This window comes from Martes martes, assembly GCF_963455335.1.
Source record: "Martes martes genome assembly, chromosome: 14".
In the NCBI taxonomy this organism is placed as follows: domain Eukaryota; kingdom Metazoa; phylum Chordata; class Mammalia; order Carnivora; family Mustelidae; genus Martes; species Martes martes.
In genome coordinates, this window is record NC_137902.1 from 69,569,928 (window position 1) to 70,723,360 (window position 1,153,433).

Below are 1,153,433 nucleotides of genomic sequence, written 5' to 3' on the forward strand. Positions count from 1 at the left end.
GAATAAACCCTTCTAAAATTGACTATATTACTTTCTTTTTTAAAAATTTTTATTTATTTTTTTAAATTTCTTTTCAGTGTTCCAGAATTCATTGTTTATGCACCACACCCAGTGCTCCATGCAATACATGCCCTCCATTTCATTTCTATCCAGATCATTTTTTAAATTTGTAGTCTCAAGTGTATCACCATAATAACATTAACACAAAAGTTAATTTTTTATTTTTTACTTTATTGCTAAGATATTTATGTCTATAATATAATTTTAACCCCTGAACTGTTACAATTACTCCCAATTTTATGAGTGAGACAACTGAAAGTAGGTGAGCTTATGTTATTCAAAAAGGAAAATCCTGTACTGAAGTTTAGGCCTCACTGAATTTAAATTCATACTCTTAAATATGTTCCTTGGAGGAGAGCTCTGTTTTCTTGCCTCTGTTGTGCAATCGCTCATAACCATAGGAGGTTTATTCATGAACAGTGCAGGCTGGCTGGCAGTCACTGAGGTGTGAGAATTGCCCCCAGTAATGATCTTAGCATTGGCTCCTGTTCTGGTGGACACAAGCCCTCTTCTACCCAAGACTCTCTGATCTGGGAAATTCTCAGTATCAAATATATACACTTTTCCTCTTCCTATACTTTTTCTAGAAAAAGGTGAGTAGTATAAAAACATGGATTTCACTGAAAGTTCAGCGACTGGAAAAGGGCACCACTTTTAGAGCCTATTTTGCCTTCAGAAACCAAGTTGGAGAACCAATAGCCCAACACCGCTGAAGGTCCCAATACCCTCCCTTTCAAACCGATGAGCTCCAAAAAGAGTTTGTTTCTACTCAAAATATTATGAAACCCAGATCTCAGAAAATGCTGCTAATTTAGGATATGATTATGTATGTTTAAAAATAGAATTTACTAGCATACAGTGATTTTACCAAGTGGAAATCTAGAATTTGAATTGCATACTTTCTATCAAGAGTTCATTTACTTATAGAAAGCAAAGGAAATCAGAAAGAAACAAAAAGAACCTTAAATGTCAAGATTGTAATTATTCCTGAATTATAAAAGATAAGGAGCAATGTTGGGATAAGAGTAGCTTTCATTCCCTTGAGTACTTACTTTGTGTTTGTGTTTATGTTGAGTGTGTGGCATCATTATCTCATTTAAATTTTAGTAGACCATTTCCATTTTGCTGGTGCTGTCCCTGAGATTGGAGTTCTTACCTGATTGCTGTGCTTATTTTTTTTTAAGATTATTTATTTATTTATTTGATAGACAGAGATCACAAGTAGGCAGAGAGGCAGGCAGACAGAGAGGAAGGGAAGCAGGCTCCCTACTGAGCAGAGAGCCTGATGCGGGGCTCGATCCCAAGACCCTAGGATCATGACCTGGGCCGAAGGCAGAGGCTTTAACTCACTGAGCCACCCAGGCACCCCTGATTGCTGTGCTTATTATTTTGAGTTCTTCATCAGAGATGTTTGGAATTATTCCATTTCAATTTTAAGAGTGGTTTAGGCATATGACTTAGTTTAGAAATTATGGAAGTTATATTTCTACATCTCATGTCACTGAAGTCACAAGCTTTAACCATTTCTTATTTGTAGTCTATTTTCTATGAATGAGCTGAATCCATAAAGGTTAAATCACAGAACAAGATGAAGTTTTAACCCAATTGGATTTCATCTACAAAGCATCTGACTTGAGAGAAAAATCAAAACTTATATTGCAGAGAAGTTATTTTGATTTTTAGAGTTTAAGTGATAGAAGATGATTTGAATCTCTGAATTTTAGTAGGATTAAAATCCCGCTGGAAACAAGTGTACTGTTTATGAGTTTAAAAAACAAGTGATGGGCTCCATAGAAAGATGCAATTTTTCATTGCTTTTCACTTCATATAAGCACATATAATCTTGACCTATATGAATGTATGCATACACGTGCACACATAGAGTGAATATATATAGCTTAGTAAAAAGACGCAGAGGTAATAATTATAAGTACATTCCTTCTGTGAGCTTGAAAAATGAAGAAAGGAGTCTAGTTTCAGTTCCAAGTATGCTGATGAACATACTAAAGCTAAAATACACTATGAATCACGCTTTTAAATTATTTATTGTTATTTCTCTCATAGTAGCAAGTAATTTGGGAACAAATAAAAACTTTTGGAGATGTTTTAAATTATCATCTCTGAAATAAAATTATAGTTAAATATTACCTTGAATTTCATATGAATTGTAAAATATATTCCTCTTTTCTGATAAAATGGCTGGAGAATTACCTTTATGCACTTAACAACTGAGGGACATACAATTTCTATTTTTTAAAATTTAGTGCCTTCTCTGTTTCCTCCCAGAAAGGTTGTAAAATCAGTAAAGCTAATTTCTGAGTGGCTTTACCCCACAAGTAGAAAGCCTGCAGAAGACATGGGTATATTCTCCAAGCTGTGAAAATGTTTGTCTAAGTCTCACAGAAGAATTATAGACAGGGTATAAAGAAAGTTCTTGTTCAGAAATCCAGTTTCCTTGAAGAATGATACAATGATGTATTCAGTGTCTGTAAAATACAAAAATTTAGATGATCGTGTGGTTGAAAAGCACTGTGTCATCCCTAGTTTTCACTTCAGCGTGCTCACCTCCACACCCTGAAGAGTACTCCCCAGCTCCTGCCGCAGAAAGATTTCACAGTTAATAAATCAATGCCAAAGATCCTTCTAGACTCAAATTTTGTCAGTCATGAGGTTTGTAATAGTTTAATATAAGGTTGTGGTATTCAAAGGAAGCTATAGAACAAAATGGGTTGGTTCCCAGCTAATGGTTTTTCCAGTTGAAGAGTTACATCAGGAGAATTTCATGCTCTGAAAGCTTCTAGCGGCTACAGACTCCAACCGAATCTGAGAAGTCACACAGCCAGGAAACATACAGTAGATTATCACTCATTGACTCTTTTTCATGAACAGAATTATTTGAAGGCTGCTTCTAAGAACAAAATAAAAATAAAGCATTAAAACAAGGCATACAGTGTTTTCAGAGACACAGCAACAAATTTAGACACTAAAGTGATTCCTTTTTCAAAAAAGATGCAAGGATGTGTGGGTTTTCTTACCTGAAATGTCTTTTAAGAATTTTTGTTCCTAAAAGTTGATTAGAAAAACAGACTTCCAGGGCGCCTGGGTGGCTCAGTGGTTTAAGCCTCTGCCTTCGGCTCAGGTCATGATCTCAGGGTCCTGGGATCGAGCCCCGCATCGGGCTCTCTGCTCAGCAGGAGCCTGCTTCCCCCTCTCTTTGTCTGCCTCTTTGCCTAGCTCTGATTTCTCTCTGTCAAATAAATAAAAAAATAAATAAATAAAAAATTAAAAAAAAAAAAAAAGAAAAACAGACTTCCCTCTTTCCTTCTGCTGCATGAGGACATGAATTATTCCATTTTCTCATGGCCACCATACCCTATACCATCCTTCTTGGGACCATTTGCAAACCATGAATACAGACCCCACGCCACCTGCTCAGAGGAACTCCTCTTCCTGGTGGGCAGAAACCTGAGGGAAAAACCTGGCATTTCCCTCCCTGATCATCCCATTCAAGCTATTATCAAATTCTATAAAGGGTAGTATCTTATGTACCTGTTGAAGTACTTGCTTTTCTAGAGACATTGAGGTGATAAGCAAATCTTTGAACATTACAGGTGGTTTTAAAAGTTGGCCAATAATGGGGCCACCTGGATGGCTCAGTCAGATAAATGTCCTTTGCTCAGGTCATGATCTCAGAACCCTGGGATTGAGCCCTGCTCAGAGCGCAGCCTGCTTCTCTTTTTCCCTGCCCCCACTCATGCTTTCTCTCTGTCTCTCTCTCAAGTAAATGAATGAATTAAATCTTACAAAGAAGTTTTTCCATGATATTAGCAGACCTGGTGTCCTTTAGTTGATTAATTGATGATGATGATGATGAATGGTTTAGAAACTCGTAACAGCTGAAAATGCAGATTTCTAATACTCTGGCGAGATCTTTGATATTGGACCCACCACGATCTCCCCACACTTTTCCCCCATAACTCCAGGTGTGCATGTATGTACACACACACACACACACACACACAACACACACATGCAAACACACACACAGAACTTCCGGTACCCAGTACAGTGAATGAACTCTTACATGCCAAGTTTTGACCACCCATTTTACTTTAACTGTATATTAATTATGTGTCGCCATTACCCCAAACATAGCAGCCTGAGAAATCAAACACATATTCTCACCAACATCCCGTGGCAAGGCATCCTAGGACTGGCCTAACGGGCTTGTTCTGGCTCGGGGTTGAACACAGTGTTGCAGTCAAGCTGTTAGTTGTGTCACTGGCGTAAGTTCTGCGTCCAAGCTCACCCAAGTGACTATTGGCATGCCTTGGAAAATCTGCTTCCAGGCCCCTTCACTACTTGAGGGCAGGCCTCCATTCTTCACCATGTGGGAATATGCACAAGGCTGCTTCATGACCTGGCAGCTGGCTTGGAACAGTTTAAAAAATGAATTTCGTGTTTTGAGAAATTTCCCAGTAACTATACTCTCTGTTCCATCTATGATGATCTGGCCTCAACCTGTTCTTCCCTGCTCACACCCGAATATCCGAAAGTCCAGCGAAGCATGTACTGTTTCCTGATCATACTGTGTTCTTCATTCACCAGTGATTGTGTGTGGCCTACGACCAATTTCAGATTAAAAGTCATTGCTGTGAAAACTCCACCTGCTGCCTTACCCCATTCAGAAGAATTTGTTTACATGCCCCCCAGTACCCAAGGGTCTTGGTAACTGGATGTATTGTAACACATGCTCTCTTATATTATTATCTGCCTGTTTGTTTAGGGAAGAACAGCTCTAAGGCAAGATTATATCTTCACTGCTATGTGCTCTGTGACTAACATAACCATGGGACCTAGTATTTGATGTTTTTCTTTTTGGAATGGACATCGTTAATATCGTTATTTTATAAGTGGATGAGTGATGGTAAAAATGTCAGGGATATTACAAATAGATTTATCTCCACAATACTTTCTTCATCCCCTAATTGCTCACTTACGAAAAGTGCTTTCTGTGTCTAATAAGTTAATAAGGAAAGGGGTTATAAGCAAAACAGGTTTTGATCTAAAATTTGTGTCATAGTGTCTATGAACACTCATGAGTTAATAATGAATTATTGCTTTAGAGCCCAACAGTTTCTGTGAACACTTTACATAGTACTTAAGCTCTTTGCCTCTGGGACTTTCACAATTACCATATCTAAAAAAACTACTTTGTATTTGGATGGTTTAAATGAATAATAAACAACATTTCCCATATGTGTTTGTGGAATTGCTTATATTACCATCAATTAGGCCAAATACTTAAAAATGAGCCATTTTACACCCATTTAAATCTATTATATGTGTAGATAAAGAAATACAAATACTAACATAGCAGGACTTTTACTTTTGAGGTTGTGGAAACCTTGCCTAACAATGTGGTAACAACAACAACAACAACAACAACAGCAACAAAACCTTAAATGTGATAGAGGAGAAGAAAGCGATTTTGGAAACATTACTAAGAAAGCAGGAACTCAGTCCGATAGCTATAAAAATACAGAATACAAGTCATCTGATGTAAAAACAAACAAAAAACTAAAAAACAATCCATTAAGTTTATTGTGCCTTTATGCATACTCTTTTTTTATTTATTTTTTTTAATTTTAATAAACATATAATGTATTTTTATCCCCAAGGGTACAGGTCTGTGAATCTCCAGGTTTACACATTTCACAGCACTCATCATAGCACATACCCTCCCCAATGTCCATTTCCCCACCACCCTCTCCCTTCCCCCCTCCCCCCAGCAACCCTCAGTCTGTTTCTTGAGATTGAATCTTTTATGGTTTGTCTCACTCCCAATCCCATCTTTTCATTTTTTCTTTTCCTACCTCCCCCCAAACCCCCCGCCTTGTATCTCCACTTCCTCATATCAAAGAGATCATATGATAGTTGTCTTTCTCCGATTGACTTATTTCGCTAAGCATGATACCCTCTAGTTCCATCCACGTCATCGCAATTTATGCACACTCTTAATCCAAATAGTGATGGAAATCTTGTAGATTTCCTCATTCATAGTGGGCACAAATAAACCCAAGCCTTGGTTCTCTTCTGCATGGAAAGACCACCTGCTACTGCTGTGTCACATTTTCCTCTTGGATTTTTCTTACTGAAAAAGTGATTTCCTCTCGTAGTTGTTTTAGAGGTGCTACTTTCAGAGTTTAACTTCAGTGCAGTCCTTGGGATAGAATGGAAACTCTACTACGGTGTCATTGATCTCTGTGTCACCACTAGCCAGCAACTCTAATGATACGCTCCCACATTTTCTCCTTGAGGACGGAGCAGGAGGGGCGTGTGCACGTGTGGTCTGAGCACATACCTGTGCAGCAAGGTCCTCGCGTATCGTTCACAAGTGTGTGCCCTTCAGGCTATGCAGTGGTTGCTCACCTCCACCCCCTGCTCTAACACTGTGGATTCTGAAATGCAAAGTTCATGCTGTAAATCTGCTTGTTTGAGGAGACTGAGGCGTCATTACACATTTTATTCATTGTTTGGCGGGAGTCAGATTGAACTACCCAATGTTAGGGACCCTGTTTTAGCAGGGTAATAATCCTCTCAGTTTGATATGATGAGCCCTACACTCAAGAAATAAAATTGAGGCTCTGAGGGGTGAGTAGTTTACCCAGACCCACCTGGTGGATGAATGCAGTTCTGGAACTCAAACATGCATGTTGTTTTGTTTTGTCTTGTTTTGTTTTAAAGTTTTACTTATTCACGAAAGAGAGAGGGAGAGAATAAGCAGGGAGAGGGGAAGAGGCAGAGGGAGAAGCAGACTCTCCACTGAGCAAGGAACCCAATGTCAGGATTCGATCCCAAGACCCTGACATCATGACCAGAGCTGAAGGCAGATGCTTAACTGACTGCACCCAGGCACTACTCAAACATCTGTTTAATGACTTCAAAATCTATTGTTTCCATTATTGGACTCTTTCGCCATTTATCTACATTCTTAAAATCCTGTCTTCAGTGGGCTGACAATTTTACTTTTTCAATTTAATTGAAATCTCAGAGGTGGATTTAAAATTAGTTTAATATCCACATGGCTGTATCTATTAACTTTCTGATTTTTTTTTAAAGATTTTATTTATTTATTTGTCAGAGAGAGAGAGAGAGAGTTAGCACAGGCAGACAGAGCGGCAGAGGGAGAAGCAGGCTCCCCGCGGAGCAAGGAGCCCGATGTGGGACTCGATCCCAGGACGCCGGGATCATGACCCGAGCCGAAGGCAGCCGCTCAACCAACTGAGCCACCCAGGCATCCCTAACTTTCTGATTTTAATCCTCCATTGAATCCGTGTTGCCTTCCAACCGAAACTGGCACTCTTTGGCATTGGAATTCACACCCAGTCCCAGGTCATGATCTCATGGTCATGAGATGGAGCTCCGGGTGGGGCTGGTTGAGATTCTTTCCCTCTCCCGCTGCCCCTACAGCTTGTACACTCTCTCTCTGAAATAAATAACTAAATCTTTAAAAAATGAAGTTACAGTGGAAATCATTACTTATATGGCTCTGATAATCAAGAGTAAAGCAGAGAAAGCAGTCCATGATCCTCACCATTTTAGGTTTTCCAACGTTATCATAGTTTATACCAGTTTTAACAATCTGAAAACTAATTTTAACAATATGAATAAAATCCTAGAACTTTGTATATAATTTCTATTCATTTTTTTTAATAATGTAAAGCCAGGTAAATTCTATTCTTTAATAAAATTTATCTAAAATTGACAGATTTAATTTTTTTTAGAGTCACTGGAAATACTTTAACTCCATCCAAGTAGGCTTGGGGACTTTTCAGTTTCCTTGGCATACATTTATGAGAAATATCATTTTTAATAACTTAGAATTTTTGAATGTTTAAATTTGGCCGGATATTAACTTGAGTTGCGTTGCCATCTAACATTTCTAATTAGAATCATTTGTAATTTGAAGTATCTGTTACATTGTCCAGTATCTAAAAATAAAGTCTGTGATATATTGTAAGAAACTATCCCAAATGATTTAAAAAAATGTGCTAAGTTGTTCATCACATCATGATATATACCACAAAGATTAATATGACTTCAATTTCTAAAAGTAAAATAAATATTATAACTATTAGACTGAATCTAACATTGCAGAGTTTGAAAGACTCTGTAGCAATGTAAAAAATGCTTGTGTGAATTAAATTTTCTAAAAGCCAAAACAAATTAGTCATTTTTGACATTATGAAAACTAATTTTTGCCACAAAATATTTGAAAATAACTCACGAAAGCATTCCCTATGAGTGTTCCCTTAAAAAGAGCAATTTAAAGCAAAGCTGATTACATTAAATTTTCCAGTAATACCCTCTAAAACCTGCCAAAATATTAAAGAGCCTTTAAACTTTTTTTTCTGATTAAAAAAACCATGTATGTCAAAGAATATTCCAATTAGTAGTAGATAGTTTTAATTTTTTTAAATATATCATCCCTGGGTCACTATTAAAACTAGATACCTTGGGGCACCTGGGTGGCTCAGTGAGTTAAGCCTCTGCCTTCAGCTCAGGTCATGATCTCAGGGTCCTGGGATCAAGCCCTGCCTGCTCAGCGGGGAGCCTGCTTCCCCCCTCTCTCTCTGCCTTCTACTTGTGATTTCTCTCTCTGTCAAATAAATAAATAAAAGCTTAAAAAAAAAAAAACTGGATACTTTGTTCTCTTGGATTTGGATTTCCATTCTAAATTAGAAAGAAGGACAATGACTGGAAAATTATATATATATTTACTTATATAAATATATATAATCAAGTTATTATTTATATATTATGGCATATTATATATGATAACGCTTATGGACATGAAATCTGTTTGTGTTCACATATGTATGTATACACATTCACGGTGGCTTCTTCGGAGATGGGGTGAAGGGGATGAGGCCAAGGTATATTTTGCAAGTAAAACCACAGAAGTTCATGAGCAGACTGAATGGGGGTAAAGACGATGAAGTTATGAAGTGGAAAGCTAGATTCAGGGAGACAAGGAGACAGAGGAGCGAACCCTGAGACCCGAGTGCCTATCCCAGCATGATAAGCAAACAAGTTGTGGATGACAGACATTGTACTTAGCTTTCCTATCTACTCTGTCGTTTCATTCTGCAGAATTTAATATTAACATATTTTAATTAAAATTTTATTATAAATTTAAGTATAAGAATATGATAAGGGAATTGCTGACTTGTTTATTCAGGTACCCCTTAAAGAGATAAGATGCATTTTTTTCTGTTTTTCTGTTTAAACAAATGCTGGCATACTATTTTCTTACACACTTTATTTTCTAAGGGAGTGCACTGGGAAAATTATTTGATTTGGGGATAAGATTTAAATTATTGTTGCTGTTAGATTTTCAATAACAAAAATATAAACTTTGAAGGTTTAAATATTCAGGTGATTTTTTTTTAAATTAACATATAATGTATTATTTGTTTCAGGGGTATAGGTCTGTGAATCATCAGTCTTACACAATTTGCAGCTCTCACCATAGCACATACCCTCCCCAATGTCCATCACCCAGCCACCCCATCCCTCCCAACTCCCTCCCGTCCAGCAACCCTCAGTTTGTTTCTTGAAATTAAGAATCTCTTATGGTTTGTCTCCCTCTCTGGTTTCATCTTGTTTCATTTTTCTCTCCCTTCCTCTATATCCTTTTTCTTGTTTCTCAAATTCCTCATATCAGTGAGATCATGTGATAATTGTGTTTCTCTGATTGACTTATTTCACTTAGCATAATGCCCTCTAGTTCCATCCATGCCGTTGCAAGTGGCAAGATTTCGTCTCTTTTGATGGTTGCATGGTATTCCATTGCATATATATATCACATCTTCTTTTTCCATTCATCTGTTGATGGACATCTAGGTTCTTTCCATAGTTTGGCTCTTTGGACGTTGCTGCTATAAATACTGGAGTGCTCATGCCCCTTCGGATCACTACATTTATAACTTTAGGGTAAATACCTGGTAGTGCTATTGCTGGATTGTAGGGTAGCTCCATTTGCGACTTTTTGAGGAAACTCCATAGTGTTTTCCAGAGTGGCTGCACAAGCTTGCATTCCCATCAACAGTGTTAAGAGAATTCCCCTTTCTCTGCATCCTCACCAACACCTGTCAGTTCCTGATTGGTTAATTTTAGCCATTCTGACTGGTGTGAGGTGGTGTCTCACTGTGCTTTTGATTTGTATTTCCCTGATGCTGAGTGATGTTGAGCACTTTTTCATGTGTCCGTTGGCCATTTGAATATCTTCTTTGCAGAAATATCTGTTCATGTCTTCTGCCCATTTCTTGATTAGATTATTTGCAATACCCAGGTGATATTGACATGAATGTTTTTCCTATCCCCTGAGTATTTCCTATGTATAAAAAATAAAACTTGAAATATCTTTATTATAATTTAATTTTAAAAAGTTTGACATATTCAAAAGCTATTTTTCTATGTATGTGTACAAATTAAAATAAAAAAATCAGTTTATTTTATTATCATGGGTAGGTGTTAAATGGCTTCTATTCAGAGGCTATACACCTACCACTGGAGTGTGAAAGAGATTTTGTTTTAACTGATTAATGCCTGGCTTCTGTAATAGTTTAGCTTGTGTCTATAAGAGAGAAATGCAAAGAAATTCTTTTTGTGGCTGTGAGTGGAATATCTTATAGTGCTATATCAGAGGGTTATGAAAATACATATTTACATACGTTTTATCAAATGAGGCTTATAATCATTGTTAGATTTTCTTTCTAGAGAAGGTAAAACTGCAGATTCAATATAAACATCTAGGTTTTATTAATCTACATATTTCTCTTACCTCCTTAATATATTTTTGAAAAACTTTCCATTTCAGTGTATAAGTATGATTTTAAAAAGATACATATGGGGCACCTGGGTGGCACAGTTGACTAAGCATCTGACTCTTGATTTTGGCTCAGGTCATGATCTCAGGGTCGTGAGATGGAGCCCTGAGTCGGGCTCTGTATTCCGTACAGAGTCAGCTTTAGATTCTCTCTCTCTCTCTCCCCCTCCCACTCATACTCTCTCTCCCTCTAAAATAAATAAATAAATCTTAAAAAAAAAAGATACATATATTCTATTAAGACTGCAGAATTCCCTCTTTCTATCATCTATTCCTTATTTTTATATATTCTGAATGTATACATTATACATTCTGATTTCCAGTCTCTTGGTATTACAAATGATACCTCAGTGACTAGCCTCATACCCTATACAAAGTCATTATACCCTATTTGAGTATATCTGTAGGAAAAGACAGAACTGTTACTTAATGTAACACCTGTACCTTAATATTTGATAGATATTACCTAATTACTTTTGGTAGAAGTAGTAGCATTTACATTTACATTAGCAATGTATGAGAGAGTGTCTGTTTCCTCACACTTCCTCTAATATAAATTACCAAATTTTATCTCTGGTGATCTGATATACCGAAAACAGCATCTTCTGGTTTTATTATGTATTTTTCTCATTAATGTTATATTGAGTGTGTATTGTGTGTGTGTTTAGATAGGTAGGTAGGTAGAAAATGCGTGTGTACATGTGTATATTATAAGTTTTTTGTGTGTATATGTGTGTGCGTGTGTGTGTATGCCTAGGGGACAATTAACAAATAATCCCCAAATCATAATGACTTAAAACCACAAAACTTTATTTCTTCCCGTATCTTCCCCATAACCTGTATCCAGTGTGTCCATACTTCCAACTAGTAATTCTGGAAATCAGGCTGGATTTGATATCAAAACTTAATGTAAGACTTCCTCCATGGTTACCATCTGTAGGGAGGGAGAAGCTCGATAGCTGACCTGAGACTTCTTACTTCCTCTATACAGAAATAACATGTATCACTTACTCACATCCTCCTAAACAGCTTCTGTGATTCTGACAAACATAGGAAGCAAAGTATCCCATTTTCCTAGGAAGGAAGGGAGAAATGTATATTCATGAACATTGATATTTTGTACCATATTAAATTTCTTTTACTGAGATAATGCAATCAAATTTATTTTCATAACAGGCCCATGGAGAAATAAAATTCCTCTTATAAAACACTAACTTGTCAGGCAACATATCCAAAGGCAAACTGACTTTTGTTGTCATGGTATTTGTGTAGTTGGCATTAAAATGAGATAATCTAACTTCCAGGGAAAGTCACCGTCTTCTTAATTGTAGCTACTGTAACAAAACTGGAATAAATCTTACAATGCCTTTAGATCTAGCATCATTCACATCAGAAGCAAATTCAGTCAATGTACATTCTTCTCTGTACAAATCTATATTTGGAACTGGTGTTGCATATTTTGTATTTTGATTATATTTATTCAAATGGGAAAAAAATAAGATGGTTGCTAGATTTTTTTTTTTTTCTGTGATACTTCTGAAAAAGGTTTTCTGGCTTGGATGCCAGAATTCCCTACCTTGAGGCCATCCTGTTAAAAACAGTTTATTCAGAATTCTGAAAGAGTATTTTCATTTGTCATCAGGAAAGTTTTTTGTAGATGAGAGATTTATAAACTTTATGAGCAATGAACACCTTTGGATGAGTTACTGCAAAAATATGGAGGAGACTTTTCTCTATCATTCATATAGGTCCATTTGTAAGAAATGTTGTACACAAGGTATTTTATCGTACTTTGAAATTGGGGACTTATTTTACTCAAACAGAATATAAGGTTGCACTCTACTATGTGCTTTCAGTTATTTTACTGAAAACACTCATGTCTCCTTCCTGAAAATAAATTCAAACTCCACACATTTTTTAAAAAGTAAATTTTGATTTCAATTCAAGATAATTTTGCAATTGAATGATGTTTTTAAAAAATAAGAATTTGAAATTTAGTCATGTTTTTGGCCTGACAGTGGCACAAGCTCACACATGTGTCATACTCTGGTTTTTGTGATTCCCTTTTTAAATGACAATGTGTGACTGAAGTCATCAATTAATGAGTCTGTGCAGCATAAGAAATCCAAAGTCCTATAACTCTCTCTGCCAGAAGACTTACTATTTTTTTCTTTTACAAAAAAACATTAGAATCTTCTAGTTCCATTTTTGTCACATTATTTTCTTTGTTTGCGAAAGACTACATAATGAATACCATTAATGCCCTGTTCCCCAACATTATTCTTATTTTCACCTTGAAATCTGTCATGTGAAGAGAAAGGAACTTTAGATTACTTCAGAGATACTGATGCACTGCTGTCACTGAGCCCTAATCTGCAGTGACACTTTCTCCAGCATTGGAGCATCTAAAACTTTCTTTACGAGTGGCTTCTAGGTTCATATTTATTGGAGACGTTTGTGTTTTTATACATGCACACACATTTGAACAGAGACAGCCATATGTCGAGGCATTAAATCATTCCTACCAAATTCTTCCTGCAGAGAGCTTTTCCGTATTATCTTCCAGTCTATCAACTAATTTTGTAAAAGGTCTTGAAATGCCACTTGCTTCAAAACATCCTCCAGAAAATCCACGAACTACTGGATGGCAGAGAGGAGCATTATCAGGTCTCTTTTCCTGGTTAAGCATTGTGAGGAGGTGAAGGTTCAGAACCCTGGCTCGCTCTTCTCATGTTCGTAGGAGAGGAGTTATCATCCCTTCAAAAATAGTTGGGGGACACCTGGGTGGCTCAGTGGGTTAAAGCCTCTGCCTTCGGCTCAGGTCATGATCCCAGGGTTCTGGGATCGAGCCCTGCATCGGGCTCTCTGCTCGGCAGGGAGCCTGCTTCCCCCACTCTCTCTCTGCCTACTTGTGATCTCTGTCTGTCAAATAAATAAATAAAATCTTTAAAAAAAAAATAGTTGGGAGAGCCCCTGAGGTCAGCAGAGAATAACATTTCTCAGTAACAGGGGGTTTGTTTCTTCACAAAAGATGCAAAACCAGATGAACTCCCCACACAACGGCTCCTGAACCACACAGAGGCTTCTACCAAAAGTTTGTGCCTCCTCTTAATGTTTGACTCAGTAGAGATACCTTCTGCCCATTTGAAAATGTGTTGGCTATTTTTGAGGATTTCCAAATGAGGACTTCCAGTGCCTTTTTTGATGAACTGCTTGAAAAACATTGTAAATTTATTTTTATGGATACTGATAGGAAACAGAATTAACTATTTCTCCAAGCTACACTTCAAAATATCAGATAACGTATCTGCAGACTTGTAGTGTACACCATCTTTTCTTTCTCTCTTGAAAGCTGCTGACTCCTAGCTTGGATATTTCTTGATGTGTCTACTTGATCAATAGATTTCCACTCTTTATTTGTTTTCGAGAGAGAGCACATGCACACGTGAGTGGGAGGAGGGGAAGAGGACGAAAGAGAGAATCTCAAGTGGGCTTTCTGCTAAGCATGGAGCCCAAGGCAGGGCTCAGTCTCAGGACCCTGCGATCATGACCTGAGCCAAAATCAAGAGTAGGCCAGTCAACCCAGTGAGCCACCCAGGGCCCCCATCTTTCATTACTTAGATTTTTTAGATTTAGTCTGAATTTTAGTATGTTTAGAACTTTTCCAAGCGATAAATTTAATACAGAAAGTCGGCACTACCTGATTTATTTTCAGGATGACCAGATACAATGTTTCTGTCTCCTTCATTGATTTCATCCCTTTGTTGCTAAGGAACCTGTTATGCATAAACTAGATATTTATATCATCATATTTGACATATGAGAGCCCTCTTTTTGATTATGTGTTTCCATTTCACATGTCCCAACCTGTCCTAGGCCTGTTTCTTGTTCTCGTTTTGTTGTGTTTTCTGCTTTAGAGAAAGAGTGAGAGAGAGACAGAGAGTGTGTGTGGTGGTGGAGGGGAAGGGCCAAGGGAGAGGGAGAGGAGGTCCCAAGCAGGCCCCCCGGCCCGGTGCGGGGTGAGGGGTGGGAACCAAGGTCACGACCTGAGCCGAAACCAAGGTTCAACGGTCTAGAGGCTCAACCAACTGAGCCACCCGGGCGCCCCTAGGCCTTTCTTAAATAATGACAGATGCCCAGATTTCTAGTAAGAGACTAGTTGTCTTTCATTCCTATGAATAGAAAACTGATATATTCACTATAATACAAAAACAGTAAGTACCTTATCTTACACCACAAAATAGCATCGTAAGTTCCTGTTAGAAACAAGATCTTAAAAAAATGAAGTCTTAGCATCGTGATAAGAAGTTTCTTTTTTATTAAAACGATTTTGAGGCTGTCAAATAAAATGCATTGCTAATATAGCCAGTCCAAGCACTGTGTTAGTTTCCTGGGCTGCTGTAGCAATTACCACGACCTCAGAGGCTTGAAACAGCAGAGGTGCATCCTTTCACCATTCTGGAGGTATGAAATCTGAAAAGGTGTTGTCAGGACTACGCTCCCTCTGTAAGCCTCTAGGGGAGAATCCGCCTCGGCCTCCTCCAGCTTCCGGCAGCTCCGAGGGTTCCCGGGCTTATGGCCACAACCTTGCCGTCTCTGCCCCTGTCTTCACGGGCCTTCTCCTGGCCTCTGTCTGTGTGCCTGTGCTTGCAACCCTTCCACTTCTTCTAGGTGGATCTCATTGGTTGTAGGGACCACACACAGTCAAGCCAGGATAATTTCATCTCAAGATCCTTAACTTAATTAGATCTACAAAGACCTTTTTCCAAAGTAAGGGCATGTTCACATAATCTATGGGTTAGAACTTGGACATATCTTTTTGTGGGTGGGATCACTATTCAACTCAACACAAACATTGAAAACAAAACAAAACAAAACTGGATCCCAGTTAAAGAACTCATGATGTAGAAGAAAAACCTATTGTCTAAATATGATAGTAATTAAAAATCAATTTTATGCTTATATTTCTCACAACTTCTGCTTCTATAAATAGCAACTTATATTTTCACTCATCCAAATATTAGTCTTATTTTTTTTTTCAGTGTTCAATGATTCATTAGTTGTGTATAACACCCAGGGTCATCACATCATATGCCCTCCTCAATGCCCATCTCCCGGTTACCCCATTCCCGTACCCCCCTCCCTTCTGTAACCCTCAGTTTGGTTCCTAGAGTCCAGAGTCTCTCATGGTTTGTCTCCCTCTCTGATCTCTTCTTTCACAGTTTTCCCTCCCTTCCTCTATAGCCCTCCATGCTATTCCTTATGTTCCACATACAAGTGAAACCATATGATAATTTTCTTTCTCTGCTTGTCTTATTTTACTTAGTGTAATCCTTTCTGGTTCCATTCATGTAATCTTCTAAGGGTCATCTCAGTTGTTAGTTCCCTAGAAAGTCTGAATTCTCTTCCAGATATGAATAACCTCCCTCTTACATATTGAAAAGTTCTATCTGTTTTTGTTTTTGTTTTTATGACAGTAAAATGTCATGAGCTATGATGTAATCAGTACCTCTTCCTAGACTATTTTTCTAATCATCACTTTAACATTTCACAAAGGAAACACTGAGGCTTTGAAAGACTCAAAAACACTCCCAAGGTGATGTAGCTGGACATGGGCAGGATCAAAGTGCAATTCAGATTAGTCAGACCCTTGTCCCAAACTTTTCATCATTACACAACGTACCTGAGACATCTCGGCCTTCCCAGTGCCGTCAAGAGACAACTGTCATAGATTTGAAGACCTCGCTCCAGACTTGCATCTCATGTCCAACATGTGATCTTGGTGAGGCCACCTGACCTCTCCATCTCAGCTCCTGCCTAGTTCACAAAGAGATGAAAATACTTATTTTTATAAATCTGATATGGAGATTAAAAGAGAAGATTTATTTAAAATGCCTAGAAAAGGATCTAAAAATAAAATGTAGATGCTGAAACATTGTAGTTGCTTCTGAAAATTGATGATAGAATTTGTTTTGAATGCTTCCCAATAGCTGGTCTGTGTGAAGCATGTCATAAAGGTCTATAGTATCCATAAACAATTCTAAAATTTTTAGCAGCCTGTGCTGATGAATAGGAGCCATACATCATGTCATTTTTCAAAGAACCTTGTTCTAGTCCAGTTGTTCAGACCAGAGTGGTCATTCATATAATACAAGAAGGAGTTTCATTATTTGCTGCCTACACAAGTGTTTTGAATAATTGCCACCTTTGAAAATATTTATTTGAGATTCAGTTATATTTAAACTATTTTACTTCATAGGAAAATTTTTAAAAGAATTTATTTTATAGTAAGTCACACGTAAAGATGAAAAAAGAACTCAGTACCATTTTGACTACTCTAATCCTGCATACCAACAGCTGAAGGTGGCTAGAAACACACAAACACACAAGTGAATTTCAAGTGGCCTGTCATCCCCGTGTGCTTAACTATATTGCATTTTCCCCATTCGTTCATGCCCTTATTTTCTCAAGGAGCACTTTATGCCTTATTTCCTCAAACCTCCAACACACCTTTCTCATCCCCAAACTTCCACATATCCCCTGCATTTTCTCTAGAAATAATGAATGAACTGTGCATGTCCACCAGAACTCAGTCCCTTGTACCAACCTGAGGACGTCTCTCCTGCAGTCATGCCCACGGTCTCTCCTGCTCCTGTTCTGTCTGCACTGTCCTCCCCCCATGGATTATTCCCATCAGTAATGTTCCGTCCTTAAACACACAAACATGCACCCCGCACGCGACTCCTTGACCAGTCATCACCGCTCTCTTCTTGGCTCCATATTTTGCTGCTCATTTGTATGACAAGAACATCAAAGAACGGTCTAAACTCTATTTCTTGAAGATCTCTAGGAGGGTTTCTATTCCCACTGTTTTCCTGAAGCTACTTTTCTGTTCAGGACACCAGTGACCCCTCCTTTGCCTCATACTCCGTGGTCAATTCTCAATCCTTATCCTTTTCAACATATCAGTAGCACTTGACACATTCACATCCTCTCCATTTTTTAAACTTCTTTTTCACTGGGCTTTAGAAACTTCACTCCTTCTCAGCTGCTTTAGCTAGACCACCCCTCTTATTTTTCCCACCACAAACTATTTGCAGGTCTCATTTCTTCTCCCTTTACTCACCCCATAAGTAGTCTGTATCAGTTCCATGATTATTCCATGAATGTCAACTTTTGTTTCTCACCTGACTTCCAGACTCATTGATATCAGGCTGTAGGACATCATTACTTGTCATCCTTTAACTTTGCAAGCCAAACTCTTATTGTCTGCTTTAAATCTACTTTTCCTTCCACATAACACATCCTAGGAAGTGGCACCCTTACTCTGTAAGCCCCCCGAGTTGGCTACTTTTCTCATCTCCTCTACTCCTGGCTCCCTCTCAATTGAGCTGCAGTTAAATTGAACTATTTGCTGTTTCTCAACCATGCCTGGCATGCTCCCAACTCAGAGCCTTTGAAATTTGTGTTCCTGCTTCTCAGTGATGGATTTTCTAAAACGTCCCCTGCTCTATTCAGGTCTCAGTTCAAATGTCACTTTATCAAAGAGCCTTCCCTGAGCATATACTACTTAAGGAGCAACTCTCTCACTCCTCCAGCCCTCACATCCATCTTCAAGGGCTAACACTGCCTACATTATGTTTGTGCTTTTGTCTCTTCTTACAAAATTCAAGCTCCATAAAGGCCTTGTTAAATCATACTTTTCAAACAAGGTGAAAAGGTTAAAAAAAAAAGACAAATATGTCTGGCCATTTTATTTTTAATACTTAGGAAGAATACTTAATACACTTCAGCTTTGTGTTTAAGTTGTAGAATTTCGCTGAAGAAGGCAGGAAAAACAACCTCCAGTGCTGACCCCAAAGAACATCTCTACGGATGTACTGCTGAATTATTGATCTTTTATTTCTGTTTTGTTAGGGGCTTCTTTTTATTTTCATTCATTTCCTAACACTACATTTGCCACACTATGCAGGAGAAATAGATAACTTACCACCATTATCCAGGGGCAGAAAACCTAACTTGCTTTCACAAATGAGCAAAATCTGTAAAGTGAATTTATTTAATCAAAGTTCAATTAAAATATGTTTGGATTAGATATATTTTATCTAATCAGTTTAACATGTATGTGTTTAATTTATCATCTACACAAATAACCAGATACCTTAAAAAATGTACTTAATCCATCAAATATGAGATATCCCCAAGATTTATAATTATATCCCAAGTTCTGAAGTTTACAAGTTACTGGATAATTGTTTAATTTGTTTTCTAAGAAACGAAAGTAGCAATAATATCTTTAAAATAACCAACAGGAATTCATTTCAATTTGTGATAGTATTTTTCTTCAATAAAGAAGTTTAAATAAAACTTTTCTTATTAGACTAGGTATTTTCATTCTTATAAGTTTCATTTGCTTTTTTCTGTAAACAAATCACTATCACCAGACTCCCACTCCCTCTGTAATTACTCTTGCTTAAGAAAGCTCCATTCAGAATGAGATTACAAGAAAATTATAGACATCAGCCACACTTAAAGGTGTTTAATATGACAGTTAGAATAGCTTCTGCTCTGTATGTATTACTTGGCTGGTAGAAGATAGCACATCATGCAACTTTAGTTCCAACTCAAAGTATTAAAATCTGTGCACTTCTCATGTATTTTCAAGAAACGTGATTTTTAGAGGCTAATCTCTGTACACAGACTTTCCCAGTTTAATTAGGAGTTGTCATGCAACAGTATGTTTTGCTAGTGTTTTTGTCCATGTGAAGTCTCTCTCGATAAGCATCATCACATATAAATGCCCTTTTTTCTCTCCAGTCCAGTAATCTGAAAGGGAAATTTCTTAGATTGTACTACCAAAGCCTATTCTGTCATAGTTTTTTTTTTTCTTTTTATTAACTTATAATGTATAATTTGTTTGAGAGGTACAAATTTTTGATCATATGTTTTGAAATTCACATTCGTGACAGGAGTGGTATGCAGATATTTCTAGAATCCCACCTATATAAGCAGGGCTTTATTATTCTACTTAATTTTATATTGCTATTCTTTCCTACTATATTTAGACATTATTTTACTCCAAAAAAGTTATGTTTACTCCAAATATAATACGACATATGCTATCTCTTTTTATCTTTATGGTGTCCTACATGCTAAATGTAGGAGTTCTGAAAATAGTCAAACTTATTTAGGAAGGCTTCCTTTTAATTCAGTTGATTGAAAAAGAAAAAAAATGTAGGGAACAAGTCTTGTGATCACAATAATTCAATTATTTTTTCTTTTTTTTTCTTCTTCTTCTTCTTTTTTTTTTTTTTTAATGGATGGTAGAGCAACATGCATGAGCTTAGAGTCAAAATGGGCTATCACTGGAAGTTGAAACACCAGATACTGAAAACTGTTTTAAAAGATTGTCTAAAACCACATGGATGGCCCTAGGGGGTATTATGTTAAGTGGTATAAACCATATAGGAAAAGACAAATACCATATGATTTCACTCATAAGTGGAGTATAAAAACACGAAGCAAATGAATAAACAACAACCACCACAACCAGAAGTAGACTCATAGATACAGAGCACAAACTGGTGGTTGCCGGGGGATGGGGGGTGGGAAAACAATGGTGTGCAGAGATGGTGGAAATAGGTGAAGGGGATTGAGAGGTTGAAACTTCCAGTTATAAATAAACCATGGGTTTGAAGAATACAGTATAAGGAATAAAGTCAATAATATTGTAATAACTTTGTATGGTGACAGATGGCAACTACACTTGTCATGAACATTTTGTAATATATGATTGTTGATTCACTCTGTTGTACACCTGAAACTAATATAATAGTTTTGTCAACAATACAGCAATAAAATATGTAAAAAAAGTTACTTAGAACAAAACATAGGTAAATACCATCAATATGAATTCAATCTAGAATTTTGTATGAAATACATACATACATACATACATATATATAGATATATGAAATTTACTTTAGAGTTTGCATGGGGAGGAAATGGGGAGGGGCAGAGAGGAGAAGAAAACCCTCAAGTAGACTCTCTGTGGAGCACAGAACCCCCCCACCATGGGAAGCTCGACCCCACCACCCGAGATCATGACCTGAACTAAAACCTAGAGTGGACGCTTAGCCTCTTGAACCACCCAGGTGTCCCTGTTGATTTTTAAAATTGCTCGCATGATTACAGAATTTAGAGCATACATCAATACTTGAGGCAAGAATTAAATTTGCAATGAATTTTTTTTTTTTTTGCAATGATAATGACTATGCCCTAAAGGCATACTAACTTTGGTAAGGTAGGTATGCATCTAAGAAAACTTTTGTGACTGTATATATGTATTCTCTATGTGTATTACTTTTTAAAGTAACTACATGACATTTCTGAAAATTCCTTTTGAAGAAATTTTGAGAAGAGTAGTACTAAAGTTTCCACCTAGGTGATTGTTCATCCTGGTACATTATCTTTATAGCTATTGCTGGTATTACTGAGAGATTTTTCCAGGCAGAAAGACACCCTCCACGGCTGTAATTCTCAAAGACTGTGGCTATGAAAAGAGTCTTTGTGGGACGTGATGACAGACTTGTGGTCTTCAGGATACAGAGAAAGCTGGGATTATGTAACTGACAGTCCATGACAGACTGAAAAACCTGAGCTTTCAGATTGTTGTACCCTGGGCTGGACAGCACAGTTACAATTTTTTGGCCAACCCCGTTATGTTAAAAGTAATTTAATTGAAACAATTTAATATAGGGGTTGACTGGGTGGCTCAGTCATTTAAGCGCCTGACTCTTGATTTGGGCTCTGGTCCTGATCTCAGGGTGGTAAAATCCAGCCCCGCCTCCAGCTCCTCTCACCATGTGGAGCTTGCCTCTGCCTTTCACCCTCCCCCTGCTCGCACTCTCTCTCTGTCAAATAAATAAATAGATCTTTGGAAAGTCAATAAAACAATTTAATATCGTGGCTACTTACACTCCAGAGTACATGCAGTCTACTGCACACCATGCAAAACGACCAGTGAGCGTGCTTATATGTGTGTGCACTCATGCGCAAGCACGCACACTCACACACGTGCACGCTCATTCACGCACATGCACACTCACACGTGCATGCGTGAATATCTTTCCAGTTTCTCTTCTCAACAGCTTAGCACAGGTTTTCATCCCGCCGTAGATAGATCTGATGATTTTTTTAAATCTTCTTACACCCACTATTTATAAGCAATTAGCAAAATATACTTTTGCAATGCATGCCAGTTTGGTGGGAATGGACAGAGGGATGGGATTTGCTTCCTCTTTGATCCCCCCTTTCACACTACCCTTATCATCATTAAAATTGCAACTTCAAAATTATCTGTAATATCTGACTCTGTCTTTGCCTATAGGCATCACATTAAAAAGTTTCCAATTTTAAGACTTCTACATCCTTTCATCCACCAAAGATTCCTGATGCTTATTTATTCACCCACCTCTGAAGCTGGAAAGTGGGGGGGAGAGCCTTTCTAGCCATCAGTTTAGATGAGTGTTAGTACTCATTAATGATATTTTTCTAAGAGAAATATCTTACTGAGTCATGTAAAACAGGAGACTTTTCTTACTTTTGAAAGTTACACTGCATGCTTTATGAGCAGCAGTTAAAAATTTGAACCTTTGAACTACAGCAATAATTCTAAGGGGAAAAGCATTACTTTATAAAGTGGTTATTGTTTAATTAGACGAGAATGCTGATTAAGTAGGGAAAAAGCTCCAACTCACATTTCCATACATGCTTTGTTTGAGTCCTTTCTGTTTTCTGAAAATTCTTTCAAAGGAGGTACTTATATTTATGTCATTTCCCATTCCTTTTACCATTTCAACAAAAATGTTAAAATATCATTATGTGGCTTATGTTCAGTTATTTTAGTGATTTTTCTATGAAAATCCATATTAAAAATAGACATTATTATGGGTTAAAGATGGTTCTGCTACTATCGGTGTGCTCAGACACAGAGGGATGTTTATTATTCATAAAACATTATCTGTGTGAGTATAAGGATTATCTAAATTGTGTTTTCCCCTCAAACATAAAGAATACATTAGTTGTATTGCATTACTGTTGATAGAGAGGACCAGATTTTACAATTATAACACTGGCTATCTCTTATAAGGAATGCTCTAAGACCAGCTAATAGCTTTCTTGTTTTATTGCTGTGTCCTGCAAATATCAAGCAACCCTGCTAGTATGTATTTACATCCATATGTATTTAAACAGGAGTAGCTGGAGTAATTATAGCATTTGGTAGCATTTAGTCATCTGTTCCTCATCATTCCTCCCTCCAGTACATTTTACGTGTTTCTACCAAGTGAATCTGGATATCATTCTCTTTTTAAAACGTGTCAATAGGTTACTATTAATAAAAACAAAGACAGAAGGAAAGAACAGTAACAACAAAAAGAACCTGTTAGCCTAGGGGCATCTGTGTGGCTCAGTCAGTTAAACCTCAGACTCTTGATTTAGGCTCAGGTCATGATCTAAGGGTCTGATAGAACCCATGGAGCCTGTTAAAGAGTCTCTCTCCAGGCACCAGGATGGCTCAGTTGGCTAAGTGTCTGCCTTTTGCACAGGTCATGATCCCGGGGTCCTGGGATCGGGCCCCTCATTGGGCTCCCTGCTCAGCAGAGAGCTGGCTTCTCCCTCTCCTTCTGCCTGCTGCTCTGCCTACTTGTGCTCTTGCTCTCTCTCTCAAATAAAGAAATAAAATCTTTAAAAAAAAAAAAAAAAGATTCTGTCTCTCCCTCTTCCATTCCCTCATTGCTCATGCTCGCTCTCTCTAAAAACAGAACAAAACAACTCGTTAGCTTAAATTTTCTGATTACATATGATTTGATTGGTGATATATTTTTCCAAATGTATTACCTGCTAGTCCACCAGGCAGACTCTGTACTAGCTTACTGATTTGGGTTTTCTTAATCCTTCTTCCTTTACTTTTTTAACCTTATTTCTCCTACCTGAGTGATTTTGCTCCCTTTTGAGATCTTATATAGATCTTGTTAGACTCCAAGGCCCTTGGGAAGTTCCACGATATTTGTGAAATAATTCATGTCTGACACTCCAGTTGTCAGGGACGCTCCATCCACACTCCTGTGGAATAAACATCTTTACTTCTTTCTTATACTACATGTTTTGACTTATGTATATTTTCATCTCAAACCTACTATATCTAAAACAGATATCAGTAAAAAAAATCTACTACAGTGTCTGAATGACCATTAAAAGATTTATAATATATTCAATGATCAAACCATACAATATTATGTCCTCTTTACAAAATCATTTCATAGCCATTATTTAATTTGTATTCGTTTTTGTTTTCAGCACAATAGCTAATTATTTAAAATTTTACATTCTCAGTTTAATGCTGTGATTTGCAAACATCCAAATAGTCCAGATATTTTAATATTATGTCTCTTTTCAGCTCTTTCAGCCACATATAAATTACATAAATTTAGATATAAAATTGCATTATGGTTATTTTTCTAGTCTTGAGCAAAATTGTTGCTTGCAAGAATTTCTGTTCAATCAAATAAAACTTGGTATTACATTAGAATTATAGTCTTTTTAGGAAAGATTGTATTGACCTTGATGGATTTTTAACATGAATGAAGGGCTTGCATAATCAGTTGTTTCTCTAAGTCAAATTATTCATCTTCACACTTTTGCCAGTTGAGAAGATTGAACACTTCCTTAATCATAAAGGTTTATAAGATAAAAAGTTTAAAATAATTGCATCAAAACAAAGCTTAAAATAATTCTAAAAAAACACTTATTTATATGTCTTTTCCTATTAAGCCATTATTTGAGTTGTTATTACTGTTTTTGAGATATTTCTACAAATACTTAAGGCTATAAATTTCACTTATAATTTATTAATATAAATAAGAAAAGCAAGGTGACATCAAACAGAACAATCTACCACTTGTCAAAATTAGGAGTATATGTCTAACAATTTTAGAAATAGTACTCTCATATTCAAAATATCCATCTTTTGCAGCATTTCTATCAGAATCAATCATATATATTTTGTTCTAAATAGAATTTTCCAATTTCATATTATGATAAATGAACTAGTTCTAATTACTACGTACAGCATATAGCTTCTGTACTTGGATGGACATTGTAAAGAACTTTATCTGTGGTTAGCATGTATATAATGAACTATTTTTTTTTTTTTCAGGACTATGTTTTTTTTTTTTTAACCTAAGTTCAGATGGCTGGACAACATTATAAATAGAATGCATGACATCCATTTAAGTGATGACAAAATTAAATTGAACTTTGAAAAGTGAACATTGTCCATGAGTTAGTTCCTTAGATATACTTTTTTTTTGAACTATTAATAAAGCCTAGAAAAGGCCCCAATTCTCTAAGTCCCTTGGGCTATGATGAAGGACAATGGCAAACGAACTTAATTTCATATGTTCTCCTTTTATTTCTCATTTAGCAAAATAGTTAAAATGCAAATTTTCTAATCCAGTTACATTAAATAAAAGCTACAGATAAAATTTATAAAGTATATATTGAAACAACATAGTACACAAAATACTTTATTAATTAGAAATCCTGTTTCCCAGGGTACCTGGGTGGCTCACTTGGTTAAGCTTCTGCCTTCAATTCAGGTGGTGATCCTAGATTTGTGGGATGGAGGCCCACATCGGGCTCCATGTGGTGGAAAGTCTCCTCCTTTTCCTTCTCCATCTGCTTCTCCCCCTGCTTGTGCTTTCTCTCTGTCACTCTCTCTCTCTCTCAAATAAATAAAATCTAAAAAAAAAAAAAAAAAAAATCCTGTTTCCCAGTGTTCACTCTAGTATCTATTATATACATCTTAATAGTCAAGTAAATATCGTAAATGATGTTTTCTGTTTTCACCAACTGTATGTAAGAGAAATGATGTGCTTTATTGATTGATCACCCAGGATCTCCATGCATGCAGGTTTAGAAAAACAAATGAAAAATTTGAAAATGACTATTTGACGTGTCATTTAACACTTGCAAATATTTCTTAAAATCAGAATGGTTATGCATCTTTTATCCTAAGTCTGTCACTTACTTAAAAGACTATTATTTAAAACTACGTTTCCAGCCAAATCTTAGTGATGGTAAAAGTGAGTAAAATAACATGATGAAATTCTAGGACAGTTTGTTTTTCAGTTAAAGAAACAGGAAAAAGAAAGATTTATCAGGAAAAATGAATTTTGTGTACCATTGATCATATCTAAAATAATTGCAATCTCCTCATTTTTGTGTTTAAATTAACAATTATTTTCAAACTATTATTTATAGTACAGAATGCAGTTTTCTATATATTAAGAATTATTTTAGTTTTTTAATTTCTGACTTTATTTTAGTACATATTTAGTGAATTAATTTTCAATTTTACCTATCTAAATACAATATTGGCTCTGTTTATTAAAGGCAAATTGGATTCTCAAAGTTTCCATAGTCCAGAACACAGTACTAATTTGCTTGTATTATTTGCATAAATTTTTAGTAATTGTGTTGGGCAGCTCTAGCACAAAGGGACATATTTGTTCTCCCTACTTTACTTTATACCTGATTGGTTTATGCTCATTAAAATTGTTATTATGCTAGTAATATAAACACAATTAAATATACATTTTACTCTAAAAGAAACTGGAAGTTGAAGGAAAAATATTTTAGAACTATAGTTACGTCATTCTGGTTAGTTTATTTGTTTTTTGAACCTGTAAAAACTTAATTTAAGACCTAAGAAAATAGAGGTAGTTAGAATCAACTATTTTTGACCTTTCATTCTTTAGTGTTCTTATCTCAGGAAATGCTTGTGAACTATGGGAAACCATTTTGCACATGAGACTCGCGTACACGTGACCCAAAGCGGCACTTAGAGGAAGGTTTAGTCACGCGATGGTGCAGGAGATGCGTTCTCATGCGTGGTGTTTCCCGGACGCCGCATATTTCTCCTACCTGAGTGATTTTGCTCCCTTTTGAGATCTTATATAGATCTTGTTAGACTTCAAGGCCCTTGGGAAGTTCCACGATATTTGTGAAATAATTCATGTCTGACACTCCAGTTGTCAGGGACGCTCCTGCCCATTGTGGAAGGGGATCACACCAGGGCGTGACTCATAGTGGGACACCTAAGCGTGTAACTCTCACACCCCGTGAGGCTGAAGACCGCACCTGGAACTTTATCATGCATTTATTAATTCATCCGTTCATTTATTTTGTTCTGCTAGCGCTATAGTCTCTGCATCTTATAACATGCACTGCCCAGATTCAGTGCTCAATAAACAGTTACACAGTAAATTTTTAAAATAAATATTCTTTAGTACTCTTCTTATTAATTTTTGTATCAATCACATGTTCACATTTTTTTTTTAAAGATTTTATTTATGTATTTGTCAGAGAGAGAGAGAGAGGGAGAGAGAGTGAGCGAGCATAGGCAGAGGGAGAAGCAGGCTCCCTGCCAAGCAAGGAGCCCAATGCGGGACTCGATCCCAGGATGATGGGATCATGACCTGAGCCGAAGGCAGCTGCTTAACCAACTGAGCCACCCAGGCGTCCCACATGTTCACATTTTTAACAGAAGAATAAAATGGATTTTTAATTGCTTATTTTTAATTAATTAATTAACTTAAAGGTTTATTTCTTTACTTATCTTAAGCAGAGGAGGGGCACAGGGTGAGGGAAAGAGAGAATCGGAGCAGACCCCTCTCTGAGCAAGGAGCTCTATGGGGACTCAATTCCAGGATCCTGAGATCATGACCTGAGCCAAAATCAACAGTTGGACTCGACTGACTGAGCCACCGAGGTGTCCCTACATCCTAAAGTGGATTCTGTTTCCCCAATTTTAAGCTGAGTCTCAAAACTTTTCATTGCTTTACCATTCATATAGCAGGGAAGTGCTAAGGGCTAGGAATGCCCCATGAGTCTCCCTCATCCCAAAGCCAGGACTGTTTTTCTAATACCCCCCAAAATTCACTGGCATTGTCACACTTTGATTTTCAGTCACTCCTGACCGACTAAATACTTTGATTTTTGTTTACTCTAAGAAAATAATAATTACTTTATTAATGTGTATTTCTTGGAATGTGTAACTTTCATCAAACAAAAATGTTAGCTATAATCTGTTTCCTATGCCAGTGAATGACATAAGCAAATCTCCTTTTCATGTTTTCTTTTGAAGTCACGCATGTACTTGCCTGAGCTTTAAAACTTGGTTTTAAATGTACCCGATTATATCCGTAATTTAAACACCGTATAGATGTATATATATACATGTATATATAATGTATAAATAATGTATAAATAATGCTTGGGCTTTTCCCATTTCAGAGTTCTTGCTCCTTTCAAACTAAGCTTTTTTCCTGTTATTTTTCTAAGAAATCATAGGAAGCATATTTATGTCTAAGACTAGTATTTACATGATGTCTCAGAAAACACAGATTAAACAGAAATCACTTAAAATTGGAAATTAAATTTAATATCTCCCTAATTTAGAATCATTTTATTGAAGTACTTTGAAAAGATGTATTAAGTTAAAAAAAAAAAAAGGTGATACGGTATTTGCTCACTAGCAAAGTCATTATGAGGAACTAAATTGATTTATTTCTGCAGTAGAAGCAGAGTTTCTAACATGCTTTAAATATACAGTAAATTCCTGTTAAATAAATATGCATATGAACACTAAAGAGAATACCCAATATAATAACAATATTAAATATAAGTATTGAAATCTACTCTCTATTTAAAATTTTTGCTTATTCTCACTTGATCAAACTAACTAGTATGGCTAGATTATTAACATATGCTTAACACATACCACTGATTATAAATAGAGTATTGGCTTTCCTAGTAGTAGGATACAGTTTTTTAAAAGATTTTATTAGGGAGAGATAAAGAGAGAGTGAGCAAGAGAGCAGAAGCAGGAGGGGTGGGTGGGTGGTTTGGGAAGGGGAGGCAGAAGCAGACTCCCTGATGAACAGGGAGCCTGATGTGGGACTTGATCCCGGGACTGCAGGATTATGACCTGAGCCAAAGGCAGACACTGAAGCAACTGAGCCACCCAGGCGCCCCACGATACAATTTTTAAATGGAAATTAAATAGACTTATTATATTTGTCAGTAATTTGTTTCCATTTTCATTGAAGTATAATTCACACACAATGTTATGCTAGTTTCAGGTGTACAACATATTGACTGAAGAATTTTGCATGTGACTCAATTAGTGCTCACCACAATAAGGGTCCTCATTATCTGTCACTATACTAAATTGTTTCAGCATATGACTATATTCCCTGTGCTACACATTCCATCTACTTGACTTATTTGTTACTGGAAGTTTGTGCCTCTTAATCTTCTTTATCTATTTTGCCCACCCATCCCCTCTCCCCTACAGTTTCTTTTCTGTATTTAAGGCTCTGTTTTCATAGCAGTGAAATCATATGGTATTTGTCTTTCTCTGCCTTATTTCATTTAGCATAACATCCTCTAGGTGCATCCATGTTGTATGTTGTCACACATGGCAAGATCTCATTCTTTTATATGACTGTGTAAATTTCCTCATATATATGTATATCATCTTTTTTATCTGTTCAGCTATCAGCAGACATACACTGGATATCCTAAAAATGCTGCAGACAACATAGGGGCACATATATCTTTTTGAATTAGTGTTTTTGTTTTCTTTGGGTAAATGTCCAGTAGTGGATCATATGGTGTTTCTATTTTCTTTAATTTTTTGAGGACTCTTCAGATTATTTTTCACTATGGCTGCACAAATTTACATTCCCACCAACAGTGAATGAGGGTTCCCTTTTCTCCACATCCTCACCAACACTTGCTATCCCTTTAAAAAAAATTTTTCTAAATTATTTTTTTTTCTTAAGTAAATCCTATGCCCAATTTTGGCTCAAACTCATGACCCTGAGATCAAGAGTCACATGCTCTACCAATGGAGCCAGCCAGGTGCCCCTATACCGGTTACTTCTTGTCTTTGTGATTTTAGCCATTCTGACTAGTGTGAAGTGATATTTTATTGTGGTTTTGATTTGTGTTTACCTCGTAGTTAGTGATGATGAGCATCATTTCATGTGTCTTTTGGCCATCTGTATGTCTTCTTTGTAAAGTGTCTATTCAAGTCCTCTGCCCATTTTTAAATTGGATAATTATTTCTTTTGGAGGGTGTTGGCTTGTGTAATGCTTTTTTTTGGGGGGGGGGGAGTCTATTGTGGATATTAACTCTTTAACTGAGAAATCATTTGCAAATATCTTCTCCCATTCTGTAAGTTACCTTTTCGTCTTATTGACGGTTTACTTTGCTGTGCAAAAGATTTTTATTTTGTTGGAGTCCCAATAGTTTATTTTTGCTTTTGTTTCCCTTGCCTCAGGAGACATATATAGAAAAATGTTGCTAAGGGTGATGTCTAAGAGATTGCTGCCTATGTTTTCTTTTACTAGTTTCATGGTTTCACGTCTCACATTTAAGTCTTTCATCAATATTGAGTTAATTTTTGTGTTTGGTATACGATTGTCTGGAATTACAAAGGACCCCAAATAGACAAAACAGTCTTGAGAAAGAAGAACAAAATGGAAGGTATCAGAATCCTAGATTTTAAGACATGTTTCAAAGATACAGTAATCAAAACAGTGTGGTACTACTATAAAAACAAACACACAAATCAATAGGACAGGATAAAGAGTATGAAAGTAATTTGTTTTCTTGAAGAGTATTATCCAAAAAGCAAGCAATGCCCCTCTTTTTTAAAAAATTTGTATCTTTATGATTAAAACATTTAAAAAAGGATAGACCCCTACAGACATGTGAAGTACTGATTGAAATTTTCAAACATCCACCAAAGTTTATAGAAGAAAAATGTCTAAACTTGGGCTTTTCTTATGTATATCATGTATTTTCTGGAAATGCATTTTGGATCAAATCAGTCTCCCTTAGTGCTTACAACTGTTGAATATATTTTTGAAATGTTTAAAACTGAAACACAGGGCGTTGTCAATAAACAATTGCAGTGATGGCAAGATTAGTTCTCCTGGCTTTCTTTTCTCCCTCAGTTTTGAAATTATTTTCATCAATTTTATTTATTCCTGGTGACCATCAGTGTGTTCTCTATAGTTAAGAGTCTGTTTTTTGGTTTGTACTTTGCCCCCCCCCGCCCCCGCTCCTCCCCTTGATTGTTTTCTTTCTTAAATTCTTCAAGTGAGTGAAATCATATGGTATTTACTTCTGACTTATTTTGTTTAGCCTGATACTATCTAGCTCCATTCATGTTGTCGCAAAAGGCAAGATTTCATTCTTTTTGATAGCTGAGTAATAGTCCATTATGTATGTATACAACTTTTCTTTATCCATTCGTCAGTCAGTGGACATTTGGGCTCTTTCTATAATTTGGCTATTGTTGATAACACTGCTATAAACATCAGGGTGCATGTACCTTTGAATTAGTACTTTTGTATCCTTTGGGTAAATACTTAGTAGTGCAACTGCTGAATTGGAGGCTAGTTCTATTTTTAACTTTCTGTGGAAACTTCATACCAAATAAACATACATTTTAAAGTGGACAGCCAAGGCATACTCAGACATTCTGGCATGTCAACAGACTATAAATTTCAGCAAAGATCAGGTAAGCCTGGTTTGTCTGGGCTAGGTTGAAGGGTTGCCTTTGATCACAATGCACTGTGAAAACAAGGTTATTTTGTAGCTTTTACATAGAATTATTTACAAGTTGGCTATTTGTGTCCTTGAAACAGAATTTAACTCATGACTAAAAAAAAGTATAAATGAAAGATAACATCAATATTTATCTAGATAGCTAGCTATATATATTGTAAATTTAAATAAAATATAAATGCATTTCTTTCTATAGACTTTATGCATAAAATATCATAGACAGTTATATAAATATGTTGCTTTATGTAACTCATATATGCATAAGATATACTTTATACTATATATGTATATATTTCATTATATTTTCTGTATTATACAAGTATAATGTATTTTATAAATACAATATATATTATATGGAAATATGTAGTATAAAGGTATCTGTAAACATATAAATCCATATTTAAAATAAATTTATATATAAATTATAATGAGACAACATATGAAGTGGTCTATAAAGAAGGAAAATCTCTGAATCTTTGAAATGTTATTTTTTTTGAAGTTTGTATTATAAAGAAAAGAAGAAATAAAAGATGATTTATCAGGTCATGCCTAGGAGTGAGGACTGTTCTCTGTACTGATGGAAACATTTTGGTGTTTCCCCCCACGGTGAGGGAAAAGGAAGGTTTCCAAGCAGTCATGTACGGAAGTTTGTATTTGGTCTGTTGAGGTGTCGTGACGTTGGAAAACACTGAGTTTTCAGTTTGATAGTGGAAGCTGCTTTGAGAGGGAGCTTGCTTTATTCCCACAAGTGGATAGCATACCCTTCTTGCAAGGAATATGGACCAGTGACAAGTTTCATTTTTACAGCGCTGTCTAGATGTTGTCAGAGCTAGACGTCCCAGAGTCTGACAGAGCAGAATGCTGGGGGCAGGTGCGTGGGGACAGCTCCCACTTCACCAAGAGGCATTCCAGCTGGTAGCCTGACGCCGCGTCGGGATGGGAGTTCTCATCACGGTATTGGCAGTGTGCCCTAAACTTTGATAGATCAAGGAGACTACTGTGTTTTTTTTGTCTTTTGTTTTTCCCCAGATAGCAGTCAGGGACAAACGCTTAGAAAAAATATATATAAAGTTGACATTGTCAAAAATATACCGGAGGGAAGACGGCTGGGGGGGGTCAGTCTTGACTGCTCTTGCCATGTGTCATACAACCAGCCTGGCCACACCAAATGTCATGTGTTTGCCATCCCTGGATGTGTCCTTGAATGTGAAAGGGATGAAAGGTCATGATTCTCCTTCTGAGAGAGGAACAACAGTGTGTACTCAGGGCGTGAGGTCACCTCCAGGGTGCTTCCAGCTAGGAAGTAAAGTTCTCCTTCAGCTCTATTCTCAGAAAACATTGTGGTTGCTTCATATGATCCAACTTCATTCTCTGAATGAAAACTAAGTGTTAAGGGACCATATCACATTTTGAAAATGCAAGCTGGTATTTTCATGTCACTACTTTTTCACCTGTTATGTGACGTGTTTGTGTTTATTGTTTGTCTCTCCTCGTGTTCCTAGAATGTCAGATGCATGAGAGTAGACATGCCAGTGGGTTTTTTGTCATTGATAGTTTCCTGCTGCCTAAAAGGGTGAGTGATACCTCATAGATCCCCCATGACTGCTTGTTGAGTATATGAATTTCTAAGAACATCGAATGCCCAAGAAATATATATGAGTTTTATCTGGGGGGAATCCAAATGATGGCAAGTCAAAATAGATATATTATATCTTGAATAATTGTAGTAAAATACTCTTAAGCCCATGGAAAATGTATTGTAAATTTCATGAAAGTCAACCACTTACATGTAGAATTATAACATAATGGGAAAGCTGCCTTTTTTCCCAATATATTTGACAATAGAATGTTGTTTCCAAATCGTTAAGCAAAACAGGAGTTTATTAGGTATACCAGAGTATTTACCTAACCAATTAGATTATCTCCTGAGAGGCAAGTACAATGAACTTGTGTACAGGTGAGCTCCATTCCTTTTTAGAATGGGACATGTTCTAGTTGCTAGAGCATAACATTGTTGGCCAACGAGAGCCAGAGGGAAGACTTGTACCCAGAGAACATGGTAGAGTTTGATACGGAATTTGTAGTAAAGGTACTACACTGCATTTGGGATGTTGTTTGAAATGCCTTTCATTTACATGTTGTCATTTAACAGGATTTGGGTTTTGATCTCCTGTAAGAACTTTGTCTATAGTCCTACAGATTGCATAACTAGTAGTGAAAATGTTATTTTGGTTAAAATGTTTGGTCTGTTCCAACGTATTCGATGACAGAAGAGCCTGTCAACTGACAAGCACCATGAGTTTATTAACAGTGCGGGTCCTTAGTCTTTCATTTGTAGAAGCGTAGCCTGTTTCCAGAAAATATTTTCTCATTGCATCTTTATTCAGAAATCACGATTTTCTTGTTAAACCAATATGTGCATTATGTCTTAGGGTATCAGGCTGACGTGATGAGTCATAACTTTTCTTTCAGGTGCTATACATGTTGGGCCCATTGAAATAATTAAAATTGCCTTGGCAATGATAAATACACAAATTAAGTAGTAAAAAAAATGAGATAGGGAAGTAACTATGTTTGTCATTATTCAAAATAACATATTCTCCCAAAAATTCATATTGCTCTGGGTGATAAATACTATATCTAGTCTAAATAAATTTTTATGCAAGTTTTTATTGTGATATGTTCAAAAATATAAGTATGATTCTCTAGTAACAATGTACAGGATCATAGATCAAGAGGTTCTATTTCTGGAGTTAGAATAATGCAGTGGCTTTAGTAATTTTAAAATTAGGATCCATCTGGTGGTTTTCATCTTCAAGGCTGTTAAATGGAACCAAATAGTTTGACTCAGAAGCAAAAGAAAATGACACATTACAGGAACATAATACTAAAAACTAAGCCAGTGAGAGGGAAGTCAAGTTGGTTAAGGACCCATGAAGAAACACAATGTTGCTCTTTTGTCACTTAGAAAGATAGTATTGCTTTCCTTTAAATTTTTCTTAATAAATATTTTTAACTATTTTATCTGTGTATGTGTGTGTTTAATTTTAGATCCTATTTTCTGTTTCTTTGTGTTAATACATTTTTTTAAGAAAAAATGGTTTGGAGCTATCATTTGTAAATAATGATAGCAAGACTTTTCTCCAGGTTTGGGAAGAGGCCTCCATGTCCCTTGAAACCTTCTGAGCCTGAAATGCAATGAGCACAGGTTTCAGACTCGCCATCTCTATGGCAAGTTTATAATCTGAAGCTAGTCAATGCGACCTTTCCTCCACAGAATAGAGATAATAGCAACTATGTAGAGGCTATCCTGAAGACAGGTTGAGAAAATGTATGTTTCAGCACTTTGAAGCCTCCACAGATGTTGAGTCAAAAATGTGCATTTTAATCTCACTCTGTTTGATGCACCCAGCATCATTTATTTAATCCACTCACTTATTTCATCCTCAAGACAAACTTCTGGAGTAGGTCCTGTTTTATCTTCATGTTAATGATGAAGAAGGTAAGATAGAGATGCTGTCTGATTTGCTCAAAATCATGTAACTGGTAATTTGAATAACTTGAATTTATAAAGAAATTTGAGGATGCCTGGGTGGCTCAGTCGTTAAGCGTCTGCCTTTGGCTCAGGCCATGATCCCAGGGTCTTGGGATCAAGCAACGTATCGGGCTCCCTCCTCGGCGGGAGGCCTGTTTCTCCCTCTCCCGCTCCCCCAGCTTGTGTTCCCTCTCTCGCGGTGTCTCTCTCTGTCAAATAAATAAATAAAATCTTAAAAAAAAAAAAAAAGAATAACTTGAGTTTATAACTCTAATCCACTGTTCTTACATATGTTTGCACTGGTCAGCTGTAAGTATGGTTTCTTACGTTCTCTTAATATTTAATACTGGGCTCTTCTATGAGCTCTCTGTGTCTAGAAGTTCCACAAGCAGAGGCTGAATCTATTGCCAGCCAGGGAGAAAAAACTGTGTGAGGACCAGGTAAAAAGAAGGTTCCTTTTTGTCTGTCTGTGTGTTTGTCTTAGATAAGGAAACAGAAGAATAGCTCCCATTCTTAAATGTGTGTGATCTAGTGTAGTGACCTTGGAAACTTAAGGACTATGTATCCTATGAATAAATAATTTAAAACAATGGTCTTGCATTTTTAATACAAGTTTAAAATAAATTATGTACATTTATATATGTTACTATAAAAGTACACTTTATAAAACAGAAAGATGGATGAAGTAAAATCCATGTAAAGGTGGGATGAAAATATTTCCTTGGTACATTCTTATGAGTCTTACCACAAGTCGTCTAAGGAGAGAGAATCTTGGGCAGGAGTGGTAAACTCAAGGCCCTCAGAGAACAATATGGCGTACCAGAAGCACTTGGTTATAAAAAGGGTTTGACAGTCATCTAAACACTGGGCCATCTCACATGGAAATGTGGGTTCCTATGATATCCTGGAAACTTAGAAGACCTGGCAACACTGGTTTGCATTCCCACCCAACAGCCATTGACAGAAATTGGCCCCAGTTGGCCTCTGCAGACAAACCCTGCTCCCCATCACAGCCTTGCCATCCCCATGACTCCTTTGCGCTCATTCACTCTTTCATCTTCTTGTCCCCGTAGGCACTTGAGCATAGAACCCCTGAATGAGAGAAGCAGAGTTCCTGTCCCTGTTCTACCATGATCCATAACCAGGGTCACTTTGAGCAAGTCCGTGTGAATGATTTCTTCAATTTACTTGGAAACGTAGCACATCATTCTTTCAATAAGATTTCTTGGTGCACTCACTGGCCACTAATATCTCACTCAGTTTCTTTACTTGCTGTGGGACTGCAAAGAAAAGCAAAAGGATGAAAATGAAATGTATCCCAATGCTTTGCAAGACAGATGTGGTCAAAATGGATGGTCTGTCTTTGGTCTTACTTGGCATAGCCAATCTCCTTTTGCTCTGCCAGAAAGCAATTTCTATTGTAATGAGGGGTTTTTCTATTTGATTATATAAAACAAATGCCCATTGAAATTTTCATGTAGGATATTAACAACTAGTGTGACAGCTTAAATTGTCATGAAACAACACACATTTGGGGCACCTGGAGGACTCAGTCGGTTAAGTCACTGAAATTTGGTTTTGGCTCAGGTCGTGGTCTCAAGGTCATGTGGTCGAGCCCCATGTCAGAAGGGAGTCTGCTTGGGATTCTCTCCCTCTGCCCCTCCCACTATTCATGGACTCTCTCTAAATAGATAAACTTTTAAAAACAAAGCAATGTATACTTTATCATTGAACTAGGCTACAGACCACATAAATTTAGAATCTTAAACTGTTTAACTTTTGCTACACTCATGGGGTCTCAGTGTTTAACAGGGCATGGTTCCAGCATCATCAGTATGTCAGCTTTGCAACTTACTTGCTTAGGGTCACAGAAAATATTTGTTTCCTTAGAGATTACTTGTCTGCAAATTCCTGTGGGAAAGAGTTACAGGGCATTACAAAGGTGTGTTACTTTGTTAATGGAGAGTATGGCAGAGGCTATTGCCTATGAAGTCATTAAGGGTTTTCTGTGCTGTGACAGCTGTGTTTACCTATCACAGATCAATGAACTTGTCCCATGTTTCCTTCCCCCTCCTGTTATTTCAGATCAGCCTTGAGAGGAATTCAACAAAAGATGCTACAACAGTTTTATCTCTGGAAACTGTTAGCTTCAGGGACGGTCCTCACAGCGATCTTCACAATCTGCTTTGGCCAGTATGACGACGGTAAGTCTGCCTGTAGCCTGACTTGGAGTGTTGGATGGGGTTTCTGTTATTAGAAGCAGAATGAATCATAACACCACAGTGAATAATGCTCATTTGTAGTTCGTTTTTAAAGGTTAGTGGCTATGTGTAATAATTTACTTTAATTAAAATAATCCTACAAAAGTGGCCTCTGGATGCACCTTGTTTCTTAATAAGGATTGTGGTTTGATAGAAAATCCAGAGCAAGGCCTCCCTTTGAACGCTTACTCATTATCACTAAGCAAATGTGTGATTGCTGTGGGGAAAAACAACAACAATATTAAATACTATTTACTAACCCTTGCATGGACAGAAGCAATGGTTCAGATAAGGTTTCAGAATAAAAAATACACCAAAATTTCCTATAAGATAAGATCTCTGAAGAGGTCAAAAGTAGACATTTTAGGTGATTTTACTGTTAGCACTTTTAACTGGGTATTATGTTATTTCATCCAGCACCATTTTATTTGGAAAAAAAAAAAAATGGTACAAGACTTGACATTAGAATTTGTAAGATATTTCCTAACAGTAATTCAGGCACTTTGGAAAGAAATGTTAGTCATCAGGATCCTAATGGACCACTTAACACATTCTGTCTGCAGGGTCTTGAATGTACATATCCTAGATACTTGAATATTAGAGGGATCTGGCTTTGAATACCATGTAATAAGAGTTAGGATATATATAATACTTTAGGTTCAACAGAAGGAAGAAAGGGACAAATGTGGCCAGTGTGTAGAAAATTAAGTTTTATTCTTCCTTTGCATTGTTTTTACCCTACATTTGTTCAGCATTTGGGGTTCCCAGCCAGAGACAAGCAGACCCTCTTGACCCCTGTTGCCCTGTTATCTGGTTGTACTTAGTGGCAGCAAAGAATGGGATCAATATTAGTTGTTATGCTTTGCTTGGCTAAATTGAATGATCTGAAGATAGATGAATTGATTTGTCTTTATCACAAACAATATTCAAATTGCACCCATATTAAGACATTCTTACTCCTTGGAAGTAATAGTTTCTTTCTATTTTCCATTCTTTCTATTTTCTATTTTTCATAGTAGGAAAAATACGACTCTTTGGAGACTTGCAGAATAATTAGCAACAGCAACTATTTTCATATAGTCAATAGCCTAATTCCTTGAAAAGTGTTGCTAATTAGCACATTGCTTGCTTTAAGTGTGTCTGAGCTCAGTGCTCATATTGTTGCCATTTCTGGTGATTACAAATATACATTCTAAAAAAAATGTTTAAGTGTCATAATAAATAAATAAGGTAACTGCTACTTTGAAGCAAAAATAAAAAAATCAATGAAACTTAGAAGAGCATGACTTTCTATTAAAAGAATGTATTTTAAATTTGCCCCAGGAAGAGACCCTGGTGGCTCAGTCGGTTAAACATTCTGCCTTCTGCTCTGGTCATGATCTCACGGTCCTGGCATGGAGCCCTGTGTCAAGCTCCCTGCTTAGGGGAAGTCTACTTCTCCCTCTGCCCCTCCCCCTCCTTAGGCTGACTCTCTCTCTTCTCCCCCCTTGCCTCTCAAATAAATAAAATCTTAAAAAAAAAAAAAAAGGAAGAAAAATAATTTTGCCCAGGAATAGATGACAAATCTGTATTGATAGTTATCTATGTCATAAGGCATTCTATTTTTCTTCATTTTTAGTGTTCACACTGAACGGGGAAAATTTCACTGTCATTGCTCACATTAGAAAGGCACAGGCCCGTTACTTTTCAGCTATGTAATTTAGGTTATCAGAGGAAATGACTCCTGGTTTAACTTGGAATGCTGTAGATTGGTCTCCTTAATAAGCTCATTTGCTCTTGCTAAGTGTGTTCCCATAGACTCCAAAATAAGATCAGGTAACTGCTGGCCACCATATCATTTACTTTCTGAAGCGGTGTGCAGCCTCACACCTGCCCCCTGCCTCCCTGCAGGAGGCCTGCCCCTGGGGGACTGAAGTGGGGATGGCCCCCTGTGAGACCCCTGCTCAGCCTCCTTCCACCCCCACGGACCTACTCGGTTTTCGGGAAGACAAAGGGATCGGAGCCCTTAAAGAAGCATGAATTCCGTATGCTGTCTTGTAGAAGTCTCTTCCCTTTACGTGCTTTCTCCCATCTCTTCCATCCTTACTTCTTCCCATGTCCCCGCATGCCAGTGTCTCCGTCTTTTCACTGGGTACCCCGCCCCCTAGGTCTTCACTTCTCTCTGACTTCCCGCAATCAGGGACGCTGTGGCATCACTATTATTCAGTTGTTCAGTGATGTGTGGCTGAAAATTGTTCTTATACTTGCTATTTTTTTTTTAAGATTTTATTTATTTATTTATATACAGACAGAGATCACAAGTAGACAGAGAGGCAGCCAGGGGGTAGGGGGAACAGGCTCCCCAACGAGCAGAGAGCCGGATGTGGGGCTCGATCCCAGAAGTCTGGGATCATGACCAGAGCGGCTTTAATCCACTGAGCCACGCAGGCGCCCTGCTATTTTTTAAAAACTATATAAAACTGGGAGCCCACACAATGAAGGAGTAAATCAGAACTCGGAAATAAAATCGCACTAAACTGGAATATGCAGTAAGAATTTCTTGAAGCAATGTGTTTTTAACTCAAATGCTCGGGGATGCAGGTATAGAAGATTAGATGGAAGGAAGGTAACGGTGACATCCTAAACATGATTGAAACCTATGAGGAAAGCGAAAAGTGAAAAGAATACTTTGCCCTAGTTAATATGTTGGTTGGATTGGCCTGTTAGGATAGTTGGCAACTGGTCGAATAAAAGGTGAGGAGTTTTGAATAGAGAAAAATAAAGGAGAAAAAATTTAAACTTCCATAAGGCTATTAGGATAACAGTCTATTAGGATAAAAGACTAGGTTTTTCTTATATGAAATAATAGGATTCTTCTGGACTTGTAATGAAAAGCCATTTCCTTTGCTTTTTTTTTTTTTTTTTTTCCCCCTTTTAGGCATAAGAGAGTTATCCTGCAATAAAATATTCTGGTATTAGCCAAATGTGTAGAGCTGCTTCTAAGGGAAATATATTATATAATTATTATTTTAAATACTTCCTAACACATTTTTTTTCACTTGAAAACTTTGGCTAAGTTTTGAGTCTTTTCATATTTTTCACTCACATTACTGGGAGAAGTTTCTAGATTCAGTAATAAAATTTGCAGACGGCCTGTTCCATAGTGGACACTTCATTTGTTTGATGACTATATCTAAGCAAACATTAATAGTGTCAGTGAGATTGATTGTCTTATATTAAATTTTAAAAGTAAGAATTTAGCTAACTGATAGAAAATAAAAGAACATAATACATTTTCAGTTAATGGCCTCATTCTACCCATAGATAACATTGGAATTGATATTCTCGCTTGTGGTTTCACGCATTATGAGCACTGACAAGTTTATTTGAATGGGAACGTGCGCCCTGATCCACATTGATTATGGGGAGTCTGGGATGGGGGAGGGAGGAAACAGGGCCATCTGCTAAAGTGTGTGTGGGATGGGGGAAAAAATGCCTCTATGGGGTGCCTGGGTGGCTCAGTGGGTTAAAGCCTCTGCCTTCAGCTCAGGTCATGATCTCAGGGTCCTGGGATCGAGCCCCGCATCGGGCTCTCTGCTCAGCAGGGAGCCTGCTTCCTCCTCTCTCTCTCTCTGCCTACTTGTGATCTCTGTCTGTCAAATAAATAAATAAAAAATCTTTAAAAAAAAAATGCCTCTAAAAGATGTCTCTTACTCTAACGTGCTAGTCACAGGGAGGTAAATAAGGGAAGTTGTGTACAGGGTCTGTTAATTGATTCTGTGTTGATTTTGAGTTCATGAATGAATCCTGAAAGAGAGAGAGAGAAAGAATGGGAAAATGATATATGGGTAATGGTTATGTTTTATTTTATGTTGTATGATTTCCTCTGCATTTTCAAATTGTCCATATTAAATCTATAATCAGGAAAAAAAAATCTCTGTTTAAAAAACAAACTACAATCTGTACATTATGACTAAGTTTAGAGTCAGAAGAGTTTTAGAAGGTATGTGTACCAATGGGTGGGGGGGCTGTCTATCTGTCTGTAAGAGAGAGAAACATTCACTGAGTGCGAGCACATTATGGAAACCAGCTTGCATTTATTAAAGGAAGGGTTCTCCTTGGCTGTTCTGGCATTTAGCTGGAAGACAAACGTCTTCTGCCTTGCTCTTGAGCTATTACATAAATCAGCACACATCTGTGACCTGAAGAGAGCTGCTAGATAAGCCCAACCACATGAAGGGGACCCTGGTTAAAAGCCCATTGAGACACCACAGTATCTACGCCTGTTCCCTCATAAATAACAGTCACTCCTAGAACTCAAGTGGAAGGTTTCACATAGCATTTGGTCTATGGCTAATGTTCAATTAACTGTTAATATTTGTTGCTATTATTATTTCTCATCACTTGTAAATCATATTTATTTTTAATAACCTTACATTTTTATTTATAAAGGAGTACTATGTGTCCCTGTGCTTGTAAATGTGTGTTTTTTTGTTTTTTTTTTTTTTTTGTCTCTCCAAATTTACTGAACACCTTGAAGACTTTGTTAAATTACACTTCATTCTGAAAAGTATCCATGACTATGTTCTCTCCTTGGAGAGCTTCCTGGTCCATGTGAAATGGGGGGTTGTTGGGGAGGAAGTTGGAGGAGTGTTCCCAGGTTCATTTTCATGCTTTCTGTTCTGTAATCTGTGGAAGGTCAGTGAGGGGATATGCATGCCGGTCCCTTAAGAGTGTGACCATCTAAGGTCTGAGGCCACGCCCGGAACTTTGTTTTCCTCAGTGACTTTGGCTCATGCTAATTAATCTTAGAAGAGAATGGCTGACAAATTACAAGGCTGATAATATAACTATAAGGAGATTCTAACTGTCAAATGAGCTGAAACACTTGAGTTTCCAAGTGGGTCCCCTCTTGAGATGCCTCAAAGAAAGGAGACTTGGTTCAGTAAAGGGAACAGCTATGCCAGAGCAGTGGGACAGTCTTAATGGCTCCTATTCCAAGGCTTTTCCAGACTGTCAAGAGGGTGCTGCCAGAGCACGCTACCCACGTCACGGGCTGCAGTGGGACCCCCTGTCTGCCAGGATCATGCTGGGCATCTCTTAAAAATCCCATATCTGGGGCGCCTGGGTGGCTCAGTGGGTTAAAGCCTCTGCCTTCGGCTCAGGTCATGATCCCAGGGTCCTGGGATCGAGCCCCGCATCGGGCTCTCTGCTCAGTGGGGAGCCTGCTTCCCTTCCTCTCTCTCTGCCTGCCTCTCTGCCTACTTGTGATCTCTGTCAAATAAATGAATAAAATCTTAAAAAAAAAAATCCCATATCCCCTGAGCATTCTATTTCTAAGTGTAATGCACGTGGTCTTCTTCTTGACAACATTATCTTTCTCTGGACATAGTATCGTGCAACCGTTTCTCCTAGTTTCTTTCAGTTATAATCAAATTAAGCTAAAGATGATTATTGAAGATTATAAGTAGTTTTCAATGAGCTATGTTGTCTGGGAAACATCTTCATCCCTCATTTAAATTTGATTTCCTAAGGCAGCCTTCATAGAAAGTGAGCAAATACATGTGCACACACACGTATCTACCTGCATAATACACATTTTAATACACATTTCAGACAAAGAACCATAGCATGCATTCTTATGCAAGTTTTTCGCTTCATATGTTATAAACATCTTCTTGTCTGCCCCTGTAATTTATTCTGACAGCATTTGTTTTCATTCTGAGTCAAAAGCTTGGCTGTGTCCTCTTTTTAGATTATACCCACACCTGCATTTCTTGTCTCCTCTTTTCTGACTATGAGTCATCACATGGGTCCTTGTTAAGCACTCCCCCCACCCCCAGGACTTTGTTTTAGAGTAAAGGTTTGGAAAACATACACCTTTTTACATAGTTTGTTTCAGCAACAATTGTCCAATAAGCAAGTTCAGATATAAACTCTAAGCTCTGACCTTGTGCCGAGAAGGATTACTTCTGTGGCTTTTGTATACTCTAGTAATTGATTCACTTAAAGTCCATCTGTATACTCTGGAGAACCAGAGAGCTAAATAACTGGGGGGAGGGGGGGACTCTGATAAAGAGACGACCAATTATTGTACTTAGAAGATTCTCTTTCTACTCACCTGTGCCCATCTGCGCATGCACTCTCTCTCTTTCTCTCTCCAATACACACGTTATTTCCAAGATAACTTGGAATTGCTAAGTACTAATACTTCAGATGCCCCATTTGTCCTGTGAAGAGAGGGAAAAAAGGGGAAGGTCTAACTCAGTGTCCTAGCACTGCAGACTAAAATAACGGTAACTGGTAATGTGGATACTTCCCTGCAGGGTTCTAACCACCTGAAAACTGGAACCTATTGAAAAATAAAGTACTCATATCCTAATTGCATGAAATGCATGAAAGGCAGAACTCATTTTTAGTATCCTTAATAGATATTGAGATTGAGCAAAAATGTCACCGTAACCCTGCGTGGTTTCAAGTCATCAGTGACGCATACAGCTCAGGGTACAGTGGTTTTTCTTAGTTGGGTCTTTTCCTGTCAAATCTCTCCTGTTACCACCACTTCTCCACCAATTCCCTTAAGCTCTCCAATTTGCTTTTTCTCACAACCCTACTAAAACTATGCTCTCTAAAGCCTCTACCAGCCACTTTCTGGGACAAATCCTATAATCTACCATTTTAGCAAGTAGCCCTATTGATCCACCTTCCTTGCAACTTTGTTTTTCTTGGAGGTTCTTTGTACTGATTTTTCTGATTGTCACATATCAGCCTCCTTCTTCTTCCTGGTGAACATTATACCTCTTCCTTTTTTGTGGTTTTGAAAGTGCCCCACTCTTATTTATATTTCCATAAGGAGCTATATTTTTTAATGAATTAGTTTTGACATTTTTTGACAGTGTGGTCATTTTCTACCCTCCTTCTCTTGCACAGAGTATTCCTCTCCCTTCACTCCTTCTGCACATGTGGTCACATTGCCTTGGTCCACATGTTCTGATTCACTTTTTAGTTAACATTTTATTGCATATCAACTCTAGAAAAAGCAATAAGGCAGTCTCAGGGTGTCTGGGGGGCTCTGTCAGTGAAGTGTCTGCCTTTGGGTCAGATCATGACCTCAGGGTCCTCCCCTCAGGGGGAGTCAGCTTGTCCCTCTCCCTCTGCCCCCCTCAAATAAATAAATAAAATCTTTTAAAAATCAAGGCAGTATCTTCATCCAAGTATAATAATGACAGTGATAGTCAATGTGCAATGTGATCTGTGTATTAATAGAATTAAGTGCAGTGTCTGGGTTTTGGGAGAATACCAGTGGAAAATTTGCTGAAGAATTCAGGGTAGACATAGTAAGAAACTATTCACAGGGCAGATTTTGAGTTTCCAAGTTAAGGAACTTGAGGACCATATAATTTGAGAAAGCAGTGTGGTGCACTGAGTGGCGTTCTGGTTTTCAGATGTGTACAGGTCTCTTGACACAACACCAGGGATTGTGCATGCTGTATCATGATTTTATTCAGGAGACATTAGGTATTAATGTATCCAAAAGTAACAAAACAGCATGCATTTGTTTGTGATCACTATCTGTCCTGGGCTCATCTTTGCGCTTGTCCCATTCATGGAACTCCAGCTGACCACATCCCCAGTCTGTTTTTGTTTTGCATGTGTGTGTATGTGTTGTGTGTGAGAGAGACAGACAGACAGACAGATGAACAGAGACAGAGGCAGAGAAAGGGAGAGATACCCCTAGAAGCTATTTCTCAATGTTTGTAGTGCTCAGTTTTTGAAACTGACTGTATTAATACCATGCCTTCTCAGACACTGTTCTGTTCCAATGTATTTGCATACACACCATCCCTGCATATTCAACAAGTTCTTTGAAATCAGGAAACGTATCGACATTTATGTTATGTATAAACCATTATCTCTTAACAATAACCACCAACATTTATTTAGCATTTACTAACCAAGTCTCCAGGTACATTGCATTCCTTTGTTTAATTTTCAGGAGAACTCCAGGAGGTCCTGGAATTGATATGAACAACCACGTAACGGTTCTCTTCTATTCCTCCCTATCCCCAAGTCAGGAGGCTCTAGTGGCATGAAGAGGTGAACTTGCTTCCCGGTGTGGTATAACTAGGAGGGGACAAAGCCCAAACCAGACCTTTTCCTCAGGTCCGTGTGCAGTCACTAGCCTCTGGGCTATTTTATCATGACATCAGAATCTAATATTCCCTTCCAGATTTTACCCAGATTCTGTTTATTCCTTGATACTAACTTATTCATTATTCTTTGATGTTGTTACTAATGACACTCAATCAAAATTAAACGTGGAGGGGTTGGTCAAAGGGTATAGACTTCTGGGTACAGAGGAACAAGTTCTGGGGATCTAATATCCAGTATGGTGGTGACCGTTACTAACACTGCAGTGTGTATTTGAAATTCACTGAGACAGTAGATATTGACTGGTCTCACCATGGCAACACAGAGAAACACATGCATCAATCCACAAATACACAGCCAAGTAAATACATAAATAAGATAGCTGTGCAAGTTGATGGCTTGTGTTATTTGGGTTGATTATGGCCATCATTTTGCAATGGGTAAGTATCCAGACACCACACCGCGCTCCTTACATAGGTAAAATTTTTGTCAATTACACTGCAATCAAGTTGAAAAAATAATACCTCTGTCCCTCCTTTATATTCCAACACATCATCTAACATTTGTTTTATGTTGAGATTATAAATTGCTGAAGACAGAAACTGTCTTATTTACTTTTCTCAGCCCTTGACAGAATGACCCAATTAGAGGTTATTGAAATCAGTAAACACTGAAATTAGAGAAAATATTAGAGAGATGAAATGTCTCTTCCAACAACGTAGGGCAAGTTGATGCAGTTCAAGAAGAGCAAGTAGGGTTCAAACAACAGTTCAGAAACATACTTAATGAGCGTTTGATTTCTCTGGCATTGCTCAACATTGACGCGGGGACAAAAACAATCCATAGACACCCGTGCTAGGGAGATGCTGCCCACAGCTAGGTATTTTTGGTTTGTTTGTTTCTGTTTTTGTGGGGTTTTTGCATCCTGTTGGGAAACCTGTTTAGGCAAGCTCTATGTGTATATATGTGTGATTTTTGAGAGATTCAGCTGTCATTGACGCCATCATAGCGTGACACTGAGCCAAGTCCATGAAAAACTCAAACTGAACCCATCCTTCCCTCCGGTGTGCTTCCCACCTTTCTTTTCTCCGGTTCTCAGCCGCCCTTCTGGGCTTTTGTTCACATCCTTGGTGGATCCCACGGTGGCGCTGATTCCTGGATCAGCAGCCCAGCTCATGCCACTAATCTTTTCTGCTCATGTAAGACCTTCTACTGCCCCTCAGGGCCACTCAACTAGACTGTTCAGTGATGACTGTCCTGCTACTCTGAGTTTATTAAGTGTCTCTGTTGAACACATGGAATACTGATGAGCTCTCTTCAGACTGAGCCTGAGACAGGGTGCAGACAAGGCCGTGCCAACTCCACACTGCATGGGGCTAGATCCAGCCCTGGGCCATGGCAGCTCTGCTGGGTACACGGGAGGCACTTGGGATGGTATCCCTGCAGGGGAAAGAAAACAGCATTTAAAAAAAATATTAATAATGCATTGTGTGCATTATATTCATTCATCCATTTGTCTACTCAGGTAGAGCAAGCATATGCAACTTCTATTATGTGCACATGAGATTTCTGTTAATCACAACTAAGTGATTTCTGAGTGCCAGATGCATACATACTACACACTCGACTTACACTGCTTATATACATATAATACACATGATATGTGTGTGTGTGTGTGTGTGTGTGTGTGTGTGTTTAAATAGGTTGCTGGTGCTATAGAAAAATACAATCTTTGCAAAGAGCCAGATTTCTAGAAGAGCAAGAAGAACAAAGGAATATTCAGCAAAGTACATATTCTCTTATTCAACTTATTTAAACTGCACAAGAACCCCATGAGATAAATTCTACTATTATTCCCATCTTACAGATGAGGAAATTGAAGCTCTATGGATAGCAAACTGTCTTGGTTCAGGTCATGGGTCTCCTACATCTAAGGGCCATGATCCTACTTCAGGCAGCGTGGCTCAAACTGGCACAGCCTGAACTACTATGTTTCGAAGCCTTAGGACAGAGTGCTACAGGACTCAAGAAAGTTGGATAATATAGACCCTGATCCATGGAACCTTAGAGAATCATGGCACTATGATCAACCCCTATTGTCCATTTATTCAATATATATGTATTAACATCTCTGATGTGCCAGCTTCTTGCTAAGTTCTGGAGATGTAAACATCAATAAGGTACATTTTTTGGACCTCGTGAATGCTACAGCCTAGTTCGTACAGAACATCAATACAAGGAACAAACAGATTACAAATATTAGTCAATATACTGCAGGTTGTGAAGGGTGGGAGTTAAAAGGATGTCATTCTTTGAAGTGTGTCGAAGTCTGCGAAAGTCCTAGAAAGATTTTAAGGGTGAGATAGTTTTGAGTTACTTGGAAAATGAGTGACAAGCTGCAATAGATTCAAACCTGATACATGATGCATTGTGTGTGCAGTCCGAGCGAAGGGGAACAGAGGATCCTCATTGGTGGTGTGCAGAGATGGAAGGAGTGGTTAAAGCATGGGCTTAGGAGTCAGACAGACCTTCTCCAACTTCTGACACAATCGATGAAGGCATTTTGATGAGTGATGTAACCTCCCTCAGACTCAGATCTCTATCTCTTAAACAAGGGTAATGGTAGCCTGACTGGACTGCTGGTGGAATTAACTGATGTGATGCGTGTGAATGGCTCATGAGGCTTCCCAGCATATGGGCAGTGATTAATGCATGTACTTTGGTATAGTATAATATTTCCATTTTCCAATTAAGGTAGACTTCAGGCTTCCTCATCATTATTCAGTATTTATTTGGGTTCTATTTGCCTGAAAACATTAATGCACACACACAATCACCTGCAACATATTAAACGGACCACCGCACCCTCCATAGAAAGATCATATACCTTCACCATACTTGTTTCGGGGCACTATACTTCTCTGTAGGGTCTCCTGCCCATGGAGCCTGTGGAGTTTTTAGCTGTGCTTATTATGGCATCTGGGAGAAGAGAAACCCAGTAAGCATTTGGCTATCTCTACCTTTTCCATAGTTTTCTCTTATTTCTCTACCACCTTCAACTCTGTCAGTTTTGAATAGTTCCTTTTTATGTACAGGAACTTCCTTTAGTTCCTTCTACCTACTCTTTCTTTGTTTTTGTTTTTGTTTCAGTGTTCCAGGATTCATTGTTTATGCACCGACCTTCTTCACTCATGGAAGATGGTGCTCATCGCTTTCTTCTTTGTGTTTTGTTTCCTACGTTTTCCCAACCCTCTCCTCCATCCTTATTTGTTCTCTTTCCTGTTTCTTTGTCTTCTCTCTGTCTCTCCCTCCCTCTCTCTCCTTCACTCACCCTTCTCCCCACTCCTCTCCTAGCACTTGCTCTAGTCTTGTTATCTTTCTCCCTCCCTGTAGATAATTTACATTCCAGAAAGTACAACAAGCACTTTCTTGGCTTTAGTCACTTCATATTCCTAACAGTTTGGTCTACATTTAAAAGGTAATCGCAACTGGACTTTCAGTCTCATTTGTTGCAGAAAAGAATTAGGATAGCATCTTAGAGAAAAAGAAAGAAAAAAACTCCCAGAGCGCACACACTGCAATACCTCTAAAGTTTCCTTCTGTTATCAAATGAGCGCCTTAGAAGAGATGCCATCCGATTTCATTTCCAATGATAATGAAGTTTGAAAACATTTTCAATCCCATCTCTGAATTTGTAAGATTTAAATTCAAACTAGGACCTTTGCCAAATAGCATCTGTGAAATTATCAATTCCAAGGGAGTTCATTTAAATATGTAAAGTGAGATATAGTCTGGGGAGGGGGGAACAACAACAACACAGGACTCCTTAGTGGCCTGTGGGCACTGGACCTGAGCCCACACAGGCAGTTGGTACTGGTCACTGAGAGCTCCCCAGCTCCCTCCCATCTGACAACAGAAGTCCCTTTCCTCAGCCAGGTTCACTGAGGCTTTGGGAGCAGATCTCCCCAAATGTGCGACGTTTGAAGGCAATCACAATGTGTTTCTGTTTGTCGTATGATATTAAGTGCTTCATTCCATAACATACACACCCTCACACACGCATACACACACACACACAAGCTAACTTATGTAATCAAATCATATGAAAATCAGTTTCTATTTACTGAAAAGTCTTCAAAAGTTTTCCAAGGGCTGTGGTCGTGCTGACGTTAAAAGAGACGTAATGCAAACAGCCTTGCAAAGAAGCTCTTGAATTCTGGATTTTCTACAAGCCCGATCCCATCGCTACAGATTACTGCAAGGAACAACTGGCCAGTGATGGCACTGCTGATAAGAATAACTAGAAACTGGGGCACCTGTGTGCCTCAGTGGGTGAAGCACCCAACTCCTGGTTTCCTGATCTTAGGGTCATGGGATTGAGTCTCCCCATCAGTCTCTGTGGGGAGTTGCTTGAAGAGACTCTCCCTCTGCCTCTCCCCGCAGGCTTTCTGTCTCTCAAATAAATTAATTAATTCCAGAAAAACGAATAACTAGAAACTTATGAGAAAGCACTTCAAAAACAGAAAAGGTTCAACCACATCCCCTCAAGACAGTGAGGTGTCAAATAGGGAAGTGTCAGATAATGGTACTCTTTGTTGACCTGGCAGAATGCAGGGTGATATGAAATACTGCAATTTAAGATTGCTGACATGTTTTGGTAGAGTAAATAAATAATGAATAGGTTTTTTAAAACATCAATGACTTAGAATATGAAAAGCATATTCAGTAGGGTTTAGAAACAACTGAATCTCAGTCAGAATTTTATGCTTATGTGATTCCTACACTGTATCTTCTTTCTTTACTTTTTTTTTCTTAGTTCAAGTTTAGCAACAACAATGAAAGATCAAAAGTGATGCCCCAGTACTGTACAGCTCAGTCAGCCTGCCCCAGAGCACAGCTTAGGCCGTTCTCTCCAGAGGAAGAAAATCTGGCCTCCTCAGCTCCTACAGGAAGGGCCTGTCCTGTCCCATGCCATACCTGGACTGAGTCTAAAGTCTTGTGTTTTAACATGGATAATAGAGATTTTTCATGGCTGCCTATGGCAGCTTGACCCTAAAGTGGCCCAGGGTTCACTTCTGCTTGGAGAAATATTCTTTGCTCTTTGGGACAGCGGGCTTGATGGTATCACTGCCAGGCTTCCAGCCAGCTGGGGACACTTCCCTATGCTTTTCAGGAAACTCAACTAGTCTGACTCTCAACCACAGAGCGACCAACAGGGAGGTCTTCACAGTGATCTGTGGAAGGATGCCTTTATCATCAATGATAAAAATGCATAAGATGTCTTCATCAGCCTTTAAGACTCCATAGTCCTGAGCGATGGTACACTTGTAGTGTGATATAAGGGAATGTTCACGGGTCCCTGTCCTCCTTGTTCTTGGGTGTGTTGATCTATACCAGGTGATGGAAACAAGAACACACAGAAGTACCAATCACTTGACATTTGACTTTCTTAAGTCTTTCTGCCCTGTCGCTGGAAGCGATGATCTCTATGGGGGCACACAAAGATAAAGTCAAGAGGAAAAAAGAACACAGCGTAGTTTCCTTTGTAGTCAGAGGGGCTTATGTCTTTGAACCGGCCATCTAGCATAACAGCCTTGGCTTTGAAGTTGGGGACAGGGTGCTCAATTTTGACATTTCCTGAAGACATCTTTCTATTGGCAGATTTGAAACAGAACACACCAAAGACCAGTCAGGAAGAAGACCTCTACACCCATATTTTAAATGGAATTTTTTGGAACTATACCAAATTACAAAGATATATTGCTCTAACGGCGGGGGGGGGGGCGGGAGTCTGTATAAATACGTACATACATATGTACATACGTACATAATTCACTATCTTCAATGAAAGATGTAGAGGAGCAGATGAATTTCAAAAGTATGCACAAAGGGAAAACTACATTCTAACTTCACAGAGTCTCAAAATAGACTCTCTTCTCTGTGTGCTGTGTGTATGGCAAGTTTGGTGACACATTCGTTTGAATATATTAGCAAATTACACTGATCAATTGCATTCTATTATAGAATTTCATTATATAAAATTAGGAAAAAAGGAAATATCTTTGCTGGTACTTCTGAAATGTGTTTCTTAAGTATTTTGTGAACATTCTTTTAGGTTTGAGATTTAGAAATCATTTTGAAGTTTGATATAAAAAGTTATTTGAAGAGAAGCTCTTAAAATAAATGAGAAGAAGAAAAAAAAAAAAGCATGTCAGCATAGGTCTGTCTAACTTTATCACCATCCCTTCTCTTCCTTCTCATTGGATGGTTACAGTAGATATTTACAAGGTATACACTTGGGCCAAAGTCACTTTAGGAAAGACTGATATTTGTATAGAGAATATATTTTGGGTATTACCGAATACACATTTTTGGCCTTTTGTTTAGTTTCAGTGGATTTTTTTTTTTTTAATATAAGGAAATAAGAACATGCAAAATGTACTGGTACCTCTAAACTGACCCATTATGATTACTGTTGGTAATCATAATGACATAATCATCATTGCTTCAGTCAGAGAAATGAATTTTCTATGAATCACAGCATCTCTGTTACTGAATGTTTTTTCTAGAAGTCATTAAGTATCTGCCAACGCCTATGTAATATATCTGAGGCACTAATCACTTTAGTCACTACTCATTTATTTATTTATTCATTCAACACACTTTTGAAGGATTGCTACTATATGCCAGGTACTATAAAAAGTGTTGGGGCAAGGCTTTTATTCCAGATGGAGGGAATAATGTGTATGGCCCTGTGATCAGAAGTAAGCACAGTATGACAAAGAATCTGAATGAAGGTCAGTGTAAATCAAATGCTAATGGAAATGAGGATATATGCAAGGACCAAGGTTTACAGATGGTAATAGTGGTAATTTTAGATTTAATTTAAGTGAAGCCATTGGAGTTTTAAAAACAGGAGCAGGGTGCCTGGGTCGTTCAGTCAGTTAAGCATCTGCCTTTGGCTTAGGTCATGACCCCAGGGTCCTGGAATCAAGTCCTGCATCAAGCTCCCTGCTCAGCAGGGAGTCTGCTTCTCCCTTGTCCTCTGCCACTCCCCCTGCTTGTGTGCACTCAATCTCTCTCTCTTTCTCTGTTGAATAAATAAGTGAAATCTTTAGAAGGAAAAGAAAAAAAAAAAAAGCAGGGGCGAGAGTAGAAGGGAAGGTGTGACAACATGATCCCATTTGTTCTAAGGCAGATCACTAGATCTAGTGGGAAGAATGAATTCCCATAACATCTCATAGAGAAAAATAACACATAGACAAGATACACACCGGTGGCATAGTCCAAGCAGGAGATAGTGGTGGTTTAAACCATGAAGGGGTCGGATTAGCTAGGGAAGGAAACTATATATAGAGACTGATGGAGATATTTGGAGAAAAAAAAAGAAAAAATATATGTATAATGTGTGTGTGTATATATATATATATATACACACACACACACACACACATATATATATGTATACACACACACATGCACACATGTATGATTTATTAAAAACCAGGAGGGAAGAAAGGAAAAAATATATATACTATGTATATGTGTATATATATATTCATACTATATATATAATATGTATAGATGTATACATACCTATATGCACACATCATGTTTGATTTATTAAAAATCAGGAGGGAGGAGAGTAAAGGGAAACAAAGCTGAAGTAAGTAGTCCCAAGAGCAGGACCATTCACTGAGACAGAACCCCTAAAAAGTCCACAGTTAGAAGGGAGATCTTGAGTTTAGTTGTGAGCAAATTGAGTTTGAAAGAGAAATTAGTTGATTCAGAATGATGTTAAATTTTTGCAACAAAAATAGTAATCTTCAATGCTTTGCCATGATTTTCTAAAAAATCACCAGTGTGGTAGGAAATAATCGATTTTTGCAATTATTTTGATTTTGTGTTTTGTTGAAAAAAAAAGTTTAACTTTGATGGCTTTCTGGGTCCTTTACCCAATGTCGTATGCAATTTAATGAATTGTTTTTCTCTATAGGAATGTCCAGTATACAACTGATAAGGGAAAAATTGCTATATTAAAATATATAATTGGTAAGATAACAATTATATATTGGATATTCCTACAAGGAATAATCAACATAATTTTTCTCTCAAGAAAGAAAAAGACACTGGTATTTAATTTGTCAAAATAATCACTCAAAATCAAAATGATAGAGAAATAATGGAACATCAGTCTACCATCCTAGAATGCAGAATTTTTCTCTAAAAATTTAGAGTTGTTAGGCCTTTTACTTCCCTTTTAGTATCATAAAATGAGCAAATTTAGATTCTGCTTACAGAAATACATTTTAACTCAACCCATTGACCAAATAAGATTTTAAGAATCTAAGACCAAAGAATATGTGTATTCATCCTCATAGACTCATTCTTTGAAGTCATGTTTGTCTGAATTTCTATACATTGTGTTACAAACTATGGAAATTTAAAATAATTTTAAGTTTTGTGGAGACACATTGTATATTATTTATAATTTATCATCAATTCATTAATAAATTATTGATTTATAATAAATTTATTGATAATCTTAATGCTTTATTAATAAATTAATTTTATTAATAAATGTGCATATATGGAAATTTTAAAATTAAATATAAGGAAAATGATCACGTATAATTTTCCATATTTGTGTAATTCAGTAGGGAAATATCAAATATGAGTATTAATTTTGAAAGATTAAAATACTCCATAGCAGTGTTTGTTCTCCTCAAGGGACACAAGGGATAAAGGACAGCAGGCCCTCTGTTATAGGGACACAAGTATGCAAAACGGAAGCTGGGCACCGTCCTAATCCCATTAGTCATCTCATTTTCCCCTTTTTCTCTATTGTTCCTGTTCCTGTAAATTTTTACTTGAGAACATTAGGATTTTAATTATTATTAAATGCCCTTACTGAAGACAACCATATACACTCCAGGTATATTAACACTGTGCAGAGATTCCTGGGACAGACTTCTTTCCCCACAGTCCAAATTTCGGTTTTGAAAGAAAAATCTAATTTACAAATCTGTCAAGTATGTAGACCATAGCCTCTTCTTCTGAACATACTCATTAGATTGTAATCAAATATAAGGGCGAAATGCATAGTTTCTCCTTGAATTTGGTGCCCCAGCCTAGTCTCATGAATGTATGTCTAAAACTTATGGTTGTAAGAAGCTGAAAAAATATATATATATATATATATATATATATATATTCAGAGACCCTGAATCCCCAGAGTCTAAGTAGCTCTATTGCATTGTGAAAGTTATAAAATGTGACACAGAGGGAAGAATGAAGTAGTCCCCCACCTCCAGGAAGAACTAGAATGACATCAAGATAGTAAACACCTCTGTGAATAAAATATCACTTTAAAAAATAAATTTGATGGGACGCCTGGGTGGCTCAGTTGGTTAAGCGGCTGCCTTCGGCTCAGGTCATGATCCCAGCGTCCTGGGATCGAGTCCCACATCGGGCTCCTTGCTCGGCAGGGAGCCTGCTTCTCCCTCTGCCTCTGCCTACCACTCTGTCTGCCTGTGCTCACTCTCTCTCTCTCTCTCTAACAAATAAATAAATTAAAAAAAAAAAAAGAAAACATTTCTTTTAAAAAAAAAATAAAATAAAAAATAAATTTGATTAAGTTAACATATAGTATTATTAGTTTCAGAGGTAGAATTTACATCAGTTACACATAACACCCAGTGCTCATTCCATCACATGTCCTCCTTAATGTCCATCACCCAGTTATCCCATTCCCTACCCACCTCCCCTTCAGCAACCCTATTTCGTTTCCTAAAGTTAAGAGTCTCTTATAGTTTGCCTGCCTCTCTGTTTTTATCTTATTTTTCCTTCCCTTCCCCTATGTTCATCTGTTTTGTTCCTTAAGTTCCACATCTGAGTGAAATAATATGTATTTGTCTTTCTCTGACTGACTTATTTCACTTAGCATAATAACCTCTAGTTCTATCCAAGTCATTGCAAATGGCCAGATTTCCTTCATTTTGATGGCTGAGTAATTTCTATTATCTATGTATACCACATCTTTTTTATCCATTCATTTGTTGATGGACATCTGGGCTCTTTCCATAGGTTAGCAGTTTAGCACTGCTGTTAGAAACATTGGGATGATTGTATTCCTTCAAATTACTATATTTGTATCCTTTTGGGTAAATACCCAAAGTAGTAGTGCAATTGCCAGGTCATAGGGTAGATCTATTTTTAACTTTTTGAGGAATCTCCATAGTGTTTTCCACGATGGTTGCACCAGTTTGCATTCCCACCAGTAATGTAAGAGGGTTCCCCTTTCTCCACATACTCACCAATATCTGTTCTTTCCTGAGCTGTTAATTTTAGCCATTCTGACAGATGAGAGGTGGTATCTCATTATGATTTTGATTTGTACTTTCCTGGTAATGACTGATGTTGAGCATTTTTTCATGTGTCTCTTGGCCATCTGGATGTCTTCTATGGCGAAATGTCTGTTCATGTCTTCTGCCCATTTCTTGTCTGGATTTTTTGTTTGTTTTTTGGGTGTTGAGTTTGATATGTTCTTTATAGACTTTGGATATTAACCCTTTATCTGATATGTCACTTGCAAATATCTTCTCCCATAAAATATCAGTTTGATGCTTGAAGAGTTGCAAAATTGAAAACAGTGAGAGAGAGTCTCAGCATGGACAACAGTGAAGCACGGTGCTTCCTGGCAATCATAGGACTGAGGTGATTCCCTCAGTGACTTTGATAGCAGAGGATCAATAACTAAGACCACTTATATAAGACTATTTTGCCAAGAGGATATCCAGCATTGACAAGGCTAAGATTTGAGAAGACATAAGATGAATGATCTTGAAAAAAGTCACTTCCCCTGTCTGGGAAACAGTTTCCTCATCTGTTATATGAACAGATTAATTGAAAATAACTCTTTCGTAGGAGATTTTTATAATAAACTAGTTAGTCAAAGTGACCTGGATATTGTCGATGTAGTAGGTCCTTATCTGCTTCATATGTTCAAAAAAATAAATATAACCTCTTGTATCCATGGTGCTGAATAAAATGGGCTGACTATATCCTGAAACTTGATTGGTTCAATACCATAGTTATTGAGTTCATGACACACACCAGATAATTTATTATCCTACTTGGGATAAAAAGAGTAAAACCTCCCCAAACATTCCACATCCTAATTTCCAGAATCTATGAGTATATTATGTTACATGGCAAAGGAAAATTTAAATTTCAGGAAAAATTAAGTTAGCTAATCTGCTGACTTTAAAATAAAAGGATTATGCAGGATGTATGCAATGTAATCACTAGGGTTCTTTAAAGTGGAAAACTGAAACAGTTGAATTCTGCATGGGAGGGAAATGAAGGGATGAGAGGGATATGCTATGAGAAGAAATTATCTGGCTGTTACTACCTTTCAGGATGGAGGAAGGATCATGAGCTAGAAGTGGACAGTATCTAGAAGCTAGGAAAGACAAAGAACTAAATTTTTCTATAGACCCTAGGAAGAGAACACAACCCTGTCCACACCTTGATTTTAAGTCAATGAGACTATGTCTTATAAAACTGTTGTTCTGAGCCACAGAGTCTTGGTGACTGGTTACAATAGCCATAGAACTAACTAACATATCTCTTAAAGATTTTACAGCATAGTTAGGGCACAGACCAGAAAACTCATAAATCTGTCACAGTGGCATTTACAGTGTATTATAGGAAAACAAGATGGCTAGCTAAATCATTCTGGAGTTAGCTGTGTTCAGTTGTTTTTGTAAAGAACAGTTCTAAGTTGAGAACTGAATAAGAGTAGGATAAGCAGAGGCAGAGATACTTGATAGAGAACGAAACAGAGCTCAGACAGTGGAAGTAGCATTTGCTATGATGGGAAGGTCTGAAGGACTTTCATACACTTGGAAGGATAGCAGCTTACAGAACTCCTGTTACTTATATTTTACCATCATATGTCTCACTGTAGCCACAGTTGTCCTTTAAATGATTTTGGATGAAACAACCAAACACTTGGCCCTATTTCTTACTATAATAGGTCTATAATAATTGCTGACTTGTGTTTCTTATTCATAAGTTATAAAATTAAAGGCTTTTAAAATATTATATTGTGTGGATTTGGGCCTCTTTATAGCTCTCTATCATTCCTGGTATTAATTCTAAAAGAAAGAAAAGCAATACTAGTTTGTTAACCTTGCATTCTTACTTAGATTCTTTGTCAGTTTTGCTCATCTTTCTTCTTTCTGTTCTATACACTTAAGAGACTCAACCTAAGGGCCTTAAAGCATCCTACATTTTTAAGACATGCGACTTCTTGAAAGTATATTTGTTTAGGATAGCTTCGTCATTTGTCAACTTCATTCATGACGTGTATGAATTTCAGATCAGAGGGAAAATGTGATATATATCCCGATTAAAAGCAATTTAGTTGTATAGTGCACAGAGACCTGAGATGGCTGTCCTTAGCAAGGTCTGCCTACAAGTATGGCCCTTGTGTGGCATCTGGAAGAGAGATTACCTCCTGGAGTGGAGCGGAGGGAGTGAGGCCCTAGAGAGGTGCAGGTGCATGGTATCAGTACTATTGTAGTTCCTGGATTGGGCAAGTTGGCAATGGTCATTACGTTCTATAAATACATACTTTTTAAGAAGAGCCCTGTTTACTTGGTAATGATGATAGGGTATAATAAACTGGTTATTAAATCAGAGTATTAAATAGGATATTAATAAACTGATTTATGATTAGTCTAATAAGGTACATTTCAGATCTAACTAAAATGTTAACAATGGAGGAAAAGGCTTTGGAAACAGATTCATATTTTATTCTGAGAATTCCTGGATTAATGACTTTATTTTGATTAACTGGACTTTGTCACTCTAAACTCCACCTTCAATAACAACTGTTGATAAGGATTCTCTCAGAATGTTTTTTTGAGGGAGGTCAGCCATTAGACCTAATACCAAATATTTCTGGTTCTCCGTACAGACACATTACAGGACTGCACTTCCGTGGGTGTTCTGTTTTTGTTTTCTTAAAATGATGTCTAATCATGATATTTGTGATTAAAAGTGCAATTATGAAACTCAGTTCTGAAAGAAAAATTTAAGTGCCAGTGTATAATTTGCCACATTTCCTTCTGTCTGCTGAGTTGTCATTCTTCGCTTCTGCCAGTCTGCTCTTCTGAGCAGCTTTGATAGCAGAACCATTTGGATATGGAGAATGAACAAGAATATATACTTTCTGTTGTTTTAAGCCTGTTTTATTTCTTTTTGTTTGTCACTACAGCATATATTTGCTTATCCTAACTGATGAATTTTTTTTTTAAATTAAACATATAATGTATTATTTGTTCCGGGGGTACAGATCTGTGAATCATCAGTCTTACACAATTCACAGCTCTCAGCATAGCACCCTCCCCAATGTCCATCCCCCAGCCACCCCATCCCTTCCCCACTGCCCTCCAGCAACCTTCAGTTTGTTTCCTGAGATTAAGAGTCTCTTATGTCTTTTTTTTTTAAAAGATTTTATTTATTTATTTGACAGAGAGAGGTCACGAGTAGGCAAAGAGGCAGGCAGAGAAGGGGGGAAGCAGGCTCCCCGCTGAGCAGAGAGCCTGATGCGGGGCTCATTCCCAGGACCCTGAGATCATGACCTGAGCCAAAGGCAGAGGCTTAACCCACTGAACCACCTAGGCGCCCCACGAGTCTCTTATGGTTTGTCTCCCTCTCTGGTTTCATCTTGTTTCATTTTTCCCTCCCCTCCCCTATAATCCTGTCTTGTTTCTTAAATTCCTCATATCAGTGAGATCATATGATAATTGTCTTTCTCTGATTGACTTATTTTGCTTAGCATAATACCCTCTAGTTCCATCCATGTCGTTGTAATGGCAAGATTTCTTTTTTTTTTGATGGCTGCATAATATTCATTGTATATATATACCACTTCTTCTTTATCCATTCATCTGTTGATGGCCATCTAGGCACTTTCCATATTTTGGGGCTATTGTGGACATTGCTGCCATAAACATAAAATTTTTATTAAAGGAAATAAAATAATACAGCACACCCAGCATAATGCTTAATGTATTAAAAGTGATTAACAAATAATGGTAATTATATTATTCTGTTTTCCACTTATATAACAGCTCTAGCAGAATGCCACATAGAATGGGTAAAGTTTGGTAAGCAAAATGTTAGAGAATTTCTCCAGACATGGAGAAGCATATACACCTGAATGATGGATCGGGAGCCATTGAATACAAATTCTGTAACCATTTTTTGCCTGGAACTGTCTTTTTATTACTTGAATTGTTAAAGCAAATTTCAACTAAATAACTGTGTTTTACATGAATTTCTTAAATTTATCATTTTCTACCTCATAGTCAGAAAAGCAAGGCCCAGAATGATTGATTCATTCATAAAATGAGATTATTTTTATAAATTTTTTAAAAATATTTTATTTATTTATTTGACAGACAGAGATCACAAGCAGGCAGAGAGGCAGGCAGAGAGAAAGGAGGAAGCAGGCTCCCTGCTGAGCAGAAAGCCCGATGTGGGGCTCGATCCCAGGACCCTGAGATCATGACCCGAGCCGAAGGCAGAGGCTTTAACCCACTGAGCCACCCAGGCGCCCATATTTTTATAAATTTTAAAAAGAAACTGAACAGTGTATTGTTTAGGCCTACTTACATATATGACTTTTTAGCAAGGGAAAATCTAAACATAAGATTCTGGTGAATGATAATCTGGCCATAGGAGTTCAGTGGTGAGTTCATGACTGGAAATCTTTATCTTCCTAAAGAGGCTACTTACACTTAGGAATCTCCTTTGAAAACAAGCAAACAAACAAACAAACAAAAAAACCCAAACCAAAAAGCCCTCCATAAATAAATAATAAAAGAAAGAAAGAAAGAAGGAAAGAAAGAAAGAAATTAATTTAAAAAGCCCTCCATTTTGGGCTTGTTATCCAAAGTAGTAATGCTAGTTATTATATGGTATCTTAAAAGTGTCGAGTATAAGAAACTATAGTTTTATAAATGTAAAGAAGCCTACTGTGTGTCTTTTAAATTTCACTGAGGATCAAGTGTTTGTTTTAGCATATCCGTAGCTGAAGCAGTTGGAAGACAACATGTACGTATAGGCATCTTTCAAATTCACTGTCTTAATTACCAAAATTAAAAGAAAACACATAAATTTTCTTCTTAGGCTCTTCCTGTAGTTTATTTTCCTTCCCATTATTCTCATCCTTTTTAAAGAAAATTTACAGAGCCCTGAATCATAGACCAAGAACACAGCTGCCACTTAGATGAACAAATAAATAACTGCATTTTTCACATAAAAATGTGTAATTTTGGACAAAATGCAGTGAATCTAGGGACTTATACTATCCTCAAGAACTAAGTAAGTAAAATATTCTTCATTTTCCATCACTGTAACAAATCAAAACTGCTGTTGACTTTAACAAAAGAACAATTTTGAAATTTTAATCATTTTTACATGTTTTTATTTGCTATACTGACAGGTCATATAATGAACATCCCTAAGGAGGAATGCCTGGGTGGCTCAGTTGGTTAAGTGTCCGACTCTTGATTTCAGCTTGGGTTGTGGTCTTGGGATTGTGAGATCAGACCCTGCATCAGGCTTCAGGCTGGGCATAAAGTCTATTTGAGATTCTCTCTCTCCCTGTCTCTTTACCCTCCACCCCCCCCCCCCAAAAAAAGAACACTCTTAAGGATATAAAACAGTGTCAAGATCTCATAATTTCACTTATAAATAGTTCCATCCCTTTGAAATGTAATATTGCTGTTGTTCTTAATAAGAATAATGCACGTATATGATACAAGTATATAGGCATGAGTCCTCTGAGTTCAGTTTCTGTGGACAGAAAGAAACTGAAAGCATAGATGGTATTTGTGGAGGTGAGGAGTGGCTCCGAGGAGACAGAGGCATGGTTGGTGTGTGGGCATCTTGGGACATCAGGGGATGCATGGACTCATGGACAGTTCTGGCTGCCTTATTTATCACTCCTCATGAAATCTCTCTGGCCACACTCTTATTATGACTTAAATTCAGTTTTCATGTTCTACATGTTTGTTGTGGAGAGATCTCTACACAGTAAGTATATTCATCTGGTTAGAGACAATTGGTTTATAGGTACTCCTTATTTTCTGAAACTGTGGACATCACAGAGAGCACCATTTCCCTCAGAGGGTCAGTATTTGTGTGGACAGTTAGACTCTGTACTGGCCTGTCTCCTTGCTCTGCTTTTTGCTGGTCGGTCCCCTTCTGATATGGTCAAGGCATTCTCCACTGAAAGTTGCTCTGAGTTCTCTCCAGTCCCCCTGCTGAATTCAGAGGTGCCCTACCCAGTGCATCGCCTCCCTTCTCTGCCCAACCTAGACAGTGTGCTTAACAACCAGCCTTCTTCCCTCTCTGGCAACACTGTCCCCCTTTATAGAACAAATTCACCAACTTCGGGATCGTGCAAATCTCTTAAATGAATGATTAGCTCAACTTCTGAAAAGAATCAGAATTTTAGAAGGAAAAGAGTTCAAGATCTGGCTAGAACGCAGTATTCTTTGCCTCTCACAAAATAATATGCCTACTAATCAGGGCATCTAGGAGAAAGTAGTCAGAGGACACCCCTCCACTTCTTATGTGGCTGTCTGACCTTTGGGTTTATCCATGCTCCCTTCTTCAGGTTACTCCATTTAAACAAAATTGATACAACTTTCCACAGGAAGTTATCTCATTTCCTGGACCTTCTCCAGCCTTCCTACTCATCGTGGTGTTAAACCAAATACAATTTGGAACCAAAGTTCAGCCTTTAATCTGGTGACCAGAGATTCCCATTGAGTTATAATTTCATTTGAGCAAGTGAGAGTATACTTTCCCCTTCCTGCTTCCTTTTTATATTCCCGTAGCCACCTATTCAGTGCCTATCCTAGTTGACCTATAATGTATACACAGTTCTCCAAAAAAACTTTGAATATTTTTCCTTGAAACTTACAGTCCCAATCCTTTTGAAGCAGAATCTAGGTAGGTCTGATTTTACAATTTATAGCATTATTTTTTAATTTGGAAATTTCAGATAAGTGATTAATAAGCCTATGTCTACTCTTTCGATCCAATCTTGGGGAAAGTACAAAATCTTATGTTTTCCCTCAGAATGGAAGATTCAGGAACAAGGATGCCAGTATCCCTCATCCTCACACCACATTTCAAATACCTTCCCTTTAATGTAGGGTTGTTGCTTTATATCCTTCTAAATTATTTCTATGAGGTTTTAAAAAATATTTAATTAAATGTAACACACAAGTAGTAGCTAAAATTTTATTAGAAACCAAAAAATCTTAGATCATCCTGATATAAGAAGATGGATTTTTAATGTGGTTCTCATTTTAACTCATGAAGGCCAACGCAGGCAAGTTAGTGTTTTAGAGAACAAATGCTCGATTTTAAGAGCCCCAAATATGGCATTGTTTAAATCTCACTAGGAAAAAAAAAAAAGTTGGATGACATTTCCCCTCATGAATGTTAAAATAATGACAGTGACCCACATCCATTTAGAGTATAAGTGGGGCAGAAAATAAAATTAATGATTTCATTTTTAACCTGCTTCTTTAGGGGAGATGAGGAGTTATGAATAATCAGAGAAACACATCTCTCTGTGTGTAAGAAGAAGATATATAGGAATCCTGAAAAGGAACTTACACATTCCTGCTTTCTCCCCATCACTTTCATATGCAGACTGAAAGACCTGCTTTCAGGGGTTGGTGTGTCTAGTGCTCATTGACCGAGATAAGAAATCGTCATTTCCATTCATCCACATCTCATAAAAAATGCTGTGATAGAGGCCAGAAAGCCAGTAATAATTGCATGACAGATACTAGCATACCACTAACAAAAATGAATATAATTTTATGCCCCTCATAGCTTGAATTTACTGAATGTGCCTTTGTAATTATTTTAGGGTATTGAATTTCAGCTGTACTGAATGTTGTTTAAATAACTATTGACCATATGATTTTTCTGTGATTGAATGCACATGTAAATAACTGATAAAATCATGTAGTGCATTATATCTTTAGTTGTTTTCTCAGAACAAGTAATATAGTATTTAGTCACTTTAGTGATAGTTTCAAATCCTGTAAGTCAAAATAAAATATGGAATCTGACAGAAATTTGAAGAAATATAATGAAAATTGAAGGAATACAACCACTGAAAGGCTTTGTGATTTGATTGGATTAAATTTTTTAAAAGATTTTTATTTTTTAACTTGACACAGAGAGAGAGAGAGAGATCACAAGTAGGCAGAGAGGCAGGCAGAGAGAGAGAGAGAGGGAAGCAGTCTCCCCGCTGAGCAGAGAGCCCGATGCAGGACTTGATCCCAACACCCTGAGATCATGACCTGAGCCAAAGATAGAGGTTTAACCCACTGATCCACCCAGGCACCCCTGGATAATTTTTTTTTTAGATGTAGGATTATTTCATACTGTTTTTGACCATTTGATGTCCAAGAGGTACCCAGTCTAATCTCTAAAATTATAATAGTCACCATTTGTACCACATTCTTTCATTTATTCACCTTCTTAATTGCTTAAGTCAGATTTGAAAAGCAACCTGGATCTCCTCTCTTCATCACTTCTCCTGTATGTAGACCCTTTTACATATTAGTTCTGTTGACTCTACTTGTTAGTTATTTGTTGCATCAGTTCCTTTCTACATGTGTTGCTATTTTATTTTAGTTGTCTAGTTTAGTTTAGTTTTATTATTAGCCACATAGTACATCATTAGTTTTTGGTGTAGTGTTCAGCGATTCATTAATTGTGTGTAACACCCTCTGCTCATCACCACACATGCCCTCCTTAATACCCATCACCCAGTTACCCCTTCCCCCCACCCCTACCTCTGTAACCTTCAGTTTGGTTCCCAGAGTCCAGAGTCTCTCATGGTTTGTCTCTGTCTCTGATTGCTTCCTCTTCAGTTTTCCCTCCCTTCCCCCGTGGTCCTCCATGCTATTCCTTACGTCCCACATATGAGTGAAACCATATGATAATTGTCTTTCTCTGCTTGATTTATTTCACTCAGCATAATCTCCTCCAGTCCCACCCATGTTGATGCAAATGGTGGGTATTCATCCTTTCTGATGGCTGAGGAATATTCCATTGTTCATATGAACCACATCTTCTTTACCCATTCATCTGTTGAAGGGGATCTCAACTCCTTCCACAGTTTGGCTATTGTGGACATTGCTGCTATGAACATTGGGGTGCATGTGCCCCTTCTTTTCACTATATCTCTATCTTTGGGGTAAATACCTAGTAGCACAATTCCTGGGTCATAGGGTAGCTCTATTTTTAACTTTTTGAGGAACCTCCATACTGTTTTCCAGAGCGGCTATAGCAGTTTGTATTCCACCAACAGTGTAAGAGGGTTCCCCTTTCTCCATATCTTCACCAACAATTTGTTGTTTCATTTTGGCCTTGCTAGTTTATTAGTTAAGATTCCATGTTCTAACTTGCTTCCTCAAACTTACACTGTTTTCTCAGAATACTCTTTCTGAAAAATAAACACTAAAAAAGTAATTTAAAAATGATTAAATCTATTAGCCTGGTCTATAAAGTGTTCCATATTCAAACTCACCTACTCAACTTTTAACTTTTAACTGATTAACATGCATGCCAGTCAAACGAAACATGCATCTCAAGCTTCAGTGTCTTTCATAGAGTCAGTCTAGCATCTTGTTCATTCTCAAAAAACCAGCTCAGGCTTCTTTCCCTAGAAGCTTTCTTTTATCTCCATTCCTTGCAGAGTTCTGCACACTCTGCTCCATCTGTCTAGTGTGCCTTGCAATCAACACACCATGTATCATACTGGATAACTCATTGTTTTCCCAAGTGGACTATCCAAACCTTTAAGGTAAGATCTGGGTCATATTTATCTTTATAGATGGGTATTTTATAGGAAGCTTACTCTGCAACCTAGTATACCTTTAAGGACTACTTATTTTGCCTATTGGCTTGACTGTTAGACCTCCATGCAAGATTTCTTCCATCTGTTTGAGCTAATATCTCTATGGTTGGAATCATGAAATTGCTTATTTTTTGTACCTGTCCTCTTGTAGCTGACTTTCAATATGGATTCAGTTCTTGTTACTGTTGTGCCCTGTTGGGTATGATTATTTAGACTGTTCCTTTTTCTTGAGCTTTTCAACATTCATTCTTGGCAATGTGACCATTAAATCTATTTTTGCTCCTATACAAACTTCAGTCTGAGTCTCATTCCCTTGCTAGATACACAAATTGCACACCCATAAGTATACCAATAAATATGTGTTGAAAGAGTTAATGGTTAGATGAAACTATGTGTGTGTTTAAAAATATCCTAATGCCTGAATATTTGCCCTAATTCCTGAGGCAATGTTATTTTTCATCATTTAAAAAAATATTCTTCTTCCAATACATAAACAAGAAGAAAAACAAATCATTGAAACTATGAGTTTATATTTTTGCTCATTCCTTTGAGAGAAAACTGCACAGATATCAAATCCCTAGTTTTATTTTTTAGACATGCTTTATGGCATTCCAAACATTGAGTACAGATAACAAACAATAATAATTAATCAAAGTTGATTTTAGTTGCCTGAAGCATTATCTGTGAGGAAAATGGCATAGCAAATGTTCTCATAAAAATGTGCTGCTAATGTGTCATTGAAATACAAGACGAAAACAAAAGATGAAGGATTTTCCCTGTACATATCTTTTGTTTCAACCTTTTCTATTGGTTGATTCTTTGCCAGGTCTTGACAGTTTTGTTTTTGTGTTTGTTTTTTTCTACAAACACAGTCAATTTTTCTAACATTCCAGATTCATTACATTTCCATCCAACTCTTCATCCCTTCTCTTTTTGTCTAGCCTTGGTCAGCCTTTGAAGAAAAGAATACTCAAAGACAGAGGCTGACTTCCATGAAAACATGCTGATAATAAAACCCCTCACTTGCTATAAGCAATGAATTTTTGTGAAGTATTAGGTCCCTGAAGGAGAAATTAATGTGTTTAACCAGCAATATGCTGTGGAGGTGGCCAAAGCACGAGCCATCTTGTTCTTGCCAGTGGAAGGTTCTTTTCACTTGGTTCCAACATGTTGGCTGTCAGCTCCTAATGCCCTCTCAGGAAGAACAATCACTGTTGTTGCTATTTGGAAAGGGGGACAGGACGCATCTAATTTCATGCAAAGCAACCCCACGTTCTTTGTCTTCATAGAAGCAAAGAGCGAACTGTTTAACTTGCCAACTGGATGGTTTGTGAGTTTCTGAGCAAAGGTAGCCTATGTAATGGCATATATTCGATGTGAAAAAGTGCCCCAAGGAGACCAAGTAGTTAAAAAGGAGGATGTTTGCTTACCTACAATCCACCCAGTGTCGTAATTCTCCATATACTAGAAAAATGTGTTGCTTTCTATACAAAACTCTTTAATCTGTTTTCTAATCATAACCTCCTTCAAAAGATATGACAAAATTCCATTAATCTGTGAAAAAAGGTATCTCTCAAGTATATTAAGAAAAGCCAAATAACTTGTTAAGTAGGGTGCATGCCGATGGCAGCTAGTAATTTTAATTTATAGTTTTGAATTGATTTCTTTTTCTGAGGAAGAATTACTTTAAAAGCTGCTAAGATGTGTCCTGCCTGTTTAGTTGCCCGCCCACTTAGAGAGAGCTTCCATTCAAAGTCAGGTTAGAGTTATTAATTTTTAGAAGTAAAATTTAATAAATATTAAAAATTTTAAACCAGTCTAGTTCTATGAAAGCAGATGTGTGTGTGCGTGCACACACACACACACACACACATGCAGTATACCTACATAATTTTTCAAATGTAGGAAAGGCAACAGTAAATGAGATTACAATGATATGCAGTGATAATAGGACTAACAAATGATCACAAATAACTATTTTACAGATTTTTAGTAGACTCTTCATATCTATTAATTCGTAATTCTAATTAAATGTTATAAACACCTGAGGCTTATAGAGACTATGCAATCCAGGCTTATGGGTTGAGACAAACACCATAAAAAGGAAGGTATATCCTCTTCTTAAGCCCTTGAGACTCTACCGCAAACCACACCAAGCCACTCTCTGCTTGCTTGCAGATGTGTTCCAATCAGTATTGGCAATAAACAAACAACAACCAAAAAGTAGATTCATGGTCACATAACAAGATTCTCTATGGGTATCAGTTTTTATCACATTTATTAAATATAACTAGTGTTAGATGATTTAAAAATTCTATTTCGTCTTTAAAATATTATCTGCTGTATCCATTCAAATACAATTTGGACTCCATTTGAGCTTTATAAGTGAAGTTCGGCAAAGTGAAATATTTATATTTTACTTAAATGTTTTAATTATGAATTTCTAAATACCACTTTTCTTCATGGAAAATAAGGACTTTTTATCTTGTAAAAGACGCCCTACATTTAAGATTCTGTTATGCATTTATAAATATATTCTACATTATTTAAAGGGGCGTAATTTTCCCTGTGCTTATTAGTGTTGTTTTTATTCCTGCTTAAATATCAATATAAGCTAAATGTATTTTTTTTCCAAGACAGTGTAAAAGAGTAAAAAAAAAAAACCCGCAAAATTATACATGAGATAACTTGTATAAATGGGGTATGATGGGCATGTGCGAAGAAGCCTCTACTGCCAAAACCCCTGTAGACTCCAGGGCCCTTGAACAGCCTGGGACTTGGGTTTTATTCCAGCCAATAGTGTTCGATGCCAGGGAAGAAGTCAGCACAAAGTAGAAACCAGTCTACCTCGAACAGACTCATGGAAAGTCAGGCAGGGAAAGTAAAATCAATTGAACCAAACTGTGAATAATTAGATTGATAAGATCAGACTTTATTCTGAGATAATGGGAATCCAATCGGCATTCATTCAAAGAACAAACCTGAAAAGAAGTGCGGTATTTGAAGAAAATGCATCTGAAGGTGGCCAGCAGAACACGTCAGGTCTTGGAAGACTGACAGTCAAGAAACTGCTTTGAAAGAACCCACAGGAGAGAGGTTGTGGGAGGCGTGTGTGGAGGCAAGGATGAGGAGGGCCTTCCATACTTGAGAGATACTGTAGAGAAACAGCCCTGGGGTCAGTGCTTGGATCTGCAACCGGGAAGGAGCAAAGGGACTTGGATCAAACTGAAATTAGACAGTTGGAGCTGGGAAAATGGATGAAAGGTCTGAAGCGGTGTGACAGAAGAAGTTAAAGCATGAGGGTGAGAGTCTTGTTGCTCAGGAGCTATGGAGAATGGAGATTAAAGTCTTGCCACTGATTATTATATCTTTCCACGTCCCAGGTATCAGCGAGTTCTCTGTGGCACACTGTCCCCTAGGGCTACAGACTTCCCTGCAGAGACAGAAAAGCTGGGGAGATGGGACACGTAACTGCCTCTGACCTCCCCTAGCACGTGCATGCATGCACACACTCACACACACACACACACACACACACACACCACTTCCAGTAGGAACAGCCATTAGTGCTGATGGCTTTAGGCAACGTGAAAACAAGAGCTCCTTTCCCTCCCTGCTTAGCAGTAGACACCCCGACTAATCCCTTTCTCTAAACTCCCTATGGCTGCACCCTCTCCAAATGTCCTGTTTCCTTCCCTTCCCTGAAGGATGTTCCTTCCTTTCTCTTTTTACCCCCCTACATTTCAGCTTGTATTTTATTTTCTGTGTGGCTCTTCATTTACTGACTCTCCTGTCTCTCTTAGAGGATGGGTTCTTCCAAACAAGCAAGGTTAGGATCGCTCAAAGCAGCTTGGGAGTTGAGTAGAAAAGATGAGTGGGTAGCAAGCAGAAACAAAGGTGAAAAGCCACACTATTGAAAAGAAAAAGAAATATATTTTTAGATTAAAAAATAAGAAAAATGGGGATACCAGAGTGGCTCAGTCAGCTAAGCAGCTGACTTTGGCTCACATCACATTCTTAGGTTCCTGGGATTGAGTCCCGCGTTAGGTTCCCTTCTCAGTGGGGAGTCTCCTTCTCCCTCTCCCTCTCCCTCTCCTGCTCTGCCTGCTTGTGCTTTCTCTCTTTCTGTCAAATAAAGAAATCAAATATTTAAAAGAAATAAGAGAAATGGATAGGGACTGAGTATTCACAAGCAGAGGAAATAAAAGATATTGAATATTTTCCATTTTCTGGATAAAGTAGATGAGATTATCTGCACAAAATGTCTGACTTTTAATGGATGAGATAATTCAGAAAAATGGGTCCCTACAAATCTTGTATGTTGTGAAGTCCTACTAAATGTAGTGTTCATGCATATCATCTTATTTTCTTTTTCTTTTTTTTAAAGATTTTATTTATTTATTTAACAGAGAGAGAGATCACAAGTAAGCAGAGAGTCAGGCAGAGAGAGAGAGAGGAGGAAGCAGGCTCCCTGCCAAGCAGAGAGCCTGATGCGGGACTCAATCCCAGGACCCTGAGATCATGACCTGAGACGAAGGCAGAGGCTTAACCCACTGAGCCACCCAGGTGCCCTCATCTTGATTTTCTCATGCAAAGTAGACTTTCCTTACAAAATAATCTTGGAGACTTATGTAGGTATCAGCATATTTAATAAATTGAACCAGTTAATATACACTGGGGGATGCATTTTATTAATAACAGTAATTATAACTTCTACCACCATGTTTAAAAGGTCACTAATGGATACATGTTTATTTACTTGAAATAATGCTTTAATCCCTTTTAAGATAAATGTTGCTTTTGTTACATGAATAATTACAATCAAATTCAGCCCTTATGAGTGAATCAGATTTATGTTCTCAGGGTTTATTTAAAGTGAACAACAACTGTATCATTTAAAATAAATAACAATTTTCTTTACATACATAGTAAACCTTAGGGAACATACTTAAATCTGCTATTGTAATGTTTTTCAAAGAAAGGATATATTTTCTCTTTATTGAGTTTTCAGAGATTTATATTTTTTTTCTTTTATAATAAAATTAGTACTAGATCTCTTACTGTTTTTTTTAAAGGAAAACATGGCAGATTGTTTAATGAACAGGTTTTTAATAGAGGGGGAAAATAGAACTATCGTCTGGATAATATTTCTCTTCATATGCATGGCATTAGTACACGGCCTCTTTTTCTTCTGAAGGCATAATTCTATTCAAAATACAAGCAATCCTGAAGGTATGTAGGAAATATACAAAAATATACAAAATAAACATATAGATAATATACTTTTACAGTTTTAAAAGCTATCCTGTTATGATTGTTATAATTATATACTAATAAGGACAGTTTCTGACTCAGTTTTTCAGCCACATCTATGATAAAATGAGGTTTTCCACTTTCCCAAGAAAGCAGACAGTAATGGCATTCAAAGATTTAAATGTGCTGATGCAGGCTTCTTACTGACGGTGATCTGACATGTTTAGTATCCTTGACCTTCACAGAAGAGTAAAAAGAATCCATTTCTAAGTGCAACCTATATAATTTGTTTTACATGATCATTTTCCCCAAAACTGTGTTAGGGGAAGCTCAGTTTCATTTATAAGACTAGAATTAACAGAATCATTTTATCATCTAATATTCACCTACTAGAATAAATCCACTGTATCAGATTTTTCCTATATGACATGTAATTATAAAGTAATAAGATGGATATTTTATCAGACCTTTTCTGGATGATTTTTCTATTACTCTATAATTATATCATAGGGATGCCTAGGTGGCTGAATCGGTTGAGCATCCAACCATGGACTTTAACTCAGGTCATATGATCTCAGGGTCATGAGATCAAGCCCTGCATTGGACTCTGTGAGGCTGTGCTGGGATGGAAGCTGCTTGGGATTCTCTCTCTCCCTCTGCCCCTTCCCACATCCTTTGTAAAAAAGAAATAATAATAATAAGTTATATCATAGGTTCACAGTATGCTTTTCTCCACAGTATTTCTAAATCTCTGTATATCCAAAATAATTTTCCTAGAGCAGGGGTCAGCAAACATTTTCTATAAAGACCAGAGAGTACATCATTTAGATTTTGTAGGCTGGATGGTCTCTGTTGTGATGACGTCATTCTGCCCTTGTAACAAGAGGACTATCAACACTGTGTAAAGGGATGGGCAAGACTATGAACATTGAAATTAGAATTTTATATAATTTCTACATGCCAAGACATATTATTCTTGCTCGGATTTTTCCCAAGTATTTAAAAATGGAAAAACCATTCTTATTGTATTGGCCATGCAAAAATCCGACAGTGGTCTGGATTTGTGCAAGGGGCTGTGGTTTGCCTAGTCCTGTCGTAGATCATGCAATCAGCAAACCAGCTCTTAGAAGCTCAGTCGCAGGTGTAGAAGGGTATACACATTTAAAACTGGAGAAAAGTACAGTATGAACTAGAGGAATATTGTAAACTTAGTCTTCACAGCAAGGGCTCCAAGGAGAACCTGAATTGTGACAGTCCAGAAAATTAAATGTGGTAATCTACTTAAAAGTGGGGTGTAATTGTGCAGACTCATTCCGGGATACTTGTTTTGAAGTCACTCCTTGCTGCGAGCCAATACCTCTGCTCGGTATCCTTGTCCCCAAGTGCTCCCCACTCCCGGGACTTACTTGAACACCAGGTGTCTGTTTCAAGAGTGCACAGGGAAGGACAGCTAAGGGGGAAAGGGTGCTTCACATCAATTTTACTAGGTGCAAAAATGGTGTTCAATTCCTCAAATTTCAAGACTTCTCTCAATGCCACTATGAAACCATCCCTGTTTCTCTTCAGTTCTTCTCTTATCCCAATCAATGAATTATCACCCCTCCTTTCTTTAAATTATTTAAAGGATTTTGGTTCTTACTAACAGATGTTAATTAGCAGTCTGCCATGCGAGAGAGTTGAGGACTTCTTATTTTATATCCTTTTAAAGCAATAGATTGTGAGGGCACAGGGCCTTAATGTCCTCATTAGTTTCTCCAGGAAAGGGTTTTATTTTTAATTGTTGTCACTTAAGCCTTATATTTTTTTTAACTGAGTTAAACCTACATAATGAAATGTGAAAATTTTGTAGGCTCTTAACTATTAATATTGAAGATCAGTGCTTAGCTTTCTTTTCTTTATTTAAAAGGAATATTTTGTTAAAAATAATAATAATTAACATCATGAACCAAAAAATCAATTTTAAGAATTTCGTATTAAAGGGGAAGCTGAATGGCTCAGTTGATTAAGCATCTTACTCTTGGCTTCCTCTCAGGTCCTGATCTTAGGGCCGTGAGATCGAGCCCCGTTGTCAGGCTCTGAGCTGGGTGCAAAGTCTGCTTGAGATTCTTTCTCTCCCTCCCCCTCAGCACCTCCCCCCACTCATTAGCACTCGCTCTTTCTATCTAAAAAAATAAATAAATAAAAATAAAAAATAAAAAGTAAATTAATTGAAAAATCCATATTAAATACTTCTTTTTAATGAACATTTCCATTTGATACTTTAATATCTTCCTGGAGTACCATTTTATCTACAGATATGTTTTTTCATATAGAATAATGTTATTGGTACCTCTGTATCCAGTTCCCTCTGTGTACCTTCATGTGTAATTCTTCATAGTGCAGTTATTTTGACACTAAAGGTCTAGGTCTGTCTCTCTTTTTTTTTAAGCACATGCTTTCGTAATGCTGTTTCAACATAGCCACTTATGTGAACTGTAGAAATGGTCCCATGTAAGCAGCTCATGATTTCACCCGGCCCACATCTGGGAGCATGCACGTCCATGCTCAAGTGGATAATATGTATTATTAGGATACATATGTTTGCTTATATACAGGGGAGCCAATGAAATGCCATCAATGATAATCATTGTAATCATAGTGCTGCATTTGTGGATTTCTTACTCCATATCAGTTGCATATTCTTATTTGGTGCTCACAACAATCTGGTTGATAAAAAAACAAAACCAAAAAACTGTGTAAACATTGTTCCATTCTTCATTGTTATTAAGAATGAGTTTACTTGAGATATTATCCTGCTTCTGCCTCACACTGTATGTCCTAGCAGGAGACTGGCTGGCTGTGAGTATCAACTTATGAGAAATGCACCAAAAGAGCGAAGAGCTGAACCTAATGGAGCTATTGCTGCAATCTGAATATCGATTTAGGAAGAACATGTGGTTCATGGACCCAGCCAAACGGGCGCTCATGCTGTTGTACTGATAAATACATTTCAATCTCAAATACTCACGTATTGGGTTCATAGAAATAATTAGCCTACAGCAAAACTGGAGATACCAAAATACATGTTACCTCTTCTCATCTTGTGCCAAAATGGCAGGAATTTAGAACATATTTATACTGAGAAATTGTTAATACTATGGATGGACCTCTGAACCGTTCAATATGGCCCCAAAACTGAAAATGAAAGTTCTCATTCCAGATGCTTGTTTGGATGGTATGTAGCCCTCCTTCTAGCTCCTTACCCTCTTCTTTCTCTGGATATTCATTAAATTTCATTTTTACTTTTTTTTTTCTTATTTTTATTTTTATCTTTACTCCTGAAGTGTATCTGATGTGCAGAGTTATATTTGTTTCAGGTGTGCAGCATGGTAAGTATGGCTCCCATCTGTCATGCAGCGTCATTACAATGTCCTTGACTGTATTCCCTCTGCTGTACTTTTTATCACCATGGCCTACTTATTTTATAACTAGAAGCTTCTGCCTGTTAAACCCCTTCATCTATTTCTCTCATCCCCTCCCTACTCCCCTTTGGTAACCAGCAGTTTGTTCTCCGTATTTATGAGTCTCTTTCTGTTTTTGTTTGCTTTTTTATTTGTTTTGATTTTTAGATTCCACATAGACATGAAATCATATGACATTGTCTTTCTTTGACTTATTTCACTTAGCATAATACTCTCTAGGTCTATCCATGGTGTCACAAATACCAAGATTTCATTCTTTTTTATGGTCGAGTAATATTTCATTTTATATACACACACATTGCATATATATGTACATATTTACATATGTATGCATTGTATATATACATACAAATAAGCATGCATATACACATTGTATATACATGTATATGCATATTCATATATAGACACATGGTGTATATATACAATATATATATACACATATATACTGTATATGTAAATTGTATATATACACATATATACAGTGTATGTGTATATATATACACATGGGTGTGTGTGTGTGTATGTGTGTGTGTATATATATATATATATATATACCACTTCCTCTTTATCTATTCATCTGCTGAAGGACACTTGAGTTCCCTCCTTATCTTGCTTATTATAATAAGGCTGCAATAAACATAGAGTTGCATGCATACTTTCCAATTTGTACTTCTATTGAATCCAGTAGTGGGATTACTGGACCATATAGTATTTTTATTTAGACTTCTTTGAGAAACCTCCAAACTGTTCTCCACAGAGGCTGTACCCGTTTGGGTTCCCACCAACAACGCACCACGGGTTTCTTTTCCTCTATATCCTCACCAACACTTATTATTTCCTATTGTTTGGTAGGGTTTTTTTCTTTTGTTTTATGTTTTATGTTTTTTCATTTTTTTTGTTTTGTTTTATTGTTGTTTTTATTTTAGCCATTCTGACAAGTGTGAGGTGATTCCTTATTGCAACTTTGATTTGCATTTCTCTGACAATGAATGATATTGAGCATCTTTTCATGTGTCTATTTGCCACCTGGATACCTTCTTTGGAAAAAAAATGTGTATTGAGCTGCTCTGCCTATTTTTTAATCAAATTATTTATATTTTTGGTGTTGAGCTGTATACATTCTTTATAGATATGAACCCCTACTAGATGTATCATTTGTAAATATCTTGTCCCATCCAGTAGGTCTTTCCCATCGTATATTCTTGCCTTCTTTATCATAGATTAATTGACCTTGTAATCATGGGTTTATTTCTGGATGCTTCATTCTGTTCTATTGATTTATGTGTCCTATTTGTGGCGGGACCATGCTGTTTTGGTTACTACAGCTCTCTAGTATATCTTATCTGGGATTGTGATACCTTCAGTTTTGTTCTTCTTTCTCAAGATTGCTTTGGCCCTTCGGGGTCTTTTGTGGTTCCATATAAATATTAAGATTATTCGTGCTAGTTCTGTGATAAATGCTATTATTCTCCTTGCTGTTCAATTCTTCACTTTCTTTTTATCTTACTTTTGTTTTCTTATGAATAGTGTTAAATTACACTGTATACTTCATTGACTATCAGTAATATAGATTTATAATTTCTCATTTTCTCACTTACATGAAATCCAGGTGCCATGTCTCAAAGTTTTAGCTACATGGACCTATGTCATTTTCCACATGTATAGTAAATGTAAAGTGTAGGTTTTAATTATTTTATATTAGTATAATTTATTTCTGAGTAAGTTTTTTTTTAAAGATTTTATTTATTTATTTGACAGAGAGAGAGATCACAAGTAGGCAGAGAGGCAGGCAGAGAGAGAAGGGGAAGCAGGCTCCCCGCTGAGCAGAGAGCCCGATGTGGGGCTCGATCCCAGGACCCCGGGATCATGACCTGAAGTGAAGGCATAGACTTTAACCCACTGAGCCACCCAGGTGCCCCCTGAGTAAGTTTTTTTCTAAAACACAAATTTACTATTATTTAAGAGCAGGTCACATATAGGTTAGGTGCATAAGAAATTGCTTAATATGTCATCTTGACAGTCCGTAACTTTATCTGTGAGTTGTTCAATGCCTATCATGACACTAGAAATAATTGTTTTAATACTCTTAGGCCATTAATGTATTTTAACAAGTACCCATCTTTCTAAAGGGGCAATGAAATTGAATTTGCAATAATGATTTATTGAATGATTATTAAATCCAATTAGGTTTTTCTCTTTTATGCTGAATTTAAACAAACTGTAGGTCTAACAAAGTTGTTTTACAAAGAAATGATATACTTTAAAATTACCAACTTTATTAATTAAAATGGGCATTCAAAAGATGTTAAAAGTATATCCGAAGACTATAACATAACACAATAAAAATTTTAAAAATTTTAAATTTAAAAATTTAAAATTTAAAAATTTTAAAAATAAATAAATGAAGACTATATTGCAATAGAATATAGGCTTCATGCATCCAAACACACCTTAAGATCACATAGTTAAACTTGTGACAAATCTAGATCTCTTGGGACCCCTCCCTACGAGTTCTTGTAAGTCTGCATGGGGTTCAGAACCTCAAATTAAACAAGTGTTTTTGGCCAATCTACATGTCAGTGTTTGGTGATCAGTGCTATAATTCTAAAACATTTTCTTTGTATTAAAATTAATTAAAGATACCAAATTAATTAAAATACATAAAGATAAAATTAATTAAAGATACAATCCCTATTTCTGTGCCAAATCAAAAATATTCAGCTTTGTAAATCTGCAATGATGCCCAAAACATTATATACCTTTTAACAAATACAGGTGATTCTAATATGGAAATCCATTCACCTACTCTAAAAAATCAGGACCTATTTGAATGAAATTTATTCAAACAATCCCAATCCTGCTAAATCTTGAAGCATCCCCGAAAAGGAGCATCAATGATTTCACTCATTTAAAAGTTTGTCATTGATCCAGAAATATTTTCTTTATTATTGATCTAATTTTGCATAAAAAGATTAAGGACAGTGGCTTTTTCTGTGTTATTTCTGTTCTTTCACAGTTTCTGTAGTATCCACAGAACTTTTTTCACAATGCCCTTTTCTATTATAATTTCTTTAATTCAGGGTCAAATACTAGAACCCTGAATGTTGATTCCACCCACAGACATAGTTTTGGGATTTTTCCATTCTATGTTTTTAAATTTTTTGTCTACTCACTATTTGTGTTTAAACCAAACCAACTGTTGAAGTCTTTATGTGTAAATACACACACACACACACACACACACACACACACACACAGATTCTAGATTTATTTCCTCTCTTTAAAAATATGAGATAATTTGATAATGCTGAGCTGGCAGTTGTATAAGGCAATAATTTCTGAGTAGAAGCCACCTGCTTTAAACAGAGAGTGAAATATGGAGTTTACCAACACTGCTACCACTCCTCCTTGTAATTTCTCTGACACTGAGACCACATACCCGTGGCCATTTCTCATTGGAAATATTTTTTTTATTATTTTTAAGAAACTCCTTTCTGTGCTCACATTACTATAAAAAAATCATGGGCCATAAAATTGGACAGAAAAGGCTGCATATTTCAAGGATATGTGAGGGAGATCATTTTTTTTTATGAAAGTAACAATATTTTATACGTTTATTTTATAAATCAGAAATGCTTCACCCATTTTGTTATCTGTCAGCATCTGAGTTTGCAAGTTTTGGTTTATGTGTTTTCCCTCTCACTGGTTTGAAGGTCTGTACTGTTTTTAAGCAGATGAAGATTATGCCTTACTCGTCTCTGTGGACCAAGCACCAGGATAACAGTCAGGACCTGCTTAGAACAGATGCACATATGTGTTTCGGTGCTTAACAGCATTGTTTTTTTTTTAAATTTTTATCAATGTTATAGATGGTATAAGTCCAGTTTTTTGTTTGTTTGTTTGTTTAATTTTCATGGCTATATTTCCCAGCGTTAGCTTGCCTTTCAAGTGTTCTACTTCTTCTGGTTCTTGTCCCATTCCATAATTTCCACGTATTTCTCTTTTGTTAAAGGAACACATATCTAAAAAAAAAAAAAATCTGTCTCAGACACCCTAGTGGCTCAGTCAGTTAAGCATCTGCTGTCAGCTCAGGTCATGATCTTGGGGTCCTGGGATTGAGTCCTGTGTCGGGCTCCCTGATCAATGGGAAATCTGTTTCTTTGTCTGCCAGTCTCCCTGCTCATGCTCTCTCTCACTATCCTTCTCTCTCAAATAAATAAATAAAATCTTTATTTATTTATTTATTTTGAAAGATTTCATTTATTTGACAGAGAGAGAGAGAGAGAGAGAGAGCATGTGCACCAGCAAGGGTAGCAACAGGTAGAGGGAGAAGCAGGATCTCTGCTGAACAAGGAGCCTGAGGTGGGACTCAGTCCCAGGACCCCAGGATCATGACCTGAGCTGAAGGCAGATGCTTAACCGACTGAGCCACCCAGAGGTCCCTAAATAAAATCTTAAAAAAAAAAAAAAAAAAAAAAAGAAAATCTGTTGCGCATACTTCCACATGGAGCAATGTATCAAGTACAGAACAATTCTCTCGGCTGCCAGCAGAAATCTCCAGCACCTGTTTCCAGTTCACATCTCAGTTCATATTATTTTCCCACTTACCTAGTGGGTGTTTATTCCCATCTAATTCATATTATCTAATCACTCACCTAGTGTTATTGTTCTCTTAGGGGATAGCCACCATCCACTGCGCTTTTATCCATACCTGAGCAGGCATGCTGAATGTTCAGCAAACTGTGTGAATGGGTAAATCCATGCCCAGCACCCAATAAAAATAAATGAATCATTAAAATCCAAGCCCAAGTGAGCAGTAGCAAAAGTAGTCACCATTTGCTGAGTACTTGATGTATACCCGGCATTGGACTAGGACACTTCTGCACAATTTCTCATTGGTCAACATGATGATTTCTTCACTGAAGAGCAGATTCAGGTTTAGGCAGGGGTAGGAGCAGGCAGCACATGGGAAGGAATGGTGGACACTGATCCCAAATTTCTTCCCTGCCCGTGTGCTCTGCAGTGAGACTTGGCCTCCCAGGGGCAGGAAGTCAGAAGCGCCCCGAAGCTGAGGAATGAGAAGGGCATCCTGACCGGATATTCACATTAGTGACAGGATACCTCGGGAGTGCTGATTTTGTTTGAAGCTTTAGTATTTGGGTCCAGTAGTGAAAGCAAAATTGTCATATAAAATCATTGTTTTGTGATTCCTTTAGTCATGAAAATTAGTCAAGTGTAAGTGGTTTATAACTTCCAAAAGGATGAAGTTCTGACTTTCTGAACCCTTAAAATTTAAGAAATTTAAACTCGTTTGAAGAGCAATATTGCCATAAAACAAACACCTTAAAGATGAATGAAACGTTCAGTATTTCCAGTACTCATTACATCTACTTAAAAACATTCTTAGAAGAAACAAAGTAGCATATATTTGCTACTGGCAAGAAGTTGAGAAATCCTTGAGTGATCCAAAGGTGCTAAAACTCAAAATCCCTTCTGACCTCATAGCTCCTCGGGGCTAGTGATGGCTCAAGATTTGTCTTGTTGGGATTATTGCATTTGGGAAATTTCTAGAGCCATTTCCTGTTACATGAATATACAGTTATAATAATATGCACGTAACTGTAATATGTGTGGATGCATGTGTGTGTTTATGTGTATGTCTGTGTGTATATTGCTTTATATTGCTTACTAATTCCATTGACAATGGCCTTTTATGTACTTTGTCTTTATATATCAGAAAAGTAGTTATCTTTACTAAGAAATAGTCACCTTTACTGAGAAAAAAATAAGTAAATAAGCTCATAACTCTTCATTAAAATGTTGTGGGGAATCATTTTGGAGCTGAAAATGGCCTTGGATCTCTTTCTCTTCCCCCATTATAGGGCTCATCTATGCAGTGCTCATGGAAGGTCACCCAAGGTCGAGGAGCTCACAAACTTACTTATAAATCTAGACCGTTTTGTTATTGTTACTTTTTTTTGTGGGATAGTTTCCATTAATCAGTCAAGCCATTTCCTCTTCTGTCTTTTTGGGTACATGATTAGAGTAAAACTCTTGCTGATCTCCTCTCTTTGTAATCCTAGTGAAACTATTAATCTGCTGAAATATCAAAATTACTACATATGTGCTTAATTCAATGTTTTCTCAGATTATTCCAGAAAGCATGATGCACACAGACACTTGGCCTTAATACTCCACATTTCTTCCACCTAGTCAACGTGCATGTGTATATGTGTGTGTGTGAGAGAGAGACAGAGACAGAGAGGGAGGGAACGAGGCTGGAGCTTAATACTCCAATCTGAAATGGTGAGGGTGAATGCTTCTAGGTTACCTGTGCCACGGCGTGAGTCACATTTACTTTGCAATTACTGTCACCCCACAAGAACAGACTTCCCAGAACAACAGTCTTTATTTTTCCTAGTTCACCCTCTATGCATATTTTGAACTTTGCCTTTAGGGGGTGACCAAGTTTCTTCTCCTTCTTGAACTGAACATGCCCTAGGGACACAGCAATGCCATGTTTTTATCCCTTCTAGACCTGAATCAGTATTTTATCTAATCATCTCTATTTGCTTAGTTTTCCCCAATGTTGTGACTGCTTTAAATTAAAATAGAAAATTATGCTGTGCTTACATGTTTAAAGTGTAATTAAATGAAAACATACACTCTATTTTTTTTTTCTAAGAGGGCCATTTTTTATGCAACTGAGAAAAATACCAGAAGCTAAAAAAGATTTAAATAGATTCATTTGATTTTTTTTTTTAAAGATTTTACTCATTCACTTGACAGACAGAGATCACAAGTAGGCAGAGAGGCAGGCAGAGAGGGAGAGAGGAGGAAGCAGGCTCCCCGCCAAGCAGGGAGCCAGATGCGGGGCTCGATCCCAGGACCCTGAGATCATGACCTGAGCCGAAGGCAGAGGCTTTAAACCCCTGAGCCACCCAGGCGCCCCAATTCATTTGATTTTTAAGTACCTGCTGCCATTTTAAAAGAAGCAAGTAAGAGTAAGAAAATAGGTATTATCTTCAGGTGACTTTTTCTAGTAGCAAAGGACAATTAATCCTTAACATAGAAATCTGATAGTTTTGCATAGAATAAGTACTCCCGTTAAAGAATCAATAACTCTATCTTCCTCATGGACTTATTTAATTTATTTGCATGGTCAGCATTCTTCTAGGTGTTAGGGATCAGGCAGTAAATCACACAAAATCTCTTGCCGCCTTTTGGCTTATAAAGAGCTGGGGTTTCACTTATTATTGTACAATATGTTCATCCATTCATGCTTGTGACTTTGAGGGCCAGAAATTCATGTTGAAAAGAAATATTAAGGGTGCCTGGTTTAAGCATCTGCCTTTGGCTCAGGTCATGATCTCGGGGTCCTGGGATCAGGCCCTGCATCAGGCTTTCTGTTCAGCAGGGAACCTGCTTCCCCCACTCTCTCTGCCAGCCTCTCTGCCTACTTGTGATCTCTGTCTGTCAAATAAATAAATAAAATCTTTTAAAAAATATTTAAAAAACATAAATATCAAGGGGCACTTGGGTGGTTTAGTCAGTGAAGTGTCTGCCTTCCATTCGGGTTATGATCTTGGGGTCCTGGGATCGAGTCTCGCATTGGGCTCCCTGCTCAGCAGGGCGTCTGCTTCTCTCTCTGTCTGCTGCTCCACCTGCTTGTGCTCTCTCTCTGTCTCTGTCAAATAAATAAAATCTTTTAAAAAATGTAAATATCAAGATGGACATTACAGAGTAAATTAACTAATACTAATAAGAACTTGCTTGGAACTCAATAGAATATGTTCAAATTGGCTTCTGTGCTACATAAATTAATACTTTACATCTCATATCAGTACAACTTTGACCAAACTGTTAGATCAAATAAGACATAACATTAGTGTTTTTCCACAACCAGTTTTTATTTACCTCATAGAGGTAAGTCAGGGGCGACATTATTCTTTCTTCATTTAGAACATAAAAAGGAACCATGAATTATGTATTTGACTTTTTGTTTTCCAAATGTGTAAATCATGACGTTCTCTAAAACTTGCTGTTTGCTTTATAGGATGTATATGTGAAAAAATACCATTTGTTCTCCCAACCAACTTGATCTAAAAGTATTTTAGGTAAATAAAAATTAGTCATCTATTTCATGGAAAAATAACTATTAGAAATTTAACAATGCAAAGAGAAGAGTAGATTTTCTGCTGGTAATGGAGTTTTGTGTTTGTGAATAACTGAGTTAAAGCACCTAGTTTTTCCATGCCACTCTCTGTAATGCCAAAATCTTTTAACAAATATATTTTTATAAAGCTTTAGAAATATCTCTCCTATTTCATTATGTATAGAAGGTCCTCACAGGATAGGCATTTTTGGTTAAACTTAGGATTTCTGATTTTACTACATTTGTTCATCTTATTTCTTTTTTTGTGTGTGTCTTTTGTTTTGGGGATTATGTTATTCTCCACCTCATACTCTTCCAAAGCCACAAGAGTGACTATACAGAAATAGCTAAAGCATTTTGAAGACCATATACCTGAAAAAAAGAAATTTGATGAAGGAAGATAGATCATTTTCATTGATTTTAGGCTCTGTGTGTGTCTTTACAGTTGTTTAAGTGCTTTGACGAATAGCATACTATAGAAGAGGGACAACTAAGGGGGGGATATCAGTCATATAATTTATTCTTTTGTCATTTTTCTCTTCCTATTGGAGAAAATTTTAAGTACAAAGACAGTAGATGTATGGCTGCCTGAGGGAGGCTGCTGGTTTACTAGGCTCCTCGTGCACCCGCTCCAGGCACATTAGGGACTGCCTACAGGTGCTTGGAGCAGCAGGTCACTATAGCTTGACCCTGTTGCTCTCTTACCATGGTCTTCCTCCTCCACACCCCCGGCTGCCTCCTGAATTCTGTTACTGTGCAGAAGTCCTAGACTCTTCCAACTCTGCTCCCATCAGCATGTCAGTGCTTGGTCCCAGCTTGCCGAGTCAGCTGCTGAACTCATTATTCAGGCAAGATAATTCTCCCTGGGCATGAATATAAGCTTACCTGTCTAATGGGAATTTTTATTGTGCAGAGGACTTTAAAAGCTCATGCCAAAAGAACCTAAAGAGATCGGAGGAGATGCTTTTGAGGATAAGTGTCTCCCTGTCCTTTGTTACTCTCTCAGCCACTCTCATGCCTTCCACTTTAATCTAGAAGTTCTAAAAAAAAAAAAAAAAAAGCATAAAACGTCAGTATTCCTGATATCGAATAATATTACATTCTTGCTAATGTTTGCACAGGGAACCCATAGTGGCTCAACACACATGGAAACTGGAAGTTAGCACAGAGAATTACAAACATTCACAGTGTGTGGATCAAACCAAACAGATGAACATATGGGAAGGAAACACAGACAGGGAGGGAAAAAAAAACACGAGAGACTCTTTTTTGTTTGTTTTTCAAGATTTTATTTATTTATTTATTGAGAGCATGAGCAGGGTTGGGGTTGGGAAGAAGGGACTTAGAGGAAGAGAGAGAGAGAAAGACTCTCCAGCAGACTCTGCACTAAGCCTAGAGCCTAATGTGGGGCTCAATCTCATGACCCTGAGATTATGACCTGAGCCAAAATAAAGAGTCTGATGCTTAACTGACTGACCCACCCAGGCACCCCACAAGAGGCTTAACTCTACAGAACAAACTGGGGGTTGTTGGAGGGAATTGGGTGGGGGAAGGTTTGGGTGGGGGAAGGTTTGGGTGGGGGATGGGCATTAAGGAGGGCACCTGTTGGGATGAGTACTGGGTGTTGTGTGAAAGCGATGAATCACCGAATCCTGTTTCTGAAACCAATCTTACCATATATGCTAACCAACTAGAATTTAAATAGAAACTTGAAATCACAACAAAAGACAAAACAACAACAACAACAACAAAACGGGGATCACAAATATTCAAAATCAAATTTTCACCTCTTCAGCTGTAAGAAACAATGCAATTTTGTGTTTCTCACCTTTTGGTTTTTGTGCACTGTCCTTCACATGGGTTACCCATGTCTTCTGTCTGTGGTTATTTATCCCATTTAGATATTTGGATAAAATTATATTTACAAAGATCTACAGAAGTTGTGCACCTGTGTTGTTCCATCCTAGAGCAACACTGCTATTTAAAGACCGCAAACAGCAGTGACAGGAAATAGAAACAAAATGAAACAAAACGAAGAGAAAAACAAACAGAAAGTCACATCCTTTACAGTTATTTTTCAAGTTCTACATTGCCTTGTCTGGAAACGTGCCTTTTCACTTCGTTGTCACTTACTGGTTCTCTTCAGTCCAGCTCCCCTTCAGAAAGCTTTCCCTAAGCCCCAGAGCACTTCATTCTCCTCTTACTCCCCTTTCTCATCATCTTCCCTATTATAAGAAGCCCAGAAAGGGCACCTGGGTGGCTCAGTCCATTGAGCGACACACTGGTTTTGGCTCAGGTCATGATCTCAGGGTCATAGGATCGAGCCCCATGTTGGGCTCCATGCTCATGGGGGGAGTCCGCTGTAGATTCTCTCTCTCTTCCCTCTGCCTCTCCCCTCTCATGCTATAAATAAATTAATTAATTAATTCTTAAGGAAAAAAAGACCAGAAGAACCAGTGTAGCAAAACATTATTCAGAAGGCAAAATAGTGGATAGGTTGAGTCTTCTCCCTGGGAATGTTTTCCCGAAAGTGGATAAGGAAGGCCTGGGCATGCCTTGTCCATGGGAGCTAAAATTGAAGATAGGACAAGTGTAGACTTAACAGTATCAGCTTTGGAATCAACACAGACCTGCTCTGAATCATATGCTGCAAAATACCCTTGTGACCTTGCAAAAGGTAGTTAGCCTGTTGAATTTGCTTTTGTGTTCATTTTTTGTTTTTTTGTTTGTTTTTTAATTGTAAAACTGCACCTCTCTCTCGGGTTTAGTACACGGATAGGAGGGCATGTCAGTAAAATGTTTACACAGTCCTCGTACTAAACACTCAGGATAAAAAAAATATTTTTGAGATGACAAGTATTTTTGAAAACAACTTGGAGGTTCAACTCAGAGGACAAACACAAAGCCAGCAGTTTTTAAGGGCAAAGAGTCCATAGGTAAGCACTGCTGAAGAGATTCTTTGAGAGAATCGGGATCTTCCCTGAGAGCCCCTTCAGCTTCTCGGACTGTGATGTGACCAAGCTTTATACAGGTCCCCTAGAAGGAGGAGGAGTCGCCCTGAAGGTTACGGAGATAGCAGAACTGATGGAACAGGAGAAGCATAAAGGAAATAAGTAATAATTTTGTGCAGCGATTTTTATCCCTGACACACCCTGAGTATCATTGTTGGAATGATCAATAAATGCAGATGAAAATAAAATTTTTAAAACAACATTTAAAGAAATTACTTTAATGACAGAAATATATGAAAATAATAGAACTCCCTAAGAGGTGTTTAAACCAAATTTAGCTGTCTAATAAATTATAAATAGCTCTGTCTTTACACATATTTTCTCTAGGGAGCAAATAGAGTTATTTACTTTCTATAAATATTCAGTATTCTTCAAAGTGTCTTCCCTACAAAAATGTTAAAGTAATTGGGGGAGGGGAGGGGTTAAGAAAGCACATTGCTTTATACCCGTGTGTATAACTATGTGATTTATATAATAAACACAACCACTCTAGCAGTATATTTTCTGGATGTTAATAGCCTGAAATTTCTTTTAGTAGTAGCATTAATCAGTCAAGGATGGGTTATTTTATGGCCTTTAATGGCCTTTGTTGATAGATGGAGATTTTGTTTACAGATTATTCTTCATTGAACCGCCATACATTGCAAGCTATGTTTCTTAAGTGATGTTCTCAAAATACAAATTGCACTGCTGAGAATCTGTTCTCAGCTAAATTAAATTAGATAAATGCATTCTTTATGAAGCATAGGTAATGGAGCAATGTGCTAAAAATGCCTTTTCCTGAGACATTAGTGTGGAATGACTTAAACATACAATTTTTCCTTCAGAAATATCTCTCTGCTTGTGTGCAAGTTTATGAGCCTACTTGTTGTTGTTCCAGAGTAATTTATGTAGAATACATAACGTATGAAGTTTGCTTTATGGTGTTTGACTATTATAATGGATATCTGCCTTCAGGTCGCACATTACCAACAATTTTCATTTTTTAAAAATGAACAAAAGCAGAAGTGCCAATTTATATTTTCCAAATATTTTAATAATGTTGAATATACTGAGAGTGCAGTGGCAAGAGTTTTAATAATTGTCACAGTCAATGTTTTGTTTCACAGAGAATAACTGTTTATTGTACCTTTGAGGGCAGCATTATTCACATGCTTGTAATACATTATTATTGTTCGTCTTGGTTCTAATAAGGTTTTGCTCACATAAGCCTTGTGGATTGAGTACAAAATCTCAAAGTTTGGGTAGGATTATATTACTTCAAAATACATTTTTATTTCCCAAACATAGTGACTTTTAAAATCTCTACCTAGGGATTTAATGTGGGTTTTTGTCATTGCTGTGATTAAAATTCGCAATGGTAGAAATCGGTAGCTGAGTCACGCCAAATAGGTCATCCCTTCATTTAGTTCAACGTGGAAGTTGGATTTTTAAGGCAATTTAAATGCCTGGCTTCCCAGTCTGACTAGATGACATCATTTTATCTGAGGGGTCTCCTCTTGTTTTGAGTGAAACTGTGCATAAAGAGCCCCTCCTAGGCTAGAACTCTGCTTGTCCATCTTTTAGCTCTATCACATTTACATTATTTCAAAAAAAAATCTCTCTCTCTCTATGTATATATGTACATATACATATATGTGTATATATAAAAATATATTCGTTTAGATTTTTATTTTGAAAATTCCAATCATTTTTGCAAGTCTTCTCACAGAAACCAAAATGGCGTGAGCATGGTCTTTCCCAGGAGATGCTCCCAGCAGGAAAGGAGTGGTTAGTGGTGTCTGGCCTCACTCAGGCTGTAGGCCATTGTCCCTAAATGTCAGATTTAGAAAAGATTCTTTGCTCTAACAGTATAAAATTTTAAAAGGTAGTATTGTCTTACTGAGATTATCTCCTATTAATTCATATATATATATATATATATATATAGTATGAGAGTATATACTAGAGAGTAATGGAGATTTTAACTTATATATCATATATATCTATCTCTATATCTCTATATCTATCTCTATACTATATCATATACTATATACTATACTATATCATATACTATATACCATATACTCTATACTATATATCATATACTATATACTATATCATACTCTATATCTATCTATCTATCTATCTCTATATATATATATGATATATAAGTTAAAATCTCCATTACTCTCTAGTCCATCTCATTTCCTTACTGAATGAAGAGTTTTTATGCTAAAGCAGTTCTAAGGATCAGGGTTATTTTTACTCTGAATCTGAAACTAGAAAAAAAGTTGCATGAATACAAATTGGCAGAATGTCCAGAAAATAAACATATGCTAGGATTTGAGGGGTCCCCGAGAACAGGGACCTATGGTTTGTGAATGCCTTCCCACTCTTATGCTGTTCCTCATGCTTTTTCCTTGTTTAATAACTTCACACACCCTCGGGTATTTTGTGGGGACAAGAAGTCAGGGAGAATGAGGACATTTGCCCCAGGATCCTCAACCAGGAAAACCATCAAATTTAGATAAACCAGGTAGTTACATCCCATCCATGGTATATTACATGCTATGGACATAAACTCTATAATTAAACCTTATAATTATTTTGTGACTAGATCAGTTCTTTTGCATCATATTTTGGACTTGACTTATGTTAAAAAGTGTTAATTTATTAAATGAAAACATTTGAAACAAGTTATTTTCTCAAGCATTTTTCAGCATCATTTTCATTTGTAAAAATTGCACTATGTCTTAAAAATATAAATAATCAGAGAAGAAAGACAAACCACATGAGACTGTTGACTCAGGGAAACATACTGAGGGTTGCTGGAGGGGAGGTGGGTAGGGGGATGGGGTAACTGGGTGATGGGCATTAAGGAGGGCATGTGATGTGATGAGCACTGGGTGTTATATGCAACTGATGAATCACTGAACATTATATGAAAAACTAATGACGTACTATGCATTGGATAATTGAATTTAAATAAAAAAATAAAAAATATATATAAATAAGCTGAACCACTGGAAGATGCTAATACCATCTTGGTAAGTATCTGTCTCTTACACTGGTTTAATCTCTCTCTTTTCTTGTTGCTTAATTCACTGTCTTTTTCTGGGTTTGCAACCACCCGCTACCAGCCCTTAGGGGAAGGACACTCAGGAACTATGAAATAGGAGCTTCAGACCAGTGGGACTTTGTAACAGAAAACAGCTTTTTAAGGTTCTTCTCACATATCCTTCCTGTCATCCTTCCCTTAGAAATTCTGTTGTACTCTTGGTTTCTGATGTGACTTGGCATGGAGTCCTGACCAGCCTTTCAACAGTCTGTTGGTATTCCCTGCCTTGGGAACAGAAGGAGGTCACCTGACTTCTCCACTCGCCTGATTTCTGGTTGCTTTCATACTGAGATTCTTGGTTGCTGATTCTGTTTGAGAGCATTCCTCATTTTCCTCTCTCCCTTTTAAACACTGGCCTGTCCCTATCATCTTGATCCTGACCCTTCACTTGCATGGTTAAGGCAGTACAAAGCACCCCACCCTTCCATCTTCTGTTTCCTTTGCCTTCTTGACAACAAGAAATGCTGATATTAGGGCTGACCAAGAGACGAGCACTTATTCTCGGATGGCAACACTGAAGATGATTCTTGTCCTCTGGGAATGGTTCCTGGTAGCTGCCTTCTGAGTTCTTGGTCTGTCTTCCTCTGTGTCCCCATCTGGGGTCCGCATTCTCTGACTGCAGCGGACTCCCCCCACCCCCTCCCTGCCCAGTCAGGCATTGCGCCTGCTCCAGCTTCTAGGGACGAGCTAGGCTACATCAAGAATAAATCCCAAAAGAAACACGAACTGCAAAATTAAGCAAGTTTTCTTTGTATCCTTTTGTTTACTTAATATTAACTTCCACACTTGATAAGCTGAATATCAGTTTTGACACTATTCATCATCCTTCCTATCAATAGAAGGAAACAGCTCTGCCTTGTTTCGTGCAGTGTGTTTCCCTCTGTGTCCACAAATGTAAAATGTGCCATGAGAATCGGTTCTCCATAGGATAGTGTCAAGTTAAAGCCGAAACTCTCTTGTTTGCTTATTCATTGTCGTCACACGTTCTGGGGCTCATCTGTTGTTAGATGTAAGCTGAGTTCTGATGAGGCTGGGCTCTGCTGGGTGTCATTGGGATTGACTGAGACATGCTGATGTCATTTTTAATGAGGACATAATGATAGGTTTAAAACGTTGCTTTCAGGTGGATGACGACTACAAAAGCTATTTGTTTCTTCATATTTTTGAGGGTAACATACTAACCTCAGTGGCATTTTAAAATAATTCAAACTTCTGGGGCACCTGAGTGGCTCAGTCAGTTAAGCATCTGACTCTTACTTTTGCTTAAGTCATGATCTCAGGGCCATGAGATCAAACCCCGCATTGGGCTCCCCGCTCAGCGTGGAGTCTGCTTGAGATCCTCTCTCTCCCTCTGCCCTCACCCCTCTAAATAGATAAATCTTAAAAAATAAAATAAAATAATTCAAGTATCTTAAATACTTAATACAGGACAACTCTATGTGCCATTTTAATTTGTGTCATTTTTTTTTTTTACATCCGATTTTGGTTTTGTGTGTGTGTGTGTGTGTGTGTGTGTGTGTGTTATTTATTTAAAAAATATTCATGGGGCACCTGGGTGGCTCAGTGGGTTAATCATCTGCCTTTGGCTCAGGTCATGATCCCAGGGTCCCAGGATTGAGTCCTGTGTCGGGGGTCCTTGCTCAGTGGGGAGTCTGCTGCTTCCTCTGCTTGTGTGCTCTCTCGCAAATAAACACATAAGTAAAATGTTGTAAAAATATACTGTGAGGGGCGCCTGGGTGGCTCAGTGGGTTAAGCCTCTGTCTTTGGCTCAGGTCATGATCTCAGGGTCCTGGGATTGAGCCCCGCATCGGGCTCTCTGCTCAGTGCCGAGCCTGCTTCCCCCTCTTTCTGCCTGCCTCTGCCTACTTGTGATCTCTCTCTCTCTCTCTGTCAAATAAATAAATAAAATCTTTAAAAAAAAGAATATATATATATATATATATATATATATATACATATATACTGTGATCTTATTACTTACCTATTGCTGCTGAGGTACATTTAGTGGCTCCCAATAACTCAAATATGTTATTTGAGGGTTCTGTCAGTCACATGTTAGACCCAGGCTTCAGCAGCTAACATCAAGATGTTGGCAAGACTGTGTTCCTTTCTGGACATGCTAAGGGAGAATCTGTTTTCTCAGCTCTTTTAGCTTCTAGAGGCCACCTGCATTCCTTGGCTCCAGCCCCTTTCCTCCATTTCCAAAGCCAGAAATGTTAGATTTTCCTGGTTATTCTTCTGCAGTTACATCTTCCTCTCTAGCGATAGCCAAGAAAGGCTTAATACTTTTTTTTTTTTTTTTTGGTTAAGATTTTATTTGTTCGACACAGAGAGAGAGAGAGAGAGAGCACAGGCAGGGGGAGCAAAGGCAGAGGCAGAGGGAGAAGCAGGCTCCCCACTGAGTAGGGAGCCCAATGAGGGACTGGATCCCAGGACCCTGACATCATGACCCGAGCCAAAGGCAGATGCTCAGCCAACTGAGCCACCCAGATCCCCAGGAAAGGTTTAATACTTCAAAGACTGATATGATTAACTAAAAACCATCCCATACAGATAATCCTTGACAGTCTTCCTATCTCAAAGTTGTTAACCTTAATCGCATCTGCAAAAAAGGGTGCCATTGCTATGTAAATGGTGACATAGTCACTGGTCCCAGGGATTAAGGCATGGATGTTTCAGAGAGCCCCACCCCCTACCCCAGTCAAATAACCCAAACTTATTTCCTGTAGTAGTTTTTATACATTCACCTTTAATATGGTGTAGTATATAAGCAGTCTTTGTCAATTATGAGAAAAAAATTTCATTTTCACTTCAGGAAGCTCAATATAATTAGGAAACCACATTAAATCTTAAATTTTCTTCCAAGCTTTTATTTAAATTCCCATTACTTAATGTACAGTGCAATATTAGTTTCAAGTGTAGGATTTAGTGATTCATCAGTTACGTACAACACCCAGTAAACATAAGAAAGTACACTCCTTAACCCCTATCACCCATTTAGCCCATCTCCCCACCCACCTCTTTCCACCACCTGTTTGTTCTCTATAGTTAAGAGTTTGCTTGAGGGTTTGCCTCCTCTCTCTTTTTTCTTTTTCTTTCCCCTACGCTCATCTGTTTTGTCTCTTAAGTTCCACAGATGTGTGAAATCATATGGTATTTATCTTTCTCTGGCTGACTTATTTTGCTTAGCATAATACACTCTAGCTCCATCCATGTTGTTGCAAATGACAATAAAAAATGACATTTTTTGATAACTAAGTAATAGTCCATGGTATAAATACTACCTCTTCTTTATCCATTCATCACTCAATAGACACTTGGGCTCTTACCATAATTTGGCTATTATTGATAATGCTGCTGTAAACATCAGCGTTCATGTATCACTTCTAATCAGTATTTTTATATCTTTTGGGTGGACACCCAATAGTATGATGCTAGACCATAGGGTAGTTTTATTTTTAACTTTTTGAGGAAACCATGCTATTTTCCAGAGTAGCTGCACCAGCTTGCATTCCCACCAACAGTATAAGAGGGTTCCCCTTTCTCCTCATCCTCGCCAACATCTGTCATTTCTTGGGTTGTTGATTTTTGCCATTCTGACTGGTGTGAGGTGGTATCTCATCATGGTTTTGATTTGTAATTCCCTGAGGATGAGTGATGTTAAGCATCTTTTCATGGGTCTATTAGCTGTCAGTATGTTTTCTTGGAAAAATGTCTATTCATGCCGTGTGTCCATTTGGGAGACCATTATTTTGCCTACTGTGCTAAACGTCTGGGTACTAGAGGTTTTAGGCATCTGACCTCTAACTGGATGCTCAGGCTAAAATACAGAAGAATCCAATATGCGGATTTGTATGTACAAATATACATTTCCCTCTACCTGTGAAATTAAAAAATATCCATTGGTTATGCCATTGAATATTTACCATCTATGTATATCTATAAATACTATTCTCTCTGAGTTTTTAGCTATTTTCCCAAATGTTGTAAGAGGAAGATTTTTTTGTTGTTTCTTTTTTTTGTTTTTTAGTTTTGTTTTTGTTTTCTCGTACTAGGTAGTCACATGGTAATGTATGGCTATACAGGGTGCAAAGTGTTTTCATGCAAATCAACTCACCAGATTTTTACAACATTCCCTTGAAGTAGTAAAAACAAGTTTTCTTGTGTTTTCTCTGCCTTTAACAAATCAGGATTTTCAACAGCTCAGAGTCACTTTGTGACTTAGAGTCACAAACATCTAATGTTGTGGGACTTCTCACTGTTATCATTATAGCATATCCAATTAACTTTCTTAGGAAAGATAATTCTTCAAAGAGGATAGTGAGCTGCCAGGAGTGTTTAAACCACTTTCATAATGTTGGCCCTGGATACTGGAAATCTCTATACTTAAAATAATGCTAGATAATAAATGATGGAGCCAGGAAATTACCAAAGTCATCCAAAACACCTAATTTAAGCAGGAGGTAATTTTTGGACCAATATAGCAGATCTAATGGACACTGAGAAAAGATGGAATCAGCCCAAGTTTTGGAGTCAGGCAATTGAATTTCACTTTGAGTTCTATCACTTCTTATTTATGTTACTTTGGGTTACATTTTTTCCTACCTTGATTTTTCAGTTAACAAGATGCATATGATAGTATATGGTGGTTGTGTGAGCACAAAATATCATAAATTAAGGGGTTTGGTTTAAAAAAATTATGTGCCCTAAACTGCAAAATTATTAAAATAATGCTTCATAATACTTAATGATTTTTTTACCTAGAAAAAAGTAACAACCAAATCAAGCAGCCTGGCTGTTTTAGGACTCTTCTTGTAATGGAGAGGAGAGCAACTCTGAGAATGAGATGTTTAAAAATGGGCTTGAGGGACATGAAGAAGTTAGGAAATTTGATTTCTGGGGGAAGGGTGTTCCAGGGAGAGAAACAGTGGAGTTTGATGTGTGGGAGTTAAGAGCAGAGATAGTGCAGCTGCAGTAGGTGAGGAAAGGTAGACTCCTGGGAGGTGACAAGAGAGACAGAGTGTGGGTTCTTTGTACTAGTGGTGGGTAGCAGCATATCTCTGTTTCCTTCCAGCCATCCCTTCAGAAAAATATTTATTGAATACTCGAGTTTGGGCTATATCAGGGAACATAACAAAGATTCTTTGACTTTCACAAACTCTTGAAATATATTTGAAAATAGTCCACAGTTTAGAGCATCACTATTTTCTCTCACTAGCAAGCGGCCATTCTCAGTTTTTCTGCAGAATATGGTGCAACTCTGATTTTTCCCAATGTAACCATACATTGCCTTACAGATAATTTAGTATTGTTCTATCTTTACTAACATTTTCCTACTTACACTAAACTCTGTGTCTTTCATTATAAAAAATCCATGCTTGCTTTGTGAGGGATTACAAAAACAACCCTGTAAATGAAGAACGTACAAGCTGATCTTAATCATTGGGAAGGATTATGATAATTCCATAATCTTTACATTTTTTTTTGTAAAAGTATTTTTAAAATAGTTTACTGTAACTTATAGGGAGCTTTTGAAAAGAGTAAAATTAGGGGCGCCTGGGTGGCTCAGTGGGTTAAGCCTCTGCCCTCTGCTCAGGTCATGATCCAAGGGTCCTGGGATCGAGCCCCGCATCTGGCTCTCCGCTCAGCAGGGAGCCTGCTTCCTCCTCTCTCTCTGCCTGCCTCTCTGCCTACTTGTGATCTCTCTCTGCCAAATAAATAAATAAAATCCTTTAAAAAATAGTAAAATTAATATTTATTTAGCACACTCATTGACATTGACATTGATAAGTAAAAAAATTAAAGTCACCTTTCTTTCTGACTCTCAAGTTTTATTTCCAACTTTACTATTAGCATTATCATTTTTCATTTCCCATCTGTGCTTTCCTGTTTGCTGACCAGTCCAATCTTTTGATTTCATTAAACTTAAAAATTCAACTTCTTATTAAAAACATATGAAGAGGGGGAGTCTGGGTGGCTCAGACAGTTAAGAGTCTGCCTTCAGCTCAGGTCCCGATCCCGGGGTGCTACGATCGAGTCCCCCATCAGGCTCCTTGCTCAGCGGGGGAGTCTGCTTCTCCCTCTCCCTCTGCCCTTCCCCCCACTCATGCTCTTTCTCTCTCTCTCTCAAGTAAATAAATAAAATCCTAAAAAATATATATATATTAAGAGTAGGGCACCTGTGTGGTACAGTTAGTTCAGGAACTGATTCTGAATTGCTCAAGTCATGATTTCAGGGTCCTGGGATAGAGCCCTGCTCAGTAGGGATTCTGCTTGAGCTGGGGGATTCTCTCCTTCTACAGACCCTGTGTGTATGTGTGTGTTCTCACTCCTTCAAAATAAATCAGTAAATTTTATATATATATATGTGTATACACACACACACACACACATATATATATATATATATATATATATATATATATATATTAGGAGGAGCAGTTTGGATAGTGCCTGTTCTCTCATCTTTCAGACTGTTATATAGAGAGCATCTTTTCTGTGTCTTGACAAATTCTCATAATTGTAAATTTGAAACAGCTTCCCAAACTTATCTTTTGTGCTTTAAAAGTTATGATGTATCTTTGTGAGTTCCTTTAATGTAAAGTTTTTGGTTTTGTTTTTCCATGTGTTTTGATTGTTCTGTTTTTGTTTTGTTTTATTTTGTTTTCTTGTTTGTTGTTATTGTTATTGTTGTTGGCCAGGGTGTGAGATTTTGGGCTACAGAACAGGAGCAAAGATTGTACTTCATGTAATTATCCACAGTTAATATGCTATGATAACTGAGATTTAAACTTTGTCATTAGGGAACTGGTGTAATTGGACTCAACAGTTGGGCTGTCATAGGAAAATATCATAGAGTGGGGGTTTAAACAACCAAGTCTATGTTATCACAGTCCTAGAAACTGCAGGTCCCAGTGATGGGTTCTTGGGATGCTCACTGCCGCCTCCTCACATGGCCCTTCTGTGCACTCTCACGGGGGGGGGGGGGGGCAGAGAAAGGAAGCAAGCTTTTCGGGTTTCTTATAGTTGAAACCGATCTCATCCCAAGAACACTACTCTCATGATTGCATCTAAACCTGATTACTCCTCAGAAGCCACGTCTCCAAACACCAGCACACTGCACATTTGGGGAGCCGAGGCGACACCATTCAGTCCGTATCTCATGGTGTAAGGAAGCTGTGTGCCTACGGGAACCACATTGTAGAGGAGCTACAGGTAGTTAGGGGCTCACGATGCACAGTGAGATCCTGTGCAGAACTGAACTCTAACACTGGGTAACTGTGGGCATCAGGAGGAGATACAGTCATCCAAGCCATAGTCTCCACACCTCTAACATGGGATGGAATGTAGTCCGTATGATTGTCATCAGCGATTAAGTAAAGGGATAACTGTCGAGCAGGACAGGAGCAGAGTAAATATCTAGTATGTGTTAGTTATTTGGGTTATTACTTCTGCTCTAGTGGGCTTGAGCTCCATGGTACCATCATAACCTCATTACCCAGCAGGAGGCCTGGAACACAATGGGCCCTCCATCAAGCTGTTTTAAATCAATGAAATTCAGTTTCTCCACTGTTAGGACAATGCCACAGTAAATAGAACCATGTGACACATTTTTTTCTTACCTTGCCAAAATTTATTTCCAGGAAGATGTCCAGATTTCCTCTTCTCCATCCCTCCCTTATAATCCTATATGTGAGGGAACAGCAAAGACTGACCCTTTTTAAAATGAAAATTTTATGACCTGTGTGAGCATAATAAATACTGTAAAACTGGGTCTAATTTTCCTGAAAATTAGCCTTAAAGGAAAAATCGGGAGTAATTTGATTTCCGACTTGAGTTAGCAATCAGTTTTGTTAATCCTACTCTCCCCTCTTGGGGCATGACTATCTTTGCTCAAATCCTTTGGGTTTTTCTACGTAGCATCAGATTAACTCACTTGTGCCTTTGAGTCAGAGATGAAGTGGCTATTTTTCAAATCTCAAGTGCTCTACCCACAGGAAGGCAATATAATTTTTTCATTTAATTAGCTTTAGCACATGAACAATTAAGAAGACATAATTGAATGGAGCTAATCAGCAAAAAACAAGAACTTGCCTCTGGGAACCTGCTGAAGTTTGTGCAGCTCTTATCTGTCCTGATATCTGTTAATCTGATAGTACCAATGGGTGGAAAAGTACTGACTAGTAATTGTACACATTTGGTACGCTCCCGTTTTAAAATTGCTTTTTAAAAATACATATTGCTGGGAGGACTGATGATGCTGATACTATGAGAATGAAGCCATTGGTTAACCTACAACTGTCAGGTTGTTATTAAAGAAGGCGAAGTTAAAAAAAATGAAATTTCTTTTCTTTATTTAGTTATTAACATCTGCTCTGAGGGGTAGCTTTAATTACTGTAAGGAAACTTTCCTTATTCTAAGGTAGGGGGTCAGCCACTTAATGAAGAATAGCTTGTTTAGAACTTTCGTTCAGAAGTTTAATAAAGCCTGAGTTTTAAAATATTCAGGTCCCTAAAGGAACTGGAGATGTCTGCCTCTCTTAGTTGGAAAATGGTAATTCATAGGAAATTGCTATATTGGGATTCCCAAAATCAGGAGCTGGAAAACCTCACAGGATAGATGTCCCAATTAAAGTAGTGAAGCTCACAGTAGGGGTTACATTGGTGGTGTGTTTAAACTAAACCCTCAGGGCAACCAACTTGTGTGGGTCATTTGCAGCTTCTAAGAGACTTACAGAGCCTTTATATCTAGAGTTCCAGAAAAGTGGCTTTCTTCAACCAGGTGTCAAATTCAAGGGTATTTGCATATTCCTCTTGCAACATTTGTAGCTGTGCAATTTGGTATATTTTATATTTTGATGCTTTAAATATATATATTTGCTAATTAGATTTTCATAGAATAGAAGCATACCTACTTTCTTCAGTGCATTCTAGTATTTGTAACTGTTCCTGACATTCTTCTTTTTTCCTTGTCTTTTTGTCTTTGTTTTATTACTTGAGAATAGCTATATTTTCTTTATATGAGTAGACTCTCATTGCTAAGAGACATTTGGCCGGATCCCTTTTATTTACAGCCATGGGTTTAAAGTATTTCCAGTCACTCCCCACGGGTATCTGCCAGACAGCTTCACCCCCACACAGGCAGGGAGATGGAGCCCCGGAGCTTAGATGCCGGACTGAGGCAGGGAATACAGAGAAGGCAATGTAAGAATACTAGAAGAAGAGACATGAATTCAGGAAGGATAAAGAGAAAGCATACAAATTGCTAAAGCAAGAGAAGAGAGTGAAATGGTACAAGAAAAAAGATACAAAAATGTTATTGTAGAGAACATATTTCTCATGAAAACAGATTTAAGGGATAATTTTAGCAATATGATAGAATTTTTATTTCTTGCTTTATATATTTAAACCTTGAAAAAAATACTATTAAGAGTGTTTGCTATCTTTTTAGCAGAGGCAATTCTGGGGCCCCTCCGTGACTCAGTGGGTTAAGCCTCTGCCTTCATCTCTGGTCATGATCTCAGGTCCTCAAGGCCTGCATCTGGCTCTCTGCTCAGCAGGGAGCCTGCTTATCCCCCTTTCTCTGCCTGCCTCTCTGTCTACTTGTAATCTCTCTCTGTCAAATAAATAAATAAAATCTTTTTTTAAAAAGTGATTCTGGGGGCGCCTGGGTGGCTCAGTGGGTTAAAGCCTCTGCCTTCGGCTCAGGTCATGATCCCAGGGTCCTGGGATAGAGCCCCGCATCTGGCTCTCTGCTCAGCAGGGAGCCTGCTTCCCTTCCTCTCTCTCTCTCTGCCTACTTGTGATCTCTGTCAAATAAATAAATAAAATCTTAAAAAAAAAAAGTGATTCTGTTAAAAAGATTCTGTTTCTAAATCATTTTTCATGCAATAATAATAAGGTGAATGACAAATTCCCAATTAAAGTGGAAGCCTTTTTTTCTGTTCTAAAAGTTCTATATCTTTATTGTTATTTTTATATCTTTATATCCTAAATGAAAGCACATATGGTACACTGATATCTTATGATCGAATGTATTCCTATTGAAATTTTAGTTCAGTCTTAATTTAAAATAGGTACTTACATTTAGGCAATATTTTTTGTCTACCATTTTAACTTCAAATATAGTTGTAGCTAAGTAGATTCACCTTTGAAGAGATATTGGGCAGGTGTTGAATATACCTTAGGGGGTGTCTATTTTCACACATCCTTACTATGATAGACAATAAAATCAAGTTCTTTCCCTTCCAGACTTATAGATGATGTTGATAGATATAGATGATGTTGAAACAAGTTATATAGTTGTTTATCATATGGACTTTTTTTTTTTAAGTAATTCTTGAGTGCTAATGATCTCATCTACTACATGTTGGAGTTCCTGTATGGGTAAATACTATTATATTCCCAAGCCTGCATTTAACCTTTCCCATGTAGGTAAAAGAATGAAACACTAATCAATTGTAATATACCTTAGTATACAACTCTCTCTCAGTTCATTTATTATCTATATGCCCACACCTACACTGTAGCTGTGAAGTATCTTTAACTTTGATCTGAGTGTGAGAAGGTAACAAAGAAACAGCATTCCAATTAGTGAAATAACATGGAGGGAAAATGCAATTATCCAAGTAGTACAGCAAAAATAAACAAAAGAAATTTTAGAAAACTTTTGAATTTTTCAGTTGTGTGGTATAATATTCTATATGTTATGCCCATTGGCTCCGATTTGTTATTATATGGATCAAATATCACATGTCAGAGTATTCGGTCTATTCGATCAATCAAAAGCATGACTTTACTTAAATACACTTGTAAAAAGCCTACATGTTGTTTAGAAGCGCATACATACATTGTAGTATATCAGAGGACACAAGTAATGAACGGCATGAAATTCAGGGTAGTGCGGGAAATAGCGGGTGAAGGAAGAACATCGGCAACGTTCTATTTCTTGGGTGGCATGCATTTTAAAATTTGATTTTTATTATATAAAAGTAAATAGAAATGCATACTGTTTTGTGTGCATACTTCTTTGTTTTTTTATAAGAAAAGCACGATTAAAAGAGTACATATAATTATGATGAGCAAAGGGATATCTTGAATGCGACTTAACAACATAGAGATCCCTTGTTGGGTTCTAGGTATACTAGTTAATCATTTCACACATGATGTCACTGAAGCTGCACCTTTTACCAGTTACAGATGCAATGGTGTAATCAGATGATCAAAGGGAATTTAACAATTTTTATGCAAATGAAATAGTTTTGTTTTACGGGATCATGAAGATATGCCTTTAACAGTAACCATTCCCCCCTTTTCTTTACAAAGGTAGAAAACAGAAAGTTTAGGCGTGCCTGGGTGGCTCAGTTGGTTGTGTCCGACTTTTGATTTTGGCTCAGGTTATGGTCTCAGGGTCCTGGGATCAAGCCCAGTGTGGGACTTCACACTCAGTGGAAAGTCTGTTTGGGGATTCTATCTTGCCCTTCTCCTCTGCCCCTCCCTCTGTTCGTGCACATTCTCTCTCTTTAAAATAAATAAATAAATCTCTTAAAAAAAAAAAAAACCATAAAACAAAACCAGAAAGTTTACATTTTCAAAAGAAAACCCTTAAAAAATAACAGTAACAAATGATAAGATTAGTGAAATATGTAAGGAAAATTAAAATGTTTGGAAAATACTCCAAATAATAAGGTTTGTTAATATGGTCATGTATTTTTTAGTGGTTTGTGGTCTATTAAGTAATCTAGATATGTTAATCCCAAAATCAATACAGTATGTCCTGTATTATAAAGATAAGTATTTTAGTTCTCACTGCACAAATGACAAAACTGAGGTGACATGAATTGTCCTGTATCATATTGCACATAGATGGTATAATTTAGATGTAAAGAACTATTTCTGATTTCAAAGATTTTTTAAAGATTTTATTTACTTGTTTAATTTTTTAAAGATTTTATTTACTTGTTTAATTATTTATTTACTTATTTCAGAGAGAGAGAATATGAGTGGGGGAGGAGGGAGAGAGAGAATGTCAGCAGACTCCCTGCTGGGCACAGAGTCCCACTTGATCTCACAACCCTGAGATCACAACCTGAGCCAAAACCAAGAGTCAGATGCTTAACCAACTGAGCCACCCAAGCTCCCTGAAGATGTTAGTTTTTAAAGTTCAATGATAAAAATATAATAATCAAGAAATCTTTGAATAACAGAATAAGTGTTCACTAAACTTATCTCCTTATATCGAAAATGAAAATCCCGTACTTTAAGAGAAACTAGAAATAAAATTTTAAATTGCACAATGTTTTTAAATTCCCTAAATAAACCACATCCATTAATTCCAGTTGTCCCCAAACACCAGTTATCCTAAAACACAGACACTAGATTTCACAGTGCTGTCTTGGAGTCCAGTTTTTATAAAGGGATATATTTTTCCTTTAAAAAGAATATCTAGAGCCTTCATGGTTTTAAATAGACCGTGCTATGTCTTTTGGAGAGATTTCTGTGTTTCAGTGGTGTTTGTTTTAATCTGACAACTCTAGACAAAATGCTTCTTGGTATTAAACATCTGACATCACCTTTTCAAAGGTTTATTTTTTTCCCTTCCGAGATGACTTATATGAACAACATAAGGATACTGGTCTTTTGGAGTTCGCTTTAGTTACTTGCTTATTTTATTAATTGTTATTTTCAAAGCAGTGGAGAGAATGGGGGGAAAAATGAAAGGACCAAATTATTACACTAGACATGACCCCAAACTGTTTTAAATCTCAAGATGAGATAAGAACATAAGCTCCATCACAGCAAGTATTTTCTCCCAGAACTTTATCCGTAAGGGCTGGAATAGTAGGCACTCAGTAAATACATTTAATGAATGAATGAATAAATAAATTAGATTAGATTACTCCTGAAAATTCATGTAACTGTAGATCTTAAAGAATCCATGAAGGTTAGAGACATCATAAAGACATTGTATTTACGAGGCATTCACCGGGTAATGTTTTTTGTACTCAGTCTTCTGAGTTAAGACATCAAAACAGTGGAGTAAAGCTGCACAGAGAGAAGTCCCGTTGAAAGTAAGAATGTGGGAATCAGAAGAGACCAGTGCACTTCCCACGTTTCATAACGTATCTTCAGTTATATTAAAACCATTGTTCTTCTTTTGTCTTCTGAAGCCCACACAAAAATAGGAAACTTCTAATAACTTTCTTTTAAATAGTTCAAAAATTACTCTTTAACAACTCTCTTTGTGCAGAGGGGGTAGCTAAAGATAAAATAAAAAACAATTTTACATCAGTTTTTCAAATACGTTGTTTTCTGAATCATGATCAGCGCTCTATAAATGTCGCTTTCCCCTATTCTTTTCTATATTAGGTCTTTATGATTCACCTAGAGGAAAAAAAATAGTATGATATCTCTGTAGATCGTGTATGAGGGAGATCTCAGGTGATTGCACTTTGGTGTTATCAAACACACAAATAAGTAGACGAATACAAAGCGGCTAATAAGTCTCCAAGTGCATTTTACTCCGTAATCATTGCCCAGTATTTTTATACTAACAAAACATGTTTGTGGAGCAGTGTCTTACACAGGCTAGAAGTCCCTGGGCACCTGTGCTGAAATGGGTTACAATAAGCACTTAGGGACTTCATTTTTTCTGTCCTATATTTTTCAAGTAGATCAACATTCTGAGATACACACACACATGCACGCACGCGCACACACACACGATTAACCTGTAAGAGCCGTCAACATTTCTTTCAACTGCAGAATGGCAATAAGTCTACGTGGTAAAATCCAGAGTGTCAGCATCAGGGCCACCTTAGGAGTGGGCAGAGGCAATAGGATGAGATGTAGGGTACGTGTGCAGCCTGCAGCTTCTGATAGTTCTGTCTCTGGCATATTGTCTTTTGTTCAACATTACCATTTCATTTCTTAATTTCTCATTGTTTCCTCAAGGTTACCTGATAAAATGCAAATTTCCCTAAGCCTTGTAACTGCAGTTTCAGTTAAGGTAACTTTCATGCCTCCATTCATTCACCCACCTGTTCATGTCTGAAGGGGTTGGTCTTCTTGTAAGTGGTAAATTTGATTCATAGATCAGGTCTCAGCTGAGCCACTGATGTTGTGAAACCTTCCACAAGCTCCTACTTTCTAGTCTCAGTCCCCGTCCCTGAATTATCAGTCACTCCCTGCACTATTCTTAATGACTTGGGTTGATATAAAGTTTTCCAACTACACACACTGTTTTAAATTGGTGGGTCACTGGTCTGTCTTTCTCCTTCAGTAGAACTCATGGTCCTTAAGGACTATGTGAGTGTCTCCGTAGGTCCATCTATTATACAATCAGTGTAGTGTCTTGTTTTTGGAAATACCTATATGGCATAAACATATCTAACTATTATACAGCAGGACATTTATGTCACAAAGAAGAGCCCAGAGAAAGGCGTTCTTTACTACAGTGATCTCCAATTTATGATAGTTCGACTTATGCTTTTTCAGCCTCCCAGAAGTGCAAAAGCAAGATGTGTTTAATATAAATTATACTTTGAATTTTGAATTTGATCTTTTCGTGGGCTAGTGATATGCCATGGGATACTCTCTTGTGATGCTCGGTCTGCAGCAACCAACCACATGATGACGAGGGTCAACAACTGATACACACTTTTTCTCTTGCAGCACAGTGTTCAATAAATTACATGGGATATTCAATATTTTACTATAAAATAGTAAATAAATTACATGGGATATTCAATATTTTACTATAAAATAGGCTTTTTGTTAGTTGATTTTGCCCAAATGTAGGCTAATGTAGTGTTTGGAGCATGTTTAAGGTAGGCTAAGCTATGACATTTGTTAGGTTAAGTATCATATGGTTTCACTTACTTGGGGAACATAAGGGATAACATGGAGGACATTAGGGGAAGGAAAGGAAAAGTGAATTGGGGGAAATCAGAGAAGGAGATGAACCATGAGAGACTGGACTCTGAGAAGCAAACTGAGGGTTTTAGAGAATAGGAGGAAAAGGGGATCGGTGAGCCCAGTGGTGGGTATTAAGGAGGACACAGGTTGCATGGAGCACTGGGTGTTGTACATAAACAATGAATCTTGGGACACTGCATAAAAAACTAATGATATATTTTATGGTGACCAACATAGCACAATTTTTTTTAAAAAGTTATACCAAATGCATTTCAACTTACAATATTTTCAGTTCAGGATGGGTTTATTGGGACATAATTCCAGCATAAGTTGAGGACTATCTACACTTTCAACCGAGAACAAATGGTTCAGAGTCAGATTTTCTTCAGTGTTAACTATTCTCCCCTCTGGGGAGGGGAGGTCAGTGGGCAGTTTGTCCTCTATAGTTAAGAATCTGTTTCTTGGCTTGCCTCTCTCTCTCTTTTTTCCCCTTTGCTCATTTGATTTATTTCTTAAATACCATGTATGAGTGCATTCACATGGTATTTGTCTTTCTCTGACTTATTTTGCTAGCATAATATACTCTAGCTCTGTCCATGTCATTGCAAATGGCAAGATTTCAATCTTTTTAATGGCTGAGTAATATTCCTCTGTGTGTGTGTGTGTGTGCATGCGTGTGTGTGTGTGTACACATACATCTAGCACCTCTTCTTTATCCGTTCACCAGCTGATGGACACTAGGGCTGTTTCTATGGTTTGGCTATTGTAGATAATGCTACTATAAACATCAGGGTGCATCTATCTCTTTGAATTGAGACTTTTGTATTCTTTGGGTAAACCTCTAGTGTTGCAATTGCTGGATCCAGTAGGGTAGTTCTATTTTTAACTTTTTGAAAAATCTCCATACTATTTTCCACAGTAGCTGTAATCATTTGCATTCTGACCAACAGTGCAAGAGGATTCCTTTTTCTTTGCATCCTTGACAACATCTGTGGTTTCCTGTGTTGTTGTTAGCCGTTCTGACAGGTGTGAAGTGATTATCTCATTGTAGTTTTGATTTGTAATTCCCTGATGATGAGTGATGTTGAGCATCTTTTCTGGGTCTGTTGACCATCTACATATCATTTTTGGAAAAATATATATTCATGTTTACTGTTATTATTTTTAACCATGGGGGTTAATTCTTAAATCTCTGGAGACTAGTCATTAGAAATATTTGCTAAAATCATACCATTTACCATTTTCTGTAAGTTTAATAGTTCTGGAAGATTTTCTTTAAACTGAAATACAGAATGTTTAATCAAATTCCCAAATATCAGAATGTTGGAGAGAATAGTTTCTTTACCAAACATGATACTCACATTGATAGAAATGATTGATAGTACCATATTAATTGAAATAAAGAGTTATTTGTAAGCCCAAGACCAATGGCTCTCAATTTTTGTGGAGCATAATAGCTGTCTATAGAATTTTTTTCAAAAAACACATGTTCAGGTTTACTTCAGCAATTCAGAAAGCACTTTAGAAAGTATAAGGAGTATGCAAGTTAAAATTTTATAAGACTCCACAGATGATCCTAATACATGCACTAAGGTTGGGAACCATTGTGATCAAGTGTAAAACATTCCAAAGTGTCCATAAACTGCCAGGATAATGTAGGAAAGTATTGTACAATTTTTGCTTATATTAATGTAATTTGTCTTAATGTAATATAATCATGGGGTACCTGGATGACTCAGTGGTTAAGCATCTGCCTCCACCTCAGGTCATGATCCCAGGGTCCTGGAAATATGCCCAACATCCAGCTCCCTGCTCGGCCGGGATTCTGCTTCTCTCCCTCTACCTTTCCCGTGCTTGTGCTCTCACTCTCACGCGCGCTCTCTCTCTCTCTCTCACACACACACACACACACACGTGCACACACACATGCACATAAACAAATAAATAATTTTTTAAAAAAATACATAATCTATTCATGGCATGCTCTTCAGAAGGACGCATCAGGGTTCTGGGTCAACTGCTAGAATACTCATAGAAGAGGAATTGTTCTGGAAGCCAGAAGCTAAAAAATCCCTTCACCTGTGGAACTCCTCTGAGTAAGAACGGTGTCTAGAGGAGAGGGTATACAGCCCAGACTGAGCCAGGACCCATGTATGCAGAGTCATCTGACCTGTGGATCAGTTCCTGCAAGGATTTTAAACCAGTAACTAGATGCTAATGATGAAAAATCCTTATAGGAATGGCTGGCCTTGAGCTTCATCTCTATAACTTGAGAGTTCTTGGTTTTCACAGAGTAATGATATGTGATCAATTAGACTTGACATTTTTTTCCTGCATTCTCTCCAACACAGCATTTTATGATCAGAAGATACCTCAAGGCACTTTTTGAGCACTGAGTTTCTGACAAGAGAACCGCTGACGTTTGTGTATTAACTTGCCTTCACATTAATCTTAAAAGCATTGAAGTCTTGGAACAGGGTGGGCCAAGGAAGACAAGTCAAGAAAATTAAATTTTCTCCTCAGACCCTCCAGGTCCCCTCTCTTGTCTCCTTCGGCCTTGGCTGCATCTCAATCTCCCAGGTTTTGAGGCATCAATCCAGACTTTTTTTCATCTTTGTATCAGAATTTCCAGGAGGAAAATAATTTAATCAACTCTACTAGATTGCACACTCCTCAGGACAGGACTACCAATATATTTTTTGCCAAATTCTTGACATAGAGTGGATACCCAAAAATATTACTTGCAAGAATGGATGGGTTCTTTAAAATGTAAATTCTTGATTACACTAAATATTTTATGTGCACAACACCTTAGGTCCAAGGGATATGATACAAGGTTTTGATCTGAGAGACCAAAGTGGGGAAGGAGAGGTAAGATAGGGTAATCATACTGATCACTAACAGAACTAAAATATGTGTGGAAAACAGCTTGATATGTTACCACCCTATAATTTTTAAGAGTGATGTGGACCATAATGTGTTGATCAGTTTCTAAGGTTCTTTTTTTTTTCAGGATTGGGATGCAACTTTCTAATGTTTGACATTTTCTAAGACCGATGGAGTCTGATTGAATTCCCTGCACTTGACAACTCATAGGAAAAACTCTGTTGTAACCTACAAATCACCTTATAATTCTTCTCTTTGATAACTTTATGACATTAACAAAGATTATCCCTCAAACAAATGTAAGACAGATTATAGACCAAGAAGGCCTTGCCACGAAGCATGGCAGTAGGAGGCCTTATTCATCTTCCTTTTTACTTCCCACAAGTTGTCTTTAAGTGACCAGTTATCATCTATAGGACATAATCACACCTTTGAAGGAAAATGCCACCAGTCCAGTATTTTTCATACTAGCTCAATATTTATTTCCTCAACTTCTGGTTTTTTTTTTTTTTTAAAGATTTTTATTTATTTGACAGATAGAGATCACAAGTAGGCAGAGAGGCAGGCAGAGAGAGGGGAGGAAGCAGGCTCCCTGCTGAGCAGAAAGCCCGATGCGGGCTCGATCCCAGGACCCTGGGATCATGACCCGAGCTGAAGGCAGAGGCTTTAACCCACTGAGCCACCCAGGTGCCCCTCAACTTCTGGTTTTAAACCTAATTCCTAAGCAAAAGAGGAATCCAAATATCCAACATTGATTTTATAAGAAGTGGGTCATTTGGTACCCAAACCATATGTTCTGTAGATCTAATTCATGAAGAGAGGTGATAGAAAGACTTCTTTTTCAAAGAATTAGTAAGCATCAGATAGCTACTAGCAACGCATCCTTTCATTATAGTAGACTTATAGTTACGGCACTGTCGATGTAATACATTTTAAATTAATAATATGCACAAGAGCTAACAGAACATATTACATTTTATAGCAAGTTTTGTACCAAAAAAAAAAAAAACCAACCAAACAAACAAACAAAACCCACACAAAAGGGATAGTTGCATTAACATTTCATGTTCCTTGGATACAAATGCAAAAGCAATTCTATATCAGCAAAAGAAGATAAGTAAAAATAAATGTAACTGACTTATTTAGAATTTTAGGGCTTGTATGTTTTCAGCAATAGAATAATAGTAGGGACTTCAATACCCTACTCTCAGCAATAGTTAGAAAGTCAGTAAGGAAATATTGGATTTAAACTACATGTTAGAGCAGGTATACTGAACAAGCACAAACAGAACCTTTCAACCAACAATGGAAGACTGCACAGTCTCCTCAAGTGCACATGGAACATTCTCCAGGTTAGATCATGCGTGAGGCCATAAAACAAATTTTAATAGACTTAATATTGAAGTCAATGGTATAAAACTACAAATGAATTAAAGAAGAAATCAGGAAAATTTACCAAGATGTGGAAATTAAACAACACACTCTTAAACAACTGTTGGGTCAAAAAAAAAAAAATAAAACAAAACATTAAAATGGCAGTAAAAAAAAATCTTGAAAAGGGAAATGGAAATACAACATACCAAAACTTATGGGATACAGTAAAAACAATACTAAGAGGGGCACTTAGAGTGATAAACATCTACATTAAGTAAACAAAAAATTAGAAATATACAACCTAACTTTCCACTTCAAGGAACCAGAAAAAGAAGAAAAACTAAGCTCAAGGTAGTACAAGGAAGCAGAAATAAATGAAATGGAGACTAAACTACAGTAGAAATGAGTAATAAAAATAAAAGCTCCAAGCCATTTTTGAAAGGATAATCAAAATTACATAATAAATAATTAAACAAAAAACAAACCTTTAGCTAAACCAAGAAAAAGGAAAAGGTGCAAATAAATAAAATTGGAAAAAGAGGAGATATTACAACTGATAATGCAGAAATACTAGGAATAATATGAAACTACTATGAACTATTATATGCCAACACACTAGATAACCTAGAAGAAATGGACAAATTCCAAGAAACATAACTCTAACAAGACTGAATTATGAAGGAAGAAATAATTTGAATAGACAATTAACAAGTAAGGAGATTGAATCAGTAATCCAAAACTTCCCGACAAAAAAGGTCCAGTACAAGATGGCATCACTGATAAAATCTATCTATCTGTTAAAGAATAATTAATACCAATCCTTCTCAAAACTCTCCTAAGGCATAGAAGAGGAGGGAACCCTTCCAAACTCATTTTAGAAGGCCAACATTATACTGATACCAAAACCAGACAAGGACACCATGATGAAAGAAAATTATATGCTGATATCTCTGATGAACTTAGATGCAAAGATTCTCAACAATGTATTAACAAACCAAATCCAGTAGTAAAAGTAGTTAAGTAGATCAATAGACATGATCTAATAGGATTTATTCCTGAGATGCAAGAATAGTTTAACATACACAAATCAAAAAAAATGATATACCACAATCACAAAATGAAGAATGAAAATCATAAATTCATCTTAGTAGATGCAGAAACAGCATTTGATGAAATTGAACATTCTTTCATGATAAAAAATCAACAACTTAAGTATAGGAGAAATATACTTTAGCATAATAAGGGCCACAGCTAACCTCTTACTCAGGAATAAGACAAGGATGCCTAGTCTTACCACTGTTATTCAACATAATACCAGAAGTCCTACCTAAAACAATAAAGCAAGAAAATAAATAAATAAAAGGCAGCCAAATCAGAAAGGAAGAAGTAAACTTGTTGTTGTTTCCAAATGACATGATACTATATACGGAAAACCCAAAACAGTGCACCAAAAAACAACAGCTAAACAAACAGAAATTGAAACTAATCAACAAAGTAGTTTCAGGATACAAAATCAATACACAAAAGTCCATTGTATTTCTATACAGTAACAATGAACTATCAGAAAAAGAGGGGCTCCTGGGTGTCTCAGTGGGTTAAAGCCTCTGCCTTCGGCTCAGGTCATGATCCCAGGGTCCTGGGATCGAGCCCTGCATCGGGCTCTCTGCTCAGTGGGGAGCCTGCTTCCTCCTCTCTCTCTCCCTCTGCCTGCTTCTCTGCCTACTTGTGATCTCTGTCTGTCGAATAAATAAATAAAATATTTTTAAAAAAAAGAAAAAAGAAAAAGAAATTAAGAAGACAATTCTATTTACAATTGTATCAAATTTTTAAGATTTTATTGATTTATTTGAGAGAGAGAGCATGAGGACATATGCCCTTGAGCATAGGGGGAGGGACAGAGGGAGAGAGGGACAAGAAGACCCTGTGCTGAGCATGGAGACCAATGCAGGGCTGATCTCAGGACCCTGAGATCTTGACCTGAGCTCAAACTGATTGAACTATCTCCCTGTATCAAATATTGTTAAAGTGTCCATACTACTCAAAGCGATCTACAGATTCTGTGCAATCCCTATTAAAATTCCAAAGGCATTTTTCACAGACATAGGAAAAACAATCCTAAAATTTGTATTGAACCACTAAAGACCTCAAATAACTGAAACAATCTTGAGAAAGAACAAATCTGGAGGAATCACATGCCTTGGTTTCACAATATATTAGAAAACTGTTGTAATCAAAATAGTATGTTGTTGGCATGAAATAGACACCTAGATCAATGGAACATAATAGAGAACCCAAAAATAAACCCACACATACACGATCAATTAATTTTTGACATGAGGCCAAAACTATATGACAGGGAAAGGACAGTCTCTTCAACGAATGGTGTTGGGGAAACTGTACATCCACCTGCTAAGAATAAAACATTATCCCTATCTTATACAATATACCAAAATCAACTCAAAATGGATTAAATAACTTAATTAATACCTAAAATTACAAAATCACTCAATGAAAATCACAGGGGGTAAGCTCCTTGTCACCAGACTTGTCAAAATTTATTTGTGATTTTGTTTTTGTTTTGACACCAAAAGCAAAGGTGATAAAAGCAAAAATAAACAAGTAGGACTACATCAAACTAAAAAGCTTTTCACAGCAAAGGAAACCATCCACAAAATGAAAGGCAACCTGTGAAATAGGGTAAAATATTTGCAAGCCACATATCCAAAAAAGGTTAATTTTCAAAATATACAAGGAACTCATACAACTTACTGACAAAATAAGAAATAATTAGAAAATGAGCAAAGAACCTGAAAAGACATCTTTCCAAAGACATGCAATGGTTAACAGATGAAAAGGTGCATGAAAAGGTGCCCAGCATACTACTCGTCAAGGAAATGCAAATCAAACTACAATGAGATACCACATCACACCCCTTAGAATGACTGTTATCAAATAAGATATCAATGTTGGTGAAATTGTGGAGAAAGGGAAACCTTGAGCACTACTAGTGGGAATACAAACAGATTCAGCTGGTGTGGAAAACATTAGAGGTTAGAACTCTTGTAAGCAAGCAGCATACTTGTTTCTTACACATATGTGGTCTTCGGTTCACTTTTTCATTTCTTTTGATTTTCCTCTTTCTTTTCCACTGAGAAATTATTGGTAGACTTAAAGACACTTGAGAATAAACACAATAAAGCAAGTCATTCATGTGAACTTTTAAAAGATTAGGGAAAATAGAAGCATCTAGATTGTTCAGATATTGATGGAAAATAGGTCAATCTCTAAGATACATTGTTAAATACCATTATCACAAGCATGAGCACAATACAATTTCTTCTCTGTATTTTTTTAACTATGACTAAATATTGAAGCAATTAGTTTTTGCTATAATACCTTTTTTTGATAAAATAACTTGGTTAATAGTCAGGAATTAGTTATAATGAGATCTGTATGTCAGACAAAAATTTGATAAGAGAAGAAATAATGAAAGGGAAATTTAGATGATTTTAATAAAGACATTATTTACATGTATAGGTAAGAATCTATTTACTGGTAAGGATAGTGTTTGCGGACTGCTAAAAGGAATGATGCCGCATGAAACTACTGTTGGCAAGGACACCCTTGCATCCAAGACCATAATCCAGAGTAAGGTATGGTTAGAAGAGTCTGGAGTCAGAGAAAGCTGTAAAGAGAAGCCCACCTTATAGATGCTGTGTTGCAGATATCAACCTATATGTTAATGAAGTATTTATAATTGTTTACAGGATTTGTACATATGCCTTTGTAATTAATTTAGACAAATCCACTATGAAGCGCAGAGAGTTAAACCTTTTGAGCAAATGGCTCAGAAATCAGAATTCACCTGTAGGGAAAAGGAGCCAAGGGATAACATCCAAATTACATGCTTTGTTATATATAGAAAATGTTGATACTGAATATTGCATCTTTATGAGCACCAAATTGGTGGGGCCTACACTTAAGTTTTTCCTCCTAAATCTCTGTGTGTTTGATGATAGAAGAAACATAGCTTGTAGATTCAGCCTCAGCACTCATATTAAACATTTTTCATTAAAATCTTGAAAAAATAAAGAAAAATAGAGATAAGGCGTATTCTTTTTTTTTTTTTTTGAAATTAAATTAGTACTGCAGTTTCTTTAATTTGGAGTACGTGAGTCAGGATTTCTTTTGAGAGGAGATTTGGCAAGAATATGGGTTAAAGTCCTCAATTTCTAATCTTTCTTAGATTTGAAAATGATATACATTATATCTAATTTATACATAATATATAATTGTATATATTTGTATTTGTATAGTTATATATACACATACATACACATATATGTATATATATTCTAGCAGATGCAAGGCATGGTATAATTTAAAGAAAACATGAAGAAACAAAAAATAAAAATAACCAAGTAGAACATGAGGTTGGTTATTACCTTTGATTCGCAGTAGGATTAAATAAAAAATTCAAACTTGAAAAAGGGTGTGTGATTTCCTCCAGGATACAAAGGTTGAGTTTTTACCTGCCTCTTCTAATTTTGCTGGATCTAATTCCATGTACAGGAAACACCGGAGTTACAATGAAGTGATTACTTCTTTTTATCTTTTACTTTCCTGGTTATCTGTTTGAGCTCATCTTTTCTTCACTGAATTTTCAGACTGTTTCCTACAAGCCCGTGGGTAAAACTCATTAATTAATTAACTTGTAAAGGAACTAGATCTCACTGTAATAATACATGAATCAGTGGTATAATGGATTCCATTTGGGTGTGCCTACTGTGATCATTGTCATTGTCACCAAAACATTGGAGATGTTTCCACAGGCAGAGTGCTTGACCTCCAACAGTCTCCTTCTATTCATATTTAAAGAGAACTTGTACCAGGAATGACCTTCCTTTTCTATTTCCCCTCTTTTTGCTTCCCTTTCAATTTATTTCCTTTGGAAATTTCTAAAGGTAGCAAAATCAATCTTTTCATCTACTCTACAGAATATAGGGTTAATATATACTTTCATCTACTCTACAAAGATTAGGATTAATGCTGATCTTCTGTTTCCAAAAGGTAAACTGTAAGATAGAGTCCACTCTTTGGGATTCTCTCAGTATTATTGATTTATCAATAATATTATTAATTAGAGCTAATAGCTGCCAAACTGTAAATGCCAAAAGAGCACATTTTGGCTTGGCCTTTTTAACCTTTATTTTAACATGTAGTAGTTACTGAATAAGTAATTGTCAATGAGTAAATACATTTATTGTTCCTTCCTATATGGCAAATGTGGTATTCCCTCATTTAATTCTTCTAATGAATCCCAACAACATTATTACGCTACAGTTACAGATGAACAAAGAGAAAGGTTTTAGGAGGGGCAGTAACTTGCCCATATTTTCCAAGTAATAAGTTTCAGAAACTCCTTGAGACCAGTTCTATGTCATTCCAAACCTTTTGTCCTTAACTAGCACACACTCTGTTTTCCCATCTGCTCCCAAATCCTGGCAGCAGTCACTCTGGAGATTTTCAGACCTTTGATTTTTAAAATTGGTACATGAATCCAGAGCATAAGAATTTCTCTCTGAGGTAATACAACAGCAATTTTTAAGGCAAATCTAAGAAAATGTGAAAAATGTGAAGCAGGCATTCAGTCAAACTGTACCTTCCCACTTGTGTAAAACTTACCCTACCTCATTGCACCTGGCTATTCATGAAGCCCAATTTATTTCTCATCCTTTGGAAAGCTTATTTTTCAGAGCTTCCATTATTTCCCATTTCAACTTTTTTTTTTTTTTTTTTTTTTTTTTTTTTTAGTTCATTCTAGCTCACTAAACTTTTAAGTGCTAATGGGTAGTCTCTTGCCTTTCCAGGTGTTATAATTGGGTTTTAATGAGGGTATTGTGAAGGTGGTATATTAATCCTCTGCATTGCTTATAATGATGACATTTATCAGACACTGACATACTTAACAGAAAACCCATTGTATTTACTATCGTCTCATTTTCCCTCAGGAAAATGTTTCTTTACAGCTTTTTCAAATTATGGTTATTTCCTAACACCACCTGCATCTTGGAGCCAGGAGGTCAAACTGGGATCCTTCTCCTCTACCCACTTGCTAAAATCCTTGCTTTTTTCGGCCTCCTTTTCCCCCATCTCATATTACTTGCCCCTGCCAACTTCCCCCTAGTGCAACCTCTTTCAAGTTCTAGGTCAGAGGTTATTTTCTCTACCTGAGATTCTCCCATCATCCTGGTGCCTTTACCATCTTCAAAGATAATGAGAACTTTAATCTCTCGGTTCCTTGATTTTATTCCAGTACCCTCCACTCTACCACAGGCACCCAGAGTCCATGGTCAAACCTTCAAACAATGGTTGGGATTAGGGTGAGACCAGTGAGGCTTTCACTTTGGGGGAAAAAACTTAAGGGATGCCAGTGAAACTCAATAATCAAGATAAATTACATTTTAATGTGGTATTTAAAAAATTTAAAAAGTGATATAAGGATTCTATAAGAAATAGTTCATTAAAATATTAAAGACAAGATCAACAAATTGAAATTATGGTTATTTAAGATCTTGGTCAAGAGAAATTGACAAACAGAGCAGTTGTCTCAGTTGAAAATGAGAGGAGCGAAGGAGCAGATTCTGAAAATAGTACCGATGAGTTTTCTTTCCTGAAAGCCAGGAAAGTAAAATTTTTTTATCTTATTACTTTGAAATAGAATAATACTTTAACTTAAAAAATATTATATGTTTTATATTATATGTTATATAATTTAAAATGTGTGTTTTAAGCCCTACTTTGCAATTTTTCATTATTTTTTCAACCATTTTAATGTCTTCAAAAAATAACCATTAAATAGCACATTAAATATGTATATGGCAGCTCACGTTTTTGCTTTGGCCTCCGGCTCTGAGGCACTAACCAGTGCTCCTTACAATTGCTCCATCCTGTCTAGGGATTCCCATCTCTCCCTCATTGCCCACTCCGGGGGTAGCAAGGTACACACAGAAACATAAAGAAATCCTTGTTGGATTGGTAAAGAGATATTGTGGCTCCTGAGAGAGTTGTCTACCTGGGTACTTCACCTCCATCCTGTAGTGAGAGTGAGTACTCCTGAGTTCCATGTCTTAGGGACAAAACGAGTGTTAGACTCCTAGTTCTATTAAAGCCACCCACTATAGGAAGTTCTGTACAAGGTTTTTTTTTTTTTTTTTTTTTGTTTTTTGTTGTTGTTGTTTTTAAGATTTTATTTAATTTGACAGACAGAGATCACAGGTAGGCAGAGAGGCAGGCAGAGAGAGGGGGAAGCAGGCTCTCTGCTGAGCAGAGAGCCCGATGTGGGACTCGATTCCAGGACCCTGGGATCATGACCTGAGTATACAAGGTTTTTATGTATCTTGATGTCTTGGGCCAGAAACTCTAAAAGAACCTTGTGTGTGGTAAATTATTTCATGGCAGAGTGCTCTCCTTACCATCTTTAAGATTTCTTGTTTCAGTGTTTGTTGCCAGCATCTTGGTGGTTTCCAGTGAATAGAAAATATTGCAGTGAGACCTGTTGTCCAAGTGTTGGCTTCTAACTTAGTCTGGAAATTCCCAAAAACCCAACTCTGCATTTCCTTTTCTAAAAACTACACTAAGAATTTATTTTGGCACAATCATCTACCCTTGTTTCAAATTCTCCAAAATCTGTTTACTGGAATGGAACACTTTAAAGAAAATTAACTGCGATAATAATCATCCTTGTGTACTGTTGACTGTAATGTTTTGGAGAAATAAATACCTCTGTTCTTTGACAAATATTCAAGAAATGTTGATTTTAGTGACTTGTGGGACATAAAATTTCCCTATGAATATTGATAAATGAAAATCTCTATGAGCATCAAGCAGGAGCAAATAAAAATGAGGTTAAAAACTACGGATAACTGAAGGACCTATTGTGCATGAATATTGTACAGGTTTTCTTCATAACATAATTTTTATTTTTTGGTATTTTCATATATATGTTTTTCATATTATTTTGTATATATATTCTGCATATATTTTTTCATATATATTTTAATGTAAAAATTTTGAGACATACCAAATTATTCAACTTTCTTCAGCATGTATATGGTTGTACACACATGCTCACACCAACACATACACACATATATAATTTCACAATAAAATATGGTAAAATTAATTGTTTCCTGTAACGGCATGACTATTTCAAGATAAAAAAGTTATTTATTTATTTTTAAAAAGCAATTTACAACTACATTAAAGCAATCAGTTTTTATGGGTTATTCTTTGAAACCCAGAGTCCAAATCTGAGTTCCACATGAAGAAAAAAAGAAATTATCTATTACAAAATACAAAATTACAATAGGCAAATTGTTTTAAATGGCTCATGAAGTTTACAAAGACCTTGGTTCTGCACTAATGGTTGAGTTATACAGTTTAGTATCATAATGATAAGTTTAAAAACATCACATTTGCTTTTACAGAACTTTTAAATTAAAATAGAAAATAGTACTAATAGAGAATAAGCATGTGACATAAACATAATGCACTGAACAAACCATAAATTCCATTTGTATGAGATTATACAATAGGCAAAAGAATCTATATAGAAATAAATCAGACCAGTGGCATGTCTCTGTGAGTAGGGGAATAATTGACCCAGGAACATGAGGGAACCTTCTGGGATGATGGATATGCTCTGTGTCTTCCGCAGGTGTGCCATTTGTCAAAACTGTAAACCATAATACTAAAAATCAATGGCCTTCACTGTTTATTAATAATATCATAATAAAAACAAGTAAACAAAACATACTTCAAGTTGAAAACTGTTTTTACTACTTTTTTTAAGTCTAAAAATTCTACCTTTTGAATATACTATAGTATGTCAGGTAGTGATATGTAGAATTAAATTTAAAAGGAGGAGGGTAACATGTCATCTGCAAATAGTGAGAGTTTGATTTCTTCCTTGCCAATTTGGATGCTTTTTATTTCTATATGTTATCTGATTGCTGAGGCTAGGACTTCCAGTACTATGTTGAATAACAATGGTGAGAGTGGACATCCCTGTTTTGTTCCTGACCTTAGAGAAAATGTCTCATTTTTCCCCACTGAGGATGTTATTAGCTGTGGGTCTTTTATATATGGTCTTTATTTTCTTGATTTACGGTACTCTATGTAGAAAACCCAAAAGACTCCACCAAAACACTGCTAGAACTGATACAAGAATTCAGTAAAGTTGCAGGATATAAAATCAATGTATAGAAATCTGTTGCATTTATAAACACCAATAATCAAAACAGCAGAAAGAGAAGTCAAGGAACTGATTCCATTTACAACTGCACCAAAAACTGTAAGATATCTTGGAATAAACCTAACCAAAGAGGTAAAAGGTCTGCACTCTGAAAACTGTAAGACACTTATGAAAGAAATTAAAATAAATTGAAATTAAAATAGGAAATAGTATTAATAGAGAATAAGCATGTGACATAAACATAAACATAATACATCTGATAAAGGGTTAATATCCAAAATATAGAAAGAACTTATCAAACCCAACACCCGAAAAATGAATAATCTAGTTAAGAAATGGGCAGAAGACATGCATAGACATTTTTCCAAAGAAGACATCCAGATGGCCAACAGACTCTTGAAAAGATGCTCAACATCACTCATCATCAGGGAATTGCAAATCCAGACTATAATGAGATACCACCTCATACCAGTCAGTTTGGTTAAAATCAACAACACAAGAAATGGCAGATGCCAGCAAGGACTCAGAGAAAGGGGAACACTCTTGCACTGTTGGTGGGAATGGAAACTTGTGCAGCCACTCCTGAAAACAGTAGGAAGTTTCCTCAAAAAGTTAAAAATAGAACTACCCTACAATCCAGCAATTGCAATACTAGGTATTTAACCAAAGGATACAAAAATACAGATTTGAAGGGATACATGCACCCTGATGTTTCTAGCATTATCGACAATAGCCAAACTATAGAAAGAGCTCAGCTGTCCATTGACAGATGAATGGATAAAGAAAATGTGGTATATATATATATATATATATACACACACATATACACAATGGGCTATTACTTAGCAAGCAAAGAAATGAAATCTTGCCATTTGCAACGACGTGGATGGAACTAGAGGGTATTATGCTAAGCAAACTAAGCCAGAGAAAGACAAATACCTTATGATTTCACTCATATGTGGAATTTAAGAAACAAAACAAATGAACATGAGGGGAAAAAACAGAGAAGCAAACCACAGAGACAACCTTTACCTCTAGAGAAGACACTGCTGGTCACCAGAGGGGAGGTGCGGGAGGAGATGGGGGAAACAGGTGACAGGGATGAAGGAGGGAGACAGAGAGAAAGGAGAAAAGAAGAACCAAGTTTCAAAAATACGTTTTAAAATGTAACAATGTATCTGATGAACCAAAGCGCATCGTTTAGTCAGTCCTCTCCTTGGGAGATAGAATTTTTCTTTCTGAGTGGGCACAGGGCTCTCTTTCTCACCAGTGCGCTTGATACTCATACCTAACAGAGATGATTTCAACAACAGAGCCACTCAGAGGAGTTTCCGCAGATGCTGGAAATCACACAGGATGCGGGCTTCTCTTTCTGTAGAAGGAGCGAGCAGCGCGGGAGTGCCTCCCTGATGTGAGGCTGCAACTCTTCACCCTCGGCTGGTTGCCTCTTGACATCTTAATAAAATTACTTACACATCTTAACCCACTTTGGCTCCCTTATCATCGCCTCTGGAAATATATGTCTGCATCGAGTATGAAGATCTTTTTTGGAATAATTAGGAGAGTCTGCAGACAGTGAAATAGCACTTTCAACATTATAAGCTTGATTATAGAGCACAGAGTGCTTAAGAGTAGATAGATCCAAGACATTATGCTACCGTAGGATGTTTTAGCCTTGCCCTTTGAAAAGATAATTTATCATTTAGTTTTATAATAATAAAAATATAACCGCTTAATAATGGTTTGGAAGAATTAAAAGCATTGATAAAAAATGTGAGATAAGTATTATACAATAAGATTTAATTTTTTTCAAAAATACTATTTTTGATAAAAATAATTGTGCCACAAATTACATGGTTTTTATTCAAATTTTCACAAATCATTTTATTTATGCATGAGAAATACTGTAGAGATTTCTGCTGAACAAACCTATTGAGGTATAATTTACATAAATAAAATGCAAGACGTTTTCAGTGCCATGAGTTTTGGCAATTGCCTACACCTGTGTAAATGGTACTTCAAACAAAGAATTAAACCACTTCCATCATTCCAGAAAGTAACATCATGCCCCTTCCCAGACAGTGTTCTCTTCCATTTTACCATCATCATCGTCATCATCTAGAAATCTCCTGTACATCCGTTCCTGACATTTTAGTCCCTGTGAAACACTTCGTTCCCGTTAAACATTTTTTCAACCACAGACTCAGTGCAGCAGTTAGAGAAAGAGAGTGTAGCTGCCCTCTAGAGATGGTGTGCAGTCCAGGCCTCGACGAGCAGACGCGTGGAGCTGGGGAAAGCAGGGGCCAGAGCTGACCCACTGCAGATCTAGAAATGGAATGGGGTCACAGGAGCCAAGCCCAATCCAGACCCAGCCGTGGGACAACAGGACAGCTTGTTGTTTATGATAAGAAATACAATGGACAAAGGGCTGGAGTGTCTGAATATATTAGGTGATACATCTTCTCCCGGTAGGAACATAGAAAGAAGGAGCCAAATTTCAACTCAAAGACTGCAATTAGAATCATAGTAAGTGAACCGAGTTTAATGCTAACAATGGTGTGGGCTCATCAATTTTGCTAGATGAATGCATCACTTGTGTTAGAGGAATAGACACCGCGAGGTTTATTTATTTATGTATTTTTAAAAAGATTCTATTTATTTATTTGACGAGAGAGAGCATAAGCAGGGGGAGAGGCAGGGAGAGGGAGAAGCAGGCTCCCTGCTGAGCAAGGAACCCGATGCAGGACTCGACCTCAGGACCCCCAGATCATGACCCGAGCCCAAGGCAGATGCTTAATCAACAGAGACACCCGTCCCATGTTTAGATTATCCTTTCTCTTGACAGGGCTGCAGAGGTTGTAACATATTCTTTCTCTGATATTTCTGTAGTTTTTCTTTTGCAAGTATGTGGCAGTTCTGTTAATGTGCAACATCCACATTTTTGAAAATATGTATTAATGTGTGGTGCTAGTAATAATACAGAAATAAACAATGAGTGTAAGGCATTTCTTTTGTATTTGTTTCTATGCCAAGGACTTTCCATACGTTGTTTTAACTTATTCTTCATAATAACACAAAAATATAGAAGTATATCCCCATTTTATTGGCAATATCTGCCAATCTTGTTCTAAGATGTACTGAATATTCATTTTTTAGGTTATAGTAGACTCTGGATTTCTTGTTCAATAAAGAAGCAAATTAAAAAAATTGGCCACCTAATTCACACTGGGTATCACAACTTCAGTATGCAAATGAAACTGGTAAAGGCAGGAGGTAAATAGGATTATAGTTGTGGTTTTTAAAAAATAATTATCATAAGCTGAAGTTTGTTATCATTTTGGTCAGAATATTTTATTTAAAATAGGCTCTATCTTTTACTCTAAAGGTAAAGGTAGAAATAGCTTTCAAAAGATTTCAAAAGATTGTCTTCTGCTATTTTTAACATGGCACAATTGTAACCCAGTTCTGTTAATGTAAAGATTGTGCCAATTTTACCCCAATTATTACTTAGCCATATTTCTGAATCCTTCTCTCGTGCTTAACTTGGGTATTCTAGTTCTTTCAGGTAAAAATGCTAACTCAGTTTAATCTCTGTTAGGGATCTCTTCTGTTATAAAACCATTTTGGGGGTGGGTGGCTCCATCAGTTAAGCAATTGGCTGGTTCTTATCAGTTCAGGTCATGATCTCAGAGTCCTGAGATCGAGCCCCGAGTCAGGCTCTGCGCTCATTGTGGAGTCAGCTTGAGAGTCTCTCTCTCCCTCTGCCCCTCCCCTCGCTCGTGCCCATTCTCTTTCAAATAAAGAAATAAATCTTAAAAAATAAAAATTAAAATAAAACCATTTGGAATGAATAGATAAAAACTTAACAGCCTTTGATATTTTGGTGATAATGTTGTTGGCTTCAATAGCATGTGGAAAAGTAATAAATCTGTAAAAATTACTGAGTGTTTTATGATGAATGAATCAGCATTTATTAATTAATGAAGAATTTAGGCAACAGTTCTCTGCTCTCTCTACCATTTACTCTCTGCGTTCTTGAGAACAAGCCAGTGAAGCCTCTCTTGGGGTTTTTCGTTTGTTTTGCTTTGATTTTATTGGCTTTATTTTACGTACCTAGCCAAATATGCATTTCCCCTCATCATTGGCCAGAGAAACAAGAATTGTTACACCTTTAATGTGTCAGGGTGGTGGTCACACTTTTCAAGTATTTTGTTTTGGTTGAGCTGAGCAGAGCTGATCTGATTTGGTTGCTGCGATCCTCACAACAAGAACAGGAGGTGTCTGCCGCCTACACCATTATCAAATCCCAAACTAGGGCTCCCACCTTGCTGGAGTGAGCTGACCCTCCATGTTTCCAAAGGTATCGCTCACTGAGCTACATTCCACTGAGGCAGGGACACCTGCCTACAGTTATTTCTAGAAAATTTTGTCTGAGACTCTGTCTACACTGTTTCATGAATCTGTTACTCTTCTGCCAACTCAGAAGACAACTTGGGCTCCAGCAGGCAGCCTCTTGTCTCCTTGGACTGAGTATTTTCTTTGGCTGGAGAAGTAACACCGTCCCCTGAGTGGATTTGCATTTGGGTCTGTGGCCATCATACCTGGCAGAGGCAGATGCTGCCGCCGTGACACCTGCTGCCATTCTCTCCCACCACACCAGGATCAAAGTTCTGGGAAGGTGGACATCCCCTCAGCCGGAGCACTGCAGACCCTGAGCTCTGTGCTCCCAGGAGATCCTCCCGAAACAGGGGCATCACCAGTCACTGGAATTACTTTAAAACCGGGGTGATCGTGTGGGTTTTAGGAGTGTTGGTGTTTTTATTCCAAGACATGTGCCAGTGATAAAAGATCGGACAGGTGACCAAAATGTATATTGCTTTATTTAAATCCATCTTGGAGGCACATCTGTTTTTTTCTTTCCCATAACATTTGTCAATTTTGGTGAGCACCTTCAAGTTCAAAAATGAGTTTCTAAGTCCGTGGAGACCTAATTCACAAGTCTTTTCTCTCTGATACAGGAATAAATAAATAATAATTGTTTGCATTGTTTCTTAAAAGCCAAGATCCGACTGTCTTTATGGTTCTAGGTATCACTTTTCTGCATTTGTAGAGTAAACTTCATTCAGACTGGTAACTAGAATACTGACCTACCAGAACTGAAAAAGACTCTTGTATTATTTTACCCTGAAATCATTTAATTACTTTTTCTGCATCTATATGTATGTGTGTATATGTACACATATACACATGCATGCATATGTGTATATATATATATATTACATATAGACTTATGCATATATTACGTAAATATAGTAGATTAATTATATATTTTAGATATATTTTGGGAGTTATATGTAGAGATTCAGATTTACATGTAAAAGAATATGTTACATGTATGCATGTGTGTGTCTGTGTATGTGTGTATATCCTCATACTTGTTTTTAAATAAGCTTTCCTGGATATTTGATGAGTAAGAGACTGGTCTGTAGGGCGTGATGTTGCAAGCCCTGAGAGATGGTTTGTAAAAATAATTATTGTCTTTATTATGCAGTGTTGCATTTTTCTTTGTCATTTCTTGAGGCACAACTTTGAAATCCTGCATTTCATTCTAATGCATTTCATTGAATCCTTATGATTTGTACAGGATTCGATAAGATGATAGAATCCTTACACAATGCAATTAGAAATTACCATCAGACAGTGCACCTACCTGGCTGGCTCAGTTGGTTAAGTTCCCGACTCTTGGTTTCTGCTCAGGCCCTGATCTCAGCGTTGTGAGATGGAGCCCTATGTCAGGCTCCATGCTAGGATAGGAGCCTGCTTGGGATTTTCTCTTTCCCCCATCTCACAACTCCTGGGTACTCTCTCTCTCTTAAAAAAAAAAAAAAAAAAACCATTAGATTGTTTGTTTGTTTTAGATCCTTGAGTTTATGTTGCAGTTGCTTCTTGAGGGGGAAGGTGTCATTGGCCACTTAACCAAAGTAGTCTTTCCCATGAGATGTTTTAGTTTTCTTGTTGAAGATTGGATATCCTGCTTATTGCAGGCCTGACTTGCTTTTATCCTTTTCTCCTTATTAGATTGCCTTTCTATGATCAACATTTTATAATACTTGTTTTCAAGTTGCAAACCTTCACTTAGAAATCATCGCCTTCATTTTTTCCCAAATACAAACGATGATATTAAAATCATATTAGAGGGGCACCTGGGTGGCTCAGTGGGTTAAGCATCCAACTCTTGGCTTCGGCTCAGATCATGATCCCAGGGTCACGAGAGCCAGCCGCACATCACGCTCCAGGCTCAGCATGGAGTCGGCTTGAAATTCCCTCTCCCTTTGCTCCCACCCCACTCTCTCTCTCTCAAATAAATAAATAAAATCTTAAAAATAAATAAAATAAAATAAAATCGCATTAGAAATAGTGAAATGAACTCCCTGATGACTTGATGTCATGAGTGTCCTCCCTGGTTATTGCTGGAGATTGTTTCTGTGATGACACCTGCCTGCCAGCAGCACCTAACAAACAGGCATGTTGGGATTTTAGGTAAGATGTTGAAGTGCTTTAATTTCCTCTTTCATAAATGTGGGCTCATCGTACGTTATTTACTCCAATCTTCTCACTTTTGACTATTTATGTAAGTTCATTAACTGTGCTCATATTGTCAGTGAGGGAGGGAAAAAGCCTCTTCAGCAGTGGCTTGTTTGAAATCACTGTGCAGAGGGTAATGGGCTTCTTCTCCATTATAGTTACTAGTTGGCAGGAACACAGGTGAGCCAGCCAGTGTCTTTAATGCAGGCTCATGTGAGTCAGTTTTTAAAAATATAATATCCCTTGATTATTTGGGGGATAAAAAAAGAGTGATATTTTCATTAGTATCATAACATTTAAATCTTTAAATATGCAATGCATTTTTTTCTAGCAATAAATTAGCGCAAGTTTTCTTTATCAGAAAAAAGTGAAAATTATAAAGCAATTAGATGCTTTTATTTAAACTCTTAAGAGAATATGGTTGATCACTTCACATATGATTGGTGAAAAGTAAATACATGCATCCTTTTGGGAGGGCAATTTGGAAGACTTTAACGCTTCTACCTATATATTATTTGATGTTAAGAACCCAATTCTAGGAATCTTGTGTGTGATCACAGACTATAATATATTAAAAGTATTCCTTGCAGCATTGTTTTAGTGAAAAACTAGAAGCAACCTACATGTCTACCAATAGGGAAATAGTTCAAAATTATGCAATGATTTACATATCTGTATAGTTTGCAAGTATCATCCAAAAACACTCAAGAGCACTCACTTTTAGAAATCTCCATCTAAGCCAAGGAATAGGAAAAAAAAAAATTAATCATACTTAGGAATTTCGAGAGGAAATTATTATGCTAATTAAATTGTTTTCTGATGTAGCTTAATCCTCAGTCCATCATGTGCCAGAAAAAAAGAAAAATGCTTTATGAACAGACATTAGGACTGTTTGGAAGAGAACCAGAGCAGAGGACCAGAGGTCACTTCCACAACAGCGGTACGGGATGACTCAGCCCAAATTCTAAAAGCTCCAGGCGACCATTTTCTAACCAGAATGCAGTAATGCACTTATTTAAGGGAAACAACATATCAGGTCACAGAAATGATTTCTTTTTTTAATGGACATTATGACATCGATAATATCATGCATGCAGCATTGTATACAGTGATAAAATTTTACTTATGAAATTAATTTAATTTGTTTTAATAGCATGAGAGAGTAAGCAACTTTTTTTTTCCTTTAAGACAAATTAAGTTGTTGAGTAAGCTTACTGCAACAGGGACATAATTCTCATTTAAGCCAATCATCTCCAAAGTCAGAAACTAACTCTGTCTAAAGCACGCTTGTTTTGTTTTCAAGAAACAGTCATTATTAAAATATATACATATAAAGTGGTTATTTCTCATTGGTGGTCTTAGAGGACATTTACTATTGGACCAAATTGACGTTTGCTTGGTCACTGAGGGCTTTTGGTGGGGGGGAGAAAAGATGTATACTTTATTCTCTGAAGGAGATTCAGAAAATATGGTCCCTGTAATTTATCTTCAGAGTAATAAGTAGACCACATATGCCAACACGTACTCAGTGCCTTGCACTTGGCATTTTAAGAGCTATGACTTGTTCCTACTAAAGATACATCATTGAATGTGAAATATTTTGAAAACCTGACCTCTGCAAGTGGTTTCATTTACACAGAGGTCGTTGGTCCACCAGGGCTCAATAACAAGATTAATAGCTATTTTTAAGGGAGTACCTACTAGGAGCTTTAAATACATTATCCTTTGGCCTCCCAGGAGCAGCAGCAAAGTAATGAGGACCATTACTGAGCACTTAGGATCTGTCAGGTTCTGTGCTCAGCTCTGTCCTTGTTACAGAATTTAAATCTCCCATGCAATGTATGTCTTACATAGTAAAAATTAAAACAAAAAAAGAAATGGACTGAACAAGCCGATGAAAACAGTTAAGTTTATGTAAAATAGCATAGGAAAAAATAATCAAAAAGGAAGTAAGGTGTGGGATAAGTCTTTGGAAAAACCTATCTCAAAGAGACAAACACGGTAGTTTTAGGGAAAAAAATACAGATGATTTTTTTCTCACGCCTTCTCACAACAGTAAATGATAGAGAAATACCATAATGCTAGCAGTGAAAATAATGGAAATAAAATACCAGTTGTTTGCGTTTACTCCAAGGAAAATACTGTGCTAAGATAATCTACTTATTCGAAGTTGCTGCAGTAGGAGTAAACACTCCTCTGACAAAAATTTACCGGTATCTCAAGTGCCTGGGTGGGGCCATTGGTTGAGCATCTGACTGTTGCTTTCAACTCAGGTCATGATGTCAGGGTCTTGAGGTCAAATCCTGCATGGGGCTCCATGCTCGGTGGGGAATCAGCTTGAGATTCTCTCCCCATGCTCCACCCCTTGCACAAATTCTCTCTCTCTAAAATAAATTAACAGATTAAAAAAGAAAAAAAAAATATTGACCACTCTCTCAGAAACAGGAAGTCAGAAGTGAGACACAAGGAGCTTTGAGGATGAGGCTGCAGGGATACAAGACAGGAATGAGCTGGGGCAGGACTAATTCCATGATACAATATTTAAGTCCTGGACATGGTCAGGGGGCCTGATAAGTGAAGTGTTCTTTTGATGAATAAACTATTTAGTGCTCTCTCCAAAAAACTGATCTTTGGGTACTTCCTGAGGCAAAGAGTACTTCATTGAATTATCATTTTTCCTTTTCATGAGAAAGTTGTTTTTTGTTGTTATTGTTGTTTTGTTTTGAATCAAAACAAACCACCAGCAGAATAGTTAGTTAGCATCAATGTCCTCTAATTTCTCCCACTTCTCTTGTGGTCCAGCCAAAGCTGGAGGATAAACAGCTATCATCCAGATAAATGATCATCCAAGATCCACACTGCTGTTTGAAGGATCGTGACTGCAAACCAGGTTTTGGGCAGGGGACATTTCCGTGGCTTGTGTTGTCGCGGTGCTTGGAGGATAAAACACTCAGCATCAGTACTGAGCGGACGGGCCGGACTGCCTCCAGAGAACAGTGACTGCCCAGGCTTAGCCCTGTTTTTTTTTTTTTTTTTTTTAAAGATTTTATTTATTTATTTGACAGAGAGAGAGATCACAAGTAGGCAGGGAGGCAGGCAGAGAGAGAGAGGAGGAAGCAGGCTCTTCTCGGAGCAGAGAGCCCGATGTGGGGCTCGATCCCAGGACCCTGGGATCATGACCTGAGCCGAAGGCAGAGGCTTAACCCACTGAGCCACCCAGGTGCCCCTTAGCCCTGGTTTTTATTGAGAAAATTATCTGGAGGTATCATCAACTAACCCAAAGCAAGGAAGGAGTAGGACAAAGGAGAGCTGTTACTTTTAAACATGAACTACTAACTCATTCGTAGGATAGGTGCAGTTACTCAGAAAGTACATATAGAGGAAAGAGGGGCTATAATCACCCCTGCCCCCTAGAGCCTCCTAAGGGTCGTAAAAGCTTTGCCTCAAATACCTTCTAGAGTGAGAGGCTCAGGAAAAGTCGACGCTAAGGCATTTCGGCAAATGCCTTAGACTTACGCCCGGAGGTTCAAATCATATTTTCTAAAATTAACTCCATAATGTAGATCACATTTTTCTCTCCTTTTGACATTTTTCTCTTCAGTTGTTGGGTCACTTATGACACTGGGGCTACTAGGAGAATTTAAGACCATGGGGATACGCCTGTGAATGCTGAATTACTGATAGATGCCAAATAAAAATTAAGATCAGGTGATTGTACACTTCTAAGCTAGGAGCTAAAACTGTCTGCCTTAAAATGAGAAATGTGGAGCTATTAGCCAAATAACCTAATTTTATTTTATTTTATTTATTTTGCTTTTTGATTTCTCTCTATCCTAGTAACAAGAAGACACTAGAAATACCTATAAAAATATGAGTAGAACATTTTTCTAAAATGCTTCATGTTCCATCCTGAGTGGCTGATATTATTTCTTGGACTGCTCTGTTTGGAAGCATTACCTGCCCAAGATTACAAAATTCTCAGATGACGAGTTCTATTATCGTCCAATGCTCCAGACAAAGTCTGAGCCATAGCATAGTTTAAAGAGAGAAGAAAACTATCCAGAATTATTCATGAACTTTTTTATGAGCTCCTATGTTTATGACACCCACCTTCTTAAGAAACTCATTAAGCTATTGATTACTTTTAATTTCTGCTAACGTCGAAAGCCGTGTTGTTCCCATAGCATTCCAGAATCGTGAGCTAGTCCAAAGAGAGTAGAGGTATTGTATCCTCTCTCAGTACTCACTAGTTCAGGTTAGTGGGATTCATCCTGCCACCTGGATGATTTCATCCCTGATTATTCAAGGTATAGTTGGGTGTGGACAGACAGAAACAATCACAGAAATCTTGTCTTAAAGGGGAATAGAGTAGCAGGATTTTCAATGTCACAGTGATGACTAGAAAGGGTAGAATTCATGAAAGTTTACAGAAAGGAAGTCTGCTTGCTGAGAAATGTACACTGTCAGAAAAAGGAAACAAACAAACAAACAAAAATCAAGCATCATACAGCAATAGGCTTTTGCCACCAAGTCGAGGCAAAGGTTGTAGTAAATAATTGGTTTTCAAAGATTCTGATAAGGTTAAGTCTGAACATCAATGGATTGTTAAACCAAATAAATAAAATAAAAATTGGTAAAAAAAAAAAAAGTCAAGATTATTAGGAAGGCCATACATTTAACTTTAAATCACATGTATGAATGCATACACATACACACACACACACACACACACACACACACACACACACACACACACACATACTCACTCATACTGATTATGTTAGAAATCCAAGGACGGGATTCAGTTATCACGACTAAGTTACATCTTAGAGATGTGGTAATTTCAAAAATGTTGGGAACCTACCACATGGAGTAACTTATGAGATCCAAAAAACTTCTTTTTAAAAAAGTTTTCTTTTTTAAATCTGTACTTCTTTGTTTATTGTTGCATTGTGCACAAGAGACAGGATACAGTAATAACTTAAGTGTCCATCAATAGTTCTAGAAAAGTTTCACCTGTTTTGTAGTCTCTCAAGAGTGGTATGTGTATTCCCTTGGAACAGCTATTTCCTAGACAGTACAGTTTTTTCTAACAAAATTATATGTCTTTGGAAACTTTATACGCTTTTGAGCTATGAGTAGTAGAGTCAGTCTCAAATCTCATGCTATCATTTAAAACATGGCCCAAGTTTACCTGCATATTGGATAAGGGTAGAATCACAGAGAGATTCACGGACCTTCAGATTCCGGTTGAGGACTTGTTAAGAGTAGGGCAATGCTCTGGGCTAAAATTGTGTAGGTATATTATTGATTTTCCAGGGGAAAGACTAACAAGTGTTTACTTTCTTGATCCGAAAGGGATAGTAGGAAAACAGAATGTGGATTTAGAATGAAAAAAATGCATAAGCTCAGTTGGTGGCATGGCAATCAAAATAATATAGGGTCTTTTGATCGTGGGAAAATAAGAATGAATGTTTTGTTCATGGTCCAAAGTCCTGAACGAATGGGTACCCTAGTCCATTATATTTATGGAATCAGGGAAGATTGTTGCAAGAACTGGTGCGAGATATATTGAATTCTTTCTGGATTAGGTTTTTCTGCAGTTCACTTTTTTTGATGAATACTTGACATAAATAGCATATTAACCTTAGTTATACAACATAGTGATTTGACACTTATGTACATTACAAAATGATCACCATGACAAGTCTAGTTACTGTCACCAAAGTTATTATGATATTATTGACTATATTCCCTATGCTGTACTTTCCATCCACATGACTTACGAATTTTAGAACTAGAATTTTGTACCTCTTAATCTCTGTCACTCATTTCACCTGTTCCTCTATCGACCTCCCATCTGGCAATCACATGTTTGTTCTCTTTATTTAAGAATCTGTTTGGTTTTTCTGTTGTTGTTTCTTTGGCCCTTTATTTTGTATTTTATATTCTACGTATAAGTGACATCATATGCTATTTGTCTTTCATTCTCCGACTTATTTCACTGAACATAATATCTTCTGGATGCATCCGTAACTGCTGGCTTTTGTCCTCCTTTTGCTTTTGGTAATAGGGGTCAGTGTAGATAGAGATTTTGATGGGTCATTCAGAATGTAATGGGTTCTTCTCCAATTATTCTGCCAATATCACTAGGATTTATTTTTCCCACAAATACTAGAAACCTTCTGGAGAAACTCAGTTTGGTCTTGATTTAGACAGAAGGCTACTAGTAAGCCATTGTCCAAATTAGGTCTGATCTGATTGTGAACAGATGATCTCAAGGGAACTGAAGAGAAAGTCCTCTGAAAGCATTTAAATGGGTAATTCCATTTTTATAGTGCATCTGTGCCCACTGAATGAATAGGTGTTGGTCACAAGGGAGGAAATATTTTTTTTTTAAAGATTTTATTTATTTATTTGACAGACAGATCACAAGTAGGCAGAGAGGCAGGCAGAGAGAGAAGGGAGGAAGCAGGCTCCCTGCTGAGCAGAGAGCCCGACGCGGGGCTCGATCCCAGGACGCTGGGATCATGACCTGAGCCGAAGGCAGTGGCTTTAACCCACTGAGCCACCCAGGCGCCCCAGGGAGGAAATAATTTTAAAGGTCTGAGGGTAAAAGGGCAAGTGTCTGTGGGTTTTTGTAATTGTCCATCCTGAAGCCCCTCATCGACTCTCAGGGACATGGTGTACATGTACAGCAGGGTTTGTGGGTTAAATCTCTGCGTCTGAGTCAATCAAAAACTTCAAAACTGGTTTTTAATATTTGGAGAATTTCTTCATTTTGTCTTTAAGGATAACATGGGGAATCGGGTACATGATTACCCCTCATGTCAGCACCGGCTTCCCTGATTACATCCCCACCCCCCTTATTTTCATAGCTACTATAGGATAACTGTCTTTTTTTTCAATATTCTTGCTGCTTATACTACCTACAATGTTTTTATTAAGGAGACTTCTTCCCCTGGTGCTTGATGAATTAGGTGAAAATATCTAGTTGTTTTATCTGTAAGGCTATTTATTCTAGTCAAATTCTGCTTCTGTTTCAAAGCTGTTTCCAAGTGTTCAGTGAGGGGTTGGTGTTCTCCCTACAGTGGGGCTGCTCCCATCCCAGGTCCTTACGATGACTTCCGTCTCCTCACAGAAAGGGGGTAGGGAGCCCAGGTTCCACCTCTTTCAAGATCTGTTTCTAAAGATTTTTAGAGTCTTTTCTTCAAATTTACAGTGGAGTTACCTTTTCTGTTTTAGGACTGGATTAAAGTCCAATTTATTTTCACAGGAAACTCTTTGGAGTAGACTTTAAAATATTTTCTTTGTTACAAACAGAACTCCTACATACTTCTGGTTTTCTGTCAAATTTAGGATCTCTCAGTCACCCTGGGATTCTCCTGACTGTAATTTTTCATCTGATATTTTTTAACATCTGCTTTTTTTACTACCTTATGAAACACTTTTATAAATCTGGGGCCTTAAGAGTCCATGTTGTTGGAATGGCTTTAAATTCCTGCATAATTTCTCTGTATTTTGTTTAGACTTTGCAAAGTCTCACGCCATGATTCTTAGTTCAGACTGAGATGAAGTCTAAAAATAACCTGTCAAGGCTTGGCCATTTCCAAAGGGGATTTGGTTTTTGGTTTTTGGTTTTGGTTTTGGTTTTTTACTTTATTAATTATTTTTATTAACATATAATGTATTATTAGCCCCAGGGGTACAGGTCTGTGAATTGCCAGGTCTATACACTTCACAGCTCTCACCATAGCACATACCCTCCCCAATGTCCATAACTCAACCACCCTCTCCCTAACCCCTCCACCCCCCAGCAACCCTTAGTTTGTTTTGTGAGATTAAGAGTCTTTTATGGTTTGTCTCCCTCCTGATCCCATCTTGTTTCATTTTTTCTTTCCCTACCCCCTGCAACCCCCACCCTGCCTCTCAAATTCCTCATATCAAAGAGATCATATGATAATTGTCTTTCTCTGATTGACTTATTTTGTTCAGCATAATACCCTCTAGTTCCATCCACATCATTGCAAATGACAAGATTTCATTTCTTTTGATGGCTGCATAGTATTCCGTTGTATATATATATACCACATCTTTTTTATCCATTTATCTGTTGATAGACATCTAGGTTCTTTCCATATTTTGGCTGTTTTGGACATTGCTGCTATAAACATTTGGTTGCACGTGCCTCGGAAGGGAATTTGACGTGAAGAGGCAATTGATATTTATGAATCCCAGACTGGCCAGAAGGTGAGAGGAGCAAGTCAGGAGAGGGGGTAAAGGAGGAAGATGATAGGAAACAAAGAAGAGCAGATGAAAAGCAAGGAAAAGACACTGAGTTCAAGTCGTGATGGATCTTCAGCTCCTTTCCATCCTACGACTCCTCTCAAGTTCAAATTTTTGTTCATATCAATTTTTGCAGAGTGGCCCCCTGCTTTTAAACTGTCCTTGATAAAATTATGCCTTTTGGAATGTAATCACACGAATTAGAGTCATGATGCAAATGTCTGTAAGAAGCAAGAGTCCAATGGCCAAAGGCAAAACTTTAGACTCAGAATGATACAAAACCAGGAGAATCTGGCAACAGATCATTCAAAGTCTTGACTTTGCATGCTGTCTCTTGGGCCCCTAAGTTCATTGGTGGCTTTTATTAAAATCCCCAATCCAACAGCCTGAGATTCTTGGTGAACAGAATTTTTTCATAGTAGATTTCATACAGGACCAGATTCTTACAAACTAAACAAGAGTTAGGAACATTCACATAAGCCTTTGAAAAGTGACCACAGGCAAAGTTTGTCCAAAGGATACCCGTCTGAGAAAGAATATTTTGAACTTGTCTGTTGTGGGGCTGTCTCTAGGAGTCAATTGATCAGTGTAAATGTTTGGCCTTCTTCCTAGAAATGTCCTCTTTTTTTTTTTTAATTTTATTTATTTATTTGACAGAGAAAGATCACAAGTAGGCAGAGAGGCAGGCAGAGAGAGAGGGGGAAACAAGTTCCCCGCTGAGCAGTTGCCCGATGCAGGACTCGATCCCAGGACCCTGAGATCACGACCCGAGCAGAAGGCAGCGGCTCAACCCACTGAGCCACCCAGGTGCCCCGAATCTTCCTCTTAATAGATTCATATAAATGATGAGGACAGAAGGAGGCAATGAGTGATGTCAGTAATAAGGCAGATTTCAATCAAGCATTAAAAATTTCAAACCTGATCAGATTACACAAGATGCCCTACAGGAGATCCTATTTCCCAGCAGACAAAATAATATTAGCATTTGGGAACTTGATGAAACAAAACAAAGATCAGGTTCCATATCAATATTTATACTGTACAATCTGAGTAGAAGAGATTTCCTCAAGAATTCTTCAGTAGAGCATTTCCAAATCAAGAGTCTTGGGCCATAGGAGGGAGGCTATGTCAAGTGGACCACAGTTGTGATTTCAGGGTACTGATCTCATTATGTCACCAGATAATCTGTTAGTAATGCATACCTAAATTTACTAGAATGTAGAGTGATCAGAGAGAACATACCTTGAAAGAATTTTACCAGTGTCTCAGAAATGTAAGTCAGAGTGGGGTATTTATAAAGTCTTGTGTCTGGGTTGAAATGATGCTATACAGATCTTTCAAGGCAAGGAACTAATTAAGATTGGGAAAATTTAATATGATATTTTAGGATTAGTGGGCATTGTGAGGTCAGTATTTTGAACCAATCAACTATTGTTTGATAAGTGAATTGTTTGATCAGAGCAACAGACTATTATCTCCAATAAATTGATCTGTAGGAATTCCATGGAAAGATAAACAACAGTGAAGTTAGTTATTGATTTATAATAAAGAGTTCGATGAAGGTTTCCTGATAACAGGTAAGTCCTTGTCATCCTCTCTTGCCTGAGTAATGTGGACATTCCCCATCAGCTGGTATCCTATTTAATAACTATGGATAGGTTAATGCTTACATGACACTTACTGTGTGTCAGATATTATCCACCTGCTTTATGATGATGTCATTTACTCCTTGCAACTCTATGAGGTAAATAGTCTTGTTATCCCCTTTTAACAACAGGTGAGCTGAAACTCAGAAAGTATAAGTAAGTTTTCTAAAACGTAGGAAGACTGGGCCATCAGGTAGTATTCAAACCCAGGCAAACCCGTAGTAAAAGCCGTGTTCTTCATTACTGTATTTTAATGCCTCTGCTGTATTAACCATGTCACTTAAATTTTAGGAACAAAAGAGAGCTGACAATGCCATTCAAAGGTTTCATGTAAAGAGACAGCATTAGGCATGGACCTCACACAAAGGCTTGACTTCTCATTCTGTACTTTGCTATTGGGATAACAATGTCTGGAAAAATTAACATCAGAGTAGAAGGTGATCTACAAATATATTGCTATTGCAATCCAAATTCCTAAATTGTTTTCTCTAGAACTTCATAATCTGACTTTAAATGGATTACATGGGTGGGGGTATTGAGATTCACTAAGAAATTCTAAGGACTAAGAATAAGATGGGTGTGTTTTTTTTTCCTACCAGTCTTGGATGCTCATTTTAAAGGCGTAATAAACAAAGCAATGGGATATTAGTGCAGGGAGAGACCAGAGAGATCAAAGAAAACGAACGAGAGGTGTAAAAACTAATCTACACATGTACCATAATAAATATATAAACAACAGCATTTGCGGATTAATTAGGATGTGATTAAACCTTTCATAAATTGTTCTAAAATAGTTGATTTTTCACAAAGAAATTGAAAATTGTTCTTTTATTAATAAGCATTTATTAAATAATTACAACAATCAGTTCCAAAAATATTAATGACTTATGTGCGAAAGACACAAATATAAAACTAAAGAAATTTAAGAAAAATATGCTCATGTCCTTAGGACCAAGACGGTTTTCTTAAGTCAGCCACATAAAGAAAAAATGTATGAGGATGATACTTTAAAAATAAGAAGCTTCTTTGTCAAAAGACCCAAACGATGATGGTAGTATATTCCATGAAATATATTTTCAACACATGTAAGCAATAATTGATTCGTTACCAGAATACATTAATTAAAAAAGAAAGATAAGCAACGCAATAGAAAATTGAATAAGCATTCCATAGAAGAGACATTCATTCAACATTAGAAGTTGCCAAGTGGTCAGAAAAAAAATGTGAATGTAAGAACGTAAAATATTATGTCACAACAGTCAAAATGACAAATATCGTATATCAGCTGTTATGGAAGCTGAGGACACAGAGGGACTCTGAAATTGCTGCTAACCATGGTACAGCAATTTAGGAAAACAATTTGAAATTATTTTGTAAATTTAAGTACATACCATACTTATGACCCAGCACTTCTGTTCCCAAGAATATGCCCCGAAAATATAGTTCTAATTACTCACTAAGAGAAATATGCCATAATGTGCGTTGTTCATAACACTTTGTTTATGGACACACACACATACACACACCACCTCATCAAAATAATAATACTCCCAGTAGGAAAAGGGGTCTATGGAGTGTAGTCTAGTTATACAATGGGTACTTTATAGCATCAAGTCCTTGAAGGTACTTGCTTCAGTATGGATTAATCTTAGAAGATAATATTGCAGAGAAAGAGGCAAGTTGCAGAACACACACAAGGTAATTCTATTATACAAATCACACAAATCTTGTAAAACTCTACCACAGGGCACATGGAAGATTTATGATGTGCTAGTAATCCTTTATGTCTTATTGTGGAGGGTCTGGACATAAATATTCATTTTATTGTAATATTATTGATTTTTAAACTCTACAAATATATTACGTGCCCTTTTTTGTGTGTGTATCTGATATACTTGACATTTTTAAAAAGGAAAAACCAAGTGTCAGTAAACAAAGAATAGTGACAGGAGATGGATGGCAGGATGGCTTGCCGCGTAAATAAAACATTTTCTTGAGAAACCTAAAGTAGTGTTAAATGTCATGTTAAACTGCACGCTCGACTATTTTGTTTTCCAAATATATGATTGCCTTGCTTTATTCATAGTGGGACATAGCTCACTGTATACAATAAATGGAAGAAAAATAGAGTAGAGGTGGAGAAAGGAGAGTTGAAATGTTTTGAACACAGTGAGTGCTGACAAAATATTCCCTGGCTGATGGCTCTTCCCTGGCCTTTGATCTGAATGTGAGCCCCCTGCAGCGAGCTTTCCCATGACATCATGACAGCAGCATCATAGGACCTCTAGTTCAGTCCTCCAAGTAAACTAGAAATCACTGACCCTTTGAGATTTGTATCCGCTGTGCTGTACTCGGAACCCTGTGCCAGATTTCCATCGGAATTGATGGGGATCATGCTGAGTTGAAGGAGGTGTTAAGGAATAGCTGTCACTCCACACATAGCAGGTGAAATGACAGCTTCTGGAGGTCTTCAATGTGGCAGGATGACAAGAAAGCAATTTTCATGGACTTAACAGACTTTAAATCTACACCTGTTCTAGTAAAACAGATTTCACTCCATTACAACATTCTATATTCTATATTGTTTATAAGGTTTTTTATTCTATTTGGAATCTTTGTGATATTATCTATATATATTTTTCTAGGTAAGGCAGTTCTTTATTTTATATTCCAAGTTGTCTTTATTGTGAGTTTTCTTTTAAGTGTGATACATGAGCAATTTAGGAAGTTTTAAGTAACTAAAAACAATAATGATAATAATGATTATTTACTAGATTTTTGTTGAAAGTTTTTACATAGTGGCACCTGGGTAGCTCAGTCAGTTAAGCATCTGCCCTCAGCTCAGGTCATGATCTTGGGGTCCTGGAATTGAGTCCCGCATTGAGCTCCCTCTCCTGCAGGGAGTCTGCTTCTCATTCTCCCTCTCCCTTGTGCTTACTTTCTCTCAATAAATAAATAAATAAATAAATAAAATCTTTAATTAAAAAAAAAAGTTTTAAATCTACCTAAAATAAGATCAGAATTTCTTCAACGGCACAAACATACTTTCTTGTGGCTGATTTCAAATCATCAGATTTTATAGCACAAAAAATAGAATGCAAGGAACCTGTTGGCTCTGGAGTGAATTAGCATGCATTGGGTGACTTGGAAGGGTCAGAAAACTAAGCTTGGATTAGAGGCAGGATCAAGAAAGACAGAGAAACACCCATCTGTGAGGACCCGGAACATCAGTAGTGGAATCCCCAACAGTGTAGCACCTGCACACGAACCTGCAGCACCTGCATCACCTGTGCCCACACCTTCAGCACCTGCACTCACACCTGTACCACCTGTACTCACACCTGCACCACCTGCACCACCTGTGCCCACACCTGCAGCAGCTGTACCACACCTACAGCACCTGTGCCCTCAGGTGTAGCACCTGCAACATCTGTAGCGCCTGCACCTCCCACTGCTTTATCTTGCACACCTGCTCTGGAAGAAACACATGCTTCTCATCTTCTGTGCATCTGAGTTTGTGGTCTCAGGACCCTCTTTCTTCCATGTGTCATGACATTTGGCTCTCTTTGGCAGGTTACCAGGCAAATCCTACCTGTGAATGAATCTAGGACATGCCTGTTCAAGCTCCATAGTCTCTGGAGAACAAAATCCCATGCTAGATAAAGAATGGGAGTGGGTGGGCTAATCGGCAGGACGATCTGCAGGACCTGCCTCTATACCTTAGAGTATACCTGAATCACAACGAGTGAACACAATTACTGTTGTTTGCACTTGTAGCAGCAGTGTATACTTGTCTAATCATTTCTATATAAGTTTAGTCCCAGAGTAAAATTTCCCCATCAAAGTGCAGTTTTCTTAAAAACCTTGCCATTTTTTCTGCCTTCTTAAAAAACAGTTTATATCTCCCCCCCAAATCACCTAGCACTTTGCATTTCCTAACTTTTTAACCAACTCTAAGATTCTTTTAATATTTTTTTAAATAATTGGACAGAACAAAAATACCACTTCATTTTAATTAGGATTTATTTTTATTATAAACCCCATAGATGTAAATCTCTCTATAATAGATAGTATGCTTTTCCATTCTTTAAAGAGTTTGCATAAATTAGAGCTTAGGAGGATGAGTTAATGTTATTAGCATAAGTATTAATTAGTACAATGTGCCAGGAACCAGTGCAGAACAAACAGAAGGACGGTATTTGCTCCAGACAATTATGCTTGGAGAGTTCTTGTACGTACTTTTAATGATTTTTACTCTCTCTGCCCTTGCTCTCACATTGAAATTGTGCCTTCCTTTAGGCATGTCTCTTTTTTCTTACACATTCTCTACCTGTATTAGTTTTTATAATCCATTATGCATTAAGAAAGAAGAAAATAAATTTTATTACAGGAGTATGGGAAAGTAGCTTTGATTCTGAGTGAAGGTCCAGATCTTTCTCTACGTATCAAGTTCTTGACCATTAGTGTATAGACATTTGGGATCTTGGGAGCTATGTTCATCTCATTCTCTGGTTCTTGACTGTGCCTGTGATCATTGAAATAAAAAAAATAAATAAAATTTAAAAAACCTCTTGATGTTAGGGATATTACCAAAGTTAATGTGGAAAAAAAAATCTAACAACAGTCCAAGGAGTCCATTGCCAATATTCAACTAAACTAATTTGCGGAGAGAAAAAACAATACTATTTTGATGTAACAGAAGTTCTGGAAAGATTAATTTCTGCTATTTGTAGTATTGCCCTCTCACAGAAAATTGCCATGTGTGTACCATCAGACATGCAAAGCTAGGAATAGGGGGCCAAATGTGAAATAAGAAACCGTGTTGCTTAGAAAGCAAGAAGGGGGGCAGTTATAACCAGAAAGTGTCCTTCAGACTCACTGTCGGCAAAATATGTGATATGAGCAAACACAGAGAAATAAAATACGGAGTCCTGCCCTTCAGAAAGTCTCTGAAATAGCAGCAACTCTTCAAAACCACAGGCATCTGTACAGACGATTGTCAAAAAATGAACCTGGGAGTGGTAGGCTCTGCAGGACGTAAAGCTCCGTGCATCGTGTGTTGTACATGTGGATACCAAGCTGTCAAAAATATCATCTCTAAATGCCAAGGGTGGTATCATCATCTTCAATACCTGGTTATTTTCAGTCTTTGAGAACTCTAAGGAAAACTTCCAAGCTCCCCCCCCAAATAGTTTATCAATAACATGATTTTTATTCTTATGGCTCCGTCTAAAATTATAGTCCTCCCTTCCTTTTCTTGAAAGGATTAATTGGAAATAAGCACAGGCATGTTTGAACCTATGGCCACACTGCCTTTTGCCAAACTTGTCAACCAAAGTTTTCTCTCTGTCCAAGAAATATAGGATCATATTATGACCCTGACTTGTTTTTTATATCAATCTGCAAAGCTGACAATGCAGAAAGGGCTTATTTGTTAAATGAAAGACTATCATTTTAAGAATAGTTGACACACGACGATGTTACCCCTCTGACACTTGGTATTCATTGTGACACAATGAAGAGACCAAAGATTCACTGGGAACTTGTGGTTCTATATTCAGCTATCCCCTGGAATGATTTCTAGCTGTTTGTCCCTCAGCACATCGTGTCACTAGGAATTGTGAGGAAGACAGTGAAAGCAAGCCACAGAAGCATATGGAGATGTAGGACACTGACATTTTGTGGGTTTTGTTATTTTTTTTGTTATTTTTCAATTTTTTTGTTATTTTTTAGGCACTTCTCCCATAACTCTCAGCTCCAGCCTCTCACCATGCCATTCATAGGCCTTCTTCTTTCTCTTCTTGAGAGAAGAGAAATGTCCCTAGCATTTAGAAATGGGAAAATAAAGCAAAGGGAAAACATTTCTGAATTTCCTCTTATCTATGTATATTCAAATATGTGAATTTTCCAGCCAGACAGTGCAACCAAATACTTTTCCCTGCTTCCTTTAACAGCCCCCACACATCATACATAGAATAGTTATATCCTAGATGATGAAACAGAAAATTCCATAATTGGGAGCCTGAGTGGCTCAGTCAGTTAAACAATAGACTCTTTTTTTTTTTTAAAGATTTTATTTATTTATTTGATAGACAGAGATCACAAGTAGGCAGAGAGGCAGGCAGAGAGAGAGGAGGAAGCAGGCTTCCTGCTGAGCAGAGAGCCCGATGTGGGGCTCGATCCCAGGACCCTGGGATCATGACCCGAGCTGAAGGCAGAGGCTTTAACCCACTGAACCACCCAGGCGCCCCTAAACAATAGACTCTTATTTTTGGCTCAGGCCCATGATCTCAGGGTGACAGGATTGAGCCCTGCATCCCCTCGGGCTGTCCATCCCCTCAGGCTCTGCACTCAGCGGGGAGTCTCCTTGAGATTCTCTCTCTCCCTCTGCCTCTGCCCCTGCTTGTGCACCCGCTCCCTCTCTCTTTTTCTCTCTCATACATAAATAAATCTTTAAAAACAATTCAATATTGTATACACTCTTCTGGGGGTCCAGGAATAGAAGTTCATATTCTTTCACTTAGGTAGGAAATGTACTCCAGCACAATGGATCTTGTAGATCTGGTGGATCAGCTTTATGTTGAAGTATTGCTACACCTGGAACATACGCATGAGGCTCCCAGACCTCACTGGTGCCTATTGGTTCCCAAGGACACTGGCAGGCTTCCAACAGCCTCAACAAACTGGGATTCTTAAATTACCCTGGTGTTTTCCACCTCCTGTGGCACTATACTCTCCATAAGCCCCTGCAAATCCAGGCACAAGCTTGGCACCCACAAGCCTCAGGCTGACTTCTACAGACCCAGACTTTCCACCCATCCCAGTGCCAGGCCAACCTCCATGGACCTAAAATCCAGACCAGCTTGTAGGACCAGACTGCCCATGTACCTTAGGACCGCACAGGTCCTCACTGAATTAACTACCAGGCTAACTCCCACAAACCAGGCTCTAGGCTCACCCAGGCACCAGGCTGGTCCCCATTGCCCTAGCCCTCAAGCCAGCTTCCATGAAACCCAGATTCCTGGCCCATCCCAATACTGGGATAGACCCTGGGCACTCGGATGCTATATCCTCACCAGTAGTAACTAGCACCTGGTTGACCCCCGTAAACCCAGGCTCGAGCTCATCTTCATAGACCCAGGCACCAGGCTGGTCTCCATGTACCAAAGCACCAGGCCTGACCCCCTGCTGACCCAGGCACCATATCTGTCCACCCAAGGACTCCAATAGTAAGCCTGCCCACAGACACCACCAGAGTCTCTGGATGAGCTGACTGGTGAAGGGCTTTGCCTGCCAAAGCCAATCTGTAAAGACTAGAAGAGGTAACTACCTCCTCAAATGCACAGACACCAAGGCAAGGCCGTAAGAATCATGAATATTCAGGATATTCTAATTCTGTGATGTGGTGTGTGTTAATCACCTAACTCTAGGGTGGAAGTTAAAGGACAAAAGCATTAAAAATAACTATAGCTACAATAATGAGTTGTGGATACACAGTATAAAGAGAGGTAAATTGTGACACCAAAAATGAAAATTATGAGGGGTGACAGTAAGACTGTAGTGTTACTGCATGCAATTAAAGACAAGTTATCACCTTAAAATGCACTGCTATATCTATGAGATGTCTTGTGTAAGCCCCATGGTTAACTAAAAAATAAAAACTCTTACTAGATCTGCAAAGAGAGAGGAGAGAGAGAGAGAAGAGAATCAAAGATACCAAATGAAAATTACTAGTTCACAGAAATGAAAGCAAAAGAGGAAGAAAGGACTAAGGGTTCTGCAAAATAGCCAGAAAACAATGAAATGGGAATAGTAATTCCACACGTATCAATAATTACTATAAGGAAAGTGGGTTGAATTCTCCAATCAAAAGGCATATTGAACAAGGCCCATCAGTGCTGCCTGTGAGAGATCACTTTAGCATCAAACACATATATAGACTCAAAGAAAGGGGTGGAAAAGGATATTCCATGAAAACGGAGACCAAAAGAGAACATGAGTAGCTATACTGACATCAAACAAAATAGATTTTAAGTAAAAAAACTGTAATAAGATGCAAATGAGATCATTACATATTGAAGAAAGGGATAAATTAAATGAGAAATTATAACAATTATATATGCACCCAATATTGGAGCACCTGAATATATTAAGCACATATAAAAAGTTCTTAAGGAAATGATAGAAAACAATACAATAACAGGACTTTAATACTCCACTTTCAACAACGGAAGGATGGTCCAGATAGAGTATCAAGAAGGAAACATTGAACTAGAACCACACCTTACACCCAATGGAGCTAACAGACACATACAGAACATCCCATCCAACAGCAGCAGAACACACATTCTTACACGGAACATTCTCCAAGATCGGTCATTTGTTAGGTCACAAAGCAAATGTAAGAAGATTTAAATCATACTGAGTATTTGTTTCCTGACCACAGTGGTATAAAACTAGAAATCAGTAATAGAAAGAAAACTGGAAAATTCACAAATGTGTGAATATTAAACATACACCTGAACACCCATGAGTCAAAAAAGAAATCAAGAGATAATTTTTTTTTAAAGATTTTATTTATTTATTTGATAGAGAGAGATGACAAGTAGGCAGAGAAGCAGGCAGAGAGAGAGGAGGAAGCAGGCTCCCTGCCGAGCAGAGAGCCCGATGCGGGGCTCGATCCCAGCACCCTGAGACCATGACCTGAGCCGAAGGCAGAGGCTTTAACCCACTGAGCCACCCAGGCGCCCCAAGAGATAATTTTTTAATCTAAAAATAAATGAAAATGCCATCTTCCAGCCCTAAGGTGAGAAATTTCTGAAGCTCTAATGTCCAACACGGTGACTATAATTAACAATTCTGTATTCTATGCTGACAGTTTACTGGGGAGTGCAGCTTTAATGCTTTACACACACGCAGGGGCAAATGATGTGAGGGTATGAAAGTGCTAACTAATCTTACTCTGGCAATCACTTCACAGCCTAGATGTGGATCAGATCATTACATCATCCACCTTAAAGTTATGCATGTTCTATGTCAATAATATCTCAAAGCTGGGGGAAAAAAGAAGAAAACAGATGTGATGCTTACATGGATACAGTGTTTGGGGTTCGGTGTTCTTAAACTTTTGTCTCTATGACTTACTCCATAGTTTGCCTTTTCACTGGCAGCTTAGGTACTTATAATTGGCTTGTGACAAGGAAATTGACTTAAATAGGCAAGCAGGCTGCAAAGAAAGGCTTATTCAGGATCTCTCTGTTGGAGAATGCCATTTCAATCAACAATGTTGATGTGCCCTTTTATCCTTTGACCTTGTTGAGGATCTGAGTAAGAATCATGATTGACAACTTCTTCTGAGCTACCTCATTAAGAATAATTAGAAAATAAATTAAATTGGGACGCCTGGGTGGCTCAGTTGGTTAAGCGGCTGCCTTCGGCTCAGGTCAGATCCCAGCGTCCTGGGATCGAGTCCCACATTGGGCTCCTTGCTCAGCGGGGAGCCTGCTTCTCCCTCTGCCTCTGCCTGCCTCTCTGTCTGCCTGTGCTCACTCTCTCTGACAAATAAATAAATAAAATCTTTAAAAAAAAAAGAAAATAAATTAAATTAACTTTTGGAAACAACATAGATATAAACTCTTTAACTGTTTTTCATATAGTGTTTCTTAAATAATTTTCTTTTCCTCATTGGCACAAACCCTTATGCCTTCCTTTCTCCTTTATATTTCAATGATAAAACCTAAAGACAAATTGGATAATGTGGTAAGATGAGCTACCCAACAGAAAATGCCTTTTGAGATGACTTTAGGATAAGAGCAAAATCTTGCAAAGAACTTATAGAAGAGATACACAATTTACTTTATGTTACTGTATTAAAAGAAACTTTTTATTTTAGTTGCAAGCATTCCTCAGATAATTTTAAAAAGGAAATCCTTTGCATGACTTCCACTCACTCTATATCCTTTACAATCTATAGACATGTAATTAAATGTGCTGTCAATGTTCCAGTATGTTAAATGCACATCACAAATGCTAACACATCCTGGGCCTATTTTGATCTGCTAATAAAATATGGCTTTCTTATGAAAGTTGAAAAGGGTAAGAAACTGCTACTTACATAATTTAATTTATGTGAAATTTAAATTTTACATAAATTTAAAATATGTGAATTTAAAATTATGTGAAAGTAATTTTTAAAATGAAGAAATACTCAAATTTTGTAGAATTTACCTAGCAGGAACATTTAAATCATTTAAAGTCTGCTTCTCTCTCTGCTTCTCCCCCATCACCATCCCCCACCCCTCTCTCAGGCTCCTGCGTACACTCTCTCTGTCTGTCTGTCTCTCTCTCTCATGCATGCACACAAAAATAAATACATAAAATCTTTTAAAAAAAGAAGTTCACATTTGGGCACAAAGACTAACATATTTGACAATACATTATAAGATAATCAAGTATAGTAATATTCCCTGTGAGCAAAAATAACCTTAAAATGTTTGCTTGATCTCATCAGACTTCTACTGACAATTTCTACCCCACCTTTTTTGTACAAGCCCCTGACTTGTCTTTATTTTGATTACTTTCATCTGTTAACTTCTTAATAAGAATGCGTTTCTCTCTCTCACCAAATGCCAGCCATGCACAAGCCTACTGCTGTTGATAGACTGATTACAGTGAAGCGAAGTAACTTCAGAAGAAAACAGTAGCTGAGGGAGCCACGGTCTCTACCATAAAGTGTCCTAACGAAAGCCTTGATGGCAAATGTTACTCGATAATGACTTCAGGGGGCATTACCAGACTATGCTGTTGGAACATCTTAACCAAATCATATAATCCAATTAATAATAACACCGGATGAGGGAATCTTTCTGTCTTCAGATTTCACTCCTATGTGTATTTATCTGGAAATGAATATTCTGAAAATCAACTGAAAAGATGAGAATAGACTCTTACTGCTGCTTGTGACAAGCAAACTGAAAGTAAAATAGTTGTGCAACATGAAATTTAAAGAGAGACAAGAACGCCTTTGAATGAGAAGCCAGATTGCTTGGAACTAAGCAACTAATTCAGTGTGTGTGTGTGTGTGTGTGTGTGTGTGTGTGTGTGTACAAATGCAGGCTTCTAAACAAGAGAGTTCAGATGACTTTGGGTATCCAAACTGATACCAGAGGAATGCTGAGAAGAGTAGATGTTTCAGGAGATCTGTAAGTCTTTCTTGACCTTTCTGCTTGATCACTTGGACACCAGTACATTTCAGGACTACAGAGGAACCAGTGGATGACTGTGAGCAGCCCTCTACCTTCTAAACCTGGGCTTCAAACATCATATATGCCTCTATTAAATTTAATCTAAGATAGTGTATCTAACATTGATATCTGCAATAAGAATTCTAGCATATTTATGTTTATTCAATCATCAGTGCCATCTCATATGACTACTTTTATCCTTAATGGGAATGTACCTCATGATCACATACATCAATAAGATCACCCCCCCTGAATATTTAAGGGAAGCCAAGAGATTCTCTACTGTCTTTTGATCAAAAGAGAAAAATAGGAATGACTTTCCAAATATATTGTTTCTAAAATAATGATACTGTAAAAATTAAAAGTGTATCTATTCTGCCTGTACAATTTGCTAGCTGCTATTCTAAGAAATTACCATAGATTATCTCATTTATCCTTATTGCAATTAATCTATGAGGTACTTATACTTGCTATTATTCCTATTTATGTTAACTGAGGTATGAGAAGTTAATAATCTGTTCAATATTATGTTACTATTAAAGGCCACAGTTAGGATTTGAAATTAGGTTTTCTGACTCCAAAGCACATGTTCTTACTTTTGTACTATATTAGGAATCAATTGCTTTAACATCTGAAAACACTCTCCCAAAAGATTTGAAATGACTAAGAATTTAATGACTTATTTCTTTTATCCATTTTCCATGAAGGAGAATATTCCATAGTACCACAAATATATTGAATGATTACATAATGTCAAATACCCTGCTGGGTGATAGAATAATTCATTGATAATCATAGGCAGCTGGTAAGGAAATAGCTGTGTGAAAATTCTAAGGTGACACAAAAGTATTGGTGGTTTTTGCGGTCATAAAATATTTGGTATCTGAGGTCTTCGAGTTTTATTTCTTCAAGTACAATTTGACCAAGTTACAAAAGACCTTGGGACACATCTTGCTATTATTAGGATATTGGTGTAGTCTTGCTCCATGATTGTTCTTCAGTGCAGACAACTGGATTGTTGGCATATAAAATCCTAACAGAAATTTTAGTCAGTTGGAGACAAGCGAACGTCTTCTCCTCCCTTGTTTTTCCATTTTTCTTCTTTCTCTATCATTCTGACCTCTCCACAGTCTTCCATTACTAATCCCACAGAATCTCAAAGTCCTACAATACTGACTTATCCCTTCTTTTACCTCAGTAGTAGATTTTCACATGTAGGGGGAAAGCCATTTCCCCCCTACCTCTCTAGGTTCTTGGCTGAAACCACCCCCCTCACCCCATAATGACAAATTAATAGGAGAAAACCAAAATTAATTACTCACAAAGCTATGAGACTCAAAGGCAGCCAGGTGGTTGAGGTTTATATACATACCATCTTGGACTAAGGAAAGGGACAGGGATCTGGAGCTTTAAAGAGGAGGAAGACAATTCACAGGATAATGTGAAGAAGTGTTTGGTAAATAGATGTTTGCCTTGACATGCAGACAAGTCTCTAAGATGAAAAAGTTATCTCTAGTGATAACTGTCTTGCTGGTATAGGCCTCCTTTCTAGATTCTCTTACACTGCTAAAAAAAGGTAAAAGGCTTTTCCTGACTCTGTTGGGTCTCAATTGCCTTCAGCTCTGTGTACCCGAGTGACATATTTTGACCTGGACCATCCTGCTCCCCTTCACACTTCTCCTGAGGTAACATTAATGATCCTATCTTAAGACAATTTGTTGTTCATTCCTTCTCCATTACTTGGATATGAGAATGATATTTCTAATATTAAAAAGGAAAAAAAGATTAAGTTATAGTGGGCTTTGAAAAAGTTGTGTAAATTTGGTTGAAGCCATAAATTCTTGTGTTCAATAGATAATTGCTGAGAATCAATTATGTTCTAGAAAATCTGCCCCGGGACACAACCCTGAGGAATAGAAGATCTGTCAGTGAGGAATCAGATATTCATAAACTGGCAGTAGAAGAGAGAGTTATGAGAGTATATATCAGGGAACCTGAGGGTTGGAAATGGTTTCTTTGAGAAAGTAAGGCATACACCAAAATCTAAAGGATATGCAAGTGAATGATGGGCTGAGAGTAAAGATTAGAAACAAGAAATACTGCAATATGGAAAAGTCTTGAGGTAGCTCAGGATGGAGAATAGAATGCCTAAGGAAAAGAAACAAGTCCATTTGGAATGTTGACAACAAATGAAGGTACAGGAACAGATGGGAGAGGAGAGAAGAGGAGGCCATATCATACAGGTCCTGGTAGGCCTTACAGTTTGGTTTTCATTCTAAAATCAGACTGTGCAGAGGATTGCAGGTCATTAAAAAAATGTTTTAACCTAAAATCAATGGCAAATCATGAAATGGTAAGCCAGTTGTTCCTTATAAAAGATCATGCAGATTAAGATATTAAAGAATGGGGCAAGATTGCCAATAGAGAAAATAGTTACCAAACCTGTTTGATAAGTAAGAGATTGGATCAGTGTGCTGACACTGGAGACTGAATGCAGTAGGTAGATATGAGAAGCTTTTTTTTCTGTAGGAATTCAAGACTTGTTGATGGATTCAGTCCAGGCACATGAGGGAAATGGTTAAACTCGAAGGTGATCACCTGGTTTCTGGTTTATGCAGAAGTGTGCTTATTCACTGATATAACACATACTGGAATAGGCCAGGTTTGGGCTCAGGATAGCAATATGTTTAAGAAAACTTTGATATTCCAAGTGTAGGTATCACCTGGACAGTAGGACCCAGACTCAGAAGAGAGATCTACAGCAAGTACAATATGTAAGTGATTAATACAGCCATGGCACCTACAATACTACAATATAAATATGCCCCTCCCCCAAAAAACACCAAACAAGTAAGTGGGTTTTATTGAAATTTTATTGAAAACACATTGTTTGGCCTTAAAAGGACATTTTGAAAATAGGCTAAGGTTGAAATGTGGTTTTCCTGGCTTTAGTGACTTCCTGGTAAGGAATGAGCATGTTTTGACAATTTTGGATTGTTGCCTTTCTGTAACCCATCTGTGCCATGCTCTATCAGGCTTCAGTGAGAATAGCATATCACAGATTTAGTGCCTTTAAAACCAGGATATTATGTATTTTTCTAATACTTCTTTTTGGGTTTTAAATCCAACTTGTTGCATGAGATTATTTAAAAATACATGGCTTATTCTTAGCTTGATGACAAATTTGCAAAAATATATCACACTGAGCATTCAGATATTTGTATTCATAGCCTGTACTTTACAATAAATTGGTTATGGGAAGCAGGTAGTGGCCTAAGAGGTTAGAAATTTGAGGCATGAAAAACAATGAATTTGTGATTTAACCAGGACAGTCAAGGATGAAATTAAATAGATTAGGGAACTCCATTTCCAAGGTACAAGCGTCATCAACTAACCTGCCTTCATGTGCTGGACAAATTATCCATAGGCCATGGAGAACAGCATCACCCAGCCCCCAAATTGCTTTCTAATCTTCATTTTGATGTCCATTTGGATATTTTGCATACACAATACATCCCTGGCTATTCCATCCAAAATTACTTTCTTTTCAAGACAATTCTGAATATACTTTGTTGTTGAAAATATTTTTGGGCCTTTCAAAACTAATTAATCATGCTTTCATGAATGCATCATTCCAAAACAAACATTTTAGCTGTTGTGAACAATGCTATTAATAGGTTATTTTTAGATATCTGACTAATCTCTCTTCACTAGCATTGTTAGTCTTTAAAAAAATTACATCACTTTTGGTTTGATCACAAATAACTGAAGTATTTGTTAGATATAAGACTATCTTACTGTGGGGGCGGGGGGATGCCTGGGTGGCTCAGTCGTTAAGTGTCTGCCTTTGACTCAGGTCATGATCCCAGGGTCCTGGCATTGAGCCCCTTGTCAGGCTCCCTGCTCAGCCGGAAGTCTGCTTCTCCCTCTCCCACTCCCCCTGCTTGTGTTCCCCCTCTTGCTGTGTCTCTCTCTGTCAAATAAATAAAAATCTTTAAAAAAAAAAAAAAAAGACTATCTTACTGGGGTAAGGGGAAGGTAGAGTCTGCTGGAAGAGGAAAGCTTAGGGAAAGTCTCCTAATGCAGACTAAGTGGGAGGAACCACAGCTGAGCCTCTATGTTGAAGATGTAGTGAAAACAGAGACTTCCAGCAGCTCTCATGGAGGTCATTCGAATGGGAGGTTGTAGCTGGGCAGACTGTAGTTCAGGAAAAATCAACACACGTTCTTTTAGGACCATCTCTTAAGAACTGGTTACTAAGGTGGAATGTAATGAATATGATGGTTACTAATGTTGTTAAGATGATTATGATGGCGATTTGGTCTGATGAGCTCTTGTGAGAAAGACATACTTGTCTTTACTGTGGTGTAATGTATGGTATGGACCATCGTGGGCACTGAAGGAATGCAGAGAAGAGTCACTGAATCTGGGCTAACAACAAGGAAGATTTTCTAGAAGAGGGGATGCCTTGCCAGGTTTAAAAAAAAAAAAAAAAAAAAAAAAGAAATAGAAGTCAAGCCAGGGAAGAAGAGAAGGAGGAAAGACATTTGAGCAGATGGCACAGCCAACAAGAATTGGGTTGGTTGTGACTAGGGAATGGATCGAGTGGAGGGGTCAGGGGGTTAGTTGGAGCCGGGAGGTAGGGAGTTGCACTTGGCTTAGCTGAGTAGAGAAAGCATATCCATACATTTAATGATACCCAGCTGGTGAAGGAATACTTTGGAAAAGTAACTACTCTCTAAAGGACAAAGGGAAGAGATGTTTGGTAATGTGAGAACTGCTTCTGGAAAGAACTGGTCAGGTTTCGTTTATCCTCTTCTGCACAAATGGCCTCTGCCTTCTTGTGTATCCCATTTCCACTCCCCATATGCATTGTCTCTTTTTGCTTTTAATCATTTATGTTGTCAGTGAACTGATTAAGGAATTGCCTCCACATGGACCACGTTGCCCTACACCTGTGTAATTGTTTATGCATCTTTGTTCTCGTTAATCTCTAAACTGTTTCACCTGAGACCTTTGAAGAACAGAGCTGTTAATTTTGTATTCCCATGTTCGCACAGTGTAATTCATCTACAAATTTTCCTGAATGAATGAATAATGTTTGAATGAGTAGAGGAATACAAAACTAGATGAAAATATATGAGAACATGAAGTAAAAGACAAATTCCAAGTGGGGATGTGGGCAAGTTTTCATGAAATAGGAGAAATCATGTTCTACCAAAAGGAGCAGAGCTTTGCTGGGCAGGAGAGAGGCAAGAATGAATTCAGTTAACATAACTTCCCTAAATATACGAAGTATGTTCCTGCAAGAGTCAGGGGTCTGATATAGCTGAAAGGCACAAAGCTTAATTGTAAATAAACCATGTTGAGACCTGACATCTTTGGAAATGTTGTCCTAAACCACTTAGATTACTCCAGAGGAAACATATACGGTTTTGTGCAGAGAGCTGCCATTATTTTACCTTTGATTTGGGTGCATGAATGTAATTCTCACAGGATGAATCGATGAACACATGGTGATAACAAAGCTTCTGGGAGGTGGTGAGGAAATCCTTGCAAGAGCAGGAGTGACTGTGTATGTCGGGGGTGGAGGGAGGAAGAGGAGTATAATTAGTATGAGATATTTTAAATCTAAAATGTTGTGACTTGGAATTCCTTGAATATTAATGAGGAGGCAAAGAAAAACACGGGAGACCTCTGAGATTTTCAGCTTCACATGAGACAGCATGTACCTTACAGTATAGAATGGAGCATACTGAAGGCTTTATTATTCATGCCCGTGTGCATAATAGAGTTTGAATGAATGAATGGACAAATGAATGCATGAATAAATAACCTCAGAATCTTCCAAATAACAGACATACTTGGACAGCTTTAAGCAAATCTGTCTTACACTATAGTCAAAGGACTGTGCTTTGGAGCTATAACTGCCAACACAGCCCCATCAGGCTCACGGAAGACCTCCCAGAGTGCTTTACGTCTCACAAGCATAGCTGTGACATCTTGTGGGCAAAGGCTTCACATGTTAATTATTATGGATAGTATAGCTCATGGTACTTTTTACATGTTCGTTATCATGAGACTCTTGGCAAGGTATTAGCAGGGTATTAGACGACAAATTAGTCATCTCTCCTGATGGACAGGCACTATCCTTAAGGTTCGTTCAACATAGGGATAATAGACTGTTCAGAAGTAATTTGTATTTACCTTTTCACAGAAAACATATAAATGTACTTTGTAGTATTTGCAAGCCGATCCATAATAAAGTTTAGAGATGCTAATGACATATATTATCAAGTTACTATGTTAATATTACATTAAGACTGGAAAATCTGAGAGAAGGATTTTATGTATTTCTTTTCCTCAAGTCATTATGTGATGTATCTGTTGTTATATAGTGCTATTTATATCTTTCAATCCACACTAAATATATACATATATTCTTTCTTCCTTTCTTTCCTCCATTTTTCTGATCTGCTTCCATTGATGACTCTATACTTTTGACTCCAGACTGGCAATATGAGGGTAAGATGACAAAAATAAAAATGCCAAACAACCTCATGAACACTGCTTGTCTGTCTTTGTTTTATTCTCTTTAGAACATTATTAAAATTCTATTCACTCCCTTTAATTAGACCCTTTATCACAATTAAAGTCCAATTATGTTTGTTTCTGTTGTGAAGCTTTAATTACAATTTATCCTTGTTAATCATTCCTTTATGTTATTTCTTTGGGTTAAATTACCATCCCATTATCTCTGTCCTGAAGGACTTCTGCTCTCCAGTGGTCTCTGCTGGTGTTTTCTCAGTAAGATTTGAGTAGTTTTGTGGTGTACGACGTGATTGTGCTATGATGTTGCAAGGAATCTATGTGGTTCTCATGAAATTTTTTTAAGCTAAAAAATTATTAAAAGTAAAGTAATGATGCCTATCGATTTGATTGTAGGATTTTTCTTTTTTAAATACCAATGAATTTCATCTCAATGAATTTCATCTCAGGGTGAGTGTCCTACAGTTGCTTCTTCTTACCTTTGGTTGTTTTCTCTCTTTAGATTGCAAACTAGCTAGGGGAGGACCACCAGCCACCATAGTTGCTATCGATGAAGAGAGTCGGAATGGTGAGTGGAACTTCGCGTTTTACAAATGACTTCTCTTCTCCTTTCAACCCCAGATGTGTTACGTGGGGAAAGTACTAAAGGAAAGCTGCAGCCCAAATCCACAAACAGCACTCCCTTAATTTCTTCCCTGTACAGGCTTGAATTAGGACCTATGCTGAAATGCTTTACTTGTTTAATATAGGAGAAACTTCTCCTGACTAGAAAGGTTGTTCGTTCTTGATCGTAAAGGAGCATTTTACTCAGGGTCAGTCCAAGAGAGTGCTTCCAGATAGGGCTGGGGTTTTTCTTTGTCAGTGGGTAGAGTTGACTATCATGCGTACAAACACCTGGTCACTTAAGTAAGATACACTGCATTCCTCCAAAAGAAGTGGACCACAAGGTAAGCCTTCCACAGCCCGCTTACGCTGGCCGGAATCTGGCAAGGTTTAAGCTCCACAGTTCACCAGACATGGGCATTTATAAATGGTTAATGGTAAAACTGAAAATTCTTGGGAACAGAGAACCTGACCGAAGGTTCTGAGAACAGAGGAAGAAGCTTGCGTGTTGGTTCAGGTTGTCTGCCATGAAGAACAACTAATATCAAATCCATATTACAGTCTTCAAGAAGTACTTTTCCTTATCAAAACCAAAAATAAATACATTTGGCGCTTTGTTCTACAATTCTCTCTGAGCCTCTTTTATCTTCAATGTGTGAGTGTTTACAGATTCTTCTCCTCTGTTAGTGCTGCAGTAAAACAGTATCTCTTGAGGCTTCATTTCTATTTCAAACTACTCTAAGTGTGCGAGTGTGCTCTGAGGCACAGTTTGTGTACTAATTCCACAATGGACTTTCCACTGGGCTTCCATTGGGTTTATTTGGTCCATGTTTTCTGTCTGCTTGAAAAAAGTCTGTCTTCCAGACTTATATATACATATACATATGGGGCTTATTAGAGAATGATCTTTTTTCCTGGAATTTAACCCACATATATCTTGAAGCCTTCTATGACATATGTAATACCTTCATTGTGCCATGGTAGAAGCATTCCTTTATTCCTTCGAAGAGTTGGCCTAATTCTTTTTCTTCTTGCATATCCTTTGAAATTAGCCAAAAATGTCCATAGCTTTGCTGACCTCTATTTAAACAAAATAAATGATCCGTACTAAATTTTAGCAACATTTAAAAAATCACAAAACCTTGAGTTCTCTCATTATTTTTATAAAAGCCAGTCTGGGGTGCCTGGGTGGCTCAGTCATTAAGCTCCTGCCTTTGGCTCAGGTCATGATCCTAGGGTCCTGGGATTGAGCCCCACATTGGGCTCTCTGCTTAGCAGGAAGCCTGCTTCTCCCTCTCACGCTCCTCCGACTTGTGTTTCCTCTCTCACTGTGTCTTTCTCTGTCAAATAAATAAATAATATCTTAAAAAAAAAAAAAAAGCCAGTCTGTACTGAGCCTGAAAGCAGACAAAGTTGATGCATTATTATGATGTTTTTGAATAAGTTCAAAGTAAATCTTATGTGTGTCTACAGAAAATGAAAAAAAAAAAAAAGAATCTGGAAAATTTTTTTCATACATGTAGAAAATCATGGTTTATTTATCATTAACTATTTTTGAAGTACAAATCTGTAATATTTCAAAAACGAATCTACAAAGAAAACAGTTTGTCTTTTTAACCAGAAACTAAAAAGGGGAAAAAAATAATGATAGAATGCCATTCTCTATTTTAGTTTCTTTATTGTTCACTGATTAACTAGAACATATAAGCTGAGTTGAACTGAAACACTTAGTTTTATTAAATAATTTTGTTTTAACATGTTTTAACATACAGAACTTATTTTGCCAAATGTCCTCAGTAATGATGATATTTTGCCTCCTTTTTATGACTCAGTCCCATTTTTCAAAGGACCAGGAGCTCTGCAGACATGTTACCATAGAGTATCCGATAATGCGTGTGATAAACGTTCAATATTTGTGTTGTAGAAGCAAGTGGCATGATACAGCGTAGGAACGTTGTGTTCTTTAATTGGCATATTTTGTAGAAACTGCCAACTCCTCAGAATCCTGCCAAAGTCATTTGAGTGTCATCACAAGGAATATAAATACTTGTCTAGAGTCTAAATGTTTGCATTTTTATTTTACATTAAATTTCTAAAAATATGATCAAGTGAACCTCTGCCAAAGATTATAATACAGTGTGCAGTCATCCTTCTCTCGAAAGTCTGCAGGAATCAATGCATGAAAATGTGTTTCGTATTTTTCTTCAGGCCATCTAAGAAACTTCCAGTCAGACAGTTCATTCTGAGCCTCCTCTTAAACTCCCTTAATTTCTCTTTTTCTGAATCTTTTAATTAGTAGCAACAGAACGTGTGGGTATTTGATTTTATCAATATAATACACATCATTTTTAAGTTTGGGGACTTCTTAAAAGAAAGGCAGAGGGGCAGCTGGGTGGCTCAGTCAGTTAAGTGTCTGACTTTTGGTTTTGGCTCAGGTCATGATCTCAGGGTCGTGAGATCGAGCCCCCACACTGGGCTCTGCAGGGTCGTGAGATCGAGCCCCCACACTGGGCTCTGCACTCTGCAGGGAGTCTTCTTGAGATTGTCTCCGTCTCCCTCTCCTTCTGTCCTTCCCCACCACTCGTGCTTTCGCTCTCTCTCTCTCAAATAAAATGAATAAGTAAAATCTTTAAAAAAATAAGGCAGAGCAAATCCCTTATGAAGCCAAAATAGTAAGTTTATTGTGTGTCAATTTACCTTTGGTTTGCTTTATTGATGTCTACAGGTAAATGATCTGTATTGCTAAATATGTCCTCCAGTAAAGTAGAGCTTTTAATAGCTCAGCTTTTAAAAAAAAAAAAATCTATACTTAGTTTTCTCATGTAAGTCACTGACGTACATTTGTAGAATGTCTATTATTTGTCACAGGCTTCTGCATCATTCATAATTTTTAGACTCTGTGGGATGGGAGTATTTCTTCTTTGTGAATATGTATGCTAAATGCATTTGCACAAATATGTATGTTTGAAAGAATTAGTGGGTGGAGAGCCATAAACTTCTTAGTAACTCTGGACTCTTTTCAATTCTTCCCCTTTTTGATCATTATTCTCAACAGCATAAGAAGAGATCCTTATCTTGCCCACAATCTGAACCAGGAGTTTATTTTCAACAAAACTATAAGAAAATCAAGCTTTGGTTTTAAGGACACACAGTCAACACAAAAATAGGTAAACCCTGGCTCCCGACAACCATCAGAAATCTGTCAAGCTGGTAACTAAAGTGGACTCAGTGTACAATCATATTTAGAGATGAGGATGTGTATAGAGAAATGGACCTGGATGTATTTTCTTGCTCAGGAAAGTGAGAAATATATAAAAATTCCTTCTGGAGTACTTATGTCCACACAAAAGCCTACACATGGATGTTTATAGCAACTTTATATCTAATTTCTAAAACTTGGAAGCAACCTAGATGTCCTTCAGTCAGTGAATGGATAAACTGTGGTGTATCCACACAAATTCCGTGTGAAAAAGAAAGAGCTGTCAAACCATGAAAGACAAGGAAGAATCCTTTAAAAATAATAATAATAATTTATTTTTAAATTATTTAACACACAGTGTTATAATTAACACACAGTGTTACATTAGTTTCAGGTGGACAATATGCTGATTTAGCTATTTTTATTTTATTTTATTTTTTTAAAGATTTTATTTATTTATTTGACAGACAGAGATCACAAGTAGGCAGAGAGGGAGGAAGCAGGCTCCCTGCTGAGCAGAGAGCCCAGTGCGGGGCTCGATCCCAGGACCCTGAGACCATGACCTGAGCCGAAGGCAGAGGCTTTAACCCACTGAGCCACCCAGGGGGCCCTGATTTAGCTATTTTAAACATTACTCAGGGCTCGTCAAAATAAGTATACTCTTAATCCCTGTTACCTATTTAACCCATCCTCCCTCCTGCCTCTGCTACCCACCAGTGTGTTCTCTATAATTAAGAGTGGTTTCTTTAAAAAAAAAAAAAATTAGAGAGAGAGAGTGGTTTCTTTGTCCCTTTTTTTGGTTTATTTCCTCAATTTCACATGAGTGAAGTCATATGGTATTTGTCTTCCTCTGATTGATTTATTTCACTTAGCATTATACTCTAGATCCACCCATGTTATTGCAAATTGCAAGATTTCATTTTATACACACACACACACACACACGCACACACACACATATCTGTTTGCATTCATCTATCAAGGCACACTTGAGTTACTTCCATATTTTGGCTATGGTGAATAATGCTGCAGTAAACATACAAGTGCATTAATCTTTTTGAATTACTTTTTGGGACTTTTTGGGTAGATAATCAGTAGTGAAATTACTGGATCATATAGTAATTCTATTTTTAATTTTTTGAGGGATCTCCATACTGTTTTCTCTAGTGGCTGCACAGTTTGCATTCCCATCAACAGTGCATGAGCGTTCCTTTTTTCTCCACATCCTCACTAACACCTGTTGTTTCTTGGTTTTGTTTTTGTTTTTTTTAATTTTAGCCGTTCTGATGGGTATAAGATGATATCTCGTTGTGGTTTCGATTTGCATTTTCCTGATGATGAGTGATGTTGAACATCTTTTCACGTGTCTGTGGACCACCTTTATGTCTTCTTTGGGTAAATGTCTGTTCATGTCCTCTGCCCATTTTTTAATTGGATTTTTCAATATTTGGATACTAACCCTTTACTGGATAAATCATTTTCAAATATTTAAATTTAAATTTAAATATCTTCTCCCATTCAGTAGTCAGTCTTTTTGTTTTGTTGATTGTTTCCTTTACTGTGCAGAAGTTTTTCATTTTGATATATTCCTAATATTTTATTTTTGCTTTTAGTTCCCTTGCCTTAGGAGACCTACCTAGAAATATGTTGCCACAGCAGAGAATGTTCCTTATACCCTTGAAAAGAATGTATATGCTGCTCTTTTAGGATGGAGTGTTCTGAATATATTTGTTAGATCTATCTGATCCAAAGTATCATTCAAGGATACTGTTTCCTTATTTTCTATTTGGATGATCTTTCCAGTGTTTCAAATGAGGTGTTAAAGTTCCCTACTGTTATTGTACTACTATTGGTCACTTGTTTTGTGCTTGTTATTAGCAGCTTCATGTATGTGGGTGCTCTCTTATTGGGTGCATAAATGTTTATAATTGTTATAACTTCTTGTTGGATTTTTCCTTTTATGGTTATATAGAGTCCTTCTTTATCTCTTGTTAGAGTCTTTGTTTTAAACTCTATTTTGTAGATGGGTAGGAATCTTAAATGCACATAAATAAGTGAAAGAAGCCAATCTGAAAAATCTACATATGTATGATTCTAACTGGAAAGGTAAACTATGGAGACATTCTGGAAAAGGCAAAGTTATGGAGAAAATAAAAAATTCTGTAGTCTGGGGGTGAGTGGGACAGAGATAGATAAGCAGATCACAGAGGATTTTTAGAGCATGAAAATACTCTGTATGATATTTTAATGATGGATTTATGTCATCATACATTTGTCTAAACCCATAGAATGCACAATACTGAGAGGAAACCTTAAGGTAAATTGTGGACTTTGGGTGATTATGATGTGTCAGTATAGGCTTATCCTTAATTAAAAAAAAAATACCATTCTCATAGTGGTGTTGATAATAGAAGATGCTTTGTGTATGTGGGCATAGGGGAATATCTGTCTGTCCCTTTCATTTTTTTGTTGTAAACCCAAAACTTCTCTAAAAAAATAGTCTTTGGGCACCTGGGTGGCTCAGTGAGTTAAGCCTCTGCCTTTGGCTCAGGTCATGGTCTCCGGGTCCTGGGATTGAGTCCCACATTGGGCTCCCTGCTCAGCGGGGAGTCGGCTTCTCCCTCTCTCTCTGCCTGCCTCTCTGCCTACCTATGATCTTTGTCTGTCAAATAAATAAATAAAATCTTTAAAAAAAAAAAGTCTTTAAAAATCTTTCCAGAAGTATATATTCTAGGTTCAGTGGACTCTGAGTTGTTTATGGCATTGAGTCCTTACTGGCAGGAGGGAGGAGGAGTTACACGGGGACCATGGATAGTCTGCCCCCAAGTGCCAGCTACTATATGGCAATAGTGGCATGGCTTCCAAACAGGTTTGAGGACATCCAGTTCAGGCTAATCCTCAGAAACTGAATAAGTGCATAGGCAGTGCTGAGGCAAGAGGACAAGAAAATTACACTGTGTGATTGTACACAGTGTACAAAAATACACTGTAATTGTACAAAATGGGAAGATTCAGAGGCAGAGGATATCACTATCTAAATGATGGATTCAAGACCCATCTTAAAGGTCCTTTATAGATTTATAGTTGGAAAGATATTTTGGGCTGGCAGCAAATTTAAGAAATGAACGATGATGCTGAGTGTCTCTAGAGTTTGAATGTAGCAGCCGATAAAGGGGGCCACAACTGACTCAATGGGGAAGTTTGCTCTTTGTTCTCAGGGAGCATTTCAAAGCCAAGGTATGAATGAGATTGAGGATTATAGATCCCTACATGCTTCCTGGAATGTAGAGGAGGTCACAAACAGGAGTGATGACTTCATTTTGTCACTCCTTCCCCACAATTGCTCTAGTACAAGTGCACAGTCAGGGGAGGGAAGGAAGGGATGTGGAGGTTGGTCCCTCACTTGAAACAGTTGTGATACAAGGGATATTTAAGTTCCTCAGCATTCTTTTCCTTCCATTGCCCAAACCACTAGACTTATAAGAGGAGGAGATTACATTTTTATGTTGGTGTTTTTCTTTCCTTATCATTTGCAGTTATATACACTTGAGTTTCTAAGAAGGAGTTCATCAGATTCCACCCTCCATACTCCAAAGGGTTCCACATGAAATTACACACAGACCTAGTAAAAGGGGACTTGTGCTCATGGACAGAAAAAAATCTTCAAGTAACCAACATGTTTTAATGAAAATTCCCAAAGTTTAAACAAAGTGTGATGTGATAAAAATCTTTGACATCCAAGTGTTCAGAACTCATCAGTTTTGCCTATTTTTACTCATTCTTCATCATTCTCCAAAGAGAAAAGAGTCTAAACTGGCTGCGGTTTTGTACCATCAGAATGGAAGAAGCGTAGGCTCTTTATGGAATGGTACATGGTAGAAGATGATGCGAACCACAGCTGTGAGACTGCATGGGCTATTCAGGAGAGGCGGAACTGAGGAACCAAGATGGCAGGTGTCAGGCAGCTGGGATAACTGTGTTCTTTTCAGGTGAAGTGAGGGTCTCCCAAGAAGTTGTGCCTGCTGGGAATGCGTAGTAGGTGCAAAATGTTTCAATAACCGTTGTCATAGACAGATTCCTTGGCTCTTGTAAATATTTGTAGAAATGTTGTTAAAGATTGAAATTCTTATGTGGACCTGTCATTGAACCATTCTTCCTTCAGTGTGTCAAAACTGGGACTCTGGTTTAAGGTGTCCCTAGATTTAATTCTCTTGTCTCACTGTCGCTGTCTCTTTTTCTCATAATCAATAACTATTTTGGTTATTTCAAATAAGGAATATAATGACCAAGTGTTTCCAACATAACTTATATATTAAATAAAATTTGAATTACAGGATACCTTCTGAGATATGACGCTTTTGAAAAGTTGTATAGAGGTATAGTCATGAAAAAAAGGGAGGAAGAATGGGGTGACTATGTCTTATGAGAGGTTTGGAATGTTTGTTTTAAACCACTACTTTCTGTAGCCACTTTAATTCCATCTCTTTTGTGCATTGTCATCTCATTGCTATTGTACAATGTTTGCTTCTTTCTTTGATGTCTTCATTATTTAATCCCAGAATAATTCTATATCTGAACTATGAAAAATTAAAAGACAAATATAAAACAGACAAAAGAAAATATGGTTTTATGCAGATGACTATATATTGTATACTGTACATTAGGAAACACAGCAACCGTGGCAATGACTGAAACTGCAAAGATTATGGTGAATTAATGGATGACTGCACAAGCCTATGAAATACTGATGTAAGACTAGAATTTTGTATGGAGTTATGAAGGATCATCAGTGATGACATCAAGCAATCAATTTTTCGCCTAATATGCCACTTTTGTTTTTTCTGGATAAGTAGGAAAAATATTTTCTTTTTGTTCTATAATTTGTAACATTCTAACTTGATTCTTAACTGTGAAAGAAATTACATATTTTTATAAGACATTACTGGTCTTCTGGCTACATTGCTGGTGGATGTTGCATAGGACCAAACTCATGATTACGAATTTCCTTATTGTCATTTTATTGTGGAATTTCCCCAGTCTTCACCAAGTCATTCTGAGTTCTTTCCAGTGGAAGATGGACTCAGAAATGAGGAAAGAGATTTTTTCATCCAAAATACATTTGCCGACCTAAACTGATGTTAAAAAAAAAAAAAATCGTGCCCAATTCTTCATGTATTTTAATCTTACTCTTACTATAATGCCTATAAGACAACTCTTGTAAGAGGAAACAATTTGGCTCTTCTCATTACGGTTTAAACTACATATGCAGTGGTGCATCCTGCTTCTTTCCAAAGAGTCATTTTCTAAAAGGTCAGCAGCTTCAAACCTCCTGAGTATATAACTGAAATGATAAGTAAATAGAAAAGTTTCCAAGCATTAAGGAAATAGGTTGTTATTTATCTCCTCAAGTTATCTAGAATTTTATTGACATTAAATCATATATTATAGTTCATTGATGATCTTTCTTTGCTTTTTTGTTGACTTTAGTACCCAATATGCAGTGAGATTGCGGGAGTAATGGAAGGATCATAAAACAAGGGGCAGGAAAAATGCAAAGGGCAGAGAGAAGTCAGAAAGGCCAGCAAGCCAGGGCACTTGATATTAGGAAGACATCTCTGTGAAAGTTAGCAGCCCCTCCTTTACTGTTTACATTTCAAAACACTAACGTTATTAACAATGGTGAAAAGATTCAGTAGTGGAAAATAACCCCTGGTCTCTAAGGAAGTAAAAAGTCCATTTAAAGAAATTCTACTCTAATTGTATTTTTCCTTGTTGTTTCAACCCTTTCTTTTAATCACATTTCTAATTATAATAGGACTGAATCATATAGAATTAAAGTGTATTACACACACTCAACATACATACACGATCCCAGATGATGCTGTTCTCATGAGCCTTTTGTCTATAGAGAGTATCTGCATCATAAATCATTATTGATTTATTTGTGTAGATTGTTGGAACTCAGGCCATGGGCCATGGTGGGCAGTAAGAGTGAGTCTTTATATTAGGCAGAAAAGTCTGTTAGGTTCTGTCCACTTATAACCATGCAGTGTTTTGATTGTTTGTCTTGTCAGAGTAATAGGAAATTCTGTATATTTAAGATGTCATTGTAATTTAAATTTTGATTCCTTTAATGAGCCCAAAAAACTACATCTGTGTGTCTCATGTGGCCTGTAGGCCACTGATATTTTAACTTCTAATTTAGGCAGCAAAGACGAGAGAATTGAGTTAGGATGGTGTAAAAGATAGAGGTTCTTCTACATGGGAGAAACAGCCTCCTGAGGGTGAGTTGGCTTTGAGTTTTCTCTGCATATCCCAGACACTCTTGACGCGTAGGTTGTGTAATTTTTGAGTTTAGTTGGGGAGTGAATCCCTGATGGAAATTACTTAGGAACTTTGGGATAGAAGAAGCACCAAAGTTTAATTCCAGGGGATATTCTCTGCCCAGAACCTTCTAAGAAATGTCTGCATCTGTCCTTCCACATGTGTGCTCTCCTTGGGCTTGATTCCACCATTCCCTGGACTCTGGGTCGCCCCCCACCCGCCACCAAAGACTTTTCTTTCCAAATTTCCCTGAGTCATGAATGGTTCTTTGATTTCTTCTGTTCCTTGTGATCAAATATTGGCCACTAGATTATAATGTTGTTATTGAGACACAAAAATGTGATGAAGGTCAGTAGTCTCACTGCTGAATAGAAAGGAGTAATAAACATTGTACAAGGTTGTGAAACAATAACCAGGATGGTATGAAACATTTCTTAAACTTAGCATAACTCCTCTAGCAGTTTTCAAAACAAATGTTCAAATGCTGTGTATTTCTAACTGAAACTGTTAATGTAATTCAATTAAATATGCTTGCAAGTGTGCTATGAGGATTAATGCATATGAAAGTACCAGGTATCCCTTTATCTACAGCTACTTCACAGGACCCTGAAGGATGTGCTAAAGCTTAGCGCTTATTTTATATCTGTATCAGAGGATGCAGTTAAAGCAAATAGTACATACTTATTCCTTAGAACAAATAAAAAAGGAATGTCTTAATTGTACTCAGTCATGAAAGATTTGGGGAATCCTCACAGCTAGGCATCATTAAAATAGACTCAGCTTGGTTAAAATACAAATGAGCTTATCAAATAGAATGTATAGATATGCTAATAAGTATGTGGGCTTTCTTTTTAATCTACTCAAAGTACATGCCACTGGTGACCAGAAGCAAGTTTTTTTTTTCTGTTTGTTTTGTTTTGTTTTTTATTATGTTATGTTAGTCACCATGTAGTACATCATTATTTTTCTTTCCCATTAAGCAGTAATTTTTATTATGTACTATATAGAAGATGAAATATTGTACAGGGTACAAAGATTATATGTAAAGGAGTTTATAAAGCTACACTATTCTTTTTTTATCTTTTTTTTTCAATTTTATTTTTTTTTCAGTGTTCCCGCATTCATTGTTTATGCACCACACCCAGTGCTCCATGCAATACGTGCCCTCCGTAATACCCATCACCAGGCTCACCCAACCCCCCACCCTCCTCCCCTCCAAAACCCTCAGTTTGGTTCTCAGAGTCCACAGTCTCTCATGGTTCATCTTCCTTTATGATTTCCCATAATTCACGTTTCCTCTCCTTCTCCTAATGTCCTCCATGTTTTTTGTGTCAGTTCTTATTTTTGTTTTCTAGGTTCCACATTTTGCTAGACAGCAATTAGTCATTCTTAAGTCTTGAGTGCTAGCGGCTTAGCACTGAACATTGCTCTTAACTCAGGACAACCTGGAAACAAAGCTCCTTCTATGACAAGAGCATCCATGTTCTTTTCCCTGCTCTTGCTTTGGCCAGTGTTCTTCTTCTGGTTTGTTTGCTTTTGAAAATATACAAATCCACAAAATAGTTATTTGAGTTTTTGCATGTGTGTGTGCTTAAGGGGGTTGCTTCTTAAAATGGTTTTGAGGAGAAAAGGAATAGCTTCCAGTCGAGGTGTGCAAGGGAAATTACCCTCCTCAATTTCTCTACAGGGTTCATTTACTATCCTTCCAAGTGTTTATTTAGTGATGTGAGAGTTCTTATTGGCAACAGACTAAAGGTTACAAATGAATTCAAAACAAATTAAAAACAAAATGAATAATTCAGTGGCTACCCTTGAGACTTTGTCTGAAATCTTAGAAACAATCAATTTAAGATTTCTTTGTAGCGAATAAGCTTTACGCAACACTGTTATAAGCAAAGTTGTCCTTTTATTTTTCGTGTTTCTAATGACCAATTACTACCTCTACTAGGTTTCCATGCTGTGACAAGTAGCAATTATGAAAATGAATTTTTTATTTCTATTATTTGAACATTCTTTTGACACCTTGAGTTTTGCTATCTATAAATGATACCCCACGATGAGCAGGCTCTTGTCACTTAATACCATTTGTTTTTTGAAATCTGTTATGAGTCCCAGAAGTAATTATTTCAGCTCAATTTCAGTCTGTTTCAAAATGCCAGCTAAGCCCCACAAAATAGTATGTTTTTCCACTCTTTTCATTCTTTACCTGATGCTACTCCTTCCTTTTTCCCCCTAGTTGAGGCAAAACAATTAAAACGATATCTGACTTTGAGGAAACAAAATATCAGCAATTTGGAATTGAATAAGGACATCATTTTTATTTCCTCACATAATCCCAGTTTATGTACCAACGTGAAGTATTTCTAGATTAGAAATCCCTGTTCTGTATACAGAAACATCTTTATCATCGTGAATATTGTGAAATGTGTTTCACAATGTGAAACATTGATAGGAAACTGTAAACATTCTTATAACTATTTTTCTGTTTTTGTTTGTTTATTAGAAGTCTTCAGATATCATCTTTTGGGCTTTAGTTTTATAAAAACGTGCAGCTTAAATTAATATTTTTGAGATGTTATGTTTTATTTTAAGGACTAATATGAATTTAGCATTCTTTCCCATAGTATGTCTGTCTTTAATTTAAATTTAAATTTTTAAATGATTGATCATTAGTTAAAATTAAGGCTTGAGGAAGATGTACTTTCTGAATTCTGTGACCCAGTGATTCAGGAATGGAACAAATACTCCTGGTACATTAAGAGAAACTTCTTCTGTGAGTTTTAATACATGCATAAGGCATATAATTGTATTTATATTAACCCAGTGACTGAGAGACAAGGAGAATCCCCTGTAAATATATAGAACTCAGTTAGACTGTAAATATGAATTCATGTGCTGGGGGAACTATGGGATGGAAGAAAACATATAAGCCTGTGGCTAATATTTTTCTGCCAACGATTGATGGTAACTTTTATCTCCAAAGGGGGAATATTAGGATCATTTATAGTAGATTGCAAGTTTCATAAGAACAAAGAGTGTATCTGCTTTGATTCTTTGTTATGATGCCAGAATGTAGTGAAATGCCTTTAGGCATTGAAAAAAAATCTATTTTTTGACTGAGTGAATCATTAACAGGAATCCCACAAACACCAGCTACCATCAGGGTTAAATGGCACTTACCTGTCTATGTAGGAGAGTTGAGAGCATTATTATCATTAAGATTTTTCAAAATAATCTGCCACTAATCACAATTTACTGTGCACATAGAAGAATAGATATTGTGTCTGTATTACAAGGGAAAAGAAAGAAGCTTAATAGAACAGACTAGAACAGCCTGTTCTGAAAAGTCTAGTACTCCAAATTTGCCATCACTAGACTCAATAGAAACATAGGTCTCAATAAATATTCTTAATATAAATTCTTTAGATCTGCTACCATGTTTCCTGGGGGCTACCCCTAATTGTAGGCCATAGTTTTTCAATTATATGAGAAAGAAAAAAAAAAAGGCTAGCTATTATGTGAAAGTTAGCTTATTTAGGACGTTATAAAGTTCTAACACAAATTTTTGTTTTCTCTTTATTTCCAACTGGATTTTACTATTGAAACCACATGAGATATTTATATTGTTTAAGTAACTGGAGTTGTTGGTATGATAAATAAGAGGGAGAGAAGTTATAAATGCTTATATTTAAGCTTAAAATGTCATGTGAACACTACCATAGTTTATATACAAAGGATGTTTTTGTTTTTAATCGTTAAATCCTTATTCACATCGGAAAAAAATATTCTTTTTTGCCTGCATGACCATGTCCACAATGATGTGTATTTAGGAAATAGTTGTGATACTATTTACAAATAAGAGGATTTAATATGTATTAAATGAGGAACATCACCCCCCAGTGCAGGAAGTGAGGTACAGACAACCTCCTACGGGCTGTGGAACCAAGGGAGTCAGACACTGCCTCCAAGCCCTCTCCCTGCTGTCAGGAAAAAAAAAAACCCAAAACTGGATGAGTTCAGTGATGGGCTGGCAGTCACATGCAAGAGAGAAGCTACAGAAGCATAGCCTTCCCAGAGGGAGACTCCAGCCTACCATTGGAGAGGGGGAAAAAAAAAAGGAAGGAAAAGAAAAAAAAGAAGGAAAGGAAGGAAGAGAAATATTGATCATAGCAGCAGAGGCAGCAAGAGAACATTCCCGGATCCCCTCTTCCTCCAAGGAGACACTGAAAGAGGCTGATTTGTCAGTGGAGGTGATCTCTCCCAGAGAGAAAGGGAATACTCCAGCTGAGGGGGGGTGGCGAGCTGGAGAAGCCCACTTCTCCCCTCTAGCTCCTGGAGGACTTAGATGGAAGCTCTGCTCCCCGGGGCACAGGAGGATACTGAGAAAGAGACAGAAGAATTTGAGATGGTGGCAAAGGGATTGTGCTCTGCAGAAAGTCCACCCATAAGCCTCTGGGAGTTCCACCCCCAGATTTCTTTCTACTTGGTCTGCAGGAATCCAAACACCTATGCTAAACCCACACTGCCCCCACTCTGCGGGTGGCTCCTTGTATGTGCTCTCAGGTGCACCACAAAAATGACTCCCAGTTTAAAAAAAAAAAAAAAAAAAAAAAAAAAGGCTCCCTGTAAATAGGGAGCAGGCAAAGAAAACAGGCCACAGGCCAAGGTTGGAGGGCAAGGGGTAAGCTACAAACCTGAGCTATAGCTCCACCTTCTGGATTCCAAAGAGAGGTTTCTAATAGTCAGTCCGGTGAATTGGAAGAACCAAAGAAAACCTTAAAAATCTGCCCACAAGAGGGAAGAAGAATAGAGTAGATATACTTCCATAAAGACAGAAAACAAAACAAAGCAAACCTCACATAATGACACCACCATAGTATGTAATGCTGTGTGTGCTGAAAGCAATGGGCAAAGAGTTGAAGAGGTATCAGCTACTTCAAATATGAAAGCAGACGTGCCTCACTACAAGCGACATGAAAAATCAAGATAATATGGCATCAGGGAAAGAAAATAATTCTCCAACAACCAAGCCAAAGGCACAGAATATTGCAATCTAACTGATAAAGAATTTTAAGTAGCAATTTTGAAGAAACTCAGTGAGTTACAAGAAAAATCAGAAAGTAGCAATTTTGAAGAGACTTGGTGAGTTACAAGAAAAATCAGAAAGTAGCAATTTTGAAGAAACTTGGTGAGTTACAAGAAAAATCAGAAAGTAGCAATTTTGAAGAATCTCTGTGAGTTGCAGGAAAAATCAGAAATACAAAACACTGAAATCAGGAATAAAATATGTGAATAAAATGAGTTCTTTACCAGAGAGAGAGAGAGAGAGAGAGAGAGAGAGATTATATAAAAGAGAAAGAGAAAGAACCAAACAGATATCCTGAACCAAAGAATTTGGTGAATGAGATGGAGAATGAAACAGAGAGCATCAGTAACAGGACAGAAGGAAGTAACCAGACAGAAGGAAGAAAAATTGACTTAGAGGATAGGAAGTTTGAAATAACAGGTAAGAGAAAAGGGAAATAAGATTTTTAAAAAGCAAAGAAAGCCGATAAGAATCACCAAATTCCAAAGAATGACAAATACTAGAATAATCAGGACTCTAGAAAGAGAGGAGGGTACAGTCTATTAAAAAATAATAATAATAAAGAAATAAAACATAAAGAAATTATAGCAGAGAACTTTCCAATCCTGGGAAATCGTTTGGACATACAAATCCACGAAGCTGCTAGAACACCTATTATCTCAATAAAAAAAAAAAAAGACGTTCTCCAAAACACATTATAATGAAATTGTCAAAATGCAATGAAGAAGAATCTTAAAGGTAGCCAGGGAAAAGAGGAGCAGGACCTACAGAGGAGCCCTTTTAGGCTATCAGCAGATTTCCCTGCAGAAACTACAGGCCAGAAGAGAGTGGAATGGCACATTCAAAGTGTTGGGGGAAAAAAAAAACTAATCAATGTATTTTATGTAGCAAAGTTGTCCCTCACATATGAAGGAGAAATAAAGACTTCCCCAAACAAACCGAAGCCGAGGGACTTCACCACCACTAGACTTTCAAGGCTGTAAGAAATGCTGAAAGCATTCTTCAAGCTGAAATGAAAAGATGTTAACTAGTGACATGAAAACATTTTTTAAAAAGATTTTATTTATCCATTTGACAGAGATCACAGGTAGGCAGAGAAGCAGGCGAGAGAGGGGGAAGCAGGGTCCCCACTGAGCAGGGAGCCCGATGTGGGGCTCCATCCCAGGACCCTGGGATAATGACCTGAGCCAAAGGCAGAGGCTTTAACCCACTGAGTCACCCAGGCGCCCCAACATGAAAACATTTGAAAGTGCAAACACAGAGATAAAGATGAAAAATATATAGTGAGACACAGATGAACTCTATATTAGGATGGGCTATTAACCACTTGACTATAATATAAAGGTTAAAGGAAAAGTAGTAAAAATAATTACAGATAGCATAAATTTTGAAAAAAAATACTCAGCATAAAAAGAGGTACGTTGTGATGTCAGTAATGTAACAGGGAGGAGTAAAAGCCTGGACCCTTTGTAGGTGATCAAAGATAAGTTGCTATCGGGGCGCCTGGGTGGCTCAGTGGTTTAAGCCTCTGCCTTTGGCTCAGGTCATGATCCCAGCGTCCTGGGATCGAGCCCCGCATTGGGCTCTCTGCTCAGCAGGGAGCCTGCTTCCTCCCTTCTCTCTCTGCCTGCCTCTCTGCCTACTTGTGATCTGTCAAATAAATAAATAAATAATCTTTAAAAAAAAAAAGAGATAAGTTGCTATCAGCCTGAAATGGACTGTATTATCTGTAAGACGTTTTACATAAATCCCGTTGTAACTACAAAGCAAAAACCTAGAGTAGAGCCACAAAGATGAAGAAGGGGGAGACAGAGCACACTACAACAGAAAATAACCAACTTACAAAAACAGGCAAAAACAGAGGCAAAAAGAAATATTGGAAATACAAAACATCCACAAGCAAATAAGATGTCATTAGTTAGCCCTTACATATCAATAATTACTAAATGAATTTGACTGAATTCACCAATCAAAGGCACAGAGTGGCTGAATGGATAAGATGTAAGATCCAACTGTATGCTAGATGTTGTAAGCTACAACAGACCTATTTCAGATTTAAGATCACATGGTGACTCAAAGTGAAGGAATGGAAAAAGATATTCCCTATAAGTAGAAGCCAAAAGAAAGCAAGGTATCTAATAATTATATTGGACAAAATTTAGACTTTAAGCCAAAGATGATAACAAGAATCAAGGAAGATCATTATATAATGATAAACAGATCAATTCATTATGATGATATAATGTGTCATAAATATATATGCACCCACCATTGGAGCACTGAAATACTAAATAATAAGCAAATACTAACAAATATGAAGAGAGAAATAGACCACAATACAACATTAGAGGATTTCAGTACTCCACTTTCAACAGTAAATAGATCAGACAGAAAATCAAGAAGGAAACAGTGGACTTGAGCCATAGATTTGACCAAATGGACCAGAGATCTTTAGAACATTTCTTCCAACAGCAGCAGAATACACATTCTTGTCAATTGCATATACAGCATTCTCAGGGAAAGATCAGATGATAGGATACAAAATATGTCTCTGCAAATTTATTTTTTAAAAAGATTTTATTTATTTATTTGACAGAGATCACAAGTAGGCAGAGAGGCAGGCAGAGAGAGAGGGGGAAGCAAGCTCCCTGCTGAGCAGAGAGTCCGATGCGGGTCTCAGTCCCAGGACCCCGAGATCATGACCTGAGCCGAAGACAGAGGCCAAACCCACTGAGCCACCTAGGTGCCCCGTCTCTGAAAATTTAAAAAGACTGAAGTCATACCAACCTACCTACCAATCCTACCACAGCGATTTGAAAATAATAATACACCGTATAAGGAAAGCTGGAAAACATGTACAAACATATGGAGACTAAACAACACACTCCTAGACAACCAAGAGGTCAAAGAAGAAATAATAAAGGAAATCAAAGAATGCCTCAAAAAAAAAAAAAAAAAAAAAAAAGAAGAAGGAGAAGAAGAAGGAAAGAAAAAGGAAATACAATGTCTCTAACCCTATGGGATGTTGAAAAAGCAGTTCTGAGAGGAAACTTTATAGTGAAAAATACACATAGAAATCAGAAAGATCACAAAAAAACTAAATATATACCTTTAGAAACTAGGGGAAAAAGAGCAGATTAATTCCAAAGTTAGAAGAAGTAAGGAAATAAAGAGCAGAGGGAACATAAATAATATAGAAAAAAACATTAAGAACTGATTTTTTGAAAAGATAAGCAAAATTGGCAAACTTTTAATAAGACTAAGAAAAAAAGAGAGAGGATGCAAATAAATAAAATCAGAAATGCAAGAGGATGTTACAACTGGCACCACAGAAATACAAAGAATCATAAGGGATTACTATGAACAATTATATACCAACATATAGATAACCTAGCAAAAATGGATACTTTTCTAGAATCAGACATTCTACCAACAGAAAGAAGAAGACAGTCTTAATAGAGAAATAATAAGTAAGGAGATTAAATTAGTAATCAAAAACTTCCCAGCACAGAAACCCCTATGACTAGATGGTATCAGTGGAGAATTCTACCAACATTTAAAGAAGAATCAACACCAACCCTTCTCAAACTTCTAAAATAGCAAAGAGGAAGAACACTTGCAAACTCATTCTATGAAGCTAGCATGACCCTAATATCAAAGTCAGATAAGACAAAACCATGGACCAATATCCCCGATGAATATAAATGCAAAAATTGTCATCAAAATATCAACAAACTAAATTCAAGAACTCTTTGAAAGGATTACACAGAATGGCCAAGTGGGATTTGTCCCTGGGATGCAAAGATGGTTCAACATATGCAAATCAATAAATGTGATACACCACATTAATAGAATGAAAGTTAAACACCATATGGTCACCTCAGTAGATGCAGAAAAGACATTTGACAAAATACAACATCTTTTCATGATAAAATCTCTCAACAATTTGGTACAGAAGGAATGCACCCCAACATAATAATCTCCATAAACAACAAACTCACAGTTAATAGTATACTTAATGGAGCAAAAGTGAAATCTTCCCTCTAAGATCAGGAATAAGACAAGGTACCCATTCTCACCATTATGATTCAAAGTAGTACTGAAAGTTCTAGCTAGAGCAATCAGGCAAAACAAAACAGAACAAAATAATATAAAAGGTATCTAGATCAGAAAATAAATAAAAGTGTCATTATTTGCCAATGATATGATTCTATATATTCAGAATCCCAAAGACTCTATTTTAAAAAATGAAAATATTGGATCTAATCAATGAATTCATTGAAGTTGCAGGATATAAAACAAATAAACAGAATTCAGTTGTATTTTTATACACTAATAAGAAAACTTAAAAGGAAATAAAGAAAACTCCCATTCATAATATCATCAAAAGTAATTAATAACATACCTAGAAATAAATGTATCTATGGAAGTGAAGAATCTGTACAATACTAACTATGAGTCTGTACTAAAGGAAATCAATGAAGACATAAACAAATGGAAGGGTATCCTGTGTCCATGGATTAGAAGAACTGATACTGTTAAAATGTCCATGCTACCCAAAGCCATCTATAGATTCAGTGCAATCCTTACCCAAATTCCATGGACGTTTTTCACAGAAATGGAAAAACAATCCAAAAAACTTTTAGGGAACCACCAAAGACCCCAGGTAGCCAAAACAGCCATGAGAAGGAAGGAAATAACCAGAGGTATCACACTTCCTGGTTTCAAACTACACTACAGAGCTATAGTAATTAAAACAGTATGGTATTGTTATAAAGACAGACACATAGATCATCAGAACATCTTGGTTGTTGAAACAGAATAGAGAGCCCAGAATTAAACCCTCAAATACATGGTCAACTGATAAGGGAGCAGAAAATATCCAATGGGGAAAGGATAGTCTTTCAACAAGTGGTGTTAGGAAAACTGGACAACTACATGCAAAAAAATGGAATTGGACCCCTGTCTTATACTGGTTACAGAAATTAACTTGAAATTGATCAAAAACAGTTATAAGACCTGAGGCCATATAACTTCCCAGAGAAAACATCGGGAAGAAGGTCCTCAAATGCCATGCACCATGGGTCTTGGCCATGTTGTTTTGTTTGCTTGTTTTTTCTTGTTCCCCCCCCCCCCTTTTGGATATGTTTACAAAAGCACAAACAACAAAAGAAAAATAAAAAAACAAGTGGGACTACACCAACATTAAAAGCTTCTGCACAGGGGCATCTGGGTGGCTCGGTGGGTTAAGCCTCTGCCTTCGGCTCAGGTCATGATCTCAGGGTCCTGGGATCAAGCCATGCATTGGGCTCTCTACTCGGTAGGGAGCCTGCTCCCCCCTCTCTCTCTGCCTGCCTCTCTGCCTACTTGTGATCTCTGTCTGTCAAATAAATAAATAAAATCTTTAAAAAAAAAGCTTCTGCACAAAACAAATTGTCAATAAAATGAATATTGGGAGGATGTATTTGCAAACCATGTCTTAGATAAGGGATTAATATCTAAAATTATTTTTAAAGAACTCATACAACTCTTTAACCAAAAAATAAAGAACCTGATAAAGAAATGGGTGGTAGACCTAAACAGACATTTTTCCAAAGAAGACATGCAAATGGCCAATTTGTACAGGAAAATGTACATGAAAAGATGATCAAGATTACTCATCATGAGGGAAGTAACAAATCAAAACCACAATGAGCTACCATGTCACACCTGTCAGAATGGTGAGTATCGAGGAGAGAAGAGCATTGGGGAGGATGTGGAAAAAGGAAACTTTGTGCACTGTTGGTGGAATTATATGGTGGTTCAGCTACTGTGGAGAACAGTATGGAATTTCTTCAAAAATTTGAAAACAATTATCATATATATATTACCCAGCAATCTATCTTCTGTGTATATAACCAAAGGAAATGAGAAGAGATTATTGAACATTTATGCAGTTTCATGTTTATTGCTGTGCTATTCATGATAGCCAAGATATGGTAATAATCTAAGTGTCTGGGACCAGATGAGTGGATAAAGATGTGGTATATTGAACTGAATTGAATTCACTATGTATTGAATACTACAAAGACTATTCAGCCATGAGGAAAAAAAAAAAAAAGAAAGAAATCCTGCCATCTTCAATAACATGGCTGGACCTTGAGGACGTTATGCTATGTGAGATAAGTCAGTCAGAGAAAGACAAACACTATATGGCTTCACTTATACGGGGAATCTCAAAAAAAAGAACTTATTTGTTACTAAGCAGTTACCTAGGGGCTGAGGGTGTGGTCATGGGAGAGATGTTAAGGGTACAAACTTGCAGCTTACAGATAAGTTGGTCCTGAGGTTCTAATACACAGCATAACTATATTAGGAACATTGTACTTGTGGAGACTAGCACTTCACTGTACCCACCACTCTACTGGAAGAAAAAAAAATTCTTTAACTCAGATACAGTAGGGTTTTAATTCCAGGTGCCCCATTTCCTAGTTGCGTGGTTTGGGGAAAATTCCTTAATCTTTCTGGTATTTTCTGGTAGTTAATTTTCCCAATTCTCTAATTAGAGATATAATGTTTATTGTGGAGGATTGTAATGAGCATCGGAAGAACTAATGCCCATAGTGCTCCTGGGACATGGTAGGTGCTCCATGAATGGAAACCACTGGGATCAGCTTCACTATCTCCAGTACTAAGACCACCAGTATCATCTAGACCCAGTGTTTGTGTTGTAAGTATCCTAAAATCTGTAGCATGACCACCTCAGTGTTCCTATGAGGAACCAAAGGCCCCCAGAGAGGAAGGGACTTTCACAGGTCAGAATGATAATTAGTTGCTACCGTGAGTGGTTCATGTGGTATTTAAACCCCAGACCCTAGGAGTACACTGTCACATTCCAATATTGGCTCTTTCTGTGATGGTATCATACCTTCTTGGGGAGGTTTCTGATGTTGTGCCTCAACATTCTGATCTATAAAATGGGAACAATCTCATACCTACCTTAAGGAGCTGATGTGAGGAATCATATGAGCAAAATGCATGCAAATTTCTTATATACTTTGTAAATATAGAGAACCTTTGTAAACATAAAGAGCACCTAATCACCTACAGTCATCAGTATTGTCAGCCTCTCACTTTTCCATTCCATGCACCTTTGTTAAAACAATGCTCATGTGCTATGGTGAGTGCAGCGAAATGTGTAAGTTTGATGATTCAAAAACCTATAACTCTGAGACAAATAATACACTACATGTTAATAAATATAATTTAAAAAAACAATACTCATAAAAATTATTAAGAAAAAAATATAGAAGTGGAGCATTTGGGTGGGTTAGTTGGTTAAGCATCCAAATCTTGATTTTGGCTCAGGTCATGATCTCAGGGTCATAAGATTGAGCCCCATGTTGGACTCCTCTGCTTAAGATTCTCTGTCTCCCTCTCCCTTTACCCCTCCCCCCCAGCTCATACATGCTCTTTCTCTCTCAAAAACAAAAACAAAACTTTAAGAAAAAATACAGAAGTATTAAATGCATACAAGATATACATGTATCTATTATATATGTATATACATATGTAGAATATATTATCTTTAGCTATATCTATGTCTACATATCTGTATTTTCTTTGTATATGTAGATTATAGATATAAATGATACATATATTCTATGCAGAATTATATTCTATATTATATATAGATATAATATAGATAGATATAGATATATGATACTCTATGCAGAAATAATGGCATTTTCCTGTTCTTACTTAAATGGAAGTCTACAAAATGAAAAAAAAAATGCAAGAGACTTACCTCAAAAACACACTGGGATACCCAAACAATGTGAGATTATTAAAGTCCTTTGCAAGCGTAAAATGCAAAACAAATGCTTCCAATAATACTCTGAAATGTTCTCATAAGGAATAACTGGTATTTTTCTTTATGTATGCATAAGGAAAAGCAATAGTTTATTAGCCATGTAATTATTAAAGGGACCTTACAGGCATGCATTAGAATTATGGCCTTGTTAAGAAAATGCCTATGGGTGTTTGGAAATAACCATTGCTTTGTTCTCGCTCTATTTTTTTTTTTAAGATCAGTTAATAAAAAAACATGTTTTGGACTTTAAAATCTGTCCACTGAATCTTTGTCTACATATTTACTTGTTTCCAAATGTGATAACCTGGCCCCTATGCACAATCATTAGAATTAAAACAGGAACTTCTATGTGTTTGTTTATTCATTAGAAAAAAAAATCCTCCTACCCTTGAAAAGTATTGCTACAGAATACTGATGAGTTAATAATTGGCTGTATATTTTACATTCACTTAACTCACATCCAAATTTTTTTCTAGTCCAGTTTTTGCAAGCAATTCAATATCAACTCACAGTTTAGTCAACTGAAAAACATCTCAAGTGTTTCTACTTTATTATTCTGCTAGACTCAAAAGTATTAATCTTCAACCTGTAAACTTCGGGGTAGGTAAACGGCCATTTATTTAGTGTTCCATCTATATGTTAACAATTACTTACTAAGTATAAGATCAAAGATTCCATATATTTTGGGATACATTATTACAATTATTTGAAAACCCAAACATCAATATTTCCTCACATAAATTTCATATAATGTAGAAATAATTCAATTTCCATTTAATGTCTCAAAAAACAGCTCATCTCAAAATTTTGAACTTGGAATACCTAATGTAATCAGTCCCTTTGAATTACCCACCAAAATACTACTTTATAGAAATTGTTTTAAGCCATTTTGCATATTCCAATATATTTTATTTGGATTGAAGAAAAAAAAATCAGTATGATATATAACACCCTTCTCCCAAATCTCCAAGTGGCTCTGATGTGATTCTTTCCTGCAAACATCTTGGGTTTAGTAACTGTGGACTTCTTGACTACTTAAAAGAGCTGACTTGACCCTTGAGCTGTGCATTTGACATAGCAAATAATACGATGGACAGTGCAAGATGAAAAACATCTAATGATATGAGCTGTATGTTGGTACTTAGTGTCAGCAAAATTCTTCCAAACAGTAGTCCAAGTATGCTTTCTAACTAATTGCTATTATCACGAAGCAATGATCATGTTCAATCACATTACTACTGCAGGAGAAGGAAGAACTCTCATACTGCTGAGAATCCTATTTGAGTTGCAGTTCAGTTAGGTCAACTTTCACAATTTAATTTTGTGCCTCCTTAAAAATAATTTCATCCCACAAATTGGCATTCTGCTCTTGGTAAGTGTAAAAGCTGTTTCATATGATTTGAATTCTATCTGTATGGTCAAACTAGATAGTAGTTGGAAGGGGGGATGTGTAGGCATGTGATGTAAATCTGTCTGGGTAGTAGGTAAAGATTTATCTGTTATATACAGGAGATGGGTTTTATACTTAGGATCAGAGGAAATACTCCTTTCTTTCCTTTCACTTTTTGCACAGATATTCACTCATTAGTATTCTGCAGCAATGCTTTTCAATGATAGGATATTTATGTATAAAATGAAATAAACAGGTACATAGAGCTTCTTGATTTTTTTTTCTATTGATTGTGTGTGGATGCCAAGGTACCACAACATTTGGAAACAAATACATATGTAGACATAATTTCAGTAGGCAGATTTTTAAAGTCCGAAACATGTTTTTTTTTTAATTAAGTGACCTTAAAAATATAGAAGGAAGAGAGCAATGGAGATATATATATATATATATAGATATATAGATATATAGATATATAGATATATAGATATATAGATATATATCTGAAATATGTGTATGTATATGGGAACTTCAGATATATGTATAGTTTCCTTGATATAAGCTTGGATAAGAGAAAGAAATAAGAAGGATTTTTTCTAGAACAACCTATTTCAATTTCGACCTCAATCTAAAGGTTCTGGGTTATCACTTATAACTCCATGGGTTTAAAACAATGAGTCAAAGGTGTAGGAGTGATTTAGGAAAACAGACAGATAGAAACACATCTTTTTACCCTAAAGGCATCTTCATTCCCATGATCCCACGACTCACCAAGCAGCCTTCTCTGTCTCTTTCATCTTAATTACCAGCTTAGTTCCCCTATTTGAAGTAAATGTCTACAGTGTAAGTAGCAGTCTGTTCACATTATAAATCATTTTGTTGTAAGTTATCTTCTCCAGCCCAATTTACTTATTGATGGTGAGGTTCCTGACTTAATGTTTTTCTAAATTAAAAAAAAAAATCATGAATTACAGAGAAATAATGGTAACTCTGTTTTTCTAAATATCAAGCCTTACCTGCTCCCTGAAAACTAAAACTTGGATTCCGAGAACCCTATGTAGAGATCGATATATGTGATGAGGATATATACGTAGAACCAAACTTGCCCATGACTCTTTTTAGGTCAGCATAAGAAAGGCTGAGGTTCAGTAAGCATGTATGACTCATTTAACATGTATGAAGTACTGTGCTATCAGCTGGGACAAGAAAAGGTAGTTATGGCATCATATCACCCCTTCAAGAGCCTAGACTTTAGTTGTGAAAGTAACAGTAAAGAGACAATATTTAGGATAAATAATCTACAAGGCACAGAATTAATACTGAGGAGAAACTGACGAGCCATCTGTTAGACAGAAGGACTGCAGGTATGCTGGGTGAAGAGAGTACTACCAATACATGAGCAGGATTGGGGGGGATTTATAGTACTTTTTTTCTGAGACAGAAATATTGAGAGGGAAGGGAAAGTGTTGCAGACAGATCATCATGAAATAGCATGGCTCTAGAGAACCTTCTAGTTTTGCATGTTCTATGGGATTTTATCTCACTTCCTGGGGCAGGTGCTAAAAATTCAATGGCTAGGTCCCATCCCCAAACTACAGAATTGTAATCTTTGAATGTGAGACCAGCAGATGGGAAGATGGGCATTTGATTGTGTGCATTTTAAAGTTAGTGGACAGTGGCAGATACGTGAGTGGCCCCAGACAAATGGGATGAGACCAAGAACAGACTGCTCTTCACCAGGAGCCTGGAAGAGGGCAGTAGCAACAGAGTGCGATGGCCACTTTGAATATAGGAAGATAATTCTAGAGACTATGGATTGGCCTCTGGAAGCAGGGGGACTGGTGAGTGACATGCAGTGTTGATAGGGGTAAATGATGAGGACCCAGACTGCATTCGCAGTTGTAGGAGTGGAGGAAGGGAACAGACCTGCCAGATCTTGCAGTGTTGAAATACGGGATCAAAGGAAGTCTTCCCCTCATCACCCCTCATTCTGCACAGTTCTCCTTCATTTCTCTCTAACCTTAAATGGAAAACGGGGTCAACTTCAGTGCTGCGTGTGACACAGACCATGGTTTACTGGCATGGTGGTTTAAGAGCATGTGCTCTGTTCAGCGAGTGGCACTCTGGGGAGTCTTGCAAGAAGAGTCTCCGAGATCTTGAAGTGCGGTCTCACTCAGCGCACTGATCTGAACCATGCATATTCCAAGCACTAACTTTCTAGATTTTTAAAAATCCTCTCCATGCTCTTTCTATCCTTGTCTCTTTCTGGCTAAAATATTCCACCTAATTTCCCTGGATCATCGTGAGCCCCACTCGGCACCTGCCCTCGTCTCTCTTACTGTGCAAGCCATGGCTGTCTCCTGCTCCCAGATGGCTGTAATATGAGCTCTGTTCTCTTTCCAGCGTCTCCAGACTCATTGCCTTGCGTGGGATTCACTTTTGCTCTGCTCTTGCAGATTAAGGTTCAGAAACCATCAGTGTCTCCTAAGAGTGCCACCAACATTCCTTGCATACCTGTTGCCAAATTAATTTTAACCACAAGCACCTAAGCAAACAAGGTTTGATAGTAAGCTCAGGAAAAGTCATTTTATGTGTGTCATACAGGAGGCAAAGGCACAAACCCATGAAACAGAGAATCATTGCTCACAACAAATGCTTATTGCGTACTTATCATGAGCTAAGCATTGTTATATAAACTAGAGACAGTAAAATGCATGATTTGAAGAGATTTGCAATCTCATTGAAGAGGCTGAACACATGAATATTAAAAAGATAAATAATGTTTAAGGAACAGTGGAAAGAACACTTGACATACAGAAAGAAAAAATTGGATTCAAGCCCAACTCAACAGCTTACTATAACTTTAAAGAAAGCATTTAGCTTCACTTTCATTATTTATAAAAATGAGGAAATAATACCCATCTCTATGGGTTACTTGGGGGCTAAAAGCAAAATGAAATCGTTCATTCAACAAGTAGATGTGAGATGAGAAACACCGTCTCTGACTCGACGTTTGGGAATAGAGACACAGTGTGGCACAAGAGAACCCAGATTCCCTGCCGCTTAGAGCTTATATTTTAGTGGGCAAGATGAGGGAATAAATGAGTCGATAGCTAAATGGTAAGTGCCAGTGCTAAGGGCCTAAGAAACCGCTTGGGCTGTTTAAGGAACAGACTGCAGGCCAGTCTGGCAGAGTACTGCGATCCAGGTAAAAAGTGCTACAAGACAGCTGGAAAGGTGAGCAGGGGACAGCTGATATCAGCCCTCATGGCTAAATTGTCTGTCAGACAGTGTACTGACGACCCCAGGTATAGTAATAATCTTAATCCAATAGCCTTATGACACTGGATGACTATCATCCTCAATTTACAAATTGAGGAATGGTTATCTTGCTCTGGACTACATACCTGGGGGACCCAAGATTTGACGTTAAGCATCCTGATTCCAAACCTGATGTTGTTGACCAAAGGAAGGAGTAGTTGCATTAAACAAGATAGAGGGAAGGAGGAAGGAGAGTAGAAAGAGGGGGAGGGAGAGGGAAAGAAGACAGCTAAAATATTACAGTAAGAAAACCAGTCTAGGAATGCCTGGGTGGCTCAGTCAGTTAAGTGTCTGCCTTCGGCTCAAGTCATGATCCCAGGGTCCTGGGATTGAGTCCTGCATTGGGCTCCCTGCTCAGTGGAGAGCTGCTTCTCCCTCTGCCTCTCCCCTTGCTTGTGCTCACGCTCTCTCTCTCTCTGGCAAATAAATAAATAAAATCTTAAAAAAAAAAAAGAAAGCCAATCTAACATTGCATTACATGTTCCAGTTGGTGCAAAATTATATGGACATGCATGCATGCAGAAATTGGAAAATATAAACATTTGCTTACCTTAGGATGCCCATATTTTAGGAAAGCAAGTCATAGACTAATACAGAATGATTTTGTTCAGTTAAAAATCACACAAAACATGGGGGACCTGGGTGGCTCAGTGGGTTAAAGCCTCTGCCTTCGGCTCAGTTCATGATCCCAGGGTTCTGGGATCGAGCCCCGTATCAGGCTCTCTGCTCAGGGGGGAGACTGCTTCCTCCTCTCTCTCTCTCTGCCTGCCTCTCTGCCTACTTGTGATCTCTGTCTGTCAAATAAATAAATAAAATCTTTAAAAAAATCACACAAAACAGATCATAATTTAAAAATATATTATTGGAGCACCTGGGTGGCTCAGCTGGCTGAGCACCTGCCTTCGGCTCAGGTCATGATCCCAGGGTCCTGGGATCAAGCCCCCCGTGCGGCTCCCTGCTCAGTGGGGGGTCTGGTTCTCCATGTACCTCTGTGCTGTCTCTCCATCTCTCTCTCTCTCAAATAAATGAATAAAATATTCTTAAAAATTTATTTTTGAAATATAATCACCATACACTGTTGTATTAGTTTTAGGGGCAAAGCAAATGGAATCGACAGTTCTATGCATTTCTCAGTGCTCATTGCCATCAGAGTTGTCAGCATCTGTCAGCACACAAGGTTGTTACGGTACTAGCGACTATATCCCCTTTGCTGTACTCTTCATCTCCATAACTCATTCCTTTCATAGTTGGGAGTTTGTCCCTCTTCATCCCCTTCACCTGCTTCACCTGCAACCCCCCCAAATCCTCCCTGGCAAGCACCTGCTTGTCCTCAGTATTTAAGTCTTTTGTTTGTTCATTTTTTATTATCAGGTTGTACTTACATTTTTGAATGTGCAGTGTATAATCATGGAGAAATGTACACATCCCATTGAATAACATTGGATATTTCTAAAGAAGGAATAAAAAACCACCCTGTTAAGAAAGAAATTGGAAACAGAAAAGTAGAGAAGTGGAAGGCAAAATGTGAAACACAAGTGGCCTTTGTTCTCCTCTGCCATTGGCTCTGTTTATAAAGTAGACAGTAGATCAAAAAATGGAAAGAGAAAAGAAACAGAAAGAGCATAAGGATTTTGGCATCAGGCTGGGCTATGAGATTTTTCTCCAGGCTGTTGGTTAAACACTGCAAAGCAGTGATCACTTGTGAAGGAATGACATGGACTTAATTAGTTGTGAATTGTGAGCAAAACACTCTTGGATTGCAGAGATGTTTTCATCCGTCCTGAACATCCTTCCTTTGCAGCTTCTCTGTATTCTCAAGTATTTTTCATCCCTAAACCATCAGAGAGCCAATGTATAGCTCTTCCATTGGAACCATGGTTGCCTGGATTGTCACTGCATCGAATGCAATCTTCTTCAGGGAAGAGGGGGGTCATCTTACCCCAGATTCCCTCCCTCTCCTAAGTGACAGTGAATGACCTTTGCATTAATGGCTTTAAGTGTTCTTTGCTAATATGTTTATTGTCAACATAAATATTACTCCAAATGAAATAATACTTTATTCTAATTTGCACTTTCAAGACAAACCATTTCTGATTTGTGTAGAAAATAAATTCTGTGGTGGGAATGGAGCAGAGGAGGAGAAGTTATGGACCAAATAAGGGTTGCTGTGCATTGATCATTGTGAAGTTAAATAATAGCATATTACAGTATTTGCTGCTCTTGTATATTTTCATACATATTTGAAATTTTCTATAATTGATGTTTAGAAAAAGATAGAGACAGAAGGATTGAGAGCCTGAAGTGAACACTTACAAATTTTAAAATTCCATCTTCATGGTATTCGGGGCCAAGCCAAATAGAAATGTTGGAGAAAAGGTGAAAAGAATTATTATTTTTATTTGTGTATATTTTTATTTTTTTTTAATTAGAGTACAGTTGTCTCACACATTAGTTTCAGGTGTACAGCATAGTGATGCAGCTTCTCTCTGAACCTCATCTCTTTGATGCTCCCCACAAGCGTAGCTCCCATCGGTCACCATGTAGCGCTGGTACAATACCACTGACTCTGTTCCCTACACTGTGTCTTTCATCCCCATGACTTATTCCTTCCATAACTGGGAGCCCGTGTCTCCCGCTCGCCTTCACCCATTTTACCCCTCCCCTCCCCCTCTCTGGCAACCATCAGTTCGGTCTCTATTTATGGATCCGTTTCTAAAAAGCTGTAGAAAATTATTAGAGTGTCCCTTCCTAACACATGAACGAACCTCCAGAAACAGTGACGTCATCAAATGAAGGATTGTCTTTTTAACAGGTGAAAGAATTTTGGAGACGGGTAACTCAGGGCTGCTCCAGTGGCCCCAGGACAGCACAAATGCCTTGGCCCCCTTCTTTGTTTTATTGTACTGTCCTTAAGGTGTGATCTTTGTCTGCATGTTCAGAATGTAGTTGCTCTATCTGAAAGCAGCACAATGACATCTGGGCATTGTGAGGAGGAAGGAAGTAACAATATGGGAAAGGTATTACCCATGTAATAAAACCACCACGCTCTCTAGCCTACTTCCTCTCCAGCTTTATCGTCCAGAAGTGTGTAAGCTGGGAACTCAGGTGCACGGCAATCTAGGAAATTTAATTTTAAGCTGGGAGTATTGTCACTCACCAGCCAAATCAAGGAAATACTGGTGAAGAGGAAAAGGAGGATGTACATTGGGTAGGCAGGTGACACAACTGGCCCCAGTCCTCCCATTCAGCTCTTTATATATCTTTATGTAAACTGTTTTCCAAATGTAGCCCATAATCCTTCCTCCTCACCTCCTTTGTCAGAGATAATGACCTGTAATCAAATCTAGTATTTGTATCTCACTCAAAGCCCAGAATTTTACCCTTATCTGAAACAGAATCCCATTGTTAAGATTTCTGCAATAATTTTGTTAAGATAACAGGGGAAGTCACAGATTACTTATTAGGAGAAGAGCCTATTCAAGGGAGTATGTGGAAGGAGACAGGCGATGTGAGACTGAACGAAAAGAGGAGCATGCCAAATGAAAATTTTGGACACAGACCTCCCTCGATACAGTAAATACCAAATGGATGGCGAATCTGGTGGAGTTGTTTAATGGGAGAGATATCAAGGTTTCAGTGATGCCAAGGTTTCAGTGAGTGATGAATAGGAAAAAGGAAAGCTCTCCATTTGTCTTCTCTATAATTTTTATTACCTCTGTGGGGGGAGCAGTGATTATAATATGCAATTTTTTCTCTAGAAAAATAACACTATACTCTCTTACTTCTGAATACTACTTTTAAATTTACAAAGGAATGTTAACCATAGTAACAAATATTATTTATTCAGTGCCTATTATGAGCCAAGTTCCATGCGAACCATTTCAATATTATTTCATTTAATCATCCCAAGAATCTAATAAGGAAAATATATCCCCTTCTTCCAGATGCAGAAGCTATCTTAGAAAAGATCACACAGCTGAGATTTAAACTCACATTTGCATTGCTACAAAGGACATGTCCTTCTTTCTTTATTATGCTGTCTCTCATGCATTATCATTTATATCCACATATATTTGCATTTTGTAGATGAGCTTTTAAACATAGATACATCTCTACATTTTAATATGGACATAGAGAGTATATTTTGCAAGCAAAATCCCTTTCTGGAAATCTCTCACTACTATTAACACATTTCCCCTGACTCTCATACTCTCTCTGTTGGCACAAAAGGAATTTCTGTCCATGGCATTAAAACTCTGGGAAGTTTAAGATTCAGATACAAAATATTGTCAGGATTGCCAAAGGAAGCCAACCACTGGAAAGAGGCGCAAGCGGCTGGTGGGGGTAAAACCCACTGGACTATGGACTCCGAGAACATCAAAAGTCATGGATTAGGTAGTTAACAGGCATCAGGAACAAGGGCTTCAGGAACTGAACTATGGATTCAGCACCACCAAGACCTCCCCTTTGACTTCTCATCATTACTTTACCTCTGCTTTTCCTTGGTTGCAGCTTTCACTCTGTCAAACAGAAATGAAATCTGGATTTAGTAAGGAGAGATGTTATTCAAAAACATTTTTGCAAGGAGAAGAAGCAACTCTTGGAACAGGGAAATGCCCAAGTGGTAAGATCTGCAAGCCTCACAAGGGTTGCGTTAAAAAAAAAAAAAAAAAAAAAGACTTTTTTTTATCTGAACAGTGTTGGAAGTAGGATGGTGGGATGAAAGGATGGCATGGTTGGCTGGTAGATCAGAGAAAGTTTTACCTCATGCCTGCTTATTCTCAGGAGGGGTTTTGTGCTGAAAACGCCTGAAGATGGGTCAAAGTTCAGAGATCTGGAGGAAGGAAAAAAAAATCAAGTTTGGTTAACAAGAATTTTGTTCCAATTGATCAGTGAGATACAACAGTTCATCATGGTTGAGTGGCAAATAGGACTGTGGAGGGTCTGTGTCTGAGCTGGCATGGATACGCAAGGGATGACTCTTAGCTAAGGCATGGGGAATGGTAGAATTGGGGTCCTTGCAGTAAACTATCACCTGGAACACAGGGATAATTGAGTTTCTTAACTGTCCCTGTTTTCCAGGATCAAGGATCAGCTGAAGTTCATCATTACCATCTATCCCAGACAAGGTTTTTCTTTGCAGTTGTTCTCCTCAGACCCACTTTCAAAGTCAGCTTCAAAGAGAAAAAGAGATCTATCCATTCTCTTCTAATTTAGAAAATCCCGGGCAGGGCTTCCAGGGGACAAAAGTGACCATCAGGTGCCAGTAGGTACAAAGCTGATTCCACACGGTTGGGTGGGAGTCCAAGACAAGACACTTAATCGAGCTGGTCAGATGATAAATTATGCAGGACAGTCAAAGACAATAGCAGCTGTAGTTTCACCACGCCTTGTTTCTGCACGATCATTTTGTAAATTTTACTTGACGCAAGTACAGTTGGGAAATGATTTACTGAGGCCCGAAAACTCCTTGAATCTTCCTCAACAAAAGCAAACTGTCTTTGATACTGGAACGCTCATCACCTCGCTCCATGGGGAGCAGTCGAGGACTTTGTTATCTCTTGCCTCAGCATACATTCAGATGGATGTCTGATCCTGTTGACACATCTTGCCTCTTCCAATATTCAAGGCGTTCTCTGTGATACTGACATTTTAAGCTACTCTGTGAAATAGGGTTCAACTTGAGGTCTTATATTGTACTTGAGATATAGAGCTTGGCTGTTACTGTAACTACACTACTCCTGATGGGAAACAGAAATGATTGTCACCAAAGAACTGGAACACTAGATGTGATAGAGTAAGACAGACATACTACTAAATCTGAGAAGCAGAGCATGTATAACGTAAGCTTGGATTACCTGGTGTCCTCTTATAACTAACCCTTTGCAAACATGTAAAATTAGATTCTCAACTAGTTACAAGTGATTTCTCCATGAGATTTGTCCAGTCTTCATTCTGTAGAGAAATTAGTAATGAGCAAATGCGGACACTTTAAAAACATATCCCTAAAAGTAAGAGCAAAAACCAGAATTCTGGCTTCTCAGAGAATATTTAAAAAATTATTCCAGGGTCACCTTGTATTTTTCAGGTGAACTTAATCACATTAACTGAACTGGATTTTGAAGTTTAATAATTTTCAAAAGAGTATTTGGAGATGTGGAGTCTTCGAGAAAGAGAATTTTTTAAAAGCAAAGTTGGTTCTAAACTAGTAAAAACCAATCACTAAAAGAACATTGCTGTTGAAATCTCCTCATTACTCTCAGAAATGAAAAATAAAAATAAAACTGTTACACCTTGTTCCAGCTACAAGAAAATATCACTGCTGCTTTTCATATTTTTCCCTAGCTGTATTAAAGGGATGTGATATCTTTCTTTTCTTAACCTCTTAAGAATTTATAACTTTATAAGCATGTACTCTGTAAGTATAACACATGGGAGGATTAGTAGATAGTAGTTGTTAAAGAACTAAGAACTTGAAGAAAAAAAGTTTAAATCCTTTTTAAACTAAGCATGTGAACTAGCACACACTTCTTAATTTCTTAGGTTCTTTTTTTTTTTTTTTTTGAGCCACCATGTAAAGATAATACTTGTCCAGAAGATTTTGTTAAGAATTTTCAAATATACAAAGAGCTTGGCATGGTAGTTTAATAGTAACATAGTAACTATTAAAATTCCATCATCAGCTTTGAAGATGTCCAAAAATGTACCTTTTTTTTTTTTTTTTTTCCTGATCAGTTCAAAGTGATCTCTTCACTGCTACCATTTGGGGATTTGATTGTGACTAGCTGATATCGCTAAACTTACCTCCAGAAAAAAGACTGTGTGCTGAGAGCTGCCTTCTTCTCTCTGTGCATGTATATAACACTCGCTCACACACTGATGGAGAACACACTCTTCTCACTAAGGAAATACATCCGACCAGCATGGGCTAAAACTGAAAGTCCCACCCAGAGCTGCTGAAGGCACCCCATCCAGAATCCCACACAGTTCTTGAGGATTGGGACCCTGCTTCCCTAGATATCTTCAGGGAAAAGGCCATCTTCGGAGCTTGTGGGTAAACTATTCTCTCCTGATCTTATGCCGTTACAAACTAAATTTGTTTGGCAAAGCCAGAAAAAGAGTAAGTTGGCAAAGTGTTCTTTGTAAGAAAACTTCAGTAAATGTTATCAGTCCTTCAATGTATACCAGGCTTTGAATTCTCTGGTGGAGTCATACAGAGACTCTATCATAGACTGAGTCAGCACATGGGGTCCATGTCTGCTTTTCCAACTCCATGGCTGACTCTACTGGGCAGCAAAATTCAAACACTCGTGGTTTTGCTTCTTCAACGTAAAGTTAAAGACATATATGCTGGCTTTTAAAGTTCTCATATGTAGAAAGTAGACACAAAAATATAAAGATGCCCTCGTACTGGTCATTTATATTAACAGTCAAGGCTGTTTCTCGGGTTCCTGACCACTCAAGGTTTCTCCATAATTAAGTATAGGTAGTATTAACATACCAGTCATTGAGAGGTAATCTTAATGCTCCCCTATTTTGAATTTCCTTTTTAGGATAAGGTCATTTATTTAATTTTTATCACATGCCAGGTAGTGAACTAAAGATTTTGCATACATCACGTGAGATGTTATTCCCCTCATCTGATACCTGAAGAGAATGAAGCCAAGAAGGTTAAGGATTGCTGAGAGAATGTCCAAGTTCGCATTTATTAACAAGGGGCAGAAGAAGGCTATCAACAAAGTTTCAGGCCATTCTAAACCTTCATATCCCTCCTCTAAAACCCCCATCCTCTTCAGGAGTCAAATGAAAAATTCCGGCAGGTAGCTCTGCCTTCTTTCTACTTGGTTTATAGTGTTCTTCTTTCCTGTTCCTTCCAGTGAGGTCCTGAAACGGCCCTTTGTTGAGGGTCTCATTTCTAGCCCATTTCTTATAACGGAGGTTTTAGGTAAGCAGGAAAAGAAAGCAAATCTCACTTCTTAGGGACAGAATGAATTAGCTGTGGTACATTTGTTAGAGGACAATATGTATCAGAATGGAGTATAATATGTAACTATTCATAAGAATTTGTAATAACATTTCCCTCACCTTAAGAGTGTATAGTAAGGGACTACCTGGACGGCTCAGTCTGTTACGCATCTGCCTTCAGCTCCAGTCATGATCCCTGGGTCCTGGGATAGAGTCCCATATCAGGGTCTCCACTCAGCACAGAGTCTGCTTCTTCCTTTGGCCCCCCTGCTGCCGCCAACTCATTTTTTCTCTCTCCCTCTCAAATGAATAAATGAAATCTTAAAAAAAAAATGCACACAGTAAGTGTATTTATAAATCACCAATGTGTGGGGCACCTGGGTGGCTGAGTCAGTTAAATGTCTGGTTTCAGCTCAGGTCATGATCCAGGGATCCTGGAATCAAGCCCCGCATCGGGCTCCCTGCTCAGTGGGGAGTCTGCATCTCCCTCTTCCTCTGCCTGCTGCTCTCCCTGCTGTGCTGACTCTCTCTCTCTGTCAAATAAATACAATCTTAAAAAAAAAAAAATCTCCAGTGCATACAGTCCCTAGAATACGTATATTGTGTAACTATATGTATGTATCAAGTGTGTATGTGTGTGTGTATGTGTTATGGATACATTTCAGGGATTATATGCCCTAGAAATGTTTAAATGTACATTTTACCTGAGCAAAATTAACTTAGAAAAGACTTTAATTTGACAAGTCTTCTTTTGTAACACTTGCTCTAGTCTTGAGCTGTGTAAGAAATGAGGAACATGTCAAATAAGTATCATTATTTTCACCATTCTTTTATAGAGCGGAAAAAATTTTGTGATTTTCCTGTGGATACCTGAGATATCACAAAAATAGTATCAGGTATAGAAAATACCCTGAACATTGTATTTTCTAAAATTTAGGACCTAATCTTGGAAAGACAACATCAAAAGAGCTATTGGAGAAGATTGATTGACTTGATTAAGATAGGAGCATCAGTATCTGAGAACAGTGGAAAGTCATAGCTAGACTACCTGTTGATCAAGCAACAATGGCGCAGGTTAAATACACATAAAGTAGGAATGCTATTTTAAGGTATCTTAGCTTTTTCAGAAGTGAAGGAATAATTCAGGGGATGACAAAGTCAACATAACACATTGGAAGTTTTTCTAGTAATCTACAGAATCTCTCCTGAGTAGATTACATGGAAATGAAAAATATAGCCTCTTCTCTCTTGTTAAGATCAGACTGAATAGTCCAAGATCAAGTGATTTTAATAGAGAGAAAGAACATCTAGGTTTGCCTTGTTAATATTTGCCAATAAAAAAATCACAAGCTTCTTAATAGTTTCCATCTTAACAGACCAACAAAAACTGACCCAGTCCTGGCAAAATTTTGACAAATTCCTTTGCTTTTTTTCCCCATGAGATTTAGTATTTGCAGAGATTATAACGTAATTAAGTTCTCTTTCCACAAAACTATAACTTCCTATTTTTAATTCAAGCTTTGTAATTCATGGTTGTATTTCACGTTCTGAAAATATCAGACACTTTAGGATAAAACTACTCTCTTTTACTCTTAATAAACAAAAGCACATTTTCTTTGCATCTATAGTTCTTCTTAACCGCCACTACTAAACCTAATATATTTTCAACCACCCATTTTAATGTGATATTAGGTAACTGTCTTCTCCTTTGCAGAGTTAAATGGGATTAGGTCTAACAAGTACTAATAATATCATGCCCCACAGCCATGTACATTCTTTTTACAACTTTTTAATAAGGCAAACATGGCCACACTTGCAAATATGGCCTAAAGATATAGCTAGTCTATAATGTATAAAAATAAGAATCAAAGAGATATATATTAAAACCATATTTTAGTATTCTGCCTTAGTTAGAATCAACCCAAGTAACCAAAGATAATTAACTTGATTTAATATTAGTTCAAAATTACATTCTATTAATATAAAAATGTTTGTCAGAAATCTAATCCATTTAATTGAACCCATACTTTTACAGTATTTTTTTTTTTTTACAATTCCATGTGGGAGTATGGTAGGTTGATTTATTAGTAAAACAGTATATTAAAAAGTGTGGGGTTTCATATTAACTAATATTTTAAGGAGAAAAATATAAATTTTATTCTAAAATAAAATAAAATGTACAGTTCTATTACAGTGAATTCTTTTAAAATCAGGGAAAATGGGTGCTTTAAAATCCAAATTATCAAAATAGTCTAACTTGTCTGAGGATTCTTTGGTTATGGGAACCTTGGTTTATTTGAGAAAATGTCTGTCAGATAATATTTTCAGTAAGAAAGGTTTCTGTATGTAAGTGTATATGTATGTATGTATATATATGTATGTATGTGTGTGTGTGTGTGTGTGTGTGTGTGTGTGTGTATATATATATATATATATATATATATATAATTTTGTTGTTGTTTTCCAGAAAAAGGTTAGCACATTAAAATCCTAGAAGTTCAGTTTCCTTATTTTCTGGATTTGATCACAAAACTACATTAAGTATTTATACATCTAGCACCTCCTAGCAACTTCTAACCATGACTCTAACAGGGGATGGGCCCTCTGATTGATATGTGGGTCCTTTTATAAACTTGGCTGCCTAGACAATTACCTTCAAAAACAGTTGATATAATTTCCTTTGTAGTCATTTTGACTGAAGACACCACTTCATGTGAACTTAAAACCCTTACAAAGGGAATAAAGCAAAAGCTCTTACGTCAGTGACTCTGAAGACCTTTAAAGTGCTGCGTCTTGTCATATGAACTACTTTAAGATATGTCTTAGCTTAGAGCAGAAAATCCCCCAATACTAACAACTTAAGTAAGAATGGTAGTTTGTTTTCCAGAAAGGAAGTCTGGGTGTAGGGGTGGCTCAGTCAGTTAAGAACTGGACTCTTGATTTCAGCTCAGGTCATGATCTCAGGATCGGGAGATCGAGCCCATGTTGGGCTAGCTGTTGAGCGTGGAGCCTGCTTGAGATTCTCTCCCTCTCCTTTTGCCCTCACCCCTCTCCCACTTGCTCTCTCTGTCTCTCAAATAAATAAAAAAATCTTTAAAAAATAAAAGTCAATCTCAAGATCACAAAAACCTGGAGCAGGGAGTAGAAGGTTTAATGGTCTTTTTGGCTTAAAACTAAAAAGACACAGCTTTTATTGCTAAAGAAAAAGGGAAAAATGGACATTGTAGCCTCTATCACATGTAATTATCTAACACCATGAATGTAAATCAATTGCTTAATTATACATTTTAAATTTGAATTACAAAGTAGAAATGTTCCTTCAAAAGGCCGAATTCTCTTAAGTATTTCAAGAACATAAAATAGCAAATATTTGTGCATGCCAAATATTAAGTACTCTAGTGTGGTTCTCTTCAATATTTACATCCATGGTTCTAACCTTTCCAGGATAAAATGTGCATACTCATGAAGGGAAACTTTTTGTACCATATTGAGTGTTTTGTTGATCTCCCTGGGCTATGTTTGCTGTGCCCCTATCAGCTTAATTTCTTCATGTCCAGGAAGGACATGACCTAGCTGTTGACTGGATTCTTCTCTGTGACACTGATGGGAGTCCTTGAACCCCATTTATTGTCCCAGTGTCAATATGGCTTCTCATCTGTATTGTAGATTCGAATCACTAAATACCTGCTTGATCTGACCACTCAAGGTGGATAAAGGTCAACAGCTCGACCCAGTGAGCTGGGCACTGAATAGACTTTAGAGTTGGTATGACTGATAGAATTCATTGTATTTAAATGTCTTCCTTTATAATCATTAAAAATCTCTTCTTCTCACGGCTTTGTCTTTGTCCCAACCTTTTTGCCATTGCACTTTAAAGCTTTAAAATGCCATTCTTCTTTTAGAGTTTTAAAAATCATTTCAAGTTTCTAGTTGCCAGGCCATACTCCAAGAATATGTTTTTCCCAAATTTATGGACAGTCTTGTTTCAGAACAGAATGTGAATTACACATACTCATATGGATGGTCCCTGCTGAGGACTGGACTTTTGAAAAATAAATGGCTAAAAAATGCATGGTTCATAGAAAGGCAAAACAGCAATTCCATCTGTTCTGTTTACTTCAGGCTGACGTTCTCCAACTTATTTCTTGCCGTGAATATATCACAGGTGAAGTCCAGCAACTCGCTAGCATCTAGCTTCATGAAAAATAGAAACAACAGAATTGAATAGAACTGGCTTATAAGTTTCCTTTTTCACAGGACAAAGACAAAGTTCTTCCTTTAGAAAGAGACAAATATGAAATGTAGCAAGCAGTATGCAATCTCACCCCCAAATATTCAATATAATTGATTTCCCTTGTTGCTTCTTTCTCAGTATTCAACTTTGGCCCTATTTCAGTATACTGCTTATAAAAAGAGGTTCAATTGCTTCACTGAGGAGCTAGACTCCCACATGAACTCTTTTGCAAACTCTGAACCTGTTTTCAGTTAATGAGGTCTTTGATTTCTGAGGGTGACAAAGAAAATAAAAGATTCTGGTATATGGAAATGTAGAAGTAGTTTATTACTTTAAAAATTTTTGGCTATTGTTCAGAAGGTTTTGACTAGCATTATTGGCAGGGATTACTTCAGCTTGATTCCAAAAATGGGTGTTCTGAACAAAATTTAGGAAAGGAAAAAAAGAAAAAGAAGAAGTTGTCTTCTCTTGTGAAATCTTACCATCCCATCCCAATTTCAGCCTCATCTGATAACCGTGACCTTCAAGGGTCTCTTCACAGGAGGAATCTTGCTTTCCCCATGGTTTTGGCTTATTTGGTTTTGGTTTTTCTCATATGTTTGGCCTAAGAATTAATATCTCTATTTATAATTGTTATTATTACTCTCATCAAATGCCCTTTGAGTGGCCTCATACAATGGTGCAAGGCTTTACGGGATGTTCAAAAGAGCTGTATAGGCATTCATTGTGACGAAGTTAACTCTATCCAGACTTCTTGGAACTTAAAAGATGGTTGAATCAGAGGGGTTTACATGTTTTCTCTTTGTTTTCAATTCTTTTTTCTAAATCCCTACATTGTCATGTAACTTCTGGTTATGGGTCTGTTACACTTCTATTGATTTTAAATATATCCCAAGATGAAAAGAAGCCCTTCGTTTCTTGTCTGAGGATCGGGAATTGATTTTACTTCATGCTTCTTACCTCATTTCATTAATGTGACTTGAATCTCACTCATGGCTACTATTCCCCCATCTTCTCTGTGCCTTCCTGACCTGCTACTACTTTTGGGTTTCCCATTTGAGATCCCAGCTTTCCTTTAAAGATTCTTCCAATTCATGAGAGCAGTATTAAAAAGAAAGAAAAGAAAGAAAGAATGAATGAATGAATGAATGAATGAAAGAAGGAGGAGTATTTGTAGAGACTGCTGCTGGAGCCTCTACCCAGACCAGAGGCAGCTCTCTAACTGGAGAATTCCATTATGAATGCATTCAAGGTTGAAAAGCACTATTAGGTGTTTGAGTGGGTCCCTCAAGAGTATGAGAAGGAAAAGCAATCTCCTTGCTTCATGGTCAAAAAAGGATACTTCAGTGCCTCTTTACACAGGTACTGTCAAACACAGTTTGCAAAAATGGCACTTATAATGCTCTGTTCGCATGATAGAGACTTTCTCACTCTCTCTCTCTAAAAAAATGAGAAATCATTACTGCCTTTCTGTTCAATTCTAGGGGCTGGAATCACTTGTTGGGTTCCATTGCAACAGCAAAATTGCAATTTGGGGTTGTATAAGTTATTTTTCCTTCTTAAAGGAGCAGGGATACATTTCTGAAGATTATGGAAAACCTTAAACAACAACAACAGCAGCAGCAAACACCTACAACCAGGTTTTGGACAGAAGGGTGAACATCTGAGACTTAAGGAGGTGTGTCACCAAGAGCATAGGGTTTGCAGATGAGTCAGACTAGAGTTTGATTACCAGCTCTGCTACTCACCAACTATATCATTGAATAGTCAAGTACCAATCTTCTTAACTGTCAACACATTTATAATATTTATTTACTTGATGGGATAAACTGGAAATATTTTTAGAGCACCTGGCATAAAGCCAAACCTCAAACAATCAATGGCTCATTCCCTTCCCCACAGTTTTGGAATCGGAAGGGTACTGCTCAAAAATAATGGAAAAATAATGGAAAACTCAAGACAACCAAGGTGTGGGATTCATTTCTTTTTGTTTTCTATTTGCTCTCTTTGCTGACATCAGCTTCTCTGTAGCTCTACCTTCTTCTTCTTCTGATACACATTATATTTTGCTTGCAGAGCTGTTCCTCTTCTGCTATAATGCAATCCTACTGGGACTCTTCATTTCTGTGCCCTCTGGGAATTTAATTAAGAAACAGAGTCACAAAATGATGAAAGGTATTAGTTGCTGACACAACCTGATGGAAACATCTGAAAAAGGAAATTCATAAATCCCTGCAAATGGGAAGACAACTAAAATTTCATATCCAGTCCTCTCCCTTCAGGAAGAAAACTTGCTCAGATTTCTACGAGTGTAACTTGTTCACTGTCCATGCATGACCTCTGGGATGTGACTCTTCCCACATTCTCCTTCCAAATTCTCTTGGCCCCAGATGGATCCTGGGATATTGCCCTCCAAGCTGCTTTTCTCCACACCCCCATGTTCCCATTGACCATTTTTCACACTTGAGAATCATGTATTAAGATCCTCATATTATTTTCCTTCCACAAAGTTTTCCTCTCACATGTAGGAATTTAGATGCTGCTGCTGGAGGAAACAGGATCATTTTTCATTATTAGATTCTTTTTATGGTTTTGGAGTACTGATGTCTTTTATTAATCTGCCCACCTTTCCACCTCAAACCTCTGCGATGCATGTTTCTGATAGCTGGTGAGTAGGTAGCTGCTTATCATTATTCTGATACTGGCACCTGCCTAGCAGTTCACAGTTGTACATTTTTGTGCCATCACCCTCCCACTCAGGATCCAAGTTGTATTCTCTGGTCCATATGCTACATTTCTGGTTCTGGCCCACGAATGTTTGGAGAACCTTGTGAGCATGTGAGGTTCTACTGCAAGCTCACGCTGTCTCACATAAACTCAGACTTTCTGCTTATACATAACCATGGTGTTCATTTCTTTTAATGCCCTGAGAGATTCACCATTTTGTTTCTGCTTCATCGAGAAGTTTGGGGCATGGCCATAAAGCATTATATATTACATATTTATATATATTATAAATAATATAATTCTGCAGAAGCACAGTTTAGGGTTTTTGCACAGCAACTGTGTAATCTCAGGCAAGTGATGGAATTTCCCTGAGCTTTTGTGAATAATGAGTAATAATACAGCTTTCTTGTTATATAACCTTAGAACACACCATGAATGTTTAACAAATTTCTGTCCCCTGGGGTCCATGGTAGGAGAGGAAAAATAATTCTACCTTTACCTTTTTGAGTTCTTAGCTGCAATCCCTACAATAAGAAGCAGATTAATAAAAGAACAACAGGTTTATTAGCACGTATACCTCATGTGCATATGGGAGTTACTCAGAGAAAAATGAGTAACTCTCCAAAGTGGCTTAAAATTCAGACTTAAATAGCTTACTAGGAAAGGGGAGAGGGGATGGAGGCCTCTTAGCAGAGAGTGGCCTCTGCCACTCCATAAATCTTCTTTTGGAAAGATGAACAGGCGCTCAGAGGAGCAGATGGGACAAAGTTCGTGTGGATGTGTCTTCTTCAGATGTCCTCACCTATAGTCAGAGTCAGTCCTCGTTGATCAAACTTTCAGGGAGGGGATCCATGACAATTGAATTGAGTTCCTTTTCCAGGACTGTCTTCAGGCGGATAAAGGGAGCTCCGAGAAAACCTGTGCCTGCGTTTGCAGTTTTTTCAAGTACTTATAGCTCAAGATAATCACTGTACCAAAGTGGCATATTGGAGGTGCCATGCCTGAGCTTCCACTATAACATGCTAAGTTCCATATGTCGCTACCCTTCACTACCTTCACCTCCCTACCCACTGCTCTATTCCTCTTTCCTCTTCCATATGTACTTATTTCTAATCTCCGTGTGATGTGGGGGCATCGATAATCAGTTGTCTGTGGGTTAGGGAAGACAATTTGGTGTCTAATTCTCCTTACAGGTGTTTCACTTAATCCTTTTATTTTTAATCCCAACCTCACCCACATTGGCTACTGAAACACCTAATGCTTTCTGTTCCTGAGACCTTTCTGAAAAATCGGGGTGTAAAAAGTATTGCTTCTTCTTAACTCTGTCCCAGTAGCTGTCTGGCTTCAATCCCTTTAGCTCTCCTAAATCATCTAAACACTTATTAGTACCTGCCAATCTTCATTAATTTTGTTGCAATCTCTCAATCTTGAATATCTCTTTCTAAATCCCTTTGTTCTTATAGATTAGATCTTTTTATTCCTTTAGATAAGGCTTTTTTTTTTAAAGATTTTATTTATTTGACAGACAGAAATCACAAGTAGGCAGAGAGGCAGGCAGAGAAAGAGAGGAGGAAGCAGGCTCCCTGCTGAGCAGAGATTCCCGATGCGGGGCTCGATCCCAGGACCCTGGGATCATGACCTGAGCCGAAGGCAGAGGCTTTAACCCGCTGAGCCACCCAGGCGCCCCTAGATAAGGCTTCTGAAAGGAGTCCTGGTAAGTTCACATCTATACCTCGTGTTAGCTGGAACTCTAAGGACTCAGTCCAGTAAGGATTCTACATTTAAACTATTACAATTGCACTCTGTGATTTTAATTTAGGTACTCTTTGATGCCTGTATTTTTATAAGATTTATTCCCACTTAACTTATTTATTAAATGTTAATTACTATTAGACGTTAATTACATAACATTGCAAGGGCCACTGAAAATGTGCCATTGCTTTGGGAATTCAACAGAAAGTTGTGCTTCAGTTTATTTATTGAAATTGCTTTAAGTATGCATTTGTACTTAATTTCAGAAAATAATTATGCTATAAATTTGTTTTAATTTTTTTATATATAAGCATAGAAAAATTGGAGATGAAAAGAAAATTCAAGTACACTGTGTACATTTCTACCAAACTGAAATTTGCTTTGTGTTCCAGAATATATGTTGAGTCTCAACACAGGTTATTGGAATTGTGTAATGTTGATTTTTTTTTTTCCTAGTGGGTGGTTTGTATTCTTATTATAACTTTGGAGTCATACTGGATATTAAATGGTGGGCATTACTCTAGAGATGCCAGTGGGGTACATTGGGATAATAAACTCTCTGCTTATCTACTCATAATAAGCTTGGAGAAGTATCTGTTTTTATAGAAAATTATGCTAATTTTCAGGGTACTCTCATAATTGGGATATCAATTTCTACGTCTTCCTACATTCATATCTCTAGAATGTAACATCTCATCATAGGATGTATTTGTGATATTATACCCCACTTTTTCAACATTATTTTGTTCCTGAGGACAGTGTTCCCACTTAGAATGAGACTCTTCTGAGAAACATTTCTTTTTAACTTTAAAAAAAAGTAGATTTCCAACCAAAAATGCCAGTAATTTTTAAGTAACTTTTCTCTTTAGCAAGTATGAGAAGTTCCAGTGACTGCCACATTTTTATCTTATGTTATAAATTCAAAGGGGCATGGCTGTATTTCTAAACATCAGTTTATTCCCAGTGAGACAGACTCTGGAAAAGGGCTGTTTTGCTTAGAAAGGCTTAGTTACTGTAGCGTGCTGATGATCTTCCTGACACTGCCTGAGATTTGGAACCTGGTCCCAGATAGGATGTTTCAGCTTTCCTCTGAATGTACATATACCTCTGCTTTAACATCAAATTCCAGCTGAAGGAAATTTTAACACATGTAGTATAGACTCACTCGCTTTGGACATTAAAATCTAAGAATTCTTGTATAGAAATTAACAACAGTTGAAAAGAAAAAAAAACAACAATTGAACAATCAAAGCAAAAGAAAAATAGCATAATTTACTTTTTATGTCTTAAAATCACATTTATATTTGGTTCATTGTAGAAAAGATAGGAAACATAATAAACCTGCAGTCTCATCATCCAGAAATTACCAGTGTTAACATAAGAATGTTTATCTTTCTAGATGAAACAATCATTCAAAATATGGCTCTTAGAATAGGCTCTAGATCAGTGAGCATCTAATAAAAAGTAGCTATTACTGCAAGCTGCCATTTTTGGTATAAAGATGTACAAAATCATAATAATATTGTAAATGTTTAAAATTAGTTTTATTATTTTCATTTTAAATGTATTTTTAATATTTTTGTCAATTATAATTTTACGGTATACATAAAAGTGACCAACATTTCTTTATATAAAAAAATATGGTTAGCTGAGGCAAATTGCTAATATTGATGGTAAATTTTCATGTAATTTGAAATTATAAAGCCAAACAAATTTAGTGAATATATGTTAGAGAAAAATAAATGATAGAAGAATTTTGTGCTATGAAAGTTTTCTTCAAAAAAGTATTTAGGCCACTGTTAACTTGGCTCAAGTATGAACTCATGACTATTTGTACAGCAGGAAATCAAGTATTGAATGAATGAGTAAGAATCCTTGAAGTTCTTTTAAAATCATGAATTCTGTCATACTAAGATCTCAGTTTAATATCAAATTATAGAATCACAGATTATTAGATTAGAAAAGAACATAAACATTTCTTTGCAAAGAATGTTGATCCCCAAATGTAGACAACAGAGAGTTCTCATACCTCTATCCAATTTCTATGCTCTCAGTAGAAAAAAGTTGAAAATCACAGTGTAGTATTTGCTAATGATTACAAAAAATACACATTTCCTCATAGGCAGCCAATATTTGCTTTATATTTCTTTGGGGAAAAAATGCCTATCTTCAGAATAATTATAGTTATTAGGTTTTAATTTTATTTTTTACTCTATTCAGTTGCTGAACAATTTGGGGAGGCTCAGAAAATTTTATGAAAGACTTCTGTACCTAATAATAATTGGACATTCATAGGTCTTCTGCTTAGGTTTGATAATTGTGTTGGAATACAACCAAAAATATTCACCATCAGTGTGTGCATTCATGGAAGTCTTTTTCTCTGATAAGGGTGATATTTGGCAAGTGTCACATGTTTTATTTTGCGATACAACTTCTTTCTCCTCTTTGTATATTTTGAAGAGAATCTATTTGGATTTTAAGTGGTTAAAAAAACACTTCGATTTAGGTTCAGAATCTTTGATTTAGGTCAGATGATGAATCCTCTGTTGGACTAATGTGTCACAGTCTCCCAAGGTCACTTTTGTTGTTTTTTTTTTTCCAAGTTAGGTGTTGTCATGGAACCTCTCTGGCACTCACAGGCTGTCCACTGAGTTTTTAGGTGTGCACAAGCTTCTTGAGTATTTAGGATCTCCTAGTGGCCCAGCCTTTGTTTCCCACTTGATCCACTCACATAGACAGCTCAATGCTGTGAGTGAGGATTCAATTATGCAGTTAATTTAAAATTTGCTGTTATTCATAATTATCAGCATCTGCTATTACAGTGCACACATGGCCTGTCAGGATGGGAGCTTGTATGTCAGCCCAGCTGAGCTCCCAACAGAATGTCATTAAGTGAGTGACATAGTCAACACCACATCAAGAAGAACCACCCAGCAGAGCCCAGGAAGCACACATAATCCTGAGAAAAAAATAAATCGTGTTTTAAGCCAAAAGTAAAAATAATAAAGAAAAGACAGCATCATGTTGCTCCATAACTATTCTATCAATGAGCTAGCAAAAGGACTGTGCTTTATAACAGTATGTGGACTTAGTAATTTTGCTCTTAGAGTTTATTTTGATTGTGACTTTTATTCTGACCACAAGTGATTCACAGTTGTATCCAGGCATCCTAAAAAATATCACTGTCTTAGATTGAGCTGCCATAATGTAAAGGCCACAGACTGTGGGGCTTAAGCTACAAACATTTATTTCTCATGGTTCTGGAGGCTGGGAAATCCAAGATGAAGGCGTCAGCAAATCTGATGTCTTGTGACACTCTGCCTCCTGGGTCATGGACAGCCACCTTTTCACAGTATGCTCATTCATGTGGCCAAGAGAGATACCATCTCTCACTGTCTCTTCTTAGAAGGACATGGATCCCATGCCCTCATGAGAGGCAGATAATGGGGACTCTACTCTCATGACTTAATTACCGACCAAAGACAGATAACAAACCATTCAGAGTCAGGACTTCAACATAACTAAGCCTGACCACTGAAAACAGAAACTCAAGGAAGTTGTTTTGGAAACTGGCACTGATTCTCCAATTTGGGGCCACTGAGGATCTATCCTTGTGGATAGAAGGTGCCATATGACCTCATTTTCCCCCACAGTTGTAAGAAAATCCTAACTATGTGTTTGAATGATTGAAAGGGTTTTCTTTTTTCTTTTCTCTTCCCTCAGATCCTTTTCTTTTTGGGGGAATGGGTGAGGTATTTTTTTCTGTTCAAGAGGAGGAGTCAGGAAAATGTTAGTGAAGGAATTACACAGTTACATGTCAAAGGGCATGAGCAGTGGGAAGGTGAGTAGACAGAACCGATAGTTTTACCCAAAAATGCATGGTGTAGCTGTCTTTTCATTTTTACTTTCTTGCTCTCTTGTTCTATGGGGAGAGGGCTTTCCTTCACTTTTTCATGTAACAAATAAGAGTTACTACTGTAGAAAGAATTCCTTCTGGAACAATCCAAAATAAACGTAGGTGGTGGATTATATAATGTGCCACACACAAATTAGGTGATTAATGAAGTGTGTATCATTGTTGCCTGCTGCAGTGGGGAGACCGAGGCTCTGGGGTCTCCAGGCACCCTAAAGATGAATGAATTCAAGGGCAGACACGCAGCACAATGGACAAGCCACAGGAGCGGGAATGATGATTGGAGCAGGTATGAGAACAGGTGCCTTCTGGAGGAGAGCATGCCCCTGGCACGCCCTGGGGTGGGTCTCTGCCTCTGTCATTGTTAACAAGGGGGTGGAATATTCATTAATTGGGCCCTGAAGCAGGGGTTCCCCTTCTTCTTTCTAATTTGGTCAAGGGTTGTTGTCTTGACCTTCTCCTGTCTGGTGTGATCTGGCTTCCTGGGGGAGCTGGCTGCAGCCTCCTCCTGGCTGGCCTTTAGGTATGCTGCTAGAGCCTAGCTGCCTATTTTAACGCCATTAGAAACATTACATTGAGTTACTCATTCAATAAATTGTGCACCCTCCCTTTAATTTTCCATCACAATTATATTGTGTTTTACATAGGCTACTCCCAAAACCAGCCCAGTGACACCACTAAGGCACTGAGGAAAGAAGGAAGCATCTCTGTGAATAGCTTTCAGATAGAATTTAATTAGGTCCAAATGAGTAAATTCACTCAATTACAATGGATCTTAAAACCTCACAGTCCAAAAAACATTTTAGACTCCTATATTGACTTGGAAGAAATTTCTCTGTGATTGAAGTATTAATAAGGAATCCAATTAGTGTGCGATTTCTTTTCAAAATTTATTACCGAATCAGGATTACAATGTTTCCATTTTGCCATTTATGTTGCTGGTGCAATTTCCGTTCATCTCTTATAGTCTTTCCTCCAGTCAAGCATACTACACTGATTTGGGGAGGCTGGGTTCCAGTGTGACACACATAACTCTGAATTTATATTGCATCTGTTATTTCTATTTTGCCTCTAGACTTGACTGCTATCCCAAGCAACACAATATGTTACCATTTAATTTTAAAGGCCATTTGCATAGCTTTTTTTTTTTTTTTTTTTTTTTTGCAATAGCTATATTAATGGAGCTCCTGGAATAAGTCTATTGAAGGCATGGGCAAAAAGGAAAATGATGCTACCAAAGAGGATCTAATTCTTCCATTATTTTTAAATTACTTGCTAGCTTTACTCTTGGAAAGAAGAGAATGGCATGGTGGAATGCAGGCATGGAGCAAAGGGCACTAATCCCAATGACTGTGTGCTCCTAAAATCAGGCAGATGCTTACTCTTATGTTAAATATGAGCTCTATGTCACTTCCTTTAGAAGCTGAAATTCCTTTTCATATCAAGATTTAGCTTTAAGGAATGAGATAGATCTGTACATCTTAAACTTGGCAATATACACTTTTAACATCTTTCTTCTCTTCCAGAAATACAATGTAAAAAACAGATTGAATTTTGGGGCTCTGGGCCTTCCTGATAAGTTTTGGGCATGTAAAATTTAGATTTACTAGCTTCCTGGTTTCCAAGCTTTTTTTCCTTAGGACATGTTTTAATTATTTCCTCTCTGTAGACCCTATACTTTAAATTTTATTTGCAAATCTACATATGCCTGCCAATCGGAATGTCTCATCAAAATGAGATGAGTAGACTTCTCCCTATAAATCAGGAAGTTGGATGATTTTGGTAGTCTGTGTAGCTTTAGGTGAGAGGGTGGGCAATGGTTGGTAAATAAATGGTCAATATCTTTAGGCTTTTGCAAAATGCTGGAAACATTATGGTAACAGATTGTTTTGGTCCTTTGAACTTGATCCCATGTCAAATCTCTTACAGCAATAAAAGTACAGAAATCGGGATGCCTGGTGACTCAGTGGGTTAGGCCTCTGCCTTTGGCTCAGGTCATGATCTCAGGGTCCTGGGGTTGAGCTCTGTTTTGGGCTTTCTGCTCAGTGGGGAGCCCGTTTTCCCCCCTCTCTCTGCCTCCTTCTCTGCCTACTTGTGATCTGTCTCTCTGTCAAATAAATAAGTAAAATCTTAAAAAAAAAAAAAAAAGTACAGATATCTATGAAACTGTACTTGGATATCCAAAATTCATCTTAGGTTTTCAGAAAGATTTGACTGCATAATAGTAGACCATATGAATTTAATATACATTTAGGAAGTGATGAAAAATGGGAGATAGGGGAGAAGAACAGGACAGAGCCAAAGTCACAGGTCCAGCAGCACATTCATGGAGGACACAGCCCAGCAGATAAGCACAGACCAGCTCAGAGAGCACCTGGATTGGGGACGAGCTTTGGGCCCTCTCCAAAAAGAAGGAGACCTTTGCGATCTCTTATACCAACTACCTACCAGTTTCCAAACACAAATATAGGAGAACCAGAGGCCACATGTAGTGGTTTCTGTTGGACTGTGTTCTTACTACAGCAGCCACACAATGTGACATGAGGGTCTTTGGGTATATATGGAGAGGATTAAGCTTGCCTCCTTTGGAAATCCTGTTCTGCTCCACATTATCTCAGACCAGGTCTTTGGGGTATGTCCTTGACTAAGCAGAATAATGACCTCCTCATGGTGTTATGAAAAGAACATAGAACACATGGTGAATGAGAGTGTTCAAGCATTTAGCACAGACCCTGGAAGCATCCTACCAATGATATCCTCATTCATATATGCACTGTATACCCCGTGTGCAGGCCTGGCCTTGAGGACACTCTATGACAGCTGCCATGCAGACAGATCAGTGCAAGCATCGGACCAGTCTGAAATGATTCCCATGACATCCCCTGATAGTAACGGCCGTCTCTACTTGCAGCTGTGCACACAAATTTCAGAGACACCAATTGTTCACAAGACATTTCTCCTCTGAAGCAATACAAATGATAATAAATGACACCGATTTCTGTTTTTGCTAATTGATTACATTTAGATTACCTGAGTAAGGATGGATAAATAAGATACATTTCAGAAAAAAATATTGTGTAATTGTCATGATGTTTGAATGTCTCTATAGAGCCAGCAAAGTGAAATGCAAATGAATGGAGATTTTACTGAGTATCTGTTATGTGCCAAACACCTTGCTGGTTGTTTTACATGCATTATCTGTTAATATATGTAAGGACCTTTTAGGTAGGATTGTTATTAGAATTTTCAAGATAAAAATATGATTTAAGGGCATTAAATAAGTTGTCCAGACATATACAGTTAATGACAGAATAAGGAGGTAAATTTCCATGGCTGGTCCTGCTTTAAACATGAAGTTTAGATTCCAATTCAAAAAAAATGGTGGGCAATGTAATAATTTTTGGAATTTCCATGTTGTGCAAAACTCATTGACACTAATTTTTATTGAGATGTTAAATGAGTAGAATCAATGATTCAGAGCTAAATCAGTTGCTGCAATCTGAAATCTGCATGATAAAGCTTAGTAGCAATTATATAAAATGTTTGAAAAAATAAAGTATGGTAAAACACTGTGTTCCTTTCATAAATACTCCAAGTGTAACTGGCATATTTTTTAAAAAATTAGAGAAGAATAATTTTTAGGCTATTTTTAAGTTGTGAAAATAAACCACCATAAGCTTAATTTTATACTGCCTTCCATTTAAAAGAGGCAATTTAGTATCTGGAAAGAGAAATTAAACTTTATTTTTAGACTTCTATAGAATTTATTTCACTGGTAAAGAATCTAAGGGCTCTATTGAATGTTCTGCAATGTATTTCATAATAAAGAATGCCAAAGAGGATGCGGAGAAAGGGGAACCCTCTTACACTATGGATGGGAATGCAAACTGTTGCAGCCACTGTGGAAGACAGTATGGAGATTCCTCAAAAAGTTAAAAACAGAGCTTCCCTACGACCCAGCAATTGTACTTCTAGGCATTTACCCAGAGGATACAAACATAATGATTCAAAGGGGCACATGCACCCCAATGTTTATGGCAGCAATGTCCACAATAGCCAAACTATGGAAGGAGCCCAGATGTCCACCGACAGAGGAATGATAAAGAAGATGGAGTATGTTCAGTGGAATATTATGTAGTCATCGAAAATGTTGAAATTTTGCCATTTGCAACGACATCCATGGAGCTAGAGGGTATTATGCTAAGTGAAATAAGTCAATCAGAGAAAGACAAATACCATATGATTTCACTCATGTAGAATTTAAGAAACAAAACAAGTGTACATAGGGGAAGGGAAGGAAAAATTAAACGAGATGAAATCAGAGAGGGAGACAAACCATGAAAGATTCAACTCCAGGAAACTGAGGGCTGCTGGAGTAGAGGTGGGTAAAGGGGTGGGGTAACTGGGGGATGGGCACTAAGGAGAGTATGTGATGTAATGAGCACTAGGTGTAATGAATCCCTGCCCTCTACCTCTGAAAGTAATAATATACTATATGTTAATTAAATTGAATTAAAAGAAGAAGAAGAAGGAGGATGCCAGAATTTTGGTCATCTATGGTTATTTGTAGCTTGAGAAGTGTTTGTTTTGTCTTGTTTTATTAGAAGTGCCATATTTCCAGACTGTGGAAGAAACATCTGTAGATAGTATTTGTCTTTCTAGCCATAACTCCACCTTAGAAGGCTCTTCCTTCTTGCCTGCCTTTAGCTCTTTGTCAATTCAGCAGCAGCCTGTCCTGAGAGCCTGTTAAGTGCTCAGCCCTGCCTGCCCGTGGGAAATGGTGTGTTAGTTTGGTTGTTTTTGAGAGCTTAGTAATCATATGAACAACTGAGCTAACTTACTTCCAGAGGGTTGACTCAGTGACCTGGGAGAAGCTTGAGACAGGGGCTTTCACAGAACATTCAACCCCGCTTCTTGTTCTGACCCCGAAATCTCCACAGGGACTTGGGGCAAGTCACTTCACCATTTTGGATCCAATTTTTCCCTATCTGTGAAACAGGTTGATTGGAGAATTTTTTCCCCTGCTTCTTAGAATACAACTTTCAATATGTAAGTTCTCTTGTATTTGAAAAATCTGGACACCATCTAAATGATTATGTTCAGCAGATGTCTCTTGTACATTTTTCATAAGCAATACAAGTAGCATATTCATTGTTGCCAAATTCCTCACAATTAGAACATAGAAATGAAAGTTTCGTTTCTTTGTATTTGTGTTTATGGTAAATTTGTTTTGGCAAAGATTTTCCTTTAGGTTTTAATCATTTGAAAGCCTTATTTACTTAATATATTCCCTTGTTAACTTACAGATCATTGTGACTACTTAATTATGTGATCAACTTCATGATTCAACTGATAAATACTTTTTATATAACCAGATATCTAATACCTTGGAAAATCTAATCAATTTTGAGATAATTATACCCATAGGTACAGAAAAATGATTAATTAGAATTCTGTGTTTATAAATTTCCTATAAATTTAGGGAGACCAATTTTTATATTTTTATCCAAGGTTTAGATATGCATTCCATGTTTATTTGGAGGTGATAAATCAGTGCCCTAATGAAAAAAAAATTTAAAGATGCCCTTTGTATGGATTGTTGCACTGTTTTCAATAGTACCTCAGAACCTAAAGTCTTCTAGTATATTTAGGAAGAATGCACTATTTCAATATTGAATGTGCAGGCAAATAATTAAAGCCTTTATTTTGCCAGGCACATGAGTGAGAACTGCAGGTTAACGATAAAATAGAAGTAAAATTTGCATCTAAGTAATATTATTCTCAGGAGGGAAAAAAAAAAGAGAGAGAAGGAGTCCACTGTCTTCTCAGACAGAATGACCATTTGAGTTCTCTCCAGCTCTTTTTCTCATCACTTAACCTTTCCAAGGCCTGCAAGTTTCTGAAACATGTTTCTTCTCAAGGACGTGTATATGCTTCAGCTGGCAGTGTTTTCACTTGAGATGGTTCCAAATGGCTCCTTAAGAAGATTTTGCTCACTACGATGTTACTGTCTTAGAACCTCACCCTCTCCAAAGATTATCTTTGACATGTATCTGGACAAATTTCAATCAGTATTTGCATACACTTTCCTCTTATTCTGTTGAAACTAGTGCTTCCTAACATTTTTTAGCCCTTCATCATTCTCATGGCCATGACTTACACTGACCTAGAAAATCCTGCGTGAGAAAAGGAGCAGCCTCTCACCCAGAGAGCACCCGTCCCGTGAGTTCCAGTGAAACCCCTCACTCAGTGACCCCATCGTCTGTATTTCCCGTATTTCTCAAGTGGCAATTTCCTTCCCTCTGGAAGTAGAGGCAGGTGGTAACAAAATTACTATTTTAATCTGTGCAGATAACTTATACGCCCTTCCCTTTATATGACATTTTTCAACATCTGGTCATTCTTTTTCCATGCCTCTATCTGTGTGACACCCTGAGAAAGCCTGTCTGTTCCTTTTCACTCTCTTCCTCATCCCCCAAGACTGTGGTCAGCCATTACCACCTTCTGAAAGCTTCTCAGAACCCATGTCTTCCCTGATTGCAAGACACAGTACCTTCTGTTGTCCTTGACCTGCGCTTTTTTTTTTTTTAACTTTTAAATTTCTGGTTCTGTATCCTACTGTGTCCTCTCTCTAGATTGCAATGTTCTTCTGGGTCCTGATGAACATGATAAGTAACAATAATTATTTATCAAAGGAATTTCTTATGTCTCATGCATGGAGCTTTTTACTTATTTCTACCACAGAGGCTTTCTCATTAGGGCTCATGAACCGAGAGAACATGTGGCTTGTAACATCCTCACAACTTTCTTTACCCTCACTGAAATCAGCAGCTATTGAAAGTAACAAGAATTAGGGAAAACAAAGTGACTGATTTGAGTACAAATCAAAATGATTTTTTTTCATGATATCTGTGTATCAGCAACCAAATACCTTTTGTTGTTACTGTTTGGAGTCGTGCAGTTAAGTTATACATCCCAGAATTTAGTATATTAGAAAATAGGTAAAATATTTTGCAACAGGTAAATGCACAGACTGTCTTAAAATTTATTTCAGATTTTTTTAAAAAGTTGATATTTTAATCATCTTAAATAACACTTTTAAAAGACAAAAATAAGGCCACACTTTTGTTAGAACTTATTCATACCTTATGAGGTTGCCCCACCTTCTCCCCTCTGTCTTTTGGAAAGTGATGAGCAAAACTTCACTGAAAAATTAGTTATGCTCTCATAAATCAGATGGTCCTGTATAAGTCCTGTTTAGTTTTCTATGCCATGGCTGAGTATTATTCAACAAGCAACAGCATAATCACTCTTTGAGGAAAAGCTATGTTTAGAATACTTCTCAAAATGCATCTTAATTTATGAAATTAAGTTTTGAATTTAAGATTTACAGAAATAAGGGGTTACACTTGATTCATTGCCTCAAAGATTAATTGTAGACATGGCTTTTTATCATGCCTCATTTTTTATCATTAATATTTTGGAAACCATATTCTATAGCAAACAAAAGTATTTCTAAAAAGATAAATTTTAAAATGCTAGCTTTGCCCACTTCAATAAGTCACACATTTGTTAAATGCCTGGTATGTGCCAAGAGGATAAAATATTTTTCAAATAATTTCAGAAAATTTAAAATTAGATTTGAATAGCTGTTGACATAAAAGAAAATGTTACAAGACATCATGTGAGTAATTGCTAAGTAACAGTATAGGCGATAATTGCTACCACAATTGGAAGAAATATTAATTCAAATTTGGAGAGCCTTGGAAGTGTTATTGGGAGAAGGGGATTATATGGTTGAGCAGAAAGGGAAGGGAAGAATATTGCAGAGAAAAGTAACAGTATGATTGCCGTCCAGGAGGAGAGGGGCGAGACAAGGTGAAGAAGGACAAAGCTGGAGTCCATGATGCAAGTCAGGACATGCTCATCTGTGAACCTTGTCTGATAACCTCAGTCCCTAAAACCTGAACTTAGACGTTTCTCCTTCACTGATTTTAGTGAAGCATCTTTCTTAACTGTTCACGCTCTCGTCCTGGCAAGTGTTGGTTTGTTGTCGTTGTTGTTTCTAATGTGATTGGGTCACTCGTGTTTAGATTGATCGATAGATGATAGATAGATAGATAGATAATAGATAGATAGATAGATAGATAGATGTTGCAGAGACAAAGAGATACTCAACAGTGGGAATAAGGTCAAGTGGAGAGGGACAGCATGGTCTCTGAGCATTGTCCTGGGGCACTGTTCAAGAGACCTGTGTAAGGACTATTGAACCATAGATGTACCTGAGTTTGATTTTACCATTTCTGTTTGATAAGAGCCCAGAAACTGTTAAGGTATAGGTTTATTTGAAGATTTCTATCCAGTAGAGACAATAAACCCACAGTTTAAGGTTGTACTGCTTATAAGGAGTTCTCCCCTTGCACATAATGCAGAAATCATATTCAAGCATGTCTTCCTCAGAACGCATGTAAATACCCAGTTCCTCTAAATGCTTTTGAAATTAGATACCCAGAAATTAGATACCCTTATCATCTTACAAATTCCGTTGTTAATAAATTAGTACAATGTTGGCACATTTATTTTATATTTATAGAAACACCTTGTTTGGAACTCGTGGGAAACTTAATTGAATAGTCTTCAGTGTTAAAAATCTTCCCTTTCATGATAGTCATTCCCAGCCTTCTCTCAATGGCACCCATGCATTTTATTCAGAATTATAGTGTTCATGTGTGGAGACACAAAAAGCCCGTCCTTCCCAAACCACGATGGCTGCCTATCCAGAATCTTCTTCCACACTGTTTCCAGCTTCCTCTTATATCCAAATACCCATCACCTTGATTAGAGCCAGTGTTTTCCCATTTTCAGGCCTGTGGTCACACATATTTTTCTGTCTGAAGTGTCCTTTGCTCCTTTGCCCCCAAGTACCTGTGTTTATTTTTCAAGGCAGAGTTCAAGTGTCACTTTATATAGAAAGCCTTGTTTCTCTCCTCTCCCTCTCTTAGTGCTTTGTCAGCACTTTGCCATAAAGCCACAATAAGCATTTAATGAAGTACTCTGTGGGGTGGACATTGTGGAAATCTTTGAGAATAAGAAGTCCAATAAAACATCATCCCTAGCCTTGTGGATCTTAGAGTATGGTGGAAAGCTTACACCCTGCCGGGAGCACATTCCTCATTTATAACACATAGTTTTATTAAAAGCATATTTTTACCTGGCTTGCCTCTAGAAGATAGTAAGTTCTTCCTGGCAAGGATTTGGAATGTTATAAAATAGTCTGTAGAAACTTAAAGCAAGATCCCGGAATCTGTCCAGCTGACTGTTTGTCCTTCTTCAAATAGTTATTCTCATGGGGTCTTAGTTTTCTTGTTGATTAACAATAGCTCTTGGTGTTCTTCTTACCAGTATTAGCCTAGCTGGTACAAAATAATTATGTTAATTGTTGGGTTTAGATAGGAAATGACATTTAATGCCACTTGTATATTTAGCATTTACCATACAAACAAATTGAACTCACTACAAAATAGAAAATGAATAATAGTAAGATCAAAACAACATTTTAAGACATTTCTTCCTTAATATTTACTGATTTATTTTTATTCAACTTAGAACTTTTCATCTATAGTAAACTTTTTGCTTACTTGGAACATGTTTTATATAGAAGTTTCTTAAATGGGTGAACAGAGTCGAGCATAAACCTCTACTCCTTTCTTAAGGAGCACTTAAGAGTACTTAAGTGGCCAGACTGATCTTGTCAAGAATTCTTTTTCCTTTAATCTCCGATGTGGTTGGAAACTACCCTTCAACTATTTAGAATATTGTTTTATGTTTACGACAAGTATTAAAATGCTCTGAAAAGTTTGGGTTCTTTATTTAAAAGTCAACACAGTATAAGCTGAAGGATAGGAATGTGAAAATTAGGGGCACCTGGTGACTCCGTTGGTTAAGCGTCTGCCTTCAGCTCAGGTCATGATCCCAGGGTCCTGAGATCGAGTCGGATGTCTGGCTCCCTGCTCAGTGGGGAGTCTGCTTCTCCCTCTGCCTCTGGAAGAGAACTAGCATCGTTGTGCAGAATAGGCACACTCCAAACAGACCTCCAGTGTTAGTTGTGGTTTGGAAAATTAGGACCTCACCAGATATGTATATGGTCTTCCAGAAATTGGCATATACATGTCAAAGACAGTAGTTTAGCTCACTGAAAACCATTTTCACAGAACATCCTAAAGCTTGCCAACATTGCCACAGATTATAACATACTTCGGGATCTCTCAGATACTGAAAGTTAACTACTAGCTGCATTTCTTTGCTTTGGGATATTTTGGAGAAACAGACAGACAGCCTAATCCCATGAAGGATACCCAGTTAGGATTATTTTGTGTCTGTGTTAACAGATATCTCGACTCAGGTAACATGCTAATATATGAGGCAGAAATAGCTGAACTTGACTAACTTTTTTTTATCACAGGCCAGCCAGCATTCTTAGAGCTTTGCATGTGATGAATGTAATTCTTGCAGCAGCCCCATGAGATAGATTTTGTGTTATCACTGGCTTCATTTTACAGATGAGCTGATGGTTTTACAGACAGGTGAAAACTTTTCTGAATCAATATTTAAGATCTGCATGCACTTAATCTAATTCCAGAACTCTCTACTTCTGCGACACACATAAGGGTCATTGTTGTTGTCCTACGCTCCCGTGCGTGCTTGTAGAAACCTCACACAGCTCAGTATTGTGAGCATAGAGTCATAAACCCAAGAGAGGCTCTTGTCTCGACGTGTTAGGACTTGGTGGTTAAGCCCCACATGAGGAACCTGCATGAATGGGATTCACAGCAGTGGAAAAATCTTTCTTGCTCATCTATTTAAAAAACCTGCGATGGGAAAATACATGTGATTGCCTTTCCATGAAGCATAAACTATTACGAATAGATGTGTTTCTGAGCTTAATTATGTTGCATCCAGTGCTAAAATAACCCCAGTGTGTACCCCCTCTTTGCAGAAGAATGATTGCTAGATGATACTGCAGACATTACACAGTATGTATGTATGTATTCACTCATTCATTCAGGACAGTTTAAAAACAATGAAAAAAAATTGAGTCCTGCTGTGGAAATTCTTAACTGAACATGAATGCCAGGGGCCATTATTTTATCTGAAAATAATAATATTTATAATTTATTATCTTCTTTACAATAAGTGCCATGAAGTAGCAGTCCTAATTATTTAACTAATAAGCAAATAACCATAAAAAGGAATCATTTAGGCACCTCATGTCTGTTTATCAAGCTCGTTATAACTGGTATTGATTCAAAATATGTTTTTACTATGATTTCACTTTAATATGTTTTTAGTGAATGTGGCTAATTTCCTTTGATTAGAAGTCTGCATTCTCCAAGTTAAGATCCCCCCCTTGAATTCTGTTTGAAGTGTACTTCAAACTCATTTGTTCAAAATTCACATCATTCTCCAACACCCCCACCCACCCACGGAAAGAGATTTTCTTCCAGTGTCCCGACCATTAATGATAATGTCACTGCTTGTCGCCTCCTTCCTCAAGCCAGATGGATGGAAGTCATTTATGCCACTATCCCTGCCCTCATCTCCCACATTAAATGCTTCAGGACATCTCATCCATTATACCTACTTCCTGTCTCTCCAAGCTTTCTTCTTTCTCTTCTGACACAGCCAGGGTTCAAACAACAAGTTTCAGTTCACAGCCAAGCTGGGCATGTAGCTGGTGCTTAGCAGAATGTTATTAAATAAATGAATGGATAAACTTAGGAAACCACAATTTCCAAGTAGTTCAGTATGGAATTGTGGTTGTCTTATTAGCCTTTCTCCTACCCTATTTTATTTCTGTTTTAGTTCAGTTTATGTTGCCCTCAAGACTGAGATCAAGCTGTATTACTCCATTTGCTATCCTCAAGCCATCAGTGGGAAAGGAAGGGCACTTGTATGTTGTTGTTTTTGTTTTGTTTTGAGAGACTTCAAGGCAGGCTTACAATACGCATGTAAAATAAAGGTAAATGGAGGTGGCTGAGTCCAGTGGCCAATGAAGGGCCATAAAATATCCCAAAATAGGGGCGCCTGGGTGGCTCAGTCGTAAAGCAGCTGCTTTCGGGTCAGGTCGTGATCCCAGGGTCCTGGGATTGAGCCCCGCATCAGGCTCCCTGCTCAGTGGGGAGCCTGCTTCTTCCTCTCCCACTTCCCCTGCTTGTGTTTCCTCTCTTGCTGCCCCCCCCGTCAAATAAATAAATAAAATGTTTTTAAAAATACCCAAAAATAGTAACACCAAGATTTGCCACAAATAAGATATTGCAGTATCTTCTACATGTACGTGAAATCATATGGTATTTATTTTTCTCTGTCTGACTTATTTCATTTAGAATTATACCCTCTAGGTTTATCTGCATTGTCGTAAATGACATCATCTCATTCTTCTCTTTTCTTTTTCATGCCTACATAATATTCCATGGTGTGTGTATGTGTGTGTGTGTGTGTGTACACATATGTATACACACTACCCAGTAGTGGCAATTCTAGATTGCATGGTAGCTCTTTTTAATTTTGGGGAGAACCCCCATTCTGGTTCCCATAATGGCTGCACTAATTTACATTCCCAGCAACAGTGCACAATGGAGGGCTTCATCTGGGATTAGAAAAGGTTTTGTGTGAAATCCCTCCAATCCTAGAATCCTATGATTACTTATGAAAGCATTATTCTTGCACAGGACTAATGTCAGTTATATTTCTTGCCGTTATATTTATGTATCCCTTGCTCTTTGTAGCCTGTGATAATCCTCACGAGACACTAACTACAGCTCAGTCTCGGGTCTACGATCTTTGCACATGCCAACTTCTGCATGCCTCACAGTAACCTAAGGAAGCATGCACCGCTGTGAGTGTGTCATTGAGTAAACTAAGACACTGAAAATTCAACTTAGTTGTCGAGGGTCAGCTCCTAGCACCTGGCCAGGAGATTCAAAGGCAGGGATCGTGGCACTACAATGTGTTGTCTCAATCACGAGGCAACACTCCCTGTTGAATTCAGGAGCTAAGGTACATCTTGAAGGGAGTCAAAGGTGGGCCTGTCATCCGAGCATGTGCTACCTGTGAATAAATAGTTAAAACCATGTGATAATAGATGTTTATATAAAGTGCTGGGTAAGAGAGAGAAGATTCACTCTGCAGGCAGAGATGAACTTGAACCACCTATCTCCTGCTGAGTTCAAGTTAGAGGCAGCCTGACAGGTGAAGGAAAAGCCACGAGAAGGCAAGGAGCTGAGAACATCCAAGGAAATGGCTAGGTTTTTGAGGTGGAGTGAATGGTATGAGAAGAAGAAGGTGTGTGTTGCATCCAAGTCTGAAAGGCTGTAAATACCAGTATAGGTATTTAATCTTAATGCCAACAGCAACATGGAATTATTCAGTTTTGACATATTTGGAATTTTTAAGATGGTCATTTTTATGGTAATGCACAAGAAAGTAATTGTCCGGGGAGTAAGGGCTGCCTTTGGACCCGCCTCCGTGCCCAAGGCTGATTGGGAAGAAATAGAGTCTACAGAGTAAGCAATAAAATTGGAGTGTGAAAAGTAAAGATGAGAAGCTACTATTCTAATAGGAGATGAACATATGGGAAGACATATCCTTTAAATAGTAGAGATACATAAAACATGCATAAGAAGCACACATACTGTTGTCAGACTAAGGTCTCATTTGGCAGCAGCTATTACAAGCAGGCCTTCATGAAAACCCAGTGTGAACTTCAGTCCCACTCAGTGCCTGTTGATATGGGGTAACATCCTGCGTGAAGCCCCAGCTGCTTGCCTTGAGATGGGAATATCACGTTATGCTCACATGCAACAGTGCTGAATGCACAGAAGAAACTCCAAGTGAGAACGTTTGTATTCCCCGTAGCACACACTTTGGTGTCCATAATGACCATTTTGATACTATTTCATTTTATGTGCTTACCACTATGATTTTTCATTAAATTTTAAGTATATTTTTAAAATGCTGTATAGCAATTTTAGATGTATAACTTCTATGCCTAGAATTTTCCCACTGAAACACATTGCAAATTAGCTTTTATTTACCAGAAGAAAAAAATAAAGTTTTCGATAAACCTGTTTTCTCTGAAGGCAACCGCAGGTGGTCCACACACTGGGGAATAATCTGGTAACATTTCGACTGTAAGACAGGAAGTTTTGAAATGGTACGATAGAGGAATGGGGTGTGAAGGATAAGGAGAACTCCCTGGTTCAACATGAGTTCATCTCCTTTTGAAAAGAAAAGAGAACACAAAGGTTAGGTGCAGAACAGAATATCCAGAGGTAACAGAAAGGGGACAATGTCATAAGTCCTTAGCTGTCACTCATTACATTACATTATGGGTATCAGTCTTCCTAATATTACTCATTGTTTAGTTGTTGTTGTTTGTCAGGAAAATAGCATATACATCTGTGAGGGAGACTGACTTTGATGGCTCATTTTCTTGTCACTTTGACGGCTGGCGTGGATATCAGTCATCGAGAGTAGATTGTGTTGTACTGCACACAATATTGGTGTCTGAAAGCTGCTGGATTCATGATTTATATACCTGTTTGCAAGGCTGATTCATACTTCATTATTCTTACCTTGACCTGAATTGCATCCTTAAGAAGTAAAAGTTGAAAAGATATGAACAAAAATTGTCAAAATACACTCAAATATTTTAATACAAATGAAATGTAGCCAAGATGCCCTTGCAAAATGTTGCTTGAAAGAATGAGAAAACAAAAGTAGGTAAATGCATTGTAACAGCTCTCTTTCCACTTAGAATTGTGTTTGTTTGGTTTCTTTTGACAAAACAAGAGGGCTTCATTTCAGTATAAATATGTATACTTTTTACCTGGAAGTGACAGGCTAAGAATAAATCACCGTTTTGAACCACTTATGTCCATGTATGTCTAGGCAGGTACATGCCTTTAAACACAATTCAAAGGGATAACCTATATCAATATCCCTTAAGTCTTGGTTTAATTAAATTCTGAATATATTATATTAAATGTGATACATTGCCTTTATTAAATATATTAAGATGTTATCATGTGCTGTCTTCTCTTCTGCAATTCAGGCTTTAGAATTTGAAAATTCCAAGTCCTAAATACAAATTTATATTTTTCATGTACAGACAAAAATACCAACTAAAAATTAAAACCTAGGGTGCTTGGGTGGCTCAGTCAGTTAAGCATCTGCGTTCAGCTCAGGTCATGATCCTGGGGTCCTGGGATGGAGCCCCACGTCAGACTCACTACTGAGCTTCTCTCTTTCCTCTGCCTCCCCAGCCACTCATGTTCATGCTCTCTGTCTCTGTCTCTCAAAAAGATAAATCTTAAAAAAAAAAACAAAAACCTAGAGCTTAGTAATGTTGAATACAGAGTGGACAGTATGTACATTAATGTATGACAATAAAATCCCACATTTTATATAAATTATAATAGGATGAATAAGTTCAAACAAAAAATGTCACATAAAAATGTTTGAAAGCTGTACATTTAGTAGTACACTGTTTTTGAAAAAATTTTTAACTGTCTACAGAGACTTTTTGTAACCTATAAATATAAAGCAGTGTTATTATTTTACATAATAAAAAACAAATATCATTCTGTGTGGTCATTGAATTTGTCCTTAATAATTGGGATTCCTTTTGAGAAATTTTAGTAATTAAAAAACTAAATGTATGTATATATTTGTATTTATAAAAATGTTGAATATGTTTATATTTATATATGTTAACATTTCTTAAAAGATTTTATTCATTTATTTGAAAGAGAGAACACAAGCAGGGGGAACAACAGAGGGAAAGAGAGAAACAGGCTCCCCACTAAGTAAGGAGCCCGATGGGGGACTTGATCTCAAGATCCCAGAATCATGACCTGAGCCAAAGGCAGATGCTTAACTGACTGAGACACCCGGGTGTCCCATCATTTTTTTAAATAAACGCATGCATACATACATACATACACACACACATACACACATACATACATAAGAGCTCCTTAAGACCAATGGTTAGGAAAGAATAACACCATCTATATAAATTTTCTAGGGTTGGCATAACAAGTTACCATAAAACTGGTAGCAAAACAAGACACACTTCCTTCCCTTATAGTTCTCGAGGGTGGAGTCTGCCATTCCACTATCAGCAAGTCCAAGCTGCCTGGGAAGACTCTGGGGGAGGAATCTTTTCACCTGCTCTGAGCCTCTCATGGCTCCCACTGCCTGGCTTGTCACCGCCTCCCTCCAGTCTCTGCCCCTATCCTCCTTTGGCCTACTTCCCTGTGTGTTTCCATGTCTCTGTGCTTGAACTGCCCTCTCCTTTCTCTTATGAAAACACTAGCCATGAGACTTAGGTCCTACCCTGCTCCAGTAAAACTCCTTCTTAGCTAAGTACATCTGCGAAAACCACCTTCAAGTAGGGTCACATTCTGAGGTTCTATATGGATATGAACTTTGAAGAATAGTAGTCAAACTGGTACACCACTGAAATGTGTGTGTGTGTGGTATATGCCACTTTTGAGTTATGACTCAAAAACGCCAGGCCCACTCTCCAATCTCGTCTCTTTCCTTATTTCTGTGTTGAGTTTCGGGAAAAGAATTGAACCCCTGAAAACTTCTGAACCTTTCATATCCTCATTGCTTCTATAAGCAAGAGCTTTGGAGGGACTCCAAGAATATCCATTCAACTATCTGAAGGATTTCTGTGAATGAACCCTAGAGTGGAAGATTAAAAAGTGAAGGAAAAGGTAGGAAGTGAAGGAATTTGGGGCAACTCACTTTATTTCTAGTAATTTCTTTTTTTTTTTTTTAGTTTTGTTTATTTTTTTATTTGACATACAGAGATCACAAGTAGGCAGACAGAGGCAAGCAGAGAGAGAGAGGGAGAGGCAGGCTCCCCGCTGAGCAGAGAGCCTGATGTGGGGCTTGATCCCAGGACCCTGAGATCATGACCAGAGCCAAAAGCAGAGGCTTAGCCCACTGAGCCACCCAGGCGCCCCTATTTCTAGTAATTTCTTAATCATGCAGTCTTAGGAGTATATAATTAGTTCTTTAAAATATAGCTGGTTGATTCATTTATTATGACAAAATGTGAATCTAATTCTATCAATCATCATGAAAGAAACAGAAAAAGCCAATTTCTAGGTGGCAGAATTTGCTAGATCTAGGAAGATAAAGGTAAATATGAAATTCTGTATATAAACTCAACATTTTGATGATTCAAGTATAGGATGGAGGAGAAGTGTTTTCTTGGGGCACATGCTGAAATTACTTGCATGTTCTCTTGGGCTGAAAGATAACAAAAGTCAACAACATAAGTGCAGATGTCTTCCCCCACCAGAATATGTATAAAACGTGCCTATGTGTTGCTTATTTTAATGAAAGAAGAATGTTAAGCCTGACTTTGGCTTTCTGTCAAGGATGAATATGCCTCAAAACTGGATGTCAAAATTAAACTGTGAGGTTTTGAAGAAAAACAAAATTATATACACACATTCTATGTTATGGTGGAAATTAGTAAGATGAGTTCGGCATAATTTGGAGCTCTTGAAATTAAGCAATCTAATGATCACTTGAAGGAAGTGAGGGCATTTGGCCTGGACAGGAGAATTCTTGGAGTTGTATGTGATAGTTATTCTTAAATACCAGCATGTCTGCCATGAGTTACACAGGGTAGACTTGCTAGAAGCCTGAGTCAGTTGCAGAATTGGTCTTCAACTGGATATCACGCGAAGGGGAACATTTCTGTTGAAATCCTTTACAGAGTCTCCTGAAGATAGTTAAACTAAACCAGTCGAAAGATAACTTCTAAGTGATATATTTGTGTTTGGATCACCATACTTCAGAGTAGGACTAAGGACTTAACTGCTAAACAGAGGTGAGGATGGGTTAAAAATCTACCTGTGGAAGAGCTATTCAGACTTAAATTGAGCCCTTCTAGTAACCTCATCAGTTCTACTTAAAGTCAATCCAATGGAGTTACCTAGTTCCCAACCTATTTGGGAAAGTGACAAAATAATTTTTGGTTTAACGTTCCAAAACACAGATGTTAATCATATAAATAAAACTCTTTCCAAATCATTTGACCAGAATCCATGAAACTGAAACATCTGTTGTTCCGACTCATCCAAGCTATACCTTATTCTGTATTCTGTATTTCTAAGCCACAAAAAAAAGATAATGCACGTGAGTTGTTGAAGTCTATAGACTTTCATGCATTATTTATAAAGTCAGTAAAAATTTCAACTATTTACATAATAATTGATGTTAGCAGTAAGAGTATGAGGTTATAAATAGTTCCCAAGTGCCAATAAATGCCAATGGTGGCAATAAATAGAAAAAGGTGATTTTATCACAGCTGATTTAATGCTGTTTTTCTTGTATATTTCTACAAAGCCAGTGGGATCTTGGCAATGGGAAAATAAATAGGAACCAATTTTACAGTGTTAGAAATAATGTTTAAATTATATTTGTGTATGTGAACATTGTGCAGATGAAGAGTACAAAAATTCTAGGTTTTTGAGATATTAGGTGGATTTAGGTATCCTTTGAATAATTTAAGTTTATTGACAAGATTTTGTATATTCACTCAAGGAAAGCTTCACATTGGATCACTCATCCTTCTTCATTAGTCAGTGAAGCCAGGTGACTATGGCATCTCTAGCAGACTTGTGTTGCTACTGTCTAATTATATCGCTTCAAATAGGTCCAAGAGGAATTTTTTTCACAGAGAGTTATAAAACAAACTGTGATTAAATATACAGATGATTTGAGTTTATTTTTTTTTCTTTTGAATGTGGAGATGGTGGATAAATAAATATCATAGACCCTCTAGGGTTTACTTTTTATTGAAACTATTAAGGTCCCTTTGATAGATATCTCCATAGATCCGAGCAAAGTTATTGTTAGCTTTACCCATGACCTTGTAAGTTGGTTATGATTACCTGTAAGTGTCATTAGTAGCTAGTTGTCTAAATGACTTTGTTTAGAAGACAACTTCTATGGCTTCAAGACAAAACAAAACTAAACAGAAAGAGAGCAAAAAAATAAGAAACCGGAAATGAGTATTAAAATAACACTCTTATGTCATAATACCTTTTAACTAGCTGATCCAGCATTCAGCATCTCCCTGTAGTGGCACATTACTGGCTGGAAGCCAATGAAGTTTTTCAGTAGAGAAAGGGACAGTCATCTAATGCTTCATACTTGCTTCTAAAAAATGGAACATTTGCCCCTGGAGGTTTCCTTCTCTTTTCTCCATGTGAGCTTTTTTGCATCTTGTTATCTTTAGTTCCTATTCAAATCTTGGGAGGATATAGGCTTTTCAAGATGCTCAGCAGCACAGACACATCATGCCTCCTTCCTTATAAGCAACCGTATGTCAAAAAGGTGATCACTTTTGTAGATTCTAGATATTTGCCAAGAAAAAGCAAGAAATCTTTGTGTGACAGAAAGGAAACATTATGCTAGGTTTCTGTGTGTGCAAGTGTGTGTGTGTGTGTGTCCAAGTGTTTCATCTATTTCACTTGCCGGATGCTGGGCACCCGACCCACCCTGCTACGCCTAGGCATTTATGGATGTCAAGGTCGATGACTCACAGGAAACGATAGCTATGAAATGAACTTAGTATTCACATGGTGTTACATAGTGAACATCAAAAGGATTCTTTAATGAAAAAGGTTCAGGTTCAGTGAAAAGTAGCACATCAAAGGTTATGTGGTTTTGGTGTTGAAGGAGGTAAGAGGTAGGCTTCCCCATCATGGCTCAAGGAGGGTGATCCTGGGTTTTCTCATTTCTTGCCTAGACATGAGGCAAAGGGAAGGGGGGGCAGGATGGCCTGAGGGTTGTTGGCAGTTGGTGTTTAAGCAGAGGAAGATAAGTCAGTGTGGGAAGGAGAAAGCCAGCATCGTCTCTAGATGCTTGATCACCCCACACTGTGCCAGAGACTCAGCACCGTGCAGTGAGCAGGTCAAGACGGGGAGAACTTGGTTTGGTTTGGGTCACTGACAGGGTAAGTGTTACATGTAGGACATCTTCCAGCCTTTCTGAGGAGAAAGTTTGGGGGGCATAAAAAGATTGCTACTACCTGTTTGTTTTTGAAGATCATAGATGATTACAGTCAGTGTGCAGATGTAATATAGTTATAATTTACAGTTTTAACAATAAATTCTGTTGTTATTTTTTTCCAGTTAGTTTTATTTAGGAGTCCCTGAGATTCTGATTATTGTTTACCTCAAAATTTGATGTTTCCTGTTAGATTGTTCTTAATTTCGGACTGTAGAAGAGGCTGGAGGTGACTCCATTCATCGGCTCTAAAACTTGTGTTCCCCCAACACACAAACTTAGAAATTGAATGTTTGATTAGTGGCATGCGAATGATTCTGTGCTATTGACAACCCTTGAGCTTGCTTGAGACAATAACACTGGTCGGCTATTGAAGTCATCACTGGTCGTAATGAATGGGCTCTGCAGATTCCAGCTTCTTCTCTTCCCTCCTCTGATTGCCTTCCTCTGGACATGTCCCAACTTAGACCAAAGAGGAGACAGTTAACCCAGAAGGATGTTTCCAAACACTTTTATTACCTGTTTCAATCCAGAGTCAATGTTAAGTTGAGGAAACCAATGCCAGTTTTGTAAGGAGGCATAGCAAACTGCATGTTTTAATTATGTATACTTTCCATGTGGCCCAATCATCACAAGTAATGGACAAGACAATATTCTTTGAAGGTTAGATAAATTCTCTCTATATTAGAGGGGTTATACTTTAACATTACAAAACTGAATACAATTCAATTTTCTCAAGGAAAAAAGATTTTGTACCTAAGTCAGTGTTCTGATTAGCTACTATATATGGAATATCTGTAGGGAAAAAAAAAATAGCTGAGTAATGTACTTTCTCAGTGTTTTAATTTAAGGATCTATCTTTCCCCATCAGGTGATGAGCACAAAATAGTGGTTTTGTTTTTATGATGTTTCTTGTCAAATCGAAATTCATTCAAAAATTCATTTGAAATATTTATTTACAGTCTCTCTATAATTCATCTGATGAAATCTGAGTAACCAAGAGTTCAAGCCTAAAAGATTGTGGCTAATATTATCTGTATTTTTAATGTTAAAAATAATTAATATTTATATTCCAAATCTGTTTCCTAGACAGTTACTCCCATTTGGCCCTTTTTTAAAAAACTTAATTTTATTTTTTTTCAGTGTTCCAAAATTCATTGTTTATGCACCACACCCAGTGTTCCATGCCATAAGTGCCCTCCATAATACCCACCACCAGGCTCACCCAACCCCCCAACCCCCTAGCCCTTTATAAGCTGTCATATTTTTAATTTATTTAAATGGCAAAGCATTGCCCCATGAGTTTGGACCATCTCAGCTCTACAAAAAGATAAGGGGAAGGATTACAAACCTGGGGTAACAAAGAAGAGAAACAAAGAAGTGAACAAAGAAGAGAGAAAAGTTAAAAGCTTTCAAGTAGTTAAAACAGTGATATCTTTTGAAGGATCTCAAAAATAACAAAAGGACAAGTTTAGAGGAAGATGAATAGTCTGGTTTTATAAATAATGATCATGATATCAATAAGAAGAAGCTTAGGATATACTGGAATGTAAAAGAATGTAGTTCAATATCAGTTTGAAAAGTAGGTTTGGAGGATATTGACATGTAGTTCCTAGTTAAGCCCTTAATAAGAGATAATTCCTGTGGAAGAAAAATGTAAGTAGAGAGTAGCCAAAAATGGATATTTGTACCTGATGCAGAATCACCATACCTAATGCTTCATGCATCACTCCATTTATGGAAATACTGGACCTAGGAGGGAAAGACAAAGGAAGGGTTTTCATTTAATGCAGGTGAGAAGACACTTTTTTTTGCCCTGGGTCCCAAGGAAAGAAAGAATTAAAAAAAAAAAGAGAGAGAGAGAGACATCATTGTATTATATGCAGTTAGGAAGGAAGATGTAGTTTCAGAACAAAACAAAACAACAACAACAACAAAACCCACTGAAACCAGCATGCAACTTCTTGTCCATAAAGAAAGACACAGAGAAGAGATGCGGCATAAGTTGGATGGAGGCGAGAAACACATAAAGGATTTTATTTCTTAAAATATTTTATTTATTTTTTTGGCACGGAGAGATTGAACAGAAGCAGATGGAATAGTAGGCAGAGGGAGAAGGAGAAACAGGTTCCCTGCTGAGTAAGGAGCCCAATGTGGGACTCTATCTCAGGACTCCGGGATCATAACCCAAGATGAAGGCAGTCACCTAACCAACTCAGCCAGCCAGGCACATAAAAGGATTTTGGAGAGAAGCCTGCAAAAGAAAATAAGGTTAAATAAAGTCATCCTAGAACTTAAATAGTGGACACCAGCTGCATGGGGTTTAAGACTTGGGTGAAGGAAGAAAACAGAGAAGTCCCTAGAAGAAGACTATAGAAAAGTGAGAACATACAGACATTCAGCAATATTTTGGTTTAATGTCACAGAAAAATAGGAGGTATTTGTTAGAGAATGTGTTTACAAGGAAAACCGAAGAGGGGGAGAAAGGTTATCTATACTCAACTTCAGTAATCACAGTACATTGGAAATGAGACGTGTTTTGCTGGCAGGATTAACGATGTTATTTTCCTGAGTGTGATCTGTCTGAGAGTATGATGTCCACCTCTCCTCCTTACACTCCCTTTAAGATCCTGTTAGATGAGGGATGCCTGGGTGGCTCAGTTGGTTAAGCAGCTGCCTTCGGCTCAGGTCATGATCCCAGCGTCCTGGGATCGAGTCCCACATCGGGCTCCTTGCTCGGCAGGGAGCCTGCTTCTCCCTCTGCCTGCCACTCTGTCTGCTTGTGCTCACTCTCACTCCTCTCTCTCTCTCTCTGACAAATAAATAAATAAATAAATCTTAAAAAAAAAAAAAAAAGATCCTGTTAGATGAATAAAGGGTGAGAGAAAATATGAAAAGTGGGTAAGTTTCAACGTGAACTGTCACATCATGAATGAAGCAAGAAAAAGAAAGATAATGGAAAGAAGGGAGGGCGGGAGGGAGAAAGTAAAGGGAGAAAAATCCCATAAATTAAACCATCGACAATTGACAAGTGAAAGGCCAAAGTCCTTGACTCAGATTGACTCAGAAAAGAGAAATACCAGAGTAAGATGTGCAAAGATGGAACCCATGGCACAGAGTAGACAACTGACAGTTGAGGAAAAGAGAAACATTGTCATGGAAACAGTAGGGAAGGATTCTTTCCTTGACCTCAGGAGAAAGAAAGCTACATACCTTTTGCCAAAGTAAATACAGGCTTCTGCACCATTGAAGACAAAGATGTAATGTGACTGAACCTACTACTTGCATGTGGCTAAACACGGAAGACTTTGCTAATGGAAAATACCCCAGGAGTTAAACTCAACATCTGAGTTTAAGAAAGAAAACAGAATAGTCCTGTTGAATGTCAGCCACTATGCTTAAACCAACGTCCACATGCTGTCACTGGCACATAGTGAGCTCACCATCATATCACATGAATGAGGGAAGAGTGGATACATGACTTAGATAAGTGGCTAAAAATTTAACAATATGACAAGCTTCTGTGCCTGGTACTCTAGTCCTCATTAGTTTTGAGAGGGAGTTTGGTTGATCATGTGCTTGCTGAAGAGACATTGTATAAAAATAAAATAATCAGATTTCAGGGGCATTTTGGTGGTTCAGTTAAGCATCAAGCTCTTGACTTGGGCTCAGATCATGACTTCAGGGTCGTGAGATGGATTCCTGAGTGGGGCTCCATGCTTAGAGGGGAGTCCCTCTCCATCTCCCCTGCCCCTAAACTAAATCTTTAAGAATAAATAAATAAATAAATAAATAAATAAAATATAGACCAGAATCCGGAACAATGTGTAGAGTTTGTGTGATACAGTTAGCCTCTGTCTGAAGGAAGATAAAATGAAATGCCCAGAGAATGGTCTTTAAGGAAAGATACTAAGTTAGTACTACTTTTTCTTTGGTTACTGGCGAGGGAGCCCAGATCATCTGTGTGTGCCTCTGGAAAGACTTGATGGCAGATGACATTCCAGGAACCATGAGTCTTCCTGGTGCCAGTCCTATCCCTGTGTGTACAGATGGTGGCCCCCGGAAGGACTCAGGACCCAGCCTCCGTTGCTGTAGTGGGAGGGGCCAAGCTGAAGCTGAGAAGTCAGCCTTTTTCATTGTATCTTCTGTTCTTGAGTTTTATGTTTAACTTCTACTGCTGGAATTCATCCAGGTACATCTTTTTTTTTTTTTTTTTTAAAGATTTATTTGACAAAGAGAGCGTGCACAAGCAGGGGGAGTGGGAAGGAGAAGCAGGTTCCCTACTGAGCAGGGAGCCCGATGTGGGGCTTGATCCCAGGACTCTGGGATCATGACCTGAGCCGAAGGCAGATGCTTAACCAACTGAGCCACACAGGTGCCCCCAGTATATCTTTTATGAGATAAAATGAGATATAGAGAAAGAACTATCAGGTAAATATTTCCCTGCTCCCTTGTTTATGGCAGAGGGTTAGTGAGTTGTGTGGGCACATTGAATTCACTGTGAGTTGTGAATTGTGAGTTGTGAATTGTGAGTTGTTGTTCTTCTCAGAAGGCTATTTTTTCAAGGCAGACTCATGGGAGGACTTTGTGCATATATGTGAGGCCAAGGTTTTTAAGATGTGCCTGTGTGCTTGGCAGACAGATGCCACATCTCCTGGAGAGGTGGTGAGGACACAGCAATGTTTTAACACAACTTAGAGTTTGTAGAAAAAAATCCTGAGCTGGGGGTCAGAGATAAAGGTGAACTAATGGATCCGAGCAGTCAGGATAATTAGGGTGTTCAGAAAACATGTGAGTGGAAATAAACAAGAAGGTAATCCAGTGGATTATTAAAGTAAAAGTTGAGGAGTCACTAGAGAGTCATAGGCCCATGGCAAAACCAACAGATCTGATAAGAAAATTAGAAGCAAGAGAGAAGGGAGTATCTTATGGAAAGAGAAGCAGCTTTGTGGTTAAATGAGTTCTCTATTTACAGGAGTTGCTTCATCTCCCTCTTTGAATCTCAGCTTCCTCTTCCATAAAAGGGGGTTCAATAATAATTATTTCATAAAGGGTTTTAATGCACCTGTGTGAATTACATGAATAGTGTATGCAACCGCATCCTGTATTTCCTGACACATACATGTCATTAAATGTTAGGTCTCTTGGGGCACCTGGGTGACACAGTCAGCTAAGTGTTCACCTTCAGCTCAGGTCATGATCTTGGGCCAGCGATCGAGTCCCATGTCCAGTTCCCTGCTCTGTGGGGGGGGGGGGGCTGCTTCTCCCTCTCCCTCTGCCCTTCCTGTCCACCCCTTTGCCCCTGCTCATGTGCATGCTCTCTCTATATCAAATAAATAAATAAAATCTTTTTTTTTTTAAGATTTTATTTATTTGACAAACAGAAATCACAAGTAGGCAGAGAGGCAGGCACAGAGAGAGGGGGAGGCAGGCTCCCCGCCAAGCAGAAAGCCTGATGCGGGGCTCGATCCCAGGACCCTGAGATCATGACCTGAGCTGAAGGCAGAGGCTTTAACCCACTGAGCCACCCAGGTGTGCCATAAATAAAATCTTTTTCAATTTTTTTTTAAAATTTTTTTTAATATTTTATTTATTTGACAGAGAGAAATCACAACTAGGCAGAGAGGCAGGCAGAGAGAGAGGAGGAAGCAGGCTCCCCACGGAGCAGAGAGCCCGATGCGGGGCTCGATCCCAGGACCCTGAGATCATGATCTGAGCCGAAGGCAGAGGCTTTAACCCACTGAGCCACCCAGGCGCCCCCATAAATAAAATCTTTTTAAAAAATAAATGTTAGTTCTTCATTTTGCTCCACCATTAAATCTGAAGAAATCCCATTTTCCAAGAGACTTTTGAAGATAAATCTGAAGTCACCTTAGAGCTGGGATGGTAGTCAAGATTATGTCAGAAAATTATCCCAGCCTAGGTATTGAGTGTAGGGACTTGGAGATTTCACTAATGACTGGAAGGTCTATATGGGTGCAAAAAGTGGGGGGGGGGGGATGCTAGTATTTTAATGAAAACTGAAAGTGGAAGAATTGTAGGGAAGTAGCTACCAAGGATTTTAGGTGCCTGCCAAACATGAACAGGAAATCACTAGAAAATCCTGTAAACCTCTTCTCTATGCATGTCTCATAGTAGAGCCTCTCGCTAGCCTGATCTCATCTGCAATCTTTGGCCAAGAAATCCCAGAAAATGTCTTTGCAGGTTTCTCCCTGGCATTTCAAAGGGTGCTGTAGACATTAGAAGAGATAAGTTGGTAACAAGCAACCCTGTGCAGGTTAGAACCTGTCTGGACAGTAGTTCCTCACCACAAATTTGGTGATGGAGAAAAAGCCAGCAAACTGGGATGTCCTTCTCTTCCTAGTACTTGAGAGATAAATTGAACAATTAATTGTGTGACCCTTTGCTTAATGTCCAGTCTCTTACCAGACATTTAAACTTCATGAGGACAGATACTAGGTTTGTGTTTCTCACTATTGTTCAGGCCTCCAACACTTTAATCAAAAAAACAAAACAGGATTTGTCTTTGTTTTTTTCTGAAAGCTTTATCTATTTCAGAGAGAGAGCATGCATACACAGGTGCACAAAGAACAGAGTGGGGGTGGAGGCAGAGGGAAGGGGTGAGGAGAAGCAGACTCCATGCTGAAACCTGAGTCAGAGGTAGGGCTCCATCTCACCACCTTGAGATCATGACCTGAGCCAAAATACAGAGCCGGATGCTCAACCAACTGAACCACCCAGATGCCCCAGAGATTTTGTTTGTCTAAAATGGAAGGGTCTACAGAGATACAACTCCATTCTGAAGGAAGCAGATTATGCAGCAGTTCCCTCTTCCAGAATTGGAGCGCTTGCTATTCTTTAACAAAAGGAAATTATCTTTAAAGTATTTTTAATAAAAAAATAAATGAATAGTATCCCCCCCAAAGTGACTTGCAGCTTCTACTTGTTACACAATAACCAAGACTTTCTGAACTGTTGAATGCATTCTTTCTCTCCAAGATGTCCAAGATCTCAGGTCCACTATAGTCAAAGCTCAAGATCAGAGAACTGAAACTCTCTCTTCCTACCCCTTGACTTCTATACTCCACCAAATACCACATCCCAGGAGTCTTCTAGAATAATTTGCCCAAGTACATGGCCACAAAGGGGGAGAATGCCTTGAGACAGACATGCAGGAAAATATACCTCATCCAGGGCAACCCTTCTCTACTTATTCTTAGTTTAGATATTTTTATTGTGTCCTGAGAAATCATTATTTTAATACATTTTCAGTGATAGATTGGTATCTCTTACGTATTCATCATAGCATATGTTATTAATTCCCTTCATAGTGAAGGCAGGTGGAGGGGAAGGCATGTTTCTCTTCCAAACCCATGCTGTCTTCTTTTAAGCTTTAGTCATCTTCTACCTGAAGCTTATGTCTTTATTCAGCAAATTTGCTCTGCTGCTGTGTCTCATGGTCTCCCTGTCTCTCAATCACTATTGTTCATTATCTCTTTTCACCATAATAGTGTCTGCATAATAGTGTCTTCACTAAAATAAATGCTGGAAACTCAACAAACACAGATTGACTACACAAGTGTTTTCAAATTTATAAAGATACAGAGCTCTACATGTATCAGTTCTGATCAACAACCATTTCTTGATGCCAGGTCTTTGTTACTTAGTTTATCTCCCTGAATTCTGTCTGTTAACACCTTGTTGGAGGTGTTCCAGCCAGTAAATTGTGAATCACAGTGGGAGTACTTAAACAATGCCCCAAGGGCTCACCACAGCTGTTTCTCATAGAAAAAGCCAGAATCCACCAGAAGGTTGGAATCACTGACTCTAGAAGGCTGTCCAGAGGCCTGAAGATCTGGCTCCTGGTTATTCTCACAGTAGGTAAAGGACACTTGGTTTAATAATAGTTCTTATATCTTGAATTTCTTAAAAACAGCAGTGCTGCTACTCTCATGATTTAGTTGAATTTGTTGTGAGCTGGGGTATAACAGAAGAAGTGTTGCGATAAAAATACCTTCCGTGTGCTTTCTCCTGCTCAAGTGACTCATTAATAAGAAAACCTGAATGATTGCACATTAATTTTCTTTGCCAGCCCTCATGCCTGAGTGAGTCTTAGGAAAGACAGGGAGTGAAAGGAGATGGAGAGTTTAGCACCGCCTTCCAATATGATCCAATGATCATGTATTGTTAAATGATTAATTGAGACCTCAGAATGTTTCCAGTAGAATTCAAACACATTTCATGAAATGTCTGCTTAATTCTGTGGTCACAGCTATGAGAGCTTGATTGCTTCGTAAGAACAAGTTCCTCCTATAAGTAAGGAAAGAGAGCTTAAAAGAAAGGGAGAAGGAGTGGGAACCTAAGGCCACTTGGAGAATTGATGTCCCAGTGGGAAATTTGGCAATGGTCTTGCTATTCTGATCCCTATGCGTTTTGTTTTGTTTTGTTTTGTTTTTTTCAATATAAATTTCCTTTTCTTTTTCTTTTTTTTTTCTTGTATAGAATGTTATTTTCTCAAAGTGTGATTTTTTTATTGTTTATTGAAAAGATTGATAAATAAAAAGTAGGGAAAATGATAAGTAGTGATCACAAATATTTATAAAAGTGGGAGATTTTTTAGCGGTTGACCTGTATCAAGAGAACTTGGTTGGGGGGGGAAGCCTGATATAAGAAAGGCATTTTAAGTTAAATGTTCAGTGCGGTTTTAGGAATTTGATTCTCTAAATTAAAGAAGGTATATAAAATTTGAGAACACATCAGAGAAAGAGATGCTTAGGGACTATATCTAGAATCATCTAGAATTTCCTATATAATTGGCCAAGTAAAAGGGGAAAAATTTTTATAGTATCTGAAGTATTAAAGGAGAAGTGACTTAGCATTCAATTTACCTCAAAAATAGCATAATAAAGTTGAAGAAGGTTTTCCTGAAGCTCTTAATTTTATGCATAGAAAAACTTGACCCAGTTTTTTAATGATGTTTTACCTCCTCTCTGAAAGCCACCTGCAAATAGCTTATTTGCATAGGGATAAAACGCCAGAGCCTCCATCTTCCTTTTGCTTATTACCGGCGTAACAAACCTCCGTTCATAGAGTACAGCATCGTTTTTGTTGTAAATGAAAAATCAGCCAGCTTGCAACTACATCTGTCTGCTGATCTATATGCTTTGAATGAACAGTAGGCATTCAACTGCCAGCATCCAGAATCCATTCTTTAAAAAAAAAAAAAAAAAAGAGAGAGAGTTTCCCTCCCACCCAAATTGCCCTTTACTTTCACCTTTCAGAACAAGCAAGACTTTACAGAGATATCAGGTTTGATGGTGCAGGGTGGAAAACATTTATTTGATAATTTAAGGACAAATCTATTTGTAGTTCATATACTAAATTTTTTTCCCAATGTCCAATTACCCATAAAAGTTAAAATGGTTATTACAGGCAGAATATTTTCACAGTAAAAAATAATAATAATTTCTACTCCCTTTTGAGGGACTTACAGCAAAGTTATTAATTTTATGAAGAATTTAGAATCAGCCTGAGTGAAATCTTAATGGCTTTCTGCTGGGCAGAGAGAATGAGAGCATTTGAAATACAGCAGATAAGAGCATTGTAAAAGTATATTTAATTGGGAAATAAAGACTGAGGACAGCATCCCTGAAATCCAATGTCCAGCATTAACATTTTCCCCCCACTGTTTTCCTAGTGGACCTCATCCTCCTTCCCTAAAACCTTCACAACGGTTGTCTGTCAACAGAGTCATTGGTCACAAAGGCAGGAAGATGTATTTCCACGTGGTATCATGAACATCTACCAGGGCAGGATAAGCTAACTCCTTCTGTAATGGGGAAATAGCAGTGCTTTATCAAAATCCTTCACTAAGACAATAGCCTTCTTCTTCTTCTTTTTTTTTTTAGTATCCAAAATCTATGAAAATTTATTAAACTCAACATCCTGAAAAACAAATAACCCAGTTAAATGAACAGAAGACATGAATAGACATTTCTCCCAAATAAGATATACAGATGGCTAGTAATTTTTAAATTGAGCTATTTGGCTTTCTTTTTGTTGTTGAGTCTTAAGAGGTGTTTGTTTGTTTGTTTGTTTCTGAATACAAGTCCTTTGAGATTCACAAATATTTTCTCCAATTCTGTGGATCTTCTTCCTTCAATGTCTTTACATCTCCATTATTCACAGTTTTGCATAGTCTAATTCCTATTTTAAAAAGTTCCCTATGGTTAACTCAGAATTTCTGCTTCCCTGACTGAGCCCTTTGACGTATAGTATTTGACAGTGTTAACTGCCAATCAGTACATTAATTAATATCCATCCTTTGCAATACTAAATTATCTATTTCCTTCTTCTCTTCTCTTTTCTTTTCTTTCCTTTCTATTCTCTTTTCTTCTTTTTCTTTCTGTAACCTCTTTACCAGTTTCTCCTCTCATTGATTGCCTATGTCTGTTTCTCTTTGTACACTCTGAGTACAAATTAATTTTTGGCTCATTTTTCATCTTTGTATTTTCATCCTTACAGAATTCATCCATTCTCTGAGTTTTAATTTTGTTTATTTTTTTTCTCTCTCTCTTTTCTTTTTTTTTATTAAATTTTTTATTTATTTTCAGCGTAACAGTATTCATTGTTTTTTCACCACACCCAGTGCTCCATGCAATCTGTGCCCTCCCCAATACCCACCACCTGGTTCCCCCAACCTCCCACCCCCCACCCCTTCAAAACCCTCAGGTTGTTTTTCAGAGTCCATAGTCTCTCATGGTTCACCTCCCCTTCCAATTTTCCTCAACTCCCTTCTCCTCTCCATCTACCCTTGTCCTCTATATTATTTGTTATGCTCCACAAATAAGTGAAACCATATGATACTTGACTCTCTCTGCTTGACTTATTTCATTCAGCATAATCTCTTCCAGTCCTGTCCATGTTGCTACAAAAGTTGGGTATTCATCCTTTCTGATGGAGGCATAATACTCCACTGTGTATATGGACCACATCTTCCTTATCCATTCGTCCGTTGAAGGGCATCTTGGTTCTTTCCACAGTTTGGTGACCGTGGCCATTGTTGCTATAAACATTGGGGTACAGATGGCCCTTCTTTTCACTACATCTGTATCTTTGGGGTAAATACCCAGCAGTGCAATTGCAGGGTCATAGGGAAGCTCTATTTTTAATTTCCTGAGGAATCTCCACACTGTTCTCCAAAGTGGCTGCACCAGTTTGCATTCCCACCAACAGTGTAAGAGGGTTCCCCTTTCTCCACATCCTCTCCAACACACGTTGTTTCCTGTCTTGCTAATTTTGGCCATTCTAACTGGTGTAAGGTGGTATCTCAATGTGGTTTTGATTTGAATCTCCCTGATGGCTAGTGATGATGAACATTTTTTCATGTGTCTGATAGCCATTTGTATGTCTTCATTGGAGAAGTGTCTGTTCATATCTTCTGCCCATTTTTTAATATGATTGTCTGTTTTGTGTGTGTTTAGTTTGAGGAGTTCTTTATAGATCCTGGATATCAACCTTTTGTCTGTACTGTCATTTGCAAATATCTTCTCCCATTCCGTGGGTTGCCTCTTTGTTTTGTTGACTGTTTCTTTTGCTGTGCAGAAGCTTTTGATCTTGATGAAGTCCCAAAAGTTCATCTTTGCCTTTGTTTCCTTCGCCTTTGGAGACATATCTTGAAAGAAGTTGCTGTGGCTGATATCAAAGAGGTTACTGCCTATGTTCTCCTCGAGGATTCTGATGGATTCCTGTCTCACGTTGAGGTCTTTTATCCATTTCGAGTTTATCTTTGTGTACAGTGTAAGAGAATGGTCAAGTTTCATTCTTCTACATATAGCTGACCAGTTTTCCCAGCACCATTTATTGAAGAGACTGTCTTTTTTCCACTGGATATTTTTTCCTGTTTTGTCGAAGATTATTTGACCATAGAGTTGAGGGTCCATATCTGGGCTCTCTACTCTGTTCCACTGGTCCATGTGTCTGTTTTTATGCCAGTACCATGCTGTCTTGGTGATCACAGCTTTGTAGTAAAGCTTGAAATCAGGTAACGTGATGCCACCAGTTTAATTTTTTTTTCAACATTTCCTTAGCAATTCGGGGTCTCTTCTGATTCCATACAAATTTTAGGATTATTTGCTCCAGCTCTTTGAAAAATACTGGTGGAATTTTGATCGGAATGGCATTAAAAGTATACATTGCTCTGGGCAGTATAGACATTTTAACGATGTTTATTCTTCCGATCCAAGAGCATGGAATGGTCTTCCATCTTTTTGTGTCTTCTTCAATTTCTTTAAGGAGTGTTCTGTAGTTCCTTGAGTACAGATCTTTAACCTCTTTGGTTAGGTTTATTCCGAGGTATCTTATGGTTCTTGGTGCTATAGTAAATGGAATTGATTCTCTAATTTGTCTTTCTGTATTTTCATTGTTAGTGTATAAGAAAGCCACTGATTTCTGGACATTGACTTTGTATCCTGCCACATTACTGAATTGCTGTATGAGTTCTAGTAGTTTGGGGGTGGAGTCTTTCGGGTTTTCCATATAAAGAATCATGTCATCTGCGAAGAGAGAGAGTTTGACTTCTTCCTTGCCAATTTGGATACCTTTTATTTCTCTTTGTTGTCTGATTGCTGTTGCTAGGACTTCTAATACTATGTTGAACAAGAGTGGTGAGAGTGGGCATCCTTGTCGTGTTCCTGATCTCAACGGGAAGGCTGCAAGCTTTTTCCTATTGAGGATGATATTTGCTGTGGGTCTTTCATAGATAGATTTGATGAAGTTCAGGAATGTTCCCTCTATCCCTATACTTTGAAGCGTTTTAATCAGGAACGGATGCTGGATTTTGTCAAATGCTTTTTCTGCATCAATTGAGAGGACCATGCGGTTCTTCTCTCTTCTCTTATTGATTGGTTCTATCACATTGATTGATTTGCAAATGTTGAACCATTCTTATAACCCAGGGATGAATCCTACCTGGTCATGGTGGATAATCTTTTTAATGTGCTGTTGGATCCTGTTTGCTAGGATCTTGTTGAGAATCTTAGCATCCATATTCATCAGTGATATTGGTCTGAAATTCTCCTTTTTGGTAGGGTCTTTGCCTGGTTTGGGGATCAGGGTAATGCTGGCTTCATAAAAAGAGTCTGGAAGTTTTCCTTCTGCTTCAATTTTTTGAAACAGCTTCAGGAGAATAGGTATTATTTCTTCTTTGAAAGTTTGATAGAATTCCCCAGGGAATCCGTCAGGTCCTGGGCTCTTGTTTTTTGGGAGGTTTTTGATCACTGCTTCAATCTCGTTACTAGATATCGGTCTATCCAGGTTGTCAATTTCCTCCTGGTTCAATTTTGGGAGTTTATAGCTTTCCAGGAATGCAGCCATTTCATCTAGGTTGCTTAGCTTATTGGCATATAACTGTTGATAATAACTTCTGATGATTGTTTCTACTTCCTTGGTGTTAGTTGTGATCTCTCCCTTTTCATTCATAATTTTATTAATTTGGGCTTTCTCTCTTTTCTTTTGGATTAGTGTGGCCAATGGTTTATCGATCTTATTGATTCTTTCAAAAAACCAGCTTCTAGTTTCATTGATACGTTCTACTGTATCTCTGGTTTCTACCTCATTGATCTCTGCTCTAATCTTGATTATTTCCCTTCTTACGTGTGGAGTTGGTTTGATTTGTTGTTGATTCTCTAGTTCTTTAAGGTGTAGAGACAGCTGGTGTATTCTGGATTTTTCTTTTTTTTTTTTTTTGAGGGAGGCTTGGATGGCTATATATTTCCCCCTTAGGACTGCCTTTGCTGTATCCCATAGGTTTTGGAGTGAAGTGTCTTCATTCTCCTTGGTTTCCATAAATTGTTTAAGTTCTTCTTTGATCTCCTGGTTGATCCAAGCATTCTTAAGCAAGGTGGTCTTTAGCTTCCAGGTGTTTGAGTTCCTTCTGAACTTTTCCTTGTGATTGAGCTCCAGTTTCAAAGCATTGTGATCTGATGCAGGGAATAATCTCAGTCTTTTGGTATCGGTTGAGCCCTGATTTGTGACCCAGTATATGGTCTATTCTGGAGATGGTTCCATGTGCACTTGAGAAGAATGAGTAGCCCGGTAGAACTGCTGAAGCCTATTGCATTTGCATCTCAATAAAACATATATTTTTCCTTATTTTTCTTTTCTGCTTCTTTGAGTTCTTCCCATTTCATTCCTCAACTTCTTCAATTTTGTTCAAGTCCCTGTTTCAAGGTGTGTTATGTTGAATTTTTGTACATACTAATGTCGTTGTCTGTCACGCTCAGCTTATTGTGATCTAAAAATTGATATTAACTCCTTTTATAATTGGTCTTTTTTTTCTGTCTATGATGGGTCAGAATTTTCATAGGAGTGTAAAGAATGTTTTCTTATGTCTCACAATTTGTGTTGAATCCCAGTAAGTGATGGTTACTTGTAGGTTCTAAAGAATGAGCAAGTCTTTGCAGCATTTAGTAGAAAGCAGCTGGGTAAATTCTGACTCCTCAACTTTCACTGACCTCAATGAGCAATGCTCTTATGTAAATAGAGGACCAGACATTCAGAGAGGAACCATACGGAAAGTGAGACCTCTGCCTAAGTGAGAGTGAATTCCTACTGAGTAAGCTTGCTTTCCCACCCTGTGGCCAGGTTCAGAGTTCAAGGAAATGGAGACAGTTTCAAGGACAGAAGGAGAGAGCTCTCTCCCGTTGCACTGCAGACACTTAAGGGTTTCCTCTGATACAATGGAAACATACATAATGAGAGAGTTTTAGGAAATCTGGTATGCATCCTTAAGGGTTTGGGGGTAAAGCTGATGATGGCCAGATCAGTCCCAATATCTGCTTCTAGCCTCCAAAATCCTGAAGGCTAAATGCCCATGGAAGCAGTGTGTGATGGCAGGCAGGGGAAAAGGACAAGCTCCCAGATTACACTTGCCCATTTGGGTGAGTGAATCCATAGGCCAAGGGGATGCCAAGTAGATGCTTACAGACAATTTAAGACATTTGTACCCTCAGCCTGTATCTACTGGTGGGCACTTCTGAGAGGTCAGCAGAATAATGAATTGTTTCGGTTGAGGGCATCCGGGTTGGGTGGGGTGGAGCTCTACAAAACTCACAGGTTCCCTCAGTAGCAGAAGAAGTATGAGTGTCTGCCCCTCAGAAGAACAAAGCTCACATTATTCACAGAGCCTGCCGCTATTTTCTTTTAATTCCTCTTGCTATCACCTTCCTGCTACACCCTGAAAGGACCATGGACGACAGGAGGAGAATGGGGTATGCAAGGGAAGATGGCAGAATCGACCACGGTGCCTCCTGCTGGGGGTCAGTTCTGAGCTGGGGTGAGGGGTGGGGAAGGAGAATGTGTTGACTCACATAATGAATCCTGTTAAACCTTGAAGAGAAGTCAAATTTACCCCAGTTAAATGTGTTTGTAGAACTGAAAATTCTGTTGAAAAGTCTCTTGAAAGTGACTGGATAGCTGGGAATTGGCTGGGGTTGTCAAGGAGTGGACAGAGAGGTCCCCATGAGTGTATTTGCAGGCAGAGATAGGAGGAGGAAAATGGTGTGTCTTCTTTTACACCAGGGAGTTCAGATTGACCCACAAATTTGCTATTGAGGAATTATGAAGATCTTGACCAGAATGCACTTGCTTTTATAGTTGTATTTCTTTCTCAAATATCTGCTGACATTTTCTGAAAATCATTCTATCTTCTTTATCATATACTACAGATAATCTCTCTCTCTCTCTCTCTCTCTGTTTCCCTCTCTCTTTCCATATATGTAGATATATGAATATTTATTTATTTAACATTTTGTCCAATATGTATGATAAAGTACATTCTGAGTTCCCTCCTAATATATGGCAAACAATTAGGATCTAAATCCATAAGATACCTACTTTTCTGAGGGAACTTCTAAGGTAGTTAAAGGCTAATGAGAAAATGTACAGGATATAATACCCTTAACCGTGGATTTGAATATGACTTTCATTTCAGTCATCTATCCAGGATGAAACAAATCTCCATTTTTCTCAAACACACTATTTTCAAGATCAGGATGTTATTATTTGTCTGCCATGTGTGCGACTGTGTGTGTGTGTGTGTGTGTGTGTGTGTGTTTTGTTGCTGTGAACGTTGTTATAGTTTATAGAATTGAACTGTGCATTGAGAGATAAGTGCCCCCCAAAACTGCAAAATCTGTTTCTTCAACTGAATTGAGGGAAGAGATATAGAACTTGCTGACTGTTGTTTCCAAATTAATTATGGAGAGAACACAATAATTTTTAAAATAAAATAAATTGAAATAAATTGAAATAAATTGAAATTGAAATTTAAAATAAAATAAATTGCTTCTTCTCTAAAGATGAACACACGTGGTTCACAAGGAGGTCCCACTTATGCTGATGAACGAGAGGCCCTAATTCTCTGTAGCTTTATTCATTTTTCTTCCCTCTGTTGCTCTCTGTCCCCTACATCACCCAGGAATTGCCCTGAAAGGGTCATGAAACGAGTAAGCAGGCTTGCAGGGAAACTTTGGGTCCCTAGAGCAGACACTCCTTGGCTGCAAGTGGAAACCGGCCTGGGGAACAGGTGCTGGGTTGTTTTTCGGTGCAAGGGAGAAGACAAGTCAGAGCAGTATGTTTGTTGTGATTGTCATTCAGTAAGATAACATGAGAACAGTGCTCTCTCCAAAAGAAAGGTAATGAAACTGTACTTTTTCCAGTGTCTGCTGCCTGCTCCCTGACTTTGCAGAAGAAAAGATAAAAAAGAAAAAAACAAGACAAATCCCCCAAACCTCATTCTTACTCCATCTCTTCCACCCAGGGACCCTCGTAGGTGGTGAGATTTTCCTCTTCTGTGTGTCTCTACATCTATTAAATGGGAAGGCGGATACCCCTGAGCGGATCACCGAAGGGCTCAGAAAAATGTAACTGACATAACGTAGGATTTCGCCAGTTGGAATCGTTCTGCAGTTGGAAAGCCTTCTCCCTTCAGGTCTTACTCATCCCACATGCTCACCCTGCCAGCTTCCTGCTCCGTGATCTGTATTTCAGACCCATCATAGGGTGTCTGCTGAGGCCACGACCAAGCGGCCGGCATGCAAATGCTAGCTTGAATTTATGCAGCACGATGGGGCAGAACATCTCAGAAACCAAACTCAGAAGGAAAAAAATAGAGAAAAAGAGAGAAATGCCTTTACCTGTGGATTTCCTCAGCAATACCGACCATAACCAAAAACAAACAAACAACCCATAAAGTCTTATTTGCTTTAGATTTTGGAATTTATGGCCTATTGTCCAGTTCTAGACCGAGGCAAATGTTCTTCATTTTCCCACGAAGGCTGTTTGATAAAACAAGCGGCCAATCTTAATTGTCTAGTGGTCTGCTAGTTATTTCCTTGTAACTGGCCCGCCAAGTCCACTGTGACCCATCACCTCTATAAGAAAGTTGGAGTCAGATCTGGAATCAAAGCTTATTTCCAGGTAATAAATAAGGGCATAAACCTTATTTTAAACCTGTTAGAACAGGGGGCCATTTTTCATTCACTAGTCAATGTGTTAATGCGTGAGCTACTTTTATAATGGAGTGGTAAATTTACTCTCCGAGATGACATAATGTTGCAATGGTTATTAAGGAGTACATTGTAATAAAAAAGTGTCATTTGCCAGATTTCTAATAAAATATTCTCAGGTGACTTATATTAAAAATATAGACCTAACGAATATTCCTAACCAGGCCCAAAGACATATAATTGTGAAAATATATAGCAATTACATGATGCTGAGTTAAATCTCAGTCTATTCTTAAATTTTTCTTCGAAGCCATGTCAACCCCAGAATCAAACTAACATCATGTTGCTTTGTTCAATGGGGGTGTGTAGAAAGACGTGACGTGGAAAACAGAAGGCAAGCTAAGACTAAGAAACGGATTTATACTGTGTATCAGACTTTTTTGGATCATTTCAACAATTGGTTTTGCCCATGCCCTATCTTCCAATAATCCTTATTTCAGGTGCTTCAGGTGTATTTCTGTCACCCCCTCAACACCCCAAGACTCAAAATGTCCTAATTGGTCAAATCAAGGAAGAACCCCAAAGATTAAACATTTCAGCTTATATTTCAGTTATAAAGCCCATTTTAAAAATAGAACACATAATTAAAACAGCTTTGATTAATAGATTTTTACCTCTGTGAAACTACTCTTTTCACTCTTTTGATGACACCTATTTTAATTCCTATGTTGAGAAGGATTCTAAGGCCTGATGCAGACTCAGGCTCCATCAGACTTTCTTGAAATAGTCTTTTTTACTTTCTCTCGCTCTCCCTGCTTCAGCTGACTTGTGAAAATGCAGTGAATACTAGATCCCTATTTCAGTGACTTAGTAGATGCAAGGTTGCTTTAAAGAGTGTCAGTATACAGTTAAGGACTCACTAAGCAGCCTCTGTTAGTAGTAGTGGTCTCTTGCCACTTATGGACAATAAAACCTATATCTATGCAAAGATAGTATCATAAATGGGAATCAATCTTCCCATTAGCTTTAACCATTCAAACCCATTCGGCTCATGATTTCTTCTCATCAAAAGTGCCTGTGACACCAACTTAGGCATGACTTTAATTAGGCATACAATTGAGTCTAATAAGCTCCAAGACATTTTATGGTTTCAGGTAGGAGTCCCCATAAATCACTAAGTGAGCTACTCAGCATAAGAGGGGGGAGGTATTGCATATTTGGTAAATTAACATTATCTAAACATTAGTATCTAAAACATTAGAGCATGTTTTTCTTTTTTGTCGTCCAGAGAAGCTGCTTGCTAGTCATTTGTGATGTCGAGGTATCTAATAATAGAGAGTTGCTGGGTATGTTGCCAGATTTTGGTGTTTACTATTTGGGTGTTTGTTTTTTTGTTTAGTTTTATTTTTTCAATGTCAGCATTTTGAAAATTGTTTTTAGGTCAAGGCAAAACACAGAAAGTTTATTTTCTGGGCCAGTGAGGGCTTTGTTGAAAGCGAATGACTAAGTCCATCGAGGCAGTGGTTCATGTTTTAAACCCCTCCCTGTCCAATCCAAGGATAATGTGTGTGTCCACAGTACAACCCACAGCTGATTTTGTTCATCACCCTGGTTGGATGCTCTTGGGTTGATGTGTGACAATTTGTGGTGTTCTTATTTAGCGATTCCTGTGTCCTTTGCTTTGGGTGCCTCTCAACTCTGCAGGGTATGCCTAGCAGTGTACCCTCTTGGTCCCAGTGAAAGAGAAGAGATCTCGTTCCAAAGGAAGAGTATACATTTTTGTGATTGCTAGTGAAATGCACGCGTTTTTCCAGGAACAAGAAAGTTATTTTTTAAGGCTTCCCTTCTCAATTTGGGACCTATGTTTTCTAGCCAGGAGGGAGAAGAGAAGCCTTGTTAAAAATTTTCATGTCTTAAATCAGGACTTCATGGGTTTTGACATTATTGTTCTCTGGTCTATTTTTAATAACCATTCTCTGTGGACCAAGCAATAACCCATTTCTTCCATTTCAAACCAGGGTTGGGGGAGTCACAACAGAGACAGAAATGTGCACTTTGTTTATTATCTTAAATTATTAGACTACCATGCTTCCCACCCCCCTCCCCCAAATGAGAAGGAATTTTGAATCTTGAGTTTGTAATGGGTTATCTGTTCAGTCATAAAGACATATGTGGTAAGTACCATGGATGGTATCTAAAATAAATACAGTTCTTTTATGTTTGGGAAACAAAATGTATATGACCTTTCCTCTTTTTCATTAAGGCCTATTTGGTGTATAGGTTAAAGAAAGTCCGAACTAGCATCAAGGTGAAAAACATACATAAAAATCAATTAATGAACTGCTTTATGTGTTTGAAATTTTAATGAGTCCTTTAAGAATTTCCAGAGCTGTAATAGCCCATGGACTAAAACTTCTCAAGTCATTTCTTATTGGTGTATATACCTTAAGTTTTTACTATTTCAGAGAACCGTGCTGTTAAGCTCTATGCTTTTCTGTATGTTCCCTTTTCTTTTTCAGATTTTTAAATTCTCTTCATTAATAAAATGCACTGAGTAGTAAACCATCACATACTGTTCATAAAGGTCACAACTCTGGCTTTCCTTACAATATCTAACTTCATTATAAGCCCGGCAGACTTTACTTTCTGCAGTTAAATTTGCAAACAAAATAAGATGAAACCAAAGACAAAACCTGCAGCGGACAACAACCCTCATGAAATCAGGGTGTGTGTTCTTTTTGAGCTTGCGTTCTCGCTCATTTTTATGACCCGCTTTCATTTCCATCACTGCACCTGCCACACCTAATTCTAATATCCTCTTTCTGCTTTGTGTCTATTTGCAGTTTCTGTTTGCCTCAGGTTAGAAAAAGCAGAAAAATGAACTGGGAAGAGGTACATGTTCTCAGGGTTAATGAGACCCAGAGTAGAGGTCTCAAATAAAGACCCTTGTAGGCTTTCAATAGACATTTCTTTCTTTTTTTTTTTTATGAACTTCTTTTTTTTTTTTTTTTACTTTTTAATTTAAATTCTAGTTAGTTTACATGCAGTGTCATATCAATGTCAGGTGTCCAATATAGTGATTCATCACTTCTGTACATCACCCCGTGCTCATCATGACAAGTGCCCTCCTTCATCCCCATCACCTGTTTCCCCTGCCCCCCACCTCTGGTGACCATCAGTGTGATCTCTAGAGTTAAGAGTCGGTTTCTTGGTTTGCCTCTCTTTTTCTCTTTGCTCATTTGTTTTGTTTCTTAATTCTACATGGGAGTGAAATCAAGACAAATCATATTTGTCTACTTCTCTTAGCATCATACCCTTCAGCTCCATCCATGTCATTGCAAATGACAAGATTTCAGTAGATATTTCTTGAGTGCCTACTTTGGTACCTGTCCTTAGTAGCTTATGTCTGATTTGGGCAACATGATGGCTAATCAAAATGCTGAGAAGCCCTGGAGGTGCTAGGAGACTGAACTTGATCTAGGTCATGTGGTAAAGCTGCCTTACAGAAGGGACATTTTAGTTGAGATCAAAAAGAAAAAAAAAAAAAAGCTAGTTGAAGAACAACAGGGAAAGCAGATCCCATGCAGATGGCATCATGGTTAAAGGTTTTGTGATGTGTAAAAATCCATTATAAAGGCTGGTGTGGCTGGGACATGGACAACCAAGAAACGTCAAGGTGTGAGACAGAGCTGGGATAATAGGAAAGAAGTGACATGAGTTATGCAAGAATTTCTATCCCATGATAAAAATTTTATACTTAATCCTAAAATCATTGAGAAACCTTAAAGAGTTTCAAAAAAATAAGTAAAGCCATATACATTTTAAAAAGCAAAGGGACAGCCAATAAATGCATACATTGTCTCTCCTTGGTCCCTCTCCTAGATCCTGTGCTGCTGTTGAGGATCATTTTAATTGTTCACATCAATTTTGCCCTAATAAAAAATCAGGTAGGTTCCCAAGGATCCTAGCCCTAGCACCCCAAGCAATACCATTTGATTTCAGTGGTTAACAGGAGGAAATATGTGTTCTATCTTAGACCTAAAAGGGTAAAACATGAAAGAAAATTGTGACTTGGTGTGTGTGTGTGTGTGTAGGAGAGAGAGAGAGAGAGAAAGAGAGAGAGAGAGAAGAAAAGAGATCCTTTTTACTTATTGGTAATCCAAGAACTTGTTCCAGAGAGTGACGATGTCAGAGGCTGATCATAGATAACGAAGATAGTCTGGTACGCACGTGTTAGGGGTAGATGTATGTATGTGTACAACCCAACATGGCACTGTTTTGATTAGTCTAATTCTTACTCCATTTTTAAGAAAGGAGAAATAATGTTTGATGAGTAAAGCTTGTAGCATCACTATCTGTGTTATCAACACGAGTTGCTGTGTTAAAACGCAAGCCTAAGAAGAGACTTCAGTTCAATATAAGTAAAGGTATGAAAATATTTTCGGGGTGCCTGGGTGGCTCAGTTGTTGAGCGTCTGCCTTCGGCTCAGGTCATGATCCCAGGGTCCTGGGATCGAGCCTCAGGTCGGGCTCCCTGCTCACTGGGGAGTCGGCTTCTCCCTCTCCCACTCCCCCTGCTTGTATTCCCTCTCTCGCTGTCTCTCTCTCTCTGTCAAATAAATAAATAAAATCTTTAAAACAAACAAAAAAGAAAATATCTCCATCTGAGCTGCCTTGGAAAATGTTTCTATCTTATGCTGAATTCCTTTGAAATAGGCTCTGAGGTGGAGATATGCAAAATGTTTACTGGAATGTTCTTGGAATATGCACCTGCAAGTAGGAGAGGAAGGCAGGACTGGACAGAGGTGCTTACTAGCAACATGGATGCAACTCAATAAAGTTGCTAGGTTTAGAAAAACAAAAACAAAACAAAACAAGCTAACAAGATACCCAGTTGAATTTAGATTTGAGCTAGAAAATTAATAGTGCTTAGTGTAAGTGATTCCCAAATATTTCATGGGGCATACTTACACTTAAAATTTTTTGGCTGTGGCTCCTGGTGGCTCAGTCGCTTAAACATCCAACTCTTGGTTTCTGCTCTGGTCATGATCTCAGGGTCATGAGATCCAGCCCTGTGTTGGACTCTGTGCTTACCAGGGAGTCTACTTGAGATTCTCTCTCTCCCTCTGCCCCTTCCTCCTAAAATAAATACATAAGTAATATTTTAAAATTATTGGTTGTTTATCTGAAATTCACATTCCACTGGGAATGCTGTTTTATCTGGCAAGTCTGAACTGAGGACTCAGTCCCACAGGAAGTCCATCAGAGTTGTCCCTGATTAGAACAAAAGGGGTACGCATTTGTGTTCCTACATTAGCCAGTCATAGACCAATGGCAACCCTCCCGTAGAAGGCAAAACCTTGGGTGGGTCAGCAACTCCTATTTGCCTCTGGGCAGTTCTTAGGGAAGCGTATAGGTATCAATGGCCAAAAGCTGATATGTGGCGTGCTTGTGAGAAGGAGGCGCTCATGATCAGAGGGTGTCCACCTGGCCAGTCACACTGTCTACGATAATGTCCATTTACATAGTATGTTTAGCTAATGTTTCCACATTGTGTTTGTTTTGCTGTTTTGAGTTTTTTCTCTGAACAGTTGATTTTCCCCTTTTGTGTCTCTTATAGAAAACTTGGGAATTATACCTAGAGATGACAATTACAATGTAGAAAGAGGAAAATTTATGCTGACTTACTTGGAGGATTTCCCCTCTAGCTTTTACCAAGGCAGGATAAAAAAATCATAAGAATGTATACATTTATGTAATTTTAATCTATTGAATCTCTTGGGGAAAGTCAAAGGCATTATAGTTATTGCCTGTTCTATTGTGAAAGAGAAAAGAGAAAAAATAATATTCAATATCTATCTTATAAAAATATTTCTTAAATGACCCTAGTCTGTTTTTATGTAAGTGACTTAATTTGGCATCCCCTTAGAAATAAGAGAGAACAAGTCTGAAAAAAATAAAAAGAGGAAGGAGACTGGCTTACTGCAAAAAGAAAAAAAATGAAATGAAAAGAACCCTTGACAACCATAGAATGTAATGGAAAATCCATAAATAGAACACCAAGGTTTGGTGAGATATTCGAGCAATAGAGGTCTAATTTTACAAAAATACTGGTCTGATATAAAATCCAACCTTATACTTACATGGTTATTAAATTTAAAAGATGGAACTCTCTAAAACCTTCTATTTAGTAAAATATTAGGTGAAGCAAAGTGCATGGCTCAGGGCTGCACATTTAAACACTCAGCAAGGGTTACTTTTGATGTTCCTTGTATGGTTGTTGGGTTCCTGTGGAAAAACTACCACCGTGAATACTCTGTAATTGCTTCCTTTGTTTTATCAAGTATCTGAAAGCAACTATGTTTGCATACTGAACATAAAAGAATTGCCCTAAAACAGGAAAAGTGAATTCAAAGTCAATATTCTCTGGGACCACCAGACAGTTGACACAGAAGGATGTCCGTCCCTCTGCTGACAAAGAAAACAGATCTTAGACATGTCCTTCCCTAATGGGAAGTTGGAATACCTTCCTTGAGCAGAGAAGATCAAAGTGTAAGTAGGGCACTTACTCTGGTCTGTTGCTTCAGACTGGGGTTCCAACAAGTTCAAGCTGTGTGACCACCCCATTAGGGCCAAAGTCACTATGGGTGGTCCATTCCGTCCTACCTCTCTCCATCCAGAAGGATCCTCCATCTTTCTAGCAATCCCCAAACATTTCTCTCCTTCTTCCCACTCTGCCTTCTCTCTCCTCTTACCCGCTGATGTCAGCAAGTGATACTAATGTCAGCTCAATAATTCATTCCAAGGGAATGGTGACAGGAATAAGGGAATAATATTAGGTAAGTATGAACTAACTTGTGCCTTTCCTTAGCTGAGAATCCTCAGCTAACTTAGTAACCAAGGGAAATGTGTCATGTCTCCCAGTGACCTGGTGACAAGATAGCATCCAGCCTGGGTAACTCAAATCCTGAATTTGCAAATACCACCTCTTAAATAAGGCACTATAAAAAATGTTTGACCTGCTGCTTTGCCTTACAGAAACTAGGAAGAGTCGTAAACCATCACTCTAGCAAATATACCTGGAAGAAATGTCAGGTTTGGAGGAAAAATGGCTGTAAGGGGATGTGAGGCCAAACAGAGAACTCTTAGGAATAAAACAGGATTGAGGAAGAGGAAATTAGGCGACTGGAGTCTGTGTTCATATGTTTCTTAATGAAAACGCCCACTGTTTGTAGAAACAGGATGCACATCATAAACATTTGGATCCTGGAGGCTACTAGTGTGGGTGCAGGATTCACAGAACGTGGAGACTCTGTTGTTGTAACTGGCTGTGGAAAGCGTAGTCTGGAGGGTTAAGTTTGTCCTTATTCATATGCACGTCAAGTTCAGTCAGGGTGTTTGACGTGATCTTTGAGTGGTTACTGTAAATCTGTAGCTCCCAGCCAGGGCCGATTTGAATTGCTAGGGGATGTTTGGCAGTCTAGAGGCATTTGTGATGGTCAGACATCAGGAAGGGGATCATACTGGCATCCTACGATGCAAACTACCCCTTTGAAGTAAAGAAATCACCCGGCCCAAAGTGCCAATAATGCTGCTATTAACAAGCCATGCCCTAAATTGTTTTTACTTCCTTAACCAATAATGTGTGTGAAGAAACTGGCACATAGCAGACAGTGAACAATATTTTACTGGGCATTTATCATGTGTCCCTCTAAGAACCCCACATGCATTAACTCAATTTACGCTCACTACATTATAAATTAGGTCACACCATTATGCCCATTTTACAGACGGGGAAATTGAGGCACAGAAGAGATAAGTTGCTGATGAGGACATAGCTAGCAAGGGACAGACCTAGGGTTACCACCAGACAGCTTGGCTCCAGAGCCCTACTCTTAGCCAATACGGTAACGGGAGTCAAGTTCTGTGTGTTGTTTCCCTTCACGTCTCTCCATGCTCTTGCAACTGTGAGAAAAGCACCTCACCAGCTCTCAAGCTATAGAGAATTATGAATTCTCTGAGAGCTCCTCAGAAAATTATAGCTTTATGCTGTATACAGTGTCCCTCCAGTGGTGTGCTATACATTATCTGCAAAGTGAAGTTTTGTCTGTTTTAAATTAAAATATATTTGATTCACTTCTCATTCCCAAGTCTGTGTTGATTCAGATTTATAAATAATTATATTAAAAAGGAAAATATAGCTTTAGCTCAAGTCAGTAAAACTTCAGTTTCATAGGTCAAAAATTTAGACAGGTATGTTTGTGGACATTTTACACTAATTACCTAACATCGCCGTTCTTTGTATTTTATTGCAATATTTTCTTACTATAATCATTTTATAATGTCCATCTAGAAATTAATTAGTAAGTGTAGTTGAATTTATTTTTGCATACATTAATGCCTAAATGATAATCTTCAGCTGATTTTTGTATTATAGTTTTCAAAGGCAAATTCTGGTCAGAATTGAAATGTTGATTTCATGTGATAGTATTAAAAAGCTACATTCAGAGACCATTTTGAAATATTTCACCTATGTTTCATCCAATTTGAATCTTCTCACCATATTTCAGCTTATTTTTTTGAAATAGTGATCTGGGTTTTTTTTAAGTAAAAAACAAGAACTTTGTTTTCATTTACATATCATGTTGGTGTTCCAAGCTTCAATAATCATTGCTACAGAGAGAATATTTAACAATTGGCGCCACAATTATTCAGTGAGGCAAAACACAAAATAACTGACTGAAATGGCAGAGAACAAGAGGATACAGTAATAATGCAGCATGAGAAGCAAGGTGCTCTACCTTCTGTGTGGTTGGTGTCCCACATCAAGAGGAGAAGCCTTCAGATGCCCGTGAAATCCCAAGCCTACCTACGATCACATTTACTGTGTGCTCATTTGAAAATAATTGTGTATGTAGTATCTATTAGGAAAATGAGCACTGGTTTCCCAACTGTGCTGAGAATCTTAGCAAAGCCAGTCAACTCTCCTGAGAACTGTCTCCATTCTTAACCTGCTGCCATGGCTGGGATGTGGAACCAGATTGTGCCTTGCTAATGGACGTGCAGGGGTGTCTTCCTGCCTCTTTGAGCTCGCACTCCTGCTCCTCTGCATTCCGCTCTCCACAGGGCAGTCAGAGTGGTCTCTGCAGAACGGGGCTCAAATCCCCCCACCCCTCCTTCACCTGCTTATGCTGCTTCCTCACTTCGGACACCCCCCACTCCAATCCCATCCCTTAAACTTTACTCTTGGCTCACTTTTCTCTAGCAGAATGGGCTTTTTCTGTTGTTCCTTAAACATCTTGGTCTCATTCTTGCCTTAAGACCTTTATACCAGCTGTTTCCTCTTGCGAGAAGCATCCTTCTTCCACATCTTCTGGCTAACTCCCCTGGAAGTCTCAGCTCAAGTGAGAGAGGTCTCCTTGGCATCTCTCATGGACTAGAAGTTTCATTAAGAGTAGGCTGCAGGGAAATCTATGAAGAATGTTTTGTTTTTTTGTTTTTTGTGTTTTTTTGTTTGTTTGTTTTTTGGTGTTTTTCTGAAATACAGTGTTCTGGGCAATATATTAAGCAAATAAAAAAATTTGAAAGAAATGCTATACCTGTCTTAATTCCACACCTTTTCTGTATACCTATCACCCGTTGTTTGCTAGATACCTCTTGGGATTTCCATATGAACAACATACATATTAAGTTTATGCCTTCTGGGCATATCCTATTCAGTGCCTTCTATTTTATAACTCAGGGTGGTTTACTTGAACCTCTTATTCCCTTACGGTCTTAGAGTAATAACTTCAAAGAGTCAGAGTCTTTGCACCTGCTGAACACACCTTTGCTCTTTCCCTTCTAACAGATGCAGGAGGGCTTTTCTGTGTTTACTCTTCCTCAAATTCCTTCTCCTCTTCCATAACTTTAGGGTAAAAATTTGCACTTCTGCTTTGCCATCTGCTTTTACTATTTTTTTTTTCTTTATTCATCGCCCAATTGCCACTTCTGCTGATTATCCCCAGCAGGATAAAGCATTTTAGTCAAATTCTATTTAAAGGGAATTGATGGCTGGGGGAAAATAACTGTACAGTGTTGGGTAGTATTTATCAGAAGGCAAATCTTGTGAATTAGAAGAGAAACACACTACTGAACAGAATATCTTGAGTCAGGAATCTGGCAAGGTATTTTGGAGAAACACTTTCAAAATATAAAACGGGAGTTCGCAGTTCAATTCTGGAACTCACAGGGTTGAGTTGAGCAAAATAAACAGAGTTTGACCAAATGAAACAATGAGTTTAGTGAAGAGTTCAGGCATCAATCCTGTTTTGCCTCTATAAGGACCCCAAAACAAAAACAAATGAAGGAATGAGAAGTGGAGTAACGTGTACAATTGCTGGGACTATATTAGAGAAAAGTCAAGAAGAATTCGGGGGAAATCTGTGTGGTGAAAAAAGTCTGCCTTATGAGAGGATTGGAGTTGGACTTGAGTTGTAAATACATATGTGCATACATATATCCACACAGAAGCACGTATTACTAATGGATAATAAGGTTGTGAGTCAAAGACAGCAGTCTGATTTTAGATCCTAAGGACTTGAGCAATATTTTCTAAACTATGGTCTTTTTATTGTATTTGGAAAGATGAACAATACCATAGTTGTTGTTTATATCTCTTTTAGTTTTGATCTTGTGACTAAAATGATTCTGCATGTAGGGCACCTGGGTGGCTCAGTGGGTTAAGCCTCTGCCTTCGGCTCAGGTCATGATCTCAGGGTCCTGGGATCGAGCCCCACATCGGGAGCTCTGCTCAGTGGGGAGCCTGCTTCCTCCTCTCTCTGCCTGCCTCTTTGCCTACTTGTGATCTCTGTCAAATAAATAAATAAAATCTTTAAAATCTTTTAAAAGATTCTGCATGTATATTGGAAACCGGTGCTTAAAATCTGCCAAAAGGAACAAGTCTAGTACATCAGTTTATAAGTGTAATGGGCCCCATACGTAACTGGAACTTGGGCTCATCTATGGTTCAATATTCTATTGATAATGCTCCACTACCTGTGTAGATAGTATGGATCAATCTAGATCACGCAGTTCATGGTAAGACCAGGAGATTTCCTTTGAATAACTTTCAGAGTTTTCCATAGTACATGCTCATCCATCCACACACACACACACACACACACACACGAGCACACACATACCTGTGAACACACGCACGCACACGCTTAGACTCTATATATCATTGCTCTGCAAGTCGACCAGTTGTACCATGGAGCAGAACTACTCCAGCGACTCCTATAATTGAAGCCTGCAGAGTCAGCTGTCGAGGAGCAAATCAAAGCCTGTTTCGACAACGCCGGCTCAGCCAGACTCATTATCTTCTCTCTTTTGCTCACAGTGGGACTGTCAGTTTTGAAAGTGACTGTTGCCTTTGCGTTTCTAATAGAAACCTCGCTAAAATTTACATTTTAGCCTAACTTGCAGGAGCCTACCTTCAGGGTTTGAAAGTAAAGGTAATCATATTGTATCTTCAGGAGGCTCCCTGTTTCCATTTTCCTCAGAAATTTTGTATATGGTGAGTTTCATCAAAAAGGAAACAGACTATTTGGAAATAGATAAAACAGGACTCTGGGTAATTTATTCCAGAAGAAAGGTGTTTCTGTGCAATTATTTACATAAATGCTAGCATTTCAAAAGCTTTTATAATACCTACAAGAATTATTAAATCCATCGGTTTCTGTTAGAATATTCCCAGCTAAGTATTTTCTTTGAACACATGATTGCCTTTGAACTATACTTCCCAGAGCCTCACAGTCAAGCAAAGGGTAAAAGAAATAAATGGAAAGTCATGGCCAAATTCAAAGCCATGATCATTCTGCATCCTGACTTGTTTTGTAAAGAAAGGTGAGCCAGAGAGCTGTGATGTGCTTCAAGCAATCAAAAAGGAAAGGCGAGCCCAATTTTCCCCTCAGGATTGTGTGCATATAGGCAAGAACTCGATACGCAGGTAGAAAACTCTTCTTCAGATCAGTTCCTTCTCAGGCTCTCAGAGGCAGCAAAGTTTTTGGCCTTATTATTAACCCATCCCTCTTCTTACTGCTTAAAGAGATGAGGTTTTGTCTAAATTCTATTTTAATAGATTCCTTTATGCAGGAGGACTACAGTTATGGGATTCCCACAAAGTGTGGACAGAACTGAGCATGAGATCGGCAGTGATTTCAGTAAGACTAAGAAAGCAGTTGACCGTGTTGCGAGTGGTTGTAGCAGCAAATACGATTGTATTATTATTATTTTTTTAAAGGTAAGATGTATATTTTATTTTTTAAGATTTTATTTATTTATCCGACAGACAGAGATCACAAGTGGGCAGAGAGTCAGGCAGAGAGAGAGAGAGAGAGAGGGGGAAGCAGCTCTCTGCCGAGCAGAGAGCCCGACGCGGGGCTCAATCCCAGGACCCTGGGATCACGACCCGAGCCGAAGGCAGAGGCTTTAACCCACTGAGCCACCCAGGTGCCCCACGATTGTATTATTTTGAGTGTGAGGTTGGTAAGGCATATGGCAGGGGCCAACTTCTCCTGGGAATCAGGTACAGTACAATCTTGGCCACGATTGTCAACTCTGTTTCCTATCATATGTTCCTGGGGGAAGAACCTTCTATCTTTAGGTGCTCATCCTCGACAGAATGATTTTATTTGAAGTCTATAATATTGGTCAGGAATCTGGTTAGGAAAAACAGAGGCCACCCTTGATAGAAGGGATTTATTAAGTGGTGTAAGTAGCTCACATATTATAATTGAAAGGGCAGAAGAGGTAGACTCTGTTTTGACCTTTCAGGAACGAGTTAAAAATCACAGCATCACCGGACTGTCCTAGGAACTTGTGCCTTAATGATTCAGAATCATGACGTTGGAGAGCTGCCTGGTTGCAGACTCAAAAACCATCCATTCCTGCCATGATCCAGACCCGGCACCTGCTTCTCCCCAAATAATCCATTCTGAGCAATGTCTCATGTAAAAACGTCTTGTCAGAGTAACCTAATCATAGTCAGGATCTGAGCTACAACTGAATCTCTTTTTTTAAATATATATTTTATTTATTTATTTGACACAGAGAGAAGAGATCACAAGTAGGCAGAGAAGTAGGCACGGAGAGAAGGGGAAGCAGGCTCTCCACTGAGCAGAAAGCCTGATGTGGGGCTCAATCCCAGGACCCTGAGATCATGACCGGAGCTGAAGGCAGAGGCTTAGCCCACTGAGCCACCCAGGCACCCCTACAACTGAATCTCTTAAGTATAGTTTTTAGCTTCTCAGCTGAGTCATTTCAGGAACATGTGCCAAGAAGGTGGTTAGAATAAACACTGAGTGAGCTTACCCACAGCATCAGTTGAATCTGTCACAGCTGGTAGGCAGAGGTCTGTGTCTTCCACAGTGAGCTAAGCAGAGCTCAGGTCATATGCAACAGTGTGTCAACATTCGTGGGAATAATGGGCTTCTGTTTCTTTTTTTTTTTTTTTTAAGATTTTATTTATTTATTTGACAGACAGATCACAAGCAGGCAGAGAGGCAGGCAGAGAGAGAGAGGAGGAAGCAGGCTCCCTGCTGAGCAGAGAGCCTGATGTGGGGCTTGATCCCAGGACCTTGAGATCATGACCTGAGCCGAAGGCAGAGGCTTTAACCCACTGAGCCACCCAGGCGCCCCTGGGCTTCTGTTTCAAAACTAATTTGGACTATGATATTCACTAGGCATATAATTAATGTTGAATGTATAACCATTGTTTTGACATCAAATGCTATCAACACATTACAGAAATGGTATAATCGTTCTTATGATTTGAAATGAGATTATAGATTTGTCACTTGATATGTAGACTTTTTGTGATGCTCATCTCTATGATAGCACTTTTAAGAGAAGAGGTTCTGGTGCTGTGGAAAAATATCATCATCATGTGAACATCATTAAAACCTCTATGGGGCATATCTCCATACATAGAGGAAACAAGCATGCATGGCTTATTTTTAAACACGGCTAGTTATGTTCCTCAGTATAGTGAAGGAAATACTCAGCATTATCCTCCAGAAAGTGAGTTCTGTTTTCTTTGCTCCTTGGCTCACTTTCTTCCGTAGCAATCAGAAATGATAAGATAGATAAGATGATAAGATAAGATGTTTAAAAATGTTGGAAGCTAATTTAAAGTTCAGGAAAGAAAAATATAACCCAGATCCCTTATTATCATTAGTGACACAGTGGATAACTATATTCTTATTTTTTCTGTAAGAAAAATAAATCACGGGGCGCCTGGGTGGCTCAGTCAGTTAAACATCTGCCTTCAGCTCAGCTCCTGATCCTGGGGTCCTGGGATCAAGTCCCATGTCAGGCTCCCTGCTCAGCAGGGAGTCTGCTTCTCCCTCTCCCCCACTCATGCTCTCTCATACTCACTCACTCACTCTCTCTGTCTCTCATATAAATACATAAAATATTTTTAAAAAATAAACAAATCATCTTTCAAGTCTTCCTAGTTAAGTGCAAAGCTAGAAAGACCCAAAATTCTGGGAAAATAATGTAACAAATACTTTTCACATGGGGTGTCTTAAAATTGTGAATACCATATACACACTGTAAGACAAATGCCACAGTGACCCCCTTTCTGCTCATTATCTGTTTTCAACAATGACCAATATTCTGCTGTCCTTCTCAACTAGGCCTTCACCTTTTCCCTACCTCCATGTGACTATTAGGTTTATGGCTATTTGAAGTTAGATTTACTACACTGAAATGCGCAAACATTAACTATACAATTTTGTGCATTATTTACACCCATGGAACTACCAACATGAGCAAGATATAGAACATTTGTGTGACTCTCAAGAGTTCCCATGTACCCTTTGTCATTCCTCCACCCTCCCCCAAGTAACCACAGATTCACATTCTATCGCTATAGATTAATTTTTCCTGTTTAAGAATTTCATATTAATGGATATTGATCACTTCATTTGGTTATTAGCCACTCATATATCTTTCTTCCTGAAATATCTTTCAAATATGTCGCCCATATAAAAAGTTGTTTTGGGGGCATCGGGTTGATTAAGTGTCCAACTCTTGGTTTCGGCTCAGGTGATGATCTCAGGGCCTTGAGATCCAACCCTACGTCTAGCTCCACGTTCAGTGGTGAGTCAGCCTGAGATTTGCTCCCTCTGCCCCTCCCCCTTTTTCTCTCAAATAAATACAGAAAATCATGAAAAAATAAATAAAGAGTTGTCTTCATATTGTTTTGTTTTCTTCCTAATCTATTCCAGATGCAATGTTTATTAGATACATTTTGCAAATACATCCTTCCAGTATATGGTTTATGTAGAGATGTCTTTTGAAGAATGAAATTTTAACTTATGACACAAGTCTAATTTCTTTTCTTGCATGATTGTTTCAACTGCGTCTTGCCTAAAAATTGTTATCTCAATCCAGGCTATAAAGATACTTTCCTCTGTTTTCCTCTAACTGCTTTGTAGTTTTGGCCTTCACACTTAGTTTTTGATCCTTCTGACATTCATTTTTGTGTTTTGTAGGACATAGGGATTGAGGTTCAATTTTTTTCTCATGAATACCAGGTTGTTCTGCTCATTCACTGAAAAGATTGCCCTTGCCCCGCTCACTAAATTCCTCTGAAGTGTTTGTGGCAAGGCCACTGTGGGTCTCCTTCTTAACTCTGTTCCACACATTGCCAAACTATGACTCATGGCCTCAAACTAATAACAGCTGATACACTTTCAAATTAAAAAAAAGTAGTAGTAACAGATATCTCATACTTTAGGCCTACAAATCCTAAAATATTTAACATCTGGCCATTTACAAAACTGGGCAATCCTTGGTCTACTCCGTTCCAGTGATTAATTTGTCTTCCCCTTTGCCAATCTCTCCTATTTCTGTAGCTTTATGGTACAAACTGAATGAGACAGTACAAGGCCTCCAGCCTTAATCTTCCTTGCCAAGACTGTTTTGTCTATTCTAGGTCATTTGTGTTCCCATAAAAAATTTTAAATCAGTTTATTAATTTCTATAAAAATCTTGCTGAGATTATAATTGAGATTTCATTTACTCTATAAATACATGGGTTACATTGACATCTGAAGAATATTGAAGTTTCAAACTATGAACATGGCCTGGCTCCCTACTTGTGTAGATTTTCATTACTTGGTTTCAGCCACATTGGGTAGTTTTCAGTGTTGAGGTTCTATCAGTCTTTGGTTAAGTGTGTTCCTAAGTACTATGTATTTTTTGGTGATATTGTCAGTGACATTTTTTATATGTTTTCCAATTTCTTCTATTTATAAGATTTTCCATATCTTATTCTTTTAAAGATTTTATTTATTTATTTGACATAAAGAGAGACATTGAGAGAGGAACACAAACAGGGGGTGTGGGAGAGGGAGAAGCAGGCTTCCCGCTGAGTAGGGAGCCCAATGTGGAGCTTGATCCCAGGACCCTGGGATGGGACCATGTCCTGAGCTGAAGGCAGACACTTCAACGACTGAGCCACCCAGACCCTGATTTTTGAGTTTTCCTCGTCTTATACTTTTGAACACTTACCTTGTGTCCTGAGACCATAGTTAACTTCCTTATAAGTTCTACTAGTTATATTGATGAGTCTTTAAGACTTTACATATAAATAATCAATCAACAACAGTTTACTTCTTCCTTCTTGAATCTAATGTCTTTCCTTCTTTGCCTTTCTTGTGGGGGGGAGGATTCACTGATTGGAGGCTCTTACCACCTTGTAGGTGTCATTGTTTTGTTTTTAAAGTGTTATTGGGGTGCCAGCGTGTGTGTGTGTGTGTTTTAATCTTTAAAATTCTGCTTCTCAGATTAAGGAAATTACCTTCTTCCTAGTTTAATTTTTTAATACTGATGGGTATCTAATTTAGATAAATGAATTTTCTATGTTGGTTTTTTTTTTCCTCCTTCATTCTTTTAATACATTTTGGTTTATTCCAGTTGTTAAACTAACCTTCCATCACTGGTGTTAAAACACTTTGGTCATGGTGTATTATCCATTTTGTATATTGCTGAATGTGATCTGCTAATATTTTTCTAATGATTTTATTATTAAATATTTTTGCATTTAAAGTAATGAGGATGTTAGCTTATGTATCTTTCCTTGCTGTATCTTTGTCAGGTTTGGTATCCTAACACAAGATGGAGTAGGTGTCCTTCCCCTCCATTTTTTGTAGGAGTTTGTTTAGGATTATTTCTTCTTAACTTATGAAGAATTCTATCTCACTGTTTGACAGAATTAGCCAGTAAAGTCCTCCAGACTAGGAGGTTGTTGTTGTTGTTTGTTTGTTTGTTTGTTTTGTTTTGTGGAGTAGCTTTAGTTTAAAAATTCAATTTCTTACCTGATGAAATGAGTAGTTGGCGTTATATGCAACTAATGAAACACTAAATTCTACCGCTAAAACTCATAGTATACTATATGTTAATTCAATTTAAATCAAAAAAAGAAAAATAATTCAATTTCTCTGATAAATATAGAGTTATTCAGATTTTCTGTTTTACCTTGTCTTTTTTTGGTAAATTTCATTGTTTGAATCATATATTGGCAGAAAGTTGTCATGACTCTCTCTCATTATTCTTTTAATGTTTCTAGAAGTTCTAGTAATATCCTCTCCTTCATTCCTGATATTAGTAGTTTATGTTTCTTTATTTTTTAACCTGCCTTATTAGTGATTTATCAATATTATTTTATAACTATTTGGATCTTGATTTTGTCTGTTTTGTTTTTTGGTCACTATTGTTTGTTTTTACCACATTGAGTTCTGTTCTCAGGTAGAGGTATATCTGAGCACCCTGATGGCAGCATCTCGAACTTTCTAGCTCAGTATGTAGAAGGCAAACTTGTGTAGTAACTAGTGACTGTATGTGGATTGAAAGAACTGGTTGCTAAGAATTTGAGCTGGAACCAATTAGGACACTAGAGCCCTGTGTTTAAGGTTGATCTTGGGCATTCATCTTTCTCTGAGAAATAACGCAATTATTGGAGTAAATTTGTATCTGAGGCTTTGCCTCAACCACAACCCTCAAGACTGGAAGAAGGGACTGCTTTGCAGACCTTATCAGCTCTTCATTTCCCAGTGACAGGCATGTTCCGTCTAAGATTTTAAGTTCACCCTTGTCTTTGAGAAGCTGCCTTCTGCCCCCAACTGTGGTTTTCCTAGATCACTTTTTGCCTTGTGGGTGGTATTTTGAAGCCCAGAAACCATCTAAGATGGGAGAACAGGAATTGAATGAGCTGATCCCCAAGTGGATTTGATGAATTTGACGTGAGAGTCCTTCATTAAATAAGATACTAGGAAGTGATCAGCCTGGGCTCAGAGTTACTTAGTTTGGTGGAAGAGTCCAGCTCTGCTGTTATAGGAAGCTTGTATTTCACTAAGGTTGTATGCGCCAGACAGAACTCAGAAGTGTCCAGCTGAACTGAAAAGGCCACCATCAGGACTGCCCATGTCATACCTCTACTCCCGACAGGCAGGGATGGAGGTGGACGTAGAAGCATCAAGTACTCTGGACCTCCAGCATTGTTGCTAAGCAGGGACTCAGGCTGAATTGTGTTACTTGGGAAATGCAGTCAGCAAGTGCATTTTGAACACCTATTCTATGCAACATTTTGTGCGACAGTGTAATTAGGAAATAAATTAATGGCTGGCTACATGATCACTACCTAAAAATTCAGTGATGTATTCTGAAATGAATTTGTTGTATCCAGTACATCTTGCCTCTTCTCCCCTTCTTTTATTATCAGCCTATATCCAAATCCATTCTTACTTTTGTGACCACTTTAACCAGATAACTTTTTTTCACCCTATAATTGTGATATAAAATATGAGTTATCATTCATGGCAGTGCTCAAATATGATCAAATCACCATTTATTGAACTAAATCACACATAATTTGTGGTAACTTGGCAACAGTAGATACAAGACATTTATTTTTCCTTTCTTAAAACTTGTCTTAACTTTAAAACATTTTGCTGAATTTTATCCTGCCTATGAACGCATTGCATAAAACTTGGCGAGTTTTCATGAAATGTACATAACGTAACCAACACCCATGTCAGGAAGTGACTAAGATCACATCCCTTCGTGATGCTCACTCTTGCCTCCACTTGTAACCACTGACCTGATCTCTAGTCACAGCTGCGTTCCATTGATGCTATAATGCTTTGCATGTTCTCTGTGTCAGGCTTCTTTTGCTCAAAATTATGTTTGTGCAATTTATATGTGTTAATGTAACTCTGCATTCATGTCTTTGTTGTATATATTACCCTGTATGATTATAAAAATGAATGTATCCATCCTATTCAAGTTGTTTCCAGTCTGGGGTAAATAGAAATAATGCCACTATAAACACTCTCATCTGTGACTTGGTCTGCATGCCACTTATTTCTGTTGGGTATACACTTGCCAGTAATATATATATATATATATATATATATATATATATATATGTCATCAGATTTGCCTGTGTTCATGTCTAGTACTTGATGTCAAACTGTTTCTCAGAATCATTTTACAAATTTATGATCCCATTAGTATTATAGAAACAGACCATTCCTGTCAGTACTTGCTAGAGGCAATCTTTTTAATATTGGGCATTTTGATAGGCGCTTGTATTGTATTACTGTAGATTTAATTTGCATTTCTATGATTTAAAAAATTGGCAGAATATCTTTCCGTATATTTATTGATGATGTAAATATCCTCCTTTGTGACATGTCTGTTAAGGTCTTTTCTCCATTTTGTTAACTACATGTTTTGTTTTGTTTTGTTTCTTTCATTTTTCTTACTGAATTTTAATTCTTATCTGCTCTGGACATAAAGAGTTTGTCAGTATCATTCCAGGCACTGCTTGTTTGTTTGTTTGTTTTTTCCATAATGTTATCAAAAGATAAATTCTTTTGGATCAATTCTTAATATTAATGCAGTGCAATTTCTCTATCTTTTCTTTGATTTAGTGCATTTTGTTTTCTGCTCAGGAAGTTTTTACCTCTCCCAAGATCTTGAAAATATTCTAAGTCATCATCTAGAAGTTTTCTCTTTTGTCTTTCACATTTATGTCTATAATCTTACCATGTTTTGTGCTTTTGTGAGGTAGTAGTCCAGTTTTGTTTCTTTTAAATACCCAGTTTCAACTGGCTCAGCATAGTGAATCCTTTATGACTGAGTCTCTTTCTAGACTCTGTTTTCTTTTATTGAAGATTTGATTGATTGATTGATTGATTGATTTAAGAGAGTGCGTGAGAAAGCACAAGCAGGGGAGGGGCAGAGGGAGAGGCAGGCTCCCCACTGAGCAGGAAGCCTGAAGTGGGGCTCATCCCAGGACTCCAGGATCATGACCTGAGCCAAAGGCAGAAGCCTCACCTACTGAGCCCCCAGCGCCCCTCAACTCTGTTCTGTTCTAGTTGACTGTCTGTCATCCATTGCCCTGCTGTCATGTTGTCTTCATGACCATGGCTTTTGAATGCACATTGATGCTCAGCATTGCACTCTGCCAATGTCATTGGTTTCTTCAAGCTGATCTTAGGTATACTTGGCACCTTGAAATTTCACTCAAATTTCAGCTAGCTTCAGTTTATTCACAATTTCTGCGATATTTATGGGGAATGGGATTCAATGTATTGATTACTTTGAGAAAATGGTAACATTTTTGAGTTTTTCAATCCATTCATATGACATATTTCTCCATTTTTTAGATTTCTGTAATTTCTCTCATCCATGTTTTTATTTATTTATTTACAGGTATTAAATGTATTCTTTGCATTTATTGCTAGGTATTTGGTGGCTTTGATGCTATTAAAAACAGTATCATTTTTAGTATTTTGTTTATCTCTCAGATGTTAGAATAGGGAGTTATTTTCTGTGAAGCTGCTTCTACCTGTATTTTTGGTTTTATAATTGTTGTTGAAAGAGTGAAAACATAATTAACTTAAAATGTCTTTCTTACTAAATATACAGTGTATTCCCTATTTTTCTTGCCACAAATCACTCATTTTTCCCCCAAAATTCACATGCAATGTTTCTTTATAAGGTGATGTTCAAATCATCATTATTCTATAATTCTATAACATAGACACAGACAAACATTCAAGGAGAGTGGCCATCAGAGTTTAATTTATTTTCATACAAAGCAAGGCTTTAGCATAGAATAGAGGAGAAAGGAATATGTGAAAGGCAGGATACATCTCCAAGAACTAAAAGAACTTTATTGTTTCCCTTCTATTTTTCACAAATGTGACTAAATATACGTAACTTCTTAATTATCAAGTGTTTCAGGTACACTTGTCCTGCACTGAAAATCACCAACTGCTTCTAAGCACCAGATTCTCACTGTGTATAGCACTAACTGTGTATAGCCATTACATTCACTATAAACTATATGAAAAATACATGATTTCTATAAATATCAGTGAAAGAATTCAGCTCACTTTTATTTGTATGAAATGTCCTCTCTCTCTCCCTCTCTCATCCTCTTCAGTGATATTTTTCTGGCAGAATACTGGAAGAAATATGGACTCAGAGTTAATTTTATTTGTTTGTCATCTAGTCTTTGTCATGGGAATGGCACTTTGATGATGAATAATTAATTTTTAATTAATTTTCACTGTGCAAGAATAACAACTCATATTAGACTCATACTGCCGCCTTAGTGAGGAAACTGGAAGAGGACATAGTTTTCAGAATATTAATTTATGATGCATATTCATAGCCTAATCATATGTTGACCAAACATTTGATTTAACGGAAGATGACTTATATGTTGCATATGATGTGATGGAAATATAAGCATTTTCTGACTATCAATTGATGGTGAAATCATAGTGAAATAATTAGGGCTAACATCATGAAAATCAAATAGAAAAGATAGAAGGGGCTATATCCATATTTGTTAGTGGAACAGGAAAGTATCATCCATTTTCATAATTTTCATCATAAAGCTATCTGGTAGAAAAAAAAATTATTGTCAAATTAGGGTTCATGTTACCTACTGGATTGGAGAATCACTGGCTTTTACGGGTCATTACCTTCATATTCCTTTCTTTAGATCATTTTGTTAGTACTGTTCTTTAATCAAGTGAATACTCCTATCTGAAATGCATTAAACATCTAAGACTTGTAAGGTTTAATGGAAATCAACATTATTAGTTCTGCTGTGAATATTACTTTGGGGGTCTGGTTCTTCCTGGTTGCCTTGGATTGTGGGGTTTGGTGACTTTTTTTTTTTATGACTTTATTCTTCTCTGCCTGTTTCTCCAACTTGCTGAGTACTGTTTTCCACCTCTCCAGATTTGACTCTCTGAGAGGCAGGAGAGGTAACGAGGAAGGAAGGGTCCTACCTAGTTTTGGCTACATCTGAGAACCACTCTGGGACCATTTTGGTAGATTCTTTGGAGGCTCCCAACTTTGGATAGTTCCTTCATCAAACCAGTGTGCTCTGCATCTGGCTGCTCACCGTTCCGTGGCTGTGGATAAGGTTGCACAAGCCCAGCATCTCGTTCCTTTGGGGGCTTTCTGGGCTGGACCTATGATCGTCTCATTCTTTCTCTGTGGGTGGCCAACATCTGGCATCAGGAAATACACACTTTGATCCATCTCTAGTTGGAATACCCAGGTACCTCCCAAATGCCGCCTTTGATGTCTTCCAAAAGCCCTTTATCTAGACCTTCACCCTAACCTTAAATATTGCTAACCACTAATCAGACACCAGTCAGCTGGTTTCTCTGAACCGCACTAATTCAGCTCTCAGAGATTTCCTTGAGCACTTGTCACCTAGCTTGTGGGGAGCACCCTCCGTCTGATTCCTCACTCTTGAGAGGTTGGACCCACCACACAGTAATATCCTCTGCCTTTCATATCTTCATTTCCAGCTCTCAGAACTTCCTGGCACCCAAGTGCTCTTGACCTTTTCAAAAAATACCCCATGTGAATGGATTTTATCACTGCCCGTTTTATACCTAGACCATAATATATTGGCTATCATTGGCAAAATTATATTGTGCATAGAATTGATAGATATGGGAATTTTAGTCATTGTTCCGAAGCATCCTTGGGGATACTTCTCAAGTGATGAGGTTTGTCTTGAGATGCAGAGGCTTTCACAATTCCGGCTTCTATGACATAACACATCTCAGGAGGACAGTGTAAATCATTTACAGATTTTAATACTATTTCTGTGTTGAAAGGTATAACAAAAATTGAAACAAAAAATTATTAAAAATGATAAGCTTTCTTTCTCTTTTTAGGAATAAATTTGAAAATTAATTTTGATTACTTTCTATGTGTACAATCTGGTTATTGGAGTCAAAAATAAAGCAAGTGATGTGGGACTAAATCTGACATTGAAATAGTTACTTTAAAAATCTCACCATCTGATTTCTGCCTGAGCTAAGACTTAAAAACTATTTCTAGTAAGCAATGAATAAGACATTTTCAGGAATAACAAAAATTCATACTTACAACCGACTTAGATATTCAGATTGATATTGTAAAACCTGACTCAGCTGAATATTTGAAATAGAAGGGGCAGTGAATCTTGGACAGGTCATCATGAATTCTGCCCTTAACTCTTAAGAACCTAGGGAATTTTGTGCAATGACTTTCAGATTATCTTAATTTTCAAAGGTCTAAAATCTTATTAATAATAACTAAAATGTCTGTTTTGCACAAGTATCCACAATAAATTTATACCAAAGGAACATCATCACACCCAGTACATTTAGAAAAACTCTATAAACCCAAAAACTGTTATTTTTCATACCTTGGTACTAATGGCCAGATTTGATGTATATACTGTTTATAGAAACCTATATTTGAATTTTAGTTTACTTTTGTGATAACTTTGCTTTTTTTCCTGTGATATGAAAACAGTATCCAAAATGGAACCTGATTCTGAAACAAGTCTTGACTCACTAAGGTTCTATCAAAGAAAAATTGTGCTGTGCAGAGTTAAACAGTCAAGGAGGACTTTTTCAAGACTGTTGCAATAGGGGAGAGAAATTGAACCCAACTCTTTTGAAACAAAGGACAAGGGAGTTTTTACACTGGGGTAAACACTAGTGGGAAAGTACTGAAGGAAGGGGATGCGGCCTGTGTGGTTAGGGCCTCTGTGTTTGCTAAGCGTTGCTCTGGGGAGTTAGGTCCTATTTTCCCACAGAGACTGGGAGACAGGGGCACTATCTTTCTTGGTGGTTATGTTTCAAGGTGATGGCTGCTGAGATAGGCATTCTTGGGTTGTAAACCCAGCAAAAGGCTGGAGAAAATTTACATCTCAAATTGGCAGAGGAGGACTTTAAAGTTGAAAGGTTTCTAAAGTTAAATTCTCTAGAAGAGAAGTTAGGGCCTTGAGTCAGGAAGAAAGCTGCCTAAGTGTAGTCTCCTTGAGGGGAATGGAAGTATTTAGGCCATCTTGGTCAGTGCAGCTTTTTATTGTGACTCAGAAGCAATCATGGAGGAATGCAGAGATGCACCCAATATTGCAGAAGAAAATGACCTAAAATATACTTACAAATCATGAGACAAGGAAGAATGGTACATAGATCCTTCTTCAACTTCCTTTGTAGGACTGTTTTTCACTATAGGGATATTTGGAAAGAACATACTGGAAAAGAGGCTTCTCATATCCGTACTTGGGTTCAAATTCTCCATTACTTAAAATCATATTCTGAGCTAAGAACATCATCTTTCTATCAGTCTGAGTGTTCCCTAATGCTTAGGTTTTAATAGGATCTATCTGGGAGTAACATAAACAATATTTTAACATATGTCTCTGCCCTTTCTTACTTTGCATTTGCACACTGATTTCCAGAATTTAAAAAGTGGCATTCCCCTCCCCCCATATTTCATGTGAACTTTTTTTTTTTAAGATTTTATTTATTTATTTAACAGAGAGAGACACAGCGAGAGAGGGAACATAAGCAGGGGGAGGGGGAGAGGGAGAAGCAGGCTGCCCACCGAGCAGGGAGCCCAATGCAGGGCTCAGTCTCAGGACCCTGAGGTCATGACCTGAGCCGAAGGCAGGCGCTTAATGACTGAGCCACCTAGGCGCCCCTCATGTGAACTTCTAACAGGAAACTGATTTTTAGAATTATAAGAGGGGGGGGCGCCTGGGTGGCTCAGGTTAAACATCTGACTCTTTGTTTTCATCTCAGGTCATGATGTCAGGGTCCTGGGATCAAACCCCATGTCAGGTTCAGTGCTCAACGTGGAGTCACTTGACATTCTCTCTCTCCCTCTGACCCTCCCCCTGTTTGCACTGTCTCTAAATAAATAAATAAAATTGTAAAAAAAATTAGAATGAAAATGTATCAAAAAAGAGAAAAGAAAAAAAGCGGTGTTCAAAAGAGAATGAATTGAAGGAGAGTGAAGGAAAGTGAACTCTGTGTTAATATCACTATTCTCTCAGCAGGAAAATACTAAATATACATATTGGTTCAATAAATTGGTTCAATAAATGTCTCCTCTCAACACACATGCACAGACATGCATACCCATCCACACACACGCACACACTTTCGTATAACCCATCTACAATGATATGTTGAGCATTTATATCACAAAAGGAATTAAGTAACCTTATAGGACTTAATGAATCACATCAGAAGCATGAATAAATACATTGAAAATGGGGTGTTCATCTATTATTCCAAGATAGAAAAACATATTGTTAAGACAGCATGTTTTGTATAAATCATGTCTTTATAGGTATCTACATGTGTGTGATATTCAGATATTCAGAACAAAGCTAAAAGCAGTTTTTCCCTTTTACTTAAGTGAATCTTCTAAGAAATCTACATACCATTGTGATATGTATTGTGATATCAGATATAGTAACAAGAATAGGAAGATGAATGCAATTCACATAATTTATGGCAGTAATTCTCTTTTTTTTAAGATTTTATTTGTTTATTTAAGAGAGAGAGAGAGAGAGAGCAGGAGCAGGAGGGTAGAGGCAGAGGGAGAAGCAGACTCCCTGCTGAGCAGGGAGCCTAGCAAGGGACTGGATCCCAGGACCCTGAGATCATGACCTGAGCCTAAATCGAGAGTCAGTCACTCAGCCAACTGTGCCACCCAGGTGCCCCTTAATTTTCTTTAATATCTGTTCATATATTGTTGTGTGTGGCAGCTATGTTCTCATTACAGTGTTACAGTGTATAGATTCCAGACCTCCTTATCCATATTTTCATTTTCTTTCTTTTTTTATCTCTTTTTTCTTCTACTTACTTACCCTCCCTCCCTCCCCTCTCCCATTCCTCTCTCCCTCTTTCCCTCCCACCTTCCTCCCTTCTTTCCTTTATTCCATCCTAAAACATGCATTAAGCCAAACTGTACTAGTGTAATACTAGGTTTCATGATGAATACAAAACACACTTTAGAACAGTTTCGTGCATCAAAATTGGGCAACCTAGAAGCTGCAATGACCCGTGCATTAATAGCTCCAGGTTTGTATATAATAAGAGCATTGACAGTTGTGTTAAAGTGTCTATTTATGATCTCTCTTCAAGAAAGCGAGGGAGATTTTTATACTGAAAATATGAGGTAAAGCTTGATGAAGAAAGGGACATTTGCATGGATGAAAGTGGTGGATAGAGTATTGTTTCGAGGTCTTGCAATAAGAAAATGCAGATTTTATTTTAAAGATCACATGAAGGTCATCCAGTTTCATTTAAAAAGTTTGTGAATGGGAATACATGTGAAAGACATAAAGCTTGAAAAGTAAGTTGATGGCGGGTGATCTGAGTGATATATTTTCCTATATCTCTTTGTCCTAGTTCACCAACAAATCTGATATTCTTGTTGTGTATTTGATTTCAGGTAGTCCCTACTGTTTCCCTTGTTTTCAGGGTGACCATTAAGTTCCTCAGTGTCTTCCCCAACAAATAATGTGTTATGTGCTAAGAACTTGATAGTGCCTCATGCTGTTATACCTATTTTACCAGAGATATTCCTGAGAAAGAAACTGTCACCATCCAACGCAGTAGTCCAAATGACACATGTTTCAATGTCTATAGTGTAACAACCAGGGAGACTGTTAACTTACCCCATTCAATAAGCATATACGTTGTCTGCCTTTACTTACAAATTGGCCAGACCTCATATTTCTAGTTTGATTAGAGCAAAGAGTTTGCTCACAGTTTGCAGGTAGTGAGGCTGATTTTATATAGAGTTTAAATCTAGAGATTTGCAGAGTGTCTGAATCTAAATCCAAGTGGAAATGAGCCAAACATCTTAAATTAATTAAAGTGCTCTCAGAACTTAAAAACTATATTAAGCATCTCAATCACATACTGATGATAAAACTTTGGGATGCACTTTGCTTAGCTGTACCCTGGCTGGATGAGAAAGCTTTCTCATTTTGCAACAATGCAAGTTTTTTGACAGGCATATCATTATGCTTTATAAGGAAGCAAGAGTAAGAGAAATGACTTTGTATGCTGTGTCATTATTTTTTGTATTAAGTCAATTTGGGGAACATAAGAGATTACAGAGGGAGAGAAGAGTGATATATTTATAGAATGGCTAAGTTTATAGAGAAAAAACTTCCCTCATTTTTAGCCTACTGCTGTTTTCTCCTCCACACAGTAAGATAACATTTCTGCCTAGTCAAAACTTTTAAGGAAAGAGTCAGATTAGTAACAGATCTGTGAATAATCACTATTATATTAAGGAAGTGAGAACTCCATTCATGCCTCTTCATGTCCTTCTCAGCCACAATACCATCATGCTGACAACACGTCTCATAGTCCTTTGAGTTATGAAAGGAAAATTTTTGTTTAGATTTCTTCCCTTGTCATCTCTCACTCTGTCCCCGGTCTTCCTCCCACCCCCCCTTCCCTCCCTCCCACCTCCCCAACCCCGTCACCTGTACGTGTGTTTGTCTATATGTCAGCTGTGACTCCTGATTTCTCATAATCTGTTCTACTTAAAACATGGGATGTTCAGGTATAGGTTTAAGACTTAGAGAGAAGGAAATTCCTCCTGTTAATAGCAGGATTTTCCAGTATTGAATGTGTTCCTTAGCTTGAAGGTAAAGAAGATGTTTAAAAATGGAATGGGATCCCCTGGGGTCCAGAGACAGCAGTGGTAGCAAGGACATTCATCCATGTCTCAGATGTGAAGAGGAGACATGAGATGAGAAAACTATGTAGGATTTAAGAGTATTCAAGAAACAACTTGAATAGGATGGGTGCATTCATTTTTATAATCATAAGGCAAATGAGACAGAATCACTTAGTATGTACAATTCGTTCTGAACATCTGTTCCATGGTCTTCTAGGCTTCTGAGATATTGGGGTCATTGTTCAGGCAGAACATGCTTAGCCTGAGGGTAAGGAGCATGAATTATTGTATAACGTGAGTAGTCTTGAGTAGCATCTTTGACTTATGAGTTCCTGAGCCCTGTGTGGTCCTCTTATAAATAAAGCTAATAAAGAAATGAAAATGTGGCTTAGTATATACCTCTGTCATTCATTTCATGGATTTTCTCCTCATATAATTACTAGCCATAGAGCATTATACAAATAACTTCCAAAGTTAGCTGAATATGTTTACAACTGAACAACGTTTAGTGTCACATACATTACAAAAAGTGGCATTGTTGTAATTTTGTAAAAATTAAAATAGTACCTTGGAGATACATAAACATGGATATGCTCGAGTTGCTGTAATCTGGTGAGAGGATACTGAAGTTATCACTCAGCCTAACAGCGTCCCAAGGGTGAATGGCATGAGCTACGGGCTCAAACGCCATTAGACCCTCCCACCCCATCATTCACTACCGAATACGATTGTACTGGTGCTGTCCCACACCTCTGTGCACACAAGCTTCTGTTTCCTGTCCTCTAGAGCAAGCATCTTCAAAAGCAGGACTCCTCAGTCTTATATTTAAACCACAGCTTCCTGCAGTGGATCTGGCTTTTCTTTTTGGGACTCAGGTTCATAATTCTAGGATGGTGCCCTCTGATTGCTCACCCTGTGCCAGACACCCAGATGATTCCGTGAATATTGGACCATGTAAAGATGTGGGAGAAAAGCGTACCTCACTGTTAAATCCATCCTGTTGTTAAACTCTGCATTTCAAACGGAAAAGGCTGTTTGCACATAGAAATTTGTTTCTAATAATACATGGGAGTGGGTGTATACACATGTCCATTTTTCTTAAAAAAGCAAATACAATTTCCCCCATACTGGCTCTCCGTTATATACACGCATGTGCATGCACATGTGCACACACACACGTGCCCTCTAATGCACATGAGCAGGAATTTATCTGCAGTCTGAACCTGGAATAAAATCATTGTCTCACAGAGAACATGAGATGCACCGTGTCCTGATAGCTGTGGAGCTTGTGCTGAGGGCCATTTCTAACAGAAACCTGGGCAGATCCAGGATACACCTTGCCACACACCACGTAAGAATTCTTAGAGCAGGAACTCTCGGGTGGCTCAGTCCTTACGTGTCTGCCTTCGGCTCAGGTCATGATCCCAGAGTCCTGAGGTCAAGTCCTGCATAAAGCTCTTTGCTCAGTCTGGAGTCTGCTTCTACCTCTCTCTCTGCCCCTCCCCCTGCTTTTGTCCCCACCCCCCTTCTGTCAATTAAATAAATGAATAAAATCTTTAATTAAAAAAAGGAAGAAGAATTCTTAGAGAAGGTAAAAATACAGGATGGCTTTGGTATTTATCAGAATTTGAGAAGCTCTTTGAATTGTTTGGTGCTTAGCATAATTTTGCTTTTCAAAAAGGCTGGTTACTTACCTGGCAACACAGCCACAACAGCGACAACAACAAAGCAGGAAAAAACGATGTGTGTGCTTAACTGTATTCATGTTTTTTTTTTTTTTTAAGATTTTATTTATTTATTTGAGAGAGAGGGAGAGCACGAGCAGGCAGAGAGACAGGCAGAGAGACAGGCAGAGAGAGAGAGAGGGAAGCAGACTCCCCACTGAGCAGAGAGCCCAATGCAGGGCTTGATCCCAGGACCCTGAGATCCTGGCCTGAGCCGAAGGCAGAGGCTTAACCCACTGAGCCACCCAGGCGTCCCTGTATTCATGTTTCACAGTTGTTCTGGTAGATTTTTTAAATGTACAAAACAGCACATAATAGCATAAATGAGAATTGATGTAGAAAGAAAAAAATAAAGATGGCGATAAGATGGAGTAAAACTTGAGGCTCAGAAGATGCATATTATGATAATAGGTTCACCCATTAGTGATAAGATATGCTTCTAATTCTGAGATTTCTGATAACCAGTAAAAAAAAAATAAATATTTCCAGGGACACCTGGGTTGCTCGGTGGGTTAAGCATCTGCCTTCAGCTCAGGTCATGACTCAGGGTCCTGGGATTGAGTCCCTAATCGGGCTTCCTGCTCAGTGGGGAGTCTGCTTCTCCCTCTCCCTCTGCCTGCTGCTCCCCCTGCTTGTGCTCTCTCTCTATCAAATAAATAAATAAAATTTAAAAAATTAAAAATAAGTATTTCCATGGGTGCCTGGGTGGCTCAGTGGGTTAAAGCCTCTGCCTTCGGCTCGGGTCATGATCCCAGGGTCCTGGGATCGAGTCCCTAATCGGGCTTCCTGCTCAGTGGGGAGCCTGCTTCCTCCTCTCTCTCTGCCTGCCTCTCTGCCTACTTCTGATCTCTGTCTGTCAAATAAATAAATGAAATCTTTTAAAAAAAAAAGTATTTCCAACCAGATTTCAAAATGTCTAAATGTTTAAAATAAATCCAGTACTTAAGAAAACTAATTCCTCTATGAGGAATTAGCCCAGAAGGAAACTCCAAACCTACTGGAGGGAACAAAAACGTAAGCATATGCTGTCTGTGGTGTGTTATATGGTCTGTATGTGGTTATGTGTTCCTGGAGAAGAAGGTTCAGGTAGAGAGTTGAGGACCTAGCTGTTAAGTTGGGAGTGTGCTTCAGAGATTGGAGAAATAACTTGCAGGCCAGTGGCTGAAAGGAAAAATTAAACCAGCATTTTAGAACAATATAAGGCTTTGGCTTTTATTTTTCAGGGACATTGGGAGCCACTAGGGAGTTTTTTTTTTTTTTAATTTTTTTTTAATTTTTTTATTTTAATAAACATATAATGTATTTTTATCCCTGGGGTACAGGTCTGTGAATCTCTAGGTTTACACATTTCACAGCACTCATCATAGCCGATACCCTCCCCAATGTCCATTTCCCCCCACCACCCTCTCCCGTCCCCCCTCCCCCCCGCAACCCTCAGTCTGTTTCTTGAGATTGAGTCTTATATGGTTTGTCTCCCTCCCAATCCCATCTTTTCATTTTTTCTTTTCCTACCTCCCCCAACACCCCCTGCCTTGCATCTCCACTTCCTCATATCAAAGAGATCATATGATAGTTGTCTTTCTCCGATTGACTTATTTCGCTAAGCATGATACCCTCTAGTTCCATCCACGTCGTCGCAAATGGCAAGATTTCATGTCTTTTGATGGCTGCATAGTATTCCATTGTGTATATATACCACCTCTTCTTTATCCATTCATCTGTTGATGGACATCTAGGCTCTTTCCATAGTTTGGCTATTGTGGACATTGCTGCTATAAACATTCGGGTGCATGTGCCCCTTCGGAGTACCACGTTTGTATCTTTAGGATATATACCCAGTAGTGCAATTGCTGGGTCATAGGGTAGCTCTATTTTCAGTTTTTTGAGGGACCTCCACACTGTTTTCCAGAGTTGTTGCACCAGCTTGCATTCCCACCAGCAGTGTAGGAGGGTTCCCCTCTCTCCACATCCTCGCCAGCATCTGTCATTTCTTGACTTGTTAATTTTAGCCATTCTGACTGGTGTGAGGTGATATCTCATTGTGGTTTTGATTTGTATTTCCCTGATACCGAGTGATGTGGAGCATTTTTTCATGTGTCTGTTGGCCATCTGGATGTCTTCTTTGCAGAAATGTCTGTTCATGTCCTCTGCCCATTTCTTGACTGGATTATTTGTTCTTTGGGTATTGAGTTTGATAAGCTCTTTATAGATTTTGGATACTAGCCCTTTATCTGATATGTCGTTTGCAAATATCTTCTCCCATTCTGTCAGTTGTCTTTTGGTTTTGTTCACTGTTTCCTTTGCTGTGCAAAAGCTTTTGATCTTGATGAAATCCCAATAGTTCATTTTTGCCCTTGCTTCTGTTGCCTTTGGCGATGTTCCTAGGAAGAAGTTGCTGCGGTGGAGGTCAAAGAGGTTGCTGCCTGCATTCTCCTCAAGGATTTTGATAGATTCCTTTCTCACATTGAGGTCCTTCATCCATTCTGAGTCTATTTTCGTGTGCGGTGTAAGGAAATGGTCCAATTTCATTTTTCTGCATGTGGCCATCCAATTTTCCCAGCACCATTTATTGAAGAGGCTGTCTTTTTTCCATTGGAAATTCTTTCCTGCTTTGTCGAAGATTAGTTGACCATAGAGTGGAGGGTCTATTTCTGGGCTCTCTATTCTGTTCCATTGGTCTATATGTCTGTTTTTGTGCCAGTACCATACTGTCTTGATGATGACAGCTTTGTAGTAGAGCTTGAAGTCTGGAATTGTGATGCCACCGACTTTGGCTTTCTTTTTCAATATTCCTTTGGCTATTCGAGGTCTTTTCTGGTTCCATATAAATTTTAGGATTATTTGTTCTATTTCTTTAAAAAAAATGGGTGGGATTTTGATAGGGATTGCATTAAATGTGTAGATTGCTTTAGGTAGAATAGACATTTTCACAATATCTGTTCTTTCAATCCATGAGCATAGAATATTTTTCCATTTCTTTGTGTCTTCCTCAATTTCTTTTATGAGGACTTTATAGTTTTCTGAGTATAGATTCTTTGCGTCTTTGGTTAGATTTATTCCTAGGTATCTTATGGTTTTGGGTGCGATTGTAAATGGGACTGACTCCTCAATTTCTCTTTCTTCTGTCTTGTTGTTAGTGTAAAGAAATGCGACTGATTTCTGTGCATTGACTTTATATCCTGACACTTTACTGAATTCCTGTATACGTTCTAGCAGTTTTGGAGTGGAGCCTTTTGGGTTTTCCACATATAGTATCATATCATCTGCAAAGAGTGAGAGTTTGACTTCTTCTTTGCCAATTTGGATGCCTTTAATTTCTTTTTGTTGTCTGATTGCTGGGGCTAGGACTTCTAGTACTATGTTGAACAGCAGTGGTGATAACGGACATCTCTGCTGTGTTCCTGACCTTAGCGGAAAAGCTTTCAGTTTTTCCCCATTGAGAATGATATTTGCGGTGGGTTTTTCATAGATGGCTTTGATAATATTGAGGTATGTGCCTTCTATCCCTACACTTTGAAGAGTTTTAATCAGGAAGGGATGCTGCACTTTGTCAAACGCTTTTTCAGCATCTATTGAGAGTATCATATGGTTCTTACTCTTTCTTTTATTAATGTATTGTATCACATTGATTGATTTGTGGATGTTGAACCAACCTTGCAGCCCTGGAATAAATCCCACTTGGTCGTGGTGAATAATCCTTTTAATGTACTGTTGAATCCTATTGGCTAGTATTTTGGTGAGAATTTTCGCATCTGTGTTCATCAAAGATATTGGTCTGTAATTCTCTTTTTTGGTGGGATCCTTGTCTGGTTTTGGGATCAAGGTGATGCTGGCCTCATAGAATGAGTTTGGAAGTTTTCCTTCCCTTTCTATTTTTTGGAACAGTTTCAGGAGAATAGGAATTAATTCTTATTTAAATGTTTGGTAGAATTCCCCTGGGAAGCCGTCTGGTCCTGGACTTTTGTTTGTTTGGAGATTTTTGATGACTGTTTCAATCTCCTTACTGGTTATGGGTCTGTTCAGGTTATCTATTTCTTCCTGGTTCAATTGTGGTAGTTTATACATCTCTAGAAATGTATCCATTTCTTCCAGATTGTCAAATTTGTTGGCGTAGAGTTGCTCGTAGTATGTTCTTATAATTGTTTGTATTTCTTTGGTGTTGGTTGTGATCTCTCCTCTTTCATTCATGATTTTATTTATTTGTGTCCTTTCTCTTTTCTTTTTGATAAGTCTGGCCAGGGGCTTATCAATCTTATTAATTCTTTCAAAGGACCAGCTCCTACTTTTGTTGATTTGTTCTATTGTTTTTTTTAGTTTCTATTTCATTGATTTCTGCTCTGATCTTTATGATTTCTCTTCTCCTGCTGGGTTTAGGCTTTCTTTGTTGTTCTCTCTCCAGCTCCTTTAGGTGTAGGGTTAGGTTGTGTATTTGAAACCTTTCTTGTTTTTTGAGAAAGGCTTGCACCACTATATATTTTCCTCTCAGGACTGCCTTTGTTGTGTCCCACAGATTTTGAACCGTTGTGTGTTCATTATCATTTGTTTCCATGATTTTTTTCAATTCTTCTTTAATTTCCTGGTTGACCCATTCATTTTTTAGAAGGATGCTGTTTAGTCTCCATGTATTTGTGTTCTTTCCAAATTTCCTCTTGTCATTGAGTTCTAGCTTCAGAGCATTGTGGTCTGAAAATATGCAGGAAATGGTCCCAATCTTTCGATACTGGTTGAGACCTGATTTATGACCCAGGATGTGGTCTATTCTGGAGAATGTTCCATGTGCACTAGAGAAGAATGTATATTCTGTTGCTTTGGGATGGAATGTTCTGAATATATCTGTGATGTCCATCTGGTCCAGTGTGTCATTTAAGGCCTTTATTTCCTTATTGATCTTTTGCTTAGATGATCTGTCCATTTCAGTGAGGGGAGTGTTAAAGTCCCCTGCTATTATTGTATTCCTGTCGATGTATTTCTTCGATTTTGTTATTAATTGGTTTCTATAGTTGGCTGCTCCCATGTTAGGGGCATAGATATTTAAGATTGTTAGGTCTTCTTGTTGGACAGACCTTTGAGTATGATATAGTGTCCTTCCTCATCTCTTATAGTCTTTGGCTTAAAATCTAATTGATCTGATATAAGGATTGCCACCCCAGCTTTCTTCTGATGTCCGTTAGCATGGTACATTGTTTTCCACCCCCTCACTTTAAATCTGGAGGTGTCTTCGGGTCTAAAATGAGTTTCTTGTAGGCAGCATATTGATGGGTTTTGTTTTTTTATCCATTCTGATACCCTGTGTCTTTTGATTGGGGCATTTAGCCCATTCACGTTCAGGGTAACTATTGAGAGATATGAATTTATAGCCATTGTATTGCCTGTAAGGTGACTGTTACTGTATATTGTCTCTGTTTCTTTCTGATCTACTACTTTTAGGGTCTCTCTTTGCTTAGAGGACCACTTTCAATATTTCCTGTAGAGCTGGTTTGGTGTTTGCAAATTCTCTCAGCTTTTGTTTGTCCTGGAAGCTCTTTATCTCTCCTTCTATTTTCAATGATAGCCTAGCCGGATATAGTATTCTTGGCTGCATGTTTTTCTCATTTAGTGCTCTGAATATATCATGCCAGTTCTTTCTGGCCTGCCAGGTCTCTGTGGATAGGTCCGCTGCCAATCTAATGTTTTTACCCTTGTATGTTACAGACTTCTTTTCCCGGGCTGCTTTCAGGATTTTCTCTTTGTCACTAAGACTTGTAAATTTTACTATCAGGTGACGGGGTGTGGACCTATTTTTATTGATTTTGAGGGGCGTTCTTAGCATCTCCTGGATTTTGATGTTTGTTCCCTTTGCCATATTAGGGAAATTCTCTCCAATAATTGTCTCCAATATACCTTCTGCTCCCCTCTCTCTTTCTTCTTCTTCTGGAATCCCAATTATTCTAATGTTGTGTCGTCTTATGGTGTCACTTATCTCTCGAATTCTCTCCTCGTGGTCCAGTATTTGTTTGTCTCTCTTTTGCTCAGCTTCTTTCTTCTCTGTCATTTGGTCTTCTATGTCACTAATGCTTTCTTCTGCCTCATTTATCCTAGCAGTGAGAGCTTCCATTTTTGATTGCACCTCATTAATAGCTTTTTTGATTTCAACTTGGTTAGATTTTAGTTCTTTTATTTCTCCAGAAAGGTCTTTTATCTCTCCGGAGAGGGTTTCTCTAATATCTTCTAATGCCTTTTTCGAGCCCGGCTAGAACCTTGAGAATTGTCATTCTGAACTCTAGATCTGTCATGTTACCAATGTCCGTATTGATTAGGTCTCCAGCCTTTGGTACGGCCTCTTGTTCTTTTTTTTGAGGTGAGTTTTTCTGCCTTGTCATTTTGTCCAGGTAGGATTTGCTTTCTCCTGCTGTGGAATTCCGCTGTTCTTGGTGAGCGAAGTTGGTTTTGGATGGGTTTCTTGTTGATCTTCTGGGGGAGGGGCCTGTTGTGGTGATTCTCAAGTGTCTTTGCCGCAGGCGGAATTGCACCGCCCTTGCCAGGGGCCGGGCTAAGGAATCCGCTCGGGTTTGCTTTTGGGAGCTTTTGTTCCCTGAGCGCTTTCCGTAGAGTTCCGGAGGACGGGAATGAAGATGGCGGCCTCCCAATCTCTCGGCCCGGAGGAGCCGAGAGCTTGGGGTTCCGCTCCTCAGTGCGCCCTCAGAGCAAAGCGCCCAACCGCCCCGCCTCCCTGGCCTTCGGTCGTGCCTTGAGGAAAGCAGTCAATTGCCAGAGCTGGAGAAAAGCGCCAGGTCGCTTCTGTCTCCGTGGCCTCCGCCCGCGCTCCGAGCCCACCCAGCCTGCGACCGGCACAAGGTAACCCCAGGCTTAGAGCTCACTACTCGGCTTTGTCGCTGTAGCCGGCTTCCCCGCTCTAAAACCTGCGAGCTCTGCAGCACTCAGACACCCCCAGTCCTTCTGTGACCCTGCGGGACCTGGGGTTATGCTGACCCCACCTGGGTTTCCCCCCGGTTTAGCCTCTGGAGCGATGTCTCCCAGTGGAGCCGACTTTTAAAAGTCCCGATTTTGTGCTCTATTGCTCCGCCGCTTCCCGGGACCCGGCCCCTCCCCCCGGGGTCTATCTTCCCGTCGCTTTGGATTCACTTCTCCGCAGGTCCTACCTTTCAGAAAGTGATCGATTTTCTGTTTCTAGAATTGTTGCTCTTCTTCTCTTCGATTTCCCGTTGGATTTGTAGGTGTTCACAATGGTTAGATAAGCTGTCTAGCTGATCTCCTGCTTCCCCATGTCGTCTCAGCCTGCTACTTCTCTGCCACCTTGACTCCTCCACCACTAGGGAGTTTTAAGCTGACTTATGTTCTATGTTGTGTTGAGAATGGACTGAAACAGAATAAGGTCTAAAACAGAAAGATTATGTAGGAATTTATTGCAGTACTCTGGGCAAGAGATAATATTGGCATAGACCAAATTGGTAACAATAAAGGGAATAAAAAATCAAACCTGGATATATTCTATGTATAATAGTATTTTCTCACAAACTGGATATGAGGTGTGAGGGACATTGAGTCAACAATGACTAATAATGATTCTAGCTGGAAACATTGGAAAGAAGGAGTCTCCTGTGATTGACATGAGAAAGACAGTAAGAAGAGTAGGCATAGAAGTGTTTGGAAGGATCCAGAGCTCATTTTGATCATATTCTGTTGGATTTGCTTAATAGTCATCTGAGTGGAGATGTGGAGGAGGCAGTTAAGGTGTGTATCCTTCGTCCTGGAGTGACCTTGGACTGGAGATTTAATTTGAGAGTCATGAATCAAGGGTGGAGATGGCATGGAATGAGACCATCAGAAAGAATGAAAATACATAAAGAAATAAGGATGAAGAAGTAGGGTAGACTGAGAGGGGATGAACAATGATGTATAAGTGAGTCTGAAGAGTATGGTGTCCTAAAAGTTAGGGGATGGGTGATCCAGAGGGGAACGTGATTGTGAGAAACATTGCTGGTAAATGAAATTGAATGTTGAGGACTGACTACAGAATTTAACAACAGGGAGGCCATCCTAGACAAGAGCTGTTTTGAGGGGACATTGAGATAAAGCCCAACTGAAATATATTCAAAAGCACATAAGGACAGATTGTGGAAGAGGGAGTGTGAGCTCTTCTTTTGAGGAGTTACTCTGTGAAGTGAGAATTCTCCAGTTACTAACAGCCATGTCACATAATGGGCATTCCATTTTGAGTGTGCTTTCATTAGATCAACACCATTTTCATCAGCTATGAGAGCAAGTGACTTTTATGAGGGCCCCATGGTCATGTTGTAGAGGGATTTGCCAATGGCCGAGAGGAAGGATTTCCTAAGGTGAAGTGGATCCCCCATGTGGTCAGCAAGCAGTTTTCACCCAAAAGGGGGTCCATCTAACTTATTCTCTAGAAAGATGAGCCCATTGCCCTACTCAGGAGCAGGTCCTGAACTCAGCCAAATGGGAGTCCTCAGTGTCATTCCCTGGAGAACATTGAGACAGTTTTTGTGGTAGGCTAAGAGTTCTCTCCTAATTAAAAAAAAAAAGAAGAAGTAGAAGAAAGGAGAAGGAGAAGGAGAAAAAAAGAAAAACTGGGTAAGTGGACTGTTAAATGGAATATTGTACATTCTTTTAGAAGAACCTAATGAGTTTATTTTTTAATATTTATGGCATGTTCAAGCAAAATATTGTAGGATTATAGAATCCTACAAGTACTGTCAAAAGGATCTAAACTTGTGAGTGTAACTTTTATTGCCCACAGTAGTCTTGTTCTTTATAGACTCTAATAAATTTGTTTTTCTTAAGCTGGGCTTAGAAAGATATTTGCAGTTCTGACAGTGGAAAGAAAGAGGTGAAAGCAAAGCACATATAATGAAAAGTAGACGAATCATAGATGATTTTACATGGACACATAGATCAAACTTCCACTAATGTCAGACACCCCAGCTTTGTCATACCCCTTACTAGATGGTCCTTGCTATCCTAAGCCTAGCACTCAAATTTTATTTCACAAATTCTTTCTTATTTCTACTTGAATCCATGTTCCACAATTAACTGCTCTTCTCTTCTTTAAACAAGATGTATTCAGGAGAGATGGCCTTGCTCTGCAGTAGACAAGTGTGTAGACATAGATGTTCGCCCTTCACACCCAGTCTCCACCTGCATGGTGTGATGCGAGTTATATCCAAAGGCTCTTGAGCCCTCTGGATTGCTGGTGGTTGACACCAATAGGCAAGAAATGGAGGAAGAAGGAAGAGTAAGTGCCAGGTATGGTCCCTTGCTCCCTCCCCAACCTGGGTGTCTTCTTCTCTAAGTGTGGCCCTCACATTCTCCTTTTGGCATCTGTTTTGTTTTGTTTTATTCTCTGGTGACTTTTTCTTTGCACATATCTTGTTTTTTTCAGTGCATGACATCACCCCTTGTAGTTTCCTTGTATCTGCCCACACCTCTGTCAAGCAGTCCTTTGCTAAATCCACATTAGATTAGCTTAATTTGAGGGTGATATCTTCTTCCTGCCAGTATGCCAACTAATATAGTAATTGGTGCTTGAATTATACCCAAGAGAAAAGAAACTTGAAATGAGAGTCTTGGATTGCACTGTGCATATATTTGAGAAGTCAGGGCTAATCTCCATTCCTGGTGTTGGGAGCTCCAAACAGCATATGGTTCATTCACGCCAAGGATGGCATGGCAATTATTCAAATTAGCACCTGTGGTAGCCTGAGATGACAAGCAGGTGTAGAGTTTTGGGCAATCAAGTGGCTGAAGCATTTAATTACTATGGCAACAGTAGTAATTATAATTACATTTGGTTTTTGTGGACAACTTGAGAATATATACATAGGGAAAATGTGGAATTAACAGCCATGAAATACCGTAAGAATACATGTGGAGAACAAGAAGGTCTTCACAGCAGCTTTGAAGGAAGCTTACATCCTTTTTTTAATTGTATGTGTTTCAGAGAGATTAAGTTCTTAATTCACTTAAATTTTCAACACATTCAGGTCTCTTAAGCTAACAAAATGGCACTGAATGGGAATAAGAGATGTGGAGAAAATGAGATGGGGAGATGGCAAGGCTGAGAACACTGCACCTCTGAATTTCTTGGGTCCCTTTTGTCAGTGAATTTAAACCCTCACCACCTCCCTAGGGAACCAGCCCTCCCCTTTTCAACAGGCTTACACTGGCAGTTCCTAGTTTCTTCACAAGCTGGTGATGATTCTTCTTAGGATGCATATCTACCCATCCCTTGTTGCCTCTGGGCCCATAGGAAACTTTAGTTCCAGACATCTGAAACAGAAATAAGACAGGCTCCAACACGAGGTCACCTGCACACCAAAACAGGTGCAGGACACTGCCAAGCCCTGTTCACTGGGAGCTAGCCAGCATGGATGGGAGTGAACTCTAAAGGTGTTAGACAGTGGAAAAGGAGAACTAAATCTTCCTGGGGCAGATTCCTTTTTAGGAGTGCACTCACCCTGGACTCAGGGTGTCGTGTGTTGTCTAGCATGCTGACAAGTGGTGTTAAGAGTCGATTGGATAATAGAAGCCTGGTCTCAAGGATAGCTTACACTCATTGAGGTCAAAATGTCGAACCTTCCCCAGCAGCTTATAAAACAGAGGTTCTCAATCATTATAGAGGTCAGAATAACATGGGTGACTCTTAAAACAGATTCCTGAGTCTTGTGCTTCAGATTTACAATATGCTAGTCTGGGGTGAAGGCACAAACATATATTTCTAAAAAGTTGCCATGTGAAGCCAATTGTCTGTGGACCACCCTTGGAGAGCCATTGTGATAAACCTTCATTATTCAAAGTGGGTATTTAAGCAAGCAACATCAGCATCAACAAGAAAATACCTATTGTAAATACTAAACGTATTTGCCAAATCGGAATTGAAAATTCTGAGAGCTCTAGAAGATTTCTATTAAAGTTGAGAACCACTTCTTTTTGAGAAAGAGTAAATGCTCAGGGTGGTGGAAAGTGAAATGGATTTCTTTTTATGTATGATGATAAGATACCGATTATTCATACCCTTCAAGGGTCCCCAGAGGACATACACTGCAACAAGGCTTGCCAAATGCATTAGCAAAGGGAGCCCCCAGCTTCCTTGGAGAGTTCTGTGTAGAGCTGTACATTATAGGAACAAGGACATGACTCTGTGCAAAGTGACCACAGTGACACAAATTGGATAGACTCAACCAGTGGTCTCGTAAAGGCTGACCTGGTTCCCTTTATTACTAAATGTTCAATATGCCAGGAACAGAAACCCCTTCTGAGGCACTAATATGGTGTCATTCCTCGGGGGAGCTAGCTGGGTGTCCAGGGACATGGACCCTCTTTTATCATGGAGGAGATAACATATTGCTCAGTATGGATTTTGTGTTACCTGCTTATGGCGCTTCTGCCTGAATCACCATCCATACGTCTTCACTATTTTGTGGTGGCAACACAGCTTTATTCCCAGCCAGGTATTTATTTTAAAACAAAGGAGCATAGCAAGAAGCTTACATCTGCTGGATAATTCAGGGGTGTTGCCACCATGTTCCCTTACCCAGAAGCAGCTGGTTAGACAGGATGGGGGAGACACTGCTGAATTCTTAGATTTGGGCTAGTTGGGAGATGATACTCTGTGGGGTTTCGTTGTTCTCCTGTGGTATGTGGTTATGCATTAAAGTAGAGATCAGCACATTTTTGCTTTCCTCCCCGAGACCTTGGGCTGGGTGGAATTTGCATTTCTGTGACCAGAGGACAGATGTGTCCATCTAGAAACCCAGCCACAGTTCAGCTGAATTGGAAGTTCAGGTTGTCCCCTCACTATTTGTAAACTCATGCTGGTGAACCTCTTGTCTGAGCAAGTGTCTCCTGTACCAGTTGGGGATAATTAGTCTTGATGCCCTTGGGCAGATACAGTAAGGACAAATGAGGCAAATGGACCAGGTGTACACACGAGAGATTTGCTGAAACGTCCCATAGTACTCCCTTTCCCCAAAGCCTGAGCCATGGAAAACTGTAGCAGGCCACGAAAACAGGACCACCAAGGACATAGGTCCTGCACAAACGGAGCTTTGTGTCATCCTACCAGGTAAACCCCATTCAGCGGAGGTGTTTGCAGAGAGTCAGGGGAAGATGGAGTGAGTGGTGAAACATGGAGATTATGGCCCACAACTTGATTCTCCCGGCCAATTCCTCATGGAGGATTCTGGCAGCTGTGTTTTAACTTCTCCTTGCCTCTTGGTGGTGGTGCCATCTTCTGTGGCAACCACAAGTAGTGACTAACCTACAGGGAGTGAAGGTAATGACAGGGTAGCTGATGGGATTTCCTATTTCCTCTTAAGAAGAAGGCATATGGCTCTTCCCCAGTTGGTTCTCCCTTTGTCTCCGCCCTGCTGTGTGCTCTGAGGCAGCAGAGGTAGGTCTACTCAGTGTGCAGATGCTGGGCTGCCCACTTGCTCAGGGCTCTGCAGCATGATGATGCAGAACTGGTGAATCATTTGTTAGAAACTTTGGTAGCAATTTGCCATGAGCATGAGGTGTGTGCCAGTGGACTCAAGTTAGCGACCAGAGGACACACCAGTGGGTTGTTCCTGCGCTAGACTCACGCAGCGCGACCATGTTACCATTTGCAGTAATGAGAAGCTAATTCACAGACTGTGATCCATAATAATCCAAAATTCAGAGAAAATCCATTTTGTATAGCTACATTTGTAATCATTTAAATGATTATGTAAAGACTTTCTTAACCAATATATGATTAGCTAAATTTAGGAAATGAAATGTATTTGTTCTAGCCACAATAAATTGATAATGAGTATGATTTACTGGACTTCTTTGTCACAAAAAGACACTTTTCTGAATAAGACTGTGATAGTTAAGCAAAGGATGGTGGTAAAAATGATCCTAAAGAAATGAAGACCAAAATAGTTCTTTTTAGTTTTATGAAGAAGGATGATCTCTCAAATATCCCATCTATGAGATTTACAAACAACAGTGGAGGGGTTAGGAAACCCTTATAGTCTATCGAGCTGATGTGACAGAAAGAAGTATTTCAGGAATATATCATAATTCTCGGATAACTAAATAATATAATTTGGGTAAACATAGCACTATAAAAAGTACTTTAATCTTGAAAAGTTTGGTTGATTAGCTTTGATAGAACAACCCGTCCATTATCAGCTTTGTTTTTGTTTACTTTTACTGTTTCCTTGGAGGCATTACTTCCTGGGAGATTGACAGAGATACCAAGGAAAGGTTTCAAAGCTTTTGATCCTAGTTTGTGCAAGCTTCCCAAATCCTGGGTGCTGCATGAGATGCAGGCAAGGAAATCCAGGTCCCCTTCTAACCAGCTCAGCTTCACCCATGTATCAGCCTGTGTCCCTAGGGGACACTCAGGTTGATCAAGTACTCCTCTCAAGTGTCCTGTCCGCAAAGCCCGCCCTACAGGGATTTAGATTTCTGCCCGCACTGTCTCCCTCTGCCCCTCGTCAGAGACGCTGATCATCTCTTCTCAGGCTTTCTATCCTTCCAACCACGTCTTCGGTTTAGACTCTCTGAATCTAGCATTATTTCACTTTCTTCTTAAGTGCTTACTTAACCAGTTTTCAAAATCTTTTGTTTTTGGTGAAGAAGCTTAGTTTATTCATTTTATTTTTAAAAACAACAGGTCCCACAGTATTTTCAGAGCTAACAGTTAGAACCACCTGGATGTGTGAACTGCTCACCAAGGAAAACATAAGATAAGTTTTGGGGACCACAGTGGTCCGGTCTCCTTCACACAGGTAAGAAGGTCGATTCTTGGCAGGAGTTACAAGTCTGGCCAGGCACACTGGCTTCATAAGAAACATAGTCCTCTTTGGAGCAACTGGGTGGCTCAGTGGGTTAAATGTCTGCCTTTGGCTTGGGTCATGATCCTGGGGTCCTGGGATTGAGTCCCCCATCGGGCTCCCTGCTCAGTGGTGAGTCTGCTTTTCCTTCTCCCTCTGCCACTCCCCCTGCTCGTGATCTCTCTCTCCCTCAGTCTGTCAAATAAATAAATAAAATCTTAAAAAAAGAAAAGAAAACGAAATATATAGTAGTCTGCTTGGTAAGAGGCACCATTTTCTTTGACTGCTGGAGGACTTATGTATGATAAATTCACCCACCAAGCCCCCAAATATTACTTGGCAAGGAGTTCCTGAGTTTTCCAGGCTTTTTAGTCCCACCTGCTGGCAAGCATCTGATAGCATCATAATAGAGCCACAGAGACAGAAACTGTTGATTTGTCACCCAACAGACACTATTTACACAGTGGAAACTTCAGACATAAAAAAAAGAAAATGTTTTCTCTAACACTTTATAAACAGGGATACTACAAGAAAGGAACCTGTCATTTAAATTATACATTTTCACAGTAGTACTTTAGACTGGCTCAGACCCCGGCTTCATTAGCATTTTTATCTGTACTGCAAGTCTAGCTCCTGAATTTGGAGGCTTTTTAGAGAACCACAGACTAGGCTGTTTAACGGAGGCTGTTTGCAGGTTATACCACTGCCCAGAGAGCAAGTCATCTCTGCAGGGAGTTCCATGGAGGGCAGAGGAGGGCAGCTCTGCAGAGGGGAGGTTTCTTTTCCTAGAGAAGTGCAGGTCAGGATGAGAAGGAGGGGGAGATGGGGAGCATGGTGGGAGCACCTTGGCCCCAGTAGGCTGGCGTTGCACTCACTTTCAGATGTAAGTAAGCAGCTGCATCTCAGCAAACTAATAGCTAAGAGGCCACTCTGGAAGCTAGCTTTAATCCCCCCCAAGCCTTCCAGTACTCAGGAAGGAAACACCCGCTGTCAGATCCCAGGCAACCCTCTCTCATCACATCACCCAAGCCACAGGTTCTATGAACAGGTGTGACAGTGAGAGGAGTCTCACCCTTGCGCTTGCACACCGCGTACACAAAAGCTTGCATGCACTACCAGGGGCTGGGAGCCACAGGTGGCTCTGGCCAGCTTTCTTCCAAAAAACCTTGCTAACCTGAGCCACCCGAGAAGCTTCTTTCAAATCTAAGGTGTCTACAATCCTTATCATGGTACAGTGCAAGGATCCTGATAAATCCGGTAAGCTTACTAATTTGTGCAGCAAAACAATTTTAAGTTACGAATGAATTCTTTTACCCTTTCATATTTAACAACCTGAGAGTTGTTTCATTTTGTTTTTAATAGAAGGGTCGCTTTTCTCTGCAGGGAAGACTACAAGTGGTTTCTTCGGTATTAATTACTATTAGGTTGTTAAGAAATTCAAATGCAAAGTAATAGTTTTCTTGTAGTCTTAATTAAGCTTATACAACTTTTAATTTTGTTTTAGTGCTAGCGAACTGAATGCAGAAAGTAGACAGCCGCTTTCAAGTGGATCTCTGCTCTTGTAATAACAGATCAAGTTCAACAAACGTCCGCTCCCTTAAATAAAAGAGTGCCAAAATAACACAGATTCTGGAAATGCCCTTTTCGGGGCTTTAAAATAGCTTCTTCGATGCATAAAATACTTTTTTTTCAATTTCATCCACAAAATCAAGCAATTAGAGTAACCTTTAAAAAATATCTGAAAGAAGCTTATTTAACTTGTTTATTTGATTTTTTAAAAATGGAAATTATATTATGGAAAAACGATAAGACTTAGAAAGTTTATTTCCATTAGCAGTTATAAAGCCTATTAAATTAAATTTGCTTAGCTTGATCAGCCACTCATATGATGAGCCTCTTTTCCTATACACGTTATAGATTTTTAAAAATCTGTTATTTAATATACTGTTGAGGAAAGTGCTTTAAGAAATAGTCTTTTCTAGAAAACTTTTGAAATTTCGGTGCACTTGTGACTCTTGAATAATAAAGCTGAAGCTTATTTACTTTTTATTGCAGAGACATTATGACAAAAAACTAAAGAATTTACTGTCATAGTGTGTGTCTACTTTTATATAAAAAAGCAAATTGTTCTTGATCACATAATGTACTAAATATGTTCTCCAATTGATTGATTGCTTCCAGGGGCAAATTACCAATTGAATTAAAATATTTTTCTGTGATGTCTTTCTAACTGACATTTAGTACAGTTGTAAGATCCTCATATTTTATTCTTTACTCTAATTCCTCATTAAGGAAACTCACCTTCCTATTTATGGCATATTTCTTTGAATGATTTTGGAGCTGAGAAAACAGATGTAATGACCCTCAGGATCCCCCCAGAGGTACTGGAAAGCCGTGTTGCTCTTGTACAAACTAGGCTATGTGGTAAGATATTTTAAATAGTTATTGTGAGTTAATCTGAAGTTAGAAATGGAGGAACACTCTGATAGGATCTATCTTGCTATCCAGAATACAAATCCATGTTGAAAGAACCAGAAACTCAGAAAATACAGAAAAATTAGTTTCAGAAGATGGATTTATTTCATTAGGACCATTAATTCTATCCCATTTTATTTTATCATCTCCTTTCTGTTATATAATTCTCCCTGCAATCCCTATTAAATAAGGAGCTTTGCTTACTCATTTTTTGAAATGGGGCATGTCTACATGGAAACTGCTTGGGTCTTAACTAAAATTTAAAAGCAAGGTCGTATTCGACCTTAAATTGAAGTTATAAATTATATCACTCCTATAATAAATTTAGGAAAGTAGTAAAAAAAGGGAAAACCCCTTAATTTGTCTTTTGATTAATGTTCTTTTAATTTGTAGGTTTAACGAACTTAATTCCTTTACACCATTAATTTTCTATGTCATTTTTAAAGATTTTATTTATTTATTTGAGAGAGACAGTGCACGAGTGAGCACATAGGCACGGGGAGGGGCAGAAAGAGAGCGAGAAGCAGATTCTCCGCTGAGCAGTTAGCCTGATGCAGGATTTGATCCCAGGACCCTGGAATCATGACGTGAGCTGAACACAGATGCTCGACCGACTGAGCCACCAAGGCCCTCCTTTCTGTGTCATCTTTAATAATTGAACTTCTATAAACATTTTGAATTATATTTACATATGTGGATAAACTCTTTAAACATCTAAAGGGGGTAGACAAACATCCCCAACAGAGTTTTTCCTGTCATAGGCTGTCATTCTTCCATCCTATCCATCACACTGATGAATATACTCAATGGAATGGTTTAAAGCTTGGAAGTCCTCTTTATTTTAAATCACATATCTAACAATAGTCCAAATTTCCGACAGCTGTGATTTCACTAAAGAAAGCAAGTTCTCATCATCAAGTGAAGTTTTGGTAAAAAAAAAAAAAAAATCCTTATCTTGCTAGAGATTTGATTTATTATTGGAGGCAGAGAACAATCCAGGATTTAGTGGTTCTAAGTGATTCTAATGGAGCCCAGGTTGAAAGGTCGAGCCTCTTCAAGAACTTCGTAGCTTTTATCTTTTTAAATCACTCAGTCTGTCATACACATCTTAAAACAGCATCTTCAATGATTTTTGTTTCTCTAATTTCAACCAGATAGATTTGTGGGGTTTTTTTGTTTGTTTGTTTGTTTTTTTGGTGAGCAGCAGCTGCTTGACTAGAGCCCACAGCGTTTCCCATGGTGGGCAGAACTGGAGATCTGGCTCACGTGTAAACTACCTTTTCATAATCATTATATTGAAAAATCATATGGTCTCTTTTGTCACTTCAATTGCATCAGTTTGATGGTCTGAAAATAAAAAACTCTTGCATAATTCTAAGAGTACAAATCTGTATCATTTTAATATGCCTGTGGATTGAATACATTGTAATTCACTTAGTCTATGTTTTATCCTTTAGCCCAGCTGATATGATAAGCAGATGGTGAGCATTTTGACCTGACCAATAGGACCTCCCTTGCTTGTCATCCTGTTCCTTTTTACTTTTACTAGGAAGAAATGGCTTCCCCCCTGACACATTCTAAGTGATAACTATGGCCCCTCCTACCTCTTATGTTGTGTTTTGCATCTGCATGGTCTTCTCTTTTTTTTTTCCTGTAGGCTTTCATGTATATTCTCTGCTGCTTTTATCTCAGTTGTGAAAAAAAAAAATTACATTTTATTTTAAAACTTCGTGGCTAATGTTTTCAATTAAATGAAATAGAATGAATCAGCCCTCTGTATGCTTCAAACTATGTAAACTCCTAGTGGAAATGGGACGAAAAGTATGATTCATTGAATAATAGTGTGCCTCTGTGTGCATACATTATTTATTCCTCATGATATGATGTATATTAATTAATATATATTAATAATACATATTGTTGATCCCAATAATTGAGGGAACTAGCCTAAGATCACAACATTAGTGAGTCCAAGATTTTGAACATAGATTTTTTTTTTGGCTTTTCAGATGTATTACTTATCTGTTGCTACATAACAAGAGTAAAATCAAAAGTGTTTTACAACAACACACATTCATTATTATTTCACAGTTTCCCTGGGCCAGTGGTCCAGGCATAGCATACCCTGGACCTTTGCTTCTGGCCTCACAGCACTGAGGCCCAGTGTCATTAGGGGTATGGTCTCACTGAGAAGTGACTCAGAGAGCATCTGCTTCTAGGTTTACTTAGACTACTGGCAGAATCCACATCCTTGTGGCTGTGGGATTAAAGTCTTCTGTGCCTGTTGGGCTGTCAGCTGAGACCACCCTCCACCTCTGAAGGCCGCTATATTTCCTTGTCAAGGGGCCCTCACAAAATGGCTCATTGATCTTTCAAAATTAGCAAGGGAAAGAGAGCCCCAGCAAGATAATCCTTGGAATTTCATGTAATGTAGTGTAACCACATAATGTACATGGAAATATAACTTCCCATCACCTTTGCCGAATTCTTTTTTTTTTTTTTAACATATAATGTATTATTTGCTTTAGAGGTAAAGGTCTGTGAATCATCAGTCTTACACAATTTTTAGCACTCACCATAGCACATACCCTCCCCAATGTCCATCACCCAGCCACCCCATCCCTCCCCTGCTCCGCAGCCTCCAGCAACCCTCAGTTTGTTTCCTGAGATTAAGAGTCTCTTTTGATTTGTCTCCCTCCCCGATCCCATATTGTTTAATTTTTTCCCTCCCTTCCACCACGACCCCCAACCCTGTCTCTCAAATTCCTCATATCACAGAGAGTATATGATAATTGTTTTTCTCTGATCGACTTATTTCGCTCAGCACATCGTTGCAAATGGCAAGACTTCCTTTATTTTTATGGCTGTGTAGTATTCCATTGTGTATATATACCACATCTTCTCTATCCATTCATCTGTTGATGGACATCTAGGTTCTTTCCATAGTTCGGCTATTGTGGGCATTGCTGCTATGAACATTGGGGTGTACTTGCCCCTTTGGATCACTACATTTGTATCTTTAGGGTAAACACCCAGTAGTGCAATTGCTGGGTCATAGGGTAGCTCTATTTTCAACTTTTTGAGGAACCTCCATACTGTTTTCCAGAGGGGCTGCACCAACCTGCATTCCCACAAACCATGTAGGAGGGTTCCCCTTTGTTCGTATCCTCGCCAACATCTGTTATTTCCTGACTTGTTAATTTTAGCCATTCTGACTGGTGTGAGGTGGTATCTCACCGTGGTTTTTGATTTGTATTTCCCTGATGCCGAGTGGTGTGGAACATTTTCTCATGTGTCTGTTGGCCATTTGGATGTCTTCTTTGCAGAAATATCTGTTCATGTCCTCGGGCCATTTCTTTATTGGATTATTTGTTCTTTGGGTATTGACTTTGATAAGTTCTTTATAGATTTTGGATACTAGTCCTTTATCTGTTATGTCATTTGCAAATATCTTCTCTCATTCTGTTCATTGTCTTTTGGTTTTGTTGACTGTTTCCTTTGCTGTGCAAAAGTTTTTTATCTTGATAAAGTCCCAATAGTTCATTTTTGCCCTTGCTTCCCTTGCCTTTGGGGAATATATCATGCCAGTCCTTTCAGGCCTGTCAGGTCTCTGTGGGTAAGTCTGCAGCCAATCTAATATTTCTACCATTGTATGTTACAGAGTTCTTGTCCCAAGCTGCTTCTAGGAAGAATTTGCTGCGGCTGAGGTGAAAGAGGTTGCTGCCTATGTTCTCCTCAAGGATTTTGATGGATTCCTTTCTCACATTGAGGTCTTTCATCCATTTTGAGTTTATTTTTGTGTGTGGTGTAAGGAAATGGTCCAGTTTCATTCTTTTGCATGTGGCTGTCTAATTTACCCAACACCATTCGTTGAAGAGACTGTCTTTTTTCCATTGGACCTGTTTCTTGATTTGTTGAAGATTAGTTGACCAGATTGTTGAGGGTCTATTTCTGGGCTCTTTTTTTCTGTTCCATTGATCTATGTATCTGTTTTTATGCCAGTACCATACTGTCTTGATGATGACAGCTTTGTAATAGAGCTTGAAGTCTGGAATTGTGATGCTGCCAACTTTGGCTTTTTTTTTTTTTTTTTCAACATTCCTCTGGCTATTCGGGGTCTTTTCTGGTTCCATATAAGTTTTAGGATTATTCCATTTCTTTGAAGAAAATTGATTGTATTTTGATAGGTATTGTATTAAATGTGTAGAATGCTTTAGGTAACATAGACATTTTCACAATATTTGTTCTTCCAATCCATGAGCATGGAATGTTTTTCCATTTCTTCTTCAGTTTCTTTTATGAGCACTTTATAGTTTTCTAGGTACAGAGTCTATGCCTCTTTGGTTAGGTTTATTCCTTGGTATCTTATGGTTTGGGGTATAATTGTAAATGGGATTGATTCCTTAATTTCTCTTTTTTCTTTCCTGTTGTTGGTGTATAGAAATTCAACTGATTTCTATGCATTGATTTTATATCCTGACACTTTACTGAATTCCTGTATGAGTTCTAACAGATTTTGAGTGGAGCCCTTTGGGTTTTCCACAAAAAGTATCATATCATCTGCAAAGAGAGTTTGACTTCTTCTTTGCTGATTCTGATGCCTTTTTAAATTTTTTAAAATGTTTTTGTCTTATTGCTGAGGCTAGATTTCTAGAACTATGTTGAATAGCAGTGGGGAGAGTGGACAGCCCTGCCATGTTCCTGAACTTAGAGGAAAAGCTCTGTTTTTTCCCATTGAGAATGATATTCGCTGTGGGATTTTCATAGATGGCATCTATGATATTGAGGTATGTATCCTCTGTCCCTACACTGTGAAGAGTTTTGAATAACAAAGGATGCTGTACCTTGTCAAACGCATTTTCAGCATCTATTGAGAGTATTATATGGTTCTTGTTCTTTCTTTTATTAATGTATTGTAACATACTGATTAATTTGAGGATGTTGAACCAACCTTGCAGCCAGGAAGGATTCACCACTTGGTCGTGGTGAATAATCCTTTTAATATACTGTTGAATCTTATTGGCTAGTATTTGGGTGAGCATTTTTGCATCCATGTTCATCAAGGATATTGGTCTATAATTCTCCTTTATGATAGGGTCTTTGTTTGGTTTTGGGACCAAGTAATGCTGGCCTCAAAAGATGAGTTTAGAAGTTTTCCTTCTGTTTCTATTTTTTGAAACATTTTCAGAAGAATGGGTATTATTTCTTCTTTACATGTTTAGTAGAATTCCCCTAGGAAGCCATATGGCCCTCCCAAATGTTGGGAGATTTTTGATGACTGCTTCAATGTCCTTGCTGGTTATGGGTCTGTTCAGGTTTTCTATTTGTTCCTGGTTCCATTTTGGTAGTTTATACGTCTCTAGGAATGCACCCATTTCTGCCAGATCATCAAATTTGCTGGTGTATAGTTGCTCATAATATGTTCTTATAACTGTTTTTATTTCTTTGGTGTTAGTTGTGATCTCTCCTCTTTAATTCATGATTTTATTAATTTGTGTCCTTTCTCTTTTCTTTTTGATAAGTCTGACCTGGTGTATATCAGTCTTATTAATTCTTTTAAAGAACCAGGTCCTACTTTTATTGATTTATTCTTTTAAGATTTTATTTATTTATTTGACAGAGAGATAGAGAGTGAGCCCAAGTAGTTAGAGCAGCAGGCAGAGGGAAAGGGAGAAGCAGGCTTTCTGCGGAGCAGAGAGCCTGATGTAGGGCTCGATTCCAGGACCTGGGGATCATGACCTGAGCCAAAGGTAGTTGCTTAACTGACCAAGCCACCCAGGTGCCCCTCGTTGATTTGTTCTACTGTTTTTTTTTTTTTTTTTTTTTTTTTGGTTTCTATTTCATTGATTTCTGCTCTGATCTTTATGATTTCTCTTCTCCTTCTGGGTTTAGGCTTTCTTTGTTGTTCTTCCTCCAGCTCCTTTAGGTGTAGGGTTAGGTTGTGTACTTGACACCTTTCTTGTTTCTTGAGAAAGGCTTGTTTTGCTATATACTTTCCTCTCAGGACCCCCTTTGCTGTGTCCCAAAGATTCTGAACTGTTGTGTTTTCATTTTCATTTGTTTCCATGATTTTTTTCAATTCTTCTTTAATTTCCTGGTTGGCCCATTCATTCTTTAGTAGGATGCTCTTTAGCCTCCATGTATTTGCATTCTTTCCAACTTCCCTCTTGGGTTTGAATTCTAGTTTCAAAAGCATTCTGGTCTGAAAATATGTAGGGAATGATCCCAATCTTTTGATACCAGTTGACACCTGATTTGTGACCCAGAATGTGGATCTATTCTGGAGAATGTTCCATGTGCACTAGAGAAGAATGTGTATTCTGTTGCTTTGGGATGGAATGTTCTGAATGTAACTGTGATGTCCATCTGGTCCAGTGTGTCATTTAAGGCCTTTATTTCCTTGGTGATCTTTTGCTTGGATGAACTGTCCATTTCAGTGAGGGAAGTGTTAAAGTCCTCTACTATTATTGTATTACTGTTGATGTGTTTCTTTTATATTATTCTTAATTGGTTTATATAATTGGCTGCTCCAATATTAGGGGCATAGGTATTTAAAATTGTTAGGTCTTCTTGCTGTACAGACCCTTTGAGTATGATATAGTGTCCTTCCTCATCTCTTACTATGGTCTTTGGCTTAAAATCGAATTTATCTGATATAAGGATTGCCACCCCAGCTTTCCTTTGATGTCCACTAGCATCGTAAATTGTTTTCCACCCTCTCACTTTAAGTCTGAAGGTGTTTTGGGGTCTAAAATGAATTCCTTGTAGACAGCATATTGATGGGTCTTGTTTTTGTTTTTTATTCCATTCTGAAACCCTGTGTCTTTTGATTAGGGCACTTAGCCCATTTAGATTCAGGGTAACTATTGAAAGATATGCGTTTAGTGCCATTATAGTGCCTGTAAGGTGACTGTCACTGTATGTTGTCTCTGTTCCTTTCTGGTCTGTTACTTTTAGGCTCTCTCTTTGCTTAGAGGACCGCTTTCAATAGTTCCTGTAGGGCTAGTGTGGTGTTTGCGAATTCTTTTAGTTTTTGTTTGTCCTGGAAGCTTTTTATCTCTCCTTCTATTTTCAATGACAGTCTAGCTGGATTCAGTATTCTTGGCTACGTATGTTTCTTGTTAATGCTCTGAATATATCATGCCAGTCCTTTCTGGCCTGCCAGGTCTCTGTGGATAAGTCTGCTGCCAATCTAATGTTTCTAACATTGTATATTACAGACTTCTTGTCCTGAGCTGCTTTCAGGATTTTTCTCTTTGTCACTGAGACTTGTAAGTTTTACTATTAGATTAAGGGGGATGGACCTATTTTTATTGATTTTGATGGGGGTTCTCTGTGCCTCCTGGATTTTGATACTTGTTCCCTTTGCCAAATTAAGGAAATTCTTTGCTATAATTTGCCTCAATACACCTTCTGTCCCTCTCTTTCCTCTTCTTCTGGGATCCCAATTATTCTAATATTGTTTCATCTTATGGTACCACTTATCTCTCAAATTCTCCCCTCATGGCCCAGTAGTTATTTGTCTCTCATTTCTCTCAGATTCTTTATTCTCCATCATGTGGTCTTCTATATCACTAATTGTCTCTTCTGCCTCATTTATCCTAGCAGTAAGAGTCTCCATTTTTGATTGCACATTATTAATAGTGTTTTTTATTTCAACTTGGTTAGATTTTAGTTCTTTTATTTCTCAAGAAAGGGATTCTCTAGTATATTCCATGCTTTTCTCGAGCCCAGCTACCACCTTGATAATCGTCATTCTGAACTCTAGTTCTGACATATTACTAATGTCTGTATTGATTAGGTCCCTAGCTGTCGGTAGTGCCTCTTGTTCTTTTTTTTTGAGGAGTTTTTCTGCCTTGTCATTTTATCTAGATGAGAATAGATGAATGAGAGAACAAAATGCTATAAGGGGAGCAACAACCCCAGAAAAATATATACTAACCACATCGGAAGCGTCCTGAAACTAGGGGGAGAAGAAGGGGGGGGGATTTAGTATATATATATATATTAGACTCGTGAGTATAACAGAGCCACATGCTTCATTTTGGGTGTATTTTGGTCTGTGAGAAGAAACTGCCTTTCATAATTTTAAAGAAAGAAAAACTTTTATATATATAAAATGAAGGGAAAACACATGAAGGAGTGCAATATGAATATAAAGATGAAAATTTAAAAAAAATTCTAAAAAGGGAATTGATAAGAAGTTGGTTTAAAAAAAAAAAAAGAGGAAAAATGTCATCAGGCTGGAGACTAGAACAAAGCCATGCGCTAGATTTAGGGTATATTTTGTTCTTTTTTTTTTTTTAAAGATTTTATTTATTTATTTGACAGACAGAGAGGCAGGCAGAGAGAGAAGGAGAAGCAGACTCCCCACTGAGCAGAGAGCCCGATGTGGGGCTCGATCCCAGGACCCTGGGATCATGACCTGAGCCGAAGGCAGAGGCTTTAACCAACTGAGCCACCCAGGCACCCCTGTATTTTGTGCTGTTAGAAGAAAGTGTATCCCAAAATTTTAAAGAAAGAGAAACATATATGTATACAAAAAGTAAGGTTATAACAATGAAAATATATGAAAATTATGACTATAACAATAAAAATTTAAAAACTTTTTTTTAAAAGGTATTGATAAGATAAAATAGTTTAAAAAGTTTAAAATAGGAAAGAGGGGGCTCCTGTGTGGCTCAGTGGATTAAGCCACTGCCTTCAGCTCAGGTCATGATCTCAGGGTCCTGAGATCGAGCCTTGCATCGGGCTCTCTGCTCAGCAGGGAGCCTGCTTCCTCCTCTCTCTCTGCCTGACTCTCTGCCTACTTGTGATCTCTTTTTCTCTGTCAAATAAATAAATAAAATCTTTTAAAAAAATAAAATAAAATAGGAAAGAGGAAAAATTTTTTAAAAAGAATGAGAAAAAAATTAAAAATTTATCTTCGAAAGACTATAGAATCATGGGAAAAAAGCCATGCATTTTATGTGTTTCTTTCCCCACCTCTGGAGTTCCGCAGATCCCATTGATTGGTGAACTTGGTCTTTGCTGGATGTTCTTGCTGTTCTTCTGAGGGAGGGGTCTGTTGCCGTGATTCTCAAATGTCTTTGCCCAAGGCAGAAGGGCACCACCCTTGCCAAGGGCCAGGCTAGTGATCTGCATGGTTTTGGTCTCAGGAGCTTTTGTTCCCTGAACGGTTTCCGTAGAGCTCTGGAATACAGGAATGAAGATGGCAGCCTCCCAACATCCACCTGTAGGAACTGAGAGCTTGGGTCTGCCTTCCTCTATGCAACCCAGAGAAAAGCAGTCACTCTCTTCCACCTCCCTGGTTTCTGGCTGCACTCCGTGCTCATCCAGCCTGTTACCGAGCGTTTCTGTCTCTGGTGCACAGCCCCGTTTGAGTCTCCAAACCCAGCAGATTCCTGCCATGTTGCTTCTCCCAGGGGAGGAGGGTCTCCCTTGATCTGCCACCTGAGGGGTCTCTGCTCCAAGAGCAGTGTCCCGACTGTCCCTCAGATCACAGCCTCAAATAACGCCAAGCTAAGACCTCACTGCTCGGCTCCATCTCTATAGCCATAATACCCGCTCCTATATCTGGGAGCTCTGCCACCTCTGGCCTTTCTGTGACCCCGAGGGCTCTAAGACCACACTGTCCCTGCAAGGGCTCTACCCCAGCTTAGCCTCTGGAGCGACGTCCCTCAGTGGAGCCAACTTCTCAAAGTTCTGATTTTGTGCTCCGCTGCTCTGTCACTTGCCAGGAGCCAGCCCCTCCCCCTGAAGTCTATCTTCATGTACGTCGCCTTGGATTCACTTCTCCACACATCCTATCTTCCAGAATGTTCCTAGAATTTTTTGTGTGGCTTTCCCATGATCTCAAAACAAAACTAATAAGGTTTTCATCATTTTGTATTTTATTACAAATTTGAATATTTCCAGGGTGATAGCAAGGCATAGAGAAAGGAGATCTACAGTGTGAAGTCATAAGCCTGGGGTTTGGTCTTAGGTAGGTGTTTATTAGATACCCTGCCTTGGTCAGGGCATTTTGGTGTTTGGGATAGGGAGATATGGAGGTACAAGGGGATCAGATAAGTTTTCCTCATGGGTGCATTAAGAAAGAAGAGCAGGCTCTCTTCTAGCTCTAAATTGGGTGAGCCCAATAATGGGTATTAAGGAGGGCACAGATTGCGTGGAGCACTGGGTGTTATACACAATGAATCATGGAACACTACATAAAAAAACTAATGATGTACTGTATGGGGACTAACATAACATAATAAAACTAATAAAAAATAATAAAATTCTGTGCTTCTATTTTGAGTTGGATAAGTGACATACAAACAAAATAAACATGACTTCTACACCAAACTGAACGATGCATATGCATTTCTTTACTACTTTACTTGCAACAGAATACACACATTAGCAGTGGTCTAAATGACAAGGAATTTATATCAATTTCTAAGGAAGAAGTTAAGGTAGAAGGAAAAAAAAAGAAAAAAAAACCCTCTTATTTAAGTTTTTCTATGTCTGTGCCAGGCTTGATAGATCACCTCTTGAACACCTTGAGGTAAAACATCACAAGTAAGTAGAAAGTATCATTACTCAGATAATGTAAGTAAGGTGCACTCAAACAAAGTTGCTGGTTTTGCAATGCTTTGTTCTTTTGAGGTAAATAAAGTATAATTATAAAGACCCGTGTCACTTGGTGAAGCAGAATGCTTGTAGTTTCTGCACATTTTTGTCTCACCAGTGTTGACTTGATTAGGGTCATTTTCCAACTTTAGCAGGCGTTCCATGTGGTTAATATGCTCTTAATATGCCAACACAGCCCAATCAAAATTTAAGTATTTGATTTTTTGTTTTTTGTTTTTTTTCATCTTGGAAAGGTTTCACTATTTACTGCCCACAAAAATATGCTTGAAATACACGCTCCATATTGTTATATTATTAAACTGTAATCCACTATGAATACCTCTTATGAGGTGAAGTCATTTATGAAAAAAATTGTATACTGAACATAATTCAGGAATTCAGAGTAGCCATCCATATTCTTGAAATTATATCATTTGATGTACTTCTTTACAATTTCACATTTATTATATTCAACAAAGCTACATGTTCTCAGTGTTAGTTAGTCTGGACACTATGTGCCAATACACAAGGACTTTCTTGAAGTTAAGGTTTACCTATAAGTTCCAACAGAGACCAGTTGGGATCTCTGTCATCTCTGTCACTTTTTTTTTCTTTTTTTTTAAAAGATTTTATTTATTTATTTGACAGACAGAGATCACAAGTAGGCAGAGAGGCAGACGGAGAGAGGAGGAAGCAGGCCCCCTGCTGAGCAGAGAGCCTGATGCGGGGCTTGATCCCAGGACCCTGGGATCATGACCTGAGCCAAAGGCGGAGGCTTTAACCCACTGAGCCACCTAGGTGCCCCACTGTCATTTTTTTCTTGATGCTTCTCTACTCTCTGCAGTAGAAACCCTTCAGCCATTATCCCCAAACTATCCAAGTATCTCCTCCTATTTCAAATCATCTTTTTCACACTATAAGCCCTCAGTGATCTCTCTTCACCCAATGCTGAAAACCCTCTCATATTATACTACACAATTTAGCACTTAATTACATAGAATTCTATTATTTTACAATTCTCTCATGAATATTTATGCCAGCCCCCCAATATTTCAAGCTTCTGAGGAGGGCACTGTGTTTTTTCCCTCCTCAATATTAACTTTAAAATCCATCATTCTTTTTATTTAAATTTTTTATTAACTTATAATGTATTATTAGCCCCGGGCTACAGGTCTGTGAATCGCCAGATTTACACACTTCACAGCACTCACCATAGCACATACCTCACACAATGTCCATACCCCAACCACCCTCTCCCTATCCCACCCGCCCCAGCGACCCTCAGGTTTTTTTGTGACATTAAGAGTCACTTACAGTTTATCTCCCTCCCAGTCCCATCTTGTTTCATTTCTTTTCCTACCCCCCAACCCCACCATGTTGCCTCTCAACTTCCTCATATCAGGGAGATCATATGATAGTTGTCCTTCTCCGATTGACTTATTTCACTGAGCATAATACCCTCTAGTTCCATCCACGTCATTGTCAATGGCAAGATTTCATTTCTTTTGATGGCTGCATAGTATCCCATTGTATATATATATATATATATATATATATATACCACTTCTTCTTTATTCATTCATCTGTTGATGGACATCTAGGTTCATTCCATAGTTTGGCTACTGTGGACATTGCTGCTATAAATATTTGAGTGCACATGCTCCTTTGGATCACTACATTTGTGTCTTTAGGGTAAATACCCAGTAGTGCAATTGCAGGGTCATAGGGTAGCTCTATTTTCAACTTTTTGAGGAACCTCCATGCTGTTTTCCAGAGTGGTTGCACCAGCCTGCATTCCCACCAACAGTGTAGGAGGGTTCCCCTTTCTCTGCATCCTTGCAAGTGTCTTTCATTTCCTGACTTGTTAATTTTAGCCATTCTGACTGGGTGAGGTGGTATCTCACTGTAGTTTTGATTTGTATTTCCCTGATGCCAAGTGATGTTGAACACTTTTTCATGTGTCTGTTGGCCACCTGAATGTCCTCTTTGTAGAAGTGACAGTTCATGTCCTCTGCCCATTTCTTGATTGGATTATTTGTTCTTTGGGTGTTGAGTTTGAGAAGTTCTTTATAGATTTTGGATACTAGCCCTGTATCTGATACGTCATTTGCAAATATCTTCTCCCATTCTGTTGGTTGTCTTTTGGTTTTGTTGACTGTTTCCTTTGCTGTGCAGAAGCTTTTTATCTTAATGATGTTCCAATAGTTCACCTTTTGCCCTGTGTCCCGTCCCTTTGGCGATATTTCTAGGAAGAAGATGGTGCTGTGGCTGAGGTCAAAGGTTGCTGCCTGTGTTCTCCTCAAGGATTTTGATGGATTCCTTTCTCACGATGAAGTCCTTCATCCATTTTGAGTCTATTTTCGTGTGTGGTGTAAGGAAATGCTCCAGTTTCATTTTTCTGCATGTGGCTGTCCAATTTTCCCAACACCATTTGTTGAAGACACTGTCTTTAATCCATTGGACATTCTTTCCTGCTTTGTCAAACATTAGTTGACCATAGAGATGAGCATCTATTTCTGGGGTCTCTATTCTGTTCCATTGATCTATGTGTCTGTTTTTGTGCCAGTACCATACTGGCTTGATGATGACAGCTTTGTAATAGAGCTTGAAGTCTGGAATTGTGATGCCACTATCTTTGGCTTTCTTTCTCAATATTTCTCTGGCTATTCGGGGTCTTTTCTGGTTCCATATAAATTTTAGGATTATTTGTTCCATTTCTTTGAAAAAAAATTGATGGTATTTTGATAAGGGTTGCATTAAATGTGTAGATTGCTTTAGGTAGCATAGACATTTTCACAATATTTGTTCTTCCAATCCATGAGCATGGATCATTTTTCCATTTCTTTGTGTCTTCCTCAGTTTCTTTCATGAGTACTTTATAGTTTTCTGAATACAGATTCTTTGCCTCTTTGGTTAGGTTTATTCCTAAAAAACCTAACCTTTGGTTAGGTTTTGGGTGCAATTGTAAATGGGATTGACTCCTTAATTTCTCTTTCTTCTGTCTTGTGGTTGGTATATAGAAATGCAACTGATTTCTCTGCATTGATTTTATATCTTGACATTTTACTGAGTTCCTGTACAAGTTCTAGCAGATGTGGAGTGGAGTCTTTTGGGTTTTCCACATAAAATATCATATCATCTGCAAACAGTGAGAGTTTGGCTTCTTCTTTGCCAATTTGGATGCCTTTAATCTCTTTCTCTTGTCTGATTCGTGAGGCTAGGACTTCTAGTAGTATGTTGAATAGCAGTGGTGATAATGGACATCCCTGCCGTGTTCCTGACCTTAGAGGAAAAGCTCTCAGTTTTTCTCCATTGAGAATGATATTTGCGGTGTGTTTTTTGTAGATGGCTTTGATGATATTGAGGTATGTACCCTCTATCCCTACACTTTGAAGAGTTTGATCAAGAAAGGATACTGCTCTTTGTCAAATGCTTTTTCAGCATCTATTGAGAGTATCATATAGTTCCTGTTCTTTATTAATGTATTGTATCACATTGATGGATTTGCAGATGTTGAACTAACCTTGCAGTCCTGGGATAAATCCCACTTGGTCGTGGTAAATAATCCTTTTAATGTGCTGTTGGATCCTATTAGCTAGTATTGTGGTGAGAATTTTCGCATCTGTGTTCATCAAGGATATTGGATCTGTAATTCTCTTTTTTGATGAGATCTTTGTCTGGTTTTGGAATCGAGGTAATGCTGGTCTCAGAAAATGAGTTTGAAAGTTTTCCTTCCATTTCTATGTTTTGGAACAGTTTCAGGAGAAGCGTATTCTTCTTTTAATGTTTGGTAGAATTCCTGGGGAAGCCATCTGACCCTGGGCTCTTGTTTTTTGGGAGATTTTTTTTTTTTTAAGATTTTATTTAATTTGACAGACAGAGATCACAGGTAGGCAGAGAGGCACGCAGAGAGAGAGGAAGGGAAGCAGGCTCCCTGCTATGCAGAGAGCCTGATGTGGGACTCGATCCCAGGACCCTGGGATCATGACCTGAGCCGAAAGCAGAGGCCTTAACCCACTGAGCCACCCAGGCGCCCTGTTGGGAGATTTTTGATGACTGCTTCAGTCTCCTTAGTGGTTATGGGTCTGTTCAGGTTTTCTATTTCTTCCTGGTTCCCTTTTGGTAGTTAATATGTCTCTAGGAATGCACCCATTTCTGCCAGATCATCAAATTTGCTGGTGTATAGTTGCTCATGATATGTTCTTAAAATTGTTTGTATTTCTTTGGTGTTGGTTGTGATCTCCTCCTCTTTCATTCATGATTTTATTAATTTGTGTCATTTTTCTTTTCTTTTTGATAAGTCTGGCCAGGTGTTTATCAATCTTATTAATTCTATCAAAGAACCAACTCCTAGTTTCATTGATTTGTTCTATTGTTTTTGTTTTGTTTTGTTTGGTTTGGTTTGGTTTCTATTTCATTGATTTCTGCTCTGATCTTTATTATTTCTCTTCTCCTTCTGGGTTTAGTCTTTCTTTGTTGTTCTTTCTCCAGCTCTTTTAGGTGTAGGTTTAGGTTGTGTACTTGACACCTTTCTTCTTTCTTGAGAAAGGCTTGTATCGCTATATATTTTCCTCTCAGGACTGCCTTTGCTGTGTCCCACAGATTTTGAACCGTTGTGTTTTCATTATCATGTTTCCATGATTTTTTTCAATTCTTCTTTAATTTCCTGGTTGACCCATCCATTCTTTAGAAGGATCCTCTTTAGTCTCCATGTATTTGGGTGCTTTCCAAATTTCCTCTTGTGATTGAGTTCTAGCTTCAGAGCATTGTGGTCTGAATATATGCAGGGTATGATCCCAATCTTTTGGTACTAGTTGAGACCTGATTTGGGACCCAGGATGTGATCTGTTCTAGAGAATGTTCCATGTGCACTAGAGAAGAATGTGTATTCTGTTGCTTTGGGATGGAATATTCTGAATATATCTGTGATGCCCATCTGGTCCAGTGCGTCATTTAAGGCCTTTATTTCCTTGTTGATATTTTGCTTGGATGATCCGTCCATTTCAGTGAGGGGGGTGTTAAATTCCCCTACTATTATTGTATTATTGTCGATGTGTTTCTTTGATCTTGTTACTAATTCATTTATATAGTTGGCTGCTCCAATGTTAGGGGCATAGGTATTTAAAATTGTTAGATCTTTTTGTTGGACAGACCCTTTGAGTATGATGTAGTGTCCTTCCTCTTCTCTGATTATAGTCTTTGGCTTAAAATCAAATTTATCTGATATAAGGATTGCCACCCCAGCTTTCTTTTAATGTCCATTAGCATGGTACATTTTTGTCCACCCCCTCACTTTAAATCTGGAAGTGTCTTTGGGTCTAAAATGAGTTTCTTTTAGACAGTGTATTGATGGGTTTTGTTTTTTTATCCACTCTGATACCCTGTGTCTTTTGATTGGGGCATTTAGCCCATTTACATTCAGGCTAACTACTGAGATATATGAATTTAGTGCTATTGTATTGCTGTAAGGTGACTATTACTGTATGTTGTCTCTGTTCTTTTCTGATCTACTACTTTTAGGCTCTCTCTTAGAGGACCCCTTTCAGTGTTTCCTGTAGAGCTGGTTTGGTGTTTACAAATTCTTTTAGTTTTTGTTTGTCCTGGAAGGTTTTTATCTCTCCTTCTATTTTCTATGATAGCCTAGCTGGATATAGTATTCTTGGCTGCATGCTTTTTTTTTTTTTTTTTTTTTTTTTTTTTTTTTTTTTTTCATTTAGTGTTCTCAATATATCATGGCAGTTGTTTCTGGCCTGCCAGGTCTCTGTGGATAAGTCTGCTGCCAATCTAGTATTGTTACCATTGTATGTTATAGACTTCTTGTCCTGGGCTACTTTCAGGATTTTCTCTTTGTCACTAAGACTTGTGAATTTTACTATTAGATGACAGGTTGTGGACCTATTCTAATTGATTTTGATGGAGATTCTCTGCACCTCCTGGATTTTGATGCTTGTTCACTTTGCCATACTAGGGAAATTCTCTACAATAATTTGCTCCAATATACCTTCTGCTCCCTTCTCTCTCTTCTTCTTCTGGAATTCCAATTATTCTAATGTTGTTTTGTCTTATGGTATCACTGATCTCTTGAATTAACCCCTCATGGTGCACTAGTTGTTTGTCTCTCTTTTGCTCACCTTTTTTATTCTCTGTCATTTGGTCTTCTATAGCACTAATTCTCTCTTCTGCCTCATTTATCCTAGCAGTAAGAGCCTCAGTTTTTGATTGTACCTCATTAATAGCTTTTTTTGATTTCAGCTTGCTTAGACTTTAGTTCTTTTATTTCTCCAGAAATGGCTTTTATTTCTCCAGACAGAGTTTCTCTAATATCTTCCATGCCTTTTTCGAACTCAGCTAGCACCTTGAGAATCATCATTCTGAACTCTAGATCTGACATATTACTAATGTCCATATTGATTAGGTCCCTAGCCTTTGGTACTGCCTCTTGTTTTTTTTTTGTTGTTGTTGTTTGTTTGTTTGTTTGTTTGTTTTGTTTTGGTTTGGTTGTTTTTGGTTTTTTTGTGGTGAGTTTTTCTGCATTGTCATTTTATCCAGATAAGAATATATGAAGGAGAGAATAAAATACTAAAGGGTGGTAAAGACCCCAGGAAAATGTGTGTTAATCAAATCAGAAGGTACCCCAAATCGTGGGGTGAAGAAAGGGGGTAAAAAGAAGTTCAGGGAAAAAAAATTAAAAAGAAAAAGAAAGAAAAGAAAAAATATATATTAGACTGGTCTATTCACCAGTCTAATATATATTTTTTTCTTTTCTTTCTTTTTCTTTTTAAATTTATTTATTTATTTATTAATTAGACTGGTGAATAGACCAGAGGCACCCACTTAATTTTGGGAGTATTTTGGTCTCTTAGAAGAAACCAGCTCCCAAAATTTTCACGAATGAAAAAAAAAAAATATATATATATATATATATGTGTGTGTGTGTGTGTGTGTGTGTGTGTGTGTGTCACACACACAGAAAATAAAGGTAAACACGATGAAGGGATGGAATATGACTATAAAGATTAAAATTTTTGAAAAAATTCTAAAAAAGGAGTTGATAAGTTGATTGGGAAAAGAAAGAAAAAGAAAGTGGAGAGAATTTGCTCAGGCTGGAGACTAGAACAAGGCCCTTTGCTAGATTTAGGGTATATTTTGATCTATTAGAAGTTGTTTCCCATATTTTTTAGAAGAAATAACCCTATGTGTATACAAAAAATAAAGTTAGATACAATGAAGTATAAAATATGACTATAATAATGAAGGTTCAAAAAGGTTTTTTTTTTGAAAGGTATTGTAAAGATAAACTAGTTAAAAAACGTTAAAAGAGGTAAGAGTAAAAGTTAAAAAAATTAGAATAGAAAAAAATAAAATTAAAAAAATTAATTAACTTTGTAAGACTAAAGAATCATGGGGAAAAAAACATGAATTCCATGCTTTGCTTTCTCCTCTGGAATTCTGCTGTTCTTCTTGGTAAGTGAACTTAGTCTTGGCTGGATTTCTTGCTGGTCTTCTGGGGGAGGGACTTATTGTAGTGATTCTCAAGTGTCTTTGCCTGAGGCAGAATTGCACTTCCAGGGGCCAGGCTAAGTAATCTGCTCGGATCAATTTCAGGAGCTTTTGTTCCCTGAACACTTTCCATTGAGCTCTGGAGGACAGGAATGAAAATGGCAGCCTCCCAATCTCCCGCCCAGAGGAGCTGAGAGCTCGGGGCCCCACTCCTCAGTGCGCCCTCGGAGAAAAGCACTCAATCACTCCCATCTCCCTGGTCTCCAGCCATGCTCCAAGCTCACCCAACCTGTGACCAAGCATCTCTGTCTCTGGCACACAGCCTGCCTGGAGTCTCTAAGACCAACAGATCCCTGCCACTCTTCCAGGGGGGTGTCCCTGGATCTGCCACATTTGGGGTCCCTGCTCAAAGAGCAGTGGTCTGACTGTGCCATGGATCACAGTTTAAGTTAACCCCTGAGTTGAGAGCTGTCTCCTTGGCTCCATCTCTGTAGACAGCTTCCCTGCTCTAATACCTGCGAGCTCTGCTACACTCAGACACCCCTGATCCTTCTGTGACCTGCAGGACCTGAGACCATGCTGTCTCCACGTGGGCTCCACCCCGGCTTAGCCTCTGGAGCCATGTCCCTCAGTGGTGCAGACTTGAAAGTTCTGATTTTGTGCTCCCTTGCTCTGCCGTTTGCCGGGAGCCAGCCTCTTCCCCTGTGGTCTATCTTCCTGTTGCTTTGGATTCACTTCTCCACAGGCCCTACCTTTCAGAAAGTGGTCGATTTTCTGTTTCTAGAATTGCTGCTCTTCTTCTCTTAGATCTCCTGTTGGATTTGTAGGTGTTGGGAATGGTTTGATAAACTATCTAGCTGATCTCCTGCTACCTGATGTCATCTCAGGCTGCTACTCCTTCGCCATCTTCAAAATTAAGGTTTTTATGAAGTTACTGAACACGCATGTATTTCTTCCCTTTAGGAGTTTATCAAGTAATAATCTAGCAGCATAAGAATGTAGGCTGAGCTGGAATGAATAATTTATATAACTGTAGTCCCAGAAGTGTGAAAAAATGGAGGGACTACTCCCAGGAAACTCCTGGAAAGTCTTGACAAGGATTTGAGCTTGACGAGAGTTTTGCTTAGCCCATTTATCTTGGAATCCAGATGTATATCATGGCCGTGTTTACTGGTTAACCTCACTGAAAAACTAGAGATTGCTACTTTTTCACTTTTTTAATTTCAAATGTGTTTCAGTCACATAATGTGCATTTGGTAGCTTTGTTTAAGTTTCCATTTGTAGCCAGTAACATGCAGTGTATCCTTCTGGCTAGATAATGCAGTAGCTGAGCATTCTGCCAATTGGCTTAAACCGGGAAGAGGTTGTTGCAAGAGATTTTATGCAATCCATATTGGTTATATACCTTTGAATAATTAATTGCTTTATAGCAACAACTAGTGGGTTCTGGACAGAGTGATTTTCTTTATTTTAATGTTTGGAAGGAACCCAAACAGTCAATTATTCTCTTTCCCTGTAGAACTTACTTTTTTGGCTTCACTGAATTAGGTTAATTAGGAAAATAATGTACCCCCTCCCACTGCCACCTCCACAGAATTTTTAGAGAATAATTCATTTGTGTTATAATTGCCTATCAAAAGAAGCAAATAACTTTCACAGGAAAAATATTAAATTTTCAATTTTTATTTATACTATATATAGTATAGATAAATACATACAGTTTGTATAAAAATATAAATATAATATATAACAACAATATAACATAATTTTATAAATATAAATAATACTAACATAATATCTGTTTATATCTAATTTTATGTGTATGTGTGTGTGTGTGTGTTTGCTTTGAGTTCCTATAGAAGCAAACATGTGATAAAGTTGAGTAGAAAGTGTTCAATCTAAAGATTGCCACTAGTAAGCCCTTCTTGACATCAAATCTAACCTGAGTTTCTATCAGAAAAAATCAGAATTGTCTGTGGTGAGGAAATGGAAAGAGTGGGTACCACCCCCTAGTAATGGTGGGCCTGGAAAGATTGCCCTCAGTTGGATGTAAGAGGTTCTCTCTACACTTTTGTCTACAGAAAGCATTCTCTCTCTACCTTCTGACTTCTTAGAAGGATTATTTGGGACTCAAATCTTTGAGCCCCTATAAATTCTTCCAGACTGCTGCCTTGCCCATGCATTGACCAAACATAAAAACCTAGCTTTGGAAATGAACGGTAGATATTGTTTGTAAAGAAATCTGGGACATAAAATCACTTTGAAATCATAAAGTCACTTTGCTTTAGCTTCAGATGGTTTCTCTTTCAAAATGGTGTTAATAACATCAACATCAGGAAACTTAAACGTTTCAAGTCTTTATTCTGTTCCAAGGACTGCAATCAATACGTCATACACATTGTTGAGTTCAGTCATTACAACAACCGACCAGGCTCTTCTTTGGTGCCACTTACCTCATGCACGCTGGTAGGTAGGGAATGGAGTTGCTATAATGAGGAAATGGTATCGCTTATTTTACAGTATACTCATCGTTATTTTACAGTATACTGTAAAATATACAAATATTTTTGTATATTTGTATATAATATATATAAATATTTATATTATAATTTATATTTATATTATATATATAATTTATTATATATATTATATATATAATATATATTATATATATAATATATATTATATATATATTAATATATATTATATATAATATATAATATATTATATAATTTATTTATATTAAAATTTATATAAATATATAAAACGATGTAGGCATCGTTATTTTACAGTATACTCATGTTGTGAAATATTCTGGAAAATCTTTTTTTCATAATCAAAAGGAAAGACTTAGCTGTATAAGAAGATCTTCAGAAAAAAGCTGAAGATCTGCAGCCTCCTTATTTAGTGCACATAGAGTCCCCACTGGTGTCTACAACTGATGGATAATCTGTCCATCTGGAGAAGGTGTGGGTATAGGGGAAGCAATTGCAGACTTATTTATCTGACCTAAATTAATAGATAAATGAAGATAGCTAAAAACTGGATCAAGTTTTTAATTTTGATGAAAAAAATGTCTCTATTTGGAACCAAATCACCTTCAATCCCTACTTTTTGTTCTTTAGGATTAAGTTATTTATTTTGGAGAGAGAGAGGGAGAGGGAGCCCGAGCACATAGGCAGGAAGGGCAGAGGGAGATAGAAAGAAAGAATCCACAAACAGACTCTTCACTGAGCTGAGCATGGAGTGCCACATGGGGCTCAATCCTGCAGACCTGAGATCCTGACCTGAGCTGAAATCAAGAGTCAGACACTTAACCGACTGAGCCACCCAGGCACCCCTAAATACCTACTCTCTGAAGGAAGAAGCACAAACCCCAATGTTTGAGGCTGGAAAACAATGACTATGATGTTTGGTGAAAAATCACTAAATATTTAACTGTTCTACTTTTTTTATTGTGTTTTTTTTTGTTTTGTTTTGTTTTGCTTTATTCTTGGGGTTTTGTTTGTTTGCTTGTTTTTTTATTATTGTAGTTTTTGATAGTGCTGACAGTAGAACACACAGAACACACTTTTTTTTCAGGTACCTACATATGGTGTTACAGATTTTGTAGCAAAGAGAAATTACAAATGAGTGCGGTTGAGTAGTCTACCCACTTTCACATGGTTGGTAAGGGGTGGATCCAGGATTGGAGTCTGCCAGTTCCAGGGCCAGCCCTCTCTTAACTTCTATGACATGAGTATCGAACTACATTTAATTCCTTTCTCCTGATTGCAGTCATTTTTTATTATGACAAATGAAAATTTTCATATAGGAGGGATCCTATCTTGGGCACTGTGTTCTGCAAGACAGGTCTCTTTTGGGTTAACACCTGTTGATTAATTGATCCCTTTATTTTCATGAAATATGTCTCTTCACCTCTAAGAATATCTTCTGTTCTGGTTTATTCTCTGATAATAACTGAACCATCCAGCTTTCTTATTACCGTTGCATCGTGTATCCTATCCTTTCATTTTTCATGGAGCGGTGTCTTTAAAATTAAAATGGAGTCAGGATTTTCAATATCACATGGAAGAGGTTAAACAGAAGGTTTTACTGGAAAAGGAGGAAGCTTGCAAAACAACAGAGGAACCAAAGCACTGTGCTCTCTCCAAATGTCCAGCACTGGCTCAGGACACAGGCTGCCCAGGCTAGAAACCCTGGATCCATGAGAAGGGCCATCCCCAAGGCTGGCCTGCAGACGGACCCTCAGCTGGCCTCAGCTAGGTGTCACCTGTCCTGCTGGGAAGACGGTGGAAGACGGGTCTCTCCAGGGAACCCAGAGTGAACATCTCCTTCTCCTCTTCCTCCTCCTTCTTTAAAGATCAATAAACGGTGCTCTTTACCTCATGCCTCCCTCAAGTGTGCTCTAGTCTCTCTCTTCTCCAAACTTTGGGTCAAGATGACATGGCTTATGAAAGTATAGAGAGATTTTTAGCGACATGAGGGTTTTTTCTGGTGAAAGAAAAGTGAAACTCTTGCTTTTTTTGGCACATTAACCCTTGAAACAGTTCTTGCTGAGTTCCGGTCATGGAAGAATGCAGGGCTGAGGAGGGAGCCAGAAAACATAGTTGGATCTTCTCCATGAAAATTAAACATCATTAAAGTATAAGTCCAGGTACACAGATTCAGTTTCACTGTGTTAATTGTCGTTAACATAATGATCCCAAGTTCCTCTGGTTATGATCCACTTGGACCACAGAGGGAGACTCCCTTCCCCTCCCTCTGCATGTCCCAGGAAGCCTGCTGCTTCTGCTACAACACACGGCAGAGTCCAGGACTGAATCCTGTTAGCCTATCTCCTGCTATACCTTTCTGTGTCTTTTTCTTCATCAGGAAATAGAATCTAATTTAATTTCTTTTTTTTTTAAGATTTTATTTATCTATTTAACAGACAGAGATCACAGGTAGGCAGAGAGTCAGGCAGAGAGAGAGGAGGAAGCAGGCCCCCTGCTGCGCAGAGAGCCAGATGCGGGGCTCGATTCCAGGACCCCGAGACCATGACCTGAGCTGAAGGCAGAGGCTTTAACCTACTGAGCCACCCAGGCGCCCATCTAATTTAATTTCTTAATTACAGATTGACTTACTTATGAAATCATTTTTCACAGCTTAGTGGTGTGATGTGCTTTGAAATGAGTGTGTACTCAGGCCTCAAACACATTCGCAGGTCAGAAAATGCCATTGTTGTCGGGTTGTACTTTGGGGCATACTTTCTGTAGGGAATCTATTTTCCATTTCAATAAAAAATAGAAGGATCAGTTTCACTCCCTATTTACAGATGTGTGTACTACTATGTGAATAAAGTAGAAGGAGATATTCTGCCATTCAGAAACGCAGGTGTGTGAACATGTGTTTAGACATAATTCAGATTTATTGCTACAAAAGGATGGTTTTCAACACTCCCCAGACAGATGAAGCTCATTGATAATACTATTACAAAGAAAAATAGTATAGCTTTAATTATTATTAATTACTATTAATTTGCTGAGAAAATCTTCCAAAGAGACCCCGCCCCTTTTATTTGTGTCTCTGCAACGATGTAACATGTAGGCCAATTCCATGCCTTAAGAAAGTGCAGCAGATACATTTGGCATTGTTATTCAAGCTAGATTTATATTTATGGATTATCTATATATTCTTGTATGCTCTCCTAAGGCAATGAGTTCTGTAGATATATGCCATTTATTTTAATGTTTTTGGGAGGGTACATTTTTATTTGCATAGCCCCATCTCTTCTGGATGTCATAATTTTAATAAAATGGATCGGCTGAAAATGATTGCCCTAAGCTATAGTGCATTATTGTTTGGCAGAGGGATTGTTGAACTATGGGAGAAAAAATGGGATTTGAATCACATCACTGCTGTTTGCATCCAACTTGCAGAATGCATGGAATCTTTAACAAAATAGGCAAGATTAGAGATGTGTTGTCTTTTCAACTCATTCAACACATGTCTACAATTTAGCCTGTTGAAAAGATAGTAAGAAAGCAAGCACCCAAATGCTCCATTGGGACATTGTGCTGTTTTGGTCAAGCACCCAAGCAAGAAGAATGAAGTCTGTCTTATGTCTGCCCACTAGTTTTGTCTTTCACATTAAGATTTACGTTTTATGGATTTGTGCTAAGATAAAAAAAGAAAGAAGCAGTTCTCACCATGGGAGATCTTGCTACTTTATCTCTTCCTTTTCATCCTTTCTCTAATTTTCAGTCTGTCTCTTTTCATATCAGAAGTCTTACTGAGTGAACTGAAGTATGTGTCTCTGTATCTCAGGCATTTCCTTTTTGTTTGGGGTGAAATCCAGTGATCACTCCTGTGCGGAGTGATGGACAAGGAGGGGAACAGATTGAAGTTGTCAAAAGAGAAACCAGAAATAGATGATGAAACTCACCAAGCGGTTGAATCTCTGCCTGCCACCCTCATCTCCCAAAAATATCATTTATAAATAGTGGAATAAAGATTATCTCGCCTTTTGGAGACAGGACACTTTCTATATCGTGCCAGATATACCGCTGAATATCTTCTGCTTGAAAACGGATTTGCCAGTCAGCTGGGGTTTAAGAATATGATCTTGCTCAAGAATCCGTATGAGTAGCATATGTTTTCAAATAACTGTCTTTGGCCTGCAGGTACGATTCTGGTGGATAACATGCTGATCAAAGGGACTGCTGGAGGACCAGACCCCACCATCGAACTTTCCTTAAAGGACAATGTGGATTACTGGGTGTTGCTGGACCCTGTGAGGCAAATGCTCTTTCTGAACAGCACGGGCCGAGTTCTGGATAGAGACGTTAGTGACTCTTTTTTCCTTTGTTCCCATGTCACAACCTATTGTGGTATATAGGTAACTGCATGTGTTTGTTGATAGCATATCAAACTTTCTCTATAGAATTGGACATGATTTTCTATGTTTATCAACAAAAAAACTTTTTTTTTAACTCCTGGAAGGAAAAATAAGGAGGGAAGGGATTGTCTGTGTCGAAGAGACCCATTGTATTTCCCCCTGAAATCCAGGAACAAGTTGGGGGTAGAGTTGGAAGAGTAGGAGAAGCAGGGCGAGGACCCACACAGAGTCTGGGAATGCAGCTCAGGTTTGCTTGAGGATGCAGTGAGATGGGCTGAGCACAGGAGGGGGTCTCACAAAGGGCAATCATGGGTTGAGGGTTGAGTGTGTGGCCCTGTGCTTCCTGAACTGTAAAGATATTCAAAGAAGGTGAACACAAGTTTCCTGGCACCTTGCCAGTCCAGCTGTGACAGGTGACCTAGGTATTAAGGCAGCATAACTCAGGTATTCTGTTATGAAGAACAGCTAAGTTGCCAAAGTCATTGACTGTTTCTCTTCTGAGGAAGTGGACTTTGCATTCCAGTCTTGGGTGCAGAGAAGCGTGTGTGTGTGTGTGTGTGTGTGTGTATGTGTGGCGAACCCTGTGGTGGCTATAATAGCCATTATAGGGGACCTTGGGAGAGCATCTCAACATGCCTACTCCCAAATTTCCAGGCTATAAAATCCAAGTGTCAGGCATTCAGCACTTGGTGAACCTGAGTCTCTCGGATTTATGATTCACTTTACCGTACGGTGTGGGGTGGAGGGCCCCTCATTTATTTTGCATCTAAAGTTCAGAGTCTCTCAGAGCTTGGCTGTGAGGCGGGCTGTACACAGGACTCTCCCACCAGGATGGGCTCTCTTTGTCCTCTTGGGGGCTGCAGGGGCACTGACAGAGCCATGGTCGCCGTCGTGGAAGGCAGGCACAGTGGAGAGGGGGAGTGGGACTGTCGGGGTCCATGTAGGAGAAGAAGTCTGCCTCGAGGCCCCCCTGCCACCACTTACTATGTACGTCTATCACAACCCATCATTTCTATCCCATACTTCACAATTCAGGATGGGCACCTGGAAGGTGTAAAATGGAATAAGGACAGTTGTTATCTTGTCTTGGCTTAATTTATCTTCTAAGTCTTAAGTTTTGTGAGAACAGTCTGGATAATGGGCCAGACTGGCAAGCTGGGAGAGTGCCCCCCGCTGTGCTACCTACAGGCATTCTGTACTGGCCTAAATCAGGGCCATTCATCTCTAAGTCCCATGCATTTTATAATGTAACCTATTAGCAGAATTATAGAATATGTATCTCTTTTAGGCCACTGTTATTTTATGTTGTTTCCTTTTCTTAACCTAATAGCTGATTATAATAATTTACTGTTTTGCTGGCAAGTCATTTTCTTTTTTGAAAACATTTTTGTTTCATTTGAGATTAAAAGCACAAGTTCTGGGTCTGAATTGTGAGTGGAGAGAAAGGATATCCTTCAGTATAAATAAACTGAGTTCTGTGTCTCCAACCTAAAACATTATTTATTTATATTATGCACCAAAAATTATCTTTACTTGGAAAGACAAGTATCCACTTCCCTAGCATTATTTTTCTATTTCTGATAAGGGCAGCATTTATTGGATATTAGCGAAACTGTAAAACAGTACCGTGGGAATACGCTTGAACAAGGACTGGCTTGCAGGTAATAATTGCAAAAACAAGTATCACTTAAAGAATCATCTCGGCTGTTTTGTTTTGTTTTGTGTGTTTGTTTTTAACACAGTAATCAAAACTAATTTCCTTCTACTTAAAATGCCCCTTTCAATTAGGAATGCTATGGTCAAGTTACACTTCCCAGATATTTTGTAAATTAAAGCATTGTCAGCAGACACCTACCTGAATTAGCTAAAGATGCTGGAGTCAAGGGCACCTAAAGGATATTAATTATAAAGTGAATATTGTACAGAAGAATCTATAAATAAAAATCAAATCACAGGTTCACATATGTGCAGTATGTTGATTTTGCAAACACAGTCATTGAGATCACAGGAAGACAGTAGCTAAAGAGAGGATGAGGGGTGCCTGGGTGGCTCAGTCATTAAGCATCTACCTTCAGCTCAGGTCATGATCCCAGGGTCCTGGGATCAAGTCCCACATTGGGTTCCCTGCTCAGCCAGAAGCCTGCTTCTCCCTCTCCCACTCCCTCTGTGTTCCTGTTCTCGCTCTCTCTCTTTCTGTCAAATAAATAAATAAAATCTTAAAAAGAAAAATAAAGACAGGATGAGAGTTCATATGAGCTCAAGGCAAGGCTCCCTAGACACAGCACACACTTCAAATATAGCAGTTTTCAGAGTTTGCTGCTTACAAATGTTTTGCAGAATCATTGGACTTTAGAGGTGGAAGGAATCTTAAAGTTTTGCTAATTGATTATTTTTTTCATGATCTACTGTGCGATACATCTAGACACAGCCAGTTTAACATTCAGCACTTGTTGATGGGGAAATGAGAACAGTAGAGCGATGGGGGTGATTTTTTTAATTTGTCTCCATAGATAAGTATACTCATGCTATTGTGATATCGCGCCCTTTCTGCATTTTTTGTTTTATGCAGTCCTGTAGATGATAGATGGCCTTTGCTTTGTAAAAGTTCTTAAAAAAAATCTTTCTTAAAGACATAAAAGGCTGTCTATCTTAGGTTAGTCTTCCATGATTTTTGTTTGCTTGTTGTTTTGTTCTGCATCATTGTTGTTGTTTGTTATTGTTGTTGTCAGTTTTGCTAGCCTACTGCTCTCATGTACTCTGCTTAGATGAAGAAAGTCTAAGTCCACTCAGCTAATTAACTAGGAAGCCATGCTGCCAAATAGTTGGGTTTTGGTGTCAGGGAATTCTTCTTGGATAAATGTGGGAGCCAGATTTAAGCAAAGAGTTAGAAGTCGAAGTATAAACATAGTAAAAGGAGTAGCATAGAAGAAGCCAAAAGCACAAGAAGAATAAGCGTAACAGTGTGAAGTGAGGACCTGCTAGCCAGTAAAGGGCACCATCGAGTTCAAGAGTGACAAAAAGGGGGGGGGGGATTTGATGTCAAGAAACTGACATATCTTTATAACATATCAGGGATGAATTGATCATTAAGAAATACGTCCTCGGTAACTCACCCTATTGTTGTTTACCAGTACTAAATTTCCACGAGTCAAGGTAGTAATGGACTAAGCTGAAATCCACTCTGATTGTTGGATTTGTTGGTCAGTCTTCATTTTGGGGAGGGGGAGCACTTGGCCAGGATTCTGATCAAATCTGTGGACTCATTCCTCAAGAAAAAAGTTTACTTGCACATGAATAAATGATATGCCATCAAATTCAAGAGTTTCACTCACCACAAAGGTTACATAGACCCAGGGTTAGAGATCTTGCCTTGGCTAATGCATCTTCCTACTTTCCTTACTCTCAAATTGTTAGAGGATCTTGCATCTCAAAATCAGGAATTGTAGATAGAACCAAGGGAAGGAATTACTTACTGCATTTCTACTCATATCTATCCCAACCCACTGGAGTAACTTGCTATAGTCTTTTTTTTTTTTTTCTTTTTGTAACTTGTGTGGTCTTAATGCATTCCCTAGCTATTAGATGCCTGCCACAAATCCCTTAATAGAAAGTGATCTCCATGTACCTCAGAAAAAATAAATCTCAATACAACCTCTTACATCAGTGCAGTTTACCATGTCCTACATTAACCTTTGAATTTTTAAAATTCTTGTGAATTGCTTTCCCTGATGCCACAGTGCTTTTTAGGGCTTTATTCATCAAAGTCTAAAGGCTTTTTTTCTGAAAATTCTTAACCCAGTGCCCATCTGTTTTATGTGAAGCATAGATTATTGCTACTAGGAAAAGAGTGTGGTACATCAGCGCATTTAGTCCAAATCTAATCACAACAGGAAATTTTAATTTTACTTAATTATAAAATAATATATGCTTATGGTAGACGTATCAGAAAATAAAAAGCATAGGTACAAACATTGCTCTTCCATTTAAGGAAAGTATTTAATATGCATCCTGCTGTATATTATTTCAAGCATATATTTATATATGTGTGTGTGTGTGTGTGTGTTAGCATATGTCTTTATATCACACTGCATATAATACATTCAGCCTGCTTTTTAAAAAAGAATTATTTATTTATTTTAAAGGGAGAGAACATGGAGGGGAGGGGCAGAGGAAAAGGGAGAGAGAAAATCTCAAGTAGACTCCCTGCTAAGCGTGGAGCTCAATGCAGGGCTCAGACTCAGGACCCCAGGACCTTAGCTGAAACCAAGAGTTAGAGCCTCAACTGGCTGATCCACCCAGGTGCCCATTTTCTGCCTGCTTTTTATTTTTTAATTTTTTATTATTATTTTTTAAGATTGTATTTATTTGACAGAGAGAGAGAGAGATCACAAGTAGGCAAAGAGAGTGGGGGAAGCAGGCTCCCTGCTGAGCAGAGATTCCTGATGCGGGGCTTGATCCCAGGACCCTGGGATCATGACCTGAACCGAAGGCAGAGGCTTAACCCACTGAGCCACCCAGGCACCCTTCTGCCTGCTTTTCAAATGTGACTTGTAATATACCTCCATCCTTGTGGATGAATGTATATATGTAATCATTTTTAATGGCTGCATAGGGTTTTACTGGATGAATAAATGGAGATTATTTTTCAAAACACATCTATTTTGGACATCAAGTCAGTTTGCAGTTCTTGATGGCTTTTTTTCTTTTTCTTGTTGTGTCTTTGTCTAGTTTTAGTTTTTGTTGACCTTTTCTGTTGTCTCTTTTATCTCTATTTCATTTATTTCTTATCTGATCTTTGTTATTTTCTCTCTGGTACTAACTTTGGGTTTCATTTGTTCTTCTAGCTCCTTGAGGTATAAGCTTAGATCATTTATTTGAGATTTTTCTAGTCTCTTGTTGTACACATTTGTCCCTATAAACTTCCCTTTTGGAACTCCAGTTCCTTCATCTTGTGAATTGAGTATGTTGTATTTCAATTTTCAGTTGTCTCACGGTATTATTTTTTTTAATTTTTTAAAATTTTTTTCTTTGGCCTATTGGTTGTTCAGTAACATGTAGTTTAATCTCCATGTGTCTGTGAATTTTCCAGGGTTCTTCTTATCATTGATTTCTAGTTTCACACTAGTATGGTTAGAAAACACACTTGATATAATTTCAACATTGTTTAATTTATTGAGCCTTCCTTTGTGGCCTACCATGTGATTGATCATGGGTAATGCTCCATGTGCACTTGAGAAGAAATACATTCTGCTGCTTTTGGATAGAATAGGCTGTATGTGTCTAAGTCCATCTGGTCTACTGTGTTGTTCAAGGCCAATGTTTCCTTATTGATTTTCTGTCTGAATGATCCATGCATTGATGTAAGTGGGGCATTAAAGTCCCCCGCTATTATTGTATTGCTGTCTATCTCTCCCCTTAGGTCTGTTAATATTTACTTTATATATTTAGGTGCTCCTATATTGTCTGAATAAATGTTTACAGATGTTATATTCTCTCATTGGATCACCTCTTTTTCATTATGTAATGTCCTTTGTCTCTTATTACAGGCTGTGTTTTGGAATCTTTCTATTTTCTGATATAAGCGTACCTACCTCTGCATTCTCTGAGTTTCCTGATATGCAAGTTCTTTAGGTGGTTGCCAACATTCTTAGAGTTGTTCATTTTGTGAATATAATGAATCATAACAAAAAATGTGAATGTTCTGAGTAGCAAAACAGAGCCAACAATCAGGGTTTGACCCTAATAACAACTGCCAAAACTCCATGTTATATCACTAGGTTAGAATTTATTTTAGCACTTCTTAGGAGAAAATTGCTCTGGAAATACTATGTTAGTGGAATTTTTTTTCCACTGAGCTTTTCAAATACAATGAAGCTCTTCTAAGTGTCTTAGCCCATTTGGACTACCATAACAAAGTACCACAGACTAGATGGCTTAGAAATGACAGAAATTTATTTCTCATAGTTCCAGAGGCTAAGTGTATGGAACCAGGGTGCCATCAAGATCAGGGGAGGGTCCTTTCCAGGTTACAGACTTCTTGTACTCTCACATGCTGGAAAAGAACCAGGACGCTCTCTGAGGCCTCTTTTGTAAAGGTATTAATCTCATCACCTGATCACCTGATTCGTGTTGTTAAAGGGAAGTAAGAAGTAGATGATGGAACTCACCAGATGTTAGAACTTCTGCCTCTTACCTTCATCTCCCCAAAATATTTTTTATAAGTAGCATAATAAAGGTATGTTTGCCTTTTTGAAGTAATACATTTTTAAATCACACCTAACATTGAATATTTTCTGCATTGAAACATATTTGTCAGTCAGCCCAAAGCCCTCCCTTCTAATACCATCTTATTGGGCACTAGGATTTCCCCATATGAATTTTAGAGGGACAGAATATTCAGATCATTGCATAGGGATATTCTGATTTTACTCAAAGTTCTTTGGCTTATAAGGAAGGCACAAAAATGCTTCCAAATGAGCTCAAGTCAGTGGGTGAAGAATATTAAGAATATTAACATCATAGACATGAAAAATAATTTTATTTTAGAAATATTGCCAATGTGGGGCACCTGGGTGGCTCAGTTGGTTAAGCAACTGCCTTCGGCTCAGGTCATGATTCTGAAGTCCTGGGATCAAGTCCCACATCAGGCTCCCAGCTCGGCAGGGAGTCTGCTTCTCCCTCTGACCCTCCCCATTCTCATGCTATATTTCTGTCATTCTCTCTCAAATAAATAAATAAAATTGTAAAAAAAAAAAAAAAAAGAGAGAGACGAAGAAGAAGAAGAAAAAGAAGAAATATTGCCAGTGTATCAGGGACAAAGGAATCTACGTGTTCTTGGACCACATGATCTCTAAACACCACATTTCTGTGTATATGTTGCATTTTCTTCTTCCTGCAGATCAGAATCCTCTGTGTACTTATAATTTTGTCCCCCCACCTGTTAGATTCGTGTTCATTTCCACCTGTTCTTTCTGCACTGGTTGGGGAAACTGTTTCCCCAAGAAGGAATCATAAATCATGTTTTCTCCACTTTGTTCATTGAGGCCATACATTATCTCTTAATAGGAGTATTTGAATAGTATATTCAGAAGAATATACTATATAAGAAAATCTAATATAAATAAGTAAATATTTTAAGATTCAATGGTAAAAATAAGTAAAATGACAAATGAACTTTATGGACATTTCTGAGCATTAAAATAAAATGTAAAGCTTTTCAAGCCTCCCATATTTGCATTTAACTAGAAAACTTCTCTATGATATGGTATACATAGGAGCCTTGGACAGGTTTCAAGCTTGGTTCATAAGTCTTGCTCTGATGGTCATTATTTTTTTATTCCCTATTTTTATTTCTGTTTTCTGAAGTTCCTTACATTTCCTTCAGTAAAAAGAGAGAGAGAGAGAATGCAAAGGTGTAAAATGATGAGTCTTAAATGAAAAAACAACCAAAATATGTTGTCTGGCATGAAAAGTAGATCTCAGTAATGAAGGACCATTGTATGAGATATTTGAAATCCAGAGGAGTGTCTCACCTGACCAGTATCCCCTCATCACTTTTGGGCATGGGATCGTAATGGTCATAATGACATGGATAATTAAAACAATAGTGGAAACAAAAATATGATTCTGGCACAGTCCTGTTATACTTATCGCAAAACTCTGGGAAAACTTTTAAAAACTTTGAACAGAGGGAAATCATGTTCATGGAAGTCCCAAACACCTTACCTTCTCATCTTCCAGACTCTAAGCTGGCAGCTGCTCTTAGCTGAGCTTTGACTTCTGGCCCCCAGCCAGCGACCATGTCATCACTGAGCTGCCCGTGTTCTCCTCCATGGCCTGCAGGCCTCAGTGGCCAACAGCACAGCTGCACAATGAGCCTCTCAGTCCTTGCTTGGACCCTAGAACAATCTCCTCACAGTCCTCTCACCATATGTCATGATCCAACCTGATGTACCTTCAGTGCCCCAAACACAGTCCCAACCTTCTCAGTAGATGCCTTCTCATTGTAGTCAGGCCTTCTCTGGTACTCTTTGATTTTTTTTGTTTTTTGAAGATTTATTTATTGATTTGTGAGAGAGAGAATGAGAGTGGGTAGAGGGAGAGAGGGAGAGGAACTCACACAGACTCCATGCAGAGTGCAGAGCCTGGCATGGGGCTCGATCCCATGACCCTATGATCAGACCTGTGCCGAAACCAAGAGTGGAGTCTTCACTGTCTACACCAGCCAGGGGCCCCTCCCTGGTACTCTTTTTTAATCTATGCCTAAAAATTGCCTTTACCGTCTGCCATCAGTTGAATGTCATCTACTACCAAGACATGCCTTAAATGCCACTCTTGACATAAAAGATTTATGCATGTTACACTGGTATGTAGTTTCTTGCTCTAAATTCTAAAGCCTTCAAAATGTCTTGACTTGCTTTATTTTTATGTTCATGTCATATCAATTTTATGGGATTTGCTTACTGCACAAGGACTGCTTCATATTAATCCCAAACCACACTTAATTATGAATTTAATAAATACAATTAACTAAACTGAAAGTCCTTAAGAGTTGATTATGAAAGATTTCTCTAGATATTACATTATCCTAATTATATTATCAAATTGGCACTTTCTTCTTTAGACAACTTATGTCAATGTATCATTTACTATGAAACTTTCATTTGTGAGGGGCACTCATAACTGTGGCCAGCCATTTCCTTTAAGTTCGCTTCATTGTTTAAAACTAATTTCTAGGGTCACCTGGGTGGCTCAGATGGTTAAGCATCTGCCTTTGGCTCAGGTCATGATCTCCAAGTCCTGAGACTGAGTTCCAGGTTGGGCTCCCAGCTCAGCGGGAAGCCTGCGTCTTCCTCTCCCTCTGTCTCTCCCTCTGCTTGTGCTCACTCTGTCTCTGTATCTCTTTTAAATGAATAAATTAAAAAATGTTAAAAACAAAACAAATTTCTGCAACATACTGTATCTTACTTCCTTTCACTGTCTTCCGGTTGATTTGTGAAATAATGAAGATTTTTCATTTTGTAAAGGTGGTAATTACATAGGAAGACAAATCATGACAAAATCCTTTCATTCTGGTGAGGACTGAATAAAATTGGCCTTCATTTTAGGGAAAATAAAATCAAGTCTTATACAGGTTGGCTAAAAATTTGTTTTCTCTTTAAACCATAAGGCCTCTGAATAACATGGTTTCTAGAGAAAACTCAGTTCCCCTGGGGTTGAAGATGAATGCTATAATCAACACTGTTCACATTAGTAAATTTCTTACAGAGACCTTACTCTGCATGTTAAATTGTAAGTGATTGTTTGAAAAACTCATAATAAAAATTTTTCATTTTTGTCTTCCTTCACATTGGAAAATTCAACATATTTGTTGGAAATGTTTCTTTCCTTACTTTCTACTCTCAGACCCACTCATGAGATAACCTCCATCCACCATTGGTATGTGTCCTTCCAAAACTTAAGTTATGCATATCAAGACCCATACCCACAAACAAGCTAACATAAATATGCATTCATATATTCTGTTAAACATTCATTTTTAAATTGGGAGAGTACTTGGCATGTGGTATGTGCAAATGGTAGTTGTTTTAAGTAATTAGCCCAAAAATTTATACACAGTGTTTTTTCTTCTTCTTCTTCTTTATGGATGAAGCAATTTAAGAGAATCAGGGAAGAAAAAATTGGCAGGACTTATTTTTGCCAGCAGGTAGGAAAGATAACCTAAAACTTCCCTAACAGATTCCTAAGCATTTTGTAGTCCCTCAACTCTCACTGACTGTAGAACCGTACTTGATATATTTATGACCTTCTTATACAGCAGAATAGAATCCATTCCAAGGCGAGATTACAACGTGTGTTATATGAGCCACCGGGAATTCTGGCCTTCAGTGTGATCCATTATGTTTAGGATTTATTGCAAGCTAAGGCCTATCCATGTTACTCACAGTTGCATAGGGAGCTGAAGTTAAAAGTGGCCAGAGTTCCAAGTGACCTAGTTATGTCTAATTTATGGGCACATCACAGGACTAAGTAGGGGCTCAGCGCACTGTGCATTTGCTTCCCTTCTTGCAAAGATTGTGACCTCTCTGTCCCAGCGCTCCCACACTCCCACTCAATATAGCGCTACAAGTTGAGAGGAAACAGTTTTATAGGTCTCTTGTAATATTTAGAAGATAAGTAACTTTAGAAGAACTTAATTCACCTGTCTTCTAATGGGTGCCAAGGGCTAACAGTACAAGTATTTGGGGTTTTTTTGGTTTGTTTTTTGTTTTTGTCTTTGTGGTGTTTTTGTTGGTTTGTTTTGTTTTTTACTTTCCAATTGAAATATGCATGACTTTCCTTTAAAATCCATGCTTTTGTTTTGTTTTGGTTTTTTGTCTTTGTGATTTTGGCGGGGGCGGGGGGGGTTATGTTATTTGTTGTTGCTTGGTTTTTGTTTTTTACTTTACAATTGAAATACACAGGACTTTCCTTAAAAATCTATTAAAGAAAACACTTTCAAACTGATAGTAAAAATGGAGAGACCTAATCTTTTGAAATGATCTTTTTGCCTCAAGGCTGCAGATTTTCAGGGATGGGCTTGCTTTATAAGATGGTCCATTCAATTTTGTGCTGCTTTGGATTAATACAAAGCCACTACTTTTATTGAAGAAAAAAAAAACATGCTTTGCAAAATTTTTATTCATTGTGGTTCTTTCTGCTCTCTGAGACTACAATGAATAAGCTAGTAGGGCTTCTCAAAATAACCATTCAGCTGTCTGATGCATCTTGCATTTTTTAGCTTAAATATCCTCAATTTTTATCACACTTTCTCAAGGTGTTCAGACTTCACAGCTGTCTATAAAATGGTGCTCACTCTAGTCCACCAATCTCTGCACCGATATTATTAATGAATATGAAGTTTGTATGACTTTACTGCCCCTGCAGTCCATTTCAGTGTCGGTGTGTAAACCCATCCTTTACTCATCCAAATGTCATTGTTATATTTTAACATGAATGTTTGTAGCCATTTAGTGTACATGGATAATTAAGGTGGTTTTTGTTGTTATTGTTGTTGTTTGTCCTGATACCAACAAGGTGAATTAAAGTTATTATTGTAAAAATACATCATTATATAACCTGGTATTCTGACTTATTAAAATGATTTGGAATGCTGCCTTTCACCATTAAATGTATGATGTATCCCTCTGAGCTTTGTGACATTTACTGATTTTATACACAGAACTTTAATGCCATCATTATGTCAGTAATTAAAAGGGAAACACAGAGCTATACAACTCTTTACTAGGTACCTGCCAGCATATGTTAATGATTCTTAAATTTATTCTCTCTAGGTACATTTATTCAGTCAGGTACAAATAAATTAAAATGCCTTTTTTCTTTACTGGCTATAAAAAAATACCTTGAGAGTCAACAAAGTTCGCTTTAGTTTAGATATGGTCCCTACAGTGTTCTTCTCACTTAGAAATGTGGCCTATGACATTTTTAATGAACATATCCTAGCCTCCGGTGACCCTTGCTGTGTCTTTAAATCAGTTTCAATCCAAATATTTAATAAGTTATTTCATAATCCAAGATTATCAGTTTGTATTTCATAAATTCCATGCATTTTGCTTTCTTGGGTTATAAATAAAAACATAGTTCATATCTGCTAGGTGTGCCTGGCTCAGGGTAACCTCAGGTGATCCTTATGGTGATCCTATCGTATTGGTATTTTCATCCCAATTTTGCTCCATATGTATGGTTAGTAGGTCTCCATAAGTGGCTGGAAGCCATGCAGTCTGACATGGGCAGATTATCTCCCGTAGGCACAGTGTGGCTACTGGGCAGAGAGCCTTAGTCATGATAACACCCAACGCCAGGTTCATGGACCTTCCAGCCCAGTGAAGGGAGGCAGACTGAAATCAATATGTAAAATGTGTAATATGCCAAGAGGCAGGTAAGAAAAGCAATAAAGAAAGATAAACAGTGAGGGGAGAAGTTGGAAGGACAGAGCAGACTGGAGATCTCGTCTTTCCAACGTGTGGCCAGAATATGTCATTCTCATAAAGTGATGTATTTAGAGGGAAAATTTTATAAACTAGAAGAAGATTTAAAAACCACAAAGGAATATTTTGTAGCATTAAACACGTTGACTCAAGGGTCAAAGAAATGTAGGTTTGCATCCCAATTCTGGAACCTCTTGGCCATGTGACCCAAGTTATTAAGTGCCCTTGGATGACACTTTTCTCCTTTGGGAATTTATCATTAAAAGGGGGACAAGTGGGCATATATTTATATACAGATTATTATTGAAATATGGTTTATAATGATAAAAACGGACATCATAGAACATCCTATTATTAGTCTGTACCAAGACAAATTATGCTATGGGACTCATAATGCAGTATGGTTAAATCACATGATACAGCATCATATTATATACCAAAATGCCTTAATAAATTTATATGTACAAACTTGGAATGATTCACCATGTATGTGTGTGCACGTGTAATAGGTGTATATTTGGAGAAAGAAAGATCAACATATAAGCATTTAAATATATAGAAAGAGTAAGTTTGGTTGGATTGTGAATGGATTCTCTTCTTTTGATTATATTTAATTTTTATCGGATATAAACATATTTTAGCAAAAGTGTAAATGAGCATGCATGTTATACAACCCCTCTTCGCCAGAGATTTTACCATGAACACATCATTTTTACAGATGGCAAGTTCATATCATTGCTTTCTTAACTCCTGGAGGGACAGACTCCGTTTTGTCCCTCTGTTTCTGCACTGGTTCTGTGATTGTGCTCACCACCATCCTCAGATGGTCCACACACTTGCCGAGAGCCTATTATTCTGAGATGCAAAATTCAACAGTGAAATAATCACAGTTGCTTCTCTCATCCTTAAAAGAGGGCAAATGGATCCATTTTTATCGATTATTCTTATTTAAAATGAAGAAGCATAGAACATTTTATGAAACAAATATGCTTTGACCATAAGTGAGACACTTCTGTCCCAATGCTTTTCTTCACAAAAAGGCATGATTTCTGTATTGCAGCCCCCGATGAACATACACTCCATTGTGGTGCAAGTCCAGTGCATCAACAAGAAGGTGGGCACTGTGATCTACCATGAAGTTCGAATCGTGGTGAGGGACAGGAACGACAACTCACCAACGTTCAAACACGAGAGCTACTACGCCACCGTGAACGAGGTCGGTCTCCAGCTCCTCTTCCTTTGTGCCCTTTTTATTGATCTGTGCAGCTCGCTAGACACTATGCATGCCTGGAAATGATGCTACCCACTATAATAGGTTTAACTGTTCAGAAATATTAAAAGAAATTAAGGAATAATGCTTCATAAGAAATAAGACTGGGTGATGTCTGGTAAACTCTCAGGAATTCATTTTGCTATAGGCAAAATCTGATTTGCTTATAATAATGACCAAAATATCGGCATTTTTGATCATCTCAGACAATTTCATGCCCAAATCCACATATGCGTTTACTGAGGCTCAACAGTAGTTATTTATTCTCAGCATAACTTGTTGAATGATTGTTTTCCATATCTCTGAGGTGGTGACAGGACTTAAATACTTGGAAGAGACTATTTGACATTCTTTTAATGTAAAGTTACTTCCTTAATTTTATTTTTATTTATTTTTTAAAATATTTTATTTACTTGAGAGGGCAGGAGCAGGGGGCTGTAGAAGGAGAGGCAGACTCTGCACAGAGCAGGGACCCCAATGCAGGACTCGATCCCAGGACCCTGAGATCATGACCCGAGCCGAAGGCAGAAGCTTCACTGACTGAGCCTCCCCGGCACCTGAAGTTATTTCCTTAATTTTAAAATCAAATTCTATCATATGCAAATATTTAAAAATAAATTGCAACTCAGTTCTTATGCTGATTAATTCTTAAAAATTTTAAGTACTACTCCTTTCATTAGAACTAGTGCTTTTTTGTTGTTTTCTTTTCTTTTTCCCTTTGAGCCAAAATCCATGGGTCAAGAAGCCCTTTCACATTATTAAAAAACAAAAACCAAAACCAAAACAAAAACAAAAACAAAAACCAACCAAACAAAAAATACAACAGTAATTTTTTTGTGATTCCACTAAGAAAATATCTCTAATGTATCTCTGGTATCAGCTATTATGCATATTTTAGACTTATAGAAATGAACCAAATTTTTAATTTTAATGAACCACATTATTATCTGCATATTTTAGCAGATTTTTTTTTAACCTCCCAGATGTTATTTGAACATTAAAAACTCCATAACTGCTTTATAGGAAGAACAAGTACTTGGGACATTATACACAGCATTGGGCCTTTAACCTGTACACAGCTGCTTTTTCAAATTATTTAAAATGTATCTCATTTATTTCAATGTTCTTCTAGTCAAAAAAATGGACAAAATTCTGTTTCTTATAACATAAGCCTTTGTAGATTGAGTTACTTAAAAAAAAAAAAAAAACAGCAACAACAACAACAAAAAACCAAGAAAATCATGAACTCTTCTTTTAAGGCTAACAGGTCAAGTTTCCTGGTCAATGTTAACTTTTTTTTTTTTTTTTTAAGATTTTATTTATTTATTTGACAGAGAGAGAGATCACAAGTAGGCAGAGAGTGGTGGGGAGGAAGCAGGCTCCCTGCTGAGCAGAAAGCCCGATGCGGGGCTCCATCCCAGGACCCTGAGATCATGACCCGAGCTGAAGGCAGAGGCTTAACCCACTGAGCCACCCAGGCGCCCCTCAATGTTAACTTTTTTGAGGTGACTTTATTTAACAGGTTCTTGCTAAAACAGACAGATGCTAATTAATATAATTGACCGTATTACATGGTTAATTATTTTAGCATCTGAAATACACTCTTTGAATGCGATTTGTCTTTGTTTGAGTGCTGACTTCATCTGTAGATAAACTGGTATCAGATGAATTACATCAGACATCAGATCTCATAGTAAAACCCACTCTTGCACCTCATTTAACAATTCCTAGAGTTCCATCTTTAGTTCCTTTGTTGTGAAGAAATTTACATTGTTCAGTTTGAATCTCAGAGTGCCCTGTATGATCTGACTACTTCCATTCCTCCCTCCCACCTTCTCAGCCCCTTGCTGAAAAATAACCTTTTCAAGTACTATTTTAAACTTATCACTCCCCTATTCAGAAGTTGTGTAAAATTTCTCATTATTTTCTGGAAAAAGGTCATCTGTCTCCACTGGCTGACTTTCAAGGCCTTCTATAATCTGACCTTTCCTCAGTGTGTTCTTAGGGCGAGGTTCTCTCTGTTAATGCGTCACTGTCCAGGTTAATTTCTGCCCGTCTCACAAACATTTCCATTCCTAGGGCTAGGTTCACACTATGCACTGTACTTATAACCGAATCTTCCCCACCTTGCAAGTCTCCTGTTTTTATTCATCTTTTCAAGTTTAACTCCACTGCTATGCCAATGTCCTATTTGCTTAGTCATCCCTGACTGCTCACGGTCACTGATGTTCGGTCCATCCAGACTCTAAACTTCTACAACCTTTGGATAAACATCAGTTAGAGTGATACAAATTTACAGAAAAGTTAAACCTTTTATCTTAAACATTATTTGAAGAAGCCCAGGTCTCTTTGCAAACCTGCTCATATAGGATTCTCTCTCACACATTTCTGTAAAGTCCACCAAGGCATTCCTACCCCACGGATTTGATGGCTGTACTTTCTGTGATTTGATCCTGAGAACATGTGTAATTGATGGTCATATCCCCCTCATTTGATTTTGTTTAAACTCTTTTATATTTATTTGCTTGGAAAGAACCAAAAGTTTCTTTAAACCACAAAACATAATTACAAGGAAAAATGAAATTTAGCTCTTTTTCTCATCCTTCACTTATTTGAGTAGATCTTCCATAGTGCAATTGGCTTGTGTGTATATGTTTGTACACAGGCTGCAGTTATGTGCGTATATATGTACATATGTCTATCTATGTATTTTTGTGTGTGCATATATGTTCACTCATATATATCATATAAATCCTGCTTGAATATAAATATAAACACATGTGTGTGTGTGTGTGTGTGTGTGTGTGTGTGTGTTTGCGCACGCGCACGTATCCCTGTGTCCTGAAACTACATTCCTGCCTGGCTGCCTACAAATTTAAATTAAATTACATTAAATAGATTTTACCACATGCAAGATTACAAGCTATTTTCCACGAGATTTCTCCTTTCAGTACAAGACATAGAGTTAATGCAGTTAAGACAAGAAGGTTCTAAAACTTTCTCAAAAATTTTTCAAAATTGCTCACAGTTTAATAGTGTTGAAGTCAAAATAATTATACATGTCATTAGAATCCAAAAGACAGGTATCACGTCATTATTACAGATTTATGAAAGAAGTTTCCACAATTAAAGTCCTGATGACTCACTGTCCTTATTCAAACTAAGAAAACAGACACCAAGAGGAGGAGTAAGAATTGGTTACATTATGCCCTGAACTGGTCACAAAGTTGGGAATAAAACCCAAGTCTGTGGTTCAATCATTTCTTCACTACTTATTAATAGACATGTGTATGCTACATTGTCACCACTTTCATGTAACTGATTTTAACAATAAATGTCAGGGATTATACTTATAGTATTATATCATAATACTATAATTACAATCATTACTTTCATTTTTTAAATTTTCTACATGCAATTCTTTATTCTGAGCGTCATGTTAAGTTTTAAATTGGATGTATTTCATATGTTGTGTATCCCATGGTTGAGATATATATATATATGTATATATATACATATATGTGTGTGTATGCATATATGTGTGCATATGCGTATGTATGTGTGTGTATATACACACACACACATATGCACAACTGAAATTTTAGGACATAGTTAACCTGTGGAACGGAAGAATAGCCTGACCATCACACTTTTGCATTAGGAGCAAACATGTCACTGAAATTATGTACTGTGTTCTAGAAGAAAAGTTAGCAGATTTTAACCCTGTAAGCTGTCCTATTCCTGTTCCAACTACTCATCTCTGTCATTACAGTGTAGAAGGCTACCAAAGTCCTAGGTTAAGAATCCTGAGGTTAAGAAAAGTCCCACATCTTAGCTTTGTGTAAGGTAGGTTAGTATTTTGAACTAGAGCCTTCTATGCCTCAGTTTTCATGCTTACGAACCAGGTCCCTGCACTGGATGGACACCATTAATGGAAGGAAAATCCCATATGTCCAGAGTTACACATCTGTCCTTCCATCTCCACTTCTTTTTGGCTTAGTTCCCATGTTAGAGCATTGTTGTTGCTTTATTTTTTATTGAGTTATTTTATTTGTTACAGTCAAATGCCTTTAAAATATTTTATAATGAATTTAAGAAAAACAGAGTGAGCAAAATATTTGCAAATGAAAAAATCAGTAAGAGCAGGAAATGTTCAAATATTTTGCATTTCTATCAAAATGAGGACTGTTAAATGAAATGTTATATTTTATGAGCCTATTTTAAGTCATTCAACGATGCATAAAATGCCAGTCTTTTTTACTCTTTGTAAACATGTTCTTCTATTCATGTTTCAAGAATTTGCCAAAATATCATTGCCTGTGCCTGGACACCAAGCAGGAATTACAGCTAGTTTATAATTCCTTGTTTGTGAGCAGGACATCAGACATTGCAAGTATTTTTTTCTCTCTGGGTAATTGAAGACTCTCAATTAATTTTGGACAATTGTATCATTAAGTAATTAGTCTAGTTGGTTTGAAGAACAGATTGCACAGTCTAATTGTAGATGATCATTCCTAAGCAATTTTTGAGGATAAATATTTTCAGGCTGTGATGTCTCTAATAACACATGCATCTCATCCCCCCAAATTACTTTTGACATAGAAAGCAAACAAGGGCAAGTCAAGACAGACAGTTAAGCCTGCAAAGAAATAATCTCAAAATTATATAGAGGTTATATTTGTCCTGGTCTTTAATGATCTCTTCACAGTTGGTGTACTTTTTTTAGTCAATACTAATTTGTTCCTTTTATCACTTTAAATATCATCTTAAATGTACTTAGCTGCTGTGACATGATGTGTTTTATTAGAGATAATTTGTTGGCCATTTCTGGAAGAATGTTCCCTTGCCATCTCTCAATAGGTGGATGGTTTATGGTTTCTTGAAAGGAAGGAAGGAAGGAGGGAGGGAGGGAAGGAAGGAGGGAGGGAAGGAGAGAAAGAAGGAATTTGAATTTTGAGTTATTTTAAGCCTGTGATTTTCAGTTGAGATGGCTTTTCAGCTTCTCAGTTAGATAGCTTAGATTTTCTTTTACTTTGCTTTGGAAATGCGCTGAGGGCAAAATGTTTTGTAATTCATAATAGACTAAGGGTGTGCATGATTGCTTTGTATTAGGTAGGGTGCTTTACTGCAGTGACATTTTCTATCTTTTTACTCAAATTGAGACTAATTGTAATCTTACAGCTTCGGATGGGGAAGGACTTAGTTCAAAAATGTAGCTTTCTACAAAATGTGCCCTTCTTCAGATTTCACTAGTTTCTGTGTTGTGTAGGTTATTTATGCTTTGCTATTTTATAGTTTTATTTCATTGATTTGGTTAGATTATTTACTTAGGTTCAAATATCAATGACAGAAATATAGGCAGTTTCTAAAAATAATAATAAACAAAATGTATTATCTCACTTTGTTATTTTCTTACTGTATCCATTGTAATGATTTCATCCTATATTCATTCCTTAAAACATTTTTTTATTACTTAGTCTTTTGTGGTTTTGAGATCATGCTCACATCTTAAGAAAGCCTGCCTGTGTGTGCATGGTCTGTTGTGTAAATGAGGCTTGGGTTTCTCCGCAGGCAGAGATTTATTAGTATTGTAAAGAGGTAAACGTAGTTGTCAGTCATTCTAGCGGCCACTCCATCGTCCCTTTGCACAGGCGTGAGTCAAGTGTTAAGCTCAAGGTGGCTGGGTGGTCTGGGCCAGCTGTAGGTCTTGTCAGGGCAGTTGCTTCAGGGAAGGATGGTTTCTTGGTTTCCATTTGTCTGAGTTAAGAGATAAGCTGGGGGAAGAAAGGGAAAATGTGGGACAAAGGTTGGTGAGTACAAGCAAGTGGGTGGTCAAGGCCGGGTCCTGGGGTCTAGCTGGTGTCAGCTTCAACTGAGCCAGTATGGCCCACAAAGCTGGAAATATTTACAACATGGCCTTAACTGAAAAAGTTCCCTTACCCTTGTTATCACTCCCTTGAGATGTTAAGAAGATATCATATACGGGCGCCTGGGTGGCCCAGTCGGTTAAAGTGTCTGACCCTTGGTTTCACCTCAGGTAGGATCTCAGGGTCATGAGATCAAGTCCTACCTTGGTCTCTGCTCTCAGCATGGAATCTACTTAAGACTCTCTCTGCCCCTCCCTCCACTCATGTTCTCTCTCTCTAAAATAAATAAATCTTTTTTTGTTTTAAAGATTTTTTATTTGACAGACAGAGATGACAAGTAGGCAGAGAGGCAGGCAGAGAAGGGGGAAGCAGGGTCCCCGCTGAGCAGAGAGCCTGGTGTGGGGCTTGATCCCAGGACCCTGGGATCATGACCTGAGCTGAAGGCAGAGGCTTTAACCCACTGAGCTACCCAGGTGCCCCAATATAATTCTTTTTTAAAAAGGATATCATATAGTGATAGAGAATATATATCATACTTAGTATTTACTTAGTGATTATATATATATAAATATACATACATATATTTTTATAAGTTTTTGATTAACTTGGGAACTTGGAAAAATAGTATTCAGAAGTTATATAAGTATATGATACATAATCATATTATGTACAACATACATTATAACATAATTAAAAGGTTGAATTCAAGGAAATTGCCAATGTTCATTTATTTTTGATCTACAAAATGGCAACTGAACAACATCCTGTAAATAAAAATTATGTTAAATAAAATTTGATGCCACTGTATTGTCACAATAAATCTGTTGTGACCTGAAAAATAACATGAGCACTTTGGGGAAGCAGATTTCAGTCTAGGGAGGATTTGATGAATTCCAGTATCTGTGAGATAAATTCACTTGAAATTCACTAGAACGTGAATAAAATAATGAATAATATACATATTAACCTGTCAAAGTAAGGGAAAGTGACAAAAAGAAACATAGAATAGGCAGAGTAAAATATAAACACTTAATAAGAGTAGATTTAAACCATCTTGTTAAAAAATGACATCAAAAGTAAAGGAGAAAATGTTGAAAGATGTGAATTTTCGGACTGGATTAAAAAATAAAGCCACATGTAGGCAACATGCATGAAACCCAGTCAAATACAAGGACTCAGATATCTAAAATATAAAAAGATGGAAGTAGATATACCACATAGTCAGTTATTATGTAAAAGCTGTTGTAGTTGTACTATTATCAGACAAAACGGCTCATTATGGCAAACGACACTGGTAGAGAATAAAAGGAACTTTTCCTGATGATAAAGATTCAATTTGCCAGAAGGTTAGAGCAATTATGAATTAAACTACACTTAATAACATGGCCTCAGAAATAATAAAATATTGAAAGAATTAAAGGAGAAATAGAAAAATCCATTCTCATCGAGGGAGATTTGAAAACCTGGGGTGGGTAGAATAATAGCTTCCCACGATGGGCATGCTAATCCCTGGCAAAAGAACTTTGCAGATATGATTAAGGTTATGGAAGTTAATTGAGAGGTTATCCTGGATTATCCTGGTGGATCCAGCCTAATCACCTGAGCACTTAAAAGAATGGAACTTTCTCTGGCTGGAGTATGAGAGTCAAGAGAAAAGAAAGCAGGAAGTAGGAAGCAGAAGAAGAAGGGATCCAAGAGGAGTACGTGTGAAAAAGACTTGACCCCCTGTGCTGGCTTTGAGGTTGGATGGAACCATGAGCCAGCGAACACATTCTATGAGCAGAGAAAGAAGCCATCCTAGGCACCAGGAGGGCAAAAATAATGCTCTACGGTGGCAGTGATAATGAAGATCAGCCAATAACCAGAATGAGTTGGGAAGTGAATCCATTCCCAGAATCTCTAGAAAGGGATCCAGCCCTGAGGACACTTTTTTTTTTTTTTTTTTAAGTCTGGTGAGACTCTGACTTCTGACTGATCTGTGAGATAATTAAAGTGTACATGATAAGTTAAACAAAAATAATTCAAGACATGACATTCCTAACAGGGAACAGCAGTACACAATGTGAAACCTCTCATTGACTGACAATGTACGTCCATGGGGAAATAACAGTAAGGAAATAGAAGATTTGAATAGTGAAATTAGCAGACTTGACCTGGTAGATTCTTAGGGAAGAAGCACACAACGGCCACAGAGCTCCTTCCTTTCAAGCACATGGAACACTTATAAGATTTTACCAAATAGGAGGCTATAGAGGAAGTGTCGCCATCTTCCAAAAGACTGAAATTACCCAGAGCATGTTTTCTAGTCACCGTGCAACTTAGTTTAAAATTAACAAAAACAACAGAAACAAATTAGAAATTTCTCATCTTATTTAGAAAATGACATATAAAGCTTTCATTATTTGTGAATGGTACTACTGTATATGTAGAAGCCAACATATACATATAAATTATTACAATTAAAATGAGCTTAATGAGTTTGCTGGGGACAAAGTCAACATTTTTAAACTTTTTTTTTTTTAAACAAGCAACAAAAAAAATGAATTTTAACAAGAATACGTTGTTCATAGGCTCTACCAAAATGGAATTTCAATGATATCTATTTATTTTAAACAAAATTCAGCTTTTAATATAAAGGAAGTACAGCCCCATGTGTTGGTAAAGTTATAGAGTGACCACAGATTTCATACATTGTTGGTGGATGAGTGAGTTGGCCCAAGTAATTGGAGATCTGCTTACAGTGCCTAGAAAAAGTGAACAGGTAAATATGCTATGACTAGCAATTCTGCCTTGATGTATATACCCAGATAAATTATTACATATGTCCACCAAAACATATATACATGAAGATTTATTGAAGACTTTTTCATCATATTTAAAAACTGGAGACAACCCAGATGTCCAACCATGCTAGAGTTGGTTTATCATTTATTTTTCTTTTTAAGATTTATTTATTTATTTGAGAGAGAGAGAAAGTGAGAGTGCACACACAGGAGTGTAGAGCAGAGAGAATCTTCAAGCAGACTCCCCTCCAAGTATACAGCTCCACATGGGGCTCAATCCCATGATCCTGAGATCATGACCTGAGCCAAAACCAAGATCTGAGCACCCAACCCCTGAGCCACGCATGCCCCCTATCATTTATTTTAAAAATAAATATATTTTATCTGTGCTCCAGTTGCCTCTCCTTAAAAATGGGAATGAAAATATTAGAATACCTACTTCATAGAGTTTGATGGATACCTGTAATAAATTTTAAATCAGAAATGGAGATCCACGGATTTTAGCATATAACATGTACCTGTATATTTTGTAACTCTTTCTTTCTTTTTTTTTTTTTTTCTCAAGATTTTTATTTATTTCTTTGTCACAGAGAGAGTGTGTGAGTACAATGGACAGGGGCAGGGGGAGGGGCAAACAGAGACTGCAGACGGAGAAGGGGGCTCCTTGCTCAACAGGAGCTCAACCTGAGCCAAAGGCAGAGGCTTAACCAACTGAGCCATCCAGGCTTCCCTTTTGTAACTATTTCAAGAGACAATCTGAAATGGGTTACCTTTATAGGACTTATTTAAACCTGATATTGTGTATGTATTTATTTGTTTATTTGTTTATTTTTTATCTGCCAAATTAGAATGCAATCCTTATTACAGCCAGTGTTTTGTTTTGTTGGTTGAATTGAACAGTGCCCGGCACATTGTAGGAGTTCTGTGCTTGGACTTATCAGTGAGCCATGAATGGTACAACCATGAAATAGGAAAGTATTACTTAACATATATGTTCACTCTGTCTGAGATAAGGATGACCTAGAGAGTAAGAACTTGCTTTGAGTTAAATTTGAAAAGAAGCTCATTCATGGTAACATTTTTAAAGAAACAAAAAAGAGCTTTCTGGATTATTGTGATGAATTACTTAAATTACCCAACAGCGATGAGAAGGAAAGAAGTCCACTTTTTTTTTTTTTTTTGACTTGGTAAATATGAGAATTATAGTTCTTTTTACATGGCCCTTGGGGGAAAACACATATTTATGTTAATTATTGCTCTTTTTACATAACTATAGGGGGAAATTACATATTTATTCAGCTATGGCTATTATACCACTTGAGAATATTTACCTTACTTCTCATGTCCCAGAAAAACTAAAGTCCTATTGATTCTTTTTTTAAAGATTTTATTTATTTATTTGACAGACAGAGATCACAGGTAGGCAGAGAAGCAGGCAGAGAGAGAGGAGGAAGCAGGCTTCCCATTGAGCAGAGAGCCTGATGCGGGGCTCAATCCCAGGACCCTGAGATCATGACCTGAGCCGAAGGCAGAGGTTTTAACCCCCTGAGCAACCCAGGTGCCCCTAAAGTCCTATTGATTAAGTGAAGTTAATGATTCCCTTTTTTACCAAATGTCCTTTTTGTCCTCTACAAGATTTTCCTGCATGCACAGTTTTGTGAGGCTCAATGCCAAGGGTCCCCAAGAGCATCCTGCCAATTTAATAAATCTGTGTTTGATCGAGTTCTTTAAGTTACTAATAATAGGAAACTTAAAAGGATGTTTCATAAATCTAAATTTAAAATGGCATTTACAATTTAGGAAGGTGAAGGTTTGCAGTTGAAATTACCTTGGGTTTAAGAAACAATCAAGTTTTTTCATAATTATTGATATTACTCATACATCATAAATCATGTCCTGGTTAACAGCTTAAACGTCTATAAAGTTGAGATTTATAATAATTCTAGTATTTCTTTTTACTTTTGTATTATTAAGCATACTCATTAAGAAGCAATTTCACACCAGATTGAATTTAAATTTATTCTTATCCAAATTTTGTTCCCGGTAAGGTTTCTGCGCAGATCTCCTTGCCATTTGAGTGGCATCATTTGCCCTAACACTGAATGGAATAAGGGCCAATGATAATGATAACGGTAGATTCATTCTCCCATTCTATCTGATAATTCCTGACAGTTGTCATTTAATAAGTACATTTATTAATGATAAATGTCTTCCTTGAAGCATCTCAAATCAGGCTCAAATTGGGTGTGGAGCCTGCTTAGGATTCCCTCTCTCTTCTTCTGCCCCTCCCCTCCTCTCTCTCTCTCTCTTAAATAAATAAATAAACATTTAAAAAACTAAATGTAATGCAAATGAGCCAAGCTTTATTATTTTAAAAATATTTTATTTTAATAAATGACATGCTCAGGTCTTGGATTTTGTTATAATGAATGTGATTATGGAAATAGCCTGTTTTAACTCTTTAGACCTAAATAACATTTTAGGAGAAGAAATGAAATACCATACAACTCACATCCAATTTCCCCTATTGTTAACAGATTTTATTAGTATGGTACATTTTTTTTATTGACATATAGTGTATTATTTGCCCCAGGGGTACAGGTCTGTGAATCCTTAGACTTACACATTTCACAGCTCTCACCATAGCACATACCCTCCACAATGTCCATCACCTAGCCACCCTACCTCTATCCTCCTCCCCCTCCAGCAATTCTCTGTTTTGTGAGAGTAAGAGTTTCTTATGGTTCGACTGCCTCCTGATCACATCTTGTTTCCTTTTTTCCTTCCCTAACCTCTACAACACCCCCCCCACCCTGCCTCTCAACTTCCTCATATCAGAGAGATCATATGATAATTGTCCTTCTCTGATTGACTTATTTCACCCAGCATAATACCCTCTAGTTCTAGTATGGTACATTTTTAAACTACTGAACCAACAGTGATATTATTATAACTTAAATCCATATTTTATTTGGATTTCCTTAGTTTTTACCTAATGTCCTTATTCTTGTTCTAGGACCCAGTCTAGCATACCAGATTACTTCTAGGTATTGTATCTCTTTCATCTTCTCTAGATTGTGGCAATTTTTTACTTTTATTGTTTTTGATCACCTTGACAGTTGTGAGGAGTACTGATCAGGTAACTCTTCTCTCTAATAGATAGATAGATACATATATGTGTATATATATTGCTTATGTGTATATATGCCACATAATCATATGCATAATATATATTACATATCATATATAGATCTATAGACCTCATTTAATTTTTGCTGATTTCCCCAATAAAGTCCTTTATAGGTCAAAGACTTTATCTAGGATCCAACTTTGCTTTTAGTTGGCATGTCTTTATAATCTCAGCCTGAGGTCCTTAGTATCCCCTTGACTTTAACAACCTTAATAACTTTCAGGAGGGGGCAGTTTATAGATATTTCTCAATTTGCATTTACCTGATATTTCTGCATGTTATAAATTTTGTTCAAGAATACCACAAAGATAATATGTGTCTTTCATAGCACATAATAAGAAAGACACACCATATCAATGTGTCCCATTACTGGTAATGGTAGCCTCTTCAAACCTTTACCCAAAATTTTTATTAGTGATTTGTGAAGCATTGATTTGTTGAGAAACCTTGGGTGAAAATGCAAATCACTGTGCTTGAATATATTTTCTTTTTCTTCTCTTTACCCCTTGAGCATTTATTGAGTGTTTTTTCAGGCATGAAGCAATAAACTAGCAATGAAGTTTTGATCACGAATGAGGAGGTTGGCATACTAAAAAGGCAAAATTGGGGATTTATGAAATAATTTGCTTGCTGAGAATCTACCTATTTTCAATGGCAATAATAATTTAATATGAGTTTTCTAAAATTCAGACACTAGCTTAGTTTAACTTATTTGTCTTTCTGTAAGTATCTCAAAACTATTTTTCCTTAGGGTGAAACGTAATTTATGTTTGATGGAATACATCATCCAAATTGCATCATTTCACATTATCTGTGTATCTTGAGTTTGGGTATGTGCCACATTATATTTATTCCTCCTTTCATTTCCCCTTTTCTCATAAGCTTATTAATAGTGAATTATGAAATTTCTGAAATAATATATTTCACAGTGCCTGGGAATTTTTACATCTCAAAGTCAGACGATCTGGGGTGCAGTCCCAATCAACCAAGAAGTGGAATTATGACATTAGGCAGAAGCTCTTTGCTTATGATTCCTCAACTATAAAATAAGTTTAACAATGAAAATAATGTTACAAAGTTTCATTAAAGGATTAAAAGATAATACGTTTGAAGTACTTAGTAAAAGCTTGGGCCATCTTGTGAGTCTACTTTGCCTTGGAACTATGCTGCAGACATAGTTACATAGAAGTGTCTTCACAAAGTAAATGCAAAATATAAGTTCATGGACTGGTGGTAATTTGCTGAACAACACTGACAACATGAGCTTTTCCTCACATAAGAAATGACATGATCTTGGAATCTGTTCAGTTTGAACATTCACTTTCCCGATCTAATTCCTAGTTTTGTGATGGTCTTCCACATTTCATCATGCCTCCTTGCATGAATACTGGCATTTTTGGACATCTGTTCTTACCAGTCATTGGGGTAGATCTAAGAACACAGATGACATCCATGATGAAGTGTAACAGTGAGATTTCATCTATAGTTAAGAAATTTTAACACATTTTGTGTTTTCTTTATGATTGTTAGACACAATAAGGTAATTTTAAAGTTAAATATATTTATATATTTAAAAATATAAATTTATATATATATGTATATATATATGAATATGAAATGTCCATGGTATTGGACACTTGATAAATATCTTCAAGGAATAAAAATAACTGAACCTCCAGAGTCATAGCCTTTCACAGAATTTCTTTGAGAGAGAGCATGAGCACGTGATCTATAGCACACAAAAGCTTCCGAAGAAAGAAACTCCAGTTCTTTTTACTTATCCCTGTTTTCCACCTCAAGGGAACTAGAAACATCCTCTTTGGGAAATGGGAGACCATTACGATAGGAAAAAGGAGATGGAGATTAATGGACTAGAAAGAGACATATAAGAATATATATTCTACATTAGATATGTAAATGGGAATCAATTTTTCAGCTGTTTTAAAAAATTCAAGTATTTGACAAATTTCAAATTTAGCTCTTATACATATGCTATATATATATATATAATATACACATACATACATTCTCTCTGTGTATCTGTATATATAGATGCACACATATATATTCGATTTAAGCTTAGTTGCTCTTTAGTTTTTAGTAAAGATGAGTGTAGGTGCTTATCACTCAAACAATAATAACCCTCTTATTTTGAAGACACTTATCTACATGAATTTGCCTTTAATAATTTCTTCAGAAGAAGTGACTTTCAGCTTTCATAATTAAAATAGGAAATCCAGAATTTACACACAGGAGCAAAAACTGTGTCATGTTAAAGGGAAGATGAAGAACATATGTAATTTAAAAAATTTTTTCTTTGATTTTAATAAATCCTTGCAAAATAACATCCACTAAATTTGAATTCAGGAATGTATGCTATTTGCACTTCTAGAAGGTTTTAAGATAAACTTCACATAGACGTTTGATTTGGATAAATTTTTGGATAAAACAAATATTCTGTTAATTAATTAATATAAAACCATCATAATGGTCACAGAGACAATGATTATATTACGCTCTCAATAAGTGACCATAGACTCGAAGATAATGTAATTTAATCATTGTGAGAAAAAGCTGAAGTCTTCACCAATGTGAACCTGTGTACAAATTCATCACTCTACTTCATTTGTGAAGACTCTCTTGGTTTTCGAATATATCACTATATCTAAAGCATATTTCCAAGTCAGGGATGATTTCCAAGAAAGATCATACAATTATTTTATCTGAGGAGGAAGTTAACAGCTGTATAGTAGCCAAAGAATGAATGGCTTCTAATTTAGAAAGATTACTATGATGGAAGAGAATCCTCAGGTCATCAAGGGTAATTGAGAAGACTGACAATACAGACAATATTTTCTTTACCTATTTATCCATCAATGAACACTTAGGTTTTTCCAAATCTTGGCTATTGTAAATAGAGCTGCAGTGAACATGGAGGTGCATTTATCTTTTTGAGTTAGTGCTTTCATTTCCTTTGCATAAATACCCCAAAGTGGCATTACTAGATCATATGGTAATTCTATTTCTAATATTTTGGGGAAGCTCTGTGCTGGTCTGCACAACGGCTGTACCAGTTGACCACCAACAGTGCACAAGGCCACCTGGAATTTAGTTTTATGTAGGTTGTGAAGTAGGAATTGGTATCATTTTTTTTTTCCCATGTGGATTTCTAATTGCACCAAATATCATATGGTTTCACTTACTCATGGAGCATAAGGAATAACATGGAGGACACTGGGAGATGGAGAGAAGTGAGTTGGGGGAAATTGGAGGGGGAGACAAACCGTGAGAGACTGCGGACTCTGAGGAACTAACTGAGGGTTTTGGAGGGAAGGGGGTGGGGGGTTGAGTGAGCCTGGTGGTTAGTATTATGGCGGGCACATATTGCATGGAGCACTGGGTGTGGTGCATAAACAATGAATGCTGGAACACTGAAAAGAAATATAAAATAAAATGGAAAAAAAATACAACATTAAAAAAAAAAGACATTGCACCATTTCTTGTAAAGATCATTGAATTCAAAACCACTGCTGTATTGTCTTTCTCTATGAATGAGGTGCCAGTTTGTGGGGATTATTTTTGGACACAATACACTGTCCCACTGGTATCTTTGTTTATTCTCAAGCCAGTACTGCAGTGTCTCAATTTCTGTAGATTTATATTGAAGTCAGGGAACTGGGTAGTATAAGTCTTCCCACTTAGTTCTTCTTTAGAAGAGACTGTCTTTCTATTCTTGACTCCATGAAGTTTCATGTAAATTTTAAAATCAGCTTATAAATTTCCACATCTATTGACAAATTTAAAAAGAATGGAGATCTTTGCATTATTGATAATGCCCTTTTATTGATAAAGCATATCTTTCCTCTTATTTAGTTCTTTAATAAACCATCAAAATACAGATCTAAAATATTTCTCATAAGTGCTTTAATCCAAATTTCACATTCATAGGCAGGAAACAATTCCAGAGGAGCAGGGATCATCGAGCTCAGGGGAGCTAGAGATGAGACTTGATCCTGTCTCAGTTTCTGGTCGGTTGAGTTTTTGAGCCACACTCATAATGAATTACTAGTATTGTTTGTCACGTACAGTCCATCTTCATGATTCACTGATTCTATAATTGCAAATGTGCCTCCTTGCTCAAATTTATTTATAAGCCCAAATTCAATACTTGCCAAACTTCCATGCTCATTCACAGACATGTGCTGAGGAATGAAAAATTTGAGTCATCCCCTGTACACACGTCTACCTCAGGCCAAACAAGATGATGCTCTACCATCTTGTTTCATGTCTCTTACTGTAAACAAATGTACTTTTTCTGCTATTTAATTAGTGCCACATTGTTTACATCTTTGTACTTTTTGCTGGTGATTTTGCTGTTTAAAATGGCCCCCAGGGGTAGCGCTGCAGGGCCATCTAGCTTCCCAACACAAGAAGGCAATATGTACCTTACAGAGAGACTATATGTATTAGGTAAATGTATTCAGGCATGAGTTATAGTGCTGTTGACTGTGAGCTAAATGGTAGTGAATCCAAAACACATATCAAATAATGTGTCTTTAAACAGAAGCACACATAAAACAAGGTTATATATTGATTGGTTGATGAAAATGTTGTGATGAGGCTGGGGGGGAACCTAAGCTTGTGTCCCCCCCAGCAGTGGGATAACTCCGTATTCTCTGTGGAAGCAGTGGTTCAATATTTAAGTCAGTGCTCATGGTGACTTTATAGAACATAATCGCCATGGATAATGAGAAGCAATTGTATTTATATGAAGCCATAAATAAAATGCTTCTGTGGGGAAATACTACAAGTAAACTTGCAAGTGAGGACAAGTCTTATCTTTTGGGAGTGCTGTTCATAATTTTTTGGTCAGCATCACTCACCATGGATCACAGTTAACTGAGAACTGTTCATTTTTTGCATTCACATTATAATTTATCTTCTGCATCTCCTTGAAATACTGAAATTTCTTGCTTTGATTTTCTTTAATTTTACCATTTGCATGTATCTACATTTTCTGCATTTCCCAATAGCTGTATAAAATCATTTGTGAAAGCAGACATGAACTAAATAAGTAAGTGACCCCCTCAGGCAGCTGCCCACACTGATAATCATCCCATGCATTAGAATGTCCTTCAGAAAACCAAAATTATATTACTGAGACTTGTTGAGATGTTAAAGAACACAGAACATGGTCATGTGCATGGCAGATGTGCCCTGAAAACTGTGAATAATAATGTATAGGGCAGCATGGCTTTATAATATCATATTGAGAAATTCATGAAGCACCTCCTCTACAGAGAGTAAGTCATGGTGATACGTGTATATTTATATTTATTCAGAGAGTGTGTGTGTGTGTGTATGTGTGTGCATGTGTGCATGTGTGTATTTGCATACATAGGTGTGTGCTTCTGTTCAGTATACCTGTAGTGAAAATGAATGAAATCTGCTTTTTAACACCATTTCTCATGTCTCATCTCCCTTTGCTTGTTTGCATCTAGAATAGGCCATTTCTTTGGGACTTTTTGGTTTCTCCAGACCTTCCATGTAAAGATAAAATGCTTTATCTTTTTTTTTTCTTACCTATTTCTCTTATATTAATTTTTTTTATCATGTTATGTTAGTCTCCATACAATACATCATTAGTTTTTGATGTAGTGTTCCATGATACATTGTTTGTGTGTAAAATCCAGTTCTCCATGCAATCCATGCCCTCCTTAATACTCATCACCAGGTTCACCCATTCCCCTGACTCCTTTCACCTCTAGAACCCTCAGGTTGTTTCTCCAAGTCCACAGTTTCTCATGGTTCACCTCTCCCTCTGATTCCCCCTGCTTCATTTTTCCCTTCCTTCTCCTAATGTCCTCCATGTTACTCCTTATGTTCCACAAGTAAGTGAAACCATATGATCATTGACTCTCTCTGCCTGACTTATTTCACTTAGCATAATCTCCTCCAGTCCCCTCCATGTTGATACAAAATTTGAGTATTCATCCTTTCTGATGGAGGCGTAATACTCCATTGCATATATGGACCACATCTTCTTTATCCATTTGTCTGTCAAAGGGCATCTCAGCTCTTTTCACAGTTTGGCTATTGTGGGCATTGCTGCTGTGAACATCGGGGCTCTTATATTAGTTTTAAACATCCCTAACCCTAGCCTTTTTCTGATGGGTCAAACAGGTAAGTGGTAGATCACAGATAAATGTGTGCAGCCCAGTCACTGACCCAGGTTAGTGCTGCATTTACCTGTGCATGTCTGCATGGGGATGTTTCCACATTCTGTTAGTGGACACAAGTAGGAACAATGTGTGCTAAGATGTTTGGTCTGAACATTCAGCTGTGGAAGACAGCAGCACTCGCTCGTCCATGCAAATGCTGAACTCATAATGAGGCATATTTCCTGAGTCCTTTGCTGTCAGCAACTAAATACCACATTTTCAAAGTTGGAGGGAAAATCTTTAATCCAGTTGTTAGTGAAACTGTAGTGATTGTTAGTGAAATTGTAGTGAATAGAGACAGCACCCAGACTAAATACAATGCTGAAATCTGCTGTTATAATAACCCTTTCCACTTAATTTTCAAGGACCTAAATTCTCCTTTTAAAAAAAGGGCTTAAAATCCTATTTAGAGATCATGCATGACCTTTATTATGGTATCATTACAGAAATGAGAAAATTGATTCTCTTTGTCGACATGAGGAAATTATTTCTCCTTTATTTTCCTTTCAAAGATATTAACTAAGACAATTCACTATAGAATCATATTTCTACTTGTAATTTCAGGGAATAATAAAAACATATATGGGCACATAAATTCTATTGGGGGCAATTATGTGTGGCACCCAAAAAATAAGGTTAAATCCTAAAATGAGAGTGATTGAAATTGAAATTTTTTTTGGATAAGGTTCAAATTGCATCCATGAACAAATGCACAATAAGTCCTTTCATGTGTAATCCAACAACAGTCTTTGTTGGACTTCGTCAGCAAGTGCACTTTTTCTAAAGGCAACTAAAAATATAATATAGGTTTGTTTTAAAAGATGAGGTATTAAAAATTATATTTTTTTATAAATGTGATTTTTAAAAGTAAAAGAAAGATGTCTGGTGGAGAGGAAAAATATTAATTGATGATAATATATTAAGGCACCTTAACACTCTTAGGTTGCCTTTTGTGAATTTCAAAAACGTTTGGACAACTGGAGAAAAACATAGAGTTTTTCGTGGTTAGGGTCTTTGAATTTGCAACTATGTCTTTGGATTTGTGAATATCACACAGGGAGAAGTAAAATCTTTCAAATCATCTATTCCAACCAAATACTGTTATGCAATATTTGTTTTTAGAAACTTAATCTCAGATAAGACTGGGAAACATAGAAAGTTGTGAGATTTAGAGAATATTATGCTTTATTTTCTCCTTGACTAACAACAGTTCTTATCTTCTAACAACTGCCATTTTATTACTTACTCAAATCAGCAGGGATGTTTCATTTGCATTTTGGATTTTGAGACTCAAAGGTGAGATTAGTTGTTTTTTTTCCCTCTACATATATAAATAATACTTCAAACTTTACATCTAGTCAGATTGAATTTATATTATTAAAGCAGCATGTAGAAAACTGTCAACCTGTCTACATAATTTAAAATTTCCAACAGAAAATAATGTCACTGGGTAATAATATAGCCGCTGAATGTTACACAAATGGTTACATGATCAAGTGAGAGAATCATAAGGTTTTCTCTTGTTTGCTTGTTTTACTTCTGAATAACTCTGATATGTCATCATGATTTAAGCCCCAATGTTTCATAATGTACAGGTGAAGCACTATTGATTGTGTTGAAACTTTGCCTTCCTTCAATTAAAAAAGCAAAGCAAAACAAAAGAAAAAAAAAACTTGTCAAGAAAGAAAAAAATTGGTTTTAGTAATAGTGAGTTGATTAAAAAAAAAAGTCTTTGTTCTAACATCTTGTCCTTTTAGGTGCGTATTATAGGGGCTGGCAGAATTGATTAAATAGAGGGCTTGTGATTGTTTTCAGCACCCTTTCTGCTTGTCACCCGAAAGCCCTTCTTCCCTGGTGTCCAACCCACTCACTATCTGAGCACCTCCAGACACTGGCATGTGCTCCCAGCTCTTCCAACCTCCTCTTCCTTCTCCTTAGTACCCGTGTTGTGCCCTTGGCTTCAGGACTTCAGAATCCCTCCCCACAATAAGTCTAGTACTATAGGATATGCTGCCTCAATAAGTAGATAGAGAGACACTGACACATTGTTTTCAAAATCTGCTCACACCTACTGTTCACGTTTTTTCTGTTTCATTTTGTCTTTGTTTTTATTCCTTTTGATTTTTTAAAATCAGTCCCACAGCACAGTTTTTTTTTGTTGTTGTTTTGTTTTGGTAACAAAGATCTTTAAAAAATACCTTGTTGGTGGGGGGACATCTGGGTGGTTCAGTCAGTTAAGCACCCAACTCTTGGTCTCAACTCAGGTCTTGATCTCAGGTTTCTGAGTTCAATCCCTGTGTTGGGCTCCATGTCGGGTGTGGAGCCTACTTTAAAAAAAAACAAAAACAAACAAACAAACAAAAACAACTTTGTGGGATTCTGTGGTTTTGTTTTATTATAAGGTTACCAATAATTTTATTTTCACACAGGAGACAGAAGATACTTTGAAATCATATGTTACGTGATGTATAGGTGATAGTCAAATCCAATATATGTATTTTGAAGCAGATCCTTTTTTTCCATTGCTACTTCCTTTCTAAACACTATTTCCTAATTTTTAAATAAGCTTAGTGTTTGACTTTGACTTCACTACAATGGCCCATGTTTCTAAGAGCCTTGATGAAGGGAAGGAGGAATACAGAGGTATTATTACCACAGAAAATACTTTGTTTTAGTAGTTATCTGGAAACAAAGCATCATTCAATTTTAAAATTTGATAATTTAAAAATCAAAGCAAGCTGCATTAGAATGATTTAGATGATTTTTTTTTTTCAAGAAAGCACAATATCTTTGGGGACTGGGATTACAATTTTAAAAATGAAAATTGTCAGTTTAGAAGTCTTAGCAGTCTTTCAGTGATCTCATGTCTTCACCCACGGTCTCCATCCATGGTGTCCTGGTGTTCTCATATATGCTGTTCAGACCATCTCCTCTCTTCTTTGTGTTATCTTTGACCTGCTGCAAGTCAAAATTTGCCCTATAGACCTGCCTGCCAGGAAGGTTGACTTTGTAAATGCTCACTAATTTGTATCGATGGCTTGTTTCTTTCATCACACTTGTAATTTTTGTTTTTTTTTCTTAGATCAGAAGTTGCAAAGTACTGTAGTTACTGGGCCTCATGTATATATTTTGTTTGGCCTATTCGGTCCATAGTTTAATTCTCTAAAATCTAGGCGAAATTTAGAACCAAGACATTTCTCATAAAATTAGGATATAAGAAGACTATATTCCAACTTGGCAAGAATTTGCTTCGTAGAATGTATGTGATTCTCAGTCTGCTCCCGAGCACATCAGGCTCGCTTCATTCATTTACTCATTATGTGGTCGATCCATGTAGAGATCTGGATTTGTACCCACTGGAAACAGGAATACATGAGACAACTCCTTTTCCTTTTCCATCCTCAAACTATTTCTCCATGAAAGAATGCCATTTAAAAACTAACAAAACATATCTCTAAAATTAAAAAAAAAATGAAAAGCCTCTGATGCATAGAGGCAGAGAGGTTATGTTTATTGATAAAATTTATTTATTCATGATTTCAATGCAGTGGTTAAGGAAGAAAAGTATAAGATGCAAACACAACAAGAAGGGTACTTATTCTGATGTGGGATGGAGCACACTTTGCCGGGAATGGTTTAGGAGAAGGGATGCTGAGTAAGTGGAAATGTAACTCATGAGGAGGGCTCCAGCTAAAGCTTGACTTCTAGAGGCTCTGGATGTAGGAAGACACTGTGCAGGGAATGACCTACAGGTCAAAGAAAATAACAGTGACTCTCTGGTGGAGAGCAACACTGAATGAAGCTAGATACACAGGCCAAATGCCAAATCATGGTCTTGTGGGCTGTAGTAAGTTTTGTCGTTGTTTGAATCCCAAAGGAAAAGATCTGGTCCTCTTGCCAACACCCGCTACTCAGTGGCCTTCAGCAACTGTGGCAACTCAAGTTCTCTCTCCTGATGCACAGAGCACCACTGTCTCTGATGTCCCATCCTCAAACTTCCATCATGTCATTCATCTCTCCTAAGTGGTTTTTGACTTTAAAATAAAGATGCTAACTTCCACATACAATTTAAATTCTAGTTTGTCCATTACTTAATGCATCAAGGTTTTCTTTTTTTGTTTTTGTTTTTGTTTTTTAAAGGAGGAACAGCAGATTCATTCTCTCCACAGGGGCTGAGATGCTAATGATCATGAATTGGTTCAAATGTGCTTCACACTGAGTTAGGGCCCTCTGTTTTTCACCCAAAGCAAGGACCGTGATGTTGGAAATTTCAGCTTTCACAAGAACTCGTATGGAAGGTTTAGAAGCGTTCTTTAGAAATGCATCAGGTCTGTGGCCGTGAGCAGCTGCCTACTCTCTGTGTAACAGAAGCCTGAGCTTGTGCTAGAACACTTCTGGTGTGCTGTTGATGGAACGAGGATTGACGGCTTTTATTTTATTTTATTTTCAGCTCACTCCAGTTGGCACCACGATATTTACAGGATTTTCAGGAGACAATGGAGCTACAGACATAGACGATGGACCAAATGGACAGATAGAATATGTTATCCAATATAACCCTGATGATCCGGTACGTTAGTATCTACTTGTGATGTGACATCACCATGAGGAGTAAAAACAGTGCTTACCCCAGCGGATCCTTACTATGTTTTTCTGTTACTTAGCTCCTTGAACTATGTTAGTAGTCATTCAGCTGTTAAAAATTATCTCAAAATCATCATCTTTTAACTAATTGTGTTATAATTTTAAAAAGCACTTTTTAAAACTCCTGGGTGGGTTTTGTAGGCAAACACTTAAAATGATTTATAGGTACAATATGCCATTTTCATGACATTTCCATTGTGCTTGTGGACTCTTAAGCATTCCAAATAAATCATCAGAGGTGGTGTAACTAGTGTGATGTATATGTTTTATGGCGCATGCCAGGTAATACCACACCACCACTGTCCACCAGGGAAGCCTGAGGTAGAGAAGAGAACAAAGCCTTTAGCTGTGGCCTTCTTTTTTTTTTTTCTTTAAGATTTTATTTACTTATTTATTTGAGAGAGAGAGGGAGAGAAAGCATAAGCAGAGGGAACAGCAGGCAGAGGCAGAGGGAGAAGTAGAATCCCCGTGGAGCAGGGAGCCCGATGTGGGACTCGATGCCAGGACCCTGGGATCATGACCTGAGCTGAAGGCAGACACTCACTAACTGAGCCACCCAGGAGTCCCACTTTTTTTTTTTTTTTAGATTATTTATTTCTAATTAGAACATAGGATTTCTATTTTTTTTAAGGCTGTGAAATTATTTCTTCCAGTATATTACATTACCTATCACACTGATAAGATCAAAATGGTTTTGTTGCAGCCTGAGCGAGAAGCCCTCCCTTCCTCCTTCCCCCAGAAAGCTTCTCAGGGTACCATTGGTGCCCCCAAAGCATCCTTTTGAAATCACTTCTTAAGTGAATTTTCTTTATTCTTTTTCTTTTTTTTTCCCCCCTCGGGCAACACTTTATTGAGAAAGCATTAACCATAAGTTCATTTGATTTAAATTTCGTTTTTTAATTAACATATAATGTATTATTTGTCGCAGGGGTACAGGTCTGTGAATCCTCAGGCTTACACACTTCACAGCACATACCTTCCCCAATGTCCATAACCCAACCACCCACTCTGTACCCTCCTCCCCCAGCAACCCTCAGTTTGTTTTGTGAGATTAAGAGTCTCTTACGATTTGTCTTCCTCCCAATCCCATCTTGTTTCATTTTTCCTTCTCAACCTCCCAAGCCCATTGTATATGTGTGTGTGTATGTATGTGTGTGTGTCTGTGTGTATGTATGTATGTGTGTGTGTGTGTGTGTGTATATATATATATATACACACACCATATCTTCTTTAGCCATTCATCTGTTGATGGACATCTAGGTTCTTTCCATAGCTTGGCTATTGTGGACATTGCTGCTGTAAACATTCAGGTGCACATGCCCTTTTGGATCACTACATTTGTATCTTTAGGGTAAATACCCAATAGTGTGATTGCTGGGTCATAGGGTAGCTCTATTTTCAACTTTTTGAGGAAACTCCATGCTGTTTCCCAGAGTGGCTGCCCCAGCTTGCATTCCCACCAACAGTGTGGGAGACCCTTTTCCACGCCAGCATCTGTCGTTTCCTGATTTGTTAATTTTAGCCATTCTGTCTAGTGTGAAGTGGTATCTCATTGAGGTTTTGATTTGTATTTCCCTAGTGCCGAGTGATATGGAGCACTCTTTCATGTGTCTGTTGGCCATCTGGATGTCTTCTTTACAGAAATGACTGTTCATGTCCTCTAACCATTTCTTGATTGGATTATTTGTTCTTTGGGTGTTGAGTTTGATAAGTTCTTTATAGACTTTGGATACTAGCCCTTTATCTCATATGTCATTTGTGAATATCTTCTCCCATTCTGTCAGTTGTCTTTTGGTTTTGTTAACTGTTTCCTTTGCTGTGCAGAAGCTTTTGAGCTTGATGAAGTCCCAATAGTTCGTTTTTGCCCTTGCGTCCCTTGCCTTGGGTGATATTTCTGGAAGAAGTTGCTGCGGCTGAGGTTGAAGAGGTTGCTACCTGTGTTCTCCTCAAGGGTTTTGATGGATTTCTTTCTCACAATGAAGTCCTTCATCCATTTTGAGTCTATTTTCATGTAAGGAAATGGTTCAGTTTCATTTTTCTGCATGTGGCTGTCCAATTTTCCCAACATCATCTGTTAAAGAGACTCTTTTTTCCATTGGACATTCTTTCCTGCTTTGTCAAAGATTAGTTGACTATAGAGTTGAGGGTCTATTTCTGGGCTCTCTATTCTGTTCCATTGACCTATGTGTCTGTTTTTGTGCCAGTACCATGCTGTCTTGATGATGACAGCTTTGTAATAGACCTTGAAGTCTAGAATTGTGATGCCACCGACTTTGGCTTTCTTTTACAATATTCCTCTGGCTATTCAAGGTCTTTTCTGGTTCTGTATAAATTTTAGGATTATTTGTTTCATTTCTTTGAAAAAAATTTGATGGGATTTTGGTAGGGATTGCATTAAATGTGTAGATTGCTTTAGGTGGCATAGACATTTTCACAATACTGTTCTTCCAATCCATGAGCATGGAACATTTTTCCATCTTTGTGTCTTCCTTAGTTTCTTTCATGAGTACTTTATAGTTTTCTGAGTACAGCTTCTTTGCCTCTTTGGTTAGGTTTATTCCTAGATATCTTATGGTTTTGGGTGCAATTGTAAATGGGATTGACTCCTTAATTTCTCTTTCTTCTGTCTTGTTGTTACTGTATAGAAATTCAACTGATTTCTATGCATTGATTTTATATCCTAACACTTTACTGATTTCCTGTACAAGTTCTAGCAGATTTGGAGTGAGTCTTTTGGGTTTTCCACATAACATATCATATCATCTGCAAAGAATGAGTGTTTGACTTCTTCTTTGCCGATTTGGATGCCTTTAATTTCTTCTTGTTGTCTGATTGCTGAGGCTAGGACTTCTAGTACTATGTTGAATAGCAGTGGTGATAATGGACATCCCTGCTGTGTTCCTGAACTTAGCAGAAAAGCTCTCAGTATTTTTTCCATTGAGAATGATACTTGCTGTGGAATTTTCATAGATGGCTTTGATGATATTGAGGTATGTACCCTCTATCCCTACACTTTGAAGAGTTTTGATCGAGAAAGGATGCTGTACTTTGTCAAATGCTTTTTCAGCATCTATTGAGAGTATCATATGTCCCCTGTTCTTTCTTTCATTAATGTATTGTATCATAATGATTGATTTGTGGATGTTGAACCAACCTTGCAGTCCTGGGATAAATCTCACTTGGTCATGGTGAATAATCCTTTTAATGCACTTTGGATCCTATTGGCTAGTATTTTGGTGAGAATTTTCACATCTGTGTTCATCAAGGATATTGGTCTGTAATTCTCTTTTTTGATGGGATCCTTGTCTGGTTTTGGAATCAAGGTAATGCTGGCCTCAGAAAATGAGTTTGGAAGTTTTCCTTCCATTTCTATGTTTTGGAACAGTTTCAAGAGAATAGGTGTTAATTCTTTTTTAAATGTTGGTAGAATTCCCCTGGGAAGCCATCTGACCCTGGGTTCTTGTTTGTTGGGAGATTTTTGATGACTGCTTTAATCTCCTTAGTGGTTATGGGTCTGTTCAGGTTTTCTATTTCTTCCTGGTTCTGTTTTGGTAGTTAATACATCTCTAGGAATGCACCCATTTCTGCCAGATCATCAAATTTGCTGGTGTATAGTTGCTCATAATATGTTCTTATAATTGTTTGTATTTCTTTGGTGTTGGTTGTGATCTCTCCTCTTTCATTCATAATTTTATTTATTTGGGTCCTTTCTCTTTTCTTTTTGATAAGTCTGGCCCGGGGTTTATCAATCTTACTAATTCTTTCAAAGAACCAGCTTCTAGTTTCATGATATGTTCTACTGGTTTGTTTGTTTGTTTGTTTTGGTTTGGTTTGGTTTCTATTTGATTGATTTCTGCTCTGATCTTTACGATTTCTTTTCTCATGGGTTTAGTTTTTCTTTGCTGGTCTTTCTCCAGCTCCTTTAAGTGTAGGGTTAGGTTGTGTATTTGAGACCTTTCTTGATTCTTGAGAAAAGCCTCTATTGCTATATACTTTCCTCTCAGCACTACCTTTGCTGTGTCCCACAGATTTTGAACAGTTGTGTTTTCAGCATCATTTGTTTCCATGAAATTTTTCAATTCTTCTTTAATTTCCTGGTTGACCCATTCATTTTTTAGTATGATGCTCTTTAGCCTCCACGTATTTGGGTTCTTTCCAACTTTACTCTTGTGATTGAGTTCTAGCTTTAGAGCATTGTGGCCTGAAAATATGCAGGGAATCCCAATCTTTTGTTACCAGTTGAGACCTGATTTGTGACCCAGGATGTGATCTCTTCTGGAGAATGTTCCATGTGCACTAGAGAAGAATGTGTATTCTGTTACTTTGGGATGGAATGTTCTGAACGTATCTGTGATGTCCATCTGGTCCAGTGTATCATTTAAGGCCTTTATTTCCTTGTTGATCTTTTGCTTGGATGATCTGTCCATTTCAGTGAGGGGAGTGCTAAAGTCCCCTACTAATATTGTATTATTGTCGATGTGTTTCTTTGATTTTGTTATTAATTGGTTTATATAGTTGGCTGCTCCCATGTTAAGGACATAGATATTTAAAATTGTTAGATCTTGTTGGACAGACCCTTTGAGTATATAGTGTCCTTCCTCACCTCTATTATAGTCTTTGGCTTAAAATCTAGTTTATTTGGTAAAAGGATGTCTGCCCCAGCTTTCTTTCGATGTCTGTTAGCATGGTAAATTATTTTCCGCCCCCTCTCTTTTAATCTGGAGGTGTTTCTGGGTCTAAAATGAGTTTCTTGTAGACAGCGTATTGGTGGGTCTTGTTTTTTATCCATTTTGATACCCTGTGTTTTTTGATTGGGGCATTTAGCCCATTTACATTCAGGCTAACTATTAAAAGATATGCATTTAGTGGCATGTATTGCCTCTTAGGTTACTGTTACTGTATATTGTCTCTGATCCTTTCTGGTATACTACTTCTAGGCTCTCTCTTTGTTTAGAGGACCCCTTTCAATATTTCCTATAGAGCTGGTTTGGTGTTTACAAATTCTTTTTGTTTTTGTTTGTCCTGGAAGATTTTTATCTCTCCTTTTTTTTTTCAATGATAACCTAGCTAGATATAGTATTCTTGGCTGCATGTTTTTCTCCTTTAGTGCTCTGTATATATTGTACCACTTCTTTCTGGCCTGCCAAGTCTCTGTGGTTAAATATGCAGGCAATCTAATATTTTTACCATTGTATGTTACAGACTTCTTGTCCCAAGCTGCTTTCAGGATTTTCTCTTTGTCACTGAGACTTGTAAGTTTTACTATTGGATGACAGGTTGTGGACCTATTTTTATTGATTTTGACAGGGGTTCTCTGTGCCTCCTGGATTTTGATGCTTGTTCCCTTTACCATGTTAGGGAAATTCTCTGCTATAATTTGCTCCAGTATACCTTCTGCCCCCCTCTGTCTTTCTTCTTCTTCTGGAATCCCAATTATACTAATATTATTTCATCTTATGTTATCTCTTATCTCTCAAATTCTCCCCTCGTGGAGTAGTTGTTTGTGTCTCTTCTCCTCAGCTTCTTTATTTTCTGTTATTTGGTCTTCTATATCACTAATTCTCTCTTCTGCCTCATTTATCCTAGCAATAAGAGCCTCCATTTTTTATTGCACCTCATTAATGGCTTTTTTGATTTCAGCTTGGTTAGATTTTAGTTCTTTTATTTGTCCAGAAAGGGCTTTTATTTCTCCAGACAGGGTTTCTGTAATATCTTCCCTGCCTTTTTCAAGCCCGGCTAGCACCTTAAGAATAGTCATTTTGAACTCTAGATCTGACATATTACCAATGTCTGTATTGATTAGGTCTCTAGCTTTCAGTACTGCCTCTTGTTCTTTTTTTTGTGGTAAGTTTTTCCGTCTTATCATTTTATCCAGATAAGAATATATGAACAAGAGAATAAAATACTAAAAGTGTGGCAAAGGCCCCAGAAAATTACATGCTAACCAAATCAGAAGAGACCCCAAATTGGAATGAGAAGGTAGGGGGTAAAAAAGAAATTTTTAAAAATTAAAAAAAAGTTAAAAAAAATATATATATACATATGTAATAAAATTAAAATATATATATTAAAAATATGTTTTTTAACTCTCTCTCTCTCTATATATATATAGATATATACATATATATTAGACTGATGAATAGAACAGAGCCACCAACTTGATTTTGGGAGTATTTTGGTCTCTTAGAAGAAATTACCTCCCCAAATTTTAAAGTAAGAAAATTTTACATATATATATAAATAAAAGATTAAACATGATGCAGGGATGGAATATGACTGTAAAGCTGAAAATTAAAAAATTAAAATTCTAAGAAAGGAATTGATAAGGTAAGTTGGTTGGAAAAAGAAATAGAAAGTAGAGAGAATGTGCTCAGGTTGGAGAGTAGAACAAAGCCCTGTGCTAGATTTAGGGTATATTTTGATCTATAAGAAGAAATTGTATCCTAAGATTTTTTAGAAGAAATAACCCTATATACAAAAAATTAAGTTAGATTTACAAATTAGTATACAAAAATAAAGTTAGAAGGATAAAATATGACTATAATAATGAAGGTTTAAAAAGTTTTTTTAGAAAGGTATTTTTTAGATAAACTAGTTAAAAAACGTTAAAAGGGGAAAAAGGAAAGGTTTAAAAAATTAGAATAAAAAATATAAAATTTAAAAAATTTAATTAGTTCGCAAGACTAAAGAATCTTGGGGAGAAAGCAATGAATTTCATGCCTTGCTTTCCCCTCCTCTAGAATTCTGCTATTCTCCATGATCAGTGAGCTTGGTCTTGGCTGCATATTCTTGCTGATCTTCTGGGATGAGGCCTGTTGCTCGGATTCTTAAATGTGTTTGCCTGAGGTAGAATTGCACCACCCTTGCCAGGGGCCAGGCCAAGTAATCTACTCAGGTCCGCTCTTGGGAGCTTTTGTTCCCTGAACACTTTTCGTAGAGCTCTGGAGAACGGGAATGAAAATGGCGGCCTCCCAGTCTCCAGCCTGGAGGAACCAAGAGCTCAGGACCCCACTCCTCAGTGTGCCCTTGGAGAAAAACAGTCAGTCCCTCCCAACTCCCTGGTCTCTGGCCGCGCTCCGAGCTAACCTGGCCCTTGACCCAGCATTTCTGTCTCTGGTGCACAGCCCTGTTTGGAGTCTCCAAACCCAGCAGATTCCTGCTGCACACTCCCAGAGGAGGGAGGTGAGTCTCCATGGATCTACCACTTGTGGGGTCCCTGCTCAAAGAGCAGCGTCTTGACTGTGGTATGGATGATGTAACCCTGAGCTGATAGCCCCCTGCTCTGCTCCGTCTCTGCAGCCAGCTTCCCCACTCCTATACCTGTGAGCTTTGCTACACTCAGACACCCCTAGTTTTCTGTGAACCCACAGGTCCTGAGACCACACTGTCCCCGCAAGTGCTCCACCCCCGCTTAGCCTCTGGAGCAATGTCCCTCAGTGGAACAGACTTCTAAAACTTTGGTTTTTGTGCTCCGCTGCTCCACTGCTTGCCAGGAACCGGTCCCTGCCCCTGCGTTCTATTATCCCATGTATCCACTTGGATTTACCTCTCTGCATGTCCTACCTTTCAGAAAGTGGTCGATTTTCTGTTCCTAGAATTGCTGCTCTTCTTCTCTGATCTCCTGTTGGGTTTGTAGGTGTTCAGAATGGTTTGATATCTATCTAACTGAACTCCTGTGACCTGATGTCATCTTAGTCTGCTACTCCTCCGCCATCTTGATTCCCCCCCTTAAGTGAATTTTCTAAGTGAATACTCCTCCTGTATGTTTCATACAAGGAAAATAGAAAGAGGTGAAGCTAATAGTATGTCTTTACTTTTAAATTATGTGTTCATTATATAAGCTTTAAACAAAGAAACAAAAATACTGAGCTTGCAGAGACTGAGAAGGGCCTATAGGAACCACCTCACACACATAGTGTGAGAACTAAGTGAATCATGAATATTCTCATCTTCTTCTGGCAGATCAGTTCATGAGAGGGAGAGAATTGGTCTCAGGAGAGTGGCTGGCTGGTGTGAGCAGGGCCTCCGAGCTTTAGACTCAGGAGTCCTTCTAGAGCACACGGGCTCCTCTCCTTCTCCTCTGTGTTCTAATAGAACAGTTCAGTATTTATGGTAAAAAGTTTCAAAATAGGGAACAAAAATGAAAAGGGAAAGAAAAGCCCCTGGGCGCAGCAGAACCTATGAAAGATTTGGAGATGTTTTTGTTGGTTCTGTGTCTTTTCCCCTAAGTGTGTCTCCACGTGCTTGTAGGTAGAGACAATGGAAAAAAGAAAAAAGAAAGAAAGAAAGAAAAAGAAAAGACAGGGAATTAAGAGGATGTGACAGAAAAGGACCATAAATAGAAAGTGTTGCTCAAGAAATTGAGTGAAAAAGATCAAAGAAGGAGCAGAAGACAAAAGGACAAGAGAAACACTTTTCCTTAAAAGCAGAAACAAGACAGCTGACTGCACATTTGATTTCTGGACTTTCTTCCTTACTACATATGTTTTTGAAAGAATTCATTGTCTGTGCATCCTGTGATTCTAGCTTACAATTTATGAAGGTTGTTTCCTAATTTTTACTCTTCAAGCTGTAAAAATGAAACTTCCAGCTCCTATAGAACAGCCTGGCCATGTATTTTAGGGAAATATTTATTGCCTTTCCCTAAAAACCAACCTATCCAAGCTATACATGTAGTGTGAGATAAACATGCATTACTTAGGAACAACCTTTTAGAAGTTTTATGAGGCTGGAAATCCTTGTCATCTGTGCAGGAATTCCTTCTGAAAGCTTCCGCCTTTCAGGGAATTGTGGACTGGGCATGAAACATAATATGTGCCTTTACTGCCTAGAGACTAGAGAAGCCAATTGGCCACATGTAGTTTCCAAATTACAGAAAAAGAAAAATGTGCTCTAGCAAGCTAGCAGTTCTGTGGAATAAATAATGACATCCTCTGGGCATGTGCCTAATTCAATGAGGCAAAAGAATAAGGCACCATGAGAGCACCTAACTTGGGGTTTATTGCAGGGAGAGGGAAGCCTGAACTCAGCCACATCCTTGCAGAGAGAACCCATCTTTAGCCATTGTGGAAATTTCATGTAAACCTTGGTTACCTACTGATGTTTGTTCCTGCCACTATTCAGTGCTAGTAACTCTGCTTCTATTAATAACACCATAATATTCACCTACTAACTTAATTTCAAAACAAAATTGTGTGGAGGGCAAACATATTTAACCTGAAAATGTGGCCACCTCTGGCGTCTATCGCCACAATTAGGATTTCTTTCAAATGAGTCCCACAGTGTATGGATGGGTAAAACTGCAGATTGGTCTGTTCTACTTAAAAATCTCAGGATGTTTGTTTCTTTTCATTTGCTTGTTTTCCAACTGATGCTGCATTATTCATTAGCAGGAATCACAAATTAATGAGCTTGATTTCCATTCCACTAAAGACATTTTTTTGGCCACAAATTAATTTAAAAACTTTATTTGTATTTGAGAGAGACAGAGCATAAGCAAGAGGGGCAGAGAGAGAAGGAGGGAGGGAATCTCAAGTAGACTCCATGCTGAGCACAGAACCCAATATAGGGTTCAGTCTCCTGACCTAATCCAAAAGATTATGACCTGTGCCAAAATCAAGAGTCAGATGTTTAACCAACTGAGCCACCAAGGTGCCTTTGGCCACAAATTAATTTAAATCACTTTTGAGATGATATCTAAAAATCATGAAATTTCACATTCACATCTAGATTTCCCCTCTATCTTAAGAAATGGAAATATGGCAACTTGAGTCCTGATTTCCAAATAAACCTGTCTAGTGTACCCAGTGTTTTTGTTGCTGCTGTTGTTGTTGTTGTTAATTTTTTGTTTTTGTTTTTTTCAGCTGGTATAATCCTCACATCTAAATGTCCCACATTTTTAGAGTTTGCCCGTCTTTGCTGAGTTTTCCTGTGGTCTCACCTGCAGTGAGCATATTATTTACATCTCTGAGCACAGTGTTCAAACAGCTGCTTTAAAAATCCCTCTTTGCTTGTCCTGACATTGGTCTTCCCTGATTTTCTCTCCTTCTGAAATGGAATCCCACTTCCTGGTTCATCATGGGTCCAGTTGTTTTAAACTCCCTCCTGGACCTTGTGAAAGTTATGTTGTGGAAACACTCTTACTTCTATTATATTCCTCAGAGAAGATTTGTCCATGTGTTTGTTTTTAACGTACCAGACAACATCGTAACTTACATTAAGAACTCTTGGGTGCAGGTTGAATCTCAGTTCCGTATACTTTCTTAGTGATCCTTTTCTAGTCTGCTTCATATAAGTGTGCTCTAGAGGTCACTTACAGACCTGGACACAGCTTACACATCACATTCATTCTCTCCCTGGCTTTATCCTTTCTCCAGCCCCCTCTCAGCCTCCATCAGCATGGGTTGTCCCATAGTCTATCCCTTGACTCTTCAAACCAGATCTGTTTTCTATCAGAGTTTTGACAGCCCCCTGAGGAGCTAACTAAGGCCAAACAGCCAACTCAGCCACGTCGTCTCTTTTTTCAAGTGTGTGATGTCGGCTTGGGTTATCTCTCTCAGGGTGTCTGGTAGTCTTTTTTTGTTTTTGTTTGTTTGTTTGTTTGTTTTGCATTTTTTCCAGAGTTTATAGGTGTTATTCATGGAAAAACCAAGTCAAGTAGGAGATCATCAACCATATAGAAGCAGAACAATTAATTCCCAATCAGTTCCTTTCTTTAGTATATCTTTAGAAGACTAATATGCATACTTCTTTTTCCTTCTGAGCCATTCTGGCTCTCTTGAGTATTAGGCAGCAGCAACAATGATATAACTATTTCAAAGTTTTAACAACAACAGAAGTACAGCATTCATTTCATCGATGGCTGTGGATCTTCAGTGATGAGCTATCGGCTCATTAGCCTCTGGCACTAGTCTAAAACCAGAAACACTGACATTTCAAATCTGTATCAGGCTGTTTGCTCCTTAAGGAAAGGAGAATTGGAGAAACTGTTGAAATGTTGTCTATTCATCTCTGTATTTTAAAAAAGAGGATAACTTTCTAATAAGAACATATATTAGTATCTCCTCATGTCTGTGTGTTCCAAAATATCAGAGAACTAATAATATAGTATCACTTGAAATTATTATGTTGAAGACTTGGCAAACGTAGCAGATATCAATTGCCATTACTATATGCCATCACTAATCCTTGAGATAAGTTTCAGGATTAACATGATGTGTTAGTTACCTATTTTTTATTTTATTTTTTTTAAGTTTTATTTATTTATTTGACAGAGAAAGAGAGATTACAAGCAGGCAGGGAGGCAGGCAGAGAGAGAGGAGGGGGAAGCAGGCTCCCTGCTGATCAGGGAGCCCAATGCGGAGCTCAATCCCAGGACCCTGAGATCATGACCTGAGCCGAAGGCAGAGACTTTACCACGGAGCCACCCAGGTGCCCCGTTAGTTACCTATTGTTACCATGTAACAAGCCATCACAAATTTAGTGTCTTAAAACAAAACACACTGATTTTTGCAGTTTCTGTGACGTCAGAGCCTAGACTCAGCTTGGCTCTCACAAGGTGGCAATCTGTGTATTGAGCAGATTAGTTCTCCTATAGAGAACTCAACTAAGGAAGAATTTCCTTCCAGTTAAACTCAAACTGCTGTCAGCATTCATTTCTTTATGATTTTAAGACAGAAGTTGTTGGCTTCTTGCTGACTGTTGGCCAGAAGCTGCTCCCAGCTCTGACAGGCCACACTGAGTTCCTTGGCTGTATATCCCCTGAGTTCTGCAAGGAGGGTGCCCAGACCCAGTCTGTTTGCAAGATGGAGCTGTCCATGACACAGTGCAGCCACAAGACAGTTCATCATCTATGCTGTATCCTGTTGGTTAGAAGCAAGTCACAGCCCCTGCCACACTCAAGGGGAGGTTTTACATGAAGCCATGAGATGCCTGTCAGGATGTGGGGATGGACAGGGGCTCCCTCAGGAATCTGTTACAGCCACTCTTACCTTCAACATTATTGTCATCATTTTTGAATGTAATATAAACAAATACTTTGAATAGTATTTTTTAACAAACTTAGACTAAAGAGAGGGGATGAAGTTTCTATTCTGGTCTTAATACAGGGTAAATTGAACATGATCACTTGAACTATTAGCATCTTTGTTACCCTACCTGTATTTCCTTTATGATGTGGAACAACATTTATATTACATGTGGAATAGAGAAAAATCAGGCATTTGTACTAACCAAAATCATAAAATTTTAATTACCAATGTTGCAAACTCATCAGTAAAACAAAGCACACTTTTATTTAACCCATGAACAAAATCAGAATAGTTAAAATTGAGCTTTCTTTTCTTTTTCTTCTTCTTTTTTCTTGTTTTTTCCTTCTCTTTACTTTTGTCATCATTTTCATTGAATTTTTTTCTAAAATAAGGAATGAGTTTAGGGATGAATAGCAGCTGAGCTGATTGACTACATTTAAAGCAAAATCATTTATGCTGGTTTCTAAAACATTCTGGATCTTTCCCTCTTTGGAGCTATGCCAGGAGTGCACTTTTTTGGGGGGTGGGGGGTTGGAAGAATGACCTGCTCTGTATAATGACCTGTGAGCTCACAGAACCAACTACAAATCATCATCGCCCTCCTCCTTCCCTTGCCCTCCTCTCCTCCTCCCCTGACACCAATGTTGAAAAAAGGATATTATATAGAAATCACAAATTGTGATGTTTGAACCTTTGATGATAAAATAAATGGTGGTAACAGGGAAATTTTCCAGATACCTGAACTTTGATTTAGAAGTACCCCAGGGCTATTCAAGAGTAACCCTAAAAATATACGAAAAACTGTCGTAAGAAACAAGTTTTGTGGTTATTATCAAAATGACTGGTGAAAAACCCATTGATCAACATGCAGAGTTTTTAAAAATGATGAGAGTATCAGGGCACCTGGATGAGTCAGTCAGTTAAGCAGCTGACTCTTGGTTTCAGTTCAGGTTATGATCTCTGCATCCTGGGATAGAGCTGTAGTTGCTTCTGTGCTCCAGGGGAGTCGGCTGGAGAGTCTCTGTCTCTGCCCCTCCCCCATTCTTTCTCTCTCACTCAGAAAAATAAATTCACCTTTAAAAAATGATGAGAGTAGTAAATATGAAGCTCATAGGCAATATTTTCAGGTGATAAACATGCTCTCTGTAACTTTCAAAGGACTAAGTTGCAGTATTGCATTCTCTAATTCATCTTATATTCAAAGGAGTTGATTCTTTATCTTTCCCAATTTGCAGACATCCAACGACACCTTCGAAATTCCCCTCATGTTGTCTGGAAACGTGGTGTTAAGGAAGAGACTCAACTATGAAGATAAGACCCGGTATTTTGTCATCATCCAAGCTAATGTGAGTATTCAGTCTCCCTAGCTTCCCTCTGGGGAATTTATGAAGCAAAGAACTCACCCCAGAATGTACAAGTGGTCTCAGAGTTCTTGGTGTAAATTATGGCCTCAACAAGGAAGGCTGCCCACAGCATAATGTGTATGTTATATTCTTCGAGATGGGGAATGGGATGGAAGGGGGCAGGAGGATGGTTTCTACTCACTGTTTCCTTCCCTCTGAATCACTCACACCCACTATTCAGTACTTTGCTTTCAGCTCATACCGAAGTATTTTCTCAAGGTGTGATGCATGGAGCATCAGCAGCAGAATTACCTTGGGAGGATATTAAACAGGCACATTCCTGGACCCAACCTCAGACCCTCTGAATAAAATTTTTGAAGGGTAGAAGTGGAATCCCTGCATGTTTACTAACTCCCCAGGGGATTCCAGAGTGCACTAAAGGAAGAGAAAAACTGATCAGCAATCTACTCCCCCATGGCTTCCATTACTTGAATAGTTGGTCACTATTGGTGTCAGTTTCTAGGACCATAACCAGGAATGTACGCACCACAGGAACGGAACATCAGAAAAATAGTTGCTTACATAACGTGGACTTTGATTATTGTTTTAACAAAATCCCTAGATTCATGTAGATCAAGTGCTGGTTTGACAGTTGAAGTATATCACAAAGGACTCCGATTACTTCTCCCCTTACGTTGTACCCTTTCTGAAGTTTGGTTATTTTTCCAATGCAGTATTTTTCGGGTGCTAGTGAATACCACAACCATAAGCATCATAATTGCATTTCAAGTCTGAGGGTAAGCAGGGGGAAAAGGGGCAAAACTAGGACTCTTCTTCTTCCTTGTCCGAGAGGAAACTTGTCCCAAGTCCTCTTCCCTTCTAGCCTGGGATCCCAGGAGGCAGAATAGAGAGATTGAAGGAGACTGTATGTAGCAAAGGGGAGCGAGGTAATCACCTCTGGATTATACCAAGTCCTGAGCATCTCCTGGAGCTGGACAGGGCTGATAACCCAGGGGGACTGGGCTGGGAGAAGAAGGAGGAGGAGGAGGAGAAGGAGAAAGAAGTGGAGGGAGGGGAGAAGCAGGAGAAGGGGAAGAAGAGTTTGTTAACAAGAAGAACAGAATGAGTCTAGTATTTCAGTGAACAACTGATACTGACTGGCTACAGATGGCTTCTGATATTGACAAAAGTCCATAGTAAGTGACAGGATCACGTTCTGAAAAGGTTATTAGACTCTGAAGCCAGCCTGTGCTTTTAAGGATGCCTAGGCAGTGTCATCCTACTCACACAGAAGAACAGAAAGATAGCAGAGAGGGGCAAAAGGAACGCATCCCCCATCAGTTCTTCTGAACAAGTTTATATGCAACAAGGCATCACTCAGTGGATGACCATTTTTGCCCTAAAGATATTTTGCCAGTAAGGGGGGGGCATTTTGTATGTGTATATTCATATTTAAATATATAATTTATATCTATATGTTTATATTAATATTGTTTTATATATTCATAAAATATAAATACATTTACACATATAAAATATATTTATTTTATATAACATATAATATATACAATTCATCTGTTATATATAGTAGGTAGGTAGTAGATATAGATACATAGATAGAATTTTTGAAGCCAAATTTCTGGATTTACATTCAAAATTCTCCAGTTGGTTGTTTTTCAATTTATTGTCTTGGTGTCCAGGGGTAGAGGCTAAAGCAGAAATGGCAGATATAAGAAAAAGTCAACTGGCCTCTCAGTAGAATCAGTAGGTATGAGTTCCTCAAAACCCTGAAGTATTTCTTTTTAAACATTATTTCCATGCAAGTGAAAATGAGAAGAAAAAATATAGTTTCCCTTGCCTGACTCAGAATCTCTAATAAAATGTAAGAAAAAGTAAGATTGCTCTAGAATGTATTTGAAAATTTGTTTTTATTGTGCTATTTAAAATGAGGTATTTTTTTTTTTTTTTAAGAAACACAAGCTAAACATCTGAGTTGCTATTTAATTTAAAATATTTATAAAGACATCTGGAACAATTTGCATGAAATTTGCTAGACTGCCCATAAGTGCAGGAGGAAGTGTTAATTTTTTAGCATTTCAGGGATAAAATTATGAGATAGAAGGTTATGCGTGACTCATCAAAAGGAAAGAATGGAATTGGCAAGAAATTAAAGAAAAGGTTACTTTATCTGTAACAATTTTTACTACAAACATAAATCATAGAGTATAGAATACGAATGTTAAATATAAGAGATTAGAAGCTTTGTGGTGTTTTTAAAAACTTTCAGAGCTATATCCTTTTAATGGTTTTAGGATATACCAAAATTAGGATGCATTATAATTTATCCAAATATACTTCCTGTTTTTTGTTTGTTTGTTTTGTATTTTGGCTTAGGAAGATACCCACCCTCATGACTCTTGTGAGAGGCAGTGAGTACAATATTGTGGCAAAAGCATGAATTCTAGTACCACGTTGCCTGGATTTAAATTCCAGTGATGCCTTTGACTAGCTTTGTGACTTCGAGCATGTGCTACTTATGTAAGGCACTTTAGTGTTTGAAAATGGATAAATGAGGGGCACCTGGGTGACTCAGTCTGTTAAGTATCTACTCTTGATTTTGGCTCAGGTCATGATCTCAGGGTTGTGAGAATGAGCCCCGTGTCAGAGTCTGTGCTTAGCGGGGAGTCTGCTTGAGATTCTCTCTCTCTCCTTCTGCCCCTCACCCTGCACACACACACTCTCTCTCTCTCAAATAAATAAATAAATAAATAAATATTTAAAAATTGATAATTTAATAATGGACTTTTTATGAGAAAATATGTATATGTATGCATGTATAGGTAGGGCTTTTAATCTTCCTAAATAATGCCATATTATTTTCCAAAGTATTATAACACATCACTCCCTCACAAATGGGAAAGAATTCCTCATTGTCTCTACATCTTAGACACATAATTTACTTAAAACTGGGGATTGTTGGAACTGAAAAGCTGAATCATCCTTGCTTGAGAACCGGTTGTGGGTCTCCTCCCAACTCTGAGTTCAGGGACCTTACCTTTGTGTTCTCGGTGATAGAGCCCAGAGGATGGAAAGTGACAGGTGCTACAAATCAGAGCTTCTTCTCTCAGAGAGATGGTTGCTAAACTTGGACTGCTTCATATATGCCAACATCTATATTGGGGAGCAAGAATCCCTGTCCTCTCAGAGGTCCTTCTAGCTGGACTAAGGACCAAATTGACATGAGACAGATTCACAGGAGAAAATAAAATGTAATAGGTGTACCCTATGGGGAATCCACGTAGACATGGGAATTCCAAAGACAGGCTGGATGAGGACTGTGTCATCCTGAACTAGAGAGAAGGGTGTGGGGGTCTGGGACTTCAGAGGAAAGGGGTGTACTTCACACGGTCATAAGTAAAGCATATGTCTGATAATCAGATGTTTGCCCTACCATACAGATGGGTCACTCAGATAAAATTTATCTCCATTAATAACCTTTATTCTGGGAAAGACCCAAATTTAAGTTCTTCTGTGTGGTTAAGAGAAGGACAAAATTTATCTTGAGCCTGTAGTCTCAGGTGCCTTCAGCTCAAAATATGCCAAAGTTGTACGTTTGGGGGGGGGTTGTCCTGAACCCCTTCATCTGTATAATTTATACTTCTATATTTACATAGAATCATAAAATCCATAGATCGTTACATGTTTTTAATTACATTTTTATGTTCTTTGGGGTTTTTTGTTGTTATTTTGTCAGTGGTGTGTAAATTGATGTGCAGTGTAGATCATGTACATTTAAAACCTACATTATTCTCTTGGAGTCATAAAGAGAGTTGAATTATGAGTGATCAATTTTGATTTTAAAGTAGATGGTATCTAAGAGGGTAGAGGTTTGATGATAAATTACTGAAATTACTCAATTTGGATATGGTTTTGCTTATGGTACAAAGATTTGATTGATGTGCAAAGGAAACTATTCAAATTTCACGTAATTAGGAAGTTTCTTTTTATCCATGTGGGCATGTTGTTTCTCTTAAATAAGCTGGGGGAGTTTTGGTTAGCATAAATAAGAAAACTTGTCACTTCTTTTATTGAGAATATCTGCAACGTTATTACCCACAGTTCATTTTAAATATGAATATGCGATGAGAAATGATTAATTCTAGAAAACAGAAGGAAAAGAAATCTAAAAAAGAAAGTTCAGTGATGTACCAAGATCAGTGGGTTTTCTTTCTGTTGAAATTTCCAATATAGCCTATACCACAGACTCCCAATTTTTATATATTATCCTAAATCACAAAGGAATCAAACTCATCTCTGTATACATAGATATTATTCAAAACTAGGTCTCTTTTGTATTAGCATTATCCTGCGGGAAATACTAAAGATTCTTCTGTACTCAAGAGCTCTTAATTCATTATCAGAAAGAAAAAGTTTACATTTATTTTAGAATCATGGTCAGAGTAAGTTCTAAGTTAACCTTATCAATAATAGGGCACATTTAATATTTTCTCAAATATCAAATATCTAGAATAGGAACACTAACTGTCTTTCATAATAAGATATTGTAATTCTTAAAAATATTATTTTTTTCTTATCTCTGTCTTTTCTCTTAATACTATAAATATTCAGAACAGTATGTAAACATTATAATTATAAGGGCTTTGATGTAAAAAAAATCACTTTGTATACTTTTGATATCAACTTGTGTAAACAACTTTTCAAAACCAGCCCCCACCCCGACCTTCCCTCATCTCCACTTCCTACTGATTGTAGAGTAAGTGCTAAACTGCACACCCACTGGTTTTAGCTCTGCCAATTTCTTCGGTGTATTCTGGGAAAGAGGAGTGAAATAGGAAGATGATGCTTGGTGGTTAACAAATAGAAAACGTTCCGGTCCTAAACACATGTAAGCATACGGACATGAAAATAGCATACTGTTTATCTACTAGTATGCATAAAAATTAAAGAAAATTAGATAAACGTCTCAAGCAAACAAAAGGCACTTCCAAAAAAAAAAAAAAAAAGCAACTCGCTTCTAAAATGGTTTAGACCTACACAATCTTGTTGCTTCTTTTTTTTTTTTTTCTCATTTTCATAAAGGAATCTAACACAAAATCAAGTTACTCTAGGATACGTTTTAAATTTTCAGTTAGTGATATTCCATCTACCATCAGCGGACAGAAACAAGGCAAACACCTCCCTGGTCTTCAGTAACTGAGTCAGGGTCAGAAGACTCTGGGCAACTGTAATTATGCTGCAACTTTTTTTTTTTCCTTTCTTTACTGCAAATACCTGATAAGGTAATGAGAGAGCCTTTAATATCTGTATCTGAGTCAGCCTAGTAGGTGCTTCTATCCATTTTTTTAAAGCTACAAACCACTTGAGTACAGAGTACATAAATGTTGGAAGTCTCTATTCTGAGGTTCCTGTGGCTCAACAAGAAATCAGAAGATCAGCATGCCTGTTCCCTCTCACTTTAAAACCAAAATTCATGTAATTTCATAGCATTTGGTAGAGTTCACATCATTCCTGGCCCCACTCAAAAAACCAATATTTAACTTAATACGCTTCTCAAATAGAGACCAGGTACTGACTGAATAAAAAAAATTAGCATTCAACCCGTTTGATCAAAAAGTAGTGGGCAATTAAACTACCTTACAGCAAGAAAGCCTTTTGATTGGGATAAAGGGATTGAAGCCTCACTTATCATCTGACAGAGGTGTTTTATTGTCTTAACATTGTTATAGCTTAAATATTTGCAATTTTATAGAAAAATTGCTTGGTAAAAAGTACAGATTGTGACAGTGAATTAGTTATCTCTGAGCTATTTCTAAAAGTAAATATCTTTGAGGTTCTCTATGCTTAAAAAGAAATTAGTTCTTCCTTGCAGTGTATGGATGAAACTTTTTACTTATTTAGTAAATAATTCATTCAAAGACAGAGGGTGTCTCTGCTATCCCAGGATACTTTACAGTATGACTCCCAAGAGCTTTACATTGTGTTGCCATCATCTGGGGCCAGAGGATTGAAGGCTTCGAATAAAGATGCTGAAGATTCTGGGACCAAGTCAGCATGGCTTTCCTGTGAAACATTGATAGAATGTTCCAGCGAGGTCACATCCCATACTTTCCTGACTATTTCTTATGGCTTTCTTGATTCTATGTCCAAGATATATGTATGCTTTTAAATTCCTGCATTCCAACTTTGATGCTGGATTTTTCTTTGTATCATCTGCAATTCCTTGCACAGCTGAACGCATAATCATTAAATCGTGACTTGTTTTTAAGGCATCTAATTAAAGATTCCATGTAAGTTAATGTTTAATGTTAGGAAATGTGTAAATGGTATGTGAAAGAATAATGCACATTGAGAAAATACAAGTTAAAAAAAACTTGGATAACTTTTTTTTTTTAAAGATTTTATTTATTTATTTGACAGACAGAGATCACAAGTAGGCAGAGAGGCAGGCAGAGAGAGAGGAGGAAGCAGGCTCCCTGTTGAGCAGAGAGCCCGATGCGGGACTTGATCCCAGGACCCTGGGATTATGACCTGAGCCGAAGGCAGAGGCTTTAACCCACTGAGCCACCCAGGTTCCCTTGGATAACTTTTAAAAGAGATATATTCTTGCTTGCCAATTATAGCCATAGCTTCTAAATCAATGAAATATTATTTTATTTTTAAATATTTAAAAATGAAAAAAATCTTCATTTCATAAAGGAAATAAGAGAAATGAGATGTGAAAATGGAGAAATGGAAGAAGGAATTTTTTTTTTTTTCTTGGAGGGATAGTCTTTAAAATGTTTTGGGTTCTCATGTAGCAATGAATGGAAATAGAGACATAAAACATTCATGCAAAATAATTTTGTTTTATTTATACTACTCCCAATTTAGAATGTTATTTCTTTTATCTAGAACAGTCTTGAGCAGTAACATTTTACTAGAAAGAGCAAAATGTTCTTTTCATTTTGGTTTTTATCTGAATTGCCAGGGGCTACATTTCAGATGAACTTTTTAGATCAAATTTGGTTCTAAATTGGGAGAAGTACTAAAGCCTTCTATTGGTTTACACATGCTCAATGGGCAGGAGACCTACTTCCATATTTCTCCTCGTGTTTTAAAACACATTTTAACAACAAATCATGGGGAAGCTCCACACATGTAGTGAGACTGCTGGCATTTTTCAGTGCTACCTGTCTGTTTAGAGAAGTGAAGAGGAACAGGACGGGTCACCCCAAAATATGCCTCCCTGGCAGAAGGATTGTTTCAGGCTGATTATGTTTTCAAAATGGCAGACAATAGAGGAGCTCTGCAAGCTGTGTAGAAATAGTTCCCTGTTAGAACAGCACTTTGCGCTCACACAGGACATCTCCACCTGCAAGGATATGCCTCTCCCACCAGGAAGATGAGAATGACTGAATCTGGACAAGATCCCATCAGTGGGGAAGGTCTGGATGTGCACCTGCGAGACAGTGACTTCTGCATTTACTGAACTTTGCCTGAAAGCCTGACTCTCTCCCACCCCTGACATTTTCTTTAGTCTTTAGTAGGAGCTGGTATTTAAGGTGATAGCTTTGGCCATTTGGGGGAGTTCAGTTTTCCTGGTGTCTGTGTATATACAGTAGGTGCACATATCGTTAAACTGCTTGGGTTTTCTTCCTGCTAATCTGTTTTCTATTACATGAGGTCTCCGCCGAGAAGCTAGAAGCTAGAAGCTAGAAGGGTGGAGAGAAAATTGTTTTTCTTCCCTGACAGTAGTTTCTCTAGTATTTTGTTTCCAAGTAAAAATTCATATTTTATAGATCAACACTTTGGAACCAGTATCTTTTCTCAAAATTGTAACTGAAGCCTTGTGATTTGGCTCCTTGGTGAGTCAGAAACTGTACCACCTGAGTGTTCGCACAAAGAAAACTTTATGTGCATCAAATAAGGAGATCATGGGTGAATGACTTCCAAAACAGTGACGCCCCAAGCAGAGGTGGATACATTTATTTATTTAGGGTTTGGTGAATAGGGGATGATAAAGGAGACTTGTTATCATATGTAGAAGTAGACATGAGGTCACACATGCCTCTGAAAGGAAACCAGCCTATAGACACATTGTATATTGTGGAAATGAGGCTCTTGTTCCTCCTTGGATGGAGATTTTAGTATTATAATGAGGTAAATGTGGTCATCAGTCATTCTGGAAGTCATGCTGTGGTCCATCTGCACAGGCATGAATCGGGAATTAAGCTCAAACTGGTCAGGGTGCTCTGGGCCAGCTGGAGGTCTTGTCAGGGCATGTGCTTGAGGGAAGGGTGGTTTCTGGTTTCCAATTGTCCAAGTTAAGAGATAAGCTGGAGAGAAGAGCTCAAGGCAAAGTGTGGCACAAAGGTTGGCAAGTACAAGCAGGTGGGCAGTCAAGGTCAGGTCTTGGAGTCTAGCTGGTGACAATATGAGATAAAAGTCTACCCATTCATTCATTGATGGATATTTTGACTGCTGCCAACTTTTGGCCATGGTGAATAGTGCTGCTATGAGCATGTATGTAAATATAACTACTTTTGGAGTTGTACAGAATACAATTTTAAGGAGACAGAAAAAGTAGAATAAGTTTTCAAAATAACTAAGTGCTAAGAAAGTAAAGACACTCTAGATTACATCATAATGAACGACAAACCACCACCACCATTCTTGCAGTGGATGTTCTGGACAGAGATAACTAAGGTCTAGTGTTTCTTCCATGTGTCCTCCTGCTGAACTCTCTTAGATAAATATAATCAGTGTAAATGAAATGTAATATAATGAAATCACTTCCACTCTTGAACATGAGCTGCACGTGGTGGCTTTTTCACCAGAGAAATGAAAAGGGAAAAAAAGAGAGAATAAATTGGCAATGGGAAATCTGATGAACACAACCTCAACCAGGTGATCAAGGTTGAGTCATGTTAATAATATATACTCTTGCTATAATGTGATGACATGACTCTGGACTTCTACGGTCTTCGTCCCCAAAATGCATCACCCCCATCTGATCTTGAGAAAAACATCAAATTCCCCACTGAGAACACTCAGAAAACACACCTGACTAGTACCCCACGTCGTCAAGGTAATCGAAAACAAGGGAAGTTGGAGAAATTTTCAGAGCCAAAAGGAGCCTGAGAAGATGTGATGGCTACATATGGGTGGGGTCCTGGATGGGATCCTGGCATGGAGAATGGACCTTAGAAACTAAGGACATCTCAGAGGTGGGGATCATAGTTAGTAACAATATATCCTCAAAGCAAAAAGTACACCTGGACAAGCAAAGTAAGGAATACCTTACAATTTCTATAAGAGGGACACAGAATGCAGTCTGAACTCAAGTCTGAAAGAATGACTAGAGCATTGTTAAGACCCCAGTTGGGAGTTCTCATCACAATATTTTTTTTTTCTTTTTCTTCTTTTTCCCTGTGTCCTTAAGAGATGATGAATGTTATCTAAACTTATTGTAAAATCCTTAAACGTAGATGAATGTCGTATCACTACATTGTACACCCTAAACTCATGCCGTGCTATATGCCAATTATATCTCAGTAAAACTGGAGAAAACCAAACAAGGGAAAAAAACAAACAAACAAAATCTGTGTTGTCTTGGCAATACAATGTCTCATAGAAAAGAGAGGAAGTTTAACAGGTAATTGCCATAATTCTACAAGGACACTCTTCCTAGAAACTGTAGCTTTATAGTCCCAAAGAATGAAGAAGCAAAATAAACCAATAAGCAGAGAGAGCCAATTATCATATGGTTTCACTTATTTGTGGAGCATAACAAATAACATGGAGGACATGGGGAGATGGAGAGGAGAAGGGAGTTGAGGGAAATTGGAAGGGGAGGAAAACCATGAGCGACTATGGACACTGAAAAACAACCTGAGGGTTTTGAAGGGGCACGGGGTGGGAGGTTGGGGGAACCAGGTGGTGGGTATTGGGGAGGGCACGGATAGCATGGAGCACTGGGTGTGGTGCAAAAACAATGAATACTGTTACACTGAAAAGAAATTAAAAAATAATAATAAAATAAAATAAAATTAGTCATCCCAAATTAAAAAAGAAAAATTATCATCCAGAAGCTCAGAAAACTAGGTTTAGTTCAGTGACAGCAGTGCACTCTCTGAAGACCAGCAGTGCTGGTCTCAAAATACTTGGTAACAAAAAGGCTTGTGTGAGCCATTAAACATTTCTCTGTCAAAAGTTCAGCAGACCTGGCAGGTTTTCTTCCCTTCCCTTTTTTCTCCCTTCATTTTACTTGTTTGAGGATTTGGGGCTTTTTGTTTGTTTGTTGTTGTTTGTTTGTTTTTGGATAAAGCCCAAATTTATCTAAAGTTTCTCTCTTTAAAAAGAAAAAAAATATTATTTATGTATTTATTTGAGAGAGAGTGAGCGAGAGAGAGGGAGAAAGAGAAAGTATGAGCTGGGGAGCTGCAGAGGCAGAGGGAGAAGCAGGCTCCCCAGTAAGCAGGGAGTCTGATGTGGGACTCAATCCCAGGACCCTGGGATCATGATCTGAGCCAAAGGCAGACGCTAACGAACTGAGCCACCCAGATGCCCCTAAAATCTGTCTGCCTTGCTTGAAACATCATCAAAAATCAAAGACAGAGATGGGGGGGGTAGAGGAATCAAAAGCCAACTATGTTTGCTAATTGGCCTTCTCGAAGGAAACGTGGAATTGTGTTGTAATTCAAGGATGGGAGATAGTCCACAACTTGGAGCGAGCCTCCTATGGACCTTAGGCTCCTGTCCTCCCACAGAGACTGGGAAGTGGACTCTTTCTTCTGTTGTGATTTTGTTTCAAAGAGACAGCTACCAGGTCCTTGTGAAGGAGTGCTGGACTATAAAACGGGCAGAAGTTTGAGCTGCAGAAAGATTGCCATCAGAAAGGGCAGAGAAAGTACGGACAGTTGCAAGTTTTCAAAGTAAATCCCCAAAGAGAGGTCAAGACCTATAACTTGAAAGAAACCTGTGTACAGTCTACTCAAGCTGAAGGGAATGTTGCATCCATCTCATTGTGTATTGTGTTTCCTTTCCTTTTGTCCCCTCGCAGGACCGTGCACAAAATCTGAATGAGCGGCGAACCACCACCACCACCCTCACAGTGGACATTCTGGATGGAGATGACTTGGGTCCCATGTTTCTTCCATGTGTTCTGGTGCCAAACACACGTGATTGCCGCCCGCTCACCTACCAAGCCGTGATCCCTGAATTGAGAACTCCGGTAAATGTGCTCGCATTCTTTTCCCTTCACTTATGCGTCTTTAACCTCAGTGACATTCTGTTCTAGGAGCTTGAAGACATATTAGGTGAGAAGAGTGAACTTTGCTATATGGGTATTTAAAGGTATTTATGTCTAGAACCATTTTCAAAGAAGGCAAAGTTTGGTCACCATGCATTACTGCATTCTTTACAAAGTCCAAAGTGTGTTGTGAAACAACCATTCATTGGACACTGATTATTTTGTTTCTCCACCTATAAATCATAACCAAGTTCAGTTGCCAACCTGTTGTAGGAAACTTCAAGAAATAGCTTCAACATTCCCTTAAATTCACCAAATAAACACACAGCCCTAAGTCAGAAGACACACGGGCCAACAGGGTACTTGCTCAGCCTCTTAGCATCCTACGATTTTAGTGGAGGTTGCATTTGGCTGTTTGGAGGTGGAAGCTAATGGATCCCAAACGCATATATCTACCCCTTAAAGATGTATTTTAAAGAAGCAGAAAGGTAAGGCATGAATATGTATTTTGTACACTTGATTTTGCCTCTGTCTTGTTTTTGTTTTGGCCTCTTTTTTAAAATTCTAATAGAGCTCTAAGTTGCTGTCAGCCTGGAATTCACACCTCAGACCTGGCTGGGTAATAAATATTTATACCTAAGAATAAAAATTATGAGGCACATATACTAAAATATCAATTTCTCCCTTAAAAGTAAAATAATAATAATAATAATAATAATAATAATAATTCTCTTTTAGAGAAGCCAAATTCATAGGGGATGAATGTATTTGTGGTTCCCCTAGAAAGCCTTCAATTTTCTGTATTAGTAATGTGGCTTATGGTGTCAGAATTTGTTGGAAGGTTTTTGATTTTTTTTCCCTCAAACATGTAAGAACTGTGGTTTGGAGTATCCTCTCTGTATATGAGAATTTTAAGTATTAAAAAAAAAAATCCTTCTCCTAAGTGTAACTGACATAGCATTGTATGCACTGCTAAGGGTTCTTCTTATCCAGTGTTGCATGTCTGAGCCTTACTTTTGAGATTTCATAAATCTTAAATGGCTGAGATTCACTGGTGTGTCTTCCAGCATAAATAACTACTGGTCTAGTTGGCTTACGTGAAGAAAAAAAGCTGGAGGGAAAAAAAAAAGAATAAATGTTATGATGTACATTTAATGAAGAAAAATATAATCAAATTTTCAGCTTCATGGAGTGATTTTGAAGACAAAAAAAGCTAATGGGTGTGGACAAATAATTGTGGATCACCTAAAGTTATATGTCAGCATAGGAGTTTGTGAAATATACCAGTAAGAAGACTATTAATGATGGTGAACATTAATTTTTTTTTCTTTGAAAGGCATAATTGAAATTATGAGGAAAACTTATTTTAAGTATTCATTTTGAGTTAATTTATGTAGCTGTCATACACGTGAGGTCCCCAAGAAGAGGGGCATGGTGACAAAGTGACTGGAGACGGTGGTTCAGTGTGATAACTCAAACAGTACTTGGTAGCCTGAGGGAAGAGGCAAGGGTCACTGCCTGACAAGTAGAGGGTATTAACTTTATAAAATACCCCTGAGCATCTGTTCCTCTCTCTTCCAGATGGCCGACTGAGCATCTCTCTCATTCCCATGCAGTGCACCATAGAGATGAGTCTATGCTCCATATTTGGGGGAATAAAAATAAATGATATTAGTGACTAATGGTTATATTGTTTGTTCTATGTGTCATGAACTGGCCTAAACTCTACAGGGATATTAACTGCAATCCTGGTGGGTCACTCTTAAGGTCACTTGTGGGATGACATCTCTGAGATACAGAGTTTATGTAACATTTTTTTTTTGCAGTCTTTTTTAAAAAATTTATTTAATTTTACTTTTTTTCAGTGTTCCAAAATTCATTGTTTATGCACCACTACCAGTGCTCCAACTAAAAAGTAAAAAACTGTTCGCTTTTAAAATCATGTCTCTTGAATTAAATGCTATGCTATAAAATCCAGAATGATGGGTGGCTCAGTGGGTTAAGCCGCTGCCTTCGGCTGGGGTCATGATCTCAGGGTCCTGGGATTGAGTCCCGCATTGGGCTCTCTGCTCGGCAGGGAGCCTGCTTCCCTCTCTCTCTCTCTGCCTGCCTCTCTGTCTACTGTGATCTCTCTGTCAAATAAATAAATAAAAGCTTTTAAAAAAAATCCAGAATGATCAAACTGTATGCTCCATCATCCCTTTTACCAGGTTGACCCTTTCTTTAAGTGGAAGTAGAGAATTTTAATTTTATGTATTTAAATAATGATGGCCAATATTTACTTAATAAGGGGTATATTTTTATTGTCATGTAGTAAAAGCTAAATATATTTACTTGCAAAACTCGGCTCCTATTCTTATTATTAACCACTGCATAAAACAATCTCCGAAACTCAGTGGCTTCCAATGACAGTTTTTTTTTTTTTTAAGATTTTTATTTATTTACTTGACAGAGAGTTATATATAGAGAGATCACAAGTAGGCAGAGAGGCAGGCAGAGGGAGAGGAAGAAGCAGGCACTCTGCTAAGCAGGGAACCCGATGCGGGACTCGATTCTAGGACCCTGGAATCGTGACCTGAGCTAAAGGCAGCCACTTAACTGACTGAGCCACCCAGGTGCCCCGCAATGATAGTTTTTAAAATTTGCTCATAAAATCTGCAGTTTGGGCAGGTTTGAGGGACCGTCTCATCTCAGCCCTACATAGCATCAGCTGAGAATCCTTACGTGGCCTGGGTACCAATATTAGAACGGTTCACTTAGCATTCTGACTGTTGGCAGGAGCCCATCCAGGGCTGTGAGCTGGAGCTTCATTCTCGCTCCCCACGGGTCTCCCTTGGGCTGTTGGGGCTTCTCACACCGAGACACTGAGTTCCAGAACGAGCTTCCCAAGGGAATGAGGCAGAATTTGCAGGAATTAGCCTTGCAGTCTACAGTGTCCCTTCTGTTGTAGTTAAACCTCAGCCAGATTCGAGGACTAACAGTAGGTACCATCTCCTGATGGGAGGAATGTAGAAGTCACATTGTAAGAACATCTGGGGATGGAAATCTTACTGGGACAATTGTTGGAAAATGAAATCTCCCATGGTGTGGGCATCAAGTTTCCTGGCTCTTTTCTGCATATGCCACTTTGGAGCCCCCCCGATTCACGAGGGTTCAGAACTACAACCAGTTTTTGACTTTCACATTCAAATTGCTGTGTTTATGTCTGTCCTTTACATTTAAAAAAAATCCTTTCTTAAAAGTTTCCTTTACATATTTTTGCTAAAATTTCTAGAAATTTCAATAAATGAAATCTTGCTATTCAGAGCGAAAGAACTAACCATTTCTGTCAGCTAAACAAGACATGATGACTGTAATTACATACTTGCTGATCCTTTTCTGAACTAATTCTTCAAATTTTGAAAGCTTTGACACCTGCTCACCTTCTGTGTTGATGTGAAATTTTCCACCAATTACCTCAGTGGTATTCTTGACTTGAAAAACCATTCTTAGTTCCACCATAATGCATGCAGAATTTATCAGCTCAGAAAAACTTTAAAAGGAAGTCTGGTACATTGTTTAACTCATGAACTAGAATATAATAAAAATAAAAATTGACTATTTATTGAAATACAAATAATTGTGTGTTTATAGAGAAACTTACTTAGTAAATGTTTTCTATGTTTTTCTACAACAAAAAATGGTCAACAACAAAAAATTCATGTCTTCACAAGCACTAAGATTAATATTATATTGAATATGTAAATACATAGATCTGATATCTCTGGGGTACTAAAGCAATTTGTAGTTCTGTGCTAATTATTATTCATTTATTAATTTGATAAGTATGTCCTGGCCCCTGATGTACGTTCAACTCTGTGCTAATTGAGGACGTAAGTAGGATGAGATCCTTTTCCAATATTGCATAAATTTATTCTCACTTTCTGACTTTGAACTTATTATTATGCCTCTCTGGTTGAAGTTTCCTGATGTTATGGAAAATGCTGGTAGATTCTGGAGAGTCCAGAACCCATAGCTCTATTTTCTCCGTTTTCTCTTGAAGCTCAAAGACACAAAAAAATGCTCACATTTTCTTTTCTTTCATGATTGAACAGTGAATCTTGTTTGGTTGGTTGGTTGGTATTTTGCTGAGTGATTTGTCTCTGGAGAGAAACACTGTAGTATTAATATGGTAATATTGACATATTATCTGTCAATATCTGTTTCCTGGATATACCTCCCTTTACTTAGTGCTTGCCAGAAAGGTCATCTAGGCACTGGGATCCATGCTCCAATGAGCTCTTCCCATCCCTGTTGAGATGGGTCCCAGGACTGTCTCCCCACATGCACCTGTATATAATTGTCTCAAAGCACTCTGGTTTTCATATAACTGTCAAAGACAGCTCCCTGTTGTATTTATGGTTCTCTCCCCTTCCAGGGAAGCTTTCCCAGTTATTACGGAAATCTGATCTGCAGTGATGTACAACATTGATAATTTCCTCTTAACTCATGCTCATTGAGCAATCCAGGAACATCTTCCTGTCCTCTTTTATGAAACTGCTGGTTCTTCTCCTCCCCTCCATGGCCTTGGGTTTCTCCTCCTACATCTTTGATAGCTTGTTTTTGTTTTTTGTTTTTTTCCTCCCTAGTTAAATCTCTCTGCTTGAATTTTTACTTACATATTTGTTTAATTAATTTTTTGCTTATTCTTAAATATTGATGATTTTCCAGACTTCTATTCTTTTAAAATTTCTTTACACTATAACTTTCACTAAGATTCATCAAACCATCAATACCAAGGGGTTCCAGTTTTCTTCAAATAGGAATGATCTGTGTGTTGTGGAAGTGTTTTCTCACTTGGAATCTCTCCTGACCTCCAAGCTTGCATTTCTCACTTTTTTAGATGTTTTTGCATGTGTTTTCTGCAGATGCCTCATTACTCTTTCTGATGTGTTCATCCATCTCTTGTCCACCTCCTGTTACCCTAGAGGTCATTGTAGATTCGGACCTTGACTTCACTGACCCCTACCCCAAACTCGATCAGTTTCCACAGATCCCTTCTGCACTGTCTGTGAGATTTTACTCACATATGTGTGAGACCCAGTTCCACTGCCAAAATATGCATTTAAAGACACAGTCCCCAGGCACCTGTGTGGCTCAGTCAGTTAAGCAGCTGATTCTTGGTTTTGACTCAAGTCATGATCTCAGGATCCTGGGATCAAGCCCCGAATGGGACTTTGTGCTCTTTGTGGAGTCTGCTTGAGATTCTCTCTCTCTCTCTCTCTCCTTCTGCCCCTCCCCTGACTCACATGCTCATTCTCTCTCTAAATGAATAAATAAAATCTTAAAAAAAAAGACATACTCTCAGCTCTACACCCCAGAACATCATCTCACTGAAGACAGTTACATTTTTGAAATATAATTCTGATCTGATCGTTCACGTCCCATCATATACCAAATGAGCTCCCAAAGCATTTAGCATGTCACTCACAGTCATTTTATATCAGACCACATTCCAGTTTCATCTCTTGTAACTTGCCTAGTGCAACCTACCTAATAATGCAGAGCTTTGAGTCTGCACCTGAACTTCTCTGAGAACTCCCCTCTCCACTTTGTTCCATACACTAATTTGTTACTCAAGGTTCATCTCAGTAGATCTGATGTGATGGGCTTCCAGGTTAAGCTTCTCCAGGTCCCGTGTACACCTGTTGAAGTGCTGAAACTCCTCATGTCCTAGAGTTATTTGTCTGTTTCCCTCTCACATGACTGTGCATTCTGTTCTATTTGCCGTTACACCTCAATGCGCCAAGCACCTGCTTCTCATAGTGAGTGTTCAGTAAATGTCCCATTGGACTAATCCATCAATGAAAACTTCGAGAAATACATACTGTGCACTGAGATACCAAATTTAAATATTAATAATGGCTTCTTTCTTCTTATTTGCAATAACAGTATTTTTATCACAAATATGCATGTGTGATAAGCATGCATGTGTGTTTTATATATGTAGATGATATATAACTTGTGTGCGTTTAATTATCTTAGGAAATATTATCCAAATATTAGCCATGGCACATACAAGTTTTTCTTACACTTACGTTGTTTTCAAATGTGAATAGAGAGGCAAGGACTGCCATATTTGGTGATTATCTGCCCAGGCAGAGTCTAATAGGTACTGTAAGTAAAGTAAGCATATTTCCCCTTTGCCAGAGAGAGTTCAGCTTGTAATTGTCCCAGCACATTGTTTGTAACACTCCATCTCCTTGCAGCAATATCCCAAATATTAAGTGATATCTTCTCTTGTCTTTAGGCCAGTTACTTCAAAATGTGTTCTCTGGAGCTCTTTGGTTGAGGGGACAGTGAGAAATAATACATGTAGAGTGAATGTACTGCACCATCTACCATACCCTTGCCAGCAGTCTCACACATACGCTATCAGCTGCAAATGATCCAAGGAGCTTCAAGTTCACATGGGGAAACACGAGCTAAAAGCCAAACAGACAAACAAATGCTAGAATTTAGCAAAGGTTGTGTATATGAAGATGTCATATTGTGATAATTCTGAAGGTGGGGTGTGAAATAATAAGTGAGGTGAAGAATCATTTGTTCTTTTCCTCAATGGTCAAAATTGACATTGAATAAGTTTGAGTGTTATTTCCATTTATAAGACAGGGTGAAGATATTTTCCAGTATTTGGAACAATTAAAGAATGAAGAACAAGAGGGACTGAATTTATTACTATTAGTCAAAGGGAAAAAAATTCATTGTCCTCAGTAAAAGAGAGTTAAAAAAAAGAAGTCTTTTGTTCAAGGGTCTTGTTCAAGGGTCTGTTCCAATATTATTTTAAATATTTCCAATATTTATTTTATTTAAATATTTATAATTATAAAATATTTAATAATAATATATAATAATATTTTAATAAAAATAATTATAAAATATTAAATATTTCCAATATTATTTTAAATTAACACAGAAGATGTGTTTTCTTATGAAAAGATATGAAGAAAAGAGAGCAACATACAACTTGGACATGATGTCTATAACTTTATGAACATGTCTGGAACTCTGATGGGCAGTTGACAGAGGTGCTCACTGTCACAATGTAAGACAGGTTTGTGAGAACTTGGAATGCAACCTGAACCCTATGTGATCTTGCAGACTTTCCTTAATATCACTCAACTGTAGTTTGAATTTGTCCTCTCTAAAACGGAGTTAAGAAAATCTGATTTATGGGATTTTTTGAGTTCTAGGAAAGAAGATTCATGCATCACCCTTAAGTTGTTCTAGCCAACTATGGGGACTTAATAACTATTGATAATTTTTTAAAGATATTATTTATTTATTTATTTATTTGAGAGAGATCACAAGTTGTGGGGGAAGAATAGAGGGAAAAGCAGACTCCTCACTGAGCAGGGAGCCCGATGAAGGGCTCGATCCCAGGACTCTGGATCGTGACCTGAGCCGAAGGCAGATGCTTAACAACTGAGCTACCCAGGCACCCGTAGCTGTTGATATTATTATCATTGCCCTGGAGTTCCTTCACCTGACTGGGTCTTCACTCAGAGGCTCATGGGAAGAAGTAGCTAATTCACACTAGTTGTTAAATGCCTAGGTGTTTTTAAGTGAAATTCCAGCTTTAGAAACTGAGTTGTGTATGTTCTGACTATGGTATTTGTAATTAATTCAGTATGGTCCTTTAAAAAAAAGTCCAGTACTTTTATTGAGAAGAACAGTAGATCCATTTTTTAAATAAATGGATTTGGCACAGTCACTACTTGTGCTGAATTAATTATGCTATATATTATTGCTTTGGGAAGAGGCAACAGCTGATGCAAAATGGCACAAGGTAATTCTGTGAGCCAAAAATATATCAATGGATCAAATTGTAAATGTGTGCCAGGAAAGCAAGTATCCTGCTCTTTCTTTTTCTATGAACACAAAAGCAATGGATTTCAGTAAAGTTTCTCACAGTGTCCCATGAAAACCTTCTGTTCAGCAGAGATGCCCCTGGGACTTATATTGCCAGTAAACCTGGAACTTCCACTCTGTATAATATTTAAAATTCTGCTTTAGTTCCACTTGGTAATTTGGACATTTTTTTCATTGTTTATTTCAATTTAAAAAGGATTGGTTGCTAATTGTAAATTATGAGGAAAAAATTTTTTTTAATTCTACAAATTAAACATTGGAACCCATCAATCCTCAAAGACTGATTTCCAGGATCTCCATTAGTAATTTGACGCATGCCTTTGCAAATATCTGGAGCCTGTTGGAGGCAGTTAGAGTTTGTGGGTTGTTGTTGTTGTTCGGTTTTTGTTTTGTTTTGTTTTTCAGACAAACCAAATGACTCTGACCCATAGAAAAGCAAAGTAGTGGGTTTCACTGGGGCCTCCCCGAATCACCTGATGGCTTGTTTAAATGGTTCTTTTTTTTTTTCTTTAAAGATTTTATTTATTTATTTGACAGATATCACAAGTAGGCAGAGATGCAGGTAGAGAGAGAGAGAAGAGGAAACAGGCTCCCTCCCAAACAGAGAGCTTGATGCGGTGCTAGATCCCAGGACCCTGAGACCATGACCCGAGCCAAAGGTAGAGGCCCCAACCCACCAAGCCACCCAGGCACCCCTAAATGGTTCTTAATAGGTACCGGAAAGCACAAGACACAACTGTGTGTTGTGCGTGGAGGGGCAGGATCATGTGGTCTTGGTGTGACTAGGGGACAGGATGTACTTCTGTGATCCCTTACTCAGATGCATAGTCAGGGGAGACAGTACCTGCTTGACCTAGCTTGAACCACATGCTCACTCTTTGTCTAGAAGGGATAGAGCCTGTGATGGTTACTTTTATGTGCTAACTTGGCTCAGCCATGCAACCCAGATATTTGGGTGAAATATGTCTGCATGTTGCTTCCAAGGCATTTTCCACATGGGATTAACATTTAAATTAGTAGACTTTGAGTAAAACAGATTATCCTCTATAATATGGGTGGGTCTCATCTAATCAATTGAAGGCCTTAAGATTAAAGACTACCTTTCCCCAAAGAGGAGGGAATTTTGCCACAGATTGTCTTTGGTCTCAAACTGGTATCTGGTCCCTGGCTCTCTAGCCGGCTGACTTCCCAGCAGATTTTGGACTTGGCAGCTTCTACAGTTGTGGCATGAGCCCATTCCTTAAAATGAATCTCTCTTAATCTCTGTCTCTATGAGTAGATGTATAGATAAATAGATTGACACAGATGTTGCATAATATCTCTCTCTCTCACTGTCTTTCTGGAGAGTAGTAAACACAATTATCCTATTCTGTCTGTTCTGTTTTCCTGAACAGCCCTAATACAGAGCCCCTGATGAAACTGTCCAATAGGCAAAGAAACTTTCTCCAAGAAGACAGAGATACTATTGAGAAGGGGAAATGGACTCTGGATAGCTGAAAACCCACAGATGTAAGGCAAATATACAATCAAGCCATTACAAATTCTTGCCTAGGGTCCAGAATGATATTTTAAAAAAAGACATCAGATGATGTCGCTTCCCTGCTCTGATGCCATGATATATTTTCACTAAATGATTGTACCTGAGTGTCTTCCTATAATGCTTATTATGGTCCTGCCAGTCCTTTGTCACTGACTGTGTGGACTAAATCCTTGTGAACCCCCAAATTCATATGAACAAACCTGATTACCAGTGTGATGCTGTTTGGAGACAGGACCTTTGGGAGGTGATTGGGTCCAGGGCACAGCCAACATGAATGCAGTTAGCACCCTTATAAAAGAAAGCCCTGCTCCCTCCCACAAGTGAGGACACAGGGAGAAGATGGCCTTCTGTGAACCAGGAAGTGCGTCCCAGCAGACACTGGCGTGCCCTTTTCTTGGGCTCCCAGCCTCCAGAACTGAGCAATAAATGTCTATTGTTTGTAGGCCCCCCAGTCTATGGTTCCTAGTCTCTTATGGCAGCCCAAATGGACAGACACTGACCTCATCCTCCACCGGTCCAGACCTTCTTTCTGTCCTCTATCATGTCATGCTCTTTCAGCTGAGGATGTTTCTGCCTCTTTCTGGAATGTTCTCTTGTGATACTGGCCTGTGTCTAGCTCTTTAAGTTACTTGGTTTCAGCTCAGAAGTCACCTCCTCAGAGAAGCATTCCCTGACCACTTGGTGTGGTCAAGGGTCGAAGTATCTCGCCTTACCCATGGATTTGGTAATGCACGACTTTCTTTTATTTTGTGCAGATTGTAGGTGGAAATGTTTTGTACATTTATTTGATTGATTAATGTCTGTCTGATTCCTTGGAAATCTACATACACTATGAATAGGACCTTGCCTATCTTCTTTGCTATCTTACCTGAACTCCTAGAACAGTGTTTCACATGTGGGATGCTCACTAAATATTTACTTACTTGGAATAAATTAGAAATTTCCATTTTCATGAAGATATGTCTTTATAAATAACTGTGTAAAAATAATAGCTGTGGGGTGCCTGGGTGGCTCAGGTGGTTAAGCATCTGCCTTCGGCTCAAGTCATGATCTCTGGGTCCTGGGATTGAGCCCTGTGCTGGTGTCCCTGCTCAGTGGGGAGCCTGCTTCTCCCTCTCTTTCTGCCTCCTCTCCCCTGTTCATATGCACTCTCTCTCTTTAAGGAATAAAATCTTTAAAAATAATAGCTGCATTGTATGTCTTTGTATGAATGCACATAATTTATTTATCTCTTTTTTAAAGATTTATTTATTTGAGAGACAGTGCATGTGCACACATGCAAGTGGGGGGAGGGGCAGCAGGAAAGGGAAAGAAGCAGACTCCCCACTGAGTGTGGGGCTCCATCTCAGGACCCTGAGATCATGATATGAGCTGAAATCAGGAGTTGGACACCTAACCAACTGAGCTATGCAGGAGCCCCTATTTATATCTTTTATGTTTTGGAATTTTATGTATAGCATTACTTGAAAAAAAGTTTAAAAAATACATATGCAAGAGTTCTTCTCTTATAAGAAGTTTATTTTCATCTGGTGTGTTTTCTTATGAGCAAAATCAACTTCACATACCCCTTTGCTTAGTTCCTCTTGACAATAATTAATCATGAGGACGTGATAATGTGTTTCATAGTCTAAACTGTCTTGAGGTGTGTGTATGGCCACAAGATGATAATAACATAGGGAGTTCAACTCAGTGAGGTCACCACAAAAATAATTATTTAAGTAGTTCTAGGAAATGTGATAAATGCAGCTGGTAAGATTTTCACATGCAGCTTTGATTTTTAGAAACCTCAAGTATGTAAAGTTGGCACTTTGGTAAAGCTTTTTCTGAAAACATACTACTTTTCTGCCACCACAGCTCTAAACCAGCTTGATTTGCAGCCTAATAGTAATCCCTCTGATTTGCAATTTATTTACTAACATCATCTGCAAAGATACTCAAAGGAGGGAAATAAATAGACCACAGGAAAAAAACACCTGATTTATTTACTCCCTGCGTGACAGTAGGTCATGATGCCTTCAAGACCTTCAGAGGAAATTTCATATAAGCCACTGTCACCTACCATCCCTGCTTTCGCTTCTTGCAGCTCATCCTTCACCCAGCAGTCAGGGTGATCTTTTCAAAGCATCAATCAGCTCAAGTCACCTTTGTGCTTAAAATACTCCAGTGATTTCTGATTATGGTGGGAATAAAATCCCAGGGGCTGAATATGGCTTACAAGGCCACACAGAATTTAACTCCCACGTATTTGCTGTGAGGATTTTTATCCTGTTCTTTGGAACTTCTGAGTTTCTTCTTATGCCCAGCCCTTGCTGTCCACTCCGTTACAAAACACTGCTTTCACATCTTCCAGTGGCTGGCCCATTCTCATCAATCAAACCAAGTTTTTTGTGAAAGCATCACGTCCTCCGAGAGACCTTTCCTGACAGCCCTCCCCACGGTAGATTTCTTTAAACAGCAACAGCACGTTCATGTGGATTAATAGAAGGGTTTTGTGTGTTTTCAGTTGCTAGGGAAGGGTGAACAAAATTGATAAGAGTTCTGCTGTATTTTCCGTGAGAGTGTGTTTGAAGCCTGCAGCTGTTTTGTGGCAATGATGATTTAAGGTGAGACAACAGTGCAGGTACGGATCAGTAACGACCACGCAAGATAGCTGTTTTCATCTTAATGAAATTGAAAACAAACTCTCTATGTCAAGATAATCAAAGAATAATTATTGTAGGTACTGCGGACATTTTCACTGATAATGTCAAAGAGTTGTAATAAATGCCCAAAGAACTCTAAATCCACTATCCGTAAAATCTTGGCAGACAGTTTATCTGAAGATACTCAGAATAATAATAATAAAAAAAAATCCACCCAACACTCATTCCTAAAAAATTATTCTTAAGGTGACATTTTCACATGAGAGAAAAAGGAGGAAATGTAGAATGATTTAAGTACGTCTCTGCCAAGAAGCGTCTCTTTAATTTGATTTGAGGGTCATAGAAACGCGTTTGCATTCATCACCGCGACATGCATGCATTGTGTTCAAGAGTTATTTTAAACATTACTTCCTCCTCAGAATGCTTATTTCTCAGTCTGGTTGCTTTGATATGAAGTGTCGTAAATAAGGAACTTCCTGCATTGTACACTTACGTTGTAAATGTTCTCCATGTTCAGAAGCAATTTTATACCGCATATTGTTTAAAGAGAATATATACCAGACTGATAACTGACACTGTGTCCTTATAAATTATGTTTAGTTGCATAAAACATGTGTGATGCAACTCTAGGTTGTGTTACTCTAAATTGGGAGTTCTTATTTTTTTTCACTATGAAGTAGAACTACATGACTACATGAGGAATTCTGCAGAGGAATTGAGGCCCGTGTAAATATTAGAGACAAAAGAGGTGAAGGTGATTATCTGCTTTCCAAATAACCATGTCCAAACATTGGTTTGCAAACTAGTTGTTTGGAATGTGAGATAGTTTCCCTTAGAAGCAGTGTGATTAGTGATATTTATGGAAACCTTCTAGAACACACACACACACACACAAAATAAATAAAAAGTTTAAAATATCTATACATATATATGTATTTTTTTTCTGTAGAAATATAGAGGTGTTTTTCTTTGGGGAAAGGAAGACTATAGAGGGATTTTATTGGAGGGACAGCAGTAAGTCACCCAGAAGGAGATCTTGGAGGGGTACCTGCCCTAGTGCAGTGTTGCTCGCCTGCTGGGCAGTGGGAGCAGCTCTGAGCCATGGGCAGTGCTAATTCCAAGAGCAGGTTCTCTCTTAGGCCCCAGTACTAGCAGTGGGAATGATTCATAGAAGCTAAGGCAAACTCATTGTCCAATATTTCTTTTCTTTTTTATTACTTATATGGAATTGAATTACATTTAAGCAGGGGAAAATAAGTTTACTTTTTTTTAAGTTAAATAAAGTTGTGATATTTTCCCAAAAAGTAGCCTGAGGTCACAGGAAGAGCCAACAAGTAGAATGTCTACTTTGTGTGAGAGATATATATATAGTATATGTTATACATTGTGTGTGTATGTGTATAATATATGTTATATATAGTTATATGTATGTTATATATGTTATTTATACACACACACACACACACACACACACACACAGTTATATATAACAGAGGACTCCCTAAAACTCAGAATCTAGAGTAACACAACTGAAATGCACATCATCCGTGCTTTCTATATGCTACATTTTAATTGGATGCAACAATGCTTAACAGCGAAGGTTCCCACACAAATCACAAAGTGACTCTCTTGAAGTAATAACCAATTCCACACTCATGGAAGTGGATGAGTAGGAAACAACATTCATGGATCTGAACCAGTAAATATAATCTTGAAATAAACCACAGAAATTATGACTTCTACATCCAGACTAATTGTCACCATCTGAGCAGTGAAAGGTAGTCTATGGCCAAAACAAGCGGTGTGTTGCATTGATTTTGAAGGAAATTCAAAGACATGGGTTTTATACTTTAGCTGAAGAGTAATAATTTACTTGGGTGCTACAAAACAACTGCAAATCACAATGTGGTTGTTGTAATGGTCATTGCAGCATTTCAGTGTCTATTTAAAAGGGAATGTAAGAAAAAAAAATGAAAGATCAGGAAAAGAAATTCCAGTAAAAATATTTCAGCTCTTAGATACATTGGATGCCATGGTGCATCCCCTTCATGTCCCCTTCAGGACTGAGATACTGAACTTTCCCTTCCCAGCTACCCCTTCCCCAGGTGCTATGAGGTTGGTGGCTCTTAGAAAATGCTGAGTTTCTCTAGAATAATTGTCCTTTGTTCAAAGACAGCCGCTTCATCCAATCTCCTGCCCCCATTTCTGGGAACATCATGACCAATGGCTTGTCAATGGGACTGGACAATGTGCAGTCATCCAACCTGAATGCACGAACACTTTAGAAAGTGCCCCTTGAGATCTCTCGTTCTGTTGCGTCCACCTGGATGGTAATGCTCTTCACCTCCTACCTCTGTCCAGTCCTGCTTCCTGTATTCCCTCACAGATTTTATTCCCCTCTAAATTCTCTATGTACAAATCCCTCTGAGTCTGTTCCCAAGGAAATCATTCTGCAAGAGTGGACTGTATTCCTGTTGGTCCTGAAAGAGATATTTGAGTTAGTTTATTTTATACAAAAGAATGATAGAAGACTCATATTCTGGCCACAACCAATTAGCATTTTAACTGGATCATAAGACTCATGTAATGAGTTTATTAATATGTATCCCTTAACCCTCAGAATCTGATGACATGTGTTGTGGATGAGACCTGAGAATTTGAGGCTTCCACCCCAGGGAATTTGGATGAATATATCGAGGATGGGACCTACAAATTTGTATTTTTTAATACAGAAATTTTCAAATGTATACAAGAACAGGAAAGAGTAGCATGAATCCCCATGATGTCATTGCTCAGTTATCAATCCATGGGCACTCTTGGCTCAACGAGCTCCTCGCTCATCCTTCTCTCACCCGTGATTTGAAACACGTCTCTGATATCACATCATTTTATCTGAATATGTTGCAATATGGATCTTGAAGTGATAAGTCATACCACAATGACATCATCACTAATAAAAAAAGTTAAAGTTAGGAATTTATATTTTAATGTGTCAAAATAATACCAGTGACCCAGAAATCCTGAGATCCAATGGAGTAATTAAAAATTTGTCATGTAATTCTTGGATGACTAGTGTCATCCATGACTAGTGTGAGAGTATGTATGCATGTTACTATTCTTGTTTTCATGTGAGCATCTTTGAATTATGCCAAGGCTGTGTTCAGTCATGTTCTAAAACCATCAGTTATACAGGGTGACTTTTGGTAATTATACCTCTGAGTTAGTAGAGTTGTATCTTTCACCATCTTAATGAGTTCTGCTTTAATAATTTGAATATATTGGGGTGCCTGGATGGCTCAGTCATTAAACGTCTGCCTTCAGCTCAGGTCATGATCCTGGGGTCCTGGGATCGAGCCCCATATCAGGCTCCTTGCTCAGCAGGGAGCCTGCTTCTCACTCTGCCTGCTGTTCCCCTTGCTAATACTCACTCTCTTTCTCTCTGTGTCAGATAAATAAATAAAATGTTTAAAAAGTAATAATAAGTTGAATATGCATAGAACAATGTTCACATTCTACCAGAGAAGTTTAGGCAGTTGGTCAGTTCCAACCCTGTTACTTATTATTAGAGCTTCTGTTAGTAACTGTTGCATTCTTGGGTAATGGAGTACTCTTCAACTTCTGTAGGCTTGAGAAAAGGATCCCCCCAAAACACACACACACCCCATCATCATCATCACCATCACCTTCACCATCATTGTGAACTATTCAGAAATTATACCATAAAAAATACTTGACTTTCCAATTTTCCCCATTTAGTGAAGAAGCATCCTGGGGGATGAATGCTAAGGACAATTTTTAATCTTAGGCATTTTAACCAGGGTCTGGAGTCCATCTTTAGCCAGAACAGATGGTATGTATGTCTACTCCAACTATGAATGTGGAGAGAACTTCAATTACCTTAAATAGAATTGAATCACGAGTTTCTATCCATGTGTTGTTTAGAATCAGACAGAACTAATATCTGTTATTGAAGCTAATGGCATGGAAATTAGTGGTGTTAATCTTGTCAGAATTGCATGAAGACAAAAACAACAGAAGGACCTGTAAGTGTCCTCTTTCATCCTCAGTCCTTAAAACATCATGTCATGACTAGTCTCAAAACAAGAAAAATAGGACAAATGAATTTTGATTAAAAAGAGTTAAACCAGGGGGCACCTGAGTGGCTCAGTGGGTTAAGCCTCTGCCTTGGGCTCAGGTCATGATTTTAGGATCCTGGGATTGAGACCCTCATCGGGCTCTCTGCTCCATAGGGAGCCTGCTTCCTCCCCACCCCCCACCTACCTCTGCCTACTTGTGATCTCTGTCTGTCAAATAAATAAAATCTTAAAAAAAAAAAAAAAAGAATTAAACAGGGTGCCTGTGCCTGTGTGGCTCAGGTGGTTAAGCCACTGCCTTCGGCTCAGGTCATGATCCCAGAGTCCTGGGATTGAGTCCCATATCCGGCTTCTCCCTCTCCCTCTGCCTGCCATTCCCCTGCTTGTGCACTTTCTTTCTGTCACTCTCTCTCTTTCTCTGTCAAATAAATAAATAAAATCCTTTTTAAAAAGTTAAACAGATACATGTAGGTTAAATTGCATTCCTGAAAGTATTAAAAATCCTCTGATGAACATCAGTATTCACCTAGAAAGGATTCCAGGCTCACCCAATTAACAAATAGAAGAGTTGAATATGAGAATTCAGTTTTGCAGAAAAAAAAAAAAAAGAAAGAAAGAAAGAAAGAAAGAAAGAAGAGAAAAGAAATGGGCAATGCTGTGTGGAACTTTAATACTTCTAGTATATCCTCATGTATTACAAAGCATCCAAATAAAAACATGGTAGAATTGTTATATCATAAAAAATCCTGATAAATAACTAGAGGGAAGTCTAATTGTTTTCAGATGCCAATCTGAATTGGTGACAATTCTAGTTAATGCATAGTTGGTTTTATAGCTCATTAAAACTCAAAGAGAAGTTTTGAGATTCAGTAAATTTTACCAAAAGTGAAATCAAACTTTGAAAATGGGCTATTTTTAACAACAACCAAAGGTTTAGAAGTGTTGGAAATTTGGGCCCAAATGAAATATTTTATCTGTAACATGTTGATCTGTGTTAGGCTTATACTATTGGTTTGTTTTTCATCCTAGCTATATTCTAACAGAAGATATAAGGAAAACTGACAGTTTGTGAAGCATACAGAAAGAGAATGAGAAAATATAATGGTAGAGGTTCACATCTAAAATTGCTTTTTTCCCTTCACATACCAAGAATAGTCATATTTTTTAGAGGACTGACAGCATAAATTTCTATTGTAAAATAGTTAAACTATTCGAGTTTTTATTGTGTTTATCCCATCCCTGTTTGATGAAGCCACAAATGCCATTGAAATGCAGTATGTTGAAAGGCTACAATAAATTATCTTTGTTAGTATGTAAAACCTGACTTTTGGAAAAAGGAGGAATTAAAAAAAAAAAAAAAAGCATGGGGTCTAGAAGCCAAGAGATATATTCTTTATAGATGGCTGACTTCTCAGATGAATTCCAAACAGGTAGAGCAGGGCCAAGCAAATGGTAGTTTCCCAATATTTGTTGAATAAAATGTATTGGAAAATACCTTTTGTTTAAATTTTGAGTAACATTTGTTGAGAGCCTTTTGTTTTATACACAAACTTTGTAAGCAACATGAGACTATTTTATTCAGATGATTTTAGTGAATACTATATATCATTTGGTTTACTTATCATTTGCCTTGGGCCTTTTGGTTATACTAAAATGTCAAGGTGGCAGAGAAACAAAGGCTACCTCATGTACCAGGAACTGGATCTCTTGGATACTCTATACCTGATTGTCTGCTTTCCCTTTCAAGGCAAAATGGGATTTAGAGATGTTTGGTATCTTGAATGTCCAGGTGGAAGGAGGCTTCTTGCATTGTGTAACTGGGCATCAAGTTTTAATGGTGTGTAGCCCAACCACAGCGTCAGCTCTGTGACAATGATACTGCCAGCCAATGCCATGGAGGGGACCATGTCCAAAAGCTCAGTTTTGCTTTTCCTGTGAAGAGTTCAACCTTCAGCTTACTGTGGGCTTTTCTGAGAGTTAAGTAAGTTGGGTATCAAAGAGTGATCTGTGGGTCAGGGTAATGGGTTCCTCAGGTAATTTTTTTTTTTCAGTCCTGCTTCTAGCCTTAGAATATCACCTTGTTAGTATGTTCATGGCACACTGGAGAAGAATCCAAAAACATGCAATGAAATACCGACTTGTAAGAATAAGGACTTGAGTGTAGATTCGCTTTTGAAAAATTGAAGCCCTAGCCTCTGCTGTTTAAAATATAATTAAAATAAGGGGGTGGCATCCTTCAAAGAATATTTTCTTTTTTTTTTTTTCCCTCTCTGATTAAAAAAAAAAAAAAAGATTTGACAGACATCCCCAACAGACACACATACCTACACACATGTACTCCCCAAAGCTTTGATTTGCTGGCTTTATTCTCAGGTTCATTTGAATCCATTTTATCAAAGGTCATTTAAAACCCTTCATTTTGGTTTTAATTTTGACGTTTCCTTACTTAATCCATGCACTCTCCTGATTCCCCTGGGGGCATCCAATGAGGTGCTTCACTTAATCTATGTCTTCTCACTGAAAATACCACATTCTTAGTTTTGGTTTTGATATAATATTGTAGTATGTAGGAGTTTTTGTCAGTATTTTTCATTTCTTGCGTTTTGGTTCAATATTCTTGATTCTTATAACGGACCTACAAAGAGACGATTATTTCTCTTTGCTGTTGTTATTGTACCAATGTGTATAACCATTTCTGTGAATAATTATTATTACCTCCTCTTACCTCTGAGCTTCCTCTTACCTACACTGAGCCCCTTTTCATACGACCGCCCATGTTTCCACATAGTCTAACAGGTGACCATCTGAACTGAATAGTAAGTATGGTTAACTTACAAGAACGGCTGGAAACTCAGGTTAGTTATATTTCCCAAGAATTCTAAAAAGGACATGGTTGAGTAAAAAGTGAGAAGATAAAGGTGAAAGAGGAATAAGAATTACTCCCCCCAGTCTCCTCAGACAAACTGAGGAGACCGCAAATAGTCCAGCTTTCCTGAAGTATCATCAGACTGTGACAGAATGAAAGTGCAGGCTTCCAAAATACTGCAGAACCAGTGCCCTGGCTTGTCGACCCCCTCAGCCGCTGCTGGTCACGCATTGCATTCAAGTATCTCCAGAGTCCTTCACATGGGTTCTAATGGTAAACACTAAATTACCTTTTGCACCATTTTTCTCCTAGTGAAGTCTGCCACTTCTAACTTTATCCAACAGAACTATCCTTTCATCAGTGTTTCCAATTTATTTCGCATCATCTTTTCTTCACAATCTCACACAGAAATCTTTTCACAGTCTTCTCCCTCAAAAAGGCACTGACCCTTGGTTACCCACAAAAATCGTAAGTTTAACCATGATACAACTTGATAAAATACCTGAATTCTTTCAATACTTTCATCCACACTATCATCATTTGATTCTGTCTTGGGTAAAGAGTTGTTTAGACTTCCACCCTCATTTTTAGTAGTGTCCAGTAAAGTCCATTCACCAGAAGACTCAACACATCAATTTTCCCAGTGATTCTCAAACTTGAACATGCATTGGAATCACTTGGAGAGCTAAATAAAATAATGATTGTTGGCCTCACCCTTAGAGTTTTTGGTTGAGTAGGACTGAGGTAAGGCCCAAGAATTTGCAGGTTCCTAGGTGATATGGAGAACCGGTCTAGTAACCAATGAGTAGTTAGATAATTTATACCACTGATAAAAGAAGCAGATACAAGAGTTATACAGAAGTCTGAATTTAACAAAGGTTGTCAGTAGTGCATATCAAACAAGCCTGAGCTGGCGCAGAAACGCAAATGCTATAGTTGACTCCAGAAATTAAGCTGTTATTTAAGACTGTTTGGTTTTAACACCTTTGAATAACTGAATTATACTCTACTTTGACTGACACAGGCAGATGTTATTGCCTTTATTACCTTGACAAGAGAATATTTTTGATGAGTTACTAGATATTTTATTTAATGCCTGTAATATTACTTTAAATTAAAGGCCAGATAGTTATCTGCAATTACATAATAGTTATGCTGTGTTGGCATGGGTAAGAGTTACAGTTTAATTATAGAGTGCCATCCTTCTAGATTTATTAATCTTTTTTATAGATGGTCGGGCTAAACTTATCCTTCCTGGTGTGCAGTTATCTTGGCACCTGTTATAGCTAAATATGATTTAAAAATACTACACTGTGGAATATTATAAAATAAACTATAAAATGAAAGGTCAACTTTTCCTAGAGCCAGATTCTGCCCCACTGTACAACCTCAACACATTCAATTATGACTTATGTTGTTGTTGACCATGAGAAGTTCATTCTCAGACAATAGTCCTATGATCATTTTACTTTAAAATAGAACTTCAGATGGTCAGTGGAGAATATTAATAGAATCAATAGTTATGTTTTTATTTAATTAAGTTTTGCCCAAAATGAAGAGCATAAATTAAGTTTTGGAAGCAAGTAGAAAGGTTGCCTTATTCATAAACCTTTTATATTATATTTTCATACATCTTTAGTCATGATTCCAGATGGTGTTCTTTTGTTGTGAGTTTTGCTGGAATTTTTATTTTTGTATATATATATTTTTACACTGTGGAAAGTGAGAAAGTAGATATTGTAGCTAATTTATTTAAAAAGGTTACCAAGTTGTTGCTAATATGAGAAACGTAGCCCCCCTCTCCAAACTGGGAGCAATCCACTTAGGTAGGTTGAGAACTTCTTTATCTTATTGAAAACAAGCCTGTGTTCCTTCATAAGATTAACTTTTGGGAAGTTGCCATATTGGCAAGGTAGAAATTTGCATGAAGCATCCCATAATTTATAAACATATATTTCCTTTTTAAAAATTTAATTTAATTTTATTTGTTTTCAGTGTTCCAAAATTCATTGTTTATGCACCACACCCAGTCCTCCATGCAATATGTGCCCTCCCTAATACCCACCACCAGGCTCACCCAAACCCTCACTCCCCTCCACTCCAAACCCTCAGTTTGTTTCTTAAAGTTAGAAAGCAACTACCCTTGTTTTAAGCAAAGGCATTTAATTTTTTAAAAATATATTTTACTTAACTTTAGGGGTTGTGCTAAGATTTAGATAGGCAAGCATTGCATTTTTATAAATACAGTGTTTGTGATACCTGCCATGATTACTTTTATATTCATTGTATATCTGTAAGCCAGCAGAAATTGAGAAACAGGAAAATGACTTGATTTAAGATGTCAACATGAAAGATCCCCTTCCAGCAGGAGCATCTACAAAAACAGACTATGACAATCCCCTGAGGGGGATAGGGAATGATCAATTGCACTGAGTACTTTATAAAGGAATCATACATAAGAAGTTGAAAGGAATGTAGGGGAAAAGAGCCCATCTATATGAAGATAGTATATGCCGTCTGAGAGTAAAATTGTGAAGTCAAGATAGCAGGTTTGGAGGTAAAGAACAAGAAGTAGAGTGGATAAAGCCATTGTCATAGATCACTCATTCCAACACTTAGTAGTAAAAGAAAGAAGATTGAAAATTGGAGGTCAAGAGTGGAGATCATTCATGGGTCAGAAATCAGGGCTCTGTGAATGCAGTAGGGATGGCTGAGAGGAGGTTTTGTGGAAGAGAGAGGTGTGAACTCTCCCTTAAGGCAGAGGTGCCCGGTTGTGGTTAAAGGCACAGTTTAGAAAAGGTCTTTTATTCCACTGTAGTTGTAAAGAAAAGCTAGAAGTGTGGCTAATTGATTTCTAACAAAAATATAGTAACTGTATGAGTGAGCGATCTTAATTCATCCCTGAAATGCAAAGGTGTTTAGAAGGAAATCAAATAGAGGGTTATACTAAGTCCTGTGACCTTCTAGATGACCTTGATTTTATTATTTCAAATTAGCTGTCTCTTATCTGTGAAGTTCCTTATCATAATTAATAGGTAAGGAATGGGAACTTTGAACACATTTTTACCATACATGATAATAGGTGAGGTGATGGCTTAATGGCAACAGTGATCTTGCATTAATACCATTTTAATGGGATATGTCTTCCAGCTATGTCAAAACAGGTTTGATGAGCTAATAATTTCTAGGAAAGACTCAAAGTACCATAGAAAGCTTAATGTTCTACATTTCTTTCCCCCCCACCGTGTTTGATAAATCAGATGTCTACCATATGCAGTCACCTGATAATTGTTTTAAATAAATGTCACTGTAAACAAGTGAAGCATAAAAAGGTTAAAATTATAAAGATGTGAGTTCCAGGTAATTAATTTTTATATATTTGATACTGTTCTAAGAAGGGGAGGGATAATTAAAAGAAACAACTGCTAGTGGGAAAAGTGAGTGTGATTTGAGAAGGCCGTCAGGAATCACACCTTCTTTTAGAAGTACAGTATATTTGGAAATTCTTAAGAGCAATGGGAAATATCTTCTACCATTTGGGGACAGCAAATTACAGGAATGTCAACCTAAATAAATAGAATAGTTTTCTTGCTGTCTAAAACGGATACCAATCAATTCCCTTCTCTACCCTAGAGTCGTCCCACACATGGAATTTTTTTTTTTTGAAGTTGTGACTTTCCAAAGTTACTTAATTATTAACATAGCACAAAGCTATATTTTGCTTAATTGGGAGAGATGAGAGTTAATTTAAATAAATATCTTTAAAAATATATTTAGAAGTTGTAGTCATCTTAGTATCAATATACAGCTCTTAATTTCATCATGTAAACAAGGAATGACATTAGCCACAGAACATGCCTCTATGTCATGGAATTTAAAGCTGAAATCATAAGATTTTGCCCCAAAAAAGTCTTCCCTAATCAGCACATCCAGCTATTATTAACATCTGTGTACTTATTATTTATACTTGTATTTATCATTTAATATTTAAATATTAATATTAATTTGTTAATTTTGTTCAATTTGCCAACCACTAACACTCAGCAGAGTAAAAAAAAAAAAACAATAGGAATATATTTAAATAGGAGGGCTTAGAAACCATGTCTAAATTGTGTCCTACACTGTGCATAATACAGAAAGGTGTCATTCTAGAGATACAGCAAGTGAATGCAGAAAACTATGGATGAAGTAGGTTGAAATGGGTCTCACACTAAGAAATGAGTGTGAATTTTTTAAAACAGGAAAGAGGGGCACCTGGATGGGGCAGTTGGTTAAGCATGCAACTCTTGGTTTCCACTCAGATGGAGATGCCAGGGTCTTGAGATCGAGCCTAGACTGGGCACATTACTGGACATGGAGTCTGCTTGAGACCCTCTCCCTCTCCCTGTGCCCCTCCTGCTCCTGCTCTCTCTCTCTTTCTCTAATTAAATAAATAAATACATCTGTAAAAATCAGTCAATAAATAAAGTAGGACAGAGATCTTGGAACATTCAGAGCACATAGAATGACATGAGAAAATGTACATAGATGGAAATTAATTCACTTTAGAATGTATGCAGGCTCTATGTCCCCAGCCTCCTCAGTCATACATACAGACAGAATTACGTCCAAAATAGAGTGCTGTGGGTCACAAAGTGATCTCAGCTCCCTCTCCTCCCAGCATCCCTTCGGAGGTCCCCAGTATAATGATGTCTCAATTATGCATCATACTTAGGTCAAATTACTCCATCCTACTTTTTTTTTTTAATCTTTGCACATTAAGGACCATGTTATCTTGTGCTGCTAATTTACCATCACGTTGGCCATAAAGTATGAGGGGAGAAGAGCTAATTTATCCCTTTCTGTACCCTAAGGAGACTCTTTAAATATTCACAATAAAGTTAATCAAGACTGAATTTTTTACAGGATGATATTAAAGGTTCATGGATAATAAGAGAATTACAACATGTGACATAAATCTACAATATGAGGGAATACTGCAGGACTCACTGATGAAGCAGTTCCTAAGAATTATCTTAGAGATCAGACTGTTTGCAATTACTACAGATTCAGGATGAAATAGGGAGAGTCCCACTTTCTAATATGATATTCTAAAAAATGTAATAATAATAGAACCAACATTATGGGGTTGTCATATGGATTAAATGATTTGCTGTATAAAACATTTAAATCAAACACATGAGTGTAATAAGTTCTTTATAAGTATTAGCGTAGATTTCATTATTTTTAAATTATTTTATCTTGATTACCACCTGAGTACCTTATCGTGTGTATGCCAAAAATACTGACATTTATATCTTCAGTTTGAACACCCCTGAACCCAAACCTATATACCCAACTCTCTATTTGGTATTTCCAGCTAGATGTCTTGTGAACATCTCAAATACATTGTGTCTATAGAATTATCAATCACAGATAATAGAGAGTTCATATTTCCAATTCTTCAAGACAAACTTTGGGGTTATCTTGGGTTCTTGTATATTCCTCTCACTCCAAAATAACTTTGTGAAATCTGGTCAACTCCGTCTCTGGAACGGCCCCACCCAAGCCACTGTCCCTACATCCAAACCACAATTCTCACCTGTAAAATTTCAGTAGCTGGTCTCTGCTCTCTGTCTCCCATGCCCTCCCCATTTTGTTTTCAAATAACCACTGACGTGATCCTGGGAAACTGAGCTCAACTGGGTCACTCCTCAGTTCAAAATCGTTCAGTGGTCTACCATCTCATTAGAGCAAACCCCATGTTTTTCAAACGACTAGTGTTTTTCCTGCTTCCTCTCTGACTTACAGTCCCTCATAGAATCTTGTTGAATAAATTTAACAGTACCAAAGAGATACCCTTATGTTTCTAGTTTATGAATCTTTTCCTTGATTACGTTGTCAGCTAAAATACGGGACTCCCAGTTAAATTTGAATTTCAGATAAGCATTTTTTTCTTTAGTATAAGTATGCATAACTATTTAGTATAATATTGATTACATGGGGCATACACTAAACAAAATTATTTGTTGTTTATCTGAAATTCAAATTTAACTGAGTGCGCTACATTTTATTTGCTAAATTTGGCAATTCTACCCCCCCCCCCCAGTACTTCAAGTTTATTAGGAATGTTAGCTGCCTCCATATTCCCGCTGGTGAAAATCTTATCAGATGTTTGGCCCCCAGAGGGCGTGGACCCCAATGCTTCCAGCCTCCATGATAGCTGCTTTGCCACTGACCAAATGACCATTAAGGCAATGACACATATTTTAGGATTTGTGGTAAGAGTTTTAGTATCAGTCAGGATACGCTAGGTCATACTATTGCAAAGAAACCTTCTAAATCTCAGAGGTTATTTTCACTCAGACTGCATCCCACTGCCAGGTCAGAAAGGGAACATTTCTCTGTGTTGTACTCACTCAAGACCTAGGAGAAGAGGGACAGCACCTCTGTGCTTCCATGCTTCCTAAAGCAGGAAAAGAAAAAAAAAAATCGGATTCTAATTTTAAGAGAATAATCACAGAAATACATGTAGCTACCACCCTTTCTGCTCAATCCTGTTGTCTACTTTCAGTTTTAAGAGGTAAGAAGGATCTTGAAATTGGTGTGTATTTCTCCTTTGCATGTTTATACATCCACCGTCCATCCACATAACCACAAAAATATAGCAATATTTATTTTGTTACTTTGGACAGATGAGGTACTTAACATGTCTACTGCAACTTTTTTTCTTTACTCAACTAGCATATCAACCTATTGATTTCCATTGTATGAATATGCTACAATCTGTCCGTTTCTTTATTTTGGATCACTTAAAGTTTTTCTGATCTTTCACTGCATTGAGAAATGTTACAGTGTGCATTAGTAGAGCGGTTCTGCTGAGTTTTTCTAAGGGAGATACTTTGTTGTGGAATTTCTTGGTCACAGAGTGTGTACATCTTCAAATGTGTTAGATGCTGTCAGCCTGTGTCCTGAGTGCTGTCTACCCCTATTGATCTCTCTGCCATCTGGTATTCAGGATTGTTAACTGTTGCTGATATGATGGGAATAAAATGTTTTCTATCAGCATCTTCATTTGTATTGCTCTTATAACATACAATACAATTCTTCTCATAGTGGAACCCTTTCACGAGCTCCCTTCTGTATTCTGAACACAAAATCTTTGCTGGTTAAATATGATAGCATTTTCCACCACCTCTCTCTGCTTCCTTTTCACTTTGCTTTAACATTATTTCATGTAAAGATGTTTTTAATGTGACATCAAAAGTATCTGTTTTGTTTTGTTTCCACGGCTTTTACTTTTTTTCTGTCTTAAAAGGCCTCCTTGATTCTTAGACCATAATGATAGGTCCCTATATTTTTATATACATTTTAAAGTTTTACTTTTTGTATTATAGTTTTAAGTCCATCTGGAAATGATCTTCGTGTACTATGCAAGATAATGATCCAACTTTACTTTTTTCCACAGACAGTTGTCCCAACTGTTTATATTTTCTCATTTGCGTTCTGATCTTTATGTCACCTCTGTCATAACAGAAATTTCCTTATGTGGCTCTGTTTGTTTCTGAGCACTTTAAAATTTTCACTGGCCTTTTTCTCAGTGTTGTGTCAAATCCAGCATTTCAGTGAGAGTACTTTAGTTACAATATGTGTCGTTGTTAAGAAGGGTGATACCCTGGTCTTTATTCTTCTTAAAACATTATTGGATTTACTTCCTCATTAATTTTAGAATAAGCTTGAGAAATTCTTAATTTTTTTTATTGTAATGACCACATTTTAACATGATTTTGAGGGAAAATTACCCATTTGTGTAATAATATAAGTGATTTTTTTTCTCTTAAGTTTGTTGCACCAAATTTATGCATGGTATCTAGTGACATAGCGCATCAGGTATATGAGTATATGCTCTAGATAGAGACTTTTCATTTGAATCCCACCAGAGCCACTGGCTGACTTTAACCTTACACAAGTCCAGAGCTCTCTGGGCTTCAGTTTCCCGAAGGAAATAATGTGCCATTTACCTCATGGGGTCTTAGGGAACACTCCATGTGTTAACATTTCTCAAATACTTCACATAATAAGCACAATGTATATGCACTTTATTTTTTAATCTTTAAAAAACTTGTCCTATTGAGATACACTTGACCAATGGAGTTGTATATATGCATATATATGTTGTAAGTGTACAACATGGTAATTTTATATAAACAATACACATAGTGAAATGATCACCACATTCAAGTTAATTAACACATCTGTTGCCTCATGTAGTTACCTTCCAGGGGGTGGGAAGAATACTTATGACCTACATTCTTGGCAAATTTCAAAGATACAATACACTATTCTTAACTAAAACCACCATGCTGTGCCTGAGATCCCCAGAACTTGTTTAGCTTCTAACTGAAAGCTTGTTTTCTAGGATAGGCATTTCCCCACGTTCTCCACCCCCCAGGCCTTGGGCAGCCGCCATGCTCTTCTCTGCCTCTAGCATGGTTCCTTTTGTTTTGTTTTGTTTTGTTTTGTTTTTAGAGCCCACATGTAAGGGATACCATGCCTTAAGGGATACCGGTTTCTGTCCTTCTCTGTCTGGCTTATCTCACTTAGCATAATGCCCTGAAGTTTCTGCCATGTTGTCACAAATGACAGCATTTCCCTCTTTTTTAAAGCTGAAAAAGTATTCATATATATAACAGAATCTTACATTACCTTTATTCCTCTGTCATCACACATGGCTGACATTTACATTGTTTCCATATCTTGGCTATTGTGAATAATGTAGCCGAGAATATGGGACTACAGATATCTCTTTGAAATACTGGTTTTACTTCCTTTGGATATATTTCCAGAAGTGGGATTATCAGATAATCAGATCCTAGGGTAATTCTATTTTTTTAAATGTTTTTATTTAAAGTAATTCTATTTTTAATTGTTTAAGGAAACTCAATACTATTCTCCATAATACCTGTACCAGTTTGTGTTCCCCCCAAGAGTGTGCAGGGTGCCCTTTTCTCCATAGCTTCACCAACATTTGTTATCTCCTGTCTTTTAGGTAATAGACATCCTGACAAGGGTGAGGAGATATGTCAAGGTGGTTTTGACTTGCATTTCCCTGATGATTAGTGAACTGAGCAAACTTTCATGTACCAGATGACTGTTTATATGTCCTTTTGCTCATTTTTAATCAGGCTTTTTTTTTTTTTTGCTATTGAGTTACATCAGTTCATTATATATTTTACATTTAACCTCTTATCAGATAATATGGTGTGTGAATATTTTGTCCTATTCAATAGATTGTCATTTCATTTTGTTGATTGTTTCTTTTGCTGTACAGAAGGCTTTTAGTTCGGTGTAGTCCCACTAATCTATTTTTGCTTTTGTTGCTTGTGCTTTTGTTATCATATCCAAAAATCGCTGAGAAGACCCATGTGAAGAAGCCTACCTCCTATGTTTTCTTCACAGAGTTTTATAGTGTCAGGTCTGAAATTTAAGCATTTAATGAATTTGAGTCCATTTTTGTGAGTGGTATAATAATGGCATCCAATTTCATTTTGTATGTGGCTGTCCACTTTTCCCAACACCACTTATTGTAGACTGTCCTCTCCCCATTGTGTGTTCCTGGCTCACTTGTTGAAGATTAATTGACAGTATATACATGTGGGCTTATTTTGGGGCTCTCTATTCTGTTCTTTCAGTCTATTTGTCTGTTTTATACCAACTCCATTCTGTTTTCATTACTGTAGCTTTGTAACATAGTTTAGAATCAGTAGGCAGAATGCCTCCACCTTTCTTTTTTGTTCACAAGATTGCTTTGGCCTTTTGGAGTCTTTTGTAATTTCTTAAGAATATTAGAATTTTTTTTCTATTTCTGTGAAAAGTAGTATAGGGATTTGGATAGGTCTTGTGATGAATATTACATGGCTGTGGGTAGTATGAACATTTACAGTGTTATTTCTTCCAGTCTAAGATCACAAGATATCTTTCCATTTGTTTGGGTCTTTTTCAGCTTCTTTCATTGTTGTTTTATATTTTTCAGCGTATAAGTCTGTCACCTCCTTGGTTAAACCTAACCTAAATATTTTATTCTTTTGGATGTAATTATAAATGAGATTGTTTTCTTTATCTCTCTTTCAGATACTTGATTGTTAAAATATAGGGATGCAATTGGCTTTTGTTTGTTGATTTTGTTTTCTGTAACTTTACTGAATCCATTTATTAATGCTGCTTTTTGGTGGAGTCATAGGGTTTTCCATGTATAAGATCATGTCATTTGTAAATAGAGACAATTTGCACTTCTTCATGATTTTAATAATTTTTATTTCTTTCTCTAACCTAATTGCTCTGTTTAGGATTTTTATTTTTATTTTTAATTTTTAAAAAATATTATTTTATTTTTTCAGTGTTCCAAGATTCATTGTTTATGCACCACACCCAGTGCTCCATGCAATACATGCCTTCCTTAATACCCATCACCAGGCTCACCTATCTTCACACCCACCTCCCCTCCAAAACCCTCAGTTTGTTTCTCAGAGTCCACAGTCTCTATTGTGTTGAATAGTGAGTGCCCTTGACTTGTTCTGATGTTGGGGGATAACGTTTTATGATTTATTTATTGTCAATTATGATGTTAGCTGTGGGCTTCTCAGTTGTGGCTTTTATTATGTTGAGGTTCATTTATTCTATACCAAATTTGTTTTGAGTTTTTAATCATGAAAGTATGTTGAGTTTTATCAAATGACCAGAAAGGATATTGATATGGGCTCAGTCTTCTTAAATTTGTTGAGACCTCTTTTGTGACTTAACTTATAATTTATCCTAAAGAATATTGCATGAGGGCACCTGGGTGGCTCAGTGGGTTAAGCCTCTGCCTTCAGCTCAGATCATGATCCCAGTGTCCTGGGATCGAGTCCTGCGGTGGGCTCCCCACTGAGGGGGAAGCCTGCTTCTCCCTTTCCCTTTGCTCTCCCCCTGAACATGATCTCTCTCTCTCTCTCTCTCTCTCAAATAAATAAAGTCTTAAAGGAAAAAAAAATGAGTATTCCATGAATGTGAAGTTGAGAGGAATGTGTATTCTGCTGCTGTTGGGTGGAATGGTTGGTGTATGTATGAAGTTCATTTGGTCCAAAGTGTCATTGAAATCCAATAATTCTTACTGATTTTCTGCCTGGATGATCAATCCATTGTTGAAAATAGAAGACTGAAATCTTCTACTGTTAGTATATTGTGTCTGTCTCTACCTTCAGATCTGTTAGTATTTGCTTAATATATTTAGGCATTCCTACACTGAGTGCATTTATATTTATAAGATCATTATATAATGACCTTTGTCTTACCTTTTTTGACTTAATGGCTACTTTGTCTGATATAGGTATAACTACCCCTACTTTCTTTAATTTCCATTTGCATGGTACATCTTTTCTGTCTCTTCACTGTTAGCCTATGTACATCCTTAAAGCAGACACAAGTCTCCTGTAGGCATTTAGGTGGGTCTTGTTTTCTATCCATTCAGTCACTCTCTGTCTTTCAAATGGAAAATTTACATTTTACATGTAAATTTATATTTACATTTAAAATAATTATTGGTAGGTAAGGACTTTATTATGGCCATTTTGTTCATTGTTTTTAGCTATTTTGCATTTCTTTTGCTTTTTTTCTCTATTGCTATTTTTGTGTGTATATGATTTGATGATTTTCCATAATGGTATGTTTTGATTCTTTTTTATCTTTTGTGTATTTACCTTATTTAAGGTTTTTATATTATGATTACCGTGAGACTTACATAAAACATCTTGTAAGTGTGTTTAGACTGGTAACAACTTAATTTCAATCACATACAAAACTCTACCTTTTTATTCCTCCCATCACATTTTATATTTTTGATGTCAAAATTTACATTTTTATATTTATATCAGATTATTATAGCTATAATTATTTCTAGTGCTTTTATCTTTTAACCTTTATGCTAGAGTTAAGTGATTTATAGACTACCATTATGAAAATATTGTTATTTTAACTATATACTTACCATTACCAGTGAGATTTATATTTTCAAGAGTTTTCATATTATTCATTAGCATCTTTTCATTTCAGTCTGAATAACTCCCATTAACATTTCTTTTAAGACTGGTCTAATCCTGATGAACTCCTATCGCTGTTGTTTGGGAAAATCTTTATGTCCCCTTCATATCTGAAGAGCAACTTTGTTGGGTAAAACATTCTTGGTTGGAAAGTCTTTGTTATTGTTGTTGTTTTCCTTTTGTCCCTTGAATATATCATCTTATCTCTCCTCATGTGCAAGATTCCTGCTGAGACATCCACTGATCTCTTTAGGAGAGTTGCCTTGTATGGGATAAGATTCTCTAGCTGGTTTCAAAATTCTCTTTGTCTTTTATTTTTGACAGTTATTATAATGTGTCTCAGTGAAATCTTCTTTGAATCTGTATGAGCTGTGTGAACCTGTATGTTCATATTTATCCCCAAATTTGGGAGGTTTGGGAGCGTTCATTCTTTTTTTTTTTTTTAATATTTATTTATTTATTTTAGAGAGGAAACGAGCAGGAGGGGCAGAGGGAGAGGGAGAGAGACTTTCAAGCAGACTTCCCACTGAGTGCATCAAGGGGCTCTATCTCAAGACCCTGAGATCATGACCTGAGCTAAAACCAAGAGTCAGACACTTAGCTAACTGAGCCACCCAGGTATCCCAGGTAACTTTTTTTTTTTTTTTAATAAGCTTTTTGCTCCTTTCTCATCTTCTTTTCCTTTTGGGACTTCCATGAAGAAAATATTTTTTTTTGATTGATGATATCTCATAATTCACATAGGTTTCTTCACTCTTTTTCATTCTTTTTCTTATTCTCCTCAGACTGGATAAGTGGAGATTTGTCTTTGAATTCACAGCTTTTCTTCCGATTGGTCAAGTCCATTGTGATGTTCTCTATTGTGTTTTTCTTCCATTCATTGTATTCTTTAGTTCCAGAATTTCTATTTGGTTCCATTTATAATTTCTTTTCTTTTCTTTTTTTTTTTTTTTTAGATTTTATTTATTTATTTGACAGAGATCACAAGTAGGCAGAGAGGCAGGCAGAGAGAGAGAGTGGGGGAAGCAGACTCCCTGCCAAGCAGAGAGCCCGATGTGGGGCTCGATCCCAAAACCCTGGGATCGTGACCTGAGCCGAAGGCAGAGACTTTAACACACTGAGCCACCCAGGCGCCCCTCCATTTATAATTTCTATCTCTCTGTTGAACTTCTCACTTTAATGGTGTATAGTTTTCCTGATTTTGTTGTTACCTATATTTTCTTTTAGCTCACACAACTTCCTTATACTACTTATTTTGAATTCTTTGTCAACTTACAGATCTCCATTTCTTTGAGATCAGTTGCTGGAAAATTATTCCAGTGGTCTGTGGTGGTGTTATGTTTTCTTGAATGTTTGTGTCTCTCATATTCTTGCATTGATATCTGCATATTTGATGGAATAGTACCCTCTTTCAGACTTTATGGACCAGTTTTGGTGGGGAAGGACCTTCATCTGTAGATGGTTGTGAGAGAACTGGTGGGTAGGTGGTACCAGTTCCAGCTCCAACTCCAACAAAGGCCCAGCAGCATAGTGTCCATGCATCCCCATTAGCTGAGGTCTGCATTAGTGAAGATTACAGTGGTCTTCAGTGACCAAGGCTGTAGGTGCTTGCAGCAGCAGTGAGGGATATTGGGGTCTTTGGTGACAAAGGCTGCTAATAACCATCTCTTTCTCTCCCAGGAAGTATGTCATGGCCAAGGGATCCTTATTGGCTCTGAAGCTTGGAATCCAGCTTGCAGGCATCCTCCTGGTGGTGGTGGCACTGCTTCTAATGAGTGGTTCCTGTGGAATAGCCCCAGAATGAGGGACTAGAGCATGAGCACTTACATTGTCCCTGGGGTTATAGCAGCTATCTTGTAGCAGTGATAAGTCTAGTGCTTGAGGCATTTGTGTGTGTGCACGGCTGCTGTGGAACTGAGAACTGGTACATGGGTACTCACAGACTGACAGGGGCTCCAGGGTCCAGAGTTCTGACTAGCCCATAGCAGCAATGATCCATGAGACCTGGGTTCATACTGAATGGCCACAAAGCCAAGACCTAGAGCATGGGCATGTGTGACATGACAGCAGCTCTGGGGCTGGGAGCTCTAGTTTGCCCATAGCAGCTTTGGCTTTGGTGCCTGAATTGCCGGTGCATGTGAAACAACCATAGGGCTGGAGTCTGGAGCCCAAGTGTGATGGAGTGGCTGCAAAGTTGGGGTCTAGAGCATGGGTGTGCACAGTGGGACCACAGGGTCAGGATCTGAAGTATAGGTATGTGTGAAATAATCACACCCCTGCGGTCTGGGGCACATACAGGACAGTGGAGGTGGGCTGCCCTGATCCCCAAGCAGTGCAGCAGCAGCTCCTTCCGAGGGAGGGGCAGCAGCGACTCCTTCCCTGGGGGTCTTCACAGCGACACCTACTGACTGCCTCAGTGGCAAAAGCTGTCAGGGTCCTCTGCATCAGGCCACTGAGGTTCATGCCCTACACATTATGGGGAGTTTGTGGCTGTTGTGGAAGCTGCCAGGATCCTCCATGGTAGAGACCACAAGGACCACGATGGTACCCACCACACAGCTGATTCTGACAGCCCCACCCTCCGTCTTGGTTCCTTGCTGCCACTGACGTCTCAGCTATGCCAGTTCCTGCACCCACACTTCCTGTGGGTTTCTACCCCGCATTTCCCAACACTGTGTTGCTGGAGGCTCTTAACAGGACTCCTGAGCCTTCTTCCCCAAGCTGGTTTTGCTCATGGATACCTGTGTCACTGTTGTTTTTTCTGTGGGAAATGAAGGCCAGTATGTCCTACTCTGCCATCCTGTTGAGGTCACCTTGCACATTTCAAAGGAATTTTTTATCAAATCTGCTGATGTCTTTTTGACTGTAATAACTTGTAGTTTCTCTTGTAATCTCTATGTAGACAACTTTATTGCCTATGAATAATAACATTTTATATTTTCTTTCTGACCCATGTGTCTTTTATTTCTTAATATGACTTGGATCCTTACAACTATACTATTTTTTTTAAAGATTTTATTTATTTGTTTGAGATAGAGAGGGAGCACAAGCGGGGATAGGGGCAGTGGAAGAGGGAGAAGCAGGCGTTCCACTGAGCAGGGTGCCTGAGTTGATGTGGGGCTCCATGCCAGGACCCTGGGACCATGACCTGAAAGGCAGTCACTTAACTGACTGAGCCACCCAGGCACCCCAAACTGTACTATTTTTTTAAAAAGACATCTTACTATCATCTTTGCCTTCTAGTTCTTCATCTTAAAGGGAGTGTTTCTAATAATTAATTTAAATGATATATACTACAGATTTTAGAAAAATTTTAAAGGCAATTATTAAAGCCCTAATTATTTTTACTTTGTTAATAATATTTATCATGAGTGATGAATATTTCAAGGTGTTTGAAAGGTGTTTGAAAGATTTTCCTGCATTTATTGAGAAGGTTTAAAGGTTAGATCTTTTCCCATATGATGAAATGTATTAATACACTGGGTCATATTAACACAATACTCACTCTGGGGATAAAAACTGTGTTTTTGGGTGCCTGGGTGGCTCAATGGGGTAAAGCCTCTGCCTTCAGCTCAGGTTATGATCTCAGGGTCCTGGGATCTAGTCCCTCATCAGGCTCTCTGCTTAGTGAGGAGCCTGCTTCTCCCTCTCTCTCTCTCTGCCTGCCTTTCTGCCTACTCGTGATCTCTCTCTGTCAAATAAATAAAATCTTTAAAAATAAATAAAAAATTTTAAAAAGTGTGTGTTTGTGGTGATTTTCACACATACATATACATTCACATTAAGCACTTAGTGCTTAATTGAGTTTCCTAATGCTTTATTTGAAATTTCATACTTAAGAGCTGAATCAAAATTGGCTTATAATTCATTTTACTGTCTACATTAGGTTTATTTTTTAAAATAATCATTTATTTATTTATTTGAGAGAGAGAGAACATGAGCATGAGGAGGGGCAGAGAGAGAGGTAGAAGCAGACCCCCACTGAGCAGGGAGCTCGACAGGGGGCTCCATTGCAGGACCCCGAGATCATAACCTAAGCAGAAAGCAGATGCTTAACTGACTCAGCCACCCAAGAGCCCCTACTTTAGGTTTAGAATCAAGGGTATGTATGTTCACCTAAAAATATTCAGAAAATAGTGTTGGCTTCTTATTATGTCCCAAATCCTGTTCCAGCTTCTGATAGTCTAAGGGGGACTGGGAATAATTGGGGAAATGATGGAAGCATTACCTGGTCTTGGCAGGCTTCACAGACAATGAGACATTCAAACAGATAGTAGAGAAGGAAGAAAAGGGGTATTTCAGAATAAATAGCCAGCATGAAGCTCTGAGTCAGGAGTATACATGGTGTATTCTAAAATTACAAGCAGTTAACATTGAGATTTCTTGATTAAAGTGTGGTTTATGTTCACCTGTGGAACTATTCATGCCTATACTTTTTGAAAGACTCTATACTGGATTGCCTCTCTCTCTCTTTATCTATCTATCTATCTTCCTACCTCTCTACCTAACTATTCATTCATCCATTGGGTTGATGATATGGATATGTTAATTTTTTTCTTTAAAAGTCTTCCTGAGTCATGACTGTTCAATTATATTTCCAAAAAAAAAAAAAAAGTCCTTTTTCTATATATTCAATAGCAGTTGATTAAATAAAGTATTCTCATGTCTTTTCAAAAAATCTCTGCTGGACCTATAGTAATGACCCTCTTTTTATTCACTGTTTTATATCCTCCTGTCTGTCTTTCTATCCCTTTTCTTTTTTCCTAATAACCAATATGGCTAGGTTCATGTCTATTTAATCTGTGTTTTTAAAGAGTCACTTTTTAAAAATTTATTTTACTGTTTCATTTTTCTCTTTCATTTATTTCTACTTCAACATTATTTCTCATTATTTTGTGCATTTGTATTTCCTATACAGTTTTTTAAAAATTGCTCTGTTTTTAGCCAGATATATAAAATATAAAATATCTTCTTGCTATATTCAGTAGATTCTTCCTTCTTGTTATGTGGCATTTTCACTGTTGTTCGGTTCTAACTATTGCATGATTTCCACTGGAATTTTTCATTGAACCACAATTTTATACAAGTGTCTATTTAAGTTAAAAATATGACATTATCTGGCTCTCTCTTCTTAAGAATTTTTAACTGTCTTACATTGGATCAGGGAATCTGGTCAGTGTAAAACAGTTTGATTAACCTATAAACCTCTTGTTAAATTCACTAACAACACAGACTGATGATCAACTTGTTAGCCAAGATATTTTGTCTTAGGTATTACAGTTTGTACCCTTTCTCGTCAGTATTCTCAAAAATAACTTTCAAGAGCACTCTTTGTTATCACTTTATGAAAATTTAAAAATATTAAATAAATGCATATCTAATTGTATTACTTTATTAAGTATGACTTTATGAATGGCATATAAACCAAGTTACTTCCCTTGAATGTGGAGCTTCCCTATTTGCTATAAGACAGCCAAGGAAATAGTTTGGTGTGCTTTAGGAGGTATAATAGTAAGAAAAATCATGATTGTCTATATGTCTCACTTTAGAAAATCTCTTATTTTTTAAAACTGAATTCATTTGCTGCATTATCAAATTATTATAATTTTAGATTCTATACCCTGTAGAGATCTATATTGTGTTTACTTGATAATACCCTTTGAATAGTTGACTAAGATAATGAAACACTGTTCCCTCTTCCTCAAAATTTTCTGTCTCACATGTTCATCCATTGGCAGTTAAAGTAAGTTGGAATCATACCAATGAGTACTCAAAGGTAAGTACATGCATAGTGAGTACTCAAACATATTTTCAGGATAGTTTCCAAAGAAGATATTGTGTTTCTTTAGTTGCTTTTTGCAGGTGTTTTTTGTTTTTGTTTTTTTTTGTTTTTTGTTTTTTGTTTTTTTTAAGAGGAGTCAGCAGTCCAGTTGCATAGAAATGGGGATTTTTATCTTTTTTTTTTTTTTTGAAAGACTTCATTTATTTGTTAGAGAGAGGGAGAAAACTTGAGTGGGGGGATAGTAGAGGGAGAGGGAGAAGTAGACTCCCTGCTGAGCAGGGAGCCCAATCCTGGGCTTCATCCAAAGACCCTGAGATCATGACCTTAGCCAAAGGCAGACACTTAACCAACTGAGCCACCCAGGTGCCCCCAAATGAGAATTTATCTTAAAATATTCAACAAAATGCTACTCCCTACTTTTCATCCATAAATTATATTTTAAGAATTAAAAGAATTCCATTTAAGAAATAGTTAAGAAATAACAACTTACCCATTGACTTGACTTTATGAATGTATCATTGTCATCCAATTGCCATATCTGATAGAAATCATTTTAATTTTGGTATCAGCTGTCAGAATATTAATTTAGACCATAAATAGCTGCATATATACAGTGGTGAAAGAATACTATCCCACTGATGTTGAAACAGTGAGAGCCCTGAATGATTTGATAGCTATATAATTAATCAAATAATAGGCTACCTAATTGAATCTGAGTTAGCTATAAATAGAAAATATATCTGTGGATAGCTGTAAACAATATTAAAATTTTATCTTAGTGTCCCCGGAGCCTTAAATGCTATGAAAACCAGCAGGCATGAATTTAAATGATGATTCACCTTTCTTTGCTACTGTGTAGGAGGTCTGGTAGCAGCTTTTCTTTCTTACTTGGGAATAAGAATAGTACAATCCAGCTGTAAGGATGATAATCAGATTATGTGGTGGATGCCTGCCAAAGCCAGAATGAAAGACTGTGTTTCTACTGGCCAATGTACCCAGAATATTCTATGAAAAAGACGGATGATGTATCATACATATCTCTGTGTGTATGTGTGTGCAAAATTTAAAATTTTCCCCAGTTTCCCTTTTTAGTTAAGTTCTAGAAATATAAAAATTATGTATGGTTTGAACTGTTATATGATGCAGGAGCAAACTGTGAATATGAGAATTATTACATTTTATTCATTTGTATCTTATATACTTCCTCTGTTACTTAAGTAGGTAAAGACAAGGAACCATTAGAAAATATTTGTTAAGTCCAGTACCTGACGAAAAGCAAAACCATGGAGTGCCTGGTTGGCTCAGTCAGTTAAGCGTCTGACTCTTGGTTTTAACTCGGGTCGTGACCTCATGGGTCATGAGATCAAACCCCTGGATGGACTCTGCACTCAGTATGTAGTCTGGCTTAGACTCTGTCCTTCTTTCTCTCTCCTGCTCATTCTCGCTCTCTCTCTCCTCTCAAATAAATAAATAAATCTTAAAAGGGAAATTAAAAACAATAATAGTAATAAAATAAAATCTCACGTTTTTGGAAAAACATGCAATATTTGTAGAGAGAGAGAAGGGAATCTGATTAATTTCTGATATGTATATGTAAGTAAACCATGTGTTAATGTGAATGAAATATAAACAATGATACTTTTTTATTAAATAAAGAGGCAAACCATAGCTGCAGTTATAAGAGAAGGTCAAATTAATATTGGTTGTCTAACTATTTTCAGTGGCTCACTTTTTAGAAGAAATTTAGCTGTTTGCATGGGATTCCTGATAAACATCTTCAATTCTTTTTTCTCTGTATATGATGGACATTTTGATCATGTTGAATACTTTATGAGCAAATAAAAAACCAGCCAATTCATATACTTATTGACAGTGTGAGTAATTTAAACCAAAAAAAAAAATGTGATACATGATAACATTATCAAGAAGATATCAATGTAAAGGAAAGGAAATTATATCAAATTGTAGATTTGTTCTTTCTTTAGTAACTAATACTTGAATGATGTTTCTTTTAAGATCCTCTCTTAAAATTTAGGGATAACTGGAAAATAATTTATATTCAACTTGACTGTTGAGTTTCATAGAAAAGACTGTAGACAATGAAATACAATCTTATGAAAGGAAATTTACTTACCCAACGGAAATACTAGAAAAAAGAAGTGTAGACAGAAGTTGTAAAGAATTATGATAAGGGGCAAACACTTACCTTCAGTGTGAATTGAAAGTAAGTGTGTTTTGGACCAAACTGTGTCCCCCACATTAACACACTGAAGCCCTAGCCTCAATGTGATGGCGATTGGAGTTAGGGTTCCCTGGTAGGTGACTAGGGTTAGACAGTGAGACACCCTTATGCTAACTGCTTTTAAAAGAAAAGAAAGGAAAGACCAGAGCTTTCTGTCTCTCTTCCCTGGGAGGCCAAAGTGAGAGGGCAGCCATCTACCAGCCAAGAAAATGACCTTCACCACAAATATCTGATGTATTATATGTCTATCTTTTGGTTGTTATTTTCTGACTCCACCCATAAAATTCATTACAATGGAATTTTCATGAGTGAAAGACCTATGTTGTTTATTTTTGTCTCCCAAGTCACTGACACAGTCCTGGCAGTAAGTGGCCACCGGGAGATTCGTTATCGAGTTAATTTAATGATTATTAAGGGGAAAGAAGAGAATTAAGTTGATTACTTTCCATGTTTCTTTTTCTTAACAAAGTGATAGAGTGTAACATTTTACTATGTATACCACATCAATTAAAAGCATTGTAGAGCATCAAATTGATAAATTAGTATTAAGCTGTAGCTAGAGCTCTTTTAAAAAGGAGCCACCATGATGAAACTCCGATGGAAGTTTTGGGAGGAGAAACAGTGCCTTTCCCCTTCATTCCCCTGAGATCCCTACTTCTTCCAGAGAATTCCTAGGGCTACTCAGAAAATAGTTGGGAAGGGGTGCCTAGGGGGCTCAGTTAGTTGAGTTTCTTGCTCTTGAATTCAGATCAGGTCATGATCTCAGCGTCCTGGGATTGAGCCCCCTGTGGGGCTCTGCATTCAGCTGGGAGTCTGCTTAAAATTCTCTCTCTCTGTGTGTCTCTGTCTCCCTATGCCCCTCCCCATCCCATGCACTCTATCTCTAAAATAAATAAATAAACCTTAAAAAAAAGAAAGAAAATAGTTTGGACAACTTGGGAAGTGTTCATTTTGAAACATCAAGAAACGATCTGAATGTGTTCTGAATGTGTTCATTTATTCAAGAGACAATAACCAAATATCTTCTATATTCTGAGAAATGGGTTGATTGCTGTGTTGGATACAATGATGGAGAGAAAGCCTCCCTCTCAATGGAATCACCATCTAGTAAGCAATACAAGACCAAAGGTAAATGACTATCCAGTAAGCCAGTTTATTTATCACACAGTACAAGATATTAAAATAATTCAAAGATAGATAAAACAAACATTTCTGAGACAAAATGCACAATAATTCACTTCAGGTAACATATTTCAAAATTATAGGCACAATTGTGACCATAATCATAATAATGATTACCTACAAATTTATTAAACATATCATTTAAAAATCTTTACAGAACAATTTGAATTTTTAATATATTTAGGCGCCTTTTTTCATAAAATCAAGTGACTCTCCAGAAATAGTTGGTTTCCTTATTCCTGAAAAAGGGAAATCCAACATTTATAGGTAACATCATAGTTAAGAGGAAAGAAAACTAAAGGAATTGCAATAGACTGCTTTTGTGAAGAAAAAATGAAATGTCAAAGAGAAAAATTTTATGGTTCTTTAATCACAGGCATCAAATTGTAACAAATGGAACTTTCAATTGAATTCCTCACTTTGCCTGAATTGCACATGGGATTATGCCTGCATACCAAGTGAAGAATCATATTTCATAATGCATTTCATTGGGCTTCCAAAACAGTGATTCTGGTGGATACTTTTCTGTACAGCTTGTCAGATATAAAAACAAGCTATTTAATAAACACTATGATCAGATACCTATGCAATTCATCTCATCTTTTTTTTTTTTTTAATTCGAATGCCCAGAATCTCATTGCTAGAATAAAGTGCATTATTTCCTCTTCACTCTGATTCATTAAACTGTGTTCATTGTTCTTTACAAAGTTGTTCTGGTACACCTCACTCAGTGCCAAGTTGAGGAAAAGGTCAGTTGCTTTTGTTCAACAAAAATGCATGCTCTTTAATAATATTATTTCTTAAAAATACATATTGGCTTGTTTTCTTTCAGTCTCTCATTTATCTGCATTTGTTCCCCTTTGCTGAAGGCTAAGCTGGAAAACAACTCGAACTAATTATGTTTCTTACCTGAATTCCAAATTGCATTCCCAGTGGCTCATTTTGCCATGATTATGACATTGAAAGAGATGGCTTTACTTGGTAGGATTAGAAAAATGACTGAGACACATGCGAGTTTTAGTGCAGGCTATGTTCTTAGGGTTTTTGGAAATAGAGAAAGTATCAGCTACTAGATTGTACCTAAGGCAGATAGGGAATCAAAGTGTCTGTTTTTTGAGGCAGGTAAGGGCATGCTCTTCAAAAAGAAAAAAAAAAAAAAAGTCTTACATATTCTTCCCCTGATGATTTTTGGAAAATCCTATTAATCAAGGAACAGTTTAAATCAGTGAAGATTTCCTTGACTACAAGAACGCAATTAGTGGTGTTCTTGACTCTTGCACTCAATAAAACATATGTGATGAGAAGCTGGGGTGTGTGCTCTCCTGGCATCCAGCCTAGTGATGAAGATACCAGACTCCAACAAATGAGTATCCAGTGAATAAATCAGGAGCTGAGATTCTGGGGTCTGAACGCCCTCTCTTCTGTGCAGTCTCGTACAATATCTTCCACTCTCCCCTGCGGGCAATGTGGGAAGCCATGAATAGAACACAGAAGAGCTTTGCACCTCTATCAGCCTGAGCCACTCAGTGAGAGCTTAAACTTTCTCTGAGTGAGAAATAAGTATGTCTTACATTGGGCCACAGAAATTTGGACATTCATCTTTTCTAGCAGTGAGCACTAACTTAAAAATGTGGGGTATTTATTCAATTTCTAGGTAAGACAGAAGGAGGGATAGTGCTAACTTGCCATTCCATAGTCATCTCCTTGCATTTTGACCAGATTGGCAGCATGGAAAGACATGAGTCAGTGGTCTTCCTGGCTCATGCCTCTGGGATAGAGCTTGTTCTCACATCCAGCATCCTGCAAGGATGAATGTGGAGCTGTTCTCACGGGCCAAGCACCATGCTGAACACAACATTACACAATATAAAAAGGTCTCAGTCTGTTCTGAGGCCTGGACCATGCAAAGTTTCCATCTTCCTCTCTTGTCTATGCAAGAAGAACCATCTTGGGACCAATTTTTTTTCTACCCAAAGATCCTAAAAAAAGACCATGGTCATGAGAAAGGGAAGGGGTGCTTTACTGCCACTGCCATGTTGGTTCTTAAGACCCATGAACAGTGGAGTGAGTAAATGATGCATTTGTGTGATAAATGACTTTAAGTTAATTAGGGAGGAAATTTTAAACAGCTGGGTCCTTATTCTGGGTGGAAACTAATTCCACACCATGTTGTTGTTTGTTGTGATTCATTTTACATCTTATAAGGAAGGAAATAAAACCTGTGGGGAAGGAAACAAAAAATTCTTGACATCCTACCACCCAGCAATAGTTGCTTTTTTCCCATTTGTGCATTTATATATGTAAAATCAGATAATTTTGCACAGGTTCATACTTGCTGTTTTGTTTATGCAAACTGTTTTTGTGCGTGTTGTCTTTTCACTATCTTTTTTCTTCTCTTCTCCCAACACCGGCCGACTTGCACTCCAACATTTGATTCTAAACACGTGTATACTAAAGTGTGTAACATGTGTGTACATGTTAAGAATAGATTCATTAGGGATGCCTGGGTGGCTCAGTGGGTTAAGCCTCTCCCCAGGTCACGATCTCAGCGTTCTGGGATCGAGCCCCACATCAGGCTCTCTGCTCAGCAGGGAGCCTACTTCCCCCTTTCTCTCTCTGCCTGCCTCTCCGCTTATTTGTAATTTCTGTCTGTCAAATACATAAATAAAATCTTAAAAAAAAATAGATTCAATATATATACATGTTTCGGTATCTTGCTTTTCTTTTTAAGGAATACCTGTAGGAAATCCTCACATGTACTCAGGTATAGATCTAATACATCATTTTAATGCTTGTGTCCATTATATCCAAAAATCTAATGAATCTGAGTATTTATTTATTGATTTATTCATTTTTTATTAAAATATAATGTACTATTAGCCCCAGGGGTACAGGTCTGTGAATCGCCAGGTTTACACACTTCACAGCACTCACCATAGCACATACCCTCCCCAATGTCCATAACCCAACCACCCTCTCCATACCCCCCTCCCCCCGGCCACCCTCAGTTTGTTATGTGAGATTAAGAGTCTCTTATGGTTTGTCTCCCTCCCAATGCCATCTTTTTCATTTATTCTTTTCCTACCCCCCCAAGCCCCCACATTGCATCTCCACTTCCTCATATCAGGGAGATCATATGATAGTTGCCTTTCTCTGATTGACTTATTTTGCTAAGCATAATACCCTCTAGTTCCATCCACGTCATCACAAATGGCAAGATTTCATTTCTTTTGATGGCTACATAGTATCCCATTGTATATATATACCACCTCTTCCTTATCCATTCATCTGTTGATGGGCATCTAGGTTCTTTCCATAGTTTGGCTATTGTGGATATTGCTGCTATAAACATTCGGGTGCACGTGCCCCTTCGGATCACTATGTTTGTATCTTTAGGGTAAATACCCAGTAGTGCAATTGCTGGGTCATAGGGTAGTTCTATTTTCAACTTTTTGAGGAACCTTCATGCTGTTTTTCCAGAGTGGTTGCACCAGCTTGAATTTCCACCAACAGTGTGGAGGGTTCCCCTTTCTCTGCATCCTCGCCAACATCTGTCATTTCCTGACTTGTTAATTTTAGCCATTCTGACTTTTGTGAGGTGGTATCTCATTGTGGTTTTGACTTCTATTTCCCTGATGCCGAGTGATGTGGAGCACTTTTTCATGTGTCTATGGCCATCTGGATGTCTTCTTTGCAGAAATGTCCGTTCATGTCCTCAGCCCATTTCTTGATTGGATTATTTGTTCTTTGGGTGTTGAGTTTGATAAGCTCTTTATAGATTTTGGATACTAGCCCTGTATCTGATATGTCATTTGCAAATATCTTCTCCCATTCTGTCAGTTGTCTTTTGGTTTTGTTGACTGTTTCCTTTGCTGTGCAAAAGTTTTGATCTTGATGAAGTCCCAATAGTTCATTTTTGCCCTTGCTTCCTTTGCCTTTGGCAATGTTCCTAAGCAGAAGTTCCTGCAGCTGAGGTCAAAGAGGTTGCTGCCTGTGTTCTCCTCAAGGATTTTAATGGATTCCTTTCTCACATTGAGGTCCTTCATCCATTTTGAGTCTATTTTCATGTGTGGTATAAGGAAATGGTCCAGTTTCATTTTTCTGCATGTGGCTGTCCAATTTTCCCAACAAAATCTGTTAAAGAGACTGTCTTTTTTCCATTGGACATTCTTTCCTGCTTTGTCAAAGATTAGTTGACTATAGAGTTGAGGGTCTATTTCTGGGCTCTCTATTCTGTTCCATTGACCTATGTGTCTGTTTTTGTGCCAATACCATGCTGTCTTGATAATGACAGCTTTGTAATAGAGCTTGAAGTCTGGAATTGTGATGCCACCAACTTTGGCTTTCTTTTTCAATATTCCTATGGATATTCTTGGTCTTTTCTGGTTCCATACAAATTTTAGGATTACTTAATCCATTTTTTTTTTGAAAAAAATGGATGGAATTTTGATAGGGATTGCATTAAATGTGTAGATTGCTTTAGGTAGCATAGACATTTTCACAATATTTGTTCTTCCAATCCATGAGCATGAAGATTTTTCCATTTCTTTGTGTCTTCCTCAATTTCTTTCATGAGTACTTTATAGTTTTCTGAGTACAGCTCTTTGCCTCTTTGGTTAAGTTTATTCCTAGGTATCTTATGGTTTTGGGTGCAATTATAAATGGGAGTGACTCCTCAATTTCTCTTTCTTCTGTCTTGTTGTTAGTGTAAAGAAATGCGACTGATTTCTGTGCATTGACTTTATATCCTGACACTTTACTGAATTCCTGTACAAGTTCTAGCAGTTTTAGAGTGGAGCCTTTTGGATTTTCCACAGACAGTATCATATCATCTGCAAAGAGTGATAGTTTGACTTCTTCTTTGCCAATTTGGATGCCTTTAATTTCTTTTTGTTGTCTGATTACTGAGGCTAGGACTTCTAGTACAATGTTGAACAGCAGTGTTGATAACGGACATCCTTGCCGTGTTCCTGACCTTAGCGGAAAAGCTTTCAGTTTTTCTCCATTGAGAATGATGTTTGCAGTGGGTTTTTCATAGATGGCTTTGATAATATTGAGGTACGTGCCCTCTATCCCTACACTTTGAAGAGTTTTAATCAGGAAGGGATGCTGCACATTGTCAAATGCTTTTTCAGCATCTATTGAGAGTATCATATGGTTCTTGTTCTTTCTTTTATTAATGTATTCTATCACATTGATTGATTTGCCGATGTTGAACCAAACTTGCAGCCCTGAAATAAATCCCACTTGGTCGTGGTGAATAATCCTTTTAATGTACTGTTGGATCCTATTGGCTAGTATTTTGTTGAGAATTTTTGCATCTGTGTTCATCAAGGATATTGGTCTGTAATTCTCTTTTTTTATGGGATCCTTGTCTGGTTTTGGAATCAAGGTAATGCTGGCCTCAGAAAATGAGTTTGGAAGTTTACTTTTCATTTCTATTTTTTGGAACAGTTTCAGGAGAATAGGAATTAATTCTTCTTTAAATGCTTGTTAGAATTGCCCTGGGAAGCCGTCTGGCCCTGGGCTCTTGTTTGTTGGGAGATTTTTGATGACTGCTTCAATCTCCTTACTGCTTATGGGTCTCTTCAGGTTTTCTATTTCTTCCTGGTTCAGTTTTGGTAGTTTATATGTCTCTAGGAATGCATCCATTTCTTCCAGACTGTCAGTTTGCTGGCATATAGTTGCTCATAATATGTTCTTATAATTGTTTGTGTTTCTTTGGTGTTGGTTGTGATCTCTCCTCTTTCATTCATGATTTTATTGATTTGGGTCCTTTCTCTTTTCTTTTTGGTAAGTCTGGCCAGGGTTTTATCAATATTACTAATTCTTTCAAAGAACCAGCTCCTAGTTCCGTTGATTTGTTCTATTGTTTTTTTGGTTTCTATTTCATTGATTTCTGCTCTGATATTTATTATTTCTCTTCTTCTGCTGGGTTTAGGCTTTCTTTGTTCTTTCTCTAGCTCCTTTAAGTGTACAGTTAGGTTGTGTATTTGAGACCTTTCTTGTTTCTTGAGAAAGGCTTATACCGCTATATATTTTCCTCTCAGGACCGCCTTTGCTGTGTCCCACAGATTTCGAGCCATTGTGTTTTCATTATCATTTGTTTCCATGAATTTTTTCAATTCTTCTTTGATTTCCTGGTTGACACATTCATTCTTTAGAAGGATGCTCTTTAGTTTCCCTGTATTTGGATTCTTTCCAAATTTCCTCTTGTGATAGTCTTCTAGCTTCAGAGCATTGTGGTATGAAAATACATAGGGAATGATCCCAATCTTCTGATACCAGTTGAGACCTGATTTATGACCCAGGATGTGATCTATTCTGGAGAATGTTCCATGTGCACTAGAGAAGAATGTGTATTCTGTTGCTTTGGGATGGAGTGTTTTGTATATATCTGTGATGGCCATCAGGTTCAGTGTGTCATTTAAGGCCTTTATTTCCTTGTTGATCTTTTGCTTGGATGATCTGTCCATTTCAGTGAGGGGAGTGTTTAAGTCCCCTACTAATAATTGTATTATTGTCGATGTGTTTCTTCGATTTTGTTATTAATTCATTTATGTAGTTGGCTGCTCCCATGTTAAGGACATAGATATTGAAAATTGTTAGATCTTCTTGTTGGACAGACCCTTTGAGTATGATATAGTGTCCTTCCTCATCTCTTATTATGGTCTTTAGCTTAAAATCTAGTCGATCTCGGGGCACCTGGGTGGCTCAGTGGGTTAAAGCCTTTGCCTTCGGCTCAGGTCATGATCCCAGGGTCCTGGGATCAAGCCCCACATCGGGCTCTCTGCCCAGCAGGGAGCCTGCTTCCTCCTCTCTCTCTCTCTCTCTCTCTCTGCCTCTCTGCCTACTTGTGATCTCTGTCTGTCAAATAAATAAATAAAATCTTTAAAAAAAATCTAGTCGATCTGATATAAGGATTGCCACCCCAGCTTTCTTCTGATGTCCATTAGCATGATAAATTGTTTTCTGCCCCCTTACTTCAAATCTGGAGGTGTCTTTGGGTCTAAAATGAGTTTCTTGTAGACAGCATATTGATGGGTTTTGTTTTTTTTATCCACTCTGATACCCTGTGTCTTTTGATTGGGGCATTTAGCCCATTTACATTCAGGGTAACTATTGAGAGATATGAATTTAGTGGTATTGTATTGCCTGTAAGGTGACTGTTACTGTATACTGTCTCTGTTCCTTTCTAGTCTACTACTTCTAGGCTCTCTCTTTGCTTAGAGGACCCCTTTCAATATTTCCTGTAGAGTTGGTTTGGTGTTTACAAATTCTTTTAGTTTTTGTTTGTCCTGGAATATTTTTTTCTCTCCTTCTCTTTTCAATGATAGCCTAGCTGGATATTGTATTCTTGGCCACATGTTTTTCTCATTTAGTGCTCTGAATATATCATGCCAGTTCTTTCTGACCTGCCAGGTCTCTGTGGATAAGTTGGTTGCCAATCTAATATTTTTACCATTGTATGTTATAGACTTCTTGTCCTGGACTACTTTCAGGATTTTCTCTTTGTCGTTAAGACTTGTAAATTTTACTATTAGATGATGGGGTGTGGTCCTATTCTTATTGATTTTGAGGGGGGGATTCTCTGTGCCTCCTGGATTTTGATGCTTGTTCCCTTTGCCATATTAGGGAAATTCTCTACAATAATTTGCTCCAATATAGCTTCTGCTCCCTTCTCTCTTTCTTCTTCTTCTGGAATCCCAATTATTCTAATGTTCTTTCATCTTATGGTATCACTTATCTCTCAAATTCTCTCCTTGTGGTCCAGTAGTTGTTTATCTCTCTTTTGCTCAGCTTCTTTATTCTCTGTCATTCAGTCTTCTATATCACTAATTGTCTCTTCTGCCTCATTTATCCTAGCAGTAAGACCCTCCATTTTTTATTACAGCTCATTAATAGTTTTTTTTTTTTAATCTAACTTGGTTAGATTTTAGTTTTTATTTAGCCAGAAAGGGCTTTTATTTCTCCAGACAGTGTTTCTCTAATATCTTCCATGCTTTTTTTGAGCCTGGCTAGTACCTTGAGAATCATCATTCTGAAGTCTAGATCTGACATATTACCAATGTCCATATTGATTAGGTCCCGGCCTTCAGTACTGTCTCTTGTTCTTTTTTTTGCTGTGAGTTTTTCTGCCTTGTCATTTTATCCAGATAAGAATATATGAAGGAGTGAATGAAATACTAAAAGTGTGGCAAAGACCCCAATAAAATGTGCTTTAACCAAATCAGAAGAGACCCTAAATCATGTGGGGAAGAAAGAGGGTAAAAAGCCTTCAGGGGGGAAAAAAAAAATTAAAAAGGGGAAAAAAAAAGAAAAAAAATAAAAAAGAAAAAATATATATATATATATTAGACTGGTGAATAGAACAGGTTCACCCACTTAATTTTGGGAGTATTTTGGTCTCTTAGAGGAAACTACCTCCCCAAATTTTAAAAAACGAAGAACATATATAAGGGTAAACATGATGAAGGGATGGAATATGACTATAAAGATGAAAAAAAATTTTTTTTAATTTCTAAGAAAGGAGTTGATAAGTTGGTTGGGAGAATAAAGAAAAAGAAAATGGAGAGAATTTGCTCAGGCTGGAGACTAGAACAAAGCCCTGTGGTAGACATAGTGTATATTTTGATCTATTAGAAGAAGTTGTACCCCAAATTTTTTTAGAAGAAAAAAACCCTATGTGTACACAAAAAATAAAGTTAGATACAATGAAGGATAAAATATGACTATAATAGTGAAGGTTCAAAAAAGATTTTTTTTTGGAAAGATATTCATAAGATAAACTAGTTAAAAAACCTTAAAAGAGGAAAGGGTAAAAGTTAAAAAAAAATCAGCAGAAGAAAAAAATAAAATTAAAAAAATTAATTAACTTTGCAAGACCAAAGAATCATGGGGAGAAAGCCATGAATTCCATTCTTTGCTTTCTCCTCCTCTGGAATTCTGCTGTTCTCCTTGGTAAGTGAACTTGGTCGTGGCTGGATTTCTTGCTGATCTTCTTGGGGAGGGGCTTGTTGTAATGATTTTCAAGTGTCTTTGCCCGAGGCAGAATTGCACCGCCCTTACAAGGGGCCAGGCTAAGTAATCTGCTCGGGTTCGCTTTCAGGAGCTTTTGTTCCCTGAACGCTTTCCATAGAGTTCCAGAAGATGGGAATGAAAATGGCGGCCTCCCAATCCCTGGCCCAGAGGAGCTGAAAGCTCGGGGCTCCACTCCTCAGTGCGCCCTCGGAGAAAAGCACTCAATCACTCCCGTCTCCCTGGCCTCCAGCTGCACTCCGAGCTCACCCAGCCTGTGACCAAGCGTCTCTGTCTCTGGCACACAGCTCCGCCTGGAGTCTCCAAACCTGCAGATCCCTGAGCTCTTCCAGGGAAGTCTCCCCAGTTCTTATGGGGTCCCCACTCACAGAGCAGTGACCTGTGCCATGGATCATGATAAGGTAGCCCCGAGTTGAGAGCTCACCCCTCGGCTCCGTCTCTGTAGCCGACTTCCCTGCTCTGATACCTGCGAGCTCTACGACACTCAGACACCCCTGATCTGTGACCCCGCAGGACCTGAGACCATGCTGTCCCCATGTGGGTTCCACCTTGGCTTAGCCTCTGGAGCCATGTCCCTCAGTGGAGCAGACTTTTAAAAGTTCTGATTTTGTGCTCCCTTGCTCTGCCGCTTGCAGGGAGCCGGCCCCTACCCCCACGGTCTATCTTCCCGTCGCTTTGGATTCAATTCTCCGCAGGTCCTACCTTTCAGAAAGTGGTCAATTTTCTGTTTCTAGAATTGCTGTTCTTCCTCTCTTTGATCTCCTGTTGGATTTGTAGGTGTTGGGAATGGCTTGATAAGCTGTCTAGCTGATGTCATCTCAGCCTGCTACTTCTCCACCATCTTGACTCTACCCCATCTGAGCATTTAAATAATATTTATAGACTGCATGATTTCTTCATCTATGATTTATCAGTTCATTTTTTCCCCTTTTTCCCAACTGGTCATTTGCTTTTTAGCTATATAAAACAGTATTATTATTAATTTATATTGGTATTATTATAAGTATTAGGCCTTATTCTGATAGACAGTAATGTTTCCATAATATATAATTTATTTGTTGAATCTGTAATTTATTTGTTGGTTGTATTAATATCTTTGAAACAAATGCTTCAAACTTTTTATAATTAAAACTTTTTATCTTTTTTAATAGCTATTGGTTATCTATTTTATCTATGGGCTATGGATAAGATCTCCCAAATTTTATATTTTGTATGTAGCAATCCATATTTTCTTCTAGAATCTTATTTCTTTATATATATTTTCTAAATCATTTCCTAAGTTTGTTGATTTTTGTCTCTAAAAGGCTAAAACCACAAAAATAGCCAATATTTAGATAAAAAGAATGCACATAAATATAGTGTTAGAAGGTTAACTGTCAAACAAATAGTACATATCATTATAGACAAGGAACTGTTAAACTGTTTAAAAATGTAAGAACAGGGCACCTGGGTGGCTCAGTGGGTTAAGCCTTTGTCTTCGGTTCGGGTAATGATTTCCAGGTCCTGGGATCAAACCCTGAATCCGGCTCTCTGCTCAGCACCTGAATGGGGCTCTTTGCTCAGCAGGAAGCCTGCTTCCCCCTCTCTCTCTGCCTGCTGCTCTGCCTACTTGTGATCTTTCTCTCTCTGTCAAATAAATAAATAAATCTTTAAAAAAGCAAAACAAAACAAAAAACAATGCCCACAGAGATGTCAACTAAATCTATTATTAAGAATGTTTTGGAAGGCCGTATGAAATTTATAAGATAAAAAATGGGTATAATTTTTTAAACTCAAAAAAGGCAAATTTGGTGATGAGTGATGGCACATCTGAATATCCATAAGATTCTCTTAAATGAAAATAAAAACTACTAAAATTAATAGCAATGCAGTGAACTTAATTTGGTGACCCTTGATTGCATATAAATTAAACCTTTAAAAATAAGTTAATAGGCTTCCTACAGTATTTTCCAAGAATGACATGACCTAAATCATAATAGTGAGAAAACTATAATATGTTTCAATGTAAAGTTAATGCAATATATGGTAATCTATTATTCATTTTGTTTTAAAATAGTATTTTATTCTCTAGTATTCATTTAAATCTTATTGTGATTTTATATTACTTATAAATATTATTACTGTCATTATGTAAGTAAATGACTTTTCAGAGTGGATCATGTTTGCTCTTCCTTGCTTCTAATGACATGAAATTAACAGCTATGCTCCTGATACTATCACAGAATCCTTACAATTCTTAAGTTTTTCTTTTTATTTTAAACTAGATTGATGTCATATTTACATTTCTTACACAAGCAGTCATCATTTCCTTTTCCTTGATCTTCTCTGGAATGCTCTGAAGCTTATCTCTCAGGTTAAATTTATTACCACTTGACCTAGGGATTTCTGAAAGTGGTGGAGAGTAAAGAATGGAATATGGAAAATGAGTTTCTAGAACAAACTTGAGTCCATATCCCACAGATTCCTCTAGGTTCCAGGAAGACCCAGAGCAGAATACATTGAAAGCCATGCCCATGGATTTTCCACTTTGGTTTATCAGGATGGTGCATCCCTTCAGGGGAGTGAATCGCAGGCGTGATGATAAAGCTTGCTGAACTCTGCTCCCTCCCTGCCATGCATCTCTCCTTGCTTCCTGCCCGGTCTCTCCTCCTCAACTGTCTGTTTGCATCTCAGTTGCCTTTGCTGGATAACCACTGTCCTGATCTGGCAAGGTTGGAATTGGTTACCTTCATTCTTACTCAGATGATATCCTGTGCTATTCATGATGCCTCCTTACCTCTCCCTGCTGCCACCACAGGCAAGGTGCATCCTGACTCTGAACCTGTCAGGGCCCTCAGGACACAATGCCAGAGAACCTTCCGGAGGCAAGTGGGAGAATTCAGTGCTCTGGCAAGGGCTCGGGTGTTGAGAATGATTTTCCTTCCAAGGCCGTGGCCTGTTTCGTCAAGGCCTATTAAATGCATGCAATTTATTATTCTCTAAAAGTGGAACTTTTAGCCCTTCTGTGGCATTCCATTATGGTGAAGATTACTTTTAAAGTAATTCTAGGTCACCGTGTCTTCAAATGCAGAAATTCTATAATTTCTCAAGAAGCTTTTTTTTTTTTTTAAGATTTTATTTATTTATTTGACAGACAGAGATGACAAGTAGGCAGAGAGGCAGGCAGAGAGGAGGAAGCAGGCTCCATGCTGAGCAGAGACCCCTGATGCAGGGCTCGATCCCAGGACCCTGAGATCATGACCTGAGCTGAAGGCAGAGGCTTTAACCCACTGAGCCACCCAGGTGCCCCAAGAAGCTTTTCTTAAGGCATACATTTTATAAGATTGAAAGTGAACAAGAAACTTTGAAAGGATACATAGCAAAAGAAGTGTCATTTTAATTTGTTTATATTAGCATGCATTTCTTATTTTAAGTAGAAATAAGAAACACAAATGCTAAATGGAAATTAAGTAGGCTTTTTAATGTTTTATGTCAAGATTTTGTGTTGTGAGCTAAACATAATTAGTGTTCTAAGACTTTACTCAATGAAGTTTTTTTGAGAAATATGGTTATACATTTATTGAAAAATGTGTTCTTTTTAAATTTGGGGATGTTAGTCATATTGGTTCTTATTTTAGTGTGTTTATTTTTTTATCAAATTATTTTTATCAGAAGAAAAATCAAGTGATGAAACAAGTGTTTCAAAAAAGAAAAAAGAAATAAGGAGATACTTATGTTGTTCAAGTTCATACAGAGAGAACTCAGGATTTAGCCCCGTTGTACTTCCCACTCTGCTTTTAATCCAGTGTGATGATGTGATTTTGCTAACCCTTTTGCACCCATTTGTACTGAAGGTTAGTCTGGGAATTTGTCTCAGATAAATTTGGCAATTCATTTGGCAGAAGAAATAGTAAATGTTTAGGTTCATAGACTCTCTATTCTAAATGGATTATTACTATAATGATATTCACTGTACTTTTCCTTTTATCTATTACTTCTTAGTGAATTCCACCTTACACCAAAAATAATATATCTTTCCTTCCTTGACGATCCATAGTCTCCACCTCCGTCAGCAAAACAGATAAATTCTGTTTTCAAGCAAGAACAAGACATCAATCTAATTCACTCTTTGACCTTCAAGGTCCCCTTGGCTCTACAGGATTTGCTGTTTCTAAGCAACCTCGTCTCGACTTTCTCATCACTGGCACAATGGCTCTGGAATATTGGGTAAAAATCAGAGCACAGAGAAATGTTCCCAGAAAGGAAAAGAATCACTGACAGACTGTGAATGTGCCAATTTACCAATTATCTTCTCCATGCACAGCACCTGAGATTCTTTCCCTCTCCAGGCTCTTGTACTACTGAGCAGACATCTGATAGGTCGGTTCTGGGCCGGCCGGGTGAGCAGCGCAATGCTTGTGAGGCTGCTCTTAGCCACCTTTGAACTGTTTATCTGTCCATATAAAATGGGAAAATAGGGGTTTCTTCCACGTTATGCCCCTTCGGCAAGTATGTTGTTTGAAAACAAACGCTTTCATTGTATGATTTATTTTAAACCGGTGGCTAAGTGTATTGGCGGGCCATCTCATTTTGGTGCCATTGATTTACTAGAATACGCGGAAAGCATGTGCGTCCGCCCTCTACCGGTACATACACATATAAACCCACACATTTTCCTAGGTTAGCAAACAGGTCTTTCTGTGATGCTTTCCCCAAGCTCAATACCAACAAGGACCATGCATATTGTAACCGTAGCAGATTTCCTATTTTAGCTCCTCATTTAACTTACTTTGCCCAATTAAGAGTAGATCTATATTTCTGAAAAATAAACCAAGGAGGGTAGCGTTTCCACAAGTTCTGTCTTCATTAAGGAGCCTTTTATTACAATTGGATTTGTGCTTTTGATGTCATTTAACCTTTCTTTAAAAAAAAGATAATTCTCTTTTTATCACACTGCTCCTATGAGACACAAATTAAATAAAATATATGATAGGGTGTTAAACTCTTCAGAAATGTGAGGTAATATTCACATTACTAGGGTTTAGTTACCACCCAGCCCTCAGCCCTCTGAATAATTCAGTAGAAAATGAGTGCCTCAGGATGTGCTTTTCATTATTAGCTATATATTAATATCAGTTGATTTGTCTTTCAATTATATCTTAATTTCTTGACAAAGGAAATCCTCTTACTTTTTTTTTAATCACAAAAAAGAATCAGCCCATCTATTGTAGATATAAACACAGTATATCTCTGTCTATCAGAATAAGAGAGAAAGAGAGCATAAAAGGGAATAAGAGAGAGAATAAGAGAGACTTTTATTGCAAAACAGTGTTTTGGGTGCTAGAGAGATAGAGACTGTGATCCTGGCTTTCAGAGAACTTACATTTTAGTACAAGAGACAGAAAATTGAAATTTAAATGAATATGATAAATGCAGACACTGATGCATACTATGGAGAACATGATCAATAGTGAGTAAGAGGAATACCAATGAATGAAGGAGTTCTCACATGTAGAGCGGTCGGGGAAGGCTTCTCCTAGCAAGGGGCTTTGAGACCTGATTTATCAGGTAGAAGGCTAGAGAGATAGCAAAAGCAAAAAACCTGGGAATGAAAATGTTTGACATATTTTAATAAGAAAAATAAAAACTTGTGGAAAGCTCCTGTTTAACTCATGGCTTTGGGGGCTTCTTGGTCTCTGTGCTGCCCTTCCTTTGATGGATGACTGAGTGCATAATTCTCGTGGTTTGTGTGCACTACTTAGGTTAATTACATCTGTCAGGGTCCACGGAGAGAAACAGAGCCCGTGGCATTTAGTTAAACAGAAGGGATTTGAGGCAGGGAGCTCGTTAGAAGGGGCCTGGCAGTGCACCAGGAGAAGGGGAAGCAAGTATGAAGCTTCCGCTCTGACTTCTTCTCCCTCTGTGCTCACTCATGAACTCCCCAGCCATCTGCTGGACGTCTCTCTAGATCCATGCCGAGGGAGCCACACAGACAAGCAAGACCTAGGACTTGTGTTCAGGGATCTCAGGGTCTAGTCTGAATAATATACGAGCTAGTGGTCAGAAGCAGGCAGTCCCTGTCTCTATGAGTATTCAGAGGGAGAAAAGATCAACTCCACCCAGAGACTCACAAAGAGCCTCAAGAAGGTGGTGGTATTTAAGAAGATCCTTGAACTTTTCTTGATATTAAGAAGTCTTGGGAGCTACAGCAGGGACAAAGACGTGGACTCAGGGAGTGAAGCGGGTTCCCGTGAATGATTAACATGTTTTGTTGGGCGAGAGCAGTATGTGAATAGAAACAGTGAGAAACAGATATGGAGAGGTAGTAAGGTGCAGCCAAATTTTGGAGACCCTTTGCATACCGAGCTTCAGAATAGAAACTCCAGGCACTGCACCTTGGGTTGGCAGACTATGGCCCACGGGCCAAGTCTGGACTGACCCTGTTTATGTTAGACAGGTGGATTCTGTAGATGGGGAAGGGGTGTGTTCTATAGGTGAGCATTTGCAATCTGATGATAGAGAACACTATCCCCAATTAACTGAAATCTTTTCTTCCCTGCAAGAAGAATTCATTCTCCTCTGTAATAGATCTGTATCACCAAAAAAAAAATAGTACTCTTATTATTATATGTTGAATTTTTTGTCAGTAATAATTTTGGGGGGAAAAAAGGAAAAGAAAGCCAAAGATACTTGAGTGGAGACATGGGAAACATGGTGGGCGATGCAGTAGGGCAGGCAGGGGAAGGCCTGGGACATCAAAGGGCTCCATGCTCCTCCTCATGGCACACCACTCCCGAGGCTTTGGATGGCTTTTCCAACTATGATGTTGTGAGAATTAAACAGAACCAGGCACAGGTAGAATATCAATAAATGGGATTCTGTTTTTTTCCACTTTTTTTTTAATAAGTAGTTGTGGGTCAATTGATTAGAACAACCAATCTCAAATATTTTCTAAGTAAATAAAGCTGACCATCTGATTCCCTTCATTTAAAAAAACTACTTATTAGGTTCCTTGTTTTATTTTATGATCCCTGTGGAGTAGTTCAAATTATTTTTCCATTTAAAACTCCACTTTTTGCCCATTTTGAATTACCAAACTTCTTGTCACTATGCTTGCTTGTTGACCAGCTTACTGAACTCAGTTGAAGGGTATCGTGTACAATTCAGTTCAATTCAGTTGAGTTTTGGGTCTATGGTTTCCGTCTCATCCCTTTTTCCTAGTTTGAATACTTCCAGTTGGTATTTGGGGATATAAACGTAGCAATAGGGTTCTGAAAGTAGGCTTGGGATTATTAAATTTTGATATCTGGAAACATTTTATCACAAGAGTAAAATCCTGGTTTTCAACAATGAGAATAAATAGAATACGTACAGGAGTCCTAAGTGAGAAGAGCCGTAGCATAATGTAAATTAAAATGCGGTGTGAAATGTTGTTCAGTATGGCTATGAAGGATGGACCATGGGTGTGCCACACCCGTGAGACTTTGCCCAAGATTGAGATTTAGGAAAGATTGTCAGAAAGGCCCAGAAAGGGATAAGTGATCTGCTGAAGTCTTTATTGCACACAAAAATTTCCCGAGTTGTGTTTCCAAATGCAGATAACCTGAAGGATTACCAGCATCCTCACATATGAGGACTGTATTTGCTTGCTGGTGTCAGGCTCAGCAGTTGTGATTGATCAATTGATTTTTAGGTATATATATATATTTATTTGAGAGAGAGAGAGAGAGAGAGAGAACATGCTCACGAGCTGGAGGCGAGGGGCAGAGGCAGAGGGAAAAGCTGACGCCCTGCTGAGCAAGGAGCCCAACGTGGGACTCGATCCCAGGACCCTGGGATCATGACCTGAGCTGAAGGCAGAGGTTTAACTGATTGAGCCACCCAGGCATGCCAGTTGTGTTTTTTTTTTTAAATGACCTTCATGCCAGTGTGATAGTATGTGCACTTTGAAAAATGTCAGCAGAGTAAGAAATAAGCACACTCTATGTGGAAGACATCAAAGCAGAACCAGGAAAGAAAAAAAAATGCTATTATCTTGAACTTCTGCAGGAAAATTGAAAAATTTAGCAGGTGGTTCCAGAGACCCTGTAACAAATACCACAAAGGCCATCTGAAGGAGACATAAGAAGCATCTCTATCGGTACCCTGCACATTAGCATCCAGTTACCAATGGCTCCCTCGCTGTGGTTTAAAGTAGCCTCTACTGCTGGACGGAACAGAAGTCTGGAAACAAGTCTGGGTTATACTTCTTTCACACATTCAAACCGAGTGTTTCCGTTTGCGCTTCCACAAAAAGCCACATCTTCTGGAGACCCCAGTGTGGTGGGGATTTAATTGTTGCTGATGGTTTTCTTTTGGAGGAGGTCATACTCTGCGTTTCAGAAGCTAGCAGCAGCCATGGGCGAGAGTGAGTGAGATCCGGGCTGTAGGCTGGTGTTGTCTGTGCTCTGTTAAGTGTTCATTCTGTTCGCTGAAGCAGACTCAATCCCGCCAAGAGATAACAAGATGCTTCCATCTGTCATCTTCTCACCTCCTATTTTCAGGAAAAGCACACGGCATGAGCTCTATAAAGCACTAGAACCTCAATCAGTGTACTAATCAGTATTGGGAAATTAATATTAAAATGACAAAATAAGTCCATTGCTTTTTCTCTTCAGTTGTTCCAGCTGTGAATTATGAATTTAAAATTCACTTTTTTCCAGTAAACCCAACCCCCAGTAAAATTTACCACCAGTTGTTCCTGTTTCCTAAGTTTATCTTGTTCTTTGGATTCTCCAGTACCAGCTCCATCAGGCTGTGATTATTTTCCTTCCAGAATTCACTCAATAGCCAAAAACCTGGTTTTCTCATCGAGTGAATGGTATTTGAGTATCTGTACTATGTTAAGACACCAAGTAAGGTACAAACAATGAAAGAAGCGTATGACCCAGCAATTGCCCTAGTAGGTATTTACAAAGGGATACAGAAATACTGTTGAAGGGGCACATGCACCTTGATGTTTACAGCAGCGTTATCTACAACAGCCAAACTGTGGAAAGAGCCCAAATGCTTATGGACTGAGGAATGGATAAGGAACATATGGTATGTATGTATGTATATCTGTATCTATATCTGAATATACATATATATATACATATATATGTATACACACATATATATGGAATATGACTCAGCCACCAGAAAGAATGAAATCCTGCCGTTTGCAACAATGTAGATAGAAAAAGAGGGCATAATGTTAAGTGAAACAAGTCAGTCACAGAAAGACAAACACCATATAAGTTCACTCATGTGTGGAATTTAAGGAACAAAACAGACGAACACAGGGGGAGGGGGAATAAACCATAAGAGACTCTTAACTATAAAGAAAAAACTGGGGATTGATGGAGGGATGTGGGTGGGTGATGGGCATTAAAGCGGGCCCTTGTGATGAGAACTGGGTGTTATATGTAAGTGCTGAATCCCTGAATTCTACAGCTGAAACCAATTTTACCATATATGTTAACTAACTAGAATTGGAATAAAACATAGAATTAAAAAAAAAAAAACACAATGGTCCCCTTCAGTGTATTTATATTCTAGATCAGAAAGAAATTTATATGTAAATAGAATAATGAGATTTTAAAAACTAGTGTTTATTGGATATTAAAATGCAATAGTTACTGCAAGGGACTGGCAAAGGCTACATTTTTTTTTTTTTTAAGCTGAGACGTCTCTTTGATTAAGTGGATACGTTAATGGATGTAATTGGATATCATATAATGTTACTGTTGCACACTTAGAAGACTGATCTCACAGAGGATGGGTATTCTACAGTTGAGAAGTTGTGGAGCGCAGGGTGAGACTTGGTCCCTTCCCCAGACTTCTGTTCTGGCTGTGGACGAGTGAGCGCTGGGCACGGCCCCTTGCTGGTTGGTGAGCACAGCCTGGAGACTCTGCTCCTCTGTCTAGAAAGGCCAGAGGAGGAGGCTTTCCCACAATATGGGATCTCATCCACAGATGAAAACACGGTTTTCTCTGACACCTCCTTTGTCCTGTCTTTTGCCTGCTTGTTCCCCCAGAGCAGGAGGGTCTGGATTGCCATTACGGGTGGCCCTGGGAGCCTGCTTTACCTGCATTGATGACCAAGAACAGAGGAAATGTGGCATCAACTCTGGAGACAAGGAGAAGGCAGGGTTTTTGCCAGGACGGCCACAGTCCTGAAAGAGAGAGAATGAAACAGTCCAGACAGGGACAAGGATGGATTTCGGGGTCTCTGCTACAGAAACAGAGGATCTCCCTGTCTTAGAGGTGTCGGTCATCCACCCAGTGCACTGGTGCAAACACACGTGGGCTCCACAAAAGATTCCACGGCATTCAAGAGGAAGAATATTTTATTTTCAAGATAAAAGGGGGAAAGGTCTTTAAGAACATTTATAAAAAAACACACACAAGATATTTATTTAAAAAAATATGAGTTTCAAATGCAACTCGAGAAAGAATGAAATGTATAAAACATGACCGACAGTGAAATAAAGATAGGGACTGAGAATAAAGTAAAACTAAAGAGACTAAAGACAGAAAATATAGGACTAAAGATGCAGAAAAGGAAGAATGCTTTATTAATCACAAATAACTATTAATACTTAGAACTTGCTGGGAGCATTGAGTTGGGTATTCTACAAACACTTCTGCATTTAATTACCAAACCTCCTAACCAAGACACTGATACTCCTTTCTTTATGGGCCAGTAAAGGGTGCAGCCCCAGGAAGAGAGCTAACCAGAGAGGCGGGATTCAGTCTGTCCAGTCCTGGTCAATCCAAGACTCCTCTCACTGCCCTATGGTGCTCTGTCACGTGTGTGTGACACCATCCAGAGTGCAGGTGGGTCCTGGAGGAGTCAGGCAGTGACATCAGATGGCCAAATAGCTACTCAGTGTTGACACGGACATTGGGTAAAATGAGCATGTACAATAACAAAAACCCTGTAGAAAGAATCAGAATAAGAAAAGACCTTTAGAATTTTATAAAGCCCCTATGTTTACAGATCCAAGGTGTTCAAATCATGAAACACAGTGAAGGCAAGGGGACTAATCCTTGGAAAGCCCCTGATATACTATGTTCATTCCAAGATAAAAGAGAATTTCTACCAGATAGTTAAAACAAACGAACAAAGGAAGAAAGCAAATATTAGTTACAATTCAGAAATATGCTCCATAGGAGAAAATAGAGGAAATTTTGTGAAGAGAGAACCTCAAATTCAGTCAAATTTTCATTCAGGTGTGTAGCACCTGACATTCTAACATCTACATGGACTCACATGTTCTTACTGGAAAAAATAGTCAAGGACATGTGTCAGTTGGCCAATTGTCAAACAAAAATAAAGAATTTAAAAATAAGTAAATCATGATACAAATGTTTAGATGTGAGCATTAAAACCAATAAAACAAAATATAGTATAAATGTAACCCAGTAAAACTTTATTATAAATTTATAAATGTATACATGTATAATACATATGTATGAGAGCAGGAGTATAAAATAATTCTTAAAGGAAATGTAAAATATAAATAATAGGAATAATAGTAAGCTATAACTAATAATAATAGTAATTTTCAATTCTCAAATTTTATTATCAAGGACAGCAGTTTGTGTGTGTGTGTGTGTGTGTGTGTGTGTGTGTGTGTGTGTGTGTGTGTGTTTGGGACTAGAAGGTAGAAATGTCACAAATTAGAGACAACAAATACAGTTAGATGGCATTTTCTTGTTTGGAATTCCATCTTATTTATTTCTATGAATCTTGTTGCTAGTTTTCTATAAACCTAGATTATCTGGATCTAATTCCTTATTTTAAATCATCATATGTTCTTCCAATGTCTACTCTCCACACACACGTTCCTGACCTTCACAGGTCTTATACGATAAAGCAAGTCTGAATTGCTATTTTAAATGATCATAGTCATGGTCAAATTAAGATTTGTAGAGCAGTGTATAATAGAATATGATAGAAACCTAGGATTGTTAGGTTTTTGAAAGAGATTAAATTTTCTATGATGTCTGTTTAAGACAGAGAAGAAGGGTGAAAGCAAAGAGAGTGTTTAGAACTAGTTAAACAAAAGGAGGGGGTAAAATTCCATCCACAGTTTGATGAACATTAAATTCTTACTATTCAACTTTCTTGATAGATTGAAACATTAAAGTTAAAATGTTGCAACCATAATACTTGAAAGTAAATAGAATGCAGCCTTTATATAACTTTCAGATGGTGAAAGACTATCTAAGCAGAAGTCAAAAAAGGAAAGAGGGATATATTTGAATACATAAAAATGCCAAGCTTCTAGATGTCAAAAACAAAGAACATTAAAAGGCAAACAACACACTAAAAAAAAAAAAAAATTGTAAGACCACTAACAAAGTGTTGATTTCTGTCTAGGCACATATGCCATGGAAATAAAATTTTAAAATACCAAAATTAAAAAAAAAAAGATAGACAAAGTAAATGAACAGAAGAATCAGAGATAAATATATCACATAAATTATGCTAGCAACCAAAGAAATGCAGAATTAAACCTCACATTTATTTAGCAATCCCCTAGGCATATATCACACTCAATATTGACAAATATGTGCTGTTATAAACACTCACACACTACTGAGGAGGAAATAAACCATCACAGTCTTTCTGGAATGCCATCTGGCAATTGGCGCAAAGGACTTCAACATGCTTTCATTCCTTGATCCAGAAATTCCACGTCTAGGAATTTAACCCAAGGAAATAACTAAAGAAACAGAACAATAATGAATACAATCCAAGCAACTCAAGTATATAGCTAGAGAGCCTAATTTATAACATTAGTGCAGGCTGCGTATTATTGCAAATTGTGTTTTTGAAACATGTTTATTGGCTCAGAACAGGGTTATGAAGTAATGAGAGGTAAAAGAGTCAACAAAATTTATACACATAAAGTCCTGACAGATCGCCTAAAGTAGGTACATAGATGACAAGGTAGAATACATAGGTGACAAATGCTGATAGAAAATACCTGAACATGTTGGCACTGGGTTGCAGGGCTTAAAATATTTTCTCTTTGTATCTATACTTACAGGACACTCTGATAATTTTTTCTTCATCAGAAAGACAAAATTTTTTTTTGCTATTTACCTGTAGATGTTTTCCATCACCAACAATATGAAAATTAAACTATATTGTTTTATTGAATGACTCACCCCAAATTATTGATTATCTATCAGTTTATCATCCACCTATCTATCTACCTATTGATTGTGGGTTGTGGGTTTGTTTTTTGTTTTTTGTTTTTTGTTTTTAGCTCCCTTGTCCACGCTCCATCAGATGCACATGTAACCTGTATCTCTACCAGCCTCACCCCAATATATGGATCAAAGTGTGCTTTATTCAAGCTACACATACTTGAATTTCTCTGATTCTTGTTATTTTGAATATTTGACTCACAATACTTGAACATGTGAGTTTTCTGTCAGAGGTCTCTCTTAATATTCATCAACAGACATCTTTATAAAAGAAATTCTAGAGGAAACTGTGTGCATATGCTTTGAGTCACTGTGACTATGAGCCTCTCCATAGGAACTTATTAATAAATTAGGGAGTTATCACAACATTTCTGTAATCAAAGCATAGGGAATGTGTTTATAAATTGGATGTAAGACTAATGTGTCTGAGTGTGTAGGAAAGAATTTCACTGAAGCTTCAATTTAATAAAGTGAAATGTTCATTTTAAGTGAATATTCAAACTCTCTGATACACTATCTTAAAATTATGGTTAAGTATAATCATTAGAAAATTTGCTTTGCAGGTTTTGCATCTAAATCTTGGTTTAAGATCAAATAGTAATGAGAGTCCCCTTCATTCCCTCAAACATTTGATCAGTTATGCAATTTTAAGTAAAACCTTCAAAATTCATGTCGGTGTTATGTTTTCAGAAAACTGAGCAAGATATGCTCAAATTAGCTTCCGACTTGACATGAAAAAATTTCCATCTCTCTCTGCTTATAACTTGGAGTCAATTTTAATGCCAACTAAAATAATGAGGTAATTTTAATAATACTAACTACAATAATATCCATTACTAAGCATGGCACTTATTTTTTTTAATATACTGTCTTTCATGAATCCTTATACCAATTAATAGAATGTAGATATTGTTAACCTCACTGTGAAAATTATGATTCAAGATCTGAGGGATTAAATAACTTACTGAAAAGTGCTATAGCTACTTATTTAGCAAGTTTGAAATGCTTTCCTGTAGGATGCTGGAGCTCACCACTCAATCTATTGCAATGTTTGTGAAACTGTTTGTGTCACTGAAAGGCCATATCCATGATGCACTTTGAATCCACATCTGTGTATTTTGAGATACTCTCATGAAGACCCCATTTTTCAGTTTAGTTGGGTGTAGTAATTTTGTGAGCACGAGAAAGATCTTGGTATAGTAAGAAGATGCTCATAAAACATCAGTATGTGTATTTGGAGGTCTTACAGGAATGCAGAAAGCAAGGCTAGGTCCTTGAGGCTCAAGAATCCTCGGAATACTATAGAATGGAGAAGTCCTCTACTCAACTCCTTTTTTTTTTTTCCCTAAGATTTTATTTATTTATTTGACAGAGGGAGAGAGTGAGAGTGGCAGGCGGGAAAGAAGCAGACTTCCCCCAGAGCAAGAGCCCAATACGGGACTTGATCCCTAGGATTGTGACCCTGTGATCATGATCTGAGCCAAAGGCAGACACTTAGCCAACTGAGCCACCCAGGAGTCCCTACTCAACATTTCTTAAGTGCCAATGTGCCCTAAATGTTTCTGGTACTTTCCATATGGCCTTTCCCTGCACTCAGGAAAGCTATAGGCAAGCAGACTCAGACATACAGCTAACATGAGTGTTTGATAAATCTTAATAGGGAAGAGTACAGTATTCTCTGTATAGAAATACATAAAGAAAATTATCAACTATACCTTGGGTCAAAGTAGTGTACTGGTAGAGGAAAGAGCCAAGTATAAATGAAAAGAGAAAGGGATAAATGGGACTATACTAAAATTAGGAACTTTCCTTCAACATAACAACCTTAATAGGGTCTAAGTGTAAGCAATAGAGTTGGGGTATAATGTCTACCAAGCAGTAAGCTGACAAAAGACTTAACAGTGTAATATATAAAGAGCTCTAATGAGCCGGTGAGAAAAAGAAAAATGCACAAAAGACATGAACCAACACCTCACAAATGTCACCCATTGTAAAAGAGTTCAAATCACTCTGAGATAACAGTACAGACTACCAGAATGGTTAAGCCTTAAAATAACTGGAATTATCAACTGTCGGCAAAGCTAGGGAGCACTCAGTAAAAACTGTAAGCCAATAGGATTAGCTTAGAAAACTGTGTGGCAGGGACCTAGCTCATCAGAACACATGCACGTCCAGCAACTGGATTCTCATATTTAACCCAAATATATTAATGTGTAAGAAGACATGCAGAAGGGCACGACACTCTTCGTCACAGCGTGTGCTAGACACAACCCAAACGCCATCACCAGTGAGAAGAGGAGAGAAAGTTGGCTGTGTCTCTCTCGTGGAACACAGTACTTCCATTGAAATGAGTGTGCAGAGACTACACTGCATGGTCCTAACTCTTGAACGCATGCATATCATGTAAGACCTAATAATAAATGAAAGAAGTTAGTAGTCACACCATATGGCATATTCTATTTGTAACACCTTAAAACAAGTAATTTTTTTAATTAAAAAATTATTTATGATATTAGAAGGCAGGTTATCTTTAGGATGGAAGGGACAGTAGCGATTCATAGAAAACAGATAATATAGGGCTTCTGATACACAGGCAGTATTCTATTTCTTCATGTCAGTAGCATTTAGAATTAAATATAACTGTGATAATTTATCAGGCTATGAATTTATGATTTATAAAAGTCTGTTATATATAGTACTTCCATATAAAGTGTATTCTTAAAAGGCAAGTTGTAGGTTGTAACAAATAATCCTTATAAACACATGTCTGAGCATGTATTTCATAATTTTTGTAAAATAAATAGCTCAAACTACATTTCTTAAGTCTAAGCAAAGACATGATTTTAAACAGGCAAAGATTCAAAGAAATGTTTTGAAAAGAAGGGCAGTATTAGTAAAAAAGTCAAATATTAGTAAAATATGCAATTGCAATTATGTTCAAATGCACATGTTCGACACAGCATGCCATCAGGGTATATTACATAAAAATATGTAAAATATTTTATAATAAGTAAAATATAAAAATATATCTCAAACAATTTTTCAGAGACACATCAGAATAAGAAAGAGCCTGACATTGAAGCAGGCCCGGTTTGCTCATGAAAATGATACAACAAAGTATCTGTTTTGCAGGGTGGTTTTGCTTGTTTCCTTTAATGTGTGACGTAAAGTTCCAGTGATCAGGAGAAGCTGACGCTCTTTGTGGATCATGGCGGTCAGAGTATTTCACGTGGGCTCTCTGCTCTTCTGTTCTAGAGATGGTTATTATCAAAACTGGAAGACTGAAAAGAATCAGACATCATAGATGTTTTAGTATATAAGGTTCAAAGGTGTATGTGAATGTTCTACTGTGTTTCTTTTGTGATCCCATAGGAAGGAAGTCCAACTTACTTGGTTTGGCCCATGTCACCCACCTTAATACTGTTTTGTTTCGTTTAGTGTTCACAGAGAACAGAACATTTTAAAATACTTTTTCTATACTTATATGTAAATATATACTTATATATAAATCTTATACTGTTTTTCAAGCAATCCAGTATTTCTGCCACCTGAAGAAAGCAAAACTAATCAAAGAAAAAGCAGAAATGGTGGTTCGGCATCTTAAGGGAGTGTGTTAAGTGTGTATGTGTTTATATGAGAGTATGGGTGAACATATCCATTTTTCCTTTCTGTGTCAGTTAATGTATAGAAACAAACAACAATTTGGCTAAACATTTTCAAAAGCTTGCAGGAAAATAATGCATTTATAGTATAGTATGAGATAACAATGTCCACCAAATTTTCTTTCATAAACTCTAAACCCTATTCTTTCATTAAAGGAAGTATGTAATAGATTTGAAATACAAATTTGGTGTTAAAAATTTCTTAAGGATATAAAAAAAGGAAGTATTTAAGTGTAAAGAACACATAAAATTAATGGAAGGAATTTAAGAATAACACATTCAATAATTAGGTATTATATAGCTTGCTAACATTTTAAATCACTTAATTAACAGTGCTTGCATATATTTATAGGTGATGGTGAGGTTTTTACCATTTTAACATAATTATCTGCTTTCTTAATACTGTAAGATTATTATTTGATTAAAATATAGACCACATAGGGCCACCTGGGTGGCTCAGTCGTTAAGCGTCTGCCTTAGGCTCAAGTCATGATCCCAGGGTCCTGGAATCAAGCCCCGCAGTGGGCTCCCTGCTCGGCAGGAAGCCTGCTTCTCCCTCTCCCACCCCCCCTGCTTCTCTTCCCTCTCTCACTGTATCTCTCTCTGTCAAATAAATAAATAAAATCTTAAATAAATATATAGAGGCCACATAGCTAAACAATGATGAGTCTAGTATTCTATAAATAGAAGGGTGACCATTTGAAAGTCCAAATTAAGAATTATAATAATTAGGGACGCCTGGGTGGCTCAGTTGGTTAAGCAGCTGCCTTCGGCTCAGGTCATGATCCCAGCGTCCTGGGATCGAGTCCCGCATCGGGCTCCTTGCTCGGCAGGGAGCCTGCTTCTCCCTCTGACTCTGCCTGCCACTCTGTCTCCCTGTGCTCTCTCGCTCTTTCTCTCTCTGACAAATAAATAAATAAAATCTTTAAAAAAAAAAAAAAAGAATTATAATAATTAAAGAAAATATACAAGCTTGACTCTTATGTTAGAGACACATGTGGTATTTTGAGCTCAGTTTACCTTTGGAAGATTTTTCTTACTGTGCCCTCTCTAGGGTTTTCCACTGTAACAGGGCAAGCCTTTCTATTGACCACTCTTGGAGGCTGTTATGATGTTCTCATTTAATTTAAAATACTATCATGGGTTCGGTGTAATATTATGTGTCTGTTACTCATATGAAGCTATCACTCCAATGCTGAGTTGAAGAATATTTAAAACTTTTTAAAAAAATTTAGAATTTAAAGAGTGCTTTAAATTCTACCTGTATCTTCACTGAGGCTGAAAGCCTTACTAATCAAGTTACTAAATGTCAAATGTAAGCTTTTATTTTCAAAACTCATTACCCCGTTGGCTTGTATGATAAATGATACTGATTAGTTTCCATTGGTGAAATGAAAATTGTTTAAGATATAAGGATTGGCTAAAATTATTCAAAGGCAGTCTATCTGCCCAGGAAACAGATTTATGAACCAAAGAATTATGTGTGCTTTGAACTTTCGGGGTGAGATAGAATGGATCTCACAGTCCTGTAGACCATGACTTTTCTTTGTTTGACGCTGGTTAAAATGGTGAAAGCATTCTACCACTGAAATCTCTGAGTTTCCCTTGAATGTATTTTTTATGCAAGGTTATAGTTTGAACACCTAAAAGAAAAAAGAGTTGGGGCTTCCTTAAATCTACAGATCAGATTGCTTAATCTTCTTTTGTGATTGCTTGTGAATACATTTTTACTTATTATCTATGTAAATAGATACAGGTATATCTACACACAGACATACAGCAGAATTGGGATTGAAACACGTAGAAGGAATAAGTAGTCCTCACAGACCCCAACCCTCTAATTACCTCTAATTCTTTCTCAAAAGAATTCAAGAGTTGAACCTGAAAACATGGTCTTAGTTCTATTGAAAAGACAAGGCGCCTCTCCACAAAATGATCATGAAGCATGTATCTCTAGCAGAATAATCTTGGGTTTTATAATCATAAAATCAGAGAACATTTCTACTGTAGACAGTCTTTTTGTTCCTGTTTGATAGATTCTATGATTATCCTCATGACATGAATCTCGTTACGTGGACTTAAATCATTTTAGGGGTGAATCGCCATTACTAAATATGTCAGGAAATTTAATGGCTAATTCAAGGAGCATGGGAATGCAAGCCTGCTATTCTGTTCACTTGTAACATGCACCCATTAGCATGAGCAGAATTCAGGAGACATGACTTCTCAAAGGCAAATAAGACTGAGAGAAGGCAAACCTGCTTTAAGGGTAAGGTGTTTAGGTGCCTTTTTAATGTGACTCCTGGAATTCAACTTGATGAATCAAATACGTTGCATACTGTTCGCACTAACCTGTGGATTGTGTTTGCGCAGATTGGCCAACAGAGTTTCCAGTGAAGAGTGATTCCAGTAATTAAACCAGCATAGAGGATCCTCTTAATCCTCTCCTTGAGGACACCCAAGCATATTCAAGCCATGGGTGAATTTCTAATTTCTTGAGCATAATTCTTCTGAATCCAACAGTAAAATTATAAGCTAAGAGAAATAAAGGGACAGGAGAAATAAGGAGCAGTAGTTACTATCTACTTGAAGAGAATGTTTCTTCAAAGGAAACGTATCTCATAGGTGCTCGCCTTTTCACAAAACCCATGAAGGTTGTTCTCACAGTAGCTACCACTGGACTGTTTCCTCAGAGTCCACCTGAGAGTACTGATCTCTTACCAGGTTGTGTAATTCAGTAGAATACAAAGTGACAAGAACATATTAAATGAGTATATATTGTTTGCCAAACCTTGTAAATGATTACATGCTTGTGTTTTTTTTTTCTTTTTTTAAAAGATTTTATTTGTTTATTTATTTGAGAGAGAAATAGAGAAGGCAGGGAAGGCGGAAAAGGCAGAGGGAGAAGCAGACTCCTCGCTGAGCAGGGAGCCAAATGCCGGGCTCGATCCCAGGACCCTGAGATCATGACTTAAGCCAAAGGCAGATGTTTCACTGACTGAGCCACCCAGGAGTCCCTACATTTTTTTCTCCATAAAATTCTTGCTTTTTCCATAAAGTTCTTGCTTATTCTAAGGAATTGTGTCCCTCTGGGATTTTCTTGCTTATTTGTATGCCCTTCCAGTGCCTGGCTGCATCTAATATAGAGATTTTTGGTGCAAGAAAAGTTAAAAAAATGATGCATGTTCTTATGTTGTTTCTTCTAATGAATGCATATGTAATTTTCCTATTCTGGTTTAAATGTTACTCATCTTTATGAGAAATTATATTAAATAGTTTAACAGTGTCATTCTAAACAAAACACAGTATCCTTTAATGTTACGTGTTGCTCTTGTTAAAAATTCTCAAGATTCAGAGACCCCCAGGTACATGGGAGATAATCTCAGAAATTATATCTGAGAATTTGTTCTTTTCACCTTTAAAGCCAAATTTTCTGAAAAACTCATTAATGGTAGCATAAGAAAAATAGTTTTTCTGGGGCACCTGGATGATCCTCCAACACTTGATTTCGGCTCCGGTCGTGATCTCAAGTTTGGGAGACTGAGTCCTGCATGGAGCTCCTTGATCACTGGGGAGTCTTCTGGAGATCGTCTCTCTCCCTCTCTCCTTGTCCCTTCCCTTGCTCATGTTATCTTGCATGCTCGCTCTCTCTCTTTCTCTAAAATGAATAAATAAATCTTTAACCAAAAAGGAAGGTAGTTTTTCTTAAGGTAAGTTGCTAGTCTTTATAGCGTGAGGCAAGTCAGTCCTAATGAGTTGTTCAGGATAGCTATGGTTCTCCTAAATTTCCAGAGACTTATTGAAGACTTCACCCAGAGGGTTGATTTTATTCTCACTAGTACAATTTATGTATTTATAATATTAAAAGGAAGTTCAGGGTGTGGTAACTACATAGTGAAATGGGACTATATGGCTTTTAAATAAATACTTTTCATTGCACCTGCCTTCACTTCTAGATCCAGTCTCCTGAGTCGTGGACATTTTGGTATTTGCATTTTTAAATCTTCTGATTCTAAGCAGCACACTTGCTTCCTTTTATTTCTCCAGTTCTCACCATGTATTTATTAATAACCGACTATGAAAGATGAGCAATGCTATTAGCACCTCTCCCTCCCTCTGGGTTTTGTTTACCATGTTATGTTTAGTTTTATCTATTGTTCGCATAATTTTAAATTATATGACTAAAACCCCATTGCTCATCCTAACAACTTTAGATTGTACAGGAGAGGATTTTAAACTATATAACTCGTTACCAAAACTAAAACCACGTAGGTGTGGGCATTTACCAGCTGCACAGAAACAGCGGAATAAAGGTGATCAGCTGGGACCCTCTCCCAGAAGAGCTCAGATTCAATTTTTTTTTAATTCTGGGTAAGTTATTTCCAACAACAGGAACTGAGGGTCCCTTAGTATATTTCCCTGAGCATGGGAAGGAGGAAGGGATTGCAAAAAAATCTTGAGATTGGAAATGCCTTCGCAAGGTCTGAATTGACCTGTACTTTGGGAAAAGCTACGACAGATTCGCTAGTTGAACCAGACTGAAGTAGCTTAGCTCTACAGAGACTTTAGCTCTCGGATTCCTTTGAAAAGATGTCTGGGGTGAGCTATCGGCCCTTAACTCCTGCATTCAAACATATGTACTTTGAAGAGCTTTGGATTTTTATCAGTTCCAAGAGAAATCCAGGATTACAGAGGAAGAAAATGGAAATTGGGAAGGGGTGTGTGTATGTCTGGGTGAGTGAGAGAGAGAGAGGGGTGGGTAGGAGGGAGGAGAGAGAGCATAAAACAGAAAAAGAGGGACAGAAACAGGGAGCAAGGGGAAGAGTCTAAGAAGAGTACTCTGTTGTAACATGTTGTATTCTGTGAAAACAGCAGCAACAACAACAAAACAGTTATCTGGATTTAATGGCATAATTTTGATACTGATTTTACATGGTGCTGAATCCATGTTTCAGCAAGTGAATAGAATATTAGAAAGTTATCCCTACCAGGAGCTCTCTGTTTTAGGAAAATACTAATAATGTTTAGACTACTGAGTGCCCATGAGAGATTTTGAACTGGGCAGAGTCCCTCAGATGTATGTGAGCTCCATGTTATTGGTCAGTGATTATCTTTAATTATTGCAACTTCAATAATTTAATATATTTTAATACTATAGCTATGCTTAACATCACTTAACATAATTAAGTATCAGACAGTACAGTTTAATATCATTGCCTTTTTAGCATGGCACCACTGTGCATTTCTGCTGAGATTAGAAATTACTGATTTTATTTGAAAATACATGATATGTATCAAGGTTCTATCATTTGAGAAGAATTAAAGTAACATTGCAGTGATTTCTTAGAATGTGAAGTTATATATTTAAATAGACATTATTTCCCTTTAGAATTACTATTATAGGGGCACCTGGGTGGCTCAGTCGTTAAGCGTCTGCCTTCAGCTCAGGTCATGATCCCAGGATCCTGAGGATCGGGCCTGCATCAGGTTCCCTGCCCCGGGGTAGGCCTGCTTCTTCCTTTCCCACTCCCATAGCTTATGTTCCCTCTCTCACTGTGTCTCTCTCTCTCAAATAAATAACATCTTTTAAAAAATAGAATTACTATTATATTTGGCCTGAGCATTGTAGAGACTTAAAGCAGTATTTCTCAAGGTGTGTTCTAAGGGAGTGTAAGAGTTTAAGATGTAAATGGGTGATTCTAGAAAATGTACAAATAAACCCCCTTCTTGGACAGTCATTATGGAAATTAGCACATAAGTCTCTGAAAAGACCTGCAGTAGAGTAGATTAGCTTTTTGAAAAGTTATTTAATACTGTGCATCACAAACTTATCTGTGTGGAGTGCATATTTGTTTCTTCAGCATTCCTGTTATAAATTATAACTTATAATTTAGTACAGGGGCTAACAAATCACATCCTATTCACCATTTGTTTTTGTAAATAAAGTTTTATTGCAATATAGTCATGCCCATTTCTTGTTTTTGTGTTAACAGTGGCAGAGTTGAAAAGCTGACTCAGATACTTTATGTCCTGCAAAACCTAAACATATTTATTTTCTGGTTCTTAACAGAAAAATGTTTGCCTATGATGATAGCAGAACAGTACACCTCTGAACATCATATTGGGAAACATGGACTTAGAGAAATATATTGCTATTTTAAATAGCATCTTCTTATGGATAACTACAAGTTAAATGTATATACATGCATGATATAGAATTAATTTTAACTATATAAAATTTGCAATGATGGGGCTTTGATTGTTATTCAATTAAAGCATCACTTTTTAAAGATTTTATCTTAATATAATTAAGTTATGTGAAATTTTGAAACACGATCTTGGAAGAAAAACAATGTAAATATTCTTACGAATCTTGTCTAAAGACAGATAAAAATAATACTTGATAGCCTCACATTTTTTCTGATTTAATTATATCTAGGGAAGATTCAAACTTTATTGATATCTTTCTTCCTTGTTTTCTTTTTAGGAGAAATTCCCGATAGAACGTTCTAAGTGCATAATTACTCGGTCTTTTCATTTTGACCTTGAGGACACATTGCTCCTTCAGATTCAAAATTAGTCTAATATGTTAATTGACAGATCTTGAAACCTGAGTTTAATACTAGCTCAGCTATTACCTAGCTGACCAAACTGTAATACCCAATCCCTGAGTGTCAGTTTTTCATGAGGCATTAATAATAAAGCTGAACTAAACTGTCCGAATTTTTTTCCAGGAAGAACTGAACCCCATCATCGTTACCCCGCCCATCCAAGCTGTTGACCAGGACCGGAATATCCAGCCGCCATCAGATAGGCCAGGCATCCTCTACTCCATCCTTGTTGGTTTGTATTTACTCACATTTTACACTCTCAGTTATCACTCTCGAACCATGGAGAAAAAGCAGTCTCAAATCAAAGGAAACACCTTTAATAACAGAGTTGATCTCCTTGGAAATTACTATTTTTATGTAAAAATGAATTTAAAAATAACAGCTTTTCTCTTAGAATTAGTTTTAGTGAAATGTGTAGAAGAAAAAATGGAATTTTTTTTTAATTGAAGAAGTGAAGCCACTTTAAAAAATGAATAATAATCTACTTATTGGTAGTTTTCTCTGTTACCTCATAAAGAATTCTCTAAGAAAAATTTGAAAAAAAATTAATTGAAAATACACACTGTTTGCTCTACTAGTATTTTACCATTGGATAAATATAATTACGTAATTCTGAAAATACATGACTGAATTAAATAAGGATTTTTGGAACCATATGGGAGAAGGACCATGATTACCCAAGGGTACACAATATATTATACCCTTGGCTAATTTTTCCTTGAAAAATTTCACAGGAGCTATTCTAGTTCATCATTGTGCATATACTGGTAATTGTACCAAAGCAAAAATGATGAGAATTTGATTATGATACTCTTCTCAAATTACTTTTGCTAAAATATGGGTGTTGCTGCTTTGCATGGTTTATAGTCTCTAGAGAGATGCGTGTGAGACAGATCATAAATCTCTTCATGAAGAAGAGGTTGCTTTTGAAGTATGCTTCAGAATGACTATTCAGTGGAATTCAACATTGCCCTCAACCCCTTTCTAACCCTGACCCTTCAACCTGTGTGTGTGCACACATGCATAGTAATACAACAGCCTACATACATTGGACGGATTTCCAAATGTGACATTATATCCCACTTAGAAATGTTGTCTGTAAGAAGGTTGTCTCTGGAACTACACACTTGTCATAAACCAGTTACAGATATTAGACTATGACATTTTTAAAAAGACCTTATGAACATAAGCATCCATCTTTTAAGTCTGTAAGGGCCTTAGCATAGATAAAAAGAAATAGCCATTGTTCCTCTCATCAACAGAAGGGTTGACACCATGTCGGTCACTGTGCTAAGTACTATAGATGCAAAGATGAGAGATAAATGTTCTAGGTTAGGGAGGGGTGGAGTCTATGGCTAGAAACATGTCCAAAGATAAATTCAAACACCTAGTTCTAAGCACTAGAAATAAGCTATGAACCACGTATTACATGGGATCATGGAAAGAAAGTGCAAAGTATTTCTGAGAAAATTGCTTAGAGTTATTTCAGCAGAAAGATCAGGGTTTTCAGGAAGAAATTACCTAGAAGGCTGATATAGCTTGTACTAAACCCAAAGGATGAAATTTAAAGACACTCTTAGAGAAGCAGACTACCCAGAGTGGGCTGAAGTCCATTGGTATTCATGAGTTTCTTTCACTTTCAGAAATTGCATTTATTCTTTCTTTCAATAAATAAGCATCTACTCTGTGGAGGAAGACAGTTTCCTCACTTCACGCAGCTGGTGTTCCGGGAGCAGAAACAGGCAACAAACAACAAATACACATGTATTTATTATACAAGATAGAGATGGTCTGTGCTGTGGGAAAAATAGAGCTGGATAAGTAGCAGTAGAAGTACAGAAGGGGTGTTGCAGTATAAATTGTAGCATTAAATAGGATGAACAGGGCATACCTCATTGAAAAAGTGAGGTCTGACGGGCAGCCAGGTGGCTCAGTCAGTTTGGTGGCTGCTTTCAGCTTGGATCATGATCCCAGGGTCCAGGGATAGAGGCCCTCATTGCCTCCCTGCCCAGCAGGGAGCCTGCTTCTCCATCTTACTTTACTGTTGCCCCTGCTTGTGCTTTCTCTCTCTCTCTGTCAGATAAATAAATAGAATCTTTTAAAAAAACAGTGAGTTTTGAGTAAAGTCTCATGGACATTAGAGGAGTTAGCCATGTTGATATCTGGGAGATAGTTTCTGGGCAGAGATAAAAGCTGGAGCTTGCCTGTTGGTTTTCAGAAGTATCAAGGAGGTCAGTAGCATTGGAGAGGGAAGTAGAAAGGAGATGTGAGGGTGACTGGATGGCACAGTTGATTAAGCATCCAACTCTTGGTTTCAGTTCAGGTCATGATCTCAGGCTCTTTTTTTTTTTTTAAGGTTTTTTTTTATTTGATAGAGAGAGATCACAAGTAGGCAGAGAGGCAGGCAGAGAGAGAGGAGGAAGCAGGCTCCCTGGTGAGCAGAGAGCCTGATGTGGGGCTCAATCCCAGGACTCTGGGATCATGACCTGAGCCGACGGCAGAGGCTTTAACCCATGGAGCCACCCAGGCGCCCTGATCTCAGGCTCTTGAGACTGAGCCTCAAGTCAGGCTCCAAGCTCAGCACAGAGTTCTTTCCCTCTCCTTCTGCCCTGCCCCTACACTCTCTTCTTCTCTCCCTCTCTGAAAAAATAAATAAATCTTAAAAAGAAAGAAAGAAAGAAAGAAAGAAAGAAAGAAAGAAAGAAAGAAAGAGAAAAGTAAGAGGGGGCCAGAAAATACAGAATCTTCTATACTATCAATCTACTTTGTCATTTACTTTAAGTGAAATGAGAAGTAAATATATTAATGAGAGCAGAATAATGAATTGCTTTTCTATACCATCAGCCACCAACTGTAGTATGATGAATAGTCCTAAATAATAGACATACCACTAGCACTAACTTTGCTTTCACAGCCAAGTTTCAAAAAAATGATATGATTTCATATATTTATATTTCTAGATGTTGTATGGGTAGTTTCAACTATGTTCAGATCCTGACTTTAAAACTTACTACTCATAATTATTTGATTATGCTGGGTGAGTTACTAATTTCTCTGCCTCGGTTTACTCCTCTTTAAAATGGAGTTGATAAAAACAGACCTTCTATAAAAGGGTTTTGAGGATTTGATTTCATACAGGTAAATAGTTAATAGTGCCTAGAAAAAAGTTAGTTCTCAGTAAATGTTAGGAAGAAAAATCATGTTTCCTAAGTTAAATAAGACTGGTAAGAATAGAAGCACACACACACAAAAATCAAACATGCAAAATGAGATTTCCATGGCTCTGATTTTACTTACTTTTCCAGAAGTCTTAATTTTCCTTAAGTCCACCCAAATAATTCTGAAAGTACGTGTTCCTCAGAGCTAGTTTTCGCAATCTCCATGTGGAGAGTTCTCCTTTCTCACACATTCTTGATGGTCTGCTTACTGAATGTGAGGGTGTGGATCCTGAGGTGTGTGAAAAGGTCATCTAAGGATTGTTGCCAACACTTTCACTGGCCCTACTGTAACTATCATCAGTTCTGGAATTATTTCTTCTACTATTGATTTCCCAGCAACATGACCCTATGTCACTTCAATCCATTGTTTCCTATGATGTGTCCACTGGCTTTCCTCAAGAAAAATGATACCATTGTATCGGGGGGCAGGGGGATGGTGGGATTAGCAGGGATAAATGAGTGAAAGATATTCAAACTATAAGCAAAGTAAAAAATTCATAATTGTAAGAAAAGCCTCAAAATTGACTACTGCCTTAAAATGGAAATTGTTTCATCCCAAAATGGGGAAGGGCAGTTGTTGAGAATTAGTAAAACTCTGATAGTCAGTCCAACCAATGCTCCTTTCATGTTTTACTATTAGGAAGATGAAATTTAGGTTTAAATTGGAGCATGTACTAAAGGCAAAAAAGTGACAGTAAAATCTCAACTGATAAGTACAAAATAGAATCTTCTGGTAAACTAAAATTTTCAATGAAACTGACATAAATTTAGATGAACTGAATTATTTTTGTTTGGGTACTTATGATTTCACAAACACTGAGTTGGATATTTAATGAAGCCCTTTAAGTTTGTTATAGTCAAGATAATAAAATCATAGTACATGTAAGATTAGATTAAAGTTTTAATAATTTAAGGACCCATCCCAGTTGAAGTCATTGAAAATAGACAAGTTAAGGCTCCTGAAAATTCGCCCTTCCATAAAAGCAATGAAAAATTGGTTTTAAAAAAAAGAGAAAATCATAATTTTGGGTCATTAATTCCTGAATTAACCAAGGCTTAAAAACAACCCAGGAGGGGCGCCTGGGTGGCTCAGTGGGTTAAAGCCTCTGCCTTCAGCTCAGGTCATGATCCCAGGGTCCTGGGATCGAGCCCCGCATGGGCTCTCTGCTCAGCAGGGAGCCTGCTTCCCTCTCTCTCTGCCTGCCTCTCTGCCTATTTGTGATCTCTGTCTGTCAAATGAATAAATAAAATCTTTAAAAAAAAAAAAAACCCAGGAAACATTTATTCAAGAAAAACAAATGACTCTTTGTAATAACTTTTTTTTTTTAACTCAGTGGAATTTTTCACTTGCTTGATTCCCACTGCCTGCTCTTTAGTTCAGCAGTAGCACTAAAAAATAACAACCCTCCCCCCCTCCAAAGCAGCTTGGCAGTCATTGGAAGAAGCAGAACAAAACTTGAGGCCTTTGAACACCTCATTTCCAAGAATCATCATGTGACCTGCCTGGTGGTTCCCTGGAAGAACCCACATAAAAACCTGACTCAGATTTCACCCAGCACAAAAAGCCTTATTTGGGAGCTGGAGGGGGAAGATGGGAGAGGAGTTTGTCAAAAACAGTTACAGGCAAGTGTTTTTACTTTGTTGCTGCCTGAAGTGATCGATAACAATTGGGACAAGCAAAAAGCTAAATAAACAGTAAACTTGAAAAAGAAAGCAGAAATGATATCCCTAGGGTCTGTAAAAAGTTTTGACATATTTCTAGGAATCTTAGGGCAACAAGAAGAACAGTGTAGTGCAAATTCTTAGAAAACATCTGAGAATGCCTTAGGTTTTCAGCTCTGGGTTACCTTGAGTTTCTGGAAAAGCAGAAAGCAAATGCTAAGGTCGAGTTCTAAACAGCAAGACTGAAGACTAAAGATGTGATCCAAAATACACAAAGTCCTCCTCAAAAAAGACTAGGAGAATTACTGCTTCCAAATATGTTAAAATATCTCTTTTAATCATTAACTAACTACTGAACTAGTACAGATTTCAGTGGAACCACATGACAAAGAATACAGATTTTGGAGTATTAGTTTGGAAATAATTAGTTGAGAAAATGAATGAGCACGACTAAAACAAACAATATCCTTCACAGTTCCTGGGGAAGGAAGGAATCTTATTTTCAGTATTGTCACAGGGAAGAATGGTTGATACACAAGGCAAATAAAATAACAAAAGTGTTTCTGAGGAAGCCCAGACATTGGGCTTACAAAGATTTTCAACTGGGTGGGGGTGGGGGAGGAGACACAACAAAGACCTTTGATCGGGTATTTAAAATATGTCCAAAGAACTAAAGAAAATCATATGCAAAGAATGACATTAAAATATGGGAATGATATCTCCTCAAATAGATAATATTAACACAGAGACATAAATTATAAAAAAGAACCTAATTAGAAATATTTTAATTGAAAAACACAACAACTGTAAATTAAAAATTTACTAGCAGGGCTTAATAGAAGATTCAAGTATGGAGAAGAAACAATCAGCAAATTTGAAGAGAGATCAATTGAGATTATCAAATCTGAGAACAGGAAGAAAAAAAGAATGAAGAAAGTGAAGAAGAGAGCCTCAGACACTTGTGGTATACCATTTTGTATACCAACATATGCATAACAGGAGTCCCAGGAGAGAAGAGAAAGGGGCTGAAAGAATATATGAATAAATAATGGTTAAAAACATCTCAAATTTCAGGAAAACAATCTGTACATCCAAGAAACTCAGTGAATTTTCAAAAAGTATAGACTCGAAGAAATTCAGACACATCTCAATCAAATTACCAAATTACACAGACAAAGAATTTGAAAGTAACAGGTGACTTTTCATGGATATTAGTTCTCCATAAAATTATGATTTATCATCTGAAACCATGGATGCCAGGAAACAGTGGGATGACATGTTCAAAGTACTAAAAGAAAAAATTGCTCATCAATAATTCTAAATATGACAAATATTTCCTTCAAAAAATGAATGAGAAATTAAGACATTCCCAGAAAAAGAAAATGAGAGAGTTTGTCAGTAGCAGACCTTCTCTATACGAAATATCGAAGAGAAATCTAAGGCTGAAATTAAAGCACAATAGATAGTAACTCAAATCTACATGAATAAATATAGAATAGTGGAAAAACAACTACATAGATAAGTATAAAAGATAGCATAGGTATACTTTTTTCTAGTAACTCTTCCTTTTCTAATATAAAGAAAATGTTATAAAACAATAATTAGATATCAGCATTGATGGATATGAAATGTATAAATATGCATTTGCAATAATAACTAGAAAGAGGGAAGCAAATTTAAAGATTTAAATTACTTAAGCAATTTAAAGATTTATATGAAAAGACACAACAAGGGAATTTAAACAGTACAAATGAAAACTATCTATTTAACACAAAATAAGTCAGTAATAGAGTAATAGAGGAACAGAAAAGTCAGGAAATATAGAAGACAAAAAGCAAAATGGCAAATGTAATCCTACCTTTTTAGTAATCACAATCAATGTAAGTTAATGAAATGTTCAATTAAAAGGCAGAGATTAGCGGAATGGATAAAAAAGAGAGGAAAACATGATCTAACCATACATTGTCTACAGGAGACACACTTCAGATATGGAGACATAAACCTTTGGGGTGTAAAAGGCTGTGAAAAGACAGACCACACAAATGATAACTAAAAGTGAGCTGAAGTAATACTACTAATGTTAGACAAAAATAGATTATACAATTATATTTTTTTATTTAAGACAAAGGTGGACATCTTATAGCAACAACAGAGTCAATCCCTTAAGAAGGTATAATAGTTAAAAACATATATGCATCTAACAATAGAGTCCAAAAGTACGTGAAGCAAAAACTGATAAACCTGAAGGGGGAAAATAGATCATTCAAGCATGACAGTTGGAGACTCTGCAACCCTACCATAAGTAATGGATTCAACAGCTAGACAGAGGGGAGCAAGGACAGAATTGAACAGCATTGCAAACCAGCCATACCCTACAGATATTCATACAATACTGAAACCCAAAACAATGGAATACACCTTTTTCTTAAAGGCACATGATATATTCTTCAATATGGACCACAAGTTAGGCCACAAAATAACCACAAGTTAGGTGTTATTAAATTGAAAATGATTGAAATTATACAAGCTATATTCTTTGACCACAATGGAATGAAATCAGAAATCACTAACAACAGAAATTTGGAAACTCACATATATGTGGAATTAGACAGATACTCCTGAATAGTCAGTGGTTCAAAGGAAAAACCACAAAGAGAGGAAGAAAACTACTTTGAGATAAGTAAGAATGAAAACATGTCACACCAGAATTTATGGGATGAAAATGAAGAGATACTCGGAGCGAGATTTATAGTTGAGCATGCCAACATTAATAAAGAAGAAAAATCTAATCAACAATGTAATCTCTCAAGACTGTGGAAAAGGATGAGCTAACTAAAACAGAGAAATCATAAGGATAGAAATAATAAAGTCGAGTGGAAATTAATGAAATAGAAAATAAAAAACACAGTAAAGAATATCAATGAAACTAAAATTTAAATTCTTTGAAAGGAATAACAAAACTGACAAACCTCGAGCTATGTTGATCAAGAATATAAAAGAGAAGAAGCAATTTACTCACTCTAGAATGAAAGAAAGGACCTTATTGCTGACCTTTTAGACATGAAAATATTATAAGGGTATATTATCTACAATCATGCACAAATTAGAAAACTGCTGCGGTCAAATTATTAGAAAAACACAAGCTATCGAAACAGACTCAAGAAGACAGAAAATTCTGAGCTAACCTATGACTTGTAAGGACATTGATATATCAAAAAACTTCTCAAAGAAAAACCCAAGACCAGAAGTCTTGACCAGGGAATTCTACCAAAGTAAAAAAAAAAAAAAAAAAAAAGATTTAACAGCTATCCTTCCAAAAAATAAAAGAACAAGGAATACTACCTAACTCATTCTGTGAGGCTAGAATCACGCTGATAACAAAACTAGCCAAAGATAGCACAAGAATAGAAAGTTATGCAACAATATCCCTTATGAATATAGGTGCAGAGTTTTTCATTTGAATACTTAACAAATCAAATCCAGCAGCTTATAAACAGGATTATGCATTGTGCCCAAATGGAATTTATCCCATGAATGCAAGGTTGGTTTTATTTACAAATAAGGCAGTGTAATACACCACAGTAATCGACAAAACCCATGATTACTTCAAAAGATGCAGAAGCAAAATCTGAAAAAATCAAACCCTTGATGAAATGTAAGTTTACTTAATGACAAATCATTGAAACTCATATAAAGCAATAACTATTAGAAATACAAGGAGGGGGTGTCTGGGTGGTTCAGTCGGTTAAGCCTCTGCCTTCAGCTCAGGTCATGATCTCAGGGTCCTGGGATCAAGCCCCACATCGGGCTCTCTGCTTAGCAGGGAGCCTGCTTCCCCTCCACCCCCTTCCTGCCTCTCTGCCTACTTGTGATCTCTCTCTCTGTCAAATGAATAAACAAAATCTTAAAAAAAAATAAAAGAAATACAGGGATATTTTGATTTAACAATTATCATAGTGAAAGTTTTTAAAGTTACCTTCTTAGAACTTAGATCAAGTTGATAAAAATTCAGTAAGCATATAGTGATTAAGTGACTAAGGGATTAAAATAGAAAAAATACACAGTCTTTTCAAATTGTTTTTAAAAACTCAAAATACATTTATTTAAAAATTGTGTGTTAGGCTTAAAAAAAATCTTGATAAGTTTCAAGAACTAGAACACATTCTGTTAAATTGGAAAACCATAGAACCACAGAATCAAAACTAAAGGGGAATGGTAAAATTTCTATCCAAGTGAAAGGAATATATTTTTTTGTACATAAAGATATAGAGGAGGTGATGTCAATAAGATGGTGGGCTAGAAGGCCCCAACTCTTGTCTTGCCCACAAAATAACAAAACAATAAATAACTGCAGACTGATGGGAATAGCTCTGCAAAAATTCTGGACTACAAAAGTGAAACAGCAGAAACTCTACAGGGCTTACAGACTGATGATTCCCACATAGGAAAGCATACGGAGCATTTTACTTGCATTATGCCTTCCCCATGTCTGAGCAGTTCAGTGCCAGGAGGGGTCCCCTTTGGAGGGACTCCATCTTGCAGGACCAGGAGATCAGAGAAATCCCAGCAAACCTCACCACGATGGGCATTTGTAGCCTTTGCTAGGGAGGACCTACAGTCTTCACCAGGGCTGAACCTAGATGACAGAGCATCCCAGAGCAATCTACTCTGTCTCCTCCCTGGAGCTGGAGCTGTCACTGCAGTGAGACTGCCCCCAGGGCATAGTCACTGTTGTGCCCTGTTCTTGGGGGTCCTAAGTCACGGTGTGTCTTCCCTTACTGGGACCCTGCTGTCAGCCCTGAGTTGCAACTTTGATTCACCCTCACTGGGCTGCACTGCTAACACACTTTAATAAAGTGGCAATAGTAAGTCCTTACCCATCAATAACTACTCCAGATATAAGTGGTTTAAAATCTCCAGTTAAAAGACACAGACCAGCTAAATGGATTTTTTATAAAAGATCTAATGATAAGCTACCAATGAAAGACTCACTTAAGCCTGAGGACACTAGTGGGCAGAAAGTGAAAGGATGGAAATGTATTTCTGGCATACATAAACCCATAGAGGACAGGGGTAGCAATACTTATATAGGACAAAATCAACTTTAGTCAAAAGTTCTCATCAGAGACAAAAAAGGGCATTTCCATGAGAGTTCCCACACTGACGCTAACAACAGTATAATAGAGTTATGTATTTACTTCCAATAATATAAGAAGGTCTACTAACACTTGGTTGATAACAGTAGCTTAAAATGTTAGTATTTTGTAATGCTGGGTACTCTAATATATAGGGGTGGGGTCTGGGTGGCTCAGTCGGTTAAGCATCTGACTCTTGATTTCTGCTCAGGTCATCAACTCAGGGTCCTGAAATGGAGACCCAAGTCAGGCTCAGCACTTGGGGGAAAGTCTTCTTCACCTCTCTCTCTCCTGCTCCCCCCTCTCACACACTCCCTCTCTAAAATAAATAAATAAATCTTTAAAAAAATAATAAATATAACATGGTTAAGAGAGAGGTTACATGCTAACATATAAATATTAAAATATAATTAATAGCTACTTTTCCTTATTTAAAGTAAGTATAATAATTGTGATGATATTATGAATATTCTAGCAGCTAGAGATGGTGTCACACACTAGTTAAGAATAGAGACACCAAACCAGAAAACTTGGGTTCATACATTTTATACAAGCACATATTAACTCAGATGGGCATTATGAAATATTAGTATTTTTGTGCTCAACTGTACAGGATAGTCATGTTGGAAAAACCATGAAAATTCAGATTTGAATTATATTTTAAACTGAAAAAGGAATTCCCTCTTTTGTATATTTCAAATTTCACAAATACTGGAGGGAGGGTCCAGAATTTCTATTTATTTGCCTTTACTTTTCTTGTTTAGTTTTGTTTTCCCAGTGCCATACACCTTATAAATGCATCCTTGTTTACATGCTGGCCTTTCAAACATCATGTAACCTCACACATAATCTGTGAGTCACCTTTCCTCAGGCCTTTTTATTTTCCAGGGTGTTGATTCTAATTTTAAATTACCTCCACTAATTCAGAGATTTTCTTCTTCTCCTTTTTGGATTCTTTGGGTTATTCTTCTCCATAATCAGAAACTTATTGTTGGCTAATAAACTGGAGTATTGTGAAGTATTATGGTTATTATGTAGGCATGTGAGAAGTTTGATTTTATGGCACACATTATTGGAAGATGTTTCTCCTACTACACGGGTCATAGTACTGAGTATCAGTATCATTCATAGTTTTATGACTTTCCCTGGAAATTGTTCTAGAAAACTATTCATTTCAAACACATTGAAACTCTTGTCCCATGCCCCATAAAGATCACATAGGGTAGAATAATAAGCTACAAATACTGGAACTCATGAAAATAGATCTGCTAAAAATGAGAGCATTGATTGAATCCAAAGCGAAGTTATGTTACCTATAGAAGTGGGCTAGGGGGTGTTTATATTAGTAAATGTACCAGCTTGAATACTTCTTTAAAGAACCTCCAAAGCACAGTGGCTTAAATCAAACAGAAGTCTATTTCTTTCTCAAATAATAGCCCAAGGGATTATGACCCTGGGTTTGTGGGAAGGCTCTACCATTCTCAGTTCTTTGTTTGTTATGTCACTCTACTCATTAACCCATTACAGCCAGTGGGAAAAACAGTAAAGTTCGGGGCAAGTAACTTTGTGGAAATGGACCAAAACTCATGAAAACAGTACAAGCTGGGGAAACATAAGGGAAGCTGTAGAGACAGTGGGTAGTGCTTTAGTTGTCTGTTCTTGTACAATAAACCACTCAAGAGATTAGTGACCTAAAATGGCAGCGACTTGGTATTTCTCCTATTTCTGTGGGTTGATTGGGATTGACAGGTCAGGTCTTCTGCTTCTCACACTGTGCAGTTGATGCTACTCAAATGTGTGGCTTCAGCTGGGAGCTTGCCAGGGATACAGACATCCAGGGAGGTTACTCACTCCTCCCCTTCCCTCCGCCTCACCTTATTCTATAGCCTTCCTCACAGTATTGGTCATTGACTTCTAAGAAGCTAAAAGTGAAGGCTACCAGTCTTCTCAAAGCTTAGTCCCAGAACTGGAATGATATCATTTCCACTACCAGCCATTGGTCAAATCAAGTAGGAGTCTAGCCCTTATTCAAGAAGAGGGAAAATAGACTCAGCTTCACGGTGGGAAGTGCAAAATCTGTAGCTATCTCTGATCTACTTCAGGTAATTCGTGTACATGTCAGCTTAAGACAGTTACATGCTGGATTGAAGACAATTCTTTCATTCCTTGTTCCATGAGATAAAAATAAGTTGAGTTAGCCCTCTAATGTTTCATAATGATGCTTGCATAATCATCAGTTAAAACCTCAATGCTCAACAATTGCATAAAGCACTAATTACTATTAATTATATTGGATGTAAGCCTACATTTCAAGTAATTCTAATTGTTTAAAAATTGTCAGGCTAACTTGATGTGCTTGGATATTCATGATGTGACGTAATGACACGACTGATTAAAAACTTGTATTAGGAGCATGGGAGTGAGCATTCTGTCCCTTTCCTGGTGTTTACTTTTGCATGCACCATTAGTGTTAGCTTTAACATCCTTGGATGCTGACCCTTTATCAGACATGTCATTTGCAAATATCTTCTATTCAGTAGAATGCCACTAGTTTGGTTTGGTTGATTATTTCCTTTGCTGTGTAGTAAAGTTTTATTTTGATGAAGCCCTAACAGTTTATTTTTGCTTTTGTTTTCCTAATCTTAGGCAAAATATCTAGAAAAATGTTGCAGTGGCTAATGCCAGAGAAATTACTGTTTGTGTTCTCTTCAGGATTTTTATGATTTTAAGTCTCATGTGTATGTCTCTAAACCATTTGGAATTTATTTTTGTTTAATGTGCTAGAAACTAGTCTAGTTTTATTTTTTACGTGTAGCTGTCCACTTTTCCCAGCACCATTTATTAAAGATATTGTCTCTTCCCCATTGTTTATTGTTGGCTCCTTTGTTGGAGATTAAGTAACCATATAAATTATGGGTTAATTTCTGGGCTCTCTGTTCTGTTCTGTTAATCTATGTATCTATTTTTGTCCTAATAGCATCTGTTTTGATTACTATAGCTTTGTGATATATCTTGAAATCCATAATTGTGATACCTCCAGCTTTGTTCTTTCTAAGGATTGATTTGGCAATTCAAGGTCTTCTGTGATCCCATACAAATTTTAGTATTATTTGTTCTAGTTTTGTGAAAAATGTTGTTGATGTTTTGATGTGGATTATATTGAATCTGTAGATTGCTTTGGGTGATATGGACATTTTGACAATATTAATTCTTCTAGTCCATAAGCATGGAAAATCTTTCCATTTTTGTGTGTCCTTTTCATATATTTTCATCAGTATTTTAGTTTTCAGAGTACAGATCTTAGACCTCTTTGGTTAAGGGTATTCCTAGGTATTTTATTGTGTTTGATGTGATTATAAATTTTTTTAACATCTTAATTTTATTATTTCCATGTTCCAAGATTCATTGTTTATGCACCACACCCAGGGCTCCATGCAATATATGCCCTCCTTAATACCCACCACCAGGCTCTCCCATCCTCCCACCTTCCTCCTCTCCATAACCCTCAGTTTGTTTCTGAGAATCCACAGTCTCTAACGGTTCATCTTTCCCTCCAATTTCCCCCAATTTACTTTTCCTTTCCTTCTCCTAATGTCCTCCATGTTATTCCTGATGCTCCACAAGTAAGTGAAACCATATGATAATTGACTCTCTCTGCTTCATTTATTTCACTCAGCATAATCTCCTCCAGTCCCATTCATGTTGATACAAAAGTTGGGTATTCATCCTTTCTGATGGTTGTATAATATTCCATTGCATATATAGGCCACATCTTCTTCTTTTTTTTTTTTTTAAGATTTTATTTATTTATTCATTTGACAGACAGAGATCACAAGTAGGCAGAGAAGCAGGCAGAGAGAGAGGAGGAAGCAGGCTCCCTGCTGAGCAGAAACCCCGATGCGGGGCTCGATCCCAGGACCCTGGGATCATGACCCGAGCCGAAGGCAGAGGCCTTAACCCACTGAGCCACCCAGGCGCCCCAAGGCCACATCTTCTTTATCCATTCTTCTGTTGAAGGGCATCTTGGCTCTTTCCACAGTTTGGAGAATGTGGACATTGCTGTTTACACTGTTGGTAGGAATGCAAGTTGGTGCAGCTACTTTGGAAAACAGTGTGGAGATTCCTCAAAAAATTAAAAATAGAGCTACCCTATTACCCTGCAGTTGCCCTACTGGGTATTTACACCAAAGATACAGAGGTAGTGAAAAGCAGGGCCATATGTACCCCAATGTTCATAGCAGCAATATCCACAATAGCCAAACTGTGTTGTTTTTTTCTTGAAACCTCTCATTCTGCAACTTTGTTGTTCGTGTATAGAAACACTACTGATTTATTATTATTATTATTATTGTTGTTGTTTCTTGCCACTTCACTGAATTCACTTATTAATTCTAGTCGTTTCTTTGTGGAGTTTTTAGGGTTCCTTATGTACAGTATCTTACCATCTGCAAATAGTGACAGTTTAACTTTTTTATCAATGTGGATGCCTCTTACCTCTTTTTCTTGTCTGATTGCTGTGACTAAGACTTCTAGGACTGTATTGAATAAAAGTGGTGAAGTGGACATCCTTGTCTTACCCCTAACATTAGAGGGAATGCGCTCAGTTTTGACCACTGAGTATGATGTTTGCTGTGATTTTTTCTTATATGGCCTTTATTAGGTTGAGGTATGTTCCCTTTCACCCCATTTTGTTGATAATATTTATTATGAATGGATATTAAATATTGACAATTTTTTTTCCTGCATCTATCAAGATGATATGATTTTTATCCTTCATTTTGTTAATGTACTGTGTGATGTTGACTGATTTGGGAATATTTAACCATCCTTGCAATCCAGGCATAAATCCCAACAAGTTGTAGTCATTGAGCTTTCCAGTTCATTGTTGTATGAAATTTGGTAGTATTTTCTTTAGGATTTTTGTATCTATGTTCATCAGAGATATTGGCCTGCAGTTTTCTTTTGTGTGTGTGTGTGGTATCTTTTGGTATTAGAATAATGTTGTCCTCGTGGAATATATTTGGAAGCTTTCCTTCCTCCACTGTTCTTGGAATACTTTGGGAAGAATAGGCATTAACTCTTGTTTAAATGTCTGATAGAATTAATTTCTGAATCTATCTGGTCCTGAATTTTTATTTTTGGGTCATTTTTTGATTACTAATTCAATTTCATTACTTGTAATCAGTCTATCAGTTTTTCTATTTCTTCCTGTTTCAGTTTTGGAAGATTGTATAGTTCTAGGCATCTGTCCATTTTTCTAGGCATTCCAGTTTGTTGGCATGTAATTTTCCATAGCATTATCTCATAATCCTTTGTATTTCTGTTTTGTTGTTGTTGTTTTTTTTTTTTTTTAAGATTTATTTGTTTATTTATTTTAGGGGGGAGGGGCAGAGGGACAGAGAGAGAGTCCTAAGCAGACTCTGTGCTGAGCATGGAGCTCAACATGGGATTCAGTCTCATGATCCTGGGACCATGACCTGAGCCAAAACCAAGAGTCAGACACTTAACCAACAGTACCACCCAGGTGCCCCAATCCTTTGTGTTCCTGTTGTACCAGTTATCACTTCTACTCTCTCATTTGATTGTACTTATTTGGGTCCTTTCTCTTTATTTCTTGAGGAGTCTGCCTAAAGGTTTGTCAATTTTGTTATTAGTTTCAAAGAACCAGCTCCTACTTTCATTGATTTTTCTTTTTTACTTTTTTTAAGCTCCTACTCATTTATTGCTGTTGTGATCTTTACTATATACTGTCCTCTACCCACCTTGGGCTTTGTTTGTTCTTTTTCTAGTTCCTTTAAGCATAAGGTTAGATTGTTTATTTCAGTTTTTTTATTGTTTCCTGAGGTAGGCCTGTATTGCCAAATACTTCCCTCATAAAGCTGTGTTCATTGTGTTCCAGAGATTTGGGACCATTGCATCCTTGTTTTCATTTGCCTCCATGTGTTTTTTTATTTCTTCTGTTTCATTGGCCCATTAGTAGTTTAGTATCATGTTGTTTAGTCTCCACATGCTCATGACCTTTCCAATTATTTTCTTATGATTTATTTCTAGTTTCACAACATTATGGTCAGGAAAGATGAGTAGTATGATTTCAAGCTTCTTAAATTTATTGAGTCTTATTTTTATGGCCTAAATCCTCTGTTCTGGGTAATGTCCCATGTGCACTTGAAAAGAAAGTATATTCTCTTGATTGTGGAGGGAATATTCTATTTATATCTGTTATGTCAGTCTGATCTAATGTGTTATTCAGACATTGTCTCTTTGTTGGTTTTCCATCTAGATGATCTATCCATTAATGTAAGTGGGGTATTAGTGTTCCCTACTATTATTCTATCACCATAATTTTCTCTCTTAATGTCTGTTAATATCTGCTTTATGTATTTAGGTGATGCAGTGTTGAGTGTAGATATTTACCGTTGTATCTTCTTGTTGGATTGATCCCATTATAATTAAGTAGTATCCTTTCTTGTCTCTCATCACAGTGTTTGTTTTAAAGTCTATTTTGTCTCATATGAGTGTTGCTACCCTGGCTTTATTTATTTATTTTTTTCCACTTCGATTTGCATGGTGAATGTTTTTCCGTCTCTTCTCTTCCAATCTGTATGTCTCTATGTCTGAGGTGAGTCTCTTTTAGGCAGCATGTAGATGGGTCTTGTTATATTTTGTTTTGTCTTATACATCCTATCACTTATGCCTTTTGATTGGTGCACTTAGGCCATTTATATTTAGAGTACTTATTGTTAGGTAGGTGCTTATTGACATTTGTTTTTTGTTCTTTGTTCCTTTCTTCTTCTCTTGCTCTTTTTTAATGATCAATGAGTATCTGTAGTGTTTCTTTGGCCTTCTTTCACATTATTTTTTTATAAGTTTGTCATTTTCATAAGGTTCATATATAACATCCTAAGTAAATAGCAGCCCATATTAATTTAGTGGTCACTTAAGCTCAAACACAATCTGAAAAGAAAAGAAAAAAAAAAAAACAGAAAAGGAAGAAATCTTTCTTTTCCCTTGCTTTTTTTTACACCCTTCTCCATAGTTTATGTTGTCATATTTTACATCTTTTTGTATTTTCCTTATGTCTAATTGTGGCCATTTCTTTTCCACTTAAAGAAATGGCCTTAACATTTTCTGTTAGGCTGTTTCAGTGGTGATAAGCTCCTTTGTATTTTATTGGTCTGGGAAGCTCTTTATCTCCCTTTCAAATCTGAGTGATAACCTTGCTGGGCAAGAAATTCTTGGTTGCAGGGTCTTTTTCTTATAGCATTTTGAATATGTCATGCCATTCCTTTCTGGAATGCAGATTTTCTGCTGAAAAATCAGTTGATAATCTTATAGTTAATGCTTATGTTTCTCTCTCACTCTTTTAAAGATTCTCTCTTTATCTTCTACCTTTGACATTTTAATTATTATGTGCTATGGCGTGGACCTCCTTGGGTTTATCTTGTTTGGAACTCCCCATGTTTCTTGGATTTGAATGTCGATTTCCCTTCCCTAGGTTAGGAAAGTTTTCAATTATTATTCAAATAAACTTTTTACACCTTTCTCTCTGTCTTTTTTCTGAGACTCCTATAATGTGTATGTTTGTCCACTCAATATCCAAGAGATCTTTTAATCTATCCTCATTTTTTAAAAATTCTTTCCTCTTTTTGTTGTATTGCTTATGTGCTTTCCATTACCCTGTCTTCCAGATGGCTGATACTTTCTTCTGCATCTCATCTACTGTTAATTCCCTACTGTGTGTGTGTGTGTGTGTGTGTGTGTGTGTGTGTATTTTACATGCTGTATTATCCAACTCTGATTGGTTCTTTTTAATATTATCTATGTCTTTATTGATGTTCTTACTGAGTTCTCCCATTCTTTTCTGCAGCCCAGTGAGTACCTTTATGATCTTTAATTTAAATTCCTTATAAGGCATATTGTTTATCTCTGTTTCATTTAGGTTTTTTTTTTCTTGTTCTTTCTTTTGAAGCATATTATTCTGTCTCCTACTTTGTTTTTCTTTCTGTCTGTGTTTCTATGGATTGAGCAAAACGATTACTTGTCCTAAAATTGAACAAATGGTCCTGTGTACATGTTCTCTTTGTAGTGTGTGAATGCTTGGTGAGTTCTGCTGGTTGGTTGGAGCTGTAGCTGTAAATGATAGTTGTTCTTTTAAATCATGGCTTTTTATACAAAGAAAAAAGGGAAAATACAACAATAAAAGAAAGAGGGAAATGATAAATGAAGAAAAGAAAGAAAAATGAGAAAAAGAAAAGAAGAGAAAAGAAAAAAGCAAACAGAAGAGAAAAAATAAAATCAAAACAAGATAAATTTTTAAAAGTAAAATAATAATAATAATAATAATAATAATATAAATATATTTTTTAAAGAGCACACACAAAGCCATACCTTGTTTTCTGTGCTCAGCACTACAAGGTGACTGGTGTGGGTTTGTGGACCCTGGGTTCCTTGAGATTGCCAACTGATTGTTGAGGTGGACCCTGTTCCAGTCTGGACTTTCATGGTTGGTGGGGAGAGACTGTCCTCTCAGTTCCCTGGCACCCTTAATGAGGCTTTTATTTCTGTGCCCCAGTGTGACCAGGATTGCTGTGGGCCTTTGGAAACTGGACTTACTAAAGTCACAAGCTCACTAAGATGACTGGACCCACCTTCCATGGCACCTGGACCCTGCTCTGGTCCAGGCTTTTAAGGTGGGGTGGGAATATGAATCATGTCATTCTCCAGTCCCTCTGACCTAGAGACCATTCAACGGCTCCCCTAGTGCTTGGAGGTGTTCTAGTGTTATCCCTTCTGTATCCTAGTTTCTCTTTGAATCCACCATTTTGTTTCTGTATCCAAGGACAGAGGGTTCTGTTCCCAGTCCCTCAGGACTGTCCCACTTCATTGAGGCTCACAGTGTAGGGGGATGAGGATTCCCTTCCTTACCATGTCTCCATCTCTTTTCCTGTTCTCTTGCCGTCCACTCTCTTTGGCTGTTCAGTGGCCCTCAGTTCTTCTTCAGGAGCAACTGTTCTATTAATAGGTGTAATTTAGTGTGTTCCATGGAGGAGGTGAGTTCAGGGTCTTCCTATGTCACCATCTTGAACTGAAACCAAGAAAAAACTTTTTCAGATGAGTTAAGTATACCTTTGCTAAATGGAATGAATACCACATTTTCTAAATGAGAAAATTAAGTGAGTCTGTAGGGTCCTTGAACTTAGACATGCACTTCTGTTCTTGGAAAACATTTTTATACTTCAGTAATAGCCTGGCTTTTGCAAAGTACTTAACATTCAGGGGTCACATGAAGGTTTTTGTTGAAAATCATTCTGGAGAGAAGTTGTATATCATAATTGCTTTTGCTCTACCAAAGGAAGTTATAGCTCTATTCATCAGTAACATTTGACTGAGACTGATCATAAATTCCTACATATCCACAATATAAAAACTTGGAGAATAGCCATAAATTTCCTTATGTTTCTATGGCAATACAGTTTTCTATGATAAGAATTGTTTCTAACACTGAGAATGATAGAATTAAAACACCACATTCTTTTTCATTTCATTTCTGACAAAATACTTCCATAACCATCTTAGATTAACAGCACTAACGTGAACACTATTATTATCATAGACAGTTTTTTTTTCATTATTTTGTTTTGTTTTATTTATTTTTTTTGTTTTTGTTTTTGTTAATTTCTATTATTCTAGAGCTACATTATATCATGAAGGTGAAATCAAGTTACTATCTTTTAAAGTTATCTGAGATGGTCCTTTTCTGTTTGTGTTTATGTCACCAACTAAATAAACATTTAGATTTTTTAATTTAATTTAATTTTATTTTTTTGAGTTGCCCTTGTATTTAGTGTCTTATAATGATTTTTATTTATGTGACTTAATTTTTTTAAAAAAATTTAAGCTTCATTGCCTATTTCCTCAAGACATTCTATCTCTCATTTGTAGTACTTTTTTGATGTTATAATTTACCATCTTATTAATATTCATATAGACACATTTGTATATATATTTCCTTTTATTTATATATGTGTTTACTTCTATTTCTTAAAGTTAGTAATACAGGGCGCCTGGGTGGCTCAGTGGGTTAAGCCTCTGCCTTTGGCTCAGGTCATGATCTCAGGGTCCTGGGATCGAGTCCCGCATCGGGCTCTCTGCTCAGTAGGGAGCCTGCTTCTCCCTCTCTCTCTGCCTGCCTCTCTGCCTACTAGTGATCTCTTTCTCTGTCAAATAAATAAATAAAAATCTTAAAAAAAAAAAAAAAAGTTAGTAATACAATATGCACTTTTCTCCAAGTTGTTTTTTCACTTAATATAACTAAAGAGAACTCTACAGTAATGTTGTAATGGGTAAAAATACCCATCATTCATTTTTTCATTTCAGTTATTATCCACTTGAGGATGTATCAGCATTTATTCAGCCAGACCTCTAGTAAAGTATATTTAGGTAGTTACTTATATTTTATTATTAAAATGCAAAAAATTCCTTAAAGTGGGTTTCTGTGTCAAAACTAAATGCTAATATGATTTTTTTATTATAACAAAATGCATATAACATACAATTTACCATCTTAACCATTTCTAAGTATACAGTTTACTGATACTAAATTCATTAATAAGGTTGTGCCTAGAACCCTTTCCATTTTATAAAACTGCAATTCTATACCCATCAAGCAATAATTCCCTATTCTTCTCTTCCCTGCAATGCCTAGAATACTCTCTTCTACCTACTGTCTCTGTAATTGTGACTAAGTACTTTATGTAAGTAAAATCATGCAGTATTTCTCTTTTTTATGACTAGTTTATTTCATTTTGTCCTCATGGTATAACGTATGTCAGCCTTTCACTACCAACTTATTTGTGTCTTGGAATCTAAAGTGAGTGTCTTATAGACAGCATATAGTTGGATTTTTTTTTTAATCCATTTGTTTGTCTTTGAGTGAAGAATTTAATTAATTTACATTTAAAGTCATTACTGATAAGGAGGGACTTCTGTCATCTAGCTATTTGTTTTCCACATAGCTTACAGCTTTCTCATCCCTCATTTCCTTCAGTACTGTCTTCTTTTATGTTTCATTGATTTTTTTTTTTTTTGGGAGAGTTTAAATTCCTTTCTTATTTCCTTTTGTGTATATGCTATAACTGTTTTCTTTGTTTGCATCATGGGAATTATATTTGAATCCTAAAGTCATAGCACTCTAACTTGAATTTACGTTAGTTTAACTTTAATAGCATACAAAACTCTGCTCCTTTCTAGCTCAGTCCTCACCCTTTTAGGTTGTTTATGTAACATATACACATGTTTCTCCATCATGTGCCTGAAAACATAAACTAATAATTCTTTTAAATTTCTTAGTCTCTTATGCTATGTAGAAACCACAAAGTGAAATTACAGATGGTTGTTACTGTAATACTAGCTTTTATAATTGCCCATATATTTACCTTTTGTGAGCTCTTTTACTCCCCCTCTGCTTCAGATTATCATCTACTGTCCTCACCTTGTAACCCACAGGCTCCCTTAACATTTCTTGCAGGGCTGGTCTAGTGGTAATGAACTCCCTCATCATTCCTGGAATATCTTCATTTCTCTGCCACTTCAACATGACAGTTTTGCCAGATACGGGATTTTTTTTTTTTTTTTGACATTTTGCTTTCCTTTAACACTTTTATTATATAGGGCTACTCTCTTCTGGCCTCCAAGGTTTCTGATAGGAAATAGGCTGATAATCTCATTGAGCACCCTTTGTATGTGATAATAAGTCCCTTCTCTCTAGCTACTTTCTAGATTCTCTCCTTGTCTTTGTCTTTTGGGTTAGATTATGAAGCTTCTTGGAATGTCTTTAAATTCATGTTACATGAATTTTGTTAAGCATTTTGGATCTATATCTGTATCTCTCATCAAACTTTGGCAATTTTCAGACTTTCTTTTTTTTTTCCCCCAAACATTCTCTCTGCACCTTTCTCTTTCTTTTCTCCTTTGAAGACTCCCACAATGTATATGTTGGTCTTAATAGTACCCTACAGGTCAATTAGGTACTGTTCCCTTTTGTTTAATCTTTTCTTGTTGTTGCTCTGACTCAGTAATTTCCATGGCCCTATCTTTAGTTCATTGATTCCTTCTTCTGCCTTCTCAATCTGTCTTTGAACCTTTCTGGTAAACCTTTCATTCCAGTATTGTCTTTTTCAGCTCCAAAATTTCTCATAGTTTCTTTTTAGGTTTTCTTTCTCTTTATCGATATTTTCATTTTGATCATGCATCAGTTTTTTGACTTCCTCTATAGCTATTTTTAGTTCCTTGAGGATCTTTAATACAATTGTTTGACATCTTTTTCTAGTAGGACATTTATTAATCAGGTTTTTTTCAGGGGCTATTTCTGTTGATTCAGTCTTTTTTTTTTTTTTTTTTCCTTTGTATGGGCCTTACCTTCCTGTTTTTATGTACACTTGGTGTTCTTGTTGAGAATTGGACATTTGAACCTAATAATGTGGTAACTCTGGAAATCAGAATTTTTCACTTTCCCAGGATTTGCTGGGTTTTGTTTCTACTTTTGGTGATTAATTTATTTTTTATAGTTGTGTCTGTCTCTGTGCTGAGAACTAGTCTAAAGTGGAAATACTTAAGATTTTCTTAAGTAATTTCTGAGCCTATGCCTTCCCCTGTGTATGCATGGTGACTTTCTAATTTCCCCTCATGTGTAGTCACATTTGGATGTCCTTCTCTTTAATGCCTATCTTCTAAGGCGGGAAAAAGAGAGAGACCAAAAAAAAAAAAAAAAAAAAAATGAAGGGTGTAAAGAGGATGCTGGCTCTCAAATCTCCTGGAAGTTAATTCAGCCTAGTGGAGGGACTTATAACAATGGGAACAATGGGTGTGAGTGTGTGTGTGTGTGTGTGATGTGATAATCACCTACACCTCTGTGATCAGAAACAGGAATTGCCAGGGAGATACAGATCTCTGCTGTTTGAAGGAAATGGTCCTTTTTCTCCAACCTTGCTCCCAGAGGTAGTGTATAAGCTTCTCCAGGAACATGGGTCCAGCTCCCTGCCAAGTGGGTAGTAGCTACTGTGCTAAGAGCTGTAATTGTTAGAAATTAATCACATTTTACTGTCCAGACCTTACTCTGGAATTTGGAAAACTTTAATAGACACCGGAGTTCTAAAACATTTTCATCAGACAGATTTTGCCAGTTGTTGTCTACATGAAGAGATAGATTCCTAATGCTTCCTACTTTGCCATCTTCCCAGAATTCCCCAATACATCATTTTCATGGATATGCCAAGTTTTCCATCATAGGTTTTATAACATTCTTTTAATAATACCAGAAATGTCTGGAAGGGCATATTTTTTCACAGGCTCACCAATAGAGTATGGTGTCCACTTTGGACCATTGCTAATCTAACAAACAGGAAATGGAATCTCAGTTTTTTGCATTAGTCTTCTTGTGTATAAAGGTGAGCATCTTTGTACTGGGTCAAGATTTGTTTCTTTCTCTTTCTATGAACTCTTTTCATTCTCTAGCCCAATCTTTTTAATGCATTGCTGATCTTTTTCTTTCCTAATTTGTAAATCTGCATATGTTAGGGATATGAACATTTTGTGTCTGTTGTTAATTGCAGATATTATCCCTAGTTTGTCACTTGTGGTTTTACTTTGTTTATTGTGTCTTGCCAAGCTATTTTGTAATGTCATCAAATTTATCTCTCTATTCCCTTATTGCTTCTTGATTTTGAGCGATAGTTAGGAGATATGCCCACTCTCACATGATAGTAGAATTCATCCATGTTTTCATCTATTACTAGCATTTGCATTGTTTCATTGTTTATTATATATGAATATACTCTCCATTTGGGGTTTACTCTAGTATAAAAAATGGATGCAATTTGATCATTTTCTGTATGGCTGTTCTGTTTGATAAATGCTAGTATTCAAAAATCCATCTCCCCTACTGTTTTGAGATGATTACTTTATCATATGCTAAACTGTCATGTGCAATTTTGACTATTTCTGTATTTTCAAGTCTATTTTACTGGTAAACTTTTTTTTTTAATTTCCCCTCACAAAATGCCCCAGGAGAGTTTCTCTTCTTGTCTCAGTGTTGAAGCAAAGGAAGAATAGAAATTAATCCATTTTTGAGTATGTCTGGCTCTGGCAACCTGGATTTGAATGCAAGCTCTGTCTTAAATTGTCTCTTTGGTCTTGGACAAATTATTTAATATCTCAAAGTTGCCAAGCCCTTCTCTGTAAAATGGAAATGATTTACAGACTTATTTATGATTATTTGCATAAAGCATTTAGTACACAGTAGCCTTCAATGATTGGAAACCATAGTTATTTCATTCTTATGGCTATAGTTGTGCCAAATGCATACCTATACTCTATAGTTACACAATTTGACTTCTACTTAATCTTCACGTTGAGAAAAAAGGATGTCACATCATACAAAGGAAAATAATGCAATTGAAGGAAACTTCTGCAGGAAGAAATGTATTTCAACTCACTAAAATGCCTGTACTTAAGAAATACCCTCTCTAGGCATTAAGAATATCATCAATACATTTTTATTTAATATGATTGATGTAATTAGCTAGATTCTAGCCTTAAGAAAAATATTCGCCCAGCTGGAAAAGAATATGTTCATTTTAATTTTCAAGCAGCTTGATATTTGGTACAAATTACTAGTCTTTGTTTACTACAAGATACAGTGAAAGACCAGGCAGGCTATAATTAAGATTTATGCACCATTAAAACACAATTTTATACTTCAAAATTTGCACTTCCTACACTTAATATCTCTTTTCATGTGATGAAGTTTCAATTTAATTAAAGAGCTCTGCTAATAAAAGATATTTGGAAAATCACCCCAATAATAAATACTTTCCATCTTCTGACTCATAAGCTAATTAATTGTATACCACATTTGTGTCTCCTTTCCCTAGACCACATGATTTTGAAAGTTAATTTACTAATGAAATTGTGATTCTGTTCCTCAGTTAATGAAGGGAAGTAGATATAGTACACACAGATACTATGTATTGTTCTCAATTATGTGCCGAAATCTCAATGTCTTTCAGGGACTCCTGAGGATTACCCACGATTTTTCCATATGCATCCTAGGACTGCAGAACTTAGCCTCTTGGAACCAGTAAACAGAGACTTCCACCAGAAATTTGATTTGGTTATTAAGGTAAATTAAACTAATTTCTTCTCTCTTTGTATTTATAAACTTCTAATCAAAGAAACCTGTAGTGGCTATTGTAGGCACTTTTATGTTACAGAAATTAAAACTAATCTGATTGCAGTATTTAAAAAAGTGAAGTTCAGCTATTTTAATACATTGTGCTACCTTTCTTTAAGATAACTGTTTATATTATGATGTGATTCAAATACTGAGTATTTTTGTATGTAACAAATGCTTTGTCCAAATATATATATAATGCTACATAAATATAACTTTGTTACATTTTCTAACATTTTTTTCTTGCTAAAAGGAATCAATTCTTGACACAAAAACTGCTCATGAATGTATTTTAAATGGGCATGAATTTATATAGTTTTATTTTAATATCATATTATGTTTTAAAATATTGTTTGTCTTTCTAACATAAAAAGAAAAGATCTTCCCTATCTTTCTACCATAAAAAGAAAAGATCTTCCCTGTCCAGAAATTCTTTCAATATATGTCTCATTTATTTCTTTATTTTGAAAAATGATCCTAGGCTAGAAAAATTATCAAAGCTAGGGGAATCCATCTGGCATTATAATTACAGTTAAATAGTATCTACTGTATTGTAATAAAATTGTTTAAGAGGTACTGTGAAAACCAGGAAGATCTGTCAAGTAATTCTGATAGACTTTGCTGGGCAGGTAAGATTGGAGCTGGACAGTGAAGGAATAACGGCAATTTACAGAGTAGCAATGAGGGTGGGAGAAGTCTTTAATAGAACAGACCAAGCAAGGACGTGGAGTAAGTCTGGTGTGTAATATAAGACCTTCTCATAACCACACAGATAGAACAATAGCTATAGAAATGCACACTGTGGGTATTTTTTTATAATTTAAAACTGTTAAAGGAAGAGGAAATAAGATAAGGAAGCTTGCAGAGCATGTCCAAAGTTACTTAAGTACATTTTTCTTTGAATTAGAGCCATAATCTTGGTGATAAGCTCATTGATGCAAATGTGGAGCATAAAGCTCAGCCAGCATAAGGAGCTGGTTCCAAGTTACCTCCTCGAGAAGCAGCAGCTCTGAGATTCCCACTCAGGTTGATCTAAGCGAGGGCCATACTCTTATCCCTACACTAAGACACAGTTGCTTCGAAGTGGTGGGTTTAATTCTCTGTTGGTACAACTGCAAACAAAAACACACATACACACATTTGATTTTATTTCAAATTAGGACATATTTTGTGGGCACCGATCATGTTATACGTTACCAGATCCAAGGTTATGGGTTGTCCCTCGTTCTTGAAGAACCTGTGACCTCTAAGGGTAAAGAGTTGTACATGCTGATAAATCAGATAGGTCCCATCGACACGTAACAGGAAGGCGTCTAAAAAGTGCTGGAAAAGTACAGAATCGGGACATATAAATTAATCTGGGGATTCCAGGAAGATGTTCCGGAGATTACCCTGAGCTACCTGTCGCTGCATCAGAAGGTTTTTGGCCAATGAATAGGAGTGGTAAGTGTGTTTGAACATCAGCAAAAGCCAAAGTAAAAACTAGAGGTGTATTGCAGTGGGCTACAAAGAGTTAACAGGGAAACGAGGGATAGGGGCAGACCAGGAGAGCCTCCTGTGAAATTGCTTTTTCCTTCGATTTTATTCAGTAGGGGTTTGGGAGTCATTCAACAAAGACAGACTCCTTTTACCATTTGTATAAAATGGCCATGCATGAGATTTATCTTCTTGCACTGACTATTTCAATTATCAGGGAACTATATAAAACTAGAAAATACGTATCCATTGTCTACCCTCCGTCTCCGTGTAGGCCTGCGGTGCTGCTCTCTGTAGGAGCTAAGAAAGCTGACAAGGCACTGTTACCAAACTGCCTCATTTCAGACCTGAAATCAATTATTTTCCTTTACTACCAAACTCAGTTGTCCTGGTGTACCCGGGTACAATGAAAAGCAGCCCATCAATTATAGAAACAAAAATCAATTAGAACAGGCCATAGATAATTTGTGTTTTAATAACACTTTATATTATTAATGGAAGTTTTTTACAGACATTATTAGATTCAAATTACTGTGTTTTGTGTGCAGTCAAGGGGATAATAAGCAAAGGTATCAATCTATACGAATAATAACGTGCCACCTGCTTGAATAAGAGCTGAATATCGGGGCTTTGTAGAGGGATCCGTTGAAGTGTAACGGTCTGGCGGGTCTCTGGAGTGAGTCTTTCAACTTCTTCCCCTTTTCTTATTTCAACAATGTTTCATTTTTCATTGAACATAGAAGTTTTTATTGAATTTGATCCCCATTTCTGTTTTGGGAGCTAAGGAAAAACAAAATGAAGTATTTCCTCCTAGACTTTGAAAATTCTCCTTTAGAAAGCTATATGCACATTTAACAGCTGGGAAGCATCATGGTTAAGAAATTTTTCATCTTTATTCCATCCATTTCAGCCAGGGATTTATTCAGGATACTGACAAAAATGTATTGCATGGAGCACTGGGTGTGGTGTAAAAACAATGAATACTGTTATGCTGAAAAGAAATTAAAAAAATAAAAATAAAAATAAAAAAATGTAAAGGTGAAATTAGGGAAACAAAATGGAATAGCCCACCAACTTTCAAATATTAAAGGATTGAAAGGAATCCAATGAAAAGAGGAAAGGATGTTCCATTTCAAATACTATCCCAAATGTTAAAAGATTGTAATCTCTTAAACATTTTTAACTGAAATACACATATTGAATAAGAATCGTACATTTGGTTTGCCCAGGACGGTTCACATTCATGCCTGTTGTCTTTGTATAATTATTCATAATATCTCTTTCACTCTGAACACTGGCCCAGTTTGGATGAAAAGTTATGTGATCACCATAGTTACAAAGCAAAAAGCAACTAGAAGATATATGAAAGCATATTTTATTATCTGGATGATAATGAATCAGTTCATGCATGAATTATCTATTACAAAGCCCAGAAAACTCACTTTTATGATTTAAGTGCAGTATTTTTTTAAAGTATTAATTGATATATTTATGCTCTTGACACCTAATACAAATATCAAGTGGATAAATTATTAATAATTCACTGTCTCACAGTTGCTCAGACATAATTGTGTTTTTTTATGGAAATCTTGTGCATTCACAGCTAAAGTGAGGCTCACAGACATGATCGCTCCACGGTCTCTCTGATTTTCTTTTTTTAACATTTTTTATCTTTATTTGACACAGAGAGAGAGAGCATAGGCAGGGGGAGTGGCAGGCAAAAGGAGAGGGAGAAGCATGATGCGGGACTCCATCCTCACGACCTGAGCCGAAGGCAGATGCTTAACTGACTGAGCCACCGAGGCACCTGGTCTCCTGATTTTTAGGTTGTTACTGCCAGCCTATGGTAGCTGTTTTGCAGGCTGAGCTACAATCCCTTGGCTTTCCACACCAAGGGCATGTTAACCCAAGCCTTCATCAGCCACCCTGAACACTCTCTGTCCAGCCAGCCTGACACAGTCGGCGTCCTCTCAGTCTGCCATCTTCTCTCCCGCCCCCACGCATCTGTAGATGCTGCCCCACCTCCTGAATGTCCCTTCTTTTCCTCCTGGGCAGTCTGGGTCACACTGTTACATCAGCGATCGCATCAATGTCTCACTGATGCATCAGAGGCTAAGACACTCGGTCTGGAAAGCCCTTACCACAGCCTAGAAGCTTCTCCCCACATCCCGCTTGTCCCCATGATGGCTCTAACTGCCCTACATTGAATTTTCCTGTGTATATTCTCTTGGCCTTTGCAGTAGGGCAGGTGGTCATATATTTCTTTACACTGTGGCCCAAGTGTATGTCAAGTGCATAGAAGATGCTCAAGAAATATTTGTCGTAAGGTATTCTCCCTGGCACAAACTTCTAGAGCAGCTGATTTTGCATACCTACATCTTCACTGTATTTAAATACCTACCTTCAAAAGTGTGAGCATTTGATATGACTTCATCTTGTCTGACTGTCTAGAATAAAGATGCAATAAACTTCTCAAATAAATTCAGCTCCTGGAAAAAAAAGGCCAAATCTATGTGAAAGCAGAGTTTAAAACTGTTTATGAAAACTGAACAAAAAACGCACCTTCTGGGGAAAAAAAAAATATATATATATATATATATACACACACACACACATATTTAAATATATACATATGTATATATATGTGTGTGTATATATACACATATATATATTTTGACACAGACAAGAACCACAGAATTGAAACTGGAGAACTTGAATATCAGTGCTGATGGGACAGTGATCCTGGCAAGGTACTTTTCTCTGGTCATTTGCCAAGACAAGAAAGTCTCGAGACCTGAGAGGACAGCTAGCATACTCACAGATCTGTGATGCCACAGCTTAGAAAGTGCTTGGCCTTTGTGTGAACAATAACATCAGTGATACTTTACTTCACAGGGATTCAGTAGAACCCTCAGAGACACTGTTTTTGAGGCTTACGACGTTTGTAGTTTTCAGTTTGCTAAGTCTTTGGAGTGCTTAACACTTCACTTGCTGTGGGAGAGAAGGAAAGGCATTGAAGCTCTGCATTGAGGAAATCGCCAGTATGGAAGGGTGCTTTTAGATTTTTTCCCACCTGCCTTCAGCTCAGGTCATGATCCCAGGGTTCTGGGATCAAGCCCCCCATCAGGCTCCCTGCTCAGCGGGGACCCTGCTTCTCTCTTTCCTTCTGACTGCTGCTCCCCCTGCTTGTGCTCACTCTCTCTCTCTCTCTCAATCTCTGTCAAATAAATAAACTCTAAAAAAATAGAATGCAGCAAACTCTACATCTTTTAAAACCTGAAATCTTCTACTTTTGCTTTTCTCTTTGCATCAACACCATGCAATCAGCCAGTCACCCAGGCACCTGCTCCCACATGTTCCCGTGCAGTCCTTGTCAGGTCCTCTCCATGTACCTCTAGAGTTTCTCCCCATCCCCTCTTCCCATGGCAGTCCTCTAGTCCTCCCGTCGAGGGCCACCATCTCACTCAGGTGGTCCCTCAAACCTTAGCCTCTTCTCCTCACATCCTCCCTGTCTCGTTGCCAACAGAATGTTCCTAAAACAAAACTAGGCCATGCCCCTCCGTGTTGCCTTCAAGACACTGGACCATTTATGCACCACATGGATTTCCTATGGAAGCACTGTTGAGCTGAATGATCTCAGGTGCCGGGAGCCCACAGACAGAGCTGCAAGTCGCAGACCATCAGGCATTACACCTCAAAATATAGATGGCGACATCTCCCATGGAAAGGAAACAAGTCCATCGGGTCTGCTAAGGAGACTGTGAAGGACTAGTGCCCATTCTTTCTGCTGTCAGTCTATCCAAAAGGAGAGAATTAAAGAGGAGGGAAGAAAGGTGTGCATACTCCCTCTAGGAAAGATTGAAAAAGTGCCTCAAATGAGCCAGCGTCAGGACAGAAACCCTCTGAGCAGATGTTTCCACAGCAGGCAAGACACATGACATATTCCACAGCAGGGAATGTTCTAGCTTCCTATTCTCATGGATTCCTGCTTCAAGAACGAGGCACAGACACACCCACATCTCCGTTCGGCAGCTCAGTAGAAAATAAATTCCGTCTGCCCCCCTAGCAGAATCTCTAAGGTGAGGAAGTCTGAGTCCATTAAGAGCCAAATTTTAGAGAAATTATCCCACAAAAATTTTAGGCATTAGTCCTGATTAGTAATGGAATACCAGTCTCTCCATGGATTTCTTAATGAGTAATGCACTTTCAGATGTCCATCAACACATCTGATACACAATCATCTATTATTTTAATTTTAAGTTCCTTTTTCCCCCTCAATTTAGCAGATTAACACATAAACCATTATTTTTATTTCCTCAAAACAACAGTGCACACTTGTATATCCTCCTGGCAGGCCACATTTCTAAATATTCTCATGATGAGGCTGAATGAATGGATGAATATGTCATTTATGGAAATGAATAAAAGGAAAGAATGCATCGTGTCTTGTCTCACATTGTTATTCATCCAGCTGAATTAGAAGAGAAATGGAATGCAGCAGTGGAATATTGCGGGTATCCAAATGTGCAGGCTGACAAAAGACACACAGAGGTGATATTTTAGTTGGCCACCTTCCTTCCTTACAAGGTGACCTGCTGCTGCTGCTTGGAAGAAGAAAAGCCATTTATCCATTCTACTCACACTGTCTTGATATTGGCAAGGCCGTCTTGTCTGCAAAGGTCATGGTAGGAGTACAACAGCAAGTCCAAATATTGTAAAATGTCCAGTTGGAGCCACTTTCTGAACAGCCCTGGCCGGCAGTCCCTCCCCGCTACACCCCTTCACACGCGACGACTCCCACCATCCTCTTGCACAACCATTCCCAACAGGTCCTCATAAACCTTTTGGTTGTTGCATGGAAAATTTAGAGATACTGTAACAACTTGCAAGCTAGATAGGTCTGCTCACCACTTTTTCTCAAGAATAAGCTGGTACCTAGGAGAAACACTAAACTCTCATTCTCCCTAGCTTCCAGGCTCTGAAAAATAACCCACTTGGAGATAAGGGTTTTTCTGGGTTTGTTTTGTTTTGTTTTGTTTTGGGGGGGTTTACTTTTGTTTTTTGGTTTTTTGTGTGTGGTTTTTTTGGATACTGATGGTTTTTGAAATTCAAATATTCTAAGATGGAATTTTCCAGTCCACCAGTTCAAATAAGACACTTCAATGGGGTTTTCTCCTGGTTGGCAGAAAACTCAGTGGGAAAGAGGTTAGAGCCCCGTGTGGGCCTTTGCTAGTTGGGGAGGTAGATGGCAGGGCAATATGAGAGAGATAAAAGAGTTAAAAGTATTCCAGAGTAAAGTGACTACTTCGTCACCATCATAATTCTGTCTCTGGTTAGCCTCACTATTTACAGCCAAGATGATTCCCATGTTCCAAGCACCAGCTGAAGAGCCTGACGTACCTGTGATTAGCAGGGGTTTTCTGAGCCTATGTGTTCCCCAGAGTGGTTTTTCTTCTTTAAATCATTCAAAATTACTTTAGTCATTCTGGTGTCAGTTCATATCTCAAACACTAAGCAAAGAGGAGGATTTTTATTATTGAAAGATATATAGGAACTTTGAAGATTCTATGCAATAAATTATAAACAGAACGGTCATATTTTTCCAGTGAGGATAAAATATACTTCAGTTTATTAAAAATATTCCTTTGGTGGGAAGCGTGTCAATATGATTTTCTTGTTATCTTATGATCCCTTGTTGGGTGTAGGTTGTCTATATTCTCTCTAGTGAAGACATTTTTTCCTTTTTTTAAATTTCCAACCAAGACTGTACTTCTTTGCTCTATTTGTGATATCAGAAACAAACCAGTTGTGTGATACACTGATTTTTTTTATATTTTATCTGATAAATTATGGTATGGGTCTGTAAGTTCTCAAATATATTTTTTTAAGATTTTATTTATTTGACAGACAAAGATCACAAGTAGGCAGAGAAGCAGTCAGAGAGAGGGGGAAGCAGTCAGAGAGAGGGGGAAGCAGGCTCCCTGTCGAGCAGAGAGCCCAATGAGGGGCTGGATCCCAGGACTGTGAGATCATGACCTGAGCCGAAGGCAGAGGCTTAATCCACTGAGCCACCCAGGTGCCCCCAAGTTCTCAAATATTTTTAATCACTGTTCTAAGGGCCCTTGCTGTCAAAATCTTTAGGCATTCTTTAATTTGTTAGAGTATGAAAGTTTAAATAAAGAACATTTCTGTAGGGTTAAGGCACTGTAATTTTCTAAGAAGGGCCAAGAAACAATGAAATATACTTCTTTTTAATTATTAATTAGTTGGTAATATTAATACAATCTTTGACCTAGGAACAGTGGCTTGCCACAGCCATCTTTCCCTAAGACATCTCAAAAGAAAAATGTACTCATGTAGAAAAGAAATGTAACCTATTGTCACTAAGGCTCTGGCCCCAAATCCCTTCTAGGGCTTCAGTTAGCTGAGCAGGATCCCATCGAGAGCTCCCTTGAACAAGTGAGGTTCCTGCACTTTCATTTCCAACTGTTCTGTCCAACTGAAATTTAAAACTGCTTAAAGCTGAAAACCTAGCAATTCCTTGCAGATGAGCCTAGAGCAGTGCTGGCCTCCACTCTAACAGCTTCCTAGGAACCTGAGGCAGAGAAGATGAAGTAGCAGACCTAAGTGGTCCCCAGAGGTCTCCTGGCTCCACATCTCACGGTCACCAAAAGTGCTTGTTTCCAGAAGGCAGATTTTAGGGCTCGCCCCCACCGAATCAAGACGCCCACGTGTCTCTCACAACATTTGAGTGTGAGAGCCCACCATGTATTAACATCATTCGGAACCCTGTAAGGCAGGGTAACATTAAAATAATAATTAAGGGAACAGACAAATAAACCCCTATCAGAAAGCCTGACTGAGTCCTCAGGAATGTGCCTTAACAGGGACCTCACGTGAAACAGGGAGGCATCAGATGAGAAGGGCTTCGGAAACCACAGTGTTTGAGAAACACTGATGGAGAGTACAGAAGGCGGGGTCTTCTTTGGGAGCCTGCCTTTAATGAAATGATGGATGGGAAGAGACAAGCATCTGGTATGTTTAAATACCCTTGTAATGTTGGCTGTTCTACTGACGTCCTAGATCAGACTTTATTAAATGCACTGTTTGCCCTTGAGTGGCCATAAATTAATTTACTACCTTACTATAAACTAGTGGCCACAAACTAGTTTACTAATTCACTGTGGTGGAAGGAATGGCAGCATGTGCACATTTTGGGAGGGCAAGTGTATAGCAGGTTTTAGTAAACTCTTTATTGGAAACTGTCCCTCTTGCAGGGTTTTTACAAACCAAGACACCCAGATATACAAGAAAAAAAAAAAAGTATTAAGAATGCCCAGATGTCTCTCCACCCTCTCCTGGCCACTACTCCCCACACACCCAAGAACCCCAACTACATGATTATAACAATGTAAATTACTTTTGTCTATTTCAATTTGTTTTAAGATTGTATTTATCAGTTTGTTAATTTAATGTATTAATTTATTTGAGAGAGAGAGAGCTAAAGTTGGGGGGAAGAGCAGAGGGAGAAGGACAAGCAGACTCCCCACTGAGCACAGAGCCCCATACAGGGCTCGATCTCACAACCCTAAGGTCATGACCTGAGCCGAAATCAAGAGTCAGGCACTCAACCCACTGAGCCACCCAGGCGACGCTTAAATTGTTTTCATAATCACGTTGAAGTATCATATCTTATACCAGAATCATAATAGCCTTATGCACCTTTCCTTTTGTTTGTTTGTTTGTTTGTTTTTTTACTGTGGCTAATCTCCGAGGTACACCTTTCACAACCATGCACTGGCCACTTATGAAAGAATCAGTAACAATGTGTCGTCAAGGTAATGTTCCGACATTCATAGCCATTCGCTTCCAAATAGAAGTCCACGTCATTCTTGTTTGAATCCCAAGGCAAGCGTGTCTCAATGCCTGGCTCTTGGAAAGGTGTAAACGAGTAAGGTTGTTGATGCTGATAAATAAATTGGTTGAAAACATGAGTAAATAGATTTTAACAATCTAAATCGGTTAGGAAAAAGTGAGGGTAATTTCTGATCAAAGAGAGAAAATGGGAGTATAAATTGAGCCTTCCAGCAGGATTCTCCAAAGCCAACCCTCTTCCTCGGGTCTACTTGCAAGTTGCATTGAGGAGTGGCAATGAAGGGTGCGTGAAGTCTGGTCACCATGGGCATGTCTGGTTTTCAGAGTCAGCCTCCGACTGAGGCAAATAAGCAGCCTGTGCTCATGCAGGAGAGGCAGGCTTGACGAATGGCATCCTTTGTCTCCTAGAGACTTGACCAAAGAGGACGGTCCTCTCCTGGGGTCCAGGAGAGAGATGGAGTTCATGGAGTGAGGACAGGAGCATGATGGAGGCCCTGAAAGCTTTGATGAGAGAAGTGACCCAGTCTGGCTGGTCTTTCACAAAAGCACAGGCTCCTGTTATGGGCCTGGGGTGTTGACCAGGGTGGACGCAGACAGAGAAGTTAATGTGATCAGGGGCAGGTGGTGGTAGTGAAATCAGGGTGGTAACCAGGGAGGAGGTGAGAAGTAGTTAGATCCGGCTTGTATTTTATATTTTATTTTAAAGTGTGGTATCGCTCCTATTCTTTTTCCGCAAGTGATTTTTTTAAAGCCTTTATTTATTTATTTGACACTGTTTTTTAAAAGATTTTATTTATTTATTTGACAGAGATCATAAGTAGGCAGAGAGGCAGGCAGAGAGAGAGGAGGAAGCAGGCTCCCCCCTGAGCGGAGAGCCTGATGCGAGTCTCTATGCCAGGACCCTGAGATCATGACCTGAGCCGAAAGCAGAGGCTTAACCCACTGAGCCACTCAGGTGCCCCTATTTGACACACTGAGAGAGAGTGAGAGAGCACAAGCAGGGGGAGCAGCAAGCAGAGGCGGAGGGAGAAGCAGACTCCCTGCTGAGCAGGGACCAACCCCCACCCAATGTAGGACTGGATCCCAGGACCCTGGGATCATGATCTGAGCCAAAGCCAGATGCTTCACCGACTGAGCCACCCAGGTGCCCCGTATTTTAGTTTATAGTCAGTAAAGTGTGCTCGCGGATTAACCGTGACGTGTGCACAGAAGCAGGAGTAGAGGTGGGCGGAGGAGCCTGAAAACATAGCCGCCGTGACTCGTAAACAGCCATGGAGTGGGTTTGTGAGGGTGAGAACTCCCTTTAGAAATGTTTGCCGAGGGACACCTGGGTGGCTCAGTGGGTTGAAGCCTCTGCCTTCCGCTCAGGTCATGATCCCAGGGTTCTGGGATCAAGCCCCGCATCAGGCTCTCTGCTCGGCAGGGAGCCTGCTTCCCCCCTCTCTCTGCCTGCCCCTCTGCCTACTTGTGATCTCTGTGAAATAAATAAGCAAAATCTTAAAAAAAAAAAAAATGTTTGCCGATCCCCACACAGAGATGTGAGGTGGACCAACATGCTGAGATAGACAGGAGAGGTCAGCTGGGGGTCATGAGGTTAGGGACACTTCTCAGACAATGACATGCGGCCAAGGTCCACCAGGACCTGAGTGGGAGGAGGAGTAGACAGTCCAGCCCTTCCTCCCGGGCCTCTCCAGCTGTCAGGAGCGGTGGAGAAAGGGACAGATCAGCAAAGGAGAACGGGGAGACGCGGGGAGTAAAGCCGGGAGGAGACCAGGAGAAAGTGCTGTCTGGAAAGGCTGCTGAACAGTGCTTGAAATGCTGAAGATAGGTTGCAGGGTAAGGCCTGAGAATAAAGCCTGCTTTCATCCAGGTCAATGTCCTGATGGTTTTCCAGGGACAGGTGTGTGAGATCAGGGCAGAGCCTGACCTAGATGGGGGGTTGGGGGGGTTGGGGGGGGGCTCAGGAACACCTGTGAGGAGGGACACCCCCCAGTGGTGAACACATGGGTGTGATGAGTGCGTCTTACAGGTTCACCACGAAGATCTCCTGACTGCCAAGGAGAAAATGATCTCCTCTTACTTTCCTAGAATTCATTTCCATGCCTTGATCACAGCCCCCATTTTCCCTTTGTCCCCTAAATCCTTCTATCTACTTGAAAGAGTTCACGTTAGAGATGGTGGGACTGCTTGCCACCAGTTCTCGGACGCAGGGAGGGAAGGGATTATCCACACTTGCTCGTTTTAATATTAAGAAAGGAGTAGTTTGTCTCTTTCAGTGTTTTGCTCTCTAAAGTAACTAAATAGTGTATTTTTCTTCTACTTTTGCTTTCTTGGCTTTTAGTCTCATTACTGAAAATGGGACTCGTGCCCAGAAATACTCCAAACAAAATCTGGCTTTTAAATATAATGTTTAACTTGTAACTACAGATGCGGTAGATATAAATAAAGTTACCTTTATGCGATGAAGTGATTTCTCAAAAACCCCACCTTGTTTCACTTGACCTGCTTTTTGTGCTTCTCATCTCATTCACCAGTGATTAAAGGGGAACCGAATAAGTCAGATTTTTGAGAATTTCTGCTTATGTTGTTTAGAAGCAGAGAGGGTCGGATGACACGTCTGATGCATGGTCTTGCAGCAGAGCAAAGTGTAATAGTATTAATTTGTGTTAAGTGCCATATTTTACCTCTAATTAATCTGGAGTATCCATGTTATTAATATTCTTTCCTGCCACTAATCTCTTCCATCCGTCTTACATTTGTGTATTCATTTGCATTCTCTGAATTAGACAAACATGTTGTGAATTTCCCTGTGTAGCCTCTCGTAAATCAAGACAGCTGCATTTGGGTGCTTTCCTGTCTGTTACTTACATGTGATGCAGCCTTGAACTTAAAGCTCATCCTTCTCCTTCTCCATGAACACAAAGGAATATGTTTTCGTGTTTAGAGAGGGGTATACAAAAGAGAGTAGGGGTTAAGAATGTAGATCTTGGAGACAGATACCTGGTTAGCTCCCCTGAAACGTTTAAATCAGACAAAGTATGTGGTAGCAATCTAAACATACCAACCATACTAATGACAAACCAATGTGAGGGTTAAAACAGAGTTCCACATGTTATGTTTAAAGATATGCAGAATTAGATTTTTCTCATAGATCTGATTTGAGTTTTATTTCCTTTTCATTGGATTACTTTGTTTTCATCATGCAGATAATAACATGTTTTCCTGGCTTCACAACAGGCAGTAAAAATTAACAACCTACGAGCTGAATGTAAAACATAAACTTCTTTCACCGGGATAAAATTTGGCTTTTTGTTTTCCTGTCACCGTCCATAAATTGTGTGTTCGTGAGCGTTTATTGGGCAAGGGGGCTGGGGACAAATGATAGATTTTGTGACTTTTCATGACATCACTAGTATGTCCATATGGATAGGACATAATGGCTTTTGGAATAATTAGCTACAAAATAAAGGCGATAGGGAAAAGGTCCTGTTCAGAATGACTTGCATGTACGAATTGCTCCTGCTTTAATCAGATCACAGTTGCTGGGTCGGAACCCCATACGGACCAATTAATTTCATCCAGTATAAAAGCGATGTTTTCTGGTCTTAGACTGTACCTCTCACCCTGATCAGCTGTGCTCAAGGAGCCTGCTGTGTGTCGCAGAGGGGAAGCCTAAAAGAGTGTCCATGGCTCAGCACAAATTAATCATAACCTCTGGATGCAGAAGGAGCTACCTATGGTGTCAGCAGCACATATGGGCTATGTGTGAGAGGAATACATAATTCCAGAAAAGGCTACACATTATTTCAGGATTGTTGTCCTCAGCACAGAGCGGAGCTCATGAACATTATACACCGTGGACCCCTCTTGGCAGTCTGTTCCCAAAGAAAATTCAAATGCACAAAATAAATGGCATAATGTTATAGAGGGGATCTAATTCATTGAGATGGAATTACCAAAATATTAAAAAAAATAGATAGTTTTTATACATGCTTTAAATAACATAGTGTTATAATGACTTTATTAATTATCATAAATTCAAATTAGTAATTAGCATAAATGATACTTCAGAATATCTTCAATATTAATACTAATGTGAAGGAAAAAAAAAGGATTGTGATTTTTCTTGGTTCAGAGTTTCCAGCCTTGCCAAACATCACTGTGATTTGTTATTTACCCTATTGATGAAAGTGCTAAATTACAATTGGAGGAAAGTGCACAACTGTCTTCTAGAAGGCCTAGGTTCTTGCCTCTGGGTTGAAAAATCAGAGATATCTATCTGAGCTATTTATAAATTTTCATGACCAAAATGTTATTATTTCATCCAGGAAAACACTCCACTATTTAATGTAAAATATTTAACTTTCAGCTGGAATTGATTTCAGAATACAACTATTGTGGTTATAGGGAAAACTTATCAATAAAAATTGACAATGGGGACTTTGAATTTATTTTAATAGATGTACATTATATTGGGTTGTATCAAGGTTTCGCCTAACAGGTGTAGGAAATTTTCCAGAACTCAGTTGTGATTAAATCTTCTCTCAAATAAAACTTTTGGATTGCTATAGAATAAGACAAATTTTCTTAATAAAACAGAAAGTCAAGGGTTGGTGTTTCCCCAGTTCCCAACATGACTACATGGCCATGGAAAGAAAACATATTAGAAATATAAATTGTCATTAATTTTTTAAACTAAAGAGAAAAAACAGGAAAACAAACATATTTCTATGACATGAATATTAAATTTACTTGAATAACATATGCAATTAAATAATACTTGAAATTCTACAACTACTAAAAGTATTTCATTGAAATCATCTCTGTCCCATATATGATGCTTTTGAGGACTTTCCATGGGCAGAAATGTAGCCTTAATCTATTAATTTTATATGGAAATATGAATTATTTGGGGATTAGATCATTCATGTGGAGTTAGAAGACACAGAGGAGAATAAAGTAAATATGATACTTTGTGAATCTTTTTTACTTGGACTTACGTATTTTATCAGCAATTTACCACATGTCTTGTTTCTTGGTTTTCTGTCTACTTGTATGAAAGCACAGTTATCTCTTCTTTTTTTTTTCTTTTAAAGATTTTATTTATTTATTTGACAGAGAGCACAAGTAGGCAGAGAGGCAGGCAGACAGAGAGAGGGAGAAGCAGGCTCCCCACTGAGCAGGGAGCCCAGTGCGGGCTGGGACCTGGGACGTGGGACCACTCAGGGTCAAGACCTGAGCTAAAGGCAGAGGCTTTAACCCACTGAACCACCCAGGAGCCCACAGTTATCTCTTCTAACCAAACTCAGCAGCAGATACAATATCTCACAGCAATGGTTATTAATATATACATTTTTAAATATATGCTGAATTTTAGGACAGGAGACCAAAAGTTGATGAAGCCTCTGTGGACTTTCTCTTCCTCGTTTATGCTTTCTAAGGGCCCCTCAACTCTAAAGCATTTCTTCTTTCTGTACTGACACCCATTTGAAAAAGACTCCTCATAAATAGTATGAAAAGTGAGCCTCCAAGATGATCCAAGAACATACAACATTTTAACCTTTTTAAAAATTTTTTTCTAGGCTGAACAGGACAATGGCCATCCTCTGCCTGCCTTCGCCAGTCTCCATGTTGAAATCCTGGATGAAAACAATCAGAGCCCCTATTTCACAATGCCCAGTTATCAAGGCTATATCCTGGAATCCGCCCCTGTGGGAGCAACCATCTCTGACAGTCTGAACTTGACCTCCCCTCTGAGAATCGTGGTTCTGGACAAGGATATAGAAGATGTAAGCTCAGTATAAATGTTGCTCTTGTTTCCTTGTCGCAACTTCTTATATTTATGCCAACAGGAACTTTGAGAAAGACATCGCGATGGGAGCTATGGAATAGAGAACAGAATCCTTGTGAATAAGAGTCTCATAAATGAGAATCTTAGTGTTGTAATTTCATTTCACATCAAGAATACTATAAGAAAAGAGCATATTTGAATTCAGCAACTTTTTTTTTTTTTCAGTTTTATAGATACTGGGTATAGGGAAGAAAACAAATGTTTCGTTTATAGCTTGCTAGACCCCCAGGAATCTTTTTTATTAATATGGGTTAAAAACTGTGTATACAGTTGCTGATAGGGAACAGTCATGGCATTAGACAATGAGTCTACAAAAACACAAAGGCAGTGCAGGAGTATGATTTGGGGAACTTTGCTGACACTATGTTATTTGGGGGCAGCTGATTCGCTCCTTTTTCTGCTGGTGGCTGTGCTGAAGCTTAGATGGTCTGCTCCACGCATAGTGGTCCGTGGTGGTGACACTAGCTTACACATTGGGAAATGTTCCAGGCTGGGCGGGTCAGCCTACTTTCCCCCTTCAGTCCCTCTCTGGTTGTAAAGAACAGACAGAAAATCTATCCCAGGCCAGTCAGAGCACTTCCAGGGAAGGAAAAACAAGGAATTGGAGCTGGAAGATTTTGGCATCATGTATTAAAGAAGTGGAAAGGACTCTCGAGCCACTGGAGCCAAATTTGCTGGCCTCATGGCAGAAGTTTGTCACCAGCAGGGGAGAAGGGGCAGAAAAGAGTCCTGTTGGGGCTGTCGGGTAAGACTTTCCGTGAGGATGGAGGTGTTCTGCAGCCGTGCTGTTCACCCCAGGAGCCGCGAGCCCCGTGTGGTTGTGCAGCGCTCAGTCTAAATTGGACTAGGAACCCCATTTTAATGTTTTTTTAATTGACTTAAGTGTAAATCATCCCCTGTCACCAATTGGACAGCGCAGCTGTGGAGTGTCCCCCAGATCTCATCCATGGGTTTTGTCATCTGTCTGGTAAATGAACTTCCAGACTTTTTTCTTCTCTTTCTGGAAAAAGTGTGTAACACTTCACCAAGGCTGTGACAACTCCATGTGCACACTCCTCTTCCCAGATCCCTTTCTGCCTCCCAGTCCTTTCTCTTCTCTCATCCACCATTCTTGTTTATCTTATCTCTCTTCTTCCATCTCATCATGTTATCACAGGTCACAAATATCACAGCAGTAGCTGTCACTGAGTTCTAAGTACCTGCCAGACAGTATAGTAATGCTTTATCTTGTATTAATTCTCTTAAATCTCATGGCAAATGTAATAGATGCAATTTCCCATGTTGCAAAAGGGGAGATGGAAGCTATTTTAAATGCCTAACAGTGATCACAGGGTTCATAAATGGTGGAGCTGGTCCTTGAGCCAAGGTCTGTGGGAAGTGAAATCCTTGATTTTCAGCACCAAACTAAAGCCCCTGTTTCTTTGCTACGGTCTGGCTCTAATCTGACTATGATAACGGCTGATGAAGGCTACAGACTTTCTTCCAGAAAAGTGTGTATCCATGCACAACTTCCCATCCTAGCTTTAAGGGGTTAGGGATCCCCTGAATGTCTTCATTTAGTGAATCCTTGCTAGGAAACGCAGAGCCACCCTAATACGTTTTACATAGGCTAAGCGACTGGTGGGACTAGTGCTGTCCCATAAATTTTGGGATGGCTCCTATTTCATTTTTAAATTGGAATGCATAATCAAACTTTGAGCAGAGACTAGCTAATTTGGGAGATTATCATGGTTTATGTCACACCTTCATGAACACAATGGTAAGCAAAAGCTAAATCCTGAAGAAGAAAAATAAAAAAAAAAAAAAACTAAATCCTGAAGAAGGAAAAAAAAAAAAAGGCTAAATCCTGAAAAGTTTTACTTTCTCCATAATTGCAAAATGTACATGTCTGTACTCATTGGTGTATTTATTATTATTATTATTTTGCTTGATGTATTTATATTTCTGAATGGTTGCACACTAAGCCCTACACTAGCTTGTGTACATGCCGACTTTTCTGGATTGTCATTCACTTTAAAGATTTTCAGATTGCTTCTAAGAACCTATCGAGAACGGTGGGACTTGCAGGGTGTCGCTGAGGCATGTGGGAGAGCTCCTGGGTCTAGAACACCTGGGAAGCATGATTAGCGTTTTGCTCTGAGCGCTGGCAATTCCAGTGAGCCTATTAAATGCTCTGAGTGTTTCCAGGGGTGGGGCAGCAGGCTGTGGTTCTGGGGAGTTTGTGGTTTGGAGTTAAACAGCCCTGTTTGACTCTTGGTCCTACTGTGTAATGGCTGTAGCATATGCAGGGTCTCCCATTCACCAGTTGCTCCTTTTGCTTAATCACCTGTGATCCAAAAGGTCAATTATTGCTGCCTTGGCCTGCTCCTTTACTGGGGCTGGCGTGGATGGGTGGGGAGAGGACCGTTCCCATAAATGAGGCCATACAGATGGAGAGTGACACCATTACCACATCTCATTAAAATATCACATACTTGAACACTGTGTATCTGGCCACTCGTTTCTTATTTAGGCCCATCCTCTTTCTGAAATTAACAACAATGAGTGCCATTAGGTGCCTTGAAAGGGAAGCAGTATCTCTAATCTAGTTATAAATGTTTCTAAAATATCACATACAACTGACAGTCTTCTCATCCTTCCTATTCTGTCCTCTGAATGTTTCACGACTCTCTTTTCTTTTCCCATCTTTACAACCATCACCCTACTCGCCTCTCATTAGAATTGCCTCCTGATGTGCTTGCCATTGTATTTTATTCTGACTCAGGCCTCTCTCTCACCCGGCCACTAATGGTGATCTCTTCGAGAGCTCACATGGGACTGTGCCACCTGCCTGCCTAGCATACTGGTGGGACATCGCGTCCCCCGCACAAGAGAATGGCTAGTGTCGCTCGATGCCTGAGCATTCCTACCCCGTCATGTGCTCAAACTCCCTGGATCACCTGTTACCTTTAACAATTACTTGTAGTCTCCTGCACATGCCAACCTGCTTCTCATCTCGTTTCCATTGTTTATGATGTTTTCATGTTTTGAAATCTTTCATCCTTCATTTCCCAAGCTGACTTGGACAACTTATGCTCAGTGTTTAGAATTCCACTCAGACTTTCCCTCATCCAAGCATCTTGCCCGGACTCTGCTTCCTCCCAGATAAGCTGCCTTTCTCACCTCTGTGCATTTCTCTAGTGCTCTACTCACATCACTGTAGATGCCTTGCTCCCTCTTTGAATGTAAATGGAGGATAGAGCCTACATCTCAGTCACTTCTGTATCTTGAAGATCTAATGCAGTTCCCAGAACTTAATAGGTTCTAGTGATTGTTTAATGAGCTCATGCATTCGAGCATAAGTAAAGGGATGAGGACATCTAATATATGCATCAAAAATTCTAGTGATATTGATTTAACTGTGTCACAACATGGCCCCATTCCATGGTTGGATGACTAATTCCTAGAAAGCTCTTCATCATACTGAATTGGAACTAACCTTCTTGCAACTCATCCAGATTCCTTACAGCTTTCATTTGTAGCACACAGAATAAATTCGTAGAATAGTCATTAATATGTTTCAAGATATATTGATGTCCTTCTGAATCATCTCTTTTTCCAGGCCAACGACTGTTTTTAAAAAGTAAAATTTGTTCATTGCTAGGTTACTTTAAGATCTGTGTTAACAAAAGAAACTTTAAGGCCCTGGTAGTTCACAGGCAGGAATTTTACTACATGGTAAATTCTTGCTGTTTCTGAATGTCAGAATTAGTGAAATCAATCAGCACAGGGATAATAGGATTTAAGAATAATGACAGAGACATGTCACCACATGCAGACGTTACTAACAGAAATGGAGGTTCCGTATCAGGCATGAAAAGAAGTCCTCACGGTAGGAGTCAGTTTCCTGAGTTGTTTCAAGAATAGCTGTGCCACAGGGCATATGCCAAGAGGAGAACAGACTTGGATTATTTGTCTAAAAATTAAGCTCTGTTTCTTTCCTTCAACTCAGGGGGAAATAAGACAAAGTTTTAAAACGCAGTAGCAAGGATTGATGAGTTGTGGTGTTATTAATGGTGTACATTCCAAGTCAGAGAGAATCTTAAGAGTCAAAATGAACCTGAAAAAAAGAGTAAGAAATTGTGTTAGTGTTTCTTTTCTATAGTTTTATAAATAGCAACATATAGATACATATATTATATACAGAGAGAGATATGAATCACCTTTATGTGTTTTTTTTTTTTTCAAATACTCTTAGCTTATACTCTCAAAATAGCTCAGAAGATAGGTAAACAAGACATGGCCAAGGTTTTCAGGAGGATGTCAGAAACCACTGGGTTTTCAGAAGCAGAACTACCAGAAGTTGGTTCTTGAAGTCTGGTTGCAAAAAAATAAGTAACGAGGAACAGGAATCAGCAGAGGTTACTCATTCGGCTGGTAGAAAGGCAGTGAGGTACTTAACAATTCCAGCTGGGTTCATGTTCCTGCATAAAGTGTTACTGTTTCGAGATAAAAGCATCCTTGAATCTAGTACAAAACACTTCAAGGTGCTGATATGTGTTTATATGCTTTATACATATTGATATGCTATTGTATGCAAGTTATGTCAGAGTATGAAGACAAAAATACACCTTGAAAAAAGTTATTAGTTTAAATGTACTAGAAAATGTCATTGTTGTCTGTTTCTCACTAGTGTATACTTGTATGCCATATGTGTATTTGTGGTCATGTATGTTTACATTGTTTTTTCTTGATGTTAAATTTGCAAATAGGTCCCACCTGGTGGAGTTCCTGTAGGTATTGGGTGTTTATTTTGAGTTTGTTCTGTTGTGAATTGCTGTGGTTATTTCTTAGCTCTTTTTTAATTTTCTACTACAAGTAGACTGTTAATTCATGATCACTTATACAGAAATCTACAACTACCATAAATATGTATATGCTTGTAGATGTAATTGAAATGTATGTTCCTCATGTTATTGGTTAGAGTAGAATGAATTGTGCGGAACCCAAAGTGCAGCTGAACTTTAGCAAAGATTATTCAGTTGTTAAATGTTTTTTCAGTCCATGACAACCGTGCATAATTCATCACAGTATTCTTTCTAAAAGATTCTAAGTGTGGAGCTGAAACTTTTTGAACAAGTTTCTCTGAAGACAACCACTGCTGACCAATTCAAATTGATAGATGAGATTAATTTTTTTGTCATTTCTTATTATACTTTATAATTCATGTATGCCCATAAGTATGCATATGTATGTATATGCACATATACTCACATTTCTGTGTTATATGTGTGTATATATATATGACAATGCATATAAACTTGTGTGTGTGTGTGATATGATATTTTAATTCTTGTTGGAAGCCCAAAGTTGGCTTTAAATCCAATTACTTATTATATTTGAATGTCTTTCTTCTATATGATGGGATTTCTAATTCTACATTCACCTGTTTGTTTACATTTGCATATGTGTTTACCTTTGCCTTCCTTTTTTTATTTTGTGCTGAAGTGAGCATCAGAGTTTATTTTACCCTCCCAGAAAATAATACACAAATCAGTGAAATGATGTATTTATGATATATACTGAATGTATATTGTAGACAAAATAATCTACCATTTGTCTGAAGGAAAAAAGAACATTTATTAATCAACCTTCTTTGTACATATTAATTAGTTAAAAAAACTAATATGTATTTTAAACAAATTTATAGACACAAGGAATACATAAAATCTATTGTCCCTATCAAAATAGTAAGCCAGAATGTTATCGATTTACACCCATAATATACCATGCCTGAAACTAGTGTTAAAAATAAATCCAAGTGTTAAGCTTTGAGTAACAACTAGCTAAATATTTCCAAATATGTATTCTTAAATTCTTAAATTCTTGTCCTCAAAGAAACATCCAGATATTCACCAATGGGATCTACAGATACAATATATAGATATATATAGATTTGAAAAAGTTGGTACGTGACATGTTTATAAAATTTGCAAGTTAAAATTTAATCAAAGGTTAACTGAGCAGGACAGATTAAAATGAGCTAAGAGATGTCGTGGACAATTGTAGCTTTCTGCGTTCTGTTATCTCTTTACAAAAAAATAATCTGCATGTCTGGGAAGTGTTACTTTACTCCCCAGTTATTACAACAGGACTTGAAGTGAAGACAAATTATCCAAAGGTCTTTAATGTTTCTAGTTATCAAATACAAGTGTCTGTTTATGAGGTCCTGGTGTGTATATTGTCTTCAAATGCAAAGCCTTTGACAGTGAAAAACTTGCATCTTCCGTCAACTGGGAAAGGGTCTATGTTATTTGGGACACAAGCATATTATGCAGTTTTACATACGCACATGCTGGTCCACAAGCCAACATTCACTGCAGTTTTGCACCCTCACAATATCTAGCATTAAAAAAAAAGTGCCTACAACATGTGTTGAGGATGTGCATGAATATATCTAACAATTCTACTAACAGAGGCTCCAGTTGAAAGGAAGAAAAGAAATTGGGAAAATGTTCATTATATTCCAGTAAAGAATGACCAAAGTACTTGAATAAAGGGAAAGAAGTAAATATTTGCTTTATCAGGTCCCATAGCAGAGCTTACTCACTTTGAATTACTGGGTGTTTCAAGTCTGAGCAAAGGAAGCTATTCTTTAGCACCATTATGAGTAAATTCAGAGAGCACAAAAAAATATATGAATTTAACAGGCTAGTGATTTTACCCTGATTGTTAAAATCAAGGACAAACATTAAAAAATGACAGACACTCCTATTTATTTAGGTTTTTTTGTGGTTGTTGTTCATTGAATCTGCATTCTGACTTTTCTGCTCATTTAAAAATAATCATTGGATTTTATGACAATTGACTTTAAAGTAGACAGTAAGAAGCAACCTCAAAATGTGGTTCAAGATACATTGAGTTTACATGCATTTTATAATCTATTTTTAAAACAAATATTTTAACTTATTAACTAACATGCTTGATTATCCAAACACCCCACCTGCTAGCCATGCTGACCAACGGAGGTCATCACCCTGACATGGAGCCTGACGTTCCTGCTTGAAAGTATCCAAGGAAAGCCTCTGACTTTTCACAACTCTTAACAACCTTGATTATTTTATAGTCAAGAAACCAGTGGAAATTATTATATATAGCATTATTTTTTCTTGTTCCAGGATCAATAAATGTAACACTGAACTGACATCACAATCATGGACATAGAAGCTACAATAGTACATCTAAATTCTATCTCCTAATGAGATGTTACAAATATTGAACTTGTGTTCGGTTCAAATGAAACCATTCATTTCAAAGTTGTTTGAAACATACCTATTGCATTTTTAAAAAGGTATATAGGTTACAGTATCTGTGGATCAAGCCATGCCTACCTTTTAATATAGTAGGACACATTTCAACTTTCTCATTTACACATAGAAATTTTTAAAAGGTCAGTTCTAATTTTTTAATCAAATGAACATGTCTTTAACAATTCCAAAGTCTATAGTCTGCCCTCAGCCCCTGATTTCAGATTTGGAAAAGTACTCTATGATATTAGATTATATTTCACACTGTGCTATGCATCATATGTATTTTTTCATTTGAGTCTAGTTGACACATGCTATGACATGAGTTTCCGGTCAACTTCTCTATGTGTTATGCTGAGCTCAGCACATGAGTAGGTCCCATCTGTCACGCACAGTGGTCTTACAGGACCAGTGACTATCCCCTGTCCTGTGCCTTTCATCCCAGGACTTACTCATTCCATAACTGAAAGCCTGTTATATATTATAGGCTCCCCTTAGCGCACAGTATTTTTATAGTTGCCAAAACCTTTAGAAACACCTCACCTCCCTGTGTCGAGTCTGTTGATATTGTTTTTGTAAAGCTTTGTCCATAGTCCTGTTTCCCACTATTCATTTCTCTTCCCCACCTGCCTTCTTACTCTACCACCAGACACCAGTCCTTGTCTCCCCACTTATATCCTTGTTCTTTCTCTAACAGGCAGAGATTAATATCTTATCTTTCAGGACGGCAGTAAGACTGTGAAGGGTTTCCAGTGCATAGTTAATTATCTCTGTTTTGAGCTCTTGTAACCCCTTCTTCTTTATGTATATGCCATTTTTCTGAACTCTTATCGGACACAATGCAGCCAATTCATATATCTTCAGTCTAATCATCTGAAATTTTTAAATTAAAATAAACATTATGTTTCCTTTGGATAGCCTTTCCAGCATTAAAATAAGAAAAAGCAAGCATGATATTTATAGGTAATGAATTATACATAACCAATTTTATTTATTTTACATTAAATGTGAAAACAAGAGTAATAGGCGTATGTGCAGTTTATTACTACAAATGAAGTAGTTATACAATCCTCCAGCTAAAATTTTGGGCTGCAGTTTTCTTTTCTTGCATTTATTTCTTATGCCTCAAGTCCGATGAAGTTCTGGAGAATATTGATATTAAATAACCAAAAAGAATATATTCATTTGGATTGTTACCTATCCTATTCTTTTCCTTTTATTCACATTAAGTGTACTCATACTCACTCTGCTATGGTGTTTTCCACAAAAGTGGTCATTGTCTTTGCATAATTCAGCTCAGTGATGAGTGAATGTCTAGTGAAACCTATCTTGTCTTTGGACTATTATAGTCATGCATAGTTTTGTAATAGATTTGCAAAATTAATCTCCAGTTAATGAGCTAATAGCTACATTGTGTATTCAACATTTTAAATAATGACATTCCTTTTTTCAAAGACGAAAGACCCAGAGCTTCACCTTTTCCTGAATGATTACACCTCAGTCTTCACCGTTACACAAACTGGCATCACTCGCTACCTCACCTTACTTCAGCCAGTGGACAGGGAAGAACAGCAGACTTACACTTTTTCGGTAAAAGGATTTCATATACACATTTATGTGTGTGTGTGTGTGTGTGTGTGTGTGTAAACAGATATCTGTTTAAAACTGAAGAAGTCAATAATTTAGAAGGAAAATGCAATATTTTCAAGGAATTGAGAATTAAGATTCTCAATAATAAAATTCTTCACATGTATTTTTTTTCTGTTTTATAAGTTTGTACAACTGTGTTAACATTCTTTCCAACAGAGGAAAAATAATTTTCAAGATGGAAACAGGAAAATAGGAGTCTCGTTTTTCACCATACACTCATAATTGACTTAAATTTGAGATACTATCATTTAGAATCCACAAATAATTATTTCCTAACACTTATTTTATTTTAACTTATTTTTTTGTTATTACATTTTAAACTTTGTCATGGGGTTAAGCCACTGGGATGATCCCTGCACCCCCCAAACCCATCCCACCCCTCCCCTGGAAACATATGGCAATGTCTGCAGACACATTGGCCATCACTACTGTGAGAGGTGCATTTCGTATCAGGGAGGGAGACACTAAAGATTCTGGTAAGCATCTTATAACACACAGGACAGGGCCCCCTCCACCAAAACAAATAAGTATCTGATGGAGAGATCCTAGTTTAGGTTAATCAAGAAAAAAGAGAAAAGAAAAGTGAGGGGAGGTTATTCAAGCTGTAATTGTAAATAGTTACCAAAAAATAGAAATATTTTTGTGTCTCTATGAAAAGCACGGTTGAGAAGTGAATATAGATGAAAAGAAAGTTGTATTATCTGACTTTCTGAGATGAATTTTATTCAGATATAAGAGAAAAATGAGCTGATAGAAAAGTAGAGATTGTGGGACTTACATAGGATTTCCTTCTGAGAGCCAGAGCTTCCAGAAACCTGACAGGTAAAACTTAGATACAAAGTGGGTTTCAGGAGTCATTCAGAACAAAGATGGCGGTGTTATAACGCTGATTTTGTTTTCAGACCTTCCTAAAATGTTAATGGTGTAATTACAATATTACTATTAACTAATGGCACTAAGTCCTATAAAAATTGCCACTTAGTGAATTACCAGAAAAAGACATCACATCTCTAGGGCACCTACTTTCTTGTGTGATATAAGTATGTTGACTATAAACACTTCTATGGCATTGTATACAGAATATAGAAATGTGAAGAATAACTTCCTATTTTTTTTTAAATTTTAAAAAATTAAGTAGTAGTTAACACCAACAATGTTACTGGCTCACCCCAGGGCTCTAACACATTTTGCACATCTGCTTCTTTAAAATGTGCTTGGAATTGGATACATGAAAAATAAAACTATCCTCTATAATCACCTCTGCTTGTATGTACTATCGTAGGTCTTTTTCCTTTTATCCACGAAACATTTTGGCACCCATTTAAAACTGAAATTATATATAAGAAATGTCTTAAATCGTAAGAGTGAATTCTGTGCTGCTTCTGTTCGCATGACTTCTCTGTTACATGTATTTTTCTCTCCCCAAAGATAACGGCATTCGATGGTGTGCAAGAAAGCGAGCCAGTCACTGTCAATATTTGGGTGATGGATGCAAACGATAACACTCCGACCTTTCCTGAAATATCGTACGATGTCTATGTGTATACAGACATGAGCCCCGGTGACAGCGTCATTCAGGTAACTGCCTGTGTGGTGTGCGGATTCACACGAGGCCGTTAATTCCATGGGCATTATGCAATGTGTACGTTAAGAAACTGCTGAAGAAGTTTAAGTGAGCTCAGACTCATGGTATGGCATAATTGAGTTTAAGAACTTTAGATTTATGTTTATTTTTCAAATAAAAGTGCAACTATATGCACTTTATTTTTTTAAGCTTTTATTTATTGAGGTGGGAGGAGAGCACAGAGAGGGAGGGAAGCAGACTCCCCACATAGCAGGGAGCCCAATGTGGGACTCAATCCCAGGACCTTGAGATTATGACCTGAGCTGAAGGCAGACGCTTAACTGACTAAACCAGTGAGGCGCCCCATTCCACTTTAAAGTGGAATTAATTAGTTACTAAATGCAAACATAGCTATTTGAAGAAATTTTTAAAATTTTAATGTACCAAATATATTTACTTAATATAATAATATATTTAACACCCTGAAGTTTCAAGTATTAGACATACAGTTGAAAACTTCCAATTATTTTGAACTTCTGCAAATATGGGTTGAATTTCCCTTGGTAATAAAGACAGAAGACTGCCTTAATAAATTAGTGGATAATACTGTTAGACAGTGGTTACCCAGACATAAAATGGAATCATTGCAACAGGGAAAAATTAGAATTGTGTAGTAAGTGGTGTCTTTGAAAACACAGAAACTGGGCAAAATCTTTCTCCTTGATTTGTCTTATTTCTATTATTAACTGTGTACTTACTGCATTTAAATTAATTATAAGTTATCTTAAAATATGTGGTTTTTTTGTGCTTTTTTTGTATTTTGAGTATAAGTCATAGAGAAGTCATAATACTCTTCCTTGAGGATTTTTTAGAAAGAGTGGAGTCTAGCACTTTCCAAACTGACTGTGCTGCGAGTTAATGAGGGAGCTGTTTAGAAATACAGACAACCAAGATTTCATGTCCACTTTCCTGGATCTGAAGCTTTACTAACAATACATACATTACTGATAATTAGAAAGCGAACCCTAAAAGCTTCAGCTGCCCAACCATGTAAAGATCACTTATGTAGATTATCCTCTAAATTTGAGAGTCAAACTCAATAATTCGAAGTAACTTTCAGGCCAGGAAGGCCATGATTCTATATATTTTCAGTGTATTTGCATAGCTCCAAATTAGTAGTAAATTACATATTACATATTACATAACAATTACGTATATTACACAAATTATATATTACATAACAATTACATTATATCATTAGGGTCATATAAAGGGTTAGCGAAAGGCTGGAAATTCGCCTGTACCTGCTTGCATGTATGAAAACCTTCAACTGCATCTGGTATTAGGGGAAAAGCAACGGCACATTCCATTCCTATCTTGTCTCATTTTGACGAAATTCACCCTTTCAGCCTTTTGCCTTGAGGGTAGAACTCTGTTTAGGTTATTTCTGCATCCATAGCCTCTGTACCCATAATGCCTAGCACCTAGTACATACTCAGTGTAGTAGATGCTCAATAAATGTTTATCCAAGGGTGACAGAGGGAGACTTGCAGGCAAGTGGTATGAATGAATGAGAAGGTGCAAAAATGCTGGCCTTTATTTCTAGTCAACTGGTGGACCTAGAGAGCTACATTTATCTTTACCTTGGCACTTACTACAAAAGCAGCAAAATTACAGTTTATACAGATAAAGGAATGACTATCATCGTCATGTTCTTATTTAATAAGACCTGATTCTCATCTCTATAATAACATAATTGAAAGTAAAAGTAAGTATATATATATTTATGTATGTGTGTATATATATATACGTATATATATACACACACACACACACAAAAAACAACCAACCAGCAGGGAACTGGAAAGTGTAACTAAGAAAATCATAGCAATTATTTGGTGGAAACAGCTCAAAAAATGTTTGCCTTGGGGGATCAAAAGCTTATTTCTGGCATTTGCAGGCTGCAGAAGTTAATTTCCCTATGTACCTCTTTATAAAATAGATCTTTTCTTGCCTTTAAAGATTCATATTTTGTATATCTCCCTGAACCACACAGATTATGAAGATATTGTTTGCATCTCTATGGCTTTGTTTTTTTAAAAATTATTTAAGCACCAAGAAATGAAACATTATAATTAGTATTTTAAATGTTATTCCCACTATGTGGTAACAGGATGGCATGTCTCTAAAACATCCTCCAGGGGCCTAGAAATGAAAGGAAATACATTTCCTATGAAGAGAAAGATTTGTAAATAAAGCAAAATGACTCAGAACCGTGGCCTGCCCCTGCCTCATAACAGTCTCTGAAGAGGTTCTGGCTGCTCCCACCCCAGCCTCTCACCAGCCTGCCTTTCCCTGCTGACCCCAAGATCAACTTGTTTATGTTTGGTTAGTATTCTTATGTCAAAAACAGTGAGAGGGGCACCTGGGTGGCTCAGTCAATAAAGCGCCTGCCTCGGCTCAGGTCATGATCCCAGGATCCTAGGATCGAGTCCCGCATTGGGCTCCCTGCTCTGCGGGAAGCCTGCTTCTCCTCTCCCTCTCCCCCTGCTTGTGTTATTTCTCTTGCTGTGTCTCTCTCTGTCAAATAAATAAATGAAATCTTTAAAAAAAAAAGTGAGAATATTAGAAGCAAAGGGAACAGTGAGTACTAATCATAGAGCACCTTGGATAACAGCTTTTAAGTATATTTTATTTTATTTGTCAGAGAGAGAGAGAAAAAGAGCACAAGCAAGGGGAGAGGAAGGCAGAGGGAGAAGCAGACTCCCCACTGAATGGGGATCCCAATGTGGAATCGATCCCAGGACCCTGAGATCATGACCTGAACCACCCATGTGTCCCCAGATTTTAAGTATATTTTAATCGGATAATTTTAAATCTATCATTTTCAATGCAACTGTAAGACTTTCTTGGTGCAATGTCGGTACCTACTCAACTATTTGAGTCTACCCCCTTCTTGTTAGGAGGGGCATGTAAGAAGTGGATGGGTTGGTCAGAAAGATGTGAGGAACCAGGTCCTTATTACAAATTCTGTTATAAATTGGTCCTCTAACTTTATTATCTCCGAGGCCTGAGTGTTGTAAATAGAAGAGTGGCTCATGAGCTACATCTGGTAGAGCACTGCCCCAAACCAGCATCTGCGTCCTTCATACCTGGAAATGAAGTGATTCAGATTACTAGCATATCTTATGTTTAGGGGGAGATTACTGGCGTGAGTGAGAATGATTTTTTTGCATGAAAGAAAGTCTTGGGGGCACCTGGGTGGCTCAGTGGGTTAAGCCTCTGCCTTCGGCTCAGGTCATGATCTCAGGGTCCTGGGATCAAGAGCCGCATCGGGGGGGGGGTCTCTGTTCAGCAGGGAGCCTGCTTCCCCCTCTTGCTCTGCCTGCCTCTCTGCCTACTTGTGATCTCTCTCTCTCCCTCTGTCAAATAAATAAATAAATTCTTAAAGAAAGAAAGAACATCTTATAGGCCATCAAAGAACTCCTACAGGGTGACACTCATGGATATCACGCTCTGTTGTCCTAGGTCTCACTCCGCACATTACTGGTTTTCTCGAAAAGCCAATTGCTCGATATTGAAGATAGATATTTTGATATATAATTTTAATATTTTGAAGATGTAGGTTTTCCTATCAGTAGCTACCTCTCCAGTCCACACTCCATAGATGCTCTTCCTAAACTCTCACAGCTTTCATCAGTGTTCTTGATCCTAACTGAATAGAGAGATTGCCCTGAGCAGCCTTTGAAAATGGGGATGCCTCGACTCCATCCTGCCATGGTTTTATTTCAGCCATCTGACCACTCACCGTAGAGCCCCATTGGGAGATTCACCTAACAAAACAAAGCAACTCTGATATATGGCCAGTTTTGAGAAAACTCATCTTTACCCTTAATAAGATTTCGTACTTTGGAAAATCGAAATTGCTAATCCGTGAAGATGGAGTCTCATATGGAGCTGAGTCCTTTGATTCTTACCCCACCTCTTTCCGGTTTTCTCATTCTCCAGTTCCTATCTTCTGACCCACTTCTTACTCCTCCTTGCTGCTTTAACATCTCCTCCCCCACCTTCACCCATGCTCTACTCTCATTCTGCTCCGTTCCCTTTCTTTCACTACAGCAATGTCCTCCTCTTTCCAGATTCCTTCCTGTCCATCTATAAACACCCTCACATCTCCCCCTGACCTGGTCTAAATGCTCCTCCCGGGGAAGACCTCATGCTGCTGTCCCACTCTCGTATGTTCAGTCAATAGAGTCAATGGATACCCTTAGAGAATTTATTAATTTATTACTTCATAGTTATTAATTGCTATTCTATTCTTTTACTCACATTATACTGTGAGAATCATACAAAATCATAAATCTGATGAGTCTCTCTTTAATTGTCAAACACAAAAGCATTTCTCACTCTTTCATCTAGGTAAAACTCTCATCTGTCCCATTTTATGGAAAACTCGTTTTCATCCCACCTCTCTGGTGACTAAAGGACTTTGTTGCCAGCTCCTTGTTCACTTCTTTTTCTTTAAATATCCGCATTCTCCAAAAATAAATATGCAGTGCTCTGTTTCATGTATTCCCACGTTTTTAGTCATTACCACAACATATTGTCATGTCTCCCAAGATTCAATGCCCTGTGGCTACCTCAACATCCAGCTGGCATTCCAAGGATCTGTTGTAGGGGGGAGTACAGGTCTTGGTTAGGAACTTCAGACTGGACATACTCCAAGATAAATTAGCTAATCCACGGTCTTTCATCTAATACAGAAACACATGCAGACTCAGACACGCACACCCTGTCTCCATTGGAGGCTGCTACCTTGTGAAGGGGGCTGTTGATCTAAGATTACACAGGCTTTAGCAGCCACCTCCGAGTCATTTCTCATCCCTCTCCTTCCCCTGCCCACACACAGGTGATGGTCCAGGTGCCGAAATCGCTGTTCCAAAATGGATCTGTCATTATTTGCCTTTCTGTTTCTATGGCCTGCTGGAAATTAGGCTACGAGGGTGGACTCTGAGTGGTAACTCCATTTCCACAGATGCCCCCCATGTTCTTATTCTGCAACACAAATCAGGACAGGTCTTCCCTACCTGAGGAAGAGCCCAATCTCCACACATGCCTTCAAGAACATCCCTGTAATGCCTCACGTTCTTCTGTCTCAGCTCCTGCTACATCCCCCAAGTAATCGACATTGAGATCCTAGAGATGGTTCTATTTTGTTCCTTATGTTTGACTCCAGGATGGACTATCCCTTCCCATTCTGAGTCTGTCGACATCTCTCTCAAGTTTCAAGGTTTGATCCAAATGATGTCTTTTTTTTTTCATTTTTTAACACAGAGCTCAAATGTGACTTTTAAGTAAAGCCTTTATTTCTCCTAGCAAGTCTGAATTAATGGTTCCGTGCACCATCCTCCACACGTCCAGCTAGAGCTTCTACCTGGCACACAATTTATCGTGTCCTGCATGGTGTTTAGCTCACATGTGTCTGTTTACCCTGCTGACCTGAAAATTCCTCCAGAACACGGACTCTTAATGATACCTAACCACCAGTGCTCAGCACAATCCCTTCCTTGTGGTAGGGCTTCACCAAATAGCCATGGAATTGATTCCCACCATGCTCTCTCAGTCAGTGTACAAAATCTCTCATTCTAGAAATGAATTCTGTTTGGAATTCCCATAGATGAAGTGTTGCCCACCACCACCCCCAGTCCTCTCCTAACTCCACAGCCTCAGCGAGGCCATGCCTTTCCTGCTCTTCAGACAGAAGACACTTGACACTGGCACATTTCTCTTAGTCAGGCTGAGTCACAGGTCCCTGAACAGTACAGCTGGAAATGACTTTGAAAATGTTTCTTGTTCCCAGGCTCATTTGATAAAGAATTTGAGTGAACACGCTGATAAAATGATCGGTCCCAAATCACAAAGTTTATAAGTGACAGAGGTGATACTGAATCCAAGTTATAAACGATAGACTCTGGACCTGGACGAGCTGCGTCCCCTTCTGCCCCTTTGTGACCTTATGTGACTCTGGACAAATAGCTCAGTCCTCTGTACTCAGGTTTTTTACTCTTTAGAAAGGTGATAAATATAGTACCAGCTTCACAAAGGTGTTCTGAGTGTTAGTTCTATAAGCTACCAACATATGTGCACTTTGCAAATCCATTGTATATAAATGTTATCTAGTTATTAGTATTATCAACAATTCTCATGGATTATATAAAACACTTATGATTATTAATAGCCTTTACCACCTTATTTGTGAATATCCTTATGTGTCATGTGTATTATACTCTGAGGAGGACACATAAACACAACATATGAAAGGATATACTGAAATTCTTTTTTTATGATTTCCAGCATTATAAACAAAATCAGGATAAACCCATGTGGTGTTTTAAACAGTTTATTTTATGTAAAATAATGAGAGTGTTCTCTGTGGTATATGTGTGCGTGAGAGTGTTTGGGCTTGTGATATCATGACTCAAGTTTGAGGGAGGGTTCCGTTTATGTTAAAGTCTTGGTGGAGTTCAGTATTTCAGCAAATCCCAGATAACGATTTGATGGGCAGACCATGCAGAACTGTTAAGCGTATTTTCACATTTATATACAATTTTCATTTATTTTTGATGTTTGAAAGAATTCAGTTTTACCGAAGACCACACAATTTCTTGCCCAAACCCACCTGCATGAGAATGAAAACAAATACCTAAAATTGCATGGGTTCCTCATGTTGAAGCTGAGACTCTGTTATACCATCTGAATTCTGTATACGTGGAGGGCACTCCCCACTTGTGAGAAAGCACCACCTTCCCCATACTTGCAGGTTGGAAACCAGAGGTAGTCCTGGCACAGTCTCACTTCCCCTCTCCTCTCCATCAGTTACCAAGTCCTACTGATTTCCCCTTAGCCACCAATCAAATGTATCTACTCCAGCCTCTTCCCTCCGCTATCCTCCTCCACAAGCTACCATCAGCTCTTTCCCGGGACCTTCCAGCACCCTCCTCTGGTCTCCGGGTGTATCTCCTCTCCCTGGCGTCTCCACGTCTCCACGCAGCCCCTACAGGACTCCTGTGAATAGGAGAGCAAAGCAGTAATTGTGGTGCTGACACCTTCAGGGGTTTTCCACAGCTGTCAGAATAAAGCCCAGTCACTATCCTGCCTAACCAGTCTGCTGATGACTCTCCAGTTTCCATCTTGCCAACCATCTTTCTCTGGCTCTTTTAATGCGAGCACTTCTATTCACATGCTTTTCGTCATTAGGATCTCAATTTACATGTCACCTCCTCAAAAAAAGCCTTCCTGGACTCCTTTCCTACATTATATTCCCTCTGTTATCCCAGAGCAGCCTGATTCTTCCTTCATAGCGTATTTCCAAATTTATTATAATTTTATGATCCGTTTCTCTTATTAGGTAATAAGCTCAAGCAAGCTCCCATGATGTGTAGACTTTGTCAGTGTCTCCTTTTTGTCTCTTGTTTCACTGCTGTTTGTATACAACATCAGGCAGGGCACCTGGTCCATAGTAAACCTTCTATAATTTTTCGTTTAATGAACAAGTGGTTAAAGAACTAATGAGTGCATGTGAAAGAAGTGTTCTTTAACTTAGGTATGAGTGTTGGGAAATTACCTATATTTCAGGTTAAAGTGATTTAAGCATTAATCAGCTAAACTGCAGGGGGATTAGTGTCTCTAGGACATCATAATTCCTAGCTTGATTATCCAGAAGAATCTCTCCAGCAAAGGCTCTTGAGACGCTGAACAGTCTGACTAAAAACATGTCATGAGAAAGCACTTGCATTTTTTGGAGAAGCCGAAGTGAATAATTAACACACGTATTTGAAAGTCATTCACTGTGTTGGGAGAAGTGCCTAGGACTGTGCCAATCATAAGGAATAAAGGAACTACTAACATTTAATTTCTGACCTTCGGTAATCACTAATGTTGTGGGAAGAGTGGCATACAATACTTTTGTTTTTTCATGATGATAAATATGGCTCGTATCATCTGGTTAAACACTACAAAATTTTTAACATCTCAATTGCTCTGAAGTCCTTAAGAGTTATGTTGGGTAGAGTAAGTTTTCCCATTTGATAAACTTGGGGAAAATATTAATGATATCAATACAGTGATCACAGACATCTGCATTTTGGACTTGCATAGCTAAAAAATAGTCCTCGCATTTGGCTTTTATATTATTTTTCGATTGCCATCCCCCTTTCCTGATATACTTAGAAACCCAGCTTTTCAAAGAAAATATATTTGTAAAAGGTGTTACATTGTTTTCTTTCATGTTTATCTAGCATGTTTTGGGTGGCCACAGTGAAAGCTGTCCATGGTCAGTTTTAATAATGGATGCTTAAATGTTTGTATTTTTGTAAAGCTTTAATTGTGTATGATTGCTTTCAATATCATTTATGTGGTATGTTTTTAATTTTGACAATATTCTCTTTCATCATTACAGTTCTAGATATTGCCAGTTTACTAGATAATTGGCTTGAAATTTGGAAACTAGAAGAAACAAAAATGTGTAAAGTGTTTTTTTTTTCTTTTCTGTGTATCACCAAAGTTTGTTTGCCTTTTTTCAGGTACTGTTTCAGGGAAAAAAAACAAAACAAAACAAAACAGAACAAAACAAAACAACAAAAAAAAACTGTTTCCCTTTCAACTCCTTCTTGTAGTAAATTCTGTTAAAATGTCAAAGCATAGTCATTTGAGTAAAAGAAAAATGCTTGCATATTGAGATGTTTCATAGACAGGGAATATTAGAAAAAAGCCACTATTCCAAATAGAGCAGTAGGGATTTCTTGGAAGCCTAGTAAACTTACTCATTCAGTTTGGCAAATAAAACAAGTGAAAACACCAACTAGAAAGCCCTAATATACATGCATATTACAAACATACATTGTATATGTATATTCTTAGACAAATTATAATTTAATGTGTATAGATTTTAATGTACACGATGCTAAACTAGAGGCCTGAAAAACACAATGAAGAAAACACAGTGCTAACCCTTGAGAAACACACACACACACACACACACACACACACACACACGTATAGTAAGAGATGACCCTTATTCACAGTGAAGTAATCAGAAAATATCATAAACCATTCTTGATTTTTTTTAAATTACATGGAACAGACTAAGAATACAATGAGAGTTCATTAAACATGAGTGGAGAGGGGAGGATGGTCTGGTAGGGCTTGAATAGCCGGGAAGGTTTCATTGATGGTGAGAACTCCATGAACCTAGCAGGATGATTAGTGCTCAGACAGGCAAGGTTACTGGAGGTGGATGTGTACAGCCAAAGGCATGGGATCTCATGAGGCATTAAGGATACCACTCAGAATGCGGTTGGAGATGGGAGGAACCGAATGGTAAGAGATTTGCATTTCTTTTACTAAGTCAAGTATGCCTTGGTTTCTTCTTCCACGCCCCTATCATTACAGGCATTTCTGGACCTTGTCATATCTTCTTATCCTTCCCTACTAGTACATTTTCTAAAGATACTTTTCTTTCCTGCCCGCTCTTCTAGAACACAAGCTGACAAACAGAAAATATTCTATCTGTATCTTCTGCACTTTAGAACGTGGTGTCTGGCACAGATTAAGGTCTGAATAAATAGATCAGTTTACCTATCAGTTAAAGGCAAATCCCACATACCTGAGTAATTCATATTGGGCATTGTAGACAATGTAAGATTTCTTGAAGAAGTATTTAAGAGGTCTTTCAGATGATGAGTTAAGGTCTGGGCTATGGAATTTGCTGGATGCTGACTTTGAGGAACTCTTTCTTGGAGTCAGTGAGGGTAGAAACTGAGCATGGGAGAGCATAGCAGCTTGAAAGCATTCACGGTTCCAGGGTACAATCTCAGAGTCTGAGTAATGAGACTCAATGAAGCCCTATAAGAGGATTATGAAGTTGCCACAGAAAAGGAACTAGCTCTCCAAATTCTCGGGCAATATTGTTGCTGTTTTATTCTTGAGCTTTTCATCAGGCAGAGGAATGCCTAAATGAGAACTCCATCTCCAGTAACAATACTTTGGTCCATAAAAAATTAATTATTAATGTATCATTAATGAATTATACACCTGAAAGATCCCTTTGCTAAACACCTACTCTACTGAGGTGGCTGCCATCTTGGATTAGTCTAGGACATGCTGAACAGAAGAGGGGTGACCATTAGTCCTGTAAGCTTTTTTAGCTTCAAAGCATCACCAGCTCCCATTAAGGCTTTAGAGAGCATAATGTGGACATGATTAATTTACGCAATGCCCAGTTTGCTTGATCAACAGAAGTGGTCTTAGGTTCAGACTGACTGTCAATCCTGAGAACCAATAGACCTCTTGTAGGACCAAGTTTATTTAGCTTCAAGTGAGGATACTGGATAGACAACAACATAACACAGTGGAAGTCTTTTGACCTCTAAATACAACTTCTAATGCCTCCTAAGTCACCTGCACTTGGGATATATAATCCCCTTGATACATACATCAGAGACATTTTCCTGACAGTTTTGTTATAGCAACTTCCATAGTACCTAGTACATAAAAGGAAACTTACCAAAACACTGGTAAACACCAGAATATCTTTTACCTGGTAAGGAATTGGCATTTCCTCTGCAAAATACATTTCCAGCCATACCTTTTCCTAAGTAAGTTATCTGATGTTTCTTTAATATTTTAAAGATTATTTCTTTCCTTCATCTTCTATTGCTTACACCTTTTTATAAGTGCTGATAGAGACATTCAATGGTGTATGTAAGTTTTTCAAATGTAAATTAAATTCTTCCTCCAACAAATCTGTCCCCATGGTTATTACCTGGCTGGTGAGTTTTAGGTTGCCTTCCCAAATAATCTTTCTATCTAAGAGATCAATATCCACTCAAGCTTCATTTTTATCAACTATATAAGTGATCCAAAAATCCTTTATTATATTACACAGCTGAGGCCAAGAGATTGAATGTTTAACACAACACACTTCAATTGATAATGCCATGTTATTATGTCAGCTTTCCCAACAAAACCAGGTTGTTCTCATATATCATACATTTTTCATAACCTGAGTAGGCATCAGAGACTTATCTTTCAGGCCACTCTGGGTTCCATCTGCTTTAACATAAAAACCATATGCCAGGGGAGGAGTCAAGATGGCGGAGAAGTAGCAGGCTGAGACTACATCAGAAGGGGAGATAAAAAGCTTCCAGGACAAATGAAAACTGAAAGAATTTGCAAACACCAAACCAGCTCTACAGGAAATATTGAAAGGGGTCCTCTAAGCAAAGAGAGAGCCTAAAAGTAGTAGATCAGAAAGGAATAGAGACAATATACAGTAATAGTCACCTTACAGGCAATACAATGGCACTAAATTCATATCTCTCAGTAGTTACCCTGAATGTTAATGGACTAAATGTCCCAATCAAAAGACACAGGGTATCAGAGTGGATAAAAAAACAAAACCCATCAATATGTTGCCTAAGAGAACCTCATTTTAGACCCAAAGACACCTCCAGATTTAAAGTGAGGGGGTGGAAAACAACTTACCATGCTAATGGACATCAGAAGAAAGCTGGGGTGGCAATTCTTATATCAGATCAATTATATTTTAAGCTAAAGACTATAATAAGAGATGAGGAAGGACACTATATCATACTCAAAGGGTCTGTACAACAAGAAGATCTAACTATTTTAAATATCTATGCCCCTAATGTGGAAGCAGCCAACTATATAAACCAATTAATAACAAAATCAAAGAAACACATCAATAATAATACAATAATAGTAGAGGACTTTAACACTCCCCTCACTAAAATGGACAGATCATCCAAGCAAAAGATCAACAAGGAAATAAAGGCCTTAAATGACCCACTGGGCCAGATGGACATCACAGATATATTCAGAACATTTCATCCCAAAGCAACAGAATACACACTCTTCTCTAGTGCGCATGGAACATTCTCCAGAATAGATAACATCCTGGGTCATAAATCGGGTCTCAACCAGTATCGAAAGATTGGGATCATTCCCTGCATATTTTCAGACCACAATGCTCTGAAGCTAGAACTCAATAACAAGAGGAAATTTGGAAAGAATGCAAATACATGGAGACTAAACAGCATCCTTCTAAAGAATGAATGGGTCAACCAGGAAATTAAAGAAGAATTGAAAAAATTCATGGAAACAAATGATAATGAAAACACAATGGTTCAAAATCTGTGGGACACAGCAAAGGCAGTCCTGAGAGGAAAATATATAGTGGTACAAGCCTTTCTCAAGAAACAAGAAAGGTCTCAAATACACTACCTAACCCTACCTAAAGGAGCTGGAGAAAGAACAAGAAAGAAAGCCTAAACCCAGCAGAAGAAGAGAAATAATAAAGATCAGAGCAGAAATCAATGAAATAGAAACCAAAAAAAAAAAAAACAAACAAACAAAACAAAACAATAGAACAAATCAACGAAACTAGGAGCTGGTTTTTTGAAAGCATTAATAAGATTGATAAACCCCTGGCCAGACTTATCAAAAAGAAAAGATAAAGGACCCAAATAAATAAAATCATGAATGAAAGAGGAGAGATCACAACTAACACCAAAGAAATACAATTATAAGAACATACTATGAGCAACTCTACGCCAGCAAATTTGACAATCTGGAAGAAATGGATGCATTCCTAGAGACATATAAACTACAACAACTGAACCAGGAAGAAATAGAAAGCCTGAACAGACCCATAACCAGTAAGGAGATTGAAACAGTCATCAAAAATCTCCAAACAAACAATAGCCAGGGCCAGACGGCTTCCCAGGGGAATTCTACCAAGCATTTAAAGAAGAACTAATTCCTATTCTCCTGAAAGTGTTCCAAAAAATAGAAATGGAAGGAAAACTTCCAAACTCATTGTATGAGGCCAGCATCACCTTGATCCCAAAACCAGACAAGGATCCCATCAAAAAAGAGAATTATAGACCAATATCCTTGATGAACACAGATGCGAAAATTCTCACCAAAATACTAGCCAGTAGGATTCAATAGTACGTTAAAAGGATTATTCACCATGACCAAGTGGGATTTATTCCAGGGCTGTAAGGTTGGTTCAACATCCGCAAATCCATCAATGTGTACAACACATTAATAAAAGAAAGAACAAGAACCATATGATCCTCTCAATAGATGCTGAAAAAGCATTTGACAAAGTACAGCATCCCTTCCTGATCAAAACTATTCAAAGTGTAGGGATAGAGGGCACGTGCCTCAATATTATCAAAGCCATCTATGAAAAACCCACTGCAAATATCATTCTCAATGGGGAAAAACTGAAAGCTTTTCTGCTAAGGTCAGGAATATGGCAGGGATGTCCATTTTCACCACTGGTGTTCAACATAGTACTAGAAGTCCTAGCCTCATCAATCAGACAACAAAAAGAAATTAAAGGCATCCAAATCAGCAAAGAAGAAGTCAAACTATCACTCTTCGCAGATGATATGATACTATATGTGGAAAACCCAAAAGACTCCATTCCAAAACTGCTAGAACTTGTACAGGAATTTAGTAAAGTGTCAGGATATAAAATCAATGCACAGAAATTAGTTGCATTTCTCTACAACAACAAGACAGAAGAAAGAGAAATTGAGGAGTCAATCCCATTTACAATTGCACCCAAAACTATAAGATACCTAGGAATAAACCTAACCAAAGAGGCTAGGAATCTATACTCAGAAAACTATAAAGTACTCATGAAAGAAATTGAGGAAGACACAAAGAAATGGAAAAATGTTCCATGCTCCTGGATTGGAAGAACAAATATTGTGAAAATGTCTATGCTACCTAAAGCAATCTACACATTTAATGTAATCCCTATCAAAATCCCACCCATTTTTTTCAAAGAAATGGAACAAATAATCCTGAAATTTGTATGGAACCAGAAAAGACCTTGAATAGCCAGAGGAATATTGAAAAAGAAAGCCAAAGTTGGTGGCATCACAATTCCGGACCTCAAGCTCTATTACAAAGCTGTCATCATCAAGACAGCAAGGTACTGGCACAAAAACAGATACATAGATCAATGGAACAGAATAGAGAGCCCAGAAATAGACCCTCTACTCTATGGTCAACTAATCTTCAACAAAGCAGGAAAAAATGTCCAATGGAAAAAAGACAGCCTCTTCAATAAATGGTGTTGGGAAAATTGGACAGCCACATGCAGCAAAATGAAATCGGACTATTTCCTTACACCACACATGAAAATAGACTCAAAATGGATGAAGGACCTCAATGTGAGAAAGGAATCCATCAAAATCCTTGAGGAGAACACAGGCAGCAACCTCTTCGACCTCAGCTGCAGCAATGTCTTCCCAGGAACATCGCCAAAGGCAACAGAAGCAAGGGCAAAAATGAACTATTGGGATTTCATCAAGATCAAAAGCTTTTGCACAGCAAAGGAAATAGTCAACAAAACCAAAAGACAACTGACAGAATGGGAGAAGATATTTGCAAACGATATATCAGATAAAGGGCTAGTGTCCAAAATCTGTAAAGAACTTAGAAAACTCAACACCCAAAGAACAAATAATCCAATCAAGAAATGGGCAGAAGACATGAACAGACATTTCTGCAAAGAAGACATCCAGATGGCCAACAGACACATGAAAAAGTGCTCCACATCACTTGCTATCAGGGAAATACAAATCAAAACCACAATGAGATATCCCCTCACACCAGTCAGAATGGCTAAAATTAACAAGTCAGGAAATGACAGATGCTGGCGAGGATGCGGAGAAAGGGGAACCCTCCTACGCTGTTGGTGGGAATGCAAGCTGGTGCAACCACTCTGGAAAATAGCACTCCTCAAAAAGTTGAAAATAGAGCTACCCTATGACCCAGCAATTGCACTACTGGGTATTTACCCTAAAGATACAAACATAGTGATCCAAAGGGGCACGTGCACCTGAATGTTTATAGCAGCAATGTCCACAATAGCCAAACTATGGAAAGAACCTAGATGTCCATTAACAGATGAATGGATAAAGAAGAGGTGGTATATATACACAATGGAATACTATGCAGCCATCAAAATAAATGAAATCTTGCCATTTGCGACAATGTGGTTGGAACTAGAGGGTATCATGCTTAGTGAAATAAGTCAGTTGGAGAAAGACAACTATCATATGATCTCCCTGATATGAGGAAGTGGAGATGCAACATGGGCAGTTAGGGGGGTAGGAGAAGAATAAATGAAACAAGATGGGATTGTGAGGGAATCAAACCATAAGTGACTCTGAATCTTACAAAACAAACTGAGGTTTGCTGGGGGGAGGGGGGGAGGGAGAGGGGGGTGAGTTTATGGACATGGGGAAGGGTATGTGCTATGGTGAGTGCTGTGAAGTGTGTAAACCTGGCGATTCACAGACTTGTACTCCTGGGGATAAAAATACATTATATGTGTATAAAAAATTAAAAAAATTATATTAAAAAAAACATATGCCATCCCTTATGAAGAAATTTTCAGTGACACAAGCTTCTGGGCATATATTTAATGCAATGGGCATTTGTCTCTCAGGAGGCAACGTAGTATTGACCCCCTAATCTGTCTAAACCTACCCAAAGGTACCAGGGAGAACTACATTTCTAAGCGATCCCAGGTTGACTATACCTTGGCTTCTTGCAAAAGCCAATGATAGTGGCCTCCTCTAGCTTTAGCCATGATTCAATATCACATCTGAGAGGAGCAACTGACAGTGTTATACTCTTGTTCTGAAATTTTCCCTCAGAAGGTGTTCTCACAGACAATATCCTTCCTTGAAATCTTATTCCCATTCAATATTCCACATTTTCACCTTTTTTCCCTTTTATGACTTTTCTTAACATAGACTCTTGCTTCCAAAGTGGGATTTTTCTGGGGCACGTGGGTGGCTCAGTTGGTTAACCATCTGCCTTTGGCTCAGGTCATGATCCCAGGGTCCTGGGATCGAGCCCCACAATGTGGTTGGAGTGGGGGAGTCCTTGCTCAGTGGGGAGCCTGCTTCTCCCTCTTCTGCCTGCCACTCTGCCTACTTGTGCTCTCTCTCTCTGACAAATAAATAAAATCTTTTTTAAAAAAAAGTGGGATTTGCTGATTATACTCCACTTTTCTTCTATAAGGCTGGTGTGCTTCCTTGGTTTCCAGAACTTTCCCTTCTGTCCATCTCTAGGGAGAAGGAGTAGGTTTAATGGTTTGGTTTTGTTTTGTCTTTGTATTTTTTTTTTTTTTTTTTAGATTTTTATCGAGAGAGAGAGCATACACAAGTGGAGGGGCAGAAGAAGAGGGAGAAGCCGACTCCCCATAGAGCAGGGACCCCAATGTTGGCCTCGATCCCAGGACCCTGGGATCATGACCGAAGCCAAAAGCAGGCACCGAACTGACTGAGCCACCCAGACATCCCTAAAGGAGTAGGCTTGGAAAGGTGTCATAGAGTAGCACAGAGTTGATGGTCAATTACCTGAGAAGTGAGCAGGACATAAAGATTTAAAAGAGAGAGACAGAAAACTTGTTTATAAGATACAGCGAAGACCTAAAGTTTGGAATGTGTATTGGAAGGGAGAAAGGAAAGAGAAAAATGGATCAAATCACAAAACAACAAGTGAACAATGACAAGGGTTCTAGTCAACCTGAATGGTATCCCATCAATACAGTAGAAAAGCAAAATGGATAAAGGTCCTATATGTGGCTGAAATTTTCTTGTCATTCCTGAGAGCATTACTTAGTGTAATTTACATGTCCTAATACACATATATCGTCGTGCACATTTCAGTGATTATTTTAGTAACAGTTGTGTAACAATTACCACAATCTAGGTCCAAACATCATCCTCATCCAGAATGGTTCCTTATGGAACTAGGAACCTTTCCTCTAGGAAACTAGTTCTGCCTTTTGTCCCTAAAATGGGCCTTTCCTAAAAATTTTGAAAATTTGGAAATGTAGAACATGTTGCTTTTTCTTTTGGCCTGACTTCTTTCACTCAGCATGACTCAGGACTACTGTATTTAGCAGCAGAAGTAGCACAACTGTGTTTAGCCATCTGAGCAATAGCGTGACTCAGTCCTATATGTTTCTTTGACTTACTCAATAGTATTCATTTTATAAAAACAGCATGTTTTGTTTATCTGTTCACTAACTGATAGACATTTGAACTATTTCCACTTCTGGAGAACATTAATAATGTAGCTAGGGATTCTCTGTATGCCTTTCTATGGACAGATACTGTGTATATCTGTAGACACCCAGGAGTAGAATTGCTGAGTCATATGAGAGGTGTGTACTTAACCTTTTCAAGAAACTACCAAACTCCTTTCTAACACGTCTGTACGCTTTACTTGTCCACACCATCCCTGATGAGTGCTATTGTCAGTTTATTTATCAAGCCCATTATAGCAAGTGTATCTCCATATTTCATTGTGATTTTAATGGGCATTTCCCCAGAGACTAGTGATTTTGAGATCTTTTCATGTGCTCATTAGCAATCTTTCCATCTTTGATAAAAGGTCTATTCAAATCTTCTGCTCATTTTTTATATTTGTAGTGTCTGTCTTCTTAGTATTGACTTGTAATTCCTCTTTGTAAATTGTAAATGCAAGTCTGTTATCAGTCATATGATTAGCAGTTATTTTCTCATAATCTGTGTTTTGTTTATCATATTTTTTTAAAGATTTTATTTATTTATTTGACAGAGAAAGAGATCACAAGTAGGCAGAGAGGCAGGCAGAGAGGGAGGGGAAAGCAGGCTCCCCACTGAGCAGAGAGCCCAATGTGGGGCTCGATCCCAGGACCCTGAGATCATGACCTGAGTCGAAGGCAGAGGTTTAACTGTTGTAGCCACCCAGGTGCCCCTGTTTATCATGTTCTTAATAGTGGTTTTGGGAGAGCAAAACCTTTGAATTTTGATAAAGTTCAATTTATCATTTCTTTCTTTCTGTGTATAATGCTTTTGATGTCATATTTAAGAAACTTTTACCAACCTAAGTTCATGAAGATGTTCTCTTGTATTATCTATTACAAGACTCATAGTTTTAGCTTTTACATTGTACGGGTGATCCACTTTAAATGTTATAAGATAAAGGTCTCAACTAATTTCTATTTTTATTTTTTTACCTTTTCACAGAAATATGTAATTGTCTCAGCAGCTTTTATTGTAGAAATTATATTTTCCCTATTGAATTACCTTGGTATCTTTGTTGAAAGTCAGTTAGCCATAAATGGAAGAGGTTATTTTTGGACTTCTGTTCCTTTCATGTATAGTTTACTTTACGCCAAAACTGCATTGGCTTGATTACTGTAGATTGATTGTATATTTTGAAATCAGATAGTGTAAGTCTGTGGCTATTCTAAGTCCCTTTTATTTCCATATAAATTTTAGGATTAACAACAAATCCTACTAAAAAAGCTTGATAAGGATCTTGGTAGAAGATATATTGAATTTACAAATCATATAATTTGTGGAGAATTTCCATCTTAACAGTATTTCATCATCAATCCATGAACATGGACTGTCTTTCCAACATGCCTTTAGATTTATCTCAACAATGCTGTATGTTTTGGTTTGTATATTTTGCCCTAATTTTGCTAAATTTATTCCTAGTCATTTTGTCATTTTTTAAGCTGTGGATGGAAATATTTTTATTTTTGGACTGTTCACCACTAATATAGGAATATACAACAAATTTTGTTTCACCTTGGCAATCACTAGCTAGTTTTTATAGTTTCTCAAAGACTACTTAGGATTTTCTACATAGAAAATCATATCTTCTTCAAATAAGTACACTTTTACTTCATCTTACCAACGATGCCTTTTGTTGTTGTTGTTCTTTTATGTACTTTGTTGCACCGTATTGAAAATCCAGTACAATGTAAACTACAAGTGCTGAGAGCATCCTTTTCCTGTTCTTGATCTGATGGAAGCACTCAGTCCTCACTGTTAAGCATAATGCTAGCTGTTGGTGGTTCTGTAGATGGTTTTTCAGGTTAAAGAAGTTTCCCTCTATTTCTAGTTTGTTGAATCTCTTTCTTTTTTTTTCCCCCATAAATAGACATTCAGTTTTATCAACTGCTTTCTCTGTGTTTAATGAGATCATCATGTGGCTCTGTCCTTTACATAATATGATGTATTATGTAAAGTGATTGGCTGTCTTCACATTCAGTTTGAAGGACTGTTTCACCAGATATATTATCCCTGGTCAATAGGTGGTCATTTATATCCCAGTACTTCAGAATATGTCATTCCTATTTCTACTGGCCTCTATTGCTTGTAATAAGAAGTCAGCTGTGAATGATACATCATTTCCTTTTATGAAACGAGTGTTTTTGCTGCTCTCAACATATTATTTGTCTTTCAGCAATTTGGCTGAAAATTGTTCATTACCTACCCTGATAGCTGATCACCCTGACCTGCCATCTGCGAAAACCCTGTTAAGTTGGTTTAACAAGCCCCCCACCCTTGATGTCTTCTCCTAATAATTTTCCATCCACTCTCCTCATTGGCTATAAATCCTCATCTGCCTTTACTGCACTAGGAGCTGAATTGAGCCCCCCTCTCCTCCCTATTGTGTTAGTCCTGACTCCTATCACAAAGGCCCTAAACAATACTTTCCTTTCCAGTTTAGCAAGTATCAGGATTTTTTTTTCTTTGACAGTCTCTATATTTATTTTTTAATTATATTAAAAATTATAAAATTATATTTTAAAATTATCTGTTTGTTTTAATGCTATACTGTAGTACCTCTGGATTTTGGTATTGACTCTGAGGACTTTTTTTTAAAATAACATACCTAGACTTTATTCACTGAACCTATTTCTCTTAAGTGTGTGGTTCCTAATGTCTGTGCATGATTTTTGCTGTGATTCTTCATTTCTGTATGGCTTCATGTCATCCAGTGATTTGCATAAACACCTAAGCCCATAAGCCTTCTTGCTGCCTTTGCCTGTTGACCTGAACACAGGTTGGGGTGAGCCCCAGAAATTCAGGCAGGGCCCAGGATTTCCTGTCAGCCTGGACATTCTCCAGGTCTCCTCTATGTTTGCGAGTAGTTTCAGAGATGTGCAGAGAGCCTACCCAGCCCTTCTTTCAGGCCCTCTATTTCTTTTTCTGGTGAATTTCTGGCTTGTTGGCTTACAGCAACTGAGACCACAACTTTACAGCTTGTATTGGCTGAGCCAAGATGGTTCCTCATTCAGTTCCCACGGTGCTTGATTCTTTTATTAACGCCACACCAAACTCACCCTGACCTCTCTTAAAGCAAGCCTCCTGCTTGTCATGGCCAGCCCTACTGTTCTAACGTGTGTCCAGTGTACTTGGGGGGCTAAGTAACATCCACACCAGAAGGCCACTGACTCCTACTTTTCTTATCCTCCTGCAACAACAGTTTTTAATGAATAATTTCTCTCAACTTGTCCACTTCAGCGGATTCTTAGAGCCCTAAATAGTGTTTTTCAACATTTTGCTTAGATTTTTTTTAATTATTTTTTTTTATTTGGGGGGGGAGAGAGAGAGCATGCGCTGGGGGAGGGGCAGAGAGAGAGGGAGAGAGAAAATCTCAAGCAGACCCCATGCTGAGTGCAGAGTTAATGACATTGGGCTGGATCTCAGGACCCCAATAATCTTACCCTGAGTTGTAATCAAAAGTCTGGTCCTCAACTGATGGAGCCTTCCAGGTGCCCCACATTTTGCTTAGATTTTTACTTTTTGGGAAAAGAATTATTCAACCTCCTCATATCACCAGAACCTAAAGTCTTATCTCCTTGGTGCCCCTCTTTGCCACTTTGAAAGCGTGGTTTCAGTCAGGAGTAGAGAAGAGGCCACATGTATAATATAAAAGAAGGGAAAGAATTTTGAAAATAGGGATTCCTATGACAAATTGAAGGGTAACCAATGAATGAAATAAAATAAAGGCACTGTATTAACAGGAATAATTTTTTTTTCTTTTTACTGAAATAATTTAAGTGAATATTTTCATGAATCAATTATAAGTCATGGATTATAGTTTATTTTTATCAAAGGAAAATTCCATGTCTTTATATCACTATTATGTGAATGTGCTCATTTTATAAGACCCCAAATTTCATATTAAACATCCTCTCTGTGTCTAATAAAAATTATAGGGCAATAGGTATGTTAGGACTGAATCTTTGTTCTGTTGAATTAAAACGTCAAAGGAAGTACTGTCTAAAGAGAATTGCAAAATCATTCAACAAAAAAGTAGTCCTGCAAGTTACTGCACAAGGCTTCAAGAACTGTGCTTCTGATATTTTCACAAATAGACTGAGAAAGAAACAGAAAAAAAAAAAAAACTACATAAAATGCAAAATACAAAATGAAAGGAGTTGGCATGACGTACTAGGAAAAGAAGTGAATGTCTGAAAGCACAACGCAGGCTTTCCTGCCTTAGCTAAAAATCAAAATAAGCAAGCCTCAGACACTATTCTTGAAAAGTTCTGGAATGTGCAGAGTGTCTTCTCAGTGATCCTTCCTGAGGAATCATAAACACAGCACGTTGTTCACCCTTTCTACCCTCTAGGTGAACTTAGAATACAAAGAAACACCTGTTAATAGAAGATCTCCTTCATAATAGAAAGCAGATTGAAACAAATATTCAGATGCTGAGGTTTCTAGAACAAAACACTTTGTATCATGATGTAGTGAAAGGCTGTGGTCTAGCTGGTCACCTGTGTGTGGCATTGGAAGCAGTGAGGCTCATTCTCCATTATTCGATTGAGGTTTATGCTGTGGACCAAAACTTCCCTTTCTTCAAATGTATTTTGCTATCTAAGTCAGGTGTGAAATATTTCAATCCATTTTTTGGAGACAAGCACAGTTCTATTGTAATTTTATTATAAATAAGAACCGTTAAATGAATTCACTATTTTCTGAAACCTTCTTAGCTAAAATTATGGCACTCTCTCTAGCATTTCCTGCTCAAAAATAAAAGGAGAAAAAAAGAGTGCAGAGACTACTAGCCATAAAAATACCAAATACCAATAAATTCAGCATTCAGTTGTTGCATGCTGAGCCTCAAAGGCATTGTCATAGTCCTGGAAGCCCTTCATGATGTCTCTGCTTGTCGCTCAACTTCCTGTGCTACTCTCTCCAGACTGTCACATTCTGCATCCCCAAGAGCCTTTTCCTTTCCCCTGTCCTCAGGGTCCTCACACATGCCCTTCCCTTCTCCATTAACTGTGTGTAATCCATTGTCTTTGACCTGCCACCTATCTTTCACTCCCAGCTTGAGTGTGACCTAAACCAGGGGACTTTTTTTTTCTTTTTTTAAGACTTTATTTGACAGAGAAAAAGAAAGCACTAGCAGGGGAGCAGCAGAGGGAGAGGGAGAAGCAGGCTCCCTCTGAGCAAGGAGCCTGATGTAAGATTCGATCCCAGGACCCTGGGATCATGACCAGAACGGACGGCAGATTCTTAACCTTAACTGAACCACCCAGACACCCCGACCAGAGGTCTCTCATTGTTGCTTATGTTCATTTTCAGTAGTGCCTGCCACATCATGTCGGTATAGATTTCCTTGTTATTAATAATATTCCTCCTCCAATGGCACATTCCAAAAAAAAAAAAAAGAAGAAGAAGAAGAAGAAGAAGAGGAAGAAGAACATGGGCAAGGAAGAAGAAGAGGAGAGGAGAAGAAAAGGAGCCCACTTTTTATTTACCAACTTGAACTTAACCCCCAGGTCCTAGGACCATCCCAGGGACCACGGGAGGCTTTCACTAATTATTTAGAAATGAATGTTTTTCTCCAGATTATTATTTTCCCTAACCAAGTTTAGAAATTAATTCTGTTATTATGATTATCAGCAAGTGGTCTTAGTTGGCTCACTTGTGTAACTCTTGTGGAAAGGATACTGAATTTTCCAGATTTTTCTAAACTCAGATTTACATATATTCACATGTCATCAATCCAGAGCTCAGTTTGCAAATTGAACTTCATTTTAAAAAGACCTAAACATAAAATAAAAAGACCTAAACATGAGTATTCATGACATTAGTTTGTACTAAATATCACCAAACTTATACATGTGGCTCTATTTTTTTGTCTGCCTAGTTTGAATAGTTAACATGCATAATAGAGAGATTGAGAAAGATAGTCTAAGAAATATATATATTTTAAACTTAATTTATTAATTTAGAAAATTGCTTTGTTTAAATAAGAACTACTTTATTATAGGGAAATATATATACTTGTTATTTAACTGTGTATATATTTTTTATTACTTGTTAAGCAGCTAATCATGATTTCTAAACAAGGGTTTCTTTACCACTTCCATAACATGATCTTTGACCATTGTAATGAAAAACCATACACTGAATCAAGGATGATTTCATGTATTAATGACCATGTGGTACCACATACCAAAGCCTCAAAATACAGGACCTCTAGAAAAATAAATAGTCATAAAGCAAGACAAGGAGATTCATTAATCATAATTCATTAATCATAACTCTTTCCCTATAATATTTGGGATTCTAATATTAAAGAGACATAATTTCAAATTAAACTAGCTTTAAAAAAAAACAGCTTATTTTTGGTTCATATATCAGAAAAGGTCGGTGATGAATTTGTCTCCAGCATACATGGAAACAGTATCATCGATGATATTCTCCCCTTTCCTGGCACTGTCTTCTTCTCATGGTCCTCAGTCCTGGAAAGACCCAATGCAGACATAAGATGAGCAAATGTCAGATAGAAATTGACTTGTCTAGATCCTCAGGTAATTAAGAGCCACTCTTTCCCATGCTCATAAGAGTCACCCTGACTATACCAACTTGGATAACTTGCCAGTTCTTAAACCAAAGAGTCCAGACCTGAATCTCACTCCCATTGTTGGAGCTAAGACCAGCTGTGAAGGGGATAAGCATCTCTCAGAGGAAAACGAGAGGCTCTTACTAGAAGCCAAGCTCAGGATACCTGTGGGTTGACATGCTTAGTCATGGTCAACTTAGCAGTCATTCATATATAAATACCACGTGAACAGTTGGTTATAGTTTAAATATGATGAGTCTTTCTGTATGAACTATGCCTTTTATTGAATCCTTGCTTCATTTATGAGACTCCAATCTAGGTGTTTTGTTTTGTTTGTTTGTTTATTTATTTTTCCATTTATGATCCAACCTTCTTTACATTTGTCCTTTTACGGAAAGCCTTTGTTTTTCAATTTCTCAGGCACAGGAAAAAGATTGAGGAGAGAAATAAGCCATAGCCAGATCTAGACGTGTCATATTTATTTATTCATTTTTGTTTTTATTTATTGTGGGAGCAAGGGGTTGCTGAGAATGTCTGGAACATGTTCATATGGGAATGGTGAGAGGAAGGAATTGTGGGAGGGTGAGATTAAATTCCGTGAAGAGGACTGTAGTATACGGCAGAAAATATATACAAATGCATGGCTTAGAGTGTCTTACCATTTATGTATCATAACACTTCAGGAAAACGATTACAAATCGTAGGTTTTTTTCTACTGTCTAGTAAATTGTAGACAACACACGGGCCTTTCCATGAACACCAAGTTCTCCTTTGTCCTCCTTGATTCAGGAGGTGGACATTCCCTGTGCTTTGGGAACAATTTCACATGCCTTCATCTCAGACATCATTGGTCACAGTCATTGGTCCCAACTATGAAATCCCCACCAGAGTTTAGTTTCCAAGTCTCTCACATGGGACATTACCATTTTTTCTGGATATCCAGCCGATGTCTCTGTTCCCTTTTCGAATCTTTGACCACCAATAATTTCTTCACCATAGTTTTGTTTGTACATGTAGGGACTCAGTTATGTTGATTTTCTGCCCGCTGTGTCCCAATTTAGTGCTAAGACTGCAAAATAATGCAAAGCTATTTAAAATCACATAAGCGAGGAACTGATTTTTGGCTTATTTGTTAAACTCTTTACCTGCTGTTGGTTTCTGTGGAGCTAGTGGTGTTCCTGAGTATATTAGCTCATCTGAAGTTGGCTGCCTGTGCAGACCAGGGACTGTTTTTCTCACCTGTGCTTTGCAGTGCTCTCTGGTATTTATAGCGCATCCCAGATGGGTGCCTTCCTCAATTTAATTATTATCCGGCTTATCCTCCCTTCCAATATCATTCATGAAAATGTTAAATAAGGCCAGCCATAATACCTACATCCCCAAAGCATGTTCCCCAACAGTTCTCAACTTGATGCATTGCCATTTATCATTAAATTCCTTTAGCCAATTTAAGTCCCAGGAAGAATGTTAATATTGAATCCAATTTGAGCTAAATTTTAATTAAGATTTCCTGAGACATTATGTTAAGTGATTTACTATAATCAAAATTGATATCTCCTCTGCTACCCTGCTCTCAATTTTCTAATTTTGCCCACATGCAAAAGAGAATTGGGTTGCTCTGTCTTGACTCGTTCTCCATAAATAGACATCATTCCTTGGTTCTGTTTCTGCAAATAGTTTCCTTCTCCTTTGCCTTTAGGACCATTCTGTCATCCTCCTATAAGTCCCAGAATCATTTTATGAAATGCATTTCCTTCTGGCAACCACATCTGTCGATGTGTATTCGCAAATACCTAATCTCAGCTAACTGAATGCCAATCTCTCAAATTTCCTTCTTTCCTCTCAATTATTTTTGTAGCTACTATTTCTCTGCACATTATTATTCTGAATGCAATTGATGCTAAACATAGAAACAGTGTGCACAGTATATCCCCTTAAAGGTGATGGTGTCTGTAAGGCACTTTGTTTACATTTTCTCAGGATGGTGAGCATGAGCATCTGAATGGGCCACTAATTAACATGGCGCTCTTGAAATTGAATTCAAGTTTCAAGGTAAATGTGCATACTTGCCTTTGATCTAAGAAGGTGCGCCAAGAGTATCCAGGGGCCACCCAACGGCATCCATTAATGATAAAGAACTGTTACTTTATAGAAATGAAATTGAGGGGTTAGAAATACATATGAAAATGTTAGTAAATAAGAAAACATTTTTCTGTAGGTTTACTTATTAAATTTATATATTTTAGTTCTTCAATGGGAAACTTTTAATTGTTTTCCCCTTATGTGTAAACGTACATGAGGCCACCTTTCTTATCTGCATCTATCACTTTTGGAATGAGGAAAATAGAAAATTCTGTGAATGTATGGGGGCGTGTGGGTGGCTCAGTAGGTTGTGTCTGCCTTTGGCTCAGGTCATGATCCCAGGGTCCTTGGATTGAGTTCGGCATCAGGTTCCCTGCTCAGCAGGGAGTCTGCTTATCCCCCTCCCTCTCCCCCGCCCCCTACTTATGTGTTCCCGCTTTCCCTCTCTCTCTCTCTGTCAATCTCTCTCAAATAAATAAATAAATGAAATCCTTTATTTTTTTTTAAAAGATTTTATTTATTTATTTGACAGAGAGAGATCACAAGTAGGCAGAGAGGCAGGTAGAGAGGAGGAAGCGGGCTCCCCGCTGAGCAGAGAGCCCAATGAAGGGCTCGATCCCAGGACCCTGAGACCATGACCTGAGCTGAAGGCAGAGGTTTTAACCCACTGAGCCACCCAGGCACCACCCCCCCAATGAAATCCTTTAAAAAAAAGAAAGAAAATTCTGTGAATGTCTGCAAAATGCATATTATAAGATTTCCCACTAGTATCTACTTCCCCCAGGGATAAATTTATATTTATCAGCCAGTTAAGGAACTTTATTTAACTCATTAAATCATTCTTACCTTAATTTTGCTTTATTGAATTAATAATGGTCATTCTGTTTTCACATATAATGACCCAATATAGTTTTAGCTATTGGATACAAGTTGCTTCAAAAGGACTATAAAGACCTGCAAATTAGCCTTAAGAAAGTTCATGTGGTATTATCAAGGGCCTCTGAATTCGTTCCCTTTTCTCAAAAAAAAAAAATATATATATATATACATATATATACGTATGTATATGTGTATGCATGTATATGTATTTCTTATGCTTCACAGTCTAATTTTTTAGTAAGATATCCTACAACTGGAGATGCATTTTTTGATTTTGGAAAGGCAAAACCCTAGGCCCTTTCTGTCTTTTATAAGTCAGTGTGAACAAGATCATAAAGATCTTTTTTCCTAAAGCTAAGCAGAAATTAAAAGGATACAAGGACAAGAGACTCTCTGAGAGACCAAAGGAAAACATTATGGATGTAAAAGACAAGAGCAGAAGGAAGGATGACAGTAATAAAGACAGACTTCACCCACTAAATTTTCTCCAGTCTCGGTAGGCAGTAATAAGTGTTTATGTGTCCAGAACAGAAGGGTAAGGTAGAGGGGAAAAAATTAACTTTCCCATAGTGATATTCAATTTGCTTTTAGAGCTTTCCTCTTCTTTCCTTTAGTAAATTAAAATAAAGACAGTCTTCAAGATCCAAAATTTTATCACTTTCATAAGAAAAGGGGAAAAAATCCTTCCTGCTGGGATTTCTTCTGAATCAGAGCACCTGTAACCACGCTTCAAGAGAAGAGAGAATGTGCAGAGATCTTTCTTCACCTCTATTTTGTCTTTGGAAGCAGGGGCACTGGGGTAGAAAGCTGAGGCCCAGGAGGATTGACGATGTGGTTTTCTGTTCCAGCTCACAGCCGTGGACGCAGACGAAGGGTCCAACGGGGAGATTACGTATGAAATCCTGGTGGGCGCTCAGGGAGACTTCGTCATCAACCACACCACAGGGCTCATCACCATCGCCCCGGGGGTGGCACTGAGGGTGGGGCGCACCTATGCCCTCACGGTCCAGGCCGCGGATAATGCGCCTCCTGCGGAGAGAAGGTAAGGCAGCATGCAGTCACTGCGGCTTCTCCGCGCTCCCAGTTAACCGTGCCCTGTACACTGAGGAAGTGCAGCAAATGTTCTTTTATTTTGTACACGTCTAAATTAGACCAGAAAATTCTAGGGGCCAGATTCTAAGGAACTGTACGTTCTTTCTTGGTTTAAGTTGTAGGGAAAGGACAATAAAGATTAAACCACAAAATAAGTAACTCTGATTTCACAGAAGTGAGGGATACAGATCTCTGTTCGTAGGGGGGAACTGGGAGATAGCAGAAGCAGGTAGCCAACTGATTGGTGAAAAGCAAGGTTGTTGACAGTGAGAGGTCACAGACATAGCAGTGACCTGAAATATCTTGTGTTTGAAGCCACCTCCCAATGTCCAGGTAATTCAAATGTATACATAAGTACATATATATATCCTCTCTTTGTATATACAAAGTATATATGCATACACACATATATACAAAAAAAATTCTCTATTCTATCCATAAGATTTATTAAAGAATTGATAATTTACCTGTAAAATATATCTATAGGTATCCCACGTATACAACTTCAAATATATAGCTACATGAGGGTGAAGGAGAGTAGAAAACAAAAGACTTCTAACTGTTACAACTGCGTTTATTTAGTGTCCCACCTGAGCTACCCTTTTTATTAATTTCCTGCTTGTTTCCTGATTTTCAGTATACGTTTAAAGAAAATACGAATGAATTCCTGCACTGGTTGGGTTTGTCCCCTTACAACACACTCTGGGGTTCTTCCAACATGAATACTGAATTATTTCTTCAAAACTCTTTTCCCAGCTACATAATATTCTTTCATACGTGTGTTATACTGTGTAAGAAACCCACTGTCGATGGACTTTCAAATTCCGGTCGCTCTTTTACTGACAATGAAGGAATAAATAACACTGAACAAGCATCCTTTTGGATATGTGCAAAATATGTCAATACAGTAAATTCTCATTTACCAAAGGGCATATGCAATTGTAAGTTTCAGCGACAACTGCCAAATTGTATTCCGCAGGGCTCATAACAATTTACAGTTCCAACTGTCAAGTCTGAGAGTGGGTAGTTCTAGTCTCTCCAGCTGTGTGTCATATCAAACATGTGGATTTTTGCCAATCTGATAGGTAAAAAAAAAAAAAAAAAAGCATCTATTTTTTTATTCATTTGCTTTTGAGCAAGTTTGTTTCCTCTGCTTTTGAGCCAGTTCTGTTACTTTTCCTGTAAAGTCTGTGTTCATAGTCTCTACCCACCTTTTGACTGATATGTCAAGCCCAGGCTATAATTATCTTATATTTACTCTTAATGATTTTATAGGTTCATGCTGTGTGTTTAAATCTTTGTTGCATTTGGGATTTATCCTAGGATGCAGGAGGAGGTATCAATTAGCAATAATTTTTTTTTATGCTACTCTGTAATTTTTCCCACACAATATGCTAGATAGTCTATCTTTATCTCACTGATTTGAGACCTTACATTAATTATAATCATATACTTTCTCATTTATGGAAGTTTGATTAGAAACTCTCTCTTCTATCCCATTAGTTCACCCCACTTTTCATGAACTATTGTCACAATTTTAATTTTTAATGTTTTAAACGGTGCTTCATAATATGGTGGTGCTAACTTACGTCAATGATGCTTTTCTCTAAAAGTAACTTGGTTGCTCTTTATGGAAATTTTTGACTACAAATGAGATAGTTCTGTGGATTTATTAACCATATTTTTATTAGGAACACTTTAAATTCATAAATTAATTACTTATGATTAAATTATATGTTTCTGATGTTGAATCTTTCTATCCAAGAACTTTCTCTCTATTCGCCCATACTTTCTTGTGTGTCCTATAGTAATTTTTATTTTTTTAGTATTTTCTTTATAAGAGTCCTGTGCATTTCTTTGTTGATCTGTTTCCGTATCTTTTGCTATTATTGTACATAGACTCTTTTCTCTTTATTCATCTCTCTGGTTAATATTTATATATGTGAAAGTTATTAATCTCTTTTTATTAATTTTAACCCACTTTCTTATTTAATTCTTTTATATTTTTGTAAAAGTTTTCCTATCAGTTCTTCAGTGTCATCCAGGAATGTATTTTATAAATAGTGAAAATTTTATATCCTTCTTTCCATTTTCTTTCCTTTAAGTTCATTGGCTAATGGTTTCAATAAAAGTGCTTGCTTTTTTTTTTTTTTTAAGATTTATTTATTTATTTATTTGAATGAGAAAGAGCAGTAGGGTAGGGTAGAGATGGAGGGAGAAGGAGGATCTCAAGCAGATTCCCTACTAGGTATGGAGCCTGCTATGGAGCTAGATCCCACCACCCTGAGATCACGACCTAAGTCAAAACCAAGAGTTGACCTCTTATCTGACTGAACCACCCAAGCATCCCTGCTTGACTTGTTTTTAACTCAAGTAAGAATGTCTCCCAGATTTTCCCATTATACTGGTTTATGGTTTTAATTTTTTAAAATTATGTTGAGAAAGTGTTTATTCCCATTTTATTGGCTTTCTAAAATAAGAAAATATATACCCATCATCTATGAAGACAGTAATGACTTTCGTTCTTGAGCTGATCATATAATGATTGATCTTGATACAATTCCTAAATTAATCTATTTTGCATTCTTACTATGAATCCCACTAGGCCGTGATGTTTTATTCTTGAATTAAAATGCTAGATTATGTTTGTTCCTATTTAGTGAAATTAGTCTATTCTTCTCTTTTTGAGAAATTCTTATGAAGATGCCATGCAGCTGTTCTGATACCTCATTAAAAGAAAGAAAAACCACAAAAAAGGCAAGAAAGAATTAACCATTTTAATAGCAAGTGTGAATCTGGAGTAAACATCTCTAAAACCAGTGAATAAATCAAAATTTTGTTCTCTGAAAAAGGAGATAAAAAAATAAAAATATAATCAAATGGACAAACTACCACTTCATTTAATCAAAAAAGGGAGAGGAGAATCTGGGTGGTATAGTCGATTAAGTCTCTGACTCTTGGTTTCAATTCAGGTCACGATCTCAGGGTCCTGAGATCAAGTCCCATGTTAGGCTCTGTGCTCAGCAGGGTATCTGCTTGAGACTCTCTCTCTCCCATTCCCCTTTTCTCCTCTCCACCCAGGCTCTCTTTCTCTCTCTGTAAGATAAATAAATAAATCTGTTTTTAAAAAGAGAGAAAGCAAAATAATAAATTCTAAGAAGGAAATGCTACAGAAACAGAGGAAATGGAAAGAATCCTAAGAGACACCTTTGTTTTTAATATATGCAAAATTTGAAAACATGAGTGAAATGGATAATTTTTCCAGAAGATATAGTTTATCAAAACTGATTCCAAAAAGTAAGAAATTTTAAAGAGATGAACCTTATGGAGGCAATAGAGAAAGTTTTGGAGAGCCATTACCTAAAGCTCTATGAGGGCCAAGAAAGTGATCAGGAGTACTGGAACACAGCCAGTGAGAGGGGTCATTCCCGGTTGAGCCACCCTCCAGAGCACACTCCACACCCCCATGCCACACTTGGCATCTCTCTTATCTTCGATCATGGATCAGTCGTAGGGGGACTTCTTGCTCCTCACGGGTATTGGTGGACTGTCTCTCCTTTTCCTTCCTGCATCTCATCCTGTCTGTCCCTCCATCTACAGATGGTGGTCCCTTCCCCATTATTTTGTCTTCTAGCCTAACCTCTGACTTCATCTCCCAATGTCACTTCCCACTTCCGCAGGTCCCTCCAGGGGGACCTAGTTCCCTACAGTCCAGCATCCCTTCAGCAGCACCTGTCACTTGGTATCTTCTGGCCAGTCTTGCAGCTGCTTTGGCTAAACATCCCTGGATCCATCCGTAGTGTGTTCCTTTCTCTCAAACTCAAATGCGACTTTGAGCAGCACCTCTAAGATCTACCCTGAGAACACATAGGAATGGACAATCCCCTGCTCTTGTTACTGACATCCCAGCCTGCATCAAGCTTCTCTCTGGTCCCATCTGTTGAAACGTCTTCTGAAACTTCTGCCATTGCCCCTTCCATCCCTTCTCTGTTCAGGGGCCTGAGAGATTCTAGTAACACAGGAGACACACTTTCTTTTTACTCAGGCTCTTCTTGGGGTCTCACATCTGACCCAAAGTAAAAGACAAAATCATTAAAAAGGCCAGGGACCCCAGCACACATTGCCAGCGGCCACCAGCCAGAGGACACTCCCTAGTGTCACCTCCTTTGTAGAACATCACCTCCTGCTCCACCTTGCTTCTCCACTCCAGCCCTCACACCACCCCCACTCATCCCTGAGGCTGGCAGCTGCCTTCTGACCTTCGAATGTGACCTTCCCCGCTCAGCCTGGATGGCTCCTATTTCCATTTGTCCGTGGACTCCAGTCCTTCTGCCCCTACCCAGCCATCACTTTCTTTGCCAAGTCTTTTCAGACAAAGTATTTACAGCTGCAACAACCTTTCCATACTTAAGGCCCCTTTTTATCCCCTGCACTTACCATCCTGGGACGGGTTATTATGTACCTTCAGTTAGGGTATGAAGTTGATGGTCAGCCTCGCCTCCTCCCCACTGGAATTTGAGTTCACAAGGGCAAGAATTACTGTGCTTTCGTTGTCTCTTGTGTCTACAGAATCCCAAACAATTCCTGGAATGCTCTAGATGCTTAAAAAGTCATCCATTTTTATTGTTTTCCTAAGTTCTTAACAAACATCTTTTTTTTTTGTTTCTTAAACAGATGAATTAGAAAACGAGACAGTATAATACAAAACTCAAGTAACTTTAAAGAGCCCCCGAAATGAAAAGGCACATTGGAAATTGTTCTATCTTCTTTCATAAGTATACACCAGTTCTAATTTTGTCACTAATAAATCAGGAAAAAAAAAGTGTCTATGATAGTAAGATTTTCTATTCCGCCCAACCAACCATCCATTATGCAACCACCACTTATTGTGTCATGGAAATACAAAGATAAACAGAGTGTCGTCATGTGCAGGCCAAAAAAATTATAGTAAAGAGTGGAAAGTAGGACTTTATAAATAATTAAATTCAGTTCAGCGTGGTAAGTGTGTGATTGAGCTAATTTCTCCGCTCTCTGGGGCATCAAAGAGGGCACTTGTTATAATGAGGGAGTACTTAGAAGGCCTCCCAAGCAGATGAGTTTTGGAGAATGGGTCAAGTTTGACCAGGTGAGAAAAGTAAGTCGCATTATTTACACAACCTGGGAGCTCTGCAAGAGCTTGGTCATTATGGGTAATTACCAGTCTAGTCAGTGTTACCGGTACATAAACCGATTTGAGAAGGGACAGGAGAGTTAAAGGTTATTTCATGAAAAATTTAATTTGTTTTTTTAAGAAGTTCGGACTTATTATTCAGTATGTAAAGGGTATTCATGAGGACATTAAATTAGAAGTTGAGTGAGAGTTTCTGAGTTTAGTTTCTGGAAAATCCTTCTGGCATCCTTGTGGGAGATGAATTTGAGGGGGATGCCTCTAGAGGCAAGGAGATGACATAGGGCTCCACCACTGGAAAAATCCAGGGCTTGAACTAGGCATGTCGGGAAAGTGGAGAGATGGAATGGTCAGAAAAACTATCTCCCACTTTTTTGTCGAAGGTGACAGGGTGGTGATGTCAACTTGGCGTGCATGGTTTAGATGAAGGAAATGAGCTGAATTTTGGGCACATTCAGTTGGATTTGGCCACTGTTATATACCCAAAAGGCAAATAGATGTGTATATCTGAATGTGAGAGAATAGTTAAGGGCTGTTCCTTGAGAAAAATGTGGAATAATTTTATATTTTTATATTTTAATTATATATATATTATATTTTATATAATATATATATACTTTTATATTTTATATTTTTATATATCTGACCTAAAGTAAGAACCAAAGTTTGAATGAATTTAAAGAATACCTTATTCATACTGGCTTTTTCTGAAGAGAAATTAAAGACAATTGATGCTCTTTAATTAGCATGCAGTAGACATCATGCCAGCTACTCTCTATTCATAATTTCTAATCTGAACAACACTGTGGCTTTTGCATTACTCTATTTTTGCAGACCAGAAATCTGAGGCTGAAAGATGATAATTGACTTGGCTAAGTGCCCCCTTGCCAACACTCCCTCCCACCTCATAAACAAGTTGCAGAACCTTCACCTGAACTAGGACTATGGGATTCTAGACTTGATCTTCCACTCTGTGCCATAGCCATGATGTTTTGTTGTGATTATTCTGGAGAAGAAAAAAAAATAAAAATACTGCAATTGCATAATATCAGTACTAATAATGTTAATTTTAAGAATTAAGGCACCTTTTGTTTTTACCATTTAAACTTATATTAAGGTCCCTTAATAGTCACCAATTTATTTCATGACTTTTTATTTTCATTGAGGATAGCCCTATAGATCCAATAAAATCTATATATACTTGCATATTATGACTGATGACTTAACTATTTTATAATTTAATGAGTGATATTTTATAATCCACTTCTCATTCAGTTCCTATTTGCAAGTTGTAACACTGATTTTCTCAATAAGATGTTGCCTACAGGGGCACCTGGGTGGCTCAGTTGGTTAAACCTCTGCCTTCGGCTCAGGTCATGATCTCAGGGTCCTGGGATCAAGCCCTGCATTGGGCTCTCTGCTCAGCAGGAAGCCTGATTCCCCCTCTCTCCCTGCCTACTGCTCTGCCTACTTGTGATTTCTATGTCAAATAAATAAATAAAATCTTAAAAAAAAAAAAAAAAAGATGTTGCCTACAATAATCAGTGCAATAAGAGGATTTCACTGGAGTAAAATCGTATTCAACTCCAGGAAACAAAATGCTATCTTCAGATTCAGAATACACTATCTTCAGATTGTGAACACAGATCTTTTTAGTGACACTAAGCGTGTAGTTGACCTGGCCTCATTGTGTTCCTTATAGACAATGGTTTGGACACTAAAAGATCACGTTATAATGTTTAGTCAAATATCAAGTGGGACCTACAGAGAATAAAATCTGGATATACCCTTTCTCCCTGCAGGGATAATGTCATGTTCCCCATAGGATAATGACATTTACTGTTTTCTGGAAGAAAATTAAGCCTTCACATTGACTTGATGAATGTACTGAAGAGTTGTTTTGCTTTCAGTATTTCCTTTGAAAGGAAGAGACTATTTGAAAATTATCAGCATGAAAGTACAGACCTTGATATCTTTTACAAATTGACTGGGCCATCATCAGTGATATGTAAACCTACTTAAATTGTAACATAAAAAAAAATAAAAAGGCAATTTTCCATTTTTTTTTCAGATTGGAAATCTTAATTCATAAATTTAAATAACAAAATATGACATATGTGAATTAACTATTAATGTATTTGTTATCCTAATTAAGTGAACTTGGTAAAGATTCAGAGAGTAAGAGGAGCAATAGTCTATAATCTTTTTTCTGTTTTGTTGAGTTTCTTCTAAGTACAAGAGGACGGATAAAAACCAAAAGATTTAAAAAATAATTGCACTCAGACATAGTATTTAGTCTACTGGTGTATGTAGGTCTTCTTATACTTATTGAATTGAATTGAATTAAATTAATATTTATTTAATTTTAATATGAATAAAGTACTGCTATTAGGTATTTGTAAAGACAGAGAATGACAGACGTCCTGTCCCCAAATATATTATAATTACAATGAAATGTTTGGTGCATGGCACAGCATATTTTTTGATTCCCAATTTTTTTTTTCATGGACTCCAAGGTTCTATCTAATTAAAACAAGTTTAAATAGTCCATTCTCACATAAAATCATTTTTATCACTAATTTTATTATTTTAAATGGCAACATTATATATTTAACATTAATAATAGAAAACGGGAGTACTCTCATTTTCACAAAAATTTACTGAGTTCTCACAATTTTTACCCTCTTGGGGAAGCCCTGGAAATATAAGACAAGTAGGATGAGATCTCTGGCCTCAGAGTATTCATATGGAGGAGAAGCACCAGTAAGACTAGACGCACAATCGTAGGTAACTACAGGTACAGGTTAACTTCGACAGGAATGATAATGGAATTCCAAATAGAGGACCAATAAAAACAAAGACCCAGAGACTTGATGAAGAATGGTGTGTTGTGAGAACATGGTTACTTGGCACATTTGAGCATATCACTAACCTGTTTGAAGTCTATCAGCCAGTCCCCATTGTGGTCAAGATGAAACTTAAATCAATAACTATATAATGCATGAGTCCCTGCATGATCTCTCAGTCCTACTTTTACCATTTTCCTATTTATACCCTTCTCTGTAGTGCTACAAAACTTACACTTTTTCTATTTATTGCCCTGTGAATTTGCACATGTGTTTTCCCCTGTGTGGAATGTCCTGTCATTAAATCTAAATCCATCTTATGTCTTAAAACTCTGTCCCTGCAACGTCCCCTGAGAAGTTTCTCTGATATCCTGTGTTGGTCTTAAATCGGAAACCTTTGCTCCTATAGATTTCCTGTATGTACTTTCAAAATACTAAAATAGAACTCAGGAAGGCTGACCTGTAAATAGAGCTTTTCTAGCACAGTGTTGGTGGGAGACAAAGGAAAAGAAAGGCAATTTCTGTTGTAAGTCTGCTAGGAAAGTAATATACACACTTCCACCTCAGAAGCAAGGTAAAGAAGTAGTTTACAAATAAATACCCATAGCATAGGTTGACCCTCGATAGTATATTACAATATACATTGTACAGTCCACAATTCAGCAACATTATCTCGTTGCTACTGAGTACTACTTTCATATCAAAACAAACAGACTTTTTATCTTTTGAAATATTTCTGCAAGGTGAAAACCTCTTAAAGTCTATCTTCCCAACCTCTTCTTTATTCAAATTCTATTATACACACACACACACACACACACACATACACACACACACACATATATACACACACACATACACACACATACACACACATATACACACATATGTATATATATATGTATATATGTATATATGAAGTCTCATGCATGATATAATGAAAATGAATTGTGATATCATACCTTAAGCTCAAGATTTGAACCAATTCATGATTTCTTGTAAAATAGCATCTTTTGTTACAGATGTTTTATACTGGGAATGTTTCTACTCACCCACAGAAACACACACACAGCAGATAAGTCAAAAATCTCCAATTTATTTCCCAAATTTGTTCTTGTGGGGGGGGGGCACGGAGAAGAGGCGGACAGATTTTGAATTTAGAAGCCTTGCCTTTTAGTTTATCTGCAGTTCCTAATTAACTTTTTAACCTTGATTCAGTCACTTAATCTTTCTGATTTTCTAATCCTCTTTTGTAAAGTGAGAGAGTTAAATTAGATCGTTTCTAGGGTCTTTTAAAATTGTAAGATTACCTGAGAAAATACATCAGCCCTTGGGTTCTACTTTGACCTTCATTACCAAATGAGAAAGAGAAAGTGCTATGATTTTCTTTTTTTTTTTTTTTTTTAGAAATAGAGGTCTACCTACATCATACTGGCTACATTACAAAAATAAAATCTGTATTATATAACTGCTTGATTTTATGCATTTAAGACTAGCTATAAAATGTTAATACAAAATGTTCACATAAAATATTATTTATCTAGTGACTGTCCTGTTTTATTATGTGCTTAACTGATGCTGTTGAATTACTAGTATTTATTACAACATTTAGGGTATCATTTTATTGTGAATACTATTGGTGTTTAGTTTCAGGAAAGCTAACCCTGCCACAATGCTGACATCGGGGATAAAAAGCAGGAAGGCTGGTGCTTATTTAGATGCGTTATAGGAAGGGCCAGGAAGTTGAAGATGAAAAATGCTAGACCTTGGGACGCCTGGGTGGCTCAGTTGGTTAAGCCGCTGCCTTCGGCTCAGGTCATGATCCCAGCATCCTGGGATCGAGTCCCACATCGGGCTCCTTGCTCAGCAGGGAGCCTGCTTCTCCCTCTGCCTCTGCCTGCCTCTCTGTCTGCCTGTGCTCACTCTCTCTGACAAATAAATAAATAAAATCTTAAAAAAAAAAAAAAAAAAGAAAGAAAAATGCTAGACCTTGAAACTTGATCTTTCTCAAATAATTCCCACATCCAAGTGGGGGGGGGGGACGGGCAGAAACAAATGTAATTAGCAATTTTAGCATTTGAATTGTGGAAAGGAGCCAAGGAAGGGAAGGAATAAGTTTGGATGAAGGAGAGGCAGGTGTTGGGCAACAGCTGTTCTGTCCATCCTTTGCCTGGGGGCATAGGGTTCTCTGTTTTTTGCATTTTAAAGTTGTCATCTCTGTAGCTGATAAACGCAGCCTCTTTGGGTGTAGAGGTCCTTCCTGTAGTTTTGTGGATGTAACAATTTAGTCTTCTTGGGAGGAAAATAGTCAAAAGGGGAGGAGTAAGGAAACACAGAGTGTAACTAGTTCAGTGTAAACCATACTTTCAGGAGGGAAAAGAGCCTCATATTTTGGTAAAGACTTTATCAAGTATTCCAGGCCAGTAAACTGAAGCTGTAAAAATTGCCAAAAGCAGGAAAGGCCTGAGTTTTTTAAAGAAAACTTTGAATCTGGAGTACATGTGTGTTCTAGGTTTACCAAGGTGAGCATTTGGTCAGTTTATAGAGGAAGCCCCAGGCTCCTAACTTAAAAAGTAGGTGAGCCTACATGAATTTTTGCCAAGAGCTCCCAGGCCGGTGGTCTTCTAAACCAAGTGTGTGTAAGAATGTTGTATATCCATTGAAAATGGAGAGTCTTCTGTCCCACACCAGAAGTTTCTGATCTAATATGCCCCAACACTGACAACACCACACCCCACGTTGGGTAGACGACTAGGGTATCATGCCCTTAGGTATTTAGCCTAGAAAAGGGAAAGGATACAATTAAAATGCTTAAAAAATTATAAGGGAAGTTAATAATATATCAAGCTTATTTACTCCATTCCATAGAACAGGAGTCCTTATTTTGAACAATTATCAGTAATAATGGAGAAATGTTTTATATGTGCATGCATACAACATAAATACATGTACACACACACACACACACATATGTGATCTTATTTAACCCTTATGCTAAAGTGTGATGTCAGGATTACTCTCATATTTTGGGTGTCAGTGGTAAAACTGAAATAATTTGCCTAGGATGTGGTACCCATCCAAATTCTAACTCAGGGATGTGTGGTTACAGATCCTGTGCTCAATAACATCCCTCAGCCAAGATTATTACCAATATGGCGGAGGGCAGATGTTAGAGGGCTTCTTAGGCACAGACAGTGTGCTGGCTGGAAAAAGGAACATACTTACAAAATGTTTAAATGACTTGATGGGTAACAGGTGTTCAAAGAAGCCAGGGTCATGAGAGTAGTCAGGGAGAGTAGGTATCCTGGGGGTGCAGTCGGAGCCAGATCACCACCTGGGAAGATAATAGGTCTACTTCAAAATGAGAAGTGGGGCTCTGTAATGCACATTACATTTGGTAACTTGTGGATATTTTTCTTCCCACCATGTTGTCTTCTGCATCTAGCCCTAAGATTAATACCTATAAGGTTATAGGTAATATTTCATCAACGATTTTAACCTACTGTAAACATCTTGCTCTTAAATTCTCAGTTGTGTATATATATATATATACATATATATATATGCGCACACACACATGCATGTATTTTTTGTAAAGAAAACATTAGAATTTAATTCATTTTATTGACAAATTTTAACAATAAAGTGATAAATCCAGAGGCCAGAATAAATACAGATACTTTGATTATAAACTACAAAAACTGATTATAAGAGATTTTAATTTAAAATGACATTATTTTGGAACAGTATTGTGATAAATGTTAAGTATGAAATTTTTTAAGTCAGTGCAATTTTTTAGAGGTGCTTATATTCTATAGGTACTCACCTATTGAGAGTATGTCCAGAAACTTTTTTTTTTTTTTTTAAGAGAACAACAGTGAGCTGGCAAGCTGATGGGAGGGGCAGAAGAAGAGAGAGAGTCTTAAGCTGGGGCCAGGATCAGTGTGGAGCCCAACACAGGGCTCAATCTCATGACCCTGAGATTGTGACCTGAGACAAAATCAAGAGTTGGATGCTTAATTGAGCCCCCCAAGTATCCCAACTTTAAGGAAATTCTAGCCCCCAAATAGAAATGACAACAAATGTGTTTTTAGTGAAAAGTGGTGATTTTGTTAAAATAAATTTAAAGCATACAGTTTAAGCAGAGGTTGTGTGTTCTTCAAGACAGCAAACTAACTGTCGTCAGACATTAGTGGTGGCATCTTCTTCAAGATGGAAGATGACTTTCTCATTACTATAATTTTAGCCAGTGCTACTTCAGTATAAACCTTGAATGTCTTGCTTTTATAGCTTTTGTTGAGCAAAGAACTTTCAGTGGTTAGAAATATCCAAAAAATTGAATATGTACGCATTAATATTTTTGTCTTTCTAGTAACAGAATGTCCTCTTGACCTTCAGAAAAATTGCCTATCAATGTAAGACTTTAATTAAATCTAATTCTAGCTTTTCATAGTATATTCTTCAAAGAAGACTTAAAAACACCTTTAGTTTTGTTTGCAACTAATTTACACAACGATTACTTTATGAGCCTGACTCTTGACATGCATTTACATGAAGCCATTGATGTCAGCAAGAAAACTAATAAAACACAGCCCGTATTTCGTTTTGTGTGTTATTTTAATCAATACTCCCTCTGCTGGTTTAATAGGAAGAGAGCCCCAAGGACAGCTCATATTACCAGATATTTATAGAATGCTTTTTGCTATTAGAAAGACATTAAAAAGTAAAGTCAGCAGTCAAGGCTCCTGTTAATTTATTAGCTTTATTTGTACCACTATTCCGTTTTAATTTGCACTATTAATCTAAGCAGGAAAAATCGGTACCCTGAGGCATTCTTTACTTTTTACTGAGATAATTTCATAGAAACATGATATTCTGGTGGTAACTTTTATTTTAACATCCTTTCATTCTGAATTATTTTATTGTCTTTTGTAAAAACTCAAAATGTCCTCTCTTGTCAGCCCCACAGCAGAACGCGGACTGTACTCCATCAAGAAAGGTGATGTAGATTTTTACCCATCCTCTTCTGTTCTCTTTCTCTGCAGACACTCCATCTGCACAGTGTACATTGAAGTGCTTCCTCCAAATAATCAAAGCCCTCCCCGCTTCCCACAGCTGATGTACAGCCTTGAAATCAGTGAAGCCATGAGGATCGGCGCTGTTTTATTAAATCTACAGGTATGCTTCTTGGTATATACGTAGAGCTCTATGGAGACAACCTTGAAGGCTGATGGGTCTGTATCTGTGCATGGGGAGGGGGGATTCACATGTCTGCTTGCACTCTAGTACAGGAAAAGTCCATCTGGAAAGGAAAATGGGGGTAATATGGATGGAGGGTTTCCTCAACTAATCCATTCTATTGATTGCCACAACCGAGGGACTAACATTAGCTGGCAGGGATTAGCTGCAATCATTACAAGACAGAATGAAGGGATTGGAAACATGCACTTGAATATTTTGTACTTTGCACCCAAAGAGTCTGCAGCTGACTATTATTTTCTGACTCGAATTCCTTTGCCCAGCAGGATTTAGTTTTGCTGCAGTGTGGTATAGAGAAAATAGCTTTGGGTTCAGGGACGGATGGTAGGCATTCTGATTCTGAGGCAGACACCTTCATTCTGTCGCCATGGACAAATTGCTGGGTCTCGTTTATCCATTTAGGTGAAGGGAGGAGGTTGTGCTGATATTTGCATTTGCAGGTCCAGATTCATGGACATATTTTATAACTAGTAGGATGATTGCTCTCTTTTCACTGTGTATATATATTTCTGACCAAAGCACATTTGGCCAGAAATGATTGTATCTTTCACTCGGTCTACAAGTTGGGCTTTATATGGTGTTGATAACTGCCCCTCGATGTAAGAATCACCACATGACCCATCACTCTACCTGTGGATGTCCAGAGGACAGGGAAATGACCTTCTGGTATTGTTACACGGGAACGGGTGAGCTCGCTGACGAGAGTTTGGAAAGCTGGCCTTGAAGAGTAGGACAGATAGATATGGTGAGGGGCGCCTGGAAGGCTCAGTGGGTTAGGGCCTCTGCCTTTGGCTCAGGGTCCTGGGATCAAGCCCCACATCAGGCTCTCTGCTCAGTAGGGAGCCTGCTTCCTCCTCTCTCTCTGCCTGCCTCTCTGCCTACTTATGATCTCTGTCTGTCAAATAAATAAATACATAAATAATTAAAAAAAAAAAAAAGGTGTGCATGTGATACTTCAGGAAAATCCCAGCACTGATCTTTACCACCACAGGAGGTGACGTAAGACATAGTTATTTCTTGCCCACCTCCCATTTGAATGCGGACACCCTCTCACCCAAAGCCTGAGGGGGTAAAAGTGGGGATTGCAGTGAATGTTTGAACTGGAGAGGATGTGAAAGTAATGAGCCACCTCAGCCTCATGATCCAGATGTGGAAAGTGAACCCTGTGGAAAGTAACTGGGGCCTAGATCAGCTGATTGCATTTTCATCATCTCCAAAACAAGGCTCATTCCCTTAGATCCTTCTTCATACCTGAGGCTGCTGGAACTGTGTCTGGCATTACCAGATACTTCTCTGTTCCTCTGCTGTAGTATTTATTTGGTTGCTTTTCCCCAGATAACAACAGAGACTTTGCTTCTGTGGTTCATTTACTATTAAAATATGCGGGAAACAAAATTATGTGAAGGTAGTCATATTAGCAACAAGGAAATTTTGAGTATTTTAATGGACAAAATAAAAGAACCCTATAGTCTCTGAAAATGAATATGAAGACACGTCCATTTAATGCAGTAACAAAAGTCTTATATATATACATATAAATCCATATATATGCACATATGGATTTATTTGTGTAAACAAGAAGAAAAGCTAAATAAATCCTAGATTTGTGATATTCAAGCTAAGACATTGTACATGTTTTGCATTTAAATATTTCTTTGGAATGTGACTTTGTACAATTTAACTTTCTATGGAGTAACATCAACTTACTTATAAGATGGTCCTAGGTCTCATTTCAGTAAATCCCGGAAATGTCCAGGAACCATATTATAGGAGAATAACTCTACCTGTGAGTTAAAGATGAAAAGGAGTTGATCTTTTTCATATCTCAAATTTCTCTACTGCAAAAGCTGAGCAAATACGAGAATGACATTTCTGTTCACCCTTTCTGCTTCTGGTAGGAGCAAAAGAAAGGGTGCCACTTTCAGTGGCCATCTCTATGGGAAAGAATGAGGGTGTCATCATCAAGGCTTTTTTTCATAAGCTGCCAGCCATTCCCTTTTGCTCCTGATCAACTGAGATGGAATTTAAACTAGTGACCTAAAAGCTGAAAAGCTTCTACCAAATTACTCTCCCAGACACTTCTAATAACGGAACGCATCAGTGGTACCTCTGGCTCTGTCCTCATCTCTTTCACATGCCACACTGCCCACTGCTGACTCACTGCTCAATTTAGAAAGACAGGATTTGTGGAGAAATATATTTTCAAAGGTAACAGCAGCCTGGTTTCAGCATGATCTGTTTTGACTGAGATCAAAGTGGTTTCGTCTCGGAAAACAATCCTTATTTCTCCTCTTCCGCTTCTAAGTATTTTCCTTTCATTCTGTCTCAAAACTGCTGGGGAGGCTGTGATTTTCCTCAGCTTATTAAGGCTGTCTTGACTGGCTCCTGCATCCATGGCGTTCAGTGGAGGAGATTGTGAGCCAGAGCCCTGCTTTTCCAAACTTCCTGTGCTGAGCAGGGTTGGCTTTAGGTGGCATTTTTGTTTTCAGAGTTGGTCAGATCTTTCTCCAAAGCATGATTGTATATCACCCCCACTTGTCAGTGAAACCTATTAGAGGTGTGTGCCCCAGCTGTGCGCTGCGATCATGGGATCATGGGAGCCCCTGTGCACAGCTGTCCCCACTGTCCCATCGTGTCCATCTTTAATCTGAAATCAGCCATGGTGGGCACATTTATGCTACAGAAATTAACAGATGCAACAAATCAGTACCTTTGACTCCATCCACAGCCAGTTGTTAGTCCTTACCAGCACACCGCTGGATGTGGAGCCAATTTCTTCAAGGACTGAAGTGACTAGAATGTGTTAACTTCATCAGCCTCTTCCATCTTTGACTCTCTGAGATTTTGAAATCCCCTTGTACCATCACCATTACCCTGGTGCTCAGATAAAAATAATAATTGGTGACACATATGTGGCACTTAATGAGGCGCCTGCCTGTACAGGTAGTAGGATATATTCTGCACACACTCAGACTCAAAATTTCAACAACTTGTGACTGAGAAGGGTTATTTCTCACTCCCACTGCATATTCACCACAGATCAGTTCCCACTCCATCCTGCACCATTTCACCCACATCAGGATGAAGGGACAGCATCCATGCAGAGCACTGCTGTTCTTCTGACAGAGTGAAAAGACAGGCACAATAAACCACGATATGGATTTTAATGCTTCTCTGGGAAGTGAGGCCTGACCCTGCTGCCCGTGGTTCCTTCACCAAACCCAGGGACAGGCTGCTCCTGAGCTCCTCACCTCAGGGGTGCACAATCCTCAAGGGGGAGATTCCCCACTAGCTGCCTGGCTGCTCCGATGTCCAGAACTGTGGGTTCTTTGGTTCATCGCTTGCCTTGCAGGTCACTGCAGGCAACCATTTTGCTAAATGAGTTTTCACTGCCAGCCATGGTTCCCATTCTGATAGCTTCCAGTAACAGTTTCCTCACTAGCTTCTAGTCTCTGGAAACCACGCTATTATTTTCTGGGTGTTTATCAGGCACACTCTGCCTCTAACTGTCAAGTTGGGATCAGTTAGGGTAGCTAGATTTATGTTGCCAAACTCCACAGCCAGTGCCATCAAAAGCCAGCAGAGACAGTGCTGTATTCAGCCTTCACTCCACAGCCCAGCTGACGGAGTGGCCTCTGTCTAGAACAAGTCATCTCCTGAGGGCAGCGTTTGCTGTGGGAAACACAGCAGAGCAAAACAAAACCAGTTCTTCATCATTACCTACAAGTGAGGCATGGAATTACTAACCACAGCATTTTCCATTGGCCAAAGCAACTCTCGGGGTTGCTCCTGAATTAATAGGTCAAGAATGTATTATCGTCAGCTGGGCAAATGGCTCCGTAGGCTACATGGCCAAAGCTGATGTCAATGCAACAGGGGTGTCTTACTTTCCCTAGAAAGGGACTTCTCGGGGTGCCTGGGTGGCTCAGTGGGTTAAAGCCTCTGCCTTCGGCTCAGGTCATGATCCCAGAGTCCTGGGATCGAGCCCCGCATCAGGCTCTCTGCTCAGCAGGGAGCCTGCTTCCCTTCCTTTCTCTCTGCCTGCCTCTCTACCTACTTGTGATCTCTGTCTGTCAAATAAATAAATAAAATCTTAAAAAAAAAGAAAGAAAGAAAGAAAGAAAGGGACTTCTCCCTTATTTGTTAGCTTTTATTTTTAATTTTTTCACTTACAAGTTGTGATGCATTGCTGCAGTTTAGCTACCCTCACCTGCTAAAACACAGTTCTGTGTCCTCTGTTTCTGTGCGATACCCCATTGCTTTGGGTCACCACACTGACCTACTATGTAGGTAGGTATTATATTTATTCTCTGGCAAATGAGAAAACAGAAACTCAGAAACAGTAAGGTTTGGGAGCCAGAGTAGTTTTGGATCTGTTTTGTTTTGTAGTTGTTGTTGTTTGTTTGTTTTTTTAAAAGATTTTATTTATTTATTTGATAGAGAGAGGGAACATAAGCAGGGGGAGTGGGAGAGGCATATGCAGGCTTCCCACTGAGCAGAGAGCCCGTTGTGGGGCTCGATGTGGGGCTTGATGCAGAGCTCGATCCCAGAACCCTGGGATCATGACGTGAGCCAAAGGCAGACGCTTAATGACTAAGCCACCCAGACGCCCCTGTTTTTGTTTTTATTTTCTACCCTTTGACTCCTAAATCAAGACTCTATTGTATTATTTTAGTTTTAGGCTATAGAAAAACTATTATTTTTTTCTTTTTTCCCTATGGGTGGTAGGTGTTTTTTTATTACATTAGTTTTGTGTTTTCCAAAGGTTAATTTTATATTTATAATGATAAAATATGTGACAGGTTGAAGGGAAGATCCGATTTAGTTCAATAGTCTCAGGAAGAAGCAATTAAAGGTAATGTTGGATATTTTCTTCTCTCACTTGGAGGTTATAGATAGAATGTGGATTAAAACCTAGATAAAGCACATTAAGTAAAAAATAAATAATAAAAATAATAATAAATTCTCACATCCTACCTCAAAGAATTCCTGGTGCTTAGTGGAATACTCTCCAAGAATCTAGGTAGAAAAAACCGCATATGGCTTTGGAGACCTTTACCATACAAGTAGTAAGGGTGAAATTTTTGGTCCTCTAATGGTTGCTGGTCCAGTGTTTCTCTTAGTCCAAGACTGAGAGAAGAAAACCCAAGAGGAGGAAGGGTAGATTGGTATCCAGTTCTTTAACTGAATGGTTGCTGGGGTTTGAGTCTGTGCAAATGCCCTGGGTGGGGGGGTGTCATGGTGGAATGGGTAGTTGGCAAGAGGGCATGGACTGCTGCCCACAATTGTAGGTAAGATGATCCTGCCTGGGGCCGTAGGTCTCAGAGTTGTGTTTCCTATAAGTGCAGATAAAAATGAAGGGAAGTAACTGCAGCATGTGGAAAAGAGAGACATGAACACCCACCAAGATGTACAACAAAGGGCCACCAGCCGAGCATTATGCACAAATGTCCCCAGTCCCCACCAGTCCCTAGGATGGCTACTTGGGATCCAGCCCCGTAACAGTGGAGTCTGCTGGTGCTAACTCCTCCCACACTGACCCTCACACAACCTCATCACAGTCAGTCCCTTTAAGAAGTGGGTTTTCCCCTCTGTAGCCTCTCTGTCCCAGTGTCAGAGGGGAGATGAGAGGAAGAAAGGTGGATACGAGTGAGAAAATCACACACACTTGAAGTCCCTAGAAACGAAATTGGTTTTAAAGTAAAAAGGAAGGAGTCATATTAGGAAGGTTTAGAGAGTTTTACTAAACGACAATGGTAGACTTTTAGACAGAGACACGGGTGAAGGAGTCAGCTCTACGGCAGAAGGGAGGTGAGTGACAGATGCTTGAGAGCAGCCTGGAAGAAATATAGCCACTTCATTTCTTCTCCAAGGGGGTCCTTATCCATACTGGGCACAGGATAATGCAGAGCTGAACTTTTGTGCTTATAATGAAAGCCCATAGGAAGGAAAAATAGATTGTGGGAAGGTGCATTTCTGTATCATTTGGCATTTAAATCAAGCGTCTCTGTCCCTGCCTCTCCTTCATTCATTCTTACACTTCTCGGCTTGATGCCTTGAGCAAAGCAGAAAAGGGCCCAATTCCCAAGGCTTTGACTTTGTTTGTGACCGGGCTCATTCTTGCACACTTCTACAGAATATCTAGTCATCGGCTGTACGTTTATGCCTGACTGTAAAGAACAAATCTTAATTATAACAAGCTGTGAATCAAATGATCCACCCACCTGTGGCTGCCAAGGTCTTCCCAAAGGAAAGTTCAAGTACATTTTATAAAATGGTTAACAAATACACATGTGGGGATAGAGTAACAGCATGCCAGTGCTTGCACACACTGTGTTCCTCGCAGAGTGAAGAGTTGGGATTGGGGAGAAATAAGTGCTGACAGTTGTTCCTTGATTTAAAATGTCTTTCGCCTTGCTGTCGATTTTTGCTATCACGACTCTATTTCTGAAAATGAGTGGTAGTAGAAACAATGTACTTGAAGTAATGCCAGTGTTGATTTAAAAAAAAAAAAAAATGAATAATGGCGTGGCTTGGCAAACTCTAGCCTGTGAGCCAGGTGACCTATTTGGCTGGCTGGTAACCTGAAAATGGTTTTTCCATTTTTAAACGTTAGTTGATACAATGTAAACCAATAAAATGAAATGACAACAAAAAATAAACAAAGAATAATACACAGACATCAGATACAGCTCACAAAGCCTAAAATTTTTACTGACTTTTTACAGAAGAAAAAAATTTCCTGGCCTCTGCATATACTGTGAGTAGTCATTGGAACACTGAAAAATAAAATAAAATAAAATGAAATGAAGAAAATACAAACCTAAAAAAAACAGAACAAAACAACAAAAAACAGACCAACAAACCAAAAAAACCAAAAACAACCCTCACACACATAATAGTACCCATCCATTATATTGAAGTGAAGTTTAAAGATGCCACTGAAAGAGAGAAGATATGTTAAATATCTTTGTAGTCCGAAGACTTAGTATTAGATTCATATAGTAAATTGAATTGAGTATATTGAATTTAATTATTTAAACTGTTTCAGAATAATCTGTTATCTGAGCTGGGTCTCACGTGAGCTAGCTGAAAACAGAAGCAACATCAGTTACCCAGGTATCCTGTGTGTATATAAATGTTCAGGTCAGTATTTGTGTGTCAGTAAATACTAGTTGAATAAAACAACAGAGAGTAATGCACCCTTTGGTGAAGGACAGAAAGCAGAGTTTGAAGAGCTTGAGATTATTGTCTTTGGGTTAGGCAAACCCAGATGAAATGGATAGCATGTAAATTGCATGGCTCAGTGCCAGCAATAGAGAAAAGAAAGTACTTAACTAATGGTAATTATTTTTATTTTAGTTCATTGCCATTTTTGTTTTTCTGCTAACTCATACTAAGTTGGGGTTTTAAAAGTGAGCAAGAAAGGCAGTTGTGTAGCTCAGGTTATGATCTCAGGGTCTTAGGATGGACCCCCGCATCGGGCTCTCTGCTCAGCAGGGAGCCTGCTTGCCCCCCCTCCCCTGCCTACCTCACTGTCCACTTGTGATCTCTCTCTCTGTCAAATAAATAAATACAATCTTAAAAAAGAAAAAAAAAGTGAGCAACAAGGTAGCAGGCATTTGGAAGAATGAATGGACTGTTGAAGAATACGGGTGAATGGAAGCATTGCAAAGAATGTATTCACCTGCGTTATGCTTTTACTAGTTCTTCCATTGAGAAGAAATGATCACTTGCAATTTAAAATACAGAGTGACACTTTGGCAAATCAAGAGGTAGATAGTCAAGAGATCAATATTAATAATAATACCAACATCTAATTTTAATTGCTGTTGTTAGCCAGGGACTTTAAGCATTTGAAAGCTTCCTTATCTTTTATACATTTAACAGAGCAGAGCAGGAGCTTTTGCAAAGTCCAAGAGAACACTGCTGTAGAGTGGAGATCCCAAATCAAGCTGCAGGACAGGAGAGTCAGTGCTCTACCTTTCCCAGAGACTGAGGTCCGCTCAGTGCCCCCAGCTCTGCTCCAACTTGTAACCACTTCTGCAGCAGCGGAGACCCACCCACGAAGCTGATGCTGCTTTTCTTTTTAGGACCTCCTTGATCAGCATTGATTTTATTTTCTTGTGGTTGCTTCTTGCTTCTTTACAAAAGTGAAGACTAATATTTTTTTTTTAATTTTTTATTTATTTTCAGCGTAACAGTATTCATTGTTTTTTCACCACACCCAGTGCTCCATGCAATCTGTGCCCTCCCTAATACCCACCACCTGGTTCCCCCACCCTCCCACCCCGCCCCTTCAAAACCCTCAGGTTGTTTTTCAGAGTCCATAGTCTCTCATGGTTCACCTCCCCTTCCAATTTCCCTCAACTCCCTTCTCCTCTCCATCTACCCTTGTCCTCTATATTATTTGTTATGCTCCACCAATAAGTGAAACCATATGATACTTGACTTTCTCTGTTTGACTTATTTCACTCAGCATAATCTCTTCCAGTCCCGTCCATGTTGCTACAAAAGTTGGGTATTCGTCCTTTCTGATGGAGGCATAATACTCCATAGTGTATATGGACCACATCAGAAGAGACCCCGAATTGCTAAGGAAATGTTGAAAAACAAAAATAAAACTGGTGGCATCACGTTACCTGATTTCAAGCTTTACTACAAAGCTGTGATCACCAAGACAGCATGGTACTGGCATAAAAACAGACACATGGACCAGTGGAACAGAGTAGAGAGCCCAGATATGGACCCTCAACTCTATGGTCAAATAATCTTTGACAAAACAGGAAAAAATATCCAGTGGAAAAAAGACAGTCTCTTCAATAAATGGTGCTGGGAAAACTGGACAGCTATATGTAGAAGAATGAAACTTGACCATTCTCTTACACCGTACACAAAGATAAACTCGAAATGGATAAAAGACCTCAACGTGAGACAGGAATCCATCAGAATCCTCGAGGAGAACATAGGGAGTAACCTCTTTGATATCAGCCATAGCAACTTCTTTCAAGATATGTCTCCAAAGGCGAAGGAAACAAAGGCAAAGATGAACTTCTGGGACTTCATCAAGATAAAAAGCTTCTGCACAGCAAAAGAAACAGTCATCAAAACAAAGAGGCAACCCACGGAATGGGAGAAGATATTTGCAAATGACAGTACAGATAAAAGGTTGATATCCAGGATCTATAAAGAACTCCTCAAACTCAACACACACAAAACAGATAATCATATTAAAAAATGGGCAGAAGATATGAACAGACACTTCTCCAATGAAGACATACAAATGGCTACCAGACACATGAAAAAATGTTCATCATCACTAGCCATCAGGGAGATTCAAATCAAAACCACATTGAGATACCACCTTACACCAGTTAGAATGGCCAAAATTAGCAAGACAGGAAACAACGTGTGTTGGAGAGGATGTGGAGAAAGGGGAACCCTCTTACACTGTTGGTGGGAATGCAAACTGGTGCAGCCACTTTGGAGAACAGTGTGGAGATTCCTCAGGAAATTAAAAATAGATCTTCCCTATGACCCTGCAATTGCACTGCTGGGTATTTACCCCAAAGATACAGATGTAGTGAAGACTAATATTATACAGATAATGACCCCAGATGCCGGGAAAACTTAATTCAGCCCCTGCTTTAAACTGGCTTCCTGAGCGGCCTCCTGTGGTCTGAGTGACTTTGCTTTTCCTGGCTTCTCCTGGTCAAAGCTGCAATGGCACATGAAACAGCTGGGGCATGGGCAGTGGGAGAGAACAGCAAGGCCTGGGCACCCCGGGGGCTCCAGCGGTGAAGCGTCTGCCTTTCGCTCAGGTCATGATCCCAGGCTCCTGGAATCAAGTCCTGCGTGGTGCTGCCTGCTCAGTGGGGAGCCTGCTTCTCCTTCTCCCTCTGCCTGCTAGTCCCCCTGCTTGTGGGCCCCCCCCCCCAGATAAATAAAAATCTTAAAAACAAACAAACAAACAAAAACAGAAAGCCATGAGAAGTAGCGCAGGAAGTTGGGTGTTGCACATCTGGTTCCTTGAGGGAAAAGGCGTGCATTTTTCTGATGAAATTCCCAGGGGATGCGTGTAAGGCTGTACTGGGTCAACTTGCCACCTGCAGCTCCCTTTCATTTTTTTTTTTTATTTTATTTATTTATTTGACAGTGATCACAAGTAGGCAGAGAGGCAGGCAGAGACAGAGAGAGGGGGAAGCAGGCTCCCTGCTGAGCAGAGAGCCTGATGTGGGGCTCGATCCCAGGGCCCTGGGATCATGACCTGAGCCGAAGGCAGAGGCTTTTAACCCACTGAGCCACCCAGGCACCCCTCCCTTTCATCTTTATCCATTCTTCTCCCTTTTAATAGTTTCAAAAATGTCAGCATTTAACCTATACGCCTCAAGGAATTATTAATTTTAGTCCTGAAGAAAAATGCCTGCTGCCCTGATTTGATCCGGAATTGATCCATTTCCAAGAGAGTTTGAGAGAAATGCGGGCCATCGTAGAGCCTGCCCTTCTGCGTTTGCAGGTCTCGTCGCAGTTGCTCATTCGTTTTTCTGACATCTTTCAAATGTTCTAAAAGGTTTGGGGGTTCTTTCTTCTCTTTCTTTTTTGATGAATATTTCTTGTAAAATAGGATGTTTCTCCCCTCCCCCCGAAGATGATAGGGTTTATGATTCATGGGTGTCGTGCGGCTGGTTGCAGGCACAGTGTACATGAATCATGAACCCCAAGCCATAGAATCTACAGTATCATTTCTATTAGGGGGATCCCTTCAAAACCGTCACTTGCAGATTTGCTTCACTGTCCTCAAAGGAGATTTTCTTGATGCGTTCTGACGCTTTAATGTGTTACTGCATAGATTAACGATGTGGAGCGCACTAAAAAGATGACTCTTTTCCCTTCAGTTTAGTAATATATAACCTGTTCTGTTTACTAGGTGTGAGAAATGCAAGTCTCATTTATTTTCCTCTTTATTTTCGTTTCAAGCGGGGGAGAATATGTTTTCTCATCTTTCCTTACACTGGACTTCAGACGGCTCTGTCCTCATTAATATTATCTCAAATGCATAATACCCATGTGGGCGCACATAGGGAGGTGGAAACATGCCACAGATGCTGGTCATCTGGCCCCAAGGTATAATATATATTTTGAATGAAGAATAGATAGCTGGATGGATAGACAAACAGATAAATTTGAAAGAGATGTCTTCCAATGTTAAGCAATTCCTTCTTGCAAACATTAAATCTGGTTTGTAGTGCTAATTTTTTTTCCCTTTAAAGCAGATGTTCTGATAGGTCTAAGTTCCTCCAAAAAATTTAATCCCCTTGGCACTATGGGATACATATTATCTGAAATGATTTTCATCTACTAGCATATAAAGCTGTTAAAAGTGAAAAAAACATATTTTTAAATGTATTCTCTATTCATAGGCATGTCTTCCTCTTCCCAAACACTAATTTGGCCCCTGTAATTCCTCCGTAGTCCACAATATGCTCATAGGCAGAAAGCCAGAGAGGCAGGGTATAGGGAGAGGAGAAATCTAACTCTGATACATTCGTTCAAAAGAGCTGGCTCCTAGTTTTGTTTTTGTTGTTGTTGTTGTTGTTGTTGTTTTTCTTGAGCTTTCTGTCCTCAAGAAGGAAATAAAAATGATTAAAAAAAATATGAGCTCTACCAATAAGTGAAACCATATGATACTTGACTTTCTCTGTTTGACTTATTTCACTCAGCATAATCTCTTCCAGTCCTGTCCATGTTGCTACAAAAGTTGGGTATTCGTCCTTTCTGATGGAGGCATAATACTCCATAGTGTATATGGACCACATCTTCCTTATCCATTCATCCGTTGAAGGGCATCTGGGTTCTTTCCACAGTTTGGCGACCGTGGCCATTGCTGCTATATGGTTTCACTTATTGGTGGAGCATAACAAATAATATAGAGGACAAGGGTAAATGGAGAGGAGAAGGGAGTTGAGGGAAATTGGAAGGGGAGGTGAACCATGAGAGACTATGGACTCTGAAAAACAACCTGAGGGTTTTGAAGGGGCGGGGTGGGAGGGTGGGGGAACCAGGTGGTGGGTATTAGGGAGGGCACAGATTGCATGGAGCACTGGGTGTGGTGAAAAAACAATGAATACTGTTACGCTGAAAATAAATAAAAAATTTAATAAAAAAAAAAATATGAGCTCATGCCCCAGAAGTGCTGTAGGCTATACATTTTATCTCATATCTTAACTCTAATAGACATATGTATGAGATGTGTGACTTAAGTACATATGTGAGTGGAGTTAGACTTGACTTCTGCCTCTGACTTATGCTTCAACAGGAAGTAGGACATATAAAAAATGGGTGAAAATGACCTTCTTGATATGTTGCAAGAAATAAAGCCACAGGGGCACCTGGGTGGCTCAATCGGTTGAGCGTCTGCCTTCTGCTCAGGTCATGATCCCAGGGTCCTGGGATCAAGTCCCCCACGGGGCTCCCTGCTTAGCGGGAATCTGTTTCTCCCTCTCCCTCTACTTCTGCTAATGTTCTCTCCCTCTCTGTCGAGTGAATAAATAAAAAACAGACAAAAAAAAATAAATAAAGCCACATTCTCCAATTCTGTTAAAAATAACAAAGGACCTAAAAGCAAGTGAACAAGAAAAAAAATGGTCTTTCCTGATACCAGGGAGCAAAAAGCAGAACTGCTGTGGCTGATTGTGCAGATGGCTGCCCGGGACAATCCGTGGCTTGTGTGGTACCCGGGGCAGAGAGTCACTGGCACAAAGACAGGCTCTACTGTGGCACCTCGCCCACCCGTATCTTCATCCGACCCTCAGATGAAGACGTTTACAGCGTCTTGTCACCACACCTACTGCTCTCTCTGCTCCTGCATTTGTATATTTTGCTCTACTCCTATGATTAAAAATGAGCCCTCCTTGTGTCTGTTGAAAGGGTCACTGGCTTCTCAGAGCCTCGGAAATTAAGGCTGCATCTAAGTGAATTACGAGAAAAAGGAAACAGGAAACAAAAAAATACAAACCCATTTTTTACTATTAGATTTGACAGATATAAATCACCTGTCAAATCACTTATTTTTTTTTTCTAAAAACAACTATAAATTCGACTCTAGAGGAATTTACTCTAAATTCCTTATATCATCATGATCCATGATCCATAATAACCACTTTGCAGAATGACACCATGACCTTGGATCCCACTTGGAACAGCACTCAGGACTGGCTGTGTGGTTTGCAAGGCCCAGTGCAAAATGAAACCACAGCACTTCTAAGTGTGGGTGCTTTGCGCTGACCCGGAACCGCTCTCCTGGATTCCGCCCACTCTGGGCTGCTCAAGGACGTTGCTTCAGAGTCACCCTTTTACCTTCCTACAGCATGAACAGCTTCGGCTCTGTCTCATCCTTTCCATCGCCATCAAAATCTGCAGTGGCATCTCCCAGTTAAAGACAAGCAAACAACACAAAATGCCCTTGGTCCCATAACCTACTCGAGCTGCTTACTCATTTCTGTGTCTCCCTTCATTATGGAAGCTGCTCAACACTGGTACCCAGACTGGCTTGAAGAATGTCTTGGTCAGATTCCCTGCTGTTCTCTTGACCACAGCAAAGTCAGGATTTCAATCACACCCCACCCTTGATGTGACTCTTTTGGTCCCAGAGCTTACTCCATGGCTAGGTGAATTCCCCATCTTCCTGCCCATCGATGGGTAAGCAGTGATGGGGTGGATAATCCCTTCCTTACTTAGAAACTTATGTGTTTGATTTCCAGAACACCACAGTGTCCTGGACTTTTGCCCATGCTCCCTGGCTGATCCCAACTGTCTGCTTTGATGGTTCCTCCACATTGTCCTGACTCTTAAAAGTTGGAATGCCCTGAATCTCAAGCTACTGATCTCTTCTTCATTCACTCCTGGAATTAGTTAATCTGGTCTCATGGATCTAAGTTGTTATTTGCTCATACCTCTAATTCATATCTCTACCTTAGCTCTCTGCCCTAAAACTCTACACCCATGCCCGACTATGCAGTCAATAATATTTTTGGATGTTAAATAGGCGTCTGTCTTAGGTCAAATTTCCAGAGAAGATTCAGTTGCAGATGTTTGTTAAAGAGTGTTTTTGGAATCAACTCCTGTGGAAAGAAGAGAGAAGCAAGCCGAATTAAATCTAGAGAGAAGTTGAGCTTCCTCTGACCCCATGGAAAGCTCTAGAGCTGACAGAGCCCTTTAGAGTTGGAAAGTCCGCACAATGAGGTAGGCCCTTCACACACCTGCATGCAAATGTTGGATGCAGGTTGCCTTAGAAACCAGCTTGGCCTTGACACGGTGACTCTCTTCAGATGGACCAACCCCTTAAGTATCTCAAATAGGACCAGCAGCTGAAGGTTCTCCACTGGCAACATTCTAACACATAGGGAATAATTACTTCCTTAAAGAGGATGTGGGAGGCATAGCATAGTGTTCTCACACAGAGATGATAAAAACTATCGTATTCCTGATAAAATCTGAAATGAGGATCTGGGGGCATGCAGCCTCAAGACGAGGTAAAGGGGAATGAGCAAGTTGAGCATTTTCTGAAAGAAAATATACTCAGTGTAGTAAAGCAATGAACTGTAACGCAACGCCCTCTAGAAATGCCAAAAAAATTAAAAACATGATTTTTATAACTACTTGAATATATTCAGAAGGGGAAGGACACATTTTAAGAAGATTCATCTTAGCATTTTTCCAGAGATTTTGTTCCCCTTGCTCCAATATTTGCATGCCTTTACCAATGAATTGTTGCCATGTTTTTCTAACCATGGGAATGCGTGCGTGTGGGAGGGCTAGTGCAATGTGGAATTTCAGCCCGATAGTCTTCCTAAAACAGAGAAGTGGGGTCTCGGAGGGTGGTGGTCACCAGAGCAGAAAGGTGAACTGCGAGATCTCTAACTTGAAGGGAGTTTTATGGACAACTGCTGGGGGAGTGTATGCAGGAATGCAACCCTACTTTGGAGATCTGAGCAAGAGACCCTTCACACTGACCTTTATTTCCTCTCTGCTACTGTGTTTCTAATCTTTAATCTTATTTGTATCATGTCTCCTAAATCCATGGAGGACTCTCTCTAGCTTCCAAGATGGCAGCCAAAAGACACCCCTTAGTCCTTGTCCACTGGACTTTGTGCAAATATTGGAGACCTGCTTTCATCAACCCTTTCTTATAAAAGATCTTTCAACCAGGGTTTACAACTAGAGTATGAGAGTAATGAGTTCCATTCACTACACACTAGAGGACTAGTGTATGATTCAAAGAAAAATTTATAATTTTAAACTGCTTGATAAAAAGAGTTTTGGGGTTTCATTTTTTTTTTTCTTAAGTTGACCAGAATTAAACCATTCTGCTCTTCCTTAAAGTTAGATTAAAAAAAAAAAAAAGATTAATTTGAAATGTGAGTTTGAATGTGAAATAACATTTGGCTGAGCAACTCTTTGATAGCGACTGTTCTTATAAAAGCAGTAATCAGTATTACCTTTAGTAACTTGGCACTAAAGATTCCCTGCACAGTTTTGTAAATAAACCTCAGTTTATTGCATGCCTTGAAGCTGTTTATTGCTTCACACACTGCCAGTTACTGTTGATTAAAGCTTCAGTATGCAAATGCAGTTATTTCCCTGAGATTTTGATAAATTAGAGAAGAACAGAAACACTGTTTCTGAGGTATACTCGATAAACAGCTAATCGGTGTCAGTTGTCTAGAGAAAAACAACAGGAACTAAATTGATGCTGAGAAGTGCCCATGGTGATTCTCCACTTAACTGCCTGGAATTAGCTGATTTGGAGCTAAGAAAACTTCTTTGTTTTTTTTTTTTTAGGTAAAGAGATAAACAATATTGGCCTTGGAATAATTACTTAAGGAAACTGAAGAATTTATTTGCATGTCTCTTCTTCTGGTATTGAATACTTTTTATTTAACATGGATTCACAAAATCCTGTAGCGCTTTGAAAAAGAAAATGAAGGGAAAAAGTCTTTGTTTCTCTGATCCTCATTCACATACTTGCCTTACTACACACAAACACCTACACACACACACACACACACACACACACACACACATTTTTTTTAAGAAGCTCCAGATTAAGAAAACATACATTTCACAGACAAAAACAGAATTATCTAGCAATAAAAATTAACTCAGCTTGGCAACAGAGCTATTCCCTACTCCCTACCCCCAAACAAAAGCAGATAATTTTGATTTTGATAAACAAATGATTACAAGGAGCAGCAAGGCTTGATTGCAACTACACTTTTCCTGATTTAACCAGCTTGAGCGGGGTGATTTGAATCAGAAGTTGCCTTCGTGAGTCAAGAAGAATTTTTCTTCATGAAGAAGAAAAATTCAAAGATTAATGCCAACAATAGCAAGCTGAGAAGACCCAGCTGTTTACACTTCCTCTTTCCTTGTTTAATTTTATTTTTACAGTTAGTATGTGTATATTCCTAAGTGCAATCATATCGCATACTCTTTTTCTTTTCTATGCAACTTTCTTTTTTATTTCCTATTTCCGCTTCGCCTCTGACTCCCTACCTCCTTTCCCCTGGAATAACTCCCCAGCCCTCCTTCATGAGAGAGCTCTAGTGAACCCGCTGGTGTGCGTCTAACCATATTTTCCCATCCCGGTCACATATGATTATGTAAGGCACCTAAGTGTGTGTGTAGAGGTGACTTTGCCATTGTCATCATATGCATACATTTATTTTATGTTAATTTTTCTTTTGGAATGATATAAGACTTGGCAGAAAAAAATGTGAGAATCCTTCAAGAACGTTTGAGAATAAGTGACCAGCAGGCTATCCATTCCCCAAGTATGATTTCCAGTTCCCATGAAGAGTATGGTCTGCTGTATAACCACCACACTGCTGTGGAAATCGGGGAGTGAGTTTGATGCAGTCCTACAGTGTAGCCCTATGATGCCAGTCAACTTGTGCGGTTATGCTCTAACATCCTTTACAGCAAAATGACCCCAGCCAGGATCATGTGTGACTTTGGTGCGTCATGCCTTGTTGGTCTCCTCCATCGGCTCCAAGCTTTTGAAGATTGCAGGTAGCTTATTTTCTACGTGTTCCTTCAGTCTGGTGGTGGATGTCTCTTGGTGACTGGTTCAGTCATGGGTATTTCCGCAAAGGTGAAGTGATGCTGCGTGCATCTCATTGACTCCTGTCGGATGACAGAGGGCCTGCAGGGGACCCTTCCAGGAAACGCTGCACTGGATAACCTGATCTGAGTTGCACCAGCCTTCAGGTGTGTGGATGACTCACCTTGAGATTATGCAAATGTTCTTCCCTTATTTATCTTTCCTCATTTTTTTTTTTAACTCAGCTGAAGTATTATTACAACTGTTGCCAAATGATGGTCTTCTAATTGCATCATCTCTTCAACAGTGATGGGTTGGCATTCTACTGAAGGGAAAGCTGTCTTTTCTCCCCTGTGTATTTATTCATGTATTTATTGATACCAATATGAACTCAAAAATTTATCTGCTTTGGCTGATTATACACCATGACAACCATTATTTATTCCAGTGCTCAAATTGTCCCAGAATTAGCCTTGACGAGCCCATGTGAGCAGGCTCTTGTGTCCTTTGCACATGGCCCTGTCATGTTTTGAGTACCCATTTTAGACTTCTCTTCCCCCGGTCCCGGGTCTAATCATTTCTCTAAAAAGCTCCAGTGTCTTGGGACGCCTGGGTGGCTCAGTTGGTTAAGCAGCTGCCTTCGGCTCAGGTCATGATCCCCACGACCTGGGATCAAGTCCCACATCGGGCTCCTTGCTCGGCAGGGAGCCTGCTTTCACCCTCTGCCTCTGCCTGCCACTTTGTCTGCCTGTGCTCGCTCTCTCTCTCTCTCTCTGACTAATAAATGAATTAAAAAAAAAAATCTTTAAAATCTCCAGTGTCTTTAAGTGGGAGTGGCATTTAGAAACCCAGATATGAGGACACAGAATGTTCATGGCTCTTGGCTAGCTCTGTTTCCAGGCCTTCTCAATGACCAAAGCTGGTAATATATGTACCTATCTCTGTGTGCACGCATGAGTGTGCTCAAACATACACACACCCATCTCTACACACACCACATACATAAATGTATGGTATAGACACACACATTCATTTGCATCTGTATTTGTTTATGCCTACATATATGTCTGTGTAACATACATATACACATTATATGTAATATTGTATGTATACATTTTATACCTTATGAAATATATAAATATATATATGTGTATATATATAGCTAATAACTGTCACAATGAGAGAACTGACCCTTTTGTCCTTGCTATATTTACTTCCTGAATATAACCAGTCTCCTGTTGACCCCCATGCTGATGCCCTCCTCAGCCCACTCATGTTCTGATGCCACAAACCTGACTGTCCCTCCTTTTCTCCCAATACTGATGCGTTCCCCACCCTACAGGGACTCTGGCGTGCTGCAATTATCTTCCCTACCGAGTCCAGGCACATCTCACTACCAGCTTGCTACCATCATATACTAAACAGTTCCCTTCCTCATTCCACTTGTGCCGTGATAGTCCACGGGAGACTGATGTCCTTCCAGCCCCGTTCCCATGCAGACAGCTTCACGACCTCATAGCTCAACAGCGGACAGCACGCCATGCAAAGCCTCTTTGGGCTTTGCAACCAGACCAAGACACCACTCTCTCTCACGGAAGCTTGGTTTATTCTCCTAGGTTACCGTTGCATTCCAGGCATCGTGAGTGCCCTTGGTCCTACGTGGGTATGATGCCCCATGACAGGCTGCCAACACCCCGCCCAGGCTCTGACTCCCCATGTCAGGCAGTTCTAACGACATTTTATAATTTTCAAGTTGCAATGTTTCTACTTCTCTTGTTAAATTTATCCCTGAGTATTTTGTTTTTTTCAGTTTACAGACTGGAATCTTTTCCTTAATTTCATTTTTGATCATTCCTCACAAGGATATAGAACTACTATGGATAGTTTCATATTGGTCTTGTATCTTGTATCCTTTCTGAACTAACTTATCACTTTAATCATTTTTGAGTGCATTCTTTAGGACTTTCTATTTAAAAGATAATGCCATCTGTAAATGGAGTTAATTTTACTTATTCCTTCCTAAGATGACTTTTACATCTTTTTTCTTGCCTAATTACTCCAACTAGACCTTACAGTAGAATGTTGCAATAGTTTTTAGCATGATCTTTGTCTTATTCCTGACCCAAGGGTAAAAGCTGTTAGTCTTTCAACATCACTATGATGCTAGCTGGGAGTTTTGTGTTGCTGTCCTTTGTCAGGTTGAGGAAGTTCCCTTAAGTTCCTTGTTCATTAAGCATTTTTATCACAAAAGGTTTTGGATTTTGTCAAATGCTTTTCTTGATTTTTCTAGATGATCCTTTTTTTAAAAAAATCTGTTTATTACATTAATTGATTTTCTTATGTTGAAACAACTTTGCATAGCTGTGACAAATCACATTAGATCATTATGTATGATCATTCCTATATATTGCTGAATTTGAATTGCTGGTATTTTGTTAAGGATTTTTACTTTTATGTTCATAAGATAAATTGACCTGTTGCATTATTTTCTTGGGGTACCTCATCTGGTTTTGGTATGAGGGTAATACGATCCTCCTATAATTAGGAAGTATTTCCTCTTCTTTAATATTTTGGAAGAGATTGTGAAAATGTTGTCAATTCTTTAATGTTTGGCAGAATTCACTAGTAAAGCCATTTGGGCCTGTTTTTATTTGTTTGTTTAATGCGGTTTTTTATAGTTTTGTTTTTGAGATTACTAATTTAATCTTTTTTACTCATTATACATCTATCCATATTGTATTTATCGTCTTGAATCAGTTTTGGTAATTTGTGTACTGCTAGGGATTTGTTCATGTCATCTGGGTTATTTAATATGGTGGGATACAGTTTTGCATCATATTTCCCTAAAATCTGCTTTATTGCTATAAGGCCAGTAGTGACAACACTTTTGTTCCTGATTTTAGCAATTTGAACCTTCTCTCTCTCTTTTTTTCTTTATCAATCTGACTAGAAGTTTGTCAATCTTGTTGATCTTTTCAAAACATCAACTTTTGGTTTCATTGATTTTTCTCTACTGTTTTTCTATTTTTATTTCATTAATTCTACTTTAATTTTTATTTCTTTCCTTCTCCTTGCTTTAGGTTTATTGCACTCATCTTTTCCATTGTCTTAGATGAAAAGTCATTGACTTGAGAACTTACCCTTTGTAGATACAGATGGTTACACGTATCCATTTCTCACCAAGAGCTGCCTTGTACTATTGCTTAAGTTTTAGCGCAGATTTTTTTTTTTTATAATTTTCATTCATTTGGAAGCTTTTTCTGATATCCTTTTTGTTGTTTTCTTTGCCTCTAAGTGCCGTGTTTCAATTCTGTATAGATGTGAATTTTGAGACTTGATGTTGTTGGTTTCTGATTTTATTCCATTATGGATAGGGAAAGGATTAGCAGATGGCAGATTGTGCATTTCTGCAACATGGACTGACAGGCAGAGGATAAGGAATGTTGTTAGCCTGTGGCTCCAGGGCGGATGCCATAGTCAACACTGGCTCTGTGGGGGAGAAGGAGTCCAGGGATTCTGCTTACACCTGCTACAAGTAGAACTTTCTCTCACTCTGTGCTGGTTGAGAGGTAGAGGGGAAACACCTTATTGTTCCAATGCCACAGCCCTGCTGTTCTTACTGAGATTTTGTAGATTTTTTAAAATAAATGTTTCTCTCATTACTGTACCTTCTTTGAACAACTTTGAGAGACTTTTTTTTTTTAACTGTTTTTTAGTAGTCATGGTTATTTTCATGGGAGAGGGTCCACAGGGCTCTTCACTCAGCCATTCCTGAAGTATTTTCCTTGTGTGCTGTATTTTTACTCATTTTCAAATGCAAAAAGTACCGCAAAAAATGTATCAAGAGAGTACTCTTGATATGTTGGGTCTGTTTATTGACATAGAATAATTTATATTGGGTATTATTTGCTATGAATTGTGGATCTCACTGAATTTGTCCTTTTTAGCTCCAGGTATTGATAGACTTTTTTTCTCCCCATCATTTCTTTATGCCCCACCCGCACCAGCCCATCCCTCCCCTTCCAGGATTAATTCATTAACTAATCAAGATCGTGCTTTCTGAAGCATTCTGATTAAACATTCTGATACATAGGTGACTTGAGGGAAATGTTATGTTTTATGTTTAAATTTTAAATTTTACGTCTTGCTGATATTGGTAACCTATCATGTATGCTACTTGGTCAAGTCTTCCATCCAATGAGTTCTATTGCTAACACTGATGACTGACTTTAAAGACGCTGTACAGGGGCACCTGGGTGGCTCAGTCTGTTGAGTGTCTGACTCTTGGTATCAGCTCACGTCATGATCTAGGGTCATGAGATTGAGCCCCACATTGGGCTCTGTGCTCAGTCTGCTTGAGATTCTCTCTCTCTCTACACTCACTTCCCTCTCTAAAAAGAGAGAGAGAGAAAGAGCTTTAAATAAAAATTAGAATTAAAATTAAAAAAAACTTCACAGATTTTTAAAAAAATTGTTGGATGCAATTTTTTTCTTGATATTAACATCAACAGTATTTGTTAAGTGTACAATATGCACTAAGCTGCATCTGAGATATGAACGATTTTGCTTAAGCATCATGACAACCCTGAATTCAATGCCATTCTATTTCAATATCATACATGGAGTCACTGAGACATAAATAGGTTTAGTGATTTGCATAGCTAATAAGTGACAGCTTTAATCCCCCCCTTTTTTTTGCTTTAAAGCTCAAGATTTTTAGATACAAAATAAATTAGTTCCTTAGATGATACTTTTAATTTGAATAGAATTCTAGAGTTTTCTAAACATCTGTTGCTTCATCTGATTCTACATCAACTATATATACTACACATTTCAAGTGTTATTTACCCATTTAATGATTGAGAATGTAGGTTTAGCGATAGACCCCAGTTCAGGTAGTTAAAAATGAGATAATTGGGACTAGGTCCTCAACCTTATGGTTATAAGCTTTGGGCTGTTTTTTATAAGTATAGGCTTAACCAAAGTATACTGAACATTAATTAACTCTTTCCTGGTATTAACATCACAAATGATTGGAATTTTCTCAAAGGTAGGGACTGTTATACATCACTTAAATCATTCCTGATTCCTAACATTAAATATATGTTTTTTTAATTGTTGCCCAGTACATTTTTTTGGCTTATTGAACACAGGATAATGTGACTCTTAGTTTCTAAATTAGATTCTACATTTATATCAACAAATGGTATTGTGATGTGCGAGGCTTAATAGATCTCTATGCTTATTGATCCCCATGCTCTTATTTAAAGTAGATTTTTCTTTTTCCCTCAGTACTGTCAGACCATTAGCTATCTGTATGCTTACTCCATTCATTTGGCCTGGCTCTATTAACTCCACTATTTCAAAAATCTGGTTTTAATGTGTTGAAGTCTGAGAACTAGTACGTAGACTGTGAGGGACAGCTTGAGAAACCCTTGCACTAATATGCAAGGGTTTCAGTAGGGGCTTTGTAGGCCTTCAGATCTCCATAGGCCTGGAAACACCCCCACACACACACTCCACACACACACACACACACACACACACTCTTCAATTTATTTAAAACCAAACTAGATTCATTTTGTTTAGATATTTTAGCATTAAAATGTTGTTTCTGAATTGTATCTATTTGGTTTATTACCAAATGTTGAGTGCTGAGAACTGACCAGAGCCAAATACCTCTCCACAATAATTAGATTACCTTTAGAAATTATTAGCAGCCACCAATAAGCAGTAGTAACAAGGGCTAGTATTCTCTGTCACAATCTCTTTTTCTCACTGAAGTCTGGAAGAAACTGAGACAGACAAAAGTGAAGTATGGAAGATAAAGATCAAAGTACTTTTTATTTTTTTACTGTAAAAATAGTTGATTGAAGTACAAAAGCAAACTGGATCACTGTTCTTCCTTCATGACACTAAACTTAACCTCTTGGCCATAGGAAATGCAAAGGCAAGCCCAAGCTGTAAATACTAAAGCACAGTAGTAACAAAGCAGACAAGTGATCTGGCTTCATAGAACTTACATTCTAGTAAAAAAAGGGAAAATTAATAAAATACATATGAGTTATATAGAATTTTAGGAAGTAAAAAAATGCTATGTGAAAATGTACATGAGGAAATGGATGAAGGACCTCAATGTGAGACACGAATCCATCCAAATCCTTGAGGAGAACACAGGCAGCAACCTCTTTCACCTCAGCCGCAGCAACTTCTTCCTAGGAACATCGCCAAAGGCAAGGGAAGCAAGGGCAAAAATGAACTATTGGGACTTCATCAAGTTCAGGAGCTTTTGCACAGCAAAGGAAACAGTTAAAAAAACCAAAAGACAACTGACAGAATGGGAGAAGATATTTGCAAACGACATATCAGATAAAGGGCTAGTATCCAAAATCTATAAAGAGCTTATCAAACTCAACACCCAAAGAACAAATAATCCAATCAAGAAATGGGCAGAGGACATGAACAGATATTTCTGCAAAGAAGACATCCAGATGGCCAACAGACACATGAAAAAGTGCTCCACATCACTCGGCATCAGGGAAGTACAAATCAAAACCACAATGAGATATCCCCTCACACCAGTCAGAATGGCTAAAATTAACAAGTCAAGAAAGGACAGATGCTGGCGAGGATGCGGAGAAAGGAGAACCCTCCTACACTGTTGGTGGGAATGCAAGCTGGTGCAGCCACTCTGGAAAATAGCATGGAGGTTCCTCAAAAAGTTAAAAATAGAGCTACCCTATGACCCAGCAATTGCACTACTGGGTATTTACCCTAAAGATACAAGCATAGTGATCTTAAGGGGCACGTGCACCCGAATGTTTATAGCAGCAATGTCTACAATAGCCAAACTATGGAAAGAACCTAGATGTCCATCAACAGATGAATGGATAAAGAAGAGGTGGTATATATACACAATGGAATACTATGCAGCCATCAAAAGAAATGAAATCTTGCCATTTGTGACAACGTGGATGGAACTAGAGGGTATCATGCTTAGTGAAATAAGTCAGTTGGAGAAAGACAACTATCATATGATCTCCCTGATATGAGGAAGTTGAGAGGCAACATGGGGGGGGGGGTTGGGGGGTAGGAAAAGAAATGAAACAAGATGGGATCAGGAGGGAGATAAACTGTAAGTGACTCTTAATGTCACACACACAAAAAAAAACCTGAGGGTTGCCGGGGCCGGGGGGATAGGGAGAGGGTGGTGGGATTATGGACATTGGGGAGGGTATGTGCTATGGTGAGTGCTGTGAAGTGTGTAAACCTGGCGATTCACAGACCTTTACCCCTGGGGCTAATAATACATTATATGTTTATAAAAATTTTTTAAAAATTTAAAAAAAAAGAAAATGTACATGAGGGAGAGTGGAGAGGAATATATGGGGGATGGCAATTTGATCAGTGATGATTTTACTAAGGAGACATTAGCAAAGAATTAAAGAAGGTGAGAAGATGAGCCATGTGGGCATCTGGGGCAGAGTGCTTCAGGTGCCTATGGAAAGGCCCTAAAGTTCAGGCCTGCCTGGTATGTTTGAGGAACAATGAAGCTACTAGTGCTATAGGAGTAGAGTAAGAGAGGAGGAAGCATATAGAAATGAAGTCACCCAGGAACTGGTGATGTGTGGAGATAACTACTTTCAGTGAAAACAGGTACTAATGGAAGAATTTGAATAGAGCAGTGACACGAATAAACTTAAAATTTTTCATATGGATTCTCTACTGAGAATGGTCTGTGGTGGCAATGTGAGAAATTGTGCAAATTAGTTCAGGTGTTATTTCAGTAGTCCAGACTAGCCTGGAGTGATATTTCTGGAAATGACAAGAGGTGGTTTCCACCTTGTTCTGTTTGGTGGGTAGACACTAAAGAATTTGTTGGTGATTGGATTTGGGAGAGAAGACAAGCGAAGAATGGCTACTAAGTTACAGCCCAAGCAACTGTCAGGATTGAATTTCCAATAGCCAGAATGAAAAGAATGTCAGAGGAAGAATACTTCAATTTTGGACATGTTAAATTTGAAACGTCTTTTGACATCTAATTAAAGCTATTCAGTAGCCAGTTTGGTATGTGTCTGGGGAAGAAGTTTGGACTAGAAATATACATTTGGGATCTTGAGCATTTAAACACTACTTAGAACTTTGAGGTTGGATGAGGTTCTTAAGGGAGTGAAAGTAGAAGATGTCCAAAGGCTGATTTTAAGGTGCCAAGGAGAGGAGGAGGACCAGGAATGGGGACCCAGAAGAAGAAATGTGCTGAAGTCAACTGAGGGAAAAAAAAGTGTGTCAAGGAGAAAGGACAGGTCAGTTATGCCTAATGCTACTGAGAGGCCACGTTAAAAACAGACAGAGAGAACAAAGAAACACACAGAAGCAAATACTGTGGACAGATCAGTGATTTTAATAATACGGGAATTTACTGGGGACATTGAAAAGATCAGTTGCAGCATAGAAGTCTTGGGAGGGTAGGAAATGTTATCAAAATGGTTCCAAGAGACAATGAGAACAATGAGAAATATCATTAATAGCTGGACAAGATTGAAGGTCTTCAGGTACACTCATGTATCACAGGGACGTTCTATGTGAGCTATCTTTCCAAGTTTCAGATATGTTATGCTGTGTCTTACTTCTCAAACTACTTACATTTTTTTTTTTTTTTTTAGAAAATTGAATAAATTGATTTCTTTTTACATAAAAGAACTTATTTCCAGAAGGAAATTTTATATTACGATCATACATGGCAAAACAGCACTTCTTGACCTAAAAGAGTCTGCATAATTCATCGAAATAGATTCACAAACATTAACATTTTGTTAATGGACCGGTAGTTAGACATCAGGAGTGCACACGTACACATTTTTGGAAATGCTGCTGTCCTGAATTGAAAACCTCCATTTTTGCTCTCGAGCGGTTTAATAACATAAATCAGAACTCGTTTGCCTAAGCGAGAAAAGAAAAGATCATCTAAATCGGTTGATTTTTATCTATTTTAGAATCCCTCAGGGCAGGTGCTTTGTCTTAATGTCCTGTGAAATGTGCAGAATCATTCTGTGTGCCTATAGTGCAGTCTACCAGATGGTATTTGATGGCTGTATTCGTCTTTAACATGAATGGATTATTAGTTTAGAGAAGATTTGTTTTCTTTCTCAAAATTCCTTTTTTCCAGTGTCTAAGCACCATGCTTATTGAGATAAATACTTTTGTGTCCCTCTTGGTGCTTCTGACAAATGGGAGACCTGAATTATAATACGCGGTGAGTTTATAATATGCGGTGAGTTACCAGGTTGAGCAGACTGGAAACAGAAGTGGCTTTGATCTTTAAAGCAAACATCATAAGACAGTTGGCTTGATTGTAGTTCACGGTGTTGTTAAAACATCTACCAGCAGACCAGCAACTGAGTAATTCCATGTCTTACTAGCTGTCCAAAGTGAGCATCACTCAATCATTTGACCCGGGGTATTTAACCTCAGGTTGTGTACCTGAGGCCAAACAAAATAGCTGGTTTCCATTTGCTCGCTATTCCTCAAATTCACGAGGTCTGTTTCCATCTCATGGCCTTTTCCTTCCCTGTGCTCTCTGTGGAATGCCCTTCCCCACAGGACTTGCTCTCTGGCCCCTCACATTTTCCTGATAGCTTTCCCGATGACTCCAAGCCCTCTCACTCCCCTCCCTGCCTGTCCTTCCTAAAGTGCCTTATATTTTAGCAGCCCTTAGAGATGTCTGAAAGCCGTATATTTTCATGGCTTATTTTGTTTTGTCTCTGACTCTCCCTACCACAGTGTAAGTTGCACAAAGGCAGAATTCTTGTCTGTGCTGCTCACAGAGTTTTGTCTGTGTGGAAGCCCCAGGGCTCATTAACACACTGCAGGTGATTCATGACTATTTGTTGAGTTCATGAGTGAACACTATAGGTGTTATTGTTGTCAGTTTCCTTTTGTAGTTAGGCATCTTGGCCCTGATAGGCGAGGGACCCTCTAGAGCTCACACCCAGTAAGCCCTGCCATCCCCCCAACCCCGCCCCGAAGACCACGGCTCCCACACTTTCTCACACCTTGCACAGAGGGCTCGGATGGGACTCGACTGATCAGAAATTGGAGGGGGAGACAAACCATAAGAGACTGTGGACTCTGAGAAACAAACTGAGGGTTTTGGAGAGGAGGGGGCATAGGAGGTTGGGTGAACCTAGTGGTGGGTATTAAGGAGGGCACGTGTTACATGGAGCACTGGGTGTAGTGCCTAAACAATGAATCTTGGAATACTGAAAAAAATAAAATAAAATAATATCTAAATAAAAGAAAATATATTTTCACAAAAGATGACAGATTCCTTTCTGTTCTGTTATGGAAAACATTGACATTACCCCTCCCTTTTTAAGATGGACATTACTATTATCGCCACATTAGAAAAAAGAAAAATGTATCTTCCAATTAAGTAAGTTATAGGGGACTTTAATTGGAGTAGTGACAGAAAGACTCCTAGAATTAGGGATGCTTTAGTGGCTCAGTCAGTTAAGCGGCTGCCTTCGGCTCAGGTCATGATCCCAGAGTCCTGGGACTGAGTCCCACATTGGGCTCCCTGCTCAGTAGGGAGCCTGCTTCTCCCTCTCTTGCTGCTCCCCCTGCCTGTGCTCGCTCGCTCTCTCTCCCCCTCTCTCTGACGAATAAATAATTAAAAAAAAAAAAAAAAGAAAGGAAGGAACGAAGGAAGGAAGAAAAGCTCCTAAAATTGATGTCCTTTGCATTTCCTATTTACTATATGGTCTGCAAGGTTTAAACCACACAAGGCATGCAAGTATAGTTCCTGACACATAGTAAGTAGTCAATAAATTCTAACTTAAGGATTCACTGTTCAATATTATACTTGAATTTCTACCCATCAATTAGAGGTGTCTGGCCAGACTCATCTTAGAAAAATAATTTGTTTAATTTTTTAAAATATTTTATTTATTTGAGAGAGACAGAGTGAGCACAGGCAGGGGGGGAGGGGCAGAGGGAGCAAGAGAAGCAGACTCCCTGCTTAGCAGGGATTCCCAACGTGGGGCTGGATCCCAGGACCTTGAGATCGCGACTTGAGCCAAAGGCAGAGGCTTAACCGACTGATCCATGTAGGTGCCCATAGGGAAAGAAAAAAAAAAAAAACTACTTAAAAAATGTTCTTAGAAGTGAATTTTAGGTCAGAAATATGCACGTGATCAAATCTTAATACTCCAAGAATCATTGCTTTTCTGATTTTTCCAGTTATTCCTTTTATGTGTTATTTCTTCCTTTAAATAATTTCTCTCCTTGGGTGGCCTGGGTGGCTCTGTCGGTTGAGCATCCAACTCTTGATTTCGGCTCAGGTCATGATCTTGGGATTGTGGGATCGAGCCCCAGTTCAGGCTCTGTGCTCAGTGGGAAGTCTGCTTGAGTCTCTCTATCTCCCTCCGCACTTACCCCACTAGCACTAAGCAAACCTGAAATAATTTATCTCCATGAGTGTTGACAAGTAGAGATGTACAGTACTTACACAAGAGCTAACACATGTTATGGATGGATTTCAGTGTTCCAGATAGCACCATTACCCGCTTGCTTCGTTGACCAAGAAATGATGAATCCTCTTTAGTTACTACCCTGTTGGCCACAGATCCTGGCACAACCAAAGAAGATTGTCTAAAAGAATGAAAGAAGCAAAACAATCAAATAAGGATTTCCTTCCAAATCCTGGGTCTTCAGGCTTTCCAATATGGATACAACCTCACATAAGAATAAAGTGGGCAAATCACTCACTCTCACATTTCTTAAAAGCCAGAGGTATTTAAATGGTCAAAAAAAAAACCACCAAAAACAAAAAGAAAAAAACCTGGAAGAAGTATGTCAAGGTACCTCGGGGACTGAAAGTAATTAATGGGGAAGAAAAAAATTGAAAATCCTCTAGGAATTTTCCCCCTTATTATTTTAGTAGCATAACAACGTAATGACTTAAATAAATAAAATGATACAACCTTCACAGCACTCTCATCCCTCAGCAACAATATTAAGTATTAGAGTAGACTCGATTCATTAGAAGAAAGGTGAGCATTAATCTGGACTTAACATTATCTACACAAAGCTATCTTGCTTCAGAATCCAATTTTTTTGGCTTTTATGAAAATGCAAGACAATAAATTGTCTTTCAGAAAGTAACAGCAACCGTGTATCAATGAACAAACAAAAAAACTGATAATATCTATAATAATACGATAGGTAAAAATGACTGGTTGAAAGAGAAAAACAACAGAAAAAGTTTAGTGGGAACTTTTCAGTGATAAAAAGCAGTTTCTTAATGACATAAGCAGGCTGGGTCTGAGGACCCAGAGAGGGTCCTGGGGACCAGCCAAGAGGGTCCCTGACTACACATAGGATGGAAATCAAATGTGAGCCGGCCGCAGGTGAGAACAGAGTTTATTGAAGATACAAAGGAAGTGCAGGTACAGACAGTGTCTGGGAGACACAGAAAGGAAAAGAGAGGGAGTTTCATCTTTATTCAGAGTTTGGGGTTTTTATTAAGGATTGTATTATTAAGTGTGCATGTCTTTCAGGTGTTCAGGCATGGGTCAGAACAAGGATAGGTGTCCAAGTGTCCTCTGTAAGTCGCGTTCCCTTGGTCTTGGGGTTCAGATGTCCAGCAGGGTGGTTTTGATGTGGTTTTGGAATATAAGTGAGGGTCCAGAGCCCATGACCAGGAAAGATTTCTTGAGACGTCTTTGGTGCAAAATGGTGGTTTTTTTAAAGCCCGGGAACAGGACCAGTGGGCAGCTCCAGGATTGTGACAGGTGGCTGGTTATATACTTGGGAGGCTGGGAAGTTAAGAAAAAAGGAAGTTTCCAAAGAACTTTCATATGCTAAAGAGGACCTACAAGATACCAGAGGCTTTGCCATTGTCAAGTTAAGGTTTTTCCATCTAGCAAGGCAGTAACATAAAGATAGTTGGAAGTTTCCTGGAAGAATGTCACACATGCCCCTCCCAGGAGTGGGGTGTGGGGTGGGTAGGAAGGTTAGCAGGGTGCCTGTGTGTGTTTTGTCCTCAGCTAGCCTTCTGCTCCCTCATCAGTCTGGAATACACATGGGCTGACCACATTGGGGCATTCTTGCCTGGCCACTCCTTAGATGTTACATGTTATGCTAGTAGAGTCCAAAGAAATCATGAACTCCCTGTCCCTTACAAGGAGGACACACTACCAGGCCTGTATAAGGTGGGGCTGCAGGTCCAGGAAGAACAGAAGCAGGGAAAGGAGCAAAAAGTAGGTTTTTATAGAGTCCTTCAGTCTCCCTGTCTCACTAAATACAGCCTAATTCTGTGTTTCTTGAAAAAATTAACTCTCATTATTTGTAGTTCTGTTTGAAGTTTCTGGCTAATGCTTGCCTGGCAAAGAACGAAAAATAAGAGGAAAATATCAAGCATCTATTATCAATTCCATTGAGTCTGTTTAAAAAAAATATTTTGTTTCTTATTCCCTAATCTTAGGTCTCTATTATAATTAATTCCAGGCAATTTAAAATTTGAGATTTAGCTATAAATGAAATGTTTCAAGGTATTACCCTAGGTAGTTGATTATTTCATTGTATTTTACTGCTTTATTTTATTCCAACATATTTTAGGGAGTGTGTATCTGTCATAATACAAAGGCAGTTCTCCAAAGAAATACAATGCAGGCCTGAAAAGGTGGTCACTTGCTTAATTAAATCTGACTCCTGCTCCAGGTCTCTCCTCCACCCTCAAGAACACCACAGCCTGCCGCTTTCCCTCTTGACTGAGGTCATCAAGAGGAAAAGCAGTGGGACACCTGGGTGGCTCAGTGGGTTAAAGCCTCTGCCTTTGGCTCAGGTCATGGTCTCGGGGGCCTGGGATCGAGTCCCACATCAGGCTCTCTGCTCAGCAGGGAGCCTGCTCCCTCCTCTCTCTCTGCCTGCTTCTGCCTGCTTCTGCCTGCTTGTGATCTCTGTCTGCCAAATAAATAAATAAAATCTTAAAAAAAAAAAAAAAGAAAGAAAGAAAGAAAGAGGGAAAGCAGCAGGCTATGGTGTTCTTGAGGGTAGAGAAGGGACCGAGAGCAGGATTTGGGGGGGTTGGATGTTTTAAATTGGTGATGCTTATCCCTCATCCAAGTGGGTGGTCAGGGAGGACACAGGATATGGCTGAAATTCAGAGGAAAGGGCAGGTTGAGGGATATATACTCAAAGTCAGAAGCTCTAGGTTATGTCTTCTCTGACTTTGGTGAAGGAGGGAAAAGAAGAAAAAGGGTAATATTTACTGGAGATTTTCAGTGCACCTGATGTCACTCTATGTGCCTGGACAGAAATCATGTCAGTCCAACCCCCGATATTGAAGGACTTTTGTACTCTTATAGTTCTCATTTACAAATGAAGAAGTTGAAAAATAATCACACATTTCATAAGTGGAGCCAGTTTTGAATTCTGGTTTCTGGCTTCAGATTCAGGATTTTTTTATTTTTTAAGATTTTATTTATTTACTTGACAGAGAGAGAGCACAAGTAGGCAGAGCAACAAGCAGAGGGAGAGCAGGCAGCGGAGCTTCCCACTGAGCAGGGAGCCCGATATAGGGCTCCATCCCAGGATCCTGGGATCATGACCAGAACTGAAGGCAGCTGCTTAACCGACAGGGCCACGCAGGTGCCCCCAGATTCAGGATTTTTTTTTTTTTAAGATTTTATTTATTTGACAGAGATCATAAGTAGGCAGAGAGGCAGGCAGAAAGAGAGAGGAAGGGGAACAGGCTCCCTGCTGATCAGAGAGCCCTATGCGGGGCTCGATCCCAGGACCCTGAGATCATGACCTGAGCCGAAGGCAGAGGCTTTAACCCACTGAGCCACCCAGGTGCCCCCAGATTCAGGATCTTAACTATAAATATTCCTGACTTGATATATGCTCAGCAGAAAAAGAAACCAGTGGGCTACAGAGTTTCTCCACACTGTAAGCATTTACACAAAGTGTAACACATTTGTTTAAACTCGAGAGATATACTCATTTAAAATTAAATACATAAACCATAAGAGAGTGTTAATCTATTTCTGCACCAGGTAAGATTCTGTATAAATTAGGAAGATGCTATTCTTATTCATCGTTGCTACTTTCGGATGAGAGGAAATGACAGAAATGCTGGGTCAGGTGTGGAATTCTGAATTTTACCTCTTGCCATTAGCTCATTTTTTATCCCTTAAGCATCTCGTGAATATTCTGTGCTGTTACTTTCCAGCTCCCATATTCCGCCGTACAGACGAGGAGCTGTATCGATTACTCGATAATTCAATCATGTTTTCTCTCTGAAGGCAACTGATCGAGAGGGAGACCCAATAACATACGCCATTGAGAATGGAGATCCTCAACGAGTTTTTAATCTTTCAGAAACGTAAGTTAAAAATTATTTCAAAATTTATTTTTTTGGAAGACATTAAACAGTATACTGGTGGCAGGGGAACAGACTTCTAATCAGAGGTTTTCAGCTGTTTGTAGCTTTGTTTGACTTTTTTTTTTTTTCTATGAATGCTAATGAGATCTGGGGGCAGGGGATAATTCTGAATTCAGAAATCTTACCCAGGAGACTATTTATTTCAAACATTTTTACTAGGTAAAAATCCACTGAGGTGGAAACATTTTATTTGTAGGCCGGGATTAATTAGATCCCTTTAAAGTTGTCAGTTACTCATAATAACAAGGGCATTTCTACCAAGAGTAATGTGGCGCTAAATTGTTCATTCAAAGAGAATTTTGTAAGACAAAGCATAATTCAGACACATTTAAAGGACCACCAAAGTCTACCCCTCATTTTTTGAGGAATGTAGGTATATTCTGGAAAAGCTAGCACAAAAACATCGCCATGTCCCTGCTAAGCCTTCTGAGGTCTTTATCAGTGTCATTCTACTTCCCCTGGAGAGCAGCAGAGATCATGTTGGTCACCGCCAGGAGAAAGCCAGGAGGCCGGGAAAGAGGCACCAAGGTTTGCAGAGAGATCACTGACTTCCTGTCTCTAAGAGCAAAGTCACCCTGTTGCTGTCTCATGGGGCTGGAAACCTGAGTGGGGCCCATGATTATAAAGTGAGAATTTTCACAAATGAGCCAAACAGTACTTTCATCTCAGGAACACGGGTACATCAAGCCAAATCAAGGGAATCATGTGTGGTCTCTGGTCTTGGGAGGAACACCTGTAGTTTCACTCTGGCTAGGATGTTCCAACCATGAGTTAGTTTGCCTGGGAACAGTATTTCTCAGACTCTTGGATTTCACAGATGAATAAACGTCCACTTGAAAAAATGAAAGGCTTAACTATTTGGAATTTTCCCCTGTAGATACACACAAATCTCAGTTAGCTATAATTTACAATCATCCTGAAAGAAATAAAACTTTTTAGAGGGACACTTGAACAGGAATCCTGACTGTGTGGTTCTGGTATAAAAGTACCTGTATAGATCACGAGAATAAAGTTAAGAGTCCAGAAATAACCAGATCGTAACATTTATGGTCAACCGACTCCCACCCTCCAAAAAAAAGGCAAAGACAATCCAACCAGGAAAGAATAACCTTTACAGTAAATGAAATTTGCAGGATGCCTGAGTGGCTCAGTGGGTTAAGCCTCTGCCTTCAGCTCAGGTCATGATCTCAGGGTACTGGATTGAGCCTCGCATCGGGCTCTCTGCTCAGTAGGGAGCCTGCTTCCCCCCCTCTCTCTACCTGCCTCTGCCTACTTGTGATCTCTTTCTCTGTCAAATAAATAAATAAAATCTTTAAATAAATAAATAAATGAAATTTGGGGTTGCATGCAGAAGAATGAAGTTGGATCTTTACCTCATACCATTAGCGAAATTAATTCAAAGTGGATCACAGATCTAAATACTAGAGATAAAAGTATATAACTCTTTAAAGAAAATACAGAAGTAAATATTCATGATCGGAATTAGGCAATGCTCTCCTAGATATGACATAAAAAAACACAAGTGATTAATAGTAAGACAGATAAGTTGGACTTCTTCAAAATTTGGAAAATCTGTACTTCAAAGGACAGTATTAAGAAAATGAAGACCAACCCCAGCCTGAGAGAAAATATTTTTAAATAATGTAGATAAAAAAGGGCATAAGTATATCTCGAAAACACAGAGAACTATTATAACCAAAAATAAGCACAGAAATAACCCAAGTAAAAGTGGACAGGAATTTGAATAGACATTTTTCCAAAGAAGCTGTATGAATGGCCAATAGCATGTGGAGATTCACTCATGATAACTAGTCGTTAGAGAAATGCCAATGAAAAGGACAAGATACTGCTTCTCACCCATGTAGAATGTCCATAATGAAAAAGGACGGAAACAAGAAGTATGGGTGAGATTTCAGAGTCCTCGTATATTTCTGGAGGGGAAGTAAGTCACTGTGTACTTTGGAGAACCATTTGTCATTTCTTCTAAATAAGAAACACAGAGTTATCATTTAACCCTATAATTCGGGGTATGTGGGTGGCTCAGTAGGTTAAAGCCTCTGCCTTCAGCTCGGGTCATGATTCCAGGGTCCTGGGATCGAGCCCCGCATCGGGCTCTCTGCTCAGCAGGGAGTGTGCTTCCTCCTCTCTCTTTCTGCCTGCCTCTTTACCTACTTGTAATCTCTGTCAAATAAATAAATAAAATCTTTAAAAAAAAAAAAGAAAAAACCCTGTAATTCTACCTGTACATACTCAAGAAATGAAAACATACATCCACATAAAAAGTTGTGCAAGAATGCATGCAGTGCAATTATTTACAATAACAAAATGTGGAAACCACTCGAATATCCATCTACAGATGAACGGGCAAACAGGCCGTGTATCCATACAATGATTTTGTCAATAAAGGAGAACTTAATGTTGACACCTGCTAGAACATGGATGAACCTTAGAAACATTACTCTGAGTGGAATCATTCACAAAGGACCGCACAGGGTATGATCCCATTTATACAAAATGTCCAGAATAGGTAAATTCATACAGATTTAAAAAAAAAAATAGATTAGTGGTTGCCCGGGCTGGGAGGTAGGGTTGGGAGAGAACAGGGAGAGACTTCCAGTGTGTGATGTAGTACGAAGAGCATGTTCCAGATTTGATTGTGGTGACGGTTGGACAACTATATACCAACATTCACTGAACTGTACCGTCTAACTGGGTGAATTTGATCACATGTAAGTTATATGTTAATTAATAAAGCTGTTTTTGAAAAGGACAGTAGTGAACCTTTCTCCTGCCCAAGCCAGCAGGAAGCCCAGCCCTTACTCTCTGTGAGGGATTTCCACTCCTGTGTTTATCTGTTTTTCTCGTGAGGCTGAAAGGTTTTCAACCACAGGTGGGGAAAGTTGATGAGCTGCCAAGTTGACTGAAGAAATTCTCCCCTCGTGCTGTCCACCCTAGCAAGTGTGTCTCTACTGTTTCGCTCATCTCTGTCTTTGAAACCAGTGAGACACCTACCTGGGTCACGGAGGTTCTTGCAGGTGTGAAAGATGTCAAGACGGCATCCTCCTTATCTACACCGACTGTTCCTAACACCACAGCTCGTGCATCAACTCTTTAAGTGCAAAACGCTTCTAGGACAGCTAGACGAGGGGACATCCTTGTGGGGCTTGCATGATCTCTTTCAGTGACCATTCTTGAGCCATTGCTTTCTAGCTACCTCATTGCCATTGCTGCCATTAGACTTGCAGGCTATCCTAGACCATTACCGATATATTTCCACACATATGAAATGGGGGAAAATTGCAATTTTAATCCCTTCCTTCTCTGAAACTTCTGGGCTTGCCTGTGCAGATTTGCACCATCACTTCTATTTGAATCTTAAGGATTTCAATACTTCAGGTACTCTTTTAGAGAATAACAGATAAGAAAGAATGGTTGACCTTATCAGACACTATAATGCATAGAAATAATGTTTCTGGTTACATTTTCCTTCTTAGAACAACCAAAAAAGTACACATTCATTGCTTACTTTAAGTATTATATTATTTTACACTATGATACAAATTTTAGCAATAATCATCATTACAAAAACATTAGTTTACCTTGTTCTGTTGAAATAAAACTAGGCCAAAACTTTTCATAAATCCTAAAAAAAAATCAGTAGTAATAAAGAATGGTTTCAATACTACTATGGATTTAGAAAATGTTGGCTTGTTATCTCATATTAATGTATTGGATTAGTCCTGTGGCCACGAAAGAAACCCACTCTTTAAAAAAAGGTCCGTGTTCCTAAAAATCACAAACGTTTGTCATGAAAATCATTCCGTGTCACCGGTTAAATGACACATCTGTGTGATTCTATAACACACTGCATTATTTTAACAACTTTTCATAATGTCGTTGTTGATTATTGCATATGATACAGCAAATATTTATTCATCAAATACTCACAGATCAGTAAACATTTAAACAAGATGAAAGCAACACTTCCTTTCTAGGGTGATGGCCAAATATTGACGTTATTTATTGAAGGAGAATGAGGAATTCCTCTGAATGGAATTGTATACGGGGGATGTGATAGAACAGTGAAAGCCTCGGATACTGAACAGAAGAAACTCAAAGAGTTAGATCTGCCCCTTGTTAGCATTTTATTTGAAAATTTTTCTTTTTATCTTCCCTGGAATTTTTTTTTCTACATGACTAAATTCATTTTGACACTAACTTTAAAGCTTATTACATTTTTCACATCAGTGTGCCCTTTAGGACATCACTGAAGAATACATAACATAGAAGGCAATGATTCGCATTTTCTGTGTGTCACCCCTACTTTCCAAATCTGTATTCAAATGGATCTACTTTCTCTTGTCCTTGACCCCCCTCAGCTCCTGTCACCGACCAGCTTTTCTGAACCTCTGCCAATACCCACCTCCCTCTGTTGGTCTGTGTTTGCTAACTGCTAATCACTCTTTAACACGAAACACTGCATCTGACTTGAAGCAATCACACATTTTCAAGTACACTCTAGCCTCTCTCAATATCATTATGAGGCTTGAAATATGGTGCCCATGGGCAGCACGATAAATCTCTCAAAGACTCAGACACTTGTAAGTGCAAATGATATTAAATCACAGCCAGTGGAATATATTGACAACATTTTAAGGAAGCCTAGAATACAAAGCATGAAACCAGTGAGAGAATTTCCGTCAGCCCGTGACGTGGCTGCTGCAGTATTTCCTAATCCACTGTACAATTTGGGAAGACGGCTCCTGGGAGGATCAGATTTTACATGCCAGGAGATTGGTTTGTGTGGAAGTAGATACCCTCCTCTATGTTTTATTTACACGGATTGAACAACTCTTTGAACACCACTTTCACGGTTAGGCAGAGCAGCTCATTGTCTCAAAAAGCTTGATTTTTGTCCAGCACCATACATTTCGGAAATACAGCCTTTGAGTTCAGTGAGTGAATTCTGTATAATCTAATTAATGTAATTGAAGTGAAATTCACATAGCATCCAATTAACCATTTCAGAGTGAACAACTCAGTTCACAACTCAGTGGCATTTGGCAGACTCAGTGTTGTGCAATCACCCCTTATATCTAGTTCCAGAATATCTTTATCAGTCAAAAGGAAACTGGACTGGGGCACCTGGGTGGCTCAGTGGGTTAAAGACTCTGCCTTCAGCTCAGGTCATGGTCTCGGAGTCCTGGGATCGAGCCCTGCATCTGGCTGTCTGCTCAGCAGGGAGCCTGCTTCCTCCTCTCTCTCTGCCTGCCTCTCTGCCTGCTTGTGATCTCTGTCTGTCAAATAAATAAATAAAATCTTTAAAAAAAAAAAAAAAAAGGAAACTGGACCCAACAAGCAGCTCCTCCCGACCAGCCCCTCCCCTCATCCCAGCAACCACCAATTTATGTCCTGTCTCTGTGGATTGATCTATTCTGGATATTTCATATAAATGGAAGAATATAACATGTGACCTGTTGTGTCTGGCTTCTTTCACTTAGCCTAACGTTTTAAAGTTCAACCATGTTGAAGCATATAGCAGTACTCTGTTCCTTTTCATACATGTGTAATATCTCAGTGTGTGTATATACAATTTTTTTTATTCATTTCATACATGGATGGACATTTGGGCCAGTTTTCTATGCCTTGACTATTGTCAATATTGCTACTATGAACACATATGTGCATGTATTTAAGAATCTGTTTTCAGTTCTTTTGAGTATATTCTCAGAATTGGAGTTGCTGGGTCATACTGTAATTTTCTGTTTAGTTTCTGAGGAACTGCCAAACTGTTTCCCACGGTGGCTAGACCATTTTCTATTCCCAGCAGCACTGCGCAAGTGTTCCAGTTCCTTTATATCTTTGTCAACATGTTATTTTCCCATTTGTTTCATTTTGTTAATTATATCCATCGTGGTGGGTGTGAAGTGGTATTTCACTGTCATTTTGATTTTTATTTCCCTGAAGAGAATATTTTCATGTACTTGTTTGTCATGTTTGCATCTTCTTTGGAGAAATATCTGTTCAAGTCCTTTGGCTAATTTTAATTGGGTCATTTGTACTTCTGTTGTAGAGATGTAAGTGTCCTTTATACATTTGGGAAGCCAGACTCTTATTACATATATGATTTGCAAGAATTTTCTCTCATTTTCTAGGGATTTTTTCCCACTTTATGATAGCAAAAATTCTTAATTTTGGTGAAGTCCAGTATACCTATTTTTTCTTTTGCTTGTCATGCTCTCACGGTCACATCTAAGAATCCATTTTCGAATCTAAGATAATGAAGATTTATTCTCAAGTTTTTGTCTAAGGATTTCATGGGTTCAGTATTTATTGTTGACCCATTTTGACCTAATTTCTACTTATGGGGTAATAAAATGGTCCAACTTCATTCTTTCATGCGGAGATCTCCAATTGCCCCCGCACCATTTTTTGAGACAATTCTTTCCCTATTGAGTGATCTTGGCATCCTTATTGAAAATCAGTTGGCCACAGATGTATAGGTTTATCTCTGGACTCTCAATTCTGTTCCATTCCCAAGCTTACATGGGTGCTCTTAAATGTCTCAGTTCCCCAAGAAGCTCTCTACCCATCTTTTCCTCCCAGTTTCCAGCGCTCAATTGTACACCGCAGCCATATGGCTGGTGTGTGTGTGTGTGTGTGTGTGTGTGTGTGTGTGTGTGTATATGTTGTGGTTTTTTTGCCTGAGGTGACTGCAGGCTGTTTCTTGCCTTTCAGTGTCTTCCAGAAAAAAACTCCATACTTTTCTGTCTCCAGTGAGTTCTGAGTTAGGCAAAATAAAGACAAGCAGCATGCGTTATTCCTTCAGGCAAACTGTAGACCGGGAAACACAATTCTTTGTGAATCAGGATAGTTCTGCTCCCTCCAGAAACAGGGACCAGAGTGTCACACTGAGAATGCTGACGGCCATCTTCAAGACCACTGATGTCACTCCTGTGAGATAGATTTTCAGTCATGCAAAATTTAAGTAGCACCATGGTTGATGTTTTACCAGAAATGACTCTTCTGTATTTTTATTATGTGGACTCATGAGATTTCCTGCATTCCTAAATGCAGCTCAGTGTATCCTGCTCTATCTTCCAGCCAGCTGATAGGAAGACTTACCTTTGCTAGTTAGTTCCAGAATTTCAGGGAGACATGCTTGTGTGTACCCATCAACTAGTCTATTATAAGTACCAAAAAATGCTACCTTATCCTTTTCTCCTTCTTAATCTCCCAAATATCCTGTCTAACTGCCTGCTGCACTGGGACATGAGGCACACATCCTCTCAAGCAAAGAACTCTCTCCATGATAATCACCAGACCAATAAAAACGAGCTGTTTGTATATAATATGGCTCTAAATGGGAATATTATATGTATTTATAGAGATTTTCTAGTTTAATGTATAAAAAAGAATATAAAGATTTGAATCATAAACTGAGAGGAAAAAATGGAGAGCAATAACTCAGTTTTCTTTTTCTCTTTCATTGGATGGGTTTTCAAGGTCTCCTATTTCTTAAGTAGCTTATGAATAAGTCTCAGAAGCAACACATGTCCTACTTTTCTCTTGAAGTCATCTTAGAATGAGATTATCTGAACCATCTGCAGTGTGGGAAATTACTCCAAAGCCATTGTTATGAACTACTCTGGGAAGTGGTTTTCAGTTATTTTGACAAAACATTTAAAACTGTACAAGTCATAGAGTTTAGTTTCCATAGTTTCCATAGTTCTACCATACGTTCAGAACTTCAAAGTCTGTTGATCAACAGCAACACAATAAAACAGAGTAGCTGTGACTCTGACTTTGATTCATTGATGTTGAGTCTCTTTACCCAACTACCATGTGTGATGTGAATGGCTTAAATTCCACTGTAACAATAAAAGCACTTGTATTAAAATGTGAAAGTGTTCTATCAATCAAAACAGATTGTTTTCATCCTTGAATAAATGTTTTAATGTTTTATTATATTAATATAACCTGTCCACTACAATAGATGTTTGTTAGGACTTTATTAAAATGTCACGTAGGATATCAGGTGGTAATATCTAAGACATAAATGTGGAACTTGTTTTAGAGAGCATTATAAGTGACCAAACTGTCACAAAAAATTTACCTTGCAGAAGACAATTTTAAATACTTGGCAACATTTATTTTAAACAGTGAAAGAGAAAGAAGTAGTATTAGAATATTCAAATTATGGGGCGCCTGGGTGGCTCAGTGGGTTAAAGCCTCTGCCTTCGGCTCCGGTCATGATCCCAGGGTCCTGGGATCGAGCCCCGCATCAGACTCTCTGCTCAGCGGGGAGCCTGCTTCACCTTCTCTCTCTCTGCCTGCCTCTCTTCCTACTTGTGATCTCTGTCTGTCAAATAAAATAAATAAAATCTTTAAAAAAAAAAGAATATTCAAATTATGAGAATTTGTCCAAAGGCTGTTCATCTCCCATTATACATAATAAATAAAATTAAGAAACATCTAAAGTTCAAAAGAATAACAAAATGATGAAAGTGTTAGTATATCCGACAAAAGTTTGTTTTCATAAACTATAAAATTAGAGAGTGAATGCTCATAAAATTATCTTTCCTTAAATAGAATATAAAACACACATTCTAATTCTTCTTTGGGAAACAATATAATGTGTTCAGATATGGTTATTATAGAGAATAAAAGAAATGTCATAAAAATAATCCCAATATCTGTGAGAGCTTTAATATTCCACTGCATATTTTCTAATTTTCTCCAATGAGCCTCAATTGTTTGGAAACTAGGAAAGAAGAAGAAAATAGATGTTAATTGTTAGTGTTTATAAAAGATGGGATTCAGATGTTTGCATTTCCAGCATGGCAGTGTATGTGACAATGAATGGGAATGACAATATATATTAGTTCTAAGAAACCATTCCTTGATTCAAAGGATTATGAAACTACTAAAGATTAATGGAGTCTTCCACCTTTGAAATAATCACAAACAAGATCGATATCTTTCTTCCCAGAATGAATTAAGCAGTTTTATTTTTCTCCTGGGGACTGGAGAATCAGCTCAATTATCTCCTTTAGTTTGGCAATTGTTCACTGTTGCTAAGAAGCCCAACAGCCTTAAAAGCTTTTTTCAATTTTCAACATGAATCTTAGAATCACACATCTTAAATATTCAGGCTACATTTGCTGAAAGGGAAAAACCAGTGAAAAGTAGTTCCAGATGGGAAGGAAGCCTCCCTATGACGTAAGATCTTTGTGTGTCTTATCTGTCTGTTTGTTTTCTCTGTCACTAGTACTGGGATTCTAACCTTAGGGAAAGCCCTGGACAGGGAGAGCACCGATCGCTACATTCTGATCGTCACTGCTTCGGACGGCAGGCCCGATGGGGTGAGTACTCAGCCTGGGGGGACAACGGGTGGTAAGAACAGAGCCCTGTAGTCTGATGCTCCAGAAATTAATTTCTTTTCACCTGGAGCAGCTCCTTAACACTGGGAGAAGTGCTCTTTTAGTAGCTGAACCTGTACTCCGAGTCTGTCGGGGTGGTGGAAATTTTTGACCTGACAGAATACGTACTTGGGATTGGTATTCTTACCCAACTGATGGGGAAAATGAAATCTAACAGTCTAAAACGCATTCCCTGGTGATTATTGGCACAACACTCTGAAATGTCTCCTGGCAGTCTGACTCTTTTGGAACTTAGTCCCTTTAATGTCACTTTATTGGGGGGGGGTGCAGAGTGTGGATAGATATTGTGAAGCACTTAGGAAACCAAGTTGATTGAGTCCACAAGTTGTAAGGAGCACTCAGGATCCCGACTAATCCTTGGTGATGGAAGTGGTTTAAATGGACCCATAATTCTAGAGAGGATAAATGTAATTTATCTCTTATAATAATAAGTGGTTTATACATAAGTGGTATAATATATATATATTATATATACATATATATACATTGTATAATATATATTATATGTATAATATATATATTATAAGTGGTATTAATGATAAGTGGTTTAAATAGCTCTTATAATAATAAGTGGTTTAAATGGGCTCATAATTCCGGAGAGGATAAATGTAATTTTCTCTTAAAAAATCAGTTTTAGGGGCGCCTGGGTGGCTCAGTGGGTTAAGCCGCTGCCTTCGGCTCAGGTCATGATCTCAGGGTCCTGGGATCGAGCCCCGCATCGGGCTCCCTGCTCAGCAGGGAGCCTGCTTCCTCCTCTCTCTCTGCCTGCCTCTCTGCCTGCTTGTGTTCTCTGTCTCTCTCTCTGTCAAATAAATAAATAAAATCTTAAAAAAAAAAAAAAAAAAAATCAGTTTTAAGAATAACAAAATTGTTTAGTCATTCTGGAGTGTTTTAAAATCATTTGAGTGTATTCTTCAAACTAACCTGCTTACAACCACTACTGTTCTAATTTTTTAACATTGTAACATTTCAATTGTTGGTAACAGATCCTTAGACTGTTTTGTTGTTGTTGTTTTGTTGTTTGTTTTGTTTTACCATTTCTATGACACAAAGTAGTTTTTTCTTTAGTCAAATGGCTATGGACCAACTCACTCTCCTCTGGAAATAATTTCAAATTCAGTTAAGTATCTAGGCAAGGCTCACCCAATTAAAATAGCAACATGGCTCCCAATGACTTGCAATGACTTGTTTGATTTCTATGATAGAAATGGTTGAGGGCAGATATTTGAGGAGAATTGCTCAGAAAATCTTACCATTATAAAAATGTATAAACTGAGGCACTAGGGTGGCTCAGTCGGTTAAATGTCTGCCTTTGGCTCAGGTCATGATACCAGGGTCCTGAGATCAAGCCCCGTGTTGGGCTCCCTGCTCGGTTGGGAATCTGCTTCTCACTCTGATGATACTCATGCTCTTTCTCTCCCAAATAAATAAATAAAATCTTAAAAAATAAAAAAAAAACATATAGCCTTGCTACCTGGACATTTTTATTACTTTAATTAAAAGTTAGAAAAATAAATGAAGATAATTAATTATTGATAAATCTGCCCATTATAAGCCATTTACCATTGCTCAAACATTACGTAAAACAGTTACATGTAAAAGATTAAATATATAGAACAATCTTGGTAAATAGTGGGGCCGGTGGAAGGTAGTTAGATGTGTGAAGAAAAATAAAACCAAGATTGATTTTATATATGCAGCATCCTTGATTAAGAGTGTGCCTGTTTCAGATCTATGTAAGGAAGTCAATGCGACTCTCAAGAAGAAAATGAAAGAATTTGACATGTTGAAGATTAACTGGCAACTTATCTAGGTGATAATGAGGGGGGACCTAAGGAGGAGGAGGCATTATTCAGTATGGAGGAAGGAGTGTCATTAGTGTGAATTAAAATAAATGAGTGGCATTCAGGTCAGTCATTAGGATAGAAAAAAAAATTACTAGGATTAAAAAAAACATAATACACAGCCTTGGAAGATGTCACATTACGAATAAGATATTAATGGCAGTGGTTTCGGTAGGACCCTTTAAATCTGGCCTTAACAGTAATTTCTTAGACAAAAGAACAGATGGGGGAAAGTAGTATATTGAGATATTTGACATAATCTCAGTGTATGAATTATGGGTTCACCCACATCAAAAACAGAAGAAAGCCCAGGTTAATTTCTTCTAGAGCATTTTTTTTTTCCCAGTTACTTACTTGGGTATCTCAGTCCCCTTGGCCAGAGGTCACTTAGCATTTCTGGCCCTTGCGCCCCTCTCCCTCACCCCCCGCAGCCCCTGTGTTTTCATTCTTAGGATCAGTAAGGTCTCATTCAGCTTTAAAATCCTGACCCTCTTAAGTAAATGTGTTTTATTTTCAAAATTTGTTTTGAGGATATCAGTAGAGAAAGGAACACTAAGATTTCAAATAAAAGCTTCTCTAGCTAATCCCTTTATTTACATAATTTTAGGGATGGACTTCTCTGTGGGCACATATCATGGGTTCCTGCAGGAGAAAGTGATAACACAATCACTACAGTGCTACATTGTAATGTGCTTTTCTTATCTACACATTTAAACTTATATCCTTTCTAGAGTTATGGTAAAATTAACCTTTTAACCTTAATGATTATGGTTTGGAAGAAAGATATTTAATGAACACAGACCCCAGGTAGATGTATTAAATTGAAATCATTACCAGCAATTTGTGTAAAACAGACAGCAAAGATTTAATTTGGTAGTTGCATCATGGAAAACCACCTCCCCACTACCACCAAGATGTGGTTAGGCAAGAAGAGAGCTAATGTTCTACTGCGCATTGCCAATATGTTTGTAGACAAAGTTCAAAGAATGTTATTGGTGTTCTTGTGCCTTTTTTCCCTTCTCTGAATCAACTTTATCAGGAGTAGCAGAGAAAACCTATACAATTGTAGGTAAATATCTCATTATTATGAATATTTAGATTTCTTCAGCTATCATGAATACAGATAAACTCATACTTTCTAGATTTTAGTAGTTATTTGCACTTACTTGGAATTCCTTGCAAATCTATGAATTGAAAATCCCTTGAAAAAGCTTCTGCCATGTTTTATTCCAATATTTTCACATTTTAACTGAAATAGACTTTAGAATTTTTATGTATCACATGCTTTTTAAGCAACTAGATTTTACCTTATTTATAATAATAGCATCTAGGATGACTCCCAAATGCATTTTTTGAAGGAATATACACACAACTTCTTTTCAGAAGCTTCTTTGTAATGTTATTTACTTCTAAACTAAGTGCAACCAATCTGAGCTAAAGATGTGTTTTGTTGGAAATTTTTATTGGAAAATCCGAGCAAACCTTATTATGTTCATGGGTATAATTTGATGAACACGGAGGAAGAAGTTTTCCTCGACCGTCTTAAGGTCCCTGGTTAGGTCTGAAAATTAAAGTGACAAAGACAGATTAAGAGGAGAAAGCATACAAATTTATGTAAGTTCTACATGATATTTAAGCCCCCATAAGGAAATGAAGACCCAAAGAATTGGCAAAACCCACTTGCTTTCAAAGTAGGTGACAGGGAGACAGGCAGGTGTCAGGAGGCTAAAAGGAGGTGTGAATTATTTTAATAAGGTCTGCTTATATAGAATTCTCTCCATCTCAACCTCTTGTGCTTGTTGATAATAAAAATGATACCTTCCTTCTGATACAGGGAGTCATCTTTCACATGAGAACTTAATATTTTAATACCTAGTATTAAAATATAAAATTAATGTATTAATATATTAATTAATAATTAATATGAAAACATTTAATATAACTGAGTGTTTTCCTGTATTTGCTGTTTTCCAGTGCCTTTCACTCAAAAGAGTCAATATAGCCAAGTGGCATGTTTTGGGATGATGTTCTCTGAACTCCTTCAACACACAGTGGTAGCAACAGCCTTTAGGAAGTTGGCTGTAAGAGGAAGCCAAACAGCAGGGGCTTAACCAAGGCAGGGTTTGCTTGTTTCATGTAGAGAAACGTAGTGGTGGACAGAAAAGTGCTCCTGCAGTCTCCTACCCGCTCTGCCATTTATCCTGTGTTTGCTTTCACCTCCATTCTCCTTACCTAACGGGTTTATGATGACTAATGCAATTCCAGGCATCTGCTCCACTTTGCAAAGAGCGGAGGATAAGGATAAATGCCGGACACATCGGCCCCCTTTACTACCTAAACTAGAGCTCTTTCAGAGACCACACCTGGCATTTATCCACGCGGGCTGAAAGATGACTAGTAAGTAGGGCTTTGTGGGTTGTAGTTGTCGATAAAACAGTAGCACAGCAAAAATATACACATATGCAAGTCACAGTGAAAGATCTAAATATGCAAATAGAAGTCAGGATTTTTCTCTTGGTTTTTTTTTTTTGTTGTTTTTTTTTTTAACAAGTTGGTCAGTTGTTATTTCCCAATGGGGAACCATTCCTATTCAAAATACAAAGTTGTTCTGTAGTGTGAATATTTCTGACCAGATTTCCATGAGTTCTGCAATATTGTTTTTGTTTTTGAACTATGTGATAGATAATTTGATTATATCATGCTTTCTGCTCTCCATAAAATTTTCCGGAATTTCTAGCTTGAGTTCCTTGATTATGGCATTCACAGTGAATACTGGTGATGTCTTACAATTTCAGATCAGCAGGAGGCTTAGCATCTATGCTTGGGCCTTGAACTAAGTTATTCTCCGAATGTCTTTTATTTCATTTTAAAGATTGTTATTTACTTAATTAGTTAGTTAATGGACAGAGAGAGAGAAAACACAAACAGGCAGAGAGGCAGACAGAGGGAGAGGAAGAAGCAGACTTTCCACTGGGCAGGGGCACCCGCCCCCCGCCCGCCCTGGGCTTGATCCCAAGACCCCGAGACACATGATCTAAGCCAAAGGCAGATGTTTAACGACTGAGCCACCCAGGCACCCACATGAATGTCTTTAAAAGTGACAATATAAAAAAACATTTAGAATCCAGAAGCTGAACATTAGTAACTATTTGTCAAGCTATAGGAAACATTAGCAAAAGGAAAAATATATATATGAGAAGAATTGTGTGTGAAATCCAAATAATTGAATTTCAAGATAGCTTGTTTAATAAAATTTTAGAACAGAATAATGATGCATCTATCTATCTATCTATTGATCTATCCCGGTAGTTTTTGAAAAAAACAAAACAAAACTGCAGTGGTTTTATTTGGTGTATACTCTTATACCAAAAAATTGACCACATAATTTTAAAATTTTAAAAGAGAATGAGCTACTTGTTCATTCTATTTGAAAAGCATAGATCTCGTATTTCTCATTTGTTGTGAATAAAATACTGATACTTTGTGTTTTCCGAAGTAAATCTTCCAGAAGTTTGATTTTTCTTTTTTTAGTTTTGAGATAATCTATAATGTTCTACTAGTTTCTATTATGTTCATATTATATGATATAATAAATTATATTTATATTACAATATAGATATTTATGAAGTATATAGTCTCCTCACACTGCGCCTAGATATGCATGGAGTTAAAATCTTTTTTTTTTTTTTAAATCTCCTTTTTTTAAATACCTAATCTGATCTTCATGAGTCCACTCTGCTGCCTAGATAGTAATGTGTCCCTGGGCTGGGTCAGGTCACACTTAACTTGCTTGAAACAACATCCTAGCCTCTTCTCTTTTAACCACTCTTTTCAAGGTAGACATGCACTCACCAGTGAAGCTGCTCTTCCTCTCTTGCCTGCCCTTATCCTAAAATCATACAGGTGTATGGTGTGCTTACTAGTTCTTGATGCTTGAGAAGGGCACACAGCTCCAATGTTCTCCCTCTGTCAGTCTCTGTTTGCATGGTGTGTCTGGTTTGGCCCCTCAGTGCTGGCTTTTTAATTCTCTCCAGTCCCCCAGTGACTCCTTTGAGTATCTGGTGCATACGTTGCTGCCTAGTGCTGATGTCCACTTGACTGTGACCATCAGGGTCCTTTGCTCACAGAGTGACCTCTCAGCCCCTAGAATTCCTGAGCCAACACACAAAGAAACAGCTTCTCTCTTTGGCCCCTTGTCTCTGCCACTGCTGCATATTCCCTGTCATGTGCTATTAGATGTGACTACCGTGGAAGTTCTCTGGAGGCTTCCATGCTTCACCAGGGTCAGCCACTGTTTCACCAAAAGTTCTCTTACTTTCTCAAGACCTATCACCACTTTCCCCAAAGTGCTTCCCCACTGCTGCCTGTCTGCAGATGTGACCCAGAATAGTAGGGGAGAGGGGATGAAGAGGAAGACCTTTGCATCCCACCTCCTTGTCTTCTCTCTGCCTCCTCTTCTCCTCCCCATAATCCAGAGTAGGAAGGCATCCCCCACTTTCTGCTTTTCTGGAAGACATTTTATACTCTTTCATCCTCAGAAGGGGAAGAAGCCTCCCACGCCAGCCTCCCTGGTAGTGAGAAGGGCAGCCTGTCCATGTCATCAAAGAAACTCTATGATCTGGGTCAGGCTGGCTTGGCTCTTGATGTTGTAGCCACAGGATGATTTTTAGTTATGAATAAAAATGTTTTGGATTAATATTGACCAAAAAGAAAGCAGATTACAGAGTATATGTATTTTCCTTATCCTATTGGATGGAAACAAAAATGATCAGATCCTAAACAACACAACTTCATTATTCCAGACTCCAAACTCTCCATTTTTATTGAAAGGAATTAAACATGCTAATAAGAATTAGTTTCATACATGTTTATAGAAAATTTTTAAAGGTCTTTGAGTATATATATATATATATATAAATGTATCCATATATATATAAATGTATATATACATTTATATATATGTATCCATATGTGTATATATATCCATATGTGTGTATATATATCCATATGGATATATATATATATGGATATGGATATATATATATATGGATATATATGTATCCATATGTATATGGATACATATATATGTATCCATATACATATGGATGTATATGGATACATTTCCACAATGACCAAATAAAAGAGAGTACATCATTCCATCCTTTGTTTCCCAATTATATAGCATATAATACACATTTTTCTATTTTCTTATGAGGAGATAGTTTCATTTAGATCTATATCAATGGAAAGTCATCATAATTCTATCTTCAGTAACTAGATAATGAATACATTTTGAACACCCTAAATATCTTCTTCTTAAACTAGGAGTTTTTTTAAAAAAGATTTTATTTGTTTATTTGACAGAGAGAGAGATCACAAGTAGACACAGAGGCAGGCAGAGAGAGGGAGAAGCAGACTCCCTGCTGAGCAGAGAGCCCACGGCAGGTATCTATCCCAGGACCCTGAGATCATGACCTGAGCTGAAGGCAGAGGCTTAACCCACTGAGCCACCTAGATACCCTTTAAACCAGGTTTTTAATAATTTAAGAAATTAACTTGATATATTCAATAAAGTCCACAATATAAAATTAAGGAAGATTATAAAATATTTTTTTAAAGTTCTCACGGATTAAAAAAAATGGTTTGTGTAGATGAATGTACATATGCTTGTGTTGTTTTTTTTTTTTACTTTGACTTTACATCTCTCATTTTTTATAATATATCAAACCAATGGTATCATATTAATGTCTTTATTTCAAGGCCATAGTAGTTTATGAAAATAAATGTGTATTCAAGTGGTCTGCTACAACAGAAATATCTGCTTGCATTGTTGAGAATTTAATACATTTTGTGAGGATTTATCCATGACTTAAAACAAAATAAAATCTATGGCATATTATAATTAAAATAAGTAATAACCCCCAAAATGATAATTTATGGAATATAGTACTGCAAGTACTTCCAGCTCCTAGAATTGTAATTTGATACAGGATTTGAGAAAATAGGCAGTAAGACAAATTCCCTTAATGGGAAAAAGGTAGCTTTGCACTAATCAGGTTTATTAGTTTGATAACTTATCTTTTTTATTTAATTGGCATCATGTAAATTGATTTTTAAAATTAATTGTGAACATTTGTTGGCTGACATACTGTTCTTTTTATCTAATTCACTTAAAATGACCTGATCTGGTATCTTAAGTATTCAACATTAACCAGCTGAAAATCTATCCTTGATAAGATGCATAAACATCATATAGGGCACAGATCCATATTGAAGTATTGTCACCATCTTTGTGAACCTATCAAAAAAAGTTACATGATTGTGCTTTACAACTAACTAATCTGCCACTATTTCAATAGATTGAAATGAATAGAGTCAATAGGTCTAATGTATAGCCTGGGCATTTGTAATGATTAGCCAAGTGATTCTGATGCAAATGGTCTTTAGACTACTTTTCAAGAAATAAGTGGGCTGGAAATTATTCTGTGTTCTTAATTCTTAATACTTGCGTCAAAAGAGACATGGATATTCCTCATGTATATACAATTACTAAGATGTGGAGAAATACATCTATACATGAATTTTAGCCCCCATTAACACAAAAACGGTAGACTTGTTGTTGAACTTTTCAGATTTCTTGGTGATCCAGCTCTCTTCTGCCTTACTCAGCGACAGTCCACAGTCTTTGACTAAAGACCAATATAGTCTGAAAACATCACACACTATAGGGTCAAGAATGGGATTTGTAAAGAATAGGATGAAAATCCATCCAGGAGATTGACAGGGAAATAAGAACAGGTGGGCAGAAAGAGGGTAAGACAATCTGAAGGAAGTCAATACACTCTAGTGTGGCTACTCTTAGATTTTCACCCCGGCTGTCAATTTTAGTGTCTTAATCACCCTCAGGCAAATTGAGAACTACTGGTCCTGTAAAAACATCATCTTCCTGGCTTTAACTCATACAACTTTTAGAGAAATAGCATTTGTTCAACTGAGTTTTTGTTGTTTTTAAGGGGCGGGGCGTGGGAGGTTGGGGGAACCAGGTGGTGGGTATTAGGGAGGGCACAGATTGCATGGAGCACTGGGTGTGGTGAAAAAACAATGAATACTGTTATGCTGAAAATAAATAAAAAATTTAAAAAAAAAGCAATGTAGGCTTGTTGGAAAAATGTGGAAAATACATAAAACATATGAAATATATTTTATATAAAATATATAAAAATATATGTTATATTTTTATAAAATATGCCCCTCACTAGCATAGAGCTGGGTGTGCAACAGGTGCAGCTTCTCAGGCTTTGATTAGAAAGAGCAGTTTCCAGCTTGACTCACATCTGAAGATGTTCCTTGATTGTGCAGAAGCTTAGTGGAACTACATAATAGACTCTTGTTGCAGGAGGCCAACGGATGACCTTTGAACCTAGTAGCACATAGGTGTACCTGCTTACCACTTCCTTGGGCTCTGTGATCACGATTATAACTTAACCAGTGATATATAGGGCTCAAACTCTTGGTGTAGAGGTGAACCCAGAAAATGATGAATGTAGTATTTTCTGACAGCATTGACTCACCTGAGAATACCCATTTGATGCACTGTGCTCTTTGATAAGGTTCCATTTTTATTTTTAAACAGTGTGAAATGTAAGTGCTATAAACTAAAAAAATGTTACATTTCAGAGAAAAAGAGGTACATGTGTATATAAACAAAAGCTTGCCACCCATAAAACGTGAACAAGATAAAGGTAAAATCACTTTCTCAAAGTAAGCCTCCAGGAAATACTTGTCATTTTCAAGAAGATTTTTGCCCTGTAATATCATCATTTGCTTTCTCCATTTGTTTTGTTTTGTTTTGTTTTGTTTTGTGTGTGTGTGTGTGTGTGTGTGTGTGCGCGCTTTGAGCTGAGTATTGCAAACTTCCTTTTTTTTTTTTCCTTTTTTTCTTTTTTGGAAAGCTGAGGAGTAAGGCTACCAACGAAATGCTTTGGGTTTTAGTTGGAGTGAGGCAAGGTCTCACTCTGTTTCAGGTAGACAAATGCCAAGATGACCGATGAGCTGACATCAACATCAGAATAACTCCTCTCACATGTAGTCCTTTTTTTTTCCTTTAAGACCTCGACTGCTACCGTGAATGTGGTGGTGACAGATGTCAATGACAATGCGCCGGTGTTCGATCCCTATCTGCCTAGAAATCTGTCTGTGGTGGAGGAAGAAGCCAATGCCTTTGTGGGTCAAGTACGGGTAAGTGGAATATACATGTATATATATATATGTATGAAATGTGTTTTTTAGTTGAGTACATTTCTCACATTTTAATTTTGAAAGGAGATTCAGCAGATGCAATGCGCAGTGGGTCATCAGAATTGTTGAAGGGAATCGGTGAGTGAGATCACTTGGATATAAGGCAAAACAGCAGTAAAGTGTATTCATTCTCAGTCACAGTGCTGGATTCTCTTCAAGGTTGTTTTCTCGTTTTTCATAAATCTCCTCGTGTCCATTTGACTTCACTTATTAAGCTTGTCAATTTACATTTTGTGACCCTTGGGTGATTTAAACACTGATTCATTGGAGAGTATTCTTCTCTTATTTAGGATAAATTTTTATTTTCTGGAGTTATAATAAGGTATCTATAGAGAAATATGTAATTAGCTATACTATTTAGTGAGAATTCGTAAGTGCATACCTCAAAATACGGATGTTTAGAGGCAAATTCATCTGGTTGGATAAACATCCATTTAACATTGCTCTGTTCCCACATTTCACACACACACCTCTTGTCTAACACTGATTCTAACACTGGATCTATCAGTACCTTTTGTGCTTGTGCACCTCTTGCTCTAACACCTCTTGTCTAACCTGATTCTAACACTGGAGGTATCAGTCGGTTTCTGTACTTCCTTTGAAGAATAATCCCATTTTTCTTATAGAAGCAGTATATCCTCAGTTGGGACATACTTGGTCTTGAACATGGTTGATGGTTTAGAAGCCATAAACTGAGAGCAAATTTTGAGGAAAGCACACACATTTCACAGTATCTACCTGCGAGGAGGCATCTGTGTGAGCCACAGGCAAAGAAAGAATCCTTGTCTCACAAGGAGTGGGTCACCCAGGTGTGAGTCCAGACTTCAGGATCCCACCTCTTCCCTGTTAAAGCCTTGAGTCTTTTTTTTTTTTTTTAATATTTTTTAATTTATTTATTTGACAGACAGATCACAAGTAGGCAGAGAGGCAGGCAGAGAGAGGAGGAAACAGGCTTCCTGCCGAGCAGAGAGTCTGATGCGGGACTCGATTCCAGGACCCTGGGATCATGACCTGAGCCGAAGGCAGAGGCTTTAACCCGCTGAGCCACCCAGGCGCCCCTAAAGCCTTGAGTCTTGAATAGGGATTTTGCTGGTGCCTTGAAGTAAGCCTTCTCTACAAGCCAACTGCTCTTCCAGTCAGACAAAGATTTGGTGTTCAGTCCAGTTTCCTCTGTGGCTGCAGAAGAAAAGAGCTACTCTAAATGTTGTTAAAGGCAGAGACCTTCTGCCTTTCATACCATGCCCTGAGATTTTGACTGGGCAGTGTGAGCTCATCAGTTTTTTCCCTCAGCTCTGACTATACTTGACAACAACTCCATAGTCATTCTCATCATCACTGTCACTGCCTCTCAAATCCTGGAGGAATTGTGTAAGGCGTACATTCCCTCATGCCTTGATGCAGCCCCAGCTCACCACAGGGGAGAAGACTAGTCCTTGTGCTACTGTAACAGACCATGGGGTCTTGATGCCATGTAGCCAGCAAGCCATCCAGCTCCAGAAGCCTGTGTACTAATACTTCCAGTGTCATAGCTTTTACTGTGGACTCTACAAGAAAAGACCTGTAGACAAAAGATTGAGGTGGAAATCATTTTTGAGAAGTTCAAGTGATACTCACAGGCAAGTAGGAAGCAATGCAGGGAAAAGACAGCTGCTGATAAAGAGGCAGCTACTACACCAGTCATTAGGAAGACTGGAGCTCAATTCCAAGGGCAAATCTAGGAAATTCTCCAAACATATGTCCCAGAATTATTGATCCTGAGATGTGATGGGACTGGCAAATTCATGCACGAAATCCTGAGAGTTCTTGTTCACTGATGATGTGGAGGAGGGCATTGTTGGTACTTCCTGCCTCCTGGGTAAGCAAGCGGCCAGCTCTCTGCCTTTTGGATACAAGGGCATTGGGTCAGACTGTAGACACCAGCAGACAGAAGTCGGCCAGAAAGTATACATGCTCCAAGGGCCACACATGGAGCACTGACAGTCTATTACACCAGGCAAATAAGGTGGTAACATGAGTGGCATGTGCAGAAAACACAGAAAAGGGGGTGGTGATGAATTTGGCTTGTGAAGGATGAACATTGACGAGAAGAAAATTGGGAGGAGTTGGAAGCGGTCTAACGTGATTGCATGAATAAAAACACAGACACAGAGCACAAGACATGCCATATTACATGTGCCAAGTTTGAACATTTCTCTGTGCATATTGGCGAAAAGGCTGGCAGGGGTACCCCTGGAGGGTTTGAGGTATAGCATCACTAGATTTTTGTTATAAAGATTAGTCCTGAGTAGACTGTAATGGGAGACTCTACATCCAGAAAGCTGGATCAGAAGGTAATTACAATAGCCCAGACATAGAGACCTGAGCTATTACAATGGTCTAATCATAATGATGTTAAATATCAGGGCGCCTGGGTGGCTCAGTTGATTAAGCATCTGCCTTCGGCTCAGGTCATGGTCTCAGGGTCTTGGGGTCGAGCCCCATGTAGGGTTCCCTGCTCAGTGGGAAGCCTGCTTCTCCCTCTGCCTCTGCCCTTCCCCCACATTTGTGCTCTCTCTCAAATAAATAAAAAATCTTAAAAAAATACCATTACAGTTGCCATTCTAGTTGCCACATTGATGAACACTGAAAAATATATTTAGTCAGAACTACCAACTATTCAGATAAAATAAACAGGTATTGAAATCATTTAGGAAAATTATCTTTTCCATTTCTCTTAATTTACTTAGCATTGGAGAGATAAAACCCATGTGGAATATATAATTAATAATATGTAAGTAGACATTAACATAATGATAATTATTGGTAATTTTTATTTTTCCTTTCTCATTATGGTTACTTTTCCTTGTGGTTCTTTGTCTTTGAAGGACTTACAGCGTTAAGTTGGTTTCTTGTCTCCTAATTCTTAAATTAGATGAGAAATGGCCTCTGTAGTTTATTTCAGCATTAAAAATTGAGATATAAACTTTAGCATTCATAATTTGACAAAGCAGTAATTGTCTTGGTCTTTAGGCAATAACATGCTTTCACAAAAAACTAAAATGAGTTTGAAAGTACAAAGGAACACAGAAACGTGCCAAGCAGGTGCAGCCTACTGATTCTGCTCAGTTCCAGGGAAGTTCTAATGTTCTGAGAATGGAATTTTGATGCATCATAATGGTCTCCTGTTGCTACCTAATGATAATTATATAATACATTAATTTCACTAAATGACTCATGCTCTGCTTATAAAATTTATTTTTAATTGTCACCAAAAAACTATTAAGACACATTTAAAACCAAGATACATATGGTTAGTTATTGCACTGAATCTGAGCTACCAACTGAAGGGGGTTTTGTTCTAATGATGTTTTAGCATGCATAATCCAATATTTGCATGCAAAAGCTGAAGGAAAATTTATTTACTTTTTATGTGTTAAGGTAGTGTTGTGGTATCAAACTTTATTAAATAGGGAATACTTCCGAAGCAGTATTTATGGATTATGCAGAGCAAAGAATTTTATCAGCATATTAAAAAATAAACTACCAGCCAGTAATTTCTGAATGTAGAACTCACAACACACAAGTATGATATACCACACTTAGCTTTGGAAAGCATGTGCATAATTCTCAGAGCATTTGCAGCAGCAGTATTGTTGGGGAGAGAAGAAAGTATGCAGATTGAAACCTAGCACACATAGAACAGACTCCCTCTCTATGTCAAGTGTCCAATGTGTCATCCCCATGATTTCTTAAAGGATGAGGAGTGCCACAGAAGACTAAGGCAGCTGTGTCAAGGCTCATGGGAAAATGTATTCATCTGCAGTCCCTTGACAAATTAGTGAGATTCTAGGTTGGGAAAAAAAAAGAAAGAAAGAAAGAAAGAGAGAGAAGAAAGATACCAGACAGATAGGATAGTGGACAGAGTTGAACTTAAGCAACAAAAAGTAATGATGTACTGTATGGTGACTAACATAACATAGTAAAGAAAAAAAAATTAGTAAAGAAAATGGATTTACCTAAACATAATAAATAAATAAGAGGCAATTTGAGAACAGTTTGACAGTCATGGAAGATCGGTTCAGAGGCGTTCTGGAAAATTGATGAGAATCATGTTGAATTCTGATGAGGAAGCCCAGGGAGGCCTAATGACACAGCTGCTGGTAGAAAGACTTGGTGACTGGGTGACATGGCATGTCCGAGTAAGGTCTTATTCAATGCCCTTTCCAGGAGGCAGTGTCTAGAGGATCAGTCAGTATATCCTGACTGATATATGCCTCCTTTCGCAGGAGGCAGTGTCTAGAGGATCAGTCAGTATATCCCGACTCTGGACCACAAGCAGGCCAACAGTTCATCCCCAGGTGGGTCTCAGATATAAGAGGCCTCACACCTGCTACAGAAAATCTCCACTCCTCCCAGATCCTGGAGTGTGCAGATAAGCAGCAGAAGACCTGTGGGGAGGGGAAGAGAGAGAGAGAAAGTGAGAGAGAGGTTACGGAATACAGAATATTTATCCACATGCCTACATATATAAACAATTTATGTGTGCATGTGTTGTTGTTAAGGAAAACAGCTGAGGGTGAAGAGGCTGGGTGGGCACCTGGGTGGCTCAGTTGATCAAGCATCTGCCTTCAGCTCAGGTCATGGTCTCCGGGTCCTGGGATCGAGCCCTGTGTTGGGCTCCCTGCTCAGTGGGAAGCCTGCTTCTCCCTCTGCCTCTGCCTTTCCTCTGTGTTTATGCTCTGGCTTTTTCTTAAAGTTTGCTAAACTGTTTAGATGTGTCTCCCAGACCCTCTTTCTTCCTAAATCAGAAGGACAGGCTAACAATGGGTCATTCTGATGTGTGAGTCAGGCGGACCACTTTGGTCCCACCATGAACACTGGGTTGGCAGAAGCGGAGAATCGTGACCCCCCACTCAGTATGGTGCATGCCACTTTCATTCATTTTCTCGACTAATGGCTGATGGATTCCACCCTGAGTCTGGATGGGGAGTGAGGAGGAGATAAAAGGGGCAGTGGGCCGGGGGGAAGTCTGTTCTGTAGGCCCTGTCTTCGTCAAGGCGTCCCAAGAAGAACTTCTTTGTAGTTGTCCAACAGAATTTAGCATGAGGAGGATGAGAAGCTGTTTTCACTTTGGCCCTGGGTGGCCCAGGAGTTCTTCAGTAGATATTCTGGGTGAGTGGATATTGAGGGGAGGAGGAATCTTGGAGCTTCCTCCAGCTGTCTGGCCTCCTAGCAGCATCTCAGGGAGGGTTCCTTAGGACGCACAATTCTCCTTAAATTCATTCTGTCTGTTTTTCAGAGTAGCCCTGGGCCTGAAAGCCCACACAGATGCAGAGAAGGCATGCTTGGAAATAACAGTGACTCTTCTGTTTAAACCAGGTTCTTAGCGGTGTATACCATATAGAGTGACCCGCTTCCCGGCCAACTTCCCGTCAGCGCCTTGTAGAAATTCTTACGCCGACGTGACTTCTTTTTTATTTTTTTATTTTTTTTTTTAAGATTTTTTATTTATTTATTTGACAGAGAGAGATCACAAGTAGGCAGAGAGGCAGGCAGAGAGAGTGAGAGGGAAGCAGGCTCCCCGCCGAGTAGAGAGCCCGATGCGGGACTCGATCCCAGGACCCTGAGATCACGACCCGAGCCGAAGGCAGCGGCCTAAACCACTGAGCCACCCAGGCGCCCCGACGTGACTTCTTTTAGCTCTAAGTAACAGAAATAGAGCCCTGAGTCAACAAAATGTTCTTCCGGTTCTAAAACAAAAGAGGCTGAATTTATTTAACCTGAAACAGAAATGTATTCCCAATGTGAGGTCTGCATGGTAAATGCCAGCTGCTGTAAAGGGGTTGTGATTCGGTTTAAACCCTTAGAGCGGTCTTAAAATCGTTAGTGAACTTCAGCATTGAGAAGGGTAGGGATGCTTTTCATTTAAACAAGAAATTGGTATTTCTTCCAAATATACAATTGAATATTAGGCAAAATAAATCTGAACCTCAGTGGTGTGTCTCTGATGAATGTCCTTGTCATCTCCCTGTGTGGGGCTCTAAAAATGAAATGAAGGTGGGAGCTTTATGATGTTTTATTTACTTTTTGTAGCTCAGTCTGGCATTCAGCTGTGCCTAAAACTATCATACTTCTTTTTTAAGTGGGCCACAAGTGGGGAATTTTATGGGTTCTCTCGTCAAGTCATGCTATGCAATGCAAACCCTGTACTCAGTCAACTCAAGAAGGAATCCCACACAATTTGAAAAGTCGGTGACATGGATTTTAAGGCTGCTACCTAACAATATTTATAATGGAGGTTTATTTGCGGCTTGTGAATATATTTGAAGCTTGGCGATCCTTGAGATACTCAATGAGCAGTTGGTAAATGAGTTAGAACACGTTGTGCATGTATTTTCGAGGTGTTTACTTAGGGCCTACCCTTAGAGCAGTTTATAGTCTTACTGTCAGCCATCACGATAAATACACGTGTGTGTGCCTGTGTTTGTGTGCTTGTGTAAATATTCACGGTTGCATAATCCCAGACGTGGAATGAATGATGACGGTCCCCTCCTTAACGCTGAATGTCATCTTTATCTGAATAACTTCACCGCTACCATTGAAATGGGTCTCTCTCCCCTTCTTGAAACCCTACAACCTGTTTGGTCCTGGTCTCTGTAAGTTTAAGCACATCTGATTCTTTCTACCTTTTCTAGATCTGTCTGCTTCTTAAACCTTCTCTTTTAATACTGTATAATAATACTCTTTTTTCTGGTTTCATTGAGGTATCATTGGCATTCAGAAAAGCACACGTGACTCATGTATGCAATTCGGTTGAGTTTGATTTAGGACATCCGGATACTCTTGTTACTGTCACCACGATCGAGGTGACAGACGTTTCCGCCACCTCCCCAGCTAACGTATTCAACATGCGTAACACTCAACCCTTATCTTCAGCTTCTTCGGGTGGGGCTCCCTGCCCTGAATTCTGCTTCTCGGTCACTCTGTTACAAGCCGGATGCTGGGAAGCCTTGCCTCTCTTCTTTCTCCCTCACTGTCCACGTCTGGTCCATCACCAGCCCTTATAACTTTACACGCCTCTCCCTGTTCTCAGATTCCCTCCTTCTTCCTCCAGACAAGCACAGTCCAGCTCTGTTTCTCACCAGAGCTAATGTCACAATGTCTTTTTTTTTTTCTTTTAATCACAGGTTTACTTTATTTTTCTGCTATGCATCAAGGACACACTACATTAAAGTGTTATCTTTATAGTTTGCTTGACTGCTATTTTTTTTCACGTAATTGATTATCCCAACACTAGTCTGCACACCTCCTAATTATCCTCAGCATACTTGCTGGAACGCTCTTCTCTAACCAAGTGCTCAGCGGCAGGAAACATCTCTCCATGCAGCAGACAAGACTTCCCCAGCTTTCCCTGAGTCCGTGCTAACCTGCTTGCAGCTACCAAGACACCTTCTCAGTACTACCGCGGAGTCCCTGTGCCTTGGCTTGTATTCCAGCCTTGATTTCTTCTTTTTCCATCCTTTATCTAGAGAGCTGATCTTTGAAAATTCTGGCCAAACATAATCTCTTCCAGAAAACCCTACCTGAACTTTTCTGTCTCCTAAGTGACCCATACTCATGGTTCCATTTATACTGTGCACAACTTTTTTTTATTATTAATAATATTTATTTTTTATTGTGTTATGTTAGTACAAGTTTTTGGTAGTATTTACAAAACATACCAAAGTTATCTATTCACCCCAATTTCTAAAAAGCAGAGACTGTGTCATATTGGTCTGAGAAACCTACTACTCAGCCAAAATATTTGGCTTTTAGAGGGTGCTGAATTAAACTAGACCTAATGGATTAAAATTATCTAAAAGTGCATTTTTTTCAATGAAGATTCAGATATGTTGTACAAAGAGAAGAGCTGTAATAGATGTTAACATACCCACAAATAAATCGTCTTCACAAAGTTTTGTTATTGGGTATCAGTCTACTTTTGGAATTTCAGCATGTAGGATAGAAGGTTCATTTAAAACGGTCATTTAAAAAGCAGTGTTGGGGCACCTGGGTGGCTCAGTCACTTAAGTGTCTGCCTTCAGCTCAGGTCATGATTCTGAGGTTCTGGGATGGAGTCCCACATTGGGCTCCCTGCTCAGCGGGAAGCCTGCTTCTCCCTCTCCCACTCCCCCTGCTTGTGTTCCCTCTCTCACTGTCTCTCTCTGTCAAAAAAATACATAAAATCTTTAAAGGCAAAAAAAAAGGCAGTATTAATGCAAAGAACAAGTGAAATTTCTAATCAGGACAGGGCAAAATCTTTACCACCTGGAGACAGGGAAACATCTTGGTCTAAGATGATTTACGTGCAGGAATCCTCTGACAGATATACTAACGACCTGTTGGGCCACACGCTTGGAGTTGTATTTTCTACCCACCCCTTTACAATAGATACCCCATTCTAATTATTTAACATTTGTCTAAGAAGAAATACGGACTATTTTTGCCTCACAAACCCGTGCTCCATTCATCTAGCTTTGCCTTCTAATGCTCCATTACTTATTTATGAGATCCAGCTTTATACAAATTGCACTTCTGTTTTATAGACTGATGAAAATTCATGGCCTATTCACTCTAGTTGGATTCGGTTATCCTTCTCTACAAATGTTATAGCTCCCTACAATTACTTACACTGACTTTACTGCCTAACTCAGGAGGAAGCTTGGCAAATCAGTTTTTGGTTTTATAGGAAGGATTCCAACTGTTTCTGAAGATTTTATTAAGACCAAATCTTGTCCTTTAAACTTTAAGAAAAACGGGGGATAGATAGAAAGTGATCTAAACATATATGCACAAATTACTATAAAGTAAACCTATGAGGGCACCTAGGTGGCTCATTCTGTTGAAGGTCTGCCTTCAGCTCGGGTCATGATCCTGGGGTCTTGGGATGGAGTCCTGCATCAGGCTCCTTGCTTAACAGGGAGCCAGCTTCTCCCTCTGCCTGCCAGTCCCCCTGCTTGTGCATGTGCTCTCTCGCTCTCTCTCTCTCTCTCTGACGAATAAATAAAAAATAATTCAAGTAAACACATGTGCAGGTGCATATGGTATACATACTGGATATATAACCATCACCAGGAGAGCCCGTGCGTGCGTGCTCCCGCCCAGTGAGACCCTCCTCCACTGTCCGGTAGCCACATGGTTAGTTTCTTGCTTTGTACTGTAGATCAGCCTACTCTGTAAGCATCCATAAACAGCACAGTTTCGTTATGTCTTTTTGAAATTGTCTATAAATAGAGTTATAGACTATGTATGCTCTACTACCCGCCTTCTTTTACTCACCTTTATCTTTTTAGAGTCAACTTTCTGCCCGTTTGTTGGTGTATTTTATTTATGGTGTGTGGTTGCCCTACAGTTCATTTTCACATTCTTTTTTTTTTTTAGTGTGTTATGTTAGTCATCATACAGTCCATCATTAGTTTTTGATACAGCATTCCATGATTCATTGTTTACATATAACACCCGGTGCTCCATGCAATACATACCCTCCTTAATACCCATCACCAGGCTAACCCATCCCCCACCCCCCTCCCTTCTAAAACCTTCAGTTTGTTTCCTGGAGTCCACAGTCTCTCATGGTTCCTCTCCCCTCTGATTCCCCCTCTTCATTTTTCCCTTCTTTCTCCTAATGTCCTCCTTGCTATTCCTTATGTTCCACAAGTAAGTGAAACCATATGATAATTGACTTTCTCTGCTTGAGTCATTTTACTCAGCATGATTTCCTCCAGTCCCATCCATGTTGATGCGAAAGTTGGGTCTTCATCATTTCTAATGGCTGAATAATATTGCATTGTATATATGGACCACATCTTCTTTATCCATTCGTCTGTTGAAGGGCATCTCAGCTCCTTCCACAGGTTAGCTATTGTGGACATTGCTGCTATGAACATTGGGGCACATATCACCCTTCTTTTCACTACATCTATATCTTTAGGGTAAATTGAAATTGCAGTGAAATTGCTGCTATATTCTTTCTATTGATGAGGACTGGAGAGGCTTCCAGTTTGAGACTTTTATAGTCAATGATGTTGTGAATATTTTATATGTTTCCTGATGCACATGTGCTGGAATTTCTCTGTTGAGAATATGAGCATATTTAACTAGACTGAACATCCCAAATTGTTTCCCATAGTGACTGTGATGATTCCCTGAGTTAATGATTGTCCCTATGTGCATTTTTGGTGTGTCAGGCTTTCTAATTTGAGCCAATCTGGGACGGTTTTAGTGGCCCCACTTTATAGTCTTTATCAGCATTTTCCTAATGAGTGACTATCTTTTCATATGTTCCCTTGTTATTTTCAATTTTTTTTTCCAACGTACCTTTTAAAATCTCCTATCCATTGATCTGCTGGGTTGCCATTGATTTTCTTCTTGACTATTCATTTTCATCTGTGGTACTTCTTTATATACTCAAGCTATGACTAACTCCTTGTTACATGTATTTCAAACATCTTCTCAAACTCTGGAGCTTGGATTTCACTTTCTTAAAGGTGTCTTTTGACACATAGAGTACTTATTTATGTATTTATTTAGGAGAAAGAGAGAGAGAGTGCACAAACAGGGTGGGGAGAGGCAAGGGGAGAAGGAGAGAGAGAATCTCAAGCAGGCTCTAAGCTCACTGTCCACCTAACATGGGGCTCAGTCTCACAACCCTGAGATCATGACCTGAACTGAAATCAAGAGTCAGACACTTAACCAACTGAGCCACCCAGGTGTTCCTAGATATTATTTTTAATTGTTACTTGCTACCCTTAGGTCATTAAGATATTCTTCTATATTATGAAAACCTTTGTTTTGTTATTTGTAGTAGGTCTATCATCTGAAATTGATCTTTGCATAGGATGTGACATACAAATCCACTTTCATTTTCTTTTACATAAATACCCATGTATTTAGCAGGCAAGCCTTTTCCCTATATTTTCTTCTAGAAGTATTAACAGTTTTAGGTCTTTTAAGTCTTTAATTCATTTTGAGTTGATCTTTGTATATGGTGTAATATAGGGTTCAATTTCTTTCTTTTGCATATGGGTATCCAATTTTTCCCAACACTGTTTGTTGAGGATACTAGTTTTCTCCATTGTGCCTTCTTGGTTCTTTTTGTTGAAGATCAGGTAACTGTATAGGCATGGAATTTTTTATGGGCTCTCTGTTCTGTAACATTGGTCTACTTGCCTGTTGTTTTTGTTGTTGTTGTTTTGTCAGAACAACTCCACTTTAATTATGGTAGCTTTGCAATATACTTTGGAATCAGTAATTGTGATACCTCCATTTTCGTCCTTTTTCCCCAAGATTGCTTTGGCTATTCAGTGTCTTTGTGGTTTCATATAAATTTTAGGACTTTCTTTCAACTTCTGTAAAAAATGCCAATGGGATTTTGGTAGAGATTTCATACAATTTCTAATTGGTTTGGGCAGGATAGGCATTTTAACAATATTAAAGCTTCTAATTCTTGAAGATGGGATGTCTTTCCATTTATTTATATCCTTTATTTTCTTTTTCATTAATATTCATCTGTTTCATCAATGTTTGTCTTTTTCATCAGTGTCTCATCTACCACAAGAGTTAAAATAGTCATTATAGAAAGATAAAAGGTTCAATTTATTAAGAAGATATTATAATTATGAATATAAAGACATGCAAATCAGAACATCTAAATATATAAGCAAACACAGACGGATCTGAAGTGAAACTTATCAGTGTAATAATAGAAGACTTCAAAGACCACTATCAATTATAGATAGAACATCTACAGAAAGTCAGTAAGGAAACAGCAGACTTGAGAAACACTTCAGACCAACTGACCCTATAGATACAGATAGAATATTCCACCCAAAAGGAAAAGAATACATCTGCTTCTTGAATAAGACATGGTACATCCTCCAGGATAGATCACATATTAGGACACAAAACAAGTCTTAACAAATTTAAAGATTGAAATTATACCCAGTACTTTTTCAACAACAGTGGTATAAAACTAGAAATCAATAATAGGAAAAAAAACCCTAGAATATACACACATATCTGGAAATTACACAGTATACTTCTGATGAACCAATGGGTCAAAGAAAAAAGCATATAGTAAAGTAGAAAATAAATCGAGACAAATGAAAACAAAAATACAACATATCCAGACTTAAGGAATGGAGCAAAAGCAATACTAAGAAGGAAGTTTATAACAATAAATGTCTACTTTAAAAAAGAAGAAAGAGGGGCACCTGGATGGCTCAGTGGGTTAAGTTTCTGCCTTCAGCTCAGGTCATGATCCCAGGATCCTGGGATTGAGCCCCAAATCGGGCTCTCTGCTCAGCAGGGAGCCTGCTTCCCCCTCTCTCTCTGCCTGCCTCTCTGCCTACTTGTGATCTCTGTCTTTCAAATAAATAAATAAATAAATAATCTTCAGAAGATAGATTCAATAAATAAATAAATAAGAAGAAAGAGGTTGCCTGCGAGGCTCAGTCAGTTAAGCGTCTGCCTTCCATATAGGTCATGATCCCAGTGTCTGGGGTCAAGTTCTACATGTATTCATTCCCTGCTTATCGCGGAACCTGCTTCTCCCTCTGCCCTCCCCTTGCTTGTGCTTTCTCTCTCTCTGTCTCTCTCTCACTCTCTCTCAAATGAATAAATAAAAATCTTTAAAAAATAAGAAACCTCAAAAATACAACATAATTATGCCTCAAGGAACTAGGAAAAGGGAAAAAAAAAACTAAGCCCCAAGCTTAAGCAGAAGGAAAGAAATAATAAAGATTAGAGTAGAAATAAATCAAGCAGAGAATAGACTATCTGTAGAAAAAAATCAATGAAACTAGGAGTTGTTTTACTGAAAAGATAAATATTGACAAATCTCTAAGAAAAAAAGCTCAAATAAAATCACAACTAAGAGGAAACATTACAACTAATGCCACAAAAATACAAAAAGTCATGAGACTACCATGAAAAATTAGAAGCCAACAAACTGGATAACCTAGAAGAAATGGATAAATTACTAGAAATATACAACCTACCCATTCGGAATCATGAAGAAAAAGAAAACCTGAATGGTCTAATAATTACTAAAGAGTAATCAACAATAAAAAATCTCCTGTCAAATGTAAACCCTAGATCAGGTGGCTTCACTGGCAAATTCTACTAAACACTTAAAGAAGTAATAATATCAGTCAGTCTTAAACTCTTCCCAAAATGCTGGAGAAGAGGGAACGTGTTAAAACTGATTTTATGAGGCCAAAGTTGTCTTTATACTAAAGCCAGTCAAAAACACTACAAGAGGGATGCCTGGGTGGCTCAGTTGGTTAAGTGGCTGCCTTCGGCTCAGGTCATGATCCCAGCATCCTGGGATTGAGTCCCACATCGGGCTCCTTGCTCTGCAGGGAGCCTGCTTCTCCTGCCTCCTCTACCTGCCACTCTGCCTGCCTGTACTCTCTCTATCTCTCTGACAAATAAATAAATAAAATCTTAAAAAAAAATTACATGAAAGAAAACTGTAGGCCAATATCTCTAATGAACATAGATGCAAAAGTCCTCAACAACATATCAGCAAACTGAATTCATCACCACATTAAAAGGATCATAAATCATGATACCATGATCAAGTCCATGGGAGACAAGGGGTGGTTCAACATATACAGTCAGTTAATGTGATCCACCACATACACAGATGAAGGATACAAGTTATATAATCATCTCAATACATGCAGAAAAAGCATTTGATAAAATTTGACACTTTTTTATGATAAAAACTCTCAACAAACTGATACAGAAGGAATGGACCTCCATTTAATTAAGGCTATAAATAAAAAGCTCATAGCTAACATCATACTCAATAATAAAAAGCAGAAATCTTTGCTCTGAGATCAGGAATAAGGCAAGGATAGCCACTCTCACAACTTCTATTCCCCCATAGTACTAGAAGTTCTAACCGGAGCAATTAGGCATGAAAAGGAAATAAAGGCATCTGAATAGGATAAGAAGAAGTAAAATGATCTGTTTTCAGATGACATAATCTTGCATGTATAAAATCTTAAAGACTACATAGAAAAGAAAAGTTAGGACTAACAAATTGATCAAAGTTGCAAGATAGAAAAATCAGTTACACTTCTGTATGTTAACAACAAACTATCTTAAAAGGCAAAATAAGGAGATAATCCCATTTATAATAGCATCCACAAGGATAAAATCCTTAGCAATAAGCTTAACCAAGGAGGTAAAATATTTGTGTCCTGAAAACTACAAAACCCTGATGCAAGTAATTAAAGACCCAAATAAATGGAAAGACACTGCATGGTCATAGATTGGAAGAATTAATATTGTTAAAAAGCCCGTTGTTCCCAGTAAATCTTGATGGTTGGTAGAGCAGGCTCTCTTACCTTTTTTTTTTTTTTTTCAAGAGATTTCTAACTTTCTCTGTAACTATAGCAGCTCCTTTCTATACCTCTTGGTCTACTGGCATATAGGGCCACAAAATAAACACTGGCCAACTGGGATGTAGTTTTAGTGGGAAACTTATTTGTCTCTTTAGTGGAAGCATGACTCTTGTCCCCAGAAAACTAGGACCCCTAGTGCAGCAGAGCCACAATTTATAAGGACAGGAATTCTATATTCCCCAACTAGGTCAGTCAGGATGATGGTGCTAGAGGTCACTGATACCTCAGACCCTAATTCTTAATCTCACCTATTCTCCCTATCCAGAAAAGTACCATATAATGGGCACCACTTCCTTAACCCTATAGAAAGTCATCCCCAAAGTTGCCCTTAGCTGCTTTCTTAAGAAGTCGTTCCAATATTGTACCAGCCTGGCATTGTTGGATGGTACAATATATTATGGCCAACTACGATCCTGTAGTTATATGCACATAATTGTACCTCCTTTGCCCTAAAGTGAGTCCCTTGGCCTGAAATGGTGTTATGTGGAATCTCACAGACAATAAATCAGGTTTTTAATACCCTTTGATTTAATCAGGTATTTAATGCCACACTTAGAATGTGCATTATTCACAGGAAAGATCATAGTAAATTAGAGTTTTTAGTTCACCTGCTGTGGGCAGTGTTTGGTTATTTAATCAAGCATTACCCTTGTTGACTGCCCCACTATCTTGCCTTCAGGAGGACCATGATCCCTACACATCGTAGCAGTTCAGTTGCCATCCCATCCTTGCAAATTGTTAGGAAACAATTTCATCCATGTGCCTTTTACATTTGAGTATAGTCAGCAGGATTCGGAACCAGAATCTAGAGTTCTGCCATTCACACTGACACTGAGTATCCTGTCCTTGGCTTAGAGAGGAGAGCCACCCCTGAATGTCCTGATAGTGTCAGTGCATCTCAAGTGGCACCGTCCCGCATTTCTCCAAAGAAGGGAAATAGCTGAGGCCAATCCTGGGCAGCAGAGTTAACTGGTGTATTCTCTGGTCTCACATAATAAATCCATACTGAAATGTCCATAGCTTTGGGTCTCTGACCCCGTCCTCAAATTTCTAAGACAGTTCTAGAATGTATACCTTGTTTTCTGTAAAACAGAAACCATGTTTTCCTGGAGCTGCAGGGAATAATCCAGTGAAAAGTTAGGATCAGCTCCAGATGTCCTTGCCACCGTCTTAAGTAGCTCAGATATCTGGAAACTCTCTTGTTATTCAGAGCTGTAATTTGCTCCCTTTACCCCAACCAGCACAAGGAAGGTTCATCCCCAGTTATATTCCCCTGGATGCTACCAGTAGTTGTTAACCGTAGCCTAGTGTTCTTTGTGCCAGATGTTCTTTTTCTTCCCATAGCAAGGATGACTAGCTATGCGGCAACTTACCTGTTATTGCTACAGAAGCAATGAAAATAGACAGTTACACATCTAGAGGAGGGTGTACACTGTCTTGTGAGATACCTACTTTACATGGGGTCATTTTATAATCTCCCAGCGAGGGTAGACTGCTACCCTGTAGCAACAAAGAAATGGTGAATTTCTCATTCTGAAGTCCCAGAGAATGAAGATGTTCAGGGTTTTGAAGGGCCCTGCTTTCCTTCCCTGCCAGTACTTTGAGTTGGTGTAGAAGGTATATCAGAGATCCTCACTGGAGAATTTATCAGCTTCTTGAGTTACTGTATTACTTAATGGACTACTTACATTGTGTCTGAAGGAAGAGAATCGTAATAGTTTTTTTCTTTCCTTTTTTCCTTCTTTTTCTTTCAGTAAACATTTATTCTCTGCATTAAAAAGACACATAGTTCATTGACTTCTTGCTAAGTGAATTTCTGGTTCATTCTATGTCAGTTTGTCTTTTTGAAAAAACTCCACTGCTTTAAGCAAATGTTGGCTTGCTTTGAGAAAAGATAATGCAAGATTTTGTTTCCTTCTTTCACTGGCTTCACCCTTACCACAACAAAAAGCATTATCAGTTGGGTACTCTTTTCATAACAAATAAATTTCAGATAGACATCAAGGGTACACCAATAAATAGGAATTTCTGAACCTAAGTGATTGATTTCTACGGATAACGTATATATATATTTTGCATTTGTCACTTGGAGTCACTAGGCCTCTTGATCTATACATCAGATTGAATAGAACCTAAGATTTCTGGTTGGGGCTGGCCTTTTGGAGGAAGTTATATCCTTACAATCCAATTCGTCTCTGAGTTCCTGCTTCAGTGACTACTCTCTGTTGCATACCTTGCATCTGTATATGTAAAATGTAACTCCTGCAGCAGTCAGTGTTGCTGTAGTAATGCTGTGTAACAAGCAGCTCCAAATCTTCATGACTCACAACAGTGAGGATTCACTGTTCTCACTCTTGGGCTTCAAGCTGGTAGGGATTGGTAGGAGTTGATAGGGGTTGGTAAGCGTTGGTAGGGGAAGGTCAGCTTGAGTTGACTAATCTCAGTGGGCCCCCAACCTGTGTGGTTCCAGGCTATAGCTCAGGTTTAAGCCTGCTTCATAAATGTCTTACTCTGCACCAACACTTACTTCGAACGTGTCTCCTTATAAAGGGCAAAAATGCAAGAGGCCACATCTAGTCACACATGTACACATAACCACATGAGTGTGTGTAACATATGTCTTCTCAGATGGGAACTATTGCAGTGTCAGTTGTCAAAGGGAATGTGGCAAAACATCCAGTAAAGGAGAAAGTAGAAAATCAGAACAATAATTCAACGTACCGTAATCCTTTATGATTTACACTAAAATCTATTTACACTGATTTTCATCAGAGATTCTATTTTACTAGGCATCTTAGCAGAAGTGGGAGCATTCAGAAAATACAAATAGCTTTTTATTGTTCAACAGCGTTCTTCAAAATCTGTTGAGTGTTTGAGCACAGGCAGTCTTCTGCTCTGTCTCTGCTTGCATAACATGGAGCCCTCCCAAAGCCCATCTCTGGCTTTTCTCCACTTCTTCTCTTCTTCTTCCCTCAAGGAAAAAAAGAAGTAGCTTTTCCTTTAGCTATACAACTGTTTAGTAAATACCTTTTGACTAGACTTTTGCAATCATCATTTTTAAACCAAAGAATAGCAAATCAATATATTTTCCTCTGGGGGAAAAGTGTATTTCCTTCTTGAGAGTCATTTTTGTAGAAAGTGCTAGAGATGATTTTATAAAATTGTCCACATACTGTTTTTGAATTGTTAAATGTAGTTTGAAACCCCTTCTTTAATTATGCAAGAGAAGAAAAATCTACATATTTTAAAGTATATTGCTGCAAAATATTCACAAGAATGCTATTGCTTTAAATTGTCTTGTTTGTTATTTTTACTACCCTCAGCATCTATTTGCATTGTGAAACACAAGTGACAAAAAAATTTAAAATATGAATGTGAATGAGTAAATGAATATTTGTTAGTACTTTTATTCTTACAGTACAACAGGGGAAATCACACCAGAAATATTAGCCAACTTTATAGATAAGGTAACATGGGTTGCAAAAATGACAATTTTCACACATTTATTTATTGATTCAACTACCATTTGAACTTGGTTGTTACTACAACCAAAGCAAATTCTACTTTTTTACTACATTGCACTGCCTTTGTTGAAAGCCTTCACATCTTATCCTATCCACTTGCAAAAAAAAAAAAAAAAAAAAAAAAAAAAAAAAAAAAAAATTAGGGTCAAGGATATGAAAAGAAAAGTCTTAAAAATTTTTTAAAAATATTTTAAGCCAAATAAATATGTGTAATGTTGCATTAAATGTAATTTTGTACTTATTTTCAATTGTATATATGTATTGATCATGGTTCAATCTGATCCTTTCAGAGAAAAAAGTCCCACATACTTTTGTGATGTGTCCTAGTAGCTAAAGACGAAATCAAAACAGCCTTTAATAAGCCTATTCACAGGGGCACTGGGTGGCTCAGTCAGTTAAGTAGCTTGCTCTTATTTTCAGCTCAGATCATGAGATTGAGCCCTGCGTTGGGCTCACTGCTTAGCATAGGGTCTGCTTAAGACTTTTTCTCCCTCTGCCCCTCCTGCTCATGCTCTCTCTCTCAAATTAATAAATAAATATTTTTTAAAAGTCCCTTATTAATAGCATATTTCACCTAAATAAATATATGCATTTATATTTACCTGTCATATTTTTTATAAACGACTGTTCATGCAGTAGAAACTACAATGTCTCACTTTTATCTATCCAAAGTTGCTGTTGTTCCCTAAATAAATCTTCTGTCAGAGCTATCTCATCATGAGCTTGGCATAAAATAAATACAGCAACTAAAATAAATTATGAAAGCATAAAATCTTAAAGGTGGAAAGCACCATTGAAATAACTTATATAGAACAAACTTTTAATTTTAAGAATTAGCGGGAAAACCAAAGGCCACATAGTCAGCATGTTAGGATGAGGGCTCAAATCAAGATCTTTCATTTCCAAGTTCAATATCCTTTCGACTACCATCACACAGAGGATCCTAACCACTTTCCAGTGCCCAGTAGAATCCTCTCATTCATCTTCCCAGTATACTCTGAATTATGTCTGACCTGTTAACCCAGTTATATGACATTACATTGCAATGGTACTAGCTATTTTTTATGCTTCAGTCATAATATGTTACTGTATTGATAAAACTGATTCATATAAAAAGGGAAGTATGATTTTTGCTTATATGTTTTACTTCTACCAATATTCACTAATTTAATTTTTCAAAGAGAATACACACACACACACACACACACACACACACACACACACACACATCTTTATTTTTAGGAACTCTCTAATCTGATATTGACATCATGGGTAATACAAAGAAATTTTTACCAAAAAATTTTTCAAAATACAAATTACCAGAAAATATCTAAGAAAGTTTCTAAAACACAGAACTTATGAACAATAAACAAATTGACCAAATCATTAAAAAGATAATAGTTTATTTGTTTGTACTATCAAGTACCTGGACAGTTTTGTGTTTAACTCTTTTTTTTTAGCTTTATTGAGGTATAAATAACAAAATTGTAAGATATTTAAAGTATACAACATGATCACTTGATATATGTATACATTTTGAAAGGCTTTTGCCAAACGATGTATAATCATTTTTAATATTTAGTAAAGATACATGAAGGGGGACAATTTTTTGATTATTGCTGATAAAATAGATAGTTGAAAATGGCATGTGATGTCATTGTTATTGAGCTATTAGGTTCATTCCACAATAATTTAAATTTCATAGGAAATTCAAACTAGCCAGTCATCAGCTCCAACACATTAAAGACAAGATGTCATACCATTTAGCTCAATATGCTTCAAAGGCATGTCCCTCCAGAGCAGAACTTACTCTCTTTCTGTGAAAGCCAGGAATTGGCTGTGATGTTTACCACCTGGCCATTATTTTTATAGCTAAAACTATGCATTAGGGGATCATCCATTTCTCTTTCTTTGACTTCCTTTATCATTTAGTTATACAGTCAAGAGTCCATGGGAAATAAAAGGAACATAACAAATAGGGAAAAATAGTATAGTTATGGGATACTGGCAGAATCATGGGATTACTTAAAACACATTTGGAGAAATTTATCAACACCAGATACTTCTTACTGTTTCATTGTAGATAAAAATTAACCATAGAACAGTGAAATGAAATTACCCCAAATTGGTTATTTATGATTTGCTTCACCACTTTTCACTTAATTGATTTCTTCATCAAATGGTGTGGTTCTAAGCAATTTCTGCTTCACAGGACTTTACTCTTGACTAGGGCTTATTGCTGGTAAGAGGAATGGAGGAAGCACAAGGGTGAAGATTTGGCAGCATAGGGGTAGAGAGAAAATAGAAAGGAGGGTCTTCTGGGTGGCATTGTCAGTTAAGTCTCCAATTCTTGACGTTGGCTCAGGTCATGATCTCAGGGTCATGAGATTGAGCCTCTGGTCAGGCTCCCCACTCTGCGGAGAGTCTGCTGGAGATTTGCTCTCCATCAGCCTCTGCTCCTTCCCCACCCTCCTCTCTCTCTCCCTCTTTCTGTCTGGCATAAATAAATCTTAAAAGCATAGAAAGGAAGTGAAACCAGCATCTTGATGGGCTATCTGGACTGCCATGATCACTGAAGCATTATTCACGATAAAGCACACAACCAAAGTGTTCATAGACCAATGAATGGATAAAGTAAAGGTGGTATATTTGTATAACGGTATATTATTCAGCCTTAAAAAAGGACAAAATCCTGACATTTGTGACATCGTGGGTGAATTTAGAGGACATCATGCTACATGAAATAAGCAACACAGAGAAAGACAAATATTGTAGGATTTCACACATACATAGAATCTAAAGAAATCAAACTCATGGAAGTAGAGAGTAGAATGGTGTTTGCCAAGGGCTGAAGGGTAGAGGAAATGGGGAGATGTTGGTCAAAGGGTGCAAACTTTCAGTTAGAAAAGGAACAAGTTCCAGAGATCTAATGTACAGAAGTGTAACTATGGTTAACAATAATGTAAAATACTTGAAAAAAATAGAAATGATAGAAATGTAAAAACATCACAGCGAACGGGTTCTCCCTTGTCCTTTCCAATAAGAAATTATTTTTAAGAAATTTCCAAAAAATACAAGAATACCTCCCTTCCCCTCTGAATTCTTGGATACCTTGACCTTACCATCCCTAAGTAATGGGACACAGATTTCAGGTGGAGCTGTGCATACCTAGAAAGTGTTACATTCCATTTTTGGTCTCACTAAAAACTGCAGGTAGTCTTGGTCCTGAAGAGGCTGAAGAATCAATGTTAGAGCGTTGAAATGACAGACATCATTTGCAGGAAGAAATTAATGAATTAACAGAATTCAACAAAGTAGCATTGGTTACGTAAATCTAGTTGACTTTTCAAAGCAAATTTGCTTTTCTGATTTTTCTCTTTGATTGCCACTCAGTTGGAAATCACAAGTCCCATGAGCTCAGGGATAATTCACAAGTGCATAAAACCTTCCACAGACTTAAATGTGGACACTTGGTACTTTGAATTTTTATTTTAAAGAAATGCTGTAGATGAAAATATTCAGAGAACATATTCTAGAACAATCGCCTCATATCTTCCACAACTTTATTTTCCCTCTTATATTTGGCTTACTGTCAGCTTTTGAAATAAGAAGTGACAAGAATATCTGGGACCTTGTTAGGATTTATTGGGAATAAACATGTGACAGTGATTAAGTGCTGAATGGATTTTTGAAAGATTACCCAGATTCCACAGAGATCTGTGGGCATTCAGCAACATTTTTTATGTAACATTTATTGCAAAACATGTTTTAAAATAGTATTCCCATTATTAATTAACATATGTTGATTGTTTTCAGTATGACAGAAGTATCTGTCCAAGTGCTTTCTGTGGATGAGCTTAGTCAATACTCACAAAATCTGATGCAACAAGTACTGATATTACCTCTGTACCTGTAGACTCCAAGAGGTGAATCATTCAATCTGTTATATGAAGCTGAGCTACCTAAAGAGCTTGTACTTAATTGGAGGCAACCTAAAATTCTGGAGAAGAGCCCTGACCTTGGCATTAGACAATCTGAGTTTCTAATTCTAGCTATATCACTTAGCAACTCTAGGAGTTTCTACCTGAAACTCAAGTTTCCTCATCAACAAAATGGGGGAGAGTTGGTATAATTTATAGAGTCCCCTAGGGCTTAAAGGAGAAATGCACCATCCCTAACCATAAGAACCCTGCTAGCTCATGGGATCCTAGTAGTAGCAATGGCAGCCATACATTCTCTACCTTTAACTTTGAGACCTAAATCGAGATTTCTTTCCATCTTGATGGAGCCGTCTGTGGCATAAACGATTTTGCTAGGCTTCGCAGCACCCATGCATTTCAAAAGCATGTCCTTTATGCTTTCGTAAAAGTGGCTGGCAGTGCTGCACCAGTCACTAAGGACCAAAGAAGCTTGCTGCTCACCGTCAGAGTCTTGTGTGGTTTGATGTTCAGCTTGGGGATGAACTGTCAGTCAGCTCTGAAGCTGAATCACCATGCTGTCATCTAGAAACATATTGTTTTCTGTTTTAACCACTAAAATGCTATCCAGCACAAATTTGGCCATAAATACGTGGGATAAATCAATGATGGACTCAAATCAAATCTACACATAGTTCTTTTGTATTTTTATGCATGGATATATTTTTTCTGACATAGGAATGGGAAAACGTAACACTATTCCAAACTATTAAATTAATATTTCCTGGGATGAAAATGAAGTTGTAGGCTATAGCATAAATGTGAACAAAGTACATTCTCTTCTCGTTCAGAATTTATGTCAGATAGCAGAGGTTCAAGCGCAAATCATTTTATTCAATGCGGAGTGAAAAGTGCAGAGACCAGAGCATATGGAGTGCTGTGGGATCAGAGGAAGGGGAAACTAATTTAATTCAACTCTCAGCATTTAAACAATTATAGAAATAGAGGTTTAATTTTATTTTTGTTCATTTGGTTTTATTTGATAAAAATAACATTCGTTCTGCATCTATACAAAAACATATTTTAGAAAACGCTCCACTGAGAAAATGTCCGTTATGTCTAATGTGCTTTCCTTCAAGGTAAAAAGGGTTACCGGTTCCTCCATCTCTTCAGTGTTTACTCCTCCTTTCCATCTAGTCCAGCACAGACTTTCTATTTCCAAAAAATGCTTAGTATAAAGTGCATACCTTTACCTCAAGTTTTGATTTGTGTGAAATCCCAAAAGGTCTGGTTAAAAGTGATCTGCAACAACAGAATATTGCTGAAGTTTTGGAGCAAATAATTGCATCCACCTCTAAATATGTTGACACACTGAGCTTGCATAAAACCCACCATTGTAGCTGGATAGACAGGCACGCCCTATGCGCATCACTGACAATTTCACGTAGAATTCAAAATCCAGGTTTGAAATGGGACTGTTCATCTGAGGGTCATGTTTTTCCATTATCTCTCTGAACCTCATAGCAGATCCTGATGGGCCCTGCTTTTATAAAGTCCCTACTCACCTAAAATCAACTCAGACAAGGAACAAGAGTATCTTGGGTTCTTTTAGATGCAATTGTTTTCTTTTGGATGCAGATGAAGATTCCTTTCACTTTATATCTTTGACTAGTGTTTATTATCTTAATAGTTAAGCCAAGTTTATAATTGATTTTTTCGAGCTCCTGTCGTTTTCAAGGAAGTTACTTTTAGGCAATTGGAGCACATGGGCGTGAAGAGTGGGATGTATGGCACCTGTACTAAGGTATCATGCATTCCCTCGTATATTGTCATGGAGACTAGCAGGCACCTAGCGTGAACAGAGAAAGTGAGAGAGAAAGTAACGGGGAGTAAAACGGGCATAGAGTAGGAAAGGGGCAAGTTTTGTAGTGGAAAACTTTGGGTTGGAGTTTTAGTTCTGCCACTTACTAGCTCTACAAATTGGTCAATTTATTTAAGTTCATATAACGTCAGGTTTTGTAAAATGAAGTTGATCATAATAACTTTCTTGCAGTTTTGATGCGATGATTAAGAGAGATAATGAACATAAAAGCAGCTTTTAAATTAGAAGGCACTAAACAAGTATCTAAATTACTATGTACATACACACATTTACATAATTATGTATAACTGGCATGCAGTACCTCATTAATATCTGCGTTCAACATCCACCTTTATTCACAGAACACATTTAGTAACAATATCGCAAAGATTAAGCATAATGCTTTGTATTTTATTTTTAAATAAGTAATTGTGACATCTTTAAGAGCAATTAAGTAACTACTAGTACAGAACATATCTTATGTTTCTGGATATTTAGCCCCAAGCACAGTACCTGGCAAATACCATATATTTAATACATATTTTTAAAATGAACTATTAAGGGGCACCTGGGTGGCTCAGTCATTAAGTGTCTGCCTTCGGCTCAGGTCATGATCCCAGGGTCCTGGGATCGAGTCTCCCACGGGCTCCCTGCTCAGCAGGAAGCCTGCTTCTCCTTCTCCCACTCCCCCTGCTTGTGTTCCCTCTCTTGGTGTGTCTCTCTCTGTCAAATAAATAAATAAAATCTTTTAAAAATTAAATTAACAATTAAAGTTACAGCTCTGATATTAAGAACAAAGGGTAATATACCAAAAGGTTGGTATTCTTTTAATTGCACTGTGCTAAGATAAAATCCAGGGAGTGCAAGAACATCATGGCCAGGATACCGTTCCTCACCCAACACAAAGACAACATTTACAAGTGTTTGAACAAGTGTTTCTGATTGCAGGCTAAATAGTATTTTGCTCTGCCCGCTACTGGAGAGAGACTCATATTATAAAAGAGGAAATGGCAGCATTTTATCAATATGTTTATCAGCTTAATATAGATTGCACCAATATATATTCCACGTTAGTTGGATGGCTGTGATCCTTTTTATCTTTCATTTATCTATTCCTTGAATGGAGATTTACAAAGTGTGGAGCACAGTGCTGGGACCAACAGAAGGGTGTCTGCTCCCACGGACCTCACAGACCATGGAATGTCAGACATTACCTACATAAACACACCATTAGATACAAAAGTAAAAATAGTAAAAAAAAGTAAAAAAAAAAAATAGAGAGGACTCTGATTGTGTAAAATCAGGACCTCCTCTAGAGGGAGAAGCCTGCATATTGCGGGCCCCTATTAGAGGGGGTTGGGTATGCTCTGAACTGAAGGATCAGGGGATTCCTGGGATGACCATGCCAAATAGAAGAAGATGCAAACACTAAAACAGAAAAAAAGAAAAGAAAAAAAGAAGAAGAAGAAGAAAGTCTGGCATGGCAATAAGTCAGTCAGTAAATTAACCCATGAAGCCAAACTCGTCATCAGGTTTGAAGGCTGGTGCAGATAGATTCAGGAAAGAGCGATGTGGAAGATTCTGGAAAGAGGCACAGCATAGCCCCAAGAGCATGGCCCCAGGAATGTCGGAGAGGAGTGTCTGCCCTGATGTTTCTGTGGCCCGAGAATGGAGAAGACAGGGACAGAGGCTGGAAGATTTGTAGATTTATATTGAAATGATTACCCCCATGTCTCAAAAGAATCAATGAGATTTTACAGTTCTGGGTACACTGAGTTCTGTGTGTCTCAGGACTTCAGGGTACGACTTCCATTGACTTTGCTAAAGTATTTTTTCATTCTGATATTACCTCATATGAGCGAGCCACAGGGTAAGGAGAAATGTGAGCTTTCTGCAACCGAGGTTTCTATTTTTCTAACTGAATGCATATAAGTGCTGCATGTTGATGAAAAGTAGTTTCCAAGGGGAGGATTTCTGTGATGTGACTCTTGATTTCCAAAATTAAAATAAGTATTTCAGAGTAAATTCTAAATTTTTTCCAGGTCATCTTAATGTTTATCTCTTAGTTCCAATCTACCATTCAGCTAGGGTTATTTATATTGCTACACCAAATAAAACAACCCCCTCCCTTTAAGAAAGATCACAAACAGATGGCATATTAATGTCCCAAATTAAAATCCAAGTTCTCTTATTTGCTCCTTCTAGGAATCTGAACACCGTTCCTTAGCTTTTCTGTAATATTCTTATCTGTAAAGTGTGGTCAATAATAACTGTTTTACTTGGTGTTTTAAGAACTAAAATATAGAAAAGATGTAAAGTTCACCCTACCTAGGACTTGCACTATTACATGAAAATTAGATTCAAAAAGAAAATATGAGTCACATCGCTGAGGATGGGGGTAGGAGTAGACCGTTATTAGCTTAGGTCAGAGCAATCACCTGAGAGACTTCTGTAACTGTGAGGCCATCCTGTAGGTCTGTAGATGTTATTTAATTTGAAAACAATGAATGAGTGATACTGTCATGATTCTAGGTATGCGTGTGTACGCATGTGCATGTGTGATTCATTATGTTCTGTTAAGCAAGGAGTCTCTAATCTAATAAAAGGCCCATACCGATACAGGATCATTCTGGAGACTGAGGTCTACCACCGAGACACTCCTTCAAGCAAGGATGGAATGTTCTAGCTTCTGGGAGTGATGTAGGCAGACATTATTCACTGGCCAGTTGCTTCTAGGATTACTCAGCTGCAGAGAGTTGCCTTGCCCAAGGTCACACCCTTCTCCACGCAGCCCACATGCTAACTGGTGGCCAAATGTGAAGACTGGCCATTTGGTCATTCAGAATAACTCCAACTTGCAGTTCTAACTCCAGACTCCTCCAGACTTGGCCAGTGTTGTCGTTGGCCATGCATAGGAGTTGAATTTCTCTCTCAGTCCTGCTTTCTTCTTTTCCTTTTCATGTGCATTGATCCTAAAGGTAACCCCAGTAAACCACTTGCAACTAAATTACCTCTCATTAGTTCAAAGGGAACACAATTTGTCAACAAAGACCCCTATAAGTAAGTGTATTTCCTCAAGTTATATAAGAATCAAAGATGGGAAGCTTTTTTTTTTTTTTTTCTTAAATCTGGATTCAGACTACAAAATAAATAAATAAATACAAGCAGGCAATATTTCTTTGGCTTGTTTTCTCACTATTTACTTTATGATATCTCTGAAGGATTAGTTCATTGGGATTCTGAAACCCAGACTGGAAATATTCCCTGTGGGTATCATAACTCACCGTGTGGATATATAGTAAATACAGTCTCTTTTTCACTGTCTTTTCCCCTCTATCTGAACATTTTTATGAGGAGCTCCTTTGAGCCCACAGTCTTCTCTAATGTTTTTATGACTCCTCAGTATCATACTCATCTGAGTCCACACAGACAGATTCCTGTCAAAAGCGATCAGTCTTCATGAAAGTAGTAAGAGTAATGCTTCCTCTGGGCATTCCAAATCAAAGTGGTTCAAACTTGTCATGTTGGACGGTGCCTTCCGTCTCCATTTAGATTCTTCAGACTTTAAGTTTGAAATGAGTCAATAACTTTCTTCTTTATTATCCACAAAGATTCTTGGCAGACAGATTATAGAGTTTCAGCTTCTCAGAGTAATATACTTTAACTTCCAATTTCTATCTATTTTTTTATGCCAGACTCCAATTCCTTTATACCACTTAATGATAGTGACTAGACCATTGTTAGCCGTCACCATAATTTCATAGAATAAAGCCCATTGTTCTCAGGAAAACCTTCTGCTGGACCAATTGCTATTAAACTGTTCTTTTTTAAAAGATTTTTTTAAAAGATTTTATTTATTTGAGAGAGGGAGAGACAGTGAGAGAGAGCATGAGAGAGGAGAAGGTCAGAGGGAGAAGCAGATGCCCTGTGGAGCCGGGAGCCCGATGCAGGACTTGATCCTGGGACTCTAGGATCATGACCTGAGCTGAAGGCAGTTGCTTAACCAACTGAGCCACGCAGGTGCCCTCTTTCTTTTTTAATATTTTATTTATTTATTTGAGAGAGAGAGAAAGCAAGCATGAGCAGAGGAATGTTGGCAGAAGAATGAATAGAAAATGTGTATTTCTAAACCTACCAATTTGGTGACATTCCAGTTTTGGGGAATGGAGCATAACTGAAATTGCTAAATTTGGGTCCTAGCCCAAAGAATGATGAACAATAACATAAAAACATGGGATCAGAATCTATATTGGGCTAACCCCCAGTGACGTTCTCAGGCTAGGTGAATAGGATAAGATTGTGACAATGTGTATAAAATGGAAAAAGGCCTTTTCATTTTACAGTTGCTATTTGGGAAATAATGTGTGCTTTTATCTAGTAAAAGGCATTATTCAGAGGGCTTGGGAATTAGGAGATATTTTTCTCTCATTAGCTGTATATTATATTGGCCAAAGACATTTTTATTTCTTTTGCCTTAGGTCTACATCTGATCATCTAATACTTGAACGTTCTCCGGAAAATGTAATTATGGAGGATTTCACAGGGAATCCAAACTCACTGTCACTTTTTTTTCCGGGTTCCAGTTATGATTTCCTTCCAGCACTGATAGAAGCAAATCATTTGTGAGAGAACATACTATATAACAACAAGCACTTCTGTGACAGACTGAAGGGCAGTATTTAGGGAATGGATTATTCCTGGTTCTTGGGGGAAATCCCGGGACACCTTTACATTTAATACAAAAGAAGGCCAGATCAAAACAAAATTAAAATTTAGGATTCATGGAGAGGTCATAAAGACATTTGATCATAAAGACATTTGAGAAGAAAATATTATATCCTCAATAAGCATAGAGGAAACAATTTAAAATACTTTTCAAAAAAGAAAGGAAAACAGCACTTTGGATCAGAATTTGACCAACAAGGCAAACACAAACAAAAACAGAAATGCCCAAGCCAAGCAGATTATCACATAAAATGCAGGCCACCTTGGTGGTATTTTTGTCTTCTTTCCTTACTTTCAGAAGTAGTATCTGTTGACCAGAGATGCCCTGAAAGATTTACTCTACCTAACAGTTTAGGAAAATGTTTTAGAAAGGGATGCCGTTGTAATGAGCGCTCATGAAACAATACTTATATTAAAATGTGTATTTATGCTATTTTAGGAATTTACAGAGGATTTTGTGTTGACTGGCACATGCATTCTCAACATCACCCCCAAAATGGAAAAAAAATCAGTACTTGTGAGGCAAAAAGTAATAATAAAAACAAAAACAAAAACAAAAAACAAATATTCTCTTATGTATCATAAACCTATCTACATAAAGAGATCTACAGTGTGTCTCTGGATGTAAAATTTGGAGGAGGAGCATTTAGACCCATGGTGAAGGGGTGCACAGGGAGCTTCAGGAGTGTGGGATGAGGCTGTCCGCATGCAGGTGCTTGTGAGGGAGGTGGAATGAGGACTGAGGGCAGCCAGGTGGAGAAGTAGAGGGAGGATTTGGTGCCGGAATAAATCAGGTGTGAGACAACATAGTTAGTTTGACAAAGTGAGCCTCAGTGCAGGGTGTGGAATATGTTTGTCCACAGAGAAAAGATGAGACTGAGTTTTTGGATGAATAAAAGGGAGAGAGTGAGAAAACAAAATCCGATTCCCATATGTAACATTCCACTATCACACAAAATGGTGTAATACACAGCAGACCCCAGGTGAAGAATTACCCAATGCAGAGGGAGGGGAAAATATGAAAATACCCACGTTTTCCTGACCCTTTTCAGGACTATAGGGAATGTTTGAGAAAGATGAAAGACAGCCTATAGAGAAGGAAAAATTATTCCTCTATCCTTAAAGCTCTTCCAGGTGGCCTAAGAATTAAATATATAGGAGACATATTAACAGGAGAAAAAAAAGCAAAGTTTTATTACATGTGAGACCCAATAATGAAACTGAGACCTAAAGAAATGAGCAAGGTGGGTAGTTTTTATGCTTTTCAGCCAAAGGAACTACATTGGTGAAGAGTGGGTAGGATAAAGAAAATGGGGGTTTGAGAGCTTTAATTACTAGGGAGTCCCAAGCAGAATGTAGTCTGAGGGGGTAGAGTCATGAAAACTGTAGCAAGGTTTGTTTTTTACAGCTTTTTGGCTCTAAAGTCCCTCTTGCTGGTGATAAGGATGTCTCTATTTCTTAGCACAATGAGTATTTTTCATATGGGAGATTTGTTCCCTGCTTTCATGGGGACAGGGGAGGGTCTGAGTGTCCTGGTCAGCTGTTTTTTAAGTAGCTGCTCTTTAAAATAATCGATATGCCCAAGTGGCCCATCTTGGGGCGACCTGCCCTTGGCCTCTGCACCTTGCTGTGGAACTATATAAAGACATTAATGAACATGAAACATTATTGTGTGTATTTGTATGAAAATGAACCTGATGAAAACTCTTTTCCTGAAGTGTCCAAGTCCTAATCTCTGAGTGTTTACCATTTTGTGACAAATGAATATTTAAAATTTTTAGTACAGGGCTACATCCTTTTCCCTAATGCATACTTTTTAATCACCTGGAGTTAATTTACATTCTGTTATTAAGAGAGCTGTAGGCTAGGTAACTACTTAAACTGGCTGGCTTAATTTGACACTCAGTTCATTTGCATTAAATATCACCCAACTCTAGAAAAATCATTTATTTCCATTTGCTTCATGTCTGTCTTTTGTTTTTTGCTTCTCTTTCTCATTTCCGTCCATGCCCCAGCTTCCCACTGGTCACACCTTCCCTTCCCTGAATTTTTCCCTAATGGTTCCTCCCATTATGGAATGTGTGGGCGAGCAATGGACTTGGGATGTTTGGTATTCAACCTCACAACAGACAGCAATAACAACAGAAAGTGTTTTGTTTTAGGGCCACCTGGGTGGCCCAGTTGGTTAAGCAGCTGACTCTTGGTTTTGGCTCAGGTCATGGTCTTTGTGGGGTCATGGGTGGGGCCCCAGTCTGGCTCCACAATTAGCACAGAGTCTGCTTAAGAATCCCTCTTTCCCACTCCCTCTGCACTGCCCTCCCATATACCATGTGCACATGCTCTCTCTCTCTCAGATAAATAAATCTTTAAGAAAGAAAGGAAGGCAGGAAGGGAGGGAGGAAAGAAAGAGAAGGAAGGAAGGAGAGAAAGAGAGAGAGAGAGAGAGAGAAAGAAAGAAAGAAAGAAAGAAAAAGAAAAGAAAGAAAGAGGGAGGGAGGGAAGGAAGGAGGGAGGGAGGAAGGAAGGAGGAAAGAAAGAAAGTTGGTTTGTGCTTAGTGCAAGAAGAGTCAGAAGGCTGGATGGAAATTCTTTCCAAAAAGAGGATGAGTGACTCTGGAGGCAGGTTTTGAAGAATTAGATAGGATTTAGAAACAGCAAACTCTCAGGGAAGGTGGGGAATCCTGGTGTGTTTCCAGAGCAATGAGGGTGGTGAAGCAAGCATTTTGTTGTTTCCCAGTTTGTGCTGTCCCACACGGTGAGCGCATGTGTGTCCCCAGCATGGCATGAGCCTTGGTCGTACAAGGCTTGTCTTGACCAATGAAGAGAGAGTGTCGTTGGTATATGTCGTCTCTCTTTTTAATTTTTTTCCCTTGGTCTCAGGAGTGACCTGTTCCTATAAAGGTTGCTCCTTCCACCCCATTCCCAGAGTGGAGACAATCAGAGGAGAGCTGATGGCTTGAGAAAGAAGCATCCAGGGTGGCAGGCCACTGAGTGTCAGAATTGCGTGAGAGCTGACTAATCCAATAAATAAACTATCTTGACCAAAACATAGAGTTGGTATCAAAGGATGAGTTGCCGGAGGTAAGTCTAGAAAGGTTAGAATGAGGCCCTTGAGTGTTCCCAGGAAATAGGACTTATCCTGTAACTGGTAGAAATTGCTTTGGCTCTTGGTAGATTCAACAAAACTTTAAGGAAGGCACATATTGCCTTAGAAAAGAAGGTCCTCCGTTCAACATTTATTCAGCAAATATTCACTGACCACTTAGGAAGAATAAGCATTCAAAAGTCAGCTACGAGCAATCATCTCTTGTGACCTTGGGCTGTGTCAAGTGTAGTGTAGGAGAGAAACGGGTACCTACATCATGTCATTAGAGCTAAGTAAGAACAGAAGGGCTGGGAGTCTCAGTGAAAGGGCATCTGTCCTGATGGGGGGGCGCAGGGAAGGCATCCCAGAGCCCTTCAAGACAGTTTAATTGAGGTTTCCAACGTGGTAGAGTGGGAGGAATTTAAAAACACTAAAAAAGACATGGGTTTGGAAGAAAATATGGGCAGCTGTCAAATCTTTTATGTGGGGGAAATAGTATTTACTGATTTCTCTGGGTAGAATTTATCTTTTCGGATTTGGAAGGATAGCCTGCAGTAATGACAAGTAAGAAAATGTTTAGTGTGAAATAACTCTCATACCCCTTTCAACCCTCACTATAACGATTTTAAAGCCTCACAACTTACAATCAGGCTATGATCACTCACCCATTGACATATGCATTTGTTTCCCAGTCCATGGTGAAATTACTTTAAAATGCAACTGAAAGTTATCATCTTTTCTCTTCTATTTTCCCATGGAATGTATTTTTGATTTTTCAGAAATGCAACTGATCTTTCTCGGGCCAAACCTAGCAGACATTTCTCAGTGTAGCCGTGTCCATAAAATCATCACATATACTTTTTCATAGAAATGTCTTTATCATGTGACAATACTTAATTAATGCATGAAAGCCCCTATATGTTCATCGTTGCTATTTGTCATAACAAAATGCTCTCTCCTTTCTGCTATTTATTATCCGGTCATGTAAGTTTTTCCTATATTTGTATTTATTGCTCTAAAAAATACTGTGTGGACAGGCTTGATATGTCACATATGGATTAATTACTACAAACACATTCTCAGAAAAAATGTTGAGAACAGCAATGTTAATAGAACCTAATAGACTCACTATACCAAATTGAATGTGATCCCAAGGAAAATGAAATGTATAAAGAAGCCAAATAAAAATAGGCTAATTTGTCTTCCCCAAAAATATTCTTTAAGAACCTTAGGACAGGGGTACCAGGGTGGTGCAGTGAGTTCAGCATCCCGCTCAATTTCAGCTCAGGTATGTTCTCAGGGTCATGAAATAGAGCACCCCCGCCCCCCAGTGTGGCTCTATCCTGTGCGGAGTCTGCTTGAGATTCTCTTTCCCTCTCCCTCTGCTCCTCCCACTCGTGCTCTCTCTCTCTCAAATAAACAAGTCTTTAAAAAATTTTAGGACAGAATGGACCTTTTTTAAAAAATATGGTTTTCTAAGTAGACATTGAAAAACATGGAACAATGAACATATTATTTTTTAATTGATTACTTAGTATGTCTCAAGCATGCTGTAAGTATGTTCCATTATCATGAGAGGCAGTGAGATAAATGGTCGTCATCATCATCATCATTTCACAGATGAAGGATGGAAGCTGAGAGTGACTGACTCACCTAAGGCCACGGAGTGGGTTTGGGAAAGGTTTGGCTTCTACCCTAGAGCTGAAGCCTGTAGGAAATTGCAAGTTTACACATGGATTTTCTAGATTCTTAGGGATTAAGTATTTGAGAGTTCCAATATTTGATTTAAAAAAAAAATTCACTCTGGTTATGTTTTTGGTCATTTGAGCTCATGTACACTTTGCTACCTGCTAGGTAGTTGGTCTCTTTGCCATGGCTCAGTAATGAATAAAAGGCATCTGTGTAGAGAGAAGAAAAATTCGCCAACATCTGACTCACTCCCTTTTCTTTCCTCTTACACTGAAAATCACAGCCGTTGATATGACTCAGCTTCTTGAAAGAAACAAAGACAACAACTATTTTATATGTTTCAGAAGTTGTTAGACAATTTTTAAAAATGTATTTCCCTTAGGAATGCCATTCAGGATGACTTGGCCCACTGTTCCTTCTGACCCTCCTGCTCAGCAGCTTCTGTGTTTCCCACCTGTAGGTCAGAAGGAGCACACAGCCTCTCACACTGCTGGAAAGGACAAGCAGAAAGGAGAACTAAGCTCCCTCCCGACTCCACACTTGGCTAATTAGGTGTGACCTGGGAGTTCACACCTTTCTAGTAGCGGTGTTTTCTTTCTGCCTTAAAGTTCTTCATAGGCACTTGATTTTTTGTGAGAATAAACAGAAATAATTTCATATGTAAACATTCATCCAAATGAGCATGATTATGAGACATACTTCAAATCAAAATTCATCACTGAAGATATGAACAAGTAGTCTCCCCAGAGACTTCTTGATAGAAGAGGTTATAGATCCCAGATTGTCCTTTGAGGTTTTGTCCCAGTGTTTCCTGACCATGTTAAGAGGCACACTTTTAGGTCTCCATAGAGTCAGTAACCCTCTGGGTGAGTACCCCAGCAGTGGGCTTCTACTTCTATTGATGTGACAGAATGGGTAGTAGGTCACTCTAAAGGGATCATGAGGAAAAGAAAGGATGAATAAATGCATAAGAAATAGTATTTATTGGCCCCCATTTCAAGTGGTATGCAATAAAATGGTGCTTAACAAATATTCAAGACATTTATTTCAATAAACATCCTTATATATCATCTGATTTCTTTCTATAAAGTGGTGCTTAACAAATATTCAGTAAATTTTATTTCAGTAAATGTCCATATATATCATCTGATTTCTTTCTATAAAGTGGTGCTTAACAAATATTCAATAAATTTTATTTCAATAAATGCCTTATATATCATTTGACTTCTTTCTTTAGGAAGTATTTGGTTAATATACCCTAACATTGATTTTAATGATTAAAGATTTTCCACAAGTTTTTCTAGCAGATATTTGAAGTTTTGTCCAGTGACATCTTTATTTGACCTCAGACTATCAGCCAGTTTCCCAAACAAGAGGCATTCACAAAGTAACTGCAAATCAGGCCCCATGGTAAGATGTATATTACAAAACATGTTAACTATGGACAGATGATTATAAAGTTGCAGCTATTACTGTTTATTGCTTTGATGTAGTACAAGAGAAGAAGAGATGTGTGATTTTTCTTATTAACAATTTTAATTAACTTTTAATTGATTTCTGGGAAGATAAATGGTTTCATTATAGCATCACACACTGAGCTCCTTGGCTAGATAGTAAACATCAGTGCAAACTTCCTGACAGTATTGCTGATAATAAGGGGTTTTGTGTTTGGTTATCTTGTCCAACATCTACATAGTCATCTGTAATAGTCAAGAAATAGAACTACCTTGCTTAGCCAAACCATGTCACTTAACGTACATGACCTTATTCATGCTCCTCCATTAATTAAGAGATGGAAAAGGAAGGAAATAGCATTTTGCAAACATTCTAGTCCCTCTGTCTCTATTAGATGGTAGTCTCAGTTACCTTAAAATTTTTAGAGTACTTTCTTACGGTATATTACAGTCTTTTGTTTCATGAGTATCAGATGCACAGCCTTTCATGGAAGCTAGGCATTCAGTGAATTAAGTTGTAGTGAATTGGGTAAAAAAACATGTGGGGGAGAGCTGAGGGGCACACTTACTATTATTATTGAACTTATTATACACATTCTATGCTTTAGCTGACATTGAGCTATGTGGCCCCATTATGCAGATGAACCCTCTAACATTTATTTTCTACAGTCTACCTGTGGATTATGTATTTGGATATGTATTCATGTATTCTCCAAATGCTGGACTTTCCCTACCAGGGGCAGAACGGGGACCAGGATTGGAGAAATGGATGGATGATTGGAATTTCAGAGGTGAAAAAGGGATCGTTGTGGCAAGCCTTGATGAAAATGTCATGAAGTATATGCTGAGTCCTAGGGAAATGTCGAGAATTTATTTGATTTGGGTGGAGACCTTGTAGAAGAGAGCAGATAGTGAGGGAGTGCTGAAAATGTGGGTGGGAAGAGATCAGGCATAGGAGTCTTGGCTTCTTTCTATAGTTTGTGCAACGTGTTGAAAGGAGGTGGCCTTTGCTCAGGATTTCTAAATCTGGTGCATAACATATCCCCCTTGAGAACTTCACCTCATTCACTAAATAGTAATGTTACTTCAGGAATTATGATGTAATAAAACATTTTAAATTTTATTTAATCTCAGTTTCCCAAATTTGTTTATTTGAACCCAGACTTTCCCTTCTCTCTTTACCTCCTCTTACTTTTGTCCCTGAAAGAACAACTGAGGACATTAACTAACATCACATGAAATGTAGCACAAGGAAAACTCACACCCAGAGTTGCTTTATCAAGGCCATGGCTAAAACCCAATATCTCTTCCTCTCCCCATGGCCTTTTCTATCAATTTCAGTCATTTGAAAAAATCCTCTCACTGTCCTGCTGAAAGCATATTTTTTATTATGTTTTCTCTTCCGTTTATTATTTCTCTGTAGACCATTTTAAGAATCCAAACATGGCTGAGAGTGTACAACATTACAATAGTCATTTTCAACATGTCCTGGAGAACAAAGAGTACAAAGTGGAAATATTGTGTGAAAAGTATCACAGACAGAGTATTAAAAGAAGGCCTTATTCTTGGCATTGCTCAGTGAACTATAGCAGTATTTAACAACTGTATGTCCCTCAAGATACTAGTAACTATTCTGCTAAACAAACAGCAGTGGAAACTATGATGAAATCCCTTCGGAAACTGTGCTACAAACCTCTGGCGGTGGGGGGCGTTGAAGATAATAACGAACATCCTCTAGGTTGCCCAGGTTCCTCTCCTCAGGTAGATGGGGTGACACTGATTTTGGAGGGAAAGAAGTTTAGTGGGAGGGCCAGGGGGTGTTGGATAATACCGCAGCCTACAGCTAAACTCACTCATACAGCTCTTCTTCTTTGGGCAAGGCTGGAATTGAGGTGTTCATAAGGGAAGAGCTTATACAACTTAACAAGCAAACCACAGGCTGTTTTTACAAGCAGATCTTAGAGAAACATTAACCCAATTCTTCCTACCAAATTCACCACTCCCAAGTGGGAGAGGGAACAACAGAGGGCAGTTGTCTTGCTAAAATGCCCTTCCCCTTAGCAAGATGAAACATGGGGGAGGAAGTTCCTATTCAACAATCCTAAATAAAGAAGACCTTAATAAAGCACTTCTCTGAGCTAATATACATTGGGAAGTTCCCAGGGGAAAATGTGGTTGATACAGCAGTTTGGGGAATGCAGGTGGTTCATTCTGAAATGGAAGTTTGTTCTTATATCTCAGTCTCTTGTCGGAGCAAGTGTCCTCACAATCCTCTAGAGAAGCTCTTGGCAGGCATGGGTTGTTACAATCAAATGTGAAGTCTCGTGCAAGTCACTGGTTACCAATGTAGTTACTACATTTGCATTGTTCTGATATTAATTATTAGGTTAAATCTATAGTAGTGTCTGTTTACTTAAGTTTGCATATATTTTATTCAGTGGAACAGAAAAAAATGGCATTGCAACTATGGGAAATCCTTCTGTAGCTGTAGTCTATCTTATTCATGTTACACTTGATGACCTGGGTCATGTTTGTGAATTTCATCTCTGGCATGCATAATGGTAAGAAAAGAGATTGAAAACTGCTCTCTACTCCACATATCTTATTTTATAGTTGAGATATCTGAGACCTAGAGAGAAAAAGTGACATATAAAAGTTAATGACATCAAAAAATAGTATGCTGGGAACACTGAGACCAATCAGCACTTGTACAATATAGCAATCTCTTCTTAGAGAACAGTCATTTGCCACCTTAACGTACATAATCTCTCCTTGTCATTCTACAAAATGCTAAAAGTACAAAGATATTTACTTGTCATATGTTTGTTTGGGTTGTGATAAAATATCACTCTGTTCCTCTAAAAAATGATATTTTTTCAGCGTAGAATCAATAGTTTCACCAAGGTGATCAAAGTACTAGGTGCAATTCCAATAATTCCAGTTTTAATTTTCAGATTCCTAACCGGATTCACAGAGGATAATAAAACAAGAGCCAAAGTAAAGCCAAACAATAGATGCACAATGACAAAAATAAATAAAATGAAATAAAATAATGAATTAAGAATTATAATAGCTACTACATAGCAGTACTAATACATTCACTTATATATCTTAATATATATAATTCATTTATGAATTTAAGTATTTATTGCATGCCTACTATGTGCCAGGCGCTATGTGAGGCATTCAGTGAAAACAGAAAAGCCCAGAACATACTCTGATGGCATACTTTATTGTACAAAAGGAGACCAGATCTTAAGCAAATAAGCTCATTGGTAAATATATAATTAGAAACTACGAAAAGTGGCAGAAGTGGCAGGTACGTGGCACTTTCGGCCTACATACAGCAGGAAAATCGAATCTCCATTTCAGGAATCAGAGGAGGCTGCTTTGAGGAAGTGATGTTTAACTTGATGCTTGGAAGATGCATGAGTAGGGGGCTGGTGAGTGACAGCAGGAGCCCTATGCGCAGAGGGCCTGGGGGAAGTTTGGAGGTTAGAGAAAACGGAGTGAAAGCCGCATCTGCTGTGGAACCTATTGGTTGTATTAAAGGTTTGACTATTGCCCAGAGCAATGGAATTCACTGAAGGAGTTTACACAGAGGACTGATGTCATTCTTTTTGCTTTTATAAAAGGTCTTTCTGAAGGGATATAACTGGAAGAAAAGAATTAGCAAGTAATTTAGTGATCTAAGCTGTAGTTGGTGGTGGCTCGGACCAAGATGGTTAGGAGTAGATATTATTTCCCCAGGGTTGGGGGGAAGGAACATATGATGGATAGATAGGGATTATTCTGTAAATGACTTTAGGTCTTGGACCTTGGTACTTAATATACTGTGTATCTCACAGCCTGGAGCTGAGTCTCATGCATGGTATTACATAAGCTTTTCTCAGATTATTGGATGAATGAGTAATTGAGCAGATAAAAGACGGAGAGCTCAGAAATATCTACTTTACATCTTACATAACCTCATATGGTGGTAGAAGACCATTTACTGAAAGGGGAAGGGTGGAAGTAAACAAGATTTGGATGCAGGAGTAATGAAGAGTTCAATCACAGACATATTAAGTTTCTGATTCTATGAGACAGAATAATGGCCCCCAGATATGCTCTACCTACGAATATGTTACCTCACATGGCAAAAAGAGCTCTATAGATGTGATTAAGGTTAAGGAGCTCACAACAGGGGAGATTGTTCTGGATTGTCCAAGTGGGGGACAATGCAATCATGTAAGCCCTTAGAACTAGAAGAGGTTGGGAACAGAATGGATCAGAGGGAGGCGATGGAAGAAGAAAGAGGAGAGGGTCAAAAGTGTGAGAGTACCCTGACCCATTATTGCTGACTTTAAAGATGGAGGAGATGGCCATGGACTATGGGTGGCCTCTAGAAGCTGAGAATGGTCCTCATATGACAACCAAAAAGGAGGTGGGGATCTCAGTCCTACAACTCAAAGCAACTGAATTCTGTCAACAACTCTAATAAGCAAGGAGCTCCAGTAAGTGAACTTCCCCTACAGCCTCAGGAAAGAAACACAGCCCTGCCTGTACTTTGATTGTAACCTGGTGAGACGCGTGTTTAATTTCTGACCTATGGAGCCATAAAATAATAAACTTGTCTTTTGTAAACTGTTAAATTTGTGGTCATTTGTTATGGCAAGTATAGAAAACTAACAGAGACATGTACGAGGCATTCTTGTGGAGATGGCTAAGTAGCTAGAGGTGTATAAAACAAAACATACACAACACCCCCCCCACACACACACGTAAGTGCGTGCGCGTGTGTGTGCGCACACACACACACACACACAAGTCAAACAGAATCATTATATAATACGCCTTCCATTATATGGATGAATGAAAACATAATTTGAACAAGAATCATTTAAATTACTGGCTATATAAATGATTGATTTTGTGATTGTAAGAATTCCCACAGACAGAAAAAGTCACTGAAATTTCCACAAATATTGTCATTAAGAAATAAGAGCTATTTATATTATATTACTGGAGTACATTTTTCTATTTACTTATGCAGTGATTTCAGACCAAAAAAGGGGGGGGTGCTTTTCTTTTTTTCCCCTGAGGGGGTTATTGTTGTCATTTGGTTTTTCCTCTAAGTGACAAACTTGATGAATTTGTCAGTAATTTGTATGGCAAATTTTAGGCGCAATGTAAAGAATGTATGTCAATGGAAACTCTTCAACTCGTTCTCTCTGTTTCTTCCTCTTTGGGCATTCCTGCAGTGCCTTCTCCGTCTGTTCTCAGGTTTTAAACCTCAAGCATTTGTGTTTAGATGAGTCGAAGGGGCAAATCCCACTGGCATGTCTGGCATTAAGACGTAGAGAAGGAGCAGAGTTGCAAACATGACTCACATCTTGGACTTTACCACTTTACCTCAAACAAGGCATAAGCATTCAGCCATGCCCCCAACATGTTTTTCCAGAGTTTGTATACTTGGATATACATCTGCATTTCTGCTATTAAAATCCATCCTATTGCATTCCAGGCTTTGTGGATACTAAGTGATTTTATTGTATCTATAGCTCATAATGCAGTCAAATGTCTTCCTTCCTTTCCTTAACAACAGCTTTAGGGCAGGATTATACAACAGTTCGTGGCTTCTAATACTAGTAGCATTATCGAACACAAAATGCAAAATAGTTAATAGTAGGAGTCATCATTTATATCACACTTGAGTTTGGATAAGATTAATTCTCATAACACTCCATTGGAAGAATATTCACTTGAAATTTACACATTTGATGCAAAGTGATTGTGATGCAACTTAAAAATTTTATTTAATATGTTATTATAATAACAATAATTCTCAATTATCATTTGGAGATTGTATTCCAATATTAAAGAAGAGACCTTTGCAAGTGCTTCCCGGTTACAGTACCTTGACTCTTTTGGGTTTGGGAGCAGATTTAGTTTCAAGTCTCAGTTTCATGTATTTATTTATTTCAACATTCATTAATTCCAGAGATATTTATCAAGTAGTTTTATATGTACCAGAACTGGGGCGCAGTATGTTTATATCTTTTGTAGCTCTAAGCAAGAGCTTTAAATTCCGCAAGACACCATTATCTCATTTACAAAATGGAAACAACTGTATTTATTCATAAGACCATGGTGAGGATTGGGCACCTGTGTGGCTCAGTCAGTTAAGTGTCTGCCTTCAGCTCAGGTCACGATCTCAGGGTCCTGGGATCGAGTCCCACATTGGGCTCCCTGCTTAGTGGGGAGCCTGCATCTCCCTCTCTTTCTGCCCCTCCCTTGCTTGTATGCTCTCTCTCTCTTTTGCTTTCTCTCAAATAAATAAAAATAAAATCTTTAAAAAAATAGCATGGTGAGGATTAAATTAGAGATATATATAGTGCTTGACAAAATATATAGGAAAATGAATAAGCAAAGTGTTTGAACAAAAAGTACTATAGCATCTTAAGTTGTCATCTAGTGCATTATGTTACATTAATTAAAAACTACCTGTGTTTTCATGATTTAGAATTCAAAATCATTAAAGAAATGATAGTACAGGAAACATCCAGTATTTTTTATAATGTGAGTTTTCTTTTACAATATTATATTGTTAATGATATTATCAATGTATGTTATGGTCATTCTGAATGAAGAATAATTCAACTACAGTGTATTTCTTTTCAAGTTCTAGACTTTTGCATTACATTGTCATTATCTTTTTCAGTTTTCCCCCTAGAGAAGAAAGAATTTTCGGTTAAAAATATGCCATGATTTTTCAACTGCCCCCTTCTAGCAGGGCACCATAGCAAAAGGTAATGTGCAAAAAGCATGACAAAACATACTAGGTGAATGCCTCTGTTTTTCATCTCTATTCAGGCAACAGACCCTGATGCTGGGATAAACGGTCAAGTGCACTACAGTTTGGGCAACTTCAACAACCTCTTTCGCATCACATCCAATGGGAGCATTTACACAGCAGTGAAGCTTAACAGAGAGGTCAGGGACTACTACGAGCTTGTTGTCGTGGCCACAGACGGAGCCGTGCATCCCCGCCACTCGACACTCACACTGGCCATCAAAGTTTTGGATATTGATGATAATAGCCCCGTGTTCACCAATTCAACATACACTGTCGTCGTGGAGGAGAATCTGCCAGCTGGGACCACCTTCCTCCAGATAGAGGTATGTGGGGGAGCAGACAAATCCTGGATCCCACATTAGAAGATCTGCTGTCTGCAGAAGGTTGCAGACTTAGCAAATAAAAAGACAACACACCCAGTTAAATTGTAATTTCAGATAAACAATGAGTAAAGTTTTAATCGAAGCATCTTGCCCATATTGCATATTGGTTTTATGTAACAAACTTACTTCAGGGATATACCAACAATTAAGAGGAGAAAAGGTGCACTTCTAAGAAATCAAATAAGATGTCTTAATAAATTTTTAATTTATAAGATCAGTGCTATATATTTACTGTAAAAATTGACAATATAATACTCTATAAAGAAAAATTTAATAATCTCCCACTTTGTACCTCCAGAGTACTTGGTGTTAAATTTTTAAGTGTATTTGTGACATTTATCTTTGTGCTCACACAATATGAAATAAAATATTTTCATATTTACATACAAGTAAATATGCATGTAGGCAGGTGTGTGCATATATATCTATGTATGCACATTTTCAAATAGATATTTCCATATTTAAGTATATGTAAATATGCATTATGCCAGTATATGCATGCATAACTACATATGTACATATTCAAATAAATAGTTCTATAGTTACATATATGTAAATTCACATTATCCAGGTGTGTGCATATACCTATGTTTGTATGTATATGTATAGATACATATGGACACATATCTATACATATATACACACACACACATACCCAGGTAGAGATTTTCCCTTTATTTTACAGAAAGAGGATATTGCTGAACCTATTCTTTTTTTCACTTTTGGTGAACAACTGCATCCTTCCAGAGGTCTGACTCTCCTTTTGAACAGTGCCCCCATATCCAAGCCTTTTTTCAGTCCTTGGCTACAGTACCACCAGAAACTCTGGACATTCTGATTCAGTAGGTTAGGTAGCTTAGGTTGGCTTAGAAATCTGCATTTTAAGCAACCACCCCTTTTAATTTTGACATAGATGGTCTATAAAGTATAATTTTGGGGTGAAAAAAGATTCTAACAAAAGAATTATAGAAAAGAAAAAAAGAAAAAGATTCTAGACCTTCCTTGACCTGCCATCCACAACTTGAACTCTGTTAGCATGGGTTTTAAGAACTTGCATTTTTTTTCATAATTTAACTCAATAAATATTTAGGCAAAAACATTCATCTAAAAAGGGCAGGTGCCAGCCAGGGAAAGGTCCATATTTCTCCATTTATTCTTCTGTTCATCTATTCATTTAATCATCCATTTATTCAACACGGGTATTTCCAGTGTTTATTGTATGCCAGCTCCTCTGCTAGACTTTGGGGATTCTAACATGGAATGACACATTTCCTGCCTTCATTGGGTTCTCAGTCTGGCGTGGCAAACAGACAAGTAAATCCTTAATTGCCATAGAGGTTCTTAGAGCAAGGGGCCTCAGAGATGACAGGTGGAACTCTCAACCTAATATTGAGAGTTTAGAAATATGGTTTTGAGATTTAGACAGTTGCATTCTACAATGTGAACTTAGGAGCAAGTTAAGAGTTATTCTATCAAAGAAGAAGAAATATTATTCAAGGCATTGGAACGAACCTGCTTGAGATCCTAGAGAGGAGACAGGGAAGAGCTACAGGCTGGAAATTGTATGGATCCTCCTCTCTATGTTCAGGAGAGTGAAGCTAACCCAAAATGGAATGGAAAACAAGAAGGATTTTAGATAGGAAAATGACGTCATCAGATCTGTGTTTTCCCAATGTCTTCTTGTGATGATGTTGGTAACTGTGTGCGCGTCCTAACACAGCTCATGTCCGCATCCCCCTGATCCTGTTCCAGTTCCTCCACCAGAACTGCCTTGGCCAGTCTGTCTTTGTCATCCTGGGAGACCTGCAGCTAGAACACGTTACCCCCAATTCTGAACACCTCTCAATTGCCATGTCCCTGTTTTCTTTCTATTGTGGTATTTGTGTCCCTTTTTTTTTTTTTTTTTTGAGACATTAACCTGGAGGGCAGGATTTGTGTCTTGGTTCATCTTGTGCTTCTCCTGCATAATAACTACTCCATAAAGGTTGATCAAGTGAAGGAAGTATAGTAGACTGAGCTCTAGAAATATACAATCCTTGTAAGGAGAAATTACTACTTTAATTTCTGTCATTTCCTTATACTCCATTAATAATCTGTCATGTTTATGAAAAAAATGCCCAATAAAACTTTATTTTTATTTAAAAGATTATTTTTCAAGGTTATTCAATTAGCAGGAAATAATACAATAATTTATGACAATAGTCATTTCTTTACAGTGATATGATTCTTTTAGTTAGTGATTTCTCAGGGAAAATAAATATAGTAATAAAATTTTTTTTAAAAAGACAAAATGTCATGAATGTCTGTCTCTCTGCCTCTGTTTCTCCCTCTTTCTCTCTTTGGTAAATTTCTTAACAAACATGCTTGTCTCTGAAACATGCCTTGTGATCATTAAGTTCATGCTGTCCTGGGTGCTGACCCATGACCTCCATCAGCCTTGCATTCCTCTGGTTTGGTAACACCACTGATACCGTTGTCCTTCTGCTTTACTTCTTACAGGCCAAGGATGTTGACCTTGGAGCAAATGTGTCTTATCGAATCCGAAGCCCGGAAGTAAAGCACTTTTTTGCACTACATCCATTTACAGGAGAACTCTCCCTTTTAAGGAGTTTGGATTATGAGTCATTTCCAGAGCAGGAAGCAAGCATCACATTTCTCGTGGAGGCCTTCGATATTTACGGAACGATGCCACCTGGCATTGCTACGGTCACGGTGATAGTAAAGGTAAGGAGCACGAATGACTCCTGGTGTCTAACTCCATACACTCTTCTGAGTTTGAACTATATTAAATATCCAGGGCTGCTATTCTTAAAAACACAGTAGTACCGGACCCAGAACATACAGTCTGGAATGTGTTAGACTTGAGAAGTAGCCGAATTGTTGAAGTAGGATAGATACATTTGAACAAAATACTAAATAAGAATTTAACCACTGTGGCTGCCCAAATGTTCCCATAGCTCTGCAATTTTATTTATTTTTATTTTTTTAAAGATTTTTTAAAAAATTTATTTGTGAGAGAGAGAGAGAGAGATCACAAGCAAGAACAGAGGCAGGCAGAGATAGAGAGGGAAGCAGGTCCCCCACCGAGCAGAGAGCCCAATGCGGGGCTCGATCCCAGGACCCCGAGACCATGACCCAAGCCGAAGGCAGAGGCCCAACCCACTGAGACACCCAGACTCCCCAGTTCTACGATTTTAATCTAGTCCCAATTTCTCCAGACTAGTTTATTCCAAATTTCACAGCACCAGGGATAATAATTTCATCCAAACCCTTCAATTTAAAAATTTTAAAAAGAAAAGATTATGGAAAAGGCAAGAGTTCTAAGGCCCCAGAGCTAATTAGTCTGTAAGCTGAGATTCTGGAATGAAATAAGCTTTGGGACTGAATGGAATCAGAGTCGAGCTCGGCTCAGCCATGTTCAAGGTTTGTGACCATGAGGCCTTCGTTGGCCATGCCAGATTTCCTGTCTCATTCATTGTGATAACATGTGCCAAGTGATTGCTTCAGAGAGCATGGTATCTTCGACCTTTTGGGATTTGAGTGATTTTAAGGTGTACCTTTAAAGGAAGACATGAGGAGAGATTTATCAGTTTTCGAACATTAGTGTAGGTAAAGGTTACCTGAGCTGTGTCCTAAACTGTCAGATTGCTCTGCTCCTTCCCAAAGGAGCCCTCTTCCCATGGGGAAGGCATCACCAGTGCTTTTCTGCAGATGGATTTTTGATTAGAATGAAAGGAAGTTAGGTACTAGAGATGACTCCAATTCTTGAAAGGTTGTCTCAAGAGAGAGGAGATGAATGCAAGTTCATAAGGTACACAAGGTCATAATGTATGTAAGGTCATGGACAATGTTTCTACTATGCTCAATTTTTTTTTGCATTTTTTGTTTTGTTTTTTACTATGTTCATTTTTTTTTCCTCTGTTCTTTTTTTTTTTTTTAATTTTTTATTTATTTTCAGCGTAACAGTATTCATTGTTTTTTCACCACACCCAGTGCTCCATGCAATCTGTGCCCTCCCTAATACCCACCACCTGGTTCCCCCACCCTCCCACCCTGCCCCTTCAAAACCCTCAGGTTGTTTTTCAGAGTCCATAGTCTCTCATGGTTCACCTCCCCTTCCAATTTCCCTCAACTCCCTTCTCCTCTCCATCTACCCTTGTCCTCTATATTATTTGTTATGCTCCACCAATAAGTGAAACCATATGATACTTGACTTTCTCTGTTTGACTTATTTCACTCAGCATAATCTCTTCCAGTCCTGTCCATGTTGCTACAAAAGTTGGGTATTCATCCTTTCTGATGGAGGCATAATACTCCATAGTGTATATGGACCACATCTTCCTTATCCATTCATCCGTTGAAGGGCATCTTGGTTCTTTCCAGTTTGGCGACCGTGGCCATTGCTGCTATAAACATTGGGGTACAGATGGCCCTTCTTTTCACTACATCTGTATCTTTGGGGTAAATACCCAGCAGTGCAACTGCAGGGTCATAGGGAAGATCTATTTTTAATTTCCTGAGGAATCTCCACACTGTTCTCCAAAGTGGCTGCACCAGTTTGCATTCCCACCAACAGTGTAAGAGGGTTCCCCTTTCTCCACATCCTCTCCAACACACGTTGTTTCCTGTCTTGCTAATTTTGGCCATTCTAACTGGTGTAAGGTGGTATCTCAATGTGGTTTTGATTTGAATCTCCCTGATGGCTAGTGATGATGAACATTTTTTCATGTGTCTGGTAGCCATTTGTATGTCTTCCTTGGAGAAGTGTCTGTTCATATCTTCTGCCCATTTTTTAATATGATTATCTGTTTTGTGTGTGTTGAGTTTGAGGAGTTCTTTATAGATCCTGGATATCAACCTTTTATCTGTACTGTCATTTGCAAATATCTTCTCCCATTCCGTGGGTTGCCTCTTTGTTTTGATGACTGTTTCTTTTGCTGTGCAGAAGCTTTTTATCTTGATGAAGTCCCAGAAGTTCATCTTTGCCTTTGTTTCCTTCGCCTTTGGAGACATATCTTGAAAGAAGTTGCTGTGGCTGATATCAAAGAGGTTACTCCCTATGTTCTCCTCGAGGATTCTGATGGATTCCTGTCTCATGTTGAGGTCTTTTATCCATTTCGAGTTTATCTTTGTGTACGGTGTAAGAGAATGGTCAAGTTTCATTCTTCTACATATAGCTGTCCAGTTTTCCCAGCACCATTTATTGAAGAGACTGTCTTTTTTCCACTGGATATTTTTTCCTGTTTTGTCAAAGATTATTTGACCATAGAGTTGAGGGTCCATATCTGGGCTCTCTACTCTGTTCCACTGGTCCATGTGTCTGTTTTTATGCCAGTACCATGCTGTCTTGGTGATCACAGCTTTGTAGTAAAGCTTGAAATCAGGTAACGTGATGCCACCAGTTTTATTTTTGTTTTTCAACATTTCCTTAGCAATTCGGGGTCTCTTCTGATTCCATACAAATTTTAGTATTATTTGCTCCAGCTCTTTGAAAAATACTGGTGGAATTTTGATTGGAATGGCATTAAAAGTATAGATTGCTCTGGGCAGTATAGACATTTTAACGATGTTTATTCTTCCCATCCAAGAGCATGGAATGGTCTTCCATCTTTTTGTGTCTTCTTCAATTTCTTTTAGGAGTGTTCTGTAGTTCCTCGAGTACAGATCTTTAACCTCTTTGGTTAGGTTTATTCCGAGGTATCTTATGGTTTTTGGTGCTATAGTAAATGGAATCAATTCTCTAATTTGCCTTTCTGTATTTTCATTGTTAGTGTATAAGAAAGCCACTGATTTCTGGACATTGACTTTGTATCCTGCTACATTACTGAATTGCTGTATGAGTTCTAGTAGTTTGGAGGTGGAGTCTTTCGGGTTTTCCATATAAAGAATCATGTCATCTACGAAGAGAGAGAGTTTGACTTCTTCCTTGCCAATCTGGATACCTTTTATTTCTCTTTGTTGTCTGATTGCTGTTGCTAGGACTTCTAATACTATGTTGAACAAGAGTGGTGAGAGTGGGCATCCTTGTCGTGTTCCTGATCTCAATGGGAAGGCTGCAAGCTTTTTCCCATTGAGGATGATATTTGCTGTGGGTTTTTCATAGATAGATTTGATGAAGTTCAGGAATGTTCCCTCTATCCCTATACTTTGAAGCGTTTTAATCAGGAACGGATGCTGGATTTTGTCAAAAGCTTTTTCTGCATCAATGGAGAGGATCATGTGGTTCTTCTCTCTTCTCTTATTGATTTGTTCTATCACATTGATTGATTTGCGAATGTTGAACCATCCTTGTAACCCAGGGATGAATCCTACCTGGTCATGGTGGATAATCTTTTTAATGTGCTGTTGGATCCTGTTTGCTAGGATCTTGTTGAGAATCTTAGCATCCATATTCATCAGTGATATTGGTCTGAAATTCTCCTTTTTGGTAGGGTCTTTGCCTGGTTTGGGGATCAGGGTAATGCTGGCTTCATAAAAAGAGTCTGGAAGTTTTCCTTCTGCTTCAATTTTTTGAAACAGCTTCAGGAGAATAGGTATTATTTCTTCTTTGAAAGTTTGATAGAATTCCCCAGGGAATCCGTCAGGTCCTGGGCTCTTGTTTTTTGGGAGGTTTTTGATCACTGCTTCAATCTCGTTACTAGATATCGGTCTATTCAGGTTGTCAATTTCTTCCTGGTTCAATTTTGGGAGTTTATAGTTTTCCAGGAATGCATCCATTTCATCTAGGTTGCTTAGCTTATTGGCATATAACTGTTGATAATAGCTTCTGATGATTGTTTCTACTTCCTTGGTGTTAGTTGTGATCTCTCCCTTTTCATTCTTAATTTTATTAATTTGGGCTTTCTCTCTTTTCTTTTGGATTAGTGTGGCCAATGGTTTATCGATCTTATTGATTCTTTCAAAAAACCAGCTTCTAGTTTCGTTGATACGTTCTACTGTATCTCTGGTTTCTACCTCGTTGATCTCTGCTCTAATCTTGATTATTTCCCTTCTTACGTGTGGAGTTGGTTTGATTTGTTGTTGATTCTCCAGTTCTTTAAGGTGTAGAGACAGCTGGTGTATTCTGGATTTTTCCATTTTTTTGAGGGAGGTTTGGATGGCTATGAATTTCCCCCTTAGGACCGCCTTTGCTGTATCCCATAGGTTTTGGAGTGAAGTGTCTTCGTTCTCATTGGTTTCCATAAATTGTTTAAGTTCTTCTTTGATCTCCTGGTTGATCCAAGCATTCTTAAGCAAGGTGGTCTTCAGCTTCCAGGTATTTGAGTTCCTTCTGAACTTTTCCTTGTGATTGAGCTCCAGTTTCAAAGCATTGTGATCTGAGAATATGCAGGGAATAATCTCAGTCTTTTGGTATCGGTTGAGCCCTGATTTGTGACCCAGTATGTGGTCTATTCTGGAGAAGGTTCCATGTGCACTTGAGAAGAATGAGTATTCTGTTGTTTTAGAGTGGAATGTTCTGTATATATCTATGAGGTCCATCTGGTCCAATGTATCATTCAATGCTCTTATTTCTTTATTGATTTTCTGCTTCAATGATCTGTCTATTTCTGAGAGAGGCGTGTTAAGATCTCCTACTATTAATGTATTCATATCAATATGACTCTATCTTGATTAATAGTTTTCTTATGTAATTGGCTGCTCCCATATTGGGGGCATAGATATTTACAATTGTTAGATCATCTTGGTGGATAGTCCCTTTAAGAATGATGTAGTGTCCTTCTGTATCCCTGACTACCGTCTTTAGTTTAAAATCTAATTGATCTGATATGAGAATCGCTACCCTGGCCTTCTTTTGAGGCCCATTGGCGTGAAAGATGCTTCTCCATCCCTTCACTTTCAGTCTGGGTGTATCTTTAGGTTCAAAATGGGTCTCTTGTAGACAACATATGGATGGGTCCTGTCGTTTTATCCAATCTGCAACCCTGTGTCGTTTTATGGGTGCATTTAGGCCATTCACATTGAGAGTGATTATTGAGAGATACGTTTTTATTGACATTGTGTTATCTTTGAAGTCTTTCTTTCTGTCGATTGTCTCTATATTTCTGTTCAATGCTATTCTTAGGATTTTTCCTCTTTTATAGAACCCCCCTTAATATTTCCTGCAGTGTCGGCTTGGTGGTTGCATAGTCTTTCAAGCCTTGCCGGTCTTGGAAACTCTTTATCTCTCCATCCATTTTGAATGTCAGTCTTGCTGGATAAAGTATTCTTGGCTGCATGTTCTTCTCATTTAGTGCCCTGAATATATCTTGCCAGCCCTTTCTGGCTTGCCAGGTCTCTGTGGACAGGTCTGACGTTATTCTGATGGGCTTTCCTCTGTATGTAAGGAGCTTCTTTGTCCTAGCGGCTTTCAAGAGATTGTATCTACAATTATGATTCCTCAATTTTACTATGAGGTGCCTGGATTTTTTTTTTGAATTTATAATCTTGGGGGGGGGACCTTTCTACTTCTAGTACATGAACACTTGTTCCATTCGCAAGATTGGGAAAATTTTCATGAAAAACTTGTTCCACTATATCTTCTAGACTTCTTTCTTTCTCCTCCCCTTCAGGGATTCCAATAATTCTGACGTTGGAACGTTTCATGGCATCATTTATTTCCCTGATTCTGTTTTCGTGGCTTCTAAGCTGTTTGTTCCAGGCTTCCTCCTGATCCTTTCTCTCTATTTGTTTGTCCTCCAGATCACTAATTCTATCTTCTGTCTCAGTTACCCTAGCTTTTAGAGAATTTAGATTAGATTGGAACTCATTGAGAGCGTTGTGAACCTCATCCCTGGTGGCCTTCAGCTCTGCCCTAACATTATGAACCTCCTCTCTGGTCGCTTTCAATTCTGCCCTAATCAATTCTGTTTGGTCATCCATGGCTTTCTCCAACCTAGCTATTGCCTGGATAATTGTTAGCCTGAATTCTCTTTCTGACATATTGTCTATGTTGATAGCCGTTAGCTCTGTTGCAGAAGGCCCATCCTCTGTATTTTTCTTCTGTTGGGGATTCCTCCTCCTAGTCATTTTGGTGAGAGATGACTGGACAGATGTAGCTGGATGTATTGACCGTGGTGCAGTCAAGGTGCACCCTGGAACGCTTCTGAGCACTCAGGATTCCCCACCCAAATGAGAGAAAAAAGAAAAGAAAAAGAAAAAAGAGGGAGAGAGAGAGACAGGAAAAAAAGGGAAGATAAAAGTGAAGGTTCAGCCCAAATGGGCCCCAGGGTAAGGTTTATGACGTATACAAACAAAAACAGACAAACTAAAAGACTGATAAAAGTATATGACGAGAGAAAATATATATATATATAAGCAAAAAAAAGGAGGAGCCTCGTCAAGAAGAACCCCAAGTATAAGATTTATATACTATCCGGACAAACATAAATACAGAGAGACACTGGCAGAAGAAAAAGATGGGAGCATGGTTATAGATTCTCGGTGTGGGCGAGGAAGGTTATTTTGATTCTTCCTGGATGTATCTTGATATCTTTGTTAAAGGACTCAACTTTCCTAAGAAAAAGGGGGATTAAAAATTGGTTCACCTATAGGGGTAGCATTGCTTGGAGAAAGGGGATTACCTTGAAGTTTAACTCTATATGAAAATATTAGAAAATAAAAATAAAAAAGGAATAAACTGGACTAAACTAAATTAAAAATTTTTTTAAAAATTAAGAAAATAGAAAAGCAAAAGAAAAACACATGTGTATGTATCAAAAAATTCAGGTTAGAAGTTTATCGTGGAATTTGATGTACTGGACATCTCACTGTGATGGTAAATAGGTTAAAAAATTATCTATATAAAAAAAGAGAAAAAATGAACCAGAATAGTGGGAAAGAATTAAAAATAAAAGTTGTATCTATGAAGTAGTGGTGGTTGTTCTCTTGTAGTCTTTTTTTTTTTTTTTTTCCTGATTTGTTTTCTGGGGGAGGGGGCTGCCACGTGGGTTTTCAGTCAATGATGTTCCCTGAGTTAAGTCCTCCCGACCCCCTCAAGGGGGTGGGCTCTGAGAAAAACGTTTTTTTTCAGGTTTTTGTTCTCTGGAGGTTTTTATGTTTGTTCACTTCTTTTCTCTCGCCTTGACAGCTTTTGATGGTTTTTGGAGGTTTAGAGGAAAGAAAACTGCACCCCAACCTCCCTCTCAGAGAGAAGCCTCAGTCTGCTCCCCTGCAGGTGCTGCAGCCGCTGGGCCGCTGGCAGAGCAGGTTCTGAGTCACGGTCCCTGGGGATGCAGGATGTCCTGCTTGTACGCAAAACCAAGGCAGCTGTGGCTGTCTGGGCAGCTCCAGACCGCCAGAGAGGTTCCAAGCAGCAATCGCACACTGAGATTTTCCCGCTGGCTGGGGCTAAGAGCTCAGGTCTTGCGCGCACCTCTCCCAGGGGATGGTTTGGGGTGCGGCGCCTCCAGCTCTATCGGCTCTATCGCCGCGTGGGTCTATCGCTGCGTGGGTCCCAGAACACCAGGCTGGGCGTGCACCTCTCTCAGGGGAGGTTGAGGCACGCGCGCATCTCCAGTAAGGTGCGCGTTCTGCCATCTGGTGTGGCTCCCAGCCCCTCACGGGAGCCGGACTCCACCCGTTCTCGCGCGCACTGGCGGCTCCGGGACAAAGACCAGGTTTCTCCGCCGCACTCTCCGGCTCAGCGCCAGGGGATGCTGCCCTGGGTCTGGGGACTTAAGCCCCTATCCCTATCCGCCCCGGTTCCCACAATTTCCCCGCTCGAGTCTTTGCTCTTTTGAGTGCTTTCAACAAGACTCCAAGTTAATGCTGGTCCCCAGATGCCGGGCACTCTCGTATTGGGGTATTATTTTCCAGTCGGTCGCCTCTGGTGGCTCCCTCCCCCTTTTGTTTATCTTCCGATATCAGTCCGACGTTCCCACTCCACTTTACCTGCCCACTGGCGTCTTCTGGCCCCCGTAGAGATCCAGACGTGTATAATTCTGATCTCAGGCTGATTTCATGGGTGATCGGAGTTCTTTGGTAGGTAATCAGCTCACTTTAGGGTGCAGGTTGAAAAGGCGCCTCCTCCTACTTCCCCGCCATCTTGTCTCCCCTACTATGTTCATTTTTATAGATTACTGCAATATGGAAATGGTGGAATAAGAAATAATCACTTTTTTTGGGTTTTTGTTTGATTGTTTAACTGATAACTCATACATACTACTGGTTTTCTTAGACAATAAAATACTGGTATGAATACACAGAATATTGTTAGAGACTGTGCCAATATAGAATTAGCATGACATTGTTTATCATATAGGTAATTACTCTAATGTTAGTGACTATAAGATCTTTAGGTCTGGGTTTTAGTTTTTTGTTTTGTTTTATTGTTTTATAGATACTCCTGCAGTCAAACAGGGACACAGAAATTATTGCACTGTCTCCTCTTCACACTTGACCTAGCTGGCCTACCAGTGCACACCTGATATTTCTTCCCTGGGAACTTGCTGTCTCCCCTAAATTATTGGGACACATGCATCCCTTCTATTCTCAGATGCCTGAAAGCTGTCTGGAGAGTCTTATCAGGGTCTGACTTCCTTCTTTCTCAGGCATCCACAATGGCTTTTTACCTATTTCTTCCATTGTGTGTCTCTCTAGCCTAAGAAATTTTATATATATATATATATGTATATGTATATATATAATATTTATATAAATATATATGTGTGTATATATATATATATATATATATATATATATATATTCAGAGAATTAAAATTTTATGCAGCATTAAGTCCTCTTTGGGAATAGAGATTTGAGTTGTTAGACTCTTTCCTTGGGTCTAAATTCAGTTTGTGTGTCTCTTTCCCAAGACTGACATTCCAGTGGATTGGAGAAGGATCGATCACTGATGGCCCAAGAGGTTTTAGTTCATATTTTAAAATACAATTTTGCCACACTATTGTGGTATGACATTTAGAAATTTAGAAATCTGTTTACAAAAATACTTTAGGGACATGATAATGTTTTACTTATGAAGATATCTCAACAAGTAAAGAAATGAAGAAGACTAAGATAAGCCTGACCTGAGTGAACTAACAATATGGTGGAATGGCTCAGGATCAAGTGAAAACTTAGGCCATCTTACCCTGTCTACACTTACCTAACCCTGTGGTTTGTTGTAAGTGACCACACACACACACACACACACACACAAATTAAAGATAGAAAAATGGCCATTTATTTGGCTGTTTTGAACAATAAGGAAAGACTTGCCGCTAATGACTTTCTGCACATTCTTCCCAGATGCGCAGATGGATACTCAAATGGGATGGCCTTATCTCTCAGGATGGGTGTGGTTCTTCAAGGAGATGGTTCGTCATCTAAACCATTACAGACTCTGACTTGGCTGCTATGGATTCAGTGTAGATTGATTTGTTTGGATTTTTTTTTTTTTTTGATAGAAGTCTCTGGAGTTGGATTAGGTCCAAAAATATCATCTAATCAAGCAGAAAGTGCTCTAAATAAGTCTTGGTCTCTACCTGGGACTGAAGTTTCTTAAACTGCATTTCATGTTCCCTGATCACCCCTTTATTTTAATATTTGAGTGTCCCCTAAACTACCACATTGGCATGTGAAAAGGGTTTGCTCATCAATAGACTCGTTCTTTCTTCGGAAGCGGAAGGGTGTTGATCTAATTTTTGTTGTCTCCGTTGCTTTACCTTATTTAGAGAAATCAAGCAGTTTCATTGGTCAGGTCTTCCTGACCTGTACTAAATTATTTCTGATTTATTATACATTTATGATGAAACTTAATCAACCAGCATTCAATTCTAGATTTTTTTTTCTTTTAAAAATTTTATTTCTTTCTTTATTTGAGAGAGAGAAAGAAGACACACAAGCATGCACAGGCTGGGAGGAGCACAGGGGAAGGGAGAGGGCAGGATAAGGAATCTGAGGCAGACTCTATGCTGAGTATGGAGCCCACCACAGGCCTTGATCTCACAACCTTGAAACTCATGACCTGAGCTGAAACCGAGAGTTGTCCCCTTAAACCAGCCACCGAGGTGCCCCAATTCTAGACATTTCCAATGCCACGTCCTTTTTTCAAGGTGATGAAAGCATAATAAAATTTGCAGAACATTTCCCCAAATGCAGGCTGACACTTGCTTTTCTCTCTTCTGGTCGCTCAGGGTGACATTATCCCAGAGAAGAGCTCTAAAACTATTACCTAATATGGGAGCCCATAAAAACATCGTGCTTGTTTGTTTTGAAGGGAAGAATAGAATACAATTCCCATTTCTCTACAAATGTAGGTCTTTCCCAAGCATGCAGATTTTCTGTCATTGTTATGTTTACTTGCAGTATGACAAGCTGTTTTGCTGATAACATAATTGCATAGTACTTGCTAAGAGATATTTCCACCCAAAACAGTCACCACAGGGAAAGCATCTTGAAGATATCTCTTTGAAAATGAGAAGACACATAATTTCCTTTTGTAAAGAAGAAGAAAAAAAAAGATCAAATGCTTAATATCTAGTCTATCAAACATTTCTAATTGGAGTGAGAGTGGGAAAACTGAAGTGATATTTGGAAAGAAAAATATTTCAACAGTAGAAAGAAAGTAGAATTTTATCATACGTACCCACAGAGTGCTTTCTTAGTGATCCAGAACAAAACCAATGATGACCAAATGCATAATATGTATTTTTGTTGCAATATTTCTGCAGAACAGAGAAACGCAAGGCCTTCTTCACTGTATATTTTATTGCACATACTGAATAATTGAATATATAATGGTAAATTAGATGACGTGAGTAAATCAAATTCTATACAGTTTCAGGCATATAATCCAGAGAAAAATCTGTCCTTACAAACGGAGTTGTGATATAATATAGAAATATGCAGAAAGAAAAGGTCTATCTTCTGTGATAAACCAAAAGTGGAAGACCGGTCAGAAAAGTCAAAATGTGTAAATGGCTCTGCGATACTGGGCCGCTTTGTGAAGGATTGTCTAAGACGAGCAGATGACCTAAGTCCTCCTGTTTATTGTCACCCTGGTGGGGGAATGGCTGCGGCACAAGAGGATGAGGGAGATCCTTCCGTGCAGGAAGGAGACTTGGCTCACCAGCTGTGTTTGCCTGTCTTACAGGTGCAGGTATGACCATAGGCAGGGAGAACTGGAAGGACCAGAAGTGAAATAATATCCACGAGGACCAACTATTGAGAAATTCAGGGAGTCTTAGAGGATGGAGCTAGTTTTCATCTTTCAGAGGTGTTTTCTCCCCAGCAGGAAGACAAATGTCCTTATCCCCATAGAATATAGGAATGAGGATAACTTTTCTGGAGAGAATCTCAACACCAGGTACCAAGGCAGCATTGTCATACCATAGACACCTGACAGGTGGTGATGTGCCGCTGAGGTTCCATGGTGACCCTACGGGCAGAGTCCTGGATTTCATTCAGTCAGAGGAGGCTCTGGAGAGTTTAAGATTTATAGCACCCTCCTTCCCTTTCTCAGGTGGGAGAAAATGGAATAAAAAGAGGATTTCAATGAGCCAGGTAGGGGGATCTAATTGGGTTGATGGGGTTGATCATTATTTTTTACCACTTGCTGACTTTTCCCTGAGTGCTGGTTAAACTGGAGAAAATACTTGTTTTGGACTGTGGCATTCAAATATTCCTCTTTAGTCTATTCTCCATTATCATATCCTTATTGGTGTCGTCTTTCTGATGTATTCACTGGCAAGTTTGAAGAATGCGAATGTATCAGGAAGAGCGCGCCAAGGGGTGGCGTTCTTACAGCAATTCTTACAGCATCTGCATACTCTGCTATTCCAGAGTTTTACGACTAAGCTGTGACATATTTCCCCTAAACAACCAAACTAGAGGAAACAAATGAAATGCTACCTGCCCAGAGTTAGCAGTAATAATTCACATTTCTGTAGGTCTCCATCCTGGTTCCTCAAATATCACCCAGGAGTCCCAGGAAAGTGCCTTACTTCGTGCACACAGTTACGTTCTTTTACTCCTCAGCGACTGTCACATTCTCCCATTTGCCAGAAGTCTCCAAAACGAAGCTGCCTCCTGGTAGGGGCAGGAGATGCTGATAAGCCCTGCCAGTGGTGAATACCACCATCCCTGGCATCTGTCCCCCTGCATCCCATGGTTGCCACAAACTGGGGCACTCTCCATGCAGCAGAATTCTCAATATATTCTCTGAAACCTTTAATTCACCGAAATCAGTATTCCACATAGTCATAGTGTGTGCCCTCAATATTGCACCATCTTCGAGGTCCCTCAGGAAAGATTCCACAGAGCATGAGCTCCTTGAGATATGGTAAGGGGTGTCACATAGACAAAGAATTTCATAGACAAATGGATTTGGGGAATGCTGAGGCACACAGACGTAAACCGATGTCTCCACTGCATGCCTTCATCTAAAAGTCCTTAATAAGCTGGTATACATTGTGACTCTCAAGGAAATAAAAAACGATTTCCCACATTTTTCCATAGTAGAATTATGGGATTCTTTTTGTTTATAAAGCTTCTGGTAGGAGTAGTTTTTCAAAGAATGAAATTTGGGGAAAATTTTCTTAGCTTTTAGTGAAAATAACTGTAGGGTTAAATATTGAGTTAATTGCTGTTCTAAATGTACAAATTCAACTGATGCAAGTCTCTTTCTTTTTTTTAAGCAAAAAAAAAACAAACAAACAAGCTTTGTAAATAATTATGAAAATTATCTTCAGGGAAATATATTAGTGTTATGCAATGTTTAGAAGCATACCAGGTTGCCAAGATAAAAATGTAATAGCTACTTGAAATAATTTTTAAATTGTAAAGTATTTTTGACCACAGATCTTTAAAAGGTTATTGTGGACTTCTATTGAACATCCTACTCACATCATCTTAGTTAACATCTGATACATAATCTTTTGACAGCTTAGCCAGTTCCTTTTCTCCTCACGTCTGAATATCAGAATGCCTCCTGTGGGGTCTCACATGCCAGCATGAGGTTGTGGGTCTGCCCTTAATAGTGGGATCACCACAAGCAACTTGACCTCTCTAAGCTTTGGTTTCTTTATAATTAAAATAGAAATAAAATAGCTCATATATTTCAATGTGATGATAAATTGAACAGACCTGGCATGAAGCCTGATACACAGTAACTATAAAGCGCACACATGCAATTCTGGAGCACGTTGGAGAAAGTAAGATGGAATCTGCTAGAAGATTCTAGCTCAGATCATGCACATAGTCTTTCAGTTGCTCATAGCTTCCTGGCTTGGAAAACATCCCTAAAGCTCATCAGCTCCCTTCTCCCCACATTATCATTCCCAAACTGAGAAACTAGATGGGGATAGAATTATGTATTAGAGCTGTGGCTTGGTCAACCTTGCCTAGCCTTGTGCTCCTCATGCAACCAACTGCACTGACAGACGGTCCCACCTGCTGGAGGGCGTGAGTGATGGAGCATTTGCTTTGGTAACAGAGATGTGCCCTGTGTGAAATTTAGTTAAACCCCTTACTACACTCTCTCATTACATCCTTGTACTTTTTTCCATAAAATTCATCATACCCAGCATTATGTATTTAATTTCTGCTTTCCACTCTGCCCCATCAGCTCAGTACCAGCGGGCACTGTGCCTCTCTTAGCGGTAACAAGATCCCCACCATCTAACGTGGTGACCGACGCCTAGAGGGAGCTCCATCAGTATTTGTGCTACTGAATGCTACTGGGTATATTTTGCTGGTGTGGCAAAGCAACGCTTTGATCCCCTCTGAATCAGGGGTATGCAGCCCCTCAAGAACCCAGAATAACTACACCCTCAGAAATCAAACCAAACTAAAACCAAAACAAACTCACACTTCTAAGAAGGAAGCTTCCAGGGCAGGTTTTGAGGCAAAAAAAGAAGAAAGAAAAAAGAAAAAGAAAGTTGAGTAAGTTGATGATTTATGTTTAGGATTGCCCCATGCAAAACAGAAAAAAAGATTTGTCTGGCTGGAGGTGGGGCCTATTTTGATCCTCTGCGCAGAGGGAGAGGGGAGAGAAGGGAGTGACGTCGGACAAGACAAAATGAGAAGTAGAAGTCCCAGGAGGGAGCAAACAGCAGAAGGCAGCAGCTGGGTCAGCGCGGCTGGTCAGACCCAGAAGAGGTCTGGCGGTGGAGAGGGGACCTGGGAACAGGCAGAGAAGTCAACGGCACCATGTGCCAGGAAAGACGGTCATCTGCTTCTCAAACCTCAAGGCATTTCAGAGGACAGGCAGCAAACAGTTGGAGGTGGACTGTGCTAAGCTGTGGGAGTCCCCCCAGCCACCAGCACCCCATCCCCGTGTCCCCAGCCAAGCGTGCCTGAGAGCTGAGGATGAGCGTTGGTGTTTGCTGTATCTTCAGCCTTCTAAAAAAGATGATTGGAGCATAAACATCTAGTACTCTTCGGTCTGGAAAAAATCTCTTATCAAGAACAATTCTTACCCCGGATTCCAGAAACTCAAAATTCTTACCATCTCTTTCTCTACTTTTTGTGGAAACCTGCCATTAATTTGCAAGGTCCCCAGCGAGTTCCTGGTTCCCCGGGATGCTCGTTTATGAAGTTTCCTTAAATGCATTCCTCGGTCTGCAGAAGTAGCAATGGTTTCTGTAATTAATTTAGACTTTAATTTAGAAAATAAACAAGTAGAACTCATATTTTCTTCTTTCTAGCTCACTGTTCCTTCAGGTACTGTTTTATTTGCCTGAGATATGGAAGCAAATGATAAACTGATGGGAACTTTTCTTTTTTTTCCCCTGAGAAGAGCATAGTGTTGTTCTAGATGAGAACCATGCCAACCTCCAGAATACCCTTTAGAAACATGAACCGTAATTTTTGTTCAGACCAACAAATATTATAACCCCGGAAAGGAAACTACTAAGGGTCTTCGTGATAAAACTGTTAGCAAGTAGACAGAGGAGGCTATGTTTCTTTTTGCCAATACTACCCTCTAGTGGAAAATGAGCAACAGAAAAGAGCCTGTACGGAAAGTGCAACTGCTCCTTCCTTTGCTGCATAACCCAGCATTTGCACGGCAGATTAACGTCTATTTTTCTTCAGCCATCCCTAGAGCATAAATATAACGAGCTATTGATTATGCCTGTTGGCATCGCATTTCAATAAATTTGCTCATCTGAAATCATGCATTGTGTAAGAACGTCTGAGCTATGATAAAAGATTGCAACCCCAAAATATGTACAATGTACTATAGAGAGAAGGCTCCCACAGTAGCGACATTGGTTTATTCTTGGTCCTGCCAGGGGCAAGCGAAGGAAAGGGGGAGAAGAAACAGGCCTGTGAGCCCTCTGTTATTACTTCGGTTTGTGTCTAATCAGTCTGTGAGGCCGGATTATAGAAAACAACCACTGCGCATGCAGTTAGAATGTGAAGCTAGTGAATACTTTGGTAGGGGTAAAGGTGGAGGGCACTGTCCTGAGTACTGTTAGCAACTATATGACAACGAGAAGATCACATGCCTTTTTTTTTTCTCTGAAGAATCAAAGTACCAAAAGTATCTTATACCAATAAGGTTGTAAGTATCTTTTGAGATGAGAAAGAAAAAGAAGAAAGAGGAGGAGGAGGAGAAAATTTATCAGAACATACTGAGTTTGTGTGACCTTGGGAACTTGTGTACAGAAAAATTCCAGTTTTGGGTTCCTTCTTTTCTGACCTTCAGAAGTTACAACTTTGTGTGCAAAAGGATTCCCACCCCTTTAGTTACAAGATTCACTCATTAAATTAATTGGTGCTCTTGAAAAGAGCAGGAGAAAGTGCGCGTGCAAATGTTTTATATATGTACCCCCTGCCTGAAACCTCAAGATCAATACCGTCCACCACCCTCATTATCGAGGACGGTGCTTTCAATGTCTTGTACTTGTTCAGATTCTAAAGGTCGTAATTTATAAAAGAAGCTTTTCATGTTTTGTTCACAGAAGGTTATGAAGACTGTATGTCAAAACCCAGGAAATGGTATTTTTTACTTTTTAGTTTTGCTTACACTTAAAGATCTCTTATTTTTCATTAAAGTCTGCAGATTTTTTCATATTTACAACTCAGAAATCAACTCTATTGTGAATATAAAAGCAAATGCTGTTTGATTGTAACAGATAATTATCCTGACCTCTTTGCAAAAAGAGGTGTTTATATTCAGTTAATTAGTGGGTTTCCAATTTACATTGTACAGGGAAATTGTTGTATCAGAGCAGATATTAAAAACCATGTAGAATAATTTTCTTCTTTTGTTTTTAATAGCAAGTGAGAAAAAGATGACCTGGGGAGTAAGATAATTAACACATTCAGCTTTAAGCTCAAATGTGTCTGACCCAAAGTACCCAAAACAATGCAGGGTGTAGTGATTATTTTAAAAACAAGTAAATTTAAGAAATATAGATCAGCCGTAGTAAGAAGCATTATTTTGAGGAAAAACTAAAATGCAGTTCTCTATAAAACATAAAATGGTCGGGGAAAAAATGGTCTTGCTCTCAAAGGACCAGATTTATTAATTTGGCTCTGTCAAATAACTAGATTAATTTAGGCAGAGTTATGACTATCTGCCGAATCGGTGTCTTTGCCTGTCAAATGGCAAGTAAGTGACATGAAGTGAAGACCATCATTTTCCTGAGTGACCTCAGTAGACCCAGTGCCTAGCACTGGGTCGTAGAAATGGAAAGAACTTGATAATTAGTGAGTGATACTACATAAATAACAATGCACTTATATCACTGAGTTGTAAAAATAAAATAGATGCCTATAAATTAACTTGAAAACCTCCTGCAGTAAATCACCATTGTTTTCTGTCTATCGGAACATCTAATTCTATCTGTCATTCTTGTAGTGTGCTATCGGGAAAACATTCTTGAACCATTTTATGTTTGTAAAAATGTAAGATGGCATCAAAGTCTGTTTCATAGTTTGCATTTGAAATGTGCTAATCATCCCATTATGCTAAGTACATCCAGAATTTTCAGTGGCAACAGAAACATTAGTGGGCTTTATTTATTTATTTATTTTTGAAAAGGAACAGCAACACAACAAAGAAGACACCATCCTTGACACCTGTGACATAGAATGGCCCTTTTCAGAGAAGTTGCCCATCCCTGTTTCCAGAGTTCAGAACCACCTCATACCACTAGAACTACCTTCTGGGAAAATTGCAAGCATCTTCCCATGTCCAGAAGGCATAATTTCAGACTGTTTGATGGAGTGGCACGCTATTTCATGCGTGAATATTGGATAGTTCTGCCAGCTTCCTTCGGGCCACGGCTCTGCAGTGAGAATCACGGGATTGAGAGGGTAGAAGGTGGATGGTGGCAAATAGGTTGTGTGATTGTGAGAGGGAGCCAGTCTCATAACTGTGTCCCCAACCCACTGTTACCAGCAGCTCTAAACTCTTCATTGTGTTTTTCAGGATATGAATGATTATCCGCCTGTATTTAGTAAACGGATCTACAAGGGGATGGTGGCTCCGGACGCCGTCAAGGGCACACCCATCACGACCGTTTATGCCGAAGACGCAGACCCCCCTGTAAGTAAGGGACAGGGATGGATACTCGGGAGCTTAGCAGAGAGGACCTTGCACGCTCACACAGGACACACTTTCTGGGCAGCACATTTGGACGGTCTGAGTCCACTCTGTCCTCCCCAGTCATTTCATGTGTGCTCGCCTGTAGTGCCCGTGGGGACACATGCACTTCACACAATTATTATTGAACACAGTTAAGCAGATGCCTTCTATGTTGTTGGAATTCAGAATTTGCTATTCGCCAATGTGTCCCACATGAATAATAAATAGAGCTGGAAAAGTTCTCTGTGGTCAGAGTCAGTATCATTTGGGCTCTTTATTTAGGATAGTGTAAGATTAGTTTAATTGGTTTAGGTTTCATCTTTAAGGGTTTTCCATTTTAGTCACATATTACTATCAATGGATGACATAATACTTATGTTGAATGTGTTAATTTTGGTAAATTTGGTAAATATTAATATGGTGTTTAGAATATATTTAATGCAGTCTTTATTATCCAGAATTTTACCTCTTTTGAGATATTCCAGATTGCCTTCCAAAATAGAGGGTTTTCATTACAGCAGAAGTGAGGTAAATTTTCCTTGATGTTATTATGTTGATGAGTGAAGAGTAGCATGTAGAAAAAATAGTACCTATATAAAATGCTTTGTATAAATAATGTGAGCACTTTATAAATATTAATTAATCTCTTAATAGCCAAATAATGAAGATCTAGATGTTTTACTTTTGAGTGAAGTTCCACCATTAGTCAGTGGCTGATATACTCTACAAAAATAAAAGAAATATTAAATAAGACATTTTAGAAAAATAAGAAAATAGAAAAAGACCCGAATTTTATAAGCGATCTAGGAGTTCTGTTTCATATTGCTAATATAAATAGTATTTGTGTAATGCCGTTTATTTAATAAAAGGTGAATGACTGTCAGAACATTTTTCACCTTCAACTGTGACAGGTCATATGCAGTCTTTTGTGATGATAAGGTCTTGAAAAATAATAATGTTAACATGAAAGCAGTAACCTTTCTGTCAGAAGCTCCTTTGCTCGAGTGTGTTAAAATGTCTTTGAAACTGTTTTATTGCATTCTGGGAAATGTGATAGGCAAAATTTCGTAGATTTGGACACACTAGTCAATATGGTGAATATGAAATTGGTGCTATATCTGCTTTTAATATAAACTGTCAGAAAAAAATATATATATAAACTGCCAGAGGTAGAAACTACTTTGAAATGAAGAGTACACTTCCAGTTCTCTCCAAGGCGTGTGTTTTGAACATCAAGTCTATACTGATTATTGTGCTAGCCAGTTTTTGCTCTCCAGACCGGAGAATCTTCTAGGAAAAACAGAACTGCTCATAGGAATTAAAACACACTGTACTAAATGAGTATAAACAAGCACAACATCTTAAAATACTCATATATCTTTCTTTTTTTTTTAAAGATTCATTTATTTAAGACATAAAGAGAGAGTGTGAGTGGGGTCAGGGACAGAGGGAGAGAAGCAGACTTCCCCGCTGACTTGGGGATGCCAACACAAGGCTCCATCTAATCCCAGGACTCGGACCCTGGGATCATGACATGGGTCTTAATCAGGAGTCAGATGTGTAACAAACAAATCCACCCAGGCACCCCCAAATATTCGTATTTCTGAGAAATTTATATTAGCACAGAATGGAAGGTAGTGTTAAGATTAATGGTATTAATGATAAGAGACTAAATGTAGGTATGCTGATCCCCTATGTGCCACATACCCCAGGTATTGGTACGGATGCCAAAATCCTCACTTTCCTCTTGGCACCTGCCGTCTTGGTACCTGGCTGGACCTTCAGATCACCCCACCGATGTGAGAAAAGTTGTCTTGGTCTGTTGGCTGTTCCATACAGAAATGCTATTATTTATGTAAAATATCTAGAGAGAAGCCCTCAACTTGTGATGAGATAAATGTTTAGAATAGTTTAATAAGGAAATTAGATTTTGTTACTCATTTTTTTATTCCCTTAAATGGGTTTGAAGATTAAGATCTTACTCCCTTCAAGGATAGATAGCACATTTTTGGGTAGTCCAGGCTTTGAGTCTCATTTACCACATTTGGATCTTTCCTTTTTTACAGCCTGACATGTATGGAAATTTATGGAAATTTACCAGTTTCAAATTCCATATTTTTGTTAAGAAGTTCTTAGGTTTGTATCCCCAGTAGTAGTTTCTCACATTTAACATCTAATGCTGGCTTTTCAGTAGATGAAAGACAGATGATAGTCATTCAGTGGAAATACTGAGCATACCTATTTCAGTTAGGGAGTATGTATTTTGTCAGACTCAGTTTTTTAAGTTTTTTATTCTAATTTCAGTGTGGTTAACATACAGTGTAAGAATAGTTTCACGTGTACAATATAGTGATTCAACACTTCTGTACATTACTCCTCGCTCATCGTGACAAATGAGCTCCTGAATCCCCCTCAGCTATTCCCCCCTCCACCTCCCTTCTGGTAACCATCAGTGTTCTCTGTAGTTAAGAGTCTGTTTCTTGGTCTCTCTCTCTCTCTCTCTCTCTCTTTCCATTGTTTGTTTCTTTTATTTCTTAAATACCACATATGAGTGAAACCATATGGCATTTGTCTTTCTCTGATTGACTTATTTTGCTTAGCATTATACTCTCTAGCTCCATCCATGTTGATGCAGATGGTGAGATCTCATTCTTTTTTATGGCTGAATAATATTCCATTGCGTACATATGCTACATGTTCTTTATCCACTCATCTATTGATGGATTTTGGAACACTTCTATAATTTGGCTATTGTAAATAATGTGGCTATAAACATAGGGGTGCATGTATCCTTCTGGATTAATGTTTTTGTCTTTTTTGAGTAAAAAACCCAGTAGTGTAAGTCTTGGATCATAGGGTAGCTTTATTTTCAACTTTTTGAGGAACCTCCATACTGTTTCCCATAGTGGCTGCACCAGCTTGCATTCCCACCAACAGTGCACGAGGGCTCCCCTTTCTCCACATCCCTGCCAACACCTGGTGTTTCTTGTGTTATTGATTTTATTCTTTCTGACATGTTCTCAGGCTCAGTGCTGATACTTGACACACCAGCAATCTTCTGCATAACCAGTGTTCAGCACTGAGTTTTACAGTGATTGCTGGCAAGCTGGATCCCTTAAATTAGCATAGTTGCAACTGGGCTACACCTACACCAATCAGAAACAAAAGCTCGATTCCATGAAAATATTCAGAACATAAATTTCACATTACACAACTTTCAAAAGTATTATGATTGGTTTTTACTTGTATAATTTTATGTCAGTGCCATAAATCCAGAATATGTATTTTTTGAATGAGGTTACTGAGTATTTTCTACTTTGTTGCTATTATAAACATTCCATAATTAGAAGATACCATTCAGGACTCCCATGCGTAAATATCTTTGGAAACACTTTGTATATTTAATGGTCTCTTTTCCGAACTAGAAAGGAAAGTCCTCGAGGACAAGAATCAAACCTTAACTCCAGTTTGCATGTCCACATCCAATGCTATGCTTGAGACTTTGCAGTCTCTTAGGAAACATTCATTACACAATTGAATAAATGAATAAATTAATAGTGATTTCTATACTCTCCAGAACTGACAAAGTATGCCAGATATTCAGAAATTGAGTGATTTGTGACAATGGGAAAACTTGGGTGTCTCTAGTTTGGCCATCGAGGGCTGTGCAGATAGAGTGGGTGGATGTGTGTGCAAGATAGAGCGGGCAGTGCATGTGCAAGTTAGAGTGGGTGGGTGTGTGTACAAGACCGAGCAGACGGACATGTGTGCAAGGTGGAACAAGGCTTCTTCGCCCTCCTAGCCGGGGCATGGCCACAACTCAGCAGTAATAACGTTCGCCTCAAGAGACTGGCCACCTCCTTCTCAAGGCATTGTGTTTCCTCTAAATGAAGGGAGAACCACCTGCTTTTAACCCAGAAAGTAGCAAAACAAAATCCTTTGAAGTATCAGATGGATAACCTGGATAAGGTCTTAAAGCCAAAGAGAACACCATTGCTGCATATAAATGAAGAATTATAAAATGCATGTTGTACAAAACTGAAGTGCTCTAGAGGGAGGGGGGGAAGAAACAACCTCCCAGGGACTTGTTTTTTTTCCCACTGAATTAAAGCTGTTAGGACTTTATTTTCCGCCTTGCTTTTGTGACAGCATTGGCATTAAGGAGTTCACAGAGATGTGAATAGGTAATGACTGATCATTTTGGATATTAAAAATTGCTAACCTTTTCTTTCTGCTCACCAGAGACCTCTCAATCCAACTTTCACAAAACAAAACTGCAAGTGTAATTTCCATTTGCATATTTTATTCTTCCAGAAGCTGCAGGCCAAACCCCGAGATACAAGAGTTCTGTTTGTGGGCAGGGCAAGCGCCTGACAGAACGGGACCCCTTGTGAGCAAGTAGATGCAGAAAAGGTGGCATAAATAAATGAAGTTTACATTTTGCTCATTTCCAAGAAAGTCTGAGGAACCCGTGGGGGATCCCTTTCCTCATGGTTATATAATTCTTTCCACTTAATGCATTTTAGGAAGTTATAGGATTCCTGTTTAAAGTCAAGTAGTAGTTGGAACATGTTCAATATTAGCAATTGTCAGAGTCTTGTTTGCATATATTACTGTATTATTGACATGGAAGACTTCTTTTTTTGGATTTTGATATTCATTTATGAAATACATATGCTCCCTAAAAGAGATCTTGCAAATTCTCAATAGTAATTGGCTTTAAAAATCAGTTGAGTATTCTCATTATATTTTTTTCAGAAATAATTTTTATAAAAGGCCAATAATTACAAGTGTGGGTTACTTTTGCCTCTGCTGAGATTTTGAGAGCTATACTAGCCACTCAGTTTAGACAAGCTGCCTGAAGAATTATTTCTAAAGTGTTCTCACAGGTGGCTTTAACATCCTTCTCAATCATTCAAGTTTCATTGGTCTCTAAGAGAGCCAAAAAAAGGTGGTCAGGTTTTCTTTCCTATGATGCATACCTGATGTTTTATTAAATTGGCGTGACATCACCAAATGATGCCGAGTCATTACAGCAATCTTGTCAAAATCATTACCCCTCCAGTTAGTGACTCTGTTGCAGTCTAAGAGCAGAGGTAGGGCAGAAGAAGAAAAGCAATCATTGTCTGTATCTGTGATTTGCCACCTGCCTCCTTTGTGGGCAAGAGTTCAAAGTATTTAGGGCCACGATTTTGAGATTATATTTTTGTCTCCAGATAACAGGGGTGTTCTGCATTCTTTTCCATTGACATCTTTACAGATTTGACTTTCATCACCCACCATATACTGGCTTGTGGGGTTATTCTGTACGGATTTAGATTATTGCTAGCAAGGTAGGAAAAATTCTGCTGTCAGAGCTTGGAGCCTACTAACCACGTTCACTGACCCTAGAGTATATGGGGGGAAGTGCACACAGCTCAGTGTTTTGTTTTTTTTCCTTCACATCAAAGCTGTCAGGGAATAGGTATCAAAAACTGTTTTTGTGATGCATGTCAGCTTGTGAAAATTGAGTTGATGTAGCCCCAACCTGCGTCCCTCTGGTCTCGAATACTTAATTAGAAAGAAAGCACACAGTGAGACAGTTGGGACTTGATCTTTAAAATGACAATGAGCTATAATTAGATTTGAGAGTATAAATGAGTAGAAAAGGGAAGGTTTTATGAGAAAGTTTATACATGATTAATGTCTAGAAAAGGCTTATCTAATGTTTTAAGAATCTGTGTCATTTTCCTTTTGTGGCTTATTGATTCCTTTCAAGAACAATTACATTGTTAGCATTACTTGAGCTCAATATTAGATTTAAGTGTTTCAGAAGTAAATATTGCTCTTCTAATTAAAAACCTGCCATCTTACTTGGACTAAAAGGGCGTTTTTCCTGTGTTATGAATGGTAAGTAACATCTGTGAATTTTAGGATTATTTGTTTTGTTTTGTTTTGTTTTTAGCCTTTACAAAAGTGTCACCCAGTGATACATCAGTGACTTACACCATTTTTTTTTACAAGAATATGTCTCATGGGGTTAGTTTTCCAAAGAAACTGAGTGAAATATAGCAGACCTTCTGTGGAGCTCACCTAGCAGCCTCCCTTAGGCTTAAATTATGTGCTTTATTGTGAAGTTCTTCCAGGGGAAATGGAAAGAGACCCTCTGAAAGAGTTTCTTAGCTTCTCATGAACTGGACTTGGCCTCAACAACCCTCAACGCCAAGCCACTGGTAACTCTTGGTCTTAGAATCTCCACTCCACACTTCTTCCCTATCCTTAAAACACTGGCCATATGAAGACAGTAGACCTACAATCCGATATGTGCCTGGCACAACACAGATACCTCATAAAACTTACTGAATGAATAAATCAATCTTAAAACATTTATTGTGGACCTAACAATTAAGAATATGGCAAGACAGACACAGAGGTCAAGCCATGGGAGTGCGTATTAAAAATGCCAAGAAATGCACCAGTCTGTAGAGAATGGGGGAACAAGTGTGTCCCCGGTGATGTCTGAATTTACTCCAGACAGGAATTCAACTCTGAAAATCATATAGGGGATTCATTTAAGTGAGGGTAGAAGAAATAGCCAGAGGAAATGTATTCAAAAATCACAGAGTCAAAAATATCTGTCTTATGACCATGAACTTGTGTGACATGACCGGAATATGTCTGATTAAGTAAATGTTAGCTACTTAAAAGAATAGGACACAGGGCACCTGGGTTGCTCAGTTGTTAAGCGTCTGCCTTCGGCTCGAGTCATGATCTCAGGATCTTGGGATCCAGTTCCCCATCAGGCTCCCTGCTCAGCGGGGAGCCTGTTTATCGCCCTCCCTCTGCTTGCTGCTCCCCCTGCTTGTGTTTGTGTTCTCTCCCTCTCTCTCTCTCTGTCAAATAAATAAATAAAATCTTTTTAACAAGTAGCCCCAAAACATCAGGACTGTCTTAGATACCCATCTGTAGACTGGAACTATGGCAAATATGGTTTTGTGAAACCCATTTTATCATATAAAGAAATGGAAGCTTACTCAAGACTTACAAAAAGCAGTGACAAAAGTCAGACCTATGGACGCCTTGGTGGCTCAGTCATTAGTTGTCTGCCTTCGGCTCAGGTCATGATCCCAGGGTCCTGGGATCTGGCCCCACATCAGGCTCCATACTCAGTGGGAATCTGCCCCTCTACCTGCTTGTGCTCTCTCTCTGTCTCCCTCTCTCTCTCAGATAAATAAAATCTTAAAAAAAAACAAAAAACAAATCAGAGCTACACGGTGGAACAGTGATTTGTCTCTGAGATGTAGTCTTTATTGGATGAAATAATAAATGAAAGCCAAGAGATTACTTAACAGATTTGCTTCATTTAATCATTCAAAAAAAAAAAAATACTGGGGCGGACAAAGGAAACAGAGAAAGCAGAAATAATAAAGTCATTGAAATGGAAGAATTAATAGTGACTGGGCAGGAAGCTGAAGATACAGATGAAATAAAAGCAAAATCAAAAGTGAATCACAGCCTTCTGTCTCAACTGATGAAGACACTGGTGATATTAGTTGGTGGAAATAAGGTAGATGGAGAACAAAGCTCTTCTAAGAGGAAAATAATGAGATCAAAGTAGGACAGAGTCCATTTTAAATGATTTCAGAAAATATGTGTGCCGCCAGTTACAGAAGGCTATGTCGTCCTCCCAGATCTGGGCAGGATTCTAGCGCTGGGTCTGGCAGAAACTTCTCTCTCTCCCAGGATTATAGGCTCACCCAACAAGGGAGTGCCTAACACCTAGTGCTGAGAGGAGGCAGGAGGCGGATGGCAGGAAGGGCCATGAGTTCTTCTCATAGGTCCACAACACCACAGAGAGGACGGAGTACATGCTTGGTGGCCACAGCTGTTTCCATCTGATGCCAGGGGGACCTGGCTACATTGAGAGGGCCAGGGAGGGATCCGGTAGGAAATATAGGAGTGAGAACACAAGAAAAAGTGCAGAATGGGAGCCACCCAGATAGAAGTTGACGCTATGAGAGTAATGAATACATCCTCCAAGAAAGAATATGTAACCGGATAAGCGAAAACCTTGGAAATAAATCCTCAGGTTATGCCCTCTTGAGGATGGGCCAGGGGTTGAGGAGGGAAACAGGAAGACTGAGGGGCAGAAGAGAAGTCTGCTAGACATGTGGTTCAGAGCAAAAGAAGTGTTTAATGCAGAGAAAGAAATTAAAAGGTAAAGGATTTTTTTTACAGACAGGCAAGATGAATGACATCATGCTGAGTGGATGACCTTAGTTCTGTTGATTAGACTTGTGGGGAAGCTCAGTGGTAAGCCATCCTCTGCTGCTCCCCTGCAGCTGGCTTTCCCTTTCATTTGTCATGTGTCTGAGTTATTTTGGGCATGACTTTTATCTATAAGTCACTTTTTTTTTGTTTTTGATCCTGTTTATTTTTATTACATCTTTTTTGAAGAATTGAATTCTACATGAAAATGTCTGGCATTTTAATTCCATTTCCCAGATGCATTTACAATAACTATTTATACTTATTTTTGTATTTAAGCATATGCATGATTTATGCCCATCTTTCCATATTCTGATGCATCCATTTTTAAGATCTGTACTTCGTTGCCTCTCGTGGTTTACTCCTGTATGTCTTAAACTTTGTAGGAAGGATACATATGTTGTGAGTTCCAAGTATGAAATTTTCTTTTGCTTATACATGTAACATATGAGTTGACAGGCTATTACTGTCTCGAGTTCAAACTTTTACTTTTTAAAACTGTATATATGCTTTCCCACTATTTTCTGTATTTTTAATTATTTATTAACATTTATTTAGGGAGAAAGAGAGAGGAGGGATGGGAAGAGGGAGAGGGAGAGAGAATATCTCAAGCAGACTCACTGCTGAATACAGAGCCTGACAGGGGGCTCCATCTCAGGACCCTGAGATCATGACCTGAATCCAAACCAAGAGTCGGTCTCTAAAACTACCGAGTCACCTTTCACTGGTATATATTGAGAAATTCTTTTGTCTATATTAACTGTTTCTGGTATAGGATGGTCCCTTTCCACCTGCAGACTTACAGAGTTCATCACCCCAGGATAGTTTTAAGTAATGTCAGGGCTACAGAGAGATTGGCTGGTCTCGCCTCCTCAAGCCCCTACTGGCTAGCCATGCATGGGTAATTCACCGTCACTCTGTCCCTGAGTTCACCCATTTGTAAAATGAAGACAAAACAACATAAATGAACTATTTTTTTAATTTTTTAAATTTTTTATTAACATATAATGTATTATTGGCCCCAGGGGTACAGGTCTGTGAATTGCCAAGTTTACACACTTCACAGCGCACTTCATAGCACATACTTTCCCCAATGTCCATAACCCAACCACTCTCGCCTTACTCCCCTACCCCCGGCAACCCTCAGTTTGTTTTGTGAGATTAAGAGTATCTTATGGATTGTATCCCTCACGATCCCATCTTGTTTCATTTTTTCCTTCCCTACCCCACAAACCACCACTTTGCCTCTCAACTTCTTCATATCAGGGAGATCATATGATAATTGTCTTTCTCTGAATGACTTACTTTGCTAAGCATAATACCCTCTAGATCCATCTACGTCGTTGAAAATGCCAAGATTTCATTTCTTTTTTTTTTCAAGATTTCATTTATTTTGATGGCTGCATAATATTCCATTGTGTGTGTATGTGTGTGTGTGTGTGTGTGTGTGTGTGTGTACACACACCACATCTTCTTTATCCATTCACCTGTTGATGGACATCTAGGTTCTTTCCATAGTTTGGCTGTTGTGGACATTGCTGCTATAAACATTTGGGTGCATGTGCCCCTTCGGATCACTACATTTGTATCTTTAGGGTAAATACCCAGTAGTGTGATTGCTAGGTCATAGGTTAGCTCTATTTTCAACTTTTTGAGGAACCTCCATGCTATTTTCCAGAGTAGCTGTACGAGCTTGAATTCCCACCAACAGCGTAGGAGGGTGCCCCTTTTTCCACATCCTCGCCAGCATCTGTCATTTTCTGACTTGTTAATTTTAGCCATTCCGACTGGGTGAGGTGGTATCTCATTGTGGTTTTGATTTGTATTTCCCTGATGCCGAGTGATGTGGAGCACTTTTTCATGTGTCTGTTGGCCATCTGGATGTCTTCTTTGCAGAAATGTCTGTTTGTGTCCTCTGCCCATTTCTTGATTGGATTCTCTGTTCTTTGGGTGTTGAGTTTGATAAGTTCTTTATGGATTTTGGATACTAGCCCTTTATCTAATATGTCATTTGCAAATATCTTCTCTCATTCTTTCAGTTGTCTTTTGGTTTGTTGACTGTTTCCTTTGCTGTGCAAAAGCTTTTGATCGTGATGAAGTCCCAATAGTTCATCTTTGCCCTTGTTTCTCTTGCCTTTGGCAATATTTCTGGGAAGAAGTTGCTGTGGCTGAGGTCTAAGAGGTTGCTGCCTGTGTTCTCCTCAAGGATTTTGATGGATTACTTTCTCACATTGAGGTCTTTCATCCATTTTGAGTTTATTTTTGTAGGTGGTATAAGAAAATGGTCCAGTTTAATTTTTCTGCATGTGACTGTCCAATTTTCCCAACAGCATTTGTTGAAGAGACTGTCTTTTTTCCATTGGACAGTCTTTCCTGCTTTGTCGAAGATTAATTGACTGTATAATTATATGTTTACTTCTGGACTCTCTATTCTGTTCCATTGATCTGTGTGTCTTTTCTTGTGTCAGTACCATACTGTCTTCATGATGACAGCTTTGTAATAGAGCTTGAAGTCTGGAATTGTGATGCCACCAACTTTGGCTTTCTTTTTCAACATTCCTATGGATATTCTTGGTCTTTTCTGGTTCCATATAAATTTCAGGATTATTTGTTCCATTTCTTTGAAAAAAAAAAGTGACATTTTGATAGGGATTGCATTAAACATGTAGATTGCTTTAAGTAGCATAGACATTTTCACAATATTTGTTCTTCCAATCCATGAGCATGGAACATTTTTCCATTTATTTGTGTCTTCTTCAATTTTTTTCATGAATACTTTACAGTTTTCTGAGTACAGATTCTTTGCCTTGTTGGTTAGGTTTATTCCTAGGTATTTTATGGTTTTAGGTGCAACTGTAAATGGTATCAACTTCTTAATTTCTCTTTCTTCTGTCTTGTTGTTGGTGTATAGAAATGCAACTGATTTCTATGCATTGATTTTATATCCTGACATATCATTGAATTCCTGTAGAAGTTCTAGCAGTTTTGGAGTGGAGTCTTTTGGGTTTTCCACATAAAGTATCATATCATCTGCAAAGAGTGATAGTTTGACTTCTTCTTTGCCGATTTGGATGCCTTTAATTTCTTTTTGTTGTCTGATTGCTGAGGCTAGGACTTCTAGTACTATGTTGAATAGCAGTGGTGATAGTGGACATCCCTGCCGTGTTCATGATCTTAGCGGAAAATCTCTTAGTTTTTCTCCATTGAGAATGTTATTTGTGGTGGGTTCTTCATAGATGGCTTTGGTGACATTGAGGATGTACCCTCTATCCCTACACTTTGAAGATTTTTGATCGAGAAAGGATGCTGTACTTTGTCAAATGCTTTTTCAGCATCTATTGAGAGTATCATGTGGTTCTTGTTCTTTCTTTTATTAATGTATTGTATCACATTGATTGATTTGTGGATGTTGAGCCAAACTTGCAGCCCTGGAATAAATCCTACTTGGTCATGGTGAATAATCCTCTTAATGTACTGTTGGATCCTATTGACTAGTATTTTGGTGGGAATTTTCACATCTGTGTTCATCAAGGATATTGGTCTGTAATTCTCTTTTTTCATGGGGTCTTTGCCTGGTTTTGTGATCAAGGTAATGCTGGCCTCAGAAAATGAGTTTGGAAGTTTTCTTTCCGCTTCTATTTTTTGGAACAGTTTCAGGAGAAATAGGAATTAATTCTTCTTTAAATGCTTGGTAGAATTCCCCTGGGAAGCCGTCTGGTCCTGTGCTCATTTGTTGGGAGATTTTTGATGACTGCTTCAATCTCCTTACTGCTTATGGGTCTGTTCAGGTTTTCTATTTCATCCTGGTTCACTTGTGGTGGTTTATATGTCTCTAGGAATACATCCATTTCTTCCAGATTGTCAAATTTGCTGGTGTATAGTTGCTCATGATATGTTCTTATAATTGTTTGTATTTCTTTGGTGTTGGTTGTGATCTCTCCTCTTTCATTCATGATTTTATTTATTTGTGTCCTTTCTCTTTTCTTTTTGATAAGTCTGGCCAGGGGTTTATCAGTCTTACTAATTCTTTCAAAGAACCAGCTCCTAGTTTCATTGATTTGTTCTATTGTTTTTTTTTTGTTTGTTTCTATTTCACTGATTTTTACTCTGATCTTTATTATTTCTCTTCTCCTCCTGTGTTTAGGCTTTCTTTGTTGTTCTTTCTCCAGCTCCTTTAGGTGTAGGGTTAGGTTGTGTATTTGAGATCTTTCTTGTTTCTTGAGAAAGACTTGTATGCCTATATATTTTCCTCTCAGGACTGCCTTTGCTGTGTCCCACAGATTTTTAACTATTGTGTTTTCATTATCATTTGTTTCCATGAATTTTTTCAATTCTTCTTTAATTTCCTGGTGAATAGAACAGAGTCACCCACTTGATTTTTGGGAGTATTTTGGTCTCGTAGAAGAAACTACCTTCCAAAATTTTAAAGAAAGAAAAAAAATACACACACACACACACACACAGAAAGAAAGAAAAACATACACACACACACTCAAAGAAAGAAAGAAAGAAACACACACACACACACACACACACACACACACACACAAATAAGGGTAAACATCATGAAGGGATGGAATATGACTGTAAAGATGAAAACTTTAAAAAAATTTCTTAAAAAAGAGTTGATAAGATAAGTCGGTTGGGAAAAGAAAGAAAAAGAAAGTGGAGAGAATTTGCTCAGGCTGGAGACTAGAACAAACCCTGTGCTAGATTTAGGGTATATTTTGATCTATTAGAAGAAGTTGTATCCCATAGTTTTTTAGAAGAAAAATCCCTATGTGTATACAAAAGATAAAGTTAGATACAATGAAGGATAAAATATGACTCTAATAATAAATGTTCAAAAAGATTTTCTAAAGAAAGATATTGTTAAGATAAACTAGTTAAAAAACATTAAAAGAGGAAAGAATAAAAGTTTAAAAAATTAGAACAAGAAAAAAAATAAAATAAAAAAAATTTAACTTTGCAAGACTAAAGAATCATGGGGAGAAATTCATGAATTCTATGATTTGCTTTCCCCTCCTCTGGAATTCCGTTCTTCTCCTTGATCAGTGAGTTTGGTCTTGGCTGGATTTCTTGCTGATCTTCTTGGGGAGGGGCCTGTTGTAGCGATTCTTAAATGTCTTTGCCTGAGGCGGAATTGCACTGCCCTTCCCAAGGGCCAGGCCAAGTAATCTGCTCGGGTTCGCTCTCCAGAGCTTTTGTTCCCTGAATGCTTTCCATAGAGCTCTGGAGGAGCAGAATGAAAATGGCAGCCTCCCAGTCTCCTGCCCAGAGGAGCCAAGAGCTTGGGGCCCCACTCCTCAGTGCACCCTTGGAGACAAGTGCTCAATCACTCTTGTCTTCCTGTTCTCCGACCGCGCTCTGAGCTCACCTGGCCTGTGACTTTGCATCTCTGTCTCTGGTACACAGCTTCATTTGGAGTCTCCAAACCCAGCAGATCTTGCTGCTCTTCCAGGGGGGTCTCCCCAGATCTGCCACTTGGGGGTCCCTGCTCAAAGAGCAGTGGTCTGACTGTGCCACAGATCACAGTTTAAGGTAACCCCGAGTTGAGAGCTCACTCTTCTGCTCTGTCTCTGTAGCTAGCTTCCCTGCTCTAATACCTGCAAGCTCTGCTACACTCAGACACCCCCAATTCTTCTGTAACCCTGGGGGACCTGAGACCATGCTGTCCCGTCCTTGTGAGGGCTCCACCCTCGCTTAGGCTCTGGGGTGGTGTCCCTCAGTGGAGCAGGTTCTAAAAGTTCTGATTTTGTGCTCCGTTGCTCCTCTGCTTTCCAGGAGCTGGCCCCTCCTCCCATGGTCTATCTTCCCATGGCTTTGGATTCACTTCTCCAAACATCCTACCTTTCAGAAAGTGGTCGATTTTCTGTTTCTAGAATTGCTGCTCTAGAATTCAGGAGATTGAAGAATCTCCTGTTGGATTTGTAGATGTTTGGAATGGTTTGATAACTATCTAGATGAACTTCTGCTACCTGATGTCATCTCAGCCTGCTACTCCTCTGCCGTCTTGACTCCTCCCCCCAGCATAATTGAACATTATATGCCATGAACAGCAGCTGTCCATCTTTCCTGAGCAAACACAACACTATCATTATCTTCTATGAGGTTGACCACTTTAGATACCTCATACAAGTAGAATCATGCAGTATCTGTTCTTTTGTGACTAGTTTAGGTCACATAGCATAATATCCTCAAGGTTCATCCATGTTGTCACAAATGGCAGGATTTTATGATTGTTTAAGACTGGATAATATCCCATTGTATATAGATACCACATTTTTTTTAAATTCACTGACAGATCTTTAGGGTCTTTCCTCATCTTAGCCATTGTGAATGATGGGAGTATACAACACGTATCACTTTCAGATCCTGATTTCAATTAAAAAAATCCTGGCTGTATACCTAGAAGTAGGATTGCTGGGCTATAGGTTAGCTCTATTTTTAATTTTTTTGACGGACAGACCTCCATACTGTTTTCTAGACTGGTCACACCAATTTGCATTCCTACCAATAGGAATTCATACCATTTCAATTTTTCCACATCCCGGCTACCATTTTTTTAAATTATGTTATGTTAGTCACCATATATGGTACATCATTAGTTTCTGATGTTGTGTTCCATGATCCATTGCTTGTGTAGAACACCCAGTGCTCCATGTAATCCATGCGCTTCTTAATACCCACCACCAGGCTAGCCCATCCCCCACCCCCTCCCTTCTAAAACCCTCAGTTTGTTTCCTGGAGTCCACAGTCTCTCATGGTTCATCTCCCCCTCTGATTCCCCCTCTTCATTTTTCCATTCCTTCTCCTAATGTCCTCCATGCTATTGCTTATGTTCCACAAGTAAGTGAAACCATATGATAATTGACATCCTCTGCTTGAGTCATTTCACTCAGCATGACCTCCTCTGGTCCCATCTATGTTGATGCAAAAGTTGGGTATTCATCCTTTCTGATGGCTGAGTAATTTTGCATTGTATATATGGACCACATCTTCTTTATCCATTTATCTGTTGAAGGGCATCTCAGCTCCTTCCACAGGTTAGCTATTGTGGACATTGCTGCTATGAACATTGGGGTGCATGTGCCCCTTCTTTTCAATACATCTATATCTGTGGGGTAAATACCCAATAGTGCAATTGCTGAGTCATAGGGTAGTTCTATTTTTAATTTTTTGAGGAATTCCACACTGTTTTCCAAAGTGGCTATACCAGCTTGCATTCCCAGCAGAAGTATAAGAGGGTTCCCCTTTCTCCACAACCTCTCCAACATTCATTGTTTCTTACCTTGTCACTTTTTGCCATTCTAACTGGTGTAAGGCTAACATTTGTTACCTTCTGGATTTTCTTGATAATAGCCATCCTGACTGGTATGAGGTGATATCTCACTATGGTTTTTATTTGCATCTCCCTGATGATCAGTGATGTTGAGCATCTTTTCAAGTGTCTGTTAGCCAACTGGATGTTTTCTTTGGAGAAATCTCTATTCAAGTTCTTTGACCATTTTTTAACCAGATTATCTGCTTTGTTTTTGTTGTTGTTGACCTAGAGATCTGCCATACAACATTGAACCTATAGTTAACAACACTGCAGTGTACACTTAAAAGTATGTTTAAAAAGTAGATCTCATATTAAATGTTCTTACTGCAAAAAAAAAAAAAAAGAAAGAAAGAAAGAAAAACCGTACTTACTCTGTCAGCCCAGTATGGAGATTATATGATAGCATTTGTGCAGAGCATGTAGCGTCTGCGATATAGTAAATATTCAGTAAGCATTCTCTGTCATTGTTTTTATATTTATGCTGGTCTTTTTCAGGCTTTGAATCTTTGATATTTGTCTTCTATACTCCTTGTTTGTACTCTGTCACCTTCTCGCTTTTCTTTTCATCTGCATTCTGGGAGAGCCTGTGAAGGTCAGTGGTCCAGTCTATTGAGCGTGAGTTGGGGGATGAGTGAGATGTGGGGCAGTGGAGAAGGAGTTGGGCCTCTGACCCATCACTGTGACCCCTTTTTCCCAGCTTGATGTCTTCTGACGGTGTGTTTGCAATGGATGAACCAGAGCTGAGTGTTCTGTACTTGGGTTTCTGGTTGACCAGACCAACACTACAGCTGCATGCGATAGCTCATGTGGCTTCACCTTGGCTCTTCTACCCAGCATGATAATGTAGGACCCTCCACCCCCTTCTCTCCCCAGCCCCAAGCTGTCCTTACTGCAGAGTCAAAGAATCACAAAGCATTCAGGGAAATCACTGTGCCAAGAATATTATCAGCCATAGTGGGGACTAACACATCAGAAAAATTCCCGCACAGCCATGATCATTATTAAGACTGAAATATCTCGAGAAATTCTAGCACAACAGGATTTTATGAGCATAGAGCAACAAGAATGAAATGCAATGACCTAATACTCAGTGAACATAGTAAGAAAGAGAAAATAGCACTATTATATAAAATTCCTTTAAAAAGCAAAAAGGCATGTAATATGCAAGTTAGGTTTTCCTCCCAAAATGCTGCACACTGAACAATACCAGAATACCACTAGTTCATGATAACAAAGACAGATAGTCCCACTTGTAGATATTTGAGACAGCTAGGGGTTGGCTGACCTTGTTTTCAGGCTGAAGGTTGTCCCCAAGTCTGGTTTACATACCTCTTCCTTCAGGGATCCAAGCTTAAACTAGCCTGTTCTGTGCACAGGGAAGGACAGGACCGTGAGAGAAATTGCCTAAACACATGGTCCCATGTCCAGCTGTGTGTCCCAGGTTTCACAGTCCACTGACCAAAACAAGTCCCACAGCCAAGCCCAGAATCAATGAGGCCAGAAGTGGAGGAAGAAGGAGTGATCATTTACTGAACAATTGTACAATGTACCACAACAATCTAGTTAAAAGATATTTCTTAAATTCGTTAAAATAGTTGCCTTAGAAAAAGAGGTAAGAGTGAGGTGTGAGGATAAAAGGACATAAAAGAGAAACAAGTATGTCTTGATCTACCTATGGCAATGTTTCATAAACTGTGGGTTATATTTAACTTAAATCTCTATCTTTGTGTTTGAAACAAAATAAAAATCTGCCAATATTTATTGCATGTTTCTGTGTCCAGTATTAATTAAGGGCACTGCATGAAATATTAAGAACTAACATTGTTATGTTTCCTTGACTTCGAATTTCAAACTTGTAGAGTTGGAAATCAAGTAGAAATGACAGGCCGTAAAAAGCTCTAAGAAGTGTATCTTTAGGGTGCTCTGAACTTAGACAAAAGGGAGACTGATTTGTCTGAGAAGTCAAGGAAGGTTCTGGAAAAAGTGACAGAAAGCTGAGGTCTGAAATAAAAAGAGGTATTTCCAATTCAAGGTATTTCCAATTCAACTCTCCTTGAATTGGAGTCAGAGAAAGAAAAATAATTGGAGTCAGAGAAAGAAAAATAATTTTCAAAAACCAAAAGGAGGTAACTTTGCCAGGAGTCTGGAAAGGAAAACCTGAGTCAGAACCTATGGGGTCTGATAGGCTTGAAGAGAGTGACAAAATTTCCTTTCCTAAGAAAAAATGGGAAGGTTTTAAGGCAGAAGGGACAGGATCACTAATCACTAGCTCTTCTGTGGTTTCATTCCTATTTTTAAGTTCCTTTGGGTTTATGAGTTCATTTATGTGAGGCAAGTTGAATGTGTGCCCACTGTTATTTTTAGAAATTTCTACAATGAATCTCAATGAAGAAATTTTACAAGGAATACATTATTTGTTATTTGATGTCTTGAGGGGATTGAGTTATGTTCACCTTTGAGAAATGTATTTGCCCAAAGATTTAGAGTTAAATTACCCTGACTCAAATACTTCTTGGGATCTTGGATAGTTATGTTGATACCACATCGGTAGAAACTCAACTGTATGCACAGTCTATATTATATTAGGTCAGTGACATCAGCACAAGGCACTTGTCCCTGAGATGTTGACTCACAGTGTTGTCCACACCTGGCAGTTACTACAGATGTCAGATAGTGGGGAGGAAAGAGGAAGAAGGAAAAGCACATTTCTTCTCAGTGGTCACATGGAGAGTTTCACTTTCCTTAGCATTCGGTCAGATCTACTAAAAAAGCTATTATGATTACAAAAAGCAATATAAACCACTTTGCAGTAATCCCTAATGCTAAATCATACTTGGGAGGTTCAGTGAATTACACTGTTACAAAGTAAATCAGATTAGTTGCTTTCGAGGACATTGGGAAAAAGAATTTTGGAAACCACATCAGGGAAAACAATCTTTGTATACTTGAAAGCAAATTACTTAATGTTTGTGTGTAATGGTAATAATAGGTTTAGTATTCCCTGATATAATGTGATTGCCATTATTACAAAGAAAATTATGTGGGTCTGAATAAGTAATTTCTTGATAATTATGTATATAAGAAAAATTACTAAATCAAGATATCCCCTGATATTAAGAACTTAATTATTTTGGTCCATTATAGGCTCATTGAAATTCCCTCTGTTTGTAAGTTTGGAAGATCTTTCATACAGACCTGTGATTACCTTCTGTAGTAATTAATTATATTCTCACCATCATTAAGTCAAACCATATTGTGTTTAATGCTCACTATAGAAATGGAAGCCCAAAGTAAAAGTGAACTTAGTAAAAAAGAAAATAATTGTAATCTTAAGGTTCTGTTTTCTTGATATAAATTTACATTTATTCTGCCACATTGATTATACCCACCACATCGTTGTATATAAATGTGTTACTGTTTGATGTAAAAAATTGAATGTCAGGATTTTTTTTTTTTTTTTTTTTGGTCTGTCATGTTCCCCTCATCTAGAAAAAATGTCTGGTTCAGAACGTCACTGTGTCACCACCTTGCTGTCTATATGCTGAATAAATGACCATTCCAGTAGTATTATCTCATACTAATATTTATTGAGCCTTACACAGTCAAATTTAGTAGGGAAAAGGACATCACAAAGTTGAAATACCTTTCACATTTTGGAAACCACACTCTATTTAAATAAGTCACATACTACCTCAAATCATATTTGAAAAGAAGCCTAATACATGAACAAACAAATCAATTAATTCATTTATTAATAGGTGATATTAAATCATGTCCTTCCTGAGGTCAATTAGTGTTGGCAAACATCCCGAGTCTTTCAAAGCCATTGACTAATGTCACCAGAGTTGGCATGTGTGTTTAACCAGGAATAATGATATTGTACTACAGTTACTTTACTTCTTGAAACCTCATCTCCATGTAAGAATAATAAGAACATTGCACTGGATTAGTACTTGGGTTTGATGAAGAATGAAAGCACTTATTCAATGTCAGGCACGTAGATGGTAGTTGGTATTTCCTCATCATCATCCTTGCTTTCAGGGAGATGGCAAACTTTCCAAACGTTGCCTCTGGTTTGGTACAGTCCTTATCTACTCAGCATTTATTAACTTTAGGATATCAATGCCTGGACTCATGAAGTATTTCTAGTGTCATCTATGGCAGTGTATAATTTGAGAATAAAGTTTTCATGAAAACACCATGCTAATTGGGTCTCTACAATGCCTCCTAAATAAATACGTATGTATGTATTTTTTAGATTTTATTTATTTATTTCAGACAGAGAGAGCAAGAGTGAGCATAAGTATGAGTCAAGGTGGGGAGTGATGAACAAGAGAGAAGCAGAACCCCCGCTGAGCAGGGAACCCGTTGTGGGGCTCAGGCCCAGGACCCTGAGATCATGACCTGAGCCAAAGGCAGACGCTTAACCGACTGAGCTACCCAGGTGCCCCAAATATGCACATATTTTAATAAAGTTTTTTTTTAAGCCAATGATTAGCAAGGTATTTCATTTAAATAGACATCTTCAATTTATGTCACCTCATAATGATGCATCTCTACTTTTCTTCCCTTGAGTAAAAGATAAAATATTCAAAATCTTGACACATAAATTTAATTTTAGCTTGTCGCTCTAATACTCAAACAATATACCAGATTCACTCCACATGTGACACAGTCACGATGATCCCTATAAAAAAGACTGCATGTAGAAGGCTCATCTCATGTTCATAGGGATGTGCCTGCAGTGAGTAGAAAGTCTACTTGATTATAAACATTAAGACCTGTGATCTAGTTCTAGCACCTTCAGTTAGTAGCACCCATACTTCTCCTTTACAGCTTTTATCAGAAGTGTTAGTGTTTATCTGTGCCCCCTTCTTTCTCCCCACCCCACACCGTTATGAGGCCCTTAAGTACAGAAGCACATCTCTCTTTCTCCTCATTGTCTATCATTCTGAGATAAAAAGTAGCCATAGATGAGAATCTATGAACAGATATTAGCGGGCTTTAAATGGAAAACATGCCAACAATTTAGCCACTTTCTAAGGTTAGTAAAAATTCTTAGTGATCCTCCAAACCATATACAAAATTACCTGTGTAATGATGATTCTCACAGTTTCCAACAAATTACTCAGGAATCTTAATCCATTCAACAATAGGTTAACCCACAGTGTAACTTGGATTAGACACATTGTGTGATGCAGAGAGTGTAAGAAAACATCATCCATATCTTTATAATGTAAATCATATGAGGATTCCTTTGTAGGAAAAATCCAGAGGATTATGTCATTCTATTAAAGGATGGGCTTAACAACAGAGGTATTAAATATAATTAAAGAAAGCTGAGAAGTAGGGGAGAGATAATGTTTTATATTCAGCCAGTCCAGAAAAAAAAAAAAAGAATTTTCATGATGATAGTTTCATTTCTGAAGTACTAGACTGAGGGATCTTTCTGGAATGAATGTTTATTCTCCTCCTATCTTCTACTTTTGGGAATTTTCTTTCCACAGGTTCCATTATCATCTCTTTTCTGATGCATTTTCCCTAAACAAAAATCACTGATATAATCTCCACTTCCTTTCTGCTCTCAAAAAATGTGCACATGACCATTGCAAGCAGGGACTCGGTTGACGCATATTTTCAACCACAGTAGGGGTTCCATGTACAGCCACACCCCATGGAAGTGACATCCCTGGCGTCATCTGCTCTCACGGAGCACACAGTCAAGGGACAGAGATATGCTGCAAACCCATGAACAAATAAATATGAAATATAAATTCAGATAGGGATACATAGTCTAAAGAAAATCCAATAAGATTGACTCAAGTGGTTTCTGAATGGGTAGAGGCAGAGGAGGGGTCATCTGAGAACTGGGTGTTGGAAGGAACTAGCCACACAGGAGTGAGACCAAGCATGAACAACAGACAAACGAGTATTGGGGTAGATGTGAGGTTGGTGTTCTAGGAGGGCCATTCTTGCTGAATTACTTCAAATGATCATCAGGAAGGTAGGGATATGAGATGAACTCCATCTTTCCAATTCAGTTTTCATTCCGGTACCCTGAGGACTCAGCTGCATCTAGTCAGTAGATGTGTCAAATGAATGAAGGAATGAAGGAATCCCTCATCTAATGACTTAATCCCTGCACCATAAAACATACGAGCAAGATGATAAATATTAGTGAATAGATAACTTATGACATTTTCAACTGCTGATATTGCATATAATTTTTACATTTAGATTTATATAATTTTTAATTTCCATAGTCTCCGTGAGGCAAGGTCAACGTTTCCTGCACCCCTCGAGTGGTTAAGCTTCCATTAATAGCATGGTTCTTTCCTGAAAATTTGTTTAGGGAAATATATCCTTCTAAAGGAGAATGTGTCACATATTTGAAAATTTAGGAAAAAAATCTCTCAAACTCTTGTAGTGAATGGAAGTGACATAAAGAAGGATTGCTCTACTGGCTCCTAATTAGTCTTCCCAAATCATGGTTATCTGAAGTCATGCTTGCTCCAGTAGATAGATAAGGTCAGCGGGATTTATAGAAAGCACTGTCACAGTAAGTGAGGAGATGTCAGAAAACTGTCCTGCTCTGCTTCTCACATGTCCTCACTTTCCATAAAATTTTAAGAAGGAACCCATTTTTTTTACCCTTCAAAAGACTCCAAGAGGCATAATGATAGGATGCTCTATTTTTGCCACCCCTGCTGAGAAGACAATCTTCGCAGAGAATTTTACAACCATCTTCTTGAATTCATGTTTATGTCTTGTTTTGTTTTGTTGCAATTTTTTTTCTTTTGATAATGTCTCTTCATGGTGGCCAGGTAAATAGAGCAAAATTCCAAAATTGTTTTGTCTTCTTTTTTTATGTGAGATTACATACCTATTATGAGATCACCCACTAACTTTCAAAAACCACGTTGGACCACTATCTATCTCATAGTTCCTTTTTTGAAATTTTACCTTGACTGCGAAGTCAAAATACATTTTACCTCATCATATCAAGACACCTGTACTAAGGAAAAGACATGGTAGTTTAGTTAGTGGATTCCACTATGCAGCTGTCTAATTTGTCTTCCTTGATGGTGCCCTAAAACCATAGATGATTTGTTTTATTCTTTTGAGCCCACAGTTGGAAACATTTCTAGACAGCTATGGGATGTATGGGCATGGAGACAGACAGAAAAGCAAGAAGAGAATCCCTCAGTTGCTATGAAAAGAATTAAAACTGTCTGTGCTGGCAAAAACGAGGCTCGGGGTAAAACATTGGTCTTCACAGTTAGGAAGGCTTCTGTTCCCTTGAGGAGAAAGAGGACTATGCCCCCTCACTGTGGGGGACAAAGAGCTTGGCTTTCAGGGAGTGTTTCCCTGAGGAAAGAGCCTTTTTGATTGTCCAAGTCCTGAAATGCCACTGTGGGTCTGAACAACACTGATGAACTTCCTTTTGCCAAAATTTTATGTGAATGAGATGGTTTAGTGGTGCTGTTATCTAAGGGCAGAGAGTTAACTGATAACCTCGCGAGGTTTCTTCTGTCCTAAATAAAGACAAATTTGTTTGATCAGTGTGCAAGAGCAAGAAGCCATTTGCTTATCATTTATAAATTAAACTATAGCCTAGTTTTAATTTAGTATAAACTTGAAGAAAATAATTTTTGTAAACTGCTTGCAGTGTTAGTGACTTCTTTATACTTTGGAAATGCTATAGAAAAGGCACCAATGCCATTGTAATAAAATTTTAAAGATTGGGTTTTTTTATGATTTTTTAATATATTTATTTGACACAGAGAGAGAGAGAGAAGGAGAGGGGGAAGCAGGCTCCCTGCTGAGCAGAGAGTCTGATGCATGGCTTGATCCCAGGACTCTGAGACCATGACCTGAGCCAAAGGCAGAGGCTTAATACACAGAGCCACCCAGGCGCCCCTGAAGATTCGCTTTTTTGAAAAGACAGCTCTTCGTTCAGTACTGACGGTCCAAAAAGCTCTCTTAATAAACATACAAATGCATATACAGATATACACAGTATAATGTATATACTATCTTATCCTGAATTAGAGTATGAAATAATAAATATTTTCATCTCAATTTTAAGTATGTTTTTGTAGCTTGGTTTACTTTAAAAAATAAATATGATCAATGTATTCAACTGGAAAAAATATCAACTTACTGGAAATATGGAAGAGTAAACAGAGATCCTTCTATTTATAGAACAATTTAAAGTAAAGAAAAACCAAAATATTTGGTAAGTTAATATTTGTCAAAATTACAAATTATTTGGGTTTTTAAAAATTAATATCAATATTTAAATTGATATTTACTAAATGATAACTTGAATATTTACATGCCATGTTATATTATAGTTAATAAAATACATAATTCATCAACTCAGTGAACAATTTCATTTTATTTTTTTAAATATAATTGAGTGAATTTTGTACATTAGAATACTTTGATCATACCTATTAAATTTTTAGTGAAATCAAGCATTCAATATTTAATAAATAAAAATAAGTAATATTAAGTGATAAAGTTCATAATGGTTCCTTTTCTTTTAGTATGGTTGAATTTCTGAATTTTACAAATACATTGTTTTCCAGATTAATCATAGTAATTTTACCTTGCCTGACTCATGCCGTAAACGACCTACAGACAATGTTAGGTATGTTAGTTGAAGCAGTCCCCAAAGCCAGTTAACTTTACTTATCATATGGCTTAATTATTTAAGTATAAAGCAAGACTCAAGTAAAAAGATTTTGAAAAGGAAGAAAAAAGGAGGAAGAGAGGTAGGGAGGAAAGATGAAAAAGGAAGATAAAAATAGAGGGAAGAGAGGGAGAGAGGGAAAGAAAGAGAAAACACTTTTGAAAACAGGCAAAGGAAAATCCAAATAATTTAAGGTATTTAGTTATTGCTGCATGTAATATCAAATAAAATGCAGTGCCTTCATAGTAAGGGTGATGGAGGACCAATGACAATGGCTCGGGTGGGCTAACCATGCCACAGGGGGCTGCATTTTCTTTTCTTTATATGGTAGAGATCTGTGGAATAACAAATCATAGAATAAAAAAGTTCATGACATACACCTGCAGTCTTATCTGTCATGACCCTCTAGGAAGGGCCTGGATGTTCTGGAAAGCAAAATATGTTAGGCATGTGGGAGGTAACACTTCAGAATACTGAAACTTGTCCTCTTTTTATGAGTTAAAGGTAATTCAAAATGTACTATGATTACCTTGGCTTTGTAAAGAGAGCATGCCAAGTCTAATGAAGACACTTTAAGTTTCTGGATAACTACTTTGTGATTGGATCAAGGGTTTTAGTTATACTACAGATGGAGTGGGTCCTGAATCGAACAGAAACTGAAATTTGGTCTTGAAACCATTCGTGCTGTGATGTTGCTCTTTCTTCCTTCACTCCTCTTCATGGGACATGTGCTACAGAACTTTCTGGGCAGTGCACGAACTAAGCAGGATTTATGAGAGGATTTTTCCCAAGTAACTTTGTTCATTCTCATGTTGGAGGACTGTTGCCTATAGGAAATCATAGATAAATGTCACGCTGGGTTCAAGTGTAAGAACCTGTGTTGTAGTATAAACGTGTTTCATTTGAGTAATAATGCTGACATGTACTAGCTGAGGAAATTCAGAAATGCACTACCTTTAAAAGCTTTGATTGTCTTTTTGTAAGGTATGGTTACTACTCATACCAACTCCTGGGTTTCTTGTAAGCATACACGTGAGAACACATGAAATGCACATTATTTGATAATGTAGTAAAGCAGACAAATGGAGCGCTATCAACTCCTGCCATTATCATTATTTTTTTAAATTTATTTATTTATTTGACAGAGAGAGGGATCCCAAGTAGGCAGAGAGACAGGCAGAGAAAGGGGGAAGCAGGCTCCTTGCTCAGCAGGGAGCCCGATGTGGGGCTTGATCCCAGGACCCTGAGATCATGACCTGAGCTGAAGGCAGAGGCTTAACCCACTGAGCAACCCAGGTGCCCCCATTATCATTATTTATTTTTTAATTTTTAGATTTGAGTATATTTTACACACAATGTCACACAAGTCCAGGTGCATGGCACAGTGATTCACTTTATACCTTATGTTGGGCTTACCCCAAGTGTAGCTCCCATCTGTCACCATAAACACTATTACAATGATTCTATTCCTCTCATGCCTTTCATCCCCGTGACTTACTCATCCCACAATTGGAAGCCTGTGTCTCCCCTTTGCCTATTTTGCCCCTCCTCAACCTCCTTCTCTCTGGCAACCATCTGTTTGTCCTCTGTGTTTGTAGGTCTGAGTCTGCTTTTCATTTGTTTATTCATTTGTTTTGTTTTTGAGGATCCCCATGTCAGTGTATCATATGGTTATTTGTTATTTCTTATTCTTACTTATTTCACTTAGTGTAACGCCCTCTAGTTTCATCTGTATTGTCACGAATGGCAAGATCTCATCCTTTTTTGTGGTTGAATAATATTCCAGTGTATAATATAGAATTACATCTATCAGTGGACATTTGAGTTGCTTCATATCTTGGGGATTGTAAATAATGCTGCTAAAAACATACAGGTGCATATATCTTTTCAAATTAGTATTTTCATATTCTTCAGTAATTTCAATAGTGGAATTGCTGGATCATTGGAAAGTCCTATTTTTAATTTTTTTGAAGAATCTCCAAATTGTTTTCCACAGTGGCTGCACCAGTTTGGATTCCCACCAACAGAGCATGAGGGTTCCTTTTTCTCCACATCTTCACCAGCACTTGCTTTTTTTTTTTCTTTTTTTTTAATTCTAGCCATTCTGACAGGTGAGAGGTTAGATCTCATTGTAATTTTTACTTGCATTTCTGTGCCGATGAATGATTTAGAACATCTTTTCATATGTATCTGTCAATCTGTGTATCTTTGGCAAGTGTCTGTTCATGTCTTCTGCACATTTTTAATTAAATTATTTGGGTGTTTTTTTTGTGGGTTTTTTTTTTTGTTTTTTTTTTTTTGGTGTTAAGTTGCTTAAGTTCTTGATATATTTTGGATACTATCTAACCCTTAATTGATTATGTCTTCTGCAAATATCTTCTTCCATTCAGTAGGTTGTCTTTTAGTTTTGTTTATCCTTTCCTTCATTTTTGCAGAAGGTTTTGTTTTGATGTAGTCCTGATAGTTTATTTTTGCTTTTGTTTCCCTTGCCTCAGGAGACATATCCAGAAAAAAATGTTGCTACAGTCAATGTCAGAGAAATTATTGTCTGTGCTCTTTTCTAGGATTTTTATGATTTCAGGTCTCACATTTAAGTCTTTAATCAATTTTTAATTTATTTTTATATATGGCCTAAGAACGTAGTCCAGTTTTCCCAATACCATTTGTTGAATAGACATTTTTTCCATTGAATATTCTTTTTCTTAAAGATTTATTTACTTTAGAGAAAGAGAGAGAGCACAGAAGCAGAGGGAGGGACAGAAATCCTCAAGCTGATCCCCACTGAGCACAGAGCCCAACTTAGGGCTCAGTCCTAGGATCCTGAGATCATGATCTGAGCCAAAACCAAGAGTCAGATGTTTAACCGACTGAGCCAGCCATGTTCACCACCCATTGCATATTCTTGCCTCCTTGGTCAAAAATTAATTGACCATATAACCATGGGTTTATTTCTGGGCTCTTTATTCTGTTCCATTGATCTATGTGTCTGTTTTTGTGCCAGTACCATACTATTTTGATTTCGATAGCTTTGTATGGTATATTTTGAAATCTGGGATTGGGATGCCTCCAGTTTTATTCTTCTTTTTCAAGGGTGCTTTAGCTATTTGAGGTCTTTTCTGCTTCCTTACTCATTTTGTGATTGTTTATTCTCGTTTGGTGAAAAATATTTTTGGTGTTTTGAGAGAGAATGTATGAAATTTGTAGTTTGTTGGTAGTATGGACATTTTAATAATATTTATTCTCCCAATCCATGAGCATAGAATACCTTTCCATTTGTTTGTGTCACCTTCAGTTGTTTTCATCAGTGTTATAGTTTCCAGAGTATTCCTAGGTATTTTATTATTTTTGGTGCAACTGAGAATGGGACTGTTCTCTTTGTTTCTCTTTCTGCTATTTCATTATTAATATATAGAAATACAAAGGATTTCTGTATATTGATTTTGTATTCTGAGACCTTATTGAATTCATTTTTCAGTTCTAGTAGTATTTTGCTGCAGTTTTTAGGGTTCTATATATAATATCAAGTCATTTGCAAATAGTGGAAGTTTTACTTGTTCCTTACCAATTTGGTTACTTTTATTTATTTTTTCTTGTATAGTTGCTGTGGTTGGGACTTCTAGTTCTATGTCGAATAGAAGTGGTGAGAGTGAACATTCTTGTTCTTATTCCTGATTTTAGGGGGACAGCTCTCAGTTCGTGGTTTATATTTTTATATCTCAGGGAAGGTTTATATTTTTAAAGATAACTTCAATAGAATAGAAGCAGAAAGTCAATTAAGAGTCCACTGCAGGAAACAAGTGGATAGAGATGAGAATAATCTACATCAGGCATGCATTCATTGAGCTATTAGCAGGACTTCAGGATGGTTTGGTTGTAGAGTCCAAGAGAAAGAGAAGGGTCAATGGCCACCTTTAGGCTTTCAGATGGACCAACTTGGTGGAAGGTGGGGCCATCGATCTAGTGGGGAGAAGGTGCACTTTTGGGAGAGGAAATCAGGATGCTGGTTCGGGATATGCTGAGTTAAAAACAGAACATCTAAGCTGACCATTATATATATTACTTTGGTGTTTAAAGGGGGAGTGTAGCTGGAATATAAATGGGAATTATAAACATATAGAAGTCGTTTAGAGGCACAAGACTGGAAGAAATTGCAGAAGCTGAAAATAGAGGTAGAGAAGGTAGATATTCCTGTGACTGAGTCTTGGGAGTGCTTTCTTCCATGGTGTCTGTTCAGGTTTGTGATCATCTACCACATACCAGCTCTGTGCCCAAACTGTTTACCTGACCTGAGGGGTGACTTGTGCACAGAGAAGATTATGTAATTCCAGTGTCACTTTATGTAATTGAAAATAAGACCAAAGTAAACCCTAATGTCACTAAACCAGTTTTGACTATTTTTATTGTAGTCTTTAAAAATGTATCAAACATGATACCCTCTAGTTCCATCCACGTCGTCGCAAATGGCAAGATTTCATGTCTTTTGATGGCTGCATAGTATTCCATTGTGTATATATACCACATCTTCTTTATCCATTCATCTGTTGATGGACATCTAGGCGCTTTCCACAGTTTGGCTATTGTGGACATTGCTGCTATAAACATTCGGGTGCACGTGCCCCTTCGGAGCACCACGTTTGTATCTTTAGGATATATACCCAGTAGTGCAATTGCTGGGTCGTAGGGTAGCCCCTGGGGATAAAAATACATTATATGTTTATTAAAATAAAAAATTAAAAAAAATGTATCAAACATTAATTTCTTTTTTTAAATGATTTTTTAAATTTAACTTTATTTTTTCAGTGTTCCAAGAGATTTAATATCCTAATTTATCTTGTTCTATATCTGGGAGAATTCCACATCCTTTAACTCCCTATAAGCCTCAAGTTCATTAACTAAAAATAAAAAATGAGCGGTTGAATCTACATGTATCATCTTTAGCATAGTTCTTGGACATAATAAGCATTCAACAAATGTTAGCTATCATTATTTTACTATTATTACTATCATCATCATTAGTAATGTTATCCTAAAGGATTGTTGTGAGGACTCATTTATTTATGAAAAAAAAAAAACCCACAAAACTAGCATGTTTAACAGCACAGAGCAGCTGGTAAATAGTTTTGTCTCCTCCACTTCCATACCCATCCCTCCACTTTACAACAAACCTCCACACTCCATCATTCTCTTAGTGTCAGAGTTCAAATAAGCACAATAAAAGAACACCATTTATAATTGTCTCAGAAGGTAAAAGAGTAAGCAGACATGGGGTTTAGGTCAGGTGAGATTCCTATAATTAAAGGACAGTGGAAGAGAAGACACCCAAAGCAACATTAATTTATTCTGTCACAGAGATAATTTTCAATAACAGGTAGTGAAGATACTTCATTGATTCAGGGGCAGTCATCCAAAAGAAACAGATTCTGCTGTATTCCAGACCTGGAAGTGTGAGTGCTAAATACAACTTTTCACTTCTAGAAGGCCATGCATTTTATACATCGGTTTGCCGCCATCAATACCCTTTATTTTCATTTTGCAAAAGTGAATTAATAAAATATTATCTCATTTTAGGGATTACCCGCAAGTCGTGTGAGGTACAGAGTAGATGATGCCCAGTTTCCTTATCCTGCCAGTATTTTTGATGTAGAAGAAGATTCTGGAAGAGTAATAACTCGAGTCAATCTTAACGAAGAGCCTACAACAATTTTTAAGGTCAGTGCAGTGTTTTCCTTACCATTATCTGTTTGATATTTAACTTCTGAGAGTACAGTTTAACAGATGACCGTACATGTTTCCATTTTTCTCCTTTCAATTTTTTTTTAAATTACAAAATAATATATATTTTACCAGGAATATACTTAGAAAATATAGTTAAGCAGAAAGAAAAAAAAAAAACAAAACAACCACCACACACAGAATTGATATTTCGCATTTTGTGGATAACTAGAATTGAGCAGTTTAATATCTATCCTTATGATGACATTCCATACAAATGCAAGTATACACGTGTGTGCTTGACACTAATATGATCTTATTATTCATACTGCTTTTTTTGACTGAATAATATATTGTCCATGACGGTAAATACTGTTAATGGTATTATTTTAATGGTTGAATGATGTTCTATTGTATGAATGTGCTATTATTTTTTTTGTCTTACACTTTGTTGTTGGACTTGATGTTTCTAATTTTTTGTTGTAATAATATTTGCTGTTGTGAAACTCCTTGCACAAATATTATTTGCCACCTCCCTGATTTTCTTTTTCCTTAAGATAAGTACTGAGAGGCAAGATTATCTGGTCAAGTTTATGTACTCATGATAAGTTCTACTTCAGGAAAATTTGAAATATTACTACCCTTCATTATTATCATAAATAATTGTTTTATTAAATGTTTGAGTGTTTCCATTTTCTGTAATTCCTTAGAATAATTTTTTCATTGTGAATAAAACCTTTGACTCTGCATTGCGGAAATGCCCTCATTGGTTAACCTTGCATGTGTCAATGAGTACTACACTTCACGTAATCCTAGCACTGTTGGAAGCAATTGTTCTCTTGGTTCAGTGTTAACCCAAGGGTAAAACATGGGCCCAAGGATGATCCTTAGTTATGGTTTCGTCTAGGCTGAACTGGTTTAAATTAGTAGCCTGCAGGTTCCAAAATGATGCATATTCCAGAGAAACACATAATATTGAAAATATTTAACATTTCTTAAATAGAAGCATTCTTCTTGACATAATATACATTATCCAAAAAAGAGCAATTATAAACAATGCTGTAGTAATAAATATTATTATTTGAGACATCTTGAGATGAAAGCTTTTCTGCAGTTTGCATCATTTGAACAGTTTCTACTATATGGTATGAACTTGGTTTTATATGTTTTTAAGAGAGTGTATCTCCAACTCTGTTAAACTGTAAAGATTTCCAGTTTTATCCTCCAGAGTGAAGTATTTCTGCCCTGTAATCTTTCAGACAATTAATTCACGGGAAAAATTAATTTCTTTTTTGTAAGGAAGCTAATTAGCTTTTTGCTATCAATGTGACTGAATTTAACACGTTTTAAATAAGTGTTGGTGCTCATAATGGCCCGTGTTTTTGCAATGGGCACCAGTGGGACTGTGGGAGAGAAATCAGTTTTATCATTGGAGAGATGTAGTATCATATACCTGTTTTACTGGAGTGTTTTATCATAGCGTTAGTAACTCCACTTCTTCAAGTTTTCTTGTCTAGGAAATTAAAAAAAAAAAAAAAAGAAAAGAAAAAACACCCAACTGGTGGGATTGTTGTGAAGAACAAGTGAGAAGATAGGTAACATACCCCAGCAGTCCAGTACCTGGTCCATAAAAGACAGTGAGGAAGTGATCATTGCTCCCCCTCCTGGAGCCAGGCAGTCCAGTGATTAAAAATGATGCTTGGGGCACCTGGGTGGCTCAGTGGGTTAAAGCCTCTGCCTTTGGCTCGGGTCATGATCCCGGGGTCCTGGGATTGAGCCCCGCATCGGGCTCTCTGCTCAGTGGGGAGCCTGCTTCCCCCTCTCTCTCTGCCTGCCTCTGATCTCTGTCTGTCAAATAAATAAATAAATAATCATTTTTTAAAAAATGATGCTTTACTTGCTTCTTGCTAATCCTCTTTAACGTGAATCTTTATTACTTTTTAAGTTGGTGGTTGTTGCTTTTGATGAGGGTGAACCTGTGATGTCCAGCAGTGCCACAGTGAAAATTCTCGTCTTACATCCTGGAGAAATCCCACGCTTCACGCAAGAGGAATATAGGTACTGATTTCTATCTGTTTTTATAAAATGTGTAAAGGTTTTTTGTGTTGCGCTGTTTTGGCTTTTCAAAACTGAAGTGATCTGAATTGATCAATGACATGACCTTCTGGTTCTTGTATAAGTTTTTCTAAATTAGCCTAATATTACGTTTGTTTTTAAAGGTAATATAGTCAAAATGATTTTTTAGTCTAAAATTACCAGCTTAGTAATGCTTTCATGAATAATGGAACCTTTAAAAATAATCAATGTGTTGGGGCACCTGGATGGCTCAATTGGTTAAGCATCCAACTCTTTTTTTTTTTTTAAACATTTCATTTATTTATTTGACAGAGAGAGAGAGATCACAAGTAGGCAGAGAGGCAGGCAGAGAGAGAGGGGGAAGCAGGCTCCCACCAGAGCAGAGAGCCCGACGTGGGGCTCGATCCCAGGACTCTGAGACCATGACCCAAGCCGAAGGCAGAGGCTCCAACCCACCGAGCCACCCAGACGCCCCTAAGCATCCAACTCTTGATCTAGGCTCAGGTCATGATCTCAGCATGGTGAGATCAAACCCCTCATCAAGCTCTGTGCTCAGCATGGAGTCTGCTTGTCCCCTCTCCATCTCCCTGCTGGCTTCCTCTTTCTCTCTCTCAAATAAATAAATAAATAAGATCTTGAAAAAAATGCAGTCTTTGAAAAATACAACATTATATTTTGGGGTTTAAACTGCAACTAATTATTAATCTCAATAGCGAGAAGTAGTAAACATTTCATTTCTTGTTATTGCCAGATAGATACATAATTTGACACAAATCTACAGTGATTTTTCTCATATAATCAGCGAAAGAGAAAGAAAGAATGTATGTGTGTGTGTTTATGGGTATGATATATATTATGTATTATAGTTATAGAGCTAGTGTATATACTGTCTTAAGTCAGGCTGCCTTAACAAAATCCCACAGACTGGGTGTCTCCAATGGAAATTTGTTTTCTCACCGTTCCAGAGGCTGAAAGGCTGAGATCAGGGCACTAGCATGGTTGGGTTGTGGTGAGAGCCTTCTTCCTGGCTTGTGGACAGCTGTGTCCCTGTTGAGTCCTCATGAAACAAAGCAAGCTCCCTGGTGTCTCTTCTTATAAGGGTGCCCATCCGAAGATTAGCCCCCCCCCATGACCTCATCCAAACCTAATTACCTCTCAAAAGCCTCATATTCAAATACTATGCCATTGAGGGTTAAAGCCTTCAACATATTGATTTTAGGGGGACACAGTTCAGTCCAAGCACGTGTATAGATACATAGATAGATAGATAGACAGACAGATATTCTTAGGAAGTGTAGAATTTATTTAAAAAATAATAAAATTAAATGTCCTGTATTTTATGATTGCTTCATGATTGCATATGAGTGAAAAATTTTATAATGGTTTCCTGAAAATCTAGTAGAACTTTCTTTCACGATATTGTTTTAAGCGAAAATATGAATATACATGTATTCGAATGTTAAAACCCATAAGAGATAGTTTCCCACACATATTTGAAGGAGACTCACAACATACTACATATTTACCATTTCCTTATTCTGGACATAGCATTAAACGGCATCCTGTCCTGGAGCTCCATGTTCACAACCACACATGCAAACTAAACATTGTATGAACAACACAATATAATGTGAAGACACAATGATAGGAGATCAGTGCTGAACAAGTGTGTTGGGGGAATACCTTACTAGATTTAAACACACATAGTTTTAAGTTGTATCTTGAGAAAAAAATACAGCTTAACCACTCCACAAAAATATGGAAGGATGTTCCATGCTGAAGAATTAGTATACATACACCTACGAATAAACAATATGGGAGGATGTATTGATTTCCAAGATATTTTGGTAGTTTAGTCTATGTAGAGACAAAGTAGACATTATGTAATGTTATTTGAGGCTCAAGAAAAATGAAGATTTCACATAATACTTGATCATATTCTAAAATGTGGATTTTTATTGTTTTGATAACTGTGGTGTTTGGGTTTTTTTTTAAGATTTTATTTATTTATTTGACAGACAGAGATCACAAGTAGGCAGAGAGGCAGCCAGAGAGAGTGGAGGAAGCAGGCTTCCCGCTGAGCAGAGAGCCCGATGCGGGGCTCGATCCCAGGACCCTGAGATCATGACCTGAGCCGAAGGCAGAGGCTTTAACCCACTGAGCCACCCAGGCGCCCCAACTGTGGTGTTTTTGTTTTTGTTTTTGCTTTGATAATTTCTAAGGACTTACTAAGAATTGTAAGTTTCAAAGCAAGGACAAAGCTACCAAGAGAGGAGACAGGTGATGTGTCTGGGAACATTTACTACACTGAACCAAGCAGTGTTTTCCTTTTATAAAACGCTGCCTTGGGCACTTGGGTAGCTCAGTTGGTTATGCATCCCACTCTTGGTTTCAGGTTAGTTCTTGATCTAAGGGTGGTGATCTCAGGGTTGTGGGATTGAGCACTGCATTGGTCTCCATGCTCTGTGGGGAGTCTGCTTGAGATTCTCTCCCTTTGCCCCTCCCCCTGCTCATGCACTCTCTCTGTCTCTCTAAAATAAATAAAACCTTTAAAGAAAAGCTTCCTTTGCAATATTCAAGCAATAAATGAATGTAATTTTACCAGAAAATTCTACATAACACATATGTAAACCACTGAGATGTAAACTCTATTTAAAACAGTAAGAACTCCTGGTCAGTGTGTTTGAAAGGCCCTTTTCTTCCTTCTCTCCGTTGTTACCAATACCTTCCTCTTTGGCCAGCATGGCAACCTGTGAACCCCAGTTCTTTGCTATGGGACATGAAGTTTTCTGCTTCTAGAGACCTTCCCTGGATGTGTTCATGGTCCCTGGATGTGTTCATGGCTTCTCAGGAACCAGAATGGATATAAACTCCCTGTGTTTCTCACCGTCTTACCTGGATTTGATGCTCACAAAAAATGTACTTACTATTTGGGGTGGGTCCGGGAATCCCTCAGATCTTCAGCCGAACAAAATCCCCACATGTGTTCTTCCAGAGTTCTCATCCCGTACAGTCCTTCGTCGGAAGCCCCAAAGAGAGAGAATAAACACACTAAACGCTGTCCCCTTTCTCCTGGCTTTCATGCGCAGATCATTTACTATTATTAGCTGTAAGCCTCCAGACTTCTATAGCACGTTGCTTATTAACTCTTTTAGCTAAAATACTGTGGCATTCAGGCCAAGGTCGTAGATCTCATCAGGGCATTGCTCATTTAGCTTTCTTTTTAAAATTGCCTTTATTTATGCCACTTTTAAAAATAAAAATGTTTTGTTCAATGAATAATTTACCATTTCTTACCTTCTCTGCAAAGAACTACGAACTGCAAATAGATTCTATTAATAAAGTTGTTAACTTAGAGAAGAAAAGAAAACTGCCAATTACTTGGTGCTAAAATTAAGAGGAGTCACAGGAGCAAATGGGGAAGAATTTTCTGACCTTCCAGAAAAACATTTCTAACATTTGCAAATAGTGCCCTTGACTGTTCTGGTCCATTTGTTACTCTGATACATAAAGGCAATTTGGTATCCTTGTTGCATCTTACAGTTTATGAAGAAAGTCCTCAGAATTGACTTAATTGGCATAATGGATTCAGTAGGACTTGGGCATTGAACAGGATTGTTTTCTTTTTTATAAGATCCTTAGAAAATTTGAATAATAAAAAAGTCATATCAAACACTGGCAGAACACATTGTATTTTGAGTAAGTCCCAATAATTCAATTTAAAAGTTCAAGGAAGTTTACATTTGACCTGAAGTATGGAATGAACTATTTATATAAAAAAAAAGAAAATGATAAGAGACCTAAGGCTGATCTTCATTACCTCTCCATGGTCTTGAAGACTTTTGACATATATACCAGAGTCCGGATGCCTCCCGCTCCTTTCTTCATCCTCCTGGACACATAGCTAGATTCCATTCCCCAGCCCTGCTTGCTAGATAGAGCCATGGGACTGAGTTCTGAACAATAGAATGTGGAACACGACGGTCTGCATTGTTCCTGGCCTGATTTAACCTTTCCCTGTATGGACAGGTGAAATGGAAAGCACACGGAGAGACCCTTGGGAGCCATATGTTGACAACTGTAGGAATGTGAGAGGAGCCCAGGCCTCTGAATCACAGATTGGGAGAGTGCTACCTAACTAGGAATGTCATAAATATACATAATATTTTTTTCAAAATCATTTACTGCTTCGGCTGGATACACGTAAATCCCGGAGATGCTGCATATGTTATGGGACCTCAATCCCCTTGCGTTGGAGTCTAAGGGTGACAAAATATGCCACTTGGGCATAAGGAATATTTTGAGCTGAAAGTGCTTAAAAACGCAGCAGCTGTAAGAAGGACATTCTGATTTCCCCTTTTCCTCCCAAAAGCAGGACCTATAAACTCATGTGAAAGATGCTTTCTCTGTACCAGGAGGAAAAACACATTCTTTAATGAGGAGTCAAAGCCAAGAGAAGTGATACAGACAGGCCTTGTTAAAACAATTCACAGCTCACTTCAGCCTCCTTCTATAGTTTACTTTTCCACAATGGCCTGTCTCTGTTCATCCTAATACAAAAGTATGAAGGTTTTGACATTTCTCTGGCTCTTCATTTTCTCACAAGGGCTCTCCTGTCACATATAACTTATATAAACGTGAATGTTTTCTCCTACTCATCTGACCTATGTCAGTTTAATACTTAGACCCAGCCTAAAAACCCTGAAAGGGTAGAGGTGAAGTTTTACTTCCATTACAAAATTGTTCCTGGTGGAAAAACTTTCTCATGGGATCAGTCTAGGGGCAGAGGGGACACCAAGTGATAAGCAAGATTTCTGTCCCTGTTGGGGTTGGAAAATGCTCATGAGTTGCAGATGGAAAGCAGAGATCCACAGTAAGGGATCTAAGACAAGCTGAGATACATATGTTCATATCTTGGGAATACCTTCATTCCAATAACGACTCTTGAATTCCTTAGGAAAAACTGGTTTTCGACAAATGACGAGGTGTGAAGAAAACCTCTAAAGATAAAATATTCGTTCATTGTAGAATATTGAACTGGATTCTTAAACTGATCACCTCCCCAATCCAATTTTCTTGTGTTTGGAATGGTATATCATTAAATCTTTAAATCTTGGTTAGAGGGATTAAATAGGGTAGGTTAGGCTGGGGTAGAAAGAAACCCTTGTATTGTAATAGTTTTGAGAACAAAAACTCATGTGTTTTGGCTCACATGAGAGTCTAAACTGAGTGTTTCAGGTGGTGGTAACTTCATGCAATTCTTCCACGCTGTCATCGGTGACCCAAGCCAACTTAGCATCTTCTGTCCTAAACATCCTGTTTCAGAATTATCCCAGTGATTGCCATTTTAGTCCCTGGAATGGGGCCAAGGGCAGAAAGTCCACAAGCAGAGATTTCCTAAAGCAAGTGAATTAGGGCTTGCAAATTTCACCTCAGCTCAAGTTCTTTCCTGAAACTCAAGGCAAATGGCCACAGCCAACTCTGAATGGGTGTATGAATTCTTCCCTTGCTAGGCAGCTGTATCTCATTTCCACCTCTCCTACTGGGGAAAATAGTGTGGGTGGATAATTAGCACATTAAACGTGTAGTTTCAGACAAGTTACAGGTTTTCATCACTGTGGTCATCTTAAGATGACTTGGTTTATGTTAAGAATATACAAAATTGGTTACATGAACCCATGATGGAATAGTACAGAAATATTTTGTTCTTAAATATGTATTGGTGAAATAGGTTGCCTTCCTCTTAAAGTAGCAAGAGAATGCATACCTTTTTTTGTTTGTTTGTTTGTTTGAATTCAAAGGAAATCACAGATGGACGTTTTTGAATGTTTTAAGTTATTTCTAGTGATTTCAGCATATCAAATGTTAGTATTACATATTCCCAGCCAAACCTTTCTAGACTTCAAGATAACGTTTGGTTATCTGATTATAATTCACTACTCTCTCCATGTTCCAGAGAAGTATAATTGTCTTGATCACAAGGAAAAGGATAGGGGGCTGTAAGTGAAAGTTACGAGGTGTAAACTCACTTTGTGGAGACCATCCAAGAGATCTGAGAGGAAGCATTTATTATTTGATGAAATATTTTCCAATGTACAGGTTCTACATAGAGAGAAAAAATCCATTTCTCTCTCCCCAGAATTAAAAACGTTTCAATATCGAGCTACTGGTAATTGCCTTGTTGCTGGAGTGCAGAAATAGACCTATCATTACCTTTCTAAAATTATAAAAGTATAAGTAGGAACCAGCAAATAATAAACATCAGAGTAAATCCTTTAATATTTACTAAAGGGAAAGTCTCCTTGACTGCCAGCTAAGTTTGTGATGACAGATAATTAGCAGATTAGCTAACCAATGTGAAAGCAGCCATTTAACCAAAAGCCAAACCCTCCTTTCACATATTGTTATGTCTCTCCTATTCCTATCTAAAAACTTCCTCACTCTCTGCTAGTGGTTCTTTGAAAAAGAAATAATCCAGTTTGTAAACTTATTCAAAGATTTTATAAAAGACCACCCTGTATTAAGGGAAGTAATTTAGACCGTCAAGACTAGAAGAGAAATTTCTCACATTATTTTCTTATTCTTAATTTTCAACATTGGAATACTTTCTATGTGTTGAAAAAAGGTTTGATTTTGTTTTTCCTCAAATCTTGTGAACTGAAATTGTTCCCTGATGGGCCAACTTCAAGTAATTGTTAAGTGAGGGAGAAATCTCATAATGAGAAAGATATTTACCCCATACAGATATATGTGTACTTTTATAATGGCCAAACTTACAGTAATTCTTAAGATAAGTGTGTGCCTATTTCTCTTTGGTCCCTTTGGTGATTGTAATACTTGAAACACTTATTTTGTTCATTTCATGACCTCTTCAGTCTCTCCTTGAGTCATTTAATTAGGTTAAATGGAAAATTAAGACATCAGTTTGCTTCATCTGTTTGTCCTTAGATGATCACTTAATTTTCCAGAAAACACTGGGTTCTCCTAAAAATTTATAGAAGTATATAACTCTTCAGACTTTGTAATATTAATTTCTACAATTATAAAAAAGTATTCATATTATTTAGGAGCATTCACACAACCCAACATTTCACAATTGTAACACATTTCCATTTTTATGCATCATTCCTGTTTTATGTGAGTCTTCCAGATTATCTTTTTGACAGACAAGGAAATGTCAGAAGTTTTGGTCACTTAGAGTTTGCATACCTCAGATCATCATTCTTCATTTTTTTTTTTCTCCCTTTCCTTGAGACAGATTTCTTAAAGAGTCAATGGTATGTCTTAATCCTTGATTGTTAAAATACCAATCAATTCTCAAAAGTCTCTTCAGCTGGACTTCTTTAAGTCCAACTATTAACCCCTACCTCACATAAATAATAATTAGATTTGAGTCATTACTCTTCAGATGATTAAGTATCTCTATGCCCATATGCCAACTTGTATCTTAATTCAAACCACTTCCCACAATCTGATTCTCATTGGAAGCAGAAAAAAAAATAGCTTAATCTTTTTTTTTTAAAGATTTTATTTATTTGTCAGAGAAAGGAGAGAGATCAAGAGAACGAACACAAGCAGGGAGAATAGCAGGCAGAGGCAGAAGCAGGAACCCTGCTGAGCAGGGAGCCTGATGTGGGACTTGATCCCACGACCTTGGGATCGTGACCTGAGCCGAAGGCAGATGCTTAACCAACTGAGCCACCCAGGTGTCCTAGAAATAGCTTAATCTTAATAAAAATCCTGTTTTCAAAGGCCTATCATGTAATGGACAAAACAGACCATAGGAATCACTTAGTCAGCCTAATAGTATAATACTTGCTTTTCCTAATATCCTTGCCACAAAGTTGACTAATCTCTTTTTCCATTGTGAGGAAGTCATCCCTTCAATCTTTAGATAGTTATGGACGTTGGGAACTCATGCCCTATGCTGAGATTATTATTTTAATTAGTTTTAACTCTTTTAAGTTATAGTCTATACATTTCTCTCTACACCTTCACAAATTTTAGCATTTGCCTCCTCTTTCAAGTAGTATGTCTGTGCCGGGGAAGAAAATTAATTTTCCCTCTACTCTTCTGAGTTCTTAGCTGAGACCCCTGTAATAAAGGACACAGTAACAAATGAAAAACAAGGAGTTTTTTAACATGTATACTTCATGTGTACATGGGAGCTACCCAGGAAAAATGAGTAACTCAAAGTGGTGGCTTTTGGATTCAGGATCAAATATCATCTTTTGAATTCAGGATTAAGTATCCTGATATTTAATATCCATCTTTTGGATTCAGGATTATATATCATCTTAACAGAGGAAGGGGATAGGAGATATAGGCCTCTCAGAGAAGAGTAACTGATTTTTAATCTTTTTTATTTTTTTTAGAGATTTTATTTATTTGACAGAGAGAGATCACAAGTAAGCAGAGAGAGAGAGAGAGGGAGAGAGGGAAGCAGGCTCCCCGCTGAGCAGAGAGCCAGATGCGGGACTCGATCCCAGAACCCTGAGATCATGACCTGAGCCAAAGGCAGCGGCCCAACCCACTGAGCCACCCAGGTGCCCCGAGTAACTGATTTTTAGGGAACATGAGTGGGTTCTTAGAAGAATAGAGAGCAGGTATAATTGTGGTAAAGTTTGTCTGCGTGTGGTATCTTCTTTAGCTGTCCTATTCTGTGATCATTCAGTTTTCCTGGTCCGTGAAACTCCTGGGGAGGGAATCTCTGACAACTGAGTCTCTTTCGGAGACTGGCTTTAAACAGGTAAGGGGAGCTCACAGAAAGCATCTCCCTGCATTTCCCATTTTTTGAGTGCCTATGGCTCAAAATAATCAATATGTTAATTGGCATATTCTTTTTAATTTTTTATTTTGCATTAACATATAGTGTATTATTAGCCCCAGGGGTACAGGTCTGTGAACAAATTGGACTATTTTAGAGTGGCTGTCCTCAACTCTTAGAATCCATTTTGGGGTAGCATTTTCTGCTGCTCTTTGATTGAAACTGAGCTAAACTCATTACTTAAGACAGGTGACAAATAATGCTCTTCTATCAATTATTAGCAGGTATCTTGACAAGGATTTTTCTTACTGGGAAAAAGAGTTCTGTGAACTTGACTGTGTCTGACATTAATGTGGAAAAAAATAGTGATATTCACCGTCTAGTTGTTAACCTGAAAGATATGTTAATTCCAGTTTCTCATACTAGTTTAGTATATCTTACAACATATGACAAAGTCTTCTGCCTTGTTAAAATGTTAAATAATGGCTAATTATAGCCTCAAGATTATCTTTTTTGTCTCTACATAAATTAATGTATATTAAATCTATTCAATTCATTTATCTTTATTTTATTAAGTCTATATATTGGTACCTATTTTATTATGTATTGAAATTCTACATTAATATCTTTTAAATGCCTTTATTTTTCCCGGAACTGTTTTTTTTTCCTAAATGTTCGTAGATATTTTAAATTTAATTCTTACCTTTTGAAATACTAATACTCCTTTTTTTTTTTTTAATTTAGTCCCCTTGTTCTGTGTTCATTTTGGTCCTTTCTCTAGCAATCAGACATCAAGATGAAATGTAACAAGTTCTTTAGGGAAAATACTTGTGTGGAAGAAATGAAGAGAAAGCAGGGTATGACTAGGGAAGCTTCAAACCTCATTCATTCTGACCCCAAGGAAGGAAGAGGGAGAGAGGTTTGTGTAGAACATCCGAGTTTAGTGTGCCATAGGAGTAACTTCTGTGTCATTTAAGTAAGTTCCACATGATGATCAGGGAGCCCTCAAACCATAGTCTGACATTGGAGAAGTTCAGTGTCTCCCAGGAAGGGGCCCACCATAACATCTCTACTTTTCTCAGTGATGTTCTGAAAGTAGCCCCAAAGAAGCATGGCCTGCATATAAAGAGCAGTAAACTTCAGAGCACAAGAGAAACTTGGTCAATGTGCTTCCTATACTTGGAGATTTGGAGGACACACTTTCATTGCCACCACATGGCCAGATCTGATAAGAAGTTTTCAGTCAGTTATCTATTTGAATCTTCTGGAAAATAACCATAGTGTCATAGTCAGAAAATATATTTTCTGTATCTTTCATTTAATCCAGACAGAAATATCAAAATCCTAACAGTAGTTCAAATGCATATAACTTAAGAATAGATAGACTCCTGTAGGTCAAGTGAGTTAGCATTCGAAGAATATTTGACCTTCATCCCAGGATGATGGACTAAACACACAGGGACTCACTTGTCCTCAGTTCTAGAAGTAAATATCATGGAAAGGTCAGCATGTCTGGAATAGATCATGGAGTCTAAATGTGAATATTGATTTTGAGTGGGAAATGCAATACCTCACACAATTTATCAAAAATTTTACCAAAGACAATTATTTACAAATTTTCCAAACAAATATGCTACCAATATAGACATACCTTTGGTATTTATTAAAATAGAAGTGTATCAACATTGATTATTAAACTTTGAATGATTTAATGCCACATTTATATTCATTTTTAAGGATTCATGTATTTTAAAATGTACTTTCCATAAAAAACAAATTTAAAATTGATATTTGTATGTATATCAAATAGAAGGGGCAAATGTTGCTAGGGTATTTTTATGAACCTCTTGAACAAGTTGATATTTGCTAACTCTTAGAAAAATATTGAGTCATATTTAATTTCCAGTATTATTCAAATTTAATATATTAAATCCAAAATAAGAATATTACACATATAAATATCTTGACATCTTTTAAGAATTCAAATACTTTGAATAAATAAAATAATCTTTTCAGTTTCTGTATTAAAGTAAAAAATTTATACTTTGTTGATAAATTTGAATTAATTTGTAACAAACAACAGTGCAAAAATTTAAATACAACTTACAACTTACCTTTAAAATAAGTTTTCAGGAGGCTTTACATTGAAGAATAAAAAGAGTTGATTTTATAAAACTAAAAAGGATTAACAGTTCACCTCTTGATATGCAAAAACAGAGAAAAAGTGTAATTTAAAAATCCAGAAATCCATTTTTATATACTATGAAAAATGAAAACAATGTTATCAGAATGGCCAAGGAAATGGTGAGTGAGCAGTTCTAGTTAGCATTGCATTATTCAAGAGAATTAAATTTACCTTATATTGAGGAACATTGCATTATTCTTACATAAACCACACAAGCTTGCACTTGGGATTTTGAGAAAAGATTTTTTTTTTTAAATCAATAAGTGCGATAGTTTAGGGAGAACTATTCATCTTAGTTTCAAAAAATGAAAAAGAGAAAAGCTATTAATACAAAATAAATCCACATGCAGAGAACCTTACTTGTTTGCTTACTATTTTAATTTAGATTTATTGTCCAATATGAGAGTTGACTTTACCTGAACATAACATTTCCTGTCTTTTTATGGTGCTACTAAAATCTTGCCTCAAAGATAATAGATTTTGCGTCTTCAGCTATTGAAAGAATGACTCTGGCAATCCTTCATTTCAGCATTCACAGGCTCCCTCTGCATCCACATGGAGTATAATTCTCCTTCACATCCTCAAGGTTGTGGTAGTCTGACATTTGTTCACAGAGCAGAGCGAAGCCAGTGCACCAGCAAAAAGGATTCGAGTTTGAGCAGTTTAGAATTTGAAGAAAGTTTTCACAAACAATGTCATTACTGATGCTGTTCTTCTTCCATTGCTTCATATTTTTTTTTAAAGATTTTATTTATTTATTTGACAGACAGAGATCACAAGTAGGCAGAGAGGCAGGCAGAGAGAGAGAGGGAGAAGCAGGCTCCCTGCCGAGCAGAGAGCCCGATGTGGGACTTGATCCCAGGACCCTGGGATCATGACCTGAGCCAAAGGCAGAGGCTTTAACCCACTGAGCCACCCAGGCGCCCCTCCATTGCTTCATATTTATGGAAAGTGTTTCATTTAAGTCCAACATATAATAGGTCGTTATTTTTTTTTTTATTAATAGTTAATGCAAATTTTTCTGAGGCAAAACGACACAACAGATACCAAGGTTTGAAGCCTGGCTGTTGGATATCAGACATTGGTTGAACTTGGACAAGTTATAGAAGCTCCTTGAGACCAGCTTTCCTAGAGATACAATACTTACTTTACATGTGAAGGAAAAAGATTTGCAAAGAGCCTGGTGTGGAACACGTGCTTAATAAATAATCGTGATATTATTACTTAATAGGCTTATCCCAGGTGTTGGCCATGCAAAAGATTTTAAGATATAGGCCTTGTTCTAAAAGAGTTTATACACAGAAAAGAGGCCATACTAATTGCCTGTCTTGTGGCTTGCTGCCAGGTGATGATGTACAAAACTTTCTCTTCTGATTGGAGGAATTGGAGATGACTATACTTCTTATAGAATATGATTTTATATACTTTTAATATACAATTAGTATATTATCAAAATAAGAGAGGTAGAGAGGAGAAATTGCCAAAAGGCAAATTTTGGTGTGTGGAAGGTAAAGAAGACAGTAAGCAAACCAAAATGCCACAAGCCCATTTCTTTACCATTATTGATTAATAAACCATCACCAGTTTCTTGATTAAAAAAAAGAAGAAGAAATCCTCATAAAATACCACTCTAGTTGCAGCATGTAGAATGGATTTCTACTCAGTTTGAATGTTAGTTTAAACAATAATGTCTCAAATATGTATGTGATGGTTAAAGATACATGGTTCTCATGACTGGATATGGCTTGTTATCCTTAATTTCATCACTGACCCATCTTCATAAACAAAATAACTCCCTCTGCATTCGTCATGTAGAGATACACTCCTACACGCTGACATTCCTGATCTGCACTATGAATCAACAACAGAGTTGTTGGCAAAGGCTGTTTCTATCTCAGTGATAGAAACTTGTTTCTTTGCAGAAGTTTCCGGAATATTCTGTGAGCTGTAGTTTCAGTTGAGGCAGGATGAGAGAGATAAAGCTGAAAAATTAAAATTATTTCTCCTTGAATTTAACTAATCCACCTGGCATTTTTGTCCATTAATGTATTCAGCAAACCTTTTTTTTTTTTTTTCATTTAAGCACAAACATGGTCTGTCTAAAATTCATGATCTCTCTGTTGGAGAAAACAAACATTGAAAATATGTACAGACAAGATAAAATGACTGCTATGTTCAAATGGCATTTGTTCATCTCTTCATCCTGCCAATGAGTATGTATTGAGAAGATACAGGGTGCTAGGAAAATAATGGTGGACAAAATGTACGTGGTCTCTGTCCTCAGAGATCTTATAATCTACATAGTAGGCAGAAATTAATCAAATGATCGTTGTTATTGAGCAAGAAAACAAAACATACAAGAGCTTTACACTGAGTCAAATTGCTTATCTTGTGCTTCTAGAATGTCTTGAAGTCAAAGTCTTAACATAGAGCATAGGGATCTCTGGGAGAGACTCATAGGTGGTGAGTCAGATGGTGAAGGCTCTTATGAGCCCCATTACCAACTTGGTTCATTATCACGGAGGAATCTGAAGATGGTGTTAAACAAGAGATATAAGCAGAGGCATTTTTATGGAAGACTGCTCTGCTTCCACATTCTACGGGGAAAATAGATTTTCACACATAAATATTTAAATGTTGATTTGCAATCACAGCATTTTTATCACCAATTATAATGGTGGAGTCATTCATCTCCAGACTGCTTGGAGTGTAATAGCTGTGCTGTTCGCTTCATCCTCTTCTCATACTGTGTTATTTCTGGTAAGCTTTCCACACGTGGTTCAATGCCATTAAACAATGTATTCAAGGCAAAATCACACAGATATGCACACACTAGGAGAGTAGCAGGGAAAGATACACGAGGCAATTGCAAACAAGGGAAAGCAGGAATTACTATATTAATGCCAAAAATGTGTAATTCAAAGCAGAAAGAACTAAACTTGAGTATGTATACACTTGATACTCCCATCTGAGTATGTACACATTCATCTCAGAATGTAGGTTTCTTAAGTGGGAGAGCTGCATTTTCCCCTTAACTCTATCCATGCACGTAGTGTCTAATGTTAGTGAAAATCACGTGATTTATTGCCCAAAGCAGGGCACTATTGAGAGTAAAGGGGACACCCTATAATACTTAAGCTAGGATGATGGGTATGAATAGGGACTGCCACAAGTAAAGCGATGATATGATCCTTGGTACCTGTAAGTGCAGTACTTTGCCCAAGACGGGTATCCTATAAGTGCTTGGTGACTCCTGGATGGATATTTATGACCAGAATTGTACTCAAAGTGAGATTTTTCATATGTGCCTCAATCATCTATTCCTACAGAACTCCCTTTCCAAATTTAAGAGCCTAAAACAATAATTTACTATTTCTCATGGTTCTGTGAGTTAGTTGATCTCGTGTAGGCTCAGTTATGCTACTGTCAAAGCTCAACATGCACAGGACAAATTTAAACAGGCAAGAAGGAATCCATGCAGGGCTATTGCAGTCAGGGAGTGAGGCCAGAACTCAGCCTGAGCTCACCTCTGCTGCAGCAAGAGCTGGGGAGTTGTCAAGAGCTGGCGTGCCCGGGGACGGGCCACCTGGGTTTGCAGATGGCCTCCACCCAAAACAAGAGCAAACTTTCTCCTATTTTCATGATAGGATGGCTTCACAATTTGCAGCAATTGCCACCGAAGTCTGGATGCTAACCTCAGGGACTTAGGACTCTATTGTCCCTGCTGATTGCGTTTCACAGTCAGGGCTCCTGGGTCCTGGGTGGTGAAATAGGAGAAGGCTCTTAAAAAGATTTATGTCTCAGGGAGGTAGAGAAATCCTTTCCTAGTGCAGGTTCTCCAAAGTAAAGTAAGAAAAGAGAGATCAGGGACCTCAAGTTAGGAAGAAGCCGGTCTGCAGTGTAGTCGGGCTGAGCGGGATTTCCGGGCTGCCTTGGCCAATAGACATCCGGCTGGTGGGTGGGGTGGTAGTTGAGATTCTCACAGAGATGGTCTGGCCTGTCTCCTCACGGAGCCTTCCACCCTCCACATGCAGTCTTAGGACACAATAGAAGCCTCAGGGTATTTTGAGTTTGAGGCTTGAAGTCCCAGAAAGTCACTCCTGTAAATCCCTGATATGTACACACTCACACACACACACACACACACAGGCACAAACATACAATCACACACAGACACTCACATAGACACAAACATATACACATGCACAGTCATGCACAAATAGGTGCAAACACACACACACAAAAACATACTCACACTCACATAGACACAAACATACACTCGTATACACCTTTTACTGATCAAGCCTATTCATGAGACAGCCCAAATTCAAAGGACGGGGAAAATAGACTCCATTTCTGGATGGAACTAACAGAAAAACACTTGCTTCTGTCTTGTTAATTCACCATAATCTATCTTTCATCCACCATTATTCCCGTTCCTCCCACATGCAAGAACAAAGAAACAAGCAAACACACTGTAATGATCTGCCGAAGTCTCATCCCATGATGTCATCATGGTTGAAGCTCTGGGTCACATCATTTAAACTAAATCCAAATACGGACAGCCTCGCCCAGGGGTAGCTCTTCTTGATTCAAGGACCTGGGAACTGAAGACATTTGCCTTCGGTGCCATGATGGGATGGGGACGGGAGAAGCACTCGCATCCCCGGTCGCTCCATGCGGTGGTGAACTGAGCCGAACCTGCCACCTCGTTAGTTCCCAGGTTCCTCTCTTCCACGTGACTACAGGTGGCAAGTGTGCTGAGGGTTTTGAAATGCCACAATGAAGGCTGCCCTCTGTCCAAACTTGAACAACTATGCCGTCATTGCTTCTGCAGTCCCAGGGGATGGTGAGCTCACCCCTCCTCCAGCGTCCGTCCACAGCCCTACCTCATTTTCCAGCCAACGCCTGAACGCCGGACTCCAAGCACTGCCACGTGGTTAGGTTTTTACGATGGTGCCCCACTCCTAAGAATGCATTTCTCTATCTATTCTCTGTCTCCAAGGTTCACCACTAAAGACAAAAATAATTGGTATTTTCTGAAGATCCTGTGAGTTGCCTGGATCAGGGTCCCCTGGACATTGTCCTGCAGCAGGAGTGGCTGGGATGGCCTGACCTTTCTCACCATGTGGTTTTCTCTGTCCTTTTTGTACTTAAATCAGTGACACTGGGACTTCCCACATGGCACATCAGAGCAGCTCTCCTTCCATCTGTGTGATGGTTGAAGCCAGAGGCTCTGCTTTCAACGAAGCTACATCACATGACTTTCTCTTTCATTTCTGTTGGTCAAAGCAGTGGTGGGAATAACCTAGAAACATTGGAAAGGGAACATAAACTCTAGATGAGAGGAAAAGTATAGAAACGTGGTCTGTTTTTAATCTATTGACCATGCCCAATAGTCTCTTAACTTCGTCAGCAAAAAAAGTGGAACAGATAGATTAGAAAAATAAAATATCTTATGAAGATATTTAATGGAAGGACATGTCCCATTACAAATGATGACATTTACATCTCAGTTTTACAAATGACTACCAGGATAACATGATTATCATTATATATATCTACCTATATTTATCTATCTATCTTTCTATATATATGCATACATACTTACATATATTTCTCAGTGGGTCAAGTAGGTATTACTCCAGAAGAGCAGAAATCAAGTTGCTGGACAGGTATACTAAGTATAGTGAATTTGTCTTTGGTACATGGATGTTTATAACCCTTTGTTAATGGATTCTAAATAATATGTTACCATATTTATGGAGAAATTTTGACACAAAGTCTTCTTTGTCGGAACAACCTCTTAGGCTTTTTAAACTTTGTTCCAAGTTTAATAACTGGGGATGGATAAAGGAACTGGGTAGGGGAGACCTAGGTATAATTCTTCCCAGGTTTACTGAGATATGACTGATATATAATATTATATTAAAGTGTACAACGTGATGGTTTGATATATGTCTATATTATGAAATGATTACATTTAGTTAACATCCACCACTTAATGTGGTTATAATTTTTTTTTCTTGAGATAAGAACTTTCAATTGCTACTTTCTTAGCTACTTTCAAATAAGATTGGAAATTTCTACCCCTTGACCACCTTCTTCCCTTTTAGCCACTCCTGCCCCGCCCCCTTGACTCTGGCAAACACCAATCTGTTCTCTCTAAGTCACGATATTTTTAAGATTCCACATATAATGAGATCATGCAGTATTTGTGCCTCCGTATATGACTTATTTCACTTAGCATAATACCCTCTAGGTCTATCCATGTTATTGCAAATGGCAGGATTTCCTTCATTTTTGTGACTGAATTATGTATGTATAATATATATTATATAATATAATATATATAATTTTTTCTTTATCCATTCATTCATAAGTGGACACTCAGGTTATTTCCATGTCTTGGCTATGACAAACAGTGCTGCAGTGAATATGAGCATACAGAGAACTCTTCAAGAAGGTGATTTCTTTCCTTTTATCATATGGTAATTCTACTTTTTACTGGGTCCTATGGTAATTCTACTTCTCATCTTTTGAGGAACCTCCACACTGTTTTCCACAGTGGCTCCACCAGTTAGCATCCCCATCAACAGTGCATGAGGGCTCCCCTTTCTCTGCATCCTTGCCAACGCTTGTTATTTCTCATCTTTTTGATTCTTGCTGTTCTGACAGGTGTGAAGTAATATCTTAGTGTGGTTTTGATTTGCATTTTCTTGGTGATGAGCGATGTTGAACATCCTTTCCTGAGGCTGTTGAACATCTGGACATCTTCTTTGGAAAAAATATCTACTCTGCCCAATAGTCCCTCTGCCCATTTTTTCATCATCTAAGTTTTTGTTTTGTTTTATTTTTTAGATATTTTGGATATCAACCCCTTATTAGATATGTGATTGGCAAATATTTTCTCCCATTCCATAGGTTGCTTTTTCATTTTGTTGATGGTATCTGTAATTTTTTTAAAAAGCAAATACAAAAATATTTAAAAATTAGTTAAATCTGAGATCAGATATATATCTTAGAGTAAGTTCCTTATTTTAAGTTTGTTTAAAATATTTCATCATTGGGGTGCCTGGGAGGCTCAGTCGGTTAAGCATCTGCCTTCAGCTCCAGTCATGATCCCAGGGTCCTGGGATTGAGCCCCACATGGGGTTCCCTGCTCAGCAGGGAGCCTGCTTCTCCCTCTCCCTCTGCCCCTGCTCATGCTCTCTCTCTTGCTCACTCTCTCTCTCTCTCTCTGAAATAAATAAAATACTTAAAAATATAAAAAATAAAGTATTTCGACATTTAAAATATTTAAAGAAAATCAGAAAAAATTTTTTTACCTTTTTATTGCTTCATTGTCTTTGGCTTAATAGCCACGTGATTGTGCTGGATAAAGGATTTTGCTTATAGTTCTCTTGATCATAATAAAAAGTAAGTCTAGAAATAATGTATATATTACAACTTCTTTAGCAAAAATTTAAATGAAAATAAAGTTCCCCACTTTCTAAATAGTGACAAATTTATCTAATACAGTATTGAATACTGACAATATACTGTCCTTCATAAATGGCATTAGTGTACTCTTTTTCTAAGGTATGAATAACATTTAATGAAAAAAATGACTTCTTTCTTTCCTAAAAATTCCGTCAGATCTTGAATATGTATTTTTATTATTTTATGCCTGTATTTTATTACTTAGTCATGTATTTGAGGTAGTGCATTTATTCAACTGTTAAAGGAGAATTAAATTGAAATATCAAATGCTCCATATATGCATTCCTTTCTCTTTTTTTTTAATACTATTTGTATGATCTTCTAATAGATTTCAAGATTCTATGGTGACTTCTCACCTTTATGTGACTATTTCATACCAAAGACATTGAATCTAATCAACAGAAAATAACAAATAAAAGCATTAAAGGTCCTTTTTGAAATTTACTGTCACACCTTTCAAAATTTCAAATGCACAAATTCATCTATAAAGGAAAAAGAGCCACCCCTGTGTGGGTAAATGAGCCAAAACATGAAACCATTTTCTCAGAGATCATTACTATGTGTACATATAAATTAAATTTTCTGCCTAACCTTGCAGCCCCTGATTCTACTCAGTTACTTTATAGGTATTTGAAGAATATAAAATATAAATGATGAGCACCATGTTTATTACTGGATCAGGGATCTAATACTAATATACTTACCCCATTTTACTGTAATTTTTCATATAACTGTTTCATATAACTGGTTTTCCTGAAAGGTGATAAGTTTTGTGAAGGCACAATCCATTTCTTCTCTCCTGTCTTTGTGTTTTCACTGCCTAGTGAGTGCCAGGCATATGGTATGAATTCAATAGGTATTTATTGAATGAATGGGTGAACCTCTATAAATAAACTCACTGAACTTTAAATGATTTTGTGATTGTATTCTTTTAAGATTCAGAGCCCATATCTACTTACAGTGATCCCACCCCCGGTTGTTATTTTTGAATGAAGACAGAACAAGTCTATGGATTTAAAGGTATAAGAAATAGTAAAAAGAAAAGTATTATCCTCATTTCAGATGTAAAATTATTCTGTGATTGAGAACTAGGATGGGAAAATCTGAGTGCTTAAGACAATCTACACTATTTGCCAAGAGCAACATTACTTATTAAAAGCATTCAAATTTTTCTCATATATTCATTAGCAGTTCATTTTATTGAGATATTATATAAATATTAATAGAAATCAGTAAGATCATTTATCTTGCTGAAAAGGGGATATTTATGCCTATAATTTTATAACTTTAAACTGTTGAGATTATGAGAAGACTTCAAAAAGAATGGCTAGGTGTTCACACACCAGTTTCAGTATTTAAAGAGATAAACTTATTTTTCTGCTCCTTTCCCTGTATAAGCTCTGAAAAAGAGAGTAATGTAACTTTGGGTTCTGAATTCTGAGGACAATTTTTAAAGTCACCAAGTTTTGGGGTGCCTGGGTGGCTCAGTCAGTTAAGTGTCCAAATCTTGATTTAGACTCAGCTCACGATCTCAGGGTTACGAGATTGAGGCCTGCATTGGGCTCCACACTTAGTGTGGAGCCTGCTTGAGATTCTCTCCTTCCCTCTAACCCTCCCTCCTTTTACCTCTCTAAAAATAAATACACACATACATACATAAAGGAGAAAACAATAAAGTTACCAAGTTTTTGGACCCCTAGACTAATAAGTATTTGATCATCTTACCTCCTACCTTTAAAGTAACAGTCTTATTATGTTTGCTCTTATCATATTATTTTTATCACATTAAATAAGTATATACATAAAATTTTAAAGCCCCATGTCCTCACAGAAGTGCACCAAAACGAGGATCTCTAATGTTATGTGTATAATTACAGATATTTCATTGGTACATATTTGTTAGCATTTTAATAAAGTTGCTTCTTTTCACTTTTATTATGGAAGGTTAGTTGACACATAATGGTGTGTTAGTTTCAGGTGTACAGCAGTAATCTGACAATTGTGGGCATCACTCCGTGGGCTCCAGGATAAGTGTCACCACCTGTTAGCATTCAACATTATTACAATATTGTTGCTTGGATTCCTTGTGCTATACTTTCCTCTCTGTAATTTATTTGTTTTATAACTGGAGGTTTATAGCTTAACCCCCTTTGGCTATTTTACCCCCCTCCATCTCCTTCCCCATCTGACAATGACCAGTTTATTCTCTGTGTTTATGAGTCAGAATTACTGGGGTTTTTTGTTTGTTATGTTTTCATTCCACATAGTAGAATCATACAGTATTTGTCTTTCTTTGTCTGACTTATTTCATTTAGTGCAATACCCTCTTGGTCGATCCACGTTGTTGCACATGGCAAGATTCCAGTCTTTCTTATGGCTGAGTAATATCCCATTGTATACATACATCACCTCTTCTTTATCCATTCATCTATAGATGGATACTTACATTGCTTCCATACCTTGGCTGTTGCAAATAATGTTGCAGTAAATATAGTGGTGCACATATATTTTTTATTTTGTGTTTTTATTTGCTTTGGGGTAAATATCTAGTAGTAGGATTACTAGATCATATGGTATTTCTGCTTTTGACTTTTTGAGAAACCGCCATGCTGTTTTCCACAGGAGCTGCACCAGTTTGCATTCCTACCAACAGTGGGTGAGGGTTCCTTTTTCTCCCCATCCTCACCAACACTTGTTATTTCTTGTCTTTTTGACACCAGCCAATCCATCTGGCATGAAGTGATATCCCATTGTGGTTTTGATTTGCATCTCCCTGATGATGAGTGACGTTGAGCATCTTTCCATGTACCTGTTGGCCATTTGGATGTCTTCTTTGGAAAAATATCTGTTCATTTGTCCATTTTTAAATTGGATTATTTGGTTTTTTGATGTTGACTTGTAGAAGTTCTTTATGTATTATGAATATTAACCCCTTATGGATATATAATTTGCAAGTATTTCTACCCATTCAGTAGGTTGTCTTTTCATTTTATTAATTGTTTTCTTTGCTTAAAAGTGTTCAAGTTTGGTTTTTTTGTTGTTGTTGTTCCCCTGTCTATGAGACAAACTTGCATATCAGTATAATATTTATACTAAACTTCTAGAAGTATAGCCCATAGAATAGTGTATTAATAAAGCCATAATTTCTGGAGTACCTATTCTATGCTAGGTTTAAGGAAATCTTTTTGTCCACATTATGTCCCTTAGTACACTCCACCATCTTCCAAAGTAGGTAATGTCCCCATTTTACAGGAAAAAAAAAATAAGAAGAACTTGTAGAAGTTCTTTATGTATTATGGATATTAACCCCTTATGGATATATAATTTGCAAATATTTCTACCCATTCAGTAGGTTGCCTTTTCATTTTATTAATTGTTTTCTTTGATTAAAAGTGTTCAAGTTTTATTTTAATTTTATTTATATTTTAAGCTAATGAATTTTTGCAAGGTCACATAGGTAGTAAGTAAATTCTTAAACCAGAATTTTATAAATGATTTTCCTATGGACCTACTAAATCAGAATCTTTAAGCATGACAGAGAAAAAAAAATATGAAAATTTTAATAAATTCTTCAGATAATTCTTATCAAGTTTGAGAGCCAATGACTAAGCAAAATTAGATAAACTCTATTAATGTGAATAATAAATGAAACCAATGAACATATACACCCTAGATTGCAGATGTAGCTTCATGTAGTTTTCTGGACTTGAGAAACGGTTTACTACTCAGGGATCCAGTTTTCTTCTCTTACAGATAAGGATGCTTCATGGATCTGAAAAGAAGCAAAACTCAAAATAGCAAGCATCTTTGGAAAATATGCAAAAAAATACAGTGTCTAACTATTTGGTTCTTTTCTTCTTCTTCTTTTTTTTTTTTCCCCCAATCTACAATCCATCCTAAAAATTCTGGGAAAGCTGACATTTCTCTCCTGATTCATGTCTTTTTAAAACTGCTTTTCTTGGTTAAATAAGTAAAATCAGATCACCCTGATGCAATTGCTCCAAGGTTACAAATAATAGGAGTTCTGGTGGATGCTTTATTTTTCTTCCCATTTTCATTAAATTCCCTCATAGTAGATATAAAAACAGTTCCTTAATTGACACTGATTTGCAAATATATTGAATTCAAACATGTCAAAATAAATTAGATTTGTCTCTCAGTAGAAAGAAAGCAATAGAACCAGATTGAATCCCAGTGAAATTTTATAGCATCTATTCACAAACACTTTTATATCCTAAACTGCACGGCATTTAAAATAATTAGGAGCTTTATGTGACACACACAACATTTACTTTTATTGTTACTTCTTGAACCCAACAATAAAAGTAGATTTTAAATTGTAGAATAATTGTTTCATCTATATTTATACTATAAAATGGGGTCTACCATTTGAAAACTGCAAAGTCTGTTAATTTAGCATAGTCATTATTCAGATGATTCATATATGTTAAAATGTATTTAATTGAGACAGATTTATTATAATTTATATTTTCAGGAAAAAAATTGAAATGTTAAACAGATATCTATGAATTAATTTCCACATCCTTAAGAAAATTACACTGTAAGCATTTTGCATATAAATCCTGTAGCAGTTAACTTTTCTGGGTCACACTTTATCTGTAAAGATTTATTTCTCTTAAATGGCAGTCTTGGAGTTATTTTGATCAATTTTCTTCTTACTAAAATGCAGCTGTTCATCGTACATTCATACAGTGTAATATGATTGAGCAATAAAAAAGTATAAAACCACCAAAAGACATAGGGGAAGCTTAAGTACATACTGCTAAGAAGCCAGTCCGAAAGGATGAGATACTGTAAGATTCCAACCACACGACAGTCTTGAAAAGGCAAACTATGCAGACAGTAAAAAGAGTGGTTGTTTCCAGAGGTTCAGGGGAAAGAGGGGTGGGTACCTGAAGAAAAGGAGAATTTTAGGTGACCCCAACAATTCTGTATGGTATTGTAATGGTAGATGTATGACATTATAAATCAGTCTAAACCCACAGAACTCTACAAGGCAAGAGTCAACAAGGCCTCATGTCAACAATGGACTATAGTTAATAATTATGTATCAATATTGGCTCATCAGTTTTAACAAATGTGCCACACTAATGCCAAATGTTGAAAATAGAGCAAACTAGGGATGGGAGTTTGTATAGGAGCTTTATACTTTCTGTTTAATTTTTCTGTAAACCTCACACTGCTCTAAAAACCAAAGCATGATATCCAAAAAACATACAGCTGTTTTACATGGAAAATTTAGGGGAGGCAAGGACTATGCAAATAGCAAGATTAATGACCTAATAAAATGTACATTTAACATTGATAATAATTGGATTTTTTCAATTGCAATATTATTTATACTTCATTTAAGAATTAGCTTAGGTTATTTTGGTCTTTTTTCTTTTTTTTTTTTTTTAAGATTTTATGTATTTATTTGAGAGAGAGAGAGAGAGAGCAAGCAAGAGAGCACAAGCAAGGGGAGCTGAGCAAGGATCCCGATGCGGTACTCAATTCCAGGACCCTGGAATCATGATCTGAGCAGAAGGCAGACGCTTAACCGACTGAGCCACCCAGGCGTCCCTAGTTTAGGTGATTTGGGAATTTTAGTCAGAATCTGGGGGGTTTGTTTAAAATGGCCAATAAAGCCCAAAATGTTGCCCCAGGAGGGACAAATAGGAGCCAGGGCTACATCGAGTATGTCGATACACACAGACATCAAATCTACCTGGATCAAGCTTTGTGATAGATGCCCTGAAGGCAGGTTACAAGTATGAAACCATGAGTCTCTCCAGTGTGCAAGGTCTGGTTGGTTAAAGCTATAGCCACTGTCCCTTAGCATGCTCCCAGCAGTACCTCTTCTGGGGAGGGGGACCCAGCTGATTGCTTGACTCTAAAGACTCATGGGAAAGCTGTATAGCTCCACTTCTGGGCCCTTTGTGATTCAGCTGCCTCTTTTATTGTTGAGAGTGCTTTTGCTCAATTATATTGGCAGTAAAACTAGCTTTAAAAAGCAGAATTCCTGAATTTCAGACACCCAACACCTATTTGTTTTGAGTGAGTTGTTAAAAGTTTAAATTGGAAAAGGTTATTGATGTATTGTTTATTATAAAGTGGATGAATTGCAACATTTTTTTTAAAAGCTTCCGAAGAATCCTTTATTTGGCCATAATTCTTTGCTTCTGAAATTAACCAACAGATTTGACCGTACTCCACAGAAAGAAGGGGGATAATGATAAGTCACATGACCTCAGACTCAGAGTGGGGTTGGACCAGAAAGTACCTTACAGACAGAACTCTAAAAATCATAGATCAAACCAGGTCAGATGATGCCTTAAAAAATAAATTTCCACTGGCTCCCAAAATATAAAAGTTCATAGAATTCACAAAGAAATTTGAGGGGCACCTGGGTGGCTCAGTCGGTAAGGGTCTGCCTTCAGCTCAGGTCATGATACCAGGGTCCTGGGATTGAGGCCCGCTTCAGGCTCCCTGCTCTGCGGGAAGCCCACTTCTCCCTCTCCCACTCCCCCTCCTTGTGTTCCTTCTCTCGCTCTGTATCTCTCTGTTAAATAAACAAATAAAATCTTAAAAAAAAAAAAAAACAACTTGAACTTCCTTTTTCCCATTTTAAACTCTCACCACACTAGCAGCAGAGCATAGTAGTTGCCCTCATTAAATAGAGCATCAATGCCACCTGAGTCCTCCCGCCCACCTGGTTCCCTCTTAATTGATGCCCAGTCCGTGTCATGCCATTCGCTTACCTCTCTGTCCTCTCTGTCAGCCAGCTTTACAGATCCTGATTTATACCAACTCTTTCATTTTGTATTCAAGTAACATGTGACTCCTAAGGAAATATGTAATTTGCCCCAATCATGTAACTGGTACTTTTCAGGGCGTAAAACAAAAATAAAACAGGGTCTGCCTTGCAATAAATAGAAAAGAATTGAAATTTTGTGATCTAATGCTCATTATCATGAAGTTCATTTAATTCTAGCCCAGAGAAAATTGCATTTTTATAGTATGTTTTGATTCTGGTAGAAAGAAGTGTGTTGGAACAATAAAGCAAAGGTTAATGAGGAGATATTTTGTCTAGAAAACAAATCTGTTTTAAACACTTACTAACAAATAGTATTTTAAATGCTTTTAGTATGCATAAGATTTAAATTCCTTTTAAAATGATGCTAGTTACTTTTTCCAGTATTGATCATTTCCATCCTATTTGTACAAAAATATACATGCAATGATGTTTTTAAAGTTTGAAATGAATGGTGGCATTTTTCTGGTGTTAAAGCTGAAGGTACATTAGCTGGAAATTTTCTATTTATGTACTTTATAAGGATCAAGAATCTAACTATGGGAAGCATAAAATTTAGTTCTTATCTCGTGAGTAGTAACAAGATAAACAAGTCAACAATCTAAGCAACATTTACTTTCACAAGAAGAAATTCAGTTTATAGAAGTCATCCCAGAATCTGGCTAACATATGTTTTCTTATACCAAAATAAACTTGTATGGTATATTGACCTGTCATAAGTTAATTTGTTGCTCTTAACATTCAAGCCATGTGTATCAGTTATCTCTTGCACAAGACAATATTTTTATAAACTTAGTGACTTAAAACTACACATACGTCATCTTGAAGGTTCTGTAGGTCAGAAACCAGTTACTTGCATTCTGTGTTTTATTGTCTCACATAGGTTTGAACCAAGTTGTTAGCCAGGGCCAGTGTCTCATCTGAGGCTGGTCTAGAGAAGGGTCTGCTTCCAAACGAGTGCTTGTTGGTAGAATGTTGTAAGTGGGATGTTGGGCTGAGAGCCTCAGTTCCTTGCTGCCTGGGTGGTCAGACATCTCACCTTCATTTCTTGCCTTACAAACAATTCCATATGTCCCCTTCATTCAGTCTGGCAAGGGAGAGAGTTAGAGTCTCCTAGCAAGAGGGATCTTGAAGGATATAGTCTTATGTAATGTAATGACTGGGTGACATCCCGTTTTCTTTATGGTAGTCTGTTGATTAGAAGCGAGCTGGAGCCTGGCTGTCTTGTGAGAGGAGAGTGATATGCAAGGATCTCAATGTCAGGAGGGGCTGTTATTGAGGTTCATGTCATAGACTATCCTGTTTCCATCTCTCTGATTTTTCACCCTTTCCAGGTTTTTTATTTCACCACCGCCATGGTCTATCAATAGGCAATGCAACAAACAGCACATGGTCTCAATGTCTCCTTTATAATCTCAAATACCATACAAAAGTGTATCTATTTATCATCAAAGCAGTCCATCAAAACCAACCTTAATGTTGCTTTTGTGATTGTCTTCCTTTTTGTGGTAGACTATTATCTCTCCTGCTCAAGGTTACCTAAGGCATCCGTATTCCACTGAATGGACACTGTGACAATGTGTAAACAAATTGCTGAGAAAATATAATTGTTATCTCAGATATGTCACTTTAGAAGTGTTTACCTAGGCAGATGTATCCTTTTCTAATCTAAACATGTTCTTGTTAATTAGTGGGGACCTTCTTGGTTGGAAATAATAGAAATCCTAGATTAAGGAGAAACTAAAGACTGTTTTGGTACTGAAATGATGAGCTTACCTAACTCCAAGTACAGCAGCATTTAGAATATTAGCAAAATATAAGGGACCTATTTTCAACCTTTAGTTCTTTCATTTGTGTTGGTATCATGATCAACAAGAACCTGAGCAATGTTCTCATAGGGTAACATCAAACAGCATTAAAATTCTTCCCAAAAATGTTTTCTAGTACTAAAAATAAAATTTCTGGGCAAGACTTTTTTTACATGAGACATCAACACTGAGCAATGAAAATAAAGCACCCTCAGTGACTGGAGATGGGTAATGTGTCTATTACCCATCTTTATCCACATCCTGGGGACACAGGCAGCCTTCATCAAACCTCTTAGATGTGGTATGGGGGAGTTGTGGTTATCCGCTGTAACAAAAGAAGGCAGAAGTACATGTGAACATACATACATACTTGATCATTCTCATTAAAAGTTATATGGATTAGTTCTTATTCTTTCAGGAAAAAAATAGTTATTGAATATGTGATGAATATATGGAGCCCCATCAGGCACTAAAGCATCTATAAAATAGATCACTTTACATTCTGGTAACGTAACCAAGCATATGGACTATGGTGACAAAGGACACAGCCATTTGGATGTGTTTATAAAGAGTTGTACGTAATTAATTTTCTGGACCATATGTTTGTAGTTCAGGATTTGTTATAAAAGTGTTTGGTGAAGTCACAATACAATTGCACAGTGTAATCCAGATTAGAAGAACTGAGAGGATGGAGATAAAAATGAGGAGCAATATTAGGAGAGTAAGTATTAAAAGAAAATGCCAATGGAGGAAATGACAGTAGGATTTGTCTTATCAGCTTGAAGCAAGACGTCGGAGCTTAGAGAAGTTGGACACACTATGTAGATTGACTGGGCTATTTACTAATTTTTTAAAATCTGTTGGATCTGGGTAACATAAATACTTGTATATTATAAAAGTGAGATTATTTCCATTAGGTTATAATTTAAGCTATGATAGCCTAAGTGACTGTCACCAATACTGTAAAAAAAATTAAGATTTTGAGAATGAGATGTTTTGTTGAAAATGTCACTTGGAAATTAAGCGAATATCATAGTACTGAGGGCAAAACATGGGTACAGGTGAGCAAAATCAGTGAGTTCAAGAGAAAGGTCAGTGTTGGGCTCTGCTCAGCAGGGAGCCTGCTTCCCCCTCTCTCTCTGCCTGCCTCTCTGCCCACTTGTGATCTCTGTCTGTCAAATAAATAAATAAAATCTTTAGGAAAAAAAAAGAGAAAGGTGAGTGTTGTGAGGCCATCTGTTCAAATACTTTCAGTACAGTTAGAGCCTCACAGTAGAGCAAGAATAAGGACTAGAAAGAATCATCTGGAAGCTATTGGTTAAATATGCTAACAGCAGCAGCAAAAGAGCAACATTTTACTTTACAAATTGAGGTAACAAATTGTATCCTTCTATTGCTTTCAGTTCAGAAGGTAATTTCGAGAAGCAAGTGGGAAGAATTTTTGTATGATGTTTGGCAGATAATAAAATAGTATCCAAAATTAAATTATATCTCAAATTAAAAATAATGCAGGTGACAAGACATTCACAACAAAAAGAATTTGCATAATTGTGAACACAGTTTTTAGGGCTGGAGATTAATGTAGTACTTCTTTGAAAACTTCAGAAAATGTATTATTCAAATAAATGCACTCATACATGAACTAGCATATTCTATTATTAAATTCAGAACTCTGTCATGACAAATAGACTACAAAAAATGAATCCTCTTCTCTAAACCTGCAGACCCCCTCCAGTGAGTGAACTTGCAACCAGAGGGACTATTGTTGGCGTGATTTCTGCAGCGGCCATCAACCAGAGTATTGTGTACTCCATAGTTTCAGGAAATGAAGAAGGTGAGTATGTATTCGGTCTGTGTCTTTACCATAAACTAACACACTTGGATCTAGGATTCAGTTTAGATTGAGTTATTCTTTACTCCATTTTTCCTAATAAAAATTTATCCAACTTAGATGTAATTGGTACCTTTGTGCTCATCCTGATTAAAAAATTTGGTTGTACTAACAAACATGATTCCCACTCCCACCGCCCCACCCCACCCCCGCCCAGGAAATACTATCCAATTCTGGAAACTTTGCTCTTGTCCTCATTTAGGGATATTTTAATAATATTTCTTCAAAATTAATACATCATACTTTCAGCTTTTGGTTATAATTATTGCCTACAGGGCTCTCTTCCCACCATTCTGGACCATCCATGACTCACTCCGTGTCATAGCTAGGCTAACACTGAAGAACTTTTAGGATCATAAATAATTTTTAATGCCCAAAGAGCCACATCCATGATAAAACCCATGTACATTGTATAATATGATTCCTCAAGTGGTCAACTTGATATAAAATTAACAACTGTAAGTAAATAAATAATTTCAGTTTTATGTACCAACCAGTATTCACTGAGAACAGGATGGTTTGCCAGCTTATGGGAAGAAGTTCACAGCTGCATTTCTCACCCATTCTTTTTCTTACCATTATCCATACTTAGTGGTCCTCTGTTTTTCACTTTTGATAAACTGGATAGCCTGGCATGTCATAAGTGGTTGAGATATAGTCAGTATACATTTTGGGGCACCTAGGTGGCTCCATCCATTGAGCATCTGCCTTCAGCTCAGGTCATGATCCCAAGGTCCTGGAATCAAGTCCCGCATTGGGCTCCCTGCTCAGCCAGGAGTTTGCTTCTCCCTCTATGTCCCTCCCTCCCCCATTCTCATGCCCCACCCCCTCAAAAATAAATAAAATCTTTAAAAAAAGGAATAATCAATATACATTTAATAAATACATGAATATTCAATATTTAATATGTAGTAAGTGAATGAATATAAAATAAATGTGATTAAGCAATTCACAAGGAAATTATAAAGGCACTTTTTAAGTATCTCAATGACCATTACTGGAAATTGCTGCCCTTGCAGCAAGTGCTGGACATCTTACTTTTGTTACTTTCTTCTTTGTTACTACTGTGCTGCTATGCCTCCTCCCTAAATATCAAAAAGTTCTAACTCCTTTTAGTATTTAAAGGACCATCCAAATCTACCATGATGGATATAGTATGCGGTGCTTCCCAAATTTAATTGACTGATGCAACATTGTTTTATTGTTCCAGGAGAATCTCAACATAACTAGAAAATTAAGAGGTTCACTTAAGTATACACTGATGATAACTTGAAGAGATGGAACATAGTTTCCAAAAGCTAGCATCCTGTAACTTCTATGCATTACTCCTGTTAACAAGTCCCATTTTTTAAAATCACAGTACCTTTTAAAGAGAATTCTCTTTTTTTTCTTATAGTGTGAAGGAAATGACCAAAGAACCATATTTTAATTGCAGATATATTTGGAATTAACAACATCACAGGTGTTATCTATGTGAATGCCCCCCTGGATTATGAGACCAGGACAAGCTACGTACTTCGAGTCCAGGCTGATTCTCTAGAAGTGGTTCTTGCCAATCTCCGAGTCCCTTCAAAAAGTAAGTTACGTTACTTAAGCATTCTGTAAGGATTTTATGGTTCTTCTGCTCATTTGCTGATGAAATACATGTCCAAAAGTTATCCATACAGTACATAGGGAGATCAGTAGTACTTGGAGCTGACTGCCCACCCATCTTAACAGCTGATAGAGGACAGTGCAGGGGATGATTTCATACTCCTGATATATCAGAGTAATAACGCACCGTCTTCAAACTGGGTATACAATATTTCTAGAATCAACTTTATTCTTAATCCCACTATAAGTCTCTGTCGAACTCTCTGGGACATATATTGTTAATGGGTACAGGACTGCTCGACATTCTCTGAATCTTGTGGTCTCTTGTACTTATGGCTTTTCTTAGCACAGAGGAAAATGCATCTTAAAAGAGTGACTAACATTTATTCTAAGTTATATGTAGCATTATATTTAATTCACACCCATTTCTAGGAGATGAAATTATTATTCCCGTTTTACAAAGACAAGATAAGAAAAGGTTAAGTGACTTTTTAAAAATGACACTGTTGGTAAATGAAAACCCAGAGATTTAAGCAGACAGCTTTTGACTCCAGAATCTTTCTCCAACATCTGTGTGATATAGTTTACCGACACAAGAGAGCAAGTAAGGCCAGTCTGTGAAGGGTGCCAGCAGAAATTCTGGGAGATATTACTAATAACAAGATAAATGCTGTTCCTTTCTGTCTGTTGAGGTAATACTTATTTTCACTTTGGGCAGTTCATCTTTTTATTTTATTTTTTATTTTTTTTAATATTTTATTTATTTGACAGAGATTACAAGTAGTTGTTCATCTTTTTATAATCACACCAACTCTTTTAGAATTTAGAAGCCCCAAGAAAACCAAATTGAATTTAACTGTTAGTGGAACGGAGGCTCAGAGAGAGCATGAAGTGGGAAACAGGCTCTGAAACAGGGAGCTTTCAGTCTGGGGACCTTCCTGGACATTGTACACCAGCACTCCAACAATCAGCATCTTTAGAAGGGGAGGGGAGAAATAAAGAGCCTATGAGAACCCCAGCGTGGGTACAGGTGTAAAGGCAGAGCCACATAACCCAGGAGGTGGAAGAAAGGAGAGAAAGGTGGATAGAAAAGGCAAGAAATGTGCCCCAGAATTTTCTCTACCAGCACAGTAATTGATGATCCTAAAAGTTATCACTCCTTTTTTATTTCTTTCAAGTCTCACTCACTGATCTAATGTGGAGGTCTACACAGCTGTTCAGAAAGGTACAACCAAGTCATTTGGAAAAAATCAGATATACATGGTGTGACTTTGAAATTAAGGGAATTATGTCATCCTCAATGATTATTTATCACTTACGTAATTGTTTAAGAAATATCAGGCCAGTTTCCTGAGTTCTTAACATCTTTAAACTGTAGACAATTATTTTTACAAAATATAGAGAAACCTTTAAATTGTCATTTGAATTGACTAAACCAGGAGTCAAAAGGTTAGAGTAGTTCTAAATGATATAATGCAGACTACCTTACTACAACTTAGGGAAACACGGAAACTATTTGAAAACTATATTTGTCATCCTTCTTTGAAAAAAATGAACAGTAGTATTTAGAAAGAAAACTCTGCTAAATATTGAGGTTGTAGAACTTGGCATTTTTCAGGAAATAGCTCCAATTTCTAGGAATAAAGACATATCGATATCTCATATGTGAATATGATATAACTAGTTCTCATTACTTTAATGTAAATCTAATCTAAGGCTAATGAAAGTTTAGCTAATATACCTATGTATACCTACATGTGTCCAAGTATGTGTGGAGAGCTGAGACCAGCTAGCAGATGCTTGAAGTAGCTTCTCAGAAGAGCGTGAGATCTGAAAGCTAAATGTTAGTTTGTTTAATGCCTGAGGCTTTTAATGCTGTTATTAACATTTCATGACTGACCTCTGCCTCTAGAGTCTGAAATACAAACTCACATATTTAAAACAGTTTCAGTTATCAATGACTGTTAATGGCCTATAATGAATCCCTAGTTCATTAGCTATGCAAAAATAAATCCATTATGTAAATTAGGTTAATTAATTAATTGTTTAAACGTTTATCCCTCCTTTAGAATTAGCTGTCCCATGGTCTTCAGCTCCGCCATATGTCACATGAATAAAACTAATAAACAAAAGAGTTTTGATTCATTGAAGAAGCATTCTATTGTAATTTCTTTGCCAACAATTTGTTAATGAAATTCATTTTCAAAGTAAGTTTCATAACTATGCTGTGACTGGATTTAATATTTAAATGCAATTTAATAATTAAAATAGAATAATTTCAGAACTCATTTCATAACTTTGACACTAGGAATCTTTAAAACATTCTAATCTTTTAGTATGGACATTTCAAACATACATAAAATTCCAAAGAATATTATAATGAACCTTCAAGTGTCAGCTATGCAACTTAACCAATGGTGCTCTCCACCATTCCCTCCCTTATTATTTTGAAGCACATCAGAGACACAATATTTCATCTTCAAATATCTGATTATGTATCTCTTAAAGATAAGGACTCAAAACTTAATCACAACACCATTATTACTCCTTCCAAATTAATAAAAATTCCTCAATATCAATGAATATCCAGTCCATATTATATTAAAAATTTATTCATATTAGAATCCTAATAAGGTCTATATATTACAATTGGTTGAAAAGTATTTCAAGTGTCTCTTTTAAAATATAGGCTTCCCTCCCACCACATCTTTTAATTTCCTTTAATGTTTCTTTGTTCAAGAAATGAGATTTCTGAAGCCCAGGTTTCAGTGAGCACACTTCTAAGGGGTCATTTCATATTTTTCTTTATCTCCTTTATTTCCTGTAAAATGATAGAGCTAGATGCTTGGTTAGATTTAGGTTGTTTTTTTAAACAAATAAGTTGTAGGTGATATCCACTGCTTCCTCGGAGAGACGTGCCAGTCCCTCTGACGTTCCTTTCCTGATGGCCACCAGCACCGGTAGTCAAGTCCTATCTACTGATTCTGTCCTTCCATTTCTTCTGTTTGTGGTAGCCAAATATTTCCATAAAAAGAAACTTCTCCGCATCGAATATTTGATTACCCTGAGGTCCTCCTTCTATAGTAAAGAGAGGAAAAAATGTTTGAGTCTTCTCTTTTATTTCCTGGTTTTCAAAGTAACATGTTGATTCACTGTCATACTCCAAATGTGGCCACTGAACTAACACACAGTTTTGGTTTTATGGGTCATATGGTCTCTGTTGAACTACTACATCCTGTGGTAGCTGAAAAGAAGGGAGATATGATCTGTAAACAAAATGGCGGGTTGTTCTTCAACACTAAGCAAATGGGTGAGGCTCCCCTCCAACGAAATTCTACTTGCCAGAACATTGTGTGGGCCAGATTTTGATCTCCTTCTCTTACTTTTACTTTACATAATCCACTTGGCCCTTCTCCTACTGTGTATCTCCTACTGTGAACAATGTTTCTGCTTCTTCTACTTTTCCCACACATTGCATTTGAAGAAAGATTGTTAATTACTATAAGATAATCAGTCATCCAATTGTCTACAGTTTGTCCTGAGGTAGACTCCTCACAGGAGGCTTACAAGAATAGCATTACCGATATTTTTGTGCATTAGTGACAGTTTATCTGTGGACCCGAAAATTGAACGTAAATTTGGCTAGATATGAAAGCCTTGGGGTACCTGGGTGGCTCAGTCAGTTAAGTGTCCAACTCTTGGTTTCAGCTCAGGTTGTGATCTCAGGTTCCTGGGAGGGAGCCCAGAGTCAGATTCTACACTCCATGCAGAGTCTGCTTCTCCCTCACCCTCTGACCCTTCTCTGCAACTCATGTTCTCAATCTCTCTCTCTCAAATAAATAAATAAAATCTTTAACAAACAAACAAACAAACAAAACAAGACTTTCTTTGTCTTCAATATCTCAGTCCGTTTTTTTCTCCCATGAAATACTATTGCCAAAAAGTGGAATAACAAACTGGTTTTCTTTTCCAATGCATGTTGGTTTTACTTCTGAGTTTCCAAAGAATTTCTCTTTTTTTCTTTAAAGTTCAGTAGTTTTATTGGAATCTTCTACATTTTGGCTATTCTGAGTCATTTTCTGCCTATATAGATAGTATAGGCATTCTAACCTTATTTCAGAAAATTTTTCTTGAATTCTAACTTTTTTTTCTATTTTATTAACTTGTTTTTTATCATAGAACACTCCTACTATGCAAGTAATGAATCATTTCCTATTGTTTATATCCCTTTCTCTCTATCTCATTAATATCTTTCTTCATTGACTTGGATTTTTTTAAGATTTTACTTTATGAGTTTTTCTAAATTCTGATAACATGTTTTTCCTACAGGACTTCTCTTTTTTTCATAAACTATTTTAATTTGTTTCAGCATACTAAGGTACAGTTTGCATATTCTTTTCAAATACCTTTATTTTTTTAAGAGCCATTGTTTTGATCACTGTTCTTTTTTTTTTTTTTTTTTTTTAAACCTTGTGGACTTTGACTATGGTTCTTTTCTATTTTTCATGTTTCAGCAAATTTATTTGTTCCACACTCAGAAAAGGAAGGTGGGGTAAGGCACCTTTTCTAGCTCTAGACTATTCTTTCAGTTATTTTCACAAAGTGATTAAAAGAAATAGTATCCTTTTACTTTTAGAAATCTGCTTGTTTCTGCACTCCCACTTTCATTGGAGAATCTCTCTCTCTCTCTCTCTTTTTGCCCTGCTGTCCCTGTCCTGCTCAGTTTATATTCTGTTCTCAGGGTTTCTCCTTTCTCCATAGTGTGAAGTTTTGCCCTATTGCTTTCCTATTACCTTAGTCACATTTCCACTTAATGCACAATAGCAACTTTGAGACTCACTGGCTCTCAGGGCAACAGAAATGCTTAGCCATCCCTCAGCTTCCCTAAAAACAGTGGCTGTTACCATACTTGCTGATAATACAGAGATCTTGTTTCTGTCCATTGTTTTCTCCAGTTGTTCATGTCCTGGGATTTGGAGGTTAGCTTGTTGCAGGTACTTAGCTGGAGAAATTATCTGTGGGTTTTTGGCCTGGTTGCTAAGATATTATCCTAATTACATACATGTGATTCTGAGGAGACCTAGAAGCAAGAGACTCCCACAATAATAACTGTACACTTTAATAATTTAGTTCCACGGTTACTGATAAGAGAGACTCCCAGGTCAGAGACTAAGGACCTCATTACTCACAAAGAAAGTATTAGGTGTATCAGCGTAACACACAGCCTATGACATGGGTCCCTGAGCTCTAGAAGTGTAGGGGTGTAGGGCCAGGGAAGCCCTGCCCTGAGTGGAGCAGACAACAGTGGGGGCAGGGGACAAGGAGCTTGGAGACTCTGCCACTTTTATAGCAAGGAACAGTAACAGTCATCCCAGAGATGGCTGGACTCTGCCATGCATTTCTGTGTATCATTATCTCACTTTTCAGACTTACCAGCTGCGAAAATAGTTCTGTGTCCCTGGTAGGAAAAAAAAGTCCAAGCAATGCAATTTTGGCACATTCAGCAGGACACGTGGGGGAGCAAGATTCCCGCGGTATCCTGTCCCCAGTGCTTGGCCATTCAAATCCCTGTCTGTCGGTAATGAGGCGCGATTCGGGAAGATTTGGATATTACATTTCGCCTCAATCATCTTCTTCAATTCCCTAAATACACATTTTAATCCAAGGATATTTGAAATGATTGTTGAATCAGTGGAATTGTTTCACAGTTGATGAATTTTAGAGAATGAGAGTTCTCTAACCCTCTCAGACTTTCATACTGTGTTAGCTGTTACCAAGTTTAGGATGAAGGTTTCACTCGTGTGCTTTAGATTTTTCATACAGGGTTTCTAGATATATTTTGCTTTCCTTATCTGCTTTTATAGTTAAACTCCATTAACCATTTGGGCAGTTATAATAAATATATGACCAAATGAAAGAATGAATGATGAATAAAATAACCCAAATTAACAGAAAGCATTCTTTTTTTTTTTCTTTAAAGATTTTATTTATTTTCTTGACAGAGATCACAAGTAGGCAGAGAGGCAGGCAGAGAGAGAGGAGGAAGCAGGCTCCCTGTTGAGCAGAGAGCCCGATGCGGGCCTCGATCCCAGGACCCTGGGATCATGACCTGATTCGAAGGCAGAGGTTTTAACCCACTGAGCCACCCAGGCGTCCCCAGAAAGCATTCTTAAAGAGCAAACTTTCCCAAGAATGGAAAACTAATCATGAAGAGAATGGGTCTACTAGCTCATTAGCTTAGTGCTGAAATAAAAGTAGTTGCACTAAAATGTGTCCCAATAAGCCACAAATATGATAGATCCCTCTCTTTTTTTTTTCTTCCTTCCTATTCAACAAGCTCTAGACTTTGCATATCCGTCACGAGGGCAGGCCTTACAGAGAATTGTTTTCCTTTGCCATCGAGACCATTCCACTGTCTTGGCATTGAGCGTTAGCATTTTTTTTCTTTTCTAAAGATTTTATTCATTCACTTGACAGAGATCACAAGTAGGCAGAGAGAGAGAGAGGAAGGGAAGCAGGCTCCCCACTGAGCAGAGAGCCAGACGCGGGGCTCGATCCCAGGACCCTGGGACCCTGACCTGAGCCGAAGGCAGAGGCCCTAACCCACTGAGACACCCAGGCGCCCCGAGCGTTAGCATTTTTAATGTGCCAGGTGTTGTCCTAGGAGCTTAGGACCAGAGATAATGAAACGAAGTTGCTACTTTCAGGCCCTGTTTTCAATGCCCGAAGGACACATCAACTTGTGACAACGTAATGCCACGCTGTCATGGGTGATGGTGGCTGCTGGTGATGCGTTCACAGAAGAGTGAGTAGTAGCACATGAATGATCAGAGACGTCTTCTCAAACAGCCCAACCTGTAAGCAGTACCCTGAAGAATGAGCAGAGGAAGCTTGAAAGGACAGTTCCAAACACCACTAGTGACCGTATATTAGAAATGGTGAGAAACTCCGTATTCGATCGGAAATTTAGAAAAAGGACCAAGATACAGCAGACCTAAAATGACAGAGATGTGCAAGAGATAGATGGATGTTGTCAAAGAGATTTAAAATAAAACAAACAGCAGAGCAGATCACCACTCTAAAAACCCTTACTGCCAAGGAGAGGAAAAACGATCCAGTGAAGGGAGATTTAGCAGTGATTTTCTCTGAAGTATTCCTTCGGGAGGAAAAAGTCGTCAACTTGTTGTGTTTGCGCTTCTGCTCCATGACACATCCATCCCTGGAAAAGGAGGCTCTGAGGGTACAAACTCTTCATCTCAAATTTCCCGTTACTGATGTCTGAGACCACAGGGGCCGCGGGTCAGGGGCACAGGGCATCCGTGTCCAAGAGCGGCCAGAGGGGGGCAGTAGTGCAGACAGGCTGTTATGGCTGGAGCAGAGGCCAGAACAGCCACTCCAGGAGACTGCTCCTGCAGAATTATGCAGGCAGAGACCTGGAGAACACTACCCAAGGTCCTGATTTGGGACATGGGTGAGTGCTAGCTTTTGTCAACGTGCACTGGGATCACCTGGATGAGGGTAAAAGGCAAACATTAAAAGCTGGAGACAGGCCTGTCTTTCGACTAAGGGGATAGGAGGAAACCAAATGAAAATAGCCATCCCAAACCCAGTTGTAGCCAAGAGCACAGCTGTGCCCAGCGCCCCACTGATAGCCGCTGCTTCCGACACCAGTCTGACCCATAGGGTGGGGGACCATTTCCCAATAGTGATCTTTACACTGGAACTTTCCTGCCTGCCTTACCTACCTCTCCTCCTCAGCCTCAGAGGCCAGAGGAAGCTCCCTTTGTGGGAACAACACCCCCTAGGAAGGGGTGAGGAGCTTGGTGAATCAAGAAGAAAGGAGCCTAGGGGCTCCTGGGTGGCTCAGTGGGTTAAGCCTTTGCCTTTGGCCCAAGTCATGATCTCAGGGTCCTGGGATCGAACCCCACATCAGGCTCTCTGCTCAGCAGGGAGCCTGTCCCCCCACTTTCTGCCAGCTGCTCTGCCTACTTGTGATCTCTCTGTCAAATAAATAAATAAAATCTTTAAAAAGTAAAGGATAAAGCAGCCTCTTCTAACCTCTTCTCCCTAGACAGGAGACTTCCCAGGAAAACGCCTGAGCTGGGATGCAAGAGACGTTTTACCTTTGAATTACATTAGAAATACTGATTAATATATTGAATTAGACTATTTTTTAACTTTACCATGACTACAGTACTTTCTATTGCTTAAAAAAAGTTTTTTTTTAAATATCACAAGTGACTTGAGCTTTTATTCGGCAGCAGGTAAAAGATGGGCTCAAATCAGCGGGATAACAGGAAGAGGAGAAGAGACAGCATCAACTTTTATGGTTGTATTCCTGGACAAAGGAATAGCACACGATTTGAGCATGGATGGAGAGCAGAATATAGTTATAACACTCGGAATGAACTTAAGCTCCTTGAGGGTGGGGATTTTTGTCTGCTATGTGTATTGACAGCCTCCAGTAGCCTAAAAGGCGTAGTGCAAACATATGCTCCGTAAATGCTTATCTGGGAAATGAGCAAGTCTGGAAAACGAAGGGCAGCTTGTGAAGGGACTCACGCACATGTGCAGTATCTATACCATCCACAGTTCCTACACTGTAGCAAACCTGGAATCTTTTTACTGCCAGGATCCAGGTGGGCATTAGAAGAGCCAGAGTCAGTTAAAGGTTTCAGTCCTGCAGCACATGATGCTGAAGGCATTCTGGACACTTCTGGATTGTAATTTCTTAATCCTCCTATACGATAAACTCTCTGAACCTCCAGTTTCCCAGGTTTTATTCTCTTCTGCTGGCCCCATTCGGTCAGGCATCTGTGTATTTCCTGCTTGGCTCTCAGTGAACATTATTATTGACCAAATGAATATTTTCATTTCATGAGGGAAAGACAAATGCAAAGGCATTCATGTTTTTAGTATTATTTCAACATTATGAGTCTTCTTTTGTGTCCGTCTCCATTCTCCATCTCCCCAGAACGCCTCAGTCCCTCCTGGGTTTTCAGGATGGAACATTGTTGTTCCTGAAGAGACCCCAAGGGACCTGTGTGCAGGAACCTCCACAGAAACAGATGTCAGTATTTCTGCCACAAAGTCATCACCATATTTTTCATCTTATACAGAGCAAAAGCAATATTACTCACCTTTTTAACTAGCTTATAGCTGTATAATTTGGTTTATGCAATTCCACAATTGAAGTGCAATTCTTCTTTTATGGTAAAATTATAATTATCTTTAAGTGTGGAAAAAAAACCCCAGCTTTTTATGAATAGATCATTGTGTTTTGATTCAGTAACTAGCCTTTCAATCAAGGATAAGTGACAAGACAATTAAGATAAACCTTAAACTGGTGATAAAACAATTCAAACGCTATTGATTTCATTTTATAGTTTTGCTGTAGGGTACAAGCTTGTAATACATTTCATTTCCTTGGCTTTTCTGGTTCCAAACAGAAGGTCTGTGACAAGTAATGCTAATGACTCTTTAGCTGTGATTGACTGACTTAAAAAGTGTTCCTCATATAAGTTGGGTGACAACATCACAGCATCTCACATGTTCATTTTCTCAGTCCTAAAACCTCAAATGTTCAAGGTCTTATATTTGTTCTATAAAAACATAACCATGATTTTAGAAACTATATTCAGACTTTATTACTTTAAAACTTGGAGACTACTTTGTGAAAGCTAATACCACTATATCCTTTATTGGATTTTTGTCTCTAACATTCTAGGTATCTTATATAAATAAACAGTTGAAACAATTACGTTTTTAATGAAATAAATATTTACCTGTGCAAGAAAACAATTGAATTGTGCAAAACAGCTTTGCTTGGGAATGTGATTTAAAAATGGTTATGGAATTTTATGAAATCCATTTCAGAAACCAAGTGCATTGAGGCAGTGTTCTTCCTTTGACCCCAAAAGTGATTGTTGAGCCAATGACAAAGATGCGTGATCAACCCTTCTAAATGAGGGTACAGATTATAATACATATTTTTTCACATGTATTAGGAAAAAAATGATGTGCCATGAAGTAAACATTTTTTAAAATTTTATTTATTTGAGAAAGAGAGAGAGCAAGGGAAGAGGCAGAGAGAGGGGGAGAAAAGCATGAGCTGGGAGCCCAATGCAGGACTCAATCCCAGGACCCTGAGGTCATGACCTGAGCCTGTCAGATGCTTAACTGACTGAGGCACCCAGGCGCCCCCATGAGGAAAACATGTTATATGACTTCCATGGTCAACTAAAACTAAAATACTAGGAATGCTTAAAATTGTTCTCCTTAACTTATACCTAAGTTTAAGCCCTAGGGCCTAAGACAGGGGATATAATTTCTTTAACTTCTGTTTAATTAGTACAGTTAATAATTTAATTTTTTCCTTGCCTTTCCAGGCAGAATTGAAAAATTGAGATTCAAATGGAGCTCATTTGCTGATTCACAAATAGTTTTGCTACCTTATATTCTTTTTCTGAGAGCAACAATCATCCAATTAATAATGAAATTCCAAAGCTATGAAGTAGAAACTGTGTATCTTTTGCTTCAGAAAAAATACCATTTCAACAGAAGCCAAATGAGCTCTGTTAAATGCACATGAAACTATGCACAGAAGTGAAATCTGTTAAGCCATATACATTATAGAGTTATCATTTCCAGAAATAGAAAACGGAAGCAATTATCTGGATAACATAAGCGTAACATTTATCTCAGCCACTAAAAATAGGCAGGAAATTATCAGGATTTTTCTACTAAATATATTGATTCTTTATATTGTTAATGTGTGTGTCCACTGGCCCTCCGCACTCTGTTGTAACATGATCAAGGTCAGCTCTTCTCTATAGAGCAAGGATGTACAAGTCTTTCTACTATTTTGCTAAAGATTTAGATGGCTGTCAGATTGATTTTATTTTATTTTTATCTCATAACAAATGAAAGTAAACATTCCTTTCTCTTAGTGACAGATTCTACTTTGACCAGCTTTAACATGCCTACAAACTTACCAATGGATTATTTTTAGAAGAAAAAAAAATAGGCATAACTGCCCATTAACTACACAAAAATACATTTTAGCGTTATATTTTAAAAATGAAAAGCATATGGAGAGAAGTGCCACACGGAAGGAAGGTGCGTAGGATGACCATTCTGTAGCTGCCATCCTCTCAACAGGAGGGGGCGCTCCATCCTGCTCAGCATTTCCTAGGTCCCTGCATCTCCCAGTCTCCATATTGATGGAGGTGTTTTCCCTAATCTCAAGGAATCTACCTTACTGTTTTTGTTTATACTGTTCCTTTGTTTAAAATGTCCTTCCATCCTTGTTCTCCAGGTAATTCTTTTATAAGGCTCATTTTAAAATTCATCTCGTTTTTCACCTTTCCTTAATCACCCATTGTCCCTGTCATGTAGAGAACAAATATGTCCTATCTGTGAGTTTCAAAGGCAAGGATGTGATATCCAATTTCGTAGTGCCTCCGTTTCTCAGAAACTCAGAGAACATGAAGTTTGAGATGGATCCTGAAGGAGAGAGTAGTATGTATGATGGTCTGGAGGAGATCTATTTCGGGGGAAATAGGGAATACTACTTTGCCAGGGCGATAGAGAATTTGCCTTGTTAGCTATGTTTGATGCCATGCTCTAATGCTTTCTATCAAAGAAACGCTATTGTGTTTTCTGTTGATCTACTCAACTTTACCTTTTGGACATCTATTATTTATATTAAAAATCCTGTTGTACTTAACTCTTAGATCTTGTTATGATTGATTTTGGCCAACATCGATGTAATTTTTTTTTCCATAGATGTAATTCTTACCTAGAATAATGAATAGAACCATAACAGCCTTCTTCTCAATGATTGTGACTTGTATCACATTTACAAAGACACTTTATGAGTTAAGCATATGAAATGATAATAAATTGCTAGATATATGGCCAAATAAAAGAATCTAGGGCATTCCAAAATAAAAGTGGTAAACAGACATACAGCATGGAATACAGAATACCGTGTTGTTAAGACCCTAAACTCAGGTGTCACTTACCTTTGATTCCATGACACGGATGGGTAAGGCTTAGTGGTTCCTCTTGTAATTATTATTACTCTTAGACTAATGCTAGTATTCATGATTACAGTCATGTAGCTGAGGGGTACCTGGGTGGCTCAGTCGTTAAGTGTCTGCCTTCGCTCAGGTCATGGTCCCAGGGTCCTGGGATGGAGCCCCATATCTGGCTCCCTGCTCAGTGGGGAGTCTGCTTCTCCCTCTCCCACTCCCCCTGCTTGCATTTCCTCTCTCGCTGTCTCTGTCGAAAAAATAAAATCTTTTAAAAAAAGTCATGTAGCTGAGATAATTTATATAAAAGACATGAAAACCTAGACTATAATTCTTTTATGCAGGAAAGATGTTGTTTTTAAGAACAATAGCTTAAATTATATTAATAGACACATTGAGCGATCTGTAAGAACAAAGGAAGTCAAGCAATTATATATGTGAGTGTGTGGGAGGTGTATTTATATAACTATATATTATATAAACTTTCAGAGTAATATATTCATGTCATTATATATATATACACATATATATACATTTTCAAACAGACTAATACTTTTTAAGTGATTGTTTTACTTGCTCATTTTTTTTATTTGGCGGAGAGAGAGAGAGATCACAAGTAGGCAGAGAGGCAGGCAGAGAGAGGGGGGGAAGCAGACTCCCCGTTGAGCAGAGAGCCTGATGTGGGGCTCAATCCCAGGACCCTGGGATCATGATCTGAGCCAAAGGCAGAGACTTAACCCACTGAGCCACCCAGGCCCATGGGTCCCTGAAACATTATATTACTACTACAGGGATCATGATAAAACTGTACATTAAACACATATGTTGAGTACTAGAAAGGCATAAGTGTTTTTCTAAATGCTAAGTGGAGAAGAATCTAGAAGGTGATATCATGGTCTTCAAAGAATTTGTATTCTAGTGAAGAAAACTTGATGCCTAAGTATAAAAATAAGCAGTAACACCAAAAAAAGTATGTGGCTAATTGATTAAGAGAAGCATAGATATGCATAGTTTGAGTTTAAAGAGAATATATTACTGTGGCAGATTAAATCACTTATTGATCCAGCTGGGAAATGAAGACTTTAGTTGAAGCAGTTTTTCGTCTGCTCATGTATTTTGTCTGCTAATCCCTTCTGTTAGGGCAGGTGGAAGTGGGAAGGACAGAGGATCTGGGGGGTGGGCAGGGTGGAGAAACTTGGAAGGAAATGCTTGGGGGAAGGAATTTACAAAGTGAGTCCAGAGCAGAATGAGGTAACAGAGAATTAATGGTAACAGACCTAGGAAGACATTCAAAAGCAGTTCAAAAAATGTACCATCCAGGGACACCTGGGTGGCTCAGTTGGTTAAGCGGCTGCCTTCGGCTCAGGTCATGATCCCAGCGTTCTGGGATCGAGTCCCACATCGGGCTCCTTGCTCTGCAGGGAGCCTGCTTCTCCCTCTGCCACTCTGTCTGCCTGTGCTCTCTCTCTCTCTCTCTCTCTCTCTCTCTCTCTGAGAAATAAATAAATAAAGTCTTAAAAAAAAAAAAATGTACCATCCAGAACATGGTCTTTGAACCACTTGACAGTCACTTGAGATGCTTGTTTAAAATTATATTTTTTGTATTTTTCCCCCAGAACCTAATGAATTCAGGTATCTGGAAACAACAGAAATCTGAACGTTCAGGATGTTCCCTGTGTGTATGTGCATGCACATGCATGTGTGTACATCCGTGTGTGTACATTTTCACAACTATTTAAAATAGTGATAAAGGGAATAAATGTTTGTAGTCTTCACTTGTTTGGGAAGGGGCAGGGAAATAACATGATGAAAGTTAATCAGCACATAGGATATCTTGGAGAGAGAAAGAATAGAGACTGAACGTTAAAAGAATAGTCTAAGGCACCTGGGTGGCTCAGTCAGTTAACCATCTGCCTTCTGCTCAGGTCATGATCTCAGGGTCCTGGGATCAAGTCCCACATTGGGCTCCCTGCTCAGCGGGGAGTCTGCTTCCCCTCTCCTCTCCCTCTGGGCACTTTCCCTCTCTCTCTCTCTTTCAAAATAAATAAAATCTTAAAAAAAAAAAAAAAGAATAGTCTAGGCATGAACTAGTATTGGGCTTAGGTTTCTCCAAAGAAATTGAACTGATTAAGATACAGAGGAAGATTTATTATAAGGGATGGGCTCGAGTGATAATGGAGAGTGAGCAGCCGGGTAATCAGCTGTCTGCTGGTAGGAGGCCCAGGAGAGCTGGTGGTATAGTTCCAGTCCAAAATCAAAGGCCTGAGAACCAACAGAGCTCAAGGGTAATGGTGTGAACTCCTATCTGAGTCTGAAGCCCAAGAACCAGGACCACCAATGTCAGAAGAAAATGGATGACCCAGCTCAAGCCCAGAGCAAATCCCACCTTCCTCCATCTTTTTCGACTATTCAGGCCCTCAAGGAGGTTGGAAGACACCCACCTGCACTGGTGACGATGTTCTTCTTTGTTCGGTCTGCTGATTCAGATCTCAAAACGTCCTCACAGATGCATTCAAAAATAATGTTTTACCTGCTATCTGGGCTTCTCTTAGTTCAGTGAAGTTGTCACATAAAATTAACCATCACCAGCCAGCTAGATGGGGAAGATGTAGGACGTATGTAAGAGAGAATTTGATAGGACTTGAAGACTTGCCATAAAGAGAAAGAAAGAAATCAAGAATAATTTTATATTTTTGATGCCAGGTAGCATAAATTAAATCTAGAAAGTAGTTGGAAATAAAGAACTGAACTTTTGAAGGATGGTCAGGACTTGGCTTTTAGATTTTGGAAGACGTTATACAGAATGATTACTTAAGCCAAGGGATATTATTTTGCAAAGGATCACTAGCATCACATGATATCAATGCAAATGAGGTTTAATTGGGGAGATCAGGCAAAAAGGCATCAAAGAAAAAAAGGATCTCTTTAGCTTCTGTAACCCACAGAGAGAACTTTAATCTGCACATATTTGAACACCCCATCAAAGGTGCTAAAATCAGGGGAGTCATAACAGTACTACTCTACATACGTAAACAGAATCTGGAAATGAGGATAAGGAAAAATTCATTGACCACATAACAGTGGATCTTCCTGGTCAAGGAAATAAGGTCTAAAGCAGGGGGCTGTTAGAGCCAAGCAGCCTGGACTGGGAATAGTCAGTTGAGAGCCACTGAACCAACCCAGATCCAATGACCTGGTTACTTGTTAATCTGCCCAAAGAGGAGAATTAACAAGCTCCCAGGGCCCTCTGGCTTTGTACTTTTGAGGAAGAGGCAGGGGAGGAAAGCAGCAAAAGAGTGTAAAGGAAGCCCTTCATTCAGTGCGTGAGAGAAAGGAACAGCCAGTAGAAGAGGCTATAGAAACAGGAGTAAAATTTGTATAATAATGGCCTGTTGTCCAAAGGCCAGAGGGGTTTCAAGAAAGGCAGCAGGTGGTGGAAACATCAAACATCACACACAGATATTCAAGAAAATAGCATCTAAAGAGATTACTATGGATGGCTCTTAGCTGGGCCATGCAGTGACAAGGTTAATGTTGAATAAATAGAGAAGACTTGTATATGGAAGAAAACAGGGAAATCATAGTAAATAAAGGATTTCCTGGTTTTATCTCCACAACAGACATAATTAGTATATTCTTAAACATTCCCTGATTTTTAGTTTTATATATTTATGAAGCATGCCTTTCAGTTTAATTTATGTATTATATGTATTTAAAAAGCTGAGGCTGAGAATGCTAGGTTTCAGAGATAAAAAAGATAAATTTAGCCTGTCATTCTTTTTAATCATACTCAATATGCAAGTCTAGTAGATAATTCTTCTTCCAAGGCTAATTCATTCTTTATCCCCAGGAATTTTATAAGTTCAATTCATCAGTCTTGTCCCTTCTCTGTCTTGGTATCTTGTACCTAATTAGTCCCCTACATCGTATCGTAGCTTAAAAATAATTATAGACATACAATTCAAAGGAAATCATTATTTTAAATGTTGTCACTTTCAATTTTGAAAGTCTGTTTCCAGTTATTAATTTATAGCATATGCTGGCATCAAAATTCCCTAATGGCGATTGCCATATGTATGTTTTATTAAAATGCACAAGATAGACTCTAACCAGTCCAGCAGCTCAATTTCATTTATGAAGAATTCCTACTAGATGATTTTCCATAAATGCTGAGAAATATATGAGACTAAAGGAGCAGAGGTAAAGAGAAATTCTGTAAAAAAGTACTTATGAAGGAAAATGTTATAACACATAAAATTGACCAGTGCAACCATTCCAAATCAAAATTACCTTGATGTTAGGTCCGTGATCAAAGGAGCGAGACTGATACAAAAGCGAAAGTCAAGCAAAGCTTTATTTCGCGCCAAGCATCGAGAATCAAACCGACCGTTCCGGGCTGCCTCTTACGGAGAGAGCGAGCGACTCCCAGCCTCACAGACTAACTTTTATAGAGCAAAGGCCATGTGGTTGAGCCTGGCCACACACCGGTGGCCAATGAGATTGTAACACACAGAGAAAGCTGCACAGTCATGCTAGGTCACACACCGGTGGCCAATTGAATTACAATTCATCCCATAGTAGCTATTGAACTAGCCTATCACCTTGGTCAGAATTGGCGCCCAAAAGGTGCCCAAAAAGTGGGGCCCACACTCCTCGGTAGCTAGGGAGACAGTGTGCACGCTCCATGATTGATTGTCTCCACCTGGCCCGACTCATCCCTGCATTCAGGCTCTGTTATCTCCACGTGACCTGACCTGCCCTCGTATTTGGGCTCTGTTATTAGGGACTGGTTGACCATATTTTACTGGTTTCCCGGACTTGCTTTTAAGTAAGTTCCCCTGGGCGGGGGGAGGCTGGGCTGGGTCAGATTAAGTTTTACTGAATAAACAACAAAATCACTGTTCAACCCGGATGAAATCGCTCTGGATAAATAGGCCCTTACACTTGACAGAACAGCAGAGGAAGTCTAATATGATGAATTGTTTAAGATCCCTGATTCTGCTTTTTGATAAGCCTGGGTTCCATAGACATCTCTGATCTTTACTAGCATCTTTAAGCTTTAGAATCTCCAACAGTCTATCAGAATAAATATGTCTACATATTTTGGCGGTTTGGGAGCAAAGTGATGCCTGCAAATTACTTATTAGAACATTGGAAACACCCAATTAAAAAGCTACAGTAATTATTATCACTATTGTTTTTATTATTGTTACTAGCTGCAATATATTTGAGCGACCCTTCAACATACCATAATCACATGCTGAAATCACATATGAAAGTGCTTCATCTGCTCCCGCATCGTAATACAGAGACTTCATGTTTCTCAGGAAGCTCTTCACATAACCCACTGGTTGTAGGTTGTGTGACATGTTAGAAGGATGGTCAGGCCATCTTTTGGCATCATTAGATTTGAATGCCCTTATCTTGTTGATCTCTGGATAGTGTATGTACAGAAAACCAGATGATATTTTTCCAAAAAGAGAGGTGAAAATAATATAATCATCCATGATGACAAAGGAGAAAATATGCTAAAATTTCATACTTAAGTCTTGCAACACTAAATGGAAAATTTGCATTTAACAATGTCTTTTGATACCTGGAGAGGGAAAATCCACACTTTATGTATAGGTAGGAAGATATGGTCCCCATTCTCTGATGTGGACTAAATTGACTGTTCCCCACTGTGCTTGAGATGGTTATTTGGTTAGAAGCAACAAACCTCCTCTGACTGACTTATACTAAAAAGAACTTATCAGAAGAGTACTTGGTGGCTTGCATAATCAAAGGAGAGGCTGAAGAGGATCTAAAGAAGGACACAGTAGGAGCTAAGCTTTGGCAATCTTGGTCGGAAACTCAAAACACTGCTTTTGGGGACAATGCCATCAAGACACCTGGGATCAAAGACCTTCAAGCTAAGGTCAAGAGACTGAGGGGGGATCTGATGCACCTAGGCTGATACCAGGACCTTTGAACAGCTTGGAATGCAGAGCATTGTAAATAATGGTTCCATTAAGGGCATAAGACAAATGGAGGTTTAGTAACTTAGAGAGGAAAAGATGGAGTTCTGTGTCCAAAATTAAGGGGGATAGGATGTTGGACAGACAAATAAAATAAAATAAAATTCTACTTTACTTTTTCCAAAATCAATTTAGGACCTAGCTGTGGTTGACTGAGATGCCCAGGGAGGCAGTGTGGGGACAGCCCTAGAAGAGAGACTCATTCCTTGAAAGTTACAGGACTAGATTGTGTGTTCTATCATAACGAAAATTTAGCTTCCATTCTTACTGTGACTGATGCTTGGAAGTTTAAGTAGCTGATTACTCGAACCTTTGAAAGTTTATAAGTTTCTGTTGCTTCAAAAAATTATTTTATCCTCTGAGAAGTTTTGGAGGAGATTAAAGATAATGCTTGCATGGAATGACATAGTGCAGGAACTCAGCACCCCTATTTGACAAGTATTCATTAAGTACTTTCTAAGGACTAAAATTAGCCTGTTCGTTGCACTAAATAGTTGTTGTTAAATGGCTTCTAAAATCTGCAAAAAGCTAATTATTAAATATGTTGTGTACCAGATGACTAATGAGGGAAGCAAAGATCTACAGATAAAGAGTAATTAGATTATGTTTGGCAAGGTCACCTTTCTCTTTATTCATCACTTCTGGTTAAGTGTTCCCAAGGAAGTCACAAATGCCTGGGGAGATACCATCTTACAGACAAACAAGCAAACAAGTAAACAAATTTATTTCTGGGGGAAAATACATGCTTGACTAGCATCTGCCCAAGCTTGTCCATGCAGAAAGAGTAGAGATGTACACGACGTCTCCCAGGCTCTTTAGATAGAAGACATGATATTTTGGGAAAGGCATACAAAGGAATCAATGACGTTTCTTTCAAGATTTTTCATTTCTGTGAATAGTGTGTTTTACATAATTTGTTTTCCATTTCCCCTTTCCACATATTTAATACTAAGTTTCTCTTCATTATAAAAGTATTATTGTGGAACGCCTGGGTGGCTCAGTCAATAAGCGTCTGCCTTTGGCTCAGATTCTGATCCCAGGGTCATGGAATCCAGCCCCACATCATGCTCCCTGCTCAGCGGGGAGTCTGCTTTACCCTCTCCTGCTCCCCCTGCTTGTGTTTCCTCTCTGGCCATCTCTCTTCGTCTCTCAAATAAATAAATAAATAAATAATAGTTTAAGAATAAATAAATAAAATTATTATTACTACATAAGATGTAATATGTATATTTATACATATATATATGAAGAAAATAATGTATAATCCTATACTTCTGAATGTCTTTAAAATTTGCTTATTTCTGTCAGTCTTTTTTCCTGGGGCCACACACACAGACACACACATATATATACACACACATTTTGATCATGCATTTTCTGTTTAGAATCTTGGGCTTTGTATTTCCATTTAGTGTTGTATCAGAAATATTTTTATGTCATTAAGTACTCTTCAGAAAATATCATTTCAATGGTGGTTTCATATTCAACCATGTGAATATACCAAGATTTATTTACCTCTTTCCATGTTACTGAAAATCTAGTTTGTTTCGCAAGTGGCATTTGGAAGCAGCTGTTGCTCTTAATCTGAGATCCTTGGAGCCTAGGACTGCTCTGAAATGACAAATCTTTCATCAGATACCCACTAGTCCTTTTTATGGAGATAAGGTCCATAATTTTCACAAAAAATTTCAAAGCTGTATTTATACCAAAAGAGGATAAATCCAGCTACTAAGTCATATGCTATAGATATAAAGTCATGTTTTTCTCTTTCTAAAGGATTTATTGTAATAATCAAGTAAGTTTGCTAGGATCCTAACCTACCCCATAGGAAAGCACACTCCTCCTGTGTGTTTCTCATTCACTCTCATGCTGCTAGCTCCCTTAAAACACCCGTGACACCAGACATGCGGGCTTGCCACTCACGCAGTCCTCTGCGACACCAAGCTGGCTGGCCTACGCTTCAACGTCACTCTGACTCCCACCCGTGTTCGAGCGGACGCCTCATGTCGGGCTTGGTCCCACGCCACTGCATCCCACTTCTGAAGCCAATTGAAAATAGTAGGTTCTCAGGTTACCCATAGCTTTCAGGCTTGGTTACAATTAAGAGGTTCCCACGACCCCCTGTTGTTTCAGTCAGTCTCTGTCACAGCTCAGGGAAACACATTCACCAGCTTCTTTTTTTTTTTTTTTAATTAAGATTTTATATATTTATTTGTCGGAGAGAGAGAGAGTGTGTGAGCAAGCACAAGCAAGGGGAGTGGCCGGCAGAGGGAGAAGCAGGCTTCCCACTGAGTAAGAAGCCTGATGTGGGGACTTGATCCCCGGACACTGGGATCACGACCTGAGCTGAGGGTGACGCTTCACGTACTGAGCCTCCCAGGTGTCCCTGTTCACCACATTCTTATAGAATAAAGGACATGATGAAGGACACAGATGAGCAGCCAGATGAAGAGATACAGAGGACAAGGTCTGGAAGGAGCTTCCTGCCGCTGGAGTTCCGGTGCTCCACCCATCCTGGTGGATAGATGTGCTCATAATCTCCACACCTCATACTATGGGGATTTTGGGGAGGCTTCATCATATAAAAAGCATGACAGATCATTAATTCCATTTCTAGCCCCTTTGCCCTCTCCAGAGAATGGGCAGTGGGCCTGATGGTTCCGAGCTTCTAATGACAGCTGGGGCTCTCTGGTGACTAGAGCCATCCCAGAGATGACCGAGAGTGGCCTCATTAGAACAAAAAACATTCCTCTCACCCAGGAATTCCAGCGGATTTAGAAGTTCCATGTCAGATGCTCCTGTCACTCAGGAAATTAGGTATTCCTTAGGAGCTCTGTGTCAGGAAATGGGGCCAAAGACTAAGTGTTAGAACAAAACATGCTCCTAGCACCCCTAATGACAAGGAGTTTTAGGAGCTCTGTGTCAGGAGTAGGGGCAGAATCCAATACATATATTTCTTATTATTTCACATATAATTATCCCACATATATATATGTAGTACTGATAAGTATTCACATATTCTTTGATGTAATCTACTCACTATGCAAATGTTTTGAAAATAGAATGTATGCGAAAACACTTTTCAATTTTTAGGGACAACAACTCTATTGCTTTACATTTTTCTGACGATGGCAAGCACATGCCTGTCTGTTGTAACATTTGATAACCAAAACAAGCCTATTATTTTTCAACAAAGTTATAGATGAGAAAATCAGGGTTTTTTTCTTGTCTGGATTCATTCAAAATGTATCCCAGTCTATGGAAAGGGGATTTCTGGTTTGTTTGTTTGTTTGTTTTTTGTTTTTTTTTTCATTTTTGTTAGATTTGTTTGTTTGAGAGAGAGAGAGTGAATGAGTGAACAGGAGTGGAGGTGGAAAGGGAGAGAGAGAATCTTGAGGCTCCTGGCCTGGGGCTCTTTCTCACGACCCTGAGATCATGACCTGAGCCAAAATCAAGAGTCCGGTGCCTAACCAACTGAGCCACCCACGTGCCCCAGGATTTCTCATTTTGAATTCATGGTGTTTCTACTGTACCCCAAGTTCCCACAAAGCGGGGATGAAGGATGTTTTCAGCAAAGAATATACAGAAATACTTCCACTGAGCAGATTTAATTTTAAGCCAGATTAACTACAGAGTCTTGCACCTATCTTCCTGATGCACTTGAGAAGCAGACTCATTTTGCCTGACCCATTCTGTCACTGTATTCTCAGCCTTCAGGACGGTTCTAAAGACGTAGAAACCCTTAGACGTTGCCTAGTGAATTGTTCGTTCTTCCTGCGGTTTTAGGCATCAATGTACAGATACCCTAATATAAATTAAAAATTTACACCGGCGGACCCAGACTGTCCTAGCTCCCCATAAATCACAAACTTTAGAGAGGTTTAGGGATTACATTGGGTTTTTTAAATTACCCAAACTGAAGGGAGTCCATAAAGTGAAATGGTCAGGAGTACATGTCGGCAGGGGTTTGGGTCTGAATCTTCCACCTCTTCTGGCCGTGCAGTCTTAGACACCTCGTTTAATCTCTCCAAGCCCCGTTACTTGCGTGGATAAGATATGGATAATCAGTTACAGCGTTATTATGGGGATAAATTGCAGGAAAGCACCGAAAAGCATTTAGCTTAGAAACATCTCAACTTTTCAGTAGTTAGTGTCGCCATTGCTTTGGTGTGCTCAGGCTGGTAAAGCGAAATACCACAGATGAGGTGGTGTAAAGAACAGAAATGCATCTCCTTGCCATTCTGGGGGCAAGATCAAGGTGACATCAGGGTTGGCTTCTGGTGACACCCCTCTTCCTGGCTCATACATGGCCACCTTTGGGCTGCGTCCTCATAGGGGACAGAGACAGGGTCAGGGGCAGAGACAGACTGAGAGAAAGAAAGAGAGAGGTGGGGGGAAGGGAGGAGAGTGTGCTAGCTCTCTTGTCTCTTCTTAAAAGGACACTAATCCTTTTGGGCCAGGGTCCCACCCTGCAACCTCACGTAACCTTAAGTATGTCCATAATGGCTATATGTCTAAATACAGTCACATCAGGGATTGGGGCCTTGACATACAAAGGTAGGGGAGACATAGCTCAGTCCATAACCGCCGTTCAGTGACTGCCGTCAGTAATGCTGTTTGTAAAGGAAGAAGAGCTCTGGTTATTACCATGTATGTATTATCACAGAATTGGGCTTTTCCTGAATTTGTCATTGCCAAGCACCCTAAAACTTTCCTGTTTCATAAATATAGTATCTTCCCTGAATTCTACATTTTTTAATAAATCACCAATATCCCTTTTGTAGGAAGAGTAATGCTCCCTCCCCCAAGAGATGCCCAAGTCCTAAAACCCCAGAGCGTGTGGCTATGCCACCTTACATGGCACAGGGTTCCCAGAAGTTTCTTAAACTCGGGATATGAGATGGGTCGATTCTCCTGGCTTATCTGAGTGGGCTCCATGCAGTTACAAGGGTACCTATAAGTAAAAGAAGGCAGGGCAGTCAGTGTGAGGGTAATGCTGGTGGGAGACTCCACGGGTCATAGGTGCCTTTGAAATGGAAGGATGATGAGAGCCAGGGAGGGGAGGGAGGCAGTGGGTGAAGCTGGGAAGGGCAAGAAAACAGCTCTGCCTCCCAAGTCCACAGAGAGGAATGCAGGCCTGCCTACATCTTGTTTTAGTCCAGGAGGACTCCTCGGACCTAAGAACCGTAATATAATATACTTGTATTGTGTGAGCCTTAATTTACAGAAACAATAGGAAACTCAAACGATGCCCGTACGTTCTCTGCATTAATGAGCAGAGGCTAATGTCCGTGCTCTCAAATACTTTAGCATATTATTTTTTTTTTAAAGATTTTATTTATTTATTTGACAGACACAAGTAGGCAGAGAGGCAGGCAGAGAGAGAGGAGGAAGCAGGCTCCCTGCTGAGCAGAGAGCCTGATGCGGGGCTCGATCCCACCTGAGCCGAAGGCAGAGGCTTTAACCACTGAGCCACCCAGGCGCCCCACTTTAGCATATTATTTTAAATGCTGTCTCCCCCTCCTTCGGCAAAGTGCCACAGGCGTTTTTAAATCCTTCAAATTATTGGTCATTTTTCTTCCACTTGTGACCAACTGTAGGAGAGGTGATTACAATAGCCTGCCCTCTGAAATAGACTTATCTTCTTACTCAGAAATCTTTTATTTCACTTCTACCATTTGCAAGCCTATATTCTAGTCTCTAAAGATAGTCACCTGATTTTTTATTAGAAATTTTTTGTTGTTGTTCTTGTGGAGAGAGCCTGGATACGAATTTCAGCCATGCTTGGATAGAAAGTCTGGCTCTCCCTTATAGGCATTGACTTAATCTCTTTAAGTCTTACGTTCTTTATCTGAAAAGCAAAAATGACAGTATCTATTTCATGGATCATTTAAGAGATTTTAAAAGAGATACTGGAAACAAAGCAGCTAGTGCCAGGGCTACCGCAGAAAAACTATGCTAACAGGGAGGAATGAGCCTCACTCTCTTCCATTAAAATACAGTAAACCACAGTTGGCTTATTAATCTTTTCTCACCAGATTCTTCTTTACCTATTTCAGTGTAGGAAACAAGAACATGTTTCTTTCTGGTTGTGTGTTTGGGATTATGCACGATAATTCAAGACTGCCTATCTGACATGAATCACTACAGTCGTATCTTTTCAAGTGCTTAGAAGATTGTTTTCCCAAGACACGATCATTTTGTTGGTTAGCCTTTTTTGGTCTCTTTATTTACATATTTTACCAGATTTATCAACCATTGCTTCTCTTGAAATAAAATAGCTTTAGGCTAGTGGTCCTTGGGTAGTCAGTTGAGCATCTGACTCTTGGTTTCAGCTCAGGTCATCATCTCAGGCTTGTGAGATTCAGCCCCAAAGAGGGCTTTATGCTCAGCAGGGAGTGTGCTTGAGATTCTCTCCCTCTGCCCAACACCCCACCCCCCAGAATAAATAAATCTTAAAAAAAAAATTAAAAAATAGCTTTAGGTTTAAAGTATACTTTTTGGCTGTACATAAAAAAATACCAAGGTTATTTAATGGTATACTCAAGTATAACTGTTTGTTCTCAGCTATGATCCTGCATTGAAGGAAAAAAGGATTCATGTCAGGCTCGTAATGTCAGAATATTTTTATGTCAGATATTGTATAGTGTGTCTATATTTCTCAAAGAGAAAGCTTTTCAAAATGAGTTTGGCAAATTTGCAGTCTTGTCCTATAAACAAAAGTATGGGTGCTTAAGACACTTTTACTGTATTTCTATTATTTCATTACAACTTAAATACTTCTAGCTGCAGGAAAAAAGTGTATTTCCCGATACCTTATTTGATGTTCCCTATACACTATCCCATATGAAAACAATTTTCTTTTATAATTCAGTGCTAGGAAATTTTATTATTTTAATTTTTTTTAGGAAATTTTATTTTTAAATTCTGTGGCATTGGTATTCTTTCTCCTTCTGGTGGTAATAGTGTTGCTAATACTTTCCCTCTCCTGACCGTCAGTAAGCTGAGTCATATGGGAAATGGTGAAGCCACCATGTAATTGCTCATTTAATCTAGTTGGCTATGTATGATTACTGCCCTGCTATTGATGAGAAACCGTAGCTCAGAGAAGATCAGTAACCTTTGGCAACGGGGGCCTTTGGGGTTGGTCTTTTTAGAAAGCTAACCAGGGACCTGAAATCTCTTTAACATTTCTACTGATACTACCATTGAGCAGGGACTCGTGACAATACCTTCAGGGGCTTACTTCCTTCTCAGGGTCTGGTTACTCTTTGTAGGTCACAGGTGATTATCATAAAAGACACCCCCCAACACACACATAGGACAGGGTGGTTCCGGTTATTCCCTTATCTCTGGCTTTCCCACACCTCCACACTTTTAGGATTTCTGTGAGCCTGTTCACATGGCCCCGTATCTATCCCTCCCTGCCTAGCCCCTCCTGTCCCTTCCTCATTCTCCCTGGAACAGTAACCCTAACTGCCCTTAGTGAATGGGACGATGACCGCTCTGGTTGCTCCCTGCTGAAATGGGGTGGCATGCTGTGCCACAGTTAGAGTCTGTCCCGGGCCAGGTCCAGGGGCCTGAGGTATGGCTCCAGGAGTCATGATGCGCAGCAAATGGTCCATGCATCAGCACATGCAAAAGGATGAGCATAAAACAAGTATTAGGCCCCACGTTATCACATCTCTGAGATAAGAGCCCCAATTCCCAATTTTGTCAAATAGATCTGTGGACATCTTGATCTTATTCAATTGATCACAAATGTCCCCTATTAATTGGGACACATCGCAGGAGTTAGTTGTAATGTTAAAACAACATGTGTTGGGGGCGCCTGGGTGGCTCAGAGGGTTAAAGCCTCTGCCTTCCGCTCAGGTCATGATCCCAGGGTCCTGGGATCGAGCCCCACATCGGAATCTCTGCTCAGCGGGGAGCCTGCTTCCTCCTCTCTTTCTCTGCCTACCTCTCTGCCTCCTTGTGATTTCTGTCAAATAAATAAAATCTTTAAAAAAAAAAATGCGTGGGTACCTGGGGGCTCAGTTGTTAAGCGTCTGCCTTTGGCTCAGGTCATGATCCCAGGGTTCTGGGATTGAGGCCCACATCGGGCTCCCTGCTCCGTGGAAGCCTGCTTCTCCCTCTCCCACTCCTCCTGCTTGTGCTTCCTCTCTTTCTCTCTCTGTGTGTGTCTCTCTCTCTGTGTCAAATAAATAAATAAAATATCTTAAAAAAAAAAAACAAAAAACACATGTGAGGAAATTTTTCACACCCAAAAGGGTGGAACAATAGTAGACAGTCTCCAGAATTCCTTCTCTTTCATTTAATTCTTGGCTGAGTGCATCCAGGGCCTGGGAAGTATCATTTTGAGTCCTGCTGAGCAAGCATCCGGTTTGCCTATTATATGCTGCAGTCCTAAGTAAGTCCTGGGAGTCCCATAGTGAGCTCTGGGGCTCTCTTTAACCTGGGGGGGCTGTTGGATGCATGGTTAAAGCCTTTGTTTGCAATTGTAGGAGGTGGCTTCTAGGGCAAATGACTATCAGAGGTGGAACCATCCAGGAGCCCTGCTAGTTTAGGAAGTTTTTACCCATTTTAGTTTTGATCTTAAAGATACTGAATACCTGTATTTGTCCTAGAAGTCCTTTTTATGAGACTCTTGGAGGATGAAACTTATTTTGCAAGCAAGTAAGAACAATTATAAAAGACAAAATTCAGAAAGGACATTGTTAATGAGAATTCATTAGGATGCAATTGACAAAGAAACTCCATTATTTCTGTGTCACATAACACTTCAATAGTCAGAATGTCCGGTGATGACCTGATACCAGACTGTAACTACCAAACAAGTCTGATTAGTCAACAAGACTGTGTTCACGATTTAAATCTTGGAGAAGTTTGTTAAAACATTAGAAAGTTCTAAAGCACCTGCCTAATAAATAGGACGAGGGATTTCAAAGACCTGATAAAGGCAAAACATAGAAACTGTTTTTTCTGGGCAGCCAAAGAGAAAATAGCTGTTTACATTCTACCAAGAAGAGCACCAACAACTCAAGAAAACTTTTGTGATTTTAACAGAGATAGCAGACTTTCAGTCTTACACTGATGTACTTATAAAATCATCTATTACAATCTTAGTCCGTCCTGACCACACCTAAAATTCATTTTAAAGATTTCCCTTCACAGGGGTGCCTGGGTGGCTCAGTGGGTTAAAGCCTCTGCCTTCGGCTCAGGTCATGGTCCCAGGGTCCTGGGATCTAGCCCCACATTGGGCTCTCTGCTCAGCGGGGAGCCTGCTTTCCCCCTCTCTCTCTGCCTGCCTCTCTGCCTACTTGTGATCTCTGTCTGTCAAATAAATAAATAAAATATTTAAAAAATACAAAAAAAATAAAGATTTCCCTTCACAAACCTACAACTTTGTTTTGCATTCTGAGTTTGTCCCAAGCCATTTCTCCGCAAACAACCAGTTTCATTTAGGACAGAATTACTTTCTTTTACCTTCATCACAAATGCATTCCCATGCCTTATGTCTTTCTTACATATCTCCTACTTTTCTATACACAGAGTTGCCAAATTTTGCACTCTTATTAGAAATCTTAGTCTCCAATAAAAGACTAAGTAGTAACCAATGATGAACCATTACACCAGAATTCTTCAGATGGCAAATTTATGAACTGGTTGAGCACAAAGCATGTTTACCAGCAGACTTAAATATCCTTAGTTTCTTTGCAGTAAGTAGTCAAAAGCACAAACCTACATCCAGTCATCAGTGACTGAATACCTTATCCTATTTGGAAAAGACCTAGCGGTCCAATGAATTTAATCCCAAAGACCTTGAAAGATATTTTAACAATTTCCTATGAAAACTTTGATGAGACATACAATTAACCATCATTTTAGCCATCTTTTTGCTAACAAATTGGAACAGAGATAACACGAGCTTATTTGACCTTCAGCAAACCTTGGCAGAATATGAGCTTCACATTTAATGATGATAACTTTAAACACATGCAGCTTAAATTTAGTTTAAAGCCCAAGTTTTGTTCTAGCTGGGTCCACTTTTCAAAGTGTGTTTGTTCCCCGTTGTCAAGTTTCACCTGAGATGCAGGAGGGGAGACCTGAAGTGAGCCCGTATGCAGGCTGCACCCAAGGTACAGAAACAGGAGGGGGTGGGGCAGACAGACTGGGCAAGTGCTGCTGGGAGACAGAGCAAAGGGTTCTCAGTTCTAAAGCTCATCCGCTTTGACAGATGCATAATTGCCTTGTTTTCCCACCAGCAAGTGGGGTTAGGCAGTGTCTGTCCGGCTGGAGAAGCCAGGGAACAAAACAAAGGGAATTTCAGCAGCTGCTTGGAAATAGTCCTCAAAGTCCTGGACCTGAGGCCAACTAACCACAGTTGGCTCCAATTATCTCCATTAACCTGAGAAAGGAATGAGGGAGAAGCCTTCACATCTAGTAGTAGGAAGAGTGAGGGGTGGGGGGAGAGTCAGCATCCCCTTGCTGGGGAGGCCTGTGTTTCCTCCAGCAACCTGGGTTTATTGGGAGGAGGATTATTTAGACACTGATCCAGTAGGTCAGGAGGGAGTTTAGTAAACAACATGTTTGGGTAAATGCCTTCTGCAAGAGGCCTTTATGTCGGGCTGTGAAAGCCTGGATGGATCCAGGATTTCTTAGTCTATCTGCCCGGTTTCCTGCAGGAGATCAGATCCCACTGTGGCCACGCAGTGAGCCTTACAGGAACTCAACCCTTTCCTAAACTTGCAATGCCAATTGTCTCCAGTGGGTTAAAAAGGACCCCAGAGGAGAATTCTTGGGAACTGAAGAGACCATGCTCTGCCGCAAAAGTCACGCCCGATTTTACCTTGCCTTGAAGAACCTGCCCCGTTTAACCCATGGAAAATACTAGAAAGTTTTACAAAGGGAATTGCCCAGTTTTGCAGCACCCAATTCTGGAGTCCTGGTGGAGAATGGCTTCTGATCTCCTGATCCCAGTAGACGTTACCCGGTGCATGTTGGGAAGGTGACTGTGAAGGCGTCCCTACATCCAGCTCTCCCATTTGTACGCATGGCCCTATTGAGGGGTGCAGACCCTGAGATTTAGCATCATCATCATTTCATATTTCTGTTGTTGAAACAAGAAAGCCCCAACTACATGATCCACTAAAGTCCCAACCGCTAAGGAGGAACTGGCTGGGGTCTGCAGCTCCCTCCTTCATGCCCCGTGTAGTCCAGTAAATGCCCGGGAAACATTGGGCTCCCTCTGACTTACCATGTAAGGGGATAGCTCGAATCTCGCTTGCCGATAACCTGGGTTTTGATCCCTGGTCGTGATTAAACCTAAACTGTACCTATCAGAGAAACGTATCTTACTAAGCAACATAAATTGAGGAAAAGATTTTCCTCCTAAGTTCTCACAAAAAGACATTTTTAAATGAAAAAGAAAAAACAAAAACAAAAAAACCCTTCTATCTACATAGGCAACATTCTCCCCCCCCCCGTCTGACAAAGTCAGCGGGTCCTCCGAACCCATAAAATTCCCAGGTGCTTAGAGAAGGGAGGGCGGAGGATAAAGGGGCCCTGAACTGAGTCCCTGGCTGGAGGGGCCTACGGATCCTCGGAGACTGGAAGGACCTGACACAACGTCCCTGAGGCAGGAGAAGGTCCTTTAAGAAAAGGCGATGAACAGAAAGCAACTGGGTCAGGCGAGGCCTGCATTCCCTCCGTCGGAGGAAGGGGGACCGACCGAACCTTTCTCCAGAAGCTTATCACCGAGCCCAGACCCGCGCCTGCGCGGTTCGCCTCCAGCTGCCCGCAGGTGCGGGTTTTGCTGTTTCTGGGAAGAGGTCGGCTGAGGGACCGCGGTCTCCCGGGAGAGGAAAGAGTTCGCTCTCTGCTCCTCCTTCGGTGGAAGTGGCCCTGGGTTTCAGCACCGAAATGATGGGGGAGAGCGAGGTTTTTGTCTCGGGAGCCGAAGATCGAATCTCAAGGACGAGGGAGTGAGTAAAACGGTAGAAGTTTATTAAGTGAAGATGTAGAAAAAGCTCTCAAGAGCGAGAGGGGTCCCCACAGGGTTGCTGACAAAGGCCTTTAGGGCTGGTCTTTTTAGAAAGCTAACGAGGGACCTGGAATCTCTGTAACATTTCTACTGATATCACCATTGAGCAGGGACTGTGATAACCCCTTCAGTGGCTTCCTTCCTTCTCAGGGTCTGGGTGTTCTTTGTTGGTCCCAGGTGATTATCGTAAAAGATCCCCCTCCCCCATGCATGCCTGGGGCAGGGTGTTTCTAGGGCAAGGTATCCGGGTTATTGCTTTATCTCTGGTTTTCCCGCACCTCCACGTGTTTGGGATTTCTGTGAGTCTGATCGCCTGGCCCCGTCTCTCTCTCCCTACCTAGCCCCACCTGTCCCTTCCCCACTTACAGGTCCTATGTTAAGCTGCGCTGTGGAGAGCGTTGGAGTTTAATAGACACAAAAGAATTAAAACAGTGTTTATTGTTTATTCTGGATGGAAACAGAGTGAGCTGAAAGTCATAACCATTGCCTCCCAAAGCCTCTAAATGTATCAGTTCTGTTCTGTCTCACAGGATTAACCAGAACCGCTAGCCATACCAATGAAAAGAAACAATGTTGCAGTCTCAACTTTTGTTTTTTCTGGTTAATGTTTACAGAGAAACTTAAGTTCATTAAGTGTTCCTAATGGGAAAATATGTTATATGGGTAGAAAGCCAAACTTCAGTTGGTATTGAGAATATTACTGATCCTGATTATCTCCCCATCACTGTTCTGGTAACACCGTCAATGTCGTCATTTTCTTGACAAAAAGACTTACCCGAAAACAAGTATATATTATAGTAATCTGAGTGTCCGTTTCTGAAGCCAGTGGATACAGGCAGTTATGTCCTTAACTCAGTTATTCACCTTGCAGCAAACACATACGCAAAATATATGTTTTAGATACAAGCAATTAAAATCATGCAAAGGCTAATTAAATCAACTGTCAGAGCTCAATTACAAAAGTATTAAAATGAACCTCAAAAGATTTAATCTCTCCTGCCTAGCTACTGAAAATAGTGTGTATAAATATAACCAAGTACAATTCTTGCAGAGCAGAAAGCTGAAAAATAAAAAGGCAGTGGCTTTTCTCATGCTAATGTACTTAATAATTTATTTTTCAAAAGAGCATGTAAGTATATTGTATTCCTACAAATTCCATCTAATGAACACAACAAAACCTATTTCTTCCATGCTTTTCTCAAATAGGCCTATTTTTTTTAACTGAATAACTATCCATAAACCCCTTAGTAAGATCAGACTAAGTTCTTATCTCAGATGATCCTTTTGTTCTTAAACACTACTTTATCTAAAGAATCAGTCATTTATCTGGCATATAAACTAGGGCAGAGGAATGCCAGGAAATTAACAAGAGTATAAATAAATAAATCCTCAGAGTCATTCCAAATAGTCCTTGGACTTATGAAATGATTTTAGAGTCCGTATTCTCCTAATATCAGTATTTTTAAAAAATCTGTTACCTTTGAGAGAGGTGCTCCTAATTTTTTCAGCAACATGGATTTGTTTGGTACTGTGATTTTTTTTTAAGGGCTTGAAGTCTATTATCTCATTTCATTTATGGGGATAAAATACAGCTATTCATTTTATTTAAGTGGATACTGGGTGGGAGGGGATGGTAGCAATTCTAGTCTAAATCAACATTTATTGAACACTTACCGTGTGGAAGTCCCAGTGCTTCCAGAGAATTAATTTGTCAGTCAAACGTATACAAATGTAGTATCAATGGAAAAACAGTGTAAAAAGGTGCGTGTGTGTGTGATGTGATTTCATGAAGAACTAATCAATTTTTTGGCACCAGCAGAATAACCAAGTAGGCCTGGTATTCCAAGGATTTTGAAAGTTCTCTGCAATGGAATCATCAGAATATAAGTCATTTACCATTTTTTTGATACATTTCAAAAAAAATTTATTTAATGCATTAGACCATGAAGAATCTATAACAATAAGAAAAACAGCCCTTGCCTCCAAGGGTTTAGAGTCTAGTGTATGTTTTCTAATCAGACTAAGCTCCTGTAATCCTAAGGATGACAGTAGTTATTTCTTTGATGTATTTATCAGTGATAATTAGAGATGTGTTTGGAGATCAGCTCATTCAGATGGAGGCAATGTCAAGAGCAGAGGCCAAGGGGCAGTGACAGGAGTGTGGGTGAACAAGATCGAACCCCTGACTTGAAAGAACTCAGCCCCAGGGGGAATGGCCATCATATGATTGAATAATTTCAGCCTGTTTTGATTGAGTCCTGCATTAAAAATGTGTGCCTGCAGGTGGACTCAAGACACGGTATTTTTATGTATCCACAGTCTTTCCATTTATCTTTACTCCTCTAACCTCTCTTTTATTTTAAACTGGGGTTTTTCAGCTTCATCACTATCCACAGTTTGGGCTGGATTTTTTTTCTTTTCTTTTTTTTTTTTTTTTTTTTGCTCTGGGGGCCTGTGCTGTTCATCACAGGATGTTCCTCAGCATCCCTGGCCTCTACTTACTCAATCCCCCTACCTACCTTCCCTTTGCAGTTATTACCACCAAAAATGTCTCCAGATGGGCAAAGTCAGCCATGGCCGAGAACCACGGCTTTAACTCCTTAGACGGCTGTCCAGAAAGTCTTTCTTGAGAACCCAGTGCAATGTAGACAGTAGGTTTGTTGTGTGGTTAGGAGAAACAGATTGATCTTGAGAATACTAGGGGCTTCCTGGGAAAACTAATAATTATTGAAAGGAAAGAAAGAAGGAAAGACAATCACAAACTAAATGTGGTCTTGAAAAACATGGAGTCAAGTTGAAGTTAATGGTATTTTTGAACATCACTTAGTGTTTGAACACTTTTTTCCTTGTTTAGATTGCCTAAGGGAACAGAGGGCTCTTCCCAAAGGTTCTGTTCTGACTCCTAGTTTCTTCCCTGAGCTTTACTCTTAAGCAATTCCATTTTCTCTTTCTTCAAACTAAGGAGATATGTTGCATTCCCTCACGGGAGTGGTCCCTTCCGGAACATCTTGGCTTACTGAAGCCAAAGGTGCTGCCCAAAGAAGAGGTTCTCTCCTACAAAATTGGAGGAAAAAGAATGTCATTTGAGGAGGGAAATGAGGCACTGAGCCCCCAAGTACAAAGGAAGAGTATAATGTTTTTAACCAAAGCACATGCCAAATAAATCCACCCCCTGCTCCCAGCTTGTAATGTCCTTTCGCCCCTGTGGGTTCCTCCCAGTCCTTGAATGGTCTCACCCAGAAGGGGAGGGCAGGGGGTGTCCGACATCTGGCACTGGTGTTGCTCTTCTCACACTGTTCTCCCATCCATTTTATCAAAATGTCACTTTCCTGTTTTCCCTCGGCATTTTTCTGTTTCTGTTATGTGCTTCACAGCTACCTTAAAGGATGTAATTTGACCAAAAAAAAAAAAAAAAAGATTGTGCAAATACTCTTAAAAAGATAAAAAGTGCATTTCCTTAAAGCAAAACAATTTAAATCAGAGTTACTTCCAAATTTCTGCCTTTGAAATCCTCAAAACCCAAATTCAGTGGAAGACCAGGATAGCCCCCAAGTCTGTACGCAAGCATCATGAAAGTGTGTAAGCCAAGGAAGCCACTGGTGTCACTCACATAGTATGTCCATGAGTCAGAACATGTGAGTGAGTGACATTCTAGGGATTAAACCACCTGGGTGTATTTTATTTATTTTGTGACTGCCAGGTATTTATTTTACAGTCATTGCTTAGACCTATCAAAATTCTTTTACAGCTTTATTTGGGTATACTTGGCAAATGAAATTGTTAAGGTGTATAATTCGGTGACTCGATACATGTATATATTGTGAAGTGATTTACCACGATCAAGTTAGTTCTCACTTCCTGTCAGTCTCCATGGTGTTCACTAGAGCCTCAGAACGGAGGCATCTTGTCACTGAACATTTGTCTGTTTGATCAACAATACCTCTTCCCCATGCCCCACCCCCCGCACCCCCGCCAACGCCCCACCCCGGTGTCCCTCACACTCTGTTCTGTTTCTCTGAGTTCTGTTTGTCCTCATTCCATGTGTAAGTGAGGTCATACAATATTTGTCTGTCTGACTGACTGAATTTGGCAAAATGCCCTGCAGTTTCTTCCACAGACCGCCCCTCCTTGCCCTGACTTCATGTTCTTCTTTAGGACATGTATCCTTAAGACATTCTTCTATCTTCTGACCAAATCTGACCCCTTGACCCTTAGAAGACCTTTCTTAAAGTGAGTACAGGTAAATTCCAGTCACCTGAGAGGACCTTGTGTTTCACACAATGCATTGTAAACTCATAGAATTGGTTATCCTGGGGAGGATGCCTGGACTGGAATCATCACCAGCAAAGGCAAAACACTGAAATGTATGGATCAGTTGATGTATTTATGTGTTTACTTGCTCAAGAAAAATGTGATATAGAACAGGCCATCAAATACTTGCTGGGGTAACTGGGGAGTCAGATCATAAACCCTGCACTAAAGTCCTCTGGGACAGTGTGGAGGGCACGTGAGAACTCAGACAGGCAAGGTGCAGAGGCTCCTAATTACAAAAAGGCAAGGAGTTTGCAATTGTAATCTTTAAAGTGTTGTTTGCAGTCAATCAAAAGTGTTGGCTGCAATCAACCTGAAACTTCTTTTCACCCATGTTAGGGCACACAAACTGGCCCTTTTCCCACGGACCGAGAGATGTCAGTGTTTGCATCCTACTGTCACATAATGGGTTCCAGTCTCAGCCAAACCAAACCCTGTGTCAGAGAGAACACGGGCCAGCCCCTCGCCTCGTTCTCCTGTCAGTGTTCTGCATGAAAATGAGAATAACAATAGTTGTGATAACAGCTCTATGTATCTCCTAGGATCAGATTCTCCTGAAAAGATTGGTGCAGTTGGGCAGCCACATACTGCCCAATAACCATTAGCTCCCAGTATTGAATTTTTGCTAGACCTGGGAGGACCATATGAAGATGTGAATCTGGGTTTAAATTCCGCAACAAATAATGAGAACTAAGGAGCTATCATAATCAGAAAACATTTATGTTTATGGTTTATATTTGGACAGTCATGATTAAAATAGATTTTTAAATGGGTTCCTGTAGATGTAAAGAAAAGAGTTATTCATACTATTAATCACACTTTGGTGCTGCCTTTTTTTTTTTTTTCTTTTCCTTTCTAATTTGTGGGGGCTCCTGGCTGGCTCATTGGGTGGAGAATGTGATTTTAGATCTCGAGGTTATGGGGGTCAAGTCCCACATTGGGTGTAGAGATTATTTAAAAATAAAATCCTTAAGGAGTACTGATGTGGCTCAGTCGGTTAACCATCTGCCTTCAGCTCAGGTCATGATCTCAGGGTCCTGGGGTCGAGTCCTGCATCAGGCTCCTTGCTCAGTGGGGAGTCTGCTTCTCCCTCTCTCTAACCCCCATTCCCTACCCCCTGCTTGTACCCTGTCTCTCTCTCTAAAATAAATAAATATAACCTTATGAAATAAAATAAAATCTTTTAAAAAATAAATTAAAAAATAAAATAAAATTGTGATTGCACAACATTCCAGTGTGTGAAATGCAGTAAGGCTGTAATGATTATGATAAAGTTATCGGGTATAAAAATAGCCCAGGATGAAACTGACATGGAACTCAACAGCATTATATACTAAGTAAATATAAAATACCTATAATATTTTCTTTCCATTTATTTTCTGGCAGATGAGCCAGAAATTATACAGCTCAGTAACACAGAGTTATGATCCAATTCTAGTTAAATTTTGTCAAACTGCAGAGTTGTTAGGCAAATATTTAAAAAACCAAGAGGAGAAACTAACCCATATTGTATTGAAAAGATGTTAGAGGCAAGAAGAAGAGCAGCCAATAAAAAACTGAGAGAATTGGGTATGTTACATAGATGCTTATTATTATTATTATTACTGTTACTGTTATTATATAAACCTAAAAATGCCCAAACCTGGCAAATGAAAATTACAAGAAAAACTTAAACAGATAATCCAGTCCTGTGATTACTCTCCATCATCTTGTTGTTCTCCTCACATAATTTATGGCATGGAAGTACTATCACACTTTATTTTACTGTTTATTTAAAGCATCAAGTGAAATATGGTTAAACTGTATCAGTCTCAAAGCAAATATGGACTTAGGCACAACTGATAGGAAAGCATGCTATTTTACATGGTGATGATTTTTGTGAGATGAGTGTTTTGTCAAAGGAAACCTTGAAAAACTTTAGTCTGGTGGTTAAAGTAGGATAAATTATTTTACAGATTATTTGTGCTCATTGAATGTCATTAGTGTAAGTAGCTATTTATCTCAATGTTTCTACAGATGTTAATTTTAGAGATTTTTAATAACTACTAAACATATATTTTAAAATATTTTTATTGCAGTCTATGGAATTTATAAAATGTATACATGTAATATGTTTATGAGCATGTAAGTGTCACTTCAAATTACAACACTGATTCTCATGTTATTTTTCCCAATACTTAACAGTTGCTTTTTTTTTTTTTTTTTTTTTAACAGTTGCTTTTTAAAAGATTATCTAAAGCACAGTTGTTCCTGACGGCATAATACATTGTGCCTGGGACTTAACCTTCTGTCATCATCTCATAAAGTGTCAGGAGAAAAGTAGATAAATTTCAGCACATAAATTTATTCCTTTACAGTGAGTTTAAAATCAGACTTCACTTTCTCAAGTATTGTCAATAGGGACCATAACTAATGTGGTCATTAATTAAAAATATTAAAAAAAAAAAAACCTTAAAGGTGATGATTGTAGTTTGGGATTCCTTTTGTTAAAACATGTTAAGTTTAGAGCTGTTAGGTCCTTCGATTCTAGAGATAAAGCTGGTCAGTTAGTAAGATGAAAGTGGTGTTCATTTTGGCCGACCTTGGCTGGTGGCCCACCAGGGGGCAGCTGGGAGCACTCCCCCACCCCGCTACGCTGCAGGCTAACTGCCATTAGCCTCGCTTCCCTGCGGGCACCTTCTCTGTTGAGCTAGCACACTCTCCTCCCCATTCCAGCTCCTCTAGGTCAGGGATGGCCAGAAAGAGACAAATAAGAGGGAAACTAAATGGGTAGCAGCAGGGTAGGGTTAAAACCTCTGGGAAAATAACTCTCTCACCTCTCTGACCTTTTTCCGGGCAAGCAGAAAGCAGCCTGTTTTTCAGTTCTAAGACAATGCAGGTTATTCCTTTGTGTACTTAATCGACACAGATCTACTGTACACCCACGATGTGCCTACCATGCTGTAGATCAGTGTTACTTTGTTGTAGTTAGGGATATGATAAAGCAACAACTTTAAGTTTTCCCAGATAAATAATTTGTAGCTCAATTGCCCTATATTTGATCCTAATTGAAATATATGAGCAAAGTTCACATTGGTAAGACATCAGAATGCTTCTATCATTTCAGTCTACTTGTTGCAAAGGGATTACCAAGCGATTCCTCATTTTTCCTGGTTTGTGAATTATTTTTAAGTATTGCTTTAAGATTTTATTTATTTCTTGTTTTTGTTTTTGTGTTTTGTTTTGTTTTGTTTTTATTGTTCTCCATACTTTAACAGACCAGGGGATTTGAAATCAGAAGTCCAGCCAATATGATTGACACCCAAGTCTGGGCTCCTTCACTGATTTTTTTTTTTTTAATTTGTTATTAACATATAATGTATTATTTGCCCCAGGGTTACAGGTCTGTGAATCCTCAGGATTACCCACTTCACAGCACTTACCATAGCACATACCCTCCCCAATGTCCATAACCCAGCCACCCTCTCCCTAACCCCCCACCCGCCAGCAGCCCTCAGTTTGTTTTGTGAGATTAAGAGTCTCTTATGGTTTGTCCCCTTCCTGATCCCATCTTGCTTCATTTTTTCCCTCCCTTCCCCCCACAGCCTCCCCCTGCCTCTCAAATTCCTCAATCAGAGATCATATGATAATTGTCTTTCTCTGATTGACTTATTTCGCTTAGCATAATACCTTCTAGTTTCATCCATGTTGTTGCAAATGGCAAGATTTCATATTTTTTTGGTGGCTGCATAGTATTTTGATACACACACACACACACACACACACACATATCTTTATTTGCGAGAGACAGAGAGCACGAGAGGAGAGGAGAAGCAGACTCCCCAATGAGCAGGGGGCCCTGACACAGGGGGCCCTCCTCCCAGGAGCCAAAGATCATGCAGAAGGCAGATGTCTAACCAACTGAGCCACCCAAGCGCCCCGAGTTATTTTTGTATATTGGGTTCCTTGTAGAGGGTTATTCGTGGACTAGTGACAGGTGCTACATTTTTCATTAGAGTGATGATGATGATGATGGAGGGAGTGAGATTCTAACATTTGATGATGAAATGTGTTCTTTATGGCATATTTAGTACGGTAGACATCACACCCCAGTGTAGATGACTCACGCGACCTCACTGATCTCTCCAGCTACACTTTTTTCAGTGGATAAACAATATTATGATTATTAAAATAATAAACAATATTATGATTAAACTTGGTTTCTCTCTGTAGAAATAAACCCCTCACCCAACCACTGTTTACTTTTCATCCTGATGAAGTTCTAGAACATAGGTGAGGTTCGGTGGGGTGAGGTTCGGAGCCGACGGCTAAGAAAGAATTCTTAAGACGTCTTTGGTGCAAAAAGGTGGTTTATTAGATCACGGGGACAGGAACCGTGGGCAGAAAGAGCTGCTGCCCCGTTATCCTGAGGAGTGGCTGATTATATACACAGGAGTTGGGTAGGTGAGAACAAAGGGGATGGTGTTAGTCTCTAAGGAATTTTGGAAGCAAGGTCTCCAGGACCTCGAGGGGCTAGCTATTGTTGGGAGAAAGGTTATTTATTACCAGTAGTAAAAATCTTCTTGTGAGACCCTTTAGATGTATATCAGTGGGCCATATGCTTGGGAATGATTCTCAACACTGTCTTGGAGATCTAGAGATAAAGTTTCACATTTCTCCTATCAAGTGTCCTTGTTAGTGAGATTTGGGTTTAGAAGGAATTTAACTTTATTTAGGGCTTGAGGAACTGAGTTATTTGCCTCTGGAAATTGTGCTATTGTTAAGATAGCTTCTTTGTTGTAAATCTCTAGGACATTGGTAAACCAAGGGAGACTCCTGTCTTGCAGGATTGTGATCTCTGCAAGTTAACTATTTGTTTTTCTTTGAGGGCAGCCAGGCGTGCCTGAGGAACTTTATACATATTACTGAGGGGAGTGGGTGGAGAGGGGGTGCAAGGTGCCAGCTTTTGTTTTGTCCTCAGCCAGCCTCCTCCTCTATTTATTTATTTGACAGAGATCACAAGTAGGCAGAGAGGCGGGGGGGGGGGGGGGGGGAGGCAGGCTCCCCACTGAGCAGAGAGCCCAATGTGGGGCTCCATCCCAGGACCCTGAGATCATGACCTGAGCTGAAGGCAGAGGCTTAACCCACTGAGCCACCCAGGTGCCCCAATATTGTACATTTTTAAACTGAGAGACTATCAATGCTAGTTTTACACTTAAGGAAAAAAATATTGTTTTTAGTTGATGCCAGTTTCTCTTATTTCGTAAAGGTGTTTATGTATTTGTGTCACTTTGGTATAGTTGGTAGTGTGTGTGAAATGTTTGTGAGCATGAACAGTTGAATTGTTTCATTAAAACCAGCAGACCACAATACTTTAGTGCCTATTAAATCAAGTAAAATGAATTACCAAGACATTGTAATTAAAAGAAATAACAGCAATTTCACATTATTGGCCCAGAAGCATCATTATCGGTGTCCTCTGTGGACCTCAGGGGATTAGACTTGCCATTCAGGAATGACTTTCTCATTTAAGCCATTTCCATTGTTTCAGAGAGAAAAAAAAAAAAAAAGAAAAAAAAACAAGTGTAATAAGTATTTACTCCAGTGCATTTTTTCTAGTGAATAGCCACCAATTAAAAATATATTATTTCTTATCCTCCAGGCAATACGGCTAAAGTGTATATTGAGATTCAGGATGAAAATGATCATCCCCCAGTGTTTCAGAAAAAATTCTACATTGGAGGTGTATCTGAAGATGCAAGAATGTTTACTTCTGTGCTCAGAGTTAAGGTACGAAAACATTTATTAAGTTACCGAACTAACATTAAAACAAAGAGCTCGGACTTTGCAGATAAAGTGTAACCATGTAGTTTGTATTGACTGAGTACTTATTCATGTTGTTTAAACAAAAGTCTGAAACTCAGAGATACATGAGTTTAATTAGCCAAACTAAATACAGAATAGTTAGGAGGCAAATACTGTGCAACTTTTATGTTCTATTTTTACTATGAAAATAGGAAAAATTACTTATGATAATTTACTCTGAATAAGATATTAAATCATTAAAATGTATGGCTCTCAGTAGATTTGTATGCTTCTCATAGGTTTAATTCAGGGTAGCTCCAAAGATTTGCAAGTGGAGTTTCTAGCAGCAAATATAAAATTACTGTTTTTCTAATAGAAGGAATCATGTGATAAATTATTTTTTTCTGCAGTATTTTTTAAAATTCAAAATCTGAAATAAATGTAAAACATAACAGTATTAATTTTAGCACTTTACTAAAAGTTAAAAAAAAACCTCAGATATGTCAGAAAAAAATCACAAACCTACTTAGACTTTTTTGTTTTAAAGATTAATTTATTTGACAGAGAGAGTACAAACAGGGGCAACAGGCAGAGGGAGTGCGAGAAGCAGGCTCCCACTGAGCCAGGAGCCCAACACGGGGCTGGATCCCAGAACTCTGAGATCATGACCTGAATCAAAGATCATGACCTGAGCTGCCCAGGCACCCCTACTTAGAGTTTTTTATTTTTTTTTTTATTTTTTTTTATTTTTTTTTTTTTAATATTTTATTTATTTATTTATTTGACAGACAGAGATCACAAGCAGGCAGAGAGGCAGGCAGAGAGGCAGGCAGAGAGAGAGGAGGAAGCAGGCTCCCTGCTGAGCAGAGAGCCCGATGCGGGACTCGATCCCAGGACCCTGGGATCATGACCTGAGCCGAAAGCAGAGGCTTAAACCCACTGAGCCACCCAGGTTCCCTACTTAGAGTTTTTTAAAAGCACAACATCCAAGACTAAAGTTGATAATTCTTCATTTCTCTCCAATAAGTCGTCATCAAATATGTTGAAAGATTTTGTAAATGGTTAGCAGCATATAAAGTTACAATAGTTTTGTTACTGATAAATAAATTGATAAATACTATATTACATTGGGGAGAAATTTTAGAAGCTAGAGCATTTTAGATTATTTTAAGATTTTATTTATTTATTTGTCACAGAGAGAGCTAGAACACAAGAGTGGGGTAAGGGGCAGAGGGAGAAGCAGACTCTCCATTGAGCAAGGAGCCCAATATGGGGCTCAGTCCCAAGATCCCAGGATCATGACCTGAGCTGAAGGCAGACGACACTTCACCAACTGAGCCACGCAAGCATCCCAGCATTTCATATTCTTAATTACAGTTACTTTTCTGAAAGTACTTTAAGAATATTTTAAAAATAGCATTAATATACATACATAAAACCTAAATTTCCCTGGGTGAATCCAACTGGTGGTTGCGTCTACTTTCGGTTATGATCAATGAGTTGCCTTTCTTTTCTTGATAACAGGAGAACTATGAGTAGAACTCTTCTTACATATAACCTTATCGTCTTATGCACAGGAAGTATGAAAGAGGAAAATCAAAAAAAAAAAAAAAAAAGAGGAAAATCAACCAAGCAAATGAACATGTATAGTGTACTTGCCAAAGAGCTCCTTCATAGAGCCAAAAACTGACTTCTGATCAGAATCCCCCTTAGAACTAAAAGTGGTCCTCAAATGGTCAACACATTATATGTAAATCGCATGATTTGCAAGTAAAAAGCAACTCCTTTGGAGTTTCTTTTTACTTTTACATTTTACTCCCATGAAGTGTTGATTGGTTCAGTTCATTCATTTCGTTGGCAAAGACTTTTTTGAGTACTCACAGTGTGTACTGTTCTTGAAGTTGAACATAGAGCAGTTCAAAAAAACAAACAAAAACAGTGTTACCACCCCAGTACTTCAAACCAATGAAAGAAACACGTCACTGATGGATAAAATCAGTAATTGCTTAATACAAAGTCATGTATGTGGTCAAGAGCAAGACTTGTGGATTCCTAGGTCAGGAGCATTCTGCTCATTCCACTGTCCAGTCCCTCAAGCTAGTGGGAGCCTGGAGGTCAGCATGGCTGGAAGATTGGTTGGAGATGAGATTGGAAATGTAGCCCAGGACCAGAACATGGGTTTTACCCTTGATGTATTAGAAAGGAAGTCTTTGAATGGTTTTGTTCGGAGGTGTGACATAACCCGATGTAAGAGGATTATTCCGGATGTTGTGCAGGGTTAGTGTGGGGGTGGTGAACAGCATTTTCGGACAAGAGGAGACACAGAGCCCAATGTATAACTTTCCAGAAGAGACATGACAGTGGGCTGAACCACAGCAGTGGGTTGGGGAGATGGTCAGGAGGGAGTCCAAGATAGCCAAGAGGATATGCTGATGGATCACATGAGAGAAAATCAAGAATGACCCTTAGGTTTTGTTCCAAGCAGGTCCCCATCCCTCCCCCAGGTACTGCCGTAGCAGAAATCGAGAGTTCATTTTTGGAGATTTTTAATAAGGCAAGGCAGTCACAGATGCTGATCTCGATTCAGGGAAGAAATCATGGGCCAGGATGAAATCACCTAGAATATGGATGTAGATGGAAAGGTCCACAGACTAAGCCCTGGCACTCACCTCTTAGACCTCGTGGAGAGAGTCCTTCAGAGGATCCCAAGAAGCTGCTGCCATGAGGGGACAGGAATGCCAGGGGAACGTGGTCTGTGTACCCCATAAAGAGCAGATTGGTAAGAGAGGGAGTGATCAAAAGTCAGATGCTGCTGCGAATAGAATGCCTGAGGATTTTTCTATGACTGTTCATGATAATGAGAGCATTTATAGTGGAAAAAAAGAAAAATGAGCCAAACTTGAAAATAGCCCATTAGTAAGGGGGATTTCTCCAGAGGTCTATAAATGACTGTACTGAGATACTTATGAGTGATATAATCTGATGATGGCAGGTGCTTGAGAGGAATTGGGAGAAGGTGGCAAAGGAGGTGGAAGGATATTCTAGAAGCCTCCATCCACAGAGAGAGGTACCTGTCATTCAGCCCCAGGCTCTCTGCCAGCTGAAGTATGGGGGTAGCTCTCTGAGATGGCTGCAGAGAGCCATATCTCCTGGGGGGCAGGGGATAGTTTGGGGACAAGAAACCAGAAAGTTAATAGTCTGAGAGAAGGCTGGGATATTTAGGAAATATAGGTAATGATGGGCTGTGAGCTCCAGGGGACCCCTGGGAAAGTCTGGTGGCAGAGGTGAGGTGGGAATCTGGGTCCCCCTAGGAGGGAAAGGGCTGTGTGGGCAGATGTATCTGGGTGGTGACAAGTGCTTTGGAATGAACACATGGACTTCATGTGATGAGGTGGACAGGTGGAACTAGTTGTTTCTCCAGGACTACAGACAACTCTGAGGGACACCCCCCTTTACCTTTTACCAGGAAGTACTTGGGTTCTTTCCAGGAGGCCAGCTTTATGCAGTGTGATATTCCACACGAGTTAGAGAAGAGGAGTGGAGAGAGAGGGAGAGAGGAAGGGTGGGAGAGAGGAAGGGTGGGAGGAGAGGACTTTAACAAGAATGCATTGATGCAAATATGTGCTGTAGTAATCAATTCTGTTAGGAAAGCACAGATTGCCCTGTGGATTCAAAGGAAGGAGACACTTCAGTTGGTGAAAGAACAAGAACAGCTAGCTTCCAGGGAGGTGAAGAATTTGAGCGGCCCTGAAGGGTGGTTAGACTTTCTCCCAGTGAAGCTTAAATGAGGCAGAGCCTGTGTGTCTAAGCAGAGGAAACAATGAGTCAGAACCCAAAAGGAAAAGGCATGGAGTGTGTTTGTGGAGCAGTGATTGGAAGCAGGGAGCTCAGGAGCTGATGGGAGTAATGAATCTTAACTGGTGGATGCTTTCAAGAGCTGTCTGTAGCCTTGATGCCTGGAATCTTCTTCTTTCCAAGTTTAATCAGAGTGAAAGTGAGTTAAGCAGTCCTTTTCAATTCACACTTAAAGCTGCAGAAATCTTATTGGAAATAGCAGTGCATCAGACCAGCCCAAGTACAGGAACTTGATGGAAAGACCCTTCACGAAACCGGGGAGGAGCTCTCACACTGATCACTGTGTGGTAGTGGGGTGCTCCCTATTTTATCTCCTATACATGCAAGTTAATTTCTTGTAATTCATCATGGGATATGTAATCATAAATCTTATATTTAAATTTTAAAAATTGTGTAATGTGCAGGAAAGGGAAGAGGAAACAGAGTTGACTAAGAAAGGTGAGACTTTAAAATATCAGTGAATAAAACTATACCCACTAGCTTAAAATATAGAGAATGGATTAAGGGCATCGCTAAAGATAATTGACAGTAAAGGCAACACAATGAGAGCATGATTAAAATTAATTCTGCCATGTAAATGACCATAAAAGAAAGTTGTATATATATGCCCTGAAGCAGCATATCTGATATGCTTAGAGACTGGTTCCAAGTTCATTTTCTTAGAAAATATATGTTGTATTCCTAGCACATGTTGAAAATAAGGAGGTGAACAGAAAAGACTCCCCCCCCCCCAGCCCTTATGGAGTTAACATTCTAGTAACTAGACAAAAGAGTAAATAAGTCAGTCTTTTATTTATAAAGACACATAGAGATTTGGTTTCTGGCTCAAAAATGTGAACGTTCATGTCACTTTAAAGTACTTCTTGGGTTGTGTCAAGAGGACACAGAACATGAGTATTAATTTGGGAAAATCAACATTCACTACAGTTTCATGTTGATATCTCTGTCACCACCAGTCCCACCAAATTGATTTCTGTTGGTCACAAGCAATCAGTTGTTTTAATTGCAGGGAGAGAGAGAAAAAAAATCAATAGTAATTTCTCTCTCCAGTCTTTGATACCAGAATTAACATCAGTTAAATGTATCACCTCTGGTATATACCCCAAAGAACTGAAGGCAGGAACACAACCAGGCACAGGATTGTTCTGGGCAGCATCATTCACAATAGCTGAAAGGTGGCAACAACCTCGATGTCCATTAGCAGGTGACTGGATGAACCCGATCGCGGTGCATACCTGCAGTGGACTAGTGTCCAGTCTACAGAAGAAGGCAGTGTTGACCGGTGCTACGTCACACCTAAACCTTAAAGACCTTAAGTGAAATAAGCCAGACACAAAAAGGCAAATGTATAATTCCACTTTTATGAGGTTCTGAGATGGCAAAGCGAATGGTGGTTTGCCAGGACCAGTGGGGAGGGGGACAGGAGTTCATGGTTAAGGCAGCAGAGCTTTGATTTGGGAAGATGAAAACATGCTAGACAGGAATGGTGGTGATGCTCACATAGTAATGTGAATGTACTGAAGGCAACTGATGTGTACACCGAAAAATGGTTTAAATGGTATATTTAACGGGATGGCTATTTTAGCTCCATTAAAAAAAAAAAAAAAAAAAAGTCCCAAAGGGTGAAGGGCATCTCTAATGTTGGCAAAATACGAAAAGTGTTCCTTCCAAAATTGTCATTCCTCAGTGATACCCATCCCTCTTAGTTTGACGTGAATGTGAATCTTACATTCAGCTTCAGAGGTAAAGATTTGCTTTAGTCTGTTTTTCATTGATTATATAACTGGATTTTAAAGTTTTGTTCTCTAGCACAACATTATGGCTATCAGTATTGGCTGCAAATATCTGGTCGTGATGCTCTCAGCCTGCAGGGAGTATGTTTCAGGATCTCCAGCACTTTTTATGTTGAAAAAACTCCTGAGGGGGCCTGGGGGTCTCAGTCGGTTAAGCGTCTACCTTCCACTCAGGTCATGATCCTGGGGTCCTGGGATCAAGCCCCACATCGGGCTCCTTGCTCAGTGGGGCATCTGCTTCTCCCTCTGCCACTCCCCCTGCTTGTGTTCTCTCTCACTCTCTCTCAAATAAATAAATATTTTTTTTTAAAGCCCTCAGGAAATTTAGATGCCCCTAACTTTGGGTCAGGGCCATTAGTTGAATATCGCTTACTGAAATGTCCTCTGCTAATTAAAAATGACTGATAAACTTGGTTACATGAGAATAACAGATCACTATGACAGAGATGCTGTAAATGATGAAAAGCAAAGCAATAAGCTAAAAGCAATTATTTTGCAACATTTATATCTTTAAAAGTCAAAGAAACTGTGCAGAACACAGAAAAAAACTCCTCAAAAGCAACCTTGTAACTGATGAAAACAAGGTTGGAAAAATTCATGGGTATTTGAAATATTACTCATAATTTTCTGTGTGAACTAAGGAAGATTAAGCTGAACATTTGAACATGAACTGTTTTGGTCCTCTTTGTCCTTTGGAAAATATTAATCACTGAATATGCCTTACTGATAACAATAGCTGCCATTTGTTTGTCATTTTTTTGAGGACTGTCAAAAACTCTTCATATTTTAGCCTATGGAATTTATTTAAACACAAGCAAACAAATGAAACACCTACCTCTATGGTAGGTGTGCATTATTTTTATTGCACTGTTGGGGGCAAGGGCTGTTAGTAAGGTTTAGTAACTTTGCAAGTGTTACTCAGCCCATAACCAGTGAAGGGAGAATTCGGTCTGGTTTACTTTTTTTAAGGACTTTGCTGGAAACTTCCACAGCCCCTGCTTCCCATGGGAAGTGAGGAGTAGAATCGTGGCAGAAATGGAATGTTGGCAGAAATAACAGAACATATTATGTTTCTATGAAAAATTAGGAGGCAATTAACAAGGCAACTAATTGCTTTTCGAATGAGGTGGCTTCAGTGAATCATGATTCCCTCTATTAAAATAACAAATCAGATCTGGTTTTAGAAGCACTGCTCAATATAGTAACTAATTTTTCCAGTTTACTGCATGTCTTTTTAACTGGAACAAAGAGCCTGACTTAATGCAAATCTAGGGAGAGGTTAAGTAAGTATGATCAGGAAATCTCTGACTTATGAAGATATTTTCCAGAAGTTAGTGTATGTAATAAGTTCCTCTCTCTACAGACTGCAGATGAGAAAAACTCAGTGTCAGAAAAATTGAATTAAAATGTTGACTCGATGTCTACTGAATGTCAAAAAGATGATGAATATTGCATCTCTGAGTTATTAGAGGGCCCAGATTTAAGAAAGTTATGGACTAAAAGAAAATACGATTCTGAAAAAGCATCAACAAGGGAAGAGTTCTCACTGTCAGATCCTTAATTCTTTATTACATTTTCTCAATAAGCATGAGACGCGGGATTTAGCAGAATGATGCTGTTGAGAGAAAAAAACTGGGGGCACTGTAAGAGGATGCAGATGTCCTGGGGGCAAAACATGTAGAAATCCACAAGGTGAACAGTGGAGGTTGGTGCCTCCGAAGGCTCCTGAGGCCCAGTGTGGCGCCTGCTCGTTCGGGTCTGATGGAAAACAATTCCAGCCCATTACTGAGGGTTTACCGTGTTTCCCCAGCACGGCGTCTTGTACTAGACCCATGCCTGGCTCACATCCAGGAGGATACTAATAGCGACCCCATCCCTTATGTTTGCACGATGCTGGGGACTCTAAGTGCTTCTCAGGAATTAACTCGTTCAGACTTCTCTGAAACTCTGTGGAGTTCTTACATTATTCTCAATTTACGGGTGAGCACACACAGGCACTGGAGCAATATGTCATCTGTCCACAGTGGGTCAGGAGGGCATCCCTGCCCGGAGACCACACTCAGCCGTTTCCCCGGTGCCAGAGTGGGGGCCTGGTTCAGATCACTTGGGACTCAGTCCCAGAAATTAAGTAGTGGTGGGGGGTTACACTTCAACTCTCCTGGCCACTCTTATCTTCCCTCAGGCAAATAACTGCTTTAGGACTGGGTGCCTTTTAAAGCCTTTAACCATTTCTGATACTTGTATGTTCCTTAACCTTAGAGAAACAGTGGTGTGTGTGCAGGGTGGTGGGGGGGAGGGGAATGCCAAGTGCCCTGAGAAAACTGTTGTATTTGAGAACTACATTTAAAGGTCAAGAGTGTGGATTACTTAATTCTGAAATTGAAAACACTGTGCAAGTCTCAGGTTTTGTGGTTTCTGTCACTGGAAACCAATGGCTCATTTTAGGACCATTTTCTTCCTTGGCGCTCCATACAATAGACATGTTAACAAGGAGCAGTTTGAACAAAGGTCTCCTAAAATACTGATTTTGATTCCCCTTTACCAACTATGGGAAACACAGTTTTATGCAAACACCTATTATTTCAAGAGGCACAGGTGACTCAGGGCCTGTTGTCCTTCTTGGCTATGACCCTATGACTGAATTACTAGGTGTCTAATTTAGAACTTATATTATATATTGTATTACATTATATTTTGATTGTGTATCTGTGTGTTTTCTCTACTATAATTCAAATGTCATGCTTCCCCACAAATTTAATGGCATTATAGATATACTATAGATATACTGTGCTTAACCACCTCAAATTGGTGTTTGTTTAAAATTTTTATTTGCTTTCACGTACAGCCATGGATTTTACCCTCTTTAGTCAGGACATTTCTCCATGAACTATGTGAACAAACTACTGATTTTCAGAGAAGTACAAATACTCTTTCAATGAAACTTTTTTTTTAAATTATTTATTTATTTATTTATTTGGGAGAGAAAGAGATCACAAGTAGGCATAGAGGCAGGCAGAGAGAGAGGGGGAAGCAGGCTCCCCGCCGAGCAGAGAGCCCGATGCGGGGCTCGATTCCAGGACCCTGGGATCATGACCTGAGCAGAAGGCAGAAGTTTTAACCCACTGAGCCACCCAGGCGTCCCTCAGTGAAACTTTCTTGAGCCTGATTCCAACACTGAGAGTATTTCCCTGAGAGTTTTTCTTGCCAAAATTAAGAGCTTAGGTTTGGTATCTTTTTGAATTTCAGGCATTCGTCATACTTCTCTGTTTATTTACCTCCAATGGAGACATGACTTGTCAAGAAAATTGTTTTTTTGTTTTGTTTTGTTTTTTTCCTAACAACTGGTATACTTTTGTTATATGGTCTCGGATTATGTTGTAGTGAATGATGTTTTCCTTTTGCTTTGTCTGCCGGAGCCGTTAAGTCAAATATTTGATTCATCATTAGCAATTATAGAAGAAAGACAAATGCAAGGCACGCGTGGCATGCTAGCTTTCTGTCTGGTTTCCTTGAAAGGATTTGCTTTTTTTCTCTGTCACCATCCCCTTTAACTGTTTTCATGTTATTAAACCTTAACAGAGTTTTGGAAACGGCCTTATACCTATTTTTGGAAATCTGTGGGGAATAGGCAAGCAAATGATCACTAAATACTCTGTTTCCAAGAATCCAGACACACATTTTTCCCTTGTGGAAGTTGAGATCTGTAAAGTTTCTGATACGTAGCGTGTGTCTTTATTGGTATGAACAAGTATAAAATTACAGTTTCATTGGTATTGGTATAAATGGACGAGACCATGGCTTTTCTTTGCTGCAAATGGACTGTTCAGATAAAATAATTTTGCATATATGTTTTATTCTTTTTCTTTTCCTTCTCTATACAAATCAGCCTTTCTATTATCACAGAAGGGAGATCTAAAATCTTCTGTTCACATGGTAGTAACTTAATCTACACTTCTTGGTTTGAATGTGACTTAATTAAGAATTGTCTTGATTTCTTTTGCTTAAAATAGAAAAGGACCTATTTTTTTTTTCCCCGAGCTATATGTTTCTGAAAAATGAGGAAGTTTTTGGGTCCTTACAACTAGATGAAAAGTGGCTCTCATAACTGGAAATTTCCTTAAAAGTAGAGAGCTTGAGGAATTTTTATGGGTTTTAAGCCATTGGACATGATACATGAAAAGAAAATACTTTATTCAATGAATGGCCAAATCATTTTGCCTTTCCTGAATTCATTGGTGGCTCATACATTCCAGAGTCTGATCACACTCTGTTGGGTTTATAAATTGATTTAAGGCCTGCATGTCTTTTAAGTGATTAAATGCATAACAATTCAGGGTGTGGATGGGGAATTATCATCTTCTACATTTTCTGGTAGGAGATTTTGTGTGTTGTGGGGCAGTAATAATTGTCTTTGTGCTTCCATATTGTTTCAAGGATCGAGTCTTCCTCCCTCTGGTAGGAATGTTGACACTCATCTTAAAAATCCCAGAATCCTAGTGAAAGTGAGGGCTACATTGTCAAACACAATTCCAGAGATGATTCAGGCAAATGAGAATTACTTCTGTCTGAAAATGTCCCGTAATTTCTTAAACCTCTCTTTTACTTGGTCTCATCCTGACCTGACACAAAAGGCCGAGAACACCAATCTAAGCAAAAGTGATAAATCGTATTTTTAAAACGTTTTGTTCATATCTCTCTAAATACATTTTAATTTTGAATCACCTGTTAATATTGCCAGTAGGAAGAGTAAAATACTAGATTCCTTTAATATGTATTATGAAGAAAAGTTAGATCCAAATGAGTCATAAAAAATGGCTGATTCTTCTGAGTAGTTTTAATGAATTGTCCTTAATGAAAACCAGGTGGCCTAAGGCAAGGTTATGTACATAAACAGAACATAATTTACTTAGGTTAGTTCATGAATCATTGTACATCTAAGAAGTGCCAAAGGAATTTAAAATTAAAAAAAAAAAAAAAACAGGCACAGTAATGTCTGAATTCACAAGACAATAGTTTAAGCATAAGAATAACAAAACTGTAAACTAGAGCTTCCCACCAAGTAGATTCTGAAACGTTATTTGGTAGCTACACTAGTTTTTATAAACATATCTCCTTTTTATAGTGCTTCCTTTTATTTGTTCCCAGGATTTTTTCACCTAGGCAGTCAATGGCCTCTTATGATCCAAGTAATCTATAAAAAGACAAAGTCAATGAGGTTCATAGTAATTTTTTTGGTGTTACTTTTTTATTTTATTTTTTTAAGGTTTTATTTACTTATTAGAGAGAGAGAGAGAGAGAGAGAGAACACAAGTAGGCAGAGAGGCAGGCAGAGAGAGAGGGAGAAGCAGGCTCCCTGCCGAGCAGAGAGCCCAATGCGGGGCTCCATCCCAGGACCCTGAGATCATGACCTGAGCCAAAGGCAGAGGCTTAACCCACTGAGCCCCCCAGGCACCCCAAGGTTCATAATAATTTGGAAGATTTTATTACCACCTGAATCCAAAAGACCCCAAGACAGGTTATGAGCTAGTATCAAAGATCTCCAATCCAGAGTGTACGGAACTCTAATAAAATGATGATTCAAAACAAAACGCCCAAGATAAAAAGATATCAGTAAGAGTGGAATAGGCCCTGCGTGAAGACAGAAAAATTGGCAAAAACAATAACAACAACAAAAACAAAAACGTAAAACAAATACCAAAACATGTAAAGAGGCATTCAGTTTTGTTAACTATGAGGAAATTACAAAATAAACCACAAGAGACCACCCTATGTTCATCAGAATGGCTAAGAGACCAAAGAAACCAGACTTTGCAACAGCCAGGGCTCGCAGATATTGCTGATGGGATGTAAGTTAGTACAACATTATGGAAAGCATTATCTATCAAGTGGGAACATATGCATAACCTTGACTCAGAATTTCTACCCCTAAATATTGATACAGCAGAAATGCACACATATGCTCATAATAGATAGGTACTACAAATCTACTTTTTGTAGCTATGTTCCTTATTGTAACATCTAAAAGTTGAAAATGTCGCTGTCCAGCCCCAGTATGTGCATCAACTATAGTATATTTGTACAATAGAGTTCCGCAGAGCAATGAAAATGGATAAATTATGTCTGCATGCAGCAGCACAGATGGCTCTCAGAATGCAATGTGAGCAGATGAATTCAGACCAAAAATTACCTAAGCCTGTTTATATAAAGTTCAAACAGGAAGACGTAGTCAAATCAGAATAGTTATTTTTGAGGGGGGAGGGCAGATAATGTTCTATTTCTTGATCTAGATTCTGGCTACCCCTAGAGATATAATTTGGAAAAATTTTGGAAATGTTATTAAAATTTAGAGGCGCCTGGGTGGTTCAGTGGGTTAAAGCCTCTTCCTTCAACTCAGGTCATGATCCCAAGGTCCTGGGATCAAGCCCCTCATTGGGCTCTCTGCTTGGCAGGGAGCCTGCTTCCCTGCCTCTCTCTCTGCCTGCCTCTCTGCCTACTTGTGATCTCTGTCAAGTAAAAAAATAAAAATCTTAAAAAAAAAAGAAATGTTATTAAAATTTAAAAACATAAAAACAAAGGAAAGATGTTTACTTAAATTTCTGGTCATTTTAAGCTATTCCTCTAGGAAGATAAAATAATTGTGACAGAAGGGGAGGGAGGTGCATTTTTCTTGTTAGTTCTCCATTTAGTTAATAATTTTAATTTTTCTGTTTTAGTGGGAAAGCCTGGGTAGCTCAGTCAGTTATGTGTCTGACTTGATTTCAGCTCAGGTCATGATCCAGAGTCTTGGGATCAAGCCCCACATGGGTCTCCCTGCTCAGCGGGGAGTCTGCTTCTCTCTCTCCCCTCCCCCTGCTCTTGCTATGTCTCTCTCAAAGTCTTAAAAAAATTACTTTTAATGTTTGTTGAAACAATGTCATATAGTTTTCTCATGGTTTCTAGTAAGAAAACACGTTTTGGAGCACTGTGTTATTGGTGCAAGTGCCTGAGAAGTGCCAGCCATCATGTACACTGGGTTAGATGAGGAAGATGACATTGGTAAGCAAACAAGCACATGGTTTTATCTGGTGCTTGGTTCCAGAATCTGGAATCTTGTAAGCCAGAGAGATGAGATTTGGACCTGAAAATGGGGTAGTCATGTCAACAGGCCAGGAATAGATTGACAAGTCCCCGTGTCCCCAAGACATACGGGGACAGGCGGAGGTTTTGCTGCTGTTTTGCAACAGAGGGCTCGAATGAAGCATCTGCACTAGGGGGGGAAGGAGACACTACAGGAAAGGGATTGAAGTCGCAGAAGAGCTGAGTGGAAGAAGGATTTAGGCCCTCGGTGAGAGCAGGCCATCACAGGAAAAGACCTGTCTGCGCTGGAGACTTAGAACGCTGGAGTAGTGAGCTCAGAACACACATCCCAGCAGGGCAAGGCCAGGTGATGCGGAGACAGCCGCTTCTGAGGGGCAGGCTCTTTGTGGATTTCCTGTTTGGGGTTAGGGCTAAAATGAGGGAGTGGGGTGGAGCTGAGACCAAAGATACCAAAAAAAAAAAAAAAAAAGCCGGGCCCATCTGTGGGCAGGAAATGAACTCGGGCTCCTGTTCCATTTCTGTGACAGGAACTACTGAGGGAATGTGGGAAGTCTTCATTAAAGTCACTATGGATTAAAATTTAATCCAATGTTATGAATATGCTAAATCCCAAGAGCATGAAAAATAAGGTTAATGAATATGAAACATAAAGAACGTAAAAGTAAAGTCTTAATATTTATTTTTAAAGTTTTAATGTTTAAATCTATATCTCTTTTCTAAAAATACCATGATGAAGACAAACCTGGACTATTAAGATTTTTACAATCTATTTTGTGAGAGAGAGCGTGCACAGGAGCAGGGGGGTGTTGCAGAGGGAGAAGCAGGCTCCCCGCTGAGCAGGGAGCCCCACACAAGGCTCATCCCAGGACCGGATCCCAGAACCCTGAGATCATGACCTGAGATGAAGGCAGATGCTTAACCAACTGAGCCACCCAGGCAGTGCTGTGTTATTTTTTAGCCACTCCTGGGCTTCATAAACTTGGACAGATTTCTTAATTTTTGTAAGCATCACATCTGCAAGTTACAAGACTGTATAACAAAATTCTCATGAATATAAACAAGAAAATGCATACAGAGTAGTGAGTATGGTGCCTGGCTCACACAGTTCTCTGAATAAATTCCCATTGTCACTGTGAATTATTTTATCTGAGTAGGTTCTATTTGCTTGTAAGATAATAATCAACTTGGTATTCTCAATCCATCATGCTTTGTGTGTGTAAGTTACCAAACACAGTTCAATGGAATGCTCATGTATTTCATCATTGCCCTTGAAACTAAATAGTGGACCTATCTTTCTAGAACTCACTTTAGTATCAGTATAGAATTCTAGGTTTTCTTATGTGAATGATAGAATAAGAAATAGTTGTAAATGCTAAAATTAACGTAAAAACAGTTTCTTCCATTATGTAATGACTAGGTATATCCAGTCTTGAAACACACTAAGATATTATCCCATTGAGAAATAATCCATGTAACTTTTTCCCACTTGTATTTTGTTTCATTATTGAAGTACGTACCCTTTATTTATTTCACCCGCCCCCCACCCACCTGTCTTCTGGAAACCATCAGTTTGTTCTCTGTATTTAGGAGTCTGGGTTTTTCTTGTTGTTGTTCCTTCCTTTCTTTGTTCGTTTTCTTTCTTAAATTCCACATATGAGTGAAATCATATGCCATTTGTCTTTCTCTGATTTATTTCTCTTAGCATAATACCATCTAGTTCCATCCATACACATTACTGCAAATGGCAAGATTTCATTCTTCTTTATGGCTAAGTAATATTCCATTGTGTTTTATAACTATACATACACAGTTGTGGTGTATCCATTCATCAGTCGACAGACATTTGTCCCCTTTCCATAATTTGGCTATTATTGATAATGCTCCTGTAAATATCAGGGAGCATGTATCTCTTTGAAACAGTGTTTTTGTGTCCTTTGTGTAAATACCTAGTAGTAAAATTGCTGGAGCATAGGGTAGTTCTATTTTTAATTTTTTGAGGAAACTCCATACTGTTTTCCATAGTGGCTGCCCCAGTTTGCCTTCCCACCAACAGTGCACAAGGGTCCCCCTTACTCCATATCCTCACCAACACCTGTTGTTTCTTGGATTGTTGATTTTAGCCATTCTGACAGGTATGAGGTGATATTTCATTGTAGTTTTGATTTGCATTTCCCTGACAATGAGTGATGTTGAGCATTGTTTCATGTGTCTATTGGCCATCTGGATGTCTTTTTTGGAAAAAAATATTTATTTGTGTCCTCTGCCCATTCTTTAATTGGATTATTTGATTTTTGCATGAGTTTTGTAAATTCTTTATATATCCCTCTTCTCTATCCACTCATCTAGTAAGGGACACTCATGCTGCTTCCATATCTTGACTTCTGTAAATAATGCTGCAATAAACGTAGGGATGCACACATCTTTTTGAATTAGTGTTTTGTTTTCTTTGTACTGGAATTAATGGATCATATGGTAGTTTTAATTTTTTGAGGAACCTCCATACTATTTTCCACAGTAGCTGCATGAACTTACATTCCTACCAACAGTGGACAGGTGTTCCTTTTTTCCCACATCCTTGTCAATTCTTGTTATTTCTTGTCGTTTTTATTTTAGCCATTCTGGCGACTATAAGATGATATCTCATTGTGGTTTTGATCTGCATTTCACTGATATGAGTGATGTTGGCATCTTTTCATGTGTCTGTTGACCATCTGTATGTCGTCTTTGAGAAAATGCCCCTTCAGGTCCTCTGCCCATTTTTAATTGTATTATTTATTTTTTGGTGTTGTGTTGTATAAGTTCTTCATATATTCTGGACATTAACTCCTTCTTGGAAATATCATTTGCCAGTATCTCCTCCCATTCAGTAAGTTGAATTTTTTTGTTGTTGTTGACTATTTCCCTTGTTGTGCAAAGGCTTTTTATTTTGGTGTAGTATCAATAATTTAATTTTGTTAAACTCCCTTGCCTCAGGAGACATCTAGAAAAATGCTTTTATGGCTGATGTTAAAGAAATTACTACCTATCTTTTCTTTTAGGAACTTTATGGTCTCAGGTTTCGCACTTGGGTCTTTAATTCATCCTTGATTCATTTTTGTTTATGACATTAAAAAGTGGTCCAGTTTCATTCTTTTGTATGCAGCTGTCCAGTTTTCCCAGCATCATTTGTTGAAGAGACTGTCTTTCCCATTGTGTATTCTTGCCTCCTTTGTCATAGGTTGATTGTCCATATAATCACAAGTTTATTTCAAGGCTCTCTATACTGTCCACTGATCTTTGTGCCTGTTTTTGTGCCAGTACCATATAGTTTTGATTACTACAGATTTGTAGTGTATCTTGAAATCTGGGATTGTGATACCCTAAGTACATCACCAAGAAACTATTAGAACTGATAAATGCATACAAAAAAGTTGTAGGGATGCATGATTAATGTACAGAAATCTGTTGCATTTCTATATACAAATAATGAAAACAGAGAAATTAAGTAAATAATCCTATTTACAACTGCACCAAAAAGAATAAAATATAGCTAAGAATACCCTTAACCAGGAAATGAAAGACTGCCCTCCAAAAACTATGTAAAACTCTGGTGAGAGAAACTGAAGATGACACAAACAAATGGAAAGATTTTTCATTCTCATGGAATTGAAAAAGCAATATTGTTCAAATGTCCATACTACCCAAAGCAATCGACAGACTCCGTGCAATCCCTAGTGCACTACCAACAGCATTTTTCACAGAGCTAGATAATTCTGAAATTTGTATGGAGCCCCAGAAGACCTGGATAGCCAGAGCTATCTTGAGGAAGATCAACTTGCATGGTTTTGTTTGTTGGTTGGTTTGTTTAAGATTTTATTTGTTTATTTGACAGAGAGAAAGATCACAAGTAGGCAGAGAGGCACGCAGAGTGGGAAGGGGAGGGGGAAGCAGGCCCCCCACTGAGCAGAGAGTCCACTGCAGGGCTCGATCCCAGGACCCTGAAATCATGACCTGAGCCGAAGGCAGGGGCTTAACCCGCTGAGCCACCCAGGTGCCCCCAACTTGCATGTTTTAAATGAGATATTTCTTATATCAGCAAGTGGTATTTATAAGACATATTTATATGTTTTAAATGAGTAGTAGTATCTCAACACTATGCTATGAAGTATCTTTGTGTATATTTTTTCTTTGTAATTATCGATGGCTTGGTATTTCCCTTTCAGGAAAACATAGCTACTTTCAGAAAAAACAAAAAACAAAAAACAAAAAAAACTCCCCATATTTAGTGGTGAGTTTCTGAATAACAAACCCTAACAGCACAGCTAGGAGAAATTTCATTCTTCAGGCAATACCCGTTCCAACTTATCCAGAGAACAGTTTTAAAAAGAAAATTTTTTAAAAGTGCACATGGGGGGTTTTGGTCCTTATCTCACAACAGCAAGCCATAACATTGGGTGAGGTTATCTTCTAGTAATTAATTAATGTCTGAGAAGTGGAAAAAAAAATCTTGAAATTCTCTTAAATAAAACACAAAAATAATCAAGCAGTCAGTACAATTTCTTAAATAGACTTTTTCAGAAAGAAGGCACTAAAGCCATATTAAAATAATAATCACAAACTGGAAAAGGCCAGCAATTTAATAATGTTAAATAGATCCATTAAATTCTCCCTTTGTAGACAGCTATGGTCAAAAATGCCATTTTTCAAAGAAAATGTAGTAATAGAAAGTTTTGAACAGCAGAATATTTATCTTTCAAGATTATAAAATGAATTATCTGTTAAAAAGTTGAAAAATGCCTGAGTCCTTTCTCTGGCTTTAATGAATCACAGCATGACACATAATCTTTTCTGACACCTTCTGAGCATATCAATGTTATGTTGTATTAATAGTCATCGTGAAAATTAGGGATAACTAATGAGGAAAGGAAAAGAACACAATGAAAATGTGTAATCTCACCTACATTTATAAAGGTCTCATTATTGCATAATTGCACTAAATGCAATTAAAACATGGAATTATTTCTTAACATGTTATTTAATGGAGCAGAACGGCTAGGATAAGGATGTAAACAACACAGCTTTTTCCCAGAGTTTGTGTTCTCCTTTGTCCTGCAAGAGAGATGCCCAGATTAAGCTATTTGTCTTAATTTAATTCCTACTGACTCTGAGAGGAGGAGGAAAAAAATGAAAAATCTTACACTTGAATTTTTAATAAGCTCCATTAGTTAGGCACAGGTGTCATGTCTCCCTGAAGCAAGGAGCCTGGGAATAACCTTCAGTCCAAGACCTCCTTCCCTCCACACAATCAGTTTACTGGCAAATGCTACATGGGCCCTGGAGTCAAAGATTCCAGTTTCTGCTCACCAGCCATGTGATTTGGGCTCATTGAAGGAGTTTTACTGTCAAATACACACTTCAGGAACAGCATCTAGAGAATGCTGCTGCTTCTTTCTACCCACCAGTGCTAAGGAAACTAAATGAAACCCGATTTATAGGGTACTTAGTCCGATTATCTCTTATGTTTTCTTAGATCTTTCTTGAATATAATCTTTTATTCATTTTGCTTTTCCAGTGCTGATGCTCAGCCTGTAGTCCCAATCATTGTCAATGACAGTTTTTAATTGGGGGAAGAACTATTTGGATTATAGCAGGTTGGCCAAAGGCATTTAGGCTAAAAACAGACTGGCCAATGCTATGGCTTAGCCAAAACAAAAACTAGCAATCTTATCAAATATAAATGTTATCTAGTAACAGTCTTTGATTTTCTTAACTTTGTGTAGAGTTGACACACAACATTACATTAGTTTCAGGTGTGCAGCATAGTGATCCATTTCTCTGTATTTTGCCCTGTGCTCACCACACGTGTAGCTCCCATCTGTCACCACACAATGTCATGACAGTGCCATTGACTGTATGCCCATGACTTACTCTTTCCATAACTGGAAGCCTGTGTCTCCCTCTCCCCTTCACCAATATTTCTCATCCTCCCTCCCTTCTCGCAACAATCAATTTGTTCTCTGTATTTATGGATGCAGTTCTATTTTTTATTTGTTCATTACTCATTTCTGTTGTTTTATAGATTCCAGATACAAGGGAAATTACATGGTATTTGTCTTTTTCAGTTTGACTTCACTTAGCATAACACCCTCCAGGTCCATCCATCCATGCAATTGCAAATGCCAAAATCTCACCCCTTTTTAAGGCTGTGTAATAATCCATGTGTGTATGTATGTGTAAAATATATATATTTTATAATTTTATATAATTATAATTATTTTATATATGTGAATATTATATGTTCCTTTTTAAAAATTTTATTTTATAATTTGTGGTGTTCAAAATTCATTGTTTATGCAGACACTCAGTGCTCCATGCAATATGTGGCCTCCATATTACCCACAACCAGATTCACCCAACCCCCCCACCCCACTCCCCTCCAAAACCCTCAGTTTGTTTCTCAAAGTCCACAGTGTCTCATGGTTCGTCTCCCACTCTGATTTCCCCCAACTCACTTTTCCTTTCCTTCTCATAAGGTCCTCCATGTAATTCCTTATCCTCCACAATTAAGTGAAACCACATGGTAATTGACTTTCTCTGCTTGACTTATTTCACTTAGCATAATCTCCAGTCCTGTCCATGTTGATGCAAAAGTTGGGTATTCATCTTTTCTGATGGCTGAGTAATATTCCATTATATATATGGACCATATCTTCTTTATTCATTCATCTGTTGAAGGACATCTTGGCTCTTTACACAGTTTGGCAGTTGTGATCATAACTACTATGAACATTGGGGTACATATGGCCTTTCTATTCACTACATCTGTATCGTTGGGGTAAATACCCAGTAGTGCAATTACAGGGTGATAGGGTAGCTTTGTTTTTAATTTTTTGAGGCATCTCTACACTGTTTTCCAAAGTGGCTGCACCAACTTGAAATCCCACCAACAGTGTAAGAGGGTTCCCCTTTCTCCACATCCTCTCCAACAATTGTTGTTTGCTGTTTTGTTAATCTTTGCCATTCTAATTGGTGTAAAGTAGTATCTCATTGTGTTTTTGATTTGAATGTCTGTGATGGCTAATGATGATGAACATTTTTACGAGTCTGCTAGCCATTTGTATGTCTTCTTTGGAGGAGTGTCTATTCGTGTCTTCTGCCCATTTTTTTTGATGTGATTATCTGTTTCTTGGCTGTTAAGTTTTAGGGGTTCTTTATAGATCTTGGATATCAGCCTTTTGTCCTTAGTGTCATTTGCTAATATATTCTCCCATTGTGTGGGTTGCCTCTTTGTTTTGTTGACTGCTTCTTTTGCTGTGCAGAAGCTTTTTATCTTGATGAAGTCCCCAAAGTTCATTTTTGCTTTTGTTTCCTTCGCCTTTGGAGACATGACTTGAAAGAAGTTTCTGTGGCCAGTGTCGAAGAGGTTACTGCCTATATTCTCCCCTAGGATTTTGATGGATTCCTGTCCCACATTGAGGTCTTTCATCCATTTATCTTTGTGTGTGGTATAAGAGAATGGTTGAGTTTTATACTTCTGTACATAGCTGTCCAATTTTCCCAGCACCATTTATTGAAGAGAGTGTCTTTTTTCCACTGTATATTTTTTCCTGCTTTATCGAATGTTATTTGACTATAGAGTTGTGGGTCCATATCTGGACTCCCTACTCTGTTCCATTGGTCTTATGTGTCTCTTTTGGTTGTGCCAATACCATGGTGTCTTGGTGATCACAGCTTTGTGATAAAGCTTGAAATCAGGCAACGTGATGCCCCCAGCTTTTTTTTCTTTCTCAACATTTCCTTGGTGATTCAGGGTCTTTTCTGGTTCCATACAAACTTCAGGATTGTTTGTTCCAGCTCTTTGGAAAATGCCAGTGGAATTTTGAATTTTGGGTGGTATTGAAAGTATAGATTGCTCTAGGCAGTATAGACATTTTAACAAGGCTTATTCTTCTGATCCATGAGCATGGAATGTTTTTCCATCTCTTTGTGTCTTCAGTTTCTTTCATGAGTGTTCTGTAGTTCCTCAAGTATAGGTCCTTTACCTCTTTGGTTAGGTTTATTCCTAGGTATCTTATGGTTCTTGGTGCTATAGTAAATGGAATCGATTCTCTAATTTCCCTTTCTATATTTTCATTGTTCATGTATAAGAAAGGAACTGATTTCTGCACATTGATTTTTGTATCCTGCCACATTACTGAATTGCTGTATGAGTTCTAGTAGTTTGGAGATAGGAACTTTTGGGTTTTCCATATAGAGTGTCATGTCATCTGTGAAGAGAGAGAGTTTGACTTCTTCTTTGCCAATTTGAATACCTTTTATTACTTTTTGTTGTCTGATTGCTGTTGCCAAGATTTCTAGTACTATGTTGAACAACAGTGGTGAGAGTGGGCATCCTTGCCGTGTTCCTGATCTCAAAGGAAAGACTGTCAGCTTTTCCCAGTTGAGAATGATATTCGCTGTGGGTTTTTCATAGATGGATGTTATGAAATTGAGGAATGTTACCTCTATCCCTATACTTTGAAGTGTTTTAATCAGGAATGGATACTGTATCTTGTCAAATGTTTTTGTGCATCAACTGAGATGACCATGTGGTTCTTCTGTCTTCTCTTATTGATTTGTTCTGTCACATTGATTGATTTGCAAATGTTGAACCACCCTTGCATCTCAGGGGTAAATCCCACCTGGTCATGGTGGATAATCTTTTTAATGTACTATTGGATCCTATTAGCTAGGATCTTGTTGAGAATTCTGGCATCCATACTCATCAGGGATATTGGTCTGAAATTCTCCTTTTTGATGAGGTCTTTGCCTGGTTTGGGGAGCAGAGTAATGCTTGCTTCATAGAAAGAATCTGGGAGTTTTTCTTCTGGTTCTATTTTTTGAAACAGCTTCAGGAGAATAGATATTATTTCTTCTTTGAATGTTTGGTAGAATTCTCCAGGGAATCTGTCAGGTCCTGGGCTCTTGTTTTTTGGAAGGTTTTTGGTCAAGCTTCAATCTTGTTACTAGATATTGGTATATTTGGATGTCAATTTCTTCCTGATTCAGTTTGGAATTTTATAGGTTTCCAGGAATGCATCCATTTCTTCTAGGTTGCTTATCTTATTAGCATATGACTATTCATAATAATTCTGACGACTGCTTCTCTTTCCTTCATGTTAGTCATGATCTCTCCACTTTCATTCATAATTTTATTATTTTAGGTCCTCTCTTCTTTGGATTAGTTTGGCCAGTGGTTTATCGATCTTATTAATTCTTTCAAAAAACCAGCTTCCAATTTCATTGGTGTGTTCTACTGTATCTCTAGTTTCTATCTCATTGACCTCTGCTCTAATCTTGATTATTTCCCTTCTTGTGTGTGGGGTTGGCTTAATTTGTTGTTGATTTTCCAGTTCTTTAAGGTATAAAGAGAGCTGGTGTATTCTGGATTTTTCAGTTTTTTTGAGGGAGGCTTGGACGGCTATGTATTTCCCCCTTAGGACCACATATGCCATATCCCATAGGTTTTGGACCGATGTGTCTTCATTCTCATTGGTTCCTATGAATTGTTTAAGTTCTTCTTTGATTTTCTGATTGATCCAAACATTCTTAAACAGGGTGGTCTTTAGCTTCCAAGTGTTTTAATTTCTTCCAAACTTTTTCTTGTGATTGAGTTCCAGTTTGAAAGCATTGTGGTCTGAGAATATGCAGGGAATAATCTTTTGGTATCAGTTGAGCGCTGATTTGTGACCCAGTATGTGGTCTATTCTGCAGAAAGTTCCATGTGTGCTCCAGAAGAATGAGTATTCTGTTGTTTTAGGGTGGAATGTACTGTATATATCTATGAAGTCCATCTGGTCCAATGTGTCATCAGAGCTCTTGTTTCTTTGTTGATTTCTGCTTAGATGATCTGTCTGTTACTGAGAGTGGTGTGTTAAGATCCCCTACAATTAATGTATTCTTATCAATATGACTCTATATTTTGATTAACAGTTGGCTTTTGTAGGTGTCTCCTCCCATATTGGGGGTGTAAATATTTACAATTGTTAGATCTTCTTGGTGGATAGACCCTTTAAGAATGATGTAGTGCCCTTCTTTATCTCTGACTACAGTCTTTAGTTTAAAATCTAATTTATCTGATATGAGAATCGCTACCCCAGCTTTCTTTTGAAGCCCGTTAGCATGAAAGATGTTTCTTCATCCCTTCACTTTCAGTCTGGATGTATCTTTTTTTTTTTTTTTTTAAGATTTTATTTATTTATAGGGGCACCTGGGTGGCTCATTTGGTTAAGCGACTACCTTTGGCTCAGGTCATGATCCTGGAGTCCCAGGATCGAGTCCCGAATTAGGCTCCCTGCTCGGTAGGGAGTCTGCTACTCCCTCTGACCTCCCCCCCCTTCTCATGCTCTCTCTCTCTCTCTCTCTCTCAAATAAAGAAATAAAATCTTTTTAAAAATTTAAATAAATAAATAAATAGGCTTTATTTATTTATTTATTTGACAGAGACACAGAGAGAGGGAGCACAAGCAGGGGCAGAAGGAGAGGGAGAAGCAGGCTTCCTGCTGAGCAGGGAGCCTGATGTAGGGTTCAATCCCAGGAACCTGGGATCATGACCTGAGCTGAAGGCAGACACTTAACAACTGAGCCACCCATGCTCCCCAGTCTGGATATATCTTTAGGTTCCAAATAGGTCTCTTGTAGACAGCATATGAACAGGTCCTGTCATTTTATCCAATCTGCAACCCTGAGCCATTTTATGGGAACATTTAGGCCATTCATGTTGAGAGTGATTATTGAGAGAGAAGTTTTTATTGACATAATGTTGCCTGTGAAGTCCTTGTTTCTAAGATTGTCTCTGTAACTTTCTGTTCTATGTCATTCTTGGGTTCTTTCTTCTTTTATAGAACCACCCCCCCCCCGCCCCTTTAATATTTCTTGTAGTGCCAGCTTGGTGGCCACATAATCTTTTAAACCTTGCTGGTCTTGGAAGCTCTTTATCTTTCTGTTCTGAATGTCAGCCTTGCTGGATGAAGTATTCTTGGCTGCATGTTCTTCTCATTTAGTGCCCTGAATATGTCTTGCTAGCCCTTTCTGGCTTGCCACGTTTCTGTAGAAAGGTCTAACATTATTCTGATGGTCCTCCCTCTGTACATAAGGAATCTCATCCCCCAGCTGCCCTTAAGATATCGTTTCTGAATTTATGACTCATAAATTTCACAGCCATGTGCCTGGTGGTCTTTTTACTCTCATTGACCTGGGGAGGGGCGGTAATCCTCTCCACCTCTAGGACACAAACACTTGTTTCATTCGCCAGATGAGGGAAATTTTCATCTAGGATTTGTTCACCTGTATCTTCTAGAGCTCTCTCTCTCTTTCTCTGCCCCCTCAGGGATCGCAATAATTCTAACACTGGAAAACTTCATGGTGTCATTTATTTCCCTAATTCTGTTTTCATGGTTTCTAAGCTGTTTGTTCCAGGTCTCCTCCTGATCCTTCTTTTTCTATCAGTTTATCACTTATTCGATCTTCTGCCTTGGTTACCCTGGCTGTTAGAGTATTTAGATTAGATTGGATCTCATTGATAGCATTTTTAACTTCTGCCAGGTCAGCTCTCACTTCTTCCCTTAGAAATTCTGTGTTGTCACTAATGGTCTTCTCTAACCTAAGCCACTGCCTGGATAATTGTTACCCTGAATTCTTTTTCCAACATATTATTTATGTCCATATCCAATAGTTCTGTGACAGAGGTCACAGTCCCTGAATTTTTCCTCTTTTGGGTGTTCCTCCTCCTGGTCATTTTGGTGAGATGTGGTTAAGGGGATGTATAGCTGAATATATCAACCACAGTTCAAGCAAGGTGCACCCTGGAAAGTTTCAGAGCAATCGGAAGTCACCACCAAATAGAAAAAAGAAAAAGATAAAGAAAAAATCCAGCTAAAATGAGCCCCCAAAGTCAGATTTATAAGGTACAAAAACAAAAACAAAAATACCGACAAAAGTAAAAGAAAAAAAAAAAGAAAATGAACCCCAAGAAGAAGATATGTAGTACCAGAACAAAAAGAAATAAACAGAAACACTGACAGAAGAATAAGATGGGTGTGTGGTTATAAATCCTTGATGTGGGCAAGGAAAATTATTTTGGTTCTTCCTGGGTATATCTTGGTATCTTTGTTAAAGGACTCAACTTTCCAGAGATACAGGGAAATTAAAACTGGTTTATATATATGAGTAGTATTGAATAGGGAAAAAGGACTACATTGAGACTTATGTCTATATATATATATATATATATACACACACACGTATATATATATACACACATATACATATATGTGTGTATATATATATATTTTAAAAAAGAAACAAAGGTATATATATGAAAAAAGTTCAATTTTAAAAGTTATTATAGAATATGTTGTATTAAATACCTATTTGTGGGGCACCCGGATGGCTCAGTGGGTTAAACCTCTGCCTTTGGCTCAGGTCATGATCTCAGGGTCCTGGGATCAAGCCTGACATCGGGTCTCTGCTCAGCGAGGAGCCTGCTTTCCCCACTTTCTCTGCCTGCCTCTCTGCCTGCTTGTGATACTCTCTGTCAGATAAATAAATAAAATCTTAAAAAAATATATCTATTTGTAATGGTAAGTAGGTAAAAAAAAAAAAAACAAGAATCATGAAAACAAATTTTAAAAAAAGAGGGAAAGTTGTATGTATGAAATTTGGGGCAATACCGGGAGCTTAATATATTGTTTTCCTCGATATTGGGGTTTCACAGGTTTATGGGGACTCTGTGGTGCTTGTCCTTGTTTGTTTGGCTTGTCTTTTGGAGGAGGGGCCTGCCCCATTGTTTTTCAGTCAGTCTTTCTTGGGTTCAGTCATCCTGCCCTCTGTCAAGGGGCTGGGTTCTGTGGAAACCGTTGTGGTTTTTGTTTTGTTTTGTTTTGTTTTAAGGTTTTTCTTTATTTATTCAACAGACAGAGATCACAAGTAGGCAGAGTCAGGCAGAGAGAGAGGGGGAAGCAGGCTCCCCACTGAGCAGAGAGCCCGATGTGGGACCTGATCCCAGGACCCTGAGATCATGACCTGAGCCAAAGGCAGAGGCTTAACCCACTGAGCCACCCAGGCACCCTGGAAACCGGTTTTTCAGGCTTTTGGTCTCTGGAGGTTTTTGTTCTTTGGCGGCTTTTTGCAGCTTTTCTGAGGTTTGGTGGAAAGCAGACTGCACCCAGCCCTCTACCTCAGAGAGAAGCCTTAGTCTGCTCCCCTCTGGGTGGTCCAGGACACACAGACTCCCCTTCTGCAAATTCCACTGAACAGCACAACCTCCCACAGGCAGAGCACACCCACAGCCACCCTCTCAGATATCACATCTTCCTTATCCGTTAGTCTATTAACATATAGATAGGTGGTCAACAGATTCATGAAAAGATGCTAGACATCACTCATCATCAGGGAAATGCAAATCAAAAGCACAATGAGATAACCAGTTCACACCAGGATGGCTAAAATAAAAAGGACAAGAAATGATAATGTTGGCGACAATGCAGAGAAAAAATGACCCTCATGCACTGTTGGTGATCTTCCTTATCCGTTAGTCTATTAACATATAGATAGGTGGTCAACAGATTCATGAAAAGATGCTAGACATCACTCATCATCAGGGAAATGCAAATCAAAAGCACAATGAGATAACCAGTTCACACCAGGATGGCTAAAATAAAAAGGACAAGAAATGATAATGTTGGCGACAATGCAGAGAAAAAATGACCCTCATGCACTGTTGGTGGGAATGCAAACTGGTGCAGCCACTCTGGAAAACATATGGAGCCTCCTTAAAAAATAAAAATAGAACTACACTAGAAAAAAAAAAGAATTATTAAAAAAGAAAAATAGAACTACCCTAACAATTGAATATTTACACAAAGAAAACAAAAGCACTAATTCAAAAAAATACAGGCACATTTTGTTTATTGAAACATTATTTATAATAGCCAAGGTATAGAATCTAGTAACTATCTGTAGAGCCTTGATAATGCTGGTGTTCTGTGGGCTGGTTTTACAATAATTTATAAATTTTATCTATCCTTTAAAAATGTCTGTAGTTTGAAATGGTATTACTTGTTTATTACAATTTTTAAACCCTCCTCTTACTATTATAATATACATTTTGTTGAAATAAACAAAATTTTTATATGACTAGTTAATGACTAAAAATAATAGGTTATAAAGTCATACAGATTTTATGATCCTGGTTACAGAAAAAAAAAGATAAGTATATATGTATATATAGTAAATATAAAAGGTCCTATATAAAGATGAATAATGGCTATAAATCGATACAATTATTGGTTTTTTAATATTTCTCTGCCAATATTTATTTCCTGATATTTCTGTAATAAGCAAGAAATAGTCAAATACTTTATATATCAGACACATTATAAAAAACGGTTGGCCACTTAGGTTGCTATAACTTTTCATCTTTATAAATAACACAGAGCAAGAATAGTTAGATGAAAATGATTTAGAAATTAAAAAAGAATGATTTAGGTATTATTTAAAAGGAAAAAAATAGTGATAAAAGTATGTAAGCAGTTTCACAAAGACGGATTCATAAATTATTATAGCCCCATTTGTGCTTCTCAAAATACAAAAATATTAGGGATGCCTGGGTGGCTCAGTTGGTTAAGCCTCTGACTTCAGATCAGGTCACAATCCTGGGCTCCTGGGATCGAGTCCCACATTAGGCTCCCTGCTGGGCAGGGAGTCTGCTTTTCCCTCTGCCTGCTGCTCCCCCTGCTTGTGCTCTCTCTCTCTACAAATAAATAAATAAAATTAAGAATAAATTAAAAATAAAAAATAGAAAAATAAAAATATTTCTAAAAATCAGCAATTGGCAATGCTAATATTTTATCATATTATCTTAAGACAGAATTGTAATGTTGGCGACTCCACTTTATAGCATATTGTTTTGGGGACAATTCTTTTGAGAATTTCATCCAACAAAAAATAATAGTAGCAGGAATTTTAGTTTGTTACAGCTGTTTCTTCTTAGCTAACTTGTTAGATGTACAACATAAAATACTGTTATAAAAATGAAAAAATAAGTATATGTGTATATATATGTATTTACACATATATGTGTATTGTGTATATATGCATATATAGAGAGAGAAGGAATGTTTCTAAAATACCTCCAATTTAAGTGAGGGACATGGCAGAGAGCAACTTTTTTTGTTGAATGTGTTGTGTTGTTTATATTAAAATGTTGCAATTCATATATATTCAAGGAGACAGATTTTATTGTCCCACGTGTAAATAGCACCATTCCAATCTGTAAATACAGACTTCTTTATAATTAGTGTCACTTCAATGGCCCTTAAGGCTTTTCTTTTACTAATCATTAGTTCCCTCTTACTACTTCATATTCAGTATATTTTTGAAAGTTCTCCATTTATTTTCCAAAGTAAAAAGTTTATAAATTGAATTCTATTTTCCTTTGACATACTCTTTAAAAAAGTGATGATAAAGGCTTGTCTTTTTGTAGTAAAGGTTTTTGTTTGTGCCTGTTGTTTTCTTCTTAGATGGGCAATCAAACATCATCAGAGAGAATGCAAAGAGGATTCAACATTTGGATTTAATTTGCAAATGTCCTGCTATCCAGGCCCCCTGATTTTCTCTTAAACTTAATAATTGAAGAATAAATAGGCTTCTTATACATTATTCATATTCTAAACCTTTCTGTAGTAATGAAAATGCCATTATTTTTTCTTTTAACATTAATTCTGTTTTAAAATTATAAAAATACATATGAGGATGTTTACATGAAAAGATACATAAATCTTTGTATGAAGCAAGGTGTTCCAAATTATTCAACACATGAAGGACACCCTGTCTTAACTATTCTAGTGTTGGGAACAAAAGTAAGCTTAAAAACATGTTTGTATTCAAGAGCATTTTTTTAAGTCATGTTATATATCCTAGTTTAAATTTTAATTCTCATTTTTGAAATAGAATTGAGTAATCAATCTGGAAACCAAGAGACACAAAATATATATAAGAATAAGAAAATTAAGAAACAAATTTTATACGTAATGGAGACACATACATATTATAATATGCCAAGGTAAATGCTATAGTAAAAAATGCATAAGATACAGTACCAGGAAACACAGGTGGAAATAACATTGCACCTAGGGGAGTCAGGACTGCCTTCAAGAAACTAGTCATTTAAGCTGAGGGTTGACTGTGTTGCTCAATACTATTTATATTCTGTGTGTGTGTGTGTGTATGTGCCCCCAAATACAGTCCAGGAGGGAACATCATCTGGCCTAGCAGACAAGATACTTTTTAAATTAGAAGAAACTGTGTAAGCAAAGGATTGGAATCCTAAAACAACATAGATCGTTCAGGAAAGTTGCTAGGTAACATGGTTTGGGGGGAATATAGGTAGAGTTAAATGTAGGTTAAGAAGTTGGAATGGAAAACTGGAATCAGAATGAATATTTCACGGACTTGTGTGAATGTCCGTCTTCTGGCACTTGGGGGTTCTCGTTCACTTTTAGCTGTTGCTGGAGTGAAAAATGAGACACAGAGCCTGCGTTGGGCAGCATCTGCTGGATAGATAGTCTCTGAGCTGAGGAGTATTGCCCAAGTCCAACATGGAAGGAAGGCTTGCTGACAGACTGGAATTCAGGAGGCCAGGGTGGAGATGAGGGATGCTGAGATACTTAGCTCAGGTCCTGTGTAGCGGGGCATGGAGCGTGCCGGGCAGGGGGACTAGAGCCAGAGGGACGAGCACGGTAGCCTGGAGTGGGACTAGAGTGGGGTAGGGGGAAGACTGAGAAGTATTTGGTTTTGATTGACTGGATTTAATGTAATTGAAGAAGAACACCAGGTTAGAAATAATGAGTGTGTCACTTAATTTGCTTTTGGACGCTGAAGGATTTGATTCATAAGAACAGAATTACTGCAAAGGCACAGATTTCTTAAACATTTCAATAACAAGTTAGTGTTCCCTAAAAATCCTGAACATTTTGGGATTCAGAATCAACATTAAAGGCACTTTTCCTCTCTCAAAAAGAAGGCTCAGATTGTACATGTGTTTTGGTTCTTACGGCTTCTGTTGAAGGAAGTACAATTTCTTGTTTTTCTACATGCATGAAAAGATAGAGCAGATGTTTCAGAGTTCATTCCAAAGCATCACTGAGGGATATATGGTCAGTCATGATAGTAGCAATAGTGAGGAAAAGAACAAAGCAATTTTTTGAGGTGATACTTATTTTCCAGAGAATTTACAAGGAAAGGAAAATAGCACTTAAAAAAATGTTGAGGTTATCACATGAATGCAAGTCTTGCCAGTGTTTGAATCTCATGCCTTCCGTAATAAAACGGATTTCAGTATATAACTGTAAAAATGATAAAAGGAAGAGTTTCCTCTTCTTTGGTTTCTTTAAGTTTTCTTTAATTTTTCAAATGAGTATTATCTCATGATATTTGGCCTCACTCTTTAAAAGTAAACCTTGCCAAATTCTAACCATAATAAAACAATAGTAAAACTCCTGGAAAGGTCTTTATAATTCAAACAGTGTTGCAATTGTCAACATACCATTATTAAATCATCATTTCTGCAATAAACTGTATTTTAATCATTAGAATACCTCTGAATTAAGTTAGACTTTTACTTAACTGTACAAACAGTGCGCATATTGAAATTATGAATTATTGGACTGTGATCACTTTTTTGACATCCTGATAAATGAAACACTAAGCTTTCTTATTTAAAATGTCTCTCCTCGGGACACCTGGGTGGCTCAGTTGGTTAAGCAGCTGCCTTCAGCTCAGGTCACGATCCCAGCGTCCTGGGATCGAGTCCTACATCGGGGTCCTTGCTCGGCAGGGAGCCTGCTTCTCCCTCTGCCTCTGCCTGCCACTCTGTCTACTTGTGCTCACTCTCGCTCCTCTCTCTCTCTGACAAAAAAAAAAAAAAAAGTGTCTCTCCTCTTTTCTTCTAGGGTTTTTTTTTTTTTTCTTTTGCATAGGTCTTGAATAGCCTTTTAAATAGACCAGTCTACCTGACATTTTCATTTTCTTGTTCATATTTTATCATATGTTGGACAAATCTATTGTTTTTAAGTGCTTTAAAATGAAGGTTTCCTTATAATTCCTACAAATACAAGAGCCAAGTTTAAGAAGTTGAAGAGAGCTACAGCAGATGTTCTTTTTGCCCCCTGCAAATACAGCTTGACATACTGACCTTAGTAGATGAAAATGTAGGATTTGAGTATTTTTACCTTGACATTCTAAAATACCTCCACCTATTTCAGGAAAAGTGAGCCTTTGGCGCTGTTAAATGTTAAAATGGGATCTAATTGAAAAGTTGAAGTTAAAAGTTAGCATTATTGGACTTTAATGGGCTTTGGAAGTTCTTAGGACATCGCTAATTATTCCACTAATATTTCTGTATTCATAATATTCATTTAGGCAACAGAGGGGAGCAGTTACTTAGGCTGCTACAAAATTAATGGGCTCACCTACACCCCTGTATGATAAAGGCAATTATTTGGTGATTTTCTCTTAATATTGGGCACCTGTGTGCTTTAAGATTTCCAGATGAGGTCTTAGAAATGCATGAGTGGTTTCCTGTGTCTTAGCTTTCATTTAGAAATATAATTACAGCAGGTATAATTACAATATTCATTTCTGATTTTCATTCTTTTAAAACAACTCTAGACATAACTTCCCAGATTTTGCTCACTAACAGAAACTCCCTGAAGTCTGCAAATCAAATCTTCAAGGGTTCCCTCTTCCAGATAATAATGACCACCCGGAGCCCAGGGTACATTTTTGATTTTAAAGAAGCTGATGAAAATAGTAAAATGACATTGATTCTTTAGTAAATTTGATTCAGTTACAGCTTTCTTGATGAGCCAGTTTTCATTTTTAGGTGTTAGTTTAACCAAGCTTGTTAGATGTTACCTTATTGCTACCTAAAAATGATGCAATTAATTTGTAAATTTTACTTGTTTTTCCCTTTTTTAGAATACCATTAGGAATTTCCCCCATTTTTTAGGAAATATTCATAATAGTTTATTTATTTAAAAAAAAAAAAAACGCTTAGCTGTTTTGCTTTATTCACACCTAAGTTCATTAGTGAAGTCTTTGGCAAATAATTTCCTTTCTTTTTTTTTTTTAAAGATTTTATTTATTTATTTATTTGTCACAAAGAGAGGGAGAGAGCACACGAGCACAGGCAGACAGAATGGCAGGCAGAGACAGAGAGAGAAGCAGGCTCCCTGCTGAGCAAGGAGCCCGATGTGGGACTCGATCCCAGGACGCTGGGATCATGACCTGAGCCAAAGGCAGCCACTTAACCAACTGAGCCACCCAGGCATCCCAAATAATTTCCTTTCAAACACATTCCTAGTTACACAGAATGCATCAAGACTGACTTCTAAGATTGTTAGCTAATTTTAAAATACCAGTTCTTTTTTCACTTCTCCCCAAAATCCAGAAGGGTAAATTTCTATATGAAATTAAATGTGTTCTACATTAAAATATAAATGAATGTTGACTTATGTTTCCCATCACTTTCTTCTTTTAGGGATGATATATTGTACATTGGAGTAGAGTATATTCTTTCCAGTGTGATTAACCTGGTCTTTTAAGTAGAAGATTTAAATTTGTTCTAATTGCGGATATAATAGATTTTACCTCCTATCATTTTGTTTTGACTTTCCCTTATCCTGTTTAGTTTTTCTCAGTTTTCTATATTTTTTCTCTCCTTTTTGTTTTCCTTTGGATGGATATTTTTTCCTTGCCCCATGCATGTATCCTTTGTGTATTTGTAAAGTTATGTACCCTATTTTATTTAATAAGGGTTACCTTAGAAACTTTAAAATCATGTACTTTAAAATACCAATATACCTTCCATCCTGAATATTATTTAGAATCTTAGGACATTTAAATTAATTTCTTTTTCTTTTCTTTTTTTTTTTTTTTTTTTTTTTTTTTTTTTTTGCCACACACAACAAAACAATTATTGTGTTGTAGAGTTATTCAGCCACCTAATACTTTCTTTGCTTTTTCACATTTTCCTAAATCTTAGGTCTTCCACTGGAATCACTCACCCTTCACTTAAGGTACACAATTTAGAACTTTCCATGGGCGCCTTTCCATGCCACTCTCTGAGTGTGCTAAGACCTCCTATGACTCCCCTTTCTGTTGGGGGTGGGGTGTTGCATGTTTTGGGTAGATCACTTTGTATTTGTTCTGTTAGTAGGTTATTGGGCTTCTTAAATCTGTCCATAGCTGTCTTTATCAGTCCTGGAAAATTCTATCCTCTCTTCTTGACTCTCTGATTAGATGTTTGCTAATTTGATCACTCTCAAACTTGCTTTTAGGTTTTTGGTCTTTGTTGCTTTGTATGGCATTCTGCATCACTTTTTTCTATCCCTATCATTCAGTTCACTAATTCTCTCATCAGCGATGCCTAGGTTGCTAATAGCTTCATCTCTGGGTTTTCCATTTCAATTATTATTTCATCATTTCTAAAAGTTTCTTTTTATTTATGTTCAACTATTCTCATTCTTTTTTCTTTAAGACTCTACTGAAACATTGAACACCTTCGCTTTATTCTCTGTGCCTTCTAATTCCATTTGTGGGTATGACTTTGCTTTTTTTTCAACAAGCTCTTTCTTATAACATTTTGTTGCTTGTTCATTTTGAGGATTATTTTTACTCTAACTTTTTAGTTTTCTTGGAACTTAATTGTTAGAATTATTTGAGGCATAGGTTAGATGGGACTGTTTTGAAAAAGCACCTACTTCTGTGAGGAAGCTAGGCTATTAGCAGTTAAAGATCACTTTTCTCAAATTCTCAGCTGTGGTTTTTCTTTTCATTCAGAAAAATGGATTTACAAAGTCAGAAATTCAAAATATTATGATTTCTCCTAGAACTGAGCAATTGATAGTGTGTGAATAAAGACTGCAGACTATGATGAGGGCTTGTGTTGGTTGGATTAATTCCCAAGGAAATTTTCCCCCCATTGCACTCAGCATCAAAGTTTAAGCCAGTGGTTTGGTTTGTAGTTCTAGGGTGGTGGTAGCAGTGGTGGCTGGAAAGGAGAGATGAATTTCTCAACTGCTCTTAAAATGAGAATTGAGCATTCTGGGAAGGGTAATCTTACTAGACTCATTTCCACAAGTGGGGCTTGGGTCTTGATTCCCATTCTCTGAGCCACTCACAACCTCATGGATAGAATCTTGTGTTTCACCTAGATCAGCAAAATGCCCTCTAAGTGGAACTACCATCAGCATGAAGGTTTGTATTTCTGCCTTCACTTAGTTTTTGGTTTGCATATTTATTATTTTCTCTCCATCTCCATGACCTGTCTAGGAGGAGTTCTTGGGATCTTTTTACGGCTCTTACTGTTGCGTTCCATGGAGCCCCAGTCCTGGTACTTAGTGTGACATATTGAGTATAACATTTTCAGTATAGGTTTCAGAGCAAGACCTCCTCACCTGTGCTATCAGCAATCCTTGTGAGGATGAGAAAGTGACTAATCTCTCTGTGCCTTTGTTCCTTGACTTATAAAATTTAATAACAATAAAACATATTCAGCAGGAAAGATGTCCTGAGGTACTGTGTGAGGCACCAGTCTGCTGGACTCTCTCCTTCATCATTCCTCAGTCACCAGTTGACAGTTATATTGGTTCTAGAGGAGAAAGTTCTAGGTGTTGTGGAAGGACAAAACAATGAGAGCAGTGTGACCACTGTGACATCCATGATGAAGATAGAAAGGGAATAGCTCCAAAGTAATGAGAACAAAGAGGGCATTTGTGGAACTGAAAATTCCCTGGTACCAAAGAGATCTTCACTGAATAAGAAAGTGATGGGACCTTGCATTCGGAAATGTATACATCAGAAGTTTACACTTCCAGAGATGGAGCGTTTCCTTAGAGGGAGTATCTCCATAAGTCAGAAGATGAGCATGTGGTTATGGGATAGAATCGATGTGGTGAGGCAGGTCAAAGATCAATGACAGTTATTCAGGCCTGAGAATTTGAATATGGGTTGTTGATTGTGTCATCTCCAGGAACACTGAAATTCATAGACATCAAAATAGGAGAGGCTTCATTACATTCAGCAACAAGGAAGTATAGAGCATGTACTGCGTATAAATGCATGGATTTCATTTGGGGAAGAGGTTTTGCAAGCTTGACTCAGATGGTCTGGTAGCAATAAAGAGAAGTGGAAAAGAAAACAGAAAGAGGAGAGCAAAGTACATGCATCTTGAAAAAAACTATTTAATGGATTATTTTAGGAAGTTAACAATTTGGGGCAGTTGGGTGGCTCAGTGGGTTAAGCGTCTGCCTTTGTTTGGCTCAGGTCATGCTGGAATCCCGGGATCAAACCCCTCATTGGGCTCGCTGCTCAGCGGGGAGCCTGATTCTCCCTCTCCTTTTGCTGCTCCCCTGCTTGTGCTCTCTCTGTCAAATAAATAAATAAAACCTTAAAGAAAAAGGAAGTTATAATCTTTTGATAATGTGCCTGGAATAATAAGTTTAAAGTAATTTTGTGCTTTAAATTGCATATTATTGGTAAATATCATTAGATATAAAAATTAAAATTTTGGAATATTATGGTTACAAATTATAATAGTTATAGTATACTTGGCTATATTTCACATATGTATATATATATTTTTCTTGAAAATAATGCTGTTGACCAATACATTTTTTTTCATTTTACAAATAAGGAAAGCTGAAACTCTGAGTGATTATATATATATTTTTGAATCATACCCAATTTTTGAGTATGTCTCTAAAACACAGCACAAAAAACAAGTGAATTTAAAATTATTAAAAGTAGGAAGCAGGGGCGCCTGGGTGGCTCAGTGGGTTGAGGCCTCTGCCTTCGGCTCGGGTCATGATCTCGGGGTCCTGGGATCGAGCCCCGCGTCGGGCTCTCTGCTCCGCGGGGAGACTGCTTCCTCCTCTCTCTCTCTCTGCCTGCCTCTCTGCCTAGTTGTGATTTCTCTCTGTCAAATAAATAAAATATTAAAAAAAAAAGGAAGCAGTTACAGTACACTCTGTGCTGAAACACTCACTTTTCACATCTGTAACCAGATTTAAAATTGTGTTCTTAATTTTGTTGTCAGTATTTTTGGTGTATATTTAAATATATCATATCTTTTAATTAATTTCATAAAGGAACATCTGGTTGTTCATAGTGCACAGTTCTAATGTTCATACCCGACATTGATCAGTCACATCTTTTATACAGGTTTCTGTCTTAAATCATGTGTTTGCTGAAAATTGAATAGATTCAAAATTGAACTTGAAAATCCTTTAAGTTGCTTCTAAGTGTAGTGTCTATTGGCATGTTTTATCATTCAGTGTTTGACTTGCTATATTCAGTTACCTGCACTTGGGAGAAGGAGGGGAGATTTGAAAGAATGTCAGTGATCCTGGCGCCATCATCAGTGCCTGTTTTCTGAAATGAGATCTTTGAGATTCAAAGAGGATTAAGCCCATTCAAAGAAATAGAAATTCAGAGTGGAATCGTTATTGACATTGTACATATGATAGCAGTTTTATATTTGGGGGAAAATATCCAGTAAACATGATTTTTTTAAGACCCTGTATCTCATTTGTTGATGATCTACTCCCAATGTACTATGAAAAATCCTTGGGAGAGGTTGTGTGTGTGGGGGGGGGGTCACACTAGGATTGCTTTTTGCCCTTAGCAAAGTATTAACATTAAGGCAGCTGAGTCCCTAGAGGAAGGTCCCTCTGCCTGTTTCAAGGACTTGTCAGTGGGCTCTAGGTAGTAAGGAAATTTAACAATTTTTCTTCTGCTTTGGTTTCCCACATCATCTCCTTCCAGATGGGGAAGAGGACCCCGTTTGCCTCTAATGAAAGGTTTTATAAATTATGTTTGTTTGTTTGTTTGTTTTAATTAGCTAATCCTATAGGGAGGGACTTACTCTTGAACTTTGGACTTTACTACTATGTTACAGTTCATTTTCTCATTATCTTCGTGATGTGGTTTTGGAAGGCAAGTGAGGTTCATTGGGGTGGGGTCTGGAGCCAATGGCTAAGAAAGAATGCTTGAGACGTCTTTGGTTCAAATGGTGGTTTTATTGAAGGATGGGGTCAGGATCTCTGGACAGAAAGAGCTGCATTGTAAGGGTGAGGAGTGGCTGATTTATATACTTGGGAGTTGGGGGAGGTAAGGAAAAGGGAGGTTTTCCAAAGCCCGTTCCTATACTAAAGAGGAGCTACAAAATACTGGAGGTCTTGCCATTGTCAAGTTAAGATTGTTTAATCCCTCTAGCAAGGTATTAACATAAAGATAGTTGGGAGCTTCCTGGAAGAATATCACACATTTCCCACCCAGGAGTGGTGGGAGTGATGGGAGTTTGCAGGTGTCCCCATGTGCTTTGTTCTCAGTGAGCCTTCTGCTCCCTCATCATTGGGGTTGTGGAATTACCCACAGAGAATAATTTTAAGAATGTCCGGCCTTTGTGGCTTTTACTGCCAGAGGGAGTGGGATCTGGTAATCTTCCATGAGTTGGATCTTCTGATTCTTTTTACCACCTGCCTTTTTTTTTTTTTTTTTTTTTAGACATATGACATGACTTTAGGTTAAGGGTCAGCCTAAAACCAAAATGGCTTTATTTCAGTCAACCTGTTTCTCAAACCTTCCTTCCCTCCTGCCTAGGTGTACTTTAAAATGTACCTTAACCTGTTAAGATAAAATATGGCTACCTTGTGGCTCTCTTAATTTAGTAAGTTAGGGATGTTAGAAAGTGAAATTCCTTGTTTATTGAAATCGGAAGTTCATCAGTAAGAATTGTGCAAAGAAACGTAATATACCAAGCAGTCACGGTGATTTTATTACAACTGTCATTCTTCTCTAAATGTGATTGTGTTGTGGTACAGGGGTTTACTTTAAAATACAAAAGTTTGTTTGACTGAGACAGACAAATACCAAATGATTTCACTCAGATGTAGAACCTAAAAAACAACACAAACAAAAAGCGGAATGAGACCTATAAATACAGAAAACAAACTGATGATTTCCAGAGGGGCCCGGGGTGAGGACTTGGGGCAGATGGGTGAAGGGTAGTGGGGGCCAGAGGTTCTAGCTATGGAATGAAGAAGTCATGGGGATAAGGAGTGTCATCAGTGATATTTCAGTGGAACTATATGGTGAAAGATGGTCCGTACACTTGCGCAGAACGTATCATGATGTACAGAGATATTGAATCACTATGTTGTATGCTTGAAACTAACGTAACATTGTGTGTCTACTATACTCAAATTATAAAAATCTAAAAACTTTTTGAAAAAGACAGGCCTGGGGGTACCTGTGTGGCTCAGTCAGTTAAGCATCTCTCTGCCTTTGGCTTGGGTCATGATCCCAAGGTCCTGGGATCAAGTCAAATGTGGGCTCCCTACTCACTGGGGAGTCTGCATCTCCCTCTCCTTCTGCCCACCCCCCACTTGTGCTCTTTCTCTCTCTGTCAAACAATTAGGTAAAATCTTAAAAAAAAGAAAAAAGGAAGAAAATCACAGGCCAGAATGTTGCTTGTAAATACTTGGGAATGGGGAGAGGGGTTGATGTGTCCAATTGGACTTAGATTCTAGAATTGGAATGACTAGAATTCAAATCCTGAAGCATAGAGATCGCTATGTCTCAGGTTCTTTGCAGGTAAAATACGGAATAATAATAAGTATCTCATGTTATTATAGGATAGATGAAATAAAATGATTTAAAATGCCTATAAAAATTTAAAAATGCAAAGATTTAGAATCTTACAACACATAATTGAGTAAAAATAATTCAGACGGAAAGGAGAAGATACAGTGTGATCCCATCAACATAAAGTTTAAAAATAGGCATAACTAGGGATGCCTGGGTGGCTCAGTCAGTTAAGTGTCTGCCTTTGGCTCAGGTCATGATTGCAAGGGTCCTGGGATCGAGTCTCGCATTGACTGGGCTCCGTGCTCAGTGAGGATACCTGCTTCTCCCTCTCCCTCTGCCCCTCCACTTGCTTGTACTCTCTCTCTCTGACAAATAAATAAAATCTTTAAAATAAAAGTAGGCATAACGAGTTTATTTATTTAAAAATGAGTGCAGTGGTTTCCTGGGGAGAGGGTATGGCTGAAAGGACATAGAGAACATCCTGGGATGTTGGTAATGCTTTATTTATTGATGCAGGGGCTCACCACATGGATGTGTATAGTTTGCAAAATTTATTTGAGCTGTATACTCAAGATTTGTCCATTTTGTGCACATTTCTTATACCTCACTGTTATTTCATTAACAGTAAAAAATTTATTTCAGTAGACACACCTATGCTAAATTATAAATTAAAGGACAGTATTCAACCAAATCTTTGACCCATTTGGCATTAGTCTCAAACTTCCTCCTAGTATGTGAAGGAAATGTCTTTGATTATTTGATTCAAACTCTGATTTTAATTTTAGTTGGAAATGTGCTTTTTTATAATGCTGTCTTTTATTAAATGAATAGAAACCCTGAGTTCAAAGTGTAAAAGGAAACACTTTGATAACTGTTTTTTCTTTGTTCTTCTCCTTTTAGTGATAATGTGATCTAATGTTGAAATCTAATTACTGTCCCTCTAATGCCGAAATCTAATTATTGTCCCTCTAATGCCAAAACTGAGCTTTGCCATTCTGTGAAACATACAGACCATCTATGGAGATGAGCTAGTAGCTAGAGCTCCTCCTAGTCTAAAGCTGAGATTTTTGACTTCTTAGAAAATTTCAGAAATATTTTATCCCAAAGTGAAATATCTGTTTGTTTTTTACTTTAAATTACCTTGTTTACCAGGTGGTTAGAGTTATCCTGAAATGTTTTCCATGGTTAAGCACATATATAGAATTTGAAGCTGGAGAGTAGAGCTCTTGGTAAAGCTTAATATACATTTCCTGTCATTTACTATTATCATTATTTATATCCCAACTTTACCACTTAATATGTAGCCATTGGCTATTGAAATTTAGTTAGAATTCAGATTTTAATTTCTGACTCCCATTAGCCTCATTTCGAGTGCTGAGTAGCATATGTGGCTAGTAGCTTCTGTGTTGGACAGAAACAGAGCATTTCCTTTATCACAGAAAGTTCTGTTGGATGGCACTAATTTATGTGATTGGAATAATACATTTCTTAGAGTTTTTATTAAAGAAGATGATGTTTTATGGAATCCTTAGCATTATAATGGGAAATCAGAAATGCTTGATATGGCATGCCTGGGTGGCTCAGTGTAGCGTCTGCCTTTGGCTAAGGCTCAGGTCATGATCTCGGGGTGCTGGGATTGAGTCTGGAGTCAGGATCCCTCCTTAGGGGGGAGTCTGCCTCTCCCTCTGCCCCTCACATCACTCGTGTTCTCTTTCTCTCTCAAATAAATAAATAAAATCTTTAAGAAATGCTTAATTCATGATATTTAATAATATCTTTGGTAAAAATAAGAATAACCAAACAATGAAAATCATAATATTAAACTTCCATATCTAGTATCATGAATAAGGTGTATGTAACCTTGTATAAATTCACTGAGACTCTCATACCCATCATTCCTCTTCCAAATATTCCACTATGAAATAATTCTGAGACTGGCATTCTGAAAAGTCTCTGATGTTGAAGCCATGGAGACAGACTAGTAAATTATACTCACAGCTTCACTTAAAAAACAAAACAGCAACAAAAACAAAAACCCCACCACCAACAACATTCTAAACAACTATTGCCCTTTTAAAATTCTAAATGTTAAGAAACCTTAACATATAGATCATAAGTACTTACAACTAGGAAAAAACCTGGTTAATTAGGATACAGAATGAATTAAAAGGAGCCTGGATTAGTATTCCAACCTTATGTAATTATGACATGGCATTAACGAATTAGGATATACAGCTATAGATTTATTGCTTAAAAGCTCTGAACTTTTACTATCATTTGAGATCTTTCAGTGGATTATTTTATCTTTCCCGTTCCAGAAATAGGTTAGATCAAAATGACTATCACATGCTATGCCTCTTACACAAGACAATGGCTAGGTAAACAGTCAGTCCCATCCTTAAACCAATTTGGATCACAGCTTAGAGTTGAACCCATCACAGATGCCAGTCAAAACACTTAATTCACCAGGTTGGACTCTGTTATAACAGAGTCTGTGTCCTTTGTATTCACAGTTGGGTAGTTATTATTCTAATAACAACCACTCATCCCTATGGACACAAAGCCTATTAATCTATATAATGGTACCCAGAACAAGAGACTTTGAGGAGGGTTGTATTGTGTTCTTACAAAAGAATATCAATCTTACAAAAGTAATGAGCCCTTGAATATGGATTGTTTTTTACCGCTTATTTATACCCTGTGTTGTTTCCCTCCTAGGCTACGGACAAAGATACTGGTAATTACAGTGCCATGGCATACCGACTCATCATTCCACCCATTAAAGAGGGAAAAGAAGGATTTGTGGTGGAAACCTATACAGGGCTCATCAAAACTGCTATGCTCTTTCACAACATGAGAAGGTCCTACTTCAAGTTCCAAGTCATCGCAACTGACAACTATGGGCAGGGACTGAGCGGCAAAGCAGATGTCCTGGTAAGTACATAGACCTCCAGATTAGGGGAAGCGCGTGGACCTGCCAGTCTGCGGTCGATGTCTCCGACTCATGGAACTTTTACATTTATTCGAAATAGGTTTTCTAAAGTATAAATGTGATCAGTTTTCCTCCAGGTTGCTAGTAGCCACAGTTTAGGATATAAAAGGTATAGCTTTAAGGCTGTGTATTTTTTCGGCATTGGGGAATACATCCCAGTACGTTTTCCTGTATGACTGTGACAGCAGTTCCTCAAGTGCCAGATTTCCATTTGGTCTGTAGATCGCATTTTTAGTATAGAATTGTCTGGATCTACTTAAATTTTTAAAATGCTTCACTGCTTTGTGCTGTAGAAATTAAAATGTATGAATTTTTTATTACCGTTTAAATTCCTTTTAGACCTTTTGTAATTAAGAAAACAAAAGGAAATGCTTTGGAGCAAATTTATGTTCCAATAGATGTAGTTTCCTTCTTTTACTAAGATCCCCAGTGATGGCATCGATGATCCCTTGACTCAGTTATATTTGGCTTCAGCCACAAATACCACTTTTCTCTTCTCCTTCTTTGTCTCTACCACATCTCCGTGGTAGAGTGTTCCCGAGGGCGGTTTGATCTTACTGTTTATTCAAGATACTCAACACCAAAGCTTCTGTCCTATGGAATTTCTGCCAACTTGGAAGCATGGCTTGTTGGGACTTTGATTAATCTAGTAAACATTATAAGTTACAATTATTACTGGAAATGCTTGTCACAGGAATACAGAATCCAGTATAAATTTTCTTCTGCTGTTTCCATCTTGTTAGATCTTCATCTTCACAACTCCCCTCCGTTAGTTCTCTGCACGAGTTTAACCTTCTCACATATGTAGACATCACAGATCCCCTATTTTTCTTCTAAATCATGAAGGCCAACTCTCATGACTGTGGTGGGCCTGAAGAACAGGACGTCCTTATTTAGAGCAAGAAAGCTGCACTAGAATAAACAAAGGCCATTCTGAGCCAAGAGTGTTTGACATAGACGATTTCAAAGTCGACATAGGTTTTTAATAGAGTTAAAATGTACACAATGTTGCCATTTCCCTTCCTGTTGTTTCAGAGCTGCACAATGAGGTGCTGTCAGAATAGGCAGGATAAGTAAAATACTGCAATGATGGGGGCACCTGGGTGGTTCAGTGGGTGAAGCTCAGGTCATGATCCCAGGGTACTGGGATTGAGTTCCGCGTTGGGTTCCCTGCTCATGCTCGCTCACTCTGTCAAATAAATAAATAAGATAAAATAAATACTGCAATAACATAAGTAAGATGTAACTATATAGATTATCTGTGTAATATGTACATGAGCAATGTGAAGTTTATGGGTTTCTTCTTTGGACTCTAAACTATTGTGTGGAAATTTGAAAGTATACCTTTAAAATTACCCAAAATACATTTAGGAAGAGTTATTTCAAAGTAATCATAATGTGATATATTTATGAACCATATATATGTGGAAAACTTAACCAGCAAAACAACTTTTTATGGTGAGATTGGAAATCCTTTCAGTCAAGAGAAGGGAGATGTGGGGAGAAATAAGACTTTGATGTAGAGGTTCTTTCAGAGAAGTTAAGTTGTTACAGAAGACGACCTTCTGTAGTCAGAAAGCCTCCAGTGACCTCATTTCTGCTATTCTCCATCTAACTCATTCAGACCCGGTGACATTGGCCAATTTGCTGTTTTCCAAACAGCCAGACCCGTCCTCGCTCTAGAGATCTTGGCAGTGCTGCTGTCTAAAATGTTCTTCCCCAAATGTGTTCCTGATGAGCTCCCTCATCTCTTCCAAATATTTGCAAGGATGTATTTCACGGTGAAGCCTACTCCGACCGCCCCATTTAGCAGTGCAGCCCTACTGTGTCAGTTCACACCTCTTTACTGTTTGCTCTTTACAACGGACTTACCATACTCATGTTCATATTTCCCCGCAAAAACTCCATGAGGAGAGTTCTTTTGTTTGTTTTTTTATGATTTTATTCCATGATGTATCTCAAATGCCCAGAATAATTCCTGATGTGTCGTGGGCACTTAGTGGCTATTCAGTGGATGAATGGCTTCTCTATTACAGTATATGTTAGCAGCTCTCAAAGTGCAGTCCATGGAACACTAAAGATCCCTTAAATCATTTCAGGGTTCAGTATGGTCAGAATTTCTTTTGGTGAGAATGCTAGGACATTGTTTGATGTTTTAGTATACTGTATTTGCACCACTGTTTTCATTGTATCCTTCAGAGTCATACACAGAGAGAGAGAGAGAGAGAAAAGCCTGAAGAGTACCCTTACTCATAAGCAGTAAAACTTACTAGTTTTAACAAATCTCCACTCTTGACTAAACACCTTTTCAATATTTTCTGTAATGAAATGGGATGTATATGGAAATCATTTCTTCTATAAAAGGAAGTATAATGGTAATCTCAAGGAAAAGCTCTATGCAAGCTGAATTTACTGTTTTTTTTTTTTTAAGGAATACTTTTTTATTTGGAAAAAATAATAAGATAAAATGTGGTGTCTCAAATTTGACTATTTGCTAGACACTTAAACAGAAATGAACAAAGTGAGACAGCCAATTTAAGGAAACAACTGACAGTATTTGCTGCTAATGATAACAACTAACAGCACAAATTAGAATATTGGAAACTTGTATTCACTCACCACTGTGATCTTGACAGATTCCTATTACTTAAAGACCATGAGATCAGTGGTCATATTGAAGAATGTGATTTTTTTTCTTGATATTGTGCTATATAATGTGTCAGTATTTGAAAAGTCTGCATTATTCAGTGAACCAGTATTTTCCAAATGACCAATGCATGATGTTAAAACATCTCTGTGGGTCAAGAGCCATTCCGAGTGCAAGATAGAGAAATGGGTTTTAACATAAGTAAACCCAATTTTCAATTTCACATCAAAACTAATCTTCAGCTACCACTTGAGTTTGGGAGGGGTATCAAAGACTATATAGAGCTATCTGAAAAAGATAATTAAACTGCTTCTTCCTTTTCAAGAGAAGTGAGATTGCACCAGATGCTGGTCAGGACAGACAGTGGCTAGTGGCCAGTCGACGCTAGACACAGTGAAGCTCTTTAGAGCTTTGCTGCCCAGAGTGTGAGTTATTTGTCCCATGTGGTCACCGGGCACTTGCCTTTGTGACGATGTCACACTGAGATGTATTATAAGCATAAAATGTACCCTGAGTTTCAACGACTTGGTATAAAAAAGTGAAAAATGTCTCCTTAATAAGTTGTTTGGTATTCAGTATGTATGAGAATGATGCTATATTAATATATAGGGTTAAGTGTATTATTAAATGACTTCTGTTATTTTTTATCCTCTGGTACCCTATTGTGGGTACCAGAGCACTTGAAATTACATATCTGGCATGTATGTGTGGCTTATGTTAATTTTTTTTTTTTTTTTTTTTTACTGGGCAGCACTGTCTACACTGTTTGGGAATGAATGGAAAGGAGGAAAGAAGGAAAGCTGAGCAATTTATGAAGAAGGATTGAAAGGACTTAGAAATAATAGAATATGTCAACTAGGAAGCTCTGGTTTTAGAATATTGTGCTTCACAAATGTTACTTTTCCTTCTTTAGACTGTCGCTCATAATTTTAATCCATTACAGAGATTGATCCCACAATGATAGAACTACGTTTTTAAAAAGTCTTTATAAGCAGACTTGTTATAGTTGGTATAATAAACTGACATGTGTATTTCCAGAAATATTTGCATAAAGACTGTACCGGAAAAGTAAAAAATAAAATCTAGGAATCTTAAGCATTTAAATACCTTTATTATAGATGATAGATGAAGTCAAGATTCAGAGAATTAGCATTCCTTTGAAAGATCAAAATTTAAACTATATTAGCTTATTTTCTTGGTCAGCATAGTGAAAAATGTATGTGTTCTCCATAAATCATGATTATACTTCAAGGAGATTTAAAACTTCTAAAGTAACTACTTATAAGGTCAGTCTGAGACAAATACTTCCGAGTTACATGCAATCTGAATTTTGTTACTTTATCAGAATTGTAACTACGTTGTTTTTTATCTTAATACAAAAGTAAGTCTTCAAAAGTTAAGATCAAAAAATCTTTTTGACAAATTGTAAGCTTAATATGTATATATTTTGAGGCAAGTTAAACCTTTTTTAAGATTTTATTTATTTACTGGACAGAGAGAGCATAAGCAGGAGAGAGAGAGGCAGACTCCCTCACAATGGGCTCAGTCCCAGGACCCTGGGGTAATGACCTGAGCCAAAGGCAGATGTTTAACCAATTGAACCATTCATGCATCCCTGAAGGATCTTAAATCTTAATTCATTTTGTTAGTTCAGTCAGAATTTAACCCCAAAACTCATTAGCAAGTTCAAAATTCCCTTGAGTAAGTACTTTATCCTTCTGAATAAAAAGAAAGTACCAGCTGTCCTTAAAAGACAAATGGTAGAGTTATTACTATCGTCAAGGCCAAATTTTGCTCCCAGATTGAGTCCCTAGCACATGAATTGATTTCTTTCCAAAAGATTACTTGTAAATGAGCTTCTGAAACTTTAAAACGTAATTATACAAAAGGAAATACTACCACTTCCCTGCACCCACATAAAACTAACATTCTAGTTTTTTGTTGCCCTTCAATTACTAAGAATCTAGCACTCCTGCATAATAGAGCCCTGGGTATTTGTCATGGTGGGCTGATTTTTTAACCCCAAACTCCAAAACATTTCAGGGGCTTAACCTAACACATTTTATGTTTCTCTCACAGGACACAACAAGAGTGTGCATGCCTGGGTGGTATTCCTGATGGCATTCCAGAAAATGGAGATTTAGGGACTGGAACTCCTTCCACCTTGTGTCTTTGACTTTCTTTAGGCTTTCTTTATTCAGATTGAGACCAGGAAAGAAAGGGAACTCATAAGAAAAGACAAAGTTACACAAAAAGTGTGTTAATCCTTTTTCTAATGAAGTCAGTTTTTGTTTGTTTGTTTCTTTTTTTGTTTTGTTTTGTTTTGTTTTTTGGTAAAGCCACAGTCAGGATCCATGTACACATTTGTGGGAAATTTGGACATAGGGTCCGAGATGCCAATAATGTGTTAGAGGTACAGGATTGGAACTGATGGTGTTTGCTCCTAGGTGGTATTCAGACAGATCCCTGGCTTAATTTAGTCTGTACACATGAATTACGAGACTCACACATGGTTTGAAAGATTTCTATTTAGTTGAAATATTTTGTATAATATTTTGGATTTCTTCTCTTGAAAAATAGCAAGGTCCAGCAAATCTGGACCTTTTCTCCCACATGGCGATATTCATTAGGGATGAAAAGCCTCTTTGTTAGTTTTCTTTTTTAAAAAGTGAAATGGGGGTACCTGGGTGGCTCAGTCAAGCATCCAACTATTGATTTCCACTCAGGTCATGATCTCAGGATCACGGGATGGAGCCCTGCGTCTGACTCCAGGCTCAGTGCGGAATCTACTTGAGATTCTCTCCCTCCTCTTCTGCCCCGCCCCCTGCTCGCCTGCTCTCTCTCTTTCTTAAAAAAAAAAAAAAAAAGTAAATCTTTAAATAAATTAAAAAGTGGAATGATAGTAATAACTACCTGATATGGTCATATTTAGAATTAAATGAATGAAAACCTATGGAGTATTGAGGGGAAAAAAGTAAATGATAGTTTACACATGCTGAATAAATACTGTGTTTTTCATTTTTTTAAGTAAGATCATAAAAGGAATTCCATAAATGTTAGTAAATAGAATTGATTTGTAAACAGCTGCTAAACTAGCTTATTTTAGTCCCACATGTAAATGTGTATCTATCTCTTTATTCACACAAACGTAGAATTGGCTGAAGCAAACACAAAGACTATGTGTGATGATCCCTTAGAGTGAATTATTCAAACTAGTCATATCTCAGCTTCCTAGTCACACTGGATAGGTGATCTCTCGAGGTTTGTAAAACTTGGGTTTTCCATTATCCTGAGCGCCCTTCAGTAACCCAATTAGAAAAATAAACACACCTTCTTTCATGCCTTAGAAAACAACCAATGAAACAAACACACACAAATCAACCACACTAGAAGTCTAAGTAAGTTAGACTTCTTTTTTTAATTTTTTTAAAGATTTTATTTATTTATTTGAGAGAGAGAGAGAGCATGAGAGAGAGAAGGAGACTCCCCGCTGAGCAGGGAGCCTGATGCAGATCTGATCCCGGGACTCCAGGATCACGACCTGAGCTGAAAGGAGTCGCTTAACCAACTGAGCCACCCAGGCACCCAAGTTAGACTTACTTCTAAGTTAATAGTGATAGTGCATCAGTCTCCTCCTGCCCCAGCATCTAGCAGAGCTTGTGTACCTAAAGATACCATTCATTCCTACTTTACAAATGGGAAACCACGGGGTCCACGCCCAGTAGGGAAGAGATGGAAGCATTTTGTTTTGGTTTTATAAAATGCTGGGGAGAAATCAGAGAGACAAACTATGAGAGACTCTGGACCCCAGGAAATAAACTGAGGGTTACAGAAGGGAGGTGGGTGGGGGGATGGGGTAACCCGGTGATGGGTACTAAGGAGGGCATGCGATGTGATGAGCACTGGGTGTTATATGCAACTGATGAATCATTGACCACTACATCAAAAACTAATGATGTACTATATTGTTGCTAACTGAACATAATTTAAAAAAAAAAAGAAAAAAGAAAGAAATGCTGCTGAGTTCTGAACAGGCTCTGGCTTTACTTCCTGCAGGTTTCCGTGGTCAATCAGCTGGACATGCAGGTCATCGTTTCCAATGTGCCCCCGACTCTGGTAGAAAAGAAGATAGAAGATCTTACAGAGTAATGGATTTTGCTTACTTATATATTGATTTGCATTTGGCTATAATTATATTGGATTAGATCGTTTAAATCCTTAGAGCGTTCTGATGAAACATATATTACAATATGTCATTTTAATAATTCAGGTTACACTTTTCCTGAAACAGCTTCATCTAATGCAAGGGAAGCTTGTGAGAGTGCCTTTGAGTAGGTATGGAAGTGAGATGTGAGAAGATCTTACTCAGGATGCTTTGACTGATGCATCAACATAACCTCAGAATGCTGCATACAAGTAAATCCTAATATTCATTATTAGAGCATATATATCTTGATTTTGTGACCCCAAATTATTCAAAAAGCTCATTATCTCAGCAATCCAGCTGGTCCAGGGAATGCTATTTCTCATAGTGATGTATCTAGATGCTCAAGCTTACTCTTTCAAAAATCATGAAGACTAACTTTCACCCATACATATTTTGAAGTATTCTAGAATGTATGTCACATTGTGGCATGCCACTGTTGACTCAAAGTTGTGACTATGAAGCTCTCGTTCTCTAATGTTCTGAATGCTATCAAGGATTATTAAGATGCCTTTCTAGTTCACTCTGCACAACCCAAACCTAGCCTGACGTCATTTCCTAATTTTCACAGGGGCACATTCTTGTTATTCCGTGTCTTCACTTGAGTTCAGGCTAACAGATGTCAGTTATCACTGCTGCTTTCTAACAAAGTATCTTTCACTTCCAAGCTGCCTGAAGAAGTCAGCCATCAACAGCTAAACTTTCTGTAATTATGTGTCAAATACAATAGGAAAAGCACTGATGAAATCATGAGTGCTTCTCCTAATGAAAACATATGTGCTCTGTAACAATTATTCCTTGCCCTCTCACAAACTTAACCTTTGTGTGTCATGTGCAATGTCCTATGGAGAAAGTGATTCTTAGTGTGTATGCTTGGAATATCAATCAGGCAGTGTCTGGTTTACTTTTTCGAGGGAGGTTTACACATATTAGCCTTTGTCAGAATAATAGCTGATTATACCTGCAAAAATCTAGAATCGTGCCTGTCTCTTAGCTGCATAATGTTATCTAGGGAAGCAAGCTTTCTCTGATTGTACCACCCAGAAGATGGTAGAACTATCTTTAGCCGGTAGCTCTTTATCCTGCTTTATTTTTTCTTCACAGCATTATCTAATATTTTCATTGCATGTCAGTTCCCCACTGAAGTATAAGCTCCTTGAGGTTAGGAGACCTATCTTCCATTGCTATAATTCCAGGCATATTGTGGGCGCCCAATGCATTTTACTGAATGAAAATTTTACACAAGCAAAATCATGATTCCCCTTTCTCATAGGGAAACAAAATTTAGAGAAACCGGAAAAAAAAATGACCAGAAAGAAGTATAATTTCATAGAAGTTTATGATATTTTTTTTTCTTAAGTGGAAATGAAAATCTCAATGAGAAAAACCAGGCATCTTTCAAGTCTTGAGAGAAATGTATTCCTGTGGAAGGAGCTTTGAGTTCTGTGACATTAGTTTAGAAACTGGAACGGGAGCAAATCACGTCAACCTCCCCAGACTGCCTCACCATTTCTAGTCATCTGTTCACAGAAACTAATAAAGCCAATATCATGGGGTTGCTGTCGAAAACTAAAAAGTATCAGCCACCGAGGACAATGGGAATTGTGTCTCTTCAAGGAGTAACAGATATTCTGAGAAATGAGGTTAGTGACCCAGTCAGGAGGGTAAAAACAGAGACCCCAGTTTTTCCATTCTTGCCAAAGAGGGTAGTTTAGTATGGAGCTCAGATGATGGATTCAAAGAGACAAGTTTGAATCTTATTGTAGCTGTGTGTGACCTCCAGGTAAGAGATTTCACACCTAGGGCCACACCTCCTCCTCGTGAAAATTGGAACAAGAGTGCCAATCCTGTGTTGTTGCTTTTTGAAAGAATGAAGTATAAATTTGCTCATGCAGCAAATTTGCTCATGGAGGGCAAATGCCTGATTCCTTATTGTAGGTTTTTAAAAATCTATGTTAATTTAGAGATTCTTAAGCACAAAAATTTCTGATCCCTTTAAAAAATAGGCTTTATTTTTTAGAGTAATTTTATATTCACAGCAAATTGAAGCCGAAGATACAGAGAGAATTCCCATATGCTCCCTCCCCCACCAAACACAGCTTCCCTCACCATCTCCATCTCCCACCAGACTCTGGTACATTCGTTACACCAGTGAACCTACACCGACACATCGGAATCACGCCGAATTCATAGTTCACGTTAGGTTTACTGTCGGTGGTATACATTCTGCGGACTTGTGCTAAAGTGTAATGACATCTGTCTCTCTCTGTAGTAGTGATACAGAATGGATCCACTCCTCTGAAAGTCCTCTGTCTCCACCCCCTTTCCTTTCTTCCCCTCACACCCTCTCATCCTTACTGTCTCCATCGTTCTGCCTGTTCCAGAATGTCATGTGGCTGGAATCATACAACGTGTCACTTCTCCGATTCCTTTCCGAAAACTGCTAGTGGTCATGATAAGGACTGTTAGATCTGATTCAGGTTGAGTCTGCACCAAACACTCCCTGAGCATCCAGGGGAAGAAGAGAAATACACGTGTAACCATGTAAACAATGGGATGACAGTTCTAGGAATCTGAAGAGAATAAGTTTGTTTTTTGTTTTTGCTTTTTTGTTTGTTTTGTAATCTGGAGTGGATAATACACTAAATCAGGACTTGGCTAGTTCAAGGACAAAGGCTACCTTCTGGCTGCTGGCTGTTCTTGGAAATGAAGTTTTACTTACACAAGTATTATCATTAAAACTAGTAAATTAAAAGTATTGTTTTTAGATTATAAATTACTGTTAACCTTTAAAAATTATCATGGAAAGAATGTAGTAAAATGATTTTTTTGTAGTAAAACTATTTTTTTTTATTTTTATTTTTCAGTGTTCCAAGTTTCATTTCTTATGCACCACACCCAGTGCTCCATGCAATACGTGCCCTCCTTAATACCCACTACCAGGCTAGGCCATTCCCCACCTCCTCCCCTCCAAAACCCTCATTTAAATAACATTATGAACATTATAAAAATGTTTTAGAATGTATTATTAGTCTATTAACATTAATATTTATAAGATTCATAATTGTCCCTGTAGAGATGGTGTCCTGGTCCCCTCCCCAACCCCCAGCTCTAAGTAAGAAGAGAGTAAGAATGATCAGACCATGTAAGGATGTTAAATAAACATAGGAGTTCTTTGCTCTGGTGGTCATGCTCACCAGCACACTCATTTCCTATAGACATTCTTTAATGGCAAGTCACACCATCACCAAAGCCATTTTCTGTATCTCCCACGAGACAGCCTCACCCTACAAAGTGGGAAACTTGAATTCCTTATGATCATCACTTCCACTTCCTCCTTTAAGCAGACCCATAAATGAGGCCAGATCATAATCCATAGTTTTCTCGGGAAGCTTGAAGTCAGTGCAGACTGGGAGGGTTGATAAAAGAAAAATGTAATGGTCTAATACATTTCATGATGAGGAAGGTTTTGCAGACGGGGTCAGTATCCTCTGATGGCAAAGAACACGACGCAAGGGAAAATAGCTCCTTCAAAGGGGTGTTGCTGTAGTGATGGTAATGATCACTCCGCATTCCCCTGAATGGACATAAATGCTGTACTGAAAATTGTTTTATGACCTTTGCTATTTGGGGCTTATAGAATTAACCAATGCTCCATTCTAGTCAAACATATGTCTTTTAATTTTTATTAATGTATTCAGCAAATTCCAGGGAGAATCTGGGCCCATAGGTGGCCTTTCGTGTTTATGTTCTGAGGTATTTTAGGTGGAATTTAAGATTTATCTCCTCGTGGGCCTTGTGTTTCTCTTACAAATTCTTGCAGGAAAGGAGTGGGATAAATGGCTGGGAGAATAAGTACAAAAACTCAATTTACCAGCAAACCGTTGGCAAGGATGTCTCAAGAGGAAGGTTGGAAACCTTTGGATTCATGTCTCTGTTCTCCTTCCACTTTACCGTGGAGCCCAAAGGAGTACAGGAAGCTTAGGATTCTAATATTTAAATATTTAAGAATCTGCAGAAATGGCATTTTTTGAAAAGTATAAATAAAGACGTTTTTAGAAGTCCTGCATCACAGCAGGAATTGGAATTGATCATTGAGGTCATGGAGTTGCTCAAACACTTCTCTTACTTTAAGTACAATATGGAAATTCAGTGATAGTAGGACTTTACGGAAGTATGGATTGACTTGGTAGAGAAGGGCCCATCACCACAAAATATTGGTGCAGCATCTGAAACGTGCCTGCCTAACTGACCCATGGCTCCTTAGGTTAAGGTTACAAAACATACTTTAGAAATCAGGCCAGGATACATATTTCTAGGAGGAAAATTATGAGGTATCTTGGAAAGAAAACCTATGAAACAGTAAACAATAAATACTAGCACTTATATATTTTTAAAAATCAGTGTAATAAAAACTGGTCTTGAGGGGAAAGGTGAAATGGAAAGGTAAATCCATAAACACCTGGCTTTGATCACTCTTAACCTCTCCTTACTTAGAGCTGTCAGTGGGGGCTCAGGACACCATCTCTGTAGGGACAAATAAGAATCTTGTAAATATGAATGTTAATAGACTAATAGTACATTTCAAAACCATGTTTATAATGTTACTTAAATTATTTTACTACATCGTTTCTTTCCATTATAATTTTTAAATGTTAATGGGAATTTAAAATGTAAAAACAGTACTTTTAATGATTTTAATGACAGTACTTGTGTAAATAAAACTTTATTTCCAAAAACAGAAAATAGCCTGAATATAGCCTGTGTGTTTTAACTTGTCAAATCCTAATTTGGAGTGTTGTATTCTCCAAACAGGAAAAAAAAAAAAAAAATGCTTACTTAATCTATTCAGATTCCTTTAAGAATAGGAATAGATTATGCTGAGTGAAATAAGTCAAACAGAGAGAGTCAAGTATCATATGGTTTCCCTTATTTGTGGAGCATAACAAATAATATAGAGGACAAGGGTAGATGGAGAGGAGAAGGGAGTTGAGGGAAATTGGAAGGGGAGGTGAACCATGAGAGACTATGGACTCTGAAAAACAACCTGAGGGTTTTGAAGGGGGGGGTGGGAGGTTGGGGGAACCAGGTGGTGGGTATTGGGGAGGGCATGGATTGCATGGAGCACTGGGTGTGGTGCAAAAACAATGAATACTGTTATGCTGAAAAGAAATAAATTAAAAAAAAATAGGAATAGAATTCCTGTAAGAATTTTCCTTCAGGGAAAATCTAATGTAAAATTCCTAAGTGATTTTTAATTGGACCCCTACTCAGGAAGCCAGTTCCTTTTGAGTTCAGAGGACCATAGGCTCAAGTCCCTGGACCATCAGTGACCAGCTGGGAGGTCTCAGGCTATTCAGTTAAACTCTTTAAGACTTAATATCCATATGTGAAGCTGGAAATGTATTAAAGAATAAAAAGTAGTTACTGGTTGTAAGTACTAGAGATTTAGCAATAAACAAAGCAAAGTCCCTGTTCCCATAGAGCTTACATTCTGTTGGGGAAAAAGGGAAACAAAAGTATATTATTTATTTTTATTATATATATATGTATATAACATACTTATATATAGAATATATAATAATAGGGAGATAAAAACACCAATATGAAATGATGGAAGAAAGGTACTATTTGTATAGGATGACCAAGGAAAGCCTTCTGCTAAGCTGATCCAAGCAGAAAGGAATTAAGGAAGAGAGCTGTGTGGCTGCTTTGATGGGGGTGGGCGTGTGGAGGGTGTTTTCCCAGAGAGGACACTGCTGGTGTGAATACCCAGCTGTTGGAGCATGCTTGTCCTATCAAGATAGGAAATTAGTATATAGCATCTTGCAGGCCACTTGGAGGATTTATTATCTTACTCTGTGTAAGATACAAAGTCATTAGAACTGATTGTCCAGTAGCTAACCACTAGGCAGCTGGGTGCTTGAAATGTGTGGCAGGTCCAAATGGAAGGTGATCTAAGTATAACATACATATCAGGTTTAAAAAAATTGCTACTCTCCCCAAAAACAGACAATATCATTAATATTTTTAGGTGGATTAAATGCTGAAATGATAATCTTTGGGTATATTGAGTAAAATAAACATATTTAAATTAATCTCACCATTTTTTTTAATCCTTTAATGTGGGTACTCAAATTTTTGAATTTGCATGTAATTTGCATTATATTATTTTGGCCAGTGTTGCCCGTGAAGTTCTGCACAGAGAAATCGTGTTGTGGCTTATGTTTTCAAAGGTTGTTGAGTGGGAGATGAGGTGGGAGATGAGGCAACCCGCTGTGAGTCTGTAACAGGAAGGAGTCCAGGGAGAGATCGTTGATGACTTGGACTGGAGGTAGAGATGAACACAAGGAGTGACTAGATCAAGGGTACATTTTCAAGGCACAGCCTCTAAACTTGTCATGGATTAGATGCATGCGGAAAGTCAAGAAGCAATAATGACTCCTGGGTTTGGGGTCTGAGCAGGTGGAAAAAATAAAAATATTTTTCTTACTTAGCCACTGAAGAATTTGATAACATGATATGTGGGAAAGTAATAGTGTTTTGTTCTTGGGGAGTGCTGACTTTAACAAGATTTGGTTCCCATCAATAAATGTCCTGACACCAATTCTTTCTCATCATCATTCTGCTGATTTCCCAACCCGGTGATGAATTGAAACACCATTATTTGCTGTACATGGTCACTTCCTTAGCCCGGCATTAAGGTTGTTTTCCACTCATACTTGTTCCTCATGAACTGAGTGAGTATGGTTAGCAGGCATGGTACGATCCCATGAAACCAGTGGTAATCTGTGAAAACACAAGCCCAGCTGGAACATATGGAATGTTAGTCTGTATCTGAGAGTTTCTTCAGTTGTGTAGTCTTTCTTCTCTGCTGCATTTTAAATTAAACTGTTGTAAGCATTGGCAATCACATACTGATTTTAAGTATACTTAGCACAAGATGTGATTGAAGTTGGGGAGGTTATCAACAGAAGCTGACTGTCAATGATCTAATTCTTAACAGAATGAAATACAGACATTTCAATAGACAACTCTTGAAAACATTTTCTGTAATTGGCATGTAATAACTATAAAATAAATTGAAGCCAGTCATAAAAATAAAACACAAACAACATAAAATGAAATCCTACTTTTTAATATTTGAGGTATAATTCCTTATTCTTTGAAAAAAAAAACAAATAGGATTTGGTTTTATTCAAAGCCTTGGTGATTCTTTGTTTTGACACAAAGAGGATTCATTTTCTATTTTTTTTTCTGAAATACTCATTTTAGGGCTTTATTTTGGCAGAGAAGGAGAAGTCCTCTCTTTTTGCAAGCACAAATACTTAGTTTGGATGTACCATGTGATAAGAAGTCATAGCTCTTCACAGAATGGAAGCTAGCCTAGAATGCAACCATACTTTTACAATGTAGTGTCTCAGTGTTGTTACTCATGCATATTGTCATAGTATCTTTAATGCTTAATTCCTTGAAATGTGGAAAAGTATAGGGATTTGAAGTCCAATTCGTATTTCATGTTGTAGAGCAAAATTTTTAATTATCCCCAATGTGTTAGTATTGAGCTAAAAACATGGAACCATATTACGAAGAGGGGAGGTCTCCCTTCACGTGTCCTATCTGGGAGGGTTGCAGTGTCCCATTTTGTATGAATTCTTAGCTATTATTTGAAGGTATGCTATCAGAGCATAACATGAATATTTATTTGATGAATATTCAATATATGAATTATTTACACTAAGGATTAAACTTATGTTAGAATGTCTCAAAGTCCCAGTACTTTGTGTTTTGTTTCTAATAATAGCTTTCAGATATATTAGGGTAAATTCTTATTTTTTTTTAATTTTTAAATTAACATGTAATGAATCATTTGTTTCAGGGGTACAGGTCTGTGATTCATCAGTCTTACACAATTTATAGCACTCATCACTGCACATACCCTCCCCAATGTCCAACCCCCAGCCACCCCATCCCTGTGACCCCCCTCCTCTCCAGCAACCCTCAGTTTGTTTCCTAAGACTAAATCTCTTATGATTTGTCTCCCTCCCCGGTCCCTTTTTGTTTCATTTGTCCCCCTCCCTTCCCCTATGATCCTCTGTCTTCTCAAAGTCCTCATATCAATGAGATCATATGGTAATTGTCTTTACCTGATTTACTTATTTCGCGTAGCATAATACCCTCTAGCTCCATCCACATTGCTGCAAATGACAAGATTCCATTTCTTTTGATGGCTGCATAGTATTCCATTGTATATATGTACCACATCTTCTTTTATTCATTCAACTGTTGATGGACATGTAGGCTCTTTCCATAGTTTGGCTATTGTGGATATTGCTACAATAAAAAATGAGGTACAGGGGCCCCTTCAAATCACTACATTTGTTTCTTTGGGGTAGATACCCAGTAGTGCCATTGCTGGGTCCTAGGGCAGCTCTATTTTCAACTTTTTAAGGAACCTCCATACTGTCTTCCAGAGTGGTTGCACCAGTTTGCATTCCCACTAACAGTGTAAGAGGAAAATTATATATATAATTGTGCCACACTCTCCCATTTTTCTCAGCAATATGCATTTACAAAAAACATTGGGTTTGGGGCACCTGGGTGGCTCAGTGGGTTAAAGCCTCTGCCTTCGGCTCAGGTCATGATCCCAGGGTCCTGGGATTGAGCCCTGCATCAGGCTCTGCTTAGTCAGGAGCCTGCTTCCCTTCCTCTCTCTGCCTGCTTCTCTGCCTACTTGTGATCTCTGCCTGACAAATAAATAAATAAAATCTTCCAAAAAAAAAAAAAAAAGTCAAGTCATATTGGAAGGGGTATTCTGTTTAAGAACATAGCAAGTTCAAAGAGTAGATTTTGATTGAGGGGGAATATCAGTTTAATTCATAAGAGACGATTATAATGAGGGTACCACTATATTGGCTCTAATACTCTTATTTTAACTTATGATATATGTATATATCACTTATTAACTATTAACATCACTTACTAGCATAAGTGATAACAGTTATTAACATACAAAAGTTAATAGAATAAAGTTAAAGTTAATAAAAGAACTTAATTTATACAGGTATATTCTATCCTGTGATTTGGGTTAAGTGGTTACTCATAATCAGAAGGTAAAATCCATTCACAAAAACAGTGAAGAAAGCCATTTTCCAATTTCCTGTTGTGCTTATCTTTTCATCAAAAATCTTTGGAAACACAATTGTGGAAAAATTGGAGAGAGAAGCAGAAAAAAGTAGAGTGTCATAATCTCTGTTGTACTTCTCTCAAATATCCTCCTATTCCATTCAGTGTATTTTTCAGAGCTTTTGCTCGCACCGAAGAGGAGAGAACTAGAAAACAGATGAAGGGTGTGAGTCACTGTTGCTGTATAAAGATTTTCAAAATACATGCTGGGCATTTGTTCCTTTCAAAATTCTTCTATCATATTCTTTTAAGTTTTATAGTGCAGAAATTTTGTCAAATAAAACAGCTTACTTTTTTTTTTTTCTTTACATAGGCTCCACACCCTGTGTGGAGCCCAACATGGGGCTTGAACTCATGACCCTGAGATCAAGACCTGAGCTGAGATCAAGAATCGGACACTTAGCCGACTGAGTTACCCAGGCACCCAAACAGCTTATTATTATATTTTTTTTAATAATCAGTTCCAACCTGTGGTATGAAGTAATAGACCATTCCCTTGTGCATCCACTCAGTTCAGACACCTGATCAGCAAGACCCAGTTCTCCTCTCTCTCAATTACACATATGGTTCTTTTCTTAACTTTCTCCAATTTATGCACAATTTACTTCTGTCCATGCTGCGGCTTTTGTAAATATGAGAAACGAATTCAACCACAAGTTTATATAAGAAAATTCGATTTGTATCAGCAGCAACACAAATTATTAGATATTTTCATTTCTATCTAAATTGTATTGGATGCTAAATGTAATTATTTTTAATGTTCCACCTACTCAAAGAGAATGTCAGGCATTTTACAATGATTCATACTATAAAACGAGGTAATACACATTTAACATGAGTCATAAAAATAAAGCAAACAGAATAGAAAGAAATTAAACGAGTTAAGAGTGAGACGATTACAGAGATGATGAGACCAAGCCCTGCAAAGTCCCTAAAGGATTCCAGAACTTAGTTTTCATCAGTTAGGGCCAAAGTAAAAGAAGTAGACCAATAAAAATGATAATAATAATAATAAAGAATCAGTTACAAAAATGAAAAAAAAAAAAAAACACTTCTGGTGAAAAGACAGAACCATTTCTGAGTGAAATACCAGTTTGGGGGGGGGGATGTCTATATCCTGCAAGACATCATAGAAGGTACAAAGTGTGATGTCCAGTTTCCCATGGTGGAGTCTCTAAGGGTCTATATCAACAGAGGAAGTCCCTGCAGGATATCAGGAAAGCTTGCCTTGGGTCCCTGTGGCTATCTGCACTGGGTTCATTAGCCAGGGTTTTGAAACACTGTAACTGGTACCTGGGGTGGAGTCCCTCTGTTGCTGGTTAAATGCAATCCAGTCTCTACTAACTACAAGAGGCCAAGTGGGGGGTTACCCTTAAGAAATGCAAGGAATTTCTGTAACCACAACAAAATAACACATCTTTGTGGTGCTCTTTTTATTTGCTGGATTTTGTGCACTTAATGGGTGCTGTTTAATTAACTTCTCACAGAGCCCTTTGAGGTAGGTCTGATTACTTTCCCCATTGTACAGAGGAGTTCCCCAAAGCTTTTAGAAGTTGTAATTTCCACCAGACACACAGATAGCAAGTGGTAGAGGTTTAATTTGAGTCTCTGTCCAAGGGCCAGCAGCAGGCTGGGTCCCTAACCAGTCGCTCTTGGCAGGGATGGAAACTCAATTAAAAATCCGACCCCCGCCCCCCGCAAAAAATCCAACCCATCCTTTTCTAGGGAGTGGGCTTCTCCCCCCACAGAAATTTCCACTAAATAGTATTTTTAGGTTGGCCCGTTCATCCAAATGGGTAATTAAGAAGATGGCCACTCTAGGGTGCCTGTGTGGCTCACTGGGTTAAGCCGCTGCCTTTGGCTCAGGTCATGATCTCTGGGTCCTGGAATCGAGTCCACATCGGGCTCTCTGCTCAGCAGGGAGCCTGCTTCCCCCCCCACCTGTCTCTCTGCCTACTTGTGATCTCTCTCTCTCTCTGTCAAATAAATAAATAAAATCTTTAAAAAAAAGATAGCCACTGTAATAATTTTAGTATGAAAAACTAAAAGGTAAATCAACCATAAATAAATACCTACTTCAGCTATAAAACTGTTTCTCTAAGGCTCCACACTTAATTTTTTTACAATGCAATGTCTGGTTGAAACTCATTGAAGAGGTACATATAGGTAACTAGATAAAGTGATGCTGTAAATTAAAATTTAGGGGCATCTACCAAAAACACTTGGCTTAAGGGTAGAATAGTTAAGTGACTCACTTCTTCATTGCTGACTTCAGTTTATGATTTAAAGAAAAAAGCTATTTGCACTTAGAAAAAAATTCAGTTAAATACGCCTTCCAATATTTACTGCAAAATGTATTAATGTATCCAGCATTTGTTATAAAAATCTGTTAAACAATTAAACAATTAAATTATAAACTAGTTTAAAGTGATACAAAAAAGTCTTATACTGATGTATTTTCATGTAAATTTATAAGTGTATAAAACATATACATACAAATACGCATCTGTAACACAAACATGTATTTTTATATAAGTACATGCATATATGTACATTTGTGTGTATATGCATCTAAAATGTATGTGTTAATTACGTTTAGAACTTTAGAGTGTTTGAAACTTTGTCTAGAGATGGCATAGTAACTATTACTAAGTTTAATGAGTAAATTGCAGATCTTTTAAACTAGAATAGAATAATAAGCCCTAAATAAAAATTTAAGTTTTGGTTAATGATTGTAACTACTGTACTAATTGATTTGCACTATATTTGTTTCTTAGAAGATCAAAGACCATTCTTTGTTTTGAGAAAGTTTGTTATAATCAAATACTATTCTGCTATGTGTTTGTTTACACCATGTATATTTGAAATTGATGCATTGCTCCCAAGAATTTAGATGCAGGGCAAATGTAAATGACTAGATTTTTCCAGAATACAGATCCTTCTCAAACTCTATAACGAACAACCTCACAACTTTAAGCAAAAAGAATACATGGCCAGCGGAATTACAAAGAGTCTAGCAGGGCCGATTAGACTGGGACTAGGAAAGTCAGACAGATGTTGCTTCCGTGAGATAATTAGAAAAAGGACTTGTGTGTTGGTACAGCGGGACCTTAAAAGGAAATATGTGTCTTACGAGATCTAATGTGCTAGAAATGGGCTGAGGCTAATTTTAGTGGAGGGAGCTTTGCTGGAAGCTATCGGGAGCCAAGAGTGACAGTAGGAGGAAGGAACGCTGGCTGGGGAGCAGCCTTGAACAGGGCCAGGGGCCAGGGAAGCATAAACCGCAGGGGTGAACAGGTGCACGCGTGGTTTCAGTGTGATGAGCCCATGGCACTTCAGTGAGGGGGCTCCAACCTTTCTACACTCTTGTTGTGTCTTTGACTCAAGAACCAAACTCCGGAGAGAAGAGGGCCTGGTCTGTGTCACCTGCAGTCGTGTTTGGCATGGGATGAGGCAGGACGGGACCAAGGATCTAAGTCAGTCATGCGTGTTGGGTACCGGGCTAATTCCTCCATTGAAATCAGGGAGAGAAATTTTAGGGAGAGAAATAAATAAATAATAAATAAATAAAACCCAACAGAGTCAACGTGGGTCAGGGGAGTGGTAGTGCCTTTTTTATCGATGTCTTCTTTTTGCTTATCTGATAAGGACTAAGGACGGTTCGTGGTGTGGACAGCACAGTCCCAGGCACATTGTTTTGTCCATGATGGCAATAACTGACCCTTGGCTCGCGGTGGCTTCCATTTGCTGTGAGTAGATGGTGTCCAGGTGACCGTTCATTACCACAGTCGGTGGTGGGGGGCTTGAGTAGGCCTTGCTCATATTTTTATTTGCCATTCTTAGTGGCTGAAACAAACTTTAGAGCTTGCAGTTTTGTAGTTTGTTTGAACAGTTTTAAATTGTAATTAAGCAGTGCTGATGAGAATTCACACATCTCAAGTGAGAGAAAAGCAGCTAATGCAATTGGAAATTTGGGGTCTCGTGGCAGTTTCACAGCAGACATAGGGGATCGAGGAAAGGGGATGCTAATGAATAATCATTTGTTTCATGTAGTTTGCTGAAAATTCTTTGCTTATCACCTACTTTGGCTGGTAATACACACTTATTTAATAAGACTGCATAGGAGTGTGAGAAAGAGTCTCCTTTAGCTGTCTACCCATTCCGTGTGTCAAAGACAAATCTGGATTTAGAAGAGAAACTTTATTTCTATGGATTATTCTAAGGCCGGAGAGAGGAACTAAGTTACTAGGGAGAAGATCGTTGTCATAGGGAGAACCGTCTGACCCAGAGGTTGACAGCACTCAGAGTTTAGTGAGAAGAAGCCATTCTTTCATAGGGAGCAGTGAGCAAGGGTGGAAAGGTCCAGTTGTGGGCAAGTGGGGTGATGGGACAGTGGATCTAGATCAGAGAGTGTTTTGCCCCAGCATCCGCCATTCTGGGAGGGGCCTGTGGGCATGTATTCTGTCACAAGACAAGGGTGGCTCAAAATCCAGAAACTTGAAGGAAGGAGAAACACTTAACCAGTGTTTGGTTAACAAGAATTTTTGTGTGTTGGTTTGATTGCTCAGTTGAGACATAACAGTTCAGCTGATCATGTATGAGGCAAAAAATGGGAGTTTGGAGGATCTGTGCCTGGCATCCCCCAAGGCTTAGTGAAGAATGGTTCCTTGCACTATGCAGTTTCCTGGTAACATGGGTAGCTGGGGCTCCTTGTTGTGGTCCAGGAGCAAAGAGCTTAGGTAAAATTCAACACTGTCACATGTAAAAGGGGGTATTGTCTCAACCCTAATCTTTTCTTTCCAGGAATATAATTAATCAACATGCTTTAATAGGTATTTCCTTGTTCAGTGTCCACGTACTTACTTCTTTAGAGATCCCAAGTAGTATGCACTTTATGACGTAATAAACCACTCAGCAATTATGACATTATAAACTATAGGCCCATCCCCATCCTAATCTAAAACAGAGTCTGAGATTTCTTTCTCTAAAATTTAATGTTAGCACATCTCTCAAACATTTATTCTATAAAGCCAGCGGGAGGGGGAGGGCAGGTGACTGAAAACTGGGAGAAAATCAGAGCACAATTAGCATAAGCCTTTATTTGAAAAATGCCAGGCATGGAAGTCTCCCAGGAGCTTGGGGAGGGAGGACAGAACGTCCTATAAGGCTTTATTAGCAGGATTGTCCTTGGGGCAAGCAGCCACTGTGTGAGTAGGCTGGGTAATCAGGAGGGGCACGGGGAGCAGCTGATGGCCCCGCTCCTCGGCAGGGGGCACGCCTGTTGTGGGGCAGCTGTGCACGTTGTGGTGGCACAGCCATGTGGACCACAGGCAGAAATCCTCTGCCCGCCTGCGTCTTTCACAGAATATTTTAGTTAATCAATACTTCTCTATTACTGTTTTTATTCTTCCAGTCGAGTGCATTCTCTGCATTATAGACCTAAAGTATCTTCAGACAGTATCATCAAACAGCGCCTGGTGGTTTTGCATAAATCCCACTTTCCTTGAGATGCCAGCTGGCTTTAATACATGCTGTATAATAGTGTGGTAATATCACTGCCACGCCGACAACATTTCCCCATACACAAAACACTGGACTTCACAAGGAAACAATTCACATGGCACGAGAAGATGCCGAGAAGGGATCTGTGCTCTGAGTTCAATACAAAGGCAATGGAAAAAAGCAGAACTCTGAAAAAAATGGAACCCGCTTTTGAGAGCCATCTGTGCCTAGGTAGACACTTCAAGGGAAATAATGAAGCATCAGGAATTGATCTCTGAGCTCTAATCTCTCCTCTATGCTTTTCTTTAAACAAAGAATAATCTATAAAAACTGACCTATTTCCAGATGAGCAAACGCAAAAGGCCAGAGCTTATCTAGGTCAACTAGATAATTACCAGAAGTATTTGTCCAGTTAAGCATTGCCTTTATTGATCTATTTTAAAAGATTTATGCCTCTTGCATATTTAACTAGGCATATTAATAATACATAGATATTAATATCTGATTATGTGGTTCATAGATGGCTCATAATTGGGGATTATGCTGTGTCTTCTCTTTCTCCAAATTACTGAGTAGACTGGGCATTTAATAAGTTCTGCATCTCCTTAAAGTCATTATTAACTTGTTTCCCCGATTCTCCTCTTGGCCCCTGTTGCAGTCTGTTCACAACACAGGGGCCAGGCTTTCTTCTTTTAAATGCGAGGTCACTTACATTACTTCCATATTTACAAGCCCCTGCGTGATCCGCCCCCACCTTCTCTGCTCCACCCACACTGGTTCACCAGGTTCTTCATGTGGGGGTTTGGGGGGGATATCCGTTTCCTCCTCTTGGAAGGCTCCTGCCTGCATGTCCACATTACTCACTGTCTCCTTCAGTCTGCTCACACGGCACCATCTCAGTGACATGTTTCCTAAACATTACTGCCATTTTATTATTTTATTTTTAAAATATTTTAATTATTTATTTGACAGCACAGGCAGGGGGAGCAGCAGGCAGAGGGAGAGGGAGAAGCAGGCTTTCTGCTGAGCAAGGAGCCCAATGTGGGACTCAATCCCAGGACCCTGGGACCTTGACCTGAGCTGAAGGCAGATGCCAAACCAACTGAGCCACCCAGGTGCCCCACGTCTTATTATTTTATTATCTTGTCCAATTTGCTCAGTTAGAATGCAAGTTCTGTGATGTCAAAGATCTTGATTTTGTTCACTGATATATTCCAAGTGTCTAGAACAGTACCTGGTCCATGGGAAGCATTCAATAAATATCTATGGAATGAATGAAAATGAATGAGTGAATAAAAATTTCCCACTAACCATTTACCTGAGTTTTGCTAGAAATTTATTAGACAGCTTCAACTCCAACTTAATCTTCTGTATTTTCAAACTGTGAGTATTTAAAGATTTATTTTTTCTTAGGGTGCTTGGGTGGCTCAGTTGGTTAAGCATCTGACTCTTGGTTTCAGCTCAGGTCCTGATCTCAGAGTTGTGAGATCAAGCCTGGGGTCAGGCTCTGCACTCAGAGGGAAGTCTGCTTGAGATGCTCTTGTCTCCCTCTGCCCCTCCCCCCTCTCAAACAGATAAATGTTTAATTTTTTTTTTCTTTAAGAAGTTGAGGAGGAGGAAGAAGGGAGCTAAATAGTGTTTTTGTAAGTATGACCGTATTGTTTTCTTATGCCCATTGCAAGAAATTCAAGCAACATAATATAAAGAAGAAAGTTTGCATGAACTATTTTTTTCTTTTTTTTTTGTAATTTTATTTTTTATTTTTTCAGTGATCCAAGATTCATTGTTTATGCACCACACCCAATGCTCCCATGCAATACGTGCCCTCCTTAATATCCACCACCAGGGTCACCCATCTCCCCACCCCCCACCCCCAAAACCTTCAGTTTGTTTCTCAGAGTCCACAGTCTATCATGGTTTGTCCCCTGCCACTGATTTCCCCCAACTCACTTCTCTTCTCCTTCTCCCACTGTCCTCTGTGTTATTCCTTATGCTCCATGAGTAAGTAAAACCATATGATAATTGACTTTCTCTGCTTAACGTATTTCACTCAGCATAATCTCCTCCAGTCCCATTCATGCTGATACAAAAGTTGGGTATTCATCCTTTCTGATGGAGGCATAATGCTCCATTGCATATATGGACCACATCTTCTTTATCCATTCATCCGTTAAAGGGCATCTTGGCTCTTCCCACAGTTTGGTGACTGTGGCCATTGCTGCTATGAACATTGGGTACAGATGGCCCTTCTTTTCACTACATCTGTATCTTTGGGGTAAATACCCAGTAGTGCAATTGCAGGGTCATAGGGGAGCTCTATCTTTAACTTCTTAAGGAATCTCCACACTGTTTTCCAAAGTGGCTGCACCAACTTCTTCTGCCCATTTTTTGATGTGATTATCTGTTTTGTGTGTGTTGAGTTTGAGGAGTTCTTTATAGATCTTGGATATCAGCCCTTTGTCTGTAGAGTCATTTGCAAATGTCTTCTCCCATTCTGTGGGTTGCCTCTTTGCTTTGTTGACTGTTTCCTTTGCTGTGCAGAATCTTTTGATCTTGATGAAGTCCCAAAAGATCATTTTTGCTTTTGTTTCCTTTGCCTTTGGGGACATGTCTTGAAAGAAGTTGCTGTGGCCGATGTCAAAGAGGTTACTGCCTATGTTCTCCTCTAGGATCTTAATAGATTCCTGCCTCACACTGAGGTCTTTTATGCATTTCAGGTTTATCTTTGTATATGGTGTAAAAGAATGGTCAAATTTCATTCTTGTATACATAGCTGTCCAATTTTCCCAGCACCATTTATTGAAGAGACTATCTTTTTTCCATTTGGTATTTTTTCCTGCTTTGTCAAAGGTTATTTGATCATAGAGTTTTGGGTCCATATCTGGGCTTTCTACTCTGTTCCATTGGTCTATGTATCTGTTTTTGTGCCAGTACCATGCTGTCTTGGTGATCACAGCTTTGTAGTAAAGTTTGAAATCAGGCAGCGTGATGCCACCAGTTTTGTTTTTTCTTTTTCAACATTTCCTTAGCAATTTGGGGTCTCTTCTGGTCCTATACAAATTTTAGGATTGTTTGTTCCAGCTCTTTGAAAAATGCTGGTGGAATTTTGATCGGGATGGCATTGAAAGTGTAGATTGCTCTAGGCAGTACAGACATTTTAACAATGTTTATTCTTCTGATCCATGAGCATGGAATGCTCTTCCATCTTTTTGTGTCTTCTTCAATTTCTTTCATGAGCATTGTGTAGTTCGAGTACAGATCCTTTACCTCTTTGGTTAGGTTTATTCCCAGGTTATCTTATGGTTCTTGGTGCTATAGTAAATGGAATCGATTCTCTAATTTCCCTTTCTATATTTTCATTGTTAGTGTATATGAAAGCAACTGATTTCTGTCCATTGATTTTGTATCCTGCCACATTACTGAATTTTGCTGTATGAGTTCTGGTAGTTTGGGGGTGGAGTCTTTTGGGTTTTCCATATAAAGTATCATGTCATCTGCAAAGAGAGAGAGTTTGACTTCTTCTTTGCCAATTTGAATACCTTTTATTTCTTTTTGTTGTCTGATTGCTGTTGCTAGGACTTCCAGTACTATGTTGAACAACGGTGGCTAGAGTGGGCATCCTTGTGTTCCTGATCTCAGAAGAAAGGCTATCAACTTTTCCTCTTTGAGAATGATATTCGCTGTGGGTTTTTCATAGATAGATTTTATGAATTTGCGGAATGTTCCCTCTATTCCTGTACTTTAATCAGGAACAGATACTGTATCTTGCCAAATGCTTTTTGTGCATTGAGAGGATCATGTGGTTCTTCTCTCTTACTGATTTGTTCTATCACATTAATTGATTTGCAAATGTTGAACCATGCTTGCATCCCAGTGATAAATCCCACCTGGTCATAGTGGATAATTTTTAAATGTACTGTTGGATCCTGTTAGCTAGGATCTTGTTGAGAATCCTGACATCTATATTCATCAATGATATTGGTCTGAAATTCTCCTTCTTGATGGGGTCTTTGCCTGGTTTTGGGAGCAGGATAATGCTGGCTTCATAGAAAGAGTCTGGGAGTTTTCCTTCTGTTTCTGTTTTTTTGAAACGGTTTTGCAGAATAGGTATTATTTCTTCTTTGAATGTTTGGTAGAATTCTCCAGGGAATCTGTCAGGTCCTGGGCTCTTGTTTTGGGGGAGGTTTATGATCACTGCTTCAGTCTCATTACTAGATATTGGTCTATTCCGGTTGTCAGTTTCTCTCTGATTCAGTTTGGAAGTTTATAGGTTTCCAGGAATGCATCCATTTCTTCTAGGTTGCTTAACTTATTGACTTATAACTGTTGATAATAATTTCTGATGATGGTTTTTATTTCCTTGGTGTTAGTCGTGATCTCTCCCCTTTCATTCATAATTTTATTAATTTGGGTCCTCTCTCTTTTCTTTGGATTAGTTTAGCCAGTGGTTTATTGATCTTACTGATTCTTTCAAAGAACCTGCTTCCAGTTTCATTGGTGGGTTCTACTGTATCTCTAGTTTCTTTCTCATTGATCTCTGCTCTAATATTATTTCCCTTCTTGTGTGTGGGATTGGCTTAATTTGTTGTTGATTTTCCAGTTCTTTAAGGTGTAAAGAGAGCTGGTATATTTGGGATTTTTCTTTTCTTTCTTTTTTTTCTTTTTTTTTTTGAGTGAGGCATGGATGGCTATGTATTTCCCCCTTGGGACCACCGTTGCCATATCCCATGGGTTTTAACCAATGTGTCTTCATTCTCATTAGTTTCCATGAATTGTTTAAGTTTTTATTTGGTTTTCTGGTTGATCCAAACATTGTTAAACAGGGTGGTCCTTAACTTCCAAGTGTTTGAATTCCTTCCAAACTTTTTCTTGTGATTGAGTTCCAGTTTGAAAGCATTGTGGTCTGAGAACATGCAAGGAATAATCTTAATCTTTTGGTATCAGTTGAGCCCTGATTTGTGACCAAGTATGTGGTCTATTCTGGAGAAAGTTCCATGTGTGCTCCAGAAGAATGAGTATTCTGTTGTTTTAGGGTGGAACGTTCTGTATATATCTATGAGGTCCGTCTGGTCCAGTGTGTCATCAGAGCTCTTGATTCTCTGCTTGGACGATCTGTTACTGAGAGTGGTGTGTTAAGATCCACTACAATTAATGTATTCATATGAGTATGATTCTTTCTTTTATTTTTTTAAAGATTCTGTTTACTTATTTGACAGATACAGCTCACAAGTAGACAGAGAGGCAGGCAGAGAGATGGAGGGGGAAGCAGGCTCCCTGCTAAGCAGAGAGCCCAATGTGGGGCTTGATCCCTGGACCCTGGGATCATGACCTGAGCCGAAAGCAGAGGCTGTGACCCACTGAGCCACCCAGGCACCCCTGATTCTTTATTTTGATTAACAGTTGGCTAATGTAGTTGGCTGCTCCCATATTGGGGATGTAAATATTTACCATTGTTAGATCTTCTTGGTGGATAGACCCTTTAAGAATGATGTAGTGTCCTTTTTTATCTCTGACTACAGTCTTTAGTTTAAAATCTAATTTATCGGGGCGCCTGGATGGCTCAGTGGGTTAAAGCCTCTGCCTTCGGTTCAGGTCATGATCCCAGGGTCCTGGGATCGAGCCCCGCATCGGGCTCTCTGCTCAGCAGGGAGCCTGCTTCCCCCTCTCTCTTTCTCTGCCTGCCTCTCTGCCTACTTGTAATCTCTCTCTCTGTCAAATAAATAAAAATAAAATCTTTAAAAAAAATAAAATAAAATCTAATTTATCTGATATGAGAACCACTACCCCAGCTTTATTTTGAGGCCTGTTGGCATGAAAGATGCTTTTCTATCCTTTCATTTCAGTCTGGATGTATCTTCAGGTTCCAAATGGGTCTCTTGTATACAGCATACAGACAGTTCCTGTCATTTTATGCAGTCTGCAACCCTGAACCATTTTATGGGAACATTTAGGCCATTCATGTTGAAAGTGGTTATTGAATATGCATTTTTATTGACATCATGTTGCCTGGGAAGTCTTTGTTTCTATAGATTGTCTCTGTAAATTTCTGTTGTATGTCATTGTTGGGTTCTTTCTTCTTTTATAGAACCCCCCTTAATATTGTAGTGCTGGCTTGGTGGTCACATACTCTTTTAAACCTTGCTGGTCTTGGAAGCTCTTATCTTTCCATCCATTCTGAATGTCAGCCTTGCTGGATGAAGTATTCTTGGCTGCATGTTCTTCTCATTTAGTGCCCTAAATAGGTCTTGCCAGCCCTTTCTGGCTTGCCAGGTTTCTGTGGACAGGTATGACGTTATTCTGATGGACCTTCCTCTGTACATAAGGAATCTCTTCCCCCTAGCTGCCCTCAGAAGCTCTTGTCTAAAATTATGATTTGTGAGTTTCACAATCAAGTGCCTTGAGGTCTTTCTAGATTCATTGATCTTGGTGGATGATCTTTCTGCCTCTAGGATAGGAACCCTTGTTCTGTTCCCCAGATTGGGAAAATTTTCATCCAGAATTTGTTCAACTGTATCTTCTAGTCTTCACTCTTTCTCTACCCTCTCAGGTATCCCAATAATTCTGACACTGGGGCATTTCATAACATCATTTATTTCCCTAATTCTGTTTCATGGTTTCTAAGCTGTTCATTCCAGGCCTCCTCCTGATCCTTTTTCTCTATCAGTTTGTCCTCTAGAGCACTAATTCTGTCTTCTGCCTCAGTTACCCTAGCTGTTAAGAGTATTTAGATTAGAGTAGATCTCATTGATAGCATTTTTAACTTCTTCCAGGTCGCCTCTCACTTCTGCCCTTAGAGATTCTATGTTGCCACTAATGGTTTTCTGCAACCTAGTCATTGCCTGGATAATTGTTACCTTGAATTCCCTTTCCTACATACTTACATCCATATCCAATAGCTCTGATGGAGAGGGCACAGTCTCTGAATTTTCCCTCCGTTGGGTGTTCCTCTACCTCCTCCTTGGTGAGAAGTGGTTGAGGGGATGTATAGCTGAATATATCAACCACAATGCAGGCAAGGTGCACCCTGGAAGGCTTTGGAGCAATTGGAAGTCACCAAAAAGAAAGAAAAAGTAAAAAGAGAAAGAGAGAGAGAAAAAGAAAACCCAGCCAGCATGAGCACCAAAAGTAAGATTTATAACATATATAAACAAAAACAAACAAAAAGACCTACAAAAGTAAATGACAAAAAAAAAAAAAAGCCAAAATGAGCCCCAAGTGTAAGATTTATATAATACCAGAACAAAAACAAATACACAGAAACACTGACAGAAGAATAAGATGGGAGGGTGGTTATAAATCATCCTTGTGGGTGAGGAAGGTTATTTTGGTTCTTCCTGGTGTATCTTGATATCTTTTTTTTTTTTTTAAGATTATTTATTTATTTATTTGACAGAGATCACAAGTAGGCAGAGAGGCAGGCAGAGAGGGAAGGGGAAGCAGGCTCCCTGCTGAGCAGAGAGCCTGACGTGGGGCTCGATCCCAGGACCCCGAGATCATGACCTGAGCTGAAGGCAGAGGCTCTAACCCACTGAGCCACCCAGGCGCCCCATCTTGATATCTTTGTTAAAGGACTCAACTTTCAAGAGATACAGGGAGATTAAAACTGGTTTTTATATAGGGGTAGTATTGATTACGGAAAGAGGATTACCTTGAAGCTTATATCCATATGTATATTTAAAGAAAAAAGAAAACAAAAAGAACACAGGTATATGTATGAAAAAAGTTCAAGTTAAAAGGTTATTATGGAATATGTTGTATTAAATCTCTAGCTGTGGGGCACCTGGGTGGCTCAGTGGGTTAAAGCCTCTGCCTTCAGCTCAGGTCATGATCCCAGGGTCCTGGGATCGAGCCCTGCATCGGGCTCTCTGCTCGGCAGGGAGACTGCTTCCCCTCCCCACCCCCCGCCTCCTGCCTCTCTGCCTACTTGTGATCTGTCAGTCAAATAAATAAAATCTCTAAAAAAAAAAAATAAATAAATCTCTAGCTGTAATGGTAAAGAGTTTAAAGAAATTAAAAGAACAAGAATCATGAGAATAAATTTAAAAAAAAAACTTGTATCTATGAAATATACAGGTTTTAGAGCAATACTGGGAGCTCAATATATTGTTTTCCCCTGATGTTGGGGTTTTACAGTTTTATGGGGACCCTGCGGTGGTTGTCCTGTCGTTCTTTTGGCTGCCTTTCTCAGGGAGGGGCCTGCCACATTGTGTTTCAGTCAGTCTTCCTTGGGTTGAGTCGTCCTGCCTCCTACAAGGGGCTGGGCTCTATGGAAACAGGTTTTTCAGACTTTTGTTCTACAGAGGTTTTCATTTTTTTCTGCGGCTTTTTGTGGCTTTTCTGAAGTTTAGTGGAAAGCAAACTGCACCCAGACCTCTGTCTCAGAGAGAAGCCTCAGTCTGCTCCCCTCTGGGTGGTCCAGAACACACAAACTCCACCTCTGCAAACTCCGCTGAGCTGTGCAACCTCCCATAGGCAGAGCACGTCCCCAGCCACAGTCTCAGGGGTCGCCCGAAGAAGCTGCTTGTCTCTGCACCCCTGTGCCACTAAAACTGCAAGCGATATTGATTCAGGGAGCCCACTTCCTGTGGCTGCCTTTGCTGGGACTGCTATCTGGGGTCCAGGCCCAGGCAGGGTGCTCTCAAACCCCACAGTTGCGCAGGTCGCAGAAGGCTGCTGCCGAGGGATCCTGAATGGAGATCGCTGGGTTCTCCCAGACTCGGGCTGGGAGTGTTGAGACCCTCTGCCAGTGGCAGATGGCTATGGTCTTAAAGAGCATTGGCTGGCATCCATACAAGACTCTTGCGCAGTGGTGGGAGTGTGCCTAACCCAGCACTGGTGCAGGCAGTGCAAAGCCAGGAGCTCAGGAACCACAGAAGCTCCACACTCTCTCTCTGGCATGGGTGGCCGCTGGGCGGTGGCCGTTCTGGGTCCCTGGACTTAGGCCCGTCCCCGTGTCCCCCAATTCCACCAGTTGCCCCTTAAGATTTTTTGCTCTTTTTGACTCCAAGTTAATACTGGTCCCCAATCACAGGGCACTTTCGTATTGGGGTATTACTTCCCAGTTGGTTGCTTCTAGTGGCTCCCTCCCCCTTCTCTTTATCCTTCAATATCAGTCCTATTGTTCCTACTCCGCTTTACCTCTCTATTGGAGTCTTCTGCCCCTGTAGAAGTGTATAATCCTACTCTGCCTCCAGAAGTGTATAATCCTACATCTCAGGCTGATTTCATGGGTGTTCAGAGTGTTCTGGTAGATATTTAGCTCATTTTAGGGGACCGGTTGAAACAGGGTCTCCGACTTTTCCACCGTCTTGCCCCTCCTCCCTCCTTCCATGAACTTCTTATGGCAAACTGTATCTGTCATTGCAGAGCTCTCCCTCGATACAGGGAGAAATGCATGATACAGATATTGCAGATAAGCAATGTTGAGGGTCTCTCTGTCTCTGTATACACGTGTGTCTGTATACTAGTAGTGTACAAATAATCTAGGCTAACAGGCTGGAGAGACATGCTGTTCTTAATGAATTTACATGTAAATTCTCATGACATTTGATTCCAAACTGTATGTATGAATTGGCTTGGCATATTAATAATTTAAAGCAAAAGATAAAGATAGAGGCAGTTTAAACACTGGTACGAATTTATAGGAGTCAAAGTAAGTGACTAAAAAGTTATGAACTCAGGAAACCTCTGTTAAGTAACAATGTACCTGTGTACATTTGAAGATCAAGGGCTGAAGAGCCATTATTGAATAGCACATATATGTATATGTATGTAATATATTCATGTATGTAGGTGATAAGGTAGACGTGCTTAGGTATACGGATATAGATCACAAGTGGAAAGACAGATTTTTACAAAATGTGCTCTCATTTAAAAAGGTTTAAATTTAGTTTAACATTTATGTATCAGAAAAGGTGGGGAAAGAGTTCGAGTTTGGACACCTCTTTCTGTATCGGAAGAGATATTTAATTCCAAAAGATCTGCAAAGTTTTAAGAGAAAAGAATTCAGGGAGAAGACTTCGTTACAGGCCTTACGTGACATAATTCATTTTTGGACTTCATTGGTGTGTGATTCCCTGATGTGATCAAGGAGTTAGCACAGTTGTATTTCATTCCACATTCAAAGTTTTAGTCACCCATGATTCTGCAATATTGCCCCCAAATACAGGAAAAGACACAATCTCAGTAGACAAGTTTCCTCATTATAGAAAAACATAGTTTATGCATATATAAGTGATTTCCTTGGGACATACTTAATCAATGTGTAAGTGGAAATGCAGCAGTTATAAATTATTCAAGTGCAGTATTGGGACAGATAGCCACCTTCTGCAGTATATTTAACAACATACTCATTCGGTTTTTGATATGTGAGCTAATATTACTAGTGAGAAATAGGCTTTCTTAATAATGCCACAAATTCATTAAATGTCTTGAATGAATTAGAGGCAGGGGAGAAGTTTATTAATGCACACTTTTCAGCCAAACTAATAATAAGCATAATCACATTTTATGGAAAAGCAACTATGTGCTCAAAATTGTGCAGAGATTTGGCTATGAGAGTTCGTGCCTGTAATATACACAGTTGTCCTGTGTGGCTAATGATTCCTTCATTTTGTGGTTGAGGAGTCTGAGCCTTTGATAGCTTCTTACTGATCTAAGATTTTGCACTTTGTAAGTAAAGGAGCTGAAAACAAAAGCCAGATATCCAAGGTCTTTACCACTATGTTCTTCCCATTCATACCTGTACCAACTGTCCAGAGTACAATGTAGTTTGACTCCAAGGCCAGTCTTCATTCCTTCCTTCTTCCTTCCTTCCCCTCCTTCCTTCCTTTTTCTTTCTCTTTCTCTCTCTCTTTTTTTTTTTTTTTGGTTAGGGAGCATAATTGTCTCAGGAAAGGAATCCACAGGTTGAACACTGTTCCACAGTGTGTGTCTCCTTGAGCAGCCATTCTCTTCAGGTTCTGGGGAGAATACATTCTTCTCATCCTAATTCCTCAGCAAGGATCTCATCAGAAGAGATACGGTTGGGCAGACAGACCAGTGGGTGTGAGCTGGTAAGAAAAAGACGAAGATGAATTGTACTTTAATAAGAGGGACATTGACTGGACTGCACCAGACACATTTAAAAGCAAACAGACAAACACAGAAAGATGAAAGCCAACAGACAAAGTGGACTTTGCCATCACATGGACTCCAAATGGTTGTCGAATCTATAGATAAATTTAAAAATATTTGCTATGTCTAGTTATTAAAATCAATTCATTTACATTTGACTATCTATAAATATTTAATAATATACATTCTGATATTAACCCATGGGGATTAATAATGTCAAGTTTTTAATAAGGAATAATAATGTCAAGTTTTTAATAAGGAAAAGACATTAAGGAAATTGTCATTTGTGGTGATAGAGACCACAGACATATGGCAATAATATGTGCTTTTGATTAAAATCAAATTATGCAATTAGAAAAAAAATGTATTTTCCAGAAGTTACGTGTAGGTTAACATTATTTGTCTTTTCTATTGATGATTGTTGATTCTAGACCAAATGATAGATCTTTTTGTTGTTTGTATTCACCTAAATAGCCTCTGAGATTTGCATGCAGAATTTTTCTTAAGTTGGTAAACCTGCCATTCCAAAACATTTCTACCTACTTTCATTGCTGTAATGCTCTGAGTCTTTATGCCCTGAGGGAAACAGGTAGCCTAGTCCTGGACTTTGGTACACAGCTATGCGCCATGTATCACAGAATCTGGTGGCACATACAGTTTATAACACCAACCATGTGAACACAAGGGTTCTAAGACCCTTGACTCCTATAAACCATGCACAGGTTTATGTGTACAACATAGTTAGCAATTCCCATGAGACTCGTAGAGCTCAAAGGGTATCATAAATTCCAAATGTCTAGACTTAAACAGGACATGGTTGATGACCTTGTTCTACCTTATTCAGTTTCTAGCATCATTGGGAGTTAAATGCTGAAAAAATACAGAGAATTTTTTTTCAAGTGTTCTTATTCAGTAAACATTAGCAAAAACCAGGCTGTCATCATTTTTCATTTACTAAATGTCATTTCAAGTTGAGAATGATTTTTTTCCCCCAGAAAGCCTGTCAGAATGTCATGTTTGTACTTTGATTTATAGGATTTTGGATCGCTATGTTCAGGAGCAAATTCCCGGTGCCAAGGTGGTGGTGGAGTCCATTGGTGCTCGAAGGCATGGGGACGCCTTTTCTCTGGAAGATTACACCAAATGTGACCTGACTGTCTATGCCATTGACCCCCAGACCAACCGAGCCATTGACAGAAATGAACTTTTTAAGTAAGTCCTTTTTGATTGTCTGTAATAGCTCCCTGGTGACAGTATTGCCCTACAGAGGATCCTGGTTTAAGGCTCTAAGTACTGAAAGGTTAAAACCCACCAAATTGTTGTTGAAAGTGTAGTGTAAGCAAAAAAATCAGAGACCATACCTAGGGTCCTCATGCCTAGATGTTTCCAGGCCCAGGTGGGAGGGAGGGACTTTGGAGGTCAGAAGGTCCATTAGGAGCAAGGGGCAGTGCACAGAGATGACCTCCACACCTGCTCCCACACCACACTGTTGGAAGGCGGAGAGCACAGATTCCTTCTTCAGTTATCAGTTTGCCCACGATGATGTCAGCAGGCATGAATTTTAAGAATACATCTAGGTTTCCTCAAGGTTGAATCAACAAAAATTACTATCTTTTTTTCCCTTGACTTGGGAGTGTGGGGCAAAAGGCAATAACCCCTTCCACTTCAGTCCATACTTTCTATCTATTTATTCCATCCTGGTAAATTTGAATCTTTGAGTTATGAATCCTAAAAATAAAGAAAGTGCAGAATTCTCAGCAAAACACTGCTATGCAATTCTCCCCTGGAAATCATTTTAGAATAGCTTACAACTTTGTCGTTCTTTCAGCTTCGCTCCAGTGACACCTAGTGTCCACCAGCCTCTAGGAATGCAATTCTCATTTAAATTGAAATGCATTCTTTCTTAAACAATATTTGGTGATATATAGTCTTATGTATGTCTCCCAATATTTATTGGTATTTGTGTATATGTATGTACCCAAATCCATAATTTCAGATTTTAGTTTTTCTTTCTCCCTATATACTGAAGAGCACCAAATAAATAGATGCACATACTAATTTACATATATATCCATATGTGGCTACATTTATGTATTTAGCAAATATCTACCTACCCATTTATTTATTAAAACCCATACATTCTTAATTGAATCTGTCCTGAATTTAAATCTGTTCTTGAACAAAATTTCACAGCTGCTATTTTAGCAACAATGGAACTGTGATTTAATAGCAACTTAATTATAAAAGAGCCATAGTTATTAAGCATGTTATTCACCAACTTAAATTTAATAGCTCTTTGGGCCACAGGCAAGATAGTATGTTAATCACAGGGAAGTAGAGAGACTGAGCAGTGGGTTCCTCTCAAGTTCTAGAACCAACATCCTGCTGTAGTAGCATTTTAGATCTACCAAGCCAATTCTGCATATTGTATTCATGTTAAAATTCATTTATAAATAGATTTTAAAATTACATATAGTCTATGAATTGTTCTTATTAACATTTATTTAAACCCATCTGCATTCTTTGTTTTTACATACATTGGTTTTATTTTTAAATATGATAGGTGAGGCACCTGGGTGGCTCAGTGGGTTAAGCCTCTGCCTTCGGCTCAGGTCATGATCTCAGGATCCGGGGATCGAGCCCTGAAATGGGTTCTCTGCTCAGCAGGAAGTTTGCTTCTCCCTTACCTTATCCTCCCCCTGCTTGTTCTATCTTTCTCTCTAGCAAATAAATAAAATCCTTTGAAAAAAAAACTTTAAAAAATCAAGAGTAAAGTAATGATGAGCATCATCTGAATTGCTCATATAAACATTAAGAGGTCAACAGTTTGCAAACTGAAGCCAATTGGGTTTCAGCTGACACTAGAAAGTATAAGATAAACACCCTTCGTTCTAAACAAGTTTTCCCAAAGCTAGGTCGTATTCTAAAGAGTAAACATAGAAATTCAATTGAATAACTAAGGGCCAGGAAAGAAGGTAGAAATTGAGAATAACTATAAATCAAGATTTTCTATACTGAAGAGAGGATGGAATGGCCATTAAGTATTCAAGTTTTCCCTTAGCAGCTTGAGCTAAGTCTAATATATTACTATTTAATGATTAATTAATATAATAACCTAAATCCCGGAATTGTTCCTCAAAACATTTTATAATGAAATCATATAGATATATTTCATAATCCAATGCTCAAAATGCATTGATATTGTTGTAGTTAGAAGAGCTGTTGAAAATTTAGTGTTTGACACTGAATAAATATACTAGAATATTAAGACTATCACCTAACACCCAGACCAGTGGAAATAGGATTATTCTTTCAACTTCCCCTGATCCTAAAATCTAAGCTTTTGAGGATGTTGGAATTCTTAGGCCAAAGAATTAGAAACAAACAAAAGGTATTTCCTGAGAGGAGTTTACTTTGATTTTTAAAATTGATTTCCTATCAAAACTTTCCTTTAAAGCTTATAAAAGCATAGAGAAGATTGGAATCAGTATAATTATATGTTAACTACTTTGTCTTACAAGGCTGTGAGTATTTTGATTTTTATTTTGGGTCATCTGAATTTCTTAGATTTTTTTGGAGCAAATATACATTCCTTTTATCCTGCTTCTGTTCTTGCTGTGGTTTTTTTGACCTTCTTGAATCTGCGTTTTTTTGTTTGTTTTTGGTTTTTTAGATTGTCTCAATTTCTAGGATATCCTTAGACATTATCTTTTCAAGTGTTTCTTACAACCTAGATTCTCTTTCTTCTCATTCTGGGACTCCAATTAAAATTCATTTTTCTCCACACTCTTGGATGCTCTCTGTTCTCGTCTTCCTCCTCTTCTCCTTGCCCTCTCTTCTCTTGGTGCTTTCCTTTAGATAATTGCTGTTGCCTTGTTTTCAAGTTCACAGATACATCTGTTAGCCTGTTGATGTGCTCATTGAGGGAATTCTTCTTTACATCTAAAAAACAAAACAAAACAAAACAAAACAAGCCTTCCATTTCCATTTGGTTCATTCTTACAGTTTCCACCACTATATTGAACATCAGTTCAAGCATGTTTTTCACTTTCTGCTAGATTCTGTAAAGTACTAAGCAGAGCTGTATCAAAGTCCTTCTGATGTCCCAGCATCTGGGCAGTGTCTGGTCTGGCTTCCCTGCTGGGTCTCTTTGCAGGCCCTGGGAGCTCTTCATTCTCTTAGCCTGCCCCCATCAGGGCCGAATGCACTCGCTCGCTCACTGCTTGGCTCTCCTCCCGCAGCGGAGATGCAGCAACGTGGGTGGGTGGCTCTCTGTTCTCCTTGTCTAGCCTGCATGCCTGGGACATGGGCTGAGGCTCTCTGACTTTGCTCTCCCTCCTTCCCATGGCACTTGTTCACTACACCATACTTGTGGCATGTCTTGGTGTCAGAGTTCCCTGCCCCTCCCAACCAGTAATAGACCTCTGCTCCGTGCAGGGTGTCTAGTCCAAGAGAACTCCTGTTCCTCCTCCACACGGAGTGGGTTTTTGCTTATACTTGTTCCCCAGAAGCAGTGGGCTTATCCTGACCCATAGGGACTGGGATACTTCCTTCCCCTCTTTCTGTGGCTTAAGGCTCTTGCTTTATATGAGAGATGGGCCTATAGAATTGCCAGGTGCCCCAGCCTCAGCTGCTTGTTCCCTAGAACCCTGCGCTAGAAGGGGATTTCTCTCCTGTCTCCAGCCCTGTCCTTAGGTCATCTTATGAGGGCCCTTGGAAAACAGTTTGCAAGTGAGTACAACGCCAACCCCTCCCCTTTATGTTCACGGGTCTCTTATGCCAACTTTGCATGTTGGTACATACTTAGCTTCTAAAAATTAATTAAAATTAAAATTTTAGCTCTTTGGCAGGTGCCTGGGTGGCTCAGTCGGTTGAGCATCTGCCTTTGGCTCGGGTCATGATCTTGGGGTCCTGGAATCGAGCCCCACATTGGGCTCCCTGCTGAGCAGGGAGTTTGCTCCTCCCTCTGCTTGTGCTCTCTCTCTCTCTCAAAATGAATACATACATTCTTTAAAACATTTTAGCTCATTTCTTTTATTTGCTTTTTTGGCAGCCACTTTTCCTTGTTCTGTGAAAGGTGAAACAATGCATGGTCTCATCTCCCTGTAGAGGAAACTGTCACTCTTCAGAATTTGGCATTTTGCTTGCAAAAAAAGTTAGGATTTTTGTATTATTTGACTTTTTTGTCATTAGGGTGGGAGCCACAGGCTCTTAGGCTTCCTGCACCCAGAGCACCCTGAGCAGAAACAGATCATAGTACTTTAAAATGGAATTTAACTAAGTATTTGTTTAAAAAAGCAAATATAGTTTTAGCTTATGTGCCTTTTTATACATCCAGCCTATTTAATGTTGTCTGTCTGGATGGTAAACAGGAAATACAGGAGAAGCCTGTATACTGTACAGACTGCATTTATAATATAGCGGAAAATAACGTGTTTATACTTTAAATCATAATCTGACTTCCAAGCTCTCATAAAGCTTATTTCCCATTCCTAAGACCAGGGGGAAAAAAAACCCTAAAATAAGGAGTGAAATTTATTTATTTACTTATTTATTTATTTTTTAAAGATTTTATTTATTTGACAGACAGAGATCACAAGTAGGCAGAGAAGCAGGCAGAGAGAGAGAGGAGGAAGCAGGCTCTCTGCTGAGCAGAGAGCCAAATGTGGGGCTCGATCACATGACCCTGGGATCAAGACCCGAGCCGAAAGCAGAGGCTTTAACCCACTGAGCCACACAGGCGCCCCAAGAGTGAAATTTAAATAATGGAAAAGTCATTATTAGAATCTAGTTTACTATACATAGAGTATGAAGTATAGTAAGGAATATAAATTAGTCCTTAATTTGGAACTGTATAAAGGAAATACTGGTCTACCCATGACTTGCTTTATTAAGCAAAACAATGTTATTGAAGTGGCATGGATATTGGCAGATGTGTTAACCCTCGCTCCCTCTGTATGCCTGTTTCAGAGACCCAGAAGCAGGGTATCTACCCGACAAAGAGGCAGTTGCCCCTCTACCATGTAGATGGGGGTCTCTGTGGAGTAGAGTGCTCACTCCTGCTCACCGTCCCCTTTATCTCTGCATGCATAGGTACACTGCAGTATGATAACCATCAAGGCAGAATGCAGCGTGGACAGATGCTTCCATACCACACTTTGACAGTTGTATCCCACACAGGTAAACAGGCAGGGATGCACATTTGCCTGCGCTCCATCAGCAGAGTGAATGAGAAAACAGGGAGCTGTCTGAGGAATGTTCTCTCATCTCAGTGGTGCTGGAGAGCTAGGTTCTTGCCTTACAGAGTCAAATCTCACAGACAATGGAGAGCGAGTAAAGCAATACAAGTTTATTGAGTGAGGATACAGAAAAAGCTCTCAGGAGTGAGAGGGGTCCCAATAGGGATGGTCTTTTTTTTTAGTTCTTTTTTCATTATTTTTTATTATGTTAGTCACCATACAGTACATCATTAGTTTTTGATGCAGTGTTCCAAGAGTCATTTTCTATGTATAATACCCAGTGCTCCATGCAGTACGTGCCCTCCTTAATACCCACCATCAGGCTCACCCCTCCCCTCCAAAACCCTCAGTTTGTTTTTCAGAGTCCACAGTCTCATGATTCCGCCCCCTTCATTTTTCCCTTCCTTTTCCTAATGTCCTCCATGCTATTTTTTATGTTTCACAAGTGAAACCACATGATAATTGACTCTCTGCTTGACTTATTTCACTCAGCATAATTTCCTCCAGTCCTGTCCATGCTGATACAAAAGTTGGATATTCATCCTTTCTGATGGAGGCATAATACTGTACATTGTTAGGCTTTCTGTTTCAACATTCCTCTGGCTATTCAGGGTCTTTTTTGGTTCCATATAAATTTCAGGATTATTTGTTCCATTTCTTTGAAAAAAATTGATGGTATTTTGATAAGGATTTCATTAAATGTGTAGATTGCTTTAGGTAGCATAGACATTTTCACAATATTTGGTCTTCTAATCTGTACTTTATTTGGAACTTCTTACCTTATCCGACAAACAAAACAAATTGTGGTACCATTCTATTCTAGCACTTGGAACCATGGTTAAATCTTTATCATATTCTCTAACATACCTAAAAATGGCCTAGGAAAAATGCTATGAAAGGATTTTTGTTATCTACAAAAACATACTTGTAAGAAAAAAAAGTAACAAAAAATCTAACTGCCTTACATTATCACATGGGAACTTGAGTAAAAACATACACCTTTAAAACTAAAATTGAGTTACCCTAGACATTGGGTTTCTTAAATAGGAAGTCTAATAAACTACCCAGTGGAATTTGTATCTGGTATCAGTCATCTCTTTACTTTTTCCATAAGGAAGCTATGTACACTGTGCAGTAAAGTCAGCATGATCAGTCAGAAAATTAAAATAAAAAATGTCAAAATGGATAAAATAGACTGTCAGATGCTCTTTGTTATCATTGGGATAATGAAATTTGAGGCCATTTAAAAAATTTTTCCCCCATTTCTTTGTGCTTTCTTCATTTTCAACATAAGTATGGTGGTTTATATTATGCAGTATATTTCTAAAGTAATAGTTTTCACTTTATATATGCTGTTTAAGTATAAGAATAAAAAATATTTGTTAAAGAAGATGTGATGTGGGTATATCCAAATGTGAGCAGCCTCTTCATTGGGGCCTGTGAGTAATTTTGCTTTTTGGAAAGTGTTGTGCTTTCCAATTTTCTGTAGTCAGACCTTTGATTTTTATAGATGAACATCTAAAAATTCAAAACCAAAAATATCTAAGACATGGTGTGGCTTTGTGGTATTAAGAACAGAAGTGTTACATCAATACTGTAGGATTTATACAGGGATTGTGCAAATATTCCCAAGGAATTTTGAAAAATATTACCTGCTAATTAAAATATGTAATAAAATCTTAATAAATTAAGTAACAATTTTCCTTGATTATCCGCTCCCCCCACCCCAATGTGATGCCCGTAATAAGAACTGTATTATTCAGAAGAAGACTTTGCAAGAATTGTTGGCTTATCTTGGCTAATTCCTGTCATCCTGACTGATTTGCTATCTGCGTCATTTATAGAGTCTTCTCTTTCTAGGCAGGAAACACTTTTTAATTTGTTCACCTCTTGCCCATAAAATGTCATTTTGGTTTGGGATTTGAGAGTGTCAGCATACAAGACAAATGAGATTTTGGACCCTGACGGCTTGGGTTGGTGTCTCAGATTCGTGGCCCTAACTGTGTGGCTTTCCAGCAATAAATTAGCATTGTAACTGTTCTGTTCTACAGGGTGATTCTGAGGACCCAAGCAGACAAAATGCAGGATAGAATTTTAAACTATATCCTATGTAATTTAGAATATTCATTCACACAAATAATGTAATCATGTAAATAATTTCAACAGAGTGATACTAAGTTCAAGGATGTCGATAATTATTTTTCTCAAGTCCGTGAGCATATTAAGTAAGGGCCATTGTTATTATATCTGTGATACGCGTATACAGGTGGTAGTTGCTCTTCTTCATTGCTCTTTTTATATATTTTTTTATTTATAAGACTGACTCAGCTTGTGATTCAATTAAAGAAAATAATAAAAGCTATCACAAATTTATTTAAATATTAAATACTTAATGCTTAGTAAAAATAGTAATGAGACATTACAAAATTATTTTCTATATTATTTAAAAATATTTTACAAAAATACTTTCGAAGGAAATACTAAAAGATATTGGAAAATTCCATTTAAAAGAGAACTTTCTGTTAACATCATTGATTTTATGATTTATCTAACAATGCAGGTTTCTGGATGGCAAACTGCTTGATATCAACAAAGACTTCCAACCGCATTACGGGGAAGGAGGACGCATTTTGGAGATCCGGACCCCGGAGGCAGTGACCAGCATTAAAAAGCGAGGAGAAAGCCTGGGCTACACGGAAGGGGCCTTGCTGGCGCTCGCCTTCATCATCATTCTCTGCTGTATCCCTGCCATTCTGGTCGTTCTGGTCAGCTACAGACAGTGAGTATCCCTTGATTGAAACCTGCATCGTCCCAAAGCCAGCCCTGCGAACATGGCTTTGGAGTCCCAAAACAGGAATGGTGCAGACCTCTTAGGGACTGCTGTATGGCCTTCCTTGAAGGAAAAACAAAACAAACTTCCAGCATTGCTCACATCGAACCCAATGTGCCCATGCTCCTAAGATGCTCTCCTCCAGCAGGACTGTTAGATTAGGTCCTGGGGCTGTGTTTGTGTTCTTTGGGGAACCGACCTCCAGGAGTGAAGGTAGAAGGGATCCTAGGAAGTGTCATGTACAGATATCCCTGGTCCCGAGGAAGGTCTGAGATCTGACCACACCGTCATGACAACACTGTATCCATGTCATTAAATTTGCATCTGTGTAAATGCCCGCAGTGTTGGCAAAACCATTTAAAAATCATAGTATGCCACATGCCATTTTCCATGGGGGCTCTTCCTTCCTGGGGAGCCCTGCAAAAATCTGAGTTGTGACATATGACAGGATATTGTGATGGTGCAGGCCTTACGGGCAAATACTTCCATTTAAAATCTTACTTAGGCCCTTCGAAGTAGTAAAGTAATAATAGCTAACGTAAGCGTCTGTACTCGAGGTTGTCTAGTAAGCTCTTCGTTATTTGACACTGCTTGCGGGGAACCTTTGTGATAGAAGTCTAAGCACTTCAAATGTATCCATATGGATAATGACTGGTGAAAACAGCTGTGGGACAGGTTAAGAAGATGCTGTAAGAGTATCTTTCATCACAAAAGCAATGCGAAGTTGCAAACACAGCATTTAGGTTGATACACTGGAGTCTGAAATATCCTTAACAAATCAACTGATGCACTGGCTCTAAAGCTTTCATGAACCAACTTAATAGTGGACAAATGGTTTTAATGTTTTAAACCCTCAAGCCAGAATTCATTTTCATGTTAATCTGTCTTACAGTTATTCTTACTTATTGCGCTGCTTCCCAAAGGAATGCCACAGCAATAAACCAGGGAGGAGACCTCTTCTATTGGGCACACGATGCAGGGACCCAAACTGAAGCATCCCAGACGTTATACTCAGAGGTCTGAACTGTAATAAACCACTAAGATGCTTAGCGTTTCAACATTATGTAGATGGATTTAATTATTCTTCTTTTTGTAGTTCAGTAATCAGGTCGACACCCCATGAATTCATTTTAGTTACTGCTTTTTGTAGATGGAGAGAATTAAACAAAATGATGTTTTGTGCTGCTCGTGTTTCAAAGTAGCATTCTAATATTTACAAATCTAACTTTTGTACTTTTATGTTCTGCTTCTAAGTAAGACCGGATGGATGGCTAGTCTTTTGTATTAACATTTGTTTCTGAAAGTCATCTGTACGTGGCAAAGTTAAGGGGCAAATATGGGGAAAATTGCCATGGATTCGTGACCCAGGAGGGGCACCTTCGAATCCCAGCCCCTGCCTCAAAGGGAGACCCCAGGGGTAATCAGAGCCCGGTGCCTGAGTCCATTCCTGTAACACACCCAGGATGCCAAGAAGCCCATTACAAGAATCAGATCACCTTTACTCTTCCATTTCTCCCTCAGAGTTCGAACTCCTGTCTCCACGTATATTCATCCAGTGCTGCTTGCTACATTTAGTTCATTTCTTTGTCTCCCTGTAATGAATGTGTTCACAGCATCGGTGACGTTGCCGGTAATGATGAAATGCTCCCCCATTCTGACTTTCTGAATTGAAATACATAGCTTCCCTGCTGTGTCATTAAGTCTGTGTCATTATGCGTTTAACCAGTAAATTATTCATCGTGTAGAATAAATCAGATGTTAAAATATTATGAATGCAGCCCTTCTAATGTAGCTTTCTCTCTCTTTTTTCTTTCTCACTGCCTTTCGAAACAGGTTTAAAGTGTAAGTATAATTAACATCTTATGTATGATTTTATATACTATGAAAAGAAAAGCCCCACATACCCCTGATAAAGCAGTCAATCTGCCAGGACCATGTATGTGACTTCAACTTCCCTTGTGCTTTTGTATGTACAGAATTGAGCTGGTCTTTAACTTTGGGATCCAAGGGGGGAGAAGTGAAAAAGGCAGTTTGCTGTGATAGCTGCCACACTCTGAGATCTTGGTTTTGAGGAAGGAGCTAATAGCTGGTGTTCAGGACATTCAGAAAGGACCAGAATGCCAGGTGTCCCAGGTACCCGAAGGAAACCAAAGCTAGCCCTCCCGTCCTTTAGGAGGGGGACCCTCTGTAAACTACATGGCTTCTGTCAATGAATGTCAAAAATGTTTCAGATCATTTTAAATAGAATAACTTTTTTTTTAAATAGATGGATGATGAAAGATAAGGAAAAATTATGTATCTCCAACATTATGCATCTTCAGCCTTGCCTCACATGATGAGAGAAATTACTCAGTAACCACCAATTATTAATCACAGTTTTAAAGACAGTTTGCCCCCATCTTTAATATTACTATTTCACTTAACTTGCCAATATTTCTACTGAATTCTGTTATTCAAGGGTCAATATTTTAAAGAACTGAAGGGGAGAGGGTACGAGAGAATAATACTCAGTGGGGATGCTTCTGTAATTCTACCAGTTTATAAGTTGGAGTATTTGTGTTCCTGATGTTTTTAGTAGGTTTGTATGCCAATTGATAAGTATACGATTTCTAAAATGAGTTTTCCTTGCCTTACCCAAGCCGCCAAGCTGAGTGCACCAAGACTGCACGAATCCAGTCAGCATTACCCGCGGCCAAGCCTGCTGCACCCACGCCTGCACCTGTGGCCGCACCCCCGCCACCCCCGCCTCCCCCTGGGGCACACCTGTATGAAGAGCTGGGGGACAGCACCATGTAAGTAGGCTTTGCAGCCGCTCTTACAGACAGGTGGGTGTGATGGATGCTGGGGGGTGAGTATTTCATGTCAACCTGATACGGAAATGCAGGTTCCTTGAATCATGACATTTTTCTTAACAAAACAAAACAAAAAAACTAAATTGTTAGGATGAGAACCTAAAAAAGGTTGAGCTGAAAAATAATAACCAAAACATAAGCAAACCAAAAAAGAACATAAAAAACTTAGAGAAAATTTGCAGATGTCTAGCTTGAATAGTCTATTTGTAAACCTTCACAATTACGCATAAATTTTTTCTCCAGAATTAAAAATACGTTCTGAAATTTTCTCATAGAAAATAAGGAAAAATAAAACAATCATAAACAAATCAGAAATAAAAATTAAAAAAAAAAACAAAAGAAAAACAAATCATAATCCTGATTTGGTATCAAAAGCCAACTCCTGTTTGGAAGTTTAAAACTGATGTGATGGTTTAAATCACAGACTTTTTAAAGACACAATCTTAGGATGCCATAACATAGAGTAATGAAAATCTGAAATCCAAATAAAGAATTAAATATCCAACCACTTAAAGAATATACTTTTCATTATATTCTTCTCAAAAGAGACTGCTGTAATGCTCGATATTGCTCCCACAATATTCGGAACCTCTAAGCAATATTAAATCATCCACATTTGAAAACTCTTAGATTACTGTGAAAAGACTTCACAGATGTTTTCCATAATGATACTACCCTCATAACCTGATTCCTTTTGGACTTATTTAACTTGCCTATGTTTTAAAAATTCATGAGTAACTATTTTGGGACATGAGATGCAGAACAACCAAGGAGATGATAAAATTCTGAATATGACTGAATTAAATCCAAGACAGCTTTTATCAACTGGAATTTGGTGGAGTTGAGGGACTAAAACACATTCAACTGTATTACATTTGTAGCATTTACTAGTAGGAATAAAGCAAGCCTCAAAAATTATGAAATTTACCTTTTAATGAGACAAGTGGTTTTAAACACATGTATCAATATTATTACACAAGGTGATGTTGTTTTAAAAATGTTAAAACAGATTTTAATGTGTATCTTAATGCTAAAATTGAATTTAATGTTTGACAGTTGAGTGTTTGGCATTCCATTTCTAATATAATATGGTAAAGGATTCATGCTTTAAATATAGTTTTTAAAATTTTTAAATTGAGTTGAAAATTATGGTCTCTTTTTGAATCACTGGTGAACGTAGGAATTGAGCCAATATGATTTGATTCTCTTTATATTAACCACCTCTCTCCAGAAAAAAAAAAAATTCAGAAACTAAAAAGACTTATGTGTAAAGTTTTCTGTTATCTGAAGTTAGTGGCATATATTCATCTTTACTTAACAAAAGTAGATACACTGTAACATCATCTGGAATAAATATAGTTTGATGGTGACCATTTTCAAATAGCAACACTTAAGGACTACTTTCATTTGAAAAATTGTGGTAGACTTAGAGAATTTTTCAATTATAATATGTATTTAATGAAGTATTTTGTGTTCTTCACATTTAAGCATTTTTAACAAATGTTTAACCTATCTATTTAAAAACTTTATATAGGGATTCTAACCATATGTTACTAGAAAATAGATTAGCTCCAAAGGAATTATTACCAAATTTAAACAAACAAACAAAAAATCAAAGGTCATTTTGAAAAGAATCTTAGTGATCTAATAACGTCATACAGATTCGACAGTTGGTCTATAATAATTATCACAGTACTTGTATATTTACTTTCTTGCAAACAGTATGTTTATCTTCTTTAAAAATCAGTGTGGACTAATTTTTCAGTTAGGACATAGAAAAAATTCTTAGATTCCCATTTAAAATATCTGTTTCGGGATTGAAATCAACCATATGTAATGAAGGTAAATTTTACCTAAGTATAGGAAACAGATAGCTAGCTATTTTATGGGATGAGACAACCAAAGAAATGCCATATGGTTTTATCTAAAATATTATTACATATCAGAGTAAAAACAAAATATAAAAACATGCATTTTCTTTTCTGAATATACATATCAAATGTTTACATCAAATTCCTGTTAGTATTTTCATAACCACCTCAAAGTAACTATAGTTCAAATGCTTCTTTTTTTTTTTTTTTTTTTTCTGTTGCATGTTTTCTCTTTCCCACCTGTGGATACATAGGCATAAGTAAGTAAATAATATCATTCTAATATGAGGTGTTAGGGAAAAAAGATATAAGAGAATAGATTAAGTTTTACTCTAAATATAGTGATCTTCATCATTTCACCATGGAGTCATTTGCTTTTAAAAAGAAATTTCTATCTCTCATATCTCATTCACTTTTGGTACCTTGAAAACCTGTACCTCCCAAGAAGTATATCAAAATTCTTGCTCTTAATTTGTTAAAAGTATTTCAAGATGTCTCTTAATCCAAAGTGGTACAGTTCCATTATATAGGTAGTTCTTAGCAAGAACAAATCTATTTTTTTTTAAAGTACCAAATAATGTGTCAAGTCCATTTAAAAAAAATGACTTTGCAAGATCAGGAGAAGGATTTGATGTCTATTGAATCCAGATTGTCTGTTCTTCCCGAGTTATCTGGGTGGGCCTGATACCCCAAGTCCAGCTGTGAGGGTTCTTCCTTAGTAGTTTGTTTCTTTGTGAAAAGGCACAGTAACAGCCTCGGCTTTATATATAGCACTGTATTGTCTTGCCTGTTTTGCTTTTCAGTGTGGCCACTTAATTTTTATTCACAGCATTTCCTTTTATTTCATTCCTGCTGTGTGGGTAAATATTAAACATTGAGTTTGAGAGCAAAGTCTGAGGAGAGGGCATTCAAAACCCGCCAGCCTTCCTGGGCAAAAGGTCCCAATGCTTTCAATAGTGATATGTGCTTATGTCCTTTCCCTTAGTTGACTTTATCACTCTCAGCCACTGTGATTCAGTGTCAGTGTATGAGCAAATCTTCCAGGGATATTGAAACTATGTGACTGGAACATAAGTCTTTTCATTAAAGTCAGTCTTGACCAAAATTTGACACAGATCATATTCAAAATAAATACCAATAGCCCCTCTTGTTATTTGTACTGTTTATAGCATTTTATAATGGATTCAGCTTAAAATTGAAATAGAAGGAAATAATCTCTGTTCAGGTTCTAGCGTAACTTCAATTTCTCAACTGTGATTTTGACCTCTATGAGAGAAATTCTCCCACCTGTCCTTGAAGACTTTTAATTCTCTAATCTAGGGAATAGAGAATTCCTTTCTGTATTCTCTTGTAAGCTTTGTCTCAGACCAGAGAGTAGTTTTAGCTCCAGGACAGAATGACTGAGAGGAGAGATAATGGTACCGATTCAGATACAGCTAAGGATCCTTCTCCCCAGAGAGCCAACTCTGAGCATTGTCCACCAAAGCAAAGGATATGAAACCATTAGCCAAAATGCTGGTTTGCAATTTGGAATCATGATTTCTACATAAGAGAACTGTTATGTGTGGTCATGGATACTTTGCTGTATCAAACTCACTAGCCCCCACCCCCCCCAAAAAAAATCAGTCTACGGATTGATGCATTTTCTTAAAAAAAAAAGAAAAAGAAAATTTCTCATGCTACTCACAGCTCTCAAGGTTTTCTTGCCCTGTCTTTTTGAGTACAGGGACATGAAAGTAATGTCTGGCTTCGGTAGATTAGTGTTATTTGGCCTTCTATATTTTGAAGTCGTAATGAGAACCATAAAGACATCTTTCTCATGAAAGCTGTGTCACGACCTGTTTCCTTACATTTCATTATCTTCTTTTCTTTCAAGTCTTTTCCTTCTCTACCATTTCCAACAAAGCAGGGGAAATAAGTCAGTCTCGGAAGACAGGAAAAGTCCCCAAACTGTGATGCCCTTTTCTTCCAGCACTACTGAGGCTCACAAGCAGGCTCATGTAGATGGATCTCTTAAGAACAACCAGCCCAAGTCGGTAAGAAAATTCACACTGATGTCTGACGAGGACGCCTCAAGTATCCACGGTACTCTTTATAAGGAAACTCTAGATCCAGGACCAGCAAGTTCAGACTTTTTACTAAGAACAGATTTTATAGACTCATTTTTACCTAAAACACAAGCCAGGAGTAAGTCCCTGAGAGGCCCAAGAGAAATGTTTCAGAGGATGTGGAATCAGCCAGTCTGCTTCCCTCAGAGACCAGTGTGGGAACTTCCCAAGAGACCAGAAGCCATAGAGCTGGAGCAGTGGCAGAGCAACAGGCAGGAAGGTGGAAAGGAAACCACTAGAACCTTTCCAAAGAGAAAAGGTAGCAGCAGTCCCCGGCCTACTGCTGGAGATTCGAATGTACCCGAGAGAGGAGAAACGAGGCAAGGCGAATCACTGCTCACACATGGAGCCGAGCCCTTGGAATCTCTGCCTTCAGACTCCTCCTGTTTCTCTCCTTCATCTCATTCTTCCTACTCCACTTTGCCAACTGTTTCAAGAACCGTGGAACTCCTGTCAGAACCTGATGTCATCCTTTCTCCTGCTGACTGTTGCTTGGAACTTTCTCCTTCAGTGCCCTGCGTTTTAAATTCCCCAGGCTTCAGAAGAGAGACACCCACATGTACGATGACAGTTGAAACCAGAAGAAACATTTTTGAAATCATTCCCAAACCACCAAATATCTCCCCTCCTCCCCCTCCACCTCTTGTCCTTAGTCCATTTGCTCTTTCCTGTCTTCCCCCTCCTCCTCCAATTCTTTCACTTTCTGCCCCTCCTTCTCCTTCCTCTTCTCCTTCACCTCGTCTACCTTCAGTCCCCTCCCTCCCTCCCCCATCCCCTTCTCTTCCTTCTTCTCTGTCTCTTCCAACTTGGGCTCCGTCCACTAAGCGTGTCTGTGTCCCCATTGTTCAGCGCGCTGTCAGTGTGACGCCCCCCAAGGAACTGGAGTCCTCTGTCAGACAGCCGCCGGCATTTGCAACAGCATGTCGTGCAAATTCCCGGAGAGAACCAAAGGGCATCCTCAAGCATATTAAAAACTTAGCCGACCTTGAAAAGTCGGTAGCTAACATGTACAGTCAAATTGAAAAAAACTTCCCACCAACACACAACTCAAGACTGGAAACTCGTTGCCCTCCAGAAACAGAAAATGTGGAAGTGACTGAATGCGACCAGGGGAATTTGCACAGTATTGTCGAGGGCACTGAGAACCCGCCTCACAGTCAGTCTACTTCACTGTAATGTTGATTTTCCTATTTTAACTGGACAACTCTTTTGTTGACTGAAATCTTCGAGTGGAGGCAGATTTGAACATTAAAGAAGATTCCATTCTTTTACCCTAAACTCAGTGCAATGCTGTTTTTTCATTTTTTTTACTTTTAAAGATTATTAACCTCATCATTTCTAACTCATAGATTTACCTTAATTTTCTTAACTACGAAGTAGCATTATTTGTCTGCATTTATTTAAAAAGTAAGTAATTTCAATCTATTTTTCAATGGGAATATATGGGCAAGAAAGTTACATCTCCAGCTTAAACCAATGGCCTGTTAACATGTTAATGCAGTAATGCCTACGTTTACTTTCTGATCATAGTTTTACTGAATGCTCCTGGAAAAAAAAAAAAAAAAAGCAAACTGTTAAAATAATCCCCCAAAAATGATATCATAGGTTCTATTATTTCCTTGAAGGCTATGTATTTGGTAAGGTTAAACACTACCAAAGTAAAAATGTCATGTATCCGGAAATGCAGGATTTGACAGATATGGTATTCAGAAATAAATCCCAGGTGCTGTAAGATGTAGTCATCTGTTTTCTTACAATGACATTCTTTACTCTGGCTTGCTTTTATCTTACTAGTATGCTTATACATTTGAAAAAGCTTTTACTTTTTTAATGATGGTCTTATTCTGTTTATTTCTCATTATGCTTTCTCTTCCCTTCTTTATAATGAAAATAAATCTTGAGTTGTGGCTTTTGTAAGACATTTCACTATTCCCACAGATGTTTAAAGTGGTCTTCTGTTTTGCTTGTCCACATGTTGATATCATCTCATAATTTTATCAGAAGATTCTCCTTCAAGGAAAATATTTTTCTCCAGTTTAATAAAATCCTAATAAGTTTCATCAAAATAAGGTTCAATAAATGTCTACAAAGGTTTGCCTACTATGATTTTAGTTACTATTTGATGAAAATTATATTTTTATTAAGTTTATCAATAATATAAAATGTTCATCAAAATTTTAGAACAGCATATTGGCTTCATTTCTATTTACCTTTCTTTACTCTAGATAAATCATCCAAATTTAGTTGCATGAGGAAAATATTAACACTTTAAATAGAAATCAAGAAGGAATATATCTAGCAAACTGTCCTCAGTTTTATATAGGCCTTTACTCTTTATATTAGGCAAAGAGGATAAAAATGTATACTTGAGAAAGGAATTTTATGTTGTAGTTATTCTCAGAACTCAACTTGGTAAATTCGTAATGGCATCAGCTCAGCTAAGTGTTACCTTCCTATCTTTTTAATGAAAGTTACACTTGACCAGCAAGTAATTACACTGTTTTCCCATATAACACATGGAAAAAATTGTATTTGTAATTCCCCACTGTGAATACATGTGTAATTATTTGATTTATTCTGCAATTCTATTATGGAAGATAAAAGTCTGCACAGGAAAACAAAGCAAAGTTTCAAAATATAGGCAAAGGTCTTGCTTGATAATTTCCATTGTAAGTATATTAATATAGGCTCAGGGAGGGCCTTATAATGCATCATTTCAAAGGTTTTGTTCAGCTCTTACATTATGTGACATTTCTTCAAGAACTTGTTCTATTATCCCTGTTTAATGGTATCAGAGTTGAAAAAAAAAATCTATAGATCTAATTATTTTCATTAGCTCCTCTGATTCAGATTCTTTTCATCCAAATCCAGAGTAATTTACTTCTTGGGGTTCTTGAACATGATTTTTTTCTCTCTTTCACTGAAACACTTCAGTTGGAGTTTTTGTTGGCAGCTGGTCATATGCATGAGAACTTGTGCTATTTGGCGGACTCTGACAAGGTATTATTCATGATTGTGTAAGCCTTTGATATGACTGTGTGTTTTTTAAAAGTATTTTGTATCAACAACTTGAATATATGAAAGAAATTCCTTGAGAATGTATTCTCTAAATAATTACAAAGAAATATAAGAACTCCGAATAACAATCTCATGTAGGTATCTATAGCCTTACTGAATTTGTAACATTTTCTATGTCATTTTTATAATATTTGTCTAAATATCTTACTAGTATCTTGTGCTTCTTAAATGAAACATCCATTCCCATGTTTGTTTGGTTTTCTTTTTAAATTATAATCCTTTTTTTTTTTTAGATATTATTTATTTTATTTAACAGAGAGAGAGGGATCACAAGTAGGCAGAGAGGCAGGCAGAGAGAGAGGAGGAAGCAGGCTCCCCGCCGAGTAGAGAGCCCGATGTGGGGCTCGATCCCAGGACCCTGAGATCATGACTTGAGCCGAAGGCAGAGGCGCAACCCACTGAGCCACCCAGGCACCCCTCCATTCCCATGTTTTATATTTACTTCAGTTTTTTACATATACATTCTCTTTAGAGATCTCCAACTTCGTCATAGAAGTCAGTTACAACATCTGCGTAAGACCTATTATGAGTACACAGGCCAAAATACTATTCCTCTTCTCAATCCTTGAGCCCCCACAACCTGACAACCAACCTCCACAGAAAGAGTATCGTTTTTTTCTTCTGCATCATTATGCTCTAATTAGTGCATAAGAAATTATTAGATACCTTTTTAAAAGACGAAAGTAGGTTACCATACATTTTCCTTATTGTTAAAAGTAAACTTAATGTAAAGAAGTGGTGTGAAGTAAATAATTAATACATGTTGAATATAATCTACATAAAAATGCATTAATATTATATGACTGGTCTTAGAAGGACCAAAAGGAAGACATGTTAGTTGTAAGCCCACAGACAGTGATACCCACTGATTCTGTTGTGTGCTTTTTCCAAGTGACTTTCTGCTTTTGAGCTGAGACAGACAATACAAATAACCACATTAAAGGTAACAGAAAGGTTAATGGAAACATGTAGCTCATCTCTTGATATTTCATTCTCTACATGTATGGAAAATGCTGCTAATGAAAAAAGTTAGCTTAAATAATCCTGGAGAATAAAGTTCAGCTTTGGCTGGACACTTTATTTCATGTATGTGACTTGATTCTCATTACTAAAACCAGAGTATGAGTGTCTCTATCTATGTCTGAAAGATACAAATTGAGGAAACTTCTAAATGCTTTAGAAGGATTATCATTCTCATAACTACTGGCAGAACCATAGAAGCAAAATTCACTAAAGAACCATTTCAAATAATGAATTGCCAACAGGATTAAGTAAGCATTATACTACCATTATTACCAACCATTTCAATCAGCAATGCCTTAACCACTTAAGATTTGTTCAGATAAGTAGACTTATTTTGTAAAGGCCTTGTAATAGTTTAAAGAAATTTTCTAGAGAGATTGTTTTGTTGGACTTTAAAGATATGTATGTGCCTCTTCATAGCAGTTCCTAGCTTTATATACTTGGTTCATAACAGCATATGATACATATAGTACTTTAGATCAACTGTAAGTAATAGACAAAAATCTTTATAATTAATGGCATTCAACACTGAAAGCATAGTATACTCCCCCCCACCCCAAGTACAGCTGAACATTTCCCCAACTTGTGGCCAATGAATTTTATAAATCTTTATATAATATTGAATATGAAATGGAAGTGAAAATATTTAGCTCTTATATTTATGTCTAATAATGTCAGTGACCCTTAAAAGCTAGTCAGTATTCTGCATTCATTATTTTTAGAATCAATTGATGCAAACAGACAAAAAACATCTTACAATCGTTTGGAAGAATATATTCTAGTCATTGAGGTCATTTCTCATTCTGTACCAATATGCTCTTCATGTATAAAACACATCTTTTCCCCAGATGAGTATCTTACATGTATCAAGACTTGGCAAGGTTAGAGATGATATAGAATATTTTTAATCCAGTTGACAATAACAGAGCCAAAGTGTGTTATTATACACCACTGAGATAAAATTGATTATTTAAGGTATGCTGACGCTAGGGTCTGGCCTGCTAACTTCGTAGTCATAGAGGCATGTAACTGCGATCTTCCTGTCCTGATAAACTGCCACAAAATGTGTTTCTCACTGAGACAATTTTTAGTAAAAATTACCTTCTCATTTTTCTCAGATTTTAAAAAAAAAATCTTATCTATAATTTTCTTGAATCTGAAACTCTAAGTTGTTTAATACTGATCTCTCTGTTTCTGCCTTGCAGGAGAGTTTATGCATCAGAGGTAAGGGCTTTACGGTGTTATATAAAGCTTACTAGGAAAATATTTACGTTCTAGGCAGGACTGACTTTTCTTGCATAGCTAGGATATTTTCCTTTACTTCAATAAAACTTAAAAGTATGCTGGGCTATTTATTCTCTTTTATACCTGTTGCTATTTTGTTCTGAGGTTTTAAGTGGGTGAACAAATATCAAATGCTCACCTTTCCAAGGATAGATTTATTGTTTCCTGAATTGCTGTTACTCAATATTGTGACATTCGCCCAAATTTATTTTTCTAAGGCTAGAAATGTACTTTAGAAACCTGGGACCTTTGTCCCTTTTACCAGAGTCCAAGTCTCCTTCCTAACACATTAGAACTTAAGATCTTAAAGAGTTTTAAAAAGTCAGACTATGAGAAAGCTCAGGCTTCCCATAGTGTTCATTTGGAGAAGATAGTGGCGATTCAGGCCAGTGGGATCTGGCTAGCTGCTCTCCAAGTGGTACTGCCAATGAGGTCACCGAGGACCTAGCCGAATTTAGCAGACAGCTTCCCAGTCAAGAGAGTGAAATGAGCTCACGACCTAACTGGCCACCAGCTGAGCATGCGTGAGTCCTAATGTATTTGGAAATCAGGCTGAATGCATGTCAGAATAACTGGTTTTCAGAGACAGGTAACAGATTGGATCAGACTGTCTCTCCCGCCAACTTCCTACTCCTTTAAATGAACGCCTTCAGTAGACAACTCGCTCCCAGCCTCAGGAAAAGTCAGTCCTCCCTTCAGTCACCTGGCTGTTCTCCGGGCCATTTCCGAAGGCTGGTTTGCCACTGGAATTGTCTCCCAGGATTTCTCTGCCCACATTCCCAGTGTCATCCCCATTTAAGATTTGTGTTCTGTATCCCTCAAAGAGTGGATAAACCAAAATTTGAAGTATGTCTCTTGTTCGCACGTATTATCATATAAATTATCAGGAAACACACTGTAGAGACCGTGTTTCCTTTAAATGAGTAGGGGTGAGGCTGAGAGTCAGTAAGGAGTGATCCCTGCAAAATCCAAGGAAGGACAATTTCGCTGATCACAAAAGAATTTCTGAAAGCATGCTCAGTGTTTGGCTGTAAGCAACCCACATTTTGGTAAAAAGGAAAACAGGGAGCATTTCTTAACTATGACGATGCGTTATGACTATATGATTATGTTATGTGCTCTACCCTTCTCACTAATGAACCTGATTACATTTAATGTGGGGAGAAAAAAGAGGGGCAATTTAAAACAAGGCTAAACTTGTTCAAAATAATCCTGTGGCACTTGAAGTGCTTTTAAAATAGTAAATAACTTTTTATACGAAGAAGTCGTTGGAACTGAAAAGTTACTTATAGGTTTTCATCGATTAAAGGTTATTAACTTTGATGTTACCTAAAACAATGATGAAACAGAAACTAATTCTTTGTTATTTCACATTACAACACCAATAGTCAAAATATTGGTAGCTATCACATGAATAAGAATTCATAATCCTAAGGTAACCAGTTTTAAGCTGTGGCCCTTTTTTTCTCTTTTCAATCATGATCTCCCTTTTCCACCTGAATTATCTTCTAAACCTTTTTCTATTTTAATTTCCTTTGGCAGCAACAGCAACTGCTGAGGCCTTCTCTTCTTAAACCAGAGGTATTTTCTTTTTCTTTATGACCTCACTGAATCTCCACTATATTTTATGTCATGATAAGGCCCGTCCAACATGCAACAGAATGTAATCAAGTGGCATGATTTTAAAAGATGGAGAAGGGGTGGTTTAAAGTAGAAACAAATATGTAAATAAGTAAGCAAGCTAATCACTTCTCTCTTGCTTGTGGGGGGCTGAAATTCCAAATTTTTATCTTCATTCTCTAGGAGTTAGACAAAAGACCTTTGCTCCTATTGAAAGCAAGCTATCATTGAATAAGACAAATCATGAACTGTTTCTTTATTCCAGTTCTTTGAAAAAAGTTGATGGTATTTTGATAGGGATTGCATTGAATGGGTAGATTGCTTTAGGTAGCACAGACATTTTCACAGTATTTGTTCTTCCAGTTCATGAGCATGGAACAGCTTTCCATTTCTTTGTGTCTTCCTCAATTTATTTCATGAGTGTTCTACAGTTTTCTGAGTACAGATCCTTTGCCTCTTCACTTAGGTTTATTCCAAAGTATCTTATGGTTTTGGGTGTAATTATAAATGGGATCGACTCCTTAATTTCTCTTTCTTCTGTCTTGCTGTTGGTGTGTAGAAATGGAGCTGATTTCTGTGCATTGATTTTATATCCTGACACTTTACTGAATTCCTCTATGAGTTCTAGCATTTTTGGGGTGGAACCTTCTGAATTTTCCACATAAAGTATCCTATCATCTGCAAAGAGTGAGAGTTTGTTTGACTGCTTCTTTGCTGATTCGGATGCCTTTTATTGCTTTTTGTTGTCTGATTGCCGAGGTGAGGACTTCTAGTACTATGCTGAACAGCAGTGGTGATAGTGGGCATCCCTGCTGTGTTCCTGACCTTAGGCAAAAAGCTCTCAGTTTTGCCCCATTGAGAATGATATTCACTGTGGGCTTTTCATAGGATGGATTTTATGCTATCGAGGTATGTTTCCTCTATGCCTACACTGTGAAGAGTTTTAATCAAGAGAGGATGCTGTGCTTTGTCAAATGATTTTTTCTGCATCTATTGAGAGGATCATATGGTTCTTGTCCTTTCTTTTATTAATGTATTGTATCACACTGATTGATTCGCAGATCCTCGCAGCCTAGGATCAGTCCCTCTTTGGTGTGGTGAACAATTCTTTTAATGTACTGTTGGGTCCTGTTGCCTAGTATTTGGGTGAGAATTTTTGCATCTGTGTTCATCAAGGATATTGGTCTGTATTTCTCCTTTTTGATGGGGTCTTTATCTGGTTTTGGGATCAAGGTAATGCTGGCCTTTTAAAACGAGTTTGGAAGTTTTCCTGCCATTTCTATTTTTTAGAACAGTTTCAGGAGAATAGGTATTAATTCTTCTTTACATGTTTGGTAGAATTCCTCTGGGAAGCCATCTGACCCTCCCAAATGTTGGGAGATTTTTGATGACTGCTTCAATATCCTTACTGGTTATAGATCTGTTTAGGTTTTCTATTTCTTTCTGGTTCGGTTTTGGTAGTTTATACATCTCTAGTACTGCATCCATGTCTTCCAGATTGTCTGATTTGTTGTCATATAGTTGCTTCATTTTCATTTGTTTCCATGAAATTTTTTAATTCTTTGGTTTGACCCATTCATTCTTAAGTAGGATGCTCTTTAGCCTCCATGTATTTGAGTTCTTTCCAACTTTCCTCTTGTGATTGAGTTCAAGATTCAAAGCATCATGGTCTGAAAACATGCAGGGAATGATCCCAATCTTTCGGTACCTGCTGAGACCTGATTTGTGACCCAGGATGTCATCTATTCTGGAGAATGTTCCATGTGCACTAGAGAAGAATGTGTATTCTGTAACTTTGGGATGGAATATTCTGAATTTATCTGTGAAGTGCATCTGGTCCAGTGTGTCATTTAAAAGCCCTTAGATCCTTGTTGATGTTACGCTTGGATAATCTGTTCATTTCAGTGAGGGGGTGTTAAAGTCCCCTACTATTATTGCTGATGTGTTTCTTTGATTTTGTTATTAATTGGCTTATATAATCGGATGTTCCCATGTTAGGGGCATAAATATTTACAACTGTTACAACTTCTTGTTGGATAGACCCTTTATGTCCTACCTTATTATTACAATCTTTTAAAATCTAATTTGTCTAATAAAAGGATTGCTACATCAGCTTTCTTTTGATGTCCATTAGCATGGTAAATGGTTTTTCACCCCCTCACGTTCAATCTGGAGGTGTCTTTGGGTCTAAAAAGAGTTTCTTGCAGACTCCCTATTGACTTCGTATCGTGTCTTTTGATTGGGTCATTTAGCACATTTACTTTCAGGGTAACTATTGAAAGATATAAATTTAGTGCCATTGTCTAGCCTGGAAGGTGACTGTTACTGTTTATTGCCTCTGTTCCTTTCTGGTCTATGTTACTATTGGGTTCTCTTTCTTGATTAGAGGACCCTTTCCAATATTTTTTGTAGGGCAGGTCTGGTGATTGCAGATTCTTTTAGTTTCTGTTTGTCCTGGAGCCAATGAGTTTTATCCAAGGTACAATTATCACAGCTTGAAAAGTTTCACCTGGCTTCTAAGACACAGATTAGTGTGTCTCTTTTCAAAGTTTATGTAAACAGGATTCGATAGAATCCTGTGTTCCATTGACACCTGACTTCTGTTGCTCATTGTTCTATTTGGGAGAGTCATTTCTGTTACTGGGTGATGCAGTAGTGTGTATCTCATGGACTTGTGCCTCAGTTCCAGTTTTTGGCTGTTACAAATGATGTCTTTTGGTGCACAATTGTACACACTTATGTTTAGCATATAAATGGATCTATATTGAATTTTTGTGAAAGGACATGCATATATTTGACTTTTGTATTATTGCCAAACATTTTCCAAAGGATTTGGTGGATTTATAAAGTGTCTGAGAGATCTAGTTATTCCATGTCCCTGCTAAAACATGGCACTGCTGATTCTTCTGTTTGTTTGTTGGAACCGTTCTGGTGGGTAAACTGAAACAGTTTTACCATTGAAATTGGACACCTTTGCCAAAGTATTTGTAAGCTGCAAAGTCATCAGAGAGTAGTAACATGAAGAAGCATCAAAGGAAATAGTGGAAGTGAATGGAGGTTATTAGATGCTATGAGGAGCACATGGGAGACCTCTGACTGTGGTGATGGGTAGGGCGTAAACAGTATGGCAGAGGACAAGCAGTAACTAGAACACGAACAGCTGCCAGGAGTAGTGCCAGCAACTAAATGCATGACAGAAATGGAGCCCAGTGCTGCACTGCCATCTTGTTATTTTTCAAGAGAAACCCAAATCCTGATTTTTTTTAATCACATTTTCTGATTAGATTTTGGGCAACTACATTCAAGTGATAAAGCACAAGTGAGGGTCATTGTCCATATCCACCATGAAGCCTGTGAATTCCCCACTTTTTAGTAACTTTTTTTTTCCTGACTTATTACTAGATCTGAACCAATAGGATTGTTATTTAAATAACAGATGACCTTAGGGATAAATACCTACCCATTTTACTGTGGGCACTGATAATTTTTCCTCCCTCTCTTTGCTTATTTCATTGCACAGTTCATTTGGTTAAGTTTTACAGTTCAGCCTACTTGAAATGTTAAAACATAATGAAATTGAATTTAATAGTTATTTAAAACTAGTTATATGTGTATAAAAAATAATGTATTTTTTTTCCCTCAGGAAAAAATCTTTGTGTTAAGAGCAGAATGACAAAATCAGTAGTTTTAGAATTTAGAACTGGAAACCTTGAAAGGGCTGCTGCCCTGACAATTATTTTTTTTTTTAGTAAGTCCAGAATTAGCAGTGTGTTTTTAAATGTAAACATTCTTGAGAGGTATCACACATAAATATCATAATGAATGTATAAATGATTACCAGGAAATTCTTTCATAAATATAAATGTAATGAACAGCAGTGCTTGGGGTGCTGTGAAGCTGTTATCAGGAAGGTAACTTTCTCATTCCCTCAAGGCTAAAGTCTATTTAATAATATAAGTTAAAACAGAGTGAAGTATGAAATGTATACTGATAGTTTTAAAAGTTAACCAAGAACAAGTGATACGCTCATCTAGAAAAAATGTAGCTTTTTTACTCCCTCAGGTCTAATAACATAACCTTATTTCACGTCCGATAGTTATAGCCAGAGAAAGAAGTTTTGACTATGTTTGACTAACATGTGTAATTAAAGTTTTCTGGCAGGAGTGTTCTGAGAGTCATGGGATTCTAGGTCTGGAAATAAATCTGAATTCATTTGATCTAAAATGTGATAAGAATCTATTTTCAAATGCAATTTCTCTCTCTGAACAATAGGAGTTATCCATGGAGTCTGGAATTGATCCTGGCCAGGAATACGGACAAGATTATTACAGTTATGAGCATGGGTACATCTTCAGATTTTTTTTATCCAGTATCAATATTTTTTATAATAAGGAGCTACTAAATCTTATTACTAGCACTTGTGTTATAAATGTCACTTCGTCAGTTTCATCTTTGAAAAGGAATTACGTATCTACTTTTAGTTTTAGTCAAGTTTTATCCATTTTTCTACATTCAGATCTGGTTTGATGTTCCATGTTGATACTGACTACAACTTTAACGATGCGGTAAAATGATTCAAAATTATTTAAATGAGAAATAGAAGTCAAACATATTTGCTCAATTCCTGAATTCACCATTTCATGCATATGAGATGTTTATTTAACTAGTCAGCCTCAAGATTTTCCCAAGAGAAATTAAGAAGAAAACATATTTTAGAATCCAGTAATAAGCATTTCAAGTCACTATACACACACGTTAACTGCTTTCTAAAGATACAGAAGAGGAATGCATACACCATTCCAGACCGTGTTTGAAGCAGATCTTCACTGTAAAGATAGAAACGTTATGTCCTGAATAAGCTATTCGTTTTACAGAGAATCTATTTCCTGCTCTAAATTCTTCAACTAATTAAGGAACTATATCCCCTTCTCTAAGCAACAGTATCTCCCAAAACTTAAATATGAAATAACCTCTTTTTACAGTTGCTCTAGGATACCATCATGGCAAAAATCACTGGCCAACAGGTTGTAGTTCTTAGCTACGGTTTTGTAACTAGTTGACAAGGAGCATGATAGGCACTGTATAAATATGTGCTGATTGAATGATGAGAATGAAGAAGAAAACAGATCAGTCATGGTTGCCAGGACCTCATGGAAACATGCTAAAGGCTGTAAGTTTCTGTTTCAGGTATGAAATGCCTCAGTATGGAAGCCGTCGCCGTCTGTTACCACCGGCTGGACCAGAGGAGTATGGGGAGGTAGTTGGTGAAGCCGAGGAGGAGTATGAGGAGGAAGAGGTAATGCCATAATGTTTAACCCTAGTTGAATAGTAGGCTGCAAAAAATTCCAAAAATCGTTAATCCTGTTCACTTAATACTCATTTTCTGTAGAAATTTAATAATGCGGACCATTTCATTGCCCTGTTTATAGAAGGAAATTAATTGTTGTGCAAGTTTATTTCCTTCTATAAAATGTTAAATGCCTGAAATAAAGCCACAATAAAGTTTATATTTTCTAAAATCCTAAAAGTTAACATTATAACCAAATACATAAACACTATTTTGCAAAACAGTGGTTACTTTGGTAACCACATTGTCTGGCATACCTAAAAATCATGGAAAAGTACAGTTGCCAGACAAAATATTACCGCCAATATGTTTAACAGAATTCTGTCATGTATGTCTTAATTAACATGAGTCACTTTGCCTTTAATATTTACTTGGAATGTTTGTGTAAAACAAAAACAAATCAATGTCACTGTAGCTTTACCCTGTTTAAAATTTGAAAATAGTCAACTATCACATAATTTCATTAAAGAAACCACAGGGAGAGAGGAGAGGTGATGATTACTTCTTTCTCCTTTGATCTAAAATCTAAACTCCGAATGAGAAAAAAAAAATTAGAAGGCCTTAGATTTTAGTACTGTATAGTACTAAAGCCAAAATAAAATACTTTATATTTATTTTTATTATATATTTATATTATATATAAATATATTTATATTTATATAAAAGTACTATACTTTAGTATAGTACTAAAGCCTATACTTTATAGTATATATATACTTTATATATATACTTTATAGTATATATATACTTTAGTATAGTACTAAAGCCAAAATAAAATACTTCTTCGTGATCACTTTGCATCCATATGCAGTGGGGATGAATGGTGGAGAACTGGGTGCTGCTTCTCCGAAACCAGTCATAACTCTGCAGAGTCACCCCTGCTTGACTTGTGTGCGACAAGGTCCTAGCATAACCATCCTCCAGCTGACAGTTCAATTGCCTTTTCATGATTTTCAGGAAGAGGCAAAGAAAATTAGAAAACCAAAAGTTGAAGTTAGAGAGCCTAGTGAGGAGGAAGAAGTAGTGGTCACCATTGAGAAGCCACCGCCAGCCGAGCCCACGTACACAACGTGGAAGAGAGCCAGGATCTTCCCAATGATTTTCAAGAAAGTTCGAGGGCTCGCTGACAGAAGGGGCCTCTCTGAACTGGAGGGGGAAGAGTGGCAGAGACGCCTTGAGGAAGTGGATAAAGATTATCTGAAGCTCACTCTGGACCAAGAAGAAGCCACGGAAAGCACGGTGGAGTCGGAGGAGGAGTCCTCCAGCGACTACACGGAGTACAGCGAGGAGGAGTCCGAGTTCAGCGAGTCGGAGACCACTGAAGAGGAGTCCGAGTCAGAGACCCCCTCGGAGGAGGAAGAGAGCTCGACTCCGTCTTCAGAAGAGTCGGAGTCCACAGAGTCGGAAGGGGAGAAGGCCCGGAAAAACATCTTTCTGGCCAGAAGGCGGCCTGTGGTTGAAGAGGTCAAGCGGGTCAAAAGGAGAAAAGAGGAGCCCCCGGAAGAGCTGGAGGAAGAGCCGGGGGCGGAGGAGGAAGGAGGAGAGGAGCCTGAGCGGGGCCCTGAGGAGGAGCCCGCGGGCCTCGAGGTCCCCGAGGAAGAGGGCAGTGCAGAGTCTGTTTCGGTGGAGGCAGGTGTAGGCAGCGAGGAGGAGTCCGAGCCGGGCAGTAGCGTCAGCAGCAGCAGCAGCAGCGAGAGCCAGTCCGGGGGGCCCTGGGGCTACCAGGTGCCCGAGCGGGCCACCCGCAAGAAAGCACCCCGGGAGCAGCCCCCGGGAGCCGGCTCTGAGGATGACAACACGGCACTCTGAGACGGGGCCCAGGAGGTGGGAGTTTGCCGTGGCGAGTGCTCTTGTGTGCCGTGCTTTCTGTGTGCTCTCTGCAGTGACGCTCCAAGGGAGGAACGTGACTGTGACCTCTCGCTGACCTAGGACTGGAAGCATGCCAGGAAGGGGAGCACATGTGCGCACCGAGTAGACTTGTACGTCAGAGCACATTAGGGTCAGACTGCCTCGTCTTCCTGGGTTAGCAGTATTTGCCAGTGGGGTTTCTGTGAATGCACTGGGCATTACCAGGGACGCCCTGCCTGCTGGAATGGATTTCGGGAGTACATGGGCATGTTTTTATTTCATCTGTAGACAATAAATCATTAGGACAACACTGGCAACAAATGAGGCCTCTATAAAAGTCTACTTTTGCATGTATGTACATTTCAGCTGGCAAAAGGATTGGTAAAAGAAAAATTTGTAGAAATGTCCATTGTGTTCCAGTTGCTTACTAGAGGAAGGTTATAATCATTCATTTTCATTTTTGTGTATTACTGAATGATTCAGGATGGGAAGATTCTTTCCAAGTCACATCTATTGAAATAAAATGATCCAGAAAACCAGGATATTCCGAGTGAATATAAAAAGGATACAAAAAGTGGGGCGCCTGGGTGGCTCAGTGGGTTAAAGCCTCTGCTTTCGGCTCAGGTCATGATCCCGGGGTCCTGGGATCGAGCCCCGCATCGGGCTCTCTGCTCAGCGGGGAGCCCGCTTCCCTTCCTCTCTCTCCGCCTGCCTCTCTGCCTACTTGTGATCTCTGCCTGTCAAATAAATACATAAAATCTTTAAAAAAAAAAAAAAAAAAAAAAAAGGATACAAAAAGTTTGGCTAATAATGAAGTAGTAATTAGAAATTAGAATGATGCGGCTTAAAAAAATCCTTAAAATTTGGAAAAAGGAAGTATTAGTATAAACAGACTACACTAATACTGTGTGTTTCCTTCAATTTGACTTCGTAGAAGAATAGAGCAACTGTTAAACAATGGATCAGATCCTTATCTAAATTTAAGTAGCACATACACTTTTCCTTTTCATGTAGAGCAATAATCTGATTTAGAATACAAGTGCTGCTTAACTGAGCAACACCTTCTTCAGAAGTTAAGCTCTAAAACCAGTGGACAGTTGGCGGGAAAGAATGCAATGTCTCCTTACCTCTTCTGAGTTCTTTAACCTTTGATGGCTTTCTGTCAACAGTTTTGAATTTTGCAGACCTTGTCACCTTTGCTCCTTTCATTCCTTTGACTTCCCTGTGTTTTATTTTGGCAGTGGGCGAGAAAAGGAATGATCAAGTTAGTTGTGGATCGCGAGTATGAAACGAGCTCCACTGGCGAAGACAGCGCTCCGGAATGTCAGAGGAACCGTCTTCACCATCCCAGCACACACAGTAACATCAATGGCACCATCTACATTGCCCAGAACGGGTCCGTGGTGAGAACCCGCCGTGCCTGCCTCACTGATACCTTAAAAGCGACTTCCCCTGGGCGCCTGGGGAGGCACTTTAAGAAACTTGAGAAGCTGGCAGTGACACACGAGGAGAGTGTTCCCCTGAACACGTTATCAAAGGGGCCGTTCCCTACTGAGAAGATGCACACGAGACCGACTCTGGTTACGTTTGCCCCTTGCCCTGTGGGGACCGACGGTACCTCAGGGAAGCCACTGGGGCCCAGGCTGAAAAGCACAGTTGAACAGGAGTCCGTGGTTGACAGGAAGAACGTCAAGGAGACTTTGGAATTCCATAGTGACCACACGCACTCAGACGACGAGGAGCTTTGGATGGGCCCCTGGAACAACCTCCATATACCAATGACGAAACTGTGACCGGTTTTTTTAAAAAAAAGTTATTTTGATTTTTACTTCAGTTTTTAATAAACTGTGCTTTTTATCGTCACTGAGAAAATGATGTATGGGATTTATATCACGCACACAAGCTGAAACTTTGAACGACATGCTTTAAAGTTTAAAAAGACACAAATTTGCACTTGCCTTTGTATCAATTAATTGTTCTTCCCAGAAAATCTTTTTGGACAGACTCTCAATTCCCTGAATGATCTATCATTTAAACTTACCGTTTAGCTGTTTGGTTGGGTCTTGCCTTTTTTTTCTTTTTTTTCCCATTTTAATAAATGAGAAATAATTTACTAAGTAATCATTTATATTTGATTGATTAACCTAGATTACTCTTCATCTCTAGCTTCACGCAATGTTTTTTGGTACATGTTGTAGATTTACTTTTCAAAAAAATGGGAAAAAATTAGAGGATTTTACAGGGAATGGGTTTATACAGTTGCTGTCTATACCATCCTGATTTTTTTAAAGATAGCAAATGTGAAAATCTGTAAATTACTTAGAATCATGAGCTTATTTTCCTTATTGTCTGATAAAGTCACTCAGATTTTTACATATGCATCTGTTGACCATCTAAAGAACACTTGAAATCATCTCTTTTATAATTATCATTCACAACTTTCCCTGCTGTCCCCGCCCCCACCACACACACACATACTTCATGAACACTCCATCCACACAAAACATAGGTGATTTAGTTTTGCCACCTGAAGTGAAATAATTATCTGGAGCATCACAGAAATCTCCCCCTCAGCTAAAGCTTACTGAGGTGGGAAAGGACCAAATTGGCAATAATGCATCTAGAACCACAACTTCAGTATGGAAGATGAAGTAAGAGCAGAGAAGTCTCATATTAATGTCATTGGTCATGAATATTTTATAAACTCAGTGTAAAGGAATTTGGCAGGGTCAAGAATTCATATAATAGGTGAAACACCTACAAAGGGTATAAATCCATAGCTTCAAGTGTATTATAGTATTATGACTTCTCCTGAGTACAGCTTATTTATGGAATATTTTAATACCCATAATATTTATGTGCATAAAGTGCAGAACCAGAAAATCATTGCCCGGGCCTTTTTTTTGTTTTTATCAAAGAATACAATCTTGGTTTTTCACCACTGAACAAAGCACAGTGTTTCATCATTAACATAAATGAAAACCAAGTATCCTTTCCAAAAAAAAAAATAACAAAAAACCAAGCCCAAGAAACTTGCCCTATGTGTTGCGTACTCTCCAGATGTGAAAAGGATGACACAATATAATTTAAGAGAAAACTCAGAATTGTGTTGAATATGAGTTCATATGATAGAGTTCCCCTCAAATTTTGCACAGTATTGACCAAGTTAAGATTTCAATAAAATTCTCTCATGCATGCTTATTATATGGTTGAAAGAGACTGAATAATGCACTACTAATTTCTCTCTCACGTTTCATAGTTTAAAAATTGTTGATTATAATGCTGTTTCTTTCCAAAGGGAACGAATTGTACATAACATGAGCTTGCCAACTTACATTTTTTAATTTCAGGTTTCAAAAAATGCTTGAGATCAAATGCAGGAAATCTCATTTATCTGACATAATTGGAAATCAATGCCTTCTATTACCCTAGCTGGAAACACTACCAGCATTAACTGGAAAGAAATGCGGCATTCTCACATTAGCTTGTTAGAAATAGAGTCTTGCTCACACCCCCAATCTACTTGGAGGTCTCACAAGATCTCAAGGTGGTTTGTACTCAAATTTTGACAAAGAATGACCTGTACCACTGAACTCCAAAGCTTACTCCTTAAAGTACCAAACCAATTGTTTTTAGGATACCATATTTCAGTTAGAAGTTAGATTGCACATATTATATTTTCCTACTTGTTCAGTCAGAGATCACTAACTACATTATTTCCTTCATGTCTGAGGGTTGTCTCACCTGGCATCCCATGATGTCTCTGCAAAGAGTTTTATCTCTCTTTCTCCCATTTCAGGCTGTGGTATTTAACTAATTTTGTCACTTTGCCACTGTCTAAAATTTATCTTCCAGTTTATTTCTAATTCCTGGTGCAAAAGTCTGTGGTTTTGTTTCTTTTGCTTTGTATTGCAAAATTATTAAACCTGAGACAGAGATCAGGCATGTGGATTCAAACAAAAGTCTGGTGATTTGCAGAAGCTTTTTGGGACTGCTATTGGGATCTGAGCACTGCTCAAGAGAGCTGAAGTCGGCAGAAGACTAATGTCTTGATAATAAGGGATGTCACTGTATTTTGAGGCTCAGTTTTTATAAGGAAAAATCAAAATACCACAACCTACTTAGCAGACATATTTCTGCAGTTTCCAGTTGACCGCTTCAGTAGAAACAATCATGAAGTTAACCTGTCCCTAAGTGAATGGGGATAGTATCAAGGTAAGCAGTATTTGCAAAGAGCAACCAAACCAAACATCTGGTCAGTATATTTTGAGGTAAAGTATATACAGCAGCAAGAACAGCACCAACTAAATACATAAGTCTGGACTGAATCAGTTACTTTGATAGGACTTACACTGTTCTAGAGTATTCTGACTCAGGATTAAAATTGTGGAACCCAGGGGAGATGTCCAAGTAGTTTAAACTTAATACTTGACATAAATGATGTTTTTATGTAAATACTTGTAAAGAAATTGGTGGTTATTTTTCCTAGATAGGCATAGTGATTGTTGTTCTTAGTCCATACTGGCTTTCAATCAGGAAGAAGGAACACGAGATACCAGCTGCTCAAGATAAGAACAAACTGGTAAGACTATTACTGCTAAACCTGCAGATTTCAGAAGATCACGTGGGCAGGAAGGGCCAGTGGGGGAAGAATGAGACCATAAAGTTAAGGTGACAGAACATTTGTGACTCCGGCCATCAGCTCACAGATGCTACCCTCTTGGCCCAGCCTTCTCGTTTTCATTAATTAAAGACTCTGAGAGTTGTCATAGAATCATAACTGTAGGTTAGCCAAAAGGATCTTTTTAAATCCAGAAAAAAAAAGTTTGCCTTGAATTTTATATGTGAAATGTCACTTGTGTTATTAGACCACATTGTTGCATTTTGGATTTTAGACCACATTGTGAACAGGGAGGTTGAAACATTTTATTTATCCTAAGTGGTTCTTCCAAATGGGATAGTGACCACTATTAAATGAGCATTAATCGCATTTCTGTATCAAGCCAGGAAAAAAAAAATGAATACTGATGCTTGAGGGAAGACATGTTCTTTCTTTTCTTTCATGAATTTTGCTTTTTTCTTGTTCTGCTCCACTTTCTGCAGTCTGTCCCCTAAGTGGGGCTTCTGTATACCACGTCAGTTAATTCGTAAAATAGGCAGAAAGTGCTAATCTATTCTCAGGGCAGATGCCCACTGGTGCCTGAAAATACACAGCGATAGGCTGAGGGATAGGTTCCAAATAATATTGAGGACCTCTATTTTTATGGATAGTTTCTCCCTCTTCTCAAATGATACCGTCAATTCCTTTGTTTTACTTTTCTCTCTCTTCTTTTTGCATTTGTGGACCTCGATCTTTATAACGATCTTTACTTTTTAGACTGGTGTATTTTCTTTTAACTGCAATTTACTTTAAATTTATGGTAAGTTAAGCACATGTATGGAAGATTTGAACTTTGTCTATGGTTTGGGAAATTATCAACACATTCACTGCTTTCCAAACACCTATTTTTCCTTAACAAATATTACTTTACTGTATGAGGAATATGAATTAGAAATTTTCAGTTAAAATGCATTGTTACTCACTACACAATGTTTCAAAAATAAATTTCCATTTGGAAAAAATTGTTTCTCATTATTCTGTCAGGTGGGAATAAAAATCAGTAACTATTCTCCCATTTACATATTTAGTCTTTCAGTTTGATAGCACAAGAAAAACGGGCTCAGCAGACTCTTTGAATGATGCAGAGAAAGGAAGCATCCTTTAAAACTCTCATCCTTTTTTTAGACATTTCAGTCATGTACACAAGTCCCCAAGTTCTAAGAAGGATGGACACTGTGTTTCCTAAAATACTGGCCATCTATGTGTTTAAAAAACAATATAATTACTTAAACGTGAAGGTGTTCATATACAATCAGTTACATTCATAGAAATGCTAAATAGGAGGCAGCTGGGGGACTTAGTCCGTTCAACCTCTGCCTTTGGCTCAGGTCATGATCCCGGAGTACTAGGATTGAATCCCACATCAGGGTCCTTGGCCAGGAGGGAGTCTGCTTTCCACTTGCCCTGCCCTTCCCCCAAATTGTGTTCTCTCTCTCTCTCTCTCTTTCAAATAAATAAATAAATAAAATCTTAGAATAAATATATCAAAGAACATAGCTGACATAAGGTCACATTAGGTCTTAAACAGGAGAGAAGGCTGATGTTTCAGAGCTTTACAGTTTGTACACTTGTATCTACATCTAATTATCCATCATCCGCCTTTCTGACTACAGGAAATATGCTCATATTTCCCTATTAGAACTTTGTAATGCAGCTGATGATACAGTAATTTTAATCTTTTATCTCAATCAGGATTGGGGAGAATAAATTTTCTAAGACAACCATCATGAATACAGAGAGAATTCCCAGTCCTTTGTCATTCCGGTGTCATATCACAGGTAGAATTCTATGTATCCCTATATTTCCAGGGCCCACACACCCTACATAAACAATAGCCATTAAGGAAAATATTGCGTGAGTTCATTCTTGCCATCAATGTGTAACTTCGGGCATGTCATTTTACAATTTTCCCCCTTCACTGGAACATGGCACTAATAACATTCATTTCAACTGAAAGATAAAATCAAATATTTAATCGCTACCTACTTGGCCATTTCTATAATGCTATATGTACAGAGCAGAAGATGAGACAACCTCCTTTGCATTTTTCTCCACAAATAGGCCTTCTAATGTTTTACTGGCTAAATGGAGGTATACATTTTATTGATCTAGTCCACAGAGTAGATGTTCTAAGTTACAGATATAGGTCTTCAAAGAGAAAAGAAATTTATAGAACTTTTCCCCTGGGCTTGGGCTTCTATATAATTTTCTATATAATTTTAAAAAGAAGCACCTGTCCAGAGAGTAAATGCATGTGTACGGCCACTGAGAAGTCTCATCCAAAACCTGCTTCATTTTCATCTAAACACTTAACCTTAAATGCTCTTTCATGAAATCACTGAATTAACACTGGTTCTTTTGAATTTGATGTGAAACAGAAGGTTTTTATAAAAATCTGGCCCTCTAACCCTAATCTCAACATCACAATTTACATAAAAGAGCATACTGACGAAAAATGGTCTGGAAATATCAATAACTGTGATTCTGGGTCCCTTTGCTACCTACTTTCCAGGAGATTTCTTCACCTCTGCCATCTCCTATAAAGAATTCTGACCTCTCAAACCCTATAAAAATATCATTCATAGGACGAGGAGGAGAAAAGAAATTTTAGCTAGCTTTTAGATAAAAAGATAGACAAATATATGTAGCTACAGATGGGACAGAAAATGTAAATGATACCTATGTAAATGTTGGATACACATAAAAATGGTATGAGCCCATGTTCACATATTTAAATCAACTTTAGTTACACAGACATATTTAAATTCATATAAATAAAACAACACATTCACCCAAATACTACTTTTACTGACTCTCACATGTCACCTAATTTTATTTATAGTATTAAACTCACCATCAATATCCATCAGTGTGTGTTTTCTCCATAGGGACAGGTACTTGTGCATATAATATTAAGACAGTTATTTTTTGGATGGTGTGGGAAGGGGCAACTAGAAATATATACTCCTGATATAACAAATATTTGCCTTTTAAAAGTGGCTCATATACACTGTATGCCTTTTCAAACTAACCCTTAAAGGCTTGTTCATGCATGTATAACTGAGATATCACAGCTGCTATAACCTGCTTGGTGAGCAATAAGCATAGGCTACAAACAGTATCTAAAAAGCATTATTAGATTTCTATCAGGTCCTGGCTACCACCCAGACACAAATTTATCCGAAGAACCATCAATCTTTATTTTAGTGCTGAAATAATTTGGGTCCTAACCTACGAACACATCACTATTCCAATGTGCATATCAGTGAGTTTCCCGATTTGCTTAAAGAATACATTTTGGGGAGCGAGAAGCAAGATGGTGGACAAGTAGGAGACCTAAATTCTGTCAGATCCCAGGAACTCAGCTAGATAGTTATCAAACAATTTTGAACATCTACAAACTCAACAGGAGATCAAAGAAAAGAATAGCAGCAATTCTATGAATAGAAAAGTGACCACCTTCTGGAAGGTAGGACGTGCAAAGAAGTAAGTCTGAGGCAATATATGGAAAGATACACTGCAGGAGGAGGGAGCCTCCATCAGCTGGATCCAGGCAAGGGATAGCGCAGTGGAACACAAAATCAGAACTTTTAGAAGTCTACTCCACTGAGGGACAATGCTCCAGAGGCTAATTGGGGGTGGGGGGGTAGCCTTTGTGGGGACAGTGTGGTCTCAGGCCCTTCGGGTCACAGAAAGACTGGGGGTGTCTGAGTGTGGCAGAGCTCCGAGATATCAGAGCGGGGAAGCTGGCTGCAGAAATGGAGGCAAGGAAGGGGCTCTCAGCTCAGGGTCGCTATAACCATGACCCTCAGCCCAGCTGGGCTACTCCAGGGACCCAAGTAGCAGAACCAGGGAGAGCCCCCTTCTTCCCCCAGGAGGAGCAGCACAACAGCATGTGGCAGGAATCTGCTGGGTCTGTAGACTCCAAACAGAGCCATGCACCAGAGACAGAAATGCTCAGTCACAGGCCGGGTGAGCTCAGAGTGTGGCCAGAGACCAAGGAGACAGGAGTGACTGACTGTTTTTCTCTGAAGGTGCACTGAGGAGTGGGGCCTCAAGCTCTCGGCTGCTATGGGCCAGAGATTGGGAGGCCGCCCTTTTCATTCTCCTCCTCCAAAGCTAAATGGAAAGTGTTCAGGAAACAAAAGTTATTGAGAGGGGCGCCTGGGTGGCTCAGTTGGTTGGGCGACTGCCTTCGGCTCAGGTCATGATCCTGAAGTCCCAGGATTGAGTCCTGCATCGGGCTCCCTGCTCGGCGGGGAGTCTGGTTCTCCCTCTGACCCTCCCCCTTCTCATGCTCTCTCTCTCTCATTCTCTCTCTCCCTCTCAAATAGATAGATAAAATCTTTAAAAAAAAAAAAAAAAAGTTACTGAGAGTGAACCCGAGCAGATTACTTAGCCCGGCCCCTGGCAAGAGCGGTGCAATTCTGCCTTGGGCAAAGACACTTGAAAATCACTGCAACAGGCCCCTCCCCCAGATGATCAGCAAGAACATCCAGCCAAGACCAAGTACACCAATCAACAAGAACAGCGGAACTCCAGAGTTAATGGAATACAGAACATAGAATTTATGGCTTTTCCCCCTGATTCTTTAGTCTTTCAAAGTTAATTTTTTTTCAACTTTCTTTTTCTCTTTTTCTGTTTTTTTTTGGGGGGGGGGTTTCTTCTCTCCTTGTTCTAGCAACATCTTATCAATTCCTTTATTAAAATCATTTTTTAATTTTCATTTTTACAGTCATAGTCTATCCACTATATTTAACTATATACATATTACTCTTTAAAATTTTGGTATACAGTTTCTTCTAACAGGTCAAAATATACCAGAAATGTAGTGTATGGCTTTGTTCTAGTATCCCACTTGATCACATTCTCTGTTTGGTGTGTGTGTGTGTGTGTGTGTGTGTGTGTGTTTTATTTTTTGTGTGTTTTATTTTTTTCCTTTTTGAACCAATTTATCAATTTCAACTTTAAAATCTTTAATATTCATCTTTAGAGTCATGCTCTATCCCTTCATCATATTTACCCTTATTTTTGTATATATGTAAGTATTTCTTTCTTTAAAATTTTGGGAGGCAGTTTTTTCTAACAGACCAGATATACCCAAAATCAAGTGTGTGGTTCTGTTCTATTCATCAGCCTGATATATTTTTTTTTTCCTTCCTCCCAACCCTCCACCAGGTTTCAGGTCTTTTCTGATTCGTTTAGTGTATATTTCTCTGGGGTCATTGTTACCCTTTTAGAATTTTGTTCTCTCATTTATCTATTTTTCTCTGGACAAAATGACAAAATAGAAAAACTCACCTCAAAAAAAAAAAAAAAAAGAACTGGAGAAAGTACTGACTGCCAGGGACCTAATCAATATGGACATTAGTAAAATGTCAGAACTAGAGTTCAGAATAACAATTAAAAAGATACTAGATGGGCTTGAAAAAAAGCACAGAAGACACATACAGACTCCCTTTCTGGAGAACTAAAATATAACCAAATTGAAATTTTAAAAAGGCCATTAATGAGGTACAATAAAAAATGGAGGATCCAACTGCTAGGATAAATGAGGCAGAAGAGAGAAGTAGTGACAAAGATGACCAAATGATGGAGAATAATGAAACTGACAAAGAGAGAAATAAACAACTGCTGAATCACAAGGAAAGAATTCAAGATATAAGTGATACCATAAAGTAAAACAATATTAGAATCATTGGGATCCCAGAAGAAAAGGGGGAGGGGCAGGAAGTACATTGGAGCAAAATTATAGCAGAGAACTTCCCTAATTTGGGGAGGGAAACAGGCATCAAAATCCAGGAGGCTCAAAATCAATTAAAATAGGTCAACACCCTGTCATCTAATAGTGAAACTTACAAATCTCAGGGACAAAGAGAAAATCCTGAGAGCAAGTTGGGAAAAGATGTCTGTAACCTACAACAGTAGGAACATTAGATTGGAAGAAGACTTATCCACAGAGACCTGGCAGGGCAGAAAAAAATGGCATGATATATTCAGAGCACTAAATGAAAAAATATGCAGCCAAGAATATTATATCCAGCTAGGCTGTCATTGAAAATAGAAGGAGAGATAAAAATCTTCCAGGACAAACAGAAACTAAAAGAATTTGCAAATGCCACACCAGGTCTATAGGAAATATTGAAAGGGGTCCTCTAAGCAAAGAGAAAGCCTTAAAGTAACATAGACCAGAAAGGAAAGAGAAAATACACAGTCACAGTTACCTTACCAGCAATACAGTGGCACTAAATTCTTATCTTTCAATAGTTACCCTGGATGTAAGTGGGATAAATGTCCCAATCAAAAGACATAGGGCATCAGAATGGATTAAAAAAAAAAAAAAGACCCATAGATACGATGTCTACAGGAGAAGACTCATTTTAGACCCAAAGACACCTCCAGATTGAAAGTGAGGGGGTAGAAAACCATATATCATGGTAATGGACATCAAAAGAAACCTGGGGTGGCAATCCTTTTATCAGACAAATCAGACTTTAAGCCAAACACTGTTATAAGACATGAGGAAGGACACTATACCATACTTAAAGGGTCTATCCAACAAGAAGATCTAACAATTTTAAATATCGATGCCCCTAACATGGGAGCAGCCAATGATATAAACCAATTAATAACAAAATCAAAGAAACACATAGACGATAATACAATAATACTAGGGGACTTTAACACTCCCTTCATGGATGTGGACAGATCATCTAAGCAAAAGATCAACAAGGAAATAAAGGCTTTCAATGACACTCTGGACCAGGTGGACATCACAGATATACTCAGAACATTCCATCCCAAAGCAACAATGTGTACACATTCTTCTCTAATGCACATGGAACATTCTCCAGAATAGATCACATCCTGGGACACAAATCAGGTCTCAACTGGTACCAAAAATTGGGATCATTCCCTGCAAGTTTTCAGACCACAAAGCTCTGACGCTAAAACTCAATCACAAGAGGAAATTTGGAAAGAACTCAAATATATGGAGGCTACAGAGCATCCTAGTAAAGAATGAATGGGTCAACCAGGAAATTAAAGAAGAATTGAAAAAAATCCATGGAAACAAATGAAAATGAAAACACAACTGTTCAAAATCTTTGGACACAGGAAAGGCAGTGCTGAGAGGAAAGTATATAACAATAGAGGCTTTTCTCAAGAAACAAGAAAGGTCTCAAATACACAACCTAACCCTACACATATAGGAGCTGGAGAAAGAACAGCAAAAAGCCTAAACCCAGCAGGAGAAGAGAAATCATAAAGAGCAGAAATCAATCAATTAGAAACCAAAAGAACAGTAGAACAGATCAACAAATCTCAGAGCCAGTTGTTTGAAAGAATTAAAAGATTGATAAGCCCCTGGCCAGACTTCTCAAAAAGAAAAGAGAAAGGACCCAAATTAATAAGATCATGAATGAAAGAGGAAAGATCACTACCAACACCAAAGAAACACAAACAATTATAAGAACATATTATGAGCAATTATATGCCAACAAATTAGATAATCTGGAAGACAGGAATGCATTTCTACAGATGTATAAACTACCAAAACTGAACCAGGATGAAATAGAAAGCCCAAACAGACCCATAACCAGTAAGGATATTGAGGAAGTAAAAAAAAATCTCTCAACAAACAAGAGCCTAGGGCCAGATGGCTTCCCAGAGGAATTCTACCAAACATGTAAAGAAGAATTAATACCTATTCTCCTGAAACTGTTCTAAAAAATAGAAATGGCAGGAAAACTTCCAAACTCGTTTTAAAAGGCCAGCATTACCTTGATCCCAAAACCAGACAAAGACACCATCGAAAAGGAGGAATACAGATCAATATCCTTGATGAAGACAGATGCAAAAATTTTCACCCAAATACTAGGCAACAGGATCCAACAGTACATTAAAAGAAATGTTCACCACAGCCAAGAGGGACTGATTCCTGCGCTGAGGTCGGTTCAACATCTGCTAATCAATCAGTGTGATAAAATACATTAATAAAAGAAAGGACAAGAACCATATGATCCTCTCAATAGATGCAGAAAAAAGCATTTGACAAAGTACAGCATCATTTCTTGATTAAAACCCTTCACAGTGTAGGCATAGAAGGAACATACCTCTATATCATAAAAGCCATCCTATGAAAAGCCCACAGTAAATATCATTCTCAATGGGGCAAAACTGAGAACTTTTTGCCTAAGGTCAGGAACATGGCAGGGGTGTCCATTTCACCACTGTTGTTTCAACATAGTACTAGAAGTCCTCGCTTCAGCAATCAGACAACAAAAAGCAATAAAAAGCATCCACATCAGCAAAGCAGTTAAACTCTCACTCTTTGCAGATGATAGGATACTTTATGTGGAAAACTCAGAAGGTTCCACCCCAAAAATGCTAGAACTCATACAAGAATTTAGTAAAGTATCAGGATATAAATCGATGCACAAAAATTAGTTGCATTTCTGTACACTAACAATAAGACAGAAGAAAGAGAAATTAAGGAGTCGATCCCATTTACAACCACACCCAAAACCATAAGATACCTTGGAATAAACCTAACCAAAGAGGGAAAGGATCTGTACTCAGAAAACTATAAAACACTCATGAAAGAAATGAAGGAAGACACAAAGAAATGGAAAAACATTCCATGCTCATGGATTGGAAGAACAAATATTGTGAAAATGTCTATGCTACCTAGAGCAATATATGCGTTTAATGCAATCCCTATCAAAATACCATCAATTTTTTTCAAAGAAATGAAACAAATAATCCTAAAATTTGTAATGGAACTAGAAAAAAAAAAAAAAAAAGACCCTGAATAACTAGAAGAATGTTGAAAAAGAAAACCAAAGCTGGTGGCATCACAATTCTGGACTTCAAGCTCTGTTACAAAGCTGTAATTCTCAAGACAGTATGGTACTGGCAAAGAAACAGACATGTACATCAATGGAACAGAATAGAGAGCACAGAAATGGACCCTCAACTCTATGGTCAACTAATTTTCGATAATGCAGTAAAGAATGTCCAGTGTGTAGGTGGGGGACAGTCTTTTCAACAAATGGTATTGGGAAAATTGGACAGCCTCATGCAGAAGAATGAAACTGGACCATTTCCTTACACCGTACACAAAAATAGACTCAAAATAGATGAAAAACCTAAATGTGAAACAGGAATCCATCAAAATCCTCGAGGAGAACACAGGCAGCAACCTCTTTGACCTCAGCCACAGCAACTTCTTCCTGGACACATCACCGAAGGCAAGGGAAACAAGGGCAAATATGAAATATGAAATACTGGGACTTCAACAAGATAAATACCTTCTGCACAGCAAAGGAAACAATAAATAAAACCAAAAGACAACTGACAGAATGAGGAAGATATCTGCAAATGACATATCAGATAAAGGGCTAGTATCCAAAATCTATAAAGAACTTAGCAAACTCAACACCCAAGGAACAAATAATCCAATCAAGAAGTGGGCAGAAGACATGTACCAACATTTCTGCAAACAAGATATCCAGATGGCCAACTGACACATGATAAAGTATTCCACATCACTCAGCCTCAGGGAAATAAAAATCAAAACCCCAATGAGACACCACCTCACACCAGTCAGAATGGCTAAAATTAACCAGTCAGGAAACGACAGTTGGCAAGGATGTGCAGAAAGGGGAACCCTCGTACACTGTTGGTGGGAATGCAAGCTGGTGCAGCCACTCTGGAAAACAGTATGGAGGTTCCTCAAAAAGTTGAAAACAGAACTACCCTAAGACCCAGGAATCACACTACTGGGTGTTTACCCTAAAGATACAAATGTAGTGATCTGAAGGGACACGTGCACCTGAATGTTTATAGCAATAGTATTATGCATCCATCAAAAATGAAATCTTGCCATCTGCAATGATATGGATGGAACTACAGGGTATTATGCTGAGTGAAATAAGTCAATCAGAGAAGGACAATTATCATTCATCTCACTTATATGAGAAATTTGAGAAACAAGACTGAGGATAATAGGGGAAATTAGGGGAAAAAAAACAAGACGAAACCAGAGAGGGAAACAAACCTTAAGAGACTCTTAATCTCAGGAAACAAACTGATGATTACTGGAGGAGAGGAGGGTGGGGGGGATGGGGTGGCTGGGTGATGGATACTGGGGAGGGTATGTGCTACAGTGAGTGCTGTGAATTGTATAAGACTGATGAATCATAGACCTGTACCCCTGAAACAAATTATACATATATGTTAATTAAAAAAAAAAAGAATACATTTTGGCTCTAGTCATTCCCCAGTTACTATTTTCTATTGGTCACATCACAGAATCTCTGGTTCGGCTTCCGTTAACTATGAAATGAGTTTGGACAGAAGAGTCTTGGGGCTACTCTGAATTGAGGCTGAACTCATGGAATGGCATTACCTAGAACCGAGGAAGTCTGACTGTGCCCAGACACCCCCTGTTATGTCTTTATAGCCCATTTCACAACAGAAAGTTGTCATGGTGATTTACAAAAATGCAAAGACTACAAGAGGTGGAATAAGGTTGAAAGAATGAGACAAATGGGAATAAAGATGAGACATGAGTGAATCCAGTGGTTTGATCAGCACCCAGACTTATGTGCCCCATGGTCCTAGACATTAGTTATTCTGGCCACTAATTTATCCCTAATCTTCCCCAGCTGTCAGACCAAAAAGGGAAGTAGAATTAGTTACAAGATTTACGATGTGCATAAAGTTAAAAAACAATTATTAGAGATAAGTCAGCTTTGCTTGTTGCCAAGACCTGAGAGAAATTTGTCCTAAGGGTGTTTAGAAAAACTCTGCTATATGATATACTGGCTTAGTTGTCGGCATTCACATCTCATTTCTGTAGGTCTTGGCTTTCTCTTGCCCAGCTCACGAACATCAGCCTTCCTTCCAGAAAATCTCCAAGTGTTTAGGTCACTGATTGTTCTCCCTGTTATCAGCGTTTCCTACAGTGATTACTGAAAGCGTAGATTGCCAGAATATTTCCAACTTCCTTCCACTAGCATTCTGTCTTGCCCACAGATATATATTAATCCCACTTTAATTAAGTCATTAATCCAGGCTGGGTTGTAAAGGTCTGCAATTTCCACGGCTCTGTGGCTGTGCTCTCCGCTGACAATGGCCTATGTAAATGCAGACCTATTTCTTGATTTCTTCAGAACATAGACTTTTTCTCCTCTTGAATCTTGAGCCCGAGTTTAGGGAAACTTTTTTTTAGACAAATGAAATGAGCTCTTATAAATAGGTAAAAATATGAGGAATATGCCATCACCTTAATTGCTGGACTAATTTAGCTTAATTATGTCCAGTATATTAATTAGTATTTCACATTCATATATTTCGACAAGAACGGGTGCAAGTAGCATTATTTTCAGTGCTATCTTATAAATTAGTTCTCTAAAAAAAAAAAAAAAAATGGTTCATTGTGTTTTCAGATTCCTATCACAATCATGTACTGATGGCTTCATAACCAGCTTGTCAAATCCCTGCCTCAACCTTGGCCTCACTGGCCTGGAGGGACCGCTCTGCATGGTTTGCGCTAGAGCAATTAATAACAGCACCTACTTGCACTCTCCAAAAAAGTAGCAGACACTGTTTCTGGAAGCCAAGAAAGGCTTTACAGAAGGACATGCCAGAAGGAGAACAACAAAGGAACAATTAGACAAGTCTCCGCCATCTGCGGGGGAGCAGAGACCACGAGAGGACTGGAGGATGCCAGTCAAGCAGAAGGACCATTCTGTGCCAAAGCCAGAAATGTAAGACATTTAAATTATATATTCAGAAAACGACCAATAATTCCATTTCACATGTTAATGAAATGCAAGGGAGTGGGGTAGGGTCAGAAAAGGTAACCTAAGCCTGTGTTTCAGGCAGGAGCCAGACAATCAAAGAACCTATTTCCATCTTCTATCACAGACAAATGGGCAACCACTTAAAACAACCTCACAGGACAGAAGATCACTCTAGAAGCTTTGAATGTAAGATGAAGGGGAGGATTCCTAAGGAAAAGGTTGAGTAAGAATAAGAGAAAACAGCTCAGCCAGAAGGCCTGGATTCAAACCTCAGGCTGCTGATGAGTACTTGGGCCCAAGAACCGGGGACACATTATCACTCTTCCACTTGCCGCATGCCTGTTTAGGTTAGCATCACCTGCTCTTACAGTGTGGATTTCACCCCAGATCCTCTCATTCATTCTTCTGTCTAGTGGAGAAGCCACCATTTAATGTAAAGCTTGATTCTTGCCCCAAGTGGCTCTGTCTGTTTCAGCAAGGGGCCTTGCTGTGACTCATTTCTGATGAACAGTTTTATCAGATTTTGAACCCCTTCTGGGGGCTAGGAATGGAATGGTTCCACTACTAACATGTTTCACGTTACATACTGCTTCTCTAGCCCATTCAGTCTATTACAACACTGCAGGCTGGAACTCATCTCTCATATTCCTGCTTCCGGACCATTCAGTCTGAGAATGAAGCACTCGTCCTCACAAAGGCTGTCCCGCACTCAAGGAATTCAAAGAGCCTTCTGTGTCCCCTCCCACCCACACACCTCTGGAGTTGTTGCACATACTAGGCTGGAAACCTCAAAAATCAACTCACGAGGATTTCTAATTCTTCCTTCCTCACCCCTCCCTGCTCTACACACCTCAGTGACAAAGTTCGGTCACTCCATGTGGCTGTCTTTCCAAAAGGGTCATCTCTTCTTGGTCGCCTTCTGAATAATGAACAGAACAAGAGGCAGGGGGAGGGCTACATAAACCTACTTTAAATTTTGAGGGTTTTGCCTTGACAACTCAGCCCTATTTTTTTTTTACCTGTAAAAGTAACCACAGCCCAGGCTGGTTGTACACCCTCTGAGCAGCAAGACGACCAAAGGAGCCAGACAGATTCAAACATAATAATGATCCAGACATCTGGATTAAAAACACATGATGCCTCTTGCGCTTGACACTCATGGTTGAAAGGCTTGGGTGCAAAAAGTGAGCACAGAAGAGGTAAAACTATAGGCAGCAGAATGGGCCACGCCAACAGTACAGCAGTGGACAAGGGGCATCAATCCCGAGTTCCTGGGACCTGGGATGGGAACAAGGGCCCTGAGAGGGACACGCAGCCTAAAACAAGCTGCAGCTACATCTGGGATTCTGGCTGTCAACCCTCCCCACGTGTCATAAAACAGGATAGTGCACGTGGACATAACCGGCCCTAAGTCACTCTGCTCTTCCAGAAAGCCACCATGAGAACTACACCTCAACTTTGTGATGAGAATATGTACATTTATTCACTAAACCACTGTGATCATGGTCCAAATAAGGTTGTACAACAAATCTCAGAGTTCACTGTGCCCTTTCGGGTTCTGTGTTTCTCCATGGGACACAAATTACCTCCGTTAGGACTGAGGTTCATTTTGGCCCATTTATTGCCCCAAAGTTTAGCAGGTCGATAGAAATTTTTTTGCCAGGTCACAGTAAGTAATGGCCTCACCTTGGACTGCCTCTTGGCTATCTAGCATGGGAATTACTGATACCCTCTAGGACTTACCATAGTCAGCTGTGACTGGTACCCTGGGGCCATAATTTGGAGCAAAGATTGGCTTCATAATTCCTGGAATCCTGTTGATAATTGCCTTAATTAAGTGCTTATGACATATTTATTTCTGGCCTCTGTCAGTCAGGTTAATTAAATGGCCAGCAGAGTGGCACACTTCTAGAATTTTCAAATTCAGTGAAGAACACATCAGGCGGGGTACCTGGGTGGCTCAGTGGGTTAAAGCCTCTGCCTTCAGCTCAGTCATGATCCCAGGGACCTGGGATCAAGCCCTGCATCCGGCTCTCTGCTCAGCGGGGAGCCTGCTTCCCCCCACCTGCCTCTCTGCCTACTTGTGATCTGTCAAATAAATAAATAAAAATCTTAAAAAAAAAACAAACAAACAACAATTCAGGCACAGGGTGGGATGGCTGATAAAGGAAAGATACCAAGATTCAGGAACATCCCTTAAAGTTGCTCAGTGCAAACACAACGCTGAGAAATGGAAATGAGGAAAGAGCCATGAGGCCTTGGAGTTTCACCCTCAGGGTGATTTTGTTCCAGTGAACACCTTTGTTTCATTGAGACACCTCCCTGTGTAAATGGCTTCCCCCAGAACCCGAGAGGGCAGACTGATAGCAAGTTTCAAATTGTAGATTTCTAATCCATTTTGCCACTGTGCCCTCATAGTATCTTCTGCGCCATTAGGGAGCCCAGGTCATGCCTTCTCCAACATGATGTGGATCATCAGGTCTGGAGGAGGGGGTCTCCCATTATATATAAAACATATATAAAATATTTTTTATGTTCTATAATTGTATATATAAGTATATATTATACATATATAAATATATTCTGAAGGAAAATATGTATATATATTCTGCAGAGAAAAAGTCTGATGGTATATACTTTATATACCATCATATTCTTTAGTATTTACATTTCTGTTATGTGTGGTAATCAGAATTCTTGAGGTTTTTTGTTTTGGCCAATTATCTGAATAACAAATAAAAGAAGGCTAGTTGTTCATTTTTTTAAAAATATTTTATCTATTTATTTGAGAGAGAGAGAGAGCATGAGCAGAGGCAGAGGACAGAGGGAGAGGGAGAAGCAAACTCCCCACAGAAGGCTATATATGTGTAATTTTATCCATCATAATTATCTTTAGACAAAAGGTGCTAATGGGTGCCCTAGGGAACACTGTTTTGGAAATGGATCTGTTTAATATTCTAATAAGTGATCTGGAAGATAAAAGAATATGGCCTTTAATGAAATATCTAGCAAGACTATTTTGAAAGGTGCTAAACACACCATAAGAAGCAGACAAATTAGGGCACCTGGTAGATCAGTCGACTAAACAACTGACTCTTGATTTCAGCTCAAGTCATGATCTCAGGGTCCTGAGACTGAGCCCTGTGATGGACTCTGCTCTCAGTGGGGAGTCTGCTTGAGAGTCTGTCCCACAGCCCCTCTCCCCCACTCGCAAAGGCACACGCTCTCTCTAAAACAAATAAGTAAAATCATTCAAAAAAGTAACTTATAACAACATGAACAATTGAAACAAGTTCATATTTTGCACAAAAAGAAACACCTCAAGGCAGTCTAAACCAAATGAAAATAATGTTCCCCTCCGAGCAAAAGGGACAATTAGATTGGGAGAGAAACTGCCACACCTAACGGGAGGTGCTTCGATTCGATGCTAATATTTTCATTTTTTGGAGTTTGTAGATTTATGTGCTTGCAACAGCAAATGACATTTTTTGGTTGAAGGCTTGACAGCCTCTTTCCTATAACAAAATAAGAATGACTTTATTCTTTTACTGGGCTCACTGCTTTATATGGTGAGCCCATCACCCTTCTCCCCAACAGCAACATCTGAGAATTCTGATTCTCTACATCCTCCAAAATTTGATTTTATTCAAACTTCTAAAGTTTTGTCTGGCTCATAGGAGATGAAAATACCTCATGGTTTTAAATTACACTTCCCTCTTTATTGATGAGAATGAACATCTTTCCATGTTCTCACTGGGCATTTACATAACTTCATTTATGGCTTCCCTGCTTGCGTACTTTGCTCATCTTTATGTTAGGTTTCCCCTTTTATTTCCAAAAAGAAATTCTGCATGTTAAGAATGTTCAATTTTGTCATGTATTATAAATACCTATTCTGATGTACAGTGTACCTTTTGATTTTGCTTACAGAGTCTTATCAGACAATTTAAAAGATGTAATTGTTAAACATATTTACTTCCCCTTATAATGCTTTTTGCCTTGGTTTAAGAAGGTTCCTCCATGCTTAAATCAAATAGTATTTTATTCTAATCTTAAAAAGATATTAGTAATACAACACCTGAAATTTATTTATTTTTTCTGTATGTGCCTGTAGCTATTTATAAGCATGAGAGACCCAAAAGTCATTCACTGTGGCCTGAAGGGAAGAATATCAACTGTGGTCAAAAGACCAGGGTCTCGTCGTAGGCTCTGCCTTCACTATGAGTTCGGGCGACATGCTTGATTTCCTGGAGTCTAAGTTTCTAAAATTTTTTTAAAGGGATTAGTCCTATATACTGCCAAACAGAGCTCATCCCTAGGATACATACAGGGTGCTCCTGGAATGCATTTATTATGGGTGTTTTATCTATAAAACAATCTGAATCACTCTCATGAGCCTATTCCACTCTCTGTACCTGGTCTCATGAGATCCTTCAAAGGGAATGAGGTGCTGGGAAGAGACTGCCATACTTGTAAATCCCAGAGCTCTCTGGGACATCTGGTCATTCACACTGATGGGGAGGAGAAAGGATCAGAGTGTTCCCTGAAAAATCACAGAGTCCCTACCCATCTGGGTTCTGATTCAAGCTCAAGGTTTCCTGCTGGAAAGTCAGTGCCTGACTTACAATTAACAAAAACAAAATAAAACAAAACACTAGTTATCCCTTTAAAGCAGAGCCTGATCTCATTAAATATTTATTGACACTAATGACAAATTTGTAAAACACAGTTTCAAATCTCTCTGAGTGAGGCTAGTGGGTTACAGATGGAAAGAGAAGGGATCTTTGCTTTAAATATGTTCTACTTAGTGACTTGAGGTAAGTTGTTATCAGTGAGGCAGAAGATATTCAAAATGCATTGCAACTGCAAAGCTGAAATAATTGTATCACACATATTTAATATTTAGCATGATGATACTTTATCATTTTATCAGTGTCATATATAAAGCTCATCACAGAGGGAGTTGTACTTGGATATTTTTTTTAAAATTACCAGAGTTCACCATTAATTAGTTAATATGTTCCAGGTCCCGCCTCAGTTCCCTTCACACAATTATCCTCATAAATTAGTAGGAAAAAATTGGCTTTTTGTCATGGGTCTGATTCAAAGGTCTGTCATTATTAGCCAGGAAAATTGAGTCCAATGACCTAGCACTGTGAAATGGAGATAATGTTTATTTTAAAGGCTGTGGGTATTAAGTGTGGGGACCTGTGGTAGCCAGCATGAAGCACATCCCACCCAGAACAATGGAGGGAGATAGTACAGACACGCCCTCAGCTGCTGAGGAGTCCCGCCGGGACCTCACGGTCCATGGAGAGGTGTGGCTACAAGCTCTGGGGTGGCAGTGCCTGGGTGCTGCGGGACAGCTGGAGCTACAGCCATCGGATGCAGGTGAGTGTGACAGGGACACGGAGCAGGATCACAAAGGGCCAAAGAGGGAAAGCTGCACTAGAAAATACGAGTGATGCTTATGATTTCATGAAATACATTTGCTTTTGACACCGTGGATGGTTCCTGAAAACTAATGGCTCAAGTGCAGTGAAGAGAAAAAATTTCGTTAATAGGCTTTTTTAAACTCGACTTTGATAGTCAAACACAGGCTTCTGTTCAATTTGGAGGGGTCTCGTGATATGCTTATCTGCCTGTGGTTCACTATGCTGGTTTCTGCATTCCTATTTGGTTTCCAGACAAGTTATTTGATCTCACAGAATCATCCCCTAGGACTCCCTCCCTCTAGTCACAATTCTCCCGCGTGCGTGAGTTCCTAAGAACCACAGTAACTGATTCCTTATTTTAAAAATGATTTGTACTTCCAAAAATACAAAAATTTTAGTATCAGTTTGGTGTGACTAAGAGCCCTTCCTATAAGAAATTCAGAAACACAGCTGCCCTGCTTTGTTTTCGACCCACCGGTTATTTCACTTTCAGGAGCAGAAATTCTATTTATGTCCTCTTTCATACATATACATATACACACACATACACACACACACACACATACACATCAGAGTGCTTTCACCTTCACCAATCACACTGCAAAATACACTCGCATAACATGCTTATTTATCAACTGGGATCCATCACATACGTGGTGCCGATGGACAGATTTATAGGGAAAATGTCAAAAATATGCCGGCTGCTTGATAAAGTACTGGACTTTCTTGGCTGAGAGTAACTCAACCGAACACATATTTTATTGAAAATAAGCAACCGAGTTTTGAATGATCTGCATCTCACACAGAGAATCATGCTAACCTCTAAACCATACAGTTTATTGTCACAGCAAGAATAAATCCAGGGCTGGTGAGGAGCTCACTCATCATAGGAAATGCTGTAGCTTTAAAGGCTTCAGATTTCCTTAAAAATATTCCCTAAAGTATTAGGTGGAGAGAAGGTAGGCCTCTGCCTGGCCCCTGAAACTGCCTCCCTTATGGTGCCAAGATGTCTGCTCAAGTTCTCTTGGATACAACACCTTGGAACCAATACAGCGGCCAAGATTCTAGGAAATGTCTGCAGTATGCACCGTAGCTTACGTGCAAATGCCTTATCTCATTTCTTTCGCGAATTGTCTATCTGCCACGCAACGTTACACTGCCTTTATCCCCTGATGCCCCTCTTCTGATGGTGCCTCCCATAATCCCAAGTGCACCGAAAGATTACCCCCGCTCCGGGGGCAGGCTACAGCTACTCGATCCTTCCTCCATTGGTCCTGCTTGTTGCCCTTCAGTGAGTCTTCTGGACCCTGCCTTTTTCTTCCTCTCCGACCCCCAGGTTCTACAATCTCAAGGTTAATTGTGGTGGTGGTTCTGTAACCTAAGTCACCACTAACCCCAGCAGCTACCCCTTTGTGACACAGCGTGAACCAGCTACTGTGCGTGCAGTTACACGGTGAGTACAGTGGCCCTAGGAAAAGGCTACCTTGAGTATTTCTACTTGACCAATGAGTTAAAAGAGCGAGTTAAAGGAGGCACATGGAGGTTACATCTTTTACTCAACATTGTATATTTTCTAAGTGGGGAAACAAGGATTTGGGAGCAGGTGGTCTGACTCCAGAATCTGATTTTAACCACTTGGTTGACTGAGAAAATGGCCCTGGGCCAGTATGGAGAAGGGAGGTCTCTGAGTAAGGATTTAGTGCATAGGAGAAGCTCGGGCCCTCTACATGAGCAGGCGCAATCCCAGCTCTGAGTGGGGCTTAAACTAGGGATCTGGACTCACACAGACCCCGCCCGCACACCATGGGTTACTGTAAGGCTTCTGGTGCTCAGTAGATATAGTACATGCCAAGTCAATCTTAGACTTATTAGGAATATACATAAATATAGTTTACATAAAAGTTTTATTGTGCCCACTTCCTAAAACCTGAGCTTGTTAAATGACATCAGTTGATAAGTCTATTCATTGATCCTTCTGCCAGTTAAGACTAATGTATTTAATACTGCCATTACCATTTTTAAAATAAGAATATTAATCAATATGTTAAAGTTTTAGATGAGTGATGGTTTGGACCAATTCGTTGTCTTTCTAACATTACCCTTACCATTTTTTCTTAAAAAAAAAAAAAAAAAGAAAGAAAGAAAAATATTTATTTATTTGAGAGAGAGTGCGGGCACTTGTGGGGGGAGGGGAAGAGGGAGAGAAGAAGACACCCCACTGAGCAGGGAGCCTGACAGTGGGCTCCATCCCAGGACCCCGAGATCATGGCTGGAGCCAAAACCACGAGTCAAACCCCCAACTGACTGAACTCCCCAGGCTTCCCTCTTTAACATCTTTTCATGCTCATGTTTTTCTCCTGAGTATTACTGGAATTAAAATCTCATGGAAAGCCCTACTCTTCCAGATAATACTGTGGTCATATCCAGCTTTGTAGCTAATATGCATGTCAGCACAGAGTATCTCCAGCTCCAGGGATTTCCCCAGCTAATTCACTTCAGCTGGCTGGGAAAAGGACAGCCCTCTTTAAAGGTACTAGGTATGCCCAGGCTGACCCCGTGAAATGTAAAGAAGTAATTGCCTGCTTTTGTCCTCTATCCCTCTGCGTTTGGACGTTTACACACCATCAGGAGACTTGTTAGTTATGTATATCTTTTCACACACTGTCAGGCAGGATTATGGCAATTGGCAGACACATCTTCGATGAAGCAGTTTTGCAAATTGTTCTGTGACAACTGGGATTCACAGTGTTAGATTTTGCATTCACACAGAAACTGGCAGGAATAAACCCAGGGAAGGGAAAGCAGTAACTCTGAGACCCGCTGACAATCTTAGAGCTTGTATGCCTCCTGTAGACCGAACAGCAAGCCAACTTGGGACTTTTGCGTTTCAACCTGGACAGTGAGGCTGAAATCATCAGCAAATTAGAAGGCTCATCATATATGTTGGTCTATTAGACACAAGACTTTCTGTTATGCAATGAGAATTTAAAAAAAAAGACAATCATTATAGGTCCCTCCTTTTCCTCTCCTTCAGGAATGTCTTCAGCTACCCAGTGGCACAGAAAGAAGGTAGGAAATGCGACCACATCACCCCAGTAGTTGGGGCACCTAAGTGGGCTATTTTTTTTTTTGCCATTTACAGGTGTCTCTGTGTACATGCCTCTCACTTCCCTGGAGGCCAGGCTGAAACATTTTCTCTTTATCATGGAGAAGCTGAGCAGAATTTCTGGAAGATTGCTTTTTTCCCCTAGTTTCCAATGGTGACACAGTCTCATTCCTACCCTTCTGCCTTTACCTCGTATTTATAATAGGCTATTCATCACAAAAAGACCTAAAAATGTATGGGTGGGGGTTGAAGAGTGTGCTTGCATATGCTTCTGCCTTATAACAAAATATCCCTTTTCCTTGCCTCTTACTTGTTCTTATAAGTGCAATCTCTACTTGGAAGCATTCTTTGACTCAGAGAAACAGAACCATATTCCCTTCAAATTCTATCAGACTATCATCTTATTTTATAATTATTCATTCATATATTATTTTCTACCCCTAGATTGAGAGTTCTTTCCAGGGATGAATTATGAATCACGTCATTGCCACCTTGCACATATGGTGGGATCTGACAATATTTTATTGAATGAGTAACTGGGCTAATGAGAAATTCATTACAAAACTTAGGAAAGTATTTTGATAGAGACTTTTGTATTCTTCATATAATATTTCTGGTCACTTTAGACCAGTATTTACATATCATCTATATAATTATGTGAGTAAAGTAAAATGATATAAGTTACTTTATTTCAGGATACGATTAAGTGGTTAATTCCTATTCCACCTACTTCTTTTAAAATATTTTTCACTTAGAAGATAGCATTTTTGTAAAACCCCTGGATAAGAAACACCATATTAATACACATTTTACATTTTTTAACGAAAACTCTGTAAGCAGAGTTATTAAATGTAGGATGGAAGGGGAAGGCTGTCCAGTCAAATGTCACAAGATAAAGTACTGAACTCTCAGCAAATGATGTGAAGTTGAGATGAAACCCCATCTTTTTGGTACACCTTGCTTGTGGCCCACATCTGTGGTAATTCATGTATCCTCTCGCAATCCATTTAAAAGGGTTGGAGAGGGTTCAGCATGGGAATAAGAGCCAGAGGCTTTTAATTTTCCCTTAGGGAAAATAGCAGGAGGTGAACATGGGATAGGCAGGAAGCTTTATAGTTAGCCAAGATTAAACCAATTTAAAGGATCTGAAGAAAGAAATGTCTTTATAGGTTTCAAAAGTTTTCTGTGCCTGAAGATCTTCACGTCTACGTCCATATAATCTGAGTCCCATCTGGATTGTCTGTTATTCATGCTGATATGTCACACGGGGAGATTCAAGTCCAGTTTCTGGTACTTGGTTCTCCTTTCGTGACCAAATTTATTTCCTTCGGATGTCCAACAGTATGGTAGGAGTTTGGATAAAGGTAGTGACTCATCATGTACTGAGCATGTAGGGGGCTTACTTGGGTAAGAGAGAGAGAAAATGGACCAGGAAATGGAAGAGCAGACCAAGCAAGGTGGAATATGGCAAAACCAATTCTAATTAATCTGGCGACGGAGCCTTACAAAGGATGGCGAATGAACTGAACACTGAACACAACCCCCAGGGCTTCTCCACTGATAGTCAGAAGACTGAATTTATGTTAAAAATGGATTCTGGTACAAAATGCATCATCCCAGGTGCCTCTCTAAGTTTCTCAAAGTAAAATGTCACATAAATATGAATACTACATCCTTATCTTGCAGATTACTCACCAAATTGACTTATCTCAGGGTCTGATCAAAGAAGAAAGGAATCATCAGACAGGAACTATAAGGAAATGCCAACTAAAATCACCTTTTTAGTTCCCAAATAAGGAAACAGGAGCATTAAACAAACTCATCGAGTATCCTTTACGTAAAAATCATTGAAAACACATTGTTTTAGATTTGCAGTCTATGCAAAAATACAGAGAGATGCGTCTGACCCAAAGTCACTTCATTCATTCATTCGCTCACTCATTCATTCATTCATATACTCTTCAGGGGTACTCAGTAAACCATGTGCCAGGCACTGTTCGAGGTTCCGGAAGACATCACCACTACAAGAAATTGCCTCTCCTGGTGGGGCTACAGTCAGTGCTATCACTAACAGAGAGATGGATTCAAGCACAACTAAGTAACAAGGAAAATGGCACAAGAGATTTGGTATGTATTGACCCTGTCAGCTACCCCTTGCTCTCCATCTTATTCCAAACCCGTAACGATGAATTTGAAGATGAGGCTGGTTATGTTTAGGGCTGTTCAGTGGCCGAGTCTCAGGGGTGCAAGTCTGCTTTCTCTTGGAATTGTCCCTTCTTTCCATGAAGTGGGTTAAAAAATCTCAAATGGAAGAAGATTTCATAAAAAGCACTAAGAAAGTTTGAGGTCTAATACACTATTGGGAAAAAGCTGTCCATTCAAAATTGTTAAATTAAGTAGTTTTAACAACAACAAAAAACCCCTACAACTAAATAGATAGGTACATGCACGTGTCAATTTCTAGAAGTAACTATTTGTTTTCATGTGAAAACAAAATTTAACTAGAATTTTTTTTTAAGATTTTATTTATTTATTTGAGAGACAGACCAAGAGAGAGGGCATGAACAGGAGGAGTGGGAGAGGGAGAAGCAGGCTTCCTGATGAGCAGGGAGCCTGATGTGGGGCTCGATCCCAGGACCCCGGCACTATGACCTGAGCTAAAGGCAGACACTTAACCAATTGAGACACCCAGGCGCCCCTAGGATTTTTTTTTTTTTTTTTAAGGGAAATAGTTGCCTAAGCTATCAACTGTCGCATCTGAGTCTGAGGATAGATGTTTTGCGAACTTTGACAGATGGTTGCTGGCATCATCTGGAGGCCCCTTCACCAACATCTGGCATCATGTCTGGGGTGATCCAAACGCTGGGGTCTGCTGACACTACTGATGGCAAGATCAACACAGTGCCTCTCCCATGGCCTTGGGCTTGTTCCCACCATGGTGGTGTCCTCAGGAAGCAAGATGGAAGCTACATTGTTTCTATATATGCTTGACCTCAGAAGTTACATGACATTTCTACAATCCCGTACAAATATAAATTCACTCAGACTCAGGAACTTGAGCCCTCTTTTCAATGGGAGGAGAGTCAAATTTTGCAGCCTTTTTTTTTTTTAACTGATACAGTTCACCATCTGATCACAAATTATCTCTACTCCTTTCACCAGGCAAACTATGTTCATCCATCCAGAGACTCTCTTAAAAAATCTCATCCCATTAATACTCTAAGCTCAAGCCTGAGGGCCAAGATCCCTTCATTAACATCTGGCTGGGTTTTGATGGGATTCCTCAGGCGTGGTTCTTCATATACCTTTTTGTCAGAAGATCTGTCCGATAAGGAATAAATTTATATGTCTACCGTACCCAACCCAGAAGAGGCAAGCTGGAATGCAAGGCCTGCAAGGAAAGTCTCCAGCTGTAGGGCCCGAGGTTCATAGTCTTCCCTGGTTCATTGATATTTTGAAACCTGGACAGCTCCTTGATTGAAGAGAAGTCCTAGTCTATGAGATTTTGTTCTCCGTTGCTCTAGATTCTGTCCTTTGATTCCACCCTCTCCATTAGCATAACAGTCACTTTATCATAAGTAATTGACAAAGTAGCTTTCTCAGCTGACTTCTTGTTCAGGTAAGGTTTGAGGTCCAAAGCCTTCTCTTCATATTTTGCTGACACTTTGATACAGAGGCACTTCCACCAATAAAATTATTCTAAACTTGTATAGGTTTATAATGGGTTTTACTAGAGAATCGTTCTACTGGATGAGTTCCCTTGAGATGGTGCTTTATCTCGGCGTGCCAGTGATGCTCCTAAGGAGTACAACATTAAGAGTCTTTGACATTCTTACAACCCTAGAGTCACAGCCTTAAAAGCTTTGTAAGGCTTTTCCTTTGCTTTCAGGGCCTGGTAGATGCCACTTTAGTTCTCTTTCAGGTCTTAGCAAAGGTCTCAACTTGTCCTGAGACCTCATTTTCTGCTTGCCGAAGACATTTGATGTCTGGAGGAACAGGGAATAGGAAATAGTTTTGTTGTTAAAAACAGAAGTTCTGACCTCTTTGTATTTCCTCTACATTCTGGTTAAAATTTATTTGTCTGGCTTATTTCTATTCATATCTTCAGGGCATCCCTAACGGAAGAGATTAGTTCTCAGACCCTCCCTGGAAATCTCTTCTGCCAGATTCATCTGATCTTTAGGTACCTTTTCTATTTTCCACGAGACTTCATGCAGCAGCTGGGATAGGCTGCCCATGATTACAGCGCAAGGAAATCCTTTCTTTGAACATGATCCAGGCAAAATGAGCAAACTTTTTAGAAATTACACACACACACACACACACACACACACACACACACACGACTTTTCTTTGAGCCCAAGTTAGGGCTATTGCCCCAAGATACACAGTCTTCACAAAGAGTGAGCTCCATTATACACATTGTTGACGTAAAGAATTACAAATAATTAGACAAAGAACATTTCAGAAAGATGAAGACCTTAAGTTTCTAGTAGATATGGGGCTAGATGTCTTTAATTTTATGGTGATGACAGACAGCTGGAAGGCAGGCAGTCAAGGACAAGAGGCCCCGCCCTAAGGGGAACCACCCTTAAAAGGATTTTACACCATCCTCGAAAGAGCCCTCCACCCTCTCCCACGTGGCAGAAACCTGACTGGGTGACAGGTGCATGAGAGTTAATCAGATTAAAGCCGCCCACCAACAAGCCCATAAAACCCCCTGGACTTAGAAACTCTGGTGGCAACCCTCTGGGGTCCCTTCCCTCTTTGGAGCTCTGTACTGTCACTTTGCTATCACTTTGCTGACCACCACTCTGTCTCGTCTCACTCTCCATTCTTCAAAGTGGCCTGAGAAGAAGATGGAGAAAAAAGTCCTGTAACAATGGGTACCAGGGAGGTTTCTTCATTTTCCTATCTTTTCTGCTCAGAAGGCACCTTTCTGGTTGTTTTAATGAAGCAGACGTGCAATGTGTGCTTGGGACAGACATGCAGTGCGCGCTTTGAGGTTTGATGGAGTCATTCTGACCTTGGTTACTGTTACAGTGTCACCTGGGGGCAGAGCCCACAAACACTGAAACTGGAAAGTTCCTTTTATCACCCTCCAGTAACGTTTCCTCATGGAGGGGTTCTTCTGGCTGTTCTTCTGACAGTTTCCTCAAGGCCATTCTGCCCCTGACTGTCACCATCAGGTCCCACAGATGATGACACACACTATAAGGCATCCGTGGGACCCAATGCTATGCAAACAACGATTGCATTCCATCCAATCTGCAAACATACCCGCAAAAGATTCTTAATCACCTTCTTTCATTATCTTTTTGATGTTTGCAAAATCTGTAATATCCTTTACTATTCCTGACACTGGTTATTTTTGTATTTTTTTTTAAATCAGTCTTACTAGAGGCTTGTCAATATTCCTAGTCTTTCCAAAGAATCAATTTATGACGTCAATTTTTACATTTATTGCAATTATATTAATTTATCTAACTTCTCTAGCTTTTTCATTCCAAATATTTTACTTTAATGGGCCGTTGTTTATAAATTTTTAGATGGATGCTGAAGGCATAGATTTTTAACCATTTTTCAAAAAATGCATTTAAGCAACAAATTTCCTTCAAAATACAATTCATAATTTTGTCATTATTTTCATCATCATTCAGTTTAATTGTTATACAGATTTGTTCTTTAATCTCCAGGTTATCCAGAAGTGAACTGCTTTTCTAGAAACGTAGGGGATTAAAAAAAAAAAAAGAATTGATGTTGATTTTTCCCTTAATTCTATTTTGGTCAGAGAACATACTCAGTTTATTTCCATGACTTAAAATGTATTGAGACATTCTTTATGTCCCAGAACACACAGTTTTTAAAATGTACCATGTGCCCCACAAAATTATATCCTCTGAAGTTGCTAGGTGAGGTGTCAAGTCAGAGCATGTGTGTTCCTTTCCAATTCAAAACTTTACAACGCTATAGATTATTTGCCTGCTTACTCTATCAGTTACTAAGAGAAATATATTATTTCCCATCATAATTTTATTACTTTCAACCCTGCCAATTTCTTGCTTTATGTATCAAGACACCATTATGCATGCACTCACATTAAAAAGTTACATTTTATAGTTAAATTAATATTTTTGTCAATATTAAGTGTCTCTGTGTCAAGCAATGTTTTAGCCTTAAATTATGTTTTGATGTTAATGTAGCCAAATCAGTTTTTTTTTTTTAGATTTCATTTATTTGAGATAGAGCATGAGAGAGAGAGCTCAAGCAAGGAGGGTAAGGGGCAGAGGGAGAAGCAGACTCCCTGCTGAGCAGAGAGCCCGATGTGGGACTTGATTCCAGGACCCTGGGATCATGACCTGAGCCGAAGGCAGACAATCTACTGAACCACCCAGGCACCCCCATATGTTTTTGGTTATTGTTAGTGTTTTCATAGTATTATATGTGAACAATTTATGCTGTCAACGACAGTGTATCATCATATCTTAGGTCTTTCTCTTAGAATTGAGATATAGATGACTTTTTAAAACCCAAGTTTGGGGGCACCTGGGTGGCTCAGTTGGTGAAGCAACTGCCTTCAGCTCAGGTCATGATCCAGGGTCCTGGAATCAAGCCCCGTTCTGGGCTCCTTGCTCAGCAGGGAGCCTGCTTTCCCCTCTCCCTCTGCCTGCTACTCTGCCTGCATGTGCTCTGTCAAATAAATAAGTAAAATTTTAAAAAATAATAAAATAAAACTCAAGTTTGATAAATCTTTTTTATGAGGAGAACATAATCTATTTAGATTTAATAAAATGACTGATGACTTTATGCTGACATAATATTTTTCACTATTTTTTTACTTGTTTTCTTCTGTTCCCATTTTCCCCCTTCTTTCATTAAGATTAATTATTTTTTTTATTATTCTATTTTCCCTCTCTGTTGACTAATACATTATAATGCTGTATTTCCTGGTTATAACCAAGACTTCAGTGTGTTCCCTTTATACCTTTCTCATTTACCAGGAAAGTCAATGATTGTAGAATATGTTAACTGCTTTTCCAGACTCCCAAATTACATATTATAGATAACACATATGTGTTTATGTATATCCTTGTTACTTATGTTTATGTGCTTATATACATATTGTTTATTGTCCTATATAACATGAATATATCCAATGTTACTGTTCTATAGAGACCATTTATTCATTTAAAGCCATTGACACATTTACCATTTCAGCTTTTTATTATTTTGTGCACCAGCACTTATCTGAAATATTTTTATTTCTGTCAGAAGAATACACCACGTTAGTATATTTTTCATGTTGTTCTGTTGGTGATTATGTGTTTTTTTTTTCCCTTCAAACTTTAATTTTAGCTTTGACAGATAATATCAGTAAGTATATGATTCTTGGTTGTTGCATTCCCCAAGACCACCCTGTCACTTGAAGATGATCTACAAGGAGTCAGGGTCTCAGCACATGGTATACTCATAACTGAGATTTATTGTGGTGGCCCAGCAAGGCTATGCACCTCCATCAGAAGGGCAAAAGATAAGAACAGAGTGTAGAAGAATCACCTGTAGGTTTCCTTCTGCTCTTTCCCTTCTGAGGGTTCACACAGAGCACCCTTTTCCCTTAGCAACAAAAAATGCAGCAACATGTGTGTGATTTTGTGTGCAGAGGAGCCTGTAAAAGACTCAACACTCAATGATGTGATTAGGTCTGGATCCATGGATACCTGCTGCCTAGCCCACACCAAAGTTCTAGACTCCCAGGAGAGCAGGTATTCCACATAAGCCAAAATGTTTTCAGAAAAAGTCTAGGCATGATGAACACCATTTTCAGTTAACTGATCACTGGGACACCCTAGAAACCACATTCCAAGATGCCACCCAAGGACAACATTAGAAGAGCATTAGAATTACATTGGTAATCATTTTTTAAATAATCGGCGAATCCAACTCCTATGTCTTCTGCTTAGTATTGTGACTTTTTATAAGTTAGCAGGTAGCATTTTGATGCATTTTAAAAAATAAATTTTCCTAGAGGAGGAGTCCGAGATGTCAGAGGAGTAGAAGACCTAAATTCCGTCTGGTCCAGGAATTCAGCTAAACAGCTATCAAACCATTCAGAACACCTATGAATTCAACTGGAAAATGAAAAAAAAGAATAGCAGCAACTCTATGAACAGAAAAGTGATCACTTTTTACAAGGTAGGTCATGCAGAGAAGTGAATCCAAGGCAATATATGGGAAGATAGACCGTGGGGGGAGGCAGCCTCCATCTGCCAGCTACCAGGAAATGACAGAGCATTGGAGCACAAAATCAGAACTTTCAGAAATCTGTTTCAGTGAGGGATGTCTCTCCAGCGTCTAAGCAGTGGGTGGAGCCCTTACTGTGACAGTGTGGTCTCAGGACCCACGGGGTCACAGAAACACTGGGGGTGCCTGGGTGGCAGAGCTCCCAGGTATCAGAGTGGGGAAGCCGGCTGCAAAGACCAAGCCAAGGAGTGGGCTCTCAGCACGGGGTAGCCATAAACCATGATCTGCACTTTCAGGCCACTACTTTTTGAGAAGGGACTCAACAAGTGGCAGAACCAGGGAGACTCCCCTTCCTCCCACAGAAGAGGTGGCATAGGAGCATGCCCCAGGAATCTGCTGGGTTTGGAGACTCCAAACGGAGCTCTGTGCCAGAGACAGAAATGCTCAGTCATAGGCTGGGTGAGCTTGGAGTGTGGCCGGAGACCAGGGAGACAAGTGATTGACTGCTTTTCTCTGAGGGCACACTGAGGAGTGGGACCCCAAGCTCCCAGCCCCTCTGGGTCCAGAGACTGGGAGGCCACCACTTTCATTCCTGTCCTCCAAAGCTGTACAGAAATCTTTCAGGGAACAAAAGAGACCAAGAGTAAAACTGAGCAGATTACATAGCCTGGCCCCAGGCAAAGCCATGCAATTCTGCCTCGGACAAAGAATTTGAGAATCACTGCAACAGGTCCCTCCCCTAGGAGATCCCCAAGAACATCCAGCCAAGACCAAGTTTACTGATCAGTGAAAACTGTAAAACTCCCAACACCAAGGAAATACAGCACACAGAATTCATGGCTTTTACCTCATGATTCTTTAATCATCCAATGTTAATTTTTAAATTTTTTTATTCTTTTCTTTTTCTTTTTTTAATTCTTCTTCTTTCCTTTTTCAAGCTCCATCTTATCAATTCCTTCTTTAATGTCTTTTTTAATTCTCATTTTTACAATCATATTCTATCCCTTCATTGTATTTAACCTTAGTGTGTGTGTGTGTGTGTCTGTGTGTGTGTGTATACATAATGTTTTTCTTCCTTTAAAATTTTGAGATGCAGTATCTTCTAACAGACCAAAATACAGCCAAAATCTAGTGTATGGCTCTATTCTATTCAACAGCCTGATCATTTTTTTTTCTTTTTTTTATTCCCCCCAGTTTTTGGTCTCTTTTGATTTGTTTAGCGGGTATTTCTCTGGGGTTATTGTTACCCTTTTAGCATTTTGTTTTCTCATTCATCTATTCTTCTCTGGACAAAATGAAAAAATGGAGAAACTCACCTCAGAAAAAAGAACAACATGCAGTACCCACTGCCAGGGCCATAATCAATACAGATATTAGTTAAGACATCAGAACTAGAGTTCAGAATAATGACTAAAAAGATACTAGCTGGGCTTGAAAAAGGCATAGAAGACACTAGAGAATCCTTTTCTGGAAAAATAAAATCTAACCAAGTTGAAATAAAAAAAGGCTCTTAATGAGGTGCAGTCAAAATGGAGGCTCTTGTTGCTAGGAAAAATGAAGCATAAGAGAGAATTAGTGACATAGAAGACCAAATGATGGAGAATAAAGAAGCTGAGCAAAAGAGAGACAAACAACTACTGGACCACAAGGGGAGAATTTGAGAGATAAGTGAAACCATAAAATGAAACAATACTAGAATAATTGGAATCCCAAAGAAGAAGAAAGAAAGAGAGGTGCAGAAGGTACGTTGGAGCAAATTACAGTGGAGAACTTGCCTATTTGGGGAAGAAAACAGGCATCAAAATCCAGGAGGGTCAGAGAACCCCCTCAAAATCAATTAAAATAGGTCAACACCCCAACATCTAATAGTAAAACTTACAAATCTCCGAGACAAAGAGAAAATCCTGAGAGCAGCTTGGGACAGGAGGTCTGTAACCTACAATGGTAGAAACATTAGATTGGCAGAAGACCTATCCACAGAGACCTGGCAGGCCAGAAAGGACTGGGAAGATATATTCAGGGTACTAAATGAGAAAAATATGTAGCCAAAAATACTTTATCCAGCTAGGTTGTCATTGAAAATAGGAGAGATAAAATTTTTCCATGACATGGATGCCTGGGTGCCTCAGTCAGTTAAGCAGCTGCCTTTGGCTCAGGTCAGGACTCCAAGGTCCTGGGATCAAGTCTTGCATCGGGCTCCTTGCTCAGCAGGGAGCCTGTTTCTCTCTCTCCCTCTGCCAGCCACTCTGCCTGCTTGTGCTCTCTCTCTCTGTGTGTTAAATAAATAAATAAAATCTTAAGAAAAAAAAAAATCTTCCAGGACAAACAGAAATGATAAGAATTTACATTACCAAACCAGCCCATAGGAAATACTAAAAAACTCTAAGCAACAAGAGCCTAAAAGCAGCAAAGACCAGAAAGGAAAAGAGACAATATACAGCAAGAGTCAACTTACAGGCAAGACAATGGCAGTAAGTTTATATTTTTCAATAGTTACTCTGAATGTAAATGGGATAAATGCCCCAATCAAAAGACACGGGGTATCAGACTGGATAAAAAACCAAGGCCCAGATTCTTGAAGCAAGAGGCAGAGGAGTAGCAGACTGAAATATCATTAGGTCCCAGGAATCCAGCTCGATAGTTGCCGAACCATTCCAAACACCTACAAACTCAACAGGAGACAGAAGAGCAGCATTTCTAGGAACAGAAAACCAACCAATTTCTGGAAGGTAGGATGTGCAGGGAAGTGAATCCCAAATGACAGGAAGACAGACCGTGAGGGGAGGGGCCGGCTCCAGGCAAGCGGTGGAGCAGCAGAGGACAAAATCAGAACTTTCAGAAGTCTGCCCCACTGAGGGATGTCGTCCCAGAGGCTAAGCTAGGGGTGGAGCCCTCGTGGGGACAGTGAGGTCTCAGGACCTGTGGGGTCACAGAAAGACCAGGGGTGAGTGAGTGTGGCAGAGCTCCCAGGTATCAGAGCGGGGAAGCCAGCTACAGACACGGAGCTGAGGAGTGAGCTCTCAGCTCCGGGTTACCTTAAACGGTGATCCAGTGCACAGTAGGGCCACTGTTCTTCAAGCAGGGACCCCACAAGTGGCAGATCCGGAGAAACCCCCTCCTTCCTTCTCCAAGAGGAGTGGCATGGGAGCGCCCAGCCGGAATCTCCTGGGTTTGTAGACCAAACGGGGCTGTGCATCAGAGATAGAAATGCTTGGTCACAGGCTGGGTGAGCACAGAGTGCAGCTGGAGACCAGGGACATGGGAGGGATTGACTGCTTTTCTCTGAGGGTGCACTGAGGAGTGGGGCCCTGAGCTCTCAGCTCCTATGGGCCAGAGATTGGGAAGCTGCCATTTTCATTCCTGTCCTCCAAACCACTACGGAAGCATTCAGGGAACAAAAGCTACCGCCAGCGAACCCAAGCAGATTACTTGGCCTGGCTCCTGGCAAGGGTGGTGCAATTCCACCTCGGGCAAAGACATTTGAGAATCACCTAATGGGCCCCTCCCCCGGAAAATCAGCAAGAACATCCAGCCAAGACCAAGTTCACCGATCAATGAGAACTGCCAGAACTCCAAAACTAGGGGAAAGCAACACATAGAATTCATTGCTTTTTTTCCCCCATGATCTATTAGTCTTGAAAGTTAAATTTTTTTATTTTTCTATTTTTTTAACTTTTCCTTTTTCCTCTTTTAACATTTTTTAACTATTCTATCCTATCAATATCTTTCTAAAAAAATCTTTCTAAATTTTCATTGTTACAGTCATATTTTATCCCTTCATTGTATTTAACCTTATTTTTTGTATACATATAGGGTTTTTTTATCTTTAAAATTTGGGGATACACTTTTTTCTAATAGATCAAAATATAGCCTAAATCTAGCACATGGCATTATTCTAGTCTCCAGCCTGATCACATTCTCTTTTTTTTTTTTTTTTCCAACCAACTTACTTTATCAATTCCTTTTTTAGAATCTTTCTTTTACTTTCAACTTTATAGTCATAGTCTATCCCTTCATCATATTTACCCTTATTATTGTGTGTGTGTGTATATATATATATATATATTTTTTTTTTTTCTTTCTTTAAAATTTTGGGAGGTAATTTCGTCTAAGACACCAGACTACACCCAAAATCCAGTGGGTGGCACTGTTCTATTCACCAGTCTAATATATATATATACACATATACAAATATATATATATATATATAAATTATATATATATGCATATATATGTATATATATAAATTTTTTATTTCTATTATTTTTTCCCCTTTCTTCTCCTCCTGGTTTCAGGTCTCTTCTGATTTGGTTAGCATATATTCTTCTAGGGTCTTTGCCACCCTTTCAGTATTTTATTCTTTCATTCATATCTTATCTGGATAATATGACAAAGCAGAAAAACTCACAACAAAAAAAAGAACAAGTGGCAGTACCAATGGCTAGGGACCTAATTGATATGGACACTAGTAATATGTCAGAACTAGAGTTCAGGATGACGATTATCAAGGTGCTACCTGGGCTCGAAAAAAGCATGGAAGATATTAGAGAATCCCTTTCTGGAGGAAAAAAAAAAATCCCTTCTGGAGAATTAAAGGAAATAAAATCTAACCAAGTTGAAATCAGAAAAGCTATTAATGAGGTCCAATCAAAAATGGAGTCTCTTACTGCTAGGATAACTGAGGCAGAAGAGGGAATTAGTAATATAGAAGACCAAATGACAGAGAATAAAGAAGCTGAGTAAAAGAGAAAATAACAACTACTGGACCACGAGGGGAGAATTCGAAAGAAAAGTGATATCCTAAGATAAAACAATATTAGAATAATTGGACTCCCAGAAGAAGAAGAAAGAGAGAGGGGTGCAGAAGGTACACTGGAGCAAATTATAGTAGAGAATTTTCCTAATATAGCAAAGGGAAAAAACATCAAAATCCAGGAGGCACAGAGAAACTCCCTCAAAATCAATAAAAATAGGTCCACAACCCATCATCTAAGAGTAAAACTTATAAGTCTTAGTGACAAAGAAAAATTCCTGAAAGCAGCTCAGGACAAGAGGTCTTTAACATACAATGGATAAATATTAGATTGGCAGCAGACTTATCCACAGAGACCAGGCAGGCCAGAAAGGACTGGCATGATATATTCAGAGCACTAAAAGAGAAAAATATGTAGCCAAGAATACTATATCCAGCTAGGCTGTCATTGAACATAGGAGAGATAAAAAGCTCCCAGGACAAACAAAAATTAAAAGAGTTTGCAAACACCAAATCAGCCCTACAGGGAATATTGAAAGGGGTCCTCTAAGCAAAGAGAGAGCCTAAAAGTAATAGACCAGAAAGGAACAGAGACAATATACAGTAACAGTCACCTTACAAGCAATACAAAGGCACTAAATGCATATCTTTCAATAGTTACCCTGAATATAAATGGGCTAAATGTCCCAATCAAAAGACACAGGGTATCAGAATGGATAAAAAAACAAGACCCATCAATATGATGTCTACAAGAGACTCATTTTATTTATTTATTTTTTTAAAGATTTTATTTATTTACTTGACAGACAGAGATAACAAGTAGGCAGAGAGGCAGGCAGAGAGAGGGGAGGAAGCAGACTCCCCGCTGAGCAGAAAGCCCGATGCGGGGCTCGATCCCAGAACCCTGGGATCATGACCTGTGCCGAAGGCAGAGATTTTAACCCGCTGAGCCACCCAGGTACCCCAAGAGACTCATTTTAGACTCAAAAACACCTCCAGATTGAAAGTGAGGGGGTAGAAAACCATGTATCATGGTAATGGACATCAAAAGAAACCTGGGGTGGCAACCCCTTTATCAGACAAATCAAACTTTAAGCCAAACACTGTTATAAGACATGAGGAAGGACACTATATCATACTTAAAGGGTCTATCCAACAAGAAGATCTAACAATTTTAAATATCGATGCCCCTAACATGGGAGCAGCCAATGATATAAACCAATTAATAACAAAATCAAAGAAACACATAGACGATAATACAATAATACTAGGGGATTTTAACACTCCCTTCATGGATGTGGACAGATCATCTAAGCAAAAGATCAACAAGGAAATAAAGGCTTTCAATGACACTCTGGACCAGGTGGACATCACAGATATACTCAGAACATTCCATCCCAAAGCAACAATGTGTACACATTCTTCTCTAATGCACATGGAACATTCTCCAGAATAGATCACATCTTGGGACACAAATCAGGTCTCAACTGGTACCAAAAATTGGGATCATTCCCTGCAAGTTTTCAGACCACAAAGCTCTGACGCTAAAACTCAATCACAAGAGGAAATTTGGAAAGAACTCAAATATATGGAGGCTACAGAGCATCCTAGTAAAGAATGAAAAGGGAAATTGAAAAGATTATTCACCACGACCAAGTGGAATAATTCCTGGGCTGCCAGGGTTGTTTGATATCCACAAATCAATCAATCTGCAATCAATCAATTTGTTACACTACATTAATAAAAGAAAGGACAAGAACCATATGATACTCGCAAAAGATGCTGAAAAATCATTTGACAAAGTACAGCATTCTTTCTTGATTAAAACTCTTCACAGGGTAAGGATAGAAGGTACATACCTCAATATCATAAAAGCCATCTATGAAAAGCCCACAGCGAATATCATTCTCAATGGGGAAAAACTGAGAGCTTGTCCCTTAAGGTCAGGAACATGGCAGGGATGTCCACTATCACCACTGCTGTTCAACATAGTACTAGAAATCCTAGCCTTGGCAATCAGACAACAAAAAGCAATAAAAGGCATCCACACTGGCAAAGAAGCAGTCAAACTCTCACTCTTTGCAGATGATAGGATATTTTATGTGGAAAACTCAAAGGTTCCCCCCCCAAAAAATGCTAGAACTCATACAGAAATTCAGTAAAGTGTCAAGATATAAAATCAATGCACAAAAATCATTTGCATTTCTATACACCAACAATAAGACAGAAGAAAGAGAAATTAAGGAGTCGATCCCATTTACAACCACACCCAAAACCATAAGATACCTTAGAACAAATCTACCCAAAAAGGCAAAGGATCTGTACTCAGAAAACTATAAAACACTCATGAAAGAAATGGAGGAAGACACAAAGAAATGGAAAAACATTCCATGCTCATGGGTTGGAAGAACGCATATTGTGAAAATGTCTATGCTACCTAGAGCAATCTACCCATTCAATGCAATCCCTATCAAAATACCATCGACTTTTTTCAAAGAAATGGAACAAATAATCCTAAAATTTGTATGGAAGCAGAAAAGACTCCAAATAGCCAAAGGAATGTTGAAAAAGAAAACCAAAGATGGTGGCATCACAATTCGGACTTCAAGTTCTATAACAAAGCTGTAATCATAAAGACAGTATGACACGGGCAGAAAAACAGACAAATAGATCAATGGAACAGAATAGAGAGCCCAGAAATGGACCCTCAACTCTATGGTCAACTTATATTCAACAAAGGAGAAAAGAACATTCAATGTTAAAAAGACAGTCTCTTACCAAATGGTGTTGGGAAAATTGGACATGCAGAAGAATGAAACTGATCATTTCCTTACACCATACACAAAAATAGACCCAAAAAGAATGAAAGACCTGAATCCGTCAAATCCTCGAGGAGAACACAGGCAGAAACCTCTTTGACCTCTGCTGCACTAATTTATTCCTGGATACATCACCAAAAGCAAGGGAAGCAAAGGCAAAAATGAACCACTGGGACTTCATCAAGATAAAAAGTTTTTGCACAGCAAAGGAAACAGTCAACAAAACCAAAAGACAACCAACAGAATGGGAGAAGATATTTGCAAATGACATATCAGACAACAGATTAGTATCTAAAATCCATGAAGAACTTATCAAATTCAACACCTAAAGAACAAATAACCCAATCAAGAAATGGGCAGAAGACATGAACAGACATTTCTGTAAAGACGACATCCAATGGCGAACACACACATGAAAAAGTGCTCCACATCACTTGGCATCAGGGAAATACAAATCAAAACCACAATGACATACCTCCTCACACCAGTCAGAATGGCTGAAATTAACAATCAGGAAACAATAAATGTTATTGAAGATGTAAAGAAAGGGGAACCCTCCTACACTGTTGGTGGGAATGCAAGGCTGTGCAGCCACTCTGGAAAACAGTATGGAGGTTCCTCAAAAATTTGAAAATAGAGCTACCCTAGGACCCAGCAACTGCACTACTGGGTATTTACCCCAAAGATACAAATGTAGTGATCTGAAGGGGCAAGTACACCTGAATGTTTATAGCAGCAATGTCCACAATAGCCCAACTATGGAAAGAACCTAGATGTTCTTCGACAGATGAATGGATAAAGAAGATGTGGATACATATATATCTATATACATAGATATATGAATGAAATTATATTATATATATAATAATTTTTGACTATTGACTATTTTATATATATATGAATGAAATTATATATATGTGTGTGTGTGTGTGTGTGTGTGTATATATATATAATGGAATATTATGCAGCCATCAAAAAATGAAATCTTGCCATTTGCAACGACATAGATGGAACTAGAGGCTTTTATGCTAAGCGAAATAAGTCAATCAGAGAAAGAAAATAATCAGATGATCTCACTGATATGTAGACTTTCAGAGACAAGACAGAAGATCATAGGGGAAGAGAGGAAAAAATGAAACACGACAAAACCAGAGAGGGAGACAAACCACAAGAGACTCTTACTCTCAGGGAACAAACTGAGGGTTGCTGGAATGGAGGCGGGTGGGAGGGATGAGTGGCTGGGTGATGGACACTAGGGAGGGTATATGCTATGGTGAGTGCTGTGAATTGTTTAAGACTGGGGAATCACAGACCTGTACCCCTAAAACAAATAATATATGTTCTTAAGAATAAAAAAATAATAAATTTTCCATTTAAGATTTGTCTCCAAGATTGATCACAATATGCTGAGATTTGGTTTCTTCTACATTTATCTTGCTTTGGTGTTTTAATTCTTTCCTTTCATTTTTTTAAGAGAGTGTGAGGGCAGTGTGGGGGTTTGGGGGGTAGAAGGAGAGGAAGAGAGAGAGAATCTCAAGCAGACTTTTCACTGAGCTTGGAGAACAAGGCAGGGCTCAATCTCACAACCCTGAGATCACGACCCACCCCACAATCAAGAATCAGGGAAAAACCAATCAAGCCAACCAGGTGCCCCCCTCCCCAATTTGGTGCTTTTTAAATGCAGTGCTTTAAATATGTTGCTAGATATCTTCTATCATTTTTACAAAATTTTCAGGCATATGTCTTCATACATATTTGCCTTTTTTATTTCTGTTCTTCCCCTAAGATTCCAGTTATTTATGCCATATTGCATATATGGTAGTAAGCCCCAAACGAAGACACACTGAGTTGCCAACAACTTAGAAACCCTTGGAAAACCCCCTCATCACTACTCCTCTCTCAAGGATAACCACTGTCCTGCTCTTTACATTGGTTTAGTTGAATAGTTTGTTCTTCATTATCTGTTTAAAGCACTCAAATTGTATTTACAACAACATTAACTTCCTTCATTTTTTTTTTTTAAGATTTTATTTATTTGACAGAGATCACAAGTAGGCACAGAGGCAGGCAGGGAGGAGCAGGGGCAGGCTCCCTGCTGAGCAGACAGCCTGATGCAGGGCTCAATCCCAGGACCCTGAGACCATGACCTGAGCCAAAGGCAGAGGCTTAACCCACCGAGCCACCCAGACGACCCCCTTCAGTTTAAATCAGTGTGTCAAAATAGTAATAATAACAGTAAAAATAACACTGATTTCATCATTGCTTTTAGATGGGGAAACAGAGGCTCAGTTTTTCTTCCAATATCCTGCCCCTTTACATCTATGCTCACCCCCTTTTGGGATGCAGTCCATCTCCACGAGATAAATAAAACAGATAGCATTTATCAGAAATTGTGCTTAACTATTTAACTTAGGCTGTGGCATGAACTACTTGGAATTTGATACCCAGGCACAGTGGATTCTGCTAAAAATCTTTTGATGGCTCCTCACTGGTCTTAGGGCTTAAGTTTGAATTTCTTATCCTTTTAACCCAAGACTCTGTCTATTCTGCCTCAATAATCCAGCTTCTGTTTCCATTCTGAGTGTGGACTCAGTTCCCATATGCTGCAACCATGTCTCCCAAGCTTACTAAAAGACTCCCAATTCTGGGGCACCTGGGTGGCTCAGTGGGTTAAAGCCTCTGCCTTCAGCTCAGGTCATGATCCCAGGGTCCTGGGATTGAGCCCCGCATCGGGCTCTCTGCTCAGCAGGGAGACTGCTTCCCCCTCTCTCTCTGCCTGCCTCTCTGCCTACTTGTGATCTCTGTCTGTCAAATAAATAAATAAATAAAATCTTAAAAAAAAAAAAAAGACTCCCAATTCCTTAATCATGGTCTTAGATTTTTCATTGTAGATATGTGAATAGTGTGAATATCCATTTTTGTTCTTGTTCATTTGCCAAAATATATTATTCAAATTTTGCAAGTGAATTTGTTTTATCCCTCTGAAAAAAATAATTAATTTCTATCATACAGAGGAATTAAATATTTCTGAGCACTACTCATTCTCTATATTTATATTGATATCTATCGTATGATTAAAATGATGCCTATACCATATTAAACACTTGATAAGAAAACTTTTTATTATTAAAATAACTATGTCATGGAGCACGTGGGTGGCTCAATTAAGTGTCTGCCTTGGGTTCAGGTCAAGGTTTCAGGATCCTAGATTGAACCCTGCATTGGGCTTGGTTCTCAGTGAGGAGCCTGCTTCTCCCTCTTTCACTGCACTTGTCCCTGTTCATGCTCTATCTCAAATAAATGAAAAAAATCTTTAAAAAAAACTACTTCATTATTAGTTAATAAGACATATTTATGATCACAAAGGAAATTCTATTTAATCAATGAGTTCTTATAACACCTTGTCAAATAAATAGCCAGCAGTAGTTTTTTAAAAGATTTAAACATTTTAAATAACTTAATAGCTTTTTAATTTAGCCAATAACTTCTTATTCTTCTCTATCAATGTCTATGATCTATCAATATCAAAATAACATACTGGGGAAGCCCATTGAATCCTTTTACAAATTATCTAGCCCATGAAGCTCTGGTTCTTACATAGCTTTTTGTTTTTGTTTTTCCTCCAAGGAGTCTTATGAATGAAATTACATTGCAGATCAACAGAAGTCATTCTGTGATGATGTTTCACACAAAAATCTTCATTCATTCTCCCTACTTAGCTACATAATCTATGAGATCTTCTTGATTCCAAGCAAATAAAATGCAGAACTTGGCTTTGAATGGAAGAGCAAACCGACATTTACAATAACCTATTGTCATTTTGTGGAAATAGGGGGAGGGGTCTACAAGAGCTGAAAAGATACACTGATGCAGTCTGATTTTTGAAATATGCCTGTTTTCCTTTCTTTCAGTACATTTGTGCCAAATTATAATAATCACACAGAAAAAAAAAACCCACCTAAACACATTCTAATGAAACTACAGATTCTGTTGATTAAATAGGCTAATCATGCAGAGATTTAAGGTCATGTTGAGAATAAATAAGTTTAAAATCACATTAGCATCCACTAGCCTCATGTAATTCAAATTTTTACAAAATACGTAAATAGTTTGTAGTTATGATTCCCATTACCAACTACTTAGGTGAGATTCCACTCTGTAGAAGAAACACTTTTATGTTTGCATCCCAAAAAGAATAATTCTACATGTATTCATGACACAAAGTCCTTTCACAAGAAGTATAAATAGCAGGCCTCCTGCTGGTGAATGATTCTCTTTAATTTGTTATGATACCTCACTATTAAATTAAAAAAATGATGAGATTATAGTTCATACTGAAACTGTATCAGGAAAAGCATCACGGTTATTGCCAAAATACACCATCCATTGTCGTCAGGAAGTACAGTGACAGCAGATTTTTGTTGATGAAACAAACTGGCAGGTCATTATTTGGAGATATGTATCTAGCCTTTGAGGAAATCATGAACCTATTGTCACAGGAAAGCTGAAGGGAAACAGAACCATAATGAGCCATTCCAAATTAAATTAAAATTATGTTTTCCAAAACATAGTTTTATTTGGCACAAATTAATAAACACCAAGTAATATAGATAATTAAACACACACACACACACACGCGCGCGCGCGCATCTAAGGCAAGTAACATGCCTTACTCTTCATCTTTTCCTGCTCCTCAGCTTTGCAGACTTTGAACAGTCTTGCCATTTCTCTGTATCAGTATGAGCAGGTGCTTGAGCATGCTCTAAGTTCTAGCGCAATCCTCATTTCCTCTCTCAAAAGTTTTGCCACTAACTCTGTCAGAAAGGTCTCTACCTCTCTACATTCATAGCACTCACTATGCTCATGAACTCATTCATCATCGAATGTATTACTGTGCATCTACTGTGTGCTGGGGCTCAGGCAGGGAGGATCCAGTGCAGATAGGACTTGTCTAATGAAACTTACATCCTACTGAGAATATTGCAATGAGAAGTCGTATAGACAAAGTTACAATACCACGTGTGTCCCTTCATCTATTTTACGTAGATCATAAGCTTTTTCAAAGGAGTTTCCGTGTTTTGTCAACAGTTGTATTATTTTCTTCCTATTAGCATCTAGCAGGGGCATCGAGTTATTGCTCACTATACATTTGCTGAATTTTATCGACCAAAGCAGCCTATATGTTTATAGATTTTAATGTGTTTATATAACAAAATTATAGATGCCAGTTTTGTTTTGTTTTTTAAGATTTTATTTATTTGGCAGAGAGAGCTAGCGGGAGAGCACAAGCAGGTGGAGCTAGAGGGAGAAGCAGACTCCCTGTTGAGCAGGGAGCCCAATTCGGGGCTCGATCCCAGGGACCTGAGATCATGACCTAGGCCAAAGGCAGATGCTTAATCAACTGAGCCACCCATGCGCCCCTGGGAGGGAGGGAGGGAGGGATGGATGGATAGATAGGTAGATATTTTAAACAAACTTCTGTTTTTTTTTTTTAAAATAACGTATATACAGAGAAGTGGGAAGATCATTAGCATAGGGATAGATGAAGTTTGAAACTGAACACACTAATGCAGCCACAAGCCGGGGTTGAGGGAGGAGAGTATAGCAATTATCTCAGAATTGTGACCTGAGCTAAAGGCAGACGCTTGATGACTGAGCTACCCAGGTGCCCCTATAGATGCCAGTTATTAGGAATACATTTCCACGTAAGTATGACGGCCATTACTTATAGTTGGGTAACTGACTACCTATAGCCATTACGCTGAGCCTAGGAAGGTCCCTCATTCAACCGGAACCTACTGACTGACACTATGATAGTTGGAATTAGTTCACAAACAAGATTAAATACTTTCTTAAAAAGTATGAAAAATCCAAACTGTAAAGAGTTTGTTTGTAAAGAGATATATTAACCTTAGCCAGATTTTCACTTCAGTGCCATTTAGTAGAGAGAAGATTAAAGAACAAGATCAAACAAGCAAACAAATGACTTCACTTCCTGGGAGTCAGTCTTTCATTTCAATTAAACAAACATTAAATACTATGTAACAATAAATTCAGTAAGCATAGGGATAGTACAAGGACAATAGCTTTGAATTCCTGTATTTTTACTGCAGTGTGTGGTCTGCAAGAGGTTAAGTACCCAGAGATCTACAACGATGTAACCACAGAGCTACACCATTGGCAAGGGAGATACTAAGCAGGACCTAGGGGGCACATGAAATGGTCTCTTCAAGGCTAACTATCTACCTCACAACTCCTTCTTGGTTTTAACTATTTTTTAAGACATATTCTACCAAGATATGTGATCAATTTTACTTAATGTATCTCTTGTAACATCTCCTGTATTTGCCTCATCTACAAAACTATCTTTATAGTTTTTTTAAAAGATACTTATTAATTTATTTGAGAGAGCAAGCTCAAGCAAGAACACGAATAGAGGAGCAGGAGGGGGAAGAGGGAGAAGCAGGTGCCATCCTGAGCAGGGAGCCCTCAGTGTGGAGCTCGATCCCAGCACCCTGAGATCATGACCTGAGCTGAAGGTGGACACTTAATCAACTGAGGCACCCAGGCACCCCCAAAACTGTTCTTTTAAAGATTTTATTTTAGAGAGAGGAGAGAGAGAGTGCATGCCTGAGGTGGGGGAGGGGCAGAGGGCGAGAGAATCTCAAGCAGACTCCACACTGAGCACGGAGCTCAACTCGGGGCTCAATCCTACAACCCGGAGATCACGACCTGAAGTGAAACCAAGAGTCTGTTGCTTAACCAACAGTCAGGGGCTCCCTCTAAAACTTTTTTTTTTTTTAAAGATTTTATTTATTTATTTGACAGAGATCACAAGTAGGCAGAGAGACAGGCAGAGAAAAAGGAGGATGCAGGCTCCCTGCTGAGCAGAGAGCCCGATGTGGGGCTCGATCCCAGGACCCTAACCCACCAAGCCACCCAGGTGCCCCTCCAAAACTGTTTTTAATGGAAGTTTGTAACACAAACCTTCTGAGGCCTTGTATGCCTGAGTATATCATTACTTTGTATCACTAATTAATATGTATAGTTAATATTTGAATAACAATTTCCCCAAATATAAAATTCTAGGTCCTGAGCTCCTTTTCTTCAAAATGTTGAAAATTCTATGTTGGCCATATCTACCTCTGCACTTTTCAACTGCATGTGTTACTTTGAACTTCAATAACCACTTGGCATCATTAGGGAGACACCCCAAGAGAAGAGGTAACTGTTTCAGGGTCAGAGAAACAAAAATCAGGTCTCAGATACAATTTTACTCTATGTTCATTTGTATCCAGTCTTATTAATAAAAAATAGTACTCTTATTTCCTTGTGTGTGATCTGCTTTTTCCCCTTTATAAATAATTAGACTATGCTCTTTTTCTTAATCTGAAATTTTCACCTTCTTAATTTAGGGACATTTCTCTTTATTGTCTCAGTAACTGTTTCCTGCTATTTACATTTACTTCTCTTTCTGAAATTGTATTAATCTAAGTTTTAGTACTTTCACTTTTCTCTATTTCTCAGCTTTTCTATTTCCTATGTAGTTGTCTCTCCTTCCATCTGGGAAATGTCCTTAATCTGGACTTCTATTTATAAAACAGCTTTTTAATTAGCTGTATCCATTCTTCTATTTTTCTTAACTATCCTATGTTTTAAATGTTTTTTCACTTATGGTATTTTTTATACTTAACATCTCTGCTTGGTTAAAGATTAGCAGTATAAAGCAAGAATAAGAAAACAAAAAAATATCATTTTACGTATAACAAAATTGCGTTCCTATAATCCTAAACTATTTTTGTAAAGTGATGTCCTTCCTCTTAAAGATGTCATATCTTTTTTAAGATGTATAAAACTTTTAACTTATGATTTGAAATACTGCAAAGGATATAATTTATACCAATACCTATCACACCCTTCATATATATATTTACTCTCTGATGGAACTTAAATCATACACTCAAATAATACCTGAGCACAAGTTTTACTTTCATATGTAGTAACTTATTTTTCTCCAAACTCACATATATACACAATATATACAAAATTTTTGCTCCACCAAATTTTATCATAATACTGTTTTGTAAATACTGAAGTATTTGAAAGTATTCGATTATTTTGAAAGTACTGAAATTTTTTAAACTATTTGAAAAAGTGCTTGAAAATATTTTATTACTCACCTCATCATAATTTGCTGTTACCAAATTATTTCTTTTAAATAGAAATTTGTCCAGTGACCCTAAAGTTCTGCTGTTAAAAACCTCTGTCACCATCGCATTTGGGTAATCATTCCAACTTTAATTAATGTACAACTGATCAAAACACAAAAACATATTGCTAATTTTGATAAAAATGCTATCAGAAACACATCTTTCAAAGACATATTAAGATATGGAGAACTAGCATATTTTGGAAGAAGACATTTGTGGAATGAATGAATGAATAGAAACTCAACTAAATAAATTAATGAAAATGAACCTTTCAGATTCCCCCCCACCGATAAACAATATCTCTTTCAATTAGCAGTTCCACAGAAAGTCCTTCAGCTTTCAATTCCCTTTGAATCTCAACAAATAATATTTTCCTAGTAAAGGAATTATTTAGATAAAACAAACAGCAGAGTAGAACCTTCCTATTAGAACCAACCATTCTGAAAGAATATATGGAATTTTATGTTGCTTGAAAACAATGACTCTCATTTTCTGCAAGTTTAATAACTCAGGCACTACGATAAACACTTTACATATACTATTTCATTGATTCTTGTTACAACTTAGAAGATAAATCATCACACCATTATTTTGTGTAAGAGAATAGAGAAATGGGATATATGACTTACCTAGGATCCCGAGGGTGGGAGAACCACTCTAATAAGAATCCGTCAGAGCCAACATTCTTCAACAGGGGGCCCACTGCCTCCCCGTGAGACCACGTGCAACCTGGTGGCTTCCTTTCATTTCACTGACATGGCCAATTACACAGAGGAGCCATTTACTTCACTCCGGGTTTGAGCTAAGTGAATACAAATAATTAGATACATTAAATGTTTGTAATTTCCCTCTCTTATGAAATCATTTCTCCTAAGTGTCCATAATACTAGAGGAAATACAGCCATCATTCGTACACTTTCACTTTTTCTTGATGTCAAATATCTCCTTAAATCACCTTATAGGATATATCTGTATTCAATCTGAAACACCAATGATAAAGATTTACTTCCACTTAATGCTTTTTTAGTTTCAGTTGAAATAGTTACACAATTTAAGGTATTTCTGTTCCAGTGATTAGTTCATGTGGTATCTTTGTGTGTGAAGGAAAATATCCAGATATGATTCAAGCCCTATCATGTTATAATGAAAGACTAAAAATGTACAGAATTCAATAAAATCTAGCGAAGAACTGAGTTTTCCAATGTCTTAAAGACGCCTAAATACTTTCCAGGCTATTCATACCATTTTTAAAGATCTCATCAAATTTTTCCTGAATACATTATGATAACAATCATAATGGACCTTTGGTGAAGGTCCAGTGCTGACAACTTTGGAACTTACAGAGAAAAAAATCATAACTACAGGATCACAGTTTTAATTTTTAACCTATGGTTAATCCAGCTAAGGCTATTTGATCTGTGTGGGAACAAATAAATACATGAAAATATGTCATGTGCCACCAAGTGTTAAAGAGTTTGTTTATGCCACCAAAGCTCACAGAAAGGGAAAACCTCCTGGTGGATTCTATGAAGGAAGGGAAACTCTAGACTTAAGGGTATGAGAAAGAGGACAACATCTCAGAAAGGAGGGAAAGCCAAAGTCAATTGTCAAAACCAAAGTCAAGTGTCAGGAAAAAAATGACAATAGCGGAACTTAATGCTGACCTGACAAGTAGAGTGTAAAATGTATCAGAGGAGGAAAGATTGAATGCAGGGTATTATAATAACCTACTCTTAGAGGGAAGTACTGAAGAGTATGAGGATAGATTTGCTTTTCTAAAGAATGATTTACCTATAAATTTACTAAGAGCTTCTATGACCTATACTTTCTGACCCCTGGCTGAAGGTGATGTGTCTGGAAAGCCAAGTGTTCTCCAGCACGTAGTGACAAGGAAATATATAGTCAATTAGAGAAATCTGAGAGAAGCAGACAAGAGTGTGGAAACATGTGAATACGGGGGAATTTTTTAAATGCTACTCTGAAATGTCATCTAACGGCACTCAAGACGTTGATCATGCAAACAGTCACCATGTTCACTTGCAGACTGTGATCTCCTCCTGGTGAAGGATTATGACTCCTCATATTCACGCAACTTAGAGCCAGCCATATAACAGGGACTGGGGAATTCATGGTGTTGAATTGGATTAAAACAGGATGTCACCCAAAAGACAGTATCTTGGAGTGGGGAAGTAGATATAGCTACGTACTACAAGTGTATAATGGTGATTGTGCAATGCTGTGGAACAAAATGGAGGGGGCAAGTCACAGGAGGAGGCATTTCAGGAAGTCTTATGCAAGTGGGGTATTTTCATCTGGGTCTAAAAAAACGAGTAAGGTAGGAAATGGGAGTGTGTGGGAAGACTATCCTAGGGTTAGAACGTGAAGCAGATATTCTCTAGTGATGTAATCTGTTAATGTGAAAGCATAGGGCAAAAATAAATAAAATTTAAAAATAAACAAAACATGTATCTTTTATATTTTATGATATTCATATCTGGCAATTTATATACATAAAATATGAAATAGATACCATGTAATATATATTTATATTTCATATATCATGCCATTATATATTATATGGTATCTATATATATTACATGGTATCTATTTCATATTATATCACACACATACATTACATACACAGTGTCATAATCTCACAAAAAAATGGACAGATCCATTTCTGGTATGTAACAAGCAGTTACATATCAAGGAATTTAGCTTGTTAGCACTATTCCAAATAGGTTAAAATGAACAAATGATAGGAAATATTGTGCAACTGGTATTTATTTTTTCTGTATTCCATAGAAATAATGAAGGCAATGACTAAGTAGAAAATGTGGAATGAATATTGACAGTAATTATTCAAAGTATTAAGGCAAGAATATACAGCACCAAAGGGGCTTTGTAGACCCAGAAGTCATCAGTCATGCACAACGAACTACCTGAATTACACTTTTTGTGTATTTTGCTTATCTAGACAGGAGGACAGATTCTGTAGTTGAGTCATAGAGAAAATTAGAAACCACATTAAAACTGAAATGATAAACTAAACCAAAGTTAAAATAGGGAGGATGTAGCTGAACGTTAACATGCAAAGAGAAGAGAACAGGCTCCATTGATATTACTGATGATGTTTTATCTCTTCTTTTTCTTAGCACTCTCTCCTTCCCCTCCTCTTCCCCTACCCTTTCCTTCCTTTGTCTTTGCCCGTGACAATTTCGTGAGATTTGGTGAGAATTCTGTGTACGGTCTCAACATTTTCTCCAAATGATTCAAGCCTGGAGTTAGCAAGTCAGATGTGCAGATCAATTATTCACACCCAATTTGTCAAGTGACACGCTTCTGCTTTGCCTTTCTTTATATGTACCATTTTTCACCTACTGAATTTGTGTTCTCAGAATGAAGCCGTTTATGAAATTAAAAGTTGGCTTATAACTAAACCCTATACATCTGATAAACTTCAGTTGGGAGCTCTCACTTTCACAGATAAACTCATGTAAAAATAAGCCTGAGAGTCCTTCCTAAAGCTTATCACTGATAAATTCTCGTGCCCACCAGATTTAGTGGTACAATTATTGTCAAGTAGGTGGTATGTGCAGCCATTAGACCTCACCATCAACATCAAAAAGTCGAGAGGTCTTTTAGGAACATTATGAATAAAGTAACCAATCACCCAATCAAACAACCAGAAAAGAAAATGCTTCTTCCAATAAAATCTTTACCGAATATATTTGAGTGTTCTGGGGAAGCCCAAACAAACACACCTAGATGTTTTTGTGATAAGTAGAGAGCAGCACGGTAACTGGGGTTAGAAGAGAAGGGAAGATTTTTTTATTGTTTCCCTGTACACCTATGAAACCAATTGCTATGGGGTGACACAGTTCCCTTCACGAGGCCCCTTGAATTGGTGTTGATCCCAGAGAGAGGTCAGGACAGAAAGTGATGAGCCCATTTCTTGGCAGAGTTCATAGAATCAGAGTAGAAGCAGCACATATGTGAGGACCAGATAATAAAGCAGGACACCAACTTAGGGACAGCACTGGCCTCCTCCTCATGGGGCTCTGAGGGCACAGGGAGTCCCAGGAGGCCCGGACACACTGGTCAAACCATCAGAAATGCCACCAGCAACATGGGGTACAGCATGCCTGTCTTGTGTGGCAGGGCCTCTATGGGTTTTACAAGAATGAAATGAAGACAGAAGATTCAAACAAAACCCCAAACAAGGATGACACTATGACAATGAAGACTTGAGCACGTATGAGTGATCCTGGGGATAACTGGACCTCTGGAGGGACAGCATCACTCTGAAGGGCTGGGGTCCCTCATTTGAATGGACGGGCCCATGTGGCTGAATCTATTCCGGGCAAATCTTTGACTGCAACTATTATTTATGGCACAAAGGCTGTTCAAAATGTAAGCGTGGGAGCCAGTGCAACACTAGCAAAGACGGAGTACAAATTACCTTGCAGATGCTGGAGCTAGCCAGTGCTCCTGGAGGACTGGGGAGGTTTCTGGGCATGCTGGCCACCAGTGGGAACCCACAAATCCTGGTGGGGGACCCAGCACTGCACCCTGTTATCCTTACTGATGTACATCTTTCCTGCATGCCAAGAAATCAGAAATACAACCAGTTTTTTAAAAAGTGTACCTGAAAATGTATCTTCTATTTCTCTTAAGGAAAATATGTACATGGAGTCATATCAATTAGTCAAAGAGTAGGAGACTACAATAGATATATATATATATATTCTGCTTTGTTTCACTGATATAACACGGCAAGTCCATTTCTGAAGACAGATGCTCTAAAAAGCCTCTCAAATCTGTGTCAGATATTTATTATTGTGCTAATTTTACTGCCTCTTTCCTATCAAAGAAACAAAGAAAATAGGAAAAGAATAAAAGGGGAAAAATACAGCTTTAATTTCTACAAGTTGGGAAAGAAGTGGTTGAGAATCTGTAATTTGAATTCAAAGTAAAAGAGAAAATCAGAGAGGCATATTTGCTGTATGACAATATTTTATGAAGAAAAGGAAAGAAAAGCCATTTGTTTTCTATGTATATTTTTTGAGCTTGGGGGAAGCCGTGAAACAGATGGTCCAGGCTAGCATTGGTTGACAGGCAGAAAGGGATTTGCTGCAACGAATTTCTAACCTCATAGTTATTTCCAAAACTTTCTTCTCTTAATGAACAGGTTTGTCTCTTTCTTGTTAATTTGTAGGACTCATTGTTGGTTACAGGTATTTTGTCAATCAGGATTCTTAATTTTAGGCAATGCAGGGTGATTCGGGCTGAGTTAGGCAGGAAAGGAAATAATAGGGTGTTCAGGGCATTATCGAAAGGGCTGAAGATCCACTCTTGAAAAAAAATATTTTTTCACACCACGGTGTAGTAGAATCGTAATCCATAAAGGAACTATAGCTCTAGAAGCCAGGAACTCCTGTTTTGGCTAATTTCAAAGCATCTTGTCACAAATTTTATTTACTGAGGCTTCTAATAGGTCCTGCTTTTTAGGGTGGATCAATTTTGTTCTTTTTCCTCACAATGCCTATGTTCTCTGCAAGAAGGTATTCTTTCCATAAATTTTTAAATTCATTCTCCCCCTCCCCCAACCCAAACCTGCTAGAACTCAACTGAAATTCCACTGAGAATTAATATCTTCATCTTTTTAAATGTTCCAATTTTTAAATTTGGCTTTATCTGTTTACTGAGATGACTGTCACAGTCCCATGGTATTTCAAAACCTTTCTGTCCATAATTACACTTGTATATTTGGTTTGGTTAATTCCTGAGCATTTTAAAGTTTTGGTTGCTGATGTGAATTGTACATCTCTTCCATTTAATTTTATGAAAGATCTTCCACGGTGTAGAGGAATTTCCCAGACTAACAGATTTTGCATTTTCCAATGTTAATGACATGGAAATAACAGTGTTACTGACGATGGCATAACTATACAATTATATCTCCTTTTCCAAATGGTGATCCTATTTTCTTCATTTCCTCAATGTTTTGACCATCTCTTATGTAATATAGTGAACAAAAGCATAGATAACAGGTATCCTTATCTTATTCTTTCTCTTAAAATAACTGTTTCTAAGGATTCTCCCCACAGAAAATGTCTAGTCTAGTTTTATATTAGCTTGTCTGTACATATTATGGAAATTCTCTTAAATGCTTATTTTCTATAAGTTTTATAAAAGGCAAATATGAAACTATAAGCAGCATCTTTTTTTGATTTATTACACTAACTCCAAAATAAATATGAAACTTTTGGTAGTGTTTTTCTTAATGAATTTTCCTTATACAGTTTTATTTCTTAAGTTAAATAATTTAGTGAATTATAATAATAAATTTTCTGATGTTAAAATATTCTTACATTTTGGGGATAAGCAAGTCCTGGTCAATATATGCATTTTAAATACATATATTTACATGCATATTACATTATGGATTATGCATCTATTACATTACATAAAATTATATACATTGCATTATATAATTATATACATTACATTATATAAAACAATTACATAAAATAATGTAATGCATGCATAATCCATAATGTAATATGCGTGTAAATATATGTATTTAAAAGACACACTTTAGGGGCACCTGGGTGGCTCAGTGGGTTAAAAGCCTCTGCCTTCAGCTCAGGTCATGATCCCAGGGTCCTGGGATGGAGCCCCGCATCGGTCTCTCTGCTCAGCAGGAAGCCTGCTTCCTTCTCTCTCTCTGCCTGCCTCTCTGCCTACTTGTGATCTCTGTCTGTCAAATAAATAAAATCTTTAAAAAAAAAAAAAAGACACACTTTAAGTTGGTTAACCATGGTTTGGTTTAAGAGTTTTGCCCCTATATAAATAAAATTAACCTGCAAATTTACTCTCCTATCTGTATCTAGTTTGTTATCAAAGTTACACTAATCTCAAGAAATATATTACCAGAATTTCCATATTCTCAGATTTTCCCAGAATTTTTGTTCTCCATGATTTTCAAATTCTGCCTTTACATGTATCTTGATGCTTTCCAAGTCAGGCCAAGAATGTGACACTCAGTAAAGAAACTTCATTCCTTGTTTAATAGGCAACATGCAATTTTTACTGAGAATGGGGAATGAGAACCTCTTCAATAAAAGGAACACAAATAGTGGGAAAGCACAGACCCTTGCTCCAAACTGTGAGAGAAACTCTAGCCTGCCCAGTCCAATGTTGCATCTGGGCAATCTGCAAACCAGACCAATTGAAGCCAACACGTTTCAGTATCCTAGGAGCCTGAAGAGGCATTTCATAGTTTAGGAGTGTCTGTCCCCCTGCAGACGAAATTTGACACCTCGGCTTCATTGTCACCTCTGAGAGGTGTGATCCACTTTGTGGACACATATGAGTAATAGCCTAAGTTTCTGTGACTTAGGGTCTTCTTAGCCAACTGCGATGACGTAAGACATGAGTGAAGGAGCAAACCTGTGAGTGAGTTAGTCACCGTGCAGCAGGTGGGAGGAGAGTTGGGTGGTTTATCTGTTGAAATCCAATAATCAGGTCACTGAGAAGAAGCATTTGGAAACGCATTTCAAGAAATGAAGCTAAGGGGCGCCTGGGTGGCTCAGTGGGTTAAGCCTCTGCCTTCAGCTCAGGTCATGATTCTGGGGTCCTGGGATCGAGCCCCACATTGGGCTCTCTGCTCAGCGGGGAGCCTGCTTCCTCCTCTCTCTCTGCCTGCCTCTCTGCCTACTTGTGATCTCTGTCAAATAAATAAAATCTTAAAAAAAAAAAAAGGGGGAAAGAAATGAAGCTAAAAAGTGTGCTTGCTCCTGATTATAAGAAGTCTCTTATTCCCTGTGTCAACATCTTGGAAACATTTTGTTCTAAATCTTTCATCTACCAGTAAACAAGGAAGGTTAGGATAATCAGTACTTCTCTGGCCTGAGAAAGGAAAAGTTATCAGACAACAAAACCCAATTTAAATTGAAGTTAATTTAATTTTAATTTAATTTTATGTGCTATGTGAATACAATATCTCTCTCCCCCTCTCCGTCTGTCTCTCCGTCTCTGTCTCTGTCCCCCTTTCTCTGAGAAACATTTAATTTAGTGTTCAGACAGTTCTTTGGATCCAAGTTACAGTGCTAAGATCAATGTTAGAAAATGTTAAAGAAACAGATAAAAAATGGACAGCTGAAGGTTTTCAGCATCAGTGATTTTATTGAACAAAAAAAGAGAATCTCAAAGGTAATGATTCTCAAACTTTTATAATGGATCCCAACTATGTCTGATAATTTTCTGGCAAACTAAGATAATCTCAAAGGACTCCATGGGTTTAGAAAATGTCAAAGTAATGAGAATTTAAATGAGATGGCCCAGTTATTTGCAATTAAATTATACAATAGTTATAATTTTAAGACTATAAGCTCTGAAATGCTATCAAGTAGCTTTATGAATTATAGAAGATGAAAGAGGATAAAATACTACATAGGAACTGAAACTGATTACTTCTTATCTTACCCTCTTTGTTAGACACAGGCAGCATATGCTCGTTATAATATTTAATGAGTAATGCTGAGCTGTCACCATCCCAACTTCTATCTTTTCACAAAGCTGTTTATCTCATTAGAAATCTAAACCCTGGTGTTCTACTCTGGGACTCACGGCGAGAGCATCAATCTTGCGTGTATTAACTGAAGCTTATGGTTGAGATCGAGCCTGTAGATTAAGTATATTACAAAGAAACTATAAGAACAAGAGACTTTTCGCTTCTGGAGCAAATGTTAGCACATTTGAGATGCTAACAGGATTTTGGAGGCGATATTTTAGAATTTCTTTTTACTTTGACATATGTGATGGAAGATTCAAACATTGTCCTTCTCTTACGTGGAAAATCTAAACGTTCTGTAATCAGGACATGGGAGAGAGTACAGACTTTATATTCAGAGTCCTCATTTCCTTCTTTCAATTCTCTTTCTTACATATTCGGTCTTTTTATCTGGACTTTAACGAGTGTTTGTGGAGACTGCTCTGAGTGTCAGGTTTGTTAGGAAGTGGAGGCCGAGGCTCCATGAACAGTTCTACAACTACTGAGTCACAGTCTCTCCCCTTTTACTTGTTTTTAACTGGGATCATGTCTTAGTCTACTCAGGCTGCCGTCGCAAATCCCACAGGCAAGGTGGCTGATGGGCGATGGCACTTCATCTTTCAGTTCCAGAAGCTGGAAGTCCAAGACCAAGGTACCAGATGAGGTTCCAGCTTCCCGGTTCTTGACCCCGTGCTCTCACAGGAGGAAAGGACCAGGAGGTTCTTTTTGAGAGCAACCTTGGCTCCCATGGATGATTTCTGTACTTGCTGTTCATTTGTTTTTTTTAAGATTTTACTTATTTGTCAGAGCAAGAGAACGAGTGAGAGAGAACAAACAGGAAGGAGCAGGCAGAGAGAGAAGCAGGCTTCCTGCTGAGCAGGGAGCCCAAGCCGGGACTCAATCCCAGGACTCCGGCATCAGGACCTGAGCTGAAAGCAGACGCCCAACAGACTGAGCTGCCCAGGCGCCCCGGCTATTCACTTCTTAAATCATAAAATTCAGTAAAAACCATACATCACTTCACTAAAACTGCTCTCTTTTGTTACAATGCCCTTTGTGTAAAATCTACACGTTGCTTCCTGTCCTAAACGCTTTCTACAGCATCTAATGTACATCCGTTCACCGGATCCTGGAGGAGATATTCAGTGCACGCTTGTTGGCAACTTTGAAGCCATATCCTGGGAACACGACAGTGTGTGCTTTGGATGCTAGACTGACACGCATGGACTTCAGAGCGTGGAGCTACTGAACCTGATGAAAACTTCTACTCCATCTTGATTCAACTTCCACTTTGGGTGTCTAAGAATTATTTATTTGAAAGAGTGAAAGAGAGAGAGAGAGAGAGAGCGAGCGCACGCAAGTACAAGCAGGCAAAGTGGCAGAGGGAGAAACAGACTGTCCACAGAGCAGGAAGCCCGATATAGGGCTGGATCCCAGCACCGTGGGATCATGACCTGAGCCAAAGGCAGATGCTTAACTGACTGAGCCACCCAGGCGCTCCTAGGATACGTGTTTTTTTAAACAAACTTTTGGTTTTGAAATATATTGTAGATGCAGAGAAGTGGAAAGATCATTAGCATAGAGCTAGATGAAGTTCCAAATGGAACACACTAAGGTAGCCACAACGTGGGTGGGTGGGGAGGGGAGTACCACGATTATCTCAGAACTCACCTTGTTCAGCCTCCCATTGCCACGATTATCTCAGAACTCACCTTGTTCAGCCTCCCATTGCCACTCTTCTACCCAAAGGTAACCATTAGCATGATTTGTCACACTCTGGGTTAACTGGCCTGTTTTTAAGTTTATATCAATAGGGCTACGGAATGTTTCATCTTTTGTAACTCCAGGCAAAGAGGTGAGAAGTGTAGTATAAATTTCTCAGTTTACCTGACATGATATTTTCATCTAATTTTTTAAATCCTCTTGCCTTAACCCCTCCATTATGAGTTGGCGTTTGGATAATCAAAGTATCTTTTATTGGAATTCCATAGGGGATTTAATTCTTTTCATTGGTTTGACCTCTCCTACATAATACTTTGTTATCTAAAAGAGCAATAAAGCTTTGGGGTCCTCAAGTAACATTCTTCCCCTCTTCTAAAGAGATGGGCTTGGGGAGGAGTTTAAGAATAACATTTGTCCATTCTGTTTCTTTCTTTCTTTCTTTCTTTTTTGTGGAACAGAATTAGTCTCAATAAGTAACCATTTTTCTTACTTTTCTCATGTTAATTTCATTTAGATAAACCTAAGGATGTGCATTTTAATCACAAGAGCAGGTATGTTTTATTGGCATTCTGTAAGGAGTAATATACTTATCTGCACAAACTTCAGAGGCAGGGGCGCTGACTTCAATTTCCTCAAACAATTAAGGACTTGATTTATAACCTTGTACTCAGAGATCTCTAATTAATGGAATATATAATTTTTCAAATTTGCTTTAATCTATCAAAAGGATTTATATAATGTCTAAGAAGGATTAAAGTTCTATTTCAACGTTTAGTGGTGAAATTTAAACTTTTTTAAAATTTTATTTATTTAAAGAATATTTTATTTAATTCTTTGACACAGAGAATCAGTGAGAGCAGGAACACAAGCAGGGGGAGTGGGAGAAGAAGCAGGCCTCCTGACTAGCAGGGACCCCAATGTGGGGCTCGATCCCAGGACCCTGGGATCAAGACCTGAGCGGAAGGCAGACGCCTAATGACTAAGCCACCCATGCTCCCCTAAATTTGCTTTTTAAAAAGTCTTTTTTTTTTTTTTAACTGAAGTAAGTACCAGTGGAGGAGTTCTCTGCCTGAATTTGAGGCTTGAGTCTCCCAGAGCTCACCTGCTTCCCATCACTTGTCATTTCATTCTAGGTACTGAATCCCATCTGTGACCCCCACAAAGGAGTTCCTAAACAACTCCTCTGGATTGCTTTTGTAACTGGGAAAGGAGGCTGCACATTTCCAGAACTTTCTTGGAAAAATGTTTGTGTTGGTGTACCAGACCCACTCACCAAAGCTAAAAGGACTGTCTGCAGACACCCACCTCCCGGGGAAGCAATGCCTTTGTTGGCCAGGAACCAGCAACTGCTTCTCTGATGGGAACTCTGAGATGAAGCCCACGCTGATAATGGGCTCTGGACCACTACGGTCAGTGCTGGTGACAAGGGCAGTCCATGTCCGAGCAGGGGCTGCGAAAACACAAGAGTTAAAGAAGACATGAGAAAAACAATGTTGCGGGAGAATGACACAAAGGGAGAAAGCGATTGCATATAAAATATGGTTATTTCACTGATGGACCGTAACAGCTCCTGAAGGATTGCTGTTCACTCTTGACCAAAACAAGAGCACAAATGGCCAGGCAGTGATCTTCCCGCATACCATTTAAAGTTCAAAAATTTCCTGTAGATACTCAGAACCAGTTTTTACATTATTTCCTATGTGTAAATGGATGGCTTGCGTATCATTGAGCTGGTTACAAACCTAACCTGGGTATGTGACCAATGGGGGCTTAAAAGGTCCTGCTGGAATCTTCTGCGTGATGTCTCCTGACACCAACATTCCTTGCACATAGCTGCTCTTTCATAATCCACAAAGTGTGTCTCGTGTGACTAAAAGCCTGTAAGTCTCTCCTAGAAGGCCCTTGGCCCAGATGTGTGCCTACTCTTCCTTTACCCTGCTCTATCATATCCTTTCCCTTTATTAAAGGCCTCCCAAGAAAGTGTTCTGTGCAGTCTGTGAGTCTTTCTAGTGATCTAAAGCTGCGTAAGCATGAGATGCTGCCTTGGATGCCAAGAGTGTCCCTGTTAGTGCGGCCACTTTCATTGCTTGTCTTTGTTTCCAAATAACAAATTCACCCTTTACATAATTTGAATAGACATTAATTCAATAGCAATCTATCACTGCAACCAAAGGCTTTCCCAGAGTAAGAAGAATAAAAATGTGCTTTTGAGAAGGTCATATAATATGTGTTGCCCAGGAGAGAGGCAAAGATTGTACAGATGAAAATTTTGATTATTGAATCTGAATGATTTTAACCTGTGCAAAAGGCTCTGGGAAGGGGAGCTTTGGAAACCAAATCCATGCCGGGACTCCCCACCCAGGAAAAAGGAGAAGAAAGTCAGACTTGAGGGATAGGCTACAGAATTGTTTACTGTAAAAGTGCAGTCAGAAATATGGTTCAAGCCCACTGGAGCCAAGATCCTTTCCTTTCCTCTAGATAAGACTCTGGCCCTTGCTGACACAGAGCATGACATGAGAAAGTCAGGAGGTATGTAAACCTTCCCATTAAATGGAGGAGCACTATGGTTCGTGGAAGATCTTCCCGAATGATAAGGCAGGCTTGAGTAAGAAAAGCAGCAAAGAAAATGAGCTCTTTCCATGGCTCCTCTGTTCTGGTGACAGCAGCAGAGCTGTGACCTCCTTCATGGTCCCTGGCTGTCCAGGACAGATGCACTGCGATAAAAGTGCCTGTGTCTGCCTTCTGCAGACATGTCTTTTCTGGACATAGTTTGCATTTTTGACTAATTAAGTAGTGCACAGACAGCTCCATAGAATGTTTGCGTGTGGCCGGAAACTGATTACGAATTCACAGGTTGTTGCTGCAGTGAGAGGAGTGCTTTAGGACGCATTACCCAAAAGCCCTCTGTCTCATCAGACATCCTACATGGCCCGTCCTCTTCTTTCCCTGTGCTCACCTGTGCCAGCCCTTTATTTCCTGCACCAGTGTTATTCTGGCAGGAGGGGAGGAAAGGGCAAGCAACACAAGAAAAATGCTTTAATAAAGGACATATTGGTTACCTGTGTGCCTTTTGTGGCAGTCTTGAAATGCCTCATTTGTTTACCACCTTCCATGCCTAGAAAAATGGCTAAGTCTCTAAGGGAATGCATGTTGTGCTTGCTCTGTTTCGAAGTTAGAGGTTCACAGGCTGAACGGTGATTTCTGGCGCTCAGTTCCAGCCACCGTCAAGCAGGTCAGGACTGACCCCAGTGCTGTGTGTGTCCACCACCAATCCTACACTCCCTCGGGGTCCTGGGCAGCACCCACCCCGTGGCCCTGCACATCTCTGTCAGCACGCCATGCTCCCTCTCCAGAGCTTTCGAGAACAACACATACCTTATCTGTATAATTTTGAATTTTGTGAATGCCACCCCAATAGAGCCTGGTGCTCTGTGACTTTCTGTCAACAATCAGCTGATCTTTATAAACCAATTAATCATTATGCATGCCTGAAAACACCGCTGAACTACCATTAGAGTCTTATGTATCCACCTAGGTAACACGTGTATTTTCAAATTTGCAATTTTAGATAATGCTCCCAGGGTTTAGGATCAATAGATTTAAGATTGTTATCATGAACTATTCAGGATGTAAGAAAGAGAAAATGATGCCGAGAACAGACAGGATTCTACTTAGGGAATTCCTTCATGAGCTCCTGGATTTCCACTGTTTCATAAACTTTAACATTAAGGGAGATCTAGACTTTCCACTCCAAAAATATTAGAATACATTTAAAAATTAAAAAAAAAATTGCATGAGTCATTTTTCCTAAGAAAGGGAGGTGACAGAAACTGAAAAAGATTTCTCAGTAATATGCCTCCACTGCTTCTGATGAAAGGCAGCTGCCATTCATATCGTTACTGCTTTTCTCAGCGAGTGCTGTTGAAAAACAAAATTCAACTGAGTGTTAAAGATCTTACTGGCTTTATTCAACAATTCATGAGTTGGGCAGCATTCCATCCCGCACACAAAAAAGGAGCTCCAAGTTGCTGCACAAAATGAAAGACTTTTATAGTGAGGAAGGGACAGGCGGGGCTACAGAGGGAGAGACAAATGGGGGGCCCTGGGATCAGGCTCACAGAAATCCCAAACGTGTGGAGGTATGGGAAAACCAGAGCTGAGGGCATAACCCGGACCACCCTGCCCCAGGCACGGGGGAGGGGGATCTTTTACGATAATCACCTGGGACCAACAAAGAACACCCAGACCCTGAGAAGGAAGGAAGCCACTGAAGGGGTTATCACAGTCCCTGCTCAATGGTGATATCAGTAGAAATGTTACAGAGATTCCAGGTCCCTCGCTAGCTTTCTAAAAAGACCAGCCCTAAAGGCCTTTGTCAGCAACCCTGTGGGGACCCCTCTCGCTCTTGAGAGCTTTTTCTACATCTTCACTTAATAAACTTCTACCGCTTTACTCACTCCCTCGTCCTTGAGATTCGATCTTCGGCTCCCGAGACAAAAACCTCGCTCTCCCCCATCATTTCGGTGCTGAAACCCAGGGCCACTTCCACCGAAGGAGGAGCAGAGAGCGAACTCTTTCCTCTCCCGGGAGACCGCGGTCCCTCAGCCGACCTCTTCCCAGAAACAGCAAAACCCGCACCTGCGGGCAGCTGGAGGCGAACCGCGCAGGCGCGGGTCTTAGGGCTCAGTGATAAGCTTCTGGAGAAAGGTTCGGTCGGTCCCCCTTCCTCCGACGGAGGGAATGCTGGCCTCACCTGACCCAGTTGCTTTCTGTTCATCGCCTTTTCTTAAAGGACCTTCTCCTGCCTCAGGGACGTTGTGTCAGGTCCTTCCAGTCTCCGAGGATCCGTAGGCCCCTCCAGCCAGAGACTCAGTTCAGGGCCCCTTTATCCTCCGCCCTCCCTTCTCTAAGCACCTGGGAATTTTATGGGTTCGGAGGACCCGCTGACTTTGTCAGACGGGGGAAGAATGTTGCCTATGTAGATAGAAGGGGTTGTTTTTGTTTTTTCTTTTTCATTTAAAAATGTCTTTTTGTGAGAACTTAGGAGGAAAATCTTTTCCTCAATTTATGTTGCTTAGTAAGATACGTTTCTCTGTTAGGTACAGTTTAGGTTTAATCACGACCAGGGATCAAAACCCAGGTTATCGGCAAGCGAGATTCGAGCTATCCCCTTACATGGTAAGTCAGAGGGAGCCCAATGTTTCCCGGGCATTTACTGGACTACACGGGGCATGAAGGAGGGAGCTGCAGACCCCAGCCAGTTCCTCAACTGGTTGCCTTAGCAGCTGGGACTTTAGTGGGTCATGTAGTTGGGGCTTTCTTGTTTCAACAACAGAAATATGAAATGATGATGCTAAATCTCGGGGTCTGCACCCCTCAATAGGGCCATGCGTACAAATGGGACCTCAGGTATAGGGACAGAAAAAGCGCCCAGGGGCAAGGCGAGGGAATATAACTGAATCCAAGTTTAACTGTTAACCTCGCTAAGGCTTTATGATTAGGCCAGATTTTTTAGGGGTACATCTAGAGAAAAGGAAGATCCTATCACCTGACAGAATGGGTCAGAGTGGCTACTCCTGCTTGCCTGATCCCCCCTCACCCCAAGGTGTTAAGCCACTGTTTCACACTGGGTAGGAAACCAGGGGACGCCTTGGTTCACAGGGGTAAGCTGGATGTAGGGACGCCTTCACAGTCACCTTCCCAGCACGCACAACGTAACGCCTACTGGGATCTCGAGAAGGGAAACCATTCTCCGAGGGGACTCCTGGATTAGGTGCTGCAAAACTGGGTAATTCCCCTTGTAAAACTTTCTAGTGTTAAAACAAACAAACAAAAAACTTTCTAGTGTTTTCCAGGGGTTAAATAGGGCAGGTTCTTCAAGGCAAAGTAAAATGAGGCGTGACCTTCGCGGCAAGGCATGGTCTCTTCAGTCCCCAAGAATTCTCCTTTGGGGTGCCTTTTAACCCACTGGAGACAATTGGCATTGCAAGTTTAGGAAAGGGTTGAGTTCCTGTAAGGCTCACTGTATGGCCACAGTGGGAAACTGGGCAGCTAGACTAAGGAATCCTGGATCCATCCAGGCTTTCAGGGCTCTGAATCAGGGCCCCGACATAAAGGCCTCTTGCAGAAGGCATTTACCCAAACATGTTGGCTAGTAAACTCCCACCTGACCTACTGGATCAGTGTCTAAATAATCCTCCTCCCAATAAACCCAGGTTGCTGGAGGAAACACAGGCCTCCCCAGCAAGGGGATGCTGACTCTCCCCCCACTTCTCACTCTTCCTACTACTAGATGTGAAGGCTTCTCCCTCACTCCTTTCTCAGGTTAATGGAGATAATTGGAGCCAACTGTGGTTAGTTGGCCTCAGGTCCGGGACTTTGAGGACTATTTCCAAGCAGCTGCTGAAATTCCCTTTGTTTTGTTCCCTGTCTTCTCGAGCTGGACAGACACTGCCTAACCCCACTTGCTGGTGGGAAAACAAGGCAATTATGCATCTGTCAAAGCGGATGAGCTTTAGAACTGAGAACCCTTTGCTCTGTCTCCCAGCAGCACTTGCCCAGTCTGTCTGCCCCACCCCCTCCTGTTTCTGTACCTTGGGTGCAGCCTGCATATGGGCTCATTTCAGGTCTCCCCTCCTGCATCTCAGGTGAAACTTGACAACGGGGAACAAACACACTTTGAAAAGTGGACCCAGCTGGAACAAAACTTGGGCTTTAAACTAAATTTAAGCTGCATGTGTTTAAAGTTATCATCATTAAATGTGAAGCTCATATTCTGCCAAGGTTTGCTGAAGGTCAAATAAGCTCGTGTTATCTCTGTTCCAATTTGTTAGCAAAAAGATGGCTAAAATGATGGTTAATTGTATGTCTCATCAAAGTTTTCATAGGAAATTGTTAAAATATCTTTCAAGGTCTTTGGGATTAAATTCATTGGACCTCTAGGTCTTTTCCAAATAGGATAAGGTGTTCAGTCACTGATGACTGGATGTAGGTTTGTGCTTTTGATTACTTACTCTGAAGAAACTAAGGATATTTAAGTCTGCTGGTAAACATGCTTTGTGCTCAACCGGTTCAAAAATTTGCCATCCGAAGAATTCTGGTGTAATGGTTCACCATTGGTTACTATTTAGTCTTTTACTGGAGACTAAGATTTCTAATGAGTGCAAAATTTGGCAACTCTGTGTGTAGAAAAGTAGGAGATGTGTAAGAAAGACATAAGGCATGGGAATGCATTTGTGTTGAAGGTAAAAGAAAGCAATTTTGTCCTAAATGAGACTGACTAGTTGTTTGCGGAGAAATGGCTTGGGACAAACTTGGAATGCAAAAGAAAGTTGTAGAAGATTTGTGAAGGGAAATCTTTGGAAAGGAATTTTAGGTGTGGTCAGGACGGACTAAGATTAGAATAGAGGGATTTTATAAGTACATTGGTATAAGGTTGAAAGTCTGCTACCTCTGTTAAAAACACAAAAGTTTTCTTGAGTTGTTGGTGCTCTTCTTGACAGAACGTAAACAGCTATTTTCTCTTTGGCTGCCCAGAAAAACCAGTTTCCATGGTTTGCCTTTATTGGGTCTTTGAAATCTCTAATCCTACTTAGGCATGTGCTTTAAAACTTTCTAAGGTTTTAACAAACTCCTCCAAGATTTAAATCGTGAACAAAGTCATGTAGAAATAATGCTCTTTATTATTTTTTGGTAAAGAGAGGCATGTCTAGAAATTGATTATCTGGGAAAAAAATATTTGAGGACGAATAAACTGGTAACTAATGAGACTTGGTTGACATATCTTCTTAGAGATATAACCATAAGATTTAGGTAATTTCACTGACAGCTCTGAAAGACTGTAAACTAAGCAATCAGAAGCTAGTGTGCTTGTATCATTCTATCCTGGGTAGAATTCGTTAAAAAAAAAAAGTTTTCTGCTCTAAAACCAAATATCTTCTGTTTGATCAATATTAGATTTAAAAGATTGTTTTAAGTTATCCTCTTGGGATGAAAAATTTGCTAATTTTTTTTTTTTTTTAATGCAAAAGATAGCTGGGCTCTTCTGCTCCCTCTCTCTCTTCCTCTCTCCTTATCTCTCTGTCTCTCTCTCCCTCTGTCTTCCTCTCTGTCCCTTTCTCCCTCTCTCTTCCTTCTGTCCTCAATCTTGATGTCTTGCAACCCATGATTAAAGAACTTCTGGCTTCCTTCCTAGCAATCTACATATTTGCCTCAAGCTCTTAACTTTTTGAAATCCCACAAGATTATTCCACTGTAAAAAGTTACATGGATAGTTGGAGCTGAGATTTATTGCACTACTTTGCATGTAGAAGTTGGTGTTAAATTTGTTAGTGATTGTGTAACCACACCTAGAAGTTAATTATAAATGCAAAAACAAATAGCTCACCTAATTAAGTAACAGATGTCACAAAAGTCCTCATTTGATAAACATAAAAATTTTCATGGAGGTTTGCAATAAATATTTGCCAATGAACAAAAAAACATAATTTTGGTTTTCAAAAGAAAATATACTGAAATTAGTGTTTAGAAGTCACTGTACCCTAGTAGTAAGTAATCATTTATGAGAAAGAAAGTGTAAATAGAAAAGAGAAAGATATAAGGTAATAAAAATATGGGGAAAGAATGAATGAATGAAAAAAAGAAAGAAAGAAAACTACTTTGCAACATAATTTTCAAAACTCATACATTTAAGACAAAGTAAATTAGGATACTGTATTAGTTTTTTTTTTTTTGCCTTCTATGTTAGTATTCTGTATTATCTATAATAACACATACTGTTCAGAGTTAATGCTTCAAATTGTATTAGCATTTTTGAGTTATTTTTAAAAAATCTCCCTTGATAAAGATTTATTAACTTGACAGCAGAGAACTAGAAATTTTATTTTCTGATTTTACATATACACAGACTAAGTCCCAAGAGCTCTCAAACTTTCAGAATGCATATGAGGACACTGAGCTCATCGCATTGATATCTGTCCATTTCTCCATGGGGCACACCACTTTGGGATGTTGTTTTTAGTTTTCAATTCCTTGGTGTGTTTGTAATAAATAGATATGTCCTTAAACATTATTTTTTTAGTTATGTATTTGTCAGAAAGAATGAGAGAGAGCACACAAGCAGAGGGAGAAGCAGGCTCCTCACTGAGCAATGAGCCTGATGTGGGACTTGATCCCAGGATGCTGGGATCATGACCTGAGCTGCAGGCAGACACTTAATGACTGAGCCACCCAGGCATCCCTGTCCTTAAATACTTAACTCATATTGCACTAAAATTTTCATTAACAAGATGTATTTAGTTCATGGAACAGTAATTGTTAGTGTTTTTAAGGTAGATCTCCTTGTAAAATACTGTATAATGGTTCTATCTGTGGTACACTTGGCTCTGTTCCCGGTACAGTCTGTCAACTGAGTTAAACAGTTTTGTTTTACTACAAACACTAAATCATGATTTGCCCAATTCTAAAACAAGTACATAAACATAAGTTTATTTATTGCTAGTTTTTCTCCTATACTTTAAAAAAGTCCTTGTTTTAAGGACTGATTAGAAACTATTATAAGCAGGTTCTAACTAAGATCCCATTTTAAAACTTATTTTTAGTGTATTCTATAGATACTTGGCAATGTTCCTGAAAAGTAAAACTGAAGTCTTGATTTCTACAGATTTTTGCCATCTGATTAAAAATATTATTGTGATAACAATCGTATTGGTTTTGAACGTCTAGAAAGTACTAGTACCAGCACTAAGGAGGATAATATCACAAGTAAAGCTAGAAATCCAGAATGTGTGTCAAGAATTTATATCAAGAAAGCAGCGGCACCTGGGTGGCTCAGTGGGTTAAAGCCTCTGCCTTCAGCTCAGGTTATGATCCCAGGGTCCTGGGATCGAGCCCCATGTCAGGCTCTCTGCTCAGTGGGGAGCCTGCTTCCCCCTCTCTCTCTGCCTGCTTCTATGCGCACTTGTGATCTGTCTGTCAAATAAATAAATAAAATCTTAAAAAAAAAAAAGCAACATCAGGAAGAAACTAAAGAATGCTTCTACTTTTACAAGCACAAAAACAACAGGGCATCAAGACTGTAGTTGAGGTTGAACAAAAGGAGCGTGCCACACGACTGAGACCAATGTGCTCTGAGGGTGTAATCCCATGCTATTTTGACAACGAGACCCCCATTTTTGTTATGACATTTTAATGGGGGGGACCCCAAATCTGCAAAATAGTAATTAACCTGGAGGCCACATATGGTCTGACTGGATGCAGCCTACAAGCAAGTAGGGAAAAGTTAGGAAGATGTCTATGCCAGAGCAAAATCCAAACAAGTACAAGGAAGAACACAGTTTATAGAAAAGAGGGTCAAGTGAGCCAGAGTGCAGAAAGACCATCTGAATTCCGCTGACTCCTGTTCCCTCCATTATTTCATGTCAGATCAATGTAGGTAATCAATCACAATGTTGTATAGCCACATTGTGTTGCCTGTTCTGCTATGGGGCATCGTTGTCTGAGGAGCACCACAGCCTGAGAAGAGGTGAAAGGTCTGTCCCCTAATTCCTTATGGAGGTTGGCCCAAATTCACATCCACCAAGATTGGCTCCTCCTGTTTGTTTCCATTTAAAGAAGAGTAAAAACAACCAAAATAATAAAAGGTACCTTGTTATTACAGGTCCCAATCTCATACCTAAAAATCTAGGACCAGATGTGATTGGGGATTTAGTAGTCTTGAGCTTTAGGAAACTATTGCGTATTTTTTTTAAAGGAAACTATTGCATATTAATACTCAGCTAAAACACATTACATATAATACAGCCTGTAGTGAGTTTAATGCTAAGTCTAGGACAGAACACTATAAATAAATATGCTATATTTCTATAGAATGTGTAGGAATATTTACATAATAAATGTATACATGTCCTTCTTAGAGATGCCTTATTTGACATTTATCTATGAGTGTCCTATCATTTCATATCTGATTTCGATGTCCAATACGTCTTTCTAAAATTTGTACTTCTCAAAATTGTCTATATTTTTCAAGTTGAATTAAGGGATTTGGGTCTTATATCATTCCATTAGTATTATAATTATCATTAAATCTCAAAAAAAAAAATACTGAGTGAGTTACTTACTTTTTTCCTTTTCCTAGATGTGGGAATAAAACTCTTAAGAGTTCATGAAACTTGCCTGTAGGCTGTAGCTGATGAACAGTGTGTAGGAGAGAAACTGAAAATGAGCAGTAAAGCACACCATTGGGAGTCAGACTTAAACAGGCGTGGAAGTAGTCATTAGCCAGACCAATCATTCTGTGCACTTTTCCAGACATTTCTGGAATCATCTGTTGTCCTGATTAAACAGGTTCAAGGCCACAGAGGTTCCATACTTACTGGCTTTCAACACCTTCCTCTTGTGTAAAGATTCTATTAGATTTCCCAAAACGCACTGCTTACAAATGTTATCTTTGAATAACTGCAAAATTTTCTACTTAAATATCTTCACAGTATATGTATTGCTTAAACCAGAGTAGGTCAATAGATAGGATTACATTATACCAACATCCATTATCTATCTTCACATTATACTCTTAGACCACCTGGAGAGTTAAACAAAACCAAGCTTTGAACTCTCTCTAATCCTGCCCTTTCCAAACATTGAGGCTCACTTAGGATTTGATATTTCAGTATTGCTCACTCCAAAATATGGCATTCTTTAAAAGGCTACCCTTGAGAGATTTTGTTTGAAACAGGAGTGTGACAGTATCACCCCCTTTCTCAAAACTGATAGCCTGCATTTCAAACAGAGAGCATGGCGCATTTCCTCCTATGCCTTCCACATCTCGGCACTTGGCTACTCTTCTGACTGACAGATATGGTGAGGGTGATGTTCTGAGACTCATGAGACTGGGTCATATAAAGCCTTACCACTTCTGCCTGGGTCTCTCCTGATGCTTCCTGTTGGAGCCAAGCTTCCATACCGTGAGAAGACCAGGCCGTACAAGTAGGCGGAGCTCATGGCTGGCATCAGCTGGCCGCCATGGGATTGAGCCATCACAGACATGCAGCCCTCTCAGTCCTTCCGACAACTTCAGCTCCTGTGGAATACGACAGCAATTACACTTGAGACCATAGCAGGATCCACCAAGTCATACTCAGTTAACCCACAGAAGGAAGAGAGATAATAATACAATTTTCTTTCAGGCCAATATGTTGTCAAAAGTTTTGTTGTGTAGTGATGGAGAAAAATACCCTTCATCCAAGATTCAGATCACACAGGATTTTTCCTTATATTTATTTAGGTATTTTCATAGTATAATTATATATTATTTCTTGTATGCAAACTTCTATATTTCCTTTAGTCACACTAAAAAAAAAAAAGTACAGTGTGCTAATATACAGACATATCCTTGTTTGGCACTATCCAGCCTTGCCCCCAACAACAAGTTTTTTGAGCCATGGCCATCTTCCTAGAGAGATCCCAACAGTCAAACTTACAGATGACAAGACACTGTGTGCCTTGAATCTGAGGATCCCCAAAAGGCTTCATGTGAAACACAGAAGGTTTTTTAGTGTAAAAATCCCGTTGTGATAAGCATTACATAACTTGCTATTAAGCCCAAGAGATGTGGTCCTGGATACTGGACCCAGACTGGCTTCACATCCATAAAGCTAGAAAAAGTTAAAATACAAAAGCATTTTCCAGAGACCAGAAATAAGAATTCATATGTGAACATCAGTAGGAATGGTGGATAAAGAACTTCTAACTCATTGCTTCTCCATAAGAACAGGGAGAAAACTGGAACAAAAGTAGTCAAAATAAACTTTTTCAAAACTCAGAAAATAACTGATGGCTTGTAATGATCAGCAAGATATTTATTCAACAAAATAGTTGAATCTTCTTGAGAACATTACAACTGACCCTATTTCCATCTCTTTGTCCAAGTTCTGTATTAACCTTAAAAACTGGTGCCTGGTGAAAAACAGCAGCCAGGCAGCCGCTGGAGCTAGCAGACTAGGTTTGGAGCTCCTTAAAAGCATTATTTTCAGAGAACTGACATAGGTTAGCCTGTCTGTCAGGTCCCTGGAAATCCTCCTCATATGGCTTATACTTTATTTGACCTAATTGAGAGATCAGTCAATGCAAACAGCATTTTTTCAGAGGGCATTTGTCAAAAATAGTCAGCAGCAACTGCTTAATATTGCAGCTGCCTGTAGCAGTGATCACACTTGGGGCAAACAGAAAGCTGCCAAAAAAAAAAAAAAGTAAAAGGAAGACTTTGGGATTGGGATGTCCTTTAAGGGCTTTGAAAAGCTCTAATATATTCTGGGGAATCTAGAAGGCCACACACACGCAGAGGACTACACACATGCCCAAGGCTGTTTATATTCCCAAGGAAGGAGTGAGAATATCCAAAACTATCACTTCTGCTTGACCCTGAGGCCTGATGCAAGCAGGAAGAGAAGACTGAAGCAGAACTGTAAGTATCCACTTGAACATAAACAGACGCAGGGTTCCACAAAAAAAAAAAAAAAAAAAAAAAAAGAATGGGAAGCTTACTGGTTTGAGGCATTTAAAGGAAAGCATGATGAATTGAACTACATCATAATTAAAATTTCAGCTCCTCAGAGACTCTTAAGCCACAGACTGAGAGAAATTATTTGCAAATCACATACATGATAGAGGACTTGTATCTATAATGTGTAAAAAAAACCATTCAGAACTCAGTAAGAAAACAAGCCATCCAATAACATCCAACAAAATCCAATTTTTGTCCAGTTTTGAACATTTCACCAAAGAAGACATATGGAATCAAGTAAGGAATTGAGGAATCAATAAAGTATGGTCCACCCATGTAGGGGCATTTCTACTGAGCAATACAAAGAATGAACTATTACTGTCACACATAGCAACATGAGAAAATCTCAAATGTGTTGTGCTGTGATGAAGACAGGCAACGTTAATAGACTGTAGAGTTCCATTTATAGAACATTCTTGCAAAGGCAAAACTATAGCCACAGAAAACAGGTAAGTAGTTGCCGCCTGCCCAGGATGGAGGGAGGTCCACTAAAAAGGGCCATGTAACCATTCCACTTCTTGATACACATTTATCAAAACTCACCCAGGGCACCTGGGTGGCTCAGATAGTTAAGCGTCTGCCTTCTGCTCAGGTCATGCTCTCAGGGTCCTGGGATCAAGTCCCACATTGGGCTCTGCTTAACGGGGAGTCTGCTGCCCCTCCTCACTCTCCCTCTGTGCTCTCTCTCTCTCAAATAAATATTCCTTTTAAAAAATTAAAAAAGAAAAAAAGATTAAAAAAAAAAAAAAAAAGAGGGATGCCTGGATGGCTCAGTGGGTTAAGCATCTGCCTTAGGCTCAGGTCATGATCCCAGGGTCCTGGTATCAAAACCAGAGTCTGGCTCCCGGCTCAGTGGGAAGTCTGCTTCTCCTCTGCCCCTCCCCCCACTCATGCTTGCATGCGCGCTCTCTCTCTCTCTCACTAACTTTCTCTCTCTCAAATAAATAAATAAATAAAATCTTAAAAAAAGAAAAACTGACCCATAACATTAAAAAGATGAATTTTAGTGTTTTTACATGAGACCGTAATAAAAAATAGAAGGAAAAAAAACCACTATCAATTTCATTTAAATAAATGCCATACAACATCACTGGTGTGGTTGGAAGGAAGGTGGAAAATCAGTGAATTCAATGTTTATACCATAATATTAAAAGACATTATTTTAGTGTAGTATGTAAACTCTAAAATTTTAATTCAGTTTTTAGTGATCAGTGGGTACATCCCACAGACAGAGAACTTTAATAGGTGGTTTCATGCATTCCCTGAAGTGACATCTGTTTTTCTGCCAGGCAGCACTTTCCAAAGTCAGCCAAACTAAATAGAGTATTACACATTTGAATCATTATTACAGCAGTGAATGAGAATACCTACCCACATTTTCCCCAGCAAGGACAATGATTTTTTGCAAGATAATTTTAAAATTTATTCCTTCTGCGCTATTGGCATGCTTCATAACAATTTTTTAAAAGTAGTTCTATTTTCCTAAGTGCTTAGAGCTTAGTGTTTAGTGGTCCTTCAACCCACAGAGATCATCCTTCAAGTTCAAGAGCCACAGACATGAATGGGCATAATTTTTACAGTTAAACTATCCATTTCAAAGTAAAAGGTGTTTATATTCTTTTTTACATTGTTATCATTGAAATGGAAACACTTTCATCTTTTTTCTTGACATTAGCGCTAAGGAGGGCCCTGTCTTTCAAGGAGAAAAATGAACACAGACTACTGTCATTTACCTGGAAACAAGGCAATGCTGTTTTATGAAGGCTTTACTTCTGCTTTGGGCTTAATTTGTGGCTTAATAATAGTGCCTGTCCTCGCCCCTCCTTGAGGATGTGATAGCAGATCTATTGGTTCCTATTGCCTTTCCAGCGGGCTTCATGAAACTAAACATTTTAAAGCATGTGCCAGCAGTTAAGCCCCTTATTTATAGGATTATTTTACTTAATCCTCCCAAAATTTCATTGGAGTATAGCATTATTGTCCACACTTTAGCAATACGGAAACTAAGACAGAGAGATTAAGGATTTTGCCCAAGGCCAGGCAGCTGGTGAGCTGTTGTGGAAATACACCTTCTATCTTCCTTCTCTTAAGAGAGATGTAAACAAAATGATATTACTTCCCCTTTGATCAAGGAAATCACAAAACAGAAACATCAAGTGCATCTCACATTCAGTGTTCTTCTTGCACACACACAGACACACACACTTGCACGGGAGGGGCTGAGGACATTCTGGAGACAATGGCTTTGTGTATTACATCGATTGTGTTCATCATGCATCGTCGCAGACACGTGCCTATCTCCAAACTCTTAAAATTATATACAGGAAATATATGCAGTTTTTTCTATATCAATTATTCCTCAACAGATCTGTTTGAAAAGCAAGAAATGGAGATATCCCTTTAAGCATGCAATCAACTTTAATTAAGAAGAAACTATAAAACAAATCAGGTGGGCCTCTAAGAGCTTTGTTTTTCAGACTCTAGATTATAAAACACTTCTCTTCTGATAAGAGGAGCCGAGGATATAAAATGCTCAAGATTCAGGTTGTTTAACAATGAATTCACCCAGCAGCTAATCAGGAAAGACAAGAAAATACCACTAAAATGTGTTTCTTTGTGCTCATGTATGGTAAATTTCCTTGATTGCATTTTTTAAAACCACTGAGTTAAGACATATTACATATTTTTTATCAATATTTTATACAGAGGGCTGTAGCTTCAATATAATCATTAATATTTAAAATGAAGACAATAATTTGTTACTGTGCTTGTTTGAGTCCCTCTAACAAAAATCTCATAGACTGGACAGCTGAAGAACAGAAACATTTCTCACAGCTCCGGAGCCTGAGAAGTTCACGGTCGGGTGCGGAAGGATCTAATTTCTGGCGAAACCCCCATTCCGGTTTGCTGATGGATGACTCCTTGATGCATCCTCACAAAATGATGTAAAATCATCGTTCTCTTGTCTTTTATCTCTTGTCTCTTGTAAGGACACCACTCCCATTCATGAGGGCTCCAAAGTTCCTGCCTCCAAATACCATCACAGATTTGGGCTTTACTGGATGGATTTTGGGGTGGGGGGCACACACACATCCACAGCAGTCATCAGAAGGGTTTTCACAGAAACAGTGTTAGTTTATACTATTTTTTTAAACAATGTGTAAATGGTTTTTTCCATCCTTTTTTCTTCAAAAATATAGAAAAAATATTTTTCCCAGAAAATTGCTTTTAATTATGTGCCTTACAAAAGTTTAAAAAGATAGATGATTTTTAAATTGTTAAAAAATATTTAAATTCTCTGCTAAATACCTAAGTAAATGTGAAACTGTCTTTACATCAACTGTTAGTAGATGGGAATTTGAGTAGGAATCCTTCTGACTCCGGACCCAAAATCTTAACCAAGAAGCGCTAACTGTAAGTGTACTTTGCTTCATTGATTCTGCAGGGGATACACTTAACACTGAGCACTGGATCCCTGGGGTCACATGGCATTTCTGAAAGCTGGTCAAGGTCGGGGATTTCAACTTTTCTGAGAAGTAAAGGATTTTATCTGGGATTCTTGCTGTAGATACAGAGTAAAACCACAGGCTTTTCAACGTGCTTAAAAAATATACATGAATAGCATGTCATGTATTGATAGCTAAGCACAAAGTGTGAACTAAGATTATCAAATCACAGCAACCTCTTTACAGGGCAAAACTCTTCTTTGCAAAACTCTACACATCATCTGAAATTATCTTGGTATGAGATAAAGAAATTCCTTCTTTTCCCTCAGAATTAACTATTTGCTGAAAATGTCACTGCTTTAAGGGTGCATTTGACTCAATGTAAATTATCTCCTGGTTAGAATTTGAATCTCAACACTAGTAGAAAAGTCATAAAGGTACCAATTTTGAGTCTAGCACTGGGCATAAAACCGATAAAATCGATTTATCATCGATTTTAAGCTGCTCTTCACACGTTTCACAGCTTTGCCCCCACAACTCTTCAGCTTTAACAGCCTCCTGTATTCAGCTGTGTGGCCAACTCTATACCTCAGCACGGTGAGCCCTTGCTTGTAAGTTAAGCAGACTTGTCATTTAAGGGGGAAATATCACTTTTCTCTTTTTGGGCATTGACTTTAAGATATTGCTTGACACAGAATAAATGGACCAAACATAGAACGTTTTTTGTAAATATATTCTCTTCATCAACAAAGTACAAAATATGAGAAGGTAAGACAGACATTTTGCATATATGTAGAGCCTGAATTGCTAAAAAAAAAAGCAAACAAAAATCAAGGTTCTGAAGCATGTAATTGAATTCATTTTTCTCAAAAAGTTATGATTTTTATTATGGAGAATTCATGTATTTTCAATTATTACTGTTTATGAGTCAAATAAGTTATTTTTTTAAGATATAGCACTTTTTGCTAATTGAAGCATTTAGTCATTTTTAATGCTTAAAAATATCTGTTCTTTCATAACTACTGAGGTAAATATTTATGGCGTGGGTTAACCACTGGAAAACTGGTTGTAGCACAGTATTCAGAGAGGTCCTTATAATATTTTATAGACTGCATAACACATTTAACAACAGACTTAATTCAGTGTAACTAAATTCTCATTAACTTTTTACTAATAGTTTAATGCCAAGCACTAGTACAATAAAAAAACTCATGACAAATGTACTAATAAAACTCTCATTTTCAAGAGTGAGTAATTTCTTGTTCTGCTTAATTTTTTCTGTGCCAGATTTTATTTTTTATTAGTCAACGGTGGAAAAAATCCAAGCATAAATGATGATAATGTAGTGTTCATAATCTACTTGGTACCTTACAATCTCGATTTTAATCAGTTTTATCTCAGAATTGTGTTACTGTATGCATAAGTTATGAGAGGAAGCTCACACCTTGACCCTCTGAATCTTCCTGACACAGAAATGTCTTAATAAGGTGAGTTGGTGATAACTTCTTTTATGGGAAAAAAATGAAAGTGTCCCCAAATATTCTGAATTCTGGAAAGCCAATTCACTGAAGTAATTGTATTGTGGCTCCAATATTTGGTTTAACAAAAAAAAAAAAAAAAAAAATCACTTTTCCCATTTAAAAAAGGTTATACAGCAGTACTCATTATAATAAGCATATAGTTTATTTTCCAATATGTTCATGTTTAAAGATTCTTTGTATTATGATTCTTCTGTCATTATTGACCTCATACAGGTCTGGTTTGGGTGTTGCTTCTGTTGACTCCATTTCCCACCCACTGCTGTGCTATTAGCCCCAAAGGACTTTCTGAATTCTAAGTTGCTTGAACACAGATGGGGAATCACTGCAAACAAAGAGATGATATCTAGTTCCAGAAAACCCCATTAAGCAAATGAATATGCTGCTAGCATCTCTAATTTTTGTATCTAAAGTAACTATGTGTTTTAAGCAAGCCTTTTAAAACAAGCACACTCTCTCTATAGATCTAATTAATAACCCATAAATGTAAATTATATTTGCCAGGTTAATATCCATTAGAACTATATTGCAGGAAAGGTTTATAGGTGATGAATATTTTCTTATTCTAAGAGTCGCATATGGAACAAAGAGATAACCACAAGAATCTTAAGGATACAGCCTTCCTAAGGCTGGGAGTCAATCCTGAGGATGGAATCTGACACTTACTCATGGAAATCAGTTGCACAAGATTTGCTTTCAGTCTGCTCACTTTATCTCGTCTTTAAAAAAGACTGGTTTTGGGGCGCCTGGGTGGCTCAGTGGGTTAAAGCCTCTGCCTTCGGCTCAGGTCATGATTCCCAGGGTCCTGGGATCGAGCCCCAACATTGGGCTTTCTGCTTGGCAAGGAGCCTGCTTCCCTCTCTCTCTCTGCCTGCCTCTATGCCTACTTGTGATCTCTGTCTGTCATATAAATAAATCTTAAAAAAAAAAAAGATTAAAAAAATAAAAAAGACTGGTTTTATTTACTCACTCTCTATTCCATAAGTACTATCATTAGGTTTTAAACAATTTTTAGAATTTAAATTGTATACTCTGATAAATTTGGACACATATGTAAAGCTTTCACAGTAATGAATATCTCTATTACATGCAAATTGTGCCCCATTGTAACTCCTGCCTTCTACACCTCCATGACTCATCCCCGAGTAACCAGAGACTGGTTTGTATTTTGTAGAACTTATGTACTCTTTGATCCGGCTTCTTTTACTCAACATTATTTGAGAATCACACAAATTGTACTGTGTATCTATACTTCATTCTTTTCTCATTGCCAAGTATTTCATTACCTGGATGTAGCACAGTTTGTTTCTCTGTTTGCCTGGTCATGAACATCCGGGTCACTTCCTGTTCACCTGATCATCAGCATCCAGGTCACTTCCCATCCACCTGAGAATGAACATGCAGGTCACTTCCTGTTTGCCTGATCATGAACACCTGGGTCACTTCCTATTCACCTGATCATGAAATCCGGGTCACTTCCTACTCGTCTGATCATGTACATCCGGGTCACTTCCTGATCGAGGCTGTTACAGATGGACCTGCTGTAAGCTTTGGTGTAAAGTGTTTTTATGGACACACACTTTCTGACATCTGGGTAGACACTTAAGAGTGGAATGGCTGGAGCATACAGTAGGGTTAAATTTTCCATATTCCCATCAGAAGTTGATGGTTGTTCCAGTGGCTCCACATCTTCACCAATACTGGGCGTAGTCAAACTCAGCCCTTCTGACATGTGTGCAGAAGTACACACATCTCACTGTGCTCTTAATTTGCCTGTCCCTTATGACTAGTGACATTAAGCATCTCTTTATATGCTTATTTTCCACCATTATGTCTTCACTGCTAAGTGTGGTGCTTCTGTGACTAGTATGTTAAAATTTCAATTTCTGATTGTTCCTAGTCTATAAATTAATTTTGCACATTGATTTGGTATCCTACAACCTTACTAAACTCTTATATTAGTTCAAGTAGCTTTTTTGTTAGATTTTTTATAGATTCCATAAGACTTTTTATAAAAATAAAAACAATGTGACTTTTTTTTATTCTGTGATGGAAGTGTGCCAGGTTTTCTGTTTCTTGCCATACTGTGCTCATTAGAGGCTTATAGGTTGCAGAAGTTCCTTTGTGTTCTTAATTTAATGATAGTTTTTGTCAAAAATGCATGTTTAATTCATTTTGTCTAAAGAGATAATCACATAATTTTTCCCTGCTGCTTAATGTTAATTGTGTGTAATGATTTTTTGGTAACAGACTATGTTTTAGAACAATTTTACAAGTACAGTAAAAGAGAGAAGTTAGTGCAGAGAGTTCCCCTCTATCCCTGCATTTAGTTCCCCTTATTAATAACAAATATATATGGTATATTTACTAAAATTAATGAACTAATATTGATACATTGTTAACTCTGTAGTTTACTCAGATTTCCTTAGTTCTTACCTAGTGTACTTTACCTCTTCCAGAATCCCATCCAGGATATTACTCTGTACTTGGCTGTCATTTCTCCTAGTTGGCTCTGGTAGTTTCTCAGCATTTTCTTGCTCGTGATGACCTCCACAGTCTAAGGAGTACCCCTCAGGGATATTGTAGGATATTCCTCTACAGGAGTTTATCCAGTGCTTCTACATAATTACGCTGAACTTATGGGTTATTAGAGGGAGACCACAGAGGTGAAGGGCCATTATCATCATACCGTATCAAGGGTACATACTAGGAACATGATTTATTACTGCTGGTGCTGTCCTTGCTAACACACCAGAAGGAGCATTCCTTAGGTTTCTCCATAGCAAAATGATCTTTCTACCCCTGTTTGCACTCTGTGCTCTTTGAGAAGTCACTGGCACAGCTCACACTTAAGGTGGGAGTTATGGGCACCTGAGGGGCTCAGTCAGTGAAGCCTCTGCCTTCAGCTCAGGTCACGATCCCAGAGTCCTGGGATCAAGCCCCACATCGGGTTCCCTGCTCAGCGGGGAGTTTGCTTCTCCCTCTCCCTGCTGCTCCCCCTGCTTGTGCACTCTCTCTCTCTCTGACAAATAAATAATAAAAATCTTTAAAAAAATGTGGGAGTTATGAGCAAGATGGCAGAATAGAAATTTTCTATCATCGTCTCCCTATAGTAACATCAATTTTGACAGCCACCTACAGAGAAGAGCACTTTTGTGGGGGTCTGGGAGTATAGCAGAGAAGTTCCAGCATACCACTGGAGAAAACATTCCAAAAATATACACATTGAAGAAGGTAAGAAATATCACCTTATCTAAGACAACCTCTTCCCTATGCAGCTCAGTTCAGTTCCATGAGAGGACCCATCAGGCCATGATTTCTCCCACAGGGAAAAATGCGACTGTAATACATACTAGTCAACTTCCCCAGCTGTGCAAGATGCTGCCCACAAAGGGAATTTTTTCTTGCCTCAACAGAATACTGAGGTGCCAGGTGCAGCTGAGAGATAAGGAGGGGGACAAGAGCTGGGAACAGGGACAAGAGATGGGAGCCAGGGCTCAGAAATCAAGAAAGGGCCACAGATCCTTCTGATGGCTTTGTGGATGCTATCTGGGGGCCTGCCCCAGCACCACAGTGATGCCTCACCGCACACCCCCACAAATGTCCTTCAGGGACCCCTGATGCGCCAGACGCCTCACTCCCTTGGCTTTGGTGGCCAGTTCCCTGCCCATGCCTCTGCAGGTGGCCAGTGTGAGCATTTGCTGACAGCTCACAGACACACACAGAAAGCTGGCTCGAATCTGCAGGATGGGGTGGGGTGAGCACACGAACTTGAGCATTTCAAGGCACCTCTCTAGGGAAAAAAATGGAGGCTCTTAGCCCCTGGCTTGGCTTTGTAGGGACTGGAAGAGATTCTTAAGGATTCCTCCTCACTCCACTCTAAACCCCCCCCCCCCCCCAACACACAAACACAAGAAAACACAAGAAGTGTGGAGTAGATAAATCCATGGGAGAAGTCTGAGAGAGCCTCAGAATCCCAAACGAGGCTCACTGTTCGGGGCACCTGGGTGGCTCAGTGGGTTGGAGCCTCTGCCTTCAGCTCAGGTCATGATCCCAGGGTCCTGGGATCGAGCCCCACATTGGGCTCTCTGCTCAGCGGGGAGCCTGCTTCCCCCTCTCTCTCTGCCTCCTTGTGATCTCTGTCTGTCAAATAAATAAATAAAATCTTAAAAAAAAAAAAAAGTGTTTTTCATCCAAAACCAGTTAGTAAGGACTAGAGGAAGTGACTGATTCTTCAAACATGAAGCAACAGGAGACTTCAAGAAACATGAAAAATCAAGGAAAATGACACCACGAAAAGAACACAGTAATATTCTAGTAACCTACCCCAAAGAAATGGAGATGTACAAATTGCCTGACCAAGAATTAAAAGTAAGTTGTGGGGTAGGGGTTGCACTTCATAATCTTATGGTTAATTCTCTCTTAGTGGGGATGAGCCATGGGGCTATGATCTCACAAACCAGTTGTGTAATTTATTGCTGCCGGATGAGTAAGATAAAGCGTGGATGCTGACCATGGGTTTGGAGAAACGAGAATTCACTGGAAACCTTGACAAGAGCCATTTCAGTTGAATAGTAGAGATAGAAGCCTGAGTAGAGTGAACTCAAAAAAATGCATGGAAAGAATGCGGAGACAGTGAATGCAGAGAATTTCTTTGGAGAGTTTAGCTCTGAAACGTCACAGAAAAATAGGGCATTTGCTGGAAGTGTGCTGTGGGGGTCAATGGAGAATTAAAGAAAAATTAAGTATGGGATATTACTGTGTATTTCTCTGATGATGGAAAGGATAAATTAAAGTGGGATTATCATGATTTAGGAAATCAGGGCACAATTTTAGAAAAAGAGCATTCTGAATTAGTGAGAATGGATGGCTTCTTACACACAGGATTGATAATCCAAGTATGGACAGTTCATGATCACAATAGGAAGGAGGTAACATATACGGACGCAGATACAGAAAGCAAGTTTAAGTGTGAAGACAGGAGGCTGTAAGACTCTGATGATTTTCTTCTCATGTATCAGTGTAACTGAAGCAAGGTCATATGCTTATACCACAGACAGCAACGGATGTCCTTGTGCAAAGCGTACCTCTACGTGCTCCACTGGATTTATTACGCTGGAGTAAGAAGAGTAAATAGGTTTATTATCATAAGGATAATTTAATTCCTCTCGGACTTAACTGGAAGACATAACATTGTCTATTACCCTAAGTAAAGATAATTACATCTGCTGAATAGAACAGTAAACGTCAGGTTCACACTGAAAGGCTCTTGCATCTCTGATGATCAAAGTTATATACAGCTTCTTTCAATAGCCTCTTCTCACTTCTGCCCCTTCCCACACACATCCGCACCCTCACTTGAGGCTTGGAACTATTTTATGAAAACCAAGGCATGCAAGATTTATCCAAAGCTTTGTAATTTCGAAATGCTACTTTGGGTCAAGGGCAAACCTGGCATTTCAACAAGTATTCATTGTACTATTTCAACAAACATTTGCTATTTGGGGTGTATATTTTCACCTTTTACATATCTATTTATTAATGTGTTCTCCAGAACGAGGCTGACAAATAGGTTGCTTAGAAAAGCTACATCCCATCTATTTGCCACCTAAACTCCCTCCCAATTGATGTTTTTACTGTGGTGTCAAACAACCTGCACAATGATGATTTTAGAACTCATTAAGGATGTGTTAGTTTTTCTCTGCAAAAGACAGGCAGAAATTGATACTTATTATCAGGCCTATAAAATTTCACAATGGAACTGTTTTAATTAGTAACCTCTGTGAATTATTTCCTTTCTGTAGCTGATTCCCATACAAAGTTTTATTCCAGCTTTTACTACGATTTGTAATCTTTTTTCCATTCTGACCAGAAATCAAAACCCAGCTGATTCTGCACACCTACTTCCTCTTCCATTTACTGCATCAGGGTAACCACCAGTAGCATATACATTAGGCCATCTTCCTCTGCAAAGTACTACACTTCTTGTCTGTACTATCTGACACTTAGTGATAGACTCTCTTGAAATGATACGTGTCTCAAGGAGACTTTCTTTTTTTTTGATTAATTTCCTTACAAACAGGAATTTTTTTACATCCCTCACAGAGTCTCTCACACTTGAAAGAACATGGTAGAAGCTCAATATACATTTGAATTTAGAAACAATGAAACAAATTGGGTGATGGTCACTAACGGGCCACGTCGCTGTGTTGAGCACTGGGTGTTAGATGCACTGGTAAGTGATTGAACTCTACATCTGAGACTAAAGATGTAAATATGTTGGCTAACTGAATTTAAAATAAAAAAAAAGAAACAATGGAACACATCAGTGTGTGTGTGTGTGTTTAAGAGTAATTACCACACTTTGAAATGTTAAGAACTGTACTATTTTAGTTCCAGGTTCACAATATGCACTAAACAAATAAATTACTGAATTAAAAATATAAGTGGAAGATTGAGAATTTGATGGTGCTATGCTAGATTGATCCAAATCTATGCTGTAAACTTTTAATATGTGTGCTGTATATGTTCAGTTTGAATACACAACATTTCATTTTTTGTTTATTGTCAGTTTGAAGAGTATCTTATTTCATCATTTGTTTAGATGCACAAACTGTCACAATTGAAAGGAACCACCATGAAATACTCCAGTGATTTTGATGAGAGCAGTAGGAAATGCTGATCAAGTAGGCGAAGCGTAGCAGAAAGGTAATAAGAGACGGATAGCCAGCCAAGTTTTCTGAAGTACAGAAACCAACACATCTCAAACTTTTGGGAATAGACAATGTGATTTTTATAAAATAAGATAGGCAACAGTAAAAAAATTAAAAAGGGGGGAGAATCAAAGGACATTCTGTGTGACTGAATTTTATGAATTATTTAAACTAAAAATATTAGAAAGATATGCTTTTGAACATACGTCTAACCTGCATCTAGCCTTTGAGAAGATGTGAGCATCCCCTAAGGAGATAGAATCAAAGCTGTACGGTAAGAATCACATACCATTTATTGCAATCCAATTACTTTCCAAAGGAGGATTGAAACCTAGAACATTTTTTGTTTGGTTTTGTATTTTTCGAAAGTGTGGGAGGGGGGAGGGGCAGAGGGAGAATCTCAAGCAGACATCATGCTGTACACAGAGCCCCAGGCAGGGCTTGATCACACGACGCTGCACTCATGACCTGAGCCCCAGTCAAGAGTTGGATGTTTAACCAACTGAGCCCCCCAGATGTGAGCCAGAGAGCATTTCAATGACTTGTCCACACACTCAGAGGGTGAATGACAGAGGCCGAGCTTGCACAAAGCCCTCATGATCTCTGCACCAAGGCTTCCACATGGACATCTCCAAGTGTCATTAAAACCAAAATACAACTGGGTTTTCAGTCACTTTCAGTTTCTGGAACCATGGGCTTCAAGATTTTATTATTTATTTATTTGAGAGGGAGACAGAGAGTGTGAGAGAGAGCCACACATGAGCAGGAGGAGTGGTAGAGGCAGAAGGAGAATCAGCCTCCCCACTGAGCAGGGAGCCTGATGCAGGACTCGATCCCAGGACCCTGGGGTCATGACCTGAGCTGAAGACAGGTGCTTAACTGGCGCCACCCAGGCGCCCCTGGAACCATGTATTTTGATGTAGCAGAGCCATAAATAGCCAGAAAATCATTTATAGTTGACGTGATGAGGCATTTTGTACACATGAGCAGGTGATGGAGTTCAAGTGAGGGATGCTTGTGCCAGAGAGGGGAACATATGGCTGTTCCCTACCGGGAGCAATAATGTAGGAAACAGGGGTGCCTGGGTGGCTCAGTGGGTTAAAGCCTCTGCCTTCGGCTCAGGTCATGATCCCAGGGTCCTGGGATCAAGCCCTGCATCGGGTTCTCTGCTCAGCAGGGAGCCTGCTTCCTCCTCTCTCTCTGCCTGCCTCTCTGCCTACTTGTGATCTCTGTCAAATAAATAAATAAATAAAAATATTTTTAAAAAAATAATGTAGGAAACAACACCGAGTGTTATATGTTCTTCGTGTCTGATCACACTTTCTTCTTCTTCCAGCAACACCACCCAGATTTGGCTTCAAGAACCCATCTTTTCTCCCCTAGGTGCTCAGGCAGGCTTGTTAGCAGTGTGTGAGTGCAACCAAATCACTGGGCCATTAACTGAAACCATGTGTCCTCGGAACAACCCTCCCAGACAATTACTACTGTCATTTTCTTCTTCTTTTTTTCCCCCCATTTTGCTAAAGGAGGGCTAGAGATTTGAAACACGATGCCCTGGTATCTCGCTGCTAGTGAGTCACAGAACGGGTATGAAAGACAGCTGGTTAAGATAAGAATTGTACCAGGTAAGTTGAAGAGGCAAGGAAGATTGTGTTCAAGATGACTGCAATAGGACAGAGAGACTGAACTCAGCTCCAGTGAAAGAAAAAAGGAGGAGGGTGTTCAGCCCTGAGCAAGCCCCTGGAAAGGGACTGAAGATGCTGTGGGGAGCACGGGGGGGGGGGGGGAGGGAAGGGGTGGGGAGCAGGGTAGGGGGAGCAGGGTTGACCACTGGGATCTATGGAGCACACTGAGCTATTCTTGAGTTTGCAAATGTTTTTCTGTGATTGGGCCATCTGTTCCTGTTAATTGTTATTTACTGAAGTTGAGCTCCTTAGCTCCTGTGGAGCCTGGAAGATCAGGCTGTTCCCTCCTTCTCAGTGCTTGCATTTCAAAGCCACAGTCCCCAGGTCTTAGACAAAAACATTTCTAGGATTGTAAAACTGGCCAGAGCTGGGGAGACTGACAGTCTTCCAAAGGGACAACTGCAAGTTTTCTTAGTAAATGTTCTTGAAAAGGGGGGAAGGAGATCAAAAACAAAAGTGTCTAAAATTTTGGGACTCTGAGGGGAACGTGGAGACGCTTCAGCGTCCACCACACACTGAAGCCAGTATTGTTACCCAGGGACTGTATTCCCGCTTTCAGGAGTCCTCCTTGTGGTAAAACCAAACTCCACTATGCATGGAAAGTGATTTAAAAGAAGCAGTGTTCTCAGGACATGTGGGAGGTGAGCAGCTAGCTTTTCTTCTCAAAGATACAGAAAACCTTTGTCTCAGATTCAGGGGAGGCGACCTCTTTTAAACTCCTAAGAGGAAGACTGGCTTACATTTATTTTTAAGAGTTATCCCACATATGTATGCTATTTTAAGAATAAGATGCAAAACTATCAGGCGCCTGGGTGGCTCAGTCGGTTAAGCATCTGCCTTTGGCTCAGGTCATGATCCTGGGATTGAGCCCCATATCAGGCTCCCTGCTCAGCGGGAAGCCTGCTTCTCCCCCTCCCTCTGCTTGTTCTTTCTCTCTCACTGTCTGTCAAATAAATAAATTCTTAAAAAAAAAAAAAAAGATGCAAAGCTATCTTTTAAAAAACCCTGGCACGCAGGGCTGAGAACTCCCCTTCTAAACAACTATTCATTGAGGGACTCCTCATACTCTCAAAAGAGTGGTTTTCAGTTGGGATGCCCAGGGGATCCATCAGGGTGCTCTAAAAAGGACTGAGCCATCGGCATTCGTCCCATCGGCAGAAACTCTGCCTGACCTGGAGCAGGGTGTGGCCTGAGCATTCCAGCTAAAGCCTGTCCATGGGATTCTAACGCCAAGTCCAAGCTGACAACCACCGTTGGAAGAGGATACCCTCCAGAATCCTAGAAAAAGTTTACTTAGTAAGAGAAAGAATGAGTAAGAGAAAGAATGAGTTGCTATTGCAGAAAACATTTGGCTGTCAATTTGTCCCTGAAAAGTATAGCAACTTGCCAGCTTGTTCAATTCCCCTCCCAACACTCTTCAAAAGCAGCAGCCTGACCAGCAGGCGAGTGAGGGGTCTGACCCAACCTTATATCAGTTCAAGTGGGGCTCTTACAACCTACTTTTAGTTATCACACGATTTCTTATGGCTCACAAGGAGTCGCCCTTTTCTGGTACCACTTGATCCTTCATGATTACTTTTTCTGAAAGAATGAAAATATGTCTTCTCCCAGTTTTAATAACTGTTGTATCATGCAATCATCCAGAAACTGAGATATCAATTTTACACCTGCTTTTCACTAGACAAAACTTGAGATGGTACGATTTCTCCATCCGGGGGTGCCTGGGTGGCTCAGTCAGTTAAGCATCCAACTCTTGATTCTAGCTCAGGTCATGATCTCAGGGTCGTGAGATTGAGCCCTGCGTTGGGCTCTGCACTAAACGTGGAGCCTACTTAAGATTCTCTCTGCCCATCTGCCCCTCCCCACTCTTGAATTCTCTTTCTCTTAAAAAAAAAAAAAGAAAAAAGATTTCCCCATCTTTAAATTTCTTAGAAATATCACAGCAGAATGAACATTTTCAAAGACCACTCTGTATATTATATTTCTAGAATAAACTAAGTTTTAACTAGTTCATGATTGATCAGTGGTGTTTAATTGAAGACTTTGGATGCATACAAGTATAGAGGAGTCGATTTCTTAACATTAACTTAAGGCATTTCCCCCAAGGAGTCAATTAAATATCAGCCAATTAAAAAATGTTAATAATATTTCATGTATGTCTTCTTGGGCTATCTTACATCCTTAATATTTTGAGACCAGCCAAACTTTCTTTTGAAGGAGGCTAGATTTGCATTTTAAATGAAAGTCAAGTTAGTTTCCCCAACCCAACTGTCCTCTTATTTGAGACCATCTTTTCCAAGGCTCAGCAGAAATACCACTTTGGTGAGAAGCTCCCTTAACCCCAGCTCAGCATCCCTCAGCATGAGCTTCCGTTGTTCTGCACCTGAATGCCTGGGATTAAAAACCTCAGCTTCCAGATTATGCTTTGATAATCTCGTTAACTGGGCTGTGCACAGCAGGGGGTCAGTACAGAATAAACATTCTCTCTCTCTCTCTTTGATTGATTGTGTAGTTCTTCTCTCCCAAATTAATGAATATACTTCTTTTATCATATTGCATTAGACATCAAGGGCCTAAGCCTTCCCTGCCCTTCCTTCCTCACAAAAAACTATATACTCAGACTCCTGAAACTGTGTAAGAATAAAGCCGCTCAGTACATCTCAGTGCGGATTCTGTCTGGGAAAAAACCTGATGCGTGGAACACGGCTTAGGCCTGAAACCAAACTTGGAATTTTTACTTCTTCTGACCTTAACAAGAGCACAGCTTGCAGGAAAGACTGCCTTGATTTCTTGCTGTTAGCCAAAGAAGCTGGGGTTGGGAGGAGAAAGTATGGAGGAAAGGGAGGGATGGAGATAAGGAGAGAGGAGCCGTGCGGGATGTTTCGTGGCTGACAGGAACCGAGGACACTCTGAGCTTTGGCAGGTGTGAGAGGAAGCAGGGTTCTCTGCCACCGAGGCTCACCATCTGTGAGCACCAATAGGGCAAGTCTTAACGGTGGTAGGATGCCACCAGTCACACTGGCTCTGCCTTATAGATTAAAGGAAGACCAGGTGTTCAATCATCTGCCCTATTCCAGTGGACATGCCCAGGGCCATTAAATAAAATACATTAGTCCCTTTAGAATTATGGAATTATGAGAGAAGTATTTATGGACATCCTCAAAGGACTAACTCTCAAATTCCTTAGGAAAGAGACTGTATGAAGCAATTACTTTAAATACAAACAACAAGTACCTATTATCAAGCTCATGAAGGAGAGATTACACTCAAATATGATGTGGATTAAATTTTCCACATTAAAATGACTACACTGTAGAAGTAATAAGGTTATTATAAATAAAGAAACAGAAAGAGGGAGAAGAGACTGTTTATAAGCAATCTAATGTATGGGAAGTAATGTGACTTCTCAAAACTTCAGATCGTGTTCTGGGGTGACAGTCTTTTTTTTTTTTTTTAAAGATTTTATTTATTTATTTGAGAGACAGAGATCACAAGTAGGCAGAGAGGCAGGCAGAGAGAGAGAGAGGAGGAAGCAGGATCCCCACTGAGCAGAGAGCCCGATGCGGGGCTCGATCCCAGGACCCTGGGATCATGACCTGAGCCTAAGGCAGAGGCTTTAACCCACTGAGCCACCCAGGCGCCCCTGGGGTAACAGTCTTTTTTAAGCATAATCCTCCTTAAAATAAAATGTTAGACATTACCAAGAAAGTAATTAAACCAGGAAAAAGAAATTAAGGATTAGAGAAATGTTAACTCACCAAGAATTCAATATGCCAAATCTTATCTTTCCTACTGGGCTCTGATTTACATGTGAAATCTGACCTGACTGTTCTTAAAACCCCTGAGAATTTTGTACAATTAAGTGCCCAAGCTAATTGCCTCATCTGTGAGTATATTAAAGGTTAATAAGACGTTTACTTAGGTTTTCATGTCAGTGATTTTTAAAAAAATATTAATCCCATCAGAACTTTTACCTCTCAGTCTAGAGATTAAGGCTCCCCTGAAATTATCCTTGGAGCACCCAATCCCATTCAGTTTCTCTTCCCATCCTCCTGGAGTCTTATTTACTTGCCTGATTGTGACTCCGCAGTACAGTTTCTTGAGGAAACTTTCTTGTGCCATATTCACCACTGAATTCTTAATCTCAAGAACAATACTTGGTAGAAAATATTTCTGAGGGGCACCTGGGTGGTTCAGTGGGTTAAAGCCTCTGCCTTCGGCTCAGGTCATGATCTCAGGGTCCTGGGATCGAGCCCCACATCGGGCTCTCTGCTCAGCAGGGAGCCTGCTTCCTCCTCTCTCTCTGCCTGCCTCTCTGCCTAGTTGTGATCTCTGTCTGTCAAATAAATAAATAAAATCTTAAAAACAAAAAAAGAAAATACTTCTGAATCACTGTGGTGTAAATTGACTATCTCATGATTTCAAGTAGCACAGCTGTTGTCGGGGCTAGATACTGGACTTCTTCTTCCTGTCATTAGGAGCAAATAAATAACTCTTAAAGACAAATGTAAACAACCAAACACTATAAAACTGGATAAAGAAGAAAGTAAACATTCAGTTAAAGGTCTATTACTTTCATTAACTTGAGTTTTCTAGAAAACCTTCCATCTGAAGAATACAAGATATGATAGCCTCTTCATTATCTTGTTATTATCATTACTATTATTATTCTCAGGTCCAAAATTAAACTACGATAAAACTTCATCATTTATATCTGCATGAATTTCTGAACACACTATTTTTTTAAAATTAGACTTTAGAAGCAGATAATTTTATTTTAATTTTTTAAAGATTTATTTATTTATTTATGAAAGAGAAAGAGAGCATGTGAGAGAGCATGAACGCGGGGAGGGGCAGAGGGACAAGCAAACTCCCTGCCAAGTGGGGAGCCCATGCGGGGCTCCATTCCAGGACCCTGGAATCATGACCTGAGCTGAAGGTAGACGCTAAACCAACTGAGCCAACCAGGTGCCCCATATACTAGTACATTTAAAGATACACATGTGCAAAGCAAGAAAGCAAAAGGAAACATAACACACTTTTCTCGAAGACCATGTCTAAACAAATCTGATGAGACTCGGAATTGCTTTTATCCTAATGTAAAAGTCATAAGAAGTTCTAGAGCTCTGATGAAAATGATGGTTTAGGGGCACCTGGGTGGCTCATTCATTAAGCGTCTGTCTTTGGCTCAGGTCCTGATCCCAAGTCAGGCTCCCTGCTCAGTGGACAGCATGTTTCTCCCTCTCCCTCTCCCTTTGCTTGTGTTCCTTCTGTCACTGTGTGTGTCTCTCTCTACCAAATAAATAAAATAAAATCTTAAAAAAAGAAAAAGAAAAAGAAAATGATGGTTTATCTCCTCAACTTCAATACAAGTTTTTTTTTTTTTTTTTTTCTCCCTGAAACTTTTTGAAAAGGATGTCGAAAGGTAATTTCCTAAAGCCCATGACTCAGTTGCTCTGGTATTACCCTGCAAATTGTAGTGCATTTAATGCTGTCCCTCAAAAAAAGACACATCCAAGTCCTAACCCCCAGTACCGTGACAGTGACCTTATTTGGAAAAGAGTCTTTGCAGGTATAATTAAGGACCTCAGGATGAGATCATCCTGGATTAACTGGTTGGGTCCTGAATCCAATGACAAGCATCCCTAAGGGAAAAGGAGAGACAGGGACGGAAGAGAGGAAACAGGGAGGCCCCGAGGCGCTGGGCAGAGACAGGTGTCGTGGGGCTAGGAGCTTGGGCACGAGGTTGAAGGCAGCACCAGCAGCTAGGAAGAAAGCAGGAAGCCGATGCTTCTCAGAGCTCCAGAGGAACTGTCCTGCTGACACACTGATCTCAGGCTGCTGCTCTCAAAAACTGTGGAATAATAAATTTCTGTTGTCTTAGGTCATCATTTGTGTAATTTGTCACAGCAGTCCCAGGAATCCAATGGATTAATGAAGAGAATATGGGCCCTAAGTGTCCAAAAGTAATTCCAGTCTGCGATCAAATGCATTAACAAATTTCCCTTCAATAGGTCCCGAAGTAGATGTATCTTGAAATAAACTTGAAGGGGCTTGTACAGGAACTTACCTGAATTATTTTAGTACAATTTGATGAATGGCAACATTGATGCCTGAGACGGTAAGGAAGATACTCATTTGGGATGAAATAATTTGATTGACCAAAACAACGACTATCATTCTACAAATAAGGGACTTGGCTGCCCTCAGGGGAGCTGAACACCCACATGCCAATGGGGTTGTGTGGGTCCCATGACCGTGGATGTTAGACCTACCTTGCAGAACTTCCTTATTGCCTTTGTGCCAAGGCTTGAAAACGAAGTGTCTTCTTACTTGCAATATTGATTTTCAAGATACCAGCATTAATATTTACTCACCATCCTCACCAATCCTTCCCGTCTTCTGCAGAAGGAAACAGTAACACAGACTCATTTGCACCAAGGGTCTAACGATGGCAGGAGGTGGGTGTTAGTGCAGCAAAGGCAGTCAGCCAAACGCAGGCATTAAGAAACGCTCTGCCCTTGGCAAAAGACAGTTCATTTAAGTTTCAATTAACATTTCTACATTTGTAGTTGCTAATCTCAGGTCCCCAGGGTTCATGTGCTCATTAAACGCACTGAAGAGTTGTACAAATGTCTTATACTAGAATATACTTAACTCGTGAGGTTGAACATTCATACAGAGAGGTTACCAAGGTTCATGTACTTAAAACGGTCCTACTACAGGTCAACTCTTTTTTGGTGCTAGCATTGGAAGAGAGAGCCTACGTTTCCTTTAAACCTTACCACGTATAGCAGCTTCATATAGTTTGCGCTTATATTGAAGAGCTCAACATTATTTCCATAGTCTCTGATTATTATCAGCGAGAATCTTTCATATTTCCTAAGAGGTTCGGATAAAACTGATTGTTCTTGACATTTTTGCTTATACTGTCCTTTATACATCTCTATCCTGAGAGACAGGGTACTGTGATTTGGTTTCCTAACGAAGGCCACTGGCGGAGTCCACCTGTTACGCACTCCATTGGAGATGCTCTAAGGGCAACGGTAGAATTGGGTCATTCGTTCCCATGCTGCCCCCTCAGCCCACCCTGCAGGCAGACACTCAGTGACCACTCTACCTGTGAGCAACTGGGTAGCACATAATTTCTGTTTATCAGTGACCTGATACTCAGAAGAAAGATGTTACCGACCAGGATACACTGGAGGCAGGACAAATCGTGGGGATGACTGCACTTAGAAGGGCCACGTCTTTAACCTTAGAGCCGAGGTGTCTTGTCAGTTGTTAAAGATTTCACAGAGGTTCACAGAGGTTCAACAATGAAAAGTTATACATTTCACTTGTTGAATACCGAAGGTATTTCCTTACCATAAATATGGTTAGCCATATTGTGATATTTACTTTTGTTGATTGATGGGTGTGAGATCACAGCTGTTATTCATCAGCTATAAAGGATTCTGAGCAGTTGTCAATGTTTGACCTTGGCATCCAGAAGTCAAAGTTTCAAATCCCACCTTTGCCACTAAGCACCCAGGCATGTGTGGAGGATAAACATACTCTGTAGGTTACAGTGTTCCTGCAAGGATCAAATTAGATAATCAATGTAGAATGCTTAGGCTGGAACCAAACGCATGTAAGTGCTCAGTAAACAGTGCTCACAGGGGAAATATTGCTTTGCACTTTGATTTTCGGTACTTGGAATCAGAAGGGTTTATTTCAGTCAGAGCAAAGCATTATCAAAAGGTAAAATCCAATCATGCCTGGCATGCCTCCTTCAACTCTCCAAGGACATTCTTTGCATTTGAGAGGTTCCAAGACCCCACCTAGTTTGGCCCTGGCTTCGGTTCCCTGGTTCTGCTTCTTGCTCAGAGCTCTAGCCCCATGATCTGTGCTGTGGCTGCCGCCCCTCAGGCCTGCTGCCCTCCCAGCTCCTTGGCCCGGGTCATTCTCTCTGCCTGGACTCTCTTACTTTAATGAAATATACAGAAGGTTAGGGATATTGTCTTGTCTGCTGCTTTATCCTCAGCATGTAGAACAGTGCATTTCACACAGCAGACTCAGTTTTTGTTGAACGAATGAATGCATTCCAAATCTGTCTTACTTTCCTTCCACTTTGCTCTTTGGTGTTCATTTCATAGCTGGAGGGAAGTCAACCGGATCCACTCAACGGCGTGGGAATGTGATGTGGTGTAATGGAGACAATCCTAGGCCTGGAGCTAGGAGCCCTGAGGGTGAATCACAGCTACCGCTCTTAATGGCTGTAAGACTGTGGACAAGCCTCAGTTTCCCAGTTTAAGAAGCTTCCCCAGATTGTAAAGCCTGCGCTGTTTTGAATATTAAGTGGGAAGACGTGTTTAAAAACAACTATCCTGTGGTGTAGTGTGCTTAGAAGGTTAATCACGGGAAATGAATATGTACGATCGAAAATATAAAAACCATTCTGTGTGCTTATTGCAAGAGGCCGGTGGAGCACGTATCATTTCATCTTCACTGGGAGGAGGAAACCGGGATTTACAGAAGTTCACTCACCAAAGATATCATTAAACATTTTCATTTAAATTTGCGTTCCTATATTGTAGGTAGTTTTATGTGGATACCGTACAACTTATTTTTTTTGATTATTCATTTATTTACTTACTCATTCGGCAATGTTTTATTTTTTTAAGATTTTTTTATTTTTTATTTTTATTTATGTATTTGGCAAAGAGAAAAAGCACACAAGCAGGGGGAGCAGCAGGCAGAGGCAGAGGGTGAAGCAGACTCCCCGCTGAGAAGGGGGCCCCGACCCAGGACTCAATCCCAGGACCCTGGGATCATGACCTGAGCCGAAGGCAGCCACTTAACTGACTGAGCCACCCAGGCAGCCCTCAGCAATGTTTCTTTTTGTTATTGTTGTTAATATTTTTATTTATTAGAGAGAGAGAGAGAAAGTATGATGGGGTGAGGGTCAGAGGGAGAAGCAGACTCCCTGCCGAGCAGGGAGCCCGATGTGGGACTCCAGGATCATGACCTGAGCTGAAGGAAGTTGCTTAACCAACTGAGCCACCCAGGTGGCCCTCAGCAATGTTTTATTGAAAGTTTGCTTTAGTTTCTGTGCTCAGCACTGGACTAGTGGACACATACAAACAACATGTAACACTTAATGATTTAAACTGAGAAATTACTTCACCTTTCAGTGTGCTGGAAGATTGGGTTGGGAACAATATGACACCTGAGACTTTTTTCATGATTTCCTGGATATTGTCCTTTTTTGTTTGGACTATAGCTGGAAAGTTGAATCCTTAGGTGGGGGAAAAAGGCATCTGAATTAAAGTCCTCCGATAGAAGTCCCTGTCTTTAAGAGTCAAAGCAGAAGTTACAGCAAAATTAACCTGTTCTGACAATAGTGGTTAATTGATAATTTGAGAATTAACTGGATGAATGATTCAGATGGATTGCAAACTAGCCAGAATACTTTCTCATTCCAAAGATCTGATTTAGAATCTGACTTATCTAGTTAGCACCAACTCATCAAATGAACAGTAGAGAAAGTTCTCATGAAATTAACTATTAGCGTGTTAAGAAAAGCCATGGAAATTTGGAGATAATCTTCTAGCTAGATTGATTACTCATTTGCTAGATTCTAACATAGATCCAAGCTCAAAATTGACTCCATTTCTTTACCTTTTAAATATCAGAAAGGTGAGGACCTCCACAACTTTGGATAAATTCAGAGAAGCACATCCACAGACGTCGAAAGCCCCATCACCGGAAAAGTTGCAAGTGGTCATCTCTGGTTTACAAAGCATGTGTGAACACTGAGTGCGCCAGGGTCTGTCACCTATAATAGGTAGGACGTCATCATGGAAGAGACTCCTTCATCTACACAGTATCAAAATCAGAGGATGCTTTAGATAATGTCCCAGTAGTTACAGATCCCACCATGCCCTGAGTCCCATGGGGGGACTAACTAACACTGTGTCTCTGGCTTTTGACACCATCTCAGTATCCTCTAAACCATCCATTGTGTTCCTATCCTGTTGGAACATTGCATTTGCTTAAGGAGTAACAGCATGTTTACTATGGAACCTATACTTGGCGTTTTCACACTCAGTAAGTACATAGGTCTTCCACAAAATTTCCTATAAAACTCATCTTTGGGATTCCCTCCTAAGCTTAAAATTAGAAGTCCCATTATAGCATCTTAAGCAGGCTGACACCACAGTATAGACACACATGAAGCATAAGTCAACATTTTAATAGGACAATCCATTCTTCCCACTTTCTTGTCTGAAGGACACTCTGATTTGGGAAGACAGCTGAGTGGTTTCTGGTGGTTTTGCTCACATCTGATGGTCTGGTTTACCTTCAGCCCACATACGTGCCATGTGCCACATGCCACAAGCCCAACTCCAGACTCACAGTTTCCATCCTGCTTGACTTGCCACTGACTCCTCGGCTTACCTCTCAGGGACGAGGGGCCCTGGGATATCACGCTTCACTCTTTCATCACTATTTTAAACCCTTCCTAGGGCAGTGCTCTCTAGACTTTTTGACTGTGACCCACAGTAAGAAATGTACTTTACATTGTGATATATCACACATGTAAACATGAGTTCACATTTGAATTCATAGGAAACACAAAATACATATGAGACAAAAAGATATATGGAACAAAAAGTTCACAAAACAAAATTATTCTTTATTACATATGATAAAATCTTATATTACCTATTCTATCCTACTTATTTAAAAGTTCCTGGTCATATCCCACTAAGCTGACGTCACAATACATGAACTACTGAGAATACCTCCAGGTAAATGGAGGTATATTTGTACTATTATTGGTATTATATTTGTCTGAAATGTAGAATGACAATGTCGGCCCACCACCCTACCCCACAGCTCCCCCACCATGCTTTTTCTGTTCCTTCCCAGGCTTTCTCACTCCAGTGAATGATATCATCCTTCTCCCAGAAATTTCCATTCCCCAAAGCAGGTGTATCCTTGATTCTTCAGCCTCTGTCCCTACATTAATCTTCTTGTTCTTAAAATACACCAATTGGCCCACTTCTCAATCTCTGTTACCTCTACCCTAATTCAAGTCATACCAGAAACCATGGCTTAAACTTCCATGAGATTCACCTAGCTCATCTTCCTGCTCTTATTCACAGGCCCAGTATAATCTCCTTATTCTCTTTTATTTTTTAAAAATTTTTAAAAAAGATTTTATTTATTTATCTGACAGAGAGAGCCAGGACACGAGTAAGCAGAGAGGCAGGCAGAGAGAGGGGGAGAAGAAGGCTTCCTGCTGAGCAGAGAGCCCGATGCGGGGCTTGATCCCAGGACCCTGAGATCATGACCCGAGCTGAAGGCAGAGGCACCCGAGGCACCCACTGAGCCACCCAAGCATCCCTCCTTATTCTTTTATATAAAAAGATTCATGTCAAGCGGATATGAGGTCTATTTTATCCCTAGAGCACATGAATTACACTAACAACTCAAATAAATCAGAGATTTGAGAGGGTATCTATAGAGAATTCAGTACAATCCCACTTCCCTACCCTTCCCAGTGTTTTCCTATTGCCCTTAGAATGGCCATCTACTCGCTTCTCCTTCCTAATGTCCCAATACTTTCTTCCTTGATTAACATTTGACAGACATACTCGTTTCTTGAATGGACCAAACTGAGTCCTGCCTCAGGGTCTTTGCCCTTACTGACATGCTTTGTGGGGGGTCTCTAACTTGAGGAACTGCAGGGCTGACACCCTCTCTTTTCCAAAGCATTTAAAAGTCCCCAATTCAGAAAAATCTTTGAATATATAAAAGCTATCTGTCATTTCACTGTGAATTTTTATTTTCTTTATGTATTTTATCAACATTTGAAATTATGTTATTTATTTTACTTATTTTATGTGCTTATATTGTGATGTTCAGTGATAGAATGAAAATTCTGAAAGAACAGCTATTTGCCTGCCCTGTTCATAACTATGTCTTCATCTTCTGGGATCACAACAGGAAATCAATTAAAATGTGTCAAATGATTAAATGGATATTATTTTTAGGCATGAAATACCAAAAGTGTAGTTTTTATGTATTTAAATCATAGCTATGTAAAGTGCAGATTTATCACATTCTTGAGAACGTGCTGGGGAGTGGTCACTCATAAGTTTATCTAAGCAGTGGTCTCCAAAGGCTAGAAAGGCAGGAACCACTTTTAAGAGTCCCAGTATATTTAAAAATTTAGCAGTGGAGAATGTTGGCAATAAGATGTATGTTATGTGTGTTATATGAAGGAATTAACATATTACACACAAAAAATTTATAGTACCATCGCTTGGAAATAACGTCAAAGTTTAAATTTAAGATTAGTGGCTAAAGTGAGCTCACAATCAAATAGTCCTCTTAGATTTCCTTGTTATGATACTCATGCAGCACCGTGTGCAAGGTGTGATAGAATGAAAATTTTGGAGGGATTTGTCTTTACTACAGAAGGGGACCAAGACACATTTCCCCCTCAATAATAGTAAAACTTTGCCATAAACTAGAGACATCCGAAGACAGATTTGCCTTAGGAGGGATGGATCTCTAGGTTTCTGAGGCATTCAAACCAAATCGGACAGCTCTGTGTCACGGATGTAATGGCAGGAATAAAAGCGCAGGATGAGGGCTTGACTAGGATGACTTTCAAATTTACTTCCTGTCAGGAAAGTCTATGAATCTAAAATTAGCTTACCTCTTAAACAAATGTCAAATTTACCACATAATTTTTAGCACTTTAACATTTGCTTAATGTCAGGCTTTCTACATATATGACCCCTTGATTCTATTAGTGGATTCATTTCAAATTTTGAGTCTGCTATTTCTGAGGCTAGTATACTTCGGGGACTTTATTATTTAATAGTTTCAAAAGTAGCATTTTAAAAGTTTACAGTTTACTCCATAGGAACAATTCACACATTATCAATCGTCCTCTTTTGTTTTCTACTCTTAACAAAGACCAAAACTTTTAGAATATCCATATAGATGTATATACATGTGTGTGTGTGTGTGTGTGTGTGTGTGTGTTTTGAAGACAAGGTACAGAGATTTCCTGGAGGCTCCCTGCTCCCCCAGTGCCACACTGACGGACCTCCACTGACATCTCTTAATCAGCCAGAACCCATAGTGGACATCCCAGTTCCTTCTGATGTCACACATCTATGGGTCGGGGCATACAGAACAGTAGATATTATTTATCACACTTCTTCACATATACTGACATGTATTACTCTTGAAGTGACTTGCTGAGTAGTTTCAACACTCCAGAAACCTTCTGCGCTCTGCCTGTTCATCCCCACCTCCCTCCCAACCCCCGGCAACTCCCAACATTTTTCCTGTGTCCACAGTTCTGCCTTTTCCAGAATGCCACAGAGTTGTAATCACACAGTGCATAGTCTTTCAAACCGGCTTCTTCCCTCAGCAATATGAATTTGCTTCCTCCATATCTTTTCCTCAGTTTATAGCTCATTTCCTGTCCGGGCTAGAATCCCAGTGTCTGGATGCACCCATGTCTCTACCCGTTCAACCACGGAAGGATGTCTCGATTGTCTCCAAGTTCCAAGTCCTGGCAAGCGGAGGAAGAACCCATATCAAGGATCTACTGGGTCATAAAGAGGGGCCAGAGCAAGTGGCATGGATTATTTTGGACGTCATGAAAATCAAAGTGGAAAGCAGAACTTTAAACATAAAAATGAGGACACAGCACTTGAAAGCTCCATTGATGTTGGTATTCAAAGACAGAAATTCGTGACCGAATGTACCTAGCAAATGATGTGCTTATCCCTTTGAAAGACAATGTTTTGCATGGCAGAGAAGGGACTAAATCATCTCATATTTGCCTTAAAAGGAGAAATGACTAGCAGACGGCCAGTTATTTTGTAGTTCACACTTGAGGGCGCAAAGAACCAAAAGGCTCTCCTTTCAGAACTTTTCCCACTGGACATCCCGCTCTCCTTTATGGTCGCATCCACGTTTTCCCCTAGAGATTCCTTTGTCTATGATATTTCTTTGCCACTTCTGGTTTCTGGTTTCATATACCTATGTCTGGAGAGGGAATCAATGCTATTATATTGAGGAGAATTTCTAGCTGGACTTGCACCCTGCATTTTTTTTTTTTTTTGCATTGACTTGAACCACATTTTATTTTCAATCTAGCAGCTCTTGAGTATAAATGAGAATTTCTCCACCATGACAAAGAACAGCCGCAACTTAGTGGACGAGAGGGTAGCACATTCAGGGTAAAGAAGAAGACGATTTCACTGTAACGAGATCTGACCCCTTCCTTTCCATATGCTGCTGACCACTGGAAGCACTATCTCCAGCAACACGGGGGCCATGAAGAATGGTACAGGGCGTCGGTGTAGGATTTTTGGATTAAAATCCCCACTATTACGTATCTCTATCTCTGGGGAAGTTCTGAAATTGCTCTGTGAGGATACATTTTTTTCCTGCCATAAAATGGAATTAATAGATGAATGCCGCACCTGCCTCATAGGTTTGCCATGAGCGGAGTTAGGACGTATTTCTTGGTGGGTAAACACTTCATATATGTTATCAGTCATTACCATCTTGAAGAAGGTCACCTGTGTGACAACATACATCCGTTTCCCAGGGTGGCACCCAGCTCTGTGAGGACCTCCTCAGCGGGCACACTACATTAATCCCCGTTTGCCTTTTCTCTCGCGTGGCCCTTGGGCTCCTGCCCCAGAGTCTCACTGACCTCCACTCATAAGTATCTCTGCTTTTCAGAATTTCTTTATTCTTGATTCTCTTCTTCTTCCTCCAGCATGTGCTTCTGCCCTGGGGACAACCTTAAAAATAATCTGGTTTTTTAAGAAAGTTTCCTGATTCCACCTTAGAGGCTCTCTAACTTCAGGTCCCCGCCGCCCCCGCCGCCTCTGAGCTATATCTATCAATGCAGAATGGTACACATGTATTCATTCTCTTTTCTTCTATTTATATTCTCAAAATAAGCTTCGATGTTATTGAGAGACATTCTTTCTTTCATACCCTCCTGTTCACCCAAGAGCCTTTTCCCAATGTTAAAAACAAAGAGAACGCGCATGGCTGACCAAAAGATTTCTCCTCTAAAATAACTTAGCATTGCATGTAGAGACTTATAGCCATTGCCTTTGTCTTCTTCTTAGATATTACGATTGATGTTAGAACTTGAAGTGTTTTCCACTGGCATTCCTCGATGGCTTCTCCTAGGAACCTCACAAGTAAATCATCGAGCATGAGGTTCACAAGATTATTAGACGTCTGGTTTTGCAGGGCAGCTAAGAAGCCCAGAGAATACATGTGTCCTAACCATAGGGTGCTTCGTGCTTCAGTCTGATCACGCAGCTATGAGAAAGACTTTGTTTTCCTCCCCACCGAGTCTACTAGTCTCTCTCATCCGTTAATTTGCACTCAGCGGATAAGTGGATGCCAAGTCAGAAATCACCATGAATAAAACATGGTCGCAGTTAACTGTTTTTATTGTGACTGACATCACTCCACAGGTTGCTGGTAAATATTAATTTTATTGCAGGAAACTGCTGTGTTGAAAATTGCCCTCTTGGTGCATCCTGAATGGCTTTCCAGTTGAAACCTAATTCCTCTAATGTCCCATTCCAGTTGTAAACAGTTGTGCACCTAGTTTCAAATCTAGCCCTAAAATGGTGAAGCTTGTCCCTAAAGCATTTGTAAGTGCCCTGGAGGGGACAAAGGCTATACTTCCAAAGAGGAAATTATTTGTATTTGTCAGTCCAGCCCCAGACAATAGGGGAAGTGTTATTTGTGCAAGCTGTTCCAACGACAGGTGGTCAGCTCTACCTTATTAATTTAATGTCCATACAATTAGAGCTGCAATAGAGCATCCTACAATTTATTGACCCGCTCGTCATAAAGCCAGACATTAAAAATCACTGATATAACTGAGCATGGTACAGTGCCAGGATTGGGTCGCCCTGAAATCTCTCAGTCCAATGTGAAAGAGAAGAGTATTTGTGTTGGCCATATTCTGTTTCTACCTACAGCCCTCAAGCACTGGACAGGGTAATTGAGAAACAACGTGGGAGTCAGAGGGGCTTCAAAGATGTCAAAGATAGAGATAAGCAGTTAACACACAGTAGCATCGAGGAAGTAAGGGTCAAGCTAGTGGTTGCAATGAGATGCTTTGAAAGCCTGGAGGACAAACATTCAGCCCAGTTTCAGCCCAAATTCCAATAGCTGTGGAACGACTTTGTTCTGTTCACCAGAGGCAACATCTCGCCACTTCTCCTACTGATCCTCTGCTCTCATTCATCATGTCCCAATGGCAACAAGGACCAAGCCGAAGGATTGCTGGGATGGCACTGAATTAGTTCTTCACACCAGAGGACAGGCCTCAGCCCCACCTCATGCACTTGCGTTGCCATGGATTCCAGATTCAATGTTCCCCTGATCAGAGCACTGCGGCCCTGTTCCATCATTCATCATCATTTTGCCACACCAGCTAGAGGGCCTGTCTCAGATCCCTCTCGCTCCCGGCAGATGAGCTGAACGTAAGTGATTAGAAAACACCACCTGTTCGGAGTTTAACACAGAGGAAACAATGTAGCTGTGCTGTTTGGAATGGAGACTCATGAGCTTCAGCTCAGCAAGTCCCTCATGTTGCCAGCCCTGAAAAGTCTAGTTCCTGGGAGCGTGCGGGGAAATATCTTGTAACAGGTGGGACCGACGTGGCCCCTGGAAGACTCTTTCCAGATCACTTCAGTCACTGGAGGAGCACAGAAATCACAGCGGTTGTTTTGCAAGTAACAATTTATCAATAAAACACCGCAGAGGACCCCTAAAGGGGTCAGCCCGGACCTACCGCAGCCCTAGTGTCAACAGTGAGAGAAACGATTTTTTTTTTCCTGCTCAAACCCCAGAAAGTTTTCATTTATTACTACAAGGAGAAGGGAGGAACACAAATCATCTCAATTTGCCTGAAGTTTTGAGCAAAATCGATTCAAGGGAGTCACAAGCTGTCAATGAACAGAGGAAGCTCTCAGAGTGATCGGAGGCAGATCCCCAGCTTCTCGCCCCTTGCCCCCCTGGTTCTTCCATATTCCAGCTCATCTGACTTCTCCTCTCCTCAAATTCCTTCCTTCGGAGCAGTGTTTCATCTCTTTTACGGATTTCCGCTTCCGTTGTCCGGGTGGTAATTCATGCCACAAGGTGTATTTGGCTGGCCGGCCATTGTTCTGTGAGAAGCTGTAATAGACATGTGGCCTGGCTCAAATCTGGAAGGCATCTATAGTCTTATTGTTTTTAAGATGGCAGGTCAGATGCCACCAAGACCTAAACGACAGAATTCATAAATCAGTAAACTGCTGAGCAGTCTTTTCATTGCTAGGACCCAGGATGTAGCGACAAGCTAGAAGGAGGGATCAGAGTTTGGAAAAATGGGCTGGGTTCTATTTTCCCACAGTGTACAGAGGAATCCATCAGGGATGATGACGACTAGCTGATTATCAAGCCGCGAGTTAAAATCTATTTAAACATCTGCTATGAGTCAGACATGATATCAAGTACTTTCTATGCTTTGTAGTTTAACCCTCACGGTGATCTTGTGGGTTGGATGTCTGTGGTAAGTAGAACTTTCAGATGTCCCCCGAGATTTCCAGCCCCAGGTGTCCATGCTAGGAATAAACCCCGCCCTGAGCGTGAGCAGGACTTGGGAATAGGAGGTAACGTTGTTCCCAGGACTCTATATAGCAGATGCAATTCTGCGAGGCATGTATAATATTCCCAATTGGCGGACTCGGAGTTCATCAGAAGGGAGATTTGCAGGGTAGGCCTGGCCCAGGTAGATGAGTCATGAAAAAAAGAAAGAAACTCAAAGCATGGGAGATTCTTCTGTGACCGAAGGAGCAAAGTATGCTGTTGTGGGGGAGGGTGGAGGCACCTCAGCGCTAAGGCAGGGGGCTGTGGTCAGCCAGGGAGCCGGAGGGCAGCAATCTCAGGGATAAACACCGCAGAACTAAATTCTGGATAACAACAGTGATCCTGGGATGGACTGCCAACCTCAGGTGAAATGGAAAACCTGGCTGAGTCCTTGATTTCTCAGTGGGCCCCTGAATACCTGCCCAGGTAACCCTTACCATCCCCCCGGGGAAGACAGTCCGTGACATGCTCAGCCTGTGCAGTTTTCTAGGGCTTTTGCTGAGAAATGTTGCTATAAATGTTGCAACAGGAAACTAACGCAAAGCCTTGGTAATCCTTCAGTTTTTCGAGTGAATGCTGCCAGTCAGAGGCACTTAAAAGTCATCTCAAATAAATAAATAAAATCTTAAAAAAAAAAAAAAAATGCAGCCTAGTCCGTGCAGGTTCACAAGAGGGACTGTGCTTCCACAGGACCCTGGCGGGCCGCGGGGCGGGGACACCAGTCCGCCGGAAGCACACACCCACTGGGCCAGGCGCAGTGACAGACACCCACAAGCTGCAACAGAACAGGACAGAGGAGCCAGAACCTGGTCCAAAATGGAGAGCCAGGGGCTGATGAATGTGAAGGCCTGACAGAGCTGGGGTGCACCCGCAGCCTGATGGGGGGAGGGCACCTGCGGATTTCCAACTGTGCTCCTATGGGTGGGGGGGGGTGCGCCTGTGGCCTGAGGGCGGTTCACCTGTGGCCTGAGGGGGGCTGCGCCTGTGTCCTCCCTTGTGGAGGCTCGCTGGGACATTCTGCCTATGGCTAAACAAATCAGTCTCCATTGTAATAGCTCGGGTTGTAGGGGAAAGAAAGAATCCCTGCAGAGTTTAAAGCACGTTTTATTCTATTCGAGAGAATAGAGAAGGACTTCGGCTCAGGATAAATCAAAACAAGAATAAGAGAACGGAGGTGAGTTTGGGAATTTGAGAACAATGGTAAATACCAGAAATGGCAATTCTGGGGAATTTGAAACCTTCAGATATAAATAAACAAAAATATCTTAGTAGAGAAGATTGAAGAATCACTTTTTTTATGTGTGATGAGAGTGCCGCAGATCTCTGTCAGCAGCTTTCAAGTACACAGTGCAGTATTCCTACCCATGGTCACCACGCTGTCCCTCACATCCCCAGAAGTCATTCCTCTAAACGGAAGTGTCTGCCCCTGGACCGGCATCTCCCAGGTGTGCCCCGATATCTGAATAAAGCCCGTTAGCAAAAGTATGCAATTTCCTCCTGAAAGGTTTGCTAGAAAAAGAAACAGGACAGGTATGGGAAGACAGCAGGTGGAGACAGTTGGACCCTAAGCGATTCAGAGATATGGAGGTCCCAAGGAGCTGGTTTCAGGACCAGTTCAAATGCAAGTCTAAGAAAGAAGGAGTAGACAGGGCATTCAGGTACCGATCCACTGACCTTTGGTGTTTTCTACCAAAAAAGAGCACTGCCACCAGGAACTTTTTCCTTTTGGGGACTGTATGGGAACGTTTATCACTCCTTCTTATTCTTTTACAAACTCGGGCAGCTAAGCCACTGGGGAGGGGGCTTCAAATCCATGTCTGTCTCTTACTGCCCCCCCAACAATAGGATTTCTGTAAAACTATGAAAATTTACTCACACGAACAGTCAGCATAGCACATATTTACCATAGAGGCACAAGAGGAAAACTTTCCTATGTGAAGTTAGCAATAAACAGCTCTCGAAGTTGTGGCTAAAACTGGCCATGAACGACTCAGGAGGCCCCCAAGTACAGAGATGCAAGAAGACGGAGATGATACATGGCCATGGGCTCAACGTGCCCCATTCCATGACTCACTCAGAGTACCATTACCTCACCACATTACCATTAACACGGATCCTTGTGTCCGTGGCAAGGTGACAGCCTCTTACACGACGACTTATTAGTAAATCCAAAAATGGAGCCTAGAACTGTTCTCGCAGACTCATAGGTTGTTCTCTGCAGTGGAAGAATTAGAGAGCATGAGGAAGAAAAATAACATAATTAGAATCAACTAAAAGCCATTGGGAAGGGACTAGTATGGGGTCTAGACAATGATATAATCGCCTGTTATCAAGTTGGTCAGCCAGCCCTTTTCTCAAACATAGACTGGCCTTGATTTAGAGCAGGAAGAGAACAGGACTTTGCCACACTATTCAGTATTACCCCTGGTACCATAGTTGAGATCTCACAAGCTCTATGCTCCTTCTTAAGATAAGGGGAGTTTCACCAAACTCCTAATGAGCTAAATTAGCAAAGAAACAAAACTTGGTCACTGTAGTCTTTCTAGTTGAAATCATTTTGATTTTTAAAGGGAAATTACAAATGATTTTGTAAAAATGTCTTCAATTTTTTTTTTTTTTTTAAGATTTATTTACTTGAGGGAGGAGTCAAGATGGCAGAGAAGTAGCAGGCTGAGACGACATCGGGTAGCAGGAGATCAGCTAGATAGCTTATCTAACCATTGTGAACACCTACAAATCCAACGGGAAATTGAAGAGAAGAAGAGCAACAATTCTAGAAACAGAAAATCGATCACTTTCTGAAAGGTTTTAAATTATCGTTAATAAATTAATTTGACCCAGATTAAAAAAAAAAACAAAACGATTTATTTACTTGAGAGAGAGAGAGTTGGGGAGGGAGGGGTAAAGGGAGAGGGAGAAAGAGAGAGAGAGTCTCAAGTAGACTTCCTGTTGAGTGTGGAGCTGAAGAGGGAGCTGGATCTCATGACCCCGAGATCATGACCTGAGTCGAAATTAAGAGTTAGCCGCTTAACTGACTGAGCCACCCAGGTCCCCAAAATGTCTCTAATTTTAAAAATAATCTTATAGGTTGTCATCCAAAACTATGACCAAAACCACTCATGAAGTGCATAAATCATTATAAAAAAATAAACGATGGCAAAACAACTTTTGAACTTTTGGGAAATATTGTATTGTTTGAAGCTAAGCACTGGCAAATTCTACTGAGCGTAGGAACCTGAAGATATCTGATTGCTGGGTCAAGTGTGGCAAAGCCATAAAGAAAACCCAGGAAATGAAGAGGACAATAGCGTGTATATATAGTTGCAGTAATTAATTTGACTCAGAGAGTCCTTCCAGAAACAACGAGGATTTTATGTGGTGCCATGCTGGGGTAATGAGCTAGCCCTCCAGCTCTGTGCTCATGGGTCCCACCTAGACCATAGTATTTAGCTGCTAGCACACTCATAAAATAGAGTCTGTCAAGTCAGCAGTTTCAACCAGAAAGGCAAAGAAACCTTAAATTTATGTAAAATCATTAAAATAAGAAAAAATTCTGGCATTATTGTGGGGGGCAGAAATGGGATAATTTTCTGTAAAAGAAGAAAATATAAGCTGACTAGGGTTTAAGAACAAGAAACAAAATAAATACATATGTGTTATTGAAACTGTATTTTAACAAAAAACATACAATAAAATAACTTCCTATCCAAACTGCCCAGACGTAGGAACAGATGACCAAGATAGTAAGGAGTACGTCATCTGTATGGTCGTTCAGGCATAAACTTACCCATCACTCCTTGGGGTGCTGTGGCCAAAGCCAAGCATTGAGTGAGAAACTGTATTTGAGCAGGTGACACCTGGGTGGCTTAGCCAGTTAAGCAACTGCCTTCGGCTCAGGTCATGACCTCAGGTCCTACAATCGAGTCCCCCTCGGGCTCTCTGCTCCGCAGAGTCTGCTTCTCCCTCTGTCCCTTCCGCTGCTGGTGCACTCTTTCTCACTCTCTCTCTCTCAAATCAATAAATAAAAAATCTTAAAAAAAAAAAAAAAAGGAAACACATTTGTTTCCATATGAAATTTAGAATATTTTGCATGAAAAGCTTTATTTCCTGCATCTCTTAGTATATCTCTTGGCCCTTGAATATGAGAAAATCTGTCAAAATTGGACTGTATTATTTGTGGCAATAATAAATAAGAGGCAGGAAGTTACTGGCTCCTTTAGACAGATTTTCCTGTCTCCATGTAACCACAGATAAAAGTGCTTTCTCCTACATTCCCAACATTAGTACTAATTGCCATTTCTCATCTTACTTGGGCTATTGTTACCGTTTCTTTATTTTAATTACCTATATGCTCTATAGGCTTTCTGGTTTTCTATCTTTGGACTAGATAAGGTAAGATCCCTTCTGACCTGAACTTTTTTTTAAATTCTTTATCCTGACTTGATAATAGAAACTGCCAGGTCCCCACCAGTTCATTTAAGCTAATGTACATCTAGCAAAACAATCTCATATTACTAATGAAGAACCCACAAGCACACAGCTAGTTAGTGACAGACCCTAAAATGGGGTCCTTCACTCTTCTGGTAAATCACATTTTTCTGCAAGTTCAGTTCCAGATAGCCTCACTACCTTTTTTTTTTTTTTTTCACACTTGATCTTAGCTGAAAGGCCGAGAAGCGATACTTCTTTTTTTTTAAATTAAGGATATATCATTTTAAATAAAATGTCCTGTTATCATGTGTGTACGACCTTTGCAAGGCATAAGGCTGTCTAAACCAGAAATTCTCTGATGCCATCTGTGACTGTGTCATTCCAGTAATGAGTTACCTTTTTCCAGTAATGAGTTATGACTACAAGTGTGTGACAAAGTACAAGAAACCAAAACCATACTTGAACACATATAATTATATTATTTGGAAGGGAAAAACAGAAAACCATGCACAATGTCTACTGAGTCCATACTTCCTACCTGATGGTGCAATAAGGCTTCTCAGATTCAGTATCTGAATCATCACAGACCTACTGTTAATTAGATAACTTCATTACCCCTATTTTGAAAAACAGAAGACAGAGACTGAGTAATATTCTGGTCATAAGTTAGTTAGAGCCAAGTAGTCTAATTGCAAAACCTATGGAGTACAACTGTGTAGAGTTTGTTTTTGTCTCATTTATTTATTTAATTAATTGATTTATTATGTTCAAGTAGCCAACATATAGTAGTACATCATTAGTTTTTGATGTAGTGTTCAAAACTAGACAACGCTCCTTCTCGCTCACTTGTCTTTTATACCATCTACCGAGTGGAGGTGGTGGTAGGCAAGTGGGGCCATGAGAAGGCACACCTATGTTTATGGTATGGGTAGGCATGGAGGGACGGAGGGGGCTGCAGGCTGGTATATGCTGAGCCTAGAAAGTGAGAACACTAAGTGTTGATTTCCACATCTTCAAAGTAAGTTAGGACCTGGTTACATACTGGTCCCATCCTGCGGTGGCATTTCAGAATTCTTTATCTATTAGATGATCATGTGATATTCTGATGTTAGAACTTGCCTAATATGGTCCTTTGAAACTCACATGAAATCTGTCAGAAACATCTTTCCGTTGCCACTGTTCTGAGATAGACACGGCGCCTTCCTTGCCCTAGAGGTTCACAGGTTAATGAGAGCTCCCACCAACCCACCCTACAGCGATAAAGCTAAGAAATGAAATAGTGCAGATTCGGAACAAGAAAAATATTTATAGTAACATAAACCACCTAGTTCTGGACCTAATTGCTAGCTTTATTTGACCTAAAATAGAAGAGTTATGGATGGATAAACTAAAGCAGTAAAAAAGAAAACTAATTACAGAAAAAGATACTACCCAAGATGAGGGTTTTCAAAAGTCATTAATTTCAACACATATAAAAGCTGTGAATATGCTTATGTGAAAAATTAGAGGCTTAAACAAAGAAAGCCTCTGTGTGTGCATGCATGCGTGGGGGGGGTATGTATATGGGGGGGTGTTAATCAGCTCAAACAAAACTTATTCAAATATAGAACACAATGATACTGCTACCAATAGGCAAAGGCATCGAATAAAGAAAAGAGAAAAGGCATTTAAATAAGTCTTGAGAGAAACGCTTGAAGTAAATTCATGTAACTGTATTTAAAGTGACAATACCTTTGTGCCTTGCAGGACTGGAAAAGTAAACAAAGGGAAATTATTCTCAGAGCCGGAGAGGCTTTACCATGTCACCCTTGGGGCTGTGTTGGATGTCGCTGAGGTGTCCTCAAACACCACCTCCATTTTGGACACTGCTCGACAGAGACATTTTCTCCACTAACATCACTTCCCAATTCTTCTAGGTATTGATTCAATTCACAGCTCTGCTCTGCCCAAAGCAGAAACCTACACTCAGAAAGTAGATTAAGTCCTTATGGACTGCAGATGATGTTATCTACATAGAGGAATCTGGTTTAACAAAAAGCGTGGAGAGTTCATTCTGCTATAGTTTTATTCATCTGATGGCTTGCAGTTTATTTATTTGTCTCCTTCATTTGATTTGAATAAATGCAGGATAAGAGGGAAGAACTCTGGATTTTCCTACATATCCTTGCAGAGTTTTGTTAGCATCAGACCTCCCGAAGCCAATGACTAACTCAGCATGAACTTTCTCTCCTGAAATTTATGACCACCTAAAAGTCCGTGTGGCATAGGGCAGGGTTTTAAATACAGACTCTGGGGCTAGAGCTTGAATTACGGTTCTGCCAGTAGTTGACCTTTTAATACTGTAGTGCCTTCATCTAAATATGGGGCAAAATGAGAGACCTCCCTTTGTTATGGGTTCATATGCACAAAATCTTAACCAAGGAAATTGAAAAGAGAACTGGGCTGTATTAAACTAAGCTCAGCCCTGTCGGCTTGACTGTTGGAGGAGGAGGCTAGTAGGCAGGTGATGACTCCCTCCCAGAAACTTCCTGTCAGGTCAGCAGCAGGCAGAATGCCAGTCGCTTAATATCTCCATTAATTATCTGTGGCACCTTCAACAACGGGAGGCCAGCGAGGGAGGGAAGCATTTCACATGTATATTGTTCGCCTGCCCCAGGAACAGGATGCCTGCAAAGGAGTGATGAAGCTCGCCAGGACCTGAGCTTGGGAATGAGCTCTAGCCACTCCCTTTAGGTGCTTCTTAGACTTATCAGCCGGGGACAAATGCTCATCCCCCAGGCATAAAACATGTCCGTTTTCAACATCACCCTCCTACACACACATCTTAAAAATGTGTCTTTTCTTAAAGCAAAGTAATATCCTAAACACAATTCAGTGCATAAATTGCTATTTGCTTTCTTAGGTGTGCAAAAGGAAAAGAGAAATTGTCAGGAGTCCTCTTGTAACTTAGTCGTTTCACTGCTGTAACTTTTTGTAGCTACAGAGATAAGCGGTTCTTTCTGCTATAGATGTGATCATGAAACAGCTCAGAGTCATAACATTTCGCCTTCAGTGTTCTATAAATTAGCTCCCTTGTGAAATGGAGGGACATCATTGTGTCTCCTACTCACTTTCATTCAGCATAGCCAGATCTTCTGGGTTTGACTTTTGAAGGAAGACTTGAAAAAGCCAAACACTATAATTATTTTGATATCACACTTTTCTAGCTCTGGCTGATTTAATGAAATCATCATGCAAGTTTGCTCATTTGAAAAATTATATCCCAGGGAGCACTACTTTTAATGGTGAGAAAATACCTTGGTCTACAAACATCTGACCTGAGACTCATTTTTATTGAGTAAAACAGGAATAGGACTGGAGTTAGAACGAGAATCCCACTGCCTCACTGGTTCCCTTGGGTCTTAAACTCGGTCTTTAATGTATGGAGATAAATTTGTTCTTGGCGGTCTGAAGACAGGCAGTAGGAGACAATCATGAACCACCAGCCAGCATGGGGACGACAAAAGGATCCCTGTAATGTAAGACTCAGTATCTGCGAGCTCGTGTCTACCCTGTTCATTGTAAACAACAAGCCTTTCCACTTGGTTACTTAAAACTTGAATCCATTAACGGCTGCTCTTTGCCAAATGTGTATTTATCAGAATTGGAAGAGGTGAGAAAGTGTTCACTCCTTCACTGGCTGATGATTACCGAGGTGGTGCCAGATAGTCAAAGGGAAGCCAAGTGACTTAAATGATGCCAAGATGCATCTCTGCCGTGGACACCAACCATCTCGTGGGAGACCAAGAGAGGTAAGTAGGCCATGGTAATCCACTACGGGATGTTTTACATAAATTTCAGGAAGGTACGTTCACGAAAGGGGTCCCAGCAGTGAGAAAAATTTGCCATTCAGGAGAGTCACTACCACAACCGGTAAAAGAACACAGAATGCCTATTGCATTGAGAGAGAGTCATGTTCTTACCCTCCACTTTATAACATAGGGGTCTGACTTCTATTGTAGTCATTACATTTCTAAGATTAGGAAACTATGTACCAGCTGAATAGAGAATAAATCCAGGACTCCTGGGGCACCTGGGTGGCTCAGTGGGTTAAAGCCTCTGTCTTCAGCTCAGGTCAGGATCCCAGGGTCCTGGGATCGAGCCCCACATCAGGCTCTCTGCTCAGCGGGGAGACTGCTCCCCCTCCCCCACCTACTTATGATCTATGTCTGTCAAATACATAAATAAATAGAATCTTAAAAAAAAAAATCCAAGACTCCTGAGCTGCCATGAATGCTTCCTTTGGGAAATAGTGGAAATTAGTAGAAATGGAAACTTAAAAGAATTATTTTATTTTATTTATTTACTTGTCAGAGAGAAGAGACAGAGGGCAAGCAGGGGGAGCAGCAGGCAAAGAGAGCAGTGGGCAGAAGGAGAAGCAGGCTCCCCACCTAGCAAGTAGCCCAACGTGGGACTTGATCCCAGGACCCTGGGATCATGACCTGAGCCGAAGGCAGTTGCTCAACCAACTGAGCCACCCAGGTGTCCCAGAAATGGAAACTTTTAGTAAAAGTTTTAATTCATTTTCTTTTATTAACATATCTATTGATAGATAAATAGGTAGAAACTTCTCAAAATTTCTATGGAAACTACCCAATAAATATCTAAAGATATATATGGGAAAATTAATCAAATAGGTGTCTTGCAGAAGAAAAATTATTTCCCTTGAGTTGTTATAAAAATTCCTTGATGATCCTGGAAGTTGCAGCCATTTTAACCAAAACTCTATGTGGAGTTCCTGTTGACAAATTATTCTAACTTTGGTAGGTGTAGGGAGAAATGTAGTTCCATGGCTAGGCAAATTCTATGGTATTTTATGGTGTTATAAGATTTATTATAACCTGAAATGATATATTGTATATCTTCAGAAAATCGTTTCCCTGATGATTTAGTGGAAAAACACTTTCCCCCTAATCTGTGCTACTGTAAGAAAGTGACTCATTATCGTGACAAGTAGATCTATCAGAGGTACCTGCAGGCCCAGACTGCCCGGATTAGTAATGACCTAGGAAATAAATTGGCCATTCCAGAACTTTCTAGTTAACTGGAGGAGAGGTGGTGACACCACAGGCTCACCCTAGACCCTAGCTGATGCTCCAAGTAACGGGCTTGAATCCCAAGGGCTTACAGAGCTACGTTGATATAATGTCCTTACCTCCCGAACTGATTTAAAGGTCAAGTGCAAGCCTAGGGTAACGGTAGCAGCTCAGTGTCCTTTATTTTAGAAGCAGAATAATTTTAAGCAGAACATATGATTAAAATGATTAGTGATTGGACTCCAGAGTCAGCAGACTTGTGTCTAAATCACGGCAGTGTCGTTTACTAGATTTATGACCCTCAGAAATTTCCTGTAATGTTCTGCACTTTGATTTCCTTGGCCCCCAAAGTGAGGTTACAATAATTTGTGTCTCATAGAGGTGTTGTGAGCTTCCATTCTCTCCTTCTTTGAAGGGCTATTTATCACTAGCTAGATGTGGTAGGCAGACTCTTTTCTCTTCAGCTTGCATCCTGGTTTATGGCAATAGCAAATAAACAAATTAATAAGAAATATATAGAAGGTGGCATCTACTGTACGTATATCAAACGCACTGTGATATGACAGAGTGTAAGAGGGAGGCATCATGGAACGCCCATTCAAATGAATAAGAGAATGTTCTGGGTGAAAAGCGTGGAGGAAGAGTGCTCCAAGTTGAAAGAACAACAAATAAAAAGTCCCCGTGCCAAGAAAAACCTTAGAATAGTCAAGGAACTAAAAGACGGATGTTACAAGTAAAGGGAAACAAGCAAGGGATATAGGACTGAAGAATCCAGCAGGGTTCTGATAAAGACTTTCCCACTTAGGAGAAGTAGGAATACGTTCAAGCAAGAGATGGAATGATCTGACGCATGTTTTCAGAAGACCACTCCTGCCGCCCTGAGAGGAAGGAGTCCAGCCCGGAGGAGTAGAAGCAGGAGCTGAGGTAAGAACTACCTGCATCTGAATTAGGATGACAGTAACAAAGACAGAAAGAAGCCGTTGGATTGAAGATCCACTTGGGAGGTTTGGACCCACAGGACTTAATGATACATCGGATGTAGGAGACCAGGAACATCCATACTCCACCCAGTCTGACTCCCAGGGTCCTGGCCGAGCGGTAAGGCCACATGGGTGCACGTGTCTGAGATGCAGGCAAGTGGAGGGAAGCAGGCGGTCAGGAAGGAGGGACGCGCACAGTTTAAAGGGACAGCTGGGCGTCCGAGTGTTGCTGTCCAACAGGCGGCTCCCAGACCTACCAGAGCTGGAGATTAATCGGAGAGAAATGGCAGGAATCACATAGAATGCACAGCTCAGGGACTGGTGTGTACTAGGAACTTAGGAAAGGCACACTTCTACCAAACGGGGACTACTCTGAAAGTGAGCTCTACAGGAAAAATGTATATTGGGGGATGTTCTAAATCTGGGCATCTAATGACGAACAGTGAGCAGAGGATGCCACTTCTACTACTCCTGCGCGCAACTGTTAGTTAATGTCCGTAAGAATGATAGGAAGAGCGATGCCCACACATCATCCTCACAGTCTGGCTTGGTCAGACGATCTCTGTGAGTCCAACAGCGTCATCACGCGGCAAAGACAGCGAGAGACAAGTTCATGTGCATGTTGAACATGGCCACGGCTGTCACACTGAAACTCCAGTTTCCGTGACCTACTTTGATTTGTCATGATATGTCAAGGCAGCTCCCGAACATCTCTGAGCCTCGAATTCTCTATCTGCAAAATGCAGGTGTTAAAAGTATGTCGGGGGCTTTAAGGGGGTTCATTAAACTGGGCAATTAAATCAGATTGCACACGAGTACCTAATAAATTTTCCTAAGCGTACAATGTAGGGCAACCGATAGCACTCACAATGTGTTATCATGAAAAAGATTGTCAAGGGAAATCATAGAATTAACAGAAGAGCATTTTAATAAATTTAAGTGTTAGAAAATAAAACAGTTAGGATTTCACAACACAGACCTCTGCCTTGCAAAGGGACAGACATTTATTACAGAGACGCGCTGCCAGGTCTGGGAGAGATTCCTTAGCAATCTGTAGTTGCGGAAATCAGCAGCTTCACTGTGGAGTTACTCACCATAATGGGGAGAGAATTTGAGCTCATGCATTATTCACATTTTTCTGAATCTGAACTAAGCAGTGAAAAATAATGAAAGGGAGAGACTTGTAATAGATTTTTTTAAAGCTGTACAGGCTTGTGTTAAATTGATGCACTTCTGTTACATGAGAGCCCGCGGAAGCATTACGATTCTGTCCATTTCTTTGGGTAAAGAGGTAACAGACTCTCATACTTTGGAGACTGATTTTCCTACCACTTTAATTATTTTCTTTAGGAAAAAAGGGCACAAAATCCATCCACTGGGACTCAACAACTTTCATATATTTTTTTGCCAATTTAATTGGCAGAAATTTGCATAAGCCGCTGTTGTGTTCTCTGAAGCCCAGGTTCAATTTCTGCAAAGGATTTAAATTCAGTAGCTGATTTTGTGTTGGGTATCTTGTATCTGAAAAATGTTGCTGCCAGTGTTCCTCACGTGGGCACTACTGACAGGACTGAAAATGATGATGTCCATCCCGTGTTTCCCGTTCCTGCCCAGAGCTTGTTTAATTGCAATTGGTAGCCGAGTCCAGCCACCCTGTGAGCTTTGTCTCCTTTGGCATGTTTCTGTGAGGCCCACATCTTACTTTTCCTTCAGAGCTTCCCCTACAATCCACTTCTCCTTGCCAGGATTTTAAGGCAGGTTAGATTTACCCCTCAATACATTTCATACCTGGAAGAATTTTATTCATTTAGCAAGTATGTACTATGGTCTTATTATATGCCCAACACTGCAGATTAAGTAGAAGAGGATTTGCCACCACATCCGCTGAATGCGAAAAGCAAAATCTCTGTCTAGAAAGATAAAAGAAGAGAAAATGCAGTATGTTTCTCTTTTGACCCTGTAATCTGACTTTTAGGGATCTATCCTAAAGTCACACCTCTGACCCTACAGAAATGCACGTGCAGAAAGCTTTTCATTTGAGCCTTTGTTGTAACTGCAAAACATGAGAAACAATCTCAGTGGCTCACACCTGGAAAGTAAATTGACACATCCAAAATTAGAGGTCAAGGCTGCTGTAAAGAAGAATGATGTGGATCTCTGTGAACTTATGCGGAATGATTTCCATGTGATATTGCTAAATGCAGAAAGCAAAATATGATGAATTACCATATTGGTCCACCTTTATTGTGAAAATAAAAAATAAAATAAATATGCAAATGCCTGCTCATTTGAGCACAAGAAATGGAGAAAGAATAAAGCAACGCTCGGTTCCCAGGCAGGAGTAAAAAAAATGGTGGAAAGAATGGAAAGGAGTTGGATGCCTTCTCGATTCTTTCGTACCACACTAACTTTTGATATCGTGACAATGTTTCTGGTACTCTAAAATTAAATAAATCAAGTCAACAAATATAGGAGGAAATTAAAAACTGTATTAATGGAAACAAACAAATATAAACATACCAAAGAGGGACTGTGAGGCAAGGGCTAACCCAGGTAACTTTAAGGCAGTGTTTGGACTAATCCCCTCAGGCTAAAGACAAAATTAACTTTAATCAAATATTAGTCTTTAAGATTTAGTTCTTTTTTTTTTTTTCCTCAAATGTGTATAGTGAAGCTAAAATTAGTTTTTTATGTCTCAGGATTGAGCAAATAAGTAAATAGTCATGGATAATGAGAGCCAGGTTTCTCCTATCAGAGTGCTACAGATACATCTTGCCATGTTGGATTGGAATTAAAGGTGTCAGTGTGAACACACAGGAAAATGGATGATAGATAGAAGACAGATACATAGATAGACAGATGTGTGGGCATATGTATCTAAATATGTGGGTGCATGTTGTACATGTGCTCTATTTCCCACTCTGCCCATTCAAAGGAACTAGGAGCATTAAAAACCAAGCAGCAATGGTCATACCTGCTCACGTATTTTGGCTTCTAAATACCATTCTTTCCTAAAGGAACAAAGGCTCCTTTAAAGAAATGACTGGCTCCGGGTCTGGGACTCACAAGAGTAAAATTACTTTCTTTGCCTATAAGTGACATTCCGTGGACAATAAGGAAGATGTGAGTAAGATCTGTGTGTTAGATCAGAGATCAGAAGATTATGACCCATGAGCCAAGCCATCCTACCACCTGTTTTTAAAAATGAATTTGTATTGAACATAGCCATGTGCTTTTATTTACATATTTTCTCTGGCTGCTTCTGAAATACAACAGCTTAGATGAGTAGTTTCAAGAAAGACCAGAGCCTAAAATAATTACTGTCTGACCCTTAACCAAGTATGTCTGCCATTCCCAGGATTAGATAATGGTATTGCATCAATGTTAAGTTTCTGGTTTGATAACTGTATTGCACTGTGATTATGAAAAATCATTTCTCATTTTTTGGAAATACACATGGAAGTTTTGGGGGACAAGGGAGTATCCGATCTGCAGATCGTTCCTCAATAGTTCAGGAAAAACACGTATTACTATATATAAATGATACATGTGTCAATAGATAAATGATAGGTATCATGACTGACAGAGAAAGTGGGATGATTAAGCTTTTGTAGTAAAAAGCTGTAATTAAATGCTAGCATTTGGTGAATCTGGATCGAAAGTATCTAGTAATTTTTTGTACTGTTTTTGCAAATTTGTATAGTTCTGAAACTGTATTAAAAATATTGACAAAGGAAAGAAAATGAAGGAAGAAGTGCTTAGCTGCCCCCTTTGCTCTGTCCTGTTCCCTCCAAAGGCTGTATTTCTGTCTCTTTTATGGTTCTCTTTTCCTTAGACTGCCCCTTAAGTCATTTTGTAATTCCAATGTCAGAAGAGGCCAACTTGCCTTAAGGTAATTAAAGAAATGTCAAGAGTTCACCTTTCTCAGGTTCTACAGGAAATCTAATACTGCCCATAAGATGTCTTCAAGTTCTCATGGTGGGGGAGGTCTCTCATTATCCCTTCTGAAAACACCAACTTCCCCTGTGGCAGAAATCCTATTTCACCACTAAACCTTCCTGTAACTGTCTATATCCCTCTATTCTTTGCCAACCCACATATAGATTTCAGCCTCTTTCCCAGGTATCTTACACACACACACACACACACACACACACACACACACAGGCCTATGTGCGTGCACAGTGCCAAAGGAGAAAATGTAAAATGAAGATGAGACATCCCTCATCTACAAGGCTTTTCTGCTGTCATGCTATGCACTATTAGGGATATCACACTGCTCACATTTCTCCATACACTCCAGATCCCTGCTTGCCCCCCTCCTCCTTAGGATCTTTTCTCTCACAAATTTACTTCCTCCTGTCCTACTGTAAAGAGCCATGCAACTCTATATTCTCAAGTCTAGACCGACATTTGGATTTCCAAAACATCATTAATGTCACTGCTACAAAGATGTCTTGATTCTGGAGTCTCACCTTTCAGCATAAAATTACAGGGATCCATTCTCTTTATTCCATATAGATAAGAGTTATATGGCATTTATTGAGCCATAAACTAATATTTATTACACACACTTAGGAAAAAGCTCTGGAACTTCTGAAACTCAGAGCTCATTTTGAAACGCTGGACATTAAGGCTACCAGCAGAGCCACCTTTGCCCCCTAGAAATACATAAGCAGTAAAAGCCTGGGATCCAAATGCAGACTGCCTACCTTTCTAGTTTCATTCCCAGGCAAGCTACCTGAATGTCCTGTGCTTTCTTTACTTCCAGTGTTTAATGACAATTACGATGGTACCTAATTCGTGGTCATTCACACAGGGCATCACAGCACATTTACGGTAATGAATCCGGAGACAGACAAGGTGGCCCTCAGTAAGCAAATCTTTAACTAAATAACTCCATGAAAATGATATAATATTCTGCAGTCATGACATGAATGACACATATTTTTGTTTGCTGATTTTAGAAAAGATATGATTAAGGAAAAGAACTTTCTATATATACTTGGTATTTAATATAAACTATGTATGAATATACATTAATTATGTATAAAATATATTTAATACATATTAAATATAAATGTTTCATATTTATACATATATATTTAAATCTGGGAAGAACCACTAGAAATTTGATTACTTAACATTAAGGAACTGGGTACAAAGGCTCTCATTTTTATTTTGTACCTTTTCATACTGTTCAGGTTTTCCAACCACATAATATGGCATTATTGTTTAAGTGACCAAGGGATATATGGGCAGTAAAATTATGGGTAATTTTTATTTTATTTGTGGTTTACTATGTAATAAAAAATCCAATATATGTTCTAGTTATATATTATGAAAGAGAATAAATTATTAATAGTACCGATGCCAGGGATTGGCTATAAATTGAAAACTGTTCTTGTGAGTTTTTGACATTTATAGGAATGACTGAAAATGAATGTGATGGTATTGTCAAAAAGCAAACAAAAAATAAGAAAGCACATATGCATGCAATTAAATTACTTGGCATCGTGACCAGTGTAGAATACATGTTTTATAAGTCTTCACTCTTGTTACTTTTGTCTTATTGTTGCTATGAACATTAAGCCACAGCCTACTTCAGTGTTTTAAATACAGCACTGGACAAGGGTGAGAACTTAAACTCATTTAACATGGTAATCATTTCAAGAACACAGTGATCTTTAAAATATTTCTAAATGCAATGCCAGAAGACTATTGCTTCGGGAAAGGAAAGGCACACGTGATTTCTTCTCCTCCTATGTTGTCCTAAATACTACGTCTGTGCTTTGAGGCTTTTAAGAAAAATCTGTGACCTGAGAGCAGAGATAACTGAGTTCTGGATATGTTAAGGAGAGACTGATTCTTTCTTTTCTCCCATCCAAGACTGTAACATTGCAGAGACAACTATCATGATAAAAGCATGCTTTTCCTTTGGTGCCCTGTGCTGTGACTCTGAGAGAAATCAGTAATCAATATAGGCAAAGAATGTCTACAACAGGATTTTTAAATGGACATGTCTTGGGGCGCTTCATGGCTCATTCATTTGAGCATCTGACTCTTGAGTTTGGCTCAGGTCATGATCTCAGGGTCAAGATCTTGGGGTTCTGAGACTGAGTCCTGCCTTGAGTCCTGCGTTGGGCTCTGCATTGTGTGTAGAGTGTGCTTGGGATTCTCTCTTTCCCTCTCTTCTGCCCCTCCCCACCACTAATGCTTTCTTCCTCTCTCTAAAATAATAATAATAAAAATAACAACAATAACAATAACAATAACAATAACATAATAATAATAAAGCGGACATTCCTTAAGGTGACGAACTGGGAATTCAGCTATGGGAATTACATTCTTTCGTAAGAAATGGACTGTTTGTGCAGTAGCAGGTGTGTATACTAATAGAATGATTTCGGTTTTAATTAGTAGCACTTCCCTGCAAAATAATTACATATGTTGTTTACTCAACTTTTTTTTTAAAGAGCCATTAACATGTTTGTAATCTCCTTTCTTCCCAGACTACTTTAAAAGGCTTTAAACACTTTCGTTTTCATTATGAAGGGAAGACAGAATAGGAACTACGCTGATGGCAAATTTTTATTTCCTACAAGGTATTTCATCCAGAGATTCAAACAAATGTGCTCACAGCCTTACACGCAGCATTCGCTTTGAATTTACAAATTACTGGGGCTTTTTATTGCAAAAATGGAGACATAAAATCTGCAGCAGAAAAAACTGTTTGGAGAGTCCCACAAATGGGCATTCCCAAAAGAATCTTCCATGGCAGTCATGAAGTCTCGGGTGCACCGCAGCGGAAAAGTGAGGGGCAGTGTACACTTCCGCATGCACAAGCCGGAGGCTGGGCCGTGTTGCCTTCTGAACCAAGTAGTAGCTGATTGAATCCAGGCTTCTCATACGGTAACACACACACACACTTCTCATACGGTAACACAATGGAAATACCTCTTGAATAGGTTCCTGAGAATTTGCTTTAGGGTCATCCTTTGAACTCAAGATCTACTATGTGCTTGTCAAGTTCATAGAGACTTTTGCTCCAGGGCAGAATCCACCTGACTTTCTTGTTTGAAGACTGAGCTATCCATGGGCAGCTCTTGGAGGTGTGTAAAAAAGGTCGTGTTTCTCAGAGAGGATGCATGTCAGAAAATCAACTCCCTGAATTCTTCTAAAGACACAGTCTTAAGAGGGTCTGTGGATATGGATACCAGCCTCTAACATCTTATTTTCACATGCACAGCTTGACATCTGAGGAGCCCGTGTCTCAAGGGTTTCTGATTTTTATCTTCTATGGTGGAATAGTGAAATCACAGTAGCAGCCTTAATATGCTCATGTGGCAAGATAGCGGTCATTATGAAAAGAAGGAAAACATTTAATTAGGTTTAATTAGGAGACAGAACAGAGAGATCATCCAGATTATATGCTTCCATCTACTAACCGTATGACACCATGTTAGATACACAGGGCAGTTCAAAACTGGAAGAAAAATTTTGATAACTACATGCCATTGACTTATTTTTGAGAAGAACGGTACTGGGACAACTCTGTCAGACTGTACAGGGGAAGGCATAGAGGGCGACTGGCCACAGAGAGGAGCTGTCATAGTTGGCTAGATTACGGTGTCCTTCTCTCAGAAACATGGCCCTTGATCTGTCCAAGTCAGATATTCAAAAGCCACAGTCTCAGAGTTGTCAAACCGATACTGAGTCCAAACGTAGTTTCAACATGTTTGCCAACCTAGCGATAAGCAGTATGTACGCTTTCATTGACCACATTCTAGGGAAGAAGCTACGCCTGCTTTCTCATGAGGCTGACACGCTGCAAGAGTAGATTCTGCAGTGGCTGTGATTGTTCTCCTCAGGTGGCATTCCTATGTTGCACGGTCACATGTTTTCTTTGTGATCAAGCATCAAGTTATTCTTGACAGTTCAGAATCAACTGTAATTGAAGCAAAAGCATAAGACAAAGGTCTAGAAGGGTCGTGGGCAGCTGCTACTTTACTGAAAGCATGAAACAGGTGATGAAGCCATTAGATCTAAAAATGGCTCCCACTCCAACTATACGTACTAGCTCTACACTAGACTGAAACACAATGTCTGCCATTCCGTAGATTTCCTACTCTTCAGAGAGTGAAGGAGCCTTTCACTCTGCCAGTGATACAATGTTGTGGATTAAATGTTATCTAACACGTTTAATGTGCAAAACCCTGGAAAGGTGTAAAATCAAGGCCAGATTTTAAAATCCATGAAAATGGGTCTTTCATGAAAGAAATTACCTGGGATAGACTCTCATGTTTCCAATCGTTCTTTAAGTGACACAGTTTCATAAATGAAGATAGTGAATGGTTTGCACACCAAAGGAAGGCATCCTGGATTAAACAGATTGGAAATGTAAGCAATTTAAAATTTAATTAATGCATTTGATAAAGAGACTCTGTCCTTTTATGATCACAGCTCTTAAAAAGGTTCAGGTCTCCAGTTTTAGTGTGATCTTGGTAAAGGGTGTGGGTCTCAGTCCAATGGTTTAAAGCAGTAAGAACAAGAAAAAGAACATGTGCTCGTAACAATGGTCTTTGAGATTTCTGAACCATGCGCAAAGATCCTGGATCATCCAAGATTTTCCTATCTCTTTCGGTAGCCAGCCGTTACCCAGGAAGTGAGGGCGGAATTAGGCCACTGTTTAGCTAGAGGACCCAGCTGTCCTGTGTCTCCTGAGAATTTGCTAGATAAAGAATGGCAACCACGAATTCATCCCTTTGTACCTGACACAGTGGAGAGTCAAAAATGTTTCATGTGATTTATGAAAACCTCACCTGAATCTGTAAAACACACCTAAGTATAAAGAGAAATTGTCTTCTATAGTTAAAATCACAGATAGATATATGTAGAATTGTAAGTCTTGTGGCTTTAGAATTCTAGAAAGAAGAAATAAAACTGAATTGGGCCCTCCAAAGAGGAGTAAGTTGAGAACGTCACAATTACCTAGTAAATGCTGACTGTTGGCAACATTTACTTGATAATCAAAGCTGAAGCTTAGGCTTGATATGTGCCTTTTCTTTAGACATGCTGCAACATATTTGGACACGGTACTTTATCTTGTCAATAATGAAGTGTGAAGACTGCAGTTTGCTGGCGTACAGTGGATATTGAATACACACGGACACATAACCAAAATCTTAGCTTTAAAACAAGTCTAGAGAACACTTAGAGTAATATCTGATTTGGTTAATGCATATATAACCCACTGGGTTGTGCTACCTTTTAGTCTAATTAAATATAATCTTGCTGTGCTCTAGTCTCACAAGAAATCACAAAAAATTAAAATAGTTATGTGTGGTCATACAATCTATCCATTTGTATTTTGTTTTATCATAAGATCATTTCTATTGCTGTTTGAGCTGCAAGAACTAAGCTGGATTTTTCTTAAGTAGGGCAGTTAATTGGTTTGAGACTCCCTGGTCAGTATATTTATTTTAGCTGCAAACATTTTTTTCTTAAGAAGAAAAAAAGGAAAAAGAAAAATCTGACTCAAGAGAAGTTATAATTAAAATAGAAAATCAGGCAAGAAAAGTAAGGGAAATATAAATATAATTTCACAACCAAATATGATTGCTCTGGTTTTTGTTGAGATATATTTTTCTTATAATGGGATCTATAGAGATTTCTAGAAATTCTTTTATAAAAGGCAAATTCCATGGGATAAATAAAGTGCTTTATCTCTACAGGTTTTGTCATTCTATGCTTCTGGAGTAACATCGAACACTCTTCCAATTTTTAGAGTCATACAAACAAACAAGCAAACTCAATCTGAATGGTTTGTAAAAGTTGGGCTCCTGAAACATGTCAGCAGAAGTACAAACAATTCAATTTTAGGAAACTGCAGGCTTCTTCCCTAAATAAAAAATGTATTTGGAAAGAAGCACTTCAAAGTCCAACTCTGCCAATAATCATTATGTGCTGACTACATATTACGTAGATGACACAAAACTGTTATTTGACTGGACAACTTTTGACACATGTGATGGGCTTCTTTTTCTTCAAAGTTAGGTTGGAAACGCACACTGATATGCAGATATTTACATAACCTCTCTTGCACCTGGGGTACTGATGGGTATCATACTTTAAATTAATAATCTCCTAGTTTACTCCTTTATATTGAGGTTTAGATAAGGAGTTAGAGTAGAAGTGGAGGGATTTTTTTTTTTTTCCTTTCCTAGCAGGGAATTGAAAATCTGGTTTTGTCTCAGTTTTCCAGAGGAGGAGGGACAGAGGTATTTTATTTAGTCTGTTCGGCATCATGAAGGAAAGGGAATGAAGGGAATAATGAAGATGTATAGAGAGAAGAAAGAGAGAGAACAGGACTAGTAAATCAAGGACTGCCTAGCCGATTCTCATCTCCACGACTCCATGCAATCCGCAAAGTGTCCTGAGTACTGGCTGGGACTGGGTCAGGCCGCTGATTCCCTGCTGCTACCAGAGGAGATCAGAGGACTTAGGCTGCCAAAAGATGATGCTGGACAGTGTGGGGGGCAGATCTCCTAAATGTTTCTCATTTTTTTGTCATTTATTTCCGCATGCAACAAACTAATGACAGCTATCTAGGGGAAAATGTGGGCAAGGTCATTAACTGAAACTTCATTTGTTATTTTTAAACTAGTCTTAATTAATATCGAATGGTAACCAAAAAGACATGAAATTTACTACCCTTCTCTAGTATTTACTTTCAAAGTGGAGATTTGGGGAAGTCTAGCCAATAAAACCAATTTTACCTTTTTCCGTATTTATACAATGTGTTCCTACTCCATGTGCAATTATGTAACTTTCCTTGTGTGTAATATCATAGCATTCTACATCATTACAGATAGAGAGATAGATACACTTTTAAGTGTTATTCTTCTTTTGTGTATTAGCCTCCCAACAAGTACATGATCATCCTGTAACTATATAAACTTTGTTTTATTTTTTTTAAACATTTTTTAAGGTTTTATTTATTTATCAGAGATAGAGAGAGAGCGAGCACAAGCACAGGGAGCAGCAGGCAGATGGAGAAGCAGGCTTCCCTCTGAGCAGGGAGCCAGATTCGGGACTGGTACTCTGGAATCATGACCTGAGCTGAAGGCAGACGCTGAACCGACTGAGCCACCCAGGAGTCCCTATAAACTTTGTTTTAAAGAGTTTATTTATTTATTTGACAGAGACAGCATGGACACCAGGGAGGGATAGAGGGAGAGGGAGAAGGAGAGGGAGAAGCAGGCTCCCGGAAGAGCAGGGAGCCCCATGCAGGGCTGCATCCCAGGACCTGGGGATCACGACCTGAGCCAAACAAGACGCTTAACCGACTAAGCCACCCAGATGCCGTGTAAACTTTGTTTTAAAGTTTGCCCATTACAAATAATGCTGCAGTACTCAAGCTGGTAGAATCAATCCGAGTGTCCCTCCAGTTAATTGCTTAAGATTATTTCCTGAGAGTAGAGTCACCAGATCTAATAATGTGACTATTATAATAAGACTTAAGAGTCTATTTCTTCATTTCTCTCTCTTTCCTTTGCTTATTTGCTTTGTTTTTAAATCCTACATAAAAGTGAAATCATGTGGTATTTATCTTTCTCTGACTGGCTTATTACACTTAGCAAGATACTCTCCAGATCCATCCATGTCATTGTGAATGGGAAGATTTCATTCCTTTTTACAGTTGAGTAATATTCTATTGTATATATACACCATATCATCTTTATCCATTCATTAGTCGGTGGACACTTGGCCAGTTTCTATAATTTGACTATTGTAAATAATGCTGCTATAAACACAGGGGTGCACGGATCCCTATGAATTACTGTTTTTGTAACACTACTGTTTTGGTCAGACCAAGCAGAGGCCTTGGTGCTAGGCTAGGATGGGGCTGGCAGAGTCTTAGTTACTGATTTCATTTTTAATAAGTCTACCTCTGTTTGTTACATTGATTTCCCAATTAAAAAAATAACTATGATTATTTTGTATAACCCATAATGATGCAGGGGTAAATCAGGCTTTCATTATTATATGATTAAAAAATAACCTAGAAATGAATTAAACCTACCCAAACAGAAATCAGGCTTTTAACTTATTCATCAAACAAGTTATGTCACTCAAATTTATTTTAAAAATGATGTACAGATATTTTCCTTAATGTGTTCAAAAGAAGACCATTTCCTTTTTTTTTTCTTTTTTTAAAAAAAGATTTTATTTATTTATTTGGCAGACAGAGATCACAAGTAGGCAGAGAGGCAGGCAGGGGAGGGGGGGGGAGCAGGCTCCCTGCCGAGCAGAGAGCCCGACGTGGGGTTCGATCCCAGGACCCTGGAAACATTACCTGAGCTGAAGGCAGAGGCTTTAAGCCACTGAGCCACCCAGGCAACCCAAAAGAAGACCATTTCTTTAAGACATTCACTATTTCCTTTGGCTTATTTATACATATATAAAATTGTGTGTGTGTACTTGTGTGTACATGGACTTTAATTCTACTATATTGATAATCTAAGATTTTTTTCTAGCTACCATTTTCTGTGTGAAAAGGTGTGGTAGGAAACAACAGTATGCCGAAGGGAGTAGTGCTGAGTGTGGAGAGCGGCTGGGAGGTCCACCGTGGTTGGCCTGCATCTCTAATGAACGTATTCCAAGACCCAGACCTGTGGCAGCAAACCAATCCCCAAGGAAAATGTGTTGCACAAAAATGCCAACCGAACTTAATTGGAAGAGGCTTTGTTTTAGAAACCAATGTTCCAGAAAATGCCAAATTAAATGGACAATTATTGTGGATTGCCTTGACGATAGCTATACAATTTAGGCAAAAGAACCAAAAAACAAGTTGTTCTTTACAGAGAAAACATTCCATGTATCTTTAGTTATACACAAATGCCATTATAACCCCAGACGAAAATATAAAAGATCTGAATTACATGGGATAGTTATGGCAAGTAATCTGAGAAATACGAAGACGAAGTCTAACTTGAGTAAACCAACCCCTTACCTTCTAATGTATCACATCCGTAAAGATAGAAACTTTTCCCTTTTCAAATAATCAGAAATAGTCAAGCAGACATAATTTCTCCAGATAACAGTATCATTTTTCATTCAAATTTTCTTTCCAGCTGCACAATTATAACCACACATAACTGGGAAACAAGTTTCCATCAATGCCTGACATCTCAGCTCAGTGCACCAACCACAGAGCCCTATATGGAATGTACGGATTTACTGACTTTTGTAAAGAGACAGTTTCATGTCATGTTCAAGGGTAAGATGGGCTGAATAGTTCGAGATCCTCTACTCATCACATGCAAACCTTCAGATCTTTCTTTCTCTCTGAAGTCTCCCTGTTCCTAACAGAATGATCTGCGCCTCACCTGTCTGCTCTATTTTAATTATGTTAGTGTATAATATCATAATTAAAATTTTGTGTGCACTCTGTCTTCACTAACACATATATCAAGTTAGAAACTTCTTTCTTCCGTCTTTAAATATTACACCCGGTAACATAAAGAGTATTTTAAAAAGTGTGGGTTAACTATATCATACTACAAGTACAATCAGCACAGACAGACCAGAATAAAATGAGACATGGGGAAGGTGAATTCCTACAAAATCAATAAAGGAAAGCATTCCCTTTATCAAATGAGAAGAAACATTATATGAGGACAAATAAATTGGGGAAAGGGATATGTCAAATATACTTCAAGGCATGGGGGAAAGGTGATTGAAATCATATACTACAGCACTAGAATCTGGAGAATTCTAGATCTCTAGGGAAGAGATGACTTGAGCCTTATGTATGGCCACAGGACCTCTACAGACTAAGAGTTTCACCCTCTCCTGTGCCCTCCAAACTCTATAAAGATGTGTCATTGACAAACTCAAGACCACAACCATACAATCAAAAGGTCTTGGAATCTACAACTATGGCTTTTCCTCTCGTTGAAGGGGTGCTTAGGAGGAAGTGGCCACGATGTTGGGATGAAAACCGACAATCACAGACAACTCTTTCCTCAAATCACATGGGTTCAAAAACTGTCATAAATAGGGCAAGAGTGAAAAGAGACAAATTTTAGAAACTAAACTGAGATGAACAGGATTTATATCCCCTAAAATAGCCAAGAAGTCATCATGTAAATGCAATACAGCAGCAGTTCATGTTTGGAGAAGCAAACAGAAGCCATTGGAAAATGAGTTCAAAGGAAGCATTAAAGAATTAACAAAAATCTCACAAAAACGGAAGGGAAAAGAGAATTCTGGTGAATGTAGGATCAATACTGTAATAAACTTAAAAACAAATTGTGGGGCAAGTAGGGCTTTAAGAGTGATAGAAACTATATTGAATTTAAAGAAGTGTTGTTTGTGTTCAATCAGACTGAGTTTGGAGAATTTCATTTAGGGAGGACCAAGGAGGAAAGAAATTAGTTTGTGATTAGGAAACACACACACACACTCTCTCTCTCTCTCTCTCTCTCAAAGAGATACATTTTAAAATATGTATCCCCAAACTCAAAATCAAAGTCAAGGGGAAATAATTAAGAATACAAAAATTCCTGCAGAAAACATGGTGAGACATGGCTTTTTTCTTTCTTTTTTTTTTTTCTATAAAAAGTGGGAATAGAAAGAAGTATAAATTAACCTTCACAAAATCCCAACTATATACCATGGTTCTGTAACGCTATGGCAGTTATATAACAAACAAATGTATCTCTATTTCTACAGAGAGGAAAATCCCTATTTTACAGAAAGAAAAGATAGAAGGATAGTATGGCTCCACAGGGACGTCCTGATACACACAACGCACGGGCTATTTGCTCTTCCCTCCCGGATCTGGTTTTAATTAAGTTCTTCATCTTGTCCTACCGAACTCAGTTATCAAATTTAGTGCACTGTGTTCTGCTGCTAATAATTTTTAATACGATTTTCTTTGTATCCACACATTTGTTTTGCAGTTTCCCAATTCAAATTATTTCAACAGGTGTTCTTCAAACTACACATCTTTTTCCAAATTTTACTTGTCACTAGTAATGATAAAACAACAAACCAGTTAACAGCAGGAGCAAATGATGACTTAGTCTCAAGTCCCCTTAAAGGTACAGGCACTGGTTAGTCTCATGCTTTAATATAAATGGTTTTACTTGATTTTTTTTGGTATTGCTCTTGCAGCTTCTTCCCTGACTCCCTTCCTCGTATTTATATAGGAACATCTGGATTGTTCGCTTTCAGAATGGATCTTACTTACTTGTATCCTGTGTGGGAAGAACACAATACTCACATTTTTCTATCGTACAGTTTTATGTATCAGCCATTATTAAGTTTAATGCCATTCTCGTTTCTTTCCTGAGTTGCATCTAAATTATCTGAGTGTGGACCCTGTTCCCCACTACTGTCTCCTCCGGACTTAGACTCTCGTGACTCAGCAGCTCACTTGAAACAGGAAATTGTTTAGGGCATTCAGGAAAACCTTCCATGACGGAAGATTCTCTCTGTGTGGACGAAGCCCGGTGCCCAGATCAAAGCAGAGAGGAATTAGTGATCCTGTGCCAGCAGCTTGGTGCTTGGCTCTTTCCTGGGCTGTGGTGTGCTCTATAAATTTCTGTTAGTTTGTTTCTTTGACAGGCAGAACACAGTTTGCTACCTGAGCACGTGCCCATGGACACTCTGTGCCGGTGTCAGGTGCAGGCAGATGGGCTTAGGGCTAGGTATGCACAGGAGCAAGTCATGTGTTTAATTCAAGTGGTATGGGGTGCGGACAGTGAAATTAGCTAACGGATCATTTTAATAACCTGATAAATTTAAAATTACACACGCAGCAGGTTGAGGAGATTTATAAAGATGGCCAAAGAGTTCATATATCATGTAGTTGGTGGGTTTCCTATGGATACAGCTGACTCAAAATATTATTCATTGTGTTTATATGAGAGGGAAATAGCCGAACCTTAAAATTTAAGCTAGAAGTAAGGTTCTGAGAAATTTGTTACAGGAAAAATCTCTAGAGGAATTTGAGGATCTCCTTGTTCTTGAGCCATATGTCTGTTAAATGTTAACACTATAGGTCTAAATACTGCCTTCATGTAAATGTTTCTGTGAGAAACATTTAAACTGCAGTCATTAAAACAGGCGGCATCTCTATTTTTAATATCTCAAGAACATATAGAATATCTATGACTCATTCCTTATTCATTATTGAATTATATTCATTTATTTATTATGTTCACCAACTATTCTAGGCAATTGGCAGCATGTTGTAAAAAGTATTTTAATTCATGAGAATGAGCAGGAACACCCGGGTGGCTCAGTCAGTTGAGTGACTGCCTTCGGCTCAGGTCATGGTCTCAGGGTCCTGGGATGGAGCCCTGCATTGGGTACCCTGCTCAAAGGGAAGCCTGATTCTCCCTCTCCCGCTCTCCTTGCTTGTGTTCCCTCTCTTACTGTGTCTCTTGCTGTCAAATAAATAAATAAATAAATAAATCCTTAAAAAAAATTCATGAGAATGAACAATTTATACCTATATTGGTAATTTGCACTTTTTCTTAAGAATTGTCTGTTATGCATGGAGTGGTAGGATGTTTCTTATTAATCTATAAGAATTTTCACATGTGTAGCCTTTATCTGTGATAATAGCCCAAAGAATGTTTTCAGACTGATACTTGCCTTAATAATTATGCCAATATTTGTTATCTTATTACTGTAAATACCCATCACTGGTATATTTAAGAAGACTTCTCCTCTGTATATCAGTGCTGTTCTCCCCTTTTTCTTCCACTTTTTAAAATATCTCCTTTGTTTTTATATATTTTAAATGCTTATGTATATGATATTAAGAACAAAGTTGATTTATATTATTTATAAACTGCCACTTTTTTCCAAGATCATGTGTAGAAAAATTAACTCCATAATCTTAGATTTTTAGGCATTTATTTATTTATTTATAGTGTATTTATTTATTTGCCTACTTACTTACTTAAAGTAGGCACCAGGCCCAGTGTGTAGCCCAAAGCAGGGCTTGCACTCGGGAGCCTAAGATCAAGACCTAAGCTGAGACCAAGAGTCAGACGCTCAACTGACTGAACCATCCAGGCACCCCTAGATTTCACATATTAGCACAAAAGGGAAAAAATATCATTTGTTCCATTTATTATTTTTCTTGTTTTGAAAACCAAACATCCTGGCATTCTGTGAAAGTTTACATGTAATCTGTACTTTCCTCTCCATATTATTCTTTTTGTTCTAATGCTAGATGTGAAACAATGCTTTTAACTTATTCCTTTGTAGAGAGACAGGACCCTAGTGCACCTTTAGGTGGCTAACCTGGTTTTTAGCTTTAGGTCAAGATTATTCATGACTACGTGATTGGAATAAAAATATTTAAAGGTAAATACCGACAATTCCTACTCCTTTCTGTGTCCGCATGATTGTCTTCCATGCTTCTGTCATCATTTACAGCAGGCCGTATTTGGAGACGTGCCCGGAAGAAGTAGAGGAAAAGAATAGTAGTAGAGGTGAATACTGGGCGGGGAGGAAGATCAGAGACAGGCAGGGCAGAGATCATTTAGGGAACAGAAGTGTGAATGAGGTGACAAAATATTTGGCAAATTTTCTGCCCTGTTATTTGTTACAATTCATGCCCTGCAGCCTTTCAAGGATTTGCATAGTCAGCGGAGGAAGTAGGTGGCCCAGTTCCCATGGAGGCGGGAACTGAGGAGGTCACCTGTTACACCACCAACACCAGCCTCCAGCGGGGAGGCTGCAGAGAATTGCATCGTGTTCACAAGCTCTTCTTGTTCTTATTAGACATTCAGATTTTTATCTCATAAATAATAGTGCAATAAACATATTTATGAATAAAGTTTTTTTCAATTGTTTTAGGATTTCCCCTTACTATAAATGTTCATATCTATAATAATCAGAATGATTAATACTTTTTCCCATTCTTTTTAAAATAGATTCATTTATTTTACTTTATTTATTTACTTACTTATTTTAGAGAGAGAAATAGAGAGAGAGTGTGTGAGTGAGCTGGGGAGGGGCAGAGGGAGAGAGAGAATCCTGAAGCAGACTCCCCAGTGAGCCCAGAGCCTGACACAGGGCTCTATCTCATGACCCTGAGATCCTGACCTGAGCCAAAACCAGGAATCAGAGGTTTAACTGACTGAGCCATCAGGCTCCCCTCACATTCTTATAACATGTTCCCAGTTACTGGTCTAAGCAATTTATTCTTTGTTGCATTGACAACTCCCAGAAAGAAGTATTATTTACACTACCCACGTGATAGCTGAATACAAGAATGTCAGTAAATTCTAGAAAAGCAGATAAATATTGTTAATACAGGTAGGCAAATAGTATTGTTAATTATTTCACATTTTTATTTGTTTAATGAGTGTTTTATTTTTCTTTTCTCTTGTATCTTCTTAATTTAAACCCTCCTTGTTAAATACATTTTGCTGTATTTGATAGTACTTGTATCTCCTTTGTGGAAATAGTCATTTAAAATCATATGCCAAAAATTTTTTTTAATTTAAAAATTTAGAAAAATAAAGTCATGTGTCTATTTAATTTATTTATATTTTAATCACTTAGTTTGAAATAAAGATATAAGGTAATAAGTATTTCTCTCTTGTAATTTCTACAAAGATTTTTCCTTATATTCTTCTTTAAAGGGGAACCCTCCTACACTGTTGGTGGGAATGCAAGCTGGTGCAACCACTCTGGAAAACAGTATGGAGCTTCCTCAAAAAGTTGAAAATAGAGCTACCCTATGACCTAGCAATTGCACTACTGGGTATTTACCCTAAAGATACAAATGTAGTGATCCGAAGGGGCATGTGCACCTGAATGTTTATAGCAGAAATGTCCACAATAGCCAAACTATGGAAAGAACCTAGATGCCCATCAACAGAGGAATGAATAAAGAAGATGTGGTATATATATACAATGGAATACTATGCAGCCATCAAAAGAAATGAAATCTTGCCATTTGCGATGACATGGATGGAACTAGAGGGTATTATGCTTAGCAAAATAAGTCAATCAGAGAAAGACAACTATCATATGATCTCCCTGATATGAAGAAGTCGAGAAGCAACATGGGAGGTTTGGGGGAGTAGGCAAAGAATAAATGAAACAAGATGGGATTGGAAGGAAGACAAACCATTAAGAGACTCTTAATCTCACAAAACAAACTGAGGGTTGCCAGGGGTAGGGGGGTAGGGAGAGGGTGGTTGGGTTATTCACATTGGGGAGGGTATGTGCTATGGTGAGTGCTGTGAAGTGTGTAAACCTGGCAATTCACAGACCTGTACCCCTGGGGCTAATAATACATTATATGTTAATTTTAAAAAAAAGAAAGAAAGAAAAAAAATAGTCCTGTTTATATCACATTAGGCATGTCATTCACATTAAAATAATATCTTATTTGCTTATAGATGTAACTATTGTTCCTTTCCCTTGACTATTTTTTATTTCAAGTATGTAAAACTGTATAAAATATTAGAAAGGCAGGCATATCTACCTTATCCTGAAGAAAGGCTGGCTCTAGTTCTCAGTATAAATTAAACTCAGGTGTGATTCCATTGGAACACCCATGTCTTCCTGTGTAAGCATTAGGACCCTGTGGTACCTTGATGTCTCCTTCATGATTCTGCAAAAGCCACACACACAGTAACAGCAGGGTCTTTTCTCAGTTCCACTGAGTGGCTTATTTACCTATAGGAGGAGAAAGAAAATGGAGAAATCACTATGGGGGGCACCAGGGTGGCTCAGGTCACGATCCCAGGATCCTTGGATCAAGCCCCACATTGGGATCCCAGCAGCAGAGAGCCTGCTTCTCCCTCTGCCTCTGCTTCTCTCTCTCTCTCTCTCTCTCTGTCATGAATAAATGAATAAATAAATAATCTTTTTAAAAAATCACTATGGATAAGAGAACAGGGAGGAGGAGGGGGAAGTATAGGTCCTTAAAGGGTGAAATAGAAAACTGAGAATGGGTTTCTAAAGTAGGTCTAGAGTTATTTTCATGGTGTTTTTCCAGAGTGATAGGTTTTTCTAGATGGATGGGGGTTCTGGCCATCACCGTATTTTCCCCTCTGCACATCAGACGTGAGAATGAAGTCTTCCCCTCTCTCAGGAAGGAATTCCCAAGGTACTTTCTCTTGGGACTGGGTTCAGACTCACAAGCTGTTATTTGAAGACTGTTTTGTTTGCTTGTTTTTAACACCGTCTTTATCTATTTCATATTAAGAGCACATCATTTCTGACATGAGCAACTTCATACATCTTTTCCCGTGCCTTGGGACAACTTTCTATCCTGGGTGGGGGGGCGGGAGGCACTAAATGTCACTGAACCATCATTCCACGGGTGCAATAGCTCTTTGAAGATTTAATGTTATCAAAATTTCACTTTGTAACTGACTTTATGAACTGTTTTATAAGTGATTAGGGGCTTTGTTTCCGTTTCCTTCAACTTTTTTCTCTTGCCAAATAAACCTCTCTCCTGTTTTTACATCATATTTCCCCCATCTTATTTTGTGTAAGTTATTTTTGCATGTCTGTCCACATCTTTGATGAATCTTAATAGAATTTTTCTGATACTTCCAAGACCACATAAAAGGCATCTAAGTTTTTATGATGATCTTTATGCCTAAAGTAATCTCCATGCCCAGAAATCATATCAACAAGGTCATATTCTATAATAAGCTTTCTTACTTTTTCAATACTTCCAACATAAATCCACAGTCATATGGATGTGTGGCAATTTCACACTGCCCCAACATTAATCAATCCATTCCAAGGCTAGTGATGGATGGATGTTTAATGGCACCCTTTACTCCCCCAGTAAGTGGCAAATGAAAGAGTGACAGGCCTTAGCAGTAGAAAGCATTGATTTTTGTTTGTTTGCTTTCCAACCTGGTGAACTTTCCCATGCATAGAGCCCAGATTTACTTTCTTCTGTAGAGAGATTTCCCTATAGATAGATAAACTGGGTTGTAAAAATGTGATCCCGTTCAACTCTGCACACATATGCATGCACACACATGTATACATATTGAAACACAAATTTTTAAATACTGATATTTTGATACTGATAGTTCAATGTGGGGATACTAGTTGAACAGATATGCCCCCTCCTGTCCCACTGCAGAAAATGGCTTATTGCTACACAAACCTTTCAGATCTTGGCTTTGCATGTTGAACCTACAGCCAAAGCCCAGAATTCTAATCCTGCCTGTCAATCACTTTTGAGGTGACTTGGGGCAAGGCATTAACTGTCTTTGTATTGCTTGGAAAAATGTGAATTTCCAGTTTGACAGGTAATGACTCTGCCATGTACTAGTGTTTCTAAGCCTCCATGTCTTCTTAATCCTGTTAAATGGAGATAAAGATACTGTTAAAAAATTAAATAAGGAGGCCATCAGACCGAGGTGGCTCTCCTGCTCCAGTGGTCTATGTAGGCAAATCCCAATCTAATCCTATAAATGCTTCAAGGTCACACAATTGAAACTTGGTGACAACCAATCACAAACAGCCAACTTGGCTTTAAGGAACAGCCAGTTGGTAATGTCCTTGCTTTTCTGCCTTCTCTCTATAAGAGTCTCCCCCTAGCTCCTGACCACTTCTGGTGTGGACTGATTCAAATCCACCTTTGCTCAAATACACTCTAAACATTTTCATATGTTCAGTTTACCTTTCAGTAGTTCCCATCTGCATGTGGATGTGAAAGCCCCACACAAAGTCAGCATCTAGTAAATGACAAGTCCTGTAAGACAACACCCTGTAAAACACACACACACACACACTCACACACACACACACTTTAAAACAAAAAATATTCCACAAGGCAAGGTGGATCTGTTCACATGGGCAAAATGCAATGATAACATTTAGAATAATATCTAAAAATGCATAAACCACAACTGTGACACCCTTACCCCATAAGACTTAGCTTTACCGGAAAATAATTTTTTTTTTAATTGTAACTTAGTCCAATTTCTCTGTTTCTAAAATAAACCCTTGCCACCTTCCAATTTTAACTTTGGGAGGTAGTCTGAAATCATTTTACTTAAACAGCAGTCAGGGAGGCTGACTTGTCCTGATCTCCTCTGAGAGCCTGGAGGGATGTCATCCTCAGCTTTGCTGCTAGAGGGGGCCCTCGCTTCCCAGAGTAATATCCCTTACGTCATGCAGCTCACTCGGCCTGATGCCCAGGCTCTCAGCCCTTGTGCTTTCGGATGGAAATCGATGCTATTGGTACATGGAGTCGGCATGAGGGGATCTGATTTATTTTTTTCTGTATTTATTCCTCAGAACCGTTTTTAAACAGTTTGTACTTTATAATTACGTCACCACTCACTGCTGAATGTATTGAAATATTTTTATCAACTGCACTGTTGCTTTTGTCAGTGTTCTTTCCTGGGGAAAATATCATGCATTTAACATGTTTGTCACACACTGTATGCTTTAAAATTATTAACCAAAACTTTCTACAAGAGCATGATGGTCTCTGATTAACTTTCGCTAATACCAAGGCAAAAACAAAAAATAAGAAAATGAACCATACAAATGGTCATGGTCTTCAGAATCAAATGAGTTTTCGTAAGTAAATTTGAAAAATATTTTTTGGTTAATGCTTTAATAGTTACAATAAATAGTTATCATGGTAAATTATCTGAAAAAAATCTCATTGGTTCTAGGGTTTGTTAAAAAATAGTCATAATAAATCTAAAAGGGATGAAATGATTTATACATTTTTGCTTGAAACTTTTATTGTACTACTGAAATGCCACGTCAGCACCAGCATACTTTTAAAATTTCTGTTAACATATAGGATGCCTAGGTGGCTCAGTCAGTTAAACTTCTGACCCATGATTTTGGCTCAAGGTCCTGAGATGGAGCCCTATATGGGGCTCTGCACTGGCCGTGGAGCCTGCTTAGATTCTCTCTCCTTCTCCCTCTGCCCCTCCCTGCTAAAAAAAAAAAAAAAAAAAAAAATTAAAAGTTTCTGTTAAAATAGAAAGACTTATCTGGAAGTCTTTTTTTTTTTTAATGTCTTGTCACTATGTATTTACTATTTCTTTTATATCAGATTAACTTTCACAGAATTTCAGTTTGGGTTACTAGAGAGAAAAGCAGATCGGATAAAAAATAATATGAGATAGAGGATTTTAATGAAACCACTATGCCTGATACAGAGTTACCCAATAAGGTTCTATAGTTTAGACAACCATAGCACTTAGAATTTGAATTGCGTTTTAAATTTAAATAGTACTATGAAGACCTTTGAATTGATAACGTAAAATCTCATAAAAGAGCAAAGGAAGAACTTCTCATCAATAATTTAAGGTAAAAAATGGGGGGGAAATGAGTGATTTTCTCATACTTCCTCTCATAATTCTCATTTTGCAAAAGAGTGCAGGGAGCAGAAGAGGGGAGAATTTTTAGTCAGTACTGAGAAATTTTTGAAGTTGGTTCTTCATATACTAATCAAGTTGTTTTTGATTACCCTGGGAGTGCTCTGGTTTTTTTGTTTGTTTGTTTGTTTTTATCAGACCTATAGTGTTTCATGTTGATTGTATTCATTCTCAATGCACTGAAATGTATTATTTGCTTTTTTAGGGAAGACGTAACATTTTTATTTAGATTTCACATTGTTGGAGTAGCCTTATAATGATTTTGACAGAGACGCTCCATAAATATTTGTTTTTTTTTTATTTCTTTAATACAGTATCATAAGTTCACTAACCTCTCAAATATATTATGTAATTGAGGAATTCGAAACTGTTTTGCCTTCATTTGTGTTGAAAAATAAGATATTATAATTTTTAATGCAGCAGGACCAGAATAAGTATGAACTACCCTCATATTAACAATGCAGTGGGGTAGGCATCTGGGTGGTTCAGTTCGTTGAGCTACTACCTTCGGCTCAGGTCACCATGCTGGAGTCCCGGGATCAAGTTCCACATCAGGCTCCCTGCTCAGCACTGACCTCTCTCCTCGCCTGCTTTCTCTCTCTCATTCTCTCTCTCTCAAATAAATAAAAACAATCTTTAAAAGCAAAACAAAACAAAAACAAAACAATGCAGTGGGGTGACAAGCTTTATATTATTCAGGATCCTTACATGTGATCTGCTAGAATTAAAATAGTTTCTCCTGCAAAACTCAGTAATAATTAAATTAATTCAGAGTACAGCAATAATTAAATGTCATTTTTCATCTCCCTGTCTGAATGTCAGCAATTAAATAGATTGCTAACTCTCAAAGATGTTAAAAGTTAATGAAAGGTGGATACTTTTATTTACTAGGGGACCCAACTCTTTGAGCTAATAATTACACTTCTGAGAATTTATCCTGAATAACGGAGAATGTCAAAAGGACTTTATAAGACTCTTTGTTGCAAGCATTCTCTTACAACAGTAAAACAAATTGTACATTATGAATATGATAGGTAGAAATCTAGAACCTATCCTGAAAAAAAAGGGGAGGGCAACTGGGTGGCTTAAGCATCTGCCTTCAGCTCAGGTCATGATGCCAGGTCCTGGGCTCGAGCCCCACATCAGGCTTCCTGCTTGGTGGGAAGCCTGCTTCTCCCTCTCCCACTCCCACTGCTTGTATTCCCTCTCTTGCTGTCTCTCTCTCTATCAAATAAATAAATAAAATCTTTAAAAAAATGGCAAGACAGAAACAGTGCCTTTGTGACATCGTGGAGCCAATATTCCTTTTACTGTTGGCTTGTGGACTTATTTTATGTTGAGAACAATATCTTATACATAAGCCACTATTATTTGGGTTTTCTGTTAGATGACCTGAAAGAAATTCTTTTTATTATGGAGAGTTTAAGGAACACTGGAGGTGTAAGAAGTCCTTGAGAAATAGTCTGTTGTTTTCTGACCTCTGAGATAAGTGCCCCAAGTGATGACACTGTAATCAAGACCAATGGTAGGAATTCAGGTATGATTAACATCCTCTGACCTTTGAGAATTTTCATGTGATATATAGCGATGCATTTGTATAAGAATTTCATTTAATTTAATTTCATTTAATTTCATTTAATTTCTCATAAAAACACATAAATGATGTCAAAGGAAATGCAATGAATAGGGACAGCAGCCAAATAGACAACAGCCAAATAAGGTCTTTTTATTTTTTTTTTAAAAATTTAAAAGAGGTTACTGGGGTGCCTGGGTGGCTCAGTGGGTTAAGCCGCTGCCTTCGGCTCAGGTCATGATCTCAGGGTCCTGGGATCGAGTCCCACATCGGGCTCTCTGCTCAGCCGGGAGCCTGCTTCCCTCTCTCTCTCTCTCTGCCTGCCTCTGTCTACTGTGATCTCTCTCTGTCAAATAAATAAATAAATAAATCTTTAAAAAAAAAATAAATAAAAAATAAAAAATAAATAAAAAATTTAAAAGAGGTTATTTATTTTTGCTAGCAAGAGGGAGCACAAGTGGGGGGAGGGGCAGAGGGATAAGAAGGCTCTCCACTGAGCAGGGAGCCCAATGTGGGGCTCCACCTCAGGACTCTGGAAATCATGACCTAGCCGAAGGTAGATGCTTAATGACTGAGTCTCCCAGGTGCCCAATATGGTCTATTTAATATGAACTTTTACAGTGATTTTTGTCTTTGTTTTGGAAGTGTGTGCAATGGTGTATACAGACCACCATCGTTCATTTGGTTCTCATACTGAAAACATGCAGAAAAAGCCAATGTAATGGCAAAAAGTAAACTACAAAAAGATATAGCTGCTGAGTATCTGCCACGTTTAAGTCTTGTAATAGATGTTCTGGAATTTATTACTAAAGTTATAATGAATTTATGTCATGCTATATTTTCATAGTGTACGTGGTTGTATGTCTAGTCTTTCATGCATGAAGCTAAAATCCTCCACAATCTCTACTAGCTAATAATTAGATGACATAAACTTCCCTTTCCATGCCACCTTTCTTCTCTTGCTCAAATTCCACCCCTCCCCCACCACTGCTTCAAATGAATGAGTCACAATCCAGGGCAAAATGCTGAACCTCAAAGGAGGAGATATTGTAAGATGTGAAGACTCTGATGGTGTCTAAGTATCTGACAGTGGAAATTTTATATGATTTCAAAAATCGGCATGTATTGCATGTGTTCCTCTATCACCCACACTGCCCCATTCTCGTACCTTTAGCTACCAAGTTGAGCCCATTCTACAGGTAAGAGAAGACTCCACGCTTGATTCTGCCTCTCTCCCTTCTTTCCACATTCACACACGTGTATACGTAAACCCACCTTAATACTCCCCCTTAAATAAAAATACAAATTTAATAACCTCAACAAAAATTTAAAAATTAGAGCTACCCTACACGCAGAAATAGTGGTGCCCGGATTTTTTTCCCTGATTTCAGAAAACCTTCAATCTCCATCCTAAGACAGCTAGCATCAAGATATGTTGGCCAATATTCTCTCTCCTTCTCTCCCATCTTCTGTCCCCCCATCTCTCCCTTCCTCTTAGTTCCTTCCAGGATGTTTGGAGATACAGTAGAACCAGGCAGCACAGGCCTAACTAAGGGTGGATAAAGGAATCTAATCCAGTTTCACCCACTAGACTGAACTATAGGTTCTTGAGGCCAGCATTTTAGGTAACAACATATGGGTGACTTGCTTTCCCTGTTGTGGTTCTATGCACATACTCTCCTCAGGAGCTGTGGGGGAAGCAATGAAGGATCAGAAACAGAATTTAATAACAGAATTTGGTTTTCTGTGGTTCACTGGCCAGAATGTTCTTATGAAGTTTCATCCAATATATGTTCATATTGCCTTCCTTTGATCAGAGCCCATGTAAATTTGATTTGGAATCCATAATGCATCTACACAGTGGCCTAGTTTCCATCCTCATGTCAAAGACAGTTTTCCGTGTCTCTTCTATTTATTTTCTGGGTGAAATCTGCTCTTGGATGGTGCTTCTTAGCTCCATGGACCTAACTGCAAATACCCAGTGGAATTTGGTATAATTACTTTCTAAAATTTTGCACATGTCTATGTTAATTTTGGGGAAATAGGGGTAGAATCAAAATGTTTCATCGAACTTTAAAAGGATATCCTGTTTCCTTACCCTTTGTTTTAAAAATATTGTCCTACTAAACATGTAGTAATAAGTAATAATGATGGTGGTGATAAAATATAATCACAGCCACTCAGTGAGGTACGGTGCTGAGTGCTTTACATAAAGACTCATTTGATTCTTACAAGAATGCCAGAAGTAGGATTAATGGTCCCAACTTTAATGTGGAAGAATCTAAGTTAAGGAAAGTGAAGGAACCTTCTTAAAGTATCACATGAAGTAGGGGAGATGCTGATTATACCCAGGCCTGAAGGACTCCACTGCCCATATTCTTAACACACTACACCACATGGGGCACCTGGGTGGCTCAGTCAGTTGAGTGCTCGACTCTTGGTTTCAGCTTAGGTCATGATCTCAGGGTCATGAGATCAAGCTCCACACATCAGGCTCTGAGTTTAGCATAAGGTCTGCTTGAGATTCTCTCCCTCTCCATCTGCCCCTCCCCCACTTTTCTAAAATAAGTAATAAATCTTAAAAACAAGAACAACAACATACTATACCACATTGATACCACAGGCAAAATGACTTGCAAAGCTGAGTGGGCAGGGAATAATAGTAGGCATAGCACATACATATACTTTATGCTAAGGAAAAACATTTCTAACTGAATTTATCAGTGAATGGGGAGATAGTTTCAGATCAGAAAACTGTTTTTCTCAAACACCCTCCCCCCTTACATTATGGCAAATAGGTTACATGGCCAAATGTCAGTGTGATTCCAGGTTAAATCGGGGCCTTATTCTTTTTTATCACTGGAAAAAATAAAATATCTTGAAACAGAGCCTTTTATAAGGAAGCAGTGAAAATGTATACAATTAAGTCTGAGCTCTTTAATTGTCCTATATCCTGAAGCTGGTGCAAGGAGGTCAGCATCACCGGCCACCATTCCCATACTGGCACGTGCAGACGTCCATGGACCAAGAGTTGTAAGAGCCTGGATCTACTTCTAGGCCAGCCGCAAGCCATGTGGTATTCTACGTGTCCACACCACACTCCAGGCCTCATCCCCCTCAACCTACCAAAGGACAGCATTGCTCTTTTCTCTTACTTCTCCAAGATGAGGCCATTTGACTCTGTTTTGTGCTCCTGGCTGCCAAAGTCTGATGGAATGTATTGTCAGTCCCTACTTCACTGCTTTTACTAAATTATCACTTAATGCAGCAGATTTGCAAGGAATTTAGTTTTTGCTGTTTCTTGCGTTAAACAGAAGCCTATGCTACATGTGCATAATTTCCCTCTTCGATTATCTTCATTTCCTTATTGACTACAACAATATGTGTGTGGAGTTCCTTCCCATATTTAGCCCAAGAGACGCCTTCCCCATGAGTACTAACTGCCCTTCACATTTTTGCTTCTGTCAAGGGTCAGCTTATTATGTAATAGACTTTTTAAATAATTAAAAGTTTTAATATGATTTCCTATATGAATTGTGAAGCCTAGTATCACAACAATTTGTTTCCAGTCAAAAAAAAAAAATTGTAAGACTAGCAAAGTACTCACTTAAATCGGTGCTGAGGTTACAAAAAGTCATGTATAAATTTGGTCACTTTAATGGAGAAAACATTCCATCAAAGATAAAATAACATACTATACTGTTTTACTCTGGAGTGCCTAAATAGTTCATCAATTATGGAAACAACCATTATAACAGAATATTATGAACTGACTTTCAACAATAGAAAGGAATCTTAGGGATTTCAAGAAACCTAGCAATGTGGGCAGCAATCCTTTACAGGCTAAACATTAATTTGCTGGAAAACAGTAATATCTGAAAAGCTGGCCTCTTCCTCCTTTCTAAGCTATGTCCTGTGGTCAGTAAGTCAGCACAGTTTTTAAAACCCGCGTCTGTGTAAGTGTATGACTTCTTGTGAGCTTCCATCTGCTCCGTTCATTTCTATAAAATATGCTCATTACCAATCTTTTCACGGTACTATGATAAGACATGGTAGGGCATGCCCCATGGTGTATTCTGGGAAAGCTAGTGATCACTGGATTGATTAAGAAACTAATGACTTTTAATACCATAAAGTAGAAGAGAAGGAGGAAGGTGAAAAAAATACCTTGCAGTGGTGGATAAATGACAAAAATGTACTGACCATTTCTGTTTGTAAATATATGGCTCTTCTATCTCTGAAAAACTGATCATTATCCATTGGTTTAAGGAAACAAACACAGGAGTAAACAAAAAGAGCAAATTTTCTACCAAGGCAGCACTTCTTAAGGACCTCTGGTTTAACCTCGTGCAGATGGTAGTACCAGTGGCTTAAGGGTTAACGCTGGATCTGCAGTGGAGACAGAGGAATCTTCATTTCTTTACTTACTTTTTTTTTTTTTTTAAGATTTTATTTATTTATTGGAAAGAGGTAGAGTACAAGCAGGGGAAGCAGCAGAAGGAGAGAGAGAAGCAGACTCCCGCTGAACAGGGAGCCAGATGCGGGGCTCCATCTCAGGACCCTGAGATCATGACCTGAGCTGAAGGCAGATGCTTCATCAACCCAGACATCCCACCTTCATTTCTGACATGACTCTGCAAACCCCACAAACATTCTGTTCTACCTGCTTACAATATTGAGCTTTCAGTACATCCATTACTTGAAATATCTCACATTTAAAGATCGAGAGTACCCAGCTAGGGTCATAAATAGTGCCGGCAGGACGTGAAGGGACATTAGGAAATCAAGTTTGTCCTTTGAGGTGAGGGTCAGGACAAGATCTGATTCAGGGCTTCTCGATTATAAAAGGAAGCATGATAATAAAGGCAAATAAAGTGTCTTTTACCAGAGAATCAAATCGACCAGAGTCCTGGACTGTTAATGTATCATTTATGTCAATCACAAGGGGGAGAAAATTAGTAGAAAAAAAGGATATTAAAATATTCATGGCTAAATTTCCAGCAAATCTTTATCAAGTCTCTCATTTCGGATGAGAGTTCATCTTACCTATGGGACATTAAATAGTTTGCATTTAAATCCATTCAGCTAGCTTTAAAGACTTCCTGCAGACAATTTATCTCTCTTATAGTTAAATAAACTAAGGACTCCTTTGACTTATACCTTCCTTAAAATAGTTATGTCTTCACTGAGAAGTATATGCCCTAAGTGCGATATACACTCATTTGGAAACTGAAGCAAAATTGAATCTGAATTATTAGAATTCTAATATATATTTATATATATAAATATAAGTATAATAATAAACAAATGATGCGTTTGATAGGAAAGTTCTAATTTGTGCAAAGAAAAATTACATTTGTATTAATTTTGTTATAAACATTGTGTATTTTATATATTTTAAATTTTTTAATATTTTTAATAACAGTATATTGCATATAAAATTGTTTTAAGTAAAATATTAACCTTTTTTTTTGAGCACTAAATGGTTTCAGAGAGAATTTCTCACACAAACCTGTTACTTTTTTTTTTAATGGGATAATTTTACTTATAGTTTGCTGAATGATTGCAGAAATGTGAACATTTAAATCAATGGTTCTTGACAAGGGGTGATTTTTGTTCCCTAGGAGATATTCGGTAATGTCTAGAGATGTTGCTGTTGCACAACACAGAGAGAAATGCTACTGGTATCCAGTGTGGGTAAGTCAAGAGTTCTTTACACGCCCTATAATAAATAGGAGGCCCTTGGTAACACAGTGCTTTTCGGCCCCAGACATCCATCATGCCGGAACTGAGAAACCCTGACGCACGTGGATCCTTCGGCTTCCCCTTTGGCCTCCAAAACCCTTCGAGTCCTGCACAATTGTTTTAGTGAAATATTGAGAAGTAATTAAAATGCACAAATAATTTGGTCTGTGTTTTTCTAAGTAAAATAATCTCTAACCCATGTGGCTGTCTTTGCCTGCATGGAAAACATTTTCATATTATGAATGTCTAGAAAGAATACGAAGATAGATGAATTTAAGTAGCTTCGGGCTGCTGGAATCAAGCCCTCACTCCAAACAACCCCTTCCTGGGTCCAGCATCCTAAAGAAGTCTTCATGGACCCCAAATGGGGCCACGCAGATAATGATGTCAAGGTCCCCTGACAAGTTTGAGCAAAAAAGTTCTCTGAGTTAAAGCTCAAGAAAGTTTTTTTTTTTTAATAAAATTCCTATCTGGTGCAAACTGATGCAAATATGAACATATTCTCAAATTCTAATTAATCCTTAATATTTGCTAAAAACAATGGTTCAACTTTAAAACCCACTGTATTTTCTGGTTTTAATCTGCAGTAAAGCAGATTAAAAAAGTAAAACCCAGTCAATTTGTATGTCTGCATATGTGTTTGGTTTCCCTCACTGGGGAGGGGCAGAGCGGGGCGGGGGGGGGGGTCGAGCTGTCAGCATCGGACCCCTGGATGCTGATCTGTGCCCGTCACCCAGAAGTTACATCAGCTTGACTGCGCATGTTCACTCCAAAAGGGGGATATAGTTAACGTTTAGGATTCAGTTATCCTGAATCCTAAAGCAGTGTCCACTCCACACTGTCTGGCCCACATTCGGTTCCCGCTAGGTGTCAAGCATCGAGGAAAGGGACAGCTTTGCGTCCCCACTGCTGGTGTACCTTGTGTGCTGTGTGGGCGCAAGGAATGTTCTGGAAGCCCCTCACTGTCACAGAGAGGGGTGCTGTGCCTCAGGGGAACAGCTCCTTGTGACTTCACAGAGACCAGGTTGGAAGACCATTCCCACTGCTTACGAGGCGATGTCATTGTGACATAATCTCACTCAGAAAAGTCAACTGAAAATGAAAAACCTTAGAGAAACTGAAAACTTAAAGAAAAAAAAAACAGTAAAAATGAAGAGTTCCTAGTATTAATATCAGTACTAGATTATAGCTTTTCAGAATGACATATAGTCTTACAGATAATCATACATAATTTAAAAGAAAATGATCCTTCAGAAATTCACACCAAGAGAGCATTTGGCTGCAGGAGATTTAATCAATGGAGAGTTTCCTTAGAGCCAAATCACCTTACATTATAAATAATATAATAAAATGTACACTGAAAAGCTGGTTAAACTCTGCTGTTTATAGAGTGCTTTACTTTGGAGCATGGGTGTAAGGAGACAAGTCAGAGCTAAGGTGCAAGTATGGGGGCTCCAGGATTTTAGTGGAGCCCTGGAAAAAGCCAGACCAGAGGAAGAAAAAGCAAGGTTCAGGAGGGGAAAAAGTTCCCATGGGAAAACAGGAATCTGGTGCAAAATAAAGTCAGCCCAAGAGCCTAGATATCCAAAGGACTTAGTGGTCCTGAGTTGATGGGACATTGCTTTATGGACTCCCTGTATTCGGATCCTGGTTTGCACATCTATTCAGGGCAGGAGAGAGCAGGGAGATAGAACTCACACTCTCCTTCTTGTGGGGGAGCCTCTAATGAAGGGCTGGACTCTGACATGGGGAAAGGAAAGTGATACACTCTATCAGCAACCAAGCAGGGCATGGGAGGGCAAGGTGGAGCCATAGGAATGACCTTGGTTATATGTGAGATGCAGGGCCCCGCCTCCACTCCCAAGCTTACTCTTACCCACAAAATACACTCTTTTTTTTTTTTTTTTTAAAGATTTCACTTATTTATTTCAGACAAAGAGAGGGAAAGAGCAAGCACGAGCAGGGAAAGTGACAGGCAGAGAGAGAAGCAGGATCCCGGCTGAGCAGGGAGGCCAATGTGGGGCTTGATCTCAGGACCCTGAGATCCTGACTGAGCTGATGCTTAACTGACCGAGCCACCCAGGCACCCCCAAAACACGCTCTTTAGAAAGCCCCAGAAGGATGTGTGATGGGCAGGGCTATTTTACCAATGGAGTTTAGAGACCATGCATTAAATAACTTTATCTAGATTAACATACTGAGAGCTTAACACACCTGTCTATCAAAGTCTGTATGGATGCATATGCATATACACAGACATACGTCATGCTTACAGACAGAGAGATAGCTTGGATGCTCACTGCTCTACTGATAAAACTTACAGCACGTAGATTTAGAAAAAAAGGTAATGGAGTGTTCACGTTTTTTCCAGAAGGTAAAGTACAGAGAAGTTTGCCTTCATGACACAACCTTTCCCTCAAAGGCCTAATGGTAAGTGTTGTTATCATTACTAGGATGGTAGGTGCATGGTGGGATAAATGAGAGTCAATTATTTCAACTGGACATTTCCTCAGTAGTAGAGAGCAGTGAGAATTATGATGTAAAGGAACAAATGAAGAGTTGCCTTGAGGGGGGAGAGAGCATCATTGTTAATTCTGTACAGTTTAGCTCTAGCAGCTGTCACCTTCAAGACAGGGCTACCCTGCTTCTCCCAGGGAAGACAGCTTCTCCCCTATGGGAAGTTGGCTTCACTGTCTCTTTTCTGGCTGGCTGTTGCTGAAAGCAGCAGGAATTATTTTTAATGGTACCTTATAAGGATGTACTTCTTGAACGAGTACAAAAGAGAGTGGAATGAGTCAGTATGAGGTATGTTTATTTTTTTAGCATTATTATTTCAATAAAAAATGTGATTGATGATTTAAGCCCAGTGTTAAAACGCCAGAGGAATTTTGGTAAAAAGTTCATTATTTCTATGTCTTGCTTTGAGAAAGGGCATGGAAGTCTGGCATGATTATTTACAGTCATATAATAATTAAGTAGGATCATTAGTAAGTTTGTTTTTCCACATAACTGAATTATGCAGATAACTGAAATTCACAATTTAAATGCCAATTTTCTCTCTAGGCACTAATGTCAGAGTTGTTTTAACACATTTTTTAAAAAAATCTACAGATCTTATTTTAGCTATTTGTTTTGATAAATCAGTACAATTATATTATCAGGTTACCATTTAGGGCTATGATTCATTAGTAACACTGAAGTGTTTATGACTACTTAACCCCGCAAACTGTACATTGTTTTTTCTCTGTTTTCTTTGTTCTTTGCTCTCAGTTGGGGTTTTCGATCAGGAAATTTCCTAAGGTGGAAGCCAGGTATGCTCCTTTTGAGACAATCTTTAGGCACTGGTTTAAACTGTCTCTGTTACTAAGACACAGAATTATTTTGATATTGAAAAACCCACCATACACTGTGGGTATTAACACTGTAAGTTCAGGTGCACAACTTTAAATACCCTCCTTAAAAACTGTGCCAATTACATTCTCTTTCTGATGCATGACAGGAACCACCTCCACACATCCTCGCCAGCCCTAAGTACTATCATGGTTTAAATCTCTGACTATAGTTTATTGATGCATTTCAGAAGAAGCCAACAAAATGAACTTCAATTTTTCAGATAAATTGTGGGTATTTATGGGTTGTCCCTCAACCCACTGAGCCACCCAGGTGCCCCTATGGCTTGTCCCTCTTGGGAGGAAGGGACAAAAAATATAAATTCTGAAATTGAACTGAAAAAAAAATTGCTCACTACAATCAAAATAAAATACTTCATTTTACAAATACCCATGGGGTCCTTACTTTGTTAGGTGTGAAATAAACACTGGGCCTATGTAGTAGAAAAGGCAGCCAAAGTCCCATAGGCCTAAAATTTATGATGGGAGGTATAGCTCTCCTTGTAGATCTTAAATTCTAATGGTGGGATGTATATAATAAGCTAATACACAGATTAATAATAACAAAAATAATAGGTCATTTATTACAGCTCTAGAAATATGTATTGAGTCCTTCTTAGAGATAAAACCCTGAACAAAGCAGACAAAAATCTCTATCCTATGGAGCTTGTACTCTAGTAATAGTTAACAAAAATGTAAGTAAATTTTAAAAGCATGTAAGTAGGGGCACCTGGGTGGCTCAGTAGGTTAAGCATCTGCCTTCGGCTCCAGTCATGATCCCAGGGTCCAGGAATAAGTCCCATGTCGGGCTCCGTTCTCAGTGGGGAGTCTGCTTCTCCCTCACCCTCTCTCAAATAACTAATAAAATCTTAAAAAAAAAAAAAAAGAAAAAAAGCATATAAGTGCTATGGAAATCAATTGATCAGAGTAAAGGAATTATGTGTCAGATTGGGGTAGGATTCCTAGGGCCATGCAGAGAATTGCTACATGGTGTATCATAAATAGGAAATACGTGTGAGAAAGTGTCACAGCAGCTCAATTTGGATGACAGGAGGGAGACATCTCCTTAAAGATCATGGGGAGCAACACCACAAGAAGAATATTTGTACAAAGTCTGTAAGGCAGAAAATACTTGTATGTCTGAGGTAGGAGACGAGAAGGCAGATATGGATGTGTTCAGGCCAGTGAGTTACTGGTGCGCAGGTGTACGGGGAGGCACAGGCCAGATCATGCAAGGTTACGCCAACGAGGATGAGGGAGGTATGTATAAAAGGGTATGGTCAGAATTCTATTTAGAATCATATAGCATATTCATCTTCGAAATCCTTATCTGTTGAATGCATTCCATATTTCTGAGTTTAATCATTTGCATCTGTAAGTTTGTGTGTGTTTCTGAAACACCCACTAATAACATAAGTGAAAGAATGGGTACCAAGTTCACTTTGGCACTTGGTTTCCCTGAGTTTTTCATAGGGTTGGTTAACTTCTTTGGATCAGTGTGCCACATGAAAAGTCAAGAGCACACCTAACTGAGTTGTTCCACACACAGTAGTCGAGGGACATGACTATAAAGGCAGGGAACTCATACATGGAATAAGGTGATGAAGATGCAGGTGTATCAGAGAAAGGAGGAAATGTCAAAACATCACACTAGATAGATAATAAAGATTCAGTCTTGTGGTTGGGTGTGTTTGGAAGGGAGCTGTATTTTTTTTTTTTTTAAGATTTTATTTATTTATTTGACAGACAGAGACCACAAGTAGGCAGAGAGGCAGGCAGAGAGAGAGGAGGAAGCAGGCTCCCTGCTGAGCAGAAAGCCTGATATGGGGCTCGATCCCAGGACCCTGAGATCATGACCTGAGCTGAAGGCAGAGGCTTTAACCCACTGAGCCACCCAAGCGCTCCAGGAGCTGTATTTATATATGATCATTTCACTCAATTTATTTCTATAATAACTATTTTATCATTTTTGTAACACTTATTTCACCAGAGTAGAATAAATAAATACATTCAGTCAATTTTGCATTCTCACCCATTCCCTATGTTTCTTTTTTTTTTTTTTTTAAAGATTTTATTTATTTATTTGACAGAGAGAGAGACAGAGAACACAAGCAGGCAGAGAGGCAGGCAGAGAGAGAGGAGGAAGCAGGCTCCCTGCTGAGCAGGGAGCCCGATGCGGGGCTCGATCCCAGGACCCTGAGATCATGACCTGAGCCGAAGGCAGCGGCTTAACCCACTGAGCCACCCAGGCGCCCCGATTCCCTATGTTTCTAAGTAAGATCCAAAGGGGGCTTGGAGTACACCATGTCATAAAAGAATAAGGGGAAGTGAAGGGTCTTCAGAGACATCTGTCCACACTCTCATGGTCATGTACATTGTTTAGGCTGGGTCCCATCTACAACCCCTTTTACAACCACTGCTGTCCTCATGCTCCCCCATTCAGCTCAGGAGCCCATGATTTATCTGCAGTATAAGGAAGTCAATTGGACATCAAGTTGCAAAGGGCTTCTTTACACACCCCTCCCTTGAAGTACTGAACTCAAGTTGGTGTACTGGGCTGACACCTGTTTGGTGTTGACGAAGAGGTATGCAATAAAAGACCCAGGATCCAAAAGCCACATACAGTGTGAGAAAAAAAATCAATTACTTATTAAAAAAGAGATTTGCTTGTTACAACAATCTATAATATGGCAAGATGAAATCCTGGATAAGGACACAACATGGAAATGATCTGCCATAAAATCAAGCCACATTTGCAGAGAATTAAAGTACTATGTCATTTAAATGCATGGCAAACTTCATCCATAAAATAGAAGTAATTTTTTTTTATGCACAGGAAGTTTAATTACAAAGAAGGGAAAATACTGAAATGCATCAAAGCCTCAGGATAGAGAATCACCGAAGATAATTACTAAATTTTACAAAATTGAAATTGAAAATTAAAATTTTATTTATTTCAAGGTATAAGAAAATAAATCTTTTTTTCCTTATTTGCCACTCATTTCAGTGTAATATATTATAGTAGTTTGAAAGAAATCTTTCCAAAGATAATTTTAATTTGGTTCACCTCCAGTGGCAGCAAAATTTTGAGAAGAAAGCTAGGTATAGATTTGTTGAAAGGGGAATTTTCTTTTATATCTAGGAGGCTGAAACTTTATAGACTTCTTTTTAAAGAACATCTGACTATAAGGATTTCTCGTTAGAAGAGAATGTTCCCACTTGATCTTTATTCTCACTTAGTTTGTGCTTCACAACATAGCAGTATTAGAAGTCTTTTGTATATAATCTAGTTAGATTTCTGTCTTTAATTTTATAAAAAATATTTCCTATCATTAAAGGAGCCAATCAAAGAAATATATATATGGGGAAAGAAATGAAGTTTCCTCTTAGAATAATTAATAATATCACAAATATAATTTAAAAGGTCAACAAGTACTTTAAAACTGCTGAATCAAGCATAGAGAAATTGATCTCATATAATTACATGTATTTAGCATATAGCATGTTCCTTTTATCATTATACTAAAATCCACATTTCACTATGAAAACCTTCCTGTGCTATCTTCAAAGTTTTCTACAAATAAAATTATCCTAAACATTGAAGTCTATTAAACCATTAAAAGGTCCTTCCTACTAGATACTACAGTTCCCTCATACATGACTCCATTCCTGAAATGGTATAAACCTAATAAAAGATTGAATTCAAGATATAAGACCAACTCCATGTAAAGATGTCAGTTCTTTTCAACTTGATCTATAGACTACAATTCCAATCAAAATCCATGTCATGGATTTGTGGATATCAACCAACTGAGTCTAAAGTTGTTATGAGGGGCACCTGGTGGCTCAATCCATTAAGCTTCTGCCTTCGGCTCAGGTCATGATCTCAGGGTCCTGGGATTGACCTCTATGTGGGGGGGAAATGGAGGGGGTGGTGTCTTTGCCCAGCAGGGAGCCTGCTTCTTCCTCTCCCTCTGCCCCTGCCCCAACTCATGCTCTCTCTCTTTCTCTCCTAAAATAAATAAAATCTAAAAAAAAATAAAGTTGATATGAAAAGGTGAAAGACCTAGAATAGCCAACATACCATTAAAGAAGAACAAAGTCGAAGGGCTGACACTACCTAACTTCAAGACTTACTACAAAGCTACAGAAATCAAAACACTGTGCTACTGGTGAAAGAGTAGAAAAACAGATTAATGGCACAGAGTAGAGAGCCAGAGACAGACTCACACAAATATAGTCAACTGATCTTTATCAAAGGAATGAACACAATTGGGTGGAAAAGAGTCAGTCTTTTCAATGGAAGGTGTTAAAACAACTACACATCCGCATGCAAACAAGTGAACCTAGATAGAGATCTTACACCTGCCACAAAAAATAAAACAAAATGGATCATAAGCCTCATTCTAGAATCCAAAACTGTAAAACTCCCAGAAGATTAACATAGGAGAAAATTTAGGTGACTCTGGGTTTGGCAATGCCCCTTTATTTACTTATTTTAAAGACTTTATTTATTTATTTGACAGAGAGAGAGAGAGATCATAAGTAGGCAGAGAGGCAGGCAGAGAGAGAGGGGGAAGCAGGCTCCCCACTGAGCAGAGAGACCGATGCGGGGCTCGATCCCAGGACCTTGAGGTCATGACCTGAGCCAAAGGCAGAGGCTTAACCCACTGAGCCACCCAAGCTCCATCCATGAAACAAAAATGAATATTAGACTTCATTATGACCAACAACTTCGGCTCCGTGAAAGACACTGATAAGAGGATGACAGAATAAGCCAAACACTGGGAGAAAATCTTTGCAAAGCATATATCTAATGAAACATTTGTGTCCAAAATACACAAAGAAGTCTTAAAACTCAACAATAAGAAAGCAATTTCATTTAAAAATGGGCGAAATATATGACTATCACATAACCAAAGAAGATATAAACATAGCAAGTAAGCATATGAAAAGATGCTTAACATCCATATGTCATTAAGGATTATGAATTAAACTAAAAAAAAAGAAAACAAGATATTACCACACACCTTTCAGAATGGCCAATATTGAAAACACTGCTGGCACCAAATGCTGAGGAAGCTATGAAGCAACAGGATTTCTCATTCATTCATGGTGGAAAAGCAAAATGGTGCAGCCACATTTCTTTTTTAAGATTTTATTTATTCATTTGTGAGAGAGAGGGAGAGAGAGAGAGCACGCACAAGCAGAGGGAATGGCAGGCAGAGGGAGAAGCAGACTCCCCACTGAGCAAGGAACCAGAAGCAGAACTCGATCCCAGGACCCCAAGATCATGACCTGAGCCAAAGCCAGATGCCCAACTGCCTGAGCCACCACGCATCCCAGTGTAGCTATTTTTAAAGACAGTTCCTTACAAAGCTAAATACTCTTGTCATAAGATCTAGCAGTCACAGTCCGTGGTATTTATTCAGGTGGGCTGAAAATTTATGTCTACACAAAAACATGAGCACAGTTTATAGCAACATTATTCGTAACTGTCAAAATCTAGAAGCAACCAAGATGTCCTTCAATATACACATGAATAAAAAAATTAACCTACATCCATACAATGCAATATTTTTCAGCCATTAAAGGCCATAAGGTCTTGAAAAGACATGGAGGAAATAAAAATGCATACTTCTAAGAGAAAAAAAGCCAACCAGAAAAAGCTATGTACTGTATTAGTCCCATTATATGAAATCACATAAAAGGCAAGACTGAAAACTGTGAAAAAGATCAGTGGTTGCCAGGGCTCAGAGGGAAGGAGGGAAGAATGAAGCCCAGGGGATGTTCAGGATAATGAAACTATTCTGTATGATAACTTATGGTGGATACATGTGCTTATACACTTGTCAAAACCCAAAGAAATGTACAGCCCAGAGGGTAAGCCCTAATGCAAACTATTGACTTTAGTTAATAATAATGTATGAATATTGGTTCATCAATTATAAAACCAATATATCACACTAATGCAATATGTTCATAATACGGAAAACTCTATGAGGAGGCAGAAGTAATGTGAACTCTGTATACTTCCTGTTAAATTTTTCTGTAAACCTAAAACTACTTTAAAGATAAAGTCCACCGATTTCAAAAAGGTATATAGGTTTGTGCAGAGATAGCAGGCAAGGAAGAAGATTGGATGTTACCTGATTTAGAACTGGCTTTGATTTTTTAGTGGAGAAATACTTGGCAGCAACTATACATGAGAAGGGATGAACCAATTTCTTATGTCTTCTTGAAAGCAAAAATAGACAAAAAAGAAAGAGACAAACAAAGGACTGAAGAATTGGATGGCTCATACCCCTAGAGATTTAATGAAAAGAAATTCTATGTCTTAAAGCTCAGAACACAACCATGTTATTCTGTAGTAAAATCAAATGTCATTTTGATTTGAATATTTTTCATTTATCCACCCATGTATTCATTCTACTGATATTTACTGAACACCTACTGAGTGCTAAATGTTTTAGCTACTGTGTGTTAGTGACTGAGTATGCTACAGTTAGGTAGACATGTTCCCTTGAAAGGATCCTACTGCAGAACGCAGGCAAGTAATCACACAATTCCAAGAGACTGCTAAATACTATGGAAGAGAAACGACGAGTTGCTAAGAAGGTGCCAGAAAATGAATAATGGAGGGGTACTAGTCCAGAATTGGGGGGGGGAAGACATGTCAAACTGGTAGGTAGATTAGTAAACAGGGAGAGAAGAGAAGATTCTAAGCATAAGGTACAGCTTTATGTCAGGCTGTTCCTAGAGCCAAGAGAGAAGCTTATTCCAGGAAATTAAAAAAACAACGACGACAAAAAAAAAAAAATATATATATATATATATATATATATAGTGTGTTTGAAATGTAGATTTGGGAGTGAGAGAGAGAGATGGAACATGTTGACAATTGGATCAGGTTCAGATGTGAACAAATAATTGTTTCAGCATAGAAACTGGACTGTATGAAGGGAAGACCAGTGAAGAAGTTTTGTGGTATTTTCTGCAGGACAAAATGGCAGTCTGAAGTATGGCAGAGTGATCGTGATGGAAAGCAATGAACCGATTCACAAAATTTGGAAGTTATGTGTACAGAACTTAGCAATCTATGCAACAGGGGAAGTTAGTTAGAGGAATGGATGAAACATGGCTCCAGGTTTCCCTCCTGGTACAACTGGGTGGATGGCAGTGTCCGTCACTCAAATGAAGTTCATGAACATTGAATTACATAGGGAGAATGCAGTAAGGTCAGTGTTTCAGGAGTTTATTATCTTTTTAATGCAAGTCTAGGAGTAAATTAATATATGAGTTGAAGGTATGTATTTGGGAGTTTTTAAATGGCAAATAAAGTCATGGAAATGGATGAAATTAGTAGGAGATTTCCTTTAGAGATCGAGTAAGCAGTCTAAGAATTTAAAGAACTTTAAGAGATTTTAACATTTTGAAATAGGAATAACTTTTCCAGAATTTTGACAGGCAATGTTTTCAGGCTGGAAGCAAAAATATAAAAACAAATCTACAAGATCAAAATGCTTCAGGCAATCCTGATTTAATCATAAAGATAATTCAAATTTATGTCTACATAAGTTGATATATTTTCTCTCAAAATATTTGCAATTACAAAGACCTAAACAGTGAGTTAGATTAGGCAAAAATTATTTTTTTTCAAATTGGTAGTTATATATACATTTTTAAAAAATTTTTTATATTAGTTTTCTTTTTAAGAGACAGAAAAAGAGGCACCTGTGAGCAGAGGGGGAGGGGCGAATGGAGAGAGGAGAGATAATACTGAGCAGGTTCCACGCTCAGCATGGGGCCAAAGCAGGGCTTGATCCCAGGACCCTGAGATCATGACCTGAGCCAAAATCAAGAGCTGGCCACTTAACCGGAGCCATCCAGGTGCCCCTACATTGCTAGTTATATCTGTGACATCTTTTGATATAATTAGAAATTTTAAATTATCCAAATTGAAATGGTTTGTATCCAGAGTTTCTTTCAAAACCGTAACCTAATCCTTAGAAGAAATAGAGTGGAAATAAAGACTGCGTTAAGAACACTGCTCTGTAACTGCTCTATAATTTTCTATCCCAAAGCCCTTTATCTGGAGGACCCTGAAGCTTAGTCATGATTATAGAACTGCTTTTTTTTTTTTTTTCCCACAAGATTACATTATTAACCCTGTAACTAAAACAGATAAAATTGTACCAAGTTCTCTTCTGCTCTGGTCAGTAGCAGAGGGCTGGATTTATGATGCACCTTTTTTCTTCTTTTTACAAGCTTTGTTACAGGAATTAGATGTTAGAATTTTATGGCCTCATCTGCCCCCTGAAAGATAACACTTAATTGTCTAACTCTGACCTTTTCCATGTTCTATAATTTTACCGCATCATCATTCTGATTCTTCCCTTTACCAGTTAGCTCTGTAGCCCATGACAAGAGAGGAGTCACAAAGAATGCCATATGTCATTGATAAGTGGCCAAAGATCGGCAGTCCAGTCCCATATTTCCCATAAGCCTCTTGGCTTTCTTGGGTTGGATTCTCCTCCTTGAAGCAGTCATTAACATGGAAATAAAACAAAATCCTAAAGTAATGTGTGAAAAAACTACTGCCATGAGGAGGAAGGATGATTTCTCTTGACTGACAGAATTTGTCAGCTAGATAATGAATTTAACCTATGGGGTCCCGTAAAGAAGCAGGAGTAATTCCCTTGCCGTTCCCATACCTTCGAGGCACCATCAGTTATTACTTAAATAAACAGGTAGGTCCTGTCACCATTGGCATGTCAGCCACTTAATGGTATAATGAATTAGCAGACACAGTTCTGCTGGCCCAATGCCTTCCATATTATGCAGAGATGTATCATCTTCGACGAAGATAGGAGTACAAACAAAATTGCTCTTTTCCGTGACAGGCTTCCTGAGGAAGATGTGAAATTCTGGATTCCAAAGAGTCATGGAAACATGCATTTTGTGCGATGGCTCCGTATGATGTTTGCAATAAACAGCTACCTGATTCCACTGTTTGGGGCTTTCAATGGCTCAGTGTATAGAAGCTGGCTCAGCTGAGAGCCAAAGGGCCCTTCCATCCTGAGAGTCTCTGATTCATTGCTGTCAGCTTACCCCTTGCCCTGTAGCTATTCGTGTTTATCAATGTTTTATCATTCTAGAATAAAATTACTGAGAATGTACATTCGCATTCCAGATAGCTATATGGGCAAAGGCCAAAATATACAAAACTGTACCCTAAATTAAAGAAATACCTAAATGAAAGAAAGCATTGGCGGCCAGCCATTTTGACACCGAGAATAACACACATCATTAAAAGACTGAGGTTGAGAGGAAAAAGCATTTGAAAGTGAGTAATGTTGAGATTCCTCTGCTTTGAAGACTGGCTCCAGGAGGAGTTGAAAATGGCAGTAAAAATCTCAGAAAGTTTTAAGTAGTTTGGCTCTCCATAAAAAAAGCATTCATCCAGGCCATTTTGACTTCAATGATTCCTTCAATGGATCTGTTAAGTTGCAAAGTAGCTTTTTTTTTTTTTTTTTGAGCCAAAACTGCATACATGGAATGAATCAGAACAACACATTCAGTTTAGAAGATAAAAAATAAATAGTTCATATCTAGTCTTTGTTATTCTCTTATCATAAAGAAGGAAAAAAATCAGAGAAACCATATGAATAAAATGTGTGAAGACTTTTAACATCCCTCTAACCCCCTCATACCAAAATATAAAATATATCTAATTTTATAAGTTGCTTTATCTTATAAACTTGTTGCTTTATCTTATAGACTACACGCATACAATCTTCCCTTTCCAATTGTCATTCTGGTATGTCTCTTAATAAGTTCTAATTAGATCTTGGTTTAAAATTAACAAAGAAGGGGCACCTGGCTGGCTCAGTGGGTTAAAGCGTCTGCCTTCGGCTCAGGTCATGATCCCAGAGTCCTGGGATCGAGCCCCGCATCGGGCTCTCTTCTCATCAGGGAGCCTGCTTCCCTCTCTCTCTCTGCCTGCCTCTCTGCCTACTTGTGATCTCTGTCTGTCAAATAAATTTTTTAAAAAATAAATTAATTAAATTAAATTAAGTTAACAAAGAAAAATAAGAAAACCTTACTTGAAAAACAAAAAAGAACCAATTCTCTAAATTCATTTGAATGGTACTTTGTGCAACAGGTCTTTTCTTTTCCTCTAGATCTGTCACTTTTCAAAGTTCACAGCTCAGAATTTCATAGGAGATATTTGCCCCAATGCAAACTTATGCCTGTGGGACCCAGTTCTTTCACATGCTTGTTTTCTCTCCTATCTTCTGTAAGTGAAGCTTACTAGTCTCACAATTTTAGAGTCAAGTTCATTGGTTTCAGTAATCTCTTTAAGTCTCCACTCTGTTTTTCTCTGGTCTTCTATGTCTTAATAGATGACAGATCGAAGATACATATAGATGGATAAATAGACCGATGGTAGAGTAGACGGACAGACAAAGATAAACAGATAATAGACAGGCACATTGATAGAGGATAGATACAGGGATTAACATACTGTTTTCTACCAGTTATTAAGTGCCTCTGCTCTAATCCCATACTATTTGATCTTATCTGGGAATTGCTTTAAGACAATACAAGCATAACATTTTCTTCTAAATATTATTAGAAAAATAGGGGCACTTGGGGGGCTGGCTCAGTTGCCTAAACAACCGACTCTTGGTTTCAGCTCTGGTCATGCTCTCAGGGTCCTGAGATCGAGCCTCACATCCGGCTTTGTGCTGGGCGTGGAGTCTCCTTGAGATTTGCCCTCTCCCTCTGCCCCTACCACTCCCCACCGCACCCCAGTCAAATACATACATACATACATACATACATACATAAAATCTTTTAAAAAATAATTATTATTAGAAAATTAAATTTCTTCCATCTTATGGAGTACAAAATAAAAAAGGACTAAATACAGATTTGTCAAATCATAGATGCTAATAACACATTTCTGTTTCCTCCACTTAGAATATTCTTTTCCTCTTCTTAATCCTGCCCCATGGTCCAACATCCCTCAGGTATCAACTGAAGTACCCTCCTCCTCAAACAGTCTTGCTTCACTCCTGGATGCAGTTAGCTGATGCAGCAAAATGCTCCTATAACACAATGTAATGTTTCCATTGTGGCATTTATTCCAGCCAATGATCATTGCTTGTATAATCATCATTTCTTTAGCAATAGCCAGAGCAAGGGAAGAGAGTCTGTTGATCTTGATCAACAGACTCTCTGGGCCTTGCATCATGCCTTGTTGATATTTTCTTTTTAAAAATGAGCAAATGAATAAATATGAAGACTGCTGTCAATCTGGTAAAACAGAATCTCTGCTACACTAATGAAAAAAAATACCTGGTTATTTAACAACTGACACATTTAACAAACATTTAAAAGACATGAACTTGAAACCACTGGGTTTTTCGCATTCTGGGTCTATGACTTCAACAGGATGGGCTGTCACTGAAATGTTGAAACACGGTAACAAGTCATTGCTAGCACAGAAAGCTTTTAAGTAGTTTCATTTATATTTCTAAGTTTTTGTCACTCAGGGCTTCCTAGAATTACAAGAGCTGAATCTTGAAGTAATTGCTTTTTTAAAAGGATTCTTGAGAACTCTAACATTTTAAATAATTTTACAAACTCCCTTGAGAATTAATGCCTGGATTCCATAAAAATGGGCATTCACATGGCACTCTGCTTAAAATTTCGGAGCATTGACAGACCTCCTTAGTCTGTGTCATTTAGGGAGCTGAGTCTGTCCATTCAGAAAGGTGAGGACAACCTTCAGCCGAGGACATTTTAAGCTTCTGTCATAGACCAAATACCTTAGCTCCATACCTTGACCAGATTAGAACAATCCCTGGTGAGGACTCTAAGGTGAAACATTTCCCTGCTTAACTGACCATCAAAGTTCTAACAGAAAGCATCTCTGTATTGTGTCAATAAGAACATTCTAATGCAAATTGTAAAATGTGTCTACAAGCTCAGAGAAAAGGCGCTAATGGTAATTATGGTTTACCAGCAAAACCCAACTAGCTGGCACCAGACCAACCCCTACATTTGAGAGCTGGTTTACACCATAACTCAGATGATAACCCCTTCACAAGGGAAGTATATCTACATTCAGGGCAAACTTTTCTAAATCCTCAAATGGGACTTCATTTTTATGTTTCCCAGGATCCATCCTCTGACTGAGAGAAATACACATTCAAGAGAGAATGTTTCTATGACAGCGAACACTTAAAACTTAGGAATTACTAACAGATCCTTAGTGGTCCTCCTCTACGTGGATGGTCAGGAGGTAAACTTGTTAAGACACATGGGTACGGGCGCCTGGGTGCCTCAGTGGGTTAAGCCTCTGTCTTCAGCTCAGGTCATGATCTCAGGGTCCTGGGATCAAGCCCCGCATCAGGCTCCCTGCTCAGCAGGGAGCTTGCTTCCCCCTCTCTCTCTGCCTGCCTCTCTGCCTACTTGTGATCTCTCTGTCAAATAAATAAATAAAATCTTAAAAAAAAAAGACAATAAGACACATGGGTACGATGAGTCTGGAGCCACAGGACAATGAACTCTAAGGTTCACTGCCATTGTATAGTGGCACTAAACTCCTTAAACTTCCTCTTCCTCTCCTTACACTTAACAGCTTCTAATTTTGAGTTCTGTCCCCCAAAGGTAGCATGCCGGGATTCCGTAAATGAGAAAACCCAGTAAGTGTATGCAAAGCCATCCAGCTGAAGGGGAACTCGGTATTGCCGACTCCTACACTGAGTGCCTCTAAGCGCCAAAGAGAAGGAACCTGTGCCTGAGTCCCTGAGCTTAAAACAGCTGCAGGAGAACTCTCTTATGCTACACATACTTTTTCTAAAACTAAGAACAGTATCCCTAGTTTGTATTTTATCACATAAATCTATTGAGACCTCAGGAATGATCAACATAGATGAAAGATCAAGTAGGCTAAACATTAGTTACACTAAACACATGGATAAGTCTGCATTCCTTAAAACTGACAGGCAATGATCCCAATCAGCACATATTTGGAGGAGAGGCTGAGTTCTGCTTCGGGCAAAAGGAGAGAAAGAGGGAATCTTGCCATAGTGCTCAGAGTGACAGTTACTTTCCTGTGTCCAGAATGTTAGGCTCAAGATCCAAACTTTTAACCTCCCCATTAGGCAAAATGAAAATTACATTATCAACAAATGGAGACTTGCCATATTAGAACACAAACTTAACTCTTATACAAGCATGTCCTTTGGCATTCTTTTAACACTTGAATAATCCTTTTTCTGAATAACATTCAGAATTCCATCATATTTCTGGTAATACTTCAACCACCCTATAAATAGCATGCCAGGAACTTGGCCAGCGATCATCCTTTACTCATTCTGTGTTTTAACAGGGTGCTTCTATTTGCTACTATGACTTTTTGGATACTCTGAAAGTGGTATCTTACCCCCATCAACACTTATGCCTCAATTTAAGAAGTATAGAATAAACTGGATCCCAGTTATTTTACAGAGAAACAGAGTGAGCCAATGACACGAGAACTCATCTATCCAATGACAACACCATGTAAAAGAAACAGAGTTCATGAGCTATTAATTGTTTTCAATCAGGTAGCAAACCAGGAACAAGTAAAGAGCTTTAGAGTCTTTGATTTTCGTGATATCTACCATTGCTGTAGAATTGTTCGTTTTGTAGTATGGATGGTAGGAAATACAGAGTGACCACAAAGTACTAGAAACTGCAAGAGCTGATTTATTATTCAGTTAAAAGTAAAAAAGAACAGCAGTCTCCGTTATCTAGGAGGGATACATTCCAAGACCCCCAGCAGATGCCCAAAATCACAGATATCATATATATATGATTATGTACTATCTATCTATCTATCTGTCTATAGGGTTATATAGTATACACACACACGTATGATAAAAGTTTATAATAATGTTTATTATGATAAAGTTTAATTCATAAATTAGGCACAGTAATAAGTTGACAATAATGCATAATAAACTAGAACAATTATAATAATGTACTGTAATAAAGGTACAGAAGTGTGGTCTCTCTAGATATTGTGCTGTCCTCACCTTTCTTGTGATAATATGAGATGATAAAAAATGCCTACAAAATGAGGTGCAAAGAGGTGAATGACTAGACAGTGTGACATAGCGTTAGACCATTAGTGGACCATCTGCTTCGGCCTCCATTGACCAAGTGATCTCAGGTAACTCAAACCACAGAAAGAGAACCATGGAGAAGGGGACAGCACCACAGGAGGAAACCTGTCTTGGCTGTATCTTCTGCCATATCAGCACATTACCCAAAGATTTGAGACATTGTCATGTGTTTTCAGATACTGCAGAATGATTTATAGCTGTTTCTTGGCTGCTTTGTGATTTTTATTACTTAGTAATGCTTTCTTCAGCTTCTTAAAGATAGTTTATTCTTCATTATCTGATTTATGCTTGGTGGCAGTATGTCAATGTTAAGAAGATTAGCTAATAACTGTTTGGGAGGTACTTTTTTTTCTTCTCTCCTATATTTCATCTATTAAAAAATTCTCTAGATAGATGATTTAATAAATTGCAGACTTCCTAAGAGAAATACTGTATGAAGTGCTTTGTTCTTCATCAGATGCTTTGTGATTTCCAAGATACTTGGTGTTGCATGTCTGGTTTTATTTGGAGTATATCCCAAATGTCTCACGGGACATATTTAACCTCAAAGAAATTATTTATTGGTTATTAGAAATTCACATTTAACTGGCCATCCTGTATTTTAGCCTATGTTAACAATCTTACACTAACTTGCTTTGGCTCTTAATGTATTCATTTTTATTCTAAATGTATTCATCTTCACAAACATTTTTTCAATGTAAAGTGAAAACTATCATAGACATAATAAAAACATATTTAGACTATTACTTTTGTACTAATTTTATATAGCAATAAAAGGATTGGCTAAGAAGTCCTGAACGGTCATGTTTGATTTTTCTCTCCTATCTCCTTTCAGTACTCATGATCTGTTTCCCACCCTCTCTTTAATTACAGATTTAATCTCTTCAGTAATTATAAGGCTATTCAGAATATCTATTTCACATAATTGAATTTTGTTAGTTTGTGGTTATCAAACACTAAATCTATTTCATGTAAATTGTATTCATGTGCACAGTTTTTTTACAGTATAACTTTTTATCTTTGGTATATTGGTTTAATTCCTGAAATGTGTGTCTTCTCTCCTTTTATCTTTGTCAGTCTTGCTAGAGGTTTATCAATTTTATTGATCTTTTAAAGAATCATCTTTTTCATTTCATCGATTTTCCTGATTGCTTTCCTGTTTTCAGTGTTACTCATTTTTGCTCCTATGTTTATTTCGTTTCATCAGCTTTCTTTGGCTTTATTTTGCTCTTTTTAAACTAGTTTCTTAAGCTCAGATATTTGCTTTTGATTTTTTTTTTCTAATAGAAGCATTTTAATGCAATGAATTTCTTGCTAATTACTGCGTTAGCTGCCCACAAAGTCTGATATGCCACATTTTCATTTTTGTGCAGTTAAAAGTATTTTTTAACTTCCTCTGAGACCTTATCTTTGACCAATGTATTGTATATGAGTGTGCAGTCTAATATTAAAGTGTTTGGAGATCTTCTGTTATTTATTTCTAGTTTATTTCCATTGTAGTCAGAGAGCATATTTTGTATGACTTCAATTCTTCTACATTTTTCAAGGTTTGTTTTATAGCCTAGGATATGATCCAACTTGGTAAATGTTCCAGAAACACTCCAAGAAAATATATTTCTGTTGGTATGTGTAGGGTTCTATAAATGTCTAATAGATCCAGTTGGTTGATAGTGGTTTTATTTCTTGTATATCCTTGCTGGTTTTATGTCTATTAGGTCTGTTATTGACAAAGGAGTGTTAAAGTCTCCAACAAAAATTATCCTATTATCCTATTGCTATTTTCATTTCTGTCCATTTTTAAAATGCATTTTAAAGCTCTGTTTATATATGCATGATTTTTTAGGATTATTATGTCTCCCTGGAAAACTGACCCTTTTATGACAATGCAATATGACTTCTTATAACTGACAATTTTCTTTGTTCTGAAATCTAATTTGTCAGGTAATAGAGCCCCTCCAGCTCTTTGATTGAGTTTGGATGGCCTATTTTCCCCCATTCTTCATTACACATTAAGTTTTTTGTAGACTACATATAGTCAGGTATAACTTTACTATCCAATCAAAAGTACCTGTTTTTTAACTAGCATCTTCAGATAATTTGCATTCAAAGTGATTATTTATGTTTGGATTTAGGTCCTTGTTTGCTGTTTATTCCATTATTTTAAAAATTAGTTTACTTTCCCTTTCAGCTTTCTTTTGAGTTCTTGAAGCATTGATGTGTCTACTGTGTTTTGGTTATATCTCTTAGGGTGCTTATAGATGAGTTTAAGAAAGTCATGGTCTCAGGCTTCAGGCCAGCCTTTGTCACACAGGCTACAGTGGTGCTTCCCCGGAATTGCTAATGTCTCAGCCATCTTTCTAGCCTAGTTTTTAGCTGTTCCTAGCCTGATTTGATTTTATATGAGGGCTATAAGGACTCCTGCATCAGCCATGGAGCCAGAGTTGAAACCCACCATAGAAATGAGAAGCACAAAACTTTTGTGTCCCAGGTAAGGAGCCACAGTTCAGTTAGAAGCAGATTTCACAGGAAGAAAGTGACCTACTGACCAACTGTAGCCAACAAGAAAAATAACCCAAAAGACACTACTGAAAGCCAGTGTTAATGAATGAGGGCACACCACTTGGCAGAAAACAAGGCTATGGGAGAGCTGAATAATAATCTTGGAGTAGAAATATCTAGAAAGGGTTTATATATATTGGAGGAAGGTGACCATTTGAGATAATGTTGGCCAAGAGAGATCAAAGCTTCATAACACATTTAAGTGTCATTCTTTCTAATTAAAATATATATAATGAAATATATGATGGGTTTATATATAATCCAAAGCACCAAAGGCTGGGCCTGGTGTTCCAGAATTTTCTGAGAGCCTATAATTATTAGTATTTTGTTGTTGTTTTCAGAATTTCTCCTGATGATAAAGAGAATTTAGCATCTTCATGAACAGTAAATTGGGAAATACTTGAAATCATGCAAAAAAAAAAAAAAATCACACTGGGGGGCCTGGGTGGCTCGGTGGGTTAAACTGCTGCCTTCAGCTCTGGTCATGATCTCAGGGTCCTGGGATCTAGCCCCACATCGGGCTCCTTGCTCAGCGGGGAGCCTGCTTCTCTCTCTCTCTGCCTCCTCTCTGCCTACATGTGATCTTTCTCTGTCAAATAAATAAATAAAAACTTTTAAAAAAATCACACTGTTCACACCTTCATGGTGTGATTTTAGAGAGTAAGGATGGTTTCTAGAGAAACCAGATAAAATATTCACTCTAAGGAAGTGTCTCTCCTTAAGCAAACACTAAAGGGGCTTGAAAACATTTGAGTGGAAAATCTCCAAGTCATTTTGGGAATAAAGAAAAGAGGCTGAAAATAATTGAAAGGTGAATTTTGATGGAACTATGGTAAGTTCTACGGAGGATTATTGAACTCTCAAGGGAAAGAGTCATGTGCTAAATAACCCAAGGGCAGAAAAGCGTAAGTACATGATCTGTTTAACCCTGAAACCCAAGAAGGAGACTGGCAGAGCTGTTCTGCAGAAACAGATTCTAGAAGAGAATTTGGAGAGAAAGAGCAGAAAATCTTAGAAGTTAAAATACAATAATATAGAATTCAAGAACTCAAAAAAATTAACTAAAAACAAGCCAACCAACCAGTTAACGCTTCATAAAATTCTCATATTTTAAGAAGAGCCCATGGCTACATAATGACTTCTCATGTTTCAGAAAGAACTCTTTCTGAAGAGAGACACCAGCTGTCATCCTGGAGATACATCGGAAGACAAGTGAGTGAAAATATGGTTCTGCTTCAAAGGTGAGCTCCTAAAAGATATATTTATCAGATATTTTCAGAGAAAGCAACTCTAAGACAAGGGAGCTTCATGTTTTTTCCTACCATCCATCACTGACAGACCACCTTGAATTTTTTTTTTTAGTTTCTTCTTAAATGAGAAACATGGGTCTGTGTTTAAAACCACTGGCCACCATCTGATGCAGCAGCAGACCCACCTTGAATTTGGAACCTGGAGCAGCTCCAGCATCTCCTTCACTCTGAAACATGGTGTGTATTACACTGACACCCCAAACATCAGACCTTGCACACATGCCTGTTATTACTTTCCCCCAGAACACTGGCACTCCCCATGTGATTAATCTGTACTACACTCTCAACTACAGGGCTTTGTGCCACCCCCTCCCCCCACCTTCCTCCTCTTCTGATTCCAGTGGGGAACTGTTTTCAAGAGGCCTCACTGAGGCCCTCACCCTGAGTAAAGGGCTTGCCTTCTGATCTTGAGTGTTTAGCCACAGACACACACCTTAGAGTTCAACTGTGAATGTCAGTCTTTTGCTAAAAGAAAGGAAGTGTTCATCATCCGCAGAGACCACTTAAAGTTTTGGAATCCTATAGACTTAGCTACCTATTACAATTTAAATTGTGCACCTCATCTACAGAGAGAATGATTTAAAAATTATGATGAATACACCTTTATATATGTGCTTTTGTGTTTTATGCTTAAATTTTCTCTTGCCTTAAAAAATAATTGCAAACTATACCTTTAACTCAGGAAATGAAGTTGTTTCTCTGACCATTAAAGAAAGCAATACACAGTTTCTAGTGTACTTGGTGCAAGCTCTTTTGCATTAAGATCTTCTGCATTTTGATTTGTTATGCACATATTAGATTAGCAGCTATAATCTGATTTTCCAGCCAACAAATAATCTCAACTATTGCATTCACTCTAGATAAATTACCTTCTGCACTTCCCTTAAAAATACATCAGGAGAAATAAAAGGTAGCTGTCTTCTGAAACATAATCATTTGCTGCTAAAAGTTGGTGTACAAAGCCTCACATGCTGAAATGGTAGACATAAAGAGCAAATGGTCCTTTAATCACCTCATTGTAAATGTTTACAAGAGAGAGCATTGCGGGCCTGAAATGTGAACTTCTTGTTCCCTTTACTGCAATCTCCAGCAAAATTCTCGTTAAATGCTTTGCTAAACTGCCCCATTGACAACACATGTTCTTATATTACTGCCATTTCTTAGTTTGATGGAGCTATACATCCCGGGATATGAGCTGAAACAGAGCCTACCCGTGTTACTACGGCTATATGACCAAGTTGTCAAGTAATTTGTATCCTAACCATTATAACATCTGAGCAAATGTGCTTGTTGGAGCTTTTCTGAGTTAGGCCACAGAATAAGAAAAGGGCAATTTGAAAATAATCTCTGAGCTCCTCAAGGGTATAGACAATACTGTTTGTTGTACACATTCATGTTAGAATAAATAAAAGCAAGACCATCTAAAATACATGAGCGGTATTAAAGTTTAACGTACATCTCTATCAAATGTAATTCCAGATTCTCCTTGAGGACACATGCATATGCTACCCTCTGTGATTCTTCTCTGTCATCTGTACTCAAATACAATTTACACAGTATCATCACAGCATTTTGTTGGCAGAAGAGATCAAAAGGACCTATGGACATAACATCTAAAGGCCAGTAAAATTCAGCACACCTATTACTGAAAGGAATTGTTTTAATTTACCTAAACATAAACCTATTTACTTATTATTTTAGACATTTTTTTTTCTTTCAAGCTTTCTATAAACTTTGCAAATAAAGCAAGTCTGTTTATACTGTTTCCTCAATATAAAGGTATTGATTTGAATACCGTTCTCTATTTTGACTCAGTGACATTTTCAGCATATTTTATCTATATAAAGGGTCACTTAAACATTTACAATGAACATTTACCATGTTCCTTTTGGGTCTGAGGTAACTCTGGTGTTATGGACCGTGTAGAAAAAAAGAAAAACTATATATATATACTATATACTATATATATATAGTGTGTGTGTGTGTGTATGTGTGTGTGTATATATATATATAAATAATATATATACCTCCTGCCCCAAGAGGGTTATTACCACCCAAACCACTGGCCATCACAAAACAACTTACCTGCTGGATGAAAGACCCAAATATGAGGTAAGAATCCATCAAAATCCTAGAAAAGAACACAGGCAACAACCACGTTGACCTCAGCTGCAGCAACTTCTTGCTGGACCCGTCCCCTGAGGCAAGGGGAACAAAATCAAAACTGAACAACTGGGGTTTCATCAAGATCAAAAGTTTCTGCATAGGGAAGGAAACAATAGACGGAACTAAAAGACAACCTATGGAATGGGAGAAGATATTTTCAAATGACATATTGGATAAATAGCTAGTATCCAGAATCTATAAAGAACCTGTGAAACTCAGCACCTAAAAAAATTAAAAATCCAATCAAGAAATGTGCAGAAGACATGAACAGACAGTTCTTCAAAGACATCCAGATGGCTAAGAGACACATGAAAAAATCCTGAACATTACTCATCATCAGGGAAATACAAATCAAAACCACAATGGGATACCACCTCACACCTGCCAGAATGGCTAAAATTAACCAGTCTGGAAACAACAGGTGTTGGCGAGGATGTGGAGAAAGGGGAACCCTCTTACACTGTAGATGGGAATGCAAGCTGGTGCAGCCACTCTGGAAAACAGTATGGAGGTTCCTCAAAAAGTTGAAAATAGATCTACCCTATGACCCAGCAATTGCACCTCTAGGTATGTATCTAAAGGATACAAATATAGTGATTCAAAGGGGGCACACACACCTCAATGTTTTTAGCAGCAATGTCCATAATAGCCAAATTATGGAAAGAGCCCAGATGGATGAATGGATAATGAAGATGTGGTATATATCTATATACACAATGGAATATTACTCAGCCATCAAAAGGAATGAAATCCTGCCATTTGCAACTATGTAGGTGGAACTAGAGGGTGTTATGCAAAGTGAAATATGTCAGAGAAAGATAAACACCATATGATTTCATTCATATGTGGAATTTAAGAAACAAAACAGATGAACACAGGGAAAGGGAGGAAAAATAAGATGAAATCATAGACGGAGACAAACGATAAGAGACTTTTAAGTCTAGGAAGCAAACTGAGGTCTGCTGGAGGGGAGGTGAATTGCTAAATTTACCTCTGAAACTAATAATACACTGTATGTTAACTAACTTTGAATCTGGATAAATAGAACAAACAAACAAGCAACGGATCTGCCAAACCCTGTCACACATTCCCTGGGTAGCGGGAGGAGACAGATAGTTTCTGCTGCTCTTTCACCTTTCACATCTCTCTTTTCCATTGGAGCACTCTGGTTCCCAGATTCTTCCCCTTCTATACAGGTGAAATTTAAAAAGTCACTGGGGAATGAAACAATTAGAAACAACCTGGGTAATATCTATCAAGTTCTGAACGCGAAATCTGACAAATAGCAAGAGATGACAGTAGCAGAATAATGGAGACTTTATGTCTTCATGTCCTCAGATCCCTGATGAGTCACTTTTGTTTTGTTTTTTGCCTACTCAGCTGATTCTCATTTCAAGGGTAGGAGTTACAGTCTGCTGAAACTATATATAATGATAATTATCTGTGTGGAGTCAGCAGTCTACGAACTCACTGTTGATTCTAGTTGTATTACGTAGTTTGACACAGAGTTTACTGTTCATTTATCTGCACTTTCCTCTTCCCCACCAGCATTAAGCACCACTTTCTGCATGATATGTGTTTAACAGATGCTAATAAAATTGATTTCCAAACCAGTGCTGTGGCCTCTCATCTGAGGGATAGAGGAACCAAACCTAAAACGACTGTAATCCCTAGATGAGCTCAAGTAGGTGGGTCTAAACCAGAGCTAAGTGAGGTATTTCTGAGAAAATCTGAATAATTCAAATATACTTGCAATAGTATCTCAGTTAAAAGTGACATTTTTCAAAAAAAAAAAGTGACATTTTTCTGTGTTTAAAGAGGGAAGCACTTCAGCTCTTCATTTTTCTTCACAGAACATATCTTCACGTCTATAGCCAGAAGGAACAAATTCACATTTTTAGTGCAATTTTTAGACATAAATCCTTTGCTCCTTACTTAAACTTCAGTAGTGCCACAGTGAACTCAGTAGTGCTCATGTTTTTTAAAGAAGCTCTATTGAAGAAGTAGTAAAAAATTAGTAATAGGGAGTTTGACATAAAAACGGAAAGTGGTCGGAACCCTACGTCACTTCTACTCTAACTTGCTTTTATGTTATGTCACATTGTTATTTATTTTCTCTTTCTATGGCAGTTCAAATTTTTTTGTACAGATGAATAGATCTGGGGCAGGTAGGCAGATTCTGTGTATGTCAAGAGTGACAAATTGTCTTTTGCAACAGAGAGATTCATCTACATCTTCCCGTCAAGATCAGTTACAATAATTACTGCTGCAAATACAATGAAATTTAGCCTAAAAAATAGAACATAATAACTTTGCAAAGAGTTCCATAAATTGAGATGAGAGTCTGGATGGTAATGTAGCTACAGCAGCCTTAACAGAAGTATGTTTAAGTTGTACTAATCATTGGAATTCTCTGGAAAATAAATGACTGCATTTTAATTACCAATTCTAAAACAACAAGATTTGGGGGTAATTACAAGTTTTGCTCTTAGAAATAGGACTTAAATTTTACTTATACATGAAAATCAGCCAAGACAGAGAGAAACTTCTCGCTGAACTGGAAATTATTTTGTTAATTATCACATAGCTATTTAACATAAATCAATATAAGAGATCAATAAATGCACCAGAAAACAAAGAAGTTATTTGTCTTTTACTATTTTAATCCACCCCATGTAAAACAAACTGCAAATGCATTGCAGTTTTACTAGTTCAAAATCCGTAGGAATGTTTATCACTCAGAGACGGTGCTTTCCATATTCAATATGGGAGCAGCTCAAAGTATCTCTCAACTGTTATCAGATGACCACCTGTGTCCAAACCACCTGGATTAGTTGTTTATGGTTGATGTCTGGGTCCCTTCCCAGATCTACTGAATTGGAATTTGGGGGACTGCAACTGAAATTTTGTAATTTTAGTAAACTTCTCTTTTTCTTATCACACCAAGGTTTGAGCATTACTGATTTATAGGATAGAAAATGTCTACCACCTTCAGGCATATTTGAAACCAGGAAGAGTCATCACAGAAGTGATAATAAAGGACAGTTTTAAAGTAGAAGGAAAAAACCTCTATAAATTAGAGATACCCTATGTCTATATCTTTAGATACAAAACCACCAATTGACTGGCAATGGTCTAGAAACTGGTGGATGCCCAGCATTTTATTTTTTTAATTTAACTTATTTATTTTTAATTTTTTTGAGAGTGTGCATGCCTATGCACATGTGAACAGGAGGCAGGGGGTGATGGGGGGAGGAGGGCAGAGGGAGAGGGAGAGAAAGAATCCCAAGCAGGCTCCACATCCAGCATAAAGCCCCACATGGGGCTCAATCTTACAACCCTAAGATCATGACCTGAGGCTAGAGTCAGATGTTTAACTGACTGAGCCACCCAGATGCCCCTGGTGCCCATTAAAAAAAAAAAAAAAAGAAAGAAAGAAACACACAAGAATGTAGGCCCTCATGAAGCTTACAGGAAAAAGTCAGACACTAAAATACAGTGAACCAGAAAGTAAGTTAAAAGACAATTAGAATGGAAAAGAGAAAAAACAGAACTGGGTAGAAGGGACCAAGATTGCCAGGGAGGAGTGGTGGTCGAATTTAAAACAGGGTGGTCAAAGTCAACCATATTGACAAATAGCCTTTGGAACAAAGATTTGAAGGAAGTGAGGAAATTAGTAATGGGAACAGTCCAAGTAGAGGAAATAATCCATGCAAAGCCCTCACGGGTTATGCATTCTTTGCAGACAATCACATTTTCTTTAATATCACCCATTTCACAGAAGAAAAGTAATTTCTGGTGTTCCTTCTATGGATCAAAGACCCCTATGATGCTTGCTGTAGTCACTCATCTCTTTACTGTGAATTTCTTCCTAGAGAATTTCAGATACTAACTAACTGTTAAATATCTTTCCTTAGGGATTGATTAAGGTTAACTGACATACTCTGGCTCTAGTAAATTATAAGGTAAATTGTAGAAAATATAGTAGATACCACATTAGAGGTTTGTTGATGGGAAAGGCAGGTGTGATTGTCCACGCAAATAAATTCTTTATGATTATGTCTTTCTCTTTTTATACTTACATACCTCTTCTTGCCACAAAGTATAGATAAATTTTAGTTAGTTAAATAAATGTCTATATGATGATACACCATTTTACCTATGACCTGGGCAAAAGAAAATAGTTATTGTCCCTACAGATGCTATTGTGTTAATCACAGTCTACATAAACTATATTTTCAAATTCAGTAACAGATTTTTTATCTGGAACATAAAATCACATATATATACACTTCAAAGATTTATATTTTATTAATCTAGAGAAAGAGAGAGTGCAGTGGGGAGGGGCAGAAGGAGAGAATCTCAAGCAGACTCTGCACTGAGTGTTGAGCCTGATGTGGAGCTCGATCTCATGACCCTGAGATCACGACCTGAGCCAAAGCCAAGGATGCCTAATTGACTGTGCCACCCAGGTGCCCCTAAAATCAAATATAGTAAAAATATGAGAAATCCAGTAGTATAAAGAAAAAGAAGGATGAGATATGGTATTGAAAGAACAGCATTAGTTTTCACATGTTGTCAATCCTTAAAATTAGAAATTTTCTGTTTTTTAATTGAAATCTCATTGCAATAATGAAACCAACATTTGTCTTTTGTGATAGCTTTACTTAAAGTTCCACTTAAGGATTAATAGTACTAATAATATTCTAAAGAGTATAAGGGAATGAACTAATTTTAATCTATGACAAAACATTTATTCATAGTCTTAATTAATAACAGTACCATTATCAATGTAGAAAAAGAAAGGGAAATATTTTTATCTCACTTTTCAGATAAGAAAATTAGGCTCAAAGATGAAATAATTTACTCATGATTAAAGAACTGGCTTTCAAAGTGACATCTTCTGATTGTATAAGCCACATATTTTGTTTTTCAAACTAATTCTGAATTTGACTTATTAGTAAGGGAAATACTTACCTTGTAATCATCTGTGGCAGCCAGCCTCCAAGAAGGCTTGTGCTGACCACTGCATCCTGGCATTTTCACCATCCCATGGTCTCTTCCCACATTACATAGGAATGACTCTTGTTACCAAAAGAAAATGGTACAGTTGATGGAATGCACCATCCAAAGCTGACCCATAAAAGACATCACAGCTTCTGTCTTGCTCTTTATTTTGAACACTTGCTCTGGGCAAAGCCAGCTGCCATGTCATACGGAACTGAGGCCTCCTGTGGAAAGTCACTTGAGTGTGCCATCTTGGAAGTAGACCATCCAACCCCAATCAAGCCATAGGATGACTCTAATCCTGGCCAGCATCTTGATGGCAACCTCATGAGAGCCTCTGAGGTATTCCTGAATTCCTGACTGAATGACCCACTGTGAGTTAATACATTTTTATTATTATAAGTTACTTTTTTGGAGTACAATTTATTATGAAAAAATAGATAACCATTTGCACACAATATGTGTATGTTAAAATGTAAATGAAAATAAATGTTTCCAAAGAACAAGTACTTGCCCTTAAAATGTGGGATGTATTTATTCCTCTATCTTATTCTCTTTTATTGAAATTATTCTGTTTATGACTCCTAAAAATGCATTATTCCAAGGGATTCCAAGGGTTAATCAGCATCACTATTACTGTTTCCCAAGAAGAATCAGGTGAGTTCAGCTTCAACTCTTGTTCCAAACCATTTGGTGCTCCTGAGACATTTCCATAGAGAAATTCTGGATATTCCCTGCTTGCTACTTGTATCATTTGTTTATAAAATTGTGACATCACATTAAATTCCCAATGAAGTCTGAAACTAAAAGAGGAAAACCTTTTCTCCCTATGAAATGGAGAATGCTTCTGTCTTAGTTCATGTATTTCAAGACATCTTTTAGAAGTAGAATCATGTTTCAAGCATCTGGGGCTCAATACCACAAACTAGTCTAGCATTTGACATTGGCAGTATCTCATTATATCACTGAAAACTGAATAAAGGACATAACTAGTCATCAGAGCCAAACTGCATGCTAGTTTGGGAAAAATCACTTAACCCCTGCACCATGCTTTCCTGGTTGATGCTGACTAGGAGGCCCCTAGTAAATATTTAAGGACCTGAGAGAAAAGGAGACCTTTAGAAGGAATGGCTGCATTCTGCTCTCTACTTTTGCTCACCCGAGAAGCAGAATAAACTGATGGTGTTGGGGGGGTGAGGTATTTGCATTTACCTGAGGGCCTTTCAGGTAGACAGGGTGAATGAAACTTGGCAGGAATATAAATTGTGTGTGAGGTTGCGGGTGTTATGTTTGTTCCCATTTTACAAATAAAGAACTAGGGGTGCCTGGGTGGCTCAGTGGGTTAAAGCCTCTGCCTTCAGCTCAGATCATGATCCCAGGGTCTTGGGATCGATCCCCGCATCGGGCTCTCTGCTCAGCGGGGAGCCTGCTTCCCCCTCTCTCTCTTCCAGGCACTCTGCCTACTTGTGATCTCTGTCTGTCAGATAAATAAATAAAATCTTTTAAAAAAGAAAACAACAACAACAACAAATAAAGAACTAATGGTTGAGAGCAGTTATTAGTTCATGATTATAGTTAATAACTGCCCAAGCAGATACCTGTTCATCCGCACAGTGCCTGAAAGACCATGACCGAGAGAATTCTTTTTCTTTCTTTCCTTTTTAAAGATTTATTTATTTACTTGAGAGAGAAAGAGAGTGAGAGCACAGGTTGGGGAGGGGAGTGAGGGAGAGGGAGAGAGAGTCCCAAGCAAACTCTGCGCTGAGCACAGAGCCCTACATGGGGCTCCATCCCATGACCCCAAGATCACAACCTGAGGCGAAACAAGAGTCAGATACCCAACTGACTGTGCCATCCAGGCTCCCCAGAGAGAGGCTTCTTTAGTCTTATAATTATCTTAGAATCTCAGTATTATTTAATCATAGAGTTAAGAAGAAATTAGACTTCAGCTGTCTAGTTAACAGATCAGTTGACAATGATTTAAGCGTCAGTTGGGAGCCTCTATGAGATTAACTTTTCTCCTTCACGTACTATTTCTGAATAAAGATGATCTTCCCTTAACTTGAACAAGCCAGGAACATGGGGGTCTGACTTTCAGGAAACCATGCTACATTTCATTAGTTCAAAAATGTCTTATAATAGACTGAAATCATCTTGGAGATCTCTTCATTCTTCTACATTTCAATTATTCACAAATGTGATTACTCCCCTGCTTTCTTTTAGATGTCCTTAAAGGACCCAGCTTCAGGAATCCTCCTTTTCTTGGTCCTTATATTTTGGACATACCTTTGCTGCTGTTGATTTTTTTTTTTAACATTATACTAAACACAATTATCTTAAATAACAAGATTGGCACAAAGCATGATATAATTATAATTTTGATATGGATCTCAACCATATTAATACCTTCTGAGACAATTCTTTCCTTGTTACAAAGTGGGTTATGCTGCAAGCCATCGTGCTCTACTATTTCACCCTCACACCCAAGCAGATGATATCTTGGCATCCTGTTCAGAGCTCAGGATCATCTCTCTACTTCCATGGCTGTACCCTCCGCTATGCCCTGCGACCCTGCCGCACCAATGAGCTCGCTGCCCCTCAATTCTACTCTGTGATTTGGGGGAATTGGAGGGCTGGATTCCAGAAAGTCTTCAGGAGCCACTGATTATGAAGAAATTGGCTCTGCCCACCATACCTTGAAGAGACAGTTGATAGAAACATGAATATTCTAAGGCTTCTGATGAAGTCTCCGATAAAAATGAGAAACATATTATTAAAAACCAGAGGAAAGGTTATTCTTGTTATAAAGTGGTGAAGAACTTTAAAAAAAGAATAAAAATAATAAAGTGGGTTATGCTGCCATTTAGTATTAAATTATGGCAAATCAATACTTGTAATCATACTTTTTTTCATATTAAGAATGATCAAGTCATGTTACCCTTTTTGTATACACGCACACTTATTTTTTAGACTAATTACAAGATTTTATGCGAAGTAAGTGACTGTCATCAATCACAACTCCTGAGTGATGGGGGGAATTTATAAGGGAGAGATAAAATGGTATCGTGGTTGAAGACGTGCACTTGGCACCAATTTCTTGGGTTGGATTCCTTCCCCACCACTAACAAACAATGTGAGTGTTGAAGAATTGTGTAAATTTTATGTCTCTCATTTTCTGATCTGTACAACAGGGGTAAGAATAACTGTCTCACAGAGCTATCATGAGACTTAAATATGTTAATGCTTTTTTTTTTTTTTTTTAGAAAGCTGTGTGGCATTATCTTTGATTTTAAAAAAAGTCATAGGATTGGTTCCCCTCCAAGAAAATGTAAGCCTTTCTAGACAGAAAATATCAAACATACACTCTGACAGATGTAGACCACATCTGTTTTTGGCCTTAAAAAGTATCACTATTATCACCTGTTGCTCTATGGTGTCCACTCTGCTCACCTATGGGAACAGCCAACGATTATTTACGCTACTGGATAGACATTTGGCTGAATGTTCTATGTGTTACTTCCTTTAAAATTCACTTCAATCTTGGGGCACCTGGGTGGCTCAGTCAGTTGAGCATCTGACTGTTGGTTTCAGCTCAGGTCATGATCTCAGGGTCCTAAGATGGAGCCCCACGGCCAGCTCCATGCCCAGTGGGGAGTCTGCTTGAGAGTCTCTCTCTCCCTGTGCCCCTCCCCCTGCTTGCTTGCTCGCTCTCTCTCTCTCAAATAAATAAATAAATTAATTAAATAAAATTTACATCAATCTTGTAAGAAAAGAATTATTATTCTCATTTTCTAGATAAGGACACTGAAACTCAGGAAATTTAAGTCACTTGGAAAAAAGACACAACTATTAAGTGGTGGTCCAACCAAGCTAAACCAAATTTATAAACTGTCTAGTTTAGCCAGAAAGTCAGCTACTAATGATATAAGCCTGGGTTCAGGGCTGGTGGGAAAGTTATCCCAGGACTTGTAGGAAATCAGAGAATGCCTGTCCTGGTTCATCCTATGGTTTGGACCCTGTTCATTTTCCATGTCATACAAATGCCTTCATCTAGGTTTCTCAAACAATCTCTTTTTACTGATCTTCAATAATTTCTCTTCAAAATGCTTCAGGTGAAGAAGCAGAATCAATTCTGAAAGAAATAATAAAAAGAATCCTGTTGGGAAACACAGGTCTGAATTACACATGAAAGAGCTTTGAGAATAAAATGTTTTTGGATTTTTGGGGTGCCTGAGTGGCTCGGTCAGTTAAGTGTCTGCCTTTCACTCAGGTCATGATCCCAGGGCCCTGGGATCAAGTCCTGAGTCAGGTGCTCTGCTTGGCAAAAAGCCTGCTTTTTCCTCTCCCTCTGCCTACCCCCTGCTTGTGCTCTCTCCCTCTAATGAATAAATAAAATCTTTAAAAAATATATTTTTGGATTTTTTATCTCAAAGGTGGACAGCTGTAGTTACTACCATCAGAGCCAACCCCTTGCTTTTTATTTAGAGAGTCCCTGGTTGTCATCCCCTTCTGGAATTCACCTGAGGTTGCTGCCCAGCATCCAGTAATTCATCCATGTGGGAATGCAAGGGCTTGAGTCTGTGCCATCTGGGGCAGCTTTGAAGGGCTCACAACTGGGGGTTGGCTGAGACTTCCAGAGAAACATCATCCCTGATCCAGTCCATCCTCTGTACAATCCTTCCTTCCTTTCCACAGATGCTGATCTTAAGAACATTTCTACCAGACCTCCTGGGAGCTAATCTCCATCTCAGTGTTTCCCGGGAATCCAAAGCGACGAGAGGAAGAGTGAATTTCCTCTGTAAGAAAACCTTCCAGCAAACAAGCTCTGTGCCCAGATATCTCATGGGCTACCAGTGGAGTGCTGTATACTTGGAGGAGCATTTTACTGAAATACATTTTTCATTCTATTTTGATTTTCAGTTGTGTTTTTTTTTTTTTTTTTTAACATGTCAAACTGGCTTAATTGGTTGCCTAATGCAACTTTAAACTTTTTGGTACCCTGAAGTCTGTTTCTGCTTCTAATTTTTGCAAATGCCAGACAATCTGACTGTCCCTGTTTTTGTTTTGTTTTGTTTTGTTTTGTTTTATATAATTTCTAATTCTGGATCTCAGTCATCCTTAAAACAGAGAGTTTAGAAATAAATCTTTCTTGAGGTTGTGTAGTAGAGAGATTTGGAAATGACGATATTCACATCTCCTATCCCCATGACAATATTCAGACATTGCAAATCCAATTTAGTTTAGATTTGTTTTTATCTGGAATTTCCATCAGATAGAAATTTGAGCCGTTTGGCAGATGCTGAAATTTATTTCTTGCTTCTGAATTTATGTTTAGCTATAAAAAAAAAAAATTCCCTGTGGTCTGATCTTCCCTGATTCTTAACCACTTATTCCCACTATTGCGTATATCAAATCACCATAGGAAGAAAAATTTGTTCTTAACCATTTTTAAAATTTTGTGATAAGAAGATATAGAATGGATTTTAATGGTTTGATGTAAGCAGAAGGCTCAATCTTCTAATCTTCTAATATGAGGGCTAATTACATGGAGGCTGATGGCCAGATGTCTTCTCTTTCCCTTCGGCACAGAACAAGGATAAGTAGGCTTAAGTTTAACACAGGAGATTCAGAAATCACACCAGAAAGTCTCCAAGCAGAAAGGCTATTCTCAAAGATGACTGCATTTACAATTCACAAAGAGAGTGACCAACCCTTTGCTTAATCCTCATTTAAAGGAGATTCTACAATCAACATGAGACAAAGTAAAAAAGAGTTAGTGTTTAGGAAAACATGTGTGGGTTGTTCAATAAAATGGTTACTGGAAATTTCTAAATATAATTCATGATACATTAATGCATCAGGTATTTACTGAGTTCCTGTGTACTGAAATTTATGCTAGGGGAATGAAAGGGGCAATATAGCCTCTTAGGATTTCTTCTGCAATGTCATGTTTAATTTCAGGGCCCATTTAAAAATCAAATCATGGAGCCTGATTCTCTTCTACATATGAAACCAAAATAACTGTTGTCCAGAAGTCATGTGGGAAAATGACACCAGATCTGACTGCATATTTATTTCATTTATTTTTTTTTAAGATTTTATTTATTTATTTGACAGAGACACAGTGAGAGAGGGAACACAAGCAGGGGGAGTGGGAGAGGGAGAAGCAGGCCTCCCGCTGAGTGGGGAGCCCCATGCGGGGCTTGATCCCAGGACCCTGGGACCATGATCTGAGCCGAAGGCAGATGCTTAACAACTGAGCCACCCAGGTGCCCCATATTTTAAACTGTCATGATGAACATAAATATGTAACATCTAAAGAGCAAGGATCAATTGTGTGTAATGAGCTTATGCAAATCAACACAAAATGTCCAATAGAAAAACTTGTAAAAATGAGAACAAAACCAGAAATTCGTAAATTACCAGAAAAATTGGTAAATTCCTAGACGATATGAAAAATATACCCTAGGGGCACCTGGGTGGCTCAGTCAGTTGAGCGTCTGACTCTTGATTTCAGCTCAGGTCCTGATCTCAGAGTCCTGAGACTGAAGCCTGTGTCCAGCTTCTGCCCTGGGTGTGGAGCCTGCCTGGGAGGCCCTCTGCCTCTGCTCCTCCCCCACTTGCTTTCTTTCTCTCTTAAAAAGATAAATAAATATATATATATATATATATATATATATATATATATGTGTGTGTGTGTGTGTGTATATACACATATATATATATTTACCAGATGTGGTATGAAATAGAATATTGTTTAGCCTTTAAAAGGAAGGAAATCCTGTCACATTCTACAACATGCATGAACTTTGAAGACATTCTACTGAGTAAAATAAGCCAGTCACAAAGTAGACGAATACTGTATGATTTTACTTATTCAAGGTATCTAAAGTGGTCATATCGATAGATAAAGTAGAGTGGTGGTTGCCAAGGGCTAGGAAGAGAGGAAATGTGGTGTTATGTAATGGGCACAGAGTTTCACAAAGAAATAGTTCTGGAGATACGTTGTACAACAATGAACATACATAACTTTAGTGAACTATATGCTTAAAAATGGTTAGGATGATACACTTCATGTGTTTTTATCATAATTAAAAGGTTTTTAAAAACCACACACACAAATTATTAAAATTATCTAATGAAGGTGAGGATTTTTAGAAAGTAGTTTCTTAGGTGTATTACTTGATATAATATTTAAAAATGTCAATTTATTAATATTTATCATCTAAAATTTGTATTTCATTTTGAGTAAAGATTCTTTTAGAATTTATCATGTATCCTTTCTTACAAGAGTAAACAAGTATAAACCATCATTTGTAGAAAGGAGTTTGATTAAAATACTGTCAATATACGTTTATCAACAAAATAAGGTTCGCTGATGTAACAGATAAACCACTAATCTCAGTGCTTAATACAATAAAAGTTTACTTCTCAAACGTAAATCCAACTGGTTATTCCCAATTAGCATTAAAGCCCATAGGCTTCCAGTTATGGAAGGAATAAATCATTCATAATAATGATTCAAGTCAATATTGAAGCACTCAGTAAATCCAACATTCAATGTTGAATTATTCAAAAAAATGTGTTCCATAAATAAATCATGGGAATAAGAGGTATAGCACAGAGAATATAGTCAATGGTATTATAATAGTGTTGTACAATAGCTACACATGTGGTGAGCACAGGATAACATGTAGAGATGTGAATCACTGTGTCATTCGCCTGAAACTAATATAATACTGTGGGTCAACCAACTATACTCAAAAGGAAAGAAAGACAGAAAGACAAGAAGACAGAAAGAAAGGAAGGTGCTCTTGCAGTCAGAAACTCAGGCTGAGGAAGAAAGACTTCACCCCCTTCAGCCTGTGCCTGCCCTGGTCATTTTTAGCTGTCAGCAAAGAAAGGACAGTTAGAATCTGGACTGTGGGAGATTCCTAAAGTACCTCCTTGCTGCACCCAAGGATAGCCCAGGGACAGGAGCAGCAGCAGCCCTCCGAGGGAGCTATGGGTCCAACTGTGCAAGTCTCCTTTCAGACCAACTGAGTCAGAATCTGTATTTTTTTTTAATTTTTAAAGATTTTTATTTATTTATTTGACAGACAGAGATCACAAGTAGGCAGAAAGACAGGCAGATAGAGAGAAGGAAGCAGGCTCTCTGCTGAGCATAGAACCTGATGTGGGGCTCGATCCCAGGACCCTGGGATCATGACCTGAGCCAAAGGCTTAACCCACTGAGCCACCCAGGTGCCCCCCAGAATCTGTATTTTAATATGATCCCCAGGTGAATGATACTCATATTAACATGTGAGAAGCAATGCTTTAGACAAGGGAGAGGCAATGCTGTCAGCCAAACAGGGCCTGTTAGACTCCAAAAATTACTTATTACCTTTAGGGATTAGGATAAGGGAAAGGATATGAAGAGCTCAAATTATTTCCAATATTTCTGATTCAATGGACTGTCATATTTTTTACACACAAGTTTTGTTTTAAAAGCACCAGGAATTACCAGCTTGCCATCTTAGTGTTCACCTGGATCCCTGATGATGGATTAATCTGGAGTATAGCTGGATATATAAGAATTTAGCTCATGGAGATAATCTCATTTAATCTCTCTGTGCTCACATTTAGATAATACTATTCTGGAAAAACAATATTCTCAATGATATTGGACAAGTTGTACCCAGAATTATGAAAATTATTCTGTCAAAAATGGTGAAAAATTATTCCAACTGGAGCAAGTAAATTTGCTTTTGTGACCACTCTGAAAGAATATGAACATGCTGGCAATTCAATTTCTTTATGTTTAGATTGGAAACACACACACACACACACACACACACACACACACACCACTTACCCACATCTCATATTCCTATAATTCATGGAGGTTCTGAATAATCAATGGAGACATACTTTCCCAAAGATGAACTTGGTGAAGATAGTTGACAAATTTCACTATAGATTTTAATGTTGTAGTGACATTTTGAACAAGCAGGCTCACTCTGTTGGTACTGCGTATTTGGAGGTTTACCAGGTTTAAATATTATTCACAACCAAAATAAAACAGTGCTTTCCCCTAAATCCTTGGCGAGCAGACCTAACACAAAACAGTATTAGAGCGCCCCCTGCTGACACACGGCCGCCGCAGCTAACAGGGGCAACCACCATTTTACGTGGCCAAGTGGTTCTTGAACCTTGAGATTCATGCCTTGAGTTATTACAACAGTTCTATATTTTAGTTTTTATAAATGCTTCTTTTTCAGCCGGTCATAGATAATTGGTTAATTTTGTAAAACACTAAATAGGAGGCCTTTTTCTTGACACTGTTTACAAAAAAAAAAAAAAAAAATTGGCAGCTATTTTGCTGTAGCATTTGAATTTTTTTAAGATGACATCCTTTTCCTTTTTTTCCGAGAAGAATGCTTGAGATTGTTTACCATAAAGTAGAATCCTAAAATTTCTCTGGAAGAGATCTGGGATTTCAACTGTTTCAAAAGTTCATCCCCCAATGAAAAATCAGAAAAGAGGGCATTTGCTAGCGTTCATGCAGCCAGACGGTACCAGGTTCAGTTAGGACAGCGTGGATGCCCAGCCCACCGGTTGTTCCGCTGTTCACTATTCATTAGAATAAATTAGTTGAGTATGTTGAACAAAAGACTGTTTGTTCTCCAACAGTTAAAGGGAGTCAAAAATCAGAGTTTTTCTTACAATTCAAAAATTAAAAAATTACAAAAAAGAATTTCTTACACAGTTTATCTTACAATTCATGCAACAAACACACCTCATTTATTAAGTTCATATATTGTGGGTCCTATTATTTAAAAAATATATTCATTCTAATTTTTAATATAATGGCCATAATCATTAGTTTACAAAATAAAATCCACTGCTTTGACTTGTGTTGGGTCAGGCTGAATGTTCTTTTTCCCTGCCTGGGTATTTCTGTAAGCAGTTACCCCATCGGAAGGTCACATGCAAGAAGCAATAATCAACTAAATTTAGAACAACCCAACTATAAGAACCGTTCTACTTCATTTTTCTACTTCCCTGACAATCTTCTAAGGAATTCAATTTCAAAAGGGAATTGCCACAAATTTCTACAATAATGTTAGTTGTACATGCTGATTTCTGAAAAACATCTTACAGAAAAATAAACAGAAGTGGCTTGCTACAGGGCAGAAGGAGCAACACAATTCTTTCCTGACATATTTTAAATGCCTCACCAATTCTAGGCAGTAAGAAGCTGGTAAAACTCACTACAGGAAGATAATAAAAACACCTCAAAGACTTTTAAAAATCTTTTCTTTTTTCTTTTGTATTGTGGTAACTATTTTAAGACTCCTTTTAGGATAAAGAATATATGTGTGTATGGGAACAGTCAACAAATGTTTCATTGTAAATATCTTTCCCTTACCTCGGGCTCTATGGCAACAGAAGAGGGTAAACTGCACACAGATGTGTTTAAGTTCATCATGATATCAGGTCTGTGAAAGGCTTCCTTTATTATGGCTGATCTATTTTTAGCCAGCATGTGGTACTGTACGTATGTATGTTTGCAGAGCATTTAACCAGAAGTGTCAAGGAAATGCAATGAAAGATTTCTAGATGAAACCTGCACTTTAAAGAGTGTGACTGGGGGCACCTGGGTGGCTCAGTGGGTTAAGCCTCTGCCTTCGGCTCGGGTCATGATCCCAGGGTCCTGGGATCGAGTCCTCCATCGGGCTTCCTGTTCAGCGGGGAGTCTGCTCCCCCCTCTCTCTCTGTCTGCCTCTCTGCCTACTTGTGATCTCTCTGTCAAATAAATAAATAAAATCTTTAAAGAACGTGACTGTATTTAAGGAGATGAAGCCAAAGTATATAGGAAAGGAGTGATTTGGGGATCATAGAATTATCTTATATTGTCTATCAGCAAAGAAAAGAAACTGAAGACCCTGAATGGATCCACAGTACTTGGTTTGCTTGGAAGAGACTAGCTTGGAAACCACTAGGAAAATACAGCAATCATATCTTTAATTAAATATTAAATAATGGAATGGAAACTTTAAAAAAAAAAAAAGAGTAGTAGCTTATTTTGTTGTAAAGAATCAGTTCTACTAAAGCAGTTTGATACAAGAATCGAAGTGGCCACCTCTTTAAAAAAAAAAAAAAAGAAAGAAAGAAAACAAAAAAACAGGAAGCTGCTGAAAACACGTAGAAAGTGATCTTAACCAAACCTGTCAGGTATTAGTTAGTACAGAGAAAACAAATAATGAAGGAATTGCATTATGCTTTATGTGGGGGGAATAATAAAAATAAACCCAAGAAAATATATGTAGACTGATTTTTAATGCTTAAATTCAATTTGAAACATTAGTCACACGCACTTCTCTTGGGTGGTTTTCCCAGGGTGAAAGCCCTAGCCTGTCCATGAACTTGTGACAGGTAAGAAAGAGCCTCTCCAACAGTGAGCACATCCTCCTAAGTTTCAGGTGGAAATGAGGGTCTCCTGAGCCAGGATATGATTTGGTTAATTTCTCTGAATAGCACCTTTGTTTGAACATACTGATCAGAAGGTGATCTGGTGGAAGGAGACATTTATAAAAGGTGGTTTTGCTAATGTTCCCAGAGTAATAAAGAGATCAAGGTGCTAGAAATCTCACTGGGAATTCTATTCACTTGAAACTGCTTTTCTAATTTAATCATCTTGCCCTCAAGAAGAGAAGGGTCAAGTGAGTTTCTGAAGATTTGGTACTTAGCTAAAGGTGTAAACACACTAAAATCTTTTTTTTTCCTCCTTTAAATGATTAAATCTCCATTTTGGGTACCAGGAGGCCCTTATTTCTGATATGATCAAGGCCAGTAATTTTTTAGTTAATTAAAAAGCATGTTATTCTAGAAAATCACAACTCTCTATCCATAAATATTTTAAATATTTTATTTTAAATTTAAACACATCCACCCACCCATACCCCATCTGATGTCCAGTGGAGGCCATTCTAGTGCTGTAAATTCCCAGCTGGAGGGTTACATGATTTCATGTTAACTAGAGTCACTCACCAGTTAGGAATTAGTTTTTAAAAAGTGCAGTGAGAAGTTAAAGATCATTCCAAATTCCTCTGAGGGCAGAATCATCTAGACATTCATTTCCCCTTGTCCCCATTTCCCCAATATATTTTTACAATAAACTCATTTGTATCTGATTCAACAAAATTTATCTTTTTGGCATCTGTTTTTATTGAGTCAACCCAAAGCAATGGGTTTTTTTTAAAACAACTCTCTTTCCAGTGTTCTATGTGCTTGGTTTGCACAATACTTAGTTAAATTGTGTAATTCCAAATAGCTTGTACAACTGGCTGCGTGACTAGGATAGTCTGAACATTAATCACTGAATATTTGCTTACCTCTCCTTCCTCCTGTGGGCAGAGAATGATCCCATGTCTCACTGACGTTGGCCTTGGCTGGGTGACTTGATCTGGTCAATGGATGTTATTGGATGTGAATTCAGCACAGGCTCGAAATACACCTGCTCTCTTGCCTTTCTGTCATCTCAGGGAGAATGACAGGCCCAGTGTGGCTGCTCCTGCCAGAAGAATGAGAAATGCAGTGAGGAGAGCCACGCTGGCTGACTCACAGACGCGCAAGCAACAGAAGGGACATGGCTGCTGTATGCCTCTAAGTTTTGACGTATTTGACATGCACCAATGTATGAACACGACAGAAATTAGCTCAAATGACTTTAGGAAAGCAACTACTCAGCTTGTTAAAGCAGATACAGGTAGACGAAGAGAATACTACTAACTCTAAGTATAGGCATGGCACGGAATCAAAAAATAAAAATGGGGAGGAATCCTGTTTCTGTTGGTCCCAGAACTTTGCGCACCGGCTTATACTGCTCTTCTCCCTGATCAGAAATAGTGTGGCCAACGGTGTTTACCACTAGTGTTGGGTCTAAAGACAGTGCTGCACTCATAATGTTACTTCAAAGAAAGATCACATTGATTTTTTTTAAGATTGTTGTTGTTGAAACCAGTATTAGCAAAGTCTATCCCGAAAGCTGCCTTTCTCAAAATTCTAGTCAGCTCAAGGTCTTTGTAGGGAATACCGCCATATTTTGTAGCCTATCTCCTAACTGATCTTATGCTGATCTTAGGTGTCCCTCCTGTTCCCGTCGAGCCATGTACCTTGTGTAGTGCCTCGTTTCTAGATCCTTCCATGGCTGTGGCATAATGCAGAGCACCTGCAGAGGACCTCTTCATTACAGAGGACCAGTCACCATGACTGAGACCCACTGATGCGTGACAGGCCCCTGGAGCATCCATGGCTCCCCCAGTCTGCTTTGTTCCCCGCTCAGCAGAGCCTGTTCAATCACGGGACTTTGCCCAACCAGCTGTCCCATATACCTGTCCCGAACCCCAACCACCAGATGCCCCTTCTTCTCACAGCTGCAGTCTGACCCCACCAAGAGGATGAGGCATCTGTGGGCTTCCCACACCTGCTTCTCAAGCATCATTACGAGGCCGCTATCTACATTCCATGCCAGGCATCACTCGAGGGTCTGGAATATAGCCGTCAGCACAACACGACAAAAACCCTGGCTTCAAACACATACATTCTAATCCAAACACAAAATATAGTCAGAAAGGTGGGTAGCAAAATGCTGTAATGTAACATTTTCACCTATCAAATTAGCAGAGACCATAGATTTCTAATCTCTACTTACTACTGAAATTACTTTTTTTTTCCTTCGATGGAAGAAAGAGTGGGGAAGAATGTTATTATACACACAGCCGGATGCAAGGTAGTAAGACTTTACAGAAAGCCAGAGGAGAATTTATAAGAGAAAAAAAAAAAAGAAGAAAAATTTTAATGAAAGGCTTTCAAGATCTCGAGAAATTTTATCTAACTCTACCTTTGAGTGTTCTAAGGACAATTATGAGTGGGCATAGTTATTTAAATAAAATATGCTTATTTCAATTAATTAAATATAAATGGGGAGGAAAATTTTAACACCCAAAGATAATGATTTTAGATAAACAAATTCTGTAGTATTCTTTTTTTAAAAAAAAGATTTATTTATTTATCTGACAGAGAGAGAGAAAGACAGAGAGAGAGCACATGTGAGTCAGCGGAGGGCAGAAGGAGGAGAGAGAGAAACTCAAGCAGACTCCACGCTGATTGCAGAGACTGACGTGGGGCTCAATCCCACTGCCCTGAGATCCTGACCTAAGCTGAAACCAAGAGTCAGAACCTTAACCGACTAGGCCACCCAAGCACCCCTAAATACTATAATATTCTTAAAATGGAAACATAATGGAGTTACTGAAATTTTAAATTTTACTGATATAAAAACTTTTGTATGCTGTTAACTTTTGAAATTATACCCATACACTTCACTACAGTTTTTTTTTTTTTCTGGGAAATTTACACGGATGCCATATGTGTGTGAAGGAACACATGAATTCCGATATTGTGGAATATTATTTTATCCCTGAGAAAACAGAGCATATCAATAAAGACTCAGCTATTTTTTGGTTCACATAAGAGGATATTAAAAACTGACACACATTTTGCTGCTTCTGTGAAAAACATGAGAAAGCTATAGCTACATGTTAATTGTGGTCAAATGCATTCACAGGCTTATGATTCATATTAAAGCAATATATTTAGGCAGTTACAGTTTTATTTTGTGGGAACTGAAAACCATTTTGAAAGAATAACATTTAGAGGAAAAGTAGTAGAAGTCTTCCTGTTCTCCTGTCTCAAATTTAAATATTTAATATTTAAGGAAAGACAAATGGCATTCAGAAGCTACACCAAGTACCTTGTTGGAGCCTGCCAGCAATTAATGGATTTCTATTTGCAGTTTCATCATATTTGTTTAACTTTACTAAGTGCTTCAACAATTGAGTATATAGCAGTGCCTACTTTTCCTCAAATCAGAAACTTCTGCTCAGGCCACTTAATTTTGACTTTTTTTTTAAAGTACAGCCATCACTGGGATGGGAACCTGGGTGCTGCGGTCCGCTGAGCACCCAACTCTTGGTTTCAGCTCAGGTGGTGTGTGGGGGGGGAGGGGGAGGTTGGAGATAGATTATGCACTCAACAATTGTATTTCAGCCATTCAGTCATTTAGATTTTGGATAAATTCTGCGCTAGTGATACCTGTTGTAATTATGTAAATGAATGAACAGTTGTAATAGCTAATTGATTATAAGTCTTGGGAAAAGTCGTAGAATTGAGCCCTGTATTGGGCTCCACACTCAGCCAAGAGTCTGCTTCTCACTCTCCCTCTGTCCCTGCCCATGCTCACACTCTTGCTCTCAAATAAATAAATATATATATTTTTTTCTTTGAGAGAGAGAGACAGAGATAGCAAGAGAGAGCATCAGCAGGGGAGCAGAGGGAGAAGCAAGCCTCCCTGCCAAGCGGGGAGCCCGATGTGGGACTCCATCCCAGGACCCTGGGATCATGACCTGGGCCAAAAGCAGACACTTAACGAACTGAGCCACCCTGGCTCCCCAAATAAATAAAGCTTTAAAAAAAAAAGTGTAGCCATCATTCTACATGAGATGGTAGCTGGGTTCCTAGTAACAATTGGCAGCTGTGTGTTTTCTGACAGAACTAAAGCCCTATGTTTGGGCAGAATATCTTATCAATTTTTAATGGAATCGTGTAGGAGAAACATGAGCCTCCTCTGAGACCACTCCGACTGTAATTAGGACTAAGAGCCTACACAGGCTGTCACAGAACCTTCCACTGGGCTCCTTCATCCCCCTGCATTCCAAGTAAACACATTCAGTGAAACACAGCAAACGGAAATATGCCAGCAAACAAAACCCCGGGAGTCTGTGGCTGAGGAAAATAAAGACCTCAATTTCAGTTTCAAAGACGTGCTAATGAGCTAAATAAACTCAGTGAGATCTGAGTTTTAATTCCTGTCTCCAAATCCTCCCAACACTTTATCTCTGTTTGTCACTCTGTTCCATAGTGAAGGTTTTGTAGTTATTTTATTGATTTTCTAAACCAATTTAGCCTACTATCAATATAAATCTAGTGTCTCTTAAATTAGATTAAAGTTTAATTTGCAACCAATACCTATTGAAATAACCATCTCATGGGTAAATTTTAATGATGCTGAGTTAAATGTCAAGAGAGCTATTTTATTTCCATTGATTTGCCTATTGATTGCTAAAACCACAATCCGGGATGCTCTCGTCCCATTTAACATAATGCCTATCTATTATGTAAAAACTGAGACTTACCATTGTAAGGTGACCTCTTACTTTTCCTAAGACTTAAAATCAATTAGTGAGAAGTCTATCTCCAACCCTCTCTCCACACCGTATCCCCAGTGCCCCCTACCAGATTAACTCCTGCAAAATCCCTTCCCTGTACTCAGTGTGATTAGTTGGGTCCATGAAAGCATTTATTTTACTTACACTAAATGACACAAGATCACATGGAGGAGTAACAACATTTATAATTCTCAAAAAGGGTTTCATCACGCGAGTCCAGGACTACCTCTTATACTGACAACACAAGCTCTTGACTCTGAGCTCATTCTTTGTTTGTCTACTGCCAAACCTTTCCCAGACAACTTCTTGGCCTTTCTTCCAAGCTAAAACTGCATTAGTCAGTTTGGAAGAGAATGTATTATCATGACTCTTATAAAACCCAATATTGGTCAAGATGTCTTATGGGCTCCTGATGGCCAAAATTGTTTCCATGATTAGAGAGGTTCTACCATGCTCTTCCTGGCTTATTTCACTTCTGTGGTATAACCACATCAACATTCATGGTCTTCATCTTTCCACTTCTTATTTCCTTCAAATTCTGAAGATTCTTCCTTCTATCTTAATCTTATTCAGCAGAGCAACTCAGCCTAGCCCTTAAAATAGTCACATACCCTTTGTGCACTAGATTTCCCTCTTGTCTTTAACTTTTTAGCAAATAAAATTGCCAAATTTTAAAGTACATTGCTATGTGAGTATACCCACATGCTCCTATTACTTCCACTATAACATAATGCATATAACACAATATGATGCAACTCAGTTTTTATCATATCTCATCCTTGATGACCTAAACAAACTTCTTTGCCCTACGAATGCTTATTTCCCCAAGTGCATAAGTATTTGCTAATTTTATTATCCATAAATAATCTATGGGTTGGCTGATCACATCAATATTTGTTTTTCCCTCTAACTCCTGTTCTAAATGTCTAAGACCTTCACAGAAAAGAAAAGGACTTTATATTCAAAAAGTGTCTACATTGTATCCCAAAAAACAGCAAATGCTTTAATTCTGAAAAATGGGAACATAATAATGCGCTTGTGGGAAATTGAGATATTTTAGAAATACGGTAAATTGCGGTATAAGAGAGCTCAGTGTTACAGTTAACATCTAAAAATCACACAAATTTAACTCAAAATAGCTGCTTCCAAAAGAATAATTCAGGCAGTTTTCCACATAAATGCAGAGTGACAAAAAAGTCACCTTTTCATACAGGATAATTATTTTTTAGCCGAAGTCAGTTATTCATTGTTCTCGATTACCTGGATTTCTTTGCAATACATTCTTAAAATAAGTAACAGAAAATTAGAGGGTATATTTACAACTTATAAACTATACTCTGTGTAACTGAGGACAAGTTTGCCTAACTTATTTTTTTCCTTTCATATAATTTTGGCTTATTAAGTTTTACCTAAAGATCCAGGTTTCTCGTCTCTCCTGGAAAAATCTGAAGATGAGAATTCCTGTATGTCAACAGTCAGTGTGAGCAGAGCTGCCCCCACTCAGATGGGTCACATGTTTTCCAGGCCACCTCTGTGCTTACTGTTCCCACACTGAGGTCCTGTGGCATCCCCCACTGAGAAATACTGACTCCTGGTCTACCTCTCCATTGTTATTTGTTTTCGGAAGTCTTCCCAATCCCTGGACCATTTGGAACTGTAAACATTAAGTTGCATACTCCTAGTTCTTTTCTGCCTCTGGCAGTAAGTGCAAAGTCTTTTGTAATTAAAAAATGCTAAGTTATCTTCACAGCAGTTGACCAATATCTTTTGAAATAGATTTATAACAATGAAAAAAATTGCTGAGAGTTACTCAGAAATTTCAACTAATGCATTTGTTGCAGTCTAAATGCGAGTAAATCACACTCTTTTTTTTTTAGAATGCATTATGCGTTATAAATACTATTCATTGTGGTAATCACTGAAGTTTCATGTACACAAATACACTTTTGTATTTGTTCATCAAATCCAATATAAATATTTATGTTAATCAGTTAAACAGGAAAGTATACATTGACTCTAATTGGAATACTCGGCTAGATCTTTAGCAATGAAGAGGTGATCAGATTTGAACACGTGTATCATAAGCATCTGTCCCTGAGAAACTTCGGATGTCACCTCCTTAGGGATCCACACCTTCCAGGGTATGAGTCATTCTAGATGCCAAAAGGGGGTTTAGGTACAAAAATTTAAAACACATCTTTTAAAGGGGGGAGGGGGACTGGCAGAGGGAGAGAAAGAGAGAATCTCGACCAGACTCTCCACTGAGTGCAGAACCCCAAGTCCCGAGATCAGGACCAGAGCCAAAAGCAATCAGACGCTCAACTGACTGAGCCACCCAGGCACCCCTAAAACACCTACTTTTTATAAGCAATTTAGTGTTTCATTTGTAGGAATTATCTTACTTTTCTGTTGCTGTATAACAAATCAGCACAAGCATCAGAGCTTAAAACTTCAGGGGTTCTGAGCTCAGGGCTTTCAGGTCAGAGGTCAGAGGTTGGAATGGCATGGCTGCATTGTCTGCTTGGGTATTCCTGCTGGGTTGATACTCTTGTCTCAGCTGGCCTGGGGTCTCTTGGGGAAGAAATCCACCTCCAAGGTTCTTGTTGTGGTGGAAATAATTCCCTAGGTTGCATTGTAGGATTGAGGCTCCCCTATGGCCTGTCTGCCAGCAGCTGCTCTCTGCGCCAGGGCCATTTTCAGGGCCCTTTTTTTCTGACCCAGTAGGCATGGATGTTTGTTTTCTTCCAGGCCACAGTGACTTTCTATTTTTTCACCAGCTGTGAACAACTTTCTATTTTATGTGATTAAACTATGCCTGGATAATCTCCCTATTCTCAGGTCAACTGGACCGTACAACATAACCTAATTGTGGGGATAGAACCATCATTTCTACAGACCCTGTGATGATGCAGGGCACCTACAGCAGGACGGAGGAGAACATCACAGGCCTTAGGATTCGGCATGCCCTAGGAAAATTCACAGTGAACTTATGTTACAGCACAGTGATGCCCACTGCAAGGACCTATTTTATATTTTTATTTTAGCAAGAGGCTTCCATTGAAGTTAAACAATAACTTTGTTGTTTAACCCTTAAACTGTCCCTGCTCCCCTTCCCCCAGGGGACTTAAAAACAAGTCCTGGAAACCAGTTCCAGGTAACAAAGCCCAGGTACAAGGGTGGATCAGGCCAGGTGGAGACATCTGATCAGTGGGGGCGCATCCTAGCTACCAAGGTGATGGGCTAGTTTCCATGGCTACTGTGGGGTGAATTGTAATTCAATTAGCCACCTGTGTGTGGCCAGGCCCAACCACATGGCCTTTGCTCTATAAAAGTTAGTCTGGAAAGCAGGGAGGGGTCGTCCTCTCTGTAGGGGCGTCCCAGACCAGTCTGTTTGACGGTCGGTCTGATTCTTGATGCTTGGCGCGAAATAAAGCTTTGCTCGACCTTCGCTTTGTATCAGTCTCGCTCCTTTAATCACGGACCCATTATTGGGGTACCCATTTTGGGGGGACCTAACACCCACAAATCCTATTCAGGTGAATATGTTTGTCTTTTTGTCAAAATGCTTCCAAATATGGTATACTGCTCCTAAATGTAACTCGTTCATTTCACTTTTCCAATAAACTCTTCCTGTTTTGCAATAAACTCTCGTTTTCACCACTTTCACTACCTCCAGTAGTTTTCTTGCCTTTTCCCCAAATTTTATTTCTGATCTGCCTTAAGATCCAAATATACCTTTGGTATAATAGAGGCCCCATGAGTATGCACAATTAATGGATTTTTAGTTCCCGTGTCTGATGACATGAGCTTTGTTACACAGAGGTGCTTCGGCTGCCAATACTCACTCACTCTGCTCTGTGACAAGACGCTGGAGGTGAGTTCCCAGACGGGCAGTGTGCTGCTATTCGACTCCATGCTTTCCGTTTTGAATTCTGGAACGCTTCTGAGAATGGCGTGTGATTCCTTTTGCCCATCCACCGGTAAGGCATCAAGTTTGAGAGTGTAAAGAACATACAAATACCGAGCGCTCGGGGATTTTTACAAAATTAATAAATGACAGATATTCCCCTGAAAAGGCAAAATGGTCGAGTGAAGAGCCCAAATCTTGGGGTCACAACTACTGAGACATTAACTGAGACATATTTTATGTCTTTGAGTCTTGACCTCCTTCTGGTGGAAGAGCAAAGGATACAGCTCACTGCCCTGTTATGATAATTACAAGACAAAATAAGATAATCCATGTTACTAACAACCATGAATTTGAAGACACTGTTTTGTTAAGTGATTTGTTAAACATTCTACAGAACAAACATTTCTCAAAATAATCTACAACAGGGGTGCCTGGGTGGCTCAGCTGGTTAAGCATCTGCCTTCTGCTCAGGTCATGATACCAGGGTGCTGGGATCGAGTCCTACATTAGGCTCCTTGCTCAGTAGGGAGCCTGCTTCTGCCTTTCCCTCTGCCTGCTGCTCCCCCTACTTGTGCTCTCTCCCTCCTTCTCCTTGCCAAATAAATAAATAAATAAAATCTTTAAATAATAATAATAATCTATAAGAGTGGACTCCTGTGTCTTTGGGAGGATATTTCCTTGCTTATCTCTCATATATTATCTTCCTTTCTTTTGGAAAACGTTGAATTTCTTAAGGATCGTTTTTGAATTAGAATCAGGCTGGTGGCTGGCATTTACTGGGAGCAGAGCATCCATTGATTAGAAGGAGTACCAGAGAGTAGTGAGCAGAGAAAATCTATTTCTTATGCTGGCTTCACATTTGGCAATTTGGGGCACCAATGGATGATCTTTTAGCTCCTCTCAGAAAGTACAATTTATAATCCTTATCTGTTGAAGTGTTACAAGGATTAGTATTTGTAAAACATTTTTTAAATCCCAGTGTAAAGCTATTTTATGAGTATCAAAAAAATCATCACACGAGCTTAATTTCCAATTCCACGGGAAAGGATATGCATGGGCTCTTTATTATTAAATAAATATGCTGGATGATCCAGCTTAGTGTGATTTTAACAGCATACTGGTTGTTATAAATTTCATCCTCGTAATGTTTGCTGATGGAGACTTTCTACTGCGAAGTGCACACACAGGCCTGGGACAATAAAGCTGGGGTTTGAACCAGAGAGTTCAAGGCAGTGATCTGCAAAGTAATCTGAATGAATTTCTGTGAAAAAGTACAAGCAGGTCCCTTTTCCCTAAACTTAACCTTTAAAATTACAGTTACCCTATACCACAAGTCTATGTAGTATTGAGACTTGGATCAAATTTCAAATGTATATACACCTACACCCTCCACTCCCTGCTATTCATACACACCATTCATTCCCTCCGTCTTTTACATGATGAGTAAATACGAATCATTTTAGGTGGAAAACAGAATTCAGAAAGAATAGGTGGACTGAGAAGAAAGATGACATTTTAGATGCATGAAAGGAGTTTTCTTTATGAAAACCAAAGACTGCTTTACAATGAATTATAAAGATAAAAGCTGTAGAAACATTAAGCCAGAAGGGAATTTCAAAACTAAATGCTATGTGAGGGTATTATGAACATAAGAGACATCAATATATGTGGAAATATATGTAATTTTATATTGCAAAGAAGAAATTAAAAATAAGAAGCTACTGGAAGGCATAAACTAGAAGGCTGTAAGCAAAAGTCTCAGACCCCATCCCACCATTTGGAGCACGCCGATAAAAACTAACTCCTTGAAAGTTAGAGTCCTCAACCATTTTTGGATCCTGGATTTAACTTCAAAGATGACCCCACTGTACAGCAGATGTTCCCGGACAAGAACAAAGGTGAAAATCATTACAACCCCTCAGAGATGGCACGGTGAATACTGAAGTGAAAATCCGTAGGTCTCCACTTAGATGCCTACGTAGCCCAACGTCAGAGATCTCAGACCATCCCTCTAATTCCTCTGCCTCAGAGTCTTCTTGGGTAAAGCAGGGAGGGTGACTACTGTATCACGCATTTGGCAGGATTGGTGTGATAAGGCAATGGATACTAGGTGTTACTCTGCAAGTGAACAGACACGTTACAGATCTGGGATCCAAACCAGGCCAACGGGCGGGGGTGCTGACAGCTTCCTGGAGGAGCCTTCCAAGAGAACCCCACACCGTTTGTTTATTTTCTTTTGTGGTAAGAGCATTTAACATATGATCTGCCATCTTAGCAAAGTAATGATACGGCACAGAACCGTTACCACACACACACAGTATTTTGAAGAATAAATTAAAAACATTGAAGGAGACAGGAGGAAACCTTTGGGAGGTGATGGTGAGTCTATGGCCTTGATAGGGTGATAGTTTCACGGGTATGTCCCCACGGGCAAACTCGCGGAGTTGTATGCAGTACTCATGTGTAGGTTTGGGTGTCCATCGGACCTCCAAGTACTGTGGTTTCAAGGAAAAAGAGAGACAACTCCATAAAGACACCACCTCCTGCTGCCCCTGCCTGAACGAGGGTGTGTGTGGCTGGGACCAACTGCATGAATGTTAAGCGGGGTGGTGATCAATGTGGAACTGATTGCATTCCCATCCAGAGTGTCCCAAGAAATGAAAGAAGATGAGGCATGAGGTCTTTGCATGGATTTTCCCCTACGGCATGCAGGCAGTGGAAAAACAAACACTTGTGAACTTTCTGAAGATCGCAACAGTCTCTTTCTCATCCTCTTATCTCCATCTACCAGTGCAGAACCTGGCAATTCATAGGCTTTTAATAAGTATCAATTAAGGGGCACCTGGATGGCTCAGCTGGTTAAGCATCAGACTCTTGGTATTGACTCTGGTCAGGATCTCAGGGTTGTGAGATCAAGCCCAGCACTGGGCTCCACACTCATTATAGAGTCTGCTCGAGATTCTATCTCCCCTCTGCCCCTCCGGCTCTGTGAGTGTGCATGCAAGCTCTGTCTCTCTCTCTCTCAAATAAATAAATCTTAAAAAAAAAAAAAAAAGGCACCAAGTTAAGTTTGAATGGCAATTAAAACAATGACTACAAGAATAAGTGAGAGGTTGGATTCAAGGTTCTAAGGCTTTGTGATTACTTCAGCAAATGAGAAGACAGGACTACGTTTTAAGAAAATGTGTTTAATCCTGTGGACCTTTTAAGAAAATGTGTTTAATCCTGTGGACCAGCATTACCGATGCCCTGTCCATACTTCATGTGTCTCAAACCCCTTCATTTCCATTCTATCTGCGTCATAATGTCAAAGCTTCTTTTCTGATTCTTGTCTTTCCTCAGACAGAAGATAGTCCTTATTTAACCAACTTCTAGCAAAGAACTAATAGAAACCAAAAATGTAGCAAAGTAAATGTTTTCCCTTTGGGTAATGTATTCCAAATAGCTTTTAAGCTGCTTCCAGGAGGGTAGGGTCCTATTAATTTTTCAAGCAGATCTTATTGGAGCACCTGGGTGGCTCAGTCAGTTAAGCATCTTGATCTCAAGGTCATGAGATCGAGCCCTGTGCTCACATGGAACCCTGAGCTAAGCAGGGAATCTGTTTGAAGATTCTCTCCCTCTGCCCCTCCCCCACTTTCTTTCTCTCTCTCTCTCTCTAATAGATAAATAAATCTTTTAAAATAAAGTAAAATAGATCTTACTTTTTAGAACAGTTTTAGATGCACAGCAAAATTGAGGGGGAACAACAGAGGTCCCCATACAGCCCTTGCTCCCAGCACGCACGCGCCAGCTACTACCACATGTGACCCCCAGCCCCTGAGTACGGGCTGGGAATCGTGACTACTTTCCAAAGAGTACAGTGTGGGAATACGTTATAATGGGCAAATATGACAAAACTACAATGGGTAGTTAAGGTCAGTATTGACAGTAACGAGCCAGGTTGCTATTACTCAGCCTTGATACGGTGTGATGAGAACGTTAATTTACCCCAGTGCCTTTCCTCCCAGAAAAAAAGCAAACCCAGTCTAATTGTGAGGAAAACATCAGACAAATCTGAATTGACGGACACTGTACAAAACATTGACCAGTATGCCTCAAAACTGTCAAGGTCATCAGAAGCAAAAATGACTTAGAAATTGTCACAGCCAAAAGAAACCTAACAGAACATGACAACCATATGTCACACGGTCCTCAGGATGGGGTACTAAACTGTAAAAAGAACATTAGCTCTTTCAAAAAAAAATTAAGAGACCTGAATAGAATATCAAATTCAGCTAAAAATAATGTGTCTGTATTGGTTCATTATTACTACTGTATGTTACTAATTAACATATTAGTAATATGGTAAACTCTGTGTGGGAAACATGGGACTATGTACTATCTTTGTAAATTGTCTCTAAACCTAAAACCATTCTAAAGTTTAAAAGATTACTAAAACGTTGATAGAATTTGAGATAAAATTATGATTCCAGGAAAATAAGAAAATGATGTAATATTTGATGTAATATTTCCAATTTCTAATAAAGATCTCATCCATTTATTTTTTTAAATTGAATTGGAAGTATTAAACCACTATGTCATGTGTATTTTATTACACACACACATATATATATATATATATATTTTAAATGTATCTTTGTTTTACCATATTGAGTACTGAAAATTTCAATTTTAGAAATTACTTAAACTTGTGACACAATGTTTTAAATGCTGACTTGAACTAAGGACAGGATACACATGGTTTTTCAAACAATTTTGGGAGTTCCCAGAGCAAATACATTTTGAATAACCTTTACAGACAGACTCCACGATTTCAGAATCATCTAAGACTTGAAGGGGGTTTGCTACTCTGATAAAATATTTTAAGAAGATAATTTTCTTATTCTTGGTACAAGAGAAGCATCACCTTCTGAACTTCCCAGCAGCATTTCCCTTTTAACTATGTTTCGACATGATTAAGTTAATTATACTCTTCTGTTTCATATCTGGTACAGCAACAAATGGTGTGATTTACAGTTTGCCCTTTTTGTTTTAAGCAATACTTTTTTCTGTGTGTCTGGTGGAATATTAAGCATCAAAGTCACATAGCACCAAATAGTGAAAAAGTAGGTATCATTTGTGGCATATGGAGAAATGTAAAAAAAGAAGGTGTTAAGTCATTTCATCAACTAAACTGTCCACAGGAAAGAGGTATGTGCTGCTTCTAAACTTTCTAACTATGAGCCTTTCAGGTATTGGCAGCGCTCTGGTCTCTTGAATGGAATGGGAGTGTTGGAATTATTCCTGCATTTTATAGGTGGGTAAATTGAGATTCGGCAAGATGGTCACTATTCCACACACAAGGAGTGAAAAGATGCTCCTTAGATAAAAATCCAGGTCCGTCAATGGCGGCCAGAATTTCCTTCACACCCTGCCCCTCTTTCACCAAGGAGCAACCAGAGTCCCAAGGGGAGGGGTTTCCATAAAAGCATGAACTCCAGGTGCTGGGGATCAGGGTGGGGAGGGGTGATGCCTAGAGGTCTGTTCACCAGAGTTCCCAAGACATAGAGTTTGGGAAGTGTTTATTTTTACTCAACTTTCTTTTCTTCCTTTCTTCCTTCCTTCCTTCCTTTATTTTTAATGCTCTCTTTTATGGATAAGAAAACTATACCAGTTTAGTAGACTATCCAAGGCCACGCAACTAGTGATATTCAGACCCAAGACTCTGAACCCAGTTCTCGCACTTCAAATACTGAAAATCTTGCTTTACCCATTTGTTTGTGATACTTTGAGAACATGAATGACAGCTTATGCCCCTTTGATAGTGCTATGGACATTTAAAAATGTGCAACAGATGTGTTAATATTTGACATGTTCATACAAATGATGAGAGAAACAATAACAAGGCTCTAAGAAGAAAACAGAACAATAAAAGTTGAAGCTGGCTACTCTGGAGTCTGACCAAGAGGGGCTCAATGTTCCCCTGGACTTGACTAAACCTTAGACTTCTTCCTGATGTAAGGACACTGACCTCCCTTTTCTTAGAACATTTACTTTAGAAAACATATTCTTGTAAATCCTTCTCTGCACTTTGGGATGTGTATTTTTTTTTTTTTTTAAGATTTTCTTCATTTATTTGACAGAGACCACAAGCAGGGGAGTGGTTGGCAGAGGGAGAGGGAGAAGCAGACTCCCCGATGAGCAGGGAGCCTGACTTGGGGCTTGATCCCAGGACCCTGGAAGCATGACCTGAGCTAAAGGCAGAGGCTTAACCCACTGAGCCACCCAGGTGCCCCCTGAGATATAAACGTTTTGAAAAGCCTCTTGTCACTCTTTCAAGCCAGGACTTTCTCAAGGACATAGGACCCATCCCTCTGAAAGGTCATCATCAAGGAGAAGAGGTTCTCTTCCTCCAGTTCCTGTGGGAGGGTAGGAGTCTAACTTCAGCTGGTTCCCAAGTTCAATTTGTGTGACTACCTCCTCTCAAGAAGAGAAAGTTTACTTTTCCTTTGGGTAAAGCCAATTAGTCAACACAGACAACCTACCATCTTCCCTTTACCCCAGTTTAAAAACTCCACTGTCTTTTGCTCCAGTGGAGTTGAATTTAGATTCAGTTCTGGCCTCTCTCCCTGTTGCAATAGTCTTGAATAAAGTCTTCCTTGTCTGTTTAAATTTGTCCAGCGCCACCTTTGCTTTGACAAGTCAAGTCTCAATTCCTAACCCTACATTCAGAAATGCTTTCGGAGGTAAGTCCAAATAAGGTCTTGGAATCAAATGGGATTTCTGCTCATTCAAAAGGATTTTGTCAATGTTCATGAGCATAGAATGACTTCTGAATGCTGGCTTTGCTCTGTTTTGATCCAATTTATATCTAAATTCACTTCTCCCACTGGTCTCAGAAGTAATTTTCCTTACACTTTCCATCAAAACAAGCAAGTTACTGTTTCCTAGGCTCTACTACCACTGTGGCTCTCTTTTGTGGGGGGCAAGGAAAGCTTTAATCAAGCAGTTGAGCTTTGCCCTCAGTAAGTCACTGTTTCCACCTTCTCTGGAATTGAGATGAAGAAGTGCCCAGAAGACAAAATTCCTCTGCATTTCACTGCCACTGGGAACCCCCATTCTTGATCAAGCTAATGCAAAAGAGCTGAAAATGGTATCAGTGAAGATGTGAAGTCCTACACGAGAGAAGAGAATATTTACTGGTGTTTGCTTTGTAATTCTGGGCAAAGTTTAGTTTTGCACCAGCATAAAGCATGCAAAATAATCAACTGTCAGAAAACTATGATATACACATTTGCATTACTTTAACTTAAATTATTCATCAGAAACAAGATAAGATTTTTTTTTCTTTTGGACTCATAGTTCTCTTTAAACGTAAGTGGAAATGCAGTTCGCAGCCTGGCTTTGGGGTGCCACTGTACCGAAAACATGTATTTTTTTCTTCTGGCATGTGTCTAAACAATGGGTCCTGATATATAGTAAGTTTGTCCCCAGGGTTCAAGAATCTCTCTATTTAGGGCAGGTCTGAGACTGCTTTAATTAAAATCAATATGGAGCCTGAGAGTGTGGAGCTCTGACAGGTGTCTGGTGATCAGGGCCCATTTTCATAGTCAGCTGATCTAGGTGGGAATTCAAGGTCAAAGTAAATGTTTGAGAAGATATGCTTGCCACCTGCCTACCCACACACAAAACCCGCACTGCTATTTCCAAGACGTACCTTTTCTCTTCATGATCCACCTACAGGGGATTTTGTAATTTTATCCTACCAGTGCATACCAATCTTTTCATTTGGCTTTTTTTGTTTGTTTGTTTGTTTTTTAATTAAAGACAAATGTAGGGAGAAACTCTTCTTTCTAGTTACTTGTGGATATGCTCCTATTTTTCTTCAGTGTCCCTCTGGGCTGCTCTGGATCCTTCTTTATGTTTCTTTTTTTTTTTTTTTTTTTTTTTTTTTAACCAGGGCACCATTCACATTTTTTTTTTTTAAGATTTTATTTATTTATTTGGCAGGTGGGGGGGGGGGCGGGGAGGGGAACAGGCTCCCTGCTGTGCAGAGAGCCTAATGCTGGGCTTGATCCCAGGACCCTGGGATCATGACCTGAGCTGAAGGCAGAGGCTTTAACCCACTGAGCCACCCAGGCGCCCCCATTCATATTTTTTGTGATTGTTCTTTCTCACCTACATATATCTTTTCTGTAACTTACTTGGGCCCTGTTTGCAAGGTAGATGAGATTTTTTTTTTAAGGAACAAAAGTCTAAAATTTGGATCTCTCTAGGGGCCGTGCATGTTGTAAATGAGTGAAAAAGTCTGAATATAAGATAAATGACATCTTTTTCTGCATACTAAATTCTAAAGATAGCTTTCACTTGAAACAAAACAGAGTGTGCTCACCAAACCTCCCTGAAATACACAGCCTCTAAGTCTTAATATTATTTTCCTGCTTGTGAGAGGGAGTTTGTCATAAGCCATCTTTTTCTTCTATAAAAAATACCACTCAAGAAAAATTTCAAATAACAACAGATTTGGGCATCCCTGCTGGGAAGTTAAAAGAAAGCTGAGGAATGTTCTGAACTGACCTGCACAATGAATGCCCTCTCTCAAGGGGGCAGTGTTTATTCATTAAGCATCTTTTGGCTTCCTGGGAATGTAGGCCTAGTGAGCCTACAGGTCTGCTGTAGGTCTGCTATTTCAAGAAAGATTAAAAAATATGAATTTTTTTAAAGTGTGAATTATCTAGATGTTAAAAATACTCCCTCCACTTACTTTAAGACACTTTGAAGATCAAGCAAAATACATATTTGCATCATAGAGAGCCCCTGGGGCAACAATTTTCAGTCTTTCCTGTGGAAAACAAATGACAGGAAGTAAGTCACACTAACACTTAACAAAGGCCATTCCAATGTGCTCAACAAACAAGCGTGTGATATTGTGAGCACAACTGTCTGGCCGTGATGCACCGATGTACACAACTCATCACCCACAACTCCAGTACTCGGCTCCCTAAATGGGATGAGATAGTGGGACATGGCTACTCCAGAGAATGACATTCACAGCCAAGTTGTCCGGGAAAACAGTAAGTTCTCTACAACCTGGGTGCTGCCTCTTATTAATCTGACATTTATAGGGTGTTTTGCTGGCATAAACACAGAAGATAATGGGCAAAACCAGAGCGTTTCCAAATTCATGTAGAGTTAAACTCTAATATGAACACAGTAAATTTAATCAGATGACATGACTGTATTGTTTCTCTCCTAGGTTTTTTTGTGCAAAAAAAAAATTATATTAAGAAAACAGTTGTTTCCATGCAAAAGTAAATGGCCTCATTTTAAACATATTTTAATTGCTTATGTACTTAAAATAATTTATCGATGTATGCATCCAAAAGGGAACAATTGTAATTGTGTATCTTGGCTGCATTCCTATGCCACCCACTTCCAGATTACTGGCTGCACTGAACCCTTCGCTCCTCTCCCTCCACCCAGATTAACTGCTACCTTGACTTGCACATTATCTGTGCTGCTTCTGAGTGCTGTATGAATGGAATCAGAATGTAATCATTTTACACCATTTCCAATGACTCCAATCATATGAATAATGTAAATGGAATCATTTCTTATTTGTGTATGGGTACATTTTTTCAAAGTAGGCCTGTGTGTTTCATCCATATCGTCAATTGTAGCTATCACTTCTTCATTCTTATGGCTGCATAGGATTCCATTGTGTAAACAGGGAAGTGTTTATCTATTTGTTGTTTGCCTTTTTAAATTACAATTCTCAGGGCACCTGTGATGTGGGACACAGAGGCAGAAGAAAAATTATTACATTTCCTTACCTACTGACAAGCCCCTGAGACAGGCAGAGTGACTCTCCTCCAGGGACTCAACTACCCTCACCCTGAGGCTTTGCTAAGGGAAAAGGACCATCCTAGCCTGACCGACCTCTACCCCCAACCAGGATCCTGTAAGTCTACCTTAACAATTCCTTTAGGAAACTTTATCTCTAAACCTCCAAGATAGTGTCGACAATCAGACAATCATTCCCAAGCATATGGCCCACTGATATACATCTAAAGGGTCTCACCTAGAAGTTTTTACTACTGGTAATGAATAACCTTTTCCCCAGAAAATAGCTAGCCCCTCAAGGTCCCAGGAACCATGCTTCCAAAATTCCTTAGAGACTTACATCATCCCTAAGCGCCTCCCAACTCACAAATATATAATAGACCACGCCTCACATCCCCGAGGCAGCAGCTCTTCCTGCCCATGGGTCCTGTCCCCGTACTTTAATAAACCACCATTTTGCACCAAAGATGTCTCAAGAATTCTTTCTTGGTCATCGGCTCCGGACCTCACCCCACCGACTCTCACCTATGTTCTAGAGCTTCACCACCTGGGCTCACGTCATGATGCCAGGGTCCTGGGATCGAGCCCCGCGTCAGGCTCCTTGCTCAGCAGGAAATCTGCTTCTCCCTCTCCTTCTGGCCCTCCACCCCACTCTTTCCCCTTCTCTCCCTCAAATAAATAAATAAAATCTTCAAAAAAATTAATAAAGTAAAATTACAATTCTCAGAATGCATCAATCCACGGTTGGGCTTTCAAGAGGCAAAATTATCAAAAAAAGAAAACTAAAATAAGAGTAAAAATGTGGGGCGCCTGGGTGGCTCAGTGGGTTAAAGCCTCTGCCTTCTGCTCGGGTCATGAACCCAGCGTCCTGGGATGGAGCCCCACATCGGGCTCTCTGCTCAGCAGGGAGCCTGCTTCCTCTCTCTCTGCCTGCCTCTCTGCCTACTTGTGATCCTCTGTCTGTCAAATAAATAAATAAAGTCTTAAAAAAAAGAATAAAAATGTATTTAGAGTTTCAACTTCCAGTCATAGAAAATATTTGAGTGACAGTTTATAAGGCATTTTTCTAGGGACCAGGGACACAGGAGTCCTCAAATTCTTGTCCATGCCACAAACAGAATATTTAAACCAATTCAATTACTATAAGAATTGCTATTTTATAGACATATAGAAAAAATTTTATAGACATAAAATTTTTATAGACATAAAAATTTTTATAGACATACAAAAAAAATCATCACACACTTCTCAAAACTGACCCCGAACAGTATTAGAAAAATAGGATCCTGAACTAAATGAACTAAAGTCTGCTCTAGTGTGAAATTTCCTTTATTTTCATCACTTGAGTTTCAGATGGTCCCAAGTAATTTGTTTGCTGGGAGAGATAGAGTAGAGGAAAGGTTAAGGACCGCATTGATTTCCCGCGAACAAATTGCTCGTGATGGTTTGTGATGATGAATTATGTTCTGTTCAGAGAAGAAGGCTTCCCTCCCTGTACTTTTGCTTGAACTGGTTACGTTTCCATCACTTCAGAGTCCGGCACTGATGACTGGATGTCTTTCCACCTGTCTCTAGCTCAGCGCTCAAGCTGTAGATGAGAAAAGACAATGTATTCAGGGCGTACATAATGAGCAAGGAGTGAAGCGGAGCTGCTCTTCTCTTTGTCACACTTAAGATCAAGGTTGGTCACAGGTTTTCTGAGTCATTAAAAGTAATTAGCCTTACCATAGCAACTAGCTACTTTGAGACCTGTACTTAAAGGAGAAAAAGAGGAGCAATACAAAGAATTTTTTAAAAATGGAATCGTATTCATTCTAACGCAGATTCAGTTAGTAAAAATCACACTGTGTAGGATTAGCAATCATATCTTGTCTAGGAGCAGTGCTCTATTGTTTGTTCTTTGATAGTTTATTTTATTAATTTTTTATAAAGACTTTATTTTTTGAGAGAAGTTTACGTTCCTAGCAATACTGGAAGGAAAGTACAGAGATTTCCCATGTACTTCTTGACCCACACATGTATAACCAGTAGTGTCGCCTCCCACCATAATTTGTATTGGCACATTAAACCTACCTAACTTGTAAGTACTATAACTAGCTATTAGACAGAATGCCTCCAGAAGGGTTCTTTTCTTCTCGAGTTTTTTGTTTTACCTCTTTCATCTTCCCACATTGCAATTATGAGCCAATACTCATTCTGGACAGGAAGACCGTGTGTTTCAAATGTATGGAAATTTTTAAAAAAAGATTTTAGTTATTTATTTGACAGAGAGAGATATCACAAGTAGGCGGAGAGGCAGGCAGAGAGAGAGAGGAAGAAGCAGGCTCCTAGCTGAGCAGAGAGCCCGGTGCGGGGCTTGATCCCAGGACCCTGGGATCATGACCTGAGCCGAAGGCAGAGGCTTTAACCCACTGAGCCACCCAGGCGCCCCTCAAATGTATGGCAATTTTTAATTGTGTGTGTAGGTAGATATTAAAAAACCAAGTTGCCGGTGTGCATTCTCTTTCCTTTAATTTAGAACAACAATATTTTTTTAAGATAATTCCTATATAAAGGTGAAAATATTTAGCTGAGAATAAATATGCTTTTGCAAAGGAAAATAAGCATTTTATTCAAAATTCATTCTCCTTTCTCTCTTTAATGGAGGTGGGATAAACTCTTTTTCTGGAAGATATCTCCCAATTTCCATTAGGAAATGTTAATTCCATGTTCATTTTAAAGAACTTGCAAACTGAAATAGTGTTGCTCCCTGTGATCTGTTAGCAACTCTTCACTACAAACTCTGTAGTGGACAATACTAATCAAAATCTTTGGTCTTAGATAAAGGTAAGGATTATCCATATGATGCAAAATCCATCGTTCTCGTAGTTTGCCTTATATCCTTGAATTACGCCAGATCATGATGCTCATGTTCAGAAAAAAAAAAATTACTTAGCATTCCCGTTCATGGGATTTATGAAATTGTGCTTTGTTGCTATATTAAAGATATGTGTTGAAGAATGTAATGGCAAACAGCCTTTTGATTTTGGTTTTATGTATTTATGACTAGAATGCCCTTCTTATGTTTCCTAATTACATTACAATGCCTTTCTTAGATTTCCTAATTACACTGCATCCTGTAAGAAATAAAGAAACATACTTTAGTTCCCAGTAAAAGTAAGTTTTGCTTCTGCTGAGCAGGTTTTATTTTCACTTATTTATTTCGGTTTTTGTTTTTACACGGTAGATCTTATAAATCAATATGTTTTTCTTTTTTCTAGGGCAGCTAGGAAACACAAAGCCCAATTCTGACCTATAGATGGTGAAAGTTACAGGATCTCCTGACATGTGCCCTAAGGGCTAAATTCTATAACTATCTTCATCCGATTTTCCCACCTATGTTTTCTTTGTTTCTCTCATATCTCAGCTACAAATACATTTTTTTGTATCTTGTTTTTTCTTCTTTAAAACTCATGGAAGTTTTTGTTTTGTTTTGTTTTTAAATAAGGAAGAAGTTAAAAAATAAGCAAACACATTTATTGCACTCATTTAGCTTTTTAAAAATAAACCAATCAATAAAAACACCTGATTCCAGTAATTTCATATCCCACCGGGAAGAGTTTCAAATGATTCTCTTACTCTCATTTGAACTTGTTTATACAGAAACCTATAAAACTATGACAATCACAGAAATGATTTAAGAGAGCACTGTGGTAACTCAGGAAAAGCAGTTTTCTGTACTTTTGAACTATAATCTCTTTGATAGTAAATAAATAGAGTACAGTATAAGGCAATGAGTACCCAGTGAAGGGACTACCCCAGAAGCAGATTATTGTTTATAATAATCCAAATGTGTTCTAATGTACTACTCTTTAGTTATTATAATGCAGCATTGTCAAACACAAATATGTTACTAGCCATAGACACTTTAAGTTTTCTATAGCTGTATTAAGACAAATGAATAGAAGCAGATAAAATTATTTTAATAATATTGTTATTTAATACCATATATCCAATATATTATCTTTCAAATTCAGTTAAAGTAAGAAATATTGAGGGAGTTTATATTCTTTCTCTATTTCTATTTTTCTTTTAAGCTTTATCAGTTTTGCTTTATGTGTTTTTAAGATACATTATTTTTTTTTAAAGAGAATCTTTTTTTTTTTTTAAGATTTTATTTATTTATTTGACAGAGAGAGATCACAAGTAGGCAGAGAAGCAGGCAGAGAGAGAGGGGGAGGCAGGCTCCCTGCTGAGCAGAGAGCCCGATGCAGGGCTTGATCCCAGGACCCTGGGACCATGACCTGAGCCGCAAACAGAGGCTTTAACCCACTGAGCCATCCAGGTGTCCCTAAGATACATTATTTATAAAATACATAAGGATTTAAAACTGGTATAGTTTCTTGGTGAACTGACTTCTTTATCAATGTGTAGCTTGTATTTATTTCTGATGATACTCCTAATTCTGAAGTCTAATTTGTGCTATATTAATACAGGAAATACAAATATACCAATACAGTGTTAGCATGAGATATCTTTTTCCAACCTTTTAATTTAATTTAATGTTTTAAAGATTTTATTTATTTATTTGACAGAGAGAGATCACAAGTAGGCAGAGAGGCATGTAGAGAGAGGGGAGAAACAGGCTCCCCGCTGAGCCAAGAGCCTGATGTGGGGCTCGATCCCAGGACCCTGAGACCATGACCTAAGCCTAAGGCAGAGGCTTAACCCACTAAGCCACCCAGGTGCCCCTAACCTTTTAATTTTAAATTATCTAGGTCTTTATAAAGTAGGTATCTTGTACATAGTATACATTTTATCTTATTTTAAAATTTCTGACTTATGACCAGAGTGTTCAGACCATCTGTAGTAATGGAATTACTGATATGGCTGGATTTAAATCTATCATTTGCTAGCTATCTTTTATCCTTCCCATCTATTCTTTGTTCTCATCATTCTTTCCTATCTTTTTTATGCCTGGGTATTCATGATTCCAATTCAATTCCACTATTGGCTCATTAGTTAATTAATTAGTTAATTTATTGGCTTATTCCCATTTTTTAAAATATACATCTGTAACTCATCTCAATCTATGTTGAAATAATATACAATTTTCTGTATAGTGTGGGAATGTCGCAACATTATATGTCCATTTCCTTTCTCCTATTCATTGTATTATAACTGCCACACGTGTCTCGTGTGCTTTACTTGTTACAACCCTTACAATATACTGCCACAACTTTTACTTTAGATTTAGATCAAAGGTATGCAATTTTTTTCTCAAATGGCCAGACAGTAAATATTTTAGGCTTTGCGGGTCACATATGATGCTTGTTGCTGCTGTTGCTACTGCTGCTTTTGGTATTCATCTCTACAATCATTGAAAATATAAAAAAACAAAACAAGGAAACAATCTGAGCTTCTAGGGCCATGAGTCTGATTTTGGGAATGGGCTGACTGGTAAACACTGCTTTAGGCAGTCAATTATTTATTTTAAGTAATTAAAAATAATGAAAAAGACTTTTTGCATTCATTTTCATTTTTTAGTCTTTTAAGTTCCCTTCATTCCTTTGTGTAGATTCAAATTTCCATATAGTATTATATTCCCTCTGCCTGGAAACTTTCTTTAACATCTCCTATATGATATCTCTTCTTTATCTCTTATGTCTTATTCTCTAACATGTTCTGAAATAGTATCTTTTGGTCTTCTTTAAAATTACTCATGTCTTACTTGTTAACATCTTAAACCTGTCTGCTGTCAACAAACTCATAGGTATTGGTCTTTCCCCATCTGGATTATTTCACTTAGCATAATGCCCTCAAAATCCATCCATGTTGTTGTAAATATATAGCATACTTTCTTGATCCATTCATCTATTGATGGAAACATAGGTTTTTCCATAGCTTGACTGTTATAAATAATGCTGCAATGAGCACAAGAGTACAGATATCTCTTCAAGACACTAGTTTCATTACCCTTGGATGTATACCCAGAAGTAGAATTGCTGGATCACATAATAGTTCTATTTTTAATTTACTGAGGAATCTCTAATGTTTTCCATAGTGGCTGTATCTCTTGACAGATGTACGAACAATGCGCAAAGTCTCCTCTCTCTCCACAATCTTATAAGCATTTATGTTTTGCCTTTTTGACAATAGCTGTATCAATAGCAGTTTTAGTTGACTGGAGTAATTAGTATTTACATGCCCATATCGTGCATCTACTCTATCTCTTCATCTTCAGCTTAACCTTATTGCTGTATGTTTAGTCTTGGTCTAAAAGGTAAGAATGTCTTGGTAGGGGCTTAGTAAAGGAACTTTTGTTAAGTCCACTATGTACAGGTCACTATAATAAAGACTCAACTTATATGAAGATAATTTTCAAAATATCCACTCTGTAGAATCATTATGGATGCTAACTAAGGTATATGTATTTATCGGATACTGATTTTGATTTTCCCTTTCTTTGCAGGTTCCAAGGAAGCATAGAACTAAAAGCGGAAGAGATGGAATTTTCCTCAAAGTCTATCTGAAGTCAAAGATGTCCTGTACACTATACCACATTTGGGTTCTTTATTATTTTCAAGCCTCCTTTTTAATGGTCTAGAACTAGAAGATGATGAGGTTTATTGTATTCTTTACTTGTATTTTTAATTTTCTCTTTTATATAATCACAAATCTTTTTTCCTACTATGTGTGCTAGCAAAAATAAACAAAATAATAAAAACATTCAGTCAGGCAAAATGTTTAAAAGCAGCATTTAACGACTCTGTTCATGGGTATGAGTGAGCTTAGACAGCTTCTATAACATGAACAGCTTGAATAGTTGAAAGTTTCTTCTATTACTTGCAACACAGCAGGAGGCCCCCAATAGTGAGTGTTACCAGAAACCGTAATCAATAAACATTCTCCATGTTGTCTATTCTCACTTATAAATCTCACTGTGAAATTATCTAGGCTGTTTCCTAGGAAAGTATGTTGTAATTTTATAAAATATAAGACAAAAACTAACAGGCAATTAACTTGGATTTTTTTCAAAATGATTTTACTTTCCCTGTGATATGGAAGAAGAATTCCATGTAAACTTTTATTGTGTACTTGTTTTGTTTTATTTTAGTTGGCTTAATAAAATAGAAGCCTGACAGAGACGTCTTTCCACTTTGTTTTATTCTCCAAATGATGCACTTAATAAAAAGATGTTTATTTTTCACATATATTGATTATGGTGCTATAAGCAAGACAGGAAGAGCTTTAGGAAGGCCAGAAAAATATCAGAAAAAAACTACTCTTAGGTAGAAATATTCTATCCTGGGAATACTTTCCCATTAGTTCCGATGACTTCCCACTCACCCTTTGACCACAGCTCATCCATACCGTATCAGTGAATTGAGGTTTTAAACTGCACATAATAGCAACTCAATTAATAGTGCTTTTTGCAATAAAATATCAAAAAAACTCACAAAGAAGAAATATGGAAGTAAGCAATCTAGGACTGATGCAGGAGATAACCAATGTAATCAAATCCAAGATCTTCCCACCCTGTCATCACTGGCATGGATGCACGTGCGTGCATGCGTGTGCGTGTGTGTGTGTGTTTAACTCAGAGAGACAAAACACCTGTTGCAGCCCCCAGAATCACACTTGTGTCCCAGATGACAGAAGGAAAGAATGGGTTATGTCAGTCTGATTTCTGCTTAATTCTATAATTATACCACTTCTCAGTTCACTAACTAGAACTATCAGTTGGACAGTAAAGAATAGTTTCAAGGGAATCTAACCTCAAAAGAAAGTTTCATAGTAGAGGTAAAGACAAGGAAGGTGAGTTAGAAAACAAAGCGCATCAGCTAACAGCATCTGACATCATTATTTTTTATGGAGACTCGCTTGACATTACCATGTCAGACTCCCATGGTATGCTGGAAAAGCAAGGGTCACTGTCCTTGTTGGCATGTGATACCATTATAAATTAGCTTTATTTATATGCTATTTTCTTAAAATCTGTCTCCTATTAATGGGAAAAGATAATTGCAAATGATGTACCTGATAAAAGGTTAGTATCCAAAATATATTAAAAAACTTATAAAACTCAGCACCCCCAAAATTAATAATCCAATTCAAAAATGGGAAGAAGACATGAGTAGACATTTTTCCAAAGAAGACATCCAGATGGCTAACAGACACATGAAAAGATGTTCAACATTTCTCATCATCAGAGAAATCCAAATCAAAACCACAATGAAATACTGCCTCATAACCTGTCAGAATGGCTAAAAGCAACAACCCAAGAAACAACAGGTGTTGGTGAGGATACGGAGAAAGGCAAACCCTCTTGCACTGTTGGTGGGAATGCAAACTGGTGCAACCACTTTGGAAAACAATATGGAGTTTCCTCAGAAAGTTAAAAATAAAACTACCCTACAACCCAACAATTGTACTAGAAGGTTTTACTCAAAGAATACAGAAATATTAAGTCATAGGGACATACGCACCCCAATGTTTAAAGCACCATTATTTACAATAGCCAAAATATGGAAAGAGCCCATATGTCCATCAACTGCTGAATGAATAAAGAAGTGGTGGTATGCATGTGAATATATATATATATATATATATATATATATATATATATATATCTCCACACACACAAAATGGAATATTAATCAGCAATAAAAAACAATGAAATCTTGCCATTTGCAATGACATGGATAGAACTAGAGAGTATAATGCTAAATGAAATAAGTCGGTCAGAGAAAGACAAATCCATATGATTTCACTCATATGTGGAATTTCAGAACAGAACAATGAGCAGTGGGAAAAAAAGAGAGAGAGAGAGGCAAACCAAGAAACAGACTCTTAATGATAGAGAACATACTGATGGTTACCAGAGGGGAAAGGGTGGGGGGATGGGGGAGCAATAGGTAATGGGGATTAAGGAGGGCACTTGTCCTAATAAAAACAGGGTGATGTATAGAAGTGTTGAAGCACTATATTGTACACTATATGTTAATCAGAATTTAAGTAAGAATTTTAAAAATTAATGAAAATTGGGCACCTGGGTGGTTCAGTTGGTTAAACATTTGCCTTTGATTTAGGTGGGATCAGGCCCCATGTTGGGCTCCCTGCTCAGTGGAGATCCTGCTTCTTCCTCTCTCTGCCTTCTACTCCTGCTCTCTCTCTTTCACTCTCTATCTCAAATAAATAAATAAAATCTTTTAAAAAATAATGAAAATTTTCATAATTTTTATCATCATACAATGTGTTGTTTTGTATTGTTTGTTTATTGTGCCACCTAAATTAGTCTGTGTATCCAAGTTACTCTAAGACACTTGAAAGTGAAGTTTTTAAAAATATTTCCTTGGTTTTCCTATAGAAACTTCTATCTTGCTTAGAGCAGAGTGATTGGCTGTATGAAAAATCAGTATTTTATTTAAAGCATTATTTTAGAAGATAATGAGTTGGAGCCTTAGCTTTAAAATGCTTAGAATAATAAGAAAAACTATATTAACATACAATATAAACACAGCGAATGCACTATGGCAAGCATGTGTGTATTTCTACCTGTCACAGCATGTCTCTTGGATTTCTCCTACATGAAAGCTTTGATAAATTATCACCTAATTTGATCATACAAGAACAGCTATAGTGATGGAAAATATAAACCACTAGTGAAATTATGTCCCAGGATTAGCAACAATTGATGATTAAATATAGATTTTCAGTTTAGACTAGAATCTAAGTACTAGAGGGAAGCCAAAGAGTATTGCTGAGGCAATCGCCCACCATGTTTGCTGGTGAATGGGCCAGTTACAGGAAAGGAATAGAAAGATCTGTCTGCTCTCTAGTCTCATGGAAACCTGCCACATGCATACTGGATCTCATCTATTACATGACTGTAAAGAAAAAAAGAATTGGGTAGAACAGAATCCCAAGTCAACACTTATGTGCTGACCAGGCCAGGTATAACACAATCGAGGCAAGAGGAATGGTTAACCCTAAATGCATAGGAAAGGCCAGTAAGGGGAATTCTTTATTAATTAAATTACCCATTCAGACCTGATTTCTTGATGATCTACTTTTATGTCTGGTCTTGGCCACATAAAGGAAGTTAAGTTTTCATCCTAGCCATAAAAAAGCTCTCATTTTAGAAGAAGGGATTTTAAAAATGTTCCAAAAGCAGCCATGATTTCTTTAGAAAAAATATATTGAGTTATAAACCCTGTGCATTTCTTTTCCCTGCTTGTTTTTCTTTTGGTTTTGTTGTTGTTTGTTCACTGCTGACCATGGGTAGGCACTGGCTAGGGCAGTTCAGATTATTTGGGTATGACATTTATTTTATACGTGCATATACATAAATATAATTTTATAGTTACATATGATGTATATAATATTTTTCAACTTATTTACATTTATGATATATTATTTTATAATAGTTTCTATCTTTCCAAATCTATATAAACCATGTAAAAAGGGGAAGATATTTTCAATTCTCTCAATTCTCCATGAAATAAATAATTCTCTCTACAAAGCATATCCTCAGCAATTTTCTAGTAATTTGACTGTGCATAACTTAGTAGTCTCCTGGAAGGAGGTAAACAATTTTTAAAGACCTGTATTTCTCCATAGCTTTTATGCAGAAGTGAAGAATTTTTGTAATTCTTTGTGTATATACACAACCACCATTTTTCCCCTTGAAATTCAAAACAGATGATTTTAGTGATGATGTTGATTCTTATTTGTTTAAGGATACACACACACACACACACACACAACACACACACATATATATATACCACATACATACATATATCATATAAATACCATATGTGTACACACACATACTATGTGTACATACACATATACCGAAGTTCGCAAATTATAAAATTATATATATATATATACACACACATTACTACCAAACACATGACACATTAAACAAATGATAGAAGGCATCACAGGACCTTATAATCTAAGCAGGATAGGGTGTTGTCATTTTCTTCCTTCCTACATTTAAGTAAAATTCATATGCTTAAATTTCCTAAGAACTTTCCCTAGGAAATTAAAGAATATTCTCTCTCTCTTTTAAAAAATATTTTATTTTTATTTATTTTAGAGAATGAAGGAGAGCGTGAGAGCACATGACTGGAGGTGGAGCAGTTGCTAAGGGAGGGAGAGGGAATCCCAAGCAGACTCCCTACTAAGGAGGGGGGAGCCTGGTGCAAGACTGGATCCCATGACCTTGAGATCATGACCTGAGCTGAAATCAGGAGTCCGATGTTCAACCAACTGAGCCACCCAGGTGCCTTAAGAATATTCTCTTGTTATTCTGAGTGTCACGGTATTGATCTTACTGAAATCTCATTAACAAGACATTTTTTGTGTGAGAGAAACTTTTTTTAAAAAAGATTTTATTTATTTATTTGACAGAGAGAGAGAGAGAGAGAGAGAGAGATCACAAGTAGGCAGAGCAGCAGGCAGAGAGAGAGGGGGAAGCAGGCTCCCTGCTAAGCAGAGAGCCCAATGTGGGGCTCGATCCCAGGACCCTGAGACCATGACCTGAGCTGAAGGTAGAGGCTTAACCCACTGAGCCACCCAGGTGCCCCTGTGTGAGAGAAACTTCTTTTGACCAAGGTAAATGTGAGAGATATGAAATCAAACTCAGGGAATAAAATGTATTTTTCACAATTCATGTAATTAGCAAGAGGTCAATTAGACACAGTGCCAATAAACATTTTTTTAAAAACACTTTTCTTTTCCATAGAAGCATAAAAATCTTTTTTTTTAGATATTTCAGAATAATATAACCAGGAATCCTCTGTTGGTTAAAATCCCTGGGCAGAGTCCTTGGGCCTGAGACGTGCTCTGCTCGAACAGGGAGGAGCTACTCATCTCTTTGAGCACAGAATTCACCACTGTACAATTATATCTCAGTTGGTCTGTGCTTTGTAGCATTTCACTCCCGGAATGCTTACTACATGCAAAGGAGCATGCTGGGCTGCAGAACTGAGTAAGAACAAGAATCACATGTGGTTTCTGACATTAATGGCTTCTAAGCAAATGGGTTATTTATGCTGAAACAGACCAGTTTTGCTGACACGGGATAGCTGTCTGGTGCTGTATTATACAATGCAGCACAGTACTGAGGGGTCAGAGACGCTTTTGCCTCAGGCAGTTAGGGCCACCTCGATGAAGAAGGTGACCCTTCAGGTGGCTTTGCAGGTAGAGGAAATCAAGGTGCAGAGTTTTGGGAAGCCAAAAATTGCGTGTGGAAAGCTGTAAAGGTATGCAATTAAGTGGTGTATTTGAGAATAATCACGAGTGTGCAATTAGTTACTTCCAGACAAGGACAGAAGTATGGCAGGTTGGGACACCTTGGTGGCTCAGTCAGTTAAGTGTCTGCCTTCAGCTCAGGTCTGATTCCAGGGTCTTGGGATCGAGTCCCATGTTGGGTTCCCTATTCAGTGGGGCGTCTGCTTCCTCCTCTCGTACTTTCTCTCTTTCTTTCTCTGTCAAATAAATAAAGAAAATCTCTAAAATAAACAAAAGAAGAGTGGGAGGTTGGGTTTGGGCAGATTGGGTAGGACCGTGGATATCAGCCCCAAACACCTGCATTTCCCTTCTGGAAGTCTGCAAGCAGTTTGAACAAGAGAGTGGCACTGTCTAAACTGAGCTGTATAAACTCATCTGAACACTGTGGTGAGACTGTTGAGGAGAGAGCAACAGAGGACAAAGCTAAGACATCTGACACGAGGGAAAATTTTACTAGAAGATGAATACTCGGGGTGATGTTGGCGTATAATCAACTGAAGAGACAGAAGTGTTTTCTCTCCAATCAGAGCAGCATCAGAGGGACACGACCTTGGGGCCACACAGAACTTATGCTGCCTAAGAAGCACACTTTGTGCCCTTCATTCACCAGCATGTGAACCCTAACAACAAAATCAGCTTCCCCTAAATGGTAGCAGAGAGCTAAGCAGCATTGTTATTGGGTCCTGCTGCCTGGTTTCTATCCATTTGCTCAGCACTGAGGGACACATGGTGCATCATCTTTGACCTGGGGAAGGTTGTTCTCACCGTGCTGGGAGTGGGTGACTTGTCTTAGCCCTGGCTACTTAACTAGGTCAGATCCAACCACAGGTACTGGTTTCTGTCACTTTGTGTATTGTTTCAACGTGAGAAGCTTATTTCTAAACCAATTTTATTGATACCTAAAATGCTTGTAACTTGAAACAACATGGAGAGAATATGAATTCTTGAGTGATTTGCAGGAAGGCAATGTGATCCCATAACGATTAGTATAGCAGGTAGTCCTATTGGATGCCATATGGAAGTACCATTATAGAAAATATTGTTGAAACTTTGACTGAATGGTCACTTCACTTGAGTATTTAAAAACAAGGAGGAAACAGTAATAATGAATATTTATTTACAAGTAAAGATGGTTCAGACACTATGTTAAATGCTGGGCATGAAGGATACTTTTAATCTTCATAATGATTTCATGGGCTAGATGTAATTCGTACACCCATTTCACAGTTCCAAACATCAAAGCATGCAGAGAATTTATTATTGTCAGAATCACAAAGCTGATCAATGGAGACTCAGCTAAAACAAAATCTCTCTGATAATGAACCCTGGATTCTTTTTTTTTTTTTTTAAGATTTTATTTACTTATTTGACAGACAGAGATCACAAGTAGGCAGAGAGGCAGGCAGAGAGAGAGGGGGGAGGCAGGCCCCCCGCTGAGCAGAGAGCCCGATGTGGGGCTTGATCCCAGGACCCTGGGATCATGACCCGAACTGAAGGCAAAGGCTTTAACCCACTGAGCCACCCAGGTACCCTGAACCCTGGATTCTTAACCATTCTTTTACAGTGTACTTCTCGGTATTCTAGTGTCTTCCAAGAACTTCTTACATGCCACCAGATGCTTCCCACCACATTTATTTCCTACAGGTCCCAGGCCCTTCCATTCTTTATGACTGTCAGCTTTCAGCTCTGCCTTATTGGGACACCACACTAGCAAAGGGACTCTGGAATGCTGGTGTTACCTAGGTAGAGTTAAGGTACATAATAAATCAATGATGATGATAATGATGGGATATTTATTGAAGACTTAACACATGTTGTAAATAGGTCCTGATCCATTTCAGAGCCACCTACAAAATATGAAAGCAATCTTACCAATGGTCATGTGGAATTAAAAAGGTTTTTTTTTCCCTTAACTAGAAAGTATTCTCTCCTTTCATTGTCTATGTAATTCCTTCTGAATCGTCATGCTTAGCTTAGATATCACTCCTCTAAGCAACCATCATGTCAATCATTGGAGTGCCCATCAATCTCACCTTTGCTACATTTACACCCTATTTGGCCCACATTTGTGGTTTAAATGACTCAGCCTTCTCCTTTGTGTCCAAGGAGAGCACCAAGAAAGCAGGGGCTTGCCCATCTTGTACTATTTCCAAACAACAATGGAGAATATAGGTAGTAAAGGTTAAATACATCAACAAGTTGGGCCACATTTCTATAATCTCTTTATCCTTGGGCATTCAGATTACAAACAATTTCTAATTTAGGGCTGCCCAGAGGAGCTGAAGTATCCCCTTGGATGCTGTCTTTTCTAAGCTATGGTCTGGAAGGATGATAAGGGTCCTACTGACAGGGGCCTGCTTCACCAAGGTTCTGAATCTGGTGGCCCATTTTTCCACCTTGTATCTTCTTCTGAAGCCATGGAGATGTTCACCATGTGAAAAAGCACAGGTTGGAAATGGGGAGAACCTAACTAGACATAATTCTCAACTTCCCATCAACTACATGAATCATTCAAGGAGATATTCTGGAATTTTCTTAAGAGGTCCTGGTGTAATTTTTATGGGTCGCCTACCATGGTGTCCTCAATAATGTACATCCTTCCCACTCCCTCTTTACTGCTCTTTTGGATAAAGTCTCAAATAAACTACTTAACCCAAATCCTTGACTCAGGCTCTGCTTAAGAGAGTCGTGAAACTAAACATTCAGGGAAATATAAAAGCCCTTTTTATCTAGACTAAATTAAACTGTACCTTCCAAAACTTTTTTCTCATTGCTCTTGGGACCTGAACCTGCATCCCACTTCACTTGAGACTGGATGGTCCCATGACAGCTACCCTGGCAGGATGTGACATTACTGTGGCAGAGACAGAACCACTTTTCCAACACATGCTCCTGTCTGCATCCTCACACAAAGCTCCCTCACACAGCCTAGGGCCAGTTCTTCAGACTACATAACTCTCCCTCTGGAACCTGACATAGAGGGTCAGAAAGGAGGGTCCACTGCAACTGAATCTCAAATGAGACATCTATTATTATTATTACTTAGATAGGTCTCTTATTCATTAGCATAGTTGGGCAGTCTTTGACTTCTGAGTCATCTAAAAAAATTATATATGCTAGGTGCACGGTACAAGTATAATTGTGATCATTCATTATGGCTAAATACAACCTGAGAAAGGTCCAAAAGGAACTCATGCTTCCACTGGGAAGTTAGAGAAAAGATAACGTGATTTTCTGAAATGAACCAGTGGAAAGAGAAATCTATTTAGGAGCACTAGAAATTGGCCAAAGGAAGGAGGACTGGGAAACCAGTCCGTGAGTTAGAAGGCAGAAGATGGCAGGTGAAGGGGGGCATCAGCAAAGATGAAGGTGTCTATGGGGGGCTTACTAGTGTAGGACACGCTAATGTTTACCCAGAATTATCAGTCTTCTTCTCCAGCTACCCCAGACACATTTATACGGCTGGTGTTCCCTCCTGGACTCAAAATTCTTCTCACTACTGAAGTGGCTCATGCCCTTGCAGGTGCATTCACTCTCACTTGTCACTGCCCCATTTTATTGGAAGCTCTACTAGGTGGTTCAGGGGTACCTTCAATGGCTTGATGTTGGAGAACATTCTTCAGTGTTACTACTTAGCAAGTGGAGCTGTGTGGACAAGGGAGATCTCCCTGCAGCCAGAATGGGGGGCAAAACTTAACCCCAACATTAGAAGTTAGATGTACTGAATCCCTATCATGTGAGAAAAACGGGTTAGATACTGTTCCTTATAGCATTTCAAGACATCCCGAGAACACGCCTTTAAGGTAAGCATTTGTCAATTTTCTAAATAATTTTTATAAAACCTGACCAAGGTCTCATTGCTAGCTTGGGATAGAGACAGCCTTCAAATTTAGACATACGAAGAGGTAAGAAATAAAATAAATTAATGTGTAGGATGTCTCTGGAGCCTGTTTAAATGTAAAAAAATGATTTTTTTTTTTTTTTTTTGGTGGGGGGAGGGAACAAGCACAAAAAGTTCAGAGAGAAACCAGTGGAAGCAAGGAGAGAGACCAAACTAGAGCTGGAACTGGTTGAAAAAAAAACAAGGAGACAGGGTGAGAGAGGGACCACAAAGAGGGGAAAGCAAGGATGCTAGGACATAAGCTTAAATGACCATGAACAGCAATAATAAAGCAGGACAGAAACGAACAACCCAGTGGGAAGAAGTAAGGGATTGTATGCTGAACAACCAGACCCATTATGAATCCAAAGTTTGCTTTTGGGTACGTGAAGCTCAGACTCAGTGTAATGACATCCGTGCAGACGAAAGCCCAGAGGAAATCCCAAACACTGTCCATTCATTAAGAATGATTTCAGGGGTGCCTGGGTGGCTCAGTGGGTTAAAGCCTCTGCCTTCGGCTCAGGTCATGATCCCGGGGTCCTGGGATCGAGCCCCACATTGGGCTCTCTGCTCAGCAGGGAGCCTGTTCCCCTCCTCTCTCTCTGCCTGCCTCTCTGCCTACTTGTGATCTCTGTCAAATAAATAAATAAAATCTTAAGAAAAAAAAAACAAAAAATAATGACTTCAGAATTAGCATTCACTGTTCACAACATTTTGAATACATTATTTTCCCCACTTGGAAAAAGTAAATCCTAAATTCCCTTAATAAAGGGAATTTAGGATTTACTTTCTACTTTCCTCAGTCCCAGGTGGCTGGGAAGAATTAGGCTGGCATTTTCTCAAACCCAAGTGTGCCAGCCCCTGGAAGTTTTCAGAACAGGAATGCTGTTCCTGCCTTTCTCATTTATAGCCTGCATAACAGCTCTCTCCAAGACAAGACACTAAAACGTATGGATTTCTCTCAAGCACTTCTTATCTCTTTCTTCATATCTTTTGAATTTACTTTTATTTTCCTCCTTTCAACTTGCATTTTTTATAAGGAATTATATGTGGTGTTTATTTGATGTTTGTGTGCATGCACTTTTATGATTTCATTTTCAAATTTGAAATATATTACTTCTTTTTCTCACTCTTGTCTGAATTCTGACAGTTCTCTTTTCCAATCACACTTCTCCATCTCATTTCTGAGTTTTTAGTTTTGATTTATATTTTTCTCATAGCATCTATCCTTTTTTAAGCTGTTTTAGCTTGTTTAAAATATAGTATTTGCCTAAAATTAAGATCAATTTTGTGAGTGAGTTTTGTGTGCCTCCATTATCTTTAGAAAGATTTTATGTTCATTATTCTCTTTTTACTCATCATAGCTTTGGCGTTTTGTTTGTATATGTCATTATAAAAGGGTTAAGATATAGGCATTAACAACTGACCTTACAAAGGTTAAGGAAAAGTAGATACATATTAGCTTCTGTAATCCCCAACACACAATTGATCATTCTATATGATCAGTTTTTATTTTTGCCTTTAAAAACCCAGAACAGGGGCACCTGGGTGGGTCAGTGGGTTAAAGCCTCTGCCTTCGGCTCAGGTCATGATCCCAGGGTCCTGGGATCGAGCCCCACAGCTGGCTCTCTGCTCAGCTGGGGGGCCTGCTTCCTCCTCTCTCTCTCTCTGCCTCTCTGCCTACTTGTGATCTCTGTCTGTTAAATAAATAAATAAAATCTTTAAAAAAAAAAACACAAACCCAGAATAAACTTGTTCAAGACTTAGAGATGTTTTTCTGCCCCAATGCTTATGGTGTTGATATCCTGACCTCAAGGAAACAGCAACTCCTCCCTTTCTTTTGTTCACACAAATCTAAACTGTACACCAACTTTTCAACACTTCCACCCAAGGATGCGTCATCAATATTATTTGACCACCATCCATCACGCTAAAGGCAAGTGACTTATTCATATAAGAGTATCTGTAACCTCTCCTCAAAATTATTTGAAAATAGTACAATTTCCTACTTATCAGTCACAGATGAAATGTGAGGGAAGTCTTTGGAAAAATATATTTTAAGGGAAGACATTCATTTGTCATTACAATCAATCCAGAAATATGGAAGGTAACCTTATCATTCGAGCAAGAGCTATAAAAGTAATTTTTGTTGTTATTTTTGTTACAACTCAGAAAAACTAAGTCATCATGGTCTATGATTATTTGGCTGTATGCCATACTGTTTGGTATTTCATAAGTAAGGGCCATGAAGAGCTGAAAATATTACATCTTTCAGTCAAGCAGTGGCTGACACGCAACTCTTAGTTTCATTAACAACTGATAAATAAGAAGAAGAAATTCTGTTTGTAACTACAGTTATAAGAAAGGCAACATTTATCCAGAAAACAAACTATGAAAATGAATTGTACTCAATGATAGGTTGTCAGGAGCATGTGGAAACTAAAATCACTTAAAAAACGTATTTTCTCTTTGAAGAACACTTTGCAATAAAGCAGTGCATGTGTGTGCATGTGTGTTCATTGTATGTGAGCTTTTACATTGACATAGCCATTTACTTTATTACTTTTAAAGATTTTGCTTATTTATTTGAGAGAGAGAGAAAGAGTGAGCAGGAGGGAGAGGGAGAGAAAGTCCGAAGCAGACTCCACACTGAGTGCAGAGCCTGATATGGGCTTGATCCCAGGACTGTGAGATCATGACATGAGCTGAAACCAAGAGTTGGAGGCTTAGCCAACAGAGCCACCCAGGTGCCCCATATAGTCGTTTAATATTATGAAATTCTGATGCATAGGAGATCATCTCAAAGAGGGAAAAATAACTAATGTCAAAGATAAGGAGAACCAGTCCTGTCCAACAGCTGACTGACTTGTTTTTTTCCAGAGAAGTGACCACTTAAATAATTTGTAAATGCTGCAAATCTGTGTAAGATTCCTTCCTTCTAAGACACAAAGAAATGGAAAAATATTCCATGCTCATGGATTGGAAGAACAAATATTGTGAAAATGTCTATGCTACCTAAAGCAATCTACACATTTAATGCAATCCCTATCAAAAAGCCATCAATTTTTTTCAAAGAAATGGAACAAATAATCCTAAAATTTATATGGAACCAGAAAAGACCCCCAAATAGCCACAGCAATGCTGAAAAAGAAAGCCAAAGTTCATGTCATCACAATTCCAGACTTCAAGCTCTATTACAAAGCTGTAATCATCAACACAGCATGGTATTGGCACAAAAACAGACACACAAATCAATGGAACAGAATAGAGAGCCCAGAAATAGACCCTCAACTCTATGGTCAACTAATCTTTGACAAAGCAGGGAAGAATGTCCAATGGAAAAAAAGTCAGGCTTTTCAACAAATGGTGTTGGTAAAATTGGACAGCCACATGCAGAAAAATGAAACTGAAAAATGAAAACTGAAAAATGAAAAAATGAAAAATGAAACATTTCCTTACACCACACACAAAAATAGACTCAAAGTGGATGAAAGACCTCAATGTGAGACATGAATCCATCCAAATCCTTGAGGAGAACATGGGCAGCAACCTCTTCGACCTCAGCCACAGCCACTTCTTCCTAGAAACATTGCCAAAGGCAAGGGGAGCAAGGGCAAAAATGAACTATTGTGACTTCATCAAGATCAAAAGTTTTGCACAGCAAAGGAAATAGTCAACAAAACCAAAAGACAACTGACAGAATGGGAGAAGATATTTGCAAATGACATATCAGATAAAGGGCTAGTATCCAAAATCTATAAAGAGCTTATCAAACTCAACACCCAAGGAAGAAATAATCCAATCAAGAAATGGGCAGAGGACATGAACAGACATTTCTGCAAAGAAGACATCCAGATGGCCAAAAGACACATGAAACAGTGCTCAACATCACCTGGCATCAGGGAAATACAAATCAAAACCACAGTGAGATACAACCTCACACCTGTCAGAATGGCTAAAATTAGACAGTTAGGAAATGACAGATGTTGGAGAGGATTCAGAGAAAGGGGAACCCTCCTACACTGTAGGTGGGAATGCAAGCAGCCACTCTGGAAAACAGCATGGAGTTTCCTCAAAAAATTGTAAACAGAGCTACCCTACGACCCAGCAATAGGACTACTGGGTATTTACCCTAAAGATACAAATGTAGTGATCTGAAGGGGCACATGCACCCGAATGTTTATAACAGCAATGTCCACAATAGCCAAACTATGGAAAGAACCTAGATGTCCATCAACAGATGAATGGATAAAGAAGATGTGGTGTATATATACAATGGAATACTATGCAGTCATCAAAAGAAATGGAATCTTGCCATTTCCAACAATGTGGATAGAACTAGAGGGTATCATGCTGAAATAAGTCAATCAGAGAAAGACAATTATCATATGATCACCCTGATATGAGGAATTTGGGAGGCAGAATGGGGGTCTGGGGATAGGGAAGGAAAAAATGAAACAAGATGGGATCGGGAGGGAGACAAACCATAAGAGACTCTTAATCTCACAAAACAAACTGAGGGGTGCTCGGGGGAAGGGTGTGTGTGGAGAGGATTGTTGGGTTATGGACGCTGGGGAGGGTATGTGATATGGGAGTGCTGTGAAACATGTAAGCCTGATGATTCACAGACCTCTACCCCTGGGGTAAATACATTATATGTTTTATAATGTATACATTACATGTCTAATAATAATACATTATATGTTCATAAAAATAATTAATAAAAACAAAAAGATTCCTTCCTTCTTTTCAAAGCATGATGATAATCTTCACTGTGTCAGAAAGCCAAAAATGCAATAATAAAAAAATAAAACAGAATTTTTAAAAAGCATCAGGTAGCAGGAATTCTTTGTCCCTGGATTGATTGATTATATATTTCTAACTGAATAACCTATCTAATCCATGAAATGAACACATTTTCTACAGATATTGTGCAGGAATGGACCACTTTGAGCTGTGTGTTGCTATAACAAACCAGTGTGCATAAGGGAAAAGTATAATAATTTCTATTTTACCAATGAATAAACTTTGGCACATTGTTTTTGCTCAAGGTCACAGCATCTATTTCAGGACAATGCCCAAAAAAGGGCCCCTTACAAAGTGAATTTTGAGAACAAAATAATGTAAGGTACTATTTTTTTTCAATTGAAATGCATTATTTATTTGTATATTTTTGTGTATCAATTCTACATGTATATGTATAATACATTTTTAATCCTTCTTTTAATCGGTGTCCTCAAACTTGAATAGTACGTGGGTGATTTCAACAATATGTAATTATATTGTTCCCTAAATAGTGCCTGAAATTATAGTTATTTTAGTGTTAATGTCACATGTTTAAGTTAAGTTTCAATAGTTCATAGATAGTGCTTATTCAGCTACAAGACAAAATAAATTTCACAAATTAATCATACACAAAGCTACCAAAGCATGTAAAATAATTAAGAACAATAGTTTAGCATGATGGATGATTACTTTAAGTGGAAATAAATCACCAATTTAAGACATAAATTAGAAAAAATCTTGTAGCACGTTTTGTTATGTTTGACCTTTTTTCTTTTCTCTGACTTCAATGATGTTATACTTTATCTTTTTTTTTTTTACATTTCTCTACCATATCACATAAAATTAATGTTAAGTCTTTGTTTGCTAGGGAAAAATAAAATTTAGGGTTCGAACTTATCAAAACCACATTAAGAAGAAATTGCCACTTTGGGGACCTGCCTTTTATTAACATTAAACTGTATTTTCCACCAATAGACCGTTAAACTTTAGTGTCAGTGTCAAGTATATTAAATGAGTACCTAATCCAAACTTTGTTTTGGGAGTGAAAGACCTAATACATATATAATATCACTTTGTAAGAAAATATGGCAAATTGATACATCTCAGTAGGTGATAGATTCAAGACCTCTAACAATTCAGAATGTAAACCAATGCTGCTATTTGAAAAGTAAGATTTATTTAAGATTTATGGAGGTATAATGTGCATAGAGTACAATTCACCAACTTGAAGAGTATAATTTGCATAATGTCTCTAGTTATTTGTTATTTGTTTTTACCACCAAAACAATCCTGTAATATTTCAGTTGTTGTGCGCAAAGAAAGTTCTCTGTGCCCTTCTGCGGTCAAGTCCACACCTTGCTCCCACTCCTAGCTCTCTGTTATTATAGTGTGACTTTGCTAGAATTAATACAAATGGAATCAGAGCAGGTGTCATGGTTTGTATGCGTCTTTGTTCATCTGTTTATGAGATTCTTCCATTTTATTGTATGTATCACTGGTCTCTTGCTTTTCTTCCCAGTTTCTTCTTCTCTAGGTCCCCAGGAAGAAAGCTGTTAGGCACATATGAGTAAATGTCTCTCTGTGGACTTATTTCTTTTTATTTCTCCATATCATACGATATCCTAACTTAGGAGAAACTACACTCTATTGTCAAAGTGGCTAGAGTGGTTTGTATTCCCACCAACAGCGTCTGAGCCTTCTTCTTGTCCCATGGTCACAACTCTTAGGGCAATTTTTTTTTTATTTTAGATGTTCTGGCAGAAGCATAGAAAAATACACTGTGGTTTTCATTTTGTTTCTTTTTTTTTTTAAGATTTTATTTATTTATTTGACAGACAGAGATCACAAGTAGGCAGAGAGGCAGGCAGAGGCCGGGCGGAGGAGGGGGGAAGCAGGCTCCCTGCCCAGCAGAGATCCTGATGTGGGGCTCGATTCCAGGACCCTGGGATCATGACCTGAGCCGAAGGCAGAGGCTTTAACCCACTGAGCCACCCAGGTGCCCCTTTCATTTTGTTTCTTTAGTGACTAATTGTGTTGTGCAAATTTTCCTGTGTTCTCCTGGTCATTTAAAAATAGCCTTTGGTAAAATGAAAACAAATATTTACTCATTTTTTTTTATTATTGGGTTTATGCCTTTTAATATTGGGATGTGGTTTTCTAAAATATATTCTAGAAGCAATTCTTTACTGGATATATATTTGGCAAATATAATCTACATTTGTGACTTGTACTTTACAAGTGTGTATCATTTTAAGAATAAATTTTTAAATTTTATAATTTATTTTTTTAAAGATTTTATTTATTAATTTGAGAGAGAGCAAGAGACAAAGAGAGCACAAGCAGAGGGAGAGGGAGAGGGAGAAGCAGACTCCCTGCTGAGCTGGGAGCCTGATGTGGGGCTTGAACCCAGGACCCTGAGATCATGACCTGAGCTGAAGGCAGATGCTTAACCGACTGAGCCACCCAGGCAACCCATAAATTTTAAAATCTTGATGAAATACATTTTATGGGTATTTCTTCATTCTGTGTCTTACCTAAGAAAACTATTCCTATCCCAATGAGGAAAAAAAAATCCTTTCTCTTTTTTTAAGTATTATATTTTCAGCTCCTTACATTTAGATTTGTGATCCATTTCTAGTTAGGTTTTACATGGAGTAAAATGAGGTGTCAGTGTTTTCCAAATGGTCCGAAACCTTTTGTTGATCACTATTTCTGACAATATCTTGGACATTCACGTGGCAATGTGCCATTCACATGGCAATATGTATTGGGGCCTATTTATGGACTCTCTTTTCTGTTCTGCTGCTCTACATATTTAAACATCTGCCCAAACCAAACTATCTGGATTTCTGTAGCGTTTTTGAATTCAGACTACATTTGGCTTCACCTTTTCAAAATTGTTTGAGCTGCTGGACTTCCTTGGGATCTACAGAGATTTTAGATTCAACCTGCAAAATTCTAACCATAGTAGACTGCTGGGATTTTGGTTAGGTTTGCCCTGGATTTATTTTGAAACAAGTGACATCTTAATAACACTGAGTCTGCTTACAGCATGAGTCTGCTATATTATCTGAGTTTTGTATTGCTTTTGTTGTCTGACAAAGTCCTTATTTCCAACCTTAACTTTTCAAGATAATTTTGCTGGGTTAAAAAATTGTAAGTTGACTTTTTCTCCAGAACTTTAAAGATGTCACTCCACTGTCTCCTGATTCACAGGATAACTCATAAGAAAATTTTTGTTATCACTCTTATTGTTCCTCCATGTATATGGATGTCTTTTCTTCCTACTGTTTTGTACTTATCACTTCTTTTCAGCCATTTGATTTTGATATTCCTTACTGGAGTTTTATGTTGCTACTGATTCACTGAGCATCTTTTACTTGTGAGTTTCCCATTTTCATCAGATTTGGGAAAAAAACCATCCATTATTTCTTCAAATATATTTGTAATGCCCTCCTTTTTCTGTGTTAGATACAGGGTATGGATACTCTGTTGATTGTTTAGAGATTTATTTCTCTGTTCTTTATTCTGGATAAGACCTTTGCTCTGTTTCAAGTTCAGAAACTGTTACTTCTGGAGTATTCTTCTCATCTTTATCCAGTGAATTTTTTCAGGTGTTGTATTTTTCATTTCTAGCATTATCATTTTTTTGGAAAGAATTATCCATATATTGTTCATGTTTCTCTCTATATTCTTGAACATAGAAAGTCATTTATAATGACTAGCTCTTTAAATGCCTTTGTTTCCTGGTGCCATCATTTTTATGATTTTTTGGTATCTCTTTCTATCAATGGTCTCCCAATTATTGGTCTTATTTTTCTGTGGGGTTTTTTTTTTTTTTTTTTGCATGAATGATACTATGTGTTTAGATGCCAACATTGTGAATTATATGTTATTGTTTACTTAAGTTTGTTGTGTTCCTTTGCAGAGTGTTACATTTTATTCTGGCACAGAGCTAAGTGACTTGGAATTAGTTGGATGTTTGTGAGGCTTCTTTTATTAAGCTCTGTGAGGGTGCCCACCTTGTAACCTACTTAGGCAACATGCTTCTGAGGACTTTATTTGATGCCTTCTCATGTTATAAGCTCTTTCCCCCACAGGCTTTTGGAAAGAAAATATTGCCAGTCCTCTGCAATCCAGAAAAGGATCTACCTATCCCCTTCTGTGGATTTTCCTGCCTGGAGTGGTCGGGTACCTCTGATCAGTACATACACTTCAGTGCTTAGCCGCATATTCCTGATATCTTCACGCAGATCTCTGGAACTCTCTATGTTGCCCACTGACCTCTAGGATTCTCCATGCATTCCGGCTGCTCTGCTCTTTGGGATGTTGGAAATCAGTCTCCTCAACTCATCATGAACGTCGGGTTCTCTGGGTATTACTTTCCTGGGGGTGCTCACGCCAGAAACCACCCCCAAAGCAGGTGCTTTCTGTGGGCTTACCTGTTCCCCTGGTCTCCGGAATCGCATTGCTTGGCCACCTGCCACACCATGTCTGAAAACCAGAGTCCCATTTTGTGAGTGTTTGCCTGGCTCTTTGAGGTAGGAGAATAAGTACAAGCCCTGTGACATGATCTCATTCTGTTGTCTTAAATTGTCTGCTTGCACATCTGTGTTTGCTCTGTGAGCTACTGCAAGGCTTTATTTGCACAGTGGGCAATGTTTTCTGGCTCTTACTGGACCGAGGCTTGATCATAAGCACACACATTTGGGTGATGCGATATATAACATGGTTCTGTAATGTCATATCAAAAATTAAAAAGGGTATTTATCATTTGTACATACAACCTTTTAAAAAGAGAAACTTCGTGGAGCCCCAAGCACATTCCTATTGGGCCAGGGAGAAAGGAAGAGAAGCCCCTTTCCACTGGATACCTCACCACAGCGAACAGACGGACCTCAGTGTGAGCAGTAATGTTCAGAGCCACACTGAATCTTGATGGAAGAAGCTATTGTTTCATTAATATTAATATGAAGCAATTAGAAGATGGTTTCCTCTACTATATTATTACTGTCTTCATCATTTTAATATGTACTCATTTAATGTCAGGGTGGGAATTGTACCAGAGAGACTTCTATTCTTGGAATAACAAATGTCTCCTGCTTTTCAAAAAAAAAAATAAATAAATAAATCAATATTCCTTACCTGAAGGATTTTTTTTCTTTCAATCATTTTTTGAGAGTATATATCTTCTCTAAGCATTCTTTTGATGAAATAGGAATAATTATATTGGTCTCAGGAGGAGGTCACAAAAATATCATAAAATATCTTCTCAGTGGAAGATTGAAATATGATACCTTCTTCTTTACCCTCTTAAGGAAGGTTTTTACAGGACTACATAAGATGAAAACTGGTCTTTTGGAAAGAGTGATGTAGAAATAATGTAAATAAATAACTAAAGAGAGAAAAGGTATTGTGTGAGTAGTATAAATCAATTAAATGAGTTTTTCCCCAAGGAAAATCTTACAACATAGGGTTTGCATTTTGAAACTAAGGATAAAAGATATGTGATATTTTCACGTAGAAAAGAGAAGAGTAGCAATTGAACAAAAACGTGCCATTAACACAGCACCTAAAATTTCCTCAGTCAAAAAAATAAACATAGCAACTGATATGAAGAAATAAGCAACTCATAATTCATAATCAAATATACCATGAAAAATATAATAAATTACAACATTATGAATAGGGTTTTAAATAAGAGGAACAAATAGCTAAAATGAAATTTATGTTAAAATTTCTACTTGGCACTTGACAACATAAACAACATTACCTCACCATCAAAACTCTCACAATTACTCTTTAAGGATCCTCCAGGCACACTTTGTTATATTGAACCTGGCATAAGGGATATTACTTATCATAATGACAATGATGCACAATACCCTATCTGGGTTCACGACCTTGAGCATCAGTCGGTGACTCTCCGGCAACACACAGCACTAATAAATAAAGTGACTTCTCTGCTCTGCAGTGTTCTTCTGATCTGTGACACCTGGCAATATATTATTAAAGAAACACGGTACCAGTGATGTATTGAAATAAGACACCAGAGAGTCATTTCCTTGGTGATGTATTGAACCTTTGCGGGGTCTTGGAGATCTGAGAATGCATTTCCAAAGCCAGGCCCTGGGCCTATTTGAAGAATAAAATCAATTTTTTTCCCTAATAATTTTAAGATTGCAATGACTGCCTATGATAGCTGTAATCTTAGGCAATCCAAACTCATAAATAATTCATTTTGCTTGTATTGTGTATATGTATGAAAACCGAGTTAACTTTTGGAGGAAAGAAGCTTACAGCAAAGGGCCTACACAAGGGAACGAGATGAAGTGTGATGACGGTGCAGGAGATTTATGAAAGCAGCACCTATGAGCACAAGAAGCTGGGCTCCAGAAGACAGCAAACGACCACAAGGAACAGGTGACAGAGTGAGAAGTTTTCAGCTTTAACGTGTGAAACCTCTCTGCCCAAAGCTTATTTTGAGGGTGAAACTAAGAACACCACAAAACAAATGAGGACAAGATGAGTAATTTTGTGCGCTCAGAAACACAGGAACTAAGCAAAGGTTGTGAATTCCGCCCAGGCTGCTCCCCTGTCACTCGGATATAAACTTCCGCAGGCACTGGATTATTCTACGCCAAGATAACCAATTACTGTAATCAACACAGCCAACGCTGAAGGCTATGAATAAAATGTGGCTCATCAGAATCACTGTGGATAAAGGTGCAGGTTGTGTTCTGCACAGAAATGCCTGCACGAGGTCTTGGAATGGGGCAGACGGTGATGGCGGGCGAGCCCTTCGATCTGAACAGTACTGCAGTTTACAAGTCCTTGGCTTCTGGGTCCAGCTGACAGCACGGGGCTACTTTCTAGGCTTTCTGGACGAGGATGAGCTTTGGTCTTTGGTTCCCTGAGAAGCAGTGCCTTTTTATAATTTTAACAAAACTGCTCTAACTCCCTGGGGAGAGGTTGGATCTCCCTGGGGGAGAGAAGTTCATGGATAAGGGAAAAACATACTGGTCATTTAATATTCCCTAGGAAGTTTCCAATGTATCTCAGTGGGTTTTTCTTTTTCTTTTTTTTTTTAAGATTTTATTTATTTATTTGACAGACAGAGATCACAAGTAGGCAGAGCAGCAGGCAGAGAGAGGGGGGGAAGCAGGCTCCCTGCTGAGCAGAGAGCCCAATTGGGGCTCGATCCTAGGATCCTGAGATCATGACCTGAGCTGAAGGCAGAGGCTTGACCCACTGAACCCCCCAGGCATCCCTCAGTGGGTTTGACAGACATAGTTTCACATCCCTTTAAATGGGGTCCAACTGATCAGCAACCTCACAGGAACCAGGAAGGAATCGGTGATCCCAGGCTATAGCCATAAAAGTTGTCTATATTCCCCCCCAACACACACACACACACACACACACACACACACACACACACACACATTACTAGTTCTCATCTAGCTTTCCCCTAATCCCCGATTCCATTTCTGGGAACTGTCTACACAGCTTATTTTCCTAAATTCAGCTTTCTACTTAATACCTGGCCTTTGCTTGACAAGCCATGGCCCCCCTCCCCTGGCACTAGCCAGGTGAGCGAGTGAATGTCCCTAAGGCATAGCCACACTTAAACTCTACACAGCGTTTCTTGCCTCGGGGGACTCAGGGCTGGCATTCTTCAGTACACCACACAGGTTTGTGCTGATGGGATAGGATGTGGAGCTGCAGCTGGTGGCCCTGAGCCCTGTTTCCTAGTGAGCCTGAATGGACGGGTCATGGAGAGTCAGCGGCTTCTCACAGAGAACGAAGGGAGGTTTTAGCAACAAAGGGACCTTGATGGACTGAGAAAAAGCACTATTTTTTTTTCTTTTGCCAAGAGTATAAAAGCATTTAAATATGTTGGCAACTACCACAGTACATATGGGCAGTATATCAGCCAAATATGGGTGTGTGTTGGTTCTTCTTTACTCGATCCTTATTCTCATTCTAGTGCAGTCCCATTTCCTGGCTGACATTCCCGATTCTTTATTAGCATCGTTCTTTCATTTTCTTAATTGGCAAATTCTCAATTCCTTTCATGGCTATAAATTATGAGTCAAAATGTTTCTTACCTTTTTTTTTTTTTTTAAGATTTGGCTTTCATTAATTTAATTTGGATATCTTCTTATGAGATACAGTTTCCTGACTAATATACTTTCTGGTTTAATCTAGCAATCATATAATTTTTATTTCATATTTCTGTTTTTTCCCCCTCTACATTCATTTTTCTCTTCTATCTAAAAACAAAATCAACTTTACCCTATCCTAAAATTCTCTTTTACCCCAGCCAAGATACAGAGAGGTGTTGAGCACATTTGGAGCATGAACCACAGTTTGATGGACACAAGGGTTATTTTAAGGACAAGTAATTGAAGGCAGACAGATGAGTCATAGTTAAACTAGGTAATTGTTCATGTGATGAGTAATAAGAGCCAGTCATTGCATTTACTGAGATAGTTTTGGTCTAAAGCAAGTATCAGCAAACTATGTCCCATGGGCCAAATTTGGCCCTCTGTTTTTATGAATGTAATTCTATTGGAACACAGCCATACCTACTAATTTATGTCATATTTCACTGTTATTATGCTGCAAGGACCGACTTGAGTACTTGTGACAGAGACCATATGGTCTTCAAATCTAGAAGATTTACTACCTGGCCCTTTTACAGGAAGTTTGCCAACCCCTGGTCTAAACTCTCTCTCTATCACTTTCAACACTGTCTGTATCTACCAGTCTTGCATAACCAGCCATGCACTCCACTATGAGGTACAAACTTTGATATCAAACTGCTTATTTTATATAGAGAGACAGAAAATAGATTAGTGCTTGCTAATTACTATATATCTCATATTATTATTTTTTAGTCTTCTTCTGCCCTTACTATACTGTGAGCCCTGAGATTAAAGGAACTCCATTTAACATACACACCCATCTGATTCTAATAGGTGATACTTTAAATAAACATAAATTGAATGTATATTTAATATCGTTCAGAAACATGTCATCTCTTTAAAATATGCATTATGGAGGGAACACTTACATATCTCCAAAATGAGTATGATGAAGACTCAATACCCAATGTGATGGTATTTGGGAGTAAAATTTTTGGGTGGCAGTTAGATTTAGATAAGGTCATGAAGATGGTTATCCTCATGATAAGATCAATGTCCTTTTAAGAAGAAGAGATAAAGATCTCTCTCTCTCTCTCTTTTTCACTATGTGAATGAAAAGTGGTCATTAGCCAGTCAGGAAAAGGACCTTCACCAGAACCCAACCACTCTGGAACCCTGATCTTGGACTTCCCAGCCTCCATAAGTAGGACAGAATAACTGCCTGTTGTTGAAGCTATCCAGTCTAGGCTACTTTGTTAGAGCAACCTCAAGAGACTAAGACAACATGTAATCTAATAACTGGCTATTTTTTCACTCTTGGTTTTGAAAGAAAATTTTTATTAAGTAAAGAGTGTTATTAAGTGAAACTGATGATTGTTTAAGTTTACAATTAAATACACCCTTGGGAAGTCTAAGCATTAGTGACATGAAGACACAGGTAGGTTTTATTTGGTGGTAAATTATCTGTATTGAAGCAAATGATCTAGGATGAAATTATAGTTTCTGAAGTGATACCCATACCACTTAAAGCATTTATAATATGTGTTCTTGTTAAATAATATGATGGCATTAGAACATGATTGTATATGTGTTTTTTTTTAATTTTGAAAAGCCAAAATTAGAGTACCTTATAATGAAATGTATGAGACATATTTTGAAGGGGTATTACCAAATCAGAGCTGTTAAAAACTTTTTGGATGGCCTAAATTTTCTATCTCATATATTAAGATGATAATAATTTATTGCATACTAATTACACTCTAAGATACATTTGTGGATAAAATGACCATTGTATATCCAATTCAGATTGTTAATTTATCTTTCTACTACCAAAATGGAATATTTGTTAAAATGTTATTTGGAATGCTTGCCTATGTTGGATTAATGGACAAAAATGAGAAAAAAAGAGAAACACAGATATTTTAGTATTTACTTTCCTTCTGGTTCTACTGGTGGTTTTCTTTACTTAATTAACAAAAGCATTATTTTTCTTCTGGTTCTACTAGCAATTTTCCTTTCATAGTGAATAAAAGAACAATTATTACAATGACTAATGCCAGTTGCTGGGCCACTAGCAGATGGCTAGTTGGCTTAGTGACTGACTTTTGGTTTTGGCTCTGGTCCTAACTCCAGGGTTGTGTGATTGAGCCCCGCATTGGCTACACACACAGCGTGGAGTCTGTTTGAGACTTCCTCTTCCTCTTCTTCTGCCCCCTCCTCTCCACATTCTCCTTCTCTCTCTGAAATAAATAAATAAATAAATCTTTTTTAAAAATGTCAATTGCTTTTAAAAACATAGTATTTGCCAAAGTGGAAAAATCCTAAATCATAACAAAATTTGGCAATGATGTAGATAAAATCAATTTTTAAAGACAGTCATTATCAAAGATAAGAAAATAAATGTAGTTTTCCATACATTGTGTTTTCACTTGAGTATTCGAATTCTGTTTCTCTGCTACATGGTTTCTTTTTACCTCAGACTGCCCCAAAGAGATTTATATTCAATGTGAATTAAAACCTGCAATTATTGACTTGAGCTAAATCTCTTAGCATATTAAACATCACAAATCTCAAGATGACTATTAATAATAAACACATAAGGCAGAAGGGAATAAACATTTATTAGAGAGTCATTTCAGCTCAACAGCAATTGTCATCAAAATTTTCTTAGAGATTTATGTGTCCACATTACTGAGGGGAAGATTTCATGCCAAAGACCCTAGTTTCCCCCCAGATCATTATATGCTGTCAACCACACTACTTGTAAGGACTCTTTTATAACTGGACAGAAACAAGAACGTAAGTCAATAGTAAACAATTTGTTAGCAGTAGAAAACATGCATTGAAAATATCCAAATTCTCCCTGTGTAGGTTATAATTTTTGCCTCTGCTAATCCAAGTTATAATTGTTAAATTAACACTTTATGAAATAATGTTTTATATTATTGCTTGTTACTAACTCTAGATAAATAATGCTCTCTCCTCAAATGTTTATGAGTTATTTTGAAGAAAGAGCTTGGTCAGGTAATTTTGTGCATTTCTATCCAATTTCTATTCCTACCCCTAAATATATTGCTAGGATACAAGCTAAACAATAATTTTTACGCATGTGCCAGATAAACGTGGCATTGAAGTTCATCATCAGAAATTTGGTTGCACAAGAATGAAGGTAAATAGAGTAGAGGATATGATTACAAGATAAACAGATGTGAGCCAATGAGACCTCTGTCATTGCTTAATAGATGCACATCTATACATAATATATTCATATGTCATAACAGATGCACATTCTTACATGACTGCCTATTGTGGCAGGATAAAGTACATTAAGAATAGGTTATATTTGCATGAATTGTTTGCTTAGTAACTTTTAAGATTTTTTTTTTTTCTAATTTGACAGAGATCACAAGTAGGCAGAGAGGCAGGCAGAGAGAGAGGAAGGGAGGCAGGCTCCCTGCTGAGCAGAGAGCCCGATGCGGGGCTTGATCCCAGGACCCTGAGATCATGACCCGCGCCGAAGGCAGAGGCTTTAACCCACTGAGCCACCCAGGTGCCCCTGCTTAGTAACTTTTAAATCCATGTTCCAAAATCACATTTTCATTTCAAAGTTCACAGCATTCTATGAACAAATCTGTTGTTCAAAGTGAAGGTGTATTATTATAACGACAACCAAAAATTTCTACACTAAGTGACTTGCCAATGTTTAAAAAGAGTTATAGATTTGACATCCAAGATTTCATGCAGATGAAATAAAGATGGTGTTAACTTTTGATATCTGCATATGAAAAAATTGTTCTTGTACAGACCATCTGACAGAACAAGACTCTCTCAAATGTATTTGGAATTAAAATCATAAAGATTATTCCAAAATATCTAGTGACTTCTAACAAAACAAAACAAAACAAAAAACAAAAACAAGAACAAGGATCATAACACAATAATTAGGGGCACCTGGGTGGCTCAGTCAGTTAAATCCCCTGCCTTCAGTCTGCTGTTCCCTCTCTCTCTCCCCCTCTGCCCCTGCTTGTGCTCTCTCACTACCTCTCTCTCAAATAAAGAAATAAAACCTTTTAAAAAACCTAATAACACAATAATTATTTTTGTTGAAAATATCTTCACTTACCAGCAAATATTTTAATGCTTGGTTATTTGAAAAATAGTAGGGGGAAAAAAAAAACCCTCTTCTAAAGGAAAAGGACTTTGATTTGGGTTATTCCTTCTAAAACTTCAAACATTTTCATAAAATTCATATATCTGATGGAATTACTTTGATGCAGAAAAAGCAAAGCATATATGATATTCAGAAATATTGACAACCAACACACAATATTAAGTAATGTCAGTAAATATGTATTAAATCATTAAGTATCTACTCTCTGCCAGAAATTACACTTGCCGTAGGTCACAAGTAAAATATCATCACAAAAATCACAAAAGTAAAAGTAAAGTCACATATTCCATGCATAGAGATAAAAGCAGAGCCAGAAAAACAAAAAATATACACATAATAACTGAAAGAATTTTGTGTGATACTAAGAGGACCGGTCTTTCCAAAGTTAAAACTTCTGATTTTCAGAAGTTTAAGTAAATTACAGATATGTTTTCATTAGTCAAAAATGTGTTAGTGAGTCATTAGTCTGACCTATTTTTATTTGTTTTAAAGATTGTTTTAAAATTTATTTGTCAGAGAGAGAGAGACCTTGAGCACAAGCAAGGGTAGCAGCAGGCAGAGGGAGAAGCAGGCTCCCCACTGATCAAAGGAGCATGATGCAGGACTCGATCCCAGGACCTTAGGGTCATGACCTGAGCCAAAGGCAGATGCTTAACAATTAAGCCACCCAATTAGGCTTCCTATATGACCCATCTTTATTAAAAGCAAAGATGACAGAGAAGAAAATGTACCTTTCTTTAGAGAATTCTTAATTTACAACTTATTACTTTCCAACATCTTCCAACCTTGTTCTAGCATCACGTCTATTTAATTATGTGAAGTCTTGGCCAATACCTTGTAATCAAAATACAAATCTTTGTTTAAAGCCAAGTGAGTTAGCCTGATATTCTCCTCATCCTCCACTACTTTCATAAATTGTCAGAAAGAGGATATCATATATATCTAAATTTTAGAACCTATATTTGATGTTGTAGGTTCGTCATTGCTTTTTTCAAGTCCAGAGCCAAAAAGAAAAGCAGAAATTCTATAAAACCATTAAAGGATGTGGTCCTGTGATGTTCTTTAGTTTTAAGCATCTGAGTATCACCACAGATTGAATTACAGTATTAAGAGTGTAATGAGAAGACTTCCAGGGAAGATGGTGGAGTAGGAAGACTCAAAACTCATGTTGTCCCATGGGTACAACTAGATAACATGTACATCAGCATATAACCCAGAAAATGACCTGAAGACTGGCAGAACAGACTCTCCACAGCTAAATGTAGAGAGGAGGCCACAATGAAGAGATAGGAAGGGCAAAGACGAGGTCAGCATTAAACTGTCAATGGGACTGTCTGCAAGAGGGAGGGACACATTGGGCATGAAGAGGGGGAAGGAGCAGACACTCACACTAAGCACCCCAGGCGTAGGGGACCACCACAGGGAAGACAAATCCCCATAAAATGTGCTTTGAAAACCAGAAGAGCTGAATTTCAAGAGTTTTTACAGTCCATGAGGCTTAACACTTGGAATTTTAATACTCAGCAGGCTTGACTCTGGGAGAACCAGGAGGGCAGAAGAAACTGAGTCCTTACCTTTAAAGAGACAACACAACCAACAGCCCACGGAGATAGAGCATAGAAGCAGCAGTTTGAGAAATGTCTGGGTTGTACAGGAGAGAGATGTGTTTACTAATCGCAGAGCATATACTGGAGGGCCAGGAATCTCTGGGAGACTCCTCCAGGAATAGAGGAGCTGGAGGACCCCATTTTCTTTCCTCCCTCCACCCAGACTAGGCAGGTACACACCTGTAGGAACCAGCACAGTGCTAACAGTTGCTACCTCACATACTAAAACCATGACTCTACCACCTACGTGTTCCCCTGTTGACCCATTCCCTTTAATATGCCCTTGGCAGGAGCCAACCCAAAGTGGTGGCCCAAGCCTGGCAGTGTGCAAGCAGCCATCGCAGGGGCCAGCAGCACTCCAAGTGACTCCTGCCCTGGGGACAGGGGCAGATAACCACACACCAGTCTGACTGGGCTCCAGCAATGGGCTGCAGACTACAGGTCTTGCCCACCCACACAAGATTCTCTGGGGACTACCCAGGTAAAGCATCCTATAGCTTGAAGCGACTCCATCTCTGGAAAACATGGTCTGACTTAATTCAAGACCAGGTGACCCCAGACCAGTCCACCAACACCAGAGGGACCAAACACTGTCCACAACAGGCAAAGGGAGCCACTGAAGATGACTGGCCTAAAGGCAAAAACAGCTCAGTCACAACAGCAGGGCACAGACAACACATAGAGGAGAAACTCCTAAACTGCCAGGTTCTGCTGAATAAGGGACAGTGTACTACAGGGCACTACAGGACCTCTTCTTCAGAATGCCACTATTTTCAAGAGTAGGAGACATAGCTAACTCTCCTATTATAGAAACAGACATGGAGAGTTAGACAAAATGAAGAGACAGAAGAATATGTCCCAGATGGAAAAACAAAAAACAAAAAACAAAACAGGACAAAACAACAGCAGGAGACCTAACTGGGATAGAGATACATAATATACCTGATAGAAAATTTAAAGTAATGGTGATAAAGATAGTTACTGGACTTGAAAAAACAGTGGAGGACCTCAGTGAGACCCTTAAGGAAGAGACAGAACACTTAAAAAAGAAACAATTAGTGGTGACAAACTCAATAACTGGTATTAAAAATACACTAGAGGGAATAAGTAGTAGATTAAAGGAAGCAGAAGGACAGATCAGTGACCCAGGGGACAGAGTATTGGAAAGCAATCAAGTTAAATAGAATAGAGACAAAAACATAATAAAAAATGAAAATAGTCTGAGAACTCAGCTACACCATCAAGCATAATAACATCTGCATTATAGGAATCCTAGAAGGAGAAGAGAGAGGAAAGGGGGTAGAAGATTTAGCTGAAGAAATAATAGCTGGAAACTTCCAGAATCTGACTAAGAGAACAGAAATCCAGATCCAGGAAGCAGAGAAACCCTAGCAAAATCAACCCAAGATGGCCAATACCACAAAACCATAGGAACCAAAGTGGGAAAAAGTAGTGATAAAGAGAGAAGTTTAAAAGTAGCAAGAAAACAGTTGCATACAAGGATAACCTCATAAGGCTATCAAATGATTTTTTAGCAGAAACTCTGCAGGTCAGAAGAGAATGGCATAAAAGAAAACAAACAAACAAACAAACAAAAAACCCCTGAGCCAAGAATACTCTAACCAGCAAGGCTATCATATCATTGAGAATAGAAGGAAAGGTTAAGAGTTTCTCAGATAAGCAAGTTAAAGGAATTCATCACCACTAAACCAAACCTACAAAAAATGTTAAAGAGGATTCTTTGAGTGGAAAGGAAAAACAATAAGTAGGAGTAAGAAAAGTAAGAGTGAAAAGGAAAGACAATAAGTAGGAGTAAGAAAAGAGCACAAAAGCAGTAAATTTAAGTGTATTTATAAAAATCATTCAATTGAATCACAAAACAAAATGCTCTAAGTTCAAAAACATACACTAAAATATGGGGGTGGGGTGGGGAGAGGAGTAAAGAAGAGGTTTAAACTTAAGTGACCATCAACTTAATATAGTCTGCTATATGCAGAACATGTTATATACAAACCTAATGGTAACCACAAATCAAAAACCAGTAATAGATATGCAAAGAATAAACAGAAAAGGAATCCAAAAAATCACTAAGGAAAGGCAAGTAATTGTGAGAAAAGAGAGCAAGAGAAGAAAGGGACATCAAAAAATTACAAAAACAACCATAAAACAAGTAACAAAACAGCAGTAAGTACATACCTATCAATGATTACTTTGAATGTAAATGGACTAAATGCTCCAATCAAAAGAAACAGGGCAAGAAAATGAAGAGAGAAAGCAAGATCCATCTATATGTTGCCCATAAGAGACTCATCTGAGATCTAAAGACAACTGCAGATTGAAAGTGAAGGGATGGAAAAGCATTTATCAAGCAAGTGAAAGTGAAAAGAAAGCCTGGGTAGCAATATTGGAAAAACAGACTACCAAAAAGGCTATAAGAAGAGACAAAAAAAGACACTACATAATCATAAAGGGAACAATTCAACCAGCAGATACAGCAATTTTAAATATTTATGCACCCACCACTGAATCACCCAAATACATAAAGCAGCTAAAAACAAACAAAAAAGAAGTAATCAATAATAATACAATAATAGTAGGAGACTTTAACACTACATCAGTGGACAGATCATCCAAACAGAAAAATCAATAAGGAAATGGCTTTGAATGACACACTGGACCAGATAGATATAACAGATATATTCAAAACATTTCATCCAAAACACCAGAATATGCATTCTTTTCAAGTGCATATGGAACATTCTCCAGAACAGATCACATATTAGGCTTAAAAACAAGTCTCAACAAAATCAAAAGGATTGAAGACATACCATGAATCTTTTCTGACCAAAACACTATTAAAACTAGAAATGAATCATAAGAAAAAATGAGGACAGAGCACAAATATAGGAAGGTTAAATAACAAGCTATAAAACAATGAATGAGTCACCAAGAAACCAAAAAAGAAATAAAAAGTTAGGGGCACCTGAGTGGCTCAGTTGTTAAGCATCTGCCTTCAGCTCAGGTCATGATCCCAGGTCCTGGGATCAAGCCCCGCATCGGGCTCCCTGCTCAGCAGAAAGCCTGCTTCTCCCTCTTCCACTCCCCCTGCTTGTGTTCCCTCTCTCACCGTCCCTCTCTGTCAAATAAATAAATAAAATCTTAAAAAAAGAAAAAAGAAATAAAAAGTTATGTGGAGAGAAATGAAAATGAAAGCACAATAGTCTAAAATCTTTCAAATGCAGCAAAAGCTGTTGCAAGAAGTTTATAGCAATATAAGCTTACCTCAAGAAGCAAGCAAAATCTCAAATAAACAACCCACATTTATACTTAAAGGAGCTAGAAAAACAAAGGAAAGAAATAATGAAGATTAGAGTAGAAATAATGGAAATGGAAACTGAAAACAAAACAAAACAATACAAAAAACCCCAAAACAAAAAAACACAACAGAACAGATCAATGAAACCAGGAGCTAGTTCCTTGGAAATACCAATAAAATTGATGAACCTTTTTACTTAGTATTATCAAAAAAAAGGGGGGGGAGAGGTCTTAAATAAACAATCAGAAATGGAAGAGAAGAAAAAAACAATCAACATCACAGAAATACAAAGGATTATGAGAAAATACTATAAAAATTATATGCCAACAAACTGGACAAATCAGATGAAATGGATAAATTCCTAGAAATATATAACCTAACAAAACTGAATTAGGAAGAAATACAAAATTTGAACAGACTGATTACCAGCAAGGAAATTCAATCAGTAATCCTAACCCCTAACAAACATAAGTCTAGGACAGAAGGCTTCACAGACGAATTCTACCAAACATTTAAAGAAGAGTTAATGCCTATTCTTCTCAAACAATTCCAAAAAATAGAAGAGAATGGAAAGCTTCATTCTATGAGACCAGCATTAACCTGATACCAAACGAGATAAAGACACTACAAAAAAAGAGAACTAAGCAGGCCAGTATTTCTGATGAACAGAGATGCAAAAATCCTCAACATTAGCAAACTGAATCCAAAAATACATTAAATTTAATACATTAAAAATTCATTTACCACAATCAAGTGCTATTTATTCCTGGGATGTAACTAGCTCAATATGCAAAAATCAATGTGATACATCACCTCAATAAGAGAAAGGATAAAACCATATGATCATTTCAATAAACGCAGAAAAAGCATGTAACAAATTACAACATCCATTCATGACAAAAATCCTCAGAAAAGTAGGTTTAGAGGGAACATATCACAACAGAATAAAGGCCATATATAAAAACCCACACCCAACACCATACTCAATAGGGAAAAACTAAGAGCTTTCCCCTTAAGATTGGGAACAAGGCAAGAATGTCCACTCTCACCACTTTTATGCAGCATAGTACTAGAAGTCCTAGCTGCAGCAGAAAGAAATAAACAGAAATAGACAAGAAAGAAAAATAAGAAATTCAGACAAGAAAAAAAAGTCAACCAAATTGGTAGGGAAGAAGTAAAACTTTTCATACTTGCAGATGACATAGTACTATAGAAAACCCTAAAGACTACACCAAAAACAAAAACAAAAACAAAACAAAACCCTACTTGAACTGATACATGAATTCCGTAAGGCTGTAGGATACAAAGATCAATGCACATAAGGTCATTGCATTTCCTGACACTAATAATTAAGTAGCAGAAAGAGAAACTAAGAAAACAGTCCAACTTACCATTGCCCCAAAAATAAAAAATAAAAAATACCTAGGAATAAAGTTAACAGAGTTGGTGAAAGACCTGTACTCTAAAAATTATAAAACACTGATGAAAGAAGTTGAAAATGATACAAATAAATGGAAAGCTGTTCTGCCCATGGACTGGAAGAACTATTATTATTATTATTATTATTATTATTATATTACATTTTTGTGAAATCCAAGAGCCGAACTTTATTTTCATGTCTTGTTAGAAACTGAAAGCTCCTTGAGTAATGTGATCTAATTGATTCGAGAAGTGTGGGTCTTGTCTCAGACTATGATGGTTTCCAAGACTCTTTGTTGACAAAACACACTGGTCTCCTGATTCAGATAAATCGCTGTCAGCAATACACAATGAGAACTGCAAACGTAATATATTCTTTCACCTTAACTCTTCTATCAAAAAGGTAACCCACTCGTCCTTAAAAATTCAAAGCTGTCTTAATAAGCAGTGAATTTTATGTCGGTTCAGTTCAGGGAGTTTTTAAATCGGCTGCACATCCAGCCAGAAATGAGCAGCTTGCAGCCCCTCTTTGTTCCTGAACAGGAGGAGTCTTGCACATGCGTGCCTCACCCTGGGCTACCAGACCTGAGTGAGATCGTAAAGGTTTCTTCTTTAGCTGTCTCGCTCTTCAGATCTCTGTGTTAAGTTTCTCATTGAACTGCCATCTTGTGTACCTTTGCTAGTATCAAAGAGAAGTTGGCCTTCCAGGGCTTCTCACCACTCTGATCTCTATTGTTTCCAACTATACTCCCGTACTTGCAGTTTTTCTCACTGTCCTCAATAAACGTGGCTCCCTCAGGCAAGGCGACAAATACCAGGTCTTTGTGGTCAGCCACCTCCGCCCGCCCTGGCCAGAAGGCGACCACATGGGACTGGAGCCTTGGGGAGCCTGGGAGCAGTCAGGAGAGCACGAGTACAGAGCTCCCACAGCATGGGCGGTGGGGGGGCGGGGGGAGGAGGGGAGGGGATAGGCATCTGGTTCTCAAATCATAGACCCCACTGTCCTTATCAATATTGAATAGATATTGGGGGGGGGATAAATTCTTCATTTAATATATGACCTCTGGTAAATTTTCAGAAACTTTAAATGGTTGTTTCGATCAAATTTCTTTACATTTTTTTGAAGCTTCAGTGAAAAGACTTGCCAAGATCCTTGAATAGCTACTTTAGAAGTTCTACCCTAAGTCAAGTCATATATAGGGGATTTTACACAAAGTGGGAATGGGTGGAGAGTAAGTCCCTGTGCCCTACAGAGATAGAGGTCAATCAGTACTGCATCAAGACATTACAATTTAAATATATAGCGATAACATAAATAATAGTAAAAAAGGTGCTACATTTTCTTAAATATAGACAGGGGTGATTTTTATTTTTATTTTTTTTAAAGAATGGGAGTTTTCTTTTTCTTGATAAATGTAAAACTTCCCAATTCCTCATGTCAAAGTAGCAAGATAATTTAAACCTCCTCATCTTCATTTAATATAACTACTGTGAATACTTTTCCGACCTGGGTACATGTTGGTTATCTACAAAATTCCTCTTGAAGATGAAGCAGAACTTGAGTGTTAAGAGCCAAGAGATTTGAATTACTAGCAGTGTTAAAATATTCTAAAAAGTAAAGATAACTTAAAGTTTCTATATCCAGATTGTTTAGTTTATTAAAAAAAATCAAAGAGCATTTAATATGAACATTAGTTTGTTTGTTTGCCTTTCTATCAAGAGACCATATACTCCATAGTGAAATTCTTATCTTGGATAAGCTAATTTTAAGGAAACTAAAGACATCACAAAGTTTTTATGACTTTTATTTTCCTAATAAATATGTTCACTCACAAAGAGGCATATAAGAGTGAAAAAAGGGGAAAAATTAGAATTTTATACTTTTATAAATACTAATAATCTAGGGAAATACTTTTATGAAATATGTTTTGGATAATTTAAAAATTCTCCTTCATTACATGGTATGTTTTTGTAATATGTGTGTGTATGAGTGTGTGTGTATGTGAATAAACCTAGTTGCACACAATTTATTTGTATTTGATTTATTTGTATTTGATTTGTTTTTGGTTTGTACAAAATTAGTAATCTTTAACAAAGAACACTGCTGTGGCATAAAATTTTTACTTGAAAAGGCATCATTAGGACCAAGGGTATTGCAGTTTCATTTAAGTATATATTTAAAAACAAAATTATCAGTTCTCACTATATGTCACAAAAATCACAAAACATAAATTGGTTTTCATTTAATTAGAAAATAACTATGTCCTTATAATATAATATACTATCACAGTATAGAATGGTATAATACTAAAAAATAAAAGACAAAAGATTATCATACTGATATAAAGTAATTGTTTCATTAATTAATTGCAGAATTGGTGACTACAAGAAGGATGCAAAATACTGCTTGTATTAATGAAAAGTGAGCACAGCTTTAGCTATAAAAATGGATTTTAAATAGTCCTTTTAAAAGGCCTATTTTTATTTCTGCTTTCCAAACTATTGGACTTTTCTCAACTTTCTTCGAGTCTATACTAAAATAGATTTTTATTTTAGCCTCCAAATAAATGCAGCATCCCTATCCCAGAATAACATTTTTCAAACTGTGATCAGAGACCACCTCATCAGGATAACGTTGGGAGCTACATATTAAACTTGTAGTTTCCCAGCTCCCACTTCAGACCTACTGAATCAGAACGTTGGGGTTGGGACACTACCATTTGTATGACATACATACTCCCAGGTGACTGTTATGCTCGAGAAAGTGTGACAAAGAGAAGAGGGCCCAGTAAGGACTGAGTACCAACATGCACTGACTGTTTATCTTCTATCTCTCATAATGTTTAAAATAACACATATTATCATGCTCTTTGGTCATAAAATAAAAGCTCATATATAACAGATATTTTCTTATACTGCATGAGCTTTAATATACATGTTAAAATCATGTTTGCATGACTACAGAAATTATTTAACCACACAAAGTATAACCATAAAAAAATTTCCAAGTGGAAAAACAAGTGTCTGAATGAATAATCAGGTTAGCTTTGCTCCAGAAAATAGAATCCCAAGTTTCCAAAGCATATCGTGCATATCCAAAAAATTTTAAAATGCTTATGTTCATGATTATTATTAAATCATATATGAATATAACCACCTAGACAAATGAGGAAAATAAACAGTGTGGTAACATTTAAATTCTGAAAGTAATGTTTCTGTGTTGAGCAAATGTTTTTTATTTTGATGGAGTGCCAATAGGATTTTTTTGCTTTTGTTTCCCTGCCTTAAGTGACCTATCTAGAAAAATGTTTCTTCAGCTGATGTTAGAGAAATTACTGCTTGTGCTCTCTTCTAGGATTTTTTTTTAATTTATTTATTGGACAGACAGAGATCACAAGTAGGCAGAGAGGCAGGCAGAGAGAGGGGGAAGCAGGCTTCCCACTGAGCAGAGAGCCCGATGCGGGGCTCGATCCCAGGACCCTGAGATCATGACCCGAGCCGAAGGCAGAGGCTTTAACCCATTGAGCCACCCAGGCGACCCTCTTCTAGGATTTTTAAGGCTTTAGGTCTCACATTTAGGTCCTTACTCCATTTTGAGTTTATTTTTATGTATGGTGTATGAAAATGGTTCTGTTTTATTCTATTGTGTGCAGCTGTCCAGTTTTCCCAAAATCATTTGTTAAAGAGATTGCATATATTTCCCCCACTGTATATTCTTGCCTCCTTTGTTACAGATTAATTGCCATATAATTGTGGGTTTATTTCTGGGTTCCTATTCTGTTTTATTGATCTATGTGTCCATTTTTATGCCAGTACCATACTATTTTGATTACTCCAGGTTTGTAGTAATTCTTGAAATCTGGAATTGTAATACCTCCTTCTTTGTTCTTCTTTCTCAAGATTGTTTTGGCTCTTCAAGGTCTCTTGTGGTTCCATATAAATTTTAAGATTATTTGTTCTAATTCTATGAAAAATGCTATTGGTATTTTGTTAGGAATTGCACTTAATCTGTAGAATGCTTTGGGTAGTGTGGAAATTTTAACAATATTAATTCTGTTAATCCATGAGTGTAGAATATCTTTTCATATATTTGCATCATCTTCAATATCATTCATCAATGTTTTATGGTTTTCATAGTATGGGTCTTTCACTTCCTTGGTTAAGTTTATTTCTAGGTATTTTATTACTTTTGGTATAACTGTAAATGGAACTATTTCATTAATTTTCCACTATGCTATTTCATTATTATTGTACAGAAATTCTGCCAATTTTTGCATATTAATTTTGTTTTCTGCAACTTTCCTGAATTCATTGATTTTAATATTGGGTTTCTTTAGTGAAGTCTTTAGGTTTCTTTATGTATAGTATCATGTCATCTGCAAATAGTGATAGTTTCACTTCTTCCCTTACCAACTTAGATGCCTTTTATTCCCTTTTCCGGTCTTATTGTTGTGGCTAGGACTTCTAGTACTATGTTGAATAAAAGAGTTAAGAGCACATCCTTGTCTTCTTCCTGATCTTAAGGGAAAAGTTCTGTTTTTCACCACTGAGTATGATGTTAGTTGTGGGCTTGTCATATTTCGCCTTTAGTATGTTTCCTCCAAACCCACTTTGTTCATCAATGAAACAAAAAGGCAACCTATTAAATGGGAGAAGGTATTTGTAAATGGTATGTCAAATAAAAAGTTAATATCCAAAATGTATAGAGAACTTATACAACTCAACATCAAAAGCCCCAAATAATATGTTTAAAAATTGGCTGAGGACCTAAGTAGACATTTTTTCCGAAGAAGACATATAGATGGCCAACAGACACATGAAAAGATGTCCAACATCAATAATCATCAGAAAAGTGCAAATAAAACCATAGCGAGATACACTTGTTAGAATGGCTAGAATCAAAGACAATAAATAACAATTATTGGCAAGGATGTGAGATGTATTTACCCAAAGAAAATGAAAACACTAATCCAAAAAGATACACCCCTATGTTCACTGCAGCGTTATTTACAAGAGCCAAGATATGGAGGCAACCTAAGTGTTCATCAATAGATCAATCGAAATATATATATATATATATATATATATATATATATCTCCCCTATATACAATGAATATATAATGATGTCCATAAAAAAGAATGAGATCTTGCCGTTTTGACAAAGGGACCTAGAGGGTACTGTGCTAAGTGAAATGAGTCAGATGGAGACAGACAAATACCATATGATTTCACTTATATGTGGAATCTAAAGAACAAAGCAAGCAAACAGCAAAACCAGATCTATAAATACAGAGATCAAGCTGATGGTTGTCAATGGGGAGGACGTGATGGAGTGTGCAAAATGGGCAGTGTGAGATACAGGCTTCCATTTATGGAATGAGAAAGTCGCATGGGTAAAAAGATGCAGCAAGGGAAGACAGTCAGTGTTACTGTAATCCCGTTGTATGATGACATACTGGAGCCACATTTGAGCTGAGCATAGCATAGATGCAGTCTTGTTGGATCACTGTGTTGTATACCCAAAACTACGACAACACTGTGTGCCAAATATACTTCAATTGAAAAGAAAAGTTTCTGCCCTGTTCCTCATATGCCAGTACAGGCAATAAATTCAGAATTAGTAAATTCACTATAATATAGCTTATCACTGCTATAAAATCACAACTGAGTAAAAGTTTCTATCTGGCATAGCTAGGATGTATTTTCACATGTCTTACTGATATCTGAATAATTCATTTGACTATAAAAGGAAAAGATCGCTGGACAAACGTGACTAGGGAAACGTAACCTAAAGATGTCTGGCAGCTCTGGTTTCTGGGCCCAGTGTATCAAGATCACGGCCCTGCTACCTCACCAAGCACCAGAAAAAGTAACTTTAGGCCTGAAGAATGTTCCTTTGTGTATTGGGAATATTTTATTGTTGACATAATAATGATGAAAGTTTTGAAGCCAAATATCTGAAGCTGAGATTTGGGAGGGTTTTTGTTGTTGTTGTTGTTGTTTTTGCTCTATAAGATTTATTGAAGTGAAAATTAATTATTATGTAAATTGAACTACACATATGGCAAAACCCTGACAACAGATCTTTAAAAAGTGTTTCCTGGAGTCACTGCTAAGCAAAAAGTAGACATACCTGGACCCAAACCCACCAAATGATATGCAAATTAGTTTCACTTGATAGTCACCTCTAGTTCGGTTAGTAACAGATTTCAAATCTGTGCCACATTTAACCCGACCATTTTATTTTCCAGACCTTACTACCTTTGCAAGTAATTGATTTTTTATTCTTTGGTCTTAACACATTTAGCTCTGATATTATTTCCATCACCAATTAAACACCTGTGCTGTGCAACTTTGTGCTGATCCATGGTGAAACTTTCCAGGATCCATTAATGGTTTATGGATTATCCACACTCCTCCTATTAAAATTAATGGGAGTCACATGGCTAATTCCCTAAGTGCCAGAAAGGAAATTGCCCCATACTATTCAAAAGCCCTCAAAAGTTCTCATTTCTTACCTAGTGTGCCAAATGCTGATAAGTAGATTATGCCACCTGTTTTCATCACATATTTATCTAAGTGAGAAAGAAAAAAAAAGTGAGAGAGAATACACTTTCACTTGTCATATAGGGATTCAGTCCATTTTACAGGTTGGAAACACATTGGTAATAGTTATAAAGTTATTGATTGGGGATGAATTAATATTTTTAAATTAATTTTATTATGAAAAACTTCCTAAAGAAAATTTAATTCTAAGCAAAACAGGTAATAAAACTTTTTTTAGACCAGATAGATGCTTCATGAATATAGGAAGATATGAATCTTTAACATGAAAAATACTGGCTTCATTACCAGCAATGGCCACCAGATATTAGTTATATTGATTATTGAGACTAATTTTCCTCATCTTCTTAACACTTAACCTGTTTCTTATTCTTTGACAATTTCAGAGCAAACATATTTATATTGAAAGTTGAGAAAAAGGAAAGCAAGCCTTACATTGTACAATTTTAATATATGGGACTGATTTTCATAAAAATTAAATGAAAAGAGGAGGTAAAACAATATGGCATTTTTCATGTATTATTGAGTTTATAATGTTCTGCAGGACTGGCTCTCTTCTCCCTCAAACCCCATCACATGGGGTGGATACTGTAACATCAGTGGTATCTTTTTTAAAAAATCATTTTTTAATCATTTAAATTGAGGAAAATTTTACATGAAGAAACATACATCTTCAATGCACAATTTTACAAGTTTTGGACAGATGAATATTTCTGCATACCCTATACCCTTTTCAAGATAAATTTTTTTTTTTAAAGATTTATTTATTTATTTATTTATTTGACAGACAGAGATCACAAGCAGGCGGAGAGGCAGGCAGAGAGAGAAGGAAGCAGGCTCTCCACGGAACATAGAGCCCGATGTGGGGCTCGATCTCAGGAGTCCGGGATCATGACCTGAGCCGAAGGCAGAGGCTTTAAACCACTGAGCCACCCAGGCGCCCCAAGATAAATTTTTTTTTAAGATTTTTATTTATTTATTTGACAGACACAGAGATCACAAGTAGGCAGAGGCAGGTGGGGGGGGGGGGGGAAGCAGGCTCCCCACCGTGTAGGGAGCCCAATGCGGGGCTCGATCCTAGGACCCTGAGATCATGACCTGAGCGGAAGGCAGAGGCTTTAACTCACTGAGCCACCCAGGCGCCCCAAGATAAAATATTTTTCATCAACTCAGCAAATTCTTTCTTGTACCTTTCCAGTCAATCCGTATCCTCCATGAAGTAGAAAAAAAAATCCTATTTCTTTAAACATAGATTCCACATACATGGAATTATGACTTGTGTATTTCCTTTACGTCTGTCTTCACCTGTTCAGTGTAATGTTTTTGACATTAATTCTGGTTGTATGTATCAATTTTGCCATACTATAGTCGAGTGGTGTTCAATGTATGACTGTGCTAAAATGTTCATTAATTCTATTGATATTCTACTTCAAGGTTTTTACTATCATGAATAAAGCTCCTGTAAATATTCTTTTACTAGCTCTTTAATGGACCCATGTAATCATTCCTGGGAGGTAAATAAGTAGAAGCAGCATTGCTAAGTCACAAGGGAGATGCATGTTTATAATAAATGCCCAACCATTCTCCAAAGTGCTATTACCACTTCATGCTCTCACCAGGAAGCAAGGAGAGTGCTAATTAATTCCTATTCCAATCCCAATTTTGAGTTTTCAGGCTTTTTAATGACAATGATTCTGACAGGTGTGACGTAGTATTTCCTTGTATCTTTGATTTGCACCTCTCTCTCCTTGACTAATTGCGGCAAGTTCTTGTGCTTATAGACCATGTGCTGTCTCATTTTGTTATGAGATGTGATATCTCTAACTTCTCTTGTCTGATACTTTTAAATTTAGGATATAATTTAGAAGTATTTGGGTACATAGTTCATGTGCACTGAAGAAGAATTATTTTTTTTTCTTTTTTGGTTACTTATTTTATATTTTTGTATTTATTTTTTATTTTGTTGTTAGGTCAATTAGGTGAAGTTATTTGACAGAACTGTCCCAGTCTCCTGCATTCCCTGATATCTAATTGTTGTATCAAAAATTGAGAGAGAGGTATTGAAAACACAATCTGAGATTAGGATGACAAAAGCATACATAAAAAAAATGAAAAAAACACCACAAGTTTTCATTTGGGATTACAAAAGACAATACCCATCAGTGAGATTCCAGGGGTGCTGGTGGTGGTGTGGTGAAAACAGGTTTCTTTTTTTTTTTTTTTTTTTTAAGATTTTATTTATTTATTTGACAGACAGAGATCACAAGTAGGCAGAGAGGCAGGCAGAGAGAGAGGAGGAAGCAGGCTCCCCGCGGAGCAGAGAGCCCGATGTGGGGCTCGATCCCAGGACCCTGGGATCATGACCCGAGCCGAAGGCAGAGGCTTTAACCCACTGATCCACTCAGGCGCCCCTGAAAACAGGTTTCTGATGGGAGGTATATTTAGTCTTGGACAAAGTTCAGAACTGATGCACAATGCTAATTAAAAAGAAAAAAAAGATTTCTACATTGAAGTTGTTAAAATTTTACATGTGATCCAATGAAACAAGAGAAATAGTACAGACATTCTGGAGTGGGGCTTAAAATTTGTTAAAATGACATGAAGTTTATACATATGTCCAAATTAGCATATGAATGTTATTGAAAAGAAATAACATGTGTGAAACAGAGTCACTAGTGCTAAGCCCATGTCACCAGACCTGATCTTTTATTTTTTAAAAACATTTTATTTACTTACTTGTTTGTTTATTTATTTATTTATTTATTTAAGATTTTATTTATTTATTTAACAGAGAAAGAGAGAGAGAGAGAACAAGCAGGGGGAGCAGCAGGCAGAGGGAGAAGCAGGCTCCCTGCCCAGCAGGGAGCATGATACCCGTGGGCCTAGATCCCAGGAGCCCGAGATCATAACCTGAGCTGAGGGCAAAGGCTTAACTGAGCCAACCAGGCACCCCTGACCAGGCAACCCTCACCAACCGAGCCACCCAGGCATCCCTCACCAGAGCTGATCTAATTGCAGTTCCTACCTTCCCCAGGGATATAATCTTAAGTGGTCAGTCTGGAATTCCTGGTCAGCCCCACTGAAGGAATCATCTGTTTGTTGATTTCTACAAAGTTATTTCATATAACGTTCTATTTTTTTTAAAAGATTTTATTTATTTGCGTGAGAGAGAGAGAGACACCATGAGCAGGGGCTGGAGAAGAGGGAGAGGGAGAAAGAGACTCTCTGCTGAGCAGGGAGCCCAACACAGGGCTCGATCCCAGGACCCTGAGATCATGACCTGAGCCACAGGCTGATGCTTAACCCACTGAGCCACCCAGGGGGTCCCAGTAACATTCTGTTTTTTAAAGATAAACCTACCAGAGTCACACATTACTCCTTAAAATTCATTTCCTCTCTATAATTGATCATTTATTTTATTACTTTACATTCTTTCTAGTTTCAGTGACACAAGGTGAAACAAGGTTCCGTGTGAGTATGTGTTAGAGCTGTGTGCTACTGTTATTTAAGAAAATGCACCATATTCAAGGGTTGGTATATTTTAGTTTTGGCAGCATTACTATGTCTTTATAAAACTGCTGTAAGTATTTATGTTTTTGTAAATATTTTAAACAAGAAGACACAGACAAAGTTAGAATAAAGCCAAATACTCAACGTCGGTGTAGCATTATAATTTATGAAGTAATAGTCTATTCATGAAATTTAACTACACTGAACAAGACCCTCTGGGCTTCTGCATAGCAAGTACTTTTTGTATCACCTATTAAGCTCGTTATATTGAGTTCAGGAGAGGAATTTTAAAGTCCCTTTTGTACTTTATTTTAGTGACTTTCTCGCACAGAGCTAAGGTCTCACTCAATGCAACATAATGATGCCTCCTGCGGGTCTGAGAACCATACAGATAACTGCCTGCCCAGTAAATTGAATCTCGGATGCAGAACGGAGGGAAGTGAACATTGGTAATGCTAGTCTTGAGAGAGGAGGCTTCTTTTCAACTGAAATCAACCAAAAGACGGGTAAAGATCTGTTAGCGAATAGAGGAACCAGTGCTTCCTGGAGCCCTAAACAGTAGGAGAAAATCTAAAACATTAAAAATTGTGTAATTATATTCAAATTTTACAAGTCCCAATATTCTTGGCTCTTCAACCAAAGACAACCAGGCCTGTTTTAATAAAACATCATGTAAAATTAAAGAGCATAGCATATGAAGACAGTATCCAGAAACACAGACGCTTCATCCAAGCCCAAAGTTCCTTGTTAATACACCACGTTATCTCGGTATGCCAACATAAAATGTCTGAGAAAGACGAGGTGTACTCCCGTGTACTCTCTCACATAGTAACAGCCCCAGCTGAGAGTAGCGATGCACTTTTGACAAGTGATTTAATAAAACTGGGATTTTTGTAGCAGAGCTGGGTACTGAGTTGACATAAAAAAAAAAAAGGGAGCTCAAATAAAAGGCTGGAGAACGAAACAGTCCCAGGCTGAGGAGGAGCACCAATTAAAGCAGAAAAGATCTTGTCTTTTTGTGTATAGCTATTCAGTTATTTCTATACCATTTATTCAGACTCATCTTTTCTCACTGCTTTGAAATATGTTGTTATCAGGAACTAAATTTCCAATGTGTTTTTCCCCATTTTTAAAAACATTTTATTCTAACTGGCTTACCTATTTCAAGCAACAAAAATTGGTTCTAATTATGAAATATTGATGTCTAATTCTCTTACTGATAGGATTAGCCTTTTCTCAGTCTTGTTTCTATTTTTCTTCCAAATCAACACGTCAGTTCTCTTATCTAATTCTAGGGGAAAAAAGATGGCTCTATTGTATGGGGATTATATTCAATTAAACTATTTTAGGAAAACAATGACATCTTTATGATATGAATCTTCCTAGGCAAGACCATAATATGGGCTTGCATCCACTTTGATGTGCTGCAGAACAGTTGTCTTTTTCTTGTCTTGTTCATTTTTTTTTTGATATGTGCTGTTATTTTTATTTGTTTACATGGTGGGGGGGTATCTTCTTTGACACTATTCCTCCTACTGCTTTCTTCTTCCTGAATAGTTTTGTTTTTTTATAAATTGATGGTCTGGTCTTTATATGTTCATTTAATAAGCTTATACACTGTGAAGTTACTTTGTGTGCAGAAGTGTTTCCATAGATTATTTTCAGCTTTCTAAATATAAAATATTATATGATCTGCAAAAAACATACGGTTGTACTTTTTTCTTTCTGTGTCTTGCAACTAACTGCTTTCGCTTGTCTAATTGAATTCGCTCATATATCCAATACAAAGTTACACAGCAGTAAAAAGAGTGGCCCTTTGTGTCTTGTTCCTCAAAACTTTGATTTTATTTTTTTGGAGGAAAATAAACTATGTTCCAAATGCAATCTACAATTTCCGTTCCACTGAGTACATTTAACATGAGCGGATGTTAAATTCTGTCAAATACCTTTTGTCATCAAAGGAGATAATTACAAGATTTTTCTGCTTAGCTCTCCTAATAAGTGGATTATGTGAATGTATTTTTTACTATTGAGCCACCTTGGCATTCATGAAATAAATGCAATTTTTTCATGGTTCATTATTTCTTAATGTGCTGTTGGTTTGATTTTTCATTGCTAATATCACATTTGTTAATTTTCATCAATATTCATGAGTGAAACTTGGCAGTAGTTTTATATTTTTTGTGTAATCTTTATCAGTTTTGAAGAAAAACACCAACCTTTTATTTATTTATTTATTCATTTATTTATTTTTTTAAAGATTTTATTTATTCATTTGACAGACAGAGATCACAAGTAGGCAGAGAGACAAGGCAGAGAGAGAGGAGGAAGCAGGCTCCCTGCCGAGCAGAGAGCTCAATGTGGGGCTCGATCCCAGGATCCTGGGATCATGACCTGGGCTGAAGGCAGAGGCTTTAGCCCACTGAGCCACCCAAGCACCCCAACACCAATCTTTTAAAATGGAAATTGTCATTTATGTTTGGAATAGTTAAGTAGCACAGGCATTATCTAATCTTTAAAAAAAAAAAAAAAAGAAAGAAACAATTTGAGTCTAGTCCTTTCTTGGTGAAGACTTACATGGCATTTAACAATTTTGTCTCTTTCTTTTACCATAATTAATTTGTTTACTTATTTTCTCTACAAGATTCCAAAAGGGGCACCTGGGTGGCTAGGTCCATTAAGCATCTGCCTTCAACTCAGGTCATATGCTAGGGTCCTGGGATCCAGCCCCAGGTCAGGCTCCCTGCTCAGAGGGGAGCTCGTTCTGTCTCTCCCTTTGCTGCTCCCCCTTCCTGTGCTCTCTCCCCTTCTCTGTCAAATAAATAAATAAAATCTTTTAAAAAAAATTCCATTTGGGGAAGCTTCACTTTTCCTAGGAAAAAATCCTTTTGATCTAGATTTTCAAATTTGCATAAAGTTGTACAAATGGGGTACAATTAAAATTTGTCCTCTAATTTTTTTCACCCCTTTTCATGTCTAATTTAACTATCTGATAAGGTTAATTACTAGTTGAACTATTCTGTTGTTTTTTTTCTAAGAACTTTTGGATTTGTAGAATATGTCCACTGTTTTTCCCTCTTATATCCATTACTGTCAGTTTTTATCTTTATTAAGTACTGACCTCTGATTTTTTTAGGTTTATTCTGCTTTTCTGTAACCACTTCTTTTTTTTAAGCTGTCTAAGTCTTAACAAGTTAATAAATGAAACTTAATTGTATCATGACTACAAGTATGTGTGATTGTTTTGGATCTAGAAAGTCAGAGAGGTCTACCTGTTGAGGCACAAGCAATTCCCTACTCCACGCTTAAAAAGCAGAACCTGCTCGGGTCTTGGTCAGCCACGCATGTACCTGTCCACTTGATCACAGGCCTCGAAGCACAACACTGTAGGTCTCTGCAGCCATGAAAACTCCTTTACCCCATTCGGGTGACCAGCCCAGGGGAGAAGCGGTTGGTGTCTGGAGAGACCCTAAAGCAGTTCTCTGCATGAATTTAAACAGTTTGTTAGTTCCTTGAACCAGTGCATGGACTGCATTGTACAGTGCTTGTGAAACTTCTGTCTTCCTGAGTGGTCATTCTGGTTCCAGGGAATCCCTGTCTCCCCAGCCTGTGCTGCCCTGAGTCCTAAGGATGCCTCCCCTCAGCCGCCATCACTGCCAATCAGGAGAGCCCCGGCTCAGTCCTTATGAAGTGAGCCTCAGAGCCCCGATTTGCTTGTAAGTGAATCTTCCCTTCCTAACCCTGAAAACAGCTGAAAAAGAGAGGGGAACGTTGAATGAAAGTGGAAAGAGAGCTCCCATAAGGCTTCTGCAGAATTATATCTTGCCCTTTGAATAGCACAGGTACCACTAATCAGCAGAATGCACTGGAGGATAAATTTAATAAAATCTGAAAATCTACATTTGAATGATACTGTGAATAACTGACATTACTCAAAGAATAGTCAAATGCCAACTTTTTTTCCACATTAATATTTCTCAGGGAAGAAGACAAAGCGGGAGGAAGAGGAAGAGGGACAGGAGCAGGAGGGGTAAGAGGAAGGACAAAAGAAGAGTCCTAGGGCTCCAATGAGACAAAACTGTTACCCTTCATTCTGACAAAATGAAAAGAAATTCCACTTATATGTGTCATTTAAACAGAAAAATAACATAACTTCTACAACTGGGTATTTTTTTTTAAAGATTTTATTTATTTATTTGACAGAGATCACAAGTACACAGAGAGGCAGGCGGGGGCCGGGGGAGGCAGGCTCCCTGCCGTGCAGGGAGCCCGATGTGAGGCTCGATCCCAGGACCCTGAGATCATGACCTGAGCTGAAAGCAGAGGCTTAACCCACTGAGCCACCCAGGAGCCCCAATTTTTTTTTTCATTTCTTATAACTCATATACATAGAATAGTGAATATTCCAAATAAAGAATTTAAAAAATTCTTTACTTTTTATAATGAAGAAAATTAAAATTACCAGTACTCAACAACAAAAAAGATCTATAGTAAATATTTGGGTTTTTTCCCTACTTTTCCATCAAAGAGATCATTAATATAAAACTGGCATTACATACACTATGTTACATATTTGCTTACATACCACAAGAACTTAAATGATTTTTCATTTATTATATAAAGAGAAATTTAATGTATCACTAAAATTTATCAAATATTTTAATGACTATATTCCATTGCATTATTTTTCAACTGGTTCCCTAAGGTATATGAGACAGTACTTTTTGCACACAATGTGGTTTCACCTCCTCATTTTGAATAATTACCGCCTTTAGTATGTTTTTGGTGATTGTATTGACTAGGATTTTCAAATCAATATATAGCAATATGTAAAATTATTGATAGGAAGCTTGTTATATTCCTGATATTACTGAAATGGTTCTTGAGTTTTACCATTAGTATTCTCTTACTCCTGAATTTATGGCCTGAATTTGCATTGCATTTTGCAAAATTTCTTTACTGTATTTATGATTAAGTGGTGATACTTATTTTATTCAAATATTTAATTTATATCAGGAATATATTGCCTAATTTTCTGGCAGATTTTTGCAATTCTGGAGTAAGTTCTACTTGACTATGTTGAAATCTTTTTTGATGAAATTTCTATTTTCAGAATTCAGATTGGTTTATAGCAGTGTATTCCAAAGTTTATCATTTAAAAGCTATCTAATTGGGACACCTGGGTGGCTCAGTTGGTTAAGCAGCTGCCTTCGGCTCAGGTCATGATCCCAGCGTCCTGGGATCGAGTCCCACATCGGGCTCCTTGCCCCGCAGGGAGCCTGCCTCTCCCTCTGCCACTCTGTCTGCCTGTGCTCGCTCGCTCTCTCTCTGACAAATAAATAAATAAAATCTTAAAAAAAAAAAAAAGCTATCTAATTATAGGAAATACTATGTAATTATCGATGTATACATGTATTGCATTACAAAATTAAGTCCATTTTATAAATAAAACTCAGCTTATGGAAAACTTCTTTGACTACAAGGTCTTTTTTCCCTCTGAAATAATTTATGAAAACACTGCTGATCAGGTGCTTTCATGAGCACTCTTTTCCAAGAACTGTATTGGTTTCCGAAGGCTGCGGTAAAAATTACTAGAAAGCTGGTGTCTTAAAACAATAAAAATTAATTCTCAAGTAGTTCTGGAAGCCGGAAGTCTGAAATCGAGGGTCAGTGGGTGATGCTCCCTCTGAAGCCTCCACGGAGGAGCCCTTCCTGGCTTCTTCCCACTTTCTGGTGGTTGCCAGTAACTCCTGGCAGCAAGCTCCCCGGCTTGTGGTAACATAACTACAATCTCAGTCCCCTTTCCCACGTCCATCTGTGTCTCCGTGTGTCAATATTCCTTGTCCTTCTCCCACGAAGACTTGGGTCACTGGATGAGGGCCTCCCCCTAGCGCAGTATGACTTCATTCCAACTGATGACATCTACAATGACCCAATTCCAACTACGGTCACATCCACAGCTGGTGGGGGTGAGCTTCCACACAGCTTAGCAGGGACACCTTGCTGGCCTAAACTTATCAGGTCCTATCGCCATGTTACAAAAATCAGTATTACTTTCTTTGTCAACATCTCCTCCAACAATTCCTTGCCTTTAGTTAATAATGCTGCTTTCTACTTTTATCTTTTGGAAACTGGCATAGTAGGAAGCATGTCAGCACAAAGCCTTATGTTGTCAGTCAAACGAAATGTCTCCAGTCAGAGAATAAGCTTCAATAATGAGGAGAACCTAACACAAATAATACAAGTCAGAAAACTTGTATAAAAACAGTCCCAGCTTAGGCAAGATTTTATTACAGCTAGGAGCATATATTATACTGGAGGATTTAAATTACATGCATTTTTATTGTGATGTACTCTATAAACTGCTTTCTCAAATGGTTCACAATGAATCCCCAAGTAATTATAAGGTAGTAGTACTATCCTTATTTTATAGCTAAAGAAACTGATAATCACAGAGAAACTGTTGAATTGTCAAAGTGAAAGTTGGCTTTGCAAAGATTTGGCAAGTGCTTTCCTTTTTATTCAACCTGCTTTTACTAGACCAGGTGGTTTGTGCCTTGGTGTCTGGGGTTGGTCAGCAAAGCCAGAGGTCAGGACGAGGACAGTCACTTCTGCACTTGTCCATCACCGCACCTGATCATAAAGACCTCTTGTGCATAAAGACCTCTGCTTTCTTTCCAACTCTCAAATCTTGCACAAGTCCCTTTTCCAGTCAGCCAGAAATGTACAAGAAGGTTCTAGAAAACAATTCTCAGTTTAACCTAGTTGATAATAAGACAATGTAACACGATGGCTAAACTTAAGAACTGAATATCATCCTAGTTGATTGCTTAATTTGAGAGTTGAAGTGTTTGAAGTCACTAAAATCTTAATGATAAGCCGTGGTTAAAGAATATGCAAAAAAAAAAAAAAAAAGAAACACTTGTTGGGTATTATACTATTCTCTTGGATTCAGAAAATCCTTTACACTAATGCATCAGGGACACTACCCTCATTATGGTAATTATGACTATATTGTTGATAACAGTTTTAGTTAATTAGGTTAAAAATAACATTGTAAAACTGAGATCTAAAAGTTAAATCCTTTCCAAAGAAATATCCTAAAAAATTACTTGTATGGATAAAATAGTATCAAAAAGAAGGTAACAAATGCTATTAAAGCTTTATTACAGAGATGTAATTCTCTCAATTTAAGACTCTATAACTGTTTTACATAGTCATTTTCATAATTAAGTATTAGGGAAACAAATGCCTATTTCGTGACTTGAAATTCTGCACTATTTATTAAAATGTCTCAATGTTGGGAAATTTGTCACTCAATTTAAAAGAAGAATGCAGCACTCCAGATAGCAATACTTGGAAATATTACATCCAAACAGAAGGTTAATAATGTATTACTTTTTTGAAATGTTAATTTAAAAATAAGCACAGAATATTTTCAGACAGAGGAACCAATTTTCTATGTTTCCTGCTGAAAGAAAAGAGTTATGCTCTGCACATAAATGGGTTAGTATATTATCGAATTAATCTCTTATATGTAGTAAAAGGAGGTATTTTTAAGCTGATCTCATGGAAATGAATAGATGAAAATGGACTCATCCAAGTTTTACAAACTTAGCTTCAGTTATTCCTGTTAGAAAAGTCCTCCCCCTCCCCACAAACACAAGTACACAAACACATAAATACATACACACAGACAAACATAAAACTCAATGCTTCAAAATAGAGAAGATAGCCAAAATATTGCATATAAGCTGAAGAGAATGCATTTCTAGGAAACTAACAAGAGAAAACGATTAATCTTTCACATTTAAGCTTCATGTTCTTAACTATAAACTCAGAAGACAAAAAAACACAGAAAGAAAACAAATTTAGATAGCAAAGAAAAAATACAAAATTGAAGGTACCTGTATTTTTGTATAATTGTTACTTTTTTCTTGGAATATTTTGAATGGTTAAAGATGGTGCTATGGACAGAGTGTATTTGTCCAAATTGTTTATCTTGAAGCCTTAACCCCGAAAGTCACAATATTTGGAAGTAGAGCCTTTGGGATGTGATAGGTCAGGAGACTGAGCCTCATGATGGGACTGGTACCCTTGAAGTGGAGAGTCTATGATTCTCTCACTCTGCCATGTGAAGACCCAGTGAAAAGGGAGCCATCTGCAAGCTGGAAAGAAAGTCTTTGCCAGTAATCCAATCAGCTGGTACCTTGACTTCAGACGTCCCAGATTTCAGAGCTATGGGAAATAATTTATCTTGTTCAACCCACCCAGTTTATGTTACTCTATTATGGCAGCCCATGCAGATTAAGACGGCTCAGAGGAAAAAACCCATTTGTTTAAATTCAGACTGCATCTAGATCAGATGTCCAGCAAGTGGATTTCAATTTCATCTTAGGATACTAATCTCTTCCAGTCCCTGAGGCTGCCTCAGATCCGGTCCCAACTGGCTACCTTTGGGGACAAGCAGCTGGTTAAGGAATCTCTATTGGGTATCCCAGCTGAGTGATGTGATTAAAATCCAAAGGGTCCTTGCAATATCTGTCATGGCCTAGAATGCCATGAACCTAGCTGTCGACGGAGCAGTTGCCCACTAGAGACAGAAACTCTGAGGACTGCTGAAGACCTTGTTCTCAATGTCCAAATGTGAAGTTCCAAAGTAAAAGGTAGATGCTGGCAAAGTTTTAATACAGATAAGGAAGGAACTGGGAGGAACAGGTAGAAGATCATGTGAACTCATTTCCTGGCAAGAACACTCTAGGCAGTGGCCTTGATCTCTCCTGGCATCCACCTAGTAATTCTGTTTGCGGCGGAAATGTGCTCTTCATTGGTACCAAGCTCACAGAAGAATGTCTGCTTTAACAATATCTGTACATTCTGAAAGTAGAGCATTCTTGCCATTTTAAAGTAACTGATGAAAAATGTTCAGTCCGATTCAAAGTCCAGTTATATTGTCTCAAAGTTCTAAAACTACACTTGTCAATTAAAGGGGAAAAAAAGGTGCACTGCTTCTTTCATGCCTATGATCTTGACAAATTCATGGAAATATTCATTTATACAATGAATATTTGTTTGGATTCTGGGGCACCTGGGTGGCTCAGTGGGTTGTGTTTGCCTTCAGCTCAGGTGATGATCCCGGGATCCTGGGATCAAGTCCCAAGTCAGGCTCCCTGCTCAGCAGGGAGTCTGCTTCTCCCCTCCCACTTAGGCTCACGCACACTGTTTTACAAATAAATAAATAAATCCTTTGTACTATTAGGTATAGTAAGTATGTAGGGAAAACCTCTAAACTACTTGAAGCACGCATTTTTGGGATGAGCCTTGTGAAATAGTAAATAAATACATAAATTACAAATAGGAAAAAAGCAGATTTTGGTGATAATTAGAAAAAATTAATTTCCTTTTTTTCACCTATGTTCTCAATAATGGTATATAGGTTTTTGTCCTATATTTGAATGCATGTCCATGATGATTATTTTACTTTGCATCATATATCTATCCTTATTTTCACGATAACTAAGTAACACTCAATTTTGCTACTGATTAATAAAAACAAAAATAAGTACTTCTCTAGGACAAGTGCAGTTTTCTAAAAGAAATTATGACCAAGAAAAATAAAAATTAAATAATCACAGTTGCAATGAAGGATTTAATTTGAACCTTTGGGAAGTATTACTCTTTCAAAATCTATGAAATATATTTATTAGAGTGACAGTTTTACAAAGCTGTTTGTCACAGAGAACAAAAAAACTCACATAGAGAGAAAATCATTTTAGTGTGTTAGCATTTCAGAAAATCTTTGCTGGAAAATGACTCATTTAAACAAAAATATTTAAATAATAGTGTATTACAGTGACTTGTCCTACTAATAAAGGGATTTAATATGTGTTAATTATAACATTTATGAAAACCTCATGACTTATGTAAGAATTTTGAAAACTATTAACTGCCACCTTCAAAAACTCTATTTTGCTAATTAGAAGTAATTAGAATGGCAATAGCTATGTCATATTGACTGAACTGCTAAAGTTTACAATCTTGCCAAGTTTCATTAAGAGTATTCTTTCACTGCTACAAATTATGGACATACAACAAGAAGCGATGACCTTGAGATAATCTTATCAAGATTTAACTAAGCAATTATTTCCTTATAACAGTATGCCACGAATCTATCTATAGTCTAGTTCTTATGAGTTTATTATGTTTAGGGAATAAAATGGCTTAAAGTTCTCTATCTTCATAAGTCATTATGGCATACCATTAAAGATATCAGCCCAGGGCAAGAATGCTATTTCCTTGTATTAGATTAGTCTACAGTAGATTGCTATGTTTTAGAGACTGTGCACCAGTCTTAAAAATAGTGTAATAATTAGTTATTCTTGTTGAATGATCTGGAAGGGTGTTGAACATTTTTCTGTACAAACAGCCATTCAATTTCAACATTACTAATTCCTTCAGGTCTAGAGTAATTAGATAATTTAGCTAGCTCTATTAAAGGATAATAAGAGAGTACTTTATGCCTTGGTCATATAACACCAAATTTATACAACTAATTTGGTAAGAATATGATTTTATTTTTACAGGTGTCAAGGTGGCTGCCTTCTGGCATAGTTTTATAGTCAGAAACATTTTATGCGCCCACAATAGTATCTTGTAAAAAATTAGGTCAGCATTTAAAAATCAGATTTTACCCCAAAACACTAATTGTAGCATCTCTTGACCACGTATAATATATGGTAACTCATTACCCACAAATATGGAAGTAACTGGGGAACATTTTCCTGTTTCGGATGGCACAGACATTGATATTTAAAAAAAATATTTTCCCATAATTTGTTACTCATAAAGCACACAAACATGTATATGTTCTAGCTATTTCCCTCATTATGTTGTGCTTGGACTTTGTAGACATTTAGCTTGTGAATCCTGCAATATGGCTAGAAATAGATACACACACACACACACACACTCACCCCCTGTAATTGCTGGAATCACAAACTAAGTGTCATTATCACACACTTCCATATGTGTATATGTATTTCTGATGGTTTACAGAGATGCAAATAAAAATAAAGTCTCTGAAGAAGAAGGATAAGGACTCTGGGAAAAATAGAATTTTGTGTGCTTGTTTACAATTTTATGAGACCTATTCTTCATTTGTCAGGAAATACCAGTAATAGGTTTGGCATTTGAAAAGAGCTGACAGAGTTTCTCTTAAATGGTTTTAGATACAGTTTGTCAACAGTAAATTGGAATATTCTTTTTGGTTTGATCTGAAGTTGACATTCCTTCAGGCTCACTCCTCTCAATTTCTCCAAACATGCCAGCCCAAGACCAAATGTAGGGGCTTTTCATAGTTTTTTTTAGCAAATTAAAGAAACCATCATTCTCAACACAAAGGATTAAACCCCAGAATGTCAACCAAGTGATGTCCTTTCACAGTTGTATGTGCATTAAAATGCATGGCAGAAAATGATAGCCATCTTTTATTAACAGAAAGGTACCAAAAAAAGAGGCCTATTTGTGACAAATATCCCTTTCTGCAACTTTAATATTGAAAATTAGTATCATAATGTGAAGAAACAGATGACATTTATTTCATAGTGGAATGAGAAGGGTGCTCAGAGTCCAAAAGGTATCAGCTCTACTAGTTGGGATGTAATGATTAGATCAATAAAGGTCCAGCTAATCCCAAGCAAAACTGATCTAATTTTATCTGGCAGTTTGTTTCCAAAGGAAAATTCTTTTCATTTACAAGTCAAAACACCGGATCTGCCATCTGTTTTATAATTTATCTAATACTTTCATTTAAAATCCCCATTTGATTCAATCTTCTCAATTTTTGGATGTATTTATTAGGTTAAACTAGGAAAACAATGTGAGATTTTCAAGCAGAACACAAATAAGTTGCCTATCAGTCTTTGTTCTTTCCTTAGGGGATCCCAACAACCAGGCATTTGGAATATTCAGAACACTGATTGCTGAATTATGGAGATCCTCTGTGGTTTTTGAAAAGTGAATATACCTCTCTGGATTTCAACTTCCTCAATGACAAAATGAAAATTTGAATGAAGTAGTCTGTTTCTTCCATTCTAAAATTCTATGCTTTAATTATTCTAAGGTAGCTAGCTGACTGGCCTGGAGGAATCTATTTGAATCACAGAAAGTAAGAGAACCCAGATGTTCAATAAGGCATTGTTTTTCCTCCTAGCCTGCATACCCACATCATCCTTATAGCTAGAGTTTAATCAGTGTAAATCACAAATATGGTAAATGGATTCACTTTCTATTGTTTTTATAACAAATTAAGACAAATTTAGGTGGCTTAACTCAAGACAAATTTATTATCTTGTAGTTCAGGACACCTGAAATTCAAAGTTAGCCGTCCTACGCTAAAGTCAGGGTGTCTGTTGGGCTGGTTCCTTTTGGAGGCAGATTGGGTAAGTCCATTTCACTGTTTTATTCAGCTGTAGGGGCCCCCTGCCTTGCTGGGTTTATGGAAACTTCCTCTGATCACTCCACCCTCTGGCTGGCATCGCCCTTTCTCCTACTCACACCTGGGTAATCCCAGTGAATATATGTTCTAGTCTCACTTCCAAGTCCTTAACTTCAGCACATCTGTGAAGTTTTTCTTTTCCTATGCAATGTGTCATATTCACAGATTCCAGAGATTGGGACATGGACAAGACCGGGGAGCCATTACTCAGCCCATCACATGTGGGATTAAAACAGTGTTCTGGTCCTTCCAGTGTTCAAAGCTGCAAAACTCTCTTCAGGAGTTAATTAACGTAATAGTCTTCTAGCTCCTTTTATACACTGTCATTGTTCCACTGGGATTTCCAAGAACTTGAAAAATGATCCTCAAATGGACTCAAACCACTGTCACCATTTCCATCATCAGCTTCAGAAGTAAGCAGTGTGTACGAGGACATAAGAAATTCAACAGATGCTTTTTCCCAGGCAATTGTTCTCACTGTCACAAGAACAAGCACAGCTCTGAGGATTTTTCAACTTAAACTAACTTTGCCTATTACAGAACTTCATGTAAATCATATGTCATTGACACAACTTACTCATCTAGCATAATATCTTTGAGACTACTTCACATTGTGCATATGAAGAGTTGGTTCATTTTTGACTAGTAATCAATTAAATAAATACACTGAAGTTCATGTAACCATTCTATTTATTGATGGATATCTGGACTGTCTAATTTTTGGCTTTTATGAGTAAGTCTGTTACAAACATTCTGGTAAATTTTATTTAAATGTTTTTAAAAGGAGTAAGTGGATATAAGAAGAGGTTTATGGTTAGTTTTATGAGAAATTACTGATTTTTTTTTCCCCCAAAAGGTTTTAACCCTTCTAAAAACGCATTCCACAGAGACATTCCTCATCCTTTGCAACATCTGGCAACATTTGTTATTACTACCAGTCATTTAAATGTTAACTCTCCTAGTGGTTGTATATCTTTATCTCTTGGTGCTTTTAATCACATTTCCCTTATGACTAGAAAAGCTGAGGCACTGCTTTTGTGTATTTCTTAACCATTTAGATGTCTTCATTTGTGAAGTATGTTACAGTATTTTGGATATGTTTTTGGAGCATTTATCTTGTTACCACTGAGTAGTCTGAAAAACTCTCATTTAATATATGGAAATCTATAGACTAAAAGAAAAAAGATACACCATGCAAATTCTAATCAAAAGGAGAATGGGATAGCTATGTTATTATCAGTTTAGTTTAGTTCTGGATAAGAAATATTTTAACAGAGGATATAGAAACACTACACCATGATAAGAGTATCCATTCACCTAGAACACAAAGATGTACAGGCAAGTAAATGCACACAGGAAAAAAAAATCTTTGTGACAATGGATTGGGCAAGATTCATTGAACACCAAAAAAGTAATTTATTAAAAAAAAAAAAAGATAACCTTGGAATGTTGATTATAGAGGGATGCTGGTGTAGTTAACAGAAATGAATATACAAATGTCAGTTGCTATCTTATAGAATAATGAATGATCAAAATTTTATATTAAAAGCTCAGTATTCTGTACATGAGCACCAACAGCAGTAAAAAAGAAATACAGAAGTGTAAACACACAAGGTGAGGAAAATTACAAAACTATGATGAATGAAATCAAAGAATATATAAATAACTGGAGAAATATGCCACATTTATGGGTAAAAAGACTTGATATTATCAATTCTTTCCAACTTGATCTATATCCAATGCAATCAGAATCAAAAATCCCAGTAAATTTTATCATCAATATTAACAAACTGATTCAAAAGTTTTATCTAGAGGAAGGACCCAAAGTAGCCAGCAGGATATTGAAGGAGAAGAACAAAGTTAGCAAAGTGACACTATTCAACTTCAAGGTTTACTGTAAAAGTACAGTAATCCAAAGAGCATGGCATTGATGAACAAACAGATAAACAGATCAAAGGAAAAGAATAAAAAGCCAGAAAGAGACTCAAACAATTATAGACAACTGATCTAGAACAAACAAGCAAAGTCAATACAATAAAGTCTTGTCTTTTCAACTAGATGGTCCTGGAAATATTGATATCTACTTGCAAAAAAGAGAAGAATCTAAACCCAGATCTTACACATTTAACAAAAATTAATACAAACAGAATTATAGATCCAAATATAAAATACAAAACTATAAAACTCCTAAAAGATAACACAAGAGAAAAATCTAGGTGGCCTTGGGTTTGGGGATGACTTTGTAGATAGAACACCAAAGCAACATCTACAGGAAACAAGTCAATAAGTTGGATTGCATTAAAGTGGAAGACAGGTAAGAGGATGAGAAGGCAAACTACAGTGTAGGAGAAAATGCTTGCAATGCATCTATCATAAAGGAAGATACCCCAAATATACAAAGAACTCTTTAAAATAAAAACAACAAGAAGTAAATAATTAAAAAACAAGTAAAAGATCTAAATGTTGACCTCACCAGGTGGCAAGGAAGCATATGAAAAGATGCTCCAAGTTACAAGGCATTAGGTAATATAAATGTAAACAAGGAGATACCACTAAATACCAATTAGTAAAAGCAGTATTTAAAAAGAAGGACAACACCTAATGCCAGTGAGGGTGTGGAAGACAAAAGGTCTCCTACAATCTGTGGAGCATTCAGTTGGCATAAGACACCTAAAACCCACACAAAGTTCACTGCTTTGCTTGAGGCAGGAGGTTCCAAATCAGCCACAAAACTCGAGAGAGAATAGAAGTTGCATCTTCCTTCTCTACCAAGGAGAGGAAAGGAACAGCCACCATGTTTGTCTATTTTTGTTTTCACCAATACCCACACTGCTGTGAGTTACTGAAGACACACATACGCAGCACCCACGGACACACGGACATTGGAACCCAGCCACTCCAAATGCTGATATATTAATCATCTGTATTAAAAACTTAGTATTTTGACTAATTTCAAGTTGATAAATATGAATATACATTTAAATATTTGGAGTCAAATTTCAAGGTCACAGTTTAATTTCAAGGTTAAATTAGAAATTTGGTTGGTAAATATGAACTCATTTAATATGATTATATTAATACACATCATAAAATGAATATATTATATGATATAAATATATAATTGTATTATATGTGATATAATTATATTACAATATAAATTATATATGTTTAATATAATATAATATGAAAACATTTAAATATTTGGAGTCAAACTTCAAGGTCAAAGTCTAATTTCAAGTTGGAATTGGAAGTTTGGTTGGTAAATATGAAATCAGAATGAGGCGGTTTGACTAAATGGTCTTAAGGAATCATCTCAGCAAAATCTGGCGATCTGTTGCACAGAATGCATTGTTCAGATATATAATTTGCAAGCATGGTAGAATCTTCTCCCATGGCGAATGGTAAAGATACATGCCCCACTCTGAAGGTTTTACGCTCTTTGCCAGCATTAACACGTTGAACTCTTCTATTTATGTCCACAGTATGTAAGACTCTGGTCTGCACAAAGAATTGCTTTCAGAAGGCAAACTCTTGCGTCCTTTGTCTATTCCACTGCTCACTTGGCCTGAAGAATCCTTCAAGAGGTGATCCACATCCTTTCACAAGTGAGTGTCCCAGGTCTCGTGTCCCAGGATCAACTAACTACTTACTTGGGGACAAAGGCAGGCGAAGGGCTCTTTCTTTCAAGTATGTAAGTTCTAAGAACATTAATACATCTCCAAATTGAATAAAACTTCCTGAATTTCAAACAGGCATGAGACTTAATCTTTTCTCTTTCATTTTTCTTTGTATTTCTGGATAGTACTGGAAAGCAATATAATTCAAAACTGTACTGTAGAATACATTACTTTTTTCCTTCATAAATCATTAACAATACCGTTCTAACTTTTTGAAATTAAAATTTGTTTTAAGTTGCAACAAATCAAGTCTCTTATGAGAAAAAAACACATTTAGAGAGTTTAAATTATAACAAAAATCTGACTAGAATCTTTAAAAACAATTTAGGAATAGGACACGACTGTGTTTTATAAAATGAACTAAATATGCAACAAAACACACAGGGACTTTTTTATGGTGTTACGTAGAGTAGAAAGGAACTATATGTATATAGTTATATATAGTTATATGCAGATTATTTTTCTTATTAACCTCTAGGGTAGGCAGAATAACACATTCAATGTATATTTTATGCTTTAAACTATTTTTACATTAACAGAATATTCTATAGTTGAAATTGTCCCTTTAATTCTATACTAAATGTTTTAAGACTTAAAGTTATCCATATTCTGTATGTCCATTTTAATAAGTGCTTTTAAAAAAAAATTCATTCAGATTTGATGAACAGAGGCTCCTGAGTGACAAATGACTTCCCTTCTTTCATATCTCTGACAATGTCAAGGTCAGAAAGTATTCGGTCTAGATGCTGATGTCGCAGGAACAAAATTTATGTTGACATTGCACTGCCGGAACACTTTGTTTCCTCTATGGAAAGAGAATCATTTAAAACAATTTCTGTTGGCTGGGCATTATTTTTTCTTCCTTTTCTTTTTTGTCTATTTACTTGATTTTTGTCAAGGTTTTGAAGAAAAGAAGGTTATCAGACAATGTCAATGGATATAATTCAACAATTATATGAAACACCACTGCTAGATATAGATGACCAAGTGACTAATTATGATGATGCATGCTTTCCCACACTTCTTTGTAAGCTTAATATAGTGTTTATTTCAAAGCAGTCCTGCTTTCCAAGGACAGAGTCTTAATTGCCCAGACCATTTATGTTGATTATAATAATAAGAGAACATAAGATAATTCTTTTCAGCACTGGGACTGAGGTAAGAATTTTCTCACAACACTGTCATTTCTAAGTGTATCCACAAACGGGTTAGCTTGGATTCCAAATAAAACCCTGAGCAGATACTTCGTCATCCATACAGTGAGGTAATAAAAAGTAGCCAACTTTCTTTTCTTTGGTATCTACTTTCGAGGGAACAAAAACTATCATTAACCCGATGCAGGGCTGGGTAATGCCCAAAATACATTCTGACTCTGCAATCATCTTTCTTCCTGGTGCCTCTTACTTAGATGAAGACATAACTAGAGGAAGAGCATAGAAGGAACACAAACTAAGCTTGCAGGGAAGCCAACTCAGTGTTTTAGGTGAAGGCACCATCCCTCTCCTACTGTCCTCTGTGCCTTTTATGGAATATTAGGTTCACCAGGGCACATGAAGCATTGCTCTCTTTGAATAATATGGTATTATGCTGTACAGTGTCTATTAGACAACCTAAAACAGAAAACGTTCTTCAGTTAGTTATTAAAAATACAAAGAAGTAGTGGACTGAAAGGAAATGAGAGACAACAAAAGAGGTTCAAGGATGAAGCTTGAATTTATTTTAAAAATAGTTGTATGTAAAATGAATAAACCTGAAACCAGTTGACCTTCGGAGCATTAGAAGTCAATGTCTCCCAACAACATAAAGGATAGTCCTGCATTACCATCTTTTATCTGAGCTTTCCGGTATGTGCAGATCCACCCCGACCTCTTATACACAAAGTCACTGCTACCAATTTATATAGTTTCACATATTTTATTTGATTTTGTATCCTTGCACAAACAGGCATTTAATGAATTTCGAATTTACTGGGAATACGGAGGGAAAAAATATTTCACTTGTTATTATAATCCATTTGATCTGCACACCTGAGATCTACCTTCAAAGCATACCATGAATTTACTCGCTTCTCTTCATCTCAACTGTTACCACCCAAAGAATCATTGCTTCTCCAATGGAGAATTATGGCTCCTGAGTGCACCAATTAGGTATTAATACAGAATATACATTGTTAATGATGTTTTATATAACATATATTAATATGTGGTTTATACATATACATAAGTAAAACTTTTCAGACTTTCAGGTACAAATCCATTCTCCCACAACCAGTAGGATTATCTTTAAAAATATAATTTTGGTCACATCATGCACAAGCACATGTAATTTGAGAGGCTCGCAGCTGTATTAGTAGTAACAATACGCACACACTGCATATTATTCAGGTCAGAGTACCGTGTGATCTCACTCTGGTTTCATCTCCATCCTAATCTTGGGTAACCTCCCTGTTCACCTGTTTGTGCCAGTTCTTTTCTGAGTTTAGAACGTCAAATGTCAAGTTGAGCCCTGTGCGAAGACCTTCTAATACTTACATTCCCTACCAGGAATATTGTTTCTGGACTCTCCACGCTGAGGCAACCTTATTCTTTAGCTCGCAAACTAGGTACCACCTTTTTCCAAGAAGCTTTTTCTGACCAGGTCCCCCTGGTCAATCACGGAGGCAGAATGTACCAATGTAATTCATAAAATTTACTGCAATTTGTAATTATATACATGCATATCTTTCTTGGCATTTTTATTTTATGACTCTTACCACCAAACATTCAATTGAGCCTGGGTCTTTCCTGAGGCAAACTCTTGAGGTTGTATTTGTTTGCTTATTTTACTGTTTAGTACCTATCCATAAATTATTTCAGGAGAACACTTTCCTTTCCCAAGGAAAGGAAATAACAGAGACTTGTTATAATCATGCATTTCACTAAAGGTGAAAGTCAAGGCAGCTTCCATACAACATGAGAAATTTATGAAGACAAACATCACTGTCAAATACTTAGCTCCCAGGTTATGAGCTATCTGCAACTAAGTACAAATGAACTAAATTTAAGGCAATGGAAGGGTTATTATGTTGATTCCAGCATCAGAGCCCAGGATGTAGAAAAAAAAAATCCCTTTTTTTATATGTTACCATTATTTTTGTTTCTAGTCATTTATTGATCCATGTGCTTTGTGTTATGTCATGATTTTCAGTATACCACTATGAGTTATTTGCTTGATTTTAAAAGTGGAAAATTTTAAAGTAGGTTTTAGAAAAGGAACTATTGTAGGGTCAAGTACATGACTATCTTCTCTTTGAAAATAAAATAAAAATGTATGTTTACAGGGGTACCTAGGTGGCTCAGTCAGTTAAGTGTCTGCCTTTGGCTCAAATCATGGTTTTGGGGTCCTGGGATCAGGCCCCACATTGGGCTCCTATTGAGCTGAGAGTATACTTGCCCCTCTCCCTTTGCCCCACCTTCACCCCACTCTTTCTCTCTCTCAAATAAATAAATAAAATCTTTTTAAAAAAGCATGTTTACAAATAAAAAAATAAAAATAACAAAACAAAAATAATGTAAAATTAATAAAAATAAAATAAAAAATAAATTTAAAGGAACATTTTTCACATTCTATTTGTAAGCTCCTGGTAAGCCTCTGATTCCTTTCTGAATTCACTGCAGATATCAAGGAACTAAAATCTTAAGATGTTTTAAAAGTCATTGAACTTACAGGTATTTCTTTAGATGCTCTCTCAGTTCACCCATAGTTATCTTTATTTTTACTTATGAGATGAAATTCTATCTAACTATACCTCAAACATCTGAAACTTACTGCTGAGAGTTGACATATGTTAGGACTGTACTGTCCATACCAGGAAGACCACGTGCTTCAATAAGAAGGCATATTACTGAAGTTAAAGAAACTTAGGATTTTGCCTTGATTAACGTTTTGACTATAGGGTGTTATTTTTACTTCTCTGGGTTTTCATGATGATGCTAGTCTTGTTTTGATCATCCCGCTAAATATTCTTCCCCTGTGAACAGCACCAGTGTGGATTAAACAACAATCATGCTGACACTGGACAGAGTGTACAGGGGATCAGGAGGAAAACTCTCCATACTATGGATGTGCCATCTTCCAATCCAGCTAGCAGCATTGGACTGCCCAGAAGTGACTTCCTGCCCCTGCAGGTAGCTCCAGTACAGGCAGCAAGAGCTCCCCTGGCCCCAGGGGGCCGGTGGATGAAATTTTGGTGCCCACAGGCCTGGTTTCTTGCCCCTCAACCCCTTCTGACAGCACCAGGTGCAGGAAAGTTTACTTTGCTCCTGTGGGCAGAGCCAGTAGGGACCCTGTGGGAACACTAGCAGCAGCCTGAAGATAAAGGAGATGAGAGGAGCACTTGAAGGGTTTTGAAAATGAAATTTTCACTGGACCAGTAGCCCATAAAATGAGCCCAGGACCTGCAGGCCAATCTAATCGGAGTGACTACCTCCTGAAATGGGGATTTGGTAGGATCTAGAGTCTCATAACCTAATATCAAAAATACCCAGGATATAGTAAAAAAATCATCTGTCACACCAAAGATGAGGAAAACAATAACACAAATTAGAAAAATCAACCAACAGAAGACAACACTGAGATGAATCACATGTGTGACTTATCTTGAAGGATTTTAAAACAGGTCATAAAAAAAAGGGTTTCGCTTGATCAATAACTGGTCTCAAAAGAAATAAACAACTGACAACCATTTCAAAGAAACAGAATACATGAAAAAGAACTGAATAGAAATTAGAGAACTGGAAATAAAATTACAGAAATAAAAACCTCACCAGATGAGGCTGATGACAGAATAAATACGACAGGAACGAACTGGTGAGCTGGGACACAGGACAAGACCCATCAACCAGTCTGAAAACAGACAGGAGCCAGCCATGAGAGCAGAGGGGTGGGGGCCTGTGGGATAATGACAAGACAACTGATATTGTATCGTCGACATCCCAGAGGGAAGGGGAAAGAGTGGGATTGAGAAAGAGTTTCAGGAAATATAGGTTGAGTTTTTCCAAAATTTGACAGAAGACACATACACATATATATTAAGTGACAGAATCCCAAACAGAACACAAACCTAAAGAAATCTGCAATAAGAGATACAACAGTTAAAACTTCTGAAAACTGACAGCAAAATAAAAATCATGAAAGCCGCCAAAGAAAAGCAACACATTACTTACAGGGAAATACCCATACTAACGTCAATAGATTTCTCATCTAAAATCTTGGATCCAAAAGAGACAATATTTTTGTTGTCTGAAACATTTTGTTGTGCTGAAAAAAATGAAATGATTCCTGCAGATTCTTTATCTAGAGGAAATACTATTTGGGAATGAATACGGAGATACAGACATTCTTGGGTAACAGAAAGCTAAGAGAATTTTCCACTAGCGAACATAGCACTAAAGAAAAGTTAAAGGAAATACTCAAAATGGGAAGGAAATGGTAACACAAGACACTTGGAATTTCTGATAGGATAGGAAACAGTGGGATGTGTAAAAATACACACAATACACTTAGTTCAACATAATGATACAGGTAAGGTTGGAAGTATAAGAATGGAAAAAGATATACCATGGGAAGAGTAATGGGGGGAAAAAAAAAACAAGAGTGGGTATTTGAATATCGATCTAGTAGACTTCAAAGTAAAATTACAAGGGACAAAGGGTGATATAGTATAATAACAAAAGGATCAATCCAGCAAGAAGAAATAGTGGCATAGCAATCTAAACCCAGAACTACAAAATATTTGGAACAAAACCAGATACATTTGAAAGGAGGAACAGACAAATCTACAATTACAGTTGGAGACTTCACTTTCAGAGAAGACTAGGACCAGCAGACAGAATGTCAGTAAACTTACAGAAGGAGTGCAAACACTGGCAACAACAAAATGTGACATACAGAACTCTCCACCCAACAAAAGCAGAAAACACATTTCCTCAAGCATCCATGGAAAATTCACCAAAATAGACATTATCCTCAGTCATAAGACACACTTCAACAAATTTTACACATTTCAAATTATACAGAGCATATCCTCTAGCCATAATAGAATACAACTAGAAACCAAAACCAGAAAGAGAACAGGAAAATGTACAAACACACGGAAAATAAACAACACATTTCTAAATAATGCACTGGTCAAATATAAAGCCTTACAGGACATTAAAAAATACACTGATGAAAACAGAACTAAAATATAACAGAATTTATGGGTTATAGTTAAGGTAATACTAAGCAAAAGTTTTATAGCATTAACCGTTCACTTTTGAAAAGAGGAAAGGTCTCAAGTCAATAATTTAAGTTCCTACTCAAAGGAAACAAAGAACAAAATAAACATACAACAAGCAAATCAGAAATATAGAACATTGATAAAAATAGAGAAAATCAATAAGAAGTTGGTTCTTTAATAAAGTTATTACTTGATAAAACTCTAGCAAAATTGACAAATAGGAAAAGAAAGATGTTACTCACCAATATAAGGACAGAAATATAAGATATTACCACAGATCCTACAGATATCAAAAGAACAAATATAAAATAATATGAATATGTTTATACTCATAAATTTGACAATTAAAAATATTCCCCATGTTAAGCTTACTACCTCTTTAACTACCATCTACCATAATCAATACAGTGTGGTATGGTGGCAGCAAGACACACAGATCATTGGCATCGAACAGAGAACCCAGAAGGAGATCCACTCAAATATACCCAATTGATTTTTCATTAAGGTGAAACAGACATCCAGAAGAGGAAAGACAGAGCTTTCAACAAAAAATTTAGCACCTGCAGGTTAAAGAGAAAGTAAGTAACCCTACCTAATCCTCACATCTTATAGAAAAATTAATTCACAGTTGATCTCAGATTTATATTTATATTTAAGATGCAAAACTAGGGGTGCTGGGTTTTGCAGTCAGTTAAGCATTTGACTGTGGGTTTCAGCTCAGGTCATGATCTCAGGGTTGTGAGACTGAGCCCATCAGGCTCCACATTCAGTGTGCTTGAATGTGGAATCCATATTCAGTCTGCTTGAGATTCTCTCTACCCCTGCCTCTGCCCCTTCCCTCTGTGTGCACGCTCTCTCTCTCTAAAATAACTAAGTATTTTTTTTTCAAAGATGTAAAACTAAAAAAAGAACATTTAAGTAAAAAACAGGAGAAATTCCTCAAATCTAGGGCAGGTGAATTGGTTGTAGACATTATTATTGTTGTTGTTACTATTATTTGGTCTGTTAAAAACTCTGTTAAGAGGGAGAAATGACAAGGTACAGACGGGGGGATAATATTATCATGCCACTTATTTAACATAGGACTTGTGTCCAGAATCTATACGGATCTCCCACAATGTAACAGGAGGAAGATCTAATTAGAAAATGTATAACAGATATGAACAGATATTTTATCAAATGACAGACAAACATATAAAAAATGTCCAATATCACCATGCAAATGGAAATTCAGAGTGCAATTAGAAATAACTACACTCCTATCAGAAAGGCTAAATTAAAGGTAATGAGAACACCATATGCTGGTGAGGATGTGGGGAATTGCGATCACCATCCATTCCTAGTGGGAAGGTAAAACGGAACTCTTGGATACAGCTTAGCACTTTCCTAGAAAATCTGAACATGCAACCACCCATACGACTCAGCGATTGCTCTACTGAAATGTTTATTGCAGAGAAATGAAAACTGATCTGACATAAGTCTCTACATGAATGTTAATAGCAGTTTCCTTTGTGATAGTCCCAACCTGGAAACAACTCAGGCATCCTTCAATGAGTGAGCAGTTAAACTGTGATACATCCAAACCATGGAATAGAACATAGATAAGCAAAATGACCTGGACAGATTGCAAGCCCATTTAACACTTAACTTTTTTTTTTTTTAATTTTTTGTTTATAGTATCTTAAATCTTTTTTTTTTTTAAGATTTTATTTATTTATTTGACAGACAGAGATCACAAGCAGGCTGAGAGGCAGGCAGAGAGAGAGAGGAAGAAGCAGGCTCCCCACCCAGCAGAGAGCCCGATGTGGGACTCGATCCCAGGATCCTGGGATCATGACCTGAGCCGAAGGCAGAGGCTTTAACCCACTGAGCCACCCAGGTGCCCCTAACACTTAACTTTTTAAAAAAGCAAAAACTGGGGCATCTGGGTGATTGAGTTGGTTAGGTGACCAACTCTTGATTTTGGCTCAGATACGATCTCAGGGTCATGATATGGAGCCCTGCGCTGGGGTCCACATTCAGCGAAGAACCTGCTTGAGATTCTCTGTCTCCTTTTCCCTTTGCCCCTCCCTCCATTCACATATGCTCTCTCTCTAAAAATTAAAAGTAAAGTAAAAATATTAAAAAAAACACAAGAAATCCTACAAGTTTACATACTGTAGGACTGTCCTTCTGCAAAATTCTTGAAATAACAAAATCACAGAGATGGAGAACAGAATAGCAATTGCCAGGGCTTAGGGAAGGAGCAGGGCAGTGTGTGGGGAAATGAAGACAAAGTATAGGGAGCTGTGAGGGGATCTATTCTGCAACCTGAATGTACACACATAACTACATTTCATGTGTGTTCACACACCATGCAAATAGGAATGTATGTAAAGTCAGTGAAATATGAATAAACTCGATGTCAGTTTCCTTTTTTTAATATTATGCAATAGTTACAGGAGATGTTACTGGTGGATAAACTGGAGGAACAAGGAGCATCTCTGTACAAAACAGTTGCTCCTCATCAATTTATAATTGTTCCAAATCAAAAGATAATACATTCACTAAAAAAGTATATATATACACTATGTATAAATATATATATATATAAAATATGTATATATACACTGTGACATGTAAAAATAATATGAAAAGGATCAAATTTAAAAAGGTATTAATTAGTTATATGTTATGACATGTAAAAATGAGATCAAAGTCTGGGTGTAAAACCTATTATGTCTATAGGAAAATTGAGAAAAAAACGTTTTAACTTTGGGTCAAACAGAAAGCATAAACCATTAAAAATGATCTATTTTGATAAACGAATATTCATTTAAATTTGTATAATTTACTTTTAAAATGATACAGTTAAGGAAAGAAAAACATGAAAATGAGATAGAATATATTCAAAATACCTACCTGGTAAAGGATCTAACATACATATAGCACATGTACTAATATAATAATCTATAGTAACGCACATACCTGCACACACACACACATATATAGATACATATTTGTTATATCAAAAATATGTGAAGACAGGGGCATCTGGGTGGCTCAGTGAGTTAAGCCTCTGTCTTCGGCTCAGGTCATGATCTCAGGGTCCTGGGATCGAGCCCCGCATGGGGCCCTCTGCTCAGCGGGGAACCTGCTTGTCTCTCTCTCTCTGCCTGCTGCTCTGCCTATTTGTGATCTCTGTCTCTCTGTCAAATAAATAAATAAAATCTTTAAAACAAAATGTGATGACACTTTAACCAAAAAGAAACAAGTAACAGATAATGAGGTGAAAATATATTGAAAATAATTAATAATTAAGGTAAAGGAAATTGAAGTCACTATTAGATACCAGTCATACCTATCAGAACGGCCAAACTAAATAAACTAATCAAACCAAACCACACCAAAACCAAACAACAAACAACTAAAGTCTAGCTAACAAGAGCACCTAACACTCTCATTTCAGGCAAAATGCTAAAGCCATTTTGGAAAATAATTGGGCAGCTCTTTAGATGAAGATACATGGGCAGCTGGGTGGCTCAGTCAGATAAGCGTCTGCCTTTGGCTCAGTTATGATTTTTGGGTCTGCGGGATTGAGTCACTCATTGGGCTCCCTGCTCAGCGGGATGTTTGTTTCTCCCTCTTCCTTTGCCCCTATCTCCACCCCCATTTGTTCTCTCCCTCCCTCCTTCCCTGTAATGAATAAATAAAATCTTAAAAAAACATATACTTATAATACAACCCAACAACCCCACTGTTGGCTTATTATTCAAGAAAAGTGACAATATATGTCTATAGAAAGACTTGTGTTGGAAAAAGAAAAAAAAAGTTCATCAACTTGTGGATGGATAACCAAATGTAGAATATTCTTAAATGGGATACCATTCGGTAAATAAATAAATAAGCAAATGAATAAACGAACAAATAAAACTGATATAATCAACAAAATGAGTATATCTCAAAAGTCTTATTCTAGGTTCAAGAAGCCAAAGACAGGAGGATTTGTACTGTGTGGTTCAATTTATGTGACATTCTTTTTTTTTTTTAAAGACTTTATTTATTTATTTGACAGAGATCACAAGTAGGCAGAGAAGCAGGCGGAGAGAGAGGGGGGTGGGAAGTAAGCTCTATGCTGAGCAGAGAGCCCGATGTGGGGCTCGATACCAGGACTCTGGGATCATGACCTGAGCCGAAGGCCCAGGCTTTAACCCACTGAGCCACCCTGGTGCCCCCCAATTTATGTGATGTTCTGAGGAAAGAGGCAATAATCAAGGGACAGAACAACAGTTGTTCTAAAAGGGGGCATTAAACAACTCTGGTGTATTAGAAATACTATCTTGATTGGGGTGGTATTTACAGCTATAAATGTTTGTTAACACTCACAGAATTGTATGCCTAGAAAGGGTGATTTTCATCAGATGTAAGCGATACCTCAAACTTCGGGAGGAATGACTGTGAGGTACGTAAGCCGTACATTTCCCAGAGGCCAGAGTGTTACATGTCTGCCAACAGATACATACACGTGTATCTGCTGCAGTGTGGGAGACCCGGATGTACTGGGGACCTCACAGTGATCTACGGCTGCGTCCTCACCAGCAAGAGAGCCCAGTGGAGTCCAACACCAAGACATGAGGGAAGAAGACCAACAGATTACTCCTGTGAGTGTGACCCCTTTCCTAAGCTCACAAGTTACAAAAGCCTGGGGGAGCTAAGGTCACATTGTTCCCACAATTGAAGAACCCTGAATGAGTAACAGCTTGAAACTCTAGAAAAAAACAATCTTTCCTCTATTAAACTTCCACATCCTCTGGAAGACATATTTACTTAGGAGCACGTGTCCAAATAATGGGCTATCAGCTCTTGTTTTCAGGTTTACCGAAACAAAGAAAACAGAAACAGGTGTGAGAAACAGGATTTATAGAAAATTCTGGACAGCATCCTGAAACTCGTTTTCCTGGCAGCATTTAAAGACTACCTCAGAAAGCATTCCATAGCCTTGTAATGGCTTAGTAAACACCTCCAGGCAGATGTGTTTCTGTTGTATCAAAACGTTTCCACTGTGCTGGTGTAGCCCTCCGAACAAGCACTGGGAGGAAATGTCAGCGTGTGTCATGGCACTGGTGTTTTGAAGGGAACTGGTCTTGGTAATAAGCCTTTCACAGCTAGCCAATACAGGGTAATACCTGATCCTCTTGTTTTTCATTTTGAATCTGTCAAATAAATATCCAGCAAGGAAAGTCTTGCCTATCATTTCTGTCGAATGAAGGACTCCTTCTGAATCTTTCAAATAGCACGTACTTTGCATCCCATCCCCTAACCCTTCTCCTCAATCCCAAAACCCCGCAGCTAACAGCTCCTTTTAAACCTGCCTTTCTCGGGGCGCTGGATATACCACAGTATGGTTAGTTACACTTAATCCTCTGCGATCACGGTGATTTCTTACTGTTAATAGAGTCATCTTTTCTAGTTTTATGGAGCATTGGACAGTAATTGACACCTAATGTTCATATTTGCTATACTTCAAATCTCAAAATTTATTTTTATTTCTGATCTAAGTTATTTCTACTCTGCCAGTAAAAATTAAAATTGATTCTAGGAGCTACACGTAGAAGGAGGATAATTCTCAGCATTTTTGCCTGGATTGGAAGAAAAACTGTTGCCACAAACCACACCCAGGAACTTGTTAAAGATCTGCTGCTTCTATTGTTCTTACTCCTAAGAGACCTAAATAGGGCTTGAATTATAGTCCAACGATCAATGGGCTATACTAATGAAGTCAGCTCTTCTCATTTACACCAGCTTTTCTGCAGAGGGATATTCTTTGAAGGTGGGAAGAGGCAGGTGTTGGAAGAAGCTGCTGGGTCAATTACTTGACCACATTCTGCACAGGGCACAACAGGAGAGCATTCCAGAGCAAGCCTTCTCGGGACTGAACAGTAGGCATGCCTTAATCAGTTGGCAAATAGCACAGACTTGTCTCTCCGAGAGAGGGAAGAAGAACTAACTAATTGGGCAGATGACCCTGATTCCTAGCCCACAGCTTGGTTTATGTGCCGATGAAGTAAATTACCATTTCTTCTACATTCTTTGAGAAAAATGGGAGTAGATTTTCTTGGCCCCTAGATCCCTATCTATTTATTGTGAAGCCTGACCACTCCACAGACTGTTTGCCTGTGTCCTGGGCCTTGCACATCAGGCTGTCTGGGTTGCCCTCGAGGTACAGCTCTGCACCTTCTAGACCACGCTGCAAGTCTCAGTTTTGCCCCTTATGGTGGTTCCACTACCACTGCTTTCTAACTTCAGCAAGGATGGCAGACCTAGTGTCTCACCATATCCACAGGTGCTCATGCTCATGATGGTGTAGAGAACACCTGAGTCCCACCTTGTTGACACCAGGTGAGCTCACGAGACCTAGACCATGAGGTCATACATCAGTGTTACTACTCTGCAGTGGTTTATAACTCCTTCCCGGGGCAGCACTTAAGACTGCAAATTACTTGCTGCTGCATCCGGCCAATGCTCAGTTCCTTGGATAATATTCCAATGTCACTGAGCTAGCATTTGAAACATTTATAAGTATGAAGGCAGTCACTATGGATGCACCCCGTTAATTTAATTAACTCCCGTTCAATAATGTACTCCTTTAACACATGCTTACTGAACACTTCCTGTGTTCCAGTTATCTGACCACGCAGCAGAGCTACAAGAAAGGCATGTAGTATCTCCCTGAAGAAGCACCCTAGAAACCAGTCCTTCCGGTTGCACACAGAACTGCATTCTTCCTAAGGTTCAGACATGAATTCCTGAGGCCATAGAGATGCTGCTGCTCTGATCAGCCCACAGGGACTACGTGTCCCACCACCCGTGCTCGGTGCACAGGCACCATCTGTCCAAGAAAGTCACTTCAGTTAATGGAAAGCTACAGGCAACCCAAACACATCTCAGATTTGCCCAGTCCTTTCAGAGGGGCAAATAGGTATGTTACCAGTGTCTCTGTCTGTCCCTCTGTGTGTGTCTGTGCATGTGTCCATTTCTCTTGTATAAGCAAATACTTGATCAGAAATTCTTCTGACAGTTTTCTTGACATGAAAAAAATAATAAAAATAACTCATTTTTAAAAGGTTAACAAAACACTGCCGACTTTGAAAACAAACTACCAAGAAAACATATTCTGATTCCAAAACTTATTTGGCAAGAACACACTTTCCTCCCAGGCACAGATTTTTTTAAGGTAATAGGAAAAAAAATACAATTTACCTAGAGAAGTTATTGTATGCTGTACTAACTATCATCCAAGCTATTAATGTTAATATAAACTTTTCATTTTGACTGTTAGTAATAGGGCAATAAAATTCCACAAAAAGGAAACTGAAGGATGTAAATAGATTTCATTTGCATATAATGGCAAATAGACAATTTCCCAGAAAGTATGAACAATATTTCACTGATTACAATATTTTAGGACAAGAATCCAATCAAAATCCTGTAGTTTATATCACCCTGGAGATGGTGGCCATACCAAAAAATAAAGAAAGCAAAGGAAATATGACCTTCCATATTATCCTTATAATAACCTGTTGTGAATTATGCTTTGTAATTAAGGAAGACTGTTTGCTGTGGGTTACAACCCGTGGGAAGGAAGCATTGGAAAGAAAGCCCAGCCATACACTGAACTATAATAATCTGTTCAATAGGATAAAAGAAATAAAAGGCTCTATATTAAAGTAGATGCTTCCTTTTGTTCTCAGGAAGTGCCATGCTTTTATGTCTATGAAACTATTTTATGTAAATTGAATTGTGTGTCGAAACTGAAGTTGACAGATGGCCTCTTTTCTGTATCACAAACAGAGCTGACCTATTAGATCATCTGTTGTGTTTAAGAGCACTCCTTGCTTCCAATGAACACAGACTCTGTGTTCATCAGTCCATGCTCTAAGTGCTGTTCAGATGAGGACCTCTCTCCTAACTGAAATGAACCCAACTGCCTGTCAGATGGGGTCAACTACTCATATTAAGATGCTTCTGTTCTTTGAAAGTTTGCTTTTTTTTTTTTTAAAGATTTTTATTTATTTATTTGACAGACAGAGATCACAAGTAGGCAGAGAGGCAGGCAGAGAAGAGAGGAGGAAGCAGGCTCCCTGCTGAGCAGAGAGCCCGATGCGGGGCTCGATCCCAGGACCCTGGGATCATGACCCGAGCTGAAGGCAGAGGCTTTAACCCACTGAGCCACCCAGGTGCCCCTAGTTTTTTTTTTTTTTTTTTTTTTTTTTTTAACAAAAAACACGTTTGCTAATAACACATCAAAACACTTCATTCATTTTTGTGTTTTTGTTCTTATCATGAAAACTCTGCTTCCAATTACCTCATATATTGAAGGTTAGAGATAACTCACAAGTGTATAAATGTGAACATTTTTGATAGAGGAATTTTCAGCACACAAGTGCAGACTTTTCACACATAGTAGTGGTGCTTCCATTTCCACCCTACAGACTCCCTTCCATCATGCCCCTCTGCCCTGCCTGAGAGCAGATGGAGGATACAGCACACTGGTCCTCACCTACAGGCCCAAGATGGGAAAACACGTGAGTGTCTCCCCCAGCAAGACGCACATCCATGGAATCCCTTCTGTGGTCAGTGTAGGCTTCATGCCAAGCTTTCAGCACTTCTGCTGCTCTAGATTGTTTACTTTGAAAGAGTTCAAAGAGAAGAATTTGTAGTCCACCAGGTAGACAGGAACAGAGAGGGTAGGGGGTGCACACTTGCACCTAGTGTTCAACAAGACAAGGGCCAACAGTCGGTCCTCTCACATGTGCCGGATTCTGGCCCCTCCCAGTGCCATCCATGCCAAGGGTCAATCATAGCATCTTACTGGGTTCATCGATTCTACCACCAACTGCTGTTGGACCCATATTTCTGAAACACCAACCAGTTCACCTATGAGTAGGGTCAAGAGAAATTTTTTTTTTCCTTATGAAGAAAAGACCAGGTCTCAATCGTGTATTCTGTACAACACAAGGTTTGGGTTAAATTTCACTCAATGTACATGATTTCCATCCTTTTAACATACTCGTCCTCCCCCTGCTTGCTGTATGGCATGATTCTGAGAGTCTTATCAACTAGATTAGCCCCTTAAGAAGTCATTCTTGCTTGCTTCAGCTTCTGAAGAAAGAAGGATTATGTGGGGTGCCTGGGTGGCTCAGTGGGTTAAAGCCTCTGCTTTGAGCTCGGGTCATGATCCCAGGGTCCTGAGATCAGAGTCCCGCGTCGGGCTCTCTGCCAGGCGGGGAGCCTGCTTCCCTTCCTTTCTCTCCGCCTGTCTCTCTACCTACTTGTGATCTCTATCTGTCAAATAAACAAATAAATAATCTAAAAAAAAAGAAAAAGAAAGAAAGAAAAGAAAGGATTGTGACTGCCCTGTACTTAGCATTTGACTTCTAATGCAGGCCCACTTTGCCTAAGTGTCATCAGTCTAATAAAGAGTCACATAAGTCAGATTTTTTTTTTTTTAAATGATGGCTCTCTCCCAGGAAATGTATACATCTATAATAAATGGTCTCTTCTGGTAAAATTTCTCTAGTTATATCCTATAAAACCTCTAAATTTTCATGCAAGCACCTGCTAAGCCTTGCCACATTATTTTGTGTTTTTATGGCTATCTACTTAGACATAAATGAAAAACTTGACATTTACTTCAGTTATATTATTCTATTTTCAATCTTGGTATACTCTGTCCATAAACCAGCTCTGTTTAGATATTTGATGACCTGATTTATTAACTACTATCTATTCCTGCTGGCTTCACATTCCCTGAAATTCTGTGCCATTGGTGTTCACATAAATCATTAATAAGAGGACAGAACTTTATCCAAGGTGTGGATCACATCATGGGCACTGGGTAGAGCTCTCCTGTCCACTCAGGCCCAGTGACTGGGTGATAAGTGTTGCATAAACACTCTCTGCTGAAGGAAAAGGAGGCAAATGAAAGTGAAAAATGCAGACGAGAATACAGGGCTCATGCACACCACGGAGCCGCCTTCAAGCCTCACTTTTCTTTCACACTTAAGGGCAAGAAATGGTCTTAGTTATATTTAGGCAAGAAATTTCAAGTATTGAACCATAAAATCCCCTGAAAGATCTCTTTTTTCAGGGTCCTCCATAGAATCTCAAAATTTAGTTTAGTTTTCTTTATTTTTTTTTTTTAAGATTTATTTATTTATTTTAGAGAGAGAGAGAGAGAGAGCACGAGCAAAAGGAAGGGCAGAGGGAGAGAACAAGGCAGACTCCCCACAGAGCAGGGAGCCCAATGTGGGGCTCGATCCCAGGAACCTGGGATCAGGACCTGAGCCATGCAGGTGCCCCACATGTGGCTTTAATATCTGTGGAGTCACAGCCAACAGCAGGAGCAGCACCTCCCCTCCTGACCCGGTGCTATTCTTATTTGCCTAATACACTGAATTTGTGGCCATCTACAATGTGCACATGAGCAATCACATCTGTCTGTTGGCACTCTGGACACTGAGTTCACAACACCACAGCTCTCTGAGTTTCTTTCGAGGTACCTGCATCCCATTCCATGTTCCCTGCATATTCTCATTTATCTCTGGGTCATGACAGAGCTGTCTGAGTGGGCTCACTACTTCCCAGGATCTGTTCTAGAGCTGCTCCAAGGACAATGAGGAAATTGTTAAAATTCTTAATGAATAATTAAGCGATAAAATCCCCTACCTTATTTATTAAAAATATGAGTTCATCTTCCATCTGTCTGTCCTTTCTAAGAGGTCAACTGGATAATGTTTCCCAATATTTTGACCCCATTTCTAGAGTATGATAGACATTCAAATTAATTTTCCCTTTCAGAGTGTTAATGGCTTGTGAAATTGGACTCAGTGAAATAGTCTGGCCAGTCATATAAAAATTCCCCTCCCATCCTAACTGTGTGAATGACAGGCTTTCCTCTGTTTAAAAGATGTGTGAGTTGTACCTAGAAGAATCTCATGAAGGTAGAAAAAGAAGAGCCACTTAGGACTTTTATTATTCAAATAGGAGACTTCAGATTAGAATAATGAGTCAAATGTAGAAAAAAAATCCAATCAGAGATCTAAATAACAACAACCTTATAGATTGCACCATCACTGTAATAATGTCAGCAACAATACATTCCCCCTCTTTCAGTGTCTTTTCCTTAAGAAGAAGAAAAAACATTCAGATATGTCTTAGTTATTCATTCAATATCAGCATGAAGTGACAGGCTGTATGTAAAAGCACTTCCATTCTATAGAAAAAAAAAAAAAACTAACAAAAATGAGGTACAAGAAATTGTTCTCAAAGGAGAAAAAAGCACACCAGCCTGCGACCTCTACACGAAATTGTTCTGTGCTGGAAGGAGACTTCTTAATTTGCACAACATCATGCAAATCAAATGAATATGGAGCAAAGGGGCTGAGATTTTCAAATTTTGGTGCTAATAGCTGGAAGATTGAGAAGCTGAAAGACAATTTTATCAGAATTAATATTTTATATCAAAACCAAATTACTTTTCCTAAGGTACCTCATAACTACCAGCTGAAGAAGACCATTTTATGAGTGGGCAGAGTCTCCCAAAACAGTAATTGTTCCTAGTTATAAATAATGCAGCTAGAAGTCTCTGTGCTTGAGAATGCAAGAGTTAACCCAATGTAATTCTTCCCAGAAAAACATTTCTGCAATCTTCCAGAGGAAACAGGAAGGGAGGCTGTTACCACACCCCTTTCAACAGGGCTCTTCTGACACAATCCAGGCAGAAACTAGTGGAAATACAATATTTGTGTTATCTTTATTACTGTTAGCGTTGTACTAGCTCTATCTATCCCAATCTAGTTCAGATTGGGCAAATTTGAATGATTGAAAAATAAATAAGTAATCATATGAAAATAGCTCTCTCCACCATATGATCATATGGACTCATTCTCAGGGTCTTCTCTCCTCTCCTGCTTCCAATTCAGCCCAAACACTCAACAGGAGACATAGGGCTCTGAATGGAGCCCCTCTGAGCCCCACCAGTGGGCACAGAGCTCAGCTGTGTAGGTCCAGCACTAGTGATGACCATGTCACAAACCCCAGCAGGAAATTAATAACAGCACTGCCTCATCAATGCTAGGTATGAAGCAGCAGGAGTTCCCAAAATGAGGAGACTCAACCAGGAGGCACCTGGGTGGCTGATGTGAGCACCTTAGTACCATTGCTGTTATTTGTTGTAGATCACTCAAATTATGAGACAATTACAGAAATTAACCTGCCTCCTCAAATTCTCATGCGCCCATGTATTATGATTAAGGACACCAATGGGGTGCCCTTAGGGACAGAAAAGGGGAGGGCTGGGAGGCAGCCATGAGAGACACCGGCCATGAAGAGAGGTTACTTCCTGTAGTGAAATGGTGGCAACCAGAGGCACTTAGAAGATTTTTAACACCTTTACTCCAACTGAGGCACTTTCTCCTCCTTGGTAGTTGGACACACATGTGCGCGCGCGCGCACACACACACACACACAAGCACACACATACACACATATACATGTAATTTCTTATTCAGAGACCATTTGGTGAATACCTTACATATGGCAGGCACATTCCCAGGTTCTTTTGCTGGGAAATAAATGAGTAAAGAAAGGTAATTGTTTTTTGAATGTCACAGTCATATTACCTACTACTTTATTCCATGGTTAATTAACTAAAAGAATCAGCATTCACCCATCCCAGACATATATTTTATGGTACATTTTCCCTCTACAGACTTACTTTATGTAACACCTTCCAACCTCATTTAAACCATACATTCTTTTTTCTTTTTTAAGAGATTTACTTATTTATTTTAGGGGGGATGCAGAGGCAGAGAGAATCTCAAACAGACTCCCTGCTGAGCATGGAGCCCAATGTGGGCACTTGAGGCAAACCAAGAGTCAACAGACTGAGCCACTAAGGAGCCCCTAAACCACACATTCTATAATATATTCTGCCTGTGAATTTAGTTACTGGTATCTTCAATAGAAAAATGTAACTGTTGGTAAGAATAGAAATCAGCATTTATTTCACGTTTACTATGTACACATTCTGTGCACATGTATTATTGATTCAGTCGGCAAACGGGGTGTTTAATGGTGTAGTCAGTCTTTCCTTCTACTACGAGACGATAATGATAACACTGAGGTGAAGATTTTCATCCGATAAGTCTTGAGGGAGTTGCTAACCTATAATACTCTCCTAAACTCATGCACAGAACAAATCAATCGTTTATCAGATTTCCTTTCTTCATCTCTCAATCTCTTTCTTAAAAATAGAAAAAAATAAAAAGAATTAAAATTAATAATTCTTTTGTTGCATCCTTTGTAAAATTACAGATGAGATCCAAATTGTAAACAGCCCCTTTGGGAAGTAATAATTTTTTAAACTCCATGTAAATTTTTATAATGGTTCATTTTAGGTAATTTAAACACAGATCAAGACAGGATGTGTTGATCCAGTTTCCCTGATTGAGAATGTTTGCTTGTTAGTCTCCCTGCTTCTTCTCCTCCATTTTTCAAGTATCTCTGTCCCCATCCCTTGCTTTTCTCCTGATCTGCCTCTCTTCTCCCTGGCACCCCAACTCTTTGTTCTCTGTGCCGTATTTCATTCTACCACTCCCATCTTGCTCCTTCTCTCTGATTTGCTCAGAATTTTCTCATGGATAAATATACCAATAACAAAACATAAGAAATTTTTAAAAAACACACTAGCAGTGGAAATGTAAAACAAGAATGACTAGTAATGACTTGAAGTACATACTTGGGGAACTTTTTATCATTTAAAAACGGTAAGATAAGAGAAAATCTATCAAATTTTGTTATTCCAAACTGGTTCAGGTGTCTATTAGGGAAAAGCATGCACACAAAGCATAAAAATACACATAAAAATACATGAATGAAACAATTCTGTCACAGTTTCCTGGGTCCAGAAATCAGAAATGTCTTAGCTGGATCTTTCTAAGAGGAGGTCTCTTATGTGCCTACAGTGAAGCTCTCAGATGGGGCTACAGTCATTTGAAGGCTTGACAGGGGAGGCAGTATCCATGACCAAGCTGGTTTACTCTAAAGTTAGGAAGCTGAGGCTGGAGGACATCAGGAGTCCTTAGTTCCCCTGCACATAAACCCCGCTGCAGGTACCAGAGTCTTTTCATCACGTGGTGGCTGGCTTTGGACATGAGGAATCCAACAGATCTGCTTTCGATACTGCTTGATATCTACAGCATGAATGGCACTAAGAAGCTATTCACATTGCCTAAAATCTTACTGAACAAATAGTTTCTGCCTCAGTTCCACAAGGAGACAGTGGGGATACAATGGAAAAGGAGGCCAAGGTGTGAGGACATGTTTTACAATGGGGTCTACACCTTGTGATCATTGTCCCCCCCATAGAAGCAGAATATCTTGAATTCATACCACATTCATAGCAGTCAGTTTGAGATTAGGACAGACAGTGCACATGCACACAGGAAAGATCCTACGAGGGCGCGATGAGAAGACGGCCACCTACGAGCCAGGAGGGAAACTACAGAATGAAAGCAGCCATGCCAACATCCTGACCTTCGACTTCTACCCTCACAACTGTGGAAAAAATAAATTTTTATTGTTTAAGCCACCTCGTCGGTGGTACTTTATAAGCCTTAAAAATAATACAAATAGGATTACAGTCAGTCAACTGACAGCAAGAACAGCCAGTGGAGTTGGGCAAACAAAAAAGTCAAGAGATGCAACAAGATTCAAACAGGTGACACACAGCATTTTGTTGTTTCCTTCCATGGTTATTTTACGTAAGTGTCTATCTGAGTGTGCTTTTTATGTGTTTATGTATAACACAGCATATTCCTTTGGTCCTGGGTTCAACTCTTAAAGAAGCAGAGCCAAGGAGACTTAGGGTAGAGATCGCAGCAAGTATAAAAGCTACAGACTCCTTCTTTTTTTTTTTTTTTTAATTTTTTATTTTAATAAACATATAATGTATTTTTATCCCCAGGGGTACAGGTCTGTGAATCATCTGGTTTACACATTTCACAGCACTCATCATAGCCCATACCCTCCCCAATGTCCATTTCCCCACCACCCTCTCCCGTCCCCCTTCCCCCCCGCAACCCTCAGTCTGTTTCTTGAGATTGAGTCTTTTATGGTTTGTCTCCCTCCCAATCCCATCTTTTCATTTTTTCTTTTCCTACCTCCCCCCAAACCCCCCCACCTTGCATCTCCCCTTCCTCATATCAAAGAGATCATATGATAGTTATATTTCTCCGATTGACTTATTTCGCTAAGCATGATACCCTCTAGTTCCATCCACGTCGTCGCAAATGGCAAGATTTCATATCTTTTGATGGCTGCATAGTATTCCATTGTGTATATATACCACATCTTCTTTATCCATTCATCTGTTGATGGACATCTAGGCGCTTTCCACAGTTTGGCTATTGTGGACATTGCTGCTATAAACATTCGGGTGCACGTGCCCCTTCGGAGCACCACGTTTGTATCTTTAGGATATATACCCAGGAGTGCAATTGCTGGGTCGTAGGGTAGCTCTATTTTCAGTTTTTTGAGGAACCTCCACACTGTTTTCCAGAGTGGTTGCACCAGCTTGCATTCCCACCAACAGTGTAGGAGGGTTCCCCTCTCTCCGCATCCTCGCCAGCATCTGTCATTTCTTGACTTGTTAATTTTAGCCATTCTGACTGGTGTGAGGTGGTATCTCATTGTGGTTTTGATTTGTATTTCCCTGATGCCGAGTGATGTGGAGCATTTTTTCATGTGTCTGTTGGCCATCTGGATGTCTTCCTTGCAGAAATGTCTGTTCATGTCCTCTGCCCATTTCTTGACTGGATTATTTGTTCTTTGGGTATTGAGTTTGATAAGCTCTTTATAGATTTTGGATACGAGCCCTTTATCTGATAGGTCGTTTGCAAATATCTTCTCCCATTCTGTCAGTTGTCTTTTGGTTTTGTTTACTGTTTCCTTTGCTGTGCAAAAGCTTTTGATCTTGATGAAATCCCAATAGTTCATTTTTGCCCTTGCTTCTGTTGCCTTTGGCGATGTTCCTAGGAAGAAGTTGCTGCGGTTGAGGTCAAAGAGGTTGCTGCCTGCATTGTCCTCAAGGATTTTGATAGATTCCTTTCGCACATTGAGGTCCTTCATCCACTTTGAGTCTATTTTCGTGTGTGGTGTAAGGAAATAGTCCAATTTCATTTTTCTGCATGTGGCTGTCCAATTTTCCCAGCACCATTTGTTGAAGAGGCTGTCTTTTTTCCATTGGATATTCTTTCCTGCTTTGTCGAAGATTAGTTGACCATAGAGTTGAGGGTCTATTTCTGGGCTCTCTATTCTGTTCCATTGATCTATATGTCTGTTTTTGTGCCAGTACCATACTGTCTTGATGATGACAGCTTTGTAATAGAGCTTGAAGTCTGGAATTGTGATGCCACCGACTTTGGCTTTCTTTTTCAATATTCCTTTGGCTATTCGAGGTCTTTTCTGGTTCCATATAAATTTTAGGATTATTTGTTCTATTTCTTTAAAAAAAATGGATGGGATTTTGATAGGGATTGCATTAAATGTGTAGATTGCTTTAGGTAGAATAGACATTTTCACAATATTTGTTCTTCCAATCCATGAGCATGGAATATTTTTCCATTTCTTTGTGTCTTCCTCAATTTCTTTCATGAGTACTTTATAGTTTTCTGAGTATAGATTCTTTGCCTCTTTGGTTAGATTTATTCCTAGGTATCTTATGGTTTTGGGTACGATTGTAAATGGGACTGACTCCTCAATTTCTCTTTCTTCTGTCTTGTTGTTAGTGTAAAGAAATGCGACTGATTTCTGTGCATTGACTTTATATCCTGACACTTTACTGAATTCCTGTATAAGTTCTAGCAGTTTTGGAGTGGAGCCTTTTGGGTTTTCCACATATAGTATCATATCATCTGCAAAGAGTGATAGTTTGACTTCTTCTTTGCCGATTTGGATGCCTTTAATTTCTTTTTGTTGTCTGATTGCTGAGGCTAGGACTTCTAGTACTATATTGAACAGCAGTGGTGATAACGGACATCCCTGCCGTGTTCCTGACCTTAGCGGAAAAGCTTTCAGTTTTTCTCCATTGAGAATGATATTTGCGGTGGGTTTTTCATAGATGGCTTTGATAATATTGAGGTATGTGCCTTCTATCCCTACACTTTGAAGAGTTTTAATCAGGAAGGGATGCTGCACTTTGTCAAACGCTTTTTCAGCATCTATTGAGAGTATCATATGGTTCTTACTCTTTCTTTTATTAATGTATTGTATCACATTGATGGATTTGCGGATGTTGAACCAACCTTGCAGCCCTGGAATAAATCCCACTTGGTCGTGGTGAATAATCCTTTTAATGTACTGTTGGATCCTATTGGCCAGTATTTTGGTGAGAATTTTCGCATCTGTGTTCATCAAGGATATTGGTCTGTAATTCTCTTTTTTGGTGGGATCCTTGTCTGGTTTTGGGATCAAGGTGATGCTGGCCTCATAGAATGAGTTTGGAAGTTTTCCTTCCATTTCTATTTTTTGGAACAGTTTCAGGAGAATAGGAATTAATTCTTCTTTAAATGTTTGGTAGAATTCCCCTGGGAAGCCGTCTGGTCCTGGACTTTTGTTTGTTTGAAGATTTTTGATGACTGTTTCAATCTCCTTACTGGTTATGGGTCTGTTCAGGTTATCTATTTCTTCCTGGTTCAGTTGTGGTAGTTTATACATCTCTAGAAATGTATCCATTTCTTCCAGGTTGTCAAATTTGTTGCCATAGAGTTGCTCGTAGTATGTTCTTATAATTGTTTGTATTTCTTTGGTGTTGGTTGTGATCTCTCCTCTTTCATTCATGATTTTATTTATTTGCGTCCTTTCTCTTTTCTTTTTGATAAGTCTGGCCAGGGGCTTATCAATCTTATTAATTCTTTCAAAGAACCAGCTCCTAGTTTTGTTGATTTGTTCTATTGTTTTTTTAGTTTCTATTTCATTGATTTCTGCTCTGATCTTTATGATTTCTCTTCTCCTGCTGGGTTTAGGCTTTCTTTGTTGTTCTCTCTCCAGCTCCTTTAGGTGTAGGGTTAGGTTGTGTATTTGAGACCTTTCTTGTTTCTTGAGAAAGGCTTGCACTGCTATATATTTTCCTCTCAGGACTGCCTTTGTTGTGTCCCACAGATTTTGAACTGTTGTGTTTTCATTATCATTTGTTTCCATGAATTTTTTCAATTCTTCTTTAATTTCCTGGTTGACCCATTCATTTTTTAGAAGGATGCTGTTTAGTCTCCATGTATTTGCGTTCTTTCCAAATTTCCTCTTGTGATTGAGTTCGAGCTTCAGAGCATTGTGGTCTGAAAATATGCAGGGAATGATCTCGATCTTTTGGTACCGATTGAGACCTGATTTATGACCCAGGATGTGGTCTATTCTGGAGAATGTTCCATGTGCACTAGAGAAGAATGTATATTCTGTTGCTTTGGGATGGAATGTTCTGAATATATCTGTGATGTCCATCTGGTCCAGTGTGTCATTTAAGGCCTTTATTTCCTTGTTGATCTTTTGCTTAGATGATCTGTCCATTTCAGTGAGGGGAGTGTTAAAGTCCCCTGCTATTATTGTATTACTGTCGATGTATTTCTTTGATTTTGTTATTAATTGGTTTATATAGTTGGCTGCTCCCATGTTAGGGGCATAGATATTTAAGATTGTTAGATCTTCTTGTTGGACAGACCCTTTGAGTATGATATAGTGTCCTTCCTCATCTCTTATTATAGTCTTTGGCTTAAAATCTAATTGATCTGATATAAGGATTGCCACCCCAGCTTTCTTCTGATGTCCATTAGCATGGTACATTGTTTTCCACCCCCTCACTTTAAATCTGGAGGTGTCTTCGGGTCTAAAATGAGTTTCTTGTAGGCAGCATATTGATGGGTTTTGTTTTTTTATCCATTCTGATACCCTGTGTCTTTTGATTGGGGTATTTAGCCCATTAACATTCAGGGTAACTATTGAGAGATATGAATTTAGTGCCATTGTATTGCCTGTAAGGTGATTGTTACTGTATATTGTTTCTGCTTCTTTCTGATCTACTACTTTTAGGGTCTCTCTTTGCTTAGAGGACCCCTTTCAATATTTCCTGTAGAGCTGGTTTGGTGTTTGCAAATTCTTTCAGCTTTTGTTTGTCCTGGAAGCTCTTTATCTCTCCTTCTATTTTCAATGATAGCCTAGCCGGATATAGTATTCTTGGCTGCATGTTTTTCTCGTTTAGTGCTCTGAATATGTCATGCCAGTTCTTTCTGGCCTGCCAGGTCTCTGTGGATAGGTCCGCTGCCAATCTAATGTTTTTACCCTTGTATGTTACAGACTTCTTTTCCCGGGCTGCTTTCAGGATTTTCTCTTTGTCGCTAAGACTTGTAAATTTTACTATCAGGTGACGAGGTGTGGACCTATTTTTATTGATTTTGAGGGGCGTTCTTAGCATCTCCTGGATTTTGATGTTTGTTCCCTTTGCCATATTAGGAAAATTCTCTCCAATAATTGTCTCCAATATACCTTCTGCTCCCCTCTCTCTTTCTTCTTCTTCTGGAATCCCAATTATTCTAATGTTGTGTCGTCTTATGGTGTCACTTATCTCTCGAATCCTCTCCTCGTGTTCCAGTAGTTGTTTGTCTCTCTTTTGCTCAGCTTCTTTATTCTCTGTCATTTGGTCTTCTATGTCACTAATTCTTTCTTCTGCCTCATTTATCCTGGCAGTGAGAGCTTCCATTTTTGATTGCACCTCATGAATAGCTTTTTTGATTTCAACTTGGTTAGATTTTAGTTCTTTTATTTCTCCAGAAAGGGCTTTTATCTCTCCGGAGAGGGTTTCTCTAATATCTTCTATGCCTTTTTCGAGCCCGGCTAGAACCTTGAGAATTGTACAGACTCCTTCTTAAACGTCACCTTATGACAGCCTCTCCCTGTGTGGTATAGCCCAAAGGCAAGCATGACTCAGCAATAGAAGCTAAATGAATAACTAAATAGTAGGACATGAAAAATACCATATGGCCTGTTTATCAAACACGTGCACATACACGGGCATGTGTGTGCGTGTGCACGCACGCGCACACAAAACATACACACGCGCGCGCACACACACAGCTATCTCCATAACAGTGAAAAACTGCCTTCTGCTACTCCCAAATGAAAAATGTAGTTAATGTTTCTTACTTTATGTCTTCCCCCATTTCCCAACTTTGTCACATTATTAGACATCATTGCACTATCTTTGACATTCAGGGCCTGCCTCACCATACTTCTGCCTTTCCTGACGATAATTCAGATAGTATTTTCTATTTGTACTCTTCCTCTCTATACCAAGATCCATGTTCTATTCCCAAAAGGCATTTTTGTAAAAACCGAGAAGTTTATTAAATTAATGGAGTATAATTTATATTAAATCTCCCAAGGAATATGAATAAATTGCCTCCCAAGGAAGGGTCCTTCCCTAGAAAAATCATTAATTTAAAAGAATTCCTTTGAAAGTGGACATGTTATAAATCAGATAAATTTCATATTATACACTCTTGGAGAAGTTCCCTTGGGTACTCACCAATTACAGGCTACCTAATCACCTGTCTGTATAGTTAAAATTAATGGTGCTTTCCCAAACTTCTTTTGTCTTATTATTGTCAATAGCATTTTTGTACAATATTTTGAGACTATAACTGTGAATGTCAATTTACTACTTTGGAGTAAAGTTGTTTTTTTTTTAAAAAAATCCTCACCAGTGAGAGGTAGTTATATTTTATAACCCTATAGTTTTTTGTCTTAGGTCTTCAAATTTTCTGTGATATTTCTGAAATTTCTGTTTCAATAATTCTAGTATTTAAATATCAGGCACCAAGCAAACTTTCCTAAGTTTTGAAAAATAACATTTTAAGTTTAGGAATAATTTTCAGTAAAGAAATTGAAGAAAAGACAAGGAAAATAACTCCTACATGTGAATATGCAGTTTGAGGTTACCATTTCATACTTAAAAATTCCATAAACTCTTACTGTTTCAGGAAGAAATACTGAATTCCAGTTGGCATATCCTACCTCCTTTCCTATTGTCCTCCATACTATTCCTTAGGAATAAGTTGTTACTATAAAGCATTTTCTACTTATATGTAAAAATTCATTTTTGAAGAAAATACACAGGAATCCTTAGAAGTACTGCAAAATCAGTTTAGAAATTCAAAATTAACTGATTTACTGCATACAGAAAAATATCTATCTGAACTTTAAAAAATACATGAATAATATATACAAAAATCTACCCTCAAGATTCTTAAAAATTGTTGTGATACATATAGAAAAATGGAATCTGTGCTTTTGGAGAAAATACAATCTTTTCCAAAGGGTAAGCACAGTTTCCACCTCTAGACTTGATTTTATTTAAAAAAAAAAAATGTTTTGGGGGCCCCTGAGTGGCTTAGTTAGTGGGGCAGCTGACTCTTGAATTTGGCAGAAGTCATGATCTCATGGTTGTGAAACCAAGCCCTGTGTCAGGCTCCACGCTCAGTGGGAAGTCTGTTTGAGAGTCTCTCTCTCCCTCTCTCTTTGCCCCTCCCCCATGTCTCTCTCTCTCTCTCTAAAATAAATAAATTTTTTTTTTGGAAAATTGAATATTTTAACCTGAAAAAATAATCATAAGAAACATCTGTATCCTGTTTTGTATTTTTCCAGACTTGAAAATAGATTATCTTGCATTCTCTAGTCAATGGTTCACATGTATTCTACACCAAGCAAATGAAAATTGATAACATCTCTATGGCCAGGTCCCTGTGGGCACAGAGACACAAATACAAACACTATATGCATCTCAGAATTTCACTTGCTTTCAATCCCTAGAGATGTAAGCAACATTGCACTTCTATGCATTTATATTTATCTGAGTTAGGCATATAAAACCAATTTAACCCATACTTTGAAGGAGTAAGAAAGAAATTTTGAGGAACTTTTTAAAAGTAAAATATAATGAGCATGTTAAAATAGTATTTGATGGAAATGTACATAAGTGAAAGGAAAGTGAGTTCTCTACAAGAGCAACCAGGAATGGGGAGGGGTTGGGCAATAAAGGGGAAGAAATACCAGTTTGGACTCAACTTATTTCAACAGGTAAAATCACTAACTGATTTCTGATAATAGGGATTAAATGCTCATGGTTAT

General features: G+C 38.2%; 1 protein-coding gene and 1 pseudogene across 6 annotated transcripts; one reads left to right on the forward strand and one right to left on the reverse strand.

The window, feature by feature from the left end:
- Nucleotides 1-37,309: 37,309 nt before the first annotated feature.
- Nucleotides 37,310-857,419, forward strand: PCDH15 (protocadherin related 15; the record flags this gene model as incomplete). Of its 5 annotated transcripts, XM_080823082.1 has the most annotated exons (36): nt 37,310-37,400; nt 151,786-151,851; nt 308,137-308,297; nt 321,399-321,554; nt 344,120-344,239; nt 357,578-357,688; nt 368,748-368,918; nt 441,908-442,016; nt 466,865-466,977; nt 481,962-482,168; nt 490,972-491,106; nt 492,595-492,744; nt 520,312-520,505; nt 533,614-533,746; nt 566,234-566,313; nt 575,645-575,738; nt 585,770-585,898; nt 627,501-627,806; nt 630,366-630,590; nt 648,226-648,342; nt 678,219-678,359; nt 680,308-680,420; nt 709,219-709,328; nt 710,821-710,961; nt 751,026-751,153; nt 792,280-792,495; nt 799,257-799,345; nt 826,243-826,419; nt 834,007-834,225; nt 836,916-837,068; nt 844,042-844,107; nt 846,414-846,432; nt 848,035-848,073; nt 852,385-852,455; nt 853,300-853,408; nt 856,549-857,419. In XM_080823082.1, the coding sequence occupies 36 exons, from the start codon at nt 37,310-37,312 to the stop codon at nt 857,098-857,100; spliced, it is 5,211 nt and encodes a 1,736-aa protein (XP_080679208.1). The 5 variants fall into 5 exon arrangements, with proteins under 5 accessions (XP_080679208.1, XP_080679209.1, XP_080679210.1 ...); XM_080823083.1 differs by lacking the exon at nt 844,042-844,107; XM_080823084.1 differs by lacking the exons at nt 844,042-844,107; nt 846,414-846,432; nt 848,035-848,073; nt 852,385-852,455 and adding an exon at nt 151,245-151,259.
- On the reverse strand, nt 50,657-51,234 carry LOC308354903 (peroxiredoxin-1-like; annotated as a pseudogene). Its single transcript has one exon. The product of its transcript is annotated as a peroxiredoxin-1-like (transcript).
- Nucleotides 857,420-1,153,433: the final 296,014 nt, after the last annotated feature.